Here is a 1,118,738-nt window from a genome sequence, read left to right on the forward strand (position 1 = left end):
AAGACTGTGAGAATTAAATGAGATGTGTGAAAGTACTTAGCCCAGCCTCTGGCGGAGAGTGAATCTCAGTGAGAGAGAGTTTCTCAAGGTGGAAGGTGCGGAAGAATATCATAGATGAAGTGAAACCAGAAATGAATCATTCACATATCTGGAGGCTACAGGTTAGAGAACATGTTTCTAAATTGCTTGAAATTCTATTCCGATAACTATCCAGCACCTACAACCTCCCAAACACAAACATTTAGCGTGTTAGCATTAAGACCATCCTCAGGGTGCTTCTAAACTCTGCAGTAGGAATTAGAAGACCATTCCCTGGCTGAAAGACACAGCATGCCTGAGCCTTCATTTCCTCCCATTAATTTGCTCTTAGTTAATCGCCATTGTTGTAAGTGGTCTCACATTGTTTCCATAGGCACCCCAAACAGTACTGTTTAATAGAACTTTCTGAAATGATGGAAACGGTTTTGGTGCTGTCCAGTATAGTAGCCACTGGCCACATGTGACTATCGAGCACTTGAAATGTGGCTAGTATGACTTAGTAGTTGAATTTTCAATTTTCTTTACTTTTCATTTAAATATAAATAGCCACATGGGGCTAGTGGCTACCATAATGGATAGTGCAGCCCTAGACTGGAGCTTCCTGAATGCTGAGGCAGAAGTTTCTGCTTCCTCCGTGTCTCACCCCAGCCTTGAGTCAAGCCCTTGGAGGGCCCTCCATCAGTGCGTCTGACCGATTGACTAAGTGATGCCACTTTGCACCGAATCACGTATAGACCTGAGCCCACACAGCTGTGTAAGAGAGAGGAGAAAGATGGGATTAACTTGGGCACAAGAGTGATGTGCTGCTTGCTCCGTTCTCTGCAGCAATGGATTGCTTTATTATCTAGGTCATTATCAAGTCTGTTCCTGACTGGGTTTGCAAGTGTGCCTGTTAATTGTTTGTGTAAATAAGAATGGCCCTGGATGGTGAGAGGAGCTGCCCCCTCCTCATCTTCCTGGCGCCTGGCCCTGCCTTCCGAGTTGCTGACCTTTGTCCTGGTCTCCTGCTCACTTGAGCACTTGCAGAGTTGATACAGGCTTGCAAAGGGGAGGAGAAAAACCCACTTCAGGGGCTGAGCAGACTGAATACATTCTCTCTTGACAGCTGAGAGAATCACCACTTCTACCATTGTGTTCTGGAAACACCGCTGCTGATACTGTCTCAAGAGTCACAGTAGCCCAGTGAACGGTGCCCTTTCTGGGGAGCTGAACGTCTCCATGGGCACACTTTACCTCTGTCTCCTCCATGAAAAGGCCACCGCGGATGGCTCAGGTAGATGCAGTGCCTCCCCCACTATTGTCATCAAGATGATGAAAGCCCTGCCATCTTTGCATTGGATCCAGAAGGGTTTAGATGTGGGAGTTGTTTTTCAGCTGCAGTGGGGAGTAGCTTGTTTGTAAAAGCTCCCCTGCTTCTGAACTGAACCTTGAAGCTCAATTTGCAGATGAAACTGCCTCTTCTCAGGGTATTTATTAAGGTGTGTGCACCACCTAGAGGCTGCTGTGTGAAATTCAGACAGTTCAGCCACCAACCTGTCATCTTTCTCTTTTTTCCATGTCAAACAAAAGACCTCAGAAAACCTGTCTTTGCTGAGTAAACTCCATTTTCCTCCTACCTCCTCAGTGCTGGCTCTCTGTGATCCCAAACTCTCCTCTCACGGAGCTCTGGGCCTAAGGGAGGCCTGGAAGTCTTCCCAGGACTTTCCAGCCTCTATCAAAAGAAAAGAACTTTCCAGGCTGTCTTGAGACTTAAGAAAGATGCTCAAGAAAGGTGAAAGGAGCCTTCCTGCTTATGTCCCAGACCTACACAAGCACTCTGAGCCGCACTCGGGCTGGGTTCCTATGCATGGGCCTCAATCACCCAGGACTGAAGGTCCAGGGCCTCTTATCCCCTCTCCTGGGACCACACAACACGGATTAGGAGCTGTCCCCAGGGATGGACACTACATTAGGGGAACTGATATCAAATATTTTATTGGTGTCACTGCTATTTATTTTGTTTTATTGTGGCAAGGGTATACATAACATAAAATTTACCATTTTAACTATTTTTAAGTGTACAGTTCAGGGCCATTAAGTACATGCACAACACTGTGCAACCATCACCACGGTCCATCTCCAGAGCTTTTTTGTCATTCCCAACCAAAAAGCTCCACACTCGCTACACAATAAATCCCTATTCCTCCCTCCCGCCAGCCCCCAGTTACCTTGATTCTACTTTCTGTCTCTATGACTTTGCCTCGTCTAGATACCTTATGTAAGTGGAATCATACAATTCTTGTCGTTCTGTGTCTGGCTTAGTCAAATATTTTCAGCTGTGGCTGTTTTTACTTGGGCTATAGAGACCTGGCTTTTCTGTTTTCTCTGGAGGAGAGACGGGAAAGAAGTCAGCAAAATGAACTTAAACCTTGCCCTTGAGCCCCCGCCAGCTGTGCCTGTGCTCTCCGGCTGGGTGTGCCTCTGAAAACTGCTGTGGCGTGGAGGAAAGGAGGAGCCACAGCTCAAATCTCTCAAAACAAACAAGGAAGTGTCCATTGTTTAGGGGCTCAGGCGAATCAGGTCTCTGCTGGCATTTCCTGGCCAGGGTTTACAGGGATCCTGAGAAGGCAGGCATTGTGAAATCGGACGGGAGGGGCCGCCACTGCAGAGCCTGTGGGGAGCTAGAGGGTCTGACCCTGGAGGTTTGGGGCCAGACAGGCCAGAGGCAGCTCTGAGTGTCTGAACTTGTTGGTGGAGTGGTTTGGGGGTTTGTGGGTCTGGAGGTAGCCTGAGGGATCCAGGGGGTTGGGGTCTACACTTCTTTCTTCCTCATTCTACGGAGAATTGATTGTGTACTTTACATTCACCGTGTTGCACTCACCGAAAGGACCCTCTGGTAGAAATTGCTATTATTATGTGTGTAGGTTTCAGTTCTTTTTATATTATGGAACTGTAATTCTGAAAATGCCATTTCCCAGGGAGAAGGGGATTGGAGCACCGGCGTGAGTCATTGTACAGGTCACAACTATCATGTACACAGCATTTAAATGGCTTACAAAGCACCTTTCACTGACATGATCTCATTTTTCATCCCAGAGAATAAGAGGAGGTAAATGGCACCAGGAAAGGGTGCGTCATTTATTGGTGTCAGTTAAATGGTGATCATTTCAGATCTGCCCATGGGCCTCAACCCTGAGATATCTCCTTGGCTGCAAAGAGGGACTCAGTAGGAGGTTCCTCCAGGAGCAAGGAAACTTGACCTCTAGGCCAAGGTCTTTTAGTTGATAGTGGAAAATGTTGAGTTGAACAGTAACTTATTTCTTTGCAGGACTTCTCAGAGCTTGTAACATGTTAGTGTGCATTGTGATTCGCCAAGGGGGGCTAGAGCTTGTAATGTTTCTCACACATATTTTACAGTGGAAAAGTGTTTGAGACTGACGTTCCTCAGGATACCGTTTGGGAAGTACCGACTAAACAGGGTGGGTCCCCTGGCCCAGGCAGAGACCAGGACCACCAAAAAGTGGAACCAAAGAGCTTTGCAGAGAGGTAAAGGAAGCTGGAGATCTAAGCAGAATGGTCTGAAGCCCAGCGAAGGAGAGCACATGGCAAGGGGCTCACTCCTGGAGTGAGGATAGAGCAAGTCTGAAGGCAGAATGTCCAGCTGCAGAACTTCCCGCAGTAGTCGGGCTCATCTGAGTGTGGTCAGTGCAGCATCTGCCCTTCCATCTCTACCAGGCTGACAGCAGTGGGATCAGGAAGAGCCCCCATCCCTTCAGGTTCATGGGGAGTCCCTCAAACTGGTCAAACCCTCTCACACAGGAATTCAAGGACACCTCAAGTCATTTAGTCCTGTGGGGATCACACTTGAGAGGAGTCATCAACACAGGCTTGGAAACCCCTCAATCATGTTTTCTGGATGACACATTCATTTGAATGGGGTTTAATTTTTATCGTGGATAAGCATAAAAGTTGTAGAAGTTTTGCTTTCCCAGCCTCTTAAATCAGAGTCACGGTAATAGCTGCCGTTTTGGAGGGCTTTCACTGCACCATGCACTGTCCTGAGCGTTCTATGTCAACGGTTTTACCTGACTCTCACAACAAACCTTTGGGAGAGGTTTTATTACTTTCTTCATTTTACAGATGAGGAAACTGTGTCTTAGAAATGTTAGGTGTCTTGTTGTTGATCACACAGCCAGTAGGTGATGGAGCTTAACCTAAGTAACCTTGGAGACTCCAAGCTTAACCATGAAAATTTACTGCCCCATTACATGTAGAAAAGATTACTAGTTGCCCCACCTGCCCATTCATTCTCCCCATCTAACTTTCCAGAAGGGTCTGTTTTATTCCAAAAAGCCAAGACTGTATTTCCCGGCTTCCCTTTCAGCCTGTTCACTGAGTTGTGAGCAGAAGTCATTGGGCGTAGCTTCTGGGAAGCCTACTTAAAAGGCTACCGGGCTAAGACACACCCTGTTGACCTTTTCTTGATTCCACCTACCTAAAATTTGGAGATGGTGGTAAGAGTTTCAGCAGCCATCTTGGACCATGAGGTGTCCTTGAGGATGGACATCCCCTTGCTAAGGATGACAAAGCAGGAAGGTAGCAGTCCCTGCCAATCATGGAATCAACACACCCACTATGGACTACATACCATCAGAGATAAATTAGTCTTTATTGTATTTAAACCACTGTTATTTGGACTTTCTTTCAGTTCTGTGAAATGTAGCATATCCTAACAGATTCACCAAGCCATATTTCAAATTGCGCTTCCTGGTCTGAATTTCTAACTGCCTGCCCATCAATGAATAATCTCCTCCATTAAGCCCTGTTTCCTTTCCACACTGCATGCCCCAGGGAAGCATGTTCCCTCCTTGTCTGACTCAAGTCCTAAGTCCCAGGGACCTTTTCCACACCCGCCCGGTCACTCCCTTTCTTCTTTTTTTTTTTTTGAATTTTATTTTATTTTATTTTATACAGCAGGTTCTTATTACAGCCTCTCCCTTTCTAAATCCAGCAGTTAATACCCTACCCACACATCTGGCCCTGCATTCTTTTCAGCACCATTCAAAATAGTATTAGGAATGTTTTATACCAATGACTGTTTGAGGAGAAGCATGGTTTAGTGTAACCTGGTAGAAAAATAAGGGGTTGACTCTCCCCTTTGCAAGCAGCAAGGTTGTAAGGGGAGAACTGGTAAGTGATCACTTCCTCCACATGAGCCTGAGACCCCCTGACTCGGCCAGTAATGACTTTTCCGCTTTATGGGAAGCAGATGGGATTTTAATGGGCTGTGACTGTTGTCTGTTTTCTTTAAGCCACATACACGGTGATCTCTGTGCCCCTTCCAGGCAATAGGATAGGTAGTCACAAAAGAGAAAGTGATGTTTGCAAGTTCCTACTTAAACCCTTTGCTTTAGAAATCATGCTGCTTTGCTTTCTTATTCCCCCCAAATAAGAGGAGACCCCAGCCCTCTGTTTTCTAGATGAATCAAGAGAGTTGTGATTGGGTAGTACCACAGTGCCCTCTTTTTTTTTTTTTACCCTGAAGAAAACAAACAAAAAATGGATTGTTTCTTGATACAATAAATATTTAGGATACTCTTAGCAGGGGAAAAACAGGGTAGAGTTTGGACAGAGCAGTGGAGAGGGCTCCTGGGACGGCTGGCAAAATTCTACCCTCCAACTCGTTATGAGTTGGAAGTACTAATTCATTATGAGAGTTTTCACTCTATAGTAATTTATGAAGCTATACATTTGCTTTATGCCACTTTCTGTATTTGTTATATTTAACATAAAAGGTTTAAAAAAGGGGGGAGGGGAGAGAGATCACATCTTCCCATTAGAACTCTCCTAGTCACGTTCATTTTGTAAATAGCGGCAGGATTCTTTAAACCCGCCCCCGCTCACTGCCGAGGAAGCAATGCAGGCTCCGGAAAATGGAAGAACCCCATTTCTGCAGAGAGAGGTGTGACAATAATAATTGTCCAGCTAGTTACAGTTGAAAGAGTATTATATATTTTTTCTTTTCGAATCCTTAGCATGACACCATAAGACATACTTTAAAAAAAAATTATTTTATTTTATATTGGAGTATAGTTGATTTACAGTGTTGTGTTGGTTTCAGGTATACAGCAAAGCAATTTGGTTTTACATGTACATATATCCATTCTTTTTCAGATTCTTTTCCCATATAGGTTATTACAGAATATTGAGTGGAGGTCTTTGTTGATTATCTATTATAAATATATATAGTAGTGTGTATATGTTAATCCCAAACTCCTAATTTATCCCTCCTTACCATGTTTCCACTTTGGTAACTATAAGTTTGTTTTCAAAGTCTGTGAGTGTGTTTCTGTTTTGTAAATAAGTTCATTTGTATCATTTTTTTAAGATTCCACATATAAGTGATATCATACGATTTTTGTCTTTCTCTGTCTAACTTCATTTAGTATGATAATCTCTAGGTCCATCCATGTTGCTGCAAATGACATTATTTCGTTCTTTTTTATGGCTGAGTAATATTCCATTGTATATATGTACCACATCTTCTTTATCCAGTCCTCTGTCAGTGGACATTTAGGTTGCTTCCATGTCCTGGCTATTGTAAATAGTGCTGCAATGAACATTGTGGTACATGACTCTTTTGGAATTATGGTTTTCTCAGGGTATATGCCCAGTAGTGGGATTGCTGGGTCGTATGGTAGTTCTATTTTTAGTTTTTTAAGGAACCTCCATACTGTTCTCCATAGTGGCTGTATCAATTTACATTCCCACCAACAGTGCAAGAGCGTTCCCTTTTCCCCACACCCTCTCCAGCATTTGTTGTTTTTAGATTTTTGATGATGGCCATTCTGACCTGTGTGAGGCGATACCTCATTGTAGTTTTTTTTGTTTTGTTTTGTTTTGTTTGCAAATCAAAAGACATACTTTTTTTTAATACCCATCTACAGAGGAGGAATCTGAGGCACTGAGAGGTCGAGTAACTTGTAGTTAGGAAGGGCCTGGGTCGGAACTCAAATGCAGGCAGTCTGGGTTTCCCTTACCACCCATTTGACCGGGGGATGGGGGGTGGGGGTGGGGTAAAATCATTGTGGCTACTCTCTCTCTCCGGGTGTCTCGCATTTCCATTTTACTGAAGTGAGACTAAAGCATGGTGTTGCCAGAGAGAGAAGACGCTTCTAGTTTTGGCACAGCTAGCATGAGCCAGTTTGGTTGTGCCGACAAGGAGGCCCAAGCTCCCGCTCCCTTCTCGGTGTGCCATGCTCTTGTGACCAACCATCCCAGTGTGCCCAGGTCTGAGAGATGTCCTCACACACAGGACTTTCGGTGCTAAAATTGGGAACCCTGGGAGAGTTGCTCACCCTAAATGGGCCCTTGCGTCAGAGGGATGCAGGGACAGTCTCCCCAGAACAAAGCTCAGGCGACAGCTGGGACACTATGATGCATCCGTGAGCCACAAACCCCCATCAGAGAGCACACCAAGCAAGGAGGAGTTCTGGCCGCTCGGAGCCTGACTAGGGGGCTGCCTGGGATTGAGTCAGCTTCCTAATGCGGAAGGCTGAATTAATCCTGACACCTAGAGAAGAAAGAAATTCGATGGTAGCGTAGGAATGGTTTGAATGAGAGCGAAATTTACATTTCTTTATATTGGGCCATAAATCCCTCTTGGACTTCTCATAAGTCTAGACCATGTTTAATTCTGTCAGTCACCCTGAGCTGGCACCGTGACCTTAGCAGACAAGGATTTGTGCGTGCTGCTATAATCCCTTGCCGGGGAACATAGCTCTGGGCATCCACAAATGTCACAGTCGCCTCTGCAGCTGTTAAGTGATGGGCTCATTGTCAGGGGGGATGTGATTCAGCAGAGGCCACACGACTTGCCACCAGCATCCTTTTCCTCTGGTCATGTAATGGATAGGAGAGGCAGACGTGGAATTGTAGAGTTGCAGGGGTGGAAGGGACGTGGGAGGAGATGTGCAGCCGGGGCCTTTGGGGGAGGGGCGGTGCTGCAGTGGGTAGTGGGGGCTGGTGGGGGAGCAAGGACATTAAAAATGATCACCCTGTGACTTACTTTCATGCATATTCCTCACTATATTGCCTTTAATATTCATTCAACAATATTTGTTAAGCATCTGCTGAGTATTTAGGCATTGGGGATCAGCAATGGTTATCACAGATGACGTTCATGTCCTCCTGGCCTTATATTCTGGTGGGGGAGCCAACCTTCTGGAGGAGCTTATTTTCTCGTGCCTGGGTCTCACAGTCTTGCTGCCTTTGATGCCTGTTCATTGTAGATTTTATACATAGAATGTCAGCATGTTACCTTCAAGGATCTGTTGCAAAGGTACCATTGTTTGAAGAACATGCTTGGGAAGAGGGACTGGTACAGCCGCTCCCCACTTCTCCCATGAACATCTCTAATCCAATCCTAGGAACGCCAAGGACAACCGTACAGGTTGTGCACTGCACAATGCCATAGGGCACCATACACTTAGATTACAACAGGTCTGCCTTGACCCGTACAACCTTAGGTGGTACTCCTGCCCAGCAGCATCTACCTAATGCAGAAACCTTATCACTTCATCCTGCCAAGGGATGCGGCCTTTGAATTCATCCCTAAAGATGAGTTTACCCTACTTGACTTCTAGTTCTGAAATCTTGACCTGTCTTTGTTCCTTCTAAAATGCAAATTGATCTTATTACTCTATTCAAACCCCTTTAAGTCAGTGGCTTTCAAACTTCAGTGAAATGCGTCTTACGTTACGACCCAGCGCACATATACATGCATACATACACACATACATACAACTAAAACCTTCCCCCCCCCAGCTACTAACACTGTGTTCTCTTTCCTATTGAGGAAAGTACAGTGGTTGAGAGTAGCCAGGCTCTGGGTTTGCATCTCAGTTCCTCAGTTACTAGCCGTGTTAACAAAGCATCACACACTGGGTGGCTTAAAACAGCGGCCATTTATTCTATTACAGCTCTGGAGGCTAGAAGTCCCAAATCCAGGTGTCGGCAGGGTAGGCTCCTCCTGAGAGCTGTGAGGGAGAATCTGTTCATGCCTCCCTCCTAGCTTCCGGTGCCAGCCAGCCATCCTTGGCATCCTTGGCTTATAGCTGCATCACTCTGCTCTCCGCCTCCATCTTTACATGGTGTTCTCCCTGCGCCCGTGTCTTCACATGGCCGTCTTCTTATAAGGATACAGGCTGTGTTGGATTAGGGACCACCCTACTCCAGTATGACTTCATCTTAACTAATGACATCTACAACACCTTATTTCCAAATAAGGATCCATTCTGAGGTAGTGTGAGGGTTAGCAAATCTGTTTTGAGGGGGACACAATTCAACCCCTAACAGGCCTTAGGCAAGTGCTTCAGTTTCCTCATCTGCAAAATGGAGATAACGGTGGATCAATGAGTTAATAGTGAATACATAAAACTCTCAGAAATGTGCCATGACTGACTGTAGTAATTACTATTTACAAATTTGCCATTATTTTATTTTTATATGCTGGTTATGAACCACTGTATTGATTTCACAACCACATTTTAAAGATCATTGCTCTAAATGTACCTGACCCATGGCAGCCAGAATAGAATTCCAACTCCCCCACGTGGTTTCCATGGTCTTTGTGATGGGCCCCTGCTAACCACCCAACGGGATCTATCTGGGTCTCCTGTTCCAGGGTGAACTTCTCTCAGTTACCTGAATGTCATAATCACTCTTGCTCCCGGGGCTTTCATGCAAGCTCTCATTCTATTCCTACCCCTAATCATCTGGAAAACTCCTACTTTATCTCTCAAAGAGCACCCTCCAGGAAGTCTTCCCTGACCACCAAATATGGGTCACTGCCCTACAGTTCTCCCTGCATAGCACCTACACACTATACTGTTAATGCCAGTTTACTTGTCTGTAACCTCCCCTACAAGCTCCCCAGGAATGGCATCTGTCTTAAAAACTACTGTATGCTCAATACCAACTACAGTGCCCAGAAAATACTCTTGGTTGCCTACCAATAGCCATTTCTTCCCTTCTGTCTTTACTAATTGATTTTGTTCTGGTATCAACAACTCCGGAAGACTAAGGGACATCTTAGGGTGAATAATGACTGGTCCATTCCATGCACAGAAACCCATTCATCTCACCAGGAACTGATTTAGGGAGGGGTGAAGTGACCTGCTTCTGGTCCATGAGACAGGACGGAAGGTCAGCTGGGGCAACTTCTGGAAAACAGTTCCAGGAGAATTCTGAAGAGTCTTGTGAGAGGAAAGAGCCCAGGCCTGCCCCCAGGTGAGTGGAGTGGCAGTCGTCCTGAAGCCATGGTGGGAGAGGCACCGGGACAGAGGCGAACTGGCTGAGGATGGCGGAGTCAAAGCAGGGAAGGAATCGAGTCCCTGATAATTTTGCTAAGACTCCACAGTCACCCGCCCTAGAACTGCCCTGCCTGCGGACTGCTTGTTATGAGATAATACCTTTTCCTTACTGTTTACTGCCATTTAGGTGAGGTTTTCTGTCACTTGCAGCTGAAAGCAGCATAACTGATACAGGTACTCAGGAAATGTTCTTGAATGAATAAGTGTTTATAAGCTAAACATGCTAAAGAGGGAGAAGAGAGGAGAGAACTAGAACGTTCACTGTCTAGAGCCAGGTAGGAGAGGACTTGCACGCACGTTACGTTATTTACTCTTCACAGCAAACTGGTAACCGCAGTAGTTTTCCCTCATATTAGAGATGAGGAAACTGAAGCTCAGAGAAATTGTATACCCTACCCAAGTTCACAGAGTTGGTAAGCACTGGAACTGGGAAACATTTCCCTACTGTTTTATGAGGACTTATTTCAACATCCAAGCTGAGAGTTCTCATCGATAGTACAGGGGTTTTTTTAATTCCTTTTTCCTTCTTCTTTCATTTCCACTTACCGTTGAATTTTTGCCTGCTAGTTTAGAAGTTAAGCGATCTAATTTTGATCTCATCCAGGTCACTTCTGACTTTTGACCCACACTCATGTTTATTTACCCCAATTAACTTCTCCATCCCATCACTATATCTGTGTTCCCCTCCAGAGTAGGGTGTATCACCCCTCCTCTGAAAGCAGGGCCCAAGGGACCTGATCCAAGGACAATCCTAACTTCTCTGCTACCTCACATCAAGTTCCTATTGGAGTTTCTCCAGGGCTGCCAGCAGCCCACACTAGTTTGCCAGCTTGGCAGGAAGCCTGGGGATAGGAAACGAATCCCATATAGATCTAATTCCAAAACACATTATTTGCAGTATACTATGAGGCCTGTGTAGACACACGTAGCCTACAGGTGTATTCTACTAGTAATCTTAGAAACAACCAAACTCATTCGTTCAGCTTTCTGCAGCCCTTTCCTTCTCCCCGGGGCGGGACTAAGCAACAGGAACAGAGAGCGCAGTCTTTCCTTTACCCGCCAGAATGTCTGCTTCTCGCAGCCAACATTTCACAGATGATGAATGCCATAGAAAATGCCTTAGCTGCATCCAGGGAATTTCAAGTGCTTTCCTCCTGTTTCTGAGGGAAAACAAACAAACAGACAAACAAACAGAAACTGTCCTTTCTGCAGAGAAGCCCCAGGAATTGGCTGTGTGGAGGGCCTTATGAGCTGGCAATCATGTGCCCTCTAGCGGTCATCGGGAGGAAGTCCCACCCATTGGTCGTTTCTGCGGAAAATCCGCAGGGAGTGTGGGATTCAAACACACAGAATGCCTCAGAACACTTTAATAATAAACTTTAATGGTGGAAAGCCACTTGCTTTAGAGTTTTACTTAAAATACCAAGTACAGGTCACGGGTGTTAAAAGGGATATCCAAGCTGTCCACAAATCCCCGGCAGGTTTCACTGAAGTTGCCCCGGAACTGGCCTCCCAGCCCTGAGCCCCTAAAGCTTGGATGGGTTCCCGAAGCAAGAGGAAATCCACTTGCCAGAAATCCTCCCGGGAAGGGAAGGCTGTTTCTGATGGGGAAATATTTGATAAGAAGCTGAGACCTGAGTGGACAGAATGGTTCTGGCTAGACCCCGTGGGAGGATCTGTTTGTTTGTGGTTGCTTTGTTTTTATCGCAGCCTAAGAAAGGGAAGAAGAAAAGGACAAATGAAAAAGTGGGAAAGCCAGGTGAGGGAAGGCTGCCCACCCCTCCACGTGTGAGCCCTCCCAGGGCTGGGCCCACTACAACCCTACCAAGCCTTCAGATGAGTCTCTAAGGCCCGCTAATGAGTCAGGGGGTCCCTTGGGGCATCTCAAAAGGGGAGCTGAACTCTGCATCGGAGTCAGTGCAAAAGTGAAAATAGCACGTGGGCACAGGAGTGGGGTGGCCTGGAGAAGCACAAGGAAGCAAGCCCCATGAGCTCACAGGTATCAGGGGAAGGGACTGGACCATAATTATCCAAGTTTAACCAGATTTAAACTTGGATAATTAAGTCATGGGGGGAGGGGAACCCTAGTGGGTAAAGTTGCACAGGCATAAACTTAGTTAAAGCAGATGTTCGGGCTTGGGTGTTCAGAGACAACTACCCACCTAAATAGCAACTCCAGCCTGAATGCCAAAATTCACATCATAATAGCAACAGCAAAATACCTTGGGGCTTCCCTAGTGGCTCAGTGGTTGAGAATCTGCCTGCCAATGCAGGGCACACGGGTTTGAGCCCTGGTCTGGGAAGATCCCACATGCCACGGAGCAACTAGGCCCGTGAGCCACAACTACTGAGCCTGCGCGTCTGGAGCCTGTGCTCCGCAACAGGATAGGCCGCGATAGTGAGAGGCCCGTGCACCGCGATAAAGAGTGGCCCCCACTCGCCACAACTAGAGAAAGCCCTTGCACAGAAACGAAGACCCAACACAGCCATTAATTAATTAATTAATTAATTAATTAATTTTTTAAAAAAGATACCTTGATGATGGTCCATCTCAACTCAGAAATGACGAATGTGACATTAGGGTTCAAGAACAGAGCCTGTGATCTCAGAATGATGTAATAAGCTGCTGAAAAGCCTTCAGATTTAGTTATTTAAATTTCCCAAGGTAGGGGGCGGGGTGTGTGACAGAGAAGATAGACCCAGATGGGCACCCCAGATCCAGAGACTTGTCTGTTGGAACATGACAAATGAGTAGCAGATCTAGGACTCAAACCCAGGTCTTTAATTGCAAATCCCACATTCTTCTCCTAGCCTACCTTGCCTCTCCCATACAGAAAGCCCATTTTTATTGTTGTTGTTGTTTTTTTTATGGTGAAATAACTTCAGTTGAGAAAAGCTCAATAGTCAAATCCTTCGCTCTGATGTAATCTACTACCTTTCTATTGGCACTAGAAAAATCAGTGTTATGACAGCCCTAAAACTGCCAACACATCTGAAAAATATTTAGCTCTTCGTCCAAGGATGGGAACCAACTGACCAAATAAAACCAAAACGAAGTACCTGTAACTGCTCTTCCCCACGTCTTTCATGTGTGCCTGGAAACAAATTTTATATTCCTTTCCATGGAGATTTCTTTCTCTAAAATAATCCAGGTATGTGGCTTCTTAACACGTATCATCTTACACACGGACACATTGAGAACAGGGTGGGATCTTATTTATCTTTGCCTTCCCAGGGCCTAGCATCTTTTTGACACCTTTTGGTGAATGGAACGTGGACAAATGCTCTGAAGTGGGCAGCAGGAGGAAGTATGCAAAATTTTACAGCAAGAGACAAGGAGTGAAAAGAAAGGGCTAAGTCACACAGGGGCACACCTTCACCTTGTCAATAGTGAGAGCATTGCATGCCAGAGTCACAGTTTCCCCGGAAGGCTTACATTTATTGTATGATGATTCACGCAGATGCCTGCAAGAGTTCTTTTCATCCTCTGGACTGACTTGTGCAGGCACGATAAAGCGAAGACAGTTTGGAGTCATCTACTTTGTTTCTCCAGTAAAAGAAAGAGGTGGATTTACACAGCCTCTCTTCTCCAAAGAGCTCAGCATGCTTGCCCATCTGGTGTCTCGTTTGTCTTCCTTTGAAGACTTCCTGTGACGTCAATAAAGAGTTTAGCCCAGGGCAGGTGAGAGAGTATGTAGGCTTATTCCTGCTCACCACAGGGGGGGAGCCTGTGACCCTCCAGGCACACATTCAGGCGGCAGACACCTATGGCCCACCTGAGTGGCCAGAACCGCTCTGCAGGTACTAAGGGATCTCTGTCCACAAGCAACTGCAGCCTGCCAAGTCTAACAATGGAGAGAGACACGCGAACACAGAATTACGGTATAGAATTACAATATAGTGTGATTAAGGGCAGTGCTGCAGGAACGGATCAGGTATGGTTACGGAGAGTCTGGAGTGGGCATAAAAGGAAAGGGGTTATTGAAGAGTTTAAAAAGTAGACCTTCAGCATAAATCATAGTAAGTGAAATAACTGGAAAGATGGTTATTCAATTCTTTCTAATTAGTTAATTAAATCAGACTTTCCACTCTCCAAAATGACTGCCTTATATGTTTTCTATGCTCGATTGGCAATTTTGGCTGAAAGGACTAAACAATGCTTTGCTTAATAATCACAAAGTAAATAGAAAAAAATTTCCCTGCAAGAAAAGTAGAGCTTCAAATAGCAAGTGTTAACGAGGATGTGGAGAAGTTGGAACCCTTGTGCATTGCTGGTTTGAATGCAAAATGGTTCAGCTGTTGTGGAAAAGTTTGGCAGTTCCTCAAGAAGTTAAACATAGAATTACCATGTGACCCAGTAAATCCACTCTTAGACATATATACAAAAGAACTGAACACCAGTACTCAAACAAATCCCTGTACACGCATGTTCAGAGCAGAACTATTCACATGGCAGCACCATCCGTATTAGTGGAAACAACCCAAACGTCCATCAACGGATGAAAAGATGAACAAATTCTGGTACATCCATCTGGTGAAATATTACTCAGCCATAAAAAGGACTGAAGTGCGTTAGCACTATGTACTTTCTACTACAACTTAGGTGAGCCTGGAAAACATTATGCTGAGTGAAAGAAGCCAGACACAAAAGGTCACATCTTGTGTGATTCCATTCATATGAAATATCCAAGATATGCAAATCCATAGAGACAGAATGCAGATTGGTGATTGCCAGGGGCTGGGAGAGTGTTGAAAGGGGAGTTTAATGAGGATAAAGTTTTATTTTGGAATGCTGGGAATGTTTTGGAACTAGATGGAGATGGTGGTTGCATAACATTGTGAATGTACTGGATGCCATGAAATTGTTCACTCCAGAGTGGTTCATTTTGTGTTATATGAATTTCAACCTTAATTTTTTTGTTTTAAGTAAAGCTTGAGCCAAGAGGTGACTGGGAACAGGAGGACAGCAGGATCTTGACAAATGGCTGGGAGGAGGACATTTGAGTCAAAGAATCATGTGTAAGAGAGAAGCAGCAGAGAACAGAGGGCATGGGTGGTGTGTCTGGGTGGTGGAAGCAGTCCTGTGTGCTGGGTGGGAGTCCCAGGGGGAGGTAGGCTTAGAGGGAGCTCTACCCAGGAGTAGAAAATTAGACGGCACATAGTTCACAGCTACATTTGCATTAAGTCCCTGTGTCCTGTCACAGGCATTTCCAAATGCTTAGACAAATGACTGAGGAGGGTAGGAGTTGGTGGGACCTGGGCAGGGGGTAGGGTACCCCAGTACTACACAGAGAAGACCAGTCCTCACCTGAGGCCAGGACAAGATTTTTCTCAGAAACTCTCAGCTCTAGGTCTGTCTCAAACCACTACTGGAACAAATGAGGGATGGAGGCCCCGGACTTGGAATCCATAGGGCAGGGCCGCAGCCATCTTCGCTGGGGAACGTTCTCAGACCTTTAAGTTACAATCCAGGGCAGAGGTTCTTAAGCTTTACTGTGCCACGGACCTCCGGGTGCTTCTTCGTTAACAGAAACTGTGCAATAACATAATCCAGTGACGGTTCTAATAATTACACTGTAGTGATAAGTACCAGTGATAAACCTAGATATCCGCAACATCTGTAATGTGATACAAAAATATCCATGATTGCTCCTGCTAAAAAAGTCATGGGATTTACTGACTGTGGTGTGGTTTGTTGTCTCTATTCATGACAGAAGCAGATGCTGAATTTCAGTGAGAGGCTGATAAAAATAAAGGTGTGTTTCACGGATCCCAGCTTAAGACCCCTGTATTACAACCCGGAAGGGAGGTTGTGGAGCGACAGCTAAAACTCTCCTCCCTCAAACGGGTTGGTTATCACTGGTGTCTGACAAAAAGAATTGAGGCATTGTGCACGGCTGGGTTGGTTGACCCAATGGAGCTATTGGGTCTCATCGAGGCTGGACAGCAGGCAAGGGGAGATGTGATGAGCTGAAGGAGGGAGGGGTGGGGAGGAGGGTGCTGGGGAGGGAGAGATTTCAAAGTGCATGGTCAGTGGGAGGGAGACATCCAGGCGGCCCTTAGGTTTCTCGCCTGTTAGGTTTCTCGCCTGCTTCTGTGTCTGGGCACGCGATGGTATCTGCACTTTCCTCCGTGTAGAACTGGTCCAGCCAGTTCCACTCAATGAGGTTTGTGTACCACCAACTGAGAAGGGTTTAGTAATGACATCTTTGCTCAAGTAACTCTGTGTGTGTGTGTGTGTGTGTGTGTGTTTAGGGGTGGGACATATATAGGAAAAAGTCTCCAGAAATTGCTCTTATCAGGCAAACGGTAGAAGAGGGAGAAACGCAACTCAGTGCAGTGTGCCTCTCATTCTACCCTAACAACCAAAATGCAAACCTGCCGCCTGGTTTAAAGACCCTCATTCTCTTGTAGTGGCTTCATGGGGCATCTAGAAGGAATGGCTAATAAATGTGTGCCTTACACTCTGTCCTGGCCCCCTGCCCCTCCCAGGATTACTGCAGCTGCCTCCTCAGAACACCCCCAAACCCCTGTTCTCCCCCTGATCTGTACTCTCCGCCTAAATGTCATCACTCTTCAACTTGCCTCCAAAGCGCAACGTGAACTGGGTCCAAGGACCTCCCCCCAGCAACCTCATCCTTAGTCATTCCCACCACCCTCGCTGGACCACCCAGCAGCTCTGGGCCACCAGGCTCTCGTTTTCCCAGATGGGCCAGGCTCTCTTGCCTCCAGACCCTTCTCTACTGCTCTGGCCCCTCTCAGGTCTGTCTCCACCAGCAGGTGAAGATGGGAACTGTGTCTCATTGATATGAGTTTAGCCTCAGCGCCAGGAGAGAGTTGGTGCATATTTGTTGAATGAATTAACATTTGAGTGACAAATTAACACTCACTAAATACAACAGAATGTAGCTGTTTGGGTCTTGTATTAGTCTGCTTGGGCTGCCATAAGAAAATACCACAGATCTGGTGACTTCAACACACAGACACTTATTTTCTCACAGCTCTGGAGGTTGGAAGTCCAAGATCAAGATGTGGACAGGTTTAGTTTCTCCTGAGGCCTCTTTCCTTGGCTTGCAGATGGCCATCTTCTTGCTGTGTCCTCACCTGCCTTTTCTCTGTGTGCACATCCCTGATACCTCTCCCTCTTCTCATAGAGACACCAGTCCTATCAGATTAGGGCTCACCTCATTTTAACCTAATTACCTCTTTAGAGACCTTATCTCCAAATACAGTCACATTGTGAAGTACTGAGGGTTGGAACTTCGATATATGAATTTGAGGGGAGGGTGAGCATAATTCATCCCGTAACAAGTCTGGAGCAGTTTATTGAGCAGGGTAGATTGCCCTGTGGCAATATAATGCATTTGCACCCCTCTTCTGCCCCTACTCCCTATGCTGTCATCTAAATATCATAATAAATATAAAGCCCAGAAAACCGAGACTGAGCATCTTGGGCCCAGCCCTTGTGTTTCCAGGGCAGTAGCTTCCTTAGCAGACTTCTCCCTAGTGGGGCTGGAGCTATCGGGGTACTTAGAGAACCTTGCACAATCACACTTTCTCAAAATCGAAGAAAGGCTCTTAGAAAACTTTCAAATCAATTTAAAAATAACTGAACAAGTACTAACCACCAAACTAGAGATACATTTTGTCTTCATATTCACTGGAGACTTACTCAGAATGCAAAACCCAGAAGACCTTGGGAGAATCAACCACAGCGTTTGGTCCTTCCAGATGCCCAGGGCGCAGGCTTCTCGGCTCCGCTGGGTCTTGCTGCCCTGCAGCTCTAGGCCCTCCTCTGACTGGCTTCTTTGGTGCTGCTGGCCAGGCAGGCAGTGCTGGTGCTGCAGAAAACATTCAGCTTGAAGTTTTGTTATGGACTGAATCATGGTCCCTCAAATTCATGTGTTGAAGCCCTAACCCCCAATGCGGCTATATTTGGAGATAGGGCCTTTAAGGAGGTAATTGAGGTTAAATGAGGTCATGAGGGTGGGGCTCTAATCCAATAGCAGTGGTGTCCTTATAAAAAGAGGAAAAGACACCAGCGCTCGCTCTCCACGCATGCACAGAGGAACAGCCGTGTGAGGACACAGCAAGAAGGAGCCATCTATAGGCCAGAAAGAGAGTCTTCACCAGGAACCAAACTTGGACTTCAAAACTGTGAGAAGGGGCTTCCCTGGTGGCGCAGTGGTTGAGAGTCTGCCTGCCAATGCAGGGGACACGGGTTCGAGCCCTGGTCCGGGAGGATCCCACATGCCGCGGAGCAGCTAGGCCCGTGAGCCACAACTACTGAGCCTGCGCGTCTGGAGCCTGTGCTCCGCAACAGGAGAGGCCGCGATAGTGAGAGGCACGCGCACCGCGATGAAGAGTGGCCCCCGCTTGCTGCAACTAGAGAAAGCCCTCGCACAGAAACGAAGACCCAACACAGCCAAAATAAATAATTAATTAATTTAAAAAAAAACTGTGAGAAAATAATTTTCTGTAGTTTAAGTCACCCAGGCTGTGGCATTTTTTAATGGCAGCCCAAGCAGACTAGTATAATCTTGTAAAACATGAAGAATCCCAGGTCCCACCCCAGACCTGGTGACTGAGAACCTGCATTTTAACAGGTTCATTCATGAGCACATTGCAATTTGAGAAGCACTGTCCTGCAGCACCTACTGTCTTAAAACTCTGTTCTGCTTTAGATACAATAAAATGGGCCACTCAGGAACCTCAGCTATACTGAGAGCTAACAGATAAACAAATTGGATGAAATGTTTTTTATGACAGAAACACGCAACTGGCGTGGACGTCTGATGCTTTTGTCTGTCCAGCACTCCTTTTTCTGTTGGAAAACTAGCCCATCCCCTGTGGCTCCCACAGTGCTTGTCATTCACAGAGCGCCATCAGCCACCTGTCCACAGGTATGGACACCTGACCCAGGGTTGGCCAAGCCTGGTACCTCATGTGCCTGTCCACTATGATTTGTCAATGCATATGACCAAACAGGTCCAAGCAGACTCCCTTGAGATTTGATATGTGGATGCTGAGAGAGAGAATGTCTTTCTCTTTTGGATCATAAACTGTAAGGACATAGGCTTAGAGCTGCCAGACCTCAGGAAAAAAAAGAGACCAACTTGCAAAGAAAACCAGAGATGAGATGGTTAAGAGAGACCCCTGACAGCATCGTTTGGACCCCCCTCCTAAGTCCAGCTGCACCCTTGGAGTTACCAGTTCTATAAGCCAATGTGTGCTTGCGCTCAGTAGAGATGGATTTCTGGTACATGCAACCAATAGATTCAGGTATTAGGCACAGTTCCCCTCACAGACCCTGATTGCTATAAAGCAATATTGAGTCCAGAGGTTGGCCAATCTAGTACCCACACATTTTAACATTACGCGCCAGGCATGAAGTGGAGGGCTGGGGATACCGACGTGAAGAAGGCGCAGCCTCTGCCTTCAAGTTGCTGACAGTCTGGATGGGGGCTGGCGGAGATTGAGAGATGTGCGCGAGTCATGCATTAAAGGTGCTAAGTGCTGTCGTGGACTATGGGCAAAGTTTCGGGTGAATATAGGGGAGGAAGGTAGAAACCTCACAAGAGAACCAACAACAAGCTAAGGCTTCACAAAGGAGTTAGCATTTGAGCAGAACCTCAAAAAGCAGGCATGTCCCAGGAGTTTGATATGGAGAATGAGGAATTCGCATGTGTAAAAACAAGGATCTGTGAAACACTTGTGGGTCCCCTGGGACTTGCTCACAGAGGGTGTGGTTGGGGAGGAAGGCAGACGATGAGAATTGAGACTGCGGAGACAGGTTCAATGATGTTGTGAAAAGACCGTGTCCAGCCATGGAATCGGATCTAATCCTTAGGCAACAAGGAGCTAATGTGGGTTTTTGAGCAGAGAAGAGTTGTGAGCAGATTTGTAAATCAGTAAGATCCCTCTACAGGTTAAATGGGATCATTAAACTATGAACCCCTGGATGGCAGAAATGTCTCCGGTACATGGTAGTAGTTAATAAAAATTTATTGAATCAGGAGACAATGACAGACTCAATGGAGGCAGTGGCACTAGAAAAAAGGGAACAATTTTTTTTTTTAATTTTATTTATTTATTTATTTATTTATGGCTGTGTTGGGTCTTCGTTTCTGTGTGAGGGCTTTCTCTAGTTGCGGCAAGTGGGGGCCACTCCTCATCGCGGTGCGCAGGCCTCTCACTATCACGGCCCCTCCCATTGCGGAGCACAGGCTCCAGACACACAGGCTCAGCAATTGTGGCTCACGGGCTTAGTCATTCCGCGGCATGTGGGATCTTCCCAGACCAGGGCTCAAACCCGTGTCCCCTGCATTGGCAGGCAGATTCTCAACCACTGCGTCACCAGGGAAGCCCTTAAAGTAATTTCTTTTTTTTTTTAAATCTATTTATGGCTGTGTTGGGGCTTCGTTTCTGTGTGAGGGCTTTCTCTAGTTGCAGCAAGTGGGGGCCACTCTTCATCGCGGTGCGCTGGCCTCTCACTATCGCGGCCTCTCTTGTTGCGGAGCACAGGCTCCAGATGCGCAGGCTCAGTAGTTGTGGCTCACGGGCCCAGCCGCTCCGCGGCATGTGGGATCTTCCCAGACCAGGGCTCGAACCCGTGTCCCCTGCATTGGCAGGCGGATTCTCAACCACTGCGCCACCAGGGAAGCCCTAAAAAAAAAAGGGAACAATTTTGAAAGACATTTTTGAGTTAGAATCAATAGAACTTATCAACAATTAGGGAGGAAAAAAAGGAAAGAATTAAGAATGATGGTGAATCCGGGGTGCAGACGCCTGTCAAGCTCAGGCGGAGTCCCTGATAAAAAATCTGAAAGAGAAATTAAGGAAACACTCCCATTTACCATTGCAACAAAAAGAATAAAATACCTAGGAATAAACCTACCTAAGGAGACAAAAGACCTGTATGCAGAAAACTGTAAGACACTGATGAAAGAAATTAAAGACAGTACAAGCAGATGGAGAGATATACCATGTTCTTGGATTGGAAGAATCAACATTGTGAAAATGACTCTACTACCCAAAGCAATCTACAGATTCAATGCAATCCCTATCAAACTACCAATGGCATTTTTTTTCAGAACTAGAACAAAAAAATTCACAATTTGTATGGAAACACAAAAGAACCTGAATAGCCAAAGCAATCTTGAGAAAGAAAAACAGAGCTGGAGGAATCAGGCTCCCCGATTTCAGACTATACTACAAAGCTACAGTAATCAAGACAGTATGGTACTGGCACAAAAACAGAAATAGAGACCAATGGAACAGGATAGAAAGCCCAGAGATAAACCCACGTACATATGGTTACCTTTGATAAAGGAGGCAAGAATATACAATGCAGAAAAGACAGCCTCTTCAATAAGTGGTGCTGGGAAAACTGGACAGCTGCATGTAAAAGAATGAAATTAGAACACTCCTTAATACCATATACAAAAATAAACTCAAAATGGATTAAAGACCTAAATGTAAGGCCAGACATTATAAAACTCTTAGAGGAAAACATAGGCAGAACACTCTATGACATAAATCACAGCCAGATCCTTTTTGACCCATCTCCTAGAGAAATGTAAATAAAAACAAAAATAAAGAAATGGGACTTCAGGAAACTTAAAAGCTTTTGCACAACAAAGGAAACCATAAACAAGAAGGAAAGACTACCCTCAGAATGGGAGAAAATATTTGCAAATGAAACAAGTGACAAAGGATTAATCTCCAAAATATACAAGCAACAGATGCAGCTCAATATCAAATAAACAACCCAATCCAAAAATGGGCAGAAGACCTACATAGACATTTCTCCAAAGAAGATATACAGATTGCCAACAAACACATGAAAGGATGCTCAACATCACTAATCATTAGAGAAATGCAAATCAAAACTACAGTGAGGTATCACCTCACACCAGTCAGAATGGCCATCATCAAAATATCTACAGACAATAAGTACTGGAGAGGGTGTGGAGAAAAGGGAACCCTCTTGCACTGTTGGTGGGAATGTAAATTGATACAGCCACTGTGGAGAACAGTATGAAAGTTCCTTAAAAGACTAAAAATAGAGCTACCATATGACCCAGCAATCCCACTACTGGGCATATACCCTGAGAAAACCATAATTCAAAAAGAGTCATGTACTGCAATATTCATTGCAGCTGTATTTACATTAGCCAGGACATGGAAGCAACCTAAGTGTCCATCAACAGATGAATGGGTAAAGAAGATGTGGCACATATATACAATGGAATATTACTCAGCCATATAAAGAAATGAAACTGAGTCATTTGTAGTGAGGTGGATGGACCTAGAGACTGTCATACAGAGTGAAGTAAGTCAGAAAGAGAGAAATACCATATGCTAACACATATATATGGAATCTAAAGAAAAAAAAATTGTTCTGAAGAACCTAGGGGTAGGATAGGAATAAAGATGCAGATATAGAGAAAGGACTTGAGGACATGGGGAGGGGGAAGGGTAAGCTGGGACGAAGTGAGAGAGTAGCATTGACATATATGCACTACCAAATGTAAAATAGATAGCTAGTGGGAAGAAGCTGTGTAGCACAGGGAGATCAGCTCGGTGCTTTGTGACCACCTAGAGGGGCTGGATAGGGAGGGTGGGAGGGAGATGCAAGAGGGAGGGGATATGGGGATATATGTATACTTATAGCTGATTCACTTTGTTATACAGCAGAAACTAACACAACATTGTAAAGCAATTATACTCCAATAAAGATGTTAAAAAAAAAAGAATTAAGAATGATTTAAGCGATTTCTCTCTAGGGTGACCAGAGAGGTGGAAATAAGAAATTCGTACAGGTTTTCAGGTGAAGATATTGGCTTCACTTTGAACAAATTAGATGTGGGCCTGGGAATCCAGTGTGCACTTTTTGGAAGGAAGTTGGTCTAACAGACCAGGAGCTCACGGAAGTGGTCAGGACAAAAGATGGGAGGGCCTGGAAGTCATCATCACAAAGATGCAGTTCAGAAGAGAGGGTGTTAGTCGAGAGAATTAGCCTCTGAAATGCCAGAAATTGTTCAAATTATGATCCTCCAAAAGAATGTGTCATACTGAAGAACAGCAACGTTCCCCTAGTCCCCATACCCCCAAACAACAGTGGCAAGTGCCTGTACACTACCCGGAGGATAAAATGAGGAAGACTCCAGAAATTTGACTCCCTTGGCACGTCTGGGTCATAAACAAACCACCCATAAGTTTCTGGAGATTCTGGCTGGCAGCCGATGTTGGACCATTTATGAGAAATAGCACCAGCCTCCACTGGACCAGACAACGTTTGAAGTCCTCCCGCCTACCACCTCCACGGGCACTTGGTAAGATGCCATGGTGCTTGTTGGGGGCACACGCAGGAGCACAGGGGGCAGGTGGCCACAGGAGCCACCAGCCCAGGGCCGGTTGTACCAGTGATTCTCAGCTCAGGTTGAGCTGAGGTTCAGAACCTGATTTGAATATGAACCTATCAGAAAGTAGATAACTTACTGTTATATCCTTTTCCTTTAAAAAAATGAATTGACATCGAAGGATATCTCTGCTATAAAGCAGCTTGTATAGCTGTATTATAGTATGATCTGAGTTTTTTTTTTTAAGGATGTATAAATATGTGTGTGTGTGTGTGTGTGTGTGTGTGTGTGTGTGTGTATAGAATATACCTGAAAGAATATACACCCAACACTGGAAGCTAGAATGAGGAAGAGGGAATGCAGCACTTTTACTTTTTACCCTTCCATATAGTTTGCTTTTTTTCAAAAAAATTAATTTTCAAATAAAACTTTTTTCAAAAAGCATTGAACATTTAAATCAATCGTAGGAGGACAGCCCAATGTTTAATAGACTTCCAAGGCCTGTGCACGAGCGTGCATCCCTGAACATCGTGGTTTCATGGCGATGCTCTTAGCCAAGTCAGTACAAGTTTCAGACTGAAGGAGAGGCGGCCTCCTGTCCCTAGAACCCCTCCCTGTCAGTCTCCCTTCATCTCGCCCAGGTCAGGTAAGAACTTGCCTGGAGAATGTTTGTAGGAGAAGGGAGTTACCATGATGGTAAATGTAGGGGTCACTGGCTGCAAGGACTCTCGTGAAGTAAGACCAGGCACTGGATTACTTAGTGCAGATTCATGGGGAATTTGACGCTCTTTGCCCAGCCTAAACCAGGTTTATTATCCCCAGTCTAAGCTAACATGAAATTCATAATCAGGTCAATGATCAAGGCTAATCAAGGCTGGCTTGTCCCTGGCTTGAAGGCAGGTGGATGCATGTTCTGGGCTGACTTTTTTCCCTTGGCTGGAGCCAGATTCCTGACTGGTTGAGGTATTTTCCCTGCCAGCCTGGGGAAAGGCCATTTGGAGCATAAATCCTGAGAGCCTCCTCAGAAAAATCAGAAGAAACCATGAGGAATCAGGACTAACTAGCTCAGAAAACACTTCATAAGGGCAGAGATTTTTAAAAATTCTCATTTGGAGAATTTAAGAAATTAAGTAAAATTAAAGAAACATAAAAATCAACTTGGAAAACAATATACAGCCATACCTCAGAGATATTGTAGGTTTGGTTCCAGACCACCGCAATAAAGCAAATGTTGCAATAAAACGAGTCACACGATTTTTTTGGTTTCCCAGTGTGTATAAAAAAGTTATATTTATACTATACTGTAGTCTATTAAGTACGCAATAGCATTATGTCAAAAAAACATGTACATACCTTAATTTAAATATACAAAGCAAAGAAACAATTACAATAGTAACATCAAAGATCACTGATCTCAGATCACCATGACAAATATAATAATAATGAAGAAGTTTGAAATATTGCAAGAATTACCAAAATGTGACACAGAGACACAAAGTGAGCAATCACTGCTGGAAAAATGGCACCGATATAGACTCGCTCAAGGTGGGGTTGCCACAAAGCTTCCATTTGTTAAAAAAACACAATATTTGCAAAGCACAGTAAATTGAGGTATGCCTATACTCTCTATTAATTTTTGATGCTCTTTAAATATTAGGAAATTGAAAATGTCAACATCAATGATAGGCAGCCCAAATAGGAAAGGGGCTTCCTTTACATCCTGTGACATCACCAATAGCCCTGATGCAAGAGCCCCACCTGCCCGAGGCAGGGGGAGATTGTTAGGAAGAAAGCCTGAGAAGCTTCCTTCCTGCCCACTCACCTCGCCATCACCTCCACCCTCTACCGCCCCCATCAAAGGCTTGCCTGACTACTCCCACCACTGCCAACTACAGTATCCTCATTCTCCACTTTCTCTCTCCCTCTCCCTCTTTTTACTATTTTATCTTTGTCTGTATATTTGCTTAAAATCAGCAAATTTCTATGCCAGGTTCAGGTAACAGAAGGGCTTTCTGAACAGTTTATGTTGTTAGGCCCAAGGTCTGCTGCAAACACAGTCTGGAGTGAAGTGAAAACATCTTTGTAAAGAGAGGTTAGAAATTCTAATCCAGTGAGTTAAGCTACTTCTTTCTCTGGGAACAGGGATGAGTTATATCTGGCCACAAAGCCACCATTCAAAGGTATAACCAAGAGAAGAGGAAGCAGATCACCAAAAACCAAGATCAACCATGAGATATACCATGTTACAGTACAGCGACCACAATTCAAACCACCTGCACTCAAAGGTAAACTTACAAAATCTTTGTAAGGTACATGCACTGTCCAAAATGAGATTACTGCCATTGGTAACCTGGCAGATATTCTAACCCATGTTGCACCTGAGACACATCAAAAGAGACTTTTTATGAGGATGTGGAGAAATTAGAACCCTTGTGCATTGCTGGTGGGAATGTGAAATGATGTACCCACTGTGGAAACCGTAGGTGATTCCTCAAAAAATTAAACACAGAATTACCATATGGCCCAACAATTCCACTTCTGGGTTTATACCCCAAAGAAGTAAAAGTAGGACTCAGATATTTGTACATCTATGTTTACAGCAGCATTATTCACAATAACCAAAAGGCAGAGACAACCCAAGTTGTCAATTGGATACACAAAATGTGTTATGTACACACAATGGAGTATTAATCAGCTTAAGAAGAAAGGAAATTCTGACACATGCTACAACATGCATGAACCTTCAGGACATTATGCTAAGTAAAATAAGCCAGTCACAAAAGGATAAATATTGTATGATTCCACTTATATGAGGTCACTAAAGTAGTCAAATTTATACTGGCAGAAAGCCGAAGGGGGGTTGCCAGAGCCTGGGGGAGGGAGGGAATGGGGAGTTAGTGTTTAATGAGTACAGAGTTTTAGTCTGAGAAAATGAAAAAGTTCTGGAGGTGAATGGTGGTGACAGTTGCACAACAATGCAAATATACTTAATGCAGATGAACTCTATGCTTAAAAACAACTAAAATGATAAATTTTTAATTTTAATTATTATAATAAAATAATCATTATTTACAATAATTTTAAAAAGACTGTTCTTAGGCCACAGAGAGTAGCATTAAGTCCAAGACATGTTGACCCATGTTCAAGTAGATCCATTTCCTCTTCCGGAACTTGGCTAACGTTTCTGGTTATGATATCACAAGTTGTTAACTTTTCCCTGATGGTGTCACCTGGTCATGATTTTCCATCTTGAGCCTTACGCTCCCCTTCTCTCAGCAGCTGGTCCCTCTGCCACATCCAGCACGCACAACACCTTCTGCGTAGCTCTCCCAGGCATGGCCATCTTTGGCTGACCTCATCCCTCCAGGTTTTAACCCTACAGGTCCGTCCTGACTTCTAGTTTTACCAGCACTCACTATTATCGTCATCTAAAACTCCTCAAGTGTGCCAACATGCTCTATACGGAGCAAATAAAAGACCTATTTCCTCATCCTGGCAGGTAGCATTCTAAGGGTGACAATGAGCTTAAGAGGGTGGAAATTATTTCTCATGTTGTGTTTTTAAAATTCTTAGTGGAAGGAGTCTGGCCCATATAGCTTTAGAAATATAGCCTAGAGATGTTAATTTCTCATGTTTTTATATCTTCTCTCTCCTCTTCACTTTATTTTGTCCCTCCCTGTGCCCACAAAGAAACAAACAACACAACTCATCTCCGGTAGAGTATGAATTTTCACTCCCTTCTCTGAAATACTGGAGTCTCTGGAATCTCAACTTCTTCCCTAAGCAGACTTATCAGAAAGTTCTTTTCAAATAAGTACTCACTCAGAATATATTTTGGTAAATAAAAACTACAAATTTACATCCAGTTATAAATATGTATGTATCATCTTACATTTGTATAGTGTTTTGGAGTTGGCCACGTACTTTAACAAGCATGATCTGATTTGATCTTGCCAAGAATGCTGGGAGGTAGACAGGATTGCCAAGCCTCCATGTTATAAAAGAGGAAACTGAGGCCCAGAGCGGTTGCGTGTGACCCAGAGTTAGAGGTAACCAATCAAGAAAACCAAGATTCATTCCAAGTCTGCTTCTTTTTCTACTACCCTTTGTTGTCAAAGCAATTAGCCAAACACCATCAGCAGTCACCACTTTGGCTTCCTACTGTGTGTGGGATCTGGAGCTGACCCTAGAGTACTAAAACTTAGTCCCTGCCCTCAATGGATAGTTCAGTGAGAAAGGCAGGATTTAGTCAATAAGAAGTGGCATAATCCAATCACCAAATATACCCTACAGGCAGTAAATGCAACAGGCCAAGTGTCCTACACCTTCTAGCACATGAGCAGGCAGGACCTACGTGGTATAGTACTGACACCCTGGCAGGACCTGTGAAAGGAGTTTGGGAAATCCAAGACCCTCTAGAAAAGGATGAGCTCCTACGAGTGGTCTGAAACCCTTCCAGGCACTGACTGAGTTGGTCTCAGCCAATTGTTTTGTCTGGCATGGCTGTACCTGGGCCTTTTCCACCCTTTTCCATGGTAGACCCCAACAATGACTCACCTCCTTTTTGTGGCAAATCTTGCCACAAGCTCAGGTGTGCTGACAAACCTGGCCTAGAGCCGCAGATGTCCTTACTGTCAATCTGCCCTCCAGGTCATACATCCATCCATAATTGCTCCTCCTCCTCTGGAACCACTGCTCAGTCTCTCCTGGAATATTGGCGCCCTACCTGTCCCTGTAATGTAAGAGAGCAAACTCCTTGGACAAAGTCTAATCAAAGACTACTTCAGCCAACAAGCATCTATTTAGCACCTAAGAGATGCAAAACATTTATGACCTTGAGTTTGAGCAATCAGTAACCATCAATCATGTTAATAATTAACCAGACATTGATGTCTATGATTTACCCTGCATGTAGGTGGAGTAGGTGGCCAATGGAAATTGCCAAAGACTCGCCCAAATTCGCTTTCTGTCAGACTGCCTAATTTGGAACTTGCAGGGAAATCTGGGAAGCCTGACACACCTAATTGCTACTACTAAAGAGGCTCTTGATGATTCTTTCTGGACCCATTAACAGTATCATGATATTAGCTGAAAGAAGGTCTCAGAGGGACACCAGAAGGGTATATTTTATGGGGGCAGAGAAAATGGAAAGCCTGAAGCATAAAGCATTGGCCAATAACGACTGGCCTAAGACTGTTGGGGGGAATGTAAATTGATACAGCCACTACGGAGAACAGTGTGGAGGTTCCTTAAAAAACTAAAAATAGAACTACCATATGACCCAGCAATCCCACTACTGGGCATATACCCTGAGAAAACCATAATTCAAAAAGAGTCATGTACCACAATGTTCATTGCAGCACTGTTTACAATAGCCAGGACATGGAAGCAACCTAAGTGTCCATCAACAGATGAATGGATAAAGAAGATGTGGCACATATATACAATGGAATATTACTGAGTCATAAAAAGAAACGAAATTGAGTTATTTGGGGTGAGGTGGATGGGCCTAGAGACTGTCATACAGAGTGAAGTAAGTCAGAAAGAGAGAAATACCGTATGCTAACACACATATATGGAATCTAAAAAAAAAAAATTGTTCTGAAGAACCTAGGGGCAGGACAGGAATAAAGACACAGACATAGAGAATGGACTTGAGGACACAGGGAGGGGGAAGTGTAAGCTGGGACGAAGTGAGAGAGTGGCATGGACATATACACACTACCAAATGTAAAATAGATAGCTAGTGGGAAGCAGCCGCATAGCACAGGGAGATCAGCTCGGTGCTTTGTGTCCTCCTAGAGGGGTGAGATAGGGAGGGTAGGAGGGAGACACAAGAGGGAGGCGATATGGGGATATATGTATACATATAGCTGATTCACTTTGTTATACAGCAGAAACTAACACGCCATTGTAAAGCAATTATATTCCAATAAAGATGTTAAAAAAAAAAAAAAAAAAGACTGGCCAAAGGAGTAAACAACACTGAGTGGCCTTGGGCAACCAAGGTTTAATGAGGACACCAAGCTTCCGGGGGAGGGCTAACTACAAGGCACAAGGGGTAGAAGAAGAGGCACCAGAGAGGGAGTGGCCTCCTCCATGGTTTGGCCCTGGGCCAGCCCTGAGCATAACTAATGGAAGCATGTGGAAAAAGGGACACTGCGTCTCAGTGCCTCCCAGCCTAGCCTTTGCCTGGGAGAGAACAGATGGTGCTAAGGCTGAAATGCTTCAGTGTGCTCTCCCATATTATGCAGATTCCCAAGACTGGAGAGGCATCTTCTTTGGAGGCTCTCAACCTAATATTTCTCTGAGGCAGCTACTCTGTCAAGAAGACAACACTGTCAGACTTTGAGATGCCACAGCCCCTTGGAATCTTCTGAGTAGAATGGGATCCTGCTCTAGTTTTCCAATCCATCCAATTCACTAGCCAAATTACTGTGTGTAAAACATGAAGTCTGTGGCCAGTCTTCCTTTGGTGGTCTGCCATGTTGTTAATGTGCCCAAAAAACAGCTGAGATTAAAGCTTAATGGAGCTGAGGGAAATACTCTGTAATGAGCATTAATAAGCACCAAGTGTGAAACTATTAGTGGGATTGTTACTGGGATAAATCACCTTATTAAATGGCATGGGATACTTTGTGGTCCACAGAGTCCAGCCCTCTGTTCTTTTTTTTTTTTTTTTTTTTTTATTTATTTATTTTTGACTGTGTTGGGTATTCGTTTCTGTGCAAGGGCTTTCTCCAGTTGCGGCAAGCGGGGACCACTCTTCATCGCGGTGCGCAGGTCTCTCACTGTCACGGCCTCTCTTGTTGCGGAGCACAGGCTCCAGACGCGCAGGCTCAGTAGCTGTGGCTCACGGGCCTAGTTGCTCCGCGGCATGTGGGATCTTCCCAGACCAGGGCTCGAACCCGTGTCCCCTGCATTGGCAGGCAGATTCTCAACAACTGAGCCACCAGGGAAGCCCCAGCCCTCTGTTCTTGATACTGTATCAAACCCAGGAAAGCATTCAGTGTTTCAACCAGTTCTCCTGGACATTCTTCCCTGTAGCTACTGGAAACCAAAACTGTATCTATAATGGGAATTTTAAGGACTGAATTTTATAGCTGCTCCACACTTAAAGTGTAAACATAGTGTGATATTTTATAACTGGTTAATTTCCCATGACTTTCTCTTTTTTGTACTTGTAAATATATGAACCAGTCAACTGGGGACTCAATGTTATAATTTAATATTAGAATTTCAATAATTTTCTTGAAATGTACAAACCATGATTTCCCCTTTTGGCCGTTTTAGTGGGGACGTGTGCTGTGTGAACTTGATTTAGTGGAGCTACATTTCCCAGAATCCCCTTATGGTTCTGAAATAGAGTTGGCCAAAAGAGGAATTTGTGTAAGGTTTAGAAGGCAGGAGAAAACATGGCCATTATTCTCCAAAGGTGACAGACACAGAGGTGCGGTCAAGTTCCAGATTTTCCTCATTCTCTCCTGCTCTGGATCCAGCTCTTCCCAACTGACAGCGCTACTGACCAACTGCCCCCCAGACCCCCCTTCCTGAAGCTTGGCTGCAGACTTTCAGAAGCAATAGTTATGCAGAAATCACACCTTTCACCAGGTCTCCTTCATGATCCTACTTTGGCAACTGGATGTATCTGGTTTTCCAGATAGAGTCCCCTGCAAGTTCCACTCTGTTCACCACACTAGCCCTTCAGGGGACAGATGAATGACTTTTCTCTGGTCCTTCAACTCCTCCTTTCAGGCCCTCATTTCCCCAGCATCTCCCACCGTTGTATAATGAGTCGCTACCGCCTTAACATACCTAGTAGTTGTGCTTCCCTGGTTAAGCCCTGACTTGAGTCCCTTGCCTCACCATGTTAGAGTCAGTCAACCAGCCAAAGAGATTTTGCACAGAGTTAAGTGTTGCCTCCACACTCATTCCTGCAGAAAGGTGTTCACAGCTAAACTCAATATCCATTAATAATTCTCAGCAGAAGTCAACATGAATTATATAAAGTGACATTCCATGTAAATCCTCTTTCTTATGATGTAAAACGAAGACCTGGCCTTTAAAGGAGCTAAGAAGTTAGCAGTTTTAACTTGTCCTTTGTGGATTCCTAAGATAGTGCTAGGGTGAGCATCAGCTTTCTGCAAATCTTGAGGCCCCGATATTACCAGCTAGTTCACAACAGTGCACAAAGGAAAAGGAAAAAGGAACTGGAAGCCGTGGGTTTTATGCTGTTTAAACGGCAAGCTTCCCATCTTTAGTCTTGAGCTGGGTACGGCAACAACATAGTAATCATAAATATTTTTCCACCTTCTGAAAGTATATTACACAAGAGATCTCCCAAGCACTAAGACTTCCTTTATTATTCAGATATTTCACCCTCTTACATACCCCCAAGGGTCTCATTTCAGTCTCTGCCAAAGGCAGCCTCTCTTGATTATCTCGTAAGTTCCTCCATGTGCTGCAAACAATTCTTATCTGTCTCATTGCTTTCTCTGCACTTTCTTAGGTGCCCAAGAGACCACCCAAGCTCCCAATCCTTCATCTGGTGTGACTTGAGAATATTCTGCCATGTGATATTGGGACAAGAGGACCCACACACAGCATCACATACATTGCCAGAATGTCACACACACACAGAGGAAAATGGTATTTAAGAAAACGTGGTAGGTCACCAGAGAGGCATCTGCCCATGGTAGAGAGATGTATGCAGTTCAGTGGGCAAGTTAAGGAGCCAGAATAAAAATGATACCAAACAACAAGTAACAAGAAACCTGGGAGAGCTGGCTTCTATCTAGTCCTGACTCTACGCTAACTTGCTGTGCAGCTGTAGGCAAATCACACACATCTGTTGGGGCAGAAAGTGCTAATTTTGCCCCTTTAAAATGTCCACAGTTTATCTGAGCACATGACAGCTGGGAACAGAGATTCAATTTTCCAGCCTTCTTTGCAGCTAGATTTAGCCAGAGGACCAAGTTCTGACCAATGGGATGTAAGAGGAACAATTACATGGAAGTTTCCAGAAATTTCCTTAGGAGAAAACTGAGACTTGTGCCCTTGGCTTTTTCACCCCCTCCTTCCACCCTATATCTTCGGATGTGGAAATGTTAGAATTCTATCTTGGAACATGATGACATGAGACATACTCTAGTGACTGTGGAGCCACAAGGGAGAAGTAGCCTGGGTTGCCAATGACTGGAGAGCCTCCATATCAGACTTTCATGTGATAAAAATATTAATTTCTATGCTGTTTAAGCTACTGTTTTTCAGATCTCTGTCACAGTTAGAGCTAATCTCAACAAATGTATATGTTATTATTTTTTCAATTGTATTTAGATGCTCTTAAAATTAATAAGATAAATATCCAACTGAAACGTTAGCGCATTAGCAATATTTTTGATAGTATGCATTTTTTAATCAGTAGAAGCAACTGCTGTTGCAGTTTTTCTAGAGACTTTTGATGTTAAAAAAATCTTTATTCTCAAAAATATTGGGATACTTTGCTCTGGAAGTTGGGAAGGAGCAGGAGTAGAAGAAAAGTCACACTGAAACCGCTAGGTGACGTTTCGGGGGCTCCAAGGAGCTCCAGTTGTTTATGTCTCAGCACAGAAAGAATTCAGCAAGAGGCAAAGTGATAGATACGAAGCGATTTATTAGAATAGGACGCTTGTGAGGCCTACAAGTGGGCGGGCAAGAGGGTGCTGAGCCCCGAGAACTTAGTGGGCTACAGTTTTATAATCAAAGGAAAAGTGGGGAGGGGAAAGAGACCACCTTTTTCCTCATTCTTGAGTGGATGTGGTGCTTCTGTCATCAGCTCCTCCTCCAGGTTGCTTGGGGGAGTTTTCTTGTTCCCACATAGTCAAGCCAGGACTGTCATGGCACTATGGAAAAATTACTTCAGGTCTTAGTAAAATGAAGGTCTTTCACTTTGAAATGTCACCTTTCCATAAATTATGGTTTTCTATGTGTGTGGAGAGCGTGTCCTGGAGGTCATTAGCTTACTGAGCTCAATGGGCAAGATGCGGGTCTCATGCTGCCATTGTTTTCTTGTTTGGGGGCATGTCTCATGTTTCTGTTGCATGGTTTTGTTGCTAAGCAAGCCTGCTTGGTTTTGTGGTTAAGCAAACCTGCTTTTTTTTTTTTTGAGTGATCATTAACTTATAGGGGTCTCCCATACTTTTTTCTTTACTTACAATCCCCTAGTGAGATTAACTATTTAATAGTTAATCCTAGTGGGATTAACTATTTAGGGACCTACTTTGTCCTTTTATCTGTCCCTATCAACATGAGCTGACTTTTTCCAACCTCGCAAATCTACCTGGTTAACCTACTTGGCATAATTCGGGAAAGAAAAGTAAAAGCAGGTGGAGGGAAACAGCGTGTGGCTTCCCCAAATCTTGGTAGGGTAATCGTCAATATTGCTGGGATTTGTCCCCAGGTGTCCCAAGCTGTTTGCTTCGCTGGGCCTCTTTACCATGTTTCTCTAGGACTCATGGTGTGAGCTACGCAAGTCTTCAGTGATGCGAGGATCTTTGTTTCACTTGTCCCTTTCCTTGCCATCCTCTGTCACTCCATGTCTGCACTTGAGCTAGAATCCTGACAGAGCTCCCTGCTCAAATTTTCTCTAGAATTCTAACCTTTGCTGTCTTCCCCTCTGCTGTTCCTCATGTCATCAGTTTCATTCTCCCAGAGTTATAATCTCCTTCTCTCCCTACCTCTCCTGCCTCTCTGCTAAGATGTGAAATGAGCACATTTTTGTTAGAAAAGAACACCCACTGGTCTGCCATCCCTCCATCCAGGTGTATTAATTACACCTTGATACCATGTCAACTTGGAGGCAGAACGCAGACCCTTCACTGATTATCACAGGAACATCATTATTCCAAGCACTTTGACTTTGTTTTTCTGGTCTTTACTGAAGCTTTGTGGGTCACAGAGAGAGGTCAAATCAAGCAGCACATTAGATATTTTTCATCTCCAGTAGCATTGTCATTGGAGTTTTCTCTCCAAGGTTTCTTCATGCAGCTCCCACCCCTCCGGCTTCTCCCTCCTTGATTCTCCCTCCCTACTTCCTACTCCTTTTTCTGTGAAAAGCATTTGAGCCCATTTTTCACAGCCTGTCTCTGCAGACTCAGATGCCCCAAGGTGCTTAAACAAATACCTGTAAATTGACAGAAATCCTCTTTGGAAGACAGTTTACCCATTTCCTCTTGTCACCTGGACCTCACCTTGGGGCCTCACCTTTCTCTCAAGCTTATCAGGAGTATTTCTTCCAAACAAATATAATGCCCTTCTCAAGGGGAAATCTACCAGCAGCTAAGAGAATAAAATGTGCTTCTGCCCTATGGATTTCCATGGAACCACTAATCTAACCTTGGTATATCCTCAATTATCAATTCATTTTATATTTTGTTAATTTCATAGGCTCATTGAAAAGAATGCAGTTCTTTCCCTTTTGCTTTATTTTTTTCTTAAAATTACTCTTACTCTTCATGGTGAGCATGACCTACAAGAGTTCTGCATATGCACTTAAAGTCAGGCACACATTATCCTTCTAGAAGTGTACATCCTCTTAGGTTTTAATATTTGCTAAAGAATATTCATAAAGAAACTAAATGGACATTTAGCAGAATGGACAAAACTGACTTTATCTTAGCAAATTCAAAATAGGATCAAGTGAGTCTGACCCTTAGCTCTGGGCTTTAAACTACACATATAATTTCCGGCAGATGAATTCCCCTCTATAGCATAAGGAAAAAGCATAATTCCTTAGTAGGGCCTATGCCCATTTCATTTGCCAAGGACAGTCCTGGCATAATTATAAATAGAAGCCCTTTTCATTCTCAAAAATGTCCTATTTTGGACAATAATCCATATGGTCCACCTGGGCGAGGCACCCACAATCTGGAGCCCAATGCAGTGTCTGCCCGAAGTAGAGGTGGTATCTATAGGGCTGTAGGGCTCAAGAATGTGGGTTCTGGGACTTCCCTGCTGGTCCAGCGGTAAAGAATCTGCCTTCCGATGCAGGGGACACCGGTTCGATCCCTGGTCAGGGAACTAAGATCCCACATGCCACAGGGGCAACTAAGCCCGCACGCCACAACTACCGACCTCGCACGCCTCAGTGAGAGAGCCCGCGTGCTGCAAACTACAGAGCCCACGCACCCTGGAGCCTGTGCGCAACAACTAGAGAGAGAAAACCTGCAGACCACAGCTAGAGAGAAGACTGCGTGCCGCAACAAAAGATCCCGCATGCCTCAACGAAGACCCCACGTGCGGCAACTAAGACCCGGCACAGCCGGAAGGAAGGAAGGAAGGAAGGAAGTTAAGAAGGAAGGAAGGAAAATAAATATTTTTCTAAAAAAAGAATGTGGGTTCTGGGGTCCAACTGTTTGGAACAAGTTCTGGCTTCCCCACCAGAGTGCCCAAATCAGTTAGGGTTCTTAGCCAAAGGTGCAGAAACTGATGCTGGCCAATTTAGGCAGAAAATGAATTTATTAGGATTGGGGGTGGCTCATCCAACATTGCCAGGAAAGCTGGTGAACCATGCTCAGGAGCTAGGCCTCTGGGGCAAGATCCAAAATCGCAGTGCAGAAGTGGTTTGGTGGTGGAAGCTACCGCTGTGCCCTTGTGCCTCCCCTCGCCCCCCAACTGGCAGCACTGCAAACGCCAGGACGTGACCCTGCTCCAGCCAGCACTGCCCTGAGAGGGCTCTCCACGACTCTGCTTCTTTAGGTGTCAGGGTAGTCACACAGTGGAGCTCCAGGTCACCCCTTCTTTAGGTTATTTGCACACATCTCTTCAATATTTACTTTTACTTTGCTTCTGTGGAGTCTCATCTACGTTGGAGCTCCTGGGTCTCTGATTTTACCATCTGGGATTATTCTATTCCAATATTTGTAAGAACATTTAAGTTAATGAGCACAAAACAGGCTGTTCCGTAAAGCTATAAACCATCACTATAGATAAAGAAGAAAAGGGTAATGTAAAAATCCTCTATTTGGGCTTCCTTGATGGCGCAGTGGTTAAGAATCCGCCTGCCAATGCAGGGGACACGGGTTCGAGCCCTGGTCCGGGAAGATCCCACATGCCGCGGAGCAACTAAGACCGTGTGCCACAACTACTGAAGCCCGTGTGCCTAGAGCCCATGCTCCACTACAAGAGAGGCCACCGCAATGAGAAGCCCGAGCACCACAACGAAGACAACAGCAACTAGAGAAAAGTCCACGCGCAGCAACGGAGACCCAACGCAGCCAAAAATAAATTAAATTTAAAAAAAAAAAAAAAAAGCTTAACAAAAAAAATTTTTTTTTAAATCCTCTATTTAATCTAGAAATATTAGAGAGATGTGCTCAGACTTTATTTAGAAAAGCAGTACATACTGACAAAAAAATCACTAATCTATCCCCACAGTAGACTCTGATATACCTTGGTTTTTTATGGCTTGTATTGAGCAATTTTTCACAGACACTGTCCAGCTCCTCAGGACAATGCACAACCTGGGATTTACACATTAGCCACTGACCTTGCTAAATCAGTAGGTCATTATCTCGGAGTCCTGTGCCTTTGAGCTCTTTGGAGAGGTCATGGGCAGGGAAACACTCTCCAGTCCCATTCAGATTTACCCTACTGAAATAGGCAAAGATGCCCAGGCAGATGACTCTATGGGAAGGCAGAGCACAGAGTCAGCATTAAATGCAGAGGCAGATGCTGTTCACGCTGGTCTCTCCAAAGCTGGCGTTCCTGTCCCCAGTGAGCAACCGAAATACTGTCCCTGCTTGCCAAACTCCAGAATTAGAGAGCTGAGCCCGGGCTACTGTTGTCCAGTGCATTTAATGGGCAATGACGAGATTTGAAGGTGAATCAGATGTGCTCAGCCCTCAGTCATGCTCTCGGAAGAGGATGTGCTCATTGTGGTAGATGGAATTTTCTGTTTTAATTACAAACCACTAGTGAACTATGTTTGAAACTTCTCAAATAATGAGTCCAGATCTCAATTTTCATTCCACAATTGGATGCTGTGAGAAAATAGGGCAATCATTGTTTCTTCCAGATTTTCATACGCTGAGCCTCTGAGGCACTTGTGAAACCAGTACGAAAGGGAAGGCAGGAAGCAAGGCTGAGACACCTATCTGGATCCTAATTCATCTGAGACATAGTATAGGCTCGTTATGCTTCCTTCCTCTGAACCTTGAAATTTTACAGAAAATAAACGATGACGGTGAGGCTATTTCTGCTAAAAGAAAGGCTACGCCCTTTTTAAAAATCAAAACAGACAACACAGTTTATACATGAATATGAGTACAGAATGACTGAATTGGAAAAAAAAAAATCTATGTTCAGTATAGTGAATGTCCATGCATAAATCAGAAGTTGACCTCATGGGACTTCAGCTAGCTTGTAGAGCAACTTGTGCAAATTAGAAAAAGGCAGCCCCTTTTGGGGAGCTGAAACCTTGGGGAACATGTCTGTGCATTGAGGCAAAAGAAGGCATGCCCCAGGGTGCATGGCATGGTGAGGGTCATCCTGAGGCCTGAGCCTCAGGTCAGTTTGTTGATGGGCTCTTCTGGTCCTACACTAAAAGCAGAGTATAGAGGTATAAAGGCAATGGGACTGTAATGGGTTGAATTATGTCTTCCCCAAAAGATGTAGATAGTCTAACCCACAGTACCTATGAACATGACCTTATTTGAAAGCTGGGTCTTTACCAAATATCAAGTTAACGTGAGGTCATTAGGGTGGGCTTTTATCCAGTATGACTGTATCCTTATTAAAAGGGGAAACTTGGAAACAGAGATAGAAGCACAGAGAGAAGCCAATGTGAAAATACAGGGAAAAGAAGGTCATCTACAAGCCAAGAACATCCTAGGCCACCAACAGCTAGGAGAGGGGCCTGGAGCAGGTCATTCTCTCCCACCTTCAGAGAGACAGAGCGTGGCCCTTCTGACAGCTTGACTTTGGACTTCTGGCCATCGGAATGGTGAGATGATAAATCTCTGCTGTTAAGCCACCAAGATTGTGGCACTTTTTTACAGCAGTCTTAGGAACTCCTACAGGGACCAACAGTAGGGCTGCAGCAGAAAACAAAGCCTCCGAGCGTGACCTGGAACAGGATGCCTGGATTCAACAGAGGCCACAACTTGCCCAAAGTTGACTCCAGGGCCGTGGAAACCATGTAGCTGAAGCCAAAAGTGAGCCTCAGGAAGGGTTGTAGAACTGCAAACCTACAGGGGAGAACGGAGGCCAGCTCTGGAGGGAAAAGCAGGTTGCATGGAAGCCTGGTCAGAGTCATGTGGCTGCCACTCTAGGCCTGCGGGGAGAACTTCCAGCAGACGCCGCCCCTACGGCACAGGAATGAGACGAAAGTGCCAGATTTCAGGCCTACGGAATAAAGGGGACAAGGCCTAAAGACAGCGCTTGGGGGTTCACATTCAGAGCCAAGAGATTTAAGCCATTCAGAAATGAAGAAAGAAGTTCCTGACCACAGTCAAAGCAATTGGGCCAAAAGAAAACAGGAACAATGACTTCTTCAAAAATAAAAATGTGTTTATGATATGTTGATTTTACCTCCATAACAAATAAGATACAGGACTTCCCTGGTGGCACACTGGTTAAGAATCCGCCTGCCTATGCAAGGGACATGGGTTCGAGCCCTGGTCTGGGGTGATCCCACATGCCGCGGAGCAACTAAGCCTGTGCACCACACTACTGAGCCTGCACTCTAGAGCCCGCGAGCCACAACTACTGAAGCCCATGCACCTAGAGCCCGTGCTCCGCAACAAGAGAAGCCACTGCAATGAGAAGCCCGCGCACCGCAACAAAGAGTAGCCCCCGTGCGCAACAACTAGAAAAAGCCCGCAAGCAGCAATGAAGACCCAACACAGCCAAAAATAAATAAATAAATAAATTTAAAAAAAAATAAACAAGATACAAAATTAAAATGTGTGTTATTCATTATTGGTGGGTCTATTTTCCTTACTATGAACAGAAACCAACAGAACACTTGAGGTTGTTGAAGGATTTTCAGGTCTGGCCAGAGAGGGATACCCCATGTCTGTATGATTACATCACACCAAGACCGTAATTGTCTCTTTTAGGCAGCATTGCTGAATGTTTTATATTTCCTACAGATAAACATCAAGCCATAAATCGCATGTTTGATCCAAGGGAAATACCAAAGCAGTTGCCAGTTCAGAAAAGATAGTTTGATGGCCTAGGAGGGAATTAACTGAGTCTCATGTTACATTTGCAAAACATCCAGAACTGAATTGAGCCTGCAAGTGAAAGACAAGCCAGTGTTTCAGAACAAAACTAGAATAATGCATGAACTCTACCCACTCTTGATCACATCTGAGTAGAGGCAGAGGCACTGGGTTTTCCTTTCTGTTTGTCATTCTTGTCTTACCCACACATAAATGAACTAGCTAAGTGAGGTATAATCACAGTGTCCCAAATGGATCCATTTTCCTAGAGAGTTTCAAATCATCTCATAATCACATTCAGTTTAAATACGCTTTCCTCATAACCCATAAAAGGGATGTTACACTCCTCCTCCACACAAAATATGAACATTATCCACGTCTCCAAGTGAGCAAAAGACTGCCCAGATGTTTGTTATTCTGAATCCTCCAATTCGAAGAAAACCTGGGGATCTTTTTTCTTCTAAAGAAAACTGTCTCCAACTCTTAGAGGAAAGGACCACAAATATATCACATATTAGCAACAAAAATATCTATAAAATCTTTGGAAATACAAATAACAATGGGAATGCTATTTTTCAGCTTACTGTTTGCCTTAGCAGCTGAGATCAACGCATGTGGATGTGGCATTTACTTTACATTATATGACAGCAGTGGAACGCTTCCATATGACGCCAAGCAAATAATCTCTGAAGAATGTTACCTGGAACTTAATTTTATTATCTGCTGGAGAGATTTAAGGGAGGAGGTCAAAGGTCATTTGTTAAATAACATTAGATATTGTTTCACCGGATTAAAAAGAGCTTTACAGGGAGTTCCCTGGTGGCCTAGTGGTTAGGATTCTGGGCTTTCATTGCTATAGCCCGGGTTCAGTCCCTGGTCGGGGAACTAAGATCCCACAAGCCACCCAGCATGACCACAAAAAAAAAAAAAAAAAGCCTTACAAAATGTGCAACAACTATATAAGGTCACTGAATCATCCAGTTGGAGAACATTTTAGTCAGTAGCTAGACTCAACCACGAATCAGTCTAATCTTAGTGATAAAAATGATCAAAAATACTTAATTGAGCATTTAAAAATCTGCTATGTTCTATTGTGTGAAAACACTGAGAGGAAGATACACACATGCAAACCATACACACAACCCAACCAATGATTGCACTAGACTCATTCTATCTACTAATAGGAATTAACGGTAATAAAGTGGCAACTGTCACTCGCTCTTGAGGATCTATTATGTCCTGGGTGGGATGCTTGGGCCTTACCTGCACCATTTCCTTTGTCCTCACAACTTTTTGAAGCAGATGCTATGATCTCCATTTTACAGAAAAGAAAACCCAGGCACAGGGAAGTACTCGCCAAACATCTTACTGTCAAGAACTAGGAAAGGTTTGAAATTTTACCCTACTTGCCAGCTAATGACTTAGTCTGCCCCATTTTCATGCATGCTGGCAGAAGACACGAAACTTCTGGGTCAGAGACAAAGGACTTTATTTTCCTGGCATAGCAGACAGCAGGAGCTTCCTATACACATCAGTTTCCTACTTCACTAGAGTGACCAGCCATCCCAGTTTGCCCAGGACTGTTCCAGTTTTAGCATTGAAAGTCCTGGGCAAATGAGAACTGTTGGTCACTCTAGTTCCCCTTGTGCCCCAAGTCCAACGAAGGGACTGGGGAGCAGCCGGGGTGTGATGACTGACGGCTGAGGAACCCCAGGCTTAGGAAACCCCCAATCGTACAAGGAGACTGTTAGTAAACTTGCCCAACTTTTGCCCTGAGAGTGACATTATTTTTATTATCATGGATAGCAAACAAATCTGCCCAGTGCTCCAGAGGGAGACACTATATCTTCTAAGACTGTTCGCTATACAAACATCCTTGAAAAGATTATCTGATACAAAAGCTGTAACAAGTGAAGAAGTGTGAGAGACTCATAGAGAACTATCTCCCAACACCTATAGCTAATAAGTGAGGGAGGCAGTATTCAAATTCTTCAGCTGTCAAAACCCATGTGCTATCCTGCCTCTTAAATTATTATGCTCAGATTTACAGAGTTAAGGTCAAAAGAGGGTGAGCTTTTCTTTCAGTTGAAGCTTTGATCTCTTAGTTATGATGTCGGAAACTCAGCCTTTCTTTGTGCACTGGTGCTGAATTGAATGAATCTCAGAGACAGAGTTTTGGGTGAAGTAGAAAAGAATAGCTTTATTGCTCTGTCAGGCAAAGGGGAAGGCAGTGAGCTCGTGCCCTCAAAAACTGTGTGTCCCAGCCTGGGGGGATTTGGTGAGGAGTTTTATAGAAATGGTTCAAGGGCGGCATTGCTGATAAGGATCAGGGTGTGTGTTCAGGGCTTGCACTCCTTTAATCTGGTCTCAGGTGGTCTCCTGATGAGCTTCTCTGGTTCTCAAGGTTGTCAAACTGTGACCTTCTCTGGAATGAAGAACGCTTTGTCAAGTAGTTAACTTCATCAAGTAGTTCCATTTGTTGGGGGTTTTAGTTCTGTAGAAGAGCTCAAAGATATTGTTATGTGTATCCCTTGAGGCAGAACCAGGACCCTGCCCCAAGGCTGCACTGTTGTTTCCTGACTGCTCCTCCCTTGTCTCTGCACCCCCTCCCTTCCCTGATTAGCAACTGTTTGAACCTGCCCTTTGGAACTCAGGGAAGGTCATGGATGCTGAAGCCTATTTCCTACAAACAAGAACTGGGGACACAGAAAGGCTTCCATGCACAGGAGCCCCACGGGGTCCTGCTCGGTTTCAGTTATATCAAAAAAAAAAAAAAATACATGGTATTTTCAATCTTGAGTGAACCTATGGAAAAAAAAGTTTGGAGGTATTGCAGAAATGATACTGTAATCCAAAATAAAATTAAATGAGTTGGTTAAGCTACTTGACTTCTAAGGGCTCTTCCTGCCCCGAGAGTCTATGATTCTCCTTCCACGTTATTACTACTTGCTGTTTTCTTTCCTTTTGTTGTGATGAATCCCTTACATGAAATTATATTCTTCTGCCTCATTTTGAATCCAGGCAGAATTTCAGCAACAAAGCTGGGATGTATGTTCTGATACCAGAATAATTAAAAAACAAGTTCCATTAGAAAAAGAAAAGCAAATAAGATTATAACATAGGAGCTCACTTTTTTTAAAATAAATTTTCATTAATTGTACAATGGTAACCACAGTACCAAATAGGTGTGAATTTTTTTAGGCAGACAGAGTTTAAAGTATATTTTTTCTCTAATATTCAGATCAAATTTCCTTTTTCTTTTTTTAACCCAAGGAGCTAGCAGGGGAGGATATTACGGTATGTTTTAAAAGGTTATTTTGATTTCCTTTCTGGGTAGAGCTGGTTCTTCTCTCGATTGCCATCTAAAGATCAAAGAAAGATGAAAAACAGGTAAGCAAACAGAGAACAAAAGACCTGTGATAAGAGAGTTCTATATTGCCTGAGTGATAGTTTGCACAAAAGTTAAGCAAAGTATGAAAAAGTTGATAGAAACAACTCATCCTTCTAAGAGGTAGCTGGTGAATAAGGTGCCTTCAGGACATGATCATGCCACACAGAAACCACATGGATTAGCTTGTAGGAACAATTATGGTCCCCATTCTGGGACCTCAAGTCTGCTTGGGGACTGTAAAGATTAGCAGTCAGGATCCAGAGGTATTTTCAGTGACGGGAAATCACATACTCTCCCAGAAGATGCCTTCAGGAGCCAGACCATCCATCCACATGCATGAAGCAGAAGCAACACCTTAGGGAATGGTGTAGCCTTCGGCAGACTAGAGAGCATTTGTGCCACCTGAAAATGTCCAAATTCAATTTTAACAAAACTGCCCATATAGGGGATTCCCTGGCGGTCCAGTGGTTAGGACTCTGCACTTTCACTGCCGGGGGCCCAGGCTCAATTCCTGGTCTGGGAACTGAGATCCTGCAAGCTGTGCGGTGGTGCAGCCAAAAAATAAATAAATAAATAATAAAATATTTTTTAAAAAACTCTGCCCATATAGTCTCTGAGTTATTTTGGACAGTCGGAGGGCCAAAATGCAGCCCTGCCTCCTAGCCTAACTAGGCACAAATTGCTGGAAGTTTAGCAGCAATGAGAAAATGCCCATGAAAAGCTTTGGTCCATACATTTGATGAAATCAAAATATGGCTTGCTTATCAAATGCAGTCTGGCTGATGAAATCTTTCAGAACATGGAGTCCATGAGATAGAAAACAGTGAAAGGGGTGCTTAGAATGGGGTTGGTTTTCCCTCCAAATGAAGCAGAATCTGGCATACTAGGAAATAAACCAGAATGCATTTAGACTGTGCAAGAAAATTCAATAAAATTTGTTTTCAGTAGGCTTATTTTTAAAAGAAATACTCTTTTGAGACCTCAGGCCTCTGTTTTCTTTTCTTTTTTTTTTTTTTTTATTAATTTATTTTATTTCATTTTTAAAAATTTTTGGCTGTGTTGGGTCTTCGTTTCTGTGCGAGGGCTTTCTCTAGTTGCGGCAAGCGGGGGCCACTCTTCATTGCGGTGCGCGGGCCTCATTATCGCGGCCTCTCTTGCTGCAGAGCACAGGCTCCAGACGCACAGGCTCAGTAATTGTGGCTCACGGGCCTAGTAGCTCTGCAGCATGTGGGATCTTCCCAGACCAGGGCTCGAACCCGTGTCCCCTGCATTGGCAGGCAGATTCTTAACCACTGCGCCACCAGGGAAGCCCGCCTCTGTTTTCTACTCCCCAACACAAGCATGAAGATGCCCCTGCTTGGGAAGCACACATACACAGCCTTATTGATATTGCCACTGCTAAACTGAATGGGGGTCAGTGAAGGATATTGCTGCTTTTCTGAAGCATTTCCTGCTGGCTTAAAAACACAGAATGCTGATGTTTAAGTAGGACCCAATTACCTCCATGGCTTTTCTATTGAAACCAGCTCCCCTCCCCTTGCTGACGCCAACACTTCACCACAAAACTGCCATTTTGTATAAGGTATTCTTTGCATCTTCTTTTTTACTTTCTTCCCTCTCTTCTGCCCAATTTTTGACATATCCATTCTTCATCCACTACCTTGGTTATTCTCTGAACTTTTCCACAGTTCACAGGCTTAGGATTCTTTTCTTGTCATTTCTATTTTCATGGAATACATACTGGTCACAGAGGAGAACACTTATAATTGCCATTTATTGCAGTTGTTTGTCATATTGTCTTCCAAGTGCGTCAGTAAGATTTTTTGGTGACCTTGGATTGGTGGCCCTCCCTTTCTGAAGTGGAATTCTAGAAGTTGGAGCAGCCAACTTTTCTGCTGACTGTTACTAGTACCACACAATTAAGATCAGAACACTTCTCATCATTGTTCTTCCTGGTATACCAGTCCCCCCTTATCTGTGGCGGATACATTTCAAGATCCCCAGTGGACGCCTGAAATCAAGGATGGTACTGATGCTGAAAACTCGGCCTCTGCACCAGCGCCAAATCAAATCTCAGAGACAGAGTTTTGGGTGAAGTAGAAAAGAATAGCTTTATTGCTTTGCCAGGCGAAGGGGGACAGAGTGGGCTCGTGACTCTCAAAACTGTGTAAGAATTCGGTGAGGAGTTTTATAGCAATGGTTCAAGGGCGGGGTTGCTGATAAGGATCAGGGTGTATGCAGGGCCTGCACTCCTTTAATCTGGCCTCACGTGGTCTCCTGATGAGCTTCTCAAGGTTATCAAACTGTGATCTTCTCTGGCATAAAGAATGCTAGCATCTTCCATTTGTTGGGGGTTTAAATCTGTAAAGACCTCAGAGATATTGTTATGTGTATCCCTTGAGGCGGAAGCAGGACACTGCCCAAAGGCTGTGCTGTTGTTTCTTGGCTCTTCCTCCCTTTTCTCTGCATCCCCTCCACTCCCTGATTAGCAACTGTTTGAAAGGCTTCCCTGCCTAGGAGCCCCACAGGGTCTTGCTGGGTTTCAGTACTGAACCTTCCATGTACTGTTTTTTTTCCTATACACACATACCTATGATAAAGTTTAATTTATAAATTGGGCACAGCAAGAGATTAACAGCAACAATAATAAAATAGAACAATTATAACAATATACTGTAATATAAATTATGTGAATGTGGTCTGTCTCAAAATATCTTATTGTACTATACTCATCCTTCTTATGATGATGTGAGATGATAAAGTACCTATGTGATGAAATGAAGTGAGGTGAATGACGTAGGTGCTGTGACATAGCATTAGGCTGCTAATGACCTGCTGAGCACACATCAGGAGGAAGATCATCTGCTTCTGGTGATCCTGGATCATCGAGCAGTGACACTGTCAATGGTTGGAGATCCTGTGTGGAACAGAGCAGGACATCGTGAGATTTCATCACACCACTCTATGAATTGTTTATTTCTGGAATTTTCCATTTAATATTTTCAGACCACGGTTGACTGCAGGTAACTGAAACCACAGAAAGTGAAACCACAGATGGGGGGATGACCGTATTCTTAGCATCAATAACATACGTTTATTTTGTGCCAACCACATGCCATGAGATCTGAATAACAGATTCCGCTCTCCTAATCCCCATCCCACCCTCTTCCAAGCACACGCAAAGATAAAAATGCTGATGTTGCAAGTTAGCCTGTGTTAAAATTCATCCAGGGGCTGAAGAGACCCAGAATCCAGAGTCACGATTCTTGTCTTTACTGTTCTGCACCTTAAAATCCATGACTTTGTATTTCCCACACCTACATGCAGGCACAAATTTCAAATAGTATAGACCCCAAGCAAAGCAAAGAAAATGAAGGGACTGTTTTTTTAAATCTCTGTTTTGTTGTGGTCATCTAAGAAAAAAGGAATTGTTTTATCATTACCTACCCTGAAAAGGTATTTTATTCAGAAATCAGATTATTGGGTGATATAACACACTAAATTTATTAATGATATACTATAAAAATTTTAGTATATACATGTGTGTCTTATTTTTTTAATCTCCAACCAAAGCTGTTAAAGAGCAGATGATTTTTGGAAAGTAGGTATTCTCTCACAACTTCTCTTCAGGCACAGTTGACATCAAAATTCTATAAGACCTGTCAGTGTCTTCAGATTTTCATCAATTTTTCAATTTCAAAAGCACATCAATCACCACATACGCCCACAGCACAATATCCAAGAGAGAACAGAGCACATGTGCCTCCTTTCCAAGCCTGCCCACACCTCAACCCACACAAACACACATCTTCTACTGAAGGCAGATTACTGCAGTTTCTTTCATACCCACAAGGAAGGGACAGCCCAAAGCAGGGGCATCTGTGGAAACCTTTCAAAGAAGACACTTTGCTTATAGTTTCATCAGTTTGTCATGTTTCATAAAAGGATTACCATAAGATATGTTGGAAAAGTCATTTTTTATGGTTAAAATGGAATTAACTAATAGGATTAAGAGAATTGTAAAAAACCATTCATAAAATAAGATTACTCACAGTTGTGTTCCTATTACTTTATTTTTTTAATTTTTATTTTATATTGGAGCATGGTTAATTAACAATGTTGTGATAGTTTCAGGTGTATTGAAAGTGATTCAGTTATACATATACATCTATCTATTCTTTTCCCATTTAGGTTATTACAGAATATTGAGCAGCGTTCCCTGTGCTTTACAGTAGGTCCTTGTTAGTTATCTATTTTAAATATAGCAGTGTGTATCTGCTAATCCAAAATTTCCAATTTATCCCTTCCCCTAACTTTCCCCCTTGGTAACTGTAAGTTTGTTTTCTATGTCTGTGAATCTGCTTCTGTTTTGTAAATAAGTTCATTTGTATCATTTTTTTAGATTCTACATATAAGCAATATCGTATGATATTTGTTTTTCTCTGTCTGCCTTACTTCACTTAATATGATAATCTCTAGGTCCACCCATGTTGCTGCAAATGGCATTATTTCATTCTTTTTAATGGCTGAGTAATATTCCATTGTATATATATATAATACCACATCTTCTTTATCCATTCATCTGTCGATAGACATTTAGGTTGCTTCCATGTCTTGGCTATTGTAAATAGTGCTGCAATGAACACTGGGGTGCATGTATCCATTCAAACCATGTTTTCTCCAAATATATGCCGAGGAGTGGGATTGCTGGATCATATGGTAGCTCTATTTTTAGTTTTTTAAGGAACCTCCATACTGTTCTCCATAGTGGCTGTACAGATTTACATTCCACCAACAAGGTAGGAGGGTTCCCTTTTCTGCACACCCTCTCCAGCATTTACTATTTGTAGGTTTTTTGATGATGGCGATTCTGACTGGTGTGAGGTGGTACCTCATTGTAGTTTTTTTTTTTTTTTTTCTTTTTTTTTAAAGATGTATCTGGCACAGTATTTTTCCAACTGAATCATGAATCATTATTGGGTTGTGAAATCGATTTATTTGTGGTTTGCAACCACAATTTTTTTTTAAATTTTTTTTAATTATTATTATTTATTTATTTATTTATTTATTTTTGGCTGTGTTGGGTCTTCGTTTCTGTGCGTGGGCTTTCTCTAGTGGCAAGTGGGGGCCACTCTTCATCGCGGTGCACGGGCCTCTCACCGTCGCGGCCTCTCTTGTTGAGGAGCACAAGCTCCAGACGTGCAGGCTCAGCAGTTGTGGCTCACGGGCCTAGCCGCTCCGCGGCACATGGGATCCTCCCAGACCAGGGCTCGAACCCGTGTCCCCTGCACTGGCAGGCAGACTCTCAACCACTGCGCCACCAGGGAAGCCCTCATTGTAGTTTTGATTTGCATTTCTCTAATTATTAGGGATGTTGAGCATCTTTTCATGTGCCTCTTAGCCATCTGTATGTCTTCTTTGGAGAAATGTCTATTTAGGTCTTCTGCCCATTTTTTTTTTCCTTAAGCACAAAGATGTAATTTTATTCTTGCAATAATATGAATACTGTTCAACATGTAGGGTTTTTTCCTCCCTTTTTAACTTGAATTTCATTCTGAACATCTAATATTGACAAGCATCAAGCTATTTTAATCAGGTTACTTTTTACGTTTATAAAAGTGGTACAAATGTCTCTGAATACTGCTCCAGAGATACTGACCCACACTTAGCACTTATCTAATATCAGTCTCTTAAAAGTCCCAAAGATCTTAATAACATGTCTGCTCAGTACAACAAGGCAAACAACTACCCGACTCCTCTTTAGGTTCGTATCACATAACGAGGCAAGACAGACGGAATAACATTCCTGGCGCTCTAGGGAAAGCACAATACAGGAACAGGGTAAGAGGGTTTCTGGGTCCCTGCCACTGTTTCACATGCCTCTTTCATCTTCTGTCTTCCTTCCCAGGCACGACAGGGCTCCTTTAATGGAAGCCAAGATGGCTGCCATCCCTTCTGCCCATTTTTTGATTGAGTTGTTTTTTGGATATTGAGCTGCCTGAGCTGTTTGTAAATTTTTGAGATTAATCCCTTGTGCGTCTCATCATTTGCAAATATTTTCTCCCATATTGTGGTTGTCTTTTCATTTTGTTTACGGTTTCCTTTGCTGTACAAAAGCTTTTGAGTTTAATTAGGTCCCATTAGTTTATTTTCGTTTTTATTTCCATTACTCTAGGAGATGGCTTGGAAAAGATCTTGCTGCTATTTATGTCAAAGAATGTTTGGCCTAAGTTTTCCTCTAAAAGTTTTATAGTACCCAGCCTTACATTTAGGTCTTTAATCCATTTTGAGTTTACTTTTATGTATGGTGTTAAAGAATGTTCTAATTTCATTTTTTTACATGTAGCTTTTCAGTTTTCCCAGCACCATTTATTGAAGAGACTCTTTCCTCCATTGTATATTCTTGCTTCCTCTGTCATAGATTAATTGACCATAGGTGTGTGGGCTTATTTCTGGGCTTTCTATCCTGTTCATTGATCTATATTTCAGTTTTTGTGCCAGTACCATACTATTTTGATGACTGTAGCTTTGTAGTATAGTCTGAAGTCAGGGAGCTTGATTCCTCCAGCTCCATTTTTCTTTCTCAAGATTGATTTGACTATTCAGGGCCTTTTGTGTCTCCATACTCTATTACTTTATTTGAATAATAAAGAATTATCTCTTACCCAAGATGACCACAAAGTTGATATTCACTTAATCTAAACGTGTAAGTACTTAGAAACAGATATTATAGAATGGCTTTGAGAAAAGTAATTTTCCATTGAGAAACCATATGGGTTAATTGTCTTTGAAGAAACACAATTTTAAAAGTAGCATAAAACAGAGAAATTTGATTGCCTTTAAACAAGTACTTCTTGAGGACCTACAGGTTGGTTCAAATCTAGGATACAATGAAATTTCATTCATCAACCCACAGAGCATTATGAATGGGGAGAGTGAGATGATTGAAGGAACATCTCATGGACTGATGGGATCACAGAAGGCTGGGGGTCAACCAAAGCAGGGGGCTGTAGAGAGAAAGGAAAGTGAAAGCTCAGAGGCAAGGAAGACAGGGTAAGCAATAGGCAGTTAGAAACTGAAAGCCACTGTGATCAGAGCTGAGACCTCGGGCATCAAGTCTTCCTGGGAAGACATCTTCCAAGCCCCCTAACCTTTTACTAACATTTTAGAGGTAGCTGACAGAAGCATTTTTAAAAGTGAGAGGTAATAAGCAAGACGAAGACATTTTTGTTCCAAGTCAAATGAAAAGGAAAAGAAGGTATAAAAATGCCTGAAACCCAAATACATTTCGTTCGACACAGTGAGCCAGCCTATAGGTCCCACAAATACCTGAATGTAGAACTAAATGGAACTTGGACCAGAAGAACACAGTTTTGTTCTGAGCCTTTCACCATGTTAAACATGAAAGCTCCCCACGACTCGTATTCTCTCCTCCCAAAATGAAAGTGTGGGTTTCTCCTTTGGCATTTCATTTTCTATAGAGACACAAGTTTTGTTTTCAGGATCTAATACAGTTCTTTAAAAGCAGAATGTCAGCGAAAGTGACACCAACCTCAACATGGCACAGAGAGAGACAACCAGACTTCACGTGCCTCTTGACATGATTCAGGAGGAAGTGCATGATAACCCTCGTGAAGTATACTTGCCAAAATAATAATAATAATAATAAACCTGTATCAGATCAAGCCTCTAGATCTAAACACCAATTTGCAGGAAAACATGGTAAACAGCAAAATGCAAATCCAACAAAATCCAGAATGTGGCACGTTCTGCAGGACTACAGACCCGGCTTCTTCAACAAATAAGTGCAAGAAAAAAGTCAAGGGAGGGGAACCTGTAGATTTAAAAAGGACTTAACTGACACACATCAACCAAATGCAATGTGTGTAGTGGTTTGAGCAAACCATCTATAGGAAAAAATTTACGAGAGAATCAGGCAGATTTGAACACTGACTAAATATCTGATGAAATTAAAGAATGACTATTGATTTTGTTTAGGAGACCTAATAGTAATATTTTAAAATAATAGAAATCATTATGTTGAAATTATATAACACCAGGGATTTTTGCATCTAAATAGTCCAAGGGGCAGGGGAATTTGTGTGTGTGTGTGGGAGGGTGGGCATGGGGGGAGGTTACAGTTGAAATAAGATTGGCCATATGTTGATGATTGCTGAAGCTGGGTAATGGGTGCATGGTCATTTGTTGTGCTAGTCTCTCTTTTTCTATATATGTTTGAAAATATCAGTTATAAAAAGGTTTTATTTAATGACTAAAAATAATTTTCTCTAGAGGAGACTTTTGACATATACATCAATAATGTATATGTATTTTCTAATTTACACAAGAAAATTATCAAAGTGTTGCTTGCTATACTCATAACAGCATGTAAAAGTTTCTAAAAAGCAATAAGAAAAATGACCAAAATATCAACAAACCAATAGAAGAATCAGCATAATTTATGAATAAACAAGTCACAACATAGAAAATACCAGTCAGTCTTAAACATTAAAAGATGTTCAGCCTCACTCATACTAAGAGAAATGCAGATTAAAAAAAAATCAAATACTATATTTCACCTCTCAACCTGACAGAGATCAAAAGTGGGCCTATTGGCAAGACCGTGGGAGAAAAGGCACTCATATATTTCTGGTGGGAATTGCCCTCCAACTTTTATGGAAGGCAATTTGGCAATATCAATATTACAAATGCATGTACCTTTTGATACAGCAAGCTACTTCCAGGAATTTATCTTACAGATAAACTGGCATACACAGGCAAAGTTGCATTTGTACAAGATTATTCACTGTAACATTATTTGGAATAATAATGGTTAGAAGCAACTTAAATCTTCATCAGAAAGGTACCAGTTAAATAAATTCTGATTCATCCAAAAAGTGGAAGGCTATAAAAATCACTAAATAATAGCAGAGATTTTATGTCTAATTAGGGAACTATCTTCAAGATATACTGCAAGTGAAAAATGTTAGGTACACAGTATATGTACATATTGCCATATGTGTTATAGAAAGAAATATATATATATTTATATATATATAATTTTTTCTAAATGTATAAAATGCCTTAGGAAAACTGATAACCTTGGTTGCTGTCAGAGACCTGGGGGGGGGGGGGACAGGGATAGGGGACGAAGGGCATATAGATTCACTATATACCCTTTTGTATCTTTTGAGTTTTGAATTGTAGGGATGTGTTACTTGTTCAATAAGTAAAAGTGTAAAAGTCTTTGGAGATGTTCAGTTAGATGACTAATTTGTAGGAGACCTAAGACAGGACTTTGTCAATAAAGAGACACACAATAAATATTTACTTGAATGGGTGGTTTTTTTCTGAACAGTAGGATGGGACTTACAGAGCAGAGGGGCCATCACATGACTGAAGGGTCTCAGAATTCATGTGAAGGGATTCCCAGGCTCAGAAATCCACTCCCGGGCTTCCCTGGTGGCGCAGTGGTTGAGAATCTGCCTGCCAATGCAGGGGACACGGGTTCGAGCCCTGGTCTGGGAGGATCCCACATGCCGTGGAACAGCTGGGCCCATGAGCCACAACTACTGAGCCTGCGCGTCTGGAGCTTGTGTTCCGCAACAAGAGAGGCCGCGACAGTGAGAGGCCCGCGCACCGCGATGATGAGTGGCCCCCGCTCGCCGCAACTGGAGAAAGCCCTCGCACAGAAACGAAGACCCAACACAGGCATAAAAATTAATTAATTAATTAATTAATTAAAAAAAAAAAAAGAAATCCACTCCCTACCCTGTGTGGCATGAAGAGAAGGCCCCCATAGGCAAGTATGTCTCAGCCCTTTAAGCCAAAGGACCAAGTGAACATTTTCTCCATAAAGTCACCCCCATTCCCCACTTCCCACCTAGAGCACATTTAATGAGGAAACAGCAGGAAAATACTAAATGAAATCAAAAGAGAAAGCACTAAAACTAATCCAGACTAAAGAAAAAAATTACAGCAATGTCTATGAATTTCCAGCTCTAGTTTTCCCTCTAACAGGAAAGGCAGGGAGGGCCTTGGGCAGGAGGGGAGGGATGCCATCAGCAGAGCAGATACAGTCAAACACTGGCCCACAAAAGCCTGGTGGCTGGCAACCCCACAAGGCATCTCTTTCCCATGGCCAGTCTGGCCACAGTTAGAACTTCTTTCAGAATCTTTGGTACCTGGAAATCTCTAACACATGGAAGGACCACTCATCCCTGTGATGTATAATCTATTACTAGCATCTGCTGCTCAGAGAGTAATGCTGCTCTTGGGCTGTTTGCTTACCCCAGTGTGTGATACAGATTCCCAGTAGGACTTTTCAGATGCTTGATGGTCATGTCAAGCACCTGGACAATAATAAAGATTAGGCCACCAGTGGATCAGTAGCAGCTTCCAATCATTTCTCTGCCATTTAATAATATTTAACAACTAATTTGCCTCTCTTTATCTCTTTTTATGGCCTTTTCCCACCTATAAAATGGGCTAACTACATTTTTGCCTTTTTGGAGTTGGGGAAGTTTGGGGGTTGCAGAAATAGGTGTTTTCACTTATCTACTCAAGTGTGCTTCTATAAACAAGTCACTATTTTTTTTTAAATTATTCCGTATTTCCGCAGATTTTTTTTTTTAACTTTGGGTTTATTTATTTATTTATTTATTTATTTATGGCTGTGTTGGGTCTTCGTTTCTGTGCAAGGGCTTTCTCTAGTTGCGTCAAGTGGGGGCCACTCTTCATCGCGGTGCACAGGCCTCTCACTATCGCGGCCTCTCTTGTTGCAGAACACAAGCTCCAGACGCGCAGGCTCAGCAATTGTGGCTCACGGGCCCAGTTGCTCCGCGGCATGTGGGATCCTCCCAGACCAGGGCCCGAAACTGTGTCCCCTGCACTGGCAGGCAGACTCTCAACCACTGCACCACCAGGGAAGCCCCAACAAGTCACTATTATCGTCTTCTAATGAAGACTATCTGCCTCTTTGCTCTAACACCTACCACTAAAACTTCAAGGCCCAAGGCAAGAGAAAGTATACTCTTCACTGTTTACCTCATTATCAAGGTCGACTCACTTCAGATCTATGCCTCTATGCCATCCTGCACACAGAGCCAAGACCTGTTTTGTTGCTGGGGAAATCCCCCATCTGCAAAGGTGTGTCTGTGTGACAATTCAGAAGAAAGATCCCTACATACATCTCAATTATTCATGGATTCTTTGTTTCGGATCTGACAAGTAGAGAGAGAAAACAGAACAAGTTTACTGCTAAAGAATACCAGGAATTAAAAATGTGCCTAGAGGAGAGGAAAAGCCCAGTGTTTTAGAGAGAGAGGGGAGAGGAAGGCATGCTACTTCTTAAAAACAGACAAAAAGGAAGCTGGTGAGCCCAGGCAGGCACTGGAAGCCCAGAGACATCTTTCAAAACAGGGGACAGGGCCTCTTGCAGGGGGCTTCCCTCTAAAACACCCTCTCACGTGAAAGTCACCAACCTCCTGGTTAGCTTTCTTGCTGATCATGCCTGGGGATTAGATGCAGTATGTAACTAATATTAAAAGAAAAAGAAGTAAAATACAAACATGAGATACAGATTACAAAGCTGCAAGTGCTTGAAGAAGATAAAATAATGGCTCCCCACACACAAATTAAAAGAAGAAAGTAAAAAATAAAAAATAATAAGAAAAAAAAGAAGAAAGTATTATAAGATGAAGGTGTTGTATAATCTTAAAATATTATTAATGTCTTTAGTGTTATATTGTCCTTTCATTTCAAAAAGACAGAAAGCTCTCTGGCAACCTCAGCATCCTGAGAAGCCATTTTACTAGGCTTTTAGCGTTACGAAGCATAATCCCAAATACTTTGGTCCTAGCATGAACTACTCTCTCCCTGCAGTTAACTAGACTAATGCCTCTCTTAAAATGAGGTTTACAAGCCCATTTAAAGGGTAATAACATATTGCTTTCCTTGGATGAGACTTTCATCCTAATGGAGGCTCTAGTATATCCCCAAAGTAAATAATCCGACTCACCTCACTGCGTGCAAAACAGGGCTGGACTTTCAGTGACTAATATAAGACAGAGCAAGGAAGCCCCACCCCCCGAGAGGGCTACCCCGTGGGGTACACGTGCACCAAGGGAGTCAGGATTGGGACTCTGGGCCTCCTATTCCTGTGGAAGCAGATGGTGGCAGAGTGGGGAGGAACGTGCTAGAAGGGGCCACCCAGGAGGAAAACCATGGTGGCCTCATTTTTCCTTCTTCCCCTCCTCTACGGATGTTTCTACAGTAAAACAGTTGTTTGTCTCATTAGAAGTCATGCTGTCTTTTATATATCCTCATTTATAGTCATGTTATTAATTTATACATATTTTCCATGTTGGGGTAAAAGGAACAACAAAAGTTAGCCTACGACCTATTACTCCATGAGGCTCATGTTCAACGTGTAGGGTTGGGAGGAGAATCGAGGATGCCCTGTGGATTCTAATCAATTCTTCTGTTTCCTCGGTTATTTCTCTTTCACCACCACCCCCTGAACACCATCACTCCCGTCACCTTAGATCAGAGTTTTCCTACTTGGGCTTCAAGAGCACGACCTCTAAGAGTTGTTATTCAGAGCCGTGCGAACAAAGGTTTCATAATGAAAACAACTCTGAAAATGTTGCATACTAACCCCCCTATGGAAGTTCACAACATGTGTCTACTCTTGAAGGCTTTGCATATGAATGAGGTGAAAAGGAAAGTTATTTGATATGACATCATGGTTCAGTAAAGCAGCATGTGCTCAGAAGAAGTCTTCCTCGCTTGGTCATGCATTATGTTCTAGCCCCATCACTTGGGCTGTCCTCAGTACAGACTCTCCTAAGAGGTGGTTGCCCTTTGATGTTCTCCTTGCCATCTGCAACCTGTAGAAGCAGAGGGTAATCAGTGAGATCTGGGCGACAGTCACATGTCTAGCTTTTATGCTACAGCCATTCTAAACAGTAGCCACAAGCCACATGTAGCTATTTATATTTAAATTATTTTAATTAAAATTAAAAATTCAGTTCCTCAGTTGCATCAGCCACATTTCATGTGCTCGCATCACATGTGGCTTGTGGCTACCCTTTTGGTCAGAGCAGATACAGAAATTTCTACTGAACCTTGCCGCTCTCACCCTTGTCAATCATCAAAGCAATCCTCTTAGCCTTCTTCTCACCTCACCTTCTACATCCCCCATGAGACTGTGAGATTCTCTGAAAACAAGGAAGGGGTTGTGTTACCTCTGAAACCCGGCTCCTAGTCCAGGGCACTGCAGGGAAGGCCACTCACAAAATATTTGCCTATGACATGGATGATCCCTTCTCTTTGCTCCCATAACATGTACCTACCTTGGTCAATGCTATAGCATACTTTTTCCCCAAAAAAAATTTGTATTGGTTTTTACTGATTTTAAAAACAATACAGAAAAACTGAGAAAAGATAGTAAAAATCAACAGGTAATAGTCTCACCTACAGACAACCACTCAACATTTTGGAGTATTCTCTTTCATTTATTTAACAAATAGATATTTTTATTTACTGAGGTATAATTTGCATGCAGTAAAATTCACCATCGTCGTGTGATGTATGTATGATGCATGATGAATGTAACCACCACTACAATCAAGATACAGAACATTTCTATCAACCCCCAAAAGTCCCCTCCTGCTTCTTTATGATGAAACCTCTCTCCTCACCCCCTCCTCTGGCAGTCACTGGTCTGATTTCTGTTCTGTAATTTTGACTTTTCAAGAATGTCATATAAATAGACTTGAATAAGTGGCTTTTTTAGTCTCCTTTCATTTAGCACAGTGCTTCTGAGATTCACCCATGTTGTTGCAAATATCTGTTCATTTCTTTTTATTGCTGAGTAGTATTCTATTCTATGGATATACCACCATTTATGCATTTTACAGTTGATGGACTTTGGGGTTGTTTCTAACTCTGGGCAATTATAGAATAGAGCTGTTATAAACATTTGCACACAGGTTTTTGGTTTTTTTTTTTTAAACTTTGAGTTTATTTATTTATTTTTGGCTGTGTTGGGTCTTCGTTTCTGTGTGAGGGCTTTCTCCAGTTGTGGCAAGTGGGGGCCACTCCTCATCGCGGTGCGCGGGCCTCTCATTATCACGGCCTCTCTTGTTGAGGAGCACAGGCTCCAGACGCGCAGGCTCAGTAATTGTGGCTCACGGGCCTAGTCGCTCCACGGCATGTGGGATCCTCCCAGACCAGGGCTCGAACCTGTGTCCCCTGCATTGGCAGGCAGATTCTCAACCACTGCGCCACCAGGGAAGCCCTGCACACAGGTTTTTATGTGTACATATGTTTTCATTTCTCTTAGGAAACTTCCTAGGAATTAGATTGTTAGTCATGTAGTAAGTATATGTTTAACTTCATACGAAATACCAGACTTCCAAAGTGACTTTACCAATTTACATTCCCATCAGCCATGTATGAGAGTTCTAGTTGCTCTGCATCTTCACCAGCATGTTGTATTTTCCAATTTTTTTAGTTGAGCCATTCTAATATTAATACATATGTGGTGTAGCTCATTGTGGTTTTAATTTGCATTTCCCTAATAGTTAATGATGTTGAGCAACTTTTTATGTGCTTACACGTTGTCAATATCTCTATTTGTGGAGTTTCTGTTTAAATCTTTTTCCCATTTTTAAATTGGGTTGTTCTCTTTGTATTGAGTTGTAAGAGTTCTTTATATATTCTAGATGCCAGTACTTGTCAGAAATATGTTCTACCAATATTTTCTCCCAGTTTGGGGCTGGTCTTCATTTCCTTAACAATGTCTTTTGAAGAGTGGAAGTTTTTAATTGTGTTGAAGAACAAAGAGACATTTCTAAGCACCTGCCTTTTGCTGAACTTTGATAGCACTGGAGATACAATAATGCCTAAGCTTACATTTGTACTTTTTCTCTTTAACAAAGCAGGCATCTCTTGGTTTATAGCCTGCTTTTTCACTGTCTTATCATGAATATTTTTCACATCATTAAATATTATTCAAAAACACAATTTGTAATGTGTACATAGTACTCTCATGGCTATATCTTAATTTATTTAACTATCCCTCTTTATTTGGGGGTGTTTATGTGGATTCCAATCAATACTGAAAAGAAAATAAAAGAGAGAGAGAAATATATGATTACCATCCCTTGCAGAAATCTCTGTGCACATCCCCAATTTTACTTTCTTAGTATAGATGCTTAAAATTGCAAAGACTAAGACAAAGGCATCACACTTTGTTTTATAATTGCCTCCTCAGAAAAACAACTGATGTCTTGAAGCAAAGATCTTGTCTTGCCCTCGTTGTCATGCGAGTGTATGACAAAACCTGTCACATTGTAGGTGCACCATACAAACTCGATGGATAAATAGTTGGAGAGAAAAAGAATTCCACTGAGCTTGATCCTTTCCCCTTCCTCCTGTGAAAGAAAGAGTCCCCTTAGCTGGCTACCTTGACTTCTCAGATGCAGGGAATAAGAAGAAAGTTTTCTTCTAAGAGGAAACTTGCCCCCAAAATGTAGGTTCCCAGAAAAGCTAGATGACAAGCCCTGTTGCTGCTCAGCAAAGCCCTTAAGGGACCCCGCCCCCAGCCCATATAAAGCCAGGGTGCAGTGGGGCAGCTGCACTCAGCCTCCAGAGCGCCGGCACTGGCCCTGGCCCTGGCACGCGCTATGGCAAGTGAAATGCAAGTCCAGCTCTCCGCGTTGAAAGGGGGGCATCCTCCTGCAGGTAGGCTGCCCACCTGCCCTCTGTCCTGCAGACAGCAAGACCCCTCGGCTGCTGCTGCCCCTCCTTCCACGCAGCGCCTTCCACAGAGGTGCCCCAGCAGAGCAGAGGCTCTCAACCTCCCCTTGTTCCTTTAACTTCCTCCAACCTGAGTCCCTCCTATCTTTGATCCTTTTAGGCTTCTGTGTAAAAATCACCTGGGGATTTGTCAGGCCCTGTTGAATTAAAACCTAATTCTATATGGGAGTATAAGGGATTGGGCACTGGTGGAAAGGAGCAGGTGGTGAGCTTGGACCTTCCCTCCCTGGCTGTAGGTTAGCAGTGACCCATTCACACCTGGAAGGTAATTTACTGCCATGGAAACATTCCTCCCTGGAGGTCCCAGCTTTCGGACTCAGTCTCCCGAAGGTGCCTGTACATCATCTGACTTCACACCCAGCCAAGCTAGCTTCCACACAGAAGAGAGCAACCCAATTTTTCTCTCCCTTCTCAGGCTCTGGGGTTGGGCAGTGTGATCAGTAATGTCTTTTGTCTGTCACCAAGCTGAGGAGCACTTTTTAATAAGGACACTAGCAGGGGAGGGGCTGACTGGAAAAGTAGCTATCAAGGCATTTTGCAAAGCATCCACAGTTCTTTTCTTTCTGTAAAAAAGGTATGCTATTTATATCAACTCCCTGGAATATGGAAATTAGTTTTATTGTACTTAACCATATGTTCATATAGATTGGCTGAGGCATGCAGGCCTATTTTTAGCTGATTTGATGTTCTTTTAACTGCCTTTCTTCTTTTTTCCTTAAGAAATATCTCAACAACTTGACCTCTTTGTTCTTGCCTTTCTCCATTTACAAAATTTATTTATTGGTATCATTCTTTGGCTCCTCTAAGCCAAGGTTATTTCAGTCATCTTTGCTGCAGAGGATGATGGCAGGTATAAACTTCACAAAGCATCAAAAACTGACACAAGGTTCAGTGGCTTTCTGGTGAGCAGCCCAGCCAAAGTCAGAATTTTTACTACTAATTCTGAGTTTCCATTTCTCAGCACCCTGTCCCGGTCTCCTGTGGCAGACTCCTGACTTTTTATGTTTGTAATTGGATTTAGGAATATTTAACATTATCTATATTTAAAGTTAATGATGCTAATTAATGATCAAGAACCATCGATGCAAATTATTAGAAGTTTCTACACAAGGACAAAAGAAAATGCCATTCTCTTCCCGCCACTTCCACCCCAATCCTTCATAAAACAGTTCAGCTAACACTTTATTTGCTAAATGACGTTTATACACAAAGATCACAGAGATAAACTTAACCAAGTGAAAGTTTGAATGAAACCACCAGGAACTTTCTGTCTCCGCCACTAATGATTGCTAATTACTCTGTGTACATAGCACACCATGACGCCATCAAGCATGTCACAATGCCTCTGGCATGACAGTTAATTATTATGAACTGTGACACTACAGATAAGAGGTTTGGGATAATTAGAATGGAGATGAAGGAAGACTTTTGCCTCCCCACTGAGAACAAGGGAGCAAAGAAGCCTCATCCTTCAGATTGTCTCGCTATATATTTTAAGTCTGAACCAGATAGCTACTGTACAAAATTTTATTTATAGAACAAAAATAATTCATTGCCAGAATTCCATTAAATTTCACCTGATTTTTATAGGCAATAGACAGGTCCCTGAAAGTAGGACGCAGACATGATGAAAGGTCTGTGAAAGGTCTGACATGGTCTTTGGAATCAGACAGTCCTGGATTTAAACCCTGCTTCCCTTCCACATCTCTGAGCCTCAGTTTTCTCACCTCTAAAGCAGGTGGTAATAAATAACATTGATATTGTAAGGTTGTTATGACTATGAGAGGAGATAACCTATGCAAGGTACCCAGCACATGAATGTTAATCCCTGTAAAATGCAGGCCTAGTAAAACACATAGCCATCAAAAGAAATGATTCTCCTCAATTGTAAGACCTCCTGATGTGTATGGGCTGCATTCGGCACTACTGCAGTCGTCAGGGCAGAAGAAAATTGCAATGGGAAAGATACATGTGCCTGCTCCGTCATGGTTAAAAATGAAACCACTCCAGAGTCAGCCAGCAGCTGTAACTCTTTCCCACCTACACAGGGGGTGCTTAGTGGTTTATTCTCTGATGTATATTAATATAATATATTGTACCTCTGTGAATCCTGGTTATAAATCTATGCTGTAAAACAACACTACATTAAACATGAGGCGGCCTGGGCTCTAGGAAGCTTAGCTTTTCTGCTAAGGATTTTCTGCTGTTTTGCTTTGCCTCGCTCTCAGTTTTATAGGAACTCCATTACCTGAACAGCCAAAAATGTGTGAGTAGAAGGTAATCCAAGGAAACCAAGTACATATGTGATGAACCAGAAAAAGCAGCAGTTCATGAGTTTTTGTATATTCCTTGCACTTTAATTTGTTTTAAGGCAAATGAGTCAGAGCCATCAAAGGGGTCCACTGAACCCCCAGAGAGAATCCATTTCCTGGCTCATTAAAGAGAGACGGAAGTTTGGGGAGTGTATCCCCAAGGGTGAAACTAATGCAGAAAATGGGGAGGAAACCATAGCTGCAGAAGGGCTAGTATGGTTTTTTAAAAAGCAAACACCAGAGGCTTAATTCTCTCAACTCCAGTCTGCTCATGTCAACTTCTGGGAGTTGATCTGTGAGGTTCAACAGAGAGGTTGCGAGACCCACTACCCCACAGGTCACAGGGACAGGGGTTTGATGACAAGAACAGCTGCTATTCACTCAACCCTGTGTGACTGGCACTGCACAGAGCCTTCTAGACACAGCACCAGTACTGCAGACTGATGATGTACCCTCATCCTTGTTTCACAGAGGAGCAAACTGAAAGTCAGCAAGGTCGAGGGACGTGCCCAGTGCCACATAGCTGGTGAGAAGGGGCAGAGACGTGACAGTAAAGTGGGGCCATGTCAAGCCCTCTCCCTCTGAAGCCCTCTCTCCTTGCTTTTCCTGATGAGAGTCTTTTGTCTTGACTGACGGTTTAGAATACGCCAAAAACTCAACGGTGAATGCAAAGTAAGCGTTTTGCAAACATCTAACCTTTTAATTAAATTCAAATGAGCGTTCTAAGTCACAAGGCAGAGTTTGCCCAAACCTTTGTGGTGGTCAGCTTTTTCACACACATTCTCCACTGATTAATGAAGGAAAGAAGCTCAATTTTTCTTGCAGGCTTATCTTTCTTTATCTTGACTATCCTCTACCAAACACTGTGCAAAATGCCTGGAAAATCTGAACTGGAAAATTAGTATATAGCATTCTAAACTCAAGGGTCAACTTTCGAAAAGTTATAAACTACAAATGCCGCCACAAAATTATAACTCTTACTCAGATATAGGAAAGCAAAGTTTCATTTTCTCCACATCAATGTAGATTTTCTAACAAAACTATCCAAAACATCTCTCTCTTACATTTTTAAATCTCTAGTTCATTTTGCTTATTGAAAGGACCTAAACATGGAATTATGTCAGTGATTACAAATTTTTTTAAATAAATTTATTTATTTATTTTTAGCTGCGTTGGGTCTTTGTTGCTGCACGTGAACTTTCTCTAGTTGCGGCGAGCGGGGGCTACTCTTCTTTGTGGTGCGTGGGCTTCTTATTGCGGTGGCTTCTCGTTGCAGAGCATGGGCTCTAGGCATACGGGCTTCAGTAGTTGTGGCATGTGGGCTCCACAGTTGTGGCTCGCGAGCTCTAGAGTGCAGGCTCAGTAGTTGTGGCGCACGGGCTTAGTTGGTCCGAAGCATGTGGATCTTCCCGGACCAGGGCTCAAGCCCATGTCCCCTGCACTGGCAGGCAGATTCTTAACCACTGGGCCACCAGGGAAGTCCTTTACATTCTCTTTAAATTTCTTTTGGGATTTGTTTCTCTGAGTACACTATATTCTTTCAAAAGGGAGGGACATGATAAATTTTCTTTTGTAGGTAGATGGGAAGAGTTAGAATTACAGTAAAGACCTTACAATAAAAATGATCTAGTTCAACTTCTACCAAATTCCCCAAAATCCTTCTAAAATATTCATGGCAGATACACTTCTTTTCTTTACTTTAACACACTAAGGGACCAGAGATATACTATTGTACTATGCAATCTTCTTCACTTTGATTAACACAGTTATATGTAGCCAGACTCTGCATTTCTGGAACTTTCATTCTTTGCTTTCCATTCTCTCCTCTGGAAAAACATAAATATAAATAATAATAACTACCAATTATTAAGTGCCTACCATGTACCAGCTTCTTATGTCACCTCTATTCCCTAGGACAGCCTGAACAATCAGTATTATTCCCTTTTGAGGGATGCAGAAACTGAGCCTCAGAGGAGTTTATCTTGCCCAAGGTCACAGAGCACAGGAGGGGGTAGAGCTCTCTGACCCTAGATAACATTTCCTTACCAGTAAATCATTCCTCCTCCACAAGACAGCCCCTAAACTCCTTGAAGATGGCACCATAAGCTTCCCTTGAGTCTTTGCTTCCTCAGAAACGATCTTTCCAGTTTTCCCAGTTCCTTGTCTGACACGGCTCCTTCTCCACTCTGGTTGCTCTCATCTGGACATTCTCTAAATTGTCTGTGCTCTTTCAAATGAGTGGCACAGAGCTCAACATTTCAAAGGTCTTCTCACTTTTAACTATTGCTTATTTTAACTATAACAAGTGTGCTTCTACAGTTGGCTATAATAACCAGTGGAAGAAAACATGCAAAAACAAAAGCATCAGAGAAAACAAAAGGAACACTAATAAGAAAATAATTATAGCACTCCATGTTTTAAAGGCATTTGTCATAAGGAGGATGAAAGATACTGCTGGGAGAGATACTGAAGGCTCAAGCTCTAGGTCTAGAGCTATTGTGATTTGATTCCTCTTGGTAGAAGAGGCTATGGACCACACCACTCCTCATACAGTGGCACACCCTTCTCAAGCAGTCTTCCAGAAAAAGCCACCCCTTGGTTTATTTCATCTCTGTATTCCAGGGCTATTCAGAAGGTGTTTCCACATTATTTCATTTCTGTTGCTGATTATTTTGTATGCCTTTTTTTCGTGTGTGTGTGTGTATGTGTGTGTGTGAATTTAAAGCAGACCATGTATGAAAATAGGATTTTTTTCCTGGACTGTATCTAATATTACAGAATTCTAGTGAGACGCCTTTATAATCAATAAAAAAAAAACTTGGTGATTCAAAATGACCAAGTGGAGCTTATTCCATGAACACAAGAATGGTTTGATAGTAAAATATTCATTAATATATATTTATAAAATTTTTATCTATTAATATAATTAACCTCATTAAGGTGAAAAACCATATTATATACATGATAATAAAAAGGCATTTGATAAAATTCAACATGTGTTTGTAATTTTTTAAGCCCAATGAAACAGTAATAGAAAGATATTTCCTTAATATGATGAAAGAAATATATTTGAATATACATTATATATATATTGTAAATATGTGTGTGTGTATATCCAACTAAGTATACATCATACTTAATGGGAAAACACTAAAAGCAATCCATTAAAAATTAGGATGACAAAGATGTCCATCATCACCACTATTTAATATTATTCTAGAGAAAGTAATATTATAATTATTTGCGGATTATATATTTTTACCTGGAAAACCTAAGGGAGTCAACAAAAATATTATAAATAGTAAGAGAATTCAATAAGATCTGGGTATAAAATCAATATTAATATAAGAACAACAATCTGTGAAAGCTATAATGGAAGAATAGACCCTCTCTACAACTGCAACAGCAGCAAAAAAGAGAAAATACTTAGGGAATAAACCTAACAATAAATGTGTAAGATTTATGTGAACAAGTTACTGAGGGACCCAAAAGAAAATGTAGAAAATGGAAAAGCATACCATATTCTTGAATAGAGAGCAACCAGGAATATAAAGATACGAATTTTCCCTTAAAAAAAAAAAATCTATAAATCTAAAGCAAGACCATTAAAAAACTACCAGCAGGATTTTTTGGAGGGAATTGACAAACTGATTCAAAAGTTCATATGGAAAAATAAATAAGAATAGCTAATAAAATTCTGCAAAGAAAATGTAACAAAGAAGGACTATCAAAATTAAAATATGTTAGGGACTTCCCTGGTGGTCCAGTGGTTAAGACTCCGCACTTACACTGCAGGGGGCACGGGTTCGATCCCTGGTCAGGGAACTAAGATCCCACATGACATATGGTGCGGCCAAAAAAAAAATTTTTTTAAAATATGTTATAAAGGTACAATCATTAAAATAAAGTTGTAATGGCATATAAACAGAGAGATTAATGGAACAGAAGTCCAACAGGACAAATGGACCAAAAATGTGAACAGTTTATAAAAGAAAATACAACTGGCTTCTGAAACACAGAAATAAGCTCAACTTTTAATAAAATATAAGAAAGACAAATTATTTTTCTTTTTCTTATTGGTTGATAAAGCCAAACATTTTCTAATTCTCACTGTTGCTTGAGATATAGTGAAACAATCACTGTCATTGTAGCTGGTGAGATTGTAAACTGGTGCAACCACTGTGAAGGGTGACTTGGCAAGATTTAGTAAAATTTCAAATGCACATACTCTTAAGAATTAACAAGATCATTTCTAGAAATTTATCCCATGGATAACTTGCACTTGTGCAGAATTATGTATATGCAAAGGATATTCATTGTAGCATTGTTTGTGATAACAATGGATTAGAAACATCTAAAATGTCCAACGGTTGGAAATTGGTTAAGTAAACACAGAATGTTCATATAATGAAATTTTAAAGCAGATGTTAAAAAGAAAGACATTCTCTCTATAGATATATATCGATAGGGAACTTACTCCAAAGTATATGACTGAATGAAAAGTATAAACAAACAAGATGTAGAACAACGTATGCTGCCATTTAAAAAAATGTATAGGTATGTGTATAGAATGTCTATCAATGAATACATAGGAACTTGTTAACTTTAGCAGTATCTAGGGAGATGAACTGTAGGCCTAAAAATAATGGTAGAAGGGAGACTGCAGACCTTTCCATGATTTTTGAATTGTGTGCCTTATGCATGTACTATTACATAATCAAAAAAATTAATTAAATAATAATTTTAAAAGAAAAATGATGAAGTCAATTCATGAGGGCATTGAGAAATATGTTTTCCTATTTTTCACTTTATTGGAGCCAGTTTTAGAAAATTGCCAATCTGACATTTCCATAAAAAGAATTAACAGGTTCAAACAAATCAATGTCCATTTAGCTTTTTCTCATTTGAGCTTGTCAGATTTCAGATGTGCAAATTTCCTGGGAACAGAAAAATGTATTTGCTTTGACTTGCAATCTGAAATGGGCTGCTCCTTTTCAAAAGTTGATTTCATCTGACATTGTTAAACACTTGAATTGCTGTTAGGTCATCTGTAGCCTAATTAACACTAATTGATCTCTTGAATGGCAGGATTATTAATGCAGTTTAATTACTCATTAGAACATCTGAGCTCCTCCAACATCGGAGGTTTGGGGTCTGGGATGGAAGGTGGGCATCTGGTGGGATCAGAAGCATCTCTCTTGAATTAAATGCCTGTTATCACCACATGCCCTGACTTTTGGCTCATTCTCCAATCTAGCTTTTGAAAGCTTTGGTTGAAAAAAAATTTTTGCAAGCCTTGCACTTTAATCTTGTGGGAAAACAGAAGGGTCACATTGTAATTGTCGGTTGCTGTCATGAAGAATGTAATTGATTTGATAATAAAAAAAAATGTTTTTCAGTAAAATGCCTAAGGGAATAAATTGTTATCTCCTCCCCAAATCGAAGATGTAATAAACACCTCTGCCTTTTTTAGCCTCAGGTCCCCCTCTCCGAACACAGACAAGCAAAAACCTTAGCCCTTCTCTCCTTCCCACCTTGTTTGCCCAAAATATTTTTTTCTTCTGTTATGCTAGTTCAGGGTACCTTTTGATTATGTTGTTTTAGATTAAAGTTTAGCTCTTCAAAAGTTCTGAAATTCTTCAAATCTACAATAAATTCATACCTTGAATAACAAAGCAAACTGTCTCTTGCTGCCCTAAATATGACTCCCTTGTTGATGCTTATTTGTTTATAGTAAAAGCTGGAGGAAAGCGAATCTCCAAAAAACAAGAAATTGGCGTCTTGGAGAGACACACCAAGAAAATGGGATTAGAGAAAACAAGGTAGGGGACTGCTTAATTTCTTTTCCTTCTTCATCTTGATTTTTAAGTGACGCTACTGACAGAAGTCAGAGGCTTCGCTGGATCTTAGGAGAAACCAAGGCTCCCTAGGCACTTACTAACCAGAGTTAGAGGCAGCTGGCATGGTGGGGTGGGGTAGGGGTGGGGGTCAGCATGGGAGAGGGGGTTAACTACCCTCTGGAGGACTCTCTCTGCCCATCCTCCTCTTCCCTGCAGCCAGCCCAATTGCCTCCTGCTTAAAAAGCAAGGTCCTGAATGCATCCAAACAGGACTCGTGTCCCTGTATCTTATTTTCACCTTAACATTTAAAGTACTGTCCCTAAGCTGGCCCTGTGTTTGTAATAAGCTTTCTGCTGAAGCAAATCTGAATTAAAAATAAATGTGCTTTTTAGTTTTTTTTTTTTAATTCCTCACTCAGTTATTTAGAAAATAATGGCCACTGTATTTGGCACATCTGGAAGGAATTTGGATACGGAGGTTGTTTTCTCCCTGCTCCTTCCGCAGTAACCTTGACACACTGCACTTTTCTCAGAGCTAAGCAGAGAGCCGAGGGCTGGATCTCATGTACAAATGGCCCAGCCCCTCTATGCCTTGGGTAAGAAAAATAATGCCTTCAAAAAGAAGTGAACATGTGAAACTAGCTCCTCCAAGTAGAGGCGCTGCAGAGCCTATTTCAGGATGGTTTCCATAGGTGAGCTCATGAGTGATTCAGGAGTGAATTAGAGGATGCTCAGATACGTCCTTAAGAGTTAAAATGGTAACAGTCTCAGAAAGAAAGTGTGGAGGGAAATAGGCTATGGAATTTCTCGGGGTTTTTTTGTGGGTTTTTTCTTTCTGTATAAAATTACCTTTTAGATCACTTTAAAAGTTTTCTTCTCAATTTCTGGGAGGGAAAATTTTTGAGGATTTTTCTACTTTAACATGAAATACTCTAGGCTTCCCTGGTGGCGCAGTGGTTAAGAATCCGCCTGCTAATGCAGGTGACATGGGTTCGAGCCCTGGTCTGGGAAGATCCCACATGCCGCGGAGCAACTAAGCCCGTGTGCCACAACTACTGAGCCTGCGCTCTAGAGCCCACGAGCCACAACTACTGAAGCCCGCGTACCTAGAACCCACGAGCCACAACTACTGAAGCCCGTGCGCCACAACTACTGAAGCCTGTGTGCCTAGAGCCTGTGCTCCGCAACAAGAGAAGCCACCGCAATGAGAAGCCCGCGCACCACAATGAAGAGTAGCCCCTGCTCGCCGCAACTAGAGAAAAGCCGGCACGCAGCAACGAAGACCCAACGAAGACCCAACGCAGCCAAAAATAAGATAAGTAATAATAATAAAAAGATAATAAAATTAAAATATAAGAATTAAATTTTAAAAAATGAAATACTCTATCCAAAATATATAAAGAACGCATACAATTCAGTAGCAGGAAAGCAAACAAGCCAGTTTAAAACTGGGCAGAAGATTTGAATAGACATTTTTCCAAAGAAGATATACAGATAGCCAACAGGTACATGAAAAGGTGCTCAACATTATTAATCATCAGGGAAATGCAAATCAAAACTACAATGAAATATCACCTTACATCTGTCAGAATGGCTATTAACAAAAAGTCAAGAAATACCAAGCTGTGGCAAGGACGTGGGAAAAAGGGAACCTCTGTGCACTGATAGCTTGTAATACACATTGGTGCAGCCACTGTGGAAAGCAGTATGGAGTTTCCTCAAAACATTACAACTACAACTACCATGTGATCCAGCAATTCCAATTCTGAGTATTTGTCTGAAGAAAATGAAACCCTAACTTGAAAAGATACATGCACCTCCACATTTATTGCAGCATTATTACAGTAGCCAAGACATGGAAGCAACCCAGGTGTCCATCGATGGATGAATGGATAAAAAAATGTCATACACACACACACACACATACACACACATACATACACACAGAGGAATACTGTTCAGCCATAAAAAAGAAGGACATCCTGCCACTTGTAACAACGTGGATGGACACGAGGGCATTATACTAAGTGAAATAAGTCAGACAGAGAAAGGCAGTGCCATATGATCTCTCTTGTATGTGGAATCTAAGAAGAAAAATAAACAGGACAACAACAGCAAAAACTCAAGCTCATAGGTGCAGAGAGCAGATTCGTGGTTGCCAAAGCTGAAGGGAAAGGGGATTGGTGTCTGGGGTAGACAACGGGTGAAAGAGATCAAGAGGCACAAACTTAGAGTTATAAAATAATTAAGCCCTGGGGATGAAATTGTAGCATGATGACTATAGTTAATGATACCGTATTGTATATTTGTAAGTTACTAAGAGGGTACACCTTAGAACTTCTCATTACAAGAAAAAACATTTAACTATGTATGGTGAGGGGTGTTAACTAGACTTATTGGGTGCTCATTTTGCAGTATATACAAATATCAAATCATTATGTGGTACACCTGAAACTAATGTAATATTATATGTCAGCTATACCTCAATTTTTAAAAATTTGCCCCTTTGGCATTAAGCTTTTGTTTCTTCTGAATCAGAAAATAACTATCGCATAATTAAAGCAAAGCTATAAGTCCTCAAGGGTGGGAGTCACATATTATTTATCTCCTGACCCAGCATCTAGGACAGTTCCTAGAACAGAGAAAGCACTCTGTAAATGACGTCACACTGTCATTGAATTGCCAGCTGGTTAACTTCGAAAACCTATCCCGCTACTAAAACCTGACTCAAATGTAAGCCCTGTTTAGTGTGACACCGGTAAACATGCCTGGGCCAGGGGCTCAGGAGCGAGAGTCATAGCTTGGAAATGACCTAGTTGGCAACCATGGACAAGTCATCCGTTTCTTTGCACCTCAGCAAAAGGGACTTACTGTTAATTCTAACATCAGGTGAACACTGCAGGAAGAGGAGCTGCCTAGAGAGTCATAAAGTGCTGATTGGAACCCTCTTAAAAAAATTCAATTGTTTTCTAATAGTCATTAAAAGATGGGAATTGGACCACTACAGAACTTAAAACAGCAGAAAAATAGCTCTCTTGTCCTGTTTACCAGGGATAGATATAGGTATGTGGAAGCTGAATCTTATAGAACTGGAGGACCATTTTAAGGAAAAATAATACAAAATTACAAATATGAAATGGCTAGGGCCCCTCCCAGGGCCTTGAAAGGAGACTGTGCAGTGAGAGGCCCTGAAGCTTCCCTAGCTCCCCCATGAGTCACCTCTGCTCTTTCTGTCTGCTTCGTGAGTGTTTGCATGGATAGGATTTCCTCCTTTTCGTGGGCAAACACCTCCTTATATCTTCTAGGAGGATAGCTTTTGAAAAATATAGCGTAGAAAATAAATTTCTAAGCATCATCAATCTGTGTCCATACCCCAATAACTTCTACTAACCAACACAAACCATCCAGAAAAAAGTATGCCAAGCGCAGAGTTCCCGTCAAGAAATCGCACTGTAAGCTCAGCCCTGATTGAAACTCTCCTAGCAAATAACTTGGCCTGAGAAAAGAAGCCAGACACAAAAGAGCACCTGCTGTATGGTACATTTTATGATATACAAATAAAGTCAAAACTAATATATGGGGCTGTAAGTCAGGGTAGTGATTATTCTTAGGGGCAACTGGTTTGACTAGTGTTACAAGTCTGTGAATGTTCACCAGCCTATACATTGATAATACGTGTACCTTTCTGCATGTATGCTGTACTTTGATGAAAAGTTTAAAAATATTAATTATAATAAGTTGGCCTGCAAAGCTTGTTGTAGTACATGGGCACACAGGGTAGGATTTTTTTTTTTTTTTTGTCTTCCAGAAGTAGCCAAGAAGCAGAATGAAAGCTAAAAGGCCAAGTAGAAAACCCTCTGTAAAAATGGTTTAGCCTCTTTAGTGGGAAAGTTTCCATTTCTATGTGAAGTTTCTTTTCATCTTCACAGTGCCATTGCAAATGCTGCCAAAATACGATCGATGGATGCCCTGAACGATACTCTGGAGAAGGTGAGCCATGGGTGAGGTGCGTCACGTGATGCTCCCAGCCAGTATTCACCCAGCCGCCCAGCCGGTCAGGCTGCATGGGTGAATGAGCTGATGGCCACTGGGGTGTTTTCCAACTCAGAGGTTTGATGTCCTTGTGAAAGAATCTGCTCTCAGTTCAAGGAACACAAAGTGGTTTTGATGAGAAAAGCTGATGCTCCCAAATTCCTAGTGTCTATTTAATAAATCATTTCAAAAATAAGATAGTAAATTAAGCAAGACTCATGATGCCACATTGGCACAACTTGACGTTGCCATCCCAAATATTTATTGGAAACGTTGGCCTGTTGTTATAAAAAAGGCAGCCTGTGCATTGGGAATTCAGCCCTTTTTGAACTTCCTCCCCACCACTCACTCCCAACAGGAAATGTTTGATTTGAGGCCAGGGTGGGTGGTGGAGGGTTGCCTATTTGGGGGCTGGAGGAAGCCTGAGCATTGGCTGGCTTTATCTAGTGAAGTCTATTTATGAAGGTGGTTGACCATTGCTATTTTTATTTCCGTATCTTGAATTCTTTCTAAGTAGCTCAGGAAACTCAGAAAATTCTTCCCACGTAGACAGTGGTTTAGTTTTGGATTCAATCGTTTGTTTTTAAATGTTGTAAGTGAGCTGAGTGAGGGTCCTTATTCTACTTCTAGGGGGCGGGTGCATTGAATTCAGGCATTGAAGGACCACTCTTTCTGCTGCCCCCATATTTATTGAAGAGACAGGACTGGGCCGGTGTCCTTTGCAGAAGGAAGACTTGCTGTTATTACCAAAATCAGGGGTCTGAAAATGATTAGAGTAGAAACTGGGCGGCTAGACTTCTGAGACCCCTGTTTGGCACTGGCTTCTCCACTTGCTACCTCTAAGGTCTGGAGCAAGTTACTGATCCCGTGCCTCTGATTCGTCATTTGTAAAATGAAGATAAGGAAGAGGATATATATACTTCAGATGGCTGTTGAGTGGAATCAATGAGGTTCACACACAGGAAGTTCTTAGAACAGTGCCCCACACAGAGTAACCTGCCTGCACTCTCTGCTCTAATTAGTAACATCTGTTTTATGGCAATGAAAAGAAAAGGTGTGTCTGAAGCCCATGAGGCAACTAGTATCAGGCAAGATCTTAATGATAGACGAAAGCTACAGAGCCTTCTCACGTAGGGGGGCTCGGTTCTCCCATCAGATAGATCGGAAGGAGGGCGGTCATAAGTGACTCTTTGCCTTCCTGACTTTAGAAGAAGGGCAGGGACGGATGATGACCTGCCACGCACATTCTCCAGCCCCTGCCCACTAAACGCTTCTTCCTCAGGGGCAATAGAATGTCCACAGTAAGTAGAGCTAAGTGGAACAGATATATTCCTTTAGAATATATGTTAACCCAAAATAAAATGTTTAAAGAGAGTGGTCAGTAAAGGTTGATTATGCTGTACTTTAGGTATGATGCCAGAGCCTTTAATGTTTTTTATAGACACATGTGCATATGGCTATGACATAAAGGGTTCTTTCCCTTTCAGTTAAAAATATCACTTCCGAATTTCAAAGATAAACAGAAGAAACAAATAACAACAACAATAAGTTGTATTTAGAAATCATAAGAAAATATTGAGTTGATGTGCTGTTACAAATATTTTTAACAGCAATTATATCTATTTTTTTTTTTAAAAGCCCCTTTAACACTTAGCTCCATGTCTACTGGCGTAGGTCTGTGGCTAAGACTGCATAGATTACTGGTTAGAACAGGTTCTGGCATTCTGGCATCAGATATCAGGTGCCTGGGTCCTATGCTGACTCTGTCACTTGCTAGCTGTGTGTCTTTGGGCAGGTTTCTTCACTTCTCTGTGCTTCTGTTTCCTCACCTGTAAATGAGAATGTGGTTTATAGTACCCACTTCACGAAGATGTTGTGAGAATAAAATGAAGGTATAGAACATGTGCAAAGGACTCAGCACAGAGCCAGATACAGTTAGCCCGCAGTAAGTGTTAGCTTCTATTCCCAGGGAGATATCCTACAGGGCGTCACTTGGAATCCAGGCAAAGGATAAGAGACCAGCAATAAAATCAAGTCCCAAGATTACCATAAGTCACTGTCTTGAATTTGGAAGTTGGTGGGATCCACATGGTCCCTTACAGCTAAGAAAAATCTTCCCTGAATCCATAACTCAACCTGAAACATAATAGAATTTCATAATAAAAAAGGTCAACCTGGGGTGGAAAGACCAATGCCTTTTAAGAAATAGACCTGCTGAGATCAGTGGTTGCCAGAGAGTGGGAGGAGAGGTTGACCACAAAGTGACGGGAAGGTATTTTGGGGGGTGATGGAACGGTTCTATATCTTGACTGAGGTGATGGTCACAGATGGTATGCACTTGTGAAAACCCATAGAAATAAACACTAAAGAGGGTATCTATTTTACTGTAGATAAATTATACCTTAATTTTTTAATGAAAAATGCATAACTAGCAGCAACGAAGACCCAATGCAGCCATAAATAAATAAATAAATTTAATTTAAAAAAAGAAATGCATAACTATACAGCCTAATATAAAAAAATAAGACATATAAAAAATAGAGATATATGGCTTCCCTGGTGGCACAGTGGTTAAGAATCCACCTGCCAATGCAGGGGACACGGGTTCGAGCCCTGGCCCGGGAAGATCCCACCTGCCACAGAGCAACTAAGCCCATGTGCCACAGCTACTGAGCCTGCTCTCTAGAGCCCGCGTGCCACAGCTACTGAAGCCTGCGCGCTCTAGGGCCCGTGCTCCACAACAAGAGAAGCCACAGCAATGAGAAGCCCACGCACAACAAGGAAGAGTAGCCCCTGCTCTCCACAACTAGAGAAAGCCCGTGCACAGCAGCGAAGACCCAGCACAGCCAAAAATAAATAAAATAAATTTATTAAAAAAATAGAGAGAGAGATATAGATATCTGATGATAAATTTTCATCTGCATTACAATGATTTTCCCAACAATATATATTGTCATGAAGATCTAACAATATACAACTGGCCAGAAGAAATATAGTAGCAGAAATGAGGGTCATAGCCTCTGCATTTATTAACATTCCTTCATGCCCTCAGCTAGAATTATGTCTAGTTCCTAGAACCCATGTTAATTCTCATACCAGTTTAAGAACTTAGAGTCCAAAACAGTGAGAGTTATAGCCCTATTCATAGGAGCTCAGCAACCATTCAATCATGGCAGGAAATTTCTATCCATATGCTATTCATGTCTGGATACCCTACTTTAAAGCCAACCTAGGGTTTAAGATTTGGGAGATTGGAAAACAATTCCCAAGAGGCGGGAATTGTACAAATCTAAGTGGGAAGCAGCCTAAAATTTTCCCTGCCACTCTTTCCCCCACTCATCTCCACACAGACTTCACTCCCCACTACCTTTCTAGGTAGGTAGGACCCTCCCTTCTTCTCTAGTCAGTCTTTCCCACCTCTTCCAGCCCTAAATACTGAGAGAATTCATGTTGCCCACTGACAGGCCACATAACGTGTTTATTCCTGCAGAAGAGGGGTTGTGTAAGCTCTCTAAGAAAAAATCTGGGAGACCTGGTCTTAGACCAAGTTCCATCTACTCCTTAGAGTCACGTAGCTCCCCTGAGATCTATGATTGCTCGTTTACTTAATTATTTTAAGGCAAGGAATGAGAGAGAATGATACTGCCAAATATATTCATTCTCCGGATAGTTACAGAAGTTAAGTTTGGCAATAGTTGTGAAGCTTCTCCCAACATAAAAGTATCCAGTTAAACCATTAGTAATGGGGTTGGGTTATAGTGCGGACAGGGGTGGAATGTTGAAGCCTAGTTAAATTGGGGCCACTTTTCAAGCTGCCAGCTATGTCACCAGGGCCAAAGTTAGTGAGATGTATGTGAAATGGGATCCTGGGGGAAAGGAAACTATCAAAGGCATCTGCAAATCTAAAAAGGTTTCTCTTGTTCTGTGTAGGATGATCCTTGAATTTCATTGACTCAAGCTGAATGTTTTGTTTTAAGCACTTTGCTTAACGGGGTGTGGAAATCTAAGTGCCAACATTCAAGTTGGAAGTTAACACCCTGGAAAGATGAAGAGCTGCCAGTCTGCTAATACCACCTGACTTCAGGCTCTAAAACAAAACCTGCCACCGACTTTTTAATTTCCAGAATTTCTTTCATAGCTCTAATCATAAAGACTTTTACCATACTTCTTTGACTTTTTCTCTGAAATGAAAAATGTAGTCTCTGAGGTCACAACTTCCCAAGATGAAGGTAAATTCTCAATGTGGAAGTTTCTATTGATCTGCTTTTCAAGTTCAATATTTTGCCCCTTATGGGATGGAGTCACAGCCAGGAAAAATCCTTACACATATCCTTCTTTCTCTTGTGGGGTTAACCTAGATTCTTTTACCCTAATGAGTCAGGCAAACACCTTTCATTCTACAAACCCTATCATTTTACAAAGATTAATGATGAAAAATCCAAAGTGTCCCCAAAGTTAAGATGTCAGACTAAAGCACAGGTTGTAGGTTAGAAAGCTATTCCTACTTATTTCTAGTCTGGACTTGAATATAAAATATTCCTATCTCCATTGGTATAAAATCTACAGCAAAGAATCAGGGCATTTAATGATTGACTATTATTTACAGTTCCATCATCTGAAGGTAGACCCTTTATAGACTCTCCACCCACAACCCCCAAGTCTTTCTATATTAGGATGCTCCTGATTGAGGGGGTGGGATATTTGAGAAAGAGAACTTGACTCTCTGGTTGTATTTTCACCTGTCCCTATAAAGCCCTTACCCTCCGCAACTTGTACATTTGTAATTTAATAATTATGGGCAGTTTATCTAAGGCTGTTATCCTTGCTGGAATTGTTTCCACTATTTTCTCAATCCTGTTGATTTTTTTCCCCCTAAATTTTGCCAGACCAGTTCACAGATGGCCAACAGCCCCCAGGGGCAGTCTCCCATTCATTCTGATCTGTGGCATTCCTCTTTTGAGAAGCAGTTGAGCAGAGCTTTTACAACCTCAGTTAAATGCCTTAGTTGAAAGGTAGCCCCTAACCCTTGTGCATTCCTGGTGAGAATGTAAAATGGTGTAGCCACTATAGAAAACAATATGGCAGTTCCTCAAAAAATTAAATATTGAATTACTGTATGATCTAACAATTTTGCTTCTGAATATATAGCCAAAAGAATTAAAAGCAGAAATTTGAAGAGATATTTGTGCAACAGTGTTCATAGCAACATTATTCACAATAGTTAAAAGATGGAAGCCACCCAAGTGTCCATCAGCATATGAATGGATAAACAAAATGTGGTCTATATACATGCAATGGAATATTATTCAACCTTAAAAAGGAAGGAAATTCTGACACATACTGCAACATGGATAAATCTTGAAGACATTATGTGAAATGAAATCAGCCAGACACAAAAGGACAAGTATTGCATGCTTTCACATTTATGAGATACATGAAGTAGTCAAATTCATGGAGAGAGAAGGTAGAATGGTGGTTACCAAAGGCTGGCAGAGGAGGTAATGAGGAATTATTCTTTAATGGGTACAGAGTTTCAGTTTGGTATGATGAAGAAGTTCTGGAGATGGATGGTAGTGATGGTTATACAACAATGTAAGTGTATTTATTGCTGCTAACCTGTGTATTTAAAAATTGTTGAAATGGTAAATTTTATGTTATATGTATTTTATCGCAATTTTTTAAATGATCAAAAAATGTAGCCCCTGAATTGTGGAGATAACCCTGGAAATGATCAAATAATGAGTTAGTGCCAAATTAAGCAATAAGTGTGTCCTCTCACACCGTTCTCCTCTCCCCTTTCCTTTCCCACCTCCACCCATCATCACTCTGACACCTTAAGAGCAACAATCAACATTGTGGTTTTCTCTCTTCTTTCTCAGCTTGTCATCTTGCCCCATCCATCTCACCTTGGCTAATTGCCCAGATTTCTGTTATATCAGAATTATTTGTTCATTTCCTTTCTCACCCCCCTTTACCTTACATTTGACTTTAAGTAACTTGCCAAGTAGATCTTCCTACCTGTAATCTCTTGAATGTGATTTAGAGCTAACCTGAAATAATCCATCTGTTTTAGTTGACACTAAGGACACCTAGTCTGGAAGAAAACTACTGAAGTCAATGACCTCTTAAGTTTCCTTCTGGTTCTAACGTTAAAAGAAAAACAAAACAAAACACTCTGCCTTTACCACACTATAAAATGCATGTCATGTGGCCCAATGATAACTGATCTGACAAAAAAATAAATCAGTAGCTCTTTTGTTAGATTGTAAAGTAATACTTATAACCAATACCTCAATTATGTTTCTTCCTTTCTACTAGAATGCCAGCATAGACCGTCCTTGGATTTAATTATTACACAACTTTTACCTTCTCATTGTAAAAGAAAACTTTTAGAGAAACAAAGGCAAAGTAAAGAAAAAGACTAGGAATTGCCCATAATTCTACCCCTCAGAGATAATCATTGTTAACACTTCAGTGTATATTCTTCCAGTATGTTTAATTTTTTTAAGACCAAGAAGAAAGAACTTTCTGGAGCCAAGTTTCACATGAAAGGGAATGCTGTGTGCTCAGAGCTCAGGGACATTTGAGAAGTGATGTAAGGCACCTATGTTTTCCCTGGCTTAGAAGAGCCCAAACAAACCATAAACAGTGTGATGTTTGGGGTCATGAACAGTTTATCTCTCCTTTTATTTGAGTGTCAAGGCAAGGGCATCTAAGTTCAATAGTGATAAATTAAATTCCTAGTGAGCTGAGGCATCCCTTCCTTGCTGGCTAGGGAAGGTGTTCTTAGGTACCTTTATATTGAATCAGTGGGCTTGAAAACCAAGAACTGGAATGGAACCAAAAGGCCTCTGGGTCCAAATTCTCCTCCTAGGAAAACTATGTCTGAAAGACTTGCAACATTAGGCATCCTTTCCATCTTAAGCTGTCCTTAATGTAAATTCCATAAGGTCTCTTTGTTCCATATGAAATTCCTCTTATTGTCAAAGTCTCAGTCTGTGTTAATTTAAATCTATTTAAGCTCATTTCCTCATAGATGTCTTCTGCAGAGATGACTAGTGAGAACTTTTGTTACCTGAAGCTAATAAGGCATTCCTCAGCCTTCTCTTTACCAGACTGTTTAGTTTGAACCTTATAAAACGGCCAATTTCACATACGTCAACCTAAAAAACCCCTAACTCATCGTAACTTCTTTCAGAGGTTCTTTATTTCTGATCTTCTGACATCTGAGGCGTTCTTCCTCCCCACCCCAGGACCTTCTTCAATGTCCCCATAGCCTTCTTAGCATATAGTGTTCCCTATATGCATAGTAGTGCCAGAATAATTTCTAATATTGGAGGACTGATGAAGATATTTCTACCTTTAAAAATGTCACTTCAAAACATATATATATATATATATATATATATATATATAAAATTTATATAATATATTTTATAATTTTAAAAAATTAGAAACACACTAATGAGGGAAAACCCAGGTTAACAAGTGTATCCGTGGATACAGAGCTAGAGGTGGTATGGAAAAAAGAGATACTATCAAAGAAGTAAACAAAACTGTGAAATTCCTCTGACCAGCTGTTTTGTTTTCTACTACTTTAATACTTTATGACCAAAAAGATCCAATATGCTCATTTTTTTCTTTCCTCCTCACCTTTAGCTCAGCCATAAATTTCCAGCAATAATGCACATGGCACATCAAAAACCCAGACCTGCTCTGGAGAAGGTCACTCCACTGAAAAGGATCTACATTATTCAGCAGCCTCGAAAATGTTAAGCTGGGATGTAAAACACAGCCGTCTAGCCAACTGCCTCTAATATCTGAGAGCTTAGCAAAAAGGACCAACTTTCCACAGGTCTAGTGCACTTTCTTGGTAAATAAAATAGCTTTTATATCTTCTCTTCTGACTTTAGGTAATAAAGCATCCAAAATTGCAAATCCGGTTCATTCCTGGGCCTCATTTTGGTCCTAGTCAGGATCCCATTGATGTTTACGTGTGTAATTTTGTTGAATAAGTGGAGAATCTAGAATACTGGACTATCCACTCCACCTCCCTGGATAAGCTCTTTTCTCCTTGATGCAGACCGAGTGGTTCCACCCACAGTGAGTTCTCCTTGAAGACAAAGGTTAGAAAGCAGTACACTGAGCCTTGCAAAGGCCAACATTCTATGCAAACGTAAGGAGTGATTCTTCTCAGTGTGTTTGTATAACATGATCAAGTTTTCACTTGAGGTGAAATGTCTTTTCCAGTTTCGCACATAAATACATAGTTTGTTTTGAAGGTTTGGTGAGGGAAAATGAAAGTATTAGATTTATTGCAGACATATTCTCTTCTGCAAAGCAATCAAGGTCGGAAAGTAGAATTCTAGTTTCAAGGGGAGATTTGCTCAGGGCCTCCCACAAAGTTGATGTCTAGAACTGAGGGGCCCTGATGGTACAGGACATTGTGGTTGGGGTATAGAAGTTGGTTTTAACTGGAGGTGGAGGTGAGAGGGAAACCTGCTCTAGCTCTTCTACCCTCTGACACACACACTCACTACATATGCTCACAGGTGAATAGCCAAGAGCATCCTCAGGTGACAGTAGGGGACAACCACATTTTTTTCCCACAGAAGTTAGCGGCCACTCATAGTTCCACCATTCTGCACCTCTAACTAATAATGCTATCCAACAATCAGCATTTCTCTCTACCCAAGGAAGGGGTCAGCACTCCAGCCCATCACTTTACAGGTTGACAGCCCTTGGAGTATGACCTGATGCCAAGACTGTCTCTGATTCCTGGAAATCCAAAGGCACCTGGCGAAGGCCCAGTGGTCATGACGTTGCACCCCACCTCCTCTCCTGCATTGTTTAGCTCTTTTTCAGGATTAAGAGAGCTGTTTGAGACAATATCAAGCTTCAGTCAGTGCCCCCATGAATCAATAAGGCAGTTAGTCCTGACCACCCCACCCTGGCTTAGCTCAGTTCCCAGTCCTCTGGGACTATTGTCAGAAATATTCCAAAAAGGTAAATGTTGCAAGGCAAATAAATGCACAGAAGTTCAAGGTGAGCCATCGCTTCCCAGGGGACAGTAGCCAAGTCTAAGCCAGATGGTGGGTACTGGGTATAACACTGGACTGTGATAAGGAAACTGGGGTTCCACGTCTGACCCTTACTAGGTCATAAACCTCAAGCAAGCCACTCAACCTTTCTGATCCTTGTCATACAAGCACAAGAACATCTGACGCCTCAGTTGAACCCTCGGAGTGGCGTGATGGGAAGAAGACAAAATGGACACAGGGATTTGTAATAAGCCATTTAAAGGGTATTGAGAGCAAGGTGATACCAGGATGATTGTCCTAGAAGCTACCAGAACTGTAGCAGTTGCAGAGAACTGTGAGAGATGATATAAGCTGAACCTAGAATAGGAAAGCTGAAGATTTGGGCTAGATGACAGCAGGGAGGAAACTGGGGAGTGTGATAAGACACATGGGAAGCAAAGGTGGCAGCACTGCTACGTTTGCCTTTCCAGAGGGTGATGTGAGGGCCAACCACCCCAAGGAAGTGCAAAGAGAAAAGGACGACATTCTCTCTGTCCTGAGACAGAAGGTGAATTGCAGGGCAAGAGAGGCTGCTCAAAAGGACACTAGACAGCGAGGAGCGACCCGCACATTAACCCAGGCCCACAACTGCAGTCACTTGAATCACCGAATCATAGGAAGAAGTTTGATGTGAACTCCAGATCTGACAGGAAACTGGAATTATCTTGGAGACTGTCTTGGAATGACTGGAAATATCTTGAAGAAGAACCAGGCTGATAAGAGAAATTTGTGGTGATAGGGCTGTGCTTGTAGAAAGCCACAGGGGCTGTTCCCTCTCCCTCCTGGGGAATGCAGCCCTGCACCAGTGGGCTGTGACCCCACGCAGTTAGAAGCCCCTACATGTGGTCACAGACCCAGCAAAAGCCAGGACGATGGGGGAGGGGGCGTCCGTCAGTGAAGGGCTGGGGGTTTACCGACAGGTAATTTAGCTCATTCCTCCTCAGTTCAACAGGCTGTATCCTACGCACTACCAAGATGAGTAAGACACTACTAGCCCTTGCCCACCAGGAGCTCTTAGGCCAATGGGAAATTGGCAAGCCAACAAACCCATATGGAAAGTTTAGAAATGGCTCAGTGGGGGGCGAGGGATGTGCTGGGGATGAGGTCATATACAGGAAAAAATAATGTGCTGGCTGTGGAGATCAATGACTCCCATGCAGATCTTTAATAAACAGACTTTAATTGGGCTTTTTATTATGGAAATTTCAAACTTACAAAAACGTTGAGTGAATATCACACTGAACCATCAGGTACCCATCACAGAACTTCAACAATGCAGCCAATCTTGTTTATCTATAACACCCCTCCCCTCCACTTCCCACTGCCACTTTTTCTCCCTCTTCCCTCTTTTCTTCTGGATTATTTTAGAGCGAATCCCAAACCTTAAATAATTTCATCTAGAAATACTTCAGTATGTTACCCCAAGAGATAAGTGCTCATGAGTGCATGAGTGTGTGCTCACACTCTCTCTTTTTCTCTCTCTCTGTCTCTGTCTCTCTCTAAATTGAATTTTACAAATATTGTGGAGCAAAAGGGAGTGTTTATGTAAACCATCCAAGAATCTTTCACCATAAAAAGGAGACTGGCTAGCCACAAGAGCCAGAAACCAGAAACAAAACAAACCCAAAAAACAGCAGAGAGAGAGAGAGCAAGAGAGAGAATGCTGAGACAGTAACAGCCACAGAAATGACTGCCGTGGAATTTGAGAAAACAGTGAGAAGTGGAACTTCTGGAGGGAAAGTAGAAAATTAAGATGACTTTCAGGTGGAAAGAAAGAAAAAGATAAACATGCAGTTGTCAGGGGTTAACAAGAGGTACAGGAAGGAAACACTAGGGAAATTAGTTCTTGTTGAGGAAAAGAATAAAGAGAACACTTAAAAATAGCTAGTTCTGAGGTCACTCAGATTAAAAAAAAAACAGGGTAAGATAGGAATAAAGGAGGGTAAATTAATGGCAGTAGAAATTAAAGTCGATTTATTCAACAAACATCGATCAAGTTCCTCCTGTGCAATAGGCTTTCTTTAGTTGGAACCCAAGTCCAAGGAGGCTATGGCATTTGTACATATTATGTTTTAAAATGAATGTCTAGGGCTTCCCTGGTGGCGCAGTGGCTAAGAATCTGCCCACTAATGCAGGGGACACAGGTTCAAGCTCTGGTCCAGGAAGATCCCACATGCCATGGAGCAACTAAGCCCATGTGCCACAACTACTGAGTCTGCACTCTAGAGCCCAGGAGCCACAACTACTGAGCCCATGTGCCACAACTACTGAAGCTGGCACACCTAGAGCCCATGCTGTGCAACAAGAGAAGCCACCACAATGAGAAGTCCGTGCATTGCAGCGAAGAGTAGCCCCTGCTCGGTGCAACTAGAGAAAACCTGTGCACAGCAACGAGGACACAACACAGCCAAAAATTAATTAATTAATTAATTAGTTAGTTAAAAAAATAAAATGAATGTCTAGATGTCAGCAGGAACTACCATTCCTTTCAAGTAAGATTAGCTCAGATGCCCATCCTGCCTCTGCTGGATGTTCAAAGTCCTCCCCATGGTATCTGTGAGCTTCTAGGGGGTTACATTGTCATGGTCACTTCTGATTTCCAATAGATTTGTTCATTACTTGCTGCCTCCATATCCTACCACCCTGCTCTGGGCTTGGGACTTAGCCCTTTTCCATGATCAGCCTTACCAAAGATTTGGCATAGATTTACATCACAGGAACCAGACAGCTTCCAATAGAGTATTAGATAGCCCCACTCACTTCTCACTCTCCCGCAACCTGGATTTTGTTCACTGCTCATTGCACACTTGGCAGTCTCCTATTCCTCACACCATCTTCCTGGATGCTTTCATCTCTCCCACTCTCCCTTTCCTCACTCTTCTCCTCTCCCCCTCCTCCTGATTTCTATTCCATCCCAAATCAGCAATTAGTATTTCTGTAGTTGTCTCGACTCCTGAAAAACTACATCCTTAGGGAGTCACCTTACCCCCAAATCATCTCCCTGACTCCAGCAAGTCTTACATCAACTCTCAGGAGGTCAACATTTTCATCCAAATACAATAGAATGGATGAATGATCAATCAATTAATTAGTTAATTAGAAAAAGCAAAGTGACAGAGAACCTGAGCCAAGAAAAATGAAACGCCAAAGGAAAGAGAGGAAAACTTGCAAAGGAAACATTGGAAGACTAAAAGAAAACACACACACACACGTGACTAAGGTAAGCAGATCTTTAACTGAATGAGTGCAGTATTTCATGAAATCCTCACAACAATCATGAGAGATGGTAGCTATCATCCCATTTTATAGATGAGAAAAATAAGTCTCCTGGAAGTTAAGAGAGTCCCCAAGGTTTTATAGCTTGTTAAGTGGTGGAACTTCTCTGGGAATCTTGTAATCTCAAATCTAGCACTGTCTCCATTACCCCAGAAGAACACAGGCTGGAGCTAAAGCTTAGAAATCTCCACAAAGAGAGGATCTGAATGTAACTTGGGCTTAAGAGATAGAGCTGAATTTGAAGAGAGAAATCAGTGTATGAAAGGACTGCTTTGGGACTAATCAAGTTCCTCAATGGGAGAAGAGCCACCTAAGTTCAGATCTCCAGATTTTTGTTTAAAAGTTTGGAAAGGTCATGGAAGTCAACCAGGTTGGGAGAAAAGATACAATTTTTAGATCTGAACCCTCAATAGAAAGAATGAAAGCTAAGAAAGGAAAATGTGCACAGGATGCCTCTCCTGTGTGCAGAAAAGGCATGAGGCTGGGGGAGATGTCAAGTGCATCTTGGGAAAGGAGCTGGGGCAGTGGATAAACAAAAGGTGACCCCTTCAGTGAGGTATTTGTTATCAGCCCATAAGAGGTAGATACAGAGATGTGAATGTCTTCTATAAGAGCTTTCCAAATCAATCTGAATAATTGCAAAAGCGTATTTGGATGACCTGTATGCCCACTTTATCAGCAGGTGTTAAACAAGACCTCAGGCACAAGTTTGCACTGGTGTTTTCAAGCTCAGTCTCACTGGGGTCAATCATATCACTACTATAATTATTAGAGACCTATGAGAGAAGAAAAAAAAAAAAGGAAGCCTTACCACATAAATGTTCGTCGTGAACAAAAGTTTTAGGATAGTTTGAAAAGAAAAGAATGTGAGAGAATTGATTCTTCATAGGCTTGCTAAAGTCAGGAAACTACCCAGAACCATATCTGTATTAAAACAGCATTTTATCATAAATAAAATAATTTAGATCAATACTGTAGGTCAAGAGAATTTTTCTTTTTTTAAAAAAAGGGTCCATCAATTATTCAAGTTTAAAAACTACTAGATTGGAGAGAGGGAGATTTATTTAGCTGTCCATGCTAGCTAGCCATCTGAATATAGTAGAATTGAGTATCACAGCAAAAATGCTAGAGGTCATAAAATGTGAAGTGAAAGATTTTATCACTTCTATTCATGCAATGATTGAGGTTGAAATTAATCTCTTAAAACACAGGGAATTGGGTAGAGAGGTGAAGAACCGAAGTAGTGCTCCCCTTTAAAGATTTCAGAAAAGTGAAACATTTTTTAATGACATAAAGAGAGCTCTCCAAAGAAATACAGCCAAAGGTTTTCAAGAGTAAAATAGATATTGTCACAAAGGCATTTAAGGGAGAGCACAGACAGCTAAAATCAAGGTAAAGACACTGGGGCAGGAACAGTGAAATCAAAGAACAGATAAAACAGAATGGAGACGATGAGAGCAGAAAAAGGTCACAGAACAAAACTACTCCCTCTGAAAGCTAAAGAAGAGAGAGGATTGCTGCAAGATTAAAATGGGCAGAATAAGGCACCAAAGGAGAGTCTAGAGATAATGGAAGGGTTTAACCAAACTCATCAAGTGTAAGGAAAGATTGAGCGATGAGCTTGGCTGTGGGCTGATGAAGAAACAAGCCATCTGACAGAGGACATCATGGGTCAAGTGGTTCAAAGGGAGCCGGATTTTGAAGCAAGGACACACTTCTGGGTCTGGCCGACATGCTGCTCAGTTCTTCCAAGCTTTTAAAAACCTAGCCAACCGCACTTTTCCACAGCATACACTTGAGAAGAAGGTGAAGTGACCTGTACAGTGAAACAAGGAGCCAGTGATCATTTAAAAAGGAAAGAGGGCAGATGTTGGGAACTAGATACCACTATCTTTATAAGGACAGAATAGGGAACATGGACTTCCCTGATGGCACAGTGGTTAAGAATATGCCTGCCAATGCAGGGGACATGGGTTTGATCCCTGGTCTGGGAAGAGCCCGCATGCCATGGAGCAACTAAGCCCATGTGCCACAACTACTGAGCCTGCGCTCTAGAGCCCACGAGCCATGATTACTGAGCTTGCATGGCACAACTACTGAAGCCCGCACGCCTAGAGCCTGTGCTCTGCAACAAGAGAAGCCACCGCAATGAGAAGCCCGCACACTGCAATGAAGGGTAACCCCTGCTCTCCACAACTAGAGAAAGCCCACACACAGCAACGAAGACCCAACACAGCCAAAAATAAATAAATAAATAATAAATAAATTAAAAAAAAAAAGAATAGGGGGCTTTTGTAGGAAATTTTCCTTTGCATAGCAGAATGCTCAACAAAGTAAAAAAAATTTTTCAGCCATTATTTCTACAAATAAAATTTATGCCCCTCTCTCTTCTCCTTCTGGGAGCCCTATAATGCAAATGTTAGTCTGTTTGATGTTGTCCCATATGGTCCTTAAGCTATCTTCAATTTTTTTAATTCTTTTTTTTTAAATAAATAAATTATTTATTTTTGGCTGCGTTGGGTCTTCGTTGCTGTGCACAGGCTTTCTCTAGTTGCAGCGAGCGGGGACTACTCTTCATTGCGATGCATAGGCTTCTCATTGTGGTGGCTTCTCTTGTTGCGGAGCACGGGCTGTAGGCATGCCAGCTTCGGTAGTTGTGGCACGCAGGATCAGTAGTCGTGGCTCGTGGGCTCTAGAGCACAGGCTCAGTAGTTGTGGCGTACGGGCTTAGTTGTTCTGTGGCATGTGGGATCTACCCGGACCAGGGCTTGAACCCGTGTCCCCTGCATTGGCAGGCAGATTCTTAACCACTGTGCCACCAGAGAAGTCCCTAAATTCTTTTTTCTATTTGCTACTCTGATTGGGTGAGTTCCATGCCTTGTCTTCAAGTTCACTGATTCGTTCTTCTTCATCTAATCTGCTTTTGAACCCCTCTAGTGTATTTTTCAGTTCTATTATTGTCTTCTCCAGCTCTGTGACTTCAGTTGGTACTTTCTTATATTTTCCATCTCTTTGTTACATCACTGTGTTCTTTCATTCTTCTCCCCAGTTCAGTGAGCAATTTTATGACCATGACTTTGAACTCTTTATCAGATAAAAGACATCTGTTTCATTAAGGTTTTTTTTCTGAGGTTTTATCTTGTTCTTTCGTTTGGGAAATATTCTTCTGTTTCTTCATTTTGCTTGACTCTCTGTTTTGGTTTCTATGCAGTAGATAAAAAAACCACCTCTTCCAGTCTTGAAGGAGTGGCCTCCTGTAGGAGATGAATCTTGTCATTCACCCCTCCCCTAGCTCATAGTTGTCTCTCAGACTTTGGTAATTATTTAAGCAGCCTGTTATATTTTCAGTAGCTCCCAGTAATTGAGGATGTGCCAAGACTTCAGTGTTCAAAAGGGGAGGCTCTCAGCACCTAGATTCAGGCTGAATGAAAGCCAGACTTTCAGCGAGCAGCTTTTAAAAGTATACAAAAGTATACAGTCCTGTAGTACCACAAGCATAAGGCCTGCTGGCCACCACAGCCAGGCAATCTGGAGGTATCCTCTGGGCAGCAGTCACGAATATAGGGGCTCCAGACAAGTATATAAGTTCTTCTCTGGGAGATACCAGCAAGCTGGAGTAAGGCCAAGATCACATCTACAGCCTACATTCCTTGAGAGCTCTGTAGGCTACTAGATGTGTGCCCAACACAAAGCCTGCCCCTCAGGCCAGAGCTCCAGCACAGGCAAAGAGGCCTCCTTCACAGAAGGATCGTGGGGAGTGCCCCAGTCTGCTGTCTGTACAGTATCCTGCGGGTGGCAGCCTGCCAAGAATCATCACTCCAATTCCTGCAGGACCCAGGAACGCAAGCCCCTCTGGCCACCAGAGCCAGGCAGTCAAGGGGCATTCCCTGGGCAATTGCCACAAAACCTAGGGCAACAGACATAAAAACCAGGGTGCCAGATACATGCAAATCTCCCCTTTAGGGAAGGAACACTGGTGCTTTGAAGCATGACAGAGGGAGAGTGCAAAGATAACGCCTTCCTCTAAGGTCTCTGGAAAGGATTAGAGTCAACCCCTAGATGCATGTTTAGTTAGAAGCCTGACCCTCAGGCCACAGCTATTATAATTAGCTAACAGGTATCCTTCACAGGAAGACCAAGCTCCTGGGTCTGGGTCTGTGTCCATGAAGACATGAGAGTACCTAGTATAGGCAGGGAAATGGCAAACAACTCAGTGCCACTAGAATTCAAGGCAGGGAATAGCAGAAGATGTGGCTGGAAAGGGGAGGCTCTTGTATGGTCTGCCAAGGAGCTGGGACTTGACTCTGGGAGGTTGTTAAAGGAAGGAGCTTTGGCATGTTTGCCTTTTAGAAGGCTCATCTTTCTCTTGACTTTGATGTGGAGGATGGTTTGGAGGAGGGGATCAATCCATAGGCAGAGAGACATAAGGATGGAGAGGAGGAAGCATATTTGAAAAAGGTTTGGACAACAAAGTCTGTAGGGTTGGATGGTTATTGGTTGTGGGTGGGAGGAGGCCAGGGAGACCCATGGGTTCTCAGTTGCGTGACTCAGGGAATGGTGGTTCCATTAAATGAAACAGGGAAACATAGAAGGAGGAGGGAGACGGTGATGAGTTCTTTTTGGGTCACATTGAATTGAAGATAGCAGGCAGATGACTATGACTGATGATCAGAGGAGAGTTCTGATGTTAGAGCTATAGATTTGGGCATTGTATTAGGGTCCCGAGGCTGCTGTAACAACTTACCACAAAGCTAATGGCTTAAAACCATACAACTTTTTTCTCTTACAGTTTTAGCGGTCAGAGGTTTAAAATCAGTCTCGCTGGGTTAAAGTCAAGGTGTCAGCAGGGCTGGCTCCTTCTGGCGGCTCTAGGAGAGAATCCTTTCCTTGCCTTTTCCTGCTTCTAGAGGCCACCTACATTTCTTGGCTGGTGGCCCTTCCTCCATCTTCAAAGCCACCAGTGTAGCATCTTGCTTCAATGTGTGTGGCATCACATTGGTTTCTTCTGCTATAGTCAAGTCTCCCTCTGCTTCCCTTTTATAAGGATACTTGTGATTACACTGGGTCCACACAGATAAGCCAGGATAATCTTTGCATCACAAGATCCTTAACTTAATCACATCTGCAAAGTCCCTTTTGCCAAAAAAGGCAACATTCACAGGTTCCAAAGGTTAGAACCTGGATATATTGGGGGGTCATTATTCAGCCTACTATATGTGTTGTTGGCATTAAGTTCATGAGAGTATGTACAATCAATGGGATGGATGTGTATGGAGAGAAGAGCTTTAGATCAAGAAGAGAGCACTGGGAACATCAAAGTTAAAGGAGTGAGTGTTGGAAGAAGGAACCCAAAGGAGATGGAGAAGGAAGTCTGACCAAGAAGGGCATTACCAGGAAAGAGCTAGTGTCAGGGAGACGGAGAGCCTAGAGTAATAGGGAGGAGGGAGTAGTCAAAGCTGCAGGTGAAGCTGGATAAACCATCTGGAGGTCCCTGGGTATCTTCTCCATCAGTGGAGTACAGGGATAGAAAACAGATGGCAGTGGATAGCAGTAATGGGCAATAAGGAAAGGTGAGGATGAAGTGAGAGAGTAGCACTGACATATATACACTACTAAATGTGAAATAGATAGCTGGTGGGAAGCAGCTGCATAGCACAGGGAGATAGCTCGGTGCTTTGTGACCATCTAGAGGGGTGGGATAGGGAAGGTAGGAGGGAGATGCAAGAGGGAAGGGATATGGGGATATATGTATACATATAGCTAACTTACTTTGTTATAAAGCAGAAACGAACACACCATTGTAAAGCAATTATATTCCAATAAAGACGTTAAAAAAAAGAGAGAGAGAGAAGGAAAAACTGATAGCAGCTAGAAAGCAGTGCAGACTCAATGCAAGTTATTTTGTTTTATTCTGCTTTGTTTCTAAAAAGATGTGAGTCTGGAGTATGCTTGTGAGCTGAACAGAAAGAGCCCAAAGATGGGAGAGGCTAAATATTTGTGCAAGAGTGGGAATTCCTGATAGCATGAGGCCCCAAAAAAGGCTGAAGGATATGAACTCCAAGAGCACAGATAAACAAAATTTGAAATAGGCCTATCCTTTGATCCAGCTTCTAGGAATTTATCTTACAAAAAAATCTTATGAAAATGCTCACATAGGAGGAAAAACTGTACAAGATTCTTCAAAGGCAGAAGATGTGCAAGAGTGTTCAAGGCAACATTGCTTTTAACAGGGAAAACTGGAAACAACTTACTTGTCTATCAGCAAAGGATTAGTTAAGCTCTGGAGTTGAGAATAGCTTTAAAATCTTAGAGTGGAAAGGTTTCCCTGTGTATGATATGCTTTACAGACATCATAAAGAAAGGTATTACAGAATAGATAATAAAATATACAGTTTCTGTAGACCCCATAATCAAGTAGATACTTGAAAAAAAACATTTCTAGTCTACCTAATATATAAAGAATTCCTTCAAATGCATTTTTAAATGACAGCCTAACAGGAAAATGGTCAAAAGCTATAAACTAGCATTTCAGAGAAAAAAATCAAATAGCTAATAAATATATATTTTTTGTAATCAATGTCATTAGAGATGAGAGATATGCAATGAGATACCATCATTTTGTCTATAAGATCAACAAAAATTAGAAAGATTGTTATCTGTTGTTGGTAAGTTTATGGAGAAAAGGACATTCTCAAACAGGGTTGATGGAATTTAAATATATACAAGTTTTATAGAGAAATTTGGTAGTATTTATCAAAATATTTAATGTACCTGAGTTTTAACTTAGCAATTCCACTTCTAAGAATCTATCTTATAGAAATACTCTATACATACACAAGAAATTATGAACAAATATGTGTTTTACTGGTTCATACATTTGTTTGTTTTGTTTTTTTGTTTTCTTTTGTTTTTTGGTTCATACATTTTTATTTGCCTGGAATGGTGAAAATTTGGACATGACCTGAATGTCCAATACAAGAAGAGCAGCTAAATACACTCTGTAACACGTGTATAATGGAATACTGGGCAGCTATTCAAAAGAAAGAATTAGATCTAGATGTAGTAAATTATATGGAAGTAGGTTTATAATATTTAAGTAAACAAGCAAAAAAAAAATAGCTTAATTCCAGGTATAGCATGATCCCATTTTTGGAAATAAAAACTATTTCTGTGTACTAGACAAAATAAGGACTTGATAATACACATATTAACACGGATGAATCTCAGATGTATTATGCTAAATGAAAGAAGCCACACTCAAAAAGTCGCACATTGTGTATTCTGTTTATATGACACAAATATAAATATATTTGCTCTGGAAAAAGCAAAAGCAAAATTATAGGAACAGAAAACAGATCAATGGTTGAGAGGGCTGTGCGTTGGAAAGAAGGTCATTATAAAGGGGCATGAGGGAAGTTTTTCTGGGGTGGTGGAAATGTTCCATATCTCAACTATGGTGATGGTTCCACAACCATATGCGTTTGTACATTTGTAGGCTACAAAAGGTGAATTTTACTGTATGTGAATTATACTCCGGTAAATCTGACTTTTTTAAAAGTTCATAAAGATTCCCAGCAAGTTGTTAATAATAGTTACCCCTTGGAGAATGGGACTGGGGAATATGGGAAGGGAAGCATCTTTAACTTTTTATACTCTGTATAATTTGGATTATTTTTAGTAAGCATACACTACTTTTGGAATTTTGGAAAGGGTTTGAATAAGCATGGCATACGCAAACAATGGAACACCATACAGCTATTAGAAGCAGATTTACATGTACTGACACATAAAGGCATTCACAAGCACTGTTAAGTAGAAAAACACAAATTACACAAAAATATACAATCATAGTTTTGGAAAAACACAATAAAATTTTGTGTATACATATATGTTTAGGTATATATGAGGATGTGTATGTCTGTGCGTGTGTGCGCATGTGCACAAACCAGGATTTCGTCCAAATATTTAACAGTAATTTAACAGTATTTACTTTTGAGGAGTAGTATCATTGTGGGTTTGTGGAGGGGACTACTTTTATTTTTAACTTTGGCTGAATGGTTATGAGGGTATATCATTTCTATAATTATAAAAAGCATTATGTTTTTAAAATAACATAACTGAAGAGGTTGCTTTGTCTAAAAGGAGGACCATCCATTCTCTGAGAGTGGAAGCAAGATATGGACAGTTATAGAAAACTTTATAGGTTGGACAGCAGATAGAAGAGTCAGTAGCTTTGGTCTCAGTTTTGTCAGTAAAATAGGTTATCTGATGAGAGTGCTGTGGAACAAATGTTGGGGAAGGTAACGAGTTTAAGGAAAATGCAAAGATCTGGAATAAGTTTTAAGAGGTATGATGAGGAAGGACATTGAAGGTAAATGAAAACGATTGTCGAGGATGGAGGTTACAAATGCCCTTAGGGGCTGGGCCATAAGGTGAGTGCGGTAGGGGCCAAGAGGGGCTTCAGCAAACTGGGGCAGTCAGGATTATCCAAAATGGGTCCTGGTGACTGTCACAGCCCAGTGTCACCAAGACCCCAAGAGAAGGCAGAAATATAACTTTTTAGATGAAGTCATCCAATTGAAAATATTGGCAACTAGTTACATGCTGCTTCAAATGCTGTCCAGGCCAAACAAAACCTGACAGCCCATGGCAGGGGGTGTTTGTATGTGCAAGTGTGTGTTTTGTTGTTGTTTTTCCCGGACTTTTTGTAGCTGAACATCTTTTTTTCGTTGTTTTTTTTATACTTTTTAAAAAAAATTTATTTATTTATTATTTATTTTTATTTTTGGCTGTGTGGGTCTTCGTTTCTGTGCGAGGGCTTTCTCTAGTTGCGGCGAGCGGGCGCCACTCTTCATCGCGGTGCGCGGGCCTCTCACTCTTGCGGCCTCTCTTGTTGCGGAGCACAGGCTCCAGACGCGCAGGCTCAGTAGTTGTGGCTCACGGGCCCAGTTGCTCCGCGGCATGTGGGATCTTCCCAGACCAGGGCTCGAACCCGTGTCCCCTGCGTTGGCAGGAGGATTGTTAACCACTGCGCCACCAGGGAAGTCCCTCTTTATACTTTTTGAATTACATCTAGGATAAAGGCACCGTAGTTTTTTCAGCGCCTAGGTCATCTAATCTGGCCCTGATTTTCAGGTGAGTAACTGCGATCCCATCTGGATGAGCTAAGAAACAAAACGTGCTGACAAGAAGACAATAAAAGGCTCAAGGGTTCAGGGTCTCCACGGGGTCAGTGACCTGGCGTGGCAGGAGGGAGGCTGTAAGGAAGGTTGTGGTCAGAGCCCCTTGAGGGCAGGCTCTGGGCTGTGGCCATGGAGGTAGGTGACTAAGAGGAGCTGGAAAAGGGAACGAGGTTACTGAAAAAAATCACCAGGATAAAAAGGGTTGTAGGATAGGGAAGAGGACCATGAGTCAGGGGCCAGTCTCAGGGAAAGCCAGAGAGCGTCCCAATGCTGAGCGGATGACAGATGCAGTCGGTTCAGTGACTGTAGCCTGTCAGCCGCACGTTTCTATAACTGGACCTTCATCTAATGCAGCCCCATAGGCAAGTTACATTGAATAATGGGTTTACACGGAATACTGACATAATTACACATTGATTAATAACATTGATTATGTTTCTCACATTTGTCAGATTTTAGCAAAGTTAGGATCTGCATATGCAATAGTAACTCTTTATACTGCTTACTTTGTTTCCTATTAAACACATATAAACTTCTCCTTCCCAATTTTTCAGTTGACAAAGGAAATATATTCTGAAAATTTTGTTTTTAAGCAGTTAAAGTTGGACCCCAGCTGCCAGGGGAGACTGCTCTGTGCATTTTTACTTGACATTCAAAATGAGGTTGCAGAGAAAACATTTTATTCAACATAAATGCTGCTTTTTTTTTTTTTTTTTTTCCCTTAAGTCTCCAGAGAAAAATTACTACCCAGGAATGGTTTTTTTTTAACTTGTTTTCATTTTCTCTGTGCCAGACTAAGTATTCCTGAGAGAAAACAGACCTTTTCAAGGAATCCAGACTCAGTGCCACGATATCCAATTCTGAGTGAATTAACATTTTTTTCCCACCGATATGAGTAGAAAACAGACTATAAGAGAACCTGTTGACTCCTAGTTAATCTTTAGTTCTACAACAGCATTAGGCTGTCATTTCTCCTTAATGATTTAAGTATCTGATACTAAGCTTTCTTGTCAAATAAACGAAAAGTCTGGCTTTATTCTGTCTTGAGGTTTGTAGCTAAATATTCATCTCTGGTCTGAAGAAAGAGGGGGAAATCCAGTTGGTCGTAGTAGAATGAATTTCTGCACACATCCTCAGAAACTATGCAAGATGGTGACACAATTACTGCCATTTTAAATGCTCGGGTCTGCCGAGTAAGGGAGGTTCTTTTAGTCTTCCCAACAATGTTCACTTACTTTTCTTTAATTTTTATTTTACTTTGCTAATCAAGACTTCTGTAAGATCTGAGGCTGCATTGGATCTAATTTAGGAATTTGTGGGGTGCAGGGAGTCCTTTGAAAATGAAAGCAAATAGTTTATATCCTTGATGTGATGGAGTAAGTGCTCAATTACCCATGTAGATAGAGAGGGGATATTTAGGAAAATATAATATAATATATGATATAAAAATCCTTTTTATTTAATGTGAACTCTTGTCCAGATATATCACACAGCACCGTGACTGCAAATTGCTCACAGGGTCTGGAGGGAGATACTGCCAGACTTGCCTCCCTGTCTCCTTGCAATATTCAAAACTGGTAGAGAGGGGTCTTTTGTGGTATGGAAACTCTTCAAAATTCTGAGAACTGTTAGGGTCTCCTGAGTAGGAAGGTTTCTGTTACACTTTAAACCGGGTGCATTATTTTCCTATTGATGCTATAACAAATTACCACAGACATAGTGGCTTTGAAAAAACACAGATTGACTGTCTTACGTCCTGGAGGTCAGGTGTCCGAAATCAGTCTCATGAGTCCAATCAAGAGGTCGACAGGGCTGTGTTCCTTTCTGGAGGCTCTAGAAGAAATTCCGTTTTCTCACCTTTTCCAGCTTTTAGAGGTCACTTGCATCCTCCACCTTCAAAACGTATCACTCCAACTTCTGCTTCTGTCATCACGTCTCCTTTTTCTGACTTTGATCCTCTTGCTTCCCTCTTATAAGAACCCAATACGTTGGGACCACCTGGATAATCCAGGGTAATCGTCACATCTCTGAAATCTTAAGTCAATCGCATCAGCACAGTTTCTTTTGCCTTATAAGGTAACATGCTCACGGGTTTCAGGGATTAGGCTGAGGACGTGTCGTTCAGCCTGCCACACCAGCTAGGCCCGTGTCTCCTCAAACATGGGACTGAGCCTGGTCTTCGGTCACCGCGGCAGACTGAACCTGGGCCAGGGCTCTGTAACACCCCACAGCCAGTGCACCTTCCGCTAGATCCTTCCCCAACTGCACAACCCGCTTCTGCTCCAATTCATCTGACAGCGGCCAGGGCATAGTTGAACAGCCGTGGAGAAGAGCTCTTCGGTCAGCGCAAAAAACCCACAAAAGCATTTCAACCTAAACGAAACAGATATGGTGAATGAGCATGAATGACGATATAATCAAAGTGTACTTTTATTTTGTCTTCCACAGTCTTTTCAAGATTTGTTCAGGGAAGGGCTGATCCTGCCTCCATGAATGTGTCTCAATGAGGGCGCTGTTAGCATTTCAAGCAGGACAATTTTTGGAATATTTAGCATTCCAGGTCTTTGCGCTCTAAATGCCAGTAGCACCCTCCCCACTAAGCATTATAACAATCACAACACAGTCCTGCAAACTTCCTCCTGATCCTTAGGGAGGTGGGATTAGCAGAAAACTCAGGCAGGCCCCTGACTCATCTGTTCCCTCTCAGGGCCTCAGGGAGCAATTGTTTAATGTTCCCTTTAGGTCACGCAGTCTCTATACAGCAATTAGGATGCCTGATCAATACAAAAATTAAAATTCTGGTGGATTTAGGGCTCTGCTGGAGAAATCTGCTATGGGGTCAACTTCCCCCTTATCCCCCTCAGGGCCCCAGTTTGCTAACTCGAGTGGGGAAGCATCGGGGAAAGGGGGTCAGAGAGGTTCCCAAGTTTCTTGCTCATGGCTTGATCACAGCTGACTTTTCCTTTTGTGGGTTTTTCGGAGAGTCCCATCACTGGGAATTTCTGGTACAACTCTCAGGAAGTATGGAATGCACTCCATTCTCAAGGCAATTCCCCCTCCATCCCTGCCATGGCACCCTCCCCCAGCCCACCACCCCCCAGGGTTCACCTCCCTCTGGGGTAAAGTGTCATGAGTCAGGGAGCTGCTTCTCCATTTCTGCAAATGATGATCATGATGGGGCCTCCACTTGGAATGTCACATCTATGGCATCTTTGTACCTAGTCGACACTTCCATTGTACCATTCTCTTGTGAGAAGGAATTAAGAGAATTATTTCAAAACAAATCAATAGAGCTGATTCTTCAATGACTAGAGAACCTCTGGGTCTCTGAGTTTTCACAACATTGTGAAGTACATACAATTCATTTTTATAATCCAATAACTTTTCAAGCTGAATGTTGAAGATAATACTTAAAATGCTGCTTGTCTGGAAGACTGTTCAGGAAGTTTTTTTTTCTTCCCATTAAAATGCTGTTTTTCTCTTTTCCACTAAATCTTAAAGCTCTTATTCCTGCTGCTTTATATTCCAGACCCTTCAAAATGGAGGTTTGGGACCCACAGAAAACTTCTCATTGTTGTTCTTTTTTTTTTTTTTTAACTTTAAGGAATATCTGGAACACAGAGGAGCGACTGACTCAAATATGATGAAAATATAATGACCTGTTTCACAGTAACAACTAGTGCATGTAGCACTTCCCAGCTTACAAAGTGTCATTATGTAGGTTTTCTCCTTTGATCCTTATGAGGCAAGGATGAGACAGGTCCCAGCCCAGGCAGAAAAGAAAGGAGAACTAACATTTAGTGAGTACTGTTATGTACTAGGTGGTTTTTTTTATACATTTATCATCTCATTTAGTGTCCTTAGTGAACATAGAGGATAGGTATTATCATCGTCCCAAGGAAACCAATGCTCAGAAAGATTGTTACCCAAAGTCACACAGCCAGTACGTTTGCCTTTTTGATGTACCATATATTTAATCTTCTCTCCTTTTTTTTTTTAAATTTATTTATTTTTGGCTGTGTTGGTTCTTCGTTGTTGCACACAGGCTTTCTTTAGTTGCTGCGAGCGGGGGCTACTCTTCATTGCGGTGCGTGGACTTCTCATTGCGGTGGCTTCTCTTGTTGTGGAGCACAGGCTCTAGGCGCACGGGCTTCAGTAGTTGTGGCATGTGGGCTCAGTAGTTGCGGCTCACGGGCTCTAGAGCGCAGGCTCAGTTGCTCTGCAGCATGTGGGATCTTCCCGGACCAGGGCTTGAACCCGTGTCCCCTGCATTGGCAGACAGATTCTTAACAACTGCGCCACCAGGGAAGCCCCTAATCTTCTCTCTTGAATTAGAACTTGATCAGTTACCCATAAAATGCTTTCATATTCACCCTAAATGGGAAAAAAGAAAAGGCCTGGGTGTTTTTGTCTGTCTGTTTTACTGGATTCTAATGCCAGCAGAAAGCCAGATGGCCAGAAAGAGTAGACTTTTATGGTTCCCAATTTTGACATTTAAGAGTGAATGAAAAGGAACATGAGTTTGAGGAAATAGCAGTACAAGGCATTGCACTTTGTAAAACGATTACTTTGAGACCAATCAAGCCAAGATAAACACTGAATCATTTCAAGCGAGACAAACCCAAGCCCGTCTCTACATTGCGCATTAGGAGCCCAGAGCACAAAGCTCACAGGACTGGTAGTAGAGGGTTACATTCTGGAGCACCCTGGAAACATTTCCAGGACCTTCTTTGCCCTTTGTCAACTGTACATTAAACAGCTTCCTCAGCCCATGGGACGCTTTCTTTCACAGACCTCCTGCTGGGCAGGGCCTTCCACCCACTATTTCGCTCTTTACCTATCATTTGGGGAAAGCCCTGTTCTCTCCCTCTGTTGCAGAGTTCTGTTCTGCTCTGAGTACTCAGGCTTTCCTGAGCCCTTTGGTCCCTGAAGTTTAATAGCTCGTGCTGACTCCTCTGTCCAGTATAGCACTTCATAACGTGTGGTGTTCCTTGCTGTTATGTGCGTTCCATTATTACTACAATCAAGCCTTTATAAATCATTGAGTTGTGGGAAAGAACTGTGTAATGCAAGTTCAGATGATGATGTTTTACTGGACACAGGAGATTCTTGAAAAAAAAAACCAAAGAGCATAAATATTCAGCAGCAGTAATGTGGCTACCTATACAGTAGCACCCTACATGGGAGAGTCGGGCTAGCACTGTGCAGAGGACCCTATCTAAGAGGATGAAGTGGTTATTATATGTAAATAATGCGGGAGAATTAAGAAAAGGACAAGGCAAGCCTCAAAACTGAATGGCTCCCCAGAAGGAAACCTCTCTTCTCTGAACTCTATAACCTCACTTCAAAGCAATTTTATGGTGCCAGTAATTCTATGGCTGGTCAGTACGAGCATAATGAACTTCTTGCTTTTAGAACAATTGATGGTGGAGTAAAGCACCCGGGATCAAGGTAAGAACTCATCCGTGGCTATTTTGCATCAAAGTGGTTAAAACAGATGGTGGGTTTACAAAAGCAGGTCTGCACTGTCCAGGGATGGAGTTCACTACTGCCCAAGTGAGGCTCTTTCAGATTGTCAGGGAAAAAGGCTCAGATGTCCTGCCTTCAGTGATAGGTTTTTGGTTTGGGTTTTTTTTTTTTTAACTCATAACAGTCTCTTTATTGATAACTCTCTTGGATCTAAACCTACTTCCCATATCATAGTACATCCAGGTCAGTTCTACAATCTTTTGATGCTCACAACTTCCAATGTTGTTCTGTATTCTCCTATTTTAGATTTTGCTTCTTAACTTCATTATTTTATTGTATTTTTTATTAGGTAACTTTGATGTGTAGAACATTATATTTCTATTTCTGTCTTCCCTACAGCGTGCTCATCACCAAAAATTTATTTTCCATCCATCAGCATACAGCTGATCCCTTTTACCCATTTTACCCTCCCTCCCATCCCTTTCCCTTCCCCCTAACCACTACTCTGTCCTCTGTAATGATGGGGCTTTGTGATTAAAACAAAAGAGTAAAGACCCAAAGGCTGGTGTGTAGCTAGAACCTCAGGCTCTGAAGTGAGGCTAATTCAAATACAGGCTCTCTCATCCATGAACTGTGTGTAAATTATTTAACCTCCCTCAGCATTCATTTTGTCATCTGTTAAATGGGAAGATGAATATCTAACTTAAAAAAGTTAATTAAATAAAACAACTGGTAAAGCACTTAATACTGTGGCTGGTTCAGTGTGAGCTCTTTCATCAAAAAAAAAACATCATTAGGGACTTCCCTGGTGGTACAGTGGTTAAGAATCCACCTGCCAATGCAGGGGGACACGGGTCCGAGCCCTGGTCTGGGAAGATCCCACATGCCGCGGAGCAACTAAGCCCGTGCGCCACAACTACTGAGCCTGCACTCTAGAGCCCGCAAGCCACAACTACCAAAACCCACGTGCCACAACTACTGCAGCCCGCGTGCTTAGAGCCTGTGCTCCGCAAAAAAGAGAAACCACCACTCCCGCAACTAGAGAAAGCCCGCGCACAGCAACGAAGACCCAACGCAGCCAAAAAATAAATAAATAAAATTTTAAAAGTAAAAAAACATCATTAGGAAAATGAATAGGCAAGCTACAGATTGGAAAAATACATAGAGTGTATTTATCTGAAAAAGTATTCATATCCAGAATATACACAGAACTGCTACAAGTCAAAAACAGATGAACCACTCAGCTGTTTTTTTTTTTTTAATGGGTAAAAGACTTGGACAGACACTTCACAAAAGAAGAAATACAAATGGACATTAACACATGCAGAGGTACTCAACATCATTAATCCTCAGGGAAATTCATATTAAAGCTACAGTGAGATACCGTTTCCACCCAATAGAATGACTAAAATGAAAAAGACTGATGACACTAAATGTTGACAGTGATACAGAGCAACTAGAATTCTCATCTATGGCTGTTAAGAGTGTAAAATGGTACAATCACTTTCGGAAACAGACTCGCAGTTTCTCATAAATGTAAGTATGCATTAATCTTATGACCCAGAAATTCCATTCTGTTGTATTTACCCAAGAAAATTAAAACATAAATCCACCAAAAGATTTGAACATGAATGTTTGTAGCAGCCTTATCCTCAATGACCTCAAACTGGAACCAAGCCAAATGCTCATCAACAGGAGAAAAAATAAACTTTAGCACATTCCTACCGTGGAATTCTACCTAGCCATGAAAAGAAACCAACTGTTGATACTTGCAACCACATGGATTACTCTCCAAATGAGTGAAAGAAGCTGGACACAAGGACATTGCATATGAAGCATAAGAAAGGGCACATTAGTCTATAGTGCTCTTGTGCAAGAAGAATTGACTGGAAAGGGGCACAAGAGAACTTTCTAGGGTCATGACAATGTTCCATCAAGTTTTGCGTGGTGGTGACATGGGTGTATACAATTTTCAAAATTCACAGAACAGAACATTTAAGATCTGTGGATATTATTGTGTGAAATTGTATATCTGAAAAAGATAAATGAATGTTACTTATTGCTTTATCGTTATTCCAACAAATCATCTCATCAGCAACACCGCAGGCCTCTTGGAGAACTGAACACGATTCACAGCTGTCCAGGACACTCCAGCAGCTCGACGACTCCAGCATTTTATGGTCCATCCAAACTGAGCATCTGTTGTTGCCTGGTGCCTCTGCACTCTCATGACTCAGATCCTCTCTCAAGTCTCCAGCCGTTTCTACTGCTACCTCTGTCTTTACTTCTCTTGGCTTCTGATTTTCCCACTTCCCTCACTTTTCGCCAGAATGAGGAAGATTGGAGGAGTGAGTTAGCATTCTATTTGGCACCCCTATTGGCCTGATTTCTCATGTCTGGCCACCTCAGAAGCCTCTGCTCTCCTTATATAAAACATATAGAGTTGCCTTTGTCAGAACCCTATTTCCTTTTTCCAGTTTTCTTGAGATACACTTGACATAGAGCACTGTGCAAGTTTAAGGTGTACAGCACAATGCCTAGATTTACATATACTGTGGAACGATGACCACAATCATCAGTTTAATTCACATTCATCATCTCATATAGATACAAAAAGAAAAAGAAAGAAAATTGTGTTTTTCCTTGTGATGAGAACTCTTAGATTCACTCTGTTAACAGCATTCAAATCTACCATATGGCAGTGCTAACTGTAGTCACCGTGTTGCACATCACATCCCCAGTACTCATCTACCTTATAACTGGAAGGTATAAGGTAGATAAGTACCACCTTTTGACCACCTTCATTCAATTCCCCATCCCCTGCCTCTGGTAACTACAAATCTGATCTCCTTTTCTATGAGTTTTGGGAGGGATTTATTGTTATGTTTTTGTAATTCTACATATAAATGTTTTTACCCTTAAAAAACATCTCCTCAATTCCTCCATCCCCAGCCCCTGGTAACCACCATTCTACTCTCTATTTTTACAAGTTCATTTTTTTTTAGATTCCACATATAAGTTAGATCATGTGTTTTTCTCTGTCTGACTTATTTCACTTAACGTAACGCCCTCAGGGTTCATCCATGTTGTTGCAAATGGTAGGATTTCCTTCCTTTATGGCTGAATATTATTCCACTGTGTGTGTGTGTGTGTGTGTGTGTGTGTGTATACCACAACTTCTTTATCCACTCATCTGTTGATGGCCACTTAGGTTGTTCCCATGTCTTAGCTATTGTAAATAAACCTGCTATGAACATGGGAGTGAAGATATCTCTTTGACATAGTGTTTTTATTTGTCAGAACCTTATTTCTGGTCCAATCTGTATGGCCAGGTTGGCCGGGTCTCGTGACACACTTCATGGCAACTTGAGTAGAAGGCAGGAACTCAAGAGACTGTGGATGGTGGGCACTTGGAGGTCCCTGAGCCGGTCATTGTAACGACCACGTTCTACCACACGCAGTGTCGCTGGGCCCCCCAGGTTATAAGTCTCTGGCTCTAGTTTTGGAGCACATATCACTACAGCAGGAAGGATCCAAATGCATGTGTTTTATACCCATGAGACTGCTCTAAGACTTGGTCATCTTACTGACAAGGTCACAATGTTATCACAATATATAGTTAAATATATGCTTGATGTCAACTGTTAAGTCCCCAAAGACCACCAGAATAAACCTGTTGATAAACATCACCTTTTAGGGCAGGATGTTAGTGGGGTTTTTTGGACCTGAGCTGTGTGATTTTTCAGGCAACTCTTGCAAAGTGAGGAACTGTTCGGAATTAGGCAGTGTTTATGAAACAATAGCTGTGCATTCATGGGCTCAGTGAGGCAAGGGTCTTGAGGGGCATCTTTATGAGCAAGTTGTTATTCTTGATTGGGAAGATATTTAGTTGGTTCATACTCTTATCTTCTAGGAGTAACAGTTTCTTGGAACAAGCAACTAACTTATTTCTGCTTGACCCAGCATCAGTTAACCCAGAGACAGAAAATTCTGATTTTCAATTCTCACTGGTTGACTTGTCAAATTTTAAAGCAATTTCTCACATATTCTACTGTAATCTTCTGCCTTCAGATCCGTCAATCACAAAACAAAGTTTTAGTGTAAGTTGTAGCTGCTGGAGACCTTGGGCCATGAGAGCAGGTTGTGATGCGGGGTCTATTGTTTCTGAAATTCCTGTGCGAGAGTAGGATGTTTTTACATTCTATTCACTGTTTTCATTCTATTAAGTTTATGATCCAGTGCACTCCTTGATTTCCTCATTTGGAAAATAGGGATAAAAAACATACTTACCCCATGGAATTGTGAGAATTAAAAGAGTTACGTAAATATGAAGAGCTTGAAAACAATCATCATGATCTCCTCTTTTCTCCAGCCCTGACCCCACAGCCATCTGTTATGCCATGAACGTATCCTGGCAAGTCCTTCTCCGGCACTTGCCCCAAGTCTCCTGCCCCTCACCTCTCACCCTCAGTAACCAGGTGCACCAGAATGGTCATAATAATTATTTAAAATATTGAGAAACTTCCATTCAAGTGTACACGTGCCTCCCTCCCCACCACCTCTCCCTTGGGACACTTAATTTTCCCTGTCAAGCAGCTGAAGGGTAAGCACTTTTACTGGGCTTCCAGAAAGGGCTCCAGACCCTGCTCCGCCCAACTTTCTCTCTACTCCCTGCCTCTGCTCCTGGTTTCAGCCCATACACCCTTTTGTTCCTTCCTCTCCCAATATTAATAATGTGCAGCTTTTCAAAAAATGTTGCTACAGGCCATAGGGCTATATTCAGATGTACACAGTTATAAGGAAAGAATCTCGTTAAGTGAATCACTTGAGTTTAATTCCATTTAGGAATCATTCACCAGAGCCAGTATTTTGCTGAGCTGCGGGCTCCCAAACAAGGGACCGTTCTCACATGCTCAGCTAGAAAGTGTCCTCAACGCAAGAGGGAAGAGATATGGGGATATATGTATAGCTGATTCACTTTGTTACAAAGCAGAAACTAACACACCATTGTAAAGCAATTATACTCCAATAAAGATGTTAAAAAAAATTTTTTTAAAGTGTCCTCAGCTAGTAAGACTAATGCTACACGAGCCCAAAGGCTGAGGGCCCAATAGGTCATCTCGGCCTCTGGGGTTCAGCCGACTCCCTGGCCCTCTGCCTGTTCCTACAGCAGTTGGCGGCAACCTTAGGGCTGGCTCTGATATGTTCTGGTATCCAGCCACTACCAGATTAAAGCATTTCTCTTCCACCGGCAGTCTGCTTTGCACCCAAATGCCTTGTCCCTCCTGCTTTTCTCAGGATTAGAGGCTGTTGGTTTCCCTGGAAGGGCTAAAGGGACATTCCTTGTTTACCTGCTTACTACTCAAGTCCTGTACTGCATATGGAAGCCACAGACATCACATCGTACGCACATGCAGACCCTTCCCCACACATGCAAACCCTTACTTCCCCGAGGCGGGAGTGGGGGTGGGGGACATTCACCACAGGCCTCCCTTGTTCTGAGCCGTCCCCACTGTTTCACATGTCAGTGGCAGGAGTTCTGCTGCCTCACGAGTAGGGGGAGGCCCAGCCTGTGTGTGAAGGAACAGATGGCTGCAAGGGGGTGGGGGCCCAGCCGCTCTCCACGCCCTGCCTGGCTTGTCCTGGCAAGTTCACTGACTAGCACAGCCTGGCTATGGCACCAGCCACCTCCGCTCTCTCCCACTGCCTTTTGTCCTGCGCTGAAACCAGCATCCTCCTCTTCAGCAAAGTGTCCTGTCACACTCTGCTCCACAGCCTTTGTTGATTTGGTAGGCTCCAGGATAAATGCCGACTTCTTAGTTCTGCCTATTCTCTACTAATCACAGAGTGCTCCTGTCACATGAGCCTCCCGTCGTTCCTAAAGTTATTATAGCTGAAGCCACTCTCTAGACTCTGCCCCAGGCAATTTCTTCCTCCCAGAATTCCTAGAACCTTCTTTCACATTCATCCCACCAGCCAAACTCCTATTCACCCTTCAATACCCACCCTAATATCCCTTACTCTGGAAAGCTTTCCCAAAGGCATCTGTGGAAAGATAGCTGTTGCCTCTTCAGAGTTCTCTTAGCACTGGATTCATACGTCTAATACCACATATTTCAGGTTTTATTATAAGTTATCTGTTTACATCTCTCTCCCCCACTAGGCTGTAAGATCCTCAGATACAGAATCCCTGTCATAAGTTGATGTTCAATATATTTAATGAATAAATTATGAAAAGTCTAATTCACACTATGTACTTACAGTTTCTTCTTAAGCTTTAAGAGGCTTCTCAATACTATCAGTATCCTTGTGCCTCCCCTCTTTCCCTCCCCATTTACAGCTTCTTGGGGCTTAGGGGTTATAGGAAAAGGGAAATTATGATGACTGTGAAGTGGGACACCCATGTCTCTGGAAACTTCTACCTGCTCTTTTCTGATGTTTCCCCACTCCCCTTGAGAACTCTCTCCCTCTCCAGATGCCCAGAGGGAGAGCAAAACTAAACCCCATTAGTGTGCAGCTGTGAGCGAGTCATTTAACATTCTAGACAGCAGGCCCTCATCTGAGAAATGGGAGGTTTGAACAGGTGATGTATCTGTAGTTCTGACAATCTATAAGTCATAAAGGAAGTAACTGGGATTCTAGGCATTCCCAACTAATGGGACGATTTGTTCTGTGCAGAGGGCCTTTCCAGTGTACTGTATAACATCCATCTGTGCGTTTGTCTGTGAATGAGGCCAACTCTGGTGACGTCTTTCTATCCTGGCATATCACCACCCACCACTTCGGATTCAAAACTGCCTCCTGAGTTGCCAGCTGGGCCCCTTGGGAGCCTTCATTTTTGGCTTATTCACATTGATATGACACCATTTTCAGCTACTGCAACCTGTATAGTCCAAACTCTCCATATCAAACATTTCTTGTGTTTTCCCATCTCCCAAAGTTTCAAAAAGCCACAACTCACACCATGGACTATTTGCAGAGCCTCTCAGAAGTGTGGAAGCCAGGGTCCTTGCATTTTGCAGAGCTCTTAGTCAGGGATTCTTTGAACGACACAAGGGTAGCACATTGCACAACTCTAGAGGGGGGCACCTTTCGTGCAGAGATTCTTGTGGACTTGTACCTGCATGAGAATCACTTTCTGGCAGATGGCAGCAAGGTGTCTGAGGAAAAGGTGCCTTTTCTTTCTCGCACAAAGGTGCTTTGGAGGTTTGCTACCCATTTTTTTTTTAAAGGAAGCTATGCCAAAATAGCGTTATGCAAATTGTAGTAGATCATCAGTGTTTCCAAGTCACAAAATAGTATTTTTTAAATTATGCTAAAATATAAAATGTGCCTTCATAACCATTTTTAAGTGTTAAATTCAGTAGTCATTTAAGTTCAGTAGTGTTGAATGCAGTCACACTGTTGTACCACCAATGCCCAGAACTCTTTTCATCTTGCAAAACTAAAATTCTCTACCTATTTAGCAACAATCCCCACTAGTACCTCCCCCAGCCCCTGACAACCACCATTCTACTTCCTGTCCCTATGAACTTGACTACTCTAGGAGCCTCATATAAGTGGAATCATACAGCATTTGCCTTTTCGTGACTGACCTATTTCACTTAGTATAACGTCCTCAGGGTTCCTCCGTGTTGCAGCATGTGACAGGATTTCCTTCCTTTTTAAGGCTGGGTAATATGTCCTTGTGTGTGTATACCAGATTTTGTTTATCCATTTATATGTTGGCGGAAGCTTGGGTTGCCTCCACCTTTTGACTACCGTGAATAATGCTGGTATGAACATAAGTGTACAAATTAATATTTTTAACACACCAAAAGTGTTACGTGATAAGTAACTCGCTTGGGCCTTTGAGAGCACCTCTGGGATTACTTGTATAAACCTCATTTCCTTTTGTGGGTATGAGGCCAAGATGCTACTGCTCCCACCCCACATACTGCAGGGACTTTTTATATAATCCCTCTAGCAGGCCTCCCTAGCGTAACTGGCAACCAGAACAGAACATTTTTAACACCACTCTTCTAAACAACAAAATTATTTTCGGAAATAATTATGAAATAAAATAAATAATAGTGATAGCCAGAAGAGAAATGCAGACAGTATTCATTTTACTTTATTGAACTTTTTGCATATGTTGAGAAACGAAATCATCTACAGCCCCACAGTTTACTATCTGCATTAACACAACTTTACTCTTGTTAATTTACCAGAAGATTCTTGATCAGGAAGGTCAAGTTGAATTTCCTGAAAAATTAATTTATCCAAGCAACAGACCATCAATTTGCCCTTAGTGGGTGTCTTAGTTTGGGCTGCTGTAAAAAAAATACTGTAGACTGGGTGGCTGAAACAGAAGACATGTGTTTTCTCCCAGTTCTGGAGGATGGGAAGTCCAAGACCAAGGTGCTGACAGATTTAGGTTCTCAGTGAGGGCCCTCTTCCTGGCTTGTAGACACCCACTTTCTCGCTGTGCACTCATGTGGCCTTTCCTCAGTGCGTGCGCACGAGAAAGAGAAAATTCTGGTGTCTCTTCCTCTCCTTATAAGGACACTGATCCCGTTATGGGGGCTCTACTCTCATGACCTCATTTAAACCAAACCCCACCTCCTAATACCATCACATTGGGGATTAGGATGTTAACATATGAATTTTGGGAGGACACACTCGGTCCATAACACGGGGTAAATAGCTACTGAGCTATTTCTCAAAGCAATAGTTAACTCAACTGTACTTAGCAACTGATTGTTTAGTTTTTGAAGACTCACTTCAAAATCCTAAATTATACTAAATTATATTAAAATTATTATATCATGAACTTTGCCCAATCGCAATCAAGCCTGACACTGAAAGACCCACCTTAAACCAGACTCTGATACCTTATAAATATCCCATGTCTGACCTCCCTCTTCGGAGACACTGTGAAGACTTTGTCAAGGTAGTGACCTCCACAGGCATCAGCAGTCATCGATATAATGAAGTCAGTAAAAAAAATTTTAATAAAAAACAAAATAAATATCACAGGACACAAAAGAAAACATGTAATGGATTTTTGAAAAGGGAGCTAAAACTTATACCTACATTTGGTGTGTTGCAGAAATGAATAGCATTAGTTTCTATTTTTGAGCCTTCACGTCTGCAAATTTGTCAATGATTGTCAAAGTCAACCTTCTTCACATGTTTAATAGACAGCATAGCTGTCTCCACTTATATTAAACAAAGAATCCTTTTAATTATTTTAATTTTGATGGTCCTCTTTCAAATGAAGCAATACATATACAGAGAGTTAGCAAAAGACTTAACCATAGGATGAGATTGGCAGAGATTATAGCAATCCTATTTCACAACAAATCCCAGAGATTGCAATATTGTCTATGTCTTTGTTTCCTCAGGATGAATAGTAGCAGTTTTCAAATATCTCTGCAGTCCCCCCCCACAAAAAAAATTCCCTAAAATATCTTCATCAAAAAATTCATCATAAATTTCTACTGTATTTGGTTTAAAACTTCCTAAATTTTTGTTTTACAGAAATCAGAGAAAGTGGCTGAGTGATAGTTAATATTGATTGTATTTGATATTTTATGCCCTTCTTGGTGAAAATGATTGAAGCATTCAAACATAGTCTTCTTGATTACTTCTGGCAGTGTAACACCAGCATCTTTTGCTGCTTCTCCTGACATTCTTCTTCGAAATGTCCATTTTCCTTATGCTTTGTTTTTGCAGAGTTAATAGTATTCTCCACATTTTCTATGTGCCAGTCTTCAATGAACAATTCTAAAGCTTAGCATTTCACTGTTCGTTGTCCTAGGTTGATTATGGCCGTTTGCAAATATGTTTGTATGGTTACAGGGAATGACAGAATGAAAGTTACTCAAATTCTGTTAGTCTTTATAATCACTGTGTTATCACTGATTCTTTCAAATCTGTAGTTTAGACTCAGAAATATGTGGTTCAACTAAGCTCAAACTGAGGTCTAATGATTCCAGTTTATCATGAACTTACTCCTGAAAAAAAAATGCTTATAGCTGAGCCTGCATGTGTCACAGGCCAACTGTATTAACCAGAAGTTCTCCAAATTACCTTCTATGTCACAGAACACAATGTTCATGAAAGGATAAGTAACACAAATGTGTTAATTAGTAACATATTAAATGTTAATGTGTTAGTGTGTTATTAAAACTAAGCAGAAACCATAGTTGTTTAGAATTTAGACCAACAAAAAAATTTTCAGGGAGAATTATTTTATCGTTGTCATTGTTTAGAATTGCCCACTGATGGAGATAATAAAAAGCAGACCCTTTTTAGGTTGGTTTTATTGTTGTTTTTAAATTCCCTTTAGACAATGCACCTCATTACTTCAAGAGAAAGATTATTCCCACTGCCCTCCCATCTGTAGGCCAGCACCTCCTAAAGTCAGCCAGGGATGGAGATTGGGGGACGAGAGACTTAAGTAAGACTGTGATGTACTCATGTAGCAGGACTTCTTCCTCCTAAACAGAATACCAGGGAAGGGGTCCCTATGCCCAATTCAGGAGAATATGCTGATTAATCTAAGATTTTGTGTTTATTCTGTTCCCCTTGTCTGTGATTGGTTTAGGCATGGGTATCTGTTGAAATTATAGCCAAAGAGGCTTGGAGGGAAGTCTGCTGTGAGGCTTTCAAATCCATCAGTGTACCCCACGCATTGTCTATAGCTAAGACTTACACATAAATTATAAATAAATCACACACATGTATATGTATATATGTATGTATGTGAATGTATATGTGTGTGTGTATATATGTGTACATTGGAAACAAGATGGTGCATATACACACACATGTATATGTATATATCTTGTTTGCAATGTGTATGTATAGTCTTGACATTAATAAAATATACCCACATAAAAGAGGTACTGAATTCATAGTAACTTTTTGTCTTTATGTATCCCCCCGGCCCCCCACCCCCGCAGTCAAAAGATACTAAAAGTACAAATACTATCAATCCAGGTTCAGGACTTAGTCCTCTTAACAGACAACATTCTGTCTCTTTGTCATCAAATAGCCACATCATCAGAATTTTCTGTTAACCACTAGAGGGTGGTATAAACCAACAAAAAGTTCAACCACACAGCCTGCTGCAGAATAGCCCTGAGACTACCTAAGCAGGGATCAACAGCCATTTCATTAGAATAACTGATTTAGGCAAAACAATTCAGGTTCCATTTTTTAACAATCCAAAATGAAAATACTTTTACTAATTCCCGTAAGAAATACGTATATTCTAACCAGTTAGACAAACTTAGACACTAAGTGCTCAGAGTCTAGGGTTGCAGTGACTGGTTTTAAATCTGACCTCCACCCTTAATAGCAATGTGACCTCGGGAAAGCTTTTTTTTACCTCTTTATTTCCTTATCTGTAAAATGATAGTAATAATGCGGTTAGAACAGTGCCTGCCTGGTGCACAGTGTTAGCTCTTATCGGGTGTTAAGCTCTCAGGCTCTGGAGTTGCACCACCTGGATTCAAATACCCGCTCTACCAAGCTAAATAAATAACTTGCTAACTTTGGGCAAATTATTTTTCTTAACCTCAGTGTCCTCATCTGTAAAATGGGCTAATAACACGAACCCCAGGAAAACTGCTTGAGGACTAAATGCACATCTGCACTTAGTACAGTGCCTGGCATATAGTAAAATGTAATATATGCTTATTGTTAGTATTACTTTTAATATTCTTTTTATGTTTACTAACAATATTATTGTTAGACTTGTAATGAAAAATTTGGTACTGGTCTTTGTTCATATTTGAGAAATAGCATCATGGAGAACATTTCCTGATTCTTGCTGAAGTTAGGCACGCTCCTGACCACAGACTACTTCATCACTGTTCTAAAGCTTTGCCTCTACCAGAAAACCAAATGGAAAATTGTGCAATTAAGTGGAGAATTTGATCTTTGTCAACAGTGTGGATAGTGTGTGCCCTTTAAAACCTGCTTTCTTTTCGGAAGGAGATATTTTCTTTGGATCATTCAAAAACTTTGAGTTTCTGTACAAGGTGTCAGCCCTTGTGTATTTCTGGAGAAATTTTACAGATCAAAGTGAGCATCTGCTTTTTCCCTAAGCTGGTGTCTGCTGGGGGTCCTTGCTGTCACTGAACAAGGATGGCTTAGCATTGGCAGCCCAGCTTATTTACATCCTTCTATCTCCATGGAGAAACTTGTCTTTTAAAAAATCATACATCAAAATGATACAAATACATCATCAGTCATTTTAAGTATTTTATTATATCTGCCAGAAGAATTTGGACTGTTGCTTAGCATATAGTCTCTCTTTTTTTTTTTTTTTTTTTTTTTGGCCACAGCATGCAGCATGTGGGATCTTAGTTCCCTGACTAGGGATCGAACCCACATCCCCTGCACTGGAAGCGCAGAGTCTTAACCACTGGACCGCCAGGGAAGTCCCAGCATATAGTCTCTTTTAGTAATCAAAAAAAAAGGAAGAAAAGAAAGCAACAAAAATGAATTGATTTCATGAGCTTACCAATAGTATTAGAAGATTTATAGTTTGTCAAAATGAACCAAGAAGGCCAAACTGCTTTGGCTGGCCTATAAATCCTGAAGATGCCAGGCAATCTGGACAGTGTAGGGCAGTGAATTGACTTCCCTGTCAGTTCTGCTCAGTCTCAGTTCTGAACTTCCTGTTTCACTGAACACCATCACTGGTCAAATCAACCGCGTTATGGACAGCACTCCAGTGGTGATATCTTGGAAGGACAGAGAAAATGGCTGGGTTGGACTATTCTAAGCCCTGGATCACTTCCAGAAGACAACTTCCTCATGCGAGCCAAGTTAAAAGTTCAGAAGACTTGCCCCAAAAGTCAGAACTTATGTAGCCGGACAACTGGTGTTCCAGCATAATCATGTCTGCCCTTTCAGTGTAAAAACTAAAGCACTTTGTAAAACCTGAAAACAGTTTAAGACATTAACAAGATAGACGACTCCCCTCCCCTCCCCCCAAAAAGGAATTTTCATGCACTGCAGAAACCATTCAGAGGCAAAACATCACATCCTACTGAATATAATAGGGTCTTGCATCCCCCTCTTATTTGAACACAACTCTCATTGACTTAAAAGTGACATTTCCAAACGGGCTGCAAGAATGGTTTGTCCTCTAGACAAAGCAGGCTGCATTTGTTCTGGTAGAATGGCTTCTCTTCTTTGTCTCCGGATAATTTGATACAGCATTCATTCATTCAAGTGTGACTCTCATTTGAAAATTTTCTCAATGAGACCATTTAAAAAATATTTTTTAATCTGGAGCTTTCATGACTTACTCTAAGGCTTCCTTCAGCCTTTAGCCTTGTCCCTGTTAGCTTAATAGACCTGGCAAACATTGATCTTTTGAAATAAAATTTTTCACAGTAAATTTCAAATTAAAACTAATCATTTTCCCCTAAAACTTCGTTTGGGCTACGTATGTGCAGGTTGTGTCTATAATTTTAGGGCTAGGGATTTTCTAATTGCTTCAAGAATTTTTTTTTCCCTGGGTAAAATGACAGCCTATCAGCCTTCAAACTTGGAAGGGAAGGGAAATCTATTAAATGACATCTAGTGAATTCCACATGCCTGCGGCTATTTTAAGAGGAGTAACAAATCTCTGCAAGTTTAAAAATCTAGAGCTGCGGGTAATATTGTTTTCTCTCCTGGGAAATGTGCCCCACGGGGGGCCAGTCCCCTTTCTACCCACCTTCTCCAGTCTCCTGCACTTCCTGGCCCTTTAGGTCAGAATTCCCATAAATTTCAGGGCCTGCCATTTTCTCAGGGCAGAGGTGAGATGGGGGAAGAGGAGACGCCAAAATCACATCTTCATTAACTCAAACAAAGCAGCCTTGCAGGGTTTACATTTTAAGCCTATGAATCTTCTTCATGATGGTTCCCATGTCTCTTGAAATAAACAATGTGGAAAGAAAAATATTATGGTCTCTATTTGCAGCATTTTGTTCTGAAAATAACTGTGCGGGTGAGGTGACCTAGTGGCACATGCCTGAGGAAAGCTCTCTGACCTCACTTTTACAATCGCCTCTTTCTAATCAACAACCAGCCCACCAGTTACTGCAATACCTGTGTGCACATAAGAAAGCCAAAATTAGAAGGTCTCTTTAACACTAAAGGTAAGCTGCGAGTTAAATTTAGAACTAACCAGAAGGCAGTCTGGTTAGTGGTTGTGCTTTGCATTCAACTTCTGTTTTTAGCCTGTGACTAGGGTTTAAATGAATAATCAGTATTTAAAGTCAGTGTGGGCCTTTAAGACATAAATAACAGAGACCATCAATGAGATTGTTAAATATCAAAGAGGTTACTACTACTTCCTAAATTTCCCCTTGAGTGAGAAGTGAGTGATCAAATTCAGAAACACTTCATTTGGTAAAACTAAATGCGGTCCTTCTCCCCGCTAATCTCCTCCCCGAGAGTTTGCTGTTCGCTAGAGCAAATTAACTGAGGGCAAATGATGATCAAAAGAAAAACTCATGAAGAGCCAACGCCATAAATTGCTGGTGAGACTGAAACACAGATCAGAAAAAAATCTTTCTTTAGTCAGAGATCAGAAGCAAAAGGCACAGATATAATCACGAGATAGCTGCTATAAATAGAGAGAAAACAGCAAGCAGGCTTAAGTCACAATCATGGGAGGACTTTGTGGTTCTCAGCAGCTCCTCACAGCCCTCTTCCTGTACCTTTCCCGGCAGGTAGAGCCCCCAGTTTGTAGCCTCACCCCCTCCCCATTCCTCTAAACACCCTACGCCCACCCACACAACACCCACATAAACACCACCTCACACAACACAACACCCCACATCCACACAATACCTATACCCGCACATAACACCTCCACACACAACATCACACACACAAACACAACACTACACACAACCCCCCACATACACACAACACCTACATCCACACACAACACAGCACACATATACCACCTCGCACACACACAAACACAACACCGCACACAACCCCCCACATACACACACCTACACCCACACACAACACCCCCTCAGACCTAACACTACCACACACACACCACCTCACACACACACATAAACAACACCCCATACAACACCCCACATACAACACCTATACCCGCACAGAACACCTCCACACACATCACACACACAGACACAACACTACACACACGCATACCGCCCTCCCTATACACACACCACCCCCACACACATATATCACCCACACCCACACACACACCATCCTACACCCACACATCTCACACACACCAATTTTCTTTTTTTATAAATAGGATTTACACAAGCCCCTCGAGTTTAGTTGAAATGAACAGAGGAAGTTTACGTAGGCGTTAAGGAAGTCCGTGCTTTACGAAATAGTAATCTGAAAATCACTTCTGGAATATATCTCACAGAAAGAACTGCTCGCAAAGGACCTGTGTACAAGGTTATTAATTGTCATGTTGTTTATGCAGACATAATTGGAAACAACTCAGTGCCCCTCAATAGGGAACTGTCTAAATAAGCTGCTCCTCATCCCCACAATAGAACCACGTGACTGTAAAAAAATTCTGTCTGAGAATGCTCTCCAGGATATATTGGTGCTGAACAGTGTATATATTATGTTATTTCTAGTGTAAGAATGGAGAGGACATAGGAATATGTATTTATATTTACAGAAAGAAGCTCTGGAAGGAAACACAAATTAATGAAAGTATTCTCTAACAGGTTAATGGGGAGAGAGTTGGGCATTTCTTGATGAATGATTTTTTAAATCACTTTTGGTGATTTTCAACCATGTGAATGTTTTACCTATTCAGAATTTTTTATTTAGAACAATGATAATAAAACTCAGTAATAAAACAACCCAATTTTTTTTAATGGGCAACAAATTTGAACACTTCACCAAAGAAAAAATATGGATAGTAACTAAGCACATAAAAAGATGCTCAACGTCATTAGTCATTAGAGAAACGCAAATTAAAGCCAGAATGGCTCAAATAAAAACCCCAATAATACCAAGTGCTGAGGGGAACATGGAGCAACTGGAATTCATACACTGCTGGTGGGAACGCAAAATGGTACGGCCACTTTGGAAGACACGGCATCGGTTTCCTATAATGTTTAATATACATTTACCGTATTATCCAGTAATCCAACTCCTACATATTTAACCAAGAGAAGTGGATACCTATGAACTCCCCCACCGCCCCCCAAAATCCAACAAACCTGTATGCAAATGTTTATAATAGCTTCTATTATAGTCACCAAAAACTGGAAACAATGCAAATGTCTACCAACTGGTGGATAGATAAAGAGTTATGTTGCTGGAATACCACTTAGCAATAAAAAGGAATGAACTACTGACACAAGCAACAACATGAATAAATTTCAAATGCATTCCATTAAGTGAAGGAAACGAGACTCAAAATGCTACATAGTGTACGGTTCCATTTATGTGACACTGTGAAAAAGGTAATGGTATAGAGACAGAAAACAGATCAGTGGCCAGGAGCTGTAGGTGGAGAAAGGTTTGCCTACAAAGGCGCTCTAGGGAACTTTTGGAAGCATAGAATTGTTCTATATCTTGATTATGGTGGGAGGTAACACAACAGAGTGTGTTTGTTAAAATTCATAGAATTATTGGGAATTCCCTGGCAATCCAGTGGTTAGGACTCCGAGCTTCCACTGCAGGGGGCACAGGTTTGATCCCTGGTCGGGAAACTAAGGTCCCACAAGGTTCACAGCATGGTCAAAAAAAAAAAAAAAAAAAGAAGTCATAGAATTATATACCTTAAAGGGATGAATTTTACTTTATGTAAATTATACCTCAACCAACCTGACCTTTTTAAAAAAAACTATAATAACATGGTCAAACTTCTGATTTGGAAAGGTCACTCTGTGTTGCTACATGGTAGAAAGACTGGAGAGAGCAAGAGTAAAAACCGGTTTGCAGGTGTGACAGTGGTTCCATCAGACGTCTCTCCTGATAGCCAGGACCAGGTGGGGATGCTGAAGATGGGGAGAAGTGGGTCCATCAGAGACATATTTTGTAGTGAGAATTGGGAAGACTTGTTAATGGACAGGACATGGGTCAGGAGAGACCTACAGTTGTCAAAGGGCATTTCAAAGATTTAAAATTTCCTGTGTGCCTTAGTCTGTTCAGGCTGCTATACCAAAAATACCACCAACAGGCTGGCTTAAACAACAACCATTTATTTCTCAATTCTGAGGCTGGGAAGTCCAAGATCAAGGTACCAGAAGATTGGCTGTCTCATGAGGATCTGCTTCCTTGTTCTTAGATAGCTGTCCTCTTGCTGTGTCCTCAAGTGGGAGAAGGAGCAAGGGATCTCTCCGGGGTCTCTTTTATAAGGGCACTAATCCCATTCAGGAGGGCTCCATCCTCATGGCCTAATCACCTCACTTCCCAAAGGCCACACTTCCAAATGCCATCGCATTGGGGATTAGGTTTCAACATAGGAATTGCAGGAACACAAAAACATGCCGTCTGTAGCGTTATGCCATTTGAGGCAGGCATAGAGCAAAGACTGTCAAACAGTTCTATTCCTAATTCTACTATGAATTACCTATAGAACCTCCTGCAGCATCTCTAAGTGCATGCTAAGGACTGGAATAATAATAATATAAAATCTGGAGAACATGAGACCGAGAATCCTAGAAATTAAAAAACAAAGAACTAATCCAGTCAGGGTCTTCTCAGGTAAGAAGGGCTACTTTGAGAGAAGATGCTTCCCACTCCTGAAGGGCAATAGCAAAAAGATGAAACTCCATTACTTGTGTTTTCTGGTCAACATAAAATGGCCCAACAAGGAAAGGAGGAAAAACAACTGGCTGAAATGTACTCCATTTATTAATTAATAAACAATCATTATAATTTATTTGTTTGGTTTTTTTTTTTAATCTGTAAAGTTCATTTCCAGTGCTTGCACATGTATTTTCTGTGGCTGATTGTGGACTGACAAGTGATTGCCCATTAGCCTAGCGTGGATATTCCTGGCTGTACCACTAACATGCTGAACGCAATTTGGATCTAACAGTCTAGAGCAGGGCAGTTGCTTTTGGTCACCTCAGTTCAGAGTCATTTGGTTAAAGTAGCTAAACCAGATCATAGAATGTCAGGTGAAGTTCAACAGGATATCCTTTCAGGTTTGTGCTAGTGAAATCCCTTTATGATGAAGGTGAAAACAATAAAGAACTGCAATAGAGCCCAAAACTACTATGTAAAACCTCTTATTTTATCCTACATGTATACATATACACATACACATTCACAAATATATTGTGATTATAAAAATAACACACAAAGGCTGTAAAACATTTTAGAAAATCCTCCCCAATTCTACTTCCCAGATATCCACTGTTAGTTTTTTATTATATGTTCCTCTAGATTGTTTTCTATAGAACTACGTGTTTAAGAGAATTGCTTATACAAAGATAATTTAAAGAAATTCAAACCAAGATATACAGATTGGATATTAATACTTCTACCCTGATTAGAAGGAGGAAATTATATGAGAGGATATATCTAAATATCTCAAAAGGATATGTCTAAATAATTCATTAACTTTTAAAGTATTAATCTAGGGCTATTCCCTTCAACGGTTACTGTGAGAATGTGATAGAAGGTGTATGTAAAAAGAGTAAAATAAAATTACAGAATTATCTGATTCTATATAAAGATTCTTAGCAACAATATTTCACAAAGAGTTAATACATTTAATTTATGATAGTAACAGGGTTAAGAACACGCTACCCCCAAATGTGGTACCTTGGCATACTGAATATTTTAAGCTGAAGGACTTTGAGAAATGGCAGGTGTAGGAAGGAGTCTCTGCTCTTCCTTTCTCCCTGGAAGCAGGTCAAAAGACCCTCAAGTGAGAGGTGCTCTCCCTCTACCCAGAGAGAAGTAGGGACACTGAGAGGAATCCAAACAAACAGGCTTCCTCGCTAAGCTGTCCTCAGTTCAGTACTCTCAGCTCATGCCCTTTTGTCCTATCACATTTTTCTGTGACTTTCCATTCTTCATCAAACCTAGTATAAAAACATTCAGGTTTAACTGTTTCTTGGGGTCTTCATTTCCTTCTTGTGTCACATAAAACTTATATTGAATAAATTTGAATGCTTTCTCTTGTTAATCTCTGCCTTTTGTTGCAGAGCCCCAACCAAGAACCTAGAAAGGGTAGAAGGAAAAAAAATTTTTTCATCCCTTATAATAGAAAATATTTTACTCTGATAGAAATACTTTCTAAATAATATAATAAAGTACAAGCCCTAATGCATTTAGCCATTTGAATTAGGTATGTGAATTAAGGAAAAATAGTGATTAATAACTAGAGGTAATTAACAAGATATTAATTAACAAGGTATTAACAAGATATCTTGTTTGTCTAGACCCAGCCTATTCCAAAAAGATTAAGAAAACCTTTAAGACGAATGTTTTGTATCACCTTATATACAATTTCTTTAGGTCATAAAAATATTTTTGGCAATCAAAAAATACCCAGAAAAGGTTTGAAAGGTCAACTACTACTTACAAAATTTAAAATAACAAACAGCAACAAAACAATACTCAGCCCCAGTAGTACAATAGATTCCCCAAAGGCAGAGGCAACTTCTAATCCAGTTAGCTGCTTCTCCTCTTATATTTAACTCCGTATTTTTACTAATAACTTTATGCAATGTTAGACATTATCTACTCACTTCTTACTATGGAAGATAAGGACTTACTATCCTTTCACCACCCCTACACACATATAAACTTCTCCCTCCCTATGTATTTTTATTTATTTATTTTTGGCTGCGTTGGGTCTTTGCTGTGCTCAGGCTTTCTCTAGTTGCAGCAAGCGGGGGCTACTCTTCCTTGCGGTGCATGGGCTTCTCATTGCAGTGGCTTCTCTTGTTGCAGAGCACCGGCTCTAGGCACGTGGGCTTCAGTAGTTGTGGCACATGGTCTCAGTAGTTGTGGCTTGCAGGCTTAGTTGCTCCACAGCATGTGGGATCTTCCCGGACCAGGGCTTGAACCCGTGTCCCCTGCATTGGCAGGCAGATCCTTAACCACTGCGCCGCCAAGGAAGTCCCTCCCTATGTATTTTAATTGCAATTTTTTAATTAAATGAATAGTTTTTATAATATAATGATAATGCAAATATTGCTCATGAGTAGGCAATACTTTGTTTACATTTCTTTTCTTATGCATTTTTTGTTTTTCCTGGAATTAAATATTGCGTACTTATTCATTTTGTTTTGTTTTATGCATTTGTGTTAGTGGAGATACAGATATAAAATACTTTTCTTATACTTCTCCAATTCTCTTTCCAGCAACATGGTCAAGCACCTTAAGTACTCTAATAGTTATTCTTCTTTTTTTTTTTTTTTAATAGAGACATCTCTCCTGGATCCTTCCATCCTTCAGTTTCTGCCTGAACTGGTTTGTCTCTAGAACCGGTTTGTAACCTTAGGACATTTCTTCATCACCCTTCTAGAAATTCAACTTTCCTCTTTCCTTGTTGGAATCCTTGTTTTCTCAATCAGATCTTCCCTTTTCTTGGTTTATTCCCTTCTTTTGGTAACACACATGCTCCAGAAGCTTCTTGGAAAAAGAGATACAAAGAAAGCAAAGTTTTTGAGATTTGCCTGCTTGAAAACATCTTTTTTTTTTTTTTTTTCTACCTTCATATTTTTATAGTTTAAGCAGAGAATCGGTTTGGAAATATTTTCTTGCAGAATTTTGGAGACATTGCTGCATTAGCTTTTAGCTACTGGTGTTGCTGAGGGTCTAATGCCATTCTATTTCCTTGTGACCTTTCTTTTCCTTTCTGGAAGCTTTTAGATTCTTATAATCCCTGATGATGGAGGATTTTACAGTGATGTGCCTTAGTATGGATCGTTTTCATTTCTCATTCTCATTTGGACCTGTCGCATGCTTTATTCTGGGATATGTTCCTGCATCGTGTCTGTGATGGTTAATTTTATGTGTCAGCTTGACTGGGCCACAAGGTGCCCAGATCGTTGGTTAAACATTATTCTGGGTGTGCCTATGAGTGTTTCTAGATGAGATTAACATTTGAATCAGTGAGTAAAGCAAATTGCCCTCCAATGTGGGTAAGCCTCATTCAATTCATTGAAACCCTGAATAGAAAAAAAAAAAAAAAGGCTGAGTAAGAGAGAATTCGCTCTCTCTGCCTGACTGTCTTCCATATGGGAGATCAGTCTTCCCCCGCCTTTGGACTAGGCTTGAACTGGAAATATACCATTGACTTTGCTGGGTCTTCAGCTTGCTGATTGCAGATCTGGGGACTTGTTGGCCTCCATAATCAAGTAAGCCAATTCCTTATAATAAATATATTAAATTTATATAAATATAAATATATACACCATTGGTTTTGTTCCTCTGGAGAACCCAGACTAATATAATAGCTGACAATTTCTGCTTCCTTCTTTTGTTTTCTTTCTGAAATCCCTATTAATCAGATATTGAACCTCTTGAACTGCCCTACTTTTCTTTCCTTTTCTAGTTTTTTGTTCTACTTTTCAGGGATTCTTCAACTTTGTCTTTTAAACCTTCTATTGAATTTTTTACTTAAATCAACATATTTTTAATTTCTAAAGCTTTTTCTTGTTAATTATTCCATTGTCTCATCATTCTGTTTTTTTCTCAAGGATGTAATATCATCACTTATCTTTCAGAGGATATTAGTCATTTGTTTGAAGTTTCCTTCCGTTCCTTGTACTGTCTTTGATTCTTCTGAGTTCCTTTTATCTGTCGGTTTTTTTTCCTGTTTTTTTTCATGTCAGAGGCTTTCCTCAAAAAGTCTGCCAGTTCATATTAAATGTGAGGTGCTAAAAGGCTGATTGGAAGCTCTAGGAATATGAATGGGGTTTGTTGAATGGTGAGTTTCACTGTAGGGTAATCAAGTGGAACACGGACATTTTACTGGACAACGCTAAATGTCAATAGGTCTTTCTTCTTGGAAATTCTCCAAGGAAAAATTATCCAGTCTGCTGACTGAGGCATGTAAGCTTCCCTGCCAGCATTCTGGGGGCTGAAAAGGGAAGAAGGCCTGGGTGTCACTGTGCAGTGTGTAGCCTTTCACTCAATCCCACTGTTTTCTGTCTGGTGCCTTATCCCCTTCAGTTGTGCCTGTCATCATCCCTGAGTTCACCGTCTCTTCAACATCATCTCTCCATGGACCAAACCTCCCATTTCCTGCTGAGGTTGGGGGTGTAATCACTGGACATCATGGGGTGGGGTAGAAGTTCAAGGGGGTCTACTTGCTCCTTATGCAAACTCTCAGCTAATTTTCCTATGTTCATCTCACATCTTGCCCCTCCTGAAAGTACATGGTGTCTCTAATTTCTGAGTCTCTCAGGTGTTCTGGGCCATGAATCAGTTTGCTTCTCATTGGAAACTACCTCTGCAGAAACATAAGCTTCAGTTTTCCCTATTCTGGTAACTCAGTTACCACTTATTCTCCACTTTTAACCTTCCAAAGTTTTGTCGATCTCTCTAATCCTCTATGGTGCTCTCTCTTGTCTATTGGCCCTGTATTATCTCTGTATGTCTTTACTGTCATTTGGGTGAGGTTTTAGGAGAAAGCATAGATGAACACAAAACACATGTTGTGATAGATACACAAGAATCCTTTACAATATATTAAGTATAGAGAACAAAATGTGAAAGCATCATTCTCCCAAGCCCTCCATTCTCCCAAGGCAGTCCCTGTCTGTGATTTGGTACACACACACTCCCCAGGCTATTCTGGATGATTACAGATATACAGACTATTTGATTCTATATTTTTTTGTTCTGGTCTTGGTTTTGTCACTTAACAAAATGTCTTGGAGCTATTTCCATATTAATACCTATAGACATATCTCATTCATTTTAATAACTATATCATATTCAATAGTATAAATTTATCATAAGTTATTTAACCATTTAACCACTCTCTTTTTTAAACTTTATACACATACACAGACATATATATACACATATATAACTTCTTGAAAAGTAAGTAAATTAGGTGACTAGAATTGCATAAATATCAAATAATCACATATATGTAAAGGAGAGATCAAAAGGACAATGTTATATACCTAGAAATCTTCACTGTTATGTCTAATAGTGGATGAATAGAACCATCTCCGATGCCTCCACAATCTGAGATATTAGGATTCACCTCCAGCTAAAGATGCACCATAGTTCAACATAGAGAATCCTAAAGATGCCACCAGAAAACTACTAGAGCTAATCAATGAATTTGGTAAAGTTTCAGGATACAAAATTAATGCACAGAAATCTCTTGTGTTCCTATACACTAATGATGAAAAATCTGAAAGTGAAATTAAGAAAACACTCCCATTTACTGTTGCAACAAAAAGAATAAAATATCTAGGAATAAACCTACCTAAGGAGACAAAAGACCTGTATGCAGAAAATTATAAGACACTGATGAAAGAAATTAAAGATGATACAAATAGATGGAGAGATATACCATGTTCTTGGATTGGAGGAATCAACATTGTGAAATGACTATACTACCCAAAGCAATCTACAGATTCATTGCCATCCCTATCAAGCTACCAATGGCATTTTTCACAGAACTAGAACAAAAAAATCTCACAATTTGTATGGAAACACAAAAGACCCCGAATAGCCAAAGCAATCTTGAGAAACAAAAACGGAGCTGGAGGAATCAAGCTCCCTGACTTCAGACTATACTACAAAGCTACAGTAATCAAGACAGTGTGGTACTGGCACAAAAACAGAAATATAGATCAATGGAACAGGATAGAAAGCCCAGAGATAAACCCACACACATATGGTCACCTTATCTTTGATAAAGGAGGCAAGGATATACAGTGGAGAAAAGACAGCCTCTTCAGTAAGTGGTGCTGGGAAAACTGGACAGCTACATGTAAAAGAATGAAATTAGAACACTCCCTAACACCATACACAAAAATAAACTCAAAATGGATTAAAGACCTAAATGTAAGGCCAGACTCTATAAAACTCTTAGAGGAAAACATAGGCAGAACACTCCATGACATAAATCATAACAAGATCCTTTTTGACCCACCTCCTAGAGAAATGGAAATAAAAACACAAACAAATGGGACCTAATGAAACTTCAAAGCTTTTGCACAGCAAAGGAAACTATAAACAAGACGAAAAGACAACCCTCAGAATGGGAGAAAATATTTGCAAATGAAGCAAGTGACAAAGGATTAATCTCCAAAATATACAAGCAGCAGATGCAGCTCCATATCAAAAACACAAACAACCCAATCCAAAAATGAGCAGACTACCTACATAGACATTTCTCCAAAGAAGATATACAGATTGCCAACAAACACATGAAAGAATGCTCAACGTCATTAATCATTAGAGAAATGCAAATCAGAACTACAATGAGATATCATCTCACACTGGTCAGAATGGCCACCATCAAAAAAATCTACAAACAATAAATGCTGGAGAGGGTGTGGAGAAAAGAAAACCCTCTTTCCCTCTTGCTGGGAATGTAAATTGATACAGCCACTATGGAGAACAGTATGGAGGTTCCTTACAAAACTAAAATAGAACTACCTTATGACCCAGCAATCCCACTACTGGGCATATACCCTGAGAAAACCATAATTCCAAAAGAGTCATGTACCACAATGTTCACTGCAGCTCTATTTACAATAGCCAGGACATGAAAGCAACCTAAGTGTCCGTCGACAGACGAATGGATAAAGACGATATGGCACATATATACAATGGAATATTACTCAGCCATAAAAAGAAACAAAATTGAGTTATTTGTAGTGAGGTGGATGGACCTAGAGTCTGTCATACAGAGTGAAGTAAGTCAGAAAGAGAAAAACAAATACCGTATGCTAACACATATACATGGAATCTAAGAGAAAAAAAAAAGGTCATGAAGAACCTAGGGGCAAGACGGGAATAAAGGTGCAGACCTACTAGAGAATGGACTTGAGGATATGGGGAGGGGGAAGGGTAAGCTGGGACAAAGTGAGAGAGTGGCATGGACATATATACACTACCAAATGTAAAATAGATAGCTAGTGGGAAGCAGCCGCATAGCACAGGGAGATCAGCTCGGTGCTTTGTGACCACCTAGAGGGCTGGGATAGGGAGGGTGGGAGGGAGGGAGATGCAAGAGGGAAGAGATATGGGGATATATGTATATGTATAACTGATTCACTTTGTTATAAAGCAGAAACTAACACACCATTGTAAAACAATTATACTCCAATAAAGATGTTAGAAAATAAAAAATAAAAAAATAAAGACGCACCATAATTAAGCTAAAGCATTCTGGAAGCTATGCAAGCCCATAGACATAAAGCTATGTTAATCAATAACTCTATGGGGGACTTCCTCGGAGGCACAGTGGTTAAGAATCCGCCTGCCAATGCAGGGGACACAGGTTCAAGCACTGGTCCGGGAAGATCTCACATGCCGCAGAGCAACTAAGCCCGTGCACCACAACTACGGAGCCCGTGTGCTCCGCAACAAGAGAAGCCACCGCAATAAGAAGCCCGCGCACCGCAACTAAGAGTAGCGGCTGCTCGCCGCAACTAGAGAAAGCCCGCGTGCAGTAACGAAGACCCAGTGCAGCCAAAAAGAAATACAGTTATTTTAAAAAATAATAATAACTTTATGGTTCAATTTACAATTTATATTTTTGCAAAATATGTGATGTATTCTCCACTAATCAGAACCACGTTGTGTCAATCAGAGTCCTGACAGGAAACAGACGGCACTTTCAAGTGGGGAACTGAGGCAAATTTAATGAAGGGACCATTTTCAGTGGTGTGAGGTTAAGAGAAAACAGAAAGGGATGGTGAGCATTCTGAGGCCTGCAACACAGAGAACCATGACCCCCTTTAGGCCCCAGGATCAGGGAAGAGAGCAGTTACTGGGCCCAGAGTGTATCTCTAGTTGTCAGAGAGGGCACCTGCAGGAGCCGTGGCTTGACAGAGGGACACAGCCAACCTTCCGCAACCAGAAAGGGAGGAGCTGGAGGAAAATACCTGCCCTCACTCTTCATCTTGTATTTTTGTTTGCTGAATCTGGCACCCCCAGGTGAGGAGAAGAGTAGAGTCAATCTGGAGGGACAAATGGAAAATACTTCTTTTATATGAAGAAGGTACATCAGTGTCCTACTTTGCTCATTATTAGCCATGTCTGTGGACCTCAGGGCAAAGCCATTCACCAAGAACCACAGACGATGTATTTATCCAATCATAGTAATGAATTAATTAAGTCTGCTCTGAAAATTGCCCACACATTGGCTCATAATTCCAATTACGTAGAAAAGAGACTACATATAGGAGAGTAAATAAAAATGAAAAAGTAAACTTCGGAGGGAAAACCATCCCCTACCTGCCCTCTCCCATTAGTGTTTAGTTTCTTTATTATTCCAGCCTAGAGGCCTGCAAATAACATATGCCATAAGTACTGAATGGAATGTCTCTGTCCAGGCTCTAGGAGAAGAATTCCATCACGGCTAGAGGTTAAGCTCACCAGAGAATGTAAGAGGGATAACTTGAGCAAAGGATGGAAAACATCCTTACATTTATAATAAATATTAACCCATGACAGAAACAAGATACAAAAAAGAATATGGATGGGGTCCATGAAAAAGCAGGGTCTCCCACAAATCAATATGGTTAAATAGTATTCTGGTAATTCCAAATCAGTGATCTTCTTTAAGAATAAAGTTTATTTTAATTTATAAGCAAATAGAAAAAAATTGGAGATGGAGTGTTTGCAGTTCTTCTTACCTTAAATAACTGATTAGTTGGGAAAACAGAGCCCAGAGGAAACACTGAGATTTCATAGGTCTGAAAATTACTTTTCCCCTAAAACAGTTTTTTAACTTAAAAGTGAGTTTGCACTGTGGAACCATTTCCATAGTTCATCTATTTGCTACCAAAACATGACATTTTTTTAGCGGTTCAACATGTCATACTCTTTATTATAAAATTTGTATTTCTAAAAAGTACTGAAGAGGAAAAATGATTAAGGTTCTGCCTTTGGCTCAACAGCTGTAAAAGAGTTTGAACTCATTTAAATGATGGGCTACCTTTTTTCAGCTTGATGCCTGGGCAAGTCCAAGATTCTGGTTTCCAAATAGTAACCTTCACAGCACAAACAATACCTGGGATGGAACACTTTTTAACATACTCTCTATGGGACAACATTTTATTTCAGTAATAATTATGAAATGAAAAGAAGAAAAACAGTTTTTAAAAAAAGTGAAAAAAAAAAAGAAAAAGAAAAAAAAGTGAAATTTTTTGAACTTTCTAAAAATAATCATGTCAGTAAAAAACAAATATTGCAGTACAAAAGAAGGATTGAATTAATTGTTTAATTACCTTAAAGTGGGTTTTTTTTTTAAAGGAGGGGGAACACATAAAGAAAGACTTCCAAAAAATGTAACTCCACAAGATGTGACTATAAGGGGATGACACAAGCGTTTTTGCAGTAATGGAATAATTCCATATCTTGATTGCGGTGATAGTTACACAAAACTACATATGTGATAACATTGTATAGAACTGTGCAGGCACCCACAAATGAGTGCATGTAAAACTGATGGATGTGGAGTGGTTGTGGACTGGACCAAGGTCAATCTCCTGGTTTTGATATTGCACTGTAGTTATGTAAGATGTCAGCATTGGGGTAACTGGGTGAAGGGTACCAGGATCTCTCTGTACTATTTTTGCAACTTTCTGTGAATCTATAATTATCACCCCCCCAAAAAAAATATTTTAAAGGTTACGTACCGTGTGATTCCATTTATTTGATATATTTTTAAAAATAATTTATTTGATTTTTTTAAAATAAATTTATTCACTTTAGGCTGTGTTGGGTCTTTGTTGCTGCTGTGCTTTCTCTAGTTGCAGAGAGTAGGGGCTACTCTTTGTTGTGGTGTGTGGTCTTCTCATTGTGGTGGCTTCTCCTCTTGCGGAGCACGGGCTCTAAGTGCGCGGGCTTCAGTAGTTGCAGCACGTGAGCTCACTAGTTGTGGTGCATGGGCTTAGTTGCTCCACGGCATGTGGGATCTTCCCAGACCAGGGCTCGAACCCATGTCCCCTGCATTGGCAGGCGGATTCTCAACCACTGCACCTCCAGGGAAGCCCCTATTTGATATTCTTGAAAAGACAAAAGTATAGCAACAGAGAACAGATCATTGGTTGCCAGGGGCAGGGGAAGGATGTGACTACAAAGGAGTAGCTCAGAGAGATTTGGGGGGTGACGGGACACTTCCGTATCCTGATTGTGGTTGTGGTTAAGTGAATCTATACATGTGTTAAAACTCATAGAACTGTATACCAAGAAAATGTCAATTTTACTGTATACTAATTATTTTTAAAACTTGTCATTATCTTTTTTAAAATATATTTATTTATTTATTTTGGCTGTGTTGGGTCTTTGTTGCTGCACACGGGCTTTCTCTAGTTGTGGCAAGCGGGGGCTACTCTTCGTTACAGTCTGTGGGCTTCTCATTGCGGTGGCTTCTCTTGTTGCGGAGCACAGGCTCTAGGCGCACGGGCTTCAGTAGTTGTGGCGCACGGGCTCTAGAGCACAGGCCCAGTAGTTGTGGCGCACAGGCTTAGTTGCTCCGCGGCATATGGGATCTTCCCAGACCAGGGCTCAAACCCGTGTCCCCTGCATTGGCAGGCGGATTCTTAACCACTGCACCACCAGGGAAGCCCAAACTTGTCATTATCTTAAATATTCTTTGAAAACTGTTGAAAGCTTTGGAATCAGTTAGACTTTCATTTAAATTTTGGGCTAGGGAACTCCCTGGCAGTCCAGTGGTTAGCACTCTACTCTCTTACTGCCAAGGGCCTGGGTTCCCTCCCTGGTCAGGGAACTAAGATCCCGCAAGCCATGAGACAGGGCCAAAAAAAAAAAGTTAGGTCTCAGTTATCCTATCTATAAAATAGTAATAACAATATCCATCTAATGATAAAGTATGTAAAGGTCTTAGCACATTGCCTAGCACTGAGTAAATAGCATCACTTATTTTAATTATTATTATTTTTTTTTTATTTTGAGAATTCAGTCTGTAAGGAAATTCAGAATAAGGAAGAGGGCTTCCTGGATGTCTCTAATGGAAAACTGCATTGTCTAGAGCATACCCTTTGCTTTGTCGGATTCTAGCCTTTTGCTGACTTTGAGCTATTTCATAACTCTGAATTTGTAGATATTTGATAGCAGTGCAAAATAATTTTTATCGAGTGTCATACAAATAAATTCTGTGGTGGAATTATGGCATGGTGGTTTAAACTGACTACCCCACATCCCTCAACTGCACTGCTCCACATCCTAGTGAAAATTCCAGTTTTGTGTCCCTTTGTAAATCCATTTCAACATTTCTTTATTCCATAGAAAATTGTGGTTCTTTTGACTTCTCCTTTGAACCAGTTATAATGTAATTCCAGTTTCTTCATTGAATAATGAGTAAGTAAAATCTTTAACATGTGTTCATTTTACATCTGCATGAGAGTCATGATTTTACCTTTTGGGGGAAATCTACCCTTTAACAATTTTATAGCTGGAAAATGCTCAGAGGCAATGGGAAATTGTAATAAAAGCACTAAGCACAGCATCTTAGATGCTAAGTCATTTTGGCTATTTTGAATTATCTGGAATTTTAGTGTCTTTTAAATAAATAATCCTGATAATCAAATAAAGTTTTTGTTACCCTTGTTAATAGTGCTTTGAACAGAGTAAGTCCTTAATTAAGATTTGCTAAAGGAATCAACTGAATTGTTATTTTATCTGAGATTGCTCAATCAGATGGAAAAACAGACTTTAACTTTTGTCTTCAGGGGCTGAGGCAAAGATTCCCAATGCTCTTCATTACTTATTTATAGTTGTTTCAAATTTTATCAGTTTAGAGGGGCTAGATTGTAACAAATAGCTCCCAAACCTCAGTGGCTTAACATAAAAAAAGTTAATTTCTCACTGTTCATTGCAGTGAGGGAGGGTCATTTAATCATTGTCACGCAAGGACCCAGGCCGCGGAGGATCTATGTTAACATTTACTACTACAACCACTGCAGCAGCGGGATGGGAATCTGAGGCATCACATGCGGGTTTTTAAAGTTTTCCCTGAGAAATGATACACGTCACCTCTCAAGTTCCTTTGGCCAAAGCAAGTCGCACGGTCTCACCTTACTTCTAAAGGGGCAGGGAAGTACAGCCCCTACCATGTGCCAGGAGGAAAAAAAGACCAAAACAGCAGTAATGAATCCCACATCAATACACTCAGAGACAAAATGAACACAGAAGGATGGGGTGCCCAGCAAGAGACTTCTAATAATTGTTAATATAAACTGCGGGGATGTTAGAAATTTACTCGACACCTTCCCCCTGCACGAAAACGTTCCCCTGCCAGTGCCCCACAAGAAATCATTCTTTGCAATATTTTTTGTTGTTGTTAGAGTTTACAGAAAAGGAAGAAAACTTTCCTTTTTATTATCACCACCAGAAAATCACTGAAGTCCCTGGTAGAGGTGAAGAGAGCCTGGGGGCACTAATCTAAGAAAAGGAATAGTCTGAAAGTCTAAGGGAAAACTGAATGCTTAGAGAGAATCAAAATGAAATTTCAAGTGAAGAAACAAAGGAGTGAAAAAAAAGGGTTCTTATTGGATAGAAGTAGATTTTTTTTAATAGATCTTTATTGGAGTATAATTGCTTCACAATACTGTGTTAGTTTCTGTTGCACAAATCAGCCATATGCATACACATGTCCGCATATTCCCTCCCTCTTGAGCCTCCCTCCCATCCTCCCTATCCCACCCCTCTAGGTCATCACAAAGCACCAAGCCAATCTCCCTGTGCTATGCAGCTGCTTCCCACCAGCCAGATCAATGGGTCTGATAAAGTGTTTACCTGATAATCCACCATGGGGGTGGCTGCAGAGCTCTGGTTGATTTTTGTGTACTCTTTGGTGAAGACAGAATGATTATGCCCTGGCACAATTTTAAAACAGGAAGAATGAAGGTTTTAAATCACTGTTTTATTGAAGAAAAAACGTAGCCTGCACCAGAGGACTCAAAAAACCCAGGAAGTGAAGTGTAGCCAACAACTGGCCGGAGGCAAGGAGGGGGTTGGTTCTGTACCTGGATCCAGACCAAGTCTGTTTCAAGTTTATTTGACTGAGAATTTCACTTTGAAAAGAGTACTTCACTGGAACCTTTGGGAGCTGTCAAACTCTGCCCCAGGGGAGAAGATTAACAGCTCTGTGGACCAGCAGGGAGAAGCCTAGTAAATCAGAGGCCCCTTGTCTGTGGGTCTGTGGTTTACAGGTGGCAACATAACAGGCTGTGCCTCTCCACGGGCGCCTCAGGGACTTCACAGTTTGTGGGTCAGAACTTACCATGTGGATGGAAGGGAGCATCTGAATCTGTTCTCCAAACTGCTGATTGAAAAATGGGCTTGAATGAGCCTACAAAAGAAAAGTTTCCTTGAATTATCTATCTTCTGGAAGGATTCCCCAGGAAGTTGGTAACAGTGGTAGCCTCTGAGGAGGGAACCAGCCCTTTTGTGTCTCAGGAGGGGGCGGTCAAGCGTAGTGGTTAAGAGCGTGACCCTGGAAGCTTTGGTCTGTCCTTTAGTGGCTGTGTGGGTTTTCAACCTTAAATGGTCTTGGCTGTAAAATGGGGATTATAATAAGGATTAAATGAGTTAATTATTCGGAAAGTGGAACAATGAACATAGTGCTATACAACTATTGGCTTTTCTTATCCCATGTATTTGCATATATTTACCTATTGAAAAAAATTTTTTTTTAATTTTATGTTTTTATTGAAGTATAGTTGATTTACAGTGTTGTGCCATGAAAAAAAATTATTTTATGTTTTTATAAAGGATTAGAAATATTTCTATAGCGCGAATAATTGTCTCCTAATCTGCTTTCTGGGATTTTATTTTTATAAATGAAATTTTCTTACAATTACACACAACTATAGTGCCCCTTCCTCTCTCTATCTCCCTTCTTTACGTTTCTTTTCCATGATTCTGTCCTGCACAGAGCTGTGTGGTGACCTGGAAGTGTGAGGGGTCATTTCCATCAGTGGTCCCCAGAGCCCAGTTCTCTGGTGATCACCGGATTGCTCCCCAGAGAGCTTATCAATAGCAGAGGAAATGAAATAATATTTACTACCCCTCATGCAGTCCCCAAAGAGAAGATGATGCTCTCTTCCTCCGTTTTATTTTGCAATTAGGAAAGGCAAGGGAATGCCTTCTCAAATCAATGCTTAAAGGGCATGGATTTTCAGCGAGAATTACCACCCTCCAGTTTTTATTCTTTAAAAATTTCAAATATACAAAAAGGTAGAGAGAATAGTATAATGAACCCTTGTAATATCCAGCACCCAGATTTAACAATGTTAACTCTGCCATATTTGCTCCTTTTTTCTCTTAGTTGTTTTAAACAAAATTATAGAGCATGACTTTTTTCCCTCTTTTGTAAATACAGCTTTATTGAGATGTAAGTCACATGCCATACAACTCACCCAAAGTGCACAATTCAATGTTTTTTACTATATTCACAGATATGTGCAACCCATCACCACAATCAATTTAAGAACATTTTCATCATCCCAAAAGGAAATCTTGAATCCTTAAGCCGTTAATCCCACTTCCTTCCACATGCCCAGCCCTAGGCAACCACTAATCTACCTTCCATCTTTTTAAATACATTTGCCTATTCTAGACATTATATGTAAGAGGAATCATACAATATGTAGCCTTTTGTGACTGGCTTCTTTCATTTAGTGTAATATTTTCAAGGTTCATCCATGTTGTGGCACTAGTCAATACTTTATGTCTGAATAATATCCCATCATGTAGATATTCCATATTTTATTTATCCATTCATTAGTTGATAGACATTTAAGTTGTTCCCATTTTTTGACTACTATGAGTAAGGCTGCTATGAACATCGGTCTACAAGTAACCTGATATTTTACCCCTAATTTTTTTATATTCATATCTAAGAGATAAGGACATTTTCCCACATAGTCACAATGTCATCCAAATTAGCAATCCTCTAATAACCCAATCAAGGTACAAATTTCTTGGGACTTCCCTGGCGGTCCAGTGGTTAAGACTCCATGCTTCCAATACAGGGGGCACAATTCAGGTTGGGGTTTCATCTTTCCCCAGGTGGTATCCAAGTTCCTGGGGGTTTACAGAGTGTGGATGTGTATAGAGGGGTGGGTCTTGGGTGCCTGGACAGCCATCTCTCCATGGCATCCACTGAAGCATTCCCATGGCCCTCTGTCCACTCAGTCCATGCAGATCAGCACTAGATCAGATTCCCCTCAGCCTGAATCTGTTTCCACATCAGGTCCGACTGCCCGCTGCTCAAAAATCAATACCCGAGAGGAAAATGTTGGTAGAGAGGAAAGATGCTTCTAATCAGAACACTGGCAATCTGGGGAGATGGTGGACTCAGTGTTCCCCAAAAACCACCTCTGAAGATTCTGCTCAGCCATGAAAGTTTTTCAGGAGAAAAAAGGAAGTAATCTCAGTTAATCATTGAGATAGGGGGTCAGAGTTGTCACCATCCCCCACTGTGTGCAGGCTTGTCCACTTCTTGTGAGTTTTCTTTAGATGCTATCTTGTTCACACAGTTTGTTCTTGAGATTACTGAAGGGGAATCTAGGGATGAGATCTGGTCATCTGTTAATTATTTATTCTTCATTTCTACTTCTTTGATCTGCAGAAAGAACCAACAGGTTAGGCAAGGTATTGTGTGATCAGAAGATCTGAAAGGTGTGCTAGGGCCAGAGATGAGTAGATCATGGGGGTGCCTGGTTTAAGGTTAGTGACAAGACAAAAGGGGCTTCCCGCAGAGAAATTTTTCCTGCAAAGAGCTCTTTCCTGCCAAAAGCTGCTTACCAAACAAGATCTCCTTAGGTCACCTGGCTCTTTGGTCCTTGTCTATGATATTCTTGAGCACACAGGAAACATTTTATGTCTCCAGTTCTCAGCTGTGGGATTAGGCAGTCCATGGGGCCATTTTTGGTCTGGTTGTCCAGACCCACCCATGCTGTCTAGCATGGTCTCCAGCCACAGGTGGCTGCTGAACTTTTTCTTTTTTTTAATTGGAATCACACATTTCTATTCATAGATTATTTTAAAGCAGAGCAAATATCACAAGATGCATTTGAGCCTGATGGTTCTTCTCTGAAAATCATTATTATACATTTGCATTTCCTTAAGTACTGATTCCTTTTCTTTTTTTAATTAATTTTTTTATTGGAGTATAGTTGATTTACAATGTTGTGTTAGTTTCTGCTGTACAGCAAAGTGAGTCAGTTATACATATACATATATTCACTCTTTTTTAGATTCTTTTCCCATATAGGTCATTACAGAGTATTGAATAGAGTTCCCTGTGCTATTCAGTAGGTTCTTATTAGTTATGTATTCTATATATAGTAGTGTGTATATGTCAATCCCAATCTCCCAATTTATCCCTCCTCCCCCGCCCCCCCACTTATCCCCTGGTAACAAGTTTGTTTTTACATCTATGACTCAACTTCTGTTTTGTAAATAGGTTCATTTGTACCATTTCTTTAGATTCCACATATAAGTGATATCATACGATATTTGTCTTTCTCTGTCTGACACTTAATTGAAATATGACTAATCCAAACTGGGGTGTGTTGTGACTATAAAATACACACTAGATTTCAAAAACTTAGTACAGAAAAATGCATAACATCTCATTAATAATTTCTCTATTACATGTTGAAATGATAATATTTGGATACGCTGGGTTAAATAAAATATTTAAAATTAATTTCTTCTTACTCTCTTTAATGTGGCTAATTATCAGAACACTCAAAATTACATACATAGCTCAAATTATATTTCTGTCAGACAGTGTGCTGGTCTAGTTTTTCCATGTGGCCATTTCTCGCCTACTATGCCACTTCCTCTTCTCTGCCACGAGGCAGGGGGATTCTGGTGTTCTACCTACTCCACAAACTCTATTCTGGAATGGGGTTCAGCAGAGTGGGAGATAGCGCCCAGGCCCCTTTCTCAGGAGCACTCGCCAGTATCTTACTTGTTTCCTTTTCCTCAACTTTCCTTTCTCCTCCCAATTAGACCATATTTAGTTCAGGGAGGAGGTAGTACAGCTTTTCAACCTGTCTTCCAAAACTGTTGTTTATACCCCACCTGAGTATTTGAAAGTCAAAAGCCAAGAATTCGACTCTGGTTCTACTGTGTTATTCTTACCTGGAGGCAATCTGGGCATGAAACACTCTCACTACTGCCGCAGTGGGGGAGTCATTACAGAGAAGCAGGAAATACTGGAAATTAAAACTGCATTAGTTACTCTACCAAAGCATTACCCATCATTTCTAGAAACATGTGTTGCGCAGTGATTCTGTCAAATGCCATGCTAGGATTTGGGAATACTGGGATGAAGGAGACCTAGGCCCTACTGTCAAAGAGGACAGGCCTAGTGGGTGATTCAAGTATATAATCCTTAGTTGCAGTGAAATTGTAGAGGCGCTGACGCTGAAGTATCTGTTCAGGACACAGTGGGGCACAAGAAAAGGGCTGACTGGCCAATTCTGCTGCAGGGTGGGGGTAGAGCACCCAGTAAATGCAAGCCAAAGCACTATGGGAATCAAACAGTTTGTTATGGATTCTTCAGGCCTCAGGAAAGTCACTTTCTGAGGCTTGGTTTCCTCATCTGAGAATAATATGGATGATTTTGACCATTTCCTCTCTCTTAACTCACTGTTGTGAAGGAGAAATATTCATTAAATAAATATACCAAAATCTTAGCATGGCTTGGCATTGGGTGGGGGGATAATGGGTGACTATTATTTTGTACTTAATATTCTGTATTACCCAACTTTATATAATAAACAAGTATTACTTTTATAATCCGTTTAAAAAAGAACAATTTTATTTTAAATTTTGCCTTTGCTGCCAAACTTTTTGAACTAATGGTCTATACTGGCTCCCTGCACTTCCTCCCCATCCACTGAATCCAACCATTGTAATCTGGCTTCCACCCCCTCATCAAAACGTCTCCAGTGGCCTCCCACTTGCCAAGGCCAATGACCTCTTTTCAACCCTTGTCCAACTTGACTTCTCCACAGCATTAACACAGCTCCTTAACCTTTCTGAAAATCATTGTTTAAATTATAGAAAGAATGGACCTGTACTACAAAAAACAAAACAAACTATCATCTACAGTGTCACCACCATAATATAACCAAGGTCATTTTGGTATATTTCCTGCTACTCTTTTTACTTAAGTATTTTTTTACATCATTATGGCATGAATGTAAATCCATTTTTGAATTTACCACCTCTTGCTTGAAACTCTCCTTATTTCCACAAAACAACTGTTTCCTGGGTTTTCAATAATTTACTCATCTCTTAAACTTGTACACTGATGCACTACTTTGCCTAAAATTTTCTAAAGTGCTTCTTAAAGTGCAGGTCCCTGGACCCCACTCTACCCCCTCACAAATATTCTATTTCATTAGGATTGGTTTGGACCCAAGAGCCTATGTTTCTTTTTTTAGCTTTTTAAGGAACCTCCATACTGTTCTCCATAGTGGCTGTATCAATTTACATTCCCTCCAACAGTGCAAGAGGGTTCCCTTTTCTCCACACCCTCTCCAGCATTTATTGTTTGTAGATCTTTTGATGATGGCCATTCTGACCGGTGTGAGGTGATACCTCATTGTAGTTTTGATTTGTATTTCTCTAATAGTTAGTGATGTTGAGCATCTTCTCATGTGCCTCTTGGCCATCTGTATGTCTTCTTTGGTGAAATGTCTATTTAGGTCTTCTGCCCATTTTTTAATTGAGTTGTTTGTTTTTTTGATATTCAGCTCCCTGAGCCGTTTATATATTTTGGAGGTTAATCCTTTGTCTGCTGCTTCATTTGCAAATATTTTCTCCCCTTCTGAGGTTTGTCTTCTCGTCTTGTTTACGGTTTTCTTTGCTGTGCAAAAGATTTTAAGTTTCATTAAGTCCCATTTGTTTATTTTTGGTTTTATTTTCATTACTCTAGGAGGTAGGTCAAAAAAGATCTTGCTGTGGTTTGTGTCAAAGAGTGTTTTTCCTATGTTTTCCTCTAAGAGTTTTATAGTGTCCAGTCTTACATTTAGGTCTTTAATCCATTTGGAGTTTATTTTTGTGTATGGTGTTAGGGAGTGTTCTAATTTCATTCTTTTACATGTAGCTGTCCAGTTTTCCCAGCACCACTTATTGAAGAGGCTGTCTTTTCTCCCTTGTATGTTCTTGCCTCCTTTGTCATAAATTAGGTGACCATATGGGTGTGGGTTTATCTCTGGGCTTTCTATCCTGTACCATTGATCTATATTTCTGTTTTTGTGTGAGTACCATACTGTTTTGATTACTGTAGCTTTGTCGTATAGTCTGAAATCAGGGAGCCTGATTCCTCCAGCTCTGTTTTTCTTTTTCAAGATTGCTTTGACTATTCAGGGTCTTTTGTGTTTCCATACAAATTGTAAAATTTCTGTTCTGATTCTGTGAAGAATGCCACTGATAGTTAAGACCCAGCAATCGCACTACTGGGCATATACCCTGAGAAAACCATAATTCAAAAGGACACATGTTCCCCAATGTTCATTGCAGCACTATTTACAATAGCCAGGTCATGGAAGCAACCTAAATGCCCAATGATAGATGAATGGATAAAGAAGATGTGGTACATATATACAAAGGGATATTACTCAGCCATAAAAAGGAATGAAATTGGGTCATTTGTAAAGATGTGGATGGACCTAGAGTCTGTCATACAGAGTGAAGTTAGCCAGAAAGAGAAAAATGGTACAGATGAACCTGTTTGTAGGAAAGGAATAAAGACACAGATGTAGAGAATGGACATGTGGACACAGTGGGGGAAGGGGAGGGTGGGATGAATTGGGTGATTAGGTTTGACATAAATACACTACCATGTGTAAAATAGCTAGTGGGAACCTGCTGTATAGCACAGGGAGCTCAGCTTGGTGCTTTGTGACCACCTAAGTGGATGGGATGGGGGGTGGGGGAGGGGAGGGAGGTCCAAGAGGGAAGGGATATATGTATATATATAGCTGATTCACTTCATTGTACAGCAGAAACTAACACAATATTGTAAAGCAATTATACTCCAATTAAAAAAAACCAAAAAACAAAAACCAAGAGCCTGTGTTTCCTGCTTTCTATAGCAAGTGGTCCAGAGATCCTACTGAGAAACACTGCTGCAGACTCACCCCTCCACAGTAACCAGCTAACCAACCAACTGAAGACCAAAAGCAACTATGGAAACGCAGACCAGTGCTTCCTAATCATCAGATTCTCTAGGGGTTGTGTTTGAGTATCTGTCTATTTTTTAAGCCCTTCTTGTGATTCTAATGAGCCACGGCCTTAACTACAACTACGTTATTCTATTTGCATTTCCCACTCTCAAGTCTCATATCCTTTGCCTGCACTGTTCCCTTGGCCTTGATTTCCATTCCTCCTCACATTCATCCTTGAAGCCCAGCTCAAATGTGGCCTCCTGTGAAAACTTCACAGAGGCTTCTTTTCTATCTCCTCTGTCTTTCTTTCCCACTCACAAATTAGAGTTAGTCCTTTAAATGTCTATGACTTTAGGCTGGGCAACGAGCTACTTGAGAGCAAGTATAGTGGATGTATTGGTTATCTATTCCTGAGTAACAAATTTCCTCAGAACTTAATGGTTTAAAACAACAGTAAACATTTATTATCTCACAGATCTCATAACATCTGCAGTTTAGGAATTCAGAAGCAGCTTAGCTGGGTAGTTCAGGCTTGATTCTCTCATGAAGTTGTAGTCAAGGTGTAGGCCAGGGCTGTAGTTGTCTGAAGGTTTGACTAGGGCTGGAAAATACACATTCCAGATGGCACACTTAAGTGGCTAGCAAGTTGGTACCAGCTATTGACAGAGGGCCTCTGTTACTCTTCATGTGGATCTCCTCATAGGGCTGCTTGGGCATCCTCACAACATGGTGGCTGGCTTCCTTCAGAGCAGGTATTCTAAGAGAGAGCAAGATAAAGTCTACAATGTCTTTTATGACCTAGCCGTGAAGGTCACACACCATCACTTCTGTAGGATTCTGTTGGTCACACAGGTCAACCATGATACAATGTAGATTATGCAAGTATATCAAAATACCAGGAAGTGAGGATCATTTGGGGTCATCTTTGAGGCTGGCTACCACAGAGAATATCTATTATTTTTGTCTACCAGTCACCCTTTGCTCTGTGTGGGAAACACATTTCATGTTATACAACCAGGTTGAAGCTTCCTCATCTGAGGGGGGAAGCATATAACCTAAGCCTGGCCAATTTGAATATTCCATTCCTCTGGTCAGAGTGGTCAGTTAAACAGGCATGTGATCAACTAGAGATAATCAGAATCTTTCTGAATTTTGATATATGGATTCTGAGGGAGAGAGAGTCTCTATTCTGCTATTTTGAGCTCTTAGAAGATCATTCTTAAGAAGCTGGAGCTTCTTTTTTTTATTATTATTAATTAATTAATTAATTAATTATTTTTTGGGCTGCGTTGGGTCTTTGTTTCTGTGCGAGGGCTTCCTCTAGTTGCGGCGAGCGGGGGCCACTCTTCATCACGGTGCGCGGGCCTCTCACTGTCGCGGCCTCTCTTGTTGCGGAGCACAGGCTCCAGACGCGCAGGCTCAGTAGCTGTGGCTCACGGGCCCAGTTGCTCCGCGGCATGTGGGATCTTCCCAGACCAGGGCTCGAACCCATGTCCCCTGCATTGACAGGCGGATTCTCAACCACTGCGGCACCAGGGAAGCCTCGAAGCTGGAGCTTCTTAAGGCCATTTGTTCAGGTCATATTGGAGGAAGCTATCTTTAGTAAGAGAAAATGAGGTCAGCACACAAAGAGAGGCAAAGACGAGTAGAGATGAATAGAGAAAAAGGAGTCCTGATGAAATCATTTGAGCTCCCTTGATCTAGCCATGCCTGAATTTACACACAGACTTTTCAGTTACATGAGTCAATAAATCTCCTTTTTTGTTTAAGCTAGTTTAAGTTGGATTCCTATCACCTGCAATCAAAACAACTCCAACGGATCAGCACAGTCCCTATCTTATTCCTCTTGAGTTTTCAGCATTGGGTTCCAAGTACTCAACTCAAGTTGGATGAATACATTAATTAATTATTATATTTTTACATAAAAGTAATCTGATACATGCAAACGTTGGGAATGTTTTAAAAAAGAATTGGCAACTTACCAAGTAAGTAACAGTTATGAGAACACTAAAAATTCTAGAACCTTTAAAAATTTGGTGATCTGGCAGCCCACAGAGCCATTATGGTAGTCTGGTGCTCAGTTTCCTAGAGTTCTGTGTGATGTGGTTGAATGAGTGACTGACCAGCATCCTGAGAACATGTAGAGCAAGGCTGAGGAAAGGAGGACTGTGGGAGATGCACACCAGGTTGCCTCGGTGACAGGGAAATGGAAGAAGGCCCTAAATGCACCTCGCAACACTCGGGTAACACTTGGTAAAATTACAGAGTGGGAATTAGAATGAGTAAATCAGCCAAGGACATCCACAGGATGCTGGCTACGGGTGGTGGGTTTCTGGTCTCTCTAAGAACCATGCCCAGAGAGGAACTTGCAAAAGCAAGATGCAAGATCAGATTTATACCTGCAGGTAAAGAGTTCACCAAATGACTGTGCTAGTAATCAGATTATCCCAACTCTTGCCCTGGTTGAGGGACTACAAGGAACAGAGAAAAATATGGCTTCATGAAGGAATGTTTTGCTGTGACTTAGATGTGTGAGCAGTTGTTCTGGTATAGGATGATATAGGGAGACATAAAAGGAAGGAAGCCAAATACGGGAAAGAGAAGCAAATTGTCGCCTGCCTGCCTTTCTTGTCAAAGTCTTCTAATACTCAGCAGCTTTGTTGCGTCTAGGAAAACTGTTATACACATCATCAACCAAGTGACAGGTCTTTATTTTTAATTCATCACCGAAGCCCTGCTGCCCAAATGATGCCTGATAGAAAAATCTCTTGTTGGTGAGGGCCTTTTCTCAAGCCAAGGAAAACCTCAGAATTCCTTAGTTTTCCCCCGGGGCTCTTAAAGCAAGTCCAGTTTTCTTTAATTCTATAAACTCCTGTGGCTCCTGGTCACTTACTGACTGCTATTTTTCAGACAGCAAACTAGTGTCTATAACAGTAAGAGCCTGGATTCAGACTGCCTGGGTTCAAATCACAGCTTCCCCACTCACTTTGTCTGTATCATCTAGGACAAGTCATACTTTGTGCCCCAGTTTCCTTGCCAGTAAAATGGGGTTAATAATGTGATAATAGTATCTCTTTATAGAGTTATGACAAGTATTAAATTAATATATATATGTAGAGAGAGTTTAGAACAGTGCCTGACACATAGTAAGCCGTTTTTAATTTTTTGATATTATTATTATTATATAGACAAAAACACATTTCTGTGAAACTTCCTCAAATCTTTGTCATTGTACATAGACTTTTTTTTCCTATTGGTCCTCTTTTTTTTTTTTTCATTAAATACATCTCATGAGAACTATTTGTGGATCAAATGTTGTCAACTGGCTTAAGCCAGTTTGGTGGCACACAATCGTCAGTGTCCTGGTGGAACCTCTGACAATTTGTCCCCTTAGAGCCTGGAGTTCCATGAACTTGTAGCTCCTGACCAGAACCCGTCAGGAAAACTTGAACTGGACACCACAGTGTTGTAGAGCAGGATCCAGCCACGCGTCTCATCGGATCAGGTGACAGAATCCTGCACTAAGTGGCAGGCACAGGACTAAACAAACACCCGGGCCTAGAGCACTGTTCTGGGCTCACCCAAAACTTATGCCCCATTCAGTTAAGGGTAAGATGCCTGTGCAGTGCACATGCCTCAATAACCATCCATGTCACCAATAAATTATTAAGTTATTTCCAGCATCTCTTATTGCTAAAGAATAAATTCTGTAGTGTAGGTTCAGAAACAGATAGTCAAAGGAGGTGCAGTAGCCACTGTTCCAAGTCCAAGGTCCTGATTATGGCCCTTCAGTGCTGACAGACCACCCCCTAGAGTGTATATTCCCCATTAGAGCACTTTAAAGTGTTCATTAATAGCTCCTAGGGTTTAATAGAATATTAAAACTATTTCTTTAAAGCACACACATAGGGACTTCCCTGGTGGCACAGTGGTTAAGAATTCACCTGCCAATGTAGGGGACACAGGTTCAAGCCCTGGTCCAGGAAGATCCCACATGCCGCGGAGCAACTAAGCCCGGGCACCACAACTACTGAGCCTGCGCTCTAGAGTCCGCGAGCCGCAACTACTGAGCCCATGTGCCTCCACTACTGAGCCTGCACTCTAGAGCCCACGAGCTGCAACTACTGAGCCCGCACACCACAACTTCTGAAGCCCACGCACTCTAGAGGCCGTGTGCCACAACTACTGAGCCCACACACTGCAACTACTGAAGCCCTTGCACTCTATGGCCCATGGGCTACACCTTCTGAGTCCGCACGCTGCAACTACTGAAGCCCGGGTGCCCAGAGCCCATGCACCGCAATGAAGAGGAGCCCCCATTTGCCACAATTAGAGAAAGCCTGTGTGCAGCAACGAAGACCCAGCACAGCCAAAAGTAAATAAATAAATAAAATTTTTAAAAAATGACATCAGCTGGCAAAATGCTCTCTTTGCAAGGTACCTTCACAGCTCTTGACTTTATAATCTCCGAAAAACGTGTTTTCAGCTGCGTGGGTGGGTTGGAAGTGATTCTACATGTGACTCAAGCACCAACTAGACCTCCTTAATTCCAAGATTATCAGTGGGAAACAGTTTTCAAAGAAACAGATTTTTGATGAAGCAAGTGGAATTTCAGAACTTAAATATCAGTGTATTGACACGGAAGATCTTTGCAACTTTTGCTGTCTACAGAAAACAACTTTGGTTTACAGTACAAAAGCCATGCAGCGAAAATGGTAGGACAGAGTTCACTGACATGTTTATTTAGGGCACACCTCACCCCTTTGCTTTTGACATTGAACCAAAAGTAGGTCACAGTAGGCAAAATATTAAAAGAAAATATAGATATTTATTTTTAGTGTCCTTGATGGTACATACGTTTGGCACTAGTTAACTGTACAGAGGGCAGCAGGAGGGCACAGATCCTTTCTGCAGGTTAAGGGAAAGAAGGCAGAAGGAAGGAAAGATTAAGAAGGGCGATTGCCAAAGACAAGCTTTGTCTAGTTTGAAGTGGATGGTGTATCACTAAAAACCTGAACCAAAGTTTTTTGGTTTGGTTTCGTTTTTTGTTGTTATGTTGTTAGGGGAAATGAAGGAACCCTGTGATTTTTTTTTTTTTTTTTTTTTTTGGCCACATTGGGTCCTTGTTGCTGCACGCGGGCTTTCTCTAGCTGCAGTGAGCGGGGGCTACTCTTCGTTGCGGTGCTCGGGTTCTAGATGTGCGGGCTTCAGTAGTTGTGGCACGCAGGCTCAGTAGTTGTGGCTCTCGGACTTGGTTGCTCCACGGCATGTGGGATCTTCCCGGACCAGGGCTCGAACCCGTATCCCCTGCATCAGCAGGCGGATTCCCAACCACTGTGCCACCAGGGAAGTCCAGAACCCTATGATTATTAAGGCGTAGCAATTCATTGGGGTGTAAACATGAAGCTGTTTAACTGCTCCCTGCCTCCTCTGGTAAAATCCCCCCTTTACTCTGGGCAGTGAACTCCCTTATCTTTATGATAAACTCCATCTAATTCCATAAGTTCCCAGTCTTATCTCTAATGCTCAGCCCTATTCATATTCAAACTTCAATCTCACAAACAAAGCAATACAAAACTTCAATGTCAATCTAGTGGGAGAGGGGATGGGAGATATGTCTGCTCTCACACCCCCGTCTTCTCCCCCTTTCCCAGACAGAAGCACCCTCGGTTTGGAGGGTGAAATGAGAATCTCCTCCCTTGGCTCCTTTGGACAGGGGGCAGTAGGTGCTACCACTGAGGTTGCTGCTGCTTCTCTAACGCCAGCAGATTTTCTTCCCCCTCTAGAGCTGCCTGTGTTGGCTCTCCCTAAGTCACATGTCCCGGCCCACAGTCTCCTGACGGAGGGTCTGGCTCAGGCTCAGCCTCTTCTCTCCCTCAGCCCAAGTGGTCCTCTTGTCTAACACTCTCTTGGATGTGAAACTGGCAAGATGGCTCAAGCTCAGCTACTTTGTCTACTCCACTTACAGGAAATCCTATCCTTGCAGTACAAATGGTGGAAATGTAGTCTGGAGCCTCTTTAAGAGTAAAAAAAAAAAAAAAAAAAAAAAAAAAGGGAATTAGAGCACTTTGTAGGAAGCAAGGGGAACAATAGAAAACAATCTGTCACTAACTCAAAAGACAGGCACCATTCCTGGAAGTAATGCAATTCCAAGCTGAGGCATGGAGCCGATTAATTAAGCTACCAATCCATCTCCTAACTCCAAACATTAATGCCCAGTGCACAGATAAAGAATACATCAGGTGCTTTAATTGGTAAGACAGATACTACGTTTGATTTTAGCTAATAGACAGAGAAGAGATAACAGTTCTACTTAAGCCACACCCATTCCCTTTCACACTTGTGGTGGAAGCTGAAACCTTCAGAGCCCCCCACCCCTCTCCAGTGCACCAAATCTTACGTTGATATTGCTCTAGCCTGATACAATGCTCCTGAAGAAACATCTTCCTCACTGAAAATCAGTTTTGATGTCTTGTTCCTGAGACCTTCTCCAAACACCTCCCTTATTTACTTACTCACTAAACTTAATTGATCAACTCCATCTTCTCAGCTCCCATATTTTCTGTACACCTTGGGGAGTCAAGGGACAACTCTGGGACTCAAGCTGATAGACTGTCTTTTTTTTACTTTTTATTATGAGAATTTCTAAGCATTAACAAAAGTAGAAAGAATAGTATGACAAACTGTCATGTTCTCAACACCCAGCTCAACAATTAACAACTCATGACTAAGCTATACCCCAACCTACCTTCCTTTCCCCCTGGACCATGTGTCTAAAATAAAAGAACTCTTTTTGTTGTTTTAAAAATAACTGCAGGGGTTTCCCTGGTGGTCCAGTGGTTAAGAATCCGCCTTCCAATGCAGGGGACGAGGGTTCAATCCCTGGTCAGGGAACTAAGATCCCACATGCCACGGGGCAACTAAGCCCACGTGCTGCAACTACTGAGCCCGGGCGCTCTGGAGCCCATGCGCTCTAACTAGAGAGAAGCCCGTGCGCCACAACTAGAGAGAAGCCCGCGCACCACAACAAAGAGCCTGCAGGCCGCAACAAAAGATCCCATGTGCCACAACTGAGACCCGACACAGCCAAAAATAAATAAATAAATAAATAAAGGTCTAAATCTTAAAACTTAAAAAACTGCAGTACTGTCAACACACCTAAAAAATAAATAGCAATTCTTAATTATCATTAAATATCTAGTCCATTTTCAGATTTCTACAGTGGTCTCATAAATTGGAATCCTAACCAGGTTTATCTTTTGTATTTGATTAAAACATTTATTGCATGAATCAGATTATACTAGGTTATGCTGTGGTAGCAAATAACTCCAAAATCACAGTGGCTTATGACAACTTGGGTTTCTTTCCTGCTCACGTGAATTTCCACTGTGAGTCAGCTCTGCATCCTCTTCACTCTTGGCCATGGGCTGAAGAAACAGTCCCTATTTGGGATACACCCACTTCCTGGCAGATGGAAATGATGAATGGTTGAAACACAATGACTTTTAAAACTTCTGCTCAAAAGTTGCGACCGTCACATCTGCTCACATTTCATTGGTCAAAGAGTGTCACATGGCCAAAGCCAATGTCAGATGAGAGAAGGGAAGAATAAGTCTCCCACAGGAGAGGACAGCAAATACTGGGAGTAATACAATCTATCATACCTTGTAAGTCCCTTTTAATTTATGGGTTCCCTTTCTCAACTTTTTTTTTTTTTTTCCAATGTACTAGCTGAAGGAGTTGGGTCATTTATGCTGTAGAATTTCCTATATTCTGGATTTTGCTAATTGCATCCCTGTGCACATTTATTCAACATGTTGCTTTGTCACCTCTACTTCTTCTAAACCTGTGTTTAAATACAGAGGCATTATCAGATGCAGGTTCAAATTTTGGCCAAGTATATTTTCTAGGTGATCATGTGTGTTATGTTAATTATCTCTTGCATAACAAATCATCCCAAAATTTGGTGGCTTAAAACAACAATAATCATGTATTATCTCATGGTTTCTGTAGATCAGGGATTCAGAGAGGGCACAGGGGGATAGCTTGTCTCTACTTTATGATTTCTGGGGTCTAGCTGGAAAATTCAAAGGCTGGAGGACTAAAATCCTCTGAAGGATTGACTGAGGCAGAAGTTTGTTCAAGGTGGCTCACTCACTTGGTTAGCAAGTTGGCGTTGGTAAATTGGTCTTTCCTCTGTGGGCCTGTCTACAGGGCTGCTTGAGCATCCTCACAACGTGGTGGCTGACTTCCCCCAGAGTGATTGATCCAAAAGACCAAACACTGAAGCAGCATTGCCTTCTATGACCTAACTTATTAATTGATACACTGACACTTCCATTGGTCACAAAATCGGCCCTTATTCATTGTGGAATGTCTACACAAAGGCATGAATACCAAGAGAGAAGTTTCACTGGGGGCCATCTTGGAGGCTGGCTACTATACGTATCAAGTAGTTTTTGATGTGAAAATAATAATTAGGAACAATCTATATCATGTTATGTGAGACAATGGTTTCTAGCATTTGGGATGTCATGATCCAGTAGGATTTCAGGCGGGAAATAGGGCCTAAATGGAACTATTAGATCTTTATTTTACCATGTAAAGCCACTTAGAAAGTAATCTGTTAATTCTACCATTATCATTTTTATCATTTTTTTTTTTTAAAAAGGCCTTTTTCATACAGAAGTAGATTATCTTAGAATGAAGAATGATCATTTTAGATGTGAAGCATAGAGAACTCTCCTAAACTGCTGGTGGGAATGTACATTGGGAATCCACTTGGAAAACATTCTATAGTCCAGTTGAGAATTCACATACTCTGTCACCCAACAATTCCACTCTTAGCTATACACCCTAAAGAAATGTATACATACACACCCGTAATCATGTATAAGAATGTTTATGGCAGCATGTGGAACCTAGAAAAATGGTACAGATGAACCAGTTTGCAGGGCAGAAATAGAGACACAGATGTAGAGAACAAATGTATGGACACCAAGGGGGGAAAGTGGTGGGGGGGTGGGGGGTGGTAGTGTGATGAATTGGGAGATTGGGATTGACATATATACACTAATATGTATAAAATGGATAACTAATAATAACCTGCTGTATAAAAAAATAAATAAAATTAAATTAAAAAATTAAAAAAAAAAGAATGTTTACAGCAGCTTGTTAATAATAGTCCTGAATTGGAAACAAACCAAATGCCCATCAACAGTAGCATAGATATACAAATTGATGTATATTCACACTGTGTGATTCCATTTATATATATTCCCCAAACAAGGCATACTGAAGTATAATGCTTTGGGATGCAAGCATAAATTTTTTTCAAAAAAAAAAAGACCAAGATTATGATTATTATAAAGGTCAAGCCATGGTTACCTTTTGGGGGAGGGAGGGTTTTCTGATTTTGAAGAGACACAGGTGGAGAGGGCTGGGGTGTTGGCAATGTTTTATTTATTGACCTGAGTGATAGTTGCACAGATATTGCTTTGATAACTCTTTAAGTGGCACATTTAATGTTTTTTTCTGTCTGTGTCTATATTTTACCATAAAAAGGGAGTTTTAAGAAGGAAAATAATAGTCTCTTTAATTAAAAATTTTAACTTTAGGGGAAACTCAAAAAAAAAAAAAAGACCATCTGTTCTTTCTCGGCTCCATCATCCACCTCCCACCCCTTTTTCCATACGGGGTGTTGGCGGGATCTCTGCTAGTTTCAGCACTGACAGCTTCACACGAGACACTTTCACATGTCCCTGACTCGGTGGAGCAGGAATGGATGTGGTTACACACACACACACACACACACACACACACACACTTACACGTGAAGCTTCCCTCCCGGTGCTTCAGGAAGAGGAAGTACCTTCTCTTGCCTGGTTGGTGAGAAGAGGGAATAGCCTCTCCTCAAGGACTCTGCAGCCCCCCACACCTCCTGCCAAAAGTCCCCCACTTGTTCCCAGGCGGTCTGGGCAGGAATGACAGCAGACTTGGCGGCTCTTCTGACGGGCACCGTCAGCTCGCCCTGCCAGCAGCCCCAGTGCCTGGCAGTGCCCTAGACTAAGGCTGAGTGGTGCTTCATACTATGGTTCTCAGCAGTGGGCCTGAATAGATCATTTTAGTACTGGGCACTTTACAGCATCTTGTTACACCACTGTTGATGGAGCGTCTAGTATATGCCAGGGATTTTGCTAGTTGTTTCACTTCATGCAGTGCTTTACAATTTACAGTATTTTATTTCATGCTCATAACAATCCTATGTAACAGGTGGAAGATATCTAATTATTTCTGCTTTTCACATGGGTCATTGAGTCTCTAAGGTTTGAGTGTCTTAGTTAAAACCACTCTAAAGGGCTAGTCATACCTCTGAATACTTGCCGTACCCAGCCTCATGGTATAAAAGTAGCCCTGGGTGGTTCCTCAGACAGGGTTTGTTTAATGCTATCTCCTGACCCATCTCCCACCCCCAGTCCACAGCCGATTTTGCCAGAAGTGGTTGCTTGATTCAAGGACAGCCAAGCTATAGGGCCGAGATATATGGGATGGCCTGGAGAAACAGATCTGCCCAAACAGGAATAATGGTGATTAGGTAGATAATTAGATTATCTCAGAAACATTTCATGAGAAATACAAATTAGGTGTTGGAAAATGTAAAAGACACCAGAGATGAGAAAATTCTGCACAGATACCACAGGCAGTAGGAATAATAAGTAAACAGAGAGTATGAGTAAGAGTAATATAACTGTGCATAGAAAGGACACTTTTGAAGGGCAGTTTGATAGTACCTATCAAAATAGTAAAAGCAGAAATGTTTTGATACAGCAATTCCATTTATAAGAATATATCATGCAGAAATACTTAAATAAGCAGGCAAGGTTTTATGTACCAGGATGTGTACTGCAATATTATTCATAGTAACAAAAAACTGTAGACAACCCAAATGTACATCTTTGGGGAAATGATTAAATAAATTATGTTATTAGTATCTAATGAAATGCTATGCAGCTATTAAAAAGAATGAGCTATGTGTTACAAGGAGAAATGATATCCTTAACATATTATGTAATGAATAAAAATTTGTAAAATAATATTCATAGCATTTTCTAAGAATTTTATAAACAACTATAAATATATGTAAAACATGTATATGTAATAGATATACATTCACATGTACCTCATATATATATTTGTATGTGCATAGAAAAATGTCTAAAACGTTATATAACAATATATTAACAGTGATTATCCTTTAAAGAATAGGAGAACTATGGTAGTTCTAAAGTATGTCTACAAGTACTTCAGTACTCCTGTCTCCAAAAGGTGAGGACCAATTTCCCTCCCCTTGAGTGTGGCCTGGATTTGGTGTGTGTCTGTGTGTGATTCCTGAGATTAGGTCATACAAGACTTTCAGCCTCCTCCTTGCCATCTTTTGGATCACTCACCCTGGGCATAACTAACTTCCACCTTGTGAAAACACCCAGCAGCCCTGTGGTAAGGTCCACGTGGTAAAGAACTGAGGCCTCCTGCCAACAACCAGCACTAACTTGCCAGGTGTGTGGGTAGATCCTACCTTGTTAGCGGATCTTGCAGCCCCAGTCAAGCCTTCAGATGACTGCAATCCCTGCTGGCGCCATGACTGCAATTTGTGAAAGACTCTGAGCTGAGAACCACCCAGCTAAGCCACTTTAGATTACTGACCCACAGAAGCTGTGTGAGATAATAAATATTTATTGTTTTAGGCCATTACATTTTGGGGATAATTTTTTATGCAGCAACAGACAACTAAAATGAGTATGAAGAGAAGAAGGGTAACGGAGAACAATTTACTTTAAAAATTTTACTCTAAATTTTTTTAATATTCCTCTTCATTGTTTACATTTTTATAATTAGCATTTATGATTTTTAAATTAAAAAACTTTAAGTTGAAAAGGGTAACCTTTATGGAAAAGTACTAGCTTACATTGGCTAGACCTAGAAAGAATAATATGTATTTCAAAAAGCATGTAAGAAACTTAATGACTAGTACTGGTGACTGCACATATAAACAGGCCAAAAATATAAAAATATCTCCTCTCAGTGATATAAAACATAAAACTTTGCCAGTCTTCGATCATTATGTTTTTCTAACTAAATATTATCCAGTCATCCCTGACTTGCAAAGGAGAAAACCACAGAAGGGCATTTCTCTCTGTTGTACAAATATTTATGTTTGTGTTAACAAAGGACAAAGGACCCCTTTCTGATTTTTTTTCTTAGAGAACCAGTACTTAAATTGGCAGCTTTGATTAATGGTAATGCCACTAGTTAAGACACCAGTTAAAGAAGTTAAGTAAGTATTTAACATCTGCTTCTTTCTCATCAACTCCACAGCCTTCCTCTGGGTTGTACGCATTAGAACTTCAGTTTTTGTCTTCTGTTCACATCATTTTTTATCTCTGCAGTCCTTGGACAAACCCAGAAAGTCAGTCTAGCCAGGTTGCAAAGTAAGAAGTTCCTAAAAAAATACCACTGACTTAACAACGTCCCCTGTTCATAGTTACATTTAATTCCCTTTGAGCTAATGGCACCAGGGAACTGATGTCTGAATCCTGGAGCAAACATTCTCATCATTTCTTCCTCTCCATTTAAAAACATTCCTGGGACTTCCCTGGCGGTCCAGTGGTTGGGACTTCGCCTTCCAATGCAGGGTGTGCGGGTTCGATCCCTGGTCGGGGAGCTAGGATCCCACATGCCTCACAGCCAAAAGCCAAAACATAAAACAGAAGCAATATTGTAACAAATTCAATAAAGACTTTAAAAATGGTCCACATCAAAAAAAAAAAAATCTTAAAAAAATAAAATAAAATAAAAACACTCCTTAGCCCTTACAAAAGTTAAGGGACCCAGAGTTTTTTATGTGAGTATTGTATGTGCTGTTATATGGATTTTATCCATGTACCAGATTTTTTAAAAGTAAATATTAATCTTGCCTGTTATATAAACTAAACATCTGTAATTTTCCATATGTAATGATACCATCAAGGGAGGAAGGAGTGTAAGAGAAGAAGGGGAAAAGTCATCAAAAAGAGAATGTTAGGCTAAGACAAAGGAATCTAGCTAGACCTAGACCGTCTGCCTCTGGAAAGTTAAACTGTTCAACTTGAATTACATCATCAAAGTTGGGGTGTTCAGGGCCATTCCAGTCACGGCCATTTCGGTTAACCACCCACGTAGTATAAAAACTGCTCTCAACCTGTTCTTATTCATTTTTAGTATCCAGGCTTAATTAGTGTTCAGACAGGAACTTGACAACTATTTGAGTCATTTAAAATATGTTAGTAAAATAATTGTCCCAACATCCTCCCCTAGTCCCCTTTGCTAACACAACCAAAGCATCCACTGTAACATTCCCCAAAGAGAGTCCAGATCTATACTGTTATGACTATGAAAAACAGGTCTTTCGTATACTGACTGTTTTATGGTCTCATTTGGATCGTGGCGGGCAAATGAGAGTGAGATAAAGTCCAAATAAACTGGTTTTCAAATTCCCATGTTTGTGTGGATTTATTTGGTCCTTTGATGTCTTTTCTGTTTCTCCGTTGGAATGTTTCAAATATGCACTTAAGTCACCCATAGAAAAGGCTGCTAATGTAAATGGACGTGTGTTTAGAATGGGCTGTCATCTTAACCTTCCCAGAGATGCAAAACCCATAAAACACAAGGGGTCAATTGGAATTACCTCTTCTGTTTCTTCTTTTAAATATGAGAGTTTGCAGAGTTCAGGTTGCCCTTTCCTTCTTGTCTCTCTGTTTATTCAGGTGACTTAAATTTTGGCTGTTATAAGGCGGGGTTGACCCTCAACTGTAGGACATTCCTCTTAAAATTGAGTTTTGACTTCCATGCCTTACTGATTATTTTAGGAGTATGATTCTGAGTCTTTGATACTCTATCTTCATAGTGATTTCCATTAAAAAAAAAACATAGTAATATAAGAGTGTGTAATCTGCAGTATTTGATCTCTTAACTGTAAATGCTCTTTTCAAATTAAAAAAAAACATTTTGTCATAAAAGTGTTATAAAAGTAATACTAAAGAAAAATTGAGAGGTGGGGGGGGGAGGGGTGTGGGGATCATCTGTAATCTATAACACACACACAAGTGTTGCCAAAATAGACCTAATCAGAGGTGAGGTGGGGCATTGACCCATGCAAGCACTTCAGATTGGTATATTGAAGCTGGTGAGAACTGGCAGCCCAGCAGCTCTAGAACCAATGGTGTTGTAAAAGCGTAAGGACTGCCTTTTACATGTAATATAACATCACAAGCACTTTTAGGTACAGTCTTCACAAGAGAAGGAATTATATGGCTTCAAGTTTAGAATTTTTTTTTTTAGTGTGTACTTAGAGAAATCAAAATCTAGCTATATCATATCCACATCTTCAACTTTGGTTGAATACTTAAGGTCTTACCATTAGCAATGGAGTAGAAATGAGTCACAGTGAAAAACCCATTTTAAAAGCTTAAAGGATCATTCTCTCCTTACTGAAAATGACATCCCTCGTAGAAGCAGTTCTATGGTACACAACCGTGCTTTGCCTGAGACTTCTAGATAGAATCCGTATCGCAGGCATGCTTGAGTACCTACTTCAAGTCAAAATGTGAATCCCTGTCAGCATTCGTATATTCAGAGCAATAATATTGATACATACATAATGCTTTTAATGAACTTCCCAAAATTGTAAATAATCTTATGGATTAAGGGTGAGAATTATGGAACAGCCAAGAGAGCTCTTTAAAAAAATGGGGCTTCACCCTGGGTAATACGAGGCATTCTGAAGGGATCACTTGAAGGTTTTTGAGGAAAAGAAATAGCATGATGCTGCCTCTCAATTTGATGGCACTGATTCACTTGGCCTCCTTAGTATCTCCTTTTCCACAATCTCATTTTAGTCATTTTTTGTTTCTGTTCTGGTGGGTTCAATTTCAGATCCTTGGTTAGGTTAGTTTGTTTGGTCCCCGCGTGATACTAATGAGGCCACAGAAATATGGACCATTTGGCTTTATGGAGAAAAGTATTTCTTAACAATAAACCCTTCTCTCCATTCCCTACCCCCCTATTCCACTCAAACCCTCAAGGTTGTGAGGTTGTGAGGTTGTGAGCAGCTGAACATGTTATACTAGGAGGCTTGGGGAAATAATAGAAAAAGCACAGATTCTGGAATCAGGTGAAACTGAAATCAAATCTACATATTAGATGGGACTCTTGGACAAATTACTTGACCTGTGTAAGCCTCAGATTTCTCATCTGAAAATTAAAGTTAATATCAAAATTTGTTATGAGAATTAGATAACACAAGTGCTGTGACACACAGCTGGTATATAACAGGCATTCAGTGATGCTATCTCTCTAATGTCAGTGCAATTTGCCAACTCTTTCTGGTGCTCCCCTTCTGAGTACATGGTAGGATTGCCCTTCAAGGTCCACTTTTGGTTGCCTGGGGCCATGGGACTGGTTCTAGCTATTGAGTTGTGAGCAAAAGCGATACATATTTGAAACTGCCAGTACAAGGTTCTTTCCTTTGATGTGATGACTGGCAACATTCAAGGTGGTGGTTTCTCTCAGCTTGGGTTCAATGACTGTAATGAGAAGAGTGTCCTGCTGACCCATGAAGGCTGAAGAGAATGAACAAGGAACAAATTTTGATATCTTCAGCCACTGAGATTTTAATATTGTGACTGTAGCATAACCCAACCTATCCTGTTGCTTTCCTCTACTTGAACAAGAAACTATAAAAATGGAGAAAAGAGGACCGCAATTTAATTAGTGGATTGAGGAGACATCTGATAGGTTCTTTGATTTCACCCTGGTCAATATCGTGAAGTTATATTTCCAGACAGAAGCTAGAAATAGCTTTTCTGATGTTGGGAGTGAATCCATATTTCAGTCCAAATAGAGGAGCTTGAAGAAGCAGAGATATGAGGGCAAGCTATTTATGGTGTCATATACTAACCCTTCGGAAAGTCTTGACAAATCTCCTAGGGCTTTTAAGTAAATTTCAGATTTACTCTTGGATGAATCAACAACATTCTCTTCTCCTTACCCCCACCACCAGTCTTACTTAGAAAGCATTAAAATGTTCTTGAGTCGCAAAGAAACTAATCTACTATATTCATAAATGAAAATAAAGCAAGCATCTCTTGGAAATGAACATTTCTTTCCACCAAACAAAATAAACGTTCATCAAAATATTGCAATGTCCTGGAAAAGAAGAAGTAAAACTGTCACTGTTTGCAGATGACATGATACTATACATAGAGAATCCTAAAGATGTCACCAGAAAACTACTCAAGCTAATCAGTGAATTTGGTAAAGTTACAGGATATAAAATTAATGCACAGAAATCTCTTGCATTCCTATACACTAATGATGAAAAATCTGAAAGAGAAATTAAGGAAAAACTCCCATTTACCATTGCAACAAAAAGAATAAAATACCTAGGAATAAACCTACCTAGGGAGACAAAAGACCTGTATGTAGAAAACTATAAAACACTGATGAAAGAAATTAAAGATGATACAAACAGATGGAGAGATATACCATGTTCTTGGATTGGAAGAATCAATATTGTGAAAATGATTATACTACCCAAAGCAATCTACAGATTCAATGCAATCCCTATCAAATTACCAATGGCATTTTTTTTTTTTTTTTACAGAACTAGAACAAAAAAATCTTAAAATTTGTATGGAGACACAAAAGACCCCAAATAGCCAAAGCCGTCTTGAGGGAAAAAAACGGAGCTGGAGGAATCAGACTCCCTGACTTCAGACTATACTAGAAAGCTACAGTAATCAAGACAACATGGTACTGGCACAAAAACAGAAATATAGATCAATGGAACAGGATAGAAAGCCCAGAGATACACCCATGCACCTATGGTCAACTAATCTATGACAAAGGAGGCAAAGATATACAATGGAGAAAAGACAGTCTCTTCAATAAGTGGTGCTGGGAAAACTGGACAGCTACATGTAAAAGAATGATATTAGAACACTCCCTAACACCATACACAAAAATAAATTCAAAATGGATTAGAGACCTAAATGTAAGACCGGACACTATAAAGGAAAACATAGGAAGAACACTCTTTGACATAAATCACAGCAAGATCTTTTTTGATCCACCTCCTAGCATAATGGAAATAAAAACAAAAATAAACAAATGGGACCTAATGAAACTTCAAAGCTTTTGCAAAGCAAAGGAAACTACAAACAAGACAAAAAGACAACCCACAGAATGGGAGAAAATATTTGCAAACGAATCAACGGACAAAGGATTAATCTCCAAAATATATAAACAGCTCATGCAGCTCAATATTAAAGAAACAAACAACCCAATCCAAAAATGGGCAGAAGACCTAAATAGACATTTCTCCAAAGAAGACATACAGATGGCCAAGAAGCACATGAAAAGATGCTCAACATCACTAATTATTAGAGAAATGCAAATCAAAACTACAATGAGGTATCACCTCACACCAGTTAGAATGGGCATCATCAGAAAATCTACAAACAACAAATGCTGGAGAGGGTGTGGAGAAAAGGGAACCCTCTTGCATCGTTGGTGGGAATGTAAATTGATACAGTCACTATGGAGAACAGTATGGAGGTTCCTTAAAAAACTAAAAATAGAATTACCATATGACCCAGCAATCCCACTACTGGGCATATACCCAGAGAAAACCATAATTCAAAAAGACACATGCACCCCAGTGTTCATTGCAGCACTCTTTACAATAGCCAGGTCATGGAAGCAACCTAAATGCCCGTCGACAGGCGAATGGATAAAGAAGATGTGGTACATATATACAATGGAATATTACTCAGCCATAAAAAGGAATGAAATTGGGTCATTTGTAGAGATGTGGATGAATCTAGAGACTGTCATACGGAGTGAAGTAAGTCAGAAAGAGTAAAACAAATATCGTATATTAACGCATATGTGTGGAACCTAGAAAAATGGTACAGATGAACCGGTTTGCAGGGCAGAAATTGAGACACAGATGTAGAGAACAAACATATAGACACCAAGGGGGGGATGTGGTGGGAGTGTGGTGGTGGTGGTGGGATGAAGTGGGAGATTGGGATTGATATATATGCACTAATATGTATAAAATGGATAACTAATGAGAACCTGCTATATAAAAAAGTATATAAAATAAAATTTAAAAATTAAAAAAGGGACTTCCCTGGGGGCTTCCCTGGTGGCACAGTGGTTGAGAGTCTGCCTGCCAATGGAGGGGACACAGGTTCGAGCCCTGGTCTGGGAAGATCCCACATGCCGCGGAGCAGCTGGGCCCGTGAGCCACAGCTACTGAGCCTGCACGTCTGGAGCCTGTGCTCTGCAACAAGAGAGGCTGCGATAGTGAAGAGGCCCGTGCACCACGATGATGAGTGGCCCCCGCTTGCTGCAACTGGAGAAAGCCCTCACACAGAAACGAAGACCCAACACAGCCAAAAATAAATATAAAAATAAATAAATAAATAAGACCCGGTGCAACCAAATAAATAAATAAATATTTAAAAAAAAAAAAAAAAAAAAAAAAAAAAGGACTTCCCTGGTGGCACAGTGGTTAAGAATCCGCCTGCCAATGCAGGGGGACATGGGTTCGAGCCCTGGTCTGGGATGATCCCACATGCCACGGAGCAGTTAAGCCTGTGTGCCACAGCTACTGAGCCTGCACTCTAGAGCCCGCGAGCCAAAACTACTGAGCCCGTGTGCTGCAACTACTGAAGCCCGCACGCCTAGAGCCCTTGCTCCACAACAAAAGAAGCCACCGCAGTGAGAAGCCTGTGCACTGCAACGAACAGTAGCTCCTGCTCGCCGCAACTAGAGAAAGCCCGCACACAGCAACAAAGACCCAACTCAGCCAAAAATAAATAAATAAATAAATTTATTTTTTTAAAAAAAGAGATTAACCAAGACGGAAAAAAAAAAATTTCAATGTCCTATTCCCTTCCCCCTCATAAGTTTTCTAGATTTATCAGTAAAATCATCTCCACAGAGGACTAGCTGAATACAACCTAGCAGCAATTTAAAAAACAACAGTACAATGTCAAATTCTAATTTAACAAATGTTATTACAGCCAGTGTCTCTGAATAATGTGAATGTTTTCCTAGCCGTAGTTGACAAGGGATAACTTCATGCACTATTTACCATAACTAAATTCCAGAGCAATAATTGTGAAACTCTCTTAGTGCTCATCGCCATGACAGGTGACTTATAATCATGACGCTTTACAGAAAAATGAAAAGTAACCTTTATTAAGGTATTACTATTGGCAGGCAGTATGCTGAGTGCTTAGGTCAGGATAGCACTCAGCTGCATATAACAGAAACCCGACCCCAATGGCTTAGCCAAATGAAGTTCATTTTTCTCATCTAACAAGAAGTTAGGAAGTAGGTAGCCCACTCCTGGTACAGCAGCTTGAGAAAGTCATTAAGAACTCAGATTCCTCCTAGCTTCCTGATCTACCATTCTTAGCACGTAGTTTTTGTTCTCTTAGTTCCAAGATGGCAGCTTTTCTTCCAGGTGTCCCCATTCTATACAGAAAGAAAAAGGAAGGGCAAAGAGCAAAATACACATGCCAACTAGCACTGTCCCTTTTTTTTTTTTTTAAATCAGAAACTGTCTCTTTCTTGGAAGCCCCTCCCTGTAGAACAGAATCAGATGGTCACCATAGCTGTAAGAGAGCCTGTGGACAGAGTATTTTTAGCTGGGCACATTGCCACCTCAAACAAAATTGTGTTTCTGTTAATAAAAAAGAAAAGTAGAATGGATCTTGGGTAGAAAACTAGCAATATCCTCCATTAGGCCTTAAGGGCATTATCCCTGATCTTTGCAGTGAAACTATGAAGCAGCTATTGCTATTTCCTGTTATTTTCCCCATTTTATACATTAGGAAACCGAGGCATGGAGGCTGAGATAACTTACCTAGGGTCACACAGATGGTAGGTGGAGAAACTGGAAGAGGAATCTAGACACCGTTTGGAAGATGATTCTCAAGTCATCACAAAAGGCAAAAATGACAAGCTGATCGAGTTGGGCGCTTGGTTCTCCTGGAAGGCCTCTAACTGCTTAATCAACCACACAGAGCGCCAACCCAGGGGATGGCTAAGGTCTCTTGGGCAATCTGCCAGCAGGTCCCTGCAGGAGGCAGTTATGCTGTCATACTTTCCCTGCTGTAACCACATACTCTCAGACTCCCAGTTGTCACGAGGCAGCTGTGACAGGCATCTGTATGAGCCTGTTAATGAGGCAGAGTTCATGAGTGCAAAGTACTTGGCATATCAAGGTTCTGAGAAGCAACATGGGCTGGGGGAGGGGTGAATCAAAGGTGTGGCCTTTCTGCCCTCTGGGTTTAGGGAGTTTTGTTTCAGGCAGGGTATAAGGCACTTCAGGCTGTGCAGGGGATCCGGCAACGGCAGGGGAGAACAGGCCATTTTGAAGCAATAAATATTTACAAAAATCCGAATAGTCATTAACAGGCTAATGGGTTTTTTGTTTGTTTGTTTTGGTTTTTGTTGTTTTGTTTTTTACCCACCCTGTTATCTTTATTCATTGCTTTAGTTAACTTTAGCAGTTCCTGGCCTGTAGTAAAATACATAAAGTATAGCAACAAGAAGAAAGGCTCAGCTCAGGGCAGGAGACCAGAGGCGCTGGGAGAGAGCCAGTCTTCTCAGGTTGTAAAATAAAATCTCTAGACCAATTGGACACTGGCCTCGGGCCATGGCAGTGACTAATGCCAGAGTTGTAAAAAGTGCTATGGTGGGAATGGTTAGCCAGGTTGTATTTTGTGTGTGTGTGTGTATGTGTGTGTGTGTGTGTGTGTGTTGTTGGTTTTTTTCTTCAAAGCAGCTTAACATGAAACACATAATTTTCATTTGGTTTGGAATCTAAATATACAATTAAAGACTCGCTTACTTTTCTTTTATAATTAAGAATTTAAGCAACTTTATAGAAGAAAATAAGCCTAAGAAACATTAAGCTCTAAACTAGTTCCATTACTTCGTCTCCCCTGATCTTTGTTTATATGCTTTTGTACATTTTTACACAATTGTAATTATTATAGTACACATACAGTTCTAAGTTCTACTTTTTTCCCTTAAATTTATTTCATGTGAACATTTTCACACTTATTTGAAATATATGGGTATTTTTTTTTTTTAAGCTTTAGAGTATTTTATTAAATCCATTTACCACAGTTTGCTTTATCATCTCCCTACTGTTGAGTATATGGGCTGTTTTCGTGGTTTTGCTGTTACAAATGATGCCACTTTCAACATCTTGGTACAAATTTTTAATTTCTTTTTTGCCTTTAAGTTATTTCTTTCAGTTATGTTCCCCTAAGTGGCACTGTTTAGTCAATGAGTATGAAGAGTTTCTTATCTCTAGCTGTGCTCTGACTCACAGTGTTACCAGCAATGTAGAAATACACTTGCTTTTCCAAATCACTGGATCTGCTGACTATTTACCTGCTGTCTCTGAGCTCTACATCAGCCCTCCTATAATCTGCTTTGAAATGTTGGGTTTAAGAGCCTGGAAACTGCATTTCCCAGGCTTCATTTCTAGCTGGCTTCCTGTTAAGTTCTGCCAATAGAAGGTGCCAGCAGAGAATTAGAAGGCATTAGAGGAAAAGAGGGGAGAAGTCATAAGTCTCTTTCTTTCTGTTTCTGGCAGTATCTCTAGAAGTGACTTCATCTCTGGCTGCGCTGTCCCTGGTGTTCCCAGCATCCCATTTAGCGCTCCCAGTGACGCAGTAAGAAGTGCAGTCCTGTGCTATTATAGTGCTGCCCCCTCCTCTTCGTTTTCCCACTTGCTTTCTGTCTTTCTGTCCTTCTAATCTCAGGGTTACCTACCTCTCCCTTTTTGACATTTCAGCTCTCCCAGCAATATTGTTTCCTAGATGAAATGCCCTCTCTTTGAAATACCTAGCTTGGTTTCTATTTTCCTGACTAGACACTGACTTATAAGCTGAGTTTTATAATTCAAATATATATGTTATTAAGGTAGTGTGTGTATGATGGCTTCCCAAAGCCTTAAAAAATATTTATTTATTTATTTGGCTGCTCTAGGTCTTAGTTGTGGCACGCAGCATCTTCGTTGCAATATGCGGGATGTCTAGTTGCGGCATGCGGGATCTTTAGCTGCAGCATGCAGGATCTAGTTCCCTGACCAGGGATTGAACCCGGGGCCCCTGCATTGGGAGTGCGGAGTCTTAACTGCTGGACCACCAGGGAAGTCCCCTTTTTTTGCATTTTAAAAAATTACTAATGGAAATGGATTTCACCCATTTGTCATTAACCTAATTGCTCTGCATGTCTTTAACTACAATGATACAAATTTCTAGATGACTACATATATGTGCATTCATTTAATACAATAAATTACTTGTATTAAACAGAAAAAATAAAAATAAGCATTTCATTAGCAAATATAATTGATTTGAAAATTTAAGTCTAGTCTTAGGATCTTTATACAATTTGGTTAGCTTATTTTTCTGTTTTAACAAATATTGTAGTAGGTTGAGGGGCGGCCCTCCAAAAAGATATGTCCAGGTCCAAATGCTTGGAACTTGTGAATGTCACCTTATTGGGAAAAAGGGTCTCTGTGGATATGATTAAATTAAGGATATTGGGATTAGATCATCCTGGATTATCTAGGTAGGGGCCCTAAATCCAATGACAAGAGTTCCTATGAAAGAAAGGCTGAGAGAGATTTGAGACAGAAGAGGAGAAGACCCAGACACAGAGGAGAAGGCCATGCAGAGGTGAGGGCAGAGGCTGGAGTTATGCAGCCACAGCCAAGAAATGCTTGGGGCCATCAAAAGCTGGAAGAGGTAAGTGAGCATTCTTTCCCAGAGCGTTTGGAGGGATCAGCGAGCACTGTCCTGCTGACACCTTGACTTTAAACTTCTGGCCTCCAGAACTGTGAGAAAATAAATTTCTGTTGTTTGAAGCCCCCAGGTTTGTGGTAATTCGTGGCAGCAGCCACAGGACACTAATGCAAATATTATGCAATTTCAGTATTTATTGTTAACTATCTTTATTCCATTTATAGTATTCAAAGAATTTATACATTAAAAGGGAAAAAGTTTGCATAAATATTGCCATTAGATAATTGGGTTTCAGATGCTTCTTTACTTGTATCCATCCCTTATTTAGTATTTGTTCCCACCTTTTTTAGGTGAGACTTATTTCAAGTTGTTCTTGTTCTTTTCTTTTCTGTTCCATTTTGCTGATGACTCTAATAAACCTTATAATTAGGCCTCTGTGTCATTTGTGTTCAAGGAAAAAAGAAACCTATTAGCTTCTTCTTGAGCCAAGACTCTTACAATTAAGTTATCTTTGCCTATGTTTTTTCTTTCCAATACTTCTGTTTTCATTTTCAATCCATCTGTTATCCTTTTCTCTTCCCTTTGTTTTTTTTTTTCTTGTTATATCTGTGATTCCCAAATTGTGGTAAAAAAAACCATATAACTTGTTTTTTAATCACCAAAACTCCCCTTGATTATTTCCCCCCATATAGTTCATAATCTGGAGGATTTTTACCTGTAATCCATATTTGCCAATTGTGGTAGATATTTGTTTGTTTGCTTCTCCCTAATCTGATATTCTTTGGGGAACTTACCCTTTCCTGGCGTTGCCCACATGCTTCGAGGCAAACTAACCACCGCCTGTTCTAACACCAGAGATATCACACCAGAGATAGGCCACAACTGACTCAGGCCAGTCAGTACATCCCTGCCCCTGTCCACTGTCACTGATTTAGAAGCGGACACTGGACCTCAGACGGTCCGATAAAGGTGACGTTCAGGACTCTTGCTTATAATGTTGGGACAAGAATGTGCGTTCTCTCCTCCTAGATGCAAACAGGGAAACACAGTCCACTTGCAGTTGGCATCCACGTTCCACTGCCAGGGGGAATTGGCTTTAAGGTGAAGGATGGAGGTCACATGGTACATAGCTGAGCAGAGGGTGGAAAGAAAATCAACCTCTGATGACCTTGTTGAGTTGCCGGATCATCCAGTTCTGAAGCTTACTCTACCTGTGGCCTTGCCACTTAAGTGAGCCAGTACCACACTATTATTGGTTAAGCCCTTTTAAGCTTAGTTTTCTCTGATGGCCTTAACTGGTACCTCAAGAATAATCAGTGGACTTCCCTGGTGGCGCAGTGGTTAAGAATCCGCCTGCCAATGCAGGGGACATGGGTTCGAGTGCTGGTCCGGGAAGATCCTACATGCTGCGGAGCAACTAAGCCCGTGTGCCACAACTACTGAGCCTGCGCTCTAGAGCCCGTGAGCCACAACTACTGAGCCCATGTGCCACAACTACTGAAGCCCACGCGCCTAGAGCCCGTGCTCCACAACAAGAGAAGCCACCGCAATGAGAAGCCCGTGCACTGCAACGGAGAGTAGCCCCTGCTCACCGCAACTAGAGAAAGCCCATGCGCATCAATGAAGACCCGATGCAGCCAAAAATAAATAAATAAATAAATACAATTTAAATAAATAAGTAAATAACAAATCTTTAAAAAAAAAAGAATAATCAGTCACTTTTATTAAGACGTGTAAAATTTGAATTTTTGATCAATAACTATAATACCTGTAACTATTTATTGAATATCTACTCTGTGCCATTACACTGAAAAGTGAATGCAATCATTGTCATTAAAGTATAATTCGTATGTCAGCTGCAGAGGGAGGGAGAATGGCACAGAAGGACACACAGAAGCAACACATGACTGTAAACAACCTTCAGTTTAGTAATAGGCATTCTATCATTATTATAATGTCCTTTAGCCTCTCCGTTGAAGGGAACTTCTCAGGGTAGTGGGGAGGGGGGTTAGTCATACACATTGCTTTGCACCTTTTGCTATCTTGTAGTTTCCTCTTACCTCCTCTCCTCAGAAGCAAAAACAGGTTCCTCTTCTTGTCACACTCAGAGCTGTCTAGCCCTTGTCTGTAATGCCTTGCCTCTCAACTTACACTGAGGTCCAAAGTTCTTACCTCCTGACCCAATAAATGTTTTCCCAGTAAATACCTTTTAAAGGTGAATTCTGATGCCAGTTATTAAGAAAACAGTTTCACCTTGGGTTACAAAGAGGTTAAATCACTTTGTCAAGAAGGGGGAACTGGGCTGTGAATGCAGGTCTGCCTGTCTCTGAAGCCCAAGGCCTTTTTATTACACCATGGCCACTCTCAACAAGAGCAATAAAGGTTGCTGTGTGACTTCTGAGTTTGGGTTAGAAAAGGCCACGCACCTTCCACAGATGCTCTTGGGAACTTGTGCTGCGAGCCCTCAGCTACCATGTAAGAGGTCTGGCTATGCTGGGGCCACCATGTGGAGAAACCACGTGGAGACAGATAGAGAGATGTCTAAGGAGCCCCAGCTCTTCTGGGTCTTCTTAGTCCAGGCTCCAGACCCCACCAGGGCCACATTCTGACTGCAACCTGAGTGAGAACTGCCTAGCTGAGCCCAGGCAAACCCTAGATCGCTATTATACAAAGACACTGAGTTTGGGATGGTTTAGTACACAGCAATAGATAACTGGGAAAAAATGCACAACTTATATTCATTCAATCACGCAACATATTCCTTGTCCTTATGGAGCTCGCATTCTAGTTGGGAAAAGCTGTCAGATTCACTATGACCAGACTTTAAACATCTCTGCCGTTTGGTCATCAACATTATTTATTGTACAGATCACTCTTCTCAAGGGCCTCTGGATGGTATTTTTTTTTTTTTTTTGGATGGTATGTTTTAATCAACATGTTGAGACTGTCTTTGCTTTTGATACGTTTGTCATTCTGAGTGATGATACACAGGACCTTTTGTTTAATGACAGTTTTTTTCTATTATTATTTTGGTTTTCATCTTCCTGAGTTTTTTTTTTTTTTGCCATCTGATTTTTTTAAATTAAACTTTTTGTCTTGGGATCACTTTTTACAACACATGCAATTGTAAGAACTAATATAGAGCTTTCCTGTCCCCTTTACCCAGTTTATCCCAAATAGTAATATCTTGCAAAACTATAGAATAGTACCACAAGGATATTGACATCAACATGGTCAAGAAACAGCAACATTTTCATCACTCCAAGGATCTCTTCTGTTGTCCTTTTATAGCCACTCTGCCCTCCCTCCACCTGGCACCAGCACTGACTCCTCGCAACCAATAATCTGTCCTCCATTTCTATAATTTTATCATTTCAAGAATGTTATATAAAGGGATCACACAGTATGTAACCTTTTAGAATTGGCTTTTTTTCATTCAGCATAATGCCCTGGAGATTCATCCAAGTTGTGTGCACCAATAGTTCATTCCATTTTATTGCTGAGTAAGTATTCCATGGCATGGATGAACCAGTTTGTTTGACCATCTGTCTGTTGCCAGATGTCTGGGTTGTTTCTACTTTTTGGCTATTACAAATAAAGTTGCTATGAACATTTGTGTATAGGTTTTCGTGTGAACACAAGTCTTCATTTCACTGGGATAAATGTCCAGGTGTGTAATTGCTGGGTCATATAGTAGTTGCATATTTAGGGTTTTTTCTTGTTTGCTTTTTTTTTTTTTTTAAAGTAACTGCTCAATCGTTTCCCAGAGTGGCTGTATTATTTTATATTTCCACCAGCGATGTATGAGTGATCCAGTTTCTCCAAATGCCACCTGATTTTGAATAAGTTAAATATAGCTTCCCAGGTAAATATTAGGACAGTTTTTTTTTTTTTTTTTTAATTGCAAGTACCAATTCTTTGTTAACAAAATTTAGGCCTCTAGCATTCTGGTTGGCTCTTGGGGACAGAGTGAGGGTGTGGAGAATTAGAAAGAAGATGAAGAGCCTAAGAGGACGTCATCTAGTTTTAACCCCCAGTGATTGCTGTCTTCTTTTGGGTTCCTGATGTCTTGTTTTAACCTGTTTCTATTGTAATTGTATCAGTAATCTCTTTCCCTTCAGGTGGTCTTTTCAAAGGCACAGAAAACCTTGAAGAGTGAGAGGCAATAGATTAGCTGTGAAAGCTAGAAGAGCTTTGAATTCACGGAAAGGTAACAGGGCTTTAGCTACAGCTCACTAGGTAGTCAAATCAATCTTTACTAAGTAGCTGGTTTTTAGAACAAATGCTCTAGGTAAGGGGTGACTTCTCTAATGAAGCCCAGTGATAATTACATCATGCCCTATTTTCTCTTAGGCAGACATGATTCCTGTTAAAGCTATTGAAACATTTAGACATGACACACCCAAAAGATCTAGAGTGCAAAAGTGTAGATTTAAACATTTCTGCCCCAACTTTAAAGATTTTTAATAGACTATTTTAGATAGAACTTCTAATTATTGTATTAAATCGCAAGACTAGTTTAAAAAATAGTTTTCTAAATGGAGGAATCTTGCTGTATGAACATTTTGGCTTGGAAGTTGTCTCTGTCTATCCTACATTGCCCTTTAGTAGAGAAACCTCTCTCTGTTCTAGGAAATTGATTATCATCATCATCAATAGAATCAATATTCCTCATCCATTTCTGGGTTAGGATTTTTGATCATCACAGGGGAAACAGCAAACTGATTTTTAAACAAAACCGAACTTTCCGGTTAGGCTAGACTCTCCATATTTATGCCTCCTGTTCACTGCCCTTTAAACCAAATCTTGTGGTAGGTACTAGTGTCTGATTTATATTTCTTCAAATAAATATGCAACTGCAAAGGAGTTTTGAGTAGTGCTTGGTGTTACAAAAAATGTTTATACGGGTTGAAGCTCATAATCTCCTTAGTGTATCAGTACTATTTCACAGAATTGAAAGGATGATTATTAGTTATTAATAATGTAAATAAGATGGTAGTGGCACTTGGAAAGAATCTCAGCAAGAATTTTTAAAGAAGAAACATTTCCTTTTAATCAGTATATTGTGTAATTAAGAATTTCCATATGTTGATTTGCATAAAGTGAGGTCCACCTGTATTGTATACATACTACAATTTTTCTTCCTTATCACTAACACAGAAGAATAATGAAAATGGCCCCTGACTACTACTGTTTGAGACAAGAACTGCCAATTTACCCCCAGATGAGTCTCTGAGGGCTTGATTGGAGTTATTATCTACTTCTGAATCAACGTTAAGGCACTCTTCCTCTCACATTTGGCAAACGAGGGCCCTCTGGGCTGCCCTGATCAAGTCTCTAGGTTGTTATCCCAATCAAAGTGGTCCCAGATAATGGGGAGGGAAAACATAGCTTATTGTTTATTAAATAAAAATTAGCTTTTGTAGAGCATTTTCTAATTTATTAAGTGCTTTTCACCTTATTTCATTTAATCTTCCCAACAAATCTGTGAGGCAGAGATTCCATGCTACCCTCCTTATTTCATAGTTGAGGGATCGGAGGCTCAAAAAAACTAAGTGAATTGCCAGGAATCACAAACAATAACTGCCAAAGTCAGAACTGGAGTCTAGATATTATGACTGTAATGTCCGGAATTTTATATAACTTGCTGAGAAGAAGGAAGGCACCCCTCACAAGGTGGGGAATAGTAAAATGCATTTGTTATACTCAAACTTAACAACACATTTCTCCTTTCTTTTTAAGCCATCTTAACCAGACTCAACAACGTTTATTGGAGGGATTATTACCTGATTGCATTACCTTACCCTTCCTGAACACGGGAAATTTCTATTTCCCCCAACAGACCATTTCACCATCAGAATATTGGACTAAATCTATATTTAAAATGTTAGAGGCATGCCATCTTAAACCAGATTCTCCCAGGATTTTAGTTACTCCTATATTCCAATAAGGAAATATGAACCCCTGAATCTATCTCCCTACTTTCTTCCCTCAGTGGATTCCTTATCAGTTTAAATAATTCACGGCCTAGCCCCTATTGGATGAGCTTCTACAATATTGGCAGGCCATGTGCTAGACCTGCAGAGGGGTTTGTATGTCCAGTTAGACAACTCTTTTAATTTAACTGCCTGAATAACTGTGCACAAGTATGGCTTTTGATATCCCTGGATGGATGTCTGCCATGAGCCCACATCTGACCATGCGTTGCTATATGTGTGTGACCATGGATTGTCACACGCACAGGAACTGTGTAAGGGTATGTAATTTCTTTGTTTTTCCCAACTGATTTCTAAATATAACCCAACTTATTTCATTATTCCCCAGGTTTTAAAAAATTCGTTTCCTCCCCAAAACGTTAAAAGGGAAAGGAGGAATGAATGGATCAAAGCAGAATGAATTCTGTAAACATTAAAAAACACTCCAAAGTAGGCAAAAAGTTTTTGTGGGCTGAATTATTTTGAGTCTGGATTGCCTACCTTACCTTAATTTTTTTGAAGTCCTGTCTCAGTTTTTGCATTTAATTACTATACTGTTTTATTTTTTATTTTTTTAACATCTTTACTGGAGTATAATTGCTTTACAATGGTGTGTTAGTTTCTGCTTTATAACAAAGTGAATCAGCTATACATGTACATATATCCCCATATCTCGTCCCTCTTGCATCTCCCTCCCACCCTCCCTATCCCACCCCTCTGGGTGGTCACAAAGCACTGAGCTGATCTCCCTGTGCTATGCGGCTGCTTCCCACTAGCTATCTATTTTACATTTGGTAGTGTATATATGTCCATGCCACTCTCTCACTTCGTCCCAACTTACCCTTCCTCCTCCCTGTGTCCTCAAGTCCATTCTCTGTCTGCATCTTTATTCCTGTCCTGCTCCTAGGATCTTCAGAACCATTTTTTTTTCTTTAGATTCCATATATATGTGTTAGCATACGGTATTTGTTTTTCTCTTTCTGACTTACTTCACTCTGTATGACAGACTCTAGGTCCATCCACCTCACTACAAATAACTCAATTTCATTTCTTTTTATGGCTGAGTAGTATTCCATTGTATATATGTGCCACATCTTCTTTATCCATTCATGGACACTTAGGTTGCTTCCATGTCCTGGCTATTGTAAATACAGCTGCAGTGAATATTGTGGCACATGACTCTTTTTGAATTATGGTCTTCTCAGGGTATATGCCCAGTAGTGGGATTGCTAGGTTGTATGGTAGTTCTATTTTTAGTTTTTTAAGGAAACTCCATCCTGTTCTCCATAGTGGCTGTATCAATTTACATTCCCACCAACAGTGCAAGAGGGTTCCCTTTCCTCCACACCCTCTCCAGCATTTGTTGTTTGTAGATTTTCTGATGATGCCCATTCTAGCTGGTGTGAGGTGATACCTCATTGTAGTTTTGATTTGCATTTCTCCAATGACTAGTGATGTTGAGCATTCTTTCATGTGTTTGTTGGCAGTCTGTACTATACTGTTTTAAACATTTCGCTTCTCACTATGTCTTCTATACTACACATACCATAATAAACACTGGCTATGATCCTAACTTAGTCTTGCTTTAAAATAGAAGTACTTAAGAATCTGAGCAAGGGAAAATAGCGTACTAACACCCACAAGGCACATTCTTTTCTCACGCCTTCCTCAGCCTATTGCCCTGGGTAATAAATTGTAGGGTAAAATAGCCAGTTTATTTGCTGTTTTCTTTCACTCTGCTGAGAAAAGCTACACTGCTGGCAAACTGACAGAAAATTTAAAAATAGAATTCAGTATATTGTATGTATGCTTGGTGAACGTGTTCAACATATAACATTCATGTGATCTATATTTCTTTTAATTTTTTTTGACTGGAATTAACAGAAATGTAATGAGTGAGCTTTTTAAACTGGATAGGGTGAGCAGAAATACTGTAAGAAAAGCAAGAGGTGATTCTTGCCCTCCCCTCCCCCTAAAACTCAAACAAGCCCTCACCTAACAACTAACCAAAAACATCTTTTATTTTTTTAAGGGAAAAGCAGATTTTTAAAAAGCATTAAAATTAATTTTTTGAACCTGTGTTCCACTAATACTACACTTATTTAGCTGCTTACAAAATGTTCATAAATTTTTCTTGCAGACTTGCTCTTAATGGATCTCCCTTTTTTTTCCTCACCCATGAATTTTTATTACTCTGTGTTTTTGGCCTTGTTTTCTATAAAATGTACCATTTTCACTCACAGCTTAAGACAGCTTTGATGTTCTTAGTATGACATACTGTATGTAATGTTAGCTGTTTAAAGGTGGAGATCAGACTGTGCATAATAACATAGGTAGTTTGGATTATATAAACACTACAGGAAGAAGGGGAGACAGGGCCCTTCTGTGTACAAATTTCAGATTGCTAGCTGTATGCCTGTTTAGAATGTTAAACACTCCTAACTAGGCAGTGATGAAGTTACTTCTTTAATGACTGTGACTTCTGAAGCTATAAAGACAAAAAATTTTCAACTAGAAATAATTTAAAGATGATGCCGGTAATTAGCATATTTACTTTATGTGATTTTCTACTTGCTACTTAGGGAGCTTTGAGGATAGAGGGGAAAAAATGAATTTCATTGTCTTCAAAGCCCAATTTAACAGAGCAATTTCATCAAAAACTTGGAGAATATAGCTTAGAAGAGCCAAAGGCAGAAGAACGTGATACAAATTGTAAATTTCATCCATTTATACATTTCACCTATTATAACGAAGTCGAACTCGGAGGCAGGGACCTGTACCAGTCTACTTCCCTAGGATTGTTTCTTTTATATCTTAATATTTAAGATTAGTTAGACTAGCATAGAGTTTTTTTTTTTTTTCTGTAATTTGTGTCATCCTTTTATTACTGAGGTTGCTGTCCTGCTTTTTCATCTGTTGTTGAAAGATTGGTAACTTTTGTGCATTTCAAGAGAAGTTAAAACATATTACCATATTTTTCAGCAATGGGACATTTCAGAGTGAAGAAATAAGTCAACAGCTCTTCTGATTTAGTCAGTTTATATTTTATTTTAAATATTCATATCCTGCTTTGTTTCAGGAAGACTTCAAGCCTGCTGATATGTTTACTGCTCAAATATCAGCACAGTAATAATCAGGCCTTTGAAACTGTGGGTGAAAAATCCAGCAAATTTCAGTCATCTTTTATTTATGTAAAGAGATTGTGTGGCATTTTACTTCCTGTCCCTTTTCACGGGAACTTTAAATATGGACGCTCCTCTCACCGGGTATCTTTATGTTGGGAAGCTCTGCGTGAGGTTGAAGTTTTTATGTGGGGACTTGTTTAAAACACAGTTGTCTTTAAAGGCGGATTTGCCACAGCAAGGTTAGGGGTTGCCAATAAATCCATTTATAGCAACTTCTGTATTCCCTTCTCTAGACACACCATTGGGGTGACCCGTGCATGATTCCCGCAGGCCACACAAGGCAGCAACATCCTAGTTGATCCCTCCGTGAACAAGGCTGGTCTAAAAGGCTTCGGGTGTGGAGTAGGCTGCGCCCCCCAGCCTGAATTTCCTGCCTGGAAACCCAGGATTCCCGAATCCATAGGCCCTACCCCGGCTTTTGCTCTGCTGGGGGATAACAAAACATTTTGGGAACTCGGGAATTTAATTTACTGCTACCGACCGAAACAATAATTGCATCTTTGTGTTTCCCCTACCTCCATACCTCCCTCCTCCCGCCGATACAAGCATGACGTTGGCCCTCCAAGGATGTAGCACAGACAACACAGGGCCAGCCCCGAGCAGCTGTTGGGACCCGGCCCCGGGGACGCTCGAGGCAATCACCGGTCCCCAAACCTCCCTAATTCGCGTTCGGGAAAGAAAAAGACACAGCAGGCGAGGTGCCCTTTACACCTTACATCTGCCTTAGCTCATTCTTGCCCCAGAAAGTGAGTGAGTGTGTGTGTAGTTAAGTGAGGCAGAGAAAATTCAAGAAAGCCACACAAGTCACCCTAAAGCATCCACCAAAACTTCATCTTGGTTAATTGCTCCCATATGTCCTCCTCGGCTGTTTTCAAAATGCAGCAAGGAGGGGAGGCCAGGCCACTTCACTGATTTTTTTAGAGGTTGAAAAAAAGATGGACTATCGCCCATCTTGGGTCCAATCCTGCAGGGACCCAAGCGCAGCCTCGAGGGACTAGCCCCCAAGGGGGAAGCTGGGGACCCCGCAGAAAGTTCGCGCGCCGGGCCCCAGTAGGTCCCGGGAGCCGCCGCAAGCCTGGGCTGGGAGGGGCGCGGGAGGCGCGGCCCGGGCGGGCGCGCGAGAGGAAGGTGCCTTCGGGAACACGCGCAAGGGCGGGGATTCGCGCTGCCAATGAGGCCCCGGTGTGGGCCGTGCGAGGCGGGGGGACGGGCCGGAGCGCAGCCTTAGCTGTGGCAGCTGCGGGAGCAGCGGCCGCCTTGGGAGCTGGCGGAGAGGCAGCCGCGGAGCGCAGAGCTGGCCGCGGAGCGCAGAGCTGGCCGCGCCCCGAGGCCCGGCCCTTGCGGTGGGGAACCGCACCGAGGAGCTGGAAACTTTCCCGGTAGGTAACTCCCGCCGCCCTGGCGCCGCCGCCGGCCTCCGCGCGTCTCGGGCAGCGCCAGCTGCTGCGGTGCAGAGCGGAGCAGGGGTCTCGGGAGGAGGAGAGGGTGATGGGAGAGTGGAAAGGCATGTGGGAAAGTTTCTGGAGCCTCCCTGCCCCCCCTTCGCTGGGCACACCCGGGAGCTTTCCGGGGATAGGCACGAACATGTTGGGCGCCTCGGGCCTCGGTCCTGGCGGCTCTGGAGAATCGGTGACTTCCCTTCGCCTCAGCTCCGCGCCGGACCGAGCCGGCCCCGGGCGGAGCTGGGGTTCGGGGTTGCCGGGAGCGCGCGGCGGCACGCTGGAGTTTCTGGACCACCTCCGCCCGGCGCGTCTCCGCGCCCCCTTTCCCGCCTGCTCTGTTGCCTTCGGGCTTGGCAAGGGCCTGGGCTGTGCCTGGTACCTGGGGTTGGGGGAGGCGAGGAAGAAGCGCGCCTGGCACCGCGGGGTCCAGGGCGCCCCCGGAGGGTAGGTGAGCGTGGGTCGCGAAGTTGACGGGTGAACTTAGGCCTCGGAGGGAGTCATATTGCCCCACTCTGGGCTGAAAGTATTGCTTCGCTTCCAAGAACACTGCGATGAGTATATCCACGTTCTTTTTTGGGGGGGGTGGTGAGCTAGGATTAGACTTTGAGGGAGAGTGAGAATTGTTTCAAGATTGTGTATCACCCCCCGTTCTTGGAGACTGAAGAGTGCTCACTTCTTTGGGGGGACTTATGTCAGGGCGCACGTTCTTCCTGCCGGACTTTGGGGTGCGGGCGCGCAGCGCTGTGGGTGTGACGGGCTCCCCGCTTTGGCGCGGCAGCTTTCCGGAACGGCTGGCGAGGAAGGAAGCCCCAAGGCATTGTGTGCCGAGTTTGCAGACAGAAATGTCTCTGGACCGGCGTTCTCAAAACTTACTTCACTTATTGTGTAAGGCTCCGGGAGGAAATGCGGCGGTGGCCAGGTAGAAATACGGCGCCGCGGCCAGGGCTTCGGAGGACGCCGGGCTCGGCGACAGTCTACCCCTCCCAACCCCCTCCAGCCCACTGTTGGCAGCCCCAGATCCCTGTGTCTCGAGGGATGGGACTCGTCTCGGTAGCGCTGTTCCCTGCTTGAGTCAACTCCGGGAGGTTAGGAGGGCACCTTCATCTTGAACTTGACCCTAGGAGCATCGCCGTCTGGGCGGTTTACAAGGTAAAAGGAAGCTGAATCTTCCCGTGGGATGGGCCTCGAACTCTGGCATGGAAAGGAAGTGACTGGTTAAAAATCTTTGAGGAATGGCCTTAGGACTGCTGAGGTCGTTAACTCCAAATGCCAGACCATCAGACTGCAGAAGTTAATGTGTTTGGAGGGGGATGGGGATAGGAGAGGAAAGGAGAAACCTGGTGAGTTGGTACAGAGAGTTGGTATTTCTGCGTAGTGGAAATGAAGGGAGTCTGCATCTCTGCTTTCACCAGATCCGCTACTCTCTCTCTCTCTCCCTTTTTTTTTTTTTTTTCTTTCCTTCCTGGGTCATCGTTATTCCTGCCAGCCTGGCACTCCTGGGATGGGGGAGGGGAAGGAGAAGAAAGCAGTTGGGAAGCTTCCCTGGCCAGCTTGGAGGTATTTAAGATCTGCTACTAGGAAGATTCCAGGATTTTAACAGCTGCTTTTTGATTGCTGGGAATGAAAGAATTTATGAGCCACCGAGAGATGTTCATTATAGTGGTAGTCTGAATGTTTTACTCATCTAAGCTACTGAAGATCTCACAAGGGACGTCCCCTGGAGTATGCCAGTTTTTGCAAAATTTGTGTCAGCCAGAATGCTTGGTGGGTGTCAGTCAGAACTCATCGTAAATATATCCTGGCGGTATTAAGATGAAAAGTATGTGGGAGTGAAGGAAATATGGTATCTGACATCCTTCAGGACTTCCTCTTAGGGTTGCTCCTGTTACCTGCCAAGTGAATTCGGTCCAGGCTTCCGGATTGTTGTGATTTGACAATAAGAGATGGGAAATAGTGTCATCGATTTTAGTGGAGGCAGGAAAGTCCAGAAATAAATTTAAGGTCAGTTTTCATGACCCTGTCTTTCAGCTGTGATACCACAAACTTAACTTTTACTGGGACTTGGGAGCCATGGTTTTCCTGCTTTTTTGGTTTAACCACCAGAATGTCTAAATTATCATAATTTATGTCCATCGTGGAACTAAAACATAACTGATACATAGTCAGCCTTTTTCTGCTTCCCATAACAGCCTGTAGAAAAGAACATTTCGTCTCTTTAACCACACACAATTTATTTGGTGCCATAGTGGGTTTTTGATAGTGGGTGATTGAGGGCACAAATCTAAAGACAATGGAATTTTCTCCATTAAATTGTTCATTTTTAGGCGACACCCCCCTCTGAGTTGCTGATTAATTCTTTATCTCCCAGGAACATTCAAATCAGTATCCCTGGGCTGCTAGAACTGTAATCCATATTATAATGATGCCTGCCAGCATTGCTGGAGGTTCATGTTATGTCGATGTTTCCATTAGACATTTCTAACCCAATTGTAAAGGTTTTTGTCTGGGTTGGGTTACAAGTAGGCTGTGAGTCTCGTAGTCAGAGAGATGGCTTTATTTTTTATCCTTCTGATGAAAAGTTTCTTTAACTTGTAAGTTACAGGAGTAAAGTTTACAAAAGCAAAATAAAGCAGAAGAAATATATGTATTGCTGGGGAGAGATTTGTTTTAGTTCCTAGGATAGCTTTGTTTTGAACCATCCTTTAAAATGCATATTTCAATGGTGGAAAAACTAGAACCTTTTCCCAACCTCCCACCAGTTTACAAATGTTGTCTGTTTACTAGGCTCTTAAACCTTTCTGGGCCTTAGTTTTCTCATTGTTATCGTCCCTGTAATGGGATTACCTTTCAAGCGTAAAGTTCTGTGACTATCCAATAGTTTGAGAAATGTAGGCATTCTGGAGCCAGTGCTGTAATATTAGAATAGTACTTTGGGGTTTGTAAAGGGCTTTACTTACATATTTTATCCTTAAATCCTCAGTTAAGTAAACTGAGGTGGGACAAGTTAGATCAGTTTGCTTGATATCATCTATAAACGGTGGAGGTGAACTTGAACCTAGGTCTTCTGATTCTCCCTATTCCCACCCCCATATCTCTCTTTATTCATGGAGTCACAAGTGAATTGGCTAAAACTTGACAAACAGACTAATGTTAATATGTGGCATTTCATTTATGAGTTATTCGGGTTTCAGAACCCCAGGGTTAACATCTATGCTTTGATGTCAGAGATTAAGAACAGTTCAGTAATAATGGTAATAAAACTTTCTTCCCAAGAGAGTTTCAGAAATTCACATACCTCAAACTAATCATTTGTTTATTTTCAACTTCTTTTTTATTAAGTAGGCTTCAGGGTCTAGTGCGATTTATAATCCGGACTAGTAACCCAGACAGCATTCTTAAGGAAATCACTTCTCAAATCCGTACATCTTTTTTTAAATTTTTTTTTATTTTTTTTATTTTATTACTGTTATTTTATTTTGTAGTTAACTCCATATATTATATAAAACATAACAGGAAAAATCAACAGATGTATAAAATAAATTGAGGTGTCTGGATGGAAAAAAACACAAGACCTTTGCCTTCGTGTCTACAGATCTCTTGATATGTTGGTCTTGCACTAGAGATATCAAATAAAGATACCTAGCTTGAAACAAAAGTTGATATGCTGCAAGGTTAAGCCATAGTTTGATGATGGGCCATGATAGACTTGCTAAATCTTATCCTTAAATATTGGCTATAACAAATGCTGATATAACAAAGTGCAAGCTTTTATCGGACGGCAAGAGGGAAGCGTCAATGAATGAATGCAACTTACCTCCAAGTCCTCTGAAAGGAGGTGAAAAAATAAATCGTACATCTTTTTTAAAATAAGTAATGAACATATCATTTGCCTTTCTTCTTGGTATCTCTCAGCTGAATTACAAAGCCTGGATAAATGTCCCATTTTTGGTGACATCCTTCTTGGGCTCTTTCTACTAATGTCTGGGTAAGTCTGATTTTGCAGCACTTTCTGTGCTAAATAAATTCTTCCCTTATGCTATTGGCTTAACGGTAAAGAAGTAGTAGGCTGCAGGTGACCCATTTTCACTGTGACTCTAAATGTTTGTACTGTGTCCTGCTTGCCTATTTAAGAGCGCTGAGTGCAACTTGACACTCATCTGGAAGCTGGTATGGATTTTCTTTAAAAGGTTCTAAAATAAAATTATGTGCTAAGCTATAGGCTCTTTTATGTCTGAGCAACCTGTTCATCTTCAGCTCTTTAAACTTATTCTCAGAAGACCATCTTTTTAAAATATTAAGCAATGGGGTTTAAGCCTCAGGAAGAGGATGCATCAATGAGTTCTGATTGTCTGACTATAAAATAAAAAGGCTGCCATTTTCAGGTGTGCGTGGAGAGACAGTGTTATGAAGCAGTATTTGCTAATGAAGTTGGGAGACTTGGTTATCAGTGTAGCAGAAGGGGACAAGAGCAGCAAAGCAGAAGAATGGCTTCTGGTTTTTTATTATGAGGAGAATGGATTTTGTAGGTTCGTGGAGGACTTTTGATAATGTAGGCTATCGGGAGACGTTATCTTGTGCAGTGTCGAAGGGGTTCTGGTTTGGGTTGGCTGTGTTACTGATGAGGGATGCCTTTCTAGGGTAGATGTTGTCTTTAGGGGCTCCTGCAGGTGTGTGTGATAAAGGAGAATATTCTGGAAAGAAGAGTCATATAGGTAGGAATGTCAAGGACAAGAAAAGTGTTGCAGAGGGATGGCATAGTCCCTGAATTTTAGCACAGATTTTGCCACTACCATGTGGGAATTTATTAGTAAAAATCTTCCAGTTGCAACTATATAGATGTGAACCCAGGATGTTCAGCCGTACAGCCCGGAACCACGGTGACTCACCACTCACCACCCTCCCTGCCACACCCAGAACAGAGGCTTATTACCTCTGTGAGTTGGGGTCGGAGTTGGGGAAGTCTCTAAGAAACACTTGGCTGTGACCTTTCCATGCATATATGCTCATGCAAAAATGGGATCTTCTATTACGTGTGCTTTTGAAGAAATATGTAAAAGATTTGACACACAAGGGTGTATGTAATGTATCTGCACAGTTTAGAGTACAGTATATACTTAAGTGATGTGTTTTTTCTCCTGTCATATCAGTACATTCTTCTTTGGCACTGTTTTAATGGCTGTTTAGTAAATCCATTACATACATTACTATAATTTATTTTAACCAGCCCATTTTGACATTTAGGTGTTTTGGAAAGAAATATCTCTCAGGCTATCAGAGCCCTTTGGTTCAGATGTGATTTACTCATCATTAAATCACAGGGCCCAATAAAAAATAAATTAAAAAATCATAGGGCCCAGCACACAGGGGTACCTGGCTGCTGGTACCTTGAAAACCTCTCATCATCAAGAAACTGACTCTTTGTTCTTAGTTCCAATTTGAGAAAACCCTGGAGAGAACCCAGATTGGCCTGATGCCAGCCAAAGGAGAGTTACGGTTGGCAGTCCCCATTAGACCCACAAGATGGGACTGTGGGGAGACAAAGTATCCCACAAAGAAGGGGGTTATTATTAATGGAAGAGAGAGGGAGCTGGATAAACAAAAAGAGCTCACTGTCTAATGCAGGGTATGTTTCCAAAAGTGGTATTCATGGTCATAACAACATACCAATATGCCAAAGAATGTGAACATTTTTAATGCTCCTGTGATATATACCCTATAGTCTTGAGAGTAGTAGACTTTTCCACACTCTGTGGGGATTTGAATTGCTGTGTGCACAGGCACTTGTGTAACAGGATATTGAATTACTGCAAAAAACTCGGAAGTTGGTCATTATTCCCATGTAACCCATTATACTCCCCTCTGTCTGCCATGCTTTATACTAAATTACTTGGGATTAATAACATCAATTCTTAATGTTTATTGAGTGCTTGCTGACTCTGAACTAGATGATTGAATTTTAAAAATTCTGTGGAAATGAAACAGCATTGTTCTTTCTTCACCCACTGTCCTACAGACGTAGAGTGCTGTGGCAGGGATAGTTTCTTGCCCATACCTCAGCATTCCCCATCCTGGTCCTCCCTTCCTTCTTGTGGCTTAAACCAACAACCCTTTATTTGCTTGGGATTCAGAAATTGGAGCTGGGTTCAGCAGGGTGGCTTTTTCTGCCTGGGTCTAGGCTCACTCATGCTCTGGTGGTTACATGATTCATAGCAGGGGCCCATTGCTGTAAGAATTTACCACATTGCTTGATAACATAATCCTGCTTTTGATTAGTTTTCCATTGCCCATGTGTTGCAGGGTAAGTTGGGTGTACCTCCGGTCCCAGGGAGTGCATCTTGATTAAGCCAAGTCAACTTTAGTAATACCATACCTGTTGCTAGTGACTGGTTAATGAGTAAGTGTGTGACCAACTATTGGGTCCCACCATATTGAGAACCTAAGATTGTCAGCACAATAAAACAGGTTGACACTCTGAAAATCACAGAGTACAAAGACGGAAGGGGCCTAAGACCACAGGGACTTTTTTTAGCTGCTGAATTAACCAACCCTAAAACCACTGTGACTCAGAACTTCTTATGTGGGAAAATTTTTTTAATTATTGTTCGAGGCAGTGATCTCCAAAGTGGAGTGTGCCAGACCATCCAATATGGGAAGAAAGAAAATACTAAAAGTTTATCTAGAAAAAAAATTAGCTTTATTAATATTTAATAGATGAGTTGACACTGGTTGGTATATCTGAAAGTCTTCTTGTCACTTAGGTTATAGAAGGTCGCCTGAGGGAAGAGGAGGCATTTTACAACCTAGTGGAATTGACAGTGGTACCCTCATTCTTATTCTTTTTTTAAAATTTTATTTATTTATTTATTTATTTATTTATTTATTTATGGCTGTGTTGGGTCTTCGTTTCTGTGCGAGGGCTTTCTCTAGTTGCGGCAAGTGGGGGCCACTCTTCATCACGGTGCGCGGGCCTCTCACTATTGCGGCCTCTCTTGTTGCGGAGCACAGGCTCCAGACGCGCAGGCTCAGCAATTGTGGCTCACGGGCCTAGTTGCTCCACGGCATGTGGGATCTTCCCAGAGCAGGGCTCGAACCTGTATCCCCTGCATTGGCAGGCAGATTCTCAACCACTGCGCCACCAGGGAAGCCCCTCATTCTTATTCTTGTCTTTGGTGAACTCTATTCATGTAAACGGATTTATGGGTTATATCATCTAGTTTTAAGTAAACTGACTCCAACAAAATAGGCAAGTGGTTTAAAAAGATTCTTGCAAAGAAAGTTGAATGGTAATGATGTAAATCTACAGGAATAAGAACATGTCTTATTTGAGATTAGAAAATGCCTTTTAAATCAGATTTAATGAGTTGGCACCAAAATTGTGTATGGATGTGTATTAATAAATGCAAATAAACCTAAGAATACTGTTTGGATCATTCTCATCCTTTAAAGAGTTTTTGATGGATGTTTTATAATGTACACACTATATTAGTATACACATGTAATTCATAACTAGTGTTTTAATTATGTATAAATTATTGGGGTACATGTTTAATTTTTTTACTGTTAGGGCTGCATGATCAAAAGGTTTTGAGACCCCAGTTTAACTCACTTATTGTCCCTTATTGTCATGTAGTTTTTGTTACTTGCAGCTGAAAGCACCGTAGCTAATGCAAGGACAGATAAGAGCCCTGGCTGTTCCCCTTTTATTCATAGGTTTCAAGATTCTCTATGGTCTGATTTGTAACTTTCTTTACCACACCCACTTGTCCTCCATGTGTCTCTGCCACTGAGACTGTAACTGTCCTACTTCCTTTCAGTTTTGCCTCTGAGGAGGCTGTCCTCCCCTCCCCCCACCACTGAAATTTTCATTGTCCTTCAAGGCCTAGCTTAAGTAAATATTGCTTTCGCATTCACATTTTTCTGATTTCCCCCTTCTGCCTGTAAATGGTTCCTTCTATTTAATCCCCCCAGCACATTGCTTGTACATTGATTGTAATGTTTTTCTCTTTTTGTCTTTTATTAAAAAGTCGTTTGCCTGCTTGCTTTGCCTATGGGTTGTAGGCCTCTTGATGGTTGGGGTCCTGGCTTGCCTTAGTCATTTTTTAAAATTGCTTGTTTCCCCTTCTGGGAGAAAGTGAGGCAGGCAGACAGCCCGCAGTTGTTAAACACTGCTCTATGCTATTTACCATGGGGAGGGTCTCTCTCCCCCAGCCCTTGACAGCCTTAGGAGGTAGAGAGCGCCATGTACTTGTGAGGGATCTGAGAGCAAGGAGCACACGTGGCCAAGACAGGAAGATCCAGGATCCAAACCAGGGTCACTTTATTCCAAAGCAGTTTTGTCTGCCCTCATATGTGTTGCCTGCAGTTACACATTGTCCTTCTTTTATGTGGGAACACTGGCATGGGTGAAAATGGAAAGCTCCATGGGATGATGCTACAAAAAATACTACTGGACCATTCTAGGCAGGTGTAGTGAGTTCAAAGGAGAGTCTACCCTCCTTGTGGAATAATAGGAAAGGCCTGGAGGATGATGTATATGAAGATCTAAATGCCTGTGGACAGTTAGCTGTCTGCAAGTACCCCCAAGCAAAATCATGTGTGATAGTCCCTGTGGTAGGGTCTGGCCTGAGCATCCCCACTGAGAGCCGGGAGGTGAGGGACATTACACTGCTCAGCTGAATCAAATTATTTATGCCGACATTCTCTCCATGGTAAGGATAATTGAGGGTTGACAGGTTGTCAGCTTTCAAGTTGAGCCATGTTAGATATATGTTATGATGGAAAACAGGCGTCTCTCCAGGGTTTTGAGGGTCAGGTGACGGAATGTATATGAAAGGGTTTTGAATGTTGTAAATTACCTCCTAGATGCCAGGGAGACATCAAATTTGATTCTTTCCTTGTAGTAGTGACTTCTAGCTTAGATTTCTTTGTTAGCCATTTTTGTGCTCTTTTAAGTGAATTTCCAAAGGATTTTTTAAAAGTATTGGGGAAGAGGACACAGTTTTTCTCAAATGAACTGCAGAGAATTCAAAGCTTGCTATAAAGCTTTTAGCCGTGGAGTAAGTAGAGTTTGTGGTAAGGTGAATTCGTCTTGGGATTTAGTTGTTCGAGTACCCATAGGATCCGTTCATAAGAATGGGACCACTTCTGGTGCATAAAGATGGAAATCTGGGGGTCTTTGAGGTAAGTTATTAGGAACCCTAAGTACCACCTGAAGGACTGTGAAAGAGTTTTGATTTGAGGTTATGTTTTGTTCTGTTTTGTGTTTTTTTTCTGTGAAGCCAGTTAACTTATTTTGAGGAGTCTCTGGAGAGGGTTTGGGGAGGGACCCTTTGAAATATCTCAAGATACTTTTGGAAGTGAAAATTAGGTGTGGTTTGAAACTTAAGGATTTGAAATCTATTCCATTGTAGATTTCCAAGAAAGTGGATGTGAATAAGTAAAATTTAAGTCCATTTGAGGGAAATTTTCCAGTGGCAATTTCATATTACAGAAGGAGTATGACATAAATTAAAGCATGTTAACTTAAAGAGTAAATATAATAATTTATAGACTCAAAAGACAGAAAAGGTGAGCGGCTCCTAAGTTGCAAATAGATGCAGTTGTGAATATTTGATTATTCAGGATTCTTGAAGCTTGCACGTGACTTAAGAGAACCTTACCTCAGGGTGGTTTATCTAGATAAGGCAGCAGTTCCCAAAGTGGGTTCCACAGAAGTGGACTCTCAGGAAATTACTAGACATTATGCAGGGAAGCAAGGTTTTATGTTTAAATAAGCAGGAAGATCTGGGTTAACAAAAGTAAAACAGGTGTTTTTGTTTTTAACTGCAGGACTTTTGAGCATCCTTATTTCTAACGTTCATTCTCAATCTCCTTGAAGGGAAACAGAGGAGTTAGTATTTCCCAAGTGCATTGAATTGTATAAGCTGTTTTTGCAAAGCATCTTTTAGCGAAAAGACAACGTTGGATTAATTTGCTGAAATATTTTAAAGCAAATCCCAGGCATCATATAATATCACCTGACAAATTTTAGTATGCATTCTAACTAAGGACTTAAGGACAAAAATCACCACCTCATTATCACTTTTAATAAAATTAACAGTAATTTCTTACTGTTATCTAATTGTCCTCCAAATGTCATTTGTCACCATTTCTGGTTTTTGGAACCAGGATTCAGTCAAGGGTTACATATTGCACTGTGGGTTGTTGCTTTTGTCCCTGTAGTTTTTTTAAATATAGAAAAATGCTATCTTACGACCTCCTCCCTCCCTCTGCTGGCTTTCAGCAGAGAACTTGTAGGATGTACCATATCTGAATTTGTTTCCTTGTGTTGGTGTTTACCTTGTTCGTTTGTGCTCTGTATTTTCTGTAAACTAGAGGCTTTCCTTTAATCTAAAGGTACGTTTAGATTCAGGTTAAATATTTTCGCAAGAATAGGTCCTAGACTGTGCTTTTTTCTCCTTATGATTTGGGAGCAGGCAATTTAATTTAGCAATTCATAAGTCGCTTTCTTTAAAATATAAAGAAGTAATGGGGGCTTCCCTGGTGACGCGGTGGATAAGAATCCGCCTGCCAATGCAGGGAACACGGGTTCATGCCCTGGTCTGGGAAGATCCCACATGCTGCGGAGCAACTAAGCCTGTGCGCCACAACTACTGAGCCTGCACTCTAGAGCCCACGAGCCACAACTACTGAGCCCACGTGCCACAACTACTCAAGTCCGTGCGCCTAGAGCCCCTGCTCCGCAACAAGAGAAGCCACAGCAATGAGAGGCCCGTGCAACGCAACGAAGAGTAGCCCCCGCTCGCGGCAACTAGAGAAAGCCCACGTGCAGCAACAAAGGCCCAAAGCAGCCAAAAATAAATAAAATAAAATAAATAAATTTATATAAAAAAAAGAAGTAATGGCTTAGAGTTTGTTTGGAAATTTATTAGTATATCGTGGGGGAGGGGTGCAAGTTCAATTTATTCCAGTTGTTGTTGGAAACACCATGGTATTCGGAATAGTTGGCCTGGTTAAATGGGTATAAGTTCTCAGTATATCTTAAGACTATGAACCATGTGCCTCTTGGGTAAAATGGCTTGAGTGTTAAACGTTTCTGGTGGTAGAATTTTATTCAGAATGACAAGTTACCTGAGTTATAATGGTAAAACACTGTTCTATAAAGATTTATTTCTAAATACATTAATTTAGGAATATGCATTAATTCTACCTCTATTCGATAAATTTTAACAGACTATTTTTCTGATAAATGCTTATGCTGATTTGAAGTACAGCCATAAATCTAAATACACCCTCAGGGTGATAATTTTATATATACATTGTCTTGGAAACCCAGACATGTAAATAAAAGTTCCTATCATAACTGACTTTGCTAACTTAATTTGATATTTAAGTTTTTTCCCTTGATATCTTTCCAAGTGCCTGTTGTATGTCTGGGAAAAATCAAACTTAAAGGCGTTTTGTATGTCTTAATGAAGAATAGCATGGTATATATAGAGAAGCTTTGATGGACGGAAGCTATCATTGGCAGTTCCCAACATATTATTATGTTTACTGCTTAGTGGGCAGGGATACTATTTTATACATTACAACTTGCCTGTAGTGAATAATAAGGTGCCTTGGACAGAGTAGTGCTTTGTACCTATAGTAGTACACTAAAAATATACACATATACACTGCTTTTTTCTCCTCCTTTTTTAAAAATACAAATATATAGGAGATAGTGAAAAAAGCATGATCTTTGAAGCCAGATGAACCATGGGTAGTTTACTGGACCTCTGTCGCTCTGTCTGTAAAATGGGATAGTAATTCCTGTTTCATAGGGTTCGTGGCAAGACTAAAGGTGAGAACCTACACAAAATATTTTAGCTGGCCAAAAAGTTCGTTCGGGTTTTGTGTAACATCTGACTTACATAGCTATACATAGCAGTGTGCTTGGCTCATAGGTGCCCAAAACAGGTCCTTTACTCCCTTCTCCTCTTAACCCTATTTTTATTTCTTAAAATTTTATTCATTTATTTATTTATGGCTGCATTGGGTCTTCGTCGCTGTGCGCGGGCTTTCTCTAGTTGTGGCGAGCGGGGGCTACTATTCGTTGCGGTGCGCGGCCTTCTCATTGCGGTGGCTTCTCTCCTTGCGGAGCAGGGGCTCTAGGCGTGACGGCTTAAGTAGCTGTGGCTCGCGGGCTTTAGAGCACAGGCTCAGTAGTTGTGGCGCACGGGCTTAGTTGGTCCGCGGCATGTGGGATCTTCCCGGACCCAGGGCTTGAATCTGTGTCCCCTGCATTGGCAGGCGAATTCTTAACCACTGCGCCACCAGGGAAGCTCCTTAACCCTATTTTTAAATTCAGCTTTCCGGATCAGTAATTGAATGGAAGTTTCGGTTTGTTCTGAGGGTTTTAAAAATTGCTAACTTTAAGGTACTTGTTACAGAAGTCCAGATAAGAGCTTGATTTCAAGATAATCTTTATGCATAATTTCTCAGTTGCTTCTATTAAAACAATTAGACGTTTATATGAAATGTTTTGAACAAACAAGTGGGACATTTTTAGATGGTAATACATAGAGGAGAAGGAACCAGAGAATAAAATGGGTATTTTATTATTGTCATGAGGATATTGCTAACAAACCTTCTGGTTTTAATGAAAAGTCAGTATTTAAAAAGTCCATTTATTTACTAAGCCTGTGAGAACATGAGATGCTCCGCAGACTTATGTAGAGTTTTGCTGGAGTGCGTTTTAGAATAAGAAACTTTATTTTGTTTAGATGGAGTAAGTCTGTAGTGCCACACTCAAGTCCTACGTGTGGTTTATTTATGAACAGGGCCACCGCCCACGTGGAGCGCAGTCTTTCCTGCAGAGGAGAGGCATTGGTGCTTCCCTGAAGGGCCCCGGATCCTCACGAGGGGGGAGGACTCTCTTTACTGGCTTGTGCCCTATTAAAGACTCATGGAAAGCGAGAATGAATACATCCTACGTTTTGAACAGCAGAAGTCAAGGAACAGCTTGGAGGCTGCTTAAATAGGCATTTATGGGTGAAGCAAGATACGTTTTCTTCTATCAGGTGTTTCTAAGTCTTGGGGCATTTGGCTTTGTGAATGGCTTGTGGAAGAAGAGGTCTCACGAAGACAAGGGCGCACGCTGCTCCCTGCCCTGGTAGTACCTGTTCTCTGAGAATGACCTTGATTCCCTAAGGCCACTCAAGTTCAGCTGCACTGGAGCTTTTTTTACACTTTTTTTTTTTCCTGCCGTGAAGTAACAGTTTGTTTATCCCTTCCTTTCTGAAATGTTTTGTTTAAGCAAGAAGGACTCCTTAAATTGTCCAGCTCCACATACCAAAAGTCAAGCCAGGAGGAATCAAAGAGCGTGATTGCCCCTCCCATCATGGAAACAGTGATGAGACACCATTTTTAGAGGGATAGTGATTGAGTTCTAAGCTGAGGGGATTTATAGGCATTTGACCTTGACAGGGCTTTTTTTTTGCTTTCTTCATTAAGAGCAGTCTTAGCTAGCTCAGAGAATATAATATCCTTAAGAGTTTTAGAAGTAAAAAGTTACCATGAAGGTGTTAACTGTTTGACAAATTAGAAACTGTTTTCACTTGTCAAAGGGTGGCGGAAGTCTTGCATTAATTTTTCCAACAAATATTTCTTGAGGGCTGTCATTGTGCCCTTCTGAGTTTGAAGCCCAGCTCTGTGTCAGTCTGAGGAGACAAGTGCACGCAGAGTACAAATGTTAGAGAGACACGTGCGCAGCGGGAGCCAAGAGGAGGAAGGGGAGGAGGAGTTGGGGCTGGGGAAGGCTTCAGGGAGGAGGTGAAGGATGCGTAGCACTTTGCCAGGTGGGGAAGAGAGTGAGGGGCTTTCTAAGAAGGCAGCCTGCTGAGCAGAGGCTGGGAGGCATGAAAATACAAGTCATGTTTGGGGTGTTGTTACCAGAACAGATGGTGCCTGGCATTTGGGTACAGTGGCAGGGAGGGGAGAGCCAGATTGCAAAAGGCCTTGCTTGCCAGGCAAAGAAGTATGGACTTGATCCTGTAAAGCCAGTGATAGCTGTCAAAGGTTTTAAAGCAGGGAGATGATGAAATCAGAGCCGCGTGTTGGAGAAAAGCTTGGGTGGCAGCAGTGTGGAGGAGAGGCTGGCGTGGGGACAGATGGGTGGCAGGGCTCTCTGTTATGAGGCTTTAGAAGTAGGTCAGGTGAAACATGATGTTCGAGGCCTGAGTTAGCGAGAGGAAGAGTATGAAAGTCAGTTGAATACCTTTTAACGTGGATTTAGGGTGCATTAGCTCATATAACATTCGCAAAAACGTCTCAGAGTGCTGTTGTCGTCCTCCTCGTTTTGCAGACAAGGAAACGGGCTCAGCCAAGATTTGAACTCAGGTTGCCAGTCCTCTGTCACCATGCTTTTAGAACAGGGATGAGAACACAGAACGTGTGCATGGGGAGATGATTTTTGCAGTGGAGTGGAAGCTGCTTCCAGAACAGAAAAGGAATACTTGGCAGCTGACTGAAGGGAGAGAGCAAGTCTGCTTCCAGGCTGGGCAGCAAGCTGGGGACGATGAACGATACCGGGAACCGAGAACTCTCCCGGGACGGGAGAGGCAGGTTCAGGTTCCCTCTGGGATATCCAGCTGGAAACGCCCAGTGGGCAGTAGGAAATTTGGTTCTGGAAGCAGCATCCCCGCCTCCCTGTAGAAACTCCTTCCCGTCCTCTTGGGTGGGCTTGGAGTAGAACTTCTGTGGGTGGAGATGGATAACAGCTCCTACTCCTGTAGCCCCTAGTTCCAAGCAGTATTGTGCTGCTTCCAAGCAGTATTGTGCTGCACATAGGAATCACCTGGGGCACTTACTCTGAATGCGCATTTCCAGGCCTGCCCGCAGGTGGTATTTCAGTAGGTCTGGAGTGGGGTTTGGCAACTACATTTGTATCAAGACCTTGGGGTGAGTGAGGAAGGGTGCAACAGGATCATACTTTTGAGAATGTTTGGCTGTGAATGGTCTAGGCTGTCTTTTTTTTTTTTTTTTTTTAAATAGATGATTCTGTTTTTTTTTTCAACTTTTTTTGGGGGGGGGTTTGTTTATTTATTTAATTTATTTATTTATGGCTGTGTTGGGTCTTCGTTTCTGTGCAAGGGCTTTCTCTAGTTGCGGCAAGTGGGGGCCACTCTTCATCGCCGTGTGCGGGCCTCTCATTATCGCGGCCTCTCTTGTTGCGGAGCACAGGCTCCAGACGCGCAGGCTCAGTAATTGTGGCTCACGGGCCTAGTTGCTCCCGCGGCATGTGGGATCTTCCCAGACCAGGGCTCGAACCCGTGTCCCCTGCATTGGCAGGCAGATTCTCAACCACTGCGCCACCGGGGAAGCCCTGGTCTTTTAATTTTAATGTCTTTTAATTTTACTTCTGTCACAGAGCTTTTGAGAGCTCCTTAAACAGCATGATGCTGATCTCTGGTGAAAAGCAACACCTAGGAAAATTGCTTGTTTTTAGGAACTTATGTACATTCATATTTAATTCTGCTAAGGATGCTTTTTAGTTATTTGGATTAATACTCAAAAGTAGCAAGCCCTCAAAATTAGGTTTGTTTTTGCCTTTTAAGTGGACCTTTGGCAAGAAATTTCTAGTGAAATTAGTTTCTGAGTATTTTTCTTGCTCTTGAAAAATAGGTTGGAGGAGGGAACCTGGGATGTAGAGAGTGAGGAATAATACCATGGGGTTCTTGGTTTGCCTGGGTGTGGCCTAGGTTGTCACAGACGAAAAAGTCACTGAATGGGGATCTGATGTACAGCATGGCAACTATAATTAACAGTACTATATTATAGATTTGAAAGTTGTCAAGAAAGTAGATTTTAAATGTTATCACCACACACAGACGCAAGTGGTAATTATGTGAGGGGATGGAGGTATGAACTAACCTTAATGTGGTAATCATTTTGCAATACTATATATGTGTGTCAAATCATCATGTTGTATGCCTTAAACTTACATACATATCAATGATATCTCAATAAAGCTGGAAAAAAAAAGTCACTGAAACGGACTCAACTCTTTGAAATCTGGGTTTTAAACCCAATCAGCCCGCTGGTTATTACACTATTTGCTTGTTATTAGTCCTGACCCCAGCCTGGATCCCTCTCTCCTTCTTCTGTGTCAGTTGGGTCTTTTTTTTTTTTTCCTATTGAGATAGAATTGACATGTAACATTATATTAGTTTGAGGTGTGCAACACAATGATCCAGCATTTGTAGACGCTGTGAAATGATCACCACAGTAAGTCTAGTTAACATGCATCACCACACAAAGCTACAGTTTTTTTTCCCTTGTAAGGAGAACTTTTAAGATCTATTCTCTTGACAACTTTCAAATATACAATACAGTATCATTAACTATAGTCACCATGCTGTACATTATATCCCCAGGACTTATTTCATAACTACGAGTTTTACCTTTTGGCCACCTTCACTGACTTCCCCCCCTTCCCTCCCCCCAGAGCCCCTCCACCCCCTACCCCTGTCTTATCATTTTTTTGGTACATGAGACTTTGAAGCCAGACAGACTGGGTTCAAGTCCCAGCTCAGCCCCTTAACATCAGTGTGACCCTGGGCGGACTACCTAGCCTCCCTGAGCTTGTTTTCTGTGACTTTGGAATGCTGGTACTTTTGAAGGTTGTTTTGGGAATTGAGTGACATGGGTCCAAACACCTGGACCCAAACCCAGCCATACTCCCTAACCGTGGGAGGGAGGGTGAGGAGTGGAGATGTGCTTCAGTCAGCACACCACAAGTGCCTACTCACTACACTGGGCAGTATATTCAGGGCTGACTGCACAGTGCGTTTCTTTACAGCCCTTACCTACCTTATTCCACCTTTCCTCCAGAGTCAGGAGGCATTCTTGTTTGGGTGTAGCTGATGATAGGCGAGAAAGGGTTTTTGGTTTTTGTTTTCAGCCTGTGTGTCTTTTTTGCTGGTGTCTGGTTACCCTTGGGATAAGTTTTGCTTCTTTGTCTCCCCTAGTGAACAGGGTTTGGGTTCATTGACTGCTGCTGATTGGTTCATATTTCTCCTGTGTGGGAGGGGAGGAGCTGCCTCCTCTGGTTTTCCCACCTTTGCTAAATGCCATTTACTACTTCCTGTGTTAATTAGGGGGCTTCTCAGTTGCCTTTCCTTAGTCCCCATCCTGGTGGAGGGAACGGGAGGGGGTCCACTTGCACTCTGGTTGATTTCTTCAGTCACTGTATAGATGCCAGTGAGCCCTTAACTTTGTGCCAGTTCTGTGGTAAGTGCTTATTCTTAAATTACCTACTTTCATTTTCTTTTCTTTCTTTCTTTTTTTAAAAAATTTATTTATTTATTTATTTATTTATTTATTTATTTATGGCTGTGTTGGGTCTGTTTCTGTGCGAGGTCATTTTCTTAAAGACCTTAAGAGGAAGTAGGTATTCTTACGCTGCCCAGTTTGGAGGGTCCGCATCCGGCCCCAGGTCTCATAGCAGGTTAACAGGACCCTGGTACCTACTCCTGCAGTGCTGCCCTTCTGTCCCACCTCTTGCCCATGATAGGTGTAGCTATCTGTCAGTGCAGAACCAGTCAACTTTTAAATCCTTTAGGAGTGCTCGTGCAAAGGTCAGTTTTAGTAAGTGGTCTGGAGACTTAGATGGTGCAGTGTTGGGGAGTGGGGAGAAATTTGGGACAAACTAGCAGTGCTCACAGGGAGAGCAAGCTGGTGGAATTAAGTGGGGCTATTGCAGTTGCTTAAGTCTGCTTGTTCTCATTTTGAATGGCTCCTGAAAGACTCAGCCTGGGTGTGCTTAGTGCATATTTGTGGATTCTATAGACAAGATTTACTTGTTCATAACCCTTTTGTTGTTTTGCCATTTTAGTCCTACATTATCGATTGCTTTTGGCTGACTTCTTTTGGAGGGGGGAACCACAGTGCCCTTAGATTATCCACAATGTTAATTAACATTTCCTACCCTTAGGGACTGCTCATTTGACCTCTTCACTTAACTTCCAGCATCCAAACATGTAGAAGAAGAGCATAATGGAGAGATCAGTGATTCTGGAGTAAAGTAGACTTTGTTTCAAATTTCAGTTCTCCATTAATGCCCTTGGACAAATGTCTTAACTTCGGGGCCCTCAGTTTCTTCATCTGTAAAATGGGGATCATTGTACCCAGTGAGAAATAATGTTCGTACAGTACATCTTGGTAGGGCTTGGTACCTACCAAGCCCTCTTACCAAGGTAAGAGGTGTTCAGAAGTTTCCTTATTCATTTCAGCTTGATTCAACGGGTATTAAATACAGTTAGTGTGCTAGACTTTGTACTAAACTCCAGCAGTTACAGAGATCAGTAAGAGGTGGTTTCTGTCCTGGGGAGCTTAAATTCTAGTGGTCAGGGCTGATGCATACACATTCATCGTGAGGCGGTTAGGTGCCAAGACCCAGGCTAAGGCAGGAACCGAGCACAGGAGCATTTCCTCTGCCTTGAGGGCTGGGAAATCCTTTCCTTCCTGAAGGAGGTTATGCCCAAGCCCTGACTTAAAGGACTGAGTAAGAATTAACCAAGCAAAGGAATGTGGGATGGGTTGCAGCCAAAGCAACAGCATAAGCAATGGATGGACGGAGTATCTGGGAGAAGTGTATGCAGCCTGGGTTTGGCTGGAAGCAGGAAGTACAGGGAAAGGAGCCCCGAGAGTCTGGTGTCTGTGAAGGTCCTGGTGGGCCTGGTATGCTGGCTGAAGGGCTTAGAAGACATAAAATTTGCTAGGATGGGGAATCCAATGTAAGGGAAAAGAATTATGTAAATAGTGGTTGCTAGTTTTGTCAGACATTTTCATAGTGTAGAGTCTGGTAAATTCTGGTGTGCCCATACAGTAAAGTGATCTGCAGATGTTAAAAGAATGAGGTAGGTTTATTTGTGCTCTTAAGGAAAAACTTACAAGAATATTACTAAATGAAAAAAAAATGCATTGGGCATCTTTGGAAGTGTATATGTATTAATAAGCGACTACTTATTGCCTGTGGGAGGGAGCTGGGGGGCTGGGATAGACGACAGTCTTGCATTTTACTGCAGACCCTCTTGTACTGTTTGGCCATTTTCCCACATGCACGCATTTCTTTAAAATAAAGAAAATACTTTAAAGAAATGACTGATGCTGTACATTATCAGGTGAGCTGGAAACCAAGTGGCAGAGTGTAAAAATAACTTGTGTTAGTGCACTGTAATGCCATTATGTGGAATGTTAGATTATTTCATGCTCTGACAGTAATACCATTCATGGGGGGTTTTAGAGCGTCCCACTTTCACATACATTATTTCAGTCAGAATTAATCACTTCCATCTGTGCTCTCCTAGCAATTAAAATATTTTAAGAATTATAAATGTTAAATGATGCTCTGTAAAGTTTGGGAAAGGGGAGAAAAGAATATTATTTGTTTAATGCAACATCCATGACTTTATTCCCTTGCTTTCTTTGCATATGCCTTTGTAAAAAATATAATTGTAACTAAAATATACATTTACTTAGAGGCTTTTCTGTTCAGTGTGACTTCATGCGTTTTCCCAGGTGTTGTGTCGTTGTTCTCCTTGCCTTTTTGGATGGCTGCTATTTTGTGGTACACTGTGACTCATTTACCCGTGGCCCCTTGAATCACTCACGCTCCTGTGTGCTCTCCTAGCTGTGCTGGTTTTCTGGGTTGATGTTCATCTTTCCTAGACCCTTGGAGCTGGGGTGGCCTCTTGTCACCAGTGCAGGGCATAGGGAAAGTGCTATTTTTGAAGGAATGGAGGTTCCTTTTGGGCTTTGCAGCAGCATTTTGAGATAGAGATGGTAGATATGGGTAGTTTACAGCCAAGGAAAGAGACTCGGTAAGCAGTCTTCCCAGAGTCACACAGCAGCTACCTGTAAGTGGCTGAATTCAACCTTGAATTCAGTTCTCCTAACCCCAGCCCAGCAGTCTTTCTACTGATCATGAAATCAGAATTTTCAGCAGGTTTTGCTGGGGGAAGAGATGGTTGGGTTCCATTGAGAGTAAGTGAGTGAACAGGTTTTTGACCTTTGCAAGAAATTTAATTGCTCTACTGTGTGTTCTGGTGATGGGTGAACTGGGTTCAAACCCCAGTAGCATCTTTGACACAGTGTATGGCCTTGGGCAAGTTACTTAACATATCTGGGCATTAGTTTCCCATCAGTTAGACTGCTGGATGGGGGACCTACCTCCACAGGGTTATCCTAATACACATAAACCTTTTAAGATGGCACCTGGCACAGGGTAGGAGCTCACTAAATGCTAATAGAACTTTTTTTCCTGATGGTTTGATGAAAAAGAATAATACCAGTGTTGGTAAGGGTGATGGGGAAATGAGTACTGTCATACAGTGTTGGTAGAATAAATGGGGACATCTCTTCTGGAGGGTAACCTGTCAGTGTGCTAATTTAAAGCATGACAACTCTTTGACCCAGAAATTCCAGCACCGGAAATTTATACTAAGGAAATAATTGTACAAACACATAAAGTTATATAGATTTTCATTGCAGTACTGCTTCATAGCAAAAAAAAAAAGTGGGAAAACCAAATGTTTACCTCAAAAGGAGCTTGGTGAAAACTTGGTCACCCATACAATGGAATAACGAGCCCTTTTGTACATGGTGAGGGGGGAGCTGAGTGGAGTGGTGTGGAAAGATGTCTTCTGTCTACTGTTAAGTTGAAAAATAGACCACAGAATAGTACGTATGCTGTAATCACATTTATGCTTTTTTTTTTCCCTTCAAAGTATGTATTATGTAACTGTTTGACACATTTAAGGGTCTACTATGTACAGGTTCTAAGCTGGGCCCCTTTAAATGTGTTTGTGTACATAGAAAACAAGTGTGGAAGATCTTTGGATGGTAGGGTTGACAGTTTTCCTTGGTTAAAAAATTACTTTATACCATATTTTTCATTATTTGTTACTTTTACAATCTGTATTTAAAAAAAAAAATCTTCAAAAAAATAAGAACATCAGCATTTCCTTTCTCTCCACTTCCAAATTTCAACCCTTAAGCTTTCTTGTTAATTAAAAAAATTAATTCCTAAAGTTTTATTCTGGTTTGCCTAAAGAGAAGACATTGTCTTTTGTCCTGAATTGCTTTTACTCTGTAACAAATAGCATTTGAGTGCTTCCTGTGTGAATGAATATGCTAAGGTTTGGCAGTGATACTCCAAACATCTACAGTGTGTATTTGACAGTGTCACTCCAAAGCATTTAAAGAGAGCTTAAGAAATTAAATCATTTTAATATGGAAAACTTTTCAGGTGGTTTGGACAAAGTAACTCTCGTATACCTGACATACTTGGTTTTAACCTTCTAGGGGGGTTTCTGTCTCAGGACAACAGAGATTAAACTATCAATGGGTCCTAACCTTTTATATTTCATATTTCATGGTTTATAGATCACAGAGTAGAACTTTTGTTTTGCAATTAATGGTAGAAGGAGAACCTCTTTTTGTGGGGAGGGGAGAGTAAGTGGAAGGGGAGGAGAAGTGATATAGAGAGGAAGAGGATAATATATTTTAGAATACAAACTAGATTAGTCCTCATTGAGAATAAAAAAGATCAATCTTGATGTTCATGTCTCAATTTGAGATCTTCATATTGCAAAAAAGTTCAGTTTTTAATATTTTAGACATGCCATCATTTAAAAAAAATTTACAACTTGTAATCAAGTTGATTTCTTTGTGGGCTTTGTAATATTGATATTATTTTGCTAAATCATAAGTGGTTAACTTTATTGCATTGGGGCTTGAAAATATGCTTTAGATTTTTAAATTGAATTCTTGGCATCATATATGAATTATATTGTAAAATAACTATTTTGAGAAAAAACTGATCAGATATCTCTTTTTTGTAAACGAGTGATACTAAAGGTATGTTTAAGTCTGCCTTTGAGGTTTGTTGAAACACATGACACCACTCCAAGTGAAAGATGACAGGCTTGGAGCTGGATGGAGCTGAGTGTGAATTGAAGTTTTGCCATTTCCAAACTGTGGCCATTTACAAGACTAATCCTTGCCTTGCTGGTTGTGAAGACTAAGAGATAACTTGTGTAAAACATCTGCTGCCTTGTCTGGTTAAATGTTAACCAAATACTTGTTCCTCCTGAGCTCTTAGAATTGAGATGCGGATTCTCTGGGTGTGTGGCCCTGCGTTTGTAGAAGGTTGTCCTATAGCTCTTTCTGTGTTTACACCTGTGTGTGATCTGGTCCTGGAGGTGGCTGGCAGGTGGGCACAGTGCCTTGGAAAGTTATAACAAGCTGAAAGTTAGTCATTGTCGCCATTGAACTTTTCAGTGTAATGGATGGTTACCATGTGTTTATTTGTGTTGTTCTATTTTAAAAAGCACTTTTGGGCTTCCTGGTGGTGCAGTGGTTAAGAATCTGCCTGCCAATGCAGGGGACACGGGTTCGAGCCTTGGTCTGGGAAGATCCCACATGCCGTGGAGCAACTAAGCCCGTGCGCCACAAGTACTGAGCCTGCGAGCCACAACTAGAGAAAGCCCACGTGCAGCAATGAAGACCCAATGCAGCCAAAAATAAATAAATAAAAGCACTTTTTATAGGGATAGAGTGTAAATTCCACTGTAAAAATGTTAATCTTTGAAAACCCAGAGCTAGGCCCCTGTTATCAGCCACTTGAGTGTTATCCAATCTGCTATAGGCTAACCAGATCCTGTTAGGTAATCCTGCCTCACTCCCTGCAAGCCCTTTGCCAAGAGGGCGGGAAACTTTAAACGGAAGCTCCCGCTGTGGCTGTCATTTCTTAAGGTCTTCCTTGGGTTTTTATGGAATGGGATGAGAAAACTTCCAGGTGGGTGGGTAGACTTATTAATACCTGTCCCCATTCACACTGCCTCCTTCCTTCCCCCATTTAGATCTTTCCTGTCCTTGAAGGCTCTGTCCAAGCCCCACATTTCTCAGGATGCTTCCCAGACAGCTCTCCATTCCACTATTGTACTTCTGTCTGTAGTGGACGTATTAGCACAGGCACCACTGTCCTCACCTTCTTTATGTTAGTCTCAGGTTATAGGTGACCTGAGGGCATCCACCAACTGTGCTTTTTGCTCCCTTTTCTTTGGTCCTTACCCGATATGGAGCTCCAGTAGATAACTCCTGATTTTGTTTCTCCTCTTTGTCTGGTCCAATGCCTTATGTCTTGGAAGAATCCTCTGTAAAGTTTCCCATGTAGCAAACAATCTTCTCTCCTTTAATTTTAATTTAAAAAGAAGACAGAAAGGAACTTAAAAAAATAATTTTTTGGTATGTCCTTCCTTCAGTGTTCTTTCTTTACACAGATGTACATGTATATGATAGATGTGTTAAACGATATGCTGTCCTTTTTATTGCATGGTTTACCGTTTTTAGATACACATAAGGTACATATTATCTCATATTAGTATGTATTTAACAAGTGATTTCTAATGATTGCATGTAATTCATATTCCAGCCTATAGGTATAATATAATTTTATATTTTATAATATAGTATAATTTAAAACTATTTACTTATTATTGAATTTTAAATAACACTGCAATGAACATTCTTCCTCTAAAGTTTTATTCCCTAGCAGTTAAACTGTTACAGTCAATTTAGCATAGTAGTTTTAAAAAATATATTCGTAGAATCTGTTCATTTTATTAGTATTTGAGTAATCACTGTGGTTCAGGATTATTATAGGTGTTGTGGGATACACTCAGATATAAGTACTAAAGTACTAAGGATAAAATAAAACATGTATACCAATAGAAAGTGATGTCCAGTATTTAAATAGACTATTTATTTAGATTGGCACTAAGGAACTTATGCAGACAACCTGTGTCCGTCAGTGGATGATGGATATTAAAAATGTGATATATATACACAATAGAATAATATTCAGCCTTAAAAAACGAAGGAAATTCTGTTATTTGCGAGAACACGGCCAAACCTGGAGGGCATTATGCTAAGTGAAATAAGCTAGATAGAGAAAAACACTTCATGGTATCATTGATATGTGGAATCATTAAAAAAAATAAAAGAAAAAAGGTTGAGCTTGTAGAATGAGACTAGAAAAGTGGTTGGTGGAGACGAGGGAAATAGAGTTTGGTAGAAGGGTACAGACTTTCAGTTTTAAGATGAATAAGGTCTGAGGATCCAGTGGCGACTATAGTTGACAACACTGTATTGTATAATTGAAATTTGCTAAGAGAGCAGAACTTACATGTTCTCACCAAAAAAAAAAGTAAATATGTGAGATGATAGGTGTGTTAATTAACTTGGGTGGGGGAGACTCCTTTCACAATGTATATGTACATCAAAACATGACCTTGTGTGCTGTAACTATCTTACATAATTTTGTCAATTATACCTCAATAAAGCAGGAAAAGAAAAAGAACTTTAGGTAAGAAATGTATACAAATTAAAAACAAAAAACTGGAGGGTGTGTGGGTGTGTGTCCCAGGGTGAATGCAGACTTTGGCAAAAGAATCTCCCTGTATTACAATTGTATGGCATAACCTCACTGAAGGGGGTGAGGACAAAAAGGCATAAACCTAAGTAACTTTGGAAAATGGTGTTTTGACTAGACACTGTAAGGCTAAAGACAAAACAAACTGTATATCAACAATGTACTCTAGTTGGTAAGGTGGTTTCTCATGGGAGTACAGGTTAACAATTCTGAAATGTATTCAGGGGTCAAACAAATAAATAAATGGATAGTGGAAGGTGGAGCCAGATTTCCCACCGTTGGAGAGAGAATTTACAGATAAGCAAGGGCAGAAGGCTGCCGGCTACTATGCAGTACTGGATTAGAGTTGGAGACATCACTGTGAACTCAGTATGAACCTATGTTTAGCTTCATGTAGATAGGTGAGTGTGCATACGTGGGTCAGTATACATACATGTATTTTCTAGATCTGTTCACTGAGAGGGCTTGGAAACAATGACACCCCAGTAGCCACAGTATACCCAGGTCTTGGTTTCTAAATACCATTCTTCAATAAAAGTAATGAGGACTTCTTGGAGAAATGGATAATTATAGGTCTAGAGCATCTTGTATTACCAGAAAATAAGGAAATGCTCAAAAAACAAAGGCTGGGGCATGCCAAAGGACATAGGAGCCAACCTCAAAGAGCTCCTAATAGCCAAAGCTGGAACAACTTGAGCAACAAAATAAATAGAGCGGTACTGCATTGTAACCCAAAGATTAAAGTAAATATACATAAGCTATGTAGGGAAAAGAGGTGTCCTCATTATAGAAGAATTCCAAATGGTTTATTTAGATACTTACCCCTTCAGGAGCGGGGGCTTCATTTCCCCCAGCTCTTGAGTGTGGGCTGAATTTAGTGATTTGCTTTTAAGGAATAGATATTATAGAAAGAATGAAAAGGGAAATTTACAGTCGAGAAAACTCATAAACACTACCTTAACCAAATAATCAAGGTTGATATCACCAGTGGTCATGCGGAGAGCATGCACCCTTAATATGATGTGATGAGAAAGACAACTTATCTCCATGGTTCCCGCTTCAGAACCCATCACCCCAGTCTAACTGTGAGAAAAAACATCAGACAAATCTGAATTGAGGGATATAATACACAGTTCCTGCCCAGTATTCTTCAAAACCATCAAGGTTATGAAAAACAAGGGAAGACTGAGAAAGTGTGACAGACCAGAGGAGACTAGGGAGATAGGATGAGTAATTTGCAAAGTGGGATCCTGGATATGGATCCTGGAATGGAAAGAGGACATTAGTGGGAAAGCTGGTGAAACACAAATGAAGTCTGGAATTCAGTTAATTTTTTAGAAAGGCACTAAGAACATTTCCCTCCAACATTTAATTAAGAAAACACTCAAACGCCAAAGAGAATTTGAAAGAAATGTATAGTGAACGTACCCATCACCTAGATTCTACAATTAGGATTTTGTGGTCTTTGCTTTATTACATACCTACCTATTGACCCACCTTATTCTTGCAAGTATTTCAGAGTAAGCTGTAACGATCAGTACGTGTAACCCCCTCTTCCACAACAACAAAAACCCAAAACCTGTTTAAAATGTAATTTTTGCCAAGGTTGTGGTCTGTCGCCTACCAGGCACTCACAGTTAACATTATGTCTGTGGTTGTGCTCTGTGGAGAACAGAGGCGGGTGAAAAGTTGGGAGGTTGTAGGTTACGGATGCACTTTCAGAGGTGATCACGGATGTGTGTGATTCGGGGACCATGCTTGACTGAAGTAGACCTGTGCTAGCGGGCACTGGGGTGTTGGGGGGCGGTCTGTGAGCATCTAGGAATAGCAGCTGGTTTCCTGCCACGTGTTTTCAATACCTCAAATGGTGTTAACCAATGTGGGAAGCTTTCAGGGGCTGGAAGGAATGGCACGTCTGGACTGGGACAGTTGTATAACGCCTGAGCATTTATGTGGGGAGAGCCCAAGGCCGCCCTCCCCATGCCATTCTCCCCTCCTCTCTGGTCCCTGGGAAAATAAATAGAGCGGGAAGAGAGAGGCTTTCGCTCTGGATGGGGGTAGGAGGACTGATCATCTCATCAATCAGGAGAGTGTGTAATTATGCGGAAAGGACAGAAATCACTCCCTGAAAACCACAGACTTGGGGATTTGCCCAGAAGAGAACCTTACAGCTGCTAACAGTAACCCTATTCAGCTTGGGTGCATAATGATTTTAAAACTAATCAGGAACCAAGGCCAGAGCTGGGGACAAACACAAATATCTTGTTGACAGAGCAAACGTCTAGATTTTGTCGGATAGGAAGTTGCTGAGGAAGGTCAGAGTGATGTAATGGTGTGCGCCAAGCTTTCATCCTGAAACAGATGGGCCCCTGAGGTACCATCTGCAGTGCCCTGGGGCCGTTTGAAATCACTTCCTATAAATTAAATCGTCGTAAGTTAGTATCAAGAAATTAGTATGGAAGCCATACCTGAAGTGAAACTAGACAAAGGAGGGAAATTTCCACTGGAGTTACTTGCTTCCTCTTCCTTCCTTGCCCTACAATAGACCCAAGACTTATCATTTTGGTCAACTCTCTTGTTTAGTACTTGAATCTCATTGCCTGTCCCAAATAGCCGTCCAAAGTAAACTTCCCTTACCCTTCTTAAGCATGGACAACTGTACTTATCCCTACCTAAGCCAGTGTCAGCTGGATATTTTTCATAAACTGTCTTGCTATTTTAGGTTTTCTCTTTTGGTTGAGGAGGAAGTAGTGTTTTGTTTCTGGTTCTTTCCTTCATCAAAGGAATATTTGTTCTGGGCAGGCAGGGGGAAGGGACGCTTCTTAGTCTAGATCAGAGGAAGAAAATATATGGCATCATATGTAAGTGACTGATCACAAATCTTAATTGGTGATGTTTCTAATAAAACATTTAATAAAACACTTCAGCAGTTATTGCTACCCCTATGTGCCAGGCACTGAGAATGTGCAATGGACCATGTACCTCTGTCTCAGGGAGAGACAGAGTCAGAAGAAATGGCAATGTGAAGTTTGTTGAGGTGTGTGTGGAATATTACAGGAGTCGGAGGAGTGTGGGGAGACTTCTTGGAGGAGGTGATTTTTGAGCAGCATCTTAAGGGAGTAGCGAGGTGAGGTGGCGGTTGGGTGGAGGGGACACAAGCTGAGGTGTGGAAGGTAAACAGTGGGGAACAAAGTAGGTAAGTGTGAGGTAGGTGGAGCGCGGGAGGGTGTTTGTAGCAGAGGCCGGTGGAAAGGTTGATTGGGAATAGGAGTGAAGAGGAAAGGCCAGGGGAGGTGCATGTGGATACATTGGTGGGTAAAGAACAGGGGCAGGAAATTGGGGTGTTAGCATAGCAAGCCTGCTTTTTTGGGTTTCTGGGTAAAGTGGGAGGAAAGCTAGAGCAGGGTTGAGGAGAATGGTGATCAAAGTTTGAGATAGTTGTTTGGGGAATGGGAGGGGCTTTTTTAGGATACCGGGGGCCCTTTTGGGTAGAGATATTCAAGTGTAGTGGCGTGTCTCCATGCGAGGTGCCACTTCTCTTTGGGGACTTTTAGGCCTAGGGCATAGGTGTGGAGAAGCTGAGTAGTGGTGTGGACTCCCATTGATGTGGCCAGAGAAGAGGGGTGCAGAGCATCAAGGGTGCTGGCGAGGGGGGTGGGTCAGAAGATCACCCTCAATGAAGAAAGAGGCACACCCAGGGACACTGGAGAACAAGTACCCTGGGGATGAGGGGGTGTGAGAGCTGGAGGGACAGAAGGTTGTGGTCACCAGCAAGAGCAATGAATTGTGCCCTCTGACTCTAAGTTGTGGCCCTGGGAATGGCGTGGACTCTAGTCCACTAGAGTCCAAGGATCAGAGGCTCAAGTGCAGTGACGGTGATAGTAACTGTGTCACGTCCTAATGCTGTGTGCTAGGCACTGCTCTCAGTGCTGTGAACTGTTAATTCAACAACTTCATGATGAAGTATTATTATTCCCATTAATAGGTGAGGCAACTAAGCCCAGAGAGGTTAAGGTGTGACTCAGTGTCACACAGTTAATAATTGATGGATTCCAATCCAGGTTGTAAAAATACCTCCTCCACCCCCCAACCCATCTGCTCTCATTCATTCCTTTGGGAGCTGACTGGTGGCTGAAGAGATGATTGTGAACTGAGCCCCTCCCCTTTTGCCTGGTGAACGAGGAGAAGTTACCAAAAATAGGTAGGTGACAGCTGAGAATTGGGGTGGAGGGTGGTATGACTGTGAGTCGTGAGCGCCTCAAAGGAGGATGAATTTTTTACATGGGATTGGAAGAGAAGCCCTCCACCAGCACCTCCCAGTAGAGAGAGGCCCTGTCCAAGGCGGGGAAGGGGGGATGGGGAGTGAGTGTTTAATGGATACAGAGTTTTAGTTTGGGAAGCTGAGAAAGTTCTGGAGATGGATGGTGGTGAAGGTTGCACAACAGTGTGAATGTACTTAGTGCCACTGAAGTGTACACTTAAAAATGGCTAAAATGGTAAAGTTCATGTTGTGTTTATTTTACCACCATGAAAAATAAAAAGGTGCGGGGGGGGGAGAAAATGATTTATGATTTATTTATGATTTATGATTTTCCTGGTACAAAACGGGCACTTATTTCATATTTGAAAGTGTGCGGGGATTTTGCTAAATGCTTTATGTGTATGTTTCATTTAATCCTCACTTTCCGAGATAGGTAAACCCTGCTGTACTGATGATGAATCTCAGGTTTGAAGACATTAAACATCTCCCATCCGGAAAATGGCAGAGGCTGGGCACTGCCAGATCCCCTGACTCTAAAACCCTTGCCAGTAATCCCTAGGGAATTTAACCATGGAAAGAAGGTTCCAGAGACTGGGTGGAGAGGGAGAGGGAAGGGGTTGTAGGTAGAGGGAGGACTGGAATAGGGAAAATGCTGGATGAGGAAAGGAGGGTGGGGGATGGGAGAGAGGACCATGGGGATGAGAGGTCGGATGCAGGGATGCAAGGACTTGCATGTCCAGATCAGGCATGAGCTGTGATGGAACTGATGGGAAGTCCAGGTAACCCTGACCTGGTCTCAGGAGGGGGTTGGGGGCTACAGAGAAGCATAAGGGCCCAGTGTCGGGGGAGGTACCTGCCCTCTATAGACAGTCTTGTAGGCAGCAGGCTCTTCCCAGATTGGGACCTGCGGTGGGAGGAGCTGGAGATACGGACAGTACAGAGTTGGGGCTCAGCCCATATCCCCGTTCTCATCCCCTCCCTCCCTCCCTCCCTCCCTCCCTTCCTCCCTCCCTTCCTCCCTTCCTCCCTTCCTTCCTTCCTTCCTTCCTTCCTTCCTTCCTTCCTTCCTTCCTTCCTTCCTTCCTTCCTTCCTTCCTTCCTTCCTATTGCCTGTTGAGTCTAAGTCTGCAACCTGATGTTGAATTTCAGTGCATGAACTTGGGGAGGAGGAGGCTGCGGGGGTGAGGAAGATTGGCTGTGTTTCTGATGCTGACAGAGCAAATACCAAGGGTGAGGTCAAATCATGGCCAACTACCTGGCCGACCAGCAAACTGCAAAGATTGTGCTGCAGATTTTTTTCTTTTTAACAGAATAGGGTGAAACATATATATTAAGAAGTAGATTTTACCTGGCTCCTCAGGAAGTGTTTGAGGTTGTAACCTAAACAGCTAAGGCGCATCCTGTCTTCAGTGGTGGCAGGTGGCATTTGTGACCTTCACCCCGACCCCGCCCCGGGTGGAGATGCGGGGCCTGACTCAGATATTTGGATTTAGCCAGGTGTTTGCGAAGTGATCTAAGCTGTTTATAAGGGAAGTGCTCTCCTGAGAGTTCCTGTTATCATTTTACTTCACGTGTTTACTTTGGATTCAGCAGAATTCATTTATTCTCCTGCTGGTGGTTTTAGATTCTGTGCTGAAAGACAGGCTGCTTTCTGTGCATGGTGACCGTGGCAAGCATGGCCTGTGATTATATAATAATTTTGAATAAGTAAAGAGATGTTCTCATGGCAGGTCTTGTAAGGGCAGCCTGGAAGCTGACATCATGAGGGATTAAGTTGCACTGCAGTGAAAATTTGCAGCTGTCAGAGGTGCAGCAGCACATCAGCTATAACCTCCAGGTGTAAATAGACCTTCATCAGCATCATTGAAAAGTCCTGGGAGGGCCCAAAGCACAGCGGGATGCTGTCCATCAGAAGTCCTTTGCAGAATCCTGTTCCTGGCAGTGATATGTTTTGTCCCCAGTAGTTGGCTGGATCTATAGCACTTTACAACAATTCTTTTCAAGGAAAGGTAGAGTTTATATGTTTATATGCTTGCTGGTACCAAATTCTGATGAATTATTTTACTTTTCTGCCCTTTTTCTCTTGCTAAGAAACATTTGGGGGCTAGGTAAAATAAGGCAAATGGGAATTTATTTTAACATGAAAGTAGGACTAAGATAATGATAACTAAGGTGATCCTTAGTTTTGAGAAATAATGATGACTGACATGATGCGCAGTTATCTTCTGGGCCAGGTGCCATCCGGATATTACCTAATCGGCTTCTTGAGAACATGATCTTGTCTTTTGTTCACAGACGTATCCCCCAGCCCAGAACGGTGTCTGGCACAGAGGAGGCACTGCAATGAATGAACTCAATGCAGATAAGGATTCTGCATCACAGGGTAGTTAAGTTGCCTGCCCAAGGCCACACCATTAATAACTGGGATTCCTTGACAATAGGTAGATGAAGAAAGTGAAAGGCACAGAGAATAATGATTGGTCTTCAGAACTCTTTCACTGAAAATATTATTTACTATGGTTTTAGAGGTGTCTTGAGTTTTCCAAAAGAAAATTTCTCCATCTATTAAAATATACTAATTTTTATAATTAATTTTATTAAAAATAAATATGACATAATTTTATAATTATAATATTATGAGGATTAAATGAGAAAGAAGTTAGAACAGTGCCTGTACTTTGTAAAGCGCCATATGTGTGAAAATTTGCCTTGGGTGTCATTTATCTTTTAAAGGATGTTTGATCATTTACTTGGTTTTAATTTTGAAGTAAAGATAAAATTTTTCTTTAACTATGGAGACTGTCTTTAAGAGTACACCTGAATGAGAAAATATAATTCAGAGATATAATAGGAAAACCAAGAGTGAGGTCTGATTTTAGTAATGAGACTATTGTTACCATCTAAATACTACATGAGGGGCTTCCCTGGTGGCACAGTGGTTAAGAATCCGCCTGCCAAAAAAAAGAATCCGCCTGCCAATGCAGGGGACACGGGTTCTAGCCCTGGTCAGGGAAGATCCCACATGCCGCAGAGCAACTAAGTCCGTGAGCCACAACTACTGAAGCCCATGCACCTAGAGCCCATGCTCTGCAACAAGAGAAGCCACCACAGTGAGAAGCCCGCGCACCACAATGAAGAGTAGCCCCCTCTTGCCACAACTAGAGAAAGACTGAGTGCAGCAACAAAGACCCAATGCAGCCAAAAATAAATAAATAAAATAAATAAATTAAAAATAAAAAATAAATACTACATGAATACACAATATTTTCTTAGCCAAACAACTAGAATACAGCATTTTAGTAGGAATTGTCCTTAGAGCACCAAGAAGTGTATTATAAGAAAGTGTTACTCTTTAGCGCAATAGCCTAAACTTTTTTTTTTTTTTTTTTTGGCTGCGTTGGGTCTTTGTTGCTGCATGCGGGCTTTCTCTGGTTGCGGTGAGCAGGGGCTACTTTTTGTTATGGTGCGCGGGCTTCTCATTGTGGTGGCCTCTCTTGTTGTGGAGCATGGGCTCTAGGCTCACGGGCTTCAGTAGTTGTGGCAGGCGGTCTTGGTAGTTGTGGCTTGCGGGCTCTAGAGCACAGGCCACAGTAGTTGTGGCGCACGGGCTTAGTTGCTCCGCGGCATGTGGGATATTCCTGGACCAGGGCTCGAACCCGTGTCCCCTTCATTGGCAGGCGGATTCTTAACCACTGTGCCACCAGGGAAGCCCAGCCTAAACATTTTTGACCTAGCAGTTCTATCAGTAAAATACTTTCTGCTCATATCTGCAACATCTGTATATTTATGAATTATAATATTATTAAATCCACAAAAATAGAAATAAAAGAATGAGACAAGTAAACATGATTAGGCATTCTAATACCTTTTTTCTATATCCAAGAGATCATCTTGCACCTTCTACTTTTGGTCTGGTTTAGAAAGACTGAAAGTCATCTAGAAGAGAAAGCACATAGCTTTTTTTGAAAGAGGGCTTGCTAGATTTTTGGAGTGGTAGGTGGATGAGATATTGACAGAGAGGTACACTGTCAGGCAGATTGCGTGTAGGATGTTTTGGGGGGTAAACCAGAAAGCTATCCCTGGCCATCTGCTAGAAATGTTGGTGAGGTGGTCACAAACCAAACTCCTAAGGATTAAAGTATCCCCATTAGATTGGTCACATCACTTCCCCATAATGGATTATGCTGGGCACGCTGGACTAGAGGAAAAAATATAGTTCATACACAAGGTTTGCAAAATTGCTTTTAAATTTGAAAGGTATTTCAGCTCTTTGAAGGGAACAGACTTGAATGGAGCGGTAAGGAAGGCAAGTTAATCATTTAGAAGTGAGAAAGTGGAAATAATGTTACTGAACACAAGTTCCTGTGCCCAAGGCACAGTGAGGCCAAACAAACCAAAACATCAGAGTTTGGAGCAGAGAAGGGTTTACCGTAGGGCTGAGCAAGGAGCACAGATGGCTCACACTCAAAACCCCCGAACTCCTAGATGGTTTTTGAGGAAAAGTTTTTATAGGCAAAATTTGGGGTGAGGGTTGCACTGTTGTTTCTTGACTCCTCCGCCTTTGTTTCTGCATCCCCTCCCTTCCCTGATTAGCAGCTGTTTAAATCTGCCGCTTGGAACTCAGGGAAGGTCAGGGAGGCTGAATGAAGCCTATTTCCTGCAAACAAGAAACTGGGGACGTGGAAAGGATTTGTACCAGGGAGGGCCCCGCAGGGTCCTGCTCCATTTCAGTAAGATGAAGTCATTGGATTTGACCTTGGCAGGAGGGATGGGTGGATAGAGAGGTAGTGAGGAGGGGACTGATCACCACGCAGACCCCAGGAGAGACCTGTGTGGAGGCTGCCTTAGTCTTTGGAAGGGCAGGAGCAGAGCATAGAGTGGGGCCCTTTTTGTCGTTATTGTGGAATATTTCAGGTAAATTAGTCTTAGTTTCCTCACACATTAACGCTTTCTAAGATTGTCAAATACTTCACCTGTTTCTGGACTTAAAAGATTGTGTGAAGGGAGAGTATCAAGTTAACAAACTGTTGCTTGCTTACCTGGGGGAGGGTGCTGTAGTATGGCTCCAAGGTAGAGCTCATCAGCCTGGCACCTCAGATCAACAGGTGGTGATGAATATGAATTTAATAGGATGGTGGTTGGGGTGGACTGGTCATCTGTGATTTTCTGTTGATCTCTGGGACTGGGTTTAACTACTATGATATTTCACACAGATTTAGAATTCAAAATTACTGGTTTTTTTGGTTTTTGTTTTTGTTTTGAATAAATTTTTGAGTTTTATTGAAATCTTACATGAACAAGAAATTGGAAATACAATCACATCAAAGAACAAATTGTCACGGCTTTGACGTTTAAGCCAAACAAATTTTGTAGGGCAGATTTCAAAAAGGTGTGAAGTTACAACAATTTAAAAACACAGTTGACCTACTTCTAGGAATGCAAAACATACAATCATAGGTTATTTTCAGTGCAAGAAAACTTAAATTTGTTTGCTTTAATTTCTTAAAACTACTAAGACAAAGCACTAGCTTGTATTTTTATTTACAGCATACTCCATACTGCTAGGTAATCTATCCCAAATCCAAAAAATGAAGCTGTCCAAAACCAAAGGTTCTGCAAAATCATGATTTAACAGTGTGCTCAGCTTGTTTTGAAGCTACAATGAAGCCTGAAAGGATAAAAGCATTGTAACTCCCAGAATAAGGGAACTCTGCAAGCCCAATAATGTCCAAGAGCATTTATGAAAAGAGGAAAAAATAAAGACTTGAGTATATACAGAATAGTGATTTCTTCAGCCCAATACAAATGGCAGCAAATTGCTACTTAAAGATGAAACAGATAAGCCAGTTTTTTTTTTGAAGGGTGTAGATCTAGAGCCAATCGTATCTTGCCAGTATCATTTTCAAGCCCTCACTTGTCTATTTCCACTGTTGCCCATAAGTATCCTGATAAAATTCCTGGTTGTCATTATTGTAACCATAGTTACCAGAATAGTCACCACCTTGCTGAAGCAGCTGTTGAGCGATGGGCTGGGAACCCCAGTTCTGTTGGTTGTTGGTCTGACGGCACTTGGAATCAGGTTGGTTGTACCCATCTGCCTTTCTCTTGCCTCCTACATTGCCCCCATGGTTGCCCCGAGATCCACGGGAACCACGGCCTCTCTGCTGTTGTGCAGGACCCCCGACCCCCTCTGCCACCCCTAGAGCCTCTTGGTGGTCCCAAAGATGCCCCCCTTTGTGAATAGCCAGCTCTACCTCTTGGAGGTAGTGCTCCGCGCCCCCTTGGTGGTGGTGGAGCACCTCGCCCTCCCCTTCCTCCTCCTCTTCCTCTTCCTGCATAGCCATCATCATAGCCGTAGTAGGGATCTTCATAGCCTCCACGATAGTCGTGATAATCATAACCATAGCAATCATCATAGTGATCTTCATAGCCATAGTAATCTGGAGGGTAGCCATATCCACCTCTCCCCCCACCACGACCCCGACCTCTAATTGGAGGTGGCATACGAGGAGGAGGGTGATAGTAATAATCTTCATACGCAGTGCTTCTGGAGGCCTGTCTAGCAGCTTGGCGCTCTTTCCTTTTCTTGTCTGGTGACTTGGCTAAGACTATTTCAATTTCTTCCCCTTCTATTTCTTTGCCATTCATTTCATCCATGGCCTTAACAGCTGCTCCTCTGTCTTCGAAATGAACAAATGCATAATCTTTCAACTTCTTCACTCTTTCAAGTCTTCCGAATTCAGAAAACGACTTTTCCAATATTTCTTCTGTCACTGTAGTAGCCAAGTTTCTCACAAATAAAACTTTCACCTTAGCCACGACTTCTGGATCTGGTTCTTCCACAGGGTCAGCCCATTCAACTGTAACTGCATTTCCCCATACTTTTACTTTTCCACTCATCAGCCGGTGTCTGGCTTGTGCTGCTGACTTGTGACCCTCATACTCAAGGAAGCAGGACCCCCGATTCTTCTTTTTGTCATCGGGTTGATGATAGAGAATAACGTCCACCAAACCCTCTGTGACTTTACTGAATACTTCCAGAGTGTTTTCTTTAGTCTTATTCTTCGGAATTGATCCAACAAAAAGCCTGTTGTTTGCCACAGAAATGCACACTCCAAGGTGTTTACCAGGGCGAATTTCATAGCTGTCACACAGTTTAACAGCTTCCTGTGCAAGCTTCCTTTTCACAGAAGGTGATAAATGCATCCCCTCTGTTCTGACCAGACAGTGGATCCATCATAAGACGTAGATCCCAAATGGGACCAGCCTTTTCAAAAAGGGGCACCAACTCATCCTCATATTAATCTCTTGGTATTTTACCTACAAAGACTTCTGTTCCAATTCCAGGTTGCATGTCAGAGTACACACCGTCTGGTGGAGGACCACCATACTTCCTCTGTCCTGTGGTTACATCCAGGGTATATAACCAGTCCTCTCAAGCAAGGCCTTGATTTTTGCTTCATCGGGTCCCTTTGTAGACTCTTGCACCTTGCTCCCCTGTTTCTCCCTTTGCCTGTAGGTCTTCATAACTCCACATAAAAATGCACTTTTGTTCTGAACATGTGATAAGTCACTTTCCTTGAACTGCTGTAGTACAGACAGAGCTCCTTCTTCATTAAATTCCCTGAGAGCATCAATGGCTCTTTCATCAAGATCGACATAAGCTACCAATCCGGGGCAGAGCTGGGGCCGGCGGCCGGGCCCGTGAGAATCAGCGCGAGGCGCTTTGAAAACGACTAGAAATGGCGCGCGCGCCACCCTGTCCCCCCCCAAAACTACTGTTTTTTGAAGAACTAAAAGCAGACTGGAGAAGTACCTGATGGGTTGCCCAAAGCTTCATTTTCATTTGAGAATGTGCAAAACTGTGTACTTAGTACTGAATGGAAAGTGGAATTTGATAGCCTTTCAACAGTGATGCAATTTATTGATTACCCACAAGTAAAATAGTTGAGTGCTATTCGAGTATTTTCAGCATTTCACAAGAGAGAGAAAAAGGCCTCTTTTGGAAATAGGTGGGCCAGATGTTAAAGAACCAGAGGAAAAAGCAAATATGGGCCCTTGGTGGGTACCTTCCATTCATTCCCTTAGGAACTTCCTTGAAAGATGGGATAGATAGAGGGACCTAGTCTTTGGCAGCATTCAACTCTGGAGAAGTTTTCTTAAATGGTAGTTATAATATCATTCAGAAAACACGGTAAATATTCCTGTCCTTAATTTTATATAAAAAAAGGCTTAGTCACTCGCATAAATTATTGGTTGATGTGTTTGTGGCTTAGATGGAGAATTTGAGAAACTGTGATAATAGGCAAATACTTAGAAATGACAGAAATAGATTCAGAAACTGATAAAATAAGGATTTTGGGTTGCTGGGAGCCATTGAGAAAAGTGACCTCACTCAAAGAGGGAATCAAGGAAGAGTTAGGCTGATTCCAGAAACATGACTCATTAGGGGAAGGCAGCCGTGCCCTTCCCTGCTCTTTCAATGAAAAGGCGTGGGAGCATCCGGTGGTGGGCCTGGCCTAAGGGCAGTCATGCCCATAAACTCTGTGAGTCTTCCTCTCCGTCCTTTGTACAGTAAAGGAAGATCCAGTACTAACACGTGGCTCTGGTGTACAGATTGTAATCCACCAAATCCTATTTCAAGAGTGTGGGAAGGGAATAACATTCAGAAATAAGTGTTTAGAGAAATGAATGAAAAGCTTTAGATTTTTTTTCTCTGAGTGACCTTTGGGTCGCAATTTCCTCATCTAAAAGTAAAAGAAAGGTTTATTGGAATAATCTCCTAAAGCCCCTTCTGATTCTCAATGAGTGTGTCCGTTTTGAAGAGATGAGCCTGGGAGATGACATTTATTTAACACTACCTACTGTGTACATTCCAGGTGCTTTATGTACAAGTTCCTTTAATCCTCATTATTTCGGTCACTCTATAAATTATACCCACAAGGTAGGGATATCACTATTCCCGTTTTATAAATGAGTGTGAGTAATATGGGTAAGTTCACTCAGCTACCTCTAATCACTGGCTGAGCTGGAATACTGCGAGAATTGGTCATAATAATAGTAACAGTGATTCGTTGTCAGTTTTGAATGAAATGGAAAAAAGTCAGTGTTTTGGGTTTCAGAGTTGTTCTGTTGTCTCACAGGTTACTAGAAGTAAAATAAACTTTTTAAAGAGAGTAAGATCTCAAAGTCTATCCCTTAAACAGGAAAACTCATTCTTTATATTGTTGGGATTTGAGGGAGGGGCGCTAAATGACACCCCACTTTTTCCTGTCAATCTGAGTTCTGAACGAGCTCTCATAGAGACAGGAGAAAGACAACATCAGGAATTCAAATTGTATCTTTTTTTTTTTTTTTTATTGATGGAACTAATATTGGAGAGTGTGTCTTAAATGTATGTCAACAGTGGGCTTCCTAACCTGAGCCCCACAGTAGTCAGACTTGTCTGGCTGTTCACGTGGTGCTGGACCATCAGGGTTTCCCCACGCAGAGGCCTGTCCCCATAGAGCCAGGATGTTTAAGAAGACTTAGATGTGTGCCTCCAGAGAGTAGCTTGGCATCCAGGAAGAAGAAGATGGGAGGGGCTGCGTCCCCATCCCCAGTTTCTGTTCCCAGACTTCAAGGATGAGATATTTCACTAGGCCTTCTAGGAAGAGGTGAGTGTAGGGCCAGGATGGTAAGCTAGAAAGAAGCCTGCTCTCCACCTAAAAGGAGCCAGGAACCAGGCACACCCCCCCCTTCCCTGAGCCCCACCCCCCAGTAATGAACGCCGCCGTTCTGTTTCCCAAGGCCAACAACATTCTGGATAAGTTTTTTTCTACTTGAGATACTGGCTTTTGTGAAAGTGAAATTGGATTTAAAAACAAAACAAAAACCCCCAGACCATATTGTTGCTGAGGCCAATGCTGCTGCTGTTTGCATTTTAGTAGATGTCAAAGTAAAACATTCTGGCTTATATTATTCACTCGATGTTCTAAGAAAGTCACTGTAACTGATTGTGCTAATAGTAATGTCTTTCAGAAGCTGAATTCAAACACGTGCCTTTGGAACTTTAAAATACCTTGGTACTTCTTGGCTTTTTTTTTTTTTTTTTTTGGAGATGGTGAATAGCTCAAAAACTTCAGGTAAACAAAAACTGCCCCTTTCCATATGGCTGTTGAAGCCCCTGCCGTGCCAGAGACCCAGTGTTAAAGTTGCTCTCTCCCCTCCCATGCTATTTTTTCCTAAGAGGAATGGAAGATGTTCAGACTGAAAATTATTGTGGGCAAAACTGGCTTGTCATTTTCTAAAGTAACATTTTTATTCAACAAGTAAAGCAAATTTGCCCAACTAAATTATTCATAGGAATTACAAAACTTGTCATTTAGAGTGGATGTTGGGATATTCAGGTCATTTAGAAGGCTGTGGTTAAAAATAAAATGACCTAAATCTATAGCTCTACTTTTTTTTTTTTTTTTTTAAGGGAAGTTTAAGCTTTTAATTTTTTTTGACATTGGTCCTAATTCTGTTTCTGTTGGGAATGTAACTAGCTACTCGTTCAGTGTTCTAAATAAAGACAATTCCTTCTTCTCTTCTTGTTGGTTGCTTCTCATAGTATAATATATGGCTGTTTTTTAGTCAAGTTGTGTAAGTTCTGGATCCTTTTTGATGCATGAGGATGTACATGTGAGTGACGGAGAAACTGGAGAAATGGCAAGCAAATGACTCCTCCAAGGAAAATTGAAGAGAGTTCGTTAACTGTTCTGATCACTCCTTTTGCACTTGAAAAGAAGGAGCATTTGCAATGTGAACTTGTCCCAATCTGCTTTGGGGCAGTAACTGGAGCATAAAATGTTGAAAATCAATTATGTATTTAGGGAGGTAAAACAGGCTGACATATTGAAGGCATATTATGTTCTGTTTGGTGGACAAAAGCAGGGCAGTGACGTCATATTCCTGCAGTAAAATTGTGTCCCAAGGGGGTGAGACACAGAGGATAACACATCTTTATGTATCCAGACTTCACAGAATATGAGAGTATTTATGCTGTATTTGCCATTTGTCCTGGGAAAAAATCCTGTCTTAAAACTGACTCTGCTTTTTTGGTGGTGAGCTGATAAGTATAGAATTTGCTTTTTAAAAAATACATTCTTGGCCCTGATTTATAGTGGTGTGGTCAATTTGCGACGCACTGTACATTCCTATGCCAATTAGGAGAGGGTAGAAAGAGTTTTAGATTTCTTCTGTAACCCACTGTGCCTTAGAGTGCTGACTACTACATAGCCATTTGTAGATTTGCAAGATATTTGCATGGGTGTTGTCTTATGTTCACTTGATAGGAAAGGTCCCTGAGGACTGGGTTGTGTTGAATCAGAGGCCGTATGTGTTGGTAAATAGTTGTATTAGTTGGCTGAGGCTGCCGTAACAAAGTCCCACAAACTAGGTGGCTTAAACAACAGAAATTTATTGTCTCAGAGTTCTGGAGGTTGGAAGTCCAAGATCAAGGTGTTGGCTCGGTGCATGTGACCACCTAGAGGGGTGGTATAGGGAGGGTGAGAGGGAGACGCAAGAGGGAGGAGATATGGGGATATATGTATATGTATAGCTGATTCACTTTGTTATAAAGCAGAAACTAACACACCATTGTAAAGCAATGATACTCCAATAAAGATGTTTAAAAAAAAAAAAAAAAAGATCAAGGTGTTGTCAGGGTTGGTTCCTTCTGAAACCTGAGAGGGAAGGATGTGTATTAGGCTCCCCTCCTTGGCTTATAACTGTCTTCACATCATCTTCTCTCTATACATCGTCTGTCTCTGTTTCCAAATTTCCCCTTTTTATAAGGACACTAGTCATATTGGATTAGGGCCCCCCAAGGGTCTCCTTTAACTTGATTATTTCTTTTTTTTTTTTAAATTTTTTAAATTAATTAATTAATTAATTAATTAATTTATGGCTGTGTTGGGTCTTCGTTTCTGTGAGGGCTTTCTCTAGTTGCAGCAAGCGGGGGCCACTCTTCATCGCGGTGTGCAGGCCTCTCACTATCGTGGCCTCTCCCGTTGCGGAGCACAGGCTCCAGACGCGCAGGCTCAGCAATTGTGGCTCACGGGCTTAGTCGCTCCGCGGCATGTGGGATCTTCCCAGACCAGGGCTCGAACCCGTGTCCCCTGCATTGGCAGGCAGATTCTCAACCACTGCGCCACCAGGGAAGCCCCGATTATTTCTGTATAAAGACCCTGTCTTCAAACATTCACTTAACTGGGAGTTAAATCTTCAACAAGAATTTCGGGGGGACACAACTCAGCGCATAACAGCAGCAGATCTGGGGTCATACTCTCTTTTTGTCTTCTAATTCAACAACTCTCCCAGCCCTGTTTAATACAGATTTGTTATTTGGCGTATATGCAGCTTGGACAGAGAAGGCCACGTTTTCTACTCACAAAAATACCAACTCCTCTGCTCACAGTTTCCTGCTATGCTGGCTAGTAAATTGAAGCCATTTCTTATATGGAGACAGTTTTGTTTGAGGCTGTTTTTTAGTGAGTTTTTAAAACATTTATCTTCTCCGCCTTTGATCCCTGGAGTATAAAAATACTTGTCATTTGATGCACACATTGGCTTTAAAGAGATATAAAATGTGCACTTTGCCTATGATCTTTTCCCTTTTTGTCTTTCTGGAATACTTTTTTTGGTCTTAGCAGGGGAAAATGATCATCAGTGTTTGAGGGTTTATATATAGGACATATAGTCACCTGGGTTGGTCTCTTAACTCTCAGGCAGCAGTGGAAATCATGGTACCAGGTAGTTCTCCCATCCCAAGTTTGGGTTGGTACTCAAAGTGTAATATTTAAAAGATAAAATATATTCTATCACTTTGATTATTCAGTAGTATTTAGAGGGATCTTTCCTGCCAAACAACATTACTGCCAAAAAGGCATCAGTTTAGTTAAGAAATTTCGAAGTACAGTGCAGTTTCTTCTTAGAAGGAGCTAAGTGCAGTTTGTCTGACTCAAGATTGTCACTCATGGGGGGTGGCCCTGTAAATGTTAGGAAATAAATATTTGCAGTGGTTCTGAGTTGGAAGACTGCAAATGTATACTGGATATAATGTGTGTGTGTGTTTCTCAGGTTAAATGCAGTTTTCAGAGTTTTAAATTTGCTTATATTTTACGTACTTTTTTTAAAAAATGAAGGACCGATACCACAGAAAGCAGCCACATATAGAAATTAAAAAATAAGACCCTGATTGAAATAGTTTGGGGCATTCTCTTGTGCTTGTTGATTTACAGCCTGGCAAGACTCTTGTGTGTGAGCGTTTTGAATGCTATTGTAGAACAGGCATGGAGATTAAAACGTCTTGTCACTGTTACGCGGCATCCCACAGTTCAAAGGCAGCCAGTTCCGTAGTACTTGGCAGGAAGCTGCCCATTTTGTATATTTTTGAGAGAAAAGAGAGAATGAGGTGTCTGTGTGGAGCATTTTATAATGAAGGAAGAACAGCCCGACTGCTGTAGACAGGTATTAAAAGCTATCCTACTGGCCTCATAACTGTATCTGCTACAGATGCATCCCCATGAGGCCTCCAGATTGAGAAGAAAGCCCACGGTTGTGCTGCACAGCTGTTAAAATAGTTAATACAGTTCTTCCTAAACCATTATGGGAAATGCAGTAGTTGGCTTTTGAGAACATGAACTTGTAGCGTATTGGGGGTCTTTGGGATCATTAACAACTTGATTCTAGCAAACAGCAGCAGATGAAATTATGTCGGCTCTGTCATTCATTGTTTAAAAATTGTTTTAAAGTATACATAACGAAAGTTACATTTTAACCATTTTTTTTTTAAACTGTTCTTAAATTTATTTATTTATTTATTTATTTTTGGCTGTGTTGGGTCTTCGTTTCTGTGCGAGGGCTTTCTCTAGTTGTGGCAGGTGGGGGCCACTCTTCATCGCGGTGCGCGGGCCTCTCACTGTCGTGGCCTCTCTTGCTGTGGAGCACAAGCTCCGGACGCGCAGGCTCAGTAGTTGTGGCTCACGGGCCCAGTTGCTCCGCGGCATGTGGGATCTTCCCAGACCAGGGCTTGAACCCGCATCCCCTGCATTGGCAGGCAGATTCTCAACCACTGCGCCACCAGGGAAGCCCCATTTTAACCATTTTTAAGTGTATAGTTCAGTGACATTAAGTACATTCCAACTGTTGCAGTCATCACCCATCTGTCCCCAGTACTTTTTCATCTTCCCCAAGAGAAACTCTATACCCATAAGATACTAACTGCCCATCCTCCACTCCCTCCTGCCCCTCCAACCTCTATTCTACTTTCTGTCTCTGTGCCTTTGCCTCTTCTAAGTATCTCATGTGCGTGAAATCATAATATTTGTCCTTTGTGAGCAGTGGGTCTCATAATGCTTAAGCTGTATCTGAACAGCTTTCACCATATGCCATTTTCTTTTTGATCATAAAATAATTTACTAGGTAACCTTGGACTATTAAAGCTCTAGGACAGAAGTTTGAAACTGACATGCCTTCAGGGGCCAGAGAGTAGTAACATCTAATATTTATAGAGCAGTTGCTGTGTATGAGGCGCTTTGCAGGTAACGACACATTTCCCCTCACACCAGCCTTATGAGGTAAATACTGTTAATACCCAGGTTTGCAGATGGGAAGCTAAGAGATGAATTACTTGCCTAAGATAATGACATGGCTGGTATGTGGCAGAGTGGAGGTGCCAGCTCAGTCGTCTCTGCTCCAGAGCTCTTGAGCTCTCCTTGATTATACGCAGGTGGAGGGAGCAAAGGAAAATGGGATCCTGAGCCAGCAAGGGAGTGAGCTGAGGGGGAGGGCTGAGCCTCAGCCCCAGTGGTGGGGTTAATTAAGGGAGTAGTGGAGGTCGAGGGGCTGCACTGCTGCCGTGGGGTGTCGCAGAGTAGGAATGCGGGCTCAATACTGCTGGCACTCCCAAACTTCCAAGAGAAGCTAGACCATTATTTAGGGATGACCTCTGGATTTCTGAGTGTTTGCAACCCAACTCAAGTAGGAACTCCAACAAAGCGTGTGGGCCAGACAGAATATCTGTGGCACACTAGTGTGAGACCTTTTTTTCTGGAAGCCTTGTACTTATCCAGACCCTTCAACAGTTTGTACCCCTAGGACACTCATCACTTGCCATTGTTTGGACCCAGAGGCAGGGTCTCGCTGATCTTTGCTTCCCCAGCTGCAACGTTGATACAGCAGTTTTGAGTTAATGTGTGCTGAGCCAGTGAGTCTTGACCGCTCTCATGATTTCCTCCTGCGTGCTGCCAAGAGTTCACCGAAAGTCTAATTCAAAACAAAACAAAGCCAGTTGATTTTGAGAGGCTCATGTCCTCTCATGTAGAGCTTCATAATTTATTGTTTCATTGGGGGCTCCTTTGATTTAACAATGCTGATTAAAATAGGACTTTAAAGTGTGTGGTTTTTTTTCCTTTAGAAAATCCCACCAAAGATACTCAAATATATGCTGTGTACAACACATACAAACCTGAACCACCTTATTTTATTCACAGCCGCCAGCCATTTGTGACATGCGTACGGCGTGCTCGCCACTGTGTTAAGGATTTTACATGCCTTATTTTGTTAAATTCGGAGTTAATTAATCAAGGGTTTGTGGACTTAGATTGAATTTTAGTATCGGAAGGGCTTGAACACATCTAATTCAATTTGCTGACTTTGCATACGAAGCTGGTCAGGGCGAGCAAATTTAAGAGACTGGTTCAAGGTCATCCATCTGTTGTATGGTATAGCCAGAACCCTTTGGACATACACATCTGTTGAGTGGTACAGACATAACCCTCTCGGATATACATATCTGTTGTGTGGTGTAGCCAGTGTCGCCCCCCTGCCCGAAATACAGTCCAATAGTCTTTTTTCTAGACACCATACTGCTTCTACTTTTATCTCTCTACCAACTGTGGGAAACACAGGGCTTATTAAGTTAAAGTGTAATAATTTGTTACCACTCATATAAACAGCTTCTGAACTATGGATCATTACCAGGGGGTTTGAAGTTGTTTGCTAGTACAGGTGTGGTTTTAGATCATCTATTGTGCCTTCGTGAAACGCCTGTAGTCTGGAGTTACATGAAGCTAAGAAGAGACTCAAGTCCTTACCTCATTAGCCCAGGACCCCAAACTAAAAGAGCTGATCATCTTACAGATAATACCGTAATTGACAATGTAAGGCGAATGGTTAACTTAAAACAGGTTATTTACAAATGAATGATGCAGTAATCATCATATTCATCTAATATTTGACCCTTTGCCCACACTTTGGTAGTTGCCAGTGGTTTTTGAATCCATGTTTTCAGCCAGAGGGCAGGGTTTGGGCCCTTCTCGCATTCAATTGAAACTAATTAAGGCTTTTCCTTTTAAAAGTTGTTTTCCCATTGACAGAAGCAATCTATATTCTGATACAAATTTCTTTAAAAGTACAGAAAAGTAATTTTACCATTCAGAAATTTACTTCAGACATTAAAATAAAATAGTTTTATTTAAATTGAACAGAATATAACTGAAATTAAAACTGAAGGACTTGCTGAACTTAAGATGAATTTTTTTCAAATTTAATGTCCCCCCACACACACCTGAAGAAGATTGCTCTAAAGTTAAAAAAAAATATGAAAAATACTGGCAAGCTAGCACAAGAATCCAGATTACTGTGACTTCAGATTTCCTGTCTTTTCTACTTTACCATATTGTCCACATATTAGAAAAGGATAAACAACACAGAGTGGCATATAATTAAGGGCTAGAGTGTGAGATATAGGCCATAAGTCAAGTTAAGGGCTGGAGAGGGGACTTGGAAACTCCTATTTAAAAAATTAGGGACTTCCCTGGCAGTCCAGTGGTTAAGACTTCGCCTTCCAATGGAGGGGATGCAGGTTCTGTCCCTGGTCGGGGAGCTAAGATCCCACATGCCTCACGGCCAAAAAACCAAAACATAAAACAGAAACAATATTGTAACAAACTCAATAAAGACTTAAAAAAAAAAAATGGTCCACATCAAAAAAACTTTAAAAAAATTAAGAAAACTAAAGACAGCTGAAAAATTTTCCTAGAGAGATCAATATCTTTTTCATCATTTCAAAATTGTACAAGAAAAATGTTCTGCTACTTAAAAATAGGTTGGAGGGAGTTCCCTGGTGGTCTAGTGGTTAGGATTTGGCGCTTTCACTGCCCTGACCTTGGCTCAATCCCTGGTCGGGGAACCGAGATGATTTGAAAGCCCTGGATATACATTATTTGGTTGCTCAGACAGCCTTTTGAGGTGTTTGTACTTTGATCATTGAAGTCTGATCATTTTAACTCAGACTGACCCTGATAGAGGGCTGTGCCTTATAACTTTTTATATTGTACTTATTTGTCAATAGCAAGGCCTTTTCCAGGATGCAAAAAACACTCAAATTTGGAAGGCTAGATTATAAATGGCTTAGGGTACTCTGACCAGTTCCTTTGGTTTTGCTTTGATTTTTAGCCCTCTGTGTTTAGTTCACGAGCTGGAAGCATGGAGTTTGTTCTACATAATGCTACCTTTGCAGCCTTTGAAAGCGATATCCTAGCATGCCTTCTTAGCTTGGACCAGCCCAGTGTTTGCACCCAGATGCCAGGCTTGTTGCAGTCTCCGTGGGCTCAGCTTGACCTTCAGGGGTCGGCCTAAGTTGCCCTCTACTTTGAGGCTTTCCCCAACTACTTCAGTCTTCTTTGGTTCCCTGTCCCCTCTCCTTTCCTGTTACCCTGCAGTTTAGCCCATAATTATATGCTAATCTATGTTGTTTATGCTTCTCTTGCAAGTAGGCCATATGAAGCAGTAGAAGGGATGGGAGCTTTGAAGCCAGCATAATCTGAATTCCTGCGCCTGTTTCCTCACTTGCAAAAAGTTGTGGTTTAAAAAAAAAAAAAAAACTTAAAACTTAAGTTTGCAGTGTATGATCCAGTATTGTTAACTATAAGCACAGTGTTGTATAGCACATTGGTATAACTTTTTCATCTTACATCACTGAAACTTTATATTCATGGAATAGCAACACCCCATTTCCCCCCCACTCCCCGCTCCAGCCTCTAGCAACCACCATTCTACCTTCTGCTTCTATGGGTCTGACTGCTTTAGATCCCTCATATGAACTGGAATCTTTGCAGTATTTGTACTCCTGAAATTGGCTTATTTCATCGAGCAAGCATAATGTCCCCAAGTTGCATCCATGTTGTAGCATATGACAGGATTTTCTTTTTTTCTTTTTTATTTTTTTTTTAAAGAAATTCACGTTCTTTTATTTATTTATTTATAACTGTGTTGAGTCTTCGTTTCTGTGTGAGGGCTTTCTCTAGTTGCGGCAAGTGGGGACCACTCTTCATCGCGGTGCGCGGGCCTCTCACCATCGCGGCCTCTCTTGTTGCGGAGCACAGGCTCCAGACGCGCAGGCTCAGTAATTGTGGCTCACGGGCCCAGTTGCTCCGTGGCATGTGGGATCTTCCCAGACCAGGGCTCGAACCCGTGTCCCCTGCATTGGCAGGCAGATTCTCAACCACTGCGCCACCAGGGAAGCCCAGGATTTTCTTTTTTTTGAGGCTAAATAATATTCCATTGTACAAATGTGCCACATTTTCTTTGTCCATTCATCTGTTGATGGACATTTAGGGTGCTTCCAGTCTTAGCTATTGTGAATAAAGCCGCAGGGAACGTGGGAGTGCAGAGAGCTCTTCAAGATGCTGATTTCAGTTCTTTTGGATAAATACCCAGAAGTCGGATTGCTGGATCATATGCCTCATTTTTTTTTTTTTTTTTTTAGGGTTTGTAATACAGAATTTGTGCACCATGTAATGCCTGGCACACAGAGTGGGTCCTCTCCTGTCTGGAGTCCTTGAGCAACCTCTTTTGTTCATGTATTTTCACTGTGCTTTATTATAGTACTTTATCATAGTACTTCTTGATTTACTAATGCCTTACTGTTTTTGACCACGTGTTCGATAACTTTGAGAATTATTTTGGAGAGAAGTCATTAGCCACACCTACCCCCTCAGCCCCTGCCAAAAACGAAACAAAACAAAACAAAAACCCAACAACAAAAAAACCCAAACTTTTATTCACTGGTCACTCACAGCAGCTGTGTCATTGAGGAAACATTGATACTGCTTTTGGTTTTTAAATGACTGTGTGTTATTCCTTCCCAGGACTGAAAAAATTGCAAGGTTGGAATTTTCAGGATTGTTAACAAGATCAAAAAGCAAAGATATAATGCCAAGGGGGAAAAGTCTTTCTACAAAATAGTGGTAGGAAGCAGAAAATGCTAGAATTCTGTAGAAAATGATAGGTGTTGCAAAAATAAGCTTTGACCAGAAAATGAAGGTTGCTGTTTTTATGTTATTTTGAAATGGAAGACAGTTTAGCCATCTAGAGTTTTTAATGTTTGATTTTTTTTTTTAGGCTGTGGATAAAAATGTCCATATAAATTTAGCTTTGTTAATAGCGTTTTAGAAGATGACTTGATTTCTTGCAGAGAATTATCTAGTTATTTTTCATATTCCGTATTTCATATTCAGTAGCCATAGATGTTAGCTTTGAAGTGGTTTATAAGAAGTCCTCTGATTCCCCTCCACCCAGGGAAGACACAGCTGCCGCCATTTCTGATTTTCCTCGGGTTTCATCTTAGAACTAGTGAACAAGGGTGCTGTGGCTTGAGTACCCACAGGCAGCCTGGGGGTGTTGAATTCTCAGCGAACAGATATATCCTATTTGCTTTTGCTTTGTTGATGTCTCACTGCTGAGGTTTTAATTTCTGATAGGTTAAGATTCAGATCCTGTGACTTATTTGTGTTCTGGCCAGAGGACCCTCGGCTTTTTGTGATATGAGTCATTTCCTTGTGAGGCCCACTTTGGGCCAGGAACCCTCCACCCGGAGGTGGGGACAGCAGCGCTGGCACCTGCAGCTGGAAGTCCTGTGCGCCAGGAGGAAAGAACAGGAGTCTGCAGTGCTGGTGGCCTGGCAGGGAGTGGCGCAGGGTGGCAGAGTAGCCTGACAGAGCACCTGTGTCCCCTGATCAGCTGCAGCCCAGTGGGTTCAGGGTGCACCTCTGGTGCCCTGGAGGATTTTCAAGAGTCAGGCAGCACCTCAGAGCCCAGGGACTTACAGGTTATCCAGCGAGGGGCCCGGGCTCAGTTATCAGAACTGAGCGAGAGGGTCACCCAGGCCTGTGGATTGCAGGAGAGAGAAGCCCAGTTATTAGACACAACAAGGTCAGGGCTCGTTAAGCAGCAAGAACAACTTGGCTCAAGCTGTTTAAATCTCTTATTCTAGAAATTCCCGCTGGCTCAAGCCAGGGAGGGGAGGGTGCGGGCAAGGGTCAAGAGGCTTCAGCTGTGGGGAAGGAAGGATGGGCTGTGGAAGCTGGAAACAGCAGGCCAGGCCTAGAAGACCTGGACAGCCCAGACCTGATGAGATAAGCTTTTGGTCCTGGGTGAGTTGTTGTAGCTTGTTTGTAAACGGACGGGTCTTAGAGTGTAAGTAGCGTATTCAACAGTGAGCTTGAAACAAAACTGAGAGTTACTTTTGTGAATCTGGACATAGATTGAGTTTTTAACTCGGTTTAGATAAAAAAAATTCGTTGAACCAAGTATAAATCATAACCTTATGATTATAGGACTACCAGTTAAATTCATTACTCTCTTTACTAAAACCTAAAGCAAATCGGTACTTGAATGCTATTACGTATCAAGACATAAATACGAAGTTACCCGATAATCAGTTCTGAGTAGATGAATGATTGAAGCCATCTGAGGTTAGGTTTCCTTTAGATCAAGGATAAACTCACCCTAACCTTTGCGGTTCAGATAGGCACATGCAGTTTGGTGCAGAATTTATGCCTGGGCTCTCTCTGTCCTGTACAGATTAGATTGCAAAGTAAATCGAGGCTTGCCCCATTGATCACAGAATTCTAACATTTAAACCTGTATTTTTAAAAACTCTGTCAGAAAGCAGGAAAACCAATACCTTTAAAGACTATAGAAATGCCTGGGCTGTTTTAAAACAGCTCATTTAGATAGCTCCTTCCTTAAGATCATCTGGCTGTAGGGCTTGCAGACAGTGTCAGTAGGTATCAGCTGTGAGATGCAGAGATGGGGGGCATGGTGTCCATGCAAAGGTGCAATCCCTCTGCTCAAGGAAGTTTATGATCTGGTGAGCAGCTTCACTCACAAGTACCACAAGAAAAGGTAGATGGGAAGTGGTGAGCATGTGGCAAGTGTAAGAGTAGCCAGAAGGAAGGTTCCCAATCAGAATGGCAACACCGAGGGGTGTGTGTGCCTTTGAAAGTCTGTCCTGATGGTCATTGGTATTGGAGACCACATAGAGACAGTGCATTGCAGTTGGATACAGTGCCCATTCCTTTGTTTTGTTTTGTTTTTTGGCCTCATCCCGCGGCTTGTGGGATCTTAGCTCCCCGACCAGGGATCAAACCCTGGCCACGGCAGTGAAAGCGCTGAGTCCTAACCACTGGACCACCAGGGAATTCCCAGTGCCCATTCCTATTTTTGAGAACACTTGGTTCTTAGGGACTGAGGTTGCCTATGTGGGCATCTTCTCTCCTGAATGTAGTTACTGGAGATCCACTGAAAAGAAAATAACCTTCTCTTAGTGCCTGGGGTGATCTCTCAGAGCCACTAATGGTGCTATTTTGAAATGCTTTGTTTAGGTGTTCTTGGACAGTTTTGGGGATTGAAAGGCTATTTAAACTATAACTGCCTGTAATCTGCTGTTTGGGATTTTATACATAGTCTCCTGTCAGTCATAATTTCTCAGGATTTTCATTGTGCCTTGATCTAGCAATCGCCCTCCACCTTCTTAATTTATGGTGACCGGGAAAAACATATATTTCCCTCCTGTTAGAGTCGTATCTAGAAGAGGAGTAAACTAGCTCTCAGGGAGGGCCTGGGAAGGAGGTGTTGGATAAAAATGGGAAGAAGCTGGGAAGTTCTCTTCTGAATTGTGTGTGAATTCAGTTACTGATTTTGGCAGCTTCAGAGACTAAATAGATCTTCTTGGTTTCTAGGTGTTTGCTGGAGAGTTGAGGTTGCTGGCTTATGACTTTCACCCCCCCCCCCCACTTTTTCCCCACTAGTATGTAAATCTTTTCTCCCACCTTTGCCTGAATCAGTTTTGTTATGGAAAGGAGAGAATGAAAGTTTTCTCAGGGAGAATGAGAAGAAGGTGAATGAAGGAAAACCCAGGGCTGAAGCAAGAGCTTGGTCTGTTAGTCAACCACTGCTCTTGAAACCTAAGATATACTGGGCTCTGTGGAAGATACAGAGGGATGATGTGGGCCCTGCCTTCAAGAAGCTTGAGGTTGGGACTTCCCTGGTGGTGCAGTGGTTAAGAATCTGCCTGCCAATGCAGGGGACACAGGTTCAATCCCTGGTCCGGGAAGATCCCACATGCCGCAGAGCAACTAAGCCCGTGCGCCACAACTACTGAGCCTGCGCTCTAGAGCCCGTGAGCCACAACTACTGAGCCTGCGAGCCACAGCTACTGAAGCCCACGCGTGTAGAGCCCGTGCTCCGTAACAAGAGAAGCCACCGCAATGAGAAGCCCGTGCACTGCAACGAAGAGTAGCCCCTGCTCGCCGCAGCTAGAGAAAAAAGACCCAACGAAGCAACGAAGACCCAATGCAGCAACGAAGACCCAATGTAGCCAAAAATAAATAAATAAATAAATTTATAAAAAAAAAAAAAAAAAAAAAAGAAGAAGCTTGAGGTTTAGTTGGGAGAGAGAACGAGCAGACCTGAAACCCTCAACTGAAATTGGTAGAGAAGTTTTGCATCAGGTGTGCGTTCAGAGAAGCGTGACTTGAGTCGGGAGCTTTGAGCCAGCAGTGGTATTGAGTAAATGGCTATGCGGTGTACCTTGGAGAGACCAGATACCCTGGGAGACCATGGAGGAGGGTGAGTTAATGAAAGCCCAGTTAGGAAGTGGCAGAGGTTATGGAGAGATTTAGCAGCACCTCTGATAAACCTATTTCAAAGGAGGAATTGTCGAGGGTTTATGATGGGTTCACAGACTGTTGTGTCTGTGTGGTTGATTAAAATGCAGACTCTTGGGCTGTACTCCAGATATTATGAGTCCCTTCGTATGCAGCCTGGGGTGTCCAGGAATGGCCCAGGTCCTTCTGGTACAGATGGCCTGCAGGATATACTTTGGGCAACACTGGTAATGGATGGATAATGTAAAACTGATTAATTTCTCCATGAGAGACTGAAATTGGGAAGGAGGCATCCCAGCTGGACAGCCTGATTTTTGTCCCTCTGTTACAGGACAGGTAGAGAGCAGGTAGCCCTACGAACTAAGGAACAAGGAAGTGAGAATAGAATTAGCTCTCCTCAGCTGGAGACGGTGTCCCTGCAGTCCTCACCCTTCCCCCAGGTACCCAGCATCTCTTATCCACGCACTGTCACATGTGAGAGAATGTCATGATGCTAATTGAGATCAAGTTTCGATTCAGCTCTCATATGAGCCTAGGAAAGCTTTGTTCTTTGGGCATTGTAACTCCAGGCAGTTACCCTGTAATGAGGGTGTGCTTTGTCAGATTTAATGAACAAGAAAATATGGGTTATCAGTTAAAAAAAAAAACAAAACCTGTTAGTACTGTTACTGGAAGAACCAGGAGAAATCATAGTGGTAAATCCAGGTCTTCACATCTGAAAACCATCATATTATAATCACTTCTCACATAGCAAACCCTTGACATAGGGATGGTCTTTACCGGTGAGCTGTGAATTGCTACCTCTCACCAACTCCATGACAGTGCCTATCCAGGGCTTACTTAGGGAATGACCCGGTCTGTCCCCACCCCGTCCTCTCTCTGGGGAGTGTGCACCCCCAGGCCCTACCTTGCACCCACTCCAGTAATCATCCCCTGCAAGGTGTTATTCACTCCAGTTTCCTCCAGCCCTCTCCCCGTCCATTTGTTTCTCCTCCCACTCCCTTCCTAGAAGTGAACATTGTAGAAGTTCTTTTTTTTTTTTTTAAACTTTTGGGTTTATTTATTTATTTATTTATTTATTTATGGCTGTGTTGGGTCTTCGTTTCTGTGCGAGGGCTTTCTCTAGTTGCGGCAAGCGGGGGCCACTCTTCATCGCGGTGCGCGGGCCTCTCATTATCGCAGCCTCTCCCGTTGCGGAGCACAGGCTCCAGACGCGCAGGCTCAGTAATTGTGGCTCACGGGCCCAGTTGCTCCGCGGCATGTGGGATCTTCCCAGACCAGGGCTCGAACCCGTGTCCCCTGCATTGGCAGGCAGATTCTCAACCACTGCGCCACCAGGGAAGCCCCCACTCCCTTTTTTTAGGCATAAATATTTCCTGCTTCCCACCTGCCACGACAGAAGAAAACACCCTGAGGATAGGTCATGGGCAGTGGTTCCAAGTCCTGGCTATGCATTAGAATCAGCTGGTCAGCTTTAAAAAGTAACATTTGGGTCCCCAGGGATTCTGTTTTAATTCTTCTGGGCATCAGAATTTTTAAAGCTCCCCAGGAGATTCTGGTGGGTGGTGGGGATCGAAACCACCTCAGTGTACTTGATAGGTTTAATGGTACTAGCACTACACCTGTATTAAGGAAAATGGAAGCCACAAGATTTGAAATGGAAGTAAGTATTTTTATATAATGCCTGTTGCTGCTCGAGTCCCAGATGGATGCCGAGTCCCCAGAGTTTTCCTCCTTCCTATTTTTTGCCTCTATTTAAGCTTGCTTTCTATTAAGCACCAGCATTCAAAATGAAACAAAACAAAAACAAGAGCTTTCTTTTACTGGCTTAGGGATTTCTGTGGTATTGTTTTCCACTGTGTTGCATGAGCTCTCAGAGCGGGGTGTGACCCAATGAAAGTTGTGGGCTTCCCCACGCTGGTCACCCTCTCTGGGCCTCACCCTTATGGAGTAGCATTCAGTGCAGCAAGACCCTGTACCACTGGAGGACTTGGACTGTCACACGAAATCGCTGGACACACACTTTGGACGATAAACACAAACCCTAGTCTTCGTGGTCCGAGGATGCCCAATGCTAGGTTTCTGGAAGGATACTTAAGAGAAAAAAGCTTATTTCTGTTGGATAAACAGCTTTAAAGTCTCTCTGTTCATCTTTGAAACAGAGTGATGACCAGGAGGTAAACCCTAATAAGTCTCCTCAAAAACCTTTTAAGGTTTTATTTTTAGGAACTAACTGGAAATCAGATCCATGAAAATGAAAAGGTAGTGACTGGCAATTGAAGGTCGTCATTCACCTGGTCTCTGAACTTCTGTGTTTTAGGTTCCATAAAAATTCCTCCAATAAGTGTATGTTGTCTTCTTTTGCAGTTTACATGAGAATATTTTGTGGCATAATGCTTGTTTTTCAAAACTGTCTTGGGCCCAAATTTTGGACTGTGCATTGAAAATGAATGGAACCCTTTGGGTGGAGGAGTGGTGAAATGAGAAAATGTAAAAAAGTAAAAAGTTCCATTTTTTTTCTCATCTAACATTGATTTTAAAGGACAATTGAAAACTCGAGGCCTAGTTTCTCTTCTGAGTCTGGTGGATGAGTGATCTAACTGTAGTTATAAGTAACTTCTCAAACACCACTCAGAGTTCCTCTGGTCTCGTTGACCTCCATTTTTCCTTTCTGTAACTACTGAATATGACCCTTAAAACCCATGTAGGACTGAATACAGAATCTAGACTCTGTGATCTCATCACCACAAAAACAGACTGTAGGGACAGTCCTTCTTGCAGGAAGTCACCTCCCCTTGGGACTTCTGTGACTCTGTAATTTACAGAGCTGTCTTTGTCATCTTAAACTCAGAAAGGACTGCCCCCCCCACCCCGCCCTTACAGAGGTAGTAACAAATGGGTTGCTGTAGGTGGAGAAGGGGCCAGAGAGAAAGCACGTGTGTGCATCACCTGTTAGAGATGTAGTCATAAGAGTGCACGCAGGTCCGTGGGTGCTCTGGGCAGAGGGTCTGCATGATAGCGGGCATGTTGTGGGCTGTGATGGCTGTTCTTTTATATTTGTCTGTTGGCTGTGGTTGGGACAGTAGAGGCGACTGCCTTTTCTGCTGAGGTGTGTTTTGTGGAAGGAGGTTGGCTGAAGTCCTTGCGGCAGCTGCGAGATGGATTCCTTCCCTGGCTGCCAGAGTCTCGGTGAAGAGGCAGGTGATCCCTTTTATGAGTGAATAATAGGAGGATGCCTCAGATATTTGAGCTGCTGTGCACCAGGTGGTGCTGTCCTGCAGTGAGTGCTTAAATACTACCAGTGAGGTCAGCAACCCGGGGAAGGAAAGACCTGGAGCGCTCAGAAGCCTTGGCAGAGTTTACGGGCTGTCGCCGAACATGAGGTGAGATTTGACAGAGGGTGACCACCTGGACCGTGTAGGTTTCTCCTCTGCGTTCTCCTTGAATGAGACCTCAGCTGTCCTGAAGTGGGGGGATGGGGGGGGAGACTGGACCTGTGCCCTGCCTCGGTCCCTGGTTTCCTCCCAGAGAAAAGCTCCCGTGCTCCGTTCTTATCTTTGAAGTCGCAGTGGGTAAGGGGGGCATGTCTTGTAGAGCTCATCAAACAGACTTAAAAGGGAGAAAGGCCTCCACCCTTACTTTGCATGCACAAACCTATTACACTCCCGGTGCCCTGCCAAGGTGGTTTTGTTGGCCCCAACCTGACTACACACAATCCGTCCTCTTTGGCAGTGAAGCCCGGCAGCGTTGCTGCAAGGGGATTGACTTGAGCCAGAGCCCGGTTGTCGGTGTGTTTGAGCATGGATAGCACCCTTGAAAAAGAACATCTTCCAGAAACAGAGTAGCAGTAAAAAAGAATATTTCCCAAGGAAATGGACTTCGAGTCAGTCATGGAGAACCTCTTGTTGGAATCCTTCAGTGAACAAACGTGCATTGACATCTGCCTCTACTTGTGATTACAGCAGGAGGGTGATGTAGGGGACGGCAGGGAAGACCAGCCCTTGAGAAACGGGGAGGAGGGGAGGTCAAGGCAGCAGGAAGCAAATGCTAGAACGCAGGTACCCTCAAGCTGCTTTGAGTGCGGAGGAAGGACTGGCGAGGTTCCATGGGGGTGGGGTGGGCAGGCAGGTGATACTTGAGCTGTGCCTGGAGGATGACTCATCCCCAGAGTGGGGGAGGGGTTTCAGGATGAGGGACTGGGGAGAGCAGAGGTGTGAGATTGGACGGTGTGTTCGGAAATGATGAGTCGTGTAGAGAGCTGGGACCTGTGAAGAGTGAGGTAGGAAATATGGGGAGAAAATGTTCTGGAGAACTTGAGCGCCCTGAGTGTTTTGGAGAGGTTCTTAGCTCGATATCTCAAACCTTTGAAACATTTGTGCGTTGGGCTGCAAACCCATTAGCGTCACTTAAAGAGAAAACCCCAGATAGAGAAGGTACACTGCAGTACCTTGCTCAAGACAAGGGGCTTTCAGTCAATGTCCCTGGTCACTTGGACAGAGGGTATTGGGAGAAGGAATGAGTTTTCTTGCATTTGCCAGCCCATCACCCTGTTTTTTCCCCTGTTAAGAGTATGTAGATGCTGGCGGCTCTTTCCTCTCCATCACTGCTTTGTCTGGAGTCCTGGTTGTAGCTGGTTTTATAAGCTCTGTGCTTCTTGCGTCGGAGGACGAGTATGCTGACCGGTTTTCTTTTTTGCAGTTCTCTTCCCAGCTTTCTGTGGTCACAGAGGAACTTTCTGGGTGCCCCCCGAGTAAGACAGCGTCTCTCTGTTGCCAGCAAGTAGAGTCTGGGGTGAAGCGAGGTGAGTGAGACCCAGGGAGAATTCGTGCTCTGACAGACCAAGTTTCCCAAGATATGTTACTTTCTGAACAATTTTGAGGTCTTTGAAAGTGAACTGGGATTTTATTCAAAGAAATTTAAGAATAATTTTTTAAAAATTCGTGACTTAATTACGATGTTAAAGCACTCATTATTAATAATAGGGATGCATTGATTCATTCTTTTAAAACTTTGCTGACTTTTTTTGGTGCCCGTTTCGGGGTTTTTTGGTCTCTATGGTGCCTAGCACAGTGCTTTTCCACTAAAAACATTTAATATATGTTGTGTGACTGGCTTAATATCTTACAGTTTGCAAACAAAGAAGTAGAACTGATAAACATTTTCAGACTTTTAATAATGTCAGACTGGCTGTCAATTTTTTTGCTACTTTTTAAATCGAGATGTAGTTGGCGTGTAACACTATTAGTTTCAGGTGTACAGCATAACGATTCAATAGATGAATATATGGTGATGTCTCTTCTTTATCATGTCATTTTCCTGTTCCCCAATCCCCATGAAAAGCTTTTCAAGTTTAATTACAAACCTCCCTTTAGTTACCGAGACAAATAAGGGAATGTTTTCACCTGCCTTACCCAGCTGCTCTTCCCAGGTTGGTTTTTTAGGGCCACACCAGTTACAATGGCTTGGGTTCCATCTCCCATCTGCTCTACATACTGCCTTTTTTTTTTTTTTTTTTTAAAATAAATTTATTTATTTATTTATTTATTTATGGCTGCATTGGGTCTTCGTTGCTGCACACGGGCTTTCTCTAGTTGCGGCGAGCAGGGGCTACTCTTCATTGCAGTGAGCGGGCTTCTCATTGTGGAGGCTTCTCGTTGCGGAGCACATGCTCTAGGCACGCGGGCTTTGGTAGTTGTGGCTCATGGGCTCTAGAGCGCAGGCTCAGTAGTTGTGGCACGCGGGCTTAGTTGCTCAGCGGCATGTGGGATCTTCCCGGACCAGGGCTCGAACCCGTGTCCCCTGAATTGGCAGGCAGATTCTTAACCCCTGCACCACCAGGGAAGTCCCTCTACATACTGTCTTGTTAACCTCTTCCGAGTGTGTCCTTCCCCTCCTGGGCCTTAGGAACTTTAAGCAAGTTGCTAAACTTCTCCTGTACTATGGTTTTCCTGTACTGCAGTCTTACATGTAAATTGTGAAACAAAAATACCTACTACAAGGGGTTTGGTGAGGCTGGAGGCTCCTGATGGTTAAGATTTTTGTTCTGTTTCTCCTTTTTTGTTTGTATTCCCTATCTGCAGTGTGGAGCATGTAGTAGGACTCAAATATTCCCTCTTTCCTTTAAGGAGAGAGAATTGGCTGAGAACGGAGTCTCTAATCCCATCCTAAGTGCGCACAGCTTGGAGGACTGTTGTTATCCATGCTCAGGTGCTTACAGTCGAGGCTGTGGCGCAGGAATCCCCAGGAGGTCCAGGACGGAATGGTTGACTAGGGACATTGAAGGCTCTGCCCTGGATCTCTTTTCTGTGGGTGCTGGAAATGCTCCTCCCTAGGAGATGGGGTCAAGGTTAAAGCTGCTTCCAAACCTCTGAGTATTCTTGAGACATCCATGTGACGCGCAGGTGCACTCTGCCATCTGTCCAGCATGGCTTGCTCGCAGGATTTCATATTCTGCGCTCACCCCTCCTGCCATGCCTTGCTCGTCCATGAAGAACACAGTGGCCAATTGCCCCCCACCTCAACTTTGTGGGAATCCTGCCAAAAGGTAAAAGCTTCTCAACAGGAGCATGGCAGGGGAGTACACATCATAATCTCCTGTGAGGTTTTAAAGATTAGGGCACCAGGACTCACCCTAGGTCTGCTGAACTGGAATTTGGGAGATGGGGAGGGCTTCCCTGCTATCTGTGTGTGTGTGTGTTTTAAGAAGCTCCTCAAGAGGTGATGGTGTGTAACTTCTTGAAAGATATTTGTATGTGGAGTAGACTTAAAAAAACAAAAACCTCTTTCTGAGCCTGAGCAGATGTTTGGGGGCATTATTTTTGAACTCTGCTAACTAGTTTAACCAGTTTATACTGCCAAGCTGAACAGTCCCTTGTAGTGCCATAATTTGCATCGTAGAACCATTTTATAACTTTTATTTAAAATTGCATAGGACAACACTTTCTACGGCTGTAAGTATACGAGGAATGAGGAAAATGACATTGAAGAACAATTTACTAAATTTAACGAGAGCTTAGGCTTATTTAGAAATCCAGGTGGGAATCTGCTTAAATGGAATTTTTACCACTGTATGCAGGGATTTGCATATTGAAACCAAAGCCTTTCCGACTCGTGGTAACACATTTTTCAAAATAATGTTGAAATAGCAATTTATATGCATTGCCCTAAGAGAGTTATTGGACAGGAAATTTATCTAGTAGGTTAGACATTTTTTCCTCCTCCAGTTTTTGGGTGGTAGAGAATTTAAGCTAATTTTTCTTTTCTCTTTCCCTGGGGACCAGCTTCAAGGAAATAGGAGCTTAATAGCAAAGATCATGTTAAATGGCTTTTGTGGTTTTTAACTATGTCTCTTTTGCAAATTTCCCTTTCTCTGGGGAAAAAAAACTTTGCAATCTGTTGTTGTTTGAGGTTTTAATAACTTGATGGGTTTGGAGAACGGTGAGTGTCTATTTTGAAATCAAAGGATCTTACCGTTTAGGGAGAGACCTTACAGATGATCTGCCATCTGGTTTCCAGCACCTCAACTTTATAGAAACTGCTCCTAAGGTCACAAATGGCCTCTAATAGGACTCGTGACATGACTTTTCTGTAGCACTTGATATATTGATCACTCCTCATTTGAAACTTTCTCCTTTGGGTTCCTTTGCATTTTTCCTACTTTTCTCCTTTCGTTTCTTCCTAGGTCCTGCTCTTCCTGCTGTTAAATGTTCATGTTCCCTGGGCTTGCATCCTTGGTGGTTTGCTTTTAGTCTGCTCAGCCTCTTTGGGGAGCTTCAATATTCCTGTGGCTTTAGCCACCACCCACATGTTAATGACCCCCAAGTCTTTCTCTGAGTTCACCCTTGTCTTAAACAATCTTTTGGACATTTTCTACTTGGATGACTCATATGTACTTATAACTTGAGCTATCCAAACTGAACTCATTTTCCTCCTAATTATTGCCTGCTTTCCACTCTCCACCTCCCAAAGTTCCCTCACCCCCGTGCTTCTGTCTGTTTTTCCCACTTTGGTCATTGGCACTATTCAAGCCAGAAATGTGTGACTCATCCTTCACCCTCCCTCACTCAGTCAGCTCCATATCGTAATTGGCGATTAAGTTCTATCATTTTAATATCCCAAATAAGAAAGGAAAAGGCCATTCCAGTGACATTTAATTGGGCTTTAAAAGTTGTAGTTGGGCTGTATAAGCAGATGTAATAACATGAGACGGTCATGACCATTTATGTCCTATACATTTCTTGCTAGGCAGAGTCCTAGGTACTTATCATGTTGTTTCTAATTCTTACAGTTATTTTGTAGTATGTCATCTCTGTTACAAAGGAGGATTCTAAGGTTTAGAGAGTTTAAGTTACGGGCCCAGGATCACAGGGTAGGTAAAGCATGGTGGGTTAGGATTGGGGGATTTTAACCCTATAGATTGGTCTGCCTGCCTCCAGAGCCTTTACCATCATGTCATTCTGTCTTGTTCTGTTCCCATGATGCCACAGATTTAGATTTCTAGTGAGTAGGTTGACTGTGTTGAAGGCAGGAGCTGGGTCTTACTCAAATTTCTGTGTGACCGTGTGTTTGTATGCGTGTGACCGTGTGTGTGTGCATTTTTTTTTTTTTTTTTTACATAGTAGGTGATAAAGACAAGACTCTTATATGGCAAAACCATGGTCTATGTCTTCTGTGGCTTCATCTGGGTTCAATCCCTTGTTTTCCTATTAGCTGTGCACTAGCTGGGTAGCCTGAGAGAAGGACGGTAGGGTCATGCTGCTTATCCTTGCAGGGTTTTTATGGGAAAGTGCTTTAAAATTCAGGGACATTTTTGAGAAATTCTGTTTAGTTGTGGAAGTTGATAGTTGGCCAGCCCAGATGAGCCTCATTTTTTGGTTTTAAATGACAGCATGTGAAAATATAAACTCTTCTGGACCTCTGGTCGTGCTGATTGAATCATTCGTGTGCTTGCAGTAATAAAGGCAGAAAAGTCCCTTCCAAGTAAAAACCTTGTTAATGAGAATAGTATATATAGATCTGATTTTTTGCTCTTAGTTCTGAATATAACTTTTGGAACAGATGAGGCTATGATCTGTGAAACCAGATAGTACATATTTAGGTCTAGGCAAGTGAATTAAAGCAGAGTCTACTGAAGTTTCTTCTTCTGTTTGATTGATCTTAGGAGGATGGACTTCAAGATGTGCTGTACCGAAACCATCCCTAAATCCTGGCACAGACGGTTCTGCATTTTGTTTCCTCATAGCTCTCTCCTTTCGCCCTGTCCTGAGAAGGAAATGCTGTTTGTTTTCCGTCGTAGTTCTCCCTTTTCCATCATATTTTGGTAACGAGGTCCTCTGAGGAGAGGGTCCCCTTTAGTGAAGGTTTAATGGTTTCTAAATTCCACAGTGACAAATTGGTTTTATATATTCTGTCTTTAGGCCCCATGCTGTGCAATAGAGGCTGGTCTTGTACATCATTTAATTTCAGGATCCAAGGCTTAGGGTGCCAAAAGTGAGGGTCTAGTGTTCTTCAAGAGAAGAAATGGAGTGCCGTGTTAAGAGGGAAGGTGTGGCCTGGGCAGGCTACGAAGATTCTCTGACTCTCAATTTCTTTATCCCCTCCTTTCATCAAAGAGGACAATTACAGTCCCTACCTCCTCCTTGCTGTGAGGACTAAACCAGAGACTTCACAGTGAAAAACGTAACGGTGCCTGCTACTGGGTGCATTTGTGTCCCCACCTCTGCTGTTATTTTTATGGTGGTTTGTTGGATTCGTGGAGTAAAGGTCTTCTGTTTGTTACAGATTTACAGTATTGATAAGAAGAGATAATTGTAAAAAGTCATAACATAAGTCTGAGTTGGAGATGAATGGCTTTGTGGTTTTCAGTGAGTTATCAGTACATTGAAATGTGGGCTTTATTAGGTTTGTGAGAAGGAATAAGGGAATTGGCTTGGGAAGTTGGACTACATAAAGACAAGGGCCAGGTATTTATTATTTTATATCCAGCCCTGTTGCAGACTTGCATATCTTTCTGTACCAGAAAGATGTTTCAGTGAGACCGTGACAACTTAGTACATCTGTGCAACATCTTCATTTTATCTAGAACAGCTTCACATCTACTGTCTCTAATTCAAAGTCATTCAAGAAACATGTGTTCTACTGGGTTCTAATTGGGCTGTTTTTCCTTTAAGAAGGCATTGGGCCCGCACACACATTTAGGAAATAACTTTGTAACTGTGTTCATGTACTGTGTATAAGGAACCTTTCCAGTTTGAAGACTGTAGTTTCTGCAACTCATGCCCTCACCCCCCAACTTGAAAGGAGAGTGATCTCTGTGTATATGTATGTGCATGTGTGGTTTCCATGCCACTTCACAATACCAATTTTGTTCCTTAGGTCTGAGATATGTTTCATACTTGTCTGTATGTGTTGAGAGGTGGTGACGGAATCCATGATCAAAGGTTTCACTTGCAGAGTTAAAGGGCCTTAATTGAACCTTTCACTGTGTTTTAGAGAAGAAAAAAAAAAAAATCTGATGTTCATACCTGGCATGTCACATAACTTCAAGTGTAAAGCTTGAACTTCATAGGTTTGATTAAAGTTTTTATCTGACTTCTAAAAATAACGTTTGTAGTCTCCATGCATAGGAATTCTGTAATTCAGAACTTAGTCGATGTGTTTTTTGCTGTTGGGTTGGGGTTGAATGCCTCCAGTTTAGCTCAGAGCTACCATCCCAGCTCTTCTGGAAACTGCACAAGGCTTTCATCTTTCTGGGAAGTGTGGCTGGTGCTACAGCTGTAACAGCGAGCCATATTTAGGTAATTTTATTAGTCTAGAAAAAGTATTACACTTTTGCAGCTGTTGTTGTATGTCCCTTATCATGGAAACAAAAACCGTCTCGGTTACCCAGGATCCATGAGAAATTGGCAATGGCCCAGTGTAAGTCCATGTATTTTGGACTCTGAATTATATTTATCTTCATAGGGCATCCCCTGTGAAGGCATGCAGCTGGGGAATGGCCTGACTGTATGAAGCAGAGAGGGCAGAAGAGGCCAAGCCTTGGGTACCAGTCTCACTAGGAAGCCTGATCCAGTTAACTGGAAGACTATACTTGCTAGACCTTAAATAACTTTTAAAAGGGTAAGAAGAGCATCCATGAAAACAATAAAACCAACGTAAAACACACTTGTCCCCAGTATTCACCCTGGCTTTCCCGGTTTTGAAATATTGTCTCACGCTGTAAATTTCTACAGCTCTCTCTCTTGCAACGCCAGGCTGGCTATTGTGAGTGAGTTAGTAATTTGGTGGTGATGGACTTCCTTGTTAAATAGAACTTTTACAGACTACTCTGAAAACTAATCCTGGAACTTGGCATTTAAATGTTAAGAGTGGTGCATAATGTGGAATACCCAATCCTGCTAATGTGTGCCCATCAGTAAGTTACCATTTAATTTCCTGAATTTCAGTTGTTCCATGAGCGGTATAAAACTGAGCTACTGTTTCTCTAGAAACTCCTGGGCTATTAGCAGAGCTTTTGACAAGTCTGAGTAATTGTTCTGTTGGGTCTGACTCTGATTCTCTGGGTCAGGGTCCCTAACTCTTAGGGTCATTGGATGCACTTCAGAGGGTCTGTGAATGTGGGTTGGGTGAGTGAGTGAAGAAAAATACATTTTTATTTTCACTGTCCTCTAGCCAAAATGTGTTTTTTTTCCTCCAGTCATGAAAGGGGCCCATAAACCATGTACTATCAGCACCTGTGGCTTTGCCACTTAGAAATTACAAACTTTTGTATCACACTGTGGGAGATAGTTTAAGCTATCAGTTATGCCTACCACTGCTCAGAAAACTACAGTAGCTCTTAGACCTGCTCTTGGGTCATGTTATTTATGCATTAAGAAGGACACATTATTATTATCACAGATTGCTTTCTAAATATTTTGATGTCTGTTTCAATATAATTGATTTTCTTTGTAATCGCATTTTCTATGTCAAAATCACTCAGGAACATTCTGATTGGAGGCTCTAGATTGCTGAAGCAGCCCATGGCACTTAAAAGGTCACATGCTCCTGCCTTGGATGGCACCCTTGTATTATCTTTCCTGTCTTCCTTTGAGACTGGATTTGTTAACATTTAAAAAGAAAAAACAAAACTCTACATGTTTGGCTTTTATTTCCTAGCATGAGTTGTCTTTGACTTTTATCATCTAGAGCTCTGGTATTCCCCCCATTTTGGGGCTGTTGGAATGGATTAAAAAATAAAGCCACCACCCGTTCCCATGTGATCTTTCTCATGGGCCCCCCGTGGCAGTCGCACTTGGAGATTGCTTACTGCAGCCAAATGTTTATGGCCCAGAATGGTTTCCCTTACAAATTTCAGATAAGAACACAGTGATCCACGTGTTGAGATATTTGCTTTAGCTGTGGGAAGAGATAGATGATCCTGTGTGGCTCGTATGAATTTGACTCAGCTCTCCACTGCATTATCACTGCAGGCATTCCCTAATTTATTTTAGAACTTGATGCCCAAGGTTAAGACCATATTACATTTATTGGACTGTGTAAAACAGCCCAGAGAAGGAAAGCTTGGGCACCAGGCCATTCCCTGCCCCAGCCCATCACCTTTTAATAAGCTTCATACAATTCATTCTAGTGAGAAATGGGCAGCTTTTTTGTTGTTGTTGTTGTTGTTTTTGAGCTCCTCTTGAATAACGTAGTTCCGAATTTCCGGGTAAGTGTTAGGAACAGGGGAAGCATTGCCCATGTGGCACAGAGGTCTCTGCCCCCAGATAATCTTCCTCGTTGGCAGTACGGCCCATCTCCGTGTTCTCCCCCTGTGAGCTCATGAGTTGAAGAGTGCTCTTTTTGTTGCATGTATTTTGTTGTTGTGATGCCTCCAGATCATACACGTTGACAACACTGTAGTTTGAAGTAACTCTGATAAGGTTCTGATGAACTCAGAACTTGAGGGAGTGGGCAGGAGGTGTCTTTCAATAGAGGTAGATTCTCTTTCTCAAGATAGATTGAGGCATGGGATGCCTCTCTGGGGGTGGCGGGGGGTTGTGTTTGTGTGTGTGTGTGTGTGCGCACGCGCGTATGTGTGGCCAAAGATGATTTTTTTTCCCCCCTATTTGACAGTTTTGTCTGTTTTACCACCTCACCAGGTCCCTGGGAGCTCATCTCTCATTTTTATCCAAAAAAGTAGGCATAGGATAGGGACTTCATGGTCAGGCTCTGGAGCGAAACTGCTTGGATGGGCCCCCACGAGCTACGTGACCCTGGGCAAGTCCCAGCCTCTCTGTGCCTTCACACAATGGAGATATTATTAATAGTATACCTTCCCCAGAGGGCGGTTGTGAGGATTAAATGACTATGTGTGTGTGTGTATATATATATATACATACATACATATGTGTGTGTGTGTATATATATAAAAGTGCTTAGAGCAGGGCCTGGAATATAATTAGTATTAAATACATGTTGCTGGCTGCACATCAGAATCACCTGGGGGAGTTTAAAAATAAAAAACTACATGGGTATTGAAAACTCCCAACTTAATGAAATCAGGGCCTGGGGAGGTTAAAACCTTGTTCAGAGCATCATAGCAAGTCACTGACAGAAGTGGACGAGGGATTTTGACGTCTCATATTCTGGGGCTTTAAGAGAAAGATCCATCTGTCAGCTCCGTAAGCAAGAAATCTTTGTGTAATGAATAGCTGCCTTTCACGGGGCATCTTTGAAGTTGTCTGACCTTTTTCACTTTGAGGCCAGATGCAGTGCAATTTAAAAAATTTAATTTCTTTAGATTTATAAAACCGGGCTTCATTCAGCTGGCAGTGATTGATTGAGTACCTTTACACTTTTTGAAAAATGGACTTTCTGACATGTCTTCAAGGTCTCTCCTCCTTTCATACTAAAGGCTTATCATCAACCCATGCCATAGACTCCTCAGGAGTTCCTTTTTCATCTGTGGTGATGGTTTATCAGCTACTGTGATTACAGTGGCCCTATGAACAAGAAATAAATCTTCCCCTTTACAGTGATAGCACCTACAGGTGGAAGAGACTTGATATTGTCCTGTCAAACGGGAAAGGGAGCAGTGTTCCTGTTAGACAGATGAGCCCGGGAAAGGTGAAATAACTTGCCCAAGGTCATTTTGTTAATGTAATGCCTCCTACCTTTACTCAGGGACCTGTAATTGTCACACATCAAGAAGGTGGTCAGGTTCATAGCTCTGTTGTGTGATACAAGTGGAAAACTTAACGGGAAGGAGAAGGGAAAAGAAAGGAGGATGTAAGCAGAGGGTGGTTGTTAGGGAGCTAACCGCCATACGAGGGTTGGGACTGGGGTCTCCAGTTGCCATAAACCTTCCACAGGGGAGCATCCTGTGATCCTGGTCACATCCTGCACGGAGCTGTGTGAGAAAGGATGGGACCACATGCAAAGTCTGTGGTTCATATTCAAACCCTAGGTGGTTCTCTACGGGCTTTTGGCCTCATGGCCGCTGTGGCTCAGCGTTGGCTTTCTCCCAGCTCTCCTCAGCTGGATCCATAACAACGGTACTTTCACCCTCATACAAAAGCCACTTTGTCCTTTAGACTTGTATTCTGTGCTCTCCTGGTCACCTCCCTGTCCCACCTTCCCTCAGTTCATTGAGGGCTTTGGAGGCAGCAAGTGAGAGCCTGAGCTTTCAAGTCAGACCTGGGTTCAAGTCCCAGCTTGACCTTTACAAATTGTGTAACCTTGGGAAAGTTGTTAATCCCTCTAAGCCTTTGCTTCCTTATTAATAAAAAGGAATCAGTAAAACTGGTTGATAGATTATTTTTTTTAAGGATAAAATGAGATTACATATGAATGTAAAGCTCTTCCACTTACCTGATACACAGTAAACACTTAGTAAATAATAGCTGTTAGGGTGGTGGTTGATATCCCTAATCCTGCCTCTGTTACCGCAGGAAGCATCTGAATGGCCCTTCCCCAGACCGAGAATCAAGTGCCTTGACTTGTTTGCTTCCAACCTTCACTTGAGGACATTCCACTTCAGCAAACCATGCTGTTGACCATCATGTGGGCTTTAACATTGTCTGGAATTGTTCCACATCCAAAGATTTAAAATTAAGAAGCCCAGACAGCCTTTTTCAGCTTCCTCATTCACTTAGTGTGACTGTATTTGCTCTTTGATCTCTTGGAGACACCATCCCTGCTCGCTCTGGCGGTCCTTCCTCTCAGGCCTCCACTTGCCTCCTGTCCAGCCTTGTTTCCATGGCGCGTCGCTCTGAGTACTCTTGTACAAGCACCCTTACCAATCTTGTTGCACCTGTGCTGCAAACACCCGATTACTGATCAAGCCTCTTGTCCTCCGGATGGTTCTTTCTTGGGGCTGAGCATCAGTGGATGGGGTTGCCCACTTTCATCATTTGGTGCTGTGTCTTGCTCTGCAGGCTTGTTTGGGCAGTCAAAACTGTCCAGCTGTCCTTCTCATCTTGTGCTTGCCTTTCTCTCCTCTGCAAGGGCTATTCTGAACCTTCTCTGCTCCTCTCATACCGTAGTTTTACTTTATAGAGAAAATGGAGGCATGGACTCGTAGCTTCCTGCCCATGTTTGTTGACAGTGTTGTCTTCCTCCTCCATCATATTATACTTTGTGCTCCTCTTTGGTTGGCACAGAGTTGATACTCAGTAATGTGTGTAGAATGAAAAACCTGCAATTGCTAGCCCAATGCTTATTCCTTAATTGGGAAATTGGGTTGTAACCCTGTCTCTGCCATTTGCTGGCTCAGGAGAGTCGAGACAAGTTCCTCCAATGCTCAGGGCCTTGCATTTTATTTTATTTTTATTTTAAATTGATTGATTGATTGATTGCTGCGTTGGGTCTTTGTTGCTGCATGCAGGCTTTAGTTGCGGCGAGCGGGGGCTACTTTGTTGTGGTGCACGGGCTTCTCATTGCGGTGGCTTCTCATTGTGGAGCATAGGCTCTAGGTGCGTGGGCTTCAGTAGTTGTGGCTCACGGGCTCGGTAGTTGTGGCTCGCGGGCTCTAGAGCGCAGGCTCAGTAGTTGTGGCGCACGGGCTTCGTTGCTCTGCGGCATGTGAGATCTTCCCGGACCGGCGCTCGAACCCATGTCCCCTGCATTGGCAGGCGGATTCTTAACCACTGCGCCACCAGGGAAGTCCCATGGGCCTTGCATTTTAAATGAGGATGTTACATTTACTTAAATTTATTAGGCTGGCAGTGTGTTTTGAGGTACAGTTATTTCCTTTGAGAATTATAGCTGGAAAAATTATGTTCCTCCCCGATGTATCCATTGACATTGAAGTGAGAAAGCATACTGTGCTTGCTGGTGAAGCAGAGCAAGGTCTGGCCATCCAGAGTCCCACAGACTAGTGGAGGAAGCAGGTGGGTGAGCAATTAAAATAAGACCCAGAAGGCTTCTAAGAGGAAGCTTTTGAGGTGGGTTTTGAAGTGCGCTTGTGAAGTGTCTTTGCTTTCTCTAATAGATTAAGTATCTATGACTGTCTAGATGGTGGTGGTGATGGTAATAATGTCACAGTTATTTCGTCCTCTAGTTAGGTAGTGTCTTGCTGTTAGGTTGGGAGGTGGGTGCTTGGCTGAGGAATGTCCGGGTGAAGACAGCTTCTGGATGAGCAGGGGCTTTCTGCAAGACTGGTGCTCAATCTTGCTCCAGAGCCATCGGCCTGGGAGGCATGATTATTGCCAGGAACGCTGCCCTTGGTTATTTCCCTGTCTGAGCCCTTCCTGGTTTGAGGCAGAATGTATTGCTTTCAGGTTTTGGCTTTTCTGTTATTATACTTATCCCTTCTGTATGCATATTCGAAACGCCAAAATATAACCTGCCTGCAGCTGGTGCTTCTGAAGGCCTGATAACAGAACAGGTCCTGCTCTGGAGATGTGCTATTCATCGTGTATAAGTCAGATAACTTTGGCCATAAACTTGGAAATTAGTACTTGGTATCAGAAGAATTCTTACATTATTATTCCAAATCCCTTGTGGGAGAGAATTGCTATTGATTTTGATTTCCCCTCCATAACAACCCTGCTATTCTTTCATTTAAGGAGATTTATTTAGTGTTTGTTGCAAGTAAGGTACTTTTTTAGGTGCCATTGGGGATTTGTAGAGTTCAACATTTTTTTACTGTGATTTTGATTGATAACCATCTGTAAGTACAAAGTGGGATGTGGAATTAAAGATACCTTTTGACTGTCATGGCCTGGGAAGGCTTTATGGATGAGATAGTGTTCAAAGTTGAATGGAACAAATCCCTTCACAATCTAGAAAAATGTCTCTTGTAGCCAGAAACAGGTAGCTTCTTCATATTTTCTTCCACAAGTGAAATTTCTTTTTTGTCAAGTGTTATCAAAGTGAAAACTTCTTTAAACAAACTTGTATATAGTAATTTTTTAGCAACTTGAAATACTGGCTTAGGAGAGTCAGATTTTTAAGGACACTTTTCTCAAAACAACTTGTATATCTTTCTACAGAGTATTTTAAATATGGGTTGAAAATGATTTCAATCTAATAGGGAATTTCCACTTAATTTTGTGCATCAGAACTTAAACATTTGAGTTCAAACTTCATGCCCAGAACTCTTTTACATTCATATTACTCGTGACTGTAAATTTACTTTGCTTTTAATAACTTAGGCAAAAAGACGTCAGGTTTGAGTATAAGACAAACCTAACTCTAAAGAAAAGAACAGCAGAATTAGAGATACAATTTGTAGAATGGCTTTGAATAAAGAGGACCAAATGGTTGGGTCTATGTGTCTTAGGGGATAAATCACAGCCGAATGATGTCCTGTTTCCCAGCTCTGCATGTTAAGCAATACCAAGGGCCGCTTTTTTACTTACCATCACCATTGCTTTCTGGTTTCTTGATCAATAACCCCTTCTCCTCTCCCCCAGCTTTCCTGGACGAGGCGTCTGAATCCTAGAGAAGTTTGGTAACTTGTTCCCAGTCACAATGCCAGGACCAGGTCTCCTAATTCCTAGGCTCCTTCTACTGGGGGGGGGGGGGCGGGGGCGGAATGGGAGAGAGACCTCCTGGAATTTCAAGTATTCTCAAGAGTTGGTTTTTCCCCAGCCTCCTGGGATCTTTAAAAGAATGTCAAGATATGGCTCTTGCTTTCAGGAAGCTTCTAGAAGACAGTTTTCCGTGAATTTCCAGCAGCAGCCATTGCCCTCTCTAGCAGGGCTTTGTTTCCTTTTGTGGTCTCTGTCCTGCTTTGTTTTCTCTTACTTCCTCTCTACTGTATTATTTATTCTGTAGGCTGCTTTAGACAGCACCTCCCCACCCATCACCACCACCCATTTCCTTTCTTTTGATAAACGCTAAAGGTTGCCAATGCAAAGGAAAGTTCTAAAGGCAGTACTACAGAAGACATGGCTATAGTGTAGGTGAGTCTTAATCTTATTAGGTGGAGTCGTTTTTGAGCCCCTAAAATTGAAGATGTTTTTGATGTATCTCTTCTCTTAAATAAAAAAAAAAAATTTCTTAATGATCATGTGCATCTTACTTTCCAGTGTTTCACTTGTAGATATTGCTACTCTGGCTTTATTTATTTTGGCAAAAGAAAGGAGGCACCTTCTGAGACTGCTTTGCTTTGAGGTCAGATGGATGGTTTGATGCAAGAAGCTCCTTTCAGTGGAGTGAGGACAGAGCGTGTGTTTAGGTGTCCAGGATAACTGGATAATAAGGGTTTATTATTTTGAGATTTTTAAGGCTGACTCGAGTGTGGACATGAAGGGACATTATGAAATGCAGCATTTTCCTCCCAAGTATTTCTTGGATTTAACTGTTTTCTTGCATTCCTTGCAAATGAGAATATATAGGAATATTCTTTGTAATTTATAAACTGCTATAAATGTTGGTTAATTGCTTGATTTGGAGGAAATGGCTCATCTGTGTTCATTGCAGCCTAGTTAAATCTGTCAACAAATATTGAGAACAGAGTGTGTGGGAAGGCTGTGTTCCGGCTTCTGTTTGTATCTATTAAAGAATAAACATAGTCCCTGCCCTCAGCTCACGGAGCCGATTTGAAATTTCATAAATAGGTGGTATGGCACTCCAGAAGAGGAAAGGTTTAAGGCTGGTGTTATTCTATGATTTCAGACAAGGTGGTCATGGTTATGATACTGCCATTGGGATTGCAAACTGAAATAGATTTTTCTCTTATTTTTAAATCATCTCACTGTTTAATCTAGGATAACTTTTGTTATATTTTATATACCCTTGTAATCACTGCAGAATGCTTATTTAACATATAACATGGAGACATTGTGCCTATCTCCAAAGAGTTTATGTGTTAAAGGAGAAATCTAAGAAGTAAAAGTAAGCTCAATAGTTGGTTTAACTTCTGTGGGTTTTGAAAAGAAGAATCTATGGCATTTGGGAAACTTAGATGTCGAATGATAGTAGAAAAATAAGGAAATTTAGGTGACTTCAGATCATTGACCTAAAGGTAATGTCATATACTCATATTTTATTTTCTTTTAAATGAACATTATAGGAAATTTTCTCCCATTAGATCATTTCAGTTGTAATCTAGAGGCTGGTCTTTTCTCTCTTCCTCAAAAGTATATAAAGAAATGAGAGCTGAAGTTCTCTACTTTTTCAAAGATTTATTTTTATTTATTTTTTATTTTTAAATAGGACTTATTCATTCTTTTTTTAAAAAAATTAATTAGTTTTGGCTCCATTGGGTCTTCCTTGCTGCATGCGGTCTTTCTCTAGTAGCGGTGAGCAGGGGCTACTCTTCGTTGCATTGCGCGGGCTTCTCATTGTGGTGGCTTCTCTTATTGCGGAGCACGGGCTCTAGGCGCGGGCTTCAGTAGTTTCAGCGTGCGGGCTCAGTAGTTGTGGCTCGCGGGTTCTAGAGCGCAGGCTCAGTAGTTGTGGCGCACGGGCTTAGTTGCTCCATGGCAAGTGGGATCTCCCTGGACCAGGGCTCGAACCCGGGTCCCCTGCATTGGCAGGCGGATTCCTAACCACTGTGCCACCAGGGAAGTGCCATCAAAGATTTATTTTGAAATACTTAAATCCAGCCATATATTTATACTACTTGTGTGATAGAAGCTAAAGTTTTATGGGGCAGAAATTGAGGGATTCTATTTGGCCAGTATTTATTTGAGTTACACCTGTGCCTTTTGATCTATAGTATTTAAAGTGAAAAAGGACAGCATTTCTTGTTTTATCCTATTATGCTTGTCCATAAGAACTTCCTTACATGTATGGTCCTCTAGTAGGAACTTGATAGCTTCTGGCAGTTTCTTTTTTTGTGTCTGGAAGGCTGGTTTGCATCATTTCTATGTGGTTCACTTCTGTAGCAGGGCAGTGTTCACCCTTTTTAGGGGAAAATTGTCAGTAGTTGAAGTTGCTACAGGAAGGGAAGTGATGCAGAAGGTGTCATTCAGGGAGAGCCCGCTGGCTGCCCTCGTAAGACTGCTTCACGGTGGCATTTGCATTCAAGAATTTACCACTGTCTTCCTTTTGGTACTCAAACTGGAATCAGAAACTTAATATTCTTTATGTCTTAAATAGATGATACTTGGCAAAGTGCCGCCCTTGGACAAAGCTCATGAGAGCTTTTGTTTAAAGCCAGAACACTGGTTTATTAATTTATTCCCAGAATCATGTCTGTCAACAAGCTAGACAATTGTGTTGGGTGGACTAGACCGGCACACTCTCCCCCACTGTTGTTAGGTGAAAAAGCCAAATTAAGAGGCACTGCTCCTTGAGAACAGGATGAGAAGAAGGGGAAGTAGTTATGATGCCAGCGTTTAATAGCACTGGGTCCCATAGCCTGATGGGCCTATTTTCAGAACTGGATGTGGGAGTATGTATTTATAAGTTCACAGGTACTGTCAGGTGTGTAGATAATCTTCTCTGGACTATACTGCCAGTGTTGGCCCCTCCAGCCTACTACTATAGTTGCTTTTTCTGACCACCTCGCTTCAGATGGGCATAGTCTTTAAAGGGTCTATTGATGAATGTCAAGTTCCAGTTACATCTTTCAGGCTATGACTGATTGGGACTTTGCACAGCTCTACTCTGATCTGTATTAATTTCACAATTTAACCCACGGGGAGCAGTCTTCTTTTTTTCCTTTCCAGCTTGTGTGTGTATGGGGGTTCCTTAATTTTTGCACCCAGATATAATCAGTTAAAGTTTCTCCATGTGCAGTTTGAATATCTTTTAGAGAATAAATTTAAGCTCTTTCCCTTGAGTTACTACTATTTAGGGAGGAAAACAAGAACTGGGAGAAGAACTTAGAGCGAATATCTGATAGCCTCTTCACTTGAGACCACTGATGGGGAAGATTTCACTATCCTGAAAAGAGCTGAGCTCCCAAAAATAGGCATCTAAGGTGTCTGGGATGAGATGCCCAAGTCCGTGTCTGCCACTCCTTGCCCTGTGGGCTGTGTCTTCCAAGTGGCATTGTAGATCTGTGGTGGGTTGGTGGTGACAAGGGTGATTAATCAGGGGCAGCTTCACCGCCGCCGTGGTGGGGCCTGAGCTGTTCAGTGATCCAGGGAAACACAGGGGAAAAGTTCCCTAAGGACCTTGGCCAAGCTTTGCTGGCCTGGCTCCGTTGATATTTTTCTCTTATTTCTTTAGTATGTAGTCTTTGCTAAATGACAACGCCTGAAGGGTTGGTTGATTTTTTTTAATTTGGAGAAGAAAATGTCTGTGCTTACCAGGCATCTATTTATTTTTTAACTTTTCCTACCGTTTTTTATGCTACAACATTTTGTATTGTTTCCTTCAAGCATGACTGTCAGGAGAAATTTGTGTTTCCACAGCTCCCCTATGGAAGCACACTGTGGCCCACTTCCAGATTCAGTGTTTGCCCTTTAGTGAAACCCAAGTCTTTTCACAGGGGTCCATTCAAGTAGCATTTTTAAAAAGAATTAGGCTCTAAGCCATGCTCCTTTTGTGTGTGAAGACTTGTTTGTAAGACGAGTTAACCCTAATAAGCTTCACTATGGCTTTCTCCAAATTCTGCTTAAGATATTTACTTCCTAGTATCTTTCAGGTTGGTTGGTTTGTTGTTAATTTTTTGGATTGTTTGATTGCTGTTTCCCAAAGCTTTCATTGCTCTAAGCAGAGAGGCCAGCACTGGGGAAGAAGGAGGACCCTTGCTGGGAGTCCGCAGATTTGGATTCTGGCCCTGCTGTTAATTAGCTGCGTGACCCTGGGGCAAGTCAGCCTCCCAGGGTCTCTGTTTCTTCATCAGGAAAACAAAGGGCTTGGAAAAATAAATACAGGCCTGGACCCAATGATAAGAAAGGTCACCCTGTGTGCTTATGTTGTGCATGGCAGCACTTTGGGACCCTTTCTCCCTCTCAGTGGGCTCCACAAAACCTCGGCTCAACTCTGGGGTCGAGCACTTGTGCGGGGCGTTATACGGAGACCACTGGAAACGTTGATGCTAACAAGGCAGGTTTTCTACAGAGGAGTCATCCCCTCTTTGTTTTTTTTCAGCAGTAAGCTACTTGCCGCCTTCTACCTGCTTCTCCTTAGTGCGTTAACAAGGGTGTGATGGTAACACAACCCGCTCAGATTTGTTACTGTTTTGGCCGTTGTCTAGCCATCTCATCTGAGTTAGTGGAGGGAAGAGAGAGCTGGAGGAGACTGACTAACTGATGAAATAATGGTCCTTTTGTCTGTCTCTTTGCTGGAGGGGTGGTTTTATGTTTCATCTTAGGCCTGGGCCATTGTGTTGTTTTTACGTGCTCAGTACAACCCTGCTTAAAAATACAGCTCATTATTTAAAGGATTCAGCTGCAGGCCTGTTCTTCTTACCTCCCCCCACCCCCGCGCAAAAGTCATAACAATATGTGGTAAAAACCCATTGCAGTGTGTGCTGTTTGATCAGACACCCCGACATCAGTGTTGAAATGTGTTCCCACTGTATTTATTTTGCAAATGTTTTTAAGGTATGTTTCATTCTGATTAACCTTCCAAAATGTTTTCCTTATGGTTATATAATCAGTAGCATCTGTAAAACATGCCTTTAACCATGTAGCTTTCCTTCTTAACCACTATCTTTTTGATTGTCTTAATGTTTTCTTTTGATGAATGGGGGTTGGGAGACCCACATTCCTATGCCAGATATCTTACAGTAACGTGTCCAGATTTAGCCTCATAACCTTAATTCGATGTGGAATGCTGAGAATGCGCTGTTGTTTTTTTTTTAACTTTTATAACAAGATGGTGAACTTCTGATCACTTCATTAAACATTATAAAACTCTCCTTGTGTCTTTAGCATTTAGTTCCCCGTGTTAGTTTATTCATAGAAAATTGATGTAAAACTCAAGGTACCTTTATATTATCCTAAGTGATCTGTTTGTTTGAAGACAAGTTACTGTTTGTGTCAATATGCAAGTTATGTTCCAATTTATAATACCTAATTCCTCTCCCCTCTCCTCCTTTTCTCTTTAGAAGCGAAAGAGTGTTGAAAATGTTAAAGGCTGTGCTGAAGAAGAGCCGAGAGGGAGGAAAGGGAAGCAAGAAGGAAACAGGTATGTGTCCAGGATTGAGTTGAGCTGAGCAAACATGGTAGGTGTGAGCCAGCAAGGCCCCACTTAATCCAGGCGGGGCAGATGCTATTGCCTTGGGAATGGGTCAGAGAAGTGATATGGGTTAGAAGAAACAGCAACCTGGAGGCCATGAGAAACTAAATATATTCGTGAGCTTTCTCCTGGGAAGTGACTTTGAAGATTGAGTTTGGGTTCTGAACCAAATCCTTTCCCAGAAGACTTGTCAGGGTCATAATTTTAACAGGTCATTCAGATCCAGAGGCAGAGTTATAGGCATTGAGGGAGAGCAGGTGTGTCCAGGAGTTTGATTTCTAGAAAGCGCTTTCTCTTTTCCCACGCGTGCTTGCATTTTATATGTTTGACCAACTGCTGGCTGACTGGTCCTCATCTTTTGAGTATCAAATTTTCCCCCTAACAGGTGTCGCCACACTCAGTGCCAGGCTGCTAGTTTTCATTATGATGAGAGCTACTTAATTTGGCTTGGATTTCATTCCTGTTTGTAGAGTTCTGGTGCATATGTGGTCATTGTGACTCTACACTGCATTCCGTGTGATAAGCTACTCTAAGGTTATTTTGGTGACCATTCACCAGAAAAACTACATGTTATCTACCTGTATCGCACAATAAAAATCTGTTAGCATGGATCAATTTCCCTGAAATGTGCCATTTCACTCCGTAAACTCATGTTAATCCAGAGTCAGAGAACGGCTGGTTTCTGAGTTATTGTATATTGAATAACACTTCAGTTTTAATTTCTATTAAGGTATAAATAAGTAGGCTGAATTATAGTTAACTCTTTAATTCAAAAGATCTTGTAATGCCTTGTGGTAATATTGTTATATATGTTGTTTCTGTAAAAGAATAAGTGGACTTGTAAACTTTTTGATTATGTGGAACCTTGACAAATTTTCTATTATTAATTTCCCTTTAACCAAACCTGCAAAAGGCAAACTTAACCTTAAAAGTAGAGACTTTGTTGTAAAGTTGCTGATAAGATTCCATTAAAAGCCTTTCATTAATGCCTGGCTAAGCAGATGCAAAGAAAAGAAGAAACCAGTTTTTGATGATAGAAACAGGAGACCATAGTTAGCTCTTAACCTTAGAAAATCAACTCCTAGCTTTGAATAATTAATTAGAATTGTTACTACGGAGAATTTTCAGTTCATATAATTTCTATCCAGGGGGCCCTTCACCCTGTGCTGGGTTAAGGCCAAAACATCCTTCCCTTTAGTTCTTGAAAAACTGTCTTAAAAACAACAACAAAAAATTTTTCCCCAGTTTTGGCTCAACTGACACTCATCCTAGGAACTATGTTATTTGCTTCTTTACATGCCTTTGTAATTTCCAGGATAAAGTTAGATCCTAAAGCTGTCTGTTGGACTGGAGCTGCCAACCAGTGGGTTATTTTTCTCAGGGCCAGGGTCTCCAAGCCAAAACTCTCTGCTTAGTAATGGAGTCTTTCACAACAGGCTTACCATCCTCTTTGATCCGTGCCAGACTCATGTGAAATTACAGTATGTTAATGATTTTCGGCACCCTGCCTTTCAGATGGGCCAGACAGTGAACATTGTTTGCGTTTGAAACTTTTCCAGTTGTAGAGCATATTATTTGGGGTTTATTTCCCCCTTTGGTCTTTAAGAGCAACTATTGTGTTTTCTGAATCATTCCTTCATAATAATTCCCACCCTTTGGCTTTTCACTAATGCAAACCAACTTGAAAGAGCAATGGGAACATTTCTCATAAAACATCTGTATGGTGTATGCCTTTTTTCTCTTAACTAGAACCTGGTTGTATTCCACTGGGGAACAAAGCAGATGGAATTTTAAATCTTGACGAAGTTATGTCACAAGATGACTGGGGAAAATACTTGGAATTTGACCATTCATGTGTTGAGCTCTGTGCCAGCTCTCATTATATAAGTAAATCACAGCTAAGTTTCTCTGTAAATTAAAGCTGGCTAATCTACTGAGACCGCTGTGAAACTTGGGGTAATAATATCTGCTGCAATATGGAAAAATTTTGCTCTACTGTTTCCAATTAAACCAATCTTTGTTGTCAAGACAAAGGAAAATTCATTTTTACGTACTTGAACTCACAGTCACAGAAATTTAGAAAATATTTGTCTAAAATTTTGAGTTCAGCTTTTCATACCCTTTGTAGATGGTTTTTACAATCTTTTTTTTTAAAACTATTCCCTTCTTAGAGATTCTTTTTTTTTTTTTTTAATCAGTCATCAATTTTATACACATCAGTGTATACATGTCAATCCCAATCTCCCAATTCAGCACAGCACCACCCCCACCCCACCGCAGTTTTCCCCCCTTGGTGTCCATATGCCCGTTCTCTACATCTGTGTCTCAACTTCTGTCCTGCAAACCGGTTCATCTGTACCATTTTTCTAGGTTCCACATACATGCGTTAATATACGATATTTGTTTTTCTCTTTCTGACTTACTTCACTCTGTATGACAGTCTCTAGATCCATCCACGTCTCAACAAATGACCCAATTTCGTTCCTTTTTATGGCTGAGTAATATTCCATTGTATATATGTACCACAACTTCTTTATCCATTTGTCTGTCGATGGGCATTTAGGTTGCTTCCATGACCTGGCTATTGTAAATAGTGCTGCAATGAATATTGGGGTGCATGTGTGTTTTTGAATTACGGGTTTCTCTGGGTATATGCCCAGTAGTGGGATTGCTGGATCATATGGTAATTCTATTTTTAGTTTTTTAAGGAACCTCCATATTGTTCTCCATAGTGGCTGTATCAGTTTACATTCCTACCAACAGTGCAGGAGGGTTCCCTTTTCTCCACACCCTCTCCAGCATTTGTTGTTTGTAGATTTTCTGATGATGCCCATTCTAACTGGTGTGAGGTGATACCTCATTGTAGTTTTGATTTGCATTTCTCTAATAATTAGTGATGTTGAGCAGCTTTTCATGTGCTTCTTGGCCATCTGTATGTCTTCTTTGGAGAAATGTCTATTTAGATCTTCTGCCCAATTTTGGATTGGGTTGTTTGTTTCTTTAATGTTGAGCTGCATGAGCTGTTTATATATTTTGGAGATTAATCCTTTGTCCGTTGATTCGTTTGCAAATATTCTCTCCCATTCTGAGGGTTGTCTTTTCATCTTGTTTATGGTTTCCTTTGCTGTGCAAAAGCTTTGAAGTTTCATTAGGTCCCATTTGTTTATTTTTGTTTTTATTTCCGTTACTCTAGGAGGTGGATCAAAAAAGATCATGCTGTGATTTATGTCAAAGAGTGTTCTTCCTATGTTTTCCTCTAAGAGTTTTATAGTGTCCGGTCTTACATTTAGGTCTCTAATCCATTTTGAGTTTATTTTTGTGTATGGTGTTATGGAGTATTCTAATTTCATTCTTTTACATGTAGCTGTCCAGTTTTCCCAGCACCACTTATTGAAGAGACTGTCTTTTCTCCATTGTATATCTTTGCCTCCTTTGTCATAGATTAGTTGACCATAGGTGCGTGGGTTTATCTCTGGGCTTTCTATCTTGTTCCATTGATCTATCTATGTTTCTGTTTTTGTGCCAGTACCATATTGTCTTGATTACTGTAGCTTTGTAGTATAGTCTGAAGTCAGGGAGTCTGATTCCTCCAGCTCCGTTTTTTTCCCTCAGGACTGCTTTGGCTATTCGGGGTCTTTTATGTCTCCATACAAATTTTAAGATGATTGTTCTAGTTCTGTAAAAAAATGCCATTGGTAATTTGATAGGGATTGCATTGAATCTGTAGATTGCTTTGGGTAGTATAGTCATTTTCACAATGTTGATTCTTCCAATCCAAGAACATGGTATATCTCTCCATCTGTTGGTATCATCTTTAATTTCTTTCATCAGTGTCTTATAGTTTTCTGCATACAGGTTTTTTGTCTCCTTAGGTAGGTTTATTCCTAGGTATTTTATTCTATTTGTTGCAATGGTAAATGGGAGAGTTTCCATAATTTCTCTTTCAGATTTTTCATCATTAGTGTATAGGAATGCAAGAGATTTCTGTGCATTAATTTTGTATCCTGCAACTTTACCATATTCACTGATTAGCTCTAGCAGTTTTCTGGTGGCAGTTTTAGGATTCTCTATGTATAGTATCATGTCATCTGCAAACAGTGACAGTTTTACTTCTTCTTCTCCAATCTGTATTCCTTTTATTTCTTTTTCTTCTCTGATTGCCGTGGCTAGGACTTCCAAAACTATGTTGAATAATAGTGGTGAGAGTGGACATCCTTGTCTCGTTCCTGATCTTAGAGGAAATGCTTTCAGTTTTTCACCATTGACAATGATGTTTGCTGTGGGTTTGTCGTATATGGCCTTTTATTATGTTGAGGTAGGTTCCCTCTATGCCCACTTTCTGGAGAGTTTTCATCATAAATGGGTGTTGAATTTTGTCAAAAGCTTTTTCTGCATCTGTTGAGATGATCATATGGTTTTTATTCTTCAGTTTGTTAATATGGTGTATCACATTGATTGATTTGCATATATTGAAGAATCCTTGCATCCCTGGGATAAATCCCACTTGATCGTGGTGTATGATCCTTTTAATGTGTTGTTGGATTCTGTTTGCTAGTATTTTGTTGAGGATTTTTGCCTCTATATTCATCAGTGATATTGGTCTGTAATTTTCTGTTTTTGTGGTATCTTTGTCTGGTTTTGGTATCAGGGTGATGGTGGTCTCCTAGAATGAGTTTGGGAGTGTTCCTTCCTCTGCAATTTTTTGGAAGAGTTTGAGAAGGATGGGTGTTAGCTCTTCTCTAAATGTTTGATAGAATTCACCTGTGAAGCCATCTGGTCCTGGACTTTTGTTTGTTGGAAGATTTTTGATCACAGTTTCAATTTCATTCCTTGTGATTGGTCTGTTCATATTTTCTATTTCTTCCTGGTTCAGTCTTGGAAGGTTATACCTTTCTAAGAATTTGTCCATTTCTTCCAGGTTGTCCATTTTATTGGCATAGAGTTGCTTATAGTAGTCTCTTAGGATGCTTTGTATTTCTGCAGTGTCTGTTGTAACTTCTCCTTTTTCATTTCTAATTTTATTGATTTGAGTCCTCTCCCTCATTTTCTTGATGAGTTTGGCTAATGGCTCATCAATTTTGTTTATCTTCTCAAAGAACCAGCTTTTAGTTTTATTGATCTTTGCTATTGTTTTCTTTGTTTCTATTTCATTTATTTCTGCTCTGATCTTTATGATTTCTTTCCTTCTGTTAAGTTTGGGTTTTGTTTGTTCTTCTTTCTCTAGTTCCTTTAGGTGTAAGGTTAGATTGTTTACTTGAGATTTTTCTTGTTTCTTTAGGTAGGCTTGTATAGCTATCAACTTCCCTCTTAGAACTGCTTTTGCTGCATCCCATAGGTTTTGGATTGTCGTGTTTTCATTGTCATTTGTCTCTAGGTATTTTTTGATTTCCTCTTTGATTTCTTCAGTGATCTCTTGGTTATTTAGTAACGTATTGTTCAGCCTCCATGTGTTTGTGCTTTTCACGTTTTTTTCCCTGTAATTCATTTCTAATCTCATAGCGTTGTGGTCAGAAAAGATGCTTGATATGATTTCAATTTTCTTAAAATTTACTGAGGCTTGATTTTTGACCCAAGATGTGATCTATCCTGGAGAATGTTCCATGCGCACTTGAGAAGAAAGTGTAATCTGCTGTTTTTGGATGGAATGTCCTATAAATATCAATTAAATCTATCTGGTCTATTGTGTCATTTAAAGCTTCTGTTTCCTTATTTATTTTCATTTTGGATGATCTGTCCATTGGTGTAAGTGAGGTGTTAAAGTCCCCCACTATTATTGTGTTACTGTCGATTTCCTCTTTTATAGCTGTTAGCAGTTGCCTTATGTTTTGAGGTGCTCCTATGTTGGGTGCATATATATTTATAATTGTTATATCTTCTTCTTGGATTGATCCCTTGATCATTATGTAGTGTCCTTCCTTGTCTCTTGTAACATTCTTTATTTTAAAGTCTATTTTATCTGATATGAGTATAGCTACTCCAGCTTTCTTTTGATTTCCATTTGCATAGAATATCTTTTTCCATCCCCTCACTTTCAGTCTGAATGTGTCCCTAGGTCTGAAGTGGGTCTCTTGTAGACAGCATATATATGGGTCTTGTTTTTGTATCCATTCAGCAAGCCTGTGTCTTTTGGTTGGAACATTTAATCCATTCACGTTTAAGGTAATTATCAATATGTATGTTCCTATGACCATTTTCTTAATTGTTTTGGGTTTGTTTTTGTAGGTCCTTTTCTTCTCTTGTGTTTCCCACTTAGAGAAGTTCCTGTAGCATTTGTTGTAGAGCTGGTTTGGTGGTGCTGAATTCTCTTAGCTTTTGCTTGTCTGTAAAGTTTTTGATTTCTCCATCAAATCTAAATGAGATCCTTGCTGGGTAGAGTAATCTTGGTTGTAGATTCTTCCCTTTCATCACTTTAAGTATATCATGCCACTCCCTTCTGGCTTGTAGAGTTTCTGCTGAGAAAGCAGCTGGTAACCTTATGGGAGTTCCCTTGTATGTTATTTGTCGTTTTTCTCTTGCTGCTTTCAATAATTTGTCTTTAATTTTTGCCAATTTGATTACTATGTGTCTCGGCGTGTTTCTCCTTGGGTTTATCCTGTATGGGACTCTCTGCGCTTCCTGGACTTGGGTGGCTATTTCCTTTCCCATGTTAAGGAAGTTTTTGACTATAATCTCTTCAAATATTTTCTCTGGTCTTTCTCTCTCTCTTCTCCTCCTGGGACCCCTATAATGCGAATGTTGTTGCATTTAATGTTGTCCCAGAGGTCTCTTAGGCTGTCTTCATTTCTTTTCATTCTTTATTCTTTAGTCTGTTCCGCAGCAGTGGATTCCACCATTCTGTCTTCCCGGTCACTTATCTGTTCTTCTGCCTCAGTTATTCTGCTATTGATTCCTTCTAGTGTAGTTTTCATTTCAGTTATTGTATTGTTCATCTTTGTTTGTTTGTTCTTTAATTCTTCTAGGTGTTTGTTAAACATTTCTTGCATCTTCTTGATCTTTACCTCCATTCTTATTCCGAGGTCCTGGATCATCTTCACTATCATTATTCTGAATTCTTTTTCTGGAAGGTTGCCTATCTCCACTTCATTTAGTTGTTTTTCTGGGGTTTTATCTTGTTCCTTCATCTGGTATATAGCCCTCTGCCTTTTCATCTTGTCTATCTTTCTGTGAATGTGGTTTTTGTTCCACAGGCTCCAGGATTGTAGTTTTTCTTGCTTCTGCTGTCTGCCCTCTGGTGTTTGAGGCTATCGAAGAGGCTTGATGGAAGGCTCTGGTGGTGGGTAGAGCTGACTGTTGCTGTTCAGACAATCTTGAGCTACACTCTTATGTTGAACCTATTTTGAGAATTTGGAAAATCACTGAGTTAAACTTACTATTCTTCAAAAGAAAACAAATACTTTTCATAAGTATTGAAAAGTTTTTATACTCTGAGCGCCTGTCCCTAAAAGAAAATGTCACTTTATTGGTAAAATTCTAGCAGGTATTGAAATTTAAGTTATATGTATATAAGGATATTTCAAGTATTATGTACAGTGAGATATTAAATTATTGAAAGTTATTGGAAGTCATTGAGTCAGCTCTAAAAATAGCAAAATTATTTTTTTATGATTTTTTTTTTTTTTTTTACCTAGGAAATGCTTATAGCTGAGCAAAAAGTATTTTCTGGAGGCTGTAGAATCACACTGGAGAATGCAATATTAAAAACTTTAAAATTTTTTGGGAAACTACATTTATCTGTTTCCACTAGTCCATCAGTGCAAATGAGTTCTCTTGACCTTGAGTCAGGCCTAAGGGAGCAAAAATCAATATTAAACCATAATGTGGGGAAGGCCAGATGAGGGCATCTATTTTTTCTTTCCCTGCTGTTAGGGCCTTGATCTAAAACAAGCGGATGAGGTGTTATCTTTATTTTGAGGCTCTCTAGAGAGGTCTACAACCTTCTACCACGTGTGTAAATGACCTTTACTATCAGCAAACTTTCATGTCACTATCATTAAAGTTCCTTAATTTAAAAGTAATTACTGAACTCTTAAACTTTCAGAGTATTGATATCAAACCTGGACCTAGTAAGAGTTTAGAGTGGATATAAGAGCAGCTTAGGAAATTCATATCTTTTCTGTATAGCAGCACTGTTTAGAAAATGAAAAGGAAAACAGTTCCATTTTATAATAGAAACAGAAACTTTAAATATCAACCTAAGAAGAAAGGTACAAGCCTTATATTGAAGAAAATAATAAAACTTTGTTGAAGGACTTAAGGGAAGACCTGAATAAATGGAAAGAAATACTGTATTCCTGAATAGGCAAATGTATTATTTTAAACTGACTAGCTCTTACAAAATTATCTATACATGCCATTTAATCTCTAATGAAATCCCAACTATTTTCTTTTTAAAGACGTAATTTTTTTTAGAGCCAGTTTTAGATTCACAGCAAAATTGAGAGGCAGGTGCAGAGATTTTCTGTATTCCCCATGCCTCCACTCATTCCTAGCGTCCCTATTATCAATGTTCTCCCATCAAGGAGGTACGTTTGTTACAACTGATGAACCTACATTGACGCATCATCACCCGCAGACCATAGTTTACATTAGGGGTCACTCTTGGTGTGGGACATCCTGTGGGTTTGCCCAAGTGTATAATGACATGTATTCACCATTATAGTATCATACCAAGTACTTTCACTGCCCTAAAAATCCTGTTTTGTTTTGCTTTTGACATAGTTGATTTTAAAATTTATCTGGAAGTGAAAATGCTTAAGAATAACCAAGGAGAAATTGAAAGTGTGGGGCACGTACATCAAAAGGGCTGAACATGGTTCCCATGCCTGGGTTCTGGCTGTAGGAGAGGCTGAGCAAGTGTGTATTTGGACTTCTTAGCTTCTCTAGGGCAAGGTGGACTTCATCTCCCACCAAGATGTGCGTTAGGGGGACTTCCCTGGTGGCGCAGTGGTTGAGAGTCTGCCTGCCAATGCAGGGGACACGGGTTCAAGCCCTGGTCCAGGAGGATCCCACATGCCACGGAGCAGCTGAGCCTGTGGGCCACAACTGCTGAGCCTGAGCTCTGGAGCCCGTGAGCCACAACTATTGAGCCTGCGAGCCACAGCTGCTGGGGCCTGCGTGCCTAGAGCCCGTACTCCACAAGAGAGGCCACCGCAGTGAGAAGCCTGAACACCACATTGAAGAGGGGCCCCTGCTCGCCACAACTGGAGAAAGCCCACGCGCAGCAAGGAAGACCCAACACAGCCAAAAATGGATGAATAAATAAATAAATAATTAAAAAAAAAAAAAAAGATGTGCGTTAGGGAGGATTCTCGGTTGTAGACATTTGCAGGTCCTCTCCACATCAAAAGGTAACCAACACAGATATCTAGTATAGCTCATTATAATAGTTACTGCTTCCACAGAGCAAGTACATGGCTTGGCTAGTTTTTTGGACTTTTTTTCCTACTGGTCTCCAAGAAATGAAACCTAATTTTATCTAACATCTACGATGTAATCAAATCTCACTGTTGATAATGGTTTTGTTTTTTTCCTTTTAACCTTGGAAATAATGACACCAATCTGGAAGCATTAGATGGGCAAGGCCTCTTGCCCTCCTAGAAAGGGCTAATCCCTCTCCCTCTCTGTGTGTCCCTTTTGCCCTCTGCTAATCTTGAAACCGTAGTCTCTTGCCCTGTCCAACCCTCCTACTTGCCCTGTATTGGTGTGGAAGTATTGGGTTGGCCAAAAAGTACATTTGGTTTTTAAGTAAAAATAAGACATATTTTTCATTTTCACCAAGAACTTTATTGAACACCGTATTCACCCTTTTGTTCCACTACCTTAGGCCATTTTTCAGGCAACTTCATAATTCCATCTTCCCCAAATTTTTTATCTTTTTGAGCAAAGAACTGTTCCAGGTGCCTTTTACAGTCTTCCAGGGAATTGAAATTTTTTCTATTAAGAGAATTTTGTAAAGACCTAAATAAATGGAAATCCGAAGGTGTAATGTTTGGTGAATACAGCGGGTGAATCAAAACTTCCCAGCCAAGCTGTAACGGTTTTTGGCTGGTCATCAAAGAAACATGCGGTCTTGCGGTATCCTGATGGAAGATTATGATTTTTCTGTTTACTAATTTTGGACTCTTTTCGTCAAGTGCTGCTTCCAATTGGTCTAACTGGGAGCAGTACTTGTTGGAATTAGTTGTTTGGTTTTCTGGAAGGAGTTTATAATAGAGGACTCCCTTTCAATCCGACCATATACACATCACCTTCTTTAGCCTTTGGTGGTGGTTCATTTCGCTTGCCCCAGTCCACCTTATTGTATAGTATCCACTTTTCATCGCCTGTCACAACTTGTTGTAAAAATGGAATGTTTTCATTACGTTTAAGTAGAGAATCCCATGCGGAAATATGGTCAAGAAGGTTTCTTACGCTTAACTTAGGTGGAACCCAAACATCAAAGTGATGAACATAACCAAGCTGGTGCAAATGATTTTCAACGCTTGATTTGGATATTTTGAGTATGTCGGCTGTTTCCTGCATGGTATATAACATTGATTGTTCTCAGTGTCTCGATTTGATCAACTGGTCTACCTGCCTGTGAAGCATCGTCCAGCGGAAGATCTCCAGCACGAAACTTCGCAAACCACTTTTGACATGTTCGATCAGTCACAGAACCTTCTCCATACACTGCACAAATCTTTTTTTGCGTTTCAGTTGTGTTTTTACCTTTCTTGAGATAATAAAGCATAATATGCCGAAAATGTTGCTTTTTTCTTCCATCTTCAATATTAAAACGGCTACACAAAAATTCACCAATTATGATGTCTTTTTTTTTAAATGCATGCTGATATGACAGCTGTCACATACAATCTAACAAAATTGTTTCGAATGAAGTTAAAGACAACTAAGTGCTACTAGAGTCATCTTACAGAAAAAACAAACAAACCTTTTGGCCAACCCAGTAGCTCCAAGTTGAGGCAGAAGAGCAAAGTTTGGTGAACTCTTAATTGTGATATTGTCTCAAGTAAAATATAGACTGATTAAGGTTGCTAAATATGCCAAAATAATTGTTTATTAGGCTTTTCCTTTCAGTTTAATTATTGGTGTTCTTTTTTCAGCAGGGGGGCTTAGTTTGAAGCAATTTATTTAAAAATTTTGACCTTCACCGTTTCATCATTAAAACCCAGCTAGTTGGCTCAATAGACTTGTAATTAATGGTGTTAATTAAGGCATTGGATAGTCCCTAAGCTTGAATGTGTCCTGAATCTGTTAGCTTTGCATCTAATCCTTCACTTTGAATTTGTAGTAAAAGGAAGCTGTTTGCCTCTAAAGTTTAAAAGCCATTGATGTGATTGTTAAATGTAGTATTTTAAGCCATTCCAGGCTGCAGTCTGGTTTTCAGTGGTACCTTCTAAAAATGCCTCAATACAAACAATGCTTTGTTTTATCCGGAAAATATGAAGCTGCTTTTGATTATTCTCTGCTGCATTGCCCGTTTTTTGTGGTTGTGGACTATTACTTAGGAATTTAGTGCAGTGACTGTCTTGCTGAGCTATGGATATTTGGTATCTTGTTGTTAACTGACTCAAAAAATGTTTCCCAAGCAACAAAATAAGCAGAAATAGTTCAGTCTAAAGGTATTGTATTTCTATTTACCAGCGCATTTAAATAAATTCTGCAAAATCCTGTAGGACAGGATTTGAACATAGAATGGAACAGGCTGTTTATTAGTAGGAGTGGGAATGCTGTTCCCTCTGCTTCAGTTGGTCCCTTCATCAGTTTTTCTCTTTGTCACCCCTCACATGTCAGAGTCTCGAAAAAGCACAGACTTTGGAATCTGAAGATGCAAATTCAAATCCTAGCTTGTTCACTTCCCTGTGTACTTGGACAAATTTCTTAACCTAGTTAAGCTACCTTACAGGGATGTTGTCAGGGTTAAATAAGATAACCTGTCTACAGAAGTGCCTTGCTTGACATATGGCTTCTGCTAGATGTTCAGTACATCTTTTCTTTCTCGAGAAAACTGTTTGGTACTTTAAAGAACAAACAAAACCCTTCTAAAAATCTTGCTCCTTCCCTGTTGATCTCAGGCAAGAGAATGATGTTCTAGAAGCTTCTCTCCATGATGTCCTCTCTCCAAATACCGATTCTGCCATTGACTTTGGATACTAAAGGCTCTTCTGCCATCTTTAGCCTTTCCCTCATGATAAAACCGAAGAAGCTCTGAGTCATTTGTCTGTTGTATGGTGATTTATACTTTGATTTATAACTTGTTTTACCTTTTAACCTATATCATATCACTTGTATTTTATCCTTTTTTCTTTGTGAAGTTAAACTGAGAGGCTTTTCCCCTTACTAAAGAAATTTCGGGAGTTAGCAAGCAGCTTTAAGAATAGATTTCTAAGTACAGTTTATAAAGTTGCTGAGATGTTTCATTTCAACATATCCTTATTAGTAAAGGTCTTTATATGTGGAAGGCTCCATTGCCCATCCTCTTTATAGCTTCCCCATACATTTTAGGGATATATAAAGGATGAAAGAGAAGGATGGGCACAAATACTGGGCATTTATCATGTGTGTCAGGTGCTATACATAATGGACCACGGCTGGTCCATCTGAGCTGTTTCCTGTGAGAGGCCTAATTAGAGAAAAGTCTGGACTGAGAAGGTGAAATCAAGACTTATCCTGGATCTTCCACTTTTTATGGCCAATACAACCTCTAGCAAGTCACAACCTATCCGAATCATCATAAAGGATGTAGCAAAATTCTCAGACAACAACATTTATTTACTTGGGTCCCTTTTTGTATGTATATGTGTAAATGCAACAAGAAAGCTAATACAGAAATATAATTCAGAGTCCATTTTTATGTCAAACCTAATTTCATTTCACAGATTTTTGTTCGTGCAAGCTGCTTTACTGTTAAAAAACAAAAAACAACCAATGGTCTTAGTTTCTATAGACCAAGTCTTCAGAGAGTTTTGTCATGTATAGCTTCTTAATTCTCATAAAAAGCTCCATATTTGAATTTTCATGTGACCTATTTGCATAAGTTTTATACATATTCTACAGAAATGTAGAAAACTGGATTTGATGTAATCTATTGGCAAACATAGTTCCTGAGAGGGGAGATAGGCTACCAAAAATTTTGACCTAGGTTGACTTCTTTTCTCCATGCAGGATGATCTAAACTTAAATGGTTCTTCTTTTAGGGGTTGAGGGCTTTGACCTTACACTTGTCCTGCAGTCGACAGATGGCCATCAGGGGTAACCAGTTGGGTAGCCCTAGCCTTGGTATATAGCATCAAATTGAGAAACCCTTATTCATATTGGAAATCATGGAGTTGAAATGTAGGATCTGTGTCTGTCTGTCACTCCCCCTCTCCCTTTGGTGGCAGGCTGGTTATAACACATCAGCCATCAGTGGTGCCAATATAGAATCAGAGATTCTTGTCCTGTGTTCTGGTGACCACAGCACTGTCATGGGGGTCAGGATGAAATAAGACTTTAGAGCTGATTTTTAATTCTTCATTCTCAAAAGTTTGTGTGAGAATTGTCCATTTTTAAGGGACTTTGGGAGCATCATACTGCTATATTGGGTACATGATGACATTCTTTGTGCCCTGAGACTGTCCCAGAGCACAGAGTACTCAGTAATAATGATGTTTCTGGTATAAGACATACACATAGGGGCCTATAATGGTTTGGGCACATGTCTGGAGTTTATATAGAGCATGGAACTGGCTGGTGGTAGAGGTGAAGAGGATGCAAACTCTGGGTTGAGGATGGAAGAGAGCCACCTGTGCACTGATGCCTTCCTGATGATCTTACATTTGGTTCTCAAAATCAAACAATTTGTATGTTAATGCCTCGTATCTTTGTGAGGATTTGTTTGCCCCCCACCTCACCAACCCACCCCTAGAAAGTTTTCTACATAACTTTAGAGGTATGTAGAAAACTTCCTTCCAAGTACCAGATGTTAAAAATATTTTGACTTCTGATGGCACATTTTCTTGTTGTCTTAGTTTGGGCGGCCGTAACACAATGCCATAGATTGAGTGGCTTAAATAACAGAAGTTTATTTTCTCACAGTTCTGGAGGCTAGAATTCTGAGCTCCAGGCACCAGCATGATCAGGTTCTGGTTGAAGGTTCTCTTTCTGGCTTGCAGGTGGCTGCCTTATACTTGAATCCTCACATGACAAGAGAGACAGCAAGCACTCCAGTGCCCCTTGTTGCAAATCCCATCATGAAGGCCCCATCCTCATGCCCTCATTTAAGCCTAATTATCTCTAAAAGGCCTCTTCTCCAAATACCATCATGTTGGGGGTTAGGGCTTCAACATATGAATTTGAGGGAACACAGTTCAGCCCATGGCACTTGTCTTTATTGTTCTGATTATAAATGTTACACAGTACTTCATTGGTTATAAAACACACCATTATTTTGGGTACTGCTAAGGAAGAAAGAACTGCTGTCAATTAAATTGACATACTTTATTACTTTACTTTACTGAAGATTTCCTTTAGAAAGTTATTTTTACATATCTCAATCTTTTTCATAAAATGGGAGGAAAATGAAATAAGTTGGTTAAGGTATTTCAGATTTATATTCAGAACCTGATTCTTCTAAATAATTTTTTGTACCTAGTTGTCAATACTCATTTTTCTTCATATGACATCATCTTCTCTACCATTAAGAGCATTGATGTTGCAGCATTTTTTTGAGCCCTTCACTGTTTTCTCCAGGACTTTTCTTCCAGGCTGCAGACATGCATTCTGCAAGTTTGATGCCATTCTTTCATGATCTCAGAAGGAGGTTTTAACGGAAGGCTTTCAGATAAAATTCAGGGCTCTTATTCCTTCCACAATGGACTTTAAGTGATCTGTTGACTGAAACCTGGAGGAGGTTATAATTGTCTAGTCACTCTACCAGATGTAATAACATAGTTTTGCATGGTTAGTGCCTGCCACGTTACAACCATTCCCTGGCTGGTAGCAATTTTAAGGTGCCATTAACTGTTACATCCATTTTGGTTTTGGAAAAGTTCAAGTCAGAATAAATATCGGCCTTTGATCAATGCCCAGTATATAATACGTGCTCATTGTAGAAAATTTGTAAAATACTGATAAAGAATATCCTGGGGTTTTTTTCTTAATTCTTATCTTTTGCTTTATCGTTTTTAATGTCATTACTCTTTGAAAAATGCCTAAGAGTCTGTTGTACCAATATGCCATGATTTTGTTTGGGTGAATTTTGTTTACATATTTTTCTCATTCATTAAAGAAAAAACCCTCTGGAAAATATGTATCTTTGTATAAATCTCTATTTTAGTGGAATGTTTCTAGATAAGGAATTAATAGTGAAAGGAAAGGAACTTTTCAGAAGCTCCTGGTACTTCTTGACAAATTGTTTTCCAGAAGGATTGCGTTGGTCGCCACCTGTGTAAGCAGTGTGTGAGTGTGCCTGCTTGCATGGCTCTTTCTAGTATTGGGTATTTGTGGATTTTAATCATCTTTGTCAAGTTTATAGGTTAAAACATGTATTTGTTTTTAATTAGCATTTCTTTGAGATCGGAAGACCTCTTTAAATATTTAGTGCCCATTTATAGTTCCTCTTCAATAATTGTCTTTTTATGTCCTTGTACATTTTTTCTGTTGGGAATGTGAGAGACTCTTTAGTTTGATTCTTCCCTTTTCCAAGTGTGGCCCTGGTGTGTAGTAGTGGGGTGTCCTTATAAAGTTACTCGTAGGGGAATTTTCCTTGAAGTTGCTGAAAGTCACATTGCCTGTCTTCAATGGGTAGCAGTGTCTCCTGCATTATTAAAAATTTCATGTTTGTGCTGAGGCTAGAGATCTGCTAGTCTGATTGACTTATATTTAAGAAACTTATTTTATAGAGAAACCAAAATAAAGACATAAAACCAACACAAATGAGTCATTAGGTTTTCCACGGTACCTAATAACATTCCACCTCTGTATACAATCATCAAAAGTCTAAGTGCTTCCCGCTCCCTGGATGTGCTGGGAGCTCTCATCCTGTGAGTTTCTGATAGTGGGCAGGGATAGTTCCAGACAGGGAAGCATCTCCTTAATAAATTGCTATAGTCTTAAGTGTGTAAAAAACATTGCCCATGCTTATATTCTTAGATTATTAGGTACATGGATTTTTTTTTTCAAACTAAGCTAAAGTAATGAAATAAAGGGTTTTAGATCTAGAAGGACTTTAAGAAATTGAGTTCAGTGTCTTCAGTTTTTGAGAAATATTTGGAAAACATTGAGCAACTGCCCAAGGCCTTATAGCTCGTTAAAACAAAGATGGGCTCAAGGTATAGCTTTTGACTCCAGACTAGTTCAGTTTCTACTATGTCTCTGACTAGTTCCCTTATTTTTATCTCTAGCACTGAGTAAATATAAAGGAAAACACATCCCTGAGATAGAAGACAGTGAATTACTTTATAATTTCTCTCTCCAGGGATACTTGTTTTGATTTTTTTCCTTCTCTAGAAGTGTTTTCCCCCCTCCCTAGAAAGTTTATTTCAGAAATTCTTACATGGCCTTAATCTGGATTCAGTAGCACTGTAATATCTCTTTCTTTTTCTGTATCTTAAAGCCCATTTCTGCTTGATGTCCTTGAGGCTGTTATAAATCCATCCTTTTTTTTGTAGTCACTCAAACACCGTAAATGTAATAGTTAAATATACAATCATTAAAAAAAAGCTATACAATGGTATTAAAAGTAAAGATACCCCCCATTCCTTCTCTGCTTCCATTTTTGCTCCCCAAAGGAAATTAATGTTAATGGTTTATTTGATCTTTCTAGATATTTTCAATGCATATATATGTGTATGCATGCATATATGTACATGTATAGATCCTTAAGAAAACCGATAGACTTCACAGTGTGTTTTATTTTGTAAGTTACCATGTTGACTGAATACATTTTTAGACATATTTTCATATTAGCACATACTAATATATAGGCTTTTAAAAAGTTTCTCAGTGTTACATTGGACAGATATTCTATAACTTGTTTTATTGTTCCCGTTGATGGTTTTATCCTTTTTGTTGTCATTACAATCAATACTAGAGTAAATCTCCTTGTGCATAATAACTCCCTGTCCTTTCATAAGGATAGTTGTAAGAAAAATTGTTGGTTAATAAGTTTATTCATTTATAATTTTCCTAAATTCTGTCAAATTGCCCTTCAAAAAGGTGCCATTAAATTTACAGTTGCACCTTCAATATGTGAGAATGCTTGTTTATTCACATGCTTATCAGCATAGGTTATAATCAAACTATCAATATTTCATCTTTTCCAGTATAATAGGCAAAAGTGATATCTCATTGTTTTAATTTTGCAATTCTTTAGAATGAATCCAAAGGCATTTTTATATGTTTATGGGCCATTTGAAGCCACACTGCCTGGATTTGTATCCTGGCTCCATAGTTTAGTAACTATGTGAACTTGAGCAAATTACTTAACCTTTCTGTGCCTCATGGGTCACTTATGATGATTATATGAGTTAATATTTATAAAGTACTTAAATCCATGCTTGGCAGATAGTATATAAGTATTTGACAGAAATAAAATTTACATTTCTTTCTTTGTCCTGCCTGTTCATTTACCTAATTTTCTGTTGGTTTCAATAGGTGTTTTAATATTTTGTTAAGTTTGATTGATCGTTTACTAGCTAGAGAAGCAAGTGAAATATGTCATGTTTAGTTTTGAATTATAAAACCTAAAAAGATTCCTCTAACTCAGACTTCATTTTTTATAGGATTAAGGGAAGGATTTTGTTTTAATTCTGTAAGTTCAGTGTTGAAAAGTGACTGAGGTTATAAGTCATTATTTCAGGGAGGTCGGCTTTCTTTCCCTGCTTCGTGTGAGAGTTTTGATGCTGCTAATCTGATTAAACCTCCTTACATCCTTAGCTCTAAGATTCTGAAGATTAAGAGATTCTGGGGTTCCCCCCCCATCCATTAAATTGTTACCATGGTTATTGGGCTCCCCAAACAGTACCTCAAATTCCTTCTGATTTATGGAAGCGGCATCTTAAAGATGAATAAGCACTCTGCTGGTTTGGCTTCAGGAAACTTAGGTTAAGAGTTCCAGTTTGAATGTACTTACTAGTTCTCTTTGAAGAAGTTGTTTCATTTTTCTGAACCTCAGTTTTCTTGCCTATAAAATGAAGGTAACAGGGACTTCCCTGGTGGTGCAGTGGTTAAGAATCCACCTGTCAATGCAGGGGACACAGGTTCGAGCCCTGGTCCAGGAAGATCTTACATGCCGTGGAGCTACTAAGCCCGGGCGCCACGACTACTGAGCCTGCGCTTTAAAGCCCGTGCTCCGCAACAAGAGAAGCCACCGCAATGAGAAGCCTGCACACCGCAACGAAAAGTAGCCCCCGCTCGCTGCAACTAGAGAAAGCCCGCGTGCAGCAACAAAGACCCAATGCAGCCAAAAAATAAATAAATAATTAATTAATTTTAAAAATGAAGGTAACAATCTCTATCTGTGTCATATAGTAATTACGAGGGTCAAATGAAAGGAAGATTTGTTTTTTAAAACTTAAGGCATGATAATGTTGATGATGAAGGGAATTTGTTTTGTTTTGCGTTCACATAGTATCTGTTTTGGGGAAATAAAATATACAGATATTTGAATTTACATGGAGAGTTTTTGATACTCGAATGTTGTGAGGGGCAGGTGAGATATTTTTCTTCTTCAAGGTATTGAAGAAACTAGGAAGTGAACTGCAGTTCACCAGGAAGTGAATCTCCTGGGGTGAAATGTGGCAGTACTGATAAAAGTTGCTCTTTGAGTGTTTACTGTGTATCAGATAGTGTGCTACATGCTTATAAACAGTAGCTTATTAGTGGAGGTTAAGGAACTAGCTTAAGACTGCACAGCTGCTAAGTGGCAGAGCCAGGATTTGAATCCAGTTTGTCTTTCTGTCTCCAAAACCTTATGATCAGGACAGTATAGCAGCTAAGTTGCATGGGTTCAATTCCCAGGTCAAGTTGCTTATCCTCACTGTTTCCATTTTTACATCTGTAGAATGGGGATGATAACAGCATCTCCCTCTGAGGGTTGTTGGTTGTCCTGAGGATTCAGTGAGTTAAAGTGCTTGGAACGGTGCCTGGACCATTGTAAGCATTTCATAAATGTTTGCTCTTATTATAATTGATGGTAATTTCTATACCCTTCTGGCTTCTTTGTTTCTGCCCCTTGACCCTCTCCTTTGGGCTTTAGGCCAAAATGGTGGCATCTCAGATATTTTTGTCTCCTTGGTTCCCTTGTCTGTGTGGCATACACGGCCCTGGCCATTCCATCTGGTGCAGGAGGAGAGAGTATGGTAGGCCTGCCCCTAGTGGAGTGCTGTGGGGCAGTTGCTGCAACCGTCTGGGGTGGCATGTGTTTGCTGGGAGGGAGGAATGTGAGGCCAGCATGCAAGGATCCACCACCAGCATTCTGCGAAGAGAAGCTGGGTGCACTCAAAGGGGGTGTACCTGTGAGACTCAGTATTCACCTCGGCTTTACAAGAGCAGGCTCTAGTGCAGCGATTACTAAACCTGGCAGGTTCATCGAAGCCACTTGTGACTCAGATTCCTACCAGACCTACTGCATTACTCACCGTGGTGGGACTCAGGCTTCTGTAATTTTTTTTTTTTTTACGGTTTTTGAGTGGTTAGCCAGGTTCGGGAGCCGCTGGCATGCCATTTGTTCCTGTGTCTGTGCAGGACCAGCTCCAGCCAACCGTGGCAGGGGTATGTGTATGTGACTTGGAAAACTCGTAGGAAAAGGAGCTCCCCCACTATCTAGTAGACTCTGTTCGTGGCAGCCCTATAAAGATGAATTTGAAATACAGGTATACAAGCAGATGAGTGAAAGGATTCCATTACAGAAATAACAAGGGGCAGGGTTTGATCAAAGTAATTTGTCAGTATATTTTATTTGGTTCTTGTGTTTATGCAGATTCCTCATCAACACTTGCTTATTCTCACACGTGCAAGTTAGATACACAAAAATGAATAGCCATTGAATATAATTTTGATGTTTAATTATTTTTTAATTGAAGTATAGTTGATTTACAATGTGGTGTTAATTTCTGCTGTACAGCAAAGTGACTCAGTTATACATATATGTATATTTTTTAAGATCATTTATTTTTGGCTGTGTCAGGTCTTAGTTGAGGCATGTGGGATCTTTGCTGAGGCATGCAGGATCTTTCGTTGTGGCGCACGGGCTTCTCTCCTCTAGTTATAGCATGTGGGTTTTCTCTTCTCTAGTTGTGGCATGTGGGCTCTGTAGTTGTGGCACATGGGCTCCAGGGCGTGTGGGCTCTGTAGTTTGCAGTACGTGGGCTCTAGTTGAAGCACGCGAGCTCAGTAGTTGTGGTGTGTGGGTTTAGTTGCTCCGCGGCATGTGGGATTTTAGTTCCCTGACCAGGGATTGAACCCACGTCCCCTGCATTGTAAGGTGGATTTTTTACCACTGGACCACCAGGGGAGTCCCTATACATTCTTTTTTAATATTCTTTTCCATTATGGTTTATCCCAGGACAGATATATATATGTTATTTATTTATTTGTTTGTTTATCTAGTTATTTATTTATTTACAGTGTTGTTAATTTTTCATGCAGCTTTATAGAAATTGTTAGAGGGCTGTTTTCCCAGTGATACTCAGAGAATGAATTAAGTGAGTAATGCACATTCCATTTTATATTTGAGAAATCATGATTAGAGTGGAATGTTAATATGGTTAGCTGGAGTGAGACAATATTGACATTGTTGCTAAGATATTTTACCAGACATGTCATTGAGGCTGCTGCTTCAAAAACTGAGCAATGCTTTTTTCTTTTTTTTTTCCTCCCTCCCTCCCTCCCTTCCTCCCTTCCTCCCTTCCTTCCTTCCTTCTTTCTTTTGTGATTGTGGTGATGGTGGTGGTAATGATGGAGCAGGAATATAACAAATAAAATGACAGAGTCAAAGAGTGAAAAGTCATCTCGTTCTCCCCCCTACTCCCTGCCCCCCAGTACAGGCCTGAAAGGGATCTTGATAAAAAGCCACATGTACACAATTGATTTATTCTGCTGCTTTCTAGAATGTATACTGAGTTGGCTGTATCGTATTTTTAATCTGTTTGTGGGGGAGAAACTTTAAATGCTGCTTAGAAACTTTGAGGCATTTTCCCAAAAATGTTTATAGATCCCATTTTCCTTGTAAGGAGTTGAAGCAGGATAAATGGTACTGTTCCCTGTACTCTCCCTTTCTCTTGTAATGAGGCCTGTTGGCAGACAGTTTTGCTGATGGGACTGCCAGAGTTTGGATTTGAGTAGTTAGTGAGGGGTGGTGTACTGGTTATGGTATTGTTCTAAAAGTCTTTTTCTCTCCGCTATTTTTCCACCCCCAAAATGTCAGCATGTCCAATATGACAGAATGTTCCTGATGATTATCATTCAGAGAAACATGACTTGCTAAATTATCTGTAGATGATAGTCAGAATTTCTTAAGCAGCAACAGCACTCCATGTTCGTTATGCACCTTGGTCAGGGGATCCACATGATGTGTGAAGGCAGACCAGGGTAATGCTGTGATGGAGAATTCTGACTGTGGTCTCAAGTCTGCCTGGGTTCAAATGTGGATCTACCGCTTACAGGCAACTTACTTAGGTTCCCTTAGCCTTAGTTTCCTCGTCTGTAACTAAGGGGCAATGACAGCATTTACTTGCAATGGAATAGGTTGAAAAAATTAGCTAATGGATATAAAGTGCTTAGCAGGGGGTCTGTTACACCAAGTAAGGTCTTAATAATGGCTAGCTTAATCACCCTCATTATTAGGGCAGATATATTCAGTGAGCATACACATATAGTTAAAACAGAAAACTCATAATAAATCCTGATGTGTTACCTGGGTACTTACTTAATGTGAAGTAAGGGTAAGTGAGCTCTAATAGTTATGGTGGCGCTAGGTGTGTAATTGAGGTGGAGGATGGCTTTAGGAGTTGGATATCCAGTGTGTCATTACAGTCCCCAGGGCTGCCTTATGGCACAGTTCTGGGGCACTGTCACATAGATGTGGGATGTGGGGACGGTGGTCCTTCCCTCATCATTCCTCAGTCACACCCACCCCCTCCCAAGGAAGTCCTGTGTAAAAAGTGGAGTTTTCTATGTTGTTATAAATAGGAGGGTATATTCAGGTTGCCAGTTTTTAGTTTAATGCTGAGAGAAGGATTAATTTTTTGGAGATTGAAAGTTAAAAGCAGAGAAAAGTGTAGACAGAGCTAGGGCAGTGAGGTTCCTTTTGACTCCTTTGAAGTATACAGTTGAACCTTGAACAACATGGCAGGGAGGTGTGGTGACCCTCCTCGCAGTTGAAAATCTGCATATAACTTATAGTCAGCCCTCTGTATACGTGGTTCCTCCATCTCTGCAGTTCCACATCCGTGCATTCAACCAACCACAGATTGTGTAGTACGGTAGTTTTTACTATTAAAAAAAAAAATCTGTGTATAAGTGGACCCACGCAGTTCCAACCCATGTTGTTCAAGGGTCAACTGTACAGGGTTGGGAACTGGATCTTGGACCACACAGTGGCTGTCACAGGAAGCCAGTCCATAGCTTCACTGTGGGAATAACCAACAAGGAAGAACATCCCCGATCAGTAAGACCTGGGAGAAAGATGACTATGGACAGTTTGGGCTAGGTGGATGAGGGCAAATCAGCCAGGTGGATTAAGTAAAACCAGTGGGCATAGTTAGAAGAGCCTGGATAAAGGAAAAGTGAGCCCTCCTTCCTGAAGAAAGGAACTCATGAGAGCAGGAACTTGACAGGTATCCAGTGGAGGGGCTTGCTGGGAAACCTCTGGAAGTAAAAGGAGATAGATATAAATTTATGTTTCACATAGATGTTTAATGGAAAAGTGTGTTTTGTCTTATAAAACATTCTCGTTATGAAAATGTCAGAACATACGTCAACCTTAAAATGTAAAAGGAAGGGAAAAAACCATTGATACTTCCCACCCTCTTAGGAATAACCGTATCAACGTTTTATTGAATTTCCTTCTGGTTTTTGGTGGTGCATATTATTTTCCCATTGTCATCATATGGCATATACAAAATTGTGCACACCAGCTTAAATGTTTATCCCGCATGTTTGAAAAATGATCCTGTGGTAAACTTAAATGCCTCCTTTTTTGTTAATTTCAGTTCCTTGGCAACGAAAATGGTCATTGTGGTGTTCTGTGCTACTCTCCTTCTTTGGGGTGCGTTATTGGTGAGGAGCAGTAAAGAGAGCTCTCTCTGCCCAGCGTCACAATCATGTAGAAAATGTTAGCCGTTGTTAGCAAGTTGTGGCACAGGGCACTATTGTTTTAAGAGGTCACCAGATAAAGAGGTTCTTTCTGGGGACTTCCCTGGTGGCGCAGTGGTTAGGAATCCTCCTGCCAATGCAGCGGACACGGGTTCGAGCCCTGGTCCAGGAAGATCCCACATGCCGCAGAGCAACTAAGCCCGTGTGCCACAACTGCTGAGCCTGCACTCTGGAGCCCGTGAGCCACAACTACTGAGCCCACGTGCCACAACTACTGAAGCCCGCGCGCCTAGAGCCCGTGCTCTGCAACAAGAGAAACCACCGCAATGAGAAGCCCGCGCATCGCAACAAAGAGCAGCCCCCGCTCGCTGCAACTAGAGAAAGCCCGCGCGCGACAACAAAGACCCAACACAGCCAAAAATACATAAATTTATAAAAAAAGAAAAAAAAAGAAAAGAGGTTCTTTCTGCACCATGGGGTGAAGGATATGGTTTGAAAAACTCATTTCTTGAGTGAGAAGGGAGTGGAAGCAGAAGAGGGACAGTTGAGTGAAGTGTTGAAGGCTGGGCATGAGTTACAGTTTATTGCTTTTTTCCCCCCCACTCATAATGTCCCCACTGTTGGGTAGTTAATTTTGATTCTTAAGTAACTTTTCCCTCAAAAAGGATAAATGGGCTGGGCGTTTTCTGAGCCTTTGAGTACCTGAGAATGTTTTTTGGTTGGTATTGCACTTGATAGAAAACTTGGTTTGGCTTTATAAGGTTTGGTCATGCTATTTGCTCCCTCAGGTTTCAAAGATACTGCTTTTTGGCTTTTGGCTCTTGATGTTGGAGAAGAGAAGTGTTGTGAGTGGAATTGTGTCCCTCCAAAAAGAAAACGTTGAAGTCCTAACCCTTGATACCTGTGAAAGTGACCTTATTTGGAAGTAGGGTCTTTGTAGACATAATCAAATGAAAATAAGGTCATAATAGATTAGGGTGGGCCCTGCTCTAATGACTGGTGTCCTTAGAAGAGACCCAGACACAGGGAAGTATGACATGTGATTATGGAGGTAGAGCTTGGAGTGATGTGTCTACAAGCCAAGGAACGTTGAGGATTGTAGGCAACCCCAGGAACTAAGAGAAAGGCATGGACCATATTCTTCCCTAGAGTTTTCAAAGAGAGCATGACCCACCTGACGCCTGGATTTTGGACCTACAGCCTCCAGAAATGTGAGAATAAATTTCTGTTGTTTAAATAACCCAGTTTGTGGTACTTTGTTACAGCAGCCCTAAGAACTAATTGAAGAAGTCTGAGGGCAGTTGGGTTCTAGGTTCTGGTTCTTTTGAAAGTCTCTGCAGTTTTGTTTCCCCTTAATTATTTTTATAAAACTATATACTTACCTGGATGCTTGTGATACTTTTTTTTTTTTTAAACTATCAACTTAAAGTTTTACCAGGATATGTCTAGGTATGGGTCTCCCTCTAGGAAAACAGCCTAGAGCACTGTGAGTCCTATTTTTTTTTTTTTGCCATTGGCCTTAGCAATATTTTTTTTGAAGTATAGTTGATTTACAGTGTTGTGCTAATTTCTGCTGTATAGCAAAGTGACTCATTTATACACATATATACATTCTTTTTTTTTTTAAGATGTTAGCTATGAGTTTTTCTTTTTTTCTTTTTTTTAAAATTAATTAATTAATTAACTTTTGGCTGTGTTGGGTCTTCGTTTCTGTGCGAGGGCTCTCTCTAGTTGCAGCAAGCGGGGGCCACTCTTCATCGCGGTGCGCGGGCCTCTCATTGTCGCGGCCTCTCCCGTTGCGGAGCACAGGCTCCAGACGCGCAGGCTCAGTAGTTGTGGCTCACAGGCCTAGTTGCTCCGCGGCATGTGGGATCCTCCCAGACCAGGGCTCGAACCCGTGTTGCCTGCATTGGCAGGCAGATTCTCAACCACTGCGCCACCAGGGAAGCCCTACATTCTTTTTTTAATATTCTTTTCCATTATGGTTTATCCCAGGAGATGGGATATAGTTCCCTGCGCTGTACAGTAGAACCCTGTTGTTTATCCATCCTAAATGTAATAGTTTTCATCTACTAACCCCAAACTCCCAGTCCATCCCTCTCCCTCCCTCCGCCCCCTTGGCAACCACAAGTCTGTTCTCTATGTGAGTCTGGTTCTGTTTTGTAGATAGGTTCCTTTGTGCCATATTTTAGATTCCACATATAAGTCATATCATATGGTATTTGTCTTTTTCTGACTTCACTTAGTATGATCATTTCTAGTTGCATCCATGTTGCTGCAAATGGCGTTATTTCTTTCTTTTTTATGGCTGAGTGGTATTCCATTGTATGTATTCTTTATTCATTCATCTGTCGATGGACATTTAGGTTGTTTCCATGTCTTGGCTATTGTGAATAGTGCTGCTGTGAACATTGGGGTGCATGTATCTTTTTTGAATTACGGTTTTCTCTGGGTATATGCCCAGGAGTGGGATTGCTGGATCATATGGTAGTTCTATTTTTAGTTTTCTGAGGAACCTCCATAGTGTTCTCCATAGTGGCTGCACCAACTTGCATTCCCATCAACAGTGTAGGAGGGTTCCCTTTTCTCCACACCCTCTTTAGCATTTGTTATTTGTAGACTTTTTAATGATGGCCATTCTGAGGCGGGTCCTTTTTTAATTTGCAAACCTCAATTCAAAAAAGATTGGTTTTTTTTCTTTGAGTTTTTAAAATTATTTTGTCCTTGTTTCTCCTCAGAAATACCTTTGTTTTCCATATCTGTAATCTTTTCTTGCATCATGAAAATGTTTGCCCCTTCCCCCTACATCCTGGGGGACACCTCCTCAAGCTTGTTCTTTATCACTGAGTGGACTTTCTGTAGTGTTAGTTCTACTCTTTATGCCTGAAATGTGGATAATAATCGGCTATTGCTTTTGAAATGTCCTTGCTTTTCTTCCTCTTTAATATTAGTCTATACTAATCAAAAAAGAAATGCCATATGAAGGGTATAGAGGCCATGTCCCCCTATATTCTATTGAGGGGGACAAGCAGTTCACTGAATTTTTATCTCAGCCTTCTTTGTTTGAATCTTCAAAAAGATAGCCCCTTTCCTTTTGCTAATAAGCTACATTCTCCTCAGTCTCCCACCATTTATTATTTTGAGGGGGGTGTTTGGGGAGTTGGCTTTTCATGGAAAGAGAAAAGATCTCATCAGCTCTGTTTTATCTACTGGAGTCTGTTGGTTCCTGCTGGTGGCTATAGGGGGAGATACTGGAGCCAACACCGGGGCAGGGGTTGGATGTCTCCCCATCCTGTGGGCTGAAGCCTGGTTAGGCCACCAATTGTTGCAATGAAAACAAAGGATGCTCCATTGTCATCCTTAAAATTACTAGGAATTCTTTCCTTTTCTGGCACTCCCTTATCTTTTGGAGTGGATTTTGCACTTGTGAGTTGTTGTCTTTTACTTTGTAGTTACAGGTATTTTATCAGGGTGTTGGGAGGGCTGTTAGCCAGATACGATAGTTTAAAACAGAAACGGGAATTCGTGCTTTTACCGCCCGCACCCTACCTCTACCCTGCCCCGCTCCACCACTGGCTGCTCCCCTCTTCCTCCTACCTCTGTATTCCTAGGTCCCGTCCTGCCTTATTCCTTTCCCTTTTAGCCTCTCCTTATTCCCCTACCCCCCATCTAACGGGTCCCCATGCCTACCCCTCCGTCATCTTGCCCTCTCCCTGGCAGACCTGGTGTTTCCCTAGGGCTCTGGATTATCCTGTGTGAGCTGCTTCCACGAGTGCGCCCACACTCCACCCACAGCAGCAGAGATGACCAGGACTTGGAAGAGCCAGGGTGGAGGGTGAGGAGAGTGGAAGATTGTGCTACACAGTGGGAGCGAGAATGCTTGGGGCTGCCGAGAATCCCACCTCTTTCAGAGCACGGCCCTGGGGCTCTTCTTACTCCCCTGTCCTGTGTCCACCTCCGTCAACCAGAAACAAGCTCACCTCCGACCAGTCAGCACACACACCGTCACTTTGAACAGTCTTTGTGGAAGGGAGCTTCATCTCACCCACTTGCCAAGTTAGGCCATAGTGTGTGGCCCAGTTAGACTTAAGATCTTCATATCCACACCTGGCTCAATCCTAGGAAACGTAGATTTAAAATATTTATAGGAAACATACGCACATAGCAAAAAATGTAAACCATTTAAAAGTGTATATACCTCCCAGCCATGTTCCCAGTTGGTCAGTTCCTGTTCCCAGAGGCAACCACTGCTCCTGGATCCTGTGTGTCCTTCTTAGAGACCTTCCATGCATGTACGAGAGTGTATATTTACATTATTTATATATACATAAAAAAACATACAGTGTGTGCACACGTGTATATAAACACAGGTGTGTATATATACATACACTCAAGGAATGCACATTGTGCATAATGGGAATCTTTATTTAATCATCTACATGATTATTCCCTCAAGTTTCTTTTCCTTTTCATCTCCCTCCCACCACTCCCTCCCTACCCCTTATCTTGTACTAGGAACACAAAACGTTTCAGATCTTTTTGACCGCTTTCTTGTGGTCTCACAATCTTTGGTGGTTCTCCGTCCTGGCTGTACGTGAGAATCACCTAGTAAGCTTTCACTCACTGCTGGTGCCCAAGCTGCACCCCAGAGCACTCAGGACAGCCTTCCCGGGAAGGGCTCGGGCTCCCTTCTGTGGCAGGGCTGGGAACTCCAGCTCCAGTCATGTGCAGTGGGCCTGGCAGATCTCAAGAGTCCAAGTGTGGAGTGTTTGACAGGACCCATGGACTTGGGGAATGAGTTTATCCCAACAAGGAGATGTAGAATAATGAATTCCACGCAGATTTAAGATGAACCCTGAACCCAGGTTGCTTTTGGCCACAGCTGCCCCACGGCTTCCTTCATCACCTGGCCATGTAGAGTGTCAGGATTCTGTGTCCTGTGTGTTGGGAATGGCGTTCAGCACATCCACCCCGGGCAGAGAGAGCAGGCCCGGAGGCTGCAAGAGTTAATGAGTTGACAGTATAAAGTGAAAGAAGAAGAAACTATTTAGGGTGCTTGATGACTGAACATCTATCTCAGATCTACTTTGCTTGTATGGTGACAGCATAAGGTGTGACTGGAAGAAAATTAATGAACACTGGGCCTGGGTGCCTCCCAGATGGATTGCTGTGGAGCTAATTAAGCAGCCAGCACGAAAAGTGAAAATAGGTGAGGGAACAGGTTTCTTCTCACAGTGGCCCGGTGCTGTGTGCGTGTAGACCTACCTAGACTATTTTTGGTCTTCCCTGTTAGATATACAAAACGATATAATGTGGAAAGGCATCTCTCAGTAGCCTTTCCTTAGGGGAGCAGTACCGAGAGAATGGACTCTGGAGCGCACTGCCTGGGTTCAGACCTGACTCTGCCGTTTGCCGGAGTCCTTGGGCGAGATACTTGATGCTTTCCGTGCCTCAGTTTCCTCATTGAAGGAGGGACATAATACTAGCACCTACCTTCATGAGTTGGCTGCAATGATATAAAGTGCCTGAAACCCTGTCCTAACACATAGTATATCTAAAAAAGCATTTATTATGTTAAAATGCACCCTCCGGGGCTTGGGAGTGGGAGTGTTTCTGAGGTCATATACATATTCTTAAAGCTCAGAATCTCTTGCATGGCAACATGCCTTAAAGGGAAAACTTTGACAATTAGAGAGGAAATGCCAGTCTGTTTACTCATCTGTTTTGGAATAAAGTACATTTGGTTCTGTAACCCTTGAGTATTAAGAATAAAACTGTGAGGATAGTCTTTACTGAGCTCTGTTTAGAACCCACTTGGAGTTTTGAAGACAAAAGGATAAACTTGTCCTATTGACCAGATTTTTCTGTACTCTGGAGTTAGCTGCTTTGTTGCCTCTCAGCAGTATTGTTTGAGAATTAGTCATGACTGTGTGAATAATGTTTTGGAAAATTGCTTTCTTGGATACATTAATCTTTCTTTTTGAAAATGCACATTAACAATCAGCTCTGGCTGGGTAGTTGGGGAGATCCTATAAGATGTACAGCGGTTTAAAGTGCTTTCAGTTGCAGAGAGAAACTTCTGAGGGTTTCAAAAATGATACTGGATCTTGCGGGAGGAAATTTTTTCCAATTTTCTAGGTTTCTGTAAATATATATGAGTTATATGGTCATAAAGCCTTATGGTGGAAAATATGTTTAAGAAACATGAGAGCACTCCCAGGCAGGGACTGCACAAAAGATGCCCTAACACATTTAATGCCCTAGTTAAATGTATTGCACAAGTCCCGTTTTCTGGAACTGGATAAACAGAACATCTTTTCTCTTTCTATTCTAAGCTTCCATTCCCCCCTCCTCCATCTAGCCACTTCAATGGCACAATAAATGGAAATCTTATTTCCTGCATCTGCAGACCTATTTACCTGAATGTCTAAGCTCACCCTTGCCTTTCTCAGATCTACTCTTTTTGAAATGCAGTTTTACTTTCATCTCCCTGGCTTCGTTGCCCTCATTTTTTTTTTTAAGCCTTCCCTAATCCTGGACTCCATGCACTTTAATCTGTAATGTTGGACATTGCCATTCTGCATAGCCGCCTTTAAACATTCGTCATCTCCCAGGTTTGCATTTTCTGCCATTATGAGTTTAAATCCCTTTTCACAGCCTGTAATAGTGGAAAAAATTAAAAAAGAACTGTTATCAAAAGCCATTTCTGCCAATTTAAAAAGCCTTATTGGATGACTTTATCCCCTTTGATGATTCTATTATCTTTGCAAACTATGACTTGGATTTAGTTTTTGTGCATGTGAGTAAGTATATATGTATGTGTATTTACTTATATTTATTACAAACAGGAAGAACCTTATACCCTCATGCCCTTTCTGGTCTTTTATTTTTGAAACTCAGAGTTGGTGATTTTAAAATAAGAAAAGGTATGTGTGTGTGTATGTTATGTATATGAATGACAGAGACTGTATGTGACCTACAAAGCCTAAACTTTTATAGCAGAAATGTGCTGACTCCTTTATAGAATTAACTCATTCAATAACATGTCTATTTTGGGACTTCCCTGGTGGCCCAGTAGCTAAGACTCCGTGCTCCCAATGCAGGGGGCCTGGGTTCGATCCCAGGTCAGGGAACTCTATCCCACATGCCGCAACTAAGAGTTCACATGCCACAACTAAAGATCCCGTGTGCTGCAACTAAAGATCGCAGGCAGAAATGAAGATCCCACGTGCTGCAACTAAGACCCGGCACAGCCAAATAAATAAATGTTTTTTAAAAAATAAAAACATGTCTATTTTGAGTAGCTCCTTTTTTTTTTTTTTTTTTTCAAAGTTCTTAAATATGTAGAGTAGTGAGTATGTGAGAGCATGAGCCAGCCACTTGGGGGGATTTTGGAAGTTGTAGCTGTGGCCCTGCTCCTCACGGATAACCCCCATGCCCTGGCTTCTTGTCTGAGAACCTGTGTGATTGGACTAGGTGCTCTCTGAGAGTGAAAGCACGTTGGGGTGGATGTGAGTGTCCACGGTGAATCAATGGGAAATACCTGCCAGGGGAACTGGAGGAGGTGGTTGATAATATCGTTTTCCTACCCTGGAAAGGATGCGTCGTTCTACCTGTCCTGGGCATTTCTGCTGCAGCAACAGGAAGGGGGACTGAGGTGTATTTCCCATCACTTAATTGAGGTGGGGAATAAACTAGGTCACAGTCAACAGAAAAACATGTATTCAAAGCTAAAAGAAATGTGCAGGCCATGCTGGTTATTGCAATGAGATGTTTTTAATTCCTCTTAAACCTCTTGAAGCAGCTGTTGAGGAATGTTCAATCAACTGGAGAATTTCTGGTGTCATGTTGCCTAGAACCAATATTGTTTAGTCCTATGGATGCCCCAGGAGACTTTCACTTTCTGGCACTGGCGTCGGCATCCTTGTGATGCTCTTGGACTGACTTTGACCTGAACCCCTTGCCTGATGCAGTTAAAGCACCAGACTCCGGAGTGCTGTCTCTAGCTTCTAAGCCACTGGATCACCCACTTCTTTGCGTCGCCTGCTCATACATAAAACTTCTTTCCCTGCTTTGTGCCTTTCTGATAAAAGGAAGTTGGAAGTTAGGGGTCTTTAATTGTGTCTGAAAAATAAACCAACAGAACAGCGTGTTTGGGACTAATATTATGGTGAGATGTCAAAGTAAACTTGAAATAGAAACCCTGCCTCCCCAAACCCCATCTCTAAGTCCCGTTTTATTGCAGACCACATAAAATCAAAGTGCTGGAGCACAGCTGCTCCGAAGGCTGAAGGTCCTCATGGTTATGGCTTTCTTTGGAAACTCATCCCCACCAGATTTGCAGTTAATGAAAATATTTGCTTTGCTTGATATAAACAAAGTTTAGGGGCAGAATTTGTAATTAGGAAACTCTTTAATTCTCTTTTATCCCTCAGTCCCCAATTTCTCTTGTATCACTGAAGAATTCCAAGTATTTAAGAAAATAAACCCTCTCTCAGTAATGGGCTCATTGTTTTATTCCTAATGTTGTCATAAAAGATGCATTTCTCCCTCATTTTGTGTCCTCGTCCAGATTACGTGACCTGAAATCTGGGGTTTGTTTGTTGACAGTCAGAGATACGCGTGTGTGAGTAGGAAAAGACAGTGCCTTGTCCCAGCGCCTGCTCCCATCAGGCCATCCCATAGCTCTTTGGGTACCCAGGTTGGTGATTTAGGCAGTGTAAGGGCAGCCACAGGGCAGGGTAGCTTTCTTCAAGCCACGTGGAAAACCAGTGTCACCTCTTCAAGGCCCCCCACATTCTGTGTGTGTAACTCCCTGGGGCTCTGGGCTGTGGCCTCAGTGCTTTCCAAGTTCTCGTCTGTCTCCTAGGGTTTCTTGGGACACATCCAGGGATCAGATGACCAGGCACCATTCTTGTAGGTACAGCACCTGCTGCATTCCTAAGATGCGACGGAGGTGGTGGTGAGGACTGGTCATGAGAACCTGATATTGGACCAGAGAAAACAACCGTCCCTTCAACTGTCCCAAGTCTCAGCATGGTGGACCTTCAGCCCCAGTGGGAGTTGGCATTGTGGTGCATCCCCCGTTCTGCCTTAAGATCTGTTTCCTCGCCAGACTGTTGAAGGGGAAGCAGCTAGGAAGCTTCACACCCTGGCTTAAGACGCCAAGGGGGAGGTTTTTGAAAGATTTCAGGTTTGTCCACGGTGGTGTTAAGATTAGCTCCTGGGTCCTGGGAATTGGTGGTGATAGTATCTTACAGTGCAGGCTCGAGAAGCAGGGTGGGCAGGGGTTGTAAGAGGACCAGGGTGGGAGACACTGCAGTTCACTTGGACTTAGGAAGTAAGGATCTCCATTAACTCCTTCCTTCCTGCTTCCCTCCCTCATGGGCAGAAAGTCGTTTGTCTTGGGTGTTTGCATAATGTCCTTGTTTTTGAAAATTCTAGTGAGAGTTTCCTGGTAATTCTCGTTGTTTCTTCAAATGTCAGTCATTTGGATATTTAGTTTCCCAAGTTTATTAAAACCCCTTCAAGCATAGCTGGCCCAGCAGAGACTGAAATTACCTTTCTGATGGTGCCAACTTATGCCTTGCGGAACCTGTGGCTTTTCTGTTCACAGCTCTGCTTGTTTTGAGTTGCCTTTGAAAGCCATGCCAGAGCCTGTTTGCCTGTTTTAAATGCCCCCTGGTCTGTGGAGGGGCTAACTCGCTACTTCACCGTGCCTCCTAACATGAAAAACAAGTACAGTGATGCCATTGGGAACTTGACAGTTGGGGTTGCATCCTTTTTGAGTATCGTATACAAAGATCTGCAAAAATTGAGTTCCCATGTGGCTAGAAAAACGGTTTAAGTTCAAATCCAGGCCTCGGTTTTTCGGAGTCAGGAAGGCGTGGTAAACTTTCATCAGTTGGATAACTTTCATCAGAGAGAAAAGTTTGCTTGTGGAAAACGTTCTATATCTTTCCAGTTCTGCTGTATATAATTCAGAGCTTAAAGATGCTTTTTTAATCATCAGGAAAATGATTTACCTCTTCTTCTTGCACCATCTCAGTTGCTTCTTTGTATATACCTGGGGGTGAGGAGGAAAGCATGTCATCTGAGTACTTGAGGACTGGCTGTGTTTTTTCAGAGGTGCTGGTCCTAGCCGACATAGTCCCTTCCTTGTGTCCTCTCTACACTGCAATTGCCTCCTCTGTATTTTTTTTTAAATACGTCTACCACCCTAGAATGTTTAATTTCCCTTTTTTTTTTTTTTTTGCTGCATCACGTGGCTCGCAGGATCTTAGTTCCCCAACCAGGGATTGAACTGTTGCCCTCGGCAGTGAGAGAGCAGAGTCCTAACCACTGGACTGCCAGGGAGTTGCCTAGAATGTTTAATTTCGTAATAGTAAGCTTGTTTGTCCTTAAGTTCATTTAGGGGTTGAATACCGAGGAGAACCTGCTTCATCAGTGAGCCATGGTTCCAGTCTCATGACTAAGGGTTTGGGCTGGTTGAGTTGTAGGACGGTGGACTCTGTGCCATGCGGAGTATGAAGTGAATGGGATGCGAGAAGAATCTTTAAAAAAAAAAAAAAAAAATTCCACACACACATATGGCATATGGGAATTCTAAGAATGTAGTTCTTAGGAATTAAATTCGCATCTAGCTATCACGGACGGCCTAACCTAAGGTTTTCTCTCTCCACTCCAGGAGGTGACTTTGGTCTGGAGACTTCCCCTTCAGTCCTGCCCCCTGGCCATGGTGGCGAGTTTTCTGTGAGCAGCCTTCCAGTGGCAGAGGACGCCTACAGGGTGAGCTTGGCCAAAGGTGTCTCCATGTCTCTGCCTTCGTCACCTCTGCTGCCTCGACAGTCTCACTCTGTGCCATCAAGATCAACCAAAAAGTCCCCAGGTAAGCGAGCAACAAAACAGCCCCCCAACTACATGTATTGGAATTAGGCAGAACTAGTGCTTATAAGAAATCTTCTGGGAGAAGGTTTTTTCTTTGTTACGGTAACTTCTCGAAGAAGGGAATCTTTAAAAAAAAAAATAAAAAAGATGATTTGAATAGATTGATTTCTTTAGTTGAACCTATATATAAACTATTTTGATTGCCCAGGCTATACTTTTACAAAGATTCATGTTATCAGTATTAACCATCAGTTTTGTTTTCTTGTTCACAAATTAGGGAAACGCTATAATCTAAATTCACTGTGGTATGTTTAAAGGTTATGGATTTTGGCAAGTGTAATCTGACCACAGTCTGTTTATTACCACCCAGCGCTATATACTGATTTGTTTCCTTGATTACATCATCCAGCATTTGAACAGCTATAAAATTTAATTGTTGGTGAAAATTCAGACTTGTAAAGGGGTGGAACAAGGGACTTATGGATTACTTGCACGAAGTATTTTGGCTTCCCTTATGATTACCAACTTTTTGCACTTAACTTTACCAATAAAAACCCAAACATTATTTAACTTCAGTCAGATGTGAGGAAGGCCTCTCCAAAATAATGATACCTGGAATCATAAAAGTTCTTTGATCTTCTTTTAGGTTTTCTGAGTATTTGTTTACTGAGGGCAAGATAAATTGGGGCCTTATTGATCATATGCCACTGTAAGAATTGTTCACATTTACACATAAACATGTTTGGAATTGATCTAAGATATGCTCTGGGACTGTGAAATTGGTATCTGTTTTTGTAATCTCCTGAATGAGTGTATTACTTGAGATGTTATATGCATTATTTCTGAATCATTTAGTGGATATTTGCAGTTTATGTGGGGTAAAATTAAGAGCACAAACCTTAAGCTCTGAATGTTAGAAATGGTGCCGTGAATTGGTGAGTGTCCAAAATCTTTTATTGTTCTAGAACTTTCTTACTTTGGACAGCATTGTTTACAATCCAGTCATTAGCTGGAACTTGGAAACCTCTTTGGTATGAAGTGATTTCCTGTGCCAAGGAATCTGACCTGTTTATCAGTATTTGGGGAAATTCCTGGAATGTCCTTTCTTCCTTCTCTTTGCCCTCCCCCTCCTGCTATATCTCTTTGTCAGATTTCTTCTCTTCTTTCAAATTCCAGTTCCCACACTGCCTCTTTTGCCGGTTACCCCACTGGAATTACTCCTTTTTACAAATTGTGCACAGCATTTTACTTTTATTCTTATTAGCTTCATCATTTGTCCTTTTTTCTTGAATTAGTGTGTATGTGCTTCCTATGTCTGATGGTTGAGGACGGGCATGATGTCTTCTCCAAGTATACCTCATCTATATAAAACAGATAATAGAGGTTTCCCTCCTATAGTCTGTGCTACTGCAGATGAATTGATGCTGCTTGGGCCCTAGGATTGGAGAACACCTGAGAGACTCTAGGGAATACTGCATTTCAGATATAGTTTTATTAATAAAAAAATCAGTGTTAGTTTTAGTGGGACTTCACTCTTTAAAAATTTTTTTCCAGCTCTATTGAAATATAATCGACCCATGACATTGTAAGTTTAAGGTATACAACGTAGTGATTTGATATATATATATATAAATTACAGACTGATTACCACAATAAGGTTAGCTAACATATTAATCACTTCACAGTTACTGTTTACTTATTTATTTTGTGGCATTTTAGAGGGACATCAGGTAGCAATGAATGGCATGGCAAGCTTGGGCAGAGTGGCAAGCCAGAAGGGTCTCATTTAGGCTGCAGGCACACCTGCAGAGAAATCCCTGACAAGGGCTCGTCTCCTCTGTCCTGACCAAATTAGATATCTTTGGTTTTTGAGAAAATATCCCAAAGTTTGTTTTTCTCCATAGGAATAAATTTATTTCTACTAAGGTCTTTGCCAGGCCTTATGAATAGAAGAGAGTTCGTTAGTTCTGCAACATTCAACGTTTTAATGGGTTGAAGGAAATATTCTCCATATTAGATGCTTTTGGTCCAAATGATAATTAAATACACTAAGCAGATTCCTCTTTGGTGGGGCAGTGTTTGTGGATTGCCCAAATTTGTACATCAAATTAGTGTCTCACAGTGGTAATTTGGTTTCATTATCTTGGTAATTTTAATTCGAAAAGGAAAGTTAAAGGCAGAGATGCTTGCTTAAAAATGGCAGTGACTCAGGATGCATCAGACAGTAAACAATGTTTTTTCCACAGTGTCGAACACACACAGATTTCTGTTTAAACCATATTGTTGGAAAAGTATCTAGAGTCCTAGTGTTCTACCTGCCTATACAAATAGTTGACTTACGGTTGTGAACACGCACTGGATTTTAAAATAGCCATCTATTTAAAAAGCTAGCACTGTTGTTGCTAATGATACAGTAAATACGGTGTGTGCACAGAGCCCATGGGTAGAGACCCGCCCCCGCCTACCCCACCCCCTCTGTTTTCCCTCCCCATCTGGCTTTGCTTCAAGAGCACATCATCTTTCAGCCCCAGCTCTGAAAGATGCTGACTTCTGTTCTCATTTGTAAGATTAGACGCCTTTTTCTTTTGTTTAAGGCAAAAACAAAATGAAAAAACTGCACCAAGAACCAAACCTGTTTTACTTGTTTGGATAGAACGTCTTCACTAATTGATGCTAATCAAGAAACTGTTGGCCCGAAACTATTATTCTAGCAAAGGTCAAATACTGTAAACTCCTGTCACAGGCACTCGGCACAGCCTGCATTAATAATGAAAGTTTGTATACTAGTATACTTGGTGATTAGCTCCTGGGCCATGGGAACTCAGGACCAGAGAAAATGTCATTAATGTCTCAGTAATGTGACCCTGCATTTCACATGACTGAGTTTCTTACGTTCCACTTACATTGCTAGTTATTATTTTTATTTACACTCCTTCCACCTTGCTGCACCTTATTTATATGTTTTTCACTGCTAGTCGGAAGATTCAGTTTCCTGAGTACTGTTTCACATTTTTTGTTTTTTTTCTAAATGAAACATAAATTTTCTGATAATGAACACAAGGATCAGTATCCATTAAGTAGTTCTGTGGCTGGTGCCAAGCCTTTTTGGATTAAGAGTTCATTAATATTTGTAATGCATTCTTTCATCTCCCAGAGAAGAGCAAGCCCATTTCCTGTGGATTGTTTATTAGTAATATAATTTGTTACTTTATATTTGGATTACATTTCCCAGATCACTTTGGGCCCATTATGAAACAATCAAAAGGAGGCACAGAGCAACCATTTAAAACACTGTGAATGAGATAAAACGGCAGATGGTGAAAAGTGGGTGATACTGCTTTTCTCATCCTCGCTTATATGGGGAGACTGGGTAGTGCTGGTAATAGTCATCCCCCCTTATTTGTGGTTTCTCTTTCTGTGGTTTCAGTTACTCGTGGTCAGTGTCCAAAAATATTAATGGAAAATTCCAGAAGTAAACAATTCATAAGTTTTTTTTTTTTTTGGCTGCGTTGGGTCTTAGTTGGGGCATGTGGGATCTTCGTTGAGGCACACGGGATCTCTCGTTGCAGCGTGCAGGCTCTTCATTGTGGTGCGCGGGCTTGTCTCTAGTTGTGGCCTGCCTAGCCTGGCGGGCTCCAGGGCGCGTTGGGCTCTGTAGTTGGCGGCACGCGGGTTCTCTAGTTGAGGTGCACAAGCTCAGTAGTTGTGGCGCGCAGGCTTAGTTGCCCCGTGGCATGTGGGATCCTAATTCCCCGACCAGGGATCAAACCCGCATCCCCTGTGTGTGAAGGCGGATTCTTTACCACCGGACCACCAGGGAAGTCCCAACAGTTCATAAGTTTTAAATTGTGTGCCGTTCTGAGTAGCTCACGTGATGAAGTCTCGCTCTGTCCTGCCCAGAATGTGAATTGTCCCTCTGTCCAGTGTGCCCTGCCCATTAGTCTCTGCATAGCCCCCTCAGTCATCAGATCCACTGTTGTGATATCGAGGTGCTTGGGTTCAAGTAACCCTTATTTTACTTAATAAAGGACCTGAAATGCAAGAGTAGTGATGCTGGCAGTTCAGATATGCAAAGAGAAACCGTCAAGTGCTTCCTTTAAGTGAAAAGTTTCTTGACTTAATAAGGAAAAAAAAAATCATATGCTGAGGTAGCTAAGATCTACGGTAAGAACGAATTTTCTATTCGTGAAATTGTGAAGAAGGAAAAAAATGTGTGCTAGTTTTGCTCTCGCACCTCAGACTATAAAAGTTATGGCCACGGTATGTGATAAGTGCTTTAGTTAAGATGGAAAATGTGTTAAATTTGTACAGTAAGGTACTTTGAGAGAGAGACCCCATTCTATTTTATTGTTAGTCACTGTCGTTAATCTCTTACTTTGCCTAACTTATAAATTAAACTTTATCATAGGTATGTATGCATAGGAAAAAACCCTATAGTATATACCCGGTTCAGTACTATCGGCAGTTTCAGGCATCCACTGGGGGTCTTGGAACGTATGAGGGGAGCTGCTGTACTTGCATCTCTGCCATCTCCAGTCCCAGTTCTGTCTCAGTTGACAGAGCTGATGCAGCAGTTTTGAAAACCCCTCTGGCTGTCTGTTTCTTTAAGGGAAAAACCTCAAAGCTGACAGGCTGTAAAGTGGAAATCATTCTGCCCTTTGATTCTTGGACCATGAATTAATGTCCACCAAGGCCCTCCTTCCCTCACCCCGCTGGAGTGTTTCTTGTAGAAAATTTGGAAATCCCAGTGTAGAGACAGAACTATGCTTAGTGTTTTGATTTTCTAGTTTTTTTTTTTTTTTTCCAGTCGATTCTTCCTAAACCCAGGACCACACGTGCTTTGCCATTTTTCACTGAATATTATATCATGAGCACGTTCCAGTTTGCTTGAAGAACTTGACATTCGATGTCCATTGTTTCAATATTCCGTAATTGATTTTTAACTAATTTCTGACTGTTAGATATTTACATTATTTTTCAGTTTTAAAAAATTGTAGTGTGAGCCAAGATATTTTGTTTTTGCTATTAAATGCCTATGAATTTTTAATTTTATAAATGTATTTATTTTATTTATTTTATTTTTGGCTGTGTTGGGTCTTTGTTGCAGTGCACGGGCTTCTCATTGCGGTGGCTTCTCTTTTTGCGGAGCACGGGCTCTAGGCGCGCAGGCTTCAGTAGTTGTGGCACGTGGGCTCAGTAGTTGTGATGCACGGGCTTAGTTGCTCCACGATATGTGGGATCTTCCCGGACCAGGGCTCGAACCCGTGTCCCCCGCACTGGCAGGTGGATTCTTAACTACTGCACCACCAGGGAAGCCCGAATTTTTAATTTTAGATGTGATAAAATACACATAATAAAATTTCCCATCTCAACCATTTTTAAATGTACAGTTTAGTCATGTTACATACACTTACATTGTTGTGCACCCAGTCTCCAGAACTCCCGATGTGAATATTTTTGTTCAGTAACTTTTACATACATCTGATCTCTCAAGAGTGGCAGGTTCCCAGAAGTGGCAGTATTGCACTAAATGGACTGCATTTTTAAGGATTTAAAGATTCTTGGTACATACTGCCTGGTCACTTTACAAAAAGCTGCATTGATTTCACATTCCCTCCAGCATTCTTCGCGTGACCTCCTTTTGAAGTCAACATCTTCAGGGGACAGTCTTGAGTGGATGGTGCTACTAGGTGCTTTGTCAGGCCTCGCTGTGGACCACTGAGAATTACCAAGAGGAGGCTGAGAGTAGTCATTCTGTAACCCTCCTCTTTTGAACTTCCCTTCTGTCTGCGCTTCTCAATTTCCATTTTTTCTTTCTTTCCAAGGTACTATGGCAGGGGAATTATCACAGCTGAGTCAGATCAAGTTCACGGTCAGAACCACACTCAGCTGGCTTCCGGTTTTAGCTACTGCCGCAGTCTCTGTTCTGTGTGCAGACCTTGGAGGATCACAGACAGGTTGGGGTTGGCAAGGCCTCTAGGGCACAACCAGTCAGGCCTCTTTGCAGATACGGAAGCATCATTACGGAACTTGCCCCAGTGTGCAAGTTAAGGTAGAGGCTGCCCGAAGTCCAGCCCCCTGCCCTGCCCCAGCACGTTCTCCTGTGCCAGTGCTAGTCTGCATTGTTCTGTCTGCACACTGCTGACACCTGAGCTGTAGGTGACATGGCACTGTGTTCTGGTTGCATGCCCCGGGGGGGGGAGGCTATAGGCTGGAGGTTGTACACACAAGCATCTGTGAGGCTTCTTCCTAGGGAGTTGGAGGATAGCGCAGGGAACACACAGTCTCAGCACAGGTCTGCTGGCAGAACCAGCGTTCTCAGTCCTGCTGTCACCTCTGAGTGGTCTGGTCACAAGCAGGGCTCTGACCTTCAGCAAGGGCGGTTCCTCCTGCTTTGATGAACTGGACAGCTCTCTTTGTTTCCTCCTGCAAACTTGTTATATGACCGCCTACTCCAAGGAACCGGGCGGCCCTGCGTGTACCTTACTGCTCCATGCAGCCGTGACCAGGACACACATACTTTGTTGTTCTGTGCTCACACACAGACCTGTGTGCGTTCGGTTTGTTCCACTGTGAACTTAAGGACCTTTGAGTGCTGTTAATTCTCCTGCCTGTGAGTCCTGGTTCACCCACACACAATTTGGCTGTACCATGCGATCATGCCCAGGAATTTTAAAGAAGACTGCTGCCTGGGTCCTACCTTCAGAGATTCTGATTTAATGCATGTGAGGTATGGCCTGGGCATTGGGATTTTAAAAAAAATCTTCCCAGGTGATTCTAATATGTAGCAAAGTTTGAGAACCACCGGTAAGGAATATGTGATTATATGATAAAATTCCTTTTCAATGAAGGTAGACGTAGATATTTGTTATCTTTATTTTTTAAATTTTAGAATATTTGTGGAGGAAAATTCATTACAAAAATGTACAAAACAAGGTACAGTAAATCTTGGTCCCTTCCACCCCCTGTGCCCCTAAAAAGACAACCATTTCTGACAGTTGGTTGAATTTCTTTTTTTTTTCTTTATTTATTTTATTTATTGGATGCGTTGGGTCTTCGTTGCTGTGCGCGGGCTTTCTCTAGTTGCAGCGAGCGAGGGCTACTCTTTGTTGCGGTGTACGGGCTTCTCATTGTAGTGGCTTCTCTTTGTTGCAGAGCACAGGCTCTAGGCATGTGGGCTGCAGTAGCTGTGGCACGCGGGCTCAGTAGTTGTGCCTCATAGGCTCTAGAGCACAGGCTCAGCAGTTGTGGCACACGGGCCTAGCTGCTCCGTGGCATGTGGGGTCCTCCCAGACCAGGGCTTGAACCCTTGTCCCCTGCACTGGCAGGCGGACTCTTAACCACTGCGCCACCAGGGAAGTCCGGTTGAATTTCTTTCCTGCCTTGTTTCTGTAGTGAATAAACGATAGTATTTGCCCACTCCCCCTAGCATTGTACATGTAAGACGATCCCAGTTTCCCACTAAATAAAGAACATTCTTATATATTAATATTTAAAAGCCTCTTTATATTTTCATTGGATAGGCTTTAACTCTAGGATTACTAGTTGAAAAGTTTTTTGATTAATGTTGTGAATGGATTATTATATACTTGTTGGTCATTTGTACTTTTTTCTTTGGGGAATTCTTGTGGTATTTGTCTTCTGTTCTACTGGGGCAATATAGTTCTTACTGAATTACCACAGCTTTCTTATTGTTTGTTTTAAGGCCATCAGTCATGTATGTTATTCAAAAATTTTCCCAGTTCATGATTTTCCATTAGGTTTATAGTGTTTTATGACTCACAAAAGTTTTTTGTTCTTTCAATTCAAATTTACATATTTTTCCATTATCATTTATCCCTTTGCATTTTTGAAAAAACAGCTTTATTGGGATATTTTGCATATCATATAATTCATCCATTTAAAGTTTACAGTTCAGTGTTCTTAGCATTTTCACGGGGTTGTGCATGCATTGCCACAATCTAATTTTAGAACATTTTTATGTCCCTTTAAAAAAAAATCCATTTGCATTAGCAGTTACTCCACATTCCTCCCTCCCTCCAGCCCCCCACCCCACAGCCCTAAGCAAACCCTAATCTATTTTTTTTTCCTTTATGGATTTGCCTGTTTGGGGCATTTCGTATAAATAGAATCATATGATATGTGGTCTTTTGTGATTGGCTTCTTTCATGTATGTATTATATATGCCACGTTTTTTAATCCATTCTTCAGTTTATGGACGTTTGAGTTGTTTCCACTTTTTGGCTATTATGAATAATGCTGCTATGAACATTTGTGTATGCATTTTTGTGTGATTGTAGCTTTTCATTTTTTTCTGGGGTACATACCAAGGAGTGGAATTGCTGGATTAATATGATAACTCTATGTTTAACCTTTTGAAGTACTGCCAAATTATTTTGCAACATGACTGCACTATTTTGGATTCCCAGCTGTGGAGTATGAGGTTTCCAGTTTCTCCACATCCTCGCCAACTCTTGTTATTATCAATCTTTTTGATTATAGCCATTGTAGTACATGTGAACTGGTATCTCATTGTAATTGTAAGAATTCTTTGTATGTTCTAGATACAAGTTACGCAATATGCAAATATTTTCTTCCATTCTGTGCTCTTGATACTATTGTCATAAGTGCAGAAGTTTCAAATTTTGATGTCCAGTTTATTAATATTTTGCCGCTGTCTTTTTGATGTCGTATCCAAGAAACTATTGCCTAGTCCAAGGTCACAAAGATTTATGCCTATGTGTCCTCCTAAGAGTTTTATAGTTTTAACTCTTACATTTAGGTCTGGATCCTTTTTAACTCCATTTTTTGTGAATGGTGTGTGGTAGGGGTCATCTTCATTCTTTCGCACCATTTATTGACAAGTCGATTCTTTTCCCGCTGAATGGACTTTGAGTGATCAAGTCACTGTTTGCCCAGACCAGCCCTTCTATTCCACTTCCCCTTTGCTTATTCTCCTCCTTCTGTCTTAGGTCAAAACTTTCGCTTTCAGAGTTGACCTCAGGTGTGGCTTGCATCTGTTGCTTCATCCAGCCTTCCTTTATGTCTCTCCTTTTCCCTGTATGAGAAGAAACTTCTTGTTCCAAACACCTGTAGCACTGTGCCTCCTCCTCCCTCTGCACTGCCTTTCATGGCGTTTCTCTGCCTTGGCATTCCATGAGCTCCTTGTCTTTGGATCTTGCCTTTGTTTCCCCTTGGATACTTGGAAACAGGATCTAATCATTTCCTTCAGACAGTTACCCTGGTGATGGGGCACTGGTATGCACCTATTAAAATGAGTAGGATTTTAGTAGTCCACCTTCACCAGTTGCATGCGATTGGTTGAAAATCAGGAAAGCAATTTAAATTGCAGTACCTTGCATTTGTAAAGCTGGGAGCATACCTTTCCCCACATCTAGAGAGAACTGATGCTTAATTAAGGTCCTACCTCTCTCAGGACTTTGCTGTGATCAGGGATGGGCAGAGAGTAGTATGTTTGAAACTGGTTCAGCAGCCTTCTCATGCCTCCTTTTCTATGTTCCTGTCACTCTTCTACTTTCTCGGGCTTCTGGCATTTTCTTGCTGCATGTTTCCCGCCACCTGCAGTTAATGATGACTGGAGGTTTTACCCAGTCATACTTTACAGCAGTGTCAGCCGCACCCTTTGGTGGTGTCAGATGGCGGCTAGAACAAACCAAGTGCCGTGCTCAGAAATGAGGGTTTTTCCCTTAATAGATGGGAGCAGAGGCAGTGGCGGTGGGAACCTCTTCTTTTTGATCATTTCTGATTCACAGAGAAACACGGAAGTCACAGAAGCCCATGGAAGCTATCGCACCCGTATCTAACATTAATGAAAGTTAGTAAGAGGTCAAAACCGACAGGAAGGGAAGGATTGATGTTCCAGCCTGAATCCTCAAATTTGTAGTGAAGCAAGTCTGTGGGTGGGTCAGCAGGAACAGCTGGCTTTGTTCCAGGCAGAGTGGCAAAGCTGTGCAAAGCTGGGAGTTGGGAAGCGAAAGTGGACATAGAATGGTGATCTCTAGAAGAGAGGTCAGTAAGAGCTGGAGTGTCCTGCAAAAGGAAAACCGGGACCATCAAGAAAATCTTCATTATTCAGGCCTGGAGTGTTGAAACCAGTGAGCTTTGCCTCTGGGGGTTTATCGAGAGTCACCAGCTAACAGTTACAGATGGAACCCCTTTTCTGTGCAAGGGTTCTGAGAAATAAAATTTAGGAAACTCTTCCAAGGAGATGTGACTTTCTTTTTGCTTCTCTCACCAACAAAATGCTCCTTTATTGGCCAAAGGTCCTAAGTGGCAGTTAATGAGCTCACCTTTTTTAAAAAATAGAATTTATTTAAGAACAGTTTTAGGTTCACTGCAGAACTGAATGGAAAGTACAGAGATTTCCTGTTGACTCCTGTCCCCACACATGCATGGCCTCCCTCATTGTCAATATCCCCACCAGAGGGTACATTTGTTACAGCTAATGAATCTGTATTGACACATCTTTATCACCCAAAGTCCAAAGTGTACATTATGGTGTTAGACATTCTCTGAGTTTGGACAAATGTATAATGACATGTATCCATAATTGTGGTGTTATACAGAATTTTTACTGCCCCCAAAATCCTCTGTGCTTCACCTAATCGTCCCTCTCTCCCTACCCCAACTCAAACCCCTGGCAACTACTGATCTTTTTACTGTCTCATGGTTTTGCCTTTTCCAGAATGTCATATAGTTGAAATTATACAGTATGTAGCCTTTTCAGATTGGTTTTTTCATTTAGTAATAGGCATTTAAGATTCCTCCATGTCAGAAAAGACAGCCTCTTCAATAAGTGGTGCTGGGAAAATTGGACCAGATACATGTAAAAGTATGAAATTAGAACACTCCCTGACACCATGCACAAAAATAAACTCAAAATGGATTAAAGACCTAAGTGTAAGGCCAGACACTATCAAACTCTTAGAGGAAAACATAGGCAGAACACTCTATGACATAAATCACAGCAAGATTCTTTTTGACCCAGCTCCTAGAGAAATGGAAATAAGAACACAAATAAACAAATGGGACCTAATGAAACTTCAAAGCTTTTGCACAGCAAAGGAAACCATAAACAAGACCAAAAGACAACCCTCAGAATGGGAGAAAATATTTGCAAATGAAGCAACTGACAAAGGATTAATCTCCAAGATTTACAAGCAGCTCATGCAGCTCAATAACAAAAAAATGAACAACCCAATCCAAAAATGGGCAGAAGACCTAAATAGACATTTCTCCAAAGAAGATATACAGATTGCCAACAGACACATGAAAGAATGCTCAACATCATTAATCATTAGAGAAATGCAAATCAAAACTACAATGAGATATCATCTCACACCGGTCAGAATGGCCATCATCAAAAAATCTAGAAACAATAAATGCTGGAGAGGGTGTGGAGGAAAGGGAACCCTCTTGCACTGTTGGTGGGAATGTAAATTGATACAGCCACTATGGAGAACAGTATGGAGGTTCCTTAAAAAACTACAAATAGGACTACTGTACGACCCAGCAATCCCACTACTGGGCATATACCCTGAGAAAACCATAGTTCAAAAAGAGTCATGTACCAAAATGTTCATTGCAGCTCTATTTACAATAGCCAGGACATGGAAGCAACCTAAGTGTCCATCATCGGATGAATGGATAAAGAAGATGTGGCACATATATGCAATGGAATATTACTCAGCCATAAAAAGAAACGAAATGGAGTTATTTGTAATGAGGTGGATGGAGTTAGAGTCTGTCATACAGAGTGAAGTAAGTCAGAAAGAGAAAAACAAATACAGTATGCTAACACATATATATGGGATCTAAGGGAAAAAAAAAAAAGGCCATGAAGAACCTAGTGGCAAGACGGGAATAAAGACACAGACCTACTAGAGAATGGACTTGAGGATATGGGGAGGGGGAGGGGTGAGATGTGACAGGGTGAGAGAGTGTCATGGACATATATACACTACCAAATGTAAAATAGATAGCTAGTGGGAAGCAGCCGCATAGCAGAGGGAGATCAGCTCGGTGCTTTGTGACCACCTAGAGGGGTGGGATGGGGAGGGTGGGAGGGAGGGAGATGCAAGAGGGAAGAGATATGGGAACATATGTATATGTATAACTGATTCACTTTGTTATAAAGCAGAAACTAACACACCATTGTAAAGCAATTATACTTCAATAAAGATGTTTAAAAAAAAAAAAAGATTCCTCCATGTCTTTTCATGGCTTGAGAGCTCATCTTTTTTTTAGTGCTGAATAATATTCCATTGTCTGGATGTACCACAGTTATTTATCCATTCATCTACTGAAGGACATCTCAGTTGCTTTGAGGTTTTGGCAGTTATGAATAAAACTGCTGCAAACATCTGTGTGCAGGTTTTTGTGTGGACATAAGTTTTCAACTCATTTAGGTAAACAAATACCAAGGAACATGATTGCTGGATCATATGGTAAGAGTGCTTAGTTTCATAAGGAACCAACAAAATGTCTTCCGAAGTTGCTGTACCCATTTTGCATTCTCACAAGCAATGAATGAGAGTTCCTGTGGCTCTGCATCCTCGCTAGCATTTGGTGGTGTTAGTGTTTTGGATTTTGGCCTTTCTAATAGGTGTATGGTGGTATCTTGTTGTTTTAATTGGCATTTCCCTGATGACACATGTTGTGGTGCATCTTTTTGTATGCTTATTTGCCATCTGTATATCTTCTCTGGTGAGGTGTCTACTAAGATTTGGTCCTTTTTAAAAATCAGGTTGTTTTCTTATTGTTGAGTTTTAAGAGTTCTTTGTATATTTTGGATAACAGTCCTTTATCAGATATTATCTTTTAAAAATATTTTCTCCTTGTCTGTGGCTCATCTTCTTAGTCTGTTGACATTGTCTTTCTCAGAGCAGAAGCTTTTAGTTTTAATGAAGTCCAGCTTATCAGTGATTTCTCCCATGAATCATAGCTTTGGTATTATATCTAAAAAGCCCTTGCCATACCCAAGGTCATATAGCTTTTCTCCTTTTTTAAAAAAAATTTTATTTATTTATTTATTTATTTATTTATTTATTTATTTATTTATGGCTGTGTTGGGTCTTCGTTTCCGTGCGAGGGCTTTCTCTAGTTGCGGCAAGTGGGGGCCACTCTTCATCGTGGTGTGCAGGCCTCTCACTATCGCGGCCTCTCTTGTTGCGGAGCACAGGCTCCAGACGCACGGGCTCAGTAGCTGTGGCTCACGGGCCCAGTTGCTCCGTGGGATGTGGGATCCTCCCAGACCAGGGCTCGAACCCGTGTCCCCTGCATTGGCAGGCAGATTCTCAACCACCGCGCCACCAGGGAAGCCCATTTTTCTCCTATTTTACCTTCTAGAAGTTTTATAGTTTTGTTTTAAGTCTGTGAGCCATTTTGAGTTAAATTCTGTGAAGGGTGTGGAGTTTGTGTCCAGATTCCTTTTTTTTTGTATGCGGATGTCCAGTTATTCCAGCACCATTTGTTGAAAAGACTTTGCTCCATTGTATTGCCTTTGCTCCTTTGTGAAAGATCAGTTGACTGTATTTATATGGGTCTCTTTCTGGGCTTTCTGTTATGTTCCATTGATCTGTTTGTCTATTCTGTGCCAATACCACACTGTCTTGATTACTTTAGCTTTATAGTAAATCTTGAAATCTGGTAGAAGAACTGTGTTCTTCTTCAGTGTTATGTTGGCTATGCTGGGTCTTTTGTCTCTTCATATAAACTTTAGAATCAGTTTGTCAGTATCCACAAAATAACTTGTTGGGGCTTTGATTGGGATTATATTGAATCTGTTGACCAGTTTGGGAAGAACTGACATCTTGACGGTATTGAGTCTTCCCATCCTTGAATGTGGACCATCTCTCATTTTGTTAGTTCTTTGATTTCTTCTGTGTTTTGTAGCTTTCCTCACATAGATCTTGTATCTATTTTGCTTTTTATACCTAAGTATTTCATTTTGAGGGATGCTAATGCAAATGGTATCCTGTTTTTAATTTCATATTCCACTTGTTCATTGCTGGCATATAGAAAATTAATTGACTTTTGTATATTAACCTTGTATCTTAGAACCTTGCTATAATCCCTTGTTACAGTATTTTTGGTCAGTTCTTTCAGTTTTTCTACATTGACGGTCATATCATCTGTGGGTAAAGACAGTTTATTTCTTCGTTCCCAAGCTGTATACCTTTTATTTCCTTTTCTTGACTTATTGCATTAGCTAGGACTTCTAGTACAATATTGAAAAGGAGGGCTTCCCTGGTGGCGCAGTGGTTGAGAATCCGCCTGCCAATCCAGGGGACACGGGTTCGAGCCCTGGTCTGGGAAGATCCCACATGCCGCGGAGCGACTGGGCCCGTGAGCCACAATTGCTGAGCCTGCGCGTCTGGAGCCTGTGCTCCGCAACAAGAGAGGCCGTGATAGTGAGAGGCCCGCGCACCGCGATGAAGAATGGCCCTCACTTGCCGCAACTGGAGAAAGCCCTCACACAGAAACGAAGACCCAACACAGCCATAAATAAATAAATAAATAAATAAATAAAATATTAAAAAATATATATATATTGAAAAGGAGTGGAGAAGGGGATATCCTTGCCTTGTTCCTGATCTCAGTGAGAAAGCTTTTTGTTTCCACCGGTAAGTATATTAGCTGTAGAGTTTTTATAGATATCTTTATCAAGGTGAGGAAGTTCCCCTCTATTCCTAGTTTACTGAGAGTTTTTATCAAGAATTCGTGTTAGATTTTGTCAAATACATATTCTGCATCTATTGATATGACCATGTGATTTTGCTTTTTAGCCTATTAATGTGATGGATTACATTAATTGATTTCCTAGTGATGAACCAGCCTTGCATACCTGGGATAAATCCCACTTGGTTGTGTTGCGTAATTCTGCTTATACGTTCTTAGATTCAATTTGATAGTATTTTGTTGAGGATTTTTTTCATCTATGCTCCTGAGAGATATTGTTCTGTAGGTTTCTTATAATGTCTTTGTCTGGTTTTGGTATTAGAGCAATGTTGGCTTCATAGAATGAGTTAGGAAGTATTCCCTCTGCTTCCATCCTCTGACAGAGATGGTAGAGAATTGGTACCTATCTGGGCTTGGTGCTTTCTGTTTTGGAAAGTTATTAATTATTGATTCAATTTCTTTAATAGATATAGGCCTACTCAGAATCAATTTCACTTTTGGAAAAGCCTAGGAGAATAAGTTAGCCACCATAAGTTAGGGACTTGTGAATCTCTGGTTTTAGCTGAGTTGTTAATGATCCTGATAAGTGCCTGTCTCCACCCCAGTCTTGGGCAGGTTGGAACTGTATTCACCTCCCACTTGGTGTGCTTGGTTAAGTTATAGGTGTTTCTTCATCTGGGCGATGGGGGTAATAATGGTGCTTCTCTTATAGGGTAAGTGAAATTGCAATGTATACCGTAAAGCGTAGGGCATGGTACACAAGCTCTCCTTTGGTGCTTGCTATTTCACTGCAACCGTCTGCCTTGGAGCCCATCTTCAACTTCCTTCATCTGACTCAGTGGCTGATTCTCACAGTATCGGTCCTCTTGATTCCCTATCCTCAGCCAGATGCTTCCCAGTGGAATTTCACCCTCAGATCTGTATGCTTTCTGGCATACATATGTCTTCTTGATGTACAGCAGGCTTTGTTCCCTGTGAGTAGGACATGAAAGCAGCATAACGCAGTGACTGACCGACTGTCTGGATTCCAGTTCCAGCTCTGCCATCAACTACTTGTGTTATTCATCTTCTTTTGGTTTGCACATGATTCGTGTGAAGTAATTAAAATTATGTCGTAAAATTGCCCTGTAAAGGAAGCCAGCTCTTGGAACTAGTGATGCAAATGCAAAGGTTTAAGAAAGCAGTAATTCTTAGCAGAAAAGAGACAATTAGGTAAAGAAAAAAGGTCGGATTCCTGGTGGTGCCCTGCCTCAATAATCTGTGAAGCTCCCGTGAGCTCTTCGTTGACATGAGAAATAGTGATTCATGAAGCTGATAGAGAGTAAGTGCTCCAAAAGGGTTCAAATGTGTTCACTGGGCAGTGAGAGCAAAACTCCAGTGAAAGTTGAGCAGACAACTTATAGTCTGAAGCTAGGCACGAGAACAGGGTTACAAAGTTGCTCCTTACACAGGTAAATGAAAAAGAATGTAAGGCAGAAACATTTGCGTCAGGTTACCCTTGAGCATGCCTTAAATTGCTCATAAATGCTACATGTAGACACAGCGTCTTTGGATGGTACCACCATTTTTCTTCTGCCATTGGCAGATTGTTGTGTTTTGTTTTGTTTTTTGCACCAGGTGAAGTAGATAGTTTGTACTTCAGATGGCATTGTACCAGAAATTACGTACTTTATACACCAGAATTCCACTATGTGAGAAGCACGTAGGGGCTGAGAGTGGCTGAGGGAGAAGCAGGTGTGTGTGTCTCATCCTCCAGAACCGTCCCCCATCTTGTAGAACACATGTAGTTGAATGCAAGTGAGGTAACTCTGCTCCACTGTAACGCAGGAGGGGAGTGGCATCTGAGAATGCAGGAAGTGTTTGGACACTTCTGTCTCAGGCATTTTGACGTTTCACAAGGACTCTGGATGTTGATGGTCTTCAGTAATCAAAAGAAAATATACACCTGTTGTACACATCCTGGAGTCTAGTGTTAATATTTGACATGGAAACTAGAGGTCTTGGCGGTGAGGCTGCCAGGCTAGGACTCTCCTGTTGTGTCAATCAAAGAATGATTGTCGACTTTGAGCTCTTTAGCAAAAATTCAATAACTTTATTAGAAATAATTTACTTTTACAAAATAACTTACAACCTTTTTTTCCACTTCTACAGTTCCTATTAGAGCCAGATGTATTCTCTAAGATTTGAATGAGTGTGTATATGTTCTCATGTACACATTAAAATATGAGTATATGCATGCAAAAGATTTGCAGAGTCCATGATTTGTTTGTTTGGGGGTGTTTTTGGAGGTTGTGAGGTTTAAGTAGATCTTGTTTGCATTAGATAAGCTTGAACTTCTGTACACTCCGCCTTTTCCCTCGCTGCCTTCTAGGTGGAGAAATTCTACCCAAGTTATGTGGTGTTGTGGGAAGCTTCTGGCCCTAAAAGACAGACAGACCTGGGTTCAAATCCTGTTCTCAGTAGCTGTGTGTCCTTGGAAATTACTTTGCCACTTCTCTGATTCTCGGTTTCCTCATCTGGGAATGAGAATGAACTACCTACTGTATTGGCCTTGGAGAGGATAGAGGGAATGCTTGACAAGTGCCTGGCTCCTAAAACCCCCACAAGAAACGCTTCTGCTGCCCCTGATTCCCGAGAGCGGGTAATTCGCCCCTCTTTCCCTTTGTTGGCCTCTCTCCTACTTCTTGTTTTGGCTTCAGTCTGGTTTTCTGACATGGGCAGCAGGGAAAGCTCCACTGCCTCAGTGCAGGGACCTGTAAAGTCTAATTGTTGATATTTGGATATGGGTTTGTTAGCTCTGGTCATGGTTTTCATCTCCTGTTGTCTGTGCTGCTCCCGACCAAATGCCTTGTTTATTCTTGGTCCTATTGTAGCTCTTATTGAAAGTGATAAAGGTCAACCTGTGAGAATGCAAGTAACCATGTTTTGGAGGAGTGTGGAAAGCAGTTCCCAAGGAAGCAAACTGGTGCTAAAGATGTTGGGGGTGAGAGTAGGGAAACCACCCAGCATCTGTGTGTTGTCTTGAGGTGACGTTTGCTTCCACCCAGCTGTACAGGATGCCTTGGAACGGCCACCTGAGCCCTACAAGACTCTCAGTCAGGAAGAAGTGGTGTCACAGTCCAGACCAAGGACTTGATATTAACTTGATGTTAAGTTTTACTGCATATTTTTCTTAAGTTTGTGGTGTTTTAATAAGCAATTGAGGAATAACAGGTCCTTTTAAGGCAGGAAAAATATGACTGTAGCTTGATACCTGCCAGTCACGTGACTGACTCACACTGTTGCTTGTAGATTTCTTCATGATACACAGAAAGGAAAAAATAAAGATGTGTTGAGTCCCTTGTGTTTTCCCTGAAACGAGAAAGGAACGTCCTAGCAGACTGCTTAAGAGAATCACATTTTTAATTTGCATTTGGACACCTTTTCATTATTTTTGTGGTTCATGTTCCACATTTCTTCCTTTCATACTGGCAAGTCTTAGTTTGTGTGCCCTTTCACCTTTATTTTTTATGCACTAGCGCTCTTCTGAGCTCCTTCTCCCCCAGCTCTCCTGGACTTGCTGGCAGCTAAGCTGGCAAGAGATTTTTCAGGGCTTCCTTCTTAAGAGGACACTGTGGGTGGATGGGACTTGGGACTTTTTTTGGTGGTAAACTTTATTTTTCCAAATGGCTTCAGAGGCACTCTGAGTTACTTCCATCTTTCCTTCACTCAGTGATTTCATGAGGTTCCATAAACATTTGTTTTAAGGGGTTTATTGAGCATCAGCTACGTGTTGGGCTCTGCTCTAGAGATGAGGTAGATATAAAGGTAAATACATGCTCTGGCCTTAAGCTTTGGGGGCCTCCCAGTTTAGTGAGAGAGGCAATGACTTTTAAGACACTGTGGTGTCTACAAAGTGCTGTGACCACACAGAGAAGAGCAAGCATCTCTTGGGGGGAGTTGGCAACGTACCAAGCGCAGGTGACATTGGAGGGTGGTCTTGAAGCATGAGTTAGGGGTTACATGGCAGACAGGGATTGGGTTGGGTGGGAAGACTGCCCCGTAGGGGAAGAAGAACCCTGCATGAAGTCTGGACTGGCCCGCAGTGGCTGGATCTCACACAGCATTACGGGACAGGTCGCATTTGAGGACCAAGGATGGAAATACAGTGGGGCCGGGGAGGATTTGATTCTTCTGGCAGTGTTGTCTTATTCTTTTGACTGTTTTTAAAATAGAGGGATGAAATAAATAGATTTGGGTTGGGGTAGTAAGTATTTATTTTGTACAGTCCATCTTGGAGTAGAGGAGACTGGTTGAGACTCTTTTGTAATGATTCAAAGGATGTATAGTAGCTGAAACCTTGGCAGTGACAGAGGAGGAGGATGGAGGGAGGTGGAGGTCCATTTGAGAAAATTTTAGGAAAAGGAGGTGGGTCACTGTAGATTGTGGTGACCCATTTGTACATGAGAATTAGAGACGGAAGAAAAGTGCAAAATGGTCAGGGCTTGTGAGCCCTTTTCATATCATGGCACAGATAGGAAATATTTGTCCAGCAGTGGGGTAAATGGACTGTGCCTTGTAGCACTGCCCCAGACTGCCCTGCAGTCCACAGAGCTGGGGGATCTACATCCCAGCACATCCTGTAACAAATTCTTTGCACGGCAATTGGGAAGCTTGCTAAGTTCTCTCGCTTGGGTTTCTAGATAGATCTAGATTCAAAAACTTTTTGCTGCACTAGTGGCTTTATTCACATTTTCCCCCTATTGTTATGGGGTCTCCAAGGGGAGTCATTATTTTCGTGTTTTAGGTAAGGCTCTGACAGGTGGAATTTCAACCCCGGTGCTGGGATTCCAAGTCATGCTGTCTCTGTACAGCCACAGGCATAGGTGCTGGTGTAATTAATGACAATGTGGAACACAGAAACAGGTTGGCTAGGTGGGGTGGCGACTTTGAATATCTCTAAGCTTGGTATTCTGCAGAGATCCTTGCTTGTGAAGAGCACCAGGGAATTGGAGATGCAGAGCCTGAGCTCAGATCACTGGCCTCCAGGGAGGAGGAAGGATCTCAAGACATGGCATCTGTGGCAGATGCTGGGAAGTTCAAGTATGATAAGGAATGACAAGCATCTGTCAGCTTTTGGAAATAGGAAAACAGCAGAATCAACAAACTCTTTCTGTCAAGGGTAGATAGTAAATATTTTAGGCCTTGAGGGCCATACGGTCTGTGTTGTGACCACTCACCTTTCACTGTAGCGCAGCTCAGCCATAGACGGTTGATTCATGAATGGTCATGGCCATGTTCCAGTAACATTTTATTTATAAAAACATGCAGTGGGTCCGACTTGGCCCCTAGACCATAGTTTGCCACCCTGACTTTTGCCTTAGAGGAAAGGAAGGGGAGAATGGAAACTTAGTATTTATTCAGTGCTTACCATGTACTAGACCCTTTGTAAACATTTTTTTTTTTTTTTTTTAAATTTTTATTTATTTATTTATTTTATGGCTGTGTTGGGTCTTCGTTTCTGTGCGAGGGCTTTCTCCAGTTGCGGCAAGTGGGGGCCACTCTTCATCGCGGTGCGCGGGCCTCTCACTATCGCGGCCTCTGTTGTTGCGGAGCACAGGCTCCAGATGCACAGGCTCAGTAGTTGTGGCTCACGGGCCTAGTTGCTCCTCGGCATGTGGGATCTTCCCAGACCAGGGCTCGAACCCGTGTCCCCTGCATTGGCAGGCACACTCCCAACCACTGCGCCACCAGGGAAGCCCTGTAAACATTTTTAACCCTGAGGTGTAGGCACGAATCCCACTTACAGTTGCTGGAAAAACCCCAAGCGTTTAGATAACTTGCCTGAAGGTTATACAGCTACTTAGGGACCGACTGCGACTTGGACTTCAGTCTGCCTGAGTCCAAAGCCTGGGTCATCTCCACGTCACTTAGTTGCCACCCAGAACAGCAGCCTTAGGTCAGATCCCTCTCAAAAGGTACACGTGGCACAGAAGCCATCAAGCTCTGCATTCCCACTGCTGTCCTTCACATAACATTCAGTGAAGCACTGTTTTTCTGCTTCACCTTTGTATTAGTTTGCTAGGGCTGCCATGACAAAGCACCACAAGATGGGTAGCTTAAACAACAGAAATTAATTTTGTCATATAGGTCTGGAGGCTGGAAGTCCAAGATCAAAGTACTGGCACGTTTGCTTTCTCCTGCAGCCTCTATCCTTGGCTTCCAGATGGCCACCTTCTCCCTATGTCCTCACATGGTCTTTCCTCTGTGTCTGTGCATCCCTGGTGTCTCTTTGTCCACATTTCCTCTTGTAAGGGCAGCACTCAGATTGGATTAGGGCCCACCTCAATGGCCTCATTTTAACTCAATCACCTCTTAAAGGCCTAGTCTGCAAATATAGTCACATGCTGAGGTACTAGGACGTAGGACTTCAGCATATGAAATTTGGGGGCACGCCCTTCAGCCTGTAACAACCTTCCTCCTCTATGGCGGATGTCAAGGGATTGTTGGGAACACAGCCTAAGTTCCTTAATACAGGAGCTGAAGGAATTCTCCTGTATGTGAAGGCTTCTCTTAGTTACCATTTGAGCCTTAGATAAAAAGTTTATTTTGGAATAGTTCAAAGATAGTCTGGAGTTCCCATATATTACCACATAGCCACTTTCTTTTATCATTAACATAGTATATTAGTATGATACATTGTCACAACTAATGATCTCATACTGATACATTACTATTAACCGAAGTCTGTACTTCCTATTTCTTTAGTTGATACCTAATATCCAGGATCTTAGTCAAGGATACCCTGTGACATTTATTTGTCATGTTTCCTTAGGCTCCATTTGGCTCCGACAGTTTCTCAGACTTTCCTCGGTTTTGATGACCTTGGCAGTTCTGAGGCTGCTGTTCCCATGGTTTGTAGGATGCCCCTCTTTGGGGGGTTTGTCTGATGCTTCTCAGGATTAGACTGAAGTTTTGAGGAGGCGGACCACAGACGTACAGTGCCCTTCTCATCACATCATGTGGACACTTCAACAGGACTTATCACGGCTTTCGTTCACTTTGTTCACCCGGCCCAGGTAGAGGTTGCCGGGTTTCTCCAGGGTGAAGTTACTCTTTTTCTTACATCCCTCTCCATCCTCTACTCTCTGGAGGGAAGTTGCTATGCACAGCCCCCCATGCAGGGTGGGACTTGGGCTCCCCACCTTGCGAGTGGAGTATGTACATAAATTATTTGGAATTTTTCTGCCTGAGCGATTCGTGTCTTCTTCCTCACTTACCTATTTGTATCAGTATAGATTCACAGGTAGGTGACATGTCAGTGTTGCGCTGTGAGACATCTCACTCAGGCACTCGGCCCTTCTGCCCAACACATTGCATTGTTGGCTCTCAGGCTGATCAGCCTTCCCCTGGCAAATATGTCAGAATTCTGTTAAGTCCAGCCTAAAATGAGGGCAGAGTTGCTGCCTGAGCAGTTTTAATTTATCCATATAGACTGTTAACCATATGTATATTGCCTAAAACCTTAAAAAAAAAACCAAAAAATTTTCTGGACGTCACGCTCCTAACTCCTAAAGGGTTGCAAGCGTTATTGTCTTGGTGGTGGTGAAACACACTTCTGGATTCTGTCTGGAATTATTAGTATTGAAGCAGCGCCACCGTGTGGTAAATGCAGAAGGATTCCCGTGTTCTAGAGACCCATGTCTCTTTCCTGACCCTCGTGGATGTCTAGTAGCTAAAGTACTTGAAGAAAAAAATGTTTTGAGTTCTTAAAAGAGAGGCTGATTTCTGACTTTGCCTTTATACATGATTGGGTTTACATAAAAAGTGAACGCTTTAAAGTTAAAATTCCCAGTAGTTATTATTTTTGGCACATTAACTTTAAAAAATTTTTTTACTTTATTTATTTATTTATGGCTGCTTTGGGTCTTTGTTGCGTCACGAGGGATCTTCGTTGCGGCGCACGGGCTTCTCTCTAGTTGTGGCCTGTGGGTTTTCCCTCTCTAGTTGTGGCACGTGGGCTCCAGAGCACGTTGGCTCTGTAGTTTGCAGCATGCGGGCTCTCTCATTGAGGTGCGCGGGCTCAGTAGTTGTGGCGCACGGGACTTAGTTGCCCCCAGGGCGTGTGGGATCTTCGTTCCCCCAGCAGGGATCGAACCCGCGTCCCCTGCATTGGAAGGCAGGTTCTTTACCGCTGGACCACCAGGGAAGTCCCCATTAACTTGTAATGCGTACCTTAAGGTAAGCTTTTTTTCTGATTATTCAAAATTGTTTAATAGCTGAGGTATAAAAGTGCAACAGGTTGAAACTCTGAACTTCTGGAGCTTTTATCTGTGGGTGTAGGCAGGTTAGGGACTTATTTTGTTTCATTCTTCTTTGGCCAGATGTTTTAAGAAGTTTAAGGCTGTGTGGAAGTTGGCCAGGGAGCCTGCGAGTGCCCACCATGATGTGTGGAAACGGGGGGCGGGTGGGAATTAGCAGCCCTCTGCCCCCTGCAATGCTTACATCCATAGGAGGAGTCTTCAGAACGGGAGAGGTGGGGAAGTTGGTGGGATAGTTTAATATGGCCTGCGGTTGATCTGGGTGGTGGTTAGGGAGTGCTAAGCTGGAGACTAGTGTGACAGCCTGTTAGAGTTGGTTCTAAAGAAAATCAAGAAGCAGTCACTCTTTTTGTTGTAATAAATCAGTGTGTCATCAGGAATTCCAAATTTTTTTTTAAATTTTTTATTTATTTTCTTTCATTTATTTTTGGCTGAGTTGTGTCTCCATCACTGTGCGCGGGCTTTCTCTAGTTGCAGCAAGCGGGGGCTACTCTTCGTTGTGGTGTGCAGGCTTCTCATTGCAGTGGCCTCTCTTGCTGCGGAGCCCGGGCTGTAGGCGCGCAGGCTTCATTAGTTGTGGCTCACGGGCTCTAGAGTGCAGGCTCAGCAGTTGTGGCACACGGGCTCAGTTGCTCTGCGGCATGTGGGATCTTCCCAGACCAGGGCTCGAACCTGGTCCCTTGCATTGGCAGGTGGATTCTTAACCACTGCACCACCAGGGAAGCCCAGGAATTCCAAATTTAATGTTAATCTTGATCAGCTTTTGAGAGTGAGGTAAAATTGTTGCTTTTGAGGAGAGGGATGGCTATTCACTGGAAAGACCATGAGAGAACTTTCTTAAAAAAAAAATTGTAATATTTTAAAACTTGATCTAGATTGTTTTACATAGATATAAACATATGTAAACATTTATCGAGCTGGACACTTACGATCCGTGTGTTTTAATAAATAAAGTGTATTAACATCCATTATTTAACTAAAAAAAAATTGTTTTTGCTTTGATGGATAAGAAAAGTTCATAAAGAACTTGAACTGTAACTCAGTTAATGTGGCAGCCCTTCCCTCTGCTGTGTCCTAAACCCAAGACACTAGTAGAAAGTTGAACGTTGGAGCTGAGAGGGCTGTGACTGTCTCAGTCATTACAGGGGGGTGGCAGCTGTGTCAGGAGGAGATGAGCTCTGCCTGTGGCTCGTCATCTGGCTCCTTGTCAGTGATGTCATGGGTTACCTATGTCATCTGTGAGTGCAATTTGTCCTGTTCAACCTCGAAAGAGATAACAGCTAAGCCCCCAGATATCACTTAGCTGCTGCCCTCTTAGGTTCCCGATGTTTTCAAGAGGTATTTCAGATAATGGAAACCACGTGCGTTCAAGTGTGAGCTCCTCACCACAGAGGTCAGAGAAGGACGTTTGCCTCAAGCTCACACACCCGGCCTGTCATGGCTCTCTGGGACTATTAGAGGCCACTTGTGTGTGGCCCGACACACCAGCCTCTGACCGTGCATAGCGAGATTGCAGACTGCTCCTGACCTGAGAGAGAGCGTTTCAGAGCAGAGTGCCTCCTCTGTATAGATGCCAGGAACGTGGAGGAGTTCGTTGGGGTTGCTGACAAGTACACAGCGATGACAGTGAGGACTGCAGTAGCACATGGAAGGTTCTAGAATTTGGCTGGGGGACCAGAAATGAATGATGGCTAGCTTTGTTGGCCAGCTGGGGGCTATAGGTGGATTGTGGTGGACTTGGAGTTAAGGGATTTTTTTTTCTCCTTTCTCTCTCCCTCCCTCCTTCTTTCCTTCCATCTTGAATTCCTTCCAGTGAGCATTTTGAAAGTGAGAGACTGACTTTAACAACGGTCTCGCCAATGTATAAAATGAGGCTTTTGATGTCTGAGAGCAGCATTTTGTGTACAGATGATGATATAAGTTTCAAATTACTGTTCATTGTATCGTAGGTAATTTTAAACGTGGCTTTCCATGGCCTTTAAATTCAACTTACAAATCTTATGTTTATAATCTAATTTAAAACCATACATTTAAAACAGCTCATATAACTCAATAGCAAAAAAACAATCAACGCAAGAAAATGGGCACAAGACCTGAATAGATATTTTTCCAAAGAAGACACACCGATGGCCAACAGGCACATGAAAAGATGCTCAACGTCGCTAATTATTAGAGAAATGCCAATCAAAACCACAATGAGGTATCGTCTCACACCTGTCAGAATGGCTATCGTCAAAAAGTCTACAAATAATAAATTCTGGAGAGGGTGTGGAGAAAAGAGAACCCTCGTACCCTGTTGGTGGGAATGTAAATTGGTGCAGCCAGTATGGAAAACAGCACGAAGTTTCCTTTAAAAACTAAGAATAGAACCATATGATCCGGCAGTTCCACTCCTGGGCATATATATCTGGAAAAAGCAAAAACTCCAATTTGAAAAGATGCATACACCCTAACGTTCATAGCAGAACTATTTACAATAGCCAAGACATGGAAAAAACCCAGGTGTCCATTAAGAGACGATTGGCTTAAGAAGATGTGAGATACATAGATAAGCAACAAGGATTTACTGTATAGCACAGGGAACTATATTCAATATCTTGTAATAACCTATAATGGAATATAATCTGCAAAAAACCTGAATTACTGTGCTGTACACCTGAAACTAGCACAATATTATAAATTGAGGTATAAATACTTCAATTTAAAAATAATAAAAATAAGAAATATATTGAAGTAAATTTTACTTAAAGCTGAAAATTACCCATTTCAAATAGGAATCACAAAGTTAATCAGTTAGATACTCTGATATGCCACATTTTAAAAACGTTAAAAATTCTTTACTACACATACTCCCTGATTATGTCCAGTGGTGCAAACTTAATCTTAACCATAACACAGGTGTTTTGATACTTTGGATTTGACTTCTTTTTTCTTCAACTCATTTAATTCTCAACCTTGCCTCAGATTGCAGACAACCAATATGATTGATCAACGGAGGCAAGGTGAGGTTGGGGCCAGGAACTCATGATCTCAGTATGCCACAGTATTAGGATTAAGTTTGGCTTCAAGAAAAAAGAATCAAATACGTAATCGCTTAAACAAGATAAAAATGTGTTTCTCTCTCTAGTTAATGGTCCAGAGGTACGTGGCTCGGAGCCTTGGTGAGTTCAAGGTGTCGTCAGGGAACCTAGCTTGGTGCTCATCATTGGTGTTAGTTTCCTGGGGCTACCACAAACTTGGTGACTTAAAACAACAGAAATTTATTCTCTCACGCTTCTGGAGGCTGGAAGTCAGAAATCAAGGTATCAGCAGAATTGCATCCCCTGTGATAGAACTCTAGGGAGAATCGGTTCCTTGCCTCTTCTAGCTTCTGATGGCTCTAAGTATTCCTTGGTTTGTAGCTGCATCATTCCATTCTCTGTCTCACATGGCCTCTGTGTGTGATGGTCTGATCCCCCTCTGCCTTTCTTTTACAAGGATACTTGTGATGATTATTGTGGTGGCATTTGGGGCCTACCTGGATAATCCGGAATGATGCTTTCATCTCAAAAATCCTTAACCACAGCCACATGGACCACTTTTCCAAATGAAGTAACGTGTACAGGTTCTAGGGATTGGGTCCTGGACATACCTTTGGGAGCTGTTATCAGCCTACATTCCCTCTCACCACAAGGTCACCTCAGTGTCCAGTAGGATTGTTGAGTACCGCCTGGTATGTCAGCATTTCTGCCAGAAAGGGGCCTCTCCCAGCTGGGTTGGCTCCCTTTAAACAGTCCTTCTTGAAATCCCACCCAACACTCACTTTCCTCTCAGTGGCTGCCAAGAAGGCTAGAAAATGCAGCCTTTTATTCATTTAATGTGCTGTGCTGCTAAAGTATAATTTTTCAAAAAAGCAGAAGCATGACACGTAAATATAAAAAGGTCCTATGTCAACAGTTTTATTTAGCTCATTCATTAAGGCAGGAACAAGCAAGACATTAAGACCAGTTTAAATGAGAATTTGGATTACAGGGATTTATAGTCTCTGCCAGACAAAATTCATATGCATTGATATCATTTTTTTTTGCAATTCGCAGAGCGGTAAAATAGTCCAGTTGATAGGAAGTCAATCAAGAGTACACACCTATGGAATGAGGTAGTCTGGAGAGTCTGCTTTACATAAACAACCCCTAGCATCCCACTGAAGGGATATCCTGTGATTTCTCGTTTCTTTCCAGGTATTGGGTACTTTTAAAACAGTGACCAGTTAAAAACCAGGGCTCTCTTATCAAGGTGCAAGGGGATGACAGATGCTGGGGCTGGCCTCTGGCTGGTTCTGCCTCTCAGTGGGTCAGAGATGTTTACCCAGGATAGAAGTTTCGTGCAGTTAGAGTCACTCCCCAGCACTGAATGACACCCTCAGTCAGGCCCACTCTTTTTTAATTAAAAATTTTTTTCACTTATTTTTTGATTTACATAGAATAAAATTATTTTTGCTCTGTGAGCTTTGGCAAATACATGGAGTTGTGTAAGCACCACCACAGTCAAGCACAGAACAGTCCCTCACCCCAAAATATTCCCTCATCCTGCCCCTTTGTAGTCAGCCCCTACTCCCTGGCAACCCCTGATACGTTCTCCAAGCCTGTAGTTTGCCTTTTCCAGAATGTCATCTAAATAGAAGCATACATTATACAGCCTTTTGAACCTGGCTTCTTTCACTAAGCATAATACACTTGAAATTCATCCATGTTGTAGTGGGTGTCAATACCTCTTTTTTTTTTTCCCAATGTATTTTTCTTATTGAAGTATAGTTGATTTACAACGTTGTGTCTTACCGCTTTACTTTTTATTGCTGAGTAGTATTAATTTATTGCATGGATATAACGTCGTTTATCCATTCACTAGTTGAAGGACATTTGAATAGCTTTCAGGGTTTTTTTGGTGATTATGAGTAAATGTGTATGCACGTATTGCTATAAATACATTCGTACAGGTTTTTGAGTAGATTTATATTTTCATTTCTCTTGAGTCAATACGTAGTTGTGGAGTTGCTTGGTGATATGTTAAATGTATTAATTTAATTTTATATGAAGATGCCAACTGTTTTCCAAAGTGGCTGTACCATTTTGCATTCCCACCAGCAGTGTAGGAGAGTTCCTATTGATCTGCGTCCTCACGAGCAGTTTTTAATCATCAAAAATTTTTTTTAAATTTTAGCCATTCTACTAGGTGTGTAGTGGTAGCTCATTGTCCTAACTGGATCTTAGTCGTCTCAGTGCAAGCTAGTCAGGTTGTAACTACCATCCAAGGATAATCTTTTAACCTAATCTAATTAAACTCATAAAGGCTCCTCCTATCCAGGGTAACCATTAGAGATATTTCTCTGTATAAACTGTTGGATGACCTTTCCTTGCCCTTGATCTTGGCACCCTGAGCATAGGTAGAAGGATTGACTTTACACAGATATGACAGGATGAGTGCCATTGCAAGTGTGTGTGAGGATGGAGCTGAGGAGAGTTTCAGGTGTTTCCTTCCTATCTTTGTGACATAGGACCCGAGGGTTCCTGCAGAGGGGGGAAGGTGGGGTGTGTGTGCGCCAGAGCTTTGTTTGAGGAGGATGGGCAAGTCTGGACCTGGGCCCTGAGGAGGATGGATTGCTGCTGCGTGAGACAGGACTGCTCTTCTCCTGCCCTCTCCAGGATAGTTTAGGAGGGTCATGGAGCACCTGCCAACAGGTGGGACCTCTGGATACACTGGAACCCATGCTCTTTCCTCCCACCCCATGCCTTCCCTCACTGATCTCCTGCCCTTGGCAAAAAGAATGAATGAGGGTTAGAACAGGATTCCACAGTAGCCACTGTACTGAATGAATATTTGAAAAAAATAACCCCGAATCATAAAAGTTATTAGTTTATAGCAAATACGTATAATTTATTCAAAAAGCAGAAAGGAACTTTTTCTTGTCAAAATTAACATTTGTGTACCTACTGAGTACATGGCACTTTGTGGAAGCCAACAGAAGAGGCACGGCTTTCTTCCTTCCGCTGCTTTTATTCTGCGTGGGAATGGAAAAAGTAAATCACTCTGTCTCCCACCTCTGTGCAGGCCCTCTGGGAGGAAGTGATGTCACCCCCTCTTCATCCTCAGGCCCGGTTCAGGTCCCGCCTCTTCCCTCTGCTGTTTTCCCCAGTCCCTTAACACTGTCCGCTGGGCAGCTCTTTCTGTCTCATCTTCTTATTTGATTGGAAGCTGCCTCAGGGCATGGACAAGGTCCTGTATTGCTAACCCCTGTGGTGGTTTTCAAACAGGAGTATCATAATCACCCGGTGCTCTGGGGTGGGGCTGAGCATTTGCATTTCTTTTTTTTTTTTTAATGTTTTATTATTTATTAATTAATTAATTAATTTATTTTTGGCTGTGTTGGGTCTTTGTTTCTGTGCGAGGGCTTTCTCTAGTTGTGGCAAGCGGGGGCCACTCTTCATCGCGGTGCGCGGGCCTCTCACTATCGCGGCCCCTCCCGTTGCAGAGCACAGGCTCCAGACGCGCAAGCTCAGTAATTGTGGCTCACGGGCCCAGTTGCTCCGCGGCATGTGGGATCCTCCCAGACCAGGGCTCGAACCCGTGTCCCCTGCATTGGCAGGCAGACTCTCAACCACTGCGCCACCAGGGAAGCCCGAGCATTTGCGTTTCTAACAAGATCCCAGGTGATGCTGTGGCTGCCGGTCCAGGGACCACACGTTGAACCTTCAGGGAAAGAAAGTTCTCGAGGGCCCTGCCTCCTTGTTTCTGGGCTCTTTACTTCATCACGCAGCACAGGGCTCCTCTCCTGCTAAATATCAGGAGAACTCCTTCCCCCTTATGGGCTCCTTCCCTAGTTCCTTAGAGAAACTGAAACGATTCCAGGAAGGACTCTGATCTTTCTTCTAGAGACATCTTAGAACCAAAGTTTGTGGTTTTTCATTTATTTGTGATGGTTTGGTTAGTGATTCTTACTAGCAAAACAAAACCAACTTCAGGTATTAGATTCTTTATGGTAAATTATAACTACTACCAGTAGTTACAAGAGGTGAGGGCTAGAGTTTTCCTCCCTATAAACTCACTCAGGTATGAATGAAAATAAGGGTCAGATGGCATTCTGCCCATATAGAGGTTTATTAGCAGGCTGGCACAATGCAGTCATATCACCTGTTTTATATGCCTAGTAAAGTTCCAGCTCTGTCCTTTTAGAAGGGTCACTGCCCTGATGGTACCTCGCATTCAGTGTTTACCTGTAGCAAGTATGGCAGCCTTTCATGGACAACATGTTAGTTTTCTGCTGTTGCCCTAAGAAATTACTACAAATATATCAGCTTAAAACAAATTGATTATATTACAGTTTTGTGGGTTAGAAGTCCAGGCACAGCCTGGCACAGCGGGTTCTCTGCTCTGGGTTTCACAAGGCCCAGCTGGTGATGTTGCTGGGACTGCATTCCTTTCTGGGGCTCAGGGGATGAAATATTCCCGAACTCATTCAGGCTGGCTGAGTTCAGTGCCACATGGCTGTAGGACTGAGGTCCTCATTTCCTTGCTGGCTCTTGGCTAGGTGTCGTTCTCAACTTCTAGAGGCTGGCTGCATTCCTTTGCATGTGGCCCCCTTCCTCCCGTCTTCAAAACTAGCAACATGCCAAGTCCAGAAGGGCTGAATCCTTCTCGGGCTTTGAGTCTCTCTGACCATCTCCACTGCCTTCTGCCTCATTTCACTTCATACTCTTAACTCAGATTGCACTGACTTGCTACCCTTCTCTCCTTACACAAGGCCCCAGGCCCTTGTAAAAAGGTTTCTGGAAGTTCTGAAAGCCCCCCCAGGGGACACATCACATGTATTCATGAGATGAAGACTGACTTCAGTCTTCCTCTTCTGCTTTTAAGGGTCCATGTGATTACATGGGGCCCACTCTGTAATCCAGAATGATCTCTCTAGTTGAAGGTCAGCCGGTTAGTAACCTTAATTCTTAATCCCACCTGCAGATCCCCTTCACAGTAGTACCTGGATTGTGTTTGATTCAATAATCAGGGCCTGGGAATTTTGGAGTGACATCTTTGGAGTTCTGCCTACCACAGACAGAACTTCAGTTATCCTGACATTTTTGAATCAGAGGCCAAATAATTCCCTGGAATCAGCAGCTGGACCTCCAGCCACTTACTTATCAAGCCTAGGGCACATCTGTGAGGGCCGGCTAGATTTTTATCTGCCTGGGTCATACACGGGCCAGGGTGCTTCTGTGATATTTCTAGTCTATCCTCTTTCCTCAAATACCATGAATTCACCACTGAAAAGAGATTTCCAGCAACCATAATACTAAATAACAAAGTCAGTAATTTAACCTGTGTGAAATTCCATTTCTAACCTCCAGGGTGCTAATTAGCGTAACCGTGGTGCGGGTCGCTGATAAGGATGGCTAGCTGACCAACCTGGGCTTGTGGTGGCCTTAGCTGTTGTGTGTGGCCTTCTGATTAAAAGCTAGTTAACTATTCCAGGAGCCTGTATTCCAGATTAAGACAAGTAATTGCCTTCAGGCAGGAGATTAAAGGCAACGGACAGACACACATTTATATCGCACTGTTTATGTTGAAGTGTTTTGAAATAAAATTCAGACGATGTGATAAAGACTCTTGTCCCCTCAACTGAGAGCTTCGGGGGAGTGCCGTCACATCTTGTTGTCACCCTGTGCCTGGCACGCAGTGGATGTGCAACAGATACTTGTTGAGTAAATAAATAAGATGAATGAATGCATTTCCATGCTGTAATACATGAAAACTTAGATACAGTATAGGAACAGCATGGCAGACAAAGTGCATTGGGAGAAAGTGGAAACATTGCTCAGGGTACTTTGAGCTGGAAATTTATTGTATTCATGGTGCTGTAAACATGCACACTGCAAGCTGAGACTTGCAAATCTTCGCCAACATTTATTTTAACAATGCTTTATTGAAAGGGGGATGGCTCCGTCTTGATAGACTATTTTCCTACTAGATTTAAGTGCCTTAATGGCAGTGCACGTTTACATCGCACGGTGCCTGTGCATCGCATGAGTAAATAAAGGCTGTCCACCCTTCCCAATGCACTCTTACAAAAAATAAGGTATTCAAAATAAGAAAAAGGAGGCTTAATGAGAGTAATGTCAGGTAACTTTCATATTTCGTCACCCAGTTTTTCCCTCTTCTGTTTTTTTTTCTTCCCTAGAATTAACAGTCTGAATTTCCCCAGACCTCACCTGTCTTTGGGTAATGAGGTTACAGGAGTAATAACTCAGATTACACTGACTTGTTGCCCACCTCTCTTCACACAAGGCCCCAGGCCCTTGTAAAAGTGTTTCTGGAAGTTTTGGGAAGCTCCCCAGGGGCACGTCATGTGTTCACGACCAGGGATGCTCTGGCTGCTGGGGCAGCTGGTACTTCTCTCCCGGAGCCCTGCCCCGCATCAGCTCCCGGTACCCAGGTGTCATTCCCTGGAGCTGAGTCCGCTCAAGTAGCATTTCGGGGTTTTATTTACAGCCTCTCCGCTTCTTGTAGGAGAAATCCAAGTGATGGATGTCGCACTGTGCTTGAAATTGCCCTCCCCTTGGGCTGAGGCTTTCTGACTGCGTCAGTTCATCATTTGGCTCTTTCTTCCTCAAAGTGAATCTTCCCAAGAGGCTCTCACCCCCCATAGATAGGCTTGTGGGCAGTCCTGCCAGTTGACCTGCCCAGCCTCACCACGGCGTGGGACAAAGTGGTCAGAGGCAAGGCCAGGTTCCCTCCATCCCATAAACTTTGGCTAAGTCTTCCCCTTTCTCAGTCCCAAAGTGCATGTCTCTCCCTCCCCCGACAATGCTTGCTTTTGGGTGTAGGGGAGGGAGAAGGGTCAGACTTTGGAAGCTCTGTGTAGGTATTGTGCTCTTTAAAAATCCAAGACTGTGATCTGATAGTTTACCACAGTTTACCATTTCTTATTGACTAATGACGTTTGCCCTAGTGATAAAGGTACCCCCGCCCTCCCCACCCCCCCCAAAGGAATCCTCTTCCTCATCCCTTTTATTTTTCTCATCTTGTGAACATTTCCCAGTGTGAGATGAAAACTCAGACCAGATAAAATCGACAGGATCCTTTACTGTGACAGTTCAAGATGGTAAAAAAAAAAAAAAAAAAAAAATCTCTAAAATGATTGATAACACAGGAGGGTCACTTTTCATAGTCTCCAGAAGTCGTGAAAAATGTAAGATCTGCTTTAAATGCAGTAAGTAGCCTCAGGTGTTCTGTGTCCCAAATATTGCTTTCATATATATATATATATATATATATATATATATATATATATATATATATATAATTATTTTTAACTGAAACACTCAGAAATGAAAAGTAACCCCTGCCCTTCTCTCTCTCACTGCCTAGAGATAAAGCCCAGTTTGGTTTATTTCTGCCATTCCTTTTAAAAAAATATTCCTTATATGGTCGTTTCTAAGCGGCAAAATAGTCAGCTGTGTGATTAAAATGTCAAAAGGAGTAGGAAAGCTGGCCACTGGGAAAAGTGTATTTGGAGATTTACATAAAGGCAGGAAAGGCACCAGGGAGAAGGCTGTGCTCCAGGTTGTGGACCGATTTGATTGATGGAGATTGCCCCTCCCCCGCCTCCAGCTGACACAAGCGCTTCTGTACAGTGCAAGGAGCTGGCAGGAACTCTTCTGTGCCGGCCGCCTACTGGGTACCTCTGTAACCTCTTTGGGGGCACACTTTATGTTTCTCTTCATCTTGAGAGCCCTTTATCTTTAAATTTGAGAGCCCCCTTCCCCTGTATCACAGAGTAGAGAATGGGGGGCAGAGGAGGTGGGGAATCGGGATGAGGAAAGGGATCCAGAGTATGAACTGGGTGTAATTTATGGTCAAGAACAATCCCCGTTTATCTTAAACCTTGTAAACTGGGCAAGTTGGTGCCCCATCCACGGCCCTAGACCCTGCTCAGACCCTGCCAGAAGGGTAGTCTTCCTTAGAGGTCCCGCCTGTGGTGGCCTGTGCTTTGCATACTTGATACCTTTGCTACCAAAGTATGGCCCATGGTCCTGACCATACCTGATAAGTGCATCAAAATCTGCATCTTGACAAGACCCCCACGGCATCCTTATGCCCAGTTAAGCTTGAAAAGTGCCTTATACCAGTGTCTTGGGTGCCCAGGAGTGACTGGGTGGCAAGGCTGGTGAGACAAGGAAGCACATTGGCTTCTGGATGAGCCCATTTTCAAGCTAATACCTGACAGTCTTGTTTTTAAGAGCCTCTTGCCTTAAACAGTTAGGAGCCAGCATACCATGCTTTCTGGGTAATTATTATTGTAGTATTGGATTCTGGTTAATTTGGGGGGATTAACCTGAGGGTGCTTGGTTTACACAAAGAGGGGAAGTTATTTTAGGTAGCTTATGCTTGGGAATGTTGAGCATTTCATTGTAAACAAAAAGCTGTGTGTAGAAAGGTGCTGGGCAGTAGTTTCCCCTGAGTAAGGGGGGTGTTAGGGGGATGGATTTTTCAGTTTTGATCTCTGTTGATAAAGAATTTGGCCACTTAATTTAGAAGGAGTTTTTCATTTCAGTGGCATAGAACTCAGTGTCATTGTGGTTTAATAGACAGCAGTTTAGTGTAAGATCAGTGATTACAATGGGTCTTAACTGGTGTGGCCTCGGTTGTCCTGTCCTGCGGTCAGTCTGGTCAGCTGACCACCTCACAGACCCTGAATGCCCTTGTTATAGGGCCCCCTATGTAGTGGAAACAGTAGCTCTTCTCTTTCTGGAAGATGTACCTCCTATTAACCCTGATTCCTCAGGGTTCCTCTTTTAACCTGTTATTGTTGTTTTCTTTCAGGGTCGGGTCTTTCCTTGAGTGTCTGATGATTTTAGTTTGTAAGTAAGTACAAGGTACTAAAAAGCTGATTGAAAGGTAGGGGTGGTGTGTGTGTGTGCGTGTGCGTGTGCGTGTGTGTGTGTGTGTGTAGGGCAGGCTTTTCGGTAGCGTGATTGGTCAGGGATCCACCATTTCTTTGAGGGCTTGTCCCCAACTGTTTCTCGTCCCAGGGAGGAATCCTCTAATCTCTTCCTGCTTGGTGTGCAAGCTTGCTGTCAGCATTTTCGCAGCTGGGGCGGGGGGTGTGGAGAGACGCATCTGGGGCCCACCAATCCACATGGAGAATTTTTCTTAAGCCCAGTGTTTTAGTGTAGCACTCAAGAGTTTAGCTGTTGAATCTCCACGGTCTTGGAATTCAGCCTTTCCAGGGGAAAAGCGCTGCTTCCAGGATGAAGGAGGGACTGCTTCCTGGTTTGGGAAGGGGTTCTATGGCTCTTACTCTCCCTTCAATAGATTTCCAACCCGTGGTCCTGCGTTCAGCCCTGCCGCGCTCCTGCCTTCAGAGGTGTCTGAAGGCTGAGCCCTTCCTCCCCCGACCTCCAGCCCTAACCTTTTCTGCTGTGTTTCATCCATGCTCCTCGGCAGTCTGTTTCCACTTTCAGAAGTTTGGTTTCTTGCCTGTGGTTGTCTTCTTTTCCCACTGGTCTCTCTTAAATCCCTTTACTGCAGCTTTAATGGTGTTTTGAAAGGGAGTGAGGGCAAATGAGTGTGTTTAATGGAAAGTGCCCAAAGAGTCTCTAACGAGCGATTGAGGGGGAAAGAAGAAAACCTCTGTAGTTATAAATTTATCTGGTTTTATAGCATTTGAGGTTCAGCTGTTTATGAAAAGCAATTTAAATAAAAGGATCATGTTGGAGAGCCGTGGTTTATATTCACTTCATAATATTTCAACTCTTAGTGAAAGGGGAGATCAGAGACAAGTGAGTATGAATAAAAGATTTGCTGAATGTATAGCCAAGACCTGTGGATTTGGTGGTGGAAGGTTCCACTGCCCTGGCCTTTTCTAGGATTGCCTAGTTAATCTAGATTTCCTAGTTTCATAAGTGCTGAATGGTGATTCAGTACATGGGCTTCAAACCTGCACAGACCACAAAACCATTTGAATTCCTGCTTTGCCATGTGTGGGCCATGAGCAGATTGTTTCACTGATTTGAGCCTCAGCTTCCTGACCTAAAAATGGGGGAAATAGTGCTTTTCTCCCAAAGTTATTAGGATTGAATGAATTAATGTATGTAAGTGCTTAGCCTTGTGTGGTCACTGAATACAGTTGTATTTACTTTGTTACATTCTAGGTATTCTTTTGTCTCCAGCCTCACCAGTTCGCTATGCCAGGCACTGTGCCAAGTGTGGGAACTAGAGAGACCTGCCCTCTGCTTTCAGGATTTTCCTCTTAGAGCTGAACTCTCCCTCATTCATCGTTTAGCTCTGGGACGTACTGAGGTCCGAACTGGAGAGGGAGGGAGACAGTATTTGAACCGAGGTCTGCCCAGGTCTAGAGGCTCTGCTCTTTTTTTTTTAATTAATTTTTATTGGAGTATAGTTGTATACAACATTGTATAGTTACAATGTTGTGTTAGTTTCTGCTGTACAGCAAAGTGAATCAGTTATACATACACATATATCCACTCTTTTTTAGATTCTTTTCCCATATAGGTCATTACAGAGTATTGAGTAGAGTTCCCTGTGCTATACTGTAAGTTCTTATTAGTTGTCTATTTTATGTATAGTAGTGTGTATATGTCAATCCCAATCTCCCAATTTATCCCTCCCCCCCTTACCTCTTGGTAACCATAAGTTTGTTTTCTACATCTGTGACTCTATTTCTGTTTTGTAAATAAGTTCATGTGTACCATTTTTTAGATTCCACATATAAGCAATATCATATTTGTCTTTTTCTGTCTGACTTACTTCACTCACTATGACAATCTCTAGGTCCATCCATGTGGACCATGTAAAGCATGGCATCCATGGCATCCATGTAATGCAAGTGGCATTAGTTCGTTCTTTTTTATGGCTGAGTAATATTCCATTGTGTATATGTACCACATCTTCTAGAGGCTCTGCTCTTAACACCGTCTCCTTAGTGTTGAGTATTTCTTACAGTGAGGGGTTGGCCTCTGAGTAGAACACAGTTACAGACAAACAGATGGGCATAGATGCTTTCTGAAGGCTCTGGGTGACGTTGAGGTTCACATTCTAACCATTCTTAACAACAGCTGTACATCCATGTGAAATAGCCCACATTTGAAGAGAGTGCTTATTACTAGAGAACATCTTTGAAGGATCTGTGGCATAGGTAGATTGCCTGGAAGTAGATCTATTTAGATTGGTTATTACTATACCCTGAGGAGTTAAGGTGAACAGAAACTTACAGGTACTTCATGAGCGGTGCGTGGTTGCTGGTTGGGGCGATGTGAATCATTGGATGATAATAATAAAAGGCTTTAGCTCCCTTGAGTTCTTTAAATGGAGGAGCACAGATGATGAGAAAAAGGTGCCCTTGACCTCTTACCGTAGAGAGTAGGTTGGGAACCAAGAGTGTGGAACGGTTCTCGTATTTGTCCATTTCTGCCTGCCCTGTTCAGGCTCTTCTTCCAAGTTGCTGTCTCCTTCACAGCAAATATCTTTGTTTCCCCTCGCCCCCCAGTCTTTCCCTTCATGCATATTTATATATGGATAAGTGTGTATTTTTGATGAAATCTGAATTGTATCTTGTGTACTGTTGTATAGCTTACATTTTCCACTTAATTTTCCTTCTCTCCACTCCCCCACCCCCCACACCCAAACCATTCCACTTTAACCTTTAAAAACATTCCCTTTCTGACAGGGTTCAATCAATTATGAAGACAGCCATATGGTTAAATACTACATTAACCATTTAGAAAACCATGATTTCTAAAGTCTGAAATAATACCCCTATCTGTCAAGCTCTATAAGCTTCTTTGATAATGCAGCCTATTTTCAGATGTGGTACATTATAACTGGCTGGGAATTAGAGTGTTTTTATAGTAGTGTAGATGCTTTTGCAGTAAACCTTTAGGTGGCAGCACTTTCACCGTAAACCACATTCTGAATAGAATTTCTCAGATGCATAAGACGTTTGACGCAGAAGGATGCTCAGAATCCAGCTGACTTACCCCTTCAGTGTGCAGTGATGGAGCTGAGGACCTGGGAGGGGCAGGGCTGTGGCTCAGGGTTGAGCAGGAGGGAGAGCTGTGGACCACTGTCTGGCACTCTTCCTCCACCCTTTCTCTTACTGATGTGAAATGTTTCCTGTCTCTGTGGCATTGTTAAAAGCACACTTTAAGTATAAGGCAACCAAGGAAAATAAGAGTCAAGTGGATGATTCTGGACCAAAATGTAATGGGATGTTTGAAAGGACCAGGCAGAATAGGCAGTCTTTTTTTTTTTTTTTTTTAAAGCAGCTTTATTTGGATATGATTCACATACCATACAGTTCAGTCATTTGAAGTGTACACCACAGCAGTTTTTAGTATATTCACAAGTTTTTGCAACCATCACCACAACCTAATTTTAGACCATTTTTATCACCACAGACCCCTTAGCCATCATCACCCCACAAGCCTGCACATCCCCCAGTCCCTGGCAACCATTCATACTTTGTTTCTATAGATTTGCCTATTCTGGACATTCCATATGAATGTAGTCATAGAACATGTGGTCTTTGGGGACTGGCTTCTTTTACTTAATTTTTTACTTTATTTATTTTTTTTTGGCCACAACGTGTGGCATGTGGGATCTCAGTTCCCTCCTGACCAGGGATCAAACCTGCATCCCCTGCATTGGAAGCACGGAGTCTTAGCTACTGGACCGCCAGGGAAGTCCCTGGCTTCTTTTACTTACCAAAATATTTTCAGGCTTTGTCCATGTTGTAGCATGAATAAGTACCTCATTCCTTTTTATTGCCCAATAATGTTACATTGTATGAATATATCACATTTTGTTGTCAGTTGATGGACATTTGGCTATTATGAATAATGCTGCTACAAGCATTCATGTACAGATTTTTGTCTGAATATACATTTACATAGAAGTGGATTTGTCGGGCCGTATGATAACTCTACATGTGTAACCTTCTGGGGAACCACCCAGCAGTTTTCCAAAGTGGCTGCGTGTGTGCCTTGCCACCAGCAACGTGTGAGGGTTCCATTCGTTGTAATTCAGAATTCCAGATTTTCTTTTTTTTTTTTTTTGAACTGATGAGGATGAGTATAATTTTTGCGACCCTCCGTCTGAATTAAAAAAAAAAAATCCCACAAGGACTCAGAGGCAAAGAACATACAAATCAATTTTCACTGCAAATTAAAGGAGCCGCCACAGTGGAGGATCACCGGACCGAATGTCAACACTATGACACAGTATGAGTGTGTTTCATGCTTGGCAACCGCAATCATTGTTGCCCTTTTTGTGGTCATCCATGTACAATGCTTGGCGTCAGCCCATCTATCTCCTGTAAAAATAAAATACAGTGTGTGTGTGTGTGTGTGTGAAGAAAAAAAAAAGTATGGGGAAGGGAGGGATGAGTAGGCAAACCACAAAGGATTTTTAAGGCACTGAAAATACTCTGGATGATAGTATAATGGTTACTATACTAGACTTTCATTCAAGCCCACAGAATGTACAGCACCAAGAATGAACCCTCATGTAAACTATAGACTTTGATAAGGATGTGTGACTGTAGGTTCATCAACTGTAACAAAAATACCATTCTGGAGTGGGATGTTGGTAATAAAGGAGGCTATGCCTGTGTGAAGGCAGGGGGTATATGGAAAAAAAAAAAGATTATATTATTATAGTGTAAAATTGTCTTGAGGCAAATTGAAACAAAAAAACCCCAAAACAAACTAGAAATATTATCACAAATGACATATTTAAAAAAAAAAAAAGGAATGAAATACTGATAATGCTACAACATAGATGAACATTGAAAGCATGCTAAGCAAAAGAAGCCAATCACAAACGATTATATACTGTATTATTCTATATATGAATATAGAAATATCCAAAATAGGCAAATCTAAAGATACAGAAATTAGATTAGTGGTTACTTAGGTCTGGGAGAAACTGGGGAGGGGGGGGGAGTTGACTGATAAAAGGTATAGGGCTTTCTTTTGTGGGTGATGATAATGTTCTAGAATTCACTGTGGTGATTGTTGCACATTTTGGTAAATATACTGAAAACCATGGAATTGTAAACTTTAAATGAGTGAATTGTATAGTATGTGAAATATATCTCAACAAAGCTGTTACCAAAAAGGGGGAGGATTTGCCACATAGACCAGGGGGCCAGATTTCACCCAATGTCCCAGAAATTACCAGGTCGTTGGCGGGCTGGCCAACCCCTGCGCCGAGTCCCCGGAGGCTCTTCATAAGGAGGTGGTGAGGAAGGAACATACTCCACGGAGACTTCCTCCAACTCGAGATCGGAACTGTCTGCTTCTGTCGGCGATACCAGGGGTCCACGCTCGCCACTGCCATCTCCACCGCAGCTCACGGTGCTCAGGACACTGCGGGCACCAGGGTGCAGATGTGCCTCTGGCACGTTCTCCTGAAGGAAAGGGTTCCCGGGGCCTGCAACCCGGAGCTTTTCCAGGCCCCGGCCTAGCACTCTCTGGGCGGTCCAGATTTTCTGATGATAAGCTGGGGACGAAGGGGAGGTGAGAGAGATGATTCTCAGGCTCTCTTGTGTCCCCGAGTCGCATGCCGGACTGCCTGTTCTGCCTTTCCGAAGGTAGCTGTGTCAGCTACCAAGAAACCAGCCGGCTTCCCTGCCCCACACAATTGCTGTGCGTCACCAGGCTGATAAAATGCCTGCGGTCTGTGGCCACGCAGAGCATATTGATGTTATAGTCTGGCTGTTTGTAATCCTTGCCTCCTGACTTTGGAGATACCAGGCAACCTGATCGTCTTGGTCCCAGTTAGAGAAAAATTCCAAATAAAAAACCCTTCGCCACGAGCCGTCCAGGTCTGGACATGTCAAAATCACTTATGTGACACACACCAAAGACAGCTGTAGAGACTGCACAGCGAAAGAGCAGCTTTTGTTTTTGTCAGAGTTTATATTCTCCAAGCTGAGCTTATAGCCGTTTCTTTGGCAGCCCAGACTGGACGTTCTTACATCTGTACTGAAATGACTGTGTGTGTGTTCAAGGGAGGGGAAGGGGCTGGCTCTTCCTTTAGGCCTATCTGGGTCCTGGTGAGGACACACACTGTACATTCTGAAGCTTTGTTTGCAGCTGGAAAAAATTAGCCACACTCAGATCTTTCCCGCTGCAGGTCCCGTCAGGAAGCCCAAGTATGTGGAAAGCCCCAGAGTGCCTGGAGATACAGTCATAATCCCGTTCCGAGACGTGCCCAAGCCAACAGAGCCCAGTGAAAATGGTAAGAATATGTTTTCAATGATTTTCCCCCCTAAAGATTTTACACCATGACACTCCACTTCTGAGTGAAACTTGAGTGCCTCTTGCAGGAATGCTTTGCTAAACTGAATGTATCTGGGAGGTGGTTTTCCTTGGGCAGTTACAGAGATCTGTTTAGTTAATGTAAATTCTTGGGATTATGTACATAGTGTAGGAATAGTTGAGTGGGTGCATATGCATTGTTTACAGGTTGAGACTTAACTTCCTGTCAATTATGACCTTCCTGGTTCGGGGGGGACATGAAAAGCCAGCCAGTAGACTGCTTCCAAGATTTTGTTTTGTTTTGTTTTTTAGTGCTCCATCGTTTTAGAATATTCAACAGCAGGCTTTGGCTGAAAAGCTGAAACTGTAGCTAGACAAAGCTTATAATAACTAGCTTTCTTAAAAGCATTTGGTAGCTTTTGAAAGCTGCTTATTTTTTTTTTTAAACATCAAAAGTTTTTCTTTAGAGAATGTTGAAGTAGAGGCAAAAAATATCCAAATTGATTGAAACTTTTCATGAAGACACTTTATATTTTGCTTTTTTTCCCCTATATCTGGAAATAACATGGAACAGACGTTACATACTCTAGCATTTCGTAGATGTATTAATAGTTCTTTCTTTTTTTAAATCGATTCCAGAATGTACCTGTTTGTTTCTTTCTCTGGGGTGGGGGGTTGTGTCCCCAACTCACAACTCTAAGGTCTTTAATTTATGTGTTTTGAACTTACATCCTGTTTTCCTGCAGAAACACATGGTTAAGAATCCTGGCATATGTAGAGAAGCCTGTTGTACTCCCAATATGGACACAAGTTTATGTAGTAATGCTGAAAGAGAAAACTCACCCATATTTCCACCTTGGAAGACCTGGCATCCTCCTCTCCCTGATTGTGGGTGGAGAGGGGTATAGCTTCTTTATGTTCTACCACTGTATGTGCATTTCATGTTTCTGCTGAGGCATAGGAGGGAGTGGGTACGAAGTGTAGGACATGGTAGGAACATGGAGTGGGGTGGCAGTGGTGGTGGTGAAAATAAAGCTAAAAACGAGCTGAGTGTGAGGGGTTGGCAGAAGATGAAAATCAAGAAGAGGAGTTTGGGGTGGGCGGGGGTCGAGATGGGACCAGGAGCTGAGCATTCTAGGCAGGGAAGAAATGCTGTTGCCTGCATCTTGGCATGAGAAATGCCACCCTTTTTCCTTCTGTCCAGGCACCCAGCCGTTTGGTTTAGGTAAGAGGTTCACACTAGGATTTGTGCTGAGGAGGAGCAGGGCACCAGGTGTGTGGTGGTGCAGAGGGGAGGGTCCACAGTGCTGTCTGGTCGGGATAGCCGGAAACCCTGCAGACCCTCCTGGTTGTGAATTCACGCGTGCAAGGTGTCTGTGGGTCGATCTTCTCGCTCCTTTCTATTCTGGGTGTCAAAAAGAAAGTGAAAACCTGTTCCTCTGAAGTGTGAATATCAATAATCTGAATTTACTGAGCTGTCTGCCCATTGCAGAATAAGCCTGCCCCCCTTACCCTCATCCCCACCTGCCTTTGGAGTCCTGGTTGGTTATGCCCCTGGCATTTGGCTGGTGTGGACTCCATTATGTGACGCCTTCCTCGGTGGCCAGGAGTCTTGTTGACATCCTATCTAGAGTTTAGGGCTCCCCCCTGGGGTAAGAATGAGGACAAATTTGGGATTTTTATTGGGCAAAGAAAAGAGGTTACAAAATAGTTCCCACTGTCAACTTTTCTCCCCTTGCCCAAGGCAGAATTGGCCTTCTTAGGGGAGGAGGTATTTTTATGCTTGGCTGCCAGCTGAGCTAAATTCAAGCACAGTGATTGATATTGTTGGTGTAGCCTGCAGTCTGCAGATGTGCTTACTCTCGAGACCCTAACTCCTGGATTCAGCATCATCAGTCTCCATGGGGACTGAAATTACGACATACCCGGGCTGCGAATACACACCAGGAGTTTCCAGAAGTTCCACCTAGAATTAAGAAGCAAGGTACATTTCCCCTTTTTTGGGCGTCGGGGAAAGGGGCGTAGTTCATGCTTGCGGGCACATGGTCTTTTCGTGGCTAGCCACAAAGCCGGTGGAAGCCCCAGGAGAGTTATCTGTTGGTTGATGAAGAGGTGGTTGCCTAACAAAATTTAACTTGATGATTAGTAAACGATGGTGTGTTTTGTAATCCCCGTGGAATCCTTTACATTTCAATGGGGTTAATTAAGTTTGCCATATTACAGTACAAATTTTATGTCCAGGTCACTGAATCTAAAGGCGAGGCTGGAGCAAACTAAAACTAATTGAGTTTGAGTATTAACCCAAGCATGTGCAGATGCATGCATGATGGGCTAAGTCCCAATTTCTAGGATTTCATAGTAGCAGCATCACTTAAGTTTTAATTTAAAATTTGGGCTTATACTTTTCCATATTTCCTTTGGGCATTTTTAAAAAGTCTCTAAGACACTTTTCTGGATGCTGTCAATAATAGCATTTCAGTAATCCCCAGACCAACAAACTATTGAAAACAGCCCCTCGTGAAATGCTTTTGAAATTTCCCATAGACTCGTGAAATATCAAGTTATTCCTAGATGTTTGAAATACCCTTTCCAGACTAAGCTGCCTCCCTTTATGGTTGTGTTGCTCCATAAATTCTTGACTCTTAGCTCTCTGAAATTTAAATCAAAGTAAAACAAAACCAATGAGCACTTTGAATTTATCCATTAACTTATAAGCAGTTGTATTTATGTGTAATCTGCTTATTTTAGCCATCTGGGAAGTGGGATATATGATATGGGCAGATGAACATTTTTATTATAAGCAAAGAACGGGTTTATTAAAGTTTACATTAACCTGGAAACATCTTTATGGAAAGAGATTCTACTTTATTCAGTATTTTAAAATATTTTGGAAAAACAGCACTTTCTACTCTGACAAAAAGAGTGACTTAATGAGGTCCTCAAACAAAATACAATCCCCTTTTTCCTGTCAAATGATCCTAATAAGCTATGTGTCATACAGAGTAAGTTCTTCACAAATAAGCTTCCTATTGCTAAACCAACATATTGTTTAAGGGGAAAATGTCACCCACAAAACAATACCTCTGCCTTAAGGGAAAATAAAAAACTAGATAAATTAGGGAGGGTTATTAGATTATAATAGGATTCACAGCTATGTTGCTTGGAATTAGGGGCAACCATAATCCATTTAGGTTTGCTTCAATCTGTCATTAGCTACTTGAGCAAGCTTTGATGGGGAGGGGTGAGAAAGTTTTAGTCTTATGAGTCATTGCTTGGTGAAGTCTCAAAATACGACGAAACTTTTTTTTCTAGCAGTGTGGTTAGCAAGTAAAACTAACACTTATGAAACAGCAGAATAATTAAATGCAGAACTATCTTACTGGGAGGAGTGAATCTTTTTTAGATATATGTTTAAGTAAATATTGATGCCTTATGTTTTTGATTACTATTTTAAACATTTAAAAAGATGTAGAGAATGAAACAGGTATAAAGAATATGGTACGTGTCTACCCACTACTCAGTTTAAGAAATAGAACATGACTGTGTTTCCTCCTGATCACATTTCTCTTCCTTTCCCAAGAGGTAACCTTGCTCCTGCTAATTTAATTTTCAGCTTCTTAGCATGGTGATGCACCACTTGACCGATGGTTGAATAAGGTTTTAGTTAGACGGAAGTACAGAAGGGGGACATCCCTGGTATGTGTGTAGTGGAGGAGAGACTAGAGGTAGAGTAGCCATTCGTTCTGCATTCTCTTGAATAAATATTAAATTCTTATGCTGTGAAAAGTACTATGTTGGATGCTATTTGAGATGGGTTATCAAGCATAGGTCCTTTTTTCTTGGAGCCTTAGAGTCTGGTCGGGGATTAAAGACCTATATATACAGAGTAACTATAGTACGGGGGTGGGGGAGTAGTGTTGACTAATCCAAGCTGTGTGACCAATTGGGTGCAGATGGAGGTGCTGTGCCGGGAAAGACTTGCTTGGAGTACTACGCCTTGATTCACTTGTCAGCAAAGTATAGGATGGAGTGGGGCAGGAAAGGGACTAGAGTCAGGGAGAATGGTTAGAAAATGATTTCAGTAGTTAAGTGAGAGAATAAGATCTCAAATTAGAACAGGATCAGGAAAAAAGTGATACAGGAAGATTCCTGAGGAATTGCAAGGACCTGGAAGCCATAAGAGACAAAGATGATGACATCACGGTTTTGAGACTACATTAACCAGACACTAGGAGAGAGGGACCTGTCCATTTTGGTTTGAGTTCAGTTTCAGGCATGTTGAGTTTGAGGTCTGGGAACATCTAGGCAAAAGTGTCCAATGAACAGTTGGAAAAATCAAACTTAAGAAAGAGCTCAGGAGGTAAACTGGGCAGCCTTTTACTTAGAGGGAACGTGATGAGATTAGATGCATTACACTAGGGAAAAGGTCATTGAGAGAAGAGACCTGAAAACCTTTGGTATTTTATTCTTGAGCTGTGAATAAGGTGGAAGAAGCACCAGCAAAAGGGTAGAAGAACCCACAAGACCACACAGTATCCATGGGTTTCCCCTCTGAGTGTCTGATGTGACAGTTGCCACTTTCTTCCTTGGAGAGCAGAGTATCTGCCAAGGTCAAAAATTCACAGGAAAATCAAAAGAGGAGATGGGCCATGAAAAGAAAGTTACTGTGCCTAATAGGGCTGTTTTAGGAGGCTTGTGAAGGTGAATGAGTTTAAGTTGTAGGTATGTGATAAGGAAATGGAATTGGTGAGGATAAACCACCTCTCTTTTACCCCTAAGAAGCTGAACAAGTAAGGGAAGATGAGAGATCAGTTAGTAGGGTGAAGGGAGTCTGCGACTATGGTTTTATTTATTATTTTTATGAAAAGGGAGAATTTAGTACAATTGAAGACTTAAAGGTTCTACAGGAGTGGGACCTGGACTTCTAGGCATCCCTAAGACCCTTGCAGAGGGTCTGTGAAGTCACAGCTCTTTGCATAATAACACTAAGATATTTCCATTTCTTTTGCATTGACAATTGCAGTGATGGTGCAAGGGCAATTGTTGGTAAGACTTCTGATGCCTTAATACACGTCAAAGTAGGGGCTCCTGCTATTCTAGGGCTACATGTGGTATTTTTTTTTTTTTTACCAGCACCCACTTGCATCAGAAATAATAATTCACTGAAAAATGTCCTTGATGAAGCCCTAAAAATAATGAATTTTAAGTCTTGACCCTTGAATACCCATCTTTTTAATATTCTGTGTGATGAAATGGGAAGTCCGCAGAAAGCACGTCCACTGTGTGCTGAAGTATGATGGTTGTCTCAAGGAAAAGCACCTGTGTGATTGTTTGAATTGCAAGCTGAACTAGCCTTTCTTTAAAAAAAAAAAAACCAAAAAAAAACACATCATTTTTACTTGAAAGTACAACTGACAAATCAGGGTTATTCAGAATTGGGTATTTGACATATATTTTCTCGAAAAGGAACAAAATGAGCATGTCACTTCAATTAACAAAACAAACAAACAAACAAAAAATCCTGACAGGGATTAGTTGCCAATGATACAATTTGACCTTTCGAATGAAAATTAGGTTTTGGGGAATTTGCATCTGTCACAAAGAGCTTGATGGCTTCCCAAGACTTTTCTATTGAGATCTGTGGTGATATTAATGACTGTGACATTTTGGTGTTATATAATAAAATGTGTCAACACTTGCAAGATCTGCAAAACCAGTATTTTCCAAATGACCCAGTGCATGATGTTACAAAATCTTGCATGGGTAAAATCCATTTGAAGCATAAAACAGACCATTGGATTTTACTGTAACAGAGTACAGAAAGTTCACTGATTCAGATTCAGAGTCAACATTGGAACTAACCTTTAAGAAATTGCTACTTGTCAAGTTTCGGGGAGGTGTCAAAGAAGAATATATGTAATTAACTGGAAAGGTTCCTCCCTTTCCCAACTATTCAATACATTGCTCTCTAAAGCCACAATTCTTCACATGCTTCAACCCATAGAACCTATCACAACAGATTGAATGCAGAAGTAGACATTAGAATCCAACTGTCTTCTATTAAATCAGACATTAAAAAGAATTTGCAAAAATTGTAAAACAATGCCATTCTTAACTTTTTAAGTTAAAATACAGTTATTATTAAAAATGTTATTTGTTAGTGTAATTTTTATTAACTTAAAATGGATTAACATAGATTTTAACATTCTTAGTTTTAATTTCTAACATGCTAAATATCAATAGACATAACCCATATAAGCCCAAGCTCTTTGGAGTTCTTAATTTTTAACGGTGAGCTCTGATACTAAAAAATTTGAGAACCACTGGCTTAGAGGAAGGAAAAGAGAGGGAGAAAATAAAAATAGGTGAGAAAATTGATTCACAGACTAATAGTTATCTAGACTGGAGAGGATGAAGACTTAGAGTAAAGTGGCAGTGTGACTGAAGAGAAAAAGGCGAATTCAGGAAACATTTTGAAACAGGAAATGGTAAGATTTGGTGACAATTTCAGTCTGGGATGCGTGAGATGAAAAGCCTAAAGATAACTTATATGATAACTATGTTTTGGTATTCCAGACTAGAAACCAGTTATTGACAGAACCAGATCAGGTTCATGGATAGATATTCCTCCGTAAATAGTACCTTTGGAAATTGAAGGAGGAGGGAATGGTGATGCCTTAGGAGAAGGAGTAAGCAGAAAGAAACAGGAAAATGTTTGTGGAGTACAAGGCAAGGAAGGCAAGAGGTTTAGCAAGAAGCAGGTCCTAGACAGGTAGAGGCAGAGGAAGGGATTTAACATCACTCAAGGCTGTGTCTCACTTAACAGACTTGATTCAGAAGTACTGTCTTGGAAGCTGATGTTAAGTCAGTGGTTCACGGTTACATGCTAGTGAATAGCCAAGCGTCATCAGCAATGCCCAGCGCTCTGTTGAGTTTGAGGAGGATGAGAGTGGAGAAAAGGCTTCTCTTGATGGCATTATCATTGGTAATCCCCAGGCACTTCCAAGGTTCTAATAGCGTCTGGCTTTAAGAAGGCAGAATGATTATATGGGAAAGGAAAGCAGTTAAGTGTGGGCCAAGTTGGAACAGTTTGATAGCAGGAGGGGATTTGTTGTCTTGAAGGAATAGTGAGTTCAGAAAAAGTTAAATTAAGGCAGAAAAATTCCAAACAGAAAACTATTTTTTTTTTTTTTTAGGTAAGAGAAATATATGCACATTAAATATAGAAAGGAAGCCATGAAAACAGAAAATGAAGTAATAGTGAGAAAGTGAGCTCTTGGTGTTAAAATAGGTAGAAATAATGACCAACTTTGATACAGTGTTTTATCTCAAAGATATTTGGCTTATAAGATGTTTCTCACATTTGTTTTGAGCTTCACAATCTATAAGAAGTAGGTGATGACCACTTCCCTGATGAGGAAATTGAGGTTTAGGAGAGGCTCACACTGTAAGGGGTCCAGAATAGCTTTAGTGTGGGGAAGTCTTTTCCTCTGAGCCTGTAGTGGGGAGGCTGAGGGGATGGTTATTAAGGGGACAAATAGGTTTGAAGTTAGGATGGCGGTAACTGGGGAGCCAGTCACCTTGTGGACCGTCCCTGGATGTTGGCACCCCAGATGTGATCTTACAGGTGTGAATAGGTAAGAAGAGCCAGGCAGGGAGTGATCAAAGAAATTCCCTTTGCCTTTCTCCATGTGATTATTCCACAGTGGTGTAATAGCGAGGATTTCATGAGAACATTATTGGGAGGAATATCGCTCTCCACTTACCTAACGGATTCCTAGGGAGTGTGAGGCCAGTAACTCTCTCAACTCCAGCTACAGTCATCATAAGTTCTTTGGATATTTAAATCTATGAGATGTTAAAGCATTGCTAAGAGATGAGGTCTTTCTCTCCAGCCCTTATCCCACTGCTATGGGGTAAGGTACACCCATTACTGATGAGTGATTTAATATTAACTACACAAATGAAAATAGACTATCTAGAGTATCCCACTGAATTTTGGTTTGGGAGTCATTCTGGAATCATTAGCTCAAAGAAAATCCTATCTGATTGTTCAAATCTCGGTATTTGATAATTGACTATGGAAGGAGAAATACATTTCCATTTCACAGTCGAGTGTATCAGTGTGTGTTCCCAGGCAACTCATCTCCCCCAAAATGGCACTGTCACACTTCACCCAGGGGTCCTTCTGCCAGAATGAAAAGTTCAGCGAGAGACACTCTGTACATCAGGGAAGGAAAGATGTGGACAGCTTGACGTGGATTAAGGAATTCAGACCAAAGGGGACTTCTGAGGGGAAGGTCACTAGGATGACATTTTAGTAGAAAGAGTAATATGAAAAGACAGTTGGGAAGCTTCTGGAAGAAAGAAAATTGTAGTGGCTTAATGGATGCCAAAACTGCAATAAAGAACATCTGTTCATTCCTCCCAAACCTGGGTAGATTTTTGGAACGTTGGTAGCAACAAAGACCAGATTGAACAGTTAAGAGAACAAGTTAATGAAGAATTTGGGCGTCTCTTGTCTCTTCAGGAGACTGGAATGGCCATTGCTCTCCAACTTGCCTGAAGGGGGGAGGTTTAGATGACTAGTTGTCTTTGAATTTATACACACACACACACACACACATATATATATATGTGTGTGTGTGTGTATATATATACAATGATATACGCATATAAAATTATTATTTTTTTAATGAAAACCTTGACAATCTGGGGTGAATCTGCTGCCTCCGGCCCCCCTTCCCACCCAGGACCTACACAGGATGCGGGTCTCAGAGTGAGCCATTGGCCGTGGCCCTTTTTGTAGTCAGGGTAAATTCTGTGACAGCAGCTGCCAACTGGGAGTAGTTTTTGGCTCTTTCCCCAGAGTGTTTCAGGTTGAACCAGAAGCTAGACATTCTGGGGCAAGTCACAATTGGGTAGCAGTGTAGAGATTGTTTTGAAAAGAAAAGGGGGTGTGGAGTAGGGATAGTGCTGAGTTCTGGCCCCTCACCCACTTCTTCCCCTTCCCAGCTGCATCCTGTTCTCTCCCTCCCGTCCAGCTGCCACACCTAAGATAAAGTAGCTGCCCTGCCTGAGCCTTGGGGCAAGGGAGGGCGGCACTGATCCTGTTCTGAAGTAGTCCAGCCCTTGGGTGTGCCTGGGTCACGCTGATTTGGTTTGGTTCCTGCTTTCCTTTCCCCAGTGCCCATGTACCTTAAGAGTCAAAATGTGGTTGGAGATCTCTGGTGGGAAGGGACCTTCTGTAGAGTGGCTTTGAGGGTGTGGTTGACCTGCCCTGGGGTGGCTCCCTTACCCCTGTCATTGGCTTGGGGCCGCTGCTCCTTCATGTTATGGGTTTATCTCAAATGATCCAGAAACATCAAGGCTCTTTTAACCCACAAAAATCAAGCCTTGGTTGTTTTATCTCTGCAGTATTCTAGAGCAACTGAAAAATATCCAAGCTGGGAAATAGCTCTTCTTCTCACCCTAAACATTGGGAGCTTTTGAGAGCAAGCAAGGAGTGGGGTACTTTTCCTTCCTTGAGGATACAGTCAGCCTAGTTCCCCTTGTAGCTGCCATCCTGGGAGCATGACATAGCAAAACTGATAATGTGGGTGAGGATAATACAGATGGTCTTCTCAGTTCTGCTTATGTTGATTTTTGTAGTTCCTTACAAAAGGCAAAGTTAGCATTGAACTTTGGTGCTGCTGTTGTAGCTCAAAAGTGTAATACCTCAAATTTGGTCTTTCCTCATTTTATTTTTCTATGACCTATTACATATTATCTGCAGATTTCCACATCCAGGGAAAATTGTTCATGAATATATGGATCTAGGTACCTAGACAATTAACAAAAAACAACAAAACATTAAGATGAATGACTCTATTACAGGTTGTATGTTGTTCTTAAGTTCTAACTTTTGTAGGCACAGTTAACTTTATACGTTATTTCATTCCCTGATGGGTGCTGACTTAAAACTGTAAGAGAGCTGTTAGAATGATGTGAATATCATTTTGTCCACCATAATTAAGTTCCCTTAGGCTTTGGATACAAGGTTAATCTACAGCTCAACATTTAACTCAAATCCAACAATAAAATTCTCTTGAGTGCACAAAGCAAGATGACCAGCCTTAGGGCATCCAAACATGCCCTCTGACCTTCAGGTGGAACGTGCTTCCAGCCTTACTGTGGAGTGTGCTGGGAACACAACCGATTTTTCTGCATCTCCCCATGGACAGCAGGGTGTACTACTGGGTCCCGTCTCTTGGGACACAGTTCACTGGGACTTAAGATCTTTGTTTCAACATGGATCCCTGATGATTGACCCTTGGGTTGGAATCCTGGTTTTGACTTTCACTCCTAGGGGGTGTGCCCAGGAAGTTTCCACTGAAGTGGTCACGCCTCTGTCTTGTTTAATGAGAGCTTGCATTTCAGTTTTCTCCCCCGCATCTAATAGCTCCGGCAGCATGCCACTTGGATTTTACTTTATTTCAGCCTCCTGTTGGCATTGGACACGCTGTGCTCTTCAAGAGTAAGATGAGGAGTAGGCCTTTTTCTGCCTTTGGTGTCTGAAGTACCCATTTTTCATGACATGGAAATAGGAGTTGCCATCAGAAAATGACACCGTGTCTTCTGATTCAGGTCAACAATTTCACCCTTTGCACTTGGAGTTTCTCTTTTACTGTTTTCTTAACCTGTCACAGTCTCTTAATTGGAATGTATTGCTGGCGGACAGCATTGTCAAACTTTGCGCGTTTTATAAAAATAACACAGAAGCACTAGACAAGCAGCTGTAATGCCAACTCCTCCAGATGCGATACTGAAATTCCCGAGAGGGGCGTCTTTCATTGTTTTCTTTCTTTGTTCCAGAAGCAAAGGCCGATAATGAACCGAGCTGTTCGCCAGCAGCTCAAGAACTGTTGACAAGGCTGGGATTTTTACTGGGAGAAGGGATCCCAAGTTCCACACACATCACCATTGAAGAAAAAAACGAAACCATGGTAATGCCCAAGGAAGACACTGCATGTCATACCTGCTCAGAGGATGAATGAAGGCATGACCGTCTTCCCCCCTCCCCGAGTGGGGAGGTCATTGTTCGGGCCAAATGAGGCTGGGCTGCTGTGTACTGAAATTCATTTCAGCAGCGTGTTTGTGAATCTTTGTAGTTGAGGTTGGGGCGGTGAGGAGAAGCAGAAGGGTGTAGAACTTACGAAAATGTCTACATTAACCTTCTGATCAGCACCCGGAGAAGAGTAGCGGAATGAATTAAAGTGGCTGAGAGAATTCCTTAGTAATGACACTACTTTTATCTTTATAGCACCATTCTTCTCATCTGGCTGCTTTGGTATACGCTTTCCTGTGCATTTTTATCCGTTGAAATTTTGGAGGGTCAGTGGGGTGAGGAAAAGATTTATGGGAGATGAATAGAGACAAAATAAAATGAGATCAAATGGTCCATCTACGGAAGAGCACTCCCCTTCCTAGGGAACAGCAGCCTGCCACGTCCGAGATGAGAAGTGTACGTCTGAATAGCAACGAGGGGCCGGAGCCTCTGCCCCCTGCGAGGGTCTCAGTGAGGGTGTCACGCATTGATTGAGATCGCAGTGGCCACCCGTCTCCTTCCCCTGATCGCAGAGCCCATAAATCTTCAGGAATTGAATCAGGTTGCAGTGCTTGTGAAACATTACAAAAACAGAGTTCCCAGATTTTCCGCACAGAGGTCAAAGAACCCATTTGTCTTCTGCAGACGTTAAATGAAAGGAAGTCTGCCTGTTTGCTATTTCTGCTTTACTTAAATGCACATTCCCACTAAATTATTTCTAAGACTGCCCTTTTAAGAAAAAAGAAGATGGCAAGGTGGGGGGAACAGAACTAGGAGATTTCTCTCTTACATTTTGGAAGACCGTGTATATTAAGATCCCTAGATTTAAAGAACAAAACTGTGTTCCATTTTCCAGTTTGTAGTTTCATTGTTTTAGCATCAGAAACAAAGGGATGTGTAGCTGCGCTAACTCCTCCTTCCCTTCATCTTACAGTGCACAGCTCTGAGCCAAGGCATCAGCCCTTGCTCCACACTTACAAGCAGTACCGCGTCTCCTAGCACCGATAGCCCCTGCTCAACCTTGAATAGCTGTGTCAGCAAGACGGCAGCCAACAAAAGTCCCTGTGAGACCATTAGCAGCCCTAGTTCCACCCTGGAAAGCAAGGACAGTGGAATTATAGGTAAGAAGCTCACTCCTCGGTCATGTGCCAGCTCCATGCATTTCCGCCAGAGCGTTCACCAGGCACTTCTTAAAGAGGGTTTTAGCACGTGTGGTTTGTGAAGGTCGGCCCTCCGGGGCCTGCCCTGTCCTTTGCAGATAGCACCGGCTCCGTGGACAGCTGAGAGGATGAAGCATTGGCTTTTACATTCCTTGGTGTTTATTTTATAACCCTGGGCTCATTTGGTAAAAACTTTTCCAGATCAGGTCTGGCCTGCAAAGTTACAGAAATCTTCCCTCCTCACTGAGTAATTCTACTTGATGGGGATCGGGTCTGGATAGGACACACCATAGGGCAAGGAAATCCCTGCATATTGAGAAGTCTTCCCAGCTCAGTCTCAAGGTCACTGATCTCCCCACTTATTTCTGGGTGTTTGTTCTTTAGTTTCTTATAATGGCATCTGACCACTGTTCGGAGGCCAGGAGTTTCTAAGGAAACCTAACTGCCCGCACACACCCATGCCCATACCCACAAAGTAGGTGTGCGTGTGCTGAGCTGAGAGTCTGGAGACACACAGTGTAGTCCTGACTCTTAGGCTGCCTGACTAGGTGACTTGAGCAACATTTAATTGTATTCTTTGCACACTTCTTTCCTTCTCAAAGGAAATCAAAAGTAAGGCTTCTGATTAGGTCAGTAGTTTCTAGTCCCACGTTCACAATAGAATCAACCAGGGAATTTAAGAGCCCTTGTTTTTACATCCCATCCCAGACAGAGTGCGTTCGCATTTCTGCAGGCGGACCTGGGCGCCTGTGTGTCCCAGGCTGCAGCCTGGTGTCTTTCGGGTGAGCTATTCAGGTCTCTTGTGCGCTGAGGCCGTGCTGCTATCTGACACCAGTGCTCTCCTGCACAGCTCAGCCCCTCCCTGTTGCCCGAGTGATGCACATGTCTTTGAGGGATATTTTATGTTTTATGTATGTAACCAAATGCAGTGACATTTGAGCTTTGTTTTCTCCAGTCACCTGCAATTTCTTTCAAGTGTAATTTGAAAAACCAAGCTCTGCAGGTTCATCCAGTTTTATTTTGGCGATTGCCCCAGAAGATCTGTGAGATGCCTAGGACTGGGTTGTGGGCTCTGTGAGGGGCCCGTCAGCGTGAGGAAGGCAGTCTCTTCCCTCGGTTTTCACTTGGATCAGGATCTTCTGTGGGTTTTTGTTTCATTTTTGTTCGAATTGTCTCATTGAGATATAATTTGCATACCATAATATTCACCCATTTAAACCATTGAGTGGTCTGTGTTTATTCAGTACTGTGCAACCATCACCACGATCTGATTTCAGAATATTTTTACCACTTCAAAAAGAAACCCTGTACCCTTAGAGGTCACACCTCATTTCCCCACATACCCCAGCTCTGCTCAACTGGTAATTGACTTTCTGTCTCTACAGACTGGCTAGCTCATTCTGGACATTTCATGTGAATGGTGGGTTGTGGTTTTTGTAGCAGGTTTGAATTCTTTTCACTCAGCTTCAAGCCCTTCCAGTGAGCTTATTCTGCTAATTCCCCTTTCTCATCTCACTCTGCTTCCCCACCTGCTGTTTTGTCTAACAAATTTTTCCCAGTGTTACCTCTGTTTTCATACCTCGTCTCTCTCTCTGAGCTGCCCACCACCGAAGGATCTCTGGTATTAATTTTGTGATAGCCAGATGACTTTCTTTACAGCATTCTTAGCTCTTCTGCAATGTCCTCTCCTCCTCAGAGTTTGTCTTCCTTCAAGAAATTGGCTAGTGCTACAGATTTTTTTTTTTTTTTTGACAGCCTTTTACTTCTTACTCTGTGTTCTGGCATTGACGTCTCATGCCTCTGATTATGGCCAAGCCAGTTTCTTGTTTTGACAGAAACCTTTTCAATGACAGAAAACTACCCTCATTCATTCATTCATTCATTCATTCATTCTCACTGTCTCTTTCTCTCATTGAGAGATTGCTGCTATTTTAAAGGTGTTCTAAAGAGGGAAAAGAAAAGTTGCTGGTTGGTTTTCTGCATTGTCAATGAACGACTGAACTGCAGGAGTATCGAGGCTCTTAATTAGTACTTGATTTAATACAGTCCCTGCTGAGCCCAGACTGGTTAGTCCCCCTATTACATGCTCTCCACAGCACCTCAGTATTTTCAATTTACTTATTTTTTGTTTGTTTATTTTATTTTATTTTTGGCCGTGTTGGGTCTTCGTTTCTGTGCGAGGGCTTTCTCTAGTTGGCGGCAAGCGGGGGTCACTCTTCATCGCGGTGCGCGGGACCCTCACTGTCGCGGTCTCTCTTGTTGCGGAGCACAGGCTCCAGACGCGCAGGCTCAGTAGTTGTGGCTCACGGGCCTAGCTGCTCCGCGGCATGTGGGATCTTCCCAGACCAGGGCACGAACCCATGTCCCCTGCATTGGCAGGCAGATTCTCAACCACTGCGCCACCAGGGAAGCCCCTCAATTTACTTATTTTTGTTTTGTTATTTACTTTTGTCTCCACATAGTTAGGGGGTCTCATTTATCTTATTCTGGCTATCTACTGGGCTCCTAGCATGGTGTTGGGTATGAGAAATTAAGGAAAGAGAATTGTGGCTACTTATCAAGTTGCATTGCAGGAGGCAATGGTTTAGTTGTTTTCTAAAGAAGCTATGTGGGATTCCCATTCCAAGTTGGCATTGTCCAGTCTTTTCATGTCGTCTGTATTTTAAGTTGTGTCTTGACGTTAAAGTTAAATGACCCATTTCATGTCATTGAGGCTGTCCTTCCTTCCTTGGCTCAGTCAACATGTTCCCTTAACTCGGCTGAACAGGAAAAATGGCGGCGATTGAGATGAAAGTGGGAGGAACCGGGAAGAGGTTCCTAAGTCCCTCTTTCAGCGAAGACCCCCCCTGCTTCATCAGACTGTGCTTTGTGCCCGGTCACCTGATCTCCTGCAGGGAGCGAGGACCATAGGTGGCCGAGAGGGAAACCCTGTGCTGGTGACAGTGTTTCTCTGTTCTCTCTCCTTCAGTGACCTGCAGAATTAGAACCTGTTGCCAAGGGACACATTGGAGGTGTGGTAGGGAGGAGAAGGAAAAACAAGCATTTCCTCTGCAGGCAGACTTACCCACAGCTCTCTGAAGAGGTGGGCGTGGCAGGGCCAGAGGAGGGACAAGCTTCCTCCTGAATCAGTACAGGGTACGCAGGTTCCGTTGCCTCTTCAGGGAGCAGGGATCTGTGACTCAGTTGTGGTTCTGTGATTGCTGGGGGTGGGCAGTGACGAACATGTCTGTTTTTATAAGGTGTAGCCTGGGAATGGCAACCTCTGGGCATCTTAACTGTTCAACAGAGTAAAATATTCAAGAACACAGTGATCCCAGTGGGCACCGATGAAGGCGAGATATCTTGGCTTCTTGCTTTGGGAGGCCCTGCAGCTGCTTGTAAAACAGGCTGGTTAAGATTCATGTTCCAGATTACACAGGGCCTGGAAAAGGGAGGAAGAGGCTTTCCATTTAATTTTCCATTTTAAGTTGTTTGAGATTTATCAACCCATGGAGCTCAGGTTGGAGTGGCAAAGGTTTGGGGGTGGGCTGACGTAAAGAGCACACAGCTGCCACGACATGGCAAGCTTTGGGGAAGCTGTAGACTCCCATCCAGGGCTCAGACCAGAGCTCCATGTACAGTATTAGCACAGTTTATTTAGGGGAAATTTCTAACAATGCTAGCCCATCCTTAAAAATTCCTGGGCCTCCCCCTTACTATTCAAGGTGACTTCCTTCATGATGATTCTATTCAGTCTAAATATTTTTGCCCAACAGATGCCGTGAAGGGAAGCTTGTGTTCCCACGTGCCCAGACAGCCTTCTCAGGCTGCCACAGGGTGCCCTGCCTGGGTTCTGTTTCTACTGGTTTTGATACATTTGCAGGTGAAGAGAATTTCCTTTTGGAATTGCTTAGTAGGAGAAAGGGCAGGCTAATGACCATGAGAGGAATTTATTGGGCCCCTTCCAGTCTCTCTCTGTGGAAGCCAAGGCCTAGCAAGCCCCTCTCCACCCCCTGCTCCACATTCACGGTGTAATGCAGAGGGGCGTGCCACTGCATCCTATTTCAGGAGCTCCAAGTTCTTCCAACATAAATGTCTTTAGAAGTTTAATAATTCTGTCATATAGAAATACTGTCTGAGCTGGATGGGATTAACTAAATTCCCTACAAATCTCTCTCTTTTTTTTTTTTTTAAAGTAAAATTCCTTACTCTTTACATAATAAAATCATTGGCATTACCTAGAAGTTAGTGTCTGATTTTCAAATCTGCAATGTGAAATCCTTCCAAATGTGACACCAGCTGTACTCAGTCACCATGAAGCAGCTTTTTAATTATTTGCTTTGAAAAGGAAGACTTTATAAAGAAGTAGCATTTAGAGGTATTTCCTCCATGATGGAAAGAACATTTTTTCTTAGTGACACTCCCTTGAATATAACTTGCTTCCAGCTGTTACAAATGGAAACTGTAGACTATTAATCCCGGCTTAGAAAAAAATTAAGTACAGGCAGATCTCAGGGATATTGCAGGCTTGATTCCAGACCGCCATAACAGAACGAATATCGCAATAAAGCGAGTCATACGAATTTTTTTGTTTCTTAATGTGTATAAAAGTTGTACTGTAGTCTGTTAAGTGTGCAACAGTATTATGTCTAAAGAAAAAAGCAATGTACTTACCTTAATTAAAAAATACTTTATTGGGCTTCCCTGGTGGCGCAGTGGTTGAGAATCCGTCTGCCAATGCAGGGGACACGGGTTCGAGCCCTGGTCTGGGAAGATCCCACATGCCGCGGAACAACTGGGCCCGTGAGCCACAACTACTGAGCCTGCGCGTCTGGAGCCTGTGCTCCGCAACAGGAGAGGCCGCGATAGTGAGAGGCCCGCGCACCGCGATGAAGAGTGGCCCGCGCACCGCGATGAAGAGTGGCCCCCGCTCGCCGCAACTAGATAAAGCCCTCGCACAGAAACGAAGACCCAACACAGCCAAAAATTAAATAAATAAATAAAATTAAAAAAAAAAAAAAAAAATACTTTATTGCTAAAAAATGCTGACCATCATCTGTGCCTTCAGCGAGTTGTAATCTTTTTGCTGGTAGAGGGTTTGAAATATTTCGAGAATGACCAAAATGTGACACAGAGACATGAAGTGAGCAAATGCTGTTGGAAAAATGGCGCCGATAGACTTGCTCGATGCCGAGTTGACACAAACCTTCAATTTGAAAAAAACCCAATTTCTGTGAAGTGCAATAAAACATAGTATGCCTATATGTGTATTCATTGGAATCTGTGTGAAGACCAATCTGATTAAAAAAAGAAAACATCACTGAAAATAGCAGGCTTTAAAGCACTTTTTGATTTAAAGATACTGTTTAATTTTTGTTTATGTCCGTATCATGTTCAATATTTTATGTGTGTGTGTATTTATTTCAAAGAAATGGGCTATTTACTTAGGAAGAAAGAGGATGGATGTTGGATGAGGAGAAACAAACAAACCTCAGCTTTCCTATCAAGATTTAAAACAATAATAAATCCTTCCTATCCATTAATGATAGAGGTGCCCAGGAGAAGGATTTCCAGGTAGCAATTTGAAAAATTCTGGCAGAGAGAGAGGCCATTAAAAGTCAGCCATCCCTTCCATTTCCTTTCTCTGCCACATGCTCGTACCTGCTGACATTTATAATCTCCCAATGGCTTTCATAGCGTGTTGGATGGGTTTCCTTTTGAGACTTGGTGTTAGGACAGCCCCATGAAGGGAGGGGAGGGGGTTCTGAGTGGCAGACAGCCACATCTCACCTCTCACCTCTCACCCCACCATCTCCCACACTGGGTGTGTCTTCTGAGCAGAGCAGGTGTGTCTCCACCTGCCCTGCTGCCCCACACCTGAGCCACCGCATTCCACCAGGCCAGGTAGCTTTCAGGATGATTAAGTGCTCAGGATTTTAAAAGGGTAAAGCAAGAACTCAGGCTTTTCCTGCTGCCTTTCCCCTTTCTCTGGGGGGCGGGGGAGGGAGCTTACATTTGCTCTCCCCCTGCTCACTTTGAAGCTGGGAGGCAGGTATACATTTTTTTAAAAAATTTATTTATTTATTTGTTTTTATTTTTGGCTGTGTTGGTATACATTTAGGCAGGGGAATTACCTTCACAGGAATATTGCTCCTGCAAAAGTGGCTTGCAGTGAAATACCGGACACTTGATTAGGATCCTTGCTGGAGTTTGATAATATTTGTTCTTCTGACCAGCTGCTTAGGACATAAAGAAAAGTTACCGTGGGCTGACTTTTGTCTTCCTGCATCTCTCTTCTCTGCCTTTCCTAGGCTTGTAAAATGAAAGTGATTCCAGAGGTAGCTTTAGACCTTTTATTTCCTGGACTTTGTGTCCCAAGGGAGATGATCAGATGCAGAGAGGCACACAAAGAGGAATTAATTGTACTTTATTTTCATTTTTAACTTGTTGTAACTCCTGTCTTTTTGATTTTATGCTAATACTGCTTTGTTGCCACCTGTCTTGCCCTGCTTGCTACTAAATTGGAATGCTTTGAAATTGATTTGGTAATAACTATTTAGAGTGTTTCAAATCTGTGTTACTATTCATTTTGCTACACTGCCTGCAATTTAAAAAATCATCCTTAATTATAGAAGCTTTTTAATCTCTTGGGTGAAGGAGGAAAATTTGCTTTTACATATATAATTTGGTAACGTACTTAACATGGGAAAGAAGTCCTTGGCGGTGATGCGAGTTAGCAAGGCGCTTGCTATACTTGTATTCAGACGGTGGTTGGATTCTCCGGACTGTTTTGTCGGAAGCATTTATTGACACCGACTGCATACCAGGAGCACGTTTTTTTCAGTACTGGGACAACAGAGATAGGCACAGTATCTACTTTAAAACTTGTTTACCTGTGGAACCAAAGAATGGTCTCCTGCCCTTTGAAACGTGGGGAAGTTGTCACTAGCTGAAAAGGCCGCCGAGCGCTGCTGTGACCGCGTGGCTGTGGCTCGGGCCCCTGGCCTCGCTGCCTGTCACAGCAGAGAGCGCCTTGTGCACAGCCGTGAGAGCGCTGAGCCAGGGATTTGGGACAGAGATCTGTCTGTCACAAGCCAAAGCGCAGGGCCCTCGGTGGTTCCACAGGGCTGGCCAGAGGAGCCACGCGCTGCTGTCCATGCAGAGTGGCGGGGGGAGGGGCCAGAGGTGACTCAGGCCACCAACCCCCCCTCCCCCCGCCACCCCCCCCTCCCCCCGCCCCACATCCTGCCAGGCAACGACGCGCGAGTGCCTTCGCCGGCCCCTCGCCTTGCTGGGCTGCCGGAGGTGAGAGCAGTCCCCCGGGGCGGCGGCGAGCCTCAGACTTCGTTCCCTGCGGTTTGTTAGTATGTGGGTGGGGCGGAGGGAGAAGCACAGTCTGGCATTTCTGGTCAGAAGGTTTCCTGCAGGCTGGTTTCATCCTTCATCCTTGCAGTCTTCCCCCTTTGTCACTCGGGGAAGTCCAGAGTGTGGCACGGCAGCCTGAACCGTGTGAGGCGGGAGTGCACAGCAGAGGAGTGCACTGAGTGCTGTCGGGTCCCGAGGACCAGGTAGTGGGCCCGTGGCTTCCTGGACCTGTCACTTGGATCTGGCCCCAGCCTCGGTGGGATGTTCTTTGCTTTCTAGAGTTGTTGGTGATCTTTATGCAGTCGGGTCAAAGCGACAGTGTCTGCACTAGTTAGATTTTCCTTTTTTACTCACTTCTTCCCTTCCTCCACTTTCATAAGCAACCAGTCTATTCTTTCTTGTTTGGTCTCTAATTCTTTGGTCCCGTGTTTTAACTTTTAGACTCTTCCCGTCAACCATTAAACTAGATATAGAAGCTGAAAGATGTTTGTTTGGGTTTTCTTAGTGCTACTTTAGTTTTCTTCAGTTGTATGGGGAGGAAAGCATTCTTGGGTCCTTATAATATACGAGACACTTTACATATGCCCTTCTATCTGATTTTCTCTCCCGGGGAGAGAGTTTAGAACAGGGCCTGGGCATGATTAACACTATTATAATATTCATGTTAGCCACTATTGTTGTTCTTATTTCCTAGGGATACTTATTTATTTATATTTCATCCCTCCCTAATGGATTTGAAATGCTCATAGGCATTTACTGAAACAAGATTTTTCTTTTTCAGGGAAGGTACGAGTTGGGAAAGAGTGAGAGAAAAGATGAAGTCAGCAGTCAGGTTCATAAGATTTTATTAATTTTGCTTATAAGTGGGCAGAAAGTTTTAAGATTCCTAGTAGCCTGTGTAAAGAGAGAAACACAATCAAACACACAAGATGATGTTAGTAAGGTGAGACAAAAATGTGCCCTTTCCTAGCAGTGGGCCCAGAGAGACATAACCCCCTTGTAGGTCCTCAAAAGAGGAAAAGCCAAAGTTTGAACCAAGCCCCTTGCACTTTTCACCTCTTGTCTTTTCCAGAGCTCAGAGAGAGAAGAATTTGGCTCTGTGTATATGTTTGATATCAATGGCCCTTAGTTTCTAAACAATTCTGGACTAATGCCTTAGTCAATTTAATGTATTTCTATCTATCTATCTATTTATTATTTTTGGCTGCGTTTTGTCTTTGTTGCTGTATGCGGGCTTTCTCTAGTTGCGGTGAGCAGAGGCTACTCTTCGTTGTGGTGCGCGGGCTTCTCATTGTGGTGGCTTCTCTTGTTGTGGAGCACAGGCTCTAGGTGCGCGGGCTTCAGTACTTGTGGCGCGTGGGCTCAGTAGTTGCGGCTTGCAGCTCTAGAGCGCAGGCTCAGTAGTTGTGGCGCACAGGCTTAGTTGCTTCATGGCATGTGAGATCTTCCCGGACCAGGGATTGAACCCATGTCCCCTGCACTGGCAGGCGGATTCTTAACCACTGTGCCACCAGGGAAGTCCCTTAATTTATTTCTTGATGTTCTTTTAAACCTACAACTTGATTTAGATCCCACCAAACTACTTACTGGGCCCTGGACTTTACTGTTTTTTTGGTTTTTTTAATTCTATTTCAAGTGAATGTTCAACATATGAAAGAACCTTCAATAGGCAAAGAGGGGATGAGGGAAAGTTGGGAAGGAGAAGGAATCATTTTTTTGCAGTGCCATATATAGCAAAACGTTTAATGACTGAGTGGGTCTCTATCTTTGCGTCCCCCTCTCCCAGTCAGACTCTCTCCTGGCTGCTGTGAGCCCACGACTGGCCTCTCGCCACTAGCCCCTGCCCAGGGGCTGCTGTTTTTAACAAGGCAGATGTCATGAACTGCAAAATACTTTTTAGCCACAGATACTTTACAGAACTCCTTTTACATGTTGAGAATTGTACAAGGCAAAGGGAGTTTTAATACACACTGCATGTGCAGTCGAAAGGACTGGTATTGGACATACCACCGACTGTGTGTGTGTGTGTGTGTGTGTGTGTGTGTGAGAGAGAGAGATCAGTTTCTCCCCAGTGTGTTTCCATATCTGTAAAGTGGGATTGATGGTTCTCAGCCTTTCCACCTCTTCTCTCGTGTTGTGGTGATCATGTATATGTCTTAACATAATTAGAAAGTGCTTTGGAGGTGGTGTAGCCCTGTGCACTAGTAGGTCTGGTTAAAGGTGCTGTTTCTACAGAGGAAGATAGCCCCCTGTCCTTGGCTAAAAGGAATTTTCAGGTTACATGGAGCATCAGAAGTAGTAGCACATGAGAATCAATGAGTGGTACCAAACCTAATTTCATACTGACTTGTAAGGCACAGCCTAACCTCGTAGCTTGGTACAACTTAAGGCCTGATAAGTTGCTCATTTTACAGAATCCTGTGTGTTTGCAGAGTGACTGAGACCCAGCCTGAGTGATGGTGGCAAGTCTTAATTGACGAACACTGGCATCTATAGTAGTTGAAGGAATAAGATGTTAGAATTTTTGAGTTGAGTTGTTAGGGAACTTTTCAAGATTATCCAGTCTCTGGAAAATGTCAAATGGAACTCATTTTTTAGAGCTTTTTTTTTTTTTTTTTTAAAGAAACATCATGTTAGGATGTTGCCCTGTGAGTGTTAAAACTTGAAGGCGACTGGGTTAACTTAATTAGGAGTTTATTTCTGTTAGCTTGGAAGAAGAATAGGTATTTTTTGAGTAGCTTGTCATTTGTTATAAGAAATACTTTCCCTTTCTTGGAGACCGTGGAGCTTCCCTCTTTGGTGTGCTTCCTAGGTCGTGTGGGAGAACTGGGGCCTTTATCTGCCCCACTGGATCTGCTTCAGAGCTGCACTGTGCCTGAACCGAGATGAAAGTTCACTGCCTGGGCTTCCAGCCGTCAGCCTGGGTCTGGTACTGGATCCCAGGGAGGAATGTTGTGAGGTGGGGCAATCTTAGTGGCGCATCTCTGGGGGAGGGCCCTGGCTTCAGAGCTCCTCACCTGCCTGCCTCTGAGAGGGCCCTGGTGAGTGTGGACTCTGGAACGCATCCCTTAGTTGAACTTCATGAGGGCAGTGGGAGAGTCTCCTACTTACAAACATACTGTAAACTCATAATATCCTCCTTTTGAAATCGTGGCCCCATCTGGGACTTCTCTTCCCAGCTGCTGTTCACTGCAGCTGGGGGCCTTCTTCCTCCACCTCCTTTCCTTCTGCTCACTGCCACAACCTGAATGGTGCCACTCATCAGGACCTGGGCACCTGTGGCTGTGCTGACAGAACTGGGCTTTCAGCCTGTCCCTGCAGCCCATGAGCCCTGACCAGAATGTCCCTGCCTAGCTGCTGCTTGGGTCCCGGAAGCCCTGCTTCTGGTGCTGTCACTGGTAACAGGGAGTAGGGAAGTCCCGGTTTCTGTTCCCACTGCTTGAGGTCTGAGTTAGGATCAGATCCTTAGGGGTTTGATTCTGCAGTGCATGGCACTTAGGGAGAGCCAATGAGAAAGAACATCACTCTGACATTGTTTGTTTTTCACTTTAAGAATATGTGCCCCCAGATAAAACAGCCACAACATAAAAACCAGACCAGTCACCCCAGCCGCTTTCTGTAACTTAGGTATTGGGGTAGCCTGGGAACCTAATTACAACATGCCTGCAGGAAAAGCATTCTGAGTCCTGAGCACTGGACTTTTAAATGAAAGTTTGGAACACAGTCACAGCTTATTAATAGGGTTATCATTAGTAACTAATTGCCATTGAGGCAATAATCTCATTAATAAATTAGAGTATTCCTGTGATGCCCTTAGCATAATCCGTGATATATACAGTAACCTTCAATAAATATCAACTGCTGCTATTACTACCACCACCTGCATTTTTAGGGTGGAAAGAGTCATACTTAATATACGTATGCTCATATGAATGATCCATTTAAAAAACACACAATGGAGACTGTGATCGATTCCAAATAGATGGAGAGATTAGTATTAATACACCTGCTAGAAAACTTGGAAATGCTGGGAGTAATGACAGGTACCCTAAAGATGTGACAGGCCCATCTCAAATCAGCTTACACTTTGGTTAGAGACATAATGTCAACAATCCTGAACCAATAACAGTGAGATTGAACGTAGTTTGTTCATTTGCTCATTTGTTGAATAAGCAAACATTTACTGAGCACTGAGTATGTGCTCAGAAAAGGGAAGGGATCAGCTCGTGGTGAATCCTCTAAGGAGGCTTCAGCATGTAGAAGGGATTTTTAAACAGGGAGATAAGCAGTGGGTGATAAGTCCAGGCTGGGGCAGCAGGAGCAAAGATAGTTTTAGAATTGTGACAGGATACCCTGCGGTTGCATCACAGGAGGAAATGGTTTTGTCCTTACTTCTAAACCATAAAGAGCATTGTAAAAACAAACAAAACAAAAACCCCTTCAGACCCTTTGATCCTAGATAACAGACTGTGTTGGAGCTAATTCACCAGCCTGCTGATAAAGTGTGTATCATCGGGGTATGTTGAAGAAGCAGCTTAATCCAGGCAGCTGGGTCCTGAATGCCCTCTGACCTTGTGCACTCCCATTTAAGTCTTGCAGTTAAGGGCCTGAGCTGCTGGGATCCAAATAAAGATCAGAGGACCTGGCCTCTATTCTCAAGGACTCAAGCCGGTGTTGCTTGCAAGCGGATCACATATGGCTCAGTGTCTTTAAATCAGAAGTGGCTGTTTGTAGATTTGTGGAGTGAATGCTGCTGCTTTCCTTCATCATATTCGTCCTCTTTTGCCAAGATGTTTTTCCATCCTGCTTTTCTTAGAAGAGGTTAAATTTTAATTCTGCCGTCAAGTGTCCCTTCCCATGCTTGCATATTCCCGGCGCTGGTTACGTAGAGGTTTCCATTCTAAGCTGCTAAAGGAATAAAGTCAAGTCAGCCTCTCTGGATCGTCTTGAACAGATGTTATAAAGTTTAATTCTAAGGATCAAATTTCTGTTTGACTTTATAATCGTATTTTTGTTTTATAGATTTCTCTCCTACATCTTTTCTGTATTAACTATTGTGCTGCCCTGCCCCCTCTCTTTATACACAAATGTTATTAATTTGGGAAAAATACTTAAAGGTTCAAGGGAATTTAATGAGATTTGAATTCTTTTGTGAGCAATTCATCTTTGTTAAAAGACAAGGCTATATCATTTCCAAATTACATAGATTTACTGTTAGCTCTCAGATACTTTTAGACAGCTTTTTCATTATCTTCTTATCAGAGTTTTCTTTTTCCTCCCCTGTAGAATGATTTAGCAGTTTATTTCCCCTGATAAGCAGCATTCTTCTGATTTACTAAAATACACTGTATGAAACATACTTTGATAAAAATCTGTGCGAGCCAGAAAACTTTCCATTGATCATGGGGAAGGGTGTGTGCGTGTGCGTGTGTGTGTGTGTGTGCGCGTGTGTGTGTGTGTGAACTCTCAACAGCCCCAGCAATTCCTGGCTTCCTTCAAAGTATTTTGGTCTCTCATTTCAGCCACAATTACAAGTTCATCCGAAAATGATGACCGGAGTGGCTCCAGTTTGGAATGGAATAAGGACGGAAGCCTAAGGTTAGGGGTACAGAAGGGAGTGCTTCATGACCGCAGGGCAGATAATTGCTCCCCAGTGGCAGAAGAGGAGCCCCCTGGGCCAGCGGAGAGTGTGCTGCCCAAAGCCGAAGCCTCAGTTGGAGATGGTCCGGTCCCTTATTCTCAGAGCTCCAGCTCGCTAATAATGCCACGGCCCAACTCAGTTGCAGGTAAGGCCACCTTCTCCCTGGAAGGGTGATCTCACTGGGTCTGAGGTGCCCCCTGCTCACTCTCTTCACTTGGGAATCTAATCCAGACACAGGCCAACCTTGTGATCATGGGTCAGGCCCTTACCTTTTGTAGGCCTTAGTTTACCCATCTGTAAACATGAGGGTAAACCCATATGTAAACATAAGGCTGCACTTAATGGTCTTTAAGTGACCCTTCCCCTCTGGAATTCTTTAAATCTAATATTTAGACTATATGGCTCTTTGTGTTTGAGGGAAGAAAGCACCAAGAACACTGTCCTTGTTTTTTGTTATTTTGAGCCGGACTTAATTCAGGATTTACAGCTTGGTCAGTGGGAATTGTTGTTTAGAATGAGTTTGTTAATATTAGCTCAAAGAATTTCTAATCCAACTTTCAAACTAATTTTTTGTAATTGAGGCCCATCACATAGATACGAGGTCCAATTTTTGTATAATTCAGTTTTAAGGGAGCTCATAGTTTAAAACATAAGCAGCAGGAAAGAGAGCTCTCCATCAAGGAAATGAAAATAGGTGAGACAGACCTGCCTTCAGCAAGATGTGGCAGCCAGAGCTGAGAAGAGAATGCAGAAGTGGTGACTGGTGCTGGCTGTGACTGGTCAGTGAGTGGTTGTGAGGCAGGGAGACTAGTTCCCGGCGGGTGGGGAAGGGAACTCGGCATCTGAGCTGTCGTGCCTGCTTTAAGGTCCCAAGTTTCTAAACTCAGTGCTCTTCTGTTGAATTTAGAAGAGGAACTTGTTTTGATCATTCTTTGTTACCAGTGAGGCGCTTTAAATTTCTCCTCTGCCAAGGCCCGGACCCAGGATCTTTCTTCCTACATCAAAGGATTTCTCTGTGATTTTATATTGCTCCTTTGGGATGTGCCAGGCTGCTCTGGTTGTTATTGGGTGTGTTTTACAATGGAACTCTGAAGCAGCTGATAAATAAATGGCCCTAATGGAAAAGTTCAGAGACACAACTCTTAATTCAGTTTCAAAGGGATTTGGCGTGCCTGCCAGAGGGAAGTACTGAGAGCTTTATGCGTATTGAGTGATGATTCTTCCAGAAGCTTTTGTGTCCTCCCACCACCCTCCCACTATCTACGGCATAACATGTTGCACCCAAGGCATTTTAGACCATTTTTACTTGGATATGATGAATGGTTCATTTGTATTATCCCATTACTTCATAGCTTTATTGACTTCAACAAAATAGCAAACTCATATTCAATTTAATGAAGCTATTTCAAAATTAGGAAACACATTAATAAATTACTTTAACAGTGGTAAAAGGACCCCCTTTCGGGTTATGTTTTCTGCTTGATGTTCTTTTATGTGGTTTCCTGCCACGTGAAGTGACAGTGGGTATGAGCTGAGTGTTTCCAGGAGACTGCAGTGATTATAGAGCAGGCCTTTCTGATTTCTGCTGTGCTCATTCATTAGCATCTATGGATGCACTTGAACTGGACCTCCTGTGGAATTGGGAGGGTTTTACCTCTGGTGTTGAGCAGTGACTGCCTAGCCTGATGGGTTTGCTCATTTCTCCGTGTTGCATATTTTATAAACTAAAAACATATTTTGGAAGGAAGTAGTATCGATTCTGCTAACAAGCTGGGAGTCTGGTAGATTCTTCATTGCCTACCCTCTTACCCCTAAAGCTGAACCTCAGTTAAGAGGGAATGCCAAGAGTTTTCAAGTATCATTAAAAAGAATAAAAGACTCAGGTTATAGGCTATATGCAGTGCTGTTTATCTAGGGATTAGAAGGCAGGCTGCTACAAACAGGGCAGTAGGCAAGGCTCAGTGTTCGAAGGATTGAAGTAAAATGGGAAGGACCGTATACTGAAATCTCTCGGAAGTGTTTGCATGTCAAGATCCACGTAAACACAGAGAAATTGCCGTTTGATAGGAAAGCTCTTTTGGTACGTGAGGGCAGAGTAAGGATTAGCAGGTGAAGGAAGGGTGATGCCAGCTTCCCCAAGGGACATGGTTCCCCTGGGGGGTGAGGATATGGAAACAAGTTCCTAAGGCTGCCTGCCTGTACTGTCACTGAGCCTGTTACAGAGAACTGGAGTTGTCGCTTCAGTGTTAACTGTCTCGTACAGTGAAATTTTTTGGTCAAAGATTATGAAAGTAAGTTGGCCAGCTATGGTGATTGTTTTGCTCTACAGAGATTTTTCTTTGTAAAAGCATTTGTTGAAGTGGAATTGATTTAGAAAGCTGCAGTCAGGTTATTACTGTATATGCCACATCAAAATGTATGACACGGACACCTTATTCCTTCATTAAAAAGCAGAATGAGAAGCCTTTAAAATGATATCTTGGATAATCCAGAAGTTGGGTAATTGGGTTCTACCTGTTTTTTAAAATATTTATTTATTTATTTATTTTGGCTGCGCCGGGTCTTAGTTGTGGCACGTGAGATCTTCGTTGTCGCATCTTTGTTGTGGCATGGGGACTCTTTTCTTTTTTTAATATTTGAGTATTATTTTATTTTTTTATACAGCAGGTTCTTATTAATTATCCATTTTATATATATTAGTGTATACATGTCAATCCCAGTCTCCCAATTCATCCCACCACCACCACCCCTGACCCGCCCTGCTTTCCCCCCTTGGTGTTCATACGTTTGTTCTCTACATCTGTGTCTCAATTTCTGCCCTGCAAACCAGTTCATCTGTACCATTTTTCTAGGTTCCACATATATGCGTTAATATACGATACTTGTTTTTCTTTTTCTGGCTTACTTCACTCTGTACGACAGTCTCTAGATTCATCCACATCTCTACAAATGACCCAATTTCGTTCCTTTTTATGGCTGAGTAATATTCCATTGTATATATGTTGCACATCTTCTTTATGTATTCATCTGTCTTCAGACATATAGGTTGTTTCCATGTCCTGGCTATTGTAAATACTGCTGCAGTGAACATTTGGGGTGCATGTGTCTTTTTAAATTATGGTTTTCTCAGGGTATATGCCCAGTAGTGGGATTGCTGGGTCGTATGGTAGTTCTATTTTTAGTTTTTTAAGGAACATCCATACTGTTCTCCACAGTGGCTCTATCAATTTACATTCCCACCAACAGTGCAAGAGGGTTCCCTTTTCTTCACACCCTCCTTAGCATTTATTGTTTGTAGATTTTTTGATGATGGCCATTCTGACCGGTGTGAGGTGATACCTCATTGTAGTTTTGATTTGCATTTCTCTAATAATTAGTGATGTTGAGCATCCTTTCGTGTGCCCCTTGGCCATCTGTATGTCCTCCTTGGAGAGATGTCTATTTAGGTCCTCCGCCCATTTTTTGATTGGGCTGTTTGTTTGTTTTTTTTTGATATTGAGCTCCATGAGCTGTTTGTATATTTTGGAGATTAATCCTTTGTCTGTTGCTTCATTTGCAAATATTTTCTCCCATTCTTAGTTGCGGTATGTGGGCTTCTTAGTTGCGGCATGCAGGATCTAGTTCCCCCACCAGGGATCCAACCCGGGCCCCCTGCATTGGGAGCGTGGAGTCTTACCCATTGGACCACCAGTGAAGTCCCTGGGTTCTACCTTTTGGACTACCTGTTTTTGTCTTTTGAAATTCTAAGTGAATCACAGAACACTGTGTTTAGTGTAGGAAACCAACAAGCAAAATTACCAGCCAATTTTCTTGAAACTCTAACTGGTAATTGCCCTGGACTTAATGGTATTTACCTTTGATAGGTTAATCCGTGGTGTTTCAACAGATGTTTCCCTTTGCTCAGCTTAGAGAAGTCTCCCTCTGCTTCTCCCTCCACCTACTCCACCCCCACCCCCTTTTCCCCCCAAAAAACCCTCTTTCCTGCAGCGTCTTAAAATGTACCTCTCACCCAGATGTTAGACACAACGTATGTATGCAGTGAGTATAAATTAATTATAATTAATTTAACTGTAGAGATACTAGCAGTAGGTTTATTGCAGCATGAAATTATTGCTTCCTCTCTGATTTTTCTGGGCCCTGTATAGTGTTCAGGCTTTTGAAAGCACTGATTGTTAAATACCAGGAGCGAACTAGTTTTTGTAGTGTCCGAGCATCCGTAGGCACGTGTGAGAGGACAGCACGTCAGCCTGGTCACCTGATCAGCTGGGTGGGTGTCTCCTGGGCGCGGTGCTAAGCAGCTGCAGTGTCACTGCTACTCCTATTCCATCCATCTCAGTGGCTGTGATGATACCTTAGAAAGCCGAGGGAGCTGGCAGCTGGTGGCTTGCAGCCCTGCTGAGCAGTGGTCCATTTCAAAGCAGCATATTCGTGTTTTAAATAGAGCTCTGGAGTTGCTGGGGCCGCTCTGTTGCTTGCTTCAGAGCTGAAGCTGTGGTGACTGGATATCTGAAAAGAGGCATTCGAAACTCCACTGTCTTCTGCCTCTGTGTCAAACTAGGGCTTTTTTGCAACCCTTTCTTTGGCATGCCCTTCCTAGTCTCTTCTTAAACTTTTCGGTTGCTACGAGATTATGAACTGGATGTCATGTTTTGACGGGTCAGGGTGGAAAGGCAAATGGGAAACCTTTGGAGGCTGCAGGCGTCTTTGTGCTCTCCGGGGCTGAAGCAGCAGCAGGTCAGGCAGTCGTGGCTCTTCCAGCTCTGAACTGAACCGGCTTGTGGATTGTTCTACCTCAGCCTTCAACATGTGTGTTTATTCACAGTGAGGTGTGCTGAGGAGGGGGGCATTTGCAGAGGCCCGAGTCAGAGTCCCAGGTCCCAGGTGGGAGCCTGGAAATACGTTCCAAGCTCTATTATTAGAGGGAACCAGGGTGATGGTTGTGGTCCTTGTGGCCCTCCGAGAAGTTTCACATGCCCTGGTTGTGAAGGACCTGGAGAGAAGCTAGAGGTTGCCATTGGATTCCCATAATTTAGGCCCATGTGGAAGTCCTGCATAAGGAGTTAACTGAATCTTTCTAACAGGAAAGATTTGGGTGGCATGTTGACGTAATGTGTACAGGGTGTGTGAACAGGCTGTGGATATGCATTGAAGAAGCATCAGTGTGTGCTTTTTTAGAGTCAGGGTGTCTGATCTTTCTCCATGGCCTGGGAAGGTGAGTAGGGCATGTGGTTGATTGCCCTTTGGAGGCTGCAGCAAGAGGGGACACAGCATCACAGAGCCAGGCCGTGGAGCCACGCAGGTGCCTGTTGAATGAAGGAGTGAGAGGAGGTGGTGCTACCAGTGAGGAAGAAAAGGACCGAGGCCTTAGGAGGGGAAGTAGGAAGGGCCTAGGTCGGGCAGGTGGTCCTGGTCGGTGGTCGGCAGCTGTGTCAGAGCCCGTGGGGTAGCCAGAGGGTTTTCAGCAGGCAGACGGCCCAACTTGACTTCTGTCCCTCCAAAGTTCATTGCACTAATGATTTCACCAGTCCTTAGAAGTCTTAGCCCTGGGAATATGAGTTCCTCTCCCCCATCATTTACCCTCAAATGATATCTGTATTTTATCATCCTGTAAGATAATCATATGTCTAGGATTGTCAGTACTTTATAATTGGACTACTTAACCCACAAACCAAATTAGGTTTAATGTTATTTAGATTTTTCTCATTGTGACCTAGGATGTGTATGTAAATAAGAGGAGGTTCCTTTTTTTTTTTTAAGGCAAAAACATGTACTGTATATTTGCTTTAAAGATTTGCTAAGAATTAACAAAATTATTTTGTACTGATTATTTTTATAATTGAACTGATGTATGCTTCAGTTAACGATCCCTAATGCTTTTTAACAGGTAGCTATGTGCTATGAGTGTTATTGATTTGATCAGAGGTAAATGTGATTACTTATTTTTAGAATTAAAAAAATGCATACATAGATGTAATATAGTATAATATGTAGTCTATAATGTATACAGAAAAATTTGAAGCTTTCTGATAAAGTCCACTCGGCTACTTTTACCACCAAAAGCTGACTTTTAGGGTTCTGAGCACTGTGGAATTGTCCGTGCAGAATCTGCTCACTTAGTTAACAAGGTTGGAATTCCAGCAACAGCAGAAGGCTCCCTGGAGCTGCAGAGAAGACAAGTCACCGTGCTGCGTGTTTGCAGTCAGTACTGAGTACCCTCGATTGTCAGTTTTCTTCATAAAAATTTTTGGTGAGGTCTGTCTCTTTCCATGAGTAATGGAGACTTCTGGCAACCATATCAACGTGACTTTGACTCAAGAATGAGGAGCACTTAGTTTTGTCCACTTTTCAGTTAACGACATTGCCGGAAAAATTAACTGGGGTGGGCAAACAAAACCAAAATCACCCTGAAGTAAATTTTGTTGAAAGCCTGAAATGAGTCGCTTAGTAATTTATAATTTATAGTAGTTTGGGTATGTTATTAAACTCAACTTTGAAGAGACTAAACTTCAGTTTAATATTACAGCGACGAGCTCAACCAAATTGGAAGATCTGAGTTATTTAGACGGACAGAGAAATGCTCCCCTTCGGACATCAATTAGGTTACCGTGGCACAATACGGCCAGAGGCAGGGCACAGGAAGTTAAAGGTATTTATCTTTGCATCCGCTGTGATCATGGCTATGATGAGCTCATTCACTAAACACGGGAAGTCTGTGGTAACCAGCATTCAAGCCAGCTGTTTTAAAAACATGCTGTGAAGTGTGTGTGCGAAAAGTTTATCTGTAAGGTGTGCTAGGAGGCCATCCTTAACAGTTTTGGGGCTTCTTTCTTATACTATGTGATTAACTTGCTTCTGGAGTTGAAAAACTATTCTGCAATACGTTGTTTTGAAGTGAGGAGTCCTTTAACACTCACTAGATTTTTTGGTCACCAACACAGAATCGGCTTTGTTACAGTTCCTTGGGCTGTATGGGCCACCTCCCGCTTCTACCCGTAATGCACAGTTGGGTGGCCAATAATCTCACCATAATGGGCACAGCACCACCACACCCAGATAAGAGCTGGGACTCTGTCTCCAGGGAAAATGCATTTCCATTTTATTCCTATAGGAGTGGAAGAAACATGTCTTAAGTACTGTTTCAGATAAACTGATGAGACATGGTTTGGTCCCTTCACCACTTTCTCTAATCCTCTGTGTGTCTCTCTTGAGTCATGAGAATAACTTAGAAGCATGAAAGGACTAGAAAGTCATTTTAATAGGACCCTTTGTAAGGCCAATAGGGTACGATAAATGAGGTATTAGGAAATATTACTAGAACCAAACTGGTAATATTAATACTTCCGGATCCCTTGTGTTGTAAAACCAAAGTCTATGCTCACAGTAACATACAAGCAATGATAAACTGAGTTTTTTAGTGTATAAAATTATGTCATTCTTCTAAAATAATGATTTTTTTTTTTTCTAAGCACGATTTGCTCCCTACAAGCCTCAAGACATTTTGTTGAAACCCCTGTTGTTCGAAGTACCGAGCATAACTACAGACTCTGTGTTTGTGGGAAGGGATTGGCTCTTTCACCAGATAGAAGAAAACTTGAGGAACACAGAACTGACAGAAAACAGAGGAGCAGTGGTTGTTGGAAACGTGGGCTTTGGGAAGACGGCGATCATTTCTAAGTTGGTGGCACTGAGCTGCCACGGAAGCCGCATGAGGCAGATTGCTTCCAACAGCCCCAGTTCATCACCGAAAAGTATGTCCATGTTTAACTGCTTGTCTAGTTTATTATATTACTGTAAGATAGATGGAGGAAATTGCTGTTTGGATAGACATAAATTCCCCATTTTCCTCAAGTTGTCCCAGCTGCTGTATCAGGTTTGTGATTGTATGCTGGAGAACTATCAATATTTATCTCTCATGGTCCTCTGCAGCTCTAACCTGACGTGAGGCCAGCCCTCCCTGGTGTTCTCCCGACTGTCAGGCCTGTCCCCCTCTTGATGTGGGCAGTGAGGCCTGATCAGATGCTCTGGGGAATTCAGGGTCCTAAAACTGAGTGGGTTAGACTTCTGGCACAGCAAGCCAGAAGGAGTCTGTGCAGAATTCGTTTGCACCCTGTTTTCCACAGCCTTTGTCTTCTATGCCAGATTTACCAAAAGTATAAAAACGAACCTAAAATCAGAAGGAGTAGCCAAACAGTTGACCATTCTTAGCTTACTTTATATGTAAAAAAAGAAAGTGTCTCTAACATGGTAAACAGGGACAAGTGAGCCAGGAAAGATTTTTTTTTTTTAACCAAAAGGAATGTAATAAAGGCAACCAGAAACAGCAGTTCTCCCGGGAGGGCACCTGGATGGTGGAAGACAGGGCTGAGAGAGGGAGCCTTGTATCCCCATTTGGGCCTTTGCAGTTGTTACCATGTTCACTCATTACCTGTTAAAATACTCTCTGGGTCCGACCAAGAAATATGTTCAATATTCCACCCTATCCTTGTTGTAAATAATGAAACTAGTCTCTTCGCTGCAGCTTCAGATTCCTCCCAGGATCTTCCTTTCACTCCATTGCTTTCACCAAGCTCTTCTACAAGTGGTATCAATGCAGCTAAATCCCCCCCTGGGTCTGGGTCTGATACTCCTGAGAACCAGAGACCAAGAGAGGATGCAGTGAAATACCTCGCTTCTAAGGTAATCTGCTCCTGCTTTACGGGAGCCTTCCAAAGAGAGAGGTTTGCTGGTTTGCCTTTTGAGAAATGAACTTTAAAAAGGGATCTTAAAACAGAGACAAGAGTTGCTTAATGCGAAAGTGTAGCTTTTGATAAAATTGTGGTAGAGTACGCCAAATAAAAGATATTAATGAAAATTAGTATCTTAGGACACTGGCAGTAGACTTTTATTCCTCCTAAACAGTGGATTGAAAGAGTTCCTCAAAGCAGCCAGGGGTATCATTGCACTTGCCACAAATCCATCCTTATGAGCATGTGTCCTCGTTCATTTCATGTGAGAGCAGGAGATTGGGAGCCTTTAACCCAGTGACCCAGGGCTCCGCCCCACCTGCACTCTGTTGCCTAGAGCCCTTGGTTACAAGTGTCTTTCTGTCAGAGGTTTCTTGTGATGTTGTGAGAGGCTTGGCCAATTTTCCCTTCCTAGATTCATGGTCAGTCATGATCCTTCTGAAATTTTCTATCTGCTTGACATCTGGCACAGGTTCATAAGCTGCCCTCCTGCATTGAAGCGGTTACACCTCTCATTCCTGGTGAGCCACTTGGGTCTCCATTCCTGGGGCAGCAGTGGAGTGAGTTGGTGGAGCTGGAAAACCACCAGGGGTGGACAGCAGTGAGAAGCATCTAGTGAGGAAACCCCCTGGGGTGAGGTTGGTGCAGGGGAACTGAAAGGAATGCTTCTCTGCCCCAGATCCCTTCTCCTCGCTTCTGCTTCCCAGATGAGGGCCGTTCCTCACCCGGCATGGGCAGCCCTGATGCCCTGACCACTGATTCGGGGCAGTCCTCTGGTCATGAACGGGTGATATCTGAGATGAGGGATGTAGTGCAGACTTCAAAGCCACCCCGTGACAGTGATTTTTCAAACCACTTTGTGACCCACAATATGAAATACATGTTACACTAAACACCTGATACTCACACACAGCGTCACACACCCAACTGAAAAAAAAGCATTATAAGACTACACTTATTCTTACATCCTATAAAATTCACTGTATTAAATTAAAAAAAAAAAACTTTTATGGCTCCAAATTGGTTTCGTCACCCACTGTTGGATTGCCAGACACCGTGCTAGGTGGGCTGTGGTGCTAGCTCATTGGTGGTTCGTGCAAGCTCACAGGTCCTCTTGCGTTGCAGCTGACCTCTGTCCAGGTGAGAGGCGAAGAGCAGTCAGCTTCCCTCTGAGTGTTGATGATAAATTTAATCAAAAACGGAAGTCACATGGCAGTTCCAAATTGGCCACATCTACTCTTGCCACTTGCTTTTTAAGAGTCTACAGACCAGGAATCGAATCCCAGAAATTCCACTGACTGTCTGTCACCCTGGCGACGCATTCAACCTGTGTGTCTGCTGCCCTCACCTCTGAACCGTAGCTAGTGGTTCTCGTCCTACTTATGCAGGGGTTGTAGGATGGAGTGGGACAGCAGTGTCGCAGACCCTTCTGAAAAACATAAAGCACTTTACATGAATGTGTTTTGACCTTTTTCACCCCCCCTTCCCTGGTACGTATATCCCTCCATTCATCCTCGTTTGGGAAAGTCTCAGATTTTTCATTTATCGGCAGTGTGCCTCTCCTCTCAAGACAGTGCCGCATTTGGCACTTTCCTGGGGGTCTCTCTCATGAATAGCCTGTTGCCACTTCAAATCCAAATCCATCCCAACAAAAAGGATCCTCTCAGTGCTTGGGCAGGACCCTCCCTCCTCCTATGTGTCCCTTCACAAGATAGGCAGGAATCTGGTAGTGTCTGATGTTGATCCTTCAAACAGTGTTGCTGTTGAACTTCTCCATGGTGTCGCTGGAGACGGCCCTCCTGCCAGGGAGAGGAAGCAGCTGTGACTTGAGAGCCTGGCTTTCATTGCCACCAATTTTATCTGCTTTTTGGGAGCCGCAAATGAGCTCCTCAAGGAGATGCTGCTGTTTTTGAAAACAGAAATGTAGTGAATATGGTACTTGTGGATGTCGAGAACGTCGGGATTGCTTGGAATTGTTTCAAGCCAGGGTAGGCTTTAAGTCTTATGAATGACTTTTATTAGTTTATATTCAATACAGAGTAACTTGTGCTGATCTTAGTGCCAGTCAAGATGGACTTGTGGCTGCAAGTAAAAGTCGGCCTAAGATTTGCCAGACTTCAGAATTCCTTCCAAAGTAAAGGGATAACTGAATCAATTAAGCTAAATAACGACTCAGTCTTGGGGAATAGAAGCAACGTTTTCTTGTTATCTCGGAGAACGGAAAAATTGCATCCCTGATGGAGAGCCTGCAAGGTGCCGTGTGAAGAGGATGGGGCGTTGCTGACGACTCCGCTTCTTCTGCAGGTCGTGGCCTACCACTACTGCCAGGCCGACAACACCTACACGTGCCTGGTGCCCGAGTTCGTGCATAGCATCGCCGCTCTGCTCTGCCGGTCCCATCAGCTGGCCGCCTACCGAGACCTGCTGATAAGGGAGCCCCAGCTCCAGAGCATGCTGAGCCTCAGGTCCTGTGTGCAGGACCCGGTGGCCGCTTTCAAGAGGGGTGTGCTGGAGCCACTCGCAAGCCTGAGAAACGGTACCTCCCAGCAGCCATCCGTGTCCTCCCTCTCCCCAGGACAGTCCTCAGAAGCGGGGTGGGCGTCCACTTGACTCGGGTACGAGTGAAGTGGGCCCAGGGAGGATGTGAGTACATCTCTCCTCCCCTTCCTCAGAGCCGTCTCCCCAGGGCTCCTCCTTGCTCCACTCCAGATGGTCTTGTTTTAAATTTTATATCTCTAGTGAGAATTAACTCCGCAGTTGAACATTTCCAAAGTAGCTAATTTGTAACCATAGGTTATTTAGATGACTTGCTCTCTAGAAACTGCTGCCTGCATATTTTGCACTCCTAAGGCGGAGGGGTGTAAGTTGATTGTTTGGGAAACTTGCCAGCATGTTTTTCCAGGGGCCTCTGCTCAGTTGAACCTAAAGCTGTTTCTAGAAGTGTCCGTTTGATTTTTTTGCCCTTGAATCTTCTCCACAGTAGGGGCGTTAGTGATATTATGGGCCTTTGACTTTTTCCGTCTTCCCTGCCCCCTTGCTCTTCACCTTTTGAGCTAGTTTACCTGCCTACGTAGCACTTCTGCCAGATGGTGCCAGAGAGAGGGAATTGAAACAGATATGTCTTCATTGCTCCTCCTCCCTGGGCAGAAAGTTGGCACTAATGGATAGAAAACTAGATTCGGGCTTGGAGGAGTCTATAAAGCAGAGTTCTCGCCTCCATTGGCTGTGTGCCTCAGACCTGATGCTTTGCCCTTTGCGGGTCAGATTTCCTCGCCAGAATCCATCCAGGGACCTCTAGTGGGGGTGGGGTGGGGGAAACCTAGAGTCTTTGGCAGGTTTCATCTCGGTCCGTGTTGGTTATCTTTGCTGTAGCTCATCCCAGTGACAGGAGTTTTTGAAGAGCTAAGTGTATCATATACATGGGTGAGATTCTGCTAATGTGTGTAATACAGTATGTTTCTGAAAACTGTGTGGTGAGAATTGGTTTTCTTTTGGCTCTGTGCTCTGGTTTTCATTACAAATTTAATAGAAAATATGCTTCTGTGAAAACCATTTCTTCTGCCACATGTAAACCTTTTTAGTTTTCCCTAACACTTTAAATTGTGCATTAAAATACACTGGGTGGTGCTATCTTATAGAAATGTATCATTTCCTAATTAAAAAAAATTATTTTCTCCTTTAGAGCAGAAAATTCCTGAAGAAGAATACATTATTTTGATAGATGGTTTAAACGAAGCTGAGTTTCATAAACCTGATTATGGAGATACACTTTCTTCATTTATTATCAAGATTATTTCTAAATTCCCTGCCTGGTTGAAGTTGATTGTGACTGTAAGAGCAAATTTTCAGGTAAAAAATAGTTCTCAAATGTCTTTTCAAGACCCCAAACCCCAATTTTACAGTTTTTACAATTACAATTTTAGATTAATACTAACAGCTTAAACTGTTGTAAACCATTTAGCTGCTGAATTGAAAACTGTATTAGAGCTTTGAAATATTAGTGCACAGAGCTCTAAACAGGCAAAACTCTGACCTTTTTACCCCCAAGGCACATTTATCAAGATGTCAAGTGAGTTCCTTATTATCATCAAGCTGTACTTGTGCTTCTAAAATAGAAGTGTCTCGCCCTGGTTCACCATAACTCAGTTTGGGGGGCTCTTTGAGGTGCCTGGCTAACAGGTCTACCAGAGTTTAAAGTTATTCCTGCTTGTACTTATTTGTATGGGTTTGCAGTGGGACTTTGTTTTTTGGGTTTGTTTGTTTGTTTGTTTGTTTTAATGAAGGGAAAAGGGAGGGATGAAGGAGAAATATTTTTAAGGCCTATTCTGAATAAAAGTCTAGTTTTTCATAAAACTTAGCTATGAGGTAACGCTTGCAGCGAGATGAAGAGTGTGTGTGTTTTTTTAAAATTCTCTTCCTCATCTGTCCCCTCATTTAAACCCTAAAATTATATCGTAACAGCCATTGACTCCTTCCCTCCTATCCATTTTTAGTAAAGACACAAGACATTAGATTCTGATTTTTTTCCCTTTTAGGATGATATTTATTTTAAAATAGCATTTGGGTTCTTTCCTTCCTCATTAAAAGTAGAATTAGACCTCATTCGAACTTGGTGTTTGTTTTCACGGACATGTGATTCATACACTTTTCAGTCATTTTTCACCCAGTGAGCGGGATCTGGCAGTCAGCAGCACAGCAGCAGGAGTCCTTTGTTTTACATGCGAGCTGTGGAAGTTTTCAGAGGCTCCGTTAGCATCTGTGTAAAATGGGGGGGGGGGGGGAATTGTCCTGAGCCTGTCTCCTACAACTGTCACATGCAATGAGGACATGTCCTTAGCTACTTCACAAATGATAGAGGGATTAAAAAAAAAAAAAACTCATCTCTGCTGTTAGGTGTCAGGACAGTGCTTATCTGTGGGATGGCAAAGGGACACGGGGCTTCTGGGAGCTGGCAATGTTCTTTGTCTACCTGCTGGTCCCACAGGTATATTTGACTTTGTGGAAGTGAATGACACTGTGCAGTTAGGATTTGTGCACCTCTGTGTATCACAATTCAACTTTAAAGTTTACCAAAAAACAGCAGCTAAAAAAAAAAAAAAAAAAAATGACAGTGGGCTCTACGAATGTCCAGCAGCTTTGTTACGGCAGGCTGTCACTGGAGCCCAGCCTGGGGGCAGTTTCGGATGTCCCTGTTGGGTTATGCAGCCCCAGTATCTAGTGCACAGCGAAGGATGCCTCTTGTCTGGCCATGGTCTTAGATGTACAGTGTTGGTTCGTGTCTGTCCTTGTTATTATAATCAGTTGCACAGTGTAAAGATGATGGGTATCAGGTCACCTGGGGGCCTCACTGCCCCTCGGCTGGTCTGCTCGAGGCTCTTCCATCTCACTTGGCTCTGCGTCCCCGGATAAGGACCTCAGGAAAGCCTTTTCTGATTTGATCTCGCATCAGGAATTTCTTTCACATAAGCTTTTTATCTTCAGTTTATCCTATTACATGTTTTAATACAAAACAAAGAGTCCCTGTAATCCGTGAAAATCCTCCTTGAAAGGAAACCAGTGGGTCTGGTTTGAAATGCAGCTGACGTGAAAAAGGAACTCTCTGTGGAGTGGCACTGCGCGTCTCATTCTTTTGCAGGAAATCGTCAGCAAGCTGCCGTTCATCAAGCTGTCCTTAGACGACTTCCCAGACAACAAGGACATCCACAGCGACCTGCACGCCTACGTCCAGCACAGGGTCCACAGCAGCCAGGACATCCTCGGCAACATCTCTCTGAACGGCAAGGCCGACGCCGCCCTCATCGGGAAAGTGAGCAGCCACCTGGTGCTGCGGAGCCTCGGCTCCTACCTGTACCTCAAACTCACCTTGGACCTCTTCCAGAGGGGACACCTGGTCATCAAGAGCGCCAGCTACAAGGTGGTGCCCGTGTCGCTGTCCGAGCTCTACCTGCTGCAGTGCAACATGAAGTTCATGACCCAGTCCGCCTTCGAGAGAGCGCTGCCCATTTTAAACGTGGCCCTCGCATCCCTCCACCCCATGACAGACGAGCAGATCTTCCAGGCGATTAACGCCGGCCACATCCAAGGGGAGCAGGGCTGGGAGGACTTTCAGCAGAGGATGGATGCCCTCTCCTGCTTCCTCATTAAGAGGCGAGACAAAACCCGCATGTTCTGCCACCCGTCCTTCAGGGAGTGGCTCGTGTGGAGGGCAGATGGCGAGAACACGGCCTTCCTGTGTGAACCCAGGTACGACGGGCAGCTCTGTGCAGGGAGTCTGATGTGTGACTGGGGAAGGGATTCCAAACACTAGTTGTGCTCTTTTTTTTTTTTATTTATTTTATTTTTGGCTGTGTTGGGTCTTTGTTGCTGCAGGCGGGCTTTCTCTAGTTGTGGAGAGCGGGGGCTACCCTTCATTGCAGTGGCTTCTCTTGTTGCGGAGCACGGGCTCCAGAGCGCAGGCTCAGTAGTTGTGGCTCACGGGCTTAGTTGCTCCGTGGCATGTGGGACCTTCCCGGACCAGGGCTCAAACCTGTGTCCCCTGCACTGGCAGGCGGATTCTTAACCGCTGCGCCACCAGGGAAGCCCTAGTTGTGCTCTTTAACAGAAAGACAGTACAGCATGAATAATTCAGGAAGGGTGATGGAAAATTCTCTCTGCTGCTAAACAAAAGCTTCCTTCCTTTAATTGCTAGGATTTTAGGACTCCTCAGTACGTGTGGACGAAAGAGAAGCTCGGCAGTGCCCGGGCCATATTGCTCTGGTGATTCTCTTCTAGATCCCTGCCCCCTCGCACAGGGGTCACCCGTGGGAGAGTGTGGCATTAGCTGCAGGGAACAGCCGGCTTCCTCCGACCCTGTTCACGGCTCAGTTTCTTCACCAGAGGGTCTGTGGACTGTCTCGCATGCTCAATGCTGCCACTTCCCACCACCTCTTGAGCTTGTGGCATCTGGTCCCAGAGATCTGATGTGTCTGCGGGCCCAGAAGGGAGCACAGCCATCACATCTGGCCTCCTCGTTTTGTATTTGTGTTCTGCACTGTGTAACAGACTGGGATCTGGGGTGGGGAGGATTCAGGTTCGGAGCTCAGATGCCCCACTTACAAGATGGCGATGGGGCACCTGCATCTGGGGAGTCAGAGGTTCCACTGAGGCTTTGCAGCAGGGCTGGGCCGGGATGCAGGTCTCCTCACCGCCCAGGGGAGGAGACGGGTGGGAAGCCTGCCTGCCCTGTGGCATATGGTGCCAGTCAGGGTGAGAGACTGGGGACTTCGAGGTGCGAACGCTCTCAGTAAGGGTGTGTTCATGTCCACCACCTCTGCCTGGCCCTGGCCTTGGCCGGCATCATTGCTGTCTTTCTTTTTTTTTTTTTTTTTTGCCTGCGTTGGGTCTTCATTGCTGAGCGCGGGCTATTCTTCGTTGCGGTGTGTGGCCTTCTCATTGTGGTGGCTTCTCTTGTTGGGGAGCACGGGCTCTAGGTGCGTGGGCTTCAGTAGTTGTGGCTCGCAGACTCTAGAGCGTGGGCTCAGTAGTTGTGGCGCACGGACTTAGTTGCTCCACGGCATGTGGGATCTTCCCAGACCAGGGCTCGAACCCATGTCCCCTGCATTGGCAGGTGTCAGGTGGGAACCACTGTGTCACCAGGGAAGTCCATCGTTGCTGTCTTGAATGGCTTCTGCCCTCTGTGAGTCAGAATTGCTCTCGGCCCTGGGTAAGAGGTCTGACAAGCTGCTAAACCGTCTGCTTTGGGCTGGACTGGACCTTGGATCAGATGCTGGGGCCAGAGATGAAATGAATACGCACTTGGGAGCCGCACACTCCCTTCCTTCCATGACTGTTGACTTAACATTGACACACTAGGTCTAGCTGCTCTTTTCATGTTGTGGATAAGGTGTTTTCTTAGGCAACATTGGGCTAAGAGTTTCTTATCTTTTGAACCTGCTTTGGGGCTATAAACTGTAACTCCCAGGTTATTTAGCCAGACCTTAATGACTAGGTGAAATGTGTGCTGTGACATGTTTAGCCAAATCAGATCATTTTCTAGGAAGATAGTGAGGTGGAGGCCAGCCTTGCTGACATGAGATAGATGGGCCTGGCTTGGCCTGTGGGCAGAGTCGAGAAGAAGGAGGTGCTGTATGTAGGTCACGCTGAGGTGTTAAGTTTCAGAAACTAGGAATGGCGTTGCTCTTAGAGTGGGTAAGAAAGGCAGGGGCGACCTTGGATTTTAGCAGTTTGAGTTTATGGGGTTGGTGGTGAGGTTCTGAGACAGGTGGGGTCTAAACGGTTGGAGGAGAGGTTGGAGTTGAAGATCTGACATCACTGACGGAGAGGCAACGGTGGGATGTAGTGAGGAAGTGCAGTGAGAGGAAAGGGAGCTCTGGACTTCTGGGACAAGGAGAAGGATTTCAGGGAAGGAGGTGAGGGGAGTATGTGCTGTCAAGAAGTGAAGGAAGGTGAGGATGAAGGGGAAGCCATTGGCTTTTCATTGTGGGAGGAGGGCCCTAGATCCTTCGGAGATTCCTTCCATTGGGTTGTGAGGCGTGAAAGAGGAGAGAGCCAACATCCTGGCATGGGAAGTGGAAGGGTCGAGAGGTTTCGGGTAGCTTGAGGGTGGGGAGGGGTATTGGTTTATGTTTTTAACAACGCAGGGGATTGGGACGTTGTTGGAAGCATCATTGAGACAGCATGGGGAAACACAATCAGTGAAGAGGGAGAAATTGGCAGCACAAGGGAGCGGGGTCAGCTAGCCTCCTCTGGCTCCCGTTGAGTCCGTTCACAGTGCCGTTCCAACTGGATTTCGTCTTGTTTACGTGTGTCTCCAGTCCAGTTGCTGAGAGCTCCTCAGGGCAAGGACCTCGCGTTGTTCCCCATGGGATCCCCATTATTAAGCCATGATGCTGGCTATAGGGGGATGTTAACGCACAAATGAATGAATGAGAAACTGGGTTACGCTGATGAAGGCATCACAGGCACTCACGTTGCACAGCCTGTGGTCAAATTCTGCTCAGCCGTTACCACCTGTTTGATCTCGGGCACATCATTTACCTGTCCAGGCTTCTGTTTCCCCATGCAAACAAATTGGGGGTCATAAGACGTAGTGATTCACAGGGTCGAACAAGTTAATGAAATAATTTAGTTAACTTTCTGCATCTGGCATGTAGTAAAAGCTTGATATGTATAAGCTTCAGAAAATGAACAGACTCGTAAGTGCAGGTAGACTTAGAAGAAGGGGGCACATGACCCCAGGGCCAGGAAAGAAGGACCTCAAGGTAGATGGGATGTAGAGGAGTGCAGGTGCCCCGTGACTGCCTGGTGAATTGTCTCCTCAGGGAGGTGGGAAGCCACGTGCTTAGCTGAGAGCACTGGACGCCTTTGGCCCAGCCACTGAGGGCTGCGTGGTGGTCACCCACAAGGGCCAGCCAGCCACAGTGCTTGGCGTGTCCTTGTGGTGGACGCAGATGGCATGGCCACAGAGCCGGCAGACTGGGAGACTGAGGATGGCTGAGCCTGTGGGTGGGAGAGTGGCCCTGACGAGAGTGATGTGGGACTAGCCCATGGATAGGGACCACGGAGGGCATGGAGCAGTGGAAGGTGGCAGAGAGTGTTTTCCATGGGAGCAAGGGAGGCTCTCATCTGAGAGGGGAAATCAAAGCTTGAGGTCTGGGAGGTAGTGTGTGGGAGGGAGCACAGGGCACGTGCTCTAGACCCTGACAGGACGCGAGGCAGGACACTCAGTGGCAGTGTGGTCTTAAATGTCATGCCTTCCCCTGCAGGATAAAAAGCAATCTCGTGGTTTCCACCTGCCCTGATTTCCTCGTCTGTAACATGATTTATACTTGATTTGAGAAACAGGCAAGCATCTGGATAGATAAATATGATTTAAATGATGAATGCTTTTAATCCTCTAGATCAGCGACTACTAGAAAACACATTTAGAAGAATGCTTTTCTTTTTCACAGTTTATCTTTTCCTCCACAACTAGCTGCTTTTCCTCAGCAAAACAGCACTTCAACGTTTGTCAGGTTAATAGAAATAAAAATAATTCACCCTGCACAGAGGTCACTGCTGTGACCTTGGAGTAAGCAGCCCTTAGCATCTTTTCCAAACAGATTGGCTCGGACAAAGGCATGGAGTCCACAGGAGACAGAATGACTCCTACAGATGTAGAGGGGAAAATGGGTAGGATGGCTCCTTCACGAGAGGGTTAGTTGGGGGATTAATTGGTGGGGTCAGTTGAATGTCTACCCTGTGCCCAGATGCAGCAAACCTACTCATACAGCTTAGCATTTTTACCCCTGCAAGGAAAGATCTGTGTTCCATTCAAACCTAGAATTCTAGGTGTTTCTGATCCTGAGCTCTGGCTGTACATGGCCTGGTTTTTCTTTCCCTTCCATTGTGAGGCCTTGGCCTTTGGCCCAGGTCTGTCCCCAGTGGTGACTGTACTGAGGGGAGGCCTGAATGTCAGGTCCAGTGGTGGTTCTGCTCCATTTGTCCACTTGCACATCTGTCCGTCCGTCCGTCCATCCATCCAAGAAATGCGTATTTGCGTTCTTACTGAGTCTTGGGCATTTGCTAGGTTTGGTGGCTATAGCTGTGACTTAGACAAGACCCTTAGTCACATGGAGTTTACATTTTTGTGACAGACATAAATCAACAAATAAACTGATGAGAGAGTGATGGAGGATGAACAGGGGGCGGGTGGTTGCATTGACAAAGACCTGCCCTGTCCAGAGGCTTCTCTCTGAGTCACTCCACAGAGATAGAGGAATCCTGAGAAAGCCCGTAGAATGACTCGAGGAATAAACAGCAGTGACCATCTTCTGTGAAGAAGCAGCTTTCCACCCGTTTTGTGTGGTGATGCTGAAGCACCAGGAGACCAGTTCAGGGGTCGAGGGGGCGATGTTCGCCCCGAGGGCCTGCAGAGAGATGGACTCGGGTCTTTGGTTACCAACCTGTGTGTTTCTCGTCCTAGGAACGGGCATGCTCTCCTGGCATTCATGTTCTCGAGACAGGAGGGCAAGCTGAACCGCCAGCAGACCGTGGAGCTCGGCCATCACATCCTGAAGGCACACATTTTCAAGGTGAGACCCCCACCACTGCAGGCAGCAGCCCTCCATGAGCCTCATTCCCAGCCCAGCCGCTTCCCTAAAAGTAATCGTTGTTCTCACTCAAGTGTGTATCTACTGCTGTGATTAAATTTTACTTTTTCCCTCTCTAAATCTTTTCTTTTCACTTAAAGGTTCCACTTCATTCATTCCCTTTGCTTCCTTGTTATTTAGTTGTTGAAGAACCAGATTTCGTGACCTGTGTCATTTCATACCACCTGGATTTTCTGATTGTGTCCTTATTTCTTGTGGCCTACGTTAACATGTTCCTCTTTCCTCTGGATATTTTATCATTTGGTATTTATAGCGAGCGGCTTGATCAGGTTCAGGTTTGATCCCCACCCCCTCTGCCCCACCGGGTGTCACAATTACTTTATACAGGTAAACCTTGTTTTATTGCACTTTGCTTTATTGTGCTTTGCAATTTTTCTTTTTTTTTTTTTACAAATTGAAGGTCTGTGGCAACCCTGTGTTGAGCTAGACTTTCGGGACCATTTTTCCAACGGCATTTGCTTACTTCATGTCTCTGTGTCACATTTTGGAAATTCTTGCAATATTTCAAACTTTTTCATTATTACTTGTGGTGGTGATATGTGATCAGTGATCTTTGATGTTACTACTATGACTTACTGAAGTCTCAGATGATTAGCGTTTTTTAGCAATAAAGTATTTTTAAATTAAGGTATGCACATTTTTTTGGACAATGCTATTGCACACTGAATAGACTACAATATAGCGTGAACATAACTTTCACGTGCACCAGGAAACCAAAAAAATTGCATGACTCGGTTTATTGCTGTGGTCTGGAACCAGACCCACAATATCTTCGAGGTCTGCCTGTTAGAGTCAAAACGCTCTGTAAGTCTGTATAAGGTTTCTAGTGTCAGGATGCATAGCATGTGTGCTTGGTGTGATGCCATTGGCCACGACTGGTCTCTTCCTTCATTAGGGGTTCCAGATGGTGATATTCTAACATTTATTCTTCCTTTAATTGATTGGAGAACGTCTGTAAAGAGAAACTTTCTCCTCATCTGCCCCCCCTTTCCCCAGGCGTACAGTTGATGTAGGCTAGTTCCTCAACCCTTGGCTTTAGGGCGGGAAGGCTCACAGGTTCAGGCCTTTTCTGTGTGCACAGCCTTTGCCCCGCGTTCAGCAGGGACCCGCGCCCTCCCGGGCACACCCGCTTTCAGACCCACACTGCAGGTGGGAAGGGAGACCTTGAAGCTGATTTGTCGCTGTTGCTTCCAGGGCCTCAGCAAGAAGACTGGAATCTCTTCAAGCCATCTGCAAGCCCTGTGGATTGGGTACAGCACCGAGGGGCTGTCTGCCGCCCTGGCCTCCCTCAGGAATCTCTACACGCCCAATGTGAAGGTAAGCGACCCTCTGCCAGGAGGTCCAGAGCCCCCTGCCCCCCGGCCGCTGTTGCTCCAACAGTCCCGCTCTCCCCAGCACTGGCTGGTGGCCAGAGAAGGCTGGGACACTACTACTAAATATGCTGTTTCCCGATGGGAAGCACACAGACTTGAAGGCTCTACTGCCGGTTCTCCTCTACAAGTTTAGCTTTCACTGGGGCAGGAAGATGTGGGTGGTCAGGGGCTGCTATGTGAGCATGTGGTGACTGTTTCAGGGTGGATGAGATAAGGGAAGCAATTCACAAAGGAAACCAAAGGTCAGAGGAAACCCTGGTCAGATATCCAGGAAAAATGGACTTTTAAGGCGTCCTGGTTTCGAATCTGGACTATCTCTTTATGGTTCGTAGGAAATTAAGCACTAATGAGTAACACAAAGTGGTGGGCACACAGAGGGAAACTGTTACTAAAGGTTTTGTGCACACGTGTGTTCATGACCACGGAAAGCGTATCAGGGTCTGCCCGCCGCTGAGCCAAGAGTTTCCTCGCTCTTGGTCAGTGGCTATCATGTCACAATATTCTGCTGAGCTTTTTAGGATAGATCTTCCCTCCTCATCTAGTGCAGTCTAAGAATCTGCAGCACACAGAGGCCGAGTATCTGTTAAGGCAACAAAGAGGAGTTAACTGCCACAAAGAGTGTGGAAATTACTGTCTTATATCAGTTTACAACCATCTTTCCCAGAGCAAAGTAAGATGAGATCATAAGTGTCTTCACATGTTAGATTTCTCACCTGTTTGATGCATCTGCTAGACTCCAGGCCTTTCAGCCCCAGGCCCTGACCTGCCCGGCTGCCTTCAAAAGCTCTGACATCGTTTCCCAAGGAGTCACGTTCTCCCCTTCAATCACCTCCATGAGAAGTCATACCTAAGTCATACTTAGTAGCACAGAGGTGCCCTGACATGGTCGCAGTGTGGTCAAGGGAAGCCCTGGAAGTTTCCAGGAATCTGTCTTCTACTTCTCCTCACTTTGGTTCATCAAATCCACCTGGGAAGGGGGCCACATGCCCCAGAGATGGTGCCGTGGAGGACACTTGGGGACCACTCCCGGGGGACTTCTGTGCCTCTCCTCCCCTGCTGTCAGTACGTCCCACCCTCAGCACCTACACCGTGGGTGTGTGTCTGGGGATCAGGGCCTTACAGAGCATTTCCTGTGTCTGGTGATGTGAACTCTCCTCCCTCTTCTCCCTTCCTTGCCTTCCTGGTGTATAGTGGTCCCTCGGATCAGTTCCAGGACCTCCCACAGATACCAAAATCCAAGGATGCTCAAGTCCCGTATATAAAGTGGCGCAGTATTTGAATATAACCTGCGCACATCCTCCCGTATACTTTATTTTTTTGGCCACGCCTTGCGACATGTGGGATCTTAGTTACTTGACCAGAGATCGAACCCGCGCCCCCTGCGGTGGAAGCGCAGAGTGTTAACCACTGGACTGCTGGGAAAGTCCCATTTTTCGCCCCCTCCAGTATACTTTAAATCATCTCTAGAGTACTTATAATACCTAACACAATGTAAAGGCTATGTCAGTAGTTCCTGGCACACAGAAAATTCAAGTTTTGCATTTTGGAGCTTTGTGGAAATTTTTGTTTTTGAATATTTTCAGTCTGCTGTTGGTTGAATCCACAGATGCAGAACCTAGTGATACAGAGGGCAGGCTGTATTTATTTTCTTTCGCTTTTTTTTTTTCAACTGAAATATAATTGACAGATAGCATTACATCTCAGATGTACAACCTAACGATGTGTTATTCGTTTGGATTGTGAAATGATTACCACAAAAGGTCTAGTTAACAGCTATGACCACATATGGTTATAAATTTTTTCTTGCGATGAAAACTTAAGATCTGCTCTCTTAGCAACTTTGAAATATATAATACAGTATTATTAACTGTAGTCCCTGTGGTGTACATTACATCTCCGCCTGCTGGTGTATAGAAGGGAGGAGCCTGGGTGTCAGGAAGGACCTAGCGGTGCTCTGACCCTGGGGCAGCTCACCCACAGCCCTGCTGCCCAGTGCAGAGCTTGGGTGTTGGTTAGAGAAAGGCCACCACCCCCTGGTGGGTTCGGACAAGGTCTTTTGCAAATAGAAAAGTGCAGGTGGGCTCAGCACTGTTGGGGTTCGAGGCTTGATGGGCAGAGGGCACATTGGATTTCAGCCTGGCTCACCCCTGGGTGGGGTGCCTGGGAGTTGAGCAGCCCCAGGGAGCCGCTCCCGGGAACCTTGTGCTCAGCCCTGCTCCTTTGGACATTTCTACTCACTCTGCAGATGGCTAGACTTGAGGGCTTGTGTCCCGACTGAAGCTACGTGCAAGTTTCATGGGGTGAGGACAGGGAAGCCGCTTTCATAGTGAAGGAGCACTAGCTCTAAACTGCTGCTCGGGGTCAAAGTGAGCACTTCCTTTCTTTTTTTTTTTTTAATAATTAATTAATTTATTTATGGCTGTGTTGGGTCTTTGTTTCTGTGCGAGGGCTTTCTCTAGTTGCGGCAAGCGGGGGCCACTCTTCATCGCAGTGCGCGGGCCTCTCACTGTCGCGGCCTCTCCCGTTGCGGAGCACAGGCTCCAGACGCACAGGCTCAGTAGTTGTGGCACACGGGCTTAGTTGCTCCGCGGCATGTGGGATCTTCCCAGACCAGGACTCGAACCCGTGTCCCCTGCGTTGGCAGTCAGATTCTCAACCACTGCGCCACCAGGGAAGCTCTCACTTCCTTTCTAGATAGCGTTACTCTGCAAAAGGTAGAGAACACGCCGAGCGTAGACTTCACGTGATGAAGGAATTGTATTTAGAATTTTTGTTTTACTTTTTCTAGAAATTGGAATTGAGTTTACTGTAATAACACTGTTTCATCTTTCACTTCAGTTAAAAGTATATCTTTTGGCTTCTCCATAATTAATAAAATTCTGTAATGATGGCAAGGAAGAAAGAAAAATTAAAACGGCAGTATCTGCTTTCACCATTTGAATGAATTATGGGCCCAAAAGTTATTTTAATGTGGAGAAAAGTAAATGGGAAACATCATACTCTGTTGAATACAAGTTTCTAAGACAGTATATTAAAAGGTACAGTGTAATAATGCAATGAGCTTGACCCTCCTGGGATTATAAACTTTCCTCTTTAACATATTTGCAAATTTAAGAGTTATTCGTCTTTACTTTGTTTTATAGAACTCCAGTGTCACCTACCTCTACGCTATCCCCCAAATTGTATAACTTGGTTACCGAATTTGAAGGTATTCCATTATCCTTCTGTTTTATTTTATCTTTCAAGAAAAAAAAGGGTGGGGGGGGTTTCACAGAATCGTGCACAAATTACAGTAATTTAAAATTATGCATGCAATTCAGGAATTTTTTTAGAGAGTATTAAATGTTGTCATTACAGGAAGGGATGTCATTTTGAGCAATAATTGCAGTTTGCTACTTTGGTCCATTACAGCGACTTGCTCCCGAATGATTACCTGGTAGATGAATTTTAATTTTGGTGGCATGCCTGTGGTGTCTAACAGTGTGATCCCCCATTGCCGGGCCAGGCTCATGCCAGCCCGGGCCCTGGCTGGCCCACTGGGGTGCTTGCCGCCAGTGCCTGCAGGCTCCCGTCCGGCTGCTTGTTTTGCTCACATAGTCCCACGGGACCGGGTGCCGGCCACAGGCTCCCGAAGGCTGTGCGCTCAAGAGAATTAAGGTTGTGATTCTTCTCTCAGCTGGAGCTGGGGCCGCGGGGGAGGAGACAGGAGCTAGGCGTGGACTTTGGCCTAACTTCCCTGGCTCAGAGGATCCAGTCGTATTCTGCATAACTACTAGGCAGCACACATTTGCACCGGTTGTATTGATGAGAACCTCCAACATACTTAAGGAGAAAACTGAGCTTCCCACTTTACGACCCTGCTGGACAGTGCCCCTTCTGTTCCTCAGGATCACATCATTTTTGCCTACCCCCCCCAGCCCCTTTTTTATTTTCTTGTATTCATCAAATCCAGAAGTATATAGGTAATATTGCCATTTCCAGGTGTTATCCAGGGAGAGCTTGACGGTGCTCATGACCAGACGATTTCCATGTGATTGGGAGAAAATGTACAGGAAGAACCATTTAAAACCCCTTCCTCGAAGGCGGAGTAAATCTTAGCCAGAGCTGCTGCTTCGGCTGCTGGACTGCTCTGTGATACTAATTAGCATTGTGCCCAGGGCTAATTGGTGGCTTATCTGCTCTGAGCCTCAGTTTTCTCACCTGTAAAATGAAGGTTACAAAAGAACCTGCATCACAGAGTGATGGGAAACCTCACTGAGATGTTAAAGCTCTTGGGAGAATACTTGGCATTTATTATATGGTCAAGTGAGTCATTTTTATTTGTATTTCACCTTCTTTCTGGAAACTGAGATTCTAGTGTAAGCACCTGAGAACTTGTGAGTGTGCAGGTTGGTGGTGGTGAAGGGGAGCTGCCCGTCATGAGGCATTAATGGGTCCACCTCTGCCCTCAAATAAGCATGAGGTCTCCCTGCTGCTCTGTGCTGGTGAGCAGCCCAGGGGGACCAGACCCTCCGGGTCGCCAGGTTCCTGGGGCAGAGCGCCCTCCTGTGCCTTCCAGGGGTCAGGGACTAGGGCCCTTGTCTCTTCTAAAGATTCCATCAAAGGTGATTGTAACAAGAGCAAGTAATATTTATTTAGCACTTACAGGATGCTGAGGGCTGGGCTAAGTGCTTTGTGTGTGTGGCACGTTCCTTTTTAATCTTCACAACAACCCAAGGAGGTGAAACTGTTTTTATCTCCACCTTTCAGGTGAGGAAACTGAGGGTGAGGGCAGTGATAGGGTGACGCAGATCCCACAGCAGGAAGGGTGCCTGCTGCCGAGCAAGCCCACGCTCCTTCCACAGGTGCGCTCTGCACCTGACACGTTTACAGCCATGGCTGCCAGCTGGAACCACTCGGGAGCCCCGGGCCCTAGCCAAGTCAGAATCTCCAAGGGTGGGGCTGAGGCTTTGGAAACTTGCAAGCTCCCAGGTGATTTCACTGTGCAGCGAGGTTAAGAAACATGGGTTCGGGGTAGATCCACAGACTGATGATTGGGGGGTAAGTGGTAAAAATACCCGCAGTGTTGCACCAACAAAGTAAATGTCTTTCCGAAGAAGCAGATAGAGAACTGATAACAAATACCTTTAGGAAAGCTCTGCCCCTAAGCACATACCTTCCATAAGACTTTTCTTATAAACTATTCAGGAAGACAGCACTGAAACAACGCCTTCCAGCATTCTTAGGAAAGAGTTTCTGTCCAGTAGAAACATGGGGTGGCGTGCTGTCATTTTCTTAGGAGGCACTTGAATCACGGAGAGGTTGAGTAATTTTCTGAAAATCACACAGCAAGTTAGTTAAGGGGCTGATTGGGAACTCAGACTATTTAATTCATCATCTTTTTCTCTTAGGCTCATGAATCTGAAGAGGGAATGGGATTGGTGGGAGAGGGGAGAGAGAGCGTAGCTGGCTGTCAAAGTCACCCTGGGAATTTACAAACAATTCCTGCCTGTCCTTTGGTGACCAGAGTCTGACGTGCCCCTCAGTGATGTTATGTGTGCTTTGAAAAAGCTGCTAGGGTTCTTCCGTAATTCCTCTTGCCTAAGAACTAATTTCCTAGGTCTTGATAAAATCCCCAGCTGTGTCAGCAATACTGTCTTATTCCTGCTATGCTGTTGGCGGTTACTCAAAGGAAAATAATTTTCTCAAAAGCCCTTACTTTGGTTGAGCACTTACACTTTTAAAATGCTTTCACATCCTATTTGAGTCTGTGCTGTTTTTAAGAGCAAACCTACGGAGGGTGGTAGAGCAAGCTTGGCAGGGATGAGTTTGCCCGAGGTTGAGCGTCGCATGGCACTGTTGGGGCAGGGACAGCGCTCCTGGTTTCTCCTCCCTGTTTTTTCTGCCCTTCCATCCTCACGTGCTGGTTTGTTGCAGGAGGCTGGGTTGGTGCTGGCCCAGGTGGGGTTGAAAGATGGTCCCCCTGATGGGGTGAATGACGAGGCAGGTGCTGGTCACTTGGGTACAAGCCGTCCTTCCTTCCTTTTTTTTTTAACTGAAGTATAGTTGATTTACAATGTTGTGTTAGTTTCAGGTGTACAGCAAAGTGATTCCGTTTATATATATATATATATATATATATATATATATATAATTTTTTAGATTCTTCTCCCTTATAGGTTATTACAAAATATTGAGTGTTGTTCCCTGTGCTATACAGTAGGACCTTGTTGATTATTTTATATATGGTAGTGCATATGTGTTAATCCCAAACTCCTAATTTATCCCTCCCCCCAACTTCAAGCGGTCCTTCCTTAAATGTAAGTGATGGTCCTAATGGCAGGAAGGAACTGACTCGTGGGCCATCCTCACCCATAAAGGGGCTTTGTTTACCTCTCTTCTCTGTGAACTTCTGTGTCTTAGAACCAGTATCTTGTGCCATGGGCCGAGCCGGGAAATGGAGTGTGCAGAGTAGATGGCCATGCACGGGGTCGGCCTGTGTGTGTGTGTGTGTTGGGGGGGCGTGTGCATGGGGAGGGCCGGGAGCATTCTGTATAGGATGGGGGGACTTCTCCCTGGTGTGCTGGCATTGAAGCAGGGACCCATAGGAAGTGATCGTTTGTCATCTGTAGCTATGGAAAAGGGTATTTATTCCTGGCAGAGGGAACTATACGAGAAAGAGGGAAAGACCAGGAGGCTAGGGCCTGCTTGCCATTGTTATAGGACAAACATTAGACCCAACATGGTCACGGTGCGGGGAAGTGAGGGTAAGGGTGCTGGGAGAGGAGGTCAGAGAAGGAGCTGAAGGGCTGGGTCACCCGGGGTTCAAGCTTCAGTGGCGACCCAGACCGCTTCAGGTTTTACACTTTGGGTTCTAACCTGTCTGTATGCTGTCTCACTCTTCTGAGGTGTGGTGTCACCACCAGAATAATAATTTCTATCACTTCGTAAATATTCTGTCAGCTACTCTTGTGGACACCATGTCATTGAAATACCTTGAATTTTGTGTGTTTTGTCATCTTTCTGTATCTTTTAATGATCCCACGTGTCTCCGGTCAAATAAGAGACCCAGTCTGTGTGGTTTTTACACCTAATGGGCAGCCCGGAAGTGGCCAGGGTCTGTCGGGAGTGATTGATGTCGATCCGGGACCATTGAAGGGAACTGTTAGAAGAAACGCAGTGGGCATCTTAATAGGTGTTTAAAGGAGTGTCATTTTTCCAATGACCTGGAGATTTGAAGAAGATATTAGTATAGCTAAAATTTGCATAAGGTATTCTGTGATTTTATTTTAAAACCTATAGATAACAAACTTCCCATGATATCTGGGTCCAAGGAGTTAAGTGTGAGGTGGATGTAGTAATTGGTAGAAAAAGCCGATGATTTTCTATGAGTCTTGTGCTGCTGACAACCCCAAGCATGTGAACATTTTCACGCGTTCTGCTTTTTCTTGAAGGTACAATTCCTTGTAAAGGAAAGAGAGTATTTGCGTTCAGTTTTGGCTTTATTATCTCACTGTTAATTATTTAATCCTGTGATGATTATTTCATTGCCCCCCAAAATGAATTTTCTGTTTTTGTTTGGATCAAACAGTGGTTTTCAAAAGTGTGGTCCCCAGGGACTTTGCTGGTGGAGCAGTGGTTGAGAATCTGCCTGCCAATGCAGGGGACACGGGTTTGAGCCCTGGTCCGGGAAGATCCCACATGCCGCGGAGCAACTAAGCCCGTGAGCCACAACTACTGGGCCTGTGCTCCGCAACAAGAGAAGCTACCGTAATGAGAAACACGCACACCGCAACGAAGAGTAGCCCCCGCTCGCCGCAACTAGAGAAAGCCCCTTCCCAGCAATGACGACCCAATGCAGCCAAAAATAAATAAATTAAATTAATTTAAAAAAAAAAAGTGTGGTCCCCAGACCAACAGCATCAGTATCACCTGGGGGGGAATTCATTAAAAAAGGCACATTCTCAGGCCCTACCCCAGGCCTACTGAATACAGAGGTCTGATTCCAGAGAATGTGCATTTCTAAATTTTTAACTGTGATTTAAAAAAACATTAAAAAATGTACCATCTTAACTATTTTTAAGGACAGAATTCAGTAGTGTTAAATATTTTCACATTATTGTACAGTAGGTCTCCAGGATAAAACTAAATCTCCATACCTATTAAACAATTCTCGTTTCCCCCCTTTCCCAGCCCCTGGCAGCCACCATTTTACTTTCTGTCTCTATGAATTTGACTACTTTATGTCCCTCGTATAAGTGGAATCATATAGTATTTGTCTCTTTGTGGCTGGCTTAGTTCACTTAGCCTCATGTTCTCAAGGTTCATCTGTGCTGTGGCATGTAACAGGATTTCCTTCCTTTTAAAGGCTGAGTGATTTTCCACTGTATGTATTTACATACCACTTTTTTCCATTCATCTGTTGACCTTTTAGTTCACCTGCATCTCTTGGCTATTGTGAATAGTGCTTCCGTAACACAGCAGTGCAGATACCAACATCCTGATTTCATTTCCTTTGGATATGTACCCAGCGGGGGGATTGCTGGATCTTAAGAAACCTCCACACTGTTTTCTGTGGCAGCTGTGCCATTTTACATTCCCACCGGCAAGAATGTCCATTTTCAGCGCATGTGCAGGTCATACTGGTGCACACTCAGGTTTGAGAACCACTGGATCAAGAATACCACCCTTCTCCACAGATGTCGTTGTGACTGACATCTGCGTGAGAAATTAATCTTGTTGGGGGACATTCTCCAACAGGTGAGCCGTCTCCTAATTTTGGGAGGGGCCAACGTGAACTACAGGACCGAAGTGTTAAATAACGCCCCGATCCTGTGCGTCCAGTCTCACCTCGGCCACGAGGAGGTGGTCACTCTGCTCCTGGAATTTGGCGCCTGCCTGGACGGCACGTCGGAGAACGGCATGACTGCCCTCTGCTACGCGGCTGCTGCCGGCCACACGAAGCTGGTGTGTCTGCTGGCCAAGAAGGGGGCGAGGGTAAGCCGCAACCTTCTCCAGCGGGGGAGGCAGGGGCGAAGGTGGGAGGGGTCTTCCATTGCTTGTAGAATTCTCATTTTCTGGGCCAAGCTCCCTTTGGTCTCTGCTTTGTCAAGTTGCAGTGAACAGAAATCACCACATAAACAGAAAAGGTGGAGCTACAGGCTCCAGACACTGTGTGATGTAGCCTGACGTGGGTGTGTGTGTCACCTCCGAGAAAGAGAGGGGCCGTGTGTTTTGTTCGAAGCTCTTACTCTGCTTAATCCTGCCCAAGGGGAGGCGCCTGACCACCAGCCTGAGTAAGGCCATCCTTTCAAAAGCATGCGGGTGTTGCCCTGGAACTTATCACAGAATTTAACACAGCACTGGACTGGTTGAAAAGATATAAATGTTTGATTTTTTTTCTCCTTTCTTCTTATTCTGTTTCATGTCTTTTTTTTTTTTTTTTTTTTAAAACAATAAAATGAGTTCTGTGGGTCTTGGAAGGCATGTGCTTAAGCATATGGTTGCAAGAACACTAGAAGGCCCCAAATCCTCATTTCTCCAGCTGCCAGCTGGGACGTTGGGCAAGTTGTTGAGCCTGTGTGCCTCAGGCTTCTCATCCGTAAAATGGGCATAACAACAGGACCTACCACAGGGCTGTTGTGTGAGCATAAGTAAATCAATATATTAACAATACGAAGTAACTATGTTTTTAACGGGTTACTCGAGGACTATCAATGTTAAGAGATTAAATGAGAACAGTGCCAAGTTCACAGTAAACTCTGTTTAGGTTTATTATAAGCACTTCATTGGGGAAGGGAGAAGGTACTTTTGAACAACAGTAGAAGTAAATCACTGATATTTGTCTTTCTTCTTTATAGTTAGGATCCTTAAAGTTCAACGAGAAGACATTAGGCTTATAGTAACTATGGGAGTCTTCTTGGTTTTTTCTCTCAAAAATAAAGCATTTGGGACAGGTCACCCTTAGCTCGTGGAAGAAGGAAAATGTTGCTGTTAAGCCTTCCCAGTGGGTTCATTACTGCTCATCACCACACCTCCATTTCCACTTCCGAATCGTGGCTGGGCTTTATCCGGAGGCTAGCTGAAAGCTCTGCGGGAGGGGATGGCTTGTGTAGTGGCTCTTGCAAAGCCTCTGGGTTGAGGTGTAGAGCATCCTCAGAATTTGCAAGCAGGGCTGGACCCTGAATCCTCTTCCAGCCCAGTATTTCCAGGCTTAGACAGGGAATGATGTGTTATCTGCTGCCTCTTGCCCCATTAGGGGGTATGCAGCACTTGGGTACTCCCCGGTTGTGGCTAGCCGGCCTTCCTGGCTTTGCGACCACACTTGGCATGCTGACACGTCCTGGGTCACCTGCCTTCCCCAGTAAAATGCCGCTTGGGGTCCCTTCCTGCTCTTCCTCGTTCAGAGCTGGGTTTTCCAGATCCCTTCCTTTCGCTGGCTTTCCTGTCTCAGTAAGCAAAGAACTGCTCTACTCCCCAAGTCATAGCTTGTCACAGCAGATTTAGAATACTCCGCCCAAGTTACCAAGGCTGGGGAGTATAGGTTTGGGTCTGTCCTCATACCTGCTTCCCAGAGAACTTAGAGCTCTGAGTCATTTGCGAGGAGGATGTCTCGTGATCACTAGTTGTACAGAGGGAACTCGAGGCCTGGAACAGTGCATTAATTACAACAGAGTAATTCAGACAGACACTCTGCAGAGAGACATACTGGGACATTATCCCCTTACATCTGCAGTGGGATGGGGTTTGTGCAGAGCATGTGTGGGGCACTGTGACAAAGTGATGCTAAACCGTGACCTTCCCCTGCTCCTCCCCTCCCCCCACCCCACCCCCCAGGTGGACCACTTGGATAAGAAAGGCCAGTGCGCGCTGGTCCACAGCGCACTGAGGGGCCACGGCGACATTCTCCGCTACCTGCTGACCTGTGAGTGGTCCGTGGGCCCACCCCAGCCAGGCGTGCTGAGGAAGAGCCAGGCCCTGCAGCAGGCACTGACAGCGGCCGCCAGCATGGGCCACAGCTCGGTGAGTGGGGCTGCCAGGGCCCTTCCTGGGAAACTGGGAGCCCCGTGTAGCCCAGTGGGTCGGGCGTTCTGCATCCACCTTCTTCTGAGTTGCTAGCTTGTGATGCACCAAAGGAATGAAAGAAAAGGAGGGTTTCACCATGTGTAAAGATCTTCTGTTGTTATCAGGCCTGTCGTGTGAGTGAAAACGCAGGGGAGTGCCCACCGTCTCAGGTGCTGGCCCTGTGGGGGCCGGCGGCTCGCACGTGGAGCCCCTCCGCGGTGTGCATTCTCTGCTCTTCCTTGTTTTTTCCCCTCTTCCTTCCTTGTTCTATTTTTACCCTCTAGCTCTGCTGTCTACCTTTTTCCCCTCTGATTCATTCTTTTGTCCTTGTGATCTTTTAACAGTAATCACATGGAATCCTAATTATAAACTAGTTCTTGAGTATTTGAAGGCTTTTTAAAAATAGAACTTAAGCGCTCTGGTAGCGTGAAAGAGTGCTTATCATTCGCGGTTCCTGCACTGAAGGAAAACTTCATGCCGTAGTTACACTGAGCACTTAACTTCTGGTAGGTGTCAGTATTCCTCGATTTGAAGATTTCATTGGCATCTCCTGACCCGTGTGTCTGTGAATTTAATAATATTTTACCCTCTCTCTCCGTGTATTTCTCACGCTGTATTACGTATCTTCAAGCAGTTATAGAGTTGCCAATGTTTGGTAAGATTCTTCCCCACAATGACTAAAACGTAAATTTGGTTGCAAAGCCAGCTGGCTGACTTTTAGCATTTAAAACACTAGAGCAGATACACGCACACACTGCTAGCTTATTGTTGGCATTTAAAACATCAAAAATATACATATACACTACTTCAGCCAACACAATATATTGCAATAAGTTGAATGCAGAAGCATATAAGAAAACGCAGCTGTCTTTTCTTAATACAGACATAAAAGAGATTTACAAAAATGTGAAACGATGCCAGTCAACTTATCTATATGTTTTAGCTTGGGAGAAAATACTCATTTCATAAAAATGAAAAAATACACATTTCATAAAAATGTGTTAAATGTTACCATGTGGTGGGTTTATTATAATTCCTTTAAAATAAAAATGTAAATAAATACTTTTAAATACCCATATACATAGATTCAGAGAGAGTGCGTTAAGTACACTTATTTCAATGTAGATGTTTTTCTCTTTAAACTGTTCCCTAAATCTTTGTGGGTCCAGAATGTGCAAAATCATCTCAGGGAGCACAGGGAAGCCACAGTGGACGTGACCTTGGCCTCAGCTCGTTTTAAAGCAGGCTGTGAGGAGCTGTGGAAAAGCAACTGCAGTACATCCAGTAACTGTTTCGTGGAAAAGGACAGGATTTGTTCACCAAAAGACTTGAAGGGTGTATTAGTTTCCTCATGCTGTTGTAACAAGTGTCCACAGACTTTAGTGTCTTAAAACAACCTGTTCTGGAGGTCAGAGGCTGAAATTAAGTTGGGTCAGGAAGCCAGTGTTCCTTCTGGTGGCTCCAGAGGAGAGTCTCTCTATTTTCTCCAGCTTCTAGAAGCCACCTTCATTCCTTGGCGTGTGACCCTGCCTCTGTCTTCAGAGTGTGCCACTCTAACTGAGACTCCTGTCTCCTGACCTCTCCTTCCTCTGACCTTGGTTGCTCCTGTCCCTCTTATGAACAGCTGTGTTCTTATCAAGTGTGGATCAAATATACACCCGGATAATTCAGGATAATCGTCCCATTTCAAGATTCGTAGTCACATGCACACATCCCCTCCTGCCATGTAAGGTAACATTCACGGGTTTTCAGGACTAGGATGTAGGGCCCTTTACTGGGAGTGGATTGAGAGACTGGAAAATGGCTTTGGCGAGCTCTCTGGCCGCTGCCCACGAACGGGGTGGATGTGGGCTCTGGTTCGGGGCTCAGATACTTCTGTTTCCCCACGGGCCAGCACCCCTGCCTCCACACCTGTGACCCAGCCTGCTCTTTGACAGAGGGAAAGGAATAATGTTGTCAGTAGAGAAATTTGGAACAGCACTGTTTTATTTTACTGAAAAGGTATGTACATCACCTTGTTTTCCTTCCTTGTGAAAAAGATTCACCATCTTCTGGCGATTTATGCAGCAACTGCACTGTGTATGATCTCCCCTGTCCTTTGTTGATTAGGCTGGCATATTTGGGTCATGTTGGAATTCATTAGAATTCTGAGTACCTAGTAATCCTGAACAATGTTGCCGAAATTCACTGTCTTTTGTTCTTTTCCTTCTCAAAGCGAAAATGTGAATAGCATATGAATTATGCTGGAAAACCGTTTTCATTATGTTTTCTCTCCTTGTGCAGCATAAGATAATCATGGTTAAAAAACAACACACTCTCTCCTTGGATACATAGGATACAATAAGCACGTATGGCTTTGAGAACTCATTAAATCACCTTGCCACTTCTGACAGGTGGTCCAGTGCTTGCTGGGACTGGAAAAGGAACATGAAATAGACATCAATGGCACCGACACACTGTGGGGAGAAACAGGTAATTATGGTTCCACTGTTTGTAGTTGGGGCCAAGTAGCTTCCTGACGTTTTAGCCCGCATTTTGGCCTAATTGTCTTAAGAATGACTTGGGATGCATCTAGTCCTATTGTTATTTTATCACAAGGCATTTGAAGTTAAGAGCTTTTAAAACTTCCCAAATGGCTAGTAAAACTTTTCTGGAAGCAAGTGCAATTTGAATCATTTTGGATTTACCAGCAGTTTCTGTGCATGTGATGAATGTCAGCTAGAAATACCCAAATAAGGTAGTGGTTTCTGCTTTGCTGAGTTTTCTCATGTCCTAACCAATCTGGTCTTCCTGTGACCCGTGCAGAGTGAGCAGAGTGGGAACTTCCAGCCCCATGTTCAGGTGAATCAAAGGTGCTCAGCAAGGAAGGCTCTGGCCTGCCTTCTGGAAGGAGAGTAGGACTCAGTCCCCATGGAGCCTGCTTAAAATACTGAATACCAGCTAACAAGTCAGTTTCCGAGGGTGTGCGGGTGTGTGTTGAGCTGTAGTGGAGGAAGGAAGCCTGGGGCGAGTACATCTGAGTTGGATACTTGTCAGATTAATATAAATAATACTGCTTTGAAATTTTCCATTCGACTGAATTGGTATTAGAAATGTAAGACTTTGTTAGCAGTTGTTGTTTAATAGATGTAACCAGAGGTGTTTAATATGCATTTCCAGGCTGTGTCCTGTGTATATACATAGTGTATATGACTTCAGTGTCTCCTGCAGAGATTTATTTCCAAATGCTTCTCACTTATTTCCTAACAAGCCGAATGGTAGTGTGTAGAGTGCATTAGCTAATTCATACTTATTAGGAAAAGCCTCAGAGTTTCCTGGTGGGTATCACAGGTGCTCACCCCCCAACCCATGGTTGCCATCATGCACACGCGTGGGGCTTACAGTTGCTAGTTGTGGTGATGTGGGCCATGGGGGTCCCGGCAGGAGAAGAGGTGGCATGACCCGGGGTTCAGCGAGAGCGCAGGACCCCTAGACGGGATTGGATTATGCTTGGGGTACACGCGTGTGGATGTAAATGCTGGCCTTAATTCCTTCTGGAGTCTTTCCCCCACCCATTTCTCTGTACCACAGTACGGGCTGCTCTGTAATTTGATAAAAGGAAAGCTGCTACCACTTCCTATTGTGTTGCAGGCAGCAGGACAGCTGGGCAGGTTAGCACGTGACTTTCTTTGTGCTTAGCCAGAAGGTCCGAATCCCTGCCTTCCGTTGCCTGGTTATCAACTTCGGGCAGGTAACTTTGCCTCCTTGTCAAAGGAGGTAAATAAGTTTTTCTAGGATTGCAGTGAAGACTAAATGAGATGAGATAATCTTGGCCAAATGTTCCCAATGATCAGAACCCCTGGGGCAGTTGAGCCTAGAAATTCTGATTCATTAGGTCTAGGGTGAGTCCAAGACTCTCCTTTCCTAACAGGGTACCCAGGTGGTTTCGTGGCTTCAGGACAAATAGAGCAGCTCTGTGAGAAGCTGTCTAAAGTGCCGGCCTTGCAGTGCCAGTAATGAGAGGAGCTGGTGGTGGTAATGATGAGGGCCAGTGCTAGTAGTAGTACAGTGACAGCCCTCACGTAGCTCAAATAAGAATCTCCAATCTTTAATATTAGAGTTGAGTTTTCTTTCTGGAAGAGAGAGTCCAGAGAAGCAGAGAAGGGCTCCATTGGAGGGCTCTGTGTGAGCAGTTTGTTTTGTCTCGAGATGACGAGTCCTGAGTTTCAGTAACCACCTCCCTCCCTTCCCCCTTGAGAATCTGCTAGGTTGCAGGCTAAAGAAGCATGTAAGAGAAACTACAGACGCCCATCAGCCTCGATGAAAGGATGAGTAATAGTTCAGCCTCTCCCTTCCAAAGCCTCATGCATAACCTTCAGACCACTTTGCAGCCTGAGAAGCAGGTCACATCTTCCCTCAGCAGGCATTAAGCGTGAATTAACTCAGGCAGGCGTTTGAGAGACTTTTGAAAAAATTTAAACCAAGAGAAAGCTAAGCACTATTTCTCAGGCTTAGAGGCCCCAGCAGTGCTCTGTGACTGCATGTCAGTAAAACCAATCTTGCCTGCTCCGCGTTTTTCTATCTGATACCTTTCTCCTGTGTTCTTTCAAAAATGTCCACCAGTGTCTGCTACCACAAACCCTCCTGATTTCCAGGTCTGTGGTTGTCAGAGGAATACTTTGAAATCTTGAGGAGGAGGTTTTATTTATTTATTTTTAATTAATTTATTTATTTAGGCTGCACTGGGTCTTCGTTGCTGCACACGGGCTTTCTCTAGTTGCGGCGAGCGGGGGCTACTCTTCGTTGCGGTGTGCGGGCTTCTCATTGTGGTGGCTTCTCTTGTTGCGGAGCACGGACTCTAGGCACGCGGGCTTCAGTAGTTGTGGCACGCGGGCTCTAGAGCGCAGGCTCAGTAGCTGTGGCTCACGGGCTTAGTTGCTCCGCGGCATGTGGGATCTTCCGGGACCAGGGCTCGAACCCGTGTCCCCTGCATTGGCAGGCGGATTCTTAACCACTGCGCCACCAGGGAAGCCCGAGGAGGAGGTTTTAGATGAGAAAACATCTGCAAATATGGGGCTTTGCACGAGTGTCTACTGCACTGCCCAGATTGTGAGGTCTGTGTTTGGGATTTGGCCACACAGGGTCCACATTACCTGACCCCACGTGCCGTCTGGAAGAGAAGGCCCCGGTGCGGATGACAGCCTGAGTGGATGGGTCAGCTCATCGTCCTTGTTCTCACCAAGCCGCCGGCTGGTGGGTCCCCAGCAGCTGCTCTGTGCGCTCTTTCTAATTGCTAGGGAACCTCAGAGTGAAAGCGATAGTTTTGCTTCCTGGTTTGTTTGATCCTCTTTCCTGGGTGTGGTCAGTGGTGCTTTGTGTCTAAAACACTCTAGGATGGACCTTGTCTGTCTCCAACCACAGTGATGGGGTAGGATCCCAAGAGTGATCGTGTCTGGGGTGTGGGCAGGTGACGGGACAACCAGACGCTGTGTGTCAATAACGCAGTTCCTTATTTCTGTTTGACCCTTGTGTGAGTTCCTACAAGTCTGTTCAGTGTAGGTTAGCTATGAACAGCTTGGCTTTAAAATGCCAGCTGATGGGGCTCCAAGAGAGGGTCTCCAGGGTGTGTTCTTGGCTCACCTGCCCATCTTTGAAGGGCCCGCTGGTTTCCGTGCAGCTCTACGCCGCCCTGTTTGGAGCACAGCTACCCGCCCATCTGTCCTCTCCCCGCCCCGTCCAGGAGGTGGGAGCGCTAAATCGGTGGCTCCTGCCTTAGGTATAAAGAGACAAGACAGTGTCCAGAGTAGATTTTTAAGATGTTCGTCTAAAATGGGAACAATGTTTACTTTGGGGTTTCTTGCAGTAAACTCAGAGTTTTAAGAAAAGTTGCAGGATACAGATGTGCCTTGGTGATATATGGTGACTTTGGTTCCAGACCGCCGTAATAAAATGAATGGCACAGTAAAAGTGAGTCTCACAAATTCTTTGGTTTCCCAGCGCATGTAAGTTACGTTTACACTGTATTGTAGTCTGTTAAGTGTGTCATAGCTTTATGTCCTTAAAAAACATATATACCTTAATTTAAAAATACTTTATTGCTAAAGAAATGCTCACCATCATCTGAGCCTTCGGTGTGTTGTAATCTTTTTGCAATAATAATATCAAAGATCACTGATCACAGATCACCATAACGAGTATATAATAATAATGAAAAAATTTTAAATACTGCAAGAATTACCAAAACATGACACCGAGGCACAAAGTGAGCAAAGGCAATATCTGCAAAGTGCAATTAAATAAGTTATGCCTGTATCTCTACTGGTTTTGGAGAGCAGAGGGCCTAATTTATGTAAATTTCCTTTTCCACCAGCATTTGGAGCCATTTGCTTTTTACGTCTGTTTGATGTCTAGATCCAGCCCTGCAAAAATCAGTCCTGTAGCTCTTCAGCGCTTCTCCTCGGGCTCACGCAGTTGAAGGAGTGTGACACTCAGGTGGAGGGGGTGGCGTAAGGAGAAAGCTCGGAGCTACTGCACAGTGGGCTTGGGGTGCATCTCCGCCAAGCAGCTCCGCCCGCAAGGCAGCCGAGACCCTTTGCTTGTGACGTTCACACTCTTGGTCGGACAGCCTTGATCCCATGGTCTCCGGGCAGACTGAACCATGACAAGAACGCATCAGATGCTTTGTGTTATCTCTGTTTCAGGCATTCCACAGCCATGACAAGCAAGTACTGGCTCCCACGAAGTCTTGACCTAACCGAGTTACTGTTTCCTTGTCAGTGTGTGATGGGAATCTGCCCAAACTGAAATGATCAGAAATGCTTAACTGGTGACCTCATGGTGTTGTGAATTGTCAGAGGAACTGTGCTTCCAAACTCTAGGCCACTCTCAAGTCTGTGAGCCTGTTGTCTGTCTCTGGGCAGAACTTCACGCTCTTTACAGGGGCATAAAGGCCCTTCTGTTTCAGCAAGTTTGCCTGTCTTGTAAGCAAAGCCTTCCCAGCCCCGGTCCCTTGGGGTCACCTTGCAGTTCCCTTCGCAGTACTTACGACTGATAAATTTGATTGTTGGTGTTGCTTATTTGATGAAAGCTTGTCGTCCCCAAACTGTGGGCTTCAGGAGGGCAGAACTTTCCAGGTCTCTTGTGCTCATCTCTGTGTGTGGTCACTGTGTCTGGTCTCGTGTTGTCCAGTAGAACTTTCTGTGGTGGTGGAAATGCTTGCGTTCTGTGCTGTCCAGCCAGGTAGCCACTAGCCATTGATCTTGCCTGGTGCTTGTCACATGGCTGTTGAATGAGCGGACCAGCGGGTTTAGAGAAAACAAAGCTAGGTAACTTTTAGGGTAGGTGACACTCACTTTGCAGAATAATTTGGGAGAAATTGTGTTGTCGGAGGGGAGAGGTAAGGAGCCCAGTTGCTCGTCGGGACCCAGTCCTCTGGTGTCTTCGTGTCTGTCGTTGCGCAGGTCACGTCCTGCTGGATTCCAGCCTGGCTGAGATGCCTTCGTCCCAGTCAGCAGTGTGGCTGGGTGCTGGGTTTCATCTTTTGGGACACCCAGCTATTAGCAGCCATACGTGGTGTGGGCACGGCTGACAGGCCAGGATGGACCGTGCCAGCCCCATCTGTGTGTCCATAACGTCTCCCTCCCTGCGTCACCCGCCCGACTGCCCACTGCCCCGATGTGCCACGCCCTCACACTGTTGTTCCTCGGAAATCCTTCTCGCTGCTTCACAGCTGGTCTGCGGCAGGCCTGGAGCCGCGGGCTCCACAAACGGACAGGACGCTGTCCCGCCTGTCATACGACTGCTCCCAAGGGGCTGCCCTTCCCTAATTTCTGACCTGAGAGGCCCCGTCAGAGGGAGGTAGACGTCTGGCGGAAATGTTTCATGCCAAGTGTTCTTTTATGTTGTCCGTGCTCTTTTAGTTGGTAAATACTTTCCAAAGAAGTTGAATCATTGGAAACACTACGTTTTTATTGCCAAAGCTGTTAACAACACCGTATTTTCCTCTCTTTCTAAGAAAGGCTGAAGTTTTCTCCCCAGTATTTAGCTGCGTGGCCCTCCATTATCATAGTTCGCACAGGCAGTTTAGGCCAGCATGTATGCTGATCACAGGTCACTCTTCTCTAATTCTGCACGGAATGCTGGATGGGACTTGAGTCTCAGGCCCAGCCTGTCAGCTGGGGTGTGGGCATTTCCACGCCAGGCTTGGGGGAGGGGTCCTCACATCTGTTTCCTTACGGGGCCTGGAAGCCATGAGTTGTACTTTGTCCTTGATGTCTTAAAAGTTTCCCTCTCATCTCCGTACAGCTGCTTCAGTTTCCACTCTGGGGGCTCTGGCTGTCCTTCTGGGAGTGAGATGTCTTTCTGCTCTCATTGCAGGGACCACGGACAGCAGAGCTCATCACACCCAAAGCCACCCCAAAACTCGGTGCATGCATGCCAGGTGGCAGGATGCCTTGTTGCTGATTTAAAAATAACCCTTTGTTTATTCAGATTTTACCTTAGGTTTTTTGGAGAGAGGAGGGCTATTGTTTGGTGAGAATTTAAAGAACGCTTGAGACTTACTGGATTGAGTTTGGCCTTCACACAGGTTAGGTACATCTCAGGGCAGAATTCAGGTGAGAGACTGGAAAGAAAAGAATTGGTCTCTTGCTTGTTGGGGCATGTGGAGAATTTGTGTGAAGGAATTTACTAAATGTATCTTGTAGAGAAAAGCAAGTGACTTCTCTTGTACACTGAAGACACCCGATTTTTTTTTTTTTTTTAATTTATTTTTGGCTGTGTTGGGTCTTCGTTTCTGTGCGAGGGCTTTCTCTAGTTGCGGCAAGCGGGGGCCACTCTTCATCGCGGTGCGCGGGCCTCTCACTGTCGCGGCCTCTCTTGTTGCGGAGCACAGGCTCCAGACGCGCAGGCTCAGTAGTTGTGGCTCACGGGCCCAGTTGCTCCGCAGCATGTGGGATCTTCCCAGACCAGGGCTCGAACCCGTGTCCCCTGCATTGGCAGGCGGACTCTCAACCGCTGCACCACCAGGGAAGCCCAAGACACCCGGTTTTTCTGGAGTTCCCGAGCCCCTCACCAGCACTGCTGTTGGGAAATCCTTGTCCAGGCCTTCCTTCCTCTGCTAGTGTTTGCTTTAGGAAAGTGCAGTAAGATTGTTGGAAATCCAGGTTTCTGTCAGTCCTAAACAAGGTAGAAGTTCTTGGTTGTCCTTAGCATGAAAGAGGGGTAACCCAGGACCTTAGAGGGTATGAGGGAGGGGATAACCCAGAATGGGGGGGGGAGAGGTCATCCAGGATCCTGGATGGAAGGGGCAGCCCAGGACCTAGGAAGGGAGGGGAAGGGTGGATAACCCAGAACCCTGGAGAGGATGGGAGGGGGGAGCTCTGGACCCTGAATGGAGGGGAACTGGGGAATAACCCAGGACGGTGCAAGGGGAGGGACAAAGTTGAGTAATGTAGGCACTGGGGAAGGGGGTGATGTAGGTACTGGGGGAGGGGGTAGCGCAGGCTCTGGAAGGAGGGAGATGGGCGTGGGGTCACCCTAACAATAGAGAGGATGTGGGGGGTAAGAACCAAAGGGACTGGGTTTGTCCACACCCTGCCCCCTTCCTGCTCTAGCAGACCCCTGGGGTTTGCCCCCGACGTGGGTGTGTTCTGGAGACCTTTCCTCTGCTGAGAGGCCAGCAGGAATCAGCGGACCTGTGCGTCCCTGTCCTACGGGGCAGGTGAGGGGCAAGGAGCAGGGGCCCGTAGAAACCCGCAGGGGCATTTCAGGTGTAGATGCACTGGTAGCTTGACTGCTTACCCAGGACCCTGTGCTCCGCCTTCATCCTAAGGCTTTCGCTGTACACAGAGGCCTTTGTTCTAGTGAGTTCCTTCCTATTCATTAAAAAAACAAAAACAAAACTTGGGCTTTCACCATAAAGGCACATGCTCGTCTACATTTTGGTACCTTAGAGCATCTTTACCCACAAACACGGCTGCTTGTTCTTTTGGTCACTCCCTCCTAACAGGACTGCACATGGTTCACCTGCTCTCCCACGGAAAAATCATCCTTGATTCTTTCCAATTCTTCCCGCAATGATATTTGGATTCTCTTTTTTTGAGCCTGGATCTCAACTTGTGTAGGATGGTTTTGCCGAAACTGCCCCCCTTTTTACACTGACCCCTCACGTGGGGTCCTGCCCATAACTCTGTTCTCCTCAGCTCACGCCCAGCCCTTTGAGGAGAGAAGAAGGAAGGAGCAGCACGTTGTACATGCTTTAGATAATTTGGTGTGTAAGAGGATCTGTCCAAAATGTGAGCATTCTCAGCACACTTTAGAAGTGACAGCTGGTCAAAGCTGTGATCTTCTGATGGATTTTTGGCACAAAGTCTGTATGAAACATGATTTATGTCATCCACATTTTAGGAAATTGTTTTTAAATTGAATTATGTTATTTATAGCACACATTATTCCTCAAAGGATTTGAAGAGGCTTACTTGAATTAATACATATAAGAAAAGGGAAAAAAGTCAGGAATAGGACATGAGGAAGAGCAGGGATATTCCTGCCATAATGTCCTGAATGTTTACTAGGTCGAGCTACTGTTTTGGCCTTAGGAGGCTGTGTGACCAGAGTTAGAAGGAAACATAGTCATCACAGATTATTCTTACTGTCTGTGGGAGAAAGCGTAACAGTTCTTCAGGAGAAGAAAAGTGTTTTCTAATACCCTTGTTCTGAAACAACATTCATAGTCTGTTTGATTAGTTGGATATATTTTTAAAGGAGACTTTTTAGGGGCAGAAGTGTGAGAATTAAGAACTCAGATTCCAGCCAGACTCCCTGACTTCAAATCCTATCCTCCCTCCCACTAGCTGTGTGACCTTAGGTGACTTGTTCAACTTCTCTGGACCATATTTTCCTCATCTGCAAAACCAGGATGAGTGGTACTTGCCCCGTAAAAGTTAGTTTTTTTTTTTTTTTTTTTTTTAAGATTTTTGATGTGGACCATTTTTAAACTCTTTATTGAATTTGTTACAATATTGCTTCTGTTTTATGTTTTGGTTTTTTGGCCCCAAGGCATGTGATGTGGGATCTTAGCTCCCCAACCAGGGATCGAACCTGCACCCCCCTCATTGGAAGGCGAAGTCTTAACCGCTGGACCGCCAGGGAAATCCCAGAAGTTAGTTGTATATTAAATTAATTTATGAATTTGAAGGGCCATGAAGCATCATGTAGGAAGCAGTTTACAAGTGTCAGAGTATATTATTAAAATATGTCAGGATCTTCCTGTTTTGCTTGTGAGAAGAGGTAAGCTCAAGGTCCTTCTGTTCTGCCATCTTGTCCAGTCATCTCACATTGCACTGTTTTCTTATCCTTCTTTAAAAGTTCTAAAGACCTAGGATCCTTAGAATCACAAAGCATATCACTGAAAGAGACTAATAAGCTTATGGTATAGGTGCAGATAGTTGAGGTCCAAAGAAATTTAATTGTTTCATCAAGGTTTCACAGTGAATGGGTGGCAGAACCAGGACCAAAACTCTCCGATAATCAGGATCTTCCTATTCTGATTGAGAGCATGCCTCCAGGTTCTTTCGGCTGCTTGGGTTTAATTTCTAACTGACACTGAATCAGCTTTATGATTCAGGGCAAATGATGTTAACTGTTGTGACTCAGTTCCTTCACCTCAATAAAATGGACATCATAATCTTCTAATTCGAAGGATTCTTGTCAAGCTTAAATAAGAATTCACCCATAGTCTTTTGCCCAGAGCTCGGCAGCTCTAAGTGTTCAACAGATACGATATGCTGCGAAGGTTGTGATGAGCTGATTGTTGATATTAATTATTGTAATATATTTATGCTATACCTTTGGCCTTGATAGAGCATTGAAATGAACGCTTAAGTGACAGAATCTTAGTTACTTTGCAATTCCTTTATGGATTTGCAGGATGGAAAAGAATTTTGGTCACGTGTGAAGTCCCATTTAGTGGCAATTACACATTTTATTTCTATAAAAAAATTCCTTGGTAATTTGAGGTTCATATTTAACCTGTGTACAGAGACTGACAGCATGGTTTTACTCTAGAACTGGTCACGTGCCAGGGGTGTCGTGGTTCCTCAGATTTGGTTTCTGCCTTGCTTTGTAGGTAGTTCATTGGGAAATGGGCTGATTTGGTGGGGGCATCTTTATGTGCGATTTGGCTGCTGCCTGTTGCCTTGTCACAGCGATTCCCTCTCCTTGACCCCAGCCCGGCCTGCAGCTGCAGGCCCTCCTGGGAGACTTAATGCCAAGCGCAGAATGACGAGGCAGGGTCAGAACAATAAGGAAGGTGTTCCAAACAGCCACTGGTGAGCTTCAGAGAGCTTTTGGGCAGAGCCGGCTTCCTGTTCGTAAGGTCACCCTCCCAGCACGGGCGTCTGTCAAGGCTGGGGGTGCTGGAGGCTCCTGGGGGTTCGGTCTCCCGGTGCAATGGCATTTTTCAGTGAGAGCAATCTTTGTTGTGTTTTATTTTATCCTTTGCATTGTTGAGGATTCAGATCTTTGCGGAGGTGAAGAATTTATAGCTGTTGGAGAGTTTGTTCTTCTAATAGAAGCCCTCCCCTCCTTCAGCCAGGAAGGAAATACCTAACAAAGCAAGGCTATGATACTGGACTTTTTTTTTTTTTTTTTAATTAATTAATTAATTAATTTATGGCTGTGTTGGGTCTTCGTTTCTGTGCAAGGGCTTTCTCCAGTTGTGGCAAGTGGGGGCCACTCTTCATCGCGGTGCGCGGGCCTCTCACTGTCGCGGCCTCTCCCGTTGCGGAGCACAGGCTCTAGACGCGCAGGCTCAGTAGTTGTGGCTCACGGGCCCAGTTGCTCCGCGGCATGTGGGATCTTCCCAGACCAGGGCTCGAACCTGGTCCCCTGCATTGGCAGGCAGACTCTCAACCACTGCGCCACCAGGGAAGCCTGATACTGGACTTTTATAAATCTCAGCCCTGTCCGTAGAAGGGGGAGGGGGAGGGGGTGTTGCCTGACTTCCCGGGGCGGGTACAGGGCACTGCTTTCATTCAGAGGCCTTTGGGACCAGCCTCTCTGAGTGGCAGCCCTGCCCAGACCCAAAGGGCAGCAAAGCAAAACACAGACCGACTAGCCTCTGGGGTGACAACTCCTCGAGAGGTTATTTGTTAAGTGCAGGGCGAGGGGCTGCCATTCCCAAAGAGGTTTAAAAAATTATAGAATCCCAAATTACATTTCAGTATTTAGATAAAATAGCTGAGAATTCCCCAGCATTCCACGTGCACTTTTTACCTTTGTTCTTCTCCGGCCCAGGTTCTGTCTTCACTGACTTTGTCACATCTAATGGTTTCCATCTTGGTCACAACTAGATGACATTTATGAGAACTCTGCTGCTTATTACTATTCATTTTCCACCCATTTCTGTAAAAGATGGGAAAAGGCAGCATGACAGGAAATAAATGACACCAGTGAACACACGTATGGAAGCAAAGCCAAGCCACGCTGCCCACGACCCGGGCAGCCACCTGAGCCGGCAGGAGGCGCGCTTCTGCGGGTGCGCACCGTTCTGGCTCACGTGCTCGGCTGGGGCCTAGGAGGCCGGGCTGGCTCATCACCGTGTGGTGTATGCAAAGGTCCCTGTCCAGGAGCAGGGACCGCCTGCGTGTGCTCTGACCTGGCACCCTTTCCTGTAAGTCGGGAGAGAAGCATGTGGGCAGAGGGGTCGACAAGCCATTGTTGAAGCCCCCGGGCCTGCTGGCCTGGCCCAGGAACACATCCCTGTGTGTTTGAGGGACAGACCTGCCATAAAATATCACAAACAGCCCTGCTTATGGAATGACTGCGTTCCAGGCAAGTTGCCGTTGAGCTTTCGTAAATCACATCTTTGCCCAGAGAACTTTAGTTCTTAAAAGATTCCTGCAAATGATCCATTTTACCAGGAACCATCTCTCACTGATGTTTTCAGTGAGGATGTCATATTGTTGAGGGTCAGTTGGGTTTTCTTAAAATGAACACCTGCCACGACAAACGTACTCATGCTCTGAAGACAGAAGACAGTATTGCCGAGGTAAAATTAATCAGAAAATGACACATGCCTTCGTGGGAATTTAATTACAAAAATGTCATCTTGTTGAGGATTTTGCAGTAGAAGAAGTTATGTTCAGTTTGAGTCCTAAGAAGCGCCATGAGCTCAGGTTGATTTTTAGAGCCCCCGTTTCATACCAAGTCTTTTTTCTCCTTGCTCTCTGAACTCCGTTGGCCAGAAGCCAGGGCTTTACCCTACTGCCAGGCGCTCTCTCCTCCTGTCTCCCCCCCCCCCCCCTTCTCCTCCGGCCAGGCTGAGTGCACTGACCCTTGTTAGGGGCTGGTGCTCTGCTCGGAGGACAGCCTTTTCAGCAGAATAGCTGAAATTCCTGAGCAGAGTTCTGCCGTGGTTTTGTTTGTTTAAGCATCTGGTTGACTATTCTTCAGCCTCGCTTGTTTCCGAATATGGTATCCTTAAGTCCTCGTGGCTGCTAGAACTTGAGATACACCCTTAGCCTCAGGGGTCCTGAGTGATGGCGCCAGAAAGATTCCCTCTGAGTAGAAAAAGGAAAACACAGGTCCTGTTGTTTGGGGCATCGGGTGAAAGCGAGAGCCTCATTAGGGAAGTGTGATCCCTTTTAGGCCAGCTGTGTGAGACTCCCAGCCTGTGCTGATAGGTGCTTTACCATCTCAAAAGAAAGCTGATCACCAAAAGTGCAGCCAGTCTGGCTGGAAGGGAGAAGGGAATCCAGCCCCGTCTCCAGGCCTGGGCGGCGCTCCCCTCCGACTGTCAGCTGTTCTAACTTCTGGCTCCTCTGGCACCTCCTTCAAACACAGGGCCCTATTTTTAGTGCCGGGCTGTCATTTTTGATGTGCTGTTGCAAAAAAAAAATCAGTGGCAGCTGCAACAGAAATCCTGACTTAAAGGCCCCACTTATAATGCGGATGAAACCTGTTTACCAAATAAAAGAGACTGGAATGTCATGGTGATCAGCTGCTTCGGGCCTCGTCAGACGGAAGAGCCTTGAGCTTATTACGTCCACGGTGTCCTGCCTGCGCCTGGCCACGTCCCCGCCTGCAGCGCCTGTGCCCGCTCCGTGCCACAGTCCGCTCCCGGCAGAGGAGGGGCTCCCTAATTGCAGGAAGGCTGCAAAGGAGCCGCAGGCCCGGGGCGTGGCTCAGCGTCCAGATCTTCCATCTCACAAACCCCCCGCTTGCAGGGACGTGGTGTTAGACCCATCCAGACAGTGTATAGAAAGGCGCCCCACGGCCCACGTTACGTCAGAATCGTCAACATTCACGCCGTGGCAGGAACAGACCATGATGGGCATGCCCAGCAGCAGGACCAGGACCTGCTAGTGTAGAAGCTCACAGGACAGACAGGATCACTTGGCCACTGAGGTTCAGACATTTGGGGTATGGGAGCTCCCACCTCCAGCCCAGCGCATCGGTATATAAACCGATATCTAGTCTGTTTACGGTATTTATTTGTAACTTATTTACAAGTGTAGATGTGCGATGGGTGACAACGCGCCTGTCTGTGTAACACGGATAGGAATGGCACCTGTGGTCGAGACCCGAGATAGCTTCCACTCCTTCTGTGGTTTGTACTGGTTGCCCTGTCTTGAGAAAATCAGTAAAGCGCGTGGCGACTTCTTTGTCCCTGAGAGGGAGACGAGGTCCAGGTGTCACGTTTACATCCTTTTGGCGTGTGCGGTCCTGGGAGTTAAACCATGGCTGGGCTGATGGAGCTGGAGTAGGCATGATGTCTGTCCTGAGAGGGGGTCTGGAGAGGACACAGGGCATCTGCATTGCTGAGCCCCGGGCTCCCCGTCTCAGCGATGCCGGGAGGCCCAGGGTTCCCAGCGGAGCCGGCCCTGCCCTCTCGGAAAGGGGGCCACTGTGGGCCTGTCCTGAGACCGCCCAGCAGTGCTCAGTTCTGAGCTATCGCCCTGCGTGTTCTTCTGTGCTTTGCTTCTTGGAATCTCTGTTAAATTTGGGAGACGGACCCGTTGCGCTGCATTTAGCCGTGTGGTGTTTATTTGGTGGCCGTGCAGTGTTTGCACCATGACCTGTGGTCGGCTGTCCACAGCCAGCTGGGCTGCTCCAGCTCAGGCTGTCACAAGCACGCCTCCCCGTGTGCTCCAGGGGCACGTCCAGGCACCCATCTACGCCTGGGTTGCTGTGGGGAAGGATGTGTACGTCCTCAACCGGCAGTGGGTCCCGTTTCTCAATTACTTGGACTGCTAGTGAGGTTGGGCGCTTTTCGTAAGTTCGTTGGCCTTTGGACTTCACCTTTTGTGAAGGATCTATTCCTGTTGTCTTCCTAGTTTTCATACTGAGACGTCGGACTGATGTGGAGGGACGCTTACTTTATTCAGGAAGCCAGAAGTTTGAGGTGTGAGGTTGTATGTAGAGACGGAGTCGCCCTGGGACTCGAGCCGAGCCGCAGCGTCAGGCTCCACCCTCTCCTTCCCCCTCTGCGTCGTAGACACTCCCTCCTGCGGTGTCTCCGTCTCCCACCCTCGCCCCTTCCTGTCCTCTTCTCTGCTGAAGAGCTTTGTCTTGGCCTGGGGCTGTCCCCGCAACCTGCCACTGTCCTTCCCTCTAGACAGTGGTTCATGCCATGGCAGAGCCCCCCTTCTAACTAAACCCCTCTTTCTGCCTCCCCAGCCCCCATTAGGAATCACGCCTTGGGGGTGGGGGGGCGCAGTCACTGCTGTGCGGGTGTCGTGAGGACTCTTGGCCTGCGTTCTTTCCCTTCACACCGTTCTCGTTTTGTCCTCGGCTGACCTTCCCGCAGCATCTCTGCTGCCAGCTGCAGCTCCCTGCCTCAGGATCACACTGCGCTGTTCGCCTGGGCACTCAAGGCCCTCCACAGTCTAATTGTCCTTTTGTGCCTTTGTTGACATTCTTAACCCAGGATCTGGACTTGTTACAGAAATTCTAAGCTCCCTGAAGGCAGGAACGATGTGATACGCTCTCACTGCCTCAGTAATCATTAGTTCTTGTTGATTGAAATGTATGACTTTAGGGTAAGAAGCTGGTCTGGACAGTAACACTGATCTCTGCGTTTGTGTGGCCCTATATTCTCGTTGTCTCTTACTGTGAAAAAAGACAACAATAAAGCAAACGCTTAGTGGCTCCTGAATCTGCATTTGGGCCAGGCTTGTAGGGATGGCTCATCTCTGCTCTCACAGCTCTAGCTGGTGTGGCTTGACTGGGTCTGGGGATCCCTTTCCAGGATGGCACACACGCATGTAGTTGACAGTGTTGCTGGTTGTCTGCTAGGATGTTGGCCACGCACAGCTTCTCCCAGTGGGTCTCACCTCAGGGCTGCTTGGGCTTCCTCACAGCGTGGCCGCTGGATCCAAGGAGTGCCCAAGGAAGTGGAAGTTGCCCACCTTAGGGCCTGGGCCCACACACTGGCACAGCATCATTTCTGCTCTGTTTTGTTGGTCAAAGGGGTCACAGAGGGACTTCCCTGGTGGTCCAGTGGTAAATAATCCACCTTCCAACTCAGGGGACGCAGGTTCAATCCCTGGTCGGGGAGCTAAGATCCCACATGCCGCAGAGCAACTAAGCCCGCGCGCCACAACTACTGTGCCCACGCGCCTCAACTAGAGAGCCTGCGTGCTGCAAACTACAGAGCCCACACACTCTGGAGCCTGCGGGCCACAGCTACAGAGTCCACGCGCTCTGGAGCCCGCGCGCCACAACTAGAGAGAAGCCGGCATGCCACAACAAAGAGCCTGTGTGCCACAACGAAAGGTCCTGCGTGCTGCAACTAAGACCCGATGCAGCCAAAAAAAAATTTTTTTAAAAGAAAGAAAGAAAGGTGTCACAGAGCCTACCCAGATTCAAGGGGGGCAGGATGCGTGGTCCCCCTGCTCTCAGTGGGAGGGGTGTGGGAGAACCTGCGGCCCCCTTTAGCCACCGCCATGTGGCCGTCACGCTAACAGACCCCTCCTCCCCTGTGACCTCCCTCTAGCCCTGACGGCCGCTGCAGGACGAGGCAAGCTGGAGGTCTGCGAGCTGCTGCTGGAGCGTGGAGCCGCCGCGTCTCGGACTAACAGGAGAGGCGTCCCTCCGTTGTTCTGCGCGGCACGCCAGGGGCATTGGCAGGTACCCGGGGGACCCCGAGCGCTTCAGAAACAGTGAATGGGATGGAGTTCGCTACTGCCCGTCTCCCCTGCTGGGCCCTGTCTTCTTCACGTTCTTGGCTTCTGCTTGTGCTGTGAGCACTGCTGTATCAAGGCAGACCTTTGACAGGCTAGCTCAGTCAGCCACGTTGGCTGGTAACTGGGAGCAAGGCCGGCAACCAGGTCAGAGACTCACAGCTGCTTCCCCGTAACCGGGGAGGGGACGTGGAGTGGGAGCACCCCATCCCGACAGCAGAAGACTTGCTGTAACACAGCAGCTGCTGTGGTTGTGCAACGCACTTGTCCGGCAGGCTTGGGGGAAGAGCGGCCTTGTTGTGCTCCTTGGGAGGGGAAGCCTTTTCCCTCTGGTCCTGCACTGTGATTCAGGCTGGTTTCTTTTACAAGGAGCGACGCATCGCTGCTTTTAGTTTAATTAAGGGAGCAAGGGGTCCTTGATAGCAGTGGTTCAGTCATTTATTCCTTCATTTTGTAAACAGTGACCGTGTATCTACCCCATGCCTGGCACCAGCTTACACACAGCTGCAGACAGACAGATGGATTTCACCATCATGTCCATTATAGAAGGAATTTTCTAGACCCAAGTTTACAGCGTGGAGTCGCAACCCTTCCGATTCCTGCTGGCTCTGCTGGTAGGAGCTGTGAGGGTGCCCCACTGAGATTCTGGCTTTTCTCCTTCCCGTTTCTAAGAGCTTGGTTTGTACCGGCCACTCCCTGTCACTCTCACAAGTCCTTGCGATGCCCTAGCTAATAATCCTCTCTCCTGTTCTCCATGTTCCTTAAGTCATGCGGAAGTCTGGAGACACTTGTTAGTGTGTCAAGAACAAGAGAGCAGTGGGAATACGCCACCTTCTGCTGTGGTGGCAATAAAAGAAGCGTGGTGCCAGAGGGAGAGAGGCTGGACCACAACCCCCTGGACAGAGCAGTTCCCTCCAGGATGGTCATTGTAGGAGTCGCCTCTCTGGGTTGTTTTTCCCCTTCTCACCATGTACTGTTTAAAGGCATAACTTGGAGGCTGAAACTCCTCCAGGAAGCTTTGCTAAAAATCACCTGCTATGAAGGTCCCCCCGTCCTGAGCCTCAGGAAGCAGACTGCTGAGGGGAGGCGGTGGGTGAGTGTTGTCGCATCCATTGCCCGTGCCGTGCCCTCCTGCTGCAGGAACGTGGTGTCAGCGCCGCCGCGGGGCCGTGGCTGTCGTGCGCCCCCTTTAGTTCTGCTCAGCTCCCCACGTGCCCGTAGTGGCTGTCCTGTCATCACTTGACTGTGCTTGGAATCCTCCCTCCTCCAAACTTCTGCCTGTGTGTGCATGTTTTATAGACATAGTAATGAATTAGGCTTGTTAAAGAGAAGATGTATTTGGGAGAAGAGTCTGTTCAAAGGAATACAGCAGAAAGATTTTACAGGCCCCGTGGATCACACGGCTTACAGGGGTTTTCAAAAAGAGGAGAGTCCTTTCATTACTCTGAAAGGTGGAAAAACCGTCCCAGGTAGAGAGCACGTGATTTAAGGGGCAGCAGGAAGCGTGTAATCCCGAGTGTTTCTTTCAGATCGTTAGGTTGCTGTTGGACCGTGGCTGTGATGTGAACCTAAGTGACAAGCAGGGCCGGACGCCCCTCATGGTGGCTGCTTGTGAAGGGCACTTGAGCACCGTGGAATTTCTCCTTTCGAAAGGTAGCCGCACTGCCCTCCCCCGCGTGGGGTTCTGTTGGATGGACAAGGGCAAGAGCTTTGGCAGACTCGTTTAGTACTTTCTGATTTAGTTTTTTTGTTTTTTTAGTTGTTGTCTTTGTTTTGTTTTTGAAAAAAATCTTTTTGTTAAGTGTTCTTGTCATGGACATTTTTTAACTTGCACACAAGTGGAGGGAATAGGGATACGTCCCACGTACCCTTTATTCAGCTGCAGCAGGGATGGTCATTTCACCCTTGGCTTCACATGCGGGTGTGGAAGGGTCTGCCTCTGGCCTTGTCTTTCCACTCTCACGTTCTGTGAATGGGCTTCTCTTTCAGGTGCCGCCCTTCCTTCTCTGGACAAAGAGGGTCTGTCGGCATTAAGCTGGGCTTGTCTGAAAGGGCACAGGGCTGTGGTCCAGTTCCTGGTGGAGGAAGGAGCCAAGATCGACCAGACGGACAAGAACGGCCGCAGCCCACTGGACCTGGCCGCCTTCTACGGCGATGCGGAGACCGTAGGTACCGCGGCGGCCACGCTCCCCACCTGTGCCAGGCGTCTGGGCCGCGTGGAAACTCGGGAGCTGAGCCATCCCCAAGTGTGCATGACGCTGGTCCCGTGTGGCCGGGGCATACGTGTGTGCTGTGGGGTGGCTTTCGTTTTCCTCTAATTCTGTGGCACGCGATCTATTCCAGAACTGGGGTAAAGATTTTAATAGACTCTAAAGGCTTAAAATTCCATGATTACAAGCTGCATGCACGTACGTGAATATGTGTACACACGTGCATATGTCGTTTTATTTTCTTACAATTTCCATATAAATAGAATGCCTGTATAGATCATTTAAAAATCACTTTTATATATGTGAGAAATTACTAATCAAATAATCAGTTGGTTTGTTTTTAAATCGATGTGGCTTTGTCTGGAAATAATAGAAAATGCTTTGGGCACTGTCTTTATCTCTTTGCCAAAGGCCTAAGTCTCATTGAGGAACGAAGGGATAAAACCTTAATAAACTAAAAACCACAAGATGTCTTTCAGGGTAAAAACCACTCTGTCAGTGTCCATATCCCAGGCACCAAGCAGGTGCTGGAGGAATGTTCATTTCTCCTTGCAAATTATCATTTATGAATCGTTACGTGTGTCTAAGGAGAGGACTAGCTAGACAGACAGGTGCTGTATTGCTGGGGGCCGTGGACCTTGGAGCAGAAGCCATCCCCACCCTGCACGTCTGTGCCTGATGGTTTTACAAGGCAGTGATGTAACGGTTAAATAGTTTCAATTTCCTGGACATTATAAACTGTACTTAAATGTCGATTTTCAGAAACAGCTATTTAACTAAACCTCACATCTCCACACTTTTCTTTTTCAGCTTATGTTACATTACCAGATCCTGTAGTTTATCAACATTAGGGAAGAGTGAAGGATCTTTAGCATTCTAAGTGTCATTTAAAAAAAATTTTGGTAAAAACACATAACATAAAATTTACCATCGTAACCATTCCTAGGTGAAGAGTTCAGTAGTGTTACGTACATTTCACATCGTTGTGCAGCCAAAGTCCAGGCTCTTTTTGTCTTGTAAAACTGAAACTGCACCCGTTAAACAGCAAGCCCTCATTACCCCCTGCTCCCGGCAACCAACTTTCTACTTTCCATCTCTATGAATGACAGCTCTAGGTCCCTGAATACAAGTGGAATCATACAATATTGTTGTTTTGTGACTGACTTATTTCACTTGGCATGATGTCTTCTAGGTTCATCCATGTTATAGCATACGTCAGGATGTCCTTTTTTCTAAGGCTGAATAATATTCCATTTATGTATTTACCACATTTTGTTAATCCATTCATCCATCATTGGGCACTTGGGTTGCTTCCACCTCTTGGCTATTATGAATAGTGCTGTTACGAACATGGGTGTGCAAACATCTCTTCGAGAGCCTGCAAATTTTTCGAGATCTATCCATTCTTTTGGATAGATACCCAGATGTAAGATTGCTCAATTGAGGAGTAATTCTATTTTTAATTTTTTGAGGAAGCTCCATGCTGCATCCATAGTGGGTGCATCATTTTACATTCCCACCAACAGTGCACATGGCTACCTGTTTCTCCACACCCTCTCCAGCACTTATATTCTGTTTTGTTCTTTTTTTTGATAGCAGCCATCCTAACAGTTAACAGCTTGTTGTGGTTTTGATTTGCAGTTCCCTAGTGATGATGAGCATCTTCTCACATGCTTATTGGCTATTTGTATATCACCTTTGGAAAAATATCCATTCAGATCCTTTGCCTATTTTTTAAATTTTATTGAAGTATAGTTGATTTACAATGTGTTAATTTCTTCTATACAGCAAAGCGACTCAGTTACACACACACATATATATGTATATATATATATATATATATATATATTCTTTTTCATATTCTTTTCCATTATGGCTTATCACAACCTTTACCTATTTTTAAATTGGATTTTTGAGGTTTTTGTTGTTGAGTTGTAGGAGTTCTTTATATATTCTGGATATTAATCCCTCTAGTGTCATTTTGAACAGCTGGTGGACTGATAGGATCTAACAGATCCACATGAAAATCTAAGCAGGCTACAGACTTTTCCAGTGAATAGAGCAATTTTAGTGGCCAGCATGGTTTTTCCTGTTGTTCTCTGTTTAGTCTAGGTGACAGCTACTTTATCACATCAAGTCAGTCTTTGCCATCTTTACGGTGCCCGTATTCAGGTCTCTTTCCTGAGCCTTAAAGTGAGTTATAATCGGGTCCTGTTGATCCTGATCTTCCCAGCTTCTGTACCCAGGCTGTGTGGAGCTGAGTGTTTCTGAAGTGCCATTGCCGTAACCTGCCAGCACGTTGGAGCTATGGCAGAAGTCTGCCTCCTAAGTAATTGGAGATGAAAAGCTGACAGTATCTCGTCTCTGTGGCCTGGGAAGTGGGGTGAGACAGACAGGTGACAGCGTGCGTGTACTGTCTGTGGTCTGTGGGTGCACAGACACACATCCCGCCCTGGGAACATCCACCTGCCTGTCTCATTGCCAACATCAAAATCACTTTAGCAGAGCAGGTTTGAGCTGTGGATTGCAGCTCCTCTGCTCTGTTCTATGTCAGCTTCATTTCCCTTCTAGGATCCCGTTAGGCCAGAAGCATCTGAGGCCAGAGTGAAGCTAAGACCGCCAGCTCCTAAACCGGCTGCAGCGTTGGGCCAGGTGAGGGCTCCTGTTACCCGCGCCCTCAGGGCCTGTGTCTCCCTTTTGCAGGTGCTGTACCTGGTCGACAAGGGGGCCGTGATCGAGCACGTGGACCACAGCGGCATGCGGCCCTTGGACAGAGCCATTGGTTGTCGAAACACATCTGTAGTGATTACACTGCTGAGAAAAGGAGCCAAGTTAGGTCAGTAAACTCTGCAGCTCACCAGCGAGAGGGAGGGTAGCTTCAGATTTTAGAGTACGCGAGGGACCGTACTCACCTGCTCCCGGGTTAAGAAGTAAGATGTCAGGCGTGTGGAGATTTTTTTTGTCCCTCTCTAAGGCTCAGTTAATCACAGTCATTCAGAGTGTGTAAAAGACTCATATTATTACAGCCCACGTGGGCAATAAGCAGAGGCCAGTGTTGAAGGCCAGCCCAGCCCTGGGGGTGCTGGGGATGCGTGGGAGCCACAGGGGAGCAGTTCCGGGGGCCTCTGTGGGGAGGGCCCGAGGGCGGGTGGGCGAGAGCTGGAGGGTGGTCGTAATGAGCAGCCGAGCGCGAGGACTGCTGTTCGGGAGGTGGCGCTAGTCCGCTGGGAAGGGCAGTGGCAACCCTATCACAGGTTCTGGGAGGGAAGGTTCTCGGGACTCACTGGAGACGAGACGGGGTGACTTGAGGGTAATGTCAGGGGCCGGAGCTCTGAGGAGGTTGGAACTCGGCACAGGGTTCAGCGTGCGGGGGAGAGTGCCCCATACAGCACTGTCTTTTCTGGTTTCACGTCAGACCTTTGGCTGCCAGCAGTTCTGGGGAGGGGTCTGCGATGAAGGTGGTGAAATGACATTATTAAGCAGCTCATGGTATCAGGAGCTATTCTGAGCAGTTTCATGTTTTAACTTATCTCATCCTCACCTACCCTATAAGTAGGGAATGATGAAAGCATCATGTTACAGAGGAGGAACCCCAGGCCTGAAGATGGTGAATAGCTCCCCTGAGGTCATAGTGAGCGGCAGGTCACCTTGAACCTGAGTCCGACTCGTGAGGCCATGCCCCTAAGCGTTGCTCCCTGTGCGTGTTCAGAAGAGGCTTAGACAGAGGTTGTGGCTGTGCCGTCAGCCGGGAGAGAAGGAGACACAGGCGGGAGCAGGGAGGCCGGGGGCGGGGATGGTGGGAGGAGGGCAGCAGGGCCAGAGCTGGCGTCTCAGAGTGGATTTGGTGGTGACTCTGCAGCGAGTGTGAGAGACGCTGAGAAGCCTCGCCTCCACCTGCGCGTGGTCCTGACAGCGCTGCAGGGAACTAAAGAGATGATTGGGAAGCAAATCCCCATAGAAAGGAGGGGTGGCTCGTGGCTGCGCTGATGCTTGCGTGTCCCAGTACTCTTGTCCCCCCAAGTGACAGGGTGTGCGGGGTGCAGCTCCCCGCTAAATGCTCCCTTCCCTTCGCTGTATTGTCACGCGGGGCCTGCAGGACACGCCGCAGTGTCCTCTGCAGCTGGGTTCCCTGCTGTTTGTGGGCTTAGCTGTGACGGGGCCACGGAAGCATTGAGCTCCTTTGCTCCAAGCCCACTGGAATGCCTCTGAACGCATGTTTATTTTGCAGGAAATGCTGCTTGGGCGATGGCTACTTCCAAACCTGATATTCTGATTATACTTTTACAGAAGTTGATGGAGGAAGGGAACTTGATGTACAAAGTAAGTGGTGTCGCCCTTTTCTCGTGATCCTGTAACAACCTATGAGCAGCCTCTTAGTTTGGGGTATAATGGATGTAGCTGTGCTACTGCACGGAATGCGTATAGCTTAGCTAATAGAAGTTCTGGGAAGCGCTAACCTAGCCTCGTGCCCAGGCTTTGATATCCTCACAGCAGAATCTTCAAGGTGGAAAGCACTGCTCTTTGTGTTTGAGAACCAGTATTTCTGAACGAATCCGTGGGGCTGTGACTGTGACTTACAGCCTGAAGCCTTGATACGAAGGCAGAGGTGCCTCTTGTTTAACAGGCACATCCTACAGGAAATTCCTTGGTGCTTGGAATCATGAGACATGGGAAAGGAACACTCGGGAGACATTTTCAGAAGAAAGGAATCATGAAATCTCCCAAGCCTTTATTATCTTAATTTTAACGTCTGTAAGCTTCTGGAATTTGAAGCTGTTTCTGGAGAGGTTTTTACTTAAAATAGTCAAGTAATAGATAATACTCAGTTACTCAGGAGGTGGAATTAATTTCTTTTTCTCATTTTCCCTTAGAAATGGAAAGGCAATTTAAAGATTAGTAAATTTGACTTTAAAGTAAAAATGTTCAAACTAAGACATGCAGTTTAGATCGGAGGGTAGTACACTTCATCTGGAAAGAGTCAGGTAGTAACCATGTCAGGCTTTGCTCTGTGGTCCCTGTCACAGCCCTCTAGCTTTGTTCTTGTGGCACAGACGCAGCCAAGATAACACACAGACAAATGAGCCAGGCCGTGTCCCAGTCAAACTGTGTTTGTAGAAACAGGTGGCAGGCCGGGTTTGGCCCAGAAACCGTAGTTTGCCAGCCCCGAGTTTAGAGAGATGCTCAGGCCATTTCCATAGATCATTTTTCTTTCCAGGTCTGTGATTAGACAGAATTAAAAGATGATGAAAACAAAAAAACTACATCATGACCATTTTAATCCTTTTTGGCATGAAGCTGCTGTACTTTCTATGTTTTAGTTTTTCCTTTTCTTTTTTAATAACAACAAATAAATAGGCATATAGCATGACCCAGCAGGGTTCCTGGCCTGGAATCAGTTTGAAATTGAGGTCAGAGTGTGTATTGTTGTGGCTTTGAAGTGGTTTTAATATGAATTTTGCTAGGCAATTATTAGCCATTTTTGACAGACTTCATACCTGCTGTGCAACAGAACCAACAGAACAAATGGATTTCTTTAGCCTTGAAAATGACGTGCAGTGCTGTGCTGAGTTTTAAAGCCCATGCTTTAGTTCCTCTTAAAAGAAAAATTATCATTCTACAGCAGCTCTAGGTTTATCCACAAGACTACTTGCCTTAGGGATGGTGTGGTTTTTCCATTTGATTTCTGTTACACTCTGCATTAAAGTATCTTTAGATGAGAGATCATTCATGAAATGGTTGTCAAAAATATGTAACAGAGAAGATAATCTGATGTTTTAAGATCGATGGTTATGGGTTTAGCAGTTTACAGATCCCTTCCTGTAAACCCAGCTCTGGTTGCAGACGCCTAGGCAGACAGTGAAGCTGCGTGTCCAGGCCGGTTAGTGGACCGGTTCTGGCCGTGGCCTGTCCTCATTAGGATCTTTATTCATCTTGGAGCCTCTGGAAACGATAAATTTCTCTGATTTTTGAATCCTAGAAAGGGAAGATGAAAGAGGCAGCCCAGAGGTACCAGTATGCCTTAAGGAAGTTTCCTCGAGAAGGATTCGGAGAGGACATGAGACCGTTCAATGAGCTAAGGGTTTCCCTCTATCTCAATTTGTCTCGCTGCCGAAGAAAAACAAATGTAAGCCGGGCCCCTTATTCCAGTCCTTTAGCTGTTCTCACAGTGGTGAAGGCCTGCCCTTCTACAGACCAAATCATGAGACCACCTGTCTGGTTTGTTTGCACTTTTCTGTGAACGTGGCACATGGGGAGCTGCTTGTCTGGGGTGACCATCATTAGATCACAGCACCACCCACCTCCCAAGGTGCTGAGAGAGTGCACATGGACGTAGTTTCTCTGCCTCCGTGATGACAAGCACATGCAAACTGCTCCTCCACCCCTGCCCAACTGCACGCTGCCAGCACTGTCACGAGCGGCTGTCCCCAGATTCAGAAGGAAAGGGCATCATTGTAAAGTCCAACACAAATGTGTTATAATCAGCTTAGTGTTATTATGTTTGCTCAGAGGGTAAGCCAGGAACTGGTTAATTTGTAATTAATTGTAGTTAACTCACAGTTAACTTGTAACTAGTAACTAGATTTGTTTCAGTACCAATTTCTTTCTTAGTTTTTTTCTTTTTTCTTTTTTTTTTTTAACTTCATCCTCCCTCCACCAAATCTGTGACCTGCCTGCTTCTGCGCCCACGTACTCTGCCCGCCTTCCTGCTGCAGGTGCTGCAGTGTCCGGGCCCCTCTGAGGCTTCCCCTCCCCCCGGCGGTGGGCTCCCATCAGCCCTCGCCTCTGCTGCGCTGCTTCCACCACCGTTCTCTCTCTCTCCTGAGTCACCGATTTTTGCTTCTCTGTGGGATTCTTCTTGTAAGACCATTAATAAGCTGTAACTGTCTCCTAACTTCACAACAAAAAAACCAACCTACCTTCCCCTTCATCTCGCTCCAATTGTGTCCCAATTCTCTACTAACCTCTAGAGCAAAACTCTTATTAAAAGGTTGCCTGTAATCATGTTTCAGTGCTGCTTCTGACTTGTGTATTTAAATATTGATACCAGGACTTCGGCATGGCAGAAGAATTTGCTTCCAAGGCTCTCGAGTTGAAACCAAAGTCCTATGAAGCCTTTTACGCCAGAGCGAGAGCAAAGAGGAGCAGCAGGTACCGTCTGGGGTTGGATATGTGACCGTGACTAGAGAAGACTGCTTGTCTTTCTCTGACATCAAAGCTGCTGCTTTGACTTCGGGGGCTTCTGATTCATGAGCATCACTCAGTGCCTCTCCTCCCTTTTAATACTGAACAGGTAGCTTCCAGAAGGCGCAGCAGTGGCTATCATTAGCAGTGGCTAAACGTTTATTTTCTCCAGACATCTCAGTAACTATCCCCACAGCTGACATGTACTGCAGCATAAAGTTCCTAGCTTAGTCCCACGTTATCAGTGAGACCGCCGACTACAGACACACCGGGAGGCGGCGGCGGGGAGGCTGGGTGGAGTCCATCGGTCTTGAGTTGTAGGTGGACGTGGTGAGAGGGATGGGGAAGGTGACCTTAAGAGGATTCTGACCCCCAGTGCTCTCTGCCTGCGCTCACCCCAGCCCAGTGGTCTTTAGAGACAGCAGGGCCCCGGAGCCGCTCAGGTCTGCGTTAGAGTTCAGCGCTCCCACTTAGCCGAGGGACTCCAAGCTCGTTCCATGGCTTCCGTCCACGCCGTGAGTGTGCAGAACTCACTCAGCTACCTTCTCTTCTCTTTTAGCAGAGCTGCTTTATGAACAGTTACGTTCAGAGCTTGTTCTTACGTGGCCTGTAATCATATCGTCTCTTTTAACACAAAGGCAGTTCACGGCCGCTCTGGCTGACTTGCGGGAAGCCGTGAAGCTCTGTCCCACCAACCAGGAGATCAGGAGGCTCCTGGCGCGCGTAGAAGAGGAATGCAAGCAGCTCCAGAGGAGCCAGCAGCAGAAGCAGCAGTGCCCGCCGCCAGCGCCCCCCGCCGACTCGGACCATGAGGAGGACGCCCCGACCCCCGGCCTGAACGACCACTTTCATCTTGAGGAGGCTGAGGAGGAGGAGACCTCTCCACAGGAAGAATCCGTTCCCCTCGCTCCCAGGCCCCAGCCGCCCTCCTCTGCCCCCTCCCCATACATCCGAAACCTTCAAGAAGGGCTCCAGTCCAAAATGAGGCCGGTATCGCCACAGAATCGGCCGGGGATGAGCAAGTCCCCGAGGGAGCCGGTCGCTCAGCCGGGGCTGAGGGTGCAGCCCACCAAGCAGGCGCAGATCGTGAAGACCAGCCAGCACCTGGGTTCTGGGCAGTCTGGCGTGAGAAATGCTAGCTCGAAAACGCAGGTCTCTTCGCAGAATCCTCCCCCGAGTCCCATGCCTGGAAGACTCTCTGCCACCCCCGCTGCCGGAAGCAGAAACCAGCATGTGGAGGGAACAGGCACCTTCACTGCGGGAGCAGCTTCTGGCCACTCGGGAGATCGGCTGGGGCCCAGCCCCAGCGTCCAGCTGCAGACCAGTGACGGTGACGCTGCGTATCCTTTACCGAGTAAGATAAAAACTGCAGAGAGGCTTCTGTCTCGTGCCACCGTGGCTGTGGACGTAGCCCCTCTGAACCCAGGCGGGCCTGTGAGCTGCAGCGACGTGCGGCACCCGGCTTCCCTCACCAGCTCAGGCTCTTCCGGTTCCCCGTCGAGCAGCATCAAGATGTCAAGTTCAACCAGTAGTTTGGCTTCAAGCAGCAGTTTTTCAGAGGGCTTCAAGGTCCAAGGACCAGATGCTCGAATAAAAGACAAGGTTGGTAGCCAGGCTCCGAGTGGCCCAGCTGAGCACAGGCCGCGCAGCACTCCGTTCATGGGCATCATGGATAAGACAGCGAGGTTCCAGCAGCAGAGCCACCCTCCCAGCCGCGCCTGGCACTGCGCGGTGCCAGAGGCGCTGCCGACGAACACGCCTTCTGCGGCTGGCCTGCAGGCGTCACAGTCTGAGAAGCCCTCTCTCAAACAAGCAGGAGGATACAGTAGCCAAACCAAAACCCGTTCTGTGTCTACTCTGGGTGGAGGGGTCCACAACGGGGCTCAGGGGAAGGAGCTAGAAGAAAAGAAGTGCCAAATTCCAGTCCACTGTCAAGACAGCCGGATAACTAAGACTGTTTCTCATGCGTATCAGGAAAGTCTCTCTAAACAGCAGCCTCACATCAGCAGTGAAGCCCACAGGAGTCACCTCCCTTCAGCAAAACCAAAGCGATCATTCATAGAATCAAATGTGTGAGCCGTAAGAGAGACCCATTTGTAGTATTTGGAAAACAGTGTGTTGGCTCCTGGTAGTAATTAAATGGTTGTTTGTGAGAAAAATTACTCTTTAGTCATATATTTATTTTTCCCTTGGGGGTGGATCAGATGCCATTGATATATTGAAAATGTGGGATTAAATTTCTATGATAGATAGAAGTCACCAGAAATAAGAATGCTAACCAGAATTGAAAACTACAAGTAGTTATGCCTATTAAGTTAAAAATTTAAGACAGCCAAGAAGACATTAACTCATGCTTCTCTCTTTTGAAGTTGTTTGGTTTTTATCACTTTTCTCCTAGCCTTTGCTATGTGGTAAGATCATATTATTTTTTAGATAATGTAAATGTCTAGTGATAAGTTTAACTCATGACATAATATCCAGGTGATGTGTTTTGGAAAAGATGGAATTTTCAAGTTAACAGTTCCAATGAGTCAAATCTTAATTTATATATATATGCACGTACACATACAGTTGACCCTTGAACAACATGGGACTTAGGGGCGCCGATCCCCTGTACAGTCAAAAATGTACAGTGTAACTTTTAGTCGGCCCTATGGAGGGTTCCACATCCTCGTATTCAACCAACCGTGGATCATGTAGTATGTATTGACCGGGGAAAAGAAAATCCGTGTATAAGTGGACCTGTACAATTCAAACCTTTGTTGTTCAAGGGTCAGTGCGTATGTGCGTGTGTGTGTGTGTATATATATATATATATATATATATATAAATAATTTCTAGCTGAATGTGACTATACATGTTACATGGCTGACTTTTGTTTAAGTAAAATACAAGAACATCCAAGTATTGTTCCCTTTATAGCAGTTCCCTTAAAAAGATTAAACACTTATTTCTGTGTTATGGTTCCTTTTTTTGGAACTATATTCCCGCTTCAAGGTGTTTTTAATATTTGGAAACAGTATAAACCATTTGGAATCATGATTGGTGGTTAAGTTGAATTTGGGCTAAAATACTAAGAATACAGCATTCTCGGTGACATGTAAATTAGCTCTCAGTTGGTTCCCAAACTGCTTTTATCAATGATAGCACTCCTGGAACAAGCCTTCCAAGGTCCTCTAATGACAATATTTAATTTGGATACTTAAGGTGTGGTTGTTTATTGCTTTCGTTTTATTATACAGTCATTACTTTATAGCCACACGTTGTATATATCATATAGCCAAGTTGTATTCAGACTTGTAAATATAACAACTATTTCAAGTAATCTTAAAGTCATATATTTGCATGTTCTTTTTAAGCTTCGTCCATGCTGGTTATTGCACTGAACGATAATATATATGGCATGTTAACAGTATACCAGTAACAGCACTTTATCTCATTTATATGAACACCTTTGAGGTGCTACTTAAGTCCAAACTGATGTATTATTCATTTGTAAAGATAAGGTACAGGAGTGAACCTTGATTTAAAGGTATTTTTATATGAAAATGGTGTGCTATTGGAGGATGTTAAAATACTAGTTTGAGAGAGGTGGGAATGTATTTGTTTTGTATGTTGGGATGTGAAATTTATTTTCTAGAATTGGAGACAAGGAAGTTCTATATTTACAGAATGTTTTAAAAATGAATAGTTGTAATGAAGTCCCTGTGAGCATCATTATGGTTTTGTATGAATAGGACTCTTCTGGTGTCATTCTTCATTTGTTCCTGAGTGTGTACAGTGTACTTTGTACAGCTTTATCAGTCTTTTTTTAGAGGCGTTTCATGAGTTCTGCTATAACTACTATGGCTTATTTATTGTTTATTGTTTTCTTTAATATTTGTGGAAGTCTTACTCTTTTGTTATGTAGTTTTGTTTCTGCACAACTACTGTACTTTTCCATATGGAATAAAGACAATTAATAGAATTTGTTTTGCATTAAATGAAACAATGGCTAAGTAGAGAAGATCCTGATGTCAGCTATCTGCCTTGCTTAAATCCTGAGTGATTTTGTTATCCTAAAGAAGTGGAAAGCCTGTTTTTCAGTAATACTACAAATACATATTTAATTTTATTTAATAATTTCAGAACAAGGGTAATGGCTTCTAGAAATCCCAAAACATTCCAGGGTCAAAATTAGTCTTTTTGCCTGAAATGAGAAGAACGCATGAAGAGCATTCTATACTTTTCTGTTCGGAAATCCTGGTGTGTGGTTTTAGTGAGTGGCAACAGGGTATCTTCAGTATTTAACTCTCACTTTGGCGATACATACACTGAACACTGTGCCAGTGTGAAAGTTTGTTCTTCACATTTCTCTTATCTTTGAGTGAGTTAAAAGTGTTTGAAACTGAAATATGTGGTTATAAAGACAGAGTAGTATGAATGAGTGTGAACATTAAACTGTTGTATTGTGATAAAATCCTGACTTGGAATCTTAAGCCTAAGCAACTTCAGGTTATTGTGTGGTTACTGCTATTACTAGCGAGGCCAAGTAAAGTATTTTCAGTCTCTCTTGAAAGCCATATATTTAAACTAAAGGCAAAAAACAAAAAACTGGGTAGGAGGAGAAAACTCTTATTAATAGATCATTCTTATTGGATGACTTCCTGTGATGCTGCCAGTGTGACGATTAGTAGAATTTATTATACATTACCTTATGATTTTGATTGATTGATAGATTCTTAGTAAAGGTATTTGGTCCCATTACCCCAGGAAGTGCAGTCTCCTTGGGATGCTACTGGTCAGTGCTGAGGACCGGGCAGTGGGCAGGCAGGTGAGAGCTGCTCCTGCCTAGTCCTGCACGGATGGTGGCCCCCAAGAGTGCAGAGGGGCCGTGTGGTGTCCTTTCCTACGGGTGAGTTTGGATTTGGTTTATTTAGTTTTTTGTTTGCTTGTGTTTGTGGGAAGTAGCAGCTTAGCTTTGGTTTGTCTGTATATAAAAACAGATGCGCTTCACTTTCGTAAATTGGCATCTTAGTTTTCAGCTATCTCACAAGAAACTATCCTAGTGAAACGTAAAAAAGAAAATCACCTTCTTTAACACATTTAGCAAATAACCAACCTTTTACTGTGTTTTCTATCAATGACTTCACTGATTTTCAGTAATGTTTATGTGAAAACCAGCCAGGCTTCTTTGGAAAATAAGTCTATTATTTTATCAAAACAAAAGATATCTGGTCCAATGGTGGGCTCTATCAATTTTACCCAGTCTTTTGTTAGAATTATATTAGCATACTTCCTCTATAGAATACAATAGAAAAACACCTTCTAGAACATGTTCCCATCCTTTTTTTGTCCTCATGAGTAAGAATGTGAGCAGCATGTGTAGTATGAAAAAAAAAAATACTCTTCTAGAATCACGTATTGTGAATCCCAGCTGTGACACAAAGGAAATAAAATTCAGTAATAATACATTAGGATGACAGAAATTTTTACAAAGCAGCAATTACAAAGAACAGGTTTTTGGAGATTTCTGTGGTAGCTTTCCACCTTTCTGTGAACATACAGCATATTAGCTGTAAGTTTATAAAACACTAGAAAAGGCTGACGGAATAAATACTTACATTGATTTTTCCCTTTTATTTGTGTTTTCATATTTCAGAACGACGACAATGAGGATTCTGGGGGTAAGCACAGAGTCTTGGTTCCCTGCCTGCCCTTAGAGTTTAGTTCTAACAAGCTTTCCCACTAATGGCTTCCATTCTGGTAAACAACTTGTGAGACGAATGGAGAGTCAACACCACTTCAGCTTCCCGAACTTGAAGTTTTCTTCTGAATGTTTATCAGGGTGTTGTATTAGCTATCAGTCTATTGTGTAAAAATGTATAGTCACCTTAGCTTAAACTATTATGTGAGAACTTTAAGAATTTTAAATTCTAAAAGGAGGCTAGTCTGCCACTTTATATGTTTCAGCAAAGTCAACTTGACGTATCTGTGGTAATTTATTCCATCTAATTTGTACCTAGGTTTGGACAGTGGGGGAGAAATCATTACTACCTTGCAGATTGAGAATCTAACAAAATTGTTCATTAAACATGTCAAAGTGATTTTCTCAATTTAGTCATAAACAAATCTACAATTGTTTTGCTAAAAATTCTCTTTAGAAGGATTCCAAAGAGTTATCAAATGAACAGTTATTAACTAGGATTTATCTGTTATATTCTAGATTATTCCAATCTTTGGTTATAATGGAATATGATCTACAACAAGAATAAATTTGAGCATGGCAATTTAAAGTTGTAAAACTTTACTTCTCTACAGGTTAAGCTTTTTTTCACCAGTATAAAAAGACTTTTATAGTAAAAATAGAAAAGATGTTATATGTGTTACTTAGTTCCTATGTTTTAAAGAATGAAATAGCCAGTAAATAGTTTTTATAGGTAACCAAGTTTAAGAAGTTTACCTTTTCTCCTTCTGTTTTGCTTTTAATAATGTCTGATTAGTATCTACCTTTAAATCATTCAAATGAGATCACAGAAAATATAAATAATGCAATATAAAATAAACAGTTTTATTTTTGATGTGTCTCCAGCCATCGATCAATGGCCATTTTCAGAGTCCTATTTGGTATAAGTACCACTGAAGGAAGAACAAGATTTGTCATGGGACTTGTACGTTTCTTTTTGCTGATCCAATTTTCCATTGCTTCCTTTTCGTATGAATAGCCATCTAAAAACAAAACAAAACAGAACAAAACCACATACAGAAATTATTTGCAATGTAGGAAAGGGAAGTTAGGATTACTAAAATGAGTATAAAAACTCCATTGCCAAGGCCTTTACTGTAATTTAAGTGGTAGTCTTGTCTAGCACCACTGCTCCCAAAATATTTCTGCAACAACAAACATCCTAAATTCTACCATTTAAGATGCATTAAGATTGCACAAATTACCTCGAAAAGTGTCAAAAAACTGAAAAAAGGACTGTCAAAAATTCAGATGTAGCACAAAGGAAGAAAGGAAACGAGCCAGGTAGAGGAAAGTGGTAGTGAAGCTACGGTGCCCTGCTAGTGCTGTCAGCTATGTGTCGGTTAATGTGGCTAAAGATGGGAGCAAAAAGCTCTGGGGATGACAAGGCAAAACTTTCCGACATGTTGAAAAGTCAGGGAAACAGATACCAAGAGATTATAGAACTCACCCCACAAAGGACTTGACAGTAAAGGGATTTACTATGCCAAAAAAAAAAAAGATTCATTGGCTAAGGTTTTTCATACCATGTTCTTACAAACTTTTTTGCACGTGTTAAGGTTGGAGGTTTTGCTTCACTACTTTTTTTTATACTTGTAGCTCTTTCTCTTAAACTGAAAATCTTAGTTCCTAATTACATTTACGCATTAACCTATTTCTTTTAATCTGCAATGCATACAACTGTTTCAAACTAACAATGCCAATATATTACTAATGTAAGACTGTGAAAGATTTTTAAGATTTCTTTCTGGCTCTTTCTGTCACCAAGATAGATCCACTAGGGTTGTCTAATTGAAATTCTGTGTTTGACAATCACTTGAAAAAAACAAAATTTCTGATTATGTTACTGGACATATAATGTGGTCCACTTGCTTCCCTTTTTATCCTCCCAATTTTTAGAGACTGTTTTGTTTTTCATGATGTATTTTAACATTTAAATGGTTTCAAAGTAAAAACTATAAAAACAAGTCACATTAAGAGCCTCTCTGTCCAACCCATGTTCTCTCCCTTCCCATATAGGTAACCATGTATGTTACGTTTCTGTTTACCCTTTCCTTTTGAAAATATAAGCAAATGTATGTGTACACACACAGTGCATAATACATTCTTACGTACGTAAAAGTTAGCATGCTCCACACTATTCTGTACCTGGTTGGTTGGTTTTTTACTTAACTATACATTGCTTTTTTATTCCCCCACAGTACTCCCCTGTATGGATGTATTGATGGACATCTGGGTTATTTCCAATACCTTTTTACAAATAGTGCTGCAATGAACAGTGAGTGTTATCATTTGGGGGGAGATTCTAGCAGTAGGACTGCTGCATCAGAGAAAATGTATACAATTTTGCTAGAAATGCTTCCACAGGAATTCTACCATTTTTTTCCCCACTAGCAATGTTGTTTAGAGTGCCTGAATTTTCCCCAGAGCCCAACCAAGAGAATGTGCTGTCAAACTGAGTTTTTACCAGTCTCTCATGAGCAATGGTATAGTGTATCAAGTAGTTTTATTTTATTATGAGGGAGCTAGAACATTTCTTCGTATGTTTGAGCCATTTGCTTTTCTTTTTCCTGTAAACTGACCATATTTTTGGCTCACTTTTCTATTAGATTACTCTTTATTTCAGAAGATTTATTTTTGAGATATAACTGACGAAAGTTTCAGGTGTGCAACATGATGATTATTTTTGCTCTTCTTTCTCCAGATGGCTTTGGTTATTTGGAGTCTTTTGTGGTTTCATACAAATCTTAGGATTGTTCTTTTTCTGTGAAAAATGCCATTGCGATTTTGATAGAGATTGCATTAAATCTGTAGATTGCTTGGGTAGTATGGACATTTTAACAATATTCTTATCCATTATCACAGAATATCTTTCCATTTATTTGCGTCTTCTTCAATTACCTTAATGTCTTGTAGTTTTCAGTGTACCGATCTCTTACTTCCTAAGTTAAATTCCTAGGTATATTCTTCTTCGTGATGCAATTGCAAATGGGATTGTTTTCTTAATTTCTCTTTCTGCTAGCTTGTTACTAGTATACAGAAACACAACTGATTTTTATATATCAATTTTTGTTAACCTGCAACTTTATCGAATTGGTTGATTAGTTATAATAGTTTTTTGGTGGGCTCTATAGGGTTTTCTGTATATATTATGTCATATGCAGTAGAGACAAGTTTTACTTCTTTTCCAATTTGGATGCCTTTTATTTCTTTTTCTTGCCTAAATGCTCTGGCTAGGACTTCCAATGCCATGTTGAATCAAAGTGGTGAGAGTCTGCATCCTTGTCTTGTTCCAGATCTTTGGAAGGAGAGATTTCAGCTTTTCACCATCGAGTATGATATGAGCTGTGGGCTTGTCATATATGGCCTTTATGATGTTGAGGTAACGCTATGCCTGCTTTATTGAAAGTTTTTTATCATAAAGGGATATTAAATTTTGGCAAATGCTTTTCTGCATCTATTGAGATGGTCATATGATTTTTATCCTTCATTTTGTTAATGTGATATATCACAGTGATTGACTTACGGATGCTGAACTATTCTTGCATCCCTGGAATAAATCCCACTTGACCATGGTGTATGATTCTTGTAATGTATTGTTGAATTTGGTTTGCTGATATTTTGTTGAGGATTTGTGCATCTATGGTTATCAATGATATTGGCCTGTAATTTTTTCTTGTGGTGTCCTCGTCTGGTTTTCTTAAGAGTAATACTGGCTCGTAAAAAGAGTTTGTAAGTGTTCCCTCCTCTTCTGTTGTTTGGAAGAGTTTGAGAAGGATTGATATTAATTTTTTTAATGTTTATTTCATCCATGGAATATGAACACTTTTCAATTTTTATACTTATTTCTTTTGGATTTTGAGTCCAGGTTAGGAAGGTATCCCTATTTCCAGGTTATCAAGGAGTTTACCTACATTTTCTTCTGGGACTTGTATAGGTTTCATTTTTTTTTTTTTTTTAATTTTATTTATTTATTTATTTATGGCTGTGATGGGTCTTCGTTTCTGTGCGAGGGCTTTCTCTAGTTGTGGCGAGCGGGGGCCACTCTTCATCGCGGTGCGCGGGCCTCTCACTATCGTGGCCTCTCTTGTTGCGGAGCACAGGCTCCAGACGCGCAGGCTCAGTAGTTGTGGCTCACGGGCCTAGTTGCTCCGCGGCATGTGGCATCTTCCCAGACCAGGGCTCGAACCCGTGTCCCCTGCATTGGCAGGCAGATTCTCAACCACTGCGCCACCAGGGAAGCCCCTAAAGGTTTCATTTTTTATATGTCTAATTCATTTGGAATTAATTTAGATGTGTAGTATGACAGATGAAGCCAGTTTTATCCTTTTCCATATGACTACCTAGTTGTCAGAATACCCCTTTTTAAAATTCCTTATTTTTCCCACTGATTTAAAATTTCATTTTTATCATTCACTAAACTTCCAAATGTACTTGGATCAATTTCTGGATTTTTAAGAATTATTTTCCATTAGTCTGTCTATTCATGTGCCCATCTCACACTGTATACTTTATAGAGACTTTATAACATGTTCTAATATCTGGTAGGGCTCTTTGTTTTTTATTTTCTAGGTTATTTGTTGTGTGTTCTTTCCAATGGAACCTAATAATCACCTTCTGTATTTCTAGGAAAAAGCCTAATAGTGACATCTTGCTCATGATGAGTCTTCCTATCTACCAGTGTGCTATGCTTTCCATTTTTTTCCAAGTAAACTTTACAGGGATGTTTTATGGTTTTCCTCATGTTGTTTTGGTAAATTTTGCATATTTCTTATGTCTAGTGTTTTGTTTTTGTTCTTGTAAATTGTCTTCCATCATACCTTTTAACTGCTTTTTGTTTACACACACACACATACACGAAGGCTATTGATTCCTCATTGATGTAACTTGCTAAATGCTGATTAGCCCTATTATAACCTATGGTGCCTCAGCTCCAAATCCATATATAATGCTGAGGACTCAGCATGCTAGGAGCCAGGATACTGTAAACCACATTTCTGCTTTGCCAGCTGGCTCCTTGTTAAATCCTGCAATAGGATTCCTCTAGAAGGAGACAAAAACAGGGTGAAGGCTCCTATCAGTGTTGTGCCCATGGCCCTTTATCTGGCAGGGGTAACTGGTTATACTCTCCAAATTTTTTTTTATTTGCTTCACTGTAGGTACTGCCCAAACCTCTTACCCTTCCCCCTTTAGAGAAAGAACCACCAGCTGGGTAGCTCCCCCTTCTTAGAAGCCTGAGTTCTGGTTCTGAGAGACCCACGTGAGGTTCTAATAACCTCAACTCATTCCCTTTGTTCCCTGAGTCCTAGAGAACATAGATGCTTTCTGCAGATACTGTTACCACCTTTTGTTTTTGAGATATAAGTCACATACTATAAAAGCCACCCTTTTAAATATACAATTCAGTGGTTCTTAGTATAATTTAGAGTTGTGCAACCATCACCACTATCTAATTTCAGAACATTTTCATCATTCCATAAAGAAACTCTGAACCTATTAGCAGTCATTCCTCTCCCCCAGTGACCACTAATCTACTTTCTGTCTCTACGGATTTGCCTATTCTGGACATTTCCTATAAACAGAACCATACAATATGTGGTCTTTGTTGTCTGGCTTCTTTCACTTAGCATAATGTTTCCAAGGTTCATCTATGCAGCATGTATAAGTATCTGTTCCCTTTTATATCTGATTAATATTCCATTGTGTAGATATACCAGATTTTTAAATTTGTCCATCCAGTGATGGGACATTTGAGTTATTACCACTTTTTGGCTATTATCAGTAAGACTGCTGTGAACATTCAAGTATAACTTTTTGTATGAACATATTTTCAATTCTCTAGGATAAATATCTAGAAGTACAATTGTGTGGTCACATGGTAACTATGTTTAACTTTTTGAGGAACTGCCAAACTGTTTTCAACAGCAGCTGCACCATTTTCCATTCCCACTAGCAATATTTCTGCATCTCCTTGCCATCTTTCATCCTTTTGATTCTAGTCTTCCTAGTGGGTGTGAAGGTTCTGAGGTCTCTCTTTGTGGTTTTGATTTTCACTTCCCTAACGATGTTGAGCACCTTTTCCAGTGTTTATTGGCCATTTGTATATCATCTGTGGAGAAAGGTCTATTCAAATCCTTTGCCTGTTTTTTCAGTTGGGTTATTTGTCTTACTATTGAGTTGTAAGAATAGTTTCAGTAGGAAAATATACTCAATTTTTGTTTATGAAAAGCTGATATATAATGAACTGCAATCTTACCTCTCACACTGGCCTATCACTGAAAAATGATGTGTGTGTGAAATATTGTGAGTTCACTGACAGCTAATTCATTTGCCACCAAGCTAGATACGTATGATAACAGAATGTTTTTAACCTTCCAGGTGAAAGGGGCCCACTTTTGTTATTAATTTCTTAGTTACATTCCATTGTGGTGACCCAATGGTGTTTTTGTTATTTCTGGTGATATATTCAAAAAGAAGGTATACTTCCTATTTTGGACTGAGAGGTATGATCAAGTCTGTTACTGTGCTGTATTTCTCCTTACATTTCCTTACACTGTCTGTAGTTTCTGCTCTGTGAAAGTCGCTGCTGTGTTTGTTTCGGACTGCATAGCTAGTAATGGTTGTCCTCACTGAGAATCGTGCTCTTCAGTATTATATAGTATCCTGTGTCATTTTAACTTATTTCTGGTCTGAATTCTCTTGCAGGCAAGTATATAACTCCTTTATTTTTAGTTGCAACTGTCTCATTTTTGTCTGTCCTTTGTCAACTAACCTCAAATCTTTCATCTCTTTAGGGATGAGTTAAGCCAAATTGTTTATTATCAATCAGTACGTTTGGTAATAGTTCTTCTATCATTCTTTTTTATATTTTTATAGATTACTTACATAAATTCTTTCACTATAGGAGCTGGTTTCTTCTATTTTGATACTTAGGGAAGTTTGTATTTTTGATCTACTGGTTTACCTTTACACTAATACCTTTTAAAAAGATGAGACCAAGAGTATTAGTGTCTATTGGTTCCTTACTATAAGTAATATTCAAATTAGCTAGTAGTATTTTTCTGTCCCTCAGTGTCTAAATTTCAAATAGGCTTTTTACTCAGTTAATAATCAGCTTATTCAACTTTTCATACTTTCTACTCTCCGTTTAATAGTTGTATGATATCTACATTGTTAGAGCATATTATCATCTTATAGTATTTTATCACCTTTAATTGAATTCCCTTAAATGAATAATTTTTCCTTCCCTGCCTGTGGGTTGTCAGTTTCTTGAGCGGTAGCAGTGAATAAAATATCAACCCATTCACTCTATGGAGGTAGAAGCTTCCTGCTATAAGAAAGTCAGTTACACTGGTTACAGTTTATCCTAAAGTTTAATATAAGCTTTCTGCGATATTATAAAGTAGTGATTCTTTGGAATAATCAACAAACAGTTTTCTACTGGGGTCAAATATATTCCCTGAAACATCTGTTTACCAGAGAAAGTAGGAATTCTGAGTGGATCTAGAACATTGCTATTTATATGTCAGCTTTCAAACTGTTCTACCAAAGTTCATCCCAAAGCACTAAAAGGTATTATCAATCAGAGCTACCATACAAAACAAGGACTGCTTCCCCACCCCACAGTCTGTCTGTCATGTATAATTTAAAAAAGCAATGAAACACTGTAACTAGAAATAACTGCATCTGAAAATTTGGGTTTCTTTTAAAAATTCATGCCTGAAGTTTACTATAACTAGAGTTAGCTTATTTGAAATCAAACATGTATCACTAGGGGAAAAAGCTGACAATTTTTAAAAGAAAATATATAGTGCACATTACATTCAGTATTTATTAGCTAAATAAGTTTGCTTGTTTTCATATTTTTTAAATTGACCTAAGGATTTTTAAAGCTTTCAATAATTTTTAAAATTACTTTTCCCCAGACAGTACCATCTGACTCTTGCTATAAACCAAGATAGACACTGAGTTGACAAATCAAGAGCTATACCAGATAGTTCTAGGAAATAAACAATATTTAATAAGCTCTAGTCACAGAATTTTACTTCATAATTATTGAATATACTCAGATAATTAAGTTGTGATAAGATACCAAAGTAATGACACTGACTTTATTCATTCCATGCACTTCTATTTCTAGTAATAAAGATTAAGTAAACCCCAAAGTTTCTTACTAGATTATACTTAAAAGGTGCTTCTTTTAGTCACCATTTCTAACATGGATAGCTGACTTACTTACAGGTTCAAATGGCTTTGCTCTAGTGAAAAAAGTTCAAGTGAAAAATATTAGCTCACAGGCCTGGGCTCTGAATTTGTAATACATCTGTTGTCCAAGTCCTTAGCCCACCGCTGCCCACGTGTTGTCCTGAGAAACGGACAAAGCAAGCCCAACACTCCTTTGGAGCTATATGCCCTCTTCCTGTACTCAACTTCCACAGGTAATGCTTGACTGAAGACAAGCACGCAGAAACAAAGAGACAAAGAGAAGGATTAGGATCACACAAACCTCAGAAACTGATAATAGAAACAACCGGTGAGTATTCCTAAAATGGGAATGAATCTAAAACAATGTACTATGAAAAAGAAATATTTAATGCTTATACAGCTAATTGTGTATCATTAGGCTGTACCAGGGCACTGTTACCTGTATTACTTAATCTGTACAACTTTATGAAGAAATTCATGCATGGCCTGAATAACTTTCCAAGATCATACAAGTATGGAAAGACACAGCTGGGATTTAAACCCAAGCAGTCTATGCGCCTTAATCTACATGCTAAATCAGATTTCCAGAAATGACAAATACTGAAATTTTGAAAAAAAATCTCGATGGTATAGCATTAACACAATGCAGAATAGATGACTGGTAGGCAGGCTGGAGAAGGTGTACAGAATGAGAATAGCAAAGTTTTCCAGAATTGATAAAAGGCACAGAATTCATTCAAGAAGCAGTGTACCCTGAACAAGAGAAATAAAAATACGTATCAAACTGAAACAAAAAAGCAGAAACTGACATTATACTTGCACTGAAACAACAGACACTAAAGAATGTATTCTCTATAAGTAATTGAGATAAATCACTGTTGAAACAGAGCAGGACCCTATGGTCCTTGCCCCCCACCCCCCATGTCCTCAGCCTGGCCTTTTGTCTGTGGAAAAACTTTAGCCAAAGAATAAGTTTAATCAGAGTGCAGAAACAAAGGAAAACAGTCAAAGGAGACCAAATAATAATAGTCATTAAGCATAGTCAAGGACCTTTACTTCCTCCTTAAGGGCTACAGATAATATTCTGAGCCATATCCTGTGAGCTGTCTTACAGATACCGAAACCTCCACCAGGTGGAAGAAGTTACCTACATGATGACCAGGCTGTAGCCATGACATAAGCTGCCACAATTCCAAGAATTGGCCTCAAAGAAATGGAAACAAACTGAACGTGGAACTGAAGATTAACTGTACCTAAAACAGTCAAGATGACACTGGTCAGGCCACTGATGACCAATTTCAAGATGACCGTCAGAGCTGACTGTATTGTTTCTGCATGTAGCCCCCTCCCTCTGTCTATAGACACTCTTGCCCCCTGATTGTCGGCAGGGGGAGTCAGCCTTTGGACTGGCATCTGCCCTCCCCACCAGATGCCAGCCTCCAAAATAAAGCAACGTTTCCTTTCCTACCAACACTTGTCTCTCGAGAATTGGCTTTCAAGCAGCAAGCAGCCGGACCTGGGTTCAGTAGCACTGTGAAGGCTTTAGAGAAAAATCAGCATGCTCAGATAAGGTTTATTAGGTTTTTACAATTTAGAATGATGAGTTATAAATGTGAACACTTACTTATTATTTTTCTAAAAATTAACATATTTAAATGTTCAGAATAGACGGAAAGCTTGACTAGTGCAACGTTGTCATTCCTACTCACTCCACCCCCAAATTAACATTTCGTTTTTAGATTTTCTGTAACTCTAATCAAAATGTCAATGAGATTTTCTTTTGTAGCATAACAAAATGATTCTATAACTTACCTGGAAGTCAAAAATGGACAAAAATTGCACATGCCAATATTTTAAAATAATGAAAGGTGAGCATAATTAAAACAAAAAAATTAAATATGGCAGTGCCTATCAGTATTGAGAACTTATCCAAGAATTTATCCAACAGAAATACTTCAAGTATACCTGTATATACTATATGACTGTGGATTTTTTTCCTGCAGAATTACTTGGAGAAATGTCTTAACAGAGTAAGAGTTAATATATGGAACATCCATACCATAAAATACTGTCCTGCAGTTGAGAATGAAGTAGTTCTGAATATACTAACAAGGGAATACTATCTGATATATATATTAAGTGAATTAAAAAAATTTTTAATGTATCATCCTGTTTGTTATAGAACAAAATTGTAAGTGGCTAGAAAAATATCTGGAAGGATATACCAGAGTATGGAAGAGTCTCCACATTTTCAAAATATTTATTTCTGTGTTGCTTAAGTGTTTTTCACCAAGCACATGCTGCAATCATCATTTAAAAGGATAGATGAAAAAAATACTGTGTAAGAATGCTGAAATATAGGCAGAAACAAGTCTCAGAAATTTTTTTCTGAGACAGTTAATTCAACAGATGTAAGGTATAGGCCTTCCAAAACACCATGAGGAAGAAAAAAGCCAAAAAGGACATGTGATCAATTCAGGAAAGAAGGGGGAAAAGGGAAGTAGAAGAAAGCAAAAGAAATTGGTTCAGTTCTATTAAAGATAAGACTGAATTTTTTTAAATTAATTCAACTGTATGTTTTCCACAGGGAAGACTTCTAAAAGTAACACAGGAAGGCTAAAAATAAATGGATGGTGACTAGCTGGGAATTACGCTAAATGAAAAAAGCTAATCCTAAAAGGTTATATACTGTATGAGCCCATCTGTATAACAATTTTGAAATGACAAAATTTTAGAAACAGGACAAACTGGAGTGGAGGTGGGAAGAGAGCCGGCAGGTGATGGATATAGTTATAAGAAGGCAACAGGAGGGGTCCTTGTGGGTTTTGTCTTGACTAGTGGTTGATACTCAAACTTCCAAAAGGGGCAAAACTGTATACAACTTAATACACATCTGGGGAAATCTAAATAAGATTTGTGGATCACATCAATGTTAATACCCTAGTTGTAATAGTACAGTATCATCTGCAAAATGCTACCAGTGAGGGAACTGGGAAAAGTGCAAGAAATCTCTCATTTCTTACAGAACAGAGTGTGAATCTACAATTGTTTCAATAAAAGTAATAAAATTTAAAAATGAATGGGTGGCACCACAAAGGTTTAAATGAAAAACAAAGGCAATACTAAATGTACAGAAGGCTATGGAGCAACTAGAACTCTCATGCACTGCTGGTGGAAGTATAAACTGATTCAACCACTCCAGATAACTACGTATATCCATTCCTAGGAATACACCCAACAGAAATGCATTTGTACATTCACACACACAAAAAATGATTAAAGGTTCATGGCAGCATGTTTATGATAGCCAACAATGACTATCAATAGTAGAATGGATAAATAAACTGTATACTGACACGAGAATGAACAGATTACTGCTTTATGCAACAGCATGAACAAATCACACAAACATGATACTTAAAGAAGCTAGACCCAAAAGAGACACACACTCTGTTTCAATTTAGATAAAAATGTGCTTCTCAGCAAAGGAAACCGTAAACAAAAAGACAACCTATGGACTGGGAGAAAATATCTGCAAATGATGCAACCGATATGGGCTTAATTTCCAAAATATACAAAGAGTTCATACAATCAACAACAAAAAACAAACAACCCAACTGAAAAAATGGGCAGAAGACCTAAATAGACGTTTCTCCCAAAGAAGACATACAGATGGCCAAGAGGCACATGAAAAGATGCTCAACATCACTAATTATTAGAGAAATGCAAATCAAAACTACAATGAGGTATCACTTCACACTGGTCAGAATGGCCATCATCAAAAAGTCTACAAACAATAAATGCTGGAGGGGGTGTGGAGAAAAGGGAACCCTTTTAACATTGTTGGTGGGAATGTAAACTGGTGCAGCCACTATGGAAGACAGTATGGAGGTTCCTCAAAAAACTAAAAACAGAACTACCATATGACCCAGCAATCCCACTACTGGGCATATACACAGAGAAAACCATAATTCAAAAAGATACATGCACCCCAATGTTCATAGCAGCACCATTTACAATAGTCAAGACATGGAAACAACCTAGATATCCACTGACAGATGAATGAATAAAGAAGATATGGTAAAATGGAATACTACTCACCCATAAAAAAAGAATGAAATAATGCCGTTTGCAGCAACATGGATGGACCTAGAGATTATCATACTAAGTGTAGTTAAGTCAGAAAGAGAAAGACAAATACCATATCACTTTTATGTGGAATCTAAAATACAACACGAACATATCTACAAAACAAGAATAGACTTACAGATATAGAGAACAGACTTGTGGTTGCCAAGGGAGAGGGAAGGTTGGGCAGTTTGGGATTAGTAGATGCAAACTATTATATATAGGATGGATAAACAACGAAGTCCTACTGTATAGCACAGGGAACTATATTCAATATCCTTTGATAAACCGTAATGGAAAAGAACATGAAAAAGTATATATGTGTATAACTGAATCACTTTGCTGCACAGCAGAAATTAACACTGAAAATCAACTATACTTCAGTAATATTAAATATATATATACACTCGAAAAATAAAAACAAAAAAGTGCTTCTGATTAATATTAAGTCACAATACTGACTACCCTTCTTAATTATGTGAAAATTCAAGATGTACACTTATGTTTATTTAAAAAATACATAAAATGAAAGAAATATACCATGCAGCTATTAAAAAAACAAGAGAGCCAAGACTGAAATGAATGAGACAAAATTCAAGACAAAATACATTAAATGATACCAAGAGTATTTTAAGATGATAAAAAATGCAAACCTCCAAGAGAGAACAGTCACAAATTTAATTTTGTGAACTAACCTATTAAAGCTGGATTTGAATTCATAATTGAATTTGTGGTTAAGAACTCTCCTACAAAAAACTTCAGGCCTAGAAGACTTCACTGGTAAGTTCTAACAAACATTTAAGGAAAAAATAATAGCAATACCATACAAACTCTGAAAATGGAGAGGAAACACTTAGCAATCATTTATGAGGCCAGAATTACCCTCATACCATGTCAGACAGACATTACAAGAAAACTACAGCCAATATCCCCTTATGAACACATATATAAAAATACTGGAAGTATTAGCACATCAAATTCAGCAATATGTAAAGAGGATAATTCAGATTCTACACACACACAAAATAATAAATTCAGCAAAGCTGCAGGATACAAAATCAACATATAAAAATCACTTATGTATAGAGTAAACATACCTCAACATAATAAAGTCCATTTATTAAAAACCCACAGCTAACATCATACTAAATGGTGAAAAACTGAAAGCCTTTCCTCTAAAATCAGAAATAAGACAAGGATACCCACTCTTGCCACATCTCTTTAACGTAGTATTAAAAGTCCTAGCCACAGCAATCTGATAAGAAAAAGAAAAGGCATCCAAATTGGAAGAGAAGAAGTAAAACTGTCACATTTCCAGATGACATGATACTATATATAGAAAACCCTAAAATCTCCACCAAAAAAATTAGAATAAATTCAGTGAAGGTACAGGATACAAGGTTAATATACAGAAATCTGTTGCTTTTCTATACATTAATAACGAGCTATCAGAGAAAGCAAGAAAACAATCCCATTTAAAATTGCATTAAAAATAATTAAATAGCTAGGAATAAACTTCACCAAGGAAATGCAAGACCTATACTGTGAAAACTATAAAACACTGATGAAGGAAAATGAAGATGATACAGAGAAATGGAAAGATATCCGGTGCTCTTGGGTTGGAAGAATTAATATTGTTAAAATGTCCATACTACCCAAAGCAATCTATAGATTTACACAAAAGACCCCAAATTCCCAAAGCAATTTTGAGAAAGAACAGAGCTGAGGTATCATGCCCCCTGACTTCAGACTACACTACAAAGCTACAGTCATCAATACAGTATGGTACTGGTAGAAAAACAGACACATAGATCAATGCAACAGAATAGAGAGCCCTGAAATAAACCCATACACTTACAGTCAATCTATGAGAAAGGAGGCAAGAAAATACAATAAGGAAAGGACAGTCTCTTCAATAAGTAGTGCTGGAAAGACTGGACAGCTACATGTAGAAGAATGGAAATAGAACATTTTCTCATGCCATATACAAAAATAAACTCAAAATGGTTTAAAGACTTATATGTAAGACCTGACACCATAAAACTCCTAGAAGAAAACAGGCAGAACATTCTTTGACATAAATTGTAGCAATATTTTTTTGGATCTTTCTCCTAAGGCAAAGGAAACAAAAGCAAAACAACAAATGGGACCTAATTAAACTCAAAAGCTTTCATACAGCAAAGGAAACCAGCAATAAAACAAAAAGACAACCTACTGAATATGAGAAAATATTTGCAAATGATACAACTGATAAGGGGTTAATATCCAAAATATATAAACAGCTCATACATCTCAATATCAACAAAGAACCTGATTTTAAAATGTGCAGGAGACCTGAATAGACATTTTTCCAAAGAAGACATAGAGATGGCCAACAGGCACATGAAAAAATTCCCAACATTGCTAATCATCAGAGAAACGCAAATTAAAACTACAACAAGATATATAGCCTTACAGCTGTCAGAATGGCTATCATCAAAAAGACAACAAGTAACAAATGTTGTGAGGATGTGGAGAAAGGGAACTCCAGTATACTGTTGGTGGGAATGTAAACTGGTGCAGCCACTGTGGAAAACAAGATGGAGGTTCCTCAAAAAACTAAAAACAGAACTACCATATGATCCAGCGATTCCACTGTTGGGTATATATATGAAGAAAATGAAAAGAGTAATTCAAAAAGATACATGCACCCCAGTGTTTATAGCAGCATTCTTTTTTTTTTTTTTTTTTTAATTTTTTTAATTTATTTTATTTATGGCTGTGTTGGATCTTCGTTTCTGTGCGAGGGCTTTCTCCAGTTGTGGCAAGCGGGGGCCACTCTTCATCGCGGTGCGCGGGCCTCTCGCTATCGCGGCCTCTCTTGCTGCGGAGCACAGGCTCCAGACGCGCAGGCTCAGTAATTGTGGCTCACGGGCCCAGTCGCTCCGCGGCATGTGGGATCTTCCCAGACCAGGGCTCGAACCCGCGTTGCCTGCATTGGCAGGCAGATTCTCAACCACTGCGCCACCAGGGAAGCCCTATAGCAGCATTCTTTACAACAGCCAAGATATGAAAGCAATCTAAGTGTCCATCAATGGATGAAGGGATAAAGAAGATGTGGTATGTACATACAATGGGATACTAGTCTGCTATAAAAAAGAATTTTGCCATTTGCAGCAACGTGGATGGACCTGGAGGGTATTATGCTTAGTGAAATAAATCAGGAAAATAAATACTGTATATTATCACATATATGTGGAATCTAAAAAATAAAATGAATGAATATAATTTTTTTTTTACTTTAGAAAGTCAAAGGATCTATTTTAAAAGCTCTTGTTACTAATAAACTAAGCAAGTCGAAAAATAAAGTAAATCTACAAAATCCAGTGTGAAATATCAGGCAATTAAGAATTGGAAATCGAAAGTTTGAAAAGTAGTATTTACAAATGTTATAAAAAATGAAATACCTAAGGATAATGTTGGCAAAATATGTGAAAACCTATAGACCGAAACACAAACACTGTTTAGCAAACATTAAGAAGACCTAAATAGAGCTTCCCTGGTGGCACAGTGGTTAAGAATCCGCCTGCCAGTGCAGGGGACACAGGTTCGAGCCCTGGTCCAGGAAGATTCCACATGCTGCGGAGCAACTAAGGCTGTGCACCACAACTGCTGAGGCCTGTGCACCTAGAGCCCGTGCTCCGCAACGAGAAGCTACTGCAATGAGAAGCCTGCGCACCACAACGAAGAGTAGCCCCTGCTCGCCAAAAATAGAGCAAGCCTGCACAAGGCAACAAAGACCCAATGCAGCCAAAAATAAATAAACTAAATAAATAAAATCAGTTTAAATTAAAAAAGAACACCTAAATAAATGGAGAGCTATATCATACTTGTGAATTGGAGTTGTCAATACCAAATGTATCTATAGATTAAACACTATCCCAAGCAAAATCCTTGTAAGCTTTTATACTGCAAACTACAAAACATGCTGAAAGAAATAAAAGAAGACACAAACAAATGGAAAGACATCCTGTATTCACGGACTGGAAGAGTTAATAATGTTAAATACTCCATACTACCCGAAGTGATCTACAGAATCAATGCAATCTCTATCAAAATCCCAATTGCATTTTTTGCAAAAATAGAGAAGTCTATCCTAAAATTCATATGGAATCTCAAGGGACCCTGAAGAGTCAAAACAACCCTAAGAAAGAACAAAGCTAGAAGCTTCATGCTTTCTTATTTCAAAACATACTACAAAGCTACAATAATCAAAATAGTGTGGTACTGGCATAAAGACAAACATATAGACCAATGGAACAGAATAGAGAGCTCAGAAACGAACATTCACACATATGGTCAAATGATCTTCAACAAGGGTGCCAACATTACACAATGGGGAAAGACTACACATTTTTCCACGTCATGAAGCTTTCCCCTATGCTTTCTTCTTGGAGGTTTATAGTTTCAACTGTTATACTTAGCTCTTTAATCCATCTGAATTGATTTTTGTATATGGTTAAAGTAAGGATCCAATTTCATTCTTCCATATGTGGATATCTAGTTTTCCCAGCAACACTTGTTGAAGAGAATATTCATTGAGTTTGGCAATGATTTCTTGGCTAGGACACCAAAGGCACAGGCAACAAAAGCAAAAACAGACAAATGGGACTGCAGTCATCCTTAAGTATCCAAAGTGGTTTGGTTACAGGAGCCCCTGTGGATACCAAAATCCACAGGTGCAAAAGTCCTTTATATAAAATGGCATAGTATTTGCATGTAACCTATGCACATACTCCCATGTACTTTATTTTTTTTTGAATTTTATTTGACTTTATTTAATACAGCTGGTTCTTATTAGTTATCTATTTTATACATACTACTGTATATACGTCAATCCCAATCTCCCAATTCATCCCACCACCACCACCACCACCACCCACTCCGCTTCCCCCCTTGGTGTCCATATATTTGTTCTCTACATTTCTGTTTTTATTTCTGCCTTGCAAACAGGTTCATCTGTACCATTTTTCTTGATTCCACATATATGCGTTAATATACGATATTTGTTTTTCTCTTTCTGACTTACTTCACTCTGTATGATAATCTCTAGGTCCATCCACGTCTCTATGAATGACCCAATTTCATTCCTTTTTATGGATGAGTAATACTCCATTCTATACATGTCCCACACCTTCTTTATCCATTTGTCTATAGATGGGCATTTAGATTGCTTCCATGACCTGGCTATTGTAAATAGTGCTGCAATGAACATTGGGGTGCATGTGTCTTTCTGAATTACAGTTTTCTCTGGGTATATGCCCAGTAGTGGGATTGCTGGGTCATATGGTAATTTTATTTTTAGTTTTTTTAAGGAACCTCCATACTGTTCTCCACAGTGGCTGTATCAATTTACATTCCCACCAACAGTGCAAGAGGGTTCCCATTTCTCCACACCCTCTCCAGCATTTGTAGTTTGTAGATTTTCTGATGATGGCCATTCTGACTGGTGTGAGGTGATACCTCATTGTAGTTTTGATTTGCATTTCTCTAATAATTAGTGATGTTGAGCAGCTTTTCATGTGCCTCTTGGCCAGCTGTATGTCTTCTTTGGAGAAATGCCTATTTAGGTATTCTGTGCTTTTGATTGGGTTGTTTGTTTTTTTAATATTGAGCTGCATGAGCTGTATATACATTTTGGAGATTAATCCTTTGTCCTTTGACTCATTTGCAAATATTTTCTCCCATTCTGAGTGTTGTCTTTTCATCTTCTTTATAGGTTCCTTTGCCATATAAAAGCTTTTAAGTTTCATTAGGTCCCATTTGTTTACTTTTGTTTTTATTTCCATTAATCTAGGGCTTTCTATCCTGTTCCATTGATCTGTATTTTTGTTTTTGTGCCAGTACCATACTGTCTTGATTACTGTAGCTTTGTAGTATAGTCTGAAGTCAGCAGTCTGATTCCACCAGCTCTGTTTTCTTCCCTCAAGATTGCTTTGGCTATTCGGGGTCTTTTGTGTCTCCATACAGATTTTAAGATTTTTTGTTCTAGTTTTGTAAAAAAAAAAAAAAAAGCCATTGGTAATTTGATAGGGATTGCACTGAATCTGTAGATGTCTCTGGGTAGTATAGTCATTTTCACAATATTGATTCTTCCAATCCAAGAACATGGTATATCACTCCATCTGTTTGCATCATCTTTGATATATTTCATCAGTGTTTTATAGTTTTCTGAGTGCAGGTCTTTTACCTCCGAAGGTAGGTTTATTCCTAGGTATTTTATTCTTTTTGTTGCAGTGGTGAACAGGATTGTTTAATTTCTCTTTCTGATCTTTCGTTGTTAGTGTATAGGAATTCAAGAGATTACTGTATATTAATTTTGTATCCTGCAACTTTACCAAATCCATTAATTAGCTCTAGTAGTTTTCTAGTGGCATCGTTACCATTCTCTATGTATAGTATCATGTCATTGGCAAACAGTGACAGTTTTACTTCTTCTTTTCCAATTTGTATTCCTTTTATTTCTTTTTCTTCTCTGATTGCCATGGCTAGGACTTACAAAACTATGTTGAATAATAGTGGTGAGTAATGGACATCCTTGTCTCGTTCCTGATCTTAGAGGAAATGCTTTCAGTTTGTCACCATTGAGAATGATATTTACTGTGGGTTTGTCATATATGGCCTTTATTATGTTGAGGTAGGTTCCCTCTATGCCCACTTTATGGAGAGTTTTATCATAAATGGGTGTTTAATTTTGTCAAAAGCTTTTTCTGCATCTATTGAGATGACCATATGGTTTTTATTCCTCAATTTGTTAATATAGTGTATCACATTGATTGATTTGCATATACTGAAGAATCCTTACATTCCTGGGATAAATCCCACTTGATCATGGTGTATGATCCTTTTAATGTGTTGTTGGATTCTGTTTGCTAGTATTTTGTTGAGGATTTTTGCATCTATATTCATCACTGATGTTGGTCTGTAATATTCTTTTTTTGTAGTATCTTTGTCACCATCAGGCTGATGGTGGCCTCGTAGAATGAGTTTGGAGTGTTCCATCCTCTGCAATTTTTTGGAAGAGTTTGAGAAGGACGGGTGTTACCTCTTCTCTAAATGTTTGATAGAGTTCACCTGTGAAGCCATCTGGTCCTGGACTTTTGTTTGTTGGAAGATTTTTAATCACAGTTTCAATTTCATTACTTGTGATTGGTCTGTTCATATTTTCTATTTTTTTCCTAGTTCAGTCTTGGAAAGTTATACCTTTCTAAGAATTAGTCCATTTCTTCCAGGTTGTCCATTTTATTGGCATAGTTGCTTGTAGTAGTCTCTTATGATGCTTTGTATTTCTGTGGTGTCAGTTGTCATCTCTCCTTTTTCATTTCTAATTTTATTGATTTGAGTTGTCTCCCTTTTTTTCTTGCTGAGTCTGGGGAAAGGTTTATCAATTTTGTTTATCTTCTCAAAGAACCAACTTTTAGTTTTACTGATCATTGCTATTGTTTTCTTTGTTTCTATTTCATTTATTTCTGCTCTGATCTTTATGATTTTTTCCTTCTACTAACTTTAGGTTTTGTTTGTTCTTTCTCTAGTTCCTTTAGGTGTAAGGTTAGATTATTTGAGATTTTTCTTGTTTCTTGAGGTAAGCTTGTATTGCTATACACTTGGCTCTTAGAACTGCTTTTGCTGCATCCCATAGGTTTTGGATCGTCATGTTTCTGTTGTCATTTGTCTCTAGGTATTTTTTGATTTCCTCTTTGATTTCTTCAGTGATTTCTTGGTTATTTAGTAATGTATTGTTTAGCCTCCACGTGTTTTTGTTTTTTACGTTTTTTTCCCTGTAATTGAATTCTAATCTGATAGCGTTGTGGTCGGAAAAGATGCTTGATATGATTTCAATTTTCTTAAATTTACTGAGGTTTGATTTGTGACCCAAGATGTGATCTGTCCTGGAGAATGTTCCGTGTGCACTTGAGAAGAAAGTGTAATCTGCTGTTTTTGGATGGAATGTCCTACATATATCAATTAAATCTATCTGGTCTATTGTGTCATTTAAATCTAGGGTTCCCTTATTAATTTTCTGGCTGGATGATATGTCCATTGGTGTAAATGAGGTGTTAAAATCCCCCACTAGTATTGTGTTACTGTAGATTTCCTCCTTTATAGCTGTTAGCACTTGCCTTATGCATTGAGGTGCTCTTATGTTGGGTGCATATATATTTATAATTGTTATATCTTCTTCTTGGATTGATCCCTTGATCATGATGTAGTGTCCTTCCTTGTCTCTTGTAACATCTTTACTTTAAAGTCTATTTTATCTGATATGAGTATTGCTACTCCAGCTTTCTCTTGATTCCATTTGCATGCAATATTTCTTTCCTCCCCTCACTTTCAGTCTGTATATGTCCCTAGGTCTGAAGTAGGTCTCTTGTAGACAGCATATATATGGGTCTTGTTTTTGTATCCATTCAACAAGCCTGTGTCTTTTGGTTGGAGCATTTAATCCATTCACGTTTAAGGTAATTATCGATATGTATGTTCCTATGACCATTTCCTTAATTGTTTTGGGTTTGTTTTTGTAGGTCCTTCTCTTGTGTTTCCCACTTAGAGAAGTTCCTTTAGCATTTGTTGTAGAGCTGGTTTGGTGGTGCTGAATTCTCTTAGCTTTTGCTTGTCTGTAAAGCTTTTGATTTCTCTGTTGAATCTGAATGAGATTCTTGCTGGGTAGAGTAATCTTGGTTGTAGGTTCTTCCCTTTAATCACTTTAAATATATCATGTCACTCCCTTCTGGCTTGTAGAGTTTCTGCTGAGAAATCAGCTGTTAACCTTATGGGAGTTCCCTTGCATGTTACTTGTCGTTTTTCCCTTGTTGCTTTTAATAATTTTTCTTTCTCTTTATTTTTTGTCAGTTTGATTACTATGTGTCTCAGCGTGTTTCTCCTTGGGTGTATGCTGCCTGGGACTCTCTGTGCTTCCTGGACTTGGGTGGCTATTTCCTTTCCCATGTTAGGGAAGTTTTTGACTATAATCTCTTCAAATCTTTTCTCAGGTCCTTTCTCTCTCACTTCTCCTTCTGGGACCCCTATAAGGCGAATGTTGGTGCATTTAATGTTGTCCCAGAGATCTCTTGGGCTGTGTTGATTTCTTTTCATTCTTTTTTCTTTATTATGTTCCACAGCAGTGAATCCCACCATTCTGTCTTCCAGGTCACTTATCCATTCTTCTGCCTCAGTTATTCTGCTATTGATTCCTTCTAGTGTATTTTTCATTTCACTTAGTCTATTGTTCATCTGTGTTTGTTTGTTCTTTAATTCTTCTAGGTCTTTGTTAAACATTTCTTGCATCTTCTTGATCTTTGCCTCCATTCTTTTTCCGAGGTCCTGGATCATCTTCACTATCATTATTCTGAATTCTTTTTCTGGAAGGTTGCCTATCTCCACTTCATTTAGTTGTTTTTCTGGGGTTTTATCTTGTTCTTTCATCTGGTACATAGTCCTCTGCCTTTTCATTTTCTCTATCTTTCTGTGAAAGGAGATTTCATTCCACAGACTGCAGGATTGTAGTTCTTCTTGCTTCTTCTGTCTGCCCTCTGTTGGATGAGGCTATCTAAGAGGCTTGTGTAAGCTTCCTGATGGGAGGGACTGGTGGTGAGTATAGTTGGGTGTTGCTCTGGTGGGCAGAGCTCAGTAAAACTTTAATCTGCTTGTCTGCTGATGGGTGGGGCTGAGTTCCCTCCCTGTTGGTTGTTTGGCCTGAGGCAACCCAGCACTGGAGGCTATGGGCTCTTTGGTGGGGCTAATGGAGTACTTCCCAGAACTTCTGCTGCCAGTGTCCTTGTCCCCGGGGTGAGCCACAGCCGCCCCCCACCTCTGCAAGGGACCCTCCAACAACAGCATGCAGGCCTGGCTCAGTCTCCTATGGGGTCACTGCTCCTTCCCCCTGGGTCCCGATGTGCACACTACCCTGTGTGTGCCCTTCAAGAGTGAAGTCTCTGTTTCCCCCAGTCCTGTCAAAGTCCTGCAATCAAATCCCACTAGCCTTCAAAGTTTGATTCTCTGGGCATTCCTCCTCCCATTGCCAGACCCCCAGTTGGGAAGCCTGACATGGGGCTCAGAACCTTCACTCCAGTGGATGGACCTCTGTGGTATAATTATTCTCCAGTTTGTGAGTCACCCACCCAGCGGCTATGGGATTTGAATTTATTGTGATTGCGCCCCTCCTACTGTCTCATTGCAGCTTCTCCTTTGTCTTCGGATGTGGGGTATCTTTTTTGGTGAGTTCTGGTGTCTTCCTGTCGATTATTGTTCAGCAGTTAGTTGTGATTCCAGTGCTATCACAAGAGGGAGTGAGCACACATCCTTCTACTCCACCATCTTGAACCAATCTCCCCTCCCATATACTTTAAATCATCTCTAGATTACTTATAATACCCAGTAGAATGTAAATGCTATGTAAATAGATGTCAGCGTGCAGAAAATTCAAGATTTGCTTTTTGAAACTTTCTGGAATTTTGGGGGAAGCTGTGGATACAGAGGGCTGACTGTACATCAAACTTAAAAACTTCTGCGCAGCAAAGGAAACAATCAACAGAGTGAAAAGGCAACCTACAGAGAAATATTTGCAAACCATATATCTGGTAAGTTAATAACTAAAACATATAAAGAATTCCTAGGGCTCAACAACAAAAAATAAACAACCTCATTTTTTAAATGTGCAAAGGTCTTGAATAGACATTTCTCCAAAGAAGATGTACAAATGGCCAACAAGCATATGAAAAGGTGTTCAACATCACAAATCATTAGGAAAATGCAAATCAGAACTACAATGAGAAATCACCTCACACCCATTAGGATAGTCACTATCAAAACAAAACAAAACAAAAACCAGAAAATAACTAGTGTTGGTGAGAATGTAGAAAAATAAGAACCCTCGTGCACTGTTGGCAGTAATGTAAAATGGTGCCGTCACTACAGAAGATAGTATGGAGGCTCCTCAAAAAAATTAAAAATAGAATTACAATGTGATCCAGCAATTACACTTCTGGGTATATATCCAAAGGAATTGAAAACAGAATCTCAAAGAGCTATCTGCACACCCATATTCCCAGCATCATTATTCACAACAGCCAAGAGGGAGAAGCACCCCAAGTGTCCAACAATGGATGAATGGATAAACAAGATAGGGTATACTCATACAATGGAATATTATCCAGCCTTAATAGAAGGGAAATCCTGCCATTTGTAGCAACCTTAATGAACCTTTAAGACATTATGCTGAACGTAATAAGCCAGCCACAAAAAAACAAATAAATACTGTATGATTCCACTTATATGAGGTATGTAAACTATGGAAACAGAAAGTAGACTGTGGTTACCAGGGGCTGGGGAGAGGAGAACAGGAGAGTTGTTCAATGAATAGAGAATTTCAGTTTTGCAAAATGAAAAAGTTCTAGAGATCTGTCACAGAACAATGTGCATACTGTTAACACTACTGTACACTTAAAAATGGTTAAGAAGGTAAGTTTTATGTTATTTATTTTTTCACACACACACACAGAAAAACATCTGACACGCTTTTCCGTAAAAAGTGAGAAAGTGATTCTAAAATCTATATAGAAATATGCTGAAGACCAAGAATAACTAAAACAGTTTTGAAAAAGAACTAATATGTAAAGGAGGCAAAAATATACAGTGGAGAAAAGACAGCCTCTTCAATAAGTGGTGCTGGGAAAAATGGACATATACATGTAAAAGAATGAAATCAGAACACTCCCTAACACCATCCACAAAAATAAACTCAAAATGGATTAAAGACCTAAATGTAAGGCCTGACACTATCAAACTCTTAGAGGAAAACATAGGCAGAACACTCTATGACATAAATCACAACAAGATCCTTTTTGACCCACCTCCTAGAGAAATGGATATAAAAATAAAAATAAACAAATGGGACCTAATAAAACTTAAAAGCTTTTGCACAGCAAAGGAAACCATAAACAAGACGAAAAGACAACCCTCAGAATGGGAGAAAATATTTACAAATGAAGCAACTGACAAAGGATTAATCTCCAAAATATACAAGCGGCTCATGCAGCTCAATATCAAAAGAACAAACAAACCAATCCAAAAATGGGCAGAAGACCTAAATAGATATTTCTCCAAAGAAGATATACAGAAGGCCAACAAACACATGAAAGGATGCTCAACATCACTAATCATTAGGGAAATGCAAATCAAGACCACAATGAGGTATCACCTCACGCTGGTCAGAATGGCCATCATCAAAAAGTCTACAAACAATAAATGCTGGAGAGGGTGTGGAGAAAAGGAAACCCTCTTGCACTGTTGGTGGGACTGTAAATTGATAAAGCCACTATGGAGAACAGTATGGAGGTTCTTTAAAAAACTAAAAATAGAACTACCATACTACCCAGCAATCCCACTACTGGGCATATACCCTAAGAAAACCATAATTCAAAAAGAGTCACATACCACAGTGTTCACGGCAGCTCTATTTACAACAGCCAGGACATGGAAGCAACCTAAGTGTCCATCGACAGATGAATGGATAAAGAAGATGTGGCATAGGGCTTCCCTGGTGGCGCAGTGGTTGAGAATCTGCCTGCCAATGCAGGGGACACGGGTTCGAGCCCTGGTCTGGGAAGATCCCACATGCCGCGGAGCAACTGGGCCCGTGAGCCACAACTACTGAGCCTGAGCGTCTGGAGCCTCTGCTCCGCAACAAGAGAGGCCGCGATAGTGACAGGCCCGCGCACCGCGATGAAGAGTGGCCCCCACTCGCCGCAACTGGAGAAAGCCCTCACACAGAAACGAAGACCCAACACAGCCAAAAATAAACATAATAAATAAATAATAAATAAAAGTTTAAAAAAAAAAAAAAAAAAAAGAAGATGTGGCATATATATACAATGGAATATTACTCAGCCATAAAAAGAAATGAAACTGAGTTATTTGTAGTGAGGTGGATGCACCTAGAGACTATCACACAGAGTGAAGTAAGTCAGAAAGAGAAAAACAAACACCATATGCTAACACATATATATGGAATCTAAAAAACAAAAGAACAAAAAAAATGGTTCTAAAGAACCTAGGGGCAGGACAGGAATAAAGACACAGATGTAGAGAATGGACTTGAGGACATGGGAGGGGAAGGGTAAGCTGGGAGGAAGTGAGAGAGTGGCATAGACATATATACATTACCAAATGTAAAACAGATAGCTAGTGGGAAGCAGCTGCATAGCACAGGGAGATCAGCTCAGTGCTTTGTGTCCAACTGGAGGGGTGCAATAGGGAGGGTGGGAGGGAGATGCAAGAGGGAGGAGATATGGGGATACATGTATATGTATAGCTGATTCACTTTGTTATACAGCAGACACTAACACACCATTGTAAAGCAATTATACTCCAATAAAGACGCTAAAAAAAAAAGAACTAATATGACTTATACTACCTGATTTCAAGACTTACTTCAAGGGCTTCCCTGGTGGCACAGTGGTTAAGAATACGGGTTCGAGCCCTGGTCAAGGAAGATCCCACATGCCGCGGAGCAATTAAGCCCATGCGCCACAACCAGTAACCCTGAGCTCTAGAGCCCACGAGCCACAACTACTGAGCCTGTGTGCCACAACTACTGAAGCCCGCACGCCTAGAGCCCATGCTCCGCAACAAGAGAAACCACCGCAATGAGAAGCCCGCGCACTGCAACAAAGAGTAGCCCCTGCTCGCCACAGCTAAAGAAAGCCTGCGTGCAGCAACAGAGAACCAATGCAGCCAAAAATTAATTAATTAATTAATTTAAAAAAGAAAAAAAGAAGACCTACTTCAAGATAAAGCTACAGTAATCAAGGCACTGATGTCACTGGCACAAGGACAGACATAAAGGTCAACAGGTCACAGAAAATCCAGAAATAGACCAGTGATATAGTCAAGTGATTTTCAACAAAGTTGCCAAAATAATTCAATGGGAAAAGATTCCTCTATGCTGTTGGAACAATTGAATTCCCATTTAAGAAAAGAAGAAAAGCTTACTCTTATCTTGCAAAGTACACAAATATTAACTTGAAATAAATCACAGACCTAAACATAAAATATACAACTATAAAACATCTAGAAGAAAACACAGGATAAAAGCTCAACAACACTAATAATTAGAAAAATGCAAATTACAGGTACAATGAGATACCACTTCACACCCACCAGAATGGCAAAAATTAAAAGACTAACAATACCAAATGTTGGCAAGTATGTGGAGAAATTGGAATTTTCAGTTGGGAACTTAAATGGTGCAACCACTTTGAGAATCAGTTTGACAGTCTCTCTCGAAAGTTAAACATTCACTTACTATACAACACAGAAATTTCACTCCTAACTAACCAAGAGAAAGGAAACATGTCCAGACAAAGACATGTACATGAATGTTACAGTAGCTTCATTCATAATAGCCATAAACTGGAAAAGTCCTAGAAGTTCATTAACAGTTAATGGATAAATATACTATGGTATATCCATGTAATGGAACACTACTCAACAATTCGAAGCAATGAATTACTGATTATGTGCAGTAAGATAAATGAATCCTAAGCATTCTGCTGAGTGAAGAAAGCCAGATACAAAAAGTATATACTGAAGGATTCCATTTATATCAAATTCTAGAAAGGCAAATATGATCTAGAGTGCCAAAAAGCAGATCAGTGGTTACATAAGGCCAGGGGTGGAAAAATATTGACTGTAAAGGGGATAAAAGAACTTTCTGGGATGATAATAACATTTATACCTTGATCATGATGGTGGATGCACAGGTATACATGTTTCAAAAACTCATCACACTGTATACTTAAAATGAGGAGATTTTATTATTTAAATTATACCTCAATAAATTTTATCCAAAAAAATAGATTATGGAGCTGTACTGCCCAATACAGTAGCCACAAGTGGCTATCTGAATTTAAATCAATCACAATTAAGTAAAATATTCATATCCCCAGTAACAGTAGCCACATTTCAAGTGCTCAATAACCACATGTGCCTAATGTTACTACAATGGTCAGTACAAAGAACACTTCCATCACAAAAAGTTCTACTGGATAGCAATGATACAGAGGATCTGAATTAGACAATTATCAATTTGATATCTATATCTATCTATATATTGATATACTGTAATATATCAATAATGTTGCAAAAAATAATTTTGCAACCAAAGAGAAGAAATACTTTTCCTTCAAATATCCATCGAAACTTTATAAAAAATTAGCCATATAAATTTTATAACAAACAAACAAGGAAAATCTCTAACTCCCCAAAGAAACACCGTTTCACATTTGATCCCATGCAACAAAACTGGACATCCCTTTCCCAAAACACAACCTCAAAACTAATCAAACGATTTGCAAACTTTAAAAGTTTTTCTACCAACCTTTGGGTAAAAGTAGAAATGCAAGCTGAAAGTATATATTACTTAGAAACTGAAGATATGGAAAATACGGCAAAATCTAGGTAGTGAATACTTATTATTTGGTCAGTACCCCTTTTCTGGAAACTGTCCCTTCCACCACTATCCTCCTTATGATGTTGCTCCATTTATACACAATTCTACTCTCCACAGTTGGACAAATCTCAGCACTGCCCCTCATGCCTGCAGAGACTAGCACTGGGGTAGGCTCCTGGATCAGGTTGGGAGCCTCTGGGATTTTTGGAGTTGGCACTAGAGAGAAATGTCAGAATGGTCCCTTTCTGGTGGGTGAAACTGTAAAATGTAAAATTTGGGACCTACAGGTGTTCATGGTTTTCTAACACATGGAAAAGGCACACTGAGTATCACAGAAGGTGGATATTCAGAAGCCTTGGACCAGATAAGACAGTACCCAGACAACACTCAAGTCTCTGGTGCCAGTTTTTCCTGAGACTCACTTACAATAACTTTTAATAATTACCATTTCTGCTTAACCTAATTCAAGTTGAGTTTCTTTCAGTTGCAAATAAGGGTCCTGATATAACGTACCAAAACCAAAAATATACAGCCATTACCATGCTCAGAGAAAATTTCATAGCCTGAAATTAAACGAGTTCACTGCCATTTATTGAGTGGTGCTCTTTTAAGGACCTAACATGCATTAACTCATTTGATTCTTATAAGAATCCCATGAGGTTAAGTACTAGTATCCCATTTTGTACATAAGGAAAATGAGACACAGAAAGATTATATAGCCTCCCACAAGGTAACTCAGCTAATAAGTAATAAAACAGATTTAGACCCAGGCAGTCTAGTTCTTCAGTGCATATGCTCAACTACTAGATCATAGGGGCTCCCGTAAGTATGTTTCTTACTAAATAATAACTGAAAATAATGAAATTAAATTTGAATTAAATGCTGATGAATAAGAGAGTCACATAAGGAATTATAAATGGTTAAAAACCTTTAAAAGAGCTCAAACTCAATATTATACAAAAAAATGCAAACTGAGATTACTTCTCCCTTATTAGAATGAGAAAGATTAAGACTGCTAACACCCAGTAGAGGCAAGGATATGGGAAGTAGGGACCCCATATAATGTTGAGAGGACAATCTGTCAGTATCCCTCAGTAACTGCAGCTTTAGGTAATTTATTCTACAGAAACATTCACATAAAGACTGCAAGACAGGGCGGAGTCAAGATGGCAGACTAGGAGGACATGGAATTTGCATCTCTGCACAACTAGAGCACCTACCAGGGACCAGTGGGGGACCATGGACACCTAAGGGGATGAGAGGAACCCACAGTGACCGGGTAGGACATGAGGTGTGTGGGGGAGGGCAGTGATGGGGGAGGAGAAGTGGAGGCGGGATGGGACCAGCACCCCTGAGGGGCGGCTGGGGGAGGGGAAGGGATCCCATGCCTGGAAGGGGGAAGGGGGAGACAATTGGGAGGGCAGAGGATCAAAAGGGAGCATGTCCACGGTTTCCCCTGCCCACTTGGGCCCCCCCGGGAGCCTGCAGAGATCCCGGTCCTGATCCTCTGCCCACCTAGGCCCCCTCTAGCCACGCGGGTCCTGGGAGAGTGGGAGGGAGGGAAAGGGGAGCAAAAGTAAAGGCCGGACCTCCGGGACCAGCACCCCTGAGGGGCGGCTGGGGGAGGGGAGGAGTTCCTACACCCAGTGGGACCCACCCATGGTTGGGGTCCAGCGGTGATGGGGGAGACTGCTGGGGGTGGAAGAATGGAAAGGAACGCGGTCAGTGCTTTGCCTGCCCATTTGGGCACTGGGGAGCCTGCTGCCCTTGTGGACATAATCCTCTGCCCTCAGAGCCTCCCTTCTGCTGCGCAGAGCCCAAGCCCCAGCCCTACATGCCCACCCAGGGCCCTACATCTACACTCAGAGACACCCCCTGAGACCCCCTCCAATGAGCTGGGCCTAAACCCCACCCACACACCCTCACACAGGGCCCTACCTCCAAACTCTGGAACTCCACACTCCGGAGGCCCTCTGGATGTGCTGCCTCTCCCCTTGTGTGCAGGTCCTAAGCCTAGGCCTTGCCCCCAAGGCCTTTGCCAGCTGTGTGGGTCTTGAGCCTAAGCCCCGCCCCATGCTTAAACTTAACCTGCCCCCCCGCAGGTCTCACCACAGCCTAAGCCCCGCCCCTAAGTTCCACCCCTGCATAAGCTCCGCCCCCATAGCCAAGGCTTTTTCTTTTTTTCTTCTTTTAGGTTGGTGTTCACTTCCACCTTGTTGTTGACTCCTTTATATTTTTATTTTTTTTAATCTTTTATTTTTCCAATTTTATTTTCTTCTTTATACTTTGTTATTGTTCACTCCTTTTGGCTTGTTCCCCCCACCCCTTTTTTTCTCTTTTTTCTGTTGTGGTTTTCTTTTACCTTGTGGCAGTTGTTTCAATTATATTTTTATTTTTCCTAATATATTTTTTATCTTTCTAAATTTATTTTATTATTTATTCTTTGTTATTGTACTACTCCTTTTTTTCTTATTTTTTGCTGAACTGCACAGCTTGCGGGATCTTGGTTCCCAGCCCGGAGGTTGGGCCTGAGCTCCTGTGGTGGGAACGCTGAGTCCAAATCACTGGACTAACAGAGAACTTCAGACCTCAGGGAATATTAATCAGAGTGAGGCCTCCCAGAGGTCCTCATCTCGGCACCAAGACCAGCTCTACCCAACCACCTACAAACTCCAGTGCTGGACGCCTCAGGCCAAACAACCAGTAAGACAGGAATACAAACCCACTCATCAAAAAAAAAAAAAAAAAAGAAAGAAACTAGAAAAAAATGTTACAGACAAAGGAGCAAAGTAAAAACCTACAACACCAAATAAATGAAGACGAAATAGCCAACTGACTTGAAAAAGAATTTAAGAGTAATGATAGTAAAGATGATCCAAAATCTCGGAAACAGAATGGAGAAAATACAAGAAACGTTTAACAAGGACCTAGAAGAACTAAAGAGCAAACAAACAGTGAGGAACAACACAATAACTGAAATTAAAAATACTCTAGAAGGAATCAATAGCAGAATAACTGAGGCAGAAGAAAGGATAAGTGAGCTGGAAGATAAAATGGCAGAAATAACTGCTGTGGAGCAGAATAAAGAAAAAAGAATGAGAAGAAGTAAGGACAGTCTCAGAGACCTCTGGGACAACATTAAACACACCAACATTCAAATAATAGGGGTCCCAGAAGTAGAAGAGAAACAGAAAGGGTCTGAGAAAATATTTGAAGACATTATAGTTGAAAACTTCCCTAACACCGGAAGGGAAATAACCACTCAAGTCCAGAAAGCTCAGAGTCCCATAGAGGTTAAAGCCTAGGAGAAACACTCCAAGACACATATTAATCAAACTAGCAAAAATTAAATTTAAAAAATATTAAAAGTAGCAAGGGAAAAGCAAAAAATAACATACAAGGGAATCCCATAAGGATATCAGCTGATTTCTCAGCAGAAACTTTACAGGCCAGAAGGGAGTGGCAGGATATATTTTAAATGATGAAAGGGAAAAACCTACAACCAAGAGTACTCTACCCAGCAAGGATATCATTCAGATTCGACAGAAAAATCAAAAGCTTTACAGACAAGCAAAAGCTATGAGAATTCAGGACCACCAAACCTGCCTTACAACAAATGCTAAAGGAACTTCTCTAAGTGGGAAACACAAGAGAAGAAAAAGACCCACAAAAACAAACCCAAATCAATTAAGAAAATGGTAATAGGAACATACATATCGATAATCACCTTGAATGTAAATGGATTAAATGCTCCAACCAAAAGACAGACTGGCTGAATGGATACAAACACAAGACCCATATATATGCTGTCTACAAGAAACCCACTTCAGACCTAGGGACACATACAGACTGAAAGTGAGGGGATAGAAAAAGATATCCCATGCAAATGGAAATCAAAAGAAAGCTGGGGCTTCCCTGGTGGCGCAGTGGTTGAGAGTCTGCCTGCCAATGCAGGGGACATGGGCTCGAGCCCTGGTCTGGGAAGATCCCACATGCCGCGGGGCAGCTGGGCCTGTGAGCCACAACTACTGAGCCTGCGCGTCTGGAGCCTGTGCTCCGCAACAAGAGAGACTGTGATAGTGAGCGGCCCGCGCACCGCGATGAAGAGTGGTCCCTGCTTGCCGCAACTGGAGAAAGCCCTCGCACAGAAACGAAGACCCAACACAGCAATATAAACACAACACAAAAATAAATATAAAAATAAAATTAAAAAAAAAAAAAAAGCTGGAGTAAGCAATACTCATATCAGATAAAATAGACTTTAAAATAAAGACTGTTACAAGAAGTAAGGAAGTACACTACATAATGATCAAGGGATCAATCCAAGAAGAAAACATAACAATTATAAATATTTATGCACCCAACGTAGGAGCACCTCAATTCATAAGGCAAACACCAACAGCCTTAAAAGGAGAAATCAGCAGTAATGCAATAATAGTGGGGGACTTTAACACCCTACTTATACCAACAGACAGATCAGGCAGAAAATAAATAAGGAAACACAAGCTTTAAATGACACAATAGACCAGGTAGACGTATTAATATTTTCAGGACATACCACCCAAAAGTGGAAGAGTACACTTTCTTCTCAAGTGCACATGAAAAGTTCCCCAGAACAGATCACATCTTGGGTCACAAATTGTATCAAGTATCTTTTCCAACCACAACACTATGAGATTAGAAATCAATTACACACACAAAAAAAAACTGTAAAAAACACAAATACAGGGAGGCTAAATAGTGTGCTGCTAAATAACCAGAGATTACTGAAGAAATAAAAAAATACCTACAAACAAATGACAAAGAAAACACGATGATACAAAACCTATGGAATGCAGCAAAAGCACTTCTAAGATGGAAGTTTACAGCAATACAATCCTACCTCAAAAAACAAGAAAAATCTCAAACAATCTAACCTTACATCTAAAGGAACTAGAGAAAGAAGAACAAACAAAACCCAAAGTTAGTAGAAGAAATCATAAATATCAAAGCAAAAATAAATGAAACAGAAACAAAGAAAACAATAACAAAGATCAATAAAACTAAAAGTTGTTTGAGAAGATAAACAAAATTGATAAACCTTTAGCCAGACTCAGCAAGAAAAAGAGAGGACGCAGATCAATAAAATTAGAAATGAAAACGGAGACATTACAACTGACACCACAGAAATACAAAAGATCGTAAGAGACTACTACAAGCAACTATGTGCCAATAAAATGGACAACCTGGAAGAAATGGACAAATTCTTGGAAAAGTACAACATTCCAAGATTGAACCAGGAAGAATGAGAAAATATAAACAGACCAATCACAGGTAATGAAACTGAAACCGTAATGAAAAATCCTCCAACAAACAAAAGTCCAGGACCAGATGGCTTCACAGGTGAATTCTACCAAACATTTAGAGAAGAGGTAACACCCATCCTTCTCAAACTCTTCCAAAAAATTGCAGAGAATGGAACACTCCCAAACTCATTCTACGAGGCCACCATCAGCCTGATATCAAAACCAGACAAAGATACTACAAAAAAAGAAAATTACAGACCAACATCACTGATGAATATAAATGTAAAAATCCTCAACAAAATACTAGCAAACAGAATCCAAAAACACATTAAAAAGATTGTACACCATGATCAAGTGCGATTTATCTCAGGGATGCAAGGATTCTTCAGTATATGCAGAACAATCAATGTGATACACCATATTAACAAATCAAAGAATAAAAACCATATGATCATCTCAATAGATGCAAAAACAGCTTTTGAAAAAATTCAACACCCATTTATGATAAAAACTCTCCAGAAAGTGGGCATAGAGGGAACCTACCTCAACATAATAAAGGCCATATATGACTAACCAGCAGCCAACATCATTCTCAATGGTGAAAAACTGAAAGCATTTCCTCTAAGATCAGGAACAAGACAAGGAGGTCCACTCTCGCCACTATTATTCAACATAGTATTGGAAGTCCTAGCCACAGCATTCAGAGAAGAAAAAGAAATAAAAGGAATACAAATTGGAAAAGAAGAAGTAAAACTGTCACTGTTTTCGATGACATGATACTGTACAAAGAAAATCTGAAAGATGCCACCAGAAAACTACTAAAACTAATGCATTTGGTAAGGTTTCAGGATACAAAATTAATGCACAGAAATCTCTTGAATTCCTATACACTAACAGTGAAAGATCAGAAAGAGAAATTAAGGAAACAATCCCATTTACCATCACAACAAAAAGAACAAAATACTTAGGAATAAACCTACCTAAGGAGGCAAAAGACCTGTACTCAGAAAACTATAAAACACTGATGAAAGAAATCAAAGATAACATAAACAGATGGAGAGATGTATCATGCTGCTGGATTGGAAGAATCAATACTGTGAAAATGATTATACTACCCAAAGCAGGGTAGTTCAATGCAATCCCTATCAAATTACCTATGGCATTTTTCACAGAACTAGAACAAGAAATTTTACAATTTATATGGAAACACAAAACACCTGAATAGCCATAGCAATCTCGAGAAAGAAAAACGGAGCTGGAGGAATCAGGCTCCCTGACTTCAGACTATACTACAAAGCTACAGTAATCAAGACAGTATGGTACTGACACAAAAACAGAAATATAGATCAATGGAACAGGATAGAAAGCCCAGAGATAAACCCATGCACATATGGTCACCTTATCTTTGACAAAGGAGGCAAGGATATACAATGGAGAAAAGACAGTCTCTTCAATAAGTGGTGCTGGGTAAAATGGACAGCTACATGTAAAAGAATGAAATTGGAACACACCCTAACACCATCCACAAAAATAAACTCAAAATGGATTAAAGACCTAAATGTAAGGCCAGACACTATAAAACTCTTAGAAGAAAACGCAGGTAGAACACTCTTGACATAAATCACAGCAAGATCCTTTTTGACCCATCTCCTAAAGGGAAATAAAAACAAAAATAAACAAATGGGACCTAATGAAACTTAAAAGCGTTTGCACAGCAAAGGAAACCATGAACAAGACAAAAAGACAACCCTCAGAACGGGAGAAAATATTTTCAAATGAAGCAACTGACAAAGGATTAATCTCCAAAATATACATGCAGCTCATGCAGCTCAATATCACAAAAACAAACAACCCAGTCCAAAAATGGGCAGAAGACCTAAATAGACATTTTTCCAAAGAAGACATACAGATGGCCAACAAATGCATGAAAAGATGCTCAACATCACTAATCATTAGAGAAATGCAAATCAAGACCACAATGAGATATCACCTCACACCAGTCAGAATGGCTATCATCAAAAACTCTAGAAACAATAAATGCTCGAGAGGGTGTGGAGAAAAGGGAACCCTCCTGCACTGTTGGTGGGAATGTAAACTGATACAGCCACTATGGAGAACAGTATGGAGGTTCCTTAAAAAACTAAAAATAGAACTACCGTATGAGCCAGCAATCCCACTACTGGGGATATACCCTGAGAAAAACATAATTCAAAAAGAGACATGTACCACAATGTTCATTGCAGCACTATTTACAATACCCAGGACATGGAAGTAACCTAAATGTCCATCAACAGATGACTGGATAAAGAAGATGTGGCACATATATACAATGGTATATTACTCAGCCATAAAAAGGAGCAAAACTGAGTTATTTGTAGTGAGGTGGATGGACCTAGAATCTGTCATACAGAGTGAAGACAGTCAGAAAGAGAGAAACAAATACCGTTAACGCATATATATGGAATTTAAAAAAGCAGTACTGATGAACCTAGTGGCAGGGCAGGAATAAAGATGCAGACGTAGAGAACAGACTTGAGGGCACGGGGTGGGGAAGGGGAAGCTGGGATGAAGTGAGAGTAGCACCGACACATATACACTACCAAATGTAAAATAGATAGCTAGTGGGAAGCTGCTGCTTAGCACAGGGAGATCAGCTCGGTGCTTTGTGATGACCTAGAGGGATGGGATAGGGAGGGTGGGAGGGAGGCTCAAGTGGGAGGGGATATGGGGATATATTGTATACATATAGCTGATTCACTTTGTTGTGCAGCACACAAACACTGTGGAGCATTTATACACCAATAAAGATGTGAAAAATAAATAAAGAAAGAAAAAAGAAAAAAAAAAAAGAATTACCATATAACCTAGCAATTCAACTTCTGGGCATTTATCCAAAAGAACTGAAAGCAGCAACTCAAAGAGATATTTGTATATCCCTGTTCACAGCAGCATTATTCATAATAGCCAAAAGCTGGAAGGAAACCAAACATCCATTGATGGATGAATGGATAAACAAGATGTAGTGTACACATACAATGGCATATTATTCAGCTTTAAAAAGGAACGAAATTCTGACACAGGCTACAATGTGGATGAACCTCGAGGACATTATGCTAAATGAAATAAGCCAGACACAAAAAGACAAACACTGTATGGTTCCACTTATATGAGATATGTAAAATTGTCAAATTCATAGAAACAAGAAGGTATAGATAGTTTCAGTTTTGCAAGAAGAAAAAATTCTGAAGATAGTGTAATACACTTAAAAATGGTTAAGACAGTAAATTTTATGTGTATTTTACTACAATTAAGAAAAGATGTATTTAAATAATTAATGCCTGCATCTAATTACAGATTTCCCCAAATCTGGTATACCTGTCTCTCTGATGAGCTGGGTAAGGTTAGGACATAAGTCCCAGTTTATTATCACCCCCATCAACCATCAACTCACTCTCAGACTACACTCCACTACACCTCCACTGTAGTGGAATTTTGCCTCCGCTATAACTGATCCAGACCAGAAATGAGGCAGTCTAAAGATTTCTGGGAAATAAAAACAAATAGAAAGGGGCCCACATGTGCACACTTCCTTAAGCTTTTTTACTTACTGTTTAACAATAATTTAGTTTAACTGTAAAAGTACACTACTGGCATAACAAACAAAATTAGAGTAAATAAATGTAAATTCAGCAAAAAAAAAAAAGATTAATTAAAAAAAAAAGGAATACAGTTTCAAACCAGTATTAAACTTGCAAAAATAAATGAGTTCTAAAATTCAATGATCACAAAACTGGAAAAACAGGTATACTTACATACATTTCTGGTAGCATTCTAAACTATTTTTTCCTAGAAAACAATCTAATAACAAATCTAACAAGAACTATCAAAACTGTTCTTTTTAACATTCATAAAATATTCTGTTTGGTTAATTCTGCTTTGGGGAACACATGTCATGAAAATACCCCTAAGTAATGCTAACAACACAATGAAAGGAGTACCAAGATATCAGCACAATGCTATTAACAATATAAAGCTTTTCAAACATATACATACACCAAATAGTAGAAGAGTCAAATTGTAGCATAGAGCTACAATGGAATAAAGTTATTAACACTGAAAATTATGTAGACTAAGTCAATATTCAGAAATGTATATAACAGTCTTAAAAATAAAAAGCACAATATGGATTCACTGACTACAACGATGTAAAGTATGTATGTCTGTGTTCATTGACAAAGATTAGAAATTAATGTGAAATGATGTAACTTTATAACCTTTAAATTCTTATTTCTGTAAGGTTGTTTAAATTCATGATAGACAAAATAAATATAATAGATCTCAACAGTGTATCTTAAGAAACAATATTTTAACTATACATTCTAGTAACTAAATACATATTTCACAAGTTTAAGTAAGGCTTGTCAAGCTTATTTCTTTTGTCTCTAATCTTATCCAAACCTGCTCCATCCAATTTTATTCATTAAGAAATATACAATGTTCAATAATAGTTCACCTCAGATCTAAGGAATTTTTAAAAAAAAAAGAAAGAACTTATGAGAAATAAAGTAATTTTGAAAAAGTTTCACATTTAAACAAACGTCTGTGAACTGTCTACATTATTTATTCATTTAGTACATAATATGCCCTGAAATTTAGAATAGCATCACATACCTGATGCGATGACAGGATCTTTCATAAGCTCCCTAGTTATTGGACATATAAATTCATCAGGAATTCCAGAGGAAAGGGTTTTTATCTTTGTCCTGAGCTCTTCAATTTTCCGCAGAACTTTACTACGCAGCCCTAGAGATTCTGAAAAGAAATTATTGTGTTAGAGCTGGAGAACTATTACTTGTAACCTTTATGCAAGTCTTCAGCAAACAAAGAGAAATTTCATCTACTACAACCAAAAATCTTCAGACATTCTGTTTTACCACATGGAACCTTTTCTTTATAAATTCTTTAATCAATATTTGTAGTATAGAATACTGTGTGATTAAAATAACTCAGCAAGAGAAAGTTTATTCTAAATAACTTTAGATTCTCAAAGTTCCTCAAGAATTTCAGATTGCCCAAATACTAATATACCACACAAAATCAGAAAAGGCTCATTATTATAGGTTAATTTATTTAGACAACAAAAAATTTCCTAAAAATCCATTTTAAAGATGTTCAATTTGATAATATAAAAATTGTCTTATATTTATAAACATTATGAAATTGGGTATATTATTTGCTGATTCTCATATGAAACACAATCTCAAATAAAGTTCATATGTTTGTCCAAGACTCTACACATACATTTCATTCATTTGTATTACTTTTATCTTAAGTTTTTAAAATTATCTTAATTTTTAATTTCGGGAAGATTAATACAACTAAGTTTAGGAAGTTTAGTGTGATTATCTGTTTTTATTTTTAGGTAATCTAGCTGACAGTTCTATTTTAGGTGGAGGTGTTTGGGGGGTGTAGGGTGGGTAGGAAAAAAGAACTACATTTCAGAACACCTCAGAGTTCCCATAAAAAGCCAAATCAACTTTCTTTCTGATTGGAAGGTAATTCTCCATAGTGTTTATACACACCTTATGACACCTTTTGTCTAGCAATTTTTTCAAGGATGTCTGCAAACTTACTTGGAAGCTAGAGATAGTGTTTCCCTCCCAGTCTGAGGGCAGATTTGTTTCCTGACCAGTACAAAGATAATGTCTTCCTCTTGGACTAGTTTGCTAGCAGTCCCTTTATAAGATTGGTGGGGGGGGTGGTTCATAAACTCAGGGTTCCTCAGCTATGACACCAACACAAATTGCCCCCACAAGACTAGGCGGAAAGGGCAACCAATTTAAATATGAAGCTCATGCTGCCTGCTGTGCCATGAGTAATAAACTGTTCAAATCTATTTGGACTGATTGACCATATCTATGGAAGTATGGCAAGTCAACCCAGCAGCTGCCTACATCTTAGGAACTGCTTTACTGCTTTCCTATGACTTACTTCCTATGTAACTCATTGAAACAAAACTGAGGATTTTTAAAACAATTTTTTAAAAGCACCACAACACGTTTATAATTAGACTAATTAGACACATTATTACATAACATAAATAAGTCATATCATTTAAGGGGAAAATTATACAACATGTAATAAGGATATAGAGGTATTTAATATTCTGAAAACAATATATATATTACCTTGTCAAATATACATGTGTGCCAATATTTAGAATGTTTATTAATAAAGAATATAGAAACCCTATTTCAAAATGTACTGGATAAGAAAAGGTTAAATTGTGTGTTACCCTTGTCTAATTTTAATGTCATTTAAGAATGCCCTCAGGCAAGCAGTTACCAAATCATATCCACAGAACTTGGCCAGAAGAAGACATCTCCTTTTGTGATCGGGGTTTGCAGTGAGTGTTATTAAACTTAATTGCTCAGAAAGAAAAGACCCTGACCAGCTGAGGGCTAGTAAACCCTCAGTACGGGCAATGGGCAATATTTAGCTATATTTACTATAACTCTGAAAAGGCATCTGGCTATTAATAAGATGACAAATTAAATAGGCCATCACCTCCTGTACCCTCTTTCCCACCCCTTCCCCAACCCTAGAAATGCTACATAATTGAGAATTGATGGAGTCTGGACACAAATAACCATCAAAAATACAAAACAAAATTCCGAAAACCCTCAAGGAAACAGAAGTAACTAGGTTCCAGAGTAGGGGATGGGAAATAGCTTAAAGCAGAGATTTGTGTACACAAATGGAAGAAATACCTTTCTACTTGTAGCCTTCACTCTCCCCAACTTTGTCCTGTAAATATCATTGCTAAGGCAGCAACGCCAGCATGAGCTGGAGGCAGGGTAACAAGAGAGCGCTATGGCCTCGACTAACAATTACAGCCCATTGGGCTGGTCACTGAATCACCTCTGCAATGCCCTGAGACAGAACAACAGAATCAAAAGCTGGTTTCTTGGAGAAAAAAACTTTAAAACTTTTTATTTTTTAAAGATAAATTTTATTAACAAACTTCTGACTTGAAAGATCAAGAGAAAACAAGACATAAAAACTATATTAGGAAAGAAAAGGGACACACAACTATAGGCCCAGTAGGGATTTGTTAAAGGATTTAGAGAAGATGGTGATAGAAGCAATATAATTTTTAAACTTCTCTGAATCCCCACATAAAAACAGAGCAACGAGATAGCAAAATCAAATCCCACCGACACTTCCAACAAAACAAGGTAGCAGGGTATCCTCATGAATCCCACTAAAAGTGGAAGAGAATAAACCACCAACATCCATAAGACCTGTGATTGATATCAATGCGGAAGCAACAGGACATCTGATAGGCCTGAGGAATGGAGACCCCGAAATGCCCTACTCTCAGGAAAGTGGGGTAGGCCAATTTGAGACCAGCAGCTGAACTGGAAGGGTTATGCCCACTCTAACAGCAGGTCAGTGCACAGGCCTATACCTGTGAAAGGACTATTTCACTTCAGTTGTGTGCAAAGAAAAAATGGTAAATGTTCTTGTTACTTAACAGTATATGCAGTTAGGCAACAAGTGAAAGTCTACATAAGGAAGTATTACTAGGATTTGAAACATGAAACTTCCAAAATCTGAGGATGTTAAGACAGCTGGTGCATAAAGTTTTAAAAAGCATTTGATATAATAATTTTTAAAGCAGAAAATGATAAAATTGTCTCATGTGCTTTCATGGTTTCTTGGAAAGACAAGAATAAAAAGAAGAGGGAACGCTTTGAAAAAACCTCACTCCCAATTAAGAATCTATGACTGATAATTAGTTGAATATAAGGGTAAGGACTGACACGATATACAGTAGTTCCTTGTCATTTGTCATTCCATGGTTCTACCATTATATTGTCTACAGCAATTCCAAACTCCAGGATAGGTAGCAGTTTGCAATAATCCTGAGGCCTGGATATAAACTGAAGCCAAACTGCAGATGAAAATCACGTGGCTAGTTAGTGGACTTACTGCTTGCCTAGTATCACATCTCAAAGAGACTTTCTTGCTCTTTATCTTCATACTTTATGCCTTTTGGTTGCAATATTAAAGGCTGTCATAGAGTTCACAAATTCATGGGTACACATATGTCTTAAGACATACCTCTCTTAATATCAAGGATCTCTTGTACCTGTAATCTCTTTCTGGATATTCCTTATGCAAATATAGCACTAGATATAAGGAGTTATTTCCTACCTAAAACTGTGTGTCTATCGTACCCTTAGTTTTCATTAACACTATCCTAGAAAAGGACTATTACTCTAGGTTAAAACACCAGGTTCCAACAGATACTCAAATCTATAGAAGGTTCCTTTATTGTATATTTACAAAGGCTCATTGAAAAAAGATTTGATAGACTGCTTGGCTCCTTAAAAATAATTTTTAAGTGTCAAACGTTATAGATATACTACTTTGTTCCCTAACACTCCAATATACTTCACTGAAAATTAATTAACTTCCTTCATATGATGAATGTTAAATTCGTATTTATTCACATTGACATAGGAACCGTTTTAACAGCTAGCTGTACCACAAAAGCAAATGCAAGTAAAATAGTTATGCATCACAAGAGTAAAATTCATTATCACATACTCATCAATTTGCCTCTTAACACATTTTTTTCTAGACCCAATTTCACTTCTCTATTACTCCAATTTACTGTTTTGAGGAAGAGCCTACTTTTCTTAAAACTCAAGACTAACAGAAATCCACTGTAGCTTAAAGCAGCACTTGTAGAAGATTAATGTTAGCCTGCTGACCCTTTATAATTTTGCAAAAACTTTAAAATATTGATACTTTAGAATGATGTAGAAAAAAATTATTTATTTAAAAATTTATTTAAAAATTTACTAATTTATTCCGTATTTAATTTGTTGTATTTGCTAACTTTCCAAATCTTAAGCACAAACACAAAGCAAATTCCTTACTTACTAGAGAGTATGCAATGTTCTTGTCTCCATTTATAATGATCTTCCTAATTCAGCTTTTAGACCACAGCAGACTTATTTAAATTATATTTCAATTTTGGCTTGAGCCTGGTAGTTCCAAAACTTGTTTCACCGAACTTCAGAATGATCATAACTACTAAACCCGAGACTCACCTTCAAAAACTATTTCAGGCCATTAACTGAATCCTGTAAGAATTTCTTATACTTTATTTATCGGGCTATTGGGACAGAATTCTATTGCTATTGTTTTTACTATGCTCTCTTATGTTTTGAAACATCCTTTGTTGACATCTGAAATTATTATTTTATATTGTCATGTGCTTCTGTGTGATAAGGTATTGTTAAAACTTATTGTGAGAGAGTAATGAGAAATCAGCAAATGAACATGCTAAATTCACCAGAACTTTAAAAACAAAAACAAAAAAAAACCTGTACTCTATTACCTACTTTCAGGAAGAAAGAGTAAATTATAAATTATAAAGGAAATAAGTTACTAGAGATACAAAAATAACTTTCACAGTATGGCCTGAGTACAAAACCATCTGATTCTAATTATTTTCACAAAATCATCATTCTATTAACTTCTTAAAAAGGCCATAAGCTTCCAAGACACTTAAATAGGTTCACATACTATATTTACTATATAATGAAAGTATACTACTATACTTTAGAATGATTTTCTATAACAAACACTTTTTTTGCTCTTTGACTCCTCATTAACAGTAAATTCAACACTTTTTTTGCTCTTTGACTCCTCATTAACAGTAAATTCACTATGGACATCCTATTTCCTAAGCTTTCTGGTTAATTAAGATTTTACTAGAGCATACTGCTAAGTGTCTGAGTATTATGTTCATTAGAGCACAACACTAAGACTTCAAACTGTTTTTGATAAGGATGTATTGTTAGTAACCAGAACACATAAAACAACTCTTACAATTCAACAATAAAAAGACAAACCAAAAAAAAAAAAAAAAGACAAACCAATTTTAACCAAAGAAGATACATAAACAGCCAATAAGCACTCGAAAATATGCTCCATATCATTAGGTAAATGCAAATCAAAAACCACAATGAAATACCACTTCACATCTATTGAATGGCTATAATCAATAAGATAGGTAATAACCAGTGTTGACAAAGAGGTGAAGAAATTGGAAAGCTCACACATTGCTGGTGGGAATGCAAAATAGTACAGCTGCTTTGGAAAACAGTCTGCCAGCTCCTCAAAATGGTATATGTAGAGTTATTCTACTTTTAATCATACATCCAAGGGAAATGAAAATATACTCACACAAAAACTCATACACATATATTCACAGCAGCATTACTGATAACAGCCAAAAAGTAGAAACAACCCAAATGACCATCAGCTGATGAGTGGATAAACAAAATATGGTATAGCCATACAATGGAATATTATTCAGCCATAAAAAGGAAGGAAGTACTTACACATACAAAAACATGGATGAACCTTGAAAGGTTAAATAAAAAAAGCCAGATAAAAAGGCCACATATTGTATGGTTCCACTTAAAAGAAATGTCCAAAATAGGTAGATCCTATTTCTACAAAAGATAGATTAGTGGTTGCCAAGAGGCTAGAAAGAGGAAAGAATGGGATTCTTTTAGGGGGATAAAAATGTTCTGAAATTAGATAGTGGTGATGGTTGTACAACTCTGTGAATATACTAAAAACCAGAGGATTGTACACTTAAGAAAAAATGACTTGTGCACTGAAAATTACAAAGCATTGTTGAAAAAGAAATTAAGAAGACCTGAATAAACATAAAATTATCCTGTGCTTATGGATTAGAAGAATTAATATTGTTAAAATGACAATAATCCCCAAATTGACATAGAAATTCAGTATAATCCCCATCAAAGTCAGGTGGCTTTTTTGCAGAATTTGACAAGTTGATCCTAAAATTCATATGGAAATGCCAAGGGACCCAAAGGAGCAAAACCAATCCTGGGGAGAAGAAAAACCCAGAGATGGAGGACACACAATTTTCAATTTCAACACTTACTACAAAGCTATAGTAATTAAGACACTGTGGCACTAGCGTATGGATAGACAAATAAATCAGTGAAATAGAATTGAGAGTCTAGAAATAAACCCTCACATTTATGGTCAACTGATATTTAACAAGGGTGCCAAGACAATTTAAAGGGGAAAGAATAGTCTTTTCAACAAATGGTGCTGGGACAACTGGATATATACATCTGAAAGAATATAGCTGAACTCTTACCTCACATTATATACAAAAATTAAGTCAAAATTGATCACACATCTAAATGTAAGAGCTAGAACTATAAAAGTCATAGAAGAAACACAGGTGTAAATCTTCAAGATTCAGGATTAGGTTTGGGTTTCTTAGATATGACACCTACAGCACAAGCAATGACAGAAAAAAAACAGATAAACTGGACTTCACCAAAATTTATAACTTTTGTGCATCAAAGGACACTTTCAAGAAAGTGTAATGATAACCCACCGAATGGGAGAAAATATTTACAAATCATATATCTGATTAAGGGTCTAGTATCTAAATTTATATAAACTCATCAATAAAAAGACAAATAACCCAGTTTTTAAAATGGACAAAGAATCTGAACAGACATTTTTCCAAAGAAGATATACAAATGGCCAATGAGCATATGGAAAGTTGTTCAACATCACTAGTCAACAGGAAAATGCATATCAAAACCACAATGAGAAACCACTAGGATGGCTATAATTGAAAAACTAAGTAATCCCACTACTGGGCATATACCCTGAGAAAACCATAGTTCAAAAAGAGTCATGTACCAAAATGTTCATTGCAGCTCTATTTACAATAGCCAGGACATGGAAGCAACCTAAATGTCCATCGACAGATGAATGGATAAAGAAGATGTGGCACATATATACAATGGAATATTACTCAGCCATAAAAAGAAATGAAATGGAGGTATTTGTAATGAGGTGGATGGAGTTAGAGTCTGTCATACAGAGTGAAGTAAGTCAGAAAGAGAAAAACAAATACAGTATGCTAACACATATATACGGAATCTAAGGGAAAAAAAAGCCATGAAGAACCTAGTGGCAAGACGGGAATAAAGACACAGACCTACTAGAGAATGGACTTGAGGATATGGGGAGGGGATGGGGTGAGATGTGACAGGGTGAGAGAGGGTCATGGACATATATACACTACCAAATGTAAAATAGATAGCTAGTGGGAAGCAGCCGCATAGCACAGGGAGATCAGCTCGGTGACCACCTAGAGGGGTGGGATGGGGAGGGTGGGAGGGAGGGAGATGCAAGAGGGAAGAGATATGGGAACATATTGTATATGTATAACTGATTAACTTTGTTATAAAGCAGAAGCTAACACACTATTGTAAGGCAATTATACTTCAATAAAGATGTTTAAAAAAAAAAAAAAAAGAAAAACTAAACAAGTATTGATGAGGATGCAGAGAAACTGGAATCCTCATACACTGCTGGTGAGAACATACAAAAGCACAGTTGCTTTGGAAAATAGCCTGGCAGTGCTTCAAATGCAAGCACAGAGTTACCATATGATCCACACTTCCACTCGACAGTTTTCAGAGTTTTGTTTTGTATATTTGATGGTTATTTGTATCTAGACTCCATCAGTTTTCAATTATGTAGCATTTCCAGGGATGGGGAAGGGCTGGGGAAGAGGGTACAGGAGCTGATGGCCTATTTAATTTGTCATCTTATTAATTTGTCATCTTTTTAAGAGCCAGATGCCTTTTCAGAGTTATAATAAATATACCCAAATGTTGCTCATTGCCCGTACCGAGGGGCTACTAGCCCTCAAGCTGGTAAAGGGTCTTGTCTTCCTGAGCAATTAAGTTTAATAACACTCATTCCCAACTCCCAATCACAAAAGGAGACATCTTCTTCCGGCCAAGTTCTGTCAGTATGATTTGCTAACGCCCTAGAAAACTGAAAACAGATGCCCACACGAAACTTGTATATGAATGTTCATAGAAGCACTTTTCATAAAATCTATAAAATGGGAACAATCTAAATCCAATCAACTGGTGAATGGATGAACAAAAAGTGATAAATTCATACAGTGGAATATTATTCGGCCATAAAAAAGTGAAGTACTAATATATACTACAACATGTATGAACCTTGAGAACATGCTATGCAAAAGAGGCCAGACACAAAAGGTCATACATTTTATGAAATGTAGAACAGGCAAATCCTTAGAGACAGAAAGTAGATTAGTGGTTGCCAGGAGCTAGAGAGACAAGGAATAGGAGTGACTGCTAATGGGAATGGAGTTTCTTTCTGAAGTGATGAAAATGTTCTGGAATCAAAGAGTGGTGATGGTTATACAACTCTGAATAGTCACTGCACTGTATACTTATAAAAGGATGAATTATATCACAATTTTAAAAATATATACATTTTAAAAATTACAGTTACATGATAACTTTAATTACCTAAAGAAACAGTATGTAACATTTCTTTTCCATAATCTAATAAAAATATACTATACTTCTATACACAGACATATACCAGAACTACTACCATGCTAGAATATTAAGAGGAAACCATTAATGCAATTAAAACCAATCTCAGAGTAAATTATTAACAGTTGTTTTTAAGACTGCCTAACTTTCACTAGTCTTACCAATTTTCAAATCATCAGCCAGACTTTCTTTTGTAAGATTCAACAGTTCTCGTCCATCAATGTTATTCATTTTGAAAATACCAACAAGGTCTTTTAATCCTTGTGCACAAAGCCAGTTTGAGACATCGTCCTCTGACCAATCTTCAGTAAATTGCTTTGGTTGATCTTCTGCGATCCTTGCTTAAAAAACAAACAAACCAAAAAAACCCCACAAACAAAAAGTAAGTGAAAAAACAACAAGCAAGAGAAAAAGTATATCCTTTATAAACATTCTCACTTTGTACTAAAAAGTAAATGAAATTTTCTTAAATCTGTGTTTTCTACTTTAACATCCTTTAAGAAATTTTTAAAAATCAAATAATACTACGTATAAAGTATTATTTAATGCTACGTTAAATGCTACTCTTTCGGAATATTTTTCACTCCAGAAAAAGTTTATCTTTATTATATAAAATTCATATCAGCAGAAGTATTATATGTGATCTGTCATCTGCATATCAGCACCACTAATTGGTTAATTCTGACAGTGATAAAAATAAAACTCCTAAATTATGTGTCAATGTTGCTTGATAAAACCAAAAATAAAACCAGTAAGATAAAACTATCATTTCTATTTTGTTCTAGGCTATATTTATCTGAAAAATTAGTATGGAGTATAAATAAAGAGCTTACAAAACTATGGGAGGTATGATATACATGAATGTGCATCCAAAAGCATTTACCAACAGTTTTAATGTAGATGTCTGGGTTAACTTTAACACTGGGTTCTCTAAAATTATTTTTAAATTATATTAAATTTGGATGTATGCTTTATATTGAGAAAAGCAACATGAATAATTTGTCAAAAAATTACTGAATTTCTCATTTTAATGGTGAATGGTGCTGAAGTGGGTTACACATGATATTCTTACTAACCTTGGCAAAGTGTTTCCAGGTCAAACTGCCAGATATTCACTGTTTTGTCCATTGAACCAGTAGCAAGTAAAAGGATATTGGGTGCAAAGGCACAAGTTGTGACATACCTAGTTAATAAAAACAACTATTATATATCCTCAGACCAATTTTTTAATTATATTACTACAAAGTGAGGTTAAGTTCAGACCTGGTGTGCTGAGTCAAGGTGTGAAGTATATTTTCAGTATTCTGAAAAACAACACAAACAGCTTTATATTTACTCAGGCAAGAGTAAAGCTACTGATAAAGACTTGTTTGACCTGAATGGTTTATACACTCTATGTATTCTAATATTATGAGTCACTAATATAAATCAAAACTTTACCCAATGAATAGAGAATAGCATTTATAACTAATAACATTATCAAGTACTTATTTCACTCTTTCTCAATTATCAGCACTGCTGTCTGCTGAAATTTTTAGTATAATATAGTCCTGGCTGGTTTGTCTCAACTTACTAATAGTAACCATGAAATAATTTGAATTTTTGCTATGGCATTTGACTGTACCCACTGCAGACCAGTGAGTAGAAATTAGTCATTTCAATATTGAGTACACTTAGCTGGCCATCCAACATCTAGATGTATTTAACTGAGACTCATATACATATTTTATGGAGAAAATTTAACATTATAGCTATTTCTGTGAATGTAAAATCTCGTGAAAATCTCCTGAGAAATATTAAGGATCTATTTCACCTCATTTGAGTACTCTTTCCCACTTCCTGCCAGAACTCAATAATTTGAACTGCTGTGTGGAGGACTAGCTTAGCTTCCTTGTTTGACCCACTACACTTTGATAATTCACATCTCTATTTCTTTGCTGGCATAGCTACAACCTAAGCTGAACCACTGTAAGGTCCCACTCAACACCGATTTCTCTTGGAGAATATTTTTGTCAATTATACCTTCACTATATATTAAACGTTCATTTTTCTTCATATTTATGCAACCTGGTCTTTATTCACATGCATCTACCAAAAAGCCCCATTTTTCCAAATCCTTTATAACTTACTCTTCTTATACTAGTCTCTAAATCCAGGTGGGACTCTAAAGTGATAGAGCCACTTTCAGCTTTCAGCTATACTTTCCCAAAACCCTCGGGTAAACATTCCTTTGCTGTTATGGAAACCTGGTGTAAGAGTTTAAGAAAAATTGACTTAAAGTGATTTTTTTAATATTGATGCTCTTTAAATCTATATTTTCTTTGATCAGACTAAACATCTGTCTATCTTAAAACCATTATTAAAATATTTAAGGGCTTGTCTCAGAACCAATACCTTACCTGCATAACTATTTTAGCATTTCTGAAAATGTATATATTATATTCTTGGGCATCCTAAACAGAAAAAATATGTACATTTTTCTCATCTTGCCTAGCTAAACTTGAAGCTCAGTAGCCTAATAAGCAAACATAATTTACACAGATCACACAAGATTTTGAAATACTTACAGTATCATACACTATGACAGACTTATCCACTGATCTTTAAAAGAAAAAAAAAGATTATGGGTGAAAGTTCTATAAAAACAAAGTACAGTATTTACGTAATTAGTATTTTTTAATCATTTTAATAACTTTTTAAGAAAAGGCTGAAATACTGATATGCACACATTCAGAATGCAATCTATTTTTGTTCATATGTATAAACTTTTATTTAAAAAAACTACATGCCATATACCAAACACCAAATTTATCAGAAAATTATAAACTTTATTAAATGCTAGCACATGCTATTTATTCTATATAGCCATAAACAGAATAAGCATTTGTAATGTATAAATAAGACGCAATCTCATATCAAGTTAGTAACTCGAAGGGAAAAAATACTACAAGGAAAAGCTAGTACATTCTACTTGATTTTTGTTCCAAATAGCATTGTTATTATTGATATGGCTGTGCCTTAATTACTAATCAATACGTATATATGTTTTGATTGTGACTCATTTTTGAAAATTATGATTCGAAACTTGATATGGACCCTACATTGTTTCTTTCAATGCTATAAAAATTAAAACAACCATCTGGGTTTATTCTAGTGGTGAAAAAAAAACATCATACAAAGAAAAATGCAATAACATAACAAACTATTTAATTGAGAACAACAGATAAATATGTTTCTACATGATATTTTCCCCCTGATACAGCTGTTATGCCACGATATATGTTGCAAAGCAAGAAAACATATCAACAATACAAGTGTTACTGCTCTCTGTACAATTTTAATAGTATTTGTACTTATTATTATTAAACGGTAGCTGATTACAGTCTGACCACAGGAGTCACACCTATTAGAAGGCTTAAAATTCCTTTAAGGACTTCCCTGGCAATACAGTGGTTAAGACCCAGCGCTTCCAATGCAGGGGGCTCAGGTTCAATCCCTGGTTGGGGAACTAGGATCCCACATGCCACCAAAAAAAAAAAAAAAAAAAAAAAAATTCCTTTGAATAAGACTTAAAATTTCTTATTTAGTAGTCTCTCCAGTGTTGGTGATGGATTTTGACTACAGAATCTTCACCATAATTTCAAAATAGAAGTTATACGTTGTTCAATATAAAATAAAATACAAGCAAATGAGAAGCATATAAATGCATTCTGGCATCAAAAAACAGAATTATAGCAGTAAACGTTAAATTCCAGCCAAAAAACATTGAGAAATTATATTAGCAGCTAATATGTATATGCTAGACATGATTTACAGACACTCTTATTTAGTCCTAAATTTCTCAAAGTACAAAGTGTTATTTCTGGAATATCTAAAATTCTTAGGGAAAACTTCATTACTTCTTAGCATCCTTAAAACAAACTAAAAGGAATTTCCACTTTGTGAGACTATCACTAGTGCAATTAGAACTAACTCATCCTAATGATGTATCACTTGAGAAGCTGAATCATCATTAGACAGTCTTGTAAGCAACAGATAGCCAGCCATGATGGCAATGAAATAGGTTCACTTGCTGATGAGGTATAAAAATGAATTTGAGAAGCAAAAGGCCAAACATGAAGAACTCTTTAAGAGTCTACTGAATCTAGGCAAGAAGACTAGAGATTATGGGCAGAGACCTGCAGACATTTAGAGATTAAAAGGATTTTAAACTCACCTCCTATAGTCCCTAATTTGACTAATGGGGGTTCAAAGGAAGATGTAATGGGATTTGATAACTGATTAGATTTGGGGGGAAGGAAATTAGGATTAGGGAAAAATAATAGTTTTCAATATTCGAGATTTGGGTTTCAAAGACAGAAAATAATTATAACCACTGTAAACAGGCATAAAATACCTTGAAACTATTAAAACAATATAAAACCTCAAAATATTCCCTAAATAGAACGTGAACCAACAGCAAATAAAAATTCTGATTGTTTGGTGCCCCTGGTTATACATTTCTTGCCTGCTATATATAACTCTTCCCCCTGCTATATATAATTCTTTCAGTACCCACAATCTGCTCTGTCACCTTAACCTAACTTTCCCTTATAAAGGATGCGTTAATTGTCAAGTCTTTTGATACTCCATTCCTACCATTTTGTGGCACTCTAAAACCTCAACTCTACTCACTCAAGAATGCAAGAGAGGGCTTCCCTGGTGGCACAGTGGTTAAGAATCTGCCTGCCAATGCAAGGGACACGGGTTCGACCCCTGGCCCGGGAAGATCCCACATGCTGCAGAGCAACTAAGTCCATGCACCACAACTACTAAGCCTGCGCTCTAGAGCCTGCAAGCCACAACTACTGACCCCACGTGCCACAACTACTGAAGCCTGCACGCCTAGAGCCCGTGCTCCGCAACAAGAGAAGCCATGACAATGAGAAGCCCACGCACTGCAATGAAGAGTAGCCCCCACTCACCACAACTAGAGAAAGACCGCGTGCAGCAACGAAGACCCAACACAACCAAAAATAAATAAATAAATAAATTTATTAAAAAAAAAGAATACAAGAGAAACACGCCAATTTTATCTGGACAGCTGCTAGGCAAGAGGAACAACACATACAGTTATGTTCTTGATATGGAAGAGCATATAATCACAAGCTCAAGGGAGATGAGTGACACTGCAGTGACATTGTACAGCCACCCATGTCACAAATCACCTAAAGCATTTTAATTCAAACCAGTTTTATACAATGACCAAAAAACTAATCAAATGAAATTACCCACAACTATTTCATTAGGTCAAGTATGTTCCTAAGGTTTAATGATTTATTTTACACTCACACATTTTTATTTTAAATATATATCTATGTTTCTTCTCATTCAGAAAGTATGTGCAGTCTCTTACAAAGATGTAGTAAAAAGAAGATAAGATAGAAATTATGTGAAGAAACTGGGGAGGAAGAGAACATAAAGATGAGGTGGGGGAGAGAGATGAAGGTTAAGATTAGTATTTAAAATGTATGTCACAACAGAGTCCACTTTGTTAACAGAGGGCTGCAAGTTTGTTGCCGAGCTTCTTCAATAGCAATTTAAAAAAGGAAACATGATCTGTCATACAATTTAAGATAGAAACACAAACCCAATGCATGGGAAAGGGACATCAATTCTTTAGGCTGAGACCTGTAGGAACTATTTCCCCCAAGGTCTTTACAGAGACGATGCTATGAAACATAGTCCCCAACAACTCTTCCTGAATGAAGATGGTAAGTTTCAAACAGCTGTTTTATAATGCCCCTCAGTATAGATCAATGGCTAAAACTTAACCCAGAAAAAGCAGAAATCAGAAAATGAGGGAGTAAAATAATGTTATATGTTATATAATTGCCTAATGTTCTGGATTATAAAAATAATACATAAAAATAATATTCTTATAATATACATAATATTTAATGAACCTATACGGAGCAATTACTGTGCCCCAAACATAATAAATGCTCTGCCTGCATTTTCTTATTTAAGCTTCATAACAATCTTATGAGGAAAGTGTTCTGACTTTCCCCATTTTATAATTCAGAAAAATGAAGCCGAGAGAAGATATGGAACTAGAACTTGTTTGAGGTTGCACACCTAGTGCATGGCAGGGCTGGGATTAAAACTCAGTAACCTGTGTTTCTGGATTTTACACTTCCTAGAATATCCCCCATGAATGTATTATAATTAAACTTGATTCATAATGGGCACACACCCTGACAGTTTTAGCCTAAAAACTTATAAAACAGATCACATGACTATTCAAATTTCACTAGAGTTTTCACAAGACATCTATTTTTTCAAGCCGTGTAATATCTAATAACCCTCATGATAAGCAAACTGCAACATGGACTCTGTGCAAAGAACTGACTTGTTCAATAGTTCTGTTAACAATGTTGTAGAGAGTACGGGGAAATGAATGATGATTTGAGTTTTGGAAAGGTGACCTTAAGCCTTCTTATGCTAGTCATTACTGAGTGAGAGAGGGTGACTGTTGAGCCATTACTAATTCATGACAGTAAAACTCTGTTGTCCACATTTATAAAAGATAAAACATAAACAAGCATCTGGTTGAGAAGAGGGGGGACAATTACTTCCAGTTCGTTCTGGAGTAAGATTCCTGGCCTCTTTTCTCCCTATCTTGCTTAGCAGGAAAGGAACAACAGATAACTGAAAAGTCTGGGGAAGATGCTGGGCCATGTGGTTCAGCCCCTTCTGGATTTTCTTTTTTCTGATCTGCCCTTTCAGGGGAAGTCTGCAGTGGTCCATGCCACCCAAGAGCAGGTGAACAAGTCAGCTGCAGATCTACAGTCCTGCTATCTAGTAGTTATCTGCCCAGTATTTCTCTTACTGGTTTTCAACTCAAGAAGAAGAAAAAAGGGTGTTATTTTTGAACTCTTAAAACTCTAACAATGATAGCCATTCTTAAACTGGTTTCCAAAGAATCGTAACTACTAGAACTGAGAATTTATGGAAAAAGGCAACCTCTATTTGAATTACAAAGACTGACTCTTCCTGTTTGAATAGCAGCTAATTCATATAATGTTAATTTTATCTGGTTGGATCAAGAGAAGTAAGGGTGAAACCAAACACAAATTCGGCTAAGGGGCTGGCGGAAACTTATTAGAGGAGAGATGTGGATAAAGATGGAGAGAAAAAGTTCCTACACATTTTGCTGTATGACATGTGATGCCATCATAGCCCTGAGAGCTAATGAAGCGTGTGAAGCAGATATGAGAATCTATGTATCTTCTGCTAACCCAGACACTGAAGAGATTTTCATAAATGTAAAACAATGCCACGTCTCTCTCTATTTTTGGTTTTATTTCTCCTAAAGAAAAATGTTATGTTAATATACGAGTTTATTATTATTGTTTAAACAAACTTAAAATATTTTAGAGTCTTCTCAGTTTTATTTTCTGTAAATAGCAATATATGTAACCCTTATAAGCAAAAGCTCTTTGGCGTCCTCAATAACTTTTAAGAGTGTCAAAGAATCCTAAGACCAAAAAGCAATGAGGGGGGTGGAGTCAAGATGGCGTACTAAGAGGAGGTGGAGTTCGCATCTCCTCACAACTAGGGCACCTACCAGGCACCGGTGGGGGGCCACAGACACCTAAGGGGACGGGAGGAACAGCCAGCTACCGGGTAGGATGTGGGGCGTGGGGGGAGTGAAGGGGGAGGAGAAGTGGATGCGGGACAGGACTGGAGCTGCTGAGGGCGGCTGGGGGAGGGGAAGGGATCCCACACCTGAAGGGGGAACTTGGGGAACCACTGGGAAGGCAGAGGATCAAAAGGGAGTGTGACCAGGTTTTCCCTGCCCACTCGGCCCCCCAGGAACCTGTTGAGATCCCAGGCCGGATCCTCTGCCCACCTAGGCCCCCTCCAGCCGCTCAGGTCCTGAAGGAGTGGGAGGGAGGGAAGGGGGAGCAAAAGTAAAGGTCGGACCTCTGGGACCGGCACCCCTGAGGGGCAGCTGGGGGAGAGGAGGAGTTCCTACACCCAGCGGGACCCACCCACGGTTAGGGGTCCAGCGGCGACGGGGGAGACGCTGGGGGAGACGGTAGGGGAGGGCACGAAGGAACAGAAGGGAACGGGGCCAGTGCTTTCCCTGTCCACTCAGGCCCCGGGAAGCCTGTTGGGCTCCTGGGCCAAATCCTCTGCCCTCTGAGCCTCCCTCCTGCTGTGCAGAACCAAAGCCCCGCCCCTACACCCCCACCCAGGGCCCCACCTCTACACTCAGAGACCCCCTCCCACGAGCTGGGCCTAAAACTCACCCACACACCCTCACTCAGGGCCCTACCTCCAAACTCCAGAACTCCACACACCAGAGGCCCCCCTCAGGTCTTGATGCCTCTCCCGTTCCGGACAGGTCCTAAGTAGAGGCCCCGCTCCACACTTGAATTTCCGCCCCCCCCCAGGCCCCCCCCCAGGCTCAAACGTCACACCCCCACCTGCCTAGGTCTCGCCGCACCCTAAACCCCACCCCTGCCTAAGTTCCACCCCTGCCAAAACTCCACCCCCATAGCCAAGGCTTTTTATTTCTTTTTTCCTCTTTTTTCCTTTTTTAGATTGGAGTTCTGTTTTACCTTGTGGATTCATTGCTGTTAATTCTTTTACATTTTTACTTTTCCTAATAAATCTTTTATTTTTCTAATTCTACTTTATTCTTTATACTTTGTTATTGCTCTCTCCTTTTGGCTTCTTCCCCCCCACCACTTTTTTTTTTTTTGTGGTTTTATTTTACCTTGTTGCAGTTGTTTCAATTATAGTTTTATTTTTCCTAATATGTTTTTCATCTTTCTAATTTTATTTTATTATTCTTTGATATTTTACTGCTTTTTTCTTTTTTTCTTTCTTCCCCCCATTTTTTTTTCTTACCGCGCCACGAAGCTTGTGGGATCTTGGTTCCCAGGCCGGAGGTCGGGCCCAGGCTCCTGTGGTGGGAGTTACAAGTCCAAACCGATGGACTAACAGAGAACCTCAGACCCCAGGGAATATCAATCGGAGTGAGGCCTCCCAGAGGTCCTCATCTCAGCACCAAGACCCAGCTCTATCCAACTGCCTGCAACCTCCAGTGCTGGACGTGTCAAGCCAAACAACCAGTAAGACAGGGATACAGCACCACCCATCAAAAAAAAAAAAAAAAATGAAACCAGAAAAAAATATGTTACAGACGAAGGAGCAAGGTAAAAACCTACAACACCAAATAAATGAAGACAAAATAGGGAACCTACCTGAAAAAGAATTAAGAGTAATGATAGTAAAGATGATCGAAAATCTTGGAAACAGAATGGAGAAAATACAAGAAATGTTTAACAGGATCTAGAAGAACTAAAGAGCAAACAAACAGTGATGAACAACACAATTACTGAAATGAAAAATACTCTAGAAGGAATCAATAACAGAATAACTGAGGCAGAAGAAGGAATAAGTGCGCTGGAAGATAAAATGGTGGAAATAACTGCCAGGGAGCAAAATAAAGAAAAAGGAATGAAAAGAATTGAGCACAGTCTCAGAGACCTCTGGGACAACATTAAATGCACCAACATTCGAATTGTAGGGGTCCCAGAAGAAGAAGAGAAAAAGAAAGGGTCTAAGAAAATATTTGAAGAGATTATAGTTGAAAACTTCCCTAACATGGGAAAGGAAATAGTCGATCAAGTCCAGGAAGCACAGAGAGTCCCATACAGGATAAACCCAAGGAGAAACACACAGAGACACATATTAATCAAACTATCAAAAATTAAATACAAAGAAAAAATATTAAAAGCAGCAAGGGAAAAGCAACAAATAACATACAAGGGAATCCCCATAAGGTTAACAGCTGATATTTCAGCAGACACTCTGCAAGCAAAACGGAGTGGCAGGATATATTTAGTGATGAAACAGAAAAACCTTCAACCAATATTACTCTACCCAGCAAGGATCTCATTCAGATTTGATGGGGAAATTAAAACCTCTACAGACAAGCGAAAGCTATGAGAATTGAGCATTACAAACCAGCTTTAAAACAAATACTAAAGGAACTTCTCTAGGCGGGAAACACAAGAGAAGGAAAAGATCTACAATAACAAGCCCAAAACAATTAAGAAAATGGTAATAAGAACATACATACCGATAATTACCTTAAATGTAAATGGATTAAATGCTCCAACCAAAAGACATAGACTGGCTGAATGGATACAAAAACAAGACCTGTACATATGCTGTCTACAAGTGACCCACTTCAGACCTAGGGACACATACAGATTGAAAGTGAGGGGATGGAAAAGATATTCCATGAAAATGGAAATTAAAAGAAAGCTGGAGTAGCAATTCTCTTATCAGACAAAACAGACTTTAAAATAAAGACTATTGCAAGAGACAAAGAAGGACACTACATGATGATCAAGAGATCAATGCAAGAAGATATAATAATTGTAAAAAGTTACGCACCCAACAGAGGAGCACCTCAATACATAAGGCAAATGCTAACCACTATAAAAGGGGAAATTGACAGTAACACAATAATAGTAGGGGACTTTAACACCCCACTTTCACCAATGGACAGATCAACCAAAATGAAAATAAATAAGGAAACACAAGCTTTAAATGACACATTAAACAAGATGGACATAATTGATATTTACAGGACATTCCATCCAAAAATAACAGAATACACTTTCTTCTCAAGTGCTCATGGAACATTCTCCAGGAAAGACCATATCTTGGGTCACAAATCAAGCCTTGGTAAATTTAAGAAACTGAAATTGTAGAAATAAAGTATTATAGTAGAAATAAAGAAATAAAGTATCTTTTCCGACCACAACACTATGAGACTAGATAGCAACTACAGGAGAAAAGCTGTAAAAATTACAAACACATGGAGGCTAAACAATATACTACTAAATAACCAAGAGGTCACTAAAGAAATCAAAGAGGAAATCAAAAAATACCTAGAAACAAATGACAATGAAAACACGACAACCCAAAACCTATAGGATGCAGCAAAGGCAGTTCTAACAGGGAAGTTTATAGCAATACAATTCTACCTCAAGAAACAAGAAAAATCTCAAATAAACAACCTAGCCTTATACCTAAAGCAATTAGAGAAAGAAGAACAAAAAAAACCCAAAGTTAGCAGAAGGAAAGAAATCATAAAGATCAGATCAGAAATAAATGAAAAAGAAATGAAGGAAACAATAGCAAAATCAATAAAACTAAAAGCTGGTTCTTTGAGAAGATAAACAAAATTGATAAACCATTAGTCAGACTCATCAAGAAAAAAAGGGAGAAGACTCAAATCAACAGAATTAGAAATGAAAAAGGGGAAGTAACAACTGACACTGCAGAAATACAAAGGATCACGATAGATTACTACGAGCAACTATATGACAATAAAATGGACAATGTGGAAGAAATGGACAAATTCTTAGGAAAGCACAACCTTCCGAGACTGAGCCAGGAAGAAACAGAAAATATAAACAGACCAATCACAAGCACTGAAATTGAGACTGTGATTAAAAACCTTCCAACAAACAAAAGCCCAGGGCTAGATGGCTTCACAGGCAAATTTCATCAAACATTTAGAGAAGAGCTAACACCTATCCTTCTCAAACTCCTCCAAAATATAGCAGAGGGAGGAACACTCCCAAACTCATTCCACAAGGCCACCATCACCCTGATACCAAAACCAGACAAAGATACTACAAAAAAAGAAAATTACAGACCAGTATCACTGATGAATATAGATGCAAACATCTTCAACAAAATACTAGCAAACAGAATCCAACAGCACATTAAAAGGATCATACACCATGATCAAGTGGGGTTTATCCTAGGGACGCAAGGATTCTTCAATATAAGCAAGTCAATCAATGTGATACACCATATTAACAAATTGAAGAATAAAAACCATATGATCATCTCACTAGATGCAGGAAAAGCTTTTGACAAAATTCAACACCCATTTCTGATAAAAACTCTCCAGAAAGTGGGCATAGATATAGTGGGCATTGAATGCCCAGAAAGTGGGCATTCAATATAATAAAGGCCATATATGACAAACCCACAGCAAACATCATTCTCAATGGTGAAAAACTGAAACCACTTCCTCTAAGATCAGGAACAAGACAAGGACGTCCACTCTCACCACTATTATTCAACATAGTTTTGGAAGTCCTAGCCAGGGCTATCAGAGAAGAAAAAGAAATAAAAGGAATACAAATTGGAAAAGAAGAAGTAAAACTATCACTCTTTGCAGATGACATGATACTATACATAGAGAATCCTAAAGATGCCACCATAAAACTACTAGAGCTAATCAATGAATTTGGTAAAGTTGCAGGATACAAAATTAATGCATAGAAATCTCTTGCATTCCTGTACACTAATGATGAAAAATTTGAAAGAGAAAGTAAGGAAACACTCCCATTTACCATTGCAGCAAAAAGAATAAAATACCTAGGAATAAACCTACCGAGGGAGACAAAAGACCTGTACGCAGAAAACTGTAAGACACTGATGAAAGAAATTAAAGATGATACCAACAGATGGAGAGATATATCATGTTCTTGGATTGGAAGAATCAATATTGTGAAAATGACTATACTACCCAAAGCAATCTACAGATGCAATGCAATCCCTATCAAATTACCAATGGCATTTTTTTTACAGAACTAGAACAAAAAATCTTAAAATCTGTATGGAGACACAAAAGACCCCGAATAGCCAAAGCAGTCTTGAGGGAAAAAAAAGGATCTGGAGGAATCAGACTCCCTGACTTCAGACTATACTACAAAGTTACAGTAATGAAGACTATGGTACTGGCACAAAAACAGAAATATAGATCAATGGAACAGGATAGAAAGCACAGAGATAAACACACGCAAATATGGTCAACTAATATATGACAAAGGAGGCAAGGATATACAATGGAGAAAAGACAGTCTCTTCAATAAGTGGTGCTGGGAAAACTGGACAGCTACATGTAAAAGAATGAAATTAGAACACTCCCTAACACCATACACAAAAATAAACTCAAAATGGATTCGAGACCTAAATGTAAGAACAGACACTATAAAACTCCTAGAGGAAAACATAGGAAGAACACTCTTTGACATAAATCACAGCAAGATCTTTTTTGATCCACCTCCTAGAGTAACGGAAATAAAAACAAAAATAAACAAATGGGACCTAATGAAACTTAAAAGCTTCTGCAAAGCAAAGTACAAACAAGATGAAAAGACAACCCTCAGAATGGGAGAAAATATTTGTAAATGAATCAATGGACAAAGCATCAATGGACAAATCTCCAAAATATATGAACAACTCATGCAGCTCAGTATGAAAAAAAACAAACAACCCAATCCAAAAATGCGCAGAAGACCTAAATAGACATTTCTCCAAAGAAGACATACAGATGGCCAAGAGCACATGAAAAGCTGCTCAACATCACTAATTATTACAGAAATGCAAATCAAAACTGCAATGAGGTACCACCTTACACAGGGCAGAATGGCCATCATCAAAAAGTCTACAAACAAGAAATGCTAAAGAGGGTGTGGAGAAAAGGGAACCCTCTTGCATTGTTGATGGGAATGTAAATCGATATAGCCACTGTGGAGAACAGTATGGAGGTTCCTTAAAAAACTAAAAATAGAACTACCATATGACCCAGCAATCCCACTACTGGGCATATACCCTGAGAAAACCATAATTCAAAAGGACACATGTACCCCAATGTTCACTGCAGCACTATTTACAACAACCAGGACATGGAAACAACCTAAATGTCCAAAGACAGATGAATGGATAAAGAAGATGTGGTGCATGTATACAGTGGAATATTACTCAGCCATAAAAAGGAACGAAATTGGGTCATTTGTAGAGATGTGGATGGATCTAGAGACTGTCATACAGAGTGAAGTCAGAAAGAGAAAAACAAATATCGTACATTAACGCATATACGTGGAACCTAGAAAAATGGTACAGATGAACCGGTTTGCAGGGCAGAAATAGACACACAGATGTAGAGAACAAACGTATGAACACCAAGGGGGGAAAGTGGCAGGGGGCGGGTGGTGGTGGGATGAATTGGGAGATTGGGATTGACATGTATACACTAATATGTATAAAATAGATAATAAGAACCTGCTGTATAAAAAAATAAATAAAATAAAATTCAAAAATTCAAAAAAAAATACAAAAGAGAGAATAAGACATAAAGTTTACAGTGAGAAGGTATTATGTGCATTTAATTGGAATCCCAGAATTAGAGAAAGAAAAGGACAGAGGCAATATTGGAAGAGATAATAAATAAGAATTTCCCCCCAAACTGATGAAATATCATTCTACACCTTTAAGAAGTTCAGTAAATTCCAAGCAAACTAAATAAAAAGAAACCCAAAACTAGATACATCAAAGTAAATGTGCAGAAAACTCAAAACACAATGTGAGAAGCCAGTGAAAAAAATATGAATTATATCCAATAAAGCAACAGTCAGAATAAAACTGACTTCTCTATAGCAATACACAAAAATAATATGTCCTAAGTTGTATTTATTCCAACAAAAGAAGATTAGTTTAACATGTGTAAACCAGATTTATAAAAATCAGTATAATTTATGACACTTATAGGATAAAAAAGAAAAAGCATATGCTCATTTCAAAAGATGCATGAAAAATCATTTGATAAACCATAACACCTATTCATGAAAAAAAATTCTTACAAACTATATAGAAGGAAAAGAAGAGTTAATAAAGCTTATCTCCCAAAATCTACAGTGATCACACTTAATAATGAAAGCGTTCCCTTTGCAATTAGGTCAGACAAGGTTGGCTATTTTCACTATTTCCATTATCCTGGTAGTGTTAGCCAGTTCAGTAAGGCACAGGAGATATCAAAGGTATAAGGATTAGAAAGGAAGAGACAAAAGCCATCATTAACATATGATATGATTTTATACATAAAAAACCCAAAATTAGAATCTTAACAGATAAATCCAGTCTTTCCATATATATTTCCCTATATTAGCCACATCTTTTATAATAGCAACAAAAAAATTAAGTGCCTAGAATAAATCTAATAAAAGATGAGGAGGACCTCCACAAGGATGACAAATAAACTGTCTTCTATTGAGAGACATTATATTGAGAGAAATCAAAAGACAAATAAATGGGAACATATGCCATATTCATGGGTTGGAGACTCAACATCATGAAGATGTCAATTCTCCCCAAATTTATCAGACTCAATACAATCCCAGTCAAAATCTAAACAGGTTTGTGTGGGTAGAGGGAGGAACTGGAGACAATCTGACAAGCTAACTCTAAAATGTACATGGAAGTGTCAAAAGCCAGGAACAGCCAAATTATAAGGCTCAGAAAGATATCAGAGCAAGGATAAACAGAAAAACAGAACAGAATCACAGGCTGAGAAAAGACCCACACATATATGATCAGTGATTTCTGACAAGGTGGCATATGAAAATGGTGAAGAAAAGATTCTTTTCACCTTACATTACTGAGACAACTGGATATCCATATGGAAAGAAATGAAACTAGATTCCTATCACATATTATATACATCAGATTTGTTCAACCACTTGGAAAACAAATGTAATGTTGAGCAAAGGAAGCCAGACACAAAATAATTCATAATGTATGATTTGTTTTAAATCAATTTAAAAGGAAAAAGCAATGTTGCATATGACCTGAGGTACTGTCACCAGAAAGGGGCACTTGGAAGGGGAGGACTTCCGGAGGAAAACCAGCAATGTTCTATTTCCTGACCTGAGCAGTGGTTACAAGTTTGCATCACAATGATTTATCAACCTATTCTCTTACGTTTTATGTACTTTCCTGTAAGTCTACTCTATTTCATACCAAAATGGTTTAAGGAAATTAAACTAAATAACTTACCCTGAAACTAACATCTGCCCATCGTGAGAAAAAGCACAAGTCAGAACAGGAGCACAGTGCCCACTCAGTGTACTTTTATATTTTAATTCAAAACCTGCAAACAACAAGGTGAGAAAAATTAGCAAGCTGACTGCGCTTAGAATTTATTTTTAAGTAAAAACTATTTCACTTCTTTGTTCAATAAAATCTTTGAGTGCCTAAAAGACACAAAAATGAAAAAAAAAATTGTCATGCAACTCAAGTGATTAAGTGGTTTCAAAAGTTCAGTAATGGGTAAAGAAAATGGTGGGGTCAGCAAAGGCTAGATGGGGGGGTTATAATCATCAAATTATTTTTAAATTAAAAATTTTTTAACTCTATAAAATATATAAATATATAAAATTTTAAACTAATTGAAATTTTAAACTATACTTCAATCTTGGTATCTTAAAAAATACACACACACCACATGTCAACTGCCCAAACGCCTAAAAAGAATCAAATACCTGTAGTTTTAAATATCTGATATTAAGAAAATATTTTCTGATTCCATAAATTAAAAATAATAGTAATTTAACATCTTATAATTCCAATATATCCTATAAAACTCCTACAAGTATGGTAACACTAAAATTCTTTTTATGCTTTCTATAATTACTGAAAAGGAATATCATAACTCTTTTAAAGGTAAGCTGAGGGAATTCAATGTATTTTAGTGACAACATATAAAAACAATCACTAAGAAGTTGGCCTGGCAAGACAAGGAAATAAGTGAAATCTATAATTTTCTCCCACCTAATAAGAACTTTTTTGAAGTGTTAATGGCTCTTAAGATAGAAAGCATTTAACTAAACAAAAAGGTCATTAGAGCAGGTAAAAGTTTCAACAAATAGAAAATATATAATTATTTCACTTTATTATTAAGTATTTTATTTCTATTCAAAATAGAAAAAAATGTTTTTATATGGGAGAGCAGATATAGGCATTCAAGGTACTGATCAATACTTAGGCATATACAGATCAACAAGTAGGCACAATCAATCAAACAAAGCAAAAATGTTAACAAGTTGCAAACTAAATGAAGATTTAATAAACCTGCAGCAGGATCCTAAGAATTTGTTACATTCTCAAGTATAAGATCCATTTGTCTATCTATTCCTCTCTACAAATAAGCATTAAAATTAGGTGCAAATAATGCTAAACGCTTTATTAAAAGGCTTTAACTGCACATGTTTATATAGTGTTATATATGTTTTTTAAAGAGCCAGTGTAAAAACACATTTTCCAGACAACGTATGAAAAGCTTTGCTTTCGAATTATTAAAGATATGTTGTATTTAGAACATCCACGTACATGACTATATTTATGGTTTCTTATAAGAATTTCACCTTGATAAGAACAGAAGGAAGAGGTAGGATAGACCAGAGAAGTAACAGAACTCTTATCCTTACCAGCATGTCACCGAATACATTAAAAAATTACTGAATGTAACCTAATAGGCAATAAAGTAACTAAATTTCCACAAAAAGAAATGTATTTATTACTTCCTAATAGCAGACCCTTCTCTATACACTCGCATAATGACAAAGATTCTCTCCTTGACCGAACTCTACCCAGGCTCTTCTGAGCTGCCTCCTGGACTAGGCCTTGACCTTGGCCTACAAAGACTTTAACACAGTTTTTAAGAGTTCAAGGTTGCATCCCTAGGATGACCCTACCCCCCTTATAAAGTGCCTGCCTGGGAAAACTCAGGGCTGCCAAAAGAATTTACATTTGTTCCAGCCAACACCTGGAGATAGAGCTCCTGTCTCCCGGCTCTGTGAGAGGGGAGGAGCCTAACTTCCGTAAGTGCCAGTTACAAACCCATGTGGGTTGCACATGGACCAATTCCTCGCTTCTTGCTTTTTGTAATTTTTTCACTTCCTGGATGCTACGGAGCCCCCATTTACCCCTGCTTTACTCCCTCATTCTCCCTTTAAAATACACAGTCACATCTGTATAAACTGAAGTTGAGCTCAGTTCATGCTGGACTCTTGCAATAGTATATTACTGATTAAAATCTATTGCAATAGTATATTAAAATCCTTCCTTACCGCTTTAACTAGTGTTCAGCTTTATCTCTGGCAATAATTTTATAAACAATGAAATATAGTTCATGATTTAGCTAAAGCTTATTAGGTAACAAATAATAAAATAAGAATATTTTTAGGCATCTGAAGCAAGATGGCCAACTGACCATATAATTTCAGAGTTCCCATTAAAATGATAATGAAGGAATTAATAAAGATATAAATTCACATCAATGAAGAGAAGGGGAAGGGGGGGCATCAGGAAATGAGAAACTGAAACCAATTTTGGAAAGGCAGATGCAAATTAACTGACGAGATAGTATAGAGAAGTAACAGCTTGGGGTGTAAAATGAGGGGGCTACAGCAAAGAAGTAAGCTAATCTTCCCTAGAAAACCCCAAAAGACTTAGGACTATTAACAGAAAATCCCAAAAGACAACTATTAACAGCCAAGGAAAAAGAAAGAGATACAGATACAGACCTGAAAACAGAAAAATTAACTGTAAGTCTGTTTATAAAACAATATCTACCTCCCATCCCTCCCTGACCCCGCCCATAGTATGCTGCATGAAAGCTAGATGCTTCTCCCCAGGAAGAAGGAAAACAATGACTGCCTGGGGAGCTCAATGGCAGCTCCAGGGCAACACAGACACCCACATTCTCTAATTCTCCAACCCTTCCCCAATAAGGGCCAATAGTCCACCTTCTTATCCTAAAGGGAAGCCAGCAAATACAAACAACCACCATGTGCACAGAGCTTTTAAACTTCTTCTTATTGTTTAATTCTTGAAAGTAAATGGAATACTAAGGATCATCAGGCATTTGAAGAAGGTAATCATATGAAAGAGAAAGATCAGGGTAAACAAAAAAGGGCCCAAGAGCAAACAAAGTTCATCAGGAAACAGAATGGAACTTAAAACCAAAACAAAAAGCCTCTAATTGGTATCCTGAGAGTTTAGAGAGGATCTTGCATTAAATGGAGGACACTAGGAAAAAGAAACAAAAAAGGTAAGCATTTGGAAATTGAAAATATTATTGATGGGATTAAAAAATTCAAAAAAGGTTAAAAGATAGAGCTAAGGAATTTTCTAAGATAGAAAAAATGATAAAGAGATAAATGTGGGGGAAAAATAGACATAGGGAATCAAGTCAGGAGGTCCAACACTCAACTAATGGGAGTTATAAAAAGAGAAGAAGTAGAGAAGAAAGAATTAGAATGAACCCTGTATACCAAAAATGAAAGACGTATGTTTCCTGACTGACGAGTCACCTGAAAGAATAGTACAGTGCATGGGGGAAAGACCCACACATGCTCAAAAAACAATAACTACAATGAACAAATTTAAAATGTGGTGGTACATTTCCCCCAAGAAGATATACAGATTGCCAACAAACACATGAAAGGATGCTCAACATCACTAATCATTAGAGAAATGCAAATCAAAACTACAATGAGGGGGGCTTCCCTGGTGGCGCAGTGGTTGAGAATCCGCCTGCTAATGCAGGGGACATGGGTTCGAGCCCTGGTCTGGGAAGATCCCACATGCTGCCGGGCACCTGGGCCCGTGAGCCACAACTACTGAGCCTGCGCGTCTGGAGCCTGTGCTCCGCAACAAGAAAGGCCATGATAGTGAGAGGCCCGCGCACCGCGATGAAGAGTGGCCCCCCGCTCACCACGGCTGGAGGAAGCCCTCGCACAGAAACGAAGACCCAACACAGCCAAAAATAAATAAATAAACAATAATTAAAGGTGCTAATAATTAAAAAAAAAAAAAAAAACTACAATGAGGTATCACCTCACACCGGTCAGAAAGGCCATCAACAAAAAATCTACAAACAATAAATGTTAAAGAGGGTGTGGAGAAAAGGGAACCCTCTTGCACTGTTGGTAGGAATGTAAATTGATACAGCCACTATGGAGAACAGTAGGGAGGTTCCTTAAAAAACTAAAAATAGAACTACCATACGACCCAGCAATCCCACTACTGGGCATATACCCTGAGAAAACCATAATCGAAAAAGAGACATGAACCACAATGTTCACTGCAGCTCTATTTACAATAGCCAGGACATGGAAGCAACCTAAGTGTCCATCGACAGATGAATGGATAAAGAAGATGTGGCACATATATACAACGGAATATTACTCAGCCATAAAAAGAAATGAAATTGAGTTATTTGTAGTGAGGTGGATAGACCTAGAGTCTGTCATACAGAGTGAAGTAAGTCAGAAAGGGAAAAACAAATACCGTATGCTAACACGTATATATGGAACCTAAAAAAAAAAAAAAATGGTTCTGAAGAACCTAGGGGCAGGACAGGAATAAAGACAGAGACAGAGAGAATGGACTTGAAGACACGGGGAGGGGGGAGGGTACGCTGAGATGATGCGAGAGAGTGGCATGGACATATATGCACTACCAAATGTAAAATAGATAGCTAGTGGAAAGCAGCTGCATAGCACAGGGAGATCAGCTCAGTGCTTTGTGACCACCTAGAGGGGTGGGATAGGGAAGGTAGGAGGGAGATGCAAGAGGGAGGGGTTATGGGGATATATGTATACGTACAGCTGATTCACTTCGTTATACAGCAGCAACTAACACAACAATGTACAGCAATTATACCTCAATAAAGATGTTAGAAAATAAATAAATAAAAAATAAAAGTGGTGGTGTAAACAGTATTTAGAGAAACTTTGAAAAGCATCAAAAGAATTGAAAACAGAAAAAGGAGGAATGTGTGAGCAGGAATGTGTGTAGTGGTAGTGGTGAGGTCATAATCGGTAGTGTGCATACAATTTCCAAATCATGTATATGTATTACTTTGACTAAAAGTTCTTAAAATATATTTTTATAATCACTTTTAGATATCCAGAGTTCTTTAGTTAAAAAGATTAATTAAAATATAAATTTTACCTGAATCACAAAAAATCATTTTAGAGAACTACTAGTTGAATACATACCTAAGGTATGGGTAAAGGAAATAACCCAAATTTTGATCTGGCAATCCTGACCACATGATGCCAGTCGAAAGAATTGAAGACCTTGTTCTCCACCTAAAAATATAAATTTGTTAAAAATAAATACACAAGAATTGATAAAACATTTAAACCAAAAAACTTTCAATTTCTTAACTCAGATCTGTTAATTCTATTCATTTAAACCACATTCACAAGCAATATTAATTATATTAATTAATTTATACCATATAACGAAATGTCGGTTAAAGAATTTCTTTTAAGCAAGGTACTTCAAAGGATTATGGCTTTAGCCCCTGAAGTTGCAACAACAAAATACCTTTTTATTTCCCTTCCACTAAGGATATAATTCAGTGTTGCAAAGGCCAATATTGAGCCATGAAGCCTAGGGCACCCTCCAACCCAATTTTAGAGTCTATGAGGTTAGCACTGATGGAAAAAATTAGGAAGAAAAGTCAGTTATGAGATGAGTGTTAAATGCTTAATTGCTCCCAACTTAACTTTTTTAGGATACATTAACTTGTTAGAAGCTTAGTCTTAACTCATGGAATGAGACTGTTTTTCCATTTGATTTAATCAAGACAAGGACTAGAATTACATAAATCCAAAACAACATCAATTCAGTCCAATAGATTTGGTGGAAAATATTACACAAATCAGGGAAAGTAATCAGTTAAATTTGGTGTTACAAAAAACCCGCTAGTTGTTATGCTTACTTAGATAATTTCAGTGTATCATTATCTACCCACTAGATAAGTTCCTAAATATTGTGGGTAACGTTAATATTGGTATCACCAACTCAATTTTATATGAATTCCACCTAATATCACAGGTCAAAGGAAATTTCAGCACTCATATGCAGTAAGACAATTAAGAAACCTAATACCCATCTTAAGACTGCACTCCTGTTTTGCAAATATTTAGTATACGGTATTTAATTTATACACCTGGGTATGTAAAATAAATGTTTCCTATGGACTCACTCTGTTTTGTTGAAAGCACATATACTTTATTAACATAAAACAAATTAAAATTTCTTTTTCACTGAAAGTTTTTCTAACTGCATGGGACTTCCACATTTCAACAGCATTTTTGTTTCTGTAGCACAGGTTCAGCCAAACAGCATCCTTTCTCAGAGATCTTGATGGATATAAGCAATTCCTAATAATCATTAACTCTTTTTAAGGCAAAACAGTTTACCCAAAAATGGCTGAGAGTAAAATATTTAAGTACTAGACTCACTTAAGAAAACTTTTTTCCTATTGTTTCTAGACTAAATAAGATCCTTAAGTTAATTCAGAAGTTTCTTTCAGTAGTAAGAATTCATCTAGGACAATGTAAAATTATAAAGCTTAAAATATGCCTATCCTTGAGATCCAAATATAATATTTAAAAATAGACTTTTCTTCAGGAAAAATATTTAAATTGTAATAATAATCTAATCCAAACTGTCTTTTCACTTAAAAACTGGAGAGAATTGAACATTTATCCTCCAGCACCAACAGTATTATTTTTCCTTATTTGAGCAAAATGTCACAAAGACAGAAGATTCAATGTCATAAGTATTTACAGATATTAACAAATACCAAATTAAACAATAACAAGTTAAAAATTACATACTTTGTCTTTTAAGAAAATACATAGTTACCACAAATTCCTACAATAATCATTTATTGGTTTATACGCTTTAAAGCATATATTGATCTGTTTCAGGGAATTTACACATAAGGTTAATATCTATTTTAACAGAAATTGAACTAAAGAAACTACAGAAGGGACATGTTAGAAGTATACTGAGAAATATACTTTGAAATATACTCTACAGGCAGGGTAGGGATGTGAGTATTAAACTTATTTTAGAATCTCACCAAATTTTCTGCCTAGTTTAGTGAACCTTTCCAGGACCCATGAGCTGCAATCCCTCTAAAGATAGAACAAGGATGTCCTTAGTTTTACTCTAATATTACTATAAAAATGGTATTTTAATTAAAAATCTTTTTTTCAGGTAACTTAGAATCAAAAAGGAAACCTAAATCTCCCTATGTTTATATAACTCATTAAAGATTCACTGAGTGCCTGTAAGATTTTGGAGAAGGTCTCACAGAATGGAAGAAATGGTTCTTGTCTGTTACAAGCTGGTCTTCTTAGAATAAAACAGCATAAAACAATATATTAAAAGAATAAATTATCATAAGTAAATTAGGTAGGGAGTTTAATGTAAGAATGGGTTCATGAAAAGAAAATCTGTTAATCTGCTATACGATACTAAAAGGTTAAGAAAACAAAACCAAGAAATTTCAGCAAATCAATAAAGAATCTTATTCATCAATCTGCATTTCAAGGCCTATTATATTCCAAGCACTGTAAATAAAAGACCCAGGCCCTGCCCTATGGAGCTTACAATCTAACAGGAAAAACACCATTAAACACAATCCATATAAATAACTATATAATTAAAACCTGTGATACTTCACTAAGTCCTGTAAAAAATAAAGCATGCAACTAAAAGACTGTATCAAAATACTTTAGACTGTGTGCAGGAGGTAAGAGCAGGGGAAACTCACCTGAAATGATTTTTTTTTTTTTTACCTGAAATCTAAAGGATGACTAATAGTGAACCAGGTGAAGGGTCCACATGTAAAACACTTGGAAAAATCTTAGAGACATTCAAAGAATGAAAGGAGGCCAGTGTGGCAAGAGAATGCATGAAGCCAAGTGTGATTTGGGATGAGGCAGGGAAACAGAATATGAAGGTACTTACAGGCTTTGTGTTTGGGATTTGGTATTTTATCTTACCTTAATCATATTTTAATATGCCATTGATGGTTTTGAAATAGGGGAGTGCCAAAGCCATCCTGCTACTGGACCTGAGCTGTCCAATAAGGTAGTAACTAGCCACACGTGGCTACTGAACAGTTGAAGCGTGACTACTACAAATTGAGATGTGACATAATATGCACGCTAGATTTCGAAGACTTCATACCAAAATACAGCAAAATAGCTTACTAATACTTTTACTGACTATCAATTATTGAAATAATATTTTAGATATATAGGGTAAAATAAAATATGTTAAAGTTAATTTCACCTACTACTAGAAATTTTTTAAATTTACATATGTAGCTCACATTATATTGCTATGGGACAGCACTGGTCTGGCAATAAGACTGGAGCAGCCAAAAGCAGAACTTCATCCTAACATAGAAGGTGAAAATAAAAGAAGACAACTTCCCAATTCACTGTATTTATTTAAAACCAAGAGTCTATATTCAGGAGTTCTTGTTTCTTCTTTTTCTGAAAACTAACTGTATTGTCAAATGCTTTATAAATTTATGTTTTGAAAGATTAAATTAGTAAATGGAAAATGAAACTTGTTTTCAATTCTTACATTTCACATTTCTACTTGAATATCAATATACAATATTTCAAAAATCACAGTAAAACCAACAGGGTTAAGGCCTCTACGTTACCGTACTCTAGGAATCCAGATCTACTGCACCAAGTTGAGTCAGCCCCTACATATTTTCCCAAAGATCCTGATTTTCCCCAAAAAGTATGTGATTTCATTTTGATCAAAAAAGATAAAGGAGAAGGATGATTCCTTGAAAGGAATGAATTAAAAGGGCTTGTTGTTTTACTAATGATGAAGTGAAAATAAGTAAAAGAATGAAAAGTCTACATACAAATTGCAAATGGGAATTACTATTGCTTACAAGAGTAAAATAACTAACCAGAAACTGGCTGTGAAGAAAAATCGCAGCAGGTAATTCCAAGATCATGTGCTTTTTCACTATGCAGACACCTCATTTTATCATCCCACAGTGTTAAATCTCCACACGAGGAGCCAGTGACAAAGAGGTTTCCATTAGGAGAAAATGCACAGGCCACCAAGGAGCCATCCTTAACACTAGCACATCTGAAATAAAAGCAAAAGTAAAGGGAATTTTCATTTCAGAGCATCTTTTACTTTACATTACAATCTCTAACAGCAGCTTGATATACTAAAAAGAGGATAAATGGCTATCACAGAACTACAGATAAAAGACAGTAGATGCCTATAGAAATAAAATATCATTTATATGCTTGCTAAAAGCAAGAGGATTTAAACATTATCTTAACCAAACAAAAGTCGACATATCTTCATACTGTTCCATGTGGCAAGTCAGTATGAACATGTTAAAATCTACAAAGCTTAACAAAAAAAGCAATAACGACCAACAATATCAACTACAGTCACATTTTTTTTTAAAGATATAACTTTTTTATTGAAAAACATGTTACTGGGGTCAAAAGTACTTTCAACTTTTGTATTAAAATCACCTAGAAACAACAAACAGCAAAATCACCCAGAAACTTTCATCCCATCTTCAAATACAAATGCTTTATGTAAAGAAAATGCTGTGAATAAGTTAAAATTATCTAGGGAAGATTAGGAAGCACTGGCCTAACAATATTAATTATTTTCTCAATTAGGAAAAATAAACTGGTAAAAACCCAACAATTAGTGCAGTGTCCTAGCCAGCGCTTAAATCTACTGCAGTGTACCATTTTTATATCATTAATTACATACATTAGAGAAATAATGCTAGGGAGGCAGAATTTATCACCCAGTAAGTGAAAAAGATTCGTTAGCTGACAGCTGTATTTCATTCACACAAAATAACTTAAAGGCATTTCATTCTTCCTGAGCTTTCTCTTTAAACTGTTTATTAACACCACTTAAAACACATCACTTTCTTCAATCCAAAGACCCAAATCTAAATGAGTAACAGTTGTTTACCAGCTACCATTTGTGCTCTGAGTGATGCTGGGGGGTAGGGAGAAAGGAAGGTACATTAAGCTATTTTAATTGGTAACATCTGAAAGTTTATAGTTTTTAACGTACTTAATGACACGTTAAAATGGTTAAAATGTTTGATGTTATATATATTTCACCACACTATAAATACATACAAGTGCATGGTTTTAATGTTGGTGAGTTGCAACACAACATTGCCAGTGTAAATTAATTGATGTCTTTTTATCCAAAAGGAGTTTTTTAAGTGATTTTTTTTTAAAAGAAACGATAACATGCTGATCACAAGGTTCCTTCTTCTGGGCTTGGTCAGCAAGAATCCTAGTCAGGAAAGAGCTGTGCAGGTGAGACTTACCTACCATTACTTTATTATTGAGAACACCTGAGCCACGAGTGAGAAAAATAAAGCCTAAAATTACTAAATTTTATTCAAAAGACTACTGTGGGGTTTTTTTTTGGCCTAACTCTTACCCAAAAAATCCATGAAAGTCTAACAAGATTAACCTTATTTTACAAAAGAGAGATTGGAAACTTAAAACACTCAGAGCCAAGCAAATCTACTTTAAAAATCATATTATGTTTTTATGACCTTCAGAAGATAGGTCAAAATATTTTTCCTTGTGATGTCTAAAAATTATCTGCTTCTTAAAGTCATCAAAATATTCTGCCTTTTTTTTTTTTTTCTTTTTTTTGTGGACCTGTTAATAGGATTAAAAACGGAAAGCGGTTTAAATATTCCTACCTATATAACTTGTATGACTGTGCATTCCACAAAACAACAGTTCCATCAGCTGCCCCTGATACCAAACAAGTGGAGTCTGGGGAAAACCGGCAAACCCTCACGGGGCTACCACTGGGCTGTTCCATCACTGCCAAAGTCTGTCCGTTTTGAGTGTCCCATAAGACAGTGGTACCATCTGTTGAACATGAAGCCAAAATATGTCCTGAAGGGGAGAAGCAGCAGCAGTGGACAGCATAGGTGTGAAACTTCAATGGAGAGTGTGGCAATTCACTGAAGTCACTCAGGGAGTACAGGCGGATAGTTTTGTCCAAGGAGCAAGTGGCCAAGAGGGAAGAGGAGAAGGCACAGCAGTTGACATCATCATCATGATCCGCTAATGTGTGGATTAGTTTCACCATGTTCTTTATTTGAAGTAAAATATCCTGCAATTTTTAGACAGATAAAGGTTACTTCATCCTAGGAATCAAATAAACGCAACTCAAATCAATATAAAAGAGCCAAAAGCAATTAACTTGCTCGATGAAAGCTCCTACATTCACATTTTTTAAAGACAATATATTATACTGGGGGTTAGAATAATTTGGAGAGAAATGAAACATTTTAAGACTATAACCTCTGATGACTATCACAATCACCAGTGCCATACCAATAAAATTCCACAACTCCTGAAAAAGAACCTAGTCAAATAACGTCAAACTGATTTGACACTGAACATCCAGAACCTTGGGTATTTATTTCACCTTTGAAGACTTTCCCTTAACTGTTACTCAACACTGCCTCATTCCACATCTGCTAATCTCAGCTTAAAAAGATTTTTCACTACTTTAACAAACTCTGCTGCTCCTTCCCCAGGATGGAGCCAAGGCTATTGCTCTGCCTTTAAGATGCAGAATTATATAGTTCACTCATAAAAAAAGAACAAAAGGTTTCATTCACAATTTAAGTGGCAGTGCTGAAAGCTATCATGTCATGGTTTGTCATCTTGTCTGACAAAGAATAAAAAGATATAAAAGATTTGAGGTGAAGAATCAATGTAATAAATCAAGGAAACCAAAAAGAAAGAGTGGCAAAAAATGGACTTAGCTGGTCTGCACCGAAGAACAAATGTACAAATTTAGAATAAAATCCAAACTCCTCACCAAGACTTACAAAACCCTACATGGTCTGTCTCTTGCTTGCCTACTTCTCAGACCTCAACTCCTTCCACTTTCCCTCACCCTCCCTCTTTCCAGCCTCCCTGGTCCAAAGGATTACACCTAAGATCTTCACAAAGTGGTTTTCTTATGCTTAAATTCTCTTCCCCCTGCTTTTGGGATCTAATTTCGCATTTCGATTTCAATTTCAGTGTCCTTCCTCAGAGAGAGTTTCCCAGTCTAAAGTAGCCCCTCTACAGGCTAGCACATCACCCTATTTTAATCATCAGTGTAGCAATTACCACCCTCTGACATATTTATTATTTATTTGTTTCCCCCCACTAGAAGGTAAGCACCAAACCAACAAAGATCGGGTCTGTTTCGCTCATTTCTGTATCCACAGCATGTAAAACGTAAAACAGTATCGGCACCTAATGTGGTCAAATAAATATTTGCTGAATTAACATTTTTCCCCAAATCCAGTTCTAGGCTTCAAACATTATATGTGAATATAATACAAAATGATTGGGTAACTAAAAATAAAGCTACTAATACTAAAAAAAAAAAAAAAAAAGAGAGAGAAAAGAAAAAAAATCTGACAGTGGAAAAATGGTGTAGAACGAGGCAATAATCAGCCCTGAAGGGACAGGCGTAACTTTGAATTGTAAAATTCATAATACCTTGTTCTAATATTATTTACAGAAATCTTTCCAAATAGATGGAGCGAGCCTTTCCCAGCATTTATCTTATCCCAGAAGTTCAGTCTCTTTTTTCAAACAAACGCCAATGAAGTCTAAAAAACCAACCAACCAGCCAACCAACCACCAAAAACCCTGGTAGATTACCGCCTGAGGTGTTGCACTGGAAAAAAACGCCATCAGGCGGTGCTTTCTGGGGAACTCCCAAATCCCAACTGTGTAAGTGCACACGGGTAATTTTCCAAACAAACTTCCTCACCCTTGTGGCGCTCAGCTCCCTTTGCAGTTCGAGGCCCTCGAGTCGCAAGGACAGAGACGCAATCAGCTGAACTCTTTGTTTTGAAACGCGCTCTCAAGTCTACCGCTACCTGGTGTGGGCGTCCACTTAAACCTCAGCCGTCAAGCCGAACACTCAATTTCCGGTCATATCCCGGACCAACTCGCCAGTGTGAACACACGCATACCCATCTAATGCAAGGCAAACCCGAAATGTGCCAAGAATCCTCCAACATAAAGCTCGAGACCCACTCCCACCGCGCCCACGCGGGGACCAAGGATTTGCCCAACTCTGAGAGCCAACCAGGCCTCAGCGGACCGAGCGACCCGCGGCAGGAGCGCGGCCGGCGGGGAGCAGGGCCTTCCGGGGCGCGGGGACCGGCGCTCGGGTTGCGGGGGAGGGGTGGAAGCCAGCTGGGGCTTCCACGCCCCGCTGGGAGGCGCCGCCCGGTTCCCAAACCGAGGCCGCAAAACCGTACATCGCTCTGTTCAAGGTCTCAGCAGGTCCCTGTCGCGCGCTTAGACCGGACGCCGAGAAACGGAGGGTTTAGACACCTCGAGCGGGGAAGCTCGGGGGGCTGACCCCAGTCAAGGTCCCCCACCTGCCTCCGTCGCTGTTAAACTGGCCCATGGGCACCGCCCCTTTCACCTCGAAGACCCACGACGCCCAGGATCAGCGTTCAGGTGCCGGCTAGTGGCGCAGGGCACGTGACGCGCAGGTGAGGCGGGCGGGGCCGACGCCAGCGGACGTCCTAAGGCAAAAGGAAGGCCCCGCCCCGCCGCCGCGCATGCGTGCCCTTCCGCCGCCCGATGACGAGGTTTCTAAAACCTGGCTGTAGGATTTAAATGAGTCCGGACTGGGGAAGAACCTTTAGTTGAAATTTTTTTCTGGTTGCGGAAGCTGAGCTCTCAAGGTCTAGCGAGTGCCTGAAATGTGATTTTAAAGGGGGCATTATATAATGCCCCCTTTAACTCTCAGTTACTACAGCTCAAAGTTTTGGAGCCTCCTTCCTCTGCTGTATTTCTTTATCCTGCTCTGCCTATTCTGTGACCTCCCTGATTGGTCTTTTCTGTTTAGGCCAGCTCTGACCTCAGTGGTTCATGATTTCTGCCATCTCCTTTGTGCTCAGGTTACCCAAATCTGTCTTTCCAGGACAGGCTGCTGGAAAGGATATCCAGGATATCCTGCTATCACCTGAACCCGATGTGCATTTCTTCTAGCGTTTCCGAGCGCCTCCTAAGCTCACATGGAGCTTACACCGTGGTTTCCACGTGTAATTGATTACGAAGTGGTTTTGCCAGTCCCTTTTGAGGTTAAAAAATTGACCAGAAAAAAGTTCCTAGGCATGCTAACACTTAGGAACTAAGTGCACGTCACAGTATTGAACCATGTTCAGATTAAAATCAAAGGTACAAAGAGTTTTCTTCAGCGAGGAAACATTAAAAAACTACCAACCTGAGGAAACCAAAGTCACATATTTGAAGAGTAATAACCTAAAATACTCAAATTTAAACATGAAATTGAGATCGCTGGAGAAGATTTGTAATGAAAAAGACAAAGGGAAAAGAGATCAAAATTCATGATTTGGAGATGCTCCTGTGATTTTTAAATTGATTAACGAGTGCATTATGACTGACACTTTGAAACTTGATTACAGGCCAAAGTACTATCAAAACAGTATTTTTCTAAAAGTAACTTTTTGATTGTATAAATAATAGAGCTCTCTCTAGGAAATATAGAAACTATAAATAAGAAAAATAACTAATAATCACACCACTCAAAAATAAGCCACTCAGATATAACATTTACTTTCAGTCTTTCATGAATAATAATATCAATAATTTTACAAAAAGACCTGCAAACTACCTTTTTCAACTTAAACTTGTATCCTGAGCATTTTCCACGTCTAAAATTTCTCAGTAGTGTAATTACTGTTTCTGCCTAATGGTCCACAGCCCCAGAAACATACCATAATTTATTTAACATTTTCCCAGTTGTTTCAATATTTTTGTGCTTATTTTAGATAATACTGGATTCAATGACATTGTACATAAATATTTACTTTAATGAAATTTGCTAAGGAAATTGTTAGAAAGAGATGAAATTACTGGGCATAAGAGTGTAAATAGTCTTAATAAATATTGCCATATTGCTTTTCAGAGAGGCTGTATGGTTTCACCTCTCAGCAACATATGGTGGTGCCTGTCTCTCCACATTCTTGACAGACTTGAGTAATTTTTAAAAATTTTTCACCAATTTGATGGGTAAGATTGGTTATAATATTCTTCAAGTAAAATATGTAAAAGAAACCCCTGACTACACAGGCCAGTAATTTACCATGGAGATCTCAAGCCCTGTATGGTCAGTTTTGCAGGACAGGCAGTTTCAAAGAGGGAAGCTTTATTGTAGCTGGTCTCTAGTCTGTGAATTTGCAATTTGGGAGATGTTAATTAAAATATCTTGGCGATATGTTAGAGAAACATTTTAAGAATTTATAGAGATCTTTGATCACATGAGTGAACTGGTTATCTTATTACACAGGACAGAGTGCCAAATAGTTGGAACTTTGACTTGGAACATTAAAGATCTGAATATTTTATACGTGTTTTGCTCTAATTATGTAACTGTGGTCAATAATTAATCCTGTTTTATCATTAATTTCTAGTTTTGTTCCTTGTAATAATGCTTCTTGGGGAATATAGAAAACAATTTTAAGTGGTATATTTAAAGGAAAACTAACTTTTCAGTTAAATAATAAGCAATACATGCTCTCCAAATACAATCCAGTGGGAACAGAATAGGTGTGAATCAGTTAGTGAGTCAATGATTATTCAAATGTTTAGTTGAGAGTAACCAAGAACTCAAAGGAGAGAGAGATGATAGGCACTGAAGTAATTAGAAAAGGTGGGTGTAGGAATGGGTTCTAAACAGGCTTGAAGTGTGGGCCAACTGAGGGATGAGCTTGGGAAATACCCAGTTTCACAGTAAATACTCAGGAATGCATTTGGGTTGTTCTGCTTTGCAGGCAAATAAGGCCAGAGTTTCCAGAACAATCAGGCAAGGTAGAGTACAAGATGTAAAAAACTCCCTGGAAGTGTTCAGTTTGCAAAAAATGTATCAAGCTCAATATATATAATACATGCATTTGTGTGTAGTGTATATTAAACTTCAAAAAAAGTTTCTAAAAATATCCATGAGAATGGCCCAGGGATTCTCTCATACTGATGCAATCGTTCACTTTCCACACCTGGTATTATCCACAGCGCTACCTCCCAGTAGAGAGGAAGCTGTAACTGGGTGCAGGCTGTGTTATCTTCTGCATTATGGAATAGTCTCTGAATTCCCCTTATCCTTTGCCATTAAATAGACTTTACACCCTCTAACTGGCCATGTTTCCATTAATCCACCCATAGTCCTGGATGCCAACCAAGTAATAAGAGTTCGCTAGAGTTCTTTAAGTTGGTGTTTCATACAGATAGAAGAAAGACCCAGGGGCTGCCAAATGAGGATGAGGAAGGCTCACAATGGGCACAGTGAGAGCTGCCTGATGATAGAAAACATACATGTAGCTAAAAATAAGCAGACAAGAAAGAAATGTGATGACACTTGGTATCTGTACATGCTAAAGAAATTTTGCAGTTCCATCTATGCCTTTTCTTCCTCTTTGGTACAAGAAACCTTCTTCTTGTTTATGGATTTTTAAATTCCAATTTCCTATAATTAAAATTTTTCTTTTCCTATTTCTTCTGTCTCATCTTCTCAAATTCTTTATTTTCCAGTATCTTATTACTAATGCTCCACAAGAGAATTCAAGATTTAAAATACAGTTTTGAAAAAGAAACCCACATTTTTACTTTCAGATTCCTGGTTTTTTATAACATAAGAATATAATAGACGTTGTATAATCAAATTCACTTGATAATAGCCGAACTTACAGAATTATTATTAATTCAATCTCTTTGTCATAGGTCTATTTAGATATTCTCTTTCTTATTGAGTCAGTTGCAGTACTTTGTATCTTCTAGGAATTTGTCCATTATCACCCAAGTTATCTACTTGGTCCATAGTATTCACTTAAAGTCCGTTTTTGTTTCTGCAATGTCCCCTCTTTCATTCCTGACTTTAGTAGTTAGTCTTCCCTCTTTTTTCTCAGTTGGTTCAGCTAAAGCTTTGTCAATTTTGTTGATCTTTTCAAAGAACCAATTTTTGGTTTAATTAATTTTTTCTATTCCCTCTTTTATTAATTTCTTCTCTAATCATTATTTCCTTCTTCCTGCTTGCTTAATGCTTTGTTTGGTCTTCTTTTTCTATTGGAAGGTTAGGTTACTGATTTATGATTTTTTTTTTCCATATAGGATTTACAGCTATAAATATCCCTCTAACCACTGCTATGGCTGAAGCCCTGTAATTCTTTCTATTAATAAAATCTACCAATCTTTTTTAGGTCGATCACAATTTGGGTCTCAATAATAGCATAAAGCATTGTCCACACAAATCCATATCAGCCCAAAGTTTCACTGGGTCAAAATGCACTCCAGCCCCTCCACTTTCTTATTGGTTTTGTGTTTTTCATCATGAGGTTTCTCAAAAGCAGTGTCTCCCCTTTGAACCTAAGGTAAAATATATTAGCAGTCTTTCCTGACCTTGACACATTACTACAGTTCAATCTACTTACTTTGTCAAGACCCTCTTAATCTTTTATCACACTTTCTTCAATTGTGCATTTTAGTTCTTTTCCAGGACCCCTTCATAAGTGATGGGATATAGAGAGGTAAGATATTAAGCCCTACTGGGCCTATTTTTTTCCTTCTAATCCAATGGTTTAATAGCCAGTCTGCATCAGGATAGCCTAGGATATGAGGCAATTACAATGAACCCTAATATCTTAGTGACTTAAAATAAGGTTTATTTCTTGTTTATGCTATGTGTCCATTGTAAATTGGTAGGGAATTATGTTCAACATAGTTAATCAGAGACCTGGGCTAACAGAACATGAATCATTTTGAGCATTAATAGTAGCTGTGCCAGAGGGAGAAGAGAGAAATTAAGTACTTGGCCAACAAGATGCACATGATAATTATATCCAGATCTCTTTGGCCAGAACTAGCTTGTCAAATGGCCTCACTCAACCACAAGGAGTATAGGAAATACAATTCCATCATGTGCCCAGGAAGATAAGTCTTTGATTTTATGGTATTAATGACTATACCAGATGATAGGTACTGTCCTCTTAGAAAGGAAATGAGATCAAAGCTAGAGTCCCCCTTGAAAGGGAATGAGATCAAAGTTAGAGACCAGAGGAAAGCAATCTGGAGAATTACAAAGAAGTTTTACTTTGTACCAGATAATCCATTCTTTTTGACCTATTTAGTTCACCTGGGACGTCTTAGGTCTTTTATTATAGACATGAGCCTCTTTAACACGTCCCAGGAAGCAGCTGTATGCTATCAGAACATTACTAGGCTTCAAGATATGATTATAAAGTAATATGACCTCATATTTCATGAAATATAATCCAACATATACGTGCAATAAGAGCTATCCTTTTCAAAGCAATCATTTTGGAAATTCAAACATTTATTCCAGCATAGCTGCTACCTAAAAGATATTTAGAACCTGGATTTTGGCATTGCTTTCAGAGAGTATAGCTCATTCTTTTAAGTATCTTCCTTGATGGGAAGGCTTTATTGACAAAGTTTTATTGGGTGCCATTAATATGTCAGACATTATACTAGATACTGGGTGTTAAAAAAATGTGTAAGACACAATCTCTTGAGAAGCTGTGTCAGGTGAGAGTGGGAGATACACAGACCATAATAGCAATACCCTTAGTTATGGGAGAATATGAATTAGGAAATTTGAGTGGAGGAGTAAGAAAGCCAATTAAATCCATACATAATGGACAATTATCTCTTGTCATAAAATAAGAGCATGTCGATAAACACATGACTCATGAAATGTGCAGAATTCCAATCAGATGGCTAGAAATAATTTTAAATAGGCAGAACTGGAAAATGTGATAATCAAGAAAGCTGAGATATTTCAGTTTCTCAGGAACAAAAAATGGGGATAAGCATCATGGAACGGAGAAAAAGGGGAGTTTGAGGGGTAAAATATGCTGTTTTGTATGTATTGTCCAGCAAAGAACCCCAGAAGTTGTCAGATAGAGAGAGACTCCATTGTGGTTTGCTGTGTTGTGGAGAAGGGCTGATTCGCCTGCCCTTACCATGCCTGGATAAAACACTCCCAAGTGTATCTCATTCTCATTGTGTTGAGTCTATATGCTCACCTAGTATATTTCAGATAATTTAGTCTCTTTCTTAGATATCATGACACTGGAAACCTGGACACGGTACTTTAGCTAGTTGAATGGAATCTTTCCCATTATAATTTAGTTGATATTCTGGTTTATGCTTTATTTAGTGTGGTTGGTGCACATCGGCAACCTCCTAAGTCTGATCAACTTTGGAGGTTGTGATAACATCATGTCCAGGCCTAAAAGAGAGCAGGTAAGTCACCAGACGCTATTGTATTTTACTAACCACCCATCTCTCCTTAGTGTCTTCATAGCTTAGTGATAACAGCATGGCTTGGGGCCAGTTGACTGTGAGTTTAAATCCTAGCCCTGACAACTAACCAGCTATGTAACCAAACATTTATAAGCCTTGGGTTCCTCATATGTCATATCTCATAGGACTGTTCTGAAGATTAAACAAAACGCTGCACATGCAGTATTTAGCCTAGTGTTGTATACATATTAATATCACTTTCTCTGTGCAACTGTAATAGATAGGTGTGAGATCTCTGGGCAATGCAAGCACAAAGAAATTATTCTTTGAAGGGCCATCAAGAAGCTCAACTTTTACTGGTGGGAGCAGGCATGCATATATAATTTGTTATGATATGATGTGATAATGGCTCTGATAGTAACAAAATTCTATAAGAGTAAAAAGTAACTGCCACCTGGGGGTGGAGGGTGGGAAGGAGAATAGAGGAAGGCGCAAATTATAGAATTTAGCAGGTGGTGGGTAGGTATACGTTGTGTTCTGGAGTTATTTTGTGGGATGAGTAGCCAATGTAGGGAAGAGGGGATGGGGTTATGACAGGACAAAAGACTAAGAATAGGCTGAGGCTAAGTCTGAAGAGCCTTTAATGCTACACAAATACCTTTTTAGCAAGGGACTGACAGAATCAGATCTGGGTTCAAGATGGCAGAGTGGTGGACAAAAGGAAGATGACTAGACTGATTTCAAAACTTATTACAACAATGGAAAAAACCATTGGGAAAGACGGGAGAGCCCAGAAATAAATCCTCGCGTATATGGTCAAATGATTTTCAACAAGGGTGTTGAGACCATTAAATGGAGAAAGGAGTTTTTTCAACAAATGGTGTGGCAAAAGCTGGATATCCACATGCAAAATAATGAAGTTGGACATTTACTTTATACCATGTACAAAAATTAAGTCAAAATGGATCGAAAACCTAACTGTAAGAGCAAAAACTATTAGAAGAAAACATAGGGGGAATGATTTATGACTTGGATTCGCAATGATTTCTTGCATAGGACACCAAAAACATAGACAAAAGAAAAAAACAGACAAATTGGACTACATCAAAATTAAAAATTTCTGTGCATCAAAGGATATAATCAATCAACAGAGTGAAAAGGCACCCCATGGAACGGAAGAAACTGTTTATAAATCATATATCTGATAAGGGTTGTTAATATTTAGAATATATTAAAAAAAACTCCTGTAACTCAACAACAACAAAAAACAAACAACTTGATTTTAAAATGGGCAAAGGACTTGAATAGACACTTCTCCAAAGAAGATGTGCAAAAAGGCAACAAGCAAGTGAAAAGATACCTATCACTAACCATCAGGGAAATGCAAATCAAAACCACGGTGAGATACCACATCACACCTGTTAGGATGGCTACTATCAAAAAACAAAAATAAACAACAAAACAAGTGTTGACAAAGACGTGGAGAAATTGAAAACTTGTGTACTGTTGGAGGGAATGTAAAATGGTACAGCTGCTGTGGAAATCATTACGGTGGTTCCTTAAAAAATAAAAAATAGAATTACCATCTGATCCAGCAATTCCATTTCTGGGTATAAGCCCAAAAGAATTGAAAGCAGGGTCATGAAGAGATATTTGTACACCCATGTTCATAGCAGCATTATTCACAATAGCTGTAGAGTGGAAGCAACCCAAATGACCATCAACAGATGAATACATAAACAAAATGTGGTCTATACATATACGATGATATTATTATTCAGCCTTAAAAAGAAAGGAAATTCTGATACATGGTACAACATGGATGAATCTTGAAGACATGTTAAGTGAAATAAGTCAGATACAAAAAGACAAAAAGTAGAATGGTGGTTGCCAGGGGCTGGGGGAAGGAGGAGTTACTGTGTAATGGATATAGAGTCTCAGTTCTGGAATGGATAGTGGTGATAGATGTGCAAAAATATGGATCTACTGAACACCACTGAACTGTACACTTAAAAATAATTAAGATGACAAATTTTATGTCATGTATATTTAACCACAATTTTTTTAAATTGGGAGGATGGCTAGAAAAAATGAGATACTGGTACTTAGCAAACGATGAGGCCTAAACTAGTATAGTGGCAGAGGGAATGGAAAATTGGAGATAAATGTACACCATAGGAATTTTAGAGAAAGATTCTTCAGGATGTCATGGAGATATGGGTAAAATGAGAAGTCCAAAGGAATTCTGAGGTTTCCTACCATGGGTGACTAGATGTATGTTGATTCTGTTAACCGTGGTATGGAATACAGGGGAAAGAGCAAGTGTGAAAAGTAGGAAGACAATGAGATCATTTTTAGATTGTTGAGGTTGTGTTATCTGTGTCATGTCCTAAGATAGAGTTTGAGGTCAGAAGAATATAGTGTGTATTTATTGATACAGGAATCATCAATGATAAGTAAGCCTGAGGTTTTCCAACTTCTAGGCAGACTCTGAATGTTATAACTAGGGGTTTTATGCTATTTTTAATGACCCAAATAGTCTCAAGTGAATGGCACGTGTGCCTGTAATTATGGTGTACAAGGTATTATTTTTTTAAATGCCATTGCTTTGTAAATAAAACTCTTCAAGCATTGCGACATGGAAATAACAACAATAACTGTTGTACATAATAGTGAAAAGATTGGGAACCACTATAGAGGTAATACTTGAATCTATATGAAGATGAGTAAGGAATGTAACTTTTATTACAAGTTTACATAAGGCATCAATCTGTTATATTCAAAGCTGGGTTACCCCACATTATAAAATGAAGTTCCTTTCCACTTGTTTTTCATATAATGTGACTCTTAAGTTACCTTAAGGATTTAGACATATTTTATGCCATCACAGCACCAGTCCCATAATGAAAAACATCAACACCTAAGGATGAACTGCAATGAAAATCCTCTACCTGTGGAGGATACTGCATCACATGCTGTAAAGTGCTGAGTTAATCAAAATAATGGGTAAGATAATAAAATTAAGACTGTAGCACACCCAGATACTAAATCTTTAGCCAGGGTAATTATAAGTCCAGCTTCATTTCTTACTCATATTTCAGGAATTAGTCTTGTGTTGTAGTCTAATGTCTAAAAACATTTGTTTTATATATTTTGTTCAGTTGCCTGATTGCTTACAGCAGGAGGCTAAAGATAATTCCAGTTCCTTCCTCATGTACAGAAGTGAACTTAGTGTTCAATATTCTTTTTAGATTTTGATTCCAAAGCAATGTAACTATTTCTAAATAAACGAGAATGCATTCATCTCTTAAAAATTACCATCTTGTTGTTATTCCATAATACTACCAACGCTCAAATTAGTTTTGGAATATTTTGGTGAGAAAATGCATTCAGATAATGTTCAAAGTAATCAAGAAAATCAGTCTTATCATGTTCTGAGGAATTTTATTTGAAGGCCAAAGACCTTCCCAACTGAAGCTTACTAAGTTTGCTGCCAATGCATAAATTACTCGACCTTTTTGGTATTGGTTTTGTCATCTGTAAAATGGGCTGTATCCTGGCCTATATGAATGGGGCCCTCTGGAATTGTGCAGCATGTAGCCTGAATTGCTGCAAAGCAGTAGCCCAGGCTATATTAAGATGCTTTCATCTGAAACAAAATATTCAAATCAAAATTGCTTATGCAATAAATTATCTCACCTAGCAAAATGTTCAGAGGTAGTGTGGCTTTAAGATTAGTTTGATGGCTCATGTCATCAAGAACCCAAGTCCTTTCCATCTCCCTCGCTTCCCCCATCTTCAGCATTACTGTTACCATCTCTCAGGTTTGTCTCTGCATAGCTGAATGATAGTTGCAGTAGCTCCAGGCATCATGGCCTCCCATAACCATCTCCAAAGACCAAAAGGGACAGAAATTCTCCTCTGAACAATTCCCCAGAAGACTTCTCTCATATGTCACTGCCTAGGATTGTATCACATGCTCATTCTTTAAGCAATCACTTTCAACAGGAATGGAATTACCATGATTGGCTTACTAATTAAAAGATTTATCCTCCTGGGGCTAAAAAAGTGCCCACTGTCCCATGAAGTTTGTGGCCAACCAACATCTACAGAGTGGATGGAAGGAAGAAGACAAGACAGCCAGCTACTGAATAGGCAATTAAAGTGTCTTCCACATGAAAAATACCTATACAATAAAAAGCTATTTAACTTAAGTGAAATAATAGATGTGAAAGTATCCACAGCTCAATTATTATGTAAATGTTATGCCTCAACCTTTAATCTTTAAATGGCATCATTCAGTGTATTCACCAGTTATATTTACCAGCTAAATTTACCATACTTGGTTTGTGACTTTTTAAATGTTAAAAAAAGCACATTTTTTGGCAGAGATATTATGATCTATAGGTAAGGAAGATGACAAAGATGTTAGTCTTCCCAAATTCTACCAATCAGAGAAAAAAAGCACTGTTAATGTTTTATACATCCCTGCAGAAAAAAAGCACTAACATTTTGGTATATGCATCCCTGCAAAGTTTGCCCCATGCTAAGTGCATTAAATATATTTTAACAGAATTACTAAACATACTATACTATAACCAGCCTTGTCACTTAATTTATCAATATTAATACAGATTTTCATGATAATTTTTAATGGCTGAATAGAATCAGCCTTTGTTTTTGAACAGTCACTTCTATATTCAAAAGAATTGAGATTTGCTATAATGAGGATATTCAGAAAAGCAATATTGAAGAAGAGTTGTAAACATAACTGAAGAATTAGAGGAATCACTAGATGAGAACATACCTTTCAAGGCCTTCCACTGTCTCCATACAAACCTGCCATGTAAATGTCTTGTTAGCCTTTGGTGATGTAATGACCTTGCTGAGCTTTCCTTTCATCTCAGCGCAAGGTTTATTCCCAACTGGCTATAAGCCTTAGGTCTCTTTCATTCACTACTCAATCCCTCTTCAAGATTCAACCACATTCTTTGGTATCCATTACCATGATTATTAGGGCTATTTTTTATTTTTACTTTATTTATTTATTCAATAAACTTATTTATTTTTGGCTGCGTTGGGTCTTCGTTGCTGTACGTGGGCTATCTCTAGTTGCGGCGAGCGGGGGCTACTCTTCACTGGGGCGCGTGGGCCTCTCACTATGGTGGCTTCTCTTGTTGTGGGGCACGGGCTCTGGGCACGCTAGCTTCAGTAGTTGTGGCACACGGGCTCAGTAGTTGTAGCTCGCGGGCTCTAGAGCGCGGGCTTAGTAGTTGTGGCGCACGGGCCCAGTTGCTCCGCGGCATGTGGGATCCGCCCAGAGCAGGGCTTGAACCCGTGTCCCCTGCACGGGCAGGCGGATTCTCAACCACTGCGCCAGCAGGGAAGTCCCAGGGCTATTTTTTATTAAAGGACATGGTAAGGAGTTTGTTCAGGGAGAATAAGGGCACTCTTAGAAGTCCAGCTTGATACTTAAATTTTTTTTTTTAATTTCAAGAATGAACTACATACAACTTATAGTATACCTCACAATGCTTTTATTTAGTCATCCAAGTGAGAACAACCCAAATGACCTTCATGTGTATGGTCAGGGTAGAGATAGAACAAATAGATCTCAGATATTAATTTTGCTAAGGTGCAAAATTCTCTTCCAGTGAAGGTCCAGAGGATCCAAATTATCTTTTCCTTTAACCCTGCCTTTAGCCAACTTGTTACCCATCACACTTCCAAGCACTGCTTTTGCTACAGTAACTCATAAGTCTATATAAGCTCCAACAATACCTAAGAACTCTCAGTATTTTCTACTCACCTCCATTTACCTGAGCTTTCGCCTGCACATCTCCTGAATGTTCCGTCTCCTGAATATCGTTGGCTGAATATAAAATTTGGGGCAGTTTTATAGTCCCTAAAAAGCAGACAGGGTTAGATATGATGTCTACATAAAACAAAAACTACAAAAAGGCAATCAAAGTTGAAGCTGCTAATAAGATTGGAGAAATTGCTCGATATCCCTCAAAACATGGTATTCAAATTCAAAATCTGTAATAAATTGTTAGTGAAAATTAATCCAAACAAATATTGAATACTGGTTGAGAAGTAGGGGGAAGAATCCTCTTCCACTGCTAGTAGGAATGTAAACTGGTGTAGTCATCTGGAGGGTAGTATGGCAATAGCATGGAAAGTTAGTGTGCACATACCTAACAACTTGGGGATTCTCCCCTACATATAGATCCTAGAGAAACTCTTACTACAGTCTGTTAGTTATCTATTGCTATGTAACAAATTACTCAAAACTGAGTGGCTTAAAACAACACTAAACATTTATTATTCCACAGTTTCTATGGGTCAAGAATTCAGGAGTGTCTCAGGGTCTCTTGTAAAGTTGCAGTCCAGATGTTGGCCGGGGGTCCTGTCATCTGTTTAACTTCAGCTGAAGGATCCACTTCTAAGATGCTGCTGTCACATGGCTTGCACGTTGGTGCTAGCTGTTGGCTGTCCCATGGGGGTGCTACAGTGTCCTCAACAACACCGTAGTTGGCTTTACCAGGAGCAAGTGATCCAAGAGAACAAGGTGGAAATAGCAATGTATTTATGACCTAGTCTGGGAATTCACACATCACTCTGCCATATTATGTTGGTCACACAGACAAAACCCGATACAATGTGGGAAGGGATTACACAGGGGCATGAATCATTTGGGACCATCTAGGAAACAGGCTTGCACACGCAGGTCCATAGAAGACATGTATGACAACATTCACCGCAGTATTATTTGCAGTGACAAGGAGTTGCAGGCAACTTAGGTTTTAATTCTGAGAGAAGTTTGAAAGTAAAATGTGGTATACACCTGTGATGGAATACCTTGTAGCAATCAAAAGTAATGAACCAGATTTATGTATTCCTTTTTCAACTCAAAAGAAACAAAATTAGAAAAATAGAATGACATGTATAGCATGATGCAACTGATACAAGTTTAAAAAAACACTGTATATATATATTTTTTTTTTTCCACATTATATATTTTTAAAGATGTGTTGCTAAATACATATATAAAAGGTTGAGTGGAAAGACATATGTGGTTGTATGTGGGAGGAAAGGGAATTGAAGAGGAGCTGAAGGAAGAAGTAAGAAAATGAAAGAAAAGAGGGGCTTTGCAAGAACAATGTGAAGAGTGTATCCTGAATTGAGGAGAGGAATTATTTCAATCCTATGTAGTTGAGGTTTAAAAAAAAATTTTTTTTTTTAAGGCAGAGTTGTAATGTGGCCCAAGCAGGCCTCCTAAGAGATCTAACTGAGGCAAAATTCCTAGTAGATAAGGTTCCACTAGTTTCTCTGTGTTGTATTTTTTATGAGTCATATTCCTGTGGAAGGAAAATTTCAATTGTCTTAAAGTACCTCTCTTATCTCCTTGTTGGAATGAAATTCTTTTAACAGAACACAAACTTCTTTCGTTTCTCAAATGCAAATAACCTTGAGAGAGGTAGCCCACAAATACAATTTATAAAAAGGAGTAAATCATTGATATCAGATTTCCTCATTAAGGATGTGTTTCATGGGAGGCTAAATGAACAGGATTTTAAATTTCTTGAAAGGGTATGGGGGTAGAGGGGATAGAAAATAGAAGGAGCACAGAGGGGGTGCATTAAGGGACCAAAGACAGATCAGCTCCCTCATGATTTTGATTAAAACTAGTGCTTTTAACAAATTTCATTTTGGGGTTGAAATAAGAAAAAGAGATTACCTTGCATTTATGGTAATTTAGTTCTTTTGAGTTCAAGGTATACCCACAGATAAATTTTCATTTGTTTAATTTTAACCACGGTTAACAACTAAATAAATATATTAATTTACTCTCTAGATGTTGTTTCAAACTGATGACTATTCTTGGGGTTCGGTAGTAGTGGATTGATTGGTTTATCCTTAGGATAAATCAAAATCTATACTTGAGGTCAGGCCAATTTTTTATAATTCACAGAGCAACCAGGACTAAAATGGAGAAGGTTCAGGTTAAAGCCTAATTTATCTTAGAAAAAGTATGTTGTGCATACTTGTAATTGTATGATAGCAGAGGGTTAGGAAAATGTTTTTATATTTGAGGAGAATAATAATACTGGTTTTATTGAAGATAGGCCCAACCTATGGCACTGTGAATGCAAGAGTCATTCACATAACAAATGATCCACATGTGTATTGTAACAATTGTTCTGGAGACTAATTGTGGCCCTTTGGGGATCATGGCCAGTACTTCTTGAACAGCTACTCCTGCTGAGTAGCAACAATGAAGACAGCAGTCCAAAGTAGCCAATAGTCACCTTTCTTTTTTTCAGGGATATTTAATTTATTTTTAAAAGAAAATTAATCACTCTTGAAAAACTGTTCTTCGTGTGTGTTTAAGTATTTTATTTCTTATTCGCCCCCTGGACATCAGACATGTTAATATCAAGCTCTTATATGCCATCTAATATAAAGTAATGTAACCACGTATGCTCCCTAAGGCAAAACATCCCCATGAAGATGACTCTCCATGCAGCATCTGGCAGCCAGTTCTATAAACACAAAAACCATGCACTTGATTCACAGCACCACCTTGTTCTCTGTTCCATATGGTATTTTTGATTGAGCACCAGCTCCTTAAGGCATCACTGTAATATTTGGTTAACAGAAACTGACATATGTACATAATAACAGCTGATTTTCATATAAGCCTTCACAAACACTCTAGGAATTTTGGAAAATACTCTGAGGTTATGAAGCATTCTAAAATTTAATATTTCTTTAAGACTTTTCTATTCTCCCTTCACTACTTATTAAAAGCCCTTTACTAAGGACATTAGCTAAGGATCACTTCTGCAATAGACTGTAAGCTCCATGAAGGTAGGGCCTGTGCCTGTCTTGTTCATCAATGATTCCTCAGACCCCCAGCAAGGCATCAAATCATAGTTCACGAATGCTTGAACTTGTATCTCATGACTTATTAGACAAATTTATATAATAAATTTTTCTTAATGACAACTGGGTTGTATGTCTACAATAGAGACATTTCACCTATTAGAACAAGACCTTAAAAAATATTCTAATATTTTCATATTAGAAATGTGAAATAAACAATAAAACGTGGTCCAGAGAGGTTCAGAGACTCATGAAAGTCACATCACTTGACTTAAGACCACCTGCCTCCACCCAGCCCAGTGTTCTTTCAACCACACTCTGCTGCTCCTCCTTTATGATTCTGTAAAAAGCAAATTTAAATTAACTAGTTTTTTTTGAAAAAAAAAAAAAATTTCCAGGTTCATTAAGAAAAACTAAAAAACTAGTTTGTAAAAGTCTTTTATTGTATCCGTGCCACACATAGTAGTGAAAAATAACACTCCTAAAAAAAAGAATGCTACCTTTTCCACAACATTTTATTTTAAATAAAACTTCAAGTACTCTTACATAGGTACAAAAAAATTCTGATCTACTTGCCTCCAACAGGCCACCACAACACACAGTAGATAAAACACAGTGGTTACAAATGTCTGTTAAATTTATTTCTGAGGCAAGGCAAATGGGAGGGAAATGTTTCTATGAAAAAATATTGTGTGCGTAGGAAATTGTCACAATTTTATTCCATATGGATACAAATGATTATACTTTAATTTAGGCCCTGGTGGCTTAAAATTATATAACAAAATAGAAAAAATGGAAAACTAATATCCCCTACACCCTGTTTCAAAGGCAGGCACTACCAAGATCAAGGAGACGCCACAGTGTTGGTAGAGGATAATTACTGTACAAGCTGTATAGCTATAATTACCTTCAGACTAAAATAAAATGCTACAATCCTTCTAAGGCATAAACAATAATGTCTGCAAACAATATATACACATAATACATATTTAAAACAAGACTTAATATAAACAATAATGAACAGTATATACATGTCAATTTTTCTTCACTGTCTTGAAATACAATTTAACTACACAAGTGATGCAGCAACATATATATATATATATATATATATAAATATATATATATATATATAAATGTACTTGTAACTCTACAGTAAAGTTTATTTTTGGTGCTTTTATAGCACATCAGTGTAAACAGTTTAACTTGGCTTTGTTTTATATTTTAAAACATTCCTTGTTGTATTTTCAAGATTTAAAGCAATTTTTCTAGTTCTTCCTTTTCACAGAAAACGAAGATTCTGGATGTGGTTTAATCATAAATAATTCATAAAATTAAATACATTCACTAAAAAATAAACTACAAAGTAAAAAAATGAAAAATAGATATTTATTGAGAGGGAAAGGAGAACCATTTCCCACGTTAGAGCTCTGGTGTTGAATATTCAGTGCGATTTGATATATTTTAATTGCTATTGCACTATAACACCCTTTCCTTTGAAAATTCTTTGGGTGTGCTTCCCTGTTCTACCTAAATTAGCTGATAAATCACACAAACCAATAACCAAGGGCCTTGGTTGTTGTAGGAGTGAAGCCTTTAAAAACGGTATCATTCTTCTGATACTTTTTTTTTGTGTGATACTTATTTTAAGGAAAAAAAAGTCATTATGTATGTGCCTTGCACATGTATGTAAATACAGTTCACATTGCTGGTTCGTTTGTCCTTGTTTAAAAGGAAAAAAACAAGAGAGATTATTATAACTTCAGCTCACTTTGAAAGTATCTGTCCACTTTTTTTCAAAATACTTCCTCATACTGTGGCCAGCTCTGCCTATATCAGAATCATCTTCATTAAATGTTTCACAGTTGTCAAAAACAAGCCTGACATCTAGAGCAAAAGTTTCAAGGTTTGGATACCTGGAAGAAAACACATGATTACAGGTTGCTTTTGTAGGCTGGTTTTGTTTTGCAAACAAATGAAGGGGTAATAAAAGATAAAATAAAACATAAAACTGAAAGGAAAAAGAAAAAGATTAGGGTAACTGCATTTAAACTGATATAAAACATATTATACCCTCTTACAAATAGGATGTTTAAAAGACTGCATGTGTCCTGGGCATATAGAATTTAAAGACAGGTTAAATGGAAAACAGATTTCTCTTGAAGATCAAGATGTATTTCAACAAACTAGCATTTTTCTTACATCCAATTTCCTGTTCGACCTGCATCACAATTCTGTTACAGGACTCATCCTACTTGATTAGTTTATTAACTCTGACCAGCTGTATCACTTGCAGTACCCTATTTTTCACACTCAAAAATATTTAGCTACAGTAGAAATAATATAAATGCTTCCCATGCACTATGTACATGACACTTGCCCTGTAGCTTTTACATACATCCCAGGATAGGTCACTCTGTGTTAAACCTTGCCCCTTTCCCATTTCTCTTCTCCTCTCTTCAGATATGCTCTTTTGCTCAAACACTGTCATGTGATGATCCAAAACAAGCAAAAAAAGCATGTGCTATCTCTTTACTGGAGATAACATTATCAGGAAACTGCCTTTCAATGAGAAGCACTGTGAACTCAGTGCTTTTTTTGGTGGGATAATCCCAGTCCTCTTTCCCTGTAAGAACACAGAGAAGAGAACTGAAAGGTGCATGAATATGCCTAGACTTATTAGTAAGGAAGGAGTGGTGCATTTCAAGCCAAATCAATACATTTTGAAAAAGGGCTTTTGGAAATTCAAATTTAAATTAATTCTAACTTATGAGAAATTGAATACTAAAATAATTTACCCATTAGAAATACCTATGAAGCACACACTGATGCTCTGAGATCTGGTAAAAGTGGAATTATTTCTTTGATGAAATACCTTGTACAGTCTTTTCACTCCTTTCTTCTAATATGTGCAATAATAAAAAAAGAAAATTTCTTTATCTGTAATGAGCTCACAGAATTGTCAGCCCTATGTAACCTCACCCATTTTCCTTTTCTTCTGGGAATTATTATTTTTTAAATTAAGGTGAAATTCACATAACATCATACTAACCATTTAAGGTAGATAATTAAGGCATTTAGCACACTCACAACATTGCATTACGTAGTTCCAAAACACTGTCATTACCCCAAAGGGAAACTCTATCCATCAAGCATTTACTCTCTATTCCTTCCTATCCCCAGCCCGTGGCAACCATCAACCTGTCTTTTGGTCTCTATACATTTACCTATTCTGGACATTTCACATAAATGCAATCATATAACATGTGTGGGAATAATTTTTATAAAATATTTTAAAGTTGCCTTGAGAAATATTTATCTCTTTAGACTGTTCCTGACTACAAGAAAAGGTTAATGATTAGCGCTAGGGAGACAAATCCAGGAGAGAATTTTAGGCGAGATTCTAGATGAAATAAGTACAACGGAAGGGGCAGCTGATGGAACCCAGAAAGATTCATTAAAGGAGGCACTTCCTCCCCTCTGTTCTCTAAGTTTCTAGTTTAAAATTTGAAATACTGTTTGTGAGTTTGGGTCCCAGCTCATTAATTTGGGTTTAATGAGATAAGTCGAAGTTAGAGGAGTCTGAATTCTCTGAATTCTGTCTCCCACACCTGGTATCACAAACGGGATTATAAAGAACTGCCTCTCTCTGCTTGCTTCTGCTGTGACCTCCTCCATTTACCAGCGCTCATTCTCAAAAGGGAGCTTAGATTTTGCAGATCTTCTGGTAATTCTGTGTTAATGTGTAAGCCTATTTATTTTGAGGTTTAGGTTCATCCTCTATCCAGGAACTGGAGAATTATGGAAGTTAAAGCCAGGAACTGAACACTGGGAAGGTTTTCCTGCCTAAGTCTCTGTCTTCGTCATGCTGATTGTAAAGTCCATTGCTACCCCTGCCACCAAGTTCTGAATATTTTGATAGAAAAAGCAAAAGAACCAGTTCATATATAGACAGAAGTTTTTGCTATTTGGATCATATAAGAACCAATAGTTTTAATGTTTTCGGAATTTAGGCAGGTCCCTTTCAAAATTGAAAAATAGTAAAATGGAACAGACGTAATTCTTTAAAAGATTGACAGTTCAGCCTCCAGAGAAACTAGTCATTTGGTCAGTCTTGTAAAACATCTGATACATGTAAGACAGACACTGATCTTCATGAGTTAAGTTCTACTCAACTCTTCTAAACTGAGTTTAAATTACAGATTACAGTGATTTTCACCAAAAGAATATCTAGGAAAAACATAATAATAATAACAATAATAATGTAATTAAATATATTTTATAGTTTTTTTTTAATGTAAAGTTCCTTCTTTCTCTTTATTTATGACTTTGCTTGAAGTGATGCACATGGGCTACACTAAGGTAAACTGGTATGCAGGAATAAAGGGTGCAGGGAGAATGGAGAAGGGAGATGCACAGCTCCTGGCCATTAACACATGGAATGCTTTTGTGTGGGCTTGTTTTGTAAGAGAACAGCCTTATTCTTGTGGCTCCAAAACATCTAGAACCAGTGTCCAATGTCCAGAACCAACTAAATGCCAACATCTAACAGCTGCTACTCTCTGGCAAGAAGTCTGAGGCAATCTAACAAAGATCATTAACTGTGGCCAGAAGTCATTTTGCTCTTTGGATAGGATCACAAAGAGAATATGGTAGAGAGGAGCAAATAATAATTTTCTTCCACATTTAATAAACACATTTTTAGTATTCTCCCAACAACTCACAATAAAGCTTTTAATAGTTAAAATTTCCAGTGATCTTCTATCTCTACATTGTAATAATCTGAAAATATTACAGAGTCAATTTTTATTAAATCCACATGAGACAGTGTCAATATTCCACTGATGTAAAATACAAGCTCTAGCTTACATGTAATTTACTTTGGGAGGCTTTCTTGATACTCTTCCTTACCTTCTAGGCTGAGTTTGGTGCCCTTCCAATGTCAAAATGCTTTATCACACTGCTTTTTAATTATTTAAATAATTTTAATTGATTTGTCTTACATACTATACTCCCCTGACCAAACGCACACACACACACACTCCCCTCTCCAAAGGCAGAGCCTATGTCTTTGCTGTTAATGTATTTTTGGCTCACTAGAAAAGTACCCAGCATATACCAAGCATTCAATAAATATTGAACTGAAATGATTTACTTACTGTCCACTACTTAATTTCTCTCTAATTGTGGAAAAATCCATAGGCTTCTTAATAACTTTCTTATAACCAGGAACAAGTTTCAAGTTTACAGGAAGTAGAAAAGGCCATGCATCCTCATGAGTTTCCATTTCAGTAAGGATCATACTAAAGAAAACAATGTCTGAAATCAGCATCTATGCTTTAGAAATATCTATTTTTATTAAAAATTTACCTTTCATAATCTTTCAAGTAAAAAATGCAAATTAATTTATTTAAAAAGATAAAAGAATATATTTACTTATACTATAGACTTTCATTTCCTACTTACACAAATTGTCAAAAAGTTGCCTTTAGTATGGTAGAAGATTTCTAAGCAAATAAAATAGGAAGTTGTAAATATACAGTACATGAAAACTGAAATAATACCTGCAAAGAGCTAGGTCCTTGGAGTCATCTCTTTTAGGTTTCTTAACAGAAGTAAAACTTTCTTGTTTGGACAAATTAATAGAAGTGTTTTCCTCCATTTTTCTTTTTTTCAGGTCTTTGATTCCTCTTTTTAATGAACTACTTGTAGATGCAGAGTCTTCATCTTCAGTATCCCCTGTTAAAGTTACTTTCTTGCCTTTTTTTGACTCAGTCTTTTTTCCTTTGACATGAAGTTTTTTGATTTTTAGAGTTTGACCACTTGCCTTTAATTTAAAAAAAAATAGGAAATGAGGTATAAGAAAAATAACTGTCTACAGGCCTTTTATTATTTTAAATTAGGAAAGCCTGACAGGGCCAACAAAAAGAATATTATCTCTGATCTCGAAGGTTGATCATTTTATTATTTTTAAGAGAGATCTATGAATTTGTTCTCCCATAAAATGAGGCAAAAATCTAATAAAGCATGGAAAATTTATTTTGGGAATTCTTACAATCTGAAGATGTTGATGTCGTGGTAATCCATCTTCGGAACTATAGAACTTATCAGCAGTATTTCTTTAATCTAGGTCAGTGGACCCCAACCTTTTTGGCACCAGGGACCGGTTTCACGTAAGAAAATTTTTCCATGGACAAGGGGATGGTTGAGGCGGTAATGCGAGCAATGGGGAGGATTGGGGAGCGGCAGATGAAGCTTTGCTCGCTCCCCTGCCACTCACCTCCTGCTGTGCGGCCTGGTTCCTAACAGGCCACCTACCGGTAACGGGTCTGAGGCCTGGGGGTTGGGGACCCCTGGTCTAGGTCACTAACTGAATGAGTTTAAAGATACAAAGGTACTATCTTTCGGAGCACAGTATAATTAAGAACAAAGGTTGAATATAAACAAAAATATAGATCTTATTAATAAGAAAGTTGAAGAGATAATTAAAAAGCTAGGCCAAAACAAGGAAAATAGCTCATGAAGTGTCAAATAGAGAAAAAGTCCTTTGTAAATGATCAGATCTACTGGAAATTGATATTTCTTTCTAGATAAAGAAAAAAAGCATTTTCTATAAGAATAGAGTTCCACAAACTTGTGGTTACCAGGTGTGAACAAAGCAGAGGTGAAGGAAGAGGGAAAAAATGTCTGTTTTTGAGGAAAACAATAAAGAAATAGTATAAAAGAGATTATATTTGGAATCAAAGAACATGATTTCCAGCTATGGCTCTGTCAGTAACTAGCTATGGAACTTTGTACAGAAATATCTGTGAGTCCCTGTTTTCTCACCTGTAAAATAAGAAAGATAAGCCACACAATTGGTACGGTCATCCTAGCTCTAAAATTACACGGGGAAAAAAAAAAAAAAAAAAAAACTTCAAAAAAACTCAACATGGCCTTACGCAATCTAACTACAATGTACAGGCAGCACACTGATGTAACAATAGCTGCCCACCACGCCCCTCAACCTAGAAGTAGCGAAATAAATCTGTATTTTCAGATTTTACAATATTACAGTAAATATAGTAGATCATAGAAGAATATCAGTGCAAAGACCCCGTAATGTATGGTTTTTGTTTGAATTTTCCAGAACAGTGTTTATCCTCTTTTAGCAAATTATTTCCTCTCTTACCCAGACTATTAAGAAATCTTAGACTTAAGACTTAGGGTCAGATATCAATCAGCTGTAATTTAAAGTTGGATGTATCCTTGAAATGAATTTGGCTGAAAAACGTTTCTCTGGAGTATTTCATACCAATTTCTTTGAGGATTTCAGGACCTCTTCTAGCATTATTTTTTAAAATTGCTTTTAATCAAGCAATTAAAATTATTTATTTCTCTATTGGCAGGTTAAAAGTATAGTTAAAGAGATATTTTAATTGACTAAAATAATAAGACAAACCATAAATCTAACATCTTCCCCATACCATATGAAAGAATCACTACCCCTTGAAACTAACTGGAATAATTAAAATGTTTTACTAAGTCTCTTCTCCATTTAGTTTATTAATTTTTATTCACTAAAATCTGATTATTTTGAGTTTTTATATTACACTGATATTTTAGCACTCTGAAATCATAAAAAAGAGAAAGAGAATGCTTAATTCATGAGGAAAAGGTCTATTTAATGAAGATTAAATTAAGTTAGATTGAGTAATTGTGTTACTTAAAAAGAACAAAATTTCATGAATAACGGGTCAAAATTTCTAGTTCCTATTTGAACTAAAATACTATTGGGTTGGCCAAAAAGTTCATGCGGGTTTTTCCATAAGATGTTACAGGATCCCAATACTTGGGATCATATTCTAACGAATTAATACTCATAGTAAGAAAACATGAAATTTAAATCCACAGAAATAAAAACTTTTGTGATGTTTTAAAAAGACAATGAAGCCTCTCTCTTTCTGTGATAAATGATGTTTATCAGCTTACCTCATTAGATCATGCACATACACTTTTAAAAGCAAGCTTTTACACAGTTGCTCTGTTACCGATGACTTTGTTCTTGGACAGAGAAGCCTCCCTTCCCCACCCTTTCTATCTTATTAGAGCCCAAATCCAAAGAGGAACTTCAGGATGTCTTAAACCGAACCTATCAGATTACACATACAAGGGCTCATTTCTGTGATGTTTGTATATCTATATATCAGAAGTTGCGAACTGGTGGCTCAGAGGCTGTAAACAGCCCACAGAATGTGTTGTTGTTTGGCTCATAATGCTTGTAAAAATCCTGAATTTGTTGCCAACATTTAACATTTGGGAGGGCATGCATAAAAATCCATAATCTTGAAATACTGGTAGATCCTGGAACACTGGGCCCACATGTCTACATGACGGCTGGAGTTGAGCAATGTCTGTCACATATAAATGGGGCCATGGCTTGACTTTCCTGTTTGCTACAGTCCCAACTCTTTTGTGTTATTTGGCTTTTGTAGGCACTGGAATTTAAAATTTCTTGTGTGTGTGTGTGTGTATGAGTGTGTATAAATATGTATATATACACACATGCCAAGTTTTTTGATTCTGTGATCCTGAGAGAAAGTATATATATATTTATCTTTAATATATATACATAGTGTATGTATATATATTGGCATGAAAACACACATATACACAGAATAAAAACAGTCACAATGACGTATGCAGAAATAGCTATTTGAGAGCAAGATGTATAATATAAATATTTGTAAATAACTGAATTACTGGAAAGATATTTTTAAAAGCTTAACTTTAAAAATCTTTACCAAAATCCAATGTTTATAAGATTTTTTATTGCTGTAAGAAACATAACACCTAATCCACCACATTTAAAAAACAAGAGAGCAGAGGCTTAGAAAGCTGCATTTACATCGAAGGGTTTAGATGAGATCATACACCTCACATCTTCTACTCCACTCCTGAAATGATAGATAGCCAGAATTCAAATTTACAGGAAACAAAACCTCCTATAGCCTACCAGATGATACCCCCAAGAATTAAAACACTGATTTGTGGGCTTCCCTGGTGGCGCAGTGGTTGAGAATCTGCCTGCCAATGCAGGGGGCACGGGTTCGAGCCCTGGTCTGGGAAGATCCCACATGCCGCGGAGCAACTGGGTCCGTGAGCCACAACTACTGAGCCTGCGCGTCTGCAACCTGTGCTCCGCAACAAGAGGCCACGATAGTGAGAGGCCCGCGCACCGTGATGAAGAGTGGCCCCCGCTTGCCGCAACTAGAGAAAGCCCTAGCACAGAAACGAAGACCCAACATAGCAATCAATCAATCAATCAATCAATAAAAAAAAAAAGACTCCTCATTTCCTCCTCTTCCCCTTTAAAAAAAACAAAAACAAAACACTGATTTGTTAGTAATTCATAAAGTATTAGAGACACTCTCTATAACTTGACATTTATGAAGTTAAAAGATAAGTTATGTACCACCAGCGAAGATTATTATTAAACTACATTTAACTATATATAACAAAAATGATCAAGTAATGAGAAATAAAAAAGCAATTATTAGTGAATATGGTGCCATGTGAGACCTCTGCTATTTTGTAAAATATAGCCTAAAATATAAAAAGGTATTAATATAAATATATCACAAAAAATAAATATATCACAGAATTTTAAAGTCATGAAAACCTTCAAACACATGACCATATTTGATCCTTACAAATCCCCGCAAAGATACGATTCCATTTTACAGATATAACTTTGAAGCTAAGAAAGCACTCCATATTTATAGATCTGGGAGGTGAGAAAAACCAGCAAAGGAGACTGAAAAGGAGCAAAAGCAAGAAGAAAATCAGGTGAGTGTGGTATCTTAGAAGACAAGTGAAAACAGGATTTCAAGGAGGAGGGGAAGTTCCATTCTATCAAATGTAAGTGATGGGTTAGATGAGATCTAAGCACTGATCACTAGACCGAGCAATGTGGAAGTCATTTGTGGGCATAGTAAGAGAAATTTTGGAGAAGCTGTGGAGATGAAAATATTACTGGAGTGAGTTTAAGAGTGAATCAGAGGAGAGAAATCACAAAGAACCAGAACAGAAAACTTTCCAGTAAAGGGAAGGGGAGAAATGGGGGAAGTGGACCAAGGAAGAAGTGAGGCCAAAAGAGGGTTTTTGTTTAGTTTTTGTAAGATGGGAGAAATAGTAGCATGTTAGTAGGCTGATGAGAAAGAACCCACTGTAAAAGGAAAAATTGATGATGCAGGAGAAGACAGAACTGCTGGAGCCATTCTCCTAAGGAGGTGAGAGGGGATGGGATCTGAAGCACAAGTGGGGTTACTGGCTTAGTTAGGGGCACACAAGCAGTTCATGGCAACAGGAGAGAAGGTAGAGTATGAGAGCCCAGATATAGGAAGGATGGTAGGTGTGGTGGTGGATGCTCGTGATATTTTCTTCTGATGGCTTCCATTATCATAGTGAAATGGGAGTAAGGTCATCAGCTGAGAATGAGGATGGAGGAGACAGTAAATTATCAGGCACCATTAAAGGCCCTCTTAGCCTTAAATTTAAAGGGCTGGGTGTTTTCTCCAGCCACATTCAAGATACCTTTGTATCTGAATATATAGGTGCTGGAGAAGTCAGAGAGTTGGATTAACCAGAATGACGGTCTTACCAAGTGAGAGAGAGGCACAGGAGCTAAGGGTGGATTCAGTGATTATAGGAGGAAAGAGAGGACATGAATGGGGAGAGGGACAGTGAAAAGCTCTTAAGATAAATGAATTGAAGGCCCTGATGAGATCAAAGAATTATTGAAGTTGGAGCGCTAGAGGGAGTGAACAGGAAAGAAAGGAGGCAGTGGAGAGATGGATGCTTGAAACTGAGTTTATGAAGTGGTGGTAGTTACTGGTAGTAACTACGTCAAGAGATTAAATATGGAAGAGAGTGTCTGAGATAGGGAAAACCTAACGAAGAGTCTGGCCCTCAATACATTCTAACCCTTTCACACTTCTTACTCCTTACTTTATAACTCTAAAACCCATTTCTTTCTACTTTATCATAGTGCTACTCTTTAATCAGTTAGTATTAGAATTCACAGGTTTCCAATTTATATGTGACTGGCAAGTGACTTAAAATACATATGCTTATTACCATATGACCTAGCAACTCTACTCTTAGGTATACAACAGAAAAATTGAAAACATATATTCATACAAAAACTTGGGTATGACTGTTCACAGCAGCATTATTCATAAAAGCCAAAATGTAGAAACAACCCAAATGTCCATCAGCTGAACAGATAAACAAAATGTAGTCTGTCCATATAATGAAATATCATTTGACTTTAAAGATGAAGTGCTAGAACACAGATGAACCTTGAAAATATTGTGTTAAGTGAAAGAAAAAGGCCACATATTGTATGATTGGATGTATATGTAATGACAAGAATAAGCAAACCCACAGAGACAGAAAATAGATTAATGGTTGCCAAAGGCTGAGAAGAGAAGGGGAATGGGGAGTGAATGATAATGTGTACAAGCATACTTTTTGGGGATCATGAAGATGTTCTGGTATTTGATAGTGGTGATGGTTGTACAACTTTGTGAATATATTAAAAACCACTGAATTGCACACTTTAAAACGAATTCTACAGTATACAAATTATATCTCAAAAAAAAATCCCCATAAAACTCTTCATTTTGATCTGGCAATTAAAAAGTTTTAAGTAACAATACTACTTAAAAAATACTAAAATTTATATGGAGCCACAAAAGACCCAGAATTGCCAAAGTAATCCTTAGGAAAAAGAACAAAGCTGGAGGCATAACCCTTCCAGACTTCAGACACCACTACAAAGCTACAGTAATCAAAACAGTGTGGTATTGGGGCAGAAACAGACATATAGATCAATGAAACAGAATAGAGAACCCAGAAATAAACCCGCACACCTACAGTCAATTAATCTACAACAAAAGCGGTAAGAATATACAATGGAGAAAAAACAGTCTCTTCAGCAAGTGGTGTTGGAAAAGCTGGACTGCTAAATCAATAAAATTAGAACACTCCCTCACACCCTCACACCATATATAAAAATAAGCTCAAAATAGTTTAAAGACCTAAACATAAGACATAAAAGTCCTAGAAGAGAACACAGGCAAAACATTCTTGGACATAAATCATAGCAATATTTTCTTAGATCACTTTTCCAAGGCAAAAGAAATAAAAGCAAAAATAAATGGGACCTAATCAAACTTAAAAGCTTTTCCACAGCAAAGGAAACCAACAAAACAAAAAGACAACCTACCAGACTGGGAGAAAATATGTGCAAATGATGCAACTGACAAGGGGTTAATAACCAAAATACACAAACAGCTCATACAACTCAATATCAAAAACACAAACAACCCAACTGAAAAATGGGCAGAAGACCTAAATAGATATTTCTCTAAATAAGATATACAGCTGGCCAACAGGCACGTGAAAAGATGCTCAGCGTTAAGCGTTACTAAGTATTAGAGAAATGTACATCAAAACCACAATGAGGTATCATCTCACACCAGTCAGACTGGCTATCATCAAAAAGTCTACAAATAATAAGTGCTGGAGAGGGTGTGGAGAAAAGGGAACCCTAGCACACTGTTGGTGGGAATGTAAATTGGTGCAGCCAGTATGGAAAACAGTATGAAGGTTCCTTAAAAAATTAAAAATAGAGCTGCCATATGATCCAGGAATCCCACTCCTGGGCATATACCTAGAAAAGATGAAAACTCTTAATTTGAAAAGATACATGCACCCTAATGTTCATAACAGCCCTATTTACAATAGCCAAGACGTGGAAACAACCCAAGTACCCATCAACAGACAATTGGTTTAAGAAGATGTGGTACACATAGACAATGGACTATTACTCAGCCATAAAAAAGAATGAAATATTGTCATTTGCAACAACATGGATGGACCTAGAGATTATCATACTAAGCGAAGTAAGTTAGACAGAGAAAGACAAATGTCATATCACTTATACGTGGAATCTAAAAAATAATACAAATGAATCTATATACAAAACAGAAACAGACTCACAGACCTAGAAAACAAGCTTATGGTTACCAAAGGGGAAAGGTGGGGGTGGGGGGGGTGGGGAGGATAAATTAGGAGTATGGGATTCACAGATACAAACTACTACACATAAAATAGATAAGCAACAAGGATTTACTGTAGAGCACAGGGAACTTTATTCAAAATCTTGTAATAACCTATAATGGAAAAGAATCTGAAAAAAAATATATAACTGAATCACTCTGCTGTATACCCAAAACTAACACAATATTGTAAATCAACTATACTTCAATAAAAAAATTTAGTTTTAGATCAGTCTTACCTTAGCAATGCAAGCTGGACAAAACCAGTCCCCATCTGGTATAGTTGTAATCTTGGGTCTATGGCAGTATGTATGACAGCCTTTGTCACAGCCATCGCAAAGGAGGAGCAGTTCTTCATTATCTCCCTTTCGACAGATCTGGCAGTACTATAATACATGGAAAATCATTTAAAATTAACACTCTGCTACGAATAATATTTTTTGGGATATTAAACACACCATTAATTCCTAATTTATATTAGTAATGAACATTCCGCTTGCTAACAAATATACAGTAGCCATACACATCTATGTATCTCTCGTTACACAGATATGGACCACATGATGGGGTGAGCAGTTCAGTTGGGGTAAATGCACATTTCAGGTACACTGCAAAAAACAAAGCTAGAGGTTGAATGCCTGCACACACTTCAGAAGCATGTACACATTAACATACGAAATAATTAACATGACATTAGAGCACATAAAGCAATGAATAGCTTTAATACATGGTGTTTTAATTTTTTAATATATTTCATCGTTTGCTTATCTTAGCATCCTCATGATATCCTGAGAAAGAAATAAGTAAGAGTTAGAGTAATTTTTAAGATCAAAATTAGGAACTTGCATTAGTAACAGAATTATAAATAATAATAATAAGATGTCACTGTATTTTGACTATGTCCAAATCAGGAAACTTTGGAAATCAACCCAAATCAAACATGTGTCACAAATGTAGAAAATGGATCCTACAAAATGATTTCTAAGGGAAAAAGAAATTGATACAATAAATTAAATAAAAGAATTTAGAAGTTATAATTTATTTTCTAGGACTAAAAATAAAATTGTTTCTTCTCTGTTGAAAAACTTCTAATACCATTAAGAACTTTAAAATCTATAAAGAGATTTGTTTTCCCCATGCACACATATTCTGTATAACAAGTTTCACAAAGGGAAAGAAGGAAGATTAGACAGGTAAAAACTTTTTTTTTAAAGATGGCTTTAAAAAATGGTAAGTACTAACGTTATATTTTGACATTTAGTTTTTATTTCAGTCACAGTAGACAATGTCCTGTAATCAATATTCAAAAAAATGAAAACATTACTAATATAATATTGTACATCAACTATATTTCAATTAAAAATAGTTAAAACATTTAAATTATAAATCATTTGTACTAATTTTAAGTTATGTATTTATATACTCTTAAAAACAAAATAGCTTAATTGTTCAAACTTAATTTGTTTAATTTCAATAAAACATTAAATCTTAATCTGGGAATGTCTAAAATAGTCTTTCATAACTCAATACGTACACCAATGATAGCTTAAGAATCTCATCAAAACAGCAGATACATGCTATTCACCTTAACAAATATCTATCAAATATATGTAATATACATGTAATACTAAAACTGGCATGTGTACTAAGAGCAAAAGCAGTAGAGTTTAATATCCCAACAGTAAGTATTTATTTTATGACCTTTTCTGATAACCACATCACTAAATACCTTAATATGGTGTTATTTCTCCAAATTTGAGTTATTTCTTTAAAACTTCTATTATAAAAATACTCATTGAGAAATAACATTTCGAAGGTTATATTTCAATCCCTATAACAATAAAATTTAAAAATCAGACTCATGAACATTAAGTAAATTCTCATTGTTTTCTACAATAGCTAAAAATACTATGAAGCCTGTCTTACATCTCACATTTATGATTTAAAAATAAAATTAGTTTCTGATACTTATTAAGAAAGGGTGGCAGGTATCAAGTTCATAACATTTTTGAAAATCCACAGTAATAGCTCACAATACGTTAGAGCAAATGTAGTAATATTTGGTTTTAACTCCTTTGCTACCACAGTAAAAAAAAAACAGTGGATGTTGCCGATTGCTTAACATTAACAACAGAAAACATATTGTGGGCTGAGAAGTATCTGGAGGCAAATCATGGCAGCTCCTTCTTTCCTAGTAAGCATGGTTTCTGGTAAAGAGGATATTTCTAAAGATATTGAGCACTTTAACATTTTTTTTTAGGACTTCTTATGAGGATTATTATAGGTTTTGTTACATTTCTAATTAAAGGTTACCAAGTGCTCATTAATCTTTGAATAAGAAACTCTGCCTTCTTTTCAAAGTAGTTTTATAGCAAATAATGTATTATTAAACATTAAAAAAAGAAATAAAAATTATGAGATGGAGTTAAATAATGATGAATGTATATTAATTTATTAATAACAATGGAAAAGAAGTTTGCAAAACCTGAAATAAAGCTTTAGATTGCAGAAAGTAAGTATACTAATATAAAGGTAGATTTTGGTATAAGTTTTGGGTTTCTGTGTATAGGTTATAACAAAACTGCCTACACTGTGATGATTGTTTTGGTGTAGATGAGAAAAGTAACTATACAAATTTCATTCTGATATAGGAATTGAATCTTTTTTGATCATTATAGCCTACATTTCACCAAATATATTTGTCTAAGGTGACTTTAAAACTGGTTTTAATAATAATTTTTAGAAGAAAAATTATTTTTACCTGGTAAAAATGCTACCAGATGACCTGAACAATGCCTTAAAACTTATAGTAAATTCTAATCTATATAGGGAAAGACCTAAATCTGAGCATATTGTGAAAACTGCAGATTCATTATTCCATGGACATTTTAGAAAGAAGTGAAAAAAACCATAGAAGAAAGCAAATTTATTTGTATAGAATGAATAAAGTCTTGAGTAGTCTAAGTATAGAGGTAAAAAGGAAGGAGAGAATGTTAAATTATTTAAGAATCACTTCTTGTCTTTGGGGAAGATTATTTAAAATAGGAATTTTACCCTTAGTCATTCATGAAAACAAATCTCAAATGTTTGAATTTTAAAGCTAACCTGTAATTCAAAAGCAACTGCTAAAGTAATTCATAAAAGTCTACATATAATAGATATTTCTGTATACGATACAAAAGAGGCAAAAGGGACACGTACATGATTTAAAATAAATCTCTCTCTGGAAAATATAAGAAATATAGCTTTTATTTTGAACATACAGCATTTGTTGTCTAGTACAAAGTAGAGGCTACTACATGATAACTAACTGGGCTTGAACAAAGAAGGCGAAAAAACATTTTTAACTGTTAGAGGAAAGACTAAAGTATCTACTCAATGCCAACTATATCCAAATATTGGGTTGGCCAAAAGGTTTGTTCGGTTTTTTTCTGCAAGATGGCTCTAGTAACAGTTGTCTATAAGTTCATTCAGAACAATTTTGTTAGATTGTATGTGACACCTATCACATCAGCGTGCATTTAAAAAAAGACTTATCAAAATTGGTGAATTTTTGTGTAGCTATTTTAATACTGAAGATGGAAGAAAAACGGCAACATTTTCGGCATATTATGCTTTATTATTTCAAGAAAGGTAAAAACGCAACCGAAATGCAAAAAAAGATTTGTGCAGTGTATGGAGAAGGTGCTGTGACTGATTGAACACATCAAAAGTGGTCTGCGAAGTTTCATGCTGGAAATTTCTCACTGGACGATGCTCCACGGTTGGGTAGACCAGTTGAAGTTGACAGCGATCAAATCAAGACATTAATTGAGAACAATCAACGTTCTACCATGCGGGAGATGGCCGACATACTCAAAATATCCAAATCAAGCGCTGAAAATCATTTACACCAGCTTGGTTATGTGAATCGCTTTGATGTTTGGGTTCCACATAAATTAAGCAAAAAACCCTTCTTGACCGTATTTCCTCATGCGATTCTCTGCTTAAACATAATGAAAATGTTCCATTTTTAAAACAAATTGTGACGGGTGATGAAAAGTGGGTACTGTACAATAATGTGGAATGGAAGAGATCGTGGGGCAAGAGAAATGAACCACCACCAACCACACCAAAGGCCGGTATATGGTGGGATTGGAAGGAGTCCTCTATTATGAACTCCTTCCAGAAAACCAAACGATTAATTCCAACAAGTACTGCTCCCAATTAGACCAACTGAAAGCAGCACTCAACACAAAGTGTCCAGAATAAGCCAACAGAAAACGCATAATCTTCCATCAGGATAATGCAAGACCACATGTTTCTCTGATGACCAGGCAAAAACTGTTAAAACTTAGCTGGGAAGCTCTGATTCATCCAGCTTATTCACCAGACATTACACCTTTGGATTTCCATTTATTTAGGCTTTACAAAATTCTCTTAATGGAAAAAATTTTAATTCTCTGGAAGACTGTAAAAGGCACCTGGATCAGTTCTTTGCTCAAAAAGATAAAAAGTTTTGGGAAGATGGAATTATGAAGTTGCCTGAAAAATGGTAGAAGGTAGTGGAACAAAATGGTGAATATGCTGTTCAATAAAGTTCTTGGTGAAAATGAAAAATGGATCTTTTATTTTTACTTAAAAACCGAAGGCAATTTTTTGGCCAACCCAAAACATGATATCGGTGCATAAAGGAAGAGCTCTCTGCTTATTCTGTTTTACTTAGCTAAGTATTTCTGGCATTAAAAAAAGAAAATTGATACAAATATAAAGATATTTTAGAAATGAAATGAATGTACTTAGCAGGTAATGTTAGCAACTGGAGTGTTTACAAGATTGAAAGGGCCTTCAAAACATTCAGATTAACAACTATTATGTTGACAGAATGGAGAAGACAACTTCAGTCAGAGTTATAAACAATATTCAAAGGAGAGAAAAACAAGATTTTAAAAAACGAAAGGTAACATTTGGTAGGTTCCTTCAAAAAGCTCAAAATAAGGAGGAAAGTATCAAACTATACAGTATCTAAGAATCAAGGAAATTCTCAAGTACAGCATACATTATTTTGACAATAAGTGATGCATAATTAAGAAATATCTGAAGATTGGAAAAAAACAGGACAAAGTAAATTATAGTATTTCTTAAATAAAAACACTTACAACTTTCATAATTGATTTTTCCCATGCTATTGATTTCTGTAACTGCTGAATGCACAGAGCTACCTGTGCAGCACTGCGAGCTTCTGATAATGCCCTTCTCCATACCCTGAGCCCTGGAGCAATATCCTCTTCAACTCTGCATTGAAATATAGAAAAATTAAGTAGGTCACGTCCACATTTATGGTTACTGAATGTGAAACAATCATCACACTGAAAGCCAAGCAATGACAAAAACATGTAACAGCCAATAAGTATAAGGTTTAAGCAACTAAATTTGATGTAGTGCACAGACTGTGGCTACGTGCCTCAAAGCTTAGTCACAACCAGGTAAATGTAAGATCACTTTGCAGGATTATCAACGCACATAACAACAACAAAAAATGTTTTTACAAAGCACCATGCAAATAGCATGATCCATATGGATCACAGACATACAAGAAGATACATAGATAACAGGCAATAGAAAATAGGCTCCAATTAGCAAAGAAGCACAATAATTTTTCAAGTTAATCTCAATAACCTACCCGTCACCATCACCACTAACGGATGGTGCAGGAGCAGGGACAGTAACTGTGCCCACATTATCCAGTTTGATCTGAATGGTGGTACTTAAGGGGCTCTTCAGATACCTTCTTTCAATGTTCCGCTCCAAATCAGCCAGCCTGGTTACAGCTATATCTAGGGGGTTGTCACTCTTCCGTTCCAGTGCATGTGCACTGCTTTCTTCTTCGCCAGTAAATTCTCCATCATGCTCCTTGCACAATTTAGAAAATGACTTATGTTCAAAATATACCAAGTCCTCCCTTTCTGATGCAGGCTCTGGACACATCCAACCCTATATATCAAAAGAATAATGTTATTATGGTTTCCTCTTGAAATGCCTGCTGGGTGAATTACCTTTACTTAAAATACAGCAGCAGACACCAGCAGATCTTAAGGATCTTTACTAAACGTGTTTACCTTGTGTTTCCTAATGCTAGGTAGAAACAAGAATAAAAAATTAAAAGAAACAGTTGTGAGAAGTTTGAAGAAGAAAATTTAATAACTTTTGATATTATGAAAGGTATAATGAAAATCAGCAAAGTATTCTGAGAGACTTTAGACTACATGCTTATTCATTTCAACAGAAATCTCTCAGTGGTCTCTGAATTTAGCTCTTCCTTTCCATTTCCATTCCTTCTACCACTCTTCCGTACAGGGGTCTGTACAATACTTACCATTTCTCCTTCAGCCATAGGAGTTTGCGTGAGCTGTTATATTTGTCTGTATAGCCTTTCCCTGTTGCTCTTAACCTGGTTAACTCCACTCATCCTGCAGCTCTCATTTTAAAAGTCCTCAGGGAATCCTTCTCTGACCTCCTTTAGCAGGTAAGTCTCCATATGACAAGCCCACAAAGGACCATATAATACGCCATAGCCTTGTGGTACTCACAATTTTTTACTATTGTGATTATTTGATTCACATCTTTTTACCTCTAAATTCCATGATGTCAGGGACCACGTCTGCTTTGACTCATTTTATCTCCAGCACGGTGAAAGCAAATAGTAGGCACTCAATACACACATGTTGATTGAATAAGTGAATGATCTTATAACTCAGCTTGCTTTTATTGATCTTCTACCTCAAAATCCTTCAAAGTTTCCCTACTGTTTAACAAAGTCCATATTTTTATCATGACATTCAAGTACCTCAATCTACCTCTTCCTCTCATGTTCCCGTTCACACATCCTACACTGCAAATTCCACAACTTGCAACTCCACAAACATGCCCTAAACTTCTGGATCCTGGTGCTCTGCTCAGGCTGTTCCCTCTTCCTAGTACGGCATTCCTTGTCAAAAGCTGACTCACCTTCTCAAGTTCCATCTCGACTTCTACATGAGATGTTCCCTGATCTCTCCCATGTCTCCATCAGAAGTTATGTATTCTTTTTCTAAATTCATGTACGACTCTGTACTCCTCTATGATCAGTTAACAGATTCTGCAGAGATGTATATATGACTTATCTCCCTATTAGATGACAAGCTTTCTGACAGCAGAAACCACATTTTATCCAATTTTGTGGTGCCTACTGTCTGATGTGGAATAGGGGCTTAGTAAATGCATATTAAATGAAAAACAGAATGAACATTATCCTTTTTATTAAACCTCTTTAGAGATAATTATTTTATCTTGTATATTAGGATCAATTCCTCTTCTTTAATTCAGTAGAACATTTATATTTGTGAAGTAAGGATGGAATTATGAATAGTACATGTAAGTGCATTAGGTACAAGTCATGTCAAATGAACCTCATTCCCATATTTTGAAAAGGGTACTAAATTGCTAAATCAAGAGAACCCTGTAAACATAGCATATCTTGATGTCTGCAAGGCAAATGACAAGACAAAAAATGAAGACTAGATTAAAGAAATCTAGAGGGTTGAAAACTGCTTCCAAAAAATGGTGGTTGACAGAACTTGTGTCACCTCAGAAAAGGTCCCCAGTGCCAATGTCCAAAAGGCTCTGTACTTGGTTTGTCCTGTTAATACACTTATGAGTAACTTGGTTGATTGTTATTAAATCTGCAGATGATTTAAAACTAGGAAGAAAATTTAATATTCTGTATGACAGGACTAAGATAAAAATAGTTCCATATGCTGAAAAATGTACCAACATGAAATTAATAAAAATAAAACAATGATAAATGTAAATTTTAGGTTTGAAGTTTAAGCAACTAATCACAGAAATATTGAATACTATATGTGATAGAACTCGCTTAAAAGCTCTTTGAAAGAGGGCCAGAGTTTGTTTTTTCATAGCGTATACTCAGTGAAGCAAGAGTATAATGTGGATGCTAAAAAGCTAGTACAAAATTCAAACAGCATTAATGGAAGTATAGTGCTGGATTAAGGAAAGTAAAAGTCCCATGAACACATTCAGACAGCGCTATGTACAGTTATGGATACAACATTTTAAGAAGGATATTAACACTGGTGTTTATACAGAAGAGAATCATGTACATGGAAACCATTTCGCAGGACTAATGGTTGAAGGAATTAATTAGCTTGTAAAAGAGAAAACTTAGAAAGAGACACAGGAGCTATCTTTAGAGGAGCTGGAAGAGTAATTAGGTTTTTCGTATACTCTCAACAACAGAACTAGGACAAGAGACTTGCAGATTTTCCTACAAAATAACAAAGAATGTCCAAATTATAAGCAATATTAAAAATATAAATGAATGCACCTAAGTAAGTCCCACAGGCTACCTGTGTGATGTGTCTTCACAATGGCTAGTTCCCCACGTTAAACATATAACTCTGTTTTCTTAAAAAAAAAAACATTAAGTCTTCTATAGATGTTAAAATAATGTCTTGTGGTTATTTTCATCATTTGTGTTTTTAGACTCTTCAAGAATAATTCATTTTTTCAGAATAATACAGAATAATTTAGTAATACCTTAATAACAGAATATTAAAACATTTCACTTAAAAAACAAATTCTACTTTTCTTATATACTTAGAACACAGCCAAGAATGTCTAAGCAGCCAGTAACGTGATAAGGTTAATGCAGGAAAATATGAGTATGGCTCCAGGAAAATGTTTCAGGCCCAAACCCTGACTTTATACTTAACTTAAAAAAGCTTGGGGGCTTCCCTGGTGGCGCAGTGGTTGAGAGTCCGCCTGCCAATGCAGGAGACACGGGTTCGAGCTCTGGTCTGGGAAGATCCCACATGCCGTGGAGCAACTAGGCCCGTGAGCCACAATTGCTGAGCCTGTGCGTCTGGAGCCTGTGCTCCGCAACAAGAGAGGCCGCAATAATGAGAGGCCTGCGCACCGCAATGAAGAGTGGCCCCCGCTTGCCGCAACTAGAGAAAGCCCTCGCACAGAAACGAAGACCCAACACAGCCATAAATAAATAAATAAATAAATAAATAAATAAAATTAAAAAAAAAAAAAAGCTTGGGACTTCGCTGGTGGCACAGTGGATAACACTCCACCTGCCAATGCAGGGGACATGGGTTCGAGCCTTGGTCTGTGAAGATCCCACATGCTGCAGAGCAACTAAGCCTATGTGCCACAACTACTGAGCCTGTGTGCCACAACTACTGAAGCCCACGCACCTAGGGCCTGTGCTCTGCAACAAGAGAAGCCACCTCAATGAGAAGCCCGCGCGCAGCAATGAAGACCCAACCCAGCCAAAAATAAATAAAATTAAATCTTAAAAAAAAAAAAAAAAGCTTGGTGATATGCTTTCCCAACCAATAGCCAATTAGAACTGGCAAATTAGGTGGAAGAAGTTGGGGGGAAATTGGGCCAGTAGAACCAATCAAATTTAAACCAGCAAGCAGTAGCAACTGACCATGAGAGAAGACAGAAACAGACTATAGAAAGCAGACACAGTCTTTTAAAAGCAAAGCACACTAGGACCATTTAATGTAGGGGCAAAACCTCTTCACATTTCCTGAGGGAATCATTATCTAATAATTGGTCTTCGCACTAATGATCCTGTGTCACCAAGATAATTTAAATCAAACTCATTATTCTCAATTTAAGAAGGCAGTGTAATGCGTAACATAAGCGATCTGACAAACATGTTAAAAAATAATGGTACTAAATGGAATAATTTTCGTTTCTCGAGAAAATTAACTTGTGTGGAAGACTTCATTTGTTGAAGATGCCAAATAAATGAGGCATTTTTATACTGTATTATAGTACTAGGAGGAAGATATAGTTTGCTAGCAAAATAGAGTCAACAAATGATAAATTTTGCTTCCCAAAGTTGGTAATTATGTTTGCAGCAAGAAAGGGATATGTTATTAGCTCTGGAAAGTGACATTTTTTGGAGAACTTCAAAAGTTTCCAAATGCCATAGGATAGTACTATAGCATAAGTTTCTCATTCTGAATAAAACATAAAATAGCAGATCAAATTACACGGATACTACATTTTCTAAACCTTTTCAGGTGTCTCATACTTATTCATCATCCATCCATTTACTCTCAGAGACATCACCTTATTATCAACTGAGAAGACTTTATACCCCTCCTACCAAAACTAAAAATTCTTGCACTAAGGTAAAGCTTTCCTTTTGCCTGTCCATTGGAAGCCAGTCTGATCATGATAATGCTTGTGACATGGTAATGCCCAGTAGATAAATAAATTTAAAATTTACATATATATGTAAGGTGTGTGGGTATCTGTATAATGATACAGTGTATATTTGGATATATCTATATTCTCCAATTTTAAATTATATAGAGTGAAATTTTGACATACAACATGGCTTGATGCAAGGAGGTTCCTCTATATGAAACAGTATAGTAGTTATTTGATAGAGCATTATATTTATCATGGGTAAAACTAGAAATGACACTTTTGAATTCCATTAAGGCGGCAGCAAGATTTGGTAAAAAGAACACAGGTTCTGGACTCAGACAGACTTGGATGAATACACACTTAGCTTACTATATGACCAGTGGCAGGTTACTTACTTTGAGTCTTGTTCCTTACCTGTAAGATGGGGGAAATTAATTCAGGATCATTTTGAGAATTAAATGAGATAAAGTGAAAACATTTAGCAGAGTCACTGGCACATATCAGGTATACAACAAATGATAGTTACCTTCCATCATCCTAAAAACAGATTTCATTCCAATCAATTTTACCTTCACTTGCAAACTTGCTGATGCAACTCTCCTTTCTAGATCTTCTACCTGTTGAAGAATACTCAAATCCATTTCCATTGCTTGTTCTTCTACTGACCAGTTCTCCACAATATCTCGAGTTACCTGGTTTTCTTCATGTTCATTTAATTCAATAATAGCAACTATATTTGAAAAGAAATCAATTTTAAAATCCACTTTATCCCTCAATGATTTCTTCTAAAAAGTGAATAAGGTTCCAGGGATAACATATACGTGTAACTTAACACACACAAATGTACTTGTGCATACACAGGCAGATTACTCTTAAAAGTAGGAATATTCTTTTTTAAGAAACAAAACAATATGTCTGCAGGTTGTGAGAAATTATAAGAAAGTAATACCTATTTAAGAAATGTAAAGAGTTACTGTTTGTTGAACAAAATAGAAAAAAAAAATGCCTATTAGTAATAAATTAAGAATTAGGATATACTAAAATATGTTTTAAGATAAAAGAACTAATTCTCATAACTAAGCAAGAGAGCAGAAGTCTCTTTTAGGTACATACCATCCTTATTCTTGATGCAAGCTTGAGTAATATAATCCAAGTGTTTCTGAATTTGTTTTTGTAACGCCTTTTCTCTTATTCCTCTGAGATGGAGCACTTTGAGCAAAGCTTTTAGGTCCTCTGGGTCAATAATTCTCCACCAACCAAACTGCATTTCTAAGTTAAGATAAATATGTAGATCTTTTTACAAATATTTTGAATATAAATTAATGGCACAATGCAAATCAGAAGACTTATAACTATGTAGAAAACCATCAAAGATTCGGTTATAATGCAGGAATCTATAACAATAAAATAAAGTAAGTAAGTGGCTATAAACCATCTCAATGTACCTACCTTCTGGAATAGGTTTTGGGTTAGGAAAATCTACTGGTTTTGCTACTTCAACAGCTACAGGTTGAGTTGAAGAGACTTTTTCATTCTGTGGTACTGGAGATTCACTTTTACTTGAAGCAACATTAGGTGTCAAGAATGAATTACTATTTCCTTCTGATAATCCCAACCCTGATCCCAGACTAGGTAAAGGTGATGTAAATGGATTACTGGAAGTAAGCACACTGGTGGGCCACCCACAAAACTGGAGTCCCATCATAGATACTCCACTTTTCATCTGCAAAAAAACACAAAACATTTTAAAAGTAGAACAATCTAGGAAGTTAGGAAAAGTGTTTAGAACCAGAAATTGTTTATAAAATTCGGAAAAAATATTCTTTCACTTACCACGATTAGAGGCAAACTAAATACAATAATAACACGTCGTTTCATTTGCTCCCCAAGTAATTTCTTTTTAGATATAATGCAACAGTAATAAGTTAAAAAGTAATTAAAGAAGGCTTTGAATTAGACATCAGTAGTTCTGATGAAGCTTGGTGATAGCAATTCTGACTCTTCAATTTTCAAACCATGGCGGAGATAATATTATAAATATTCAACTGATTTCCCTTGAGAGAGAATCTTTATGGGGTCAAAGATTAAATAAAGCAACATAAAAATGAGTTACAATTAGCAGCACTAACCTGAAGAGGTGATAAAGCAAATGGATTTAGGCCAACAGGATTCTGAGCAGAAGATGATCCAAGAAGAGGAGCTGGGGCAGGCGAAGGTGACTTAGATGGTGGCTGAGACTGAGGGGTCACTAAAGAAGCAGTTGACATACCTGCATGGGTAAGTGATGTGTCATCACAAGGTGTCCTTGGCAAAAGGCTAAACCACTGTCTATTCTTTTCAGTCAGTGTTTTTAACAACTGGTCATTGGGGAGAGGACTATAGAACTTCCCTGGACCACCTGAACTGGTATTGAACAGATTATTAGAGTCTGTCTTTTCCACGCTGCTTTGTGTTGCTGTTGATTGAATGCTGCCCAATGAATGTTTTCCACTGTTTTGATAAGACAATGTGCACCCATTTGCACTACTGTTTGGTTTGGGGGTTATTACATCTGACTCAGGAGGCATCTTAGCTACTTCTAAAAGCTTGCTTAATTTTGAAAATGAACCAGGTTTCTGAAGAAACAGATTTGTGTTATCTTTTTCTTTAGTATCTTCCTTTTGCTCACAATGATCTGGATTTGAACAATTTAAAGTGTCCTCAGAAGTCTCAAATCTTTCTTCTTTGATCTGGATACTTTCTGCCTTTTTTAGTTTTTCTCTTTCTTTTGCAATTTCTTCTAGTCCTAAAAAATTGAAAAGCATTAAAAAGATCAGTTACTCCAGATCAAACCAATACTATAATTATATTCTTTTATTACTTATCAAGTTATATGCATAAATATTTTAGGAAACTTTTCTAGATTACTTAATACTCTCCATTTTCCCCTTTTTTATAGATTAGATTCTTTTGCTCATTGGAAAATTAATGTAATTTTGTGACTAATCTTTAGAAAAACTAAAATATAAAAAATTTAAAAGCCCTAATACACAGCAAAAATTATTATTAATATTTTTGTTTAAACCCTTCCAGGCATTCTATATGCATACACATATACACTTAAACCTATAAATTAAAAAAAAAGGAAATCTCATTATATACATAATGTTCTAACCCACATGTTTTGCTCTGTAAACATCCTGATATGTCAATAAATATATAACTACATCATAAATTTTAATGGCTATAGAATATTCAATAGAATATATCATAATTTAAATAATCAATCTTCTACTAATGGCTATTAATAGGGCCTAGTTATTCACTGTTACAAAAAATGTTATAAATGATGAATGACCTTGTATCTGTATCTTTGGACTTAAATTTTTTAAAAAATTTACTTCCTTAGGATAAATTTCTAGAAAAAATTTACTGAGTCCTAAGATATATACTTTTCAGAGTTTTTGAAATATGTTGTCAAACTGAAAGTCTAGATCAATACACGTTCATACCAGAAGCAAGAGCATCTGTTTGCCTACACCCTCAAGGAAACTAAATACTATCAGTATTTTTTGTTTTTGTCAATATCTGGGAGATAAAAATCTAAACTGCATTTTTTTTTCTGATCTCCAGTAAGGCTGAGTATCTTTTCATGGGCTTACTGGCATTTCTCCTTTGTGAACTTCTGGTTCATATTTTTGAACAGTGTTCTAAAAATAATTTATAAGAACTCTTTAAAAAATATAAATCCACTACTTTATTCAATTTGAAAAGTAATATATGTCCAAGGTGAAATATTCAGTAATGAGAGGTATAAAGAAAACCCTTTCTGCCCTACTCCCTTAGTCCCTATTTTTACTCTTCAGAGGTAACCATGGTTAATCAATCATGTCTATATATCCTTCTGGAAATCTTATATGCATCTATAGGAATATCATTTTGCAGTATTACATAAATGGATACTACCCTTCACTTTTCTGCAACTCAGAATAAAATCCAAACTCCTAAGCAAGGCCTACAATGCTGTATGGTCTGGTTCCTGAAAATTTCTACAACCTCTGACCACTCTTGTCCTTGCTAACCTTGCTCTTCCTTTCTCCCCTTTTTTTCAGCTTCTCAAACATACCCAGTTCTTTCCTTTTTTGGGCACTTTGCATTTGCTGCTCCCTCTGCCTGGGATATTGTTTTGTTGACTGGCTCCTTATCCTTCATGTCTCAGATCAAGTCATTTCCTCACAGAGGTTTTCTCTGATCATTTTATCTGAAGTAGGTTCCCTATTCCATTCACTTTATTTATTTGTTTTCCTGACATATGGTTGACATACAATATTATATAAGTTACAGGTATATAATGTAGTGATTCACAATTTTTAAAGGTTATACTCCATTTACAGTTATTTAAAAATATTGGCTATATTCCCTGTGTTGTACAACACATCCTTGTGTCTTATTTTACCCATTCACTTTAGAATATCATCCTACATATTTCCGTCACAGAATTTATCATTATAAACAATAACCTAATTATTTGTTTATTTTCTACTCCACTCCCACCCACACACTAGAATTTAAATCAGCAAGCTTTTAAAAGCAGAGCAATGTTTCTCTTGCTTATTATTGGATCCCAAATGCCTAACATGGTGGCTGCTATAAAATAGAAGCTCAATAAATTTTTCTTGAACGATGAAATGAAAGGATGAATTTGATATTTTCACTAAATACCTTAGACAGTTTTCCATGCTAAAACATATAACTGTACTTCATTTTTTTCAATCAGCTGAATAATATTCTATTTTATGGATACATCATAACTTAACCAATCCTCTACTAACGTTTGAAATCGCTTTCACATGCTTCTCTTGAAATTAGTTTCTACCCCAAATTAAAATCCTATACTTCAGACTTATGCTTCTGGACAATATGGAATAATAGGGACTAGATTTACACTCTTGCATGAAACAACCAAAAAAGAGGCAAAATATATGAAACCACAGTTTGCAAGAAACTGGACTTCAGGCAACAAGAAAAGAAAACAAACACAGTCATACCTATGATTGCCCCAGCTTATTGCTTTGGGTTAATTTCCAGGCTACAGCATAGGGAGGAAGAATCCAGGTGGAGCCTGGCAGACTCCCTGAGATGAGGAGATGGAACTGAGAGTCCAGGGAGATCAAAGTAGCTACAGTGCCCAGGAGAGAGTACTAGAGAGGAGAGCACTGCGTGGAGAGAGAACTCCAGAGATCCACAGTATTCAGCTGAATAATGAGCAGTGTGTACCTGTGAGGAACCTACCTGAGACCAGGAAAGAACCACCTGAAAGGATTAGAGGTGACAGTGCCAGGTGCTCATACAGGCTGGGTATCTGGTACCTGTTCCTACCAACCAGATTGGGAAACCTCAAGATTCACGGCCATCAGGTGGAGTACTCAGAAGGATCTCGCTTTACTAGTTAGGGGATAATCCATACTAGACTGAGCACTGTTTTAGTCCTGCCTAACAAATTTTAAAAGAAAGATCTGAAAGGATCAAACCTTTCCCAAGTAACTTAACTGTGTTTCAGCTAAACAAATCTCAAAAATATTTATAGAAATTCAAAAATATCCAGCACCAAACAAGGTAAAATTCACAGTGTCTCGCATTCAATCAAAATTAAAAGACATACATGAATGATACATAATTAGAGAACTCAATCAATGAAAACTAACCTCAAACTGACAAGACAGTAGAATTAGCTGACAAAGACATTAAATTTGAAAAAAATAATGGCCGAAAAATTGTCAAATTTGATGAAAATTATAAACTACAGATCCAAAAAATTCAACTCCAAGCAAAAGAAACATGAAGATACATAACTACACCAAGACATACCATGATCAAATTGCTCAAAACCAATAATAGAGAAAATCTTAAAAACAGCCAGAAAAAAATATTGTGCCTCATATGATCTTTATGCACTTCTGCACATTTGCCCTTAGAAGACCTCCCTACTTCATCACCTCCAATTAGGCACACATGAAAAGAGTCACAAATATTCTCTTCAAATACCTATGCTCACAAATTTCCTTAACTTTACACAAATTATTGGCTAGTAAGGAAATATTAATATTTGTGCTTGATTTATTCTGAGAACTAGTATCTCAAAAACCACTGTCATATATCCAAAAACAAACAGACCAACCAACCAACAGACAAGTTCTTTACTGGTTTGAGACTAGTTGATGACTTCCCATTTGCACCTAGTAAAGTGAGCTGATGATACATTTCAATAGCCTATTCATGGTTGTCTTTAACTTTTATATTGAAATTGCTTAATTATAAACAACTAAACCTCTAATAGAAGTGTAAAATTATTTTTAAAAATTTGAAAAATATACAGGATATTTAGTAAAAAGATTTTTAAAATAGTTGTCTATCTCCTATTTCACACAATCCTTTGTTCTTTCCAGCCCTTCTTTGACATGTATCAATGAGTATTAAAAAAAGTCTTCAACACAGACGTAGAGAATGGACTTGAGGACACGGGGAGCGGGAAGGGTAAGCTGGGACGAAGTGAGAGAGTGGCATGGACATATACACACTACCAAATGTAAAATAGACAGCTAGTGGGAAGCAGCCGCATAGCACAGGGAGATCAGCTCGGTGCTTTGTGTCCACCTAGAGGGGTGGGATAGGGAGGGTGGGAGGGAGATGCAAGAAGGAGGAGATATGAGGATATATGTATATGTATAACTGATTCACTTTGTTATAAAGCAGAAACTAACACACCATTGTAAAGCAATTATACTCCAATAAAGATGTTGTAAAAAAAAAAAAGTCTTCAAACCAGACTAAAGAAGAGGAAAATAAGTAAGAGATGAAACAGGGAGTGCCGTTCACTTGATTAATTTCCTTGGTAGTAACTGCAAGTATATAATGACAAAGAAAATACCATTTCCCAATTAAACCAATTGAAACCAATCCTAATAAAAGCAAGTTTGCTATTGGAAAAGAGACTATGTCTCCTTGAGTTTTATCAGAATCACTTTGAAACCCTTTAGTTTACCTAATAGTTGTCACTGGACCCTAGGGGTCCACGATTCTCAGTTCGAATGAAATTTTTTCCTTTGGCTCTCCTTAGTTGGGCTGAAACAGGCTAAAACTTTCAAATAGATTTTACTAAAGTATAAGTGAAACACAGATAAAGAACACAAGAAATATAAAAACATTGGCATTTAGAATACAGGTCTCTGTTCAGTGGCTTCCTCCCAGGGTTCAAAGGCTCTCACCCATTCAGTATAGCCTAACCTCAGGAGTACTTTCACAGCTCCTTAACTGTCTTCATGTTGTCAGTACTACCACAACTCAGCTCCTACGAGACATCTTGCTATTACTGCGGAGAAGACTCAAGGAGGCAGGTTCTTATCGTTGTCTATCTAGGATTGTTCCTTCCCAGTCTGATCCAGGAATTTTTTTAAAAGATGCCTTTTACCATAATACCTTCATCCTTCACACATCCTAACAGGGATACAGGGATTAATTTCTATACTTATAGACCTAATGCTGTAAACATATCTAATACAAAATGGAAGAGTAATATTCACATCACAGTACAAAAAACTTGTTTCATTTTCCTTCCAATATTGAAGGAATTATCCACAATCCAATATACCCCAAACAGAACAGTGAATTGAAAGGCAACAAATCCTTGGTTTTGGCTGAGTGGCCATGGGGCTTTCTTCCTTCCCACTTTCCTGGGGGCCAGCAGGGCCTTTAGCCAGCTAATGTCAACACTGTTCTCAGGATCCTTGGTGTGTAGACTTTGATTCTTGGTATGCATACCTGCAAGCACTGTTCCTAGACCCAAAGGTCCCTTGATATGTTTACTGTTACTTAGAGAAACTCAGTGCTTCTTACCCTTTCTTACACTAACCCATAAATAGAGAGCAAGGTATGGGGTATAGTGCTTTGTCTCTTGGAGTGTTCTTGTCACACATCCAAGTCCTATGGAACCATTATGGGAGCTGGGAGAGCCTATGTACTGTAACTTCTCTGCTTATAAGTTGCCTTCACTAATAAATTATGCTGTTATTAGCACTATGTATGTCATTAGTGATTTTTGTGACCATGCATCTTGTACAACAATTGGTGACCAACAAAATCCTGATGTCACGGATTTCTGGAAGGGGTGCACCCAGGGGCGGAAGAATTCCTTCTTGGGGTCAGCGGTAATTCACTTGGTAGAGTTAGAATGGTCTTAGTAGCAATGCCTGAAGATGGCAGAAGCTATAAAAGTGGTATACTAAAGAGGATGACTAGTGGTGATAAGCTGACTTGAAATTCAGTTCCGTCTCTCTTCCTTACCAGCTTAGAGATTTTCATGAGCCCTAAGGGGGGGACGGTAAACTAAAAAGGGTGACGGCAGCCCCTTTAGAAGGGAAAGTGGGGCAAACTCCCACTAATACATGAGGCAACTGGCCCCTGTGTGTGTGAAAAGCCAGTTATTGTGAGGCATGCTCTAAAGGAATCTGAGTGGACACAACAGCGGGAGGAAATCCAGCAGTGTACAGAGTAAGAACTAGGTTCTCAACAGGTCTACTACCATACGCACTTGGAAGGATCCTTAGAGGTTTGGCTTGTTTGTATGCATGATGGAGGGACAGCAGTGATATTAAATGAAGCTGAGAAGGGGGAACACACGCCCCTGTTACAGAATGAGCAGTCTGGGTTGACTAATAATGCTGAGATAGGCGTTGCCACCCTGTTTCCAAACTGAATGCTTGGTAGTGTTGGTAAAATATAGCCCTGTGATTTTCCTGATCCTTGAATGTGAATGGGACTAGATCCGCAGAGGCTGTAGCTGTTCTGAGACCCTGGCTGTGTTAGCATGATTATAAGAAAGTCCAGGGCTTGAGAGGGGAAGGCCTGACAACATGTTCTTGGTGCAAAGAATTTTGGATGATTAAATCAGAACAGGTCCACCTGAGGGGACGACTGCTTTGACTTTACTCCATCATGTGTGAAGCACTGATAGAAATGAAATAGTTCTTTTAGGTCACACACACCCCATCTCAGGGGAGGAAGTGGAAAGAGGGAGCTTAGTAAGTGGTACAGGTTTCCGTACAAAATAAAAAGAAAAAAGGAACAAAGGAAGGAGAAGATAAAAAGGAAAAAGAATCAAAGACAGGCTAGACTTCTGGCAGAGGCTCCCGCACACCACTAAGTGTGGTATTGCTCATAAGCAGAGGGATTAATAAGACAGAAGTTGATGGTTGTGTAATCCTGGAGTGTGAGAATGTGGTCCTATTCAGAAACTTGAAAGACCTACTGAGACCGTGAAAAAGATTCCTGTGAGGTAAGACACAATATTGAATGGTTCACATGCTATACTGAAGAGTTGTTAGAAGAGTGGGAGACACCAGAAGATTAGGTGGAGAAGGTCCCTGGTGAGGAATCTCCTTCAGGGATTAGAGCTATTAAGCCTCACTCCCACAAACCATCTGGTAAGATCTCATGGCCTCTACACTCCTCAGAAAAGGACTCAGAGAATAGAACTGAGGGAAATACCCTACATTATCTTGACTCTCTTGAAATGGGATTACATCAGCTTCACCTTATGAGTTTGACTCAACTCCTGAAGCCAGGCTTCTTTGTTCCCTGACCTAAGCTCTTTCAAACTTCAGGAGGACCAGGGCTGGGCTCAGTCCCCGGGGTCCCCTCCAAGGGATCACTAACCATACTCCTCAGTTCAGTATGCTGGAAAGGAGAACAGCCTCAAACGTTAATGGGCTTGCTAGACATGAGGAACCAAGTATCTATTGTTCCAGAATGCAACAGAGCCGTGGCAAACACATTTCCCTACTGGGGTTGGGATTCTGTGCTCACTATGCTTGGAAGACCAGAATCACAATCACTGCAAAAGCTTTTGCATGAACTCAGTCCTTCCTCAGGTTGCATACTTGGCATGGACAGACTGGGGTATTTAAGTCCTGCACAAGTATGCCCACATATCAGTTGGACTTATTTTTTGTGACCTCTACTGGCAGCTTCTATACCTGTTGGTCAGGTATGTTGCCAAAACCCAGCTACACTTACAAGGCCAGGTTGTGCAACAGTGTTGCCTACATGGAGGAGAAAGGTTGCATTTCTTCTTCTTTTTTTAAAAATAAATTTATTTATTTATCTTTGGCTGTGTTGGGTCTTCGTTGCTGCACATGGGCTTTGTCTAGTTGCGGTGAGCGGGGGCTACTCTTCGCTGTGGTAAGCGGGCTTCTCATTGTAGTGGCTTCCCTTGTTGTGGAGCATGGGCTTTAGGCACGCAGGCTTCAGTAGTTGTGGCACGCGGGCTCTAGAGTGCAGGCTCAGTAGCTGTGGCGCACGGGCTTAGTTGCTCCGTGGCACGTGGGATCTTTCCAGACCAGGGCTCGAACCCGTGTCCCCTGCATTGGCAGGAGGATTCTTAACCACTGTGCCACCAGGGAAGCCCGAGATTGCATTTCTTAAACAAGCAGAGGTTCAGGTAGGGGTACTGAGCAACCTCATTTCACAATTTAACAACCCTGTTTAGTCAACTCTATTTGACAGTAGCACTACAAGTATCTGTGACTAAAGTCTCTGACAAAGAGACTCTGATGACATTTGTTAGCTTTTGGATATCTGATTTCCTCTAGCCACTGAATAATATACACCTTTTCTGGATATGGAGTTACTGTGTCCCTTGTGTGTGCAGACAATATACATACTATTAAGACTGAAACGTACTTGTTATATATTGGAGTTTCCCAGAATTACACAATCAAACAATTGGGATTTTTTTCACAGCTGCTGCCATTTAACAATGGGCTTACTAATATGGTATTGGGTGGCTGATTCATGCTCCCTCTTACCCACAGGCAGTAGAGAATGCAGAAACAGCATTCTAAAAGATAGCTCCAATTGTAACCAGGCATGTTGACTGTTTTCATTGTTGCCATTGGACTAAATCTCAGAAGCTGGAATGATGGCGGCATGATTACACGGAGAAGCTCAGAATGGTGTGATTTTGAGGCTTCATTTCAATGCTCCCGTAAGTATTAAGTGCATATATTTAAAATTTTCACTTATCACAGGGAAATTTAAAATGATTAACAAAAAATCATCTTTTTCAAAATTTCAAAGGATGTGGAAATTTGTGAAGTATATTTTACTTCTTTTTTTAAAATTTATTTATTTATTTTTGTCCACATTGGGTCTTTGTTGCTGTGTGCGGGCTTTCTCTAGCTGCGGCGAGCGGGGCCTACTCTTCGTTTTGGTGCACAGGCTTCTCACTGTAGTGGCTTCCCTTGTTGCGGAGCACAGGCTCTAGGAGCATGCGCTTCAGTAGTTGTGGCACGCGGGCTCAGTAGTTGTGGCTCGCGGGCTCTAGAGCACAGGCTCAGTAGTTGTGGCACATGGGCTTAGTTGCTCCGCGGCATGTGGGATCTTCCCGGACCAGGGCTGGAACCCGTGTCCCCTGCATTGGCAGGTGGATTCTCAACCACTGTGCCACCAGTGAAGCCCAATATTTTACTTCTTAAATGCCTTTTTTCCTCCTCTAATTCTGCCACCTCCATCTATGTTACCTACTATTAATGAAATTTTGTACACATTCTATTGGGTGTACTGATAAATTAATATGCAAGTCATTTTTGGGGGGTCTATATACTAGCTACACATTTTCTATGCAGTAAACATGGTTTATATATAAATTGTAAATTTATCCAACTAATTTGTTGAAATAATTCCAATGAATTGGAACTGCTAGAACTAAGGATATCCAAAATTTTACAGTTTTGAGTCCAAACTAGATTTTCCCCTACTATATAGATGGGACCTCATCAATCTTGTCCCCCAGTGTTTATGTGGGTATATTTCCTAAAACTGTACAAATGTTAAATTTTTAATCTTTGGTAATATGATATTTCAAAGAAATTGCTTTTCTTCTGTTATTGTTCAGCTCAGTCATCTTCATATATGCTTAATCCTTACTAGTCACTTGTGTTATTTCATTTTCTTCTGGTTTGTTTTTGTTTTAATTTCCCTTGGTTTATTAATGTCTTTGTTACTGGTTTCTAAGAACTCATTTATGACTAAGGATGTTAACCATCTGTCATGCAATGCAAATGAAATATCAATATTATATTTTATTGCCATCAATTTACTATCGTGTTTTGTATTTTGGTTGTGTATTAAAATATAATCATGTTGTGTTTAAAAAAAATAAAAAAATAAAAGATAGCTGCACCAACCCCTTCAACAATGACCTCTGTAAGACTTGTCTGGTCTGGCTGCCTTGGACTGTTTTTACTTTGAATACTGCTTATACCTCATAAAGGTCCTCCTACTTTCGTGAAGTTCCTGGAGTTGAAGAGCAGAAATGAAGACTCTATTTGGTATGCCAGGATCCTGAGTTTTTATACCTCAATATTCCTCTCCTTTTTTGGTACCTGTCATGATTTCAGTAGGTGCTTGGGAGGTTCCTGTTGTTCATATTACAGATGAATGGATGGATACAAATGTAGATACTCTCCTGCTTTCCAGATGACACTCGCTAGCTATATCCACAGGAGGGTCAATTTTGATTCTCTCTTCACTCCAAACAGTTCTAAAATTTGTTATACACTCACTCTAGAAGTGGGAGATTTTTCCACAGGCCTTATACTCATATAGGTAATCCAAGATCTGATTATCATCTCTATGTAATATTATTGATCATAATGATATTATAGGGATTTTTAAAAAACTTGTGTATTTAAACTTTTAAATAGATGAGTATTAAATCTAACTTTATTAAGTAAAGACTGTGCTTTTATAGAACTTTTAAAAAGTGATAAATGAGCAGAATATAAAAATGCATATTGTTGGGTTCCCTGGTGGAGCAGTGGTTAAGAATACACCTGCCAATGCAGGGGACACGGGTTTGAGCCCTGGTCCGGGAAGATCCCACATGCCGCGGAGCAACTAAGCCCATGTGCCACAACTACTGAGCCTGCGCTCTAGAGCCCGTGTGCCACAACTACTAAGCCGGCATGCTGCAACTACTGAAACCCATGCGCCTAGAGCCCGTGCTCCGCAACAAGAGAAGCCACTCAATGAGAAGCCCGCGCACCACAACGAAGACTAGCCCTCTGCTCGCCGCAACTAGAGGAAGTCCATGCGCAGCAACGAGGACCCAACACAGACAAAAAAAAAAAAAAAGCATATTGGTAACACTGTATTAACTTTCATTACCCACTTATTTCATGGTAGTTTCTAACAGCTGGTACTTATTCATCCTTATCAGCCTTGCCTCTCAGATATAGTACTTGCCTATAATATTACATATTTACATGCTTTTGTTCTTTGTCTTCATATATGCTATATCTTTCCAGTTAGACTGTGATCTCTTTGTGGATAGAGATAGGTTAATTGATTCTTTTGTATTTCCACAGTACTCAGTACAAGGCACAGTATAGGTGCATAGTAAACACGATTAAAGAAAAGGAATCTACATCTGTTATTTATTTTATGACTTCCATAGCACTTAGAATAATACAGCAGATGCAAATTACCGAATTAATAAAAATTTTATGAGAAAATAATCTTTAAGTAAAAAATTATTCCTACCTTTCCTGTGTACTGTGCAATGAACCCAAATAATAGTATAAGGTACAATTAATAGTTAAATATCATCTTGTAGCTCTTTTAGATTAATTATGTGACATGATCCTTATAACAACCAAAGAATTTATACAGAGCCTATTAAAATTCTATTTGTAAAGAGGAAAATCAGAGTCTAGAGAGGTTAAGTGGTAAGGCCTGAATGGAAACTGAGTTCTAACAACTACAAATTCAATTAATGCTATCTAACTGGAGAGGCCTAACATTTAAAAAAAGAAAGTCTCCTATAAGCTATTCTTATAAACCTTATAGACGTTTAATTAATTATTTACTTACTTTCTTAATTGAAGCATTTTTAGTGTGCCTAGGTATATAAGGTACTATGCTTATTAACACTATGGAAAATAAAAAGTTGTACATACAAGGATTATAAAAGTTAAGTAAAATAAATAAATAGTATGTGTATCAATGTGCCAAGATAATGGTATAATTATTTGGTTTTCTAGGAACTCACAGACAGTAAAAATTGGTTCCACTTAAATAAGCTAGAGAAGAGTTTCAAAAGGGCTAGGATTTGAGCTGGATCAAGAAAGATGGGCAAAATTCAGATGTCTGAAGAAAAGGCAAATTAGCATTACATTGAACAGAATTTGGCAAAGCACAGTGAAGTTACAGGGGGAGAAATACACATGTGTTGAGCAACAGTAAATAGACTGGTCTATGTACATTCATACTGGAGAACCATGTAAAGATCTTTTGAGGTCAGATTTATAGAAGGCCTTGAATGCCAGGTTACATACAGATTTATTTCAACATCTTATAGGCAATAGGGAGTCATTTGAGGTTTTGGAGTAGAGACATGATACCATGCCAGAATGCAATGGAAGGAGGGGATTGCACAGAGAAAAGCTGAGGACGGCGGTAATAATTCAGATATATATTGAAAAAGACCTGATTTCACTAGTGTTACAAAGAGACTGACTTCAGATATTTTGAAGGAAAAGTTTATGTCCTAGATAACTTCAAGTTTACATGCCCAGGTGACTAAGAATGACGTGACCCTTAATCAAATTGAGGGATATTTAATTGTTCTGGGGTAGGGCTCACTTTTTTTTTTTTTTTTTAAGCTTCTCAGGTGATTCTTAATACAGCTAAGGCAAAGCCACTCACCGGGACATTTCTTTATTTGCTTTTTAGCTTTACCAAGGTTCTGCACCCTCAAGTGACTCACAGCTTTGTCATTTTAAATTAGATTTCTAGGGATCATATGGTAGTTCTAGTTTTAATTTTTTGAGGAACCTCCATATTATTTTCCATTGTGGCTGCACCAATTTATATTCCCACCAACAGTGCACAGGGGTTCCCTTTTCTCTACATCCTCCCTCACCAGCACTTGTTATTTCTCGTCTTTTTGATAACAGCCATTCTGATGTGTGAGAGGTGATATCTCACTGCAATTTTGATTTGCATTTCCCTAATGATTAATGATGTTGAGTATCTTTTCATGTACCATCTGTGTATCTTCTTTGGGAAAATGTCTTTTCAGATCTTTTGTCCATTTTTAAATCAGATTTTTTTTTTTTTTTGCTATTGAGTTGTATAAGTTCTTTATATATTTTGGATATTAGTCCCTTATCAGATATATAATTTGCAAATATTTGTCCCCATTCAATAGGTTGTCTTTTCATTTTGTTGAAGGTTTCCTTTGTTGTATAGAAGCTTTTTAATAAGATTAGTCCCACTTATTTATTTTTAATTTATTATTTTAATTAATTAATATATTTTCCATGCTTAAAAATACTTTTATTTTTAAATATTTTAAGCAAACAGTTAAAAAAAGAACCCACCACACTACCCTATTAAATCAACATCTACATCAATTTAAAAACAACTACTTTATATGATTTCTGTTCTAGATGTCTATGTGATTAATCAATCCCCTGTCTCCAACAGACTGTTAAATTTCTACATGGCATGGACTATGTTTTTTATATCTTTCAACTTTCTGCAGTACCTAGAAATGCCTGGCATATAGTGGGTATTCCAAAAAAAAAAATGTTTTGCAAGAAGTTTATGCCTCTATGTACCACCATGAGGAAATAGCTATACCCTGTATAGCTGTAAGCACTGACATAAAACCTGTAAGCACTGACATAACACTTTTGGCCCCATCAGAATTTAAACATTTGGAAATGTCCACGTACAGAGTTCTAAAAAGTTCAATTCAGATGGTTTATTGAGCACGTATATGCATTATGTTACGTGCTAGTTAATGTAACAGGAATAGAGCCAGAGAAAAAATAGTCCAAAGGTAGACTGTAGAATTGTGTGGTAATACAGAACTGAAGAAAGGAAGAAGTTTAATGGAGGAGGTGATCACAAATTTCAAACATGAACAAGATTTCAAGATGAATGAGGATTATAATAAGGGTCTTAGATTGAAGCAAGTTACCTCCAGGGATACTGTTGGGATGGATGCTTGTTGGGAAGGTTAAAGAATAAAACCACATGTTGGAAAACTTGAAAATGGGAAGGAAGAGAAATGGAGGCGTAGTTATAAAGGATAATACAGGTGAAGACCTTTGTCTGCTAAAGAAAAAGAATAGTTCATGTTTGATGTCAGAAAGAGTGGCAAAAGAAAAATCATGGAGAGAGAAGGAATATTTATCAGAGCAAGGGGCATCATGAGTTCAAAAGGAATGGGAATCAAGGTTTTACAATGTTTATCCATAAAGCAGATTTGATTCTGGAAGCACAAAATATATTGAAGGAGTACCAGGGTTTTTAAAAATATGGTTCCTTATATTACTTTGTAACAGATTAATAGTTCCTACCTTCACCACTCTCCATGCCTTCTACAAAAATTCCCCCACATTGGGGAAGAATCCAGTACCGGCGTCTGTAACGATCCTGGCCAAACATCATCGAACGTAAAGAGTGAGAAGCGTCAAAGAGCTTCCTTCTGTACTGACTCTGTTGCTGTTAAAAAATGATGCATATAATTAAGCTATGGATGTTAAGTGCTTTAAAAAGTAATACATAAGCGATTTTATACTTATTATGCCTTTAGAGCAGATAAATTTCACTACTGGGAAAAGATAGCAAAAGAGTTAAATATTACAAGCCTGACTTCAATTTTAGTTACACTTATAAATATAGAAATTACTTTGAGGGTAAATGGAATATTTTTGTTGCCATGGATTAAAGAGATAAGTTTATTTTATCAAGTATAGTATAGTAAAGCATGTCTTATACTTAATATAATAAACAGTGTGACCAGGTATTTCATTAAGCCAAAGCAAATTGGCTTAATTCTACTGATTACAATATGTAGCAAATAATACTCATATATGTAATTGACCAGACCTCTATTTGCCTATTTTTATACTCACGTTGTAAACCTAGGTAACATATGACTAAATTTTGGGATAAATTTGTGATGAATCTAACATGGCTATAGTATACAGGTATCTCATAATATCAATTTCATAATACTTTTAAAAACTCATTTTTTTAAAACAAAAAATTCATCTAAAACTTCACTAATCCTACTGAAATTCAATTTTTAATGAGAAGTTCATAAACATTTATAGTTTACAAATCCAGTGCAAGTAAAATCCACAAATATACTAATATAAAATAAAACATGAGCTGCCAAAACTATTACCATAAAATTCGACTGAATTTTTGAAGTAATTAATTCCAAGAAATAAAACCATGCATTTATTGGTACTTTATACTTAAAAGAAGAGCTAAAGAATAGAGGCCCTGGTGAAATTTAGTACCATGTCTTAAGAGGCAGGTTTTTAACCTTGGCATTAAACTTTTAAGGTTTAATTATGAGAATGTTTCTAAGGCTCCTCATTTTAATTAGTTACAAAAAGCTTGTTTTTATTTAGCAACCAGAAAAACTAATCCCATACAAGGTGGATTTTTGAAATGCTGCAAAAAAAAAAAAAAAAAAAGATATAAACTGTAATCTGAAAAGGGCTTACTTTACTCAGTTTTTCAATCTGTTTTTCTAGCTCTTCAACACTTGCTGCTTGGTCACCTTCATCCTATACATAACAAAATACAGTATCATTTACCTGTTTTTAAGATTTATTTATTCAGTCAATCAGCAACTATTTAATGAAAGCCTCCTATATACAAAGTATTAGGATAGGCACCATGGAAATGAGTAAGACTCAGTTCTTGCTCTCGATAAAGCGTTAATCTGGTAGGGAGACACATAAAACATTACACTAATAATTAAAAACTGCCAAACAGCAGAAAGCTATAAGGACCTCAAGAGAGGTAGAGATTAAGAGTCATGGAGCTCAGGGAAGGGTGAGATTACTTCTAGTGGGAACCTATACCAAGAGAGGCTATATGGAAGAAGTTATGTTTTAATTAGCTACTGAAGAATTGTTAGGAGTTGATTGATCAGAGAAAAGAGGACAGGGCATTTCAGAAAGAGTTTGATCTGAAGAGGTAAGGTGGGGAGATGAGGCACAGATGAGTTTAGGGCTAAATTATCTAGAGCTGTAAGTGCTTGGCAATGGACAATAATATGATCCTTTGAGGAAGATTAAATATCAGAAGTATGCTTTACAAAGATTAGTATCGTAATAGTTGTAAGATGGCCTGGAGCAGGGAAAGGACTACAGTTGGCAAATCTAGTTAGCGAATTGTTGCAATGATTCAAGAGGAAAAGAGGATGTGGGTCATACTAGGATAAAAGAAATAGAAAAGGAGAAAAGGAAATGGATACAAGAGATAGTACATAGTTAGAACTGTTAAGTCCTGGCAGCTCACGGATACGAGGCAGAAATGGGTGAGGGAGATGAAGGAAGGAGTAGATTATGATATTAAGGGTTTAAATCTGGGAGACTGCAAAAATATTGGTATCATTAACTGAAAAAGTCATTTTAGAGCAAAAAAGGGTAAGTTATATTTTGAACACATTGAGCTTTTAGGAGAAAAATAATCCCTACTATATAGAGTACTGATTTCATAAATAGAAATCTTGTGATTATATAAAATTTTTCATTCTAGAAAATGAATATAGGAAAGCTACACCCAAAGTACATGTTTTAGAGGGAAAGCATGACATAATGTAAAGTATATGTGCTTCTTTGGACCTCAGCTGCACGATTTCATATAGGCAAATTATTTAACTCCTCTAAAACTGTTTCCTAATCTGTAAATTGGTGATAACATTATCTTGTGATAACATTATCTGTAACATGGGATTTTTGTGAGGACTAAATAAGAACAGATCTGAAAGCAACTAGCAGAGTTCCTGGTACATAATATATAAATAAGGTTACTTTCCCTCTTTCTGAAAGTTGTCCTTTAATTAGAAAATGTAGGTACATCTCAGGTGTAAAAAACATAAGCAATTGTTTTTGATGTTCACTTTCTATAAGCTTTTTAAAAAGCCACACTGCCACCAACCACTCTCACGAACAGATATTTCTAAACCAGTATAGTTATCTCGCCAACAGAAGGAAGTGAAAGGAAAACTTCAATAGTCTTACCATTCTCTATCTACTATTTACCCAAATTTAGGGGACCAATTTACAAAGGCATTTAGGCATATTATTTGTGGTAATAATAACATCATTTCTATTTATTTATTTATTTATTTATTTAAACATCTTTATTGGAGTATAATTGCTTTACAATGTTGTGTTAGTTTCTGCTGTATAACAAAGTGAATCAGCTATATGTATACATATATCCCCAAATCCCCTCCCTCTTGCGTCTCCCTCCCACCCTCCCTATCCCACCCCTCTAGGTGGTCACAAAGCACTGAGTTGATCTCCCTGTGCTATGCGGCTGCTTCCCACTAGCTATCGATTTTACATTTGGTAGTGTATGTATGTCCATGCCACTCTCTCACTTCGTCCCAGCTTACCCTTCCCCCTCCCCGTGTCCTCAAGTCCATTCTCTATGTCTGCATCTATTTTCCTGTCCTGCCCCTTGGCTCTTCAGAACCATTTTTTTTTTTTTTAAGATTCCATATATACATCATTTCTATTTAAAAGAGAACAGGCTCAATGACCCTTAAACCTTGACTCTTCAATTAAATAGATATTTAATAGCTATATGATTATATAGTGATTGTTTGAACAGCAGGATGTTTGATAATTTGCTTACATAAAACTCAACTCAATCAACAAATATTTGAAATAAGACATCAAAGTAGCTATGTATCAGCCAAATTAGCTAACTACCAGTTCTAAGACTTTTCTTATGATGAAAAAGAAGTAAAATATCTACTGAAGTTTTATTTAAAGGAGCTTTGGCTAATAGTCCCTATAATTTAAGAGATATGAAGGAATTTGAAAGGCCAGAGAGAAAGGCAATAACAACAAAGCTAAGAACGCAGACTCTATCCCTGCCATGGTTCCCCATGGTTTCCCAAGCAGAAGAGAAGGCTGTTGTATGTGTCACTACATATCAAAGTTTAATTGTCCACATAACCTCCTCCACAGCAACTTGTGAGGTTAAAGCTCACATAGATTTCAACACAAACCTAAGTATTAGGGAAAGAGTCCATGTGTTGAAGGAATGAAGAGTGAAGAAAAGAGGGAATCACCCCTGAGACAGAGGGCTGTGACTTAGTCTCAGGGCAGTATCTTCTAATTGAAAGGGATCACATGGGTCTCAATGGAAAGGCTCCTGCAATTAGTCCTTTAAGGAGTATAGCTACTGACACTCTACCTATACTTTAATCAAGAGGCCAGACCTATTTTCAGAGGATAATCTTATCAATAAGGTTCATTAAATAGTTAACCTTTAATTTTATTAGGAAATTGATAAGTGGTTACCCCTTCTTCATGAGAAAGAAAAACTCTCAAATAATTTAAAGGGAATGCTAATTTGGTTTCTTACGTCCTAAAATATTCATTATTTTCAAATGTTTTTCAACTGTTTTCTCACATTAATAACAAGATACACATTTGCCAGGATTTTGATCACTCTAATTAACTCTGTAATTCAACATTCATAAAAAATAAAAATGACTACTTTAAATGACACATCCGGTCTTAAAATACTAAAAATGATGTTTAAATCATTAGTACTGATTTTTAACAGTCTTTATCTCCCTTAAAGAAAAAAAAATGCATAGTTTGTTAATTCTCCATGTGAAAAAGGCCAGGTGAAACACATAATTTCTGTAAATAAATTCCAATTTAGTGGGATGACCACCCAGTAGAAGATACTGAAGTCCCAACACAGGCTGTCAAATTTATGAGAGTTAACATCTTAAAACAATTTATAATATTAAGTGCTGAAAGGGGATGCTAATTCTATAAAAAGGTGATTAGTATTGGTCAGAAAAGTTTAATTCCTGCTATGGAAACAGCTCTACTTGCCAAATGAAGCAGATTGGTTATAAATAGTATCTTTGGGTAATTACAATTCTGATACCCAAATTATATACCCTTCACATTATTTGTCACAGCATGAAAGTATTTGATCAAGTGGTTTCAGAAATACAACATTATGAAGTAATTTCTGCAAGGAATCTCAATGTAGTCTCCTTTTCAGCCTGGTACTCTTAAAAGAAGTAAAGCCCACTCTAACGATTTTTATCATTCTGGTTTAAAATATAACATGGGGGGTGGATTTTTTGAAAACATTTTGTATTTATGCTATTTTTACTTATGAGAATTGTATAGCACATGATCTTATAAATTATATTATTATCCAGATTTAGTAAAAAATTTGATTCAGTAATTTGTCATTGGTCTTGATTAGATATTATTTTCACACATTCCATCAATAATTCATCTCTCTAAGTCTTCTTTCTTTATTTCTCCAGCAGTACTGAGTTGATACAAGAAAGGAAAAGAGTTCTATCTAGACTTCCTTGGCTAAATACTCCTGGCATCAAGGGCAGAAGGAATAGTTGGCTGTATATTGTTTTTTGAATGCCATTCTGCAACCCTATCAATATTTCTAGCATTCTTTTCTGGTAAAAGGTAAACATCAACCTTTATCTCCCGTTAATATATGTCCATTTCCATGGCTTATGGTAGCTTCCCTTAAACACACACACACACACACACACACACACACCCCTACCTCTGTGACCTTGCCTTCTTCCCCTTTAGCCTGCTCTTCAAAGCTAGCCCCCCTCTTTACCTTAATTGAATCCCCTCCTATATTTTTAGAGACCTTATACCATTAATTATTCTCTTCATCTCTTTAATCTTCAGTGCCCCTCTCTTATTTAATTGGCTCTTTCCCTTCAACCAAAAATCATCTCAAACCTTCCGCATCTGAAAAAATCCTTGGTCTTTGTTCGCCTCTAGGAACTACCCTTCCTTTTGAGGCATAATGCTTGAAACAGTTAAGTTTACTTTCTCACTTTCTATTGTTTTCAGTCAATCATAGCCTGGCTTGTTGTGCTCTCACCCTTCCAATGAAACGGTGCTGGCGTTGGTTACCATGACCTCTGTGTTGCCAAATACGACGAACACTTTCAGTCCTCATCACACTAGGCTCCCGCTCCCTTAACACTGTTTATCACTCCCTCCTTTTAAAAATGTTCAAGTTTCTTGATTTTTATTATTATTACATGTGTAGAAGAGAGTTAACGTTGTAGGCCCTTGAAGGGTCGGCTTACAAAGTTGGCCCTTGGCTAGTGTCTGGGAACTTGAATTTTGGGGGGTTCCCCCACCCTAACTGATAAGAATAGCTCGCTGGACCTAAACTGTGCTAACAATGTGGCTTATACTGAACACCTACTTTTCTTTTGGGAATCTGGAATTTTGGCACACGCTATGCGGAGGGTGCCTATGTGGCCAGCCCTGAATAAAAAACTCTGGGCACAGCGTTTCTAATGAGCTTCCTTAGAACACAGCATTTCACAGATTGTCACAATTCACTGCTGGGAGAATTAGGCCCATCCTGTGTGACTCCACTGGGAAAAGACTCTTGAAAGCTGGGCCTGGTTTCCTCTGGACTTTGGCCCATATGCCTTTTCTCTTTGCTGGTTTTGCTTTGTTTCCTTTTGCTGTAATAACTCATAGCCATGGCATGACTAGATGCTGAGTTCTGTGAGTCATCCAAGTGAATCACTCTGACTCTGGAGGTGGTCTTGGTATTGGAAATCCCTGACCCACTACAGAAATTTTCTACCTCTTTGTTCCTTCTTCAACAAGAAGCCTTGTGGGCTCTTCTTAAATATTGACATTCCCTGGGGTTCCAACCTCAGTCCACTACTCTAATTAATAAACCAATCCCCCTGTGCAAACTTATCCAACTCATTATTTTAAACTATTGTCTATGTGCTAATAACTTCCAGATCTACACTTTCAAGACTGAACTCTTCTCCAGACTTTAGATTCTTAAATCCAACTGACTGCTGAGCTTCTAAACAGGCACCTCAAGCTCAACATGTGCAAAATAAACCTACCATCATTTCCTGTCTTCAGTTATCTGTTCCATATTCCCCTCCTCCCCTGTCATCTATCTCCTCTGCTCCTTCTGATTTCTCTGTCTCAGTTAATGGCAACAATAGCAGAGCAAGCAGTCCCCAAGCCAGATAGCTGGAATCAAGCCTACCTCTCCCTCCATCCACCTACACAGTCCATCTTCAAATACTACTCATTTTCCCTCCTGAATATTTATTGAATCCTTTCCTTCCTTTAGTCCAGTTTCAGACCCCTCACAATTCACCTAAACTACTGCAATATCTCCTGACTGATCGTCCTACCTCTGACCTTGCTCTATTCAAACCTATTTCTATCTTCCACAGAGCTGCCATAGTGAGCCAATGAAAAAATCAAGTGTGACCATGTCATTCCCTCACTTATAAACCTTCAGTGGCTTCCTATTACACAAAACTATAAAATCTGAGTTCACAGTTGTGGCATGTGAAGCTGTCCAGTAACACTAGAGCACTTGTAAGTCCCTTAAAGCACATTGTGGTTTCAAGTCTTCTGCGCCCTCGCTCATGCTATTCTCTCTGCTTGGAAGATTCTTCCATGGATTCCTGGATTCTTCTCTAGGTTAACATTTAGCCCAACTTGTAGCCTCAGCTAATGAGTCCAGAAAGCCTTTGTGAAAATTTATTCCTCAGAAAGGTTCAACGTCCTTCCTTCGTACCTGCCTAGTACATTGTAAATACCGCTATCAAAGCAGTTAACACTTAACACATTACATTTTCTTACTGTAAATCTTCCTCAGTGAGACTGAAAATTGAGAGGGGACTTTGATCAAAAATGCCTAGAGCTAAAAAAAAAAAAAAAGAAAAGAAAAAAAGCCTAGAGCTAGGCACTTAATAAACTGGGCTTTGAGAAATACATCAGTTTCGTTAAACCTGACAACACTTTTAAGGCATGAAGTATTGTACAAAATAAATGTAAGATAGCATGTTAATAGAATGAAAAAGGATACCTAAAATTAAGAATCTGAATAGTTCTCTGGAGAACTCTCATTATATAAACAGAAAATTTTAACTTCTTTTATTCAATGTAAATGCCCTCTATGTATAGAAGGCATTGCATTCTACTCAATATTTACCTAACCATCACAAAAAACTTTGAGGTGAATTTTATAATATTCAGTTTTCAGATGAAGAAACTGAGTCAAGCGTCACAACGAAATTCAAACCCAAATCTATTTGACTTCAAATTCTGTGTTATTTTCAATATGTTATGTAATATTAGTTAAGTATTAAAATCAACCTGAATTTGATTACCTCATCTTCACAGATCTCAGTCTTCTTTCCTTTTTTGTCTTCTTTATCTTCTTCATCCTCATCATCTTCATCAGCTTGGTCATCACTATCATCATCGTCATCATCATCATAATCACTATCTCCTCCCTTCCTTCTTCGTTTGCGTCCTGGAGTGGGTGTGCCCAATGGATGCTGTTCTTCTCCAAGATCAATGGCACCTGAAGTGTCTCTTTTGCCTGTTTTCTTAGCATGAATGATTCTGAGCCTTTAAGTATGAAAAAAATGATGATATGGAAGAAAAGGCTTCTTCTTATACTTTTTGAAGAGCATACTATGAGTTGTAAGCAAAAATACCTTATGGTATTTCTCTCACAGTAATCAATAAATGAATGACAATAAAAATTAGAATGAAGGAAACTTAAGAAATATGTTCCCAGAAATTACAAAATATATTAACATTCAAGAATTATTCTGGCTATCTCTTTGGAATTAGAATACATTTTTTAAAAAACCAGAAAACTGAGAAGATTAACTCAGGAATGGCCAAGTGATAAGATCTGATCCTATACTATCTGACTGAAAAAATTTCAATTCAAGTTACTGCGAAGAAACTATCCTATTAACACAGAAGTTGAATAATTTCAGCATTATATTTCCTAGCAGGAAGCTAATTAAGTTTTAATGCTGAATACATTTGGATATGTTAGGCTCTCTGTAAAAGCAAATTTTAATTAGAAAGCAATTAAGGAAAAAAGTAGTAGTTCCAAACAGATTCTATTTATGACAAAAGTAACCTGATAGCAACAACAACCTTAGAATATGTGATTGCTTGACTTCTTTGAAAGAAAAAAGATAAATTGACTTTCTTCTAAGTTTGAAGCATATGAGCTCAGTGAATCTCATTATATCTTTTGTCTACTGAAAATTCTGGCACTGAGTTTTATTAGTTTCATATCTCAGCTTAATTAAGCTTTACCTTTTCTAATTCTTAGACAAAATAAAGTTTAAATTCTACCTTTGCAATTTGTATGTTTTATTCAGAAACTTGCAAAAAAGGAAAACAGTATATTAGTTTTAATAAAACATGACTTACTTGCGGAGTTTACCTTCTACCACCCATTTATCTCTCCTCAAATTTGACATGTAATCAATGTTCTTGTCGATTTCACTGCCAATGCAAAAGTTTATTAGAAGACATATATTAATCCATTATGCAATACATTAATTTGGTAAGCAAAATGATGCAGTTTTGGGGTAAGTACAAATGATGATTGCCAATGAATAGCAAAAACAAATGAAAAATTATATTAATACATAGCTAAGAGATGTATAGAAAACTTAAAGATGCCCAGCAATGGTAGAAATGCATGGCTCTGAAATGTTTGGATTGATTATTTTCCTTGAAAGGTAAAGGAATAAAAGTTACATAATTAAAATCTGTAAAATAATGAATAGTAAGAACAAGATGAACATGGAATTTGTTCACCAAATCTTCAAATACTATAGTGGAGGACTTACTTTGACTCTGAAATGAGATTAAGTACTTTTTTTTTTAAGTGCAAATTAATACACAATAAATAAACAATATTAAGATTGTATCAGCACATGATAAAAAGTAGGTAGATGATTCTACAAATGGCAGCTACTAAGGAAAATCAGGTAGTCATTTATCATCAAAAGATAAAAGAAAAATTCTAGGTTTCTGCAACTGTGCTGGATTCTGGAGCCATAGCAAGAAAAAACTGTTTACACTTCAGTATACAAATAAATAACAAAATTACCAAATAAACAAAATAGGTTACAAAGACTATACACGGTATGATTCAAAATTTCTTTTCGAATAGACCGCAAAGAAATACATTGAAACATTATTAGCAGTAGTCATCTCTGAATGGTGAGATTAGTGTAATTTTAATCTTTTTCTTTGTGGTAGTCTGTAACTTCAAAATTTTCTATAAGCAATTTGCATTACTTTGTGACCAGACAAATTCAAAACAGAAAAGAATCACCAGAAATGTCTGGGCATATGCTTACCTCACCACACTCTTGCTGCACGCCAGTTCATTGATCAGGAAAGCCAGAACTGAGGCTTTCTGTGCTGGAGTGTGAGCCTGAAAAGCTTTGGTCTTCAGGCTTTCAGTAAGCTCAGTTTGTCCACAGTGTGCCTCCATAAAAATCTGCAAAATCTCGGAAACATTGTCTCGATTCACACCAACATTCAGCAAATGTTCTCCAAGAGCTGTTTTGGCCTATAAAAGGTTGGCATTTTTATCAGTATTGACCACAACGACTCATAAGATATAAACAATAAGACTTTTAAATATTGGTATTATATGATTTAGGTATTACTGACAAGGGCTTTATTCACATTTTTTATGAAGTGGCGATAAAACATGACGTTCAACATCATTTAGTCAACAGATGATAGACAAGTTTTCAAGTACTTGTAATTTTTCTATTCCTTCTTCAAACCCTTGGTTAAAAAGTTCGGTGGGGAGAAGAGTATGTAAACTTGTGGCTAAAAATGGTCTCACCATACCTTCTTTGACTACAGACACTATCCCAAGCTTTTCCAGGCTCTACCAGTAGTAGTGGGGGAGAGGTTGAAAAGTACTATCAATGTGTTTTCTTGCTCGACGGTGTCATGGATTTTATTGCCTAGTATGCTGAATGAATAGGGAGATGGAAAAAAAAGTAACAGGTGCATCTGGAAGAGTCTCTCTACATTATCTAGAGCAAAGCTGACTGAAATGTGTATCTTAATTGGAATTAAGATAAATTTGACTTATTGCGTATCCACTTAGCAGTACAGTATCTTAACATGCTGGTCTGTAGGGGCCTTGATTAGCCTCGGTTATTCACAGTGTTTCAGAGAGAACACAGTATAATTTCAGAAGGCACACATAAGTTAATTGCTTTATGAATTAAGAATTCTCTGTTTTGCTGAATATCACTTAGGTATTTCCTTAAATCAGATTGCTTTTTGCCAAAAGCTAGAGGGAAAAAAAGTAATTTGGTAATGATTTACATTCCTTAGGCTTTATGAACCAGGTTTTTCTAAGTTTGCACCAATTGTACCAATCTACCTTTAACTTTGTAAGAAGTTATGTAGAAAAAATTGGATCTGTCTATACAGTCTTCTGCTAATACACTAAAGCCAGCACTGAGAGTATCAATGCACTGATAGTACAAATTTAAAAAATTATATTTTGGTTTTTTTTTACCTTGTATCCTGTAATTAGACCTGGATCACATACAGCAGCTGAGAGGAGCCTCACGAGCAAGTCTTGTACTTCACCCATGCTGTCCCCTATATTTAGCAATCCCTCTTGAAGAACACTCAGGCTTGGAACATCAATATTCACATCGAAGCCCAAAACTTTACCAAAGTTTCGTAAGAACTGCACCACCATGAGACAGTCTGAAAATGTACTTCCAGAGAGAACAAGTCCTGGAATACGAGGCAACTCTGGCAAAGGCTGAAAAGAAAAGAGAGAAAAAGTAATTCAAAAAGCCATGATTTTATATCTCCTGAAGTAAAGTAAATTGCTATTTTTCTCTTGCATTATACCAGTGGTTTTCCCTCTGGATTGTAAATTCCCTGGGGGCATTTCTATAACCTCATGGTACTAAGCATAGAATCCTGAACACAAGTAACCACTAATAAATTTTGGTTGAACTCAACATGAACTTAGATCTCTGCAAAAGAGAACACTAATTTTAACTTACGTATTGATAAAACACAGGTTATACAACTGGAACAAAAATCAGGTAACATAAGAAATAAACATCTCAAAAGTACTTTAACATGGACATACTTAGTAGGGCACGTGCAATAGTTTCTTCTACTGATGTAGACTGACTTATAATTCACACTCTTTTGGGAGCTCAGAAGTTAACAGTGTGCATCTGTGTGCTGTATGGTTGGAGAGAGTACCATCTTTGGCTAATGACTGACCAGAACCCATGACCCTATCAAGAACCCAGTAATGCTGCAACTATCAGTCTTTAGGTTTCCCGTATATAGCGAAACATTGAATTTCAGTGTTAAAATTAGAGAGCTCTCTTGCTATTTCTCAAATATGCTCACATATTAACATTTTAATGACTAAATTATATTATCAGTTGTTATGGACATTTTAAAAGTTAAATAAATAAGTAACCTAAATTAAAAACATTTTTGTCCATGAACGGGATTCAATAATAGGACTTTCAATTCTGATTGAGAAAAATGTGGCTTGTAAATATTTCGATTTATCTAAATTTGTCCTTGTTCAAAAATGTTTCCTCCACTCTGCGCTTGCTGCAATAACTAACCAAAGACTTTTTCTACTAATAGTGTGCGGAAACACAGAATTATGGACAATTGCTGATATCATACAAATCTTTTGTTACATATGAAAACCATTTAATTCTGAGTCTTCTTTTTTCCTGAATCAGATCAGACATACACATTTCCATATGATTCTAAAAATTTATATAACAAAGCTAACGAAAGTAAGGCTTAAAATGGACTTACAAATATTTGATATAGTGCATATGGATTTAAATGAAAATAAAAGATCACTTAGGACAATTTAGGATTAAAAAAAGATCATTTAGGATTAGCAAGAAAATAAAGCTCACTTAGGATTTAAAAAATTGCTCACCAGGAGCTTATTAAATGTGTTGACTAACCACTGTACCCATTCTATGCTTAGGAAATTTTAAACATCCAATTGACTAAAACTAGAATGTATACTTTCATTGTTATTTAGAAGCATTTATGCTAGGTAAATAAATAGAATATTAGTCTCATTAAATTTTCCACTTGGGTACTAAAAGTTTGCTTTAAGCACTTTAGAAAAGAGCTTGCATAATCAAGAGACAAGCACTATATGTATATTATATGGCATGTAAGTAAATATAGATGCTATTGACCAAGTATAGTATTCTATTACTGAGACAGTATTATAGATATGATATGCATTATTGTATAATTTTCTAGGAATACTATCTTCTTAACTATAGCCAAACATAATTGATTTCTATTCATAAGTATGTGAAATCATGCCAGTTATCACGGTGATTTTGCTCTTTCCAAGTTGCTACTTTTCTGTATTTTAGCAACATTATAAATGTGTGAAGCATGATGGAAGAGAAAACACACATGAGGTACTCTGCTTGGACACATTTCTTGGCTTTCAGGATCATAAACAGTATGGGCTCTGGAGTTTAAAAAACTGGGGACTGCATCCAAGTTGTCACTTATGAGCTGTATAATCTTGAGCAAGTTCCTTAACCTCTCTGTGTCTCAAGTTTTCTCATCTGTAAATGGGCATAAATACCAGTCCTATAGGATTGTGGTGAGGATTAAATGAGAAAATTCATTTAAAGCACTTAGCATAGGGCCTGGCATGTACTAAACACACTCAATAGTTAGCTACCACCACTAAAGCATTGAAGGAGGTTATAGATGATAAATCCTAATTTATTTAAATATCCATGGAGGCATGAGGGAGGAGTTAGATCTTTCTGTAACTAAATGCCTGGGAAGGACCAAATGAAACACAGAAATCCTATCTATTTCTATAATTCATTTTTGTAGATTTCTGCAGTATTTCTACTTAAATTAAAAAGGTTTGCAGTGCTCCATTTGTATATTAAGAACCGCCATTATCAGCACAGGGCTCTGGAGAGGTTTACTCGTGGCCATACAGGAGAGACAGATTGACCTAGACTTGGAAATCCACTGCTCCAGCTAAAAACACAAGGCTTTCATAATGGCAGCTCTGGCAAAGGAATCAGGTGAGAACACAGAAAAAATTAAATTTATTAATGAAATGGTTTACATGATAAATTACCTTTTGGTCTGCTAAGCACATGTCTTCATTAGGCTTCTTTAGTTCCTTTGCCATTTCTAATTCTAATCTTCGTTGCTCTAGTTTACGTTCTTTATTTAATCTTTTCTCATCACGTTTTTCTTGCTTTAACCGTTCTTTTTCCTTAAAAAGAAAACCATGTCCACATATTCTCTTTAATCATTATCTGTGTTTAAAAAACCTCCAGTTAAAATTTAAAAAGTAATCAAAGTGTTATTTCCATGAACAAAATTCTCTTAGGATGTTTAGGAATAGACTTGGAATTACATAGAAACAATGACGTATTTTGCTTTTCAGCGTTTTCACCTTTTGAGTTTCAAAATAATCTTATGACTATATGTATATATACATACATATACAAAATATCAATATTAGTTTCAATCTAGATTATTTCATTATTCAAAATTTATTCAATCATTTCCCAGGTTATAATATGAGAATAAAATACTTACTAATAAAAGCAGGTATATAAAATGCACATGGGCAAGTAAATATTCATAAAAAAAAAGTTAACTAGTATTAACAAAAATTTTTGTGTAGCTCAAGGAAGCAAGAAAAGATTTACAGCATGAAAATGGAAGCAACATGTTTGAATCTGCAAAAGCAGTTCTTTCAAAGTGAATTAGCTAGTCTTAAGACGTGCACCTATGATGAAATAAAAATATTATTTACCACTCTAAACAACATTTAAAGTAATGTAAAATGGGTTTTGAAGGCAATTCCAAAAGCTTTAAAATTATTTTGGGTAATGGCAACAATATGGAAATAATCATCCTGTTTCTCTGTTGTAGAGTATGGCATTCTTTTGGAAGAAGTGACTTTCTATATAATACTGGTGTCATTACTTTATCGTCATACATCAAATACAATTCTCTTTTTAAACTGAAGTATAACTGACTTACAATATTATATTGGTTTTAGGTGTACTACACAGTGATTCGATATTTTTATACATTCTGAAATGATTGCCATAATCAAGTCTAGTTACCATGTCACCATACAGAGTTATTACAGTATTAATGACTATATTCCTTATGCTGTACATTACATCCCCATGACTTATTTATTTTATAACTGGACATCTTAATTCCTTCACTTCAATTCCTTCATTTCAATTATCACTGGTTAGACAGCACGCTGACTGCTGTGGCAGGGCATGCCAAGGGGGAGACAGAGAGGAGTGGAGAAGTAATACATTCCCAGCCAAGAGCTGAGAAAGCACGATGTATTTGAGAAATTGCTAGTAGTTTCATGACTGGAGTGTAGGTTGCGTGTTGAGTAGTTGTTGAATATTGTGATACAGAACCAGAGATCATGTCATCATGAGGACTTTTTTATATGATATGCTCAAATAACTGCTCATTTTTACACTGCTTCTAAATTTCTGGGTTACTGATTCACGCAGACATTTGGGAGGAAAATGATAAAAAAGCTATATTAAGAAATTATTGACACCAAAAAGTTCTAAAATTAATCTTATCAATTATAAACTAAAAGCAGGTTCTGAGGCTCTAATGACATAAAATATACACAATTAACATGTAACGTTCCCACAATGCAGTATAGAGTTTCAAATCAAATTATCATTGGTAGAACAATTTTGTTTTCCATACTGGATTTTCAATCTTTAAACACATGAGATGTTGCTCTAAGTACTTTTCCAAAGAAGAGAAGCCAAACTTCTTGGTTACTTACCAGAATAATGAATTACAATCACTAACAGAAAAAACATATTAAATGTCTCATAAATTTCAAAGTAGCTGGTGTAAATTTTTCTACTATACAGGACTAACCCAGAATTCTTAATGATGTTTTAATAGTAATCATAAATAATTGAGACTTCTCTGCTATTCACTAAGAACTGTTGAAAATGGTTATTATTTCTTTTCTTTTGAAAAAGAGAGAAAGGACCTGTGTGACACTAATGCTCTTTTCACTGTGCCAACTTCACATTAGTGGCAATATGAGGGTATGTACACCCTTCAGTGATAGGTAGACAATGAGTTAGAGTGCATTTAATGCCATGAGGTAAAGCTGTCTTATATTCTTGGATATCATTTTTACCTAGTGATATGCAGTATTTTTCAAATTAAAAAAGCATGGCCATAATATGGAATAGAATGTAAAAGTGACATCTATATCTTAGGATAAAATGGAGGTTTGCAAGAAATCTTAGAAATTCATAGGACCTTTATTACTTAAAGACAAGCATCTACTCCCTCAATGGGATACTTTAAGGGAAACATGGAGTCTCTAAATTTAATGCATTTATTCACTAATTTATTTAGTGACTTCTACTGAACTGTATAGGACTAATACAAATCCTGTGGCTTTGGTACAAAATGACTCTCAAAGAACCAGAGCTTCTAGGATCCCCTCAACGATCAACTAGTATTTAAAATGGCATATAAAGACAGTCACAATCTAGCCCCACAGAAGTTCTGGTCTCGTATCTCATGATTCTCAGTGAATCTCCCAAACTCTAGGCACATTTTGTGATACAACTGTGTTGAGCAAACAGTGTAACCAGTTTGAGGCACTGCTTGGATGATAATGATAATGATCATGAGGAGGAGGGGGAAGAGGAGGGGGAGGAAGAGGAGGGGGAGGAGGAGGAAGGGGAGGAGGGGGAGGAGGGGAGGAAGGGGAGAAGGGGGAGGAGAGGAGGGGGAAGAAGAGGAGGAGAAGCAGCAAAGCCAAGAGAGGTATACACACAAGGTTAAAATTGACTAACCCCCTCTTTGCACCTTCCTCCCCAAACCCCAGAGGTCCTGTTTAGTTACAACATTGTATTTATGTACCTGTCATCCCCTCTGACTGGAATGCATAGCCCTTCCTCCTTTACACAAAAATAAAGCCTGTGTTTTAATTTTTCCCATAGCTAGTTCAGGAGTTTTAATATTTCCCTTTTTTGAGCTTCCACATAACTTATTACAGCATTTATTGCACTGAGTGACAATTATTTGTTTAAAGTTGATCTCTCGCACTGTAGTGTGAACTTCTAGAGATCAGAGGAACCAACTTATTCACCTCTTTATGGACCTATTCAATTCCCAGCAGTATAATTTGCCAGAAACCCTCAGGAGAGTTTTTAATATTATCTTTGTCTCTGACAACTCAAGCCTGTATCAGTTCAATTTTCCTCTCCCACTGGTTTAAATATTGTTCTTATTTCCAACTATAATAGTTATCATATGTCTCTAATGGACATATACAGTGTGCCTTAGCATATAAAAATTATTTAAGCATTGATTAATTTGCTGAATGATTAAATCTACAAATGCCACATTGTTTAAATTTCAGGGCAATAACTTACAGTGTCTACAAATGACTATGAAATATAGCTCTTAACTATATTTTAGATTGACTATAAACAATTACAAGCAAATTAGAATGCCTCCTTCCAATTTTTGGGGGCTTTCATTCCCAACTTTCCCCGTCCTTACCCAGTTTTCTAGATGTAGAAATTTATGAAATAAATGTGGATTCTTGGTATATATGTCATTTACAATAAAACATCTTTTTATCATCTTAATTATAGTAATGAAATTTTCTGTATCAAAATATTACTAATATCTTAATTAAGAAGTCATTTAAATTTCATTCAAAGTTGCAACACCTTTCAATAGCAAAAGTGTTAAATTTAGATTACACTAAATAGCCTAAGATACATAGGGTGAAAATTTTAAATGCATGAAAAAATTATTTTAGGGACTCTAAAAGCATAACTGAAAGTATTTCCAGAAATCTACAGCAAAATAACAAAGATATGAAATGAATTTATTCTATTTTAGAATCACAGAAGTTTAAAAACTAAGCAATGAGTGTGGTAGGAGGATCTGTTATTATAAAGTTTTACAATTTGTCAAATTGCCAAACAGGCCATTTTTAAGAGGCCATGTTGCAAAGATGCCTATGTTTCCTGTATTTTATGATTTTACTGGGTCTCTTAGGTGTTTGCTCTGGGCATAATTAGGAGGTTACATTTCTTTTCACAGCAACTGTACTTAAATTTCAAAGACATAAATATTCTTTAAGAGACACAGATTTACCTCAGGGTGCAAGAAGAATAAAGTATAAATAAGATTAATAACACAAGCCATTTATAGAAGACAGATATAAAGAATAAAAGTGATACTATTTTATGTCACATATTGAGCATGAGTAGAAAAATCAGGGTAATTTTTTTTAAAGGGCCTATTTTTACATTTAAAATGTAATAATAAATTAAGTTTAAACAAATGAAAAAATTATGAGTCCATGATAAAAGAAATCCTTATATTTTAAATTTTTAATAAAATTATATATTATTTATATTATATTTTATTGTATTTTACAGGTATCAATATAAAATACTATTTAAAAAGAGTAAAAATTTCCAGTTATCACATTTTCATAAAATCCACCAAAGTATTACACGAAAGTCTGTACTTACTTTAGATTAACTATCACTAAATATTCTTAGAGTAGCTACTACTATACAAATGTCTCCTAAATTAAAATCAAAATTGTTAATAATTCTTGAGTCAGGTAAGTAGAGATTTTAATACATCTAAATTACATTGATAATAATTCGTTCCAAAACTGTGCATATATCTTTTAAATGTGTATGACATTTAACATTTTACTGAATAGTTAATATAAAATCATTTTACATGCTTTTAAAGACAATTTAATTTTAAAATTGAAATTAAGTATATTATATAAAGTACAATACACAAGTATGTCATATAAGTACATTTATTATATCTTCAACTGAAAAATGGGTTTGTTTAAACAAAACTGTCTACATGAGCAATTCTACTTTTTTTCACTAAGTAATGATTAGTATAAATATAGGATTATAAAATATTCTCATGACTTGAATCATTGAATGGGTTATACATTTTTTATGCTTGCAAATTATTAGATGATTTCTGAAACCTGAACTACTCTCTTCTATTTTAGGGTTTTGTCTCCTAAAGTGCTGACATAGTCATTCTGTAATAGACGCATGTTTAACAACCTTTTGTTGTTTATTGATCCTTGGGGGGATAGATATACAAAAGACTCTGTTACGAGTACTACGGTTGATTATTCAGATAATATGAGTAAAGTGTTTATAAATTTGTGACTGACATAGTTTGAAGTTTTTATAAATGAAACAGGAGATTTTGAGCTACCTTGTCACACTGCTTAAACCAACCTAAGTTTCCAGTGATTAGTAATAATGAGAGCACAAATATATCGTAAGACTTGAATTATACTAGGATATAAGCCTTTTTTATTCATGAGGCTAAAGATTATCCTTTCTTACATTATGTTATAAAAATATTTATGAACTATGATGATACACTAAAATTAATATAATAATAAGTAAGGTAATTTCTGAATATGTCTGAATATTCTTATTAATTATAGATTTATATAAAGGAAAAACTATAGAAATTAGATTTCTAAGTTAGGGAACCAATATAAATTTGGGATGTTTTTAGTGAAAAATAAGTTAACACTAAATCAAAAAGTAAGATCAGTGTAGTGTACACAAAGAAACATAAAAATGGTGTTTGTGTTACCTTTTTACTTTGATGACTATGGGGAGTTTCTTGGAATAAATTCAGATGTTATAAGAGATTTTTAATTAACAAGGTGAAAGCAATTAATTTTTTAACCTCATAATTCTTTAAACATTACCCATAATATCAGCATTTTTGTTTATCTTATTTTTTTCTTCACAGCTTAATAACTAAATGTCTAAAGGTATTAAAGTTTAGAATCAAGGGTTACACATAGGCCATTTTAGAATTTTGAGTTGGCCCTGCCTAAGTATCATATGGCTTTAACTTTACAATAAAGTTTGTTCTTTTAACAGTTAATAACAGAAAAAATTGCAGTTGAGCTATTAGGAGGTAATAAGAGGCAGAATATGAAGCCAAGATGTGCCCATTACTGGCATTACTCTAGTTACATCTCATGCACATTAAGTAATAATGAAGAAATGAACAAGTAGATATAGGAAGGGTTTGTTAATATTCACGGAGGTGCAAGTTTATGTAAAAGATATGGTGAAAGTTTGGATTATCAGTAAAAATATATGCCTAGTCACTGCTTAACTGTTTATACTGTAAAGATTTCTCTCTCTGATAGGATAAAAAGCATCTCTAATTTTTTGGCTTTTCCTGCAGCATCTAATTTAATGCTGTGTACACAACAGTCTTTTAAGAAATGTAAAAACATACTTAGTTGATTACTAAGATCTATAGGTATCATTCAATAGAGGAACACAATTTAAGATCTGAATAACTGGGGACTTCCCTGGTGGTCCAGTGGTTAAGAAGACCCCACGGCTCCCAATGCAGGGGTCGCGCTTTGAACCCTGGTCGGAGGGTTCAAACATACCGCATACCGCACGGTGTGGCCAAAAAAAAAACCCATCTGAATAACTGGTAAAATTCTCTAGTCCTGTTCACAGGTCTATAGTTATCAGAGGATAACAACGTTTTAAGAATCCAGCTTTGGGCTTCCCTGGTGGCGCAGTGGTTGAGAATCTGCCTGCCAATGCAGGGGACACGGGTTCGTGCCCTGGTCTGGGAAGATCCCACATGCCGCGGAGCAACTGGGCCCGTGAGCCACAACTACTGAGCCTGCGCGTCTGGAGCCTGTGCTCCGCAACAAGAGAGGCCGCGATAGTGAGAGGCCCGCGCACCGCGATGAAGAGTGGCCCCACTTGCCACAACTGGAGAAAGCCCTCGCACAGAAACGAAGACCCAACACAGCCATAAATAAATAAATAAAATAAATTAAAAAAAAAAAAAAAAAAGAATTCAGCTTTACCTATGGGATTCTCTCAAACATCCTGAAAAAGGATTATTTGTAACATATGTTATTGTATTATTTTAAATAATAGTTCCTTAAGTGTTTAAACAAAGAAAACCACCTAGAATAAAGTAAAATGATTTTATTATTATTATATAAAGAAAATTACATAGACAGAAAACATATAATGTACTCTGTTCTGGGAAGGCCTCTTTGATAAGTTAATATTTGACCTATGACTGAACAATAGATAAGAACCACTTGAATATTCAGTGGAAGAACAGCAACAGTAAAGACCCTTTGTTTAGAAATAATAAAAAGACAAAAATGACTGGAACATAGTACATAAGGTACAAATTGTATGAGGTAAAGTTGGAGAGGTTGGCAGAGGTCAGAGCATGTGGGTCTGATATGTCATGATGAGGAATTTGGACTTTATTACTATTGTAATGAGAAGCCACTGGATAGTGTTAAGATATCCAGATATAATCTGGTTTCTTTTTTGAATAGATCACTCCAGCTACTCTGTGGAGAATGCATAGGGAGTGTGCTGAGGAAAGCAAGAATGAAAGCAGGGAAAACAGGTTCTTTAAGTTATTATGCTTTAAGCTGTTACTTTATGTATACATGCATGCACACGTGCGTACACACACATATTTTTGGTTTGATATTTTGGCATAGTTTTCTTGCATTTCTTTTCTAATTACTCATGCTTGATATGGGTAGCCCTATCACGAACTCGTATTGCTCCAATATAGGTGGGTTAATTTTCCTTTAGTTTTTTCTCATTTTATCTGATAATTGTTTTTATATTTCAAAGTACTTCAAATTGAAGAGTATTTTGTATGCTATTCATGTTTCTTTTTTCTGAGGATGAAGGGAGCTAGAAGAGGGAGAGCTGTACCTGGTTTCTCATATCCCTTTCCAAGTTTTATTGGAAGCAGTGTACCTGATTTCACTCTATCTAGTCAAGGGAATATCCTTTTCCCATGCTTGCATGCTCTTGGGTCTTGAAAGACTCTTAGAAGATTTCATCTGAATTATCTTCATTTATCCCGTGGCTGCTACCTTCCACTCAATGCAGATCTTACTCACCTCTCTTCAGCAGCTTTTCCTACTCTCCTCCCAGGCCACAGAGCAAATATAAAAAAACCAGTGGGAGAGGTCATGACTTTTGGGCCTTTTGGGTACCTCTTAACCTGAGCATTCACTCCCTCAGATGATCTTATCCTTACTATTCTCTTGGGTGTCCCCTTCTACCAAATCGTAGTACGTCTGGAGATAATGCTCTGGGTGATTTTCATTATTCTGCCTTTCTTTAGCTTTCCTCTCCAAGAGTAAAAAATCAGAATAGCAAGCCCTGGTTCTTCTCAGTCCTTCCGGTAAGAGGAATACCTGGCAGGGAAGAACTTGCCTCTTGAGGGATTTTCCAGGTCTTTTCCCTGAGTTATTCCCTCAGTTCCCATCTCTCCAGATAGGAGAAAATTAGGTCGAGCTTTTAGAATTTTAATTAATCCCCTTCCCTACTCTTCCCACCCTTGCGTTCAGAAGGGAACAGAGTTTGCAGCCATACCCATTCCTGGAATCTGTTACCTCTCTCTCTTTCCCTGCCTGTCATTTTTCAGAGATTGTGGTTATAAATCCATGTGTAGAGATTCCCTTGTTGTGTTAGATGTAGAGGGTGTCAGGGGTCCTGGATAATTAACAAGTAAGGACAAAAACACCTATATATTAATAAGTAACTTATTGTGATAAGTAAGTAGGTACTATGTGGTGCCAGGCACTGTTCCAAGAACTTTACACATACGCTCATATAGACACACACCCATTTAATCATAACTACAAACCCTATGAAATAGGAATTAGTATCATCTCCATTTTACAGATGAAAAAACTGAATCACAGAGAGGTTAAATAACTTGCCCAAGGTCATATAGCTGGAATGTACTGAAATTAGAATTCAAATCCTGATCATTTGGTTACAATGTCCAGGTTCCTAAACAATACACATACTGTGCCTTCATATCAGAAATCTGTAATGAGAGTTTAAGCCACAGCTGAGGCCAAAAAACTGAAATATAGGGCACTCAACTTCTAGACCAAATAGTCTCATTTTCATTAATTATTATTTATTAAATGCTTATCCCACTTGATAATCTTATAATCCTACCAGAATCATTATCTCAATTTTAAAGAAGAAATAACCTGAAGAGCTAAAGCAAGTTGGTTTAGAGCCAGCATGGGTATCTGAGTCTCTGAAAGTCCAAAGTCCTGGTTATAATGGCCATACCTCTATTCAACTGTTTTAATTCAGAATGCATTCCTTTGTAACATTTTTTAATGTTTAAGTGATTTCTATTAACATCCATATAAGTTCATTTTGACTTATTGCAATAATTTTCTTATTCTGAAGTATATGGTAAAAGTCTATTTCAAAGATAGTACTTAGGCCTAATTTTACACATAGAATGCTAAAGAGTAATTTTGAGGGCAGAAGTCCATGGTTGAACTGACTGATGTTTGAATTAGGACACAAAGGACTTGTCGAGGCATGTTGTAATTCTGTGAAACTCTGGTCACAGTAAGAAATAGCTTCTTTTATCCAAATGAATGCCATTCACTATATTTTAAAAAGGTAATTAAAATCTCAGCCAAGAAATTAACTCATCCATTGGAATCCATCCTATGGATTCTTTTATGTTCTAACACTTGGTTACTATCTCTAACCTTTGGTTTGCTTATGAGAGTAGGTAAATCATGACAATCCCTACTCCAAAAAATCTATACTTAGAAGAGCCAATGTTTTAAGAAAAAATATTAATTTATGACAAGATAATATTTTTCCAGAAACATACACTTACTTCTGCTTTTTTACGCGCTTCCATAGCTTTCATAAGCATCATATGTTGTCGCCTTCTCTCTCGTTCCTATTAGGCCAGATAAAATTAGGAATATAACTCAACCATAGTTAATAGTTTGATTTTCAAATGGAAAAACAAAACAAAACAGAACAAAAAAACTCGGTATAGCATGTTTAGCATTTATAGACAAGTCACAGTAAATACTAAATATAAGACAAGAATGGCCAGTCTGTGCATGTTTTAGTTCAGGTTTAGAAAGCAAATACAAGAACAATCAAAAGCAAAAAGGTAAAGCAATGAACATGGAGACAGTGTAAACAGAAGCATACAAGGTTTACTTATGGTCAGTTGTGATGCTCCTTCAAAAGCTGGCAGAACAAAAAGCATAATGGTTGGCTGGAACAGGTCAGTTACCTTACATCTGCTATTAGAAAAACCACAAATATGTACTACAGCCAATTAAACCAAAGGTTGTGCTGTTCTTAAATTTTTAGATCAGGCAGAAATTGATTTATATTCACTTTCACTTCATGGTTTTAGAATTAGTTATTTTTATTTCAAGTACACTATCATTTTGTAAATCCAATAAGCCACCGACAAATTAGAAAGTTTTTTTCAAGCTGTTATAGGCATAATTCATATAACAACATCAATGAAATGGGATATTCCTGTTTACTGATGTCTGCCACTTGATGCACTATTTAAAGCCACAAAAGCTGCACCATGGGCTCGTAAGTGGAATCTAAAAGGCACAGTATGAAAATAAGGTAAGCATTAGCTTACTTCGATAGTCTCATTTTACTTTAAAATAAAAAAATCACATAGCTATAGTACTGAATCATTCTTTTTGATTAAATATACGTGGTTCCCCCGAAGGGATATTTCTAAAAATTTCTAAAATTTGTCCATAAAACCAGAATATATTTCATATTCTCTCATCAACCTAACTCAAAATTCCCATTGTACTCAATGGCAGTTTTGCATCTAGAATGATGGGAGAATGTGGGTCATAATTGTATCTAATTGGATAGTGATCCAACTTTCACTGTGACATCAGTAACATAAACTTTTAGACAGCAGCCTTATATAAGGCCTGCCCAATTCAATTGAAAATCTTGGAAATGTACCATATTTCTTTATAGACAGACAAGCAGATGTATGCAATGCACTGTGCTGTAAAGCCATGCAGCAGTATGTAATATGACAGCAGCCAGTGCTACACTTTATGCATTGCTATGACAACCATATCACAACCAAATCACAATGCGGTGTTAGATGTACAGAAATAAACATACCCATACCATATCTAGTCTATGCCTCTCCAACTCCTGGTAGAAAGAGTTGGCACAACATTATGAAACAGAAATCACAGAGTCATGAAACCAATTTTTAACCCCCCGAAAGACACCAATCCCAAAACCAGGAATTTAAGCAGGAATTATACTGGAACTTTTAAAGAAAATATCTTGAAGATTTTTCCAAAAACAGATTTAAGAAAAATTATAAAATGTACATTTCGACAATTGTATAACTATGTGTCTACAGACCTGATGCTTTAGAAGAACAGCTTGTTGTCTTCTCATTTCTTTTTCCTTAAAAATAAGAAACTGTTAAGATGGATTTTTAGGGAAAATTTAGAACATGCAACAAGTATTAAAAGTTCCTTTTCTGAGATTCTATAGTCTTCCATTAGGTTGAACCATATGAAACTGCAAATATCCAATAATTTTTTACTTATAAAGTGGCAACTTCATATGGTTCTACCTAATATATAAAAACCGTATGACAGGAGCGAGGATCCTTATTCAGTAGCCATTTAGAGTTGAAATTCAGTGACCTAATAGCAAGCACACTTCAATGACCCATTCACTGAACTGACTAGCTAGATAGAGCATATCAGATACAACTGGCACTGAAAAAAAAAAAAGGAAACATAATGAAGCAACCCTCAAATCTAGCTAATTAAAACTCTCTCCACTCTGAATATAAATCCCTAAATACACTCTGGGATTAACAGCATATATATCATTTCTATCACTGTGTAGGAATGAGAGTGACAAGAGAAAAGGAATCAGCTTGAGATTTTTATGCCCACCTATGATTGAGGGCACCATCCCAAAGGGGTAGGGCTTAATACAAGCAGTACTGGGAATGTCACCAATCTGAATCTTTTTATAAAGGTAAAATATGGATTAATTAACATTAAGGGCAGCCATTTTGAAAAGGAGTAGAAATCTAAAGAACAAAGTAAGAGAGTCTATGTAGAAAAAGGTAACAAACAGTTCCCTGGTTTTATGATATAGCTGTAGTGGCTGTTTCTTGAACTGGTAGGACCACATGGCTGCCCAATTTCAGTAAATAACTATCAGAAAAAATGGAAGGTAAGGGGTGTAATGTGTGTCGGGGTGGAGGCTGGAGGGGGAGTGAGGGTCCAACTCTCTTATGTTTCAGGCCAGAAAATCAAAACCAAAACATCCCCAAACAACACATCAAGTTACAATAAATAACAATGGCTAATTTTATTATTGGTCAATTATAGCTGATAAAGTTAGGTTTTTGTTTCTGTAGGCTTTTCGCTTTTTAATAGTTAAAACAGTTGTTAGACATTAACAAAGAGAATGTTTTAATCTAAGGAGAGAATCGGATTTCGAACACAATTTGAAACTTAAACATAAATGATACAAAATAGCTCTGGGGAGATCTTATCCATCAAAACTATATACAGGGCTTCCCTGGTGGCGCAGTGGTTGAGAATCTGCCTGCCAATGCAGGAGACACGGGTTCGTGCCCTGGTCTGGGAAGATCCCACATGCCGCAGAGCAACTGGGCCCGTGAGCCACAACTACTGAGCCTGCGCGTCTGGAGCCTGTGCTCCGCAACGGGAGAGGCCGCGACAGTGAGAGGCCCGCGCACCGCGATGAAGAGTGGCCCCCGCTTGCCGCAACTGGAGAAAGCCCTCGCACAGAAACGAAGACCCAACACAGCCATAAATAAATAAAAATAAAAATTAAAAAAAAAAAAAAAACTATATACAGGTATTATGCAATAGTTTGCATTTCTGATTTGGTCTGCTATTTAAAGAGCTCAAAGTATCACACAGAACCTGTATCATGAAATATAAAAAAATACATACAATATACATACAATAAAAACACACAGTATACACATGTTTTATCTGTGCTAAACATTTTTTTAGATAGTCATTTTGAGGAGGGCTATTTTTTTTAATAATTGATACTGGTATAATATCATACAGTTTTTATTTTTGAAAAATGAAAACTGATTCTCATCTAAACTAACCTTTATTCGTTTCTCGGCCTCCAATAATTTGGCATTTGCTGCTTCTTCCTTCTTTTTCTTTTTTGCCTGTGCATGCAAAACAGGTCTCAAAGTCATGCAACAGCACCACTGCAACTTGAAAGCAATCTATGACTTGAAAATGGAGCTACATGCCTCACAGGTACAAAACAACATGGAACATATATGTAAACAATTACAGATTTTCCCACAGTTAATATTGTATTTAACATACTAATTTCATTTCTAATGTATAGATTAGCATTAAGATATAAAAAATTCTTAAATTCATAAGAGTATGTCAGCTTTTCTTGACTTCTTCAAATTCTATTAAAAGTCTGAAATAATTGAGTGTTTATTATTTTACATTAAAACTTAATCACAGAAAAAATTATTTTATGTAATTTTTCCTTCTTTTTCTGATTTTTAAAAGTAAAACATGATCACCATAAAAAAATTAGAAGATGGGATAGATTTTAACTGATAATAAAAGTTATTTAAATAATAAATCAGTAACATTTAAAAATGAACATGTCCACTTTATTTGGATTTTTTTAATACTTGAAATTTGAGATAAAGTAATCCATTACTCAGCTGATATAAATGAAACACATTAAATCTGATTTTCTCTAGCTGTATATTGTGATTACATTCAAGGTTTTTTAAAAAGATAGAATGGAAACTTATAATCTTTCATGAAGTACATTTTGAATATCAAGGTCATGATACCAAATCTGAGCGTCATAATGTTAAAGTCATTAATTATCTAGTAGTTTGATAACTATCCAGTAGCTACTGTCAATTTACTTGAAGATAGGAGTACTTTTGATTTGGATTTTTAAAATTAATTTGAAATGGATAAGGAAACGTGTATATTTCTAGAAGGAATAATCATGTAACATAGAACACTTCAGCTATTTGACACCCTCAGGGAATAAATCGTTTATACCAAGAGTTTCCTGAATAGCTGGGAGGTTATAGCAATTTTGAACATTAGAAGTTTATTTTCACTATTTTGGATGGAAATAATTTTGAGATATATACTGCTTAGACACACTACACTAAATATAATTTGGCTTTTTCTTGATGACTTGGGGCAATTATTCTGAACATCAGTGATTATACTATACAGTTCCACAGAGTAATGCCTTTCAGCTGTTAAGGTGTTGAAAATTGCTTGCTATTCAACTAAAAGATCACAGACTCTTGCTAGGCTTTTGAATTCCTATACATGCTGGTTGGAGTTTTTCTGTATTTTCCCTTGCTATATCTTGTGGCTATTATTTTACTGATTCCCATATATGTCCTCTAGTCCTATTCCATCAGCTTGTGGGGAAGCAGGGTATATTAGAAGCCAGAAAAACAAGCTGATTAAACTGTTTCTACGTTTAAAATTTACTTTCACTCTTGTAATATTTTATTTCTAAATTAAAAGTAAATATCTGACTATAAGTCCTAATGAGTTTTCTAAAAGTAAAGAACACGAGTTTCAGCACATGAACCTTATGACACCTATACTGGCTGTTCAGAAGTTTTCCTGGTTTCTTCTTCTTTTTTGTCTTATTTCCTGGGTTGTTAGGATTAGAAGTCTGCTAAATAAGGTTCAGATAAGGTCTTACTCTATGCATTATGCTTAAAGAGAATTTCTGATGGACATATTAATTTGTATGAGTGACAGAATATGTAAGTAAGATTTTTATTTTTGTAGACTTTAAAATATATGACTATATTACTTTAATCATATCACATTTAAGAATTCTACCTCTAGAATTTGCTGGGCTCGAAGCTCTTTTTCCATTCTGATTTGTTGTATTCTCTTAATTTTTTCCTGTAGAAAAAATTATAATAATTTAAGATAATAAAATAAACTAAATATCTAGGTGAAAAGTATTTAAGTCGAATCAAATAAGTTAAGATATAAATACAGAGTTACCAAAGGTTGCCCATGGTGGATGTAAAATTTAATTGTTTAGTTTAACATCATATATATGTTCATGTCAAATTAACATGACTTTATAAAATTTCTCAAAACAATTTGTAAAATACAAATGCTAAATATGTATACAGAAACTAGGTATACTAAACTCATTTAGCCTGTGGATTTTTGTAAGTATCTGCAGTTACAATTATACTTAGTTTTAAATAAATACAGGACAGAAAGGTAGACAAATAGTGTATCAGGAGTGAGAAAACCTAAGGCTAGTCCTGAGTTACTGTCATTCATTGGATGATCATGAGCAAAGAATAACTACTCTTGTATAAAATAGGGAGAGGTGTTTGCCCTCTCTCACTATGTCATGAATAAATTAAAAATGCTTAAAAAGTGTGTGGCAGGGGCTTCCCTGGTGGCGCACTGGTTAAGAATCCGCCTGCCAATGCAGGGCACATGGGTTCGAGCCCTGGTCTGGGAAGATCCCACATGCCGCGGAGCAACTAAGCCCGTGCGCCACAACTACTGAGCCTGCGCTCTAGAGCCCGCAAGCCACAACTACTGAAGCCCACGCGCCTAGAGCCCGTGCTCTGCAACAAGAGAAGCCACTGCAATGAGAAGCCCGCGCACCGCAACGGAGAGTAGCCCCCGCTCGCCGCAACTAGAGAAAGCCCTCGCGCAGCAACGAAGACCCAACGCAGCCATAAATAAATAAATAAATAAATTTATAATAAAAAAAAGTGTGTGGTGCCACACAACTGTAACAGATTACCATTAACAATTTCCATACTATAATTTCTTACTTCACATGATGAATAACATGATAATATTACATTGCTTTTAACTACTACAATAAGCCAAATTCAGAAAGAATCTGTAATATTATTTTAAAAAGGCTTAATTAAAATTGAACATTCTAGAGAATGATTCCAATGGCATAATTGGTGTTCACATTGTCTAAATTTAATGTACTAGTTATTGTTTTAGAATTCAGTGATTATCTAAAGTTTGATAAAACTACATTTTGATTTAAAAACATTATCTCATATGCTATCAGCACAATGTTAACAATTTCATGTTCAGAAACCCCTTTGAAAGTCCCAAATTGGTACTCAATAATAATACATAGTTTGCCCCAAAACACCCCAATTTTCCTACTAGCAAATTGCATTTGTCGTAGGGTTTCCAGAGCGAACACATTTTATACTGCTGAATGTTATAATACCTGTTCCAATTTCCAGATGCTAGCTGTACCTTTGCAAGCTATACTTTAACGTTTTTAAACATTTCTTTTTTTGCACACTGATCTCAATATATACATACATATACCTATATATACACACACATATATAATGGTAGTGGTGTCATTAGCATTAGCAGAGATAAACATTATTTATAAGTTATTATAATACAGATTCACTGTATAATACTGGGTATCCAACCCCTGAACTGGGCACTTTACATAAAATATCTTATTGATCATAAAAAGAGTTGAAATTATCTTCTTTTTACCTAAGAGAAAGCTAAAGTTCCTAGAGAGTAAATATTTTGCCTTAAATCAAATAGTAAGTACAGAGCCTTGGTCACATTCCAATGCCTTTGTTCCTTCTGCTTCATAATAATGCTTCTGTAAGCTTCCAGAATATTGTCTTGAGGACTATCTGGTGATACTGGCCTACTAGGTGGAAAAAATAATCCAGAAGCACATGCTACTATTTTATTCTAGATCTAATGCTAACTTTAAAGTAGGCATTATGTAACTGACTATGTGAGTAGACCTAAGGTATACTTTGATTCACTTTGTTGGCAATAAGGAATAAGTCAGATTGCATTCTGAAACTAGCCTCAGATAATTATCTTGATAAAACTCTATGATCAGCTCATTTGTATTAACATTGCTGAAACGTTGGGACTCCAATGCTTTTTTTTTTTTTTAACATCTTTATTGGAGTATAATTGCTTTACAATGGTGTGTTAGTTTCTGCTTTATAACAAGTGAATCAGCTATACATATACATATATCCCCATATCTCCTCCCTCTTGCGTCTCCCTCCCACCCTCCCTATCCCACCCCTCTAGGTGGTCACAAAGCACGGAGCTGATCTCCCTGTGCTATGCAGCTGCTTTTTTGATGAGCAGCAAAAAACCATGTATATTTAGGTTGTAGCCACTTCAAGACTTTAGGATCACAAAGCTGAATTTAAAGTGCTGATAAGATTTGATGGATCTCTAGCCATTAGGAAATAGGATAAGCTATGAAAAAGTATAATATTTAGAAACAATAGTATTTCACTTTAAAATGAAATATAAACTTATTTTTACATATATGTGATATACAGTAAATATTTATATTTTAATAAAGGCATTCATTAGACTAGATATTTATACGTCAACCTTACAGTGTCTTTAGCAGTGACAATTAACAAACTAATTGGAATTAACAAACTAAAGGAATTCAAGTGTACAGCTGACTACTTTAAATTACGGTAAAAGAGTTTACCATGCAGTTTGGTGTTTTATATCATCTTTTAAAAAGTGACCATTTGCTTTGTGCCAGGCACTGTTGCATGTACTTTACATTTATCACCTCATTTAATCTTCAGATAATGCAGTAATTTTCTTTCGCAGTGGAGGAAATAGAGACTTAGAGGTTAAGAAATTCATCTAAGGTTACAAAATTCTTAAGTAGCAGAGTCCATATTCAACTCTTACAGTCTGCCTGACTGTAAACTAAATTCTGAATCCCAATTCCATATCAACTCTTTCTAATCATAGTGCTTTAGTCAATACTGGAAAGAACCTTCGAGACAGCCACATCAAATCCAACCCAAGCCATTTATTTAGCAGTTATTTATATAATAACACAATTGACTTTATTTCATACTCAGAAATAACTACTTGCCATTTCAAATTTTTTAAAGAATATTAGTTAGCCCCATTTCCTTTCTGCTTTAATGATTACAGTGAATATATGGAGATGGGAGAGTAGTTTACACATTCCCATCTTCAATAAAGTTGAATATCTTGTCATGTAATACTTTACCTGTAAGAATTTTAAAATTACTTTATTTACCTATACTTAATTTTGAAAACTACACACAGGAGAGGTATTGTAGATATACAACAGAATGCTGCTGAAATGATGCTTTTTTCATATTTTGCACTATAGTTGGCTCTCCTTATCTGCAGGTTCTGCATCCATGTTCTCTACCAACCATGGATCAAAGATAAATTAGAAAAAACATTTTTCAGGAAGTTCCTAAAAGCAAAACTTGAATTTGCCCCATGCTGGCAACTATTTACATAGCCTTCACATTGTATTAGGTATTACAAATAATCAAGAGATGATTTAAAGTATACAGGAGGATGTACATAGGTTATATGCAAATACTACACCATTTTACATAAGGGACTTGCGTCTGTGGATTTTGGTATCCATGGGGGTGCTGGAACCGATCCCTTGTGGATACTGAGAGACGACTGCAGTAATTTTTTAGTAACTCTGAAAGCAATCACAAGCAATGGAGGCAAACCTTATTCTATATAACTTGAATTTAATTTTTTACTAGTATTTTACATGATTTAGGACAACAGCTTTTCTTATTAAAATTTGAATATTTAAGGAATATCCTTCATTTACTGATACATTAATTCAAAAAGTTAGAAAGTTATTCATGATGTCAACTTATATTCAAAGTCTATCAGGATATTAAAAGTATTTATACAATTTACTGTTTGGTAATCAATTCTTAGAAAAACTTGGAAGTAGAAGACTTCGTTTTAAAATGAGGTGAATTTTAACTAATGAAAGAGGACAATTTTCTAAATAAGATGCATAACATTAATGTGAAATACAGTTATTTCAGAAATCAATAACTGTATTTATTGATTGTGAATATGAGTTTGGCTTATAATAAAGAAATTTTTATCACATATATTGGCGTATTTTTGTATATGAATGTATCAGTCAATTTCAATGAAAATAATGTACATATAGAGAGATACAGATGGATCCCCAAAACAATGCCTGTGTTTTAAAAATCAGTTCCAATGAATAAACATACCTGTTGTTTCATAATCTTTATCTGTTCTTTTTGCTTTCGCTTCTCCTCAGCAGCCATTATTGCTACGATGAAAAATCAAGGCACAGATATCATCAGAAAAGGAACAAAGAAGAGATGCCTCTTATGAATTACCCAATATTCACTCTTCAAGTTTATGCTACCATTTAAATCACCCACCTCGTTGTTTTTTAGCTTCTTTGGCAACCCGAGCCTGTTCCTGCTTTTGCAGTTTTCTCAAAAGCTTTATTTGTGCTGCTTGCCTGGCTATTTCTGAAAAATACAAAATTTCAAGGAATGTTATTAACAACTTTACATAACTGCTAACCTAAAAACAATTCCTGTGAAACTGGTATCATCATGAAGGACATAATTTTTAAGAAAATTGCCAAACATTAGATACCAAGTAGGAGAACCTCAGAAAATGTCATGTTCATTTCCCCTAGAAATTGCCAAACTATTTCATCCAATATGATCCTGTATACATAACAAAAATGATGCCTCTCTTAATCCTCATCACAAAGGCTAATATAAGTACATTTTTTTTCACATTTCATGTAATCCTCACTTAGTATGAAAGTACCTGCTAATATGTAAAAAAAAGTGATTCAGCTTCAGTCTTAAAAATAACAAAATATATAAAAAAAAGAAAAAGAACCCAAAATAGAACAAAGCCCCCAGACTTAGCATTTCAACCCGCTATACAAATGGTAAAATTTTTGAATCCATTGATATTTTCATTTATGAAGGAAAGCGCCTAAATCTCCTAAATAAAGAGTACAGGGCTTCCCTGGTGGCGCAGTGGTTGAGAGTCTGCCTGCCAATGCAGGGGACACGGGTTCGAGTCCTGGTCTGGGAAGATCCCACATGCCGCGGAGCAGCTGGGCCCGTGAGCCACAATTACTGAGCCTGCGCATCTGGAGCCTGTGCTCTGCAACAAGAGAGGCCGCGATGGTGAGAGGCCCGCGCACCGTGATGAAGAGTGGCCCCCGCTTGCCGCAACTAGAGAAAGCCCTCGCACAGAAACGATCACCCAACACAGCCATAAATAAACAATTAAAAAAAAAAAAGAGTACAGAATGTCAATGAGTTTTAAGGACAACCTAGTTCTCATACTTTTTAAGGACAAATGTATGAAACTGGGATAGACTGACATAATTAATGGTCCCAAGTCTTCATTCCTTGACTATCCATGCCATTTGTAATGTGACTTTGCCGTCCCCTCTCATCAAGACATGCGTGGAATATATTTTCTTGTTCCTTGATTTTGAGTTCAGCCATGTAATCTTCTTTGGCCAATGGGAATGTAAACAGTGTGATGCAAGTAGAAGTCTGAAAGTATACCTGTACTCTTTCTACTCTTTTTACTCTTGTGCCTTGCCCTTTACTATGAGAACATGTTCGGGCTATGCTGCCGGAGGTTGGGACACATGGAGCCAGTTGACCTGACTAATGTGAAAAAGCCCAGCCAAGATCAGCAGAGATGCCTAACTGCCTAACTTGCCACCAGCTCATTCCATCCGCACAAACAGTTAATGCTTAGAGTTGTACACCACTGAGGTTTTGTGGTTGGCCTTAATGTGGCAATAGGTAGCTGATACAGAAAAGCATGTAACGTCACACTTTCTTCTGCTGGCAAACTTGATCAAAATACTTCTAACTATAAAAGTGGTGTATCATAATATCATTCATAAAATCATTTTAGAAAATACCACTTTACATTAGACATTGTTTTCAACTTTGTAGCAGGTGAAGAATTTTAAGAAACTTATATTCACCGATAATGAATATGATTAGGTAATCACTTGATTACCTAATCAAGTGATTGATTCAGGTAATCATGTGATTCGGGTAATCACATGATTACCCGAATCACTTGAGCTCTACTCATAACTTCCACCATTTATTGAACTGTTGTATTAAACTTACATGATCTTGTTTAATTTTCATAACAACCTTGTGAGATAGGTAACATTATGCCCAGCTTACAAATGAAATAAACTAAGGCTCACAGAAGTTAAAGAGCAGAGTCAAGATACACACCCAGGACTTTCTGACTTCACAGTCTGTATGTTACTACTTCTAAAACCCTTAGAGAAATTTAAATGCCTTGAGATTTTAGAAAGAAACTTAACCCTATGTCCTGGTAACAGCTGAGGTGCAGTTGGTTACTATGGTTGATTTTCTATCATGAAGACTTAAAAACAAGGGAGGGGATATAAGAAGGTTTGATTTTATCTAGGAAACTTGAAGTGTTAATAAAAGATGAAATAGAAGCTGATACTAATGTATACCTCCAATCTTCCAATAATTTTCAGTATTAAGATGTTTTAAGCATCATCAAAAATTTCTGAGCCGCATAAAAAGGATTCTCCTGTTCACGAAATACTCTGAGAAATAAAAATGTATAAACTGGCCTGCAGAGTTAGCAAGCTCTGATAATAATACACCTGCAGGACACTGTTCTCATCTATGATAGATCCAGGTAAACATTTTTTTTTAACATATAAGAATTGAAGGCTTTCACTGAACTCTGATATAAAGACCTAAATCTGCCTTAAAATATAAAGGGTTGCTAAGTGGTTAAAAAAAAATTTCCTAGAAAAGGTGGCATAAGTATGATGTTTTGTTCCAAGCTAAACTGATGCTTTCTAATAGAAGTTTGGCTTATAATAAAGAAATTTTTATCACATATATTGGCGTATTTTTGTATATGAATGTACCAGTCAATTTCAAACTCCAGCAATTTTCATGTTTAAACTCCTGGAAAAGAAAAACATTAAAAAGCTCAACTCATATCTTTTCACTTTAGCAAGGAAGATACAATTTGGATTAATCACTTAAAATTTATATAGCTTAACTTTCATGTTACGAACAGTCGGAGAAAACATGAAAAAAAATGTTAAAAGAAATTAGACACCATGGATGAAGGAGAATGAGTTAGAGACCAAGAAAATTCACTCAGGCTCTGAGGAATAAACTGCTCCCAATATCTTCTCATTTATTTGGTTTATGGTTGCTGAATATATTATTATTGTAATGAGCATTTGAAATATTAATTTGAAAACTATCTTTCATGGTTGAAGAATTTGTCTCTTTAAATTTCAAAGGTAAAAATTTATTTTGAAATAAAGTTTATTTTCACTTAGAATTAGGGATATTTTACATATACCACACTTCTTTGATTCTAAGATGCATTTTTTTTTTTTGAAGCAACCTTTATTTTATTTATTTATGTATTATTTATTTATTTATTTATTTATGGCTGTGTTCGGTCTTCGTTTCTGTGCGAGGCCTTTCTCTAGTTGCGGCAAGCGGGGGCCCCTCTTCATCGCGGTGCGCGGGCCTCTCACTATCGCGGCCTCTCTTGTTGCGGAGCACAGGCTCCAGACGCGCAGGCTCAGCAATTGTGGCTCACGGGCCTAGTTGCTCTGTGGCATGTGGGATCTTCCTAGACCAGGGCTCGAACCCATGTCCCTTGCATTGGCGGGCAGATTCTCAACCACTGCGCCACCAGGGAAGCCCCCTAAGATGCATTTTTACACACGTCTAAAATCAGAGTGTGTGTAAAAATTGGCAGCACTTTTCTTCCTTAGTGGAACATCTTAAAATAACGGGGCATTGCATAGTCTAGGGCATCTCAGATTCTACAATGTATGAAATGGACAAGTGTTACTCGGTATCTCAGAAAATCTGAGATATGAATGGTATTGGCCAATTAAGAAGCAGGTTTATTTAGAAAGGTTAAAAGTTTTTTTCATATTCAAACTTTGTCAGATTCTTATTTGTATTCCCTGAGAAATTAGAGACCTCTCATTTCACAACGCTTGAAAGTACATTCAAAGTTTGCATTTATTTTACTGTTCTGAATCTTTCTTCAAATTAAGTCCAGTTGTTCAGCCTAGTTGAGTCCTTGTACGATGATAATATATAACAGAAACTTATAGAATCCCCTTGGATAACCCCCTCAAACTGTTAATGTAGAAGCCTTTTAGAAATAAAAGGGGTGATAGTGATTCATTGTTATTTTCTTTTCTTCCCAAGAAAAAAAAATGCATATTATATCACATTTGCTTGTACATATTAATAATTATTATTTATCTACTGTTAAATATTTAACATTTATATACATGCGAGAAAGAACATATATACACAGTAAGGTCAAATGTAAAATAATTTGCAAAATGCAACATAATACAACAAGGGAAAAGCATGTAATGGAATACAAACCAATTTGAAATCTAGAGGGAGAAAAAACATTGAGTAAAAGTTGAATAATCAACTTCTATTTTGTAAAAATTTAGTTACTTTTGCAAATATAAAGTTGCCATTTTGGATACTAAGTATTAATGCTATTTGTATAAGATATGCAAAACATGCATGAAGAGCCCAGACTTTGGACATGAGTTAATTTCAAGCTTTCTTATTTTATGCAAACAATGCACATTCCCCACTATTATACATTCTTTAGAAGAGGCAGTGGTTTATTGACAATACTAATTTAAAAAACTCATCGTGTACGGCTGTATCTGTTAATATATTAACTTATTTTTAACCTTCACTAATAACTATTCAAGGGAGATAAACGTCTTAATAGAAACCAAACAGAATAACTTTTAAAAATATTTTTAAAACATTTTAAAAACATACTAAGACAGAGAAAAACTTATACAACATTAAGTTACATACCAGGCAGTTAACTTACATGCCACTGGTGGAAGTATGAACTGGTGCAATCTTTTTGGAGATAATATGTGCCTGCTATTTACCAAAATTGAAAATGCACACACCCTTTGATTCAGAGATTCTATCTCTAGGATTTTATACTATAGATAGCCACATCTGTAGAAGGATGTGAAGATATGTGTAATATGTACTTACTGCAGTACTGTTTGTGATAGCAAATACCAGGAAATAGCTAGAACAGTCACCAAAAGGAGACTAATTTAATGAAGTATGGTAGAATCATACACAGTATCACTCACTATTCATCTATTAAAAGCATAAGGTTGATTTTTAAGTGCTGATACAGCAAGATGTTCAAGATAAATTAAGTGGAAAAAAAGGCAAGCTGAATAGTATGTACACTATAAGCCATTTATTTTAGAAATCAAAAAGGATATATATGTAATACAACATATTATATATACATATGTATATATATGAGTGTTTGAAGGCATGTGTGTGTAGGAGTTTATGTACAGTTTATGTATAGGAGTCTCTGATAGCCTAACAAAAAACTTTTAATAATGATTCCACTCATGAATATCTTTTACAGAAAGTTTTCTGTTCTATGAGTTTTTGTCATAGATAATTTGTTTCATAACAAAAACAAAGGAGCTACAAAGAAGTCAACATTATGATGTTGTTTACAATAAACAAATAAGTCAGGCTTTTCCCCCAGAGAAAACCTATGAGAAGTAAAATCCTGTTAGTCTTCTAAGTTAGTTCTTATTGTTGAACTTTTATTTTACATTGATATATATGTTTATATATATGCTTGTGAATATAAAACACCAACACATATCCTGATATATAGTCAGATAGCCTTCACAAGAAGCCCTTCACAAGAAGAGTCTTCCCAGTTGTAACTAGTAACTCAAACTCAGGGAAGGACTGTTTTATTTTTGCCAGCTTTTTCTGTGTCAGACATAGCCTGGGAACTTAATGTTAACAATTTGTGCACACTTTTGAATCATAAATACATTTGAGGTTATTATGAGCACTTTGTGCTTGACCGTGATACTTTCTGATGGTCTTAAAATAAATATTTGTGAATTAAATCTATTACTTGGGCATTTTGAAAATATCTGTAATATGTGCATACTACAGAAGAACCCAAAGACTGGGGTTACTTACCAGTAATTGGAGTTCTCTGACTGAAAATTTACTCCACAGATCCACATATTTTGGAGTTATCCCCTTGTACCACCTCAAGGAATCGGGAGCTGTTAAAATGAGAATTTCCAGAAGGTTGGCACAACCTTAAGGCATGTGCCGAGTGCTGGTAGATGCCCTTTCAGTGCAAGCCTTAAAAGCTTATCACCCACCTTTGTAGTTCTCAACACACAGGGTCTGTTGTGTTTATGAATATGGCTCTTGAAAGGAGCTTACCTAATCAAAGAACTCCAGTTACCAGTGGGAATCCTTATTTTCTCATTTTTACTCTAACACAAATATCTACTTTTTAGAAATTGAGAGCAGTGTTAATCTTTCATCAGTCAAAAATATAAGAAATATTTACACTTTTTAATATGACTATTACAGTGTCAGATACGCTCTGTTTCTTACCTTGAGCTTGCAGTTTTCTTAGTAACTTGGCATCTGTGTTATCTAGAAATTCAGCACTGCCAACATTTGGAGGTCGACCCTTCCGACGTCTCATCCTGGATTCCTCTCTTGCTCGCTGTCTATCTGGATTTGGTGGTCTTCCTCTACGACATTCCATTGCCCTGATACGGGGAATGACATCCTCTTCTTTCAAAAGACACCACTGCATTCCCTTTTAATTAACATTTTATAGAAATAAATATTACAAACGAAATAAACACAAGTGATCAATATGTCAGAAAATTCTAGGCAAATTCACAGATATTTTGAAATTTATAAAGCTGGTACAAACTTTAGGAATTTTATTTTTTAAATTAAATTTATATTTATAATTATTCATGGACTTGGTATCTTTTTGATATTCTTAATGAATTCAACTTTAAACACACAAAGAGATTTATATCTGTATCTATAAACATATAAATAGATACATATTTTAAAATAACCATTTCTGAACTACAATGACCATAAAGTTGGCAGATAGTTGAAAATTAGTTGTGTGATGACACCTCTGTGGATTGTTCTCATGGGTTAACAGTTAAACCAAACATTAAACTACCCAAATAATAGATGAAAGTTCTCTTTATAGAAATAGTAGAGCTAATAAATCAAGAAGGAATGTAAGAGTTAGAATACCAGCATCTTGCAATACCTGATGAATTAATGAGTCTAAGCACTGAACCTGAATGGTTGCCAATCACCAAAAAGAGAGACAACCAGACAGACATTAGCCTCCTGATGGAGGTTCACTCGATCACCTATAAATTAGTCTTGTCCCCTACAAAAGGAAATCAAATCTAGATTAGACCTAATTACTATAACTTCACAGGAAAAATTGGGTGAGAAGTGTATGGTTAACTACACAGCAAAATCCAGTCGAGGAAATACTACAAATTTCTTCAACAGCTTCTTCAACAAATAAATTTCAAGAGGTAAAAAAAACTGTGGGACGATTAAAGGAGCCTTAAAAGATGTACCAAACAATCCCAATGTGTGGAGCTTACCTAGATATTGATTCAAACAGACGAACTGTTCAGAAACTTTTGACAGTTAAGGGAAATTGAAAATTTGAACAATGACTATTATTTGATGCTATCAAGGAATTATTACTTTAAAGTGTGATAATGGTACCATGGTACTCTTGTAGACAACGAGAGTCCTTATCTTTTAGAGGTATGAATGGAAACATTTATAGAGGAAATAACATGTATATTATTTGCTTCAACAAATTATGGAAGAGGAGAAGTGGATGGGGGTATATGTAAAATAATATTGGCCACATGATAATTTCTACAGCCGATGATGAATATATGGTGTATATTTGAGATTCCCCATTATAAGTCTCCAGATGGAAACACATTCACCAGCATAATGCTAGTGTATTATAGGAATAATCCTGTTCAGTGTATAGATACCATCAGCGTCTGGTTTTCATTATCCTTCATACGTCATTCAAAACAAATATATTATTGTTTGTGATGAGCTGCTTTTCTCTTAAAAAATACGTTATTATAGTACCTTACTTAGAGTCCAAATCAACATGTTCAAGTACAGGAAAGGCATCCTTTTAAAATAATCCTTCTAAAATAATTGTTTTCTTATTTCTTATTTCTTTTTTTAAAGAGATACTTCCTTTAGTGTGACATTTAAGAAAATGTTTTAAACATGCTTTTTTTCTTAAAAGAATCTCAAACTAGGAATTTAACTTGAACCACTATGGGCAATTCTGCAACCAAAAATAATCAAAAGTTCTTGAGTTATACTTTATGCCATGATACCTAACTTGGGGCAAGGAGACTATGAATATCTCATTCAATGGGTACTAAAAATACAAATACCACTCCTGCTACCACTGTGGATGATGGTTACATCCCACATTCCAAGCACTCTGCTTAGTTCCAGGCATTTTGATGACATTATATACTTTAATCTTCACAACAGTACTATCTAATATGGTGATTTTACTGTACCTACTTTACAACGGAGAGAATTCAGGCCCAGTTGAATAATTTCCTAAGGTACGGAGGCAATAAGGAACAGAACTATGATTTGAACCCAACTGTCTCACTATAAAACCTGTGCTCTTAACCACTACATGTACTTAATTGATGTTACAAAGATGTTCTTATACTTGATAAATGACTGATCACAATATTCAGCCATGAAAGCACAGCCAAGATTATGGCAAGGCAGGATTGTGGCAGAAAAAAAATTCATGCATATAATCCATATCTATATGTTTAAAATAATATCTATACTAATCCTTTTCAGTAATTGCCAGGTTAAAAATAATTTTACAAATTAATTCTGAGGAAAGTAACAATTTTTTTTGCTGAGATTTCAATGAAGTCAACAGAAACAGTAGTTGTACCAACTGCAGTTTCATGCCATAAACCACAAAGAAGGAAGCCATCAAAACATTTTTATGTTCACCAGTATGGGAAGCTTTTGATTAGTTCAGGTTTTCATTTTTCTATTATGCTCTTAGGCACCAAGGCAGCATGCATCACATAAATTGAAAAATATAAAAGTGACATTCGTGACACTTGAAGTAGAAGAGAAAGACTAATAAAGGAGTCTGTAAAGGAATCTGCATTCAGTTTTTAAAGTAACTTATTAATAATAAAATCAACTTTTAGCCAAGATTTAAAGGGTTTGATCAATTTATTTTTTTATTCAGTTATAATTTTACACTGTTACGTTTTATTCAGCTAGGAAAATATACCTGGGTCAAAAAAGGAATAGAATATGTTGGTGCCCCAAACTGGTAACATTATAGTGACATTATCATATACATTTTTGCCCTTGGCATTTATAAAGTAAATGCTTTCTAAGGGAGTTGCATATATTGGACTACATATAATGTCTTTTGACTCCTGGATTTTAGAAAATGAGAAATGGATTGTTAGGAATCTGAAGCTTATATTACAGCTTTAATTCACTGAGTAGCCAAAATAACCGTGGGTAAGGGGAAAAAAAGAAGCATTTTTCTTAATAAACTTTTCCTTAGGAAAGGCAAATACAATTTACATCACTTGATTCATATGCTATAAATTTTTTGAAATTATTCATCAAAAGAGTTAATTTATTACTTTTTTTCTTAATTTCTAAAACTAAGATAGTAAATGGTTCCTGAAAATAATCTTTCTTGACTAAGATTTAAAAGATATGGATAAAAAGAAAATAGATAGTCAACATGATGGAGATGATGGCAGATTAAGTCTCTTATACCATTATAATTCCACTTTCAAGAGTTACTAATTTAAAGCCTTAGCAATAACATACTTCTGTAAATACTACAAAGAGAAGGAAAAAAGGGTTTATGTTTTATTTCAGAAGACTGAACAAAATAATTAAGGTTAAGTGAATGAGATAACTACATTATATACTATACACTGTAATGCATTATAAAAGACTACACTGTAAGACTATAATGTATAATAAAAATAGTTTCCAACTACTTGAACATTTGTTGAAGCACCTACTCTGTATCGGCATAACATTTTCTAAAGGTAAACTAGAGAGAGTTCTCTCCCCCAAATGACCAACCATTTTTAACTAGGACCTGAGGCTCCCGCTATTTTAATGCAGGTGATTCAAGGACCACACCCTCAGCAGTAATGAATTTGAAAAAGTTTAGAGGTTGGGACAGAAAGTTGTCTCAATTGTCCACTTAAAAAATAATGATGGTCTAGATTAGGACTTGAGAATCAGAGTGGAAAGGAAAGTGAATACTTTAGCTTTTTTTTGGAGAGAGAACTCCCTGGATGTGAAGGAGAGAAGTCTGAATGGAGACCAGAAAGGTCTGGAGAAATACTTGAGAAAATTGGCAAATAAATTTATTGCTTTCAGGTATTTTATACTTTAAAGACAAAATAGAGCTTTAAAGAAAACATTTGAAATGAATTAGTTTTAAAATGTTTTCTGTATTCAGAAATTCAAAAAAGATGCTAAGAAATTTAACTTAAATAGGATTTTCTATTTCAACATTTCTATTATTCTTCATAAATGATACTCCGAACATCTCATGAGCAACTGCTTTGTTTTCACCTTATGTTATGGACACTGAATTGTCTAGTTAAGGAGATATTTGACAGTCCTAACTCTTACATTTCACTGATAACTAAAGTCAATTTGTGGCTTACCAGAAACATGTTTAGGTCTTAATGGGATGTGTTATCAAGTCTCATTCCTGCTTCACTTTTATACTCTAGCTTATCTTTATTTTTCTTTTGTTGCTCCCATTTCGCTTGATTTTGTATACTTGAAGGTTTATTTATTTTGGGGGGAAAGCAGTATATAACTAAAGTAAAGCAGTCCACCAAAAACCAATTCACTGAATGATCTATTTACCAAGTTACTGTGGTTTTTTTATCTTTTGTTTTTTAAGTTTTAGTTATCACCAAGACTTTGCTGCAGCAATTTCACCAGGGATTTGCAGTCCTGGGCCACTAAGTGTCAATTCCTTCATTAATACGTGAGATGCCTACTACTTCTAGAATGCTCAATGTTATATAAGCGAATGGATGATCTTTACTCATATTTTTCTGGATCAGGACCTGTATCTATCCCAGTCTTTGTCTCTGATAGAAAAATAGCTGTGATGAATGTTTTAAATCTGGATTAGGGCATTGGTCTGACAATTTTAGGTCTGTTGGTCATTCAGTGAAGGATCATTTACCGAATTGATTTCTGGCTAAATAATTTTCAGTAAATTTAACCACGGTTCAAGTAAACAAAGATAATTTTTTTCTACTACTTTTCTCTTTTAAGTATAATTTCAGAATCCTTTACTTCCTGATAATTAGTTTATTAAAAAACTTTAGAATGTCACACCTAAAAGGGAACTGATCTTAAAGACCTCCTATAATATATATACTTCACATTACAGATGAGGAAATTAAGGCCTAGAAAAGTAGGATTCCGTTTTTCAAAGTAACATAGGATGCTGAATTACCCTGCTAGGAGTCTAAGAAAAATCTTAGGGCACAAGCAAAGCACAAGGACATCAGATATTTTTCACAGAACTTGACATTTCATATTTTAAGAAAAACATTAAAGTTATTTTCATGAGAAAAATCAGAATTTTGTTGGATTTCCTTACACCTAATTCACAGTTTAGTATTATATCTATTTTTAGCTACTTTATGGTGCCAGAGGTAGGTAGCGAGAGCTTTATATACCATAAACTTTACAGCATTAGGGATTCTTAATCTTAATAATAAACTATATTAATATCATATACTGAATAGCACTTTAAAGATGTGAAAGAGTAAGAATAGTTATCTATGCTGGGAGATGGTTGTCACCTATTAAAAACAGTTGAGGAAGATGTGGTTTGATACAATTGTTTCCACAATGCTGAAGATGTGGTTTGATACAATTTTTTCCACAATGCTGAAGATGTGGTTTGATACAATTGTTTCACAATGCTGACTATGCTTTCCAGTTACAGTAGGTTACCCTCAAAGAGTTAGGACTGTCAAATATCTCCTTAGCTCTACTCTTGGATTCTTACAGTTGGCTTCCTAGTATAGGCCTTTGCCTAGCCATCAAAAATCCTACCTGGTAGATTAGTGACATAAATTTCCAGAGTTTTGGACTTCTGGTACTGATCTTTCATGCTCTCAGGGTCCACATATGCCCATAGCTGTGTTGCATTAGGTATGACAGTTAACAGTAGAGTTGAATTAGAACCCTGGTTGTTGACTCCCAATCTTTTGTTCTTTACTTATTTGAAATAATTACCAGCATTACAGTCTTGCCACAGACTGCGTGTTGACTGCTTTATTGTGAAGTCTCCCCTTATTCCTTATTAACAAAACCCTGATTTTAGCTGAAAAGCATTGTGCTTAGTGTTTTATCTTCCCCAGACAACAAGCTTCTCTAAACCAGTGATCATAACTTCTATTTCTTTTGCACTCTGCAGTTTCTCCATGAACATTAGTTTTTCCTCAAAGTCAGGCTTTCAAGTTCATTTCTGTAGTGAAATGTGTTCACAATTTCCTTTATGGAAAATGCCTTTAGGAAAATTTATTTGGGAAAAAATGCCTGGAACATTAAGTATTTGCCACAAATATCAACTGATAAAATGACTAAGAAAAAAAGGCTCTTTTCAGTAAGAACTATAGATATTTTTCTTTTCTCGTGGCATTATGCCATTAAAAAAATATCTTAAAAAATACATCTCAAATAGAGGAAGCAACATTTTTTTCCTAAGTCACTTTTAATTGTTCCTTCTTTGCATCTTTCCTTTTCTTTGCTTTTTTGGCCTGAATGCAGCAGACATTCATTGACCTTTGCTTGTAAACTTCCTGGTTGAAAAAAATAAACTTAATTGTTATATTTATGCTTAAATGTTTTGTTCTCTACCATTCACAAAAATAAATCCTTTCCAAATTAGATTATCATATATTTCAAAATAATCTTTGCCATTAACAATTCATTTTGAAACCTTCATATACCGCTAACAAAAATGTGAATACTTTTTACCTTTTTACCTAAGTATCATATTTAGGAAAATAAAAATAACCCTATTTTATATTTACCAAAGTCTGCCTAGCTCAATCTTACTTTCTATTATTCTGACACTCAAAAACAAAATAAAATGAAAACAATGATAAACATTAGGTTCAACTAGTTCTTTATAATGTGATGGAGAAGTCTGTAAGAAATATATTTACCTTATAGCCTTTTCAAAGGGGTTTCACTGGCTAAAACAGTTAAAAGAATTTCAGTAAGAAGGTAGCCAGCCAGTATATCATGTGATTATAAAGAGTGCTATGGTTCATTTTGTTCCATGAAATCTATCATCCTTAAAATCATGATTTTTATAGAAGCCAGTAGGAAGTGTTTGGTATCTAAGGATCAGTAGATACTAACGAGTAGATGATTTTGCAAATCTCTTACCACATTTGTAGATTGAAATAAATAAAATTGATAATGGATGGATTAAAGGCTCCCCCCACCCCAATTTCTTGTGTCAACCCTATCTTATTTAATTAAGGACTTCTCTTTTTAATTTTTTTAAAGTTAATCATTAGATTTTTGTCCTTTAGTTAATGATGAATTTACTACATTTCAATAAATATGAACTCTCATACCTCTCATCTTATTGTACTACACACAAAAGTAGTCAATACTTTCAACAAATGTTTGCTGCTAATAAATATATATATAATCACTGTCTTAAGCTCAGAAATACCTTGAGTCAAAAATGATTAACATATAAAATAACCACGGTTCTCTACTGCAGATATTATTGTCTAACAGAAATTACCATTTCCTAAATTTCATCTGTAAAATATAGAGCTTTGGAATACCATTGCTGCAATTTTTTGAAATACCTTGAATGAAATTAGAACTTACAGAACTACTATTGGTTGTTGTTTTGTTTTGTTTTGTTTTGTTTGGTAAGTTTTAAGAGAAAAAAGAAAAATATGATGGAGAAAATTATATTTTCCAATGCAAATGTTTTATTAGGAGAGTGATTAAGAATACTAATGAATTTATAAATACAGCATTTCATTTGCTATCAAACACCAAAAATAAATATATGAAACTTGGAAAACTGTAGCAGTAACACTTAAAATCATTATGTAAAATCTCCATGCATTTGGAAAACTGAATGCTTAGCTTTATTGGATTACAAGGGGTAGATGCAATTATTTTTTAAATAGGAAATTGTTTTTCACACTATATATGTAATACAAGCACATTTTAGAAATTATGAAACATGCAAGAACATAGGAAAAAAAAGATCCACTGTACCACCAATCATTACATCCATTATTAAAATTTTGGTACATTTCCTTTAAGTCTTTCAATATGCATAGTTTTGTTTTTCAATATACGTACAGCCATCATACCATTTATACAATTTGTATAGAGGCAGACCTACTGTAAACATATACAGATCATTACTGCTTGGTAACGGTGTCTTTATCCCAAATTATATTTTATATCTTCTACAAAATTTAAGCCAATCAAAGTTATTACACATGACAGTTACTCTACCAAAAATATGTAATCTTTGTTCATTTTCATAGAAAATTGTAAGTATATACATTTCTAATTAACTATATGCTTATACATATTGATCATACAATAAAAAAGTATATGGTTCTTCAACTACATGCATCTCTAATTAATTAACTAAACATTGTTTTGATTACTCACCTTTAATTGTTGTTCTCTAAAAGTATCCTGAAATGAATTCAACTTACTATTATTTTTTAACCGAGAGAAATACTCTCAAAATTGCTAATATTTTCCCTTAGTAGTCTGCTGAAATGTTGGCAGCTTAACACATTCTGGACTTAGTAATTCATCATATTTCCTTGATTGGAATTGATCTCTCAACAAGACAATATGCTTTGGAAAACACTGATTATGTTTAATAAAAAGTGAATGGATGTCAAAGAACATTCTGTTCTGCCTAATAAGGCTTTATAGACTAAGTCTAATTATCACTGATAAAAAACTAAAAGTCCTTTATGTATTGGACAGCAATTAGCTTTCCTCTCAGAATAAAATTCTATTGAACTTAAAAACATAAAGATATCTTTGGCATATTTAAATGAAACAAGTAAGGTTATGATAACATGAATCAAAAGATTTAAAAAATGAGAATTTTAAAATAAAGTTATTATTGCCTTCTAATATGTTTTGTGACTTAAAAACTGATCTAGTATATATGGAGTGTGTAAAATAACACTGTGGTTCACTAAAATTCCGAGAATCTGTTTGGTGACAAATTTAGTCCAAGTTAGACACATTTTTAAGTTTAAAAAAGAAAAATCCTAGAATATATTTCCATAAATAAGTTAAACCTGAGATGAATATATTTTGGCATTTTAGAATTACTAGTAAAGAAACAAGTGGATGTGGACATAAAAAGTCATGGACAACAATGGAAAATAGGTTACACAATGAATGCAAAAGAACACTTGTTAGAAATTTTGAGTTCAATTACGTCTCCGCCTGGTTGAGGTTGTGTAATCTTGGAAAACTCCCTTCATCTTTGAGCTCTCAAAATGAACTTCTTGCAGAATTAGGAAGGCCTTTTCTACTTCTATAACTATAAAATTAAAGGGTAAGATAGTATGGAAAAGCCTGCCTATTCACAACAGAAAATATTAATTGCCAGAAAAAATCTTTCTGTGCATTATAATGGGCCAAAAGAGAGAAAGGTTCAATCAAGAAAGAAAATAACTTCAGTTGGTTGAGCATTTTAACCTTTTGAAACATTTTCATGCGTATGATCTCATTTTAACCTCACCATAATCCTATGAGGCAGAAGTAAAATTATGATTGTCTCTATTCTGTAGATAAAGAAACTGAAGAAAAAGTGGGCATTATTTTGTTGTTTGAAATCACAAAACTATTTCATGGGTTAACAAGAATCTAGGTCTCCTTAGTCCATAGCTATGACCTCTTTCAATGGAGCTAATAACTTAAAGGGAATAATAAGCATTATGTAGCTGAATCTAAGTAAGGAACAAAGGCAAACCATTAAAGGAAACATATAGGAAACAAGGTTTCAGTGGTAAGTTCTTTGCGCTGATTGGTGAGGTTGTGTACTTAATCCTCAAGCTCAAAGGGAGCTGTGGTCATAATTTCAGAAATGTGTATAATTATTTAAAAATTCAATTTCTGCAAAAGGCAGAAATTTCACTCATTTAATATTATGGAATTCCCCCTACCCCCATCAAAAATTATCAAACTTGTAACAATGAATCATGTAGTATGGCATAATCAAATGGACAAGATCCTTCCAAAAACGAAGGCATATTTATCCTCTCTTGGACTGACTTATAACAACATGTTTTTTCCTATTCAAATTAATTTTCAAAAAACTGTTTACCTTTCAGGGAACTAAGGTTTTTCTATATTTCTCATGAACATACAGATACTTTTATACCTGTATAAACTATAAAATTAATGACAGAACTAACAAACAGGAAAAAGTTTACTTAAGAAATTTGAAAAAAATGTCAAAGCTCCTTGTTACTGAAATATAGTAAATTGAGGTCTTGTGAGTGTTTACCACAAAGTTATATGTATAGCTATACGAATTAACTAACAAAAGGCAATGCTCTAGAGTGTAGTGAAATTTACTTCATTTAGGTTATGTTACTACTTTTTGGTTCAAAGACTGTACTTTTTAAAAAGTGGATACCTGTGGTCCATCTCTGGCTTCATAGAAGTCACCCACTCTTATTTTTGCACTGAAGCTGAAATTGTCCCTTGAGATATCCATTATTCCATTTCTGCTGAGATACTGAAAAAATCACATATTTTTCCACTTCAGGTTTTAATAATTACAACCCAGCTCTGATGTATAGCTATCTTCAGGACACTACTGTTTTGCATAGTCTATCAAGGGGCTATGGATTTACAGGAGATCAATTTAGGTTAAGCACATTCATTAGTCCCATACAAGAGAATATTTTGTATCAAGGAACTTTATCTGAGAAAGGAGTGTACTTTTTTTTCCATAAGCATGCATAATAGGCACCAAATGTGTGTTATTTGGTGAAAAGTATGTACCTTTATTACTTCAGGGTACTGCCTAAGTTTCTTTCCACATGGAGCATAATATGCTACTTCTCCTTGAAGGCGCCCTCCAAAGTTTCTTATTCTTGTCTCTCTCTGCCAGCTACACATAATAGAAATGAGGGTTATCACATACTTAATTTTAAGAAAGCTTTTAAAAATAAAAATTAAAAAAAGTTTAAGAACACATGCTCTTTAGAAAACATGAAAAATACAAAGAAAACAAATATAAACAGCCAGTCATGCAATTCAGATACATTTACTATTAAAATAATTTAGATATTTTTGCTAAGTAATTCAACTAAAAATTAATCAAAGACTCAATTTACAAATATTAAACTCCATTAAATTTTTTAAGAGATCATACTGGCATTATGTTGGGTATTCAGACATGTTCAGTAACATGTGTCAATGTGTACTGATTTTTCACACCTGAAAAGCTTTAAGTGAGAAGAGCACAGTAAACCTGGCTCTCTGCTCTTTGGGGATCATGAAAATTCTCAGTTCCTATTCAAGCATTTTAGCCAAACTCTGCTCAAGTCCCTCAGTTTCGCCCACAGTGCTTTCACCTTCCTTTAATCTATTCACAAAAACCTCTGACACTCTTAACTGTGTCTCTTCTCTTGCCAAATGATTTGCTCTTGTGACTTTTTCAGTCATATTCCCACCTGGATGCATATGTTTCCCATCTGTCATACCTAAACCCAGAAGTTAGTCTTATTTTTTTCTGGTATATCACTCTTCAGATATATCAGCTTTGCTCCTCTGCTCTAACAATACTATGTATATATTCACTTCTCTTATTAATAGTAGAGAATGAGAAATCAAACATGCTTAAATATGTAGGGGGAAAGTATAAAGATATATCGTTATTTTTGCATACCCATATTCCAAAGAGGAATACGCAGTTCACGTCGTACTGTTAACTCTTCTTCTTTGGAAGTGCCTTCAAAAACTTCAAACCAGTTAACATAAAGATTAGTTTACATACATGAAAAATTTTGATAGTTTTTCGAAACTTTCTTTGAATATAATATATCTTATTGACTTGAATTATTTAGTGTATTGCTGCAACTTGTGCATTATTTTTAGATTCTTTCAACAAAACACATTGCATATAAAGTAAAGGGTGTTTTTCTTTTTTTTTGGTCTGCATGACAGATAACTAGCATTTCTCTCTAATGAAAAGAACAATGCAAGGTAAAATATACAGCTTTCCCCTCATTTTGTTATTAATGAAATGGCTAAAGAAGTAGGAGGAAAATAGCAGAGGTTTCAGAAAACTATGTACAGTTGTTTTCCTTGAAAATATGAGTTTTCAGATGCTGAAAAATTTCAACATCTGGATCATACATTTTAAAATAATATAACTTCTATAGCCATATGAATCTATAATCAAAAACACTTTTAATTAATCTAGAGTACAAAGAATAGGATTATGATTATACAGAAAAATTTTCATAGATAATGATCAAGCTTCACCAATACAAATGCACACATCTTATATTAGTAGGATATCATATTGGTTTGTGGCAAATGAAAACAAAACTAGAAAATTTCAAAAAACAGTGAAATGTGTAAAACAATACAATATTTTACTATACACATCTATATTTTCTTAGCTATTGAATGAGAATAGAGATTAATTTGGGAGTATTAATGTAAACCTTTTAATGAAGACCTCTGAAAGTTTATAGAAGGTCAAATAGAAAAAAAAGATATGGCATGTTAAGGGAATAATAATGCTAACTCACTAATACAAATGACATTGGCTATGTGTTGGGCAGATATGCAACTGTACCTTAAGTAACCAAGTGAGCTCATTTTTATAAATTACAAAAAAAGTCCACTGTCAAACTCTAAATTCTAGAAGCATAAACTGAACACAAAAACAGGAAAGTATGCAAAGTCAAAAGCTGCCATCAATCAGGTTCTTAAATTGGAAGCACAGAGAATAAAAATGGTAATGAGTCATATCCTTTGAAAATACACGCTGACCTTTCTTAGCCAACCTAAAATCTAGCCCTTGATTCCAATGAGATCATCCCCAGAACACTGTATAAATAAGAATTCTTGTTATGGTTTGAATTCTACTTCACAATAATAAAAATAAAGTGTAGGTACCAGAGTGTGGACTTGAAGTAAGTGTGGAAGAAGGTGTGCCAAGGAAAGCAGGTGACTGGGATTCAGAACATAAGGCAGCAGGAGCAGAGCCTGGGGCTTTTGCTATGTGGAGGTTACGAGGTGTTGAGTGAGCTGTGAGACTGATGGAAGGGCTTTTGACAGAGGAAGTTGTTTTATTCAGTTTCATTGAAGTTTTCTCTCCTTCAGTATCACTATCTGATTCATCTTGGTCTTTATCATCATCATCATCCTCTTCTGATCCTTCTGTATCTGATTCTGAATTACTATCTGATTCTGGGAAGTAAAAGAAGCATTTGGTATATTATAACTAGATAATCACCAACAGTGTTGCAGTTTGATCTAAATGGAATAGTTCAGGAATCGGCATCTGTGACTGAGAACTCAAGGAGCAACTCTTCTGAAGAGTAAATGTAAACATTACGATCTTAAAAGCTATCTGAGTACAATGTATGCAGCCATAAATCCTCAAAATTCTTCGTTAAAAGTAACTGTTTTACTCAAATCATAAAACTTAAATCATAAAACAGTTCTTCTCACATGACAGTATTCACATGATGAGTTTCTGCTTAGTGGTTTCAAAAGCACTTTTAATTTAATAAAGAAGCCAAAGTATAGAGGAAACAGAATTGATTATTTAAATTAATAGATTCTAGTAGCTTAAGAAGTATACTAGGTTCAGTATGAGGACGAGAACTCTGGAACTATCATTATCCTTTCTTCTGGGCTTGAGGCCAAGAAAACAATTTTTGCAGGGAGATGCTTGGCTTTGGGGGTTACAGTTATTCTATTTAGTTGCAAGATTTCATCAAGCTTCTCAGGCTTTACAAAAGACTAGGATTACAGAAATAACTGTGGGGAATAATTTAATGATTTAATAATTTAAGTTCATGCTAGCAATGTAGTCCTATAAATGCATCCACTCCTATAGATACGTAAAATCTATTTCTGGATTAAACTTGATAACACAGGACTAATACTTGGACTGTATCTTAATCGTTCCCAGAACAACAGCTTCTGTGGAATTGTTTTTTGTGTAGTACTAGCTGTCTACACTGAAGTTCATTATAAAAATTATCTTTGAAAGTTATTAATATTGATATCCATTATCTATCATGCTAAGTTGTGTTTATGGGAACCCCAGGAAAAATATTATCAGGAAAAGCTGTTCTTACCCTGAGCAAGTAGGTTGTTTTTACCTTATAGACACTTTTTAAATTGTATAATTGACTATATTTTCCTCTTCCTGTTGGTAGATAGAAAATTTACAATTGGATTTGTGGCTGACTAGGAACAAATCCAAAAACTTTCATAATATGTATTTCATCTTTGTATTTAAATTTTAAGCTACCTTATATTTTATGTTTTCAATCTTCTGTGGAACAAGGAGAGTTAAGAGGAAATAAAACAAAAAGAAATTAAAAAGAAAACTAGAAAGTAAATCAAAATAAAATCAGGGGGTACTCTATATATGTTATTAAATAAATTCTGTGTTGCTAACAAATATTCATAGGGATATAGGTTTTTGGTATTTTCTGAATGACTGTGACTACAATTTTACCTTTATTCAAAATATCTAGTGACACAATATAACAAGCAGCAGAAGAGATGAAAAAGAAAGGACAAATGAGTGGTCATGAATTAAATGAAAATTAAAGCAAGTTCCTGAATTCTTAATTCGTGAATTATTTATATTCAATCTAAGTTATTTGTTTAATGTTAAATGAATAACAGAGCTGAGAACTTAATTAGGATTCCCATTTCAATTAGTCCTGTATTTACCACTCATTATAGAAAGGCACATAGCTGTGTGAACACAGTGAATGAGCAACTGATTTTCAGTCTGTGAATTAAGACCTCTTAAAAATGTTTGTGGTCACATAGCATTTAGAGAAATACTTTAAACTTAAAAATAGAAAATAACCTGATTGGCTGTCATCAGATTCATCATCTTCATCATCTTCCTCATCATCTTCCTCATCATCTTCCTCTTCATCCTCATTTGAATCTTCAGAATCTTTGCTACTAGGAATGTCTGAATCTGTTCCTCTGAACTGTTCCACTAAAGATTTTGCAGGATGAGAGTGATGCTGTGTTTTTACTGTGTTCACATTATTGCGAACTGCTTTTTCCTTCCCCTGACTATGCAGTATGGGAGAGGCAGAGGGCATGACAGTTGTCTGATTGCCAGGGGTTCTTCTCCCACTTGTACTCAGATTTACAGGTGAGGAAAAAGGGGTGCTACTTGAAGTAGCAATGTTTTCATTAATCTTACTCTGCATTTTCGTTTTGGTAGTAAGTGCCAGAGGAGCTTCTTGAATGACACTTTGAATAACTCCATTTGGTTGATGATTACCTAAAAGTGCATTTGTCAAGAAAGGATTAGGGTGGTTGTTTTCTAATGTTTGTTTTGGATGTGCTGGTGAACTAGAGGTTGCTTTTGGATTTGACAAAGCTGCAATAACCTTCTTCAGGCTCTTAGATGACTCCTGTTTCTTTAACTGAGCTGGGAATGTCTGTTTATATTGTTCCTGTTGAAACATAAGTTAAAAAAAACACAAAACAATAATGTACCATAAGAACGAAAATTACTCTTTTTTGCTTCTGTATCTGACAACAAGCTACTCATATACAAATTTAAATCATGATATACAAGTGCTATAAAGGTCGTGGCAATAATGACTAGTTGGTTCCTGAACCTTGCTAGACATAATATATTTAAAAATTCAATTAGTCTTCTTCTGCTTCAAAACATGTTTCCTAACTGCCCCCTCTTATTACTACAGCTCCCGTTTTCTCAATAACCCAAACTTGAAACTCTCAAAACATCTTTTACTTTTCTTTTTTTTCCAAGTCAGCCATATTACCATGTGGTTTGGATTCTCTCATTGAAATATGCTCAAATTTAAGCTATACTATCACTTCTTCCTAACCACTCCCATATATGCTATATGCCAATGTCAATTTTCTCATCATATAAGCGTATTTTACTATATTAGCACTTTGGTCAAAACCTTTAGTGCCTCTTCCATCATTGCTCACTTTATAAACCCTAAAATAGTTAAATCTGATACTCAGTTACTTTTACTCCCTTTGTTGTCCAAGTGGACTATTTGCCATGCCCTGTGCATGTCATACTTTCACCACCTCCACATTTTGCTATCACCATTTTCTTTGCACGAATTATCTTCCTCTAATAAACTTCAAGCAGATGAAATCCTGTTCATTATTCAAAATCCAGCCCAAGAAGCTTTCCATGTTTGTCCCAGCCCAAAGCACTCATTGCCTCTATCCTTGAGCTCCTTTATACCTCCTTTTATTCTATCCTGTATTACCTACAGTAATCATGATTTGAGGTTAGTGGGAAGGCTGGCTCAACATTCTGTGGGATATACTTTTGAGTGCCTTCAGCACATTAGCATTGGAAAGAGTTTAGAAAACAGTTTAGAAAAATCATACTTTTCTTGGGAAAAATTATTTTGTAAACCATTAAGCCATAAAATTTACATATGTAAATAAGAAACAAAAAATTATTTGGCTATCAGAATCTTCATGAAAAGAATAACATCATATGAATTTCATTAAATTTGTATAATTAAAATATTAAAAAACAAACTGAAGTAGGATGATTAAAATACCAAGTTAATAGAAATAGAGTTGAATTTTGAAAGGTAAAATTCTGTAATGAAAATGGTTGCCTAGAAATTAAAATCAGCAGTACTGTCAGCATTGGACCCGGGCTGTTAACACTCAAGTCAGCAAAGCCTTGTGGTGGGTTATTTCACAAGTATAAATGCAGATGGAATGCCATATAGAATGGCTTATTAAATATTTTAAAGCACCAGTACTAATAAGCAGTAAGAAATTCCCATATAAACTTCTTTATCTTATTTAACTTATCCTCACTGTATTTGTTTAGAAAATTAAGTTAATACTTTGTAAACAGAGACTGTCACATAATATTTGTATTGATACATAAGGCAATGCCTCACAAAGAGAAACTGCTTAACTGGTATTTATTCAGTGAATAAAATATGGAATTTTATACTACATAATTGTGTTTACCTTTTTAAAAGAATTTTATAGCAAAATTTTTACATAAGATACTTTAATATAATTTTACTTAATATGTATAAGAAACATAAATATTTTATATTATATATATTATGTGAGTATACATATAATGTACTTATACTTCATATTTTATACATATACTGATTTAAATTTTCAGCAGAAAAATTTAGTGTATTTTCATTTCTTAGAACAAAATTTTGTCACATAATCATTTTGTATTCTTTTTTTAATAGGTAGTAAATATTCCTTCCAAATACATAGGATCAAAAGAGTAATGAAAACAAAAACCTTCCCTTTAGTTTTAAATTTTATATTTTAATTTTCTGAAATTGTTTCTCACTCTATAACTCTGAAGAATCACTTCTCATATGCTGACATCTGAAGGTTTTCGAAAATAACCAACGATCACTGTATTTTATCCCAAGACTAGTATCAGTTACTCTTTTACAGCAAACATGCTATCTTTTTTGATATTAGGGGTGTACATAAAGTAGGAGGGGAGAAAAAAGAGACCTGTATAGCAGCAAATGTCCTGTTACTTTAAGATATCCCCTTGGGTGACAGGAGTATGAGAAGAGAGAGGCTCGAAGCTTTGTCCTACCTCCAAGCTCTTGCTCCCCTAGTTCTTACCTGAGTCTCTGTAAGGCCACAAAAAATCCTTTAGGCAAAACTTGATAAAGATTTTTCACTCCTGGTCTTTATGTACGATTAATGTATATTGATTTAAATTAAATGTCTACAGTATAAGGGTACGAAAGGATCCAATGATTAAATAACACTGAAGGAAATCATAGACTAGTGTGGGAGCAAGATACATAGCAGGAAGCATGAAACAATTGAGACTATCGTTAAGAAATCAAGCAAAATTCTATGTTAGACTGTTGCAAAAAGAAAGAGAACTGACGTAAGAGAAATATTTCTAAAAATACCCTTTAACTCAATAGTAGATACCAATAAAAAGTAGATAAAGTCATTGAGAGTTGAGTCTACTGTGAATGCCCATTCACATAAAATATTTCCCATTAACAACCGTTATCATTTCAGAAACACCAAATTATTTCACCTTAATCATGGGCTTTGAAATCAGAATGATCTTGGTTTAAAACCTGTCTGCTCTTAACTTGTTATATGATGTTGAAAAGTGACTTAACCTCTCTGAGCCTTAGTTTCTTTACCTCACACAATTTTGTAAGGATTACATAAGATCATATGTGTAGAAAGCCTAGCTTGGCTACATTTAAATAAGCAGGTGTTTAATAAATGACTTTTTAATAGGCAGTCATATGAAAGTCTTTAAATAAGAATTTAAGAAACTCTTTGAAAAAATTAAGAAAACTTTCATAATGCAAGTAACTCGATGTGGCTCTGTAAATGCATTTACCTTAAAATGGAATATATATTAATGAAAAATTAAAATAACCCAATGTGATTTTTAATTTGCTTAATTTCTCAAGGAGAGTCAATAATGTGATGCCAATAACAATAACTCCTTATGATTGGCCCGTGCATTACAAGTTCTCATATGTGTGATATTATGATACCACTGGTCCTTCCATTTAGATCAGTGGTTCTCAAATTTGGCTGCACATTTGAGTCACTTGGGAGGCTTTTTAGATGTGTAATACCTCAGTCTCAACACAAGAGATCCTGATTTTAAATTGTTCTGAGGTGGTTAGGTCATTTTTAAAGTTTCCCAGGTGATTCTAATGTACACTTAGTCTTGAGAACTACTCATTTAGATTCTCAAAAGAGCCTGATTTGCTCAAGTCATTTTTCTTTGTCCTTGTTCTGAAATTCTTCACTGTAAAATAAGAGTCAATGGACAAGGACATTGTGACTTTTTTGAGAAAGAAAGGCAGCATATCACAGTGATTAAGAACAAGGATTCTAGTACCACACTGCCTAGGTTTGAATTCTAGCTCCGTCACCAACTAGCAGTGTGATCTTGGGAGAGTTACGTAAGTCTTATGAATCTCAATTTGATCATCTGAAAATGGACATAATATTATTAGTGGCACTTACAGATGTTAGTATCCAATGAGTAAATGCATGTTCAGCACTTAAAACAATGAATGGCTGGCAAAACAGTAAGTGCTCTACAGGTCTTTTCCAATGATTAGGATGCCTACTGATAATTTGTATAACCAAAAGACAGGAGACTGTGTTCAAAGATAATATTTTTTCTCTAGTCTGGGTGAGTTCTAGAATAAAAAGCACTGGTCATTTAATTACTAGAATTCTTCTGGACATATGACTGTAGACTATATAATATTATAATATAAAACTAACAGCAAGAAAATAAAGATGAAAAAAATTCTCTGATGAGTGGTTCTGGTGTTTATAGAAGTAACGTTACTAAAAATATTTTGTATTTTGTATAATTAATTAAGAATGGTAAAGGAAAAGCATCTTTATAAGGAGTTTTTATACTTAAAATTGACAAATTATAGGACTACAGAGGTAAATGACTCAAGAGTTCATTTCTTTAAAAAAAAGAATATACTAATATTAGAAAAAAAGGACATTGATTTTAAACAAAAGTAATTGTAAAGTATGTCCAATAGAAACATATTTCTCTCCTTACTGCTAAATCATTAAACCTGGGGAAAAATGACAAGATTGTGTTGCCAAAAATACATTCAACAGGTGTGTATGTAAATATAAAATCACAGAAATTTAGTTTTCTGATGTGCATATTCTATTCCTGGTGACTAAGAAAGTATAACAATAAGAGTAGAATTCAGTTTAAACTTGTATAAGACTATATAAAAGCTGTTTTTCTAATAGTAAAATTCTTCTACAAATAATTTTTAACTCACCCGTTTGGAACGCAATTCACTGGTCAAAGGACTAGATTCTTCAGAGGTATTTTTATTCCCTGCTTTAAGTAAATCAGGAGAAGGAACTATGAGTTTCATGTAAATTTCCTTTTTGGCTTGATTTACCAAAGATAAAGGTTTCACATTGGACACCAATCCCGTAGACTGTATTACACTTGTGTGTTTGTTCACAGATTCCTCCTTTGCCTGAGAGCTTTGGAAAATAAATGGAAGCTGCTGTGACAAAACCTGAGGCTGCTTCTGCTGGGATTGGAATGATGAGTGAGTCTGGGATTCAGACACAAGAGGTAATGGCTGGTGTATTCTTTTTTCCTGGGCTTTTTCAGTTGCTTTCTGTCCTTCTGCTTTTGGGTCTGAAACACCATGTAATAGCACCTGTAAATAGAAATTAAAAGGCAACTTCTTAACGTCTATTAAAACAAAGAGCATCAAGCAGTAAAACATGGAGAAAAAAAGGGTACTTAAAAAAGTGTTCCTAATGACTTATGATAGATATATAAAACTCACTAAAAAGTACACAAAATATTCCTTTAAAAATGTTTCACCACCTCCTTTTTTTTTCTTACGCAAAAGGAAGAACTAAAGGCAATGATTAACTTTAAACTTTATAGACTTTGAGAGTTAAGATAGACAGTTAATCCTAAATATGAGTAGTGTGTAGATATTGCCAATGAAACGATTTGTACCTACCTGGTTGTTACTTTTATGTTGTGCTTCACTCTCTGAATCAGAATCATCATCTTCACTTTCTTCAATACTTTGATCTTCTTCTTCTTCATCTTCCTCTAGATCATCTGAATCACTACTACTAATGCCTTCACTTGATGTGTCTGATGATGTGCCTGAATCACTATCACTGTTGCTAGAACTTTCCATAGCTTTCTTCCTTGGTTTCTGGATAAAGACAAGATTTTTAACAAGACTTCTATTTTTCAGAAAAAATTCAAGTTTCAGTAAGAGGTATGCTCTTTTAATTTTTAAATGATATTTTCAATCTCAAAACATTTTTCTAAAATGTCATTTTAGAAAAAAGTAAAAAGTCACATGTTTTAAGGGTATTTATTCAACCAACTGATCTAATTAACTTATCTGACAGGAATTCTCCAGTAAAAAGTATAAACTCTGTCAATATGCTATACAATATTCTGTATAGAATACTGAAAACATCAACATAGTGTGTATATCTGTACATATGTATACATATATACACACTCATATGACTGCCATGCTTCAAAATGTAGGACAGATTAAAAAGAGCAATTTATGATAAGGGTTACATACACTGATGTTCTACATTTAGCTTTTAGTCTTCTTTCTTTGTGCAAATAGTGAGTCAGTAGCCAAACACAGCTTTCTAGGTGCTGGACTCCAATGAAGTCTAAGATGAGTCTCTGCCTTCAAGAAACTTACATTCTAGTGGTGGTGGTGGTGGACTAGACAGAGATTAATTTCAAAGCAAATAATCCCATATAGTAAAAAGTACTGGAGAGAAGATAAAATAGGTAGAAAAAGGCTTAAGGGGCTGCTTTAATTAGGGTCAAGGAATTTAAGTTTTTTAATATTGCCACATCAAAAAGATAGAAAAATATGATAAAGAAGGAGATTAATTTCTGGAACATTTAAAATCCTATAGGACAATGAAAATCCAAAGCTGGAAAGGGACATTTGGTCCCATAAAAGGAAAGTTGTGTGCTTAAAGGACAGACAATGGTAGTGGATAAAAAGATGAAAAATAATGAGATGAAATTATAACTAATAACTATATAACAATGAAAAAGTTAAAACTCTGCCAATAGGAAGACTAAAAGGAGAAATGTCAAAACGACAGAGCAACAAGATTGAGTATAATCCCAAGTTACTTAGGAACATTTCTATAGTGGTTTGCTGGTAGATAAATAGAGAACAAGATACAGAAAAATCAGCAATAAATTACAAAAGCAGCAAATTAGAAAAGTTGTGGCCTTAATAGAAATACAGCCTTTCATAACTACTGGGTTTGGGGAATAAAAGACAGTAATACACCTCTACAAAAGGATGCCAGGTTGAAGCCGTAGTTACAGATTGCAAATCTATACTCTTTCCTTTGTGTCTTCTAAAATTTGATTTAAATCATATAAAATACATGAGTGAGGAGAGTCACTCCTGTTATATTCTGCTTGCCATGGTACTGTGTAACTGCTTCCAAACTAGCAACTGTAATGCTTCCTCTGCAGACACACCCTTCAATAAGCTAATATTTCCATCATTCCCTGAGCTATCTTCTTCCCTCACAGTAAAGCAGAAAGTGAATTGGAATAAAGGAAATCAAAGGATGAGAAAGACCAAAGTACAGATTAAAGGGAAACAATAGTAATATAATAACATTAAGCCTATCATTTATTTGGCAGAGAAACCGCTCCTTCTTTGCAACCAAAATCTGCTGTGAGTTTTCTAAGCATGTATAGCAAGACTATGAAAGTCATAAGGAATCTAAACTGAAGTTATCACTTTCGGATTTAGAGAGGCTAAGTAAGGAAGGGAATGAGGGAGCTACCATGATTTGGCAGAAAAAAATAAACTATTTCAATGTCCAAGTAATCTGTGTAGTTTTAATTTAAAGGCAGCATGACAGATGGGTCCTACACTCCCCTAGAGTGGGTCTAGAGGTGCGGGTTCTAAAGCTTTAGGGAGCATAACATTCACCGCAGAAGTTGCTGCAACCAGCAGATTCCTGGGTCCCAATTCCAAACAAGGCACAGGGATCTGTATGAAACAAGCCCTTAACGTGATTCTGATGCAGGTGGTCTTTGCAGAGCATACTCTGACAGTGTGCAAAGGGTTTGTGTTTTATAAGGTAACAAATTTAGTACCCATGTTAAAACAAAAGTAGACATGAGTAGACAAGTCCAGGTATCAGAGAAAAAGAGAAAAATGAGTTTCAATATCACCAATTTCATCTCTTTGGTCCCTATTAACGTGTGCGGGGGGTGAGGGTGGTCCTTTTGCCTTCTCACAATTAGGTAGTCTGTCTTTTTTCTGTCATTTATACATTTTAAAAATGAGTCTTAGGTTCATAAAAAAATGATCTAAGGAGAGTTTATTAATAATAAACTCTACCTCCCCAACCAATCTGGGAAAGCTTTTCAGAACCCTCTCCTTGAACTTTCATTTCACTGTATATTTCTTTCTTTCAATAGCAAAACAAATACATATTCAAGGCTATTATGTACCAGGCACAGTTGCTCTAGTCTCTGGGGATACAAGGGTGTGATAAACCGACAGCAACTCTACTCTCATGGGAACAGGGAGAAGAGAATCAACAAACAATATAAATAAGGGTTTTTGAGTGATAAATACCATGACTAAAACAGGATAATTGAGTAGACAGTGTGTGCTGGATGAAGATTTAGATGTAGTTGTCAGGTAAGACTCTTCTGAGCTGAGACCCAAGTGGAGAGCAAGAGCCAGTCATGGAAAGATAAAAGGGCCTTTCAAGACAGGGGAAACAGCAAAGGCAAAAGCCATGAGCTGGAAACAAGTTTGACATGTTCAAAGAATGGAAAAGTCAGCTAGACCTGCTACAGCACAGAAACCTGGGAGAGAACAGTAGGAAATAAGGCTGGAAGACTGGCAGGGGTGAGACCACACATGGTCTTATAGGCCATGGCAAGGATTTTATTCTTGGTGGGATAGGAAACTATTAGACAGAGTGATAACATAGGATGTTCTAAAACGATAAAAAAACCACTTATGTTTTTAAAAGACTGTTACGGCTGCTGCGGTAACAATAATTTGTATGGCAGCAGGAGTGGAACTTAACCTTGAATTGTCTTATTTTTTTCTCAACAGGCTGTATGTTAGTATATTTTAGTTTGTGTTGACTTACTTCAATTGTTTAATTTAAAATACTTATATTTATTCTAAATATACATGTAGACTATGTGAGGGAACTGGACTTAATCAATGATTTTCAATGAGTACTACTGAGATAAGTAACCCTGCCTCCCAGGACGGATGATCAAAATCAGCTGAAGAACATTTTTCAAACTACACATGAAAAGGGCTGATGAAGCAATTTTTTTTTTTTTTAATAAATTTATTTTATTTATTTATTTATTTGGCTGTGTTGGGTCTTCGTTTCTGTGCGAGGGCCCTCTCCAGTTGTGGCAAGCGGGGGCCACTCTTCATCGCGGTGTGTGGGCCTCTCACTATCGCGGCCTCTCCTGTCGCGGAGCACAGGCTCCAGACGCGCAGGCTCAGCAGTTGTGGCTCACGGGCCCAGTTGCTCCGTGGCATGTGGGATCTTCCCAGACCAGGGCTCGAACCCGTGTCCCCTGCATTGGCAGGCAGATTCTCAACCACTGCGCCACCAGGGAAGCCCCGAAGCAATTTTTTAAAAAGTTTTTAAAACTGAAAAACATTGTGTAAAAAAAGTATAGGATTTTCTTCTTCAGTTTCAACTCCCTTCATCTTCATTTAACAACCTACTAACACAAATTCATCCCAGACCATGAATTATCCAAAGATACTCTTCTGAAATCTTAAATTCTAGTATCCCTCACATTGATAGTCAATCTCTCTCTAGTGTTACTTCTATGTAGATGTAAATCAACACCCCCTATGGTACCTGGAAATTTCTTTCTTTATATCATTAAGAGGTACCTCTGCAAGTTTTTTAATACCTGCTCCTGGAAATATTTTCTACTTTAAAAAAGCACCAATTTCGTTTAGGAATGTCAATACTGATTCCTTACTAGAACTAAGGACAACGATCTGTTTCATATCCATTCCTCCAAAGTCTTGCCTTGTACCTTACGGAGGCACTAGAGGTACTAGATGTTACTAGATTTAGCACTACTTCTAAGAGGTAGGATAGTGTAAGGTTTAAAAACATGGACGTTTAACTTTTAGAAATACATAGAGATATAAATATATTCCATGATACAATGTCTACGACCTGCTTCAAAGTACCATGGGAGCAAGGAATGGGTGGTGTTTTCAGACAGCGTCTGGCGTGCAGAGAAGCTGGAAGCAGTACAGAGACAGGTCTTTGGAGCTCATACTAATGGGAATGCCCTTGAAACAAATCATAAGGGAAAAGAGTAAGAGCAGTTGAAGAGGAACAGGTGGAAAGTGTGACCCTAAAAACCTGTGGTCGCTGGAAGGAAACGACCAAGTCTTTTATCACATTTGCTCAAGTGCTCAGTGGGGTGCTTGAAGAGGAAAGTAAATGTTTGTCTTGGGCCTAAATAGGAGTCCTGTCGAGTTTTTGTGATGGGTATCATTAGGCTTTGAAGCTTCACCAGATGACCTTCCCCCAGACCCTCATATGTCTTGCTATGTGCTGGAAAACATTTATCTTCTGTTGAGAGGGAATTGAAAGATCTAGAGGAAGTATTTCTATAAAATATGCTGGGCAAAAGGAAAGAAACCTTTATTTGTTTAGTTGATCTTGGAAAATATATGGAGCTCAATGCTGTCTTGAGAAAGGACAAAGAAAAATTTGATAAAATAGTTCCTTGGGGTTAAAAATTGGAGCCTGGGAGGCATGTTGTTCAGATTTAAAGTTCAGATCAGCGCTATTTGCAATCAGTGACTACTCATACCTTGCGCTTGCTATGGTGGGTCACAAGCTTTTCAATTCCCTTATTATTATAGCTGAGGTAATGAAGAAAGTGGTATTACAGGATCACAAACTTTTGACTCTCTCCCTCCAGAAAAATCAGGCCCTGAAAGTGGTTTTTATAAAACGTAGACGAAAAGACATTGCTCTAGTTATTATCTTTGTTTCCGAAATGTTTGCAGTTGATGCTAAGGCTTTAACTCAGAATAAACCAAGACTTCTTTCTCAAGAAGAAATTACCAATGGGAGCAGACCAAATTCACCAATACAGGTGCACTTACTAGAAAGTCTGGATATAATGTGTTAGTTCCTGTAGCTGGAGGTATCTCAGCTTACTTGGTTGGATGAATGAAATCTGGACACAGTGGTGAACTATATTTAGCAAAGCTGAAATGTCACAGCTTCCCTGGCATGATGTGGAAGAGGAAATCCAAAGGCTTAGAGTGACCAGAATATCGCAGTGAATTTACCATGTGCAATCTGCATACCCACCCTACTCCTGATACTGCTTCTATAGCAGACAAGGTCTAGTCAGGAGGCAGAAACCACATTATCAATTTGAACAGGGAAATTTTGTCATAAAGAAGCAACAACTAGTAACAGAATATGAACTACTAAGAGGGAAAGAGACCTGTAAAGAATACCGGAATAGCCGATGTAGGGAAGAGCCACTTCCTGTACAGCTGAGGTAGAGTACTAAAATAAACTTGGAAGAGGGTCTTTCTTCTCCAACCCCTCATTCACCCAAGGCTGAGCTTCAGACTTTGTTAGAAAGGATGTGGCTGCTGCCCACTGGATGGCAGAGAAGCTCACTGAGGTATCACAGATCAAGGCTGGTACACAGGAGACACCACCTGCTGGAGTGCCAGAAAAACTTGCTCGGAATCTGCTATCAGGGGTGACAGTAAAATTAGCTAGAAAGCTAACCACTGGCATCCGAGCAAAACTCACTAGTAAGCTGCCTGCTGGGATGTCAGTGAAACTCACTAGACGGTATACACTACTGGGTCTCCTGAACACAACTGGCAGAGTAGCCGCCAGCTGGTGAGGAAGCCATCCACTGGCAGCCACAGCATAAGACCAAGAAGAAAACACTTGAACCAGGAACAGAAGCCTTTTCCTCTTCCAGTGTGTCTACAGGACCCTCTATTGACAAGGTCTAACATAGTGCCAACTGGCAAAGGAGAAAAGGAGAATTCAGCTGGGGTTATGATGAAATATCATTGGCCATGAGATGGTAACTGTTGAAACTGAATAATGGGTACACAGGATTATTATGCTATTCTGTCTTCTGTGTATATTTGACATTTTCCATAATGAAAGGTTTTTTGTTTTTGTTTTCCTAAAGCATGGGCTCTGGAGTCAACCTGCCTGACTTTGAATCCTGAACACTTAATGGCCAACTATCTGGGGGCTCTTTTTCCCAGTTTATAATAATAGTACCTACCTCAGTAGGGGTATAAGGAGGGTTGAAATAGATATTATATGCAAAGCAATTACAGCAGAACTGGCCTGTGTTAAGTTCTCAATAAATCTTATCTATGACTACTATTTGTATTATTTATACTGGTGCTGACAGTTTTAATTTTTTAGATGCATAATACTAAAACCACCCCACAAAAATGAATATCTATAAAAATAGGAGTTGATAATTCATAAAAAGTTATTCCATAGATTCAGGTGGTTTGATCTTTAGAATACTTACATCAATCTGTTATATATTTGTGCCTCAAAGAACAACTTACCTTATCTTTGATTTTGTCAGCTCTAGCATCCAAAGGCTGGGTTTTGTTTTGTTCCTGACTACATTTTCGATTTCCTCCACCTGAGCTTATACTTTTAGTTTGTCCCACAGAACTTGAAGCAGTAGTGGATAGTACAGATGTGTTGATACCAGATACAGACGATGTATTGTTTCCATTTATTGACCCATTTACACCTTGAAAGTAAAAATAAATATGTTTATGCAAGAGAATGTTATTCAGCCATAAAAAGGAAAGAAGTAATGACATATGCCACAATGTGGATGACTCCTGAAAACATTATGCTAAGTGAAAGAAGCCAGACACAAATTGTATGATTCCATCTATATGAGATATTCACAGCAGGTAAATCTATAGAGATGGAGTGCAAGCTAGTGGTTGCCAGGGACTGGGAGAGGTAATAATGGGGAGAAACTGGTTAACGGGTGTGAAGTTTCCTTTCGGGGTGATGAAAAGGTTTTGAAACTAGATAGAGGTGGTGGTTGTACAACACCATGAATGCATTACATGTCACTGGATTGTTCAGTTTAAAACGGTTAAGTTTACATTTATGTGAATTTCACTTCAATTAAGAAATTTTTAGAAAGGTAATTAAATGCGAGTATTCCCCGTTTCGGAGCAAACTCCCCAAACACTTAAGTGAAAAGAAAGGTAATAATAAACCATCTAAAGTGCTATTATAATTTGCAAATGTATTCTAACAACAGTTATCAACTATGAAATATTAATGACAATTTAAAAGAAAAAAGGCGTACTAACACATTAGTTTTAATTAATTTAATGCTTAATTACAGAAAAAGTAATATATTTTACTGAGTGAACATGAAGGAGGTAATGAGATACAGACGAAAAAGCAGTGGAGTTGGGAGTTAGAAAACCTGGGTTAAATTCTGCTATGCAATGTCAACATGTAAACAGTACTTCCCTGAATAACTTATTTAACCTTAGCTGCAAAATGACAATGCTTCCAATCTCAAAGAGTTATTATAAGGATTAAGCAAGACAATGTGAAAGTGCCTAGCACAATGCCCCACAATTGTTACTAAATCTGAACCCTATTAAAAATAGGTATTGAAATGGAGGATTTGTAGTACTTCACTTAAAGTTAACATGGGTACCTTTTTCAGGACCATTTCGATGACTTTTTCCCGAAGCCCTTGAATGGAATGAAGAAGAATCATGATTCTGGGCTGGAGGAGCAAACAGTGGTGGAATTCCCAGCAATGGTGGAAAGAAGGTTGCCCCTGCACGCGTATGAACATCCGTTGTTCGCCACCATTCTGCACCTCAAAGCCAAACACCAAACAAGCAAAAATATTTGAATTAACTTTCTAGCTAATTTCACAGTGCTTTTTATATTTTATTCCTGAAAAAAATTTCCAGTTTCATCTTGGAACAGAATTGCTGAATTACACAAAGTTCTGATCATCTTTCTAATTATAAGACAGCTGATTAGAAGTTATACACTCATCATTCTGCTCATTAAGACAGTATCCAAGGATCTTCACTTAGCAGCTTCCTTGAGTTCAAATTTATGAAGAACAAAAGTAGTCTATGGTTTTAAAAATAAAATGGGAAACCTGGAATATTAAAGAACTATTTGACTCTTTGATGACTTACATCATAATTTTTCTAAATTAGTAAAGAAACAGAATATTTAAGACTATTTTAAGCTACTGTAAAACCTTAGAATTTAAGGTTACCATCTACAACTTATGTTAAGAATTTCCTTAAATTACATATAATATAAAGCTGGCTTTGATAAATCAGGTGGTTTAAATAATAATACAAAGACCACTGTAATCCAGCATATCTCAAATGCATTTACGGAAGAAAACATCCTATACTCAAACAAAACAATAGAGATAGCAAAATCAGTAAGCCTTTTTTTTTGGCGGGGGGGGGGGGGGGCTAAACAACGAAAAGTGCTTCAAAGAAGATTTTTAAAACAAGTTAAGTCACATTAAAATATAAAAGATTTATAAAGTTTCTCCCCTTAAAGTTAATGAAGAAAGCCTGAATTTTATTTATACTTCCTCTCGTAAATCACAGACAACAATGTTTTATCAATGTAAAATGACTAAATGGTAGAAAATCATCAAATGCAATTTAGATATTCAAACAGTGGCTTTTAGTTAAAACTTTTAGAAAAGGAGGGAAGACAAATTTTATAGAATACATTATTTAGGGAAGGGTGAAGATTAAGAAGAAATTAGAAATAACCTAATGGACAGTCTTGTATTGCCCCATGTAAAATCTCAGAAAGAATATTTTCCAATTGGCTAACCAGCTAGATTATCAAATCAGTTATTACCTTTCAGGCTAATCTTCCAAGAGATATAGGATACTTTTCATTGACTTGATAACCACGAAAAAATTAGAGGAAAAACCCCAATAATATAGTATGGGAAAAATTCAATATTGTCAGTGTACTACATTATATTATCTTTAAAGCTTTTCTAGGAATATCTCTTTATTAAAAATAGGATGTTAGTGATGTTCACCTTCATTAGCTAAAGACAAAAGTTTAGCTTAAAAAAAAGTGAAATGTTCGTGGTAACTGACATTCTGAAAGGTCTAAAAAACAGTATAAGCAGAAAACTGCAAAAGCTATTCTTCTGCGCTGCAGGAAGGCACTGCTAGTGAAATGACACCAATGTATATTCAGCAGTGGCTGAATGATGGGAACTGAACCAGGAATAACTATACAAAACCATAAATCATTTATCTACTGTTTAGATGAAAGAACTGCATGTAGATAGGAAGAAAAACTATGTATTTGGGGCTTGTATTAGCACAGCTGGAATCTGTTGTTATTTATAAGTTTGAAAACTAGGTCCTACATAGCTGATAAAAAAGGAAATTTCAGTTTCCTGAAATATTCATATTATTTAAAATAGAGTCTATAATTAAAGCATTACAGTTGAACATTCAGACTTTGTAAACAACCAACAAATCGGCAGTCAAAGTGTAATAAGACTCAAATATTTTAGACATAATCAAACTCAGAAAAAACATAAAAATGTACTTAGAATGTCAATGGTAAATAAGCACACAACAGGGATCAGAAAAAAAACACAACTGGAAAATGTGTACGTTATAAATAAGGTGACACCATGAGTAAAAATACAAGCAAACAAGATCAATTAAATAAAAAGATGAAAACGGTAGCACTTCTGATCACAAGCTTCACAAATGTCTAATACTTCATGGGAAATAACAGAATTTTTGTTAAGTGATGAGCTTATTTCTCTTCCAAATTTAAGAAAATAAAAAAACAAAATTTAGTCACTCACAAACTAGCTTGTTGATAAAATGAAATATACAAAATAAGAATCACATAAACCAGCACATGATGAATTTCTAAATGTATTCAAGGGCAGTAACTGCATGGTAACAACATTAATCATATTCAACTGAAAGATTCTAATATTTCAGAGGATATACTGAATCTCAATTTGAACCTAGAAGACAGCAGAATTTAAAAATCTTTCATACCTGATAGAGCCAGATACTTCATGAAAATTCACGGTAATATAAAAATATAATGATTAAAAACTGTAAATGTTTTAAAAGAACTTACCGTGAAATACTATTTCAATATAAAAAACTTTACTATACTAATATCCATTAAGTGATTTGCATGTGTTGATTTAGTTATCTGAAATGCAGACAAATTTAGAAGTGGATAATATTTAAAAATAAACTATTTCTCATTTAAAATTCCTAGTAATTTCTTCCTGTGTGTCTTCATTTATTTAGTAGGTGATTTAAAAACTTTGGCATTTTGGTTACCCTTTTGAATAAAACTAATTATAGAAAATTTAAATTTAAGTTATACAAAATGTACAACTTAAACAAATGAGGCCTCTAAAACAAGGCATAGTCTCTGTTCACTTGGCAAAAAAGTATGCTTATACAGGCATACTTTTACCACTAAAGACTCTGTCTTGTAATTGTCTGTTTGTCTATCTCCTAAAAACTATAAGCAACATAACACATACTATGTTAGTATAGTGCTTGGCCTACTGCAAAGGACATAGTAGATGCTCTTATAGCATAGTAGATGCTATAAGAAATGAATGGGTGAATAGTTTATGTAGGCGAGGGAAGTTATCAAATGTTTTTCTATACAGTGGAAGTATCAACATTATTGAAGTTAAGTAACTCTTTACACCTGTTAACCATGTTTTCAGTGCAGAAGATATTTGATTTTAATTATACAATAATTACATTGTGGTTTAGAAATGCTCAAAAGTAATTAATACTTTATATATCAAACTATATCAAATATAATAAACTATGATAAAACAATTTAAAAAATTTAAGGTACTAGCAACTATCTATATTACAATTATCTATTTTAATTTTTTATTCAGCAATACTATATTTCAGCAAATACCTATTGAGTACTCATCTTGCTAAGCAACCATGCTCAAAATTGACTGAAATGAATTCCTATTAGTATTTTTAAAGCAAACGTCAAGACTTAGTTTAAGATTTTGTTTTAACTTTCTAGCCACATTACTATCTCCTCTCTGAATTAAAGAAATAATATGACTCAAGAAATAGTACTTGAAATATATACTTAACCATCTTTCCATTCTACATATATAATTCAAACAGGGTACTTGTTTCCTTTTAAAGAAACACTTGACAAGAGAAAAAACAATGATGGCTACCAATTAAGTACTAATTAGGTGTGCTAACCACTGCATTCAGCACTGAACATGGCTTGTCTCCTTTAATCTTCACAAGAATCCTAAGAGGCAGATACTATTATTATTATTGTTATTGTTATTGTTATTCTCATTTTTCAGATGAGAAAACTGAGGCTGAGAGGTCAGGTTACTTGTTCAATCAAGGTCGCACAGCTAAAACGTAACAAAGCCAGATTTAAATTTAGATCTATTTGTCTCTGAATTATGATCTAATTTTTAAACTACTTTCTATAACAGTAAATCATGCATCCTTAACTAAAATTTATTAAGGTAAAGTTAATCACTGGAAACACATTAAAGTTTAGACTTTCAAAATAATATAACAAGAGAAATTACAGCATGTTTGTCTAAGTTAAGCTTTAATTGGTGTCTTACTGAACTCCTGAATCCTCATAATCTGTAGAATTTGGGATAATTCTGGTCTTCCTGCCATGCAAGTGGTGCAAATCTATGGTTGTTTTAATGAAATATGAAAAAAATAGAAATTTAAGAGCCAAGCTCATCTTACTTATAAATGCAGAGAAATGAGAACTCAAAATAATAGTATATTCATTATAAGAACTGGACTCTAGTTTTCCACTGTAAGTTAAATATTTTTTTAAAAAATCAAATAAAGCTGAGAATAATTAATCAAACTCTATACTTCCCATATATATACTTTTCTACTTCAATAAAAAGCATGAGAAAAACCTGGCCTAATTACTCACTTTTGTGGCAGATGCCTATTTTTCTAGCTTAACACTTGAATACCTAGTCAGTTGTGCTGCCACCTAGCACACATAGTGTGTTTTATTTTTTTGCACAGGATAAAAAGGACTGAGTTAATTCTTGCACAAGAGCTTTAATATACCAGGCATAATACTATTCTTTTTGTTCAAGTTAATTACCAAACTACTGCTTGAACATTTTCAAGCTTTCCTCCTTTCCTTGAACACTGTTTGTAACAGATGTTTACCTGGAAAAGATGCTAGTTGGGGATGTGCAGCTAAGGCTGTGGGTGTACCAAGTGTCCCCAAACCACCAAATTCTGAATGCCCTGAGCTGGCTGAATGCAGACCAAAGACTGGGTGGCTGACCACTGGGAAGGCACTCGACACTGTGGACAGGTTAAACAGGTGATCCCCAGCTGCTCTGAATAAATGTCCTGGGAGGGAAAAAAACACACTTAAAGTTGTACTAGAAAAACAGATGAGATTTATCTAATTTCAGCGTTCACAGTGGGTTAAAGTTTATAATAGTTTATCTATTAAATTTTTATTATACCTTTTTTCTTTTGCATTTCTGTTCTTCAAACCCTGCAGAATGTTTCTAGAGACATGAAAGTACTCTAAAAATAATTAAAACGAATGGTATAACCTTATTTACTTTGAATTTTGAGATTTGAGAACGATGCTTTAAGTACATAATTGTCACTAATTGTAAAGTTTGACCTGCCGAAGTGAGGCAAACTTGCTGCTAATACATGCACATTAATATGTTATCAAAATTTTTTACTCATAAGAAGGAAGATTAAAAACATCTAATTAATACGAAGTTGAAAATCAATAAAATAAATCCAGAATCTGTCACCAATTCATTACTCAAACTGTCATACACTCTAGGCAAAGAGTTCCTAGTTTCCATGTGCCAGAATTGAAGCTATGGTCTCCATCCAACATCTTTTAGGTGAGAAGAGTTGACACCAAAAATGGATTATATTCTAGCCTGATAAGGCAATATATCCGACAGCATAAAGATTTAATAAATAAACTTACTAATTTATTTCTAAATGCATCCGAGGGTGGTTATCAATATAAAAATCATTTTTAAACATTGTGATAGAAAGTTCATATTCAATCCAAATGTGTGGTTTTTCAATCTCTACGTTTACTCTAAAGAGAATTTAGTACTAAGTGTCATAACCCCAAGTTGCAGTGTTATACCATCAAAAACACAACTTATTTTTCATAGTTTGTAGGGATTTGGCAGAAGATTTGTTAATACTTGGAAATCTTCCTTTTACTTCCGGGAAATAATTAAGTTTCCCTGGCTTGATACTGTGAAAACAGAATATCAAAACCCACACTCCAGGCTATCTTAAGAATTTACTGCATGAAAGCTATGGTGCTCTGTGTTAAAATAAATATAAGGCTTCCGTATTATCCCGTTTATATCAGACCTGACTATGCACTGCAATATAGTTTCAATACAATATGTTTGAAGTAAATTAAAAAATACAACTTAAAAATAAGTATATTTTTTGCTATCATTTAGTTATCAACAAAATCCCTCCTCTTTGCTTTTTTATTCGCTGAAAACTAAGAGGAAGTCATCAAAGAGGTCACGGTGTACTCTCATTGACTAATATAAGCCCTATATTCTTTACTGAAATAACACTATATTTTTCATTGAAGTAGTAAGATTTAAATAGATTGTATCAAGTACATCTTACATTAGCCTACAAGGTAAAAAGTTCTAATTGAGGGTTGAGGTCCCACTATAACAAAGCAATACGTAGATCTCATAGGGAAGATCCTCAAAGTGCCTTTACAAGGAAGGCTCACAAAGAAACCGAGGGAGGAGAACAAGGGAAGGATTCAAACTTGGGTACATTTTCTAAGTCAGCCAATCTTAGTTTTTGTTCATCAAAGCCTAAACAGAAAAGCTGTGAATTTGGTACTTTTGTGTAATCAGAGTTCTGGACTGCAATTAGCACTGAAGTTAAGTCAAAACAAAATAGGGCATTCTACTGGAAGAAAGGAGGTTACTCAAATATCACTATTTTTAAGACTAGTGCTATGGCACCAGAAAGACTGTGTAAATTTTTTTTGGGGGGGGGGGGAGGGAAATTCTCAAAAACCCAGCTAGTTTCTCTAAAAAAATGAGCCTGTAACATTAAGAGCCATTGTTTATTTTCACATGTGATTGCCTATAAAATCCCCGATTCTCACTAATCAATTCAACTTCCTGAATGACATGTCCTTAATCAAATGTTTTATTTATAAACACACTATGATCTGTTACATTTCCTTCTATATCAGTTTTCTTGATAAGCAAGTTGAGCTAAACATTCAGTTTGTGAATTTTAGAATCATTTTTCATTTATATTTTATAAAATAAAAATTCTTAAATTATATTTGTCAACTATATATATGTAGCAGTGACTTAATACAAAAAGTTTTGTGAGGTAAGCTCAAAACTACACAAAATATTATAAAAATTCAGAACACATTAAAATTATAAAGGGTCAGAAACTGATAGAAATACTTCTAGTAAGCAGCATTCTTAAATGTATAGTTAAAACATTAATTTTCTAATTGTGAAGAAATAAATGAGCTTAAACCTTGGAGTCTCATGAACAGAAAACATGAGTAATACCTAAATGAAGTTGTCACTCTTGCAGCAATAATTAAGAATCGATCTTACACAATTTGATAATTTAAAAAGTTCTTTTTTTAACTCTAAAAAGAGTGATATCTAGAAAGAGCTGAATATAAAATTTCAACAAAATATGAGCTTTATTCACCACAGATTCAAACTGGGGAAAAAAATATAGTCTTGTTCACAGAGTTATATCTATGCCTGGCAAAATTACGAAGAAGCTACCTTACTCTATTTTCTTATTCTTTCTTATAAAACTTTTGAAGATAATTAAAGCATAGAAAGTACTTGAGTGACAACAGAATCGATAGGGCCTATTCCTTGTTGGTAAGAAAAGGTTCACGTCTGTATTTAGTAAAGAATATCAGGCCCACATTATAATGATTACAATGATACCATGCATTATTAAAAACACACATTAGAGATTTTCTTTGCTTTACATGGATAAAGTTATACAACAGAAGGGAAATAATTTCACATTACATTTAATAATCTTTACTAAATTTTGCCTTTATAGCAAGAATATAGAAGTCAGTGATACAGAAAAGTGTATCTTTCTCATTAAAATGCTCTGTAATACTACATATAATTTTAGTACTGTTTTTGCCACTGCCTTAAAAAAAAAGCCAGCTACTAATTCTATGTAAAAACCTTCCAGAATTATTCTGTTCTTTATTCAACAGTTTCCGTAATTCAGACATTTCATGAACATATCTATTAAGCACCAGGTGCTACGTTTAGTAATTAGCATACAAGGATGAATAAGACATAATCCCTAGCCTTAAGGAACTCAATGGTTTGAACATAATTGAAATAGTATAAGACTGTTTTTCATACCACAATGTATAAAACAAGTTAGTTAATATTTTAATATTATAAACTGGTACCGTCACATAAAGGACTCAGTAACAGATCCCAAATACCTAAAACAGTGTCTTGTACATAGTAGATATACAATAAATATCTGTTGAGTGAATTGATTACTCATTAAGAGCAGAAGAGGCACATCCATGGGATTGATTCCAAAGGGCTTCATCAGAATAGGAAGTTGTCCTGAATTTTCATTTAAACTTGCAAGGATGCTTCTTACTAGTTTCCTTTTGCCTTACATGTCACCAACCCTGAGTCCTAATTTTTTTTTTTTTAATTACCACTTGGCCTTTTATTTCTCCTTGATTCCATTTAGGCCACATGTTGGATTTGATCACATAAAATTCTACCACCTCCAAGATCTTAAATTCTTAAATTTTACTCTAACCACGGTTTCCACATTTCCATTTCCTTATTTCTCAGCATGACCGTTGGTCTCTCTCAATCTTCTACCACTCCCTTGACCCTATCTATCTCCTTCCCTCTCAATCCCATCTCAACATCTCTCCTTGTTAACCTTGAAAGAAAATTCTTACACTTGTATGTCTACTTCCTCCTCACTTCTCAGAATCTTTAATAGCTGTGCCAAGTCCAAGCCTCCCTTCCATTTTGCCTGTAAAGGAACTTAACTTTTCCTAACCACTAGATTCCATTAATCTTTGCCCTTCTCATTTTTAACCTGTCTCTATAAATCTGGCATTGTTGATTACCTCTTCCTTATTAAAACCCATGTTTACCCTTAAGCTCTGGGTCATGGAACTATTTTGATGTTCTTCTTAACTATATTTTCCCATAATACTACTGTCTACTTTATTGGGTTTTCTTTTTTCTAAATATAAGATTCTTAAAGATTTTGTCCAACTGTCTCTTTTTTCCTCTTTATGCTTTCTTCCTCAGTCATTTCATGGGCTTCTACTATTTTAACTATCACTTCTATGCACATGAATTCTAAACTAGGATTTTAGCTCCCTGAGAGCAAAACTGAATCTCATTCATCTCGGTAATCCCCAATACCTGGCATAATCTGAAATATAACAGGTGCTTAATGAATGTTTCCCACTGCTGTATTTTTGGTCACATTATTTCTTCTTCTTCAGACCCTCCATGCTTATATAACATGCTCTTTGACTTCTTTTGCCTTTTATAACCTTAACTATCCTTTCATAATCATCTCAAAAAAGTATTGCCCAAGAAGTATTCCTGAATCTCCCAGACAGGTATGTTTTGGACCTCCTTTGAACATTCATGATTATTCACAATCTTTCATCATACCATTACTAGGGTATAAGATTATAAAGGAAAGAATCATTTCTTAATCATTTTTACTCTGTACAACACTCCGTAAAGCAAACTGTTAGCAGTTGCAGGGATAATACTTCATAACACCTGCTGTGGATAACTCTAAAATGGTAGTTTTCAATTCTTTGTTTCTCTCTTCCTTCAAAAAGCTAAAATAACCAGGAGTCATTCTTTAAGTGATAAAAATATATCTCACTTTTTTTTCTCTGTTCCAATTATAAAAAGCATTCACAATGTTACTAAAAGCTCTTTGGGTAATTAGAAGCTAATTTAATGACACCTATGTTGTGGCTTTAATCTTGTTAGACAGCAGAGGGTGCTGTTTTGATTACACCCTTTGGTTTCATTGCCAGGACACCGCCCTTCCCCTTCTCCAACTGTCTTGAAACTTCAAGCTACTGTTCACAAGGGGATTTTTGATCACAGACTGGAGATGACTCAGTGAACTCTACAACTACATTTAAAACAAAGCATACTCTGTATTAACAAAAGAGCAGAATATCTTCTTATAGGAAACAAAAGACAACACAAGCCAAACCGGCTCTATTAGATTTATGACTACAAAAATAAAATTATTTGGATATTAGCATGCCCTACTTTTGGAGAAGTAACTTTTTTCTACATTAATATACCTAATATCAGAAGATCCTCCCAAATAAAAACCTGTTATGATTAAAACTCTTCAATTTTGCTCAAAGAACACATTTGTAAACTGATAAATTACATCATAAAATGAAAATAGTTTTAGAATACCATAATTATTCTTTTTTACAGATATTAACATTCAAGCATAGTTTGAACATTATAAATGCAACTTTTATTAGTTTCCATTTTAGCTGACAGGTAACAATGTGCATGTACTGCATAATGAAAATATATGTCTGTAATGCCTAAATCCTCAACTTACGTTATAATAAGCTGACTACTTTTTAGCAGAGCTTTTCGGATTGTACTAGCCAATCTATACATAAGTGATTAAAAGCAGTTACACAAAATGCCAGTGTCTCAGTAGCAGTGCACGGTAACTGCAAGTGTCTTTATTAATATTAACGAACTTCACGCAATGACACAATAAGGGTTTCCTCCCCAACAAAAACAAAATAATATAAATACTGTACTAATGTCTTGAACCTACACTACCAGTGGACAAATCTCCTACCAATCAGGAAAAGTCCAAATAGCAAATTAAAACAAAATGATTATAAGGAATAAGTATCCTAAAGCATCTAATCTTTTTTAAAAAATCAAGGAGACTGCTTACTATGATAGAATTCTACCTATGCTGCTTTTTGTGTGCTAAAAATGTCTTTACTTTTTCACTGCTACACAAACTTGTTGCAACATGTCTTCTAACTCTTATCTCTAGTTCTTTAAACTGTTAGCACATTTTACAGCATTGCAAAATCAGCCTCTAGTATACAACCTGCAAAGTATGGTTAATCATCAAAAATGGTAGCACATTCAAATACAGGTTACAAGAGTACTTTAGCACTAGTAATAACTGAGTGTAATAAACAAAGTGAAATTACCGTAAATTAAAGAAATGCTCAAATTATTGGCCCATATATTAAAATTCTTAAACATATTAATGTTTAAATATTCTGAAACTCACAATGTACAAATTCTACAAACTTGAACTTTGATTAAAGAACAAACAGAAAGAATTCTATAGCTAATGGTGACAAAATATTTCCCCTCAATAATCTTCATTTCATTCCTTTATTCTCATAACATTTTTAGTAGTTAACCTTTACATTTTAACATTAAAAAAGCATGGTATGGAAATAGTCTTTCTTTTTATTTTTAAGTATTTGCTTTGAGATTGTTTTAGACTTACAAGAGTTGCAAAAATAGTACAGAGTTCCAACTTCCCCTATGTTAACATCTTATATGATAAAAAATAATTTTCAAAGCCAAGACGTTAACCCTGATTAATTAACTAAAATAAAGAATTTATTCAGATCTCATTAGTTTTTCCACTAGTGTCATTTTCCTGTGCTAAGATCCAATCTAGGATCTCACACTGCATTTAGTTACTGTGTCTCCTTAATTTTCTCCAATTTGTGACAGTTCCTCAGTCTTGTCTTTCATGACCTTGATACATTAAAGAGTACTAGTCAGGTAGTTTGTAGAATGCATCTCAACGTGGGTTTGTCTGATGCTTTCTCATGATTAGAAGAGGTTAAACATGATTGGGAAGAGTACCCAATGTGTCCTTCTCAGCACAAAATATCTGGGGTCTGTGATGCTGCTATGTGGTGCTGGTGATATTAACTTTGATCACTCGGTTAAGTTAGTATCTGCCAGGATTCAATATAAAGTTACTAATTTCCTTTCAAACAGTCTTTTCATTAGAAAAAAAAAATCATTAAAAGTCTAGGTAGCCTTGGGAACAAAATCTACTACTCTATATAACACTGAACATGGTGAACAAGATTTTGATTCAGTTCAGCCAATGATGTATCAATCTTCAGGCAAATGACTATTCTTCAAAGATAGGAGCAGCTGCTCTTTTGTAAAAAAGCATTTTTGTTATATCTAATGAAAGAATTTAGAGTTCACAGATTAAAATACTAAAATTACACTATATTTTATATATATTTCTATATTCAAATATAGATGTACTTTATTTTTATAATGAAATATAAAAAATAACAGTGAAAACAATCTAATTCTAAAATCTTATTTTACTTACGTTTCAATAAAAAAGTCTTAGTTTGCCCATAATGAACAAAAATTACTAAAACCAACTTTGAAAAACACACATCTTTCACTGCTACATAAACTTGTTGCAACATGTCTTTAAACTCTTTTCTCTAGTTCTTTAAACTATCAGCATATTTTTACAGCACTGCAAAATCAGCCTCTAGTATACAACCTGCAAAGTACAGCTAATCATCAAAAATGGCAGTGCATTAAAATAAAAGTCATATATTAATTTGCTGGGGCTGCCATAACACAGTACCACAAACTGGGTGACTTAGAACAACAGAAATTTATTGGCTCAGTTCTGTAGGCTACAAAAGTCTGAAAGCAGGGTGTGGGCAAGGCCATGCTCCCTCTGAAGGTACTAAGGAAGGATCTGTTCCATTCTTCTCTCCTAACTTTTGGTAACCTCAGGCATTTTTCCTATGTCTTCACATGGGCTTCTTTCTGTACACATCTCTGTGTCTAAATTCCCCCATTTTAATAAGGATACCAGTCATTTTGGTTTAAAACCCACCCTAATAACCTCATTTTAACTTGATTACCTCTTTTAAGGACCCAATTTCCAAATAGGTCACATTCTGAGGAACCAGGGATTAAGACTTCAACATATTTTTTTGGGGAGGAAGAAACAATTTTATCCATAACCCTAGGTTCATTTTTAAGATTACTTAATTGATTTGAAGGCATTACCTTTCTTTAGTAATTTACCTGTAAAATTCTAATTAAAACTCTGAAGTTCTACACATGAAAGTTAGGTAAGGACTTCCCTAGTGGCGCAGTGGTTAAGAATCCACCTGCCAATGCAGGGGACACGGGTTCAAGCCCTGGTCTGGGAAGATCCCACATGCGGCGAAGCAACTAAGCCTGTGCACCACAACTACTGAGCCTGCACTCTAGAGCCTGTGAGCCACAACTACTGAACCTGCATGCCACAACTATGGAAGCCCACGCTCCTACAGCCTGTGCTCTGCAATGAGAGAAGCCACTGCCATGAGAATCGCACGCATCACAAGGAAGAGTAGCCCCCGCTCGCCACAACTAGAGAAAGCCCGCACACAGCAACGAAGACCCAAAGAAGCCATAAATAAATAAATAAATAAATTTTTTAAAAAGTTAGGTAAAATATATTTCAAAAATACCTGGTGCCTTGTGATCAAACCCTTCATTAAATAAATCTACTGAAAGGGAAAAAAAAGCTAGACAGTTGAACATTCCAGGGCCTTTATTTGTGACTTACAGATATCTAGAATACAGACAACTAAAAAACAATTATTGTTGTAATAGTTCATACTATAATATAAATACTCAAAGAGACTAAAACTTTGGCTTTATATCCAAACCCTCAAGAATTAGCCTCTCTCATTCTCTTGACGATTCTCTATTGACTGTAAACGTAAGCTCCATCTTTTAAATAAGAAGTTCTAATTAATAACTTTGGATTTTCAGGGTTTATTTATTCAATGCCTCATCAGTAAGGTCTGATCTTTTAAGATTCTTTACCCTGTGGCTTATAATGCCCATCTCCAACTAAAATCTGCAGTTATTTGGTATTACCAGAGCAAAGCATAATACAGCCTAGAAAACTTATTAATTAGAGTAAATTTATCATTTAATTTGCAAGTCCTATTCCTGCAAGTTCACCTCTCCTTCCCTCCCTTTCTTCAACAATTGTTTCTTGAGCATATATTTTGTGCCAGGCACTGACTGGATACATATCAATAAAAAGACCGTATGGTCCCTGCCTGTTAAATGTAGAAAAAGGGACAAATAAGTAAAACAACACCAAATCTATAATTATAAACTGTGAAGAGTACTATGGAGGAAATTACTAGGTGCAAAAACAGGTAATAGTAGAGCAATTACCTAGACGCTATGAACAGAGGAGACTTCTCTAATTAATGTCTCAGAACACTTAACCTGAGACAAAGCATGAAAATCAGCCTTATGCAGTTCCTCTAAGACAAAGAGAGAACATGGTTGAGACCCTGAGTTGGGCTTCGATCACAGAGGGTATATCAGTTAGGTTGAAAAGTACAAAACATCCAACTCAGAATGGCTAAGTGAAAGGTAAACGTGTTGATTCACATAACATAAAAGCATTGGGAAAAGGCACACTTCAGATAAAGAAGGTTGGCTGAAAGCTTACTGGGACTTAATTTCTCTTTCATCTCTTGGCTCTAGTTCCTCAGATAGGCCCTTCCTTTTAGGTTTGTGGGACAAAAGGGTATCCTCTCTCACCAGTCCCAGTAAAAATCCCAGAACGGAAACTCTTTGCCTTTGATTAGTCTCATGTGCCTTCCTTAACCAATCACGTAACCATCATTGTGTGGGAAATATGATGTTTGGATTGGCTAGATTGTGTCACATGGCACCCCTGGACTCTCAGGTGAAAATTTTTTTAAAAAAGAAAGTGATTCATTTTGCAGGGGACAACTTCAGGTAATGGTGGAGTAGTAGTGAAGTGGTCACACAAATCACCCACAGAAAATAATTATAAAAATGTGATTTAAAACAACAAGGGACTTCCCTAGTGGTCCAGTGGTTAAGACTCCATGTCCCCAATGCAGGGGCCCCGGGGGTTCGATCCCTGGTCAGGGAACTAGATCCCACATGCCGCAACTAAGATCCCGCACGTAGCAACTAAAAGATCCCGCATGCCACAACTAAGAACTGGTGTAGCCAAATAAATAAATAAATATCAAAAAACAACAACAACAAAACTAAAGATACTGCAAAGCATCCAAAAGCAGAGAAGAGCCAGGGGAAAGTTTAATCTGGAAAAAATGGTAACAAGAAGGGGTGAGAACTGTGACTTTGTGGCTTTCTGGTCTGATACTGCTGTCTATACCTCACAGCTATAACTACAGAAAACAGTGGAAGATGAAACAGCAGGCTTATCAACTAAAGGTGCCAGAGGTCAGACTCCAGGGCTAAGAAAACATCAGGAAATCAGGAAATTTAAAGGGGAAATCTTGGCAGTGATCAAACCACAGAAAGGAGACTCAAATTCAGAGATTAAACTTTCCAAGTGCCTAGCTAAAAGTACACTGTGCATGGGGCACCACAAAATAGCCAGGAGAGAACGTACAGAAAGACAGAGCTACACACAGCAGATCTGTTCAATTTGATGTATTCCTTAACTGAGTGCATACCTTCACCATGATTAGCTTAGACAGCAGAAAGCCTGAAGTGTCAGAGAACAGAGTCGAAAGCTGGCAGAGCAGCTGGAAATCAAGGGGTAATCTTAGGAGCAAGGAAACCACAAAGAGAAAGAGATGCATCTCTGCTACGTAGTTGGCTGACCCAACAACTTTTACAGGCACAGAGGAGACCCACAGGGGGCCAGTCTGCAAAAGTGGCAGTGGGAAGCCAAAAAACAGACCACATATCATTAGTATGTTTTTTGACCACAATAAAACTAAAATGGACATCAATTGAAACATTTAACATTTAAATGTTAAATTACTGACTTTTAAACAACCCATTAGTCAAAGAAGAATTCACAAAGGAAAATAGAAAATATTTTTACTAGAATGATAATGAAATGAAAACATATCAAAATTTGTGGGATGCGGCTATAGTTGTATTTAAAAGGGAAATTCATAGCGTTAAATGCATATATAAGAAAAGGAGAAAGGTCTAACATAAACGATCTAAGTTTTCTCTTCAAGAAATTAGGAGAAAAGATGAGGAAATCCCACCCATGGAAAAACAGAAGGAAATAATAAAGGGCAGAAATCAATGAAACAGAAAACAGAATATCGGGAAAAAAAAAAATCAATGAAACCAAAATCTAGTTTGTCAAAAAGATTAATAAAATTGATAAAAGCTCTAGTCACAAAGGAAAAAAGAGCACAAATTATTAATATCAATAATGAAAGAGAAGATATCATTACAAATCCTACAGACATTCAAAGGATAAGGTACTATTTTTTTAATTAATTAATTAATTCATTAATATTTTGGCTGCATTGGGTCTTCACTGCTGCGTGTGGGCTTTCTCTAGTTGCGGCGAGCAGGAGCCACTCTCTGTTGTGGTGCGTGGGCTTCTCATTGCGGTGGCTTCTGTTGTTGCAGAGTATGGGCTCTAGGCGCATGGGCTTCAGTAGTTGTGACACGTGGGCTCAGCAGTGTGGCTCGTGGGTTCTAGAGTACAGGCTCAGTAGTTGTGGTGCACAGGCTTAGTTGCTCTTCTGCATGTGGGATCTTCCCAGACCAGGGCTCGAACCCATGTCCCCTGCATTGGCAGGTGGATTCTTAACCACTGTGCCACCAGGGAAGTCCCAGGATAAGGTACTATTTGGAACAACTCTGTACCTGTAAATTCAACAACTTAGAGGAAATGGACAAACTCCTTGAAAGACATCACTAACAAAGCTCACTCATAAAGAAAAAGATAACCTGAATAGTTTTATACTTCTACTTTAAAAGTTGAACTCCTGGGAATTCCCTGGTGGTCCAGTGGTTAGGACTCCATGCTCTCACTGCCGAGGGCCCGGGTTCAATCCCTGATGGGGAACTAAAAAAATCCCACTAGCCACACGGCGCGGCCAAAAAAAAAGTTGAACTCCTGATTTATTATCTTCAACAACAACATTAAAACAAACAAACAAAAAAACAACAATCTTCCAAGCCCATATGACTTCAGAGTGGATTCTACCACACTTTTAGAGAAGAAATATTATCAATTTGATGCAAACTCTTCCCTAAAAAAGGTTCTTAAGAAGGAAGGACTGGTCAATTGTGTCAATTCTTCCGAGAGGTTGAGTGAGATGAGAACAGAAAAGTGACACTGGTGTGGACTGAGATATACATAAAAGACAAGGAAAAGGAGAAAGCACATACAACTATGTATTTTGAGAAGTTTGGTTATAAAGTGAGGCAGAAAACAGAGTAATTGCCAGAAGAGTGTTTGGGGTGAAAGAGGGAAGGGGTTTTGGTATGTATTATTTTTTAAGACGGGAGATACTATGAGCATGCTTTTATACTAATGGACATGATCCAATAAATACAGAAAAATTAATGATACTGTATAGGAGGAATGGGGTCCTTGAAAAGTTTTTTGCAATCTTTAAAAAGAATTGATAGGTATTTGCTTTTGTGACAGTTAATAGCCATATCGTCTTGAGTTAAGCATTTATTTTATTTGGTTTAACTTATATTATTACATACAATAGTATATCAAAAGAGATTTGTAGTAAGTACATGAGCTACTAGATGCACTAATGAAATACTATTTTATTCAGAAGAAAAGAACCATTGAAGTTGGAATAAAGCTCATGTATAGGTATCAGAAATTTATTATAATACAAAGGTGGGGAGATATGGAAGGGGGGCTATCACCAGATGAGCTGAAATGGATAGATAATTGGCTCATAATTTAACATGTGCCCCAACCTCTTTTTAGTGTACCTTCCTGTGATGCAGAAGCTGAGCAGCTAAAAAGTATATTTACCAGTCTCTCTTGCAGCCAGGATTCTGGATATAATTTAGATTCTGCCAATCAGATGTATTTGGCACTGAGTTAAGCTGGCAGATTGGCAGTACATGAGGTATCCTTTTTGCTGGTGCAGATCTAGCAGGCAGCACAGAACAGCCCTGGAGCCTGTTATGTCAGTGGTTCTTGATGACTGGATTGCAGCTGAGGTGGTATGATCCATGGAGCCATCAGTTAGAACAATGGTGCCCTGACTGAACTAGAGGTAATTTCTTTAAGCAGGTCAATTCAACAGTAATGCTCTGAAATCACTCATAGGGGTCAGGGGTCAGCTCCTCAATAATTTTATAAGTGCCTGATTCCTTGTATTAAATCTTTCTGTTTAAAATAGCATCAGTGGTTTATGTTATCTCTAGGTGAACTCACTGATACATCAAACAACAATCTCAACTGGTGATAGTTCCAAAACCAAAAAGGCAATTCAGTCTATCACAACTGGCCTGGTATCTGATAACCATATACTTTTCAAAGTAATATTAAATGAGAGATAAGTGAAATCTCAAAAATATATATGCATAATCTTGGAGGTAGAGGACAATTTCTTAGACAAAAAGCATAACCATAAATAAAAATATTGATAAATCTGCCGACATTAAAATTGGAAGTTCTTTTCATCAAAAGACAATGTAGAAAAAAAAAGACACACCATGTGGGAAAAGCTATCTCCCACAAAGATAACTGAAAGAAGGACCAGCATCCAAAATATAAAAAGAACTCACAAATCTATAAGAAAAAGATACACAACCCAATAGAAATATGCACCAAAGCCCTAAACAATCACTTCAAAAGAGAGGAAACCCAAAAAGCTATAAACTTATTAAAAGGCACCTTAATGAACACTACTTCATATTCATGGACAAAAATCAAAAAGTCTGGCAATGACAAGTGTCAACATGAATGATAAGCATCAGGAATTATAATACACAGCTGATGAGAAAATAAATTGGTACTACTGGTAAAGCTGAAGACATGTTCAAAAACTTATGCATATGCATTAGGATTCATGTACAATGATGGTCATAACATTGTAATTGGCAAAAGTTGGAAACAACTCTAATATTTACCAAGAGTATTTACATGGATGTATAGTCCATTCAAATGCAACATGCAGAAAGATAAATGACCCTTTTACACTTTAAAATGTATTCTTCCTCCACATTTCTCATTACATCACCCTTCTCCCAGTTATCCAAGTCATGTCAGGGCTTCTCTCTCAATCTCTCTCTCAACATCACTTTGCCCAAATCCAGTCATTATATCCCATAAGAATCTACTCCCAGAATATCTCTGGAACCTTGTTTCTTTCTCCATCTCCAATAACTCCTTAATTTTGGCCCTTATCATTTCTCACCCAGATAAATTTACGTACCTTCTAATGGTCTTCTTTGCCTCTAGTCCCATCCTCATTGCAAACTGATGCTCTACATGCTGCTAGAACTACCATTTTCAAAGCATTAAAATCATTCCACTTGATCAAGTACGAATAAAAATAAAGGTTACAATTCACTAGGCACCTATTCTATGTCAGGCATTATCTCATTTATCGTTATAAAATGGGTATCATATTTATTTTATAGATGAGGTAACCGAAGTTCAGAAAGGGGTAATGTACCCAAATTCACATAGCTAATACGTGGACAAGCCAAAATTCAATTTCAGGGCCTTTCAATTGCAAAGTCCTTGCTTTTAATCAATACATCATTCTGTTTAAACTCTTAAACATGGTGCATGAAGTTCTAAATGATCTGACCTTAACCTACTCCCCAGCTTGATCTCCTGTCCCTTTGTTCCATTTAGCCATAGCAGATACTGGCTATCCATTCTCTCCTTATTCCTTACTAATAACCTCTATTTTCTTCAGGATTGGCAATATGCTCAGCTAACAACTAATTTTCCTGGCCTTCCTTGAAGCTGAGATTACTATTCATACAGTTCCGACAAAAGAGATACTAAGTGGAAATCTCTGGATGGGGTTTCTGGGAAAGCTGTTTAAAAGGGGTCAAAGTAAGCTGGCATACAACTTTTGCCCTCTTCTACTCCACCTTCTTCCTTCCTGGAAAACAGGGCTGTAGGTGGATCAGCCTTCTAAAAGCCATGAGATAAGACACGTGAGCATGAAAGTCCCATATACCTCAGAAGACAGGATATAAAATTAGGAGCCCAGGTCTGTGATGGCATCACCGACCTCAGAACTGTGGATCTATGGACTGGTACGTGTATTTGCCATGTGTTCCTATTCATAGTTAATCACTGTTGTAACTGACACATACCCTAAGTTGAGGCCTGACTGATCAACTTGCGATTTCCTCAATCTACCATGATTTGGCACAGCTCTACAGAGGAAGGCCTGCAATTAAGATACATGTGTAATTCAGTCTCTAACTTTAAAAGAAAAGTAGGCATACCCCAGCTTTAATGAGAGAAGTTTTAAACACTTTCTCTGTTTTCTACATGCAGCATTTTACAAGTTTTGTTTGAAGGGTTCTACCTCAAAAATGGATTGAAAACCACTGGTCTATGGCACAGTTTAACTATCACTGAAATTTCTCAAAGTTCTATGCTTTGTTTGTATTAGGTCAAATGACCACAAATCTCGAACAAATCCACTCTGTAAAGTTTAATTTTGGAACTATGCTGAAATACTATTCTTTCAGTTTTCACTCAGAGGTAATATGTGAAATAGTGTCTGAATACGTATAAAATTGGCATATAGGATATTGTGTATCATGTGGCCTTTTATACAAAGGTTCTGGTGGTATATTCCCCAAACCACTCAGAGCCAGGAAAAAGTTTGTTTTTCTCTGAGGAACTGATGTTCACTAGCACTAGTATGTGAGTCACGTAGTCCACTATGTTTTCTTTTTATTCTTAACAGCTAATTAGTTAAGTTTTTTGTTCAACATCTGTGGCTTTCCTTGGCTAACACTTTTATACTTTTTAGAGCCTATCTTTTAATATTTTAGTTAATTGTTTTGTTTATTGTGCCAACATATTTATTGAAAGCTGTCCAAAATTATTGTTTAGAAGTAGGCAAGTTATTTTTTAAAAATCATACTTTAAAGGGAAAAGAAATATAACTCTTCTAAGACCGACAAGACCCACTATATGCAGAGAGCCTTAGATTAATCAATCTTTATTGCAGTGTTATTTTCTATCCAAGTTACTGTAATAAAATTAAAGGTGTGTTGTGAGAGACAGTCCTCCAAGGTCCCTGCATGTTGTTGCTGGGTATGCCAAGAATGCAAGGTCTTGACCACTCTTTAAAACTGGGCCATTTCTCAGGATTGCAGTGAGCAACCTTGATGGATGAGGTGACATTTCCTTCCAGACAAAGAGCGGCTTTGCTTTCATTTACTATAAAAGCAGCGGGTTGCCTAAGCCGTGACATAACCCCACTATATGCATAAGATTCAACTGGGCCCCTCCGTGTTGCCCCTGTGGGACTTGGGAGACATGGGGAGCCAATGCCAACATGATGTTTATGCTATTTGCTATGCTATAGTAATAAAATCTCTGACCTAGGAGTCTCACGTCTTCTACCAGCATCATAATAGTAACAGTAGGTATGTATACTTCCAGACCCTGACAAGGTGTTGATTCAAAAGAAATTAGTTGATCGTTCAAAGTTCAAAAGTAGGCTTGAATTAAATCCTTTGTAACTCAGAGGAATTCCTACAGAAATATCATTAATGAAGATGACAGAGAAAGGCCAATTAAAATAACTGTTTAAAACAAAAGAATGTCCTCAAAGGGACCATTAAAGAACTGGTGAGGTTTTGACATTTTACAGATGAAAATTCTTTTTTGTTGTTTCTATACATCAAAAACATTGAGGAGATTCAAATTGTTTAAAATAAAGAGGCTAGGCCCATTATCACTCTATAATTTTACTTTTAAAAGGAGAAAATTACAGACAATGACTAGGCCAAAAACAATGAATCAAATAAGAGAAGACAGGAAAATATGATAAACTGAATTATGCAGGACAACTAAGCATTCTCCATGCATTGTAAGGCTCTACTTTAAACATAAACCACAACACTGAGAATGTTAAAAACAAAAAATCATTTTCTTAGAAAGTGAAAACTCATGCTGTAGGTACTAAAGGTATAATGTGTTAATAAGTGATATATTTTGGAACAAACATTGAAATAAACTATAGTTTCATTCAATTTAAGTATCTCCACATAAAAACTCAACCACCTATTTTACTTGCAAATAAATGATGAAAACTAATTCCTTTCTAGATAAGGAAATTTCTGATGTTATTCAGCAACTAAGCATACCCACCCTTCTGCAACTCTCAACTACCACTAACAAAAAATAGCGCCCAACATGTGACTACTCAGAATCATAAGCAATTCAAATGTCACTAATTCAGAAAACTAAGTGAGAAATAGGTGGTAGCAAAGGGTCCAGAAAACTCAAGGCTCTGTACTCAAGGACTGAAAGCTTCAACATTAAAAAAAAGGACATTTCCCTAGAAATATTATATATTTTAAATACAAATTCACAAGTAAATACAAAGTAAGACAGCAGATGGGAGGAACACAATGAAAGGAGCTGACACAAACGAAAGGAGAAGAGTTATAAAAAGCACGAAAGAATAATTACAAAAGTACAGCTGTGTGCAATCATTTAGACAAAAAAACTTAAGGTAAAATGCCAACCATGGTATCACTATTTTTGAACACAGCATATCATCAAAGGCATTCATCATTTTATATATAGCCGTCATTTTATACACAAGGGAAATGTGGATGAAGTTGTTAAATGAATGCCTTAACCAAGATTGTACAAGGTGAGGGAGAACAGGAATTTTATTTATTTATTTTTAAAATGTAATAGTATTTTATTTTAGTTATTTTATAATCACTAAGAAAATGTTAGAAAATTGTTCTGATAAAATGACAAAATGACATCCTTGTCATTCCATTGATTGAAAAAAAATCAGAATAATTCAATAAATATATATTTGACAATTTGCTAGGGTATTTTGTCAGTAAACATTCCATATTTACGTATTTCATTTACCCAAAATTATAAATCTAATTTTGAAAAAGTAAAATATCATTTAGTTCTAATGCTTATACATATGAAATAATCTATAAGATAAAATATATTTAAGATTAAAAATCTTCCTAGTGATAAAGGAATAAGTTAATCAAGTTTAGGTTAAAAAAAAAAAAAAAAGAATGTATTCTACCAAATATCCAAACATGTGTTTGGGCAAAAAGTGATTTTGAGGGGTAAATTAAAAATACCTTCCACATAAAACTAAAATTGAGGATATTTTCACTACTGAAATAAAGTTCCCTTTTTAGCAGTATAAACTTCATTCATGTTTAAGAAAAATTTGTCAAATATCTTAAAATATTTTTCAAAATATTTAAAACTTTAAAAATATTTTCCATCAGGTAAATGATATGCCTTAGTATACATCTTGTGAACTAGGGTAGCTGGGGTTTGGTGAAGGTCATTTCGAATACTGGAAGCAAATTTAGGGCAAAGGGTCCATGGCATTGGGACCTTATCTTACCATCAAGGATTCCTTTATACTTCTTCACTCCCTCATGGGCCTATTGTTTTAAAAGAGTTTGCATGTATTAATTTATTAATTAAAATGGTCAAAGGAAGATATTAAGATGAAACTCTCAAAGCTTCTAAAAATCATAGAAAACATGGAATAAGCAGTGTTACTCCAGTGTGTTGATAAAATACAGAAAAATCAGAGACTAAATGTTTAACCTAGCCACTGTTCAACAGATCAACAGAGGTAATGAGAACATTTTATTCAGAGTTCAATAAAACACTATGAATGCAAATTAGTAAAAGGATGGCATTCTAAAATTGAGCTAATAAAGGGTATTCACCACATGGGTTGATTGTAGAGCTAAGTGAAGCAGCTCCAGTGGAAAGGCCGCCTTTTGAAACTGATGAAGCCACAGAAGGTATAGAAGATGAAGTTGGTGTAGCAGAGGAGGCTGTTGAGGATGGTAACCGTTCTCCAGACTCCATATCTGTGGGAGGGAGACAAATGTTAATTTACAGTATTAAATAGTGGAATTAAGCAAAAGAATGAAACATATTTAAAATAAGTCAAACTTCTAGGAATACTTTTTTAAGATATAAAATAAGTTTAGAAATACATGTTCTTCAGAGAGATAAAATATGAAAGAAATAAAAATAATATAATTTAAAATACCAGTTTATGAAGTAAGTTTAATGTTAAGTATACCAAATCGTCTTCTAATAGACTTGCAGAATATTCTTATATAAAAAAATAATAATAGTCATTTGAATACAGTAACTTCATACAACTGTGTGTTGCCATAACTTTAGGAAAATTAGCATATTAACTTCTTATTCTTCTTAAATCACCTCATGATCTATTCACTTACATCATAATACCCATATTATCTTAATGAATCAAGAAGATACTACCACATCTGAGTGAACTGTAACCCTGTCTTCTAAATCCAGATAGCAATATAGTTGTAGGTCTTAAACATCCATGAATCTGACCTGGTAATCCCCAATACAGTGAGTCTCCCCCCCCCCCCCAAAAAAGACGAATACATTTTAGAGTTTATACTAGAGTCTAGTCTGAACTATGGTCTCAAAATGGCTTTAGTATGATCCATTTATAATGACTTAACCACCTCTAAGCATCTGTATTAATTTGCTTAGCTATTTTGGGTACAACCTTACATTGGTCTTATTGTAATAGTTTATGTTGATATTAAAAATCTAGAATGGAAATGGATGAAGGAGTCAAAAGGTACAAACTTCCCATTATAAAAACAAGTAAGTCATAGGATGTAATGGGCCGCATAGTGACTATTGTTAATAATACTTTATTGTACATTTGAAAGTTGCTAAGAGAGTAGATCTTAAAAGTTTTCATCACAAGGAAAAAAATTTGTAACTGTGTGGTGATGGATATTAACTTTTTGTGGTATTCATTTCACAATACATACAAATATCGAATCATTACGTTGTACACCTGAAACTAATATAATGTTATATGTCAATTATATCTCAATAAATTTTTAAAATCTAGAATAGGTTATGGTCATTTTAATATTCTACATACACTAATACCACAATTAAGCAAGGAAACTGTAAAGCTCACAGTTGCTTTAAAGAGTACACATATATAGGAAGAGACAAAAAAATACACTACTCACCCATAAATGAACTTATGATCAATCACAAGTAAACTTTCATCATTCAAATAATCTAATCACAAAAAGATTTTTGCATGCAATTCTATAGCCAATTCACATAATTACTATATGTTTTCTAAGAAAAATAATTTGATTTCATTTAAAAATATTGGCCAATTAACACATGAAAAGATGCTCATCATTGTTAATTATTAGAGAAATGTATATAAAAACTACAATGAGGTACTACCTCACGCCAGTCAGAATGGCCATCATTAAAAAGTCTACAAATAACAAATGCTGGAGAGGGTGTGGACAAAAGGGAACCCTCCTACACTGTTGGTGGGAATGTAAATTGGTGAAGCCACTATGGAAAACAGTATGGAGGTTCCTCAGAAAACTAAAAATAGAACTACCATATGATCCAGCAATCCCACTCCTGGGCATATATCTGGACAAAACTATAATTTGAAATGATACATGCACCCCTATGTTCACAGCAGCACTATTTACGATAGCCAAGACATGGAAACAACCTAAATGTCTATCAACAGATGAATGAATAAAGAAGATGTGGTATACATATACAGTGGAATATTACTCAGCCATAAAAAAGAATGAAATAATGCCATTTGCAGCAACATGGATGGACCTAGAGATTATCATACTAAGTGAAGTAAGTCAGAAAGAGAAAGATAAATACCATATGATATCCCTTATATGTAGAATCTAAGATATGACACACATGAACTTTTCTATGAAACAGAAACAGACAGAGATAAAGAACAGACTTGTGGTTGCAGGGTGTGGGGGAGCGGGAGGGATGAGTTGGGAGTTTGCGATTAGGAGATGCAAACTATTACACATATAATGGATAAACAACAAGGTCCTACTGTATAGCACAGGGAACTATATTCAATATCCTGTAATAAACAATAATGGAAAGGAGTATGAAATAGAATATATATACATGTATAACTGAATCACTTTGCTGTATAGCAGAAATTAACACAACATTGCAAATCAACTATACTTCAATAAAATAAATTTTTAAAAATAAAGTAAAATATTGGTCAATTAAAATAATGCAAGATTAATGTTTAAATAATTGAGAATCCATATGGTATGTAGATGATTTTTCTAAGATAGATACATATGGAAAAGGTAATCTCAGGTTGACACAATAGCATCATTAATAGGGCAGTTTCAATGAGTTTTCCAATCACATACAATTCAAAAACTTCTCTTCATATTCTGCCATTGCTGTCAATCACCTCCAAAGATAATGAACTGCTCTAACGAGTATGCCCATAATCTTAAAGAATTTTTCTTTCTCTTTATCAGCATTCAATATGGAGAGGCATAGTTGATACTGATGGCTACATGGAACTAATGCTTAAAAGGCAGATTTTGGGTCATCAAACAGTTACTTTTAAGCTTTGAGACACATGGCTGTCTGACAGCAAGGTCCATGGCTGACAACTTCCTCTATAAACTATCTTCACCAGCAAGTCTCATTTCACTAAGTACAAAACACATATATTTACAAAAAAAAAAAAAAAAAACCCAAAACATAGATCGAGTTTACAGGAAAAGGCTGTTTTAAAAAATTTAGAGCTGGTAACCTTACTGTCTCAAAGATTTCTAAAATGTACTATTTAAATGTATTTTGGGGGCTTCTCAATGATTTTATTTTTCATTTTGTTAATTAAAAATTTTTTTAAATTGATGTAAAATTGACCTACAACACCGTGTGAATTCTAGGTGCATGACATAGTGATTCAATATTTCTATACATTACAAAATGATCACCGTGATAAGTCAGTTACCATCTGTCACCATACAAAGATATTACAATATTATTGACTATATTCCCCATGCTGTACATTTCATTCTTGTGACTCATTTATTTTGTAACTGGAAGTTGGTAAATGTATTATTTTTTTTTTAAATAATGAAAGGGTTTTTTAAAAAAAAAAATTTTGCCTTTGTACTCCACAGCAAAAGTAATTTGGGACATAATATAGATAAGCACTTTAGCTGAGTACCTGGCATATAAAAGCTCAATGAATGAAAGTCATTGCTTTTTATAGGATAATAGGTTATGAGCTCTAGGTATATTTCTTTCTGTTGATATAAATTCACCCAAGACTAAAACAAGGAATACCCAGAAGGCATAATGAGCAGTCTCTACATATTGCTCACTGGAGATTACTCTTCCTGGAAATATTTATTAAAATAAAAAATATACATGTACTTGGATCTACCAATCTACTTTTAAGACTCTATTCTATAGAAATAAAGCACCAATAGTTCCTTTATTATAACACTGTTTAAAGGTAAAATAAAATTGAAACCTGGAAGTACAAAAGAGTAGAACTAGAGCTAGTAGTATGAGGTTGGGGGCCTTTTTCAGTTTCAGTAAAAGTGCAGTTTTCTCATTTATTCTTGTTGTTCTTGCTGTTCATTTAAGTGGGAAAAGTTTACCTCTTTTTTAAAAAACATGCTTATGCAGCCATTTTCCTTAGAAGTTCTATTATATACATTATTCATATATTCTTTTATTTCAACTATTTTAATCTTAGATACATATTTCTAGCCAGTATTCCTCTCATACATAAAGTACTTTTTTCTTACACTGGCCTTAAGTTAAAACTTTTTTTCTCATGTTTTAATAGGTATTTCTTAGTTCCAGTAACTCAAAATTTGGTCAACTATTCCATGTTCATCTTATAGATATCTTTCTTTTCATTTTAAAGAAATGTAACAAATCCACTCTAGCCTTTGCTACTCTAGAATGAAGATTGTTTTATGCTTGCATTAACAAGGATTGGCTTTTCAAGTTTTTCTTTTTAAGTTAAATATTATTGAATTCAGATTTTATTTACTATTGTTCCTTGCTAAGCTTAACTCTGGAAAGAATCCTAGCCACCAACTTGAAAGTTAAAAGGTAGGAAGGCAATGCCTTTGTTACAGTGAATAATTCACAAAACAATCATTGGCTTGCCATATTGTAAGAACTATTCAAAGGAGAAAGTTTAAAATACATGTGCACCAAAGGATGCTAAAAGCAGTAGGTGAAAGTCTGAGTAGAAACAAGGGATTTGCATAGTCTCAAAGTATCCCCTTTAAGATATTTACTAATTAAAAAGGGCAAAAGAGTAACACCACAGTGGAGAAACTATATCACCAATAATAAAACATATTGATATCATGTATCCTCTGATGCACTCAGTAGAGCATATCACCTCTGTGGTATCCTTCCCAATAACATATAACCTCCATGAAATCATGAGAAAACATCAGACAAACCCAAACTGAGAGACCATATACAAAATAATTGACTAGTATTCATCAAGTATCAAGGTCATGAAAGAAAAGGAAAGACTGAGGAACTGCCATAGGTTGAAGACTAAGGAGATACAACAACTAAATAATGTGGGATCAGATTGGATTTTGGAACAGAAGAAGGACATTAATGGAAAAACTGGTAAAATTCATAAAAGATATGTAGTTTATGGTTAATAGTATTGTACCAATGTAAATTTTCTGATTTTTTAATTTTAATAATTGTACTATGGTTATATAAATTAATAACATTAGGGAAAGCTGAGTAAAAAATATAGGTGAATACTATGTATTTGCTTTTTAACTGTTTTTAAAGTCTAAAATTATTTCAAAATAAAAAGTAAAGAAAAGAAAAAACAAAGTCTGGCATACAGTAAGCACTTAAAAAAATATATATATATACATGCATTGGGATTGAAGAGTGTAAACTTAGACCTTGAAGAAATGAAGATAGAGATTACATTGTATCAGCAAGACACTTGATAATAGATGTTATCTGGGTTTAAAAACTATATCTGAACCTTATTAGCTATGACCTTATAAATTATGTAATTTCAGTGAACTTCCAGTTTCCTCATGAGTAGTATGAAGGTATAACTGGGAAAATTAAATGAGATAATGCATATAAAGTTCTGAATACCTAGCATTCAATAATTGTCAGCAATTGTTTTTTATAAGTGAATGTCTGTGCATATAATTATCCATGGGTATGCGTGGCAGTAAAAGGTATTTTTAGATTATTCATTTCAAGTAAATATTTGAGTCACATCTATTTATAGGTTATATGTATATGCATAGCATGTTTGACATTTTTTACCCAGATAAGTTATGATAAGAATTTAAAATAGGGAGATTGGGATTGACACATATACACTACTGATACTATGTATAAAATAGACAACTGATGGAAACATACTGTATAGCACAGTGAACTCTAATGCACTGTGGTGTCCTAAATGGGAGGGAAATCCAAAAGGAAGGGGATATATGTATATGTATGGCTGATTCATTTTGCTGTGCACTAGAAGTTAACATTGTAAAGCAACTATACTCAAATAAAAATTAAAAAGGAAAGAATTTAAAATAAATGCCTCGGGACTTCCCTGGTGGTGCAGTGGTTAAGAATCCGTCTGCCAATGCAGGGACATAGATTCGATCCCTGGTCCGAGAAGAACCCACATGCCGCAGAGCAACTAAGCCCATGCGTCACAACTACTGAGCCTGCACTCTAGAGCCCGCGAGCCACAACTACTGAGCCCGCGTGCCACAACTACTGAAGCCCGTGCACCTACAGCCCGTACTCCGCAACAAGAGAAGCCACCGCAAGGAGAAGCCCGGGCACCGCAACAAAGAGTAGCCCCCGCTCACCGCAACTAGAGAAAAGCCCCAGCAACGAAGACCCAATGCAGCCAAAAGATAAATAAATAAAATAAAATATTTAAAAAAAATTTTTTTTAAATGCCTCACAATTGTATAAGTACAAATGGCAAGGTGTTTTACCTCAAAACTTTCCAAAAAACCTGGAGCACAAATATAAATGAAAATTAACATATTAATTTTCAGTTGAAAAAATTTACTCTGTGATCACGAGTTACTATTCATCATTCAAGCATACTACATAAAAGTTGGCAGAAATCCATTTATTCAAACCATCTTAGAAAAATACATTCACTAAAATAAAAATAGGGGCTTCCCTGGTGGTGCAGTGGTCGAGAATCCGCCTGCCAATGCAGGGGACACGGGTTCGAGCCCTGGTCTGGGAAGATCTCACATGCCGTGGAGCAGCTGGGCCCGTGAGCCACAATTACTGAGCCTGCGCGTCTGGAGCCTGTGCTCCGCAACAAGAGAGGCCGCGATAGCGAGAGGCCTGCGCACCGCGATGAAGAGTGGCCCCCACTTGCCACAACTAGAGAAAGCCCTTGCACAGAAACGAAGACCCAACACAGCCATAAATAAATAAATAAAAATTAAAAAATTAAAAATAAAAAAAAGTCACTCTTTTAAAAATAAATAAATAAATAAATAAATAAAAATAGTATCCAAGAACCACCTATTCCCAGATTTCGGTTCTGGCCAAAGCACCCAGATCTGATACTTACACTCCTGTAATAGTCTCTCATTCTGACTCTGTGTGTTAAGAATATCACCTTCATCGCACGTTCCAAACAAACACCATCCAACCAATTCTTTGTGGCCAAAACCAGCCCAGACACAAGATAAAAATGAACAGACTGTAAGAACATGATCCCAACCACAACACGCTCACCTATGGGAGAATATCAATTAGTAGGTATGTCTTTTAGCTTAAGGCCATTCATGAGAGGATATTTTCTAATGTATAACTTCAGAATTTTCTTATTTACAAAGCTAATCAGGTAGGGTAAAGATTACTACAACTGAAAATTAACATATAACACTACAGTAAAAAAAGTTGTTGATGTGAATGGGTGAAAAATGTGCGATGATGAAGGGATTCTAAATGATTTGATCCATTAGAGATCTTTCCCACGGTCTGAAGCAGTAGTTCTTAACCAGAGGTGATGCTGTAATACCCCCTCATCTACTAGGAAACATTTGACAATGTCTGGGAACAGCTTTGATTGTCATAACTGAGAAGGTGCTACTGGTATCACGTAGAAAGAGTCCAGGCAGGGATGGTGCTAAACATCCTACAATTCACAGGACATTCCCACACAGGGATAATTACCTGGCCCAGAATGTTAGTAGTGCTAAGGTTGAGAAATTCTGATCTAAGAAATTCTGATCTAAAGTATCAAAAACTGTATTACTTGGAATTCAATCAACCAAAACTTTCTGTTAAGTAGAAGTTCTTTATAATTATTATAAGAAGATATTTCAAGCTGATTTATTGCCACTGCAATAAATGATAAAATTATATTCAACATATCTTTATCAGCATACCGCCAGAGTTTATTATTTTACATTTTGTCCTAATTGTTTAAAACTGATCATGTATAATATACAATTAATGCACATCATAATGTTCACGCACACTGGGTAACATGAATTTACTGTATTTTACTGAGATGATATTTACCTATAACAATTCTGAGAACAGACAAAAATCAGAATTACCACAAACAACTTCTTCCCTGCATGATGATTTTATATACGCCAAAAAAATTCAATGATCAGTTGTTAATGATAATACTAATCAAGTTCACACATATCAAATGTTCCTTTTTCTGTAAACATAGAGCTTATGAACACTGACAGCTGCTAGGTGTAAACCTGAACAGGTGCAAATAGGGACGGGCAAGACAAGTTGGCTCCAAAACATAAACAAGATCAGCTGCCCTCTGTTTCACCTGCATGAATCCTTTAAAAGTATAGCTATAGAATAGACTGAAGATTCAGAAAGTAAATATATAAATAGACAGATATTTCTCCTGCAAGGAGTTTTCTTACAATGTCTTTATCTTTGCTAACAATACCAAAGGTTCTCTGTGGGAGCTCAAAGCACAAAAGTAGATTTGGTAAATGCTCACTTTTCCTTACAATATAACCTCATGTGAAAAACAATAATTGGGAAGAATATCAGGAGACAGTCACTATGCTGCTTCTTTTGCTTTAGCAGGATCACTAACAGTAGAGCTTTATAAATCAATTATTTTCTCAAAGTTCTGACAAAGGCTTTTATATAACTATTTTAAAAATAACTTACAGGAAACTGAACATTTGGATAAACAATACTTCAAAATATTACATAGCAAAACAAAAACAAAAAACAAGCAACAAACAAAAATTTTTCTGTTAAAGGATTTAGAGAAATAGGAGATGAGGCAGAAATACCTTATTAGACAATGAACAAAATTATTTTCTGAATATTTTTGAAGGAAAATGATTCTATTTATAACATTTTTATTTACCTACATTTTCAGAAATAGTTATTTCAACTCATTAAGTATAATATATTGTGGTTTAAAATAAGAATATATGAAAGGGATCAATTTCCTTTGCTGCTAGACACATTTTTAACTACTACGGTAAACAGTCAAGCAATTACATCCCCAAACAAAAGTGGGCTGGCAATCAGGTGCTCTGGTTGCAGCCTGAGAGCTGGAGTAAGTCTCTGACAATACCTCTACATAATAGTTTCCTTATCAGAAAAATGATGGGATTGAATTAAACTAGCCCTCAAATCCATATCAATTTGATAAAAAAGAACAAAACAAAACAACAACCAAAAACCTTCACATTGCATTAACATATTTAACAATTTAATTCCTCATTTCCCTTATCCTCCCTACCACTTGCCTTCGTTCTATCTTCAAATGTATGTCATTCTAAATTACAGATTTCTGTTAAATCTTTAAAGATTTACTCTTGTTTTATTATACCTCAAGAGACTTGATGATGAGAAAATTAGCCAAGAGTAAAGCACTGATTTTCATACTGCTCAGTAAATATCTACTCAGGGAGTAAACTTTTCCATCCAAAGGATTAAGTATTCCTTTGCAATGAGCTATCTGTGAGGAAGAGGTTATCCTAAGATATAAGAAAAGATATAAAAGAATATTAAAGAAATATTTGAACAAGATTTAACATATACAGATCAACTAAACTGTAGGTAGAGTCTGTGAATTTAAATACTGATGAGAATTAACAATTTCTAAAAAGGATAGAAATGTTAGAAGGATCAAAAGAGAGACAATGTCTGATTAATTGATCCTTTCACTTACAAATGCAAGGGGTCCCAAAGAACAAGCAAAAAGACCCAAATCTTTGCTTAACTAAGACACACAATTACAATTAACTGAAATTTCTAAGACATTTCTGGATAGTAACTGAGGCGGATAAGTAACAGATTGAAAAAATAAAACAGGGTAACAAACCGAAATCAAGTAACTCTATGTAAAATATCTACATATACTGAGAAGTCAAGGAAAGAAAGATGCCAAGTACTACATGACTTATAAACTAGAATAAAAACTCCCTTTCAATGGGGAAGAAGCAGAGCTAACCTAACAGGGAAAACAGCACGCTTCTTAAAGAACAAAATGAGCCTAAAAGTTTATGAACACCAATGCAGAAATATTTTTATCCTGGTCACCTTAACTCTATCTAATATTATCACTCTCCTGTTCAAAAGTCTTCAATTTATCCATATCACACATATGGGTAAAGATATACGTGAAGAATATTTATTACAACATATTAACAGCAAAGACTTTTAAAAACAAAAACTTCCATCAGTAAGAAACTGTTAAATTATGGTACTATGCAGCTGTTACCAAAGAATGAAGTAGATCTAGACTAGCTAATCTGCTGAATGAAAAGAGTGAAGTGAGGAAGAATAGAAATAGCAAGATCTCATGTGTGAAAAAGAAAAAAAGGGATATGTTCTCATGAATGTATGTTCAGAATATTTCTGGAAAAATATATAAGACACTGGCAACTGTGTTTCCTTCTAGGTAAAGAGACTAGGGAATTAATCTAGGATGCGAGAATTCTTTTTCACTATATATCTTTTTCTTTTTTTTTAACCACTTGAATGATTTACAATGTGCTAGTATTAATGACAGTTAAACGAATTTTTAAAAAAGATTTCTACAGGTTTGTTATTGCAAGAAATTATCTTTCAGAATGTTGTGCAGAAGTCCCAGTTCAAGATGGTGACATAAGAAAATCCCAAACTCACCTCCTCCCACAGCCACACTGAGCCTACCGCTATATATGGAAGAATTTCCTTTCCAAAAAACCTAAAGTCTGGGTGAATGATGACTACACATTGGGCAAACAAGAAGAAAAACACATCAAGGAGGGTAGGAGAGGCTGGGGTGCAACCCCAACCATAAACCCCACCATTGGTGCAGCAACCCACAATGCAGAAGGAACTCAAAACCTGGAGCTTCTTCCTGAGGAGCTGAGGGTTCAAAACCCACATCGGGCATCCCATACGCTTGAGACATGATCCCCTAAAAAAATCTAACTTTGAAAACCAGTAGGGCTCCTGTCTTGAGACCCACAAGACTGTAGAGATCTGAGAAAGCCCTCTGAAAGAACTCACATGCTCAGACCCCGGGGCCCAGCTAAGAGGCCGTGTATGGTGTCCAGACTTAAAAAATGAAGGAGGCTCTCACCTGAGGGGCAGACACCTAATTTAACGCACACATCTAGGAGAGTGCTGGAACACTCACCAGGGATGCAAGCTGCATCTTCGCATTTTCCCTTTGCTGTGCTCCAGAGCACCAGTATCTCCAGGAAGGTGCCCCAATTTTGGTGGGTGTCATCTAGGCGACACCTCTACATCACCTGGTTCTGGTGGCCAGTAGGGCTTATGCTTGTGGGTCCCACAGGACTATAACCCATGAAGAAAGAGTTCTTAAATAGCTACCACCTCTAGGGCACAGCAAGAGACAACAGACCCAGGAGCTCAGTCTTTCTCTGAAGGCCTATTAGCTAATCATCATGCCTGTGGACTGAGGGGCAGGCTTCTAAATAAACACGCATCTGGGGGCTGACTGTAATCCTTTCCAGACACCTCAGAGGGCAGGGCTTATCTTCATGTTTATCCTCTGCCATGCTTCACAATGTCAGTGTCTCCTGGAGGGGAACATTACAAATGTCTGATGCCCTGGATTTTATGTCTGGTGGCCTAGTTTTTGCAGCTATCACCCAGGGAACACCCTTTATCACCTGGCTCTGGTGGCTGGGGGGAGGAGGTGAACATGTGTGTGGGGGAGGTTGCATTCTTGCAGCCTATGGGACTGTGGCAGAGACATTTCTGGACAGGCTACCATCACCATGGCACTATGCAGACAGTGAACTGAGGCACACCCCCCAGTCTTTCTGTAAGAAGGCCTCAGTGCTTGTCCTGAAACTCTGGCCTGAGGGGCAGACTTCAGGTCTGGCACATATTTAGTGGCCTACAGACCTGCTCTCAAGGAATGTAAGCTGTGGATACCATCTTGGCACTCTCCCACTGCCTTACTCCAGCTTGCTGGTAAAACCCAGAAAAGAGCTTATATACTCATCTGGAGGTCTGACTTTTGTGATTGCTGCCCAGGAGACACCTCCAGATCACCTGGCTCTAGTGGCAAGCAGGGCTTATATTTGTTCTCCCACAGGACTGTATATATTTGCATACTTATAAAAGCGGATGTCTGAGGGTCTAGGTGCTGAGATCCTCCCCTTTAGGACAGTGACAGATCTTAGAACATTCTCAACTGCTGGGAGCTATTAAAAATAGGCTATTTGGACAAGCACAAAGGTTGGAGAGAAAACCAAGAGCTGAGGCAGTGTTGAATAACAAAGTTCATCTCATACTAGAGGCCCCTCCTTCAAGAATGGGAGAGGTGGTTGTTTTACCTACTATATAGAAACCAACACAGAGGGTCAAGCAAAATGAAGAAACTGAGGAATATGTCCCAAATGAAAGAATAAGATAAAACCTGAGAGGGAAAAAAGCATAAAATCAGAGATAAGTAATGCATGTGATAAAGAGTTTAAAGTAATAGTCATACTGATACTCACTGAACTGGGGAGAAGAATTAACTCAGTGAGAACTTCAACAAAGAGATGGAAAATATAAGAAAGTACCAAACAGAAGTCACGGAGCTGAAGAATACAAGAACTGAAATGAAATATACCCAGGGTGGGGGTGTGGGGGGAGGAGGTGCAACAGTAGACTAGATGAAGCAGAAGAAAGAATCAATCAACTTGAAGACAAGCCTGTGAAACTCACCCAATCAAAGCAGCAAAACAAACAAGAAAACAAAAAGAAAAACAATGAAGATAGCTTAAGGGACTTATGGGACAACATCAAATGGACTAACACTCACATGATATGAATCCCAGAAGGATAAGAGGGAGAGAAAACTTATTTGAAGAAATAACGGCTGAAAAATTCCTAACCTGGGAAAGGAACAGATATCCATATCCAGGAACTACAGAGAGTTCCAAATAAGAGGAATCTAAAGAGACCCACACCAAGACACATTATAACTAAATATTAAAAGTTAAAGACAAGGAGAGAATATTAAAAGCATCAAGAGAAAAACAATTTCATGAACAAGGGAACTGCCATAAGACTATAAGGAGATTTTTCAGCAGAAACTTTGCAGGCCAGAAAGGAGTGACAGGATATATTCAAAGTGCTGAAAGGAAAAAAATTTCCAACCAAGCACACTCTATCTCACAGAGTTATCATTCAGAAGTGAAAGAGAGATAAAGTTTTCCAGATAAGAAAAAGCTAAAGGAGTTAAAACTGCCTTATAAGAAATGTTAAAGACACTTCTCTAAGCTGAAAAAAATTAGTAACAAGAAAACATTTGAAAGAATAAATCTCACTGGAAAGGTAAATATATAATAAAGGTAGTGGATTAATCACTTATAAAGCAAGTATGAAGGTTAAAAGACAAAAGTAGTAAAAAAAAAAAACTATGATTATAATAATTAGTTAAGGGATACACAAGATAAAATTATGTAAAACAGCACACCAAAAACATAAAATATAGGTGAGGGAGGGAGAGTAATAATGTTGAGCTCTACAATGAAATCAAACAAGTTGTTATCAACTTTAAAACAGATTGTTATGGATATGAGTTGTTTTATGTAAGCCGCATGGTAACCACAAAGCAAAAAGCTATAGTAACTACACAAGGGGAAAAGAGAAAGGAATATAAGCATACCACAAAAAAGTAATCAAAACACAAAGGAAAAGAGCAAGAGAAGAAGAAAGGAACAGAGAGGAACAACAAAAACAGCCAGAAAGCAATTAACAAAATGGCAACAAGCACATATCTATCAATAATTACTTTAAATGTAAATGGGCTAAATTCCCCAATCAAAAGATGTAGAGTGGCTGAATGGATTTAAAAACAAAACAAAACAAAAAACCCACCTATCTATATGCTGCCTACCAGAGACTCACTTGACGTTGGGACACACACAGACTGAAAGTAAAGGGATAGAAAAAGATATTCCATGCAAACAGAAACCAAAAGAAAGCTAGAGTAGCTCTGCTATACTTATATCAGACAAAATAAACTTTAAAACAAAGACTGAAATAAGAGACAAAGAAGGATGTTATATAATAATAAAAGGGGCAAGCCAACAAGAAGATTTAATATTTGTAAATATATATGCACACAACATACCAGCACCTAAATATATAAAGCAAATATAAAAAGACCTAAAGGGAGAAATACAAAGCAATACTATAATAGTAAGGGACTTTAATACCCACTTACATCAATGGATAGATCATCTGGAAAGAAAATCAATAAGGAGATACTGGCCTTAAATGACACATTAAACCAGACGGACTTAACAAATATTTATAGAACATTCATTCAAAAGCAACAGGATATGCATTCTTGTTAAATGCACGTGGAACATTCTCCAGGATAGATCATATGTTAGAACACAAAATAAGTCTTAATAAATTTAAGAAGATTGAAACCATGTCACACAACTTTTCCAACCAGAATGGCATGAAACTAGAAATTAACTAATTACACAAGGAAAACTTGAAAATTCACAAGTGGGTGGAGATTAAAAAATATGCTACTGAACAACCATGGGTCAAAGGAGAAATCAAAAACTATCTGAGACAAATGAAAGTAGAAATGTAACACACCAAAATTTATGGGATGCAGCAAAAGCAGTTCTAAAAGGGAGGTTCACAGTGATAAATGCCTGTTTCAATAAACCAGAAAAGTCCCAAATAAATAACCTAACTTTATACCTGATGGACCCAGAATAAGAAGAACAAACAAAGCCCAAAGTTAGTAGAAGGGAGGAAATAAAAAAAGATTAAAGCAGAAATAAATGAAATAGAGAGTAAATAGACAAGAGCAAAGATCAATCAAAGTAAGAGCTGGTTCTTTAAAAAGATAAACAAGATGGGGAGTTCTCTGGCAATCCAGTGGTTAGGACTCTGTGCCTCTACTGCAGGCAGCCCAGGTTCGATCCCTGGTCAGGGAATTAAGATCCCGCAAGCCGTGCACGTGACCAAAATAAAATAAAATAAAATAAACAAAATGGACTGACCAAGAAAAAAGAGAGAAGACTCAAATAAATAAAATAGAAATGAAAGAAGAGACACTACAACTAATACCAAAGAAATACGAAAGACCATAAGAGACTACTACAAAGAATCAAACACCAACAAACTGAACAACCTAGAAGAAATGGATAAATTCCTATAAACATGCAGCCTACCAAGACTGAATTATGATGAAATAGAAAATCGAACAGACCAATTACTAGCAAGGAGATTGAATGAGTAATCAAAACTCTTCCAAAAAGCAAAGGTCCAGTACCAGACAGCTTTACTGGTAAATTTTATAAAACATTCAAAGAAGAATTAACACGAATCCTTCTCAAACTCCTCCAAACAATAGAAGAGGAGGGAACTCTTGCAAACTCACTTTCCAAGGCCAGCATTACCCTGATACCAAAAGCAGACAAGAATCACCACAAGAAAAAAAATTATAACCCAGTAACTCTGATGAACATAGATGTGAAAATCCTCAACAAAATATTAGCAAACTGAATTTTAAAATACACTGGAAGGATCATACGCCATGATCAGGTGGCATTTATTCCAGGAATGCAAGGCTGGCTCAACATCAGCAAATCAGTCAATGTGATACAACACATTAACAAAATGAAAGATAAAAATCATATGATCATATCACTTGATGCAGAAAAAGCATTTGACAAAATTCAACATCCATTTATGATAAAAACTCATCAAAATGGGTATAGAAGGAACATAACCTCAACATAACAAAGGCCATAATGATAAGCCCACAGCTAACATCATACTCAATGGTGAAAAGCTGAAAGCTTTTCCTCTAAGATCAGGAACAAAACAAGGATGCCCACTCTTACTGCTTTTATTCAACATAGTGTACTGAAAGTCTAACCACAGCAATGAGATAAGAAAAAGAAGTAAAAGTAATCCAAATTGGAAAGCAAGACGTAAAACTGTCAGTATTTGCAGATGATATAATACTACATAGAGAGAAACCTAAAGATTCTATCAAAAAACTATTAGAACTAATAAATAAATTCAGTGAAGTTGCAGGATACAAAATCAATACACAAAAATTTGTTGCGCTTCTATAATCTAATAACAAACTATCTGAACTAGAAGTTTAAGGAAACATTCCATTTACGAGTGTATCTAAAAGCGTAAAATACCGAGGAATAAATTTAACCAAGGAGGTGAAAGACCTGTATACTAAAAACTATAAGATATTACAGAAAGAAATTAAAGAGTACACAAAAAAATGGAAAGATATTCTGTGCTCATGAGTTGGAAGACTCAATATTGTTAAAATGTCCCTACTACCCAAAGCAACCTACAAACTCAATGCAATCCCTATCAAAATTCCAATGGCATTTTTCACAGAAGCAGAACAAACAATCTTAAATTTGTATGGAACCACATAAGACCCTGAATAGCCACAGCAATCTTGAGAAAGAATAAAAAAGCTGGAGGCATCATGCTACCTAATTTCAAACTTTATTACAAAGCTATAGTAATTAAAAGAACATTGTATTAGCCTAAAAAGTAGACACATAGACCAATGGAACAGAATTGAGCCCAGCAATAAACGCATACATATTATGGTCAACTAATTTATGACAATGGAGCCAAGAATATACTATGAGCAATCCTACTTCTGGGTACTTATACTAAGAAAATGAAAACACTAACTTGAAAAGACATATGGAACCCCATGTTCACTGCGGTGCCATTTACAATACCCAAGATATGGGATAATCCTAAGTGTCCACTGATGGATGAATGCATAAAGAAATATTGTGATAAATAAATATATAATGGAATGTTATTCAGCCATAAGAAAAATGAAATCTTGCCATTTGTAACACCATGGATAAACCTTGAGGGCATTATGCTAAGTGAAATAAGTCAGAGAAAGACAAATACTGTATGATCTCTCTTATATGTGAAATCTCAAAAACAAAACAAAACCAAGCTCAGAGATACAGAAAACAGATTGGTGGTTTCCGGAGGTAGGGGGTGGAAGAGGGGTGGGAGAAATGGGTAAAGCAGGTCAAAAGGTTAAAAGAAGTAAGGGGTCAGACATGATAAGGGGTCAAGAACATGTACATAACTGCGGGGGGTAAGAATGGAAGACTGTACCCTCATGAGTGCAAGCCTCAGCAAAGATTTCAGCTCTTGTGAGTATATGAAGTTAGGTTACAGGCCTGGAACATAGAAAAAAAAATTTTTTTTAATTGTATTTCATTCTTTTACAACAAGGGTCCTGTTAACACTTTCATTTTAAACTCAGGACTATAGGATTTTTATTGTACCTGATCAATTTTTACAACACAGAATTACTCATTTGATTTATGACACAATATACAAGCAATAGCCTCAGAATAACAATACCAAAATTATAATAATACAAGAATATGTTCACTGAAAACACAGTAATTTTGGTCCTCAGAATATAGTCCACTAGGGACATATAGTCAAATTACAATATTTAAGTCACCTTAAATAGTTCTCCTCTGTGTGGTTATACCTCTAACTAGATTTTAAAAATCAAGTCTTTTCATTAGATTTCATTCCAATTTTTATGGACATCATTCAACTAGACAAGCAATTCTGATGAACCAAAGACCAATGTATCAAAAGTAATGTCTAAATCTGCACAGTCCAATATGGTAGCCATTAGCCAACCACACGCAGATAATTAATCTTAATTAAAATGAAATAAAATGTAAAAAGTCACACTAGCTATATTTCAAGTGCTTCACAGATATCACATTATCATTACAGAAAGTTCTGTTGTATAGCACTTGTCTAAATGATACTCTTCCCTCAGACACTGAAACCTTGCTTAGTGAGGTAGCCTGCTTCATACTGAGTAACTACAGCTGTTAAAACTGTCAAAGCATGAGTTGGCAGCCTTAGGGCAGATACTACCTTATTAAAGTTTTCTAGAGGAAGGTTGATGGACAAGAACTTATCTGGGTCAGCAGTTACCTCCATGAAGAAACTGAAACTATTATCATGCTGTCGTGGTTTGTTTACAGAGCATACTACCAAAATATTGAAAATATCATTAAAATCACTTGGAGATTATTTAAAATGGAGCTGAGTTATTTATAAACTATTCACTTAAAAACTTGAACTATTCACCTAGAAGGTAACTTCAAATAACTCTCTTGTTACATCTTGCATTACTTCTTAAATGTTTCCATTAAAATATCCCTAACACAATTGTGACATCAATTATACAAAGTTTATCCATTTATGAAAACATTCTATGTTCAGCCTTTCAGACAGCACTTATTAAACCATGAAGGGTTTTATTCTATCTGCAACATTGTAGGTCCAATTATTATTTGCAGAAGAGGTGATACACATATACCTGCTAAAAGTTCTCCATGTGTTTAGTTAGAGACAGAATTTAACAGAAAAAAAAAAAAAAAAAGTGGCCTCATAGAACAGGAGCAGATACCGGATTTCTCTGCCTGGGTTTCCCCTTGCCCCTCCACTGATGCTGATGACACTCTGTATAGGTAGGATCTTTCAAGAGCTGGAAAAGAAGCTAAAGACTTGGTGAACTACTACTCTTTATACTAGAACCTATATCAGAATTTCAGAAGAACCCACTACTCCAGTGAGAGAAGATAAATAATAACACAGGAAACACTGGCTACCAATCCTAAAATTTTAAGTCATTCCTATTTACTGAATTCTTTAGTCCCAGTTGCAGCCATATTTTTAAAACTGTGGGTCATAACCCATCAAAGGGTCATGAAATCCACATAGTAGGGTCATAAAAAATGAAATATTCTGGGTTGCTGTCAAAGAAGCTTGAAAAACGCTGATCTATGTGGCTTCCCAGTAACGTACAGTTTTTACAGGCAAACACAGAAGGATTTTACAATCCCTAGTCATACTAGATGCTATACTGGAATGATTACCACTATATATATACTCTTGTGTGTGTTTGTGTGTATACTACTACACTAGCAGAATTCATCCTTTTTGTAAACAGTCCATTAAAGTGAGAGTGGTTATACAAAATTCTTAAAATTCCTTTAGGACCCAGGGACCTATACTGTTAATTTTCCAGCCTATGACAAAGAAATATGGGGCATTATATTTGCTGGGCACCTGGGATGCCACCTAAATACTAGTCTTCTACTCTGCACACTCAGCTAATTAAGGATAGATCAAAGTTCTTTCATCCAGATGCTATAAGTGACATCAATTATACAAAGTTTAACCATTTATGAAAACATTCTATGTTCAACCTTTCAGACAACACTTATTAAACCATGAAGGATGCTAGGTGTTTGGGATATAACAAATAAGTCAATTAGGTTAAGTAGTCTACTTCAAGGTTTTATAGTCTAATAGGTTGAAGCAATGGTGGAAATCTAATCAAGGCTAAGTTAAACAGATTCTTACTTACCAGAAATTGAGCTATGTGACTGTCACAGTGATACCAGGTATTGAAAGATGGTATAGACTTAGGAGTTGGGGTAGTCTTTTGGGGGGCCATATGTGTAGATGAGCAAACAGTCAAGTAGGAAAATAAGTCAGATATGCAGTGGAAAGATATCACATTTATTCTTTATTTTGTTAACGATTAGGTATATCTATATTAAAAGCTACACATTTTCTCATATTCAGGAAAATAAAAAAACATTTAGTATGAAAAAGTAAAATGCTTCTGAAAATAAACTGCCATCCTAGAATCCAATTCTAAGTACAGATTTATAATTGTTTTATTATATACAGGATATTTATATACTTTTAATTATTCTCTAAGGATTACATTTATGGTTCATCTATACTTGTAAATTTTAATATCTACAGAGACCACATGGCAGTATCTCATATTACAGTAAAGTAGGAGAAAGAGATGAGTATCCAAAACTATATATAAATTTTAACCAAAGAAGAAACACATTTAAAAAATTAATACCACTGAAGTTAAAGACAATGAGAAATTTGAGAATTCTAGTAAAATTTCAAGGAAAAATTATTTTACATGAAGGATTCATTCTCTCTCTGCCTCTTATAGCCGGTCTATTGCTAATTCATTTAACAACTATTATCGATCATCTACTACAAAATTATATAATGGCTTAGTTGCTAGAATATAAAGATGAATGTCATAATCTTTCCCTTATAAAAGTTCATCATCAAATAATTTTCATTTCACACTGTTCTCACCATAATTTAATCCAAATCTAAATTACTACAAATTAAAAAATTTTTTTCTAGTAAAGAGAAATGTATGTGCTAACTTAACAAAATTCAGAAAATATGTTAAAAATACAGGAAGAAAAGTTTTTAAATCCACCTCCTCACATACCACATAAAAGTGGGAAAGAAGAGCTAGGGTGATGAGAGGGGTGGGCAGGCAGGGTGGGAGTGCAAAAGCTTAAGATTTGGGGGAAATACAACATCACTGATAGACTAGACAACAAGGAAGAAAAAAAGATCTCTGCCTTGAAGTAATTTTTATATGATGACAGTTTCCCTGAAAGCAAAATTCTACCCTTCACCCACATCCAGGATGTAGGAGGTCTATGCCTCACTGAGATTTCCCTGTGCTTCACTCATGCTTCCTCTTATACAGACCATCTAATGCACCAGACAGGACTTCTTGCTATTGAGGTAATCCTTGACCCTCAACAATGGGTCATATGACCCCACTCCTGTGGTCAAAGCTGTCTGAACCAGACATTACCCAAGGAGATAACGGCTGACCGGAAATCTATGACATGTGTTAGCTGCCTCTGAAAGATGCTATGATCTAATCAGACTCTCCCTGACACATGTCTTAACTAATAGGAGGGGAAGTTGTTGTTGAGTAGGAGATCATAAAGGCTATGGGCCTAAAGATATACAAGCTAAAGAAAAGTGGGTTGGGAAAAATGTTGAAAGAATACATGTACAGAGAGGTGAGTGGTCCTGAGAGAGAGGAGATAAGAGTATGGCCAATCTCAGGTTCTTTTCCTTAGACTGCCTTTTTAATTTTTCTATATTCCCTGAGACTTCTCTGTAGCCTTCCAAGTACCTATCCTTTTAATTGAGTTTTAGTGGGTTACTGTTATTTGCAACTGAGACTGGTAGAAAACTTCCTAACAACAAATGGCATGTTTAGTCTTCTTTTGTCATCTTTACTCATGCTATTTACCTATTCTGTTTTCCCTTTCAACAATCTAAATACTATATTCCTCCAAATATAGGCCCAAGAATCACTTTATCCATAAAGCTGTACCTGACTAATCCTAGGCCACAACTTCCCATCTTTGAACTACAGAGCATTTTAGCTTCTACACAGGAAGCTACTAATTACATGGACTGTATTTGTTTTATGAATTCACTGTATTATTCAACACATAGCCAGTATGTCTGCTGAGTCTTAGTTTCTGAATCAGTAAAACGGATTAATTACACCTCCTTCAAAGAGCAATTGTGAAGAGAATGCTTAGCACACTTCCAGCTAGGTATTTTGTTCTTAAGTGTTTGGCCAAAATTCAGAAGCAAACATCTTTATTTTCTTCAAACTAAATATACAAGAGTGAGAAAATAGCTCATTAAAAGTCAATACTATTTCTTTCATAAATTCAGTGTGAGCAAAAAGAAGTTAAAAATGTCAAGAGCATTTTCATTTCCAAGCAGATTTCTTTTACAGGTAAACCTGAATAGATGGTCAAGAAGTATATTAGAGTATCCCCTGTCAATCTGCCTCTCAAAAGAGTGTTATCATTTTTTTAGCTTTAGATAATACTAAAATTTAAAGTTTTGCTTTTAGATACCAGCAACACTTTCAGTTTAGTTTTTAGATAAGCAAAATAGTAAAACTGCTTTTTCCTGAGAAGATAATGCATAATTTTATAACTTTCATTATTCAAAAAATTACTTTTGTTCAGACTATAACTCTTTTTTTTTAGTAATTTAAAGACCAAGATTTCTCCTTTATGACTTCAGTAATTTCTAAAAATTCACAAATAGTTACAATAATTCCCTACACCATCTCTTAGCTATAAAACTAAGTCAAATTATGCACTAACATCCTTTCAAATACGCCTCTTCCATTTTCCTTTTAATTTTTTATTATTTTCTGAACTGCATATAGATTGTCCATTTCTTATTGTACTGACAGGCCAAAATATTAATATAATAATACTCCTAACTTTTCATTTGGAAGATTCAAGACCCTTCAAAACATTGCTCAAAGAGAATTTAACTGCCTACTTTCATAATACAAGGCTCTAAGTATACATCCCAAATGTGTCTTAACATGACCTGCACTAAATACATGAAAATATCATTTAACCGTTAAATATAGTGATAAAATAAATACAACTATAAGCCAATGTTTTAGTATTTCTACAAAGTAAAACAAAGTACCAACCCAATAATAAGATCATTCTAAAAACAAGCATTAAAGTGATAAAAAAATTTAAGTATCCTTTATAAATAGCTTACTGATTACTAAAATAAATGTAGTATAATGATAGAACCATATATATCTATTGAAACTACAAAACTGTCTGTACTTTAAATGCTTATCTGAATATTCCACTTCAAATGTTCAAAAGTTAAGAACATTTGGGTTCCTCAAAAGGCTAAACATAGTTACCAGATGACCCAGCAATCCTTTCCCTAATTATATACCCAAGAGAAATTAAAACATATGTCCACACAAAAACTTGTACACAAATGTGGAAATAATTCAAATGACTATAAACTGATAAATAGATAAATAAAATGTGCTATATCTATACAATGAAATATTATTCAGTAATAAAAAGAATGAAGTATTGATACATGCTTCAACATGGAAGAACCTTGAAAATGTTATACTAAGTGAAATAAGCCAGTCATAAAGGACCACATGTTGGTCCTTTAAAGGACCAGTCATAAAGGACCACATAATTCCATTTATATGAAATGCCCTGAAAGGGCAAATCTATAAAGACACAAAGTAGATTAGTAGTTGCCTTGGGCCATGGGACTGTTGAGGAAAAATGGGAGAAGACTACTAATGGGAACTGGGTTTCTTTTTGGGAATGATGAAAATGCTTTAATTGACTATGATAATGGTTGCACAACTCTGTGAATACACTAAAAACTGAATTACGTACTTTAAATGGGTGAATTGTATGGCATGAGAATTATATGTCCATAAAGCTGTTAAAAAAAGAACATTTGGATCTCATGTTGATAAAATGCTATTTGACTTAATGCATTCTCTATTGAAATTTTAAAATCAGTATTCTCAATTCTAGCCTCCATATTCAAAACTAAATGTAGAATGTCCCTAGTATGACCTTTCATGTTTCACTTATCAAACTCAGGCACTCATCCATTTAGTTAATTTTACATCACTCTCCCTCTCTCCCTTCTACCTCCCTCCCTCCCTCCCTCCTCTCTCTCCCTCTCTCCCTCTCTATAGAGATAGAGACAGAGACAGAGATAGAGACAGAGACAGAGATAGAGATAGATACAGAAATAATTTTTTAACTTGCTAAAGTTACATTAATTCAGTTTGGGAACTAACAGGTTTATCCAACATATAAGCTCCTAAGTACTTACCAGACTTGTTCCACAACTTCATTCCAATAGTCACATGACTAGCTAGATTTTTATAATAGAGGGATTTAACAGAGATAAATAAGCCTGAGATTCTAAACCACAGATTATTCACTCTCTTCTGCTGACTCTGATTCCTAAATATCTTCTCTCTATTCCCACCATCATCTTAGTATAATCCTAAGTCAGTTCTTACTGGAAATACTGCACGAGCCTTCTAAGAGGTTCCTCTGCTTCTCTTCTCCAATCCTCCATGCAGACACAGTAATCCTATTTATTTTAATAGTAATCTTTTTAATATAAAAATCTGATCCTGCCACTCTACCACTTAAAAAAATCTTTCATTATCTCTACATCAAATACACGATAAAATCCCAGGTCCTCTGTTTGGCATAAAAAGCTCTTCTTAATGAGGTCTGTGACTTCATCTTTGGTCTCACTCTCTTCTCACACACTAGGTAACTAAACGTCTCGCCATTTCCCCAAATATAATATGGTCTCCCATGCATCCATGCCATGTATTTGGTACATGGTGTTCACTTCCCTCAAATGTCCTTCCCTTATTCCCTGTTAAACTCCTATACATATTCTAGGTTTCATCTCATGTTATTACCTACTCTGGGGAACCGTTCTAATTCACTGAGTAAGTCTTAGGTACTCTTTTCTTGTTGCTCTCATATATTCCCTAATTAAAGCACTTACAACACTGTACAGCAATTTTCTGTTTCGATATCTGACTTCCTACCACACTGTGAGATCCTTGAGAAGCAGGGACTACTGCTTATCACCTTTACAGCCTTAAACCTAGAATGTAAGACCTCAATAAAAGGCTTTGAATGAAAATGTATAATAATCATTAAAATTTATATGGAACTTGATAATTTACCAAAAAAAGTATGTGCATATATTCTCACTTTACCCTAAGGACAAACCTTGAAGTAGGTAGATCTGGCATTATTACTTCAATTTTACAGATGAGGAATTCTGACTTAATATCTATCATCAATTGCCAGTCAGTTAAAAAAAATGAGAAACTTAAGATTGCGAGAAGTCTCTCCTTACTTCTTATAAATTGTTTATGTAGGAATAACTTTAAAGTAAGTTTTCTTAAATATACTTGTCAATAACTATACAAACTGCTTATAAATTTTCAGTTTCTGAAGTAGAAAAATGTTGACCAACGAGGCCTACACATTTCCTTTAATCTATCACTCCAAAGTCAACAACAAATATTAAGGACCTGTAAGAGGGACAGACATATACTTGTCAATCATGATCCTAATTTTGAACCCACTCTCCTGTTTCTACTTGATTCTACTCTAGTGCTGTCACTACTATCAACTTTTCATTCTTCCTCATTTTTCTGATTTGATGGTTTCATTTACTGTGTAAGACCTTGGCTTCCCTTGAAAACTATTTTGATACCCTATACTAACTCCAATGTTTCCCGCTGCTTTGTTGGACACCTCCCATAACCTTGTTAAAGTTAATACAAAGTAGTCTTTATCTTGCATTCCAAGTCTTTTATCACTTAACCTAATCCCACTACCATAATAGTAGAAAAATTTACTCATTCTTATTTTCAAGCAGTACCTACTCTGTTTTAAGTATAAATATTAACTTACCCTTTTTGGTCTTCTGTAATTTTGTACTTAGGAGCAACACATTTTATCATTGTTTATGTTTTCTTATCTAAAATATCAATTTTTAGGTGATTATAGATCTTCTAAATAAATAGCAGAAAGGTTTAACAATAACATATTTAATAACTAACCTCACCTCATCCTCATATCCCCAAATAAGAGTAAAATAACAAGGAAGAAAAGAGCATAGGGAATAAGGATGCCTGAATTCCATTTGCAGCTATGATACTAATCATAGCATGTGACACTGGGCAATTTAACATCTCTAAACTATAGTTTTCCCATATGCTTGGGACTTTACTTTTTTAAATACACCAGTAATGCTCCTTTTTTTTTTTTTTTCTTTTAACCTTCTCCTGAAAGTTTAGTTCAGAATGTTCAAATGTCCTGTCACGTTGCCTTCTCCATGAGGCCTTTCCTGGCCATATTATTTAAAAATCAGCACTACATCACCAGTACCATTTCTCCTTAGCACTTATTACCATCTAAAATATTTCATTTATTTTTCTTATTTGTCTGACTCCCCCACAAGACTATTGACTAATATATCCATTTTGTTCACTGCCGTATCTTCACAAGCCTAGAATAGTCCTGGCACACAGAATGTGTTCAAAGAATATTTGTTGAATAAATAGCTGAAGACCTCTTTAATTCCAAAAATTCATTCACCTAAAAAAGTAAATCAGAAAATCTCTTCAAAAAGTTTCCACAAACTGGTCAAGTAAATTGAATACAATAAATGTCTATACTTTGTTTTAACTTTGTCTAAATATATAAATATACTATAAATGTGATAATTAAAGGAAAAGCATCACTCTTGATTAGTAATTTACCCTACCTATCATTCAAGAAACCCGACTTGTAAAGCACCCAGTACAGAGTGTCTTCTGTTGGCACCTAGTCCTCATTTCTGAATTTTAATAAACTGTTGAAACCCAAAGAAAAAAAAATGTAACTTGCCATTCATGTGACCTATTTGTGCCAATAAACTCTTTTCCATAGTTATACCAAACTTCTAAATTCACTAAGGTAAGGAGTTAGAGTCTACTAGTTCATTTTTGTTAGCTAATTTTACTTTACTTAAAACATAGCAACACCCTGGGGTCAGGTGAGTCACATTTGTTTTATGAATCTCACTGAACATCTCTCTCTTAAGACGTATATCGGAGTCCCATAGAGGATAGATAAATGAGATTCCACTCAGCTTACACAATAAGATACTTTTTCATATAAATATAAAATACTATATACAAATACATAAAAGTACAGGTCTAGAATATTCCTCTAACAAAGTTTCACATAAATTTCTTTGGGTCTACTCTTCAATCTTATATAAAGGTTATATTTTAAACAAAGACACAGACAGCAAATACGTTTCAAAATCTGCCTTAGTAAACAGAACTTGATTTACAAAGCTACATGTTTATTATATAAACACTATCAATTTATTTTAAATCTTGATGAACAGGAGGAGTAACATTATGAAAATGATTTACAAAATATCCACAGATAAAAGTAATAAGCCACTACAAATGAAGGGACTCATCTTCTTAGAGAAAATTTGACCAATTAAAAAAATCTTAATTTAGAATCTAGTGAAACAAACGAGTGTATGATTTATTTCACAGTAGAAGAGAATTTGGCATAGTGCCTTCAACTACTAGGTTTTTAAATATTTACTGTTAAATGAATTTTTTACTACAAAAAGTTTTACCCTAGACTTTCTTTAATGCAATGATTCTCAATCCTGCCTATATATTAGAATCACCTGGGGATTCTTAAAAATATTTATGTACATGCAGAGCCCAATTCCAGACCAATTATATCAGAATCTCTGGGGACGGGGGCTATGCTATGCATTAATAATTTTAGAAAGCTCTCTAGGAGATTTTAATGGACAAGGAGGGTTGAGAATCATTGCCACAGTGCTTTACAAAGCTTCAGTTCAACATTACCAGATAATATCAATTTGGGGGTTTAAATGAAAATAACAATCAACTACTGTTGACTGCACTGTTGGCCTGGTATATAATATTACTAATATTAAGGATGCTATAAGTCTGACTAAAATGGAAAGAAAAAAAGAAAAAGATCTGCTAAATGAGGTGGTGAGAGGGATTAAGATGAGTACCAGAAGAGTAGGAAAAATATACAGACAGCCTGGAAAAGAAGAGCACCATGAGAAAATGGGAAAAAAATAGAAATAATCATCATCTTAAAGTCCAAAAGCCAAGTGGGAAAATAAAAACAGAATAATTCATACAGTAAATAATTGTATACAGCAAATAATTCATAACAGCAAATACATGTAAAGGGAGCTTCTATAATTGGCTTTACTGTTACACAAAGGTTCTAAATAGGTATATATGCATAAGCTAACTGAATATTACAGACTGTCTACCCTGTATCCAGGTGAGCATTCAGAGTGATTGGTAACAAGGGCAGCTATGAGAACTTCCAGCCATCTTCCTGTCATAGTAAGGACAGAGAAATCCGAACCAAGGATCTCTCCTTCCACTTCTTCTCAAAGAACTCTCATAGGCGCTGGCTGGTACATCCTATAAGTAGATTATTTAAACTGAGTTTTACACATACACTAGGCATACTGAAAGGAAGTAGGGAAACGGGACCGCCACTCCTCCGAAAAAGTTTCTACAAGGACAAGTGACTATCTGGGTAAGGCTCTACAGTTACCCACAAATCCCTTACCAGGTAGCCCTTACCATGGTCTATCACTTCTTCAGGCTCCACCTTACCCACACACAGAGGGAGCCAGGATGATGGGAGGGTAACTGGACCTAGCAATGGAACCTATTGTCCCAGATATTCAAGAGATTTGAATTGCAATTTGCCATATTATACTAAGATAACTGAATATCCATAAAGTTCAGTTTCAATATCATGTCTATGGAATGATTAATGAAATAAACAGATTAGAACAAACCAATCTTCTTAGGCAATAAAGATTTTAGAAAAGCTTCCAGAGAGGGAAGATAGATACAGACTTCTATAAGCTGTTTATTAGGTGGAGGAATATCTCCCAGTACTTAGGTAGTAATTCCACAAAGAACCAGATAGGCCTGTTTCAGGAAACACCCCAACCTTCAGAAAGGATACTATTAATACTTAGGCTACAGTTTAGAAAACAGGATCTGCCTTTTACAAACTATATATTTATTATAATACAGGGCCAGCAAGGGAAACATCATTAGCACCAATGTCCTGTTCTCCACTTCCCAATTTTTGAGATCCTAAAAACTTTCCTTTTGGAGTTAGAGATGAATAACTGAGAGTACTGAGTCCATTTCCACCCTCCGTAAGTTGTGTCCCAGGATGTGAGGAGGTTAAGAAAAAGCAAAGGGAAAGAATGAGGTAAGTAAAAGAATCTTAACAATATAAAATATCCAAAGAGGTTAAAGAGTCCAAAAATTGGCACTATTAGTAGGACTGATAAGTAATCCATCACTCACAAACAAACCCTTTGTTCAATATCAAGTATGATACTTTACAGGATAAGCCAACAGAGAAGTCATGGTATTCCTAATAAAGTATCTAAGCTATGGTAATGAAAAATCATAGATTCCTGGGGTCCCCAATTAAGTTTTGGAATTATAAGAAAAGAGAGCTTTCTGGCAGATGCTAGATGGCCATCAAAGAAAAGCTGGATGGCAGCAAGGAGACCTCAATGTTCCTGAGGACAAAAAATTGAGGTTTTCTTCTAAAATGTAGCCTGATATACTGAAGAGAAGCCCCAAACCTTGAGAAATCTGCCAAGAACTCTAGAAAAAGTTTATTAGGCTGACTCAGTAATAAAATTCAGAATTCAAATCACTACAATAGAGTAACAAGATAATAGGAATTCTGGCCAATCTTGGAAGAAGGAAGATAAAAAGGGGGATCTGGGAAGAGGAACAGGCAAACAAAGACACTCCCCAGCTGTTAACTCATCCACATTTGGTGTTACACTGGAAAAGGCCAGTGTTTGCGTAGTAGGCAAGGGCCACAAACATACCTTGAACACCACTCCATCCAGTCTGATAGGTTTACCGGTGACAAGGTCTGGGGTAGCATCCTGGAAAAACTGATAGGTGTGGAAGACTCGGAGAATATGTCAGAGACAAACAAAGACACGAACTCTAACCCTACTTCCTTAGAGGACCTTGAAAAGCTTTCAAAGTGAATGGAAACATTACTTGTACCAGTAAAGGGTAGGATTCTTCAAATTGGAATATTAACCTCCAAGTCTATTTGGACAGTTTTTCCTTTTGTTTTTTGTATGTAAAAAGGTAGAAGCACTAGACTCTAGAATATAACCTCTCAAGAAATGGCAATAAAGAAATTATATCTAGAAAGAAAATTAATTCCAAGTATTAGGTGAAAACTAAGACTTGGAAAGGTATTTTTCCTAGAAAAAAAGCAGTGGTATCTCTAAAAAAATTTCATTTGAATTTCACATAAACTAGTTCCAGAAAGTTCTAAGGCATTAAGTCTATTTGAGTGTGTGTCTACATGTTCATCAGGGATTAATTTGATTTTGGAAAATTAGATGTGTTTTTCAATCAGTGCACTAAGATACTGGGAATAAAATTAGGTCTAGGATTCATTTGATGCTTCTGACCACATGACCAGTAATCTTTTAAAACTGAATGAGAAAAGAATAATTAAAAGAACAAAAATGAGAAGGGACTAAGTAGATAACAGTTAGTTATACTAAAGGTACAGATACTTTCAAAAAGAAGGAACTTAAAAGTTTGAAAAAGTGAGGTTCAAAAGGGACCATATTGTTTCTAACTGGAAGTAGAGATATTTTGAAATAGAAGTAATAGCAAGATGGGATTTCCCTGGTGGTCCAGTGGCTAAGACTCCACGCTCCCAATGCAGGGGGCCTGGGTTCGATCTCTGGTCAGGGAACTAGATCCTGCATGCTGCAACTAAAAGATCCCGCATGCCGCAACTAAGACCCGATGCGCCCAAGTAAATAAATAAATATTTTTTAAAAAAAGAAGTAATAGCAAGATAATTTGATTTCTACTATGGAATATTACACAGTCTAATAAGTACTCCTATCACCAGGGTGCAGCAAGTATCTTGAAAAGAAAGCTGACTTCAGTGGTCTTTTTTTACCCTCTTTTAATTTCTTTTTTTTTTTAATTTATCTTACTGTCGTAAGAACACTCAATATGAAATCTACCCTCTTAACAAATTTTTAAGTGTACAATACACTACTGTTGACTGTACGTACAATGCTGCACAACAGATCTCTAGAGCTTACTCACCTTCTTAACTGAAACTTTGTGCCCACTGTCTAGTAACCCCCCATTTCTCCTTCCCCCCAGTCCCTGGCAACAACCATCCCACTCTTTGATTCTAATAAGTGTGACTATTTTAGATATTTTATATAAGTGGAATCATGCAGTATTTGTCTTCCTGTGACTGGCTTATTCCACTTAGCATAATGTCCTCAAGGTTCATCCATGTTGTTGCATATTGCAGATTTTCCTTCTTTTTTAAGGTCAAATAGTTATTTCACTGTATTCATATAACTACCTTTTATTTATCTATTCATCTGTTGATGGACAGTTAGGTGGTTTCTACATCTTGGCCACTGTGAACAGCGCTGTAATGAATATAGGAGCAGTAATATGTCTTTAAAATTGTGAGTTGAATTCTTTTGGATAAATACCCAGAAGTGGGTTTGCTGGATCATATGCTAATTCTATTTTTAATTTCTTGAGGAACCTCTATACTATTTTCCTAAGTGACTGCACCATTCTACATTCCCACAGTGTGCAGGGTTCCAATTTCTCCACATCCTAGCCAATACTCACTGTTTTTTGTTTTTTGATAATAGCCACCCTGAAAGGTATGAGGTAATATCTCATTGTGGATTTGATCTGCATTTCTCTGATAATTAGTGACACTGAGCATTTTTTCATACCTGTTGGCCATTTGTATGTCTTTTTTGGAGTAATGTCTGCTCAAGTTGTTAGCCCATTTTTAAAATCAGACTATTAGTTTTTTACTATTGAACTGTAAGAGTTCTCATATGTTTTGGAGATTAACACTTTATCAGATATGTAGTTTGCAAATATTTTTTCCCATTCCATAGATTGCCTTTTCTCTCTGACAACTGTTTCCTTTGCTATGCAGAAGCTTTTTAGTTTGATGCAGTCTCCATCATTTATTTTTGTTTTTGTTGCCAATGCTTTTGGTGTCATATCCATGATACCTTTGCCATGATCAATGTCATGAAGCTTTTCCCCTGAGTTTTCTTCTAGGAATTTTACAGCTTCAGATCTTACATTGAAGTCTTTAATCCATTTTGAGTTGATTTTTGTGTATGGTGTAAGATAAGGGTCCAATTTCATTCTTTTGTATGTGGATATGCAGTTTTCCCAACACCATTTGTTGGAAAAACTAGGCTTTCCTTATCACATATTCTTGGCACCCTTTTTGAAGATTAGTTGACTATATATTCATGGATTTATTTCTGGACCCTCTATTCTGTTCCTTTAGTCTATATGTTTGTCTTCATGCCAGTATTATACTGTTTTGACCACTGTAGCTTTGTAATATATTTTTATATGAGGAAATGTGATGCCTCCAACTTTGTTCTTCTTTCTAAAGCTTGATTTGGCTATTTGTGATCTTTCATGGTTCTATATGAATTTTAGAATTGTTTTTTTCTATTTCTGTAAAAAATGCCATTGGGATTTTAATAGGAATTGCTTTCAGTCTGTAGGTCTCTTTATGTACTATGGACATTTTAACAATATTGTCTTCTAATCCCCCTCCTTAAATTTTCTATTTCACTAAGTTTTTGATCCCTTTAAATTCTTTACTTCCTTAGCTCAACAATGCCACAATAAAAATTTTTTTAAATATTTTATCTAATTATTTAATTTTCAGTAGGTTATTCAAAGTATTTAAAAGTCTACCACAATTCTGTACTTAATAGACTATTGTCTTTTTGGTTTTAACCAAGTGGAAAATTATTTCCCAAAATTTTTCCCTAAGTCTAACCTTTGTTGATGATTTAGACACCCCATAACCTTGTTCTCTGTTCCTACTTAGGTGTGGAAAGACTCACTAAGCTCAAATAAATATTAAGGAATTTGTCTCAGAGGTTTGAACAAAGAAAAAAAAAATATTCCATGAGCTATCTTGTGTCAATTTTCTCAAAATTGCTGGCTATTTCAAACTCCCTATGCATCAAATATTCACATGTACACCCTTGATGAGAAATACCTCTCTGATATCCTAACCAATATTCTTACCAGGAAGACCCATTACATCTGCTGTTACTATTTCCATATTGAGTTCACAAGCGTGATTCATTACTGTATGTGTGCTTGTGATATTACATATCTCTCCTAGGGAAATTTGTAATTAGGTCAAAAAGTTTCCCTATCCCAATATTGCTTCCCATTTCCTGGGTCATATGATCTTATCAAGCCCATGAAATAAGCTTCTTTTGGCTTAGTGGTCCCTCACTGATATATGAAAATATAGGTAAACACTGTTTTCCTAACTCACATTGAATTCCAGAATTTATACTTTGAGTCATTTTTTAAATGTCAACTGAAATACCTCTAGTTTTTTGTCTCAGACTTATATAAAATGTTAGCCTATATGAAGTAAATAAATATAAAATGACTAAATAGAATATATTGGAATATTTTCCAGTTAGATATAATTAGGGGAGATTTTACTTTACAATGCAAAAAAGGCAACTAAAAAACTAAAAAAGAAGTATCTTAAAATTGGGCAGAAATAAACTAAATTGCACTAACTACTTATGGAAATGTCTGTACCTATCTACTTATAATAGATGCCTAGGGACTGAGAAATAGATATTTGGTGACCATGTTTTATAAACTATTAGAGTAATATTGAGATAACATACAACCCGAAGGTTTAATTATTTTATCAAAATTCACTTTAAGAGGTAGCTCTTTATACATACACATTTTCTCATGCGTAACACATGGCTTTCTGTTTCTTTTCTTTCCTTGCTGCTTTTAAAAAAAATATATGGTATTTACCGAAGTCAGTATTCATTCAGCCTAATTTTTTATATACTGTATATCTATAGTATAATAAAATAAAAATTAATGCTTGATAAGACACTTGCTATGGAAAACAGTTTGACAGTTCCTCAAAAAGCTAAACATAAAATTACCACATGACCTAGCAATTCTTCTCCAAGGTACATACATACCAAAAAAAATTCAGAGACTTGAACAAATATTTGTACATCCAAATGTCCATCAATAGATGAATGGACAAATAAATGAGATATATATATATATATATATATATATATTTATATGTTTGTATGTATATATATATAATATTTATTTATATGTATAATGGGATATCACTGAGTCCTAAAGAGCAATGGAGTTGGGATACATGCTATAACGTGGATGAATCTTGAAAACATTATAGTGAGTGAAATAAACCTGACACAAAAGGACAAATATTATATGATTTCACTTATAGGAAATATCTAGAATAAGCAAATCAACAGGACAGAAAGTAGATTCAAGTTTACCAGGGGCAGGGGTAGGGAGAAATGGAGTTAGTGCTTAACAGTTACAGAGTTTCTATTTAGAGTGATGAAAATTTTTAGAAATAGGCAGTGGTGATGTTTGCACAACATTCTGAATGTAATTAATGACAATGAATTGTAAACATAAAAAGTATTAAAATGGCAACTTTTATGTTATATATTTTTACCACCACTTCAAAAATGTAATAATGTAATTTACCAAAAACCATTGGATTGTACACTTTACACGGGTGACCTGTATGGTGTATAAATTATATCTCAATAAAAATGTTACAACAATTAATGTTTGAAGTCCCTCTTCAATATTTGAAGCTCAGGTCTCTTTTCCTTAAAGAAGCCCTCCCTGATCATTCTATGATCTTCTCTTATTATCAACTCATAGTATTTTACTTGTTTATATCACTCATTTAGCACTTAATTTCATCCTCCTTTTGAAATCTCTGGTGTTTTTAAATTACTATTACACATTTAATATTTGATTATGCTTTGTTTACAAAACAAGATTAGTTGCTCAAATTATCAAATCAAGACTCATACTTAATATTTGTTTGTACTTTTTTTTTTACCAAACAAGATTAGTAGTAGCTGAAATTGTCAAATCAGAACCCAACAGCCCTCTATCATCTTCAAATTATCAAAAAATATTTCAATTTTACACATGCACATATCCATTAAGTAAGAATTTCAATAACAACTGTTATTTCTGGGAAAAAAATAATCAGAATTCTCATTCCCTGGGCACTCCAATGAATCAAGGATGTAATAGACTTAGTTTTATAACTATTAAAAATAGGTAGTAGGATACTTTTAACAGAAAATTCTGTTTGACCAATCATTTTTCTTTTTCCCCAAATGAATTAAAGATACCATCCAAACAAAAAATAAAAAAGGTGAGGAATACACATTTAACATATATACAAATATTTTTATGTCTAAGTAGAACTGTACAGGATATATACATTTAATCCTGAACAGGATTAAATAAAATATGAAATTACACAGACAATTTAATTATAATAAAAAAGGTGTTTGGGGGCCAACCAAAAGTTTTGTTTACTTAAAAATCTCATTTAATGATTATAGTGATCTTAAAATAAATTATACATAAGAATTTGGGGTATAATGATGAGAGAGAAGGAAGACTTTAGAGAAAAGAATAGGAAGAATTAATATATATATGATATTCCTTTGGAAAATAGCATAAAAACTTGAGAAATATATATAGCACACTTGGGATAAAGTTATATACTTATAGAACAGAGATACAAAGGCTAGGTAAATTTTCTACCTATGTAGAAAATTAGTATATGCTTAAAATGATCTTTGAGGCTTATAGGCTATTTTAATCCGCAGCAGGGTTTTCTTTTTTTAATTGGTACTTTGAGAAATGCAGAATATATGTTTGCTAAAATATTTCTTTCCTGCAGAATGTCTGAATGATTTGCTCTTAAGTATGTCTTTAAAAACATATCATAAATGTAAAGAGTATTAGCTCACATGAAATATAAGAAATAACATATTTTGATCTGAAGGCAAAAGGTTTAAGTTTTTAAAATATGGCATCATTACCTCAAAAGTAAATCTATTTCAATGAACAACTATATTTCTATTCCCTACCAAAGTAGAATGACTTATGTTCACTTTTACAGAGAAAATACCCAGTGGCATCTCAGAGAATATTGCTTTTCCAGCCAGATATACAGCTATTTATCAAATTCAGTTCCCCAGAAAACAGTCAATAAAGAGAAGGAAACAAAAAATGGTTTCCATCAGACAAAATAAATGAGTTAAAACTCATTCTTCATTAATTGGGAAGTCCTCATACCCTTTATCTCCGAGGCTTTATAATTTACACATGATCCAACAAGCTTGGGTTGAGATTCCCAAAGTCACAGCATATTAGAAAGAGGGATAAAGATGATGATGATAGCAGCTGTAAGTTTCTAAGCACATATTAAGCACTACACATGGGAACGAGGGCCAGGAACGCAGAGAGTATCTGTAATAGGAAACTGTACTGAAAGCTGTGTAGGAACTTAAAAAAGACCAACAAATGGCTTGACTCCATGACCAAGAATCTACAAATCTTATGTCTCAAGGGTATCATTATGCTACAATACAGAATAACTAATGCTCAAAAAGACAACTCCTTGAGACCTTAAACAAATGTTTAAAACTTTGCAAGGTTAAAAATATACATTTTTAAAATAAGGAGCATGGACAGTACAATCTAAAGACCTAGATTTGAATCCAGACCCATCACCTAATATGTCAATGACCTTAGGCAATTGTAATCTCCTTCAGACTCAGTTTCTCCAAATGTAAAATGGAAATAAAATTTACCTTACAGCATTATGGTGAGAATCAATATATGTAAAAGCACCCAGCACAACCCATGAATATAGTAGCTACTGAAATACTCTGAAAACTTAACTACTTAGAATAATTTGTTGAGATAAACAATTTTATTACTTTTAAATGTTATTACTTTTTAGATGTTTAGACGTTACTCTAGTTTGTAAATATGTAAAAGTAGAAAAAGCCGATTCATTTAAGTGTATAAAGAATGCTCTCAAAGTTCATCATAAATCACCACCCATTCATTCTTCAGCCTCAATTTAGATGGTATCTCCTCTGGAAAATCTTCCCACAATCTCCACTTGCATATCTATTCAACACTTATAAATCTACCACGTCCAAAACCAAACGCCTGATTGTCCATCCCTATCCCAAACCTGCTCCCTATGAAAACCGTCCCCATCTCACAGTTGGTGGCAAGGCCATCCTTCTAGCTACTCAGCAAAAAACCTTGGAGTCATCTGGCCTTCTCTTTTTCTCATATCCCACATCCAATCCATCAGAAAAACATTTTGGTTGTACCTTAAAAACATCCAGAATTTGACCACTACCATCATTACCTAAGCCACTACTTTTCAATCAGATTACTATAAGAGACTTCTAACTGGTGGTCAATGCCTCCCTACAGTCTATTCTCAACATAGCAAGTGGAGTGAACCTTTAAAAATATAAGCCAGATTTACCGAAAGCCCTGCAATGGCTCCTTAAAGTCCCTACAGTGCTCTGTAAAGCCCCAATTACCTCTGTCAAAACCTCCTATTCTCCCTTCTCCCTCACTCTACTCCAATCATTACTCTGAACACACCAGGTATGCTTTTGCCTTGAGTCCTCTACCTGGAAGGCTCTTCCCAAAGATATCTGCATATTTAACTTCCTTGATCGTTGCTCAACTCATCACCACCACAGCCTTCTTACGCTTCTCTACTTTTTCTTTCCTCCATAACACTTGTCACCTTCTAACATGCTATATACTTATTATGCTTACTGTTGACTCCACCCCAATATACGTTCCACAAGAGCAGAGACCTTTGAAAATTTTATTTACTTATATATCCCTAGAACAGCACCCCAAATATAAATTAAATATATAAATAAAAGAAGACATTAGAACTTCTTTGTGTCACCTTTAGTATCTTGCACTTACCCCTATTATATCAGTTATCACATTGTACTATAATAGCCTGTTATATTTTTGCCTCTTCCACTAAACTGTAAGTTTCGTGAAACAAGGGATTTTATTTTGCTTTCCATTACTATCGCAGAATGTACTTATAGTGCCTGACACTTAGTAAGGATTCTAATATTTGATAAACTGCTGAAAAAAACCCCCATCTAAATCAAAGGCTTTAGCACCTTTATTATCTCCAAAATATAAACACAATGCTTAAAGGCATGACACTGAAGACTGAGTTCCTTCTAGATTTTGTTAGAGTTTTTGGTCTGGCTCTGGCACTTATTGACTAAAGGACATTGACGAAATCATTTAAATTCTCTACAGCTATTTCCTTATCAGGAGAAATGGGGGTAATGATACTACCTATACCTCATGTGATTATCATGAATGTAAAATAAGATGATGGTGAAGGAATTCAGAACATGCTTCTTCAAAATACGCTGCTCTGGCATATTGACTGTTTTGAGTTAAAGGCACTTGAAAAACAGCAAATACAAGAAAAACACTGACCTTCCTTCTTTCTCTTAAAAGCAGGAAATGAAATTACTATATGAAAGATGTCCTCCCTGTACCAGAAGGAAAGTAACATTCTTATCATCAAAGACGAAAAGTTGAGACTGAGAGAATTCTCAACAAACAGACCTTGTTAAAATAATTCTTATCTTCCTTTAGTCTCCCCACATAGCTTAGTCACTTTTCCACAATTGCCTCTCTTTGTTCAACCTAACATAAAACAAGTAGATTTCACCATTTCTTTGGTCTTCATTCCTTTTGCAGACTCCGTTTCACACAAAACTTCGTATTAAATAAATGTGTATGCTTTTCTCCTGTTGATCTATCTTACATCAATTTAATTCTCAGGCCCTGCCAAATAGAACTCTATCGGGATAAAGTTAAAAATTTGCCTCTCCTACAATAAAATTAGCCCAGTCGTTTGCACATATTAAGTATTCAATAAGTGACATCTATTATTTGCTATTACAAATTAAACAGGACTTCCCTGGTGGCACAATGGTTAAGAATCCACCTGCCAGTGCAGGGGACATGGGTTCGAGCTGTGGACCAGGAAGATCCCACATGCCGCAGAGCAACTAAGCCCGTGTGCCACAACTACTGAGCTTGCGCTCTAGAGCCCACGAGCCACAACTATTGAGCCCACGCGCCTAGAGCCCGTGCTCCGCAACAAGAGAAGCCACCGCAATGAGAAGCCCGCACACCGCAACTAGAGAAAGCCCCCATGCAGCAACAAAGACCCAATGCAGCCAAAATAAATAAATAAATAAATTAATTACAAACAAATTAAACAGAGGCACTACTATAAGTCCTACTTCAATAACTTGACTACGTTGGAATATTCATTAAATATAATCTTTGGAATCTGCTTAGAATGACCAATAACATAAATTACCGAGTTACCTAAAATATCTTTGATAAGCATTTTGCAAAAGAAGTTACCTTAACTCTCTCAGCAAAAGTATTTACATTATCCCAGAATATTTTAAAACTATTTCTTAATGTTAGGTTCTATGACTATCTTCAGTAGCTGCCTTCAGTGTTTAATAATTTCATAGTATTTTTAAATATAACCAGGATGCCTAGTACTAGAGTTTAAAAAGTAAACATCTTACTTTTTAGGTGAACTATACTTATAGGCCTATAATATATACACATCTTCTTCCCTCTACTCTAAATAATCTCATTTCCAGGAATAAGACACTTGAGAAAAAGTTAAATAATTTAAGTATATTTGTGACTCTTTACTAAATCACCTCCAAGCTTACCACTTCTCATTTTAGTCATGTACCCAACAATATGTAGAATCCTCTGGTAATGTTATATTAGGGATTTAGCAAAACTAACAATTTTGTTGAAATTAAAAGGGCAGTTATATGGTGTTTATTTTAAACCTTACTTTCCACTATTTTACAATAGAAATAATTTTTCTATTATTTCCTTGTCTACTGTGACTCCTAAATGTTTTCCTATTCTATGTTCAGGGTCAGTTGTCCATTTTATAAAATACTTATGAATAATCATTTTCTTTATACTTTGTACTACCATAAAGAAAAAAAACATTCATTTTACTTAGCACACATATGAACAGTAGACAAGAAAACCAACGTAAGCAGTTTAAATGATTGTCCCAAGACCACAGATGGAGTGACTGCCAGCTTTAGGATTAAAACTAAGAAGCTCATTATTCCCCTTCTTATATTCTGAGTACTTAATATTGTTTTTACATCACAGGGATCTCATAATTAATTTAAGAATAATAATTTAATTTAATAATTAAAACAATTATCAATAATCCTGACAATATGTTTAAATAGATTTATGAAATGTTTTAAATAAAAATAAAATTAGTTTACTCAAATATTCCCTGAAAAAAATTAATCTGATTTACTACATAAGTTATTTTTAAAATTTTGCTTAGAGTGCCAAGAAAGTGACAGCTTAATATAATTTATCATTTCAATGTCTTTTTTAAAAGCTAATTTCTTTAACCAAAATCTACAGTAAGTATATGAGAAGGTTGGATTTAATACCAAACAAAAATACTTTTTCATTAAAAAAAAAAATCCTCCAAACTTAAAACAGTAGTTTCTACTCTAATTGTAAACTTCAACTTCAGGAATTATTTACAACAGATATACCTAAGAAAAGACAATGATAAAAAGTAAAGAAAACACAAAATACTATTGCATTTACAGGAGAAAAAGACATACAGTATAACATTAACAGCTTACTGTGGAGAGTGGGTTTAATCAGGAAGTAGCCATTATCCTTTCGATTCAGAGCAGTGACAGCACTCCAAAACAACAAGCCGTGATATTTTTCAGTTAAAAGGCATGAAAGAATACCTACTATTGTGTCCTAGCTTTGCTGACCCCAAAGGTCACCATATGTCTTTTATCAAAAGCTATCATGAAAACATAATCCAAGTAAGCATTTACAATGCTTCATTTGTTGAAACACCTAAAATCTACCTAACACAACCTCTCTCTCTCAGTTACTCACAAAACATGGCTGTCTTATTCAGAGATTAGCAATTATTGTAATGAGATACTGTCGGAGAGGGTCAAATAGTACTTCCTGCAGTTTACACATCTTGATTTCCTGGTAAACAAACTGAAAGGCAGGTGGAGCACTTAGATCACCAGTAACCGTGAACGCTCACGTGACAAAACTAAGCCAGGTGAGGTTGAAGTCTCAATCTTTCTTTTCTTAATTTTATTAACGTCAAAACAGACAATAAAGAGTTCTATCTTTCTTCCTTTTTTAAGGAGGGTTTATTCCTGACATGTGAAGGCACACAGTTTATAATAAGGAATGCTTGAGAAACGAATCTGTTTAAGTAGGTTTTAAAAATTACTTCTCGGCAGGTAAATTTAAAAACAAGGCAACACTAGCGAACAAGGTTTGAAAAGAAACTAAGATTAACTCTTAAAAAAACCTGCTAACTATAGGGAAATGTCTTTGAATTTCAACTCCTTCAAGAAAATAGATACAAGAAGTTTCTGAGTTATAAATAAAGACAAGCTCTTGCAAAATAAAACTATAATTCATGTGGCAGTCTTTGGGAAAAAATCTCGATTATATGAATCAAAAAGTTTACATAACTTGAAGCTACTCTCTGCATCATTTAAAATTCATATTTCAAAAAGAAAACAAAACCTAAAATATTTAACTGTGAGCATTTAAAAATACATATTGTTAGCTTGAAAATTAAGTTTCTTTGTCCTTAGTTTTTCCCCCAAATTGCTGTTTTTTCACTCTGAAATTTCTAGTATAGTTGAATGAAGATTGATTTAAACTAACTAAGGGTATAAAACAAACACACACTGTCAAAATGATAAACTAATTCACTAATTTAAAAATATTTAGGAGATTTTTTTAATCTACAAAATTTCATTTATCTTTAAAATTCCATATATTCTAAGGCCCAGCATCTGTGTCCTAACTATTATGAACACAGCATGCTTTAATTTTAATGCAAAGAGCTCTTAATGACCCTTTTACAGCAATATAATCAAGGCATTAAATTATATAACTTAAATCAGGTGTATATTTACTCTGCAAAATAAAACTCTAATGTATTGCAATAGAAAACAAAACAAAGTGACAATAAAATCACTGACAACAAAAAGAACACCTAAGTAGACAAGACTGTGCCAAGAATACAAAATATCAGAACAGGTTATGTTACAAACATTTAATATGTATCATTTGAAAGGAGTACATATTTAATACTGAACAACATTAATGCAAGTTGCTAATCACCATCTTTACTATGATGACGCATGAAATAGCAAATTTTCAGAAAACTATTACTACAAGTTTCAGCTGAATTTCTTGGTCCAATTAAATAATTCAGATATCCTATAGTTACCTGGAATGCAAGACACAGCCCTTATTTCCTTTATAGATAATTTAAGATATAATTCCTACCAAATAGGTAGCTTTGAATATGTAATTCATATATGGAAACAAAACAAAATTTTAAATTAGGAAACTATTATTTCAATTATTTCAAAGACCCATGGCTATTTAGTTTCCCATATGGATCAAATTTAAAGGATAATGAAATTAAAATACAGAAGTAAAGAAAATAAATTTGAAATTTTGTTTCATTCAAGGTAGCTTTTATCAAATGTCAGCAAATTTCAGGGTAAGAGCTTACAATTCAGTTGAAAGGGCAAGGATGAAAACCAAGGTAAATATGATACCCTCTGAGTTAGAAAAAGACCCCCTCTGACCTAACCTGTGAGAAAAGGAAACCTTTTCCTCCTCTAGAGATATTTCAGCTCTGCTTGTTCTCTCAGTCAGGCACTCTTGCGTAAAGCACACTTAGCACAACGAACTATACCTGGCAGTTCTGTACAGGGAGAAACCTCCAGAAAGGATTCCCTTGCCCCCGGCAGGTCTAAGAAACCACAGAGGAGATTAGTCCTCCATGACTTAAAAAATTCACGCAAAATGAAAATGAAAGACAGGAAAGGGGACAGGAGAAGGAAGAAAGTCTCCTACATTTATTTGCTTACATTCTGCTGGCAATAAAGAAGCTTTGCATAGTATTTATATCCCATCTTATTTCAAAATAACTTAAGATGACTTATGGACATATGATTAGTAAAACAGAATGCTTTCAAAATGTAAATTAATATGAATAAAGGGAAAATAAAGGGAAGCAAGAAAGATGAAACACAAAGTAAAGCTGGAACATAGAAACGCCTGTCATAAGGCCTTGCACAACTCTAAGATGTGAGTGGTTCAGCTCTGAGCTTCCTAGCAATCAAAGTAAAGTGGGAAACAAGACCAAATTATAAAATTCTCATTCTGTATAAACTGCATTTTACAAATAAGCACCAAAGCTTTCCCTAGTACTTAGAACTGAGAGAAATATCTTCATACTTTTCAATAATGCAACCCTGGACAAAAAAATAATTTTCTCAACAGCATCTTTACAGAGATTAAATAACCAATTTCATATGAAATTCCTTTCAACCTTTCTTCGGGGCAAGTTGGGATCATAACATGATGAAACGTTACCCAGAAAATGAGCCAACTTGCTAGGAAGCTATGTATCTAATTGGGATCTTTAAACAAACACTAACAATCCCCAGCATCTTTTGTTAAATTCACAGTCCATTTTCATATTCCAAGTTCATATTTCATTTTCTAAATGCAGATTCTTCTGCTGGATGAGTAAATAAAATGGACATGCAAGTGATAACTGTGGTTCCAGATCAAGGAGAAGACATTGGTAGGATAGGTCCAGACACTTAAAAGGGATCTCTCTTTTTAACTTAAAACAGTTCTTCTCTTCCTCTTTGTTGACCTTCCATGATCCTGCTCAATTCAACAGCCTGGGAGCCCAATCTCTGATGATTCACATTCCTCCTCAGTTTGGTATTTGTAACTATGGTAGAGAAATCTGACTTAGAGTTTCTAGATTCCTACCTTCTCAGACAATCTGCACCAATTTCAATTTATTTTAGAGCATGAATCTTGGCATATTTTTGCAGCATTTACTTTTCATATTATTGGTGGGGGAGAAAGACAGTAAAATTAATATAAAAGCAATTTCCTATTTCCCATTTTATTATACAAGATAAAACAAGGTCCACAATAGTAGCACCTCAATACACCATACATCTGGACTGAATACTACTAAAATTTAACAACGCTACAATCTAATTTTCATGTGGGGTAAATAAATAAGTAGTAGCAAATATATTCCACTACAGTTGTGTTGGTCTCTTCGCTGTCTCCCAAAGATGCCAAGGTTATGTTCTCTTACCTACCAGTTTGTTTGTGTTGTTTCCCATTTCTTCCTTACCACACTATCAGCTTAGATCTCATCACTTCAGGAGGCCCCTCACTCAGAGCCTAACTATTTGAGCCCAGAAAACCTTCTTTCTCCACATGATTTATAGCTCTATATTACTCTCTAATTATTTTAGGGATCTCCCTTACTAGATTTTGAAATTTCTTATTTTGTATTACCCATTGTGAACAATAAAATGTATACATTATAAGTACAAATTAACTTAAGATGGTGCATTAATAAACTGCTGTACATAACAGCTCATGTTTGTCCAACATAAACAAGTTATTTATTATGATTGCATCAAGTGAGCCAGAAGGCCAATTTTTCTTTGTATTTTAATTTATTTATTTTTGGCTGCGTTGGGTCTTCGTCGCTGTGCGTGGGCTTTTCTCTAGTTGCGGCGAGAGGGGGCTACTCTTCGTTGCAGTGCGCAGGCTTCTCATTGCGGTGGCTTCTCTTGTTGCGGAGCATGGGCTCTAGGCGCGGGCTTCAGTAGTTGTGGCACGCGGGCTCAGTAGTTGTGGCTCGCGGGATCTAGAGCGCAGGCTCAGTAGTTGTGGCACAGGGGCTTAGTTGCTCCACGGCAAGTGGGATCTTCCTGGACCAGGGCTCGAACCCGTGTCCCCTGCGTTGGCAGGCGGATTCTTAACCACTGTGCCACCAGGGAAGTCCCCAATTTCTAAATGACATACAATCAACCCATATTAAATCAAATCTTGGGCTTTTCTATTTTCAAGCTTGTCGAAAGAATTTTAGTTGTGAAAACTTTTGATAACACTACCAAAAGCCAAATAGATTTTGTAAATTATTGTCAGACCTCAAAATGACTAAAATTAAATGACAATTGTGTTTGATCCACATTTGAATTCATATACATAACCCTAAGAGTTATGCAGTCTTTTACCTGATTAAATGAACTCTTCCAATGTGGAGTCACTGAAATTTGTTATTTCTGAATTTCCTATTTTACGAAAATTGAAATCTAACTATAGTAATCTCAACATACAATTTTTGCTATTGCAAAAGGTAGCAGTATTTACATTTGGCATAATATGTACACTTGCTTAACATTCTTCTTTCAATAAGAAAACCCATTCTAACGTTTAAAAATATGTTAGAAAGCTTATGGTTAACCTCATATTAATTATCAGCTTAAATCAATCAAGATTATAGTCTATTCATGTAAAAAGTTATAGGATAATTTAAATGGTTACATTATTAACCACCTTACAATTGTTTATTTCAGGGAACAAAAGTAGGAAATATATCTATAATATAAATTGAAAAGCTTTGAATAAATTTAATAACAAAAGAAAGAATATAATTCAATTTTCTTTCTTTTCCTAAAAGACAAACTGGAAAGAGTAAACCAAAGAAAGCTACACATATATATTTTTTCATTTATTGTAACATAATAGATACACACAGAGCCTGTAAAAATACAATATTCATTTTGCTGCAGAAGAACAGACATTGCATAACAATGAGATTTGCTAATGAAATCAACCATCAACCTGGAATGCATATGTATTAAACCAAGACCTCAGTGTCATTTTCTTTTTGCATCGTTTGTTCTTTCTTTCATTTTTTCTTGACCTTGTCAGTATTTTTGTCCTTTAGATTTTGGAACTTTGGTAAAGAAAAATCAAGACTATAACATTATTATATAGAGTACTGCTTTTTATTCATCACATGTATTTTTAATGTAAATTCCAATTGTTCTGCTTCTATCAGCACTATTAATGTATCTTTGGGGGAAAAAAAAAAAAAATCAATGAATGCTACCAGAAGAAACAAAGGAGGTTTATTTCTATACAAAATTGTTGAATCAGGTTTGAGGAAAACTTTTATCAACATTTGACATAAATTCCGTATAAAAACTTTTATAGCAATATTAGTCCTTACTTAAGAAATAAGAAAATAATAATATATTTTAAAGTCACTTTTGTAATAATGTAATTCTTCCAGCAGTTCTTACTACTGACAATTAGTAGGTGAAATAATATAAGGCTGATATAATAACCATGTTTTTAGATAAAAATCATAACTTTTCCCCCAAAATGCTCTGCTGTTCTGGTCTACAAAGTTAATCACTAATTTCCATTTATCAAAAATAAGCAATTTTGAGAATTTTCTTAAAGATTTATGACTTAAATTTATGATTTAGTTATTACAATTTTCTATAAAAGCCCAAAAGACTATGAAAATATTTGATATTATATGTCTTAAAGAAAAGCATTAATGTCCCTCAGAATTGATTTATATCTTGAGTATAAGCTATTTAACGAAATGACTATCTGTCCTATTCGTTGTCCATTTACACAAGTTAAGTTTTCAGTTCACGTGTACTACAGATAAAATTAACAGCCTAGCCTGCTGTGGTATACAACTGCTACTAATTCATGATTATAATAGTTTTTTTTAAAAGCAGTACTTACACCAGCTAGAACAACTTTAGCCAAACAAAACTGTTTCCTATTTTTATTTTCATAACAACTTAATATCTAACCTCAAACAATATCCTGCAAAATAACAAAAGTCAATAAATATTACAGTTCTATTAGAAAAGTAAACCAAATAGATATTCCTTATCAAACTTAAATTCTCTGAAAGTTGCCACTGACAGTCTAATAGTTCTCAAGGCTAACTATTTTAAAAATAGTGAAGGATAATTTTAAACAAAGAACTACATAATCACAGGGCAATCATTAATCCACACACAAAGTATTTCCCTAAAACCCCAGAAATTTCTATTAAAATGGCAAAATATAAATCAGACTGTAGAGAGACAGCTAAAAAAATGTCTATGGCAATACTTAAAGAATCTCAAGCACTAGCCCAGACCTACTGAATCAGAATCTTATGCACATTAAATTTTAAGAAGCCATGATCTAGAGAATTCTTTAGCCTACCTAACAATTTGTATATCAATTCCAGTAACTCCTGATATTCTAATAACTCCTCAAAAATCCATATTAAAATGCAGAATATTCGGAGAATAAACTCTTTGTCATGTTCAAAGCCCATTACCTACTATTTGCTTAATTATCTGAAGTTTCGTATTCACATGGCCTACAGATTTTAAATTTGTAGTAATACAAAAAAATAAGAAGGTGGGAACAACGTATTTTTTGTAAGATCTTAGAAAATATTAAATAAATGGATAAATTTGAAGTATTATACAGTCTTAGCAATTATTTTAAACTACTTCAGCAAAAGAATCCTTTCTTAAATAAAATCCTGTGAAGAAGCCCTGTATAGTAAAAAAGAAATAAAGGGCTGCTCTTTGGGGCAGAGGAAGCACCCAGCAGTAGCCAACACATCTCAACAGAACCAACTCATATGATTCCTCAGAGTACAGTTTGAAAACCTGATTTAAGGGAATTTTAACTTAGGAGTATAAAAGTGAACTGAACAACTGTTATACTAATCACAAATAAAGTTTACTATTCATCAAAGCAAGTTGTAAAGATCACTAAATAGAAACCCACCCATAATTTAGTTTTTCTATACTGTTTTAAAGTAAGAACACTAGAAAAAATTACATAATTAAGCATTTTTTTTCTAATTCAAATTGATCTTTCCCCAGATAGGTCTAATTGGTGAACTTGGATTTAACTAATATGTTATCTTCAATTAAATTATTTTAGTTAACAGTTTGCCTACCTTATATAAGACATTATGTTAAATGCTATATGGGCAATACAGATGAATAGACAAAGTACTTATCACCGTGGAAGGCTAAGACAAATACATGAAATACAGTATGTGCCATGAAAGCAATAGAAATATAGTACTATAGGAACAAAGTTAACTGAGGATATCAGAAAAGACTTCATGCAAAGCTAACATCTTAAGTAGGCCTTGAAAAGTATATAGGATTTTTTTGAAAGGCAAAGATGGCTAGGCAGAGGAACTAGGAAAAAAGGTATCCTAAGTGGAGGGAAAACAATACGCTAAGGGTAGAGGCTGGAAAGTATTGGGCGTGCTCAAAGAATAGCTTGAGGTAGCTTGCAAGTCCCCCAATAACAAGAAGCATGAGTTATTAATTTTTATAGTAGTAGCACTTACAAAACTCAAGTGTTAATATATCTGTATAGCCTAATAAAAGCTTTCAGTATCTACTGTTTGAGTGAATTAATCAATAAGTGAATGTAATCTAGTCTAGCTAGTATATAAGGCATATATAGAAAACAGTGGGAGATGTGGCTGAAAAGCTAGTTTAGGACCTTATTAGAGACAACCTTGAACATCACTTTAAGTGTTAAATTTATTCAACACTGCAAACAGTGGTAAACTACTTGCATTAGAAATATTGATCTAGCAGTTTTAAGTAGGATGAATTGGAGCAGAAAGAGATTTCCAAGAGGGATATTACAATATTCAGCCTGTTGCAAAAGATTAGGCAAGAGGAAAGGGTCTGAACTAAGACTGTGGCAGTTGAGTCAGAAATACGGAGATAAATATGAATATGAAAGATAAGATGAATCAATTCTTCTTTTACTTGTTGACTGGTCAAAGTAGAGCAAGAAACAAAAAATTAAATTACAGATGTAAAAACTATTGAACTTCATAGCAGATTCTACATAGAAAGTAGGAAGGCAAAAATTAAGGAAAATCCAAAAGTTGGGAAAAATGTAGACCAGGAAATCTCTTATGCACTTATGGTGTAAACTCATATAACCACTGTAAAAAGAAATTAAGCAATACTTAGTAAAATCAAAGCTGTATGTAGTCAATACCACAGAAATTCCACTTCTGGGTATGTAACCCAGAAAAACTCATACATATGCATAAAGAGTCATATACAAAAATGTAAACTACAGCATTATTTGTATAGTGAAATACTAGAAAATAAATAAAAGATTGTGGTGTGTTTTTATAATGAAATATATAGCAATTAAAATAAATGAACTAGAGCTACACATGTTAACATGGATATATATCTTTAATATACAAATACAACCACTTAAGGGAAGTAAAGGTTTTATTGGTTTGTTTACTTCTATTTATCATTTTATTTAAGATAGGACAATCTGAAATAAATCAGTCAAGAAAGGAGAAGCTGGATATGTCCTATGAATAATCAATGAAACAAGTCTCTGGAGGACACAGAAAAGGATAAAAATCAAAAAGCATGAATAAAGTCTTAGGTTTAGTAAGGAGGCAAAACATTTTTTGTTTGTTTGTTTTTACCAGGACTGATTTATTTTATAATTGGAAGTTTGTACTTTTTGAAAACCCTCACCGATTTCACTCACCACCCCCCCCCCACCTCTGGCAACCACCATTGTGAGAACTATGAGTTTGGGTATTTTTTTTTGTTTTTGTTTTTAGATTCCACATATAAGTGAGATCATACAGTATTTGTCTTTCTCTGTCTTACTTCATGTAGCATAATGCCCTCAAGGTCCATCCATGTTGCTGCAAATGTCAGGATTTCCTTCTTTTTATGGCTGAGTAATATTCCATTGTAAAAATATATATTTATACACATTTTCTTTATCCATTCATCCATCAGTGGACACAGGTTTTTTCTACGTCTTGGCTATTGTAAGTAATGCTGCAATAAACATGGAGGTGCAAGGTAAAACAATTTTTTTTTCTCAGAGATGGGTGGGAAGGTAGAAGAAAAAGAGACAATTTTGTAACTTTTTAATTTGAAATAACTATATATTTACAGAAAGTTGCAAAAATAGTATAGTGAGATCGCACGTACTCATCACTCAGGTCCCACTAATGGTTACACCTTATATAACTATAGTGCAATATCAAAACGAGGAAACTAACTACAATGTATACATATAGATCTATGTCATCTTATCACAGATGTAGATTCATGTAAACAGCACTGCAAACAAGATACAGATCTATTCCATCACCACAAAGATCTTTCTCATGCTACTCCTTTACAGTCACACCCAAACCCCCGCTCTCCTCCACCATCCCTAACCCCTGGTACCACAAATTTGTTCTCACTCTCTATAATTTTGTCTTTACATAAATGGAATTATTGAGTGACCTTTTGAGATTTACTTTTCTCACTGAGCCTAATGTCCTTGAGATCTGTGTATCAATAGTTGCTACCTTTGTATTGCTGAGTAGTATTGCATGGTATGGACACACCATACCGTGTTTAGCTATTCACTTATTGTAAGACATTTTGATAGTTTCCAGTTTTGGCTATTACAAATAAAGCTGCTATAAACAACCATGTACAGTCATTTTGCTGGGATAAATGCCCAGGAGTGCATTTGCTGGGTCATGTATTTCACATATGTTTAGTTGGTTTTTTTGTTTTTTTGTTTTTTTAAGAAACTACCAAACTCTTCTCCAGAGTGGTTGTACCATTTTACATTCCCAATGGCAATGTATAAGACTTCAATTTCTCCACATTCTTGCCAGCGGTAGATACTGTCACTAATTTTTGTTTTAGCTGTTCTGATAGGTGACTAGTGATAGTTCATTTTTGTATTCCTCTGATGGCTAATGATTTTGAACATCTTTTCATGTGCTTGTTTGACATCTGGATATCCTCTTCAGTGAAATGTTACTTCATGTCTTTTACCAAGTTTTCTAATTAGACTGTTGGCATTTTTACTGTTGAGCTTTGAGAGTTTTTATATATCCTAGATATGAGTCCTTTGTCAGATATGTGGTTTTCAATATTTTCTCCTAGTATATAGCTTGTTTCTTCACCATCATAACAGGGTATTTTACAAAGCAAACAGTTTTAATTTTTGTAAAGTCCAATTTACTGATTTTTTTTACTTTCAAGGGTTGTGTTTTTTTGTGTCGGGTATCAATATAAGAACTCTTCACCAAGTTAGGACTTATAGATTTTCCCTTATGTTTTCTTCTAAAAGTTTTACAGTTTTATGTTTTACGTTTAAGTCTATAATCCAAACAGATCTTGAACTGGAAAAGAGGGAAATTGATAGATCTGTTTATAAGAAAGTCTTCAACTACTTGGTAGAGTTATTTGCCACATTTATTGGGTATCTACTTAAAGTATGAAGCACTTAAGATACAGATACAAGGTACAGGATATAGAGAATGGAGAAAACACATAGTTTTACTTCATTGTTTTAAGTGCTTTGACAGAATTGTACATCAGTGTACCTGACTTAGCCAGGAAGAACTTGAGAGTATTCTTCAAGAAGAGTATGTCTGCTCTAAATCTTTAAAAATGGAGAAATTAGGCTACTCACAGAGGGAAGGCTATGTCAGGAAGAAATAATAGCACTGAACAAAGGCAAAAAGACTATACACCCACTGCCTGCTTTAAGGAAGTACAAATGGTTTCAAAGTTGGGGAATACTAAGTATGGGAAATTTAGGCAAAGTTTTAGACGTAGATAGGAGACAGATTGTAGAAGATATCATATGCCCTGTAAATGAGATTAAATTTTATTCTGTAGTGATGGGAAGCTAGTAAAGGATTTTAAGTAGGTGAATAATCAAGTTAGATTTGTGATGCCATTTAAATGGTCACTGAAGAGGACGCTGAATCTGGACACAGCAAGACTAGAGGCAGAGCCACCAGTTAGGAGGCTACTGTGATAGCCCAGGTGAGGCATGATGCAAACCTACATAAAGATTTAGGCATCACGAATAGAGAAAAAAGGATGGATTTGAGAATTATTTAGGAAAACAATGAAGAAATGTTGTCTTTACTGAAAAAGCAGGCAGAGAGAAATGTTGGCTTAAGGAGCATAGAGGTTATGAAACAGCAATTGTGGAAAATCCTTTTAGTAACCAATAGTTAATCTGTAGGATTATATAATACAGCATTTACCAAAGCGTTGAAAAACACTAGCCCCTCTGAAGAGGTTCTTTGAAGGAAGAGTCAAAGAGTCAAAGAGTCAAAACGTTAGCACATTAAAAGATGTACCTAAACAGTTGTTAAACGAAACAAAACCTGTTTACCTTTGTTTAACATTAACCCTAGGTTTTCCAAACTTACTTGACCATGGAATCTTTTTATCAAGCAATACTCACTCTACACAACTAAGGCTCTAGCAAAACTATTTTGGGGATCACTAGTTTAGCAACAATATGAGCTTTAGTTAAGCTTACAGCATAATATTTTTCAATATTCTCTTTTTTTTAAAAAACATAATTCTTAAATGTAGGTCTATGTGAAATCTCTCTAGCTTCATTTATTACCCCCTTTCATTACTCACACCACTCCAGACACACTGGTTTCCTTATTGTTACTGGAATATGCCAAGTACAATCTTCCTCAGTGTCTTGGCACTGGCTGTTTTCTTTGGAAGAGTCGTCACCCAGATATATGCATGACTTGCTCCTTCACTTTCCTAAGATCTCTGTTAAACTGTCATCTTCTTAGGAAGGGTTTCACCAACCACCCTATAACAAATACTAACTTCACAACCCTGGCACTCATGACTCTTAATTTGCTTTATCTTTTTTCATAGTGTTGATTGCCATCTAATATAGTAAATACTAGTTTATTAACTGTTATCTCTTTCGCTCATAGACTGTTAGCCCCATGTGTGCACAGTCTGTTTTGTTCACTGCCTTATCCTCAGCATTTGCATGTACTAGGCACCCAATAATTAGTTATTGAATAATTTAGTAACCATCATTTAACCTCTATCTGAGTGTATTTACTTCATATCAAAGTAGGTTATAGGTGAATAGCTACATATCAACATATCCACTGATAGGAATAGTATTCTTCTTTATGATGTTATGGTTAATATTTTTTATGCCCACTTTCTATCTAAAATGTCTAACCAGTTTTATCCTTAAAAACAAAAACAAAAACCCAAAAGAAAAAAAACTTACTTCAAGATTTTGGGACCTTTCAGCTCTAACCTTTCAAATTTTTCTCCTAATCAAAGACAATTGTAAAATTGTATAATTCTATCTTTAGAAAATGCATGGACATTATTTTGAATAATTGTTAAATTTCTCTTTAAGTTTACTTCTTTAGACACTGGCTTAAGAAAGACTACAAATTGAAGCAATTTGTACAGCAACCTTGACCTTCTAGAACAAAGGGTAGTTTTCTTCCATGATGTACAGAGATTCCTTTCTATAACTTTAGCAACTGTCAAATGCTTTAGTAGGTTTTACGTGTGTAATGCTTCCACTTTTAATTTTAGCCATGACTTACTACTCTTCAGTATAAGTCAGCTGTCCAATTGAATATACTCCACATGGTAGTACACTCTCATGGGGACCTATATTCCTCTAAAAACTGGATTTCTCACTGATACATGCAACAGTATTTCATTCAAAACAGTTCAGTACAAAATCTACAAAACCCTCAAATATTTTAATATGAAACGCTATCTCTAAAAGAAAGAACCTTTAAAAATACACAAATAAATCAACACAAGATACATATTTGACCCAGGTATAAACTCTTCATTCACCAAAAATTTTTCTGTACAGCAATCTAGCAATGATTAAAATGAAAAACTTGAATTCTTTCCAATAAAAATATGTGCAATTAAATAGGAAATAAAAGTCTCTAAAATTACGTACGCTCATTATGCAGTGGTCATGAATAAGTATGTGTACTCTGTAGTATTCTAAGTTTTATTCAAAGAGACTAGTTTCTTTTACCTTCATAACTAAAGCTGTTTTATATGTATAACAAGTCATAATGTAAGAGTCACCTAACGTTTTTCATGAACTAGTTTAATGACCTTGGTTGAATCACAGTCTATGAGACTCAGTTCCTTCATCTGTAAAATGAGAAAGTCTGTCTAGGATTTTTAACATATTTTCTAGCTTTAATATTCTGTGATTCTAAAAATATACTTTTTCAAATAAACTCTATTGTTTTTACCCTTGCAAACTAACTGAGAAATATTTCTGATTCCAAGAAATGCCTGTTCCCTTAAAAGCTTACTTCTTTAAGAACTAGATAATAAAACATATTTCTATTTCTCTGTAACGAAACACCTCAATTTGTACTGAAATATGGTAAGTACTGTTTAACTACATTAGGTGAATAAAAGCTGAGGACAATTTATTAGAGCATAAGACTCCTGAATACTAGAAGGTCACAGACTGTGCTAAGCTGCTAGCAAAACATCTATGATGCTCCAAAGCTGCCATTTTTCTTCCTTGACAACGACTCCATCTGCCACTGAGCCATTTACAGCCTCCAAGTCAGAATATCAATGATTTCCAACCATTCTGCAAGCTTGCTTTCACCTTGACATCACCTCTGTAATACATCTAATGCAGAAGATACATATATCCCCAACTATAAGCATGAAGCCTATGCTTTATTCACCTGATAGGTATTTAAACTACCCTCTAATGTACCATTTTTATTCATGCTGAATTGTAAAGGAATTTTAAAGTGCATATATTTGCTATAATTCTTGTTGCTTTACTTACTTGCTTTCAATCAGATATACTCATAAAACTTTAAAACCTGAAAAGACTGTACTAGGTAGTTTTCAACTAAGACAACAGAACTATATCATGTTTCCATTTAATATAATCGGCTCTAAAATTATTTCATATAAAACATTTTATTTCCTTAAAAATTGAGAACATTAAGGCAATGAAGAAATGTTGATAAAATTTAGTTTTGCACTCGAATCTGTGTTCTTTACATTGTAAACAAGTGAAACCCATTTACTTAGCAATGAAAGAGAAAATTTTTCAAGTATATTTTGTTGTTTCCTATTTTTTAGTGGAAATAGATGCAAACTGCCAAAAACTATTAAAAATTCTTCTTCCATTCCTTTTAAACAAAAGCAGTATAGGGACTTCCCTGGCTGTCCAGCGGTTAAGACTCCGTGCCTCTACTGCAGGGGGCATGGGTTTGATCCCTGGTCGGGTAACTAAGATCCCGCATGCCACGCGGTGCAGCCAAAAAAAAAAAAAAAAAAAAAAAAAAAAAGCAGTATAATACTTAATCATTAATATTTATAAAAATGGAAATAACCTTACTTAAAATATTGCTTCTCTACAAAGTAAATAATGAATTAAGACCTACTCTGTGCAAAACATTAAGGGGAGTATAAAAAAGTTTACAACAAGATTCTCGGCCTCAAGTAGAGGAAATAATAAACGTACTCATGAAAAACTATATAAAAAGACAAGGTATTTTACAGTGAGCGGAAATGTGTTACACGAGAAGAAATTATGGATTACAGGTTAGGAGACAAATCTAATTACATCTTTGCTCTGAACCCTCCAAGTACTTAGTCATTTATCTAGAAAAACCACTTACTCACCTGTAAAGTGAGGTGACTAGAATAAGTGATACCTAAAGTCTCTTCCTGCTCTACCATGCTATGATAATAGGATACCATGAGTCTAGACGTCAGATGATTACAGATACTAACTGACCCTAAATTTTCAAAGGGTACTCCCTTTAGGTAGATATGGCTAGTCCTGAAAAGGAAATGAGATTTGAATTGGGTCTTGAAGGATGTACAGCATTTGAATATATATGCAGAGGTAGAAAAAGAATCTTCACAAAAAAAGGGAATATTATAAACAAAGACACGGAAAAAGAAACCATGATTTCAGATATGTTAATATGGCAATGTTAACCATAATCAGTAAGAAGAGGAGACATGATCCTGGAGACAAAGCTAGTAAGTAAACCCATAGAGCAATCTAAACATGACCTAAATAGGGTGGTGGTAGGAATGACAGGAAGACAAAGAATGCAAAAAATACTGAAGCTAGAACACAGCCACTTTTAAGTTTGGATTATCTAGAGCCAGAGAAAGGAGAGTAATGCAAAATGATAACAGCATTCATATATTGATGTGGGAAATAGTGATACTATTAACAGAAATAGACCTGAAATATGATCATCTTTCTAAAATAATATGAAAGAAATATATAATACATTAAAAAGAAATAAAATCATCTAATTTTCAGAAAAAGAACTGGATTAGGAAGTAGCTACTGATGCTGAAGTCTCTGCCATAAACTGGCTGTGTAACATCCAGCCAATCACTCTAAGGTTTTGTTTTCTAAAATGAGAGTACTGAACATAATATGATTTTAAGATTCTTTTCAGTTTTATATATAACACATCATATTAATTTCTGAATAAACTTGAAGTTGTAGAGGCAATCTTTTGAAATAGTCTTAATCCTGAATGATGGAAGATTTAACATTTTGTGTACATATGAAAAGTTGAGAAATACAAAGTAATTCAACCAAAAAATTATTAAAAAGTTTATTTTCACCTACAGGTACAACCAAAACACAAGTGCCACAAAACTAAAGGCAAAAGCAGCAATTTCAGAACTAACCCTGCATTTTTGATCCTACATTACTCATTAGCTAACTCATTAAACACCTTTTACTAGGAACTAAGGGAAAACCAAAACAGAACAGTTTCCATGTTTAAGCTTATCATAACTTTATTGGTGAGGTAAAATGAATGTATGTAAAATAATAAAAAGTTGCTTTTTGATATAGACTAACCCACATACAAAGAAAATCATAGCTTAACGTTATTTCAAAGGGGAAATGAACCCTGAAGTGCAATCTAAAAAACGTAATGGATATAAACTTTGGTTAAAGGAGAAAATATTCTTAGAAAGTTTCTTAAAAAGAGAGGCCACAATCAAATCAAAATTTTAGTCATATTTCATACTTATTTTTATACAATGATTACTCATAATTTCAAGAAAAGAACCTCATACTTATTCCAATGTCATGATTAAAAATATATGGAGGATTTATAAAGTGTGCTTCTAGAAGTATGTGTGAAACAAAACAATTTTTTTTCTAAACGTTAAATTACAATTAAATCATATTCTGAAATAATTTGTATTCTAAAAATAATTTTTATATTAAGTTATAGCTTTAATATTTTTCAGGAAAGTACTTAAATTTAACAAACATACAAAAGAGGGAAGTCAACTTCTAGTAATGCCTTATTTCTTCCATTAAGTATGCTTACAATAAATAATTAAAACAGCATATCAGAGCTTATTACTATTAATTTCTCAGTACTTAATATTAACATTATACTCAACTAAAGATATAATTACATTGGCAGGTGCTACACATGTTGCAGTGTGGTAAGTTTTTATTCTTTGGGAAAAATATTTCTATGCACTCATAGACTTCAATCTACAAGATGACATCTTTCTTATTAAAATATATGTTTATTTTATTTGAAGACTAAACCTTCTCTAGTTGCCCTAGTAAGTCCAATATTCAGTATGCAAAAATGATCACAATACAATACTTAAAATAGACAAAGAAAATAGATTAGAAATAGTGTTACTTATAAAAGTACAACTTCAGATAATAATGAACTCAGCTCTCTTCAAAGATACGAATATCCTCTTTTCATTATTAACATTTAACTAAAATAAAATCAACTCTTTTCCCACCTCTCCAAGTTAAATCCACAGTAAAAAGTGGTCTGGAGTTACTGCAGTTATCCAGTAGCTTCCTTAAACAATGCTGAGGATATCTGTGTGGCAACAGTCTAAATGAGTTATCGCTACTACAGTGATTTGATAATTGGTTTGGTCCCCAAGTCCTCATATATTAATCCCTCTTTAAATGGTGCCTTAGACAAGAAAAATTAATAGAAGGTAACTGGATCACAGTATGGGTAAAATTATATAAAGATTTGCTGAATACATGCGTAAATAACTATACATACACATTTAGAAACCTACTCAATCCAACAAATACTTACTGGAAACAAGTTTGAGGGCTTAAGCTCCAACACTGTGAACAGACATATGTGAATAAGACAGTTTTGTCCACAAAGAGCTTACAACTGAATACTGTTAGTTAAAAACTTCTCAAGGAGTTTCATGCATAGTTTCATAGTGTTCATATTTTTAAATGAGGTAATAGTGAGCTTAAAAGTCTATTTTTAATAACAAAGAAAATATAACATTCTCAATACGCAAAAAAGAATAGACTGAGAACCCTAAATGTATACCACGTATGGTAATGAGGGACAACTGTTAAGGATGCTCATGATACTCATCCCTATGAACACTGGCATAGTTGCCATGAAGGTTTTGATGCTTTTTTACATTTTTTAATTTGTTAAAAAATAGAAGCATGAGGTGCATTAACAAAGAAATGAAAGCCAATAAGGACATAAAATGACAATTCAGCAAAATCATCCCAAGATCTTCACCAAATTCCAACTGCATACATCTCATCAAAATTCTTATACAGGGCTTCCCTGGTGGCGCAGGGGTTAAGAACCCTCCTGCCAATGCAGGGGAGACGGGTTCAAGCCCTGGTCCGGGAAGATCCCACATGCCGCGTAGCAACTAAGCCTGTGTGCCACAACTACCGAGCCCGCATGCCACAACTACTGAAGCCCGCGCTCCTAGATCCTGTGCTCCACAACAAGAGAAGTCACCACAATGGGAAGTCCGCGCACCGCAACGAAGAGTAGCCCCGACTCGCTGCAACTAGAGAAAGCCCACGCGCAGCAACAAAGACCCAACGCAGCCAAAAATAAATAAAATAAAAAATAAATTGAAAAAAAATTCTTATACAGCACCTCGAAATGTCTCTGTTATTTCAAAAACCAATGTAAAGAGGAAAAACTATAATGATAATTCTCTTTAAAATGAAAAGCCAAACTGGATGCAATTATCTTTTTTCTGAATTAGGACAAAAATTATAAAACTAAACCAGTGTGGAACTTCCCTGTTGGTCCAGTGGGTAAGACTTTGTGCTCCTGGTGCAGGGGGCCCGGGTTTGATCCCTGGTGGGGGAACTAGATCCCGCATGCATGCTGCAACTAAGAACTCCGCATGCCACAAGGAAGATCCCACGAGCCACAACTAAGATCCAGTGCAGACTAAATTAAAAAACAAAAACAAAAAAACTAAACCAGTGTATTTGTTGATACTGTAAGAACTTCAAACATTAGCAAACGAAAGCAATTTTGAACTTTTAAACTGTTGTGACACTGTGACATTTAAACCTATGCTTAATAAACCAAATAAAAATGTCATTTTAAAATGTTGATATCACAATAGTGAAGAGTTGAAAGCAACCTAAGTGTCCACTGGAGGATGAATGGATAAAGAAAATGTGGCATATATATATAATGCAATATATATATTTAAAAAGAAAGGAAAGTCTGACACATGCTACAATATGGTTGAACCTTGAGACATTATAAATACTAAGTGAAATAAGCCAGTTATAAAACAAAAAATATTTTATAAACCCACTAATATGAGGTACTTAAGAGTAATCAAATTCGTAGAAACAGCAGGTAGAATGGTGGTTGCCAAGGGCTAGAGGGAGGGAATATGGGGATTGTTTAATGTGTATAGAGTTTCAGTTCTGCAAAATGAAAAAGTTCTGGAGATTGGTTGCAAAACAGTGTGAATATACTTAACACTACTGAACTGTACAATCAGAAATGGTTAAGATGGTAAATTCTATGTTATGTATTTTTATCACAGTAAAAAAAAGAAAAGACCCTCAGGTGCTTATTTAGAGGTGCCTGGCTTAAAAGTTGATAAGGTATGTCTTATATAATTAAAAATAAATTAAAATTGTGTCCCTTGCATGGGTTTGATCACTGGTCCGGGAAGACCCCACATGCCGCGGAAAAACTAAGCCCGTGCACCCCAGCTACTGAGCCTGCGCTCTAGAGACCATGAACCAGAACTACTGAGCCCACATGTCACAACTACTGAAGCCCGCACGCTTAGAGCCCGTGCGCCGCAACAAGAGAAGCCATCGCAATGAGAAGCCCACGCACTGCAACGAAGAGTAGCGCCTACTTGTCACAACTAGAGAAAGCCCGTGCACAGCAACGAAGACCCAACGCAGCCATAAATAAATAAATAAATAAATAAATTTATTAATAAAATAAAATAGTGCATTTTCTACCCTTGCAAAGTAGAAAAAAATTGTCTTTATATATTAAAAAATTATCAAAGATTAAATTCAAATGATATTATATTTATTGATGTACTGATTGAACATATAGCATTTTTACTGAAAATCAACTTATTATATGTTATACAAAAACTGATTAGAGATTATATTTCCTAAAGAGATTCATAAGATTATAATTATAAAAAAGGTTTAAGAGATTTTAAAAATATTAAAAATGATGTAAGCAAATAAATTATAAACAGCAGCTAAAGGAAATAATAAAAGATAATCACGGTTCTCCATCCTAGAAAGGAGCACAGTGATATTTTATTCAATTTGGGAGTGTAAGAAAAGGCTTAATTGAGAAGGCAAATAAGTTTTAAGAATAAATAGATAGTTCAATACAAGAAAATCCATCAGTGTAACATACCACACCAGAACGAAGGGGGAAAAAAATCACATGAGTATCTCAACCAACACAGATAAAATGTTTGACAAAATCCACCAATTTTTCATGATTAAAAAAACACTCAGAAAACTAGTAATATAGGGGAACATTCTCAACATAAGAAGGGCATTCTGGAAAACCCACAGCTAACATCATAGTAAATGGTGAAAGACCAAAAGCTTTCCTCCTAAGATGAGGAAGAAGAAAAGAACGCCTGCTTTCACCACTGAAAGATCTAAGCTCCCAGTTGAGGACCTCAGAAGATGCTATCACCAGCTCAGAAATAAATCAATTCTCTTTCTACAATGACACACCCCCTTCAAAAAAACAAACAAAACAAAACAAAAACAAAAAACGAAACTTGCTATGAAGCCTTCCTTCAAAACTTTTAACATTTTCTCTTCTTCCTACTGCAGGTACGCTTACAAAAATGGAAGATAAAGGGTGAGAGAAAACAGAAAGGGAAAAGGGCAGCAGTAATAAAGAGCACCATAACGATTTTTCACCCTCCACTTAGAAGAGAAATTTGACTTTCTAGTGTATAAGTTAAATACTTATTTATTTTGCTATATAGCTGGAAATCATAAACTCTTTGTTAAGATTTTTTTGCACCGTAAGCATCCCTGTTTAAATACTGATACCTGGCTCCTAGTATGCTTCAAAAAGCAGGATGAGGGCTTTTCTGGTGATGCAGTGGTTGGGAATCCACCCGCCAATGCAGGGGACACGGTTTGATCCCTGGTCTGGGAGGATCCCACATGCCTCGGAGCCAACTGGGGCCGTGTGCCACAGCTGCTGAGCCTGCGCTCTGGAGCCCGCGAGCCACAGCTGCTGAGGCCCGCGCACCTGGAGCCTGTGCTCCGCAGCAGGAGAGGCCACCAAAATGAGAAGCCCAAGAGCAGCAATGAAGACCTAATGCAGCCAAAAATAAATAAATAAATAAATTTATAAAAAAAAAAAAAAAGCAGGATGAAAATCTTTGTAGAATGAGTATTTTTTACAGAATGAGTATTTTTGATGAGGCCTTTCCCACCCCCAGGGATCACACCATCCTTTCTATATTCAAAAAATATACATATACCTCTATTGCGACATCTACCACATATGTAATGACTGGTTTGTTGTGTCAGTTTCTCCACTAGACTGTAAGCTCTCAAAGAAGAGAAGAGGGACAGTATATTTTCCATGTTTATAAACTTCCTAAGTAATTCAAAAGGAATAATGAATATCCATGAATTTCCCTTTAAGATTATAGAAACTTCTTAACTACAATAGTAATGGTATTTAATTTAGGAATAAGATGGTAGAATGTCTCCAAAAATATAAATTCATACAAAACATAAAGAATTTATAATAATGCTTTAATGTCACCAGTGTAAATGACATTCCTCCTTAAAGCTTCCAATAGGAAGCTGAATGTAGTACATTTTCAAATTAAACAAGGGATGACGGGAAATAAAATCAACCATTAGAAAGTGGCTTCTCTTCACATTAGAAAGAGTTCTAACTAGTTTCAATGACATCTGTCTACCTCAATTCCCCAAGCTCACAGTGTCCTAGCTCCATTGGCACTGTGATTCCCAGTTCCTCAGATCCTCACGTGGCTGGCTCCTTCTGGTGATTCATTTCTCAACACAAGCATTGCCTCCTCACGGAGGTCTTCCCAAACTTTTATATGTATTTTGCCCTTCATTCTACCCTGCCCCCCGTGTACGCGATCACATTTTCCTTACTTTTCCCCCTCCTTTGGAGCTCTTATCAATATTTGAAAATATTTTATTTCTTTACTTCTGTTCTCCTACTAGAAAGTAAACTTAATAGCAGAAGGAACTTTGTCTTATTGACCATAGCATCCCCAACCGGTAGATGGTGGAATATGTCAGTGCTGCATAAATGTTTGTTGAATGAATGAACAAATGAATGAGTGACTGACTGAATGTGAAGCACATAATATATTGATTGACTGAATGAAAGACTCACAATCCCTACCTAGGGAATATTTTATTAAATAGAATATTTGAGAACAAGCAACTTTCCATTTGACAGCATACATCATGTCTCTTTCCGTACTGAGTATCAATACTATAACTAAGGTATATAAAAATAAAGATAATTAAATAAGAGAGAGAAAGGCAGTATATGAATTGTTTGAAGAATGTGTCTTAGAAAATCACCTCAGGGCACATACCGGCTGATTCTAGAATTCTTTTCTCCCATAATTCTGCTTCTGTCATTCAATCAGCTAACAAATATTTACTGAGCATTATGTACTTTATTTCTAAGTATATATACTCAGGTCTCTTGAACACAAATTAGTTTTATATTCTTTGAATAAATTATAGTAGAAACATTACTGTCTTTAGTTAGAGAAATACGAACCTGAATCCCAGTTACGACCATAACTAATTATGTCAACTTGGAGCAGTTACTTAACATCAATAAGTCTAAGATAAAATTATACTTGGAAACTGTCTGGCACATAATTAGCCTTCATTATTAATTCTCCCTTACAGGACAGGAATTGAAAGGTGAAAGAAATCATAAGAACAGATCAAATATATGTTTGTTCTAATGGTCACCGTTGAACACTGTGTGGGTTCACCTGTTTACTGAGAAGCAACAGGTCACAAACAGAGCTAACAAAATTGATATAACCATGACTGCATTTGGAAAGGGTAAAATCACATCCCTCAAACACAGTAGGCATTTAGTTATCATCTGCTGAAATAATAAAGTAAAGAACAATTTCAGGTCACAGAATTTCAAGCTTATAATTTCTTAACTATTTCTTAAATTTGGTAGTCAAACATTTCTCACTGATTTTAAGGTAAAGGAAAAAAATCCTTACCTTATTCTACTATGTTCTATATCTTCTGGTTGTTAATTTCAAACCATAATCTTTGCTCTCTGTACTCTAGTTACGCTGAGTAACTTCTTTCCTTTGAAGTACTATGTTCTTTACCCATTTACCTATGTGGTTACCTTTACTGGAGTTCTTTATTTCTTCATATGGCTTTTAGTTACTGTCTAGTGTCCTTTCATTTCAGCCTGAAGAACTACCTTTTTCATTTCTTGTAGGGGAGGTTTACTGGCAACAAATTCCCTGTCTTAAATATGTTTAAAATTGCTAAAAGAAACCATGGACAAAGAACAAAAGGAAACACAGAAAACGATGTATGAACAAAATGAGAATCTACACATCCAGCAAGCTCAATATACTCCATGTAGGAGAAACTCATAGAGAATCATGCCAAGATACATTATAGTCAACCTGTTGAAAGACAAAGACAGAATCTTGAAAGCAGCAAGAGAGAAGCAACTTGTCATGTACAAAAAGTCCTCAATAAAATTAACAGCCAATTTCTTATCAGAAAGCATGGAGGCCAGAGGCAGTGGGATGACATATTTAAAGTGCTAAAAGAAAAACAACTGTTAACCAAGGATTCTATATCTGGCAAAACTATACTCTGGAAAAGAATGAGAAATTAAGACATTCCCAGATAAGCGAAATTAATGAGATAAATATTAATAGCACCTGGCACCATTGCAATAAAGAGAAGCAGTGTAGCATAGTAAAGACACAGGCTCCATGTCAAACTGTCCGGATTTGAACCCTGAACTTCACTGATTAATAACCATGTGACCCTGGGCAACTTGCTTAACCTCTCTATAACTCAGTTTTCTCAAAACTAAAATGAGGATACCTCCCTCATGAAGCTAGGAAGGTGAAATAAGTTAAAACAATAAACTCATAAAAGGGTGCCTAGTACATAATTAAGCACTTAAATGTTGACTATCATCACCTCCACCACCACCATCGTCACCGTCATCACTTTTATAGAGGTTCTAGAAATGTTAGTTTTTATTCCACTGAACCGCCCATATCTCTGTGAAACAAACACTGAATATTGAGAAAGTATGACACAATAGTGATCTTTTTTTGTAGGAGAATTATGGTTAGTAAAATCATGAAATTATATTTTAATTGTAATAATGACATCAGGCTAAATGTTTGTCACCCCCTTTAGCAAATTCCCTTTCATCAGAGGTGCCAAGTAAAAAGAAAATAAGTGATTGGTGAATGCACTTTTATTCCTCAAGCTCAACCTTTGACAAAGATGCTTATGCTTCTTGGCCCAGACTTGTGCTACATGAACAAACAGCCCAATACTACTATCATACCTAAGATAATTTCTATCAACAATACTTTAATATTAAGTATTTAGTGTACACATTTCTTTGTCTTATAATATTTTAAAAGCGATTGTTTGAATCTGGACTCATATATGATCCATACGTTAGAACTGGCTGATATTTATTTCTCTCTAGTCCCTTTTAATCTGTAACTGCTCCTACCATATCCCCATGCCAGGCTTTTTTTCCATTAATAGTTGCAGTTGAAGAAAATAGATCTTCTGTCTTTTAGAGTTTCCCAGTCTGGACTTTCCTGACTTTATGCCCCTGGTGTCATTTAATATGTCCCTCTATCCTTACTATTTCTTGTAAACTAGGCTCAATCATATTCAATTTTTTTCTTTTTTTAAGCTGGAAAGACAGCTTCATGGGTACTTTTGTTAGCAAATTCATGTTTTCTTACATAAAATATGAATGATAAATAAAGTTATTAGGGAGATTGAGTTACCACAGATCAAATGCTTAGATTAGTACCTGGCACAGAGCAAGCACTCCATAAACAGTAGCTCTTATTACTACACTGCATGTAGAGAATCAACAGAATTTGATGTCAGATTAGATGAGAGTTTTTGAAGAAGTTAACTAACATTTCTAGCTTGAATGGCTGAGTAGATGTTGATATCACTGATCAATACAGGGAATACATAAAGAGGGAAAGGTTTCTGGGAAATTGGAAGAGAATGAGTTCAACTTTTAGACATCCTGAATTAGTGCCTGCGGGATGGCCAGGTACCAATGTCACATACAGAGCTGGAAATAGGGGGTCTAAAATTTAAAAGAGAGGTCTGTGGGCAGGAAATAAAGATCAAATGTTGACAGGAAAGGGAGCTCAGTGAAGGTCACAGTTGTCATAAAAGATTACAAGACCACTGGAAGAATGAATTGGCATTGGAGAAAGAAAGGTAACAGCACTTCAAGAAAAGGAAATGATGTTCGGGAAAAGACGTGTAGACAAAATCATTACTACACATTGTGGCTATAAGACTGTCCTGACTAGCAAACAAACTGTGTTGGAAAAATAGATGGAAATGAAGTTACATGGATAGAACAAGGTTAACTCTGAATGGCTTTGAAATTTAGGGATTTAGGTAATTTAAAAATTAGGTAATTCAATTTTTTTTTTAAATAATTTTATGAAAGTTTATTTTATTTATTTATTTGTTTATGGCTGCATTGGGTCTTCATTGCTGTGTGCGGGCTTTCTCTAGTTGCGGCGAGCAGGGGCTACTCTTCTCATTGCAGTGGCTTCTCTTGTTGCAGAGCACAGGCTCCAGGCACGCGGGCTTCAGTAGTTGTGGCATGCGGGATCAGCAGTTGTGGCTCGGGGGCTCTAGAGCGCAGGCTCAGTAGTTGTGGCGCACGGGCTTAGTTGCTCCGTGGCATGTGGGATCTTCCCGGACCAGGGCTCGAACCTGTGTCCCCTGCATTGGCAGGCATATTCTTAAATGACGCGCCACCAGGGAAGTCCCGGTAATTCAATTTAAATAAGAGATAGGAATACCCTGAAGAATTTAGCAAGACAACTGAACTCTGTATTGTGTCAATGTTATACAAAAAAATCTACCATAACAGATCGGAAAAGTAGAAAATGTAGTTGCCATATTATTCTAGAAGATTTAAATTTATGCCGGTTTTACTTCTGGCCAAGCTAAAGGGAACACTCCCTAGGCACTGTGGCTTCAGGCCAATACCCAAAAGGAGGGAGATGGTGTCTTTAGTACCTTCCCATATCCCTCTCCATTCCCTTCTCTTTTCTCTCCTCTTCCCTGGGAAACCGATGCTCTCAAGCTGCCCTAACTATATAAAACTACGTTTTTGCAATCATGCACTGTCATGCTCCCTGAAGCACTCTTGTTACATCTCCACCTTCAGTTCTAGCCTGCCATGAAACCTTCATTCTCCCACTGGCACCCTACAGATCCTTTGATTATCTAATTAAAGCAATTCATACAACACTGTAAGTGACCAAAATCCTACAGGACATTTAATTTAAAAATAGGAATTTGTTAACTTATATGAATTTCAAATTGTTAAAATGTATATTGCCTATATTGTTTTCTATATATTTATCCATTCTAGTTCAACTGAACAGATTATCAACACTAAGAGGCACACTTGCATAGGCCAGTTTTTTGCATAAATATCTGCTGTGCTACTACTGGGGATAAGGCGTTGTAATAGACTCTAAGGGGACTGCAAGAATTAATAAAACATAATCTATGGCTTTACTAGACTGTAAGGACTTTACAATCTAATAGTTGAAATAGCCAAACACACAACTCATCTCATATGGCAGATAAAGGCTCTATAAGAATGTTTCTGAAACTTAGGTTATGTATAAATCCTCATAAAGAGAGAAAAAAAATGTATTGTGGACACGTGTTGACACATTAATTAAATTATTATGTTACTGAAATACCTAGAAAAGTAAAACTATGGATAAGGATAAACTCTTCTTCTTGCTTCCAGATCTTATTCAAAAATAGTATCGAAACAAATTTACAAAGTGTGCATATAAAAGCTACAAAACTAATTTCTGATTGTTATCAATATGATTTTCTAATTGTTATTGGATTTCTAACTGTTATCAATATGATGTTTTTGCTAAAGTAAAATCATTGTACTCAACATGAATATGGTACTGACTGCTATTTCCTCATTATTTTCCAGTTACCTTTGAGTTTGGCATGTGTATCTTATGGTCTAGCATTCGCTGAACAATTTAATATTCCACCATTTCTTTCTACTCAAACTACTACAAAGCTACAATTTAGTTCACTCTGACGTCACCTAGCCTTCACTTGGTACAAATGAACCATTTGTACATATCAAATCTATTTTTGTTCTTTTCTTATTAAACTGACATAATTAAATACAATCATAGCCCTGAAAGTCGATGGCAGTGACTGTTTATAAGGTAAGCATCCCAGATGATCCAAGAATATTTCTTTTACATTAATGTTGAACTTTGTAAATTCTTATGGCAAACTCTCTCTCTCCCCCACAGAGAATATATCTACATACTCAGGAGGTCCAAGGACTCCACTGTTGAAGAACAATGCTGTGATAGAAATAACAAATACCAGACAGGCAGAAATGATGGGGAGAGTAATTCCAACTGCAGAGGTTTCATGGAAGAGGCAACATTTGAAGGGAGCTGTGATATTTGAGTTTAGTGCCAAGTGTGTACGATCGACACTGAAAATATGAAACAAAATAGAGTAAAAAAAGACACACAGGAATATTCATTAGTAAAGGCAATAAAGAGACAATAATTATGAATTTTATGAACTAAAGTTGAGGACTTTTTCCTGAGAAGAAAGAAAATCAGATAATAAAATTGCAAGTATTATAAAAATAAATGGCATACTTTGCACATGGAAAAGTTTACACATAGTATCTTATATTATGATGGAAATGTACCTATTGATATAATGTTTTTAAAATATTTTAAAAATATACTCACATAAGGAGAGCATCAGGAATATTTGTATTAGTTAGATTTTTTTAAACATCTATGACATGCTAATTTTAGGTACCCTTTTGATGCAATACAATAAGAGTTTTTCCATTTATATCAAAATATTTTCTCCTCCACCGTTTATCATTTGTGTATTTATAGAAAAAGAATGAAAGAGTCAAATAACATAATCCCATAACTCTGTCTATAACACCCTCTTCTCATCTCTAAAACAGTTTCTGTAGACTATACTTGTATTTTATCTACTCCTTGACTAACATTTCAATGAATGTACATCTCACAGCAGATGTGTGCATTGCTGTTCCAGAAAGTGTGAGAGGAAAAGAATAATGTATTAACCAGATTAACTTTCAAGTCACTTTAATTCATAAAATACTTACCTAGTGGTCTAGGTGCTAGACTCTTTGCTGATTACAATTAAAAAACACCAAACCAAATTAGAAAATTAGTTTTTCTTTTATATTCTCTCATGCCTCTATAATTATTTCTAAGATATATTAAGGTTACTGTATTTTATATTTTTAGGCAGATTTATTAAATAGTAGCTCATTTAGAGTTTTCAGATAAGAACTAATCTTTAAATCAAATGAGTGTGTAACATTGTATACTTTTACTTGTTCAAAGAAGTTCAGTTGGGTCTCTGCAGCAGGGTGTCATTTCTATCTATAGGTACTCATACTAAGAACACCATGCATGCTTTTAGCTGCATTAATGTTAAAACAGAGCAACTTTTTGGTGAGGTGCAATAGGAGACGGAGGTTTCTTTTCTCCAAATATACACTTAGGAATAGCAATGGAAAGTTGATTTGTATGAAGTAATTTAAATGGCTGCTATACACTAACTTTGAAGATACTCTTCACAATTCAGACTCTAGAAAACAAAATATTTACTAGTTTATAACTTTGATATTAGATTTTTAAAATTTAATATTTTAGATGTAGTCATTGGCATAAAATATGGAAATTCTTATATAGACTTTTACTTCTGGTTTGATCACTGTTATTAGATTTTACCAAAGATATTTTAAATTTGACTATAACTCTCTTTTTGGTATTAGAGAAGTAGAAAAATAAAGGTCAGACAACACATAGCAGACTTGTTCTTAAATGGTTGATTTTTGTACTTTCCAAATAACGACTTAACTACCACACTGGGAAAGACACTTGACTCTTCTGAGTCTCAGTTTAGCCATCTGTAAAATGTAATATGTCTTCTAAAATTGTTAAAGGCTCAAATGGAAATCACCTAATATCTTAATCCATGAATAAATAAATAATAGTTTTGTTCTTCCTTCCTAAACGCTTGTATAAAAATATATTTATTTTAAAAATATTTAATGGAAAAACCATAAGTAATATTAAAATTATTAACATTAAAAGAAACTTCGCTAGGTACTTAGCACTTACCAAACTTCTTGGTTTGTAAATTCCTATAAGATCTGACCTTTAGGCTCATTTACTTCCTCAAATTTTACATTTCAACAATATTGAACTAAAATAGTTGCATGTCCCTGAACATACATTCTTTCCAATCTATGTGCCTATTTTCTTTCTGGATTCTCTTCTAACTCATATCTCAAAAATCTAGCCTAAATGTCTCCCCTCTCTTTAAAGATTTCCCTAGTCTCCTCTCCTAGACAGAGTGAGTGAATCATTCCCTTTTGTATTCTCCTCCTAAAATTGAAGCCATCAAAAAAGTGACAACAGAGTCCAAGAAAAATAAACGAAATGTAAACAAATCAAAGACATTTAAACAATGGCATAAACTTTGTAAAATTATCTTGATGTAATCAGGATTAATTTTGGCCACCAGTGACAGAAAGCCAAAACTCAAGTGTCTTACAAGACAGAAGTTTATCTCAGTCAAGTCAAAGAGTAGACAGTTCAGTGCAGGCAGGGTAACATCCTGAAGTTATCAGGGACTTTCCATCTTATTGCTTTGCCCGTTCTTAGCTTGTGGTTTCCACTCATTGTCCAATTATCATGCCCACATCTCAGGAAGCATGGAGGAAGGGGGAAAAATAGGGTGTGCTCCCCTTCCTTTAACAATACTTTCTGCAAGGTGCACACAGTACTACTGCTTATGTATCTCTAGCCAAAACTTAGCCACATGACCACATTTAGCTGTAAGAGAGACTGAAAGTGATATTTTTATTCCAGGTAGTGATAGGCTGGGAACAAAACTAGTAGACGGAGAAAATTGATATTAGGGTACAAGAATCAGTCATTACCATGCTTGTTTATATCTTATCTGTGGTAGGTACCTAACTGACATTTAAAATTTACTATCTAACACCAATATTTCTAATAGTGTGTACACTGTAAAATTATATAGTAATTTCTTCCAAATTTGAATTTTTAAGTTAAATATTTCTATTGGTAGAGATAAATCTGTATGAAATTTAAATAATATTCACAATAAAATTACCAAAGGAAAAAAAAAGAAATTTTAATAAAAACAGGAAAAGCCACTTTATTTTAAAAGTTGCTTTGTAACAAGTTACTAAATATGAAGCAAAATGTTAAATAAGAATATTTAAAATAAAATATAGCCCCTGTATTAATAAAATTACATATAAACAAAACCGCACATAAGCAAAATTGCATGAATACTCTCAGAGAAGATAGAGGATTTGGGGAGATTTGAGAAGAAAAAAGTCTATGAGTTATTTTATTATACTTCCTACAAATGCCATTCAGAGATTTTTAATCAATTAAGAGGTGATCACGAGACAGAAGTAAAAATTATAATAGAATAAAGCAAAACCAGGTTTGGATCAAGATCGCACACTATGTGACTTTGGGCAAGTAACTTTACAGATAGATGATGATGACTATGACAAGGGGTCAACAGAATTCACCATGTCAGCCTCTGTGCTGCACTTTTATTATAAGCATTTTTTCATTTAATATTCACAACACTCCTGAAGTATAAACATTACTCTGCTTTAGAGAGAAAAAAACTGGATCTTAGACTATGTAAACTGACTCAAGATCAAAACAGCTATATAAATATTACAGCACAAACTTAAAGGTTTTTCTGACCCAGTTCCTCTTCTTAACCATTATGCATGTTACTTCCCTTCAAATTCTCTGGATGTTGGTTTTCTCATCTGTTATATAAGGGGAATGTAGCACAACCTAAACTTTTCTAAAGTTCATTCTGGCCTTTTAAGATATTGGTATTCTAGTGAGGTCTGACTCTCCCCACCCCCAAAAAAGCACATTGTATCAATAGATCTAATCAGCCTCCTTGCTGGAACTTATGTAAGTCAACAAAGTTATCATTACTATGTGTAATGTAGAAAGTAAAAATCCATACATTAAAACGTACAGATGAAAGGATCACAATGTGTAAGTTAAGGTAAATCTGGATATATCCCTGATCTTTATAGTTGATGCCCTACCCGTCTCATATCAATAAAGGAGTAAACCATAACGTTAAACAAGTAAGAGCGAAGAAAGGTAACTAATATTTATAAAAATCCTTTTAAATATATGCATAAATCATTTTCTGCAGATACTGAGGCACAAAGAGGCTGACTTGCTAAAGGTCATATACACAGTATACAGCGGCATCAGTACTTGAACTCACTCTGGTTCTAAAACCTATGCTCTTTCCTAACTACCCTGCTTCCTATGGTTCAATTTTGGATATGCATGTATTAATATCCTTGTTTCAATTTTAATATAAGAAAACTAAAGATACTAATTAATTTAGTTCTTTCTGGGGTATTTATGATTACTAGCAAACATTTGCAAAATACTCATTTGCTGAGTACAATTGGAAAATACATATTAAAATATGCAGAGTACAAGGGAATATATGTTATCAGTTACATAAGAGTAATAAAAATTAAGCATTACCAAACTACTAAGGAGGGAGAATCACTTTCAATTAGGATGATTAGGGAAGGCCTCAAAGAGATGATTACATGTATACAGGGCATTAGAAGGGAGGTTTGATTTCATCAGGAGAAAAAAAAGCCTGAAAAGGAAAAAGAATATTCTAGGAAAAGGGAATGACATGAATGTAAGTATGGAGACAAAATGTATACTCAAGGTGGAGTATGTAGTTCACGTTGTATAGAATGTAAGGTTCTTCTTCTTGAATAATAGGATATTTGTCTGGGAAATATGTTAGAGCCAAACTGAGGAGGGGTCTTGAATACCAAGTTAGAAAGTCTGAATTTGACCTTATAAGAAATGGAAAGTCACTAAACATCTTCAGGTAGAGAAATAAAAGAATCAGAGCAACGCTTTAATAAAGTTCAACTGAGGATCACATATAGGCTTCAATAGAATTGATGATGGCCAGGAAGAAAAGAGATCATTTAGAAGATCTTGACACTTCAGAGCAATGTAACATAAGGAGTAAAAACAGAAATTCTCCTGAGTTCTGAAAATTTCTGAAGAAATAAAATATATAAGGTGTATATTATATATGAATACTCCAGCTCCAGCTCTGAAACAATCTATAATAGCCCCTTCCTAACCACAGCATTCTACTCTTTTAGTTCTTTATCATCTCATTTCACCAGCTTATCTACCTCTGACTAGTCCTTTCTCCATTTTCTCTGAATATATCAGCCCTTCCCTGGCCTCATTTTATTCCAGTCCCATGGTCAACACTTGAACTACTCTCTCAATACCCTCAGCCTGAATCAATGATGAAATCTACCCTCTTCTTGACTCAAGGGGCTAGAGAAAGCCTCACAACCCAGACATTATTACACAGGGTTTCTATTATCAGTCACTTATGAAACTCTCAAATGAATACTTCTTAATTTTCAACTTATTTAACATTTGATAATATTGAACACCACTCCTCTTCCTGAAATTCTTGAATTCAGAACAGTTGCAATTAAGTGTTCTCTTAATATTACCCTAAAAATGTACTGAGAGTTAGCATTTTTTAATTAAAAAAAAACACCTTTTTCATCCAATGCTAATTTTAACTTCCTTGATTACAAAACATTAGATGCAAAACAGAAGGTTACTACAGAAATATGTTAATATTTTGTTGTAAACCATTCAGTTAGGGCAATAAAGTTCTGATTAAGAAAAAACAAACAAGCAAAGAGCAACAAATCAGAGATAGCTAAAATGCCCCCTTAGGAAAATGAACATGCCACAAACATCTGAAGACTCAACGATGATGATAAAGCCTTTAAAAATAAAATAAAAGTTGTTTCTGGCCTCTCTGAAAAATGTTAAATTTAACAAATGTACCAGTTTTCCAAAAAAATGTTAAAACATTAAGATTTTATATACACGGAATAACATTTCTGATAATTACTGCTTCTAATGAACAATTAAAACGGGATTTAAGAAGCAGATTAACTGAGTAAATAATTTACTCACTTTTTTTCCTCTGTTATTTAAAAGAGGTTTTCAAAAATGCTGTAAAATTTCATTACTGCAATTCAGATTTTAATAGTTCGAATTTTCTAATAATGTAGATCAAGGCCTTGGATAAAGTTTTTCTTTAAGTAACATATTTCCTTATACACAGTAGAAATTAACACTTTAAACAAAATTAAAGCAGAAAAGTTCAGTTTCTTAAGAAAACTATCCTTTTCAACAACTCTCCATATTTGGAAGACTGTTTATAAATCATTTAAATATCAATGAAAAATTTAATCAAGAAGTCTAAGAATCCTTTCAATGCTGTTTTCACAGTCTTTCTTTAATATGCGATTACAGTCCCAAGTAATTTTATTTTTGTAATTTTTTTCCTAATGTGAAGTCACCTTAAATGTTTCATGCCATATTTTAATAAAAACAAAAACTAAAAAAGATGATGTTCAGATTATGATTCACACTGAAATATGTTAGTATAATTAGGCATATAATTTCAGTTATAAATTAAGTGTAATTTTCATTTAAAATGTTTTAAAATCATTTAAAGAAGTATTTAAATAACTAGAGTGTGAGATGCGAATCATTAAATGTAAACATTCATTTGGCTCTCGAAAGAAAGAATAACAATTTAAAATCATAAATATTTTCCAACTTAATTCTCATTCTCAGAGAAAACAAAACATCCTTAAAAGCTTAATTATCATTTTAGTCTTACTGTGATCAATGTGGTCAATCTTGTGACATCACTGTTGAGAAATCTGCAATAAGAAAACAGAAATAGCATTCAGCTGAATCATACTTGAGTAAGTAATTTCAGAGACTAAAAAGTTTGTTTAGAATATTTGTCTTTCTTGATGCCATAAGTCATACTTAAATTAATCTAAAATTGTCAGGAAAAGTACAATTGGCATGACACAAATAAGCATAAAACACCTGGAGTTTATTTATAGGTCATTATTTATTACAGTATGGTAAATTATGTTTTGTTATAATCAACAACACCCCAGGGTTAACATAATATAACATATTAGTAAATAAACTATAGGTCATTTGGGTTAGTTTTATTTGTTTTCAAATATTTACCGAGAGGAGAATCACAGTGTCTTAAATATACAACAAAACAAAAGACAGCCAGGTATTGTTTACCTTTTTCTCTATGATTAGATTAGCAGTGCAGTCTATGGCCAGAACATGATCTACTTATTATCAATTAATAGGAGAAATTGCTTCATGCTAATCCTTATGAACAGTGTCAAAACTATTAAAGATTGAAAATATCATTGGAAAGGAACTATACACTATAAACCCAGGGGAAGTTATAAGTTCAACTATTTCCTAAGCTATATATGGGTTAGAGTTCTTATTCCTGTCAAATCTAAGCTTTTAGAAACTTCTTAATTAACAAGGTATGATTTAATTTAAGGTGAACTTTTAAATGTTTAGTGTTAAAAAGTAACACAATGTTAATGGTGTTTTAAGATTCATAATTAGCTTTCACGTGTTATTTCATCAGATCCTCATAACAATTCCTTCAAAGAAGTGGGAAAGAGGTATTTCTCATTATATACTCAGGAAAATAGATGTTGGAGAGGATACATGACTTGTCCAAGCACACAGAACTGAGTTTTCCTTGGTTCCTTTTTTATCTCACACCTCCCATCCAATCTATCCTGCCAACCATTCTTCCTCATTCTATCCTTAATTCAAAACACTTATTACTGCTTTTTACCTCACTAGTTCAAGATATTGCTCTCCAATATTACTATTATAGTCTCCCTACTTCTATTCTTAACTTAGCAACAAATAAATCAGCTCACAACACTCCCTTACTCAAAACTGTCCAAAGGCTTTTCCGTCACTTAGGATAAAATCCATAATACCTACCATGGCCTATTAGTCCCTCTGTCACCTGGTCTCCTGACTACATCTCCTGTCACTCTCTCTCTACTATGTTCCAGTCACAATGACCTTTTTGATACTCCCCAAACATACCAAACTTGTCCCTCTTCAGGGCCTTGACATTTGCTGTCCTCTCAGCCCGCAGCAACTGTTCCCCATATCTTTGCAGGACTGGCTTTCTCATTTCATTCAGGTCTGATAACAAGTGCCACCTCCTCAGAGAAGCCTTCTCTTCTCACCAGAGACTGTTTTCAGCTGTAAGCTGCATGAGAGAAGATCACTGGAGCACTAGTATAACAGCTGGAACCCAACAACTACTCAAGAAAGAGCTGCTGAATGAATGCGTGAACAATTACTTACTGATTTCCTACTGCATCCAGCACTATGCCCAGAGGGATATATAAATAAAAATGCTTACAATTTCTATTTAAGGAAAATATGCCATAACAACTTTGTATACATTTTAAAAAGTCACTGCAGGGAGATTTTGGGAAGCTCAAGAAAAAAAAAAAGGCAAAGCGGGGTTGGTGTGAAAGTGGGTGTAGTGAGTTAACAGGTGTGATACAATGAGGGTCTGGATAGTGAAGATGAGTACAGAGAGAATGGGAAACCCAGGATACATCTTACATGGAGAAACAAGAGGACTTCATGATAAATTAAGTACAGGAACGAGGACAGCAGAGAAAGATTATCAGGGACACAATGAAAGAAACCTGTAGTGGTAGGGTGGAGTGACTTTTATTTTGAACAGTAAGTAAGCCCAGTGTTACCATAGGCTATTCAAATGGAGACACTTCTCAACAATGGGTAGATATTGCGATTTAGAATAGTCCAAGGTTTAAAAATCAGTCATATAAAAAGTACAATTCAAGCCAAGAGAGTGGATGAGTTTACCAAGGGAATGAATATAAAGAAAAGACAAGACTGTCCGACAGAATTTGGGGGATACCTATAAATAAGGCTCATGGGAAGCAAGAGAGGTGACACTGTACGGTGTTTTGTTATGTTTTAAGTCCAAGAAATAGAGAAATGGAAAATACACTGAAGGCAAAAGAGGAAAGATTTCTAAGGAGGAGAATGTGTTAGCTTTAAATGATGCATGGAGGGATAAAAGAATATAAGACCAGAAACTTATTCTCTCCAAATTATCTATGTTCCCACCATATCAAATCAGATCAGAAAAAGGCTACATAGATGGAACGCATTACTCTCTGTATCCAAAGACCTGCCTTCAGTGAACTCCTTCCTAGCATTATGCTTTCAACTTCAATCAATACAAAAAAAAACAGGCTTGTGATGGTAAAGAGTCAATAAAAAGGCTTGTGAAAGAACCAAATATACTTTCTATAAAACTCTGTAATTAAGAAAGCTATTAAATATTCTTAAATAGTTACATTCAAATAATATAAGTAACTGAATAAAAAGATAAATGTTCCATTTTATTGTTTATTTTCTCGGACAAAAACAAGATAATTAAGACTAAATCTATAATTTAAAACGCATACTTGATTTAAAGCCCTAATCCTTAGAGTATAAAAGCCTAGTAAAGGCATTCCTTCATCATGGTAGCAATTTTTACACATAACTTACTGGATATTTGCAAATGCGTGAGGAAAAAAAAATACATGAAATTAAAACGACACTAGAGGTTAAAGTCAGACAAATCTTAGGGCTTCTCATATAAATCCTGGGTGGCTTTTACAATGAAAAGGTAATTCTTTAAAATCATCTTGAAACTAGGAAATATATTCAAATTAGACATATAAAAAGTAATATTACATTTTATGAAAACATAATTCAACTAATGTACTGGTTATGTACTTTTCCCCTACCAGACACCATCTTAGTAAATACGCACAGAGAAAATCTCAACTATATTTACCAGTTTACCAACTATATTTACTATGTTTCCAGTTATTAGCATGTAACTATCTCTATTTTTCTTCTTCCTCTGCCCCCAAATGGAAGAAGTCTTTCCTTATCTAATCAATTTTAGCATACTCAAGACTTTACCTTCACTTGACAACCTTACATACATTTCAATATATACAACGTAAGGATATTTATCCCTACCAACCAAGCTTATTGAAAAGATTCAAAGGAATAAATGAATAAAAAATCTACTGGCTTTTTCTCACTCTATTCAATCTGGACATGGAAATATATGCTAATTAACCCTAAAATTCATTTAAAGTAATAGTCACTAAAATATTTAATCATTAATTTATATATCAGTTTAATGTTTTCTCTGTGTTCTATGCTCATTTCAAGGTGTAGTTATACAATAAAAATTATCTCTAAAATTTACATATGAAAAGTAATCTCATAAACCATATGCTACTGGTAGGCTATTTCAGTGTTGCAATCTTGGACTGTAGACATGGAAATTCTGTCTTTATCATTCTCTTTTTAGAGAATCACAACTATGCACAATTTGGCATAAGTTTTTAAGGTTAATAACGAACTTTATAAAAATCTAAACATGCTTCTACCATCATCTAGCTATTTCAAACCTGTCTATTTTTATTATTATTTTTATTACTTGGGGAAATTACTTGGTAGGAAAAAAATCACATGCTTCGATAAGCAATACTTTAGGGGGGAAGGATACTTGTAAATAATAGGAATCTATAAAACTGCAGAAACTGGTAAAAATGTGATCTACCACTAATGGAATACATATCAATATCCACGGGATGTGGGTCCCACAGATAAGGGAAGCCTGACTGTACTATGCCACTTTATATAAGACACTTGTGCATCTACAGATTCTGGTACCTGTGGCAGGTCCTAGAATCAATCCCCCACTGATATCAAGGGACAACTCTATTCCATACAGAGCTGTGCAATGGAACTTAATGCAATAATGGAAAAGTTTACTATCTGCACTGTCCAATACCTAGCCCATAGCCAAATGTGGCTACTGAGTACTTGTAATATGGTTAGTGTGACTAAGGAACTGACTTTTAAATATTAACTAATTTAAATTTAAATTTAAGTATCCACATGTAGCTAGTGACTACCATATTAGCACAACTAGGCATTTCTGAAACTATACTAAGATCAAAGTGTAAATGATCCTCCTAAAATATCTGAAAATTTATTTTCTCTGTTTTGTTTTAGACATAGGGAAAAAAACCCTCAACTGTGTTGGGCAGAATATGTTCCATTCAGGAACAGTGCTCCAAATTTGGAGGGAAATTATTTTATCTTCAAATAACTTTCAAGTTTATGTTGGGTGGAAAAGAAGGTTTACTTTATTGCAGAATTCTTAATGTACCATAGTGCTTATAAGAGGAAATAGTCTTAGATTTTGGAGAACTGAGTTTTAAATCTCTTTAAATTTAAATCTAAATCAGCTGGGTAGAAGTGGTTTACTTCATTATTCATGCACTGTTATGACTAAAACCTCAACAGAACTTAGAAAAAAAAGAAATTTGGGGTTTCCCTGGTGGCGCAGTGGTTGAGAATCTGCCTGCCAATGCAGGGGACACGGGTTCGAGCCCTGGTCTGGGAAGATCCCACATGCCGCAGAGCAGCTGGGCCCATGAGCCACAATTACTGAGCCTGAGCGTCTGGAGCTTGTGCTCCGCAACAAAAGAGGCCGCGATAGTGAGAGGCCCGCGCACCGCGATGAAGAGTGGCCCCCGCTCGCCGCAACTAGAGAAAGCCCTTGCATGGAAAAGAAGACCCAACACAGCCAAAAATAAATAAATAAATTTTTTTAAAAAAGAAAAAGAAATTTATTTTATTAACAATTTTAATAGTTCTGATCCTTGGGAACCTCTTTTGCCAACAATTATTTTCCCTTTCTTATTATGTTTTAAGAAAAAAACGAGCAAGCTTTAACAACAAGACAAGAGTTTTAACTAAGCACGTAATACGGTATGTATGAAAGAAGCCTGCCGTCTAGTCTAGAGTGGGCATATAAATAGAAGACTTTATATAACATTAATAGAAGTTTGGTTAAGCAGTTTTGTCAAATTATAAAAACACCAATCAATTTAGATACTTTATCTACAAGCAACAAAGCTCTAAAGTGATAGAAATCATTTCCTGACCCATACAAACAGTTGACTATGTTGGTGTCCGGCTAAAAGTTGTTTTTCTGATTTCATGGGAGGAAGACATAGAAGGAAAGAAAACAGACAGCTTGAATGGATAGTTCCAATTCCAAGCAGTATTTTGGTGCATAATACTCACTGAATGCTTTCTATCCTCAGTTTCACCTGTAGGTCTAAGCAGGGTATTCAGTAAAATATTAGATGTGCATCTTCCCTTAATGTTCAGAGAAGCTGTGAAGGCCGGAGTTCCAATGATTCCTGCCACTGCACATTAATCCATGCAAATTAATCTAATCCATCCCAGATACCAAGGGACGACTGTAATTCAACACCTGCTGTTAGAAAATAACCAGAGCCCACTATCTACACTAGAGATACCCAGGAAGTTAAAAAGTGATTACACTATAGCCTCCCAAGAGAAGTCTAGAAATAAAACAAATGATAGTTTCTCATTTTAAAACACCAAACTTTGTCATATCACAACCTAAAACAAAGTGAGCTTCCCCTTAAGAGAACTGCTTTAAGTATTAAAGAAAACCAAAAGCAGAAACAAAAAAGTTGTACATCTCTTTAAGTTCTTAAAGAGATGATTTACCAGGATTCTAACTTTTTGTCACTCTTTCCGAACTACTACTCTCTTCAGCTAAACTACTTCATACTCTGGTAAAACCAAATATAAACAGATGGCATTTTAAAAAGTACTTCTTGGAGAAAACTCTAATTTGAAAAGATACATGCACCCCAATGTCCATAGCAGCACTATTTACAATAGCCAAGACATGGAAGCAACCTATATGTCCATCTATAGATGAACAGATAAATAATATGTGGTACATATGTACAACAGAATACTACTCACCCATAAAAAAGAATAAAATAGGGACTTCCCTGGTGGCACAGTGGTTAAGAATCTGCCTGCCAATGCAGGGGACACAGGCTTGAGCCCTGGTCCAGGAAGATCCCACATGCCGCGGAGCAACTAAGCCCATGCCCAACAAATACTGAGCCTGTGCTCTAGAGCCTGCGAGCCACAATTACTCAGCCCATGTGCCACAGCTACTGAAACCTGCGCACCTAGAGCCCGTGCTCTGCAACAAGAGAAGCCACTGCAATGAGAAGCCTGCACACCACAACGAAGAGCAGCCCCTGCTCGCTGCAGCTAGAGAAAGCCCGCGTGCAGCAACAAAGACCCAATGCAGCCAAAAATAAATAAATTTATTTATTTAAAAAAAAAGAATGAAATATTGCCATTTGCAGAAACATGGATGGACCTAGAGACTATCATACTAAGTGAAGTCAGACAAACATGGTATGATATCACTTATGTATCTATATAAGTGGAATCTAAAAAAATGATACAAATGAACTTACTTGAAAAACAGGAATAGACCCATAGACATAGAAAACAAACTTACGGTTACCAAACAAGAAAGAGGGGAGAGGGATAAATTAGGAGCTTGGGATTAACAGATACACACTAGTATATGTAAAATAGATAAATAAGGTCCTTCTGTATAGAACAGGGAACTATACTCAATATCTTGTAATAACCTATAATGGAAAAGAATCTATATGTACACTTTGCTGTACACCAGAAACTATCACAACATCGTAAATCAACTATACTTCAATACAAAATAAATATAAAATAAAACAGCACTTCTTGTATTATCAGTGATTTTACATTTCTTATAAAATAAAATTACATTTCCATAAATTACTAAAATATATCAATAATTTCACTATCCTTACTACAAAAAGCTGTCATTCCCTCAAAATATATCATATCCTTCATTTGCAACACTTGTCCTTACTGTTCTGTGTGATTGAAACTTCTCTAGAAGAGTTATAATTCCCACAGGTTACCTTACAAAATTTTTAGACAACTAACATAAGCCTCACTACACTGAAGTTTAGCTAGAGCTCAGATGGCAACTTTATAATTTTGCTGATAATAAAAACCACGCAAACAAAGCACAATTGGCTATTAAACTTGGTGAATTGTTTTTTAATTTAAGTATATATAAAGCTGTGTGTTTTTCTAAAGTTTACCACCCTATTCTTTCAACACTAATTAGCACCTCTCAAAATCTTTACTCCCTCTTCATGGGTTTCTGCTTTAGAGCCATAAATGGGCATCCAGTAGAGGAAGAAAGTGGTAGCCCTGTCAAGAGGTGTTGAAACACTCTTGAGGCTAATATGTACACAATATCCAAAAATGAACTAATCACTTGGATGAAGTAATATAATGAAGGGCTTCATTTGAGGAAAATTATATGCTGTTTTGGCTGTATTTTTATTTCTCTAAGTTTTTTAGGGAATTCAACTCAAATTGTAGCAATAGAGAGGTAAAGCCTTTAGGAATTACTATTAACTAAACTAAAATACATTATTTGAATATAAATTTTGGGGAAATTTTAGTTTTTATCTAAATTAGAGTCCATCTCAGTCTTGTCAACAAATGCCAAACCAATAATTTGCCACTGATAAGATTGCCTTGAAAAAGCTACTTGAACAGGCTAGCAATCAAGACAAACATAAAGCTCGTAGTTTTATAAAGGTTTCATATACCATAGCTAAAAGACTTAAATGAAACTATTCCACTCCAAACCTTCAAAGATCCAATTCAGATTATGGCCATGAAGACTTGGTGAAGCAATTAAGCAATCTAACAACATACAATCAAAAAAATGTATTTCATTAGATATAACAAATAAAGTTGCCATCACTAATAAATACTAGATTTCAGATAATACATATTTTACTCTTTTCTATTAAAAGAACTTTGCTATGAATATTTAGGGATATTAAGTAATCATTACTGCTATTTTACTTTTCCTGAGAATTCTTAGAATGATTTCATCATAAAAAAGAAATCTGGTCTAATGCTTTCAACAGGGACTACATTACCCTGGTCCACTTTCAAAATTTTGGCATACATGCATAAGATACCTTAGGCAATCTCTTAGTACATCAGTTTGCCATGCCATAATTATCTACTTCACAAGGATGTTGTGAAGTTTTAGTTAATTATGCTTATAAAATTTTTTGAGGTATACAGATGAAAGAGAGGTGTAAGGCTCAGATCCAATTAATTGCTATGTACTTGATGAAAAAAATGCCACTTAAAAGCATTTATTAGTAACAACATGGATGAGATGGAGAAGGCTTGGGGAGGAATAAGTTTGGCGATGGTGGTAGTGATAGTGTTAAGAAATCAAGAATTTGGTTTTGGCAAAGTACCCAAGTGAAAAGTTTCAGAAAAAAAAATGACATGATTGACTGTGACAATGCTGCTGGGAAAACACTTAAACTAAGGACTGAGAAATGACCGTTGGATTTAGCTAGATAAACTTCACTGGTGCCCATGACACGAATGTTGTCATCAGAGTGGTGTGGACACAAGCACTGAATAGGATAAGTAAAGCAGAGAAAGTGCAATGAGGATGTAGAAGCAGCATATATGGACAACTCTTTGAAGGGGTTTTGCTATAAAAAACTGTAGAGAAAGAGCACTGTAGCTTGAGGTGGATGTGGGACCTTGAAAGGTTTTTGTATTAAGATGGAGGAATACTACAGCATGTTTATATGCTGATGAGATGGATTTAGGGAAGGAAAAAATGCTGATAGGGAAAATTACAAAAGCAAAATCAATGATTACTAAGCACCTAATAAATGTATAAATCTGTCCTTGCTGCTAGAAATGCAAAGATAATAAAGACATGAACTAATTTAATAATTCTATGGAAACTATATTAAAAATGATAGGGGAAAATACCACATATAATTAAATTAAAAATCCTTTAGAAACAATATTATTTTGTAATAGAGGCTGCCATGTTAAAAAGATGAAAGCAATGTTGACATATTTTATGATGTGACAGCAATGTCCTTCTAAGCTATACACATGCAGCTGCACAGTATAAAAATAATGCCATACACAGCTCTTATTTGATTATGCACAGTGGGGCTTAAATAGGATCAATGTTAGACAAAAAGTACAGCCAGCAATTTCAGAAAACATCTCCACCGTATTTTCCCTTTTCCCTCCTCCGTATTGACCTATTTCCACTTTTGGATTTCCAGCACCATCCTATTCCATAACTTATCACTCTATTCAAAACAGAAAGCAATTCATATTATCAATCATTTATACAAATGTTTATCATTTCCAAAGTTCCATTCTTTTTGCTTATTACTTCCTACCATTTTCCCCTGCCTCCTTAAAAAAGTTAAAGCTTAGATAGTTATAAAGAATTTGAAAGTTATAAAGACAGTTACTAATTACATATTAGGGTAAATTAATCTGGATAAGTTACTCAAACACATTTGCACTTCAGGCTTTCTTCCCTCTAATTATAACATCCTTCATCTCTCTATATTTTTATACCCTGTCCTGTTCTAAAATATGAGGTAATAAAATAAGATGAGGTAATCTACTAATAAGGTACATAATATCCATAATAAAAATAAGAACCTGAGAGTGAAAAAAATAAGATCAGGCCAAGAGGTTAGTTTCAAAACTGCATGCCATAAGGCCCTGTACTCTTTGCTGCTGAAGGATGAAATATATGTCTTTGAGTTTCCTGATAACCAATGCAAAGAAGAAATGATTGTCATATGCAGCTTTTGCTTGTATATATTATTCACAGTACTCATAAAGTGAAAAGAAATAATTTTCTTAAAGAAAGCACAGCTCTTTTTGTTACTGTGACCTGAGGAAAGTCGTTCTATTGAGTCGTCAAAAATATTCCAGCAATAAAAAAAATAATGAGTTTTTTTGGTGGTTTTTTGTTTGTTTGTTTGTTTTGGCCATGCCACATGGCTTGTGGGATTCTAGTTCCCCAACCAGGCATTGAATCCAGGCCATCGGCAGTGAGAGCACGGAGTCCTAACCACTGGATCACCAGGTAATTCCCAAATAATGAGTTTTGAAGAACTATTTCTTTAACTTCCCTCAGAGATTGGCCATTGCCATCATACTAGAGAGCATTTTAGCAGCTAAAACAGCATGGTTCAAGTATGTCACACATAAGTTTAATTCAAGGATAAGATATGAACAATACAGAGCAGTATTATACATGTTTCAGGTATTCTTCCGCCAAATATTAAAATTTTAGAAATCACAATGAATTTTTTAGATTGAGATACAATTCACATAAAATAAAATTCACCATTTTAAAGTGTTCACTTCAGTGGTTTTAGTATATTCATAATGTTGTGCAACCATCACCACTATTTAATTCCAGAACATTTTCATCACCCCAAAAAGAAACACCATACCAATTAAGTAGTCATTACCTATTCTCCCCTCCACTCTCTCTTCCAGCCCCTGGCAACCACTGATCTACTTTCTGTCTCTATGAATTTGCCTATTCTGGACATCTCATATAAATGGAATCATATAATATGTGAACTTATGTGTGTGGCTTCTTTCACTTAGCACGTTTTCAAAGCTCATCCATATTGTAGCTTATATCAGTACTTCATTCTCTTTTATGGCTGAATAATATCCAATTATATGCACATTTTACTTATCCAGTCATCAGTTGATAGACATTTTGGTTGTTTCCACTTTTTGGCTATTATGAATAACGCTATGAACATTCATGTACAAGTTTTTGTGTGGGCATAAATTTTCAGTTCTCTTAGATATATACCTAGAAATGGAAGTTGGGTCATATGGTAGCTCTATGTTTAACTTACTGAATAATTGCAAAACTGTTTTCCAAAGCAGCTGTACCATTTTACATTCCCACAAACAGTATATGAGACTTCCATATACTCCATCCTCGCCAGCACTTATTTTTCATTGTTTTTGTCTTTTTATATTTCTTAGTAGATATGAAGTATTATCTCATTGTGGTTTTGATTTGCATTTCCTGATGTCTAATGATGTTGAGCACCTTTTCATGTGCTTATTGCCATTTCTATAACTTCTTTAGAGAAATATTCAAATCCTTTGCCCAGTCTTTAATTGGGTTATTTATCGTTTTTGTTGTGGCGTTCACACTGTGAACACTGTTGTGTTCAAAATGAATTTTTAAAGATTGGCATCTGTTACCAGTTTTTAAATTAAGAGTGACAAACATAAAAGATTATAATTTGTGAAAATGAAGATGGCAGATCAAAACTACTTTGAGACAGAATACACATCTCGATATCATAAGGATCTATTGTATAATATTAATGTCAACACTAAATCCTTGCACTGCTTGCGAATTCTCTTCCTCTTCACCATCAAATGTACTACCTAGTTAATGAACAGTTGATATCCATAAGGAGGCATATTGTTTTAACATTCAACAAAAACTGGCAATTGTCAAATAATCAGAAAAAAAGGGAGATATTAAAACAGCCTGCAGGAGTTCAAAAGAAACTAACAAAATAAATGGTTTACAGTCTGAAAAAGTAAAAGCACATAATACTTGCATGCTCACTGAGTTCTTATACAGACTGAAAAGCTTTAAAAAAATTAAAAGCTCTCTTATTTGGGGCTTTAAAAGCAATGCTGGCTTGATTTTTTTCGACAACGTCCAAGAATATGCCAGTGCCTGTATTACTCTAGTTTGAACAGGTAACGTTTTTCTTTAAAGTTCTAGGATTAGAAAAAAGTACGTTACTGATTATGAAACTAGTTAACCAGATTCAACCAGCAGTTGGAATTCATGGTAAAAAGGATGGTGAAAAGAACACTTCTGAGTTTCCTGATTGTGATTATTAGTAGATGGAATTTGAAACAAAGATAATACTGAATTTGCTGGGAGTAGAGGACAAGATCATGAAAAGCTACTAAGCTTAATTACTTGAATATCTAAGTTTTATTAGACATACTTTTAATTCACTTCTATCATACTAAGTTTTATTATGCTACTTACTCTTTTTTTCCTTATATTAGGGTTTCCATGACCTAACCCCTCACATTACTTGGCATGCTCTCTGCTCTACCTAGTGACGCGCAGGCAGCATTTATCAAGTAACAATGAATATACATCATCATAACATCATAACAAATATGTCTTGCCTTATATCTCCAACACATATTTGTGATATTATCAGTGATACATAATCATTACATATTAATAACACCCAGCTTTGTTCTCAAAACAAGTTAAAAAGATGGTTTAAGTCAAAAATAGATTCTTGGTCTTAAAACTGCTAGTGAATTAAACAAGCATAAAAGTTGTAATATTTCAAAGAGAATAGCTGTCTTTAGTTTCTAAAAAAATTGTTAAGTGAGCTATTCAAGGTGAAACAATGACTGTTTTTGGAGCAATCCAAAGAATAACCACATACTACAAAATGTGCACACTGTGTTCTTCCTTTTCCTATCATATACTTAAACAAAATGAGCAAAGAAGCTTCAATAAAAATATAAAACAGGGACTTCCCTGGTGGTCCAGTGGTAAAGAATCCACCTTCCAATGCAGGGGATGCGGGTTTGATCCCTGGTTGGGGAACTAAGATCCCACATACCACAGGGCAAACCCTGCGCCACAACTGCTGAACCCGGGCGCCTCAACTAGAGAGCCTGTATGCTGCAAACTACAGAGCCCACACACTCTGGAGCCCATGCGTCACAACTAAAGAGAGAAAACTCGCATGCCACGACTAGAAAGGAGCCTGCGTGCCGCAACAAAAGATCTCGCCTGCCTCAGTGAAGATCCCACGTGCCACAACTAAGACACAATGCATCCAAAAAATAAAAATTAATTAATTAATTTTTTTAAAAAAGAAATGAGAGCAGTCTTGTGGGACAGAGACCTCAATCTACGGAATCTGTACTAACTCTGAATAGTTTGTATACGAATTGAATTAAATTCTTGGAGACCCAGTTGGTGTTGAAGAATTGGAGAATTCGTTGCTCGTTTCTGGAAAAAAAAACCCAGTAATACTCAATACATTTATTTTTGGAGAAATGAATGAGTGAAAAGTAAATACAGAAGAAGTAAATCACACTTATTTATTAAAATGTATAGTCATTGTTGTGTCACTTTTTAGAGTTTGCTTTTCCTTTTTGCTATTCTTTTATGTTCAATTTTTCTATATAGATAATGTTTGCTTTTATCTTTAATAATTATTTTAACATAAGCACTCTCCTTTAAACTGAATATTACTTTCAAGTTCACCAAAACTTAAACCAAAGTGTATTATCAAAATCAAAATCAAAAACAAAAATCTGATTCTCCTTTATGAAAGAGAATCTAGCATGGATTTATATTCTTGTCTCATATTATTTACCATAGCAACTTAAGAATAAGAATTGTGTTTAAAAGATTTTCTTTTCCAGAGATTAGCAGAGTACTAAGGATATGAAGGGTACTTACTAACTAACTGGAAGAGAAAAGGAAATATTGCAAGAGAAAAAAAGTTAGAAAAAACTCTGGAAATTGGGAGAGAAGAAGGGAAAGATAGAAAATTGGGGAAAAAAAGTACAGGATGGGAGAGGGGAATAAGAGGTAGACTGAATTTGCCCAAAGAATATTTTAAGTGATCCTCAAGAAAATAATTTCATATTAAAAAAACCATGAAAGGTTAACAAGACCACACAGAGGTAAGACATGAAAGGAAAACTTGATGCAAGGAGTCTGGTAATAAGAGACCCTGAGTTGCTAAAACGATCTTGAAAAAGAACAAAGTCAGAGGGCTCACACTTTTTGCTTTCAAAACTTACTACAAATCTACACCAATCAAAGCAGTGTGGTAATGCTTTAATGCTGTATATTTAGATCAATGAAATGGAATTGAAAATCAAGAAATAAACCTTTACTTTTATGGTCAATTGATATCTGACATCAGTGCCAAAACAATTCAATGAGGAAAGAATGTCTTTTCAACAAAATGTGCTGGGACAACTGGATAACCACAATGCAAAAGAATAAAGTTGAATCCCCTACGTCACACCATACATAAAGATTAACTCAAAATGGATCAAAGACCCAAATGTAAGAGCTACAATTATAAAACTCTTTAAAGAAAATATAGATGTAAATCTTTTCTACCTTGGATTAGGCAATAATTTCTTATATCTGACATTAAAAGTAAAAGCAATCAGTCAAAAGCACAAGCAATCAAAGGAAAGATAGATAAATTGAATTTTATCTAAATGAAAAATTTTGTGCTTCAAAGGACACTATTAAGAAAGTGAAAAGACAACAATGTAATGTGAGAAAATATTTGGAAATCATATATCTAATGAGGGAATTATATCCAAAATATATATTAAAAACTCTTAAAACTCAATAATTAAAAACAAATGACACAATTTAAAAATGGGGAAAAGACTTGTATAGACATTTATTCAAAGAAGATATAAAAATGACCAATGAGCACAAGAAAAGATGCTCAATATCATTAGCCATCAGGGAAATGCAAAGCAAACCATAATGAGATACTAATTCACACCCACTAGAATGGCTAAAATGAAAAATACAAAATATAGCAAGTGTTGGTGAAGGTGTGAAAAAACTGTAAACTTTAAATATTGCTAGTGGGATTGCAAAATGTTGCAGCCACCTTGGAAAATATTTGGCAGTTCCTCAGTAAGTTAAACATAAATTACCATGTCACCCAGCAATTCTATTGCCAGGTATATACCCAAGAGAACTGAAAACATATGTCCATACAAAAATCTACATGTATGTAGATTTTATACATGAGTGTTCATAGCAGCATTATTCCTAATTATTCAATATTTAAAATTATTCTAAAGTCCATCACTAATAAATGGATAAACAAAATATGGTATATCCCTACAATGAAAGATTATTTGGTAATAAAGTGGAAGGAAGCAGTGATACATGCTACAACATAGGTAAACCTAGAAAACATTATATTACATGAAGAAAACTAGTCACAAAGACCACGTATTATAAGGTTCCATTTATATGTCCAGAATAGGGAAACCCATAGAGATAAAAAGTAAATTATTGGTTATTAAGGCCTGGGAGAGTGGGAAATAGGGAGTGATTTCTGGTTTATATGAGATTTCTTCATGGGATGATAAAAATGTTCTAAGGGAGTTCCCTGGCCATCCAGTGGTTAGGACTCAGTGGTTTCACTGCCATGGCCCAGGTTCAGTCCTTGGGCAGGGAACTAAGATCCTGCAAGCCGCATGGTGCGGTAAGTAAATAAATGTTATTAATTAATTTAAATTACTTAGTGGTGATGGGTATACAACTCTGAATATATGAAAAACCATTGAATTGTATGTGTATTTAAAAGGGTGAATTTTATGGGATGTGAGTTATATCTCAATAAACCTTTTTTTTTTTTTAAAGTTAAGAGACACATAGGAGACATTAAGAGGCTCAGACATAACTAATAGGAGGGCCATAGGAAAGAAATGAAGGAAATGATAAAGAAGTGGTATTTGAAGAGTTACCAGCTAAGTGACTGTTACAATTGAGGAAAGAATAAGTTTCTAGATTGAAAGTATATTTTGTGTCTCAAAAAGGATAAATACAAATACATCCGTATCTAGACACCACAAGATGAAATTGCAAAGCATTGGGATAAACAGGAAATCATAAGAGATGTCAAAGGGAAAAAGACAGATGACCTCATAAGGAATAAGGACATACTATTCTTCAGCAACAACAGAAACCAAAACACAATAAAGTAATAGCTTCAAAGTTAGAAGTTTTATATAAAATACAGTTATCTGTTCCTTAATGACTAGTTTGTTTATTTTTTCTTATTTTACGGGAGGGTAATATTAATTGTTGAGAGTGTTTCTGTCTTGATTATTCATTTACTCCGGTCTTTAAAAATCCTGAAACAATTTTGCTACTTCATTTTTCTAGGAAATTATACATTTTATATAAGACGTCAACTTACTGAGATAAAGTTGTTCGTTTTATTTGTTATTTTTTGGGTGCACAAAATTTTAGGATTTTTATGTCTTGATAATTCTTGATGAAAGCAACCGTTTATCATTAATTTCTGTCAGCCCTGATAATATTCCTTGCTTTAATATCTACTTTGCTTTAAATTAATATGATCAATCTAGTTTTCTTTTAATTAGTATTTGTAGAGAATATATTTTATAGCATTTTACTTTTAATCTACCTAGGTCTTTATATTTAAAATCAGTTTCTCTTCAACAGCATATAGTTGGGCCTTAGACTTTTAGCCAATCTGACAATCTCTTCCTCTTATTGAAGTATTTAGATCATTTACATTTATTATAATTATTGATAAGACTGGATTTAAATCCACCCTCTTGCTACCTGTTTTCTATTAGTCCTATGTTTTCTGTTCCTTTTCCCTCTTTTCCTGCTTTCTTTTGGATTAAGTATATATTATTTATTATGAAAATGAGGAAAGACAGACAAAGAGGAAAAGGCTCCTTTTATGTATCTAGTTTAATTTTGAAAGCAAAATCAAACCAATTTCAATTGCAAAATTTTAAATAAACTAGTAAATCAAATCAAGCAAAATATTAAAATACTATTAACAAATCATGATTAAGTAGGTTTCATTCAGAGAATGCAATGATGAGTCTGTTTTTGAAAAGCTATTAATCATGGTCACAATATTAATGAACTAAAAAGAGAAAATTATAATATCTTCTCAAAAATGCAAAAAAAAAAAGTATTCAAGAAAATTTAACTCTAAGCTGTGATTAAAAATTCTTATCCAACTTAGTGGAACAGTAGAGAATTTCTTTACGAGGACAACATATTAAAGGTCACAAATAATAGTTAAAATAAAGAAGCATTCCCAATACGTTAAAAAAAAAAAAAAGGTAAATGTTTGTTACCACTTCTGCTTAATATTGTAATTCCTATGCAATGAAATAAGTTAAGTCTGTAGGATTTCTGGCTCGCAGCCAAGGTGAAGTCCCAGTCAACAACTAGCATCTACCACAAGATGCCAGCAAAGGTTTCTCCAGATAATTCCAGCCCACAGCAGTCAAGCCACCCCAGACTTCCAGTCATTCCATCTGAGGCATGTGGAACAGAAACAAGGCAACTTTGCTATAAGCTTTCTGAATTCTGAACACACAGAAACCAGGATATATAATAAAATAACTGTTGTTGGTTAAAGCAACTAAGTTTTGGGTTCTCACTGGAACAGTGAAACAACAGGGAAATTTTTTTAAAAGCATAATCATAAAATAAAAAGCTAACTTTGAAAATTAACAATTTTTAAGTTGCTATACAACAAAGGCACTTAAATCAAAGTGAAAAGACAAGGCACTGAATGAGAGAAGACATATCCAATGCATTTAGGGTATATGTAGAGTAAGAAATAGACCTAATTTTGAAAAATGTGCCAAGAATATGAATAGGAAATTCACAAAAAAAGAAACTTAGATGACTAGTAAACACATGAAAGCTGTTCAACCAGAAAAATCAAAGTATTTAAAATAACAATCAGCTATCATTTAATAAACAGACTGGTAAAAAATTTAAGTCTGAATATCAAATTCATTCAGTATAAAAAGAAATGGAAAATTTCATGCATTTTGTCACAGCGACTTCTCCTGAATGATGATGTTTAGAAAAGCCAGGGGCCTACTGCCAGGACAGCAGCAGGCATTGGGGGATTGAGTCACTTGGGAACAGTGAAGGGGACACCCTGAGGGATGGGAGAGTGGTCCACTGGCAGCCATGAGGTCAGAGCTGTCCCAAATCACAGCACAGACTGGCCTGTGGAATGTTAATTGTACAACCATCAGAGAGAGAGCAATTTGTCAACAGCTAATCATTTCAAGGTGCAAATCTAGTTCTAGATACATACGCTTCAGTACTCACACAGCTATGCCTAAGAAGACAAGTAGAAGAATGTTCCTTGTGGCATTTATAGTAAAAAATTATAAACATTCTACCTAACCATTATTAGGAGAACAGATAAATTAATTGTATTATAGTCATACAATGAAGTACTGTTCAGCAATTATGATGAATGACTTACAGTACATGAAAAAAAAATGGACAAATATTAAAAAAAACAAGTAGTGAAAAACACAGGTTGGAAAATGATATATACAGTATAATGTTACATAAGGTGTTAAAATATGCCAAACAATGCTGCATATCATATACATGTGTGGTACAAAAATGTACAAACACTTCCATAGGAATGATCAACATAAATCTCTCTTCTGTGGAGAGAGGGAAGAGAAAGAATGGGATTGGGTTATCCATTATACAAGGTTTCAAATGTATCTGTTGTTATTTATTTAAAATAATAAGTTGAAGCATATGTGGCAAAAGGTTAACTTTTATTAAAACAAGATAATAGGTATAGTACGTGCATTTTCATTGTATTATTTTATAGTCTGTATGTTTGCAATGTTTAAAAATTTTTTAAGTTTTAAAAAATATTGCAAGGACTGTTGGTGGGAATGTAAATTGATACAGCCACAATGGAGAACAGTATGGAAGTGCCTTAAAACACCAAAAATAGAACTACCATACGACCCAGCAATCCCACTACTGGGCATATATCCTGAGAGAACCATAATTCAAAGAGTCATGCATGTACCACAATGTTCATTGCAGGTCTATTTACAATAGCCAGGACATGGAAGCAACCTCAGTGTCCACTGACAGATGAATAGATAAAGAAGATGTGGCACATATATACAATGGAATATTACTCAGCCATAAAAGGAAACAAATTTGAGTTATTTGTAGTGAGGTGGATGGACCTAGCGTCTGTCATACAGAGTGAAGTAAGTCAGAAAGAGTAAAACAAATATCGTATGCTAACACATATATATAGAATCTAAAAAAAAAAAAAAGTTTCTGAAGAATCTAGGAGCAGGACAGGAATAAAGACGTAGATGTAGAGAATGGACTTGAGGACACGGGTAGGGGGAAGGGTAAGCTGGGACGAAGTGAGAGAGTGGCATGGCCATATACACTACCAAATGTAAAACAGATAGCTAGTGGGATAGCACAGGGAGATCAGCTCGGTGCTTTGTGATCACCTAGAGGGGTGGAGTAGGGAGGATGGGAGGGAGATGCAAGAGGGAGGAGATACAGGGATGTATGTATATGAATAGCTGATTCACTTTGTTATAAAGCAGAAACACACCATTGTAAAGCAATTATACTCCAATAAAGATGTTTTTAAAATGTTTTTAAAAACAAGCAAACAAACAAAAACATTGCAAGGGACTGTAGAGGGGTTGAGGGCTTGAGAAAAGTGAAAAAGATTTAGAGTCTTGATTGTGGAGAGTGTACTATAAGTTCACTTTATTAGAAATGAGTGATACAATTGCCAGTGAAAATACAGTAACTGGACATAAGGAAGCAATATATAGAAAGATTCAAAACAGGGTCTTTTTAGATAGATGTTTCCTTAATACATTTAATAATGTCTATTTACAAAACATTTTACTTGAATTTCTCTGCCCTAGAAAATAGACAATTGTATAATAAAGACAAATCTCTGAAACCATAATATAATTTATACAAATATATTTTGTTTCTAACAGCAACTTTTAAGTTACGTCTATTCTAGAAGACATATCTCTTTTCAAGGATACAGTAATTAAAGTGCTGTGGATTCTGAATACCAATATTTGAGTGGAAAATGCTTTGATTTTATTAACTAACTGACACAATTTAAAGGAGATCTATGAAAATCCCTCTTAGGTCTTCCAAATTCTAAACTTCAAAATTACTGTTTAACTTCAGGCTCTATTGAAAATGGCTAGAATTTATTAAAAGACAAAAATTCATTTTTTATAACAGCCCTACACTTAACAAAACTAGAACCTATACCTCATCTCTATGATCTCTGGAGTATAATCTTTACAATAATCACCTGATCTTTCAAGGGGGTATTTGTTAATTATTCCCTATTCTTTGAAGGCAGGGAATGTGTTATGTGCATCTTTGTTTTCCCAATGCCTAATTCATAATAGGTGTTCAATAAATATACATTTGTTGAATAAATGAAATGCATCTAACCACTTGCACAGACACAGTCTCAAAATCTCTGCAACAGATTAAAGAGCCAAAGCAATCACTGTGGGACAGATCCAATGGCTCTTTTAGCTTAAGATTCAGGAAATTATTTGGAGGGGTTATTTATCCTCAGGTGCTGTACTCTTGATCGTACTTCCCTCATATCTCAGGCAGTAAGCAAATCCTTTGGATCTACAATTCCCTTGAAGGTAGAAGAACAACAACTCTTTAAAATATAATTTAAAAAATATTATATGTGTGGGAATTTCATGAACTAATTTTGATTCAAAAAGCCAAGATTCATTGCTAACACAGGTATTGAGATGACAAGGACTGAGAGAAGGTCGCTGAATTTAAAAAAGAAAACAGGGACTTTCCTGGTGGCGCAGTGGTAAAGAATCCGCCTGCCAATGCAGGGGACACGGGTTAGAGCCCTGGTCTGGGAAGATCCCACATGCCGCCACAACTACTGAGCCTGCACTCTATAGAGCCCGAGGGCCGCAACTACTGAAGCCCACATGCCTAGAGCCTGTGCTCTGCAAAAAGAGAAGCCACCGCAATGAGAAGCCTGTGCACCTGCGCACTGCAACAAGAGTAGCCTCTGCTTGCTGCAACTAGAGAAAGCCTGGGTGCAGCAACGAAGACCCAATGCAGCCAAAAATAAATAAATAAATATTTTAAAAATGAAAAAAAAAGAGAATATAACTCATGATGCACAAAGGAACTATTTCAGTAAAGTAGTGCAAACACAAGGCAAATTACCTCTTACAAATATGATGATTAATAATAATCTAGTTTAGATTTCTTTTATTTAGAGACTATGTGGCTGATTCTACTAAGTGTTAATACCACAATAAAGGAACATTCTTAATAGAAAAGAAAATTCTACATAACTATATAAGTCAAGCTAAAAGGTACACAATCAACTATTTGAGGTTAGTATATTTCATATTCATTTTGATCAGACAAGAACATTAAAAGCCGGAAAACTTCTTTATAAAGTACAGCAATTTATTAAACAAATACCTTTTATATTTCTGATTTTTGTCCTGGAACAGGAAGAAATACCAAAAACATTTTAATGCTGATGACTAAAACTCCAAATTGCAAGCTACTAAATGGTTGGTGAGAAGTAAACAAAACTATTGTATACCTTCATATGAAAAGCAAGTCACATACAGAATAAAATTTGTTCCTATACTATATCTACTAATTTAAATCATGATGCTAAAAATTATCAAATTACTGCTAAGTATTTTCTAAGGATATATTATATGTATAGGACTATATTCTAGGCTATATTCTACTTCCTGATTGGGTTCACAAGAAATTTAAAACCTAGGTCTACCATATGTTCTTTTCTTCCTTTTTTAAACTGTGCTAAAGAAAATATAAAATTTTTAAGTGTACAATTCACTGGTATGAAATACTTACACATTGTTGTACAGCTATCACCACCATCCATCCTTATAACACCATGTGTGCTTTTTTTTTTTTTAAACATCTTTATTGGAGTATAACTGCTTTACAATGTTGTATTAGTGTCTGCTGTATAACAAAGTGAATCAGCTATACGTATACATATATCACCATATCCCCTCCCTCTTGTGTCTCCCTCCCACCCTCCCTATCCCACCCTTCTAGGTGGTCACAAAGCACGGAGCTGATCTCCCTGTGAAATGCGGTTGCCTCTCACTAGCTATTTTACATTTGGTAGTATATATATGTCCATGCCACTCTCTCACATCGTCCCATCTAACCCTTCCCCCTCCCCGTGTCCTCAAGTCCATTCTCTACATCTATGTCTTTATTCCTGTCCTGCTCCTAGATTCTTCAGAAACTTTTTTTTTTTTTAGATTCTATATATATGTGTTAGCATACGATATTTGTTTTACTCTTTCTGACTTACTTCACTCTGTATGACAGACTCTAGGTCCATCTACCTCACTTCAAAGAACTCAATTCCGTTTCTTTTTATGGCTGAGTAATATTCCATTGTATATATGTGCCACATCTTCTTTATCCATTCATCTCTTCATGGACATGTAGGTTGCTTCCAAATCCTGGCTATTGTAAATAGAGCTGCAGTGAACATTGTGGTACATGATTCTTTTTGGAATTATGGTTTTCTCAGGTTATATGACCAGTAATGGGATTGCTGGGTCATATGGTAATTCTATTTTTTTTTTTTAAGGAACCTCCATACTCTTCTCCATAGTGGCTGTACCAATTTACATTCCCACCAACAGTGCAAGAGGGTTCCCTCTTCTCCACACCCTCTTCAGCATTTATTGTTTGTACATTTTTTGATGATGGCCATTCTGACTGTTGTGAGGTGATACCTCATTATAGTTTGGATTTGCATTCCTCCAGTGATTAGTGATGTTGAGCATCCTTTCATGTGTTTGTTGGCAATCTGTATATCTTCTTTGGAGAAATGTCTGTTTAGGTCTTCTGCCCATTTTTGGACTGGGTTGTTTGTTTTTTTGGTATTGAGCTGCATGAGCTGCTTGTAAATTTTGGAGGTTAATCCTCCAAAATTTACAAGAAGCTTCAGTTGCTTTATTTGCAAATATTTTCTCCCATTCTGAGGGTTGTCTTTTCAACTTGCTTATGGTTTCCTTTGCTGTGCAAAAGCCTCTGTTTCATTAGGTCCCATTTGTTTATTTTTGTTTTTATTTCCATTTCTCTAGGAGGTGGGTCAAAAAGGATCTTGCTGTGATTTATGTCATAGAGTGTTCTGCCTATGTTTTAATCTAAGAGTTTTATAGTGTCTGGCCTTTAATCCAGACACATTGAGGTCTTTAATCCATTTTGACTTTATTTTTGTGTATGGTGTTAGGGAGCATTCTAATTTCTTTTTTTGTTTGTTTGTTTGTTTGTTTTATACTGCAGGTTATTAGTCATCAATTTTATACACATCAGTGTATACATGTCAATCCCAATTGCCCAATTCAGCACACCACCATCCCCACGAGCGTTCTAATTTCATTCTTGTACATGTAGGTGTCCAGTTTTCCAAGCACCACTTATTGAACAGGCTGTCTTTTCTCCATTGTATATTCTTGCCTCCTTTATCAAAAATAAGGTGACCATATGTGCGTGGGTTTATCCCAGGGCCTTCTATCCTGTTCCATTGATCTATATTTCTGTTTTTGTGCCAGTACCATACTGTCTTGACTACTGTAGCTTGGTAGTATAGTCTGAAGTGTGGGAGCCTGACTCCTCCAGCTCCGTTTTTCTTTCTCAAGATTGCTTTGGCTATTCGGGGTCTTTTGTGTTTCCATACAAATTGTGAAATTTTTTGTTCTAGTTCTGTGAAAAATGCCATTGGTAGTTTGATAGGGATTGCACTGAATCTGTAGATTGCTTTCGGTAGTAGAGTCATTTTCACAATGTTGATTCTTCCAAGAACATGGTATATCTCTCCATCTGTTTGTATCATCTTTAATTTCTTTCATCAGTGTCTTATAGTTTTCTGCATACAGGTCTTTTGTCTCCTTAGGTAGGTTTATTCCTAGGTATTTTATTCTTTTTGTTGCAATGGTAAATGGGAGTGTTTCCTTAATTTCTCTTTCACATTTTTCATCATTAGTATATAGGAATGCAAGAGATTTCTGTGCATTATTTTTGTATCCTGCTACTTTACCAAATGCGTTGATTAGCTCTAGTAGTTTTCTAGTAGCATCTTTAGTATTCTCTATGTATAGTATCATGTCATCCGCAAACAGTGACAGCTTTACTTCTTCTTTTCTGATTTGGATTCCTTTTATTTCTTTTTCTTCTCTGAGTGCTGTAGCTAAAACTTCGAAAACTATGTTGAATAATAGTGGTGAGAGTGGACAACCTTGTTTTGTTCATGATCTTAGAGGAAACGGCTTCAGTTTTTCACCATTGAGAACGATGTTGGCTGTGGGTTTGTTATATATGGCCTCTATTACGTTGAGGTGAGTTCCCTGTGTGCCTACTTCTGGAGGGGTTTTTATCATAAATGGGTGTTGAATTTTGTCGAAAGCTTTTTCTGCATCTATTGAGATGATCATATGGTTTTTATCCTTCAATTTGTTAATATGGTGTATAACATTGATTGATTTGCATATCAATTGATTTGCATATTGAAGAATTCTTGCATTCCTGGGATAAACCCCACGTTATCATGGTGTATGATCCTTTTAATGTGCTGTTGGATTCTGTTTGCTAGTATTTTGTTGAGGATTTTTGCATCTATGTTCATCAGTGATATTGGCCTGTAGTTTTCTTTCTTTGTGACATCTTTTCTGGTTTTGGTACCAGCGTGATGGTGGCCTCGTAGGATGAGTTTGGGAGTGTTCCTCCCTCTGCTGTATTTTGGAAGAGTTTGAGAAGGATAGGTGTCAGCTGTTCTCTAAATGTTTGATATAATTCGCCTGTGAAGCCATCTGGTGCTGAGCTTTTGTTTGTTGGAAGACTTTTAATCACAGTCTCAATTTCAGTGTTTGTGATTGGTCTGTTTATATTTTCTATTTCTTCCTGGTTCAGTCTTGGAAGGTTGTGCTTTTCTAAGAATTTGTCCATTTCTTCCAGGTTGTCCATTTTATTGGCATATAGTTGCTGGTGGTAATCCCTTGTGATCCTTTGTATTTCTGCAGTGTCAAGTTGTTACTTCTCCTTTTTCATTTGTAATTCTATTCATTTGAGTCTTCTCCCTTTTTTTCCTGATGAGTCTGGCTAATGGTTTATCAGTTCTGTTTATCTTCTCAAAGAACCAGCTTTTAGTTTTATTGATCTTTGCTACTGTTTTCTTCACTTCGTTTTCATTTATTTCTGATTTGATCTTTGTGATTGCTTTCCTTCTCCTAACTTTGGGGGTTTTTTGTTCTTATTTCTCTAATTGCTTTAGGTGTAAGGTTAGGTTGTTTATTTGAGATGTTTCTTGTTTCTTGAGGTAGGACTGTATTGTTATAAATTCCCTCGTAAAACTGCTTTTGCTTCATCCCATAGGTTTTGGGTCATTGTGTTTTCATCGTCATTTGTTTCTAGGTATTTTTTGAGTTCTTCAGTGATCTCTTGGTTATTAAGTTGTGTATTGTTTAGTCTCCTTGTGTTTGTATTTTTTACAGATTTTTTCCTGTAATTGATATCTAGTCTCATAGCACTGTGGTTGGAAAAGATACTTGATACGATTTCAATTTTCTTAAATTTACCAAGGCTGGATTCATGACCCAAGATTTTATCTCTCCTGGAGAATGTTCCATGAGCACTTGAGAAGAAAGTGTATTCTGTTGTTTTTGGATGGAATGGCCTATAAATATCAATTAAGTCCATCTTGTTTAATGTGTCATTTAAAGATTGTGTTTCCTTATTTATTTTCATTTTGGATGATCTGTCCATTGGTGAAAGTGGGGCGTTAAAGTCCCCTAATATTATTGTGTTACTGTCGATTTCCCCTTTCATGGCTGTTAGCATTTGCCTTATGTATTCAGGTGCTCCTATGTTGGGTACATAAATATTTACAATTGTTATATCTTCTTCTTGGTTTGATCCCTTGATCATTATGTAGTGTCCTTCTTTGTCTCTTGTAATAGTCTTTATTTTAAAGTCTATTTTGTCTGATATGAGAATTGCTACTCCAGCTTTCTTTTGATTTCCATTTGCTTGGAATATCTTTTTCCATCCCCTCACTTTCAGTCTGCATGTGTCCCTAGGTCTGAAGTGGGTCTCTTGTAGACAGCATATATACAGGTCTTGTTTTTGTATCCATTCAGCCAGTCTATGTCTTTTGGTTGGAGCATTTAATCCATTTACATTTAAGGTAGTTATTGTTCCTATTACCATTTTCTTAATTGTTTTGAGTTTGTTATTGTAGGTCTTTTCCTTCTCTTGTGTTTCCTGCCTAGAGAAGTTCCTTTAGCATTTGTTGTAAAGCTGGTTTGGTGGTGCTGAATTCTCTTAACTTTTGCTAGTCTGTAAAGGTTTTAATTTTGCTGTCGAATCTGAATGAGATCCTTGCTGTGTAGAGTAATCTTGGTTGTAGTTTTTTCCCTTTCTTCTCTTTAAATATGTCCTGCCACTCCCTTCTGGCTTGCAGAGTTTCTGCTGAAAGATCAGCTGTTAACCTCATAGGGATTCCCTTGTATGTTATTTGTTGTTTTTCCCTTGCTGCTTTTAATATTTTTTCTTCGTATTTAATTTTTGATAGTTTGATTAATATGTGTCTTGGCGTGTTTCTCCTTGGATTTATCCTGTATGGGACTCTCTGCGCTTCCTGGACTTGATTGACTATTTCCTTTCCCATATTAGGGAAGTTTTCAACTATAATCTCTTCAAATATTTTCTCAGTCCCTTTCTTTTTCTCTTCTTCTTCTGGGACCCCTATAATTCGAATGTTGGTGCGTTTAATGTTATCCCAGACGTCTCTGAGATTGTCCTCAATTAGTTTCATTCTTTTTTCTTTATTCTGCTCTGCAGTAGTTATTTCCACTATTTTATCTTCCAGGTCACTTATTTGTTCTTCTGCCTCAGTTATTGATTCCTTCTAGAGAATTTTTAGTTTCATTTATTGTGTTGTTCATCATTGCTTCTTTGCTCTTTAGTTCTTGTAGGTCCTTGTTAAACGTTTCTTGTATTTCCTCCATTCTATTTCCAAGATTTTGGACCATCTTTTCTATCATTACTCTGAATTCTTTTTCAGGTAGACTGCCTATTTCCTCTTCATTTGTTTGGTCTGTTGGGTTTTTACCTTGCTCCTTCATCTGCTGTGTGTTTCTCTGTCTTCTCATGTTGCTTAATTTACTGTGTTTGGGGGTCTCCTTTTCGCAGGCTGCAGGTTCATAGTTCCCGTTGTTTTTGGTGTCTGCCCCAAGTGTCTAAGGTTGGTTCAGTGGGTTGTGTAGGTTTCCTGGTTGAGGGGACTGGTGCCTACATTCTGGTGGATGAGGCTGGATCTTGTCTTTCTGGTGGGCAGGACCGTGTCCAGTGGTGTGTTTTGGAGTGTCTGTGAACTTAGTATGATTTTAGACAGCCTCTCTGCTAATGGGTGGGGTTGTGTTCCTGTCTTGCTAGTTGTTTGGCATATGGTGTCCAGCACTGTAGCTTGGTGGTCCTTGAGTGGAGCTGGGTCTTAGCGTTGAGATGGAGATCTCTGGGAGAGCTTTCACCGTTTGATATTACATGGGGCTGGGAGGTCTCTGGTGGACCAATGTCCTGAACTCGGCTCTCCCACCTCAGAGGCACAGGCCTGACACCCGGTCAGAGCACCAAGACCCTGTCAGCCACACACCATGTGTTCTCTTACGAGCACTCTTAAGTAACAACCTGATTGTGTGTGGTACAACTAGAGTAAAAGGGCTAAGCAAAAAGGAAGTTCAATGAGTTAACTGCAATGAACAGAACATAAAGGTAGTCAGTGACAGTGCAAGTATTCTGTGGTATTCTGGCCTGGAATGTGCAACCTAAGTCTAACCATGAGAAGACATCAGACAACCCCAAATTAGGAGCACTCAATTGAAAAGAAAGTGAGGGGGGATATTTTCTTAAAACACATCAATGTTAAAGATGATAAAGAAAAGCTGTAGAGAAGTTATAGCTTAAAGGAAACCAAAGAGAAATAACAATCAATTGCAAAACTTCATCCTAGAATGGATTCCGTATTGAATGGAGGATAAATGCAAAGGATAATATTCCTTCTATTAAACAGAAATATGCACAGGAGGTTATAACTTTACCCTTATTCTTAAGTATTAAACACTGAAGCATTAGGGGTAAAGGGCCATTATTCTCAAATGGTACAGAACAACAGCAAAAGTAGGTGAATTTGGAAAAAGGGATCAAGGCTATGTTGGGTGTTCTCCAGGATTTTTATTCTTGCAACTTTTCTGCAGTTTGAAATTATACACAAAGAGTTTAAAATTGTGTTTAATTAGGTACAAGCTACAAATGGAATTCTAATTCACAACACTAAAGAATACAGGGAATTATTAACATATAGCTCTTACAAAAATAATTTTTAAAAAATACATGTAATTTCAAAGCACTATCAATTTATCACACCTAATTGTGAATGATGTCAGATCTGTGCCTTTCATGAAACTGGGCAAATATAATGGGGTCATTTGCATCAGGACATTCTGCATCTTGGTCAGTAATTTTAAGGTTCAGTACTTGTGGGACATTACCTCGAGCTATGTTTGTTTATAATGTTATAAATGTTGAAAAAACATTTTTTGCATCTCTGAATTCAGTTCTTGCTGACTAACACTTCATGGATCAAAATGAATCGGTTTTCTGTTGACTCAGCCAATGTGGTAACTGACAAATATAATTCAATAACAGCAGAATGAATAAAATGTCAACTTCTGTGTCTGATCCTTATGAGACTCCATAAGTGTTTTATTTTTATAAAACTATCTATTTAAAATTATTTTTTCTTACTTTTGGTTCATTTTCTTCTTTCCTGCTTCTTTGTTTGAATTTTTCAGTAGCCTTTTTGTTTTTTTCTTTCATTATTTTTTAATCTTACTTTTCCTTTCAATTGTAAGTTTTATCTTATTTATTATTATTCATTTAGTCTCAGTTTATAATGATGAGAAGGAAGTATGGTAATATGGTTGACACAAAACATGAACACAAGAGCAAAATAGATTAGAGTGCTTTTTCCCATCTACTTCTGTTAATTTTCTACAAAATCTGAGCCTTAGTAAATTAGAAGTTATATATTCAGACAAAAATTCATTCCCACAATATATATAATATTAAGGTATTTGTGCCAATACCATACATAGACTGCTGGACAGTGTTGCTTTCTCACATTATATATCATCCTTGGTTTTTGCCTTATGTCATCACTAGATAAGCTCTATAAACAATTTACATTACAAAAAGGTGAGTGAGACTTTGTATTCATGTAAGGGCTTAATGCCCTGATTTAATTATAGAAAAGATACAAGTAGTAAAGAATCTTCTGATAGAACTCCAAATCCGTCTCCTGTAATTGCTTTATAGTGTCCTAGCTCCAATCTTGTCTACCTGAATAAAATTTTACAATTTATGAAAATACTTTACATATATTTACATATTATTTCTTAATATATTAATGAGGTACATAGAAGGAGCATCACTGAAGGAAAGGTAACTGAAGCTAAGAGAGAGATCAAGTGATTTAACAAAATTATACAGACAGTAAAGTGGCAGATCACAGAGGACTTAAACACCAATGTGCTCCAAACCTAAACAACTGGAAGGACTTCTCTTGGTCATGTGACAAGAATAGGTGAAGGGAAATATAAAAAAATGGCTATGCAGAACCAAAAGCAGGATACTGTCACTATCCTACTAGATCTAAACCATCAAGATTATCTCATAATGTCTGCTAGATACCTCATAGAACCACAGGCACCTTGGCACTCCATTTTGTGCTGGTCAGCAAAAAGCAAACATGTTCTACTTCCAAAATTTCTTCTACACTAAAAACACTGAATCAGATAGTGATTTTAAAAGCTTTTTGTTTGGGGCATGTATAGAAGAACCAACAGGAGAACAAATAGTAAATAATGGTGCAATATACATTAGTTCTCTTTCAAGATAAGCTCTTCAGTGGGAAGGTTTTAACCTGAATCATTGTAATTATAACCCAGAACCAAGCAAATAAAGGATCAAATGAGTTAGGAACAAGGAATGAAGACAGAAGAGAGTCATGGAAAAAGGCTGGTCCACCACACTGGGATATTTTTTCCCTTGCCATTGATCAAAAGCATCATTGTTGCAGAAGCACAGCTGAAAGAGAATAAGCACAGCCAGTCCTCATCATTTACCTCTGACCCAGACTCCAAAGACTGGTTAGGGCTCGCTCTGATCATGGGGTGTGGTTGGAGGGACAATCTCTCAAGTTGGCTATGTATAAGAAGAAACACTATAGGAAAGATCAACACCAATCTTCTTGGAGTTTTTTCACAGCTGTAGAATGACAGCAATAGAGGTTGTACTTGGTAGGGATGAGAGCATGGATGGATATAGTCTCACCAGATAGAGAGCTTTTAGGCAGTGGGATAAATTTTCAAACTATCTTCTTACCAAGTGGGCACTCTAAAGTGGGAGTGAAAACAGAATTGGAGCCTGGGCAGGCAGTTTTTCAAAGGTATGAGCCTAAATGTGACTGTAAGGGTTTCAAAGAAAAAAAAAAATCAACAAAGTCAAAGGTTAAATTTCCTCCTTAACCCTCTCAGGCTACAGAATGAGGAATTAAATGATTGCATAAAGCCATATTATCAAAGCCTTCTGGATACAAAGCAGTATCCAGATAAACAGGGAAGGAAATCAAGAATCTTGCCTATTCTTAAGTAAATAATAGGTCTATATAAATCTGCCCTTATATGAAGATGACTTAACCAGAAAAAAAGGAAGCTGAACAAAAATCTGGTCATTAAAATGCATGAAATAAACACAGTATGTGAAAGATTAATGAAAAAGATATATATCAGGAAACAAGAATGAACAACTACTCTCTATTCCCAGGAAAATCAAGAAAAATTGTCTCTATAAATTATAAAATGAAATAAAACAACAGAATAAACCAAAATTTGTAAATTTAATCCAACCCCAATCAAAACTCAAAGGGTTATTTTTTGGAACTTGACAAAAATGGTCAAAGTATACCTGAAAAAAATAACTAACAGAAGAATTCTTAAGTAAATGAGCAAAGATTAGAGGTTTGCCCTAAGAAATATCAAAACTTATACAGCTAGCAATTAAAAGTGAGGTACTGAGGAAGAAATAAGAAGATGCAAAATCAATACAAAGAATACAAAAACAATCCTGTGAATTTATTTATTTATTTATGGCCAGGCTGCAAGCATGCGGGATCCTAGTTCCCCGACCAGGGATCGAACCTACGCCCCCTGCATTGGGAGCAGAGTCTTAACCACTGGACCTCCAGGGAAGTCCCACCTGTGACTTTAGTATATATTTTTAAAGAGGTATTTCAAATTAGTGAAAAAAGGGATAAGTATTCAATAAATAGTGTTGGGACAACTGACTAGAAATTTAAGAGAAAAATTAGACTGAATCCATAACACACAATTCCAGATTTCCAAATCAGACTAAAAGGAAAACATTTAAAAATATTAGCAGAATCACTTTAGCACAAAGAATGACCTCCTGCTACGTAAGCATGGCACCTGTGTCACAGACTACTCTTTATCCCCTCAATGTCCATTCTCTCCTTTTTAGCTTAGTGACAGAACTCTATTCTCCCCAACACCACACAAAAACCCAAATTTTAGCTGGGCACTTCACTATCAGCTGTCAGTTTCATTCCCCAGTGCTTTCTTGTAGCCTTGTGACTAAGTTCTGGACAACTTGATATGAACAAAGTGATTTGTGCAACTTCCAAGTTATAGTCTTAAAACAGGCCCACCTTCCACTTCTGTCTCCCTCTCTGATGCTGGGAGAAAGCAAAGCAACAATTAGTACAGTCACTTTGGACTCGCATATGGAATTCACATGGCAGGGATGACAAAGCCATTCCTCAACCACTCCCCTATGGGCTATTATGTGTAAAAGAAACTTTTATCTTATTTAGCAGTTTCGTTCTTTTTCTTATAGCATGTTAGCATATATTTTAACATCAAAGCTATCAAATGTAAAGGGAAAAAAAATCTTAGTACTTATAAAATGAAAATCTTTCATAAGGAACACGTATACAATTAAATTTATACAGTTAATTATACAAAGTTAAAATGTAAACAACTGTGAAAAATATATTTACAACATATGTGGTAAAATTTTCATTCTTATGAATAACTAAAATAGGACATCTACCTAAAAGAAAAGTGGACAAAATATACAGGCAGGAGATTCCAGAGAAAACGTAAATACCAAAGAAAACTGACACTACGATTTACATCTAATGTTCTAATAAACACACATCTAAATAATATATAAGTTTTTCCTTATTAGATTGGTAAGGATTAAAAGGGTGGGAAAAAAAAAGGGTGGGAAAATGGGAACTCTCATACACTTAATGGAAATATAAATTGGTACAACTTTTCTACAAAGAAATCTGCCAAAATAGGTAAAATTTAATGTATGTACTCTTTGATCCAATAATTCTACTTCATCTTAAGGAAATAATCTCACACAAACACACACACACACACACACACACACACACACACACACACACACAAAGCATTTCTCACAGCAACATCTCTGATAGTGAAAAGCAAGAAACTTACATTTCCTTGTTTAACCAATTTGATTGGTTAAACAAATTAAGAGTATATCCACATGGGACTTCCCTGGTGGTCCAGTGGTAAAGAATCGCCTTCTGAACACTCCCAAACACATTCTATGAGGCCACCATCACCCTGATACCAAAACCAGACAAAGATACTACAAAAAAAGAAAATTACAGGTCAATATCACTGATGAATATAGATGCAAAAAACCTCAACAAAATACTAGCAAACAGAATCCAACAACACATTAAAAGGATCATGCACCATGATCAAGTGGGATTTATCCCAGGGATGCAAGGATTCTTCAATATATGCAAATCAATCAATGTGATACACCATATTAACAAATTGAAGAATAAAAACCATATGATCATCTCAGTAGATGCAGAAAAAGCTTTTGACAAAATTCAACACCCATTTATGATAAAAACTCTCCAGAAAGTGGGCATAGAGGGAACCTACCTCAACATAATAAAGGCCTTATACGGCAAACCCACAGCAAACATCATTCTCAATGGTGAAAAACTGAAAGCATTTCCTCTAAGATCAGGAACAAGACAAGGATGTCCACTCTCACCACTATTGTTCAACATAGTTTTGTAAGTCCTAGACACGGCAATCAGAGAAGAAAAAGAAATAAAAGGAATACAAATTGGAAAAGAAAAAGTAAAACTGTCACTGTTTGCAGATGACATGATACTCTACATAGAGAATCCTAAAGATGCCACCAGAAAACTACTAGAGCTAATCAATGAATCTGGTAAAGTTGCAGGATACAAAATTAATGCACAGAAATCTCTTGCATTCCTATACACTAATGATGAAAAATCTGAAAGAGAAATTAAGGAAACACTCCCATTTACAACTGCAGCAAAAAGAATAATATACCTAGGAATAAACCTACCTAGGGAGACAAAAGACCTGTATGCAGAAATTTATAAGACACTGCTGAAAGAAATTAAAGATGATACCAACAGATGGAGAGATATACCATGTTCTTGGATTGGAAGAATCAATATTGTGAAAATGACTCTACTACCCAAAGCAATCTACAGATGCAATGCAATCCCTATCAAATTACCAATGGCATTTTTTACAGAGTTAGAACAAAAAATCTTAAAATTTGTATGGCGACACGAAAGACCCTGAATAGCCAAAGCGGTCTTGACGGAAAAAAACAGCGCTGGAGGAAGCAGACTCCCTGACTTCAGACTATACTACAAAGCTACAGTAATCAAGACAATATGGTACTGGCACAAAAACAGAAATATAGATCAATGGAACAGGATAGAAAGCCCAGAGATAAACCCACGCACCTACGGTCAACTAATCTATGACAAAGGAGGCAAGGATATACAATGGAGAAAAGACAGTCTCTTCGATAAATGGTGCTAGGAAAACTGGACAGCTACATGTAAAAGAATGAAATTAGAACACTGCCTAACACCATACACAAAAATAAACTCAAAATGGATTAGAGACCTAAATGTAAGACCAGACACTATAAAACTGTTAGAGGAAAACCTAGGAAGAACACTCTTTGACATAAATCACAGCAAGATCCTTTTTGACCCACCTCCTAGAGAAAGGGAAATAAAAACAAAAATAAACAAATGGGACCTTATGAAACTTCAAAGCTTTTGCAAAGCAAAGGAAACTACAAACAAGATGAAAAGACAACCCTCAGAATGGGAGAAAATATTTGCAAACGAATCAATGGACAAAGGATTAATCTCCAAAACACATAAACAGCTCATGAAGCTCAATATTAAAAAAATCAAACAACCCAATCAAAAAATGGGCAGAAGACCTAAATAGACATTTCTCCAAAGAAGACATACAGATGGCCAAGAAGCATATGAAAAGCTGCTCAACATCACTAATTATTAGAGAAACGCAAATCAAAACTACAGTGAGGTATCACCTCACACCAGTTAGAACGGGCATCATCAGAAAATCTACAAACAACAAATGCTGGAGAGGGTGTGGAGAAAAGGGAACCCTCTTGCACTGTTGGTGGGAATGTAAATTAATACAGCCACTATGGAGAACAGTATGGAGGTTCCTTAAAAAACTAAAAATAGAATTACCATATGATCCAGCAATTCCACTACTGGGCATATACCCAGAGAAAACCATAATTCAAAAAGACACATACACCCCAATGTTCATTGCAGCACTATTTACAGTAGCCAGGTCATGGAAGCAACCTAAATGCCCATCGACAGATGAATGGATAAAGAAGATGAGGTACATATACACAATGGAATATTACTCAGTCATAAAAAGGAACGAAATTGAGTCATTTGTAGAGACGTGGATGGATCCAGAGACTGTCATACAGACTGAAGTAAGTCAGAAAGAGAAAAACAAATATCGTATATTAACACATATATGTGGAACCTAGAGAAATGGTACAGATGAACTGGTTTGCAGGGCAGAAATTGAGACACATATGTACAGAACAAATGTATGGACACCAAGGGGGGAAGGTGGCGGGGGGGTGGCAGCAGGGGGGCTGATGAATTGGGAGATTGGGATTGACATATACACACTAATATGTATAAAATGGATAACTAATAAGAACCTGCTGTTTAAAAAAATGAATAAAATAAAATTTAAAAAAAAAGAAAGTATCGCCTTCCAAATGCAGGGGATGAGGGTTCGATCCCTGGTCGGGGAACTAAGATCCCACGTGTCACGGGGCAACTAAGCCTGTGTGCCACAACTATTGAGCTCGTGAGCCTCAATGAGAGAGCCTGCATGCCACAAACTACAGAGCCCACGTGCTCTGGAGCCTGAGCGCCACAACTAGAGAGAGAAAACCTGCACAGCACAACTAGAGAGAAGCCTGCATACCGCAGTGAAGAGGGCACTTGTTGTGACGAAAGATCCCGCATGCCGCAATGAAGATCCCACATGCCGCAACTAAGACCCGATGCAGCCAAAAAGAATAAAGTAAATAAATAAATAAAATATTTTTAAAAATCATTAAAAAAAAGAGTATATCCACACAAAGGGAGGGAACCTGACAGCTCAGAAAAAGGCAAAAGTAAGATCAATTAAGGTGACAAGATTCAACAGTATCTCTATTTTAAAACACACCTAGAATTAATCTAGATTGACTAGAGTCTTCCTATACACTACAATAATTAAAACTAGGAACTTGAATGATAAAGACAAAGGCAAAAGTAATAACTAAGAAATTTACTAGGCACATTCAAACTTAATACTACTTTTCAAGTAACTCTTACTCTTAAAGTAACTGAAAGAATTATTCAACATAAGAAAGGAACTAGTAGTTCATTTATGTCACAGGACTTAAATGATTTAAGGAAAGTTGTATAATTTTTAATAATTCCTTTATTTGTCTCTAATTATGAGAAAGGGTGGCTTATACAAAGTTATATATTTTCTTTTCTGCAGTACAGTGCATTATCATTCTCCAAAGAGAAACCTGCTTGAATCCTAACTTTTTTTCACTTGTCACTAGTTACTTACCAAGACATAACATATTGACATCAAGAAAAACCTACAGACACACAAATGTTAACTTCCCGTAGTATCAACACATGACATCTATTTTTTCCCTTATAAAAAATTCCAGTGTTTAACTTTCCTATTTGAATTCAGGAAAAAGCACTAAATGAAGATTAAATTCAAAGCAAAAGGAACAACATGGAACAAGTATCAAGAAACCAAGGGTATGGTTTCAATTTTCCATTACCTCAGTCTCAATTTTCTTACAAGTAAAATAAGAAGATTGGCCAGAGCTCCAAATACATTTAATAGAGCATCAGAGCTATGACAAGCTCTTTGAAAGAATTACATGCTTCATGAAAATACTGGTGAAATAAGTTCAGGAAATTGCACATAATTTATGCTCTTTGGAGATTCATACACACTGTACTGCAGAAAAGAAAATATTTAACTTTGTCTAACCTACTGTTAATGATAATTAGATATAAACTATATGTCTGTCAATAAAGAAATTATAAAATTATACATCATTGTGTAATCTTTACAAAGAATATATTTTATATATTGACATGGCAGATCTCTGTGACACAAGTTAGAAGAGATAAACTACAGAAAAATACAGATATTAACTAGCTTTTTTTTTTAATTTTAGTTTTTGTGTATACACTTTTCCTTTTGTATCCACAGGGACCCCCAAGGATACCAAAATCTGAAAAGGCTCAAGTCCTTTATATAAAATGGCACAGTATTTGCTAACCTACGCACATCCTCCAGTATACTTTAAATAATCTCCAGATTACTTATAATACCTAATACAAAGTAAATGCTATGTAAATAGTAGTAAATACAACATAAATGTTATGTAGGGACTTCCCTGGTGGTCCAGTGGTTAAGAATCCGCCTTCCAATGCAGGGGGCGCAGGTTTGATTTCTGGTCAGGGAAATAAGATCCCACATGCTGTAGGGCAACTAAGCCCGTGCACCGCAACTACTGAGCCCACACACTCTGGAGGCCTCACGCCACAACTAGAGAGCCCGCGCACCGTAACTACTGAGCCCACATGCTCTGGAGCTCGCGCACTGCAGCTAGAGAGAAGCCTGCGTGCTGCAGCGAAGATCCTGTATGCCGCAACTAAGATCCGACACAGCCAAATTAATTAATTAATTATTTTTAAAATGCTATGTAAATAGTTGCCAGCTCAGCAAATTCAAGTTTTGCTTTTTGAACTTTTTGGAATTTCTTTTCCCTGAATATTTTCAGTCTGTGGTTGGTTGAATCCATGGATATGGAACCCATGGATATGGAGGGCTGACTGTATATATACATATATTTATATGTAGTCGTATGTATATAAAAAGGTCTAAAAGGATACATAACGAACACCTTTAAGAGTGATTCTGGAAATGGTAATTGGCAGGGCCAAAGGGGATACATTTACTTTATAAACTGATAGATTTGAATTTTTCCAAATAAAAGTATATCTTTCTGTAATAAAAACAAGTAGCCAAGAAAAAAATATAAATGCACTAGGGCTGTTCATACTATTTAAAGTGAATCTTTTCACAACAGAAATATACTGGCTCTTTTATAAATGTGAAATTTCATGCATTTTTTAATACCATGGTGTACCTCCAGGTTACTGAATTAAAGACTTCCTGAAATATTCACTGAGACCTTATCTGTAATAAATACAAGCTGTAAAAAACTTAAATGCTCCTAACAATAAATAGTTAAGTAAAGGACTAAACAACAACCCAAGAGAATTTTTCAGTGTTATCTATTTTATTAATTCCCTCCATGGTTTCATAAGAATTGTGAAAGTTAATTCAACAAAATGATATGTATAATTATGTAGAATCCATAGCAACTAAAAAAATACTTGTCAACATAAGTGAAAAAATTCCAATGTGTAATTCTGTTATGATTATACTTGTGTAAAATGAGAAGTATATTTTTTGATAAATTGAACAAATGTATGCAACCATGTGTGCTAAATCCTGAAGAAACAGAAGTTGCAGCACTTGACTATCAAGCTTATAGTCAAGTGAAATAGAGACAAGTAAATCAATTATAATAACATGAAATTCATTTATTCCACAAAAAATGTATTCAGTGCCTACTATGTGCCAAGTGCTGTCTAGATGCTATGCATTAGCGAACAGAAACAAAAAATAATTCTTGCCTTCTTCCGGAGAAAATCTACAATAAAAATATTTGAAGGCCATAAGTGCCATAAGAAAAAACAGAGTGGAAAAAGGGATAGAGAGTAAGTGCCGGGTGGAAGGTTTCCAATTTTGGTTAGGGTATTAAAAGAGTCATGTGAAAGGATCCCTTTGAGCAATGGTTTGAAAGAGATGAGAACAAGCCATAAGGTTATTTGAAGAAATGGGGAATGCAAATGTCTTAAGACAAGAGTGTATCTGATATGTATAGAAGAAACAATAAGGAAGCTAGTGTAGCTGGCCTAGAGTAAACTGGAGGAAATGTAGCAAGAAATGATGTGAAAGAGGTAACAGGCTGTAAGGAAGATCATGCAAGGCCTTACAGGTTACTGCAAGGACTCTCATATGGGTTGGTTGGTTAGTTGGTTTTTGTAGACTTTATTTTTTAGAGGAGTTTTAGGTTCACAGCAAAACTGAGAGGAAGGTACAAAGATTTCTCATATACCCCTTGCCCTGACACATGCATACCATTATCAACATCCAGAATTGTATATTTGTTACAAAGATGAATCTACATTAATACATCATTATCATACAAAGTCCACAGTTTGCATTACGGTTCACTCTTGGTGTTGTACATTCTACGGGTTTGGACAAATGTATAATGACATATATCCACCATTATAGCATCATACAGAGTAGTTTCATTGCCCTAAAAAACCTCTTTGCTCTGCCTATTCATCTCTCTCTCCCCCCGCAACCTCTGGCAAACACTGATCTTTTTACTGTCTCCAGTTTTGCCTTTTCCAGAATGTCATATAGTTGGAATTATACAGTCTGTAGCCTTTTCAGATTGCCTTCTTTGACTTAGTAATAGGCATTTAAAGTTCCTCTATGTCCGTTCATGGCTTGATAACTCATTTCTTTATAGCACTGAATAGTACTCCATTGTCTGGAGATACCACAGTTTATTCATCCATTCATCTACTAAAGGACATCTTGGTTGCTTCCAGGTTTTGGCAGTCATGAATGAAACTGCAGGTTTTTGTGTGGACAAAAGTTTTCAATTAATTTGAGTAAATACCAAGGAGAGCGATCGCTGGATCCTATCGTAAGAATATGGTAAGTTTTGTAAGAAGCGGCCAAACTGTCTTCCAAAGTGGCTGCACTGTGTTGCATTCCCACCATCAAAAAAGAAAAGAAAAAAGAAAGATAGTGAGTGTTCCTGTTGCTCCACATTCTTACCAGAATTCAGTGTTGTCGATGTTTTGAATTTTGTCCATTCTAATAGGTGTATAGTGGTATCTCGTTGTTTCAACTTGCATTTCCCTGATGACATATGATGCAGAGCATCTTTTCATGTGTTTATATGCCATCAGTGTTTCCTTGGTGAATTATCTGTTAAGATCTTTGGCCCACTTTTTAATTAGATTGTTTACTGTCGTATTGTTGAGTTTTAAGAGTTATTTATATGTTTTGGATAATAGTCCTTTATCAGATGTGTGTTTTGCAAATATTTTTGCCCACTCTGTGCCTTATCTTCTCATTCTCTTGTGTCTTTCATAGAACAGTTTTTAATTTTAATAAAATCCAGTTTATCAATAATTTCTTTCATGAATAATGGTTTTGGTGTTATATCTAAAAAGGCATCCATACCAAAGGTCATCTAGGTTTTTTCCTATGTTATCCTCCGGAGTTTTATAGTTTTGCCTTTTACATTTAGGTTTGTGATTCATTTTACGTTAATTTTTGTGAAGGTTCTAAGGTCTGTGTCAAAATTAATTTTTGCACGTGGATGTCCGGATATCACAGCACCAACTATTGAAAAGACTATCTTGCTCCACTGTATTACTGTCTTTGCCCCTTTGTCAAAGATCAGTTGCCTATGTGAATCTATTTCTGGGTTTTCCATTTTGTTCAATTCAGCTATTTGTCTATTGTTTTGCCCATACCACACTGTCTTGATTACTGGAGCCCTATAGTATGTCTTCAAGTTGGGTAGTATCAGTTCTCCAAAGTTAACATTGAGCATGCTAAATTTGAGATGCCTAGTAAACATGCAGGTATGGATATCAAGAAGGCAGTTAGCGATGAGAATCTGAGTTCAAGAAAAAAATTTCAACTTATAATTACTTCATTTTAAAAAGAGGCCCTTTTCAAAACTCTTCCAAAAAATGTAATAGGAGGAAACACACACAAACTCACATTGAGGCCAGCATTACCCTGATTCTAAAACCACATAAAGACACTGCAAGAAAAGAAATTTACTGACCTATTAAATCTGATGAACATAGATGAAAAATTCCCGAACAAAGTATTATATTTTGTATTATAAAAATGCATGAAAGGGATCATACATCATGATCAAGTAGGACTTATCCCTGGGTTACAAGTATGGCTCGACATCCAGAAATCAATTAATGTAAAACACCACAATAACAAAATGAAGGATAAAAATCATATCATCATCTCAATAGATGTAGAAAAGCATCTGACAAAATTCAACATCCATTTATGATAAAAACTCTCAGCAAAATGGGTATGGAAGGAATATACCTCAACATAATAAAGGCCATATATGACTATCCCACAGCGAATATAATACTCAATGGTGAAAACCTGAACGCTGTTCCTCGAAGATCAGAAACAAGACAAGAGACAAGAATGCCCACTCTCACCACTTTTATTCAACATAGTATTGGAAGCTCTACCCAAAGCTGTTAGACAAGAAAGAGAAATAAGAGGCATCCAAATCAGAAAGAAAGGAGTAAAACTGTCTCTATTTGCAGATGACATGATATTACATATAGAATCTGTAAACCATAAAGATTCTAACAAAAAAACTGTCACAATTAAAAAATGAATTCAGTAAAGCTGCAGGATATAAAATCAATATACAAAAATCTGTTGTTTCTATACACTAAAAATGAACTATCAGAAAGAGAAATTAAGAAAACAACAAGATCCTACTATATAGCACAGAGAACTATATTCAATGTCCTGTGATAAACCATAATGGAAAAGAATATAAAAAAAGAATATATATATATATGTATAACTGAGTCACTTTGCTGTACAGCAGAAATTAACACAACATTGTGAATCAACTACACTTCAATTAAAAAAAAAGAAAAGAAAAGAAAACAGCCCCATTACAATTGCATCAAAAAGAATAAAATACCTAGGTATAAGTTAACCAAGGAAGTGAAAGATCTGTACACTGAAAACTATAATACACCGAAGACACAAAAAAATGAAAAGACAGTCTGTGCACATGGATTGGAAGAATTAATACTGTTAAATACCTAATACCCAAAGCAATCTACAGATTCAATGCAACGCCTATCAAAATTCCAATGGCATTTTTCACAGAAATAGAACAAACAGTCCTAAAATTTGTATGGAACTACAAAAGACCTCAAATAGCCAAAGCAATCTTGAGAAAAAAAGAACAAAGCTGAAGGCATCACGTTTCCAAACACTATTACAAAGCTATAGTAATCAATACAGTGTGGTATTGGGATAAGAACAGACACATAGATCATGGAACAGAAAAGAAAGCCCAGCAATAAACCCATCCATATATGGTCAATTAATTAAACAGAGGAGGCAAGAATACACATTGTGGTAAGGATAGCATCTTTTTTTCCCCATGATGTCCTACATCTTTTTTTTGTTAAATTGAACTATAGTTAATTTACAATGTTGTATTAGTTTTAAGTGTACAGGAAAGTGATTCAGTTATATATATATATATATTCTTTTTCAGATTCTTTTCCATTATAGGTTAACACACGATACTGAGTATAGTTCCCTGTGCTATACAGTAGGTCCTTGTTGTTTACCTATTTTATATACAGTAGTGTTTATATGTTAATCCCAATCCCCTAATTTATCCCTCCCCTTTCCCCTTTAGTAACCATAAGTTTGTTTTCTGTGTCTGTGAGTCAGTTTCTGTTTTATAAATAAGTTCATTTGTATCTTTTTTTAGATTCCACAAATAAGTGATATCATATGATATTTGTCTTTCTCTGACTTATTTCAATTAATATGATAACCTCTAGGTAGATCCATGTTGCTACAAATGGCATTATTTCATTCTTTTTTATGGCTGAGCAATATTCCATTGTATATATACATCACATCTTTATCAATTCATCTGTTAATGGACATTTAGGTTGCTTCCATGTCTTGGCTATTGTAAATAGTGCTGCTATGAACACTGGGGTGCATGTATCTTCTCGAATTGGAGTTTTCTTCAGATATATGCCCAGGGGTGGGATTACAGGATCATATGGTAACTCTATTTTTATTTTTTTAAACGAACATTTATTTATTTATTTATTTATGGCTGCATTGGGTCTTTGTTGCTGCATGCGGGCTTTCTCTAGTTGCGGCGAGTGGGGACTACTCTTCGTTGTGGTGCGTGGGCTTCTCATTGCAGTGGCTTCTCGTTGCGGAGCATGGGCTCTAGGTGCGTGGGCTCAGCAGTTGTGGCACGTGGGCTCAGTAGTCGCGGCTTGTGGGCTCCAGAGCACAGAGCACAGGCTCAGCAGTTGTGGCGCACGGGCTTAGTTGCTCCACGGTATGTGGACCAGGGCTTGAACCCGTGTCCCCTGCATTGGCAGGCAGATTCTTAACCACTGTGTCACAAGGGAAGTCCCGGTAACTCTATTTTTCGTTTTTTAAGGAACCACCGTACTGTTCTACATAGTGGCTGCACCAATTTATATTCCCACCAACACGTTAGGAGCATTCCTTTTTCTCCACACCCTCTCCAGCATTTATTTGTGGTAAACTTTTTAGTAATGGCCATTCTGACTGGTGTGAGGTGACACTTCATTGCAGTTTTGATTTGCATTTCTCTAATAATTAGTGATATTGAACATCTTTTCATGTGCATGTTGGACATCTGTATGTCTTCTTTCGAGAAATGTTTACTTAGGTCTCCTGAACAATTTTTTTTTTTGATATTAAGCTATATGACCTGCTCATATATTTTGGAAATTAATCCCTTGTCAGTAGCATTGTTTGCAAATATTTTCTCCCAGTCCACAGGTTGTTTTTTCATTTTATTCATGGTTTCCTTTGCTGTACAAAAGTTTTTAAGTTCCATTTATTTATTTTTGTTTTAATTTCCATTATTCTACGAGACAGATCCAAATAAATATTGCTGCAATTTATGTCAGTGTTCTGCCCATGTTTTCCTCTAGTTTTATAGTATTTGGCCTTACGTTTAGGTCTTTAATCCATTTTCAGTATACTTTCACATATGGTGTTAGAGAATGTTCTAATTTCATTCTTTTACATGTAGCTGTCCATTTACCCCAGCACCACTTTTGAGACTGTTGTGCTGTATTCCTCTATGGGTTAATCCTGTATGGGACTCTCTGCACTTTCTGAACTTGGGTGACTGTTTCCTTCCCCAGGTTAAAGAAGTTTTCAGGTATTACATCTTCAAATATTTTCTCAGGCATTTTCTCTCTCTCTCTTCTCCTTCTGGGACCCCTGTAATGTGAATATTAGCATGCTTGATACTATCCCAGAGGTCTATTAAACTGTCCTCATTTCTTTTCATTCTTTTTTCTTTTTTCTGTTCAGTGGCAATGATTTCCATTACTCTGTCTTCCAGCTCACTGATCCGTTCTTCTTCCTCATTTAGTCTACTATTGATTCCTTCTGATATACTTTTCATTTCAGTTATTGTATTCTTTAATTCTGTTTGGTTGTTCTTTATATTTTCTTTATTTTTTTGAATTTTATTTTATTTATTTTTTTATACAGCAGGTTCTTATTAGTCATCAATTTTATACACATCAGTGTATACATGTCAATCCCAATCACCCAATTCAGCACACCACCAACCCCCCCCACTGCGGTTTTCGCCCCTTGGTGTCCATACGTTTTTTCTCTACATCTGTGTATCAACTTCTGCCCTGCAAACCGGTTTATCTGTACTATTTTTCTAAGTTCCACATACATGCGTTAATATACGATATTTGTTTTTCTCTTTCTGACTTACTTCACTCTGTATGACAGTCTCCAGATCCATCCACAACTCAACAAATGACTCAATTTCGTTCCTTTTTTTTTTTTTAATTAATTAATTTATTTATTTATTTATGGCTGTGTTGGGTCTTCGTTTCTGTGTGAGGGCTTTCTCTAGTTGCAAGTGGGGGCCACTCTTCATCGCGGTGCGCAGGCCTCTCATCATCGCGGCCTCTCTTGTCGCGGAGCACAGGCTCCAGACGCGCAGGCTCAGTAACTGTGGCTCACGGGACTAGTTCCTCGGCGGCATGTGGGATCTTCCCAGACCAGGGCTCGAACCCGTGTCCCCTGCATTGGCAGGCAGACTCTCAACCACTGTGCCATCAGGGAAGCCCAATTTCGTTCCTTTTTATGGCTGAGTAATATTCCATTGTATATATATACCACATCTTCTTTATCCATTCATCTGTCGATGGGCATATAGGTTGCTTCCATGACCTGGCTATTGTAAATAGTGCAGCAATGAACATTGGGATGCATGTGTCTTTTTGAATTATAGCTTTCTCTGGGTATATGCCCAGTAGTGGGATTGCTGGATCATATGGTAATTCTATTTTTAATTTTTTAAGGAACCTCCATACTGTTCTCCATAGTGGCTGTATCAATTTACATCCCCACCAACAGTGCAAGAGGGTTCCCTTTCCTCCACACCCTCTCCAGCATTTGTTGTTTGTAGATTTTCTGATGATGTCCATTCTAACTGTTGTGAGGTGATACCTCACTGTAGTTTTGATTTGCATTTCTCTAATAATTAGTGATGTTGAGGAGCTTTTCATGTGTTTCTTGGCCATCTGTATCTCTTCTTTGGAAAAATGTCTATTTACGTCTTCTGCTCATTTTTGGATTGGGTTTTTGTTTCTTTAATATTGAGCTGCATGAGCTGTTTATATATTTTGGAGATTAATCCTTTGTCCGTTGATTCATTTGCAAATATTTTCTCCCATTCTGAGGGTTGTCTTTTCGTCTCGTTTATGGTTTCCTTTGCTATGCAAAAGCTTTGAAGTTTCATTAGGTCCCATTTGTTTCTTTTTGTTTCTATTTCCATTACTCTAGGAGGTGTATCAAAAAAGATCTTGCTGTGATTTATGTCAAAGAGTGTTCTTCCTATGTTTTCCTCTAAGAGTTTTATAGTGTCCGGTCTTACATTTAGGTCTCAAATCCATTTTGAGTTTATTTTTGTTTATGGTGTTAGGGAGCGTTGTAATTTCATTCTTTTATGTGTAGCTGTCCAGTTTTCCCAGCACCACTTATTGAAGAGACTGTCTTTTCTCCATTGTATATCCTTGCCTCCTTTGTCATAGATTAGTTGACCATAGGTGCATGGGATTATCTCCGGGCTTTCTATCTTGTTCCATTGATCTATGTTTCTGTTTTTGTGCCAGTACCATACTGTCTTGATTACTGTAGCTTTGTAGTATAGTCTGAAGTCAGGGAGTCTGATTCCTCCAGCTCCGTTTTTTTCCCACAAGACTGCTTTGGCTATTCGGGGTCTTTTGTGTCTCCCTACAAATTTTAAGATATTTTGTTCTAGTTCCGTAAAAAATGCCATTGGTAATTTGATAGGGATTGCATTGAATATGTAGATTGCTTTGGGGAGTATAGTCATTTTCACAATGTTGGTTCTTCCTATCCAAGAACATGGTATATCTCTCCATCTGTTGGTATCATCTTTAATTTCTTTCATCAGTGTCTTATAGTTTTCTGCATACAGGTCTTTTGTCTCCCTAGGTAGGTTTATTCCTCGGTATTTTATTCTTTTTCTTGCAATGGTAAATGGGAGTGTTTCCATAATTTCTCTTTCAGATTTTTCATCATTAGTGTATAGGAATGCAAGAGACTTCTGTGCATTAATTTTGTATCCTGCAACTTTACCATATTCACTGATTAGCTCTAGCAGTTTTCTGGTGGCAGTTTTACGATTCTCTATGTATAGTATCATGTCATCCGCAAACAGTGACAGTTTTACTTCTTTTCCAATTTGTATTCCTTTTATTTCTTTTTCTTCTCTGATTGCCGTGGCTAGGACTTCCAGAATTATGTTGAATAATAGTGGTGAGAGTGGACATCCTTGTCTCGTTCCTGATCTTAGAGGAAGTGGTTTCAGTTTTTCACCATTGAGAATGATGTTTGCTGTGGGTTTGTCATATATGGCCTTTATTGTGTTGAGGTAGGTTCCCTCTATGCCCACTTTCTGGAGAGTTTTTATCAGAAATGGGTGTTGAATTTTGTCAAAAGCTTTTTCTGCATCTATTGAGATGATCATATGGTTTTTATTCTTCAATTTGTTAATATGGTGTATCACATTGATTGATTTGCGTATATTGAAGAACCCTTGCATCCCTGGGATAAATCCCACTTGATCGTGGTGTATGATCCTTTTAATGTGTTGTTGGATTCTGTTTGCTAGTATTTTGTTGAGGATTTTTGCATCTATATTCATCAGTGATATTGGTCTGTAATTTTCTTTTTTTGTAGTGTCTTTGTCTGGTTTTGGTATCAGGGTGATGGTGGCCTCATAGAATGAGTTTGGGAGTGTTCCTTCCTGTGCAATTTTTTGGAAGAGCTTGAGAAGGATGGGTGTTAGCTCTTCTCTAAATGTTTGATAGAATTCACCTGTGAAGCCATCTGGTCCTGGAGTTTTGTTTGTTGGAAGACTTTTAGTCACAGTTTCAATTTCATTACTTGTGATTGGTCTGTTCATATTTTCTATTTCTTCCTGGTTCAGTCTTGGAAGGTTATACCTTTCTAAGAATTTGTCCATTTCTTCCAGGTTGTCCATTTTATTGGCATAGAGTTGCTTATAGTAGTCTCTTAGGATGCTTTGTATTTCTGCAGTGTCTGTTGTAACTTCTCCTTTTTCATTTCTAATTTTATTGATTTGAGTCCTCTCCCTCTTTTTCTTGATGAGTCTGGCTAATGGCTTATCAATTTTGTTTATCTTCTCAGAGAACCAGCTTTTAGTTTTATTGATCTTTGTTATTGTTTTCTTTGTTTCTATTTCATTTATTTCTGCTCTGATCTTTCGGATTTCTTTCCTTCTGCTAACTTTGGGTTTTGTTTGTTTTTCGTTCTCTAGTTCCTTTAGGTATAAGGTTAGATTGTTTATTTGAGATGATTCTTTTTTTTTGAGGTAGGCTTGTATTGCTATAAACTTCCCTCTTAGAACTGCTTTTGCTGCATCCCATAGGTTTTGGATCGTCGTGTTTTCATTGTCATTTGTCTCTAGGTATTTTTTGATTTCCTCTTTGATTTCTTCAGGGATGTCTTGGTTATTTAGTAACGTATTGTTTAGCCTCCATGTTTTGTGTTTTTTACATTTTTTTCCCTGTAATTCATTTCTAATCTCATAGCATTGTGGTCAGAAAAGATGCTTGATATGATTTCAATTTTCTTAAATTTACTGAGGCTTGATTTGTGACCCAAGATGTGATCTATCCTGGAGAATGTTCTGTGTGCACTTGAGAAGAAAGTGTAACCTGCTGTTTTTGGATGGAATGTGCTATAAATATCAATTAAATCTATCTGGTCTATTGTGTCATTTAAAGCTTCTGTTTCCTTATTTATTTTCATTTTGGATGATCTGTCCATTGGTGTAGGTGAGGTGTTAAAGTCCCCCACTATTTTTGTGTTATTGTCAATTTCCTCTTTTATAGCTGTTAGCCGTTGCCTTATGTATTGACGTGCTCCTATGTTGGGTGCATATATATTTATAAGTGTTATATCTTCTTCTTGGATTGATCCCTTGATCATTATGTAGTGTCCTTTCTTGTCTCTTGTAACATTCTTTATTTTAAAGTCTATTTTATCAGATATGAGTATAGGTACTCCAGCTTTCTTTTGATTTCCATTTGCATGGAATATCTTTTTCCATCCCATCACTTTCAGTCTGTATGTGTCCCTAGGTCTGAAGTGGGTCTTTTGTAGACAGCATATATATGGGTCTTGTTTTTATATCCATTCAGCAAGCCTGTGTCTTTTGGTTGGAGCATTTAATCCATTCACGTTTAAGGTAATTATCGATATGTATGTTCCTATGACCATTTTCTTAATTGTTCTGGGTTTGTGTTTGTAGGTCCTTTTCTTCTCTTGTGTTTCCCACTTAGAGAAGTTCCTTTAGCATTTGTTGTAGAGCTGGTTTGGTGGTGCTGACCGGGTAGAGTAATCTTGGTTGTAGGTTCTTCCCTTTCATCACTTTAAGTATATCATGCCACTCCCTTCTGGCTTGTAGATTTTCTGCTGAGAAATCAACTGTTAACCTTATGGGAGTTCCTTTGTATGTTATTTGTCATTTTTCCCTTGCTGCATTCAATAATTTTTCTTTGTCTTTAATTTTTCCCAATTTGATTACTATGTGTCTTGGCATGTTTCTCCTTGGGTTTATCCTGTATGGGACTCGCTGCGCTTCCTGAACTTGGGTGGCTATTTCCTTTCCCATGTTAGGGAAGTTTTCGACTATAAACTCTTCAAATATTTTCTCTTGTCCTTTCTCTCCCTCTTCTCCTTCTACGACCCCTATAATGCGAATGTTGTTGCGTTTAATGTTGTCCCAGAGGTCTCTTAGGCTGTCTTCATTTCTTTTCATTCTTTTTTCTTTAGTCTGTTCCGCAGCAGTGAATTCCACCATTCTGTCTTCCAGGTCACTTATCCACTCTTCTGCCTCAGTTATTCTGCTATTCATTCCTTCTAGTGTAGTTTTCATTTCAGTTATTGTATTGTTCATCTCTGTTTGTTTGTTCTTTAATTCTTCTAGGTCTTTGTTAAACATTTCTTGCATCTTCTCGATGTTTGCCTCCATTCTTTTTCCGAGGTCCTGGATCATCTTCACTATTATTATTCTGAATTCTTTTTCTGGAAGGTTGCCTATCTCCACTTCATTTAGTTGTTTTTCTGGGGTTTTATCTTGTTCCTTCATCTGGAACATAGCCCTCTGCCTTTTCATCTTGTGTATCTTTCTGTGAATGTGGTTTTTGTTCCACAGGCTGCAGGACTGTAGTTCTTCTTGCTTCTGCTGTCTGCCCTCTGATGGATGAGGCTATCTAAGAGGCTTGTGTACGTTTCCTGATGTTCTTTATATTTTCTGATTATTTGTTGAAAATTTCTAATTTCTCACTCTGTGCATTCATTCTCCTCCCGAGTTCTTTGATAATCTTTATGATCATTACTCTAAATTCTTTCTTGGGTAGATTGCCTGTCTCCACGTCACTTAATTCTTCTTCTGTCATTTCACTTTGTTCCTTCTTCTGAACATATTCCTCTGTTGCCTCATTCTGTCTAAATTGCTATTTGTATTTTTATGTGTGTGGTGGGTTGGTTACATTTCTTGACCTTGGAGAAGTGGCCTTCTGTAGGAGATGTCCTATGTATTCCAGCAGTGCACTCCCCTCTCATCACCCAAGGGCCAGAGACCAGCTGGTCCCAGGGTTGTGTCTGGCCTGTGTCTGCAGACTCGGTCTGCAGGCTGTGGGACTGTAGTTTTCTTGCTTCTGGTGTCTGCCCTCTGGTGGGTGAGGGTGGTCTTGAGGCTTGTGCAGGCTTCCTGGTGTGAGGGGACTGTGCCTGCCGCCTGGTGGGTGGAGCTGGGTCTTGGTCCTCTGGTGGGCAGGGCCATGTCAAGGGGTGTGTCTAGAGGCAGCTATGGGCTCAGAAAGTCTTTAGGCAGCTTGTCTGTTGATGGGTAGAGCTGTGCCCCTGCCCAGTTTGTTCTTTGGCCTGAGGCCTACCAGCACTGGAGCCTACAGGCTGCTGGGTGGGGCCAGGTCTTGGTGCCAAAATGTCAGCCTCTAGGAGAGCTCACGCAGATGAATGCTCCCCTATATATTTGCCACCACTGTCTATGTCCCCAGGACTACAGCCTGACTACTGCCACCTCCCAGCTTCCCAGGAGATGCTCTAAGACCAGCAAGTAGGTCTGGCCCAGGCTCCTATCAAATTACTGCTTTTGCCCTTGGTCCCAGTGTGCATGAGATTTTGTGTGTGCCTTTTAAGAGTAAGGAGCTCCTGCAATCAAGCCCCACTGGCCTTCAAAGCCAAATGCTCTGGGGGCTCCTCTTCCCAGTGCTGGACTGCCAGGCTGGGAGGCCTGACATGGGACTTGTAACTCTCACTCTGTGGGAGAACCTCTGTAATATAATTATTCTCCAGTTTCTGGGTTGCCCACCCGGGGTGGGTATGGGATTTGACTATATCACAAGTCCGCCCCTCCGAACAGTCTGTGGTTCTGTCTTTATGTCTTTATCTGTAGAGGATCTGAGGATCTTTCCTGGTAGCTATCAGTCTTTTTCAATGATGGCTGTTTTGCAGATTTTTGTGATTTTGGTGTGCTCGTGATAGGAGGTGAGCTTAGGGTCCTTCTACTCTGCCATCTTGACCACTCTCCAGGGAAGAATAGCATCTTAAATAAATGGTGCTGGTAAAACTGGACAGCCATATGCAAAAGAATGAAACTGGACTACCACCTTACATCATACACAAAAACTAGCTCAAAATGGATTAAAGACTTGAATGTAAGACCTGAAACCATAAAACTCCTAAAGGAAAAGATAAGCAGTAAGTTCCTTGACTTGGGTCTTAGCAATAACTTTTTGGATTTGACACAAAAAGAAAAGGCAACAAAAACAAAACTAAACAAGTAGGACTAAATCAAACTAAAAAGCTTCTATGCAGGAAAGAAAACCACCGAAAAAATGAAAAGGCAATTAATACTGAATGGGAGAAAATATTTGCACATCATATATCTGATAAGGGGTTAATATTCAAAACATATAAAGAATTCATAAAACTCAAAAGCAAAAGAACAAACAATCTGAATAAAAATTGGGCAGAAGATCTGAATAGACATTTTTCCAAAGAAGACATACAGACAACAGATACATGATTAGGTGCTCAAAATCACTTATCATCAGAAAACTGTAAATCAAAACAGTGATATATCAACCTCACACCTGTTAGAGTAGCTACCATCAAAAAGACACACAATAATAAAGTGTTGGCAAGAATGTGGAGAAAAGGGAATCCCTGTGCATTGTTAGTGGTAATGTAAATTGGTGCAGTCATTATGGAAAACAGTATGGAGGTTCCTCAAAAAGTTAAAATCAGAACTACCATATGATCCAACAATTCCACTTCTGGGTATTTATCCAAAGAAAATGAAAACACTAACTGGTCAAGATATATGCACCCTGATGTTCACTGTAGCAATATTTACAACAACCAAGACATGGAAACAACCTAAGTGTCCAAGTGTCCATCAATGTATAAAGAAATGAATAAAGAAAATGTGATACATACATACATACATATATATATGTATGTATATATACGGTGGAATATTATTCAACAATAAAAAAGAAGGAAATCCTGCCATGTGTGATAGATAACTGTATGGACCTTGAGGGCATTATGCTGACTAAAATAAGGCAGAGAAAGATAAATACCATATGATCTCACTTATACATGGAATCTAAAAAAAACAAAAACACAATAAGAACAACCAAACTCATAGATACAGAGAACAGACTGGTGGTTGCCAGAGGCAATGGATGGGGGTGGTGCGTGAAATGGGTGAAGGGAATTGAATATAAAATAATGTCATGGGATGTAATGTACAGTATGATGACAATAGTTTTGTCATTTTTGTATATTTGAAAGTTGCTAAGGGAATCAAGTTCTCATTACAAGAAAAAAATTTTGTAACTATATGTGGTGATGGATGTTAACCAGATTCACTGTAGTGATCATTTCACAATATACACAAATATTGAATCATTATGTTGTACACCTCAAGCCAAAATAACATTATGTGTCAATTATATCTCAATTTTTTTAATTCCCCTTTTAAAAAAAGAAATAAACAAATTTGGGAGTCATTAGCATTTAGATGCTATCTAAATCCAGGTCAGTGAATTATTTCACCAATAAAGTGATGACAGTGAAAGAACAGAATTTGTGCAACGACTGCAGCCTGGAGCATGGATGGAGAGATGAAGAGAAACAAGCAAAAAAAGGGAGAATAGAAAACTAGGAGAAGAAACAAACTATGAAATTTTGGAATGAAAAGTTAAAAAGAATGTTTCAAGGAGGATAGAGTGGTAAAATGTGTCAAATGCTACAAGTTTTGTCAAGAAAGATGAGAACTGAGAACTGACTGAAGTTACAGAGGTCACCAGAGACACTGGCAAGAACAGTTTCAGTGAAGTTGATATGAAGCAAAAGCATGACTGAAGCCAGATCAAGAAGGAATGGTAGGAGAGCATTATAAGTAGCAAATATAGAGAATTAGGACAATAATGAGGGGAATGAAAATGTCAAGAGAGGAGTTTTTTTCCTAGCATGTTGATGGCAATAATCCAAGAAAGGGAAAAACTATGATGCAGGAGGAAGATAAGTGAGTAATATGAAGACACTATAGGAAAACAGAAGGTGTTATGTCTATGTAATGAAAACCTCAGGGGTATGGGGGAGCAGGAGGGTGAGTATACCAGGGCTGACCTCCCGGAACTACCTCAGGGCAGATCTCTTTGAGATACCTTTCAAAGATGATTTGATTTGATGATGAGTGTGGGTAATACCAGGCCCATGGAACAAAGAATTTTTGCAAAGGCAAAAATCTTAATGGCAATTATTTATTTCTCTTTCCAGTAGGCCATCATATTTTTGTTTCCATTACTTGATTTGCATGCCTAAGAAATTTTGTTTGTTCTCAAACCTATTAAGGTTAGTAATATCTGATACTGTATTCATATAATTAAATTAATTACAACATAAAACAATCAGTGCAAAAAGAAAGGTATTTCCCTGAAAATTCAATGCTTCTGAAAAACTTGATAAAAGTGGGTTTTTTAAAAAACTTACTGTTAAATTAGATGTAGGTAAATTATATGTAGGTAAAACAAGTATAAAATATTGGCAGGAAACATGATAAAAATGTACTGGGATCTGCACCCAGAAATTTTAGTAAGTTCTGGCTCCACTTTAAAGAATCTGATATGAAACTTCTATTCGGGGAGTTTGTTCAAGAAAAACAACAATGTGTGTTCAAGAAAGACAACAATAATTTCCAATTAGGGAATCCATCCTCAAAGAAAAAGTATGGATTGGCCCCCACAAACACATAAAAAAATTGCAAATGAATGTGAAAGTTTCAATTTATTAAATGCTTACATCTAAATGTGTATGTCTTTTTTTACGATTTCCCATTTTGAACTAAAAGGATTAAATGAATAGCTATCAGCTCCAAATGCACTGGAGAGGTTTTCATTCCTGTAAATTCTACAAATAACAGAAGCCATTTTTTAAAATTTAAGTATCCACATTTAAATATTCTAAATATAACGGTTAAGATACTTTCCCTTCTTCCTTAAATAGTTGTCTTTTTTCTGATAGTCAGAATCACCTAACAAATCAACCAGACATTTCCTATGTATTAGTTTTATGGCCATAATATGGTGATGCTCTCATTAAATGACTAGGACTTTGTCCCTATGTGAAATGGCGCCAGCCAGACAGCTTTCAAGTTTTCCAGTTCTCTCTGAGAAGGCTTGTAGCATTGACCTGCTTGCTGCCTGAATGCTTACTTAAAAATAATCTTTTTAACATTATTGACCTAAATAAATGGCTTTTTTCTTTACAGGCCTACTTATTCCATATTTTAGCAAAAGTTACCTTTACAATGCTCATTAAGAAACTTTTTATTTTAAGTATGAGTAAGGCAGATTTAATATTTAGAATTTAAATGTATTAATAAGTCATTTTATGTGTGGTAAAGATGCAGATTATTGTTTTTACAATAATATAATTATTTCACAGCTCCAGCCTTAACATTAAAAATCACATTAAAAAAAAGATCGCCACTTAATTGTTAATTTATTGACGACCTAGAGTCTGTGGTAATTATATTATGATTAGAAGTTACATTCGGCATAGCAAAAAAGGATTTGAGAGGATCTCAAGACAGAAAGTTATCACTTGACTCTGGAAAGTATGTTTTCATTTTGTGACCCAAAATAGTTTTGTTTGTTTGGGTTTTTGTGTGGAAGGTGCTAGGCTATATACAAATCTGCTGAGTAGAAGTAATCAAATCACCTAATTCTACATAAAACTCAGAATTTTTCTTGAGAATTACTACTAAGCTTTTTATCAAGCTGCCTTAAAAATGTTAACTAATCTTCAGCTGAACCAGTTTATTAACTTTGGGCTTAAAACTTTCTTACTTAAAAAAAAAGTAAGCAAGATCACTGATTATTCTCCCTGTCTATATCCAAACACCACTGGTATAAATGAATTAGTTATTCTGAACATCAAAAAACTTACTCAGTTATAAAGAATAACTAAAAATGTATTGAAAAATTAAAATTATTCAATACAAAATATAGACTACAATAATATAAACTCTAAAACTAAATAATACAAATTAAAGTATGAAAACTTGATTTTCAGGTAACATTTTGATCCTACAAGGTCTTACATGTGTTAAGTTCACAACTAAGAAATAACATCTCTCTCTTCTCCTTCTACATCTTCCACAATGGTAAAAGAGATACCTTTCTGAAACCTAAATCTAATCATCTCTCTCCCCCTTTCTAAATACTTAATTTAAAAACCCCATAACTTGGGACCTCCCTGGTGTCGCAGTGGATGGGATTCCACACTCCCAATGCAGGGGGCCTGGGTTCGATCCCGGGTCAGGGAGCTAGATCCCACATGCATGCTGCAACTAAGAGTTCGCATGTCACAACTAAGGAGCCCGCCCACCGCAACTAAGACCTGGTACAACCAAATAAAGAAATAAATATTTTAAAAAACCAAACAAAAACAAACCTATAACTTTAATGATGTCCCATCACCTGCAAGCTTCTTCACTGCTTATCTAAGCCTCATCTTCTAACATTATTTGCTAACACTTTCTACAATGCCCGAGTTCTTTAAGCCTGCCTGTCTCTTCCCACTTTGCCTACCTGGCCATACTTCAATTAATTCTTCAAAACTTTGCTAAGATGGCATGGCCAAAAAAAAAAAAAAAAAAAAAAAAAAAAAATTTTGCTAAGATATCAACTTGTTTAATCACTAATATTTATTGACTATGGTTACACTACCAAGTTTAAGGTCCAGTGTTATGTGTTGTAAATATGTAAGTTTTCGATGAAAAGATGCAGGCAGTCTTTTCCCTCAGAGAGTTTAACAATATGATGATTTTCTCCCTAAAACCTTACCCCTCTCAGAGCTGCCTTTCTCAGAGCTACCTCTTTACATTAAATCTAATTCTTCTGATGTACTTATCATACTTTATTGTAATTATTTATGTGACTCTTTCCTCCTACTAGCCTGTGAACAGGGAGAAAAGTAATTGTTATTTATCTCTATAGTCTCAGCACCTGGCCAAATGAATTACCAATAGTAGTTGCTCAATGCTACAATGAATTTTATGAGCAAAAACAATTTGCTAATGCAAGGAAAATATCTTTTACAGTCATACTTTGCCATTATATCAACATATGTAAATGAGCTTTAATTTTAATCTATAATATAGAAAAAAATAATCTATGAATTAATTAAGAGTCTTTCTAACAAATGGTAACTGTAAAATACGACTTTAGCCCTGTGTTTCACAATTACTACTATCACCTTGGATGGGACAATTCTTCGTTGGAGTGAGGCTGTTCCAAACCTTGCAGATGGTTAATACTGCTGGCCTTGCCCTCTCAGTGTCAATAGCTGCCCTTTAGTCACTGTGGAATCAACACATCCTACATGCTTGAAAGTACCCCCTAGGTGAATAATTCTCCCTTGAGATGATAAATCCTGCTTATTTCAACTTTGTGACTTTGTTCAACTTTATTTGCAAATAAATCTACTCCATAAAGAATAGTTGCTGTGCATCTTTAAAACTAAAAATTAAAATACATGTAAAATAAAAAAATTTAATATAAGATCATTTCTTCGTATATGAGGTATAGATCTAATATTTAGCCTCTCTACCTTAAAGAGATATACATAAGCAAAAAAAGACTGAACAATTTATTTAAATATAGGAAGAAATCATACAGAGTCCAATTTGGGGGGAAACATTGGCTATATTACCAAGGCTTTGAATGGAATGTCACATTTGAGAGAGATGTGCATAGACTCCGATATGACCAGACAGCTTCAATGAACTGCTTGGAAAAATCAACCTGGAACCCTGCTTACATGGTCCCAGGCAAAGCAGTTTTTAAAAAGAAATTATATGGTCAATCACTATTCTTGCTGTACTTATAAATTAATCAGGCCAAGTTTAATATAAACAAATTTGTTTCACTATGATTATCTTTGGGGAAAAGTGGGAGTAATCATAGAGAGAAAAATTATGTTTGCACCTTTGTAGACATTAGATTCTAGTCCTGTTAACTGTCTTTGAGCTTTTGTTATATACCTGTAAACTGGACTAGATCCGAATTCTTCTAGTTTCCTCAAATATCTGGCTAGACTCACCAAACTAATGTTTCCCATTTTCTCCCACACTTCTGATTGGGAATCACCAAGAATAAAGTCAACCCTGGAGCCCCACTTACCAATTGCTCCTAACCACTGACACTGCTGCAAAACTAGAAAGTATTGAGCCTTGGGTACACATCTCACAGCTGAAAAAGGCCCCACCTGATACCTGGTCCTGTATAAACAATGGAGACCTACAAATCAAACTGATGAGGAAGAGAAGTAGCTGATATCGATGTAGACTGCTTCTGCCCAAGATGCCGGATCAAGACTCCCTACTCTGGCTAAACATGAAACCCTTTCTTTTTTTCTTTCTTTCCTTTATTCTGACACTGGCCTGGAAAGATAATACCCTCATTTGTATCTCCCAGGCCATTGCTAAGGGGAGTAATCTTTGGATTTAGAACAACTCTTTATTTCAGGCTAGAAGAAAATCGAACTTAACTCCTGGCTTGAATGGACAATTGTGCCCTGACAGGATTTATCTTTGTCTGTGATTATCATTCTCCTTGGGCTTATGAATGCTTAGATGACTGGTGCACAGCTGGGCAATGCCTCTTAGGTTAGTTAACTGTGCCACTAACTGTTCTAAAAAAAAAAAAAAACCTACCAGGAGGATTTTCATGATACAGGGTTCGCTTCCTTTGGCAGGGCTATATTTCCCTGGTTAGGAGTAAATATGAATGAGAATATAATCAGAAGCCTCTCCTTAACTCTTGAAAGTACTGCAGAATCCGCTGCTGCTAAAGCATTAGCTGCCCAGCAAAGATCCTAACACTCTCTGGCCAAAGTTGTTCTTGAAAATATAATAGCCATTGATTATCTTCTAGCTAAGCAAGAAGGTATGTGTGCTAGGGCCACCACCACCCTTTGTATCTGGATTGACATTTCTAGGAAAGTTAAAACTCAGTTACATAAGACCATTGAGCAAGCCACTTGGCTTAAAAGGGTGACTCCAAGACCCCCCTTCAAGGGGGTCTTTGATTGGTTTGGGTCTTGCAGACCAGGGCTCTGAAGTGCACTCCAAACACTGGGAATTATCCTGCTCATAGTTAAATCAAAATAATCTCCCTGGCAATGTATTCTCTCAAAAATTTTAAATGCATTTTCCAGCAGCCAACTGCCAAGCAAATGATATCCCTAAGACTGGAATGTCAGAAAAGTAACCAAAAGAATGACCAACTTAAAATTCATGAACCTGGAACTGTGAACCATAGATGTCATAGAGATTAAGCAAAAACTTCATGCCACACCAAGGATCAGTAGCTGAGAGTGACACTAATACGTTAATTTTTAATCACATCTCTCTGTTAAGCTGAGAGTCTGATCAAAGGGGAGGGAATTGTTAAAGAGGAAACCACAGGCCCTAAATGGCATCACTTGTGCTAAAGCCCATAATTTTACCAAACCTAGACTTAATACCTGACAATTGCAGTTATGCTCTTTCCCAGAAATGTAATCTTAATCAACCAGTTTAGAATTTTCTGGTTGGCACCAATGAGGTAATCTGTCACATGGGCCCTCTCCATCCAACCCGCCCCCCCCCAACCCTGACCCCTGCCCCCAGAGGAAAAAGAAGCAATCTGCACATAAAAAATCCCTGCCTTCCCTTGACTTCAAAAAGATGTCCTGGTCTAAAAATAATTCTTCCTTTTCTTTTGCTAATAGCTCCCTTGCCCCACCCTTCTTCCTATAAAAACCTTCCATTTTATACAACCCCTTGAAGTGCCCTTCTAGTTGCTAACAGGATGCTGGCTGATTCATGAATTGCCTAATGAAGCCAATTAGACCTTCAAAAAAAAAATTTAGTAAGGAAAAATGAGAAAAATTTGCTAAATACTAACACTAATATTTAACACATGAATTGAGACTAGAGACACCCCCGTGGGGTTGAATGTTACGCATTTATGCATGACATATGGTACTCAAGCTATCCTGTGGGAAGACTGTGAGTTCCACACTGTAGAAGAGTTCACAGTGTTATCCTTAATCATTTGGTCAGCACATTGTCCAGAGTCACAATTATATAGGTCTATGGTAAACCAGATTTACAAATGATATCAACTACAGTGGGCGCTCCATACCCCCAATCCACATCTGCATGTATGATCCGTGGTTGGTTGAATCCGCAGATATGGAGAGCTGACTAAGGGACTTGAGCATCTGTGTATTTTGGAACTGATGGGGGTCCTGGAACCAATCTCCACCAGATACCGAGACATGACTGTATTTTAATACAACTTTCACAAAATGAGAGGGGCTCAAAGATTCCTTTAAAAAAAGTCATGGATTAAATATGCTATGGTCTGACTGTTTGTGTCGCCACCCCCTCCAAATTTATATTGAAATCCTAACCCCAATGTGATGGTATTAAGAGGGAGGGCCTCTGGGAGATAATTAGTGTAACCAGCCCAAACTGACCCTATCCTGTTTCTAAAAGGGTAACAGTTGTTTTTTAAGAGACTACAGAACAAAACCACCAATCATGCAGCTGAAGCATGTGCAGAGGAGAAAATTTTGACCTCAAATACACCTGGAACCAAAGTTTACCCCCCGCTCCATGGAACCAAAGGACCGGGACATGACCGGAACCAGAACGCTGGAACCCATTCAGAAGCAAAGGGTCCATCGTCCAGGAAGATGTGAGGTTGAAGCCCCTTTACCATAAATGGCCAGGTTCCAAAGCTCTCCAATTGGAAGACCCACATACCAACCCTACCAGCTAACTCATAAAAGCTTGACCGAACCCTAGATCTTAGAGACAGATTTGAGCCTTGCCAGCTCGCATCACAATAAAGCTTTTTCTTTTCTCAAAAGCCTGTACCATAGTACTGGCTACTATGTGAATCAGGCAGTGACCCCTTGCTAGCTAACATTAGGACATGAGGACAGAGCCCTTATGAATGAGATTAGTGCCGATATAAAAAGAGGCCCCAAAGAGCTCCCTTGCTCCCCCGATCACATGAGGACACAGCAAAACAAGATGGCCATGGTCTATGGAACCAGGAAGCAGGCTGTCACCAGACTTGGAATCTGCCAGCACCCTGATCTTGATCTCACAGCCTCTAGAACTGTGAGAAATAAATTTCTGTGGTTTATAAGCCACCCAGTCTATGGTATTCTCTTACATCAGGCTAAACAGACTAAGACAGAATATAAGACTAGTAATAAAATCACAAGAGACAACATGAAAATGCCAAAGCTGATGCTTCTACTCCAAGTTATCAGCCACATTATGAGGAAAAAACAAGGATGACCTCAGCTAAAAATAACTATGAGTTTAACAATACATCATTTGAAATATAGATATCTACTGTTGTTAACAACTATCCCCCTACATGTTCAATGCACTTCGAGAAACTGCTTAATAATATAAAGTCTTCATCATTAGCAAAATATTTTAGGATCCTATTTATATCATCTTTATCTCATTTTATTTTCATTTATATTCATTACTACATCATATATCCTACATACTATATTAGAATATTATTAAATTTACATAGTTCATTAAAAATGTACATACATTGGTGATCTATGCTCCAAAACATTTTAACTGATAAGGAAGCACAATCAAAAATAGTTCAGAACAAGACCATTAATATAGAAGACTGGAGGCTAAAAATCATGTAGTCTAAGAAGAATTAAGAATGAACCAGATTTAAAGACAATACCCTAACAAAGGTCACCCAGCAAGAAGCAACTACAGTTGACCCTCAGTATCCACAGGTTCCACACCTGCAGGTTCCACATTCACAGATTCAACCAACCGAGGATCAAAAAATCTTTGGAAAAAAAAATTCCAGAGAGTTCCGAAAAGCAAAACTTGAATTTGCCCCAAATCCAGAAACTATTTACATAGCAGTTACGTTGTATTTACAACTATTTACATAGCATTTACATAGTATTAGGTATTGTACGTAATCTAGAGATGATTTAAAGTATACAGGCGTCTGATTTTAACCAGTGAGAACACCGAGACCCAGAGAGTCGAGATAACTGGCTGGAGATCATCCCATAATGATACATCACAATCTTCACACTGATAGGGGAGATGTTTGATGCTGTCACTGGAAACCTTCCACGATCCCTCCCAGAACTGGCCTTCCCGGGATTCATAAACATCAGCTGACTCCCAAGAAAGTGGACACAATATGCACAGATGTCCTAACTCAGTATATTTTTTAAAAGTGATAAATTTGGTTTGGGCATATTTTAATGGCTAGGAGGAGAATCATGGGGAAGGAAATCAACCAGTTTTGGTATTCTGTGCCCCAACTCAAAAATAAAATAGGTGTTATTTTAAAGTCAAATATATATATATATATACACACACACACACATACAGGAGGATATGCCTAGGTTATATGCAAATACTATGCAATTTTATATAAGGGACGTGAGCATCCACAGACTTTGGTATCCACAGGGGTCCTGGAAACAATGCCCAACCTAGGGACCACTGTTTTGTTAATCACCCACTCAAAGGAAAACCAAGTAAAAGTTCTTCAAAACCAAACAAAAAATAAATCTATAAGACAGATTCAATATAAGAATTAAATTTTTTAAAGGCAACAACCAGAGGAAGGAAACTTTAATTTAGGTTTCTAAAGCAAAAAATTCCCAAAGGTATGCCAATTCTTAATTGCAGAAAAAAGGGGCGGGGGGGAAGGAAGGAAGCAAACTTCTAGCAATCTCTAATAATTCATCTATTTCCAATACGGACATTATCAGATTTATCTACATTTCAAGAGGAAAACAAAAAATGCACAGAAGCACGTTTTAAAAGCTGCTAACTAGCCTTAAAACATGACATTTTACATTTTAAAATTTAACTTTTTTTTTTTTTTTGGCCACGCCATGTGGCTGGCAGGATCCTAGTTCCCCGACCAGGGATCGAACCTGACTCCAGAAGTGAAAGCGTCGAGTCCTAACCACTGGACCGCCAGGGAACTTCCTAAAATTTAACTATTTTAAAACATTTATTTCTTGACATGATAAACAAATAACAGTCTGGTTAAATTTAATAATATTTTAATACCTTCTTACAGAGTTTAAGATCTGTATCTATTGTTCAAGTTTCACTTAAATAACGTGTAAAAAATTTTTTGACCACAGGAGGCTAACATCAAAATAATATCAAAACTCATCCCCTAGAAAAACATGTATTATTTTAATACCTACAAATGAAAAGCACATTATAAACATTTTAATGTATAATAGTATGGAATGGAAAGTGGTCTAACCATTTCACAAGAATGAAAATCTCTTTCCCAAGCTATTAGAAAAGCTCTTTCATCATACTGTAGCTTTCTAGGCAAGTGAAGAAGTCTGAAGCAAATGAGTTAAGTTCCCGGCTTTTTTCCCCCTCCTAGTCAACAGGCCTTATGTTGCCTGCTTATTTCTATTAAAACAGGAGTAGGAATGGGACACGACAACTACAGGTGATGAGTTAGAATGCTCATTAATTTCAGTTGCTGGCCATCTTAAAAGTTCCCTAGTCTGCTTCTGTTTCTATGGTAACAAAGGTAGAATCAGGAAGCAGAAGCAAATACTTTAACAGTTAAGTAGTGAGAGTCAAGTATTGAATGGCATATATAGTAATTTCATTTTAAGAAAATCTAAAATGTAAAAAGGAAGAAGGGAATCATAGTTCATACAATCTTAAAGACACTCAAAGGGAGGAGCCTACCAGTCCAGTATTTTTTCCTTGATTGTCTTCATTGAGAATTATTTACATTTTACTTTTAACTTTTCTAAAAATTTGATTCCACTCCCACCATGGGTGGCCACAAAAACAAAACAAAAACCTAGAATCACCAAGTGTCCTGATGCACTTTCTAGAACAAAATTCGCAGTACTGGATTTAAGACTTTTAAATATGATACCATATTTTGTGATCCTAAATAGAACTTGATTTTAAGATTTTTCTTTGAAATAGTGATCCTAATATGAGTTTTTAAGTCAAGCAAAACAGCTATCTTTAAGAATGAAAATAAACCTTCTGTTAATACTGATATGAACCTTTCCTGTATACACACACACACACACACACACACACACACACACACACACACACACACCTTATACCAGTGAAATATATACAATGTGTTTAGAATGGAAATTTCCTCAGTATATTTTCTAAGTATTTCTGGGATCATCTTAAGTTTGTGAGTATCCAAAATCATGACTTTATTAGAATTTTTAAACTGTTTATTCTTTTCCAAATTGCTTTATGTTCAAACTTTTCTTCTTCCTCTCTCAAAACACTGTCACTGCAGAGTCTCTGTCTCTGTCTCTCATCACTCACTCTGGGGGCAGCAACCTGCCATGTCAGAAGCAGCACTATGGAAATGACCATGTGACAAAGAACTGAGGCCTCCTGCCAAAGCCAACACGGAACTGAGGTCGGCCAGTAACCTGTGAGCTTGGCAGCAGATCCGCCAGCCACAGCTGAGACTTGAGATGACTGCCGTCCCAAAAGACTTGACAGCCACCTCGTGAGAAAACCCTAGCTCAAACCACCTAAATTAATCCCAGATTCCTGACCCATAGAAACTGAAATAAATATTTGTTGTTTTAAGCTGCTAAATCTTAGAAATTTTTTGCTAAACAGAATTAGATAATCAATAAAGTATCTTATTCATCTTTTTATTTTCTCCCACCCCAACTCTAAGAGTTCCTTGCCTTTAGCAAATACTTGACAAATATATCACAAAGTAAAGCACTAAAATGTAATGCAGTTTGGCCAAAACTCCTACCAAATGGGCTTCCCCTACTGCTAAGGGAAACAGAAAAATTGTAAGCCCCCATCTCCTTGTGACAAATGAAATAATTTTTTTAATGTTCATTTATAAAACATAAGATGTCCTAACCTGTAAACAGAAACCTGTAAATCAGAAAACAAAGAGTATGTCCAAAAGCTATATTTCAACCCTATCTACCACTGTTTTCCACAGTGAACATTCAAACGTTGGCCAAATTTTTGCATCTCATCTTTATCTATAGACAATCTGAACTGTACCTTTAGTTCTGCACATCCAAATCTTACCTCTCTTGTAATAACGTTCCTAAGAGGAAAAATTGTGGAAGACTTTAGCAAAGGCAAAGAAAGATTGCTGATATCCTATCTAGGACATCTTACCTAGTTATCTGTGCTTTTCGTTGTCTTTTTTTTTTTGGTGGTAAAATATATATAACATATCATTCACCACTGTAACAATTTTTAAATGTACATTTCAGTGGTATTAAGTATATTCATATCGTGCAGTACCACCACTATCCATTTCCAGGCCTTTCATTGTCTTTAAACCAAATTTCTCAGAGAATAAGAAAATTGAACTTCTAATATTTTAAATGTGCATTACAAAACAAATTTTAAAAATACTTATGGGCTTCCCTGGTGGTGCAGTGGTTGAGAATCCGCCTGCCAATGCAGGGGACACGGGTTCGAGCCCTGGTCTGGGAAGATCCCACATGCCACGGAGCAACTGGGCCCGTGAGCCACAACTACTGAGCCTGCGTGTCTGGAGCCTGTGCTCCGCAACAAGAGAGGCCGTGACAGTGAGAGGCCCGCGCACAGCGATGAAGAGTGGCCTCCGCTTGCCACAACTAGAGAAAGCCCTCGCACAGAAACAAAGACCCAACACAGCCATAAATAAATAAATAAATTTATTTAAAAAAGAAAGAAAGAAATGCAAATTCTTAAAAAAAAAAAAAACTTATAAAAACAAAGTCAGGACCTTTTAAGAACCCAAGTTTGCATAATTAAGGCAAACCTTTGGTAAACAGATTAATTTAATAAATTTTGTTTAAAAAAAGTTATGGCTTTAACCCAATAAGCTAAAATGAATCCCATACAATGTTTATAATTTTGAAAATTTTCTATGTTCTAATAAATTGGATCATTATTCTAGCAAAATTTTTTTTCCACAGTAACTATTTTGTAGCATGGCAGCTTGAAGGTAATTTCAAGATCTTTAGGTAACCTAAAGCCTTGGACGGATATTAAATTGAGTTAACTAAATGATGATTATTAGAGTCCTAGAAAAAAATTTAACTAAGATAAAATACTGAAACATTAATTACTAAGCATAGTTTTAAGCTTATATACTTTTGCTTCTTATTTTAATATTGACAGGCTATAGTTCTGGGTCATGTTAATGAAAGTGTCAATTTTTGCCTCTTTAAGGTTTAAAGGCATTTATATGGCTATAAAAAGTTGTCTTGTGTGTGATCAAGAGCTCTGCTAGTCTGCTAAAATGCTGGTGTATGGCAGACAGTTCTCAATTACCCACCCTTAACTTTTCTCTGTGAAACAGAAATTAGTTAGCTAAAGATACAATCAATATGAGCAGTTGAGGCTACCTTAGGAGCAACAGTGACAGAGAAGTACAACTGAGTATGTGCATTTATTTGTCCAAAAAAAAAAAAATGTTTCATCCCAAAGAAGGGATTCTTGGGCTTTTTTGGTCTCCAGACCCCATTCCACTCTTAGAAATTATTGGGGACTCCAAAGAGCTTTTATTTTATATGGATTATAGCTATTGATGTTTACCATATTGGAAATTAAAACCGAGGTATTATTTTAAATACTTATTTATTGATACATTTGAAAATAGCAATGATTAATGTATTGCACAATAATACAAATAACATCTTAGTATTGTTACAAATATTGTTTTGACCTCGCAGATCCCCTTAGAGAGAACCACTAACCTCAAGTGAAGTGTCTGTTTATTCCAGAACGTGAAAGACAATAAAGAAGGACCTAACTTGGAAAGTGAATTTTGTTTGCCTTGATTTATAACAGCCAATTCTGAAAAGAAGCTATGAAACATTTTAAATTTTAGCAAATTTCATTCAATGTTGATGGGCTTGCTTCCCTGAGGCACTGATTAATACCTTTATCTTCAATATGAAAGGCTATTCCATACCTTCTGTGCAGTGTGCGTAAAGAGTAGAAATGCTGTGTCCTACCAGAATAATTTTCTGTGCTTTAGGCTCACTTTTTTATTTCCTTGATTATCTAAAGAAAAAAAAAAGTAATAAAGGTTCCTCCTCACTTATGAATCAGCAAACATATTACCTTCTATGTTTATTTTTAATGTTACTTTGATTAAATAGATAACCCAATATTATTTCTCAGGTACCCATGATTCTATTTTTATCAAGCCCCAAATCTTCTAACAACTCTCAATTTTGCATTTTCCTAATCATATCCTAAATAGAGACTATATAAAACTTTTTATAATATTTTATACTAACCTATCTTTGAGATTTCCCAGGGTGCCTCAAGAAAGCCAGAAAGATTTGTTGCTTCACCTTATAAAAACAGACGTGTTAGAAAGAATTAGGTTTGTTTTATATGTTAGTATTCTAAGAGTCACATGGGAAAAGTTGTCAAATCAAAAAAGACATCTATCCTTTCCTAGGTTAAGTCTGTATAGGTAACGTGTTATTAATGTAAATATTTCAGAAATTTTGTCTTGTGAGGAGTCCCTGGAGATGTGTCAATGCCCTCACTGTCCATTATATTTTTACCCTCAGGGGAAATGCTGATCAAAACTTTTATGACACATTTACATATCATACCCCAATAAAGAATTTTACACTCTTCCATTTTCATATTATGAATTAGAGTAACAAATTAACCACAGTCATTAAGTCTCTGTTTTCCACAGAGAGCTTTTGTTTTACTTTGATGTTTTCTTGAAAGCTCTACCATAAGCTATAAGCGAGAGTTTGTGTCTTCAGCAAAAAACTTTCAGAGCTTGTGGAAAGAACTGTGCCAGGTACTTGTAACTATTAACACTTCAAAGAATAAAATATTGGTAAGGCTTTTTGGTGACATCTCTCGAACAACTTTCAGACCATCTCTGGACTAAGTAAAAATTTCCAGGACTCTTTTTAGTCTAGAAGCAGAAATGTTCATAAAAACAGACAGCTAATCCAAGCTCCAGAGAAACAACAACAAAAACTACACACATAGTACTGAATGAACTGACTATAGAAAGTTTATTTGACTGGAATATTGTTGATAATGTTTTAGTGTTCTGTTTTCTTTCTTCTTAAGCTATCTATAACCACAACACTTTAGTAAACTCTGCTTTTGTAAACTAAAATGAAGCTTTAAAAATATTATCTGACTCTTTCTAACCCTTAGAATTCAGAAACTCTTTAGAGAATCACCATTTCATGGCAGTAGAGATATTTGCACAGATACAGTTAAGAATCTGTCCTCCTTTTTATTAGGATACAATTGGACAAATCTATTAAGCAACCCAAGTTTTGTTACCTAGAGTATCACATTTGAGAACAATGCTCATTTAAACAGGTATTTGTAAGAAACTAAGGCTGGCTTTACTTAAGGATCCAATGCCTAGAGAGCCCTTGCAGGAAACCTGGCCTGGTCCCTGGCTTATAAGGCTCAGCCTTACATGTGATAAGGAAGATGACTTGCTGGCAGGCTAGGAACCTTAAGAAATCTGAGGGATATTTAAGGGTACTTCTGTAGGTGAAATCTGGTAGTGTCCTGGGCTTGCTTCCCTAGCCTGAGGAAAGCAAGTAACAGTAGCTTTTAAATGTCCTGGCTGAGATTCCCTAATGGAAAGTTACAGTCAAGTTAATGTTGTAGCCTTAATAGTTGTACAGTAGTGTATAGGCTCTAGGTTTGCAAAAGCCAACTCAAGGAGGCCTACACGGCTAACACTCCTGTTGCACCTGTGAAAATAAGCAGCCATACCTTACAATGAGACCAGCTGTTTGGGGGTTACTGTTATCACATCACTCCAAAACTCTTACCAAAACCACTCCTTCTAAACAATTCAAACATAAATACCATACCCCAATATATGTAGGAACCTATGATTATCAGTAACAATGAAGGACATACAAATTAAAATGAAATTATTCCCATTAAGAATACAATGAAAACAATTCTCAAAGCCCAGCAGCAGTAGTTTAAAACGGTATAACCTCTTCTGAGGAGAATTTTTTGGATATGTGAAAAGAGCTTTAAAATCTGAATAAGATAGCATCCATTCACATAATCACTGCCAAAAATCCACCAAAAAGGACCAAAATTAGTGAGGGAAATGCCATTATTCAAGAAGCAAAGGAAAATACCAATATTATAAAAATATTTTTATTTTATACATATATGCCCCAAGAGTACAAGGTGTAGATTTTAGGAAATAAGTGAGAATATTCTGAAATACCCTAACTCGTAACTTGCAGAATTAAAGTTTAGGGACATGGAAGGCCTATAAGAGAAGTGGGAATCACAGAGCTTGGGACCCATGTTCGCACAGCAGAAAAACATCATGGGCTACATTTTGGCCTCATTGTTTTAATTTTCCTCAACCAGTCATCAGGGTTGAAAAAGAGCCATTTTTTTGCAGGTAATGATCAAGTCTGACTAGGCAGACATAAGTAAGCACTGACTCACCATAAAAAACTCATAATCCACAGTATTAGTGTGGCCATTCTCCTCTTCCTGCTGCCCCCTCCCACGGCCCCATTCACAGGTTGGCCAGGTTGAAGCAGGAGAACTGCTAAAATCAAAGGCTGACCCTCAAACATAGGATCACAGGTACACCCACAGCACAGATCTCAAGAGATTCAGAGAAAAAGTTCTAGGGGAAAACATATCTGAATTTTATTTTCTGTTGCTCAGGTCACCTTGTTGCTTACCCCAAATATCAAAGGCCATCAATATCTAAACCTCTAGCACAAAATAGAAAACAAAAACCAACCAAACCAACTTAAACAACACTAAGGTAAATGAAGAAGGTCATCAAGTATTACCAAGCTGCTCATGCATTTAAATAAAATTAAACTTCCTTTCTGAATTTTTTAAGTCTTAATAAAATAGAAATAAATGGATACTTGCTTAATGTGATTTTCATAAACACATATAACAAACCAAAAGCCGCCAAAAAGCGCCAAAACTAGTGAGGGAAATGCCATCATTAAAGAAGCCAATAGACAATGATACAGTATTTGAAGCATTTCCAAAGTCAGGAAAAAATAAGGATGCTCAATATTAACACTGCTTTGTAGGTACTGACCAACTTTATTCTTTACACAGAAAAATAAAGTTATAAATACTAGAATCAAAGGCAGCAAAGTTATCTTTATTTGCATAATTATATATCTAGAAAATCCTAGAGAATCAAGTAAAAAATTATTAGAAACAATAAGAGAGTTTTGGGAAAAAAAACCTGGGAATCCACACTTCACTTCTTTCACTTGAATAGAGTCCATCTATAATAAAATTCAAGAGTAAAGCAAGATTAACCTTGAAGCCATAAACAAAAAGAATAAAACATTTTGTCTTCTAAGTATTTATATTTCTTCCTATATTGAAAGCAGCAATCTTGGAAGAAAAATTCCACCATAAATATCAGAAAAGGGAAGAAGGAAGGAGAAGAGGAAAGGAAGAGGAGGATAAAAAAGAAAAAAAAAAGATAACCTAGTAGTGGTGTGCTGGAGCTTACTCATAATAGCTCACAAGAGCCAACTGTTAAATTTTCAGGAATTTTGCGACCCAGTTGTTAAACACAGTCATTATTAAAAGTTAAATTATATAAACTTACCATTCAATAAATTATATTAAAAATAAGGTAATAAACACTTAAAACTGATCACTCCCTAATTACCTCACTTATTTTACTACATTTTATTATTGCCTATGCTGTTGACATCATTTACGTCTACTTTATCAGTTTGGTGTAAATACTATATAATGGTTGTATGACTGCACATCTCATATCTGTTCAGTGGTATTAAGTTGTTGGATTGAAATAGACCATGTTTGGAGTATTACACCAAAGAAAACAACACACACTACAAATCAGGGCTCCCTCCACCAGACACACAAGCCAGTTGTTAACATTTACCAGAATATCAGAATACCGCTGCGTATATGTAAAATATTCATATGCTTTGACACAGCAATTCAATCTCCAGGAATGTATCATAAGGAAATAAATTAGAATATACACAAAGGCTTGGGGATGTTTGATGTAATATTATTCCACTATATGTTATAACATATGTTAACCAAAAACAATTTAAATGTCCCAAACTTAGATAGTTGAATCAATTATGATATGCTGTTTAAAAATATTTAATGACATGAGAAAATGCTCATAATATAATCCAAAAAGAAAATAAAGTGTAAAAAGCAGAATGCAAAACTACATATATCATTGCTATTTTGTAAAATATATATGTATATATTGATATATACATATATACATGCATACATAGAAAATAGATTGGAAATTAAAACTTTGTTTTATTAAAAAAGAGCAAAAAGCCATTTCTGGTTGAAGAATTCCTGATATTTGGAACCTGAACTCTCTGAAATTTCTTTCCACCAAGGCTGCAATCTCACTGTTGTATACATCCACAGATTTTCCAATTCCCTCTAATTACAGAAGTACTCCTCCTACTAGTTAATGTCAATCAATCTAACATGGGTCTGGAACCTGTTTTTTCTCACTTCTCAAAGAATTTCTGAATCATATTCCCTGCTGCTATATCTTTATTTTCATTATTAAGAAAGTCATCTTCAGCCCACATTTCCTTCCTGAACACTTCCCAATCTCTTTTCCTTTTCCCTTACAAAAAAGAAAAGAAAAGAAGGAAAGAAAGAAAGAAAGAAAAAAAAAGCTATCTAAACTCCATGTTTCTATTTCTTCACCTTTAGTCCAAACCATTCCACTGAAACTATTATTGCCAAGGTCACCAATGTTCTTATCGCTTAATCCAATGGGATTTTTTGTTCTTTCTTAGTTGATATCACAAAAGTATTTCACTCCATGCCCACTCCCATCATTTACACCTTTTAGAGGGGAGGTTCATCACACTAACTTGCTGTTTCATTTATGAACACTTTCGTTTCACTAAATAAACTTCAACATAAAATAAATTTAAAAAGCAAATAATAGAATTTTGGATATTTTAAAGTTTTATCTTAATACTTTTCTGTGTTTTTCAAAACTGATAATTTTTTTAGTAAAAAATACACTTTTAATTTTAAGAAAAGTCATGTTGTACTTCTGAAACTAATATAATGTTATATGTCAATCATACCTCAATTATTTTTTTAGAGTGCTCCTTTTTTAAAAAAAATATTTATTTATTTATTTATTTGGCTGTGCCAGGTCTTAGTTGCGGCACGCTGGATCTTCTTTTGCCACGTGCGGGATCTTCCTTGCAGCATGCAGGATCTTTTAGTTGAGGCATGCAGGATCTTTAGTTGTGGCATGCAAACCCTTAGTTCCGGCATGTGGGATCTAGTTCCCTGACCAGGGATCAAACCCAGGCCCCCTTCACTGGGAGCACAGAATCTTAGCCACTGGACCACCAAGGAAGCCCCTATACCTCAATTTTTTTTAAAGTTAGAAAACAAACAATAAAATGAATATACAAAAAGAAAAATCAAAGGGCAATGAACATGATTAACTGTAAGAAGGAATAACTGGCAAGCTGTAGAGCTGCATTTACAATTTATTTTTATCATAAGCAAGCAAACAGCTCAAATATAATATGAGAATTTATTTTTTAAAGGTCCAAGTGATATTCTCAAATAGTCTTAATTCAGGTATCTAATAAGAAATAGAATTATTTACCAGGATGACAACCCTACCTGATCAATGAAAATTTATTTTTAATATGTTCAGATCTAATAAAATTAATATTTTTTAGAAAGAGTCCTTTTACAAGAGGTAGAAAAAAATAACAATAAAAAATTGACAATGCTTTAAAAAGCTGACCTTTAGTTATATAGTTTAACATTCCTTATAGCAGAGATTTTGAGGAAATGTAGTATAGATAATAAGTACTGATGGGAAGTTGGGCCTTAATATGGGCATTAAAAGACAGTTTTCCTAGCAAAAAGGAATGGGGAAGACTTAAATGCCAAAAATAAAATACAGAACAAACTAGTGGTTACCAGTAGAGAGAGGGGGACAGGCAAGATAGGGATAACATATTAAGAGATACAAACTACTATGTATAAAATAAATAAACAACAAGGATATATTGTACAGCACAGGGAAATATAGCTATTATTTTGTAATAGCTTTAGATGGAGTATTATCTATACAAATATTGAATCACTATGTTGTACATCTGAAACTAATACAGTATTGTAAATCAACAATAGTTCAATAAAAAAAATTTTTTTTAAACCTGAGGAAAAAGAACAAAGTTGGAAGCATAACCATTCCAGACTTCAGACAATACTACAAAGCTACAGTGAGCAAAACAGTGTGGTATTAGCACAAAAACAGACATATGGATCAGTGGAACAGAACAGAGAGTCCAGAAATAAACCCATACACCTACAGTCAATTAATCTAAGACAAAGGAGGCAAGAATATACAATGGGAAAAAAAGACAAGTCTCTTCAGCAAGTGGTGTTGGGAAAGCTAACACCATGTAAAGCTCCATGTAAATCAATGAAATTAGAACACTTCTTCACACCCTCACACCATATAAAAAATCAACACAAAATGGTTTAAAGACCTAAATGTCAGACACCATAGAAGAGAACATAGGCAAAACATTCTCTGACATAAATCGTAGCAATGTCAGTGCTGATTCTGACTGATTCTTAGGTCAGTCTCCCAAGGCAATAGAAATAAAAGCAAAAATAAACAAATGGGACCTAACCAAACTTAAAAGCTTTTGCAGGAAAAAGCTTTTGTTTGCTTAAAAGCTTTTGTTAGGAAACCCTAAACAAAACAAAAAGACAGCCTACAGACTGGGAGAAAATATTCACAAACCATGCCACCGACAAGGGCTTAATTTCCAAAATACTGTACAAACAGCTCATAAAACTCAAGATCAAAAACACAACCAACCCAATCAAAATATGGGCAGAAGACCTAAATAGACATTTCTCCAAAGAAGACATACAGATGGTCAAGAGGCACATGAAAATATGCTCAATATCGCTAATTATTAGAGAAATGCAAATCAAACTACAATGAGGTATCACTTCACGCTGGTCAGAATGGCCATCATCAAAAAGCCTACAAATAATAAATGCTGGAGGTGGTACAGAGAAAAGGGAACCCTCCTACACTGTTGATTGGAATGTAAATTGGTACAGCCACTGTGGAAAACAGTCTGGAGGTTCCTTAAAAAACTAAAAATAGAGTTACCATAGGATCCAGCAACCCCACTCCTGGGCATATAGCTGGAAAAGATGAAAACTCTTAATTCGAAAAGATACATGCACTTCAATATTCACAGCAACACTATTTGCAATAGCCAAGACATGGAAGCAACCCAAGTGCTCATTAACAGACGATTGGTTTAAGAATATGTAGTATGTATATAGAATGGAATATTACTCAGCCATAAAAAAAGAATGAAATATTGCCATTTGCAGCAACATGGATGGACCTAGAGAATATCATATTAAGTGAAGTAAGTCAGACAGAGAAAGACAAATATTATATGATATCACTTATATATGGAATCTGAAAAATAATACAAATGAATCTATATGTAAAACAGAAATAGGTTCACAGACATAGAAAACAAACTATGGTTACCAAAGAGGAAAGGGAGTCAGGGGAGGGATAAATTAGAAGTATGGGAATAACAGATACAAACTACTATATATAACATAGATAAGCAACAAAGATTTACTATATAGCCCAGGGAACTATATTCAGTATCTTCTAATAACCTATAATGGAAAATAATCTGAAAAAATATATATATATATAACTGAATCACTGTGCTGTACACCTAAAACTAACAAAATACTATACATCAACTATACTTCAATTTAAAAAAAAACTCAGCTTCTCTTCAATCTAAAGATTTATACCTTCATTGAGAAAAATTAGTCCTCCAAAATTTATTTTTTAAAATAATTAAATAAATAAGATAAAAATATGAGAAGTGACTATAAAAATTCTGCCAAGGACATTTTTAAGCTTAAAAATGGAAATAAAATGTTTTTAAAAATCTAAAGAACTGACAATTTAATATTTCACATTTCTGTAAATTAAAACACTATTATAAAGCCAAATAATTATAGTAAATATAATTAAAACATACCATTAATATTTAGAAGAATTTATAAATAGTTTCTCATAAACATACTAAGATCTCAGTGCAATAACAGGTAAACGTCAAAGGCTAACTACAAAAGAGAAATACAACAGGTTAAGACACTGAAAAATGGTCACTCTAATTATTCACAGAGATGCAAATTAAATAAGATACATTTTTGGGAATTCCTTGGTGGCTCAGTGGTTATGACTCCGCGCTTTCACTGCCGAGGGCCTGGGTTCAATCCCTGGTCAGGGAACTAAGATCCTGCAAGCCGTGTGGCATGGCCGAAAAAATAAAATAAAATAAAAAATAAGGTACAGTTTTTTGCAACGCAATTGGCAAGGGCTAAAAATAATGAATATACCCAATCCAATGAAAGTGTGGTAAATAGGTAAAGTTATGTATTGCTACTGAGATATAAAATCATACAATGTTTGCAAAAGCCAAATTCACAATACATAGATTAAGAGTTTTAAAATATTCCTAGCATTTGACCCAGGAATTGCATTTCTGGGAATTCGTGCTATGAAATAACGTCAAACAACAACAAATAAAAGCATTATGAATAAAAAATGTTCACTGAAGCATTTATAAAGGTAGGAAGGAAGGACTCTATTTGCACAACCATGTATTCCACCATTAGCACTCAATTGGGGCACAAAGGGAAGAATCTAATAATCTTGTGGGAAGGTAGACAGTTGGGAAGATTTCACAAAAGTAACTCTTCCGAAGGATATTAGAAAATAAGCAGATTCTATCAAGCAAGAAGAAAGAAAATAATAATTGCATATAGGGAAGATCATACGCAAAATCATGGAGTCATGAAATTCTACACTCAGGGATCCATAACATACGGTATGCTGCCTCCTATCTCCCAGTGGTTTTCAGAAAGTGATGTCTGGCAGTGGTATAAATACATACAGAGCTATAAACATAAATGCAAATGAAAAATATTAGGCTAACTGGATGTGATTATTCATCTATACATAATGTGATATACCAGGAGGGAAGTAGAGGGATTTTAAAAAGCAGATGAGAGCCTGTCTTAAGCTAAACTCATCATGAGATTGTATGATGTATTAGAAAGAACATCTAACCACTGGTGAGCGGTAGGCCACAGCCAATCTCTCTAGTTTTCACTTTCATCGTCTGAAAAGGAGGAAATAAGCGTTCAACTACATCAAATTATTGTTATGGTCATATGAAATTAATTTAAATGTAAGGTAATACAATCTCCTACCTCCCCCAACTAGCTCAACCCCATTCCTTTAAATTATGTACCTCATATCAATCCTTCTGCCCATTCACGTTGCTATTAGTCTAGTCATTACCACCTAACACTGGAATTTCTGTAATAAATTACTGATCTTTCTTTTAATAGCCTCTTCTTTCTATAGAGTTAACAGATTTCTTCCAAATTTTTATTTCTAAAACAACTTTTTAATCATGTCACACCTCTGCTTGAAAATCTATTAGCTAACCCAACCCCCTTTCTAACTTTATCTCCCGTGATTTTCAAACAAATTTTAGTTAGGTAGGTTTCCCTCCATCCTCTCCTTTGTTCAGGTTGCTGTTCTAAGCTAAAATATCTACTACTTCCTTCAAAGCCCAACTGAAGTTTCACCATCTCCCTGAACCCTTTTAAATCCAAAGCAATTTTTTTTAACATTTTGGGGACAGGAATACTTAAGCACATAAACTATCTCAAACCATGCAAACTTCATATACAGTAGAAACTCATCTTACTGGTGGATTGGGGAGTGTGGTAGGTTCTATTCAGTAGGTTGTATTAAAATATAATAAAAAATGTCACCTTAAATCAACTATACTCCAATATTATTAAAATTTTAAATATATATCATTGACATGGACCACACTGAAGACAGATTATACTGTCCCTCATAAGTCCAACACAGCCAGTTTTACCACCAACAATAAAGCAGATGTAATTTATGTTAATTGAGCTCCGGATACCCATAACTAGCCTGCATTTAGAAGCTATGATGATATACAAAAAACATTTATATTAAGACATAAGAGCCACATTTACTGCAAGATGCCCCACTGTGAGAGTTACTCAGGAACAGAGAGCACCGGACATGTATCCCACTTGGAGCATAAGTTCACTAAGTCAACGATGGCTATTGAAATTGTTTTTCGGGACTTCCCTGGTGGCGCAGTGGTTAAGAATCCGCCTGTCGGGCTTCCCTGGTGGCGCAGTGGTTGAGACTCTGCCTGCCAATGCAGGGGACACGGGTTCGAGCCCTGGTCTGGGAAGATCCCACATGCCGCGGAGCAACTGGGCCCGTGAGCCACAATTACTGAGCCTGCGCGTCTGGAGCCTGTGCTCCGCAACAAGAGAGGCCGCGATAGTGAGAGGCCCGCGCACCGCGATGAAAAGTGGCCCCCGCTTGCCGCAACTAGAGAAAGCCCTCGCACAGAAACGAAGACCCAACACAGCCATAAATAAAATAAATTAATTAATTAAAAAAAATAATACTTTAAAAAAAAAAAAAAAAAGAATCCGCCTGTCAATGCAGGGAACACGAGTTCAACCCCTGGTCCAGGAAGATCCCACATGCCGCAGAGCAACTAAGCCCCAGCACCACAACTACTGAAGCCCACACGCCTAGAGCCGGTGCTCCACAAGAGAAGCCACCTCAATGAAAAGCCTGCACACCGCAACTGAAGAGTAGCCCCTGCTCACCACTAGAGAAAGCCTGCGCACAGCAATGAAGACCCAATGCAGCCAAAAATTAATTAATTAATTTAAAAAAGAAATTGTTTTTCCTTTCCTACCCCAAACTTTTCTCCTGACATAAATAATTGAATTTCTAATATAAAAATCACAAAAGATGAGACTTTCTGTACATCCTTTCTATGTAAATTATTAACTCCTTGAGCATATTATGGACGATGCATTTTATTTCTGGGCACCTTGAATTGTTTCTAGTTATTAAAAAATAGATGCTGACCTGATTCTTGTTCTCAATTTAACTAACAATTTATTTAACTAATCAATGCTGCCTAATACAGAACTATTAGCATATCACAACAGTACTAAACATGAGGAACTAGTAAGTGATTGTTTCCATGGGTGGCTACAGTATTATTTTTTGCTCACTTGTGAAGTGCTAAGATTACAAATACAGAAAAAACATTCATTTTTACCCAGGCCCATGTACTTAATTTAGTTGTATCTCTGGACTTCAGCTGCAACATATCAGATGCTCCCTCCTAAGAATAAAATATTTGCAATAAATTGCAAAAAATGACCTATTTCACAAACGGTGTTTCACATTAAAATGAAAACGGTCAAATTCAAGGTACTATGTCACAGAACAACACTTCTTTTAAAACAAAAACAGGGAAATTCTGGTCACATTCTATTTAGCTCTTCCCCTCCTCACCCCAGCATGCCTTGCTCCTACCTAGTACAAAAGCATTTACATATTCTTTAAACCAATTCTTCTCTTTTATGAGTTTTGGCAAGTACGTCTCTTTCTGGAGAGGGAAGGGGAAAGAGCTTTTACCTAACTGGCCAAAGTTATTACATGTTCTCTTCCTGGACAAACGATCTTACTGTTTACACAGCCCTTCCCTAACCCGTCAACTTCCTACTTCAAAATCCCAAGGTATGATTATAGATAAGAGTTATTTTCTCAACAACTGCTAAAAATATTAATAAGAACGCACAGGAATTTAATGCTAAGGTACTTGGACCAGAATGAAGAAAATCTTGATACTTTCCAAGAGGACTCAATTACGTAACAGTGCTACACTCCTCTTGACCCCCTTTAAAAGCCTTCTTTGAAACTGTCTCTTCTTTTTGTCGTTGTTACTGCCTACCCTCAACAACATTTCCTTTAGCTCTGCAGTACCCTTCTTTTAAAATAGATGTGACCCACAATCTCTGTTACTGTTGCCTTGCAGACCCTATTTCTTTCATTATGCTACACTAATAACCCATAAAAGGAGAAATACATTATCCTGTGACTTACTGGCCGCTCCCTAATTTTTTCAGATGCACAAGAGAGGCTTTGCTCCTTCTTACATAACCGTAATGGTTTTTTTGTTAACGATGACCCTTTTCCCAAGGAAGTCCAGAAGCTATGTTTCAACAACCATGTCATCGTGGAAACCAGAAAAGATAATAAGTATGGCTTCTCTCTAAACTCAGACACTAGATAGCCTCCTATTTCCACTCATTTTCACATTTCATTTACTCAAAACTCATCATCATCAAGATAAGAAATGATTACATAAAAGTTTTAAGGTTTTCTTCTAACACATCCCTTCAAGTAAATGTTCATCACAATATTGCAAATAAGGAAAATGAATAAACTTCATTATCTTAGTACAGCAACAGTGAAGTATGGAAAAGTCTAATCACCGAAAATTATGACACTTTCTTGTACATTTGAGTTTGAATTTTTTTTAATCATTCCTTTTCATATTTTCTATTCTTCGTGGAATTTCTATTATAAGTGAAATTCAGTACTGAGGTAATTTAAAGTAAGGGCTTATACATTTGGTTGCTTTTTGTCCTTATGGATATTCCCATTATTGACAGTGCAGCCAGTATGTCGGTCTGTCTTCATTCATCCAAAGGAACCAGAAGAAGTAAAAGTGTTTGAGTCAGAGACATCAAACCCCCTTGGAAAGCTAGTTCGTCATCATCAAATCTAAAAAAAGGGAAACAGAGGTGACGTCCTCTTTGCTCAATGTTCTTAGTAGGTATGACCGTGCATTAGGTTTCAAGAAAAAACATTTATAGAAGCATAGGAATATAATGAGGGAGAAGAAAGTGGTTCTGGTTAATCTTACATTAAGCACAATATTTGAATAACTCTGACCAGAAAGGGCAGTTTTGTCAGTTATAACCTGGCTTCCACAAACAACAGTCCTATCATTGAAACGGATGATTTGAAACTGATCAACCCACCTTCTCCAGAGAAAGCCAAGCAGCAGACTTTGACAGCAATGGAGGAAAAGCAGGACCCCATAACATTTTCTTTTCCTTCTGGGGTGACCCCAAAAAGGCTGCACAACTACTCCAGATGCCCAATAGATCTAGCCTGAATTAATTTGTTCTAGAGGGGGCTCAGGCTGTCCTATTTTAGTTGCATTCTTTCTTCTAGATCTCTGAATATTCAGTTTATTCATTCTTCTTGGTCTAATTCAAAGCTGCCTAAACCAAAGAGCCTTTTCTAATTATTCTGAACAAAAGTCATCTCTCGCCTACTCTGAGCTTTCACAAACTTTATTCCACGAGTATGCTTGAAGACAGCATTCAGTACAAACTTGATGAATGAAGGTAGCTGCCCTCCTTTTCCCGTATTATTAGTACTAGAACAATAAAAGTGTATCAAATACCTGTGATTCTCCTGTAGTTGTGGTTATTGAGTCAATTCAGTTTTCAAGTACTGGCTAAATTTTCTACTGTTTTGTTGGGTTACTAATATTTTAAAAATTGAATCCATTACCTCACCTTTCTTTTTATCTAAATATAATTATCTGTTATTATAATGAGAACCAGAAAAGGTAGACAAATAAAATCCTAAACCTTCATTTTGGTGAAAATCTAAGGACTTCTCTCCATCTGATCTACCAAGAAGTGGGGGAGGAAGCGAAACTAGACTCATTTGAAATTTACTTCCTTTTATTTCCTCGGCTTATTCTGTGTTAAGATGCTAAAGAGCAGGGAAACAACTGAAAGGCCAATAGTCAAAAGGGAGAGAAAAAAAGGGCATAGAATAATTCACAAAATGACTAATGCAACCTCCAATAATGGCAAATTAACTATATATATATATATATATATATATATATATATATATATAAAGTTATTGCAAAACTAAAACATTGTCCTTTAATAACCTTTGAATTTATTATTTAGAAAAAAGTACAGCCTACTATCAGCTAGATTAAATTTGGCCATATATTCTGTGATATTACCAACATATCCAGCCATTTGTGAAGCCAAGAAACAGTAAAATGCACTCTTAGGACTGGTACTCAACCTTGAAGTGCTGAAAGCTACTTCATCATCTAGTGTAGGGACAAACACATGCATGCACATGTGAACCTAACGCTATGCTGTGTGGAAAGCTTGATATCATCACCACACCACTGTAAATCACTCAGGCATCCACTTACTTCAACATACACAAATCAAGGCAGAGCTCCCTGTGATTCCTACCAGAATATCTGAAATCACATTTAACATTTTCTCCTCCTACTCTTCTCACTTGGGATAAGTGATTTTCTTTTCAATGTGAAACCTTGGGATGTAGTGGTTTCCTCCTCTCTTTTCAGTCACTACTAGGCAGCACAACATGCAGGAAACTATTATAGCTGGACTAGCTTACACATGTCATTTCAATACTGTAACCGTATAGCTGTGCTTTATATTCCAGAAGTGACCCAAAAAGCAGAAGAGACTCCTCATTAGACTCCTTCTAAAAATTCTGAGTAGCTTTATAGTTTTAGGATTAGCATTATTCTAATCCAATTGTAATGTCTTGTTGATTTTTCTTTCTATCTTGCCTTACACCACTCAAAATTAAAAGTACTGTCATTTTACTACATATTAGATGAAACTGTTTTACACGCTAATTAATCACAATTTATTGTTTGTGTTGTTTCTTAAAACTATACCCAACTAGTAAAATATAATTGACAATATTTTTATATCAAAGATAATTTGGTTATTCATCTATGGACAAAATCATAAAACATATTTTCCAAAAATTACAATGGTTGTACAATCTAGGTCGGTTTGTTCTGGGCCAAGAGGAGACATATGATGAGTAATACATTATTGACCTTTTACATTTGGTTCCTTCAAAGCTTCTTCATTTTATACAGCATTTAGTTTAAATATTTAAAATTGAAGCTGTTCTATGTTGCAAACACAGCTAAAATGAAGAGCTTCTGTAGCAGCAGTGACCAGATTTTAAATGCAGGTAGATCAATAAAAAAAAAAAAAAAATCCACCAAGCACAGGCTCCATGTGTGAGTGGAATGGTTTATAATAGCTTGCAAATGACTATGTGCTTGCTGTAACCAGCTGTTCTTAAATTATGAATATGCAACCAATTCATGTTAAAGCCAAATCCCAGCACTATTTCTACAGAGAAATCCCAGTAGTTTTGCTTGTTCTACATGTTAGTTCTGTTAAGGATACAAATAGCAGTAAGCTTCCGAACAAATAGGACCAAACTATTGGCATTTCATGCACCGGGTCCATTATCACAGCAGGGGATGTCAATCATTGGTACATTCCTATAACAGCTCAGGCAATATAACAATGATCTCGTAGGAAAAAAAATCAAAATCTCTGCAGCATACTCAAAGTCCTTCTGACAACCTAATGCTTTCTTACTTCGGCCAATCAGATTGTCAGACCTGACCTACTAGAAGACTTGCATCAAGCTTGAAACATTTAAAAACATCAATCATAAAAACAAAGACAGGACACTGAATTATACAGTATTAACCTCCAGGGTTTGCATACAAAGACCTTAGATTTATTTATGTCCCAGCGAGTTAAGAGCTTCAGGACACCGTTCTTTACACCAAACTGACTGCCAATTTGATGAACCTCTCTGCCCTCAGCAGGAGTGCACCGTCTTTGATTAATGAGTGCATGCTTGTGGAAGAGTGTCAAGAGCAGAAAACAGAGGAAAAACACACAATTATGTCTACACATAGCTGAAGTACAATAATTACCTGCAAACAAAATGCTCCTTTTTCCTTACATACACAGGCACACGTGTGAATACACAAAGTTAGTAAAGGTTCTGATCTATGTATTACCTTCATTATTACTGTTATCTTTAACATTTAATTTTTATTTGAAAGGCATTAAAAAACCAAAGTACAAGCCAAATGTCATAAATTATAAAAACAACTTTTCAAAGCATTAATTTATTTTTAAAAACAAATTAAAAACACCTTATCTTACATAGTAAATTCTAAATATGTGGGATAAAAACTGTACTTACTTTCACCTCATATTCTTATAAGAGCTATTCATTTAAAAAGCTCAATGTTTAACTTAAAATATCAGGTCTCTTAGATATTTTACAGCTCAAACTATGTTATGACTTGCCACAAATCACAAAGCATTCAAAACACATTTAAAAGTCATGTAAATTCGTTTAAGCTCCATATGTAATTGTAAATTAATCAAATATATATTTTGCTCATAATTCCAAAGTTAGTAGAGTCAACAGAAAAACTTATGAATGAAAGTTTAAACTTTTTTTGACTCTTCTGTTTAGAACTGCTTTCCTTTAAGAAACCCAATGTGGAAAAACTCCTATTTAAATTATGGGATGCTTATTTGCACTACAATTAAAATTACATCATCTCTAAAAATGAGTTAAGCATTGAGATTCCTTTAAAAAAAGCTTACATTTAATATACAACTCAATTTACCATTTAGTTTATATGAATATCTGACATGACACAAATATTTTATGAGTAAATATATTTCTCAAAAATTAAATCATAGGCTAAGGTAACAGAATAATTTTAAGAAACTGCATGGTGATTATATTAAAAGGTTATATAAAAGCATTATTACCCAAATATAAATTTTACCTTTAGTCTCAGTAATGTATGATCTATTTAAAAGAAAAGCATGTTCAGAAAACTTATTTCAGGAAATCATAATTCTGAAATCACTCAGCAGTGTATTATAAGTGTTTAAATTTGTTTATATTGTATAAGAAGTCCTTTTAATGGGATTTACCTCAGCAAATTACCTATTCTAATTATCAATTTCACATTTTAAGAATTTCTTTTAAAAGCAAACTTTTAAGTACGTTATAAATGTCAAGCTCTTTGAAAAAGCGTTAGTGTACTTAAAGATTTTAAAATTAAAAATCAATAAATATTACAACTAGAAAATATCTCTTAACATAGAGATAAGCTACATTTTATCCTTAAACTTATCACCCTTAAGTTTTTTTACACAAATTTTTTAAATGTGTTTTTTTCTGTTGAGATTATCACTTGTCATTCTCCTTTCCTATCTCCTCTCCCACCAAAAAAAAAAAAAAAAAAAAAAAAGCAAAGCAAGTAATTAGAAAAAGTAGAAAACACTTCGCCACCAATGGTGATCTGACACCATTTTAATACCACAGTATGACAGTTGAAACTACCAATAAAAGTTACTAGTACAATAAAAATATAATTTCAAATTTTAAAATCATTTAATGACTACTAGTCAATTATTTAATGATATTTTACCTCCTTATAAAGAAAAGTAAACCCCAAATTGCCCTTTTCCTCAATAATTCTTTTCTCCTCTGATTATCTTCTGCAAAAAAAGTTTAAAGAAATGTTTATTCAAACAAGTCAACATTTATTAAATAAGGCACAGTATTTTTAAAACCTTATGATATAAAATATTTAATTAAATACAAGCAAAAACTTCTTAAAATACCTCGCTAGGTAACTGAACTAATCCCTCAGAATATCAAGTTTATTAAAAATCATTAAACCTTGATAATGTAATTTCATCTAGGGGTCAAAATCCCCACATTACTTTGTGCTAAATCATACCTTCTTTTGGTGGTTCTAGCTAGGACTAGGTCAAAAACCCAAAAACTACAACTTAAAAGCTTTCTTTGAGAAATCTTTAAACCTAAAAGTAATCAAGTTCTAATGCATACTTTCACTAATTCAAGGAGATAAGACAAAAAACTGAACTTTCATGCAACTGTGATATCCTACATCTTGTATAGTAACACAAAAGTAGCAACAAAGACATTAACAATTGCAGTTGGAGCTGGGAGTGACTGTTCTGTTTCAATTCAATGACACCACTAATGGCTTCTTAGCAGCTCCATGAAATCAACCAGCTGTCAAGTTGATACATCAGAAGGAACAGTTATGCACTCCCTTAAGAAAAAGCAACACATCAGGATGTTTGGCAAAACATCTGCTCCTTTACACTGCAGTTCTATAATAAACATGCAAACAAAGAAATGGGAGAAAGGGCAACAGAATTAAAATTCCAAGGTTTCCATTACAGTCTCATATGCATTTTAAATAAATGGCTTATAAAAATAAAAACAAATTTCTGCCAAATTGAATACTTTTATTTTAAATCTTTTGAAAATGCAAAATGTAATTACTCAGATTCTTCTAGAAAGGCAAAACCTACACACAAATCTTTCCATTTTTAAAACTGAGAGTAAACTATAGTTACCAAGTAAAACCTTATTATTGTTATGCACAAAATCAAAAATTAATACTAAAATATATCCTTCTTTCATTTAATATGTATTTAGTAACTTATGCCAACAGTATTCTATTAAATGCATTTCCAAGGCTGAAGAGTCTAAAAATATTTTTCAGTAGTTTGAAAGAGTAAATGCTGCTACACAGTTCAGCCCTAGTTTAACATATAATAACAGTAAATATACTATTCTCTGTATTTCAAAATATATATCTACTCCTACTTCTCTCCAAACCATTATATGAGTACAACAATATTAAGTTCTTACAAATAACTTCCTGTTTTAAAGCATACAATTTGATTTTCTAAAAAAAAGAAAAACTCTTGTCATCACAGGCTTAAAATAATTTTATATTCAACCATTCATTTCAAACATTTGTAAAATCTTACTTTTTTCTATCTGAAACTTACAAGCACCTCAGTGTGTCTAAGTTATTGATTATGCAGCACAGTGACAATATGTACAGTGTTTACAATAGGTGTGAGACATCAAATGTACTTAACTACCATTTTCTTAAACTGCTTATCCTCTGTTGCTTGCCATTTATAATCTGCCAAATCTTCTAGTCCTTTGTTGCATGTATAATTTAGAACCATCTGTTCTATGTGCTTTTAACTATTTAAACATTTTTCATCTACCTACAACTCTCATAAATGGCAGGCTCAATTCAGTCAAGCTTTCTATATAGCGTTTTACATAAAGCAAATTCCTAAATAAATAGCATAGCAGATAACACCAAATAAGACTGCTACAGAGATAAAAGCATACCACATACAACATAAGTTTTTATGTGTTAGACAAACCTTTTCAATGTACTCAGAAATGTTTCTATTAGCTTTTTTTGAGTTAACTGTAGTCAATGTTTTTCCCCAACCCAGAAGACAAAGAGAATGCAAATTAAATAGACAGTTTCATGTCCTTGTTAGAAGAGAAGTAAATATGCTGACTGAAAATGACTACAGGAGACAGAATTCCACTTTCCCATTCAATTTACAGTGCCTCTTATTTATATACCAGTCAGTGTATCATTAAGTTTGATCATGTGACCAACCGAACTTTAGTGAGGTGAAAAACTATTTTAGACAAGCAAATTAAAACACCAGTTTTTATTGTTTATCTTTTCATAATGGTTGACAAAGGGCATATAACTTGAGATTATAAAATATATTTTAAAATCAATTCTGCCTTTTAAATACTAACTACATTTTCACCAGTAGTTTTACTTAATACTGCTACTAAATTTTTAAAGTATCCAGTATCTCCAGGTATTTTCAATAGTTGTATCTTTTCAAATGTAAAGGCATATGTAAAAAATATAAGTTAATTACAAAAGGGGATCTAAGTCATCTAAAATAAGTATACGTAAATATTAACCAAGCTGATTAAAGACAAATCCACAGAAGAGAGTCGAGTAAATAAGAAAGGAAACATGCTAATTAAAAATAACATTCAAATCCTTTAAAGTATAAGAAACATGCAGACAAAAGCTAAGTGAATACCAAAGGACACTATAAAAGTTTCCACCATTTTTTTGCACATAATTTTCCACCTGTTACCAAAACATAAAATGTGCAGGAACTGAGGGCTCACTTTGAGAGAACACAAAAATAAGCAGCACAGCTTATCGTCAGCCTGTTAAGTTACATGGTCCTTTACATGGTCGCTTAAAACAGGAAAAAAATTAAGCGAACAATTTACTCCCGGGAAAATTTCTCCATAAAGTTTACATGACGTCACTGGACCCCCTGAACATTCCCTAAACTTTAAGTCTTACCCAGACACACTTTTCGACTTTCTAAGGCTTCTTTCCATTCCTTAAAAAATAAGAAAAAAAAAGAGGGACTTGGGAATAAAAATTGCCCAAGATGGCGAAACGCTTGTTGTTTAGAGGGCAGAGGGAAAAAATGGAGGATATTGTAATATACACAAAGGGATAAATTTCAACAACTCGGCCAAGGACTGCAGCTGCTTCTCTCTTTATAAGGAAGCAACACACAAAAGATAAATACAGAGGGAGAGAAAAGAAGGGAAAATCTCCCAAACAGCAGGGCCAGCTCTGACTCTCCGAACACTTCCTTCCTTTCCCAAGTCCCAATTCTAGGGTTCGTGGAACTACTTTAAGAGGAGAGGAGCCGCGAAAGGGAAGGGGGAGGGGGAGCAACAAGAAGACTAGAAGACCGAAGAAGAGTTGAGAGCAGGGGGCAGCTCCCGGGGAAGAACTGCTGGGAGACAGACATTACTGTCGGAAAAGCTATGCTCCTCTAATCCTCTGCGTACTGAAACAGACCTTCCCAGGTATCCAGATCTTTTCCCAGTCCCACCTGCCCGCCCCCCCCGCCCCACCAGCTCACTTTCTGTAAACTCCTGAGCTCCCAGCTACTACGGGAGAGAGAGCAAAAGAGGCCCGAATCGGGGGTGGGGTGGCAGGCGCAGCTAAGCAGTCCTACAGGGAAGAGGGGGCGGAGGCAAAAAAGGGCAGCAGTAGGCGGACGGGGGTTGGGGGGGGGGATCTTGAAACTACCCCGGCGGGGATGGGGGGAGCAGCGGCTATTCCCGGGTAGGAACGGCGATCGCAACATTGCCAGAGGTTATTTTTTTTGAGAAGCCAAACTGTTGGCGGCGACCTGAGCGCTGGAAGCCGAAGGGAGGAAGGACACGCGAAGCCCCGGCGGCCGAGCAGGGCGGCCGGCACAAAGGAGGCGGACTCGCCACGGCAGCGTCTGCCCGCGCCGGCGGAGGCACGGCCCGCGGCCCTGCTAGACCGAAGTCCCGCACCGGCAGCTAGGAATAAAGTTTACATTCTCCTGAGACCGCACCCCCCTCTCCCACCCAGAACCGCGCATCTCCGCGTCCTCCTCCCCCAAACTGCACTCGGGACCCCGAGCACCACCCCAGCCTTCCAGCCAGCACAACAAAGAGACAGACCGACCGGCGAGGGTAAACAGCCGCGGCAGGGCGAGCAGGGCGGGCAGGGCGGACAGGGCGAGCGCCTCGAGATAAGCAACTCTGGAGTCTAACCCGCTCTCTGGAGCGTAGTTTCTCCTTTTCGGTTTCAACCGGCTTTACAATATTTGGAATTTTCATCTTCACCCGCACCCCTCACACCCGAGGATTTTAAACTCACCTTTACTTTCGAACTGAGAGTTGCGGTGGATGGGAATTTTGCCTTCCCCAGATGGTTGAAGGTTACGATTTTTGTTTTTGGAAACCCCACCACCTCCTTATTTCTATTATTATTTTTGCAAGAAAAGTATAAAGAGAGTTGGAGTGGAGGTGAGATTTGTGATCGGGAAAGCCCTGGACGCCCTCCTTCTCCGTCTTCCGCCTCTCTCTCTCTGATTAGTTCCTATCCAGCAGCAGATTGAAGCAGGAGATGATTCTTCTCAAGGTTTGTTCAGCAGCTTCACTTCTAGGCGAAGGCTTCATGAACCAAGTGACGTCAACCAACGAGGCTTCTCTCTCTCTCCTCTCTCTAACAATGAAAGTTGCTGTTAACAAGGGAAAAAAGAGAATTGTTTATACCATTTCAGTTCCAATAATAAATGACCTATCAGCTCCTAAAGTAGCCAGGGGAGGGAGGGGGTTGCTTCTTCCTCCCAAGAATCCTGTAGCTTTGAGTTTGCAGCGATCCTTGTCCCAGGAAAAAGTTAAGGAACTCAAATGTTTTGTTTTGCTTTTAAAAGTAGAGAAGACAGAAAATAGGATTGAAAACGTAATTAAAAAAAAAAAGTACACTGGCGAATAGGGAGCATATATTAACCATTTCTACCTAAACTTTTTTGTCTGTAAACTCAGAATTTGGTTAAAGTCTAAAAGCCAACTAATGTAATATGCCAAAAATTCGTGGATGTTTGGAACTCAAAATAAAATAAAAAGCTGGACGCAAAATGGTCCCGGGGTAAAACGCTACTGCCCTGACACCGGCAAGTTAAGCTGCTGTAATGTTTATGGATTGAGTTAAAATTTAAATAAAACGTTAAATAGTAAATCATTTTAAAGTTATAAGTTAGAACTGTAAAAGGTAACCTCAATAGTTTCTCCCCCCAGCTTCTGAGAGGGAAAAAAGAAAGGGGGGGAGGATAGCTAATTGTACGAATTAGAACACTTAAAAAATCAAGTTAAAACTGGGTAGCCCATTGCTCCATCTTTAAATTACACACAAGGTATGCTATTTGTCTATCCCCAGAATTTCTTCCAACTTCCTATTTTTTACCCTTCCATTTTCTCCCACCAATTTCAGCCTCCTGAAACCAAAAAGTTATAGGTGAAGTAAACCCAATTCCCTCCTGCGGCACACCACCCTGTAGCTTCCTAAAAATGATTTTTTTAAAAGGGCCTTAACCTTGGTAATGCATTACCCAAGAAGATAAATAATTAAACATTTTTTTCATTGAGGTAGTGTTTTTCCCCTGGAACACATTAAAGTCTCAAAAGTTCATATAATTAAAACTTGCATAATTTAATTTTCAGGATAAAGAGCAAGTGAAAGGCAAGCTATAGAAAATTAATTTGACCATATATGTATATTTTGTACATGCATATGTGGATAAATGTATCTTAAAAGATGCTATTGTTTTATGTTTCCTCTTCAGCCACTGGCTGTGATTTTAATTGTGCTGGAGGATCTTCATTAGTATTAACACATGGGGAGATTTCACAAAGCTGCTTCATTAAGAAAAAAAAAAAAAGCTTGGCAGACTAGGTCTTTTTGCATGCACTGAGAATGTCAGCCTTACCTCGGTCATTTGTAACATAATAAGTGCAAGTACAATGATTGCAATGCAGGAGCGCTGGGGGGAAGGGCAGAAATACTGCCTGTCTAATAGGGATATCTGAAAAGAAGGCTGCTCATTATATAGTAAAATGTATGCTAAAAATTAGTGAAGATGATGTCTCAGGAGACTGATGCTAAATAAATTAATGTGCTGATATGTTTTTAATTATTATTTTTGTAGTAGTTTATTTCATTCTCAGGATTCACATTGAGCAGCAAAGCTGTGCTAGCACTTATTGATTTTTTTTCCCTGCCACATTCCCGGAATACAGATTTTAATCATTTCACTACACCACACTCAGTAATTTCATTAAAAACTGAAACCTTCCATCCCCAGAAAAGCATTTAATTTCAATGACATACAATTTCAGTCTTAGCAGAAAACTGTCTCTACAGTAAAAGCTGGCCTAAGGTTCAAATGCATAATTTAATCCTGAGTTTTCCATGCTCTGCATTCCTTTGAAGCTATAATTTGAGTAACTACCTAATAACTGTAATAAGGATAATAATTTCCTTATAATATATTATTAACTCATATTTAATTAACTCAGAGGCCAAGCTCTGTACATGTATGACTGGTCAACAGTTCCACAGTATCAAAATTTACTAATAATGTTATAGAAGAAAAATACAGACTACAACAAGTGTGGAAAGCCAGCATTTACATATTACCTTAGCAAAGTAACATATAAAAAAGTTCATGCATTTTATAGAATAGTGGTCATTACTCAAAACAGTATTTTAAAATATTTGGAAGTAAACAAGACAATTCACTGATATTTCTATATGTAAATAAAGTATTTTAATATTAATATTTCAACAATCCATTTCTGACATTTTGCCTAATCACTAGCATTACTGTTGAAAATATTCAATTTTGAAAGGATAAAAAGAAATAGCTAGATTCAAATTGTCTCAATTTTCATAAAGAATTCTCTTAAAACATTTCTCTTGAAATAAAGTTGTGGCAAACTTGAATAACTTAGATGACTAGGATGTATCCTTTACTTAAATACTTTAAACAGTATACTGCAAAGCATAGTTCAATTTTTGGTTCCAATAACATTTTGAAATAGTACTGGGTTTGAAGATGGCACACTGGTTTTCCAAACAATAAGTTTCATAAGAATATGTAATTTACATTGCCTAGTTTTTAGAGAAAAAAACCAGTGGGGGAAACTATTTAACATAAGAAAACTCATTTAGTAATTTAAAGTTTGGATATATGCCTAATCAATAGAAAAAATGGTTCACAGATAATGAAAGTGATTAACTTATAGAAAAATTCACATTAAAAATTCCTATCATTCTCCTGGGAGACTTTAGAACCACAGTTCAAAAAAATTTTTAAAGAGAGTGTGTGTATGTATATATATATAATTTAAAATTGAAGCCACATATAACACAAAGTTGTCTTTTTCCTTGGTTGAATGATGAAGTAACTTAAAACAAAATAAGACTTAGTGTCATCAAAGGTTAGAATAAGGGCTAAAACTGGTGATAATGAAGAACTTGATCTTGGTGTCTTTAAAATATATTAAAACTATATTTTTATTATCATCAGGGCTCTTTACATAGTTTGAAAAATATTTTTGCAACATTCTTAAAGGTGAAATACCATTAAATGAAAATCAATAATTAAAATAGTTGACAAATGAAAAACTCACAGATTGATATCTAAAATTCATAAAATGAATTTCTATATTTCAATAAAAAAAGCTTCAATTTTTATATTAAACTATATCTTTAAAATAATTTGTTGTTATTTGGTAATTCAAATATATTAATTATCCAATTTAATCTATACCTTTAAAACTGATTTTTAAAAATAATGATACACTAAAAATTTGAAACTGGATTACTCCAGTATTTGATACCCACTTACTAAGAAGTTGTGCCTAAATTATTTTTTAATATGATTCCTTCCCTTTTTCACATTATCACATTTGATCATTTCAGAGATGACAACATAATCATAGAGTTGAGGGGGAAAAAAAAAGAGAAAATAATCACAAGTTTTAAAATAATTTGTCTCCCATAGCACTTAGTCTTCTACTTAAGATCATCATCTAAATCAATACCTGATCATGTACAGAACTGTAAAAGAATTTAATGATCAAATAGATCTTTTCCAATATAACATAATTATTTCTGAAATTCTCTGTGATACATACCTAAACTAACTACTAATACCAATAATTCAACTAAATTTTAATGCCATAAGCTAATTATTCCACCACTATAGACTAAATTGTTGCACTTTATTCTATAAAGCATCATCTATTTTTAGGACCAAGACAGAACTTCTTAAACAGGCAGATACAAAGATGGACAGGTATTTAATTTACTACTGTAGGTATTGTACATGGACCTTCAAAGAGTAAGGAATTGCCATGGATAGAGAACAAAGTCTAGGCTGACTACAAACTACAAAAAGCCAAACGAAGGAGAGATCTTAATAGTAGAACAAGCTGGCCACTGTCATGTCTTGTTTCTGTTTCAATCAGTACAGACTAATGAAGCTTTATTTGTTTTCATTCACTGAACAAACATTTGAGTGCTTGCTGTATGCTGTGCACTCTGCTAGAGGCTGGAAAAACATGAAAAGCTCACATTCTGGTTGATGTTGAAAGTGTGAAATTCCTGGGAGATTAAAGACTCACAAAAATCACATTATAAAGATACAAATAATAAAGTTTTGTGAGAATATAGAGGATGGGGCAACTAATTCTGACTGAGAGTCTATAAAAAGCTTTATCAAAGAAATGCCATTTGAACTGCATCTCAAATACTGAGAGCTTACCAGGCAAGGAAGGCAGGGGCAGATTCTAAGTGAAAGAAACCATAAATTTAAATGCAAAGAGCTACTAGGTGTGATGTCCATCCACTAGTGAGAAATTCATTGTAACAGGAATATTCAGTGTGAGGTGTGGAATAACAGGAACTAAGGAGGAAAAGGAGGCTAGGACCTGAGAGTGAAAGGCCTTATGTACCATGGTTGAATTTATCCTGAGAACCAACAAAGGTCAGCAAAGAAGTGACATGATCAACCTTATTTTTAGGGAAAAATAACTGTGTAGGCAGTGCAGATGATAGGCTGTAGTATGAAGAGATTGCTTAACAGCCCATGAGAAAAGGGGTAAGAGACAGTGGTATTGGAGGTTTAAAGCCAGACATTTTTGAGGTAAAATGTGGATTTTGTGACCAACTGAAGACAGAGAGAGTTAAAGGAAAGGAAGGACTAAAGGAAAACTAGAGAGGTTTCTGGCTTAGGGAACTGGGTAAATGCTGCAGTCATTTAGTAAGGTCCAGAATACATAAGGTAAAACAAATCATAAGGTAGTCTGGAATTAGACCTTGGATTTATGCTTTATAAGTTTTTTGTTGTTTTTTCTGCCATGCTGCGCAGCATATGGGATCTTAGTTCCCTGACCAGGGATCGAATCCACACCCTCTGCATTGGAAGCGCAGAGTCTTAACCATTGGATCGCCAGGGAAGTCCCCATAGGTCATTTTTAAATGGGATTATTAAAATCAACTGGACAGCTTTTTCAAAATATACATACCCAGGCCCAATATCTAGAGATTCACTAGGTCTGGGTGGGGGCCTAGTATTTATTTCCTTTTTTTAAAAAAACTCTGATGGTGCTTCTAATAAACACTGCTGATTAAGAATGCTGTTATGTGACTTCCCTGGTGGTTCAGTGGTTAAGATTCCACCCTTCCACTACAGGGGGCATGGGTTTGATCCCTGGTCGGGGAACTAAAATCCTGCATGCCGTGCCACAAGGCACACACCACCACCACCACCCCCCGAAAAAAAAAAAAAAAAAAGAACGCTGTTATAAGCACAAGTTGGTTATAAAATTCATTTGGAATAAAAAAAACAAGAAAAGCCCAGAAAACTCTGAAAAAGAGCATTGGGAGTAGGGGGAGGGTATAATATCAGATATTAAAATATGCTATAAAGGCTTAATAATTTAACAGTGGCATTGGCACATGAAATAAAAAGACCAATAAACACAATAGAAAGTTGAGAAATTACCCAAGTGCATATGGAAATTTAACTTAGACAAAAGCTGTATCTCAAAGCAGTAAGGAAGAGATGGACGTTTTCATAAGTGACGTTGGGATAACTGGGTAGTCATAAGGAAAATGACGAATTTGGATCTGTTCCAAGAATAAATTTCCAAAAGATCAGATATTTAAATATAAAAATTTGAACCACACAAGTACTAGGAGAAATTATGGGTCAATTCCTCTATAGTTGGAGAGTAGGGAAAACGTCCCTAACAATGGTCAAAACTAGATGCAGTAAAGTGAAATATCGGGAAATCTCAATATGTAAAAATAAAAAGCTTTTGTATTGTGAAAAAGAAAAAAATACTGCAAGTGAAGTATAAAGAAAAATGAGAAACTGTGAAAAAAATCTGTAACATATCAGAGATAATTTAATAACCCTACATATAAAGAGTATCTAAAAATGAATAAAACACCAACACCCTGAGAGAAAAATGGCAAGAGATATGAACAGACATTTCACAGGAAAAGAAATGCAAATGCCCCTTAAATAGAAACATTCTCAACCTTGTTCATAAGAGAAATGCAAATTAAGAATCACTGAGATACTATGTCTCGCCCAACAAATTGGCAAAAATCCAAAAGTTTCACAACACAGCCTGTTAGTGAGGCAGTTGTGGGGAAAAGGAACACTCTGAAATATTCTTTGTTAGAGCGAAAAATAGAAAAACTCCAACGAGAGAGAATTTTACGGTATCTAGCAAAGTTACATATGCATTTATTTTGTGTCTAGCAAATCCCACTTCCAAGAATCTGACCAAAACTGAAAAAATACAAAATAAGTATATAAGAAAATATACATTGAAGCACTATTTCTTATAGCAAAAGTCTGCATGAAAATTAATAGAGAAACCTCACTAAAATGGAGTCTGAAGGCCAAAAGAGGGAGCCCATGTACCAGTCAAGGTCCATACAGATCCCAATAGGAAAAGACATACCATGCATCTCCAGCTGGAAGTGACACTGTTTTACTTACTACAAATGCCAGCAGAAGGAAGAAAGATCTCTTCCTTGCCTGGCAACAGCTCAGCCAATGAAACTGTCACAACTCAGCCAATTAAGAGCCATTATACTTTGAATTCCCAGTTTCCTCCAATGGACTTTTTGTTTATCAACATCTTTCCCAACTTCCCCTTCTCCTCTATAAAAGTTTTCTTTCCTTTGCTTTATTGGACTTGCATGTGGTTCACATAGTTGCATGTCACGAATTGCAATTCCTTGCTGCTCCCAAATAAACCCATTTTGCTGGTAAAATAACTGGCCGTTTATTGTTTTAGGTTAACATCTGGAAATAACACAAATGTCCATCATAGGGAAATGGCTGAATTAATTACGGTACACACAGCAAAGTACTATGCAATTTTTAAAAAGGAATAAAGAATATATGGAATATAAAGTATTTCACTGTCAGCTCCAGTATTTTGTTAAGTAAAAAAAATCAAAGTAGAGAAAAGCATCTATGGCATGCTACCATTCATCTGTATATGTATTTCACTTTATAAATAAAATGAAAAGTCAAAACCTTAAAACACATGGTTACCTGTAGAAAGGAAAGGAGCAGGGTAGTAAAGATAGAATAGTAGGAAGGTTTCTCATAAAAATGTGATTTTGGAAACATAAAATAATTTTCATAAATATAAAACAAAAATACATTAAATTTTAAAAGCAATCCCATCTAAATGAAGTAAATGAACTTAATTGTATATGGAGTTGGTGGCATAACCATACAGAGAAGAATATCCTAAGTGACTTTAAACACAGTAATTTTTTAAAATCACATACAAACACAATAATTTAACAGTACTTTCCTCATAGGATTTAAACTAAGAAAATGAACTTTAAAGAAGCAACAAAATAGGAACTTAATTTGTTATCATTAGCCATAGTTTTGTGGTATTATTGGTGGTGTTATTGTAATATTATTGTATGCATAGTCTGAGAAAAAGCAAATGGATAATTAAGTTGGTGTTTTTGATGTGGGACAAAAAAGAAACAGATGTAAAATCAATGAGTTACATAAAAATTCTGTGATCATGAATTTGAACTGGATGTATTAGAATGAACTCATCACATATTTTATATTTAAAAATATATATTTCTTAGTTCTGCCCACTGTAAATGCCTAAAAACAGGGACTACTTCAGTAGCAACAAGCACATACTTATGTTTCCAATTAGGGACACTAAACATCATTTGCCCCTGAAACAAATTCCTTCAAGCAAAGGTTGATTCTAGGTTTGGGATAGGTAATGGCCAAGATAAGCCTAAAATACCCTATCATACCTTTAAGCATGAAAACTATCAAAGATTATTGGGGTCATATAAAAAGGACTTGAGAGTAAATTTGAGGAACCCAACTTGAATTGGCTCCCACTGGCCAAAGATGAGACAATTTGAACTTGTTAAGAATAACTACAATAGATTGAAACATAACAAATATACCTTAAGACATGAGTTCATAATGATACTTAAAAAACACATTGTTCACCTTTGAAGAATGCTAGGGAACCAACTCATTACTTTGAAAACTGGTAAATAAAGGAAACAAATTAAGACTTTATTCAACATTTCATATCAAATGTACCTTAGGAAACCTAGTTTGAAATTGTGTTTGTATGTATACATATATATGTATGAATGAAGGTCTGTATATGTATTATATGTATATATGTATGTATATGTACATACGTATATATACATATATATATATCTCTTAAAATTTGAACGTAAGATTTTTTTTTTTAAATGAAATGTTATTGGCCTGCACTAACAGTTATTATGATCAAATGTACAATTTACCTGTGAGTTTCAAGGCAGATAAAACAAAGAGGGAACAGGATACTATTCTGGTCTGGTAAATAAGAAAGTAACCAATTCAATAAGACAAACTTAAAACATTGGAGTAAAATATCAAAGTTTTGATGTAATCTTATAGCCAATGCATAGACATCATTTGTATGGTCTTTCTTATAGCAATCCTCCATAAAAGCCAAGGGCATAATGATGAATATATTAAGTCGATTGCATTAAATCAATTAACAAATCAGTCACATAAGGCTGTGTAGATTATGCATGGGACCACTCCAGGGGCAGCAGTGTGATGAATCCAACTCATACAAGCACATACTGTCAAAAATTAAATCTTTAGGAATTCTGCAAGCTACTAGTTAAACACAGCCATTACCAAAAATAAATATTTTCAAACTTATATTAAAAACAAATAAATACAACTCGTCACTTCTTATTTTATTATGCTTTACTATTATCGATGCCCTTGAGGTTATTTATGTCCATTGTAGCATGCAGAAAAAGCTAAACAGTGGTGTGCTACTGCCCATCTCTTCCCAACTCTATTACCAGTGATATCACATTGGTAGCTTGAAACAGACCACAGTGGGAATGTTTACAACCTAGAAGTTGGCAAATGCTACAAATCAGGGTGTAAGCTTAATGTTTTATTGATAGTGTAGACCAGGGGTCCCCAAGCCCTGGGCCAAGGACTGGTACCAGTCCATGGCCCATTGGGAACCGGGCTGCACAGCAGGAGGTGAGCAGTGGGCAAGCGAGCAAATCTTCATCTGTATTTACAGCCACTCCCCATCCCTTGCATTACCGCCTGAGCTCCACCTCCTGTCAGATCAGTGGTGGCATTACATTCTCATAGGAGCACGAACCCTACTGTGAACTGTGCATGTGAGGCATCTAGGCTGCGCACTCCTTATGAGAATCTAATGCCTGATGATCTGAGGTGGAGCTGAGGCAGTGATGCTAGCGCTGGGGAGCGGCTGCAAATACAGATTATCATTAGCAGAGAGGTTTGACTGCACAGAGACCATAATCAATCAATTGCTTGCAGACTCATATCAAAACCCTATCAGTGAGTGGCAAGTGAAAACAAGCTCAGGGCCCACTGATTCTGCATTATGGTGAGTTATATAATTATTTCATTATATATTACAATGTAATAATAATAGAAATAAACTGCACAATAAATGTAATGCACTTGAATCATCCTGAAACCATCCCCACCTGCCCCCAGTCCATGGAAAAATTATCTTCCATGAAACTGGTCCCTGGTGCCAAAAGGTTGGGGACCGCTGGTCTAGACTTAAGAAAGTAATAGAAAAAAATATTAATCAAATTAAATTTAAAGTGTTACTCTGAAATAAATAATCTTCTAATACTATTTTTAAACTATTAATGAGTTAGCAAGAAGTCACATCATTGATGAAAAAGTAAAGTTTAATTTTCATCTTACTCTTTTACTTAGACAAAAATATCAATGACCATTTATGTTAGCACTACATTCTTCAACAATTGCACACCTATAGGTTGGCTACAGACAGGGCTATAGAAACAAGAGTTTGGTAAAAATCAACCAAAGCATTCTGTAAGAATCAATCGCCTATATGGATTTTACAATATAGTATTGTATATGTTATTATTTGTAAATTGTAATTATTTCTATTCCCAGAAAGATTTACTAGCACACCTCTTTTGGGGAGGGCCACAATCACTAGCCCTTGAGGAGTGCACAGTCCAACTGAGAAATGTAAATACTCCAAAATATCTGATACAATGTGTTAAATACTCTAATAGAGGTATTCAAAGTGAAATGAGTACACATTAGAAGTGGTTATTTTTTCTGGGTGGAGATGGCGGAAGAAGAATGCATATCCTAATTTGTGAAACAGCCCATCTCATAGTAATAAAGGCTTCTTTGCATTATAGTTTGTCCTAATATATTATTTTCAGCACTAAACTCTGTAATAATTTAGCCCTGAAAGACAATTTTAGGCTTTTCAAGCTTCTGATACATGCTGCCATTGGGGCAAACCATCTGAAATCACAGAAATGGTCTTTTTTAGGGTCATGAAGAAATTTTTTTTTTTTTTTTTTGGCCGAGTAGCTTGCAGGATCTTAGTTCCCTGACTAGGGATTGAACCTGGACCCCAGCAGTGAAAGTGCTAAGTTCTAACCACTGGACTGCCAGGGAATTCCCATGAAAAAATATTTTTATCTCATATCTGATTTCAAAAATTCATATGACTACTTTCCCTCTTGACAGCCAACCTGTTTCAAGCTGGAAAACAAGAGTTTTCTATTCACTGCTCATTTTTTTTTCCACAGCATTTTGAAGAATATATACTCAAGGACCAAAATTCAGTCGTAGGCACAATCCTCATGATTTCCTTTAAAAACTGAATCAAGATCAAAGTCCATATTGTTTACAGACAATTGTGCTCTGGCAATAATGCACTATGAGAAATAATATTCAAGTGTCAACTCTTTAACTAGTGTAGAGATGTTGTTCCTGTTCTCTGCTTGTACTCTGTCAATACTGAATCCAACAAACCTTTTCCAGAAAACTTTTTGGCTCAAAAAATAACCACAAGCCAAATTTTAAAAATTTCTTCCCCTTTAAGCATGGATTTTCAGTGATTAAAAAGAAAAACAAACAAGAAGCTGTCAAGCACTTTTCCCTCATAAATAGTAAAAGTCCATGTATGCTCTTTACATAGGTTTCATCCAACTGTAAAGTATCTATTAGCATGCACATGTTAAGAGTAGGTAACTATGCTTTCTTATTACATCATTGATATTATAGTGTCCAAAAGTATCACATTAAAGGAATTCTGCCAATAGTTGATCCTGAGTGCTTGCCAGACATAATATTTATTATTTTGCTGCTGGTTTAATAAACTTGGCAACTGTATGGTTTTATATCTACTTTTGCTCTGAGAAGTACAACACTGAATTAATACTTCCTTAGCTTTAGTATCTTTTCCACCTTTAGAGACAAAAATACTGGAAAGTGTTATTTTGTGCTTATTCTGGGAAGCTTTTACTGTTTTACCAGAATAGTTTACAAAAAAAAATTCATCATGTTTTGTTTAAAACAGAGTCAATGGCTTTAAAATATCCCAGCCCAGGGAATTCCCTGGTGGTCCAGGGGTTAGGATCCGTACTTCCACTGCAGGGGGCACGGGTTCATCCCTGGTTGGGGAACTAAGATCCCGCTTGCTACACGGCTGGCCAAAAAAACTATATATATATATATATATATATATATATATATATATATATATCCTAGCCCAAGTGCATTAAAATTACTTTTTATTACTTCTCTCTCTCCCCCCATATATCTATAACCTTTCTCTCTCTTTCCCATTCTTGAGTGAAGAGAGGCAATTGGAGAGAGAGAGAGAAAAATTATCCTCTGAGAGGCAAATCAAATGATAGAAATCACCTGGAAATAAGATAAGTTGAGCTCTTTTTCTTGGCGCCTCGGAGGCGGTCGGCCGCTTCAGAATGAGGCTGAACATCTCTTTCCCGGCCACTGGCTGCCAGAAACTCATTGAAGTGGACGATGAACGAAAACTTCATACCTTTTATGAGAAGCGTATGGCTACAGAAGTTGCTGCTGACGCTCTGCGTGAAGAATGGAAGGGTTATGTGGTCCGAATCAGTGGTGGGAACGACAAACAGGGTTTCCCCATGAAGCAGGGTGTCTTGACCCATGGCCAAGTCTGCCTGCTACTGAGTAAGGGGCATTCCTGTTACAGACAAAGGAGGACTGGAGAAAGAAAGCGCAAATCTGTGCGGGGTTGCATTGTGGGTGCCAAATTGAGCGTTCTCAATTTGGTCATCGTAAAAAAAGGGGAGAAGGATATTCCTGGACTCGCTAAAACTACTGTGCCTCGTCGCCTGGGGCCCAAAAGAGCTAGCAGAATCCGCAAGCTTTTCAAACTCTCTAAAGAAGATGATGTCCGCCAGTATGTTGTGAAAGAGCCCCTAAACAAAGAAGGTAAGAAACCTAGGACCAAAGCACCCAAGATGCAGCGTCTTGTTACTCCACGTGTTCTGCAACACAAACGTCGGCGTATTGCTCTGAAGAAACAGCGTACTAAGAAAAATAAGGAAGAGGCTGCAGAGTATGCTAAGCTTTTGGCCAAGAGAATGAAGGAGGCCAAAGAAAAACACCAGGAAGAGATTGCAAAGAAATGGAGGCTGTCCTCTCTGAGAGCTTCTACTTCTGAGTCCAGTCAAAAATGAGATGTTCTAAGAGTAACAAATAAATAAGATCAGACATCAAAATAAAAAGATAATATAAGTTAAATCTTTAAAAATGGCAAAAAAGAAACTTATGTACTGTGAATTTTTTAGTATGGCCAAAGAATAAGAAGAGAGAAGCTTTTGTGGCAGCTTTTTTTTTTTTAACACATTTATTGGAGTATAATTGCTTTACAATGGTGTGTTAGTTTCTGCTTTATAACAAAGTGAATCAGCTATACATATACATATATCCCTATATCCCCTCCCTCTTGCGTCTCCCTCCCACCCTCCCTATCCCACCCCTCTAGGTGGTCACAAAGCACCAAGCTGATCTCCCTGTGCTATGTGGTTGCTTCCCACCAGCTATCTATTTTACATTTGGTAGTGTATATATGTCCATGCCACTCTCTCATTTCGTCCCAGCTTACCCTTCCCCCTCCCTGTATCCTCAAGTCCATTCTCTATGTCTGTGTCTTTATTCCTGTCCTGCCCCTAGGTTCTTCAGAACCATTTTTTTTTTTAGATTCCATATATATGTGTTAGCATACGGTATTTGTTTTATTCTTTCTGACTTACTTCACTCTGTATGGCAGATTCTAGGTCCCTCCACCTCACTACAAATAACTCAATTTTGTTTCTTTTTATGGCTGAGTAATATTCCACTGTATATATGTGCCACATCTTCTTTATCCATTCATCTGTCGATGGACACTTAGGTTGCTTCCATGTCCTGGCTATTGTAAATAGAGCTGCAGTGAACATTGTGGTACATGACTCTTTTTGAATTATGGTTTTCTCAGGGTATATGACCAGTAGTGGGATTGTTGGGTCATATGGTACTTCTATTTTTAGTTTTTTAAGGAACCTCCATACTGTTCTCCATAGTGGCTGTATCAATTTACATTCCCACCAACAGTGCAAGAGGGTCCCCTTTTCTCCACACCCTCTCCAGCATTTATTGTTTGTAGATTTTTTGATGATGGCCATTCTGACCGGTGTGACGTGATACCTCATTGTAGTTTGGATTTGCATTTCTCCAGTGATTAGTGATGTTGAGCATCCTTTCATGTGTTTGTTGGCAATCTGTATATCTTCTTTGGAGAAATGTCTATTTAGGTCTTCTGCCCATTTTTGGACTGGGTTGTTTGTTTTTTTTATATTGAGCTGCATGAGCTGCTTGTAAATTTTGGAGGTTAATCCTTTGTCAGTTGCTTCATTTGCAAATATTTTCTCCCATTCTGAGGGTTGTCTTTTCATCTTGTTTATGGTTTCCTTTGCTGTGGAAAAGCCTCTGTTTCATTAGGTCCCATTTGTTTATTTTTGCTTTTATTTCCATTTCTCTAGGAGGTGGGTCAAAAAGGATCTTGCTGTGATTTATGTCATAGAGTGTTCTGCCTATGTTTTCCTCTAAGAGTTTGATAGTGTCTGGCCTTACATTGAGGTCTTTAATCCATTTTGAGTGTATTTTTGTGTATGGTGTTAGGGAGTGTTCTAATTTCATTCTTGTACATGTAGGTGTCCAGTTTTCCCAGCACCATTTATTGAACAGGCTGTCTTTTCTCCATTGTATATTCTTGTCTCCTTTATCAAAAATGAGGTGACCATATGTGTGTGGGTTTATCCCCAGGCCTTCTCTCCTGTTCCATTGATCTATATTTCTGTTTTTGTGTGTGGCAGCTTTTATGTGTGGATTTTGTTGGAGGAATTGGGATCAGTTCTTTGAGATTTTCCTGGCGTTTCACTCTAACTACTTGGGGAGGGAACAACCTTATTCCTATAGGGAGCTAGCCCTTGGGATATAGACCACTCCCTCAATTCAGGAGTCCTGAAGCCTCTGCTTCTGCCAGGAAATCATCCCTAATCCTCACTTTTCACCTTTCAGACATCTCTTCCCAGCAGCTTTTTCTACTTTCACATAGTAAGAAAAAGAAAAATGTAAGACTCTATACAGTTACTCCCCCTACTATTTCAGTTGTATCAATGATGACTCTCAAGATCATCATTAATCTTGACATTAAGATAAGATTTTGGGGAGAATGGGGCTGGGTGCCATTCCATGCTTTGGCAAATCTGTTTATTTCCTCAGCTATCATCTTTTGAAATATATGACATTGAGATTCTATCCTGTTTCTTATTTCTGGTTACTGCTGACAAATGTTTTGTTTTCTTTTTTTCTTCTGGTTCTGCTGTTCTTATCTTTCTTTTTAATTGTTGAAGATCATATCATTAGGTATCAGAGGAGGGAAATTCTGTAGCTTCTTTCTACCATCTTTACACAGGAGTCTTTTTTTTTTTTGGCCACATGTGCGGCTTGCGGGATCTCAGTTCCCCGACCAGGGATTGAACCCAGGCCACTGCACTGAAAGCCCAGAATCCTAACCACTAGGCCACCAGGGAACTGCCCCTACACAGGAGTCTCTTTTCTTAATTGCAAACATGCTTAATTGAAAAAAAGTGTATTTACTTTTAGATGATAATGATACATAATAACAAAGCTTATAATCTAGAGGAATTTTTGTCTTTAAAGCCTAAAATCCTTTAATATATCCTTTAATTACTAGACCATATCATTCTCTTTAATTGTCATTGAATTGTTCCTGGAATACTTATTGAATACGTATTATGTGCCAGATACTATTCTAGGTGCTAAGGATGCAGCAGTGAAAAAAATAACTGCCTTCATAGGACTTACTTTCTCATGGGGAGAAACAGGCAATAAATACAAGCAAACACATAGTGTATACCAGGGTCAGCAACCTTCTTCTGTAAAGGGCCAAATAGTAAATGTTTTAGGCTTTAGAGGTCTCATGTCTTTGTTGTGATTACTCAACTTTGTCATTGTGGTGAAAAACCAGCCATAGGCAACATATAAAAAAGTGAGCATGGCTGTGTTCCAAGAAAACTTTATATGCAAAAACAGGTGGTAGCTAACATTTACCCAATGGCCATAGTTTGCACATTCCTGCTATATATAATTTTGACATGTCTTATGGAAAAAAGTAGGGAAAGCAAGATGTACAAGAAGTTCTAGGAAAAAAGGGCCTCCTGATAAGACATCTGAGCACAGACTTTTTAAAAGTGAGGGAATAAGGCATGTAGTCGTATGGGGGAAGAGCTTCCCAGGCAGAGGGAACAAGATTTACAAATGTCCTATGACAGGAGCATGCTTAGTTTGTTCATCAAACAGTAAATAGGCTGATGTGGTCAAGAAGAGCACCAGGAGATAAGGTCAAGAGAGTGCCATAGATGGTGCCATATTTTGCAGGGCTTTTGAAGCCATTATACAAAGATGTTGAATTTTTATCCTGAGTAGGAAACCATTGTGTGGTTTTGAGCAACGAAAGGACATGGCCTGACTTACCTTTGAAAAAATTCTCTCTGGCTTTAGTATTAGAACAGACTGTAGTGAAACAAGAATGGAAGTTAGACCATGTAGGAGGTCGCTAAAAATTCCAAGCAAAGGATGATCATACTAAGCTTAGAACTGATGGTAGTGATTGAAGTAGTAGAAAGTGGTCAGATTCTTTATATATGTTGAAGGTAGAGGTAAAGGATCTGTTGATGGATTTGACATGTGCTTTAAGAGAAAGATTTCTAGTGAATGATGACTCCACAGTTTTTTTCCTCAGGAACTAGAGGGCAAAAGTTAGCATTTATGTACATAGAGAGACTGCAAAAGAGCTGCTTTGGGTGAGGGTGTTGTGGTTTGGTGTAAATCAGTAGGTTTGGGACTTCCCTGGTGGTCCAGTGGTAAAGAATCTGCCTTCCAACGCAGGGGACGCAGGTTTGATCCCTGGTCAGGGAACTAAGATCCCACATGCTGTGGGACAACTAAGCCCGCATGCCACAACTACTGAGCTCGTGAGCCTCAACGAGAGAGCCTGCATGCCACAAACTACAGGGCCCACGCACTCTGGTGCCACCACGCCACAACTACAGAGCCCGTGCACCCTGGAGCCCATGCGCCACAACTAGAGAGAGAAAACCCACACACCACAACTAGAGAGGAGTCCAAACGCCGCAACTAGAGAGAAACCTGAGCGCCGCAACGAAGAGATCCTGCATGCCTCAACAAAGATCCAGCACACTGCAACTAAGACCCGACGCAGCCAAAAATAAATAAATAAGGAAAATAAATAATAAATAAAATAAATATTTTTTTTAAAAATCAGCAGGTTCGTTTGTTACTTGTTAAGTTGAAGATACTAACTAAATATCCAGGTGGAGATGTTAAGCACAAAGATAGCTATATAAGTTTGGAGTCTGGGGAAATGTCCTGGCTGGAAATACAAATCTGGGAGTTACTTGCTTATAGTATTTAAAATATGAAATGGTGAGATCAAAGAGTGACTGCACACAGACTAAGTTCGGTGATACTGTAAAACTTAGAAGCTGGAGATAACGAGGAAAAACCAGGAAAAGAAATTAAGAAGGAGTGGCTAGTGAAATGAGTACATCTTTTCATTCCCTTAAGGGTATATTTTTAAGAGCAGAATTTATTTTTATCTTGATAAAAACTGATTTATCAGTTTTTACTTTTATTGATCCAGCTTTTGGAAATCTTAGTAGAAAATCATGAAGATTTTCTCCTTTCCTTATGTTTTGTTCTAGAAGCTTTATAGTTGAGGCCTTATTTACATTTAGGCCTGTGATCCATTTTGAGTTACTTTTTACATATCATGCAAAGTATAGATGAAAATCCATTTCTGGCATATGGATATCCAATTTTCCCAGCTCTATCTATTGAAAAGACTATCCTTTTTCCATTAAGTTGATTTTGTACCTTTATCAAAAATCACTTGGGGCTTCCCTGGTGGCGCAGAGGTTGAGAATCTGCCTGCTAATGCAGGGGACATGGGTTCGAGCCCTGGTCTGGGAAGATCCCACATGCCGCGGAGCGACTAGGCCCGTGAGCCACAACTACTGAGCCTGCGCGTCTGGAGCCTGTGCTCCGCAATAAGAGAGGCCGCGATAGTGAGAGGCCCGCCCACCGCGATGAAGAGTGGTCCCCGCTTGCCGCAACTAGAGAAAGCCCTCACACAGAAACAAAGACCCAACACAGCCAAAAATAAATAAATCAGTTAATTAATTAAAAAAAAAAAAAAAAAGCAAGGCTTTAAAAAAAAAAATCACTTGTCTTTCAGCTTTTGTATATCTATAAAAGATTTCACTTTCATGTTTGAAAGATTTTTGCTGGGTATAGGATTCTCGGTTAAAAGTATTTTCTTTATTTTAAAGATGTTGGTCTATGGTATTCCTCTTTACATTGCTTCTGATGCTATATCTGCTTAAATTCTGATATTTGTTGCTCTGTAGTCATGTGTCTCTTTTCTTCAAACTGCTCTCAAGATTTTCTCTTTATCACTGGTTTTCAACAATTTCGTGATGACCTACCTTGTCATGTTTTAGATGTTTATTATTATTATTATTGTTATTATTATTATTACTTGGCCACTCTGCGCAGTGTGTGGGATCTTAGTTCCCCAACCAGGGATTGAACCCATGCCCCCTGCATTGGAAGCTCAGAGTCTTAACCACTGGACCGCCAGGGAAGTCCCTAGATGTTTTTTATTATTGAAATATAAATCACTTACTATAAATTTCACCCTTTTAACGTATGCAAATCCATGTTTTTTAGTATATTCACAAGTTCGTGCAATCATCACTACTGTCTAATTCCAGATTTTCATCACCCTAAAAAGACATCCTATACCCATTAGCAGCCACTACCAATTCTCCTCTTCACCCAGTTCCTAGCAACCACCAATCGACTTGCTCTCTCTATGGATTTGCTTATTCTGGACATTACATATGTATGGAAACATACAATATGTGGTCTTTTGTGATTGGCTTCTTTCACATAGCATAATGTTTTTAAGGTTCACCTATATTGTAGCATGTATCAGTACTTTATTCCATTTTATTGTTGAATAATATTTTATTGTATGGATATACCACATTTTATTTTTCCATTTGTCCATTAATGCACATTTGGATTGTTTCTACCTTTTGGCTATTATGAATAATACTGCTATGGACATTCATATACAGGTTTTGGTGAACCTATGTTTTCAGTTCTCTTGGGTATACACCTGGAGTGAAATGAATTCTTCCTCATCTAAAATTCTTCGGGAGTTAATGGAGTACAAAATAGCATGAGTAACTGGACACGGGAGTTGACTTAAAGAGTACAGAAACTTTAAACAATAAAACTTTAGTGTAATTTTCACTGTTACAAAATGGGAATGGAATCAGTAGTACATTCCATGAATAAGAATAGCACAGACTAACACAGACAGAAAAAGAACTCAACTACCACTTCATGTTGCAATGTACTGACGAGTAAAAAGATAGGCATTTCCCAATTATACAGAATGATATACTGAGGCAGCCAGAATCAGAAGCCTGCCAAAGGCTCCACCTTAGCTTCTTTTGTCTGCAATATCTTCAGAGACTAAAACTGCCACCATGAAATATATAAAGAAGCAGGGGCACATGGTGGAAACCTACAAAATTTTGCATACTTGGAGTGGAAAAGGATGGAAAGATAGACTTGAATATAGCACATACATTCTAAGCATTGTAAACTGAGATCTCACACAAACTTAGATAGAAAACCCAAGACAAAAAACACATGACAGGTCAACTAATCCATACAAATGTCAATGGGTATTTCAAAATGAGGTAGAAATTTGCCTTCAAAGTTAATGCTTAGAGGGCTATTTCCCAGCAGTTGTTTTAAAGTAAAAATATAGAGGGGTGCCTCTTCAATGCTGTGTATTGAAAAAAATGCCAGATGGGGTTACATGAGAAGAAAGCAGGGTGGGGGGGGGGGGGGGGGGAGAAAGAAAGAGGAGACTGCTTTGAAAAGACACTGTGGCAAATGTAAAATAGCATACATTCTATAAATGGTTTCCTCTGAACAGAATGTAAACATACCGTTTTCATCTGCTTGGTTACTTCAAAGAAGATGCAACAGGAGAGGCAAAGATAGAAATTAAAATAAAAAGACAAGATAGACTGAAAAACAATTCATCAATATAAGGAATTACATAATGCAAAATAACAAATAAAATAATTAATATATGCATTATAGGCACACTAAAACAGAATAAAGATGTGAGAGTTTTGAAGATTTTCAGAATGAAGAAAAATATACATAACATTGAAAAAGATTTAAAAGAAGATGGCTGATATAGAGTAAAAAAAAAAAATCCTACCTAAAAATTCATAGATATATCAGCCAGGGTTCATTTAGGACACAGATGGCACATTCAACTTGGGACAATCCAAGGAAGGTTAAGGTACAAAGGTACTATTTATAAAAGTAAGAGTGAAGAGGAACCACAAGGAACAGTGCAATAACCCAAGGCTAACAGCAGAAGAACTTTCCCTTTCTTTATACCCATAGGTTTAAGTAGAGGGGTTAGTGAGTGTAATCAGAAGGAGGGAATAGTGTAGAAAAGGCCACTTTCAGTGTACAGACCTAGATAGTCTGCTGTGCTCCCACAGGGAGCCAGGGAAAATAAATGCTTGTTACACACTCTTCCCTTCAGTATTCCTGAGGGTCTCCTCATTGGTAAAAACTGACCAGGTGCCAGAGGGTACACCCATATGATCCAAACAAATAAGCTTCCTATGGTAAAAAGCAAAGTATACTAAGGAGAAGAGTGGATCTGGAAGGGCAAATGGAAGACAGTCATAATACTGTTTACAGGAATAAAGAAAATAAGTGTAAATTTCTGTCTTTCAATCCAAGTCCATTCACAAGTATTGTAATTACTGATATGGTTGGATTTTATTTTCTATTTTGATATTTGCTTTCCAAATGTCCTTTTTTGGTCCTCTGTTACTCCTTTAGGGTCTTTTACATAAAATAAGTATGTTTTCAATGTAACATTGTAATTCCTCTTTCGATTAAATTATTTGATTTTGTAAAGTTTCTTTTTAGTCATTGCTTTAGGGGTTAAAAAATGAATCTTTAACTTATGACAAGCTATTTCAGATAAATATTGACTTAATTCTATTATAGCAAATGTGCTCCTATATGGTCCATTTCCACCACTGTCGTTAGTAATATTAATATTAATTATATTACTTTCATATACATGTCCAACAGTAAAGTATTATAATTATTGCTTTAAACACTTTTGGTTTTTGAAGAAATAAGAAGACAAGGAAAAACATTATATGGTCTTTTGTATTTACCCACACATATACCATTGCTAGGGCTCTTCATTCCTTCATGTGGCTCTGAGTTATTGCTAAGTATCATTAAGTAATGATGAAGAATTTCATTAAGTAATGCTCATAGTACGGATCTGCTAAGCAATAAAATCTTAGTTTTTGTTTTCTTAGAAGGAATGTTTTTCACTTTCATTACTGAAGGATAATTTTACTGCATATAGAATTCTTAGTTGTCAGTTCCCCTACCAAACTCAACTCCAGGACCCTGAATATGTCATTACATTGTCTTCTTGATGCTCTTCTTGTTTCTGATTAGAGAACTTAGCTATTAATCACATTGTTGCTCCCTTATTCATGATGAGTTTTTTTCTTATTGCTTCTTTCAAGAGTTTCTATTTGTCTTTGCCTTTCAACAGTTTCACTATAAAGTATCCAGGTGTATCCCTTGTCTTTTTCATATTTGGAGTTTGTTGAGCTTCTTCAATCTCTAGTTTAACGTTCTTATCAAAATTGGGGGGGTTTTCATTAATTATTTCTTCAATTATTTTTTCTGCCACGCCCGACCCTTCCTCTCATGTTAGCATGTCCATTAAATGTATGTTGGGATACTTCATACTATCCTAAAGTTCTCTGAGATTCTTTTTTATCACTTTTCTTCAATTTGTCTCCCTATTCCTTGCATTGGGGTATTTCTAATAATTTTCAAGTTCATGGAGTCTTTCTTTTCACTACTGAGCCCATCTAGTGAATTTTTCATTCCAGTACTTTTCATTCCAGTACTTTCCAGTATTTTTAAGCTCTAGAATTTCTATTTGGTCCTTTTTCTACAGATTGTATTTCTCTATTTAGATTCCTTTTTTGTTGAGTTTTTACTACTATGTTTTCCATTAGTTCTTTAAACTTAAGTTTTTTAAATGTTAAAAACATTTTTTTAAGTGATTTATTTATTTATTTATTTATTTTTGGCTGCGTTGGGTCTTCGTTGCTGCACGCAGGCTTTCTCTAGTTGCAGCAAGCAGGAGTTACTCTTCGTTGTGGTGCGCGGACTTCTCATTGCGGTGGCTTCTCTTGTTGCAGAGCACGGGCTCTAGGCGCGCAGGCTTCAGTAGTTGTGGCACACGGGCTCAGCAGTTGTGGCTCGCGGGCTCTAGAGCGCAGGCTCAGTAGTTGTGGCGCACGGGCTTAGTTGCTCTGCGGCATGTGGGATCTTCCCGGACCAGGGCTTGAACCCGTGGCCCCTGCGTTGGCAGGTGGATTCTTAACCACTGCGCCACCAGGGAAGTCCCAAAAACATATTTTTAATAGTTACTTTGAGATCTTTGTCTGCTAAGTCTAACATTTGGACCCAGAGTTAGTTACTACTGACTATCTTATTTTCTGGTATGTGTCACTCTTTCTTTTTTTTTTTTTTGCATGTCTAGTATTTTTGAAAACTACATTTTAGAGAGCATATAGCAACTCTGGATTCTGCTTTATTTTCCAGAAAGTTTTTGTCTCAGTAACTTGCCTGAACTTAAGTTGCAGAATCTGTCTATGTTGCAGTGTGTATCACTGATGACTCTGCTTAAATTTCTTAAAAATTAATGTACTTTTTTGGGAGCAGTTTTAAAGAAGAATGAGGGCAAGTACAGAGAGTTCCCACACCCCCTCACATATCTTCTCTAATTTCCCCTATTATTAATATCTTGAATTACATGGTATATGTGTTAAAATTGATGAGCCATATTGATACATTATTATTAACTACAGTCATATATTACATTAGGGTTCACTATTTCTGTTGTTCATTCTATGGGTCTTGACAAATAATGACTTGTATCCACCATTAGAATAGTCTCTATAAAATAGTTTCACTGCCCTAAAAATTCCTGTGCTTCACCAATTCATCTCTCCCTTCCCACCCAAAACCCCTAGCAGCTACTGATTTTTTTTACTGTCTCCATAATTTCACTTTTTCCAGAATGTCATATAGTTGGAATCATACAGTATGTAGACTTTTCAGATTGGTTTCTTTCACTTAGCAATAAGTGTTTAAGTTTCTTCCAAGTCTTCTTCTGGTTTGATAGCTCATTTCCTTTTAATGTTAAATAATATTCCATTGTATGAATACACCACAGTTTGTTTATCCACTGTCCCACTGAAGGACATCTTGGTTATTTCCAAGTTTTTGGCAATTACGAATAAGCTGTGATAGATATTTAAGTGCAGGTTTTTGTGCAGATATAAGTTTTCTACTAATTTGGGTAAATATCAAGGAGTGTTACTGCTGAGGCAAACAGTTAGAGTATGTTTAGCTTTGTAAGAAACTATTGAATTGTCTTTTCAAGTGACTGTATGATTTTATATTTCCAACAACAATAAATGAGAGTTCCTCTTGCTCCAAATCCTTGTCAGCATTTGGTGTTGTCAGTGTTTTGGATTTTGGCCATTCTAAAAGGTGGGTAGTGGTATCTTATTGTTTTAATTTGCAATTCCCTAATGACATATGATGTTAGACATCTTTTTATATGCTTATTTGCCATCTCTATGTCTTCTTTGGTGTGATGTCTGTTCAGATCTTTTGCCCATTTATTTTTTTTTTTTAATTTTTTTTTTAAATTTATTTATTTATTTTTGGCTGTGTTGGGTCTTCGTTTCTGTGCGAGGGCTTTCTCTAGTTGCGGCGAGAGGGGGCCACTCTTCATTGCTGTGCGCGGGCCTCTCACTGTCGTGGCCTCTCTTGTTGCGGAGCACAGGCTCCAGACACGCAGGCTCAGTAGTTATGGCTCACGGGCCCAGTTGCTCCACAGCATGTGGGATCTTCCCAGACCAGGGTTCGAATCCGTGTCCCCTGCATTGGCAGGCGGATTCTCAACCACTGCGCCACCAGGGAAGCCCTGCCCATTTATTGATTGGGTTGTTTCCTTATTGTTTTAAACACTTCTTTGCATGTTGAAGCACATATCAATACTTCATTCCTTTTTGTTGCTGAATAATATTCTATTGTATGGATATACCACATTTTATATATCCATTTGCCATGTGATAGAATTTACTTTGTTTCCAACTTTTAGCTATGATGAATAACGCTGCTATGAACATTTGTGTGAAATTCTTTTGTGGGCATATGTTTTCATTTCTCATGAGCATATACTTTGTTGTAGAATTGATTGATCTATGTTTAACCTTTTGAGGAACTGCCAAACTGCTTTTGAAAGTGGTTGCACAAGTTTTCAATTCCACCAGCAGTATAGAGGTTTCTCATTTTTCCATATAATCACCAATATTTGTTATTTTTAAAAAAGCATTATTCAGGTATAACTGACATAATAAAATTCATATCTGAAGTGTATAATTTGATGTCTTGACATATGATTACACCTGTGAAACCATCACCATCATCAAAATAGTGAATATATACGTCACCCCACAAAGTTTCCTCATTCCCTTTGTAATCCTTTCTCTCTCCCTATGCCCCTATCCCTGGCCCCAGACAACCACTTATTTATTGTCACTACAGATTTGTTTGTACTTTTTAGAGTTTTATATAAATGAAATCATATGGTGTGTGTGTATATATATATATATATATTTTTTTTTTCTTTTTGCTGGCTTACTTCACTTGGCAAAATTATTCTGGGCTTCATTCATATTGTCATGTGTTTGTTGATAGTTCATCCCTCTATATTGCTGAGTATTCCACTGTATAGTTATATCGCAATTTGATTATCCACAAACCTGTTGGTGGACATTTCAGATGTTTCCAATTTGGAGTTATGACAAATAAAGTTGCTATGAACATTCCAGTACAAGAGTTTATGTGGACATATGCTCCTTTCTCTTGAGTACATTCTTAAGAGTGAAATGGCTGAATCATGTGGTAGGTATGTATTTAACTTTATAAATAACTGTCAAACTGTTTTCCAAAGTGGTTTTACAATTTTACTTTCCTACCAGCAGTGAATGAGTGTTCCAATCGCTCCATAACCATGTCAAAACTTGGTATGATCGGGCTTGTTAATTTTATCAACTCAAACTGATGTGTAGAATATATTCAACATACAAAGCCCTTATCAGATATTTGATTTGAAAGTATTTTTTCCCATTCTGTGGGCTATCTTTTCACCTTCTTGATAGTATCCTTTGAAGTACAAAATTTTTTATATTGACGAAGTCCAATTTATCTATTTTTTCTTTTGTTACTAATTTTTAATAAACTGTCAAATCAAAACATTTTTCAAAAGTAGCTGTGACATTTTATGTGTCCACCAGCAGTATTTGAGAATTCTAGTTGCTTCAAATCCTAACCAATATTTAGTATTAACATCTTTTTAAATTTAACAATATTAATGAGTGTGAAGAGTCTCATTTTGATTTTAATTTGCACTTCCCTCTTGACTAATGATGTAGAGCATATTTTCATATGCTTATTTACATATTTTTGTGATGTACCTGTGCAAAACTTTTGCCCATTTTGAAAATGGATCATTTGTCTTCTTATTAATGAGTTGTAAGAGTTCTTTTTATATGCTGGGAGCAAGTTCTTTGAAATATATTTGCAAATATTTCCCCCATAATGCATACTGCCTTTTCATTTTCTTAACAGTGTTTTCAAAGAGCAGAAAATTAAAATTTTTGATTTATAAAAATCCATCTATTATATCTTCTCTTACAGTTCATACTATTTGAGTCCTTATTAATCATTTCTTACCCCCAAGACAGTAAAGATTTTTCTCCTATGTTTTTTTCTTACAAAATTTATAGTGTTATGTTTCCATTTAAGTCTATGATTTGAGTTAATTTTTCTTCATGATGTCAAGTAGGATCTAATAATTTTCTCCATATGGATGCCCAGTTGTATCAACATTATTTATTGAAAAGATTCTCCATTCTCTCACTGAATTACCTTGGTATCCTTGATAAAAATTAGCTAATTATGTATGCATGGGTTTATTTTAAGATTCAATTCAGTTTCATTGATCCAAATGCCTGTCATTTCACCAGTAACAAGTGGTCTTGAATAGAGTAACTTTATCTGAAGTATTGAAATCATTTTGGGTAAGCCCTCCTACCTTGTTTATCATTTAAAAAATTGCTTTGCCTACTGTTGGTTTATTTGCATTTCCATATAAATTTTAGAGTCAGTTTGTTATTTTCTACCAAAGTAGTTGGAGTTTTGATTGACATTGTGTTGGGTATACTGATCAATTTGTATAGAAGTAACATCTGAATAATCTTGAATGTTCTAATCCATGAACATGGTATATCTCAGTATTAATTTAGTTGATCTTTATATTCCCTCATAATTGTTTTCTAATTTTCAGGGTAGAAGCTGTGGATGTCTTTTGTTATATTTAAGTACTATTTGGGGGTGGTGCAATTATAAATGGAACTAAAAATTTTTCCCAATTGCTTGCTGCTAGTATAAAAAATACAACTGATTTTTTAAATCTTAACTCTGTATCCTATAACATTATTAAATTCCCTCTTTGTTCCAGTCGTTTTGCAGACTCCTTAGACTCTCTAGGAAAGAATCACATCACCTGAAAAGAGGGACAGGTTTACTTGTTCCATTAAGAAATTTATGTGCATTATTGCTATTATTATTATTATTATTTTGCCTTACTGCAATGCTTACAGAACTTGGTACAATGTTAAATACAAGCGGCAAAAGTGGACATTCTTCCCATGTTTCTAAAACTTGGGGTAGAATATTCAGTCTTTCATCACTAAATATGATGTTAATTGAGTTTTCAGTAGAAACTCGTTATAAGATTAAGAAGTTCCCTATTATTCCCGGTTTGCTGAGTTTTTATCAGGAATGCATGTTGAATTTTGTCAATGCTTTTTCTTCACATTTTGGAACAAACATGTGATTTTTATCCTCTATTTTGTTAACACAGTAAATTAACATTGATAATGTTTTGAATGTTGACCCAGTCTTGCATTCCTGGACTATAACCTCTTTTTTCATGGTATATTGCCCTTTTTGTTATATTGTTTAATTTAATATGCTAATATTTTACGAAGTATTTTTGTATTTAAGTCCATGAGAGATTTGTGTAATTGTCTTTTTTAAATGTCACTGCAAGGTTTTTGTATAAAGGCTATGCTCACCTCATAAACAGTGTTGGGCAGTGTTCTCTATTTTCTGAAGAGACTGTGAACATTTGACATTAAATTTCTCAGATTTTCATTTTTCTTGTGTCAATTTTTGTAAGCTGTTTTCTAAAGTAATTCATCCATCTTACCTAAGTTGCTGAATTTGATGACATTAAGTTGAAAATATTCTCTCACTATCCTATTTTTTTCTTTTAAAATTTTTTATGTTATATTGGAGCATAGTTGATTAACAATCTTGTGTTAGTTTCAGGTGTACAGCAAAGTGATTCAGTTATACATATACATGAATCTATTCTTTTCCATATTCTTTTCCCATTTAGGTTGTTATATAATATTGAGTAGAGTTCTCTGTGCTATACAGTAGGTCCTTGTTGGTTATCCATTTTAAATATAGCAGTGTACCTCCCTCCCCACGGCCTGGGTGAGCCAGAGCCCCCGAAGCAGCTGCTCCTTTAACCCCGTCCTGTGTGAGCGGGGAACAGACGCCCTCAGGCGACCTACACGCAGAGGCGGGTCCAAATCCAAAGCTGAACCCCAGGAGCTGTGCGAACAGGGAAGAGAAGGGGAAATCTCTCCCAGCAGCCTCAGAAGCAGCGGATTAAAACTCCACAAACAACTTGATGTGCCTGCATCTGTTGAATACCTGAATAGACAACGAATCATCCCAAATTCAGGAGGTGGACTTTGGGAGCAGGATATATTAATTTTTCCCCTTTTCCTTTTTTTTGTGAGTGTATATGTATATGCTTCTGGGTGAGATTTTGTCTGTATAGCTTTACTTTACAATAGCTTTATTTTACTTCACTATATTATAGCCTCTTTCTTTCTTTCTTTCTACTTTTTCTCCCTTTTACTCTGAGCCGTGTGGACGAAAGGCTCTTGGTGCTCCAGCCAGGCATCAGGGCCGTGCCTCTGAGGTGGGAGAGCCAACTTCAGGACACTGGTCCACAAGAGACCTCCCAGCTCCACGTAATACCAAATGGCAAAAATCTCTCAGAGATCTCCATCTCAACATCAAGACCCAGCTTCACTCAACGACCAGCAAGCTACAGTGCTGGACACCCTATGCCAAACAACTAGCAAGACAGGAACACAGCCCCATCCATTAGCAGAGAGGCTGCCTAAAATCATAATAAGGCCACAGACACCCCAAAATACACCACCAGACGTGGACGTGCCCACCAGAAAGACAAGATCCAGCCTCATCCACCAGAGCTCAGGCACTAGTTCCCTCCACCAGGAAGCCTACACAACCCACTGAACCAACCTTAGCCACTGGGGACAGAAACCAAAAACAACGGGAACTACGAACCTGCAGCCTGTGAAAAGGAGACCCCAAACACAGTAAGATAAGCAAAATGAGAAGACAGAAAACCCCACAGCAGATGAAGGAGCAGGGTCAAAATACACCAGACTTAACAAATGAAGAGGAAATAGGTAGTCTACCTGAAAAAGAATTCAGAATAATGATAGTAAGGGTGATCCAAAATCTTGGAAATAGAATAGACAAAATGCAAGAAACATTTAACAAGGACGTAGAAGAACTAAAGAGGAACCAAGCAATGATGAAAAACACAATAAATGAAATTAAAAATACTCTACATGGGATCAATAGCAGAATAACTGAGGCAGAAGAAAGGATAAGTGACCTGGAAGATAAAATGGTGGAAATAACTACTACAGAGCAGGATAAAGAAAAAAGAATGAAAAGAACTGAGGACAGTCTCAGAGACCTCTGGGACAACATTAAACGCACCAACATTCGAATTATAGGGGTCCCAGAAGAAGAAGAGAAAAAGAAAGGGACTGAGAAAATGTTTGAAGAGATTATAGTTGAAAACTTCCCTAATATGGGAAAGGAAATAGTTAATCAAGTCCTGGAAGCACAGAGAGTCCCATACAGGATAAACCCGAGGAGAAACACGCCAAGACACATATTAATCAAACTGTCAAAAATTAAATATAAGGAAAACATATTAAAGGTAGCAAGGGAAAAACAACAAATAACACACAAGGGAATTCCCATAAGGTTAACATCTGATCTTTCAGCAGAAACTCTGCAAGCCAGAAGGGAGTGGCAGGATATACTTAAAGTGATGAAGGAGAAAAACCTACAACCAAGATTACTCTACCCAGCAAGGATCTCATTCAGATTCGATGGAGAAATTAAAACCTTTACAGACAAGCAAAAGCTGAGAGAGTTCAGCACCACCAAACCAGCTTTACAACAAATGCTAAAGGAACTTCTCTAGGCAAGAAACACAAGAGAAGGAAAACACCTACAATAACAAACCCAAAACATTTAAGAAAATGGGAATAGGAACATACATATTGATAATTACCTTGAATGTAAATGGATTAAATGCTCCCACCAAAAGACACAGGCTGGCTGAATGGATACAAAAACAAGACCCATATATATGCTGTCTACAAGAGACCCACTTCAGATCGAGAGACACATACAGACTGAAAGTGAGGGGATGGAAAAAGATATTCCATGCAAATGGAAATCAAAAGAAAGCTGGAGTAGCAATTCTCATATCAGACAAAATAGACTTTAAAATAAAGACTATTAGAAGAGACAAAGAAGGACACTATATAATGATCAAGGGATCGATCCAAGAGGAAGGTATAACAATTGTAAATATTTATGCACCCAACATAGGAGCACCTCAATACATAAGGCAAATACTAACAGCCATAAAAGGGGAAATCGACAGCAACACAATCATAGTAGGGGATTTTAACACCCCACTTTCACCAATGGACAGATCATCCAAAATGAAAATAAATAAGGAAACACAAGCTTTAAATGATACATTAAACAATATGGACTTAATTGATATTTATAGGACATTCCACCCAAAAACAACAGAATACACATTTTTCTCAAGTGCTCATGGAACATTCTCCAGGATAGATCATATCTTGGGTCACAAATCAAGCCTTGGTAAATTTAAGAAAATTGAAATCATATCAAGTATCTTTTCCGACCACAACGCTATGAGACTAGATATCAATTACAGGAAAAGATGTGTAAAAAATACAAACACATGGAGGCTACACAATACACTACTTAATAACGAAGTGATTACTGAAGAAATCAAAGGGGAAATCAAAAAATACCTAGAAACAAATGACAATGGAGATACGATGAACCAAAACCTATGGGACGCAGCACAAGCAGTGCTAAGAGGGAAGTTTATAGCAATACAAGCCTACCTCAAGAAATAGGAAACATCTCGAATAAACAACCTAACCTTGCACCTAAAGCAATTAGAGAAAGAAGAACAAAAAAACCCCAAAGCCAGCAGAAGGAAAGAAATTATAAAGATCAGGTCAGAAATAAATGAAAAAGAAATGAAGGAAACAATAGCAAAAATCAATGAAACTAAAAGCTGGTTCTTTGAGAAGATAAACAAAATTGATAAACCATTAGCCAGACTCATCAAGAGAAAAAGGGAGAAGGCTCAGATCAATAGAATTAGAAATGAAAAAGGAGAAGTAACCACTGACACTGCAGAAATACAAAAGATCATGAGAGATTACTACAAGCAACTCTATGCCAATAAAATGGACAACCTGGAAGAAATGGACAGATTCTTAGAAATGCACAAACTGCCGAGACTGAACCAGGAAGAAATAGAAAATATGAACAGACCAATCACAAGCACTGAAATTGAAACTGTGATTAAAAACCTTCCAACAAACAAAAGCCCAGGACCAGATGGCTTCACAGGTGAATTCTATCAAACATTTAGAGAAGAGCTAACACCTATCCTTCTCAAACTCTTCCAAAATATTGCAGAGGGAGGAACACTCCCAAACTCATTCTACGAGGCCACCATCACCCTGATACCAAAACCAGACAAAGATGTCACAAAGAAAGAAAACTACAGGCCAATATCACTGATGAACATAGATGCAAAAATCCTCAACAAAATACTCGCAAACAGAATCCAACAGCACATTAAAAGGATCATACACCATGATCAAGTGGGGTTCATCCCAGGAATGCAAGGATTCTTCAATATACGCAAATCAATCAATGTGATACACCATATTAACAAATTGAAGGAGAAAAACCATATGATCATCTCAATAGATGCAGAGAAAGCTTTCGACAAAATTCAACACCCATTTATGATAAAAGCCCTGCAGAAAGTAGGCATAGAGGGAACTTTCCTCAACATAATAAAGGCCATATATGACAAACCCACAGCCAACATTGTCCTCAATGGTGAAAAACTGAAACCATTTCCACTAAGATCAGGAACAAGACAAGGTTGCCCACTCTCACCACTATTATTCAACATAGTTTTGGAAGTGTTAGCCACAGCAATCAGAGAAGAGAAAGAAATAAAAGGAATCCAAATCGGAAAAGAAGTAAAGCTGTCACTATTTGCAGATGACATGATACTATACATAGAGAATCCTAAAGATGCTACCAGAAAACTCCTAGAGCTAATCAATGAATTTGGTAAAGTAGCAGGATACAAAATTAATGCACAGAAATCTCTTGCATTTCTATACACTAATGACGAAAAATCTGAAAGTGAAATTAAGAAAACACTCCCGTTTACCATTGCAACAAAAAGAATAAAATATCTAGGAATAAACCTACCTAAGGAGACAAAAGACCTGTATGCAGAAAATTATAAGACACTGATGAAAGAAATTAAAGATGATACAAATAGATGGAGAGATATACCATGTTCCTGGATTGGAAGAATCAACATTGTGAAAATGACTCTACTACCCAAAGCAATCTACAGATTCAATGCAATCCCTATCAAACTACCACTGGCATTTTTCACAGAACTAGAACAAAAAATTTCACAATTTGTATGGAAACACAAAAGACCCCGAATAGCCAAAGCAATCTTGAGAACGAAAAATGGAGCTGGGGGAATCAGGCTCCCTGACTTCAGACCATATTACAAAGCTTCAGTAATCAAGACAGTTTGGTACTGGCACAAAAACAGAAATATAGATCAATGGAACAGGATAGAAAGCCCAGAGATAAACCCACACACATATGGTCACCTTATCTTTGATAAAGGAGGCAAGCATATACAGTGGAGAAAAGACAGCCTCTTCAATAAGTGGTGCTGGGAAAATTGGACAGGTACATGTAAAAGTATGAAATTAGAACACTCCCTGACACCATGCACAAAAATAAACTCAAAATGGATTAAAGACCTAAGTGTAAGGGCAGACACTATCAAACTCTTAGAGGAAAACATAGGCAGAACACTCTATGACATACATCACAGCAAGATTCTTTTTGACCCAGCTCCCAGAGAAATGGAAATAAGAACACAAATAAACAAATGGGACCTAATGAAACTTAAAAGCTTTTGCACAACAAAGGAAACCATAAACAAGACCAAAAGACAACCATCAGAATGGGAGAAAATATTTGCAAATGAAGCAACTGACAAAGGATTAATCTCCAAGATTTACAAGCAGCTCATGCAGCTCAATAACAAAAAAACGAACAACCCAATCCAAAAATGGGCAGAAGACCTAAATAGACATTTCTCCAAAGAAGATATACAGATGGCCAACAGACACATGAAAGAATGCTCAACATCATTAATCATTAGAGAAATGCAAATCAAAACTACAATGAGGTACCATCTCACACCGGTCAGAATGGCCATCATCAAAAAATCTAGAAACAATAAATGCTGGAGAGGATGTGGAGGAAAGGGAACACTCTTGCACTGTTGGTGGGAATGTAAATTGATACAGCCACTATGGAGAACAGTATGGAGGTTCCTTAAAAAACTACAAATAGAACTACCATACGACCCAACAATCCCAATACTGGGCATATACCCTGAGAAAACCATAGGTCAAAAAGAGTCATGTACCAAAATGTTCATTGCAGCTCTATTTACAATAGCCAGGACATGGAAGCAACCTAAATGTCCATCGACAGATGAATGGATAAAGAAGATGTGGCACATATATACAATGGAATATTACTCAGCCATAAAAAGAAATGAAATGGAGGTATTTGTAATGAGGTGGATGGAGTTAGAGTCTGTCATACAGAGTGAAGTAAGTCAGAAAGAGAAAAACAAATACAGTATGCTAACACATATATACGGAATCTAAGGGAAAAAAAAAAAGGCCATGAAGAACCTAGTGGCAAGACGGAATAAAGACACAGACCTACTAGAAAATGGACTTGAGGATATGGGGAGGGGGTGGGGTGAGATGTGACAGGGTAAGAGAGTGTCATGGACATATATACACTACCAAATGTAAAATAGATAACTAGTGGGAAGCAGCCGCATAGCACAGGGAGATCAGCTCGGTGCTTTGTGACCACCTAGAGGGGTGGGATGGGGAGGGTGGGAGGGAGGGAGATGCAAGAGGGAAGAGAAATGGTAACATATTGTATATGTATAACTGATTCACTTTGTTATAAAGCAGAAGCTAACACACCATTGTAAGGCAATTATACTTCAATAAAGATGTTTAAAAAAAAATAAAATAAAAATAAAATAAATAAATATAGCAGTGTAAACATGTCAATCCCAAACTCCCTAACTATGCCTCCCCCCTACCCTTCCCTCTGGTAACAAGTTTCCAACTATGTGTGTCCTTTGCTCTAAGGTGGGTCTCTTGTAGGCAGCATACTGTAGGCGCTTGTTTTTTTATCCAGTCTGCCACTCTATGTCTTCTGATTGGAGCATTCAGTCCATTGACATTTAAGGTAATTATTGATACATATGTATTTACTGCCATTTCAAATCTTGTTTTCCAGTTGATTCTTTGTTTCATCTTTGTTCCCTTCTTTTTCTTTTTCTTTCTATGGTTTGATGATTTCTTTTTATTTTATGCTTGTGTTCTCTTCGTTTTGGTTTTTGTGAATTTACTGTATATTTTTGATTTGTGGTTGCCCTGTTTTTCAAGTATGTTAACCCCTTCCTATATCTGCTTGCTTTAGACTGATAATCATGTACGTTTAAACACATTCTAAAAAAGAAAAAGGAAAAAGAATATGCATTTTCTTACTCTCCTTCCCCACATTTTATGAGTTTGATGTCCCTGTTTACATTTTCATGTTTATCCTTTTGTTGTTCCTTTTGTTTATCATTGCTTTCACAGTTTTTTTTTTTTCTTTTTGATCTGTAGTCTGGTTAATTTAAGTGATTTACTTTCCAATTGTGATTTCCTCCTTCCTATATCTTTTTGCTTCTTTTCTATTTAGAGATGACCTTTCAATATTACTTTTAGGATAGGTTTAGTATTGCTGTATTCTTTTAGTTTAGGCTTGTCTGAGAAATTCTTTATTCTCCTCGTATTCTAAATGATAATCTTGCTGGGTAGAGTATTCTAGGTTGCAGATTTTTCTCTTTCAAGATTTTGAATATATTTTGCCCCTCCCTTCTGGCCTGCAGTGTTTCTGTAGAGAAAACAGCTGATAGCCTTATGGGGGTTCTCTTGTAATTAACTCTGTTTTTTTCTTGCTGCCTTTAGAATTCTCTCTTTATCTTTAACTTTGCCATTTTTATTATACTATGTCTTGGTGTAGGTCTGTTAGGGTTCATCTTTTTTGGGACCCTCTGTGCTTCCTGTATCTGGATATCTGTTTCCTTCTTTAGGTTTAGGAAGTTTTCAGCCATAATTTCTTCATATACATTTTCAATCCCCTTTTCTCTTTCTTCTCTTTCTGGAATCCCTATTATGCGTAGATTGGCCCGCTTTATATTATTCCATATGTCTCTTATATTGCTTTCATTTTTTTTTTAATTTGGCTTTCTGTCAAATGGAAATTTTCTGTCTGGAAATTGGGTAATTTCCATTATTCTGTCTTCCACGTCACTTATTCTTTCTTCTGCATTATTCGTTCTGCTATTCATTGCCTTGAGTTCAGCTTTAATCTTGGCAAATGAATTTTCTAATTGTTCTTGGCTCCTACTTATAGTTTCTAGTCCCTTTTTACAGTAATCTGCATTTCTGTCAATAGCCTTTCTTAATTCCTTCAGTATTTTCATTACCTCCTTTTTGAACTCAGTGTCTGTTAGACTGAAGAGGTCTGTTTCATTGTTTATTCCTTCAGGGGAATTTTCTTGTTCTTTTAACTGAGAGTGGTTCCTCTGCTTCTTCATTTTGCTTATATTTCTCTTACCCTGTGAGTTTAGGAGAAACAAATATCTACTGTCGTCTTGGAGGGCTATTTATATGCGGAGCATGTCTGCATAGCTTATGTGGGTTTAATATTTTTTTGGTGTGAGGGCTGTTTTTGGTTTGGATGCCTGCCATCTCTTTCCTCAGCCTGTGCTGGCCATTATCTCCTTGATAAGGGGTGTGCAGATGCACGGCCCACACACACGTTCCCAGGAAGGTGGGGGCAGCGGTTGGCTCCTGGTCGTGGGTCCCTTGGCGAAGGCAGCTGGCTGCACATACTCCCAGGAAGGTGGGGGCAGTGGTTGGTGCCGGTTCACAGGACCCTTAGAAGCAGCACGGATCACATGCACCCCAGGGGAGGCAGGGGCAGTGGTTGGCGCAGGGTTGCTGGACACTTGGTGTTGGTGGGCTGTGCAAGCTCCTGGGAAGGTGGAGGCAGTGACCTGCACCTGTTCACAGGACCCTCCACAGAGGCAGCAGTCTGCGCTGCCCCTGGAGTCTGAGATGGCAGCGACGGCTCACGCCTGCCCCCATAGCTCATGTAGACGGTGCCCTGCCACCTGAGGGCACATGGAGAAAGAAACTTTTATGGCAAGTCCACCCTTCTCCTTCTGGGAAGGAGATCTTCCCAGATTCCCTCAGATGTGGTGCACCACACCCTAGCCCCCTCAGGCTGCCTTCACACAGACAATCCCAGTCCTCTTCCCAGTGTCTGACCTCCGAAGCCTGAACCTCAATACCCAGCCTCCACCAGCCCCAAAGGACAAGCATCTCAGGCTGGGGAATGCCAGTTGGCACCGCTAATCTGTGCAGGTCTCTCTCAGCTTTGCCCTCCACAAACCTGTTGCTGTGCTCTCCTCCAAGGCTCCAAAGCTCCCCCTCTGTCCTGGCTGATCTCCCGGCCAGTGAGGAGACTTCCCTGTGTGTGGAAACTTTCCTCTTTCACAGCTCCCTTCCAGGGGCACAGATCCCGTCCCAATTCCTTTTTCGCTCTTTTCTTTCTTTTTTCTTTTGTCCTACCTGGTTACATGGAGATTTTCTTGCCCTTTTGGAGGTCTGAGGTCTTCTGCCAGCATTCAGTAGCTGTGCTGTGAGAGTCATTCCACATGTAGATGTATTTTTGATGTATCTTGTGGGAAAAAGGTGAGCTCCATGTCCTACTCCTCCGCCATCTTGATCCATTTCCCCTGAAATGTCCTTTTAACAGTATGAAATATCCCTCTTTATCTCTGATAATACCTTCTATCTTGAAAGCTATTTTATCTGATATTAATATAGTTATTCCTTGCTTTTAATGCTTACTGTTTGCCTGGTATAGTTTTGTCCATTCATTTACTTTCATTATATCTGTGTGTTTTTATACCTAAAAGATAATTCTTGTAAGCTGTATATAGTTTGGTCTTCCTTTTTTATCCACTCTGACAACGTCTGCTTTTTAATTGCAGTGTTTAGACCTTTAATATTTAATATAATTACTGTTATCATCAGATTTCATTCAATATTTTATTATTTTTCTTTCTATCTCACTGCTGTTGTTGCTGTTATTTCTTCTTTCATATCTTTTAAAAATATAACAAATAATTTTTAATCTTACCTTTTAACACTTCTATCAACTTTTAAGACATCTCTTTGTATTTTTTTAGTGTTTTATTTAAGAAACACAATACATCAGAATTCACCCAGAATACTGTACATTTTCACGCAAAATATAGACACCTCACAAGCATACAGTCCCTTTAACCACCTCCCCCCAACCACACTCTGAAATAGTTTTATATATTTCCTAGCAGCTTATTGATTTGTTTTATTATATACTTATGGATTACATCTGCATACATTGAAAACCCCAAAGAACAATGTTATAATTTTCCTTTAAACATTCACAGGTCTTTTTTAAAGAACTTAAGAGGATAAAAGTAGTCTTTTATTTTTATCCAGGTATTTACCATTTCTGATGCTCTTCATTTGCTCCTGAAGATCCAACTTTTCTGTTAATATTCTTTTTCCCTTTGAAGAACTTCCACTACCATTTCTTGTAGTACAGGTCTGCTGGAGACAAATTTCTCTTTGTTTTCCATTTATAAGACTGTGTTAACTTTGCCATCATTTCTGAAGGATTATTTTCACGGGACACAGAATTTTGGGTTGACCAATTTATTGTTTCAGTTTTAACATCTCCTGGCCACTATGATTTCTTTTTTTGTTTTTGTTTTCGTTTATGGCCACTGATTTCTGATGAAAAATCTGTTGGCATTTGAATCACTGCTCTTTTGTATGTAAAGCATCACTTTCCTCTGCCTGCTTTCAAGATTTTCTCTTTATCTTAGGGTTTCATTTTGTAATGTGTCTAGGCATAGTTTTCTTAGAATAGCCCTCATGGATCTAAACTGCACTGCAACACACCTCATCCCTTGATTTCCTGTTATATCCAATATATCAGTCCTCTAAACCTAGTCCTCCCTACTATCTTTACTCATAACCTGTCCGTGTTGGAATGACCAGAGCTGCTCACTTACAGGTTGATGTTTTATAATTCAACTGAGTCATCACAGTTCCTGGAAAATACTTTAATTCTCCCAAAGGACCATTCCAAATAAAAAAAAATACATGAAGGAGAGATATGCACTAAGATAGAAAATACTTAGTAGCTACATAAGACATCAAAAACTAACCCCTTCTAGAAGATGCTACATTAAATCTTTTTTAAAATGAGTAATATAATATCTTTTAAATAAGTTCAGAGATAAAAGTTCCAATTTTAAAAAGAAGAGAACAAATCAGATAGGATAGTTAGAACTTATGGGGTGATTTCACCAAATAGACAAAAGAAAAAATTGTCCAGTCTTCCTGAAGTCATCAGAGGTCTGCTCAACAGGTGAACATGAATGTTTTCTGCTCAGAGATACTCAGGATATTGGTCAAACTAATAGAAACAAAGGGTTCACATATTCTTAGTAAAGAATATATTTATATCACTAAGATCAAAGACTGGATATGCTTATGCTAATTGCCTTTCACCATGTATTTTCTTCACTAACAGCCACTTCTCATGAATATAGTTTGTAATCATACCAATAAATTCTTTTATAAAACAACAAATCCTAATTGCATGTAATATTGTTCAACTCCTCTTAGAATGGTTCACTTGGGAGATATCCAAGTATATAATCATGCTGTCAGACCTCAGAGTGACCTGAAAATTCTTCACATCACACTCCTCCCACAAACCCTTTGCCTTTTGCCTTTTTTTTTAATATATCATTATCATGTTATAGTGAATATTACTATTTAATTTTCCATAAATAAACATTCTAAACTTTTGTATATGATATAAGAATAGTTTTCTGGTTGACAGGAAAATAGTAATAGTAATTTTGCTCAAAAATATGAGCGCTCATAATCAAACAATGGGATTTATGATACACACTTCAAAAATGCTGAAGATCAAAGGGTATAACAACTGTGAATATACTTAAGGATTATAATTTAGTTAATTTATATTATTCTACCAGTTTAATATACAAATTGTAACCTTCTAATTGCTAGTTCCAAAGACTCACATTGTACATAAAGAATCTTCAACAGCTGTCAAAATTGTCTACTTTTTCTTTCCTATAAATGTGTCAATTGGGAAAGATAAACACAAAAATAACTATATGGCTTTCATTAAAATAGGAAAAATAGAAATTAGAGGGCTTCCCTGGGTGGCGCAGTGGTTGAGAATCTGCCTGCCAATGCAGGGGACACCGGTTCGAGCCCTGGTCTGGGAAGATCCCACATGCCGTGGAGCAACTGGGCCCGTGAGCCGCAACTACTGAGCCTGCGCGTCTGGAGCCTGTGCTCCGCAACAAGAGGGGCCGCGATAGTGAGAGGCCCGCGCACTGCGATGAAGAGTGGCCCCCGCTTGCCGCAACTAGAGAAAGCCCTCACACAGAAACGAAGACCCAACACAGACAAAAATAAATTAAATAAATAAATAAATAATAATTTTAAAGAAACAAAAAGAAATTAGACAACACTTCATCCTGTACAGCATCCTGGGTCCCTAGAATCCTCGTGGAAATACACAGTTGCCAGTGATACTAACCAAACAGAATGAAGGTTTTTTGCAGGGATATGCACCACCTACTTTATACTCCTGGTAGGAGGGGAGTGTTATAGCTTCCTGACTCCTCCCACTGCTTGAGATTCTGGAAAGTGTTTGCCAGCTAACCTGATATATGTATACAATGTACACCTAGCATGGGGGAATTCACTGAGAGGTAGGTGAGTTATAGGTCAAATCCCAAGCTTCCCTGAGCATTTGTCCAGAACTAGGCCCCAGACTTCCTTGAAGGCTCCCTCAACATATGTACAACCACACTTGTATTGGGGAGGTTCTTATATTGAACATGGTCTAAGGACCACAGTTACAAATCCATTTCTCCACAGTCTACTCCTTGATCCTTGATGAGTTATTTAGCCAGTAACCATGAGGTATATATTTTTGTGTATTTTGTAACTGAGGATCATAGATCCCCAGACATATATAGGTATGATTTTATAGAACACAGTCTGTTCTTTTTGAGCATCATCATGGACTTAGGGCTTTTTACAGATTCAACTACTTTTAGTTATTATAATCATGGTCTTCTTTTTCAAATTTAAATTATCAAAATTCAGCCAATAAAAGGTCTTTGAAACTGGCATCTTTGTCAGTACTTCTAAACATCTTGGAAAGTATTCTTGCTTTCTCACAACAATAATATATTCCAGACCAGTCTTATTTATTCTGGCTGCAAACATGAATGCAGTGTTCTCCAAACAATTCTGGCTCATTTTACTTGACAATAGTATCTGCAGAAGGCCAACAAACAAGATATTTAAACTCAGAGAGCCTTAGTTTCCTCTCTACAATGAGTATTTTAGAACACACTGAGCATTCTGATAATGTTTTCTAAATACCATTACCCATTATACAGAACTAGGGCTCCTTGGAGAAATGGCTCATTTTAAGTCTGGATGAAGAAATGAACAAGACAGGCATAGAGTATCTTGTAACAGAAAGAAAATAAGTACTTAAAAAAATGAGCTACCTAGAAAAAAAATTTAACAAAAGAAGTGCAAGACTTGTACACTTGAAACTATAAAACATAGCTGAAAGAAATTAAATTAAGATCTAAACAAATGGAAAGATAGCCTATGTTCACAAACTGAAATGCTTAACATTATTAAAATGGCAATATTCCCCAAACTGATGAAGTGATTCAGCACAATCCCCATCCAAATCCTAGCTGCTTTTTTTTCCTCCCAGAAATCAACAAGCTGATCCTAATATTCATATGGAAATACAAGGGACCCAGGAAAACCAAAACAATCTTGTAAAGAAAGAACAAGGTTGAAAGACTCACACTTCTCAATTTTGAAACTTACTACAAAGCAAGAGTAATCAAGAAAGTATGGTATTGGCCTAAGGACAGACTTATACATCAATGAAAAGGAATTGAGAGTCCAAAATTAAACCCTTATATCTATGGTAAATTGATTTTTTACAAGAGTACCAAGAGAATTAAGTGGGGAAAGAAGAACATTTTTAACAAATGGTGTTAAGGAAACTGGATACCCACATGCAAAAGACTTAGCTGGACCTCTACTTCACACTATAAACAAAAATTAAACATGGTCTCCAAATGGATCAAACTCAAACTGGATCACAGACCTAAATATAATAGTTAAAACTATAAAACTCCTATAAGAAAACATAGGAGTATATCTTTATTATATTGGGTTAGGCAACAATTTCTTAGATACAACACCAAAAATGCAAAAGCAACTAAAAAAGTGGATTAATTGGAGTTTATTAAAATAAAAATCTTTTGTGCTTCAAAGAACACAAGTAAGAAAGTGAAAAGACAACTCACAAAATGGGATAAAACATTTGCAAATTATATATCTAACAAGGGACTTTTATCCAGAATATATAAAAAACCATTCCAAAAAATAAAAATAAAAAATGGGCAAAGAATCTGAATAGACATTTCTCCAAATAAAAAATGCAAATGGCCAACAAACACATGAAAAGATGCTCAATATCATAAGTTATTAGGGAAATGCAAATAAAAACCAATAAGATACCACATCACACTCACTAGGATAGCAAATGAAAATGATAGACAATAACAAGTATCAGTGAAGATGCAGAGAAATTGGAACCCTCATATCAACACATTGCCGGTGGGAAGGTAAAATGGTGTAGCTGCTTTCAAAACAGTTTGGCAGTTCATCAAAATGCTAAACATAGACGTACCACGTGACCCAGAAATTCCACTCTCCATACCCAGGAGAATTAAAAACATACTCAGGGACTTCCCTGGTGGCGCAGTGGGTTAAGAATCCACCTGCCAACGCAGCGGACACAGGTTCGATCCCTGGTCCGGGAAGATTCCACATGCCCTGGAGCAACTAAGCATGTGCACCACAACTACTGAGCCTGCGAGCCACAACTACTGAAGCCCACGTGCCTACAGCCTGTGCTCTACAATGAGAAGCCACCGCAATGAGAAGCCACCGCAATGAGAAGCCCGCGCACTGCAATGAAGAGTAGCCCCCGCTCGCCGCAACTAGAGAAAGCCCGCACGCAGCAACGAAGACCCAACACAGCCAATAAACAAACAAATAAATAAATAAATGTTCTTTTAAAAAAAAACAAACACATGCTCAAACAAAATCTTGTGCTTGAATATTCACAGAAACACTATTCGTAACAGGCAAGAAGTGAAAACAACCTATGTCCATCAACTGATGAACTGATTAACAAAATGGGGTATATCTGTACACTGGGATATTAATTGGTAATAAAAAAGAATGGCTGGCATACCAGTACATGCTTCAACAAGGATAAACCTTGAAATCATTATGTTGAGTGAAAGAAACCAGTAAAAAAAAAAAAAAATCCACATTTTTGTGATTCCATTTATATGCAGTATCTAGAACAGGCAAATTCATAGAGACAAAATAAATTAGTGGTTGCCTAGGACTGGGATGGTAGGGGTGGGGAGAAGAGCAGGAATTGAGAATGACTGCTAATGTCATTTTGGAGTTTGAAAATATTCTAAAATTAGACAGTAGTGATGGTTGTGCAACTCTGTGAATATATCAAAAACCACTAAGCTGTACAAGTTAAGTGGGTCGATTTTATGGTATGTGAAATATATTTCAATAAAGCTATGAAAAAATGCATAATCTGAATTTAATGAGAAAACAATAAGGCAAACCCAATTTTAAAGAAATTCTATAAACTATTGGACTGCACTTCAAAAATGTCACTTTCATAAAAGACAAAAGCTAAGGAAGTATTCCAGATTAGACTAACAAGACATGACAATTAATGACAATACATGAGAAAAATAATTGTTATAAAGAACAGCTGAGACAAAAGTGACAAATTCTGAAAGAGGACTGCATATTATTAGATAGTAGTAGTCTATCAATTGTGAATTTCCTGATTTTTATAATTATACTATAGTAATGTAACAGAATATCCTTGTTTTTATCAGATACATGTTAAAGTAAAGGTATGGGGTCATGATGTCTGCAACTATTATTAAACAGATGATAATAATAATAGTAATAATGTATCTGTTATAGAAAGAGAGAGAAAGCAAATGTGGAAAATGCTAATAGTTATGAATTGAGGTGAAAAGTATAAAAGAAAATTCTTCTATAAGTTTGAAAGTTGGGCTTTTTATTTTTCAAAAAACTTATTTTTGAAAAATAAATTTGTTTTTCTATAATCAATTTTATCAATAGTTTATTTTATTATCATAAACTATTGATTTAAACCATTTTAATAGTTTTATCAATAGTTTATTATCATGGTTAGAAAAGATTTATCCACTCCTAGGTAATAAAGAAATTAATTCATGTTTTCTTCTAGTAACTATATGGTTTCACTTTGTACATTTCCATTTTTCACAGTTCAATTTGGAATTTATTCTGGTGTATGGTTGAGAAACATTTCACTTACAGCTGTTCCTTTATGTGTATATCTACTTTATCCCAACAATACTTGTTTAAAAGTCCTTCTTTTCCCCACTGATTTTAAATGCTATTTTAACAAATTGGGTCTAATTACAGATTTTCTATTGCATTAGTGAGCTGAAACCATTGTTTCAATTATAGTAGCTGTACTGTATGTTCTATTGTCTTAAAAAATTTTTTTGGTGAAATATAGTTGATTTACAATGTTGTATTAGTTTCAGGTTACAGCAAAGTGATTCAGTTATACATATATATATATATATATATATATATATATATATATATATTTGTTTTTTAGATTCTTTTCCACTCTAGGTTATTACAAGAAACTGAGTATAGTTCCCTGTGCTATACAGTAGGTCCTTGTTGGTTATCTATTTTACATATAGTAGTGTGTATATTTTAATACTAATCTCCTAATTTATCCCTCCCTCCCTTCCCCTTTGGTAACCGTAAGTTTGTTTTGTATGTCTCTGAGTCATTTCTGTTTTGTAAATAAGTTCATTTGTATCATTTTTTAAAATATCATTTTTATAATATTTTCATGGTTATTCTTGCTTTTTTTTGTTTTTCCTAATAAACTTTATAAACTAAAGAAACAAAAAAGAGGATATTTGTACTGAGGTTTACATTTCAATTCATAAATTAACTTAAGAAGAACTGACCTTTTAATGATGTTAATAAGTTTATATCCAAAAACATAATATGCCTTTCTATTGGTTCATGGCTCCTTTGAGCTCCTTCTGGTTTTTTTTTTTTTTTTTTTTATGGTTTTAGGCATTTTGTATTGAGTTTATGTCTAGATTTTTTTTCTTGCATTATTTTTGTTTTGCTACTAAAAATTTAGTCTCCTCTTCCATTACATCTTCTAACTGCTTGTTTTTGAGTCTATGAAGGTGTTAATTTTTTTTTTTAATTTATTTATTTTTGGCTGTGTTGAGTCTTCGTTGCTGCTCATGGGCTTTCTCTAGTTGTGGCGAGCAGGGGCTACTCTTCGTTGCGGTGCGCGGGCTTCTCATTGTGGTGGCTTCTCTTGCAGTAGAGCACGGGCTCTAGGCGCGCAGGCTTCAGTAGTTCTGGCACACGGGCTCAGTAGCTGTGGCTTGCAGGCTCTAGAGCGCAGGCTCAGTAGTTGTGGCACACGGGCTTAGTTGCTCCGCGGCATGTGGGATCTTCCCGGACCAGGGCTCGAACCCGTGTCCCCTGAATTGGCAGGCGGATTCTTAACCACTGCACCACCAGGGAAGTCCCAAAGGTGTTCATTTTTTAATGTTGATTTTATAACCTGATATTTATATTCTCTCATTCTTTCACTAGGTTTTCCACTAATTCTTTTGGGGTTTTTTGGATATAGAATTATTCCCTCTGCAAACAGAAAGTTTCTCTTCCTTTCCAATTTTTTTTTTTTAATTAATTAATTTATTTTTATTTTTGGCTGTGTTGGGTCTTCGTTTCTGTGTTAGGGCTTTCTCTAGTTGCGGCAAGCGGGGGCCACTCTTCATCGCGGTGCGCGGGCCTCTCACTATCGCGGCCTCTCTTGTTGCAGAGCACAGGCTCCAGCCGCGCAGGCTCAGTAGTTGTGGCTCATGGGCCTAGTTGCTCCACGGCATGTGGGATCTTCCCAGACCAGGGCTCGAACTCGTGTCCCCTGCATTAGCAGGCAGATTCTCAACCACTGCGCCACCAGGGAAGCCCTCCAATTTTTTATGCCTGTAAATTCTTTGTCTTTCTAAAACTTCCACGGCAATATTAGGCATCCTTATCTTTTCCTGAGTTGGTGGCAATGCTTCTATTGTTTCCCAAATAACAAAGGTATTTAACACAGGGAATTAGATGAATACAAAATTGCAAAAGGGCTGGAGGAAGACGTTCTAAAAAGCCTTTAAAAATGATTCCCAGAACAACCCCTCTGAACATCTCCTTGAACCTGCTGGCTAGCAGCAACAGCCAAGAGAAGCAGAAGCCTTTACTTCACTTCTTCCTTCTACATTTTCAGGAATGCATTTTATTAGAGGGATCTAATGTGTATTCAGAATGCTAGCAGCAAGGGATTCAGGAAATGCAATATTCAGCTTCCCAGTCTCTTCAGTACAAGAAGGCACCAACAGAATGTAATTTAATGGATGTTGAATGAGCCAAACAACTCTAAAATCCCTCTGATTCCTCAATCAGAGATAGAAAAAATTGTATGCATTAGTGAACTATTCTCCATTTCTACTCAAGTCAGGATATGAAGGATAAGTTCAGGGTAAAGAATGTGATAGCAACATAAGTGAAACATCACAAAGAAAAAACCTTTCCAGTTATAGAATTATGAAACCTAAGAAAGCCCATCAAGAGATAGTAAAAAACAGATCAAGTAGCTATTTTTCTGGGACAATTAAGGTACACTTTTATCTAAAATAATGTACAGAAAAATAATTCTCCATATTTCCCCAACTGATTTAATTATTATCCATCTATTTTTATATTTCCCAGCATAACAACTTATTAGAGAATATAACAAAATATTAGCTTGTCTAAGTGAAAGACTTCAATTATCTCTTGCCTACCAGTGTTGTTCAATATATCTAGTTATGATATGAATCAAATATTAATTTTAGCACAGAAAGTTCTACAAGGATTCTGTTCACTTGTTGATCTACTTACTGTGTATCTTCCCATTTAGCAACACCAAAATCTGAAGCCTTTAATTAAATTATGAATCATGTCTAAATTTCCTCTTCAGAAAATTCTAGGTATGAATAGTTAGTAGTTGACACCAATCTTTATAAGTCTCTATTGACTCTTGTTCAGAAAAACTCCAGTGGCTATGTTTGACTTACAGTGCAAGTCCTATCTTTAAAATTGTTTCATCTGAGAGGCAGTTTCTTAAAATCAGTAAAAATATTTTTATACCATTTATTTGCTGCTTCTGTTAGTAGTTTTAAACTAATGTGTCCTGAGTACAACCTAAAACAGTTAAAAAAATGGAAACACCTTTAAAATGAAAGACGTTTGAAAAATCCTTTTTCCTTCTCATTTGTATTCCTCTATTTATTTCCTATGTTATACTATTTTATTATATTTGTCACCTTGAAATGAATGAAATAGGGACCTTAATTATGTATGTATGTATATAGGTTAACTGATTTTTGTTTGACGATAAAGTACATCATAGTACAAAAGAAATGTAAGCTCTCTTCATCCTGAAAATATTTAGGAAACCCTAAGAATGAATAAGGTGTTTAGTAAACTTACAGATACTAGGGGCTTGTTTCTTTGTGATGCTTCATAGCTATTTGTGTGTTTTTATGTATGTACACAGTACTGCTCAGTGTTTTATTTTTTCTAAACGACAATAGTAGGCTTTACCACATTAGATGTTTTTCATCCAAGTAGAAAAATTAAAAATATGCAATCATATTAAAATTGTGTCATTCAAGGCAAATTCAAAGATGTAAAGTAGATTAGAGGTTACCAGTAGCTGAGTAAGAGTGGGGAGTTATTGCTTAATAGTTACAGAGTTTCTGTTTGTGGTGATGAAAAAGCTTTGGAAACAGCAGATGGTTGCACAACAGTGTGAATGTCATTACTACCACTGAATTTTACACTTAAAGATGGGGAAAATGGTAAAATTTATGCTATGTCTTTGTTACAACAATTTTTTCAAATGGTTAGCATGGTAAATTTTATGTTATATGTATTTTAATCACAGTCTTAAAAAAGTAGACAGTCACTTACAAGAAGGGTTACTCCCTTAAAAATTGTTACATTTACTCATTTAAGATGTAAATATTAAATATATCATAGGGACTTCCCTGGTGGTGCAGTGGTTAAGAATTCGCCTGCCAATGCAGGGGACACGAGTTCGAGCCCTGGTCTGGGAAGATCCCACATGCCACAGAGCAACTAAGCCCGTGTGCCACAACTACTGAGCCTGCACTCTAGAGCCCACAAGCCACAACTACTGAGCCCGTGTGCCACAACTACTGAAGCCCGCGCACCTAGAGCCCGTGCTCTGCAACAATAGAAGCCACTGAAATGAGAAGCCAGTGCACCGCAACGAAGAGCAGCCCCCGCTGGCCGCAACTAGAGAAAGCCCGCGCAGCAATGAAGACCCAACACAGTCAAAAATAAATAAATAAAAAGAAAAAAAATCCCACCAGGCTTTAATAAATAAATAAATAAATAAATCATAGTCTTAGACCTCCATTTCGGGGCTAGATTTTACCTGAGAATTTCAGATATGTAATAATCTATAATTCATCCCAATTATGCCAGAAGTTGGCATAGTTTTCCCTGTTGGATAAATCATTTAAATTATAATAAATGTGCTAAAACCTTTGGTATTTTAGCTGAGCCCAAATATTGAGGATGAAACACTGAACAACTAGAAACCTAAGACAGACTCCTAAAAGACAACAGGTGTCAGCCCTTATTGGATAGAAGTCCTATACTGTGTTGAAAGATAATCTTCAATAATGATATGATGTATAGATACCAAAGCTCATATAATTATCAATAACCATGTGCATTTGCTTGAAAAGTAAAAAAAATATATAGTATGAGCTAAGAAAATTCTCAAGAAATAAGACAATTTCAACTCCCCTCATTTGAGAGATAAGAAAGGAAGAAAAAAAAGTTCCCTTTCCCTAATTTTTTCCTAAGTACTCTTTAAAAGACTATTTGCACAGTCTTTTAATGTAACACAATGGTATTTTGTTTAAAAGCAATTCTTTAAAGATATTCTTAATGTTTTGTGTAGCTATGTTTTTGCTAATTATATATAGAAAACTAAAAATTACTAAGTCATGAAACTAACATAATTTTAGATGTACCTTTAAAGAGACAAATGATCACTCTTTTTTAAAGTATTAAAAAGAGGATGGAAAAACCCAGAAGAAGAAATTACAATGTATCTTAATTGTTACATTTTATTTCTGATTTTGTACCTATCATTAAATATGTAGCAGAACAAAATAAAGTCATAAAACCATGAATATCACATATTGTGACCATGGAGAGTCATTCAAAGAAATTATGGTTTTACAATATGCTACTTGAGCACAGACTTCACTCTTAATTCAGAAGGTTAATTTCTCCCAAATCCATATCACCGACATTTAGAAAGATAAAAGCAAGTACTTGTGTGGATTTGTTCTTTGTTTTCTGCACTCTTCAGGGACTTATGCTTAAGACTGTATGGAGTTACTTCTGAGCACAAGACAAACAACAAACACTGTATTGTTTACATCCCCATCTAGTGGTCTTAAATTTCTATTCTGCCTAGTATTTAAAAATTGAATACTTAAAAACTGAAAACTCAAAGAAGTTATCTGGAAAAAGTTAAAACAAAACAAAAATTTACAGCTAGGAGAGAGATTATTAGATTATATAGTCTCATGCTATTTCAGCTAGAGGATGTAATGGGATGTCAGGAACTATGTGAAGCCATCAGAAAAAAAAACAACAACCATGAAGCATGTCCAAGAGCCTCTATTTTACTTAATGCTATATATTAAGGCAAACGCATATTCTGGAGTAAAATGCTTATTAGGAGTATTTCAGTTTAAAAAGCACAGGATCCAAACTTCTTATTCTATAGAAAAAGAACCTGATGACCTGAGCAATTAAATGACTTGCTCAAGTTTATTCAACCAGACAGTGATAGAAAGATATCAATAATATAGATGTTTTATACATTTTCCAGTACAAAATACAAGTACATACAAGATACAAATCAAGTTCATAAGACACTAAATAATAACCCCAAGTGCCAACTAGGTATACACTGGTGGGTTCTGTGGGGTTTTTTTGTATATAGAATTTCTTAGATCTTTTTATCCTCAGAATTTTCCATTCACTTCATACCATAGCACACTTACAACCTGAAGCTAACTCAAACTACTATTCTACATTCTTTTCTAAAATTTGCCTAAAATTATATTAAATTGATTTTCCTTGGGAGTAGATAGTTCTATGAATTTTAACACATGTACAGATTCATGTTACTACCACCACAATCAGGATACAGAGCACTTCTATCACCTTCCACCCCCCCAAATCTCTTGTACTATACATTTGAAGTCACACATTCTCACAATCCCTAGCTCCTGGCAACCACTGATCTGTTTTTCTATCAATATAGGTTTGTCTTTTCAAGAGTAGTTTATAAAGGGAATCATACAGAATATAACTCTCAAGAATGGCTTCGTCATTTCAGCAATGTTGCCTTTGGGATTCATTCAAGTTGTTTCATGTATCTACAGTACATTCCTTTTTATTGTTGAAGAGTATTCTATAGTATACTATATAATATATGGGATGGTGTATAGCATAGTACAGCATAAAGAGAAATACCATAGTTTGTTTACACGTTCAGCCATTGAAGAACTTCTGGGTTGTTTCTAGTTTGGGGTGATTATGAATAAAGAGTCTATAAACATTTGTGTCTAGGCTCTTTTCTAATTCATAAATGTAGGGGATTTACTATTAGAAGCATTTCATAAGTCATATTTATACAGAAACTGTGACACAAAATATAATTGTCATAAGGGTAAGAATTTAAATAAATACTTTCAATGTCTAAATTACTTCACCACTATTCAGGAATTAGCATTAAGAGGACAATTATTTCTACTTATACATGGGAAACATGAAATAGAAACATTGAATAATCAAACTTCCAGGCACACATCATAATTTACTTAAACACATAGGAAGGGAATGGCAAATAATGGGTCCACTATTTCCTCTTCCTCTGCTCATGGCGTATGTCAATAATCAATCAAGGCACACTTTGCTGTAGAGCCTTGATGTAGCCTCAGAATGCTCAATACACAGCTCTAGGTTGCTACTACTACATAATCAGAGTTGGGACTCCAGTTGCAACAAATTTTCCATTTCTGGTTTTAGGGGAAATTATTCTCAACAAAGCACAGTCTGTATAAAATTATTTTAGGAAAAAAAAATGTTCTGTAGCACTCTTAATCCTAGGCCTATTACCTTCCAAATGTGTAATTTTTCATAAGACAGAGCAAGAGAAACACTGACAGGGTAGTTCTGGACAGCCATTAGTACCAGAACAAAATCCAAAGTATACAAGGGAAAGGAGCCTAATCTTGGAAAAAGAAAAAAGAGGAGGAGAAAGAAGAAGAAAAGGAATAAGAGGAAGAGGAAAGGAGGATGGGAAGAGAAAAAGAAGGAGGAGGAGGATAAGGAAGAAAAAGAGGAGGAGGAGGAGAAAGTTATAGTTCGTTGAGAAATTGTTAAAATCTTATTTGTCACCCATTGTATTAAGCTAATTCTTCCAGTTCTGTATGTGGCACTTATTTGATAATAAGTCTGTTTTCATGCCTTCATACTACCTATTTGGTAAACATCAGTGTTAGATTATAATAGTGGACTCCCTCCTTATATTTCAAACATAAAAATGGAAGATAAAATTTTAAGGAGAGGTTGTAGGTAAAAATAGCAACATAGGAGAATCCAGCTTCCCCATCCCCCCCAGAAAGATCAAGGATTGAACAGCTATCAAGGAGCAGAATTAGCTCTGGGAGACCTCTAAAGTCACTTAGGAAGTTTTAGAAACACAATGCAACAGAACAAACTGAAAATAATCACACAAGAAGAGAAGGGAGACAGCTTCATTTTGGCTGCATCATCCCATCCCCCAAGCTAGTATTGTTCAGCACCAAGAAGGAACTTTCCAGATAGAAAGAGTTCTTCTTGCCAGGAAAGGAAGAGCAGGGTGAACAGCTTCTCCAGCCTCTTGGGGCACTCCATGAAGGTACTGCTTTGGTTTCACCCGGTCCAGACCAGCTAAGCTGAGACGTATAGAGACAGCTGGGTACAGGGAAGAAAAGCAGAGGCTATTACTAACAGACATGCAGCAGGAGTGATCTAGATTCACAGAGTTTAGCAGATTTCACTACTGATAAAGCCAATAGCCAGCATAGCCTCTGAAGACCCCCGGCAGATTTCATCAGATTTTGCCTCACAGGAAATAGCATTTGTTAAAAACAGCTCACTGCAGCTGCACAAATGTTAAGTCACTAGCCACCTGAGTCCTTCCCTGTCCTTGCCAGAGTCTGGTAGTCACACTTGCAGCCAGCTGGGGCTTCTACAGCTACACAAGTGCAAGACATCAGCCTAAACCTCCACTGCTGTGCTCAGGGCTAGACCCTCCACCTGTGCACTTGCACGCCACTGGCCTGACACCCACTATCAGCCCCCACTACAGTGCACATGCCCAGGGTGAGCGTGTACACCCACAGGCAAGCATGCAGAAAGCCAAGGCCCCGCAGCTGCTGTGGGACCAGATCAGGCCCTGCCTCCTGTCTCTAGCTGGCACCACAGTGCTCACCTGTAGCTAGCGCTTCCAGCTGTGCACCTGCATGCCCCCAGTCTGACTCCCATCACTGGCCTCCACTGCAGTGTGCACACCTGGTGTAAGAGTGGGCAGCCACAGGAGAGCATGCCAACAGTCAGGGCCTCCACAGTTGCCGTAAGCCCATAATCGGCCCTGGCCCCTACCATTACATGTATGTCTGCAACTGGCCCCTGCCACTACATAGGCACTAGCAGCTGACCCCCACAGCCAAGTGTAAGCACACCACTGACTCCAGCTCCCACCGCTGCTTGCCCTGGTCCCTAGTTGCTGGACCTGGAAGAGTCGCTGAGGACACCAACAGCCCTTGATGCCACTGTAAACCACCTGCAGTGCTCTCCAAGGCCCACAGAGTTATCGATGCTATGAATTCCAGCAGCCTGAGTCAAAAAGACATCATGCCCTTTGTACCTGGTATGGCCACATGCCCCTGCACTTGACACCCCACACCATTAGAACCAAGATCACAACTTCATCTAGTGTGTCCCTCACCAGGTGAAAGAGTGACCTTACTGAAGTTAGTCCCTAAAGTCTGAAAGAGGTGACTGCTTCTTCAAACGCTCAGATACCTATGCAAGGCTACAGTGATCATGAAGAATCAGGGAAATATGTCTCTGCCAAAGGAATACAGTAAATCTTCAGTAAGTGGCCCCGAAGAAATGGAGACCCAGGAATTGCCCAACAAATAATTCAAAATAATTTTTCTACAGATTGCTTAGAGAGCTACAAGAGAGCACAGGAAAACAATTTCATGATATCAGGAAGACAACAGAAGAATAAAACAGATCTTCAACAAGGAGACAGAAAACGTCAAAAGAAGCAGCAAAAATTTTGGAGCTGAGGAATACAGTGACTGAACTGAAGACTTTAGTAGAGAGCTTCAACAGTAGACTTGAACAAGCAGAAGACAGATCTAGAAGACAGATCAACTGAAATTATCCAATCATAGGGGCAAAAAGAAAAACAAATGAAAAGGAATGAAGAAAAAACCTATGGTATTTATGGGACACCATCAAGTGAAATAATACATGCATCACTGGAGTCCTAGAAGGGGAAGAGAGGGAGAAAGGAGTAGAAAGCTTATTTTAAAAAATAATGGATGAAAATGTCCTAAATCTGGGGAAATATTTGGACATCCAAGTTCATAGGTCACCTCAAAATTTCAATACAAAACAACCTTCTCCAAGACATCGTAATAAAACTGTCTAAAACCAAAGACAAAAAAAGAATTCTAAAACAAGTAAGAGAAAAAAAATGCTCTCATACAAGGGAACCCCCATAAAGCTATCAATAGATTTCTCAGCAGAGACCTTGCAGGCCAGAAGAGGATGGGATAATATATTCTAAGAAGTGCTAAAAGAAAGAAACTGACAACCAAGAAACTTCACCCAGTAAACCCGTCCTTTAGAATTGAAGGTAGAAATAAAAACTTTCCCTAGTAAACAAAAGCTGAAGGAATTTATCACCAGTAACCTGCCTTAAAAGAAATACTGAAAGGAGCTCTTTGACCTGAAAAAAAAGGATGCAAATTAGAAATATGAAAACATAGGAACATATATACACACTGGTAAAGGTAAGCATATAGCTAGATTCAGAATACCCTAATAATAATGTATTACAGTGATGCGTTAACTACTTAACTCTAGATAAAGGTTAAAGGACAAAAGTATTAAAAACAACTATAGCTTCAACAATTTGTTAAGGGATATACAATATAAAAAGATGTAAATGGTGACATCAAAAACACAAAAGGAGGGGAGTAAAAGGACAGAGTTTTTGTATGTGTTCAATTGTTACCTTATAAAATAGACTGTTATATATATGATACTTTATGTAAGCCTCATGGTAACCGCGAAACAAAAACCTACAATTAATACAGAAAAAGATAAAGAGAAGGGAATTAAAGCATACCACTACAGGAAGTCATTAATCCACAAAGGTAGGCAGCAAAAAAGAAAAAAGTAATAATGGCGCTATAAAACAGCCAGAAAACAATAAGATAGCATTAGTAAGTCCTCACCTATCAATAATTACTCTAAAAGTAAATAGATTGAATTCTCCAATCAAAAGGCATTGAGTGGCTGGATGGATTAAAAAAAAAGACCCAACTGTATGCGGCCCATAAGAGACTCACTTCAGCTTTAAAGACACACATAGGCCCAAAGCAAAGGAATGGCAAAAGATATTCCACGTAAGTAGAAACCAAAAGAGAGGAGAGGTAGCCATATTTATTTCAGACAAAATAGACTTTAAGTCAAAAATGGTAACAAGAGACAAAGATGGTCATTATATAATGATGAGGGGGTTAATTCATCAAGACAATATAGCAATCATAAATATATATGCACTTAACATCAGAACACCTAAATATATCAGCAAATACTAACAGATCTGAAGAGAGAAATAGACAATTCAAGAATAGCATGGAACTTCAATACCCCATTTTCAACAATAGATAAATCATCCAGACAGAAAATCAACAAGGAAATATTGGACTTGAACCATACTTTAGACCAAATGGAACTAACAGACATATACAGAAAATTCCATCCAATAGCAGCAGAATACACATTCTTTTCAAGTGCACAAGGAACATTTCCCAGCATATATCACAAGATAGGTCAAAAAACAAGTCTTATCTAATTTAAAAAGTTTGAAATCATACCTAGCAGGTCTGGTACTTTCAGTTACAAGCATCTTTGCTGTAGATGCCACGAACATTTCTGACATATAACTAACTGGCCATAAGGCAATTTTGCCATAAAAAATGTAATAAAAAATAAAAGAGGGGCATTAAAAAGGACATAAAGAAACATGATAAATTAACAGCAAAATTAAAGACTTTCCTGTGAAATACAAAGTATTTGAATGTGTTTAAAATGTGTGTAGATTCATGGCAATGCTGTGCAAATGACTGCTTTCATTTTGTGTGTTGTACCTAAGCATTTGTTTTCCAAGTCTTTTGTTCATAGTATTTTATACTTTTTTTTTTGCTTGTTGATTCATCTCCTCCTTTGGCATTGCATTTTTTTCTTTATTGCCAAAATTTCTTCCTTCATTGAGGTGGTATCAGTTTCCAAATACTAGGATGCATATTTGTAAAAGAGATTTGTATTGCATTGTGAAAGCCTTCTACACTGTTAGCTGTTCTTGGTATACTGTCATATGTTCCTTGATAGACATTTCGAAGTTCTACACGAAATGTGGGTTCAACTATGTGCCTTCAACGCTCTTGCCCTTATTCTCCTGCAATAGGGTGTGTTCAAAATTAGAAACCAACACTTGTGGCAAATCATTATCAGCTCGATAAAGCCATCAATAATGCTGCTAACCAGAAGAAATGCCAAAGCATTTCAACGAGTTGAAACCAAACTGTCAACCCCCAAACCGTCAATCAGTTATTTTAACTTTCATGGGAAAATTGACTTATGGTCAATTAGTTATGTTGCAGAAATGCTTGTGGCAAAGATGTCTGTGGCAAAGATGCTTATGGCTAAAGTACCTAGAACCCATGCCAAGTTTCTTTTCCGACCACAGTGGTATGAAACAAGAAATCAATAACATGAGGAAAGCTGTAAAATTCACAAATTACAGATATTACACAATATGTTCCTAAATAACCAATGAGTCAAAGAATAAATCAAAAGGGAAATCAAGAAATACAGACATACCTCAGAGATATCATGGGTTCCAGACCACCGTAATAAAGCATATATCACAATAAAGTGAGTCACATGAATTTTTCGGTTTCCCCGTACATATAAAAGTTATGTTTACATTATGCTGCAGTCTACTATGTGTGCAACAGCATTATGTCTGAAAACACAATGTATATACCTTAATTTTAAAATAATGCCTTTGAAAAAATGGTGCCAATAGACTTGTCTGACCCAGGGTTGCCACAAACCTTCAATCTGTAAAAAACACAGTATCTGGAAAGCACACCAAGGTGAAGTACAGTAAAACAAGGTATGCCTGAATCTTGAAAAAAAAAGAAAATGGAACAACAACATATCAAAACCTGTGGGATGCTGCAAAAGCAGTTCTAAGGGAGAAAGTTTAAAAGGGTAAAGGACAATATTAAAAAGAAGAAAAAGCTCAAAAAAACAACTTCATTTTATACCTCAAACAACTAGAAAAAGAAGAACAAACTAAGTAGAAGGATGGAAATAAAGATCAGAGCAGAAATAAACGAAATAGAAAGCAGAAAAACAATTAAAAAGATCAATAAAATTAAGAGTTGGCTTTTGAAAAAGATAAATAAAAGTGACAAACCTTTAGTTAAACTAACACAGTGTGTGGAGAAAAGGAAACTTTGTACACTGTTGATGGGAATATAAATTAGTACAGCTACTATGGAAATCAGTATGGAGGCTCCTCAAAAAATTAAAAATAGAATTACCATATGATCCAGCAATCCTACTTCTGGGTATACATCCAAAGAAATGAAAACAGGATCTCGGAGAGGTATCTGCACCCCTATGTTCACTGCAGCAATATTCACAATAGCCAAGATGTGTCAACTTGGTGCCTTAAAAACACAAATTTACAATTCTGCAAGTCAGAAGCTTGAAATGAGTTGTTTAGGGCTAAAATCAAGGTGTTGACAGGGTGCTACCTTCTGGGGACTTCAAGGAAAAATCTGTTTCTTGCTTCTTTCAGCTTCTAGAGGCTGCCAGCATCCACTGGTTCCTGGCTACATTACTCCAATCTCTGTTGCCCTATTGCCACCTTCTCTATTAACCTCTTATAAAATATCTTGTGATTATGTTTAGGATTCACCCAGGATAAATGCCCCATCTCAAGTTCTTTCACTTAATCATATCTGCAAGTCCCTTTTGCCATATAAAGCAACATTTTTAGGTTCTAGAAATTAAGGTGTGGACATTTCTCGGGGGGCCACTGTTCAGTCTACCACAGTAGTCAACCCCTCTCTCACCCAGCTGCCAGCAACCACTGTCGTCTTAGTTCTGTCCCTGTAGCTTTGCCTTTTCCAGAAAGTCATATAAACACAATGATTACAGTATGTTGCCTTTGGAGTCTGGTTTCTTAGCAAGATGCACATGAGATTCATCCATATTATTACACTTATAAGTAGTTCATTCCTTTGTATTGCTAAGAAGTATTCCACTGCATGGATGTACCATACTATGTTTATCCATTAACAAGTTGAGGGACATTTGTGTTGTTTCCAGGTTTTGACAAACACTCATGTGTAGTTTTTTGTGTGAACATAGTTTTCATTTCTCTTGGGTAAATACCTAGGAATAGGACTGCTAGGTTGCATGGTAAGTGCATGTTTAACTTTCTAATAAACTGCCAAACTGTGTTCCAGTGTGTCTGTACTCCTTATGTCTTTTCTAAAGCACACAGTCACCCACTGAGTAAACAATGAAAAAGTGTTCATAAAGAAAAAGTGGAGGAAATAGATTTTGGGTATAAACACTGTTTGCCAAAGAAATAGGAATGAATTCTCAATACAGAAAGATATAGAAATAAAAATAGAAAAGTACATTTAAGAGACAGGACAGATAGTACTAAAGGCTCCAACATATAGGTAATAATAATATTAGAAATTACTTAGAGAATAATAGAGGAGCAATACTGAATAGATAATAGCTGAAAAATTTCCAGAACTGAGGAGATATTTAAATCGACAGATTGATAATGCACAAGCAGAATAAAGAGTCACAACCAGATACATTATGATGAAAATGTGGGGTATTAAAGAGAAAATCTTCAATCTACCAGAAAGTATAAACAGATTTCCTAAAAGAATAAAAATTAAGACTGACAGCAGGAATTTCATCAACTGTTGATGAAATAATAAAGAAATCAACAACTTTTTATGTGAAATATTAGGACCAGAAATATTTCAGAATTGAGATTTTATGGAAGGAGGGAGGATGTTAGAAAATTAATGTGGTCCATATACTGTATATTACATAGCACATTTAGCCAGCTCTGAGGAACAAGGCTTAAGTAGCAAGGTGAGAGGAAGAGAGTTGACAACAGGCTCCAGAAGCTTCTACAGAGCTATGAAGAGATAGCGACATCATGGTAGGGAAGATATGACAAACTGTACTAACTTTGTTTGGAAGCTGCAAATTAATCACCAATTTGCATGATTTTGTTACCTTGTTTCTCTGTACTGTTTATGCAAAAAGAGTATAAAGAAGTTAAAGCTTCCAGGACTTTCCTGGTGGCACAGTGGTTAAGAATCTGCCTGCCAATGCAGGGGACATGGGTTCGAGCCCTGGTCCGGGAAGATCCCACATGCCATGGAGCAACTAAATCTGTGTGCCACAACTACTGAGCCTGCGCTCTAGAGCCCGTGAGCCACAACTACTGAAGTCCAAGCACCACAACTACTGAAGCCCGCATGCCTTGAATAAAAATTCATGTTAGAAGTTAAAGCTTCCAGACCTTTTCTCCCAAAACATCTAACTGCAAAAATCCTTCTTCTGGTACCCAGAGGTCCACTCTTTTTTATTTTTTAATTAATTTATTTATTTATTTATTTATGGCTGCATTGGGTCTTTGTTGCTGCGCATGGGTTTTCTCTAGTTGCGGCGAGCAGGGGCTACTCTTCGTTGCGGTGCACGGGCTTCTCATTGCGGTGGCTTCTCTTGTTGTGGTGCACAGGCTCTAGGCATGCGGACTTCAGTAGTTGTGGCATGCGGGCTTCAGTAGTTGTGGCATGTGGGCTCAGTAGTTGTGGCTTGCAGGCTCTAGAGCACAGGCTCAGTAGTTGTGGCACACGGGCTTAGTTGCTCCGCGGTATGTGGGATCTTCCCGGACCAGGGCTCAAACCCGTGTCCCCTGCATTGGCAGGCAGATTCCTAACCACTGCGTCACCAGGGAAGTCCTCAGAGGTCCACTCTTAAATGTTTTTGGTCTACAGTTCTAGAAACATATTTTTCAAATACTTTTTAAAATTCAGACTCAAAATAAGAAATGCATTTTACATCACAACCCAGAAATCTGTTGCACACACATATACACTTGAAATAAACGTTGCAGTAATAGTAATTACACTATGTGCTAAACACTGACATTTTCAACTCTGTTTTATTTAACTTGAAAAAATGCTCGTTGTGGACTTACTAAATTGATTTCATGACACACCAATAGTAGCAACCTGCAGATTGACAAAGATTGAGAAATCTTCTATGCACATATATACAGTCAGTCCTCCATATCTGAGGGTTCCACATCCACGGACTCAACCAACTATGGGTCAGAAATATTTGAAAAAAAATTCCAGAAAGATCCAAAAAGCAAAGCTTGAATTTGCCGTGTACCAGCAACTATTTACATACCATTTACATTGTATTAGGTATTATAAATAATGTAGAGATGATTTAAAGTATAGAGGAGGATGTGCATGCGTATGTTATATGCAAACTTTATATAAGGAACTTGAGCAATGGCAGATTTTGGTATTCTCAGGAGGTCTTGGAACCAATCTCCTGCGGATACCAAGGAACAACTGTACATTCTTTTATATAAAAATGAGATTATACAAATTGTACCTTTGTTACATTGTAACTATCCTTATTCATATTCCCTTTTACATTATTTGTTAATGTACTCTTAGTGTCACTAAGAGTTACAGCATAACTATATCCTCATTTGCACACTTTTCTTATTCATTCTTATAGTCTGGAAGAAATTATTTCCTACAGTGACTTTCTAAGACACAAAATAGAAGCATCAGGTATAGTAACCTTCTTATATGTCATAGATCAAAGAGGTATTTTAAAAACCTTCCCTAAGAAATGCTACATTTTCTTTCTTTTTTTAAAACATTAATTTATTTATTTGGCCATGCCAGGCCTTAGTTGTGGCACATGGGATCTTCGTTGCCACGTACAGGATCTTCGTTGTGGCATGCAGGATCTTTAGTTGCTGCATGTGGGATCTTTAGTCACAGCATGAGGGATCTAATTCCGTAACCAGGGATTGAACCCGGGCCCCCTGCATTGGGAGCACGGAGTCTTAACCACTGGACCACCAGGGAAGTCCCAAGAAATGCTACATTTTAAAAATATTTATTTATTTATTTGTTTGTTTATTTATTTATTTATTTTTGGCTGTGTTGGGTCTTCGTTGCTGCCCGCAGGCTTTCTCTAGTTGTGGCGAGCAGGGGCTACTCTTCGTTGTGGTGCTTGGGCTTTTCACTGCAGTGGCTTCTCCTATTGTGGAGCACGGGCTCTAGGCTCACAGACTTCAGTAGTTGTGGCAGACGGGCTTCAGTAGTTGTGGCACATGGGCTCAGTAGTTGTGGTTCGCGGGCTCTGGAGCGCAGGCTCAGTAGTTGTGTCGCACAGGCTTAGTTGCTCCGCAGCATGTGGGACCTTCCTGGACCAGGGCTCGAACCCTGTCCCCTACATTGGCAGGTGGATTCCTAACCACTGCGCCACCAGGGAAGTCCCTACATTTTCATATACAGAATTTCCTGTCAAACAGGCCAAGCTGTCCACATCATGCTTATTTACTAAAATGGAATTTGAGGGTGGAGGTATCATTGCTTGAAAGAATTAAGAGTAATGTCAAAATCTTTTTTTATGCCCCAGCTATGCCCTTTCATGTATGCATGTTGAACTAGACTGCTCATCAGTTTTGTAATATAAAGTTTTATGAATTTAATCATAGAACTCTATGATTTTCATAAGAGGGAGATATGACAGTGTTTCCACTCTATTTATTTATTTTTTAACATCTTTATTGGAGTATAATTGCTTTACAATGGTGTGTTGGTTTCTGCTTTTTAACAGAGTGAATCAGCTATACATATACATATATCCCCATATCTCCTCCCTCTTGCGTCTTCCTCCCATCCCACTCTATTTAAAAGGTGCAACTAAAACATACAAAAATGTTCTACTGAGGCTGTAGAAATTTTGTTAATAATTTACAGATACCAAATAAAATATAAGTATAATTTACTTAGAAAGAATGCATATCTATGAATTTTAAAATGTAACATTTGATAACTTACATAATAATTTAACTAAGGTAGAACAGTTAAAAATAATAAATAGGATGTGCATTTTACAACTTTTAACTCAATTTTTTTATTTTTATTTTTTATTTTGAAGTGATTTCAGACTTACAAGCTACAAAACACAAACCACTCAGTGCCAAGAATGTGGTTGCTAAATATCATCCTCCAATTTAAAAAAAAAAGCCAGGGGCTGTGAAGAAACAGCAGACTGTAGAGCTGGAACAGGGAAAATACCAATACAAGACAAGGCAGAAGCATTTTGTACTACCAGAAAGCAAGTGAATGCTCACAAACCAAAAGGGTGGGGACATGTCAAAAGGCCATAGAAGTCTATCAGAACTCCAGATGGTCAAAGCTGGAACTACTAGAGTGACCAAACAAAGAGTGTATTAGATTATGACCTCCCAAATAAAAATACATGAATCCATACAAATATAAATAAATGATACAAAAATAAGTAGGGGAGAATAGTCAAATCTTCCCTACAGAGGAATCCAAATAATATATGTAGAAACAATCCTGTCTAGAAGGTGAAGTTTAAACCTGCCCCCTGCCCCTGCCTTTGAGAGTGGGCTGGAGTTAGTGACTCCCTTCCAAATAGAATGGGGGAAAAACTGGAACTTTACAGAGGAGAAGCCTAGAAGATACTTCCTTAGCCAAGATAACCAGGTTTACATCACTAGAATTACCCTGTTGATAGCATCCACTCCCTGACATAATGTGAGATGAGAATGGTACTTCACCTCTGTAGTACTCTTTCTAAAAAACCCATAACACCAGTCTAATTATGAGAAATACATATGACAAACCAAAATTGAGAGACAACCTATAAATATTTCACCAAGACTCCTCAAAACAATGAAAGTCATGAAAAATAAGGGAAGAATGAGACTGTCACAGACCAGAGGAGATTGGAGAGATGATGAATAAATGAAATGTGGTACCCTGGATTGGATCTTGGAATAGAAAAAGGACATTAAAGGAAAAATTAGTGAAATGTGATTAAAGTCTGGAGTTTAGAGGAACATTCATGGAAAATGGGTGAAATCTGAATACAGTCTGCGGTTTAGTTAATAGTAATGTACCGATGTTTGTTTCTTAGTTTTGAAAAATGTACCACGGTAATTTAAAATGACATCAGAGGAAACTGAAATTGGGTGAGGGGTGTACTATCTTTTCAACTTTTCTGTAAATGTTAAATTATTCTAAAATAAAAAAGTTTATTTTTTAAAAAGTACAAATAATTGCCATATACACTTCAGATTCCCCAAACTCATTAACATTTTACCACGTTTGCTTTATCACTCTCTTTCTCCTCCCTCTACAGATTTTTTTCTGAATTTGATAACAAGCTGCAGACATCATTCCCCTTTACTCCTAAATATTTCAATGTATTTCCTTAAAAAGTACATTTATCGAAATAAGGTAATTACCATTTAATACAGTACTATCCAATCCACAGACCTTCACATTTCACCAGTTGTTCCACTAATGTCCTTTATAACAAAAATAGAATAAAATAATAAAATAAATAATTGTTTCTGTCTTGGCCCATCATCTATTCTAGAGTAAGAATTGTAGTTAATTGTCATATCTCTTTAGTATTTTTTGATCTGGAACAAGTTCTTCACTCTTCGTCTTTCTTGACCTTGACATTTTTGAAGAATATAAGCCATTTATTTTGCGAAATGCCCCTCAATTTGGGTTTGACTGATGTTTCTTGTTTAAATTCAGGTTATACATTTTTGAAGGAATGCCACAGAAGTGATGTTATGCTCTTTTCAGTGCATCCTATCAGGACGCATGACGTCTATTTGTCCCATTACTAATAACATTAATTTTGACAATGGTAAAGGTGATGCCTCCACTGTAAAGTTGCTGGGTTTTTTCCATTAATGATTAGTAAGTACCTTGTGGTGAGGTTATTTTGACACTGCAAAAACATCCTCCTTGTCATCACCTCTTCATGAATTAGTTGTATGATCCACTGATGATTCTTGCCTGAAACAATTCCTGGCTATTTTTATGTATTTGTATTTCCATATGAATTCTACATCAACTTGTCTAGCTCTCTTTAAAAAAAAGGAGTAGGTATTTTTATTGAAATTATGTTAAAATTATAAAGTAGGGAGAATTGTCTTTTCATTGGTTCAATTCAATTTTTGTGTCTCTCAGAAGTGTTTTAAAGTTTTTCTAAAATAGTTTTTGTACATGTGTTACATTTATTCCCAAATATTTGATCTTTTTTGTTGTTATTTAACTGGGGTTTTCCCAACCACTATATCCTCTAACTGGTAAGTATTTGTATATGTAAAGAATGTTGAGTTCTGAATGCTAATATACCTTCTAGTTACTGAATTATTTTATTGTTTGAGATAGTTTTATTATTTGATTCTCTAGGGCAGGAGTCCACAAACTTTTTCTGTACAATGTCAGATAAAGTATTTTCAACTTTATGGGCCAAACCCTTTCTATCACAACTATCCAACTCTGCCAGTGTAGGGCAGAAGTAGCTACAGGCCATACACAAACAAAATGATGTGACCAGATGTGGCTCTCAGGCTACTTTGCTGATCTTTGCTCCAGGGTTTCCACATATACTTTCCTATCATAGTCAAATAGAGTTAGTTTTATTTCTTAATTTCCAATTGTTATACCTCTTCTGATTGCTCTTATTTAATTGCATTGCCTAGTATCTCCAGTAAAATGTTGGACTGTAGTGGAGTTACTAGATATCCTTGCCTTGTTCTTGATGGCAGTAGTAAAAAACCACACATATGAAAGCATATATCACAGAGTAATGTGTGATACATGGGTCTGATGTGAATGCAAACTTGCTACAGCAGGAGGACAGATGCAGAGGACTTTGAAAAGTGATTTCCTCAACCTAAATGTCCATCAACAGATGAATGGATAAAGAAGATGTGGTAAGTATACACAACAGAATATTACTCAGCTGTAAAAAAGAATGAAATAATGCCATTTGCAGCAACATGGATGGACCTAGAAATTATCATACTAAGTGAAGTAAATTAGAAAGAGAAAAACAAATACCATGTGATATCATTTACATGGGGAAACTAAAATACAACACAAAAGAACTTATATATGAAACAGAATCAGATTCACAGACAAAGAGAACAGACTTGCGGTTGCCAAGGGGGAGGGGTGGTGGGGGAGGGTAGGACTGGGAGTTTGGGACTAGCAGATGCAAACTATTATATATAGAATGGATAAACTATAGGTCCTATTGTACAGCACAGGGAGCTATGTTTGAAATCCTGTAATAAACCATAATGGGAAAGAAAAATAAATAAAATAAAATTAGGTTGTCTTTTTATCATTGAGTTGTAAGAGGTTCTTTATATACTCTGGATACAAGTCCCTTGTCAGATATATGACTGACAAATTTTTTCTCCTGTATGTTGCTGCCTTTCCACTTTCTTGATGGTGTCCTCTGAAGCACACACATTTTAAATTTTGATGACATCCAATTTATTTACTCTTTCTTTGTTTGACTGAAGGTGTCATGTCTAAAAGCCACTGCTGAATCTAAGGTCAGGATGATTTATACGTACGTTTCCTTCTGAGAATTTTATATTTAGTTCTTATATTTAGATCTTCAATCCATTTTCAGTTAATTTTTGTGCATGATGTGAGATATGGGTCCAACTTCATTCTTTGCATGTTGACATCCATTTGTCTCAGCAGCATTTGTTGAAAATACTATTTTTTCCCCATTGAATTGTCTTGGCATTCTTAGTGAAGATAAATTGACCATAAAGGTAATTTTTTAAAAAAATTATTTATTTGGTTGCACTGGGTCTTAGTTGCAGCAGGCAGGCTCCTTAGTTGTGGCATGCAAACTCTTAGTTGCGGCATGCATGTGGGACTAGTTCCCTGACCAGGGATCAAACTCAGGTCCCCTGCATTGGGAGCACAGGAAAGTCCTGAGGTAAGTGTTTATTACTGGACTTTCAATTCTATTCCATGGATCTATGTGTTTATTTTTATGCCTTTTTGCAGGGGGAGAGGTAGGTAATAGATATTTTCATCAACTGAACTCTTTTTATCCTCACTTTCTGTTTTCTTTTTAAATGAGTTTTATATAGTTCAAGTTACTGTCACTTCTGCACGTCTGTGAATAGAACTGGCAAGTTGGGGGAGTTTATAAGATTCCTAGTTTCAAAAATGTCCTCTGCTTTAGGTAAAGTATGGTTTCTTTTTTTTTTTAATTAATTAATTTATTTATTTATTATTTTTGGATGTGTTGGGTCTTCGCTTCTGTGCAAGGGCTTTCTCTAGTTGCGGCGAGCGGGGGCCACTCTTCATCGCGGTGCGCGGGCCTCTCACTGTCGCGGCCTCTCTTATTGCGGAGCGCAGGCTCCAGAAGCGCAGGCTCAGCATTTGCGGCTCGCGGGCCCAGCCGCTCCGTGGCATGCGGAATCCTCCCAGACCAGGGTTCGAACCCGTGTCCCCTGCATTGGCAGGCAGACCCCCAGCCGCTGCGCCACCAGGGAAGCCCCAAGTATGGTTTCTTTATTGATTAGATTTGGGGGCTGGGCGGTGTGAACAATTTGCCCTATTTTAAAAAATATTCTTCTGCCTTGCAGGATCCTAAATTTTCTTCTCTCGCTTCTTTATTTAACTGTTTAGCTTCTAAAAGGCATTTATTTCTTCCTTTTTAACCCTCTTCTCCCCAAAAGAGTTGCCTTTCCAAAACTGCCTCTTTGAGTCCTATGCAAACTTATATGTCCTCTTTCTGTGGTCTATTCTTGTCTATCAGGATGTTTTTCAGTATTTTGGGAGAAATTTATTTTCCTGGAAGTGATTTTAGATCAGTCTTAAGCCTGTAACTAGTTCCGCTCTTATCTTGTGCAGTTTTTCCCAGACTACCCATGCTCTCCACCAAGGCTTGCACAAGGGTGTGAATGATTTGGTATTAATTTTTCTACTTACAGATAATTTGAAGTTTGAACGTTCTCTATGTTCTAGTTATGTTAAGACATGGGTTATGTGTAGTTTTATGTTCTTCTTTATTGTTTTTTTGAAGGATGTGTGGGGAAATTCAGATTCATGTATTTGCCATTATTTCAGTTACCCAGTCAATCTTTTAATATTTTTATAAGCATTTTGTTTGTTTGTTTTTCCTGGATGAAGGACTTTTGGGTTCTTAATGGTCTGGGTTATGTCTACTCTAGTATTGCAATGGTAATATTACTTGAGGACGACATTGCAACCGGCTAATCTTCATTGACTCAATGGTCAATACACTATAAGGTGAACTCTTATTAAAGACACTGTACTTCTACCATGATATTCAAACAATTAATATATCATGTGCTATCTAATCAGTGATGACAACAGTGGAAGAAAAAAAACTATTAACTAAAATACAAAATAATGCAAAAGTCCTATACTTTCTTTTGTTTACATTTCTCTTTCCACTAGGAAAATTCTTTTTCTTTAAATAGTCAAGTTTAATAAATTAGTAGTTTATTGTACTCTCATATAAATAGTCTATATGAGAGACTACTTGATTCACAGCCTATGCTACTTTTGGCTTTTCTTGAGCTTTGCTTACCAGAACAGAGCCCATGTCAAAAACTTAATGACCATGACATTAAAAATAAAATATTAAATGAAATTACTATCTCCTTAAATACAAATATCTAACAAAAATACATTTATCTGCATTTAACAGAAATTAATTTGGAATACTTGTTTTAGTAAAGATATTTATTCTTTATTTTATTACTTTTAATTGAAGTGCAGTTGAATTACAATATTATATTAGTTTCAGGTGTATAGCATAGTGATTCAGTATTTTTACAGATTATACTCCATTAAAAGTTATTATAAGATAATGGCTATAATTCCCTGTGCTATATAATATATCCTTGTTGCTTATCTATTTTATACACTGTAGTTTGTATCTCTTAATCCCATTGCTCCTCCCCCTTCTCTCTCCCCTATGATAACCAGTTTATTTTCAATATCAGTGAATCTGTTTCTGTTTTGTATATACATTCATTTGTATTTTTTTTTACATTCCATATATAAGTAATATCATATAGTATTTGTTTTTCTTTGTCTGATTTATTTCACTAAGCATAATATTCTCTAGGTCCATCCATGTTGCTACAAACGGCAGAATTTCATTCTTTTTTATGACTAACTGTCCATTGTATACACATACCACATCTTCTTTATCCATTCGTCTGTCGATGGGCATTTGGATTGCTTCTATATCTTGACTATTGTAAATAGTGCTACTATAAACACTGGGGTGCATGTATCTTTTCAAATTAGTATTCTTGTTTTTTCCAGATATATACCCAGGAGTGGAATTGCCAGATCATACGGTAGTTCTAGTTTAGTTTTTTGAGGAACCTCCATACTGTTTTCCATAGTGGCCGTACCAATTTACATTCCCACCAACAGTGTAGGAGGGTCCCCTTTTCTCCACATCCTCTCCAAAACTGTTATTTGTAAAGATATTGATATTTCTTTAAATTGCTGTGACTTAGTATTTTTATTCTTGCAGCTACAATAGCATTCCTTAGGTATTACTGTACTGATTTTATTTTATATAGGAGTTAGAAATGATTACTGGGAATTTGGGACTACTCATTTTCCATCAGTTAAATAGTAGGTAATCATAAGTAAATACTTTCGCCACTCTCAGCTTTTGTTTTTGCATATGAGATATGTAATTAATTTGATAATACCTATTATGAGATGTTTTGAAAGGTTTAATTAGCGTTTGTAAAATACTTTGAAATATTAGAATGAAAAGACTCAAAGCAAATTACCAATAATTATAATTTTGCCTAGTATATGTTACTATGCTAACAAACACTGCAAGAGCACTCGTTGTGGTATCTTATGAAGCTAAGAGTATCTCCAACAACCTACTATTCTCTTCAATATAAAAATATTTCACTAAAAGGTACTCTTTTATCATATATAAAATAACTTTTATCCCTTTCTATCAAATACTATATATTATATAGTATTACAAACAGTCTTTTTCTTCTTAATATAAAAAGATTTTAACATGAGCTACTGCTATGTCACGTAATAAAAATGTTTAGTCCTTCCTATCATATTTCTATATAATGGTGAGTTTACTTTTAATACTACCTTGAATCAGTGCTTTCTTTTTTAATGTTCTTGGGAGTTAAGATCTGTCTATTAACTTTACAGTTGTATCCAAAAGCACTAATGATAATTAAAAAAAAATTTTTTTTTTCTTTTTTTGGCTGTGTCGGGTCTTAGTTGCAGCATGCAGGATCTTCGTTGCAGCATTCGGGATCTTTCATTGTGGCACTCGGGCTCTTCATTGTGGCACGCATGCTTCTCTCTAGTTGTGGTGCGCAGGCTTCTTTCTAGTTGTGGCATGTGGGCTCTATAGTTGTGGCTTGTGTGTTCAGTTCAGTAGTTGCGGTGCGCGGGCTTAGTTGCCACGCGCGGGTTTAGTTGCCCTGCGCCATATGGGATCTTAGTTCCCCGACCGGGGATCGAACCCACGTCCCCTGCATTGGAAGGTGGATTCTTAACCACTGGACCACCAGGGAAGTCCCAATAATTTTAAAATTTCTAATGGCTATAAACATTTCTTACGTAATTAAATAGTATCTTGAACTAAAGATTTCTCAGCAACAGTATTTACTCTGCCTAAAATGTATTTAGGGCATATGTACTACTACCAGATAATTACTGCTTAACTAACTTTAAGTACCTTACAAAAAACAAAACCCCAATATCCCCTTGTTCTCCTTGTTCGCTCATTTGCTTAACATTTACTTAGTGCCTACATCTTGCCAGGACTGTCTTCTGGTTATCCCAAATATTAGAAACAGTATGTGGCAAGAGAGCAAAGAATGTAAGATGGAGTTAGACATACTCATTATCCTCAGAGGGTTATGATGACATACAACTGAGGAACAGTCTCAAGTAACCCTTGAAAAACTGAATGTGTCCCTTCATTAGAGATTTTGAATTGAATAGATTAAATCAATATTTAAGTAGGTCCAAGCACATCAATATTATTATTAAAAAGACATGGTTAGAAACAAACCCTGAATTTTCAAATTCTATTCTTCATGGAGCGTATAATAAATTTCAGTGGATACATGTCCTTTAGTATTTTGCCTCCACATTTTGATTAATCAATCACCCCAAATGCTACTTCTCACTTCTTTTTATTTGAATCTCACCCCTACTTCTAGGTCCAGTTGCAATGCCACACCCACAAAGCCTACAATGGATTTTATTCATCTTATATTACGACACATTCTATCAACTCATAATTCCTAGAACCTTATGTATTAATCTTAACTGCTCATCTCAGCTGTAGGAGTCAACAGTCCAGGGACTTTTACTCATATGGCATTACAATGCAAACTCATTATTGGCAGAAAAAGGTCAAACAAGTAAGAATCTTTAGAAATTGTTCAAAAATTAAAGATATGAAGTAACGAAAAAGTGCCCACCTTCAAATGGTCTCTTGAGTCTGAAATACACGAGCTGTCAATACTATCTCTCATTACTAGTATAAATCACTTAATCAAGTTATCCTAATAAAACTTCCAAAGTATTTAAAATAGAAAACTATTTTAAGATACTTTTAAAACATCAATGAAAAGCATACTAAATGTATGTTAGATTATAACACAGCAAAGGATATGGACATAAAGTTTTCAAATTTTGTATCTTACCAACTGCCTTAAACTAATGAATTTATTTTAAATTTATTTATCTGTAAAATTATTTTAAATAAATCACAAACATAAGTAACCCTAGACAGCCAGCTATTCACCTTTCAGATAAATGTTTTTTTAAAAAGCTTTGAGAATTTGGCATTAATACTATATTTCTGTATCATATCTTTAACATCTATAATAATTTTTTTTTTAATAAATGTTATCCACTATTGATTAGCTTTTTCCTCCTAACGACATTTATTCTTTTTAAATTAATTTTATTTTATTTATGGCTGTGTTGGGTCTTCGTTTCTGTGCGAGGGCTTTCTCTAGTTGTGGCAAGCGGGGGCCACTCTTCATCGCGGTGCGTGGGCCTCTCACTATCGCGGCCTCTCTTGTTGCGGAGCACAGGCTCCAGATGCGCAGGCTCAGCAGTTGTGGCTCACGGGCCTAGTTGCTCCACGGCATGTGGGATCTTCCCAGACCAGGGCTCGAACCCGCGTCACCTGCATTGGCAGGCAGACTCTCAACCACTGCGCCACCAGGGAAGCCCATCTATGATAATTTTGAATGACATAGAAAGTCTTATGCATATATTGTGAAGAGTTTGCGTTTTGTATTTAAATGTAAGATACTTACAGCTCTCCCAAGAAGACAGAAAAAGGAAAAACAGTGCATATGAAAAAAATTAACCTATAATAATAGCTATGTTTTTTTTTGTTGGCTGCTCCTTGCAGCTTGTGGGATCTTAGTTCCCCAACCACAGATCAATCCCAGGCCCCGGCAGTAAAAACGCCAAGTCCTAACCACTGGACCACTAGGGAATTCCCAATAATGGCTATTTGAAAGAAATTTAGAGAATGAATTATATCTTCAACTTAACCACTTAAAAATCTTTTTCACAACAGATATCCATAAAGTTTTTAAATGTCATTTTCCTCTTTTCAAATTATAGGAAGATACCATAATTCAGTGAACTGCTATTCCAGCACTTAGAATATAAAATAAATAATTGAATCGGTTTTGTTTTATTTTACTTGTTATTAACATTTTATTTGTAGATGGCGATTTCTACCCCAAACACTAATTATTTAAATAATAAAGTCTGGCAATTCAAAGATACTACTTTTTTCCCTAATATCAGACTTGCAATTTACAAAATAATTATAAACGAGTAAATGCTACTAATTGTAAGTTTCATTTAACAGAATTTTTTATACTATTTATTTACTATTACTATTTATTCTATACTATTTTATTTAGTTAGCTTGGGCTTCTAGGACAAATAGACTGGATGGCTTAAACAACAGTTATCTCTCACAACTCTGGAGGTTAGGAACTCCAAGATCAAGATGCCTGCAGATTTGGTGTCTGGTAAGGCTCCACTTCCTGATATGCAGACAGTTACTTTCTCACTGTATACTCACATGACTCTCTCTTCCTCTTCTTATAGAGGCACTAATTCCATTATGAGGGTCCCACTACCATGACATAATCTAAACCTAGTTATCTCCCAAAGGTACCACCTCCTAATATCATCACGTTAGGGGGTTAGGGATTCAACATATGAATTTGAATATGGGGGGGATACAAACATTCAGTTCATGACACTAATGGACAGGATGAAAAATTTCTTAATCTCATAAAGTGGTGTAGTCTACTTTTTCTTAGAAAAAAGACATTCAAGCACAATTTATATTACCTATATATACTCTAAGTGAATAGATTTCATGGTTAAATTAAACATGTGATTTACTAATCATAAATAACTTTAGAGCAAATTTAACTGGCAAACGAATTTTGATTAAAGAAAAATACTACAAACTTCATTTTGATGTGCTAAATAGAGCAATGCTTAGCTTTTAATAAAAACTACAGAAAAATTTTCTAATCATGCAATCAAAAAGAATATTATAGGGACTTCACTGCCGGTCCAGTGGTTACGACTCTGCACTTCCACTGCAGGGAGCGCAGGTTCGATCACTGGTCGGGAACTAAGATCCTGCATGATGCGCAGGGCGGCCAGAAGATTAAAAAAAAAATTATATTCTATAAATTAAATTTAAATGTGATTAGTCTGAGTCATCAGCCACCAAGAAAAAGACACATCTATTCTAAAAGAAAATTTATATATACGTTTTACAGTGCAAATATTAAGGTAGCATTCAGTTATAGATACATAGAATCTGTTAATTTTTATTTTTTATATATTTATTTATTCTCTAAGTAATAATTTTTTCTATAAGTAATGATGAAGGTTATTCTAATATACTCCTTGATTTTCAAAAAAGACTTTATGTTTTAAGAGCAATTTTAGGATTGAAATTGAGAGGAAAGTATAAACATTTGCCATATATCACCCACCATTCACCCATGCAGAGCTTCCCCCATTATCAACCTCACTCACCAGATGGCACTTTTTTTTTTTAACTAATGATGAACCTACATCATTATCACTCAAAGTCCACTGTTTACACTCTTGGTTTTGTACATTCTATGGGTTTGTACAAATGTATAATGACATATATTCATCATAATAATATACAGATATTTCCACTGCCCTAGAAATTCTCTGTGGTATGCTTATTCATCTGTCCCCACCCCTACCTCTGGCAACCACTAATCTTTTATTGTCTCCATAGTTTTGCCTTTTCCAAAATGTGATATACCTGGATTCATATTTTCAGATTGGCTTCTTTCACTCAGCAATATGCATTACAGCTTCCTTCATGTCTTTTCATGGCTTGATAGCTCATTTCTTTTTAGCTCTGAATAATATTTTGTTGCCTAGTTGTGCCAGTTTATTTCTCCATTTAGCTATTAAAGGACATTTGGTTGCTTCCAAGATTTGGCAAGTATGAATAAAACTGCTATAAACTTTCATGTGCAGCTTTTCTGTGGACATAAGTTTTCAATTCCTTTGGGTAAGTACAAAGTAGTGTGATTGCTGGATCATATGGTAAGAGTATATTGTATTTTGTAAGAAATCATTTTCATCTTGTAAGAAACTATCTTCCAATGTGGCTGTAACATTTATTCCCACAAGCATTGTATGAGAGTTTCTGTGGCTCCACATTCTTGCCAGCATTTGGTGTTGTCAGTGTTCTAGATTTTGGCCATTCTAATAGGTATATAGTGGTATCTCACTGTTGTTTCAATTTGTATTTCCCTGATGACATGCAAAAATTTTTTCTATATGATGTGGAACATCTTTTCATATGCTTACTTGCTATCTGTATATCTTCTTTAGTGAAGTGTCTTTTAAGGTCTTTGGTCCATTTTAAAATCAGGTTGTTTATTTTCTTATTGTTGAGGTTTAAGTGTTTTCTGTATACTTTTTTAAAAATTATTTATTTATTTATTTATTTTGGCCGCACCAGGTCTTAGTTGCAGTGTGCGGCATGTGGGCTTCTTAGTGGCTGCATGCGGACTCTTAGTTGAGGCATGTATGCAGGATCTTAGTTGCGGCATGCATGCGGGACCTAGTTCCCTGACCTGGGATTGAACCTGGGCCAACTGCATTGGGAGTGTGGAGTCTTACCCACTGAACCACCTGGGAAGTCCCTCTTTGTATACTTTGGGTAACAGTCCTTCGTCAAACATTTCTTTGGCAAATATTTTCTCCCGGTCTGTGGCTTGACTTCTCATTCTCTTGTGATTGCCTTTCATAGAGCAGAAGTTTTAAATGTTAATGAAGTCCCGATTATCAATTATTTCTTTCCTGAATCATGTCTTTGGTGTTACATCTAATAAGGCATTACCATGCTGAAGATCATCTAAGTTATCCCCTATGTTATTTCTATAGTTTTACACTCTTGCATTTTACATTTAGGTCTATGATCCATTTTGAGTTAATTTTGATGAACGGTGTAAGATCTGTGTCTAGATTTATTTTTTTGCATGTGGATATCCATTTGTTGAAGGGACTATCTTTGCTCCATCGTATTGCCTTTACTCCTTTGTCAAAGATCAGTTGACAATATTTATGAAAATCTATTTCTGGGCTCTCCACTCTGTTCCATTGATCTATTTTGTCTATTATTTCACCAATACAACACTCTCCTGATTACTGTAGCTTTAGAATAAGTCTTGAAGTTGAGTAGCATCAGTCCTCCAACTTCGTTCTTCTTCAATATTGTTTTGGCTATTGAGTTTTTTTCATCTCCGTATAAACTTTAGAATCAGTTTGTCCACATCCATGAAATAACTTGCTGGGATTTTAACTGGGATAATATTGTATCCACAGATCAAGTTGGAAAGAACTGACATTTTGAAAATACTGACTAATTCTAACCATGAACATGGAATCTCTCTCCATTTATTTCGTTCTTTGATTCATTTATCAAAGTTTTGTAGTTTTCCTCATTATAGATATTGTACATATTTTGTTATAGATATATCCAAGTGTTTAATTTTGGGGGTTGCTAATGTAAATAGTATTGAGTTTTACTTTCAGATTCCACTTGTTCATTATCAGTATATAGGAAAGCAATTCACTTTTGTATATTAACCTTGTATCCTGCATCCTTACTATAATTGCTTATTTGTTCCAGTTTTTGTTGATTCTTTCAGATTTTCTATATATACAATCATGTCATCTGCAAATAAAGGCAGTTTTATGTCTTCCTTGCCAAACTATATAACTTTCTCCCTCAAATTTCAGCTTTATTTAGATATGACTGAAATAAAATTGTAAGATATTTAAAGTGTACATCATAGTGATTTGATATACATATAAATTGTGAACCAATCTGTATACCTTTTATTGCCTTATTGCATTAGCAAGGAATTCCAGTACAATGTTGAAAAGGAGTGGTGAGAGGGAGACATCCTTGCCTCCTACCTGATTTTAGTGGGAAATCTTCAAGTTTTTCACCATTAAGTATGACGTTAGTTGTAGGGTTTTTGTAGATAGTCTTTATCAAGTTGAGAATGTCCCCCTCTATTCCTAGTTTGCTGAGAGTTTTAATCATGAATGGGTATTGAATTTTGTCAAATGTTTTTCGACATCTATTGACATGATCATGTGGTTTTTTTTTTCAGTCTGTTGACATGATGTATTGCATTAATTGATTTTTAAACATTGAAACAGCTGTACATACCTGAAATAAATCCCACTGGGTATGATATATAATTCTTTTTATACTTTTATACTTTTGTAAATTTGGTTTGTTAATATTTTGTTGAGAATTGTTGCATGTATGTTCACAAGTGATATTGGTCTCTGGTTTCATTTTCTTGTAATGTCTTTGTCTGCTTTTGCTACCTGGCTAGTGCTGGCCACACAGAGTAAGTTAAGATCATCCAAACAGAAAATAAATAAGGAAACAGAAGCTTTAAATGACATAATAGACCAGATAGATTTAACTGATATTTATAGGACATTCCATCCAAAAACAGCTGATTACACTTTCTTCTCAAGTGCGCACGGAACATTCTCCAGGATAGATCACATCTTGGGTCACAAATCAAGCCTCAGTAAATTTAACAAAATTGAAATCATATCAAGCATCTTTTCTGACCACAGCACTATGAGATTAGAAATCATTTACAGGGAAAAACACGTAAAAAACACAAACACATGGAGGCTAAACAATACGTTACTAAATAACCAAGAGATCACTGAAGAAATCAAAGAGGAAATCAAAAAATACCTAGAGACAAATGACAATGAAAACACGATGATTCAAAACCTATGGGATGCAGCAAAAGCAGTTCTAAGAGGGAAGTTTATAGCTATACAAGCCTACCTCAAGAAACAAGAAAAATCTCAAATAAACAATCTAACTTTACACCTAAAGGAACTAGAGAAAGACGAACAAACAAAATCCAAAGTTAGCAGAAGGAAAGAAATCATAAAGATCAGAGCAGAAATAAATGAAATAGAAACAAAGAAAACAATAGCAAAGATCAATAAAACTAAAAGCTGGTTCTTTGAGAAGATAAACAAAATTGATAAACCATTAGCCAGACTCATCAAGAAAAAGAGGGAGAGGACTCAAATCAATAAAATTAGAAATGAAAAAGGAGAAGTTACAACAGACACTGCAGAAATACAAAGCATCCTAAGAGACTACTACAAGCAACTTTATGCCAATAAAATGGACAACCTGGAAGAAATGGACAAATTCTTAGAAAGGTATAACCTTCCAAGACTGAACCAGGAAGAAACAGAAAATATGAACAGACCAATCACAAGTAATGCAATTGAAACTGTGCCTAAAATCTTCCAACAAACAAAAGTCCAGGACCAGACGGCTTCACAGGTGAATTCTATCAAACATTTAGAGAAGAGCTAACACCCATCCTTCTCAAACTCTTCCAAAAAATTGCAGAGGAAGGAACACTCCCAAACTCATTCTATGAGGCCACCATCACCCTGATACTAAAACCAAACAAAGATACTACAAAACAAGAAAATTACAGACCAATATCACTGATGAATATAGATGCAGTAATCCTCAACAAAATACTAGCAAACAGAATCCAACAACACATTAAAAGGATCATACACCATGATCAAGTGGGATTTATCCCAGGGATGCAAGGATTCTTCAATATACGCAAATCAATCAATGTGATACACCATATTAACAAATTGAAGAATAAAAAACCATATGATCATCTCAATAGATGCAGAAAAAGCTTTTGACAAAATTCAACACCCATTTATGATAAAAACTCTCCAGAAAGTGGGCATAGAGGGAACCTACCTCAACATAATAAAGGCCATATACGACAAACCCACAGCAAACATCATTCTCAATGGTGAAAAACTGAAAGCATTTCCTCTAAGATCATGAACAAGACAAGGATGTCCACTCTCACCACTATTATTCAACATAGTTTGGAAGTCCTAACCATGGCAATCAGAGGAGAAAAAGAAATAAAAGGAATACAAATTGGAAAAGAAGAAGTAAAACTGTCACTGTTTGCAGATGACATGATACTATACATAGAGAACCCTAAAGATGCCACCAGAAAACTACTAGAGCTAATCAATGAATTTGGTAAAGTAGTAGGATACAAAATTAATGCACAGAAATCTCTTGCATTCCTATACACTAATGATGAAAAATCTGAAAGTGAAATTAAGGAAACACTCCCATTTACCATTGCAACAAAAAGAATAAAATACCGAGGAATAAACCTACCTAGGGAGACAAAAGACCTGTATGCAGAAAACTATAAGACAATGATGAAAGAAATTAAAGATGATACCAACAGATGGAGAGATATACCATGTTCTTGGATTGGAAGAATCAATATTGTGAAAATGACTATACTACCCAAAGCAATCTACAGATTCAATGCAATCCCTATCAAATACCAATGGCATTTTTTACGGAACTAGAACAAAAAATCTTAAAATCTGTATGGAGACACAAAAGACCCCCAATAGCCAAAGCAGTCTTGAGGGGAAAAAATGGAGCTGGAGGAATCATATTTCCTGACTTCAGACTATACTACAAAGCTACAGTAATCAAGAAAATATGGTACTGGTGCAAAAACAGAGACATGGATCAATGGAACAAGATAGAAAGCCCAGAGATAAACCCACTCACCTATGGTCAACTAATCTATGACAAAGGAGGCAAGGATATACAATGGAGAAAAGACAGTCTCTTCAATAAGTGGTGCTGGGAAAACTGGATAGCTACATGTAAAAGAATGAAATTAGAAAACTCCCTAACACCATACACAAAAATAAACTCAAAATGGATTAGAGACCTAAATGTAAGACTGGACACTATAAAAGTCTTAGAGGAAAACACAGGAAGAACACTTTTTGACATAAATCACAGCAAGAATGGGAGAAAATATTTGCAAACGAATCAACGGACAAAGGATTAATCTCCAAAATATATAAACAGCTCATGCAGCTCAATATTAGAAAAACAAACAACCCAATCCAAAAATGGGCAGAAGACCTAAATAGACATTTCTCCAAAAAAGACATACAGGTGGCCAAGAAGCACATGAAAAGCTGCTCAACATCACTAATTATTAAAGAAATGCAAATCAAAACTGCAATGAGGTATCACCTCACACCAGTTAGAATGGGCATCATCAGAAAATCTACAAACAACAAATGCTGGAGAGGGTGTGGAGAAAAGGGAACCCTCTTGCACTGTTGGTGGGAATGTAAATTGATACAGCCACTATGGAGAACAGTATGGAGATTCCTTAAAAAACTAAAAATAGAACTACCATATGACCCAGGAATCCCACTACTGGGCATATACCCAGGGAAAACCATAACTCAAAAAGACACATGCACCCCAATGTTCATTGCAGCACTATTTACAATAGCCAGGTCATGGAAACAACCTAAATGCCCATCGACAGACGAATGGATAAAGAAGATGTGGTACATATATATAATGGAATATTACTCAGCCATAAAAAGGAACGAAATTGGGTCATTTGTTGAGACATAGATGGATCTAGAGACTGTCATACACAGTGAAGTAAATCAGAAAAACAAATATTGTATGTTAGCGTATATATGTGGAACGTAGAAAAATGGTACAGATGAACGGGTTTGCAGGGCAGAAATTGAGACACAGATGTAGAGAACAAACGTATGGACACCAAGGGGGGAAAGCGGCAGGGGGGTGGTGGTGGTGGTGTGATAAATTGGGCGATTGGGATTGACATGTATACACTGATGTGTATAAAATTGATGACTAATAAGAACCTGCTGTATAAAAAAATAAATTAAAAAAAAACACATATTTTAGGACAATTTGTTATTAGGATTACCAATAGTCTGTGTTTGACTGGGACTGTTCTAGTTTGAGCACTGAAATTATGAGTTTCAGTAAAATCCACAGTCCTCGACACACTGAGATGATTGGTAAGTGTATTTGTGATGCAGCAATAGATAATTAATACACTTATGCATATGCTATTTCTCAGGGATGCAGGTGTATTTTCAAGATATATTCCTAGAAGTGGATTTTTTGAGGTCTAAGTGGTAAATTCATCTAGAATTCCAAATTCCCCTTTGTAGGGATTGTAACATTTCATACTCCCATCTGCAATATGAGAGTGCCTGTTTCTCTGTGGTCTCCTAACAGTTTCTTCTAATTATCTTTTTTTGATAATTAAGTTAATTTAATATTCGATTATATGTGTAAGTGTCAGCTGACTCAAATTAGAATAAAGTAAAAAAAAAAAAAAAAAAAGAAGTATTCCCTCTGTTTCTATTCTCTGAAAGAGACTGTAGATAACTGGTTTAATTTCTTCTTAAATGTTTGGTAGAATTAACCAGTGTACCCATGTGGGCCTGATGCTTTCTGTTTTGGACTTGTTATGGATTATTGACTCAATTTCTTTAATAGATATAGGCCTATTCAGGTTATCTATTTCTTTGTGAGTTTTGAGAGATTGTGTCTTTAAAGGAATTGGTCCATTCCATCTAGGTCATCCAATTTGTGGGTACAGTGTTGTTTATAGTATTCCTTTACTATCCTTTCAATTCCCATGGAATCTGTAGTGATGTCCTCTCTTTCACATGTGATATTAGTAAATTGGGTCCTCTCTTTTTTTCCTAATTGGCCTGGCTAGAGACTTATCAATTTCATTGATTTCTGTCCTAGTTCTTATTATTTCTTTTCTTCTGCTTACTTTGAATTTGATTTGTTCTTTTTCTAGTTTCCTAAGGTGGAAATATTCATTTTAGATTTTTCTTCTTTTCTAATACTTGCTTTCAATGTGACAAACTTCCCTCTAAGCACTGTTTTCACTGCATTCCACAAATTTTAATAAGTTGTTTTCATTAAGTTTAAAATATTTCTAAATTTCTTTTGAGATTTCTTCTTTGATCCATATATTATTTAGACGTGTGTTGTTTAATCTCCATATATTTTGGGATTTTTTTTTAGCTGTCTTTCTGTGATTGATTCCTAGTTTATTCCATTATGGTCTGAGACCACAGCACTGTATGATTTCTAGTCTTTTAAATTTGTTAAGGTGTGTTTTATGTCCCAGAAGGTGGTTTATCTTGGTAAATGTTCCATTTAAGCTTGAGATAAATGTGAGTTCTGCTGTTTTGGATGAAGCAGTCTATCGATATCAATTATATCCAGTCGATTGAAGGTGTTGTTGAGTTCAAATAGTTCTTACTGATTTTCAGCCTGCTGGGTTGTTCATTTCTGAGAGCGGGATGTGGAAGTCTCCAACCATAATAGTGAATTCATCTACTCTTCCCTGCAGTTCTATCAGCACTTGTCTCATGTTTGATGTTGTGTTAGTAGATGTATACACATTAAAAATTGTTATATCTTCTTGGAGAATTGAACCCTTTATCACTTATGTAAGCCTCTTCTTTATCCCTGATAACTTTCCTTACTTTGAAATCTAGTTTGTCTGAAATTAAAATAGCTAACTCCTGCTTTCTTTCTTTTGATTAGTGTTAGCATGGTAACACTATTTTTCTCTATCCATTTACTTTTTTTTTCTCTCTAACATCAACTCTTTATCGTATCAACACTAGCTGAATCAAATATCACAAAGTAAATACCAAAGGCTTCTCAAAAATCATATTTACACAATGTTTTATAATATATGGAAATGCTTATTCTACAGTAAATTTTTAAATACTAAATTTGATCTGATGTCATATGTAAAAAAGTATGCATAGAAAAAAAATTTAACATATGTATATATGTGCATAGAAAAAAAACAGAAGAAAATACACTGAAATGCTAGCAGTGGTTGTCCGGGTGGTGGGATGCCGCCAGGCAGGCAGGCAGCCTCTTTATCTGGGAGCCGCATGGTGGGGGCCCTGCCACATCCTGCCCTGGCTTTCTCTGCACAATCCGAGTGTTCTACCATGAGCATGCATTTTATCAGCAGAAATTCTTTGTAAAAATCACTGAAGATATGGGAATTCCCTGGCGGTCCAGAGGTTAGGACTCCTCGCTTTCACTGCCCAGGGCCTGGGTTCAATCTCTGGTCGGGGAACTAAGAGCCTGCAAGCCACACAGTGCGGCCAAAAAAAAAAAAAATCACTGAAGATAGAAATCTCTTATCTTCAACCTCTGCCTGGGTTGGGATGGTTACACATGTGTTGATATTGATCATGACCCCTCAAACCACACACTTAAAGTCTGTGCATTTATTATGTCAAGTATGCCTCAATTTTAAACTGTAGCAGGACAAAACCAGTCACTGTGGAGCGGGGCTGTTTCACATCCACTCACTTCTGGAGCAGAAGCCTTCCCCAACAGCGTCTGTTTCCCCTCCATCCTGACTTCAGGAAGCATCCCTGTTCTGAACAGGATTCGGGGTAACTTAGGAAACTGCTCTCAATACAGTATTTTAAAGTTGAAGAAATTGACAGGAAAGGAAATCAGTGGGAATATCGAGGTAGTAATGGGGTAAGTTAGCACACAAAGGAGGCACAGTCATGTCACCACGGCCAAAGTGGGGGCAGAGCAGGGGCCTTGTGGCCACAGGCCATCACAGGGCTGTGTGTCCCTTTCAGGCTACAGGCACAGGGTCACAATACCTTGGGGAGGAGCAGCCCAGCCTTCTCTGTCCTCCCTGATAGGTGTATCCACTTACTTTTAATCTATATCTTTCATTATCTTTAAAGTGGTTTCTTGCAGACAACTTATACTTGGGTCTTATTTTTTGATCCACTGTGATGATCTCTGTCTTTTAATTGGTGCATTTAGACCATTGACATTAAACATAGTTACTGATATATTTGGATTTATATCTACTATATTTGTTACTGTTTTATATTTGTTGCCCTTGTTCTTTGTTCCTATTTTTGTCTTCCACTCTTTTTCTGCCTCGTTTTTTTTTTTTAAATTGAAGTATAGTTGATTTACAGTATTGTGTTAGTTTCAGATGTACAGCAAAGTGATGATTCAGAGATACACACACACACACACACTCTTTTTTAAAAATTCTTTTTCATTATAGTTTATTACAAGATACTGAATATAGTTCCCTGTGCTATACAGTAAAATCTTGTTGTTTATCTATTTTATATATGGTAGTGGGCATCTGTTAATTCCATACTCCCAATTTATTCCTCCCTGCCTTCCCCTTTGGTTACCATAAATATGTTTTCTATACCTGTGAGTCTGTTTCTGTTTGGTAAATAAATTAATTTGTACTACTTTTTAGATTCCACATATAAGTGATAGCATATAATATTTGTCTTTCTCTGTCTGACTTACTTCATTTAGTTTCATAATCTCTGTGTCCATACATGTAGCTGCAATGGCATTATTTCACTCTTTTTTATGGCTGAGTAATATTTCACTCTCTCCCCACCCCATATATATACATATATATATATATATATATATATATATATATATATATATATATACACACACACACACACATAATCTCATCTTCTTAATCCATTCATCTGTTGATGGACACTTGGGTTGCTTCCATGTCTTGGCTATTGTAAATAGTGCTGCTATGAACATTGGGATGTGTGAATCTTTTTCAATTAGAGTTTTCTGAATATATGCTTAGGAATGGGGCTGCTGGATCATATGGCAACTCTATTTTTAGTTTTTTAGGGAGCCTCCAGATTGTTTTCCATAGTGGCTGTATCAATTTACATTCCCACCAACAGTGCAAGAGGGTTCCCTTTTCTCCACACCCTCTCCAGCATTTGTTGTTTGTAGATTTCCTGATGATGCCCATTCTAACTGGTGTGAGGTGATACCTCATTGCAGTTTTGATTTGCATTTCTCTAATAATTTGTGATGTTGAGCAGTTTTTCATGTGCTTCTTGGCCACCTGTATGTCTTCTTTGGAGAAATGTCTATTTAGGTCTTCTGCCCATATTTTTATTGTCTTTTTTTTTTTTTTTTCTGTCAATGAGTTGTATTAGCTGTTTGTATATTTTGGAAATTAAGCCCTTGTTGGTCGCATTGTTTGAAAACATTTTCTCCCAGTCCACTGGCTGTCTTTTTGTTTTCTTTATGGTTTCCTTTGCTGTGCAAAAGCTTCTAAGTTTGATTAGGTCCTCTTCGTCTATTTTTTTTTTTAATATAAATTTATTTATTTATTTATTTTTGGCTGTGTTGGGTCTTCATTTCTGTGCGAGGGCTTTCTCTAGTTGAGGCGAGCGGGGGCCACTCTTCATTGCGGTGCACGGGCCTCTCACTATCGCGGCCTCTCCTGTTGTGGAGCACAGGCTCCAGACGTGCAGGCTCAGTAGTTGTGGCTCATGGGCCTAGTTGCTCCGCAGCATGTGGGATCCTCCCAGACCAGGGCTCGAACCCGTGTCCCCTGCATTGGCAGGCAGACTCTCAACCACTGCGCCACCAGGGAAGTCCTCTTCATCTATTTTTGCTCTTATTTCTATTGCTTTGGGATACTGACCTAAGAAAACATTGCTACAATTTGTCAGAGACTGTTTTGCCTATGTTCTCTTCTAGGAGTTTTATGGTGACATGTCTTATATTTAAGTCTCTAAGCCTTTTGAGTTTATTTTTGTGTATGTTGTGAGGGAGTGTTCTAACTTCACTGATTTACATGCAGCTGTCCAGCTTTCCCAACACTACTTGCTGAAGAGACTGTCTTTTCTCCATTGTATATTCTTGCCTCCTTTGTTGAAGAGTAATTGACTGTAAATGTGTGGGTTTATTTCTGGGCTCTCTTTTCTGTTCCATTGATCCATATGCTTGTTTTTGTCCCAACACCACACTGTTTTGATTACTGTAGCTTTGTAGTATTGTCTGAAGACGGGAAGGGTTATGCCTCCAGCTTTGTTCTTTTTCCTCAGGATTGCTTTGGCAATTCTGTCTTTTGTGGTTCCATATAAATTTTAGGACTATTTGTTCTAGTTCTGTGAAAAACGTTATGGGTAATTTGATAGGGATCACATTAAATCTGTAGATAGCTTTGGGTAGTATAGCCATTTTAATTCTATTAATTCTTCCAATCCAAGAGCATGGGCTATCTTTCCATTTCCTTGAATCCTCTTCAATTTCCTTTACCTATGTCTTATAGTTCTAAGCATATAAGTCTTTCACCTCCTTGGTTAGGTTTATTCCTAGGTATTTTTTAATGCAATTTTAAACAATTTTATTTAACTTTCTCTTTCTGATATTACATTGTTAGCATTAAGAAATGCAACAGATTTCTCTATATTAATCTTGTATCCTGCTACCTTGCTTAATTCATTTATCAGTTCTAATAGTTTTCGTGTGGAATCTTCAGGGTTTTCTATACAGCATGTCATCTGCACATAATGACAATTTTACTCTTCCCTTCCGATTTGTATGCTTTTTATTTCTTTTTCTTTCTTATTGCCATGGCTAGGACTTCCAATACTACGTTGAATAGAAGTGGTGAGAATGGGCATCCTTGTCTTGTTCCAGAATTTAGTGGGAAGACTTTCAGCTTTTTGTTTAATATTATGCTGGCTGTGGGTTTGCCATAAATGGCTTTTATTATGTTGAGATATGTTCCCTCTATACCCAATTTGGCAAGAGTTTTTATCATGAATAAATGTCGATTTTTGTTGTTGTTGCTGTTGAATTTTATTAAATGATTTTCTGCACCTATTGAGAAGGTCACGTGGTTTTTGTCTTTTCTTTTGTTAATGTGGTATATCAAATTGATTGATTTGCATATGCTAAACCATCTTTGTAACCCTGGAATGAAACCAACTTGATCATGGTGTATGATCCTTTTTACGTGTTGTTGGATTCAGTTTGCTAAAATTATGTTGAGAATTTCTCCATCTATATTCACCAAAGATATTGGCTCGTAATTTTCTTTTTGGGTAGTGTCTTTGTCTGGTTTTGGTATCAGGGTGATGGTGGCTTCATAGAATGACTTTGGGAGTGTTCCCTCCTCTTCAATCTTTTGGAAGAGTTTGAGAAGAATAGATATAAGTTCTTTGTTTATTTAGTGGAATCCCCCAGTGAAGCCATGCAGTCCTGGACTGTCATTTGAAGAAGTTTTTATTTTTATTTTTAATTTTTTTTAAATTAATTAATTTATTTTTGGCTGCGTTGGGTCTTCGTTGCTGCGTGCGGGCTTTCTCTAGTTGCAGAGAGCGGGGGTTATTCTTCGTTGCGGTGCGTGGGCTTCTCATTGCAGTGGCTTCTCTTGTTGCGGAGCAGGGCTCTAGGCATGTGGGCTTCAGTAGTTGTGGCTCGCGGGCCCTAGAGCGCAGGCTCAGTAGTTGCAGCATATGGGCTTAGTTGTTCCACGGCATGTGGGATCCTCCCAGACCAGGGCTCAAACCCGTGTCCCCTGCATTGGCAGGCAGATTCTTAACCACTGCGCCACCACGGAAGCCCTGAAGAAGTTTTTAAATTACAGATTCCATTTTACTTCTAGTATGGTCAGTTCAAATTATCTATTTCTTCTTGATTCAGTTTTGATAGGCTGTATGTTTCTAGAAACTTGTCCATTTTTGTCCAATTTGTTGGCATAAAACTGTTCACATTATTCTCTTATCTGCCTCTTGTGGTTTTATTTTCTTTTTGTTATAAATACCTACAGAACTTAGTTTTAAGGGTTTTTCTTCTTTTTTTTTCCTCTTATGGTTTTACATGAGCATTTATATGATTCCACTTTCTCTCCTTTCTTAGCATATCAGTTTTACCTCATTTTTTGCTTTTTTATTGGTTGTGCTAGAGTTTTCAATATACATTTACAACAGTCCAAATCCACTTTCAAATAACACTACACCACTTCACATGTACTATACCTCATAATAACAAAATAACAAAATAACTCTAATTCCTTCCTCCTATCCCTTATATTATTGCTGTTATTCATTTCACTTATATATGAGAATACTTAAGTATATATATACACATATATAAAACATATACATAGTTGCATATATTTTTGGTATTATTATTTTGAATAAACTACTGTTAATTCAATTAAGAATAAGGAAGATAAAAGTTCTTATTTTATCTTCATTTTTTCCTTCTTTTGATGTTCTTCCTTTCTTTATGTAGGTCTGAGTTTCTGAACTATATTAATTTCCTTCTCTGTAAAGAACTTGTGTTTTTTTTTGTTTGTTTGTTTGTTTTGGCAAGGCAGGTCTACTGGCAACAAATTCTCTCAATTTTTGTTTGTCAATTTTCCCTTCAGGTTTGAAGGTAATTTCACATGATATAGAATTCTAGGTTGGTAGGGTTTTTTTTCCCAACAGTTCAAATATTTCAGTCCACACTCTTCTTGTTTGCATGGTTTCTGAGGAGGTGTTGGATATAATTCTTATTTTGTTCCTTTATAGGTAAGGTGTTTTTTAACTCTGTCCTCTTTCAGGATGTTTTTCTTTATCTTTGATTTTTTATATTTGAAAGTGATATGCTAAGGTATAGTTTTGGGGGACATTTACCCTGGTTGGTGTTCTCTGAGCTCCCTGGATCTGTGGTTAGGTGTCTAACACTAATTTGGGTGAAATTCTCCGTCATTTTTGTTTCAAATAGGTCTTCTGTTCCTTTCTTTCTTCTGATAGTAACATTACACTTATGTTAAACCTTTTCTAGTTGTCCCACAGTCTTTGTGTAAGCAGATAGGGTGGAGGGTCCCTGGAGAAAGAGAACCAGGCATGGCTTTCTTGACATAAGGGAAGACATTTTTGGCCTAGGCCATTTTGTGATCTAATCTTGGCCACAGTGCTTGAACTTGAACAAGTCTCAGTAATTAACGATCTTAAGGGAACAAAAGAACGCAGGAACAAACAACTGCTATCAGGCAAGAGAAGTAACAATAGTAAAGAATATATAACTGCTGTAAAGACTCCCAATTCTGTTTCAATGGTAAAGATTAGCCTAAAGTGCTCAACCACTAGATCAATTGGAACCTAAGGGATGATGATGCTGACCTTTTCTTTTTTTTTTTTTTTAATAATATAATGTATATTTTATCCATTAGAATTTATTATTTTTATAATAAACTTTTTTTTTTTTTTTTTTTAATTTTTATTTATTTATTTAGTTATGGCTGTGTTGGGTCTTCGTTTCTGTGCGAGGGCTTTCTCTAGTTGCGGCAAGTGGGGGCCACTCTTCATCACGGTGCGCGGGCCTCTCACCATCGCGGCCTCTCTTGTTGCAGAGCACAGGCTCCAGACGCGCAGGCTCAGTAGTTGTGGCTCACGGGCTTAGTTGCTCCGCGGCATGTGGGATCTTCCCAGACCAGGGCTCGAACCCATGTCCCCTGCATTGGCAGGCAGATTCTCAACCACTGCGCCACCAGGGAAACCCTAAACTTTTATTTTATTAAAATATTTTAGAAATATTGAGATAATATGATAATGTTCTACTAGAAAAAAATTGCCTCAGAAAGTCTTTATTTACTGCTAATTTTTTGTTTCTTCCTATGAAATTTATATAAAACTGATGCTTTCGTCTTTTCTATATAGAGTTAAATAACATGTTCAAAAATCTTGCACATCTGGGGGACTCTACATTCTCTCTCTTTTTTAATTTTTATTTTATATTGGAGTATAGTTGATTTACAGTGTGTTAGTTTCAGATGTACAGCAAAGTGATTTAGTTATACATGTACAATATATCTATTCTTTTTCAGATTCTTTCTAACCCTTGTGACTTCAATCAACTAAAGCTTAGACTCTGTCAACCTTTGTCTCAAATCTATGCTGAATTCTCCTGCTCAAGTCCCTTCATGTACCCTTAGCATGTACCCTTAGCTTAAAAATTCCCCAATTTTGCTGTTGGGGAGACACTGCTTTGGGAAAGATCTCCGGTGTTCTCCTTACTTGCTGCAAGTAATAAATCTTCGTTCTCCCAATATTTGGCTTGGTTGTGTGTTTTGGCTTGACACCCAAGAGGTGAACCCATTTTCAGGTAACACTTGGATATTGTTCTTTTTTTTTTTTTTAAGTCTTTGTTCTTTTTGATTTTTAGTTCTCAAGGGTTCTATTGATATATCCTCTAGCTCAGAGATTCTTTCCTCAGCCATATATCCAGTCTATTAATAAATTCATGAAAGACAGTCTTCATTTCTGTTACAGTGTTTTCTATTTCTAGCACTTCTTTTTGGTTCTTTCTTAGGATTTTCTAAATAGGGCAACACTTCTATCAATGTCTAAGAGTTGCTTTTCTCCTACTTTGGTTCATTTAGAAGTGTAGTAATATTTACTTCTTTGTATACATTTTTCTTTCAATAAAGAGAAGAAATGGTAATAGTTTCTATGTGGCTTTCTTCCAAGCACAGATAAGACTAAATACTAACATTTTCCTTTCTGGACATTATCAATAAGAATTATTTAAATTTAACATTAAATTCTTTTCCCAAACTTTTTAGATACATATTTTCATCTACTCAATTCATTTTTAATGCTGTACTTTGATTAATGTCTTATTTCTTCAGATAAAAAGTTATTAATAAGCCCTATTAAAATCCTGATATACAACTTCACAAAAATAATTGTATTCTAGCAATCTGTATTACTATGACTAGTAATAGAATTAAGGTATTAGAAAAACATTTGATTTTCAAACAACCTAAGGAAGTAAAGTCTAACAAAATGGTTATATCAATTTATTTATAAGACTGTTAAAAGACATAAAGGAAACCAAATATTCATTAAAATTATATTTTATATTTTCATTCAAATCCCATGACACTAATATGCAAACACATGCCCAAAACTTTCAATTCAAGTAACTATTTGAGATAAAGTTCATAAGATTTAAAAATATCTTACTAAATGGACTTGAAAACAATGAAACAATCACTTTCCTGAGAAAAGCCTTCCCACAAATTTAGGTAAAAATAACAGTATGCAAACAAAACAAAAAAAGTACTGAATTAATATCTTCTAAAAACTGAATTAAAATATAATTAATTAAAGTACAGAGTTCTTAGCTTTGAAGAGAATATTCAAACCACAACAAAATCAACAACCACCACCACGTTTGTGTGATGTGCTAAAGCTAAGAATTACAAAGATTAAACCTACATGAAAGATTTAAAGCACATCACCATTTTCATACCTTTTATGATGACATAATAGAGAAAAATGTAGGATTTCTTCTATATTGTCCATGGTACAAATAGCCAACTTGTCAAGAGTGACTAAGGCTCCATGGTAAAAAACTTAGGTTGGACTCTGGGATAGAGAACAGGGTGATTTAAGAAACTGAATAGTATGTGTGTGCGTAGGTATATAGTTTTTTTTTAATTATTATGATATACAAAAGTATTGATGAGATGTTTTTAGATAACTGAAGTATATTCAATGGCTTTAGCAAACTGCTGAGAAAAGGAAACAAGAATGATGGGAAAAGAAATTAAGATAATTCTTAGGCAGGTTGGTAGTATAACATGCACTGTATAATGCAAAGCTGGTTAAGTATATTGGGTGATTCTGAAGGAAATAGTTACCATTCCTTATAATTGAATAGGTAGGTGACAGAAATGCAGAACAGTATTGATATATGAAAAAGATTCAAAAGGGAGCAAAACAATATTTAGAACTATAAACTATAGTTCTGAATAGTTCTGTTTTCAAAATAGAAAATCCAGAAATAAATCCAGTATAAATCTGAAAAGTCAATGTATAACAAAAGTAGTCTTTCTAATCACAAAGAATAGATTATTTAAGAAATGCTACTGGCAAAACCGGCTATCCATTGAGAAGAAAATAAAATTAGATCCTATTACCTTATTCCATATACAAACATTAATTTGAATTTAACTAAACATAGTCTAGAAAAATCTAGGCTATTACATGATACAATCTAGGGATAGGTAATACTTTTTAAGCTAAGCTACAAACCCAAAAGTTATAAAAGAAATCACAGACACATTTTACCATATGAACATATCTATAGCAAAAGATAATAAATGGCAAGTCAACAGACAGATGATAGAGTTGAAAAAACACTGTGAAGGAAGGACAGAGTAGTAATACCTATGACATCAGAAAGGATAGGACTTCCCTGGTGGCGCAGTGGTTAAGAATCCGCCTGCCAATGCAGGGGAAACGGGTTCGAGCCCTGGTCTGGGAAGATTCCCACATGCCACGGAGCAACTATGCCCGTGTGCCACAACTACTGAAGCCTTCATGCCTAGAGCCTGTGCTCCACAACAAGAGAAGCCACAACAGTGAGAAGCTTGTGCACCGCAACGAAGAGTAGCCCCCGCTCATTGCAACTAGAGAAAGCCCGGGCGCAGCAACAAAGACCCAACATAGCCAAAAATAAATAAATAAATAAATGTATTAAAAAAACAAGAAATGAAAGGATAAACAATCCATATAAATAGGGATTTAGAGAAAAAGGTACTTTTGATCGAAAAATTAAGATGAATATGCACATTGAAATTTGATGCTGTTTTATAAAATAAATGGTAAAAAAAACTCTATATGAGTATTTCTCTCTCTCTCTCTCTGTGTTAAATAACTATTCCTTCAACATTGTATGACTGCAGAAAAAAATGCAGAAGGATACTCACTAATTTTTCAAGAATGTTTATGGAGTAGTAAATATGGGTAAGAGAGCCAAATTAAAAAGGAAATTATAAGGGAAGAAAAGAGAAAAGAAAGAAAAGAAAAAGGGGGAAAAAAGCAAAAGAACCGTCCTATACTAAAATAGCTAGTATGTACGATATAATCACACACATACATTGTTATAAAATTGTACACAAATGTAGACATGAAAAAAAAATTAAGATTAAAAAGGATGTTGCAACCAAACTTGCCAGAGGGCATATCCAAGGAATTCATATCAGTATTTAGATGCTCTTCTGCTTGCATTCTCACAAAATATAGTCCAAAGTGGCCATGGAGGCCGAGCATAGTCCTTGATTATTATCAATCTGAAGTTGTTATGTATGTGTTCGGCTTGACAGCATTAAAGGAACAGGGGTCACTTCAATCTGGTTTTATGGTTTATTCCAGAGGTCAACAAACTTTCTATGAAAAAACCAAATAGTACATATTTTAGGCTTTCTGGGCCATATCATCTCTATCACAGCTACTCATCTCTGCCGCTGTAGGCAAAAGCAGTCATAGACTTTGATGGTTAATTTTGTGGTTAACTTGGGGAGGCCAGAGTATCGAGTTATTTAATCATATGCTAATTTAGGCATTGTAGTGAAGATATTTTGTATAGTAATTGTAGATAGAGAGATAGATAGGTAGACAGGTAGATAGATAGATAGGTATTGCATACTATTGGTTCTGTTTCTGTGGAGAACCCTGACATACACAGATAAGACTACATAAATTAATGGACCTGGCTGTGTTCCAATAAAACTATTTACAGTAACAGGTAGTGGATCGCATTTGGCCTTGTACCATAGTTTTCCAACCTTTAGTACTATTGATAATAAAAGATAGCTGCTTTTATTAAAAACTCCATGTTTTAGGCAGTGTGAAATGTGTTTCACACATGGATTCCAAGTGCTCCATAAGCTGAGAATTGTTCCTGACCAGGCCAGATGTTCTGGAGCAGCAATGTGAGCAGGAATGATTTTCCTAGAACCAGTGAGATCTAGACCATAGCTTAAGTGTAAGAAAGAGTTTCCCAGAGAAGGCTTCAAGATGGTGTTCTTTTTATTTGTTTTTATATTGTTTTATCTATTGGCTTTAGGGATTTAAAGTTATTGCTTCTAATCCAACAGAAGTCAACTAACAGCATGTCTTGGATGCTCACTTATTAAATGGGGCACCTTTCAATTGAACTTGATAAGGGGAAAATTAAAATTCACAAAATCAGGGGCTTATTATTCTTGGAATAAAAAGAATTTTTTACATCAAAGATTTAAAGCAAAGGACCTTTTAAGTAACATATTCCTTTGAAGATGGAGTCTTCAATCTATAGCTATTTTTCAATAATAATAAGTACCATATACTTAAAGTTATCTATAACTTTAAATAGTAGAGCCTCAATTTGGTTTATGCCACAAGGTTCCCTTCTCCAGAGATTAATAAAACTCCCATTTAAGAAGAATTGGCGGGCTTCCCTGGTGGCGCAGTGGTTGAGAATCTGCCTGCCAATGCAGGGGACACGGGTTCGAGCCCTGGTCTGGGAAGATCCCACATTCCGCGGGGCGGCTGGGCCCGTGAGCCACAATTACTGAGCCTGCGCGCCTGGAGCCTGTGCTCCGCTACAAGAGAGGCCGCGATAGTGAGAGGCCCGCGCACCGTGATGAGGAGTGGCCCCCGCTTGCCACAACCAGGGAAAGCCCTCGCACAGAAACGAAGACCCAACACAGCCATAAATAAAATAAATAAAATAAACATAGAATAATCATTAAAAAAAAAAAAAAAAGAATTGGCATCCTTTGTTTTCAACTTAGGGACCCCCCAATAAGCACTCTTATTTCATCCCAGGTATTACCTGCTGTTCCTCAAAAGTTTAAGAAATAACCTACATTTAAAATAATTTGATTTACAAAAAGAAAATATAATCGCACCTTTTCAAGATCACATCATTTATGCAAAGTGGAGAATATCTACAAAATTACCCTTACCATAGAGAAGCTTCTTGGAAGGTTAGGTTGTGAATGTTAAAATGTGGGGAAAACAGGAACATTGAAATTCAATATCTGAAAGAGAATTCTAACCTATCAGGTAGTTGAAGAAATACTTAAGCATAAGAGTAAAGGGTTGTTATGACCATGGCCAAATGACAGACAAATTTATAAAGTAAAAGGGGATAAATTAATAATAGTAAAGAAGACCTTAATGTAGAGAAGCCAAGTTCGAAAATGGAAACTAATGGGTTGGTGTGGCAAGTGGTGAACAAAGATATTTAGATACAAAAAGGTATGTCAGAGTTGGTCATAAGCATAAAAAGTTCAGCAAAGGAAGGTCAAGTGGGGGAACTCTGCGCAAAAAAAGGCAACTGCGGGGTCTAAATTGGTCAGAACAGTTCTAATTTCAAATAATTTGCCGTCAAATCATTGGTCCTGATTTTAAGTTCAGAAAATATAGTCACTATCATACCTATTTGTATCTACAATCTGTTATCAAACTGTCTTTAACGTAGAAAATCTTAATAATTATTTGCTGATAATGATAATTATCTGGAAACTCAAATCAGAGAAAGTACATTTAAAAACAATATCAACTAATAATTCTTAAAAGAAATACTTATTAGTGGTCTTTATTTACTAGCATCAACAAGAAACTAATTTGGAAGTTCTGTTTAGCATAGGAAATTGGTGCCACACTCACCTCTGCTGATATTATCAGCATTGGGTGGGGATGAAGCGACAATCTGTCAAAATCTGAACCATCTTTGCCAGGTTTGGGGTTTCTGTAGAGAAGTTACCTCTACCAGGTCTGACTGCCATAGCTCAGGAAAATAGTGCAGTCATTCCTCCTAGCGTAGAATGTACTTCAGAAGAAGATGTTTAAGGGACCTATGTAATAAGCCCCAGGAAGATAATATTAGTAGTGGTTTAGACAAGGAGTATAATAGCTAACAATTATGGAATGCTTATTATGATCCAGGAACTGATGCATTATCTCATTTAATCCTTTCAACAACCTTGTGGGTTATGGGTATTCTTATTAACTCCATTTTACAGGAAACCTGGGCTTGGCAAGGTTAAAGAATTGCTCAAGACAACAAAGGTAGCAAGAGGCTGGGCTGGGATTTGAACCCATGCAGTCTGGTGCTTCAGGGTGTGTATACGCATAACCACAATGCTACAGGTACACTCAAACAGGCTGGGGGCAAAAAATCAGTTTTCTATACAGGGTAAATTAATTTTCTCAAACTTAATCTCTGTTCACCTTATCCCACACCAGATGGTTAATCTTCAGCTCACATTTTTAAAAGTTAGACTGGCATTTATGTGCCAACTTTAAATAATAATGATCTTTAATATTTTACAATTTACAATAGTGAAGCATGGACAGTCCGTTAGTCCCCAAGACAGAGTGAAATAAATAGAGATGATACTGATCGTGCACACCCTCCAAGTGAAATGACAAAGAAATACACATAAACTTCATACTTCATTTATTGAAACTATTTGGATCCAATGAATTGCTTAAACAACCCAAGAAAACAGGTCAGTTTACAAATCAAGTGTCATCAGTATGCCTCCAAGTTTCAATAACTTATCTTCACCGGTGAAGAACTTATATGTTTGATACATTATTCAAAACCCACATATCACCTAAATCCACAGAAACTGTGGCTTTTTTCTCTAACCTACTCCCTTTTATTCATTAGTATTCATTTACATCTTCGTTCACCACATTTATAGCTCTTTGAAAGTTTCGTTTCATTCTCATCAGACCATTTACCTCACAATTTTCCTCCCTGTTTCTAAATGGATACATTTTTACTGAAAAATGTGTAGCTACACTACCAAAGATTAGTATCACGATTTAAAAGACATGACTGCAAAAGTACACCACCAACAACACCGAATTACCGCAAGGAACGAAAGGTCCCGGACAAATGAGCTCCAGCCTTTAAAGGGGAGAGCTCGCTGCCACCACCTAGGGCGGGCAGGGAATGTAAGGAGGGGAGGTTGGAAAGGCAGTGTTTGATTCAAGTCAATAAACATTCACTGCGCCACTCACCAAGCGCAAAAAAAAAAAAAAAAAAAGATGGGCGGTATTTCGAGCAGTGGGCCTTGCAGGTTTGCCAGAGAGGGCAAGAGACTGTGGCGCGGACTTGGACGCTGGGGAGCGGCAGGGCTGGATCTGAGCCCTTCACCTGGCAGGCGACGGCGGCCAACCACGGCCGGGCCTCCAGCGCCCCGCTCCCGAGGCCCGCACACTCGCCGGCCCAGCCACCAGCCCGATGGCCGACCAGCCGCAGCCGCTTACCGGTGGCGCCTCGCTGCCTCCCCGGAGACAGCCCTTCAACGGTTGCCGCAGTCAGAGCACCACCCCGCGGTGGGGTACGTCGAACCCGCCCGCAGCTCTCGGATCCGCTCAGCTCCACCACTCTCGCGAGAGGTCGGAAGACTCCGCGAAGTGGGGGAAGGAGAAGGGAGGGGCATTTAACGGTGGTGGCTGGTTCTGCGCCGGATCCAGGAGTCGGGCGGACGCCATTGTGCTTCGCGGCCGACTCTTCTGCCTCTGTTAGAGGCCTCGAACTCCGAGGAGGAAGGCGGCGGTGTGATCGCTGGGAGCGGGAGGCACCCTGTTCAGTGCCAGCTCTGGAGCAGGGGTAATAAGCTGCGGAGGCCGGGCTTCTCCCTCTCGGGGAGGGGGTTCTGAAGGCCGCGGGTGGGGGAGGGGAGGAAACGAAGTGCTGGCCTGGGGACGCCGAGGCCGCCTCCTTCCTCTCAGAATCGGGGCGGAGGAGCTTGATCCGGGACCGCGGGTACTAAGGGGAGCCGGGCACAGGCCTCCTCTGCCGGTGGCCTTTCGTCCCGTGTTGGAGTTTGTGACGGGTGGAGGGGGCAGGCTGTGTGTCTTCCGAGTGGACGTGCGGCGGGCGAGGGCAAGGGGCTTGAGCCCTGTTTTGGCCTTTGGCTGCCTCCTCTTCGACTGGGGTGAGGAGGGTTCTCCGGGGCGGGCCGGGAGTGTCACGAGTGAGGTATTTAATGAGCGAGGTGTTGAAGGCAGGGAGGCTTAGGGCTCTGCCAACCCAGCTTCGAATTGAAGGGACTTTGCCAGCCCCTTAGATGGGATAAAGGTTTGCTCATTGATCGTCCCAGATCTTGAGTATCGTGATACTTTGGGATTTCTTTTGTATTGTGGTAAATTGTATGTTATTCAAATTGAACTAGGTGGTGGTATGTATAAAAACGGACCTGTTGGCGTAAGAAGTGAAATATGGAAGGCACTAGTAGTTGAATACAGTACTCCCTCATTTTGATGAAACTGCGTAGAGAAGATGAATGTGTACACACAGCAAAAATACTGTAATTCTTTTTTCCTACGAACAGACGTAAATATATGGGGAACATCTTTGTCTTGGTAATACATTGATCACGACCGTTGTTGTTTGGCGCTATTAAGAGCAAAGGTGCCAAGTGAAATTGAATTGAGTAATTTTTTTTCGATTTTGTAGGATGTTTTAGGTTTTTTCTTTTTTCATTAATTAAATAATTTTAAAATTTCCCCTTTTCTTTCTCTCATCTGTCCGTTTCTGTCTAGGACTAAGAGATAAGGTTAAAGATGAATTTTTGATTTAAAATCAAACGGTATACTGTTGTTAAAAAGGCAGACACAGACTGTAACTAGATTTTTTTCTTTTCCGTGAGATAAAATTGTGTTTCAGAAATGGGGTCAGTATTTGATTTACAGCTCTCCAGCATTTTGTGAAACAGCAGTGGCGTAGGAGGCATTAGAGGCCGGTCTGGGTTTGAGTCTTGATTTCGCCATAATTATTTAATCTCTTCCTAGAGTTGAAATGAGGATCAAATTAGATGAAGTAGTGTGTAGCAGTCAGCATGCTGGGGGACATAATACTTGCAGAATGAACTTTTGATGAATGTAAGTAGTTGGAATTGATACTAAGTCCAGTTGTTTATATTCATGCATTCTTCAAATGTTACTCTCCCTGTAATATGTCCCTCACAGAGTACTGACTGCTTCTCACACGCACAATAATATACACTTATGTAAGTTCTATACTACAAATGTTTTTAGATAAGAACATTTTACAGCTCTTTTTTTGCCCTAAATTATACCACAGATGTAAGCATGGTCGGTAAGCATAGCCCTGAGTTTTTTTCCGAATTTGCGTGCTGGGTCAAATGTCGTGAATAAGAATGGTTAAAAATTCCTGCTTATTTAAGTACAGGCAATTTCTGTTTCTGTCACATTGGTAAGAGAGTTTAATTTCCCAGGTAAAGCACAAAGATGCCCCTATATAGACATGCACATATGTTCTATGTGAAGGTGTCAGGTAATAAGCTTGAACATAAAAAGACATCCATGGCCCCAATTTTTAACCAGCTACATATCCATTTCACACAGCTGTTCATCTGGTATATGTTCAAGAGTTGCCCGCTTAATTTTAGGAAAATAATTGTAATGGTGTAAAACTATCAAATAATGTAAAACAATTTTTGAAAGTTTGTTGTATTTTAGCTACTAGATTAGGGCTTCACGTTACAAGAAGGAGGTTGACACAGCTTCTACCTTCCACAACTCACAATTTAATCATCAGACTAATGTATAAACAACAACTGCTATTATCTTAGTGTAAGTATTGATATATGGTAGTATTTGTGGGAGCACAGAGAAGAGGTGTTTGATCTTGGGGGAAATTTTTATAGGAAGTATTGCTTGAACTGAGATGTGAAGGATGATTAGGAGTTTGATAAGGAAACTGAAAGTCATGGTATCATGGTTTGTTTTAGGAATGGACAGTTTGTTCCCCATAGCTGAAACAATTGAATGGAGGGTTAGAGCATGACATGAAAGACCTTCAGTAGTGTTTTAGAAAGTTAGTGCTCTATGCTGTTGGGAATAAAGAGCTGTTGTGTCCCTAAGCCAAATAAAAAATGATTTTAAATTATCTATGCTGATGCATCCTTCTGTTACTACAGATAATTAAGTGCTAGTAATAAAGAACAGTGGGGAATGCATAAGTGAAATGCACAAGGTTGTATCAAACCTTGTTTTAACCAACAAATTAAACTTAACTAATGAACCTTTTAACTGTTAAATAACTGAATCAACAACTGATCACATTAGTGTAATTACAATTTAAAACTGAGTAAAGATTTTGAGTTCTAAGATCTACTTGAATTCACTAAAGCAGAATTATAGTGAAATAATTTATCTTCTCAATTATTATTTTGCAAAAATTCGATTTTTAATACACTTGCTAATCATAAGATGAACACAGAAATGGGGAGCAGGATAAAATTATAATTTGAGAGTTGGCTGGGTTTTACTTTTCATGATCTTAGTTTTTAACTTTTCTTCTCTGGTCCAAACTCATGTGGTCAAAACTGGTTTTTCTTGTTCTCAAATGTATTTCTCTGTGGCTCTACTGGTTAGACTAGATAAGTTGAACACCTGGTTTTAAAATTACCTACTGTCATATATCCACTTTTGTCAATAACTTTAAGAAGGCAGATTTTGAACCTTAAAAGTTAGCTTTCATCTCTTCATTATGATCATTGCACTTCAGTGTAACGTGTTTCCCACTTTCAGAATAACTCTAAAATGGTTTCCAGTTATGGAATGAAGATTGAAACTTGACACAGATTAAATACACTTCAAAGGAGGACAGATTATTTCAAAGTATTCTAACGTAGACTTAACATCATAGTCCTATTTTCTCATGGAGATGTTGAACTTTTTTCTAGTTATTGATAGTATTTTTTAAGACCTGGGTGTATCTTTATGTCTTAAATATTTGTCAGCTAAAAATCAAGGCATTTTTTTAAAGACCCCAAAAGTTCTGTGCTTTAGAAGTGCTTTCCTTATGTGACTACCTTTAGTTTTCATGTCTCCATGTTCACTAGGATCAATAAAACACTACGATTTCCCATTAAGAAAAAAAATTTTTTTTCCCAGAAGCAGATTTTTTAAACAAAAGGATATACCAAATAGAGGTAAATAAAGGAATTGTAACTGTGTTTATATTTCTGGAAGATTATTGGCTATTGAAATACATTGGTATTTTCTATGATAACTCTGGTCTTCATGCCATGAATTTATTGTGTAGTAATGTTGTGCTTTTGGTAATTCAGTAACTGTAACTCCCCTGGATATTAAAGACAAAGTCTAAGTTAGACCCTGAAATCGAATCAGATTTTTCATAAGACCGGATGCATAATGATAATTGTAGGAAAGTAAAAGAAATAAGTTACAAAGCTTTACTCTATTGCTACATAACACACCACCTCAAAACCCTGTGGGTTAAAACTGCTGTTTACAGTGTTTTTACAGCTCTGTGTGCCTGTTGGGTAGTTCTGCTTTCCCCTGGGTTCACTCATGTATCAGTTATTCAGCTGAAGGATTCAGGTCCAAGATGGCGTCACTCACATATCTGGCACTTGGTGTTGGTTAAACATGTAGGCTTTGCTTAGTGTGGTCTTTTATGACATGGGGGTCCCAAGACAGCATTCCAGGAGAGTGAAAGTGGAAGCTATAAGCCTTCTTACAGCCTTGGAAATCATACAATGTCATAGTGTATTCTTAGTCAAAGTAAGTCTCACAAGGTAGCCCACACTCTAGGGGTGGGGAAATAGATTCCACCTCCTCCCCGGCAGACCAGCAAGAGGACAATGCAAAAGGGTGTGGGTATTCAGCTGGGAGGGATTTGTAGCCATACTTTGTAATTACCACGGGTTGCTTAGAATATTTTAAGAACAGACATTCTTAAGGATGTCATGACTGGGATTTGCTTTAAAATAGAGGAGGGTGAAATAGTCAAATGTTGATAATTGTTGAAGAATGTTGTTTGGCTTCTGAAGGCTCATTATTGTCTCCACTTTTGTGTAAGTTGGAAATTTTTTCATAGTAAAAAAAAATTTTTTTTAAAGCGTACTCAGGTAACCTAAACTCCACTTTGCAAAGTGATTTTGACCTTATTTTCCATTTATTATTTACCAGAATAGAATAGTACTCTGTTGCTTAGTATTTACTACTTCCTTTGTGGTGTACAGATACTAAGGGGTATAAACCAGCAGTACTACAATTTAGAAAGGGAATTGTTTTTAGGAGTTCTTTATAGATTTTATAGATTTTATTGAAATGTAAGATTAAAAAAAATATTTTTTCATCTGCCAGTAACTGTTTCCCTTAATTATCAAACTTAGGTCAGATACATGAAAGAAGTTTTGGAAAACTAAGTTAAGAAAACAAAACCCACCCAGATATACAGTAAAATGTGAATAATGGCTATTTTTTCCCCAGTTTTGTATGCATATACTTATATAAGGTATGTAAGTTTTCTTTACTCAGCAGCAAGTATTCTCCTGTACATAAATCTGAATGACTTTAAAAAGTCTTTTTACTATGTATTAAAGACAAATTTCAAATAATGAAAAAGCCAAAATAATGCCTACTAAGCTGTTTGTATGAAAATCTTTTAACATCTGATGGTATTGCTTAATAATAGCTGGTATTTGAGGATTATATACTGTGTGCCAGCAAAGCTCATGATATACCTGTAAAGTTGGTACTGTTATTATTCCCATTTTGTAGGTGAAGAAATTAAGCATTAGATTAAGCCTAGAGTCACACCAAGTAAGGGATAGACTTAAAAGCTTGCATTCTCAAAATTATGTTTTTACAAAAGTTAGAAGTTGGCTCATATGCTAAAAATTGGGCAATGCTTAATTTATCTTGCCTATCCTGTTTCCTGTTTTGGAAAAAGAACCTTTGTTAATGAATACATTTAAAATAAAGAGAAAGTCTTAGGTGTAGGTTGTACTGTTTGTTAATATGAATGGGGCTGGGGCCTTTTTGTTTGTCTGGTCATTTGGTTTATGACTACTATGTGACTGTTGACAGATTCAGAACAAGACTGTTATTGTAGGAAGGGGACACAGTGATCTGTAGAGGATAACATGAGAGGATCTGAGAGGATACATGTTATTTGAGAGATCCCTTTATAAGCAGAATCATCAAAAAACCTTTGAGCGTTGCTCTGCTATTTCTCTTATCTTAGGAATTAACAGCTTTCCAAATTTGGTAGAAAACAAAAATTCAAGTCCTATTTGGTAGGCAACTTGTGGCGGTGCTCAGAAAAAACTTTACTCTTAAGTAATGTGTAGAACTCCTTTGTTCCAAGTGTTTTCCTATACTGCCTGAAGTTTTTCAGTTTACTTTTTCATAGTGCCCTAAATTCTACTAATTAGACATTCATGGGGGGGGGGGCTACCAAGAGTGATGAGATAGAAGGTATACAGTTCAAGCAGAAGGCAAGGAGGTAGCATATGTGTATGGGAAAAAGTAAAATCAGTGTAAGTGATTGAAAATCAGTTAGCCCAGATTGCTCTCCTGGGTTTTCAGAACTATTTCTAGCATGCTTCTAGACCTCTTTTGGGTACTTCAGGCTACCTGTTTTTTAAAACCAACTCATCTTGGTGTGCTTCTTTGTCCTCCACTCCCAACTCCCTGCAAATATATAAGAGAAAAATGTTTTTCATCAGTATGCTGAATAATCCAATCCCTCCTCCCCCCCCCCCCAACCCCCAATACATTCTTTTCTACTTGGGATGTTCTGAATCTACCTTCTATCCATATTTTGGCTCTTACTAATTCGTTTGGAGCCACTGTGTATCTTCCTAATAACTTGTCCTTAGTTTGGGGCGTGGGGGGGTGGTTTGTTTTTAGCTGTCTCAAAATTTTTAGTAGATAGATACTGAGCCTACTAAAGCCTATAGCAGTAGTTTCTTCCCCATGGTTCCACAAAGGTAATAAAATTATTGACTTTCAGAATTGTAAGAAATGGAGGGAGCTATATAAATCTATTATTAAGGCTAGGCAAAACTGAAGTTTTGTTGGACCACTGATTGTTTCATCTTTGAAAGCTCTAATTGCCTGTCAGGAACTTAATTTCTGGGGTCCTTGGGGAGAAAAGTAATACACAACCTGCTCGTAAAAAGCTTCAGAATTGTTGCCTTATTAAAGTACAAACTTCTGAGCAAAGGACACAAGATTGCCTTTACAATCTGGATATAATCTACCTTATGTATTTATATCCTTGAGCGTCCTTCTTGTTCTCTCTCCTTTTCCAAGCCTTTGCTTTCATCCCTAACACATTATTTTCCATTTTCCAATTCTTCAACATGCTTTAGCATCTTTATGCTTTCTTCCTCTTTTTTTATTTTCTATCTTCAAAGGTCAACTCAAATGTTACCTCATCTGAAGTCTTTCTCATCTTGTTGGAAATTTTGGTTCCCCATTCAATGCTCCCATAACATTTTCAGAACTTTCTTAAGTGTAATGATTTTTAGCAGTCTGGTATGAATGTGTAATCTAGCAATTAGTGTAATTGCTAATTATTTTAGTTGGTTTTTTGGGGGCTTCTTGACTGATCGAATCAGTTCAGCCAATTTCTCTTCAAATTTTTTCTGTGCTCTAGTTCTTTCCTTCTGTAACTCTAATTAAACGTACAGTAGTCTTTTTTACTGTTTCCTCAGTGTCTTTTAAACCCTCTCTTGTATTTACCATTATCTGTTTTTCCGAACTTCATTCCGGATAGTTTTCCTCTAGCCTATTTCCCAGTTCCCTAGTTTTTCAGTTTTGCCTAGGCTACTGGTAAATGCATCAATTTCCCAGTTTGCTAACACTAGGGCCATCTCTTCATCTGGTTCTGTTGATTCTGATCTCTTGATGATGAACTGTTGGTTTTTTTTTTTCCTTGTATTTTTGTGTCTTATAATTTTTGATTGAATGGGAAACAGTGGAAATAAAAGAATAGTAGAGACTGAGATCAATAATTTTTATGCCTAGATATGGACATACTCTTTCGTCAGACTGTTAGTGTGGTGGGTTGCGTTGGTTTAGTTTGTAGTTAAGCTGGGTTTGAACTTTATTATTGCTTTATGTATTTTCAAAGTATTGCAGTAGTGGATTGCTGCTGCATGGTGCTTAGTGTGAGGCTGGAGTGCTGGAGGATTTCTTTGAGTATTCTTTCACTAGCCTCAACTTCCTGCAGGCCCTGCACCACAGAGAGGTCTAAGGCTCTAAGGCTGTTGTAACTCCCTCAGCAGTAAACTGCTGTACCTTCCTATTTGGAGCAAAGTTCATGGTGAAAGGAGGTGTTCTATGTTTTATGCATCCTTCTCCAGTCTTAGGCGGGCTCTGTGTGCCTGATCCTCAGAGGTGGGGCTGTCCCAAGATTTATGCCCTTTTCCCTGTCTCCTGGGTATAGCGTGCAGGGAGACTCCTGCCACCTCCTCCCCACCAGGGTGAACTGGAACTAGGATTTTTTTTAAGGTGGTAGTTGGAAGTTAAGTGGAAAAGGTAGGTTAGAGTTCTGGATACTGGGGCAAAGAATTTAGACTTTGCTTTTAAGGTAGTAGAAAAACAGCTGAAAGTATGATTGGGGAGTGGTGCTGTTACTAGTAGGGTGAAAAGGCCTTTAGACAAGGCCTAGTGTGGTATTATTAGAGACAAACTTTGTTGGTTTACTTAGAGTAGGCCTCATATTCAAGTAAGGTCTTGCTGAAAAACATTGTAAAATTCAATTTAAATTTGTCTGTTTTAGTATAAGTTGTGTGATAGGTTTTCAGTTGCATTTGACATGAGACTATGAGATCTTGTTAACTTGCAGATAGCATTGGGCACAGAATTTTGCATGTCAGGTAATGAGAGAATTTTTTGAGGCTTTTTACCTAGACTGAGAAAGTTTAAGTTAAGATTATTTCCGTAGAATAGATTTGAATTGTACTGTTTATAGGTGGGAGAAACTTTTTTTGGTCTAAACCTCCTTTATAGTGTTTAATGGGCCACCAAAAACATGAACTTGCTTTAAAGAGCTTTTCAGAGGTTTCCTAGGAAGCCCAGCTGAATGAAATTACCTATTAAAAATGTAGTAATTTTTTCTAGGTAACAAGCCACAGGTTTATGAGATGAAAGACTACATAAATTTTGGAGTTGGTATGAATATCTGTTTTCCACTTCTGTTGCTCATGCCAATTACTATTAAAATGCCTGAAGGTAAGGGAACACTTAACAGTGATATTAAGACTAGTTGGGGGCTTCCATGGTGGCGCAGTGGTTGAGAATCTGCCTGCCAATGCAGGGGACACGGGTTTGAGCCCTGGTCTGGGAAGATCCCACATGCCACGGAGCAACTAGGCCCGTGAGCCACAGCTACTGAGCCTGCGCGTCTGGAGCTTGTGCTCCGCAACAAGAGAGGCCGCGATAGTGAGAGGCCCGCGCACCGCGATGAAGAGTGGCCCCCGCTTGCCACAACTAGGGAAAGCCCTTGCACAGAAACGAAGACCCAACACAGCCAAAAATAAATAAATAAATAAATAATAAAAATAAAGGAATTCCTTAAAAAAAAAAAAGACTAGTTGGGTAAACTAGCAGTTAAATATCAGCTTCAGAGAATCTTCACAAGTTGAAAAGTTCAATATAGTAAAAATCTCAAATATTGATCATAAGATTTCTGTGGCTTTGTGGTTCATTACCTTCTTCCTGCATTTGAAGTTGAAGCAAGTTCTGAAGAATGGAAATGGAATGACCTCTTGGAGCTGTCAGTGCCTCAGCTTACTCAGACATAGATGTGTTGATAAGGAACATGAGCACACAAGTCCAGTGGATCCATCATGCCTAGGACTTGAGTGAGGCTCAGAGAGTAAAAATTAAGCATGTTAAGAATGGAAGCTTCATAGCAATGAGGGCTGTATGCAAATTGAGTGGCAAGGCATAGCAGACAGGCACATATCTCTTCTTCTCAAGCTCATGCTTCACTATCCTATCTGCCTTCACTTACAGAATACAAGTTCAAAGGTTAAAGTATTAATAATTTCAAGATGTCAGCAGTAGAGCTTTTAATCAAGCACAGGGTCCCATGTGTCTGCATAGGTGGACACACATCTATAAACCAAGCCCTGGTGATAAGTTTTTATCTTATCACTAGAAAGACAGTTCAACTATCCAACTCTAGAATCAAATTTAAAGAAATTTAAGGAAACTAAATAGTGGCAAAAGGAAAGTAAGAGCCTATTATATTGACCACTGAGGAAAGATTGTACATATGAACTTTTTGTGCTTTACTCTTTAAGTCTTGGTTAAAAGCATTGAGCTTCAGATACTTTTTTCCTGCTAGTCTTTTTTTCTGGCTTATACCTCTTCCTTTAGAGCACTTAAAACTGTTTAAGTTGTATGGTTATTTGTGTCGTTTGTTCTCTACTAGACTACAGCTTCTTCATAGTCATTATCTTAGTAGGTTCAGTGTTGTCCCCTCTCCCTGTCCCTTTGTTTAGTATTAATTAATGTGCCTAGCACATACTAAGCATGTAAAAAACTATTTCTTGAATGAATGAACTTGAAAAGATGCCTTATAGTACCTTGTAAGTGGTCTGGTAGAAGTTTTTCAAGGACTGCTTATTTTATTTAATTTTATTCATTATTTCTACTTTTTGTGCTTTTGACCTACAACTTATACAACCAGATTACGTAAATTTTCTGGTAACACCTACATTGTCAAAATTCAATCAATTTATGTAGAGGAGTTGCCAAAAATAGTTTCATGCAGTATAAATTATAGCTCTCGGAGGACTCTGCCTCTTTGCTTTCTCCCAAGAGCTTTGTTTTGAGAGATTTTCTACTAGGTTAGTTTTATTTTGCAAGTAAGAATTGGGTATAAATATAATCAGAGTAAACTACGAGAGGTATGATTAAGAAGCACTGTTATTAAAGAACCATCTATAGACCTGTATCTTTTTAAAGACATTTTATCTTTCCTTTTAAAATCCTCAACAAATACAGTCTCTTGTTTAGTGTTTGTAGAGCCTTCTTGATAAAATAACAAATTTGCTACTTGTTAAATCTTTTATGGGCTGTTGCATGTCAGTATTTAACCATTAGTATTTTTTCTACTAATGTATGCCTTCTTTAATTGTCCAATTCATAATTCACCTTGTTAATAAAAATTTTTGTATGGATGTATATATAGAATTTATAAAAAGCTGAAGGTAGTAAAGATTTATATTAGGTGACTGTATGCTTTATCATTCAAACCAGGTCGCTTTTAAGAGACAACGCAAGTACTATTAATAACTGTCGCAGGTTAATGAGCACAAATTAGGACTTTTCTGGCCATAAACTGGGACTGGTCTAGGCAAACCAGGCAATATGGTCCTCTCTGCTTAAAAGGAAAACAAGTCCTTTGCCTCACCCTTTACCTCATTCCCAGTCCCGCTTTCCATAGGCAGCAATCCTCACCTTTTAGCTGTTTTAGGATTTACCTTCATATTTCTAAATGATGTGTTCATGATTTTTTAGTATTATATATGTGCTTTTTTATTCACCATTGTCCTTACTTCCCCTGCCCACCTCAATCACACAGCATATTTGTAGCAAGATTGATACAGTATATGTTTACACTATCATAACTATATAAATATTAAAGAGTTCACCCAAACACTGCAGCATTTCCTTTTTCGAACAATAGCTCTGTTTTCCCAAGTTACAAAATTAATGTATTAAATTTGCCCTTTGTTCTAAGTACTCAGCATTTTTCCCCCAATTGTATCATCATCTCTGCCACGAGCCAAAATAGTTTCCGTATGATGCTATTTTTTCCTGAGAACTTTGCTTCCATTTTCAGTGATCCTGTTCCAGTCTTGATCAGTTTGCTCCCTGTGCTTTCTGCGTAATTTTGTAACTGTTTCCTGGGTTCTGTGCCTGGTTCTTTAATTCTTTACACTCCCATTTTCCTAGAACCTGCTTTTCATTTAACTAACTTCCTATGGTTTTGTTTGTTTTTTAATTGTTTTTTAAAATCTTTCATGTCTGAATACTCTTTTCTCCACCTCACATTTAGTTGCTAGATTGGAGTTCAATGCTAAATTTTTTTCTCAGTACTATAGGCATTGCTTTATTGTCTTGAGAGTTTTTAAAGTTGTAATTAAGAAACCATTCTGATTACTTTTCTTTTGTATACGACCCGTTTTTCCATTCTTGTAAGTTATAGAATCTTCTCTTTATTTCTGGTGTTCTGAAATTTCAAGATGATAAATGGTACTTAGTGTTGGTCTTTTTTCTTTGACCCTGCCCAGTACTCTTGACCCCTTTCAATGCAGAGATTTGTGTCCTTCAGTTCTAGAAAAGTTCTTTCGTTTCTTTGGTAATTTTCTCTACCTTATTTTCTTTTTTCTCTCTTTCTGTAACCATAGTTACCGTCAAATGATTGATAACTCCCCTGGACAATTCTCCTGTTTTTTGAGTTACATTTTCTACTTCTGGGAGGTGTCCCAGTCTTTCTGTTGGTTTATTTTAGTGTATCACATCTCTTTTTTAAGTGTGTAACATTTTGAATTTCCACAAGCTGTTCATTATACTGATTGCTTTCTCAAGCATCCTGTTCTTATTTTATGAATGAATGTCTTTTGCTCCCTTTGAGGATAGTAATTAATTAGCTCCTTTCCCCAGATTTTCTCTTAAGTTCCTTTTTTTGTTATTTACTTTAGTCTTATGGGAGAGGTTTTCCTTGGATACCTAGTGATCCTTGATGTTTGTCTATTAGAGGGAAGCACTAAAAGAAGCTGATTAGAAACTCTTGGTGACTGACTAGTGGACTTTGCTTTGGGTAGGATGGTCAAATGGCAGGCTAGCTGTGTAATTGGAAGCATTCCAAATGTCAGTATCCAGAAATCTTATCTCTGGTATTTTGTTTGGTTTTCTGACAGCATTGTAAAAACAGCACCAGGAAAGAGTTTTTGGGTCTCAACATTGAATATATAGATTTTCTTTTATTCCTTATACTTAACTTTTGCAGAGATGATTGTATATTTGCTGGGGGGGTGGGGGTGGGGTTACATGGGAGATCCTTATTCTCCAGAGAATAAATATCCTGTTTTCAGAAGACTGGTGCTAGGGGGAGAATTGGGGGTTTTACTTCTCCAAGTACAGATTTTAATTCAGCAACTCCATGCATCATCCCTTTTTTATGATACCTTGTATCTCCAGGTCTTGATTCTTTCTAGGATGCTAAAGCCAACTGCTTTGCTTCCAGTTCCTACCTCTTTCTAAAAAATACCTAGGGTATTTTTTATCCTCTCTGCTGAATTACTCTACCTCTCCTCCGACTTTTTTGGATTTTCCAAATATAACATTGAAATCTCTTGCCTTTTATGGTCCCTTTTCCTATTCTTTTCATAGTTAAAGCTTTTGGATTCATCGACTGTCATTTTATAGGGGTTTTGGAAAGAGGGACCAAAATAGATGCATAAGGATTACCTTGTCATGTTTAACTGGGACTTCAAACAGACCTTTTCTGATAAGCTATCTTTGATTTAATCATGTCCCAGAGTATAGCTTTTACTCTGGTTTCTCGTTAGCTAGATACTCTTAGTCGAGTAATTTTAATTGATACTAGGCTTGTGTTATGTCTTTTTCATGTTTGTTGTGTATCCTACTGCAGTATAGGCCATATGTTTTGTTGATGTTTTTGCATCTTCATCCTCTTTTTTGTCATTGCTTGACACCATGTTTTTGAGGCAGATATTGAAAAAGGAAATTCTTTTGTAGTAACTTTTAAGGTAGAATGATGCCAAAACTTAGTTGATAAGTTAATGAATTGAAAGTGAATTAGATATTTTTAACTTAAATGTTTAGATTTGAAGGTTTTAATACAGCAAATATACCTATCTAGGCTGCATATCAGGCAAGTGAAGTACATTACTTTGTTATTGCCTTAATTTCAATCCACTACCAGAAAAATAAGGGAATAATTTTTGACCTTGAAAGTGGGTAACTGGGAGGAGTTGAAGAGATTATTGTGATTTCTTTTCTTTTTACTAATACTTTCTTTTGCCCTTCTCTTTCTACTCTCAAGACTGGTGGTATCTCAGCTGTTCAGAGGCCGCATTGTAAATCCTTTCCCCAGAAAACTTTAAAAGTTTTTCTTTAATTTATAAAATTAATGTTTTTATAGCAGCCTTACTTGTAATAGCCTAAAACTGGAAACAGTCCAGTGTCCATCCACAGTAGAATAGACAAATAAATTGTGTGTATTGATACAGTGGAATATTATATAAACTAATTAGAGTGAACTTACTACAACTGCATGCAACAGCAGAATTAGTCTCACAAATAGAATGTTGAGCAAATGAAGCCAGACATAAAAGAGTACATGTTGTATGAATCCATTTATAGAGAGAGTTAAAAAATAAGGCATAGTTAATGGTGACTCTTGGCATGTGTTGAGGAATGTTTAGTGAAGAAAACTTAGAAATTATTCTCACTTTTGAGAAGGGGAGACAGGAAAACAAATTACAGCGTGTAGTATGATGTCTTAAAAAAAGTATGTACAAAGTGGAAGTAACACTTGATCTTGTTTTAAGACTATGCCCAGGAATTGAATGGGGAATCTATAGACTTTGCAGGCACATACAAAATCCTGTGAGAGCATATTGTGTTAAAGAGTGTACAGATATTACAGTATAGCTAATGCTATGGTATGAGTATCGAACACTCATAATAGGAATAACAAGAGTCAAGAGCTAATTCGTGTAGGATTTTATTTACTTTTTTACTTTATTTACTTATTTAGGCTGTGCCGGGTCTTAGTTGTGGCACTCGGACTTCTTAGTTGTGGCATGCAGAGTCTTAGTTGCAGCATGCATGCAGGATCTACTTCCCTGACCAGGGATCAGACCCGGGCCCCCTGCATTGGGAGTGCGGAGTCTTACCAACTGGACCACTAGGGAAGTCCCTAGGATTTTATATAGAGAGGAAATTGAATAAAGAAAAGAGCTCAGACTTTAGAAACAACAAACCTTAGTTTCTCATCACCACTTTTATCATGTTTGCTTCATTTTATGGGCAATAGGGAACCTTTGATGGACTTCAGACCTCTTCCTGTAGAAGGAGAGTGATGATAATCTCACAGTTTACCATACCATATTTGGTTAATTTGCATGGTTAATTCTTGATTTGAGCTGATCATTAAGGAGAGGATTAAGAATCAAAGGTTTGCATGTTTTCCAAAAGGCAATTAATCAAAATTTGCATTTCACAGGAAACATTAAGAATGGAGTCTAAACCTTCAAGGATTCCAAGAAGAATTTCTGTTCAACCCACTAGCTCTTTAAGTGCTAGGATGATGTCTGGAAGCAGAGGAAGTAGTTTAAATGATACCTATCACTCAAGGGACTCTTCGTTTAGACTGGATTCTGAATATCAGGTAACATCTTAATTTGGAATGTGTGTACATACACAGTCTCATTTTCAAAATCCTTGGGGCCATGTGATTTTCTGGATTTTAGAAAAGTAGTAGAGTGTTTTTATAACACCCTCAGCTGGATCTGAGGCATCCTGTAATCAAAAGATTAATATATCTGCAGCAAACTGATTTAATGTTCCACACTAGCAAAAACTTAATGTTTTTCAAAGTTTTGAACTTAAGAATTTTGAATAAGGGATTGTGGTCATAAATAAAATGTTCATAGTTTCCAAAGACTTGGAAACCTTTTAACCTAAAAGCATTGAAGTATCAGTTGAATTAACAGGCTGTCTTTTACATGAATTATGGGTTTTATTTTTACAGTTAGTAATGAGTTTGCATTGATTCATAATCTACATAAAGTAATCTAAGTTCCTTTTATGTAGCTAATTTTCCTTAGGACCAATAACACTTTGGTTTTTGAAATAGTTTATTAGTGTTATAACAATGGTTGTAGTATAAACAAGGTAGATTTCAGAGGCATGGTTTGTAGCTTTAACGCAGTTTATCTTGCTCATCTTTCAGATGTTAAGTTTATTGCATTATTGGCTGAACACCTCATTAAATCGCAGGAGATTTGCAAAAGTCTGATGTTTCAGTAACTGACTCTAAGAGAATCCTTTAGTGAAAATGTCTGTTTAAGTCTTAAGTAATATTTATATATTTATATATCATGCAATGTACTATATGACAAGGTCATTCGAAAGTTCTTCTGTGTAGTAACAAGCATTTTATAAAATACTCAGAGAAAGACAAATGAAATAAAATAATTTCTCTAAAATGCCCATATTTACTGCCAACCTGCTGACATTATGTGTACTGTTTACTTGGACTTATTTTAAATGTTGTTTGATAATGTATTTTTTTTACTCTGTTGCTAGGCAAGAATATGCTTGCCAGAGGTGCAGAATAACATATTTTCCATTCTACAGAAATGTTGTGGGTTAAATGATTGTGACTTGTTAAGAGCACACAATTGGGGTTTTTTCCTATATTAATAAAATTTTGTCTACTGATCTTTGTCTAATTTTTCGTATAGCTAATTAGTGAGGAACACAGACTATGAAACCAGACTAAAAGTCTTGAATATATTTAGAAAACTTATTGACAGTCACTTTAAAATAATATTTTCAAACTTCTTCTTCCAGCTTGTTCTTAATGTCATAGATTATTCTGAAAGTCTAATTTTTCATTGTGGAAGTTAAACAAATGCAAACATGTAAAAAAAAATTAAGTGTTTTATTGATTCTTAATAAGATTAATCAGTTTTATAAATTTTAGTGTTTTCCTTAATGTTTTTCAGTTATTTTAAGTGGTTTCCAATCTTTTTTTTTTCTTTCTTTAATGGGTTATACGAATATTTCCAATCTTGTCAACTATTCGTAGGCTGCTTTGCTCTTTTAGTTTTGATTTAGGAACTGAAATTCCTGTGTTCTTGAGGAAAGTACTTTTCTGTTTCCTCTTCTGTGAAATGATGATAATGGTAATTTTCTCACACAGTTACTGTTAAAATTAATTGGAAGAAATAATACATGTAAAGCACTTAGAACAACAGTGCCTGGAACCTAGTAAGAGTTCAGATGTTACAGGTTATAATTATGATTGTTACTGCTGTTATCATTTCCTGGGTTTGCATTGGTTTAGATAATTAATATCCTTAGGGGACAGTATAATATGTTATCAGAATATTTAAATTATATATCACACATTTAGTTTTATTTAATATTCTTAAGATTATTCAGCAAGATGTGTATTTAATGAATGAAAGAGACCTTTGAATATCAAAGGGAGCTTTTTTGGTTAATTGCTGATATTTTCTGACTCAAAACTGTCTGAGACACAACACTCCCCCCCCCCTTTATTTTAAATAAATTTATTTGTTTATTTATTTATTGGCTGCGTTGGGTCTTCATTGCTGTGCGCGGGCTTTCTCTAGTTGCGGCCAGCGGGGGCTACTCTGTGTTGCAGTGTGCGGGCTTCTCATTGTGGTGGCTTCTCTTTGTTGTGGAGCACAGGCTGTAGGCACGCGGGCTGCAGTAGTTGTGGCACACGGGCTTAGTTGCTCCGCAGCATATGGGATCTTCCCGGACCAGGGATCAAACCCGTGTCTCCTGCATTGGCAGGTGGATTCTTAACCACTGTGCCACCAGGGAAGTCCCTCCCCTTCTTTATTATACTTAGTGAACCTGAAGCTTCAGAAAAGAGGGTCAGAACAGGGCATAGTAGTTCAATCTCATTTACATTATGGATCAGATAATAAGAAAACACCTTATTTATACAGTGCTTGACATTTTGCAGCACATTTTTAATTTTTAATCTTAGTTAAATAGGACAGATGCTTGTGTTATTTCATAAATAAAGATCTGAAATCTGGAAAGATAAGTGGTTTCTCCCAGTCACAGGATTAGTATACGGTGTACCTGAGCTGAAGAATCTAAGACTTCTGGATAGCATTGTGTCTTTGGGAAATGTAGGTTCTAAGTTCCAAACAATTGATTTTCTAAATGTCTTTTGGTTCTTGGCCATTTGTAAGCTGGGCTGCCTCTGCTATTAATCTTGCTGATATTTCTGTTACTCTATCTTTAAATTTTTGTTACAATTTGAATGGTAGAAAACTGTGATCACCTTAATCTCTTTGGTAACAGTAAGTAGAATATTAGATATTTTTGGAAAGAAAATTTAATTTATGTAATTCATATTGTTAAAAGTGAAAATTTGGGAGTATTCTGTGAATATGTAATTATTTTTGTTACTTTTATATATTTTTCTGTAACTTAATTTGAGCAACCCCTAATCCCACTTCTTGCTTTGTGGAGAGATTGATTACTTTTAATATGAAATAATAAAATAGGCTTTTTATGGAGGTTCTAGGTGCTTTTTACAGTTTTTTTACATCTTTTTCTAGTTTGTATATTAAGTTACAGAACTCAGTACTATTGCATATTTTGCAAAGTATGTATTTTCAAGAATTAAAATAACCAATGGTCATTAACCTTTTTCTTGCTCATTTTGGTTTGTTTGTTTATCTGCTACAGAGGTAGTTTCCAGGGAAATACATACACATATACATACATACACACACAAAATTAGACAAGAAAATGAAAATAGTTTGAAATGCAATCAGGAAAATACAAATAAAATACTGAGAGTGAGTTAAGGTTGGCTATAACATTGATATGCATTTGTAAGCCCTTGCAGTATTCTAAAGTTAAACTCCGGCCCTTGTGTGGGTGTCAGGGAGATCACAGGGAAACACAACCAGGTCTATAAGGTGTTTTGTTCATAAGGAAAAGGAAGCAATGCTTGGCAGTTTAGTCTGAAAGCGGGGACAGTGAATGATATAGAAGACAGTGTCTTTAGGGCAGTATTCATACTATAAGTATATACCTAGTTTAGTGAAACTATTTCTTGGTAAACAGTATATGCAAAGGACATGATGTCAAAGTACAGGTCAGTGAAAACAGTTCTGTAAAGGGACAACAGAGTGATCTAAATATTAACATTCTTGTAGTCTATCTTGATCCAGATATTAATCCTAGGATATTTTGAGGGATAAATGGACTCCTAGTCATTCCATTTTGTGTAAATACAAGGTTTCTTACCTAGATTTCTCATAAAGTTGGGCATCATGAATCCATACATTCTTAAGATCAGCTGTCTTTTTTGTGATAATTGAGAAGACTTACTATAATTATTAGTTAGTTCCAGGAGTTTTTCTTTCAGATTTTTTGTATAATCATGTCATCTGCAAGTAAGGTCTTTCTTCCCAATCTGTATACCTTTTACTTTATTTTCTTGCCTTATTGCATTAGCTAGAACTTCCAGTACAGTGTTGAAAAAAGAGTGGTGAAGTGAAAATAACAAAGATCAGAACATAAATAAATGAAATAGAGATTAAAAAGACAAAAAGATAAGTGAAACTAAGAGGTGGCTTTTTGAAAAGATAAACCAAATAGACATATCTTTAGCTAGACTCACCAAGAAAAAAAAGACTCAAATAAATAAAATCAAAAATGAAAAAGGAGATGTTACAAATTTGCTCATATTTTGCTCAAATTTTGTTCAGGATTTTTGCAGCTGTGTTCATGAGAGATAATGCTCTATAGATTTCTTTCCTTATGTCTTTGTCTGGTTTTGGAATTAAGGCAGTGCTTGCCTCATCATATCATAGAATGAGTTAGGAAGTATTTTCTCTGCTGCTTTCCTCTGAAGGAGATTGTAGAGAATTAGTATAACTTCTTCCTTAAATGTTTGATTGAATTCTCCAGTGAACCCATGTGGCTTGGTGTTTTCTGTTTTGAAAGCTTACTCTTGATTCAGTTTATGAGTTATAAGTTTTTATATATTCTAGTTACAAGTTCCTAATTAGATATATGATTTACAAATATTTTCTCATTAAGGTTCTTTTTTGCTGTACTGTTTTAAGGGCATTTGCATTGGGAATATTTTTTAACCTTTTTTAGAAGTAATTATTTTCTGAATGCAAATACTGACTTATACAGTACTAATGGTAAATAAATAATGATTTCATTGACTGTCCTTCCCGAAAACCTCTTGTTGGAAGGGCAACCTAAATAAGTATCATGAAGATAAAAATAAGTAAGTAAATAAAATGAAAATTGGATGCCTGCTAGTAGTTACAGAATGTTTGTAAACTTCCCTTCCGTCCATTAAGTTTTCAAACTGTTTCATATGATTTCTCAGATACACAAAGTAGTATTCAGCTACTTTGGTTGGGCTAGACAGCCCCCTGCACATACCATACAATTTTCCTTTCTAATCACATATAGCCTTTTGAGTTGAGAGTAACTCATAAAAATTTTTTATTACAGGATCCAAATCTGTTACTTATTTGGGGTAGAGACTGGAAATTAAGTGAAAATGAGAGAGAACTCCATGGAACTTGAATGGATATTTAATAATTCTATCCACCTCTTATTTTCATATGAATGTTCTTAGTCTGGAGGTAATGAATGCAAAAAGATTAATTGGACTTATAAAATTAAAAAACTGGTGAGTCAAGTGATACCATGAAGAGAGTGAAAAGACAACTTACAGAATGGGAGGAAATATTTGTAAACGATACGCTCTCTGACAAGGAACTTGTAACCAGACTATGTAAAGAACTCTTACATCCTAACAAAAAAACCCCAGTTTAAAATGGGTGAAGGACCTGAATAGACATTTGTCCAAAGATATACAAATGGCCAATGAACGCATAAATAGACGCTCAACATCATCAGCCATTAGGAAATACAGATGTACACTATAATGAGACACCACTTCATACCCACTAGAATGGCTAAAATAAAATTAAAAATTGAGACAATAACAAGAGTTGACAAGGTTGTGGAGAAATTTGAACCCTCATAAATTGCTCATGGGGTTTTAAACTGGTACAGCCACTTTGGAAAACAGTTTATTAATTTTTCTAAAAGTCAAACTTTGAGGTATTATATGACCCATTAGTTACACCCAAGAAAATTAGAAACATGTCTACACAAAACTTGAACACAGACGTTCATAGTAGCATTATTCATAACAGCTAAGAAGTGGAAACGACCCCAAAAGTACTTTTTTAAGCATCCGGTGTCTGCAAGGCAGTATACTTAAGTATACTTTGGAGACAGACTCTCCCTGATTTCGTTTGGCCACCAATAGTTCTAGATAGCAAAAGAGATAAGATAGTGTATAAATGAACCCCATACTTTAATTGTTAAAAGAATTCAGAGGGGAAAAAAGCTAATTGCTTCAGACTGAGAATATTTGAACAGTGGACAAAATTGGATTGGTAGGAACCAGGGAAAAGTTTGATTTTGAATTTAAGCCAGCAGAAAAACTGGTCAGAACTTAATTTTCCTCTCCTATACTGATATTAACAAGTATTTTTGTCTCTGGGATGACATACAGGCTACCTTTTAGAGTTGTGAGTCATGAAAATTGCCGAACAGTGAGTGTGTCTTTATCTCACCAGTGGCCAGTGCCAGAAAACTGTGGAGTGGCTTTATAGACTTTCTGTTCATTTCTCACGTTGTCTCTAAATTTGATGAATTTTTATCTTTTATAATGGCTCTCTATTCCCATTACTTTCGTCCCAAGGATTTATTTCTTGCTAGTCCAGTGACTTCCTGATTTGCCCACTTTTTGTCCATCCCACCCTTTTAACCTTCCACAGTGCTCTAAAGATCTTTCTAAGTAGTTGATCTTATGGTATTACCTCCTTCAGTAGCTCCTAAAGTCTTATTTGTGGAGGTGCTATTCAATAACAATTTGTCCAGTCCATGCAAAATGAGAAAAATAAGGACAAGTTAGGAATTTTGTACAGGTAAAATTTATTCATCTTACAAGTCTGTTTTATTCTGTTATGTTCTTGTTTTAGGAGCATATAAAATGCCCTTTTTAAAAGATTGGGGATGGGGTTAGGTGGTATTTGCTATTTTCATTTTCCTTACCTGTCAAAGTTCTTTCTAAATTTTAAATCAAACCATTTTTTTTTTTTAATTTTGGTCTTTGATATTCAAAGGTCTTAGAACCACTGGCCTGCAGGATTAAGTCCCTGATACCTTGACAATGGCACATAAAATGATTTCATTTTGAAATATCTCATGAATTTCATCTCATGTGCTACTCCAGTTCATTGATTGGGGGCTCTGTGGACAACTTGGTGTGGAAGGCTTGTGAGACCAAGTTTGTGCTAAGCTGAGGAGTTCTACATTTAATTAGCAAAATATTGAATGGGCAAGGGATGGATGAAATCTTGATATGCCCATTCCTACTTTTTCAGCTTTGCATCTTCTGCTTTTCCATGTATGTGCACAGTTTATTCTGTAGAGTTACCATGGACTAATACAGTTCCCTGAATGCATGCAGTATGCTTCTCATAATTAAAAGATAATCGGAGATCAAGTAAGTAGTGATGCCTTAGAAGAATTCCCATGGCAGAATAGTTAAGACATCTTTTTATCTTTTTGTGTTGTCTGTCTATAATCTCCTTCCTCATTTGTCTACTCAGTGAACTCCAGTTATCACCTATGAATTCTTCCCTGCTTTCCTCAGACATAGTTTTTTCTTTTCTGTAAAACTTTCAACATATCTCCTATTACAGTACTTATTTATATTATACCTATTTATTTGTTTATCTGTACTCTAAAACTCTTTGATGGGACACATTATTTGGGCTCTTATGTTTATAATACTAGGTTAATATAGACTGAATTTATGGCCTATGATAACATTCCATTTTTAACTTTTCTTTTGTCAAGAAATATAACACTTTAAAGAACATTGTTTCATTTTAATATTCTTCGATAAAATGAACTACTTACCATCTACTTACAAGTTAAAATGGTTTATAAATGTCTTTTTTCCTTTATTTCCTAGAATAATAGTTATTTCCTAGAAATAACTTTTATGTTAGGGGTGTCTTCAAGCAATTCAGAGATTATGTGCCAAATTCGTCCTTCTTGGTCTCTTTCTGTGTGTGTGCATGTGTATGTGTGTGTGTGTGTGTGTGTGTGTGTGTGTGTGTGTATTTGTACATTGTAACTTCTGTGTTATTTCATGTTGCTGTACATATAATTATATGTTTAAAGAGGAAACCTTCAGCTTAGAGTTTTACAGTATGTAATTTTAGCTGTTTCTTCCTTTACTGATGAAGAAATTCCATATATTAGGATTTTTTTTTTAGTACCATTTGTAGTGTTTTACTGTATTCCTGAGAATGGACATAAGATCCAGATACATTTTATATTAGTTGAAAATCTTATTTTTATAGTGGAGTATTCACAGTCACTTTCTATATTAGTGCCTTTCTTGGTGTTCTATCTCTAAGAAGAGGAAACAAGGTTCCTCAAAAGGTTAATATTAAACCAGGAGAACAAAATGATTACATATAAAGTTTTTACTCCTCAGTGTTTCCTAGCCTAGTGTTTATATTCAGTTACATAGAAGACATAATCTAAATCAGATTGGTTACCTAGCAAAGTACAATTACAGTATAAAGTAAAGGGACAAGTGGTAGAAGGGAACAAAGACTATGAAAAACCTACATGGTAGAAAAATTTGTGCCTGTGAGGAATGAATGGTCCTTGGGAATTTATTAGAGCACTGTAGATTAAATGTAATATTTAAATTTAATATTTAAAAATTGCAAGTGTTTTATTGTTCCTTTAAAAAAATTTTTTTTTAACTTACAGTCTACATCAGCATCAGCATCTGCATTACCATTTCAGTCTACATGGTATAGTGAGTCTGAGATAACTCAGGGAGCACGCTCAAGATCGCAAAACCAGCAACGGGATCATGATTCAAAAAGACCTAAACTTTCCTGTACAAACTGTACATCTACCTCAGCTGGGAGAAGTGTTGGACATGGTTTAAATGCAGTATCAGGTAATAATTAAATGTGTATACATATAAGTCACTGTATATGTATTTTGGACAAAAGCCCTTTTCCCAAGATGTAGTGTATTAATAAGCAAGTAGATTGCACATAAGACTGGGTCAGAAATAGAGCAGAGTTTCCAAAATCTTACCTTAAGTTAGTGCTAGAACTGAAATTAACTCTTCATCTTGGATTTTTGTTCTAAATTTGGTACAGATATCTTACACAAACAGGATATTAGCAGATTTTAATTAATTAGAATAGCTGATTCGTATGGTAATAAAATTTGTAAAAGTGACATGTATTCTGCTGGTTATTATAGGAGGTAAATTTTTAAATTGTTACTAAGAAAGCCAAATTTACTGATACATGTTAAAAATGTTTCCTTAGTGTATTTTTTGTAAATAATAAACATTGTGCTGTATGACACATTTTCAGAAAATGTAGAAATTCTTTAGTTAAACAAAAAATAGTTGGTGGTATTCTAGTGGGAGTTCTATATAAGGAATTAGAAAGCTATGGTTCTAGTCCTCTAACTATGTGACATTGGACAGGTCACTTTACCACTCTGGTATGAAAGACTTATGCATAAAGCTCCATGCTTAGTATCTTGTACTCACAGATACTAAGATACAGGCACACATTTGTTGCACAAATTGAAAAGATCTTTTGTTGAGAGGTACTTTCTCACTTATACTTCTCTTCAAATGAAACACTAGCCAATGCCTGAAATAGTTTTAAGGTAAGATAAAACTTGTGATGACACAGTTGGAGAATAAAATTCTTGAAATGCATATGTACTACTAATTGAATTAGTGTAAGCGATTCTTTTCTATTTCGATAAGCAGGACCGCCATGGGAAAGACACTGCCCATCTGAAGGATATTAAGAGTAGTGTGATGGGTAAGAGCAGACTGACCTTAACTTTGTAGACAAATACCATTGTGTAGAGATACTTTTGTTCTCCTCTGGTCTGTGAAAGCATAGCATTAACCCTGGGCCGTTTCCCTTAACGAAGGGAAATTATTAAGGCTGTTAGGAATGGAGAGGAAGACCCAGAATTTCAAGGTAAATGGTGAGGGGGAAAGTTTTGAGACTTAATTTTTAATTTCTTTTTAAATGAAATCATATCTAACAAAGTTTAGATTATAATTGCAACGATACATTATTTCTTAGCATAAGAATGAACCAAGTATGGCGGCAATAATAGTTCTGGCAAAATAGTATTATAACCTACAGTAAAACCTCTTTCATTTCAAGATGGCTTTGATTTTTATTTTGGCTGTTCTCCAATGTCACTTTGATCAACTTCATGAAATTCTGCATCTTTGGCAAGCTTTATATTTTTGTTCTGTAATTTTACGTCATGTTTATATTGTACGGTCAGATGTTCTAGAGAGTGAGACATTGGCATCCTAGATGGGAGTAGATTATAGTATTAGAGAAGAATGTGTTTGAGTAGGAGATAATTTTATAAGTGATTAGTTCACTAGTGAATAATTTATGTTTTGCTCAGTTTTGCTTTTGATTGCAACTATGTAACTGGGGATTCCTGTAATAAACCATAATTACCTCTCTGTGTAATACTGAAGATCTGTTGTCATCAGAAACCTTGAAAGCTCTCTCTGAATTAAGACTTCTTCAATTATTTTAAGATTCTTCTTGGAGGCATAGTCAAGTTCCCAGATCTTCATCAGTGGTACTTGGATCATTTGGAACTGACTTAATGAGAGAGAGGAGAGCAGATTCCTCCATTAGTAATCTTATGGATTATAGTCACCGAAGTGGTGATTTCACAACTTCATCATGTATGTATAAACTATATTGTTATGCATAATTTATCTAATAATGTTACATTTTTGTCTTTGTATGTATCCTTAAAATCACAATACAAAGGAACAAATGAAGTGAATATTATGAAGATTTAGAATACAGGATAGCTTGATATGTTTTCAACCTTATTTGTCGTTTTACTTTTAAAAATGTAAACAATATAAAATATTTAGATATACATGAGTATCCAGATTCTGTCTGCCTATAATTTTTTCACTCTTAAGAATGTATGTTTTACATATACTTGATAATTCTTGTATACTACAGTATAATTTGCCTTGTGAATTAACTAAAACTTGAAATCATCATTTTAAGACATAATTTAGAATTCCTTTAGTTTAACATGAATTTGTCTTTATTTTCATTTAGTTGAAATAAAGACCCACACTGTTTGTGTCAGTGTACATAAGCTAAAACTTTAAAAAAATAGAAGTCCAATGCACTATCCATTGTGCGTCAGAGCCACCTTAAAAAAAATAAATGCCATAAAACAATAATACTAAATAACTGAAGATAAAAGGTGCTAATTGAAGTTGACAAATATAGCAGACAGAAGTGGAATTTGATTTACAGAGAAGAAAATACATTTCTATTTAAAGGTTTAACTAGATTATTTTAAATAATCCTATTGGGGCAAGCCGTTGCTTTATTTAAGACAAATGAAAGCATCTTTTCATTTGCTTGGCTTTGGGTGGAGGAGCTTTAGTAGACAGTGTCGGTAGCTTCTAGGTTTGGGGGGTAAAAATGTACAGAATAGAATTGATTTAGTCCCTAACAGTTAATCCTTCCATGAGGCACCATGTATTAGCACAGTAGCAATCTAGCTGTTAAACTAGATGTATAGATGAATATTCTTTATGAAGGAATGCTTTGGTATTTCTCATTCCATTTAATGATTAGAACCATCAGTAGTGTACTATTAAAATCACAAATGCCAGGGCTCTCTTCTGACCAGTATTGGAAAAAATAAAAAATAAAGCATAGTTATGTCTGATGAGTAACCGGTTATAAGAGTCACTGCTGTTAACTTGAAAGAAGAGATAAAACATTGGAGAAATTTTGAACTGTTAGCATGGTTTGCTATAAAATTATAAGGGTGATAGTATTTATATGAAATAACTTTTGTTCTTGTTCCAGAGTAAGAAAAATCTCCAAAACACTATCTCTCTATTATTTTGCTTTTACTTGTTATGAGTCATTTACCTTGAACTTGTTTGCCCATTTAAAATCCCTTATTCATTTAGATGTTAGATATTCTTCTACCATATCGATTTCTGATTAATAAATTCAACTGTTTTACCTTCATCAAGTTGGTAGATTGATGTTTGCCTCTCATAAGCTATAATACATTTCTTTTTTAAAAAATTTGTAATGCTGACTTTATACAGCAGTATTGGATTTTAGCAAAGGTATAGAAAGATAGATAAATATGTTTATTTTTTCTGCAATAATAGTTAAGCTGTGTAGTTATAATATGCCAGTATTCAGTTTGAATCCAGTGTTTAATTTTGGCAGTAATTAGTGGTTAATAGACACAACCTTAATAATGCACAAATTTTTCATGTAATTGACTACCTTTCCTTTCTTTGAAAAATAGATGTTCAAGACAGAGTTCCTTCTTCATATTCACAAGGAGCAAGACCAAAAGAGAACTCATTGAGCACTTTACAATTGAATACATCATCTACAAATCACCAAATGCCTTCTGAACATCAGACCATACCATGTTCTAGGGACTCTGGTAGAAATTCTTTAAGATCAAATTTTTCTCCAAGAGAATTAGAATCTCCCCAAAGCAGTATACAGTCTGGATTTTCTTATATTTCAAATAGAGGTGAAACCTCAACTATAGGCAGTTCAAATAGGGTTGGCTCATCTCAAAGATCATTTCAAGAATCTTCTGATAATGAAGGTAGACGTACAACAAGGAGATTGCTGTCACGTATAGCTTCTAGTATGTCATCTACTTTTTTTTCACGAAGGTCTAGTCAGGATTCCTTGAATACAAGATCACTGAGTTCTGAGAATTCTTACATTTCTCCAAGAATCTTGACAGCTTCACAGTCTCGTAATGCAGCATCAGCTTCTGATGGTCCTGATAATAGGGCATCCGAAGCTTCTCAGGGATTTCGATTTCTTCGGCGAAGATGGGGTTTGTCATCTCTTAGCCAAAATCATAGCTCTGAGCCAGATTCTCAAAATTTTAACCAAGAATCTGAAGGTAGAAATACAGGACCATGGTTATCTTCCTCACTTAGAAATAGATGCACACCTTTGTTCTCTAGAAGGAGGCGAGAGGGACGAGATGAATCTTCAAGGATATCTACCTCTGATATACCATCTAGATCTCATCATATTTTTAGAAGAGAATCAAATGAAGTGGTTCACCTTGAAGCACAGAGTGATCCCCTTGGGGCTACTGCCAGCAGGCCACAAGCATCTGCAGCACCAAGCAGTGCTGCTACGGGTGGCTCCATATCAGATTCGGCTCACAGTGGACGAAGTTCAGGAATAACAGGGATCCTTCCTGGTTCCTTATTCCGATTTGCAGTGCCCCCAGCACTTGGAAGTAATTTGACCGACAATGTCATGATCACTGTAGATATTATTCCTTCAGGTTGGAGTTCATCTGATGGAAAAAATGATAAAACTAAAAGTGTACCCTCAAGAGACCCAGAAAGACTGCAAAAAATAAAAGAGAGGTAAGTTTGAATACCTGTCTTAAGCCTGTGAAGAACAGATTAGAGAAAGAACTGTTTGTTTCTAAAATGGTTTCTCATGAGAGTGATGTCTGAAATTTCTTGCCTGAAAATTTACATCCAGTAAGATGTTAGCATCTTGCTCAGGTAAAATGGATGAGAATTAATACTGGAGGCGGGCACTGGGGGTGTAGATTGCATCGGGAAATAATCTAAAGGTTATTTTTTTTTAAAAATTATTTATTTATTTATTTTTGGCTGTGTTGGGTCTTCGTTTCTGTACGAGGGCTTTCTCTAGTTGTGGCAAGCGGGGGCCACTCTTCATCGCGGTGCGCGGGCCTCTCACTGTCGCGGCCTCTCTTGTTGCGGAGCACGGGCTCCAGACGCGCAGGCTCAGTAATTGTGGCTCACGGGCCTAGTTGCTCCGCGGCCTGTGGGATCTTCCCAGACCAGGGCACGAACCCGTGTCCCCTGCATTGGCAGGCAGATTCTCAACCACTGCACCACCAAGGAAGCCCTAAAGGTTATTTTTAACCAGCTTTGGCTACAGATACATATAGAGACAAAAATCTTAATCTCTTACCCTGTTTCTAGGTAGACTAGTGCTAAATGGGATTGGTAAAGTGGCCCAAGTCGTTTTGGATTGTCAAGACAATGTTTCAGCCTTTAATAATATCATTTATTGGGACTTGCCTGGTGGTCCAGTGGCCAAGACTCTGCGCTCCCAATGCAGGGGGCCTGGGTTTGATCCCTGGTCAGGGAACTAGATCTCACATGCCACAGCTAAGAGTTTGCATGCCACAACTAAAGATCCCACATGCCACAACTCAGACCCAGTGCAGCCAAATAAATAAATAACAAAAAATAAGATCATTTATTTAGCATTTATTAGTATTTCTCACTTCAAATTTTTTTGGAATGAGGTAAAATCATTTACACAAATTTTTAAATTTCGTTTTTGAAGTCCAAATGTATACTGAATATTCTTTATATATTGTGACTATTTGACAGAGATATCAGTTTAAATTCAGGACTTAGAATGTTTTGTTTTGTTTTTTAATGGTTAACCACATATTTATTAGTGTGACATGTGCTAAAATAGAAGAAATCTAGCTTCTAAATTTACCTTGAAGTAAGGGATAGAATCTTTTTATTCATGTGAAATCTTTTGTAGAGTTTAGTTTGCTTAAAAATTTTTGGGAAAAAGATGAAAGATCTGAGATTTTCACTCCAACTTAATTATTTTGTCATGTAAGTGTAGTTACTTAGTTTTTCCATCTACTAAAATTAGTTTTATGATAAAATGGGATAGGATAGTACATGTAAAATATACTTGTAAGAAGAAAAGACTTATGTAAAGCTAAAGTCGTTGGGTGTTTTTGTTTTTTCTTGTTCATCAAGGCCCCATGTAATGGAATTTTGGGGGAGCATAGTTGTTACTATCATTTTAGGGTTTTTTGGTCTTTAAGAGGAAATACATTCAAATCTTACTCTGGGGAATAAAGGGAGCTTCGCATGCTTTCTGAGATATTGAACATTGACTCGTATCTTCCCACTTTTCCTTATATAGGACAAATTGTTACCATGTGACTGTTCTCTTCTTTTAAAATTTGCTCTTTTTCCTTTCTTGTAGAAAGATTTACTCTGCCCTGGTAGTGTTAGCTTTAGTGTTATTACAGGAGCTCCCTCTAATTGCAAGCTGTCTACTGAGTAATGTAGTAACTATTATATTTCTTGTGCTCAAAGTTAGATTAATTTGAGTGCAGTAGTGTAAGTAGGGCAAAAAATTAATTTCGTGATTTCCAAAGAGAAACTAATTAAGCCAGCACCACCCTGTCTGGTTAGATAGTTTAAAAAGCAGCATTTGTTGGTTATTTTGATAGAGTTTATATGTGTGTGTGTTCCTTTATTACATATTTTGCTTAAAAATGAGGATTATAAGATACTTTACAATTAAATGAATGAAAGTGTAAAAAAATTGAGTCTCCCAAAGTAAAAACCATCAACCAAAGAAAGTTATATCTAAAGGTAAAACATAAACATTAATGCTTGAGGTTGTATCTCTGGTTAATCCTAGGCATGAAAGTCACCTAAAAGTACACCTGTTCCTCTTTCCACACATCTTTTGCTAAACTCATTTGGAACCCATATAATCCAGGTTATATTTCAATAACAGTTTAGCATTCTGTATCATCAATTTACTGAGTACCTTTTTCATGTCAGCAGTGGACTAAGGCAATAGGGATTTTAATTTAAAAAACTACTTGTCTTACAGTGATCATTCTGCATTTAAATTAAGCAGTACATGTTGGCCTGTGAAATAGAGGACATAGGTTAATGGAAACTGCTCCACACTTTAAAAGCCTACCCTTGTAGAAATCAGGATGATTTAATAACATTGCTGGGGTGGGGAAAATGAAAAATTTTTAAATCTCTTCTTTTGGTTTTTTAAATTAATGATTTAATACAAAAAGCTTATCAGTTTAAACATATGTGGCTCTGCTAACATGTAAATTGAAAAATCACAAGTCAATATTTGTTTAATTCATCGAAGTTGTCTTAAAAGTTTTGGGGGGACAGGGACTTCCCTGGTAGTCCAGTAGTTAAGACTCCGTGCTCCCTATGCAGGGGGCCCAGGTTCGATCCCGGTCCGGGAACTAGATCCCACATGCCACAACTAAAAGATCCCGCATGTTGCAACTAAGAGCCCGCATGCCACAACTAAAAGACCCCGCATGCTGCAACTAAGACCCGGTGCAGCCAAATAAATATTAAAAAAAAAAGTTTTGCAGGGACAAAAGTGATGGGTATATAAATACATTATCTTTATACTGCTGGAATTGAAGTAGTCTATGGTACTGCAGAAATTAAAATCTTAGTGAAACTTACAAATTGATTGTGAAAAATATGGAGTTTAAACTGTGGTAGCAGGGGCGGGTGTGGTGGCGGTGGGATGAATTGGGAAACTGGGATTGACATATATACACTAATATGTATAAAATAGATAACTAATAAGAACCTGATGTATAAAAAATAAATAAAATTTAAAAAAAATAAACTGTGGTACCAAAGACAAAATTACTTAAACTGTTTGAAGATAAGTAATAGGATAGCCTACTTCATTTACCTTTAAAATATTTATTATAATTTTTATTCTTATTGATACAGTTTTTCTTAGAAGTTCCTGTTTATTATTGTTGTTGTTTGCCTTTTTTCTACCCAGAGAGACCATGATATTGTTTGGGATTATGTATGACTGGAAATGACCAACCAGGCTGGTTTTGATAGCTCTGTTTAGGAATTGTACCTTCTTTTCCAGCCTCCTTTTAGAGGACTCTGAAGAAGAAGAAGGTGATTTATGTAGAATTTGTCAGATGGCAGCTGCATCATCCTCTAACTTGCTGATAGAGCCATGCAAGTGCACAGGAAGTTTGCAGTATGTCCACCAAGAGTGTATGAAAAAATGGTTACAGGCCAAAATTAACTCTGGTAAGATTTACCCTTTTGTGTATTTTGTTTTCACAGTTTTTCCAAGAGATGCACGTATGTATGCATTTTAATTAACAAATCTGGTTATAATTTATTGATTGTCAAATTTATACTCTTATCAAAAGCGTCAATCATTTTTTGAAGCAAAAGCATTGAAGAGCATTAGTCTTGCTTCATAAATTTAACATATAATAGTGTTTCTTATATTTCATTTACTGAACAATCTACTCCCATACATGTATAGTGCAACTGTAGTTTGTTATTGTTCGTGACGCTTACATCATGCAAGATATTTTTGAATCAAAGAAATATTCTTACTGTTTACCAACTATGTGTCCTTGAGAAAGATTTATTGTCTCTCATGTTGTTATGCAGCAGTAAAATTACTGTAGGGAGTCATTGTTTATTAAGTGCCTGTTCTGGAGCCAGGCATTGTTCTAGATGTGGGATATAGAGAGCAAGACAGACAAGGCACTTGCTCTCGTGGTGGGATTACGTGTTAAAGCAATGCCTTGTTGAGGTGAGGACATTTATACTTGAATGAAGAGGAGCTAGCTATTCTAGAATGAGAGGAAAAGCATTCCAGCACACAGAACAGCTAGTACAGAGACTTTAAGGTGGGAATGACTTAGGTGTGTTTGAGGAATTGAATGAAGGCCCAGCATGGCTGGAGTATAATTAGTGGGAAAGGAGAGGGGTGATGAGGTAAGAGAGATTAGCAGAGGCTAGCTCATTTAGGACTTTGAAAGTTAATGTCAGAAGCTTAGATTTTTATGTAAGTGTCGTGGGAAGCCACTGAAGGTCAGGGGAGTGAAATGATCTTATTTATATTTTGGCTGCTCTGTGAAGAGTGGATTTTAGTGTGACAAGAGTAGAAGCAGGGAGGTCAACTGGGAATCTATTGTGGTGACCAACCAGGAATCTATCTTTACAAGAGGTGGTGATGGTGGTGGTGGTGGTAGAAATGGATGATGGATTCTGGTATGTTTTGGAGGTAGATTCTGTAAGACTCGCCAGTGGATTGGATGTGGTGGAGTGAAGGAGAAAGAACACTTAGAGAAGCTCATATTTTTGCCTTGAGCAACTAAATAAATGGTGGGGCCATTGACTGAAAATAAAGAAGACTGAGAATAGAATAAATTTGGGAGAGGAAACCGAGAGTTCTGTTTTAGAAATGTTGTATTTGAACTGTTTATTAAATAACCATATGGAAATGGTTATGGGCAGTTAGCAAGACAGGCGTGATGTTTCAGGGGTTTTAGTGCAGAAAATAACAGTTTTAGGAATCATGAGCACATAATATTTTAAGATTTGAGATTAAATAAGGTCACTTGAGCAAGAGCAGATATTAAAAAAATGAGCCCAGGGCAGAGCCCTGAGGCACCCAAATGCTTAGTGGGAACAGAGAAGGAGATTTGAGGAGCAGCCTCAGTCTGGTATGAAGAAAACTGAGAAAATGTCGTGTTGTGCAAGCCAAAAGAAGAAAATGTTTTAAGTGGGTGTAACCAACCCTGTCAGGTACTGCAAAGAAATCAGAACAAAGAGATAAGAACAAAGAAATGACAGCTGGATTTGGTAGCATGGATGACCTTGGTGACTTCAGTGCTGGGGAGGTGTCTTTGTATGATTAAATTGAGCTGAGTAAGACTGGGGAAGCAGCGGCATAGACGCCCTCTTACAATAAGCTTTACTGTCAAGGATTGGAGATACAGGGTAGGAATTGGAGAGTTATATGGGGTCATGGTACATGTTTTTGTTTTGTTTTTGTTTCGAGGTAGAAATTTGAGGGCATTTTTTATTTTAACAAGAGATACAATGGAGAGAAAAAAAATTATGAAAAGGGAAAGGAAAGATGGGATCCAGAGCACAAGTTGAGTAGTTAGCCTTTAATAGGAAAAAGGGTACTTCATCTCTAGAAAGCTAGTGTAGATATGGATTATTGATCAGTTTGTTGCTTTGGTGAGAAGGTGCTTGAATTCCTATATAATTGCTTCTGTTTTCTTAGTAAGGTCTTTAGCTGATGAGGGGATAGGTTAAGAGATTTTCATGTGTGGGGAAAATAACATTCTAAAATGCTTTCAGGGTTTTCAGGTAGTACTAATGTCCATAAAAATCTGTGGCCATGAATATGATTTAAAAGTGGGATTGGGATACGTGTACATTTTTTTTTAGAAGCAGTTTTCAGATACTTGGATACAGATGAGGATTTGAGTTTGATGGGGTTGGGACCTTTGCCAGGCAAATATGATGAAGGGAGTTAAGGGTGTTTGTAAGGCTGTAGTTGTGGTGAGCCTAGAAATTAGACAAAATAAGGAAGGGAGTAAGAACATTAGGAAGTGGATAGTGAGAAGTGGTAGGGTCAGTGTCTTTGAATCTCAGTGACATTGAAGAGAATTGCCAGAGTAGGTGAGCTAAAATGATGAAAAGTTGTAGGTGCACAGGAGAGGATGCTTAAAATACAGATTTTAGGAGTAGTGCAGTACACTGCAATGACAGGGTCAACGGTATGACCATAACCGTGGGGAAGGGTAATATTGGAAGCAAGGATGTTGAGGAAGTCGGAATCAAATGTGGTCTTATGTGGCTGTTGAAATAGCCAAGAAATAAGTTGGGTAAAGAAGAGACGTGCTAAAGTCATTAATGAATGAGGAGGGACTTAGAGTTTCAAAACAGCAATAGGTGTGGGGAGGGGGCATCTATGCCTATTTCTTGGTCCTGAGGTACAAAGTGTTGTGGGGAAAAAAATGGCTGCAGAAGAGTATGTATCAGTTTGTGAAGCACTGTAGTTTAGGCTTGAAGTTGAAGAGATAATTCATAAAGGAGATTGGTTAAGAGGAATTTAATGTTGGACCATGAGTACCAGAGGACCTAGTGAAATGTGACTAGTAGGGTGGGAAATTAGATCAGAGTAGTAAATGTACATAATTGTGTGAAAATGACAGTCTGATGGTGATAGCTGGGTGGCATAGGCAAACAGGTTGTGAGGTATGATGGTATTAATTTTAATGTTAATAATCTGTTGGAGGAGTTTGGGTAACCTATTCAAACTGGAGATTACGAAGGTAGTGGGAAATTTTTTCCTGCTGCAAGGTTAGCAAAGGCCTCCTTGGGGTAGGGGGTTATCTTTTCTTCTAAACTAACCTGATCCCAAACCTGTGTGATGGGCTGTCTTACCTGTAGCAGCCTCTTCTTGGCTGTATAGTGTTATGACAGCCTCATAGGCTTTATTAGTCATCACCCTGGGGTGTTATTAAGATAAAATGAGTGCTCAGCATGGTTCTTGACACTTAGCAAGGGTCCAGAAATGTTAGGTATCACCAAAATGAAAAACAACTTGACTCACCTTCTGTTACATTTGCAATTGGATTGTTAGTATTATGTAGGCAGGAAAACAGATAATACAATATATTGTCTAAGAACATTGGATTTTTGGAGTTAGACATGCTTAGGTTGGAATATTGACTCCAACACTTAACTATAGGATTTTGAGTAAGTCTCTTTTAACATTGGTTCTGAACCCTGGTTGCTGATCAAAATATTACCCATTGGAGTTTTTAAAAACATAGATGCCTCAGATCCATTCCTAAACATTTTTAAGTAGGTCTGGGGTTGAGCCTCAATTCCGTCATGAATCAAATTGAGTAATAGCTTGTTGTTAAGGTCAAATGAGATGATGTTTATGAATAGTTTCTCACAGTATTGGACTCATAGTAAGTACTCAATTAAATAGGTTTTAAAGGTAATAATAAGTATTCATGGTCAAATGAATGTTAAGATCTCAAGAACTGAACCTTCCTTTTAGTTTCCACAAGGCTTTCTCGTATTTTCATAAAGACCCCATCTGGTAGGTGATTCTCTGGTAGAGATTCATTTAAACATTTATTAGGCAGCTACTATATATGGACTGTTGAAACTCTACAGGATGTTCAAAGATGAATAGAATACATCTAGTACAAGTTTAGGCAAATGCAGTCAGGGCCTACTGAATGAGGTGGGATGTAAAGGACAGAATCCTGGATTAAAGATTGTAGGGATAAATGGGTTCCTCCCATCTGCATATGACCTTTTTGAGCAACTTCTGTAGGTCACTTGTTCCGTAGAAGAGAAAAATGAAACCCTAAGATGTGAAAGACTTTGTTTTAATGATATCCAGTGTCCATATTTTATGACCATCACATTTTTCCTGCTTCTGAATCAGAGAATAAATGTCTGATAAGAGAAAGCCTTCTAAAGTTTCACATTCTTTATATTCTCCATCAGGTCATAACACTATGGACTTATCCTTGAATCTCCAGAACTTCTAATCTATTTTGGCACATAACAAGCACTCCGTAAATGTTAGTTAAATTGAATCTAAATCTTTATCTTGTTTATGCACATGACTTGCTCTAATTTTTAGTACCTTTTTTCATTTTAAAACCCTGTCTAAAAATAAACACAAGGGGGAAAATGGCTATATATTTAATTAGACAAGACCTACTTAATTGGAGCCAGAAGCTTAGGAGTAACCAAGTGTTGAGTGCCTACAGGACAGATGGAATTTTATTTAATTGTGGTAAAATATATATTGATATAACATGAAATTTGCCCTTTTAACCATTATTAAGTGTATAATTCAGTGACATTAAGTAGATTCCGAATGTTTTGTGACCATCACCACTATTTGTTTACAAAACTTTTAAGTCACCCTAAACAGAAATTTTATACCCATTAAGCACTAACACCCTTCTCCCCCTCCTCCCCAGCCCCTGGTAACTTCTGATCTACTTTCTCTATGAATTTGCTTATTCTACATATTTCTTATAAGTGAAATCATACAACATTTGTCCTTTTTGTATCTTATTTGTGCCTTATTTTACTTAGCAGTTGTAGCATGTATAAGGACTTCATTCTTTTCATGGCGGAGGGGAGCTGTTTTTATCTGAACAAAGGTGGATCCCTTTTTTTGCCTTCTGTGCTGCAGGGAAGACACATTTCTTCGACCACAGAAGGTCTTAGTATATGTCGTCACATTAAAGATACTAGCCTGAGTATATGTAACTAGTTGTTTTAGATACCATGTTTTCTTGGCATCTTGCCAGAGTACTTAAGGAGGAAGTAGGAGGTACAGATAACTAACATTCCATTGTCAGCTTCCCATATCAAAATGTATGAGCATCTGGGGGAAAAAATGGGTGGAGGCTTAGGTACCACAGAGTAGGACTTGACATGCACATCAGGTGTTACTGATTGATATTTTAGGAGACATTACTGGTTTATGGTCGTAGCACAGTCTCCCTGCTATCTCTTCCTCCCTGCCTTCCTTTCAGTTTTCTGTGTTCTAAGCTTAAACCTACAAGGAAAAATGTTTTGTGGAGACCCTGCAAAATTAAGCTTTACTTGTAATTTTTTACCAGGTTCTTCGCTAGAGGCTGTAACCACCTGTGAACTCTGTAAAGAGAAGTTGCAGCTTAACCTGGAGGATTTTGATATTCATGAACTACATAGAGCTCATGCAAATGAACAAGTTAGTATATTTTGCCTAATTTACCTTGGTAAGTGTCTATTCTGTGCTTAAAGGACAACTCTTGAAGAAAAGATTAAATCATGGTCAGAAAACCTGCATTAAAATAATAATAATAACATTTTCTTTTACTGCATTAGGTATAATTTTATAATTTTTCTTTACTTTCCTATAACTTTTTGAAAGTGAAAGGCAAAAAAGCAAGTCGCAGGTTTTAAATTATTAAGGTAAAATTTATTATATGGTTCCTAAATAAACGTGAAAATAAAGGCTTACTAAGTGGTCCCCAAATAGGCATGCTAAGAGCTGTCTCAGTTGTGAATACCTCTTAGTCCTAGAACATGATTGAAACACCAAGCCCTGGATCTTCATCCTCTTCCTTCCTTCCTTCCTCCCTCCATCCCTCTGTCCCTCCCTTCCTCCATCCCTCCGTCCCTCCCTTCCTCCCTTCCTTTTTTTTTTAATGTTTGGAATAGCTTTTTATGTGCCTATCTGCCCCCATGTTCTTCTACTATCCTGGTTCCCTCCACTCTCCTCATTCCTACCTCTAACTTTATGATGAACAACTTACTTAAGAAATCTTTAATTCCAAGTTCACATTGTTTATAAACCTCTTTCTTTTAGTATTTGTGTCATTATAGTCTATTCATATAATGAATAATCTGATCTTATTAAATTTTTTTTCAAATATTTTCTTCTCATTTCTCAGATTTTTTGGTATTACTGATAACTATTCTCCTAATAATTGATTTGGTCACTAATTTTTGTTTCTTGAAGCTTTAAATTAAAAAAAATTTTTGAGATGCTTAGATAGTTAGAATGAAGAGTTCAATATTTTCCCCCTTTTCTTCCTCCTAAAGGAAAATTCTGGGGGAAAAAAGATGTTAAAGGAGATTACAAGGATGACTCAAGAGCCGTACTCTCCAAGTGTGCTTAGCATATTTGTTATAAAAAGAGATATGATGGTGGGAGAATGCATGAATGCTTGAAAAACACTTTAAATTAAGGAGTAGTGGACACCCCCCTTTTTTTGATAGAGGTAAAGTTCACATAAACATAAAAATCATTTTAAAGTGAACAATTCGGTATATTTGCGATGTTGTGCAACCACCACTGCCATCTACTTCCAAGATACTTTCATCTCTCCTAAAGAAAATCCTGTACCCCTTAACCAGTTGCTCCCTGTCCCCCCTTCCTTCGGCAACCACCAACTGCCTTCTGTCTCTGGATTTATCCATTATGGATATTTCGTATAAATGGAATCAAGCAACATGATCTTTTATGGATACCCTTTACTTTTAAAATGTGGGAATAATGAATACCCTTTGAAAATCTGATTAAAATCACACTCCTAACAAAATATACAAAGACACAATATTTGTATGTGATTTAAGGAATTCCCAGATCCTTTGAAGCTGATTACTTAGATCCACGTTAAGAATCACTGATATAATTAATGAACCATTAAGGCAATTGATGTAGCATAGATGCTATTCATACTAATTATTACTCTATTCTTTAATGAGCCACTTGTCCAAAGAGAATAGTGTTTTCAGCAAGGAATTGTCTTAAATCCCTAAGGAGTCTCTCTAGACAGCTGAGCATTGGTATTTTAAAGAACGGGGAAAAGAGTATGTAAAAATAGAATGATGGAAAGAAAAAATTTTTTTTTCATCTTCTCAAAATGAGAGTAGGTTTCAAAGGATGGTTTTCTTCTGCCATTCTTCCTTCTCTAGGTGCTCCATCATGTCTCTTAAAGGTGGTTCTTTGGCATTTCGATTCAACCAGGAATGTTTTCATGGTTCTCCAAGGATTTAATGACCCACAATCTTAAATAATTTAAGTGTGAGGAAATATTAGGTGGAGTCATTGTAAAAGCAGTGACAGCCTTGATTAAGCTTCCTGGCTTTAACTTCTTTGTTCTGTGTGAATCTTGGATTCTGGGGGCCCAAGAACTACTCTCATTTGAAATGATTAGCTTAATGCAGTTTATTTCCTCATTATCCAGTAGCTTCATTTTTTTCAAGGTGATAAACATTAAAATTTTTTTAAAAAATTTTCAGGACATAAATTTATTTCCTTTTAAGTTAAAAATAAGAAAAGTAAGCAAAGATTTAAAGAAAGTTTTAATAAGTCAATTTCAAATTTCTTGAATGCTCTGTGGAATCTGATAACCAGTTACTTGCTGAAGTTGTTACTAAGAACGTATAGTTCTTAACTTCAGATGAGTTAATTACCAAAAATGGTACAACTTACAGGTAGTTCACTGTATAAAAATTACAGGATAGATTAGATTTTTAATAACACTATATTCATGACTTGTATTATTAGCTTCAAAACAACAATTTTCAACCAAAGGACAGGTTTTACCCACTATAAATTTCTATGTGAATGATATGAAGAACAGTTACTCTATTACCTTTATTCATTTTTATACTTACTGTTACCTTAAAGTTAATTATGTAATAAACACTTGACCCATTTGACTAGGTTTTAATTGTATAATTTATTGATTTAGCTATAGATGAAATGATAATCAAGTAAACATTTATAACCATTTGTATTAATAAAATCTGTTAGGCGCTTTATAACTTGATAGAACCAGAGCATTCATTCTACCATCAAATGAGTTAAAAGTCCCACTTTTATATAAATTACATAAAAGAAGACTGTATGAAAATAAAGAGGATATTCACACACCTATTTGTACACCTTATAGCATTAGTAAAATTATGAAATTATGGAGGGTGACTTTTTATTTCTTGGTTTAATAGATGGTGCTGTATCTCTTACTAAGACTGGATATGAATACATTTCCTCTAGTTTCTCAGTATACTTTGGATGTCAATCTCTTGTCTATTAATTTTTCATTCTCCATATTCTTCTTTTTCTCATTTGCTTCCCTGTTGAAGGCTGAGTATGAGTTTATCAGCTCTGGTCTCTACCTAGTTGTGTTATTGCACTTGTGCGAACAAAGCTTTTCTGATATGATGGGAAATACGAATGAACCAAGCACACGTGTCCGAGTAAGTAACCTTGGAGCAGGGGAAAAGGGTGGATGTGATGCAACAAGTGTTTGCTTTGGAAAGCAGATTGTTCTATATGTTCACAGTCTATTTCCTTTGGGGAGTTCTTATATTAAAATCTTTCTTAAAATTAAAGATACTGTAGATTCAATAGAAATTGCTGTCTGGCTTACCTCTGTATCAAGCAGCCTAATTTTTTCATAAAGCTGTTTTAGAAAAAGAAGTAATTTTCTAGCTCTTGAAGGTGATTGGAATATATTTCAGTGAAAAACAGGGACAGAATTGGAAGTACTAAGGAAAATGCTCTTTTTAATTAAAAAACAAAAACAAGACTCATTATTTTAATTTAGAAACCTGAAATTGAACTCCAAAAGCTGAAAGAGTATGGGAAATTAACTTCAATTTATTTGTTACTGTCTTGTAAAAGATTACCAGTGTAGTAGTTTTTAAGCCTCCATATTTCAAACTACTTAAGATCTGGACTATTTGGCATTTAGTCTATACACTATTGCCTTAATTTAACACTTAAGCTAGCTGTTTGTTAGGTATTTTTAATTAAAAGGTACTGTTATGGAAATTTATACTCTACTGCCTTGCCCATTTTATGTAGCAGGGACTAGAGTCTATATCTCATTACAGTAGCATTCTGAACACCTAATATCTTGAAATGTGTTCATAAACATATCCTTCAAACTATTTTTTATATAGATGTTCTCTTGGTGATGAAAATTTAGTAGAGTTTATGGTGAGGTATAATGTTTCTATTATATTTTGAAAATTATCAAATAACCAATTCAGTGTATATGGGTAGAACATTTTTCTGTAATCATGTAAACATTATTCCTGTGAGCCAGTTGACAGATTATTATCATTCAGAGAAAAGAGAACGAACTATCAAGAGCTTTCAGAATTTGAGCAAAGAGCTCTTGATTTCTAAACAGGCAACTTTAATCTCTTCAGAGTGAACGAACCATATAAAGTATATAATAAGATGTGTTGAATTCATGCCTTTGTAAAAGGTATACACAAGTTAATATTAAAGTGGAAGTCACTTTTATGATTTTTTTAAAAAGTACAGAGTCAAATGCAATACTTCTAGGCAGGAAAATACTGATTTATTTTTTTAATTGACCACTAAAATTCACTTGGGTCCAAATTGCAGAGGTTTAATTTTTTTTCTCCATAGTTTTTGGAAGTATTATATCAATGCAAGAAGACAGCGGTATTCATAGAATATTATATTGTATCTGCTCCCAATTTCTACGTGATTAATATATGATTTTTACATCGCAATAATGATTATGTAAGACGTTAAAAAAATCATATCCTTAAGCTTGTAAGTTTTGATGTGGGGGGAGAAAAACCCCCTATTTAAAGGCTTAAAATTATGTTTGACTTAAGTAGAAATGAATCTCTTATACTGATTCTCTCTTTAGATCCATTTGCTACATTTAAACTACTGTATTTCTTTCTGCATTGTTTCTAGTTTATTAACCTTGCAAGAACTCTTCAGGCACATATGGAAGATCTCGAAAGTAGGTGGAATTTCCCCTCCCCAGACTTGTTGAATTTACTTTTGCAAATTAAACCCACAGAGCAAAACCTAAGTATATATACTCTTTTATCAAATTAGAGCTTCATTTATAGTCTTAATAATACCAGAATAATTGATTTGGGAAAGATGGGTTGGGCAACTGACACTAGTTTTTTAAGAGCCTATTTTTTAAAAATTAAATTAATTTTAATGTATGGAAGGGTGTTATTTTAACCATCAGTATTTTATTTAAATTAAAAATATATATTTAATCACCTTAATTTTAACACTTTTAATGTTAACACTTTTTTAAAAGAAGACATGTTTACTAATCAAAACACACTTCTTTAGATTTTTTGTGTGTGAAATTTTACTTGTTCTTTAGCTTTGTTAGATCATAAAAGGTGTTCCCTGGGTTTATATATAGTTCTAGGAATTTAGTGGTGAAAGAGTCCTAATTCTGAGTCCCTAACAGAAGCCATAGTTTTTTTGTTTTTTTTTTTGTTTTTTGTTTTTTGCTCCTTGTTCAGGTCCTCATGGACCTTTAATAGGCAGCCAGCTCCGCCAGCAGCTCCAATCTCTTAAGATCACGTTCCAGCTTTAGGACTTCTGCCTGGGCTCCTATGTGAAGGCACTTAATGCCCAAATCTTTACAGGCATCTGCACAGCTTACCCTCTTCTCAAAGTCCTACAACCTCCAGGGTGCTTCATACCAGGTGGGCACAGATATTGGTGGCTCTGGAACAGTTCCTGGGAATCCAAGATTACCCTACCTATTGTGCTTTTTCACCCAAAGCAACTGGCATCCCATGATCAGATTCCAGTACACTCTTTGAAGTGTTTGTATATATGTATTCTCCAATTGATTATCTTCTATACTCATCTTCAAAATACTTGGACTGTTAACCTGTAATGTGCATAATATTTTTACCTTTAGAGAAAGCTTAGCATCCTTTGAAGTAAGGTTTTTTTAAAGTTTTAAAAGGATTAGAGGTACAACGAGGTAATGCATTTTCACAACTTTAGTATGTGTGGAAATGGTATATAAAGGAATCAAATGATATAATAAAGTGGGACTTCATTTAGTGTAAATCTTTTTTTCCTTCATACCTTCTTAGTTCAGATCCATCATGTTGGCTAATACAAAGATCTCTCTTTTGTAAATTATAATTGATACTTTGTCAAATGTGATGAGAGTAATTTGTTGCAGTGTACATTTTCCCCAGATTGCTTGTTTGTTTTCAACTAACATTCTCATTTAGAATTTAGTTTTCTAAACATATAGGAGGGTCTACTCCCAACATGTGAACGAGAGGGAAAAGGTGAAGTTGAAATATATACCCAGACTCAACTGAGAGTGAAAGATGTGGGTGCTACAAGTTAACTCCTCTAAGTGCTAGAGTATTAATACATTCTGAAAATTGGTTCTGACTGAATTTTCTTCTGTAGAGTTAATCCAATAGAAAACATGAGAAATTCTCTGAAAAGCTATTTTATTTTTTAGTTTGACATTTCTCCATGATATTGCATAAAAGTTAAGCATAGGATTTACTCTTCATGAGCTAAGTATATGCTTGATATTTATTTTAAATGGATTTTAAATTTCTGCAAGGTAAATATATGGAGATTGAAGTTTCATCTGTACGTGTTGCATAATTTTTTCTTGTTGATTCCATTTTTCTGGTTGCCCTTAAATTGTACAGTGTTAAATACAAGAAGAGTGTACATTTAACCTTTCTGCCCTTGATAATAGGGGAAATGCTGGTAGGATGTTTAGTGAACTTCCATTTTCCTTCACATGCAGACAGTTACATAGTCTTGTACTTACTGTGTCCTTCTTAAAGACATTCGTGGAAGTTTTATATTAAACTCTTGAGCCACTAATGACTAAAATAAATTGAGGTCGGACATGTTGCAAGAGTGATAAATTTCTGACAACGTGGAGGCATAGGAATAATCTCAACAAAAGGTTTTTACTAAATCCAATTATATTAGGCTGTGTCTATATAAAGCTTTTTTGACTAAATAGAGCTTTTTCTTGGCATTGTATAGACATAGCTCTGATGTAAATTTCAAGAACACCCATAACCTATTATTCTATGTACATTTTTTTTCATTCTCATCGGATACATCAAACATGCAGCGGTAATAAGCCAGATTCTACTCAGGTGTGTGAGAGCACTTGCCTTAAGTTTACTCTTTCTCTAGTGTATTTCTCATTAGCTACTGTGAGCACAAATTGATCTCAGAAACTTTTTAGATGTTCTTGGGCCACATTTTTAAACATTTTCATTTTAATAAAAACAAGAAAAAATGAAAATGGGGGGTGGGAGCGTTGTAGACGGGCCTCACCCACAGTCAGACCGCACTAACCCTGGCATATACTACATTGGGGTTTTTATCGTACAAGTCATTGCTGTTCTGGCTTCATACTTACACATCCATTCTCATCCCCCTTAAAATCATTCTTGATCATCCTGTTTTCTTTCAACAGCTTCAGAGGATGATTCTGAAGAAGATGGAGACCATAACAGAACATTTGATATTGCCTAACTTCATATGAGACAAATGGATGATCTGTGAACAGTGTTTATTAAAACTGGCAATTAAGTATGAATTAATTTTCTGGGGAAATACCTATTGAACACATTTACTGTCTATATATAGAATGAATATATATATATACACACACACACACATTATGCATGTATATATATGTTCATTCTCAAGTGTTGCTGAATTAAAATTCTGCTGGGCCTTTTAACATGGCCAGTGAATCTGATGTTTATAAACTGGTAATTAAAAGTATTTTTCTTTTAGATGAGTGGGGAAAGTGTTACCCTTGTTTTAAATATCTAAGCAATGCTGACAGCCCTTTTTTGTGTTGTGATTACTGTAGTTATATTTATGAAAAAAGGTTGGTGTTTTAGTCTCGTTAGTGAAAAAAGTGGGACAAAATATGCTTTTAGAATAAATTGCCAAATGGCACCTAATTATTTTTCTTTTTAAAATGCCTTAAGTTGCGGTCTCATTTTCATAATCATTTGCTTCCAGTGTTTAAAAAAAAGAATGGGGAGAAAGTTAAGAAGAGCATTCATTATATTAGGTTTCCAAATTTAATTTGAATTCTAAATTCACTTAGCAATGAAATCTAATTTTTAAAATATATAAATAAAGTGTACAAATGGATAAATTTTTGTATTGATATGCAAAATGCAGATTATATTTGATAGGCCACAGTATGTAGATATTCCATTTAGGAATATTACAGCTGTAAATTATATCAGAATTTGCCAGTCAGATGCTATTTGGTTAAAAGTATTATTGCAGTCTCAAGTTAACGAAATATTTTTAAATCCCACATTCAGAGTTTAAAACACTGGTTTTCAATGTGTTTTTTAGTGTTGTCACTTCTTTATAGATAAATATGATATAAATAACCTGTTTGGATCCTGGTCGTTTTTAACTGTTCCTTGGTAATTCTAAGCATTTATTTGATGACTTAATATTTTTCACTACCTTTAGAGAAGAGATGAACATTAACTGTTCACCATACTGTGGTCCTGAGTTGTGTATATGTCCATAACACTGTATATTTTCTCTGTCAACACCCTTAGGATACACTTAAAAATGCCTTCAGGCGGGTTTCAGGTTAAATAAAGTCTTTTGTCAAGCTACTTTTTCAGAACCTAAATAGAAACCATGTAATTTCTCACGTGTGAATCAACAGTTTGCCCACATTCAGTCAGATTGTTGGTCTTAATGTAAAACTTTGGCTTGAAATAAAGTGCATACTGATTGATTTACTTTATAGTTTGAAATGTTTCCTTTTAAACAGGTGCTCAAGAAGCCTTCAAACCTTATAGCCAAGAATCTTATTTTAAATCCCATTTTAAATGAAATATACTTGTTTGTTTCTAAAACATTTGCTCAACTTCTGCCTGTTATCTTTGCGTTGCCTTCCTTAAAGCAGATATGCAAAATTTAAGGATGCCAGTATCAATATCTATTCTACAGGTCTTTAGGGATGCTTTGAGTTTGAAACATTTATGCTTTTAATAGAACTCAGCATGAAAATGTAGTGTCTTAACCCACAAAATTTTTTATTTAAAAATTTTAAGTAAATGGTAGAAAACATTCCATTGGTGTGCATACAATTTATTAATAGTTTTGCTATATTAAGTGCTAAATGACAGAGATACAGACAGTGGCTTGAGCTTTATAGTATTCTTGTAGTTCCTTTGTACCACTTAGTATTGCAGTATTGTATTAGCTGCTTATGTCCTGTAAATGTGAATTAGAGGGAATAAGAAAAATCTTTCATTGGTATCACTTTTAAATTCTGAACAAAATAGAGACCATACACTACTCAAATACCTAAGAATTTAAGATTGCAAATTCCTAAGGAAATGTAGTTAAAAGTAAGTGGTAAAATGTAATGATAGTAGTAATAGTTGCCAAACATAAGAATTACATTGTCGTTATTGGGTAGAACCAAGATGTTTGAAGAAAGCAGTTTATACATTCTGAATGTAAACAGGCATGCTAATGTTACTGTTAATATTAAAAATAAATACAGACTTGAATGATTCAGTTATCTGTTGACCACCAAATAGATACAAGGGCCTATTACAGATGTTCAGATATATAAAGAGAATTAAGATTTAGCACTGCATTACCGGGGTCTTTAAGGACTTGTTTGAAAATAAAATCAAACATGGAAAATTAAGTCAGTTAAAACAGCCATTTTGGTAGAGCTGTCATTATTCGGTAGAAGTTACTGAAATGAACTGAAGAAAATTAGTTATGTAGAAGTGGAAGGGGAGACTCTAGAGCAGCATTGTCCACTGAAATTTTCTATGATAATGGAAATGTTCTACAATTTGCATTGCCCATCGTGGTAGCTCCTAACTGCACGTGATTTGAGCATTTGAAACATGGCTAGTGCAGTTGAGGAAATGAACTTTATTTAAATAGCCACATGTGGCTAGCGGTTAGTGTATTAGATACTGTAAAGATCTGTGATTGATAGTTACAAAGTTTTAAGGAACAGATGGCTGGTCTCAGTTCTTAAAGGAGTGGTAGAATTTGAGGAGGAAAAGCAGTAAGGAATTCCAGTCTAATGTTCACGATTAGCAGCACCATTAATACTCTATCAGTAATAAAATAGACATCTCAATCAATACACAAAATCTCAAAGTTTTACAGAGCATAATTGTTTTGTAATAACACCTAGTATAAAATTTGGTTTTTAGTACCACATAGTCAAATTATTCACTTTGCAGTTATACATGTCTCATTAAGAAAACTGCCATTAATTGTGACGAGGGATGTTTCTGATTCATGGTGGCCAGTGGAAACAGATGGCGCAAGCTAGGACTTCGTTGCCACTGGTCAACCTTGAGAGATGATAGTGTCTCTATCCATATGAAAAGTATTCCCATAAGATGATTGATGGGATATGCGTTAGGGAGAGAGGTTACTTTCCTTGCACTTTCAAGTTTCTACATATAGTAAATACAATTTTATGTGAAGTACATTATCTTTTCTAATACTGTGTTTTTAAGTTGCTAAAGAAATCATTGTTTCAGCTTTCTTCCATTTTCATTTTTTACCCCCCCAAATGATTATTTCACCATTGTCTTAAAATGTACAATACACATACTGAAAACTTTGAACATGATCACTACAGTAGTAGTTAGTTTTTCTCTGCAGTTATTGCTTACACAGGTTTCATGTCATTGAATGATAAACTTCATCAAGGCTTGGGGAGCATGAGAGATGATGATATAGGAACAGATATGGTGGTAGGAGAAAAATCCTTGAAGGACACTATGACCCAAGAGTTACCCGCAATGCCAGCCTCCTCCACACCTTCCTGGTATGGCTGTAATTTTTTTTGTTTCACAAAATTTATTAAATCTTACTGAAATTCTGACCATTTATGATCAGTGCTAAATACTGTTTGTGGTCCAAAACAGTGTTCTGAAAGTACTGAAATTGTATAATTATGTGGCATATGGGGTGTTAAAAAATCTGTAAAATTTTCTACATGTAAATCGTAAAGGAAGATGGAACTATTCGAGGAATTATCAGAGTAACAAGCATAAGTGATATCTAAATGTAGAAAATCTATTTTAAGGTCAGGTTTATTCTTCCATACCTTATTGATAAAGGAGCAAGACCATAGAAATTACTAAAGACCTAGTGATTGCTAAAATTATAGTGATAAGTAGAATTTTTCTTTTTTTTTTAATTCAACTATAAACTAAGGTGGTTCAACTCAGTGGGAGGGAAGATGGAGAAGGTAAAACAAGTAGACTGGGTTTTTTTTTTTTTTACCTGATTTACTATTAATACTTGGGCTTTAAGCTTTCCTTCATTCAAGTGAAAGGTGCATTTGAGGAGGTGGTTAAAACCATTAAATTATATCTAAGATTATTCCTTTTTAAAAAACTTTGTTCTTATAATCCTAAAGATTAATTTTTGTCACAGTCAGTGATTACATGAGAATAGTGGATGTTACTGGAATTAGGTAATACATCATAAAAACCATGATTTTCATTGTTAGGTTTTATATTAGAATCTTGCATAGGAATCACTGTCAAGGTATTTGATTTCTTAATCTGAGATTTCCAAAACCTTAGTCGAATTGAACATCGTATTCATTTTCCTCTGCAACTACTAAAACACAGTCATCATTATAAGGTGATCGGGGTGCAGCTGAAAAAACTGTGGTGAAACCAGAATCCAAACTTCTTTTGTATAGGAACCAAACGACTGCTCCCAAAACTGTCAAAATTACTGTGCTAGCAATCACCAAAGCTGATATTAAAATGTGGTTATCTGTAAAGGAAAAGACAAAAGAAAATATGGGAAATCAGGATACACAAGTTGATAGTATTGCTCTTTGGGGAGCACAAATATAGTTTCATCACATAAAATTTCACTATTTTGAGAATTTCTCACATTGGTTAGAAAAACAGTTACACACATTTATTCCTATCAAAATTTATATTTCTTAGCTTGAATAATTGCCATACTTCAAAATTTGAAATAAACTTTGCAGGTCTCCAGTCTACTTTAAGATCCTAAAATGGAAATTATCCACACTGAAGGTTTCACCGTATATTTCTATTTGCATATATTATTTTATGTTATCCAAAGTGTACATGTGCATAGCTTAAAATTCATAGTTCTACAGGGTATGTAATGAAAATACTGTGTTCCTCCTCCTGCCCTACTACTACTCACCCTTAATTACCATTCCTCAAAGCAGCCACTCTTCTTACTTCTGTTATTTGCCTCCATGCATGCTTATATTGCTCTTTGATGTAAAATTTTTTTTAATTGTAGTAAAATATGCATAACAAAATTTACCACCTTAACCATTTTTAAATGTGCAGTTCAGTAGCATTAAGTACATTTACATTGTTGTGCTGTGTCATAACCATTCAACTATAGAACTTTCATCTTGCAAACCTGAAAACTATATTAAACATTAACTCCCCATTCCCCCCTCTCCCCGGCCCCTGGCAACCACCATTCTACCTTCTGTCTCTGAGGCTGACTACTCCAGGTACCTCAAATAATTAGAGTCATACAGTATTTGTCCTTTTGTGACTGGCTTATTTCACTTAGCCTAGTGTCCTCCAGGTTCATGCATGTTGTAGCATGTGTCAGAATTGCCTTTTTAAGGCTGAATAATGTTCATAGTATGTATATACCATGTTTTACTTACCCATTCATCTGTAGATGGACACTTGACTTGGTTCCACCTTCCTGGCTACTGAGAATAATACTGCTATAAACATGGTTGTTTAAATTCTGTTCAAGTCCCTGTTTTCACATCTTTTGGGTATATACTGGATCATATGGTAATTCTATGCTAAATTTTTGGGGAAGCTCCTGTACTGTTTCCACAGTGGATGCACCATTTTACATTCCCATTAGTAGTGCACAGAGGTTCCACGGTCTCCACATTCTTGTCGACACTTGTTATTTTCTGTTTTCTTTTTTTTTTTTGGTTTGGTTTGGTTTGGTTTTGGCTGTACCGTGCAGCACGTGGGATCTTAGTTCCCCAACCAGGGATCAAACCCGTGCCCCCTGCAGTGGAAGCACAGTTTTAACCACTGGACCACCAGGGAGTCCCTCTGTTTTCTTTCTTTCTTTTCTTTCCTTTCCTTCCTCCTTCCCTTTCTCTCTCTCCCTTTCTTTCTCCCTTTCTTCCCTTTCTTTCTTTTTTCTTTTTGATAGCCAACTTAATGAGTGAGGTGGTGCTTTGCTTGATTTTTTTTTAAGATGTTATATATATTCATCTTATAGAAGAGTCAGGATTTACCTCTCCTATATATACATGAACCCAATGAACCCATAAACACTCCTTTTCTCCTCTTCTGTCAGTCATAGCAAGCTCCAAACTGAGAGAAAGTAATCATGATATTAAGGAAAAAATAAGGGCAAGAGACTTGAATAGGCATTTTATAAAAGAAGATATCCAAATGGCTAATACATGTGTGAAGGTGCTCAACATCATTTTTCATCAGGGAAATTAAAATAAGATCACTCTACATACCCATCTGAATGGCTAAAATTAGACTGACAAGACCATCACCGGATGGATGTAGAGCAAATGGAACTTGTCAGCAGGAATGTTAACATGGTTCAACCACTTTGAAAAATTATTTGATTATTTCTAATAATGCTAAACATTATTAGCTACCCTATGGCTGTTTCACTCTCAAGGAAAATGAGAACAAAGGTCCAAAAAAAAAGTATGAGAATGTTCATAGCACGATCACATTCATGCCAGACTAATAATGATCAAATGTCCATAGACAGGAGAATGGACAAATTATGGTATGTTTATAAAGTAGTGTGCAGCAATAGAAAAAGTACAATATATATGGGCAGCACTGATGAATCAAAAAAATGTTCTGACTGAAAAAGTTACATTTATGTGAAGTTCAAGAACAAACAACTCTAACCTATGGTGATAGAAATCAATAGTGGTTACCTGTGGGGTGGATGCTGGTAGGGTGGGCATTTATTGGGAGGGGCATGCGGACACACCATTTTGTGGTGTGATGGAAATGTTATATCTCGATTTGAGTGGTAGTTACACAGGTATATACATAAGCAACCATCAAGGTGTACATTTAAGATTGTGCATTTTATCCTCAGTTAATTACACATCAAAAATATGGAGGTTAAAAAATATGCTACACAATTTGCAAAAATTTCATAACAGGCATTCATACATTGTTTTGGGGGATGCAAAATGGTACAATTTCTCTGAAACTATCAGTATTGATCAAAGTTATATATTCATGTTCAATACGGCAGTTATATTTCAGAGAATCTAAGATAAACATGCTTTTGTGCAAGGTGATTCATTCCTTGCAGCACTGTTATACTAGCAAATGTTTGGAAACAACCCAGTAGGGGTCCGGAGTTGGTAAATAATTGAATGTATCCATACAGTGGATGAGTATACAGTTGTAAAAAAGAATGAAGATTTAGCTATAGGTAATGACATGGAGAGATATTTAGACTATTTACTGAATAAAAAAGTAAGTCATATCTCTTGTTTACATTGGCAAAAGAAACACTAGACATTTAAAGAAGAAAGTGAAATAGTGCCCAATAAGGGTTCAGGTAGAATTGGATGGACGGAGGCACAGTGGGAGGAGACAGATTTGTCAGTGTTTGCCTTGTATAGTTTTGCTTTTGGAACCACGTAAATATATTACCTGTTCCTTTCCCAAAAATACATTTAGTAAGCCCTAAGATTCTTCATGAACTGTAATTACAACTATAAGAAAAAAATTTTTTAACAAAAGATGCAGTCATTCCCCACAAAAACAGATAATGGAGCAATGAGGAGATAGATTTGGTATTTTTAAAAAATGTTCATTTCATACATAACTTGCAGATATATTTAAAATGTCAAGTCTTTCTGTATTCTTATAAAAGTTGTTCTGCTTTACACTGTCATGTAATTAAAGAGGTCTTCAGTACTACTTTAATATGCTAGAATCTTAATATATTCTTTCTTGTGGGAAAAATTTAACAAAAGACCATACTTACCTGATAAATATTTCTTTTCATATGGGACTAGAATACAAAAGAAAATCATAATTAATTTAAGTATGCCTTATTCTAAGAATGCTTCTAAACACTTTGAAAGTAGTTTAAAACGAACCCTTTAATAGTTTAGTATTATCCATATTTCTGTTGCTTGGTCATGTGTCTGTATTATCTGTTTTGAACTCAGTTTTTTTTAAAAAAGATGTAGAGAGCTAAAAACGCATTAGCTCAGTTGGTGGAAAAAGAATAAGGGAACTCAAGAAAAAGTGTGATGAAGTGAGGGAGATAAGAGGATTTGGGTTGGAAAGTCTGTAGAAACAGTAAAAGTATACAATTGTGACCTTACCTTGGTAGTACAGATTTGCTCACTATTTCTGATGTTTTGAAGTTATAGTTTAATTAAAAATTTGGCTTATATAATGGTGCCCTGAGGCATAGTATATGAAAAGAACCAACTTTTAAAAAATCCAACAAATATTGGAAGTCAAATGCTACTACCATAAAAGTGTGACTGATTAGTCAAAAACCCTGCTGAGGCAAGTTTAAAAAAAAAAAAAAATTGTATGTCGTTCCAGATGTAAAGAAAGGAAATAATCAGAGGCAGATGTATAGTTTTGGTTTGCAGTTGGAGTAGAAGGGGGGAATATTAAGGATGCAATGCGGGAAATGGCTGTTTCTGTCTTGTTTCAAGCAACCCAAAATCGTGTTTTGAAATTTAAATGTCTTTAGTGAGAAAACAGTTCTTTCTAAAACATAAAAGAACAAACTGTCTAATGTTTAACAATAATATGAAAATATTTTGGGACAGGATAATTTTGTTCATTAGAAAGCATTGTGACGTGTAAGAAGAAAACTTATACTTTAATCCAGAGTAAATTATAAACTATGATGCAATTTTTCTTGGCCTAATCAAAGATGTCCTTGTACTGAATCAAATTCTTTGTACGCTAACATTAGAATTCCGGAATCAGCCGTGATTATTCTTCACCACTTCCACTGTTTAATCAAATCACAAAGAGGCTATGATAATTCCTTTGAACAACGTAAGAAATTTTTGACTTCTTAGAAGCTCTAAGAATAAGCAGATAGAATAAAAGTATTCCTGGTTCACATGATCTGGCCCTACCTCTGAAATGTAATAGGATTACATATTTGACTTCCAAGAGTCTTGGGAGCAAACCAACTCAGTATCTTCTGAAGTCTTACTTCCTCTACATATTGAGTCACACATCACAAAGAAGATTATTTTAAAACCAGCCCTATTTTCCCCACCTCTCTTAGAATGGAAAAAGGCCTTCAATTATACTTACTAGCTGCTTTACAAAGGGTTCCTTCCACAGAAGAAACTTCACAATTTCCTTTTTTCCAATCACCTGTCTTGGTGTGCAAAAAGGCACAGGTGTCAACTAGATCCTCGCCATCTTCTTGGTCTGACCACTTAACAAATGTCATATTTGACTTGTCAAACCACTTGAAACTGGCATCTGTCAGTTAAGGAAAATTTTTAACATTATGACAGTATAAAATGTGTTAAAAGAAAGTCAAAGAAAAGGGTCTAGCTTTATTTTTTTAAAACTTTTTGGCCACGCCTCATGGCTTGTGGGATCTTAGTTCCCTAACCAGGGATCGAACCCCGGGCCCTCAACAGTGAAAGCATGGAGTCCTAACCACTGGACCACCAGGGATTTCCTGGGTCTAGTTTTAAAGGTGGGAAGTTACTAAGATATGTCTGGTCTAAACTTTTGATTGTAGGATTTAAATTAGAAGGAGGAATATATCCTGTACACAGGCAAAAGATACTGGTTCAAGAAGGTTCTGAAGAAGATCCCATTTGTGATTAAAAAATATATATAATTTTCCTGAAGAAATAGTCAAGAAAATAGTTAAAATGTTAATGGTAACCTTAGTAATTTCATTTCATTTTGAAAATGATTATGTACTTTCTGTTTTCAACAGTGACAATAAATACATTTACATAGTATTACTTGACACTTGTCTGTCTTTATCCTATTAATTGTTGACACTAGTACCAATTTTTATTACCCCACCATATTACAGAAATACTGAGTCTAGAACCATATTTTAATCCAGAACATGTGACACACATTGAGCTGCTCAGGGGAAAGCTGTGGTACATGGGTGCATACTGAAAATACAATACCTGGAAACCACAGGAAATACCGAACTACAGAATTGAAGAATCTAAAAGAAAGTTATCAGTTTTACTAACATTAAGAAAAAAATGTAAGAAACAATTTAAGTATAAATATCACTTACCATCTGTGTCAAAAAACATGCCTAATAGGATATCATCTGGGACTTTCCATTGCTTTTTCAAAGTATCCAGTATGAAAGCATTTTCTTCTTCATTATGTATGCTTATCATGTCTGCTCCTGAAATTATTTTAGGGAGAAGAAGTCAGCATGTTCCCAAAATCAATGAAAATCACATGAAGTATATACAAATTATACATTATTATAATACATTATACTTTTACATCCTTTTAAAAAATTTAGCTTGAAAATGTCATGCACATTTCTGAAGAGACAATATACTCATGAGAAAAGTAAAATGATAATGTGATAAACTGAACAGAATCATACTTTTTATTTCATTCACTTAGGGTTAGTAATCTCGTAAACAACATGGAAAGAAAACATCATGGGAAGGCTGGAGCAGTAGAACACACTTCCTGCATCTCAACTTTTCACTACCCCTTCCTCTAGCAATCACGGCCCCTCCTGCCCTCAGTTCACAATTATAGGGGGGAGTAGCTCTGACCACACTGAGGAGAGCTGAAAACTACCAGGGCAACTTGCCAGAACAGTCCCAAGACCGAGTGAAGTTCAAGTAACAAGCGGTCTCTGACCTGCCTCACTTAACGGGCCACCATGTGCCTGCTGCCTGAAGCCTATGCCTTCCCATATTTTCCTCTGTGGTCACCCTTGGGGAAGTCCTGGTTAGGGAAAGTGATAAAGGAGGTCCTTGGTCCTGTTCTCATTGGACAGCTGATATTTCCTGGTACTGTCTCACCTGGTTTGAGTAAAGAGCAGCAGCCACATAGATTTTATGTCTCACATTTTTTATCCTTTCAATCTATAAGCTACATAGCACCCTATAAAATACTAGCAGTAACTTCACTTTTCCCAGATATATTTAATCTTGTTTCTTAACCCAACAAAGATTCTCTTGCAAATTAAAAAAATCATTCCACTGTCTTAACTGGATAATACTTAGGAGAAAACGCTAATGGAGTTAGTTTCTCTCATGATATTGCATGTTTTTGCAAGTGAAGAATGAATGATGACATCAGAGCTTATAGCAACCAGAAATCTGGTGGGGAAGGTACATCTAACCCCTGGGAAAAATACATCCTTTCAGCTGTACTCAGCTAAGTGAGGAATAAACATCAAAATGTTCCTAAGAAACATGACTTTCCAGTCTCAGTAATTTTAGAAGTTAAAATTTTCATAATTTTCCAAGGAGAAGTCATTGATCCTAAACATTTTTAAAGTTATCTTGGAAGCTTTGGGTACTACAACTAATTCAGGTACTACATGGAGAGATGAGGAAGTCTTTCCTATCATTAAATTACATTCTTCCAAAATCATCCTGACTTAACAAAAACTTCCGAAAACTTGAGAATACTGCCTTGGATCAGCGGCTCTCCAACTTTAGTGTGCACCAGAATCACATGGAGGGCTTGTTAAAACAGTGTTGGCTTCTACACCCAAAGCTTCTGATTTAGCTGGAGTAACGTGGGGCCTGAGAATTTACATTCCTAACCAGTTCCCAGGTGACACTGATGCTGCTTGCTGATCCAGGGAACACACTGAGAAATTACAGGAAACTTAAATAATAGGCTGCTGTATTTATGACATCACTCTAAAACCAGTAACTTTCTGGTAATTAACAGATATATGGAGACGAGAAAGAGCCATTAGGTCATGACGTGGTAAGAAAAATTTGTATTAGGCGATTAGTTTCACATCTTTTAAAAGAGGCTTAAAAAATAAATTTAACTACAGGGGAAAAGAAAACTACAGGGCCTAAAATCTCCCCCCAAACCAACCATACTGTTACAGAAGAAAATCAAACTGGGCAGACTAAAGCTCTGTTATGAATAAAAAATAACAGGCAAACACCTTAACAGAAGAAAAAAAAATTGGTCTCAGACTGTTAAAAAGGCAGTAGACACAGATACAGAAAACAAACCAGTGCTTACCAGTGGGGAGAGGGATGGGGGAAGGGGGCAACATAGGGGTGGGGATTAAGAGGTACTATTATGCATAACATAAGCTACAAGGATATACTGTACAACACTGGAATATAGCCAATATTTTATAGTAACCAAAAATGGAGTAAAACCTTAAAAAATTGTGAATCACTATATTGTTCAATTTGTAACAGTATTGTACATCGATTATACTTCAATTAAAATAAAAAAGACAATTCACCCTCACGAAAGGAAATGTAACACAAGAAGTGTGAAAAATGCAATTTCACTGGTAAAAGAATGAAAATAAGAGTTTCAGACGTGCCGATTAAACAGTGCTGGCTTAGGGTGTAGAAAAACAGGAACTCATAAGTGGTTAGTTGGAGTAAAAATTAGTAAAACCTTTTTGGAGATAATTTGGCAAGATGTCTGCAAGGCAATCATTGGCTCTGCTCACATAGGCACAATCACTGATGTTCATCACATTTACAACACTGGAAGATTGGAAATAATTTAATAACCAATATTAGAGGATTAAATCAATTATGGCATATCTATATAGAGGAATAGTGTACAGTTATTAGGAAATATGCATTCTATATTTACTGCCATGGAAAAATATTTTTAAAGGAAAATAGATTATGGAAATATATATGTACATATAGTATTTATATGTATACATATATACATGTATATATACATATATATCAAATATTTATTAAAATATATCTGCCTGGGGGGTCGGAAGTCTAGAAGGATACTTACCAAAATGTTAATAGTCATTACATTTCCTTAGGATGGTACAATTTAGGGTAATTTTATTTTTAAAATATTTGCATAAGTGCTCTTCTATATAGTGACTGTGCACTAACCGTGTAATTAAGAACTTCTAAAAGAAAAGAAAAAATAAGACTGACCTTTAAAATACTTAATACTTTAATTCAAAGTTAGAATTCAGCAAGGTTCTCTCTCTCAGTCATAGCTCCATTTTTAAAAATTCTATGATGGTTTTCTTATCAGTTCTAGCTGCTATCACCTCCTGTTAAATGTCATACAGACTTTTAATCTGTTTTACCCTCGTACTTACTTGTACTTAGCTGTGAAATGTAACCAAAATGCCATTTTAGAAAAATCCTCAAGGGAAATATTTAACTAGGTTATAGTTTAGGCTTAGGTGTTCAGAGATGAGATTTTCATTCCTTTCTCTGACCTTGTGTCAGCCAATGGAACTTGAATGATTTTTAACATTGCAATTTAAGTAAATACTGTATAAACGTAATATGTTAGGGAAAAAGACACACTTTAATTTTCTTTAACAAATGATAGCATAAATCCCTGAAGAACACATGTGCTCAAGCAAATTTTTTTTTTACAATGCATTACCAGTGATGCTACCTGCTGAGATGTAATTTGGGTCTTTAATTCTTTTTATGGCTAGTGACATAGCTCATACACAGATCACAAAAAGGAAAGATTGAAAATATTTATTTGTTTTATTATAATGAAAATATCTAAATCAAAGGTAAATGTTGCAAAATAAGAAAAATTTTAGCCTCTCACAATTATTTTCCTAGATGAACAATAACAGTACCCAAAACAAGTACAATTAACATCAAGTAAATTAACACAAAGCACTGGGAATATTTCTAAATATAGCTCTCAGCAGTTCAAAAGGTAACAAGTCACCTATTTTCTATACCCCTAATTATAGGTTTAAGATAGGATTTTGTATACCTGTGAAGATTTTATAAATCCAAATGTAAATGTCCTAGTATTCCTTATGCTTTTCCTTCTTCATATATAGCAAACACTGAATTCATGTCCACCTACTGTTCTAAACCAAAACACTACCCTAGCCAAAAAAAGTAATGGTAATATTAACTAATTTTAGCTAATTTTCTGATTCATCAATGAAATGGATATTTCCAGAGTGGCAGCAAATGTAGAGGATGATCAAATAAATGATGAGATTATCAGAAATGTATGAGAAATTAAAAAAAAATCAAATCAGTAAGACAAACTGAATTTATAAATATTTAACTGGGAAAAAAGACATTTCTCTTTAGACACAAGATAAACTTTATAAGCAAATTTATATACAACGATTTAAAATTCCTAAGTGGCTACTCTACTTGAATAAGTAGAGTTAATGGACTTCAAATAATCAAAAATCAGGCCTCAAAGTTGCTGGGTGTTTTCAATTTCATTTTGCTTCATTTTCTAAAAAAAAATTAGCAAATACAATTAACTACACTTTAGTTGTAGAGGAAGTCAGTCAACAAATATTAACTATGCCTCTGTAGAGTATGCAGTTGCTTAACTGCTGAAGATAAGTATTAAAGCTGGAGGACGAAATCTGACCTTGTGGTTCATACAAGCTAATAGGAGTACAGGAACATGTCTTTTCTTGACTCTGGGCCTCCAATATAATTTGTTTATTGAAATCTGTGTTTATGTCTAAGTATACCTGACATAAATGGTTTTTAAAAAAGAGATAGAAAATAGTTGTGGGGGAAACACCATTTAAAAAAATCTTGTGGACTTCCCTGGTGGCGCAGTGGTTAAGAATCCGCCTGCCAATGCAGGGGACACGGGTTCAAGCCCTGGCCCGGGAAGATCCCACATGCCGCGGACCAACTAAGCCCGTGCACCACAACTACTGAGCCCATGCGCCACAACTACTGAAGCCCGTGCACCTGGAGCCCGTGCTCCGCAACAAGGGAAGCCACCGCAAAGAGAAGCCCGCGCACTGCAATGAAGAGTGGCTCCTGCTCGCCGCAACTAGAGAAAGCTCACGCGCAGCAAGAGACCCAACACAGCCATACATACATACATACATACATACATATATAAATAAAAATCTTGGAAGACCAACAAAATTCCTATTACTCCATTTCCTTGGAGTGAAACCATATTAGCATGTTGGAAATGTCTTGTTTTCAAAGAGCCAATGTTCAACACCATTTAGCAAGTAAGGAAAATATGTATTGAGTATTACATGGCACTCCATAGGATTTAAAATGGCTATGCCTACATTTATTCCTAAGGAAAACAATATGTACTGAGTAGTACGTGGCACTTCTTAGGATTTAAAACTCCTGTGCTTACATTTATTCCTTCTATAATAAGTGAGTATGATTTTAATTAAAGCAATTTGATATTCTTCCAAAATGTTAATTGGTGGGTTGTCAGAAATTGTGTTTTTTAGATAAAGGGCATTTTTATTTTTATTTTTTATTTATGTATTTTTTGGCCGTGCCCTGCGGCATGCGGGATCTTAGTTCCCCAATCAGGGATGGAACCCATGCCCCCGGCATTGGGAGCGCAGAGTCTTAACCACTGGACATCCAGGGAAGTCCCAGTAAAGCACATTTTTAAATGCTGGTGTTATGAATATGCTTAAGAGAAAATTTAATGAAATAAGAGATTTTTAGATCTCACACAATAATAAAAAGTACCTTTAAATAATCAAGGACTCTCATCTCACCATCATAGATATCTCAGTTGAAAAACATGCTAACTCACACCATCGTTTTAGTTTGAGCTGACAAGTATCACAATAAGAGGCTTAACAACAAGGATGCACTTTGGGCCAAACAGCCAAATATATAAAGAGCACCCAAGCACACCTTTTTTAAAATGACATTTTTATTTAAAAGATTTCAAAATGTGAAGTTATATTTCCCAGAGACTACTGAGCATATCATGTAGCAAATACACAGCCTTTTTTTCATTTTTATTTAACGGTATGCTTCTTTACCACAGTCTCACGTCACAGTCCCATGTAATCTAACTTCTGCCCCCACTGCATGCCTGAAACAGTAGTTTCAGGGCAGAATAAGAGTGATTAAGAACGCTGGTCCTAAAATCAGACAGTCCCTGGTTTGAATCCTGGCTCTGCCAATTATTTCCTGTGTGACCTTTAACAAATAACTGAACTAGTTTTATTCTCTTGATAAAAGGAGGCTAATAATAAACTACCTGATAGGTTTGCTGTAATAATTAAAGCCAGTTAAAGTATATTATGTGCGTAAGAACAGTGCCTGACACAGAGTACTTACATTAAATACACCCTGCTCTTGCTAAGGTTCTGTCACTCTGCTTTGGGCAGTGTGGTCCAACAACTGTCTTCCAGCTCAAGGGTATAGCCCAATTGCACTGCTTGTGTCTTGTTTATTATAGAATAAAAGCTGTCCATTTATTACAAGGACCAAGGTGAAAGTGAGATACAACAAAACTATTTTTTAAAGAAATTAGTGAACACTCTTTACTGAGCTGTGAAAAAACAAAATAGAATAAGCTCCTTACCATGGTCAGTACACTGATTTCTGGCATCCTCTATGCTTTCTACTTTGATGGCTTCTTGAAGAAAAATGTAACAACTGTCTTGGAACTGAACCCAGGTGGATGAAGGGCAGTCTATGTGGAAAAAGAGATACGCTATTAAATAACTTTAATTTCATGAATTCCTAAAGATAAAGATATTAGATATTAAATTTTCACAGAAAAAAAAGAATGGCAATTTCCCTTGTTAATTTAGCCATAAGGCTCTGGTCTTTGTTAAAATAAGAAATTGACCAAAAAAAAAAAAAAAAAGAAATTGACTAGCATGATAGGAATTTATTTTTCACCATTGTACATGTGGGAAAAGGAAAATGCGCCACTGATTCCCTTCTGATTTGACAGAGCAAAGTTACAAGTCTTTAGGTGTTTAATAGTTCAGACATGTAAATTATAGCATATTACATATGCTAATAACCAAGGCAATAAACTATCAAGGAAGACAACCAATCAGAATTACAAGTTTTCTTTCAAGGTTATTTTTGCAGTATATAGTAACAATTCAATTTCAAAAGTCTTAAGAGTCTTACAAGATCTTTTGTTCAAAATATACTTTCAAGAACAGAGAAGAAAAGAAGTTGCTAGATTATGAATATTCAGACAAGTTTTCCTATTGCACAAGAAAACAAGATTGATGTTTTTATGAATATTTTAATTTAACACTTCATCAAAGCAGATTCTTTGAACTAGTTTTATGAAACAGAACCATACTTCTTCCTCTATTGCTGTAGAGGGTCATCTCCTTCATCTCTATCTTCTGGTGTTATTCACTATAAAGATGTGTATTTTTCAGCCTTGGCTCTGTAATTTCATTAGTTAGCATTAGAAGCAAAAGTAGGCCTGTTAAGACCTTGATTTCACTGGCCAGAATGGAGAAAGGATGTGAAGATTTTACTGAATTCCAGTGAATAAAGGAACATTAAGGCATTAACCTTCCATATTCTCTTAGGTCTGTATAGGGAAAATCACTTTTTACCTGGTTTTATTTTTGCGGGATCTCAGTTCCTCGACCAGGGACTGAACCCAGACCACAGCAGTGAAATCACCAAATCCTAACCACTAGACCTAGCACCAGGGAACTCCCTGAATTACAATTTTAATATAAACAAGTAGAAGAATGGCTTACTACAAAGATCAGAATTGAACAATCAGCTATGTTAGTCTAAATTCAACAACCTCCATTTCACTAAGCTCAGAATATGGCAGAGCCCATTCCTTGTCTCCAGTACTTGACCTCAGCTTCTTATACAGCACAGACTACAGGCCACCAAGCTACACTATCTCCCAGGCTTCTGGTGGCTTCTGGATAATGAAGTGTAAGCAGAAGTGAAATGTGTAAAAATATACCTTTAAAAGCAAAGAGTGTGCTCCCTGGACCACATTTCCTCTTTCCCACTGGCTAAAATGTAGCTGGCCATCTTCAATCAATCAATCAATCAATCAATCAATCGTGTAAACAATGGAAACAGCCTAGGAATAACAGCAACAAGATAGAAGGATCCTAAGTGAAGCCAACATATCACGCTCAGGTTGTAAAGAGAGAGAAAATAAACTTCGATCTTGTTAAGCCATTGTTAATTCAGGTCACTGTTATAACAGCTGAATCAATAACCTAATTAATACAATGGGCTACTTAAAATTATCTCAATTTGTGAGTCATGAGTTTTTCTCTGGCCTCATACTGCTACATTTAGTCATTAAACCATCCAAGATGTACTAGCTGAGGGTAGGCATCCCAAGATACAATTTATTTTGTATATAGGTTCCATTTTTTTTTTTTCCTTCCTGCTGTTTATAAATTCTTGTCTTACACGTGTGACTACCTTGGTTTGAACTCCGGCAGGAATCTAGAACTTTCCCATTATGGTGGCTTAAAGTTGGATAGGGATGTTTTAACAACAAGCACTTTGCTTTGGGAAAATGCTCACAATAAACCATTAATTTTTTAAAATCTCACTATAAAAATATATCTGCAGTATGATTCCAATGTTTAAAAAGCAAGGAAGTCTAAAATATCATGTATCACTTACACGTGGAATCTAAAAAAAGGGTACAAATGAACTTATCTACACAGCAAATAGAGTTACAGATGTAGAAAATAAACTTACGGTTACCAGGGGGTAATGGGGGGGAGGGATAAACTGGAAGATTGGGATTGATATATATACACTACTATATATAAAACAGATAACTAATAAGGACCTACTGTATAACACAGGGGACTCTACTCAATACTCTGTAATGGCCTATATGGGAAAAGAATCGAAAAAAGAGTGGATACATGTATATGTATAACTGATTCACTTTGCTGTACACCTGAAACTAACATAACTAACAAACTAACAACATTGTAAATCAACTATACTCCAATAAAGATTAAAAAAAAATAAAGTAAAATTAAATTTTAAAAAAACAAGGAAATCTAGAAAAGTTCAGGAATTGGAAAGGCATTTTATAGGAAGAAGGCTCAGGAAGGGCCTGAAAACAAGGTGCTTGGTTGAAAGTCTGTATGTGGAGCAGACCCTTAGATCCTCTTCCTGAGAAGCAGTACTCAGCCATCTCGGTTTCTCCGTACACCTCTGCTGCCTTCTCTGAAAGTCTGGCCCTTACTCAGAAGAAAAGACTTCTATTCCTCCGTTTCCACTTCCAGACCATCAAACATTACTCACTGCTCATCCTTTGAGATTCAGGCCATCTATCTACACCACTTTCTCTAAGACACCACCACTGTAATGTATTTTAACTTCCGCTTGTAATTTCATCACATAGTTCTTTCTCTTCGAAACCACCATCCAATGGCCATGTAAAGTAGCAGAAGGAACACAGCTTTGAAGTCAGACAGACCTGTATTTGTATCTTGGTGGTGAGACCTTGGACAACTTATTTCCTGTGTTTCCTCAGGCAAAAAGGGATAACAACCTCATTGGATTGTTGTTGTGAACATTAAGAAGCAACAAAACTGCACAGCACGGTGCCTAGTACAAGGAAGGTGCTCAAAACATTGTAGCTTTTATTAACTCTACCATCCTCGGCACCCTTCTCTAGAGACAGTGACCTCTCTGAAAATAGGGGCTGGGCCTTATTTTTGAATCCCCAACACCTCAGATAGCTCCTTGGACTATAATAGGGACCAAAATATTTTGCTAAATGAATGAATGAATCCTATCTCCTCTTCATCCTTAAATGGCTTAATTTATCATCCCTTCAGCATCCTCAAACACTCCCTTTGCAGTGTATTCATCTTTTCCTTCTAGAAGCATGCTGTTTCTTATACCCTGGAATAGAACTAGATTGACCTTGCTGCCAATTCTAACACCGTTACTGGTACAGTTGGCCCTCGGTATCTGCGGATGTGGAACCCTCGGATACAGAGGACAGACTGTACTACACCACTTTATATAAGGTACTTGAGCATCCTCAGATTTTGATATCCACAGAGGGTCCTGGTACCAGTCCCCTGCAGATACCGAGAGACTATACTTTTTAAAAATTAAACTTTTTACTGAAATACAATATACAATGTGCAAATCATACATACCCATCTTAGTGAATCTGCATAGAATGAACATACCCATGTAATCATCGGTGAGATGAAGAAACAGACCATTAACCAAACCCGTTTGGTCCACTCACTTCCAAAGGTAATCACGCCTAACTTCTAACACCACAGATTAGTTCTGTCTGTTTTTGAACTCTATAGTAATGAACACATACAGTATGTACTCTTTTGTGTCTGGCTTCTTTTGATAAACATTACTTTTATGAGATTTATTTATGTTGTAGCATGTAGCTGTAGGTTCTTTCCCATTGTTATATAGTATTGTATGAATTTATTCATTCTGTTGATGAATGTTTGGGTAGTTTCTAGTTCGTGGCCATGACAATATATAATGCTATAAATATCCTCTGCACATGTTTTGGTGCACATATGCATGCTTTCTTGCAGGTATATTTCTAGAAGTAGATGGCTGGGCCATAGAGTGTACATGTGTCCAGCTTTGGCAGATACTGCCAAACACTCTTCCAAAGTGGTTATAATCCTTTTAAACAAGTAGGTTTAAAAAAAAAAAAAAACCCAGTTTGATAATCTTTGTCTTTTGAGTATTTCCATTAATATTTAACATAGTTATTGATGTATTTGAGTTTATATCTACCATCTTACTATTCATTTTCTATTTGTCCTACCTGTTTTATGTTTTTTTTTCCCTTTGTTGTCTTCTTTTTGGATTATTAAACAATTTTATATTCCATTTTTCTTTTAGCTTATTAATTACACATTCTTTAATTTTATTTCTATAGTGGGTACCCTGAAAATTACAGCATGCAACCTTGATTTATTAGTACCTAAAATAAATTAGTACTTTTACCATTTCCTAGACAACACTACGATCTTACAGTAATTTAACTTCTCTTCCTTTGTGTTATTGTTGTATTACTATTTTGCATGGTCAATGTGCATTTAGTTTTAAACACATATGTACCTTCTCTGTTGCTTTTCATTCCTTCTTACATTTCTGTATTACTAATTGTAATAATTTTGTTTGCCTGAATAAACCCCTTTAACGGTAGGTCTACTACAAATTCCCTCAATTCTTGATTTTCTGTAAATGTCTTTATACTGCCTTCCTGTTTGAAGGATATTTTTGCAAATACAAAATTCTAGAATGGCAGCTTATCTTTCATTGAAGATGTATATAATTTTACTGTTTTGGCTTCCATCATTCCTATTGAGAAATCAGGTACTAGTCTGTTACTCTTTTATGGCTGCTTTCAATATTTTCTTTGTCTTTGGTTTTTAGTAGTTTGACAGTGGTATGCCTAGTATTTTTTTAAATCCTGGTGATAATGTAATGCAATTATTGAATCTGTGGGTTTATTTTCACTGTTCACTTTTGGAAAGTTCTTGGCCATCATCACTTCAAATACTGCTTCTCCTCCATTTTCTTTCTCCTCCCTTTCTGGGACTCAAAATACATATATGTTAGATTTCTCACCATGTCCAATATGTTCACTTTGCTCTTTTCTATTTTTAATACTTTTGGCTCTCCATATCATAATCTTGTTTTTTCTGGTTTACTAATATACTCTTCAGTTTTAACAAATCTCCTATTAAACCCATCTACTGAGTTCATAATGTCAGCTATTTTTCAGTTATAGAATTTCAGCTTGTCTGTATTTTTATGGATTCTGAGTCTCTGGTGAAATTCTCAACCTTATAAACATTCTTGAACTTATTACAATTATTTTACTTTTTATTTCTTTAATTTTTATTTTATTATTTATTTGATTGCACAGGCGGGCTCCTTAGTTGTGGCTCATGGGCTCCTTAGTTGCAGCTCGCTGGCTCCTTAGTTGCAGCATGCGAACTCTTAGTTGCAGCATGCATGTGGGATCTAGTTCCCTGACCAGGGATCGAACCCCGGCCTCCTGCATTGGGAGCGTGTAGTTTTAACCACTGCGCCACCAGGGCAGTCCCTATTACGATTATTTTAAAGTCCATTTTTGAAAACTCTAATTTCTGGGTCACCTGTTGGTCTGTTTTTATTTTCCCCGCTTTGGCCTGTTTCTTATTATGCCTGGTAGTTTTTCGGGTTTTGTTTTTTTTTTTGATATCAAATACCAGATACTGTGCAGGAAAAATTGCACAGTATCTGGTATTTAATATTTAAAATTAAAAAAATTGCAGAGGCTCTAGAGGATGTCATTCTCCCCTAGAAAGGATTCTGGTAGGCATCTGGAGTACTGAAGGTTATCTTCATACAATCAAGGGTGGAGTCCACCTGAGGGGGATGTTACAGCCTTTGTGAGGCCCAATATCCATGGATTCCAACTGAAAGCCTGGATATTAGCTAAAGTTCCTCCTCTTTGGCAAGTAAAAACTCAAATTTTTGTCTCCTTAACACCATGAGAATGCCAAAAACTATGCTCTGCTTTTAGCTGCTTAAAATTTGGGCAACTCTCCTAAAGGGAAAAGTAGTGCACAGAATATTGGGCTCGCATCAACAAGCTGCCTTAGCAGCTCTCTGATGCCTGCAAAATCCATTATTATGGAATTTTATTTAGATTTTCTAGTTGTTCTTAGTGGGAGCGTTAGTATCCCACTCCACTATAGCCAGAAGCAGAATTCCCTCTTTCACACTTTTAAGCAAGTTATCGATAAGTGCTACCATCATCCATCCAACAATCATTTGCTGAGCAACTCCCATGTGTCAGATACAACGGTCAGTGCTAAGGGGTAAGGATAAAAGGATTTAAGGGGAATGGGTCCTACACTTGAAGTGCTCAGTCTGACAGGAGAGTCAGACACATATAAATAACAAAGGTGTGAGAGGTTAAATGCTATAAGACTATAGATGAAAAAGTAATAACTTGTAGAGTAAGGAACCATTTCAAAAAGGAGACAATATTTGAGCTGCAGTTCGCAGGACAAATGAGTTTACCATGTGGAAAAGGAAAAAGAAAAAGAAATCCCAGGCAGAGGGAACACCATAAAAACACAGTGACAGGCACCTAGTAAGGAGTCAAATATTTGTTGAATGGGTGAACTAAGCAGGTCTCTCCCTCCCCACACTCCTCCCACCAGATGTTTTATGTATTAAGATGTGATAGAGAAAAAAAAAAGCAATCATTTCCAGAATGAAACTCAAATTGAAAGTCACAAGGGCACATACTCTGAATTGCAAACTTGGACTTGTTTTTCTTCTCCTATTTTCTTCTGGTTCCCTTTGTTGCTTTTTCTTTAGCCTTATGGAATTAAAAAAAAAGGAAATGGAAACAGACTCCATTACCACGTTTAAGGACACCTGAAACACCTTTATAAAGTGAAACACTGGAAGTCTTGAACCATGGGTTAAGAAATGCTCTCTTGTAGCATTTCTAGTCAAAACTATACATAGGATTTTGTACTGACAATAAATAACTCAAGAATATAAAAAAAATCATTTTCGAAATACTGTTTAAATGGAATAAAGCATGTCTATTAAGTATACAAAAATATAATCAACACCAAGTGAAGTGAAATTTATAAATTATTTCTTTGTACACTTGTAGCTCTTAGGCTTTATAATTACAATGAACTCTGATCTCCAAACCATCTATAAAGTATATTCTTTTTTTCAGTAGCAGCTCATGTGTCAATTCTCCATGAAGTGTCCAACCCTCACCTTCCCATAACCTCTGGTCCCTCTGAACTTCTACAGGACTTTGCACTATACAACATGTGAGAGGCCTTTTCTGGTTATAAAGACTAAAGACTTGTTCGGGTTACCCCAAATAATAGAGATACTTTGCAAGGATACACGGGGTAATAAGAAATCTGAGGATACTATCCCAGCAAATAGGCCTCCTAGGGTTCTTATATACCAGGTACCCACTAGGTACCCCTACCTAGCTTAGAGTAGTCAGCCTTCGATATAGGAAATTATCCTTATTTTGATTAGTTATGGCTCGGATGGGGAGCATAATATGGCACAAACCATGGCCCTACGCATAAGAACCGTAGGAAGCCATTCTTGGAAAAGGGGCTGTGTTATCCTTTGATGACCAGCACACATTCATGTGCACTGATAAATCCTGCTCTTCGGTATGGTAGTTATCTGATACTTATCCTGTTTTCCCAATTGGACTGTTAACTGCATGACAACAGAGATCATATCTTAAACCTAACTTGTACCCCCAATAATAACTATGATAGAGTTTTGTACATAACACAGATAGCCTGCAGAGAAATGGGACAGTGCAGGGTTCTGATTAAGCACATTAAGCTATGGAGAAAAGTCTGGCTCTGACTATATGACCTCGGGTATGTTACTTAACTGTGCTCCAATTTCCCTATTTGTAAAATGGGGACGATAACAGTACCTATCTCAGGGAGTTGTTGTGAGAAAATTGTTTTAGGTGCTAGGGATTCCACAGTGAACAAAAAGGAACAAAAATCCTGCCATCCTGGAGCTTATATTCTAGTTGAGGCAGATACATAAAGGCAAGATAAATAGGTAAAATAATATGTTAGATGGTATTTTATTTAGATAGTACATTAGCAATCTATTGCTATGTAACAAATTAGCAACTTAAAACAATAAAAACCTTCATTATCTCACACAATTTCTCTGCATCAGGAATTCAGAAGCAGCTGCTTAGCTGGGTGATTTTGGCTTGGCATCTCTCATAAAGTTTCAGTCAGGGCTGCATCTATCTCAAAAGTGAACTGGGGCTGGAGGATCAGCCACCAAGTGAGTAGGAGCTGGCGGTGGGTAGGAGGCCTCAGTTCCTCACCATGTGGACTTCTCCACAGGGCTGCTCAAGGGTCCTTATGACATGGCAGGTGGCTTCCCTAAGAGCAAGTGATTCAAATGAGAACAAGGTAGAAGTGCAACGTCTTTTACAATCCAGCCTTGGGAGCCACTCTCCATTATTTCCACAGTGTCCTGTTGGTTATACAGGATACAGGTCAGCCCTATTCAGTGAAGAGTATGAATACCAGGAGGCAAGAATCTTTGGGGCCATCTTGGAGGCTAGCAACCACAGATAAGAGATGCCAGGTCCTGACTGTAGGGTGGGGGCTGGGGTTGAAGTTGTAGAAAGGTGTCCAAGGAAGACGTCATTCTAAACGTGACATATACAAAAAGAGTTCTGAAGGAGCTGAAGGAAAAGTGCCAAGTGCTTATCTAGGTCACACAGGCCTCTGAGATGGGAGTGAGTGTGACGATAATGATAACTGACGAAGACCCTTGTTGAATAATTCAATAGGCAATATGTGATAAGACAAGAAAAAGCCCCAAAACCCAAAAATAAAAACAAAAAGCTATAGGCAGAAAAGCAGAAAACAAACTGTTAACTTCATATCCTTACAACTTTCAACTGTCTTTTCCTTAGGCTCATTTCAGCATTAGCAATTAACTCCAGTTAATGTAGCACTGAACCCTTCTTCTCATGCTACCAGTCAGAGTGTGTGCCCCAGAAACAAGCTTTAAGCACTACTCAAGACATATATTTTTACTTTGGAAGAAGAGTGTTCCAACAGAGGCTGATACCTCTTGTGAGGGAACTTACTGAGGTTCACGCACTTCGTGAGCAGAAAGGCTAAACTAAGTCTTTTTCAATGCTAAGTATCTTGGCTATAATCCTGTTACAATGAAAAACCTGTCTCCCCGAAATACTGCCATAAGTTTTCAATTACGGGTTCTGTAATGTTTTCTAGAAAATATATTTCAAGAAATATCCTTGGGTCAAAAAAAAAAAAATCCTGCCCACAATGCTCTCTCCAAAGTGCTTTTCTGTTACTCTTGCTTCTTCACAGCTGCTGAAAGATAGGTTGTTATTAATAACGCACCTAAATGACTCTTCATGGATTGTATAATTTTATAATTCTATCGGTTTAATATGTACAGAAATTTAGGAGCCTGGTGAAAATTTTAAAAGCTTGTACTTAACTCCAGAAGTTTCCAAATAGATCCACCGCTTAAAATTATCATGTGCTAAAAGACTAAAATGGCAGAGCCACAAGAATGTTTTGCATTACCAGTCAGCTCTAATGGAACTCTCTGTTCCCTTGTAATTAGTTTTTTTAAAGAACCAGGCACAGAATAAGAGGAAGTGATCCTTGGGACAGACTTGTTCTGACTGTTAACAAAGGAGGCAAGACTGTACTTTTTTTTCCTTGTCAATAATAAGACCTTTGCCCCTCTCCCATTAGACATGAGTCAGCCACTTACCTTCCACAAGGGCAGAGGAAGAGGAAGAAAGAGGCGCTGGTTATTACCTTTATTAAGTATGGGGGAGGACATGGTGTTCCAGGCCCCTGACAATCCGGAGGGCCTGGGCTGCAACATATCCCTGAACTGTAAGGAAATTCAGCCACTCTGACACTCCGTCCCCTCTCCACGCTACCCAACCTAGCTTCCAAGATGTCCACCCCCATCTTCTCCCTTCACGTCCCTTCTCAGAAAAGCTGTCATGACTTTTATTCATAGAATGAGGGTGCCAGTGTTTCTCTGCACCTTTCTTACTGGGCAACACTGGTCCATTTTCTTATAGATGCAATCTCAAGATTTGTCCTCAAAATCTAAAATAATCTTAAATACTTGATATGTATAATAAAAAATTGTGGACAGCAACCCCGTTGCAAAACTAATTTTCAACACGTGAGCACATTTCTAAAAGCTTCTCAACAATGAAAGAAGTCCTGAAATAATACCTAATTACTATTTCACTTTTTCATTGGAAGACAAACACTTGCTAACATTTCAAAATTTACAATCTGAAATAATTTCCCCTGAAACATCACTGTGCCATTCACAAGGGCCAGAAAAAGTCACATCAATAGATTAAGGTGATTTAATGCTTTGAATTCAATTATGAGATGAGTTCATGGGCAGAAGTAAAAATAATTTGAAGGAAATTGCAATCCCATTATCACCCCCTACTTCTTAAATCATTCATCTAAATTTTTTGCCCTTTTATTATAAATTAGAATAAAGTACAGAGACACTTTTCAAAATGAAACAAAACAAAAAATCCACAAGATAGTAAAGTTTCTGCTCTTACGGAGCTCCCTTGGTAAGGGGAGCGAAAAGCAAGAAGACAGTGAAAAAACGAGATTGATTCCGAGAGAATTCAGTGCTCTGAAGAAGAGAAAACACGGGGATGTGATAGAGAAGGTGGCATATGAACAGAGGTCTGAACGATATGGGAGGGGGCAGCCATGCCAAGGACTGGGGAAGGGGAGGGGGGTCTGGGCAGAAGAGCCAGGAGGTGGCTGAGTCCCCCAGAGGTCAGTGTGGATAAACAGTGAATAGCAGGAAGGGCGGTAAGAGGTGGTGTCAGGGAAGGAGGCAGAGTATTGTAGGCTATGGCAACTCAAAGTTAGTAACGACACAGCGACCATAGAATGGGGTTTCCTCTGACACGCTTGTGTTCACTTATATTCACGCTGCCCACAGGAAACCAATGACCCAGGAAACATACCGATCATGTACTATGTACAAAAAGTGCCGTTACAGAAGAACTTTTTCAAAGGGATGCCATGGAACCTTACTCAGGTATTTTTTGTTCATTGTGATTCTTCAAGATAATATCTAAGAACAACACAAGATCATTTACACTAATAAACTCCAAAATAACAGAGAACAATAACAATAATTTCCATTTCAATATTACATTTATACTTTATGCAACACCCTAGGAGCTCTTCTGTTAAGACCTTGCCATTCAGCAAATTCCATGAGAACCTTGAAAAGCTCTTTCTTTACTTAGTTCTAAGCCAAATGTGATTCCTGATCTAGTCTGGATAGATTTGTGAAGTATGATAATAAAACACATAGTTTTTCAGCCTTGTGTTGTCAACATGTATGGGAATGTGCTCAGTAACCATACACATCAACAGACATAAAGTGGCACTCGTGACATAATTTTCTAGTTGCAATAATTACCCTTCATTTCCTATGAAGAAAACAAAGGAAAACCAAGATTCACCGTGCCTGGAATAGGTGCTAGACATGGAGTTCTCACTGAAGGCTCACTACAGCCCTATGGGTATTATCTCCATTTTACTGAAGTGCAATGAGTTGCGCAATTCGATCAAGGCCACAGAGTCTGTACCTAACTCCAAAGCTCATGCTCCTTCTAAATTAATCCTTCAAACCTCCTGAGAGAAGCTGATTAATTAATAGCAATTATTTATTCGACAGGCACTTCTTCAGCTCTTGAAAAGTCTATTTAACCATACTGGACTTATAAAAGGAAAAAGAACAAAACTTTCCAAAGATAGTTTTGAGACAGGCTGGGACCTGGGACCCTTTGCTGCAGTGCTTGCACCTGGACAAACATCTCCTCCAGCAACAGAATGCAAAGAAACTATAAGAGACTAAAAATAACTGCACGCATGCACAGTTGGGGCAAATTATGAGCAACAAGATACAAAAAGATCAAAACCCAGCTGCCGCTTCTGAGCTGCCTGGAGCAAAGGATCCCTGCACACAGCACCACCAAGGGGGTGGGCAGCCCACCTAAGCCACCTCTCCAGCCACCCATGTCAGCCCCTACCCTCAACCCCACTTAGGGGATCAGCTCGCCCCCGCTCAGGGAGCAAGCAAGGGCACTTGTTACTTGTTCTGGCTCCCTCACGCTGCAGCACGAGTCCCTAATAAAGCCTCGCCTGAATTCCTCATCTGGCCTCATCAATTTCTATTAAGGAGCCCAAGAGCCCAGGTGGGTAACAGCCTGTCTTCCATTGCTGATCAAAACAGCTTCTCTTAAGAAGAGAGATACCACAATCTAGAAACAGACTTGTAAAAAAATCTGACAAAAGTATTTATTTTACTGAGCCTGACATATGAAGGCGCGGCAACCCAGAGGGTGGCTTAAATGGGCGTTTAGATGTTACTGGCAAACATAAGGAGGGCGTGCATAAGGAGGGCTTCACAGAATCTCTAGTCCAGCCTTGTTTTGGACAAAACCAATGTGCTCAGTCTCAACAGTGTGAAACTCTTGTTTCTGCTCCTCCATAGGCAGCAGATGGCATAACTGGTCATAAATGCTGGTCGACAAAAGGTGTCAGGATAGGAGCTTTGACTTTGCAAAAAAAAAAGCAACTTCTGAGCTGCTCACTCTACTGCTGCCTCCAATACTGAGATCCTTTAATATATTCCCGCCTGTCAGCAGGCTTCCAGCAGGAATTTATAAAATGGCAGTGAAATTCGGGGGAGGGGGGGAAAAAGCCAAACTCTTGCGTAATCATTTCATTCAAACCCACGCAAGTACTCACTTAGTTCTTGTTTATTTTGCTCCTTAATTCCTGGAATTGTTCAATCAATAGTGATTTTGGATGGAAGTCTTTCCCCAGAGTTTCCCCCATCAACATTTTTGACATGTTTGCAAGAGAAAATTGTTTAAAAAAACACAAAACATTCAAGAGAATTGTCCATTTTCCTCACGATTCATTTTGGAAATGACTGACTCATCAAGAGTAAATTTTCAGATGTCACTTGCACAACAGCAGACTGGACTTAAAGATTTTTAAATCACACGACTTAAGTGGAATCCAGGCCTCCCCTGTTCTCGTCCCACTTCCATTCAGGGTTATTTGGCTGAACTGTTTTCCTGTTGCGACAACTTGAACACCAACCAATTGGACAAACAACGCCGAGAGCAAAAGAGGGCCAGCTTCCTCCCACCCCCTGCCCCCGCCGCTCACGAGCGGGGGACATCTCCGCAGCCAACTTCCCCACTTCCCCTTTCAGCCCCAAATGGCCCTGAAACTATGTGCGTCCTGGGGCTCTAAGTCCCTCCGCTCTCCTGTCAATTAGCGCCGTTTGGGACCCCTGCCCGCGAGTGGGGTCTGCGCCGAGGATGTGGACACGGCGGGAGACGAAGGACGCTCTCGGGTCCCCGGCGACCCCCTCCCCGGGGGCGCTCTCTCGGAACCCACCGAACGCGGAGGAGGGGGGCTGACCAGACGCCAGGGCGCACGGGTGCGCGCGGGGTGCGCGTGCAGGGGACCGCGACATGCCCGTCGAGTTGCAGCCCTCGGCCGCGGAGGGGGTGCAGGGTCTCCGCCGGGCGGCGGGAAGGCGGTCGCTCCGGGCCCGGGCTCCCGGGCCGAGGAAGGGGCGCGGCAAGGGGCCAGCTTACCCGCGGCGGCGGCGGCGACTGCGAGGCCCAGCAGCGGCAGCAGGAGAGCGGGCGGCGCGGCGCGGGGCATGACGGCGCTGCGGGCCCGGCGCGCGCGCTGCTCGGAAGTGCGGAGCCGCCGCCCGACCCCTCCCACCCGCGGCCCCTCACCGGCCCGAGTGCCCGCCCGCGCTGCCTTCCGGCCAGCGCTCCGACTCTCCGTGATTTTTAAAACTTTTCATCTGAACCGAAATAAATTCAGCCTCTCAAAAATGTTGCCAAAGTAGTACAAGGAATTTCCGTAACCCTTCAGCCAGCTTTTCTAAATATTAACGTCGTATCTAACTCCAGTACAATGAATCAGAGCCAGCATATTAACACTGGTGTAATACTGTGGACTCATCTACAGCCGTTATCACACTTCACCAATTGTCCCTCTGATGTTCTTTTTCTGTTCTCAAATCCAATCCAGGGTCATACACTACTGAGATGTGACGTCTCCTCAGTCTCTTTAATGTGGGACAGTTCCTGCGTCATTGCTTATCTTTCACCATCCATCTGGATACAAGTTTGAAGAGCACTGGCCAGTCGCTATGTAGAATGTCCTTTAGTTTCAGTTTGTCTGATGTCTCCTCCTGAGGGAGATGAGAAGAACAGGAGTCCGGTTATGTTTTTGTTTTTGTTTTGTTGTTGTTTGTTTGTTTGTTTTCTGGCAAGAGCACCACAGAAGCCGTATGCCCGGCCCAGGAGGACCATGTCATTCTGTCTCATCACTGGTGATGTTAACTTTGATCCCTTGGTTAAAGTGGTGTTTGTCCTTTGGACCTAATGGTCAGAAACCTTTTCAAAGTCTCTTCTCTCAGTGGACTGTGGCCCTCAGACAACTTTTCTCTGTCAGCAGCTTCTGGATTAGGGGTCTTTAAACTATGCTTGTACGGCCCTTGGAAGGAACCAACTCTGATGGATACCTTGATGTTGAACTTCTGGCCTCCAGAACTGTGACACAATAAATTTCTGTCGTTTAAGAAAAAAAAACCAAAAACCCACCCATACTTCTTATTATATGTATAAACTATGCAACTGTAACTCCACTAGTGAGTGTCTCTGGAACCAGACAATCAGGGCCAGGCAGGCTGCTTGTTTAAACCCTGACATTGTCTCATGTCATTAGCAAAAGAGTGCTTTAAAATCAAGTCTAAACTCTACAAACACAAACAACTCAATTTTAAAATGTACAAATTAGCTGAACAGACACTTTGACAGAGAAGATACACAGATGGCAAAACGCATATGAAAACATACGTCACATGTCACTAGGGAATTGCAAATTAAATCAAGATACCACTACACACCTATTAGAATGGCTTTTAAAATCCAGAACACTGACAACACCAAATGCTGATGAAGATGGAGAGCAAAACGAACTCTCATTCATTGCTGGTGAGAATGCAAAATGGTACAGCCACTTTGGAAGACACTTTGCAGCTTCTTGCAAAACTAAATATACTCTTACCATATGATTCAGTGATCATGCTCCTTGGTATTTATCCAAACAAGCTAAAACCTTACATATTCACAAAATTTTTTAATATTTTATTTATTTTTAAATTTTAATATTTTATTTAAAATTAAAAAAATATTTAATTAATTTATTTATTTATGGTTGTGCCAGGTCTTAGTTGTGGCACGCGGGATCTTAGTTGCAGCATGCGGGATCTTTAGTTGCAGCATGCAGACTTCTTAGCTGCGGCATGCGGACTCTTAGTTTCGACCTGCACGTGGGACCTAGTTCCCTGATCAGGGATCGAACCCGGGCCCCCTGCGTTGGGAGCATGGGGTCTTACCCACTGGACCATCAGGGAAGTCCCCATCACAAAAATGTATATGTAGATATTTACAGTGGCTTTATTCATAATTGCCAAAACCTGGAAGCAACCCAGATATCCTTCAATAGGTGAATGGATAAATAAACTGTGGTACATCCAGACAATGAAATATTATTCAGCACTAAAAAGAAATGCACTATCAGGCCATGAAAAGCTATGGAGGAACCTTAAATGCATATTGCTAAGTGAAAGAAGACAATCTGAAAAGTCCACATACCCTGTAATTTCAACTTTATATTTTGGAAAAGGCAAAACTGTGGTATCAGTAAAAGATCAGTGGTTGCCAAGGGTTGGGGGAGGTGGGAAGGGAGGCATGAATAGGTGGAGCACAGAGAACTTTCAGGGCAGTGAAACTGTTCTGTAAGATACTGTAATGGTAGATACATATCATTATACATTTGTCAAAACCCATAGAATATACAACATAAAGATGAATCCTAATGTAAACTGTGGACTTTAGTTAATAATAATGTATCCATACTGGATCATCAGTTTTACCAAATGTCCCACACTAATGCAAGATGCTAATAATAGGGAAACGTGGGGAGAGATACGGAGGTATATGGGAACCCTCTGTACTTTCTGCTCATTTTTTAACGTAAAACTGCTCAAAAATTAAAGTCTATTCTAAAAGATCAAGTCTAACCTTTTCCAATCCTTTCTAACCCTTTCCATTCCTCTAATAGTCAAGTCGGAAATGGAGTGATTGCACCAAGGAAATCTATCTGACCAAAGGGGTCTATAAGGAGAGTCATAGAATGTTAGAGGTGGTAGGGGCCATCTTCATTTACTGATAAGGAAACTGAGGTCCAAAGAAGGGACATCACTTAGCCACAGCCACACAGTTAATGCCAGAAAATGAACCAGAGCCCAGGTCTTCTGCTGGACTCTCCCACCCTCTCCGGGTTCAGCCTCTCTTGCCAAAGTATCAAGGTCTTGCTCAACTTATTTAGTTCCATCATTCCTCTCAGACTGTCAATGATGGGTTTATATACTAAAGCCAAACCCAAAGCAAATCCTTCCAAATGTACACAATGTTCATTAAATACGAAAACATCCTGATTCTGGACACTTCTGTCCTGCTAACTACACAAGTAAAATGAACAGCTCTGTGCAGTCATGTATTTGGAAAAGTCATCTCCACCCCCTTCCTCAGGCACCAGAGTATGTTGTATCGATGTGGATTACTTTGCGTTAAAACTAATTGTCAAATAATGGTTAGATTTACAATAGGAGTAGAACCTTAATGAATCAACGTCATTTAGGCAAATAACCCATTTCAGCAGTCTTTTATTTTAAGTCATTTGAACTAAGGGAAGGCATATTTTCCCCACTGTTAACTCTGATGCATACTTCCTCATTTTTTATGCTAATATGACAAAACAGACTACTTACCACGTCTGCACGGAATAATACACTATTTCATCAAGATCTCTCACTATGATGTTCTACTGTCCAGTCACACCTCATACCTTATATTTTTCCTTCTCTTTCACTTCTCTTTGACCTCATTCCAGACTCCAATCCCTTGACTTCATTTTTCCCGGCCTTTTATTTCTCCCTTCTTCATCCAGCCTGGATACCATACCCTCCCTTGTTTCTCTGTTGCATCCACCTGGCCAACTGTGACTCCTGGGGTCTCTTCCTTTTTTCCCTCTTTTTTAAAATTAAAAAAAAATTTAAAAATTTCCAGCTTTATTGAAATATATTGAAATATAATTGACATATAACATTTTGTAAATTTAAGTTGCACAGTGTGTTGATTTGATGTATATTGCAAAAGGATTACCACCATAGCTTCCATCTTGTCACATAATTACCATTTCTTTTTTGTGGTGAGAACATTTAATATCTACTCTCTTAGCAACTTTTAAGTATATTACACAGTGTTGTTAACTATAATCACCATGCTGTATATTCCTCAGAACTGATTCATCTTATAACTGGAAGTTTGTACCCTTAAACCACATCCCCCCTTTTCCCCTACTCCCACCCCTGGTAACCACCATTCTGCTCTCTGTTTCTATGAGTTTGGCTCTTTTAGATTCCACATATGAGTGATATCATACATATTTGTCTTTCTTTGTCTGACTTACTTCACTTAGTATAATGCCCTCCAGATTCACCCATATTGTTGAAAATGGCAGAATTTCTTTCTTTCTCATGGCTAAATAATATTCGTGTGTGTGTGTGTGTGTGTGTGTGTGTGTGTGTGTGTGTGTGTATCACATCTTCTTTATCCATTCATCCATTGATGGATACTTAGGTTGTTTCCATATCTTGGCTATTGTGAATAATGCTGCAATGAACATGGGAGTGCAGTTATCTCTTCAAGATCCTGTTTCCATTTCCTTTGGATATACACCCAGAAGTGGGATTGCTGGATCACATGGTAGTTCTATTTTTAATTTTTTGAGGATGGGGGTCTCCTGTTTCTTCTTCATAGTCTCCTTTCCCTCAATTTTAGTGAAGTAGCTGAGGGCAGGTAGAGGAAATCTATTAATTCTCTTGATGCTTGCCTCTACTAATATATGGCTTTTAATTTCATCTGGGCCCAGTAAGCCTCTTCTGCAATCTTTTTATTTTGTCTTGGTCATTCTCCTCTCTCATTCCCCACATAGAATATTTCAATTTTTTTATTATGCTCTTCAAGCTGAAACCACATTTAATACTTGTCTTTCTCGGCAGAAAACATCACCTTCTACTCAATAGGAAAATAGGGGCCGTCAGGTGTAGACAAACATCTTCAAGTACTTATCTGCTCTCCCCTTCCCTTTCGCACAGGTCTTTCTCTTGCCCTCAGAGTGGAATGCATGCTTCCTCCCATCCCATCCAAACCTAGTTCCTCTTTATGTGGGTTTAGAACTGCCCCTCTCATCCCATCTTTTCCAAGATTTTCTTCAATTAATGACTCCCCATCTCTCCCCAGCATCAACTTCTCTCTGTCCATCGTTTTTAGTTTTTGATGTGTTTTGTTTTCTTTCCTCTAAGCTTCTCAACCTGTGAATCTCTTTCTGCTCTCCTTTGGGAAAAAATCTTCTTCAACCCTCCTTCTCTCTCTAGCTATGGCCCATCTCTACATACTTCTCAAGATTTCATGTTCTCTATTTCCTAATTTCCCTTTCACTTTTCAGCTCACTTCCATCTGGATTCTGGTGATCTCCTGCATTTCCATTGGTTAAAATCACCAATGTTTTCCTGATTCCTGGATTCCAGTTTTATCTGACTTTGGCTCCTTGTTGTTTAGCAATTGGAGCAATATTGACTTGACTCTACATTGTATTAAGAGGGTATTTGGCCAGGGAACCGGATACCCTCTTAGGACTTCTCAGGACTGACATCAACCCACATAAGGTCCCTGGGGAGGGTCCTGGGCTGGGCATTGCTGAGCTCCCTTGTTGTGAGATAAGTTAGGCCTAGATAACTTTAGACCAAAACAGAGGGGGAGTCCTCCTCTGTGAATTTCAGGTCCCCTAGGCCCAGGAACAGGAAAAATGGGATGAAGAGGAAAGGCTGATGAGGAAGACCAGTGAAGAGCCTCGTGCAGATAATCCAGGAAGCAAAAAAGGATAGAGGTCTGAATTAAGACAGCTGGCAATGGAGATAACCAGTTCATGAGAAGTGTGGAAAAAAACTGACAGAATTGTTGGATTAGAGAGATGAGAAAGAGAGAATTTAAGGATGACTTCTGAGTTTCTAGCTTGGGAAACAAGGGGTATACTGTCTTCATATTAATTCAAGGAGAATATAAGAAGAAGAACTGTTTGGGAGAATAGAAAAAAAGTCTCAAATTCTGCTTGTGATTAAGTTAGCTTGGGAAAAAAGAGAAATAGGTGTATGCTAAATTTGTTGAGATGTAATATTGTGAAAATGTTTGAATTTAGAATATACAGGAAATCAGAGTTAACTTTGTACAGATCATGAGGTCTAGTTTAAAAAAAAAAGTCTTTGATACGTATAGTGAAAATTTGTCTTTTTAGAGAAAACGTTGTTGAGCAAAGACCTAACAATTAGGTCTTTGTTCCTCCAGGAGGGTTTTAGGATTAAATGAACCTAAGAGAAAGGAACCTGAATCTCTGGCTCTCTCTAGATTCAACTCAGCAGTGGGGTCAGGACTGGGGGCTGCCAACACTACAGCAGCCATTTGCAGGGGAGATCTCCCAGATAACGAAACATCTTGCCCTGGGATCAGGGAAGGGAACATGCTGTGAGAGGACAGTCATTGGTAGCACTTCTAAATTTGTCCCCTATACCTGATCATTGGGTGTATTTGCCTGCTTTTTTAGGTGCCTGGTTTTGAAATATCAATTTTGTCAGACCACATGTAGGTGCTGGATTAGTTAGGAAGATTGGAAAAAGTTGTCTTCAGTTCTTCTGAGACATCTGGAACAGGGGAAATGAGGAAGGGAACACAATACAGGCAGTTCTTATCATGCTGAGAAGGACTTTCATGGAGATTGTTCAGTGGGAGTTAGAAACATGAACTTGGAACTAGATATTTGAACTACTGACTTAGAAGTGGTTGATGAATGTCGTGGGGTGGGAGGTGGTGTACTGGATCTCCCGAGGGGAGCACACAGAATGAGAAGCAAGTGGATCATAGGTGGAATCCCTGCTGATCCAGTAGTTTAAAGAAACGCTGAGTCAGAGGAATCAAAAAAGGAGCCTAAAATCAAACATTCAGAGATGTAGGGATGATTACGTTTATTCTTTTAAAAATGCACACAAAATCTTAAGGATGCCTTGCTTTACAATAGCTGGACACTTTATTTCTTGTCATGCTATATGCCTAACATAATAAAGCCCAATTTAGACATTTTTTCCCCCCAGCAAGGATCAACAACACTTTTACTTAAAAAATAAAACGACTTTATTATGGCATCACTACTACATATACCTGTACTTTTTGCATCCAGTTTGTTTAGTTCTTTGAAGAAAGTCTTAACAACTAGAATTGTACAGATCATAGAGCAAGAGAATTAGTTTAACAAATTAAGTAAAAAACAGTTCAGGACAACTGTACTAAAGAGTTTTAGACTATACTAAAGTTGTCTTAGAAATTTATTTACAATGTTATCATAGTATAAACACTCTAAATTTTAAAATAAATCTGTGGATTTTATACAAAAATATTCTAAAGTACAAGTATAAGTTAAACACTGAATAAAACATTCACCATATGCAGTAGAAGCCATTATTAAGAATATATTCTAGGTGGTAAAATTCAAAACGATAACCACAAGACTGTTTCCTAAACCATTCCTAATTTTAAATATTTTAGTAGTAAACACAAGGTTTAGAGTTTCATGGTAAAATTTTCATTTTTACAAAGGTGAGATACACAGTTACCTTCACAGGCCTCTTTTCTCTTTAGTTTATGTAAAAGGCAACAAAATAATAAAAATTGCTTAGTCAGAAGTTGCCATACTATGTAAGTATATAAATTGTGAAATTTTCAAAAAATCTTATCCTTAGCTGATTCCCTTTAAAAAAACAGTTATATGTTGTACATAAAACAAAAAAACACATTTCAGAAAAATGTTAAGTACTAAATCTTTTTTAAAAGTCTTTTTTAAAAAAAAACTATGAACAGAACAAAACATTTGAGTTTAAATAATTTTGGTGTGAAATATCTTTGGAATAGTATAAGAAACTCTTGCCAAGAGGCACCATTTTGCTGTTTACATGTTTCATTGTTCAATAATTTCCCCCCAAAGCTACAAATGACTATTTTAAAACAATGTTGATATTATTTACAGCTGTGTTTTTACCTTGAGGTACTAATTTTGCATTTGGCTCGGATGTTCTTAAAAGGTAGATCTGTGACCTAGTAATATGCCAGTTTTGATTTCCTAAGATGTTGTATTAAAATACCATTAAAATATACATATCCTTATTACCAACCACATTCTTACAGAGAAAAATGCACATTAAACTTATTATCTTATGAACAATTTGGACTTTAGTTCCAGCTTTGGTTCCTTTTCATTCTATTAAGTAGAGTTATAAACATGGCATTTGTGGGTAATTGTAGATACCAGGATAGCAATTAAACAAAAAAAGAAAAAGTACTTAAGACTTCTGCATTGAAACAGAGTAAATACTGACACTGGCAAAATTTTAAATGGCTCATTTTAAATGGTTTCCTAAACCATCAGTGCAAATTAGCAAACCTTTAGAAGAGTTTAGTCATGGAAAGAAGGAAGCATAATTTCATCTTCATTGGCTCCTTGTTGATACCGAACTGATGAGAAGCCCACCCAGTGCAAACGGTTCCTTTGGAAAAGCAACCAGATCAATCCGCTGATGAGACCTAAGAAACTTAGCACAGCAAATGTGATACCCATTCCTCTGTAATCAGGGCCTAGAACAGGGAAAGGTTTGACAGTGGAGGAGAGAATATAAAAGTGATCATTATTGATTTTATACATTAGGCTCTATGTCACATATGTAAACACTGTACAAATTAGATACAGTAAGTACCTGATTGTTTCATAGTGTGAACACAATTCAAATTCATCATCAGACACTTAAGTGTTTTCTTTTCCAATTTAACTGTTTTCATTCAAATCCTCTTCATTGCTATAGCAATTTTCTTCCAAAGAAATTAAAGTGCTATCATTATTCTCACTTCCCTTCCCATCATCCCTTTGAGACTATCATTCCCAGTATATTACCTTACTTGGATAGCAAATTGCTAAAAGTTGTAAATGTTTGTGTTTGACTTACCTAATGCCAAATAAAGTATTATTTGCTTTAAAGGAATTTAAGCCTTTAGGAAGACCTCATTTAGTTCCTTGCTATTCAATATCAGACACCGTCCCAGACCCTGTCTACATGCTGTCGAGATGGACTCATTTTTTCCCGTGGCTTTAATACCATCTCTACGCTGACCTCCCTTCTCTCTCATATGTCCAAAGGCACACACTGCACATGCCATGTGAATAGCTCATCTCCACATGGATGGCTCAAAATGCCAAAACAGAACTCTTGGTTTATACCACTCTAACCCTGCTCCCCCCTGCCCCCCCACCGCAAATCTTTTAGTCACTCTCCATTCCACTCAGAATGGAACCTGAACTCTTGACTCGGGATTCCAAAGCCCTAAGTGTCTGGCACCTGTCTACTTTGCAGCTCTTCCCTGAGCCCACAGCAAGTTGTTCTGTCTTAGGCTCTCTGCTCCAGCTGGCACCTCTGCCTGCTGTGACTCCTACCCTGGTCCCCAAGGCCTTTCCGATCTCAGCTTCAATATCTCCTGCTCTAAGACGTCTTCTCTGATAACCTGATCTAGAGTAGTCAACCCCCTAGTCTCGATTATATAGCGTTTATAACTATTTGATATTTTCCTCTCTTTTGAAAATAGACCTGCTTGGTTACTTATTATATCTTCCTCCATTAGATTGTAAGATCTGTGAGAAAAGGTATCTTATCTGTCTTGTACACGGGTATAGCTCCGCACATAAAACAGATAATCTAAATATTTGCTGAATCAATGCATATAGATACTGGTCACCTAGAATTAGGGTTTTATTTTTAATATTTGTACACCAAACTGAACATTTTATGCTAATCTTTAAAAATGTTGATGTGAAAATTTTAGAGCTTATTAAGATAAGATTTTTGTGGTTATTTTATGTATCAGTTATGATGAAATGGTAGTTCAAATTATGATTTCCTATAGATACTCAGGACATTTTAAGTAATTAAATAGTTTTGCATTGTTGTTAATTATGAGTTTTATGGGAATGAGGAGAAAGGAAACAAACTAACTGTAGAATTAGACCTTTGAGTATTTACATGTTTGAACTATGGAATAAAATACATCTTAACATTTTCAAAGAAATGACCTCCCTTATACTCTGGCAGCTTCCATTTTTCTTAGGAAAGAATATACAAACTTTGGACAGTTTAGCACTTTCCTCTGGGAGTCCTAGACATCTTATGCATTTATTGTCATCTGTAATCTATCTGTTTTTCTGAGGGAAAGAATCTATAAGTTAATCAAGATTGTTTGGATATACTCTAAGGACTAAGTACTTTAGGACAAAGTACAAAACTGCACATAATTGAATTGTACATTTATTTCTTGACCTATTCTGCAAAGTGTTCCTTAAGGACAGGTTACATACTTACCCAAGGGAACTGTGCAGACAACTCTTCCATAGCCACGTGAACATTCAACTTTTATCCAAGTTTCATTTGAAGCTAACAGAATGCTACATTGTCCACTGCCACTCTTAAATTTATTTGCCCATTTGACAAATGTCACTTTTGATCCATCTAACCAATTCCAAGACTGATCTAAAGAAAGAAATTAAGTATAACTATGTTTATTGCAACTAAATTACTAAGGTTAAAAGGTGCATGGCTCATATAATTTATTTCCTTAGAACTGTGCTGTGCCACTATTTTAAAATGAAATTTATTGAACGTGAAAAAATTAAAATCAGTCCATAACCTGCACTTGCCGCATTTCAAGTGTTCAATAGCCATATATGGCTAGTGATTACTACGTTGGCCAGCGTAGATATAGAACAATTTCATCTTTGCAGAAAGTTCTATTAGACAGCACTGATATAGAATATGGTGTTTTGATTAAAGTGCAGAATGCCTGTACATTTACTGTGTGACGGATAGACTTCTAAAGACCTGTATCCCCTTTCTCTTGCTCTCCGCCCCCCTCCCCCATTAAAAATCATTCCCAGTGTGCTGGTGGGCGAGGAAAGGTCCAGCGGGGTCCCAGAAGGCCTCCTCCCCATGACTCCATTTTTGCTTTCCAGCTGAGGTTGCACCACCTTGTGGTGATAGTATAAACACAATTTATAATTCATTTAGATGGCCAACTTTGACTTCACTGACTTTTTGACACATACTTAATATTTTGGAATTCACACTCATTTTAATTATTTAGAATTCAAATTTGCATAAAATGTGAAGCAGACTTCCTATTCTTCTATCAAATTTGTACTCTTCATTCTTTATCAATTTCAAGTGCACTGAAACCCTCTATCTATTATGCCTTATTGAAAAACTCTTCCACAAACCTTTTTGAACCAAATTTCTGCAATTTTACTAAGCTAGTATGAAAAAAAAATCACCATTAAGACTTAATTTAGCTCTATGGTAAAAAACGTTCCTAGAGGGAAGGGAACAACAGGAAGAGAACTTTCTGAATAACAGTTAAAAGCTACAAAAACACCGTGTGATAGACACTAGAAATCTAAGGGTTCCTGGTGGGGGACACGAGGGACACAGATATTGCCACAAGAGAAAAAAATACTCTGTTGACCCAAGTATCTTAAGCCTCTAAAACAATTCCAGTTGATTTAACCTGATTTTCTATTTCATTAGTGTTTCCATCATTACTAATAAGTCACTTGTTTATTCATTAGGAATTTATGAGCCTCTAAAACAGCAGACCTAGCTTATTCATCACTAAGAAGCATTCGAATTAGCCACCACTTGGCATTCTTTAGTGAGGCTGACTTGGTATTTAGGACAAGTTAGAACTCTCTTTGCACACTGTACATACAGATACATCATTTACCGGCAGAAAGTTGAGATAATCCAAGCCAAACTCTCATGGTAATGTTATTATTTTCCCTCATCAGTCTGCTCACAAATTTATTCTCATCTTCATCCTTTATGGTAACGATAGTTGCAGAATGATCTGTTGAAGGAAAACAAACCCCAAACCAATTAGTTTTATGCAAACTAGGGAAGTGGCTTATTCTGAACCAGCCATTTGACAAAAACTGTCATGATCAAGATCACGAAGATATTCAAACTTGACACAGAATGTTCTTAAAATCTGATATTTATTTCAGATTTTTAAAAATATAACATTAATAGCTTCTAAAAAAGTTAGTAATATTCTAGATTGAAACTTTGTATATAGAAATTTTACATTTCCTCAAAATGTTTACCTGGTAATATTTTTGGATCTTGGAACTACCTAACCAGTGAGACCTTTCTGTTTGAACAGCTAGTCATAAGAATGGGGTATGTAATGGCAGAAGTCTGTGCTCCCCTATAGATTTTCAACACTCTCTCCTCAACAACCAGTTCTGTACAATAACTCAGCTTTAACTTTGCTTCTGTTAAAATGAAAATAAAAGCAAATAGGTTTGAGATGTCAGAGAGCATTGGCCTTCCTTTTAATATTATTTTATACATAAGAGTACTTGGTCATCCATTGTTAAGTTCCTAAATATAGTATGGCACTGAATGAGTGAGTATTCTTGAAGTTTGATAGGTTGCCCTAAACCCACAGGGATAATAGTGCTATCACCAGCATCAGGCAAGTGATAGAAACAAAATAATAACTAGACTTGGAAATCCATCCTAAATGGAATCAAATAGTCTTCAACCCAAACAAGCTTATCCATCCTTGAACTAAAGCATTTCTTTTGTGGTGTGAAGTATTTAAAGAAGGGCAAAGGAAAGCCTTTTCTTCTCTACAGATCACCACAGTGTGCACACTTTACCTTGTTTAATACTACGTAGTCCTGTAGAAAAGTATTATCACTATTTTACAGATGTGGAAATGGAGGGGCAAGAAGATTAAGTAAGTTTGTCAGACTTTCATAGCTAGACAGCTTTAGAAATAGAAAGTCAATCTCAATCTTTCTAATGATAAGAATAGTTACGAATGCTCTCCATTTGCAGAGCTCTGTGATAAATTAGCACACATTATCCCATTTCATTCATTTCTACAACAACCCAACCTTTACCCAAACTTTGAAGTGAGTACTATTTTCATTCTCATTGTTCAGAGGAGAAAGAGAAACAATTATGTAGCTTACACAATATCATTCAGCTTAGTTAGTATGGAAGCTGGGATTTGAACCCAGACCTGTCTGTCTCCAAGGCTTAAGTGCTTAAACCCTACACTACAATGACAGTAAACCTTTTTTCTCCTTTAGGAGCAAGAGGCTTCTGACTTTCAGAACATGTATATAGAGCTCATAATAGTTCCCACCACGTGTAACATGTATAACACACAACAGTTCCCACACAAAAGTTTCCATCATGTAGCTAAGCAGCAACAGGAGATTTTTAAATCAGTAAAGTGTCTCCACAAGTTAGTAAAATAAGATAAATGTCATCTGCCTGCCTAAATTGAGACCCAAGGATGCAGGTATTTGAAATACTCTAGGTGGTCTCCCTAGAAGTCGTTTCACAGTTAGACTACCCACCAAGTTTCTCATGGGAGGGAGTCAATCATTGCTGCTCTTTCATTTTAGTTAAATCTGAAGACAAAAAGTCCTGTCCGTTATAGTGTTCAGAGGTGTGGGCCATCCCTTTTGCAGAACGGATGAACAACCCATGCTTCTTACACTTTGTTACCCTGGTCAGGCTAAGCTTACTTATTAATGACCAGGTAATGAAAAATCTACAATTTTGTATTTACTGCTTAATCAACTTCACAAAAAATCAGCTTCTTAATCCTTTCATTTAAGCACATCTAGCTATATTTAAAACAGTTTCATTTGTCAGTATTTTCACATAATAGTTTACTTAGCAATTTTTTATTCTATTTCTTCCCACTTACTTATATTTACCATGTACATATTGTTACATTGATCATTTTTTTTTAACACCTTTATTGGAGCATAATTGCTTTGCAATGTTGTGTTAGTTTCTGTTGTGTAACAAAGTGAATCAGCTATATGCATACGTATATCCCCATATTCCCTCCCTCTTGCGTCTCCCTCCCACCCTCCCTATCCGACTCCTCTAGGAGGTCACAAAGCACCGAGCTGATCTCCCTGTGCTATGCGGCTGCTTCCCACTAGCTATTTATTTTACATTTGGTAGTGTATATATGTCAATATTACTCTCTCACTTCGTCTCAGCTTACCCTTCCCCCTCCCCGTGTCCTCAAGTCCATTCTCTACGTCTGTGTCTTTATTCCTGTCCTGCCCCTAGATTCGTCAGACCATTTTTTTTTTTAGATTCCATATATATGTGTTAGCATACGGTATTTGCTTTTCTCTTTCTGACTTACTTCACTCTGTATGACAGACTCTAGGTCCATCCACCTCACTACAAATAACTCAATTTCGTTTCTTTTTATGGCTGAGTAATATTCCATTGTATATATATGCCACATCTTCTTTATACATTCATCTGTCGATGGAGACTTACATTGCTTCCATGTCCTGGCTATTGTAAATAGAGCTGCAATGAACATTGCGGTGCATGACTCTTTTTGAATTATGGTTTTCTCAGGGTATATGCCCAGTAGTGGGATTGCTGGATCATATGGTAGCTCTATTTTTAGTTTTTTAAGGAACCTCCATATTGTTCTCCATAGTGGCTGTATCAATTTACATTCCCACCAACAATGCAGCAGGGTTCCCTTTTCTCCACACCCTCTCCAGCATTTATTGTTTGTAGACTTTTTGACCGGTGTGAGGTGATACCTCACTGTAGTTTTGATTTGCATTTCTCTAATGATTAGTGATGCTGAGCATCCGTTCATGTGTTTGTTGGCAATCTGTATATCTTCTTTGGAGAAATGTCTGTTTAGGTCTTCTGTCCATTTTTGTTTTGGGTTGTTTGCTTTTTTGATATTGAGCTGCATGAGCTGCTTGTATATTTTGGAGATTAATCCTTTGTCTGTTGCTTCGTTTGCAAATATTTTCTCCCATTCTGAGGGTTGCCTTTTCGTCTTGTTTATGGTTTCCTTTGCTGTTCAAAAGCTTTTAAGTTTCATTATGTTCCATTTGTTTATTTTTGTTTTTATTTCCATTTGTCTAGGAGGTGGGTCAAAAAGGATCTTGCTGTGATTTATGTCATACAGTGTTCTGCCTATGTTTTCCTCTAAGAGTTTTATAGTGTCTGGCCTTACATTTAGGTCTTTAATCCATTTTGAGTTTATTTTTGTGTATGGTGTTAGGGAGTGTTCTAATTTCATTCTTGTACATGTAGCTGTCCAGTTCTCCCAGCACCACTTATTGAAGAGGCTGTCTTTTCTCCATTGCATATTCTTGCCTCCTTTATCAAAAATAAGGTGACCATATGTGCATGGGTTTATCTCTGGGCTTTCTATCCTGTTCCATTGATCTATATTTCTGTTTTTGTGCCAGTACCATACTGTCTTGATTACTGTAGTTTTGTAGTATAGTCTGAAGTCAGGGAGCCTGATTCCCCCAGCTCCATTTTTCGTTCTCAAGATTGCTTTGGCTATTCGGGGTCTTTTGTGTTTCCATAAAAATTGTGAAATTTTTTGTTCTAGTTCTGTGAAAAATGCCATTGGTAGTTTGATAGGGATTGCACTGAATCTGTAGATTGCTTTGGGTAGTATAGTCATTTTCACAATGTTAACTCTTCCAATCCAAGAACACGGTATATCTCTCCATCTGTTGGTATCATCTTTAATTTCTTTCATCAGTGTCTTATAGTTTTCTGCATACAGGTCTTTTGTCTCCCTAGGTAGGTTTATTCCTAGGTATTTTATTCTTTTTGTTGCAATGGTAAATGGGTGTGTTTCCTTAATTTCACTTTCAGAGTTTTCATCATTAGTGTATAGGAATGCAAGAGATTTCTGTGCATTAATTTTGTATCCTGCTACTTTACCAAATTCGTTGATTAGCTCTAGTAGTTTTCTGGTAGCATCTTTAGGATTCTCTATGTATAGTATCATGTCATATGCAAACAGTGACAGCTTTACTTCTTCTTTTCTGATTTGGATTCCTTTTATTTCTTTTTCTTCTCTGATTGCCGTGGCTAAAACTTCCAAAACTATGTTGAACAATAGTGGTGAGAGTGGGCAGCCTTGTCTTGTTCCTGATCTTAGAGGAAGTGGTTTCAGTTTTTCACCATTGAGAATGATGTTGGCTGTGGGTTTGTCATATATGGTCTTTATGTCGTATATGTTGAGGTAGGCTCCCTCTAGGCCTACTTTCTGGAGAGTTTTTATCATAAATCGGTGTTGAATTTTGTCAAAAGCTTTTTCTGCATCTATTGAGATGATCATATGGTTTTTCTCCTTCAATTTGTTAATATGGTGTATCACATTGATTGCATATATTGAAGAATCCTTGGGATAAACCCCACTTGATCATGGTGTATGATCCTTTAATGTGCTGTTGGATTCTGTTTGCTAGTATTTTGTTGAGGATTTTTGCATCTATGTTCATCAGTGATATTGGCCTGTAGTTTTCTTTCTCTGTGACATCTTTGTCTGGTTTTGGTATCAGGGTGATGGTGGCCTCGTAGAATGAGTTTGGGAGTGTTTCTCCCTCTGTTATATTTTGGAAGAGTTTGAGAAGGATAGGTGTTAGCTCTTCTTTAAATGTTTGATAGAATTCGCCTGTGAAGCCACCTGGTCCTGGGCTTTTGTTTGTGGGAAGATTTTTAATCACAGTCTCAATTTCAGTGCCTGTGATTGGTATGTTTATATTTTCTATTTCTTCCTGGTTCAGTCTTGGAAGGTTGTGCTTTTCCAAGAATTTGTCCATTTCTTCCAGGTTGTCCATTTTATTGGCATGTAGTTGCTTGTAGTAATCTCTCATGATCCTTTGTATTTCTGCAGTGTCAGCTGTTACTTCTCCTTTTCAGTTCTAATTCTGTAGATTTGAGTCTTCTCCCTTTTTTTCTTGATGAGTCTGGCTAATGCTTTATCAATTTTGTTTATCTTCTCAAAGAACTAGCTTTTAGTTTTATTGATCTTTGCTATTGTTTCCTTCATTTCTTTTTAATTCTGATCTGATCTTTATGATTTCTTTCCTTCTGCTAACTTTGGGGTTTTTTTTGTTCTTCTTTCTCTAATTGCTTTATGTGTAAGGTTAGGTTGTTTATTTGAGATTTTTCTTGTTTCTTGAGGTAAGACTGTATTGCTATAAACTTCCCTCTTAGAACTGCTTTTGCTGCATCCTATAGGTTTTGGGTTGTCGTGTTTTCATTGTCATTTATTTCTAGGTATTTTTTGATTTCCTCTTTGATTTGTTCAGTGATCTCTTGTTTATTTAGTAGCATATTGTTTAGCCTCCATGTGTTTGTATTTTTTACAGGTTTCTTCCTGTAACTGATATCTAGTCTCATAGTGTTGTGGTCAGAAAAGATACTTGATATGATTTCAATTTTCTTAAATTTACCAAGGCTTGACTTGTGACCCAAGATGTGCTCTATCCTGGAGAATGTTCCATGAGCACTTGAGAAGAACGTGTATTCTGTTGTTTTTGGATGGAATGTCCTATAAATATCAATTAAGTCCATCTTGTTTAATGTATTATTTAAAGCTTGTGTTTCCTTCTTTTTTTTTTTATTTTTTTTATTTTTGGCTGTGTTGGGTCTTCGTTTCTGTGCGAGGGCTTTCTCTAGTTGTGGCAAGCGGGGGCCACTCTTCATCGCGGTGCGCGGGCCTCTCACTATCGTGGCCTCTCTTGTTGCGGAGCACAGGCTCCAGACGCGCAGGCTCAGTAGCTGTGGCTCATGGGCCTAGTTGCTCCGCGGCATGTGGGATCTTCCCAGACTGGGGCTCGAACCCGTGTCCCCTGCATTAGCAGGCAGATTCTAAACCACTGCGCCACCAGGGAAGCCCCTGTTTCCTTCTTTATTTTCATTTTGGATGATCTGTCCATTGGTGAAAGTGGGGTGTTAATGTCCCCTACTACTATTATATTATTGTGTTACTGTCGATTTCCCCTTCTATGGCTGTTAGCATTTGCCTTATGTATTGAGGTGCTCCTATGTTGGGTGCATAAATATTTATAATTGTTATATCTTCTTCTTGGATTAATCCCTTGATCATTATGTACTGTCCCTCTTTGTCTCTTGTAACAGTCTTTATTTTAAAGTCTATTTTGTCTGATATGAGAATTGCTACTTCAGCTTTCTTTTGATTTCCATTTGCATGGAATATCTTTTTCCAACCCCTCACTTTCAGTCTGTATGTGTCCCTAGGTCTGACACTGATCATTTTTAATGGCTATTTCAATATTACATTGAGCTCATATATCATAAAATACTTAACCATTTCCCCACCACTAGGCAATTGCGTAATAATTCTATTATAATTAGTGAGTGCTTTAGAAATATTTTCAAAAATATAATCTTTGTTTTAAAGGGTTTCGTTAAGAAAAATTCCAATGATTAAATTACTGAGTCAAAGAAAGTCAACACATTTTAACTTACCAAGCTCTGAACAAAACCGTCTGGCTTCTGAGAAACTGTGCAATGCCTGATCAGACGTGTAACAGTGGTCCCTGTACTGAATCCACTGTGACTCATTCCCTTTTACTGCTGGACATCTTGATGAGTATGTATGAGAGGACACCTCTTTAGCTGTAAAAGTGTTAGACATAACTGTGAAAATGCACAGAAAAAAATGACTGACTTTTAAAATCTCATTAAATGTCACTGACACTGTGGTTGACATTGTGGTTCCTGTGGGTAAGAAGCATTCAACTCAGTACACATCGGAGACAGCTGCAGCCCACACTGTATGAGTATGCATTCTTGTTAGTTTTTGGAATACCAGTTTTAAAACTGAGAATACAGAGGAAAGTACTTAGCCCTCTAAGATGAATTTAGACTAAAGTAAAAACAATTGGAAAGACAGACTAGGAGAAGAAGAAAAGACAGCTTGGGTAGACCTGTAACTACTTTGAAATAATAATTAAAATTCTTTATTTCTTTGGATTCCTTTTTACAGTAATAATAAAAATGTAGTTGTACCTTGCCGTAAAAAAAAATCACACCCACAAGTGAAAATTTGGTAATTTGTTTACAAAGCACAACAGATCAGCACAGTAAAATCTGTCTCAAACAAAAAAAGTAAGTGTGGCTTCGCAGCTCTTAACAATTCCCCTTGTTTCCACTTAAACTCTTTAATTTTTAATTGTGCTGTGTAACACAAGAAGCCTGTGTAATGAAGCCTGTGCCCCTTAAGACCATTGTTAATTCCAACAGAAGAGAGTATGAGAACTGGAAAGTAAATTGCTGGCATCCTGTTGGTGGGGTACAGATTATCTGAAACAAATATCTGACCTCGTATGGCCAGTAATCTCAACCCAAACCATTGTTCTGTATGCATTATGTATGGTCTGCATATCCTTCAGTCACTGAAGGCCTTTTCTGCTTTTTTCTCCTTGTCACAGTTTGGTAGAATTCTTTTTATTTATGATCCCTATGATTCCAGAAGAATGGCTGCTGTCCCTTCCTTCTTCATCAGGAGACTTCAGGATGGCTCTCCATTCCTCCTTCTGCTTCTCTATCCTCTGTTTCTTCACCTGGGCTTGTTCTTTTTTGAAATCTAGTTATTTGATTGCCTTCTGCCTCCATACTTCCCATTAATGCCACTAGTTTCAGTTCCAAGTCTTCTTCCTTCAGTTTGACAACTGATTACTCCTGGGTAAGTTTCCCAGTTGCAGATGACGTTTGGTCATCTGCAAATTCATCTGCAAAGTCTGTAAGACTTGTGACAATTCTTCATTAATGCTGCCGGAGGAGGAAGACGGTACTAGCAAGCTCTTGATTCTACCACATTGTGAATATAGTTTCTTTGCCAAAAATATACAGCTGACTACTACTTCATTGCACAGGGAGTAATGTGTGTTGCTTCATTAGAGGCAAAACATGTTGAACATTGGCTACCAATGCATGGCTAGGACAAGCGGAGTTTTACGAATGGGCTGGCTTTAAAAAAATTCTTCTTACACTGAGAACATATGGAAATGCCTTATCTTCAAAGTCTATTTGTTTCTAGTCCAGGCTGCAACTGGGCTGTTTTAGACTGCATACATTTTCTTTCCTTACTGTTCTTCATAAAGTTTTGCTTCCAACTCTTGCATTGTGGTAAGTTTGTTATACTCTTGTCAAGAAGATTCAACTTTTTTGAAAGGGGTAAAATACACGCAACATAAAATTTACCACTATAACTATTTTTAACTGTACCGTTCAGTGGTATTAAGTACATTCACATTATTGTGCAAACATCACCACCATCCACCTCCAAAATTTTTTCGTCTTGCAAAATTGAAACTTTGTTCCCATTAAATAATAACTCCTCATTCCTCCCTCCTCCCTGCAACCACCATTCTACTTTATGTCCCTGTGAATTTGGCAACTCTAGGTACCTCATATAAGTGCAATCTTACAGTATTTGTCCTTTTGTGACTGGCTTATTTCACTAAGCATAATGTCTTCAAGGTTCACCCATGTCGCATTGTGTCAGAATTTCCTTTCTTTTTAAGGCTGAATAATATTCCACAGGATGTACACAGCACATTTTGCTTATCCATTCATCTATCAATGGACACTTGAGTTGCTTCTACCTTTTGGCTATTGTGAATAGTGCTGATATGAACATGGTTTTACAAATATCTGTTCGAGTCCCTGTTTTCACTTCTTTTGGGTACATACGCAGAGGTGGGATTGCTGGATCATACAGTAATTCTATGTTAAATTTTTTGAGGAGTCATCATACCATTTTCCACAGTGGCTAAACACCATTTTATAGTCCCACCAGCAATGCACAAGGGTTCCAATTTCTCCACATCCTCACCAATACTTTTTATTTTCTTTTTTTTTTTTAAGATCCAGTTTAAGTTTGCACTTGTATTCGTTTCCCAGGGCTGCCATAATAAATTAGCACAAACTTGGTGACTTAAAACGACAGAAATTTATTCTCTCATAGTTCTGGGGACTAGAAGTCTGAAAATAAGGTGTTAGCAGGGTTGGTTCTTTCTAGAGGCTCTGAAGAAGGATCTGTTTCATGCCTCTCTCCTAGCTTCTCGTGGTTGCTGGCAATCCTTGGCTTGTAGCTGCATCACTGCAATCTCTGCCTCTGTTATCAAACGGCCTTCTTCTTGTGTGTCTGAGTCTCTCCTCTTATAAGAACACCAGTCACTGGATTTAGGGCCCATCCTAATTAAGTATGACCTCATCTTAACTAACTACTTCTGCAAAGACTATTTCTAAATAAGGTCACATTCTGAGGTTCTGGGTGGACATGCATTTTGGGGAACACCATTCAACCCAATACATCACTGAATTTGTGTTTGAGCTGTTGTCATTCTCCTTCATCCTATAAAGTCTGTTTCTCTAACACAGATGTCCTCTCCATTTCTACATGCTTTATCATATTTCTCATGTGTTTCAATTGTTTTTCTAAAAGATTAAATTTATTTTCTATACCTAACAACTAAGATGTCAGTTCTTGATTGTGTTTTTATTCCTCATTCTCTATATCATTCGCCTTTTCTTGTATTCACTTGTATATCTAGATAAGGTGTTCACATTTTCTTCTGCTTAAATCTGTTGAATGTTAAACCTCTCTTGAGGATTCTTCAGAGCAGAAAATATGGTAAGCACCGAGAACCAGAAGCTTCAGATAACCACATGGCCACATCTCGTGGCCTGCCCAGAGGGCCTCTGCAGCTTGCGCTGTAGGTTCTTGTGCTCTTCATCATGATTCATACTCCACCCACCAGGGACGACCCCAGGTCCAGCCCCTGAAGGAAGGGGCTCTTTCTTTAGATTTTAAGGATCCTATATGTTTGGAAAACGTTTAGTTACACAAAACATTTCTTTACTATAGAAACTTTCAGAGCCATCAATATGGTAAATCATAGAGGTATTTCCCAAATTTCTATGCTGTGGAACCCTTTTTTAAAAGGAGCATCTCAGCCTTTGAAAAACATTGCTAAGTGAAATTAAAATTCACAAATTCTAGAGTAAAACTCATCTAGTGACAGAACAATTGAAAGTCTTTGAGAACAAATTCCCTGAATGGGCATATCATATTTGTTTCTCTTCACAAAGTATCAAAATTATTTTGATAGGACTTGTGAATAAACCTTATTTAAAATCTACAAAAAGTTCCTTTGAGTATTTAATCATGTGCATAAAATAAATATCATGTTTTAGTAAATATACAGTTATTTGATATCAAGTCTTACGTTCTGTAGATTTATAACAAATAGCACCATCCTTAACAGAGTTGCATTTTTCATGTTTCCAAATTCCTTTTGGATCCAAGACAACACAATTTCCAGCAGATTTTTTATCTTTCCATGGGATATAGTCAAAGGCACTGCCATCAGACCATTCAAAACTTGATTCACTTCCCTGTGTTAAGAATAATAGAGATAACTTGAATTCAGATGTACGACTTCAAAAAGAACATTAAGAAGAACATGCATGCTTTAAAAAATACAGGGATGGAGTGTTAATTATTTGCTTACAAGTATTGTAGATCTGGACCTACTTGTAAAATCAGGGATTTATTTTTGATGCATTGATTTGAGACATTTGCTCTGGCATAATTTAAATAGGACTTTAAATTTCGAGACAGGGTTACTATACTCTATCTCTAGATTTGTTTTTTTTTTTTAAAGGATGAGTTTATATAACACTTGAAATTAAATGACATGCAAATGTCTTCCCTTTGTCACAATTACAGATTTACAGTCTCAACCTTCACATTATTCTAAATATTGTCTTTTATGTTTTATAGTTTTGTGGTTTGTGTCTCTGGCTAGATTTTTTCATGTTACAGAAGTCATCAAGCAGCAGGGGTCTGGAAGAGAAAAATACTTCCCAAGAAACTCATACGGGAAGGTTAGTTTTGACTTGTCCTCGATTCTATAATCCTAATTTGCCATCCTTTTATTTTCCCCACTTTGTTCTAAAGATTATTTAAATTAGGCCTTCAATTCTAATCTCAATAGATGTCTATTTTTTGTACACTAGACATCATTATTAGTACATGAATATACTAATTAATAGGGTTCGAATAGTGGTACAAAAGACGTGTTTACCCACAGAAGATTATTTTCAAATAGTGTTAATTTCTAGGGGGAAAGTGGGGAGAAAATATACATCTATTAGTCCTAATGTTAAGAGTTTTACTTGGCACCTTATACAGTATAAATTTTGTGCTAATAATCCTCTATTAAGGAAAATATTATCACCCCAATTTTACAGATGAGGAAATAAGCTTGCAAAGGTTTAATAACTTGCTTGTGATCACCCAACATGTAAACAGAAGACCTGCCACTCGTACTGGAACTCAGGTTTTTCTGATCCTGTGCTATTCCCTTTTCACCAGCTCTCCAACTGGTCTATCCCAAATAGGTTACAGAGGTGTTGTTGAGACATTAATCTACTAAGCCCTTGGGATGGCTTGGCAGTGTCTAGGGCAGCTGCAGTCCTGGCCATTTGCCTAGCTCACTCTATAAATATAATTTTCCATTTGTTCTATGTTGTGAAAAGATAGAAAGCACTATGGTATGCAAATGTAATCCGAGGACTTAATCTGATGTTATACTTTGAATTAATATTTTATGCTCAAATTTCCAACCCTCTAACATATTTGGAAAATTTCTGGAAAACAAAACAAGACTTACATCATGACTTGAGAGCCCAACCCATAGTGGAAATCCATCACGCTTTACGATATCTTCCAGAAAAAGCTGGCCATTTTGGTCATGAACACTTGCCAAATGACTTCCACTTTGAGAACATGTATTTAATGCTTCATACCATGTTACCCTTTTTTGAATAACGTTATAAATACCATCTTCATATGGAATAAACCGTGGCAGAGTAGTATTATAGTCTTCCTTGTAGTCAACTGTAATATTTAAATTAAAAGTGTTAGTGATTAAATTTAAATTATTCAAAATACATATTTTGGGTAAGGTTGGACATGCAATCATTTCAAAAGTTAAATAAAACTGGGCCTCTTATTAATAAGGGAGGTCAAATGCATACTTTCTTTTTCTTATAGCCACAGCATATATAATAGGCTCTTAACTATTACAATTGTCTGAGTGATTAAAGAAAGGCATAAACATTGTCTTTTATTTAAGGACCTCACATATTAGTTGGGCACAGAAAACAACAACACCTGAAATGAGGGCAAAACAATTAGCCACTAAAATATGTGTGAATGACTAGAGAAAGAGTCATCTGAATTAAGGGAGTCAGAAAACCTGCTTGATAAATTAGATCTCCAGACTTCAGGTTAGCTGAAATTAGGACTAAAAAGAAATAAGGTAAGCAGAAAGTCAGCTAAAAACAAACAACAGTAATAACAAAACCACAATGATGAGGGTATTTCAAAGGGACACAGAAGCCAAGTAAAAGAGCTCCCAATGGCCAAATCTGAAACAATTTGAGCAAAAAATTAAATAATACAGTCTATTAGATTATAACCCAAAGTATAAAATAAATAACCATGAGACCGTGCTGATATAAATAAATAACGAAATAAATTTTTTTTTAATGGGAGAGAATAGACAAATCTCCTGTGTAGAATTCGAAGTAACTTATATAGATACTTCCCACCTCAGGAAGGTAGAGAATAACTCTCCATTCCACAAGTAAGGACCGAGTATGGTAACTTCCTTACAAAGAGTACGATATGGAAAGGGGGAAGAAGAGTAACTCTGCAGTGGAGAAAGCTAATGAACGTTACCTAGACCCAGGTGATCAAGGTTAAAATCAACAGTGATAAGTAAGTCATGCTGACAGCATATATCCCTCACAGGATGTGATGAGAATGACATTTTACCTCTGTGGTTTTTCCCCTAAACCCCAAACCCATAACCCCAGTTTAATCATGAGAAAAACATCAGCCAACCCAAACTGAGGGACATTCTACAAAACACATGACCAGTGCTCCTTGAAATTGTCAAGAAAAGCAAGAAAATCTGAGAAACTATCACAGCTGAGAAGAACCTAAGGCGACATGAAGACCAAGTGTAACGTGGTATCCTGGATGAATTCCTGAACAGAAAACCAACATAAAGTAAAAACTAAGGAAATCTGAACAAGGTATGGACTTTAGGTAACAATAATTTACCAACATTGGTTTATTTGTTGTGACAAGTGTACCATACTAATGTTAGATGTCAACAACAGGGGAAACTGGTTATCGTGTATATGGGAACTCTCTGTACTATCTTTGCGACTTTTCTGTAAATATAAAACTATTCTAAGATGAAAATTTTATTTAAAAAGGAAAAAAAAAAGAAGGTAGAAGACATCATGACTGGAAAAAAAAACCATATATAAAGGTGGAAATGAGAATGGTTATACACTGTACATGGGACAATGAAGAGATCAGCCTGACAGGAAAAGATACTTCCTGAACCAAAAATGGGGAAAAAAATGGAGACTGGGAGAAGGCCTAGAATTTTAGAAGAGACTCTGTTTTCTAAAAGTCTCAAAAGCTTACATGAACTCAAAGCAATTAATAATATGGAATCCCTGGAGATTGTTGATGGAAATGGTGCATCAGAAAGTTATTCTGCAGGACTATGAAGGGAGAAAATGGGCCTGTGATGGGCTCCATGTTAGCAGAGGGCTTAGAGCAGAATGGCCGTAGTAACAGTTTTTAAGCTGTGAAAAATTTAAAACTGACATGCATTTAAAAATACACTTATTTAAGGAATTAGGCAAGGTTGAGAGACATTCACTTTCAGCCTGGAATGTCAAAACTCTACCCAAACACACTTCCTTATTTATAGAAATCTTATCCATCCTTAAGGCCCGACCAAGTTTTTACTCCTCCTCAGTACATTCTTTGTTTTCATTATTCCTGTTTTCATTGGTCTCTTTTGACTTCCCAACAAATGTAAGCCTGTACCAAATAACCTAAGACTAACCTGCATAAAACAGTGATAAACATTTAATGCTGTCTCCCCAAGTACATTTTATTCCTTGAGATCAAGGACATGACACCAGGGAGTGTGTCTTTTCCTTCCTCTGTGACGTCTACAGCGCCTCTCATAGGACTGAATACAAGGGAGCCACTCAAAAAGTGCAACTGCATGATTCCCGCTAGTGCAGCTAATGACTTTACATTCTCTTTCCCTGGAGTAGAAACTCTACATTAGCATACTTACCCATTTCAATTTTGCAAGCCAGAATGCTGTGCTGGTGAAAGTAAAGTACGTCTTCAACAATATTAAAGGTTTGAATATCCCAGAAGCCATCAGTATTCAAGCCAGCGAAAAACTTGCCATTTTTTACAGCTGGTCTTCCTGATCTCCAGTGTGTATATGACAGCGTGGTCTTATCAGACCACATGAGAGAATTATCTAGAAAAGAAACACTTTTTTCTATGCTTAGAGATTAAATCAAGACTTGAATTACACTTATACGTTAATATTTCAAACTCAACTAATTTTCTTTCTTCTTTCACCACCTTCTAAAAGGTTGTATAATTATGTGTATCCCTCTAAAATATTTTCTAATTATAACAGTAAACCATGCTTATTTTTAATATAGAAAGTACACATTATAAACATGAAAATTAAAATTTACTTATCATTCTACCATCCTGAAATAACTTTACATTTTGTTATGTTTTTCATCCAATATTCATTTTTTCCTACATATATGTTTAATTGTAATGGAAATTAACATAATTATTTTATTTTAAAAATTAACATATATAAAACTAGTGATAGAAACCTCTTCTCTGGACCTAAACTGTGCACAATTTATGTCAATTGATTTTTGATAAGGGTGCCAAGACAATTCAATGGGGAAAGAATAGTTCCTGGGACAACAGGATATCTACATGCAAAAAAAATTAAGTTGGACCTTCTCCTTTTACCATACAAAAAACTCAAAATTGATCACAGACCTACATGTAAGAGCTAAAACTATAAAACTCTTAGAAGAAAACACAGGAGTATGTCTTCACGAGCCTAGGATAGGCAAAGTCAATAGACACAAGTGATAAAATAAAAAATAGACAAACTGGGCTTCATTAAAATTTTTAAAGTTTTTGTGCTACAAATTATACTACCAAGAAAGTGATGAGAGAAAATATTTACAAATCATTTCTTTGACAAGGGACTTATATCCAGAATACATAAAAAATGCTTAAAACTCAATAATAAAAAAGACAAATAATTAAAAAAATGGGAAAAGGATCGGAATATAGATTTCTCCAAAGATAACATACAAATAGTCAATAAGCACATGAAACGATGTTTAATATCATTAATCAATAGGGATATGAAATAAAAACCTCAATGAGATACCACTTCATACCCACTGGAATGGCTATAATCAACATAACATATAAAAGCAACTGTTGGCATGATATGGAGAAACTGGAACCCCCAATGGAAAATGGTACAGCAGCTTTGGAAAACCATCTGTTAGTTCTTCAAAGGGTTACACAAAGACCTAGCAATTCCACTCCTAGGTATATACCCAAGAGAAACAAAAACATATATCCACATAAAAACTTGTACATGAATGTTATTGATAATAACCAAAAAAGTGAAAACCTAAATACCTATCAACTAATGAATGGATAAATAAAATGTGGTATATCCATACAATGGGATATTATTCAGCCAAAAAAGGAATGATACTTGCTACAGTGCCACATGCATAAACCTTGAAACCATTATGCTAAGTGGAATAAGCCAGTCACAAAATAGTCACATATTATATGATCTCACGTACATGAAATGTCTAGAGTAGGCAATCTGTAGAGACAGAAAATAGATCAGTGGTTGCTGAGGGTTGGGAGAGGGGATGGGGAATGAGGAGGGACTGCTAATGGGTATGATGTTTCTTTGGGGGATAGCGATAGTTGCACAACCCTGTAACTATACCAAAAGCCACTAAATTGTACAACTTAAATGGCTGAATTGTATGCTACGTGAATATACCTTACTAAAGTTTTTTGTAAAACAAGTTGCTAGGCCTATTAAAATTATGAATTGGTATGAAGAGTGATGTCATTATTACCTACACATACTCCTTGTTGTCCTGGTTATTTCTTCCTTTCACTGATTACCATTTCCCAAGGCATTCTACCTAAACATCTGCCTGCAGCCATGATACACAAGAAATACGGTACATATGATTTGTTCTTGCTTGCTGCTTTATATCACCTCATGTCTTTGAGTCCCTCTTTCCCTCTCCCCAAATGTTAATAAAGTTACAATTTTCTGGCCAATGTGATAGGCAATGGTATATTTCTAAAGCTGTTATAACAAAAGAGTCACTTTTTCACTTGGCTTGAAATATCTCTCAGTTGACACATGGCTTCTCTTAGTAATTTCTATTTGCGGCCCTACTTTTGAAGAGTCAGAACTTTAAAAAAAATAGAATCCTTTGTATAGGTGGTATGTACAATTCAGTATTATTTAAGCATATTTAAGTGATAAAAAACCACTATGGATATAAATTAAGCCAGTAAGAATTAGTTTTAAGCCAAATTTACTGTTTGCTGGAAATATCTTTCTATATGTCTCTCATATGTCTGTATATTTTAATAGAAGTTTTGTTACAACTACATTTTATAAAAGAAGTTAAGATGATTAAAAGAAAGCCTACAGATCTGAAAATGCTTTTCAGAATACAGAATACATTTTCAGTTGTTTCAGATAATATAACTAACAAAGTACAGCAAAGGGTACAATTGAAATCTCTAACTACATCCTGGGTATAGTTTCTGTTGCTCCACATGGGATCACTGTTTCCTCAGTCACTTTCAGGTAAAGTCTGGGAACTTTCTACCTAGTTCTTCTCCATTTTTTTCCATTCCTAAATTTAAGAGTGTTCAAGCATCATTAGAGAAAAGACTTGGGCAACTAAGTCCTACCATGATGAACTCATCTTCAGCTGGCAACCCAAGTCTTACCCATTACTTGATAGCTTAATTTTTGTTAACTCATCTGCAAGCCATAAACATTTAAGAAAAACCTGAGTAATTCTAAGAAAGAGACAGGTTAGATAGCAGAGAAGACTATTTTTAAAATGGTCAGATTTGAGTAATTAAGTTTCTTTGCCTACCCTACCTCTAGCTATCACTGTCCTGTGTCCCTTATTAAGTCCCTTTTTTGGGGTGAATGTATGCTTTTGATGCTTTATGCCCACACAGTGATCTTTTTCTAATTCCCAAACTTTATGATTTTCAGGACACCTCTAATTGAGTATCTTTCTAAATTGGTCTTACTTCCCCTATTATTAGAGTCTGTGTTTTTAAAAAATTTTCATAGCAATTATATCTTGAATTTGTAGCATTTGCAATCTCAAATATTCTATCCCATTGGCAGACTATGTGTCTCATTTTTCTAATGTATACCCCAAGCCAATGATATAAAACCAAAGATGCAACATTAGTAGAAGTGTATTTCTGTTCTCACTCATCCCATATACATAGAGATATAAAGTAAGTATTGGAGATTTATGCAGGAGTGCAGTCATTTTAGTTAGTCTTGTACTGCTAGGAGGAAGGGTGAAGAAAGGAAATTGTTTTCCACCATTTAACTCTAAGCTTGGTGGTAAAGGCATTTTCGTGGCAGAGCAGAGACACAAAAACTGTCTTGGTATTTGTATTAAGTTATGCTAAGTGCATAATTATAATTTTGTATACTGATTAACATATACTCTGAGGAATATACTTTCACAGCTTGATAAACAAGTAGTTTATAATGAACTATGAATATAAATAGTGAAAACCAGTAGATTTACAACTTACTTTCATAAGTTATACCTAACATGACCCATGAAGCCATGTAATTGTAGTGTAGAAGCTGCTCAAGAACAAAGTTATTCTCTTTTTCGTCTCGAATACTCAGAATATGTGATTTTGGATCTGTTAAATAAAAAATAGTCAATAATTTAAATAATTAATTATTTAGAACACTTTGATAGATTTAGTAATTTTTATTTCCCAGTTTAACACACTCCAAAACTTAAACAATAGTAGAAAATAAGAAAGACATATATAGAGGCTCAAGGTCTACTGGAAGTCAAATCTTCCGCCGTCTTGGGCTGATAGGTTCTAACCGGTTTTTGTCGTACCCTCAAGGGCTATGTCATGCTTTAAGGGTTGTGCCATGCCCCCTTCCCTCCTGTTTCAAGACTAATTTGCAGGGCCCCAGCCAATGAACTTCAGATGGTAGAGGAAAAACATATTTTTCCTCCCCTAAAGTTTTGGTGACCATGAAGGAACAGAAAAGGCTGGGGTACCCTACTTGCTCTGGAAACCACTGATGAGATCCTGGGACAACAGATAAAAGCTGGCAAAAGTCTAATTTGCAGATCCAGCCAGGGACCCTAAGAAGGTTGAGGGATACCTTTTACTCCCCAACAAATGCGTACTACTAAGTGAAAGAAGCCAATCTGAAAAGGCTATATACTGAATGATTCCAACTATATGACATTCTGGAAAAGGCAAAACTATGGAGACAGAAAGAAGATCAGTGGTTACCAGGGATTTGGAGCGGGGGATGAATAGGTAGAGCACAAAGGATTTTTAGGGCAGGGAAACTCTTCTGATGTAGTCGTGGATACATATCATTATACATTTGTCCCAACCCACAGAATGTACAACACCAAAGTGAATTCTAATGTAAACCATGGACTTTGGATGATAATGATGTGTAGGTTCATCAATTGTAACAAATACACCCTTCAGGTGGGAGATGCTGATAGTGGAGGAGGCTATGCCTGTGTGGGTACAGGGGGTATATTGGAAATCTCTGTGCTTTCCCACTTAATTTTGCTGTGAATCTAAAACTGCCCTAAAAAATAAAGTGCACAATTTTTTTTTTTTTTTAATGACTCAAAATCTCCTCACCAACCGCAGAATCATTCTTATTTATGTCAGGACACTTTCAGATTCTGTAAAAAGCCAGGACATCGGAAAAATAATTGTCCTATAATTAAGAAGAAAAGGAAGGGGGGGAATTAAATAGTGATTGCCCTAGATTTCTGATAATAGGCAAATAGGACCCCTGAATTCCTTTTTAGAGGAAACCTACATCCTTTCTCTGTCCCTTTGAGATATAAATCTTACTGTATCTTTGAAATATAAACATCCTAGGAGATAACTCTTAGCTAACAGAGCCATCTGAGACTAAAAGAAATAAAAGAGGGAAAAAGAGGCTTTTTGGAAACAAACTGATACTTGCTCTTTCCAAAGAGTCACCGCTGGCCCTAAATTTAGTCCACACTCTCCACAATACTACATATCAGGCAAATAAAAAATCATAAGGTTCTTCTCCAGGAATACTGGTAAAAAGCTTTAGCCCTCATGAGCAGGTAACCTTAACTTGTTCTACCTGCCAGAAACATAATTCAGATTAAGAAAAAATAAGTCAAGAATGAGAATCAACTCATAAAAATTAGTGAAATTTATGTTCCTGTGTTTATACCTAACTCGTGGCTGAGAGAGAGAGAGACAATATCTAGTGGGGTCAAGCTGGCTAAAATTGAATGGTTTTATCGTAAGGGTTAAATGAGCTTTAATAGCAATAGTGTACCGATGCAAAAGTAGAATTTTGTTTTCTTTCTCTGTTACAAGGATACAGTTTTCTTGGATTATAGGTCTGTTCTTAATGAGAGATTGTAAAAGGGTCTTGTTTTTGTTTTTTTAACCTGATGAATAATTTTCCTAGGAAATATAGATTTGATGTCTTATCAAGATAATTTCCTGTGCTTCTTGTTGACTTCATTAGGTCTTTGGTTAGTTATGAAAACCAAAACTTCTCAATATTAAAAGAGCTAAGGTTTTTTTTTTTCTCATGTGTTACTTCCTATATTTGCCTTTGAAATGTTTTATTGTCACATTGGTAAATGAATAAGTAAGTATTCTTTCATAGTGATCTGTGATCAAGTGCTCAAACCTTTTGGCATTTTTGACAAACTTTACAAAATCAAATTCTAAATAAAGTCTTTTTGACTTCAAACTAACTTTGAGATTTCCCAGAAGGCTCCTGAAAAATCTCAAAGGATTTGTTTTCTCACCTGGTAAATAGAGAGATGTTAAATTGATTAGATTTATTTTATATGTTAAATTGCATGGGCGGCATTGTAAAAAAAAAAAAAGGATGTTTAATATTCTTTAGGTTATATTTGTATGGATATATGTTATTAACATAAATGTTTCAGCAATTGTATAAAACTCCTAGAAATCTGTTAATGTCCTTACTGTCTATGTAATCAGTCATAATTCCAGTTATCTTAAAATGTTGTATGCCACAGAAGTAACAAAGTTTCCTTATCAATTGCGTTATAATGAACTCTCATTATATCTTTAACCATGGCTTTTTACATCTTTTGTTATTCATAGACAATTATTGTTTTACTTTGATGTTCTCCTGAAATCTTTTACAATCAGCTACAATCCAAAAGTACTTAATCCTCAAAGAGATTCATAGAAAAGACTCTGACAAATACTCTGGAACACAGGTTTCTGGTAACTTAAAGATTATAGCACTGGACTGGGTAAGAGTTTCCAGAACTCTAGTAAAGAAACTGATGGATTCATGAAACTGCAAACTCAAGATCAAGCAGAACAAAACTTAACTATATAGGACAGAATAAACTGATGAGGATGATTATAAAAAAAAAGAAAGACATATAAATTAAAACTATCTTGTTGTACTAAATGGATAGGTTAAAATGTTTTCAAACATTTTGATCTTAAATTTGGTCTCACAGAATAGTGGAAAACTAGTAGCTGAGTGGAGAATCTGAAACATTGATTCACTTTACTTTTCCCCATATAAGGCTTATTTTGAGTTGGTACAAATCCACCTATATTAATGACACACTGTCAAAGACTATAAAAAATAAAAACCTCTTAGATGGGCTAAAAGACAGACCTTCCTTTTCCTTAGCGATCACTGTTATAACAGGATTTTAAAAGTTTAATATTTCCCAAAGTGTGTTCCTCAGGGGTTCCTCGGCAAAGAGCTACATTGAAAAAAACTTTACAAATTTTGGTTAACCAAAAGTAAACTAGTTCATTCATGTCAGTATTTCTTAAAGTATATGCTAATGCACATTTGATAATGTTTAAAAGGAATTGAAGATGTGTGGTATTTCTCACCCTTGTTCTTTAACTAAGGATCTTTTTCTTTATAGAACATCTCAAGAGTAGTGTTCCACAGAACACACTTTGGGGAATAATGGTTTGATATTTTCCATAGGAACTTCCTACAAAGTTGATGGGTCCATTGTTCAAAAGTCACAAATTCTCAGTGGATCTCATAGGAAATATCTGGAGAGTCCTGAGAGCTGAAAGTACGAAATACGTATTTCTTTTAAGCAGAGCTGCTTCTTTCTGGCTTATCTAAGTTTTCAACCACTCAAACTGACCTATTTTCTCTTTGCCCACAGTCTAACTTGATTTAATATCCAGCTCTCTGCTCTCTAGTGTCATTTCTTTCTCTTTTAAAGTAGAACCCATTTATACATGTAAAGAGAGACTAGTTCCCTAATGGATGGGTAAAAAAGGAGGTAACTCCTATACTTTCCATTTTAACAAAACACAAATTTTAATACTTTGTCGTTGATAATGCAGAAATTAGGAGATGAATATTTTTGAGTTCTAGTTACTAGCACTAATTAGAAATATATATTGAATATAATACACTTAGATGAGATTTGTTTTCTAATGATCATAATGCAACATATAATGGCCATACCACATACTTACTCAGTGTCTGGCATTTAGAATGAACTTCATCTTGTGTTGTCACTATATATCTATTCTTTGTTATCATGAAATTGTAGCAAGAGTTCTGAAATGGTATCCATGGAGTATTTAGAACAGGAGATGGACATTGAACACTGTTAACTGGTTTGACCTCTTTTTCAGTCTCATCTAGAAAAAGAATTAATGGTAAGAATTCTAACTTCAGATATAAATGTTAAATCCTGTTCATCGTAATTAGACTTGATTTGTAGGACATATTCAGGAAGCCAAGAAATAATAGCCTGGTGATGCTTGTTCTGTTTATGCTCAAATAAAATGTGACCTATTAACCAGCTTTCTGTAGGAAGGAAATTATTTAATACAATTTTCTTTCCCCTGATGCGGAATGAGTAGAAGAATGTGGAAAATGAGGTGTTACTAGGTTAAATGCAGTTTCTGTCTTCCTGCATCACCAAACTTCTAATACAACGGGCCACTTCAGAGAAACTATACAAACATAATAATAGGCACCTAAATATAACTTTGAGAATTCATCTTCAATTTTCTGGCTACTGATATCTTCTCTAACTTTAAAAGAACATTTTATGAAATACTTGATGTTCTAAATAAGTTATTGCTTTAACCAAGCAAACAGAAATAATTTAAAATCTGACATCTAGAAAAATCTGAATTCGGCATTTTTTTTTTCATTTTATGAAAAGGCCACAGATTCAAAAAGATGCAAACAGAGATATGCTCTATTCAAAGCCAATCAAACTGATTCAACACATGGTAGAGACTATGCAATATTTCTCCCAGCTCACAGCAACTCCTTTCGTGAAGTAGTCTTTTTTCTAACCACAAACCCACAAATGTGCACCCCTGGAAGCTGTAAAACCACTTTCCTCTGACTGGGCTAGAGACGGCATATCTGACTTAAGCTGGGTCTATCAGATTCTCTCTACAGATTTGAAAAGTGGAATTCAGAGATTGTCAACTCATCTCCAGTTACGGCTAAAATTGAAAGCTGCAGAGCTGCCATGTTTCACCATGTGCAGAGAGAAGCAGGAGAAGTACATAAAGAGAAGAGTGCAGATCCACTGAGAGAAACGGAAAGGAGAGGTGCAAGACGGCATCTCTGGCTTTGAGATCCCCTTTCCTCGGGAGGCTCAGCTCTATCCCCATTTCTGAGGATCTAAATTTCCCTTTTGGCTTAAGCTAGCGTGAGCTAATTACTGTTAGCAACCAAATGAATCTTAACAGTGACTCATAAAAGAAATGTTAAGCATTGATGATAAGAATTACAAAAGAATTCCCACAAATGTAAGTTTTCCATAAGAATATAAACACAAAATGTATGCAAAATGAGGCTAACAAGGACTTAAAACTCAAAAGTCAATTACTATCGTCAGTTGACAAAAATAAAGATAAAACATATCTAAAATAACAAATTAATGACAAAATATTTAACATATAATAATTCTCCTCAAATACAAATTTTCACAACAGATTTTGTTGTAAAAAGGACATGATTAGGGAAGAGATATGGGAACATATGTATATGTATAACTGATTCACTTTGTTATAAAGCAGAAACTAACACACCATTGTAAAGCAATTATACTCCAATAAAGATGTTTAAAAAAAAAAAAAAAAAGGACATGATTATAATTGCTTTATAATTTTAAAACCAGATTTTACAAAACCATTTCCTCAAAATTCCACTGCTCATGAGACTGATAACAATTTAAGAATTAAAATATTTGAAATTAGCATACTTCCTGAATAATAGCAAATAGCGCCTGGTTGATTATTATCGCAGTCAGATGTTTTCCAGAATCCATCAGTGTCTAATACTACACAGTCTTCAAGTTGTTCATTATTTTCAGCCCAGCGACTAAATTGAAGATGTTTCCCATCTGACCAACCAAAGTTGAGTTCATCCTGTAAGGAGCAGAAATATATCTTAAGTGGTGATACTTCATGTTATCCCTATTGTATGATTTTGACCCTCGTGGTCGATCTAATAATTTTTAAATTTCTTTTATTTTATTTATTTATTTTTGGCTGTGTTGGGTTTTCGTTGCTGCACACGGGCTTTCTCTAGTTGTGGCGAGCTGGGGCTACTCTTCATTGCAGTGCGTGGGCTTCTCATTGCGGTGGCTTCTCTTGTTGCGGAGCATGGGCTCTAGGCACACAGGCTTCAGTAGTTGTGGTGCGTGGGCTCAGTAGTTGTGGTGCACGGGCTTAGCTGCTCCGCGGCATGTGGGATCTTCCCGGACCAGGGCTCAAACCCGTGTCCCCTGCATTGGCAGGCGGATTCTCAACCACTGCGCCACCAGGGAAGTCCCCAATCTAATAATTTTTAATTTTATCTTATGTTTAGCACATATTTACACAGCAATTACTACGCACCAGGCATTGTTTTAGGTACTCTGCAAATATTATATAATCCTCATAACAACCATACGAGATAGGTACTATTATTATATCCATTTTACAGATGAGAAAACTGAAGCCATGTAATGTGCACAGTCATACAGAATGTAAACCACAGTGCTGGGATACAAATCCAGGCCATTAGGCCCTGGAGTCCATGGTCTGAACCATTATGCTTTGCTGCCTCACACATAATTGGAACCATTGGTTGTTGGAAACCAGAAAGCTAAAATGGAGTGAGGACCACTGTAAGCTCTGATTAACTTAGAGATAATATGTAGTAGTGGAAAGAACATGGGCTTTAGAGCTAAGCATACCTAGTTTTGAATTCTGGTTCGGTCACTTAGCTTTTGATTGTGGTATTACCTTGCCACTTTTCCATTCCTTCATCTATTAAATGGATGTGACAATCTCATGGGGTTGGAATTAATGGGGTAACGTGTAAGACACACAAGTCAGTGGCTAGCTGGTACACAAGAAGAGCTACATAGACGTCAGCTCCCTTCCTCTTAAACCTTCAGGCCCTGTGGATCTCACACCACCCTTTTCACACTTGTCTTTGAAGAGAAACTTCCTTATTCACTACATTCTATTGTGCGCTAGAAGTCTGTAAACATCTATCTTTACATCCTGACAAGGGCCTGACCACCCACCTGTCTTGAGAGAGGCTTTACAAGGTAGGTACAGATGTGCAGGGGATGGATTGTGAAGTACAGGCCTGCCTGAGTTTTCCTGTGGTGCTGCCAGAGCACCAGCCCTTCCACACTGATCCACTGAGCTATGCTTTCCTGAGGCCTGGGGCAATTTTGCACCACTGGTTTATTTGGAATATTGGGCAAAAGACCACACACAGTCTCACAGTCTCCTTAGTGAACCAAAAATAGCAAATGTGGTGAAACCTCAACACTGCCAACTGTTTCATTCAGAATTGTTCTCTACCAGTGTTCCAGTTGTAAACTTATGGCCAGTTAATCTCTAAACCAAGCGGCCTCAAATGTGGCCCTTTGCCCCTGTGATGTTGCCTGTACGGAGTATTACCCTGGATTCCTTCCCCCTCGTTGCACTCCCAACTAACCCAGGTCCCTGGGCCTTTGGAACTTCTGTTCCTTGTAGATAAGTCATCCCACTCACACCATCTCTTTACTGAACACTAAATCTCTTTATTAAGACTTTAAGTATCTCTTCACTAAATTCTAGACCTTGACTGATCTTAATTAAAACCTGTCTTTTCTAATAGATTAAGTTCCTTTCAGCATCCACAAGGGAAGGCTGCTTGTTTTTTTTAGTCTCAGATATCACAGAGCCATGAGAATGAGGTAGTGGGTATTTTTATTTCCTTCAGTCATTTCCTTTGAGGTTTATGCCCTTCTTCTCTGACATTCACTGAGGTCTTGGCAAACTCCCAGAGTCCTTGCTTCTCTCTGACATTCACTGAGGTCTTGGCCCCCTTGCTCCTCCCTGATATTTACTAAGGAGGTGCCCCAAGCCTTGCTCTGTCCTCCTGGTCTTACCACTGACTTAGGGACGTCTATGTTCATGTGGATGACTCACCCCGTTCCCAAGCCTTCTTGACTTCCTCTTCTTCTATGGACTTTCACTTCTATGTACTCAAGTGACCTGCTCTCACAGCCACACTCCAGACCTTCTATAACCCAGAACTGCTGCACTGCAGACATTGTAAACATGCCTCAGTCCAGACCAACATCATTTCCTGCATGAATGTCTACAAGAAATTCTAACCGGTCTTCTATCTCTGGACTGCTCACTTCCTTCCCCAGCTTCTGCCCAGCATAGTTTTTCTCAAGTCAAAATCTGATATTGTTACTACCATGTTTAAAATCTTTCAAAACCTTCCCATTGCTTTCAATGTAAAGTCTTATTTATTTATACTCTGCCATGTTCCAAAGATTTCAGGCAGCTTATGAAGATACATAAGAAAGAGTTATGTAAAATTTAATATGTTAAAGAGCAAAAGGGAAAAGAAAAACACAGGTGACGACTGAAAATAGGATAAGAAAGAAGACCGAAATCATCAAGTGGGGAAAAAAAGTTACAAAACTGTATGATCTGAAGTGTCTTAAAAATAAATACATGTACATAGAAAAATAACTTGAAGGATATCTACCAAATATTTAAACCACATTTATCACTAGATACTGGGATTATAGGTGATTCCAATTTTATTCTTTTAATTTATTCTAACTTTATGATTTTTCTACAGCGACAATATTGCTTTTGTTTAAAAAGGTTTAAGGTGGTTAAAACTAGGAAATGTAATAACTTAATTACCACCTGCACAAGAGACACAGTGATGGGTTTCACATAATGCCAAACACAAAAGAAAAAGGAAGTAAAGCAATGTTATGAAGGAATTGATACTGTGAGGTCTAGGGAAGCAGTTCAAGCTGATAATCTGGCTGGACCTGAGGGTACATTTTAAAATCCAGAATTTTGAAGAAGCTAGTCTTCAAGCAATTTCTAAATACTGCTTCTTAAATTGAGCTTCTGACAAATGCTGGTGGTAATAAGTCCAAAGTTTGTCAAAGATAATGTTTACTTCTGCGTCTTAAGTTTTAAGTTTTTCATCCATTCTCCAGTTGAACTTGGGGTTTGCGCAAGGACTTAAATTGTCTTCAATCACATTTTCTCCATGCAGCCCTAAAACCATCTTGGTATACTGAGGGTTATCCTACCATCTACATAACTCAGGTTTGCTTCATAATGCAATGGACACTTCTTTCCTACTCTCCCAATTACCTTCTCTCCGAGAGTGGATTAGGAATACTGGTTTAGGTGACACTTATCTAACTAGGGCTTTACGAGTCACACACTGCACAGATGCAGGAAGCAAAATTCACATCACAATCTTTATAAATAAATGGCACCCCCATCAGTGCACAATGTACGCAGCCTTTTATACCAGCCCTATATCTTACTTTTCAATACATCTCCGTGGGCAGAGCATCAACTTATTACATACAAGGCTCAGAAAAGAGGCAAAAATGGCCTACAATGCTGAGAGGAATGCTACAGCTTTATTAAAAAAAAAAAGATTCCCTATTAATTATAGCCAAAAGCTTTAGTAGCATAAATATTCCTGTTTGTGCTACATGTATGTAGCTGAGTGCTGGGAATTAATAGGAGATCAGCATTCTTTGCTGGGCTATGAAATGAATGAGAAGTACCCAAGATCAGGACTTGAGATGTGGCAAAATGCTATTCTAATCCCTTTGTAGAGTGGCTTCATTTCACTCTGCTGATTCGGAAAGGGATAAAAAGCCCTTTAATAACGTTCATGGGCTTCCGCTCACCCAACCCCATCTGAATTTTTAATTCTTCCCTCCCTCTCTTCTTTTCATTGGCTGAGGAGACATGGCAGCTCCTGATTCCAGCTCCGTCTTCGATTGGAATAAATAAAAAGAAGTGCTCAGCTCCATATGTCCATTAGACATTTTTCTTAAGCTAAACGATAAAGCACCTGATCTTTCAACAGTGGAAAGATGACTGCTGCTAAAAATTACGTACCTCATGAAATTCATTCACTGGAGTAAGATTTTATGATCTCTGGTTTCTTTTAGTCTTATATGAGAGATGCTGTGTGCAATAAAAAATGTCACATTCCGTCACCCAATCCTGGCAGTGGGGACTGAAAACTTACGTCATGACTGGAGAGTCCAATCCATAAAGAAGAGTTATGAAGGACTGCCTGCACAGTCAGGAAGGCCTGCTGGTAAGGGTCTGTGATGCTCACCAGGTGCATGTTTTCTTTCTGACACTCCTTTAGAGCATCAGTCCAAGTCAGAGTCTTCAGGATTATTTTGTACAGATTATTTTGATACTTCATAGTTTCTGAAGTATTCTGCAAGGTCTGTCTGCTTTCAATTTCTGTGTGTAAAAGAAAAATAAAGCCACAAAAACCACCTACTTGGCAAGTCATGGGACATTTTTTCAAATTTCTCCCTGTAATAGTGTACTTTAGATATTACTTATCTATTCGTTTATTTTAGACTTTGGGTGGGAGAACTAGGTATGTTTTGCTGTATACCTTAGGTAAATTTGTCAACCACAAATTTGTTTTCTACAATTAGAACAAAATTCTGATTTAGTTGATCTGATTTAGGAAGGAGAAAAGCTATAAATAAAAGTAGACTGCAATAGGAGAAAAGCTATAAATAAAAGCAGACTACTTCTAATGGCAATAAGATTACTATTTCAGATTGGTGTCAAATTCTTCCTTTGTTTGAACTGCTTCAACAAGAGGTGTTGGGTGTCCCCTTACAAGTTTTCATCTGGGAGAACCCACGAAAAAATGTATACAACCAACCCTAAGAGGATATATTTGAATTATTGATTTACAGTACTTCTCTGAAAAAGGCAGTTAGTAAAAAGTATGAGACAAATGAGCAAAGATTAATTCAGCAAGAAGTTCTTCAGAAGCACATGGAGTACTCAGAAAACTGTAAGACACTGATGAAAGAAATCGAAGATGAGACAAACAGATGGAGAGATATACCATGTTCTTGGATTAGAAGAATCAATATTGTGAAAATGACTGCACTACCCAAAGCAATCTACAGATTCAATGCAATCCCTATAAAATTACCAATGGCATTTTTTACAGAACTAGAACAAAATATCTTAAAATCTGTATGGAGACGCAAAAGACCCCGAATAGCCAAAGCAGTCTTGAGGGAATAAAACGAAGCTGGAGGAATCAGACTCCCTGACTTCACAGTATACTACAAAGCTACAGTCATCAAGACAATATGGTACTGGCACAAAAACAAAAATATAGATCAATGGAACAGGATAGAAAGCCCAGAGATAAACCCATGCACCTATGGTCAACTAATCTATGACAAAGGAGGCAAGGATACACAATGGAGAAAAGACAGTCTCTTCAATAAATGGTGCTGGGAAAACTGGACAGCTACATGTAAAAGAATGAAATTAGAACACTCCCTAACACCATACACAAAAATAAACTCAAAATGGATTAGAGACCTAAATGTAAGACCTGACACTATAAAACTCTTAGAGGAAAACATAGGAAGAACACTCTTTGACATAAATCACAGCAAGATCTTTTTTGACCCACCTCTTAGAGCAATGGAAATAAAAATAAAAATAAACAAATGGGACGTAAAGAAACTTAAAAGCTTTTGCACAGCAAAGTAAACTATAAACAAGATGAAAAGACAACCCTCAGAATGGGAGAAAATATTTGCAAACGAATCAATGGACGAAGGATTAATCTCCAAAATATATAAACAGCTCAGCAGCTCAATATTGAAAAAACAAACAACCCAATCAAAAAACGGGTGGAAGACCTAACTAGACATTTCTCCAAAGAAAACATATAGATGGCCAAGGGGCACATGAAAAGCTGCTCAACATCACTAATTATCAGAGAAATGCAAGTCAAAACTACAATGAGGTATCATCTCACACTGGTCAGAATGGTCATCATCAGAAAATCTACAAACAACAAATGCTGGAGAGGGTGTGGAGAAAAGGGAACCCTCTTGCATTGTTGGTGGGAATGTAAATTGATACAGCCACTGTGGAGAACAGTATGGAGGTTCCTTAAAAAACTAAAAATAGAATTACTATATGACCCAGCAATCCCACTACTGGGCATATACCCTGAGAAAACCCTAATTCAAAAAGAGGCATGTACCACAATGTTTATTGTGGCACTCTTTACAATAGCCAGGTCATGGAAGCAACCTAAATGCCCATCGACAGACAAATGGATAAAGAAGATGTGGTACATATATACAATGGAATATTACTCAGCCATAAAAAGGAATGAAATTGGGTCATTTGTAGAGATGTGGATGGACCTAAAGACTGTCATACAGAGTGATGTAAGTCAGAAAAAGAAAAACAAATATCGTATATTAACGCATACATGTGGAATCTAGAAAAATGGTACAGATGAACCGGTTTGCAAGGCAGAAACAGAGACACAGATGTAGAGAACAAACGTATGAATTGGGAGATTGGGATTGACATATATACACTAATATGTATAAAATAGATAACTAATAAGAACCTGCTGTATAAAAATAAAATAAAATAAAATTCCCCAAAACAAAAAAAACCAGAAGCACATGGATTAGCTACTTGAAGTTCTCATTACATGACAAAGGTTTTTTTTTTTAATCGTTTGTTTAAAAACTTACTGTGACCAATGAAAATGATTTAATACCTTTAAAAAATATCTTTTTCAAAATATAGATGATTCCTACTTTTAAGTACACATTTTACTTTTATTTGGATTATAGGAGGGCATAGACAGTGATCCATTTATGCTTCACATCCTATTTTTTTTTTGAGTGCTAAATTTAACCGTGATTGTTTATACCGAACTCAGTTAAAAACATTTTTTTTCTCCTCCTTTCCTCATGACAGTAAAATCTGAAAAATTCCAGAGTAGAAAGGAGAACAAAATGCAACCATAATTTACTGTCATTAGACAACACTGATTAACAAATTCCATTGGATATTTAATTTTGATATTTAATTATGGCAATGATCTTGAAAAAAAATCACATTCTATTTGAGCTAATTTGCCTCACTGAGCCAGTATGCATTTAGTCATGCTAAAATTTTAAGGAAGCTGTATGATTACAAATTAATATTAATTAATTTATAAGATTTTTTTTGTGAAAAAGTACTATACATATCTAACAGCATAAAGTACCATAGTTATCTAAATAATAATCTATACCTGAATATTTCTGACAGAGAGACAGAGTATGGTGTTCATTGCAGGAAGTAAAATTCCACGTCCCAGTAAAAGGTGACTTTTGGAAGTTGAGCATTAGAGCACAGTGGTAGGACAGCTCTTCATAAAAAATCTAAACAGAAAGGCAAATATGTACAAGCAATCATGAAACTAACAGTCTGAAGATCCCAGCAAGGGAACTTTATATTCCAAATTGGATTTTTCTTCCTGTAAAAAAATCCATTAAGGAGCTGACCATGAAATCACTAAGAAAATCCTGATAAACTTTCAAAACATGGGAAAGGGCAATTAACTTTAGAAATTATAGAACAAAATAGTGGCAATATTGATGAATACATCTTCAAAATAGATAAAGAAAAACTGTTAGAAGACAAATACACAATTATAATAATATTTAACACTCTGCTCTCCTTCTTGACATTGCAAGTAAGCAAAAAAGTAATGACTGTTAATTCAACTTATTAGATGTTTATAAACTTTTTATAATGACAGATGGTGTACCACACAATAGAGAACTCACTTTAAAGCTTTGATCCTATACTTGTCACTATAAAACATCCATAAATAAAAGTATCTACCTAGATTTCATTCTCTGACCACAAATCAATAACATTAGACATGGAAATTTATTCAAAGTATATTGTCCCTATACTTTTCTGTATGTTTGAAACATATCATCTCAGAAAGATAAGAAAAGTAAGCTTATCCCAGGAGCTACAAAATTTTTTTAAAAACTACATACTCACATGCTATTCAATAAACATTAAAACAAAAATGAAAAAATTATAGGAAAGACTAATATGACAAATATTACAAGAGATATGAGTAAAACTTTATGTGAAGGCAAACATGTATTATTCAATGCATTCTGATTTTTAAAGGAAAGATGAACTAAGAATTCAGTATGAGATTAGAAAATCAGCAAAAATATAACTCCAAGAAAAACAGGATAGAAAAATGTAGTAGTATTTGTATCTCAAGCAATAGGAGTAGGTGGTGGAGAAAGGGGAGGAAAAAACTAGTAACATACACTAGTTTTTGTAAAAATCTAAATAAGAAAAAGTAAAAACGATTAAAATAAGACATGGCGATTTTAAAAGATAATAGCAGACAGGACTTTATTCTAATACATTTGAATATCTACATGAAATAGACAACTTCCTTGAAAAATACAAATTAGCATAACTGTTATAAGGAAAAGTAGAAACACTAAAATGTACCAGTAACTTTAGAGGAAATTGAAAATTAATAATAATGCTCATTTTTAAAACTATATGTCAGGTACTGTGCTTAAAAGCTTTAAATGAAATATTTTACGCAATCCTCACATTGTGTTGTAGGAACAACAGTATCAGAACTTAATTGGGTTATTTGTATGGACCTAGAGTCTGTCATACAGAGTGAAGTAAGTCAGAAAGAGAAAAACAAATACCTTATGCTAACATATATATAAGGAATCTAAAAAAAAAAAAAAAAAGGCCATGAAGAACCTAGGGGCAAGAGGGGAATAAAGACGCAGACCTACTTGAGAATGGACTTGAGGATACGGAGAGGGGGAAGGGTAAGCTGGGACAAAGTGAGAGAGTGGCATGGACATATATACACTACCACATGTAAAATAGATAGCTAGTGGGAAGCAGCCGCATAGCACAGGTAGCACAGGGAGACCAGCTCGGTGCTTTGTGACCACCTAGGGGGGAGGGATAGGGAGAGTGGGAGGGAGGGAGATGCAAGAGGGAAGAGATATGGGGACATATGTATATGTATAACTGATTCACTTTGTTATAAAGCAGAAACTAACACACCATTGTAAAGCAATTATACTTCAATAAAGATGTTAAATAAATAAATTAATTAATTAATTTAAAAAAAAAAGAACTTACAGATGAAAAAATGAGACTTAAGAAAAGTTAAGTGAACTTCCTAAGGCATATGAAATGGCTGAATGGAATTCAAACTCAATCTGACTTTAGAGTTTAGCCCTCACCTACTACACCAAATCCCTTTAGTATTAAACAATGATCTCTGAACAGGGTTCTAATATCACATGGTTTTGTATACAGTTCCTTCAAACTTTCAGGGAAAGATAATTCCCCAGACTGAGTCTTAATTTCAAAACACAAAGGCAGAAAACTACCCAGTTCATCCTATGAAGCTGACATGATCAGAAAAAAAAAAAGCATAAAAAAATTAACTCTATGAACAGAGATGAAAACATTCCCAAATAAAATTCTAACAAATAGAATTCAGTAGTAAAAATAACCCACTCTCAGCAACTAGATTTTATGATAAGGAGATAAAAATGGTTTAATATAACATCTATTAATGTATTTTACTACATATCCATAGGCCTAATGGGAAAAACTGTATGACAATTTCAATAGATGGTGAAAACAAGTTTTAGAAAATCCACTACTTATTCCAGAATAAAAATTCTAAATAAATGATATATCTTAAACAAAAAGTCCACATCAAATATAATAATGAAAGACTGCAGATATTCCCATTAAAGTCTAGATCAAGTCTAGGATGTTATTTATTACTCCTGGTATTTACCATGGTTCTGGAAGTCCTACACATGTAGTGAAGCATGAACGGTTATTTGCAAATTATGATTATCTAATTAGAAAACCCAAGAAAATCTAGTGAAAAACTCTGAGAAATAATAAGAGCTTTTAGTAAGATGGATGCCTATGAAATAAATATACAAAAATACTCAAATAATAGATTTCCTACATATCAGTAAGACAGTTTTAAAAAGCTGCCATTCTCAATGGCAAAAAGAAAGAGAACTTCTCTAAAAACTTCACTGAGGAATTTAAAAGGAAGACTTGAATCAATGGAGAGATATGTTACACCATATTCTTGAGGGAAAATTAATAAAAAGATGTCAATTCTTCCTAAAATGTTGTCAAATTCTCACCAGAAGTTTTCTATTTAATTGTTTAGATTGGAAATTAACTAAATAATTCTAGTTTGTCTTGAAGAATAGACAAAAACAGCTAAAAATATTTTTAAAAGGCATATAATAAAGGATAACTAATCCTATTATATTTTTTGAAATATGGCAACATTATAGTATTTAGACCAGTGTGGGAGCTATACAAGAATATGTCTCACACACAGATACATACACATGCACGCTTCACATATGATAAAAAAGGCATTCTATATTGATATTAACAGATGGAAGTATATGCAACAAATGATGCTAGACAATTGGCCAGGATTAGGGAAAAGGATTAAGTAACCATTGACAACATATGCCATATACCATGGACGTATCATACTGTCAGAACAAAAAAGCAAGCTATAAAACAAAATGAAGAAAATAAAGGCATACATTTAACTAACATTTACATGAGGGACTTTCTAACCTAAAAGCAATGGAGGGAAAAAAAGAAATGGAGTTGAACACATACCAAAAAAATCAAAACTTATTTCTGTAATATTTTTGGTATTAGACCTAAAGAAAAAAAAAAAACCTGTGAAAATATCTGCAATAAATGCAAGAAACACAGGGTTAGCACACTGAATATTTACATAGTCATAAAATCAATAAGAAATACATGAAGGCCTTGATAAACTGTCAAAGAATAAGAAATTCACATTGGATGAAATTCAAATTATTACTGAATTTATATGTTTTCATTAGAAATCAGAGCAATATAAATGAAAATATGATATCATTTAAACTACCAAATTAGCAAGAATTTTTAAAAGATAATTCTCCTTAGAGCATTGTAGTAGGGGCAGTGCAGTAGAGAAGCTAAGAATGCTGGCTCTGCAGACTTGGATTTAAATGCCGACTCTGCACGCAGACCCTGCATGATTTCTGGCAAGTTACATGACTCTCTCTGTTTGTCTCCACATTTCTAAGATAGGAGAGGAGTACAGACTGTTTCACATCTATTGTGCATATTAAATGAAATAATGCATGTGATGCATTAGCAGAGTGTCTGACACATATTAGCTGCTCAATAAATGTTGGAAATTATTAATACACTGGTATGAATAGAAAAGTAATCACAATATATTGCTGACAAAAATGTAAACTCATAAACCTTTCTGGAAACCAATTTGGTAACCAGAGTTTTACAACTACTTATATTTTTTGATCTGGCTATATCACTTCCTAAATCTATCTTAGGGAGGTAACCTGAAATACATAGCAAAGATTATGCACGAAGATGTTAATTGCAGCACTATTTAGGATTATGCAAAACTGGAAACAGCCAAAATACCCAGCATTGTTTAGGTAAATGATGGTATATCTATCAAGAAATATTGTGCAACCATCAAAATGCTTATCAAGCACATCTTTTAATGGCATAAGAAACTACTTATGATATAATACTAAGTGAGAAAAGTAGATACAATAGTATATATACTATGATCTTATCTATGTCAAGAAGACAATGTATAGAAAAGCCCTAGAAGAAAAATGCTGAAATATTCATTGTGATTTCCTAGATCAGGATTCAAATATGGTTTGAGACCTATTTAGTAGGTCATGAAATCAGTTCAGTGGATCTTGATTCTTATTTGTGATAATGAACTAGAATAGGATAGAACACAGAGAATAGGTTGACTAGACTAGACTAGATCAGACTAGAGTAGAATAGAAAAGAAAGAAATATAAGCTCTAAGGGTAAGTATTATTTCCTGAAACTTCTGTTGCAATTCAATATTATATTTATATCTATGTGCTGAATGGTAATTTAAATTTATTTCTTACTATGGGTCATGAGTTAAAAGTTTAAAAGCTACCAGCCTAAGTATAAGCAGGATAAGGGTTGACATTTTTCTTTATTTTGTTTACTCTTCTATAACTTCCAAATGTTCTACAATAACCAAGCATTATTTTGATATTTACTTTGTACATAATTACACGTTTCACAGTTCCCTTTGCCACCAATGTCAACCTTGAGCAAAGTTCCATTGCATCAGGAATATCAGTTGATGTCTAGGATGTACTTTTGGAATTCAACTTTAAAGTTAATCTCTTAATCTTTGCCTTTTGTGCAAAAGGTGGTTTGTATCCAGTAAATAAGGAAGACAGAAGCAGTGGGCAGCAATATCATGGTACAGGGTAACTACTGTTAATATAATGCCTTCTTCCCTTCTATAGCTTCTTTACATTTAGATCTTAGGGAAAAATGATCACTAATCACCGATTTTGTACTTTTTAACCTCAGGAGACTGAGGCTGACAGCTCCAAATTCCAAGATGATAAGTAAAGCATTTATATGAGCTTTTATTTGCAACTCACTAGTGATGGTTTTACATGGTTATGAAATAAGTGTTATGGAATCGGATACTACTATGAAAAACTAGGGCATCTACGTGAAGGCTGGGGAAGCTCTGTTGTCATTCTTCTTGAGACAGCATTATTGATATAATTAATAGATGGTATAATTCATTCATTTAAAGCATATATTCTATAGTTTTTAGTATATTCACCAAGTTGTGCAACCATCACCCCTAATCAATTTTAGAACATTTTCACCACCCCAGAAAGAAATCCCATATGCTTTAGGCCATCACCACCAATCCTTCTAGCCTCTTAGCCTCTGGCAACCAGTAATCTACTTTCTATCTTTATAGATTTGCCTATTTGGATGTTTCATATAAATCGACTCATAAAATAGGCCCTTGTTCTTAAGCCAATAATTTGTGGAAGACTCAGGTATTTCATAGAGCTACACAGTTTATTGATTAAAAAAAAACACCTTACATTTGTTGGTATTCTCAGCCTCCGACCAACCAATAATGGGTGAAAGTTACTGTATGTCAGCTCTCTGTTATCCATCCATTTGTTTATCTTTTCATAGGCAGTCCAGCGCAAACCAATCCATAAAGTAGCTTCCATATCCGGAAGCAAGGATGTAATAAAATCTGTCAGAAAGATTTTTTTTTTAAAAAAAGCATTTGACTTGTTCAAATTAAAGATATACTAAAAATGTCAATGAATATCTCTTGCTTATCTAGCTACCAGGATAATCTTTCACCTACTCTGTAAAAAGTAATTTAATAAGATTCTTTGTATGTGTTAATTCCCCACAGCCTCCCAACATGGACATGGCCTCCAGATCAGAATAAAGCATGTTTACGAAACAATTCTGCTACCTTGCTCTCTCTGGCTCAGCACTGAAGGAAGGGTTCCACCATAGGTATGACAAGCATCACTGGCTTCAGAAAATGTGAGAGACTTAGGTTTGATCCTTAAAAAACACTGTAAACAAAGAACACATATGAAGTATAAGATTCCACACACGGGAAAGCTCACATAGGAAGAAAATGCCTCATCTTTTAGAAGGCTGCTAATTTTCTGTTTGTGAGATATAGAAACTTACAAAGTAGTACCAAAAGAATGCAGATCTACACTCTTCTTTTTTTGAAAGATTTATTTATTATTTATTTTATTTCTTATTTTTGGCTGCGTCGGGTCTTCGTTGCAGCATGCAGGCTCTTCACTGTGGCATGCGGGCTTGTCTCTAGTTGTGGCCTGTGGGTTTTCTCTCTCTAGTTGTGGCGCGCAGGCTCCAGGGCGTGTGGGCTCTGTAGTTTGCGGCACGTGGGCTCTAGTTGAGGCACGCGAGCTCAGTAGTTGTGGCGCGCGGGCTCAGTTGCCCCCGTGGCATGTGGGATCTTAGTTCCCTGACAAGTGAGTGAACCCATGTCACCTGCATCGTAAGGTGGATTCTTTACCACTGGACCACCAGGGAAGTCCCAAGAATGCAACTCTACACTTAATTTAAGCAACTGAAGAGTAGTCCTTGAGCTATTTTTTAAAAAATCTCCCATTTATTGAGTGCTTCCTTGTGTTAAAACACTTTGCACAGTGTTATCTCATTTAATTCTCACAACAAATGGGAAAACTGAGGCACAAGGACATTAAGTAACTTTACCCACAAGTGAAATAGCCATAGCATGGTATGGTCAGCATTTAGACTCTGCTCCATTTGATTTCAAATACGTATTCTTCATCATTACCTTATATTAAAAAAACCACATTTTTAAAGAAATCATCCCCCTGTCTCTTGACAGGATATTCTAATGGGGTGAAGGGGATTAAGAGATACAAACTAACAGTTATAAGATAAATAAGTCACAGGGATGTAATGCATAGCAAAGGGAATATAGTCAGTAATTTTATAACTTTGTATGGTGTGTAATCTATAGAAATATCAGATCACTATGTTGTACACCTGAAACTAATATAATATTTTCAGTCAACTATACTTCAATAAAAACAAACAAAAAACATAAATTTACATCAACTATGCAAATTAATCTAGTACTCTGGGGGGAAAAAAGATTGTCCAAATTTTAAAAAGTCAAAATATACCCCTAATATTTTAACTTTACTACAGATGCTTTCAGCTGTCAGACACATCTCTTCCTTTTTCTTCTTGATATTATGATCATGTTAGTGTGGAGTAGCATGTCCCAAATTGTGTTCCTGGAAACAGGCTATAAAATGGGTTGTTTTCTTTTTCAGCCTCCTTACAGACTGGAATGGCCAGAGAAATATAAAGTCATTGGGTGGCTTCTAGAAAAGACTCTAGAGAGAACACCCTGAACTTGAGCTTGGAAGCCATAAGTTAAGGATGGCAGAGCAGAAAGACAAAGGAAGCCTGGTTTTGAAGACCACAGAGCTTTCATACCAACCCCAGCCTGCTTATCTTCAAACTTCTTTTATCTGAGAGAATAAATGTTTTAGCATACTATAGTAATCTCTCTTTTTAGCAGCCAAATGCATTTCCTAAGAGATACATACACGAATATGAATTGTGCATCTCAAGGAAACAAATATAGAATGTGGCATTTCCCAAAGCTATTTAATCATAAACCCTGCTCTGGAAGGAACATCAATGATTAACATTTTGTTAGCATATGTGTATATTCCCAAAAAGTAGTTTGGGAAATGCTGGTCTAATTTGATTGGTAAATGCTGCTTGGATGTTTTCCTTAAGGGGGAAAATTTATCAGCCAGAAATTAAGCCAGTTTCCTACATGCCAAAGAGATAGTCCTGACGAGTCAATGTATTACTATTCATTGAAAGATCACCGTTGGCAGTTTAAGTGTCAGTAGCAACAGAATAGGAACACGGTACTCTGAAAGACCTGTAGGCGTGATTAACTTGAGAGTTAACTTGGTTTCCGAAAATGTAGAGAATCAGGTGAGACACTGAAATATGCAGAGTCTATCTTAGTGAAGTTACTTGGTGGGATGCCATTCTGCCACAGGCCATATAACCATCATGAAAGGAATCATCATTTGCACAACGTAGCAATTCTCTTTTTACCTTATTCTGAAAAGTAATCCAATCCCCAGAGCACTGTATTTTAGCGGCAGAATCTGGACTATATTTCTCTAATGAAGATACATTGTATTTTTCACAGACGAAGGGCAACTTGGTACTACAGTCTGCTGGTTTATTTAAGTCTGAGAAATGAAAAGCAGGATTACCGTGGTGAGAATTTTCCATTCAGCACATTTTTAAAACCATCCAGTAGTGAAGAAAGTCTCTTTAAATCAATCTTTCCCAAATGGTTAAAATATATTCCTTTTCTTCCCTAGCTATTTTTGTCTTCTATTATTATTACTCATACCAGTAAGTTGTAGCATACCAATATTGCCTATAAAAATGCACACACTTGGTACACACACAGTTACCACGGCTCCTGATGGCAGGAAATAGAGAGTTGAAGAAGGCTAATGAGGGGGAAAGGGACCTAAATTATACTTTAGAACTGCTGCCAGTTCATCTTTGTGAATTTGTCTATATCCTTATTGATTATGAAAGTGGTAAGTTTATTTCTAAGTAACTACTTTAGGATAAAGGAAGTCAAAATATTCACAGTGAAAAGCACCTTTATTTGCATTTGGAACTTGATCTATTGTCATTAGCAATAAATCAGAATATGACAAAGCTACCAAACATATAATCAAAAGGAAAGCAAGATTAAGCTAGTAATTGAACCTGAAGTTCACATATTACATAATCAACGTTAAAGGATTTGTAATTCACCTTACCGCTAAACCAAGTCTTGGCAGAGAGGTAAAAGCATTCCTCTCCAAATGTTATAGGAAAGTGATGCCATGGATATCGTGAGCTGAAAGAAAATGAGAGATGTGTCAGCTCATAATGTAGTTACATGTTCCATTCTGTTTTTTACTGAAGTAATTTTAATTCTAAATTTAATGTTAGGCCATTATTTTATACTACTTTTTCTTGATGCTCATTTGCTAAAGGATTTGGTTTCTCTAGTCTAGGTAGTTTATGGATTAATGTTCAAAACTAATTATAAACAGTACTCCATTTAGTAAAAGGGGATTTGGGACTGCTTCTTTTAAACGATAACTTTACAAAGGCACCATCAAGGATGTCACATACTGCATAAAACGATGTTCTATTAGCTGGTCAGTAGTTCTCACCCACCATTTCTCCTCATCGCCAGATATCTGAAAAAAAAAACCACAAAAACAAAACAAAACAAAAAACAACTAAACACCCATCCTTATATGTGCTGACTTTTCTAGAAGAGTTTTGATTTAAATACCCTGGCCCATCATAACCACAAACCACTATAATTTCCAGATATTCATTACTTTGGTCTCTAAATTACATAAACCAGGTCCTTTCATCAAAAAAAGTAGTTTAGAAACTCTTTTTATATTCACAGGCTGTATTTTGCATACAGAAAATATGGTCACTGTAATTATGGGCATATATTAATTGGACATATAGTATCCTGTTGCTAGTAGTTATAAATTTAAAAATATACAAATTATTTTTCCTCCAAAAAACTATTTTGCAAAGTTAGTTATTATTAGAAACAGAATCTCAAGTTAACTACAAAGTTAACTTTTAGTAAAAAATGTGACAAGGAATTAGACTAATTTATATTATCTATTGAAGCTCATCTTATCAACTGACATTAATAATTAATCTTGAATATTTTAAAACATTAAGCAATTCTTTTTAACTTTTCTAACATGAAGTGATGAACTTATATGTTGTTAGGCAAATTTTACTTGAGAGGAACATTTAACTTTTGTAGAGTTCTGAAATTTTTTTAACAGAATAAATGTAAAAATAAGAAAATATTAAAAAATATGTTCTTTTAAATTACATTTGCTATTTTGTTTTTGATGGCTCTTAGTCCTGCAAAAGATGTTAAACTAGCCAGAGAGCTGTGATTGCTAGCACAATACAGGACGGCTTCTTCATAGCTTAAACGGGGATCAGCAACAAACCAATATTCACTCCCTTCTATTACAACTGGAGGTCCATGAATTCCAGCACGCTCTAAAGAAGAAGAAAAATAGCAGAATTATGACTGCATAAACCAAACTGCACCCTCTCAGCATGGATTATTGTTCAAAACTATTTATAAATAATAATCCATTTAGATTACTGGCTCTCTTTGGCCAGGGCAGTGCTGCCTGGAAGGTTCCAAGGATTCCTGAGCCAGTGAGTGACTCTGTTACCCTCCTGTACTCACAGAGAAGGATAAATCCAGCCTCAGAGTCTCATCCCACACCAGCTAATCACCTTCCCTGCATGGAGACACTTCATCTCATTTGAAGACATGATAGAGAAGAAGCTGGCACTAGGCCTAGGCTTAAATAATTAACTAAATACGTCACTGAAAAGGTAAAAGCAGCTTTGGATAAATTTTAGTTTTCTTAACTCACCTGGATTGTACCAGTCTGGTATTTTTGGAGTACGACCTGTATAAGAAAGCAAATGGCTTAAGTTTAGTATCCAATTACAGACCACGGCATACTAATAAGTGCCTTTAGTCTAACTCAAGAGGACTTGCAGTATGGCTGAGATTTGTCCATTTCTGGCCAAATCATCTCCTTTCATGTTATGATCACTTCATAACATTGAATTTTGTGGGGCCCACACTAAAGCTGTTTTTGTAGCAACCAAAAAGGCAGATTTGTTACATATTAATACAGCATTACTAGCAGTTCTCTACCTTATATCATGGAAGTCACAAAGGAAGACTAGATGGATAAAATATAGATAATAATTAGAAAGTACAAATAAGTAAATGAATACACTGTATACATTACATAGAAGCACTAAGGAATATGCACCAAGATAATCATCACTGTAGGATGAGGTTATTCAGGAACCACGTCTCCATCTAATGCAATTTGAATACACCTAGGTTGGTAGAGTTTATTGCCTCCCAAGATATCCTTGGAAAAAAATGTTCAGTGATCCAGTACTGAAACTTTTGAGAAAATGAGAGACAAAACTGGGAAGAAAATAATAAAATTCACCCAGCGGGAAATATGGTACCGTACAAAGAATTATGGTCTTTGAAGCTGGGTGAGTCAGTGTCTAAATGCCCTCAGACTCTTTGCTGCTGTGCTACTTGGGATCAGTTGTTTAACTCCCTGAGCCCCAACTTTCTGTTCTATAAAAATGAAACTCTCCTACCTAACTCACAAAGACAGTGTGAAGATCATGTAAGATCACCCTTATGCAAGCACCCCGCACAGGGCCAGGCACAGAACAGGTCCTCTCAGGATGCTAGCTGCTTTCCTCTCTCTTTTTATGCTGGTCATAGGTCACACTGGTTTCAAGCCAAAGACATAATTTGAGGAATTTTAGAAATTACAGGGTAAAATAGCTGTTCTTAATTTTGCTATTGTATCAGGGCCAATGCACGAGAAGACCCTACTCCGAGGACTGCCTATATATCCAGTATCTGTGGTTTATCTCTCTAACTCAGTCCTCTGTATGTTGGATAATTTCCATTAACAGTGCTGCAAATCAGTTAAAAAAAGAGACATAGTTTCTTGTTTGTAATCTTGTCAAAGAATTCTGTTCATTTGTATGTTGGGGGAAAGCTATGCCTAACCTTTAAATTTCTTTAAATTAGTGAGAAAAGCAAAATAAAAGGTGTCTTTTTACACAGGATTACAAACATGTATGTGTGTACAAGGTATCAAGAAACACAATATAAAAAGGTTGTGTTTATAGGTCATTTTCCTAAAAACACTTTTATGAACCTTATTTTTGCTACTGTTTTTGCAACTAAAAAAGAATATTTAAAAAGTATATATATCCATAGTGATTATGATAATTTAAAAAAACTAGGTTGTCAAAATATCTCTTTTAGAGAGGAGGGGACTAATTAGAACCAGCTGTATGAGGTAATAAAAAAGGCAAGAGCTAGAGAAAAGGTTTGGTGATTTGGGCTACTGAAGAGGTAAACTGCTTTAAGAAAACCAGAAAACACAGATTAATACAGAAGTGTCCAGTTGAGCAGGCTTTGGCTGTTCTAATAGCCAAGAAAATATCCAACCAGTGAATGTGACACATTGTAACTCAGAAATTTAGGGACTGTCAAAGGGGAGTTAATATAACATTTAAACCCTGGATCAAACCATCACTGATTGCTTCAAATGACTGCAAATAGGCTGAGACAGGAAGTTCTTTAGTTTTTAATTTTGTTTCTGCATTGGAGAAAGCAGGGGTGCAATTATTTAAAAGATTTATTTATTTGGTTACCTGATTTATGTTTGCTAAGCTAGTTAATTCCCTTCTCTTTTGTTTAAAATAACAAATACATTAAAAAGAAAAAAGAAAACCATATGTTCTTCATAATATTTCCTGTGGTTACTGGTTTGTCATTTCTAAGGTTTTCCTGGCGTATACTCTAGGGTCTGCCTCAGTACTCAGACATGAGGCAGGGGAACAGCTACCAGTGAGAGCATACTTTGGAGGGAGCAGTGACACTCTCTGTGGCATGCCAAATACCAAAGAATAATAGGAGTGTCACAACTAATGCTTCAAGCCAGAGATATTGTCCAAGTTAATAATATATTAGTTACTTTGCCACTTGTTTGAAAGGTATCCAAACTGGTTTTCCTTTTTCCTTCTTTCCAGTTTAATCAATAATCAGGACTAACTCAGGTATAATTTCTCCTTTAGAAAACCCCCATCAGGGACTTCTTTGGTGGTGCAGTGGTTCACAATCTGCCTGCCAATGCAGGGGACACGGGTTCAAGCCCTGGTCTGGGAAGATCCCACATGCTGCGGAGCAACTAAGCCCATGCGCCACAACTACTGAGCCTGTGCCCTAGAGCCCACGAGCCACAACTACTGAGCCCACGACAACTACTGAAGCCCGCGCACCTAGAGCCCGTGCTCCACAACAAGAGAAGCCACCGCAATGAGAAGCCCACACACTGCAATGAAGAACAGCCCCCACTCACTGCAACTAGAGAAAGCCCGAATGCAGCAACAGAGACCCTACGCCAAAAACAAACAAACAAATAAACAAATTTAAATAAATAAATAAAAATAAATAAATTCCACACTCACACACACACAAAAGAAAAACCCCATCAACACACACACACACAATTCCCCTTCTATTAATGACCCCCCAGTTTGCCCTGTGAAAGAGACTTGCCAGTTACTGCACTGGATGTTGCATCTGAAGCTCTTTTAAAGGCAAGATGGTGGCCTTTTTTAGGAAGGAAGAACAATCTTCTAATGGGCAGTTCCATGAGATAATCTTTGGGTTTTTGAGAACTTATAAGAGGAATTCCCTTTAGTTTCAATGATCAGTTCAGAAATTCATTTAGGAACTTTCTGTGCATTTACCATTATATTAATTTAACATATCTAATATCTGTTTAAAAATAATTTGGGAGTTAAAATCTTCTTAACATTTTCTGTAATATATCCTTGACATTTTCCTACTAAAAAGTGAAGTAAAAGGATATCTATTTATTATCCTTTCTCTCTTTTTTGTCACCAAAGGCTTTACTATCAAGCTAACTGGTTTCCTGAATTTGAATGAGATAAACTATTAGTAATTTTGAGCTCACTGAAAACTGTTTCTAAATTGTAAAATTTAGATCTGGGACCTGCCCAAATTTGATGTCCTGACTTTTGCTTCATTCTTCCCAAGCCTGTCTTCATTTTGTCCTTCATTTTGCAACAAAATAAAAATTAAAATGATTCCCTCTACTTCGTCTCTCCTTTCACTTGAAATAATCCTTCATTCCAAGACCTAATCTCCCTAAATTAGCCTTAAATTTTATCTCCTATACAAATTCTTTCATGACAAAAGAGGAAGGTAGTATCTAATTTCAATAAGGCAGCATTTTACCACGGGTAGGAGTCAGGCGGGATGGAGCTTAACATATTAGCTGTAGTGTCAAAGGCTTTTAAAATTATAATTATAGACTAAAATGCCCTCTTAGGTACTTTGGCTCAGCATTCACAAGTTCACATGAGAAGACTGTGAAAAGGAATAACTACATTTACCTTTTGGAATCTGGCACATCCATTCAAGTTTTGCATCACAAGCAAAAGGCCTTAAATAAATAAATTCTCTGTCATCATAGAAATACCACCTTCTTCGCCATGGCCTATCAATGACCTAAAGGAGGAAGAGGATTGTAGAATATTTTCAAGTTGATGCAGCCCTTATACAACACTAAACTGTAAGCCCTAGGGTCTTTAACTCTGCTTTAGCTCTAGCACCTAGGATATATGTTTATGAATGAACACATGAAAGAATGCAGTGTTTAAGCAGTAACAGTCTAAGCAAGAGCCTTCAAAGGGACTGATAAAGAAAATATAGCATAGGGTCATGTTTATGTCCCAAATGCAAATTACTGTTTTTTTTTCTGTTTTTTGTTGATATGAAATTGTAGAATCTTGCAACTTTAAATTTTGGGAAGATCAAGCTAGAAAAGAATATTTGGTTCAGTGGTTTCCAAACATCAGCCTGTGATCATAGCAGACCTGTGAAAAGTGACATAAAAGTCTGGCATCCGGGGCCCAAGTTCCACCTTTGGCGTTGCTTTGTGTTTCTGGGATATTGCCCTCCTCTGTGTGGTCTAAGATGGCTCTCTACAAATTCCAGGCAGCAAGCAACAGGGAAAGGAAAGGGGAGGACAGGACCTGGTAGGAGCATCCATCAGTTTTTGGACTGCTATCTCTTAAGGGCAACATTTTGGAGGGTTAGAAGGTGGCAGGTGAGGTAAGATTCTCCTTCCAGACACTGCCCTAGCTGGCCTTGTTACTGATCAGTGTCTCTTCTGTTTAGTTTTTTGGTAGGTTCTTCCAATCTTTTCACACATAGGGACACAACTTACATAGAATGTAGTTTATTGCATCAGTGTTCTGGAAACTTCACAAACTTCTATTAAGTTTTCATTCTTTCATGTGTTAAACTGGGGATTCTATAAAAACAGCATGATACTACAGAGTGTTTTACTAGAACAGTTACTTTGAAATAATGCTTTCCAATGGCCTTCTCAGTACTTGGTCTCAACCTTCGTGCAACATTTCTGGTCAATCATCTTCCTGAATCTCTTTCTTGGGCTTACATAGCAAAGATAGTTTCTAGATGTCTCCTTCCTCCTCATCCTCTTACATTTTATAAAATGTTGGTAATCACCCCAAATCCACTTCTTGGCCCTTTGCGATTGTTTTTTTCTTTTTTTGGCCGTGCTGCGTGGCCTGTGCGATCTCAGTTCCCTGACCAGGGACTGAACCTGGGCCCTGGCAGTAAAAGCCCGGAATCCTAACCACTAGGCCACTAGAGAACTCTTTTTTTAATGAACATTTTCCTTCAACTCCAGTTTCTTTATTCTAACTTACTACAGCATATTTCTTACTGCAAGCTTGGATTCAAAACATCAGTTAAACTAAAATGTACTACTATTTTCTCCATAAACAAATACCCCTTCTGACTGTTTCTATAAATGCCATACATAGCATAGTAGACCCATACACCTAGGTTTAAATTTCAGTTCTGTAATCATGTAAGTTACTCAGAGCTCACATTTCTTCCCCGTGAGATGGATATGGTAACAGTACCTACCTGACAAGGTTGCTTAAGTATTAAGTGAGATAATATATGTGACATGACTGTGCCTGGCTCATGAGTCAGCAAGTGTTAGCTGCTGTATCATAACCATCATCACCGTCATTGTTACTCTCCTATAACACTCTTGTTCTTGCATAAAACTTACACTTTGTCTGTCATAGCCCTTGTAATTGCTCTTTTACTTGTCTTTACCTCCTACGAGATTGTAAGTTCTGTGAAGACAACGACTGTTTTATATCTTGTCATTGTTGACCCCCCAGAGCATCACAGACTGCTTGGACATACTACTTATGGAACGAATAAACAAATGAAGTCTGCAAAGGAAGAGGCCTGACTGGTCTTCCATGTCTTCTGGTCCTATCTTTTGCATCTTGAAATCTGTCTCAAGATGAATCTTCTCACGCCCTCCTTAGTTCTTGTCAAAAACCGTTAATCATGTTCTGTTGCCTACCAAAAAAATGCACAAACTCCTTAACCTGGCATCAGTCTAACTTCCCACCTTTGTTTTCAACCACAGCACCAACTAAAACTTCTTGATCTGCACTGTTCCCCTCACTGCCTAAGCCTCTCCCTTCCACCCCCACTTTCTTTTATGCCTTACCCTATCCTACCTGTACAAACTTTATCCATCCTTAAAGGTCCAGTTGAGGTCCCACCTCTTTCTGGAAATAGGCAATAGAAATCACTTCCTCTTCTGAGTTTCATTAGCCCTCCTCAGCCTACTCATTTGGAGCTTATTACTGCATAGTAACAAGAGTCGTCTTTCTTGAATATGAATTTTATCTTCTCAAATTAAGTGTCAGTTAAGTTGCTTGAGGGCTGGGCCATGGGTGTACTTCTAACCTCCCATTGCACCTAATATCATGCTCCACGCGCAAAAGGCACTTCATGGATCTGTTGCCTGATTGCACATACTGCCAGATTTATTTTTTAAATATGCAGATTTTCCAGCATTGTACTGACCTTGACAGCGGCACAGTCTCTGATATCATAATCCTGCTGAAACTCATTTGCCGTGATGATAGTAGACACCTTAAAAGACAAGAGAGGCTTGAGAATTTAAGACTGATGTATAAATATTTGCAATTTAGATGTAATTTAGGCAGCTTTAATAACTCAAGTGTGTTCATATGCCAAGGGAGGAAAACTTTTTCATTTCTTTTTTATGTCAGGATGCTAAATCACGCGAGGACTTATAAAATGCCATGAGGTCTTCAGTTTCCAAACAAAGGAGGCTACAGTTTCAGAAGTGGAGGTTAATCATGTATTAAGTTCACAGTTGGAGTCATAAAGAATCAGGAGCTTGCAAAATACTTTTTTTAAATGCATGTGTTGAAATGTTAGTTATTCGATTGACTATTCTTGGATATGCTCCAATATGAAAATGAAGTCAAGGAATTTTACCTTTTGAAAGAATATACAATGACTTGACACAACGGTAATGTGGAGCAAATATTTAATACCTGAGAATAATTTGCTCCTCTAAGTGTTACCTAAAACCTCTCCTTAGGATAATGTAAACATTTGAAATAATATTTAAGGACTTTTTCAGGTTCTCCTGAATTGTTTCCTCCAATTAAAATTCTTTCTTTTTTATATAACTCGTATTTTTAAATAATAAAAATAAAAGCTGCTCATTATGAAAAAAAGGAAAAAAAACAAAGAAAAAGAAAAAAATAACTTTTACTACCCCAAAATGACTGCTATATTTATATATCTATATTTTTATTTTTTTTGGATTATATGTAGAGAGACTATGTGTATGGTTATTTTTTTAATAAAAGTGAGATTAGTAACTTATTTTTCCCCACTTCATATATATGAATCTATTTCCATTTCAAAAAAGATACATCTACATAATTTAATGGTTGTATGGCTATATTAATTAACAATCAACTTTCTTGTTATTGAAATAAATACTCCTTCCATATTATCCTAAACGAGAAAGATTAAACTTACTGGTGTATGATCACTCCATTGCCAGGATCCTTGTAAGTCAGGGCTCCTTTTATTCAAACCTATCCAAAGCCAACGCTGGTCACTATGTAAAAAGGAAGTGTTAAGAAAATTTGAGCACAGCATTTGGCAAAAACATTTAGCATCCACATGTCTAAAATGCTTAAGACATGTAAGTTTATTCAGAAGACCTTCTCACTAACTGAGAAACACAGTTTCAAGCTATATAAACAAGTCTTCTGAAATGAAACTGAACCCTATTTACAGGGTAGCTATCAAAAAAGTACCAGACTTTTTTAAACTAAATTTTATGTTATTTTCTTCATATGAAAGGCAAAAACTATTCTGCTTTGAAGAACTTAGGAGGGAAAAAAAGTATATGATTATTTCAAAACTTTTACTGCAGAGCTTCAATATTAGATAATGTTTTCAGATACAAAAACAACCATAGCATTTCCTTAAAGCATTTGTCTATAACTATCAAGTATCTTTTTTTTTTTTTTTTTTTTTTATTTATTTATTTATTTATTTATTTATTTATGGCTGTGTTGGGTCTTCATTTCTGTGCGAGGGCCTTCTCCAGTTGCGGCGAGTGGGGGCCACTCCTCATCGCGGTGCGCAGGCCTCTCACTGTTGCGGCCTCTCCCGTTGCGGAGTACAGGCTCCAGACGCGCAGGCTCAGCAGTTGTGGCTCACGGGCCTAGTTGCTCCGTGGCATGTGGGATCTTCCCAGACCAGGACTCGAACCCGTGTCCCCTGCATTGGCAGGCGGATTCTCAACCACTGCGCCACCAGGGAAGCCCCAAGTATCTTTTTAAAATGAAGAACCTGGCTAACCTTTGGCTTGGCTAACCTTTTATTAAATGAGATTTAAAAAAAAAAATTTAATTCCCTCTGCCCACTAAGTTTAAAGTAAAACAAGCATTCAAGTATCAATATTTTCTAAATACCAAACTCCATGGGTTATACCAGAGCAATATAATTAAGCAATCACTTAAGTGAATATATTTAACTGTCATAACTATTATGCTTTCATGTGCAAGGCACTGAGCTATGTGCAATGATGATACAAAGAAACACAAGACATAATATCTACCCTCAAGTGGCATATAAACTAGTCAGGGAGACAAGATATATAAGAACAAAGAAAATATGAGACCATTTTTGAAAAACATCAAATGATAAAAATTTGCATACATTTTAAGCACTACAAAGAGTTCGGAAAAAGGAGAGGTCACTGTGGACTGTAGGAAGTCAGGAAACATTTTGTAGAGTTAGTAGGACAAAGGACAGTCTTTGAAGAATTGCCAACATTTCTTTGGAGCCATAATCTGAGTGTTTACCATGTGCCAGTATTCAGGCTGGCTGAGCGGAGAAAGGATAGGCATTCCAAGGAAGAATACATACAACAACATATAGACGCAGGGACATACATTGTAAGTGATCCCTTCCCCTCAATTAAACTTATACTCTAACCAGGGAGATATTTTCAATAAATTGAAGCGATATAACCGTAAGAAATTTCTCCATCTCTAACTTCATTTGAAAATACTCTCTAAAACATAGTATACTTCTTAGGCCTTAAAAAGTAGACCATTTACCATGCAATTTTTTTTTGGCGGGTGTGGTGGGTTGGTGATGCTGGTTACTTTCCATTTAATTTAACCTTCTGATTGTATATGTCATGTACCACCAGTACATGAGTGAATGTTATATATGCAAAGCAATACATACATAAATGCTAAGTATAAATAGAACACGTATTAGAAAAGGGGTAGAATCCAAATCTAAAGTTAATCACTACTCTCAAGCTCAGTAGAATATATGGAACATACGGAACATACAGTTACAAGACTGCTGGGAAATAGAGTAAGTCTGCATTTAAAAATATTTGCCAGTGAATCCAAGGCAGGAACAAACTTAATTTTAAATTAATTTCTCACTTTTTAATGAAATAATTGCTTTTCTTCATCTCTTTCCTCTGTTCAACATTCCCTCATATTTTAACATCAATAAGCATGTTTTGCACCTTACCAACCTCAAGCTTTTCAACTTATTGCAATGGAATATGAAGGCAGTCCCCTTTCAGTTTTTATTGTTATACTGTTTTCTTTCAGAAAGAAAGATTACCAATTTGCAGAGTTAAGATAAATCCAGTGGAGACAATTAAGTCTAGTTTGAATTTAGCAGCTAAAAAAGGATTTTGCAGTTTGTGTCTTCAACTAATCAGAGCTTTCCTACAGACTTCCAAATGTATCATACTTTCTGACTGTTAGATTTCTAAACCACCAGGTCTAGATAATTGCCATATATACATTATAATTAAACTCAGACAGCTAAAATAAAGAAGAGGTCAAGTTTTCTTCCTCAAACTTCATTTCTTTCTAATTTTTGTAGATTATGTATTTGGGCCTGGAGAATTTGTGCGGAATTCTGTGTTTCCCTAAAGTAAGCATTAGATATTTTATCTTCTTTGCACAATCAACAGTATGACTGGAAGATGACCAAAGATCATTTGCCATCTGCATTTACTCTATAGGCAGCTCCCACAGAAAGCTTCTTTAGGGGTCTGTCCCCACCATTTCCACTCAGTCTGCTCTTAGCTCCCCATCTTCCCTTAGAAACCTCTGCTTTCAAGCCCATTTCTGCCTCCTCTGCTGCATCTCAGAGAACAGTTTCCTAGAGAGAAGTTTGTCCCATGTCCAAAGCTTCTCATCTTCACTACATTCTGAGACTGAACTTCATTGCAACCCAGACCTTTATAGTTTTCAGCTTCCATTTCAAGAGATTTATTAGTCGGTTATAAATATAGTAAATAGTAGCTACTTGTGGGGTTTTTTTTTGTGTTATAAATATAGTAAATAGTAGCTACTTGAGGGTTTTTTTTACTTCATTTCTCATTTGTAACTTCTTCCTGGTTTGGCCTGATTTGTCTGTAGGTAGATAAAGAGAAGAAGAAATTGGAAATCACATTAATCGTCGCACACCTTTAATATGGATTTTCAAAAATTCGAGGGAAGAAAAAAAATTTGTGGGAAGAAATGGATCATAACTGAGGAATTAAATCAAACTGAAAACTTCTCTCTGTATATAAATTTCTTCTGCTCCAAACACTAAGTATATGGTTTTAAGGCTATGAGTTTAAGAAGACATTGCATGAAAGGTTACTTTCTGTATTTGCATTAAAATTTCTACTCTCAATCAAATTTCCTGCTGCATCTGGTTCCTAAGGAAAACAGCACCTCAACCATAACCCCCAATAAACACTATTTGATGAGGGCGCTTAGTCTGCAAAGCCTTAGATTTATATCCAAATCCACTCATGCCACATCACTGGAGGTAGTGCACACAGCAGCAATCGCACTGCAAACAAGGCTTTCTTCCCTAATCCTAAAACTACTTTTGTTCTACAATGGCTTTCCCTGGTGGGCTGCTGTTAAGAGTTGCAAAGATTTTAGAGCCTTAATGATCTGGTGCACCATGAACTCTTTTCATTGAAATACAAACAGAGAATGGAACTTAGATTGTGAGAAGTAGAGCAGTAATCTGACCTTATTCCTTGGCAGGCAAAACACAATTTGGGCAATGGACGTCTCGCTGAGAAAGGTCAATCCCTGCAATAAAAAGCTAAGGTGTTCAAGGAATAAGCTTTAGAATCATTTTTCTGATATAAATGGGCTGGCTTCCTTTCTTCCCTTCAAGCCATGGTTATAATATTGAATAAGTTTTAGAATATGTTGTCTAAATATAGCATGGGCAAATGATCTATTAATGGAGCATGTATTAAGCAGACGTTACAGTCTGATTAATACATGGTACTGTATTAGCTGCTAGGATGAGTACAAATAAAATATAGTCCCTATGAGTGAAAGGATTATGGTGATGTGTTTTTCCTTTGTGCTCTTCTGTTTTCTAAATTCAGTATACATTGCTTCTGTGATCAGAAAAGAAACTAAACATTGTATATTCTGTGGAAAATAAACTATATGATAGGAATAGAAGAAAATGGAAAAGATTTATACTAAATGTTAACTATGTTTATAACTAGGAGCTAGGATTTGAGGTGATTTAGTTTTCTTCATTATCATTTTTTACATTCCCCAATTTTACATAATGAACCTGTATTAATTTTTAATTGAGGGGGAGAACTCAGCAAGTGTGATTAGAAATTAAAAAATCAAGAAAGAGTCCTTAAATACCTCTCAGACTTTTGTTTTCTAGTGTAATTTGTTCTGTATATACAAGCTCTTAATGATCATTTATATCATATATGATATTCCATTTTTCATCAATTGATTCCCGCAAATACAGGTGCCCCTTGGTATCCACAGGGGATTGGTTCCAGGACCCCCCTCATACCAAAATCCACAGATGCTCAAGTCCTTTATATAAAATGATGCAGTATTTGCATGTAACCTAAACATGTCCTCCTGTATACTTTATTTTTAGATTACTTATTATACCTAAAACAGTGTAAATACTATGTAAATAGTTGCCAACATGAGGCAAATCCAAGTTTTGCCTTTTGGAACTTTCCAGAATTTTTTTCAAATATTTTCGATCCGAAGTTGATTGAATCTGTGGATGTGAAACGTGTGGATATGGAGGGCTGACTGTATCCACAACCTCATGGCTTAGTACTTTTCCATGGCTCCCTGAACCACGTAAAGGTTTCTAACCTCTTGCTGGGTTAGGAACTTGATTCAAAACCCAGTTTGTTTATGTCAGTATTTTCCGTAAAAATACTTTAGCTTAGACAGTAAGATATTGTGTGTGTCAAGCTTGAGATCTAGGGGCTAGCAAGCTGCCTGGCTGAAATTCTCTCTTCAGGGAGGGTCAGCAGGGTATTAGAAAGGTTATGCTCCAGAGGCAGCTACCACAAGGGAGTCTGTGGTCCAAAAGCCGTACCTGAGACTTTGGTTGTTAGCGGAGTAAATGTCAGAAATAGGTTAATATCAGCAAACTTAGAAGCTTGTTTATCAGCATGATCTTAGAAATGGGCACTCACTGGTAAAATTGAAGATATGAGGAATAGCTAAAAATACTTAGGGACACTCTCACTCTTCATGAAAGGGTATTAGAATCTGGTGAGGCTGGTATCCTGTACCACTGGAAATGGATCTGGGGTCTGATCTCTCTCTTTTTTAAAAATTTATTTACTTTTGGCTGCGTTGGGTCTTCGTTGCTGCGCACGGGCTTTCTCTAGCTGTGGCGAGCGGGGGCTACTCTTCGTGGCAGCACGCGAGCTTTGAACACTGCGGTGGCTTCTCTTGTTGTGGAGCATGGGCTCTAGAGCGCAGGCTCAGTAGTTGTAGCACACAGGCTTAGTTGCTCCACGGCATGTGGGATATTCCTGCACCAGGGCTCAAGCCCATGTCCCATGCATTGGCAGGTGGATTCTTAACCACTGCACAACCAGGGAAGCCCTGGGGCCTGATCTTTTAATGGTCCCATGTCCAGTCATTGGGTCAGGTGACTGGGACTGCCTGATGCCAACTATAGTGGGAACAGAAGAATCCTGCCTCTGGAACACTGTCACATTTACCTCAAATGAGCCTTCCATGCAAGATGGTCACTGGAACCTAAAACGACAGACTACCGGGATGCTGTAAGCTTACAAGACAGGTTATATAACATGTTTTGTGCCTGCTTCAATGACTGTTTAATAAATGTATGTCTGGAAAGATTCGGTCTGAATATTGCATTCATTATACTCTACTCTCAAGGTTGTGGGCAGTAGCTAAGAAACACTCACCTCAAAAGAAACTTAAGAGTTTGTATATTCAAATTAGCTTAGTTAGTGTGCAATGAAATTTTGTATATTAATTTCTAATGCTAGACAATGAAGTCTAAAATACTAGAAATTATACAATAGATGCTTAATAAATGATTATTTATGGAACACACGTATTATATTTTTCATCAGATTCCAAGCACACTGTAGTGAGACTTTACTTGCTTTACAATAGTTAGCATATTAATGCAAATCTGGAAAATGTGGAAAAATGTTCAAACATTTAAACACGCATTCAAAATCTTATCTTCCAGAGGTAACAACGATGATCTTTTCTGATGTATTTTTGCAGTCTACTTTTTGATGTAAATAGTATATTTTTTACTCTTTTATAATTTGCCTTTCTTCCCACTTAATATATTATAAATATTTGCATGTTGTAATGTTCTTTTTTTTTAAAATCTTAATGAACAGGGGAAAAATTCCAAACAAAGATCAACAAAAGTGATGATACTAGGCATCTTTACCTTTTTTCTGACTTTCATGGAAATGCATTTAATGTTTAATCACTAAGTATCATATGGCTATTGGTTGAACTATACTTCTATTTTTAATTTAATAAGAAATTATGTGTTAATTATATTAATTAAATATGCTAAGTATATATTTATATATAAAACCAGGAATGAATAGTGAATTTTACCAGATGCATTTTCAGCACCTATTAAGATGATCACATATTTGACTAGATATATAGAGTTCCTAATACTGGCCCAACCTTGTACTCTTGGAAGAAATCCTACACGATCAAGGCATGTTATTTTGAGGTACTATAACACACTCGGTTAAGAAAGTGGGCTCTAATGGGTTCATATATTGGATCCTTTATTTACTAACTATATAACCTTGGGCAAGCTGTTTTACTTCTTTGTGTCTCCATCTCCCCATTTAGATAAAATGGGCATAGTAACCTACCTCATAGGCCGTTGTAAGGATTAGTTAGTAGAAAATACTTAGGACATTATCTGGCACTCAATAAGCAGTATATCTGTGTTTGTTATTGTATCCCTTGTTAGTATTTACTTTTTCAAGTCTAGATATGAGGTTGCTCTATAATTCTTTGTGCTATCTTTGACAGGTTGTGATATCAGAATTAGACTATTTGTGAAATAAACTGAATGCTTGCACCAGTTTCTATGTAATGGAATACAATCTCTTGGTTGTACTATTGAAATACGTGGTAATGATCTCTTTTTTAAAATATGAAGGAGTTCACATATAGAACCATATATGTAGTTCCTATCTTTTTCTTGGAAGAAATTCTTTGTTAACTTTTTCCATTTTTTCCATGGCTATTGGATTACTGGGTTTCCACTTATTAAATCAATTATATACTAATTTATATTTCTCTAGATATTGTTCACTTTAATAATTTCATTATAATAACATAGAATTATGCATAGGATTCTTACCAATTAAAAAAATTCTCCATTGAAAGGATTTTATAATCTCTTACTTAGGTTTCATTTTTTTTTTTTTTAGGTTTCATTTTAAGTATCTGTTTTTTTTGGTTTGTTTTCATGATTTAGTCATCAGTAGATTTTTTTCTTCTGTTTTGTAGTTTTATTTCTAGAGATGAAACTTTAGGATTTGTCAGTTCTACTGCTTTTCTAGTTTCTAATTCATTCATTTCACTTTTATCTTTATTAGGTTCTTTCTTATGGTTTCCTTTTATTTATGTTGATAAATATTTTAACTTTTAGGTGAATGCTTATTTTCATTATTTTTGTTTAACAATTAAAGCCCTTAAAGCTATTAATGTACCTCCAGCTATAGCTTTGGTTATATCTCATGAATTTCAGAATGAGTGTTTTTATTATCATCTATACAGTTTTGATTTACTTGCCAAAAGAGTTCTTAAAAACACTGAATGTTTATTTTGTAAATAAGAGTCACAGATGTAGAAAATAAACTTATGGTTACCGGGGGGAAAGGGTGGGGGAAGGAATAAATTGGGAACTGGGATTGATACATATACACTACTATATATAAAATGGATAACTAATAAGGATGTACTGTATAGCACAGGGAACTCTACTCAGTACTCTGTAATCACCTATTTGGGAAAAGAATCTAAAAAAGAGTGGATATATGTATATGTATAACTGATTCACTTCATTGTACACCTGAAACTAACACAACATTGTAAATCAATTATACTCCAATAAAAATTTTTTTAAAAACACTGAATTTTTAGGTGAAGGGGATTTGATTTCACTTCTAATGTAACTTGTATAATTTTACCACTTCGAAATGTTAGGGTTTTTTTTTTTTTAGCCTAATAGATGCATTATTTTAAGTGATCCAGGCAAAGAGCTTGAAGAGGAAGTATATACACACTTTTTAATCTATAAATAAAGAGGATATTATTAAATCAACCTTCATTATACTATTCATATGTTCTATGTTATTTCTATTTTGCCTGTCTCGTTCATCGATAAATGAGATGAGCGTTAGTCTCTCATTACTATTTTTTATTGAAAAATTTTAGTAATATAATTAATATTTTTGTTTTATACATTTTGATAACTTTTAAGTGTGTAAAGGTTCTTGACTATTATAACTTCACTGTAGATTGTACCTTTAATCAATAATAAGATCTCATTTTCCCATTTAATGTCTTTTTACTTCAATTGTATTTTATCTAATATTAATACTACAACTCTAGCTTTTTCATTCACATTTACACAATATAATTTTGCCCATTATTTTAATTTTCCTATTCTAATTTTTGTGTTAAGTTTGTGATTATTAACTCAATGCTACTTGGGTGAATAAGGCCCATACAGCAAATTATAAAGAAATAAAATAGCATAAGCAAGTGAAGTGGCCAAGGAGTAATAAATTGGAGACCACAACAAATTGGAGAGTGATGCCGCATTTTGGTGGGCCACTGGCTAATCAGCACTAATTATTGCTGCAATATGAAAATGTTGCTGGTTGTTTTAATTGTAAAAGGAGTGTCAAAAATATGGATTTTATCAAAATGTTTTGATTCTGAAATGCTTTGTGGTCCTTTCCTTCCAGGAAAAGAACATAATACTCCTTGGGCTGGAAAGGTACTAATCGGCAAGATTTGTTTTAGGTATCTTTCAACAGCATAGAGTTGGGTTTCATTACTGAACACATTTGCAAACTTGGACTTAAACATAACTGATAATGGATACATTTGGTCTTCTGCCATCTTCTTTATGCCGGACTTCATGCTTTGTTATTTTATTCCTTTATAATTTTCTGTATGGGCCTTTTTTTTTTCACCCATTACATATTCAGTAGATGAACATACTCTTTACAGTTTTAAAAAAATACAAAATCTGTGTTCTAAATATGATTTCCAGGTAAAATGAAAAATTTATTATACTTTCAGTTTTCACAACCATTTTATCTCTTTACATCTCAGTTTTTATTTATAAACAGAGTTATAAACTCTGGTATTAACCAGAGTTAACACCTGGTTTTATTAAAATATTCTTGTTTCTCTTTCAGAATTTAGGATAATTACATTCTAAATTTAGGATAACTTAGGGTAATTTTATAATTACATATATTGCATTATTTAGACTGGGGCTATGTTTTTATGTTATGCATTCTTCCTTCTAATTCTTTCACAACAAAATACCTGTTCATGTTTTTTGATTTTTATTCATCTCTCAACTGGAATGTGTCTTTGAAATTTTTTTCAAGTAGGGAGCATTATCAATTACTATCTTCACAAATGAAAAACCACACCACTGGGAACTAAGATCAACACATTGCCCACATTTTCCAGTTCAAAACTCTTTAGATGTCAGTTTTTAAAATGCCTTCTTATATTTAATGGCCTAGAGAAGAAGGCTAGCTGGATTTTGTGTTTTGGTACCTGTTTTATTTTTGCTTTTTTTCTTTGAAGTCTTTGTTTTTTTGAGTCAAAATGATCAGGAAAGTATTCACTAGGATATGTCCAGGTGGTGATTTCTTTTCCATAATTTTGCCTGATATACCCTGACTCCTTGATTTACAAATTTTGGTCTTCTTTTCGATTCAAAAAGTGAGGGGAGGGACTTCCCTCATGGTCCAGTGGCTAAGAATCCGCCTTCCAATGCAGGGGACGCAGGTTTGATCCCTGGTCTGGGAAATAAGAACCCACATGCCGCGGAGCAACTAAGCCCTTGCACCACAACTACTGAGCCCCCACGCTCTGGAGCCCGCGAGCCACAACTACAGAGCCTGTGTGCCACAACTACTGAGCCCACGCTCTCTGGAGCCCGCGCACCACAACTAGAGAGCTTGTGCGCCGCAACTACTGAGCCCATGCTCTCTGGAGCCTGTGCACCACAACTACAGAGCCTGTGCACCACAACTAGAGAGAAGCCTGTGCACTGCAATGAAGAGCCCATGCGCTGCAATGAAAGATCCCGCATGCTGCAACTAAGACCCGACACAGCCAAAAATAAATAAATTAATTAATTAAAAAGTTCATTCTCTTAAAAAAGAAAACAAAAAAAAAAGTGAGGGGAAAAATAAATTGTGAAGTAGAAGCCCCTCATACCTATGATTGTCCCCAAAGCTTCAGAAAAATTTCCCTCTATGGCAGCAACACCTGGCCCATATTTCTCCACATTATCTTTAAGGACATCAAGAAAACCGTTCAGGAATCCTCCTTCTACATAACATCAAAATCACAGTGGCTTATTGACTCCATCTTTGTAACATCTCTGATCACTTCCTTATTGTCCCATCTTACTGCCCTTCTTCAATGTAGTTTTCTACCAGCTGGGCTGTAATAGCCTTATAATTAATTGTTCTGCATCTACCTACCACGTCTGTCTGTCTGTCTGTCTGTCTGTTTTTCTCTCTCTCTCTCTCTCTACACACACACACACACACACATACACACTTTGTTTTTGTTTGTTTGTTTTTTGCCTATTGACTTAATATTAAACTCTTTCCCTGGCAAGAAAGGGTGTTCTGATTTTATACCCAAATTCCATTTTCTAGCTAAGTTCTATGGCTCATTTCTCTTTCACCATATCTTTATATTCTAGTCTCAGTTCCTTTGCTTATGTTCTGCTTTCCTTGGCTTTTTCTCCCATCTTAACTTTCAAATATTACCTTACTTCCTAAGAACCATCCTTCTTCATAACATTTTCCCCAGTTATACCTCCCAGAAACACTTCCTCCCTCCTCTAAATTCCCATGGCCTCTTCTTACTCATGTTCTAGACTTTTCCACCATACTTTTCTTATCCCCACTGCTGGACATTATTACACTACACAAAGGGTGGGGACTCTGTCTCCTTCATCTCTGAATCCCTCATAGCGTCTTGCACATAAAAATGTTTGATGTTGAATGACTGTCAAAGTACTGAATAACCCTTTTAGATAATAAAACATGTCAATTCTGAATACCTAGAGGACATCAAATTTAACATAGAAGATCTCATTCTAAAAGTATTACCTGAACTGGTCTGTTAGAAAGTGAAGAAATTTCTTTATTTCATCCATATGACTGAAGCTAGGAAGGTGCCCTCCAAGTGCTTGGCAGAATCTCTCAGCTTCTTCCCAGTTCCTCTTTCTTACAATTCTTTCTATATGAAATAGCTTAACAAAATATAATGTTAATTTGTTTTCTGGTATAATCATAAAGTATTCATAATTTCAAAGTTGATTACAGTCAAATGTGTGGGCCCCTGAAATGGACTCTCAGAAGTGTAATAAAGACAGAGGTAAAGGCCCATATACTGTGACACAGACAGGTCCTGCTGTAAAGTGTCAACTAGAGGCCAGACTGACACGGACCCTAAAATAAAATTTTTGACTTGTAAGAAGTGACAGAACTCTTCATTTGACAACAATAATTAGAGGGATATGAGAATCATAAGCAAAGTATTAGCATGGCATGCAGCTCACCCAATTTCCCAGAACAAAAGAACCCTAGGAAAGAGCCAGTTCTGGCTCTGGCCCTGCTCTTTTGGGCAGCACGTGAGTTTATATGGGAATGAGTCATCTGACACCAGAGGTTCAATGATACCCTGACAAGGGCTCTGTGCTCCCAAACACTTCAGTAGGTGATGTATGTGTCTGGGGAGGAGCACAGTTTGTACAAAGACATGGACTAGGAGAGCAGACAGATAGCTTCATTGAGGGATTGAATGAGAACATTACTTTACCTTATAACAAGAAAGACCTGAGGGGAAACTATGCCAGCCTTCAGGACAGGGGTCTTCAGGCTTGGGGGCTGCTTTTTCAGGCTCAGGGGCCTCACTTATTTTCTTGCAAATTGAAAGTGCTCTGAAGCTTCTGCAGTCTTTCACCTCCCACTTTCCAAGAGACTTTCCCGTAGCCATAGCCACACACCCTCCTGGAGAAGCTGGGGTTGAACGGAAAAGTTTAATTAAAAATAACATTAAAGGGACTTCCCTGGTGGTCCAGTGGTTAAGAATCCGCCTCTCAATGCAGGGAACGTGGGTTCGATCTCTGGTCAGGGAACTAAGATCCCACATGCTGTGGGGCAACTAAGCCCGCGTACCGCAACTACTGAGCACGTGAGCCACAACTAGGGAGAAGCCTACATGTCACAGCTAGAGAGAAGCCAGCGCACCACAACGATGATCCCGCACGCCGCAACGAAGATCCCAGGTGCTGCAACTAAGACCCGACGCAGCCAAGAAATAAAATGAATAAATAAATATTTTTAAAAAACATTAAAAAATTAAAGCCCCAACATTTTCTAGTGCCTACACACTTCATTTGATTCAAAGTGGGGAGAGAGAATAGGAAAGAAAATGGAGGAAATAAATGTGTTGTTCACAATAATAATGATGACAGTAATACAGAGAAGTGTTTACTACTTGCCAGGTGCTATTCTAAGAGGATTAAATGAATTGATCGTCACATAGAGTAGATTCTATTGTCACACTGAGGTACAGTGAGGATTAGTAATTTGTCCAAGGTCACACGTGAGTAAATTGCTGATCCAGAATTGGAATTCAGGTGGTGTGTGTGTAGAGCTGTACCCTAAACCACTGTGATGCTCAGAACAGTCTAAACCGTTCATATTCACCTAACAGCTTTCAACAGTTTTTAAGCAACTTAGTAAACCTCAAAACAACACTCTCAGATTCAGATCCAAAGGAGGAGCTGGTACAATAAAGGTAAAAGGAGGTGTGTGGTAATATACATTTGTTTACTATTTATTTTATGGCAGCCAGAATTTTATTTACTCACTACAACATTAAAAGATAGTTTGTATTGTCAGATCCATTTCCAGATGAAGAATTAGTGACTTGCCCACAATCATAGTTAGTGAGTGGTGGAGTCAGAACTTGAACCCAGATTTGTCTGGCAAAATGCCATGCTCCCTTTCCCATTACATCACACTGCTTAAAATGTGCAGAGGACAAGAAGAAAATACATTGCAAAGTAATAAGGACAACTTCCATTCCGTCACACAGAGAAGCCATGTGGTCTCATGTCTCATTATACAAGGACAGCAAGAGGAACAAGGGACTGGGAAAAATAATGCTGTGCTACCCTGGATGGGTGTGCTGTTTTCTCTGATTCTACCCCCTATCCATGGCTTGCCCAGTGCAAACCAAACTGGCTGAATCTGGGAGTAATAATGGTAAAGAGGACTTAAAAGGCAGTCTTTCTGGCTACAGACTGAGACAATAGCTTTTATAGCTACTTCCTAAGCACCCCTGCCCCAAACCACTGAGGCTTATCCATGAAGAATGTGACACTGACTCTAAAATGTCTGAGTGTCTATAAAAGAAATCACATATTTTGTATTTTAGAACATTCTAATTTGAGGTGAAATTTAACCAGGATTAGCATCTGCATCCTCCATCTTCTACAAGTAAAAAGATGACCTTGTTATTATCAATACCACTCATATTTATATTGATGATCATGTATTACAAATTTTGTGGGCATTCTCTATTTCAAATATTGTGTTGAACTACACATTCACATGTTCCAATTTCTATGTTATAAAAATGGTCTTCATGATTCCATTATACAAACATAAGAAAATATAAATAATTCAAAGGAAGAAAAGTCGAATGCTGTCTCATAAAAAGCCAAAGGCCTCTAAAAAGCATTGAATTAGAAATCAGATCTGGATTTTAGCCATTCAATAAGCAGGTAACCTTTGACAAGTAAGTCACCTTTCTAAGCCTCTGTTTTCTCAACTCTAAAATCAGAAGGGCCTTCTGAGGCCTTTTCTGGCTCAAGTGTTCTGATTCTATGGCTAATTATGGTCAATGCTTTAGGCTAAAGAAGGATAAACTACCTTTCAGAATAAATAATACCTACAATACATTGCCTCCTTAATTCTCACCCATTGAGAATAACAGAAATAAACACATTCAATTTTGGAGAAAGAAGTTAAGAAGCAGAGAGGTGAAAATGTAAAGTGCTCCACAATGAAGCGTCTAGGTTCTGTTTGAGACTACATGGAAAAGATAACAAACTCACACTGACGCTTCTAGCTCTGTGCCATTAGACGGTGGTTTCTGAGAACTGAGTTTTCTAGCTTTTATTGGGTAATTGCCGAGGATTTCATAGGGAAGACATAGTCGCTGCTTCTATTTATGGTTCCACAGATAGACTCTAGTCCTGAAGACCATCATCCTCTTCATATTTCAAAGGTAAGTGAAGAACACATTTGGGAGGAATGCCGCCTCTCACAGGTCACTGGATTCTACTGCTTTCAAGGCTAAGGCACTCACCTGGCTCAAGAAAATTCCAGTTGGAAAAGGTTACAGCCCGCTTTATTCCACCAGCGCTTCCCCAACTATACTCTCCACTTGCATCTGTATCTCTCAGGCCAGTCCAGAAGTATTTTTCTGGAGACTTAGTATACTTTTTAATCATATCATTCAGGTATTCTTGCTCAAATCTACAAAATGAGAGTCAAATTAGTAGGTGTTTTTTACAGTGACTGAAATACTATATAAATTGAAGACGCACTTTTTTTTAGGAAGATTATTTAGCAAAGGAACCCAGAGTTAAAAGTTCACACCTGCTAGTAACAGTCAGATTGCAGTTGGTTCCAAAGGGGACCTCATCCTTGTAAATCTTGTAACAGGCTTCTCCATGTCTCTTCCAGCCCTAAACCAGAGGAAAAATATCACACTGTCTTCTGCACTTGATAACAAGCAAGTTTCTGTTACATAAGTAACATCTTACAACTAAGGGAAATTAAGGACATGGGCAGGGAATTTAAACACATGATGAGAGTGGGATACAATTTCATAGAAAACCTCCATAAGCCTGTGAGCCTGCGTCAGACAGAAGGAATGTCTTAACTTTCTTTACCCCTAGTGCCTAGCTCATCGTAAGAGTATAACAGTTGTTAGTTCAATAATTTTTGAATAAGAATAATGCAAGTAAGAGAAGTAAAAAATCAGCATTGAGGATATAATCATATACATTTTTATAGAAATTCATGAATAGATAATTATTTTTCCTATAACTCTTTTTTCTTCTGTAAGAGTGCCGATATCTATGATTCACCACCTTCTGGCTTGCTCTAATGTATAAATGAACAGAACCTAGTAATTTCTTCTATTTTCCAAGTCTAAAGTATGTAAGTCTCAACTACCATATCTAACCAAGAAGGTATAATATCGCTTAGAAAAATTTCCACAGGGGTTTTACATACCTCACCTGGAGGACACATCTTATCAGATCTTGTATCATTCAATTTTTCTCCCTTTTTCTTACATACATATTTAAGTTTCTCTTCACATGATTGGACCTTCCACTGACCTAGCTTTTAAAAAACAGAAAATAATTTTTCCCACAAGAGAAATGATTTGCCACATATTTAGAATTGAACTCTTATCTTAAATCAAGATAGTTTCTTCCCACAACTATCAGGGAGGGAGAGGGGGAGGAGGGGAAGGAGGAAAGTGAGGGGGAGAAAATGAATATAAATGAATGATTAAATCTGAGAACATACTCCTAGAAAATGCTACCCAACAAACCTGGAAGCCTGTTACTTCAGCATCACCTCAAGGTCACAGTGGGGATGAGTTTCATTTTCTTATAAGTGTGACAATAAAACCACCAAAGGACACTATACAGAAGTTGAAGAGAGAAGAACCCAGCCCACAGAGTTGCCAGAGTTGTAGTCTTCTTCCATATGACACAGCCAAAGTTTGTCCACAGGTTAAAAAACTTTGGGGCAACAGTAGCCAGGACATGGAAGCAACCTAAGTGTCCATCGACAGATGAAAGGATAAAGAAGATGTGGCACATATATACAATGGAATATTACTCAGCCAGTAAAAGAAATGAAATTGAGTTATTTGTAGTGAGGTGGATGGACCTAGAGACTGTCATACAGAGTGAAGTAAGTCAGAAAGAGAAAAACAAATACTGTATGCTAACACATATATATGGAATCTAAAAAAAAAAATGGTTCTGAAGAACCTAGAGGCAGGACAGGAATAAAGATGCAGACGTAGAGAATGGACTTGAGGACACAGGGAGAGGGAGGGGTAAGCTGGGACGAAGTGAGAGAGTGGCATGGAGTTATATGTAATACCAAATGTAAAATAGATAGCTAGTGGGAAGCAGCCGCATAGCACAGGGAGATCAGCTCGGTGCTTTGTGACCACCTAAAGGGGTGGGATAGGAAGGGTGGGAAGGAGACAGAAGAGGAAGGAGATATGGGGATATATGTATATGTATAGCTGATTCACTTTGTTATAAAGCAGAAACTAACACACCATTGTAAAGCAATTATACTCCAATAAAGATGTTAAAAAAAAAAACAAAAAAAAACGCTTTGGGGCAGGTCACCTAATCTCCCTGTCTGAGTTTCCTCATATGTAAGGTGATGATGGTGATTAGAACAGCGACTCTCCAAGAATTTTAGAATCAAAAGTTTCTGCCAACTCTACTTCAGTCTAGACGTCAAAGTTCTATCTTTCAAATATGCTACTTAACACTTACTTTGCTTAAGTCACTCTGCTTTCTTTGAATTAAATTTTAGTAAGTCAATTGTGATACAGGTCAGTTTTGAACGTTGGAAGCTGTCTAGATAAGCCATCAGTTCACTCTGGCCTATGGGAGCTCATTTCTATCTTTGATACTCTTTTAAAGATATCCTGTGTATCCTTTTAAATAGAGTATTAAATGTGACACCTTTCTAAATTCAGCTTTACACCTTTCTAAAAACATCTTTACTATTGAAACACTTCTAAATAGTCCTACCATTTATTGCTTCCACTTAAGTCTCTCTAGAAGTCTGAGTGACACAATTGGCCTCGTAAACAATTAGGAGTCCACAGGAAAGTGCTACAAACAAAAATATAGAGACATATATGTCCTTTCGGCTCAATAGTTTATTTTGGACTCTTCTGAAAGTCCAAAGCATGCTTTATTGAGCATGCTTACTGAAGCATGCTCAATAAACATTTATGCATTCTATAGGAGTAAGATATTCTCTGAACAAAGTCAGACCTAATTTTTTAACAAAACTAGTTTTTCAGTTCTCAAAGTTGAATTACTTTGATCTGAACATGAGAAGATGGGATTTTCCAGGTTAAATTGTGGCTACCTGCTAAATATCACACTGGTGGTACTGAGAGAAAGCAGAAGCAATCTGGCACAAGAATCTGAGCTCTAAAGGAATTCTCTTGATCTGTTTCACACCAGAGAAGATACTCTCAGACAGGAATTGGATTGCTTCTTTAGTAATTGCTTTATTTACCTTTTTTCAGCAGCTACTGGGAAGACAGTCTACAGTGCTATTACCTTTTATTTTCTTTCCCAGCTTAAACACAAATATCCCAACCAAAGTCATCTTACTATTATTATTAGATTTTCAGGTATAACAATAAGGATATAAATAAACTTGAGGAGGTTTCCTACCTTTCCTAAATAGGAAACACAGTTGGGAGTGTTATTGTAGGGAACATATGGCTCATTCTCGTCCCAATAAGTCAGAGTAACTTCAGTACCATCTGACCACTGAAATAGAGTTGGTGTATTTATGTTCCTAAGGCCTGTCCATATTTCTTCTTTGGCATCTAAAAGAAAAATGTTTTATTTGTTTGGTTACTCAATTACATACTTCAATATGTACACTGCTACTGATTTTTACATTCTGATATGGGGTGTTACGAGCCTTGATGGTATTTTTTTTCTTTTAAAATTTTAATTCAGAAAATGGTATTCTTAATTAACCTGTAAAAGTATTGCTAAGTTAGGCAGGCCCGATGATGAGGGCTTTTCAGGTCACTTATGCAGGTAGGGTACACAGGTGGAACAGCTGTACTATGACCTGTAGGCTGGATGTTCCTGATACCTGGTTTAGATAAACCTTGCTTTATGAGAAATAATGAAACTCTACAAATACAGTCATAGATATTCCAATTAGAATAAGGATATTGTCCGTCACCGCCATGGAATGACTATACTGCCTTCCCAGGTAAAACAACTGGCACCATGCTGGCACAGAACAGGTATCTAGTACTTGCTATTACTATGGGTGAATCCTAGGAGGAGGTCTTAATACTGGCTCTCTGGTGTTTTGTTCTTCATTTTTCAGCTTTCAAATAATTATAAAAGTGAAATAATCATCACTTAAGTGTTGGGAGTAATTTAAATAGCATTTAGCTTATGAGAAGAAGGAAATTATTCAATCAATGGTTGTACTGTCAGGTTGGTAGCTGCTAGCTACATGCGGCTATTTAAAACTGTAAATCAATTAAAATGAAATGAAAGTAAAAATTCAGTTCTCCAGTCGCCCCAGCTACATTTCAAGGGCTCAAAAGCCACAAGTGGCTGTTGGCTACTGAATTGCACAGCACAGATTGTAGAATGGTTCACATCACTGCAGAAAATTCTATTAGACAATGCTGAGGTACAGGATCAAACTATAAGCTTTTCATTCTTGCTAAGAATCTGAAAACAGGGATACATTAAAATGTTTTAAACCTCTCAAAGAGGATACCTTAAAAACTTACCCCCATTATGGAGTTTTGTGACAACCAGCTCCACATCTGCTAAAGAATGAATGCTGATGAGGTCACTGCTGAAGGTTTTGCATTTCATATGTGCCTTATCCCAGGAATCACTTTCATTTACCAGCAGATAGCAAAATCCATTATTTGGCAGCCAGTCTGCTGAATCACAGCGGGTATCTGAGTATGTCCAAACACCTGGAGGAAAAGAAGCTATTTATATTCCAGTAAAGACACATCTATTTTGAATCAATATTTAAATTCTTGAATATTGAATTGCAAATTCTTCTTTCTTGAATCATAAGGCTTCTGGAAAACTGGAGAATGTGATGTCAGATGGTACAGTGACATGAATTTTTGTGGTGCCTAATGTATACATAACATCATAAGAGTGACTGCAGGGATTCAGATAATAATGTGACTTTAAAGTGATACAAATGTGCTACATGGCTGGCCACAGACTATTTAAAGAGGGATTGCCCTTAGTCCTAGCAGACAGAAGAAAAGTGTGGGGTAAGCCAGGTGTTGACAAATATCTTCCTGGGTATGGGATTTGTGAGGTTCCCCTCCAGTCTCTGACTTTGAGAGATTATGAAGTTGAGCCTCCTTTTCATGTATGGTCAGCTTAGCAAGGGAATGTGCATTAATGCTCACTGTTGAACAGAGAACAGGCAGAGATTTAAGGAACATAATAAGACATTTATTCACTTCACACCCAAGAAATGGCATCACTGGAGGGAAAGGGCAAAGGGCATCTCTGGACCTCTTCTTTCCTCCCCTCTGCTAGTCCTATGGTCCATGGAATGAGGGACTCTTTGTTTTGACTATAATAAAACTCACTCAAGTGATGGTGAGTTTTGGAGAGAAAAAGAGCAAGGTATAAACCATACAAAATACTTCTACCTACCCCTCTTAACAGAACTAGAAAACAGTTTCGCTTTTCAGGCTTCATGGATTCGGACCATTTGGAATGTTTGTTATAAGAAAACACAGCATCTTAAAAATGTGGACAGTTTGATTTTTACTAAACGATAAAATTCAGGTTCAGCTTCTCACACTTGTAAAATCACTCAATTAGCTTTAAGGTTCTGAAATAGCACTTATTATTATGATTATACTTTATAATTATAATAAAAGAAAAGAGGGAAAAACACCCATAATTGAACTTGAAATAATTATGTTCATATTCTTGTCTTTGTCTCTATGAATACATATTTTTACAAGATTAAAATGTTAGGTAGGCATATGATTGTTCTGCTTTTTGTATTTTCCTGCTGGCACCGTTATTTTATTAAATGCATACTGTTCAATCATGTGGAAGCATCTTGATTTACTTAATAATTGCTACTACAGGGTATTTATTTGATCTATCATTAGTCATCCTGGTTTATTTTCATTTGTGCTGTCTTTTCTGCTATGCCTTTTATTGTATGGACTAAATTTGGTTTGAATCAACTTGGAAGATAAATGTTCATTTTCCCCTATTATTTTTTAAACTTAAAAAATAGCTTTATGCTCCTATTTGGATGATAAGAAATTTTATGCTTTATTCTCTTCCCCCAACATTCCTTAAAGCAAGACATTTTAAAATCTCCCTTTCTCCTCCCAGTTTTAAGTATTAGTTTTTCTCATTCAGTGAGGATTTAATCAAATACCAGGTATACGGTGGGCGCTGTGAAAGACAGCAGGGCATTTCTCTTCTCCATTCTTTCAAAGACTTTTCTTTCAAACTTTTAAACTTTTCTGCACCTCAGAAGTTTCAGCTGTCCTGTGTCTCTCTTACCCCCAAACTCCCTGGAAAAAACCCCCTTCTGTGTACATATTTTGTCCATCTGCACCCCTCCTTTCTACCTGATTTATCAACACAAAGAACCAGTCTGGCAAAGAAGGAGAGAGAGGTGGGCAAAGAAGGGGTGGGCATTGTGGGGAAGGGGGTGTGGGAACATTCCCGTGTCCATCATTTTTTACTTCCCACGGAGGCAGGTAATATGTAAGACCTGGCCTTAAAACAGTGGCCCTCAAACTTGAGTGTATATCACAATCACCTGGAAGGCTTTTTAAAACACAGACTGCTGGTTCCCACCCTCAGAGTTCCTCATTCAGTAAATCTGGGGTAGGTCCTGAAATTTGCATTTCTTACAGGTACAGGTGAAGCTGATGCTCTTGGCCTGGGGAACCACTGCTCTAGAGAAAGAAGAGCCACCTGTGAACAGAAATATATTTCCTGTCTAGAATATCTCTGCCTTCTCATGGGCATATACCAAACCAAAGCTTTACTCATGTGTAGTTGATAATATCTAACCACAGGTTCAAAACCAAATACTCCCCTGCATTGGCAGTATCAGGTGAAGGAAAGGGGAAAACAGGCATCTGAAATGGATTTACTTGACTTCACAAAACTGTAATTGTGGGACCTCTTTGTCGGAGGAAGTGAGAAAGGTACCTGTCAACTCCACTGTGTTATTTAACAGTTTCTTGCAGACGTAGGGCAGTTGAGCCTCACAGGAAAAACTCTGCCACAGACCCGAGTCGGCATCCATTCTTGCACAGCTTGATCTGTCAATTATAGGTGCCCTCGGCACATCTTAAACAGTAGGATTTTCAAAGAGTTAAAAGAAGAAGGTTGGGGGCAAGGGTGGTGGCTAGAAAAAATAACTTGTATTCCTAATTTTCTGCTTTTATGGGGACTCATAAAATAGTTAAAACTTTCAACTAAATTGAAATGTATAAGCTGCAATGGACAATCATGTGCTTACCTATGTCTTTTTAAATACAGGATGTGGCGGGGGCGGGGGGGCAGGAATACTCTGATCTGTTGTAGTTGATTTAAAAAACAAAACCAAAAACCAAACCTCTGCCCCTAACCAACTTGCATGTCGTATCTTGTGGTCAGTAGCACTTAATTTGCTACCCTACACAATAAAAATACTGATTTATGGTTCTGCCATGCCTTTAAGGCTTTAAGATTAAATTCTCTTTAAAGATTTTATTTACTGAGATAATAGAAAATTTATTTACTACTTATAAAATTCCATTAACTAAAATGCCCCATGTATTGGTATTTTATTGTGCTTAACTTGTTTTTCTTATATGTATGCAGAATACTTTGGTACTGAAGTTAGTCATTCTACATTTGTCAGAAGCCTATGGTTTTATTTTTTAAAAAGGTATCTAAACCTTCTTTCCAGGGGGAAAAAAGGTATATTGGCTAGTTAGTGAGTTAGGGTTTGTTTGTTTTATTTAGTATAAAATTTTCTTTAAGGTCTTTTTTTGTGCATTAAAATATAACCATTATGTTGTCAGTACTTGGGTGCTGCAGTGGAAGACACCAAGAGTTTGAGAATGAGGAACTATTTCCACATCAGAGTTAAGCTGCAGATGAAACACAACATGGGTCAGTCATGGACACGTCAAGTCCTCTCAGGGACACAGAATGGTTCCTGGGCCACGGAGTGGGGCTCATTCTGCTCCTATCTAAAAATGCAGGGTCACTCTAAAGATTAGGGACAAATGCTCAGTTGCCCATGCTGGGGGTCAACTTGCCTATAATGGTATCACAAGGGTGTAGGAAAAAATATTCTTCTGAGAGGTAACCATAATAAGAGTTGTCAAAGTTTGAAATTTGTACAAGCTCTCAGGGGATGGGAAGCTCTTATTTTTTTGAAGCTTGTGCTCTGTGCATAGTAAGTGGAAGAGGGAGCGATTACCTGGGTCCCAGTTGAGAAAGTTTAATGGCTTGTGGTCTGACCATTCCCAGCCTCTAGCAGAGTACAGCTGATTTAAACCAATCCAGAAAATTCTCGGAATGCCTTCTTTTTCTGTAAGAATTACACATTTTTAAAAAGTGACAAAATTACCTGTTATTATCTAAGTCAGACTTAAGTTTATACTAATAGCAAAAATATCTGAAGGCCTTGATTATGAGGCAGGAACCCTGTAGGAGGCTGTCTATCCAACAAAGGCAGATGATGCTGAGAGGCAACAAAACCTCAGTCTATTGAGAAACCCAAAGGCTGCTAAGTTAATTCAATGCTGCTTTCCCATTAGCTTGTCCAATTCCCTTTCTTCTAGTAAGAACAGAATTTTCTCAGAGTAGCTGTTTCACTGTTTTTAACCCTCTTGTGCTGATATAGAAAAAGTAGTTTCCATTACATATCTAAATTTTGAAGGTCTGATTATATTCCAGACTGACAGTTTAAATTTGTTAAGCACATATCATTTGCCAGGTACTAAGGACATAAAAACCAAAACGATAAAGTCCTGCCCTCATGACGATTTCAATCTAGTAGGACACAGATATGGATCCCCAAATGGTGAAGTGTAACCAGTACTGTTTCAGAAATATGTACTGAGCTAGGCAAGGGATATACAACTCTAGAGTCCAGAGGAGACATTAAGGCTGGAGATACAGAATGGGACACACACACACACAAACATTTGTGTTACAATTGAGATGCATCATTCAAATTTATTATTTGACAACTAGATGACATTAGCATAAAAGAAAAAGAGAAGCAGAAATAATTTAAATAGAGAAGCTAAGTGCTGATATGCCACTCAATGTGCACATGCTCACAAGTAATGGATGCAATCATGCTTGTTGTATGGGTCCATGTGTATTAAAAAAAGAATGTGCGAACAAGTGTAAGGATTTTCACACCACTGTCAAGGAAGTCGACACCATTATTCAAGAACCTGGTAAGACTTTATCGACATCACAAAGAATTTGAAGATATTAAGGGCCAGGTAGAAGAGATAAAGCAACTAATGAAATCATCTACAGAAGACAAGGATGATGTTGACAAACAGGAAGTGCTAACAGGTTGGAATCTCTATAAATTTGTTGAAATATTCCCAGCAATAAAACACACGATAACAGTTTCTCAATTCCTCCCAAAGAATTCTGTATGATGTATTATAGTATTATATATATAATTCATATATCTCTCTATATAAATATAAAATACAATTCTATATTACATAATTTATATATATATTATATTATATAAATAATTCTTAAAGTATGGATTTTGTTCCATCATATATATCAGATATATCTGTGTGTGATTTGCATGCAGAAAACCATATCCATACTTTAAGGGCTCTTGGAGGGTATTTTGACTATATGTAATTTTTGCCTTACTTTCACACTTTAGAACCCAAATGCCTAAAACAAGTAACTTCACTGGAACTGACACCTGGGAGTGGAGGAGAATCCCTGGGTAAAGCAGAAATAGCACCAGCAAAGGCAAAAGCGGCCAAGAGCAGTAACCCGGACACCAACATCCAAGGGATGCACAGGAGTCTGGGAAGAGGGTGGGAGGACAGAGGCCCAATTATCACTCCAGTGAGGAATAAATGTGAGGTTAAAAGTGAATTGTAAGGATACACTGCGCTTTCCAGGAGCTTCACTGTGAAAGATAGAGGCAGGGCTTCAGGGTCTAGGGAAAAAATTTTTAAAGGTAGAAGTTTAAACAAGTTTATAGCCTACTGGGGAAGAGTTAATAGAGTGAGTGTTGATAAAAGTATAAGAGATAGAAGAAACAGTTGATGTGGATACAAAGAGCTTGGGGGAAGTAGTTAACCTTGAACGAGCTGGAGAAATAACAGTATAGATAGAGATAAATTTGTAAGTGTGAGGGTGACAAACTAAGGGTTCACCTCACTTTTCTCAAGGAGATAGATGATAAGGATACTCTCTCTACTAAGGAAGGAGAAGGTGGATGTTCGGGTAGATGGCTTGAGGAGAATGCTGAAGGGAACTCTGGATTTATCCTTTTCTTTCACCTTGTTAGCAGAAGCAAAGGCTGCCAGCACTGGTATAGCAAGACCTTGAGAAATTACTCTAATGTAAATCTTTCTTCATCAGTAAATGTGATTGATTTTCCAGCATTCCTAAAGAAGTCCTGGGAACTATGACATATTTATGGTACTCCAGACTCAACCATACCCTGACATTCAGAATTCCTTTCATTCATTCATCTCTAACCAGGGATACTATAGAGGACCAATCCTTCCCATCTATCCCAAGTTCAATGTCCTCTTTTCCATGAAGACTTTCCAGATATCCCCCAGCAGGAAGTCTGAATAATCCTACTGCTTCCTATGAATAATCCTATTGTTCACCTGCACATGACAAGTACACATTTACAGTGGAACAAAATGATGTTTGGAGGGTGTCAGGCTCTTGTTTACTTCATCACAGTGTTCCATTTGTGATCTGTATTGATGATGACTTATTCTTCACTAGAATCATAAGATTTTAAAATTGTGACTGTGTTGGTAAATACAAATGCTCTTTATGTGTCTTGTGCCAGATGGGTGTGATAAATTTTAAAGGCCCTGGTTGGGCAAATGCAAAGGGCAGGGATTTCTTATATGGCCTGGACAATTTGGAGCTGGATTTTTTCCTTCATAGAGTCCAGGCAAGGAATGCTATGATGCATTCCTCCAAATGCATCATTAGATTGTTTGGCAGGGTGTTGACCAATTTGAGACTCTATCAATGCCCATTTTTGCCATCAAGAATCAGATGATTGCTAGCATAAGTTCCTATATCTAATCAAATGGGCGAGTCCAATGAGCTAGATATTCTTGACTGTCCCCAACACCCCTATTCAGACATGACCCTATATTTCTATTCCTCTTCCCACAATGAGAAACTGCAGGGCCTGATAATGGTCATGTATCTGGGATGAACATCAGAAAGGCCACAGCCAGCAGGGGCTCTGACCTAGGAGTGTTCTAGCCTTGGGTCACTATCAAGGTAGTTCAAAGTGAGCAGCCCCTCAGGCCAGAGATAAATTAGAAAGAACTGAAATGTGTTGTTCCTGCTCTGGGGACTCTCAGTCCTCCTTTGAGCTCTGGGGTTGAATCTGTGGTTACAGGTCCCTGGAAGGCCAGAGCCATAGGAAATTTGACTCTCAAACAAAATCCAGTGAGGCTGAGGAAACCAAATCCCCCACCATAGGTCCCTGTATTAGTAAAACAAAATCAAAACCAACTAATTAGGTGCAGGGCAGGCACAAAAGAGGAAGAAAGTTCTTTTAGACTGCATGGGACTTATCTTCAAGAGAGCTGATTCTGCTTTATTTCTGTCAGCAAATTCCCTAGTCCCACCTAACTACTAGCTACGAAACCCTGAGGTCCTTTGGGAATAACATTCTCCACTATCCTCTGCGTATGTACAACTCTTATTTCCCTGACTAGATCAAGCACTTTGATCACAAAATCTCTGATTCACTTTTGTGGGCCTCACTGTTCCTAGCGCACTGTTTAACATGGTAGTTTTCAGGGAAGGGACACAATATTAATAGGGACTTCAAGAAATGTTCCAGATGTTAAAGTACAGCTTTCTTAGGTCTTAGGAAACCAGCAATCATAATTAGGCATATTGATATCCCTAAAGAGCACTCACAGTGAAAGAGAAGCTTGGATCATTAGAAAGGGCTGTACCTCTAAAATTAGTGATATGCAAAAAATGAGGGGAGTGTCTGGCCAGGGATAGGGGACAACTGGGTCCTTTAACACATTATCTCACTTTCATGTGTTATTAAAGAAAACTGATGCATAAAGGAACCCTGCAACATTTATTCCTCCAAATGCATCATTAGATTGTTTGGTATGGTGTTGACAGTCACACTTTGACACCTTTTTCCTTCATTGAAGCTATCAGTTTTCAAATGTCAGTATTTTGGGAGACTTAAATGTATTGCCCCTTTCTACTCTCAACAATATTTTTTGTAAGGTTTCAGCGGGGTCTGGAATAGAATTCCATTGCCAAACACTAGCCCATTATGCTTCTGTGACAGATTTCTATTCAAGAGGTCTGATTATTTAAGTCCTGAACAACACAGGAAAAGGTTAAAACTATAAGAAAGAGGTCTGAATAAAGCTTAAGCCAGAAAGCATGACAAAAGACCAGCGGACTTTTTTTTGAGGTTACACTGGTTTATAACATTACAGAAGTTTCATGTGCGCAACATTATATTTCAACTTCTGTATACACTACAGCGTGCTCACCACCAAATTTTAGTTTCCATCCATCACTATACAGTTGACTCCTTTTACCCATTCCACCCACTTCTCTCCCTGCTTCCCCTCTGATAACCATTGCTCTGTTCTCAGTATCTATGTGTTTGTTTTTGTTTGGTTTGGGTTGTTCATTTATTTATTTAAATATTTCACATGAGTGGAACCGTACGGTATTTGTCTTTATCCGTCTGACTAATTTCACTTAACACAATACTCTCAAGTTCTCCCCATGACGTTTTTCACAGGAATAGAACAAAATTTTATATAAACAAGATTTACCTGGAGCCACAAAAGACCCCAAATAACCAAAGCAATCCTGAGAAAGAAGAACAAAGCTGGAGGTAGCCACTCTCTGATTTCAAATTTTACCACAAAGCTATAGTAATTAAAACAGTATAGTATTGGTTGGAAAAACAGACATACAGATCAAAAGAACAGAATTGAGAGCCCAGAAATAAAGCCAGGAATATATGGACAACTGATTTATAACAAAGGGGCAAAGAACATACAATGGAGGAAGGATAGTCTCTTCAATAAATGGTATTGGGAAAACTGGACAGCCATGTACAAAAGAATGAAACTAGACCACTATCTTGTACCATACAAAAAAATCAACTCAAAATGGATTGAAGACTTGAATGTAAGACCTAAAACCATAAAACTCCTAAAAGAAAACATAGGCAGTATGTTCTTTGACACCAGTGTTAGCAATGTTTCTGGATATGTTTCCTTAGGCAAGAGAAACAAAAGCAAAAGTAAATAAACTGGCCTATATAAAACTGAAAGCTTCTGCACAGCAAAGGAAACCATCAACAAAACAAAAAGACAACCTACCAAATGGGAGAAAATATTTGCATGTCATTTATCCTATAAGCGGTTAATATTAAAAATATACAAAGAACTCATACATTTCAACAACAAAAAACAAACAACCCAATTGAAAAATGGGCGGACGATCTGAACTGACATTTTTCCAAAGACGACATACAGATGGCCAACAGACATATGAAAAGATGTTCGACATCGCTAGTTATTAGGGAAATGCAAATCAAAACCACGATGAGACTTCACCTCCTGCCTGTTAGAATGGCTGTTGTCAAAAGGGCAAGAAATAAAAATGCTGGAGAGGATGTGGAGAAATGGGAACCGTCTTACACTGTTGGTGGGAATATAAAAGTCCAGTAGACTTTTAATGATGAAAACAAAGAAAGAAAGATATGTAAGAGGAGTAAGTACTATAGTAAAAAAGCAAGGGCTCTGGAGTTATACATGTTGATATTCAAATCCCAATTCTGGTACTTCATAGCTCTGGGATGTTGGGTATATTATTTCTGAACATCAATTCCTAAGCTGTAAGTGGGTATAAAAATACTTGTCTTATGGTGTTGTAATGATGATTAAATTATAGTTGACCCCTGAACAATATGGGTTTGAACTATGCAGGTCCACTTATATGCCAATTTTTTTCACTAAATACATACTACAGAACTATACAATCTATGGTTGGTTGACTCTATGGATGTGGAATTGCACTCATTTATTCAAGTGTGAAGATTTTTTACTGAGGTGATCTACTCTGACTCAGCCATCTTCTCCACCTTCCTCAAGTTCTCTACCGTTCAATGTTCAAAGAGTGTAATGCTTACCTTTTTTCAGATCCTTTCACCTAGGCTTCAGGTAGCAGTTTAATCTTGCTACCTCACCTCGTTTTCTGAATATTAACCTCTCTATCATGAGATGCATTTTCAATGGACAGAATAGGATTATATTCAGTATTTTTTACTTGTGGGCTTTGGTGTTGAAGTTTAAATCCCAAGAAAAGATAAATATATGCAGAAAACAACATACCTAGATATGAAAACAGAAGGCAGACAGCACCTTTACAATCCCAGCAGTTTGCTCTACCACACGCAACTTAAACCTACCTTTAAGATAAGTTAACTCAGCAGCACTGTTGATGCTCAGTAAGTCAGCTCCTTGATTCTGACATGAAACATAAGCTTTTTTCCAAGAAAGAGTTGCCTGAGTATTAAACTGGTAGCAACTTCCCACCTCCTCTTTCTTTTCCCAATTATCTTCACAGCCATTTTCTATTGATAAAAAGATACGTTAGTGATCATAAAGTAAGGGCACAATGTTGTCTATTACTTAGAATGCCTACAAATACTGCCATTCAATTTGCATACTCTTAGGATATGCTAAAATGGAGGCTGTCATTGTTCTACTAGACAACATTTTGATTCTTTGGTTACACAAAAAAACTGAAGTCATAGGACAGGAAATGACTTAGGCTGGCTAAAGCTTCCACTCTCCTATCTTCTACTCTCCCTTTATCCCCATCAATTACAATGCCATGTTTTAGCCCATGCCTACCCTCTGCCTAAAAGTAGGAGTCTTCAACCGTGCTCAACCCCTGAGCTCACTTAAAGATGGTGGCAGACTGCAGAGGGGTTTGCCCATGGCCTGCAGTGAAACCACTGGATGCGCATGTGTGTGTGTTTAGACATGCTGCTTAAGTGCCCAAGATTGAAAGCCTAGTGATACCTTTTTTGGGAAACTCAGTCCATTTTCTCCTTAATATTTTAATAGATGATTTAATATATGACAAATATTATATAACTAACATTATATATGCATTGTATATCTATATGTACATATATGTGTGCATATATGTGTTTATAAACATACATATACACATGTCAACAACATTTTCTTTAAAAAATATCTAAAAAGCATGTATAATTTCAGATGAAGAACCTTCAAGCTCTTTCTGGGACAAGATTTGTAGGTCTTGATACAACTAGTTCAAAAATATACTCACAGCCTCCTATGTGCTCCCAACAAGAGGAAAAAACCAACATAACTTATGTCAAGTGTATCCCAGGTATCACTTGGGGTTTTTCCAAAGGGTCTCCCATAACCAGTCAAACTTATGGACTCTCAAGCTGGAAGGCCCCTTAGAGATCATTTTGTGTAATGTCTTCATTTTACAGATAGGAACAAAGATATAGGGGTGTTTGTGGCAGAGCTATAACCAGAGTACTGTTGTCTAAGTCTGATGTTGTTGATCTTCTGAATGGCATACACTGCTTCTTCAGCCACTTCTGAATGTCCTAAATAACAACAGAGGTTGTTGTGATACTTGGTAAAAACAAAATAGGTGGATTTGCAAGTGCACTGCCTAAAGGTTCTTTATTACCACTAAGGCCAACACTTGTAAATCTGGAAACTTTCAGCAGGATGGCAGTGTGTTTGCTATAAAATACAGTCTCCATGGTTTGGCAGTCCTCAGGTTTGAGAAACTCACTATCTTGCTTCTTCTGTAGAAAGGGAGGCACATGAATGCACTGACAATCCCCCCTTCCATCCAAAGTAGGCTAAAGGCACCAAGACACATGTCAGTCAAGGCAGCAAGGCAAAATGGGATAAATACACAGGGGAATAAGGGTCAGGAATCCTGGGATCTCCACCCGGCTCCACACAAATATGGTCTGACCCAGACAGGCTATTTCATCAATCAAGGTCTGCTGCTCCTCACCTGAGAAATGAGGGTTTGCTCGGGATAACCTCTAAGCTCCCTTTCACAATCCCTAAAGTTTCTGATCCAGACTACAGTAAGATTTAAATGAAATTGGTGTCCGGTTGACCAAACCCTGCTTGTTATCAATTATAGCTGAAGTAAATAATGGCTTTTTATCTTTCAGTAGGTTCTAAGTGTTGAAGAGCCTGTGCCTCTACCTAGAAAAGTAATTCTCAAAGTGTGGTCCCCAGACCAGCATCATCTGGGAACTCACTAAACTGCAAATTTTGGGGCCCCATTCCAAATCCATCAAATTACAATTTCTGGACCAGGGCCCCAGAAATCTGTATTTTAACAAACTCTCCAAGTGATTCTGTTGTAACCTGAAGTTTGAGAACCATTGGCTCGATATAATTTCTTCAAGTTGCTTAGGACTCTGCATTTTGAAGCTCAGCTTCCCTTAAGGAGAGCTGAGCTCTGGTGGTGGTATTACTAATACCACCAGATTGACTACTGAATAAGGCAGGATAGTACAGTTGTTTGAGGCAAGGACTTCAGAGCCAGATATCCTGGGTTTGAATCCTAGCTCTGAAATTTATTAGCTATGTGACCTTAGGCAAATGATTTAACTCCCCTGTGCCTCACGTTGCTCATCTGTAAAATGGGGATAAATAATGGTACCTACTTTATAGAACTGTGTGAGGATTAAATGAGTTAAGAAAGGTTGAATGCTTAGAATAGTACCTGACACTTGGCAGGGCCAAGTAATAACTATTACTTCTATAAGTAATAACTATTACTACTTAGGCCTAGAGCTTTTTCCTTTCTATTTACTGTAGATTCTTTTAACTTATTGCCCATTAAAAAATATTTCTTAGGCACCTATCACATGTCAGGTACCATGGTCCCCTGTAATTCTCACCAGATTATCGAGAAAATATGTCTCAGTTATATACCGGATAGTGACGCAGCTGCTGCTTTGGTCCCTCTTTCTAAAGAACAATGAATATTTTAGCACACTCTGAAGAGTTTGCGTCAAGTAAGAAGCAATTAGAAAAAATGCTTTGACCAACGTACAGGTACAGCAGAGGGAACAACGTCACCAATTCTGAGAGGGATAGGGATATCTGTCTCTTGTTCGCTGCTCTTTACTCAGGCCATAAACATACTTAAGTCTCCATCATCTGAAAAGAAGCTTCCTCAGTCCACTATCACCCAGCTTCTTTGAACACTAGTTTTTTGGAAACTGCTCTATTGAAGGCCAACAGCAATTTCCTGACTGCTCCTGCCTGGTCCATTTCCCCTTCCTAAGGTATCTGTGGGTATAGAACACTTCCTCATCCTTTGTCTTCCATCACAACACCCTGTCTTGGTTTTCTTCCTGGCCTACTTCTGAAAGTAAGTTCTTAGCTACACATGACTTCTCTCTCTTTCCTCAAATATATATCCCTTCTCTAGGATATTTGTTGCCGTCATTTTTGAGTCACGATGGACTCTTGCTTCTCCCTTTTGCCTCATAGGAATGGTATCCTTTCCTTTCCACATATAAAGTTTACCAGCCCATACATACCTGGTTGTAAGCAGATGCCCCACTTTTGATCATATCCATAATCTAAGGTGGTTGCACACCATGGCCCACCGCGATCTCCATCATGAATGCACTCGTGATGCCAGGTCCCATTAACTAAGAATGGAAATTCACAAGGTCTCCCATAGGAGTTCCCATCTCTAGTATAGATCTCTGTGGGTTGGGGAGAAAGTAGAGGAAAGAAGAGTTAAAAACTGGATAATCAGCTTTAGTTAACTAATTTCTAAAACTGTTTTGAAAGAAAGATTATGTTTTCACACGTATGAGAATATAGTATCCGGGTAGGCTGCACAGTGTGGAGATTCAGAGCATGGATGCTGGCTCCCCCACTGATCAACCATGCGGCTGTGGGCAAGCTCTCCAACCTCTATCAGTCTCAGTTTCTGCATTTGCAAATTAGGAATAATGATACGGGGCTCACAGGGTTGTTCATGAGATTCTATGAGATGATCCATGTAAAGGTTTTACAAAAACTTAACTGTTTAACTGTGATGCGATGAAGAGCTAAAAGATTCCAGCTTTACCAAGTAAGGATCAACTGACTACTGCGGGTAGCAGAGTACTTCACCAGAAGGGGTGCCCCGCTTGAGATTAAACTTACACTCTATTTTCTTTAGTAAGAGTGAGGCTAGAAAAATACCTTGGAATCACTGAGCCTGGTTGTGGACTTTGAAACTAACTGTGCAGTTACAGAGATGCACAAATAGCCCTGTTGTTTACAGTCTGGTGGTAGAACTGAGGCTGTGTGTTTTGAGGAAGGAGGAGGAAGGGCTGCTGACTCTTTCAGCAGTCTCCTGGAGAGGGCAGGACATGGTAATCCAGGTTACGGAAGAAGAACCAGCTTCAGCTAGGCAGTCATGGAACCAGCTGGTGACCAGCAAGGTAGCAGAACTAGCTTTTCCTTTTAACAATTTCCTCTGGTACACAGAGAGGAACTGAAAAATTATTCTAACCTCAAATATGTCTGGAAATGCTAGAGGAAGTGCTAAATACTTATGGTGATAACAGTTCTTTTGGAGAGGTGTCTTATAGAACAGCTAGCCCTGTGACTATTTCGCTCACTTTTTTCCATAGCCTTAATTTGTTTAAAACCGTGGTTGTTACCAGATCAAATAATGACTATTAGGTAAAGCATAGTAATCAGATCTTAGCATCATCTACTAGGCTGTTAGGGTCCCTCAAAATGTCTCATAGATTTGCTTGAAAGTGTGCCTAAGATAGAATTTGATTCCATATCCTTTATTATTCTCAAATGTTCATTTAACTTAAGTGTGAGACTTAATTTAACAGTTTAGAATGTATTAAGCAGCAGTACAGCAAAAGGAAGAGTAATCTAGATGCTTTTACTTGCAAACAATCTTTTAAGGAACATTGGTTTTGTTTTCCTCTGACATATAAATGGTTTTGAACAGTGTACTTTTGTTAAAGAGTAATTTGACCTTATATTTTATAAGGATTCTGCTTATTAGCATGTTTTGTTTTTAACCATACCAAAACTCCCAATAACTCATGACCGATTTCTCTTCCCAAATTACAGCACTTAAAAGGAGAGTCCCTGAGCACAATGACTATTATTTGTAGAACCATCAGGGTTTTTTTGTAAAACCTTGTGTTTCTGTAATACAAAGTACTTTCACTTGTTCTTTCCCATAAGCCCACAAGATCAGTAGGGCAAGTATTAAACTTGTTTGTGAAATCCCCATTTCTGCAGAGTTAAGTGAAACATTCATCCAGCTGTGACAGGGATGAGAACTGACTCTCTGATTAGAGTCCTTGACATATAAGGACAACTTGTGACATCAATGGCTGCTTTCTCAGGTTCCAAGTTAGTGTCATAGCTCAAAGCTGGGCTTCAATTAAAACACTCTCCTATTCACAATATGTTTTGAAGAATGATAACATGGAACAACCACCACGAGAGCAGCAGCTAAATTATGCTAACTACTCACTAAGAGTTTTTTTTTTAATAGATCTTTATTGGAGTATAATTGCTTCACAATACTGTGTTAGTTTTATTCTTACACATTGTTCGATGCTACTGGACCTCTTAAGTCCCAAGCGTCTCCCCAGAGACACAGGCTTTCTTGAGAAGAATCTTCTCTGAATGTATGAATTTATGGTGATGGCGGCCTGAAAACAACAGATTATTCTACAATAGGCACAAATTTGTGAGATGAGATGCTTATATGGAAAACTAACTTTTTTCTTTTATTTCTGGCCGCACGGCGCTGCATGCGGGATCTAGTTCCCCGACCAGGGATCGATCCTGGGCCCCTTGCATTGGGAGCACGGAGTCTTAACCACTGGACTGCCAGGGAAGTCCTGGAAAACTAACATTAATCTCTTTGGTAACACAAGAAAAAATAGTTTCAATGTTTAAAGAGCTTGGCAGACTTCTGAGTTGCTCAGAATTTAGACACTTCTACAGCCACCCCTCCACTAAAAGTCTACTTCCTCTGCATGATTCACCAAACACTCAAAACTTGAAGAGTGCTAGTGAGGTCAAGATATCTTAATGATATAAATGCATACCTGGATGCTAGTCAAGAGCAATTTATTCATAAAATTTATACAGCTAAAATTTTTCTCTGAGAGAAACATGGCTCACTCAGGATGGGGGTTGGGGAGAGAGGTAACCCAGGACACAATGACAGATAAATGTTCTTATATCAGAGGTAAAAAAAGAAATTATACAGCAAAAGCCAAGGGAGAAATAAAGAAGCTAAATTTGGGGAACACAGTGCTGGCTTTGAGTCTTAGCTTTGCTGTAACAAGCTGGGTTACCTTGAACGTCACTTTGTTGAACTCAGGTATCTTATCTTTCTTATTCTGTACAATTAGACAAGAAGGAGGGGGCAGGGACCAATATGAGGAGTCTGAGAGAGCAGTCCTAGGGGAAGTCCCTAACTTAAGACAGCAGTCTCCAACCCAAGAACAGGAAGGGACTACATAAATTTAAAAGAGTAGAATTGCCAGGACTTAATATTTGATTAAATTTGAATGGTGGGAGAAGAAAGCAGGGCAACTCTAGAGTGACTTGTAGATTTCTGACACATGCAACTTCGATGGTACAAGTCATGTGGAGAGGAATGAAGAAGAGGCACGTTTGGCCCTGGCCTCTGTGCATGTTAAAACTTGAGGTATATGTTGATAAGTCAGGACTACATGCATCTTTTCTTAAAAATTTTTAAGTTTCTTATCTGGAAATTTAGTGTTCCAAATACTGTATTTGCTAAGGTCAAGAAACACTCTATGCCTATGGGTTCTTGCTGGTGAGCGCTGTTTAGCTTTCTCTGGGGTGACACCCTAGGTGGGTTCTTTTTGTTTTTTTTTTAATTAATTAATTAATTAATTTTATTTGTGTCTGCGTTGGGTCATCGTTGCTGCGCACGGGCTTCCTCTAGTTGTGGCAAGCGGGGGCTACTCTTCATTGCGGTGCATGGGCTTCTCACTGCAGTGGCTTCTCTTGTTGTTCTCACGGGCTCTAGGCGTGTGGGCTCAGTAGCTGTGGTTCGCGGGCTCTAGAGCGCAGGCTCAGTAGTTGTGGTGCATGGGCTTAGTTGCTCCGCGGCATGTGGGATCTTCCTGGACCAGGGCTCGAACCCGTGTCCCCTGTATTGGCAGGCAGATTCTTAACCACTGCGCCACCAGGGAAGTCCCCTAGGTGGGTTCTTAATCTTTTTTGTGCTACTGATCACTTTGGCAGCCGTGTGAAGCACACGAGCCCCCTTCTCAGAAGAATATTATAAATGCATAAAATAAAACACATAGGATTACAAAGAAAACCAGTTACGTTGAAATAAAGGCATTTTGGGGACTGAGGGAATTTATAATTACAACTACGTCCCTCAAAAGAATTAGGAGCAGGAGACAGAAAGAGCCCTGCCAAGAAAATTATCTTTTCTAATCCTTGAACAAATACAAGGAAACAAGTCAAATCCGGTTCAAAAGGCAATTTGTTTGGTTCCATGTTTTCTCTTAGCTGCCAAGTTAGAGAAAGGCTTTTATAGCACAAAATTTAAGCTTGCCATTAAGTGGTATCCAGAAAGCAGTTGCTCTTTAATGTTAGGAGGAAGTGGCTAGCAGAAGCAGACTTTTCAACTACTTAAGGGTTGAGGACTGAAGAAAAGGAAAATCCCATCTCTGATTTTCTACTATTTCCCGTAACAGCAGAACCTGACATCTCAGAAGCTGCTGCATCTTCACTAGGAAACAGAAAGAGGTTCCCCTAGGAGAAAAAATTGTGCAGAGACAACAAGAAGAATGGGAGGCCAAATTTAGCTTAAGAGAAGAGGAAAATCTCTGTAAAGCTATGTAAATGAACAAAGAAGAGCACAGATAATAGTTAAGACTTAGATAATTCAATATATATACATATATATATATATATATATGCACCAACATTTGATGTAAGTTAGAGCAACATAATGAAAAAAGATTTGCTTGGGTAATTTACATTTAGAGGTTTAAAAAATGAATCTACTCTTTCTTTTTTTTTTTTTTAATAAATTTATTTATTTATTTTTGGCTGTGTTGGGTCTTCGTTTCTGTGCGAGGGCTTTCTCTAGTTGCGGCGAGCGGGGGCCACTCTTCATCGCGGTGCGCGGGCCTCTCACCATCACGGCCTCTCTTGTTGCGGAGCACAGGCTCCAGACGCGCAGGCTCAGTAGTTGTGGCTCACGGGTTAGTTGCTCCGCGGCATGTGGGAATCTTCCCAGACCAGGGCTCGAACCCGTGTCCCCCGCATTGGCAGGCAGATTCTTAACCACTGCGCCACCAGGGAAGCCCTACTCTTTCTTTTGAAACTCAGAAATTTGTTATAACTGAGTCTCTAGACTCAAAACAAAGTTCATGATCAGCTCCCCCAAAGGCAACAAAGACAGTTTCAGACTTATGATGGTTTGATTTATGATTTTTCGACTTTGTGATGGTGCGAAAGCGATACTCATTCCATGGAAGCCGTACTTTGAATTTGGTCTTTCCCTGGGCTATCAGTACATGGTACAACCCTCTCTCGTGGATTGCAGCCACAGATCCCAGTCAGCCACACGGTCGTGAAGGTAAACAACTGACACACACCATTCTGTTTTTCACTTTCAGTACAGTATTCAATAAACTACATGAGGTATTCAACACTTTATTATAAAATAAGGTTTGTGGTAGATGATCTTTCCCAACTGTAGGCTAATGTAAGTGTTCTGAGCACATTTAAGGTAGGCCAGGCTATGATGTTCATTAGAAGTGTATTAAATGCATTTTTGACTTATGATATTTTCAACTTATGATGGGTTTATAGGGACATAACCCCATTGTAAGTGGAGGAAGATCTGTATTCATATACTTATATTTGGAAGCAAGTGAGGAAAAAGTCCACTCTTAAAATGTTGAATCATAAATACAAACATCCAAGTGTGATAGCCACGCCAAAAATAAAAGTAAAGCCCACAAGACTCTGAAAGTTTTTCCATTACATCCAAATCTGCAGACGAGAAAAAATTCATTTCCTTTTTTTTCCCTTTCTCTTTCTTCTTTCTTAACTTAGAATAGGTTCAACTTTACTAGATCATTTGACTTTTATCCTGTGTAGAGGACTTCCTGTTACTCTAACATTTCCTTTTCTCTGGAGTTCAGGATGTAATCATAGGAAGTACCTATGCTCAGGCATCGGAGAGGTTTCGAATCCCAGGGTGCCACAGAATGGCTGCAAGACCTCTGACAAGGCACCTAACCTCTCCTAGCCTTGCCTGTTAAAGGGAGCAAATGGCACTGACCTCGGTGTCTGGAACTAAACACCAGCTCACTCCCCTCACAAGTGCATGACTCTCCTTGTGGTCAGTGGTACATGTTCAAGGCCACTTTCACCAAATACAGCAGCAAGTGAGTCAAAGTGCCTCTCCGGTACTCACCATGGTAAGGCTGGGCACAGAGGTTTTCCTCTGAGCCTCCTTTTTTCCAGACATCAGATGAATTGGTACTGGCTATGGCGTGTCCACCCTTCAGAGTCAACCTATACTGGGCAGCTCCGTACAGAGAATGGTGCTCACATTTCCACCACAGCATGGCATTGGCGTCACAGCTGAGCATCCTCAAGGAATCCGTGGGTTTGGTAATGTCTAGGCCAAGGCACTTCTGGGATTGCAGATGAAAGAGTCGATGCTGGGACACCCACTTCCACAACATGTCCTTGGTTTCATCGCAGTCCTTTGCTACTATCCAGTCATTCAGTGGCGTGATGCACTTGCCTGTGTTTTCATTAACGATGGTGAATGAATCATTACCTGAGACAAGACAGGCAGAAAAGACATTTCAGGATTCTGAATTATGTGGTTTATGTGCCTTGGCCCCTGTTTGCTAAGGAGAGTCTGGGCACCCCTGGACTGTTAACACCTTCCAAGCTGTATAAACTATAATGTTCTACACAAGGTCGGAGGACAGTGAGAGCCAGAGAGGCAGTTCAGTGTTGTGTAACAGCATGGGCTCTGGAGCCAGTCTGCCTGGGTTTATAGCTTGCCTCTATCACTTATCGGCCATGTGATCAGGACGTTATTTACCTGCTGTGCCTCAGCTTCCTCCTTTGTAAAACAGTACTTCATAGGGTAGATGTGAGGATAAAATGAGCTCATACACGCAAAGCACTTAGAATGGTATGCATTTTTGTCAGAGCCATTCAGTGAACTATTTCCCCCCCTTATTTAATAAGATGAAGAAGTTCCTTAGTTTTCATCTTCTTTAGATAAGTGACCTGTAGTCAATGAAAAATATCCTGAGCTTATTCAGGACTGCAATTCTGTCTTGCTTACATTTTGGCTACCACAGCAGGGTAAATTATTATATGACATTAATGTGTCTGAGAGGAAATAGGGTAGAAGTAGAAGAGTGGGATAAAAGGATGAGAGGAAATGGAGGCCTGGGTTCTGACGGTAGGGGGACCTATGACAAGCTCCACTGTTGTACCTCCAGGAAGGTGACAGGATGCCCCTGGGGAGGGGATGTGGGGACTGACCACCTGGATCACCCAGGAAGGTCAAACCTGAGCTCCAGAAATCACCTGAGCCACAGGATTCAAGACCCAGTAGGTTTGGACAATGGGAAGCTCAGAAGTAATCAGTGTGAGCTGAGGGCAAAGGGAGGGATCTCTCTGAATGCTTCCCTGGCAGTTTTGCATGAGCTGGGGAAGACCTCAGTAGTGACAGAAACTGAATTTCTGTTAATCTGGTAGAATGGGACCTCAGAACAAAATTTAATTTTATTTTATGAAAATAAAGTAGTGCACTGCTGCTTGCACACCGGAGTTTGTGGAGCAAGGGTCACATCTGTTACAGCAAATGACAATTGAACAATTTGGTCAGTGCTTTTACAAAGAAACATTTTTTGAAGGTATAGCACAGAACCTCACGTTGGTGAGCTGAAATAGTTTAGACAAACGTAAGCAATCTTTGTCAATGAACCGAAGGGTTCAGCAGAAGGAGCTGTAAGATTTTAGTTCCCAAAAGGCACTTTCATTTTGATACCAGCTTCACATTCAGTGGTCTTACTAACACTAAACACCTTTTCTAATAATAATTCACAGGCTTGCAGAATTAAAAATTCTCACACTAAGGCCTTGAGGGGAAATTTCACCATGCAAGTAACAACTATAAAATTAAGTCCAATTCCAGTTTGAACTTTGGATGGAATTTTTGTTTGTTTTAAATAGCAGTAGCAGCACCAAGAGAAACAACAGGAACAACAAGAGCAAAATCCTTTAAAACTTTATTTCTGCTTTCAAATCGGTATTTTAAAATACTGCCTAGGGTTGCAGCTAGATCTGTTTGGATAGCAGCTTCCATCCCTCACTCTTCTTTGATATCACTCTGCCATTCTCTATTTTATGGGCACAGTTTGGAAGGATAGTTAACAAAAAAAAAGGAAAATGTACTATTTTAGAAGATTATCAGACAGTGATGTACCTCTTTCCCGACCTATTCCCTCTCACCTCTCCTGTGTTCCAAAGTATCAGGAATTACCGCAGAAGAAAAAGAAGTCTGCTTCTGCAGGAGAGTGGGCGGTGGCCACCCCTGCTGGAACCTTCCCCTCTCTTGCCTTATAATCTCCCTGCACTTTATAATCTTTCCTGGGCACTTTGCTCTGTGCCCTTTGACCCCAGCTTTGCCTACCTTTGCAATCTGGAGTTCTAGATTTTCCAAGTTGCCTTTGCAGAATCCAATGGATTAGCTACAGCTCTTAGAATAGTGGAAAGAGCAGTAGAATAAGGAGTTAGGGGTCCTAGACTGAAGACTTACCTCTGCTATTGGTTAGCTGGGAGACCTTGGGGAAGTCAATTAATCTCCCCAGGGTCTTCTACTCTCCAAATGTAAGATGAAAGCAGTGGATATAAGAAATCTAAGTCACTTCCAGTACTAACATCCTATGATTCTACTGAGTTTTTCTAGCCTTGTAGGCTTTACAGGTCTGTGCTAAGTTCATTGCATATTGTTCTTAAACAGATGTCCACAACTTTATTATGTCATGCTAGTAGAATTTTAGGTCATTTGAATTCCATCTGTATTGGGTATGTGCACTTAAGTGACAGTGCTGCTTTATAAGTACTCTTTGGAAGAGAAAAAAAATTTAATCTTTCCCATTTACTGTATGTTTAACTTTTAGGACACCCATGGACTTAACAAGCTTGTAGGACCTCTGAAAGACTACAGGAGAGGTGTGGAGTAGCTACATTGAAGAGGAATTGCCAAGCTTCTTACCTAATCGCAAACATCTATGATTATATACTTGCCTCATTCTATATCTGTCTTTTAACCAAGTATGTAATATCAATGCTTGACACCTATAGTGATCACTTAACAAATACATTAAGTATTGATATGATTTAAGGAAACTTGTTATTAGCCTTCAGACATGATGTATGTGTAAGCAGTCATACATAATACATAACCTAGGGAGAGTCTTGTACTCATGATGTTTTCCCCTATCTTTCTTTACCCTTAAGAAGAAGCTGTTCAGTCTGCCCCAGTCTTGTGACCCTATTGGGAGGGTAGGTTGAAGAGTGGGAAGAAGGACTAAGAAAGTATGAAAATAATTTATTTAGAAAATTTGTTAAATAAGCGTCTATGACATATATCAGAAATGTATTACACTTTGAAAAGGTGATTGCAGAGCAATTTATAAAACAGATTCTTTATTGATAGCCTTATATTGCATCTTGTTCACTTTATACTGGCCCTAAATGGAATTTTAATATTTACCTACAAATACAATATTGGGACAAGTCTAAAAGACAGAAGTTGATGAAAAGAAGCCTCAACACCTCTAGCAGCACTTTTTAATGTTTCGTTTTATATAAACATTTTACTGGTGTTTGAGAGGAAATTGCTACATAGCATTATCATAATTGAAAATGAATTTTTAGACTATCACAGGAAAACTATTTCTTATTGTCTGATTGTGAAGTAACTCCTTTGTTACAAGCCCTAAACCAAAGAGTTCTGCGCATTCCAAAGAGAAGCTGGACCTCAGCATTTTGTAACCACAGACAAATGGAGAAGAGATGGCTTGGGAAGGCAAGAAGGATGAAGACTGCAGCTTTTTTAGTTTCAGGGGAACTTCCACAGCCCACACTGTTAAGCATTTTGTGGATTTGCTACCATGTGTGCACAGAGTGTACACTAGGAGAGACTCAGAAGTCTGGATTTGCCAGTTCAAAAACAGGTCCTCCCACGTGCAGCAGCGGAGACCCAACTCAGCCAAAAATAAATAAATAAAGCCAAAACAAACAAACAAACAAACAAAAAACAGGTCCTGAAGTGACAGCTCTGGGTCCACATCAGTGTACTAGCAGCAGAAAGTCATGGGGTTCAGACTGGGTGGTGTGGGCTGGTGAGAACCTCAGAAGTCCCTGAAGAATTAGTTTACTTCAAGCTGTTGGTTCTCCAAGGAGACAAAAAAAGTTAACTAAGCAATTGGCATTTCCCCAAGGACACAGAGGTACTCCTCCAGCATCTGAGCAATGGAGACCACCTGTGCAAACCTAGCTGCGTACATGTGATGAAGTGCACGCCGTCACCAGCATCATGAAGCTGGCATACTGCCAACAAGCTACCCAAATGGCTAGGGTTTCAGAATTCCAGCGCTTCCCTTAATAGGACCACAAGTCTGGTCTGATGGTGTGTGTAAGCTGATCAGAGCAGCTGCTCAAGGTGGGGAAGGATGCAGGAAAACAAATACCTGCGAGGACCTAGTGCAGGAAGAATGGCGTTAAGCTGGTGCTCTTTGCTTTGGGTTGATGAGAAAGGCCAGGGATTGTAGAGACTGCAAAAATTAAGGAAGTCTTTAGTTCTATGGGGGAGACAAAACAGATAAGACTAAAGCAAATGTAGATGGAAACCGAGAGTTTAGTGATTGAAAGTCTAGTGTGCTTTGACTATAGTTAGTCGCTGCAGTGAAAATTTTCTCCCTGCATTATGGCGCAGGCAGAATAGAATTCTCACGGCAATAAAGGCCTTTTGGTAGTTTCCAACATGGAGGATCAAAGTACACAGAAGTGTGAGTCAGAACAGGGTCAACTAAAAAGTTCTTGATGTAGATAAGATGATGCCACTCATACTCTGAACAAACTATAACTCATGTAGTAACTTCGTTTAGCTGCAAAGAAAGTAAATGCCACAAGCAAACTGAAGCTTTTCAAAAACTCCCTCGACCATCTTTTACTTCCTCATCTAGACAAGATGACGGAAGTGGTAGGTGGGGACGGCTCACTGATTGCCTATTAAGCAGCCAGACTAAGAAACGAAATCCTCAGCACACCTTTGGCCAAGGCAAAAAGAGAAAGTAAAAGCAAACTCCGGGTGCTGCGAAGGGGCTGGTGCGGTAAGCACTGCCCAGAGCATCGGCGAAGGGTGTCTGATCCTGGTCCTGCTTCTGAAGTGACAGGCAGGAGGTCTCCGGGCAAGCAACCTGAGCTCCACCGCGGGACCACCGGCCTCTGGGGTGGGGCATGGGGCGGTGGTCCGGAGCTGATAAGCCAAGTAGAAGAAACGGTCGCTGCTCGAGGCACTGGGGGAGGGCATCATAACAGAGTCACGGCCATAGCCACCGCAGGAGACACGGCTTTTTGATGTGCACCATAAGCGCAGTGAAGTCAGGGAATCGTTACTCATTCTGGCGCTGTGGGTGGAAAGCTCCTCTTGACATTGAGTGGCCAAGGTGACCAAGGGACGAAGGAGGGGCGAGATGGGCGAGATGGGCGGGATGGGGCTTGGTTGGGGGGATTGGTGTTGAGGAGCCCTATACTCTAGGGAAGCAAGATTTTAGAGGAGAGAGGACGAGGCAGGAGCGGGAGCCTCGTTCTGAGAAGACTCTGGGTGCCTCCCCTGCGGTGGACTCCTCGCCCTCATCACGAGAAAAGCCCTGCGCTCCCACGCCCCACCCCGCCCTCCTCCCGGACCCCGGGGGGTAATGGAGCTGCTTCTCCCCGGACCTCCCTTCGGCTCACTTGTCCGGCTCCAGCCCCGAGCAAAGCAGAGGTGACGTGACCCCGGGGCGCAGCCCTAACCCGAACCGAGGAAAGTCAGCCGGCCTGGCAACGTCGAGGTCCCTAGCCGGCCGGCGAGCGGACGCGCCCGCGGTTACCTGAGCGACCAGAGGGCTCCACCAGACCGAAGCACGGGACGAGCAGCACCAGCAGCTCCGCCGCACGGAGAGGGTTGGCCCAGCGCGTCCTCATCCTGAGCCGGCTCGGGCGGGTCAGTCGAATCCTCGGGGGGCACTCGGCACCCTGCCCTCCCGGTGCGCGCAGTCAGCCCCGCCAGCGCCTTGGCCCCTGGCTTTCCCGGGCGCCCCAGACCCGCCCCCGCCGCCCTCGGCCAATCGGATCAGCACGTCCTTGGTCCCAGGGCGTGGGGGGGGGGGGGCGGTGCGGATACAGGGCGGGAAGACGAGGCGTAAGGAGCTCTGCGCACCTGCGAAGGGCGGCCCCGCGAGGGGGCGGGTGGTGAGCGCCAGGCCAGAGGGCAGAGCGCCGCCCAGACTAACGGATGAGGGGGTCCTGCGCCCCGCCGCTTCTTCAGTACAGTTGAGGAGACGCGGCCCTTGCTGGGACTTGGCACCGCCCTGGTGGGTGGTCATTTTAGGACCTTGCTTTCTGCCTAGCGCACCTCAGTCAGGCATGACTTCTTCGTTTTGCACGGTTGGCCTGGGAAGGCACCCACATCCCCTCGTACCCCGAAGAGGGAAATGTGCACCCATCCTGTTACAGCTGCGGTCGAGCCAAAGAATTCAGTCGTCCTTGGCAACGTCTTGCGTATTTTGATAGTGCAAACAAAGGTGAGATAATGGCACAATGAGGTTCGACCCACAGTTGTTAAAGAATTAAAAGCAAGAGCTATTCGAGTGACACTATAATACTTCCAAGGATGATTAGACTTTATAACCATTTGGCTTTTGCAAGTAAGCTCTTTTCTTAATAATTAAACAGCAACAATAGTCATCCAGTAGAAATGTGGAAGTCTGCATCCAGAACTGGTAATTGTGAGAGTAGAATTTATCCTCAGCCTGTGGGAACCGCCATCATTATAAATAGGGTGATCTGAGTCACCTGGATATGAATGTCCTATACTTTTAAACCCGTATTTACTGAGCACATGGTGTGTGCCGGGGATGGCCTCCCTCCCTCCCTACAGGGTGAATTCTTCCAGGAGGAGGTGAATAGGAAGTTTACCTTTTCTGATGCCAACCACCAAGGCTTGGATGATGGCTCCCAAAGCTTCCTTGGCCCTGTTCTCTCCCCAGGCCCCTGCCTTTCGGTTCAGTGTATATATTGAGCACCTGTCAGCACAGGAACTGGGCACTTCCCAGGATGAGATCAAAGGATGACCCCCTGCCCTCTCCAGCTTACTGAGTACTGGGGGAGAGTGAGGCACACACAGTAACTCAGGGCAGAATGAATGGGGAGACTCCACAAAGCTTCCAGGAAGGCAACACCTCAACTGGGCCTTGAAGAATGGGTAATGGGTAGGCATTTGACCAGGCACAGCTGGTGGGAGGAAAATACTGACAGAACAGAGGCAGGAAAAGGCAAAGCAGTGTCAGAAGACAGTCAAGAGTCCAGTGTGGCCGCCCTGCAGGGTGCAGGTGCATACTGAAAGAAGCTGTCATGCAGGCCTAAGTGGAAATGACAGCAGAAAGGTGAGATGTGGCTATTTTGTGAAATGCCTTGAACATGATATTAAAGACTTTGACTTAATTCTGTAGGGAATGGGCAGTGGCAAGTTCTGGGTAAGACAATCTGCTGCTGCTCTGATTCCCTCCACATCTGTGGCTGCTTACCTTTCTGATCCTGCCCAGCTTGGAGCTGCCTGACAGCAGTGATCTTTTCTTCTTCATTAACAGAACCAGGCCTGTCCCAGAGCTCTCGATAAATATTAGTTTACTTAATTAATGAGTGCCTAAAGCCGCTACCTTAGCCTAGGGCGGTATGAGCTCTAGCTTGCATTGTATTGCAATAGTTTCTCAATTAACCTCACTGCCAACGGCTGTTAGCCTCTCAGGAAAGTGAAGGCTTCTAAACATGGTCTGAAACGTGCCACCTTTCCTTCACTCACATCCTTTCAGTGCTACTTGCTTGTAGCAGGGGTTCCTAAATGGGAGTTCAGGGGGATTGTGAACCCCTGAAATTGTATGCAGCTTTATGAATGCGCCTTTGTTTGTTTCTTTCTTTCTTTCTTGGCTGTTTTTTCTGTAAGTACATGTGCATTGACATTCCACCTAGGTTATAGATCCTAAATAAATATTTATTGTCTATGGTGACAGTAGAAAGCAGTGTATCCTTTAAGCCTCAACTTGAATGTCACTTCCTCAAAGAAATCTTTCTTGACTCTGCAGGCTAGGTGAACTTCCTGTGTGACAGGATCTCAGTGCATGCCACACTTTGTCTTTGATAGCACTTAGCACAGCTGGATTAAATAATTATGTGCTTGCTCGTTTGTTGAATGTCTGTCTCCCTCCCCAGGCCATAGGACCCATGAATGTGGTGACTGTATCTCTTTTAGTCACTTCTGTGTTTGCAGTACCTAGCCCATGAGTTGCTGGATGAAATAAAAGAATAAATACGTGGTAAACGCCTCATAAATGGTGCAGGCAACAAGAGGTCTAGGCATTTAAAAGAGGGAGAAATCAGGGTGAAAGTGAGGGTCTGCAGGCCTTGGATGAGTAACATTCGGTAGATAGAGGTGGTGGGGAGGAAAATCCAAGCTGAGGCAATGATGTGAGCAACATAACAGACACCTGCCATCCGCTGGGTACCAGGCCATTTGGTGGAGCATTTCCCGTATGCTCTATTATCTAATAATCATTCTATGAAGGTACTATTATCCTCATTTCACTACTGTTTTTTAAAAAATAAATTTATTTATTTATATATATATATTTTTTGGCTGCGTTGGGTCTTTGTTGCTGCATGTGGGCTTTATCTAGTTGCAGCGAGCGGAGGCTACTCTTCTTTGCGGTGCGAGGGCTTCTCATTGCGGTGGCCTCTCTTGTGGTGGAGCACGGGCTCTAGGTGCACGGGCTTCAGTAGTTGTGGCTCCCGGGCTGTAGAGCGCAGGCTCAGTAGTTGTGGCGCACGGGCTTAGTTGCTCCGTGGCATGTGGGATCTTCCCAGACCAGGGCGTGAACCCATGTGCCCTGCATTGGCAGGCAGATTCTTAACCACTGCACCACCAGGGAAGTCCCATTTCACTACTATTTATTACTATTATGCTCATTGTGGAAACTGAAACAACAAACACAGTATCAGCAACTTGGCCATGGTCAGTAGCCATAAGTGAAGATACCAAGAATTTGCATGAGTTGTGTGGTTGTTACTATTATTTTATTGCCAGTTACAATTAGGGAGAGGGAGTATGAAGTTTTAGGACCTCTGAAGTCATGTTTTGTTTTTTTTTTTAACATCTTTATTGGAGTATAATTGCTTTACAGTGGTGTGTTAGTTTCTGCTTTATAACAAAGTGAGTCAGCTATACGTATACGTATATCCCCATATCTCCTCCCTCTTGAGTCTCCCTCCCACCCTCCCTATCCCACCCCTCTAGGTGGTCACAAAGCACCGAGCTGATCTCCTTGTGTTATGCGGCTGCTTCCCACTAGCTAGCTATTTTACATTTGGTAGTGTATATATCTCCATGCCACTCTCTCACTTCGTCCCAGCTCACCCTTCACCCTCCCTGTGTCCTCAAGTTCATTCTCTACGTCTGAGTCTTTATTCCTGTCCTGCCCCTAGGTTCTTCAGAACCGTATTTTTTATTTAGATCCCATATATATGTGTTAGCATACGGTATTTGTTTTCCTCTTTCTGACTTACTTCACTCTGTATGACAGACTCTAGGTCCATCCACCTCACTACAAATAACTCAATTTTGTTTCTTTTTATGGCTGAGTAATATTCCATTGTATATATGTCCCACATCTTCTTTATCCATTTCATCTGTCGATGGACACTTAGGTTGCTTCCATGTCCTGGCTATTGTAAATAGAGCTGCAATGAACATTGCAGTACATGACTATTTTTGAATTATGGTTTACTCAGGGTATAGCCCAGTAGTGGGATTGCTGGGTTACATGGTAGTTCTGTTTTTAGTTTTTTAAGGAACCTCCATACTGTTCTCCATAGTGGCTGTATCAATTTACATTCCCACCAACAGTACAAGAGTGTTACCTTTTCTCCACACCCTCTACAGCATTTACTCTTTGTAGATTTTTTCATGATGGCCATTCTGACCCGTGTGAAGTGATACCTCATTGAAGTTTTGACTTGCATTTCTCTAATAATTAGTGATGTTGAGCATCCTTTCATGTGTTTGTTGGCAATCTGTGTATCTTCTTTGGAGAAATGTCTATTTAGGTCTTCTGCCCATTTTTGGATTGGGTTGTTTGTTTTTGATATTGAACTGCGTGAGCTGCTTGTATATTTTGGAGATTAATCCTTTGTCCGTTGCTTCATTTGCAAATATTTTCTCCCATTCTGAGGGTTGTCTTTTCGTCTTGTTTATGGTTTCCTTTGCTTTTAAGTTTCTTTAGGTCCCATTTGTTTATTTTTGTTTTTATTTCCCTTTGTCTAGGAGATGAGTCAAAAAGGATCTTGCTGTGATTTATGTCACTGAGTGTTCTGCCTATGTTTTCCTCTAAGAGTTTTATAGTGTCTGGCCTTACATTTAGGTCTTTAATCCATTTTGAGTTTATTTTTGTGTATGGTGTTAGGGAGTGTTCTAATTTCATTCTTTTACATGTAGCTGTCCAGTTTTCCCAGCACCACTTATTGAAGAGGCTGTCTTTTCTCCACTGTATATTCTTGCCTCCTTTATCAAAGATAAGGTGACCGTATGTGCGTGGGTTTATCTCTGGGCTTTCTATCCTATTCCATTGATCTATATTTCTGTTTTTGTGCCAGTACCATACTGTCTTGATTACTGTAGCTTTGTAATATAGTCTGAAGTCAGGGAGCCTGATTCCTCCAGCTCCGTTTTTCTTTCTCAAGATTGATTTAGCTATTCGGGGTCTTTTGTGTTTCCATAATAAGTGTGAAAATTTTTGTTCTACTCCTGTGAAAAATTCCAGTGCTAGTTTTATAGGGATTGCACTGAATCTGTAGATTGCTTTGGGTAGTATAGTCATTTTCACAATGTTGATTCTTCTAATCCAAGAACATGGTATATCTCTCCATCTATTTGTATCATCTTTAATTTCTTTCATCAGTGTCTTATACTTTTCTGCATACAGGTATTTTGTCTCCTTAGGTAGGTTTATTCCTAGGTATTTTATTCTTTTTGTTGCAATGGTAAATGGGAGTGTTTCCTTAATTTCTCTTTCAGATTTTTCATCATTAGTATATAGGAATGCAAGAGATTTCTGTGCATTAATTTTGTATCCTGCTACTTTACCAAATTCATTGATTAGTCCTAATAGTTTTCTGGTAGCATCTTTAGGATTCTCTATGTATAGTATCATGTCATCTGCAATCAGTGACAGTTTTATTTCTTCTTTTCCAATTTGGATTCCTTTTATTTCTTTTTCTTCTCTTCTTGTTGTGGCTAAAACTTCCAAAACTATGTTGAATAATAATGGTGAGAGTGGGCAACCTTGTCTTGTTCCTGATCTTAGTGGAAATGGTTTCAGATTTTCACCATTGAGAACGATGTTGGCTGTGGGTTTGTCATATATGGCCTTTATTATGTTGAGGTAAGTTCCCTCTATGCCTACTTTCTAGAGGGTTTTTATCATAAATGGGTGTTGAATTCTGTCGAAAGCTTTTTCTGCATCTATTGAGATGATCATATGGTTTTTATTCTTCAATTTGTTACTATGGTTTATTACATTGATTGATTTGCATATACTGAAGAATCCTTGGGAGAAACCCCGCTTGATCATGGTGTATGATCCTTTTAATGTGCTGTTGGATTCTGTTTGCTAGTATATTGTTGAGGATTTTTTGCATCTATGTTCATCAGTGATATTGGCCTGTAGCTCTCTTTTTTTGTGACAACTTTGTCTGGTTTTGGTATCAGGGTGATGATGGCGTTGTAGAATGAGCTGGGGAGTGTTCCTCCCTCTGCAATATTTTGGAAGAGTTTGAGAAGGATAGGTGTTAGCTCTTCTCTAAATGTTTGATAGAATTCGCCTGTGAAGCCATCTGGTCCTGGGCTTTTGTTTGTTGGAAGATTTTTAATCACAGTTTTAGTTTCGGTGCTTGTGATTGGTCTGTGTATATTTTCTATTTCTTCCTGGTTCAGTCTCGGAAGGTTGTGCTTTCCTAAAGAATTTGTCTATTTCTTCCAGGTTGTCCATTTTATTGGCATGTAGTTGCTTGTAGTAATCCCTCATGATCCTTTGTATTTCTGCCATGTCAGTTGTTATTTCTCCTTTTTCGTTTCCAATTTCTTGATTTGAGTCTTCTCCCTTTTTTTCTTTATGAGTCTGGCTTATGGTTTATCAATTTTGTTTATCTTCTCAAAGAACCAGCTTTTAGTTTTATTGATCTTTGCTGTTGTGTCCTTCATTTCTTTTTCATTTATTTCTGACCTGATTTTTATGATTTCTTTCCTTCTGCTAACTTTGGGTTTTTTTGTTCTTCTTTCTCTAATTGCTTTAGGTGTAAGGTTAGGTTGTTTATTTGAGATTTTTTTGTTTCTTGAGGTAGGATTGTATTGCTATAAACTTCCCTCTTAGAACTGCTTTTGCTGCATCCCATAGGTTTTGGGCTGTCGTGTTTCATTGTCATTTGTTTCTAGGTGGTTTTTGATTTCCTCTTTGATTTCTTCAGTGATCTCTTGGTTATTTAGTAGCGTATTGTTTAGCCTCCATGTGTTTGTATTTTTTACAGTTTTTTTCCTGTAATTGATATCTAGTCTTATAGTGTGTGGTCGGAAAAGATACTTGATACAATTTCAATATTCTTAAATCTACCAAGGCTTGATTTGTGACCCAAGATATGATCTATCCTGGAGAACGTTCCATGAGCACTTGAGAGGAAAGTGTATTCTGTTTTTTCTGGATGGAATGTCCTATAAATACCAATTAAGTCCATCTTGTTTAATGTATCGTTTAAAGCTTGTGTTTCCTTATTTATTTTCATTTTGGATGATCTCTCCATTGGTGAAAGTGTGGTGTTATAGTCCCCTACTATGGTTGTGTTACTGTCGATTTCCCCTTTTATGGCTGTTAGCATTTGCCTTATGTATTGAGGTGCTCCTATGTTGGGTGCATAAATATTTACAATTATTATATCTTCTTCTTGCATTGATCTCTTGATCATCATGTAGTGTCCTTCTTTGTCTCTTGCAATAGTCTTTATTTTAAAGTCTATTTTGTCTGATATGAGGATTGCTACTCCAGCTTTCTTTTGATTTCCATTTGCATGGAATATCTTTTTCCATCCCCTCACTTTCAGTCTGTATGTGTCCCTAGGTCTGAAGTGGGTCTCTTGTAGACAGCATATATACGGGTCTTGTTTTTGTATCCATTCAGTCACTCTATGTCTTTTGGTTGGAGCATTTAATCCATTTACACTTAAGGTAATTATCAATATGTATGTTCTTATAACCATTTTCTTAATTGTTTTGGGTTTGTTATTGTAGGTCTTTTCCTCCTCTTGTGTTTCCTGCCTACAGAAATTTCTTTACCATTTGTTGTAAAGCTGGTTTGGTGCTGCTGAATTCTCTTAGCTTTTGCTTGTCTGTAAAGGTTTTAATTTCTCCGTTGAATCTGAATGATATCTTTGCTGGGTAGAGTAATCTTGGTTGTCGGTTTTTCCCTTTCATCACCTTAAATATGTCTGCTACACCCTTCTGGCTTGCAGAGTTTCTGCTGAAAGATCAGCTGTTAACCTTATGGGGATTCCCTTGTATGTTATTTGTTGTTTTTCCCTTGCTGCTTTTAATATTTTTTCTTTGTATTCAGTTTTTGATAGTTTGATTAATATGTGTCTTGGGGTGTTTCTCCTTGTATTTATCCTGTGTAGGACTCTCTCCCCTTCTTGTACTTGATTGACTATTTCCTTTCCCATATTAGGGAAGTTTTCATCTATAATCTCTTCAAATATTTTCTCAGTCCCCTTTTTTCTTCTTCTTCTTCTGGGACCCCTATAATTTGAATGTTGCTGCGTTTAATGTTGTCCCAGAGGTCTCTGAGACTGTCTTCAATTCTTTTCGTTCTTCTGCGTTAGTTATTTCCACTATTTTATCTTCCAGGTCACTTATGCGTTCTTCTGCCTCAGTTATTCTGCTATTCATTCCTTCTAGAGAAGTTTATTGTGTTGTTCATCATTGTTTGTTTGCTGTTTAGTTCTTGTAGGTCCTTGTTAAACATTTCTTGTATTTTCTCTATTCTATTTCCAAGATTTTGGATCATCTTTTCTGTCATTACTCTGAATTCTTTTTCAGGTAGACTGCCTATTTCCTCTTTGTTTGGTCTGGTGAGCTTTTACCTTGCTCCTTCATCTGCTGCATATTTCTCTGTCTTCTCATTTTGCTCAGCTTACTGTGTTTGGGATCTCCTTTTCACAGGTGCATGTTTGTAGTTCCAGTTGTTTTTGGTGTCTGCCCCCAGTGGGTAAGGCTGGTTCAGTGGGTTGTGTAGGCTTCCTGGTGGAGCAGACTGGTGCCTGTGTTCTGGTGGATGAGGCTGGATCTTGTCTTTCTGGTGGGCAGGAACGTGTCTGGTGCTGTGTTTTGGGGTGTCTGTGAACTTAGTATGATTTTAGGCAGCCTCTCTGCTAATGAATGGGGTTGTGTTCCTGTCTTGCTAGTTGTTTGGCATGGGGTGTCCATCACTTTAGCTTGCTGGTCATTGAGTGGAACCGGGTCTTAGCGTTGAGATGGAGATCTCTGGGAGAGCTCTCACTGCTTGATATTACTTGGGGTCAGGAGGTCTCTGGTGGACAAATGTCCTGAACTTGGCTCTCCCACCTCAGAGGCTCAGGCCTGACACCCGGCCAGAGCACCAAGACCCTGTCAGCCACACGGCTCAGAAGAAAAGGGAGAAAAAAAAGCAAGCAAGAAAGAAAAAATAAAATAAAATAAAGTTATTAAAATAAAAAATTTTAAAAATTATTAAAATAAATAAATAAAAAGTAATAAAAAAAGAAAGAAGAGAGCAACCAAACCAATAAACAAATCCACCAATGATAACAAGCGATAAAAACTATACTAGAAAACAAACAAACAAACAAAAAAACGGACAGACAGAACCCTAGGACAAATGGTAAAAGCAATCCTATACAGACAAGATCACACAAAGAAGCATACACATACAGACTCACAAAAAGAGAAAAAGGAAAAAAAAAAATATATATATATATAAAAAAGGAAGAGAGCAACCAAATCAATAAACAAGTCTAGAAATGATAATAAGCTCTAAATACTAAACTAAGATAAACATAAAACCAGAAACAAATTAGATGCAGATAGCAAACCCCAAGTCTACAGTTGCTCCCAAAGTGTACCGCCTCAATTTGGGGATGATTCATTGTCTATTTGGGTATTCCACAGATGGAGGATACATCAGGTTGATTGTGGAGATTTAATCCGCTGCTCCTGAGGCTGCTGGGAGAGATTTCTCTTTCTCTTCTTTGTTCACACAGCTCCTGGGGTTCATTTTTGGATTTGGCCCACCTCTGCATGTAGGTTGCCCTCTGGCATCTGTTCTTCGCCCAGACAGGAGGGGGTTAAAGTAGCAGCTGATTAGGGGGCTCTGGCTCACTCAGGCCGGGGGGAGGGAGGGGTATGGAATGCGAGGCGAGCCTGTGGCGGCAGAGGCCAGCTTGACATTGCAACAACCTGAGGCGTGCCGTGTCATCTCCTGGGGAAGTTGTCCCTGGATCACGGGACCCTGGCAGTGAAGGGCTGCACAGGCTCCTGGGAGGGGAGGTGTGGATAGTGACCTGGGCTTACACACAGGCTTCTTGGTGGCTGCAGCAGCAGCTTTAGTGTTTCATTCCCGTCTCTGGTGTCCACGTGATAACTGTGGCTCGCGGCCGTCTCGAATTCGTTTAGGTGGTGCTCTGCCTTCCGTGGGCAGACAGGGAAGCAATCTCCTCTCCTTTCTCACCCGGAAACAATGGTCTCTTGCCTCTTAGGCAGTTACAGACTTTTTCCCAGACTCCCTCCCAGCTAGCTGTGGCACACTAGCCCCCTTCAGGCTGTGTTCATGCAGCCAACCCCAGTCCTCTCCCTGGCATCTGACCTCCAAAGCCCGAGTCTGAGCTCCCAGCCCCCACTCGCCCTGGTTGGTGAACAGACAAGCCTCTCGGGCTGGTGAGTGCTGGTTGACACCCATCCTCTGTGCGGGAATCTCTCCGCTTTGCCCTCTGCACCCCTGTTGCTGCGCTGTCCTCCGTGGCTCTGAAGCTTCACCCCTGGCCCCCCCCGCCACCATCTCCAACAGTGAAGGGGCTTCCTAGTGTGTGGAAACTTTTCCTCCTTCACAGCTCCCTCCCAGAGGTGCAGGTCCCATCCCTATTCTTTTGTCTCTGTTTTTTCTTTTTTCTTTTGCCCTACCCAGGTATGTGGGGAGTTTCTTGCCTTTTGGGAGGTCTGAGGTCTTCTGCCAGCATTCAGTAGGTTTTCTGCAGGGGTTGTTCCACATGTAGATGTATTTTTGATGTATTTGTGGGGAGGAAGGTGATCTCCACGTCTTACTCCTCTGCCATCTTGAAGGTCCCCCCTGAAGTCATGTTTTTAATTGTTAAGTATATCATACCTAAAAAAGAGTGGCTATGCTTGGGGGCCTCCTCCTGATCATACCCACCTCACTCCCACACAGAAGTAACACTCCTCTGAATTCTCATTCATTCTTTACAGTTTCCCATCTATGATTCATTTCTTAAACAGTTATATAACTTGGCTTGTTTTTGAATTTTATGCAGATAGAATCATTTCAAGTTTTTTTCCTACTTATCCTTTTTGCTCAATATTATACCTGTGACATTCATCTGTGTTGGCATTTGTAGGTATAATTCATTCATTTTTATGTGGTATTCAATTACAAGAATAAAGCACACTTTATCCATTCTCTTATTGGTGGACATTTGGGTAGGTTCCAGCTGGGTGGTTTGCTGTCCTTAGCAATGCTTCTGTGAACATTTTTGTACACATCTCCTGTGCACATTGCTGGATTTTCCTGAGGGTGTCTTCTTAGAAGTGGAATTCCTAGAGCATAGTGTATGTTCAGCATCACATTATTAGACAATGTCAATGTGCTTTCCATTCTGCACTCCCGGTGATGTGCACGTGTGTTCCCACTGCTGAACATCTCCATCAGCACTTGGCATTTTAACATTTTTGGTGGGAGGCAAAATGGTATCTGATTGTGGTTTAACGTTGCATTTCCCTGATTACTAATGAGGTTGAACATGTTTTCCAATGATTATTGGTTATTTGTATTTCCTTTTCCAATTCTTGTACAGGTTATTTGTCTGTTTTCTCTTGGACCCATTCCCTGACCTTCCCTGCCTTGACTCCCAAGGGGCTGCTCTGCATTTCTCAGGCTCCCTCACCCACTGCCTTCTGATTAGGTTCAGCTAGTGGGAGTTCCTGACAGGAGATGGAAGTTTGGGAAGGGGAGGCCCTGAGGTGTTTCTCTCCTCTCTGCTTTGCAAGTATGTCTAGCAGTGCTGTGTCTCTTCTGTGGTTCCAGCTCCTGCCTGGAAGCCTCACCTACCAGGCAACCCCTGTTTTGTTTCTAGCTCCTTTTGAATGGTTCCTTCTCCAAGCTTCTAGCTCCCACAAGGTAGCCCTGGCTCTTGTGCTGGTAGCACCAGCCCTTTTCTGTCCCTCAGGCCCCATGGGTAGTAGTAGCTTCTTGTAGTTGTTACCTTCTGCATAACCTCATTAACACTTGTTTTTAGCCCCTCCAACACCTCTGTAACTAGTTCTTTCCTCATAGTAAAGTTCTTCTGTTGAACTGGTTTTGTTCTCCTTATTGGACCTTGGTGATACTGATTCAACTTACAAAAAAATTATACCTGAGACAGCATCCAAAATTGAGTTAGGATGTAAACAAGAAAAACTGCAAGTGGAGCGTATTCACTGCACAAGGAGTTGTGGCATAAGGAGAGCCGGCGTGGGATGCATTTAAACTGAGGCTGCCCACAGATGGTCTCAGGTGTGGTAAGGAAGACCCAGGAGACCCAGGCAAGGGCTTGGTCTAAGAATAAATTTTAAACAATTCCCACTACACTATGATAATAGAGATCTGTGCTTATTCCTGGTCATAACTAAACTCTTGAGAACTATAGTCATGGACATAGACCCCAAAGGTCAAAGATGAGATTGTAATTCATCCACTTAAAAAACAAACAAAAAAATTTAAACAACTCATCCTGTTAAAGTAAACTGAACTTCCTTCACAGACTTTCAACTGTAGAATTCTCAGATGAGGAAATGCTCTGTTAGGATGTCTACAGAACATTGATGCAAGAGACTGGACAAGGAGTCGATGTGGTAGACTTATTCACTTGCTCGACTTAACCTCATGCACAGACACCAAGGAACTGTGGAATTACAGAGCTCGTAGAGATCTTGGAGTTCATTATCTGCCCTCTCACTTGATAGACAAGGAAACTGAGGCTCAGAGGGTTCAGTGACCATTGTGGATATGAGAAACACTAAAGGGGTTAGTTGTAGACCCTTGAGATTCATAGGAAGAGTCCAAAACACCAACAAGAGCAACTTAGGGCTAGCAAGCTACTTCTGATTGGGGGGCAGAGGCGGAATTTGGGTGTGAGGTGATGGTGCAACAGTGGGTCACAGATCAAGAGGATGCTGATGTTGGTAGGAGTTGTGTAGCTGGTAGGAGTGTGTTGCAAAGATCAGTGATGTGTTTCAGATAGGAGTGCAATATCTCAAGCATGGTGGGAATTCTCTAGGAAACATTTTCATCAAAGGAGCATGCTTTGAAGAATAAGGAAATAATTGTAGTGGTACAGATGATTTTCTGGATGTGGGAACTGTGATGAAAGGGTAAGTTTTGACTTTGCCAGAGACATGCATTCACTATGTTTTGTCAAAGAGGCAAGAACTGAGGTGATGTGTTTGCTTTTTACTTATGTAATTGGAGGCGCTTTCCTCAGATTAACTAAGTCCATTGCCCAAATCTGTTCCAAGAAAACAACAGTTCAAATGATAAATAACCAAAGCCTAGGAGTCCTTGCTTCTCAGGGAAACTGATCAGGTTTACACTTTAGAACGTTAGTTTTCCAACTTTAGCAGAAGATAAAGAAGGTCAGGTTTTCCAGCTTTGGAAATCAGAGGTGTTATGACCATATACCAAAGCTGACTCATAACCCAGGGACAAAGTTCAGGACCACCTAACCTGCTAGTTAAGGGTGAAGTTAAGAACGCTGGATTGCTAATTTTTAGAAATATTTGTGAAGTGTAATAGTGAGAATCCTACTAAGAAATTCTGTTACCGAGGGGCATGAACCTATGACATTACCGTATTTACCAATTTTACCATTACTTGCCTTTTGTCAACTCACTAATATCTCCATAAAGCAGATGGTCCAAACCATTTCCTCTTCAGGACCCAGGTCCATCTCCCCCTGGGCTTCCTCCACGGAGAGGAACATTCCTCTCACTTTGCTGATAGGCTAGAGGCCACTTGATGTGAGTTCACTAGGTCTCTATTTTTCCTCTCTGTATACTTATCTTTTTCTCAGCCTTGGAGGAAAAGCCAACCCCCCTTTTCTTAGTTGTGCTCCCAATCACACTTCTCCCCTCTTCAATATTTTTTGTCTCTCCCTCTCCATGAATCAGAGGAAGAGAGGCTCTGAGCATGTTTAAATTTAAAAAAAATTTACTGTAAAAAAATACTGTAGAATGTAAAAGCGACACCCAAAGTAGAGACAATTGCTGTTCCCATTTCCCTCCTTCAACAGTTATCAATATGTGACCAGTCTTGTTTCATCTGTACTCTGACCCACTCTCCACTCTTCACAGATTATTTTGAATCAAATCTCGGGCATCAAATATTTCATCTGTAAATATGTCAGCATACATCTCTAAAAGATAAGATCACGTAAAATATACAACCGTATTATCTCCCCTAAAAACATTGACAACAATTCCTTAATACTGTTAAATATCCAGCTGGTGTTCACATTTCCCCAATTAGCTTATAAATGTTTTTTGATTTTACATTGACACCAGTTGATAGAGCTCTTAAGTATCTCTTAATCTCTGGGCACCCTGTCTTTCCATTCTTTTTCCCTTGTACTCGTGTGAGGAAGAGCCAGCTCATTTGTAGAATTTCTCACAGTCTGGATTTTTATTATTGCATCACTGTTGTGTTGTTTAACATGTTCCATTATCCCTCATATTTCCTATAAATTAGTAGTAGGCTTTATAAGATTCAGATTCAATTTATTCTTGACAGTACTATTTCCTATGTGTTGTACTTTTCCGTCAGGGAGCACACAATGTCATATTTTTTCTTGTTTGGTGATGTTATCAGCCACTGATGATCATTACCTGGAACCTTTAGTTTATTAAGAATTAGAAAAGGGAGATGTTCTAATTCTATCATTTTTCCTTCACTTATTAGCTGGGTGCTTCTTTAAAGCTTTCCCTTATCAACTATTTGGTTACCCAGAGCTACAAATCATATAGGAAAGGCAGGAAAATGCTTGATTCTTTCCCTTTATTTATCAGTTTTAAAAATAAGGAGGTGGTTCCCTAGCATCATCCAAAGGTGACCAATGAGATTTTAGTTTTTTAGAAATCATTTAGTCATATTTTATGTGTTTTAATCCCTTTCAGTTATTATATTTATTGACATTCCACTTTGGCCAGCAGAGTCATGGCTGTAGGAGTTTCATAGTTTCCTTGTGATCTGGAATGACAAGATGTTTCAGCTTTAACCTGTACATTTCCGGTCTCAGAGCTGGAATCATCCACTTCCCTAAAGATCTTTGCTTCCTTAAGTAGGAAATGGTATTTAGAGACAACTACGTACTAGTAGTACTCATTCCTGATAGGTTGGTCCTTATTTCCATCATGGACTTTAAACTCAAAACATGTGGACATGAGTCCTCACCCCACTACTCGCTAGCTGTGTCCTTAGGCAAGATACAGTCTTCCCTTGGTATCTGCAGGGGATTGGGTCCAGAACCCCCCTTGAATACCCAAATCCATGGATGCTCAAATTCCTAATATAAAATGGTGTAATATTTGCATATAACCTATGCGTATCCTCCTGTATACTTTAAATAATCTCTAGATTACTTATAATACCTAATACAATGTAAATGCTATGTAAATAGTTGCTGGAGTACGTGACAAATTCAAGTTTTGCTTTTTGGAAATTTATGGAATTTTTTCCAAATATTTTCGATTCGTGGTTGGTTGAATCCTTGGATGCAGAACCCATGGGTGCAGAGGGCCCACTGTTCTTAACTTGAGCCTCAGTTTCCTCATTTGAAAAAAGAATAGATAATGATAGTCATAAGATTATTGCAAGCCTTAAGTTGCCTAGCACAAAATAAGCAACCAATAAATAGTAGCTATTAATATTTCATGTCTTCATTAACACAGATGTGCATGTTATCAAATAGAGGGGGCTTACTAAACTGATCCAATGCTACCTATTCAACTTTATCATTCATTACTTTTCCATACTAACCACTGGAAATTTGAATATGCAACTTTTGTTCACGTTCCGCCAACCTGGACTGTCCTTTCTCTTTTGTGCAAATTTTGATCCTTCAAAGCCTATTCTCTTTGACCTCTTATAGCAATACTTCTTATCTTTGGCATTTGATCATATGTTTTGTATTGTTTCAATAATTTTTCCATATATGTGTGTCTTTTTCCCAGTAATACTGTCACAACATTGATGGCACAGATGTCTTGTTACATTTTATTTTGAAACGTAACATATATGAAACAGTCTGTAAAGCATCAATGTACAATATAATAAATTACAAAGTGAATATCCATGTAACCACCACTTAGGCAAAAAGTATATAATATTTCCAGTACTCCAGAAGCCCTCTCTGTGTCCCTTTTTTTTTTTTTTAATCACACACCCTTCCCTCCTGTCCAGAGGTAACCACTATTTGCATTTTCATGGTAATAATGTCCTTGATTTACTTTATAGTTGGAACTCTTACAAATAGACCCCTTAGGTGTTGCCTGTTTTTGAACTACATATGGATGAGTTCATGATCTATGTATTCTTTTATATCTGATTTCTTTCGCTCAATACTATATTTGTAAAATTTATTCACGTTGTGTGTAGCTCTGCTTTTTTAAAATTTTCATTGTTGTGTATATCCCATTGGATGAATATACTACAATTTGTTTATCCATTTGATGATGTTTCCAGTTTTTGGCAAATAGAAATAAGGCACTTTGAGCATTGTTGTACAAATATTCTGATGTACAAGTGCATGTGTTTGTTTTGAGAATATTGCAGAAGTGGAATTGCTTGGTCACAGGGTTTGAATATATCAAATTTTGACAGATAATGTCACACTATTTTCCAAAGTTCTTTTGCCAGTTTACTCTCTCACCAGCAGTGTAGAAGAGTTTAGTAGCTCTGCAATCAAACCAACACATTTTCTGACTTTTAAGTTTTGCCAGTTTGGTGTATGTGTGGTAGTATCTTATTGTGATTTTAATTTGCTTTTCTGTGATGACTAATGAGATTGTGCACCCTTCCATGTGTTAATTGGCTGATTGGATATCCACTTTTGTGAAATATGTGTTCAAGTGTTTTGCCCATTGAAAAATAATTAGTTGTCTATCTTTTTATTATTGATTTGTAGAAACTTTTTGCATATCTTAGAAATTAGTCCTTTCTCAATTATAAATATTACAAATATCTTTTTCTATTCTTTGGTTTATATTTTTTAAGCTTTAAAAACATTTAAATTGTTTATATGTGTTTTGTTATATAACATATATGTGTGATATATAACACATATAGAGTTATACTTCGACTTAAGAGTATATATTCAAATACATATATATATTAAATGCAATGACTTAGTATACAACTTGATGAATTACCACAAAATAAAAAACCTAGGTAAACAAATATCACCAGAAATAAGGCGTGTTGATATCATGCACCTTCTGTATGATGTAATGAATGACTCATCAGTTTTGTGGTATTTTTTTCTCAAAATCCATAACTTTAGTCTAATCATGTGAAGACATCAGGAAAACCCATGTTGAGGGATATTCTGCAAAATACTTGACCTTAGTCTTCAAAAGTGCCTAGGTCATGAAAGATAGAGAATGATTGAGGAATTGTCTCAGAGAGGAGGAGACTAAGGAGATAGGACAGCTAAATATAATGTGAAGTCCTGGATTGGATTTTGGGAAAAGGATATTAGTGAAGAAACTGGGGAAATCTAAATAAAGTCTGTAGTTTAGTTATCCGTATTGCACCAATGTTAGTTTCTTAGTTTTGAGGTGGATTTTATTAGCCCTTCTTAACAGATGAGGAAATTGAGACTTAGCTTGCAAATTTGCCAAAAGCTAGATGGTTAGCAAATGGCAGAGCTATGACTTAAGGTCAGGTAAGAGCCAATGCAAAGCTTTTTATTATTTTTTTTCTGTATCGTTATGTACATTTGTTTGTCTTATTTTTAGATTCCACATATAGGTGATAACATACAATATTAGTCTTTCTCTGTCTGACTTATTTCACAAAGCATAATACTCTCTAGGTCCAACCACATTGTTGCAAATAGCAGAATTTCATTCTTTTTTATGGCTGAGTACTATTCCATTGTATATATATGCCATATCTTTATCCATTCATCTGTTGATGGACACTTGGGTTACTTACATGTCTTGGCTCTTGTAAATAAAGCTGCTATGAACATTGGGGTGCATGTGTCTTTTCGAGTTACTGTTTTTGTTTTTGGAATTTTTGAGCTATATACCCAAGAGCAGAATTGCTGGATGATATGGTAGTTCTGTTTTTAGTCTTTGGAAGAACATCTGTAGTGGAGGTTTTCCATCGTGGCTGCACCAGTTTACATTCCCACCTACAGTGTACAGGTGTTCCCTTTTCTCCACCTCCTTGACAATATTTGTAATATATTTATAGATCTTTTGATGATAGCCATTTTGACAGGTGTGAGGTGATATCTCATTGTGGTTTTGATTTGCATTCCTCTAATCATTGGCGATGTTGAGCGCTTTTCATGTGCCTATTAACCATCTGTATGTCTTCTTTGGAAAAATATCTATTTAGGTCTTTTGCCCACTTTTTTAATCGGGCTGTTTTTTGATATTGAGTTGTATGAGCTGTTTATATATTTTGGATATTAACCCCTTATTGGTCATAACCATTTTCAAATATTTCTCGCATTCAGTAGGTTGTTTTGTTGATGGTTTCCTGTGCTGTGCAAAAGCTTTTGAGTTCAGTTAAGTCCCATTTGTTTATTTTTGCTTTTGTTTCTTTTGCCTTAAGAGGCAGATCCAAAAAAATATTGCTTTGATTTATGTCAAAGAGTGTCCTGCCTATGTTCTCTTCTAGGAGTTTTGGTTTCAGGTCTTACATTTAGATCTTTAAGCCACTTTGAGCTTATTTTTTGTATATGGTGTGAGAAACAAAGCATCTTTCTTTTTTTTTTTTTTTTTTTTTAAATATTTATTTATTTATTTATGGCTGTGTTGGGTCTTCGTTTCTGTGCTAGGGCTTTCTCTAGTTGTGGCAAGCGGGGACCACTCCTCATCGCGGTGCGCGGGCCTCTCACTATTGCGGCCTCTCCCGTTGCGGAGCACAGGCTCCAGACGCGCAAGCTCAGTAATTGTGGCTCACGGGGCCCAGCCGCTCCGCGGCATGTGGGATCTTCCCAGACCAGGGCTCGAACCCGTGTCCCCTGCATTGGCAGGCAGATTCTCAACCACTGCGCCACCAGGGAAGCCCCAAAGCATCTTTCTTAACTGTAATACTTATGTGCAGAGCAACCTGGAGGGTTCAGACTCTTTCCTCTCACACCTTCTGCACTGCATTGCCTTCATATCAAAAGATGGATGAGGACTAGAGAAGCTCCACGCCAAAGAAAACAGTGGAGATAAATTAATATTTGGTGAACACATGATGAGGAAACTGGTGGCCATGTGACTCCTTGGGTACATGAATGAAACTTTTTCTAAAATATACAGCTAGGAGGGAAATTGCTAGAAATTAAGGTATGTGTATTCAACTTGTTTTAATGTCGCCAATTGCTCACCAAAATGGTACCAATGTGAACTCTCAGTTTCCACTGCTCTGTATTGTCGTCAGCAATTGAGCATTCTGTGTTTATTGCCTTTTGATCTTCTTCGTTTGTGTGTTGATAGTCATTGTTTTGCTGTCTTTCTACTGATTTGTTTGTATTTTTCTTATTGGTTTTTAGAAGTTGTTTATATATTCTGGATACCAAACCTTTGGCAGTTATATGTATTACATATATCTTTTACAAATTTGATGTATATCTTTTTTCTTTAAGGTATCTTTCAGACGTTTTAAACTTTAACTTAGTCAAATATATAAATCTTTTCCTTTTAATGCAAAGAAAAAAATCCTGTCAGGCAACAACAATGGATGATAATTCAAGAATAAAAATTAAAACCTTTGCTTGTTCCATAAAGGACACTGGGTTTTTTCCCTCCCTTTTGTGGGTAGAGTTTGGACCATTGTGCTGTATGAGGTCATCACAAACAAATTTGGGTAGAATATTTTTTTAGGGGGGTGGAATATTTGTGGACCTTTCTCTTCTCATTTCCTTCAAAAGTACCTTGTGTGTTTTGTGATTTCTTTAATTTTATGGCTGTTTTATAGTGTTACTGATGTATTGTGATGTCTATGTGTGAGTTAAGGTAAGTAGTTATCGAGTCTAAAGGATTTTTTAGTGTTTTATTATTCTTACAGTTAAATGATTTAATCTGTAAATCACCTACCATGTTTCTGTATGCAATTTACAGAATGAAAGATAGATACCTAACAATTCAAAAATTAAAAGCAGAATACAACCATAAATAAATGTATACCCTTGCTACCTTCTAAATAGCTGTAAACAGTTTCTGCCCCATGGGTGGTCAGACTTCCCCTGTGAGTGAGTTAATGGAAAACTAAGGAGATACTGTTAAGGTTCTTAAACATGGTTCAACCTCACATTGCTCTTAGTGAAAAGAGTTGATGTGTGTGTGTGCATGTGCATGTGCCTGTGCACATATGCATACCTTAGGTGTGCTTTCCCTCTTGACACTATACTCCCAAGTTTGTTTATTACATCTTTGTCTTTCATATTTTAAGATACTGCTTTATGATTACAAATGACACATTATCATTTCCACGCTTTTTCATCATTTCCACTACAGAGAGCCTTTTGGTTTCTTCAATTTGACATACACAGTTCACAATTATTGCCTTTACTTGTTATCCCCTTGCCATATTTATGCCCAGCAGGCATTATCCAAATAAATATGAATATGTTCTCAGGGAAGCTCTCTGGCTCTGAGATTCTGCTTCTCATACTCAGAGAGGCTGCCAAGGCCTATGGCCAAAGCCCCTGATAAAGAGTAGGCACAGATTATGATGCTCTCTGTTCCACATGAGCCTGCAGCTCTGATCACAGCTGATTAGATCAAAGATGGGCTTCTGCCTCAAAGAGAGCCAGTTTCTACATGGCTTAGCAGAATATGAAATATTCTTTTCTATGAACATAAGCCAAAATCCATAAGGTAGGCTGTTAAGAAGGGCAGATTGAAAACTCTCAAGAAAATAAATGAAATGGCCTTTTCTGAGATGGGTTCCTCAAAAGCAGGCCCTGGGATAATTGCGTGAAAGTGCCCTCCTGAAAAGAATCTTCAAATAGAATGTAGAGTTTGTCTCACTGTCACAGGACTCTTGAGATAGGAAGTATTCCCAGAAAAATCTAGAGCAGTGTGGACATGGGACAAGGATAAAACTAAGACAAACAAGGGTGGGATGTCAAGCAAAGCCCCACAGAAAGTAACTTTGTAACTGTTCTGTAGAGAGGTTTGGAGACATATGGGTCTCATCACAGACAATCCCATCACGGGTGAGGGAGCTGGGGCATTTATACTCCCATACTCATCAGTCTTTAGCCAAAAGCTGAGGCTGGGGTGGGGATATCAATTCCCAGGCACTGTCTGCTCTCTGTGCATGCAGAAAAAGCTGGGCCTTATGCAACCTGAGGGCAGCCCCCTGACAAAGAGATGCAGGTGCTGGCTGTTGGGAATGAAAGCACTGCAAGACTGAAGTACACTGACATAGCACAACCACCAGAGGGGATCTGCACAGAGCACCATTAGTTGTGTTCTACAGGCCTGGCATTAGAGGTTGCTCAGCAGGGACTATTGTGGTTCATGGAACTAATCATATCCTCTCTCTTAGGGATCTGGGGATGACAAACACAGAGAGTTAGCAAGAATTCATGAGGCAGCAGGATCCAGGAGCTAGAAGAAGCAGAAAGAGTTGAAAAGAATAGAAGTAAAAGTGTACAGAATTCTTTGTTTGTGGGCATGTGCCATGGTTTCACTCAGCTGAACTCTCTCATTCCCCTGGGGAAGTGGTCTTTTATTATTCTATCACTGCTTTTTTAAAAATTTAAGTAATTAAAAAAAATTTTTGGCCATGTTGCTCAGCTTGCAGGATCTCAGTTCCGCAACCAGGGATTGAACCCAGGCCTCTGCAGTGAAAGCACCAAATCCTAACCACTGGACCACCAGGGAACTCCCCCATCACTGCTTTTTGTAATGACAGAACACCTTAAGTGTAAAGTAAAGACAACGGGCATGACTCCCCCAACAGAAGAACAAGATAGTCAAATCCTTGGGTTCAACTACTTTATTATTCTGCTTCTGTTTTCCCTTTTCCTCACCTATGTCAGGCGAGGTGTGGATTCCACCTGGAAGGACTAACTAGATTGTTACTGAACTTATCCTTCTGTGATTTTCAGTATGGGTGGTGGGTATCTCTGATGAATTAGTCTAGAAACTGAAGGTGTTTTTGTAACACTTCTCTACCTCACTGGCAGAGCCAGCTTCATGGTGGGCAGTAGGTAGTTGCTACAAACTGTGTGATTTGGCACCAATCCTTGGACAAATACCTCAGCCTCTCATCTTCCACCCAGCCACCAGCCCCCCATTTATTATGCATTTGAGTTCAGCATATTGGAGTTGTTAAAATGAAAATGTTTTCTGGAAATAACCGATATTGGTTAACAATCTAAGTTCATGTGCTCATGTGCAGTGATGTAGCTGAAGAATTGCAAAACTGTAGTTTCACAGAACAACTGTTTCTTGCAATCTAGGATAACTCTCAAATCCATCTTAATAGGGAGACTTGCTGGAGAGAAGGACTCAAACCAGATAAATATTAAATTAGCACAAGAACTGCTCACTTAGTGGTATTGAGGTGGGCATTGTTTTCTTCCCAGGCCTGGCAACCTTATCTCTGTATTGGACATTTTAAGGAAATAGACAAGAAATACCAATGCCAACGATTCATGTAGTTTAGGTACAGACAAGATCAGGGAAGGGGAAAATGATTTACAAAGCCAGTATAGCATGTGAAAACAAAAATAAAAACAGAAACAAAGCAGTTAATCTTGAAGCCCATTATATGTGGAGTTGAATTCAGAATGGCAGATAATCTAGGTCTTCCCAAATCAAATAGCTATCCTCATGCCACTGCATCTACCCTGCTGCACCAAGGTATCCACTTCATGTTGTAATAGTGTCTCTGAGCTCTCAGGAGTATGATGATATGACTACATTAAATTTTTTAAAAAGCAACAATATTCATTAACATTATTGAGCACCTACTTTGTGCTTTACTTTTCTTATCTATAAAACGGGGCTAATAATATGACCTACTTCATAAAGGTATTGTAAGAATTAAATGAGGGAAGCAGTTAGATTAGCACCTGAGACAGTTCTAGTGTGTAATCTCTAATATTTATTATTACTGTTAGCTACTCAAGTCAGTGTTGGAGATATAAAAATAGACAAGATACAGTCCTTCTCTTCAAGTAGCTCTGAGCCTAATGGAAAATGAGACATGTGAAGAAGCATTTATGATTTAGGAGGATTCAGTGCAACAGTAGAGACACATTAACACCAGGGTCCTGGCTTAAAAGAGGGACCAGGTAATTTTGCTTAGATATGTAGCGAAAGATTTTCCGGAGTAGGAGGTTCTGGGAGCTGAAAGAAGTTGTCATATGGGAGAGGGGTGAAGGACTTTCTACTACTGAGACTTGTATATGCAGTGTCATAAAGACATGACACAGTGCAGAGCATTTGGGAGCTTGAGTGGATACCCAGAAGTGGAGCAAGGTCTGTCGGTGCAGAAGTGGCCACAGGTGATGCTGGATGGTAAGGTGGAGCCATGTCAAGAAAAGGTTCTGTGTGCAACATTTAGGAGCTTGGACTTTATCCTCAGTGTACTGCAGACCATTGAAAGGGTTTGACCAAAACAACAAGAACAAAACATATAACCAGATTTACATTTTAAAAAGGCGACAAGATGACTCTGCCAGCTGTGGATACATTTAAAGTTGGTAAGACTGGGAGAGCTGTTAGGAGAGTCCAGCAAGAGAAAGGAGAGTGTTAACTAGAACAGTAACAATGAGAGGAGATGAGTGATAAGGGAGATCATGCAGGGGTATAGAATATTTTTTTAACACTTTATTGGAGTATAATTGCTTTACATTGTTGTGTTAGTTGCTGCTGTATAACAAAGTAAATTAGCTATATGTATACATATATCCCCATATCCCCTCCCTCTTGCTTCTCCCTCCCACCCTCCCTATCCCACCCTTCTAGGTGGTCACAAAGCACCGAGCTGATCTCCCTGTGCTATGTGGCTGCTTCCCACTAGCTATCTATTTTACATTTGGTGTATATATGTCAATGCCACTCTCTCACTTCATCTCAGCTTACCCTTCCCCCTCCCTGAGTCCTCAAGTCCATTCTCTACGTCTGTGTCTTTATTCCTGTCCTGGCTCTAGGTTCTTCAGAACCTTTTTTTTTTTTTTTTTTTTAGATTCCATATATATGTGTTAACATACGGTATTTATTTTTCTCTTTCTGACTTACTTCACTCTGTTTGACAGACTCTAGATCCATCCACCTCACTACAAATAACTCAGTTTCATTTCTTTTTAATATGCTGAGTAATATTACACTGTATGTATGTATCACATCTTCTTTATCCATTCATCTGTCGATGGACACTTAGGTTGCTTCCATGTCCGGGCTATTGTAAATAGTGCTGCAATGAACATTGTGGTACATGACTCTTCTTCAATTATGGTTTTCTCGGGGTATATGCCCAGTAGTGGGATTGCTGGGTCATATGGTAGTTCTATTTTTAGTTTTTTAAGGAACCTCCATACAGTTCTCCATAGTGGATGTATCAATTTACATTCCCACCAACAGTGCAAGAGGGTTCCCTTTTCTCCACACCCTCTCCAGCATTTATTGTTTGTAGATTTTTTGATGATGGCCGTTCCGACTGGTGTGAGGTACTACCTCATTGTAGTTTTGACTTGCATTTCTCTAATGATTAGTGATGTTGAGCATCCTTTCATGTGTTTGTTGGCAATCTGTATATCTTCTTTGGAGAAATGTCTATTTAGGTCTTCTGCCCATTTTTGGATCAGGTTGTTTGTTTTTTTGATATTGAGCTGCTTGTATATTTTTGAGATTAATCCTTTGTCAGTTGCTTTGTTTGCAAATATTTTCTCCCATTCTGAGAAAATGGGATTGTCTTTTCGTCTTGTTTATAGTTTCCTTTGCTGTGCAAAAGCCTCTTTTTCATTAAGTTCCATTTGTTTATTTTTGTTTTATTTCCATTTCTCTAGGAGGTGGGTCAAAAAGGATCTTGCTGTGATTTATATCATAGGGTGTTCTGCCTATGTTTTCCTCTAAGGGTTTTATAGTGTCTGGCCTTACACTTAGGTCTTTAATCCATTTTGAGTTTATTTTTGTGTATGGTGTTAGGGAGTGTTCTAATTTCATTCTTTAACATGTAGCTGTCCAGTTTTCCCAGCACCACGTATTGAAGAGGCTGTCTTTTCTCCATTGTATATTCTTGCCTCCTTTATCAAAGATAAGGTGACCATATGTGCATGGGTATATCTCTGGGCTTTCTATCCTGTTCCATTGGTCTATATTTCTGGTTTTGTGCCAGTACCATACTGTCTTGATTACTGTAGCTTTGTAATATAGTCTGAAGTCAGGAAGTCTGATTCCTCCAGCTCCGTTTTTCTTTCTCAAGATTGCTTTGGCTATTCGGGGTCTTTTGTGTTTCCATAAAAATTGTGAAATTTTTTGTTCTAGTTCTGTGAAAAATGCCATTGGTAGTTTGATAGGGATTGCATTGCATCTGTAGATTGCTTTGGGTAGTATAGTCATTTTCACAATGTATATTCTTCCAATCCAAGAACATGATATATCTCTCCATCTGTTTGTATCATCTTTATTTTCTTTCATCAGTGTCTTACAGTTTTCTGTGTACAGGTCTTTTGTCTCTTTCGGTAGGTTTATTCTTAGGTATTTTATTCTTTTTGTTACAATGGTAAATGGGAGTGTTTCCTTAATTTCTCTTTCAGACTTTTCCATCATTAGTGTATAGGAATGCAAGAGATTTCTGTGCATTAATTTTGTATCCTGCTACTTTACCAAATTCATTGATTAGCTCTAGTAGTTTTCTGGTAACATCTTTAGGATTCTCTAGTATAGTATCATGTCATCTGCAAACAGTGACAGTTTTACTTCTTTGCTGATTTGGATTCCTTTTATTTCTTTTTCCTTTTATTTTATTTTTCTTTTTCTCTGATTGCTGTGGCTAAAACTTCCAAAACTATGTTGAATAACAGTGGTGAGACCGGGCAACCTTGTCTTTTTCCTGATCTTAGTGGAAATGGTTCCAGTTTTTCACCATTGAGAACCATGTTGGCTGTGGGTTTGTCATAGATGGCCTTTATTATGTTGAGGTAAGTTCCCTCTATGCCTACTTTCTGGAGAGTTTTTATCATAAATGGGTGTTGAATTTTGTCAAAAGCTTTTTCTGCATCTATTGAGATTATCATATGATTTTTAATCCTTCAGTTTGTTAATATGGTGTATCACATTTATTGATTTGTGTACATTGAAGAATCCTTGGATTCCTGGGATAAACCCCACTTGATCATGGTGTATGATCCTTTTAATGTGCTGCTGGATTCTGTTTGCTAGTGTTTTGTTGAGGATTTTTGTGTCTATATTCATCAGTGATATTGGCCTGTAGTTCTCTTTTTTTTGTAACATCTTTGTCTGGTTTTGGTATCAGGGTGATGGTGGCCTTGTAGAATGAGTTTGGGAGTGTTCCTCCTTCTGCTATATTTTGGAAGTGTTTGGGAAGGATAGGTGTTAGCTCTTCTCTAAATGTTTGATAGAATTTGCCTGTGAATCCATCTGGTCCTGGGCTTTTGTTTGTTGGAAGATTTTTAATCACAGTTTCAATTTCAGTGCTTGTGATTAGTCTGTTCATATTTTCTATTTCTTCCTGGTTCAGTCTGTGAAGATTGTGCTTTTCTGAGAATTTGTCCATTTCTTCCAGGTTGTCCATTTTATTGGCATATAGTTGCTTGTAGTAATCTCTCATGATCCTTTGTATTTCTGCAGTGTCAGTTGTTACTTCTCCTTTTTCATTTCTAATTCTATTGATTTGAGTCTTTTCCCTTTTTTTTGATGAGTCTGGCTAATGGTTTATCAATTTTGGTTACCTTCTCAAAGAACCAGTGTTTAGTTTTATTGATCTTTGCTATCATTTACTTCATTTCTTTTGCATTTATTTCTGATCTGATCTGTATGATTTCTTTCCTTTTCCTAACTTTGGGGGTTTTTTTGTCCTTCTTTCTCTAATTGCTTTAGGTGAAAGGTTAGGTAGTTTATTTGAGATTTTTCTTGTTCCTAGAAGTAGGATATTGTATTGCTATAAACTTCCCTCTTAGAACTGTCTTGCTGTATCCCATAGGTTTTGGGTCATCATGTTTTTATTATCATTTGTCTCTAGGTATTTTGTGATTTCCTCTTTGATTTCTACAGTGATATCTTGGTTATTTAGTAGTGTATTATTTAGCTTCCATGTGTTTGTATTTTTTACCATTTTTTTCCTGTAATTGATATCTAGTCTTATAGCGTTGTGGTCAGAAAAGATACTTGATACTATTTCAATTTTCTTAAATTTACCAAGGCTTGATTTGTGACCCATGATATGATCTATCCTGGAGAACGTTCCATGAGCACTTGAGAAGAAAGTGTATTCTGTTGTTTTTGGATAGAATGTCGTATAAATATCAATTAAGTCCATCTTGTTTAATGTATCATTTAAAGCTTGTGTTTCCTTATTTATTTTCATTTTGGATGATCTCTCCATTGGTGAAAGTGGGGTGTTAAAGTCCCCTACTATTATTGTGTTACTGTCGATTTCCCCTTTTATGGCTGTTAGCATTTGCCTTATGTATTGAGGTGCTCCTATGTTGGGTGCATAAATATTTACAATTATTATATCTTCTTCTTGCATTGATTTCTTGATCATCATGTAGTGTCCTTCTTTGTCTCTTGCAATAGTCTTTATTTTAAAGTCTGTTTTGTCTGATATGAGAATTGCTACTCCAGCTTTCTTTTGATTTCCATTCGCATGGAATATCTTTTTCCATCCCCTCACTTTCAGTCTGTATGTGTCCCTAGGTCTGAAGTGGGTCTCTTGTAGACAGCATATATACGGGTCTTGTTTTTGTATCCATTCAGTCACTCTATGTCTTTTGGTTGGAGCATTTAATCCATTTACACTTAAGGTAATTATCGATATGTATGTTCTTATAACCATTTTCTTAATTGTTTTGGGTTTGTTATTGTAGGTCTTTTCCTCCTCTTGTGTTTCCTGCCTACAGAAATTTCTTTAGCATTTGTTGTAAAGCTGGTTTGGTGCTGCTGAATTCTCTTAGCTTTTGCTTGTCTGTAAAGGTTTTAATTTCTCTGTTGAATCTGAATGATATCTTTGCTGGGTAGAGTAATCTTGGTTGTCGGTTTTTCCCTTTCATCACCTTAAATATGTCTGCTACACCCTTCTGGCTTGCAGAGTTTCTGCTGAAAGATCAGCTGTTAACCTTATGGGGATTCCCTTGTATGTTATTTGTTGTTTTTCCCTTGCTGCTTTTAATATTTTTTCTTTGTATTCAGTTTTTGATAGTTTGATTAATATGTGTCTTGGGGTGTTTCTCCTTGGATTTATCCTATATGGGACTCTGTGCGCTTCCTGGACTTGATTGACTATTTCCTTTCCCATATTAAGGAAGTTTTCAACTATAATCTCTTGAAATATTTTCTCAGACCCTTTCTTTTTCTCCTCCTCTTCTGGGACCCCTATAGTTCGAATGTTGGTGCATTGAATGTTGTCCCAGAGGTCTCTGAGACTGTCCTCAATTCTTTTCATCCTTTTTTCTTTATTTTGCTCTATGGTAGTTATTTCCACTATTTTATCTTCCAGGTCACTTATCTGTTCTTCTGCCTCAGTTATTCTGCTATTGATTCCTTCTAGAGAATTTTTAATTTCATTTATTGTGTTGTTCATCATTGTTTGTTTGCTGTTTAGTTCTTGTAGGTCCTTGTTAAACGTTTCTTGTATTTTCTCCATTCTATTTCCAAGATTTTGGATCATCTTTACTATCATTACTCTGAAGTCTTTTTCAGGTTGACTACTTATTTCCTCTTCATTTGTTTGGTCTGGTGGGTTTTTACCTTGCTTCTTCATCTGCTGTGTATTTCTCTGTCTTCTCATGTTGTATAACTTACTGTGTTTGGGATCTCCTTTTCTCTGGCTGTAGGTTCGTAGTTCCCATTGTTTTTGGTGTCTGCCCCCAGTGGGTAAGGCTGGTTCAGGGGGTTGTGTAGGCTTCCTGTTGGAGGGGACTGGTGCCTGTGTTCTGGTGGATGAGCCTGGATCTTGTCTTTCTGATGGGCAGGACTGCGTCCGTTGGTGTGTTTTGGGGTGTCTGTGAACTTACTATGATTTTAGGCAGCCTCTCTGCTAATAGGTGGGATTGTGTTTCTGTCTTGCTAGTTACTTATTGTAAAAAACTATCACTTATTGGAGATGGTTTAAATCAGTCATCTCCAAACTTTAAAAATTGTGTATCCAATTGATAGCTTTTGGCATGGGGTGTCGAGCACTGGAGCTTACTGGTCATTGAGTGGAGCTGGATCTTAGCGTTGAGATGGAGATCTCTGGGAGAGCTCTCGCCGATTGATATTATGTGGGGCCAGGAGGTCTCTGGTGGTCCAATGTCCTGAACTCAGCTCTCCCACATCAGAGGCTTAGGCCTGACACCTGGCCAGAGCACCAAGACCCTGTCAGCCACATGACCAGGTACATGGGGAGTTTCTTGCCTTTTGGGAAGTCTGAGGTCTTCTGCCAGCGTTCAGTAGGTGTTCTGTAGGAGTTGTTCCACATGTTGATGTATTTTTGATGTATTTGTGGGTAGGAAGGTGATCTCCATGTCTTACTCCTCCGCCATCTTCAAGGTCTCCTCAGGGACATAGAATATTATAAGCTGTTATTAAAAGGGTGAGAGATATAATTGTTATTTATAGTATTATACAATTAGGTTTCCCAATTATTTTAACGAAGCTTACTTTGATGACTCTCAGTCCATGTACAGTTGAGATTCTTTGCATTTCTCTTCAGACTGTATACTGTGGTCTTGGGTTTTGTACTTTGCAACCAAACTTGTCTGCATTTAACTTGTAAATATTGGAAGAGGAGAATGAAGTCAGCCATAAAGCTGCAATCGTCTGTGTAGCTTGTCTTGTGTTTGCCACAGTCCATCATCGCTGAAAGGTATTAGAATGAAGAATTTAGGAGTTTAGTCAAGATGAAAATGGGAAATTCTGGAGATATAAAGAAAAAATGGGATGGTAATGGTATTATGTAAGGAGTATATTGATATATGTTAGTGAATAGCTCTATTAGAATATCAGCACTATTTGGAAAGCTGTCAATGTCATCTCATATTTAAACTATTAAGTGCATATTTAAGCTGTGCAAATCACTTGCATTCATTTCATGGCTAATCAATCCAGTCTAAAATCGTTTGCCAAATAAAAATGGGATTTTCTCTAAGAGCCAGATACTTAAGTCACTAGACACCAAATTATGGGATAAAAAATCAATTCAGCATCCCAGTTAATTATTGGCTTAAAACAATATTGTGTTGAGTCCTGGCACACACCCTTTAGCAGCAGATGTCTTTGTTTTGGACCATTTTGATGATCTCGGTAACTCTAGCATGATAAACTAATGATGGAAATTATTTTTTCATTTTAATTTTACATTGTGGATGGAACTATTGGCCTTTAACATAACCTAGTTTCTATTGCAGCCAGGCCCTAAATTAGAACAGTAACAGTGGAGAAGGAGAGCAGGTGACATATTCCAGAGCTATTTGGAAGGTTTGTTATCTGAAAGTGGAAAGTGGGAGTTGAAAGAATAAATTCCAAGCTTCTAAAGTGGGCAACTCAAATGATGGTACCATTTGCGGTGATAAGGGAGACTGGTGGAGGGGGAGGTTTTAAGGGGAAGACAAATTCTGTTTTAGATTTGGTGAACTTGAGGTATTCATGGTATGGATATGGAGAAATTCACTGAGTCTGGAATTCAGGAGGGATCTGTGTTGGAGACAGAGATTTGAGAGTCATCAGATGAAGTTATAGGGCTGTCTAAACAATGAAAGAATTCTAGGGAATACTAACATGGAGGGGAAAAGAGGGAGGAAGGGGAGAGAGGAGGCATGAAGACAGTCAGAAAGAAAAGGTGGAGGAAGAAAACCGTGAAAATATTACTTATTGGAGATGGTTTAAATCAGTGGTCTCCAAACTTTAAAAATTGTGTATCCAATCGATAGCGTTTTTGAACAATACCCATATATGTATATTTACTTATGAATTATATACATATAACATTATCAATCCATAAGTAACTGTTAGTAAAACTTAATTTCTCTAAGTTTTAGATATAAACTAAATATATTTTATTTAGTAAAAGATGTTTATTTTTCCCATTTTATGTCTGTCCATCAGGGAACTGAAATGACATCAGTGTCTACACATATATGAATTTAGTCCCAACGAATCATACCACCATTATTTGTAAGTTTAAATAAATGTAGAAGTTTACATAAAGCTAAAAGAGTTCTTATAAGAAATATTAACTAAACGTGTAAATGACAAGAAAGCTGTATCACATTTAATTGGCATGGTTTTTCCTTCTTACTGGTACATAAAATAATGGTGCCTGTTACAATCAATGGAAGTTGCAAGATTTTCTTTTCCCACCCAAGTGAATCATCTTGTATGCCCCACTTTGGCAACTGGGTTTTAATTAAGAGAGAGGGGTCCACAGTGTGGAATACCTTGAAGAAATTAAATAAAATGCTGTCTTCTAATAAATGGAAAAATGTTTATCACCTTTAACAACTCGGTCACTGGGGGCCTTGATGGGGGTGGTGTCAATACTAGAAGAGGTGGCAGCCAGATCATGGAGGTTCAAGGTGTAAGCAGTAACAGGTTACATTTAATACACACTCACTGCATGCCAAACTGTGCGAACTAAGCACTTTTCATATAACTCTGAGAAGTTGTGATTACCCCTGATTTAAGGTAATAATCAGAGACTTTCAGAGTTTAAGTGACTTGCCCTAGGTCACACAGCTAAGTAATTGGTCCTAGCAAAATTTGAACGCATGAGATCTGCGAGGTGGAAGAGGAGAAGCCATTGTTTTCCAGCTGCAGGTATGCGCAAGCGCATGAGCATCTGTGGATGGCAGACATCTGGGCAGACATGCCAAGATTTCCAGGCTTCCTCGTGAGAATCACCTACTTTGCTGCTGCAGAGGGCTGAGTTCCTCAATAGTGGTTTCTACAATGTATGCATTTCTAAATTCCTTGAATTCCAACAGTGGCTTCTCTGACCTTTGCTCTGACCTTTTCCCTGGACCTTCTAGAGACCGAGTAATCCTCTAATTTTCTGTGTTAAATCCCCTTTAACTTGATGTGTTTAGAGAGCTTTTTGTTTTCCTGACATAGCCTTGGCTAATGGATCCCCCCAATTCTTCATTTAAGCTGGATTATGAGCTTTTCCACATCAGTATTGGTCAGGATTATCATATCTGTCAGGATTCTTAGTTGCAAGCAAGATAAAGAAAATACAGCCGATTTAAAAAGAAAAGAAATTTATTGAATGGATTCAGAGAGCATGTGGAATTGCTGGGAGGGCTGGAAAACCAGGCTCTGAAAATGAATCTAGGCAGTAGATGGGAAACCATGGATAAAATCATGTCACAGAGCCACTGCAGTGACACCCACTGCTACAATCAGTGGTGGGTGTGCCTAATTGATGAATCTAACCCATGCCCCTCTGTCCTGGACTTAGAGGTGACAGGGCAATTGAGGACCTGACCTTTCAGCTTTTAGAGTGATAGCTCTCTGCCTCATAATTCAGAGGAATCTCAGACAAGAGATTCAAATGCTGGGAAGCCTCATAATTGATGCATATCTTCTCTAACATCCAATTTTTGTGTGTGTGCTCTTGTTTATACCTTTTGTTTTCTCTGGCAAACCCTCCAAATGCTCATCATCCCCACTGTGTGTGTTTATCCTTTAAGATCCAGCTTCCTCCTGGAAACCTTTCCAGCTGCAAGTGCCTGCTTCCTGCCCTGAACTCCTACAGCAATTTGTATCTTGTTTGACCTTATTAAATTCTAATTTGTTTTTATTGATATCTTCAGTTAAAAATGTTAAGGTTATAGCACATTTAAGGTTGAATGAACATTACAGGTTGTCTAATGTGGCTAGCTTATCCGCTCATTGAGGTCACAGCTTGCCTTACCCAAATTTGTAAACCCCCAGTTCCCAGCAGAGTACTTGCTTAGAGTAGACACATCATAAATATTAGTTACATTGAATTAAAGGAACCATACCAAGATTTGCTTGTCCCCATTTCCATTCTCCCTTCCAGCCACCACCTTCCACCACCACTTGCTGGTATTTATCTCAACCCTGCCCACATCCTCTAGGATCTTATTTCACTCCTTTTCTTCTTCTGGAATTTTCATCACCTTCTATAGATTCCTGCCCAGTGGCCTGAAATATGCTCAAGTGTCCCTGGTTCTAAAATAACCATTCTTGGCTACCTTTCTTTCTACTCCCACACTTAAAAAAAAAGTTTATATACAGCCTCCATGTTGTCACTCCTCCTCTCAGCGGCTCGTTTCTTTTTCTCAAAGTCTGGCTTGTTTTCTCTTGAAGGTGCAAGCGACCGCAATAGTCTGATCCAGGAACCGTTTGCCCGCATCCTCTTTGGCTTCCTGGTTGTTTGCCTCTGGTGATCACGTGACCACTGCTCGTCTCTCCAGAGAGACTTGCACACCTGATTCCTCTGCTGCCTTTCCTGCCCCTTCGCTGCCCTCTTCCTCCCCTCCCCCACCCCGGCTGCTAGCCCGGTTGACTGCAGCTTGCCAGTCAGAGGCTCCTGCCCAAGACAGTCAGAATGTTTTCTGCAGGTGGAGATAGCCCTAAAGTCTCTGCGGGGCGTGCCCTGCAGGCAGCACTGCGGTCCCTTTCTCACCAAACCGTTTCCTTGGCCTGTGTGAGCTTGTTACTCCTCACAGCTGCTGTCCTCGTTGGGTCATTGTTTTCTGGGCCTGGTTTTCCCCTTCCCACTCTCTGAGCCCATGTCCTATCGATACCCGCCTCTTCTGCTTAGGTGAGCCAGAGTTGGGTTCTTTGGTTTGCTCCCAAGATCCCTGGCTAGTACCTTTTCTTTTCTTCCTCTTTCTGACCCTTAAGTGAAGGTATTCCTCCCAGCTCTTTCCTTGCCTGTTTTTTTTCACCATCCACACATTTTTTTTTTTAGCACTGGCAAGCTCACCTATTTCCCAGATATCGGTTACCACCTTTATGTTGATTTTTCCCAAAACTTTTTCCAGGTTCCACCTCTCTCCTGAGCTCTAATCTAATCTCATGTTTCCATATGCACACCCACTGCCTGTCCTGATGCACCCCAAACCAGTAAGACTAAAATTCAGACTCACCAATTTTCATCTCACTAATAAACCAATTTCTCCAAATTTATTTTTCTTGCTGAACACCCAGACTTTGGATTTTTCTTTCTATGGTGTCCTTCACATCCCCCAATAGTACCAAGTCCTTTTTATTTTTTTCTGGACCAATACCTCTCAAATCCTTTTTTTCCAGGACTTCCCCTGCAGTCCAGTGGTTAAGACTGTGCCTTCCAACGCAGGAGGCACGGGTTTGATCCATGGTTGGGGAGCTAAGATCCCACATGCTGTGGGGTGTGGCCAAAAACTTAAAAAAAAAAAATCCTTTCTTTCACTCATACTGTCATTACCTTGTTGTTGCCTCAACAATTGTCATATGCTCCCCACTGAGCTCCTACCTCTAGTTGTCCCTCCAAATCAATCTGACACATGTGGTCAGATTAAATTTCCTAAAGCACAGTTCTGGGCACAGCACCGCCTCTCCTGCCCTTTCGCGCATCTTCTGTGCTGCAGTCTAAAGTGAAAACTCTAAAACCTGACTCTCAAGCCATCCACAGTCAGATCCTAACCTACTTTACCCTTCTTTGTCCTATAGGTAGGATTTTAAAAAATACTTTATGACCCATAATCATGTTCCATACTCTCCCACTCTCAGGCCTTTGCTTAGGGTGTTTTCTTTACATGGAGTCTCTTTCTCTGTACTCAACCCAAGAGTCAACTTAAGTTCCAAACCGAATGCCATCTCCTCCATGAAGTCCTCCTTCTGTATATTATTTATTTGTACTATTCTACAATTTTTAAAGTACCCATTTTGCCTCCTCAGAGACAGGGATTGGGCTTGGCAAATTGTTATTTTGGTTGAATACAGTAACTCCATCAATTTATTTTAATTGAATTGAATATGCTTCTGATAGCAACTTCTTTTCTTTTCCACTCCATGGTTACCCTCACTTCTTAGTTTAATTGAATTTCAAATGGATAAATGTGTGGGAAGAAGGGGGTGCTCCATATGTGATCTGCTGTAGGTGAGGATGACCCACATTTTTAAGATAATGATAATTTAATTATTGTTATAGCTAGGATACTTAAATGCAAAGAAGTGAACCCACTCTAGCTTAAGCAGAAAAGTAACTTATGAAAGTATATTAGGCAGCTCACAGAATCGTTGAGAGGGTCCGAGACTACACAGTAAAAGCAGTGCATAAATTATACCAGAGGACTCCATAGCCACACCCTTTGGACATAGAATCTGCAGCTCATAGCATATTTAGCAGTAGTTCTAGAATTTCGGCCTCTTCAGCTGTGTGCATCTGCCACCACTCTCACCACAGTGGACTCTGTGCAGAGCCTCTTTCTTTGTCTTTGTGTTCGTTTCCAGTGTGTAACAAATTACCAGAAACTGAGTAGCTTAAAACTAAAATTTATTTGCTCACAATTCTGGAGGTCAGAAGTCAGAAATGAGCATCACTGAGCAGAAATCAAGGAAGCTGCAGGCAGGGCTGTGCTCCCGCTGGTGGCTCTAGGGGAGAATCCGTTCCTTGCCTCTTCTATAGCTTCTGGCTTCTGGCATTACTTGGCTTGGCTGCATAACTCCAGTCTTCAAGGCCAGGATCTTCAAATCCCTGTCTGGTCTGTCATCACATTGTCGTCTCCTCCTTGTATGTGTCAAATCTCCCTCTGCCCTCCTTTTTTAAGGATACATGCAATGTTGTGTATGTGTATATGTGTGTATAATGCGGCTTACTCTCCCTGTCTCAATACCTTTAATTTAACCACATCTGCAAAGTCTTTACCTTATAAGTTAACATTCACAGGTTCCAGGTATTAGGACCTGATATCTTCGGGGGCCATCATTCAGCCTGCTTACCAAGTGTTTTCTTCTTCACTGAAGTCTCACTTGTGTACATCTCCCTGGTGGAGTCCAGGTCACATGCCTGCTGCTGAGCTGCAAGGGAGGCTGGGAAGTAAGCTTATCAGGGAAGGTGTTCAAAGATGATAGATGGGCAAAATATATGTCAAATATCAACTAAAATAGTCACCAAAGCATCATAAAAATGAACTTGGTGCCAGAATCTTTAAACTGAGAGAAGCTACTTATGGCTGAATGTTTTGGGCACCAAATTTCAAGCCATGCAACTATGGACAAGGAAAATCATCAATCTGGAAAATCATTTTCTTTGACTTGGGGAGGGGGTGTGTGACAAAAACAAGACAAAAACTTCAGGAACAGCTTTGGGCTGTGTTCCTCTTTTGATCACAGGAAAAATCTTCCCTAGGACCCTAGAGTGGACAATTCAGTTAGATCCTATGTTTTGTTAAGAATAACATTTGGTTATAATGTCATGGTAAATTCCATTTCCTATCTGGTCTGATGTATATCACGCCCGTGGTGCCCAGCATCGTCCAATACATTTATGGCAACAAGGACTTGGACAATAGGAGATGGACAACTTCTGATTTTTCAACTCTCTGATATGATTTTCAAACAAACCAAAAGGTCCTTCTTGTACGTCCCCCCTTTTTTCCAATGCACATGTGCCTCCACGTCAGCAATTAATTTTCCCAGCTCCTCTCACCTGTGTGTCTGCTAGAAATAATGGTGCCAACTTTTATTTGCATAATCAGTCTGTCAAAAACAAAAATCAAATAGTCTGGTAAGAAATGCCATGGCTTAATAGTATTACAGTGGTGGTAGGCATCTTACAAGTTGCCCAGTGTCCAAATAACTGTGGCAGAGCAATAATTCTACATTTTGAGGTGCATGTGTATATAAGACGGGGAGGGAACCATGTAAAAGTTACTGAGGTTAGTGTTTATAGCAACTACATAGATGTCAATATAAAGACATTTTGGGCTCTTCTGTATAAATAATCTTCTGAGAACATTGTTTTTATTGTTGACACTTAGCTGTAGGTTTCTAAGACACACTTAAAATCCAGTTTTTTCCCTTGAGCACTTTTTTGTGAATCTGGCAGCATAACAAAAACTTTCTTTTGGAGGCCCAGAATCAAAGTGATGAAAAAAAAGTTGTGAAAAAATTTATTTTTTCTTTAACCTTAGAGGCTTCCTATTTCTTTGATGAGAGATTTTATTCAGGAAGGGACTGTTATGATCTGATTGACAATGATCTCGGCTCCTCCAAACACTGACTGAAAAGTTTGGGGCAAATACCTAGCACTTTCTGGCACTCCGCTTCTCATTATAAGATGAGAATCATAACCATGTCACTTTCTTACTTTCCAGCACCAGTCACTTTTTCCTTTATTAGATATGACTGGCATTTTTAGAAAAGTATATTTTAGTGCTTGTCTCTCCTTGGGTTCTAGAGTGGTTTTGTGTATATCGTACATTCACCAAATGTCCATCTCTGTTTTAAGGCCAGCCCACTGATTCGATGTGACCTTTGTGGTAGGGGGAGGAAGGATGAAGGAGAACTGGAGAAGTTTTGGAAGCTTCACTCCATGAATTAATACTTCTGCTTCAGCATAATTCTGGTATTTGATCAAACATAAAAAGCTTCCAGCTTTTAATGTCCTGCTGACACCAGTATCAACAAAGCATTGAAGTGGAAGCTTTCTGGCGGCTGATTAGAGGGAGATTTTATTTCACTGGCTTTAAGACTAAGCATACCTTTTAGTAGATTTTTCTCAAGGATAAGCTACATCATGCATTATAAATCAAATTCAAGAGCTTTAATAAAGGACCCTTGGTAATTTGGTAATACATTATCACTATGTTTTGGAAAGGCGATAAATGACTGCTTTTTATAGTGTAATTTAAAATAATAATATGGATTACAGTTGTGTTCAGTCATGAAAGTATAATTTAACAGTTTGGGCTTATAATAACCTTTTATCCCTTGACAGTGTCCACTCTAATTTTAGCCCAAGAATGGCTTACTTGGGAATGATTTACTGTACTTGCTTTTAGAGTCTAGTAGGGCTGAACATGTGTTTAATTGGAGTTTTATGCTGTTGTCTTGAAAAAGCTTCACACAAAAATGAAATTGAAAGCTGGAGGATAAAGACTGTCAAAGTGTGAGCTATTCCAATATCAAAAACATGACCCAAGCTTGCTGTACCTATAGGGGCCCTCCAGGAAATGGGGAGCTCATGAGAAGTGGAACTGAAGAGAGTTTAATGAAGGAAGTATTTATAAAGGTGTGGGAAGGTGCCAGGGAGCAACAAAGGACAGTGAAGCACCCAGGAATTCCTGCAGTAGGAGACTTTACCACCCCAGGCCTGAAGAGATAAGTGGTTTTGCTGTTCCTGGATCTGGAAAAGGCTGTGGGACAGGGGCAGGATATGGGTGCTGTGGCCTCAGTGGAAGAATGTGGTCACTGTTTGGTTGCATTTAGGCAAGGAGGGAGTCAGGGAGATTAAAATCCCCAATTTTTTCCCCCCACCTTTGAAATCTCTTTGCAGAGTCTCCCACTGGGTGGACCCAACGAAAGCTGGAAGGCAAGGAAGTCCAAGTGATATAGGCTGAGTCACAGAGCAAGGTGAAGACAGGTGGGGCATGGATTTGGAGGACTATCCAGCACACATACCAGACGGCAAGTGAGGAAACATGAACAAAACTGATGCTAAGAGGCTTTGCATTTTTATCTGATATATATGTGACCAATTAGAACCTAAACTCAATGATCTTCTAGTTCCCATTTTTTCTGCTTTCTAGCTGTTCCACATAAAAAAGGCTCTTTCAAAGTTCTCTTTTTCCTGACTTTCAGAGCTGTTTATTTTGTATCTTTAATCAAGTTGGAATGCAATGCACTAGCTTTTAACAAGAATATGTTGGTCTCTAGGAACACAGAACAAAACAGAAACCAACCTAATTCCTGCTACTATCCAGGACTGCAGGAGGAAATCTTGCTATTCATAAGATCCATCAAAAAAAGCAGATGGGTAACTTTGCTTTTAATTGTTTGTCAGGTATTCTGTAGATCTCCTCTGGGCTTCCTGAATCCCCCTCCTGTATCTCCTTCCTTCAACTCCCCACTTTCAGAGCTCTACCTGGGGTTTCTTCCCTGCTCCACAGACCTGTTTGGCTTCCAAAGCAGAACTGCAACTTTGTCTCACCTTCCCAGGTATCTGAGTTAGCTGAGAAGCCTATATGCCCTTCTCTGACTTTATAGCCCAGGCTCTTTCATTGTCCTTGGTCTACCATCCCCCCAACTCCTCTGAACCTCCACTTTCTTACAGTGTTCTGGGGTCAGCCGAACTGCAGGCAACACAGACTACTGATGAGAGCTTGGAACTGGGAATCATGAGATAGGTTCTAGTTCCAGCTTTGCCACAAATTAGCCATGTATCATTCATTGGTTAAATCAAAGAATATTTTGAAGGCTTGTTTTTGTTATCTGGAAAACAGGGTGCATGAAACATATCTGTGATCCCTTAAATACTACCATGAAATCAATAGAATGCGAGTTGGTGGAAGAAACCTAGTTGTCTTCACAGGAAATGAGGCTAAGTGGAGATGGGATGGACCTTGAAGATCACAACTGTGTCCCAGGATCTGGTTTTTGGTTTTAAGCCACAGAAACTCACCCTAGTCACTCTGGGACTAGGGGATGTCATGCCTTGACTCACCCTAACTAAACACCCACAAAATCTGGGGTAGAGATTTTTATACCAATTTATGATTGTTCTGCCATCCAAGTAAGCACCATGCCCTTGTTCTTCAGTCACTGTACCAGCATAAGTTCCTTGCATCTAGATCCCCTTTCCAATGAGATTACCCACCCTTGGGCACCTCCTACTGCAACATTCTGGAGCCATCACTGCCCCAACAAAACCACACAGGAGACTGAAGTAGCTATCACAATGCCATTGTATTAATTAACAATGAGAAATTTAAGATGAGTACTTATACAATCAGCACCTTTTTTCAAGCTGCATGGGCAATTTAATCACAGTCTCAAGCTATTTCCTTTACCATAGACAACCCCTCTCCTAAGAGCCTAATATACTCAAAGTCTGGGAAGTCAGACATTCTCACAACACTAGGCAGATCTACACTAAGGAGATTTTTGTTGGGCATGGAAATAGAACCAAGATAGTTATGCTTACACCACAAGGTGAAATTGTTTAACAATACATCCATCTCACCCAGGGATGTCTTTGGAACGCTAAAATACACTCTGCCCAATATCCAATTCCCCTTGCCCCAAACACTGTCGAGGATGTCTGTCTCTGAGCCTGCTTCCATGGGGCAGTGATTCCCCTCCCCACCCCCTTCCTCAGCACCTTCTTGATTTCTTTCCTCGGACATGTTTAATCAAGTTGAAATCTAGACGGTAGGCAGGTGGCCTGGGGAGCTATTTTCTCTCTTTTAGATGACTTGCTTATTTATGTTCACATCCATTCTGTGTGGATTTCAGAGTTAAGTTCTGAGGGAAATTCTCACTTCCTGTGTTTGGAGTAAATCTCAAACTCTAACAGCTGAAGAAGAAGCTGAAGACTTCACTGCCTTGGTGGGCCAGCCAAGCCCTCTGTGAAATATGCTGTTAAAATGAAGGCAAGTCTGGAGACTGGTTCAAGATGGCGGAGTAGAAGGATGTGCCCTCACTCCCTCTTGTGAGAGCACCAGAATCACAACTAACTGCTGAACAATCATTGACAGGAAGACACTGGAACTCACCAAAAAAGATACCCCACATCCAAAGACAAAGGAGAAGCCACAATGAGACGCTAGGAGGGGTGCAATCATAATAAAATCAAATCCCATAACTGCTGTGTGGTGACTCACAAACTGGAGAACACTTGTACCACAGAAGTCCACCCAATGGAGTGAAGGTTCTGAGCCCCACGTCAGGCTTCCCAATCTGGGGGTCTGGCAACAGGAGGAGGAATTCCTAGAGAATCAGACTTTGAAGGCTAGTGGGATTTGATTGCAGGACTTCGACAGGACTGGGGGAAACAGAGACTCCACTCTTGGATGGCACACACAAAGTAGTGTGTGTATCAGGACTCAGGGGAAGGAGCAGTGACCCCATAGGAGACTGAATCAGACCTACCTGCTAGTGTTGGAGGGTATCCTGCAGACGCGGGGGTGGCTGTGTCTCACCACGGGGATAAGGACACTGACAGCAGAAGTTCTAGGAAGTACTCCTCGGTGTGAGCCCTCCCAGAGTCCACCATTAGCCGCACCAAAGAGCCGGGTAGGCTCCAGTGTTGGGTTGCCCCAGGCCAAACAACCAACAGGGAGGGAACCCAGACCCACCCATCAGCAGACAAGCGGATTAAAGTTTTACTGAGCTCTGCCCACCAGAGTAATACCCAGCTCTACCCACCACCAGTCCCTCCCATCAGGAAACTTGCACAAGCCTCTTAGATAGCCTCATCCACCAGAGGGCAGAAAGCAGAAGCTAGAAGAACTACAATCCTGCAGCCTGTGGAACAAAAACCACATTCACAGAAAGATAGACAAGATGAAAAGTCAGAGGGCTATGTACCAGATGAAGGAACAAGATAAAACCCCAGAAAAACAACTAAATAAAGTGGAGATAGGCAACCTTCCAGAAAAAGAATTCAGAATAATAATAGTGAAGATGATCCAGGACCTCGGAAAAAGAATGGAGGCAAAGATTGAGAAAATGCAAGAAATGTTTAACAAAGACCTAGAAGAATTAAAGAACAAACACCTAGAAGACCTAAAAAACAAACAGAGATGAACGATACAATAACTGAAATGAAAACTACACTAGAAGGAATCAATAGCAGAATAACTGAGGCAGAAGAACGGATAAGTGACCTGGAAGACAGAATGGTGGAATTCACTGCCATGGAAGAGAATAAAGAAAAAAGAATGAAAATAAATGAAGACAGCCTAAGAGACCTCTGAGACAACATTAAACACAACAACATTTGCGTTATAGGGGTCCCAGAAGGAGAAGAGAGAGAGAAAGGACCTGAGAATATATTTAAAGAGATTATAGTCAAAAACTTCCCTAGCATGGGAAAGGAAATAGCCACCCAAGTCCAGGAAGCGCAGAGAGTCCCAGGCAGGATAAACCCAAGGATAAACATGCCAAGACACATAGTAATCAAATTGACAAAAATTAAAGACAAAGAAAAATTATTGAAAGCAACAAGGGAAAAATGACAAATAATATACAAGGGAACTCCCATAAGGTAAAGAGTTGATTTCTCAGCAGAAACTCTGCAAGCCAGAAGGAAGTGGCATGATATATTTAAAGTGATGAAAGGGAAGAACCTACAACCAAGATTACTCTAACCGGCAAGGATCTCATTCAGATTCCATGGAGAAATCAAAAGCTTTACAGACAAGCAAAAGCTAAGAGAATTCAGCATCACCAAACCAGCTCTACAACAAATGCTAAAGGAACTTCTCTAAGTGGGAAACACAAAAGAAGAAAAGGACCTACAAAAACAAACCCATAACAATTAAGAAAATGGTAATAGGAACATACATATCAGTAATTACCTTAAACAAAAATGGATTAAATGCTCCAACCAAAAGATACAGGCTCGCTGAGTGGATTCAAAAACGAGACCCATATATATGCTGTCTACAAGAGACCCAATTCAGACCTAGGGACACATGCAGACGGAAAGTGAGGGGATGGAAAAAGATATTCCATGCAAATGGAAATCAAAAGAAAGCTGGAGTAACAATACTCATATCCAATAAAATAGACTTCAAAGAATGTTACAAGAGACAAAGAAGGACACTACATAATGATCAAGGGATCAATCCAGGACGAAGATATAACAATTTTAAATATATATGCACCCAACATAGGAGCACCTCAATACATAAGGCAACTGCTAACAGAGATAAAAGAGGAAATCGACGGTAACACAGTAATAGTGAGGGACTTTAACACCTCACTTACACCAATGGACAGATCATCCAAACAGAAAATTAATAAGGAAACACAAGCTTTAAATAGCCCAATAGACCAGATAGATTTAATTGATATTTATAGGACATTCCAACCAAAACCAGCAGATTACACTTTCTTCTCAAGTGCACACAGAACATTCTCCAGGATAGATCACATTTTGGGTCACAAATCAAGCCTCAATAAATTTAAGAAAATTGAAATCATATCAAGCATCTTTTCTGACCACAACGCTATGAGATTAGAAATCAATTACAGGGAAAAAAAGTAAAAAACACAAACACATGGCAGCTAAACAATGTTACTAAATAACCAAGAGATCACTGAAGAAATCAAAGAGGAAATCAAAAAACACCTAGCAACAAATTACAATGAAAACATGACAATCCAAAACCTATGGGATGCAGCAAAAGCAGTTCAAAGAAGGAAGTTTATAGCATAGAAGCCTACCTCAAGAAACAAGAAAAATCTCAAGTAAACTATCTAACCTTACACCTAAAGGAGCTAGAGAAAGAACAAACAAAACCCAAAGTTAGTAGAAGGAAAAAATCATAAAGATCAGAGCAGAAATAAATGAAAGAGAAACAAAGAAAACAATAGCAAAGATCAATAAAACTAAAAGCTGGTTCTTTGAGAAGATAAACAAAATTGATAAACCATTAGCCAGATTCATCAAGAAAAAGAGGGAGAGGACTCAAATCAATAAAATTAGAAATGAAAAAGAAGTTAGAACAGACACCGCAGAAATACAAAGCATCCTAAGAGACTACTACAAGCAACTCTATGCCAATAAAATGGACAACCTGGAAGAAATGGACAAATTCTTAGAAAGGTATAACCTCCCAAGACTGAACCGGGAAGAAAGAGAAAATATGAACAGACCAATCACAAGTAATGAAATTGAAACTGTGATTTAAAATCTTCCAACAAACAAAAGTCTAGGACCAGATGGCTTCACAGGTGAATTCTATCACACATTTAGAGAAGAGCTAACACCCATCCTTCTCAAACTCTTCCCAAAAACTGCAGGGGAAGGAACACTCCCGAACTCATTCTATGAGGCCACCATCACCCTGCTACCAACACCTGACAAAGATACTACAAAAAAAGAAAATTACAGACCAATATCACTGATGAATATAGATGCTAAAATCCTCAACAAAATACTAGCAAACAGAATCCAACAACACATTAAAAGGATCATACACCATGATCAGGTGGGATTTATCCCAGGGATGCAAGGATTCTTCAATATAGGCAAATCAATCAATGTGATACACCATATTAACAAATTGAAGAATAAAAACCATATGATCATCTCAATAGATGCAGAAAAAGCTTTTGACAAAATTCAACACCCATTTATGATAAAAACTCTCCAGAAAGTGGGCATAGAGGGAACCTACCTCAACATAATAAAGGCCATATATGACAAACCCACAGCAAACATCATTCTCAATGGTGAAAGCTGAAAGCATTTCCTCTAAGATCAAGAACAAGACAAGGATGTCCACTCTCACCACTATTATTCAACATAGTTTTGGAAGTCCTAGCCACAGCAATCAGAGAAGAAAAAGAAATAAAAGGAATACAGATTGGAAAGGAAGAAGTAAAACTGTCAGTGTTTGCAGATGACATGATACTATACATAGAGAATCCTAAAGATGCCACCAGAAAACTACTAGAGCTAATCAATGAATTTGGTAAAGTAGCAGGATACAAAATTAATGCACAGAAATCTCTAGCATTCCTATACACTAATGACAAAAAATCTGAAAGAGAAATTAAGGAAACACTCCCATTTACCACTGCAACAGAAAGAATAAAATACCTAGGAATAAACCTACCTAAAGAGGCAAAAGACCTGTATGCAGAAAACTATAAGACACTGATGAAAGAAATCAAAGATGAGACAGACAGATGGAGAGATATACCATGTTCTTGGATTGGAAGAATCAATATTGTGAAAATGACTATACTACCTAAAGCAATCTACAGATTCAATGCAATCCCTATCAAATCACCAATGGCATTTTTTACAGAACTAGAACAGAAAATCTTAAAATTTGTATGGAGATATGTAAGACCCCGAATAGCCAAAGCAGTCCTGAGGGAAAAAAACGGAGTTGGAGGAATCAGACTCCCTGACTTCAGACTATACTACAAAGCTACCGTAATCAAGACAATATGGTACTGGCACAAAAACAGAAATATGGATCAATGGAACAGGATAGAAAGCCCAGAGATAAACCCACCCACCTGTGGTCAACTAAACTATGAAAAAGGAGGCAAAGATATACTGTGGAGAAAAGACAGTCTCTTCAATAAGTGGTGCTGGGAAAACTGGACAGCTACATGTAAAAGAATGAAATTAGAACAGTCCCTAACACCATCCACAAAAACTAAACTCAAAATGGATTAGAGACCTAAATATACGACTGGACACTATAAAACTCTTAGAGGAAAATGTAGGAAGAACACTCTTTGACATAAGTCACAGCAAGATCTTTTTTGACCCACCTCCTAGAGTAATGGAAATAAAAACAAAAATAAACAAATGGGACCTAATGAAACTTAAAAGCTTTGCAAAGCAAAGGAAACTACAAACAAGACGAAAAGAAAACCCTGAGAATGGGAGAAAATATTGGCAAATGAATCAATGGACAAAGGATTAATCTCCAAAATATATAAACAGCTCATGCAGCTCAATATTAAAAAAAACAAACAACCCAATGCAAAAATGGGCAGAAGACCTAAATAGACATTTCTCCAAAGAAGACATACAGATGGCCAAGAAGCACATGAAAAACTGCACAACATCACTAATTATTAGAGAAATGCAAGTCAAAACTACAAAGAGGTATCACCTCACACCAGTTAGGTTGGGCATCATCAGGAAATCTACAAACAACAAATGCTGGAGAGGGTGTGAAGAAAAGAGAACCCTCTTGCACTGTTGGTGGGAATATAAATTGATACAGCCACTATGGAGAACAGTATGGAAGTTCCTTTAAAAACTAAAAATAGAATTACCATATGACCCAGCAATCCCACTACTGGGCATATACCCAGAGAAAACCATATTTCAAAAAGACATATGCACCCCAATGTTCATTGCAGCACTATTTACAATAGCCAGGTCATGGCAGCAACCTAAATGCCCATTGACAGAGCAATGGATAAAGAAGATGTGGTACGTATACAGAATGAAATATTACTCAGCCATAAAAAAGAACGAAATTGGGTCATTTGTAGAGACGTGGATGGATCTAGAGACTGTCATACAGAGTGAAGTAAGTCAGAAAGAGAAAAACAAATATCGTATATTAACGCATATTATGGAACCTAGAAAAATGGTACAGGTGAACCAGTTTTTAGGGCAGAAATAAAGACACAGATGTAGAGAACAAACGTATGGACACCAAGGGGGGGAAATGGCGAGGTTGGTGGTGGTGGTGGTGGGATGAATTGGGAGATTGGGATTGACATGTATACACTAATATGTATAAAATGGATAACTAGTAAGAACCTGCTGTATAAAAAATAAATAAAATAAAATTCAAAAAAATAAAAAATAAAACAGGCACTACATTGTAAGGTGCTCTCAGAGAGCCCTGGTTTTATAAATGTGACATTCCAGACAGTAAAAAAAAAAAAAAAAAGTTGATGGCAGGGCTGCCAATTCTCTCATATACATGGTTAATGTGATTGGTTGTGTCTGTTCCCAAATCCATTTATGCCAGTTGTACTAGGTATTGTAGTTTTATAGTTTAATTAAATTTTGAAGCAAAATCTGAGTATAAAAAGAGAATTCTTTTATGAAAACTAAAAGCGTTGCAAAGACTCAATAAAGGCGAATAGCTAAAAATTCTGTTGTTGAGCAAGACAATTATAAATATTGGGGAAAATTATAAAAAATTAGGGCTTTGCACTCAGATTGGCTTACAGATATCTTTAAATTTTCACTCCACTAAAGACCATGAAACCAGTGATTTTGAAGAAAACCTTATGGATATGCTTTATGCACGAGACCAATAGGAAGCCATACTGAAATGAATGATACTGTCCCTATACCAAGACATTTGTGGGTAAATGTATATTTATGTGTTCTAATGAAAAATTAAATGTCTATGCTACCTATGCATCTATCACTTTTTATGATTCCTTGCTGTAACTGATATTTTTGATTCCCTAACTAGAGATCCCAACTGAGTCAGTGAAAAGTGCTTCATATGCAGTATGAGTAATGATAATAACTACAGGATAATTATAGGGGCTACCCCCCATGGAACTACATTTTTTAACAAATTCAGTTTATTATTAAAATGGAACAGGAAATTTACTTACTAATATGAAATTACAGATTATCTTCTAAAGCGAAAGATAAACAAATTGGTCTTCTTGCTCAGTATCTCTCTTTTCTCTCTCTAAACTTCCCTTGGGGAGTATAAATTGAGGTACCAACTCCAGGGAGTTTCTACTGAATGCCAGTGTCACCAGGCTCTCTGATCCTTCCCTGTCGCCAGGAGGCGCTGCTTCACTCAGATGCACCCCTTGTCGGGCAGTGAGCAGAGAGACTGCTTTTCCTTTGCACCTTTAGGTGTCACAGGGAGTGAAATGGGAATAAAACAATTTTGGGTCCAACCAGAGGAGCCCTTGCTTGAAGACTGCAAGTGCTGATGGCTTGGGTAAACACTGCATCTGTTCAGGGATGCTCAATCTTGAACAAATTTCTCAGTTTCCACAGAATCAAATTTTTAATCAGGAATGCCAAAGCTTTTGGTGACACATGAGGTAACACCCCTGTTAAGTTGCCATTCCCCCCTAATCCTTTCAGTGAGTTTTTCCTGATTCTGCCTTCTGTTCTGGGTCTTCCCCTCTAACCAAATTCTATAGGGGTAAGACTCCTGCTGATTCCTACGTCTTTTGAGTTGGGTTTCCACCTCCTGCAAAGCTCCACTGTCTGAGAAGGTGAAGAGTAAAGTTTAAACAACCTCCTGGGGACATGACCTCATAAGTTGCGACTGAAGGAGCTCAGGTTAATTAATTAATTATTTATTTTTTAATATATTTTTATTTATGGCTGTGTTGGGTCTTCGTTTCTGTGCGAGGGCTTTCTCTAGTTGCGGCAAGCGGGGGCCACTCTTCATCACGGTGCGCTGGCCTCTCATTATCGCGGCCTCTCTTGTTGCGGAGCACAGGCTCCAGACGTGCAGGCTCAGTAGTTGTGGCTCACGGGCCTAGTTGCTCCGCGGCATGTGGGATCTTCCCAGACCAGGGCTCGAACCCGTGTCCCCTGCATTGGCAGGCAGATTCTCAACTACTGCGCCACCAGGGAAGCCCTCAGGTTAATTAATAAACTACCGAACAGAAACAATAATAAAGTCGCAATTTCAGGGTTGGGGGAGGGGCAGAAAAATATGAAAAATGTCCTTTAATAATTTGCCATATTAAATTCAAAATATTTGGAAAATACCCAAGATAATATATAATGCTTGAATTTAATGTAAATGAGAGACTTAGGAGAAATGAGAAACAGAAAACGGCATTTTATATTAGTTTTAAAAATCAATTTCCATTATTAAATAGAAGCCTGGGAAAAAATTGAAAATGGCATAGATCAGGATGTCTTTTTTTTCTTTTTCAAAAAAAAAAAAAGGTATTGCTACTCATAATTACAAGAAAAGGATGACAATGTTTTAAATGAGTAAACTTTGGCCCATTGTGCTCACTTCATGGCGTGAAGAAAACAGCACTTGAATGATTTTTTCCCTTAATTTGCTCTAAATTACAGCAAAGTGCTCTGCAAGAAGCAAGTGCTTGTGTTAATTAACTCTGAGTAAAGAAGGTCACTGGTATACATAGTACTCATTTTGTGGCTTTAGTTATAGATTTTCTTTTGCAATTAGAATTCTTCATTAGGCTTTATAAACACATGCAGATTTTCACTTTTTTATCTAGCATTTTAGATTTAGGCACATTGTTATTTTTCTCTAAAAAACTTTAAAATTGCAACAGTACTAATGGAATTGACTTAAGAAATAAAACATATGGTTCAACATATTTATAAGTACACCTAAAATATTAACCTTTTATATAAGCCTATTATAGCTGAATTTTTTAAACTGCATACACTATTGTACTTCAAATTTTACAACATAAAAATGAACAAATCCGAGTTTTCAGTCATTTTATATTAAGTTGTAAACATCAGAGATAAGATTCTAAACGCTGTAAATTCTTGTAAGTAATCCAAGATACCAAAAGTTTCATCAGGCTTTAGAGAACCATGAACAGCTAAGTCAGTGTTTCTAAAATAGATATAACTTTTAAGTGTTTATTTCTAATGTTCAATTATAAAAGCTTTAGTTTTTTTTTTCAGTATAAGCCAATATTTTTATGCCTAAGAATTAAAAGAGAGCCGTAATGTGTGTTAATTATGTTGCTCATATAACACGTGATATAATATAGATTTTTAAACTGAAATTGTTTACGGAAGTAAATAATAATGCCATGGTATGATCAGCAATGCAGATTTACTCACCCTTTCCATTCCACTCCAGTAATAACTAGGAATAACTCTAAACAATTTGGCTTTAAATAGATTTAGCCCTAGTACAAAGGTAATAATGTATGCCATTCTTGTGATTGTCTTTTTTCTGAGGATTCAAAAGTTAAGTGTATGTAAATTAGGTACGTCTTTTCTTCATTATTGGCCCAAAACTAAAAACTTTCTTTCTAACTCAAAAAGATATCAAAGAAATCTGTTTTATCTAAAATTTTCTACTATTTAATAGGCACTACTCTCTCTGTCAAGCTTCTTTCTCTACCTGACAGAATTAATCAGTACCCTTTTTTTTCTGATTCTTTTCATCTGTTAATATTTGTATTGCATTATATTACACTTATTATTTACATATTCCTCTTCCTCTGAGACCTCATGAGCACAAAGATGGGGTTTTGTTCATACTGCCAGCTCCAGAACCTAGGGCCCTCTCTGGGCCACTGTAGGCTCTCAATAAATGTTTACTGATCAGAATTGCTTATCAATACACTGAAGTGCTGCCCATGTATATAATAGTGCTTGTCAGACATGCCAAAGGATGTTAGACTTCCCATCTAGGTGTTTCTTCTTTAAATCAGGGGTCAGCAAACTTCTCCTGTAAAGGGCGAGAGGTAAATACCATAGGATTGCAGGCCATTCAGTCTGTGTTGTAACCACTCAACTCTGCTGTTGTAGCCTGGAAGTGATCCTACACAATGAGTGAATGAATGAGGATGGCTGTGTTCCAATAACTTTATTTACAAAAACAGGCAGCAGGCTGGATTTGGCCCTGCCAATTGCTGCTCTTTATCGTTGTTTTGAGGGGTGGAGGAAGAGGGAATAAAGATTCCAACCATGTATAGTAATAATCACCACAAAGTTTCTTATAAATGTTGGCAATAAGAATTTTGATGGATGTAACATTTTGAAATATCTCCCAATGCTTGTTCCCAAAGAACAAAGAGGAAACTAAGCAAGTTTTGTTTTTTTCCCCTTCTGTACTTTGTCTACCATGAAGACTAACCCATTAGGTTGTAGTGGATAAGCAGGAGTGAGAGAATTAGAAGTGCTGATAAGACACTATGGAGGCGAAATAAAAGAAGAACTTAGAGGCCAGAAAGCAAATAGAAGTAACCATGGCAGACAACAAGACGTATGTTTGTCCAAATCCTCCAGCGGATGAGCTGTTATAGGCAGATTGGAGAAAAGTTGGGTTTTTCTTCTTTCTCATTTGGGGCAGGAGAAAAGAATGTCATACAGCAGTAGTCCTCAAACATTTTTGCTTGCACACTTCCTAAAAGAATTTTGGAAAAAATGTATATCGCTTCCTACATTTCTAATTTGACATCTAAAATTTTTTATAATTAGGATGCAATTTTCATCAAATTATAATGACATTTAAAAGTAAACACGTCATGTCACCCTTTCAATATATCCAGTGGAATCTAATATCATAGCAGATTTTTAACTTTTTATTTTGAAATAATTTTAGATTTACAGAAAATTTGCCAACACAGTACAGAGAATTCCTATACACCATTCACCCAACTTCCTCTAATGGTACATATATAAACATAGTACAATCATTAAAACTAAGAAATTAATACTGATACAGTACTACTAACTATAGATTTTAATTTCATATTTTTCCATAACGTGCATTTTCCATTCCAGGATCCAATCCAGGATTCTACTTTGCATTTAGTTGTCATGTCTCCTTATTCTCCTCCAATCTGTGACATTTCCTCAATCTTTCCTTATCTTTCATGACCTGGACACTGTTGAAGTCATCAGTTATTTTGTGTAATGTTTGTCAATTCGGATTTGTCTGTTATTTTTTATTATTAAATTGGGATTATACATTATTTTGGGGTGGATACCAAAAAAGTCATGTGCCCTTCTCAGGGCATCATACTAGAGGATACATGATGCTGATGTGGCTTATTACTGCTTAAGTTAACCTTGATTACATGATTAAAGAGTTTTCTCCATTGTAAAGTTAGTACTTTCCAGTTGTAATTAATGACTATTTTGGAGGCACTATTTTAAAGCTATGAAAATTTCCCATTTCTCCTTAAATGTTCATCCACGAATTTTAGCACCCACTGGTGGATCTTGCCTGTAACAATTATTACTGTTGTGTTTTCCTAATGGTGATTTTTCTGTCATTCCTTCTACATTTTTTAAAAATTAATTAATTAATTAATTTATTTTTGGCTGTGTTGGCTCTTCGGTTCTGTGCGAGGGCTTTCTCCAGCTGTGGCGAGCGGGGGCCACTCTTCATCGCGGTGCGCGGGCCTCTCACTGTCGCAGCCTCTCCCGTTGCGGAGAATAGGCTCCAGACGCGCAGGCTCAGTAGTTGTGGCTCACAGGCTTAGTTGCTCCGCGGCATGTGGGATCTTCCCAGACCAGGGCTCGAACCCGTGTCCCCTGCATTGGCAGGCAGATTCTTAACCACTGCGCCACCAGGGAAGCCCCTCCTTCTACATTTTTAATTGGGATTCTTCTGTAGAAAAGAACTGTTGCTCCTCCCCGATTTACTTATTCATTCATTCATTTATTTATTTACATTAATATGGATTCATAGATATTTATTCTATGCTTAAAATCCAATACTATTTTTATTTTGTTTCTCAAAGTGTTCCAAATTTGGCCATTGGGAACTCCTTCAGGTTAGTCCTATGTCCTTTGGACATGACCCCATCTTTTTGTAAGCATTTCCTTACTTTCTAGCATCACAAGATAATTCAGTTTCATCTTGTATTTTTCCTGCCCCGGACCTGGAATCAACCACTTCACCAAGGAGACCTATTTCTTTTGATTGGTGATACCATGATAATTTGAATTCTATCACAGTCTATTTAAAGATAGAAACACACAGAAACAAGCTCTTAGCAGTCAGAGATTCTTGTTTCTTTTTCTGTTTAGTCTTGTTTTTCCATTCTAATCTCCACACGGGATTTTATCCTAATATTTTTATTCTTGAAACTATTTTTTTCATTTCCTTGCCATATTTGCCTGTAGTAAAATATGTATATAAGTTAAAATTATTTTTAAAAATTTCCCTATGAACATAGGCAGTGTTATACATTTTCTTCTGTATTGAGTTGCCATTTCAATTACTATCAGCACACAGTTGATCAGACCAACATGAATATATTACAATGGTTAATAAATAATCAGTATATATAAAACTAAAATGTTATAAGTAATGCATCTCTTAATGAAATGGATGTATCATAGCAGAAATTAATTAATATTAATTAAAAATTGCTAGAATGAGCCAGGATTCAGCATGAATTCCATTCCCCCACTCCCTTTCTTTTGTAGCTATATGTGCTGAGAAAATCTGGCAGAGATTGCTGGGGCTCACTGTAGTCCATTATCCTCTCCTTCCTGAGCACACCGGGAGACCTCCCAGACTTCCTTGCAGTTAGGATGGACCCTGTGACTAACTCTGGCCAATGACATGTGAGTGGAAGTGCCATGTTTTGTTTCTAGACCCAGAAACTTGAGTTCTCTACTCCTTTTTAAAATGACTATCAATTTTGCCTGTTACTCTTTCACTTATGGGCACCTTGCTTTACCTGGCATACAAAGTAAGGTTTGGAAAAATAAAACATTGTTAATTTTATCATACTTTTGTTGATACTACTTTTCTATTAAAATGTCTTTATATTAATACATGTTTTAATCAGAACACTGGAGTTGCACATATAGTTCATCCAGTTTAATGAAAATGTTCATCATAAAACTTAATTGGTAAAGCCAATCTTCATTGTCAAAGAAATGATCCAAATAAGACAATGTTCAAAAAAGTCTGATTTCATTTTTCAATTCAAATAAGCATGATAATACTCATCCCCAAAGCTCAGTTAAAAATCTAAGATAAATAAAGCGCGAAGTCTTGCCATGAGCTCTTAGCCCACATAAAGTAACACATCAGGGTCTTATCAATAGTTGCACTGTCTTTACTTTGCTTTCCCTAGATTTTCTCTCCAGAAATAGTCTTTCATAATAGACAGGGGCTGGATGAGATAAAGTTTCAAAGGAAGGCAGTTATCTTTCCTGCTGTTTATATATATATACACACACAACGCATATTAATTTAGACTATCCTAACATGGGGCAAAATAACCCTTTTCTAATTCACCACTTCATCCTTAACAGAAAAATGTATGAAAACAGAGGAAGACATGAGAATTTACATGCGTTTATAAATTCCTTTGTTAAAAGAAGTTTCACTGACATCATTATTTTGAAATTTTGTCTTTGTCTGGTGCCATGGAGGATTTTACCAAGAGAAGGCATCATCATAATATTTGGAGTAAAAGACATGTCTTTTTTTTTTTTTTTGAGGTAGAAAAGGACATTTCTACCAAAAGAGGTGGGAAAGAAGAACCAGCATGACACCTTGATCTCAGGCAAGTCAATTCTAAGAAAGAATATATATAAAGGTTAATGAGTCTGGAAACTGAGCTCCGTAAAAATATCCATGCCCCTGTATCCCTTGGAAGTCTTTATGTATCCACAGGGTGCATATTCTCAATTTAAAGACTGCTAACTTAGAGAATGTATTTCAATAGCCCATGGAAGCTACATAATTAATTGAAGATAGATCTCTAACTTCTTCTGTCAGGCAGAGGTAGGGGACCCACTGAGGAAACCAAGGCCTTAGGAGATGGAGGACCTACTATTTAGGAGGAGCCTGGACCCATGAATAACTGAATAGAGCAAAGTCTTCCTGCAAGCCCATGTTGGTGTGGATGAAAAATAAACCTTTGCTGTGTTAAGCCAATGAGATTTTGGGATTGTTTGGTCCCATATTAAGCCTCCCCTGACCAAGGGAGTAACTGATAGTGCTGCAGAGGTGACATGGCCTTATTGCCAAGAACTGTAATGTCCAGGTAGGGAATTGAATGGGAG

General features: G+C 38.4%; 7 protein-coding genes, 2 non-coding genes and 2 pseudogenes across 31 annotated transcripts; 5 read left to right on the forward strand and 6 right to left on the reverse strand.

Moving 5' to 3' along the window:
• The first annotated feature begins 58,991 nt into the window (after positions 1-58,991).
• DAPL1 (death associated protein like 1) lies at positions 58,992-79,297 on the forward strand. Its single transcript, XM_036858581.1, has 4 exons — positions 58,992-59,098; positions 67,220-67,307; positions 71,254-71,314; positions 79,016-79,297. Exons 1-4 carry the CDS (start codon positions 59,041-59,043, stop codon positions 79,130-79,132), a joined length of 324 nt encoding a protein of 107 aa, XP_036714476.1. The 5' UTR covers positions 58,992-59,040; the 3' UTR covers positions 79,133-79,297.
• Positions 65,238-65,310, forward strand: TRNAV-UAC. The gene has a single exon. It is a non-coding gene; the product is annotated as a tRNA-Val (tRNA).
• Positions 79,298-142,821: 63,524 nt separating the features above from the next.
• LOC118898607 lies at positions 142,822-143,007 on the reverse strand. The gene has a single exon (XR_005020753.1). It is a non-coding gene; the product is annotated as a U2 spliceosomal RNA (small nuclear RNA).
• A 26,939-nt stretch (positions 143,008-169,946) lies between these two features.
• On the forward strand, positions 169,947-410,315 carry TANC1 (tetratricopeptide repeat, ankyrin repeat and coiled-coil containing 1). 11 transcript variants are annotated; one of them, XM_036858841.1, is made up of 27 exons: positions 169,947-170,124; positions 226,601-226,703; positions 245,340-245,419; positions 279,450-279,650; positions 320,833-320,937; positions 331,812-331,942; positions 332,978-333,164; positions 346,070-346,333; positions 352,712-352,834; positions 353,655-353,936; positions 354,707-354,864; positions 357,216-357,447; positions 358,594-358,760; positions 360,547-361,154; positions 365,875-365,983; positions 367,256-367,378; positions 376,174-376,410; positions 378,250-378,435; positions 380,871-380,949; positions 396,455-396,588; positions 398,171-398,294; positions 398,631-398,806; positions 401,555-401,687; positions 403,080-403,171; positions 404,829-404,975; positions 405,900-406,000; positions 406,672-410,315. In XM_036858841.1, the coding sequence occupies exons 3-27, from the start codon at positions 245,359-245,361 to the stop codon at positions 408,107-408,109; spliced, it is 5,598 nt and encodes a 1,865-aa protein (XP_036714736.1). In that variant the 5' UTR covers positions 169,947-170,124; positions 226,601-226,703; positions 245,340-245,358; the 3' UTR covers positions 408,110-410,315. The 11 variants fall into 11 exon arrangements, with proteins under 11 accessions (XP_036714736.1, XP_036714740.1, XP_036714743.1 ...); XM_036858845.1 differs by having other exon boundaries at positions 331,815-331,942; XM_036858842.1 differs by lacking the exon at positions 169,947-170,124 and adding an exon at positions 226,456-226,470.
• On the reverse strand, positions 204,787-206,685 carry LOC118898449 (annotated as a pseudogene).
• A 2,247-nt stretch (positions 410,316-412,562) lies between the features above and the next one.
• On the reverse strand, positions 412,563-487,710 carry WDSUB1 (WD repeat, sterile alpha motif and U-box domain containing 1). Of its 6 annotated transcripts, none has more exons than XM_036858853.1 (11): positions 487,527-487,710; positions 484,818-485,239; positions 483,012-483,196; positions 479,266-479,358; positions 474,257-474,350; positions 460,900-460,933; positions 459,596-459,636; positions 459,409-459,515; positions 458,494-458,673; positions 449,535-449,675; positions 412,563-412,741 (listed from the first exon to the last, which is right to left on the reverse strand). In XM_036858853.1, exons 2-11 carry the CDS (start codon positions 485,213-485,215, stop codon positions 412,584-412,586), a joined length of 1,431 nt encoding a protein of 476 aa, XP_036714748.1. In that variant the 5' UTR covers positions 485,216-485,239; positions 487,527-487,710; the 3' UTR covers positions 412,563-412,583. The 6 variants fall into 6 exon arrangements, with proteins under 6 accessions (XP_036714748.1, XP_036714751.1, XP_036714749.1 ...); XM_036858856.1 differs by having other exon boundaries at positions 487,574-487,692; XM_036858854.1 differs by having other exon boundaries at positions 487,531-487,692.
• A 15,035-nt stretch (positions 487,711-502,745) lies between these two features.
• On the reverse strand, positions 502,746-794,554 carry BAZ2B (bromodomain adjacent to zinc finger domain 2B). Its single transcript, XM_036858503.1, is given in 38 exon segments — positions 502,746-504,239; positions 507,483-507,626; positions 507,888-508,150; positions 515,669-515,815; positions 520,568-520,703; positions 521,092-521,402; positions 526,214-526,374; positions 526,758-526,913; positions 527,094-527,367; positions 527,774-528,429; positions 542,051-542,195; positions 543,212-543,274; positions 549,919-550,162; positions 550,991-551,065; positions 551,932-552,146; positions 553,122-553,376; positions 555,741-555,881; positions 565,415-565,480; positions 566,716-566,742; positions 566,962-567,006; positions 568,715-568,780; positions 570,474-570,539; positions 574,706-574,767; positions 574,883-574,975; positions 580,994-581,204; positions 591,213-591,314; positions 591,584-591,692; positions 592,473-592,483; positions 592,486-592,535; positions 593,714-594,007; positions 595,656-596,262; positions 600,625-601,020; positions 601,336-601,539; positions 607,993-608,186; positions 609,129-609,296; positions 632,340-632,486; positions 705,698-705,740; positions 792,712-794,554. Coding segments are annotated over 36 exon segments (6,456 nt in total). The 5' UTR covers positions 632,485-632,486; positions 705,698-705,740; positions 792,712-794,554; the 3' UTR covers positions 502,746-504,085.
• Positions 794,555-804,731: 10,177 nt separating this feature from the next.
• On the forward strand, positions 804,732-805,518 carry LOC118898298 (40S ribosomal protein S6-like). Its single transcript, XM_036858510.1, has one exon. The coding sequence runs from the start codon at positions 804,754-804,756 to the stop codon at positions 805,495-805,497; it is 744 nt and encodes a 247-aa protein (XP_036714405.1). The 5' UTR covers positions 804,732-804,753; the 3' UTR covers positions 805,498-805,518.
• An 81,456-nt stretch (positions 805,519-886,974) lies between these two features.
• Positions 886,975-932,100, forward strand: MARCHF7 (membrane associated ring-CH-type finger 7). Of its 5 annotated transcripts, none has more exons than XR_005020658.1 (11): positions 886,977-887,172; positions 901,624-901,788; positions 910,023-910,218; positions 911,866-912,018; positions 913,641-914,745; positions 918,062-918,231; positions 923,628-923,737; positions 926,647-926,760; positions 928,247-928,295; positions 928,825-929,010; positions 930,789-932,100. XR_005020658.1 is itself a non-coding variant. In XM_036858509.1 (10 exons), exons 2-10 carry the CDS (start codon positions 901,636-901,638, stop codon positions 930,845-930,847), a joined length of 2,109 nt encoding a protein of 702 aa, XP_036714404.1. In that variant the 5' UTR covers positions 886,989-887,172; positions 901,624-901,635; the 3' UTR covers positions 930,848-932,099. The 5 variants fall into 5 exon arrangements, 2 of the variants coding, with proteins under 2 accessions (XP_036714404.1, XP_036714403.1); XR_005020657.1 differs by lacking the exon at positions 886,977-887,172 and adding an exon at positions 888,114-888,446; XR_005020659.1 differs by lacking the exon at positions 901,624-901,788 and having other exon boundaries at positions 886,975-887,172.
• A 331-nt stretch (positions 932,101-932,431) lies between these two features.
• On the reverse strand, positions 932,432-1,064,572 carry LOC118898295 (CD302 antigen). 4 transcript variants are annotated; one of them, XM_036858507.1, is made up of 39 exons: positions 1,064,412-1,064,572; positions 1,058,693-1,059,064; positions 1,052,769-1,052,939; positions 1,049,604-1,049,768; positions 1,043,352-1,043,462; positions 1,042,088-1,042,228; positions 1,039,648-1,039,842; positions 1,038,551-1,038,708; positions 1,036,332-1,036,442; positions 1,035,690-1,035,778; positions 1,035,397-1,035,566; positions 1,032,835-1,033,034; positions 1,032,123-1,032,265; positions 1,020,896-1,020,977; positions 1,019,900-1,019,968; positions 1,017,364-1,017,478; positions 1,013,757-1,013,792; positions 1,013,192-1,013,367; positions 1,012,453-1,012,520; positions 1,012,092-1,012,171; positions 1,011,361-1,011,500; positions 1,009,178-1,009,283; positions 1,008,786-1,008,946; positions 1,003,031-1,003,160; positions 999,953-1,000,179; positions 995,634-995,799; positions 993,877-994,044; positions 989,908-990,024; positions 986,300-986,494; positions 983,795-984,021; positions 982,346-982,514; positions 978,579-978,728; positions 971,983-972,105; positions 970,569-970,736; positions 946,909-947,019; positions 940,661-940,777; positions 939,694-939,867; positions 938,384-938,410; positions 932,437-935,140 (listed from the first exon to the last, which is right to left on the reverse strand). In XM_036858507.1, exons 1-39 carry the CDS (start codon positions 1,064,503-1,064,505, stop codon positions 934,938-934,940), a joined length of 5,625 nt encoding a protein of 1,874 aa, XP_036714402.1. In that variant the 5' UTR covers positions 1,064,506-1,064,572; the 3' UTR covers positions 932,437-934,937. The 4 variants fall into 4 exon arrangements, with proteins under 4 accessions (XP_036714401.1, XP_036714402.1, XP_036714399.1 ...); XM_036858504.1 differs by lacking the exons at positions 932,437-935,140; positions 938,384-938,410; positions 939,694-939,867; positions 940,661-940,777; positions 946,909-947,019 and adding an exon at positions 968,030-968,799; XM_036858505.1 differs by lacking the exons at positions 932,437-935,140; positions 938,384-938,410; positions 939,694-939,867; ... (1 more) ...; positions 946,909-947,019; positions 978,579-978,728 and adding an exon at positions 968,030-968,799.
• Positions 979,412-980,236, reverse strand: LOC118897761 (annotated as a pseudogene).
• Positions 1,064,573-1,118,738: the final 54,166 nt, after the last annotated feature.

The sequence above is a fragment of the Balaenoptera musculus genome, chromosome 7, assembly GCF_009873245.2.
Source record: "Balaenoptera musculus isolate JJ_BM4_2016_0621 chromosome 7, mBalMus1.pri.v3, whole genome shotgun sequence".
NCBI classification, from domain to species: domain Eukaryota; kingdom Metazoa; phylum Chordata; class Mammalia; order Artiodactyla; family Balaenopteridae; genus Balaenoptera; species Balaenoptera musculus.

Bases quoted from the DNA above. Each gene is read 5' to 3' on its own strand.
- DAPL1 (XM_036858581.1), top strand. From the start codon at position 59,041: ATGGCAAGTGAAATGCAAGTCCAGCTCTCCGCGTTGAAAGGGGGGCAT. The intron at 59,099-67,219 runs GTAGGCTGCCCA...ATTTGTTTATAG, and splicing joins AGGGGGGCATCCTCCTGCAG to TAAAAGCTGGAGGAAAGCGA. The intron at 71,315-79,015 runs GTGAGCCATGGG...CCTCACCTTTAG, and splicing joins TGAACGATACTCTGGAGAAG to CTCAGCCATAAATTTCCAGC.
- LOC118898298 (XM_036858510.1), top strand. From the start codon at position 804,754: ATGAGGCTGAACATCTCTTTCCCGGCCACTGGCTGCCAGAAACTCATT.
- TANC1 (XM_036858841.1), top strand. From the start codon at position 245,359: ATGTTAAAGGCTGTGCTGAAGAAGAGCCGAGAGGGAGGAAAGGGAAGC. The intron at 403,172-404,828 runs GTAAGTGGTGTC...TTTGAATCCTAG, and splicing joins AAGGGAACTTGATGTACAAA to AAAGGGAAGATGAAAGAGGC. The intron at 404,976-405,899 runs GTAAGCCGGGCC...TATTGATACCAG, and splicing joins GCTGCCGAAGAAAAACAAAT to GACTTCGGCATGGCAGAAGA.
- WDSUB1 (XM_036858853.1), bottom strand. From the start codon at position 485,215: ATGGTGAAACTAATCCACACATTAGCGGATCATGATGATGATGTCAAC. The intron at 459,637-460,899 runs GTAAGTATTTCA...GTTGTTTTTCAG, and splicing joins CTGTCATAGTGTATGATACT to AATACTGAAAATATACTTCA. The intron at 449,676-458,493 runs GTAAGACTAGTG...ATTTCTTTTCAG, and splicing joins GGCTGATGATTTGAAAATTG to AATCTCTAGGGCTGCGTAGT.
- MARCHF7 (XM_036858508.1), top strand. The intron at 918,232-923,627 runs GTAAGATTTACC...ATTTTTTACCAG, and splicing joins ACAGGCCAAAATTAACTCTG to GTTCTTCGCTAGAGGCTGTA. The intron at 928,296-930,788 runs GTAGGTGGAATT...TTCTTTCAACAG, and splicing joins ACATATGGAAGATCTCGAAA to CTTCAGAGGATGATTCTGAA.
- LOC118898295 (XM_036858507.1), bottom strand. From the start codon at position 1,064,505: ATGAGGACGCGCTGGGCCAACCCTCTCCGTGCGGCGGAGCTGCTGGTG. The intron at 1,052,940-1,058,692 runs GTGAGTACCGGA...CCCAACCCACAG, and splicing joins CTGTGCCCAGCCTTACCATG to AGATCTATACTAGAGATGGG. The intron at 1,033,035-1,035,396 runs GTGAGTGCCTTA...GTTCAACCCCAG, and splicing joins CTGGAATTTTCTTGAGCCAG to CTTCTCCAGGAGGGTGTGTG.